General features: G+C 39.7%; 29 protein-coding genes, 1 long non-coding RNA gene and 1 pseudogene across 45 annotated transcripts; 22 read left to right on the forward strand and 9 right to left on the reverse strand.

The window, feature by feature from the left end:
• Positions 1-288: 288 nt before the first annotated feature.
• Positions 289-189622, forward strand: ntrk3b (neurotrophic tyrosine kinase, receptor, type 3b). Its single transcript, XM_072380127.1, has 16 exons — positions 289-710; positions 36170-36244; positions 39924-39995; positions 77897-77965; positions 90212-90366; positions 90825-90967; positions 92827-92968; positions 100722-101036; positions 104274-104320; positions 106761-106863; positions 145302-145490; positions 158843-158973; positions 165772-165944; positions 168344-168587; positions 182380-182538; positions 185607-189622. Exons 1-16 carry the CDS (start codon positions 478-480, stop codon positions 185790-185792), a joined length of 2436 nt encoding a protein of 811 aa, XP_072236228.1. The 5' UTR covers positions 289-477; the 3' UTR covers positions 185793-189622.
• Positions 189623-214999: 25377 nt separating this feature from the next.
• On the forward strand, positions 215000-577728 carry lrrc28 (leucine rich repeat containing 28). Of its 2 annotated transcripts, none has more exons than XM_072380129.1 (10): positions 215000-215017; positions 573698-573937; positions 574044-574084; positions 574173-574210; positions 574315-574452; positions 575390-575596; positions 575688-575790; positions 576091-576263; positions 576377-576536; positions 576626-577728. In XM_072380129.1, the coding sequence occupies exons 2-10, from the start codon at positions 573770-573772 to the stop codon at positions 576693-576695; spliced, it is 1098 nt and encodes a 365-aa protein (XP_072236230.1). In that variant the 5' UTR covers positions 215000-215017; positions 573698-573769; the 3' UTR covers positions 576696-577728. The 2 variants fall into 2 exon arrangements, with proteins under 2 accessions (XP_072236230.1, XP_072236229.1); XM_072380128.1 differs by lacking the exon at positions 215000-215017 and adding an exon at positions 573069-573212.
• LOC140301581 (A-kinase anchor protein 13) lies at positions 339429-442586 on the reverse strand. Of its 7 annotated transcripts, none has more exons than XM_072380123.1 (40): positions 442128-442586; positions 423994-424037; positions 416505-416658; positions 411340-411503; positions 410642-410813; positions 403088-403271; positions 400718-400913; positions 398345-400442; positions 396999-397084; positions 383534-383588; positions 376631-376776; positions 373258-373622; positions 371564-371611; positions 368096-368273; positions 367560-367662; positions 365650-365692; positions 365427-365538; positions 362332-362491; positions 360498-360565; positions 360314-360380; positions 359104-359254; positions 358699-358811; positions 358442-358582; positions 357662-357906; positions 357378-357503; positions 357010-357127; positions 354920-355168; positions 354742-354818; positions 353268-353449; positions 352239-352321; positions 351947-352135; positions 350222-350368; positions 348582-348655; positions 347721-347765; positions 346839-346889; positions 346348-346620; positions 344272-344451; positions 343569-343866; positions 341818-342132; positions 339429-341783 (listed from the first exon to the last, which is right to left on the reverse strand). In XM_072380123.1, the coding sequence occupies exons 2-39, from the start codon at positions 424024-424026 to the stop codon at positions 342080-342082; spliced, it is 7227 nt and encodes a 2408-aa protein (XP_072236224.1). In that variant the 5' UTR covers positions 424027-424037; positions 442128-442586; the 3' UTR covers positions 339429-341783; positions 341818-342079. The 7 variants fall into 7 exon arrangements, with proteins under 7 accessions (XP_072236224.1, XP_072236225.1, XP_072236223.1 ...); XM_072380124.1 differs by having other exon boundaries at positions 350228-350368; positions 358442-358588; XM_072380122.1 differs by having other exon boundaries at positions 346839-346886; positions 358442-358588.
• sv2ba (synaptic vesicle glycoprotein 2Ba) lies at positions 458742-471663 on the forward strand. Its single transcript, XM_072381206.1, has 12 exons — positions 458742-459210; positions 464735-464915; positions 466109-466260; positions 466654-466787; positions 467325-467414; positions 468075-468188; positions 468783-468871; positions 469022-469186; positions 469303-469436; positions 469567-469767; positions 470202-470361; positions 471395-471663. The coding sequence occupies exons 1-12, from the start codon at positions 458742-458744 to the stop codon at positions 471576-471578; spliced, it is 2073 nt and encodes a 690-aa protein (XP_072237307.1). The 3' UTR covers positions 471579-471663.
• LOC140302326 (uncharacterized) lies at positions 479161-480063 on the forward strand. Its single transcript, XM_072381158.1, has 2 exons — positions 479161-479901; positions 480010-480063. Exons 1-2 carry the CDS (start codon positions 479161-479163, stop codon positions 480061-480063), a joined length of 795 nt encoding a protein of 264 aa, XP_072237259.1.
• mespaa (mesoderm posterior aa) lies at positions 485601-486476 on the forward strand. The gene is made up of 2 exons (XM_072381159.1): positions 485601-486269; positions 486390-486476. Exons 1-2 carry the CDS (start codon positions 485601-485603, stop codon positions 486474-486476), a joined length of 756 nt encoding a protein of 251 aa, XP_072237260.1.
• LOC140301576 (aminopeptidase Ey-like) lies at positions 488364-500151 on the reverse strand. The gene is made up of 21 exons (XM_072380115.1): positions 500025-500151; positions 497457-498042; positions 495585-495727; positions 495019-495158; positions 494209-494335; positions 493920-494074; positions 493705-493818; positions 493476-493619; positions 493210-493275; positions 492976-493041; positions 491593-491765; positions 491404-491480; positions 491188-491321; positions 491051-491106; positions 490837-490984; positions 490597-490688; positions 489978-490088; positions 489676-489843; positions 489425-489565; positions 488919-489000; positions 488364-488787 (listed from the first exon to the last, which is right to left on the reverse strand). Exons 2-21 carry the CDS (start codon positions 498038-498040, stop codon positions 488635-488637), a joined length of 2874 nt encoding a protein of 957 aa, XP_072236216.1. The 5' UTR covers positions 498041-498042; positions 500025-500151; the 3' UTR covers positions 488364-488634.
• Positions 500528-510107, reverse strand: LOC140301577 (aminopeptidase N-like). Its single transcript, XM_072380116.1, has 20 exons — positions 509411-510107; positions 509127-509269; positions 508678-508814; positions 508418-508544; positions 507300-507454; positions 507044-507157; positions 506767-506910; positions 506281-506346; positions 506007-506072; positions 505722-505897; positions 505149-505225; positions 504906-505039; positions 504430-504485; positions 504197-504344; positions 504013-504104; positions 503816-503926; positions 503428-503595; positions 502975-503115; positions 502716-502797; positions 500528-502594 (listed from the first exon to the last, which is right to left on the reverse strand). The coding sequence occupies exons 1-20, from the start codon at positions 510010-510012 to the stop codon at positions 502442-502444; spliced, it is 2892 nt and encodes a 963-aa protein (XP_072236217.1). The 5' UTR covers positions 510013-510107; the 3' UTR covers positions 500528-502441.
• ap3s2 (adaptor related protein complex 3 subunit sigma 2) lies at positions 516108-523336 on the reverse strand. Its single transcript, XM_072380117.1, has 6 exons — positions 523137-523336; positions 521657-521748; positions 521128-521239; positions 520539-520610; positions 517238-517345; positions 516108-516526 (listed from the first exon to the last, which is right to left on the reverse strand). Exons 1-6 carry the CDS (start codon positions 523203-523205, stop codon positions 516401-516403), a joined length of 579 nt encoding a protein of 192 aa, XP_072236218.1. The 5' UTR covers positions 523206-523336; the 3' UTR covers positions 516108-516400.
• LOC140301579 (insulin-like growth factor 1 receptor) lies at positions 528941-572296 on the forward strand. Its single transcript, XM_072380118.1, has 21 exons — positions 528941-529856; positions 535061-535624; positions 555237-555540; positions 555814-555950; positions 556266-556410; positions 558026-558234; positions 558486-558612; positions 558722-558957; positions 560196-560363; positions 560472-560679; positions 561673-561971; positions 562133-562266; positions 562626-562785; positions 562879-562978; positions 563067-563137; positions 563236-563465; positions 563656-563763; positions 564101-564263; positions 564883-565012; positions 565116-565250; positions 566743-572296. Exons 1-21 carry the CDS (start codon positions 529766-529768, stop codon positions 567254-567256), a joined length of 4233 nt encoding a protein of 1410 aa, XP_072236219.1. The 5' UTR covers positions 528941-529765; the 3' UTR covers positions 567257-572296.
• A 2814-nt stretch (positions 577729-580542) lies between the features above and the next one.
• LOC140301605 (synaptosomal-associated protein 25-A-like) lies at positions 580543-622833 on the forward strand. Its single transcript, XM_072380153.1, has 8 exons — positions 580543-580749; positions 598307-598413; positions 599333-599374; positions 609980-610028; positions 615169-615286; positions 619158-619277; positions 620638-620782; positions 621481-622833. The coding sequence occupies exons 2-8, from the start codon at positions 598342-598344 to the stop codon at positions 621547-621549; spliced, it is 615 nt and encodes a 204-aa protein (XP_072236254.1). The 5' UTR covers positions 580543-580749; positions 598307-598341; the 3' UTR covers positions 621550-622833.
• A 3828-nt stretch (positions 622834-626661) lies between these two features.
• LOC140301585 (cytochrome c oxidase subunit 5A, mitochondrial-like) lies at positions 626662-629298 on the forward strand. The gene is made up of 5 exons (XM_072380130.1): positions 626662-626803; positions 628141-628257; positions 628629-628750; positions 628938-629060; positions 629174-629298. Exons 1-4 carry the CDS (start codon positions 626731-626733, stop codon positions 629049-629051), a joined length of 426 nt encoding a protein of 141 aa, XP_072236231.1. The 5' UTR covers positions 626662-626730; the 3' UTR covers positions 629052-629060; positions 629174-629298.
• A 782-nt stretch (positions 629299-630080) lies between these two features.
• fam219b (family with sequence similarity 219 member B) lies at positions 630081-635366 on the forward strand. Of its 3 annotated transcripts, none has more exons than XM_072380132.1 (6): positions 630081-630311; positions 630805-630913; positions 631425-631508; positions 631611-631683; positions 632100-632151; positions 633161-635366. In XM_072380132.1, the coding sequence occupies exons 1-6, from the start codon at positions 630237-630239 to the stop codon at positions 633308-633310; spliced, it is 543 nt and encodes a 180-aa protein (XP_072236233.1). In that variant the 5' UTR covers positions 630081-630236; the 3' UTR covers positions 633311-635366. The 3 variants fall into 3 exon arrangements, with proteins under 3 accessions (XP_072236233.1, XP_072236232.1, XP_072236234.1); XM_072380131.1 differs by having other exon boundaries at positions 630082-630311; positions 631425-631518; positions 631606-631683; XM_072380133.1 differs by having other exon boundaries at positions 630082-630311; positions 631425-631518; positions 631606-631683; positions 632077-632151; positions 633161-633269.
• A 702-nt stretch (positions 635367-636068) lies between these two features.
• Positions 636069-688368, forward strand: LOC140301600 (AT-rich interactive domain-containing protein 3B-like). 4 transcript variants are annotated; one of them, XR_011914921.1, is made up of 10 exons: positions 636069-636407; positions 637590-638222; positions 663273-663347; positions 663701-663773; positions 679485-679668; positions 681330-681589; positions 682987-683262; positions 683438-683530; positions 684204-686159; positions 686247-688368. XR_011914921.1 is itself a non-coding variant. In XM_072380146.1 (9 exons), exons 1-9 carry the CDS (start codon positions 636372-636374, stop codon positions 684392-684394), a joined length of 1821 nt encoding a protein of 606 aa, XP_072236247.1. In that variant the 5' UTR covers positions 636069-636371; the 3' UTR covers positions 684395-688368. The 4 variants fall into 4 exon arrangements, 3 of the variants coding, with proteins under 3 accessions (XP_072236247.1, XP_072236248.1, XP_072236249.1); XM_072380146.1 differs by having other exon boundaries at positions 684204-688368; XM_072380147.1 differs by lacking the exon at positions 636069-636407 and adding an exon at positions 636424-636576 and having other exon boundaries at positions 684204-688368.
• Positions 688369-688987: 619 nt separating this feature from the next.
• Positions 688988-706601, reverse strand: LOC140301599 (semaphorin-7A). Its single transcript, XM_072380145.1, has 14 exons — positions 706462-706601; positions 704676-704809; positions 704519-704560; positions 704331-704429; positions 703946-704054; positions 703524-703631; positions 703284-703426; positions 702996-703174; positions 702401-702500; positions 702034-702202; positions 698202-698317; positions 697979-698124; positions 694417-694490; positions 688988-691213 (listed from the first exon to the last, which is right to left on the reverse strand). Exons 1-14 carry the CDS (start codon positions 706559-706561, stop codon positions 690870-690872), a joined length of 1863 nt encoding a protein of 620 aa, XP_072236246.1. The 5' UTR covers positions 706562-706601; the 3' UTR covers positions 688988-690869.
• A 4730-nt stretch (positions 706602-711331) lies between these two features.
• On the forward strand, positions 711332-722096 carry LOC140302380 (uncharacterized). Its single transcript, XM_072381207.1, has 5 exons — positions 711332-711500; positions 713069-714042; positions 718084-718255; positions 721036-721202; positions 721332-722096. The coding sequence occupies exons 1-5, from the start codon at positions 711479-711481 to the stop codon at positions 721479-721481; spliced, it is 1485 nt and encodes a 494-aa protein (XP_072237308.1). The 5' UTR covers positions 711332-711478; the 3' UTR covers positions 721482-722096.
• A 19095-nt stretch (positions 722097-741191) lies between these two features.
• On the forward strand, positions 741192-774003 carry LOC140301604 (collagen and calcium-binding EGF domain-containing protein 1-like). Its single transcript, XM_072380152.1, has 11 exons — positions 741192-741545; positions 744434-744514; positions 766820-766872; positions 769232-769366; positions 769634-769771; positions 770409-770542; positions 770768-770873; positions 771174-771313; positions 772302-772337; positions 772618-772653; positions 772889-774003. The coding sequence occupies exons 1-11, from the start codon at positions 741433-741435 to the stop codon at positions 773075-773077; spliced, it is 1161 nt and encodes a 386-aa protein (XP_072236253.1). The 5' UTR covers positions 741192-741432; the 3' UTR covers positions 773078-774003.
• Positions 774004-806628: 32625 nt separating this feature from the next.
• Positions 806629-810161, forward strand: cyp1a (cytochrome P450, family 1, subfamily A). The gene is made up of 7 exons (XM_072380134.1): positions 806629-806739; positions 807028-807899; positions 808025-808151; positions 808242-808331; positions 808516-808639; positions 808823-808909; positions 809129-810161. Exons 2-7 carry the CDS (start codon positions 807060-807062, stop codon positions 809424-809426), a joined length of 1566 nt encoding a protein of 521 aa, XP_072236235.1. The 5' UTR covers positions 806629-806739; positions 807028-807059; the 3' UTR covers positions 809427-810161.
• A 177-nt stretch (positions 810162-810338) lies between these two features.
• LOC140301588 (enhancer of mRNA-decapping protein 3-like) lies at positions 810339-832564 on the forward strand. 2 transcript variants are annotated; one of them, XM_072380136.1, is made up of 8 exons: positions 810349-810415; positions 810694-810761; positions 811008-811179; positions 813930-814108; positions 820646-821008; positions 828143-828296; positions 830153-830370; positions 830702-832564. In XM_072380136.1, the coding sequence occupies exons 3-8, from the start codon at positions 811016-811018 to the stop codon at positions 831031-831033; spliced, it is 1410 nt and encodes a 469-aa protein (XP_072236237.1). In that variant the 5' UTR covers positions 810349-810415; positions 810694-810761; positions 811008-811015; the 3' UTR covers positions 831034-832564. The 2 variants fall into 2 exon arrangements, with proteins under 2 accessions (XP_072236236.1, XP_072236237.1); XM_072380135.1 differs by lacking the exon at positions 810694-810761 and having other exon boundaries at positions 810339-810415.
• Positions 832565-833499: 935 nt separating this feature from the next.
• On the forward strand, positions 833500-871185 carry LOC140301603 (tyrosine-protein kinase CSK). The gene is made up of 13 exons (XM_072380151.1): positions 833500-833734; positions 853497-853580; positions 857419-857532; positions 858269-858381; positions 861236-861455; positions 865616-865709; positions 866219-866284; positions 866397-866496; positions 866616-866706; positions 868014-868087; positions 868534-868729; positions 869361-869447; positions 869749-871185. The coding sequence occupies exons 2-13, from the start codon at positions 853566-853568 to the stop codon at positions 869929-869931; spliced, it is 1353 nt and encodes a 450-aa protein (XP_072236252.1). The 5' UTR covers positions 833500-833734; positions 853497-853565; the 3' UTR covers positions 869932-871185.
• A 22865-nt stretch (positions 871186-894050) lies between these two features.
• Positions 894051-901448, forward strand: cplx3b (complexin 3b). The gene is made up of 3 exons (XM_072381208.1): positions 894051-894576; positions 898800-898887; positions 899028-901448. Exons 1-3 carry the CDS (start codon positions 894419-894421, stop codon positions 899250-899252), a joined length of 471 nt encoding a protein of 156 aa, XP_072237309.1. The 5' UTR covers positions 894051-894418; the 3' UTR covers positions 899253-901448.
• A 2417-nt stretch (positions 901449-903865) lies between these two features.
• Positions 903866-906829, forward strand: LOC140301590 (growth arrest-specific protein 1). The gene has a single exon (XM_072380137.1). It carries the CDS (start codon positions 904482-904484, stop codon positions 905223-905225), a length of 744 nt encoding a protein of 247 aa, XP_072236238.1. The 5' UTR covers positions 903866-904481; the 3' UTR covers positions 905226-906829.
• A 5474-nt stretch (positions 906830-912303) lies between these two features.
• ulk3 (unc-51 like kinase 3) lies at positions 912304-926330 on the reverse strand. 2 transcript variants are annotated; one of them, XM_072380138.1, is made up of 17 exons: positions 926258-926330; positions 925515-925659; positions 925186-925326; positions 924211-924331; positions 923889-923984; positions 923403-923546; positions 922193-922275; positions 921129-921284; positions 920897-921002; positions 920721-920761; positions 920545-920647; positions 919800-919864; positions 919444-919522; positions 917990-918030; positions 915290-915337; positions 915013-915076; positions 912304-912581 (listed from the first exon to the last, which is right to left on the reverse strand). In XM_072380138.1, exons 2-17 carry the CDS (start codon positions 925617-925619, stop codon positions 912565-912567), a joined length of 1410 nt encoding a protein of 469 aa, XP_072236239.1. In that variant the 5' UTR covers positions 925620-925659; positions 926258-926330; the 3' UTR covers positions 912304-912564. The 2 variants fall into 2 exon arrangements, with proteins under 2 accessions (XP_072236239.1, XP_072236240.1); XM_072380139.1 differs by lacking the exon at positions 912304-912581 and having other exon boundaries at positions 915038-915076; positions 917990-918034.
• Positions 926331-926703: 373 nt separating this feature from the next.
• Positions 926704-938236, forward strand: tars3 (threonyl-tRNA synthetase 3). The gene is made up of 19 exons (XM_072380140.1): positions 926704-927026; positions 927271-927363; positions 927508-927695; positions 927788-927911; positions 929214-929338; positions 929613-929730; positions 930006-930070; positions 930187-930265; positions 930466-930612; positions 931914-932012; positions 934290-934456; positions 934546-934708; positions 934804-934941; positions 935407-935484; positions 935580-935680; positions 936136-936240; positions 936740-936812; positions 936972-937086; positions 937696-938236. Exons 1-19 carry the CDS (start codon positions 926706-926708, stop codon positions 937842-937844), a joined length of 2448 nt encoding a protein of 815 aa, XP_072236241.1. The 5' UTR covers positions 926704-926705; the 3' UTR covers positions 937845-938236.
• An 885-nt stretch (positions 938237-939121) lies between these two features.
• On the forward strand, positions 939122-944099 carry tm2d3 (TM2 domain containing 3). The gene is made up of 6 exons (XM_072380141.1): positions 939122-939274; positions 939693-939794; positions 940416-940576; positions 940695-940869; positions 942555-942630; positions 942766-944099. Exons 1-6 carry the CDS (start codon positions 939169-939171, stop codon positions 942929-942931), a joined length of 786 nt encoding a protein of 261 aa, XP_072236242.1. The 5' UTR covers positions 939122-939168; the 3' UTR covers positions 942932-944099.
• Positions 944100-946242: 2143 nt separating this feature from the next.
• On the reverse strand, positions 946243-951396 carry larp6a (La ribonucleoprotein 6, translational regulator a). The gene is made up of 3 exons (XM_072380142.1): positions 950639-951396; positions 948876-949074; positions 946243-948130 (listed from the first exon to the last, which is right to left on the reverse strand). The coding sequence occupies exons 1-3, from the start codon at positions 951394-951396 to the stop codon at positions 947033-947035; spliced, it is 2055 nt and encodes a 684-aa protein (XP_072236243.1). The 3' UTR covers positions 946243-947032.
• Positions 949024-949454, forward strand: LOC140301595 (uncharacterized). Its single transcript, XR_011914920.1, has 2 exons — positions 949024-949107; positions 949301-949454. It is a non-coding gene; the product is annotated as an uncharacterized lncRNA (long non-coding RNA).
• Positions 951397-957741: 6345 nt separating the features above from the next.
• On the forward strand, positions 957742-989664 carry LOC140301597 (leucine-rich repeat-containing protein 49). Its single transcript, XM_072380143.1, has 19 exons — positions 957742-957791; positions 957886-957989; positions 958126-958191; positions 959098-959167; positions 959315-959515; positions 959673-959766; positions 960268-960471; positions 961257-961323; positions 965081-965224; positions 971194-971255; positions 973030-973177; positions 974848-974931; positions 976160-976332; positions 976748-976843; positions 982587-982821; positions 983219-983404; positions 984310-984419; positions 986945-987098; positions 988990-989664. The coding sequence occupies exons 2-19, from the start codon at positions 957900-957902 to the stop codon at positions 989203-989205; spliced, it is 2400 nt and encodes a 799-aa protein (XP_072236244.1). The 5' UTR covers positions 957742-957791; positions 957886-957899; the 3' UTR covers positions 989206-989664.
• Positions 989665-995527: 5863 nt separating this feature from the next.
• LOC140301598 (thrombospondin type-1 domain-containing protein 4-like) lies at positions 995528-1038094 on the forward strand. Its single transcript, XM_072380144.1, has 17 exons — positions 995528-995572; positions 996571-996637; positions 997804-998126; positions 1000112-1000538; positions 1002683-1002785; positions 1004925-1005061; positions 1027447-1027651; positions 1031070-1031245; positions 1031434-1031530; positions 1032240-1032428; positions 1032533-1032662; positions 1033004-1033208; positions 1033556-1033729; positions 1034286-1034459; positions 1034619-1034798; positions 1035212-1035356; positions 1036375-1038094. The coding sequence occupies exons 1-17, from the start codon at positions 995544-995546 to the stop codon at positions 1036515-1036517; spliced, it is 2904 nt and encodes a 967-aa protein (XP_072236245.1). The 5' UTR covers positions 995528-995543; the 3' UTR covers positions 1036518-1038094.
• Positions 1038095-1044149: 6055 nt separating this feature from the next.
• On the reverse strand, positions 1044150-1059229 carry LOC140301601 (xaa-Pro dipeptidase-like). 2 transcript variants are annotated; one of them, XM_072380149.1, is made up of 15 exons: positions 1059144-1059229; positions 1056345-1056528; positions 1055799-1055926; positions 1054556-1054619; positions 1051868-1051915; positions 1051411-1051472; positions 1051064-1051108; positions 1050287-1050362; positions 1049473-1049519; positions 1048734-1048802; positions 1048400-1048477; positions 1048048-1048196; positions 1045770-1045954; positions 1045036-1045227; positions 1044150-1044636 (listed from the first exon to the last, which is right to left on the reverse strand). In XM_072380149.1, the coding sequence occupies exons 1-15, from the start codon at positions 1059158-1059160 to the stop codon at positions 1044508-1044510; spliced, it is 1473 nt and encodes a 490-aa protein (XP_072236250.1). In that variant the 5' UTR covers positions 1059161-1059229; the 3' UTR covers positions 1044150-1044507. The 2 variants fall into 2 exon arrangements, with proteins under 2 accessions (XP_072236250.1, XP_072236251.1); XM_072380150.1 differs by lacking the exon at positions 1051868-1051915.
• Positions 1059230-1070745: 11516 nt separating this feature from the next.
• LOC140302328 (xaa-Pro dipeptidase-like) lies at positions 1070746-1080077 on the reverse strand (annotated as a pseudogene).
• Positions 1080078-1147953: the final 67876 nt, after the last annotated feature.

Raw genomic sequence — 1147953 nt, forward strand, 5'->3', positions numbered from 1 at the left:
CACTCTCCAGCCAGTCGTCCTGGTCCTGCTCGGAGAGAGGCGACGGCGGCATCAGCAGCTCTGTATTCCGGGGAAACACCATGGCTCTGAGGCTGACAGCACGACAGGGAGCTCAAATTACGGCGCTTTCCTAATTTGTTTGCATTTTGATTTTCCTCCTTTTATTTATTTTGTTTTTTGTTTTGTTGCGTCTTGTCAACCCCCCCACCCTCTTCTTCCTCCTCCTCCTCCTCTTCCTCCCCCCACCTCCTCCTTTTTTCTCTTTTTTTTTTCACCCAATCTCTGACGCGCAAGGACACTACAGCATCCATCCACAGCAGAAACGCTCACACAGAGCATCCTCTGTACAGGCGCACCAGCCGTCCTCCTCCTTCCTTTTTTTCTTCCTCCCACTCTCCTTCTCTCCTCTTCTCTCGTTCTGCCGGAACCCAGAGGACATCGGGACCCCTTTCTACCCCCCCTGCTTCGCCCGAAGACATGGATCTATGGTTTCATTCGATCCGGATTTGCTGGTGGAGGGTTTTGTTCCTGATGAGTGTTTTCCAGGACTATCTGAGCTCCATGCTGGACTGCCCGCTGACCTGCAGCTGCTCTCAAACAGAGATCTATTGCAATAAGTCAGACAACGGCAGATTTTTCCCGTTACTCGCCGTGCAAGACAATGGGACCAACGTCGATATAGCGGAGTTATTCAAAAACATCACCTCTATGTAAGTAGATGCGGATTCTGCTGTGCGCTTCTGAATCATTAATTGGTCTCGTCCCCCGTATGTTGCTTTCTTTGCCCTGATATGACTTGTTGGCTTTTGTGTTTTTATTCTGAGACTTTTCCTACTTCTGACAGTCACTTAAGTGGCCTTTTATGACATACCCACATTTAATAGTGGGTGGTGAATGGACGGTAAATGTGCGCATCCTCTTTCTTGTGCACAGCACACAAATTCATTGCTGCCTCGCAACAAACCACTTAATCTTAAAGCGTGTCAGAGAACGCCGTTTCTTTTCCCTTCTTCTTCTTTTTTTCATCCCCCTTTCCTTGCGTGTTCCCATAAAGTTGCTCCGCAGCAGCAGCAGCAGCAGCAGCACCGCAGGCCTGCATGGCCAACAGAGGGATGATGCAGAGAAACCTCACAGCTCCCGCTCACTTTATTCTCCTTCTAGGGTACAGCGAGTGTTCCGACAGGCTGTGCCAAATGAAACAGAAATAAATGGTGCAGTAAGGTCAACCAGTTATATGTCGGTCCGCAGCCCTCGAGAACGACTGCAAACTTTATCATGTTCACATGATGCGATGAGGAGGGAGGAATCGGGGGATGGGTGGGAGAGAGAACATCACTTGTAGCTTTTTTCCCATCTAACAGGCACGACCATGTTGGCTATTATATATTAAAATCTTAATTTGACTGTTTTACTTAAAACAGAGGCGCTATGATGACGGCAGACTATCCAACCACTTGCATCCCCCGCCTCCCCCTCAGCCGCACACCCACACACCCCCAGAAGTAGCTACATTTTCATTCTGCATCCTCCCTCCCCCTCCTCTCTTCTCTCCCTCTTCTCTTTCTCTGGCATCGATCCTTCCTGCCAACATCAAAGCTTTCTTTCTTGAAAAGTCAGGGGAGGAAGGGGAGTGGGGGGGTTAGACAGAAAAAAAGCTCGGGCCTTAAAATAAGACCTTTGGTGTCGATGAGGCTGATTTGCATATAGAGTAAACATCTCCCCAGTTAACGCAGTGGAATTCCCCGCACGGCTTCCTCGGCGTCGTCTTACGCCACAAAGGACTTTTCCTCCCATCACTTCTGGTATCCCGTTTACCCTTTATCCGTGCGAGGCACACAACAACTTATTCTGTGACACGGTTCATCGCTTTCCTGGACCACTAGAGGGTAGCCTGGTACCCTTTATGTTCTTGGAATCGAGTCCTCTTGCCACAACACAGAAGTCATTTACGTGACTGTTTTATCAGGGAGACATATATATATATGTTGTCAATCAAAAGGTGGACAGTTTTCACCCAAGTTGACTGAAAGCAAAATGTGCAGTCTGAGGTAATCACTGTTAGTGATTAGTGTGACCATAAATGGACCCTTGCATACAGATTAAGTAATTGCGAAACCTGCTTTATTCATCTCTCATCCACAGAGATCAACAGCAACCTGTTATCTCTTAAAAATGCTCATATTCTCTTTATAGTAAACACAAAATCATCTGATCTTCTCTTTTCTGCCTTTGAGAAAACCTAATGCACCTGACCCAGGACTAATTGTGCATTCCACTCCATCATGCTCCTTTTTTTTCTTGACTGTTCAGCATGGACAGCAATGTCCACCCAGAACAACCAGCAGCTCAATGACAGCCTATCAGAGACTAAATCGCCCAATGTTACATCAGTTAACCCATCTGATTTACCTTACTTCCAATAAAGACTAGCACACAATCACATAGCACAGACAAAAAGTCATGCTTGATGCTAATTTATTTATGTCCAGATGAAAATCATATCTGGTATCCACTGTAATTAGTCAGTCACTCAGCCCTCATAAAGTACACTACAAGCGGTAATTTCTTCTTTCTCTTTTTAAGTAGGATGATGCATGTGTTTAGCTAACAAAGAGAAAATGTTTTTATTAATCTTAAGTAATACATCAACAAATATATGGACAGAAAGCTAAAGCAAAGCTTTCTTGCAGGAGCTGTGGAAGAAGAAGAAGGGGAGGTATAAACCAACCAAAAAAAACCTGCTAAATCCAGATAATAGTTTTCTGGTTCTCCCACATTACAGAATAATCACAACAAGTATCATTGCATGAATTGGATACGATAAGGACTTGCTGTGATACAGAAGGGAGGAAAAAATCATTTTGAGGGAGGGAAAAAAATGGCTTTCTTGGAGCAGCTGAAGCATTTTTGGTGGTTGAGTGAGTGTTGCTGTGAGCCGAGCTCAGGAGTCCAATCACCATTTTCAGATAACGTTTGGCTTCTTTTTCTTCTGTTTCTTCTTCTTCCTCATTTATAGTGCAATGGTAAGTTGGGTTTGCAAGTTGAGGCTATGCTAAGTTCTTCCGTGAACCAAAATGGCAAAAGTTCATGAGGATTCCTGTACAATTTTCACAATATTTTGGTTTCGATAAACCAGTGTGGTCACCAGGATCCATGCATCCCCAAGGCTTTATGAGCTGAGAAAACAAGTGCAAATGAAGGAACACCAGTCAGTCCTACTGGGAAAAGCTTACTTGTTGTGCTACCTGTATAAAAAGACTCTCTCTTACTGACAATCTTCATTATCACAAAGCAGTAGTACTCTTTAATAAATTCTGCCAAGCTGCAACTGAAACTAAAAGTGATGATATGAAAATAATAAGTTAACACGAGCATGCCCTCAGACCCTCATAGCTCTCTCTGGTTCACAATTTCTATCCTGCGCCATATCCAACCCATCCAGCCACGGATCTGTTTGATCATTACTGCATCTTCAATTACTCTACATCCCCAGAGTGCACTTATAGAAATCACACCAGCAACCGCCCATCTCCTGTGGTCTGAATTTGATCCTTTCATTCAGCAATGCATCCATGCAGTCACTGTCATTACTGGAATTGTGGCAAAGCATTCAAATACATGCATTCCACTGCAGGCTTTTGGCTTGTTTTTTGCAGGAAAAGCACAGGTGTCGATCAAATAAATGATGGCAGCAATCCTCTTAGATGAGTCCTCGTGTTGTACCTGCTGGTTAACCGGACCAGCGTATGGGGACACTTAATGGAAGCTGTTCACTTACTGCTATGACAAGTTAGCATATCTGCTGTCAAAAGGGTCTACGGAGAAATTCAGTATGTGACTGTCTAAGTGTGAATGGTACATCTCTGTTTATGTGATAATAGTCAACCAGTAACTTTACTATAATTTCTGCGGTAGTGTTACAATAGATGTTGGTATAGCCCCAAATAATCTCCAACTGAGTCCTTGAGCCACAAATGTATCCACAGGGGGATGGGAGATTATTGCATTTGTAGAGTATGGTACCCCTAGTGATTCTGAGTGTAATTGCACCTGAATTGTGAAAATAGCGTCAATTAAGGTGAAGGTCACAGCCGCATTGTAAAAATAATGTATTTTAGCCCTAACCACGATTATTTTCAAACCTTAACCAAGTGACGTTATTGGCTATACCCCACTATGAAGTGTTTAAGTAAAGTGTTGTTATATTATGGACTGAATGTAACTCAGCAGTGAAAAAGCTGTTGTCATATGTTGGTCTTAATGTTGTGCCAGGAATGCCCAAGTGTGTAAACGGTTATATGAGTTGTGTGTCCCTCCTGCTGTCTGTAGAAGCAATACAGGATACTGTTATGAATTTTATTTAAGGGTATAAACAAATTACCTATACAAGCTTCTTATTTGGAGGACTTGATGAGCCACAAACATGCTCTTTATGTATTAAAATGGAGGCTGCAGAGTCCGAAGTCCATGAAATATAATTTATATGCACATGACAAAAAGATATACTGTATATTATAAGACTATAGAAACACCAGATTTAATTTCATGTAAAAAAAAATAACTGCCATTATCCCAGTACTTATATAGCATTCACAGACACATCTGGGGGGAAAAAGGTCTGACATTTTCCCTAAGTAGCTGCACCACTTTGGTAATGACATTATGGCCATTTAAGGGGACTGCATGATGCTCATAATGCCATAATCTCATAGGGATCTATACTTAGTGAGTTACATTTAAAGATCCCCCTCCAGACATGTTTCAAAACATAAAATTAAAATCAAACCCTATAAATACATCAATATGTTTGGTTTGAAAGAATAAACTGTAAGTAACGCGATCTGCTGTCAGATGGGCACCAGAGGTTTCTAATTTCCACAACATTATTGTGGAATTGGCAATTTGACCCCTGACAAGTATATTTTCTGTCTGTATTTCACACACATCCAATCATCAAGCTAACGCCCCTATAAAGGGCTCCTTGATGTCACATGATGTGATTCTAATGAAGCTCTTATCAGTTAAGCTTTTTAAATTCACAGTGATTCTCATGTCCTTTGAAAAAAGAAAAAAGTGACCACAGGGGAAAAAAGCCCACCATTTGTTTTTTAAATAAAAGTATTTTTTAAAACTACCTCAGCTCAAATTTCTCTAATGTTAGGTCTTTCTTTGGAGAGATTTAAGTGGATTGTAAAATGTCCACCTGTTTATCTGCAAACAAAATGAGTCCCACGTACTTTAATGTTTTTTTTTATATATCTCTACTATAGAGCAGCTTACTGTTTCAGATCTGTAAAATCCTGATCATTCAGTCTATAAAAGACTTTGTCTTTTCATTTTCAAGAGCTTTAGCTCTTCTTTCAGCTGCTTTATACGATGTATTTATTCATCTTTTATTTGCAGGTGTTAGATCCAAATGTTCAGTTATTCTTTGGAATCATCCTAATGTTGTCCATGTGTCCCCACACTGTTTAGCTGACTGCTTATTTAAGCAGCGATTGCATACAGCCTCTTGAAAACTTATTTTCTTTTTCAATTGTAGGACCAACAAAGATCCACTTTAAGTTATTGATCTTTGGGCACCTTCAAGCACACAGTTTTTATGTGAAAACAGCTTGCAGAAACTGCCAAATAAACCTGTTTCACACAGGGATGTTTGCAAGGTCTGCTTAGGTGACTGTGTGGGCTGCAAATGTCCCCTGGTTCAGACATTGAGAATTACTGCATTACATAAAGTCATTTTTTTTCTCTGCCTCTTATATGCCATGCTATAATAATGTATGTGTACGTCAAATATCAGCTGTTGAAGTCTTTTATAAAGCTTCTGAATGAGAATCAATATGTGGACTTTAATAGAATTTCACGGAAACTGTTGTCAGATGTGGAGTGTTCTGCTGGTGGTTTGGAGCAGCACTTAAACCCACGATGACAAAGATCTTGTCCATGTGTGGATTGTGTACTTCAGCGGTTAGGTATAGAATTTGCATTAAGGTAGAGGACATAAACAAAATGGGTTCAAACAAGCAGTGTAAGCATGGCTGTCTTGCATAGCTCTCTTGAATAATAGTCTTGTGTATTGGTTAAGCTGTAAGAACCTGCAGTTCCCACAATCCAACTCCATTGAAGACATCATCACAAGTTAGCTGAATTGCGTAATGCTCCTTCACCAAGTGGTGAGACTGGACTAGAGTCGTTTAACCCTAACCCTTTATATATGGGGAAATACATCCATAATGTTAACAACATTTTTTGTAAAAGTAATTTTTTCAGTTCAGTTATACAGGCTGCAGTTCAAATGTCTCTGCCTGACAGACATGAAACTCCATAGGTGTGTAACTTGGTTTCAGGGTGAAGGTTGGGTTTGAAGACGGGTGTGGAACGACCCATAAGACCTTTCTAAAAATGTCAGGACTGGGCATAAAGTGGGAATAGCAAGGGGCCACTTTTCTTTGTCTGTCTCCTCCGATGTTCAATACCTTTTTTATATGTAATATATTTATATCTCCTAATGAAATGGAACTTCATTCTCACCGCACTTTTCCAAGAGGGTGAACGCCAGAAAATCCCTTTTAGCAAGCACTTGGCGACAGTGGGGCTTTGATGTTTCATTCATTAATTAACAAATTCGACTTCTCAATAGAGTGAAAGTGCATGTTGGTATTAGCAAGGCATAACAAGAAATATTTTGCCCTTTTTTTTAATCTGGCCTTACTTGCTGTGACATTCTGAAAAATTATATGATGCTTGATTTTTCTGGAGAATAACTGATTTCTTCCAGGTTTTCTCATGAGCACTGAGCTGGAACTCAATCAAAAGGGTTTGTACCTCCCTCTAATAGGGGATGCGAGATAGGTTTACAGAGATATAAATCCCCACACACCTTCACTTGCACAGTGACACTCCTTCCTTCCTCTCCTCTGCAGATATATTTATTCATGTCCCTCCCACCTCTCTTCTGTTCTTCATCCATTTCTTTGTCTTAGTTCTTCGCTACATGCTGTGAGGTTGTGATGTTTGGGCTTCTGATACCCAGCTCACCTGAATCTGTTATTTTGATTTAGATTCTTTATCAGATATCTCACTTTGCGGTTTTCACATCATTGATTTTTTTTCTCTCTTTTACTGCTGTTTGTTTTTACAAGCCTGCTGGGGCTTCTTTGTGTGATCTGCCGTTTGTGGTGCATTAGTACCATTTGAAGACACAAATAAAATAGACCTAAATCTCACTTACCGTCTTCTTAAAGTGAATGCAGGCTGTAGCTAACAATCTAACTCCTGTCAGACATTGGCTTTGGGTATTTGCTTTATATCTCAGTGCTATTAAAGCAAAAATCGAGTGTTCTTAGTGTTCTGCATCATCTTTGGAAACTACTGAACTGTGTTGGTCAGACTTTTGCATTCATGTTGACAGAACAAACTTGAATTTTGCTATTGATACCAAGGCTACCGATCAGTATTGATGCAATTAAAAAGCTTTTCAGCAGAGCTTTGAAAAGGCTTCTTCATTCTTTGCTATAAATCCTTTTTTCTGCATTCAATCAGTCAACAGTCAAATATAGAGCTTTTCATTTTACCATTTAGAAGTTGCATAGAATGGTTGGTAATAAGCAGCAGGATATTTGATTTAAGAGTCTGCAATCTGGCCACTCAGCTACTAAAATAACTCCAATATTTTAAATCCAATGGCTGCAGGGGTTGCTGCACTCAGTAGACATACAGTTTCGGCAGGATCAGTGCAGCAAAGATTGCTTTTTTGTATGACTTTCAGAGTGTTTTCATTAGGGAACTTCTCAGATCCATTAAAGAATTATGGGCCCTGTCTTGAAATTTTAAGATCATGAAATGTCTTTGAGATGAAAACATTTGCCTGTGGGGTTTAGGTGATTTTGACATGCTTCAAAAACCATGTTGCATCATTAGTCCCATGCTGCGTTTGCATCATTGGCACTAATGTCGTTTAACCACTCAGGACAGAGCTGCTGACATGCTGCTGTTGGTCCTCACCACAGAGACCCCCCGCCCCCCATGTTGCCTGCACACTGCGAGGCTCACCTCGGGCCGTGTGCGATAGGCTCCTCTGTTATAGGCATATCATCAAGTTTGCATGAGCCTGTCTTTGTGGAAAGTAGGTCATGGTTGCCATCTGAGAATTGGGAGGAGAGCGCGGCTCCTTCGTTCAGATCCTCTGCATGCAGGGATGCTGCTAGAAGTCCGTGTCATGTGACTGACCCAGCTTCTCCCACGCCCCCACCCCCGCATCTGCAGGCAGCCCTCACACCGTAAAAGATGCATACCAATGAAGCATCTTCCCACTCCCTCTAACAATCAAAAGATGCATTGATGATCAGGGAGTGAAAATTCTGAAGGTTCTGCTGTTTCCGCCAGGACCGGAAAAAACCCTTTAAAACATTCAAGCAGCATACTAGGGGCTTGCTGTTGACATTTGGTTGAGCTCCTGCTTTTCCACAGCAGATTATAAGTCAGTGTTGCTACTGTGTGCAACAGTTTATCATGTCAAATTTAAAAGATTGAAGGAAGCAGAAAAATTGTGTATCCACAGATTTAAACTGCCATTCGTAGCATGGTGGCATGAGAAACATAAAATAAACCAAACTGAAATGTTTCCCCAGTGCCTGCTTAATCAATTTACATCTCTTTACATGCACTGCTTTTTGCTGGATTTTCAAAAAATTCTATTCTTGATGTGCTGTTCCTACATATTACCTTGTGAACACAAGACTTTCTGTCAGTTTCATGTCTTATCAGGTAAAATGAGCTTTACAAAAGCTTTATTACTGTTAAGCATGTTAAAACATTGTATCTGTGGGCTTAGTGAAGCAACACTGAAAGCAGCATTAGGGCTAATTCTTTCTTCTGCATGATATTGATGGATGATTCATAGAGTGAGTGTGATGGTGGCAGTGTGGAAATACTCTTTCTATCTTGGTTTCTCATTCTTGTTTTCCTCTCTTTGTGTACAGTTCTGCGCAGAAGTCTTTAGCCATTTCTTTATTATTTTACATCTAAGCAGCCTGACTTTCTTTTAATCTTTGAAAGTGGTCTTGGTTAATAGTTCTCCAGGTTTTCTGAATGCCTTTCAAAGTTTTTCTTTGGACATTGGCTGCTTTTTCCCTCATTTTCAGTCCAGTCTTTGTACCTGATCACATCAGAGGAATGTGTTTTTGTTTGTTAGGCTACTTAACAATGGCCTATTAATTATTCAAGAACAAAAAAGGCACCTAATTTAGAGGGTGGACCAGTGTTGAGTCTATACAAAACAGACAACTTCTATCTTACTCTTCCTGTCTTTAGGCAGTTTGTTTCCAGCAGCCTGTCATAATAACATAAAAATTTGTTCCCCCGTTCTTTATTTGCGAAGTGTCAGGCCTAAAAAATATCTACACATGAAATAGAATCAAAGATAGCACAGTTTGACAGAAATTAGAATTTACTATGTGGTCACTATGTGGTCCCCAAAGAGCTAAAATTGTGGCATGTTTCAGTACGGTTTGCAATGTGTCCTTTGCAAATTTTGAGTAAACTGGACAAATAGTGGACAAAAAGAAAAAGTGTCAGGCCTACAAAATATCTACAGCAGATGAACAGTTTCTGAAAGTAATGTCCTTAAGAAATAGGAAAAAATCAAGCAAGGACCTGACCTGAGAGATGCATCTGGCCTTCAGTTGATGCATCTACTGTTGACTGAGGCCTCATCAGAAATGGTGTCCATACAAAGGTGGCTGTCCTTATGGCTGCCATTCATAGGGAAGGGAAACACGGAGAAAAGGCTGAGATATGCCAAATGACACAAGAAGTCAGTGGCAATGAGTATTATGGACGGATGTATCTCCCCAGAGCCCAGACCTTGACATTACAGAGAGAGTGTGGGATCATCTTGACAGATAATGGAATAAAAGGCAGCCAATATCCAAAGAAGAGCTTTAAAATGTCCTTCAAGAAGCCTGGAAAACTATTCCTAACTAAGACTACTTAAAGAAATGACAAGAAAACCTGTCTAAGAGGGATCAGAGTATGTTGAAGAATAAATGTACTCAGACTAGATGTAGACTTATATGACCATTAGAATTGCACCATCTCTGTTTTTGCCTTTTATACTACATTTTTGTGACTGGACAGTGCAGTAATAACCTGCCTACCTGAGATATGAGTGTAAGTTGCTTTGGATAAAAGCATCTGCCAAATGCATTAACGTAAACATTGTTATTTAATTTTGCTCACTGCTGGAACTATTTCCCATTTTCCTGGCAATATATGAGGAAAAGAGGGGTGGCTCACAACTTTTGCACAGTATTGTGTCTCTCTCTGTCTCTGCGTGTCCACCTCTTTCTCTGTCTCTCACACAAAGGCACCATTAATTTCCTCAGAGATAACCTCCTCCCAGGTGAGGATGTATGTTTGACCCTCACAGCATCCATCACTGTGTCCACTCCCACCATAAGTGGAAAAGTGAAAAAAACAGAGAGTCTTCCCTCTTTCTCTCCCAGCTTCTAACAAGGCTGCTGGTTATTATTCACGTGGGATGTTTAGTGTTTCAAAAACATCAATCATCATGTATTATCAAGTAGGATGAGTCACCCCACTGTCCTCCATGTCAGCTATGACTGGCAGAGCTGTGTGAATAATGCAGCTGTCTGGGTTCTGACTGAGCTTCAGCCATGTTGTCCTACACGATGCGCATGTTGATGGATGCTATTCAGTCCTATTCTCTCTTGTCTTTTGTGAAAAAACAGCTTTTTTGGGGGGATTTTTACAAAGTTTTGCTTCTGAAATAAACCGTTTCTGAGTGTATCCCATTCATTTGCAATGCTGTGTTGCTTTGCGACTGCCTGCATTGAATTTCAACTTCAATGTGTACGTGTGAGACCTCTGATGACTTCTCTTCAGTTTCACTTGGAGTCTGGAGCTTATCCCAACAGCTCTCTGTTGATTTTTAAAGAAAATCTCTTTTATTATTTCTAACACCACAGCTTTGGTTACCTCAGACCGGGAAAAGATTTTTTTTTTCTTAACTTGAAAACTGTCGATTTCGGTTTTGTATGTTCTGACAAAGCAAAGCAATGCGTTACCCAGAGAAGAGCACCGAAGGCTGCCCCTTTCCTGCCCGCATCCGTCCATCAGATTCCTGTCTGCACAAACGAGAGAGACGCTGATGTTTGGATGGTAAACAGTCATCATGAACCAGTCAGTCCTTGCTGTTATGCTTTGACCATCAACATCACCAGCGGTGAGAGCAGGAGAAAGAACCGCTAAACAAAAAAAAAAGCCAAAATAAAGAGAATCCAGCAGCCAAGTATACGGGCCCTGAGAACTACTGCAGCCTATATTTATTGATTACCTAGAATGGTTTGATCTGTATTATCTCTGCTCTGTGAAGTTTCAGTGCATATTGCACTGCTTCATAATATTAGGCCACTCCACCGCACTGATTATTCTCAGAGAGCTGAGGACTCTGTGGCAGCACAGGAGTCAAGAGCACCAGCAGGGCTTTTTTTTTCCCTAAGACTTGACAAGGCTTTGTGTGCAGGCTGATGAGAACATATTAAAAGTAAATGGTCCACTGAGACTCAGTTCTCCTTCCTACTGGCTCCATGATGCTGTAATGACCTTGCTACTCCAATCAGAGAATCACAGTCATTCTCCATAAAAAAAATTCCGTATTTTACAAAGTGCCTGCCATCGCCCTCGCTTACAGGTAAACTTAATATTTTTCTTTATTTTTCATAAAAATTCTATATAAATGCAGAGTTTTTTTAATGTCTCTCCGGTGATGCATGAGAGCCCTTGTAGCTCTAATATGCTGCCTTTGCAGAGAACCAGACAACCTCCTTTATGCTAAACTAAGCTAGCCTGGTAATGTTAGCTTCATGTACACCAAATATTATTTAAAGCGATATCGATCTACAAATGTTATTCCTGCCAAGTAAGCAAACAAGCTAATTTTCTGTTGCTCCTCTGGGAAATCATTCTCCTTTTTGTACGTGTGTATAAGTTATAGCTCTCTGTCCTGAGATTAACTTTATTCATTGTACACATTTTTCCTGAGAAGCTTTTTGATGTGGCGATACACAGGATAAAATATCTCAAGTTTTCATATTGACTCTAAAATGAAGGAATGGGATATACTCAGAGAGCTGCGTTTCTTTGATATGTCCTCGGTTATTTGCTTAGTAATCTGGGAATCCTAGTTATTTGATTGTATTAGAAACACATGAAATGAATTGAGAGTAAGAGCATTGCGTCATGATGAATATGAATGGACACAGGGTTTTATCTGCTGCTATGACAACGGAGCCTGTGAAAGCAAATGCTCCAATTTGACAATGCTTGCCAGAGTAGCATCTTTTGCAATGTTGACAATATGGGCCAAACGGGAGAAAATTTGCATGAAAAGCTGAGATTTAGAATGGTTTTGATCTTTACTTTTTCAAAGAGAAATCCCAGTGCATCACATTCTATTACGATACTACTTATTTTTCTCTAATTCACAGCAAAGTTAAGCATAGCTAGATCAGTAACAGACAAACTTTTGACCAATTTTGACCTGACACAGTCAAATTCAGCACATAGGGGATTTTGATATATTGCATCAGTCTATAGTTCATGCATTTTATGAAACGCAGAGTCTGGTGTATAATTTATTAATAACACAAGGCCTCCACATTATAAGTGTTAATGTCAGTGGAGTAAATGGAGCTAAAGAAGAACAATCAAAAGTATATACATTACTAGCAGCATTTGTATTTCCAGAGGAAGCCATCATATGTCAAGCATCACTAATGTGTTTCTTGTTTCTTGGAAACTTGTTCACCTCCAGTTATTTCAGATGAGAGACAGTGATAGAATGTCAGTATTGAGCACAATTCTGTCTTTGAAGTTTACTGTTTTGATGGCTTATAATTAGTCTGAAATGCATTTAATGAATGAGCATGCTTGATTTGACCTTACTACATAGAAGCTAATCCCAGACACACACAGTGGCTACCATGTTTGTTTGTTGTCTTCATTGTTAGTTTTTTCACGTATCTTTGTGTTAATTGTGCTTGTTTTTTTGTTGTCTTTGACATGATTTTGAGACAGCTGTATTTGTTTTATCTCTCTTTGTAACTTTTTTGTTACTCTTTGTAGTTTGTGCCTCTTTGTCATTGTTTTGAGACTTATTTGATGTCACCTTGCTTCTCCACATGGTCTGTAGTTGTTTTTGTTTTATTTGCTCCTGTTGATGGCCGTTTTGCATAAAAAATTATTTTGAAGCCATTTTGTTTCTCTTTGTGTTTGTTATGCTTATCTCTTCTTATTGCCTATTTGCACTTGTTTTTTGGTAATTTAATTGACTGTCTAAAAAGAAAGTTCATAGTGACTTCAGACACAGGCTGTGGGTTGGTGTTCCTCTAACACATTACCCCCCCCCTTTGTCTTTGACAGGTAGCCTTGCTCAGAAAGGCATCCATGTGTGTTTCTCTTTGCATGTCCATTTTGCAGTTTTAAAACACAGACTGAAATGTTTGGCTATTTGGATGAGGACTGGACTCAAGGATCCTCATTTTGATAAACTACTGGGACTGTATGTGTGTGTGTGTAAAACAGACAGAATGAGGTGTGTGTGTGTTTGTTTTAGCGAGACAAGTAGTTACTAAAATGGAAGCAGAAGGAAAAATACCAAACAAATCAAATATGCAGCAACCTTGAGCTCCGTCTCCTCCGTCCATCCCTCCTGCTGGAGATAATTGGTTGACACTGTGGGGTTATGTGAGATCTGTTGTAAGCAAGGACTGGATGTTATTGCATTTCACATCCCGGTCAGAAAACAAGAAGACAAATTTTGAAGAACCTTCTACAGACTTACCTATGTGCTTTGATTTTACTTAAACCAAAAAGCAGTTTTTTATTAATATGGCCAGAGAAATAGATTTGTAGAGGTGTAGTTTTTCACTTTCTCTTGTTTTTTTTTGCATCAGCATTTGCCCCACATAAAAATATAAGTAACGGTAACTATTAAAACCGTTTTAAAAGATCCGTTAATGTATGTTGATATAGTTCTATGAGCATAGAAGGTTTAAAAAAAAACACTTAATGGATCATGTCACATCTGAAAAGAACATGGGTGTGTTTAAAATGAGCAGTTCATCACTGTGATTGGTGACAATAATTTCCTCTGAATCTCAAAACGCCATCTTTTTCAGGTAAAGCTTTGTGTATTTCAGTACAACAATGCTAAACCACCTTCTTTGTGTATTACATCAGCATGTCTCCATATTATAGACTGCATATAAGTGATTTAGGCATCATCTGCTGATGTTTCACATTTTGGTCTGATGGTGTTTCTTAACATTTTATGATGTATTCTGGGCCCATAATTTACAGAATGGTCATCATGCTGTAAAAAGACATCACCTGAAACTAGTAATTTGGACTATAAAATCATTGGGAAAATGTTTACTGAAGAAATAAATAGGTGAAAGGTCATTTTCTCTAAACATTTTATTTAAGTGCTTAATTTCTTAACCAGATAAGATGCCATCTGTTGGCCATTAAAAGGAATGGTGATTCACAGCATTCCCCCGTTATATGAAGGTGTTTCTTTTTATCTGTTGTTAAAAAGTAAATCTACTTATCAGTGCTACAGAGCAAGGCACATTATTATAACCCATAAAACATAAACTACTTTCAGAGTAATGGTAGTTTTTTGTAGAATGAGCACGATATTAAAGTCTTTCATCATGGCATCATTGCTGATGGAACAGTTGGCTGTAAACCATATTTGGATGTATCTCAAATCCTAATCTCTCCCTAAAGTGAACATTTTAAACAATTAAAGCTTTGATCATAAATCCTTTATTCTGAGGAGATGATAGTTTGCTAATTTCTCAGCCTGTCCTCCAACACATCTCTTACTTTAACTCCATAACTTAAAAAAAGAACAACTTCAGTTGTGTTCTTGCAAAAGAAAACAGTTTTGTTATTTAACACCTGGATAAATGTCACTGCAGCCAAATCTAATTCAAGCTATGAGCTTCACTCCGTTACTGCAGGTGTGAATTCTTCCTGTCAGAGTTCTTCGTCAACATGTTAATGCTAATTTACCCAGAGCTCTAATTAACACCAAGACTCAGGTGGAGAAGTGTTGCACGCACGATTCAGCTTAACCTTTTGATTTGATTTCCCGTAAGCTTAATATCTGGTATTTGCAAGTAAACAACTCTATTTGCCCCTGGGCCTCATTTTCATGTGCTTCAAGTTAATATACTTCTATAGATCCTTGTTGGATTATTTGGTGGTTAAGAGCATTTCTATGCTCTTACTCACTGACTAAATAAATACATAACTAAATAAACTAATTCTTTAGCAGTATCTTTCTCTAAAAAGATGACCACTTGTGGAATTAGGCAGTTATAGAGTCATGCCCTGATCTGGTAGAGAATCATGACAGGCTTGTCCTCACCCAGTCATAGCGAGCCTCCCAATGGAAGCTGTCATGAAGAAGGAAATAGAGTAACATGAATGAATGGCATGATATTGACTTTCAAATAGTTGTATAAATCTAAAAAAAAAAAAAAAAGTGGAAAAGGATCCTGGATCTGTCTGTGGGTTAAATTGATAGAATGTTTTTTGCTTTGCCATACTTTATACAGCTGAACAGCTTGTGCCCTCAGTCTCATATCACAGATACTGTTGTACAATGCAAGAGAAGGCTTTGAAATCAGTGACAGACTTGTTGGGATGGTCTAAAATACAGCAGCAGTGGTCGGGATGCACTCCACATAATAACACCATGAATTGTTGTGTATGGCAACAATTATCGGACCTGACACCCAGCGTCTTTCTGTTGAAACTTACTTTCTTACTGATGTTTAACAGTCTGAACTAGGATGAAAGTGGTAGATTTTGCATCCTGTTATGACTCCATATTTACCCTCTTAAACTAAAATGATGAAAATCTTGAAAGATGACTAAAGCAGACATGGATGACTAAAGTCAGGTTACGGAGAAAAAGGGAAAGAGAGGAAGAAAAATAATGAGATATGTAAATTTTGAGAGTTATTATTTAATGCACCGTCACATTTTACTCTGAGTTTGATTTGTTCTTCCTGCGCCCACATGTCGAGATGATTGTGTCTCCTCTTAGAGTAAATGAGAAGAATGTAAAGCAGCAACTGACACAAGCATGTTTTGCTTTTAGTACATCAGTGGATGTATATGAAGAATACAGTTTTGAAAAGTCCTGCAAACATAATGTAAAATAATTCATACAGATGTGAATACAGACATTTAAATATGTATACATATATATATGTATTTCTATTTTATATATCTGCTTTTTTTAACATACTGATGTACAATTTTGTCAAGGTGCTAGTTCATTTTTCAAATTATTTATCACAGTACACTACAGTCATTCTTTTATATCTATTATATGTCTATATATGTATATTTTATATCTCAATCAGTAAATGTTGTTGGTGTAGTTGAAGTTGGTGTATGAATGACTAAGTCTAAGGATATAGGCTTATGAGATGTGACTCCTCCACATAAAGCCAAATGTTGTCCACGGCTGAGAGACTAAGCCAAAGTGGCAAAAATGCAGGCCCAAAAATGGCCACTTAAGGTTCGCTCTAACAGAAAGTCATTTCACCCAGACACCCAAGTAAGAGTGCCAAACTTTATAGCAGAAATAAAGATGTTTAAAGCCTAGATCAGAAAAACAATAAAGCAGCTGATATACTACCAGGATGTTTTCGTGTTCTCCCAGTTTCTGGAAAAAATACTTTGTCCAAAAAGCAGCTCCAAAACTCATAGTATGTCTCATTCACAAAAAAACAAACAAAAAAAAACTGCTACTTGTCCTTCGATGTTAATTTCTGCAGAGACGGTGGACAAAGCACCTGGGAACCCAGCTGCGGACTGCTGGATCTGTCCTGTAATTTGAAGGAGTCGCAGGAGTACAGCTGGCTTGGTGTTTACACAGCAGAAAAGAGCCAATGCATTTTTTGCTGTGCAATAAACCACTGCCGGCTATAGGCACAGCATACAGAGTCAGTCAAAATCCATCCATGTTTACTGTATTTAAAAATCACTGTCAAGAAAGTTTACATGCAAAGCAGGCTTATGAGAGAGAGGACATCAAAGATTCAACACAGCTGCCAGCTCACTGGAAATGATGCAACAGCAATCTGTGAGAATATACAGAAGAAATAACACATTTGGACAAAATGTTTAACTGAACTGGATCACCGGGGCCATTTTTGTACGAAAAATGTATCTATCAGTGAATTACCAGGAGGCCAAGGGGAGTTAACAGTGATAGATTTGTTGGTGTGAACTGTACCTGCTATGATCGTCTTATTGTGAAATGTTTTGTATTAATCAAATCACACGACTCTCAGATATCCAATGGTATGATGCATATCCAACCACTTGTACACAGCACTTATGTAATCAGATAAGTTGTATAAAAAGGACTTGACGACCCCCTGGTGAGCTGTCTGAATTTCAGCAGTTAAAAGCTTCAGCATGTGTGTGTCAGAGGTGCGCTGCCACTGAGCTCCACAACAGCACAAATAATTCAGGTTTTGCTCCAAAGTTCTCTCATGTCACATCTGTTACAGAACTGAGTTCATTGAAATTCTTGTAAATAATTCCACAGTAAATGCAACTCAGGCAAATCTGAAATGTGCTCATGTCTGAATAATGATGCAGTTCAGTTAATGTATTTGGGATTTTACAGAAACATCAGTCGACCTGTCGATGTCCTATTTGTTACTCAGCTTACAGGGTAATTTAGGTGACGTGTTTATTTGCGGGCAGGTAACTGAAAGCCAATTTTGAATGGTCACCCTGAACAAATGTGGGGATGGATTGTCAGGCCAGATATGGGTACATGTACTTAGTGCTGTTGTCCACTTGTGATCTGAACATCAGCACATCTGGAACGGATGTTAGCACCAAGTCTAACCTGCCTCTTTTTGTGATAGGTGTGATAGGATAGAGTGTTGCAGTTGTTATCCACCGGACTGGACCATACTTTGGTTAGTGGTGATACAGTCTTTGCTACTGTGTGTGTAGGAGAAACTAAAATACTCTTTATCTCTTAGTCTTGTTGGGAGTTTCCATTTAGATCAAAAACGTTGCAGGCTGGTGTGGTGGTTGGTACTGTAACTTAACGTCAAGAAAGTTTCCGATTTGAATCTTGAATTGGGCATTTACACTTGCTCCAGGTACCACTGTTATCTTCTACAGTGCAAAATCATGCATGTTAGATTGATTGGTGAAGGTATGAGTGAGTCTGGGCATGCATGGTCTCCCTGCTGCACCCCTGCAACACTGAACAGGATGAAGCAGGCATGGAAAAGGGATGGATGGATGGATAGTTCAGGCGTACGATAGTTAAAACAGTACATTTCTCCTGCAAAGTGAAGGGGGAAAAAAATGATCATGATGTTATAATCCTAGGTGGATACATTAATTACTTTAGAGATTTACAATGATCGATACTGAACAAAAGCACCTGGAAGGAAACAAAGACAACGGATCATAAATCTGACCTCAACACACATTTTAACCTTAACACTGTCAGAGTTTTTGTTACAATGCTGTCTTATACTTCATGCAGAGGAAACAATGAAAAAAGCATGACATGAATACAACAAGCAGCCGTGTTTAAATGACAATGGTCAGCACATCTAAACGGCAATAGGAAATAAAACAAAGAAAAAACTGAGCAAAAAAAATGAAAGGACCTTTAAATGTCACTTTTTGCCATAAACTATAAATTGGAAGATAGAGACAGACTGTGATGGAGTGCAGTGAGGTGCATCTCAACCCAAACCCAGTAATTACAGTTTCTTTTTTTTCCTCTACTGATAACACAGCCTGGATAATGGACGTGAGAGACTGTTTATAGCTACCGAGTCCCTAAATGTTCAGAATTTATCAAAATGGGACTTTGGCATTCAGAAAGTAATGGTTTAAATTTTAGAACCTCGAAGAATAGTTTAAATTTAATTGAGCAGTTGAGTCTTGAATGTTAAAATGTTTTGGGTGCAGCAACTCAGTTCCAACGAAATTGTAAGAATGGACTTTTCCATTTGTTCACTTGGTAATCGTCTCTCACTTAAAAAAGCTTATATGCTGATAGTCTGGTTATGTAACATAGAAGCAAGAAAATCTGCAACTTTGCATATTACAAATAGCCAAAATTCTGTGTGAACACTCCATGTCTAAGTTGGTGAATATTAACATCAAGCAAACAAGTGTTAAAGGCAGACACATTTAACCAACTTGATTTCTGTGATATTTGTAATAAAAGAGGCTCCTTTGCGAAGTAATTTCATAACAGACAATTAGGTCTGAACTGATCTCACCTTTATAAAGAGAGTTCATATATAAGTCGAATATATACACTGTAAAACAACAGCAGTATTTTGACAACAGAGAGCCTTAAAGCGCTGGGTCATTACCAGAGACAGAATTTTTCAATCGGGTATCTGAAGCAAATGTTTCTCTGGCCGCAGTTGAAATGGTATATTCAAGAATGACTTCCAAAAAGGCAGTCAAAAATACAAGACAGCCCACTCAGAGTAAATTTAACTTCTAATCGAGATGTGAAGTATTTACAGAGCGTCATTATCGATCAAGGTTGGTGTGCAAAGCATTCGTCAAATCTCTCCAGGTTTGAAAAGGTCACCAAGTTCTTTAAAGGTTATCTCAACATGTTGACGGGCTCTTCACTCCCCGGCCCTCATCCCAAAAGCTTCACTCATATTTTTCAATTTAATTCTGAATTTCAAACTTCTCCGCCTCACAATGACACCCAGGCATTTAATTTTTTTAATTCTTTTTTAGAATGGGTTCAAAAAAAGGATGGAGTCTGAGCTCGACTAGTCAAATCAATCTGGTCATGGTGGAGGAACGGAGCGGTTCACTACTAGGAGGGCAGAGGAGCTCTCCAATCAGCTCTCTAATATCACTGTGATCCTCTTCTCTTTTCTTGCCTAATTGAATTCTTCAGTAGAGATGCCTCTCAGCTGCAGATTTGTCATATCCCGAAATTGGAGGAGACTAGCTCCATGTAGGACGTGTGCGGAACATTTAATCCACTCCTCCTGCTGTACGCTGGGCGCCATCTCTCTGCCAGCACTTGAGTTATCTCTCAGTCGACCACTGGCCTTCAGAGACGTCTTTATTCTTTGTTGCCCGAGGTGAACAGGATCAGCAGCAGAAGGTGCTCACACTAAATATGCTGCCCATCACATAGAGTGTGACCAGCATTCTTAACAGATGGCATCATAATCTATAATCAAAGCCCCTTAAAATGCAGCTCAGCATACAATATGTCTGTACTCCAAATCTTTCTCTCCACCTCTAAATTTTCCTGCAGTGTTTGCCACAAAGCCAAGCCTTTCCATTTCTTCCCTTTGTCTATTGAAGTAATAGATTTGACTTCATAGATCAGATAACAGAGAGAGGATAATATTTTTTAGTCACATCATCAAAAAGGTTGTCAAATGTAGGGCATGGTATCTTGTTAATATATATGGAGTGAAATAGAGGACTTGAAATGGCTGGGGTGGTTGGAAATCAGGGGTTAAATCAGATCGTTATTCTTCTTCTTTAGAGGTGAGAGCTCCACGTTAACCTAACATCATAAGGCAACTATCAATGATTATTTTACCTTGTGACACTCCAGTCTTTCCAAGTCTTATTCTAACCTTTCCTCTCTCTGTACTATTCATATTCTACAATATCCTGCATCCTGTCCCATCCTCCCGTACATGGTGTTCCACTGTCCTGTCTTAATAATATATTTGCCTACATAACATGTCCTACGGAATATTCTCCCCTTTTCCCCCTATCGTCTTCTACCTTGTCCTATTACTGTTTTATTCAGTCCAATATTGTAATCTATCATATCTTGTCAAACACAGTATCCTATCTTATATTCTTCTCTTTAACTCTTGTCATTTTCTATTTGTCCTATCATGCTATCTTGCCCTGTCTGTCTTCTCCTGTTTTATCCTGCAATTGATTATTTTCCTCACTACACAATGAAAGATAAAAAGCATTATGTATACTATTCCCTCATATATATGTGTGTGTGTGTGTGTATACACATACAATGCGTATGTGTGGGATGTGCCCTGCATGCAGGTCTAAAGGTCTGCCACATTTGCATGCAGTATAGCATCTCTGGCAGAAATACACTGCTGTACGATCGCTTATTTGATTAAATATTTTCATGCTCAGCAGGACAGTGGAGCTCCAAGAAAAGTTGAGATATAACTGCTGACAACAACAAAAATCCTTACGAGTCTTATGAATCTGAAAATCTGCTATCCATTATCCAGTGTTTTATGAGCAATATTCTTCAACTTGATAAAACTTACCTGTGATTAGGATTGATTACTTTTGCGTGTTTGAGTTTAAGTTTATCTTCCATTGCAAGCTATTTATTGTATTTTTATAAATACAATAAATTCTTTAAAGCTTTCATTCTCTACAAATGTGAGCACCTTAAAAAGAAGCTGTGTGGTGGGCTTGTTTCATATAAGATATGAAACAAACCCACCTACCAATCAAATCTTCACACTGGTGTGAAGATTTGATTGAACATCCAAAAGCTGTGCCATTTAATTTGATCAATCAAAGGAAGATTTTTTTCTCTGTTGGTACAGCTGAATCAAACACTTAAAAGAAAGATTTGTTGAATACACCTTTATTATGGGTGTTTTTGAGCTTCTTTTTTCAAATTTCCCTCTACGAATTTAGGTCGTTTTTCATCAGGAAGATTTTTTCTGGCAGAAAGTTCTCATAAATCTGCAACCCTACCATACGCTATCTGTAGATAAAAGATAGATCAACTTTCTGGCCCAAAACTATCCATGGCCCAAGCAGACTTCCTGCTGGTCATAAATCAATAGATATTAGGCCTCAAACATATTATTAATCATAGTATTTTTGTTCAACCAGGTTTACATTTAGTTTTCAAGGATCGCTTTCCAGCTCCACTTTCCTGTTCAAATGTGGATATTTCTTGCTCTAAAACAGCCAACTGATGAACTCGAGACATCACACTGTCGACAATAAATCTGCCGCTCATACACCTACTTAGCATCAAACTTTGTAACTACTGAGGCAGCTGGTGAAGACTATAATAAATTCTACTAAAATTAAATTAAAAAGTAATTTAAAAGAAATAATTTTTCTGCTTTAATTTTAAACTACATTCATTTAAACGTGTTGCTTTTTCATTTACTTTGCCACTCAGTTCTTAATTTAATTTGTTATCGATTGATTTTAATCTCAATATAATTGTCTTTCTTTGATTATTTGTTACTCCTGTATTTATATCTGAATGAATTTATTTTACATTGTTATGATGTATGTATTTTCCTCCAAATTGTTTCTCTTTTTATTCTATTTTGATACATATCCCTGTCTTCCTGTTTATATACCTGCCTGCATTTCTACTTCACTATGTAAATAAGAGGGGAGGCCTTTCAGATTGTGTCACAAATGGGGAGGACTAAGAGCTTTAGTACTAATTTAACTTGCATTTAGAACAATGGCCTAAATGCAGTTTGTCATGCAGCCTACATTTTTGTTGAAACTTTATAAACACCTGTTGTCTTTTAAGCAGATCGATCAGTAACTAAGAGACAAACTGTCTCAGTCTGTTAAATTAACAAGCCATCTGTCTCGAAGATGTGGTATCGGAAGTCCCATTTTGCCACTTTTGGTTTGAGGCAGAAATGTACAAAAGAATGTAAAAACAGAGACAGTAAAATGAAAACATAGAAATACATAGGCTTGGGGAAATGAATAAAGGGAGAAAATAGGGAAATGACAAGGACATAAATACATCTGTAGAGTAAAACCTATACAAAAATGAGTTTTTTCACATTTTACATGATTAGTTTTGCATAAATAGTTTTTTTTATTCAGTTTGAGTTAATTTATCATCATATGAACTTACCTCTTTAGCCATTTATATTTTTGTATTTATTTTGAATTATGGTTTCAGTCAGTCAAGGCAGTAGTCACTGTGGAATAAGTATGAGTTGAAATAAACTGATGCCCAGAAATACTTTTCCAAATTAGCACTAATATAGCATTTTAATGCGTTAATTTGTCAGTGTCGTGTTTGCAGTTTGTTTGATTTTCATTAAGGGGCCCAAAAGTCAATTAGAGCTGCTTTAAGCTCTTTCTTTCCATGGTAACAAAGCAGACTGGCTCTTCAAATGTTAACTTTTTAGAATTTATGAATTAACTATTGAAAGGGCACAGCTGCACTTTGAAAATAGCCCATGTTAAAAATGAAGGGGATTTAATGTTAATTGTTACTTGACATTGTTAATGTATTCCACTTATTACCTCTTGTGGGTGGAAGTGTAAAGTGTTGAAAGTCAGGGCTGATGATCTATAGATTTGCCTTCTGATTTACTGATAATTCCAAATTCCAGTTTGAGGCTGAATCTAGAGAGGATCATAGCCCAATGACACTTGGCAAAATGACTCGCTAATTGTAGTCATTTTCATTTTGGGCAGAAAAGCTTGAGCTTAGTCATGTGCAAAGTGTTGATACCTTTCAGAGCAAGGACCAATTCTCCCACGACGTTTAGCCCTGCCAAATCCCAGCTGCGGATTGGCTGAGCCTGTAGCAAGTAGTGACACTCAGAGGCTTAGGTGGTTTCCAAGCAGGGCTGGATCAGCAAACCGGTGACACAGAACAGTCCGGGTCAGCTGCGGAACAGGCATCCTGGCTGGGAATACTATTAACATTAAAACACTCTGAGGTGATGGCTCTGGAATGGCTCCAGAACAGCACAACTCACATACATTGAACAAGTTAACTGAGTGGTAAACAGACTGTTATGTTCATTCATAAAAATAATCTCCAGACTAAAAAAAAATCATCACTAATTATCACGGTTTCTGGTTTAATTGCTATTACACAGTAGTTTTGCGATAGTAACTGATGCTGATTTCTGAAAATTGTTATTTCAATACATGCCGGGCCATACACTTACTCACAAACAGAAAATAAAACTATATAGGTTGAAACAATTGCTCAGAGTGGTACCTAGAATCTCCAAAAAAATATTTATGTTCTACTAAACTGGTCAAGCATCTCCGTGTGTGTGTCGTTTTCTTTTACTGTTTGACAACCAAACAGAAGACAAAAGCAGGAGAAAATATACTATCAGGATATCACTAGGAATGCCATACAATCCTCTTTCAAACTAATTTTATAAGAAGAGAGCTTAAATATATGAAAAATATCAACAAATGTGCAGAATAAATATCATAGCAGTTGCTTTTAGTTTCCTGTGTGATTGGTGCTGACAGGTATACAGGTTGGAGCTGGGTTAGAGCATGAAGAATGTAAGAGTACCATCATTTTCTGAATACCATGATCAATGTACAACATTTAATCACTCTGTCTTTAGAGTAGTTCTTGAAAAATAATAGGCACGTCTATAGAGACCAGCACTTAGCAGAGGCAACTTCTTGGCTGATCGACTCATGATTCAGGTCATTCTTCTCCCCAGGGGGCCATTCCCTGGGAATTCTTTGATAACTAAAGAAATCAATCGAAATTCAATTCCCGCTTCTTTTTTTTTTTTTCATTTCGCTTTGAGGTCCCTTTGACAGACCTCTATGTCTGCCTGTCTCTCCCTCCAATTGTCTTTTCTTGTGGATTTTCAGTTGCAGGAAATACTAGGCTTTATCCATAGGGCTGAATCAATCATTTCCCTGCAGAGGGAATCATTTTCAATGGAAGGGTTTTCTATTTTTGCCTGTCTTTTTTTTTAAGTGGTATCATATTCTCCGGCTCACACTCTGCTGGTAATCTAATTGAGACAAATTCTCACATTTTTCAGGGTTTTCGCATTTTTCCTGTGAAAAGTGCAGTGGAAACAATGTATTCTACTTTTTTTTTCTAGACATTCTGTCTGCCAATCAAAAGCTGAATTGTACATCACAAAAACTAAATATATTGTTTCATGACTAGAAGTCACAATTTCTGCAGTTTTTTGGTCTTATTGGACAGAAAAATACGCCTAAATAGAGGAACACTGTGTCACCACTTTTTGTAAAATAGTAAAATTGGTGGAGCTACACAAGACTGTCAAGTTAAGGAGCTGAAATTAAGTCCCACACTGGAGGCTGATACTTTAAGGTAATTTTACCTTGAATTGCTATTTTTGCACTTAATCTTGCTATTTTTACATTTTACGAAACACCCAGTTAAGGTTTTTTTTTAAAATATATATATATATATATACATATTTATTAAAAACCAAAGGCTTTGGCAGGGTTAAGAAAACAAAAAGGTTAAAAATGGTAAAACATAGTGGCTTACATTAAAACACACACTGTTATGATGCATTGCACAAACATGTCCTTGGCTGCCTAGTCCCGACACCTCCACAAAACACAGGAGCCATGCCTCTGACTGAATTATATCATTTTAAACATTGTGCCATGTGGCATAAGAAAATAAATATATTATTGATAAGAACAGATTTTTTTTAGTATTCAACTGAACTCTCAAACAGTCTTGTGCTGTGTGAAATAAACTGTATATGATAAAATACTTTCCTGTTTATATGTTATTTTGAGCTCACAAGTATGTTCATATTGACAAGTGTGGCTACATGCAGTGAACAGAAAGTAAACAGATGGTATGCTCATAAATGCTCTTAATGGGGAAATAATTTTGTGCAGACCTCTGTAGGCCACTCCTTCTCAATGGTTACCGTCTTGTAGATGAAGTAGAGGTACCATCAAATTTGAACTTATTTGGGAATATGTCATGAACTCAGATGGAAATGCTAGTGCGAGCTTGGTAGCTAAAAGCTGAAGATTTTTAGCAGGCGTTGGCATGAGTTCTGCGTTTTTTTTTTTAGTTATACTTGTTGAACTGTTGTCTCCACTGTAGAGGAAATTTTTATTATACGTGTTGTCAGTTCCTTGGCTCAGCTTGAGTGCAGCTGCCTGCAAGACAATCGTAGTTGTCAGTTTTGCACAGGTTTCTGTTAACAAAACCACACTGACTTGTCAAAAACATGATGTTTCGTACTATTTAGATTAACACTCTGGATGGCTGTCATCATGTAGACTACACAGTGACACAGATTGTAACATCACAGTACACATTGTAACATGTCAGGGATGAAAAAATTATGTATCATGAGTTAAGAGTACATAAATCTTGCAGTTTGCTCTGACATTTTATTTAGTTGAAAAATTCTTGTGTACACTTTCATGTATAGCCCTTGCAAAGACAGCGAATCAAGAGTACACTAAGCTGTAATTGGCACGGAGTATAAAAAGAAAACTGGTGCACCTCTGATTGTATTAAATGTGCCTGGGAATCAATTCTAATAATTTGATGATACCTAAATGTGTCTTAAGTATTATGAATACTTATTTTGTTACTTAATTGTAGATAATATTAATTGGTACAATTCCAGATTCAGTCAAGGATATTAGGACTTAGCCAAAGGCCTCTACTGACCCTACCACTGCCCCCATTGCATTAACCTGATGTAGTAAGGCTCTGTGGAAAAAGGTGAAAAAAAGTCCATGATATGCTTCAGTTGACTTTGTATAATAGCGTTGTTGGAGGCCATTTTATAATTGAGATTCTGACCAGCCGATGGAAGGTGGATATAATTTCATTGACTCATACATTAGGAAGGAAGTCGGTGCATCTGTCTGCCTGTGCATGTGATTACATTTGCATAGAGGTAACAAGCATAGGTCTGTCTCAGTGAACGAAACCATAGAGATTGTAACACTTGATTCCAGTTATAAGCTCTGAATGCCAATTGTCGGTCATGATTGGTTTGGAGGATGACTTATTTCTAGACTCTCATTTGCAGTAAATGTTGAAGGGAAATAGCTTCCTTTCCTCTGTTTTTCATTATCCTCGCTTCCTCTGTTTTTGTGTGTTTCTTGTCTTTACAATGCAGCTTGCGATGCATAAAAAAAAAAAAAAAAAAGAAAGATAAAAAAGAAAACAGGTTATCTGATTGATGTTAGGCTTGGGTTTTAATCTAGAGGAGTGCTACTTCACCACTGCGTCCCCACTTTGAAGTGTTTGGGCTGTGGAGGAGTGTTGCTTTGCCTTTATGAAAACAGAGAGGGAGACAGAATGTAGATCAATATCCCAGGAACACACCAGAGACATTCCATTTTATTAAACATTTTCCCATTAAGGCTGCGGCTCGAGAATTGTAGATCATCCCAACAAAGTCGTAAATCACAGACAGACAGCAGCATTGAAAACAATGGGCAGAATCAGAGGAGATTACCAAGAAACAGAGGCTATTTGCTGTTTGTGCTGCTGGGAGCCTCATGTATCTTGTTTTTATACTCTGAACAATCCAGCTAAGGGAAATGCTTTAGTCATAGTGTAACATCAAAATAGTATTGTTTTCTATCAAATTATAACACTCATCTTTATGTTACAGGCATATCTTGCACTTGCCATTAGCAAATTACCTATTGCTAATCCTAATAGTGGGCTGCACGGTGGTGTGGTGATTAGCACTGTTGCCTCACAGCAAGAGAGTTCAAGGACTGAATCCCGGCTGGTACCTTTCTGTGTGGCGTTTGCATGTTCTCCCTTTGTATGCATGGGTTCTCTCCGGGTACTCCGGCTTCCTCCCACCAGCCAAAAACATGCATGTTAGGTTAATTGGTGGGTCTAAATTGTCCCGAGGACAGATGAGTGTTAGTGTGTATGGTTGTGAGTCTCCCCAGGGTGTTCCATGCCTCTAAATGACAGCTAGGATAGGATTGGATTAAGCCGGTATAGAAAATGGAAGGATGGATGGATAATCCTAATAGCTAGCAATGACTGACTGACATATCTCACACTGTTGTCCATTAAAACCTTCAACCGTGTCAACTTAGCAAGTTATTGTACTGAAGATAGGAAATATCTGCATAAAACTCTCCTAAAACAGCAAAACAATTCAGTTACAAGACCTCAAAATTAACCAAAACCATGTTTTTTTCTCTATAACTAGGATTGAATGAGTTTGTGTAATCTGCAAGGTGACACATGTGTTGATGGAGACACAGAGAATTATCACCTACCAATTAAGATTCCAATAGCTTTTAAATATCATCATATCTCACCAAGTTGCTTTGTTTTTTGTGCCCAAAACTAAGGTCCCATGTTAACTTCCTCTCCAGTTTAAAAGCTCATAGAAACACTACAACAATGCTTTTCTTTTCACTAAGCATACAGACACAGTAAACCAGCCATTATCAAACAAACATAGAGAAGCTTGTAGTCATTGGGGATTGAAATATTTCAAGGACCTGACAAAGAAGACGTGCTGATAGATTGTGAGTGAATTCAGACAATGCTCTGTTGCATGTATAAATGCACAGTTTGTCAGGCAGCATTTTAGTCTAATTAAATTGATTAAATGTTACTAATATGTGTTTATTTCTTTATCTTCTGTCACCTGCCAGCCAAGGATATCAGTTACAGAGGTCAAATATATTGGCATCTCTGACTTTTAAGCATAGATTTTTTAATGTCTCCAGAAATAAATGCTAATTAATATATTCAGTAAGATTAGAATATTTTCATTATTCATCATTTCATTTCATTATCATCATCATTTAACAAAAAGAACACTCAATGTCCGGCTAAAGGACAATAGAGAAGTCTGTGAACCTTAAAGCGATGTGCTGACTTTTTTTTATGTAAAGCTACCTTTGTTGTGCACATTCCTGGGCCTGAAATATCCCTGGTGCACCCAGGAGCTAATATACCACGGTTCATAATTTTTTTCTCCAGCCCTGCACCATTCCATTTTGCTTTATGGTGACATGACATTTTTGTGGGCTTTTGATGGCGTCTTTGTGGCCTCCTCAACATGTCAACAAATTCACATGTATGGCTGTACATGTGCAGGGCTCACACAGAGATTTGTTTTTATGACAGCAGTGTTACATCCAACAACTGTAGGGGGAGACAGTACAAACAAAAAATGACTTTAAGACCCTCACCTCAAGGTCACTTTTCTCACACTTTTTAAATGTCTATGTAATCTTTCAATTTCATTAATTTATTAATTGAATGGCCTTACCAGAAGTAAAGACAAACTCACTTTTTATTCCTAAATAACTATATTTTGATTTTCTCTGTCCATAGAACTGTATTTTAGAGAGATTGACTTGTCAATAAATGTTTTTGCAATTTCCTTCTATGCCCAGCAATTTGGAGAAGGCAAAAATCAATTAACAAATAACAAGGATAAAGAAAAAGCAAAGAAATTAAGAAATAGCTAAATTAAAACCAATACAAAAACAAAAAAGCAATTTAAAGCTAAAGTGATTGAAAGAGTAATAAAATCAATGAAGAAATAAAAAGGGCAATGTGAAAAAAAGGAAAATAAAACACTCTGAAAGATAATTTCATGATAATAAAAAAACTTCCATATTAATTTACTATTTTATTATTTCTCATTATATTTCTTCATTTTCCTACTTCCACATTTATTATTATTTTTCTAATCAATTTCATATTATTTTACAAATCTAGCCTTTTTTGAGGAACTCATATTTCCAAAGCTAAGCACCACTTATCAACAGCCTGGAAGCACCTTAACAGTTATCACTGGTAAGTTTTGTGATAATATTCAGAACTGTTGAAACAGGAATTTCAAGAGTTTTCTGGTCTATTTGCCTTTTTGGACTGAGGAGAGTACAATGGGGAGTTAAACCCTGGCCACTGTTTCAGTCCAGTTGTGGAGGTCTTTGGTGTAACTTGCATTTGATCTGAAAGCAAATGGGTCAATCACAGCATTTTGTAACAATTTGATTTGAGCATAAATTCAAAGACTAAGCAACTTTTGAATCTTGTTACTGTTTACTATTTAGGAAGCAACCTTTAATTAATCTGCATAAGCGTATGCAGATTTTCTCTGCATCAATTTACATGGATCAGAAGCAGTCAAGAACATATCTCTTAAAGAATTCTCATTTTCATCCTGCTGCCATCAGTCATTCTTTACAAACTGGGATTGATATTCATCTGACAGACCTAACCTGCCAACACCCACAATGATATCTTTAAGTAACCAGAGAAAAATAATATTGCCAACATAAAGTAAATTTTACATTACAGGCTAATCAAACTTGTTTTTTTCCTATGTAGTTAGTCATACTGTATAATGCCAGTCTGTAAGATGGTAAGTATTGTGAGGTGGATATTTTTTACTGGTGGATTCTGATGCCACCATGGTGCTTCAGTCCCATGGTTACCAGAAATTAAACTTTGGTCTGTGTAAAATGGGTGCATACATACAACAAAAATACCAAAGAGTGTGCATGCCACAATTGGTGTTGTCAGGCAATTACATTTTTAGATTTGGATTTGACATTTTGTAATCTCTCAAAGAGCTCTCTCAAGATTTTTCAAAACTGTGGCACCGTGGATAATGTGGTGGTGAGCTGTTTTAGAAAGTTGGATGAAACTGAGGAATATGTTGAGGCAGAGGTTAGAAATAATCAGCTATTACACCCGACCGGCCCAAGTTTTTGGTATAACTTATCTAAATACTGTTCACCATAATTGAGTTGTTGACAAGTTAACAACTAGGAGCTATAAGTAAGACACAGTAAGGTTAGGAGCCAAGAAAAGTTTAGTATCATACATTAATTGCAGTATCTGGCTCAGATAGTGGCAGCAGCTGCTAGCTGTGGCCCTCCTGACATTCCAAACATTCAGGGTAGTAATACATTCACTTACGTTATCTGAAATAATTGTTTTAACACAATTTAATGATAGATTGTAATTATGCGTTCAATAGCAACACCTCCAATATGGCTAAACTTGTGCACAAAAAATGTCTATTTAAAGTAGTTTTGTCATGAATGAACTTCCATATAGTATATCGACAGCAGACAGCTTCTAGTTTTTATCCATACAGACACTGTATTGTTTGCATTAGCATTCTCCTACTCTTCCAATTTTGCCATTTGAAGTGTATTATTCCACCTATCAAAAGATTCAAAAGATTCTTCGTAGTTATTTAGTATTCTATCATAGTCACAGAAGCTCAAGACAAGATAGCAGGTAGGTGTTCCGTGCGTAGCTCAGGGCCACTCGAACACAACAGATGGCTGTTGCTGAGACAGAATCTGTTACTGTTTGGTTCCAGGGTGTTCTCCTCAAGCGCTGAACCAGCCCGCCACCCAGTTCCAACTGTACTTTGTTGGAGGCCATTTTCTAAAGCAGATGGAAGATGGCTGTAATTTCAGGGGCTTGTACATTAGAGAGCAAGCTGCTAGATCTGCCTGAACACTTTGTTCTGATAGTATCATTTCCTTTGTGTAGCAGTTATCAATCCAGTCATGTCACAGGAAATTTATTTAGAGGGCTCTTAAAGAAAGCAGGATCATAAAATGCTGTGCTGAAAACAAATATTTATAGGCAGATAGGACAGAAGATGGACACAAGACAGGAAGTCTGTTTCTAATTATGTTGTCAGGAAAAGTTTTTTTCAAATCTCCTTCTTTTGCATAATATTCATCTGGACTAAGTAGTGATTTTATGATAATTCTGTTTCAGTCATATCAGGGGGAGAGTGTCTTCTTGATGGGCTGAAATGTAAAACATTAGCATCGTCATTACTTTTCAAATTATGTTGATTTTATTTTTGGACAATTTTCTTTATGCATCTTCCGAGGATCTGGGATAACAGGACAAAGATTGAATGCTCCTGTGTCAGCGTCTTTGTAATTCATATCCTTCTCTTCACAGCAGTCTAATCTATGTGCATAGTCAGCATGCCGTGGACAATCAGAGGTTCCGTGCACACAATGTGATCAGTTCTGGAGGGAGGTGTCGCCCATTTCCTCTTGGTTGTTTATTGACAGCAGTTTGATTAAATTCAGGAAAGTGCAAAATTATATCACAGAATAACAGAATATAAAGCCCTGCTTCATATGTGATTGATATGTGATTTTTTTGCATAAATTAAGCTTTCCTTTCATTGCACAGTAACGCATCAGTATTATGCAGATGTAACTGGTGCGATGTCAATTTAGGATCTACCAGTTAACACTTTAAATAGCAGTATTCCTTTTGTGGCCGTTTCTCATCCTCTGCCTGAACATTTCCCAAACCTTCCATACATCTTGATTCAAACAGCATTTCATGTGTTTAAATGTAATTCATCATTCTGTGAGGTACACAAGCATCAAAAGTAATGACGTTCAATATCACAGCTGCAGGGTCCCCAGTAGTGAGATTTATTATGTGCAAGGCCTTAATTTATCTTTAGTTTCTTGCCATTTCCTTTTCTTTATTTCCTCCTCTCAACTTTCTAATCTGTTCAAATCTAATAAACATTCTTGTGGATCTTTACAGCTATCTTATAATAGTAGCTTGTTTGTTTTGTTGTTCCTTTTTAATGGAACTTTTTAGGTCTGCCTTTTCTTTGACATGGTTTATTTTATCGTATGTACAGTGAGGTCCAATGTTATCAGACCAGCTGTTTTGAATTAAACCAGGAAATAGAAAGTCAGAGAACTTTAAAACATTAAGCAGCTGTCACGAAAAGTGAAGAGGAGGTCATTCTGATTCTTCACTGTTACTACAAGAACATCTCTAAACCAACAGGAAGGAATGGCTAAGATATACCAGTATGTCACAGTGGATGACAAAATAATTCCTTTTATGATAATCACATTGATCATTTGTTGAGAATTTGTTCCCTTAAATACGACCTGTAGAGGCAGCATCCTACCTACGGCCCTTACAGGTGTTAGAGGGAAATATAACTCATATGAAGGGTGGAGTGGGAGGTTTAATGGTGTGGGTATGAGCAACCGTGGGATGAGAGTTTGACACCCATTTGTGACAACTAGTTTTTCACATCCGTACACTACAGTATGCAACCGTTGGCAAAATGGCTGCCAGTTTGACACTTCATATGCAGATGCCCTCTTAACCACTTGAGATCATAGTATATTATTTGAATGTAACCTTAGGTAGCCTCCATGAACAAACTGTCCAAGACATACCAGCTTATCACAGTGGATGATAGAAAAAAGTCTAGTTAGGGTAAGAATCCCAGAGTGAGATTTTGTAGCACTGCCACAAAGCACACCTTCAAAGCTGTGAGGTGTGTTTGGACTTGGCTGATACGTGAAGACCAAAGAACAAGACGTGCAGATAGCTGGGGCCCTTCCTGCAGAGTCTTGCCTGACCTCAGCTGCACTGAACTTTACAGGGCACTTTATGGATTGAGGCAGCTTTAAAAAAACAGTACCCACATCACAAGATAAGATCTAGACTACTGTCGGATCATGCTGGGAAAATATGTGTAGTCAAGTTTTGCACAAATAAGTGAAGGCCTCGAAGCATGACTGCAACTGTCATTAAAGCAAAGGAGGACCAGATCAAATATAGTATGAAGCAAATCATACATTTTTCAGAAGTTCAGATAGTTAATCATTTGTAAATATTTTCTATGAGTTTGAAGCCTGGCTAAATGTGTCTAGTTAGAAACCAGAATCAGCTTTTGCAGTTCTTTCTCTCTGCTTTTAATCTTTGTCATGAATAATACTGCAGTCAGGGTGAAGAGGAGCGTCTAATTTCTTTTAGAGATAAACACATCGCAGTCGTCGTTTCCACTCAGCCACACATGAAACTGACAATATTCCCTATGTGTCAGATAGTTTCTTTAAAACATTTGGGTTGTGAATAAAAAAAATGTTTAAACATTCAGATTGCAACCTGAATTATTAAACAACTTATTTGCACAAAGAATCAACAAATGCAGATGCAAATAATAGTGACATTACAAATGTGCCGCTGCCAGGAGAACAATTTTCATGGGCCTTTTTTTCTGAGAAGCATTAAACGGGAATTATAAAGTCTTTTGAGAAGATCCCAGGCTCATTGCACATTAGAGCCCAGGGTGTGGACTCACCTTCCTCTGAGCCTCCCCTCTCTCGGTTTCTATGGGGCAACACATCCACAATGTAAACAAGCAAATCCTTGCAAGGGGTATCAGCCATTTTTGGTCACAGGGCGCATTAATGACTCATCTTGCGGCCTTCACAATCAGTCTTCAGCTAAGGACTGATCAACTTCAGCAGTGTGACTCCTTTAGTGTGAAGCTGTCACAGCTGCTGCCCTTTTTCAATTCATATTCAGCTATTAGTGCTTCTGTAGTGATAGCACAATTGTTTGCATAACTGTCTACAATATGAACAACCTTCTGTAACATAAATATTGGCTTTTTAATTTTTTTTTATTTCTTCTTATTATTGATTCAAATCATCTATATTTTCCCTTTGTTCCTTTAGCTCAGCTCCTTATTTACACAGAACTATCTGATATTTAAAAAGCTCTCCATGCAGACTAAAATCCTAATTTACACATCCAAATGAAGATGAAATTCTATTAATTTCTTTAATATGTTTAGTTTATTTACATATAGTTAGTGCTCTTGGGAACACCCTCAGGATGCTGACTTTCACCAAACTGTTAAAGGTAAGAAGATGAACGTAATTTATGACAGAAATAAGGTCCAGGTTTAAAAAAAATTTACTTTCCCTTTAATCTTGTTAGTCAAATCCAGCCCTAAATTATTTAGAATAATATTAACTCTCAGCATTGTTTGTAACCAAGTTTTCTTGCATTGAGTTCGAAAGTTCCAGCATATCAGATTGAGGGCAATAACTTTGTTGTCATATTTGTGGAGTTTCATGAAAGTACAATTTTTGTTTTCATTACCTAAGAATGGGATATTTGTATAAAAAAAATGTAAAGGGTTGCCCCTTGTACAAATTTTGAGCAAGAAGATGGTAGTGTGGAGGGACTGGGTTGTAGTCAGCTCGCAAAGAACTCTGGGGTCCTACCTTGACTAGCTAGGTTACTTTATAACACCTCAGCCAGTCAGCTGACCCCTAGTCCTAAAAGCAGTCTAAATAATAGTCTTCCACCCACTGTAAAGGCATCCTCAAACATGGACTGGCACAAGTCAGATTCTTTTTGCCTTGATTTCAGAAATCACAAAGTATTTGGCAAATCAAAGCTTGATTCTTGTACCTCAACTCACATTATCATCAGAACTGCTAATATTCCTGTTGTAATGAAACTGTGCAATTGATTTTGTGGAAAAATATCCAAAAACAGTGTCACTTGTGCTCTCTAATTGCTAACAGCTCTCATCTGGCAGCCTTGATTAAAGAAATTGGCAAACTTGTAGGCGATCATAAAGTTAGGCACGGTGGGGTTCCAGCAGTTATGGCCATATTTGGCAGATCAGAATCCTCACCACAAAAACCACGCCACACACCTCAGAGCACATTGGCTCGGATAAAGGATGGTTCAGATGGTGTTTCATCGTTGTACACCAGATGCTCAAGACCCAAAAGATAAAGTTGAAGGGATATATTTTTCCTGCTGTTACATAAAATCCAAGCTGCTGTCTGATTACACAACTCTAGACTTGGCCAGCATGTGCCTGTGTTTGCATATAAATGAATTAGGAAGTGTGTTTAAAATGTGCTCACACTGTTTATGTCCATATGTACATTGTTTTGCTCCTGTCATTGGTTTTGAATATGACATTAAGAATAAAGTCTGCATAAGCTTCCAATCATATTTTCCTTTCACCCTAGCCATACCTTTCTCTATGTCTCCTCATTTTGTATGGTTGTGTGCTGTGCATCTCCAAACCATTTTATTTTCAAATGGCCTTTTCCCTGAAGCTAATTTAAAGGCACCAGCTCCACTTGTCTTATCCCACCACACAGAAAGAGTTTTGCCACGGAGTCTGGCAGCATTAGCAGAAGTAAAGTCGTCTGCGATGTTTGTTCGGTCTATCCTCACACTTCCCCTTACATAGATTAAGCCTCAAAAGCTGCCTCTTGGATATTAAATCTATCAGAGGGCAGCAGAGAGCGCTCTGTCAGAGCTGTTCCAATAATTGCAATTTGAATGAATATGGATTCAAAAACTTTTGACAGCACACAGCCAGTTAATTTGCAACTTGGGACTTAGAAAAAGACTTTTTCTCCCGTCAAATGTCCCATATGTTTTTCTTTCTCCTCGAATGAGCAGGAATGTCTCATTTACTTTCCTATTTCTTGCTGTTTACAGACACATAGAGAACTGGACGGGGTTGCAGACTCTGAGAGATGTCGATATGGAGCTCTACACTGGACTGCAGAGACTGTGAGTGTTCATGCTTTTATCTGGAGTGGAAGGTAGCTTCCGGGGTGGTGTACGTGTGGTGGGGATACACCATTCACTGTTTTTCAGACCTGCAGTACTGTTGATTTGGGAAAGGGCCGTAAGACCCTGTTAAATCTTTTTTTCTATCGGGTTTCCCCTCTATTTACTGCAGAGAATCCAACAGTTTACTTACACTCCAATTCTTTTACTTTGCCAGGTTGCACAGAGAAATAAAAGTAAGTGAAGAGTGTGTTTCTGTTCCTAACACAAGCCAGAGTTTAAAGGATGTAGGTGACTTTACTTTGTGTCACTAATGATCAAACAATCCTAAAAAGCAGCAGAGAAATTTGAAATAAGGGTTCCTGCTGTACCTTTGTTTTAATTAATCCCTTAAAGGAACATGATGCTCCACATCCTTACACACTTCAGTAGCTGTCTCCAGACCTCCTCTTCCACTTGATTTTTTCCCCCCCGTCTTCTCAGACAGCCATATCCTCCTTTGCCCTCCAAAGTCAGAGCTGCCCTGTCCCCTGATCCCTCATCAGGGAGGCCAAGTGCAATATCACTAAATTAGCATTTTTCTCATTACGACCGCCTCCCTTCGCTGCCTTGTCAGGGAACGCAGACTCCTCCCCGCCAGGAAACGAGGCAGTTGCGATGCCGCCCTGTGAGGCTGTAAAGCAGTGTGGGGGATAAGTGAAAAAAGAGTTACTTATAGCATCTCAACTGTTATCTCATTTTAAATTTGATCCCACCATCACTGTCTTTATTTGAGTAAAATGAGAAAAGATACAATCATTCATTAAAGAAAAGAAAATGTCATGAAATATGTTGAATAACTGCATATCTGCAGAATCAGAGGCTGATAGTTTCCCTCAACACTGCTCCCATCTGTAGGGAACAAGACAAGTTATAGTCACTTCTCCACAAATCTAACATGATTATCACTGATTCAGAGTTTTTATTCTCAAGTTCCTCTCTGCAAAATCAAATATCACCTGACAGTGCAACACAGATCCATTGTTATCTCATGGCAGCAAATCTATTTTAGCAGTTGTTTTAAAAGAAGTGAATGTAACAATGTAATGTTCGTGATGTGTGTTCAAATATTTTCCAAAATGGTGTAGTGCCATCAACATTTTTGGCTTTCATAACAGCTTTGCACACTGATTCTCCTAACCAGCTTTATGAGGTCACCAGCTGAGGTGTTTTCTCAACACTCTTCCATCAAATGCTGAATACTTGTTGGCATCATCTCAAACTAGAGAAGAAAAATTAATGTCATCGTTATATTGTACATTGTCTATGGATGTTATGTGGAAATAAGTGTTAAGGTGTAAATGTTTAACAACAACAAATACACACACTGAAGTAATTCAACCAAGTTTTATAAAAAGCTTTATTTGTCTACTTTATAAAAATGAAGTATAAAACCTCAACCCACCATTACCATGTTACCACAAACATAGAGTGAATCCTCAGAGCTTAAAACTGATGTGTTGTGTTCTAACAAGCAACACTGACAGCTTCAGTGTATAATATTGACAACAAGCTGCTGAAAAGTTAAACAGCCCATAACAGTTTCCCATTATGAGGTGCCTCCATCACTCATTGAGATGCAAGTTACCTTGTCTTGCATTTGCAGTGAAGTTGTGAGGTATGGTTAAGTAAATAACTAAGATTCAAAGAATGCTCTACAGACAGGATGCCAATTATTAATGAAGTTAAAGTAAACAACTCTCTTAGAACTTCAATTCAAAACTTTTGGGATGTTGTATACAATGACATGGTGGCAATGTATAATTATAGCATACGACTTACGAGGGTGAAAGTTAAAGCACAGAGCAGGGTGTCAAATTATGGCTGTACATAGCGTGCAATGACAGAAAACCATCCAATCATTGTTCACTTTTAGCCAAGATTTCACCATCATTGGCAATACAAATATGACCTCTTCATTTTGAACTTGAACTCGGTAAACCAATTAAATATAATATCATGGATTCCAACAGATTCAAGAGGATTCCAGAGGACAGTCTGTCATTAGGATAGTGGCACCTGTTATTTCTATGTCAACCAAAATCATTCCAGTTTTTCACATTTATGTATGAAACTACTGTATTTACAGTGTCTGGATGCATCTGGTTGTCAACACAACATTTTTATTCCCTAAATCACCCTAAATCACTCAATAAAGCCAAATGTAGTGGAAATCACTGCATGGGCCGGTTCTTTCAACATCACTTCATCCACTAATGCAAGTTAACAATTTAACATGCAAAGAAGCATATAAATAAAATGAACAAGGTCCAGAGGTGCTGTCATCATGTCTGTGTGGGAGCTCATTTAAAATGGACTGAAGCAAAGTGGAAAGCTGTCCCATGGACTGACCAGTCAAAATATTTTGGGATATCATCCAGACTTGGCTCCTGCTGAAAATATTTGGCACTCTTTCATAAAGAATAAAATCAACACTTTCAAATCTGCAGGAACTGGTCTCCTGGTTTCCAAATGCTTACAGTGCTGTGAACAGAATAGAGGATGCAGCCTGGGTCATTTGTATACATTTTAAACTAGTTGTGAGTAATTTTTTTGCTATTTGCTGCTACTTCTCCTTTCGTCAAATGTGTTGAGACCTTACAGGAAACTGTTTACAGGGACAATTGTGTTCAGCATAACTGATACTTGGGCTGTCATAACTGCAGGGGTGGAGCAACAAAACTCCTCAGTCACCTCTGTACTGACACAGTTGATTTTAGGTTCTAGGATTTTAGTGCTGATTTTAGGTTGGAAAACGATAGAAAAAATATTGTTGCTAATTTTCTTGATGGAATCTATTGTAAGGAACCACAAAAAATAAGCTTCTTGAGAACCTTTTGGAACAGCAAATTTCTAACATTATAAAGCCTTGATCAGATTTTTAGAAGGTAATTGACACCAAGAGCTGGTTATAATCAGCTTAGTGTATTATGAGATGCTCACTGATGATGTCTGTGACTTCTCTGGAAAGAGACATCTGTGATTACTAGATTAAAAGTCATTACAATTGTGGCTCAGAACAGTGGCTCCCATACTGGGGTGCTGGGAATTCCAGGAGTCCTTGAGGGGATTTTACTGGGTCCCAAGCAAAATGAAAATTAATTTCACCATTGTTTCACTCCATGCAAGTTGGCACAGTGATGGAATGCTTAGTGCTCTATCTATAGGTTTCATTCAGTTACAGTGAAGATACCCAAGTTTACAAATCTTGCATCAAATGTTGCTTCAAATTTAAGTTTAATTTGACTCTCAGCTCTGCAGGGTGTATTGCACGTATCGATCAAAGTTAGACTGAAGAATTGGAAAAGACAGAATGATTTATGTTACAAGATGCTGCTACAGTACACAAAAGCAATTAAGATGTTTTTAAATGACCCACCATAGCAAAAGTGTTTTCCCATTATGACACAACCAAGCGGTTTGGCTCAAAGGACAAAAACCTTTCAAACTGGAAAAAGGCCAGAAAAACATGAAACCTTCTAAAGCTCCTTAAAACGGATTGTAAAAGTAAGAGCAATTCAAAATAAATAGGAGATAGAAGCAAGCATTTAGTTGTGACTGCATTTGGAAGAGAAGAAAAATCTATTTTTGGCAGTTCCTACACAGTTTCATCTCTACTTTTATCTTTTCTTCATTTCAGAACCATCATGAATTGTAGCCTGAAGGTGATCCAGGCTCGAGCGTTTGCTCAGAACCCACACCTACGCTACATGTGAGTAAATACTCTATCTTTAAAGCCATGTTTTCCATGCCATCAGAAGATTTATTATGATCTGTGCAGCCTGTCAGCTTGTTATATATGACTGTATATGAGTTGGTGTTGAACAGACGATGATGCACTTGATAGAGATGGCTTTGGGAAAATTGCCATTACTGTTGCAACAGCCGCACATCTTAAATGAGACATCCATTATTTGCCTTGGATAATTGGATTCCTATATGCCCCGGTTTCTTTGTGCTTTGCCAGAGCAACATGCCGAAGACGCAGTTCCATTTAGACTGCACTCGCCAAATGGACAATTTGTCCATGAGGCAGAGCATCAGAGAGCTGGGTGAAGAGCAAAGTAATTTCTTTAACAAAGGCTGATGTGTCACCGTATGACAGCCTGTTATTCCCCAATTTTCCTAGAGTAAACACGTTGGGGAACTCAGTCCCATCTTTTACCTGAACACACTGTCATTTGCAATTTCCAGTTGATCAACAGGCAGTTTCGACTCTTTTCTACCGCCGATGGCTGCTGTTTGGCTTGATTCTGTGCATGTGTGCACTGATTCATGCGTGCACGTGGCAGAGGCAGTAGTTTTACGTGGATACTAAAATGCAACATTATTCATTTGACAACTTAATCTTGCCTGTTACTGAAGCAGAAAATACTACTTAGATTGTGCTTTCGCACAAACTGGCTTCTTAGCATTTGAGTATGTGCGTAGGTCCGTGGGGTCTTACACTTTTTTGTGTTTTGCATGAAGACATCTTAAAAGAAAGTTTCAGTTTTGCTTGTCTCTTTATCTTGTCAGATGATTGGTGGAGCTAATGGAGCCCATCAAAATTTGGTGAAAGTTATTTAAAATCCTGCCTTTGCTTTAATTTTCTCTAAAGAAGATAGTTTTGTTTTTTTTTAACATAAAACTGAAAGCAAATGATTGTAACCTACCTATTACCTTTTTTTTTTACTACCTAAAACCTCCTGTGCAGTGTTACTTAAAGTATAGGTGTATGTTAATATTTTTAAAAGGTGTGATACACAAGACAAGATAAGGTGAATGATTGGTGCCTCTTTTTTCTTTTGTCCTTACCTGTGATGTGTGATGCTCAGTTTCACATAGATAATTATAATGAAATCAATTATAGCTATAATCTGTAATATTTCCATAAAAGTGTGAATTTATGTAATTCTCTTTTAGAAAAAGCCAGTTCTATAAATTCAAATGTATCTTTAGAATCAGACTAAAAATTTAGTAAATGCTGTTCCACAAAAAAAAAAGGTTGATGGAGTCAGTTTCAACATGGAGGCATTTGCATCGTAACTGCTGAACACCCCCCACTCCGGACTGTCCATGACAGGCCTCTATTGTAATATCGTTAATTCAGGTGGACAGTTGCTAGGTGACACTGAGGATGATGATGTCAAAGAAGATTAATTATTGCCTATGCTTAGCCTCCAAGGACTGACCTCATTGATGTCTGTGTCAGAGAGGGTCTGTTCAAAGCCCGAGCCATCAGACACTCAACTGGTTGCTCCTTTGTGAGGAGAATTGAAGCCGCTGTCTTCATCACATGTTTAGGCCAAAACAGACTCATTTACTCTCAGTAAAGATATCATTAATTGCATGTGCTGTAAACATGATGACTGTAATTAACATCTACTTCAGTTATGTTCTCTTTCCAATTAGTATTCTCCTGCTCTGTTTTCAGTGTATGTATTATGCATTGCAGTATTTAGCATGTATTACTGTCTGCACACACTGCAGCAACTGCAGTTCTAACCAAGTGTCGCCATCTTATATTTAGAGTTTGAAATGTAATTTGTCTTGTTGTGAGTATGAATGTATTATTTAGTGCTCACTAAGGAAGATCCTTTGACTTAATTCCAAGCAAATATGATGGGCTTTGTCCAGATGTTGATTTTAGGTAAAATTATTTTAGATGACAAAAAATGCTCATCTCTTGTCCCTCTTCTGAGTAGCTGTTAGCCCCTACCCCAATTCATCCTCCATCTTGATCCTCCAACCTAAGCGCATGCAGACTTTTTACTACGACCACCAAGATTATCTGCACAGCCCCACAGAATATGAGCTATCGAGTTTTTAATGTCTGAAATGTTTAATACATTAGAGACTTTAAAAACCCCAAAACCAACTTATCTAAGATAAACTAGTTCCCATTTTGTCTCATGATGCCAATACTGAAACAAGATTAACGCTATAAATTTAATTTAGTTAGTCCAAGCTAAGCAGCTAAAACAGAGAATGTTAGCATTATCATCTTCCCTAAACAGCTACTAGCCTCAAGTTACAATACAAAAATAATTACTTTGTGAGTGACAATTCTGGTCCATTATCACTGTACACAATATGTGCCATGTTGTGAAATTCAGCCATTAGGAGCTTGATCAGTAACAATTACTGTAGACTCACAATGAAAATAAAAGTATCAGTGATGTCGTTATGACGTGGCCTCTGAGTGCCACATATATTTTATTAGAGCCCAAAATATACTTACAAGTATACCTTAGCCAGAGAGAGTAATTTGTTTTGATCAGCAAGCTGCGGCATTGCATAATCAAGATGAAGAGATTTAATATAGAAACTAATATTTTAAGTAACCTTGCATCCTGCTAATGTGTTTTTGAGGAAGACAGATATTTGTTATGAGCTGTATGACATGAAGAAAAATAGAAATTGTGAGGGGTTGCAATATGATTAGCAATCCAACATTAAACATGTGTAACAGACAAATCACTGGGTAAAACTCTGAATTAATGCAGTTGCAATATGAAATAATGTAACCAACAAACTTTCTAAACATTGCGCAGCTCTGATCTGAGAGGCCTGATTGCTTCAGACAAAAACAGCCATAATTCTAACATTGCAGTCCAGTACAGCTGTGTGTCAGGTGTCACTGTACCCAGACATTAAACTAAATGTGACACTAAAATGATACTGGATGGTAAAGATGTGATGGAACCAGAAATAAGTATGTGAAGGACACGTGTCATCTACAGTATATATTATCTACATTTATCCCAGCAAAGTGTTTTCAGTTTCAGGGCTTTCTTCTTCCAGAACCATCCATTTTACAGAAATGTGCTCATTGACTAACGTGCAAATTATTGACTCAACTTTGCAATTAATTTTTTTTTATTTTTTTTATTGAAATAAAAATTTAAACTTCTCTAAGAAAGTCTCCTTGGTATATCTGTCTTTGAAAAGATGTCTCATCAAGTAAACATATTACCGTCTTTGTCTCTGTGGGACCAGGGTCTTAACTGCAAATCCCATCTCTCCAATTTCTGTAGCTGGAGAAAATCATGAAACAGCCTTAAGTACCATAAAGTACCATAAGGGGACAACGAGGGAACAATCAGTAATATTTCATACTGTCACTGCAGAAAATAACCATATATAGTGCCAGTGTGTCAACGGTTATCACTGTTTACTACTGAGATTTCAAGCTTTGTAAACAAGCAGTCTTGTGTTAACTCCCTTTTTTATTAGGTGCAGCTTCTGAAAGCTCCCCAGATGACCCTGAATATGTTTCACCAAACTTTGCTCAGTTGGAAAATTATTTTTGAAAAAGCTTTGGAGATTTCTTTGCAAGAGGCCTTTGTTATCTGTGGGCAGCAGAGTCCGGGGATTGGAACTGTAGACATGGTCTTAGTAGAAAAGGTCTGAGAACTCATTGATGTAGCTGTTCATCATTTTTGAAGGGGATGTGTTCCTTCTCTCTGCTCCCTACACTGTTACTACAATTTAAAAAGCTAAACTTGCATAATTAAAAACATGCTAATATTGCATTAAGCTGCTAACTCAGTAGAATTAATGGCCATTAATGTGTTTTCTATCACTTACAACGGTCACTTAAAATGTAATTAAACAATTGCAATTCATTAATTTCAGCTAAACGATAACATAGGCTCGCTGAGCACAGATCAGTTAACTATTTAGTTCTCTGTTTGTGTCAATCGTGATTTAAAAAAATTTATAAATACATTTTCAAATTTCTATACTGTGTTACTTGATTCAGGGAAAGTTCAGAGTCTATTACCCCAGATATACTCCTCCTAAGGATAACCTAACATGCATGTTTTTGGATGGTGGGAGAAAGCCCACCCAGAGAGAAAAAGTTACATTTGGCCCAAAATCAGCCCTTTTTATTTATGATTTTAGATCACATTATATGACAAACCTATTTTCCAGAAAAGTTGGAAGGTTTTTCATTTGCAAAAAAAAACGTACATATGCATTTTTTTTATTTCAGGGGAACCTTTATTTAACTTTATTAGACAAATGAAATACTAAATCATTCTCTGGCCAACTTCATTGTAATTTGAACATATAAACAAATCCAGAATTTGATCCCATTGACACAATCAGAATCTGGGAAAGAGACAAAGAAAGACCAAAAAGTTCATAGAATATACAACTAACGCTGTTCTGGAAGTCTAAACAATTAGCAGATCAATAGGTGACAGGTGAATGTGTCAGGACTGGATACTGAAGGAACATCCGCAAAAGGATTGGTGTTTCCGAGCAAGCTTCTCGTTCTCATCAAATTCAATTTAAAATGCCTTAGTCTGAGTGGGGCAATAAGCAGGGTACAACTTGGACAGACCACCAAACCATCACAATTCTAATATTAGCCATTTTTCTTTATAAAGGCACTGCTCAGGCCGCATATGAGAACACAAATGTCTGGAGCATTTGTTAACAGACTTGTTTTTTGACATTTTATGCCAAGCTCTGTTGTAAAATCTCCAAATGATCAGGAGGTGAGATTGTGTGCAAACATAACAGCTATTCTTCCAGATCGTTAACTGCAAATGATTAAGTGTTCGTCACGTTAAAAGTTTCTCCTTCATGCTCATTTCATGTTGAGGTCATTTTCAAATACGTGCAATATTCATACCATCATCAGAATAGTCATCAATAAGCCTCGTCATAGCAGTTTTCACTGCTTACTCTTTGAACCATGTTAGCTCAAAACAGACGGCCCTTTGCATGCTCTGCGTTGTATTTCTACCTGTGAGAGTGACTGCAGCAAAAACCTTCCAAGATCAAGTTTATATTTGAACTACAACCGGTGAAAAAACCCGAACCCAGTTGTCCTCCTGTTCACAAGAACACTTCTGTTTTTTCTGTGTGAAAATGGCTACAGAAGCACAGCCATTCACAAACATTCAAAGCCAATTTAGGATAACTTATTAAGCAATAATAATCCAGCTTTTATGTCTCTTTAAAGAGCTTTGTCAAACAAAATGTATCTAAAACAGCCTAAAAATCTTCTCAATACAGACCAAACTTTACTTACACAAGTTACAAACCAAACTGGAGAATGAGCTCAAGCTGTTGCTAACAGTAGACATTGCTTACTGATGCAGAATTTCAAGTCAGTCACATAAATAAAGAAGATAGAAAAGTCGGCTGGTACAAAGTACATTTATTTCTATTTGTGCTTATACCCCCTAACACTCCAAAGATAATACCCAGCGATCAGTTTTTACAAGTATCTGCATCCATCAAAGAATTGCAAATTCTGGTTCAAAGAGGTTAAAAGTATTTGGTTCAAACTTTTATACACTGAAATGGGTAATGGGTAATATTGCTGTAACTCTGGCAATAAAGCATGTGACTATGATTGTGGGAAGAGAGGAACAACTAGTTCATTTTTGAGGTCACACACACACACACACACATAGACATTGATGGTCTTGCTCTGCACCCCTGCAATGCCACCCCATAGGTGATCGCATTAAAGGACTTCATCTTGTGTATTGCTCCTGGAGATTTATTTTATAGGAGGTAATTGTGTCCACTCAGAATGGCAGTGGGAAAGGACTGGGTTAGCTTCATTATTATTAAATCATGATTGTTTATTGCTCTTTGTAGCCTGTTCCATTTCGGTCCCTCCCACAAGTATCAGAGAAGCTGGGATCTGACCTTGCTTTGTCTGGCCTTGCTGACAGAGAACTGACGCCACTGAGAAATAGGCCAATCTCATTGTTTAAAGTGCACCATTTCCACCGGAGCTGAGTGTGAGGACATTTTTTTTCTTTCTTTCTTACGATAACTACTTATGTACTTGATGATTGACGCATTACTAAATCTTAACAGTTTTACAGTAACTTGTAGCCTACCTTGTGGTTCAGACCATGAAGAAGTACTGTAATATGTATGAGATAAACTCATATGATATGTACTTAGTGAAATTGGACATGCTAGGAAGTATAATTTTCTGGAAGATGTTCTTCTGAAACCTTTTCTTAAAATAGAGCATGAAATACTCTCTTTTTTTTCACTGTAAATGTTTGTTTCTTTGAGCGTCCTGTTATGATTCTCTGTCATCTGTACCTCCAGGCTAAGTAATAGACAATTTGCCTCTGCAATATCAGCTCATCAGGCATTTGTTTTCTTTTTTGGCAGCACTGGGCAAGCTTTTGGAAACTTCAAATTAAACACTCATCGATGATCAAGACACAATATGAATGGACTTACAGAAGTTTTCTAGAGTGGAAACATTTGAGCTACAAACAACCAAGAATCTAACGGTCTCTTTAGAAATAGGTTTCATGTAGTGGGCCGATCCCCAAAGAGACATTTGAGGAGTCCTCTGATCATGCAAACTGGGTTGGAAGCAACATTTTGGTGTCAAATTAAGCCATGTGTGTATCAAGGCATGTGCACCCTTAATTCCATTCAAAACAAATATCTGCTGTTGTGAATACATTTTTTTTTTATAAAATATATGGCTTAAGTTAAATGTATACTTTGATATTTTTCACAAAATGTGTACAAAGGCAGATGCTAAGATTAAAACCACTCTTGTAATTTTACCTATGAAATGCGCATCGATAAGTGATAGACTTAGTATAGCAAAAACTAGAAGAAGGAAATCTATCAGCCGCTTTTTATCACAATCAGTGTTGCAGCCAATGGTTAGATATTGTAAAACGGCAACGTATCCCTGCGCAGTTGTTTTGTTTAGGGCAGCTAAAAGTGTGTAACACATAACAGTGTGTCCCTTTGTGAGATTATTCTTTTAAGTCCTACCTCTAAACCTTCACTGATGGCAGTGAATTTGAAAAGTAAGAAATCCCAAGAGGAAGGGAAGTAGAAAGGTGTACTATGGAATACCTTGTGCAGAACAAGTCTCAAGCAGCAATTTCTGCCCTGAAAGTCTTGCGTTTTACACCTTCCACCATCCTTTCTCACTTCCTCAGAAGGCATTTTGACTAGCTCAATGCTAGCGATCCAAAAGCTGCATCTCAGTAGAGCAATGGGTAAAAAAAACAATCATTTCAAAAAGTTTGAGCATTCATTGTGAAACTGCTAGGTTTTGCTGTATGGGCCATTGTACTGTAGCTATTTCATGCACTACCCTGAGATTAGGTTGTCGTTAAATTAAGAATAATTCTACCAATCAGCACCTTTTAAAGCTCACATATTCTAGTCTCCATTTCTCTGCTTGACGTTTGGAGGTTGCTCGCACCATTAAAACCACAAGTGCTTCCAGTCTCTGTACTAAGTTAGCCAGCTGCAAGTGATTGTATAGTCACATACTTAGAATAAACATAGTCAGGTTAATCCTCTAATCCGCCTGAAAAGATGAGTATAACCTAAGATATGAAAGTGGTTGTGACATACGGTGAGTTGTATCTCTGATTATCAATCAGATAACAGCTGACTGGTAGTTTGCTTCCCTTTGATCCAACCTCACGTTTTGGACTTGAGCTCCCAGTGTTCTTACTCTGCTGCCATGGCATTCATCACTCTAATTTTTATTCTGCACACAAACCATGGGGGGGAATTAAGTCTATCAACACAGGTGCTACTACAAGGTCTTGTGCTTTCAAATCAGTGCTGCCACTGCTAGGTCCAGTTTTCTATTTGATGTCACTGGTCGGCCAGGCATCTTGTGCCATGCTTATCCCTGCCTGTGTCAAATTAAAGGTCAGCGTCTGGATGGTGAAGCAAGTCTTCTCTTTATTCCAGAGCAGCCGAAGGAGAGGCCCAATAAATCTGGAGGGAACGTTGTCACTGGGGAGTCGGAAAGGTCACTCCCCACAGGGAGAGCAAAGTATAGAGACTCTCTCTCATTAAATCTTCTCGGCTATGTTTTTCTTCTTTTTTTTAATTCCGAAATGTCACTTTCATGCTCAGGTCAGCTGGCCAGCTAACCTGAAACCACCTTTAATTAGAAGTGTGATTATCTGATTATTCTCTGTTTACCTTGTCAAGTCTTTTAAACTCTCTGCTTTCTCTTTGACATTCCTTAAAAATAGACTTCCTTTTCTTTCCCAGCATCTTCTTAAAAACAGTTGCTCAATCAGGTCCTCAGGTTGCCTGTTCACTTCAGGCGGTAGCTGAACAGGAGATGAAACGGTTACCCAGATGACACTTGCAGTCTCTGTAGTGTTCCACCTGCCGCCTTCATGGGCATATAAAAATAGAGCGATGGTCTCCTAGGTGCAAATGCATGCTAAATCCTGATACGCTGCCTCTGTCAAGCATCTTTATGCACACGCTAGAGGCAATTAGCCAATGATCTCACCCAGAGAATGTTTGCATGATGAACTCTGCAGCCAGGCTGACAAGAGTGGACAGATCACCTTTTTGAGTATGCACTACTGTAAATGTTTCCTTTTTAAGTTGTCTCAAAAGAAAAGCAAAGATGGTTAATCTGTGTTAAATCAGCATAGATAAATTACTGATAACGCCACAACTCTTCATTGCTGTATGATACTAATTAGTCCTGGAGCCTTGCCATTTTGAAGCCTTGAAAATGAGGGGAAAATTGTGTGGAAGTAATTTGTGTTTACCAACACAAATTCTTCATTAGTAACAATCAGTCGGTGAGGGTGAGTATATATAGCAGACAGTCTTTGGAAAAAGTAAATTCCCTATTTAATTTCAATCTTCAGCTTGCAGGACTTTTAAAGTCAGCCAAACCCTAAATGAAAGGAGGCACTAATCCTAAAATCAGTTTGATCTTCAGTGCTAATACAGTATATATATGTGGTACAAAGCTGGTTAATATCAACAGAATACATAAAAAAAGCTAATAAACAAACCATTATATGTATTATTATTCTCCAAAAATAAATGATTTCCATCTGTGTGTTTGCATTTCTGAAAATATACCAATACAGAGGGCTTAAAATCACAAGAATGCGGGCTACCAAGTGTTTTGCATCTGCAGGAATCATCTCATAACTTTTGATCATTTAATAAATGCAGAATGTCTGTTTATTGCCTCTCTCAGTTTTAGCATTGCTCTTGAGGAGCTGTTGTTCCTGCACTCAGGCTTCACCCTTTGATGATGACCAACATTGTTTATTCCAGTGAGCTTTCAAGTTGGGTGCATCCTTTATATACAACCATTGGTTGCACTTGATTTGCGCTGCATTGCAGAATCCATCCTTGAATCAACAGAGATTCAGCTCAGATCACACTCTGTCAGTTTCAACCCACTGTGCTCTATGTGGGCGAGTTTCAGCTTTCCGAGTGTGTTAAATTGGAAGTTGGCGTTGCTCTATGGGTAGAGGTTGCATGGACCTGAATCCCTCCCACAGACCGGCCTGCTGCTTTGCTCTGCCAGGGATGAAGCTATGTGACTATAGGAGATAGCTGATGAGGGTTGGAGGGTTCTTCAGGATCTCCCTCTAACATTAGATTTCGTAGTAAACCACCCCCGCCGTTTCTCAGAGCTTCACCACCCACGATGCACCACATGAAATCACTCTCCAGTGTGGACACATCTTTACTTTGCCACTGGGTGAACCAATATGATGTTTGATATTATTGGTTGCTTGGCTCTCCAGTTGAGACTCTGCAGTGAGGGTAATGGATTTCTCCAACAGAGGAAAAGGGAACTTTTTATCTGACGACATGCGTATCAGTGTATGACAGCTATACACTGATACGCATGTAAGATTTACTTCTCAGATATTGAGGTTTGAGAGAACAAACAAGCATCTCAATTTAAATAAGCACATTTCAAAATTCATTCTGAGCTTAAATTTACATTTCATCCTCATGTATCCTCGGGGGTGGGGGGGGGTTGCTAATTGCCTGCCATTGTTTGGCCACTGGCGCACTTGCATGTTGTGAGCAGAATGTCACTTCAGATGGTGGCAGTACAGACTACATTGCTAATAACAACTGTGGTGGACATCAACAAGCACTGCTTTTGCCATGAAAGTTGGTTCATTTTTGTCAATATTCCACCATCTTCCAGCTTTAAGTACCTATTCCAGGACTGAACATGGTGATATCAGCAGTCTGAAATAGTGCTGAACAAAAGCACTTTGTACTGTATATTTAAGGAACATAAGCTCACTACAGCAGTGACCTCGTGTTTTAGGAATTCAGGCTTTTTAAAGACTTATGGTTCAAATTGATTGCTGGTAGGCTTCCGCTATTAGTAGCAACTCTTTATACATTAATGTCTTGCAGTGAGGTGACTTTTTGTGCACAGGGTTTCTTACAAGGGTGTTTTAATTGCACAAATGTTCAAGATTTTGCAGCTGGAGATTAAACCGTTTCTGATTCCTGAGCAATTGGCTAAACTAACAATCTATGATAAAATACTTGTGATACAAGGCTTCAGTAAGATGCTCATTTTACATCCTTTCTAATAGTTTTAGAAACAGACCACTGCTGGCCACCTATTTAAGACTTTAATGGATAAGTCTGTGTATTAACAATCAGAAGTGAATTTTTGTTGCTGTGATTTTTGTAACACAGCATTAACCATAACAAAAGCTTGGATGTGGGAACATAACATATTAAAATACATCAGGACACTGAAAACGAGTCTGTCTGGCACTGTGGTCCCTTATTTTGTCATAGTTTTACTGTTTGTCTGTTTGTTTTTTCATAAGAGTGAGTGGTGGATTTGATAAACTCTTGCATGTGTTGAATTTTTTGGATTGGTCTGTGATCTGACAGATGGTTATTTGACACTAAATCAGACTCTGATACAGGATCACAGGCCAGAGTTACTGAGAATGAAAGAAATGTGGTAAAAAAAGAGCCAATGAGACAGAGAAACTGGCTCAAACCAAGGCTCTAAACTGAGTGGAAAAAAGGGGAAACTGAGTTTGAAATTAGAGAAAAGACAAACTGAAAGAGAGAACTGAAACTGTGAAGCATTGACTGCAGTAGATAATGACGAGAAGACAAAGCAGGAGAGAGAAATTGGGCATGAAAGCGCTGTCATGGAAAAGGGAGTCCTTCACCTCGAGGCCCATTGAAAGAGACAGAGAGTAGCCGGGCTGTGCAGGTGATCTTTACATCCATAATCACAACACTCCAACAGAGTCTAATGCTTTAACTCGGCCGTGCTGGTCCTGAGATGGCAGCAGGTTGTTGTTGGTCATGGCGAGCCTCAGGAATAATGGCTTCAGTTAATCTGCAGTACAGGACATTCTGTCTCAAGGGACTCCATGTCAACTGACAAGACGGGATCGATAGCATGTGGAACACTAAGCTTTCTTCAGCCGCCTCGAGTTCAAACCCCCGCTGACAGTTCACTGCCTCCTCACCTTGCTGCTGCAGCTTTTCTGACTTCGCTTTTGATCTCCTGAGTGTTGAACAACCAAAGGGGGGTTAAAAATATGATTGAGGCAAAACCGTATTTTCCTTACCTGAGCTGACAGAGCAGCTAAAAACAGTCTCTTTCATCTCGGTGAGGGGTTCATTTTAGGCGGTGTACAGGAACTCGTCTTTGCAGTTCCGTCCTCTTAGCCAAGGTGCTTGAAGTGCTTTTACATTATGTCGCAGGGGTCGAACATGCAGTGTCATCATGCTCCACACTTGGTCAGTGCCATGAGTGTAAAAGCAGAAAGGGGTAGCAATGGCAGCTCTTCTCAGAGGGCAGCTAAATCCTACAGGCCAGATAAGGCTTTCTGATTCCTGAGGCAGCACTTTGCCCTCGTCTCCCCTCCTCCTCTGCTCACTCCCACCCTCTTCCATCCTCCCACATCACTCACCACTCACTCCACAACCCTTGGCCTGACAGACATTCGTCTGGCTGAGGCTTGACATTCAGTGTACACAGCGCCAAGCCCTCCGACACAAGTGCTGTCAATCAAACGACACTGGTCGGGAACCCTTAGATGTATTTGGACAAGGCGATGAGGATTTCACCCCCGCAGATTGCTCTTAGCTGTGCCACAGGGGGGAGAGAATGGGGCCTTTCTCCCCCACACCTGTGGCTCTGCTGCCTGGCCTCTGGATGGAGCCTCAAGCCTCTCATTCATGATGCTGTGTGGTGCCATGAGAATGTGGAAGCGGACTGATTTCTCTGCGACAGAGACAGATAGGGAAGACTGACTCTGATAATGCGAAAAAGGAAATAAGGTTTTTTTCCCCTTATGTGTATAGAGGAAGACTGATAAGGTAGCTGTTCTGAGCTCTTGAGATACATTCCGATGGCACAATTCTCTGGTTAAGAAGATTCACATAATCATAGATTGCAACTTTAATAACACACTGTTGACCCCCCTCCCCCCCAAATGCAGTCACAAATAACTGTTGAAATATGTGACAAATGTTTTGGCAATAATGTTACGTGTGCCTAGAATAACTATTCATTCTATCTATGTCAAGATTTTAAAGAATATAATGAAATAACACATTAATAACTTTTAATTTCTCTAGTGATAAAGTGATACAGATAACTTTTATTTAAGATTTACTCAGCCATAGTTTCGAAATGTTTTTTCCACGAGCTGGAAGGTTAATATACTGATTAATATATTATTTATAGACCAGTGTCTAAGCTGTACTCTTGGCCAGCTACAGCTACAGCACAAAGCTGCAAAGATTATCATTAAGGGGACGTGACCCACCAACAGTGGATAATTGTTTTGTATACGTCAGTATGATAGCCACTATTACCAGGAAAAATAGCATCATATTTTCAGTAATATGGTACATTTTAAGTCAAAGCAAAGCAGAAAGAAATTTACATTTGTCACATCACAGAAAAATGTTTTATGAACATTAAAGCAACACATAAACACTTAAAACTATCACAAATTTCATCAAATTATGTATGATTTATATCATAATATAAGTTTATATAATTAAATAAATTGGCCTAACATCGATATCAGCTTATATTCAGCTTGTTGTCTGCATTTGGCCTATCGACAAATAAAAGGACATTTACTAATGTTATCTTATTCATCGACAGTGGTCTATATTTATCTGGTGGGTCCTGACTGTGTTGCACTGGCCTTGCCCTGAAACTGACAAGATTTATTTACTTTTAATTTCATTGGGCACACAAAAACCCCAAAAGATTTTTGGGCACTGTAAAATCATGTGAGGAATCTTTCTTATGTAAAATATATTGTGATGGTTTTTCTAAACAGTCTTTGAACAGAATTTGTGCTCATTCAAAGATAGAGTGATAAAGGGCTTAAATACTGTATCAAAGTTGTTCAGTTTTTTCTAATTATGCATTTCATCGTTTCCCTGGCATGAAACATTAATTAAAAAAATAAAACAAGAACAACAGGTAAACCCCATGGGCACTGGCCAATTATTATTATTTTTCCATTGATATCAGCACAGAATTTCACTGTTGCTGCATCCCTTTAAACATTTTTCTCATTAAATTCTTTTTATAAATCTTAATTTATACATTGTGAAATAATGAGAAAATGAGCAGTGCTTTCTGCTCTGTGACACTGGGGATGTGTCACTTCAGGGCAAATAGACTTGGGTTATTTTTAAGCCAAATAAACTGCTTAGATATGAAATCACAAACAGATATTTTATCATTTTTCTGTCACCTTCCAGCTCTGGACAAAGTTGTCAGTATTGATGAATTAGGATATTTAGTCCCACATGTCCTGCCAAGGATTTAGTCGAGGTATTGATGCAGCTGAAAAGCGGGAAAGGGAGAGACTCAGTCCAGCAGCGGTGCATCAATGTAACCATTAACCTGGCTGTCTCTAGTAAAAATTTGTAATACAACTGTACCAGGTGAGAAATGAGGCAGGTGTTGGCGGTGATTGCCAACTCTATCTCTGTACCACTGCACCATTTCAGACCAGCCCTGAAAATCCTGAACAAAAGATTATTCAAAAATGTTTCAACAGTGTAACTCCACAACCGAGGATGATGTAGCACTCAGTCTTTTAACACGTTTTAAGCAGCTGTTCTCAAACATATGTAACACGTTCCTACGTATATCTCTGAATGTGCTTTAATCTGACTTTAAATAAAAATTCAAATTTCCCTAAAACTACAACATTATCTTATCATTTAGTTTTTCAGATTTGAGGCAATTTTGTTCACCCATATTTTTATCAAGGAATACAGCTGAGTGGTACTGTTTTATTGTTCTAACAGCTTGGGTATCATTAGCTAGTAAAACCTGTATATGTTATTGCAACATAAAATGCGATCACATGAAATGTGCACTCAAAGCCAGCAGAGCGTGTATGGATTATTGAAACTGCGTATTAAGAGGTTCACACTCTAGAAGGCCATTGATCTTCAAAATGGCTGGACCATTTCACAGGGAGGGGGGAAAAAAAGCTATATTACTGCCTCATATCCCTTTCAGATAGATGAGGCAGCTTGAGTGAGTGTGATAATATTCAGAGGTGCTAACTCCACGCCTCTCTCCAAATGTCTAAAGGACTCTGAAGTGATGTTAGCAATCAGGGCTTAAGACTCACTGAACCCTTTGATAATCAGTAGAGCCTTCTCTCATAAATGTCAGCATGAATGTACTGCACACACTCTGCCGTTGTTATCACTGTCCACATCAAAGCTTTTTTAATTTCATCTCCTCTATTTGTGCTTCCTGTTTTTGATGGTGTATAACTATTCCAGATAGTTTATGTAGAGTATATAAAAGGCCATATGATATATGAATATCAATATAGGAATGATATACATTTATAACAATACAAACTTTTGGGATTAAAAAAATTACTTGGAATATGCTCTATATAAACTAACCTGCCGTGATTTAACTGTCAGCACATGACACCTATCTGAATCAAGAACTCAGTCGGTCCTACTTTATATGAGGTTTATGCTGAACATGTTGGCTGTACAGGTGTTGGTGGCACGTAGGAATCACTACAGTTTTCATTCTAAACAGTGGGCGTCACTACTGAGCATGGTACTATACCTGTGATAGCACAAGAGGGAATCATAAATGAAGGAATAAATTGATGCCCTATTATAGTTTTTCTTTTAGCTTAGCTAAACAGTGTCTACAGGGGGGTAGTGTCAGCAGCATGCTTGCAACAACAGCATATGTGCTGTGTTCGAGTCTGTATGGGAAAGGCACAATATTGCATTTAGCGCTTGGATCTGAGTCTCAATAGTTGTAATGCTTAAAACTGAAGATGTGTGGACTGCTGCGCTGAAATATAAAAGAATTATGATATAAAACACACATAAGATGAATGACTAAAAACTGTGAAGCACGTTCCGCTGCATAGAGCAACCATAAATATTTCAGACAGTATAATGCACAGCAGTCAGTTGTTTCTTTGAAGACGTACATTTTTTATGTGTCTGGAGTTCTCCTCAAAGATGTGTAGCCAGAAAACACATGGCTGTTTCACTTCTTTTGAAACTATGTTAATGTAGTGAATGAACTTCCGTACGGAGAGGCAGCTCACTAATGATGCTCTGTGCTGCTTCTGACTTCATTAGTTGTTCAACCATAAAATACGGTACATGTCACAGAGTCGTCACATAATGGCTGGTTCTGCACTTTTTCTCTTCTTTTAACAAGGATGTAACGTATCGTCCGTGAACAACACCACTGTCAGTGATAGGAGACCCACTTGTGAGATGGTAAATGATGACAGATGATTTGAAAAATATTTTTTTGGTGCATTAGTGTACGTAAACTTGTCTCGATAGGTAACGCATCTTAAAACTTGCCACCTCCCCTCGAGAAATCCAAACTCTGATTTTCAACCCAGTTTTCCAGGTGCAGATTTAATTCAAACCATTCTGCGCTGGCTGTAATTAAATCTGTTTTGTTAATGATCCAATTAAATGAGAAGAAGTTAAAGCAAGGCTATGGCACTTTAATTAAGTCATGTCAGTGAAGGGTAAATCGTTGGCACAGCCCTCCCTGACTTCACAGCTGGCTTACTGGCTGAGGAAGACTGCCTCGGCCTCTGGTTTCAACGGTGTTGCGGTGTGATAATACACACCAGCTCCGCACTGCCTTCTGCACAGCTTGAGGTCTCTTGCTTCTCTGCTCTTTTCACTAATCCTATACAGTAGATGCTCAACACATTAATCCCTTTTTATACTCCACCCCAAGGAAAGAAACCACATGAAAAGGAAAACCAAAGTAGCATAATGTAAGTGGAGCAGTGGGTCACTGTGGGAAAATGAACCTCGTCAGGTTGACGGGAATTGAGCATTGTCTGTTCAGCTATAAAAAGGGAACACATCATTTTTACACTGAGAGAATTACTAAAATTTTCAAAAACGTTGATTTTTCACCATGCTCTCAGGTTGAGGAGATATTTTGTATTCACAGTTGCCAGAAGATTAATATCAGAGGTTCTGTGATCTCCTGCTTTCTCATTTTGCACCACACCGAGGCAGAAATTTGAATTTGTCTGCTACTTGAACTGTGAAAACATTATATAGTGCCTCATCAGTATGGTGGCACTTGTACTCTGATCATATTGCCACATCGTGATTAAAGTCAAAGCTCTGGTGAATCTATGAGGAGAGCCAGGAAAAAAGCCTAATTTGTGCAAAAAGAGCACAAGAGCAAAGCAGTTTATTAGTAAAAATGTTGGAAATGACCTGAACCTCCTGTGTTCCTCTCAGATGAATCACGCATGGAGTGGTATCACATCTCAACTGTTCAGTTTCTCTTTCTGCTGGCATGGCTGTTTGTTTTGTATCCATTTGCTTGTTCTTCATCCATGTGTGGTGTCAAGTTCTACAGAATTTCAGGAAAATGACTGGTTCTTTCCACTCCAACTGACAGCAGTGATCCTGACAGTTTTCCTTAAACCACTGAAACACAAGAGGTCATAATGAGATAATAAGCAAAAGAGTAAAGTGTGGAACAGTTGAAGAGAATCTACAGAAATATTATGAAAACTTGTCAAAGCTTCAGTTTGTCATGACATTCCACAGAGTTTTTACATCACTTCACTGACATACAGATCACGTTTAATGTAAATTTTCTAAGTCTCTTTCTATTTATCCCACATATTGGTTACATTATAATGTATTTTATAAGTATTATGAGCTGAAAATGCACATAGGAGCAAATAGATAGAAACACATGTTTTACAAATGTTTCTTAAGATAAGTTCTTTGCACCTACTTTTCCTCCTAATCCAGAATCTAATTACTATGCTCATAGCCATTGGGTTGTTGCATTTACAGGTGCTGAAAAAGAACTTAGCCAAAACGAACAAAATTATTCCTCAAAGAGTGCTTTGCAGTGTGTTAGCCAGTGACCTAGGGGCTGCTGGGAGGCCAGGCTGTCTGAGCTGCCTTCACCGATGCCTGGATCTGCATGGCCTGCAGCCCTGTCTCCAATGGTGTGATGGGAATTAAGATCTGGCACTCTTGGCTGGGTCAAGGTGGCTTCCCGCTGTCTGAGACTTGCAAGGATATGAGGCGTGATGCCAGCCACGTCACCTCTGCCAGTTTAACAGTACCATCTGCCCCTGCTCCTCCTTCTACGCAGCCAGCCTCGTCAAAACAAGTCAAGATGGTAGCCCCAGGTGGCTGTGTATGACAGGTATGGCCGAGGGGATGCTGAGAGCTGCTGTGCGGTTGTGGCAATCATCCAGGCAGGCTCAGGCTGGTGTTGTAACATATAACCACTTCAACACCTTCTCAGCTGCGAGACGGAAATGTAGCAACCTGCAACGCCCTCCGCCAGACAGATCCCTGATCAGGGATTACAAGTTAGCTGTGGATCATCTCTGGGGGGGCTGGCAGACTGCCTAGACTGTGTAACATGGGGTCTGCTGCAGTTTGATGTCAAAACTGCTGTTTCTGTTTTCTGTTGTTTTAGTGGTAATTTCTGCCAACACTTTTTTTTCGTCTTTGATTTTGTGCTGAAGGGTAGCACGTTTCGTCAATTGACCTTCAGGATGTTTTGAGATTATGTTTTAAAAAATCTGATAAATTCAAATTTGCAATCATGGCCCAGAATTTAAAATGTGTGAGTTTGTTTTTTCCTCAAGCTAATGAATTATGCAACATATTCATTACTGGTTGTGGAAAAGCATTAATGTGCTGTAAACTGATAAATATTCTAGAAGTTGCTGTTAAATAACTGATTGTTCCCTATGGAGAATATTTAGCTGGAAGCATATGAAATGTTTTCCACTTACTAAATTGTAAAGAGTGCAGCCTGAGCCTCTAATTTACGAGTAAAATATATTGTTTGAAGTGACAAAGAGCTATCAGTGATGTGTATTTGGACTATTGTGAACAACTTAATAGCATAAAAAAAGAGGAGGTGACACAGGTAGAAGTAAGTAATTTATCAAATAAAAGCATGTAATTTAAACAAATACCATAATAACAAAGAAGTGATTAAAATTATATTAATAAAGGGGAACAAATAGAAACAACTTAAAATAGCCCCAAAATGTATGCTTTGATTAAAAGTACTTAAACATTTTTCCATTTTTTTCAGTGAAAACAAACAAACAAACCTTTCTGATTTATTTATTGTCTGAATTTACGTCAATCAGAAATACTGACTGCTGGGATAAAATGACATAACCATGATAAAAGAGGTTTGCAGGAATTGAATAAAACTGCATAAGCAAAGAAAAGACGGGAGAGAGTCTGATAACTTATTTATAAACTTTAAAAAAAGCATTGTTTGAAAGGAGATCTTACGTGTTAAGACTCCCCCAGTCAAATCTAGAACTACAACTGTAGTTCCATGCAAACATTACAATAATTAATAATCAGTAAATAGACAGCACATAAACTATATTCTTGCATGAGATTGAGTTTTAGAGCTGTGGATTATTAAAACCTGTCACATGATATCTTTGCTTCACTCTTCTATTCAATAAATTTTTTCCTTTTTATTGTGGAACTTTATTTGCCCCTCAAGTGGCCTGTTTCTACAATATTATGTTGACTTGTTTTGTCAGAATTTCCCAGATTAAAGTAATTTAGAATGTCTTTGAGAAGTGGGTTATAAATAAAATTATAGTAATCAATATTAAATTATACAATTACAGCAGAATACTATTCATAATCACTCAATGACAAAATAGTTATCAAGTTTGCAGTTTTTACCGGATATACAACACAGCAAAATATTTAGTATAGTATAAATTTAGTATAGTATCTGTCCCTGCTAGCACAGATATTTTGTATTACCAACATTTTCTTGTCTAGATTCAAGTATGGCATCTGTCTCTATGAGTGTGTGACCTTATGCATGTGTGTGTCAGCAGGTGCTAACCTGGATGGGTTAAAAGCGGAGGACAAATTTCATGTTTATGCATGACAATAAATCTGATCTTAATCTGTTAATCTCTCGTTCATGCACAAACAGTGTATTTAGTAAAAAAAAACAAAAGACTATAGAAATAAGGAGAGGTCATACTCTTACCTGACATATAATCACAAACAAAAGTGGACTGCAGGAAGGCAACAGTGGTAATCATCTAAACAAAAACCAGGTGTGAAACAGAAACAGGAAGTAAAAGTAACAAGTTCAAAATCGATTTCAGAGTAAAACAGGAAGTGGAACAGGAAGTTGAAGGGTTCAGTGACACATGTCACTGTAATGACCCTCTCTGTTGATAAGATGATACTCCCTATCTGGTTTAGAACTGAAGAAGCCCTCTGATGAGACTTCAAGAGCTAAGAAGTCCAGTTGCCCTTATTCAAGCTCTAATGATTACCATGACCTGGATGACTGACAGTCTTCGTCAACATATAAATGTATTTTTTTAAATGACCAATAACAATGAGAGAATACATAATAAAGGAGTCGGTTAGATTTCATTTCAGCTAAGGCGAAATTTCATCTCAGGATGTGATTAGCTCTATACTTTGCTTCTTCTAAAAACTATTATACTCATTACTGGAATTACTGAAGAGACTCCAAAAACATCATGATGTTAAACACGGCAAATGTGATAGTCTTACTGTTGCACTGGTCCAGAGTGATGATGGGACTCAGGCTAATGGAAGGAGGCAGCCCAGCCTTCACCTCCACTGAGTGAGGCCAACAGTAACCAAACTGGGAGGAATCTCTCTGGCTGAGTTTTTCATGTTCTGAATGCTGCCATGTTCATTCACGCTAGTGAGAGCGAGTATGATTTGGATGCCACCTGCTCGTGTTATGTTTCTTAAACACAGGGTCCATCCACTTGAATTCATCAGTGTTATTCAGCTTGAAGCCCTGAAGCTTCGCTCACTCTGTGGAGAGGCAGCCAGCTGTGCAGATGTTGGATGTAACAACCTGGGCTAAGCTGACAAACAGCTGCTGTTCACTGTTCACACTTTTTAAAAAGAAATTTAGAATGCCGGTAAATTAATTGCTAATGTGAGGGGGCACTTGATGTTAGTATTACCTACCATTAAAAAAAAACTACCATTTTCACTCTGCTGTTTAAGTCCTTTAAAAAGCTCTTGTGTATACTTTTCTTGGCATCAAGCAGGCTGTGACTTTACTAGAATCCAGTTTAATCTGCTCTTAATAAGCCTTTATGAGAAATTCTCTGTATTATTGTGGAAATTTGTCAAGTAATTACTTCCGATTAGCTGCCCCTGGAATATTATTCATTTTAATGTAGGCTAGTTCCTTGGTGAATTTTAGAAAATGCCTCCTGTTGGATTAATATGATTATTTTTCTTTAAATATAATTCCTTACTGTAAATAATTCACACTAGCTCATTTCACCCAGCCACATTTTTGTTAAAGTGCAATCAAAACAGCAAAACTGTATGTCATGTTTCATTGTTTAATTAGATACTGTACTCTTCTGTACTCACTCTACTTTACATAATGTTTAGGAAGCAGAGATTTAGTAAAAAGCGGAGATTTTAGTGTTGATAAGTGTTTATTGTTCCGTTGAATTATGAGGGAAAAAAATTTCAGATAATCAAAAAAAAAAACTTTAATCACAGATGCAAACTAATAGAACATTAATGAATTGGTTTAAATTTAGGTAAAAATGGCTGTGATGCAGGTTTCTCTTCAGCTAACTTTAGCTTTACAAGTATTCCTTTTACTTTCTAGCTCATAACCGAAGTACACTGTACGTTAAAAGAATGTGCATTAAAAGGATGTGCAGCCTCAAGTCGATGTGAAGCAATGCATTTGCTTCACATCGGATACATTTATTAAGGATAAATATGACATTCTCCACGGTACTGTTGCATCGTTAAAAGAATGTTTTTCAGACCTAACCATGGATTATTGTCTAACCCAACCTAAGTAAATTGATTTCTTAATCTAACCAAGTTTAAGAAATCTTGGAAATCTTAACCACATTTTCTAAGTGACAATGTTTTGCTTTAATTTGACAAAGGCAACAGGCAAAATGGCATCAATGAAGATCGTAAAAAGAATGTATTTTAGACCCAACTATGATCATTTTCCAACTCTACCCAAGTGTTGTTATTGTGTAAATCCAACCAGGATATGTCAAGAGTATTAAGGAAAGTGTTGTCATGTTATTGGTGGAATGTATGTTGGTTTCCATCTTATATCACACGCAGCTTCGTGTTTGAAAGTGCTTATATGCTCCAGCAGCCCCCACTCCTTCCTCATTATGGAAACTTTTTGGGTTTTTAACAAAAGACCTGAGTATGACGACTGCTCTTAGTGGAAATGGACACATGAGTTGTATTTCCTTTCTCTTTCATATTGAGGGGTATGAAAGAACAACCTTTATGTCAGTTTCAGTTGAAGACTTGTTTTTGTTACAAGCGAGCATTGGTGTTGCTCTGTTGTTCTGTTTTAAGCATTAGATTCATTTAAATTACTAACTTTCATGGCATGATACATTTTATTTGACTTGTGTCACTCTTAAAACCAATTTTTGCTTACATTTAGCTTATGACATCAGATGTTGAATCCACTAACCCTTTAGCACATTAAGTTTAGTGTCTTGCTCACCAGGATGTGTTCATTACTGTCTATCCAGGTTTGTGGCTGCAGAAATATTTTACTCTAGCATGGCTCACAACTGGTAACTTTCTAAGGCAGTGCACACAGCGTACAACATTCGGATAACTGATATCTGTCCTCTGTTGGCACGCACTTCATACTTCACTGCAGTTAGGTTCAGGTAACATTACTTATACACTCCTCACAGACAGGAAGTGGGTGACGCTGTCTTCACACAACAGCTCGTCACACTCAGGGTACCTACACGGCTCGGCTTTAGAATGAAGTGCAATGTGTCAATTCTGCTTTCATTTGGACACATTTGTCACAGATTACTAGATCATAAGTATTTCTAACTATTTCTGTGAAGTATTGATAGACCTTAATGCTTTGTTTGCATTAATTTCTCAATTGTTCATATTATAAAACATATAATTAGATTGTTTTCTTGTTTTACAGAAGAATAGAAGTGAATCCTCAATGACCTAAGAGATTTTTAACTCAAGGTCCCCAATAAATCTCCATTGTTTGTGTGTGCAGAAGCAAGTGTTAGTGTTGTTGATCCCTTTAGAAAGAAATGCACATTTTCTGAAGATCCTTGGTTGGAAAATATTTATTCTCCACAGCAGATCCTACATTTACAAACATTTGCATCTGTGTTTTCTTTTAGTAAAATGGGCACTGAGAACTTCAGTGTCCTTCAGACCAGTGTTTTTGACCTGTCAAGGGGAAACAGCTTTTCAGAATAATATTATTTTCTCTTCGTTTTTCATGAGCAGGAAGGAGTAGAGATGGTCCTCATTTTTATTTCATGTATCCAATTGTTACAACACTTGAAGCTGCAAAAGCATATTCACTTGACATTCGGGGTCACTGTTTTCCAGTAGTCTGCACGTTGTCTAGGATGCATGCCCTGAGCAAATGCTTTTGGAAGACACATCTATATCAGTTTTGCCATACGAGGAATGTACTGTGGGAAACTGCTGTATAAACATGACAATCCTTTTTGTAAAGAAAGAAATTTCCATATCATATATTTGTCTCTCTGTCAGGCAGAAATCAGTGTTTTGTTTCCTAGAACGGCTTTGACAATTTTAATTTAAATAGTGTGTCCCTGTGTTTGCTGCCGTCTGTCCTGGTTTCCACAGTAACCAATACCCAGCAGTATCTTGAGATGCACAGTGAGAGGCTAAGCCATTCTGCAGCCACAGAAGGAAGGCTTTTCTTTGAAATTAATGAAAGCACCTCCATTACTGTTAAGTGCTGGCAGTATACTATGTTGGCAGTGTGTTACACTGGCCTGACATCGGCATTACAATCCTGATAGAAGCACAACCCGCTGCTGTTGATGCATGCATTCATCATCTTCTGGGGCATTAAAGCAACAAGAGATAAAGTTTGTGCATTGATGATGTAAACAAATCACAAAATGAACTGCAATCCTCACAAGCTTTGATGTCCAATTTACAAAAGATGGTGCATTTTTCATCATGGCAGACTCTAGAAAAGTGGATCATTTGTAACCTGATGCTGAATGGCAATGTCTTGCTCTAAATGATGGACATTCACCATACAGCAGTGATGCAAAGTAACTAAGAACTTTTACTTCTGTAGTTTACAAAAGCTATTTGTATACCCCTGAGCCGCTTCATGCTTTTACCCCACCATATTATTAAGAGGGAAATGTATTTAACATTACATATTGATAACATTTATTGGACACTATTTTTTTTAGTGGCATGTAAAAGCGAATTTTACACAAGTTAACACATAATTGCAGAAAGTGGTGCAATATGTTATGTCATTGTGAACAAATTAGTTCCTATCACATTTGTCACAATTATCCATGGCCATGGGTCTGTACAACGTAAAACACGACAGAATGCTTTCGGTAAGCTAAAATTAGCAGAAATTATCTCAAATATCGTTCAATGAAAATGTCTCCCTACTAATTTCCCTACAGAGATTCAGCTTCTGTGTAGATGTTGACCATCAATGTCTCGCTACGAGATGATGTTGATGCTTTACATCTCGTCATGCCCATCACAACATTAAAAGTACACATCTTGCTGCAGGATAAGCTTCAAGTTGGGCATCGTAGATTTGGTCACAAGGATTAAAGATGGGTGGTTTGAGGCATCCATTCATCAGTTCCCATGTTTTAAGAGCCAACACGGTTTCCGCAGTCCTGTCACTTTTCTACTTCGCTCTGATTTAGAAACAGTAAGTGTTATGAGTTCAGAATTCATGGTTAGGGTCAGACAAATATAAATGGTTTCTATTAAACCACTACATTTTGGAGATGTAGATAAATGTACCAGTTAAATGTTTTCTGCTGGGTGCTGGGCTGGCACGCTCATTTCTCTGAGTCCAGAGAACAAGTTTCCAGTCATTTCTAGGGAAAGGGGATTGAGGTGTGTAAGGGGTTAATGTTCTACATCTCCAGACCACTTCAAATAGTCCCTGATAGCAACAGTAAACAAAATTAGATTTTTCCAGACCTTTCCTCTTGGGGAAGTGAAGGAGACCATCAAGGTCTGCAGTAAAAGCTGAGATTTCTGTAATAGTTCACCCCACAGCTCCTGACAGCGACACAGGATTCCCCAGCTCCACATCTAAATGATAAGCACATTGATTGCACAATTCTCCAGTGCTCTGAAGGACTGTGTCCATTTTCTTGCAACTCCCACGGCTATTGTCTCTGTTGGTGGTGGGGAGAAACAATCTTTGTGGCAAAGAGAGAGCAGGACTGGTCTTGTGGCTCAATAGACATGTTTTAATTAACTGAAGCACTGTTTAATCCAGTCCTGAGGACAGGGGAAGAAAAAATGGGCACGGCAGCAGCTCAGTAATTTCACTCTGGTCTGGCTTCCAGCTCCAGGCTGCAGTAAATTCAGATACACTTCATAGGAAGACCTTGATCACTCCTCTGAAACACCTGGATTATAACTAAAATGAATTACAGCAAGTTATATTGTTATTATTAAGACATCTTCAGTTTTCTCACACTGACATCTGTCATTTAATTATTTTCCAGATGGGAATTACGTGAGTCAACTGCGATAACTGTCCAGGCAGTCTTGGTGTTTTACATTTTACAGATGTTGCTGATTGACAATGCAGTGAAATACCCAAACAAAACTATTTATTGACTTTTTATCATGCTTTGTCCTTTCTTGCTGGAGAGGCACTCAAAGAAAGAAGGCCGGAAGACAAGAAAATATGTCTCACAGTCTGTAGAAAAATGCCCCTGAGTGTCTTCATTGGTGTTTTAATCAACTCTAACATGTTATTGATTTCAGCGAGAGGCATTTCATAAAGCAGCAGGTCAGAACAGGTTGGCAGTGTGTACCTTCAGCTGAACAAGCAGGAAACTTTTCGCCATGGGAACCCTAAGTCCTCGTTTCACCACCACAAAACTCCTGCGTCTCTCCCCTATGTTTGTATCCCTGTACAGAGTAGTTTTTCATCACAATTCATCCGAGGCTAAGCATATTTCATCTCCATAATTAACAAACCCAATAAGAGTTATGGCTAAAAGGTCCAAGTCTACCTGCGGTAGTGCTGTCAGCACACTGGCAATTCTGTCTTGCTTCCTGTCCCATTAGATTGATGACAATTTTCATTACATTACTCAGTCTAAATTAACATCACCATCCTTATCTGGAAAAATAATCTGAATCATGGCTTAAAGGCTTCGTTCTTTTGGGTCTTGGAACATTGACTCACATCTCTCCATTGCAATCAGCAGCTTAAACGCATGACTGTGCCCAATATTGTCTTGCATTAATTACAGGCCAGCTAAAAATTTAATGATATTGCAGGTTTATATCCTGGCTACTAATATCTTCAACACAATATTGCTAAGATGATTTAATAGCTTCATGTCATGTCTTTCATACATCCCTTGTTTCATCATTTCCTTTTTCTCTACTTCTCCTTCCTGACAAGTAAGGCACAAATGGTACCAAAAATGTCTGCTTGGAGATTACAATCAGCTAAACAACCCCACTATACAAAGTTTAATATGTTGGGGTTACTATGCTCGTAGAATGATCCATAAAAAACTACTAAAATGGCAGGATTCAACCCTTATTAAAAGTGATCACTCCACATTACACACAGCTTTTTCCAGAGTGAAGTAACAGATTCCATGGGTTAGTTTTTACAGAGTTAAAACAGAGCTGAGGATAGATGTTTCTTTCTCAAATATCATGATCCAGGCAACAATTTGAATTGAGAATCTGCTGTCTAATGATGCCCTGGTGTTTAATTTATCCCCAAAAAACTTGTGATTCCCTGCTTGGAAAAATTAGAAGTGATGGAAATCAATAGACCTACCACTCCTACGTGTACACATGAAACATGAGTAACTTGTAGGTTAAAAACCCTGTTGACTGAATGTGTTTGAAAATATAGCAAGAACTAGATTTAATTTATTTATCTTTTTGAATATGTCTATATATGCAGTACCAGAACATTTATAGCTATTTTAGTTGTAGTTTTGTAGACTTCCCCCAAAAAACAGAAACTACACTACAGAAGGGAATCATGCATCAGTCATGCCAGGACAAGTTTTGCATCAAAATAGTTGATGCACAAGCACATGACAGACCAAAACTGTATAATTATGAGTCTGATAGGTGTCAAAGAGACTAAGAAAGTACAAGAATTCAAATAACAGCTATCAGAAACAAACTGATTTGTGATGTAGGCAAGGCAAGTTTATTTGTATAGCACAATTCAACAACAAGGTGATCCAAAGTGCTTTACATAGACATTAAAACAGAAGAAATAAAAAGCATGATTTAAAATTTAAACAAAAGAAAGAAATAAGAACAATAGATAAACTCAGAATAAAATGATATATATGAAAGATAAAATCAGTAGTTAAAATATGATTCCGTTTTGAAACTCAAGCTTATTTGGAGCTTTATTCAAATGCAGCTGAAAATAGATGTGTCTTCAACCTGGACTTAAATACAGTGTTTCAGCTGATCGGAGGCTTTCTGGGAGTTTGTTCCAGACATGCAGCGTATAGAAGCTGAATGCAGCTTCTCCACATCTGGTTCTGACTCTGGGAACTGATAAAAAAACAGATCCAGATGAACTGAGGGGTCTGGAAGGTTCATAGTGGGTCAGGAGGTCACTGATGTATTTTGGTCCTTGACCATTCAGAGCTTTATAGACCAGCATCAGAACTTTAAAGTCTATCCTCTGACAGGCAGCCAGTGTAAAAACTTCAGAGCTCGACTGATGTGGTCCACTTTTTTGATCTTAGTGAGGACTTGAGCAGCCGAGTTATGGATGAGCTGCAGTTGTCTAACTGACTATTTAGGTAGACCTGTAAAGATGCTATTACAATAATCAAGCCTACTAAAGATGAATGCATGGACTAGTTTTTCCAGGTCCTGCTGAGACATCAGATCTTTTAACCGTGATATATTCTTAAGGTGATAGTAGGCTGATTTTGTTATTGCCTTAATGTGTTTTTCATAATTTAGGTCTGAGTCCATCACTACACCCAGATTTCTGGCCCGGTTTGTAGTTTGAAGGTGTATAGATTGAAGCTCTGTGGTGACTTGCAATCGTTTATCTTTGGCTCCAAAGACAATTACCTCAGCTTTGTTTTTGTTTAGATGGAGAAAATTGTGGCATATCCAGTCATTAATCTCTTCAATGCATTCACCAAGGGCCTGTACAGGGCCTCGGTCTCCTGGTGACATTGTAATATCTATCTGCGTGTCATCTGCATAGCTATGGTAGTTTATTTTGTTGTTTTTTATAATCTGTGCCAGTGGGAGCATGTAGATGTTAAAGAGAAGAGGTCCCAGGACGGAACTTTGGGGAACTCCACATGTGATTCTCGTCTGCTCAGATGTAAAGTTACCTATTGACACAAAGTACACAAAGTATAGTATGTAAGGAGAACCAGGGGAGAACTGAGCTGTTATGTTGGCCAGTTACCAACGTTAGCTAACAAATGCTAACGTGTTCGCACTGCTCTAAAGTGTGTAAAGTGGCCTTTGAGACAGTCTTGCACATAGTTGCATAGGTGTAAAATGCTGGCAGGTACGTGGAAACATGGAACGCTATAACAAAGTGGTAGGAATAGTGTACAGGGACATCCGTGCCAAGTATGGATTGAAAGTCCCAAAGTCAAAATGGGAGATGCCTCCAACGGTGGTGGAGAATGACAGAGCTAAGTTCCTGTTGGACCTCCAGACTGATAAGCAGGTGATGGCTAACCAAACGGATATTGTGGTGGTTGACAAACTACAGATCTCTGTCCAGAAGAGAGCATTTCTAGAAACATCTAAGATACTGCATAGATCCCTCAAGCTTCCAGGCCTCTGGGAGAGGACCCAAACCTGAAAGAGAGGGATTACTGCACACAATAAGGGCGTGTGGAATTGTTTTTATACACATATGTGCAAACCAACCCACCAACCAGAGGACCTTTCTGAGATTAAAGAATTGACTATTTTTATCCCTTTCCCCCATAGCCAGCCTTACCTATGTTTTATGCAGATGTGTGGTGGGGGGGAATGTTCTTGATAAAAATGAAATGGTGGCTGTTTGAAGTTTCTCCTTGGCTGTTTGGATGAAATGAATTCCATAAGGCACCTCAAACACAATTTTAAGGGATTCACTCCCCCGCTTTGTATTTCTGGTGATTGAACTGCCTGAGGAGGGAGATTTTAAGCTCTTTCATTCTACTCCCCTTTATCTGTATTACTATTCAACTGCTGCCTCACCTTCAGTACATCAAGAAATAAATTCACTCCTTTTTCATAAATGATTTACACTGTCTTCGTGCTGGGTTTGTGGTAGACAGAGATGATTTTGATAGGACGGGGTGTTTAAAATTGAAGGAAAATAACCGTAACAAAACAATTTTCTTCTTCTTACTTCCCAAAACTACGAGCTGAAGTACACCTGTGGACAGCTAGTGACTGAAGATTTCTCAATGATGAGAAGTGAGTGTGTTCCACCTGTGAGTTTGGTCCAAACTCTTTTCCAGAGGCTCTGCACTGTGGCTGTCGCTGCAGTCTGCTGACTACACTGCATGCACTGAAAGTTTAACTAGGGAAAAATATGTAAAGAGAAAGACTTCATTTGCTTTGAGCAAATGACTTGATTTCGTGTTATGGCCCATATTTTAGCTTGAATAAATCATTACATCATCAGTTTGGGGACATTTTGGTGATTACAGTAAACAAGGAATATAAACTGAGGCTTGTCAGCTCTTCTCTGTATTTTTACAAAGCAGCATTGAGTCAAAATCATTCGGATTTTTTCAAAGCATCAAAGGGAAAAGTGAACATTTGATTCCGAGGAGCTTATGGGACCATGAGACTCATGGTTCATAATCATTTCACTGCTCTACTGTACACTGACACTAACAAAGTCCTTTTTTTCTGTAGAATTGAACGGTTAGGCTGTAAAGCGCTCAATGAATAAATCTATTTTGCATTGTTGAGGGTTTTTTTGTGGTGTCACTGGATCACAGAGTTAATTATAACAAACACATAAACAGTAATCTATAAAGTCAACAAGGTTAAAGACAACTGACAATCTGAGTAAAATATAATTAGCAGAGAATCCACAACGGAAAAACGATTAAATGAATGTGGAAAAAAATATCCTTAATTAGTGAGTTGTGCAAATATTTGGTTGCATGAGTATATCAAGGCCAGGTCAAGTGACTCACAATCGGCAAAAAAAACACAACTGCAGATTTCTCTGGTAAAGCTGCATTTAGGGATTTTGTTTAAGTGTAGATGTGTGTGTTTGTCATGTGGGGAAAGTATAAAAGTCTATCTCAAATCTCGATGGTGTGAAATATAGTGTACTGTTAATGGCTGATGTCAATCCCAGAATGTGTATTTTTTTCATATTCATTCTGGCTTATATCTATTATATCTATTACATTATGTGTTGAATAAAATCATCTTTTTTTTCTTATCTAAGACTTTACCATTTGTTTTACAGAGGTTGTGAAACAGCTGGATATGACTGAAAAGCCCCTTTGCATGACTGACTCTTGTAACTGTGTATGAACTTACACAATTCATATAGTATTCCCTCGTATGATGATTTCTTTGAAAAAGCAACACTGCATCAGCACAGTTGAAGGGAGCTGTAGTCAGTTCAGGCCTCGGGAAATAAGTGAATAAATAAAAGAGTTTTTTTTTAAGGGTTCATGAATATGTTGTAGCTACCCAGTAAATTGCAAGCATTAGATGGCTTGGATTTGAAGGAATGTCTTTTTGCCATGTGAATATGCACATAGCTTTTTGGAAACTTTTTTAAAAGAGAAAATTCATAATCAGGCGTCTTTTTTTTGCTCAACTCTTTTCCTTGACCTTGAAACTTTGGTTCGTGGAAATTCTGGTGCTCCTAATAGTAATGTAACGGGTAAAACTGTGGGATCTGTTTTATGAGTTGATTTCCCTGACCTCACTTGCAATAGTAGTAGCTGTAATGGTATGGAGGCCAAAAACATGTATTCATCATATATATTTCAGTAAACACAGCACCGAAGTCCAGGTGTATGGTCTTAAACAGACATGTTTTCTTCTGTTTGAGAAAGAAATCTTTGACCAGACAAAAACATGGAGATTCCCACATACTATATATATATACAGTATAATGATAGCAGGCCTGTAAGTGATTAAAAACGCCTTCATTAACGACATGTCAAAACACATGAGAACATTCGGAGAATGTTTAGTGAGCTGATTCTCCATCGGTGAAAACTTCACACCCAAAACAAGTACTTTGCGCAGTGGCAAAACTGAAAGATAAATGCCATTTGGTTGTGGGCAGACAATGGAGCAACTTCTTGGTTGACATGTGACACAATAAGGCAATGAAATCCCAGGAAAACAACAGTGAGCATGCAGTGTAAACTCTCCATTTGTTGTGCACACACAGATACACTCAGAAAGGAGAAACATTCTTTGCAAAATCTTCGTTAATGGGACAAGGGCAAATGTGAATAAAAAAAAAAGGCAAAGTTCGCCATCACAGTTCACGACTGTCATCAAAAGAACTCAATTGCAATTTCCTTTCACTGCATCATTACTGTTTGTAAAAGCTTCCCAAAAAGGTCTATATTTTTCCTTTTACCTGTTTCCATTACATCAGATAATTAGTTTGGATATCATATGCAACTACAGTTATACACAAAAATCAAGCTTCTTACTAAGCTCACAAAGTAAAAAAAGAGTAAATAAAAAATAGAATCAGAGGGTAGAAGGGGGAAAAAAGCTCATTGTGCAGAGGAAGAAAAACCTCATTGATCCACTAATCTACTCGCTGAGTAGGCCATTGTTGCTGTAATTATTGCTGTGAGGATGAAAAATTGCTGGATAATAACTCATTGGCCAGTACAGGTAATGTTAAAAATTACTCTGAAGAGAAAAATCCGGTTCTACAGAGACTCTGGAGAGCTAAGATATATATGGTGTTGAGTTCCCTTTGGTGGAACATGCATATTAACACACATTCAGTACTTTATCACAGTCTGCAGTCAGCCAGGCTGCATATAGTGCATTTAAGCCTTTGAGTAGGATAAACCAGTTGACCACGAGATGCATAGTCACTCCAGAGGATGTAAAGCATGAAATGAGTCAGTAGGGCCAGAGATTAACCCTTTGTTATCCTTTGTCCAGTTGACAGTTTTTTTTTTCAGCTACATTCTTTTTCAACCACGGCCAAAGAGGGTGTCTACTGTTTATATGTTGGAAACAACCTTTGGTTATGAAATGTAATGGCTTTGAAGTTTTAGGCAGTGGGTGAACAGAATAAATACACAAACCGCTGAATGACATGTGAAACTGAATCATAGTGTGTTTCAAGGTAAATAGAATAATTTTTCAAGGGTTTGAATGAATCAAGCTTTAAAAAGAACCACTGGTTGAAACTGTCACCATTAAAGAGAGAGCTAATGAAACAGCATAAAACAGCTTAGAAACGTATGTAGCGCCTATAATTCTGTAATTCAATTTGAAGTAATCTGAGCTACATTTTAACGCTTGTCTAAAACATGAGATAGACTCGATCAAAGTTCTTTCACCTTTGTATTCTTGTATGCATCGTCATTCGATTATCTGCGCCTGCCATAGGATAGAAACATCTCTTCTCTACAATGTCAGCTTTTGACAAAGAACAGCTTTCCCTTAAGATTGACGTTCATGAAATTTTAAAGCTAGACATCTTGCTTTGGAAGGTGTTTTCTGCAGATTACAGTCATCAACATTACTCATAACAGAAAGAGCTCTGAGGCATTTGAAAAAGAGGAAAACCTCTTTGTAAGTGATAAAATATATATATATATATATAAAGGACAGTTAAATGGACACAATTAGTCTATGCTGCAGCAGAAAACATTAGCATCCTCCTTAGCGTGACAGATGAAGACTTGATTTCCAACACTTTGCCCGGTGTCTGTCTTCTTCTCCTCCGCATGGTCTTGAATGTCAATCTGCAGACCTCCCCCACACTCAGACAGTAGCTACCAGTAATGCCGCACTAATTAGCCAAGCCTCTCGAGTAGCCAAGCCCTCCCAACGGCACCCATGCCAAACAGAATTATTAAAGAAGGAGGGAGGAGGAGTTGCACCTCTTCTGCAGAGGAGCCAAACACACAGGTTCAGTTTAGCATTCTCTTCGTCAACCTCTGCATTGGAATCCTGTGCTGTCATCAATATTAACACCTCGATACTTCCGTTGCTGTATTGTGTGTGTGTTGTTTTTTTTTAGCCCAACCTAATGAAAATTTCATGTGACTCACATGATTATAATTTTTTATTCAAATGAGCTGTGTCTGAGCCGTGGAGATGATTTGCAGTTCAGTGCATGACAAGCTGTTGTGTGGCTGATGCTTGTAGTTTAATTTGTGTATGTGTGTGTGTGTGTCGGTGTGTGTGTGTGTAGGTTGGCAGTACATAATATAGAAAAGCAGACCTACCTAGTTTAGAAACAGATCCATTCTCAACATCGTTAATTCTTTCATTTAAAATTCCACTCCACCCTCCACCCCCAGCAACACTTGGCCTTCCTCACCTCCTGTCTTTTGGCATTCCCTTAGCTTTGATGGCTTACTTGCTGATTTGTTTATATATTTATTAATTAATTTACCCCCCCATCCAATTTTAGCTGACATTTCTTGTCAAGATGCGAAGAATGACCTTTGAAAATTGAACTCTCTGCCAGAGATGTAAGGAAGTCTTACTCTGTGCTAAGAAAACTTTTCACTGTTTGCTTATCAATGTGCATGGGTGCAGCAAGTGAAAGATGTATCTGCTTTACTACATATCGTTAATATAACTAGATTCATGATGGAAAATAAAATTTTGAGTATCCACGTACGTATTTCAAAACAGCGAATGAAGGAGTAAAAGGACTAAAAGTAAATGAAAAAACATTGTTGATCATGTTTGATTTTTCTTTTCCCTGCTGAGTCTGTTAGAGTCACAGCTACATACATCCAGTAGCTGGTTTGTCATAAAAGCTGGAGACAGTTAGCAGCACTGCTCATACAAAATCTTTTTTTATTTGACTTTTGTTTCCAAGCTGCTCGCTAGCTCAAATACAAATCCTGTTACTGAATAAGTGCTCTGATATAGCTTTTGCGTCTCCTCTGCATTGCACATAGTTTTTAAAATCCTCATCTAACTGTTATAGCTTTTTATTTTCACATGGGTCTCAGAAACATGAGACGCAATCTGAGGTGTACACCATGCTTGAGTTGCTACTTTTGTTGTTCCTTTAGTTTTGTCCTGCTGAAGAAAGGTCAAAGTAGACAACGAGCTGCTTTGTGGTGGAGTGAAACTCAGTCTTTAAAAAATTTAAGGTTGAGCCTATTGTCTGTACTTTTCAACTACTACTTTTGTTTTTTTTACTGTTTTAAACACTTTTTTCTTTTGTTGTGGTCATTCCTCCAGTTCAAGCTAAGGTTTAACCAATCAGCTTTCAACTTTTCAACACAGCGTTGATAAGGGAAACATGATGTTAGGTTTTAGAGTAGAAACAGGAACATTGCACCCGACTGAATTTGAGTTTGCTTCCTCCAGTGATGGTCCTACTCAGGGGTAACAGGTGACACTTGCTGCATGTTCCTTAGTTTATCTCAACTTTGCAGGGATAATGTGAGCAATATGTTCCTTAATCTTGTGGCTCAATGCTCACTTTTGGATTTGATTCAGAATGTTGAAAGAGATGTTGCTTCGCTCTTTCCAACATTTTCAGGATATTGAGCTTCATCACAGTTTACATGTGTCAACGACCACACCCTTTCTCCTTTTGAGGTAATCTGCTCATTAGACCTGAAGGTGCAAATTTGCATACAATGCAGTGTTTATTACAATTAGAATCTGTTGTGCCTAAATAAATGTATTGTTTATTATATATCATATTATGTTTTCTTATTTTTTGCTGAACCACTTGTGGGCTGTTTGTCAAGTCTTGAGGCCTCAAGGTAGCACTCAAGGTTCCTAAAGGTTTCCAAGGGGTATCTCCTAAAATTCTTTGTGTAAAATGTATGTTGCTAATTTACTAGAGATTAACTGATATTTGTGACTTAGGGTTTTTATTATTCCCCTCTACATTCCCATAGTGCATGGGTCTGCAGTAGGTCCAAGCGATCCTCTTAGTTAATTGTCTTTATTGGCTGAGCCTGTAAAGGTGTGGTTATAGTGCCTGTCTGGTGAGGCCTGCAGGAGATCAATAGACTTCCTGCTGCAGCTCTTTAAGCTCATCTCTGCATCACCTAGATTTCAAATGTGGTTCTTTTTTAAAAATCAAACCCTTTATTTGTCGATATTATGTGTTCAGTCTTTGTATATGTTGTTGTCTATAAACCTGGTCGTAACAGTTAAGTGCTCAAAGTCCGTTTGATTGGAGAATATTGAGTCAACAACAAAGGCCTACTCAGGTCTGATTTATTGATTGCAAGTATTATTCTTATATGTTGTATGTATATATGATTATATGCGGTCTAACTAGTGTCTATTTAAGGTTGTTTGGTGTGTGCCTGTTTGGAGATCTGTGGTCTAAATGTGTGTCTATTTCTGGGTATGTGATTTGACGCAAGTGTTGAGTGGCCCTGTTCCACATCACCTAATGAGCTGCTGTTTGCTTGCCCACCTTTTCATTCTCTCATCTCTCTGTCCTGTAATGTATTTTTAGTATAATACAATCCATTTGGGACCAGAGGTTCTCTTTTTCGAGGTAAAAATTCATGCATCTTCACACGTTTTCACCCACATCCCCTGTTCTGTGCCAGCACCCATTTCAAGGTAATGATAATTATCAAACGTACGTGTGTGTTTCTTAAAAACATACTTTGATGTTTTTTTTCCCTTAAATCTCCATGTGTCTGTGCATTTACGCGTGCATGTGCGATTGGATATGTGATATCACAGGGAAGAAGTCAGACCTGCAGCATCCTTAGCTGCCTGTTGCTATGGCGACACGTCTGGTTATAAGAGTCTCTAATAGGTCTCCCATACAAATTAACCTACTATGGGCTCTGCCTGTCTCTGTGAAAGGGAAATGGCAAATTCAGGAAATAACGTACATAAATTTAACCTTTAACATTTAAACTTCCTTGAAATATTAAAATCCTGGTTTCATCCCAATAAATTAGTTTGAATTTTCATTGCCAAACCTTTTTTTTTATGGAGAAATTTCTTAAAAAATCCAGGTGCCTCTATTAAAACATTGTGCTACAGTTATTAGTGTTGCTGGATGGATCACACACATTGTGTGTTCAAAGTAACAATAACGAGGAGTGTGTCTGTCTTTAAGCAAACTGAAATAACCCACATCATAAAGATAAATTATCATATATGAACAAATGATAAGTCTCATTTTACTCTCATGATGTGACAGAGTACTGAGACACTGATTAGTAATTACAAAACGTCATATTGCACAGGGCTTTATAATAAACTGTTGTGTTCAAGGCTCTCACAGAGAAGCTCTGTTATTTATTAAACTTATGCTCATATGTCTGATTCAAGGTTCTGGTCAAATTGCTTCTAAGTCTCTAGATATTTGTTATCGAATTTAGTGGCTTCCTGAGCCAGAGGGATTCCTTAAGTCAATTAAGTTATTTGACTTGAAAACAGTCAACTTTCTTTTATTGAGTAGACTAAGTCCAGACGGTCCACCCAACCAGGCCTATTTCTTTTTCTCTGTCAATTACACTTTGCATCATTTTCAGCCATTAATGCAGGCCTCTGCAACCAGTTTGTCATAAACTTTTTATTATTTTCATTTCACTCAAATTTTGTGCTGTTATGCTGCTTGTAGAAATACAACCGCAGAAAATATATAAACCAAGTTTTTACAGAGATTTTTGTTTTTTCTACCAATCCAACTCAGTAATCCTTCATGACAAAACAAAAGCGTGACTTTAAAGCAACACTGGAGAAGTTGGTGAACCTTAAAACTATGTGCTTCCAGACTTGTTTTGAAGTAAACTAAGCTTCTTATGCACATGCCCAGGCCGTAAACTGCCCTGGAGCGCCCAGAGGCTGAGAGCAGTTTACGACTTTGGCTTCCAGCCCCACACCACAACGTTTGGCTTTATGGTCACTTGTTGTGTGTTTGCAGACTTTTGATGGCATGTTAGTGTTCTCTTTAACATGAAAATAAATGTGTGTGTATGGCTGTACATGTGCATGGCTCACACACTGAGCTGCCTCTTTGATAGTGGTGTTACACCCCACCGAAGTCATCCAAAAGTAAATAAATTTCTCTAGTACTATTTAAAATCTAAGGACCTAAGATAAGTATGGATTCCTCTTTGTGTCTCAACTAAATCTGTTCGGACAGAAAGCGAACTAGAGGTGCTGCAGCAATGCACATTATGATAGAGCCCACCTGTGGAAAATTGTATGGTCTGGACAAAGAGGAGAAAGACACTATTGTGTATATGACACTTGAAAGATCCTCTCATTTTATGAGACAAGATCTCACTCTTTGGGTAGAGCCCAGTTGAACACCAAGCACTGCTCGTTACCCTGCTCATAATTTTCATAGAGAAAAGCACTATGTAGCGGGAACAATGCTGTTTTACTGCTTTGAGTAGTATAGACATGCAGATTGGTCAGAATCTAGGAGAGGATGAATGCAATTCTTGATTGCCCAATCTATGAAAATGGGTGATTTTACATCGTTATGAGCCACACAGATCTGAAAAATATAGCCGGGACAATTCTGGAATGGTGTTGGGACGAGTCTGACTGCCCAAGAATGGTCCAGCCAAAGTCCAGATTTGGGCATCGCATATTAATTATGGAGAGACCTGAAGATTTAATTTCACTTGATTTAAAATGCAGTTTGATGGGATATGTTTGGAAGTGCTAAAAGAGATGGTTGAAATTTACCAAAGTCGACTTAAACTGCCGTCACTGAGCAGAAATACGAGTGTGAATGAATGTGTTTGTCACAGAGAAACTTAAGTTTTGTTTTTTATGAATAATAACTTGTTACTGTATAAATACTGTATAAATGATAACAGGAGGCTCACAAAATTAAAAATGTTTTAAAAATGTGTAAAAATGTATCTTAGAAGAAGCTGAAATGTCAAAATGAAATCTTTTGGCCTCTTAACTTTGCCATTGTTTTTCTGAAACAAAACATTAAAATTAGATGTGGGGAAAAAAGACCAGACATGACAGACTTCAAACAATTCACATGAAATAATTCAATATAACAGTATCTTTGCTTTTTTTTTCCCTCAACAGAAACTTGTCGAGGAATCCTCTCACCACTCTGTCATGGCAGCTCTTCCAGCACCTCCAACTCTCCGAGCTGTAAGTCTCATCTGTCTTGGTGGCTGTTGTTTGTATTTTATTACAGCACTTTATCATCACTGCCTGCACACTATCGGCCTTGATGCAAATTGTCCTCATTGTATGTCATTATAATTCCTGTCTTTGTTGTACAAAACCTCCAATTTGTCTGAGCGTACGTGAACGAACAAACCTATAGGCTGTACAATGGGACTGTGATCTTATAAGTCATTTGTTCGTTTAATAAATGCGCTCAAAAGAAAATGTAATGATTGGTAGCAGGAGCAAATCTGACCCCGTTTTCTTGTTTGTTATGAATATTTTAGCTATCATTGTGTTTATGAAATGAGTTTGCTCTGACACACCAGAATATTGCAATGTCGACCTGCTTGTAATTTACACATCATTACGCCTGTCTGTACTGTCCATCATTTGAACCTTGGCTACACTTTGAACGCTGCTGCTGCTCATAGAGGGCCTCCTGGCACATATAACTGAGGTATAGCAAGATGTGATATAAGACTATTTCAAGCAGACCTCCTTATTGTGCTATTTTCAGAGGTAGAAGCGGGGCAGGTCCTCAGAGAGCATGGCACAATGCTGATCTGGGTAGTCCTGCAGCTACTCTACAAGCACCAGAATAGAGGGGAAGCCCTGCTCATATGCATGCCATACTTTTACTTTAATCTATTAGCTTCTTCTGTTCACTTCCTCACAGACTCACCCCCACCTCAGCTAAGCAAGGGTTGTCTCATCTCAAGTGTTGATGGGTTTTAGACTTCCTCACCGTGCCCGTTATTGGGCTGTAAATGTCATGCTTTGCTGGAATGTAGAACTCCTGTACTTTTGTTGTTTTACCAGCTTCTCTGCTCTGCCACTACTTCAGTTTGGCATTCAGTGTCTCTTATTACTCTTGCAGTGTTTGAACATTGCTAAGCCTTGAATCCATCACTTTAATACTTCCCATGTCAAAGGGATATTCTTTTTTTTCGTGGCAGTTTTGTGTATAATACTTAATGTCTTAGCTGCAGTCGGAAACGGTCAGAGTGCTCTCACTTTTGAAAATCAGCAAAAAGACATGCGGGACAAGCTAACTGGGGCTCAGATGAGGGCCATTAGAGGAATTGTCGACATCTAAAATATCCAAACCTTAAAAGATAGAGGAAACACTACAATGAAGATTTTTATGCTGCGTCACTTTTACAGTCATTTATTCTGTTACTATACTTTCCTGACTGCAGAATGTCTGTACTGCAACACAGTCCACGGTCTAGACTGGCCTGGGACACAGATCCAATCCCAATCCACTGCAGCCCTCTTGTGTGACTCGATGGTGCAGTGATGGAAGCACAGAACTATTAATATTTACATAATGTCTACTGACACCATGACACAAGGTAGTAAAGTTAGCATGAAGTTATTAAAAAGCAATATACATTTAACTGCAGTAAATACACAAGGGGTAAGCTTAAGTACGAGGTAAACTGGCAGTAAAAAAAAAAAAGAACATCGAATAATATACTTTCTTTTATGGACACACATCATCACAGTGAAAATGGCAGCATAGTGTCATAGCGTGGACGACACTCCAATCAGCACCACTGTAAGACAAGAAAAAGGTGTGTAACACATAACTGAACAAGCAGAAACAGAACTTTTGTTCCACTCTTAGTCTTTCTGACAGACTTATATAGCTTCACATTTGAACTGCAAAGTCCTGCTTTAATTTTCTATTCAGTTTAATATGTTCATTCCTATGCAGTTGTTACAGCTGGCTAAGTACCAGAGCTGTTGTCAGTGTGGGACCTGCAGCTTATATTCTGACCATCCAGGTCACGGAACACAGCAATGTCATCACTACTTGCTCTAACTAGATCTGAATTGGGTCCAGGTCCAAGTTCAGTCCTGTATTCCATGGTATAGTAACATGATTCACATTGAAACATGTAGTCCGAGAATCCAACCTGCTTCCCAAAAACAAGCATGCACTGACCTGTGTCTTCTACAGGCTTCTTCTACAAGATACCAACTACTTGTAACTATAAACACCACCACTTAAATAAAAATAAACACCAGGAATATCCCTTTAAAATATTGTAAATTTTCAGATTACACTGTAAAATCTACATTTCGAAATTACAACCAAAAGATTGAGAATGCGCTCTGATTTGATGCCATGCCTGAATAATTTTCTCATTTAATTTCTGTATCTTTATTGTATTTGCACAACCACATGCACACAGTTTTTTCAGTGTTTAACCTTGATATTCTTAGTTTACATATTCTTAGATAATCTAGAAAGTCAAGTCAGATTCTTAGCATTTATGAGTAAACATATTTATTATTCAGTATAACCCTGGACTGTTGTTTATGTTGTGTCATTAGCTTTCTGATGCATTTGTCCGTCAAGGTTAAGTGTCCATACTGAGTGGTACTTTATACAGTAGGAATGGCTATAAACTGACATTTAATACTAAAATGATTTATCTGCAAAGTAACTAAAAAAAGTCTTATTTTTCTTACAATTATTATTTATATTATCGTTACTATTACTGACATTTACCTCATGAATTTATTATCTAGATTTACAGAGTAATGACATAGTGAAATAGTGAACTAAAGCCCCTTTAAAGAGTGAAGAAGCCTGCATTGATCAACTTTTCCATTATTTCATTTGTTATAGAGTACAACTTTATTTTACACTCAGGGCAATTTCTGCCATCGTAGCCACTTAGGAGTAAGGTATAATTTAACAGTTAAATGAACTTGAATTACTTAAATGACTGTCTTCTTTATTTCCAACACACTGAAATAGCTACCTAGCACATATACTGCCTTTACTCTTGAAGTTCACAGGGCTCGATTTTCTCTGATATGCAATCCTATTTCTTCTCAAGCAACCATTTCAGATACGTACAAATAGTGTCTTTGTTGTCCTACATGAAAAGCAGGGCCAGGTTGATGTCCGCGTTTCCTACTGAATGCAGATGAGGAGTGAGGGTTTATGTCTATTCTATTTGGTGCGTTTGGTTAAGAGGTGTCAGTCTGTGTGGCGTGGTGGCACGGACGTGGGCTGGGAGCGTTATGCAAGAAGGAAACCATGTGGAATCAGGCCTCGCTAATGGGAAATGAGTCACTCTATCATGGTCCGTGTGCAACATGGACCCGACATCATTATTCCCTTTAGCATGTCTGCGAGCTCACCCAACACCATATTAGCTCAAAAAGTGCCAGTCATTCAATTCACGCCAAATAAAGCATGCTCACTGGGCAGCTGTTGCCTTTTATTATTCGAATAACACACAATGCAGTATCAATGATACGTACCCACCCATCCTGCTCAAGCACACAGATATTATGTAAATAGGAAGATCAAACCAGCTGAAATAATTTTCCTATTATGTGACGAAAGGAGAGCATAGCTCTTTGCCATGACCGTGACACTAACCCGCATTATCTCAATTACTCTAGGCAATATTAATGTAATTGTATTTCTTTCTATTTCTTTTTTTTAACAATGTAAGAGAACCAATTTCAAAGCTGCAGCACATGGGTGACAGTGACCCTGTAATGAATATTGAATCATTTTTAAGCCGGGAATTACAACATAGGTCTTTCTAAGCTTCAAATAACAATATATTCATTGATTAATTCATGTTTCCTTACTGCAAATTCAAGGTACTACAGTTGATTTTACAATTTTTTGTGAGTAAAGGCTGAATAAAAATGTGAGTAGAAGGTTGTGTGCACACCGTGACACATATCAGTTATACTGAAAACAAAAAAAAAACAGTTAATTAATACAGTACACACATGCTGACCAAAAAGGGGAAGAGGGATTGACTTTCATCTGAAACGACCATTAAACAATGTGCTGATTCATCAAAACATTACAGATTGGCCAAGTTTACAATAGAACAAAGGCTGCTCTGCTTTTAAGTCCTGCTTTACACATAATTAACTGGTTGTAAAACTTGTTTCCCTCAATCTAAAGCGGCGTGAAACGATTAAAAAATCTTATATTCGGCTACTTTAACATGGAGGCAGCTGCTCACTATGTGGATTCAAGTGTAGGTCTCTGTCTTTTGGAGGAGTCAAGTCCTGCATCTCAACATGTTAGATGAGTCAATGTTTACTGGTCATATCACATAATTTAGGTCATATCAGTCATGTACTTTAAGTCATCTATCAGGTAGTATTTATCAAGCCCTGTGAAGTGCAACAGCACAACAGTTGCTTTGTTTTTCCGGTTGGCTGCACAGATATTTCACACTCCCTGCAAAATCTTAATATCAACAACCATAGCAATACTATCGGGGGGCATCTCAATAATCTCAAATCTTTTGTGGCTCCTGTGAAAGGCTCCAACATCACATTGACGCCGTATAATAGACATCTGCTGTGTGCTGCCTCGGGATGAGACACAGATAATCGGCTCTGCCTCTTTGTCTGCGTGCCCTTTAGCCGAAGAACCGCAGCGGCGTGGCGCACATCCCAAACTAGCCACAAGCCAGACAACGGCAGCAGGCTGAGGGGGTGGCTATCTACATTTGCTGCTGTGACTTCTGAGGGTGGTATACGTGGAGATTATTGGAAGCTGAGTTAGCAGCAGTCAGCCATAGTGTCATTCCTCAAGGAAACTGATTCTGTCTGATCGACAAAAAGAGGAAAATTTAAATATATTTTTTTTTAGCAACTGACATCTTCTGCCTGTAGCAATATGCATCCAGAATCGCTTTAATCTGTTGGTGCCTCTTTAATCCCGCCTCTCAACAGCTAACACAAAGTTGAACATTTGTGTCACTGCAAAATGGACTTCCATTGTGCGTGTATGCGTGTGTGAGACGTGCAAAAGAATCAAACCGGTAATTCTCTTGAAATGAATTAAAAAGAATTTTGATAACGCTGCGTGGTAAATCACAAAACTGATTTAACAAGGAAAACTATAAGGTAAACTATCTACTGGTCTCCTACTGACTACACTCTCCTTGTTACTGTGGTTATGTCTTTAAGTTGTTGTAGGACATTACCTGTACAGCACCATAGTATACAACACAAGATAATTTGGAAAAACCACAATATTTATAACTATTAAAACTAAGAGGAAAATAATATTACAAAACCCATGTCTATATGTGTGCAAATAATACACAGCACCACATACAGAAAGAAAAGCACAATGTGAATAAGGAAACTAACAACAAGACCTTTTTTCCATTATATGAAATAATTTCATTCAGTAGAATATTTTTGTTATTGTACCGGCTTGTAGAGAAAATAGATTAATTTGAATATTCAGACGGCAAATAATTCTCTATGCTTTGTGATAATGTTGCCTCAGCAGATGTATGTGGAAGAAATGTTTGCCAAGATTTTGATACATATCTATCCAACAAATATTACTACTTATTCAGGGCTTGTCTGAAGCCAATAGATTTAAATAAATTGGCAACACAACAAGCTGTTAACACATTAAAGATTCCCATCAGGTGAGTTGGAAGATATACAAAAAAAACATTTCTATCCAATGGCTTTCTATCCGGGGGAGTTTCTGTGTGGAGTTTGCATTGTTCTCCCCGTGTATGCGTGGGTTCTCTCCGGGTACTCCGGCTTTCTCCCACTGTCCAAAAAAATGTGCATGTTAGGTTAACTGGTGACTCTGAATCATCCCTAGGAGTGAGTGTGACCGTGGATGGTTGTTTGTCTCTGTGTGACCCTGTGATGGACTGGCAACCTGTCCAGGGTGTAACCCACCTCTCGCCCAATGGCCGCTGGGATTGGCTCCAGCCCCCCACGACCCGACAGTTGGATTAAGCGGGTATAGAAAATGGATGGTTTCACTAGCAAGTAGTTCAATGCATTACCAATGCAGTAGTGAATTATATGATTTTGTAATTTGATTAACCACAAATACATCACAACTGTTACACTCCAACAATCAATTTTACGTGCACTGTTATGAGCGTGCTCACACAGTGCTCTGTTGCTTTCTTGCACTAATCTGCAGCTCCTGTTTTGTACAAGGCTTCCCTGTGACTTTGAGATAGCCACGAATCCCTAACAATAATGTCACTTTTTTTTTAATGCACTGTTATCTCGATATAACAAAGACATTATTTTATAATGTGTTCGTCTTGATTTCAACCTACAAGAGCTGCCACGAACGGCTTCCGTAGCCACTGGCTGTAGCTGTAGCCTACCGGTAAGTTACACTTTAGGTTAGTTTGTTTATTTGACTGGGTTTGTTTAGGGGACACCGGTTAGCAGATGAGATGCTGACAAACTCCTATCTATCTGGATGCTTCAGCTAAGGTAACAATTCATTTGCTATCACAAGAAAACAACCTTACTAAATACAAAAAAGTGAATGATGAAAAGATTTTTCTGTTTGTTTCTCATTCTATCAGAAACTAAAATGTAATTTTCTTTCCCCTTGTAGTCTCCAAAATAGCTTCCTGTATGTAAATGTGAGATATCTGTTTGTGTATGTAGGCCATGTGTCAAGAGAGATCTTCCTTTTTAAATTCAAACATTGGATAGTGGCATAGTTTTTGTCATTAACCTGTATTTCAGATATTTTATTTAAAAGAATTTCCCCAAGCAAACACTATGCAGCCTGCTTTTGAGAGCACGTAAAGTAAAACGTTGTCACGACGATGTGCATTTGTGTCTAGATGGACAAATAAGAAGATGCCATTTTGTGCCATTTTTACTCATTTACTGAGACCAATCTCCATGGATAAACACGTACTCAAAATATTATCCTTTTAAAACAACCAAATGCATGTTAAGTGCCCCAAGTGAAATCTGAAAAAAAGAAAAAAGAGAAGTTAGCATTAAGCTCTTGCTCTCCCGGTCTATTTTTTCTACCTGCAGCCTTTCCTGCCCTGACTCGAGTGTACCCTCTCTCCTCTATGATTGCAGCGCAGGTGGGCAAGTGGTTTTGTCGATAAGTCAAAATCAAGTCTGGCTCTTCAGAAAATTATTCTTTAGTGGCTTGAAAAAATAAATAGATAAAACAAGATAGGCCAGTGAAAGAGCCTGGAGGGGCACTGACCGACCAAACTGCTGCAACCTTACACAGAAGCAAGGATGGAACCAAACTGTGATTTATTTCTTCACAGCCTGTCGCTTTGTCCATGACTTTGTCCATGAAGCGATGACATACATTTTGCATTGTGTATTTAAAGCAGCTGCTTGCTATGGTCAGTGAAACAGTCTTGTACATCTGATATGGCGTAAAACCCAAATTTTCTTTCTGAATTAATTTCCGTTGATGTATTTTAAAATAATCTTTGTCAAAGTTCTAATCTGTCAACCTCTTGCAGTACAATAAAAATGTGATAGTACTGGGAGATACAACAACGATGCAGCACTCGTGTGCCATAGCTCCATCTGTTTATTATACCCTTTGCTATTGAATAAGTGTCTGTTTGTCAATCAGCTGCTTCAAAATGCTTGAATTCAAAGTGATGGGTGACAGTTCAATTATATCTTGTCCACTCGATAATGATAATAGTAAAAAATAAAAATTACAGCACTGGCTTCTCTGTTTGCTCGACACACAGTTTATAGAACGTGTAACGGAGGAAAAAGTAATCATAATAATGAGTGTGCTGCTCCAACGATTAGAACAGACAAACAGGATGATGCTATTAAAATATTTTTTTAGAAAGGCAGAAAGCAATACTGTCTTCCATTCCCGCCACAGTGTACATTTTAATGAGACAGCTGGCAAATATTACTGGGAAAACCAGGCTAAATCTTTTGCAAATTTGAAATGAAAAATTTTCTAAACAATATATCTATTATAAAAACATAAAAATGGATAATCAAGACGCTCATTTGTAGCCAAAGTTTAAAAGAATGGGGAATTTTCTGGACCACAATTAACAAATGAAGCACCAGGCAATGGTGTTGGTTATTAGCCTAAACTAGCAGCTTGCTTCTTCATAACTCCAGGTGATTTTACCTCCTTCAATTTTGAAATGTTTATCAATAATAGTCTGTAAGCTTCTTAAATTCATATTTGCTGCAACCATGACATAATGCTGACAGACCAAGACCCACATTTAATACAGCTTTCTGCCATGTGGCGTTAAACGATCAGTATTTACTATCCAGGTGCAGTCGTAAGTTATAATAGTGGTAGTAGTGGTAAGAGAAATAGAACAATATGGATGTAAATAAAAAAGAGGAGGGGAACTGGAAAGAAAGGGCTGTTTGTGCATTACTGTTTTTAAGCAACAAAATAATTTGGGTAAAGCTAATAGTACTGTGGAAAGACATTGAGCCACCCCTCATTTCTTTAAATTTTTGCTTCCAAGCAGTCAAGTCTTTTTTTTTTTCCAAGTGGTCTCAAGCAGTAGTTTTCCATGTTTACTAATGGTTCTCAAAGTTCTCCTTTAGCTTTACTTATTTATAGAAGTGATGCATTTAAAAAACATTCCCCTTGGCATTCTCAGACACATAACAGACAAACTTAGCAAAGGACCCCTGTTAAAATTTGTCTTTAGGTACTTTGTTATTAACAGCCTGTTGCATAGATAAATATTTTGTTCCTTTTCATTGCACAGATGGAACAAAAAGCAGTATCACAGACATAAGTTTTTATTTTTGGACCAACAATGTGATTCCCAGTAAAATATTATCTAGCGTCTCCTGGTGTGGTTGCATAGTCTGTAGTATGTCTTTGAAATATTTGGGGAATCTGGACGAGTGGAGGACAAAAAGAAGAAGCAGGAGGTCTAAAAAAATAAATCTATCTATGGCAGACACGCAGTATCTGAAAGGAACGGTCTTAAAAAATTGGAAAAATTCAGCAAAAACCTGACACAGGATCTGAAAGATGCATCAAGATGTTCAGTTGATCCATCTGCTGTTGACCAAAGCCTCATCAGAAATGGTCTCCATGGAAGGGTGGCTGTCAAGAAGCCATTCTTAAGGAAGGGAAAAGGGGAGAAAAGGCTGACCTATGCCCAATGACACAATAGGTGGACTGGAAATCAGTGGCAACAGGTCTTAGCGATGAATCCTCCCCAGAGCCCGGACCTCAACATTACTGAAGCAGCGTGGGATCATCTTGACATATATTGGAACAAAAGACAGCCAACATCCAAAGAAGAGCTTTGGGATGTCTTTCAAGAAGCCTGGAGAACTATTCCTGAAGACTACTTGAAGAAATAACAAGAAAGCTTGTCTAGGAGGGTTCAGGCTGTGTTGAAAAGATGTGCTCATACCAAATATTAACTCTCAAGCTCATTAGAATTGTACAGTCTTGGTCTTAGCTTCATATACTATATATTTTAATTAATGTTTGAATCTGTTTCAATAAATCAGTTCATGTCATTCTTGTTGTCTGGGTAGTAAATAAAGAAATTAGGGGTAACTTAAGTCTTTTGCACAGTACTATAAATGACAAGTATTCGCAACATGGGTGCATGTTTTTAGATTAAAACAACATGGTAATCTGAATATTTAGCAGCTATCAACACGTCTCTCTACAGAGTTACCAGAGACCCAGTTAAACCCAGTTAAGCTGAGGTGTGGTCATGAAATTAGGTAAAACAGAATGATTCATTAAACACACAGGATTAAAAACAACCTGAAGTAATTCCTGACTAGAGTGGGGGGGGGGCCGGAGATCAAAGCTTGCGAGCCACAATTCAGTCTTGCTTATTGTTGTTCATGATCTACAGCTCCTCAGCCGAAGCACCTGTGTGTACATTTCTTGGAAAAACAGCCTCCGGTGGTGATCATTACCTCTCCTCTGGAGTAGCAGGGCGGATCGTTAGCCAGCTTGAAGAAAACACCATGCTGCTAGCTCTCTATCTGAGGTCACACTGCTGTTTGCTTTGTTTCCTTTCTATGTCTAATCTGCTCTCCTTCAGACATTTATCAACTTCCAGCTGTCAGTTTTTTTTTCTTTTGTTGTCCTTTTGCTTTGAGTGGTAGCACTGTAAATCCACAGCAGTTTTCTTGTAGCTGGGCAGACGTTTGAAATGCAGGGTTTTCTTATTTAAGTATGGTGTCTGTACGGGCGCTGATGAGCTCTGCTTAGAGGCATAGTGGCTAAAGTACGGAGGTGGTGGTTATTATTAATAATGACCATAATTATAACTAAAAGGGGAAAGCCCGGTCCGTACTGCTCCGGTGAGCTTCAGTCCCTTGCGATTGGCTTTTTCAGCATTAAATAAGAACTTTTAACCTTGAGATATTCCGCTGCACCATCATGTAGAGAGCTATCTGTCTTTCCTAACTGTTTCCTTGTAAAAAAATCTGTGCAGTATATGTGGTCTTTTGATCTGTTTCAAAAGGAGATCACTATATCTGCTGTTGGAAAAAATATCCTCCTATTTCACTTATCATAAATTCCATACACTTTATTGACTTTTTTTCTTTATTATTTTCAACTTTACAGATTCATTAGCATAAAACACACCATTTCAGCTTTAACAAACAATAGGTCAGAAGAAATATTTACACTTTCAGATTTTACATTTCTACCTTCATCAAGCAGGTTATTTAGTAACTAAAACGTTTTTTGTGTTTTTTAGCAGGATTACTCAGATAGGCAGGGATGGATTTTATCTTTAGTTTTTTTTTTATTTAAACGTGAGAATAACCCCGAAGCAGGAATACTGACTTTTGAAAAAATAGTGAAAAAGTGGACATTCACAGCTGGCCTAGTTTCAAGGCTAAGTTGTCATAATGATTATGAAGAGTCTGCTCTAACTACAATATCAGATCCAGTGAGCAGCTGACGGAAAGTGAGATCCACCCATGGGACTACGTTCTCATGACTTCATACAGTGTGCCGAACATTGCTCGTACATTATTCATGTTATTCATGTCTTATTGACCTCCATCAAGGACATTTGGACAGACATTCATCTTGACCAAATTGGCCAATCACAGCCTCCAAATGGAACGTATGGAAAATGCAAAGGTGGCATACTGTGCTGAATAATGTGGCTCTTCGCTGCACATTCCAACAAGAGTAAAATGTCTGCACAGTTGGACCTAATGATACCTGTCTGCAGCTAATGCAGCCTGAAACTGATAGCCTGAACACTGCTCTGACCTGTGACATCCTCACATTTGAATGCCTCTCCTTGTTTTTTTGCCTTTGCCAGCTGATAAGAATGGATCAAACTAAAATTAAGAATCATCTGTGGTGACTTCTGTTTGGGACTCACCATTTTTAGATCTCATACGTTTTTAAACCTTGTAAAACATAAGTACAAGAAAAAGAATGTTTTCACCTTTCTGTTGTTGCATGACCTTTGATGCAGAAATTAAAGTTGATCATTCCAGTCATATTTCATTGTCAATAGTTATAATTAGAATCCAGGAAGAAATTGCTTTACAAATCTAAACAACTATATGAAACATTTGTCATATAGTCTGAGCCCGAGCATAGTTTAGTAGAGCTTTGGTAACAGTTTGACCTTGCCAGTTAATAGGAGTACACTCATATATATATATATATATATATATATATAGATACTGTCCCAGTAAAAATGCTTGGGAGGTGACTCATTTATTTTCTAAAGCCATGCAGCTGTGGACTGTGTGAGAAAACATTCACACAGACGTCTTTCAGTTACTTGAATGGCGATTTTGTCAGATGACACTGCGCCTATAAAATCAGGATTCTGTTAGAGCAGAGTCTGGAAATGCTTTAAACAACTGCGAATTGGCACATAGTCTCAATGGGCACATTTTTAGTCATGATTTCGGACTAATAAAAGAAAAATATTTAAATGAGAGCAGCTTTATTATTAGCTTTACTTTTTTATTTTTTTACAAAAAAAATGCACACTGTCCCTTAATACAAAATAACAGCAGTTAGGAAAACAAAAGAAACTTAAAAACTGCTTAAATTTTGCAGAAAATTTAAACAAGATTGGGATGAAAAAGATTGGGTCAAGAGGAAGCAGCTTAAGTCTGACAGTCCAAATGACCAAAAACGAGGTGGGTTCTTTTGTAGCCCATCGTAAGTCTTTGAGTCGTATTCTGGGTAATGTAGGCTTTACAGGGAAGAGGATCACTGAAAATTTAGTTCCATCTTTGTTTTTAAATAGATGAAATGGTCGGAGTTTCCTCTCAGTTTTGCTCATTTCATGGTTGATGCCCATGTCATTACAAATACTTTGTGTCTCTGGCTGTTGTTGAAGCTTTTCACATCGCTCCTGTTCCTTGTACCCTCTCTCTCGTCTTTTGTTGTGGCTGTCGTTAATTGTCTTTTCTTGATTGTGTTCCAAGACGTCTGGATGGAGTGGTGTTTGACTGCGGCTGTGACATCCGCTGGATCCAGCTGTGGCAGCAGAGAGGAGAGGCGGGGCTTCACACCCAGCAGCTCTACTGCAGGGAAGGCGCCTCCAAGATGCAACTGCGCAACATGTACATCCACAATTGTGGTAAGAGGAGGAGGGAGGTTTCAAAAAGGAGAAATAGAAAAGCAAAGAGGAAGCAGCAGAGGTGGGAGGGTATGGGAGAAGAGTGGAGTGTAAGGAAAAGAAGGTGAAGGAAAGGAAGGCATTAAAGGGAACTATCAGTGAGATAAAGTTGAGTTGAGATGGAAAAAAGGGGAGGTGTGACAGAGTGCAGGGGGTGAATCTGATGTGGTGAGCAGTGTGTTGATTCTTACAGAGGATGTTGGCTCTGCAGTATTATCTCCTACCAGTGACTCATCCCTTGGAAATCTATTTCATGTGTTTGTATATGTAAGAGAGTGGAAGCCTATTCCATTGCCTCCTTTGTGCTGATTTTATTATATCTATTGAGGGCAATTAGTTTGTTTAGTGTGAAAATATGAGGACACTGACAGGTGTATATTCATGTGACCGTGTGTGCGTTTGTGTCTGTGTACTTTCAGATTTACCAGAGATCAGTGTGAGCCACAGCAGTGTGTTGGTGATGGAGGGTGACAATGTGACAGTGAGCTGCAATGGATCCGGATCGCCGCTGCCTGAAGTGGACTGGACTGTCAGCGGCCTGCATTCCATCAACACCCACCTGGTCAGATACACACAGATATGGCCAAAACTAACATAAACACACGAATAAAGTATTCGGTGCTTAAGTGAAGTAGTCAGTGTCTTACCCATGGCAAATAGCAGTCAGAGCGCTCTCAGTTTGGGATATTATGCTAGGCAGGCTAAGGTAACAGCTACTTAAAAGGGGAGCTTGGAAGAGTGATGTTTCTCCATCTGAAATAACTGAGACCTCAAAAATGTCATTGCGGTGTGATCGAGTGTTCTGTTTAGTAATTTTTTTTTCCCACAATGTCAGTTGTTTATTTTAACCCTGTTGCTCCTTGTCGCAGCCTGCTGTTATCAATAAAATAATCATGTTTGTTCTTATTCAAACAACGTGGTTCTTTGAATCCAGTGATCATGTTGTCTTCCTCTCTAATTTTGCATCAGCAATCATTTGACTTTCTCATTGCTTATTGTTGGTCTGTTGGTAGCATTTTAGAAAGCGTCCCAGCATGCCCTGGGGCAAAAGCTTCCCTGCTTACACCACATGTTACAGAATTTCTCATTGCTCCGATATTCTGCGGCAGGCTGCACACTGTTCTTGTTAATCTGTCATCACTAGTTAAGTATTATTATTGACTGTGCCTGGGAGAGTCCAGATGGACAAGTCAAACCTGCAGGAGCCAGGTCACATGACAACAGGTGTTAAAGATGATTGGCACAAGCTATTCTCTAGAATGACTTTGTACAGTAATGGAGCTGATGTACATTTTATAGTGCTGTGGGTTTAACTTTCTCTTTAAGTGTGTTTGTTATTAATATTGGTAAGAGTGGATGGAATTTTATAATAATTACTTATCTCTTTGTATAAATAGCAGAAATAAACTTATTTAAGTAGTTTGGGTCATAAATCCAGGTGATAATAAGCCTGCACTACAACAGGTTTAGGATTTATTACTGTAGTGGCAGTAGCAAACTGTATGTAAAGGGTAAAAGATGAATCTAGCCACAGTGATGGCAGCCACTGCCTTTCTGTTTTGAGTGTGGCTGCTGCCATCTGCAATGCTGGCTTGATCAGTAGGATGGTGATCCTTTAAAGAAAACACAAATAAAGAAAAAAATGGTATGTATGTATCACTAATCCACTCCAACATGTCAGTATGCTCATTTGTGGCTCCAGAAAGACCCAGATAGTTAAGGCTAAACACTGACCTCAAGGTTATAAAACAGCAGTTACATGACACAGCAATAACTTATTGGATGTCACAAAGCTCTCCTTAACCAAAATTAGCAACTTTGGTGTGACTGAGAACTTCAAGTTGAACCTAAAAAAAGGCGGCTAATACATTATCCTGGCTCTGGCCCGAGAGACGTCACTAGGAACTGCAGAAATATGGCGAGAAGAGAACAGCGGTCTGTGAAACTGCTGTGTTGTTATATTTGTCATCTGTGTCTCTGATGCTTACACTGACTTTACAGATGAAAGTCACCTCAGCCTCAGGCTTCATGTTTGAGCACAGACAGAAACTGTATTAGGATGAGTGAAGTGTTTGGGATTGGGAGCTAAGCCAACTGAAAGCAGGAGGGGAAGATTTTTATTTGGCTAGTTTCAAATATACACCGTATCAGTCTTCACATGCATCCGGTAGTATGAGACCCCTGGTAGTGAGATCCTACCAGATCAATGAAGTGCTTAATTCCCACAGGTACAGTGCACCTCTAGAACTCTATTCCATTTCCTTTAACAGGAATCTAACTAATTAATAATTAACCTTAGTTTTAATTAAGTTATAAAAAATTTAGACCCCAGCAGTATGATAGTATGTCTAGTACAGTATATCTGTCATGTACCTAAACACGTTCCTCCTCCCTATTCTCTCCTTTTCTCTTTTTCCATAGTCCAATGTCTACTGGCCGAACATCCACTCCATCAACCTGACTCTTTTTAACATCAGCCGTGACGACAACAACTTTCAGCTGACCTGCATTGCAGAGAATGTAGTGGGGATGACCAACTCCTCCATCCAGCTTAATGTACAATGTGAGTGGAAAATGTCCAGAAAATGTTGAATTGGGGGTTACAAAATGTATGCTGCTGCATACATTGCACTAGGTCTGTCATTGAGGAGAAAAATCTCTTCATGATTCATTCAGAGCTTATAGTAATATTGCCCATGTTGCATAAAGGTAAGTATGTTGACATAAAATGTTTGCTCATTCTTAGTAATTAGCTTGATTAATCTTGTAATATGCATGGCTGTTTATGTTTAATATCACCAGGGTTAATGGTGGTACATTAAGAATCTCTGATGCATTTTGTTTAAAAGATTAAACGTTTCCCTGCGTTCATAAATACTGAAGAGAAATATCAGCAGTCAGCAGCGACAGGAAAAAAACCAACGTGTTGATTTGATAATAAAAAAAAGGAGCACTCTATGTTAGTGGCAGAGATTTACTACTTGAGTGTTGGCTCAAGTTTAAAAATATTCTTTAGTTTGAAGTTTTATTTAGTCAGAATATTGATAATTGATCCGTTAGTCCAGCATTGGGCCTTTCACATGAATCGTAGAGAACCTTGTATTAATTATCGTATAAATGTCAGATAATGTGTAAAATGTTTCCCACTAAAGAGTTTGTTAGCAAAGAGTTTAAACAGATGTGTATCTTTCTTCCCTGAAACAAATGCCGCATTTCCACTTTTTATTTACTTACAGTCTTTGCTTGGACACTCCAACTACAGGTGGAAACAAATGACAATGGTTTAAATGATCATTATCAATTAAATGGTTTCCTTCTTTTAAATGTTCTTAAAAACATTTTTCTCATTAAAGCATTTGAATATTTATTTCCACTCCTTAATCTTCACTTCAATCAAGCTTATGATGGTGCACCATAGTGTGTGTTTGAGAAAATGCTCTTTAATTTTTCTAAAATAAGTCATTTTTGTTATTATTTCAGCTGACAACATGCAAGCTAAGTTTACATCTAACACTGACAGCATTAGTCCTGGTAAAATGTAACAGGCTACACTTCAAAGTGCATGGTAGAAGGCAACAACACGTCCACCTTTAAATGATAACAGTGTTCCAGGTATTTCAGAAACCGTTGCTCCCAAACATAATAGGATGGCTTGTGTCGTGGCGCGTTTTTAGTGTTTGGACCAAATGTGCAGTACAGCTAGTGGAAGATGCTGAACAAGCTGTGAGTTTCAACATGTAGATACCAGTTTTCCTTGAAAATGAAGACACAGATCATCCAGTTTCATTGAAGTCATCTCCAGGGGAACATGAAAATATAAGCTGTTATATCAGTCCATCCCTGAGAGATGAGGATATCTCAAACAAGAGGCGGGCCTAGAGACGTGCGGACAGCATGACTAAAATATGATAATATGATAATGTGTTGTGTTGTGTGCTCAGAATTAAATGCAGGATCACTTCAAGAAAAACTCTCTCAATCAAGCATGTATACCAGAAAAATAAGTACTAAAGTCACCACGACATCTGTATTGTTGTCTCTCAGCAGTTGTGCTTTGGTTAGTTAATCTTATTTGCTCACCTGTCTGGGATGTTCTGAATAAGACTAAAAGGCTTAAAATGTGAAATTATGTTGCTCTGCTGTTGAAGGCGTTAATCAGTGGAGCCTGCTGGTGCTGTGATTACTTGGAATGAAATCTTGTTACCTACCACTGAGCAAGTGAGTTATCCACATTTGGGGCAATCAGTTCAGCTGGGATCTGCAATGTTTTAGTAAAAAATCTGCCAGAGTTTAGTACAGTTAATAATACAATATATCAAACCACAGAACATTTCATAACATCAGTTTTAACAATTAGCGATGGAGTCGTATTAAGACTAAGCAGAGTTAATCCTTTGGGACGGGTAGTGTTGTGTCATCCCTTGTCTTGGTATAAAGTTTTACATATCAAGACATAATAAAAGCTCATCTGGCCCAACTGGATAGACACAATGTCATATAAACAACAACACATGACATGCACACTCACACAAAAGCCAGGCAGAAATACAGAAGCAGTGTGAGAAAAACGAAATACACTCTTACTGCTTCAAGCAAGTTTACCCCAAAGACAGACTCTGCATGCCTCAGTTAGCATGTTAAATGTTGAAGTTCATGACAGCACAATTAGAAAAAAAGACGGAACAAGTTTGAAAGGGTTACTTGGAAAATGCCTCCTTTCCCTTAAAAGAACATAGAAGCACAGCTTCGGTTTGCAAAGCTGTATCTGAACAAACCACAAGACTTCTGGAACAATATCCTTTGGGCAGATAAGACCAAAGTGGAGATGTTTGGAGAAAACCAAACACAGCATATCAGCACAAACGCCTCATACCAACTGTCAAGCACGGTGGTGAAGGGTTGATGGTTTGGGCTTATTTTACAACCACAGGATCTGGGCACCTTGCACTCATTGAATCGACCATGAACTCCTCTGTGTATCAAAGTATTCTCGAGTCAGATGTTATCTGCCCGACAGCTAAAGCTTGGCTCAAGTTGAGTTGTGACACAGGACAATGATCCCAAACACAGCAGCTGAGAAAAGTCCATGCTTCAGGTGCTGATAGCTCTTATGAAGCGTTAACATTCTCCATAAATATAAATAACTTTCTCTGAAACACAGTCAAGCAAAAAGCGTAAAACCAAAACAAATAACTCTTAAGATGCCTTTTTATAATCTGGTAGATGCATAACAAACACTTTCTTTTGCATGAGAAGCCCTTCATGGCATCCTTGATGGGCTTGTGTTGGAGACTGAAATTTATCATGTATTAATGACACAGACATTGTGAGAGAATAATTCAGAACAGGAAAAAAAATCTCCTTCATCAAGCTGAGCAGCCAAATTATGCAGGTACATTTAGAACGCAATGAGGTGTTGCATTGTTACAAACCAAGTGAAATTGATGTAGCCAATTAGTATGAATATACCCTCTAGCCCACACGAAGGCTCAGCCTTGATCTGAGTGGAAAGAGAGAAAAAGGAAAAAAACAAGAATCTAACCCTCAGAGATGATAAAGCAATGATTTGGTAACCGTCAGAATGTTCCTCCAACATCAAGACCATGAATTACGGTACATAATTCAGACCTTACATAAGTATATCAAATGCAGTGGCCCTGGGCAGATTTGGGACAGATTGTATTCAAAGTCAAATATTTATCAAAGGTGCTTGACATTTTTCTCTTTGTAGAAAGCTTCCTCTTGTAGAGCGCAATCTATTTTTGCTGCTTGCAATGTATCACGCTACAGGACAGGGGAGATTTGTCAACATTTCCAACACTCCCTACTGGAAGAGAGCTGCTGAAGCCCATGCTAGAATGACAGATCGACTTTGCAGCATCATGTCTTCAGGGCCTCCTCTACGCGGACACTCACGGTGGATGAACATCTCCAGGCGTTTCTTCTCCTGTTGACACTCTGCTGGTGCTGCAAATTAACTTATTAATTTTTCACCACACGCTCCGATGGTAATTACATTTCCTCCCCTGTGCAGCCCATTGTCTCTGGAAATGTCATAAAATAGCTTAAACTGCTGCTCTGATTAGGGAGTAATCTGATTGACAGCGAAATTACCAGACGTCAAGTGACATTCTCTGCATTCAAAGGCGAGCTCGCTATTTTAGCGAAACCATAATTAACCACAATGCAGAATCTGCAGGCACATTGTTCTGCTGCTGTCAGGAACAATAGCAGCCCTGCAGCAGTGTAGACTTACATACCATACCTTGTTTTCCACCTTTCGTCCTGTAGCTTCCTGTTAATGATACAGCACAAACTTACACTTGAGTTAGTAGTTTCATTCCAGCAAGCTGAGCAAGGCATTATCTCTGATTAAGAGGAATAAGTAAGGAAATGATGTGATTGCACCCTTGCCTCTGCTGTGACTACAGATTGAATCTTAACCACAGTGTGTTCCAGCCCGAGGACATATGTTGCAATGTCTGTCCCATGATGCCATTTTTTGTCACCAGAAGCCATGATGTCCTGTCTGTAGATTGTTTGGAACATGGCATTTTGAATCCATAACCAGTGTTAGCAGCAGATTCCACTGCACAAATAGCCTTGTATTCTGAGTTGTAACTGATCAAAGGGATGTATTTATCAAAGCTTGTTATCTGTATGGACGCTATGAGGACACCTTGGTCATATGGACTAGTACATAGTGCTATAATGACTTGTATTGTATTGACTGAGACTGGGCTGACAGCCACACAGAGGGAAAAATGGATCAGTCCCTAACTGTCTGTCACCAAGGGTATTTTTTTTTCTTTGCCTCTCAGCTTTCTCTTTCTTTCTCGGCTGCACATTCTTACTTCTCTCCTTCTTCCTCTGTTTTTTCTTTAAATGTTTTTACTTCTCCCTACACTCAAAATCTCCACATTGTTACACCCCTGCAGCACCTCATTCACACATGCACAAGCCTTTAGTCGAATGGCCTGATTGTACTATTGTCTGTCACCAAATAAACTTATTATTTGACAGCTTCCAAACACAAATAAAGAGTTAATTCATGTCTCAGCTGGAAAACAGTTACTTTAAATACAGATCGATGTATCTGGCAATCATTTCAAACTGATTGATTCGGGGCTGGGATATGGTAAAATTGAAAGCGGGGTAAATAGCTACCCATCAAAGACAAACTAATGCTATAGATTTACGGACAGTCCTCTGTGGAAGACATTCATAGTAGAGGACTGCATTGGGATTGGGACCCGTCAGGTCCCGCGGGACCCAACTCAAATCTCGCGGGAGCGTGCGGTACGAACTTTGCTGCGGGCGGGAGCGGGAACGGGCGGCTAAAAAAACCCACTGCGGGATCGGGATGTATCCTAGCGATAGGATGTCAATAAATGATATGGAAAGGAAGCTCAACTAAGGTTTTTACAGCACAAAGACAAAGCAAGGCAAGTCTGACATTTCATGTTTCTCAATTGTCCGTGAATCTCTTTATTAATAGCCTATAAAAATACGTGTTTTATCCTGCGGGACGGGAGAAGACACAAAATCAATGCATTTCTATTATTGTGCGGGCATAAATTCTCAAGGTTTTGCGGGTGCGGGCGGTAATGGTCAGAAATTCAGCTGGAGCGGGATGAAGAAAACAGTCCCGCGCAGGGCTCTAATGTGGCCTGAAAGGTGAGGTTAGATTGTAATTTTGTCATGTCAGGGGACTGTGATTTCAGAGTTGCAATCAGTGTGCTGTGCGTTTGCACATAAACTAGAAAATCTAAGTGACATTAATTAACAAATGTAAATGAAACTGGTTGCCACATAAATCAGAGTCATTCTAAATATTTGATAACGATCAAATCTTTCAGAAGGTGTGTTCTCCTGTGTATCTCTATCAGCTATGGCAATAAAGTTGTTGATACCACAGACAATAATGATATCAAGAAACAGAAGTAGAGCAGCTTATAATAGATAGCTAATAGCTGCAATAAACACAATCTGATTAATGTGTTATCACAACATACACATTCTGTGAAAAACATTTTCAAATTTCCTGAGTTTTCCATTGTTTCCCAGAATCCCATAAAATTTCAGTCACAGGTTTGTCACGATCTTGAAACTCTCTTGTGAACAAATCACAAAAGACACAAATGTTTTCAACATGTCAGACGTCGGTTTAACAGAAGTCTTGATAAGTTCCTTTTCTTCTCTTCACTCATTTCTACATGTAGCTGAACCTGAAACATTTACAGGAAATGCATTCGAAAACATACATTTTTCCATGTAGAAATGAGTGTAAAAAGCTACCAAAACTAATATGAAATTAAGTTGCTTTCCTATAAGTGGCAGGACATGAAAGACAAAGAGTTAGTAATTTGGAAATAAGGTCTTCTTTCTCTGATCACAGCTTCGTTCAGTGACTTGAGTCAACAGCTTGGTAAGGTGACTTTCATTTTAGGAATCGGTGGTCATCTAGCCAGTGGTCATCTAGTGGTTATCTAGCCCTTCAACCATGGTAGTGGGTGTCATTTGTGTCACCTTGTCCATGCAAAATAAAGGCATAGGGCCAAGTTGTAGGGCCAAGGGTAGTAATTGGAATCGGGCCATACATGTAGACTGATGCCAAGAAGAGGAAATTTAATTACAAGTGCCTGAATTATCCTCAGAAGGCTAGCTGGACTCACCCGTGGAGAGAGAGAGGTAAGGAGTTCAGACATCTGGACAGAGCTTGAAGTAGAGTCACTGCTAATTTGCTGTCAAAAGGAGTCAGATGAGGTGGTTCAGGCATGCAATCAAGAGGCATTCTGGAGACCCTCCATTGGAGGTCTCTCACGCATGCCCAATTGGTGGGCGACTCTCTGCAGGAGCCTCACAGCATACTGTAAAGAGTGTATTCCATCTTTGATTGGGGTGCCATGAGATCCTCAAGGCAGAGCTGGAACAGGTAATGGATAAAGAGGCACCTGGTCTGCACTGCTTAGCCAGCTGCTGCCACAAGTCCTCTCCGAAATAGAGGAAAGATGGATTGCAGAATTAGCAATGCCTGTAGCAAAGCAATGTTTCACCGGCTTTTGGGCAAAACTAGAACATCTAGTAAATTGAATGTCGTTATTTTGATGCAGACATTTGTGACCTTTGGGGGATGAATCAAAATGACATTGGCAAATCTGTACCAGCATCTTAATGTGATTTACATTCATGAAATGTTTTGAATTGTTGGACAAATGACAATGAAACCTGCTTCAGACATTCATGTGCCCCTTAGTGTGACTTTCAACAACCTCCACTTTTCCTACTAAATCATTTGTTTGTTTGAAATAACTATGTGGTCTACTACAGTATCAGAGCGCTGCTCGTGCTCAGCAAGGAGCATCCTGACACATTTCATGTGAGGTTAGAAAGGTGCCATGCACAAAGGGCGTTTGTTGTTTGGTCCAAAACATGTCAGTTCAGCTATACGTAGTATCTGTTTAACAAATGACCTAATGAGCTCCTAATTATTTATCAGAATATATAAAAAACTGTGCTGTTTAGTAACTCATTGCTTGGAATGGCAGGTGAGGATCCACTGGGGCGGCTGAATAACAGCAAAAATGCACACATTCAGTCCTGATCTAGCTGAATGAATTGGATTGCTCATGCATGCCTATAGAAATTGCAGACTTTACAAATGAGGGGGATGGGGCAGCTGGAATGTAGAACAGACACCAAGAGAGAATGGCAGGTAATACTAACTGCCAAATATTTCCTTTTGATGATGAAACAGCAAAAGTGACTCATCGCAAAGACAAATCAGTGGATGAATTGTTTATGAAGTGTATCTGATGGTATTAAAGTGATAAATTGCCTCTCAGCTTGGCAGCATTGTGGAAACAGAGGTGTGGGACTGTGTGTCATAAACAGGAAATGGTGTGCTTGCTTGTGGAAATTCTTCCATCTCTTTCAAGCAGCTCCTATGATCAGCTGGCACTCCTCATTGTTCCATGCACTGCTGCTGCAATATGTAACATTCAGTAAAAGGCTCATTGCCACTCCAAGCAAGACACCTGCCTCCTAAATGTCATCTTTCCGAGAGGTAGTCTGTTTAATCTGCTGCTGCATTTTTTTCTAAGTTTTAGGAAAGGTTTTTACCCGCCGAAGGGTTGTGAAACCTTTTCGACGCATACAGGGCTTTGCATTATACAATTTATGCTTAAAACAGTAGAACAGGCATACTGATCACAGTTTTAGCATATAAAGAGTCTTGGGTGATCAGCTCATTCTGCTTTGGATTTATTGTCGGTATACCTAAAAGGTTCCCAATCTCTCCCCCTTCCCCACTGCAGTTCCTCCGGTCATCTTGAGACTGGCTGAGCCTGAGCAGCGCCTTGATACCTGCATCGAATTCACGGTTCGTGGTTACCCTCACCCCAAGCTGCGCTGGTTCCACAAACAGAAGGAGATTCAACAGAATGAGTACATCCGAACTGACATGGACTTCTACCAGGATTACCTGGAGGGCTGTCTGACCTTCCAGAACCCAACGCACATCAACAATGGCAACTACACCCTAGAGGCCAGCAACCCTCTGGGAACAGTTACCAAGACTGTATATGGTCACTTCCTCATGGCCCCTGATGAAAACGGTGAGTGGATAACCCGTTTTTTAAAATTATGAGTCAAATTGCACTCATTCAAAGCTTTATTCCTCTAGGTTTAAACAATATTCAAAAAGAAGAAGAAAATAAGTAATACTGGTAATTAACTTACTTTCACGAGAACTAACATGGCACACTTTTTGGGAAAAAGCATCATGATTGGATCAAGTTTTAGACCAGTTTAATTTCTTGTTTGCACTGCTTTCTACAACATTACATTGGGTGGAAAACTATGGGGGCTTTTAGTTTTCATTCAAATCTTCACTCACAGGGTGCAGCTAAACCCTGCTGCCTGGATAGCTGCCAAAGTTCATCCGCAGTTCAGTCAGGTAGATTGTTCACTTGCAGTTCATGCCGAGTTCACAGGAAGGGGGGAAATCCCACAAAGACTGGCAAAGGTCAATATTCCAGGGTTAAAACCATGAGTCAATTTATTGATATAGTGTGACTTTCTCTGTCTTTTCTTTTGCAGACACAGTGGAAATAGGTGAGTGTCTCAATTATCAAATGTAACCCATTTTTGTCTTTGTTTTTGTCTTTTCTTTTAACTTCTTGTTTGGTCTCATTGTGCATACAAGCGTCCAGTGAGGCACAGACACATTATTACTGTTTGACCACCACTTGAAAGATAGTAACCATGGAGGATTTTTTTCACTGCAATCCATAAAAGGGTCTTAGTGTTGCTGCAATGCTTTCTTATCTCCTCGACATCTTTGCTAAACAGCATTCACTGTACTCAAGGGCATCCCAGGCTGCACAGTGTGAGGGTGTAAGGGTGCAGTAACCACTGTCCTTGCAAGATCCTTCCAAGAGTGGCTTCTTCCTGGTGTTTTCTTCTTTACTTTTTACTTGTTTGGGTTAATGCTAAATCTGAATAAGATTTTATCCTTTGTACTTACACCCTGGAGCTATGTTACCATACATTAATTTTGGGTCTCTAGACCAGTGCAACAGCTTCTCAGGGGTTCTAAATGGTTGCAGATTTACAACTCAAAATTTCTCAGTATTTATTTTTATCTTAAGCTAGTGGAAAATGTTCTTTTTGTAGTGCAGAGTCAGTAACTGACAAATCACATCAGACTTTATCAACTTTGGTTTTTGAGGGATTTTATAAGTTAGCTGTTCAAGCTAATGATATCTCTGTGACTTTATTGTAAACACCACTTAAAGCTATTTTCAATGTTTCAAGCTGGCTGATTACCAAAAACAATGTCAAAAGATTTGAGCTCACAATGGATGTGAATAATATCCTTCTAATATAAAGTAACGCCTATGAAAATCAGCTTTTCGGCTAGCTTGGCACATTTAACATGTTAATATGTCGATTAATATGCATTGTCCCTTAATAATAATTATAAATAATTCCAAATAGATGTAATTGCTTAATGATATGATAGTATTAAAACTATGATGATGATGATGATGATGATGGTTATTTCATCTTCTCTTGTGGCTGTCAGAGTTAGAACGGATGGCGCTAACATAAATTCTGACGAGATAGCATCCAGGATCAACTTCCATGCAGTTGGTAAATGCAGTAGATTACTTTACAGTAGAGGTACTAATTCTAATAAACAAATATTATAGCAAAAAGTTATTTTCAACCAAATCTGGCGATGTGGCACCTTCTTACAGGATAGTGCTGAGGTCTGTTTGATTGAATGTTTTGCCCCTTTGGTCATAGTGGTTTCTGCTCTTTTACTCTGTAGCTCACTGAACAGCTACAGCCCCTCCCCTGATAGCTAAACTGGCATCAATGTCTGATTTTGAGTGTCGTGTTTACAAAATGTAACAGCAGTCTCAGAGGTATATCTATATGTATAGAGGCTGGTGGTACTGCAATGGAGATGTCATAGAGGCGTTATTGTCTTTTAGGAGTGCTACCCTCTGACCAAGACTGTTTTGGAGGCTTGAATATTTCCTCGTTAATTTAAGTTGCGTTGTCACTGCAGCACACATGCAGATTGTAAGGGACAAGTTCCCGCAAAGGTTTCTTGTGCAGATCTAGTTAGCTGGACCTCGCCAGTAGGGGAATGTTTAGGAAGCAGCTCATTAGCATTGCAGTCATACTACTGAAACAAAGGCTTTGTCTCGCTTTCTCTCTGCCTTGTAAATCTCCTGTTTTGTGGTGTGAGGTCTGGCCTCAGGCTGTTGTAGTGGCCTCACAGTTGACGGTTTAAACAAAGTGGGCTGGTTCAATCTCTGACCTTCATCAGAGTCTCCTCCCATCTCCTTATGAGGCCATTCTTTCTAATCAGCAATGAATTGTGAGGCTGCAGCATGGCCAGTGATGGAGACGAATGGACTGTGTGACGAGCTGCATGAGGCAGGCTGCATCACATTGGCTTACATGCACACACTCACACAGCTTCTGGTGCGTGAGAGAGGCATGAGGCTGACAGGCTGACTGATACTAACACTGCTGAGCAGAGAGGAGGGCAGAGGGAGGAGAGGAGACAGGGGTCAAGACATGGAAGGAGGGACACTGAGATGGTAGTTAGGGCACAGACACTTATACTTGAGTATAGTGTGTGTGTGTGTGTGTGCGCGTATCTGAGCCGGTGGCAGTGAGTCTGCCATGTGGCCATTAATTTGTCCACAATTACTCTCTGATGTCCTGGCTGAAGGCCTCAGACTGGAGTTTCTCTCACACCAGTTCATGTTTTTTTTATTTTATGGCTCCGCCTCATGGTGCTTCACAAACTGATCCTGCCTGGCAAAACCTTTGTTTGTATGAATGTTTCATGCAGCATTCAAACATCGCAGACATCCAACGTAGTACAGTTGCTACCTGATCGGAGTTGAGTTCTGTCTTTATATTTGTCTTTAGATTTTTTTTGTAATATTTGGCATGTTTGTCTCTTTCTGCTTACTTTTTCTTGCTGTGTTTTTTTTTTTGTGTGAGCCTTGTAAAATGTAATAGATGAGATTGTATTCAAGGCTGTGCAGATCTCTAATTAAAAGCTTTATATTTAATGAGCCTGTACTGAAAGATGTGTACTACCAACGCTGTGACGTGATCTGAAAGCATGAAACCACGTCTGATTGGTGAAACTTCTTTTTATGTCCTATCCGCTGTGTTATTGTTACGTATTTTCCTTAATAGAAAACAGGATGAATAAAAGAGAGTGAAACACTTTTACATATTTGCTGTAATGGGTGTGGAAGTAAACCACAGCTATTACAGGTTTATTTCCTCCCAGAGTCACTGATGCCTGTTTTGGCACTTCTGTGTCACAGAGCCGCCGTCAGATGATTCAGGCCGACCAGATGAAGATACATTCGGGGTAAGTTTTTCTCCTGAATGATGTTGATAAAGCAGCTGTTAAAACGGCAGCCCTGCTGTCAGCAGAGATTTGCAGCAAGTTTTCTACACATACCCAAACCACAAAGACCCTTGTACAGGTGTGTACTTTGCCATGACCTGTTTGATACATGTCACGGCAAAGTAAGGCTGCAGCACAGTCACAGCCAAAGTTTGGACATTGATGATTTTGATGATGGAATATTGCGGCAGAATGAAGTTGGGAAATTTGTCAGACTGGTCGCTATATCTGAAATGAGCATGACATCGTAACACTGCATTATATGATAGGAATACATAATGTGTCAAAATTACTTTCTGCTACCAGGGAGAGTGACAGGTCTATTTTTCCATTGATTTAACTGTCTTAAAAAGTCATACTCTTTTCAGTTAAGTCTGTCAGACCAGCAAGCTTGGTTACTAGGGTGGCAAATCCACCCCTAAGTGGTCGTAATGACTCAACCACATCTGTTAAAATGCATGAGATTCATTCATGCAAAGGAAAGCAGAAATTAGTTGTAGTGTTATAAATTCCAGCTGCCCAAACTGTATATTTTCCTAAAGTCAACCACTTTTTTTTTTTACCTTTGGGGTCATTATGGTGTCATACTTGTAGTTTGTTGGGTGTGTCCCTGGCATGCCATAATAGGATACCTGAATGGTAGAAAGCCACTGAAAGGAAAATGAATTGTACCTGTGCACATCTTTTCCTGCTATGACCAGTTGTGTGCTGTGATAAACACTGTGGTAACACCTCATGAGGGCAGCTGCACAGAAAATATTAACATTAACATTGCTGAAGTGTGATGTGTCCCTGCTACTGCACCTCCTAACAGTAGCAGATTTGTCACGAAAAGTGTTGCATGATTTGGTAAACATTTCGTGAAGCATGAAAAGATACAGAAACATTCATTTTTGGCTTGCAGCTTTGTAGACATAAATAACAGCTTGCGTTGGAAGACTTAATCAGACAGCTCTCTACTCAATCAAGTTAATATACAGTTTTGAGAATGCAGTAAAATAGGTTTCAGTGATGCACTTTGACAGCTACAAATATGATTTTGTGCACAAAAGATCAAGCTAAATCTTAAACAGTCAGCATCCTATCTCTTCACTGCTGTTGATCTCTGTCGAACACAATTTGATACGTTTCTTAATCTTAACATTTAAGGAGAAAATAGATGGGAAAACACTGCGTCTAAAAAAGTTACTTTGGTTGTTTGAATAAACTTTCTGGGATACAGAATTTACTTTTATCTGTCTCTCAAGTTAATGTAGCTTAACAATTGTTGGGAGTATAGTGATAGGAAAGATCCCTTTGTACAATTTGTTAGTATTTCTCAGTTAAACTGAAAGGCTGTATCTTAATCAATAAATACTAACAAACAATTTAGTTGGTAACAAATGCCCCCACCGTTTCTTAAAAAGAACATTGTGCTATCTTGCAGGTTATTTTTTACACTAAGCTACAGGCCTGTGTTTGAGGCTTCTAAACTGAAATTAACCAGAGGTCAGGTATCTATATAACATCTATATGATGAAAAAATAGAGTTACCCAAAGTTAATGGAAGAGGAAAAAGCAATAAATTCAACCAGTGTGTTTTTTTAGTTTTAACAGTTAGCATAGTGCCAAAGTTGCTCACAAGATGTGGTGCCTGTATAAGTTAAGTTAGTACAAATTTCATGCTAATTTGCGTAAGTCAATTCAGTCAATTTTCTCTCATTATGGCTTGCTAAATGGCTGCATCAAGCTAATGGCTGATTAGGATACACATGCAAATGATTTTCAGTGTATGTAAACAAGCATACACACAGTCCACCTACAGTCCTTTAACACTGCAGACATTTTGGTTTTAAAAAAAAAATGCAGATAAACACAATTTATTAAAAAGGCTCAGTCTAATCAAGTGAAGCTGCAACAGGGAGCCACAACACCAGGACAATGAGCGCGCTTACATGAATGTAACAGTCATTTTTTGATACTGATATTTCACACCTGTGCTTTGCCTGTCCTGACAAGACAAAATGTCAATTACTTGGCTGTTTAAAACTTGCTTGATTTATTTAATTTTTAGATAGATAATTACTTTTCAGATTACTGCTATGTCATAAGGCATGAGATAATTAAACCCTTAGTATGATGATGAGAAGCATGCTACGCTGATAGGGCTATTAAGACTCTATTATTTGCAGCTTCACCCCTTCAGGTTTGTACAGATTGCAACAGAAATAGCTGTAAGGAGCACCTTGTCATCCTGTAAATGAGCTGAGTAAACTAGTGCTATCTGCCAACTAGAATACATTAAAAAAAAAAGACTATTTAAGAGTCTTTTTAAGATGATCCCAAATCTGGAAAGGACTGTGAAGTAAACATAGTCTTCGTGTTGCTGCCCTAGTCTAACAAAGCATTTAATTTCTTCTAGGTTACCATTGCAGTGGGTTTGGCAGGCTTCGCTTGCGTCCTCCTCCTCGTCCTTTTTGTTCTGATCAACAAATACGGCCGGCGCTCCAAATTCGGTATGAAAGGTAAGTCTACACAGATAGTTAGATGAAAGGATAGGCAGGCAGACCATTAGCTTTTTTTCACCTTTCTGTCAGTTGCACTATTGTTAAATCTTCTTAAATCTTTGTTTCGTAGAGAATGTACATGAGCAGCTTCTGTAACAGTGATAGATTTTTAGTGCATGTTAAATTAACCACAGGTTCACATTAGAAACATCCCCGAGAGGACTCATCTGGAAAAATTTTGTGTTGCTGTATGCTACATGTACCTGACTGCTAAATGCCATACTTTCATACTAGTAAGCCATACACACATACAGAAGAACAGATCAATACACCAGAAGATAGGATTTGCAAACACAATAGATACAGTTTGTCTATACACAGAATCTATGTTGAGTGAGCACATGAGGAATGCTGAATTAATTAGTGGACTTGGCGCTGTCGATCATGCTGAGGAATTCAGTAGGATTAAAGTGGATTCTGTGCATGCTGAGCTTTCATTTTTGGGTCAGCTCCAGGTTTTTGCTTATCTCTCTGTTGTTGTCGAGGAGAAAGATTTTATAGTGCTGATCTTGGGGCAGCGCAGGGCAGAGGGGAGAGGATGGGAGTGACTAAGGTCTTGGTGGTTTAGGGCTCAATTTGCGAGAGGATGATGAGCTGATTAGCTGTCTCTTCCTGTCAATGTGTACAGACTGCTGCTGAAGAACCTGCTCCATATACACCTCTTGTTGAATGCTGGCTTTTTGTGCATTTTCATTCCTGTCTGATTTTCCTCTATTAGAGAAAAAAAGTCTCATAACATGCCACCGTGAGTCTCAAACAAAGCATGTTCTTTATTATATACTGTAAGTATGGTGTAAAGTCGCATGAGTGGCTGCCACCTTTTAATTAGCTACTTTACAGGATTAGCGTTTGTTATTTACCTCGGTGAAGAACTCTCTGCTGGAATAATTTAGGGGGTGGCAATTATTGCATTGGACCAAAGCTGGCTCTAATCAAGAATGAGTCTTAATGAGGCATTACAGACCTGTTTGTAATGTCATATTAATTTTCAGATGAGCGAACAAACTGAGAAAAGAACGTTATATCAGTTACAAATCTCAAAGAGGAAAGTAACAGATGAGAATACAAGCAAGACATCATATACATTTAAAGCAGTGGGACTTTGTGTTTCCATACATTGAGCTCCGCTTGCTAACGATGCTTCTCCTGCACACTAACTTTGTCATTTCTTTTTTTCAAGCACCTTTATAGAGTGGATTTAAATGGATTTTACACAGCAGACAAGTTTGATATTTACATCCACCCACAAGGACGGGCTGCTGTTGTGAGTTTTATTTAATTCACAATCCAGTATATGTTGCATCTGAAAAATCAATGTAAATCTGGCAGTAAAACGCAGTCTGCCCAGAATCTGTGTTACAGTGCTGCTTTATTTTTACACTTGCCATGAAAATCAAAGAAGAGGCTCTGCCTCACATCGCTTGCAGCATTGAGAGCGAAGTATGTTTTCATGCTCAGAGCATCTGCCAGTGTAGGTCAACTCTTTGCAAAAGGGTGCTTCAGTGGTACTTCCAGTACTCTCCACACAATTCATCTGCTTGATGAGAAGTTATTTTTTAAACATTGCAGTATGTTTTACATGTTTCTTTAATTTTCTTAACAATTTTAGATTTTTTAAATTTATTTTTTATTTTTATAAAAGCTTTGAGTGCCACCTACCTCTCCAGCAACAGTTGCAGCTGCATATATCATGTTAAGGCGACTCGCTTTGCATAAGGGCACTTCAACATTTTCAGTTGAGAAACCTAGGAAAAAAAATTTTCATACAATTTTCTTCAACCAGAATGTTTCCACGAGTGATTTGAGCTTGAGCAGCTTGAGTCATCACTGCTGAAATATGTCCGATTTTACACAAGTGTTATTATGAGCATATACAATCTATAATGAAAAAGATGGAAATTCAATATTTGTCCACCATTCAGCAGAAATAATGCTCAGCTTTATAGTCTAATGTAATGATAAACAAGCAAAAAAATCAATGTTACTGCTGCCATGGCCTCTCATTTGTTGTCTGGTTGTAGTTCGTATGCCAGACTGTGGGTACATACAGTAAGCCTGTTCACTTAAACATTGAGGTGATACTGTCCCCACTGCTATTGTCAGTGATTGAGGGGATAAAAGACCTGAAAAGAAATGATGTTAGTGTGGACTCTTTCAGGACCTCACACTGGTCTGTATAAAGGCCTGATTTGTCCACTGTGTGTGTTTTCTGCTCCCACTCTTGTTCTAGAGAATCAGCTGGAAGGCTTGAAAAAGTCATTACCTTTGGATAGAGCCATAATGGATTTTCGCTCCACTAAATCACTGTGGCTCTTTTGGTTGTTGGAGTTTGATCACTGACCGTTTCTGGGCATCCAATAAAAACTCTCCCCTTTATTTTTTTTTCTCTTTTTTTTATGTGACTGTATGTGTATGTGAGGCGCATTCAGTTGATTGATACCACCAGCAGCTCTGTCTGCTGCTGCCTGTCATTTACAGCCGCTTACTTTATGTGAATCTCTTGTGGTTTATGGAAGATATTTTACCTATATGTGCATATCAGCTCATACTGTAGATGACCGGTTGTTCTAAAGAATCGTCTTCCCTTGCAGGCAAAGCATCAGGCTCATCTTGATTCACACCGGTGGGTTTTGAAGTATCTTTCCTGTAGATTTTTGTCAGTGAGGAATCAATAATGCTTCTTTAGAAAAATACATTCATCACATCACTAATGAGTTTTGTCCTCCCTGCCATCTTTTCTCATAATCTGACGGAAATAATATTGACTATAATTTCAGCCAGTATACAACAACAATGCATGTTGGTTCGTCAACTTCCCTATTCCCTGAAATAAAACCTCCTCAATGGGATGACCTTCCAAATAGGTGAGCTTTCACCTGGTATAACTGCCTCTCTAATGGCGTTTTCATCATTACAATGCATACCCATTTCGAAAGGAAAATAATTAAAGCAGTATTAAACAAAGTTTAGGCGTTCATGAGATTTGAGAACAAGTTTGACATTTTGCTACACCCTGGTTGGATTAGGATGCACATAAGGAGAAAATGATGCAGGTTATATTTTTGGCTACATATTATCACAGTGACAAGTGGGAAACTTGCTTTATTTTCTATATTGGGTTTCTATATTTGGTTTATTACTGACATGTACAGTGCACAACATATATATATAGGCTCCTCACCTTACTCTATAGCATATATGTAACTCTACAGCAATGTTTGTATGGAATAGGGCTGAAAATCTTTCGTTAGATTTGCCTTTGAATCTTTTGGAATTTGGTGAAGTCAGACAATAGTAAACAGCAGTAATTCAAGATTTAGTCTGAAAGTGCATAAGACCATATTCTGTATGGCTGCCTGCATCAGACCATTAGAAGTAGTTTACCTTGTGTTTCAGTAGAGGGTTGACCTTGACCTCCTTAATGTCCTTGTGACCTCTCAGTAAAACGAGCTAATGCTATGTTGCTACGATAATGGATGAAAGTAGCAAGCAAAGATGTCCTAAAAGGATAATAACACCAAATAAACTTAGTTACGACGTTTGGAAAAACTTTGGATTAGATGTTGTAAATGCTGATGAGAAAATATAGAGTTGTGTGTCAACTTTACACACATTAGCTGTTTTGCTTTACAAGAACAGCTAATCTACATTTTTCCCCGCTAAGTTGCCACTCAAGTGAGGCACTGGAGATTCCACAAATAAGTGAGTCAACGTGAGGTATGGAACGTCTGACTGCCTGCTATTTAGAACAGTCAGCTACAGCAGATCCCCTGGCAGAGACTTGTAAAACTGCCATTACTGACAAGATACCAGTATTTATTTGAAAAGGTATTTCCATCAGTACTGTTTCAAGAATTTATGAACTCAGTGTTGTCATGTTAAAATAAAATCAATAATCAAAATCAACAACCCAATTAGCAATACAATTTTGGCTGAAATGAGTCATTTAGTATAACTATATTGGAAATACTGTGTGAAGCATATGTCTGACCCATATATGCTGAGGTACCTGGATGTCAGGGTCACATGAGGTACAGTTAAAGGGGCCTGGCATGGGCCACCTGCGAGGCAAACTGTGCAAACACACTTCACATTTAATCGGATTTATCCATCATTGCTACTGAGAGTACACCAGTAGAGGATCTTGTAAGAAATCAACCAGTGACATTTTTTCAAGATGTTGGCCTCTCCACTCATTAGAAATTTGACCAAATCAACATTGACAGTTTTCCGGGTTTTGGTTTTAGACATGGAGATGGACAGGTGGATAAATCTCGGCGATGCTTCGTGGATCACTGATGCACACACTCATACTGACGCACACATTTAGTATCCACACACAAAGCTTGCCCTGCAGCAGCCTGCTAGCCTATGTGATCCAGAAATGCGTGTCAAGCCGACTTACCCTTGTCTCCGCTACATTACCTTAACCAAGCCTGGGGATGATCAGCTCCCACACACACACACACACATATACACACACAGCAGCGTTTACTGCATCACTGCCTCACTTGGCCTCCAGTGGCCGGGGTGAGCTCTTCCGCCAGGCAGTGAGACATGTCCGTCTGCAGAGAGACCCACTCCTGCCATATGTCTGAGCAAATGTCAAGCAAATTGCCAGTAAAAGATATTTTGGTTAAAAGCCTGTCCTCATACACTATATGAACATAATGTTGTTTAAACTGAAAGCGGAACAGTCAAACACACATTTACTCAATGATATTACTCTATTTATGTATTTCTAATTCAGCTGACATTCAACACTGTTTTCTAAAACAGTGGGACAGTGTGTAAAATGCACATGAAAGAAAACCTCTTTATTTAATAGAAAACTCTATAAAGACAGCACATCCTATACTGAAACTGATTCATTTTATTGTTTTCTCTTTTTTAAATTTTGAGCTTTTGAACTTGATCTATCTGAAAGAGGGTGGTTCTCTCACTGAATTTGTGCGTCTGTGGAGATTTCTGTGAACATTGAGTTTTAACTTGAGGCTGATGATTTATTTTCACTGACAGTTATTTTGAGACGTGTTACTGAGGGTAGTGATATCAACCACAGGGTAGTGTCGGTTAATGCGGTGCTTAACATTCAGTAATAGGGAATTTTATCCTGCACATTTCAGGTTTTCTAAATCTTTTGAGGATATTTTGAACGGTCAGTGATTAAATCCTCAAATTCATTTTGAGTTAACATTGAGAATCATAATTCTTAAATAGATTAATACTTACCTCTCTGGTATACCCAGTATGTTGCCAATTACCCCATTATTTGAGTCCCAGGTAAAACCTTAGCATAAATTATTACAAAGAAAAACCAAAACGACTAAACTGAGTACATAAGTTCTTAATTTTTCTTTTCATGTATTTTACTCTGTAGTCTATTTTGCACATTTATTTTATGTGGATTGTGCAGTATGAGTCATGTGCAAAACAACGCTATGTGAGACTTTCCATTGGATTGTGCCCCTCTGTGTTGGGTGGATTATTATTGTTATTTCTTCTATTTGCTCTTGTTTTTCAATGTGATATCAGATAAATCTGCAGCCCTTGGAGCCCGAGACAGATTTCCTTAAGGGGACAATAAAGTGTATCGTATCATATGGTATTGTATTGTATGGCATCGTATCGTATCGCAACTGGAATTTCTTTTTGCTATTTGAATGTATGTATAGGTTTTAAATGGTTCTGTAAATAGAATTTATAGACTAATTCATTGTTACGACCAGATAACTTGTACATATTACAGAGGTTAAAATCTACTCCTCCCCATTCATAGATTGTGGTAATCTGATAATACTTTGCATGCTTGGCAGTACTCTGTGCAGTTATTAAAAGCAAAATCTTATCAGCAGTTACTTGATTATTAATGAGCTAATAATTCTCTAAATTAGGAAGTGTTCTCTTTGTAGCACTGGTAAAACATTGCCCATGCACTGCACATTGTTAACGTTAGCCTGTAATAACACGGAGGAATGGGCTGACTGTGAAGCTTAGGTCGATATGAAAATTTAACATGAATTTGAATGGAGCATTAACCTGCTGATAGGCAGTTACTAATACAGTTACCAATATGTTACTTCAGCGCTGGTACCTGCGGTGGAGTGTTTTTAACATCCTAGGCCAGTTAAACACGTCTAGCAGTAAGACTGTGCCTGAAAGACGGATCAGTACCAGTTGACTTTGCTTGAACTGCAGAGGAGGAAAATGCAAGTATTTGAGTCAATTCGGTGGGTGGTAGTCTGAGCTCAGTTTACTTTGTGTTAGCTCTTAGGCTGTTTCTAATATGCTCTGTCGTATGTTAATAATCTATTTTTAATCTGTTTTAAGCGTAATTAAGTACTACTGATCTTAAAAGAGTCAGACACTGTAGAAGAGAGGGGTGGAGCAGAATGAGTGGGTCACCCCAGCCTCTAAAACGGGATATCGTGGGCAGGACATTCATTGTGGAAAAAGGAGCTATTGTATTTTATCTCTAAGGCATAGATGTCAAACTCAGAACTGCAGTGTAATTATATTTGGCCTGCAAGATAATACCAAATGCCTGCTAGAGCTGGACCACCGGCAGACAGCACATGCACTGCTAATACTACAAATCCCAGAATGCTCTGCTGGTGACCCACAAGTGCCCCCTCCTCTGCTGACATTCATCAGCGACCTCATGCTACCAGTCACAACAGGCCACTCCTCCCAAAAATTGCCAAACGAAAGGTGGAAAACAGGAGCTTTCCAGACAGGTGGGAAGCAGCATATCTGTTGACAAAAATTTGTTTCTCAACTGAAAAAAATCTATCTATCTAAATAGGGAAAGAGGCATAATATTTTTTTCAAATTATATTTTAGAAATGAATGCCACAGATGTCTTTTATTTGACATTTGATTTCACATGTGTTTATAGTATTAAGCTTTGCTTGTTCCAGATTCAATTTTTAAGCAAAACTTAAGTTTGATTCCACATGAAAAGGTTCATTGTTATATCTGAAGAGAAGAACTTCCTCAATTGAAGACATTTTTTCCAATAAATATCAAGGCTGACCAACGACTTTGTCCAAGTTTTTCATTTTGGCCCACTGTGTATTTGAGTTTGACACCCCTGCATGGGGTGTTCATATGGTATTCAGCCCAAAGCCTGTCACAGACATTTCAGTGAGACCTTGGTAAATTCTGTCAAATTGTCAGAAAGAGACAGAATATGTGTTTCTTAATGGCATAATTTGTATTATTTCACATGTGTTGGTGCAGTTAGCTTAAAAAAATATATATATATCTTGTAATTAAAAAAGTAATGACGCTGCTAGTAACTCAGTGGCAGTTACTGCATCACTTATTATTAAATCACTTGTGAATTATTATTTTAGTTCCTAAAAGTAGAGTGCTCAGATACCAAGGTCAATGCTGCATTTCACAGTTTTTAACAAAAATGACCCTCATTCCCTCCAAAGTAGTCTCTGTCTATGCTCCAACCCTCCACCAAGATTCATGAAACCCAGCTTGGAAGTTTTTGCAAAATCCAGCTAACAAGCAGACAAACAAACAGCAGCAGCATCGAGACAAAGGCCAAGGTGGCGGAAAAAAATCAGCAGCAGCAGAGACACAGTGATCACCAAACTCGTGTCTTTCCTGCACAAACTGTGTTTACCCTTTGCTCAGTTGCTACAGCGCTGTCATCTTAATTGGCTGTAATTCATTCCCCTGAACACATGCGACAGATGGGGGGCTGCCAGAAAACAGCAACAGGACCGCTGGGAAGTGCTCCCACCCAACCACACACACCCTTTTTTTGTTCCTCCCTTGTTTTTTTGTTATGTCTCTTCCCGGAAAACAAGCCAGTTTTTAGAAAGTAAAGCTTATCCCTCCATCGCTTCTGTCGTCACTGTGTTGTTTTTCAAACCAGCTCTGCCTCTGATGTATTGTGCCGCAGATCGCCAGCGTTCTCAGTTAAACCCTAAAAGGATTTTAATGCAGCCTGCAACCTCTCAGCCACGACCAGGCATGATCTCCCCATGTTGTTCCACAAGTCTTTTTGCACTTTGTATGGAAAATGAAATTACAAAAAAAGAAAGGAAAAAAGGGACTGTTTACTTATTGAAGTAATTTAAAGTTGCATGAAAGCCTTCCCAAGGAGTTTGGCGGTTGCGCCATCTGTCCCTAAATGGATGTAGAGTGCCAAGGTGGCCTGGGGTTATTGCTGTGGACATTGTGTTCCTGCCACAAACAGGAATTCTATTTTTTATTTCATCTTATTTGGGGTATTCAGCGTTAGACTGCTAATAGCTAAGTGCCTTCTGTCCTCATGGACTTTTCTGCAGAGATGTACACCACTCACCCACTGAAAGGCCAGGCTTGCAGAGCGGACATGTTGAGTGCACTTTAACTGGGTGTTTGGAAGCTTCTCCCCTTTAAATTCTTTGCTGTCAATAGTTCAGAAGGCTGTCCTCTGTCTACTGAATTTACCAATAGCTTAATATAGCTTTTCGAAATGGCAGAATGGAAGTGTAGGGGTAAAAGAAGAAGGCTTTCTGAGTCGCTGCAGGATTATGCTGCCATCCCCTAGGGGGATGTTCAGAAAGGAACAGGTTTGCTCCTCTTTGTCAGCCTAGTTAAGACAAGCTGTGGTGAAGGAACAGGCATTTTGCTTTATGAACACAATTGTAGTCGGTCAATCATCAAAAAGGCCAAATGCATCAAGAGGGACATCTACTCTATTTCCATGTTTTAGATGACAATATTGTTCTGGACATAATCTGAAAGTGAGCAAAATATTAAATAATAATCGAATACTCATGCCATTTTCTTAAAGCCATTATTTAATGTCACATACCTCATTATTCACCCTCTTCTTATCAACCATTTACCAGCGGCCATATTTCTTTCGCTTAAATTTTACATCAACAGCAGGCGTTTTGTTTCCAAGTGAATCTCAAGCAGCTTGCTACACTAAGTATTCAGAAACACATTTATATCTGCGGTGAACTTTAATCCAACCTCCCATCCATAAAGTGCATTCTCTGTCCTGGAGGACTCTGCTAATGATTATTGTGCTCATTTATTCTGCGGTTTACTTGATGCCTTGAATTAGACTGATGCGCTATACCGCTGATGAGTTTCTTCCAAGTTAATGAACATTAAGGGACTGCGTCTCACCAGACAAGCCTGAAGTACAACAAAGTCAGCTTGGACAGCACTTTCGACATGTTTTAATACAGAGCTGACTGTTCCCTTATGTCTATACTATGTCAGCAGGAGGCTATTGTAAATGCCATCTGCATTATTATTATGAAGTTGAGTCCCCCTTCTCTAATGCTGCATTCCAGCTGGTTGTCCCTCTGAGGAAACATTTACTCTGAGTCCAGCTTGAATTTTCTATATAGGAGATAAAATTCTTGCCTAATTGTTTTAATTGCATTCCTGAAGAGGAGAAGTGAACTGTGAAGGTTTTTAGCTGCCACTCTATCCACTCTGCAATTCAGTGTGAGTTTTTGCTACTGGCACAGGAAACAGCTCGTCTTATGTAACAGCAGAATGTGGGATGCCGCATGCTCCCTCCTACGCTGGGCATGATTGTGTTTCTTTTGTACTGACAAATATATAAAAGCAGTTCTTGCATTGAAATTAATTTCTCAGCTAAATCACTGATGGTATGACAGTTTGACAATTACAGCATTCTGTATAGATGCACATTGTACTGTATTTATGTGCAGTGCTTATATATACAGCAATGAGCCTGTTTTACAACAGAATATCCAGTTATAGTCATTTTGAAATTTATCATCAATAACATAGTACATGTTGCACTAAAGGTTTGATCGTGACAGTGATGAACAGAATAGGATTTTGTTATTCAAGTAATTCATGGTGCCGCTCTGTATACGCTTTAAATCACATGTTTTACGGTGATGTATTCTTCTATTCGTTTTCTAAAAGTAGAGGTACAACACAGTAATGACTACAATAATTATATTTTCCAAAAAAGTTTGCAACACAATGTGAAATTAAACAAAAACAGAATGTAATAATTTGCCAATTTAATAAACCAATATTCTGTTCAAGATGAACATTTTAAGAGACATTGGTTGGCTGAAACGTTAGGATGAAAAGTTTCCTCTGCCTAAAGCATGTTGACTTCAACGTTCACTCTTCACATCCCCCATTTAAACTATTCGACCTCTGACACTTAGGCACACTGACTCAGTTTTGCTTAGTGAGTAATATTTTACTTGAAACGTAATGTAGACCCCTGATTATTGTCCATAAAAAGTGAATTCAACTTTAAAGGTATAACAAAATGAAGAGGACAACTGTGTACACCATTGGCCCATTACATGCCACAGTATTCAGGTTTCCATTAAAGTACTCCATGTAGCACTTCCAGGTTTCTTAAAACCAAGACATAAACATCATCCAGGTTTTAGAAAGCAGGCTAAGACTCTATGTTGGGATACTCCAAAAAAAGCTATGATAATCAGGATACTGATGTGTTCTCCACATGCAGACTCACCAACAAATAATCTAAATGTTTGTGCACATTTTTGTGCTTTCACTTTTCTGTCATCCTTATCAAACTGAAATGTGCTACTATCAGTTAAAAAGCCTATGTAGTGCATTTTTCTTCCTTTTTGTCTTACAAAGCAAAGCTAACATTTTTTTGTGTATCATGCTATGCCTGTTCAAAGCCAGCAACATCACTGCAACCAAACGAATCCAGAGCCTCGGTCAGCCAGAAAACTTCCAGGTCTATTAAATATAGCATTATCCTTCCATCAGCCTCTCCTCCCATCTCCCCACATGTCCCATAGGCCCATGTTCCCATCAGCCTTCCTGAGTTTGCATTAACACACCTATGGGACCAGCAGACCCCTCTGTTAAGGATTGAGAACATGCTTCCATCTTTTATAAGGTTGGTTAAAGTTTCAGCTCTTGAGAGTAATTGTGTAATCACAACAGGGGGATTAATTATTAATAGAGGCATGCTCACACACAGAAAATGAATCTTCCTCCATCTCCTCCTGCGTCTTGCTGTCTGTACTTTGCTGTCTCTCTCTTTGTACCTTTCTCTCCTAAACCCACCGCCTACCCTTCGTTTCCCCACTAATGGAGTTAGTGAGCACCAAGGCTGGAACAATTAAAACAAAATTCATTTGAATGAATTAAAGAGCAGCGAGCTGCAGTGGCTGACACTTCTGAGGCAAGATGAATTATCCTGCATGGCTGGTTTAGTAGCATTTTACAGTGGCCTTGTCCTGCTTCATTAACCTGTGTATTAACCCGTGGAATAGCATTGTTAGTACACAGCGATGCAAAATAGATTGGGGGATGTATGTGTAAGTGAGGAGGAGAACAATTACAACTGTGTGTTCACCCCGCTGGTGTTAGGTTGCATTCAGCGGTTAACTGTGAGCCTGCAAAGAGAGGTACTGAATAACCAGTTTTTGCAGTCATTTGCGTGCATTTTCCTACGTTTTCCAGGCGGCAGAAGATGCGAACGGTTTGCTGCCCTCTTTATGACAGACTTCAGAGACCGTTAAGGAAATGCCAAGGCCATCTGTGCTGCTCTAAGAGGGTGTGAAATGAAGACAGAGAGTGTGTCACCCAGCAATGAGGGGTCATTACCGACCCCTCAAAGGCTGCAGAACATGTCAATTTAACAGGACACAGCCTTTCGGGCTGCTCCATTTCTTTCTTCTTTTTTTTTTCATATGCATTGTCTCTACGACATTTTAACAGTTAGTAATGAGTTCAGAAGAGTCTAGAGTTAAAGTGTGCTCTGCGTAAGACCTGTGATGCTCAGAAACGGCAGCTTAATGGTAGCTGGCGATGATTGGATGCTGCCAGATGTTCAGAGTCCCCACAATCATTGCACCATCACTTTGGTAGATGTGCTTAGAGGTGCTACAATGACTAAAATCGCTATGTTGTTTGTACACCTTGCTTGCTCAGTACTATCATTAACTAAAAGGTTTAGATGTTGAAGACATCTACCTTGGTTACCTTAAACCATAACCCAACTCATCCCATCTGTTGCAGGATATGATATTAAAGAGTAAGCCAGTGAGGGCTTAGATCCTTCACAGGATTCCAAAAGACTCACTGTTCATCAACATCATCAGCTGGATTTGAACTTGGCTGAAGCTGTTGTTTGAGTGGAAGTTAATGAACATGTTGCTGGCAATACAATGAAAGGGATCACCACCATCTTTCTGTAAGATGTTAGGGTATGCCAGTTAGCGCCAGGCGCTTGATTTGATGTGTTTGATTTGTAAACATGATCATTTAGCACCGTTAAGGCAATGTATCTGTCATTCCTGCTATTAATGTACAGTTTCAGATCATCCAACATAGAGTATATTTGAAGGTAGATGTACTCTAACATAATAACCAAACTCCACAAGAAATTTATTATATGTAAAAAGTGCTATTACCCAACATTGGTAATCATTCATGCACTTTTTAAGGCAGATACACGTTTTTCTAATGCAAGAAACTTATATTCTCTTTTACAGAATATAAGTCGATTAGTGTGTAATTTTTGTCTGTAATGTTACTACTGTTTGTTAAAAGTGTTCTACTACTTTTCATTTACCCTTTTCAAATATAAAACGTACAGTACAAATAAGTGGTGACATGCTCTGGTGTGGTTTTGATTCAATTTCACTTGATTTTTTAACAAACACCTCAGTGCTGCGGGGTGCAACTGCTTCCTAATCAACACTGTTCTCATTCTGCCTCATGCTGCTGTCCTACTAATAGGGTTTTTTTTTACACCCTCTTTCTTTTTTTGTGTGGTTTTCCAATGCTTCATCATTGTTGAGCATGTAATGCTTGTCACTAAATTCTTCAAAGGGACGTCCTCCAATTTTTTAAAGAAAAGAGAAAATGGAGTTTCCATCTTCCTCTTCCATTTTCACTTCTTTTGAAAATCCAATAGGAGCTGTAATATTGCATTGTAGTGCTATTATTGTGTTTCAGCTGCCTGGCAGAGTGGCTTTATTTCTGTGTTTGGGCTTCATGGCAGCTAACTGGCACGAAGATAAACTCTGTGTAGCCCAAGGGAGGACAGTGATGATGAGCTAAACAAACAGGCTAACAGGCTAACAGTGCTACAGCACAATGGAGTTCGCTGCACACAACATGTTCCTCACACACCGCGAGGAAAGAGAGAAGGGGAAAAGCATAAAGGGGGAAATAGGAGGCTAAATTGATAGAAAGAAGGATGACAGTGTTTAGGGAGCTCTGATAGGCTTGTCCAGCTGTGTCTTAGCTAATGGGTGAGCAAGCTACTCTGCTGACTCTCCTTTGTGACTGTCGGATTGAATATTTCACTATAGTAGGATAATGTCCTTTTTTTTTTGTCCAATTTACCCAGAGGTAGCTGACTTGCTCTGAAATAAATTTCCAGGGTCCTGACAGATGTACGGTTGGCTTTAGGTTTAAGCAACCCAGAGATTAATGTTCATTATTATCACATTCATATACGAGTAGGTAAAACTAAGGTTGATATCAGCGCAGAGGGAATAAATTTGTCCCAGTGAAAAAGACAACTTATGGAAAGGAGTGATCATCCATCCATCCATCCCTCAGCTTCACCTGTTAATCTTTTTTCCCCATCGTGTGTGCAGAATGTTACATATGTAAGGATGCAAAGATTTCTTAGGGTGTATTTGTGTTTATGTCTGCATCTTTGTGTGTGTGCACAATTGATTTAATACCACCCCCCGCGACTGCACTCTGATTTAAGAGTGTCTTCACTGCGAGCACTGCAATATGCACTTTCTGGGTCATGTGAGAGTTGGCGTCCTTTAGATTTATTTTTCAGCCTCGTTCACCTTTCCATACACATGCACAGGAACTCACACACACACACACAAATGTGTTTGAATTTGGAGAATAGGATGAGAGAACAAAAGCAGAGAATCTGAAAATACCGGTATTGTTTGTGTCTGTGCATGTGTACTTGCATGCATGTGTCAGTTACCTTTTGCTCTGTCAACAGTAAAGCACAGCTGAAGCCTATTTCTACTGAGTGAGGGCCAGTAATATGTCTTGGACAAATGCTGCAGCTAAGATAAGATCCACACAACTGCAGGCACAATCTGATTCTACCACTGAGCCAGAGGGCAAAATCCAATTTCCTCCACACATAAAAGAAGGAAAAAGGACAACAACGAAAACAAAATATTACAGTTAATACTTTGCAAGAGATGATCATTTATCTCTTGCATATTTGCTAAAGAGAAATTGTATCGCCTAATGTATTGTGTGTACTCTCACAAGGTTTTTAGATGAATAATTGTCTGGCGTGTCTTTAACCTGAGCCTTTGTCTCTGCCTGGTCTGCTTCCACCAGGCCATGTTTGCCTTTTCACAACATGACATTTAGAGCGCAAATTGTCTGGCCTTTGAGAAGGCCGGACTGTCTAGCTCATACTGACATGACAGAGAAAACAGTCTCACAGATAACTGGTCCATCCTCAATTATTAGGCGTCTTTGAACCGAATGTTCTCCGCACTGTGCGCGTCTGTCATCTGCTGGAGATAAGCCACGCGACTCATGGTGCAGCGACACGCCTGCTCTTGATTCGGACTGTGTCATTGTGTGTGGGGAGAAACACTTGCTCATAGGTCAGCATGAGACTATCGTACATAAAAATCAGAACACGCAAAACTGTGGTCATGAAACAAGGCATGGCAGTTTTATAGTTGTTAAGCTTTGTAGTTCCATACATGATGAAGTAGTTTGCATGATGTGGAAATAGAAGCAACACAAGAAGCTTCAGTATATTGAATGTAAAGGATATTTTGAGTGGGTTGTGTGAAGTATTTATAAGTTGTCAGATAGCTGCCAGAGTGCTCTGCTGTCAGTTTGCAGAATCACAAATGTTGAGAAGGAAGCTAACCTAACATCTACTCACAACCATCTAAAACAATTCAACCAATCCATGTTGCTTGATGTAATTCCATGTACAGTGGCTCCCCAACTACTCCACCACTGATCAGCTGTGACTTAGAAAATACTTAGAAACAATAAAAATCACTGAAAAGCCCTAAAAATTACAATTATCATAATTAAACTCTTTGCAAAACTAATGGCCAACAGTAAGCTACCCAACAGGTCTGTAACAAAATTAAGAACAGCTGATCAGTGTCAGGATACACTGGACAGCTGCTGTGCATCCAATGGCATGGGGTGTCTTTTGGTTGAGGAAATAGTTACAAAGTAATTAACTGTGTAACACTCTATAAAATATATAAGGTTTAAGTTGTTTTAGATACTCTTCTGTGGCCTCATTTTGAGTTGCTGTTAGCTTAATTCTCCCATAAGAATTGCTCCTTGTTTTTTTAAACTGAAAGTACCTTGACCAGTGTGGAGTGCAGGTAGAACACCGAACACTTGTCTTTACTTCACACAACCCTTCTTCAAAATATCTCTTTAAACTTTTTTTATCTACTCTAACTTCAGCACATCATGTTAACTAGCTTTCTACCAACAACAATGAGCCACTATTGTTCAAGGCCAAAGGCCTTTAATGCTACATAGTTTCTTGTTAAACTGTAATACATCCCTTTATGTTCTCATACCCACAGGCCTTTTGATTAGGTATGAATTAACATAGAGCATTTCACAATTACAACCATTTGTTAAAAGGCTTTGCAATTTGCAAAACATGATACCAACAGTGATAATACCACTGCATTAAGCCTCCAGACATTTTACATGCAGTTATTCGTCCATGTAAAACTTACTGTTTGAACCCCCTATAGAATCAAGCAGTATCGTTCTTTGCCTGGTCAATATAACTTACCAAATGTAGCAAGATGTTGTGCAAGTGCCAGATGTCGAACATCAACACAATCATGCAACAAGATGCATAATGTCGACATTATGACTCAGCAAGGCATAAGCTGCTTCTTCTTATTTTTAAATTGAAATGAGCCTCGGAAAACATAGTCATTGTAGACTGTTGTGTATTCTGCCGACCAATGTAGTTATTACACATTCTGTCTCAAGGTCCGGTTGGCTGAACAATTAACAACATCACCAGCTCATTTTACTTTCAGCAAATTGACCAAAACCATGGCAATAAATGTGGGGTAGCAAACTAGTAGACCTTCCTAACAACGTAGGTTTGTCTCTTGTGCAAAATAATAGGACTGCTTAACACTTGTTTAGTTGAGGAGAAAATTTGATCTCAGGACTGTTTGGCTATAAAAAAAAAAAAAAGTAATTGTTATTGTTTTATGCTTTATTGCCAGCCTACTAATTTTTATGCTTGTAAGCAAATAAAGTAAACTAGAAATGTAAATAGGACTACTTTTATGACAACTGTTGGGCTTAGCAACTTTAGCCAATAAACATTTGCATGTTGTGTTAGGAGTAGTAGTTATTATAGATACGGTCCATTATGGGCTCAGGCTTTATTATTAGTGTGTTTGTTAACATAATCTCTGCAAAAACTTAATGGGAATGTAAAAGCCATAAAAAAAATAAAGGAGGATGCAGCCAAAGTGCATCCATGGTTCATCAGGCATGCAGCACAGGGATTCAGCTCCACAGTAGCACCATCTGTATATAATCCTCTGTTGATTAGCATGTAGCGCTACTGTATTTCTCAGCTAGCGAGCCCCTCTTGTTGCACCCCAAAGTCTTAATCTGTCCTCCTCCTGTTGTTTTTCTGCTCCACTGGGGAGCCGATTCCACTCACTGAGCTTGATAATTAGTGACAATTGTAAAAGCAATTTACAAACTCAAGCAATACCATTGAGTAAATGGTGCCAATTGAGTAGAGATGCTAATGTGGACAGAAAGCAGCATCTGACCTCCACCACAGTGGAAGAAAGAGGGCCAGGAATGTGTCCCCCACATGTCAGGAAGAATTGTCCAAAGAGGAGAGCGGACGCAGTGCACAATGTTGGATCAGGCTTGTCATTCTGCTGCACATCAATCCCACAATGGAAGAATTGTATCTGGGGCAACAACACATTAATTTACATTTTTGCACTATTAGCTGTTGCCCTTTTGTAGAGTCACTGGCACACTCACTGAAGAATATATTACAACGGCTACGTCACCAACATTATATACAGCTCAAGTTGGACTTATGAAAAATTAGGGTCAAATCAAAAGTCTGTATACTGGACAGCTTTAGTTAAATGGTTGAAGAGCATTACCTAACAGAGCACTTTATCAATTGATCAAGTGCGCCAACATTCCTTGTGGAGCTGGTTCTTTGCCCCTGAGAGATAAATGATGGAGTGTGAAAATGTACTTTTTTCAGTTGTGAACTAATTAACATTTCTTCCATCTGTTTAATAGAGGGGAACAGTAGCAGGTCTTTTAATGTCTGAAAAACTGATTCTTACAAATGTTCATAAACAAATAAAAGGAGGTGTCAGTTTCAACTTAGAAAAGTGGGAGACTGAAGATATGTTTTTGAAAAGGGAAACAAATTGAAAAGATGTACCTCTGAAAGAGTAATTAAAAAGGAATTTAAAACACATTTCCTGCATTATTAAATCTCTTTGCCTCTTGGATTAAGCAAAGAAACAGCCACCTGCACCAGTTTAGATTAGTTGACTGTGTCAAGAAAACCAAGAAGTTATCGTCCTATTCTGCTACTTTATATTTTATATTTGAAAACAATTTATGAAAACATCATGTTGCATAAAGTGCTCATAGACTGCAGGGAACAAGCTTGTGGTCAGATCTGAATAACCAATTTAGATAAACGAATGAATATTTAAACAGTGTTCAAGGATCGCTGCTGTTAATAGTGACTTGGTGTTTTCAGCTGCATGGCAGAACCGTGACTTTATATGAATAAAGTGAGAGGTGGAGAAAAGGTGACTTTGAGTGGTGCAGGCACAACACACACACACACACACACACACACACACACACACACTCCTACCTGCCTTTGCTCAGGCAGAGAATGTCGACAGGAATGTGGCCAGCATTAACATACTGACAGAGGGTTCCCCCAAAGCAACTCTAGGATTAGTTGTGAGGGAAATAGTTATTAGATATGTCACCATGGCAACACGGAAAAGCTGTTCGCAATAGAATGCATATTTTTTAAATGCTTACCATGATGTTGTTCAATCCTTGACAAAGTACTTTTAAAGTGATATTTTTGTTTCGTTCTCTAAGCGGGAATGAACTTTTCACAGAAGACTCAAGATGAGGGAATTTTTACGCCATCTGATACAACAGAAACCGTTAAAAATTCCCGGCATGATTCTCGCAGCCCTGGTTTGGTTTTGGGACTTCTTGCAGCTTGTTCTCAGCACATCATCTGGGCAGAACTTTTCTCTTTGTGGTGTCCAACAACTATTGTGTGATCGGTAAGAAATTTGAAGTGGGCGTGGTTAATGTGGAAAAGCGGAAATGTTGTCGTTCCCCCTTTTCTGTCAGCGTGTAATACAGTAATGAATAGTTTTGAGGATCAGCTGGCCGAGGCAGTGAGGAAGTACGAAAATCTACGTGACGCATCTTATAAGGCATATAAGGACATGCAAATGTCTGATAATTCATGGAAAGAGAGGCTGAAAGCTGTGCATACAGGAGAGCATCTGTCACAACAGATGGCCAAATGTTTGCAAAAAATCCACAAAGGCCAAACGTTGTGTACGGATAAAGAAGAGTCCCACAGTTTAACACTGACTGCTCATAAGCACTGCACACACCCCACAGAAATAGAAACCTTTAACAAGGACTTTTTATGTTGTTGTAATGAACCAAACAGAAGAGTAAAGAAAGTCAAAAGCAACAATGAAAGGAAGTGAAAAACAGGGATCCTAAGGCTGGATGGGAACCAGATGCTTTGGAATCAGGCGTCTACTTCCTTCCTCCCCTTCGGCCTTCTTGTGCCTGTTACAGCCCCTCAGAATGACACCCTCCTGTTGATGTTAACTCTTGGAGCAGCCAGTGAGTCATTTACAGCTGCATAAAGGTCAGTTTCAGTATGAAGCTGAGGGTTCGACAAAGACTGGGTATCCGAGGCATTGAAAACTGACGTGGAGACTCATGACCAGGCGTTGAGTTGAGGCGTTGAGAATTTTGCAGTCTGATAACTCCGCTGTCAGTAAATGAGCTAAACAATGGATAATTCGGACTTTCCTCCTGATTGCTGCTTCTGTCGTATTTGTGGTGTCACTCAACAGCAGTTGTAAATTTATATTTCTACTGCCTGAGAGGAATCACAAAATAAATACAATCTGCAGTGAGCTAATATCAGCCAGGCCAATTTATCAGTGACGATTCAAAGCAAATCCACACTTGACCTCTTGCCTTGCTCAGTGGACTTAGCAGTACTTTTTCCACAAAAAGTAGGCTTCCTATTCTCTGTTTAAGATTTAAATTGGCAACCCCACTTCTGTGTAAAACACATAGTTTTAGGACAGCTCATGCTTTCTTCCTCTTCATGAAGAGCTCTACAAGAGGGCTGGTTTGTGGGAACATGCCCTGTGGATGATTTGGACATGTTTAATTTTGGGCCTTTGTATTTTTTTAGCAGAGAGAACATTTTGAGGAGGCCTGTTGTTTAAAGTCAAGGCCACACTGTCTCATTATGAGTGGTGTTCCTGTTGCTCGGTTTGATGCTCTCAGCTTCCTCAAAGCTGAAAAAGAATCAGTAACAGGACTAATCCATTGTAAGCAGGAGGGAGCCTAGTGGTTAATGGTACAGTTTGCCCTTTTTTTGTAGAAACAAGTCCTCTCCTCTTTCCGTCTACCTCTCCTCTTCCTCTCCGGGAGTAAAAGTAGGAATTGTATTCTCATTCTGTCAGTCACATTCACTGTGCCTCGTTGGCCTCGGCCTCTATCTGAGTAAACAGAAGAGGGGAAATGGTGTTGTTTTTTTTTTTTTCTTGTGTCTAAAAACCTCCCTTTGGTGTGTCTTTGATCCCAAGCACTGGAATAGTAATTGCTATCACTTGTGAAACAAAATAACAAGTGCTGCCAACAGCTTTCTAATGCAAATATGAAAGAATAGAGATGAGGGAGTAGTGGGGATAGAGGTGTGTGTAAAGGAGTTGGCTCAGGCTATGTGAGGGTCCTGAGGCTCGCTACTCAGATGCTTTTGATTGATTTTAGGGAGGCAATGAGACGACCCGTGAGAGAACAAAAAATCTTAGTGATCTATTTCATAATACTGTTTATTCCTTTAAATCAGTAACCCACAGAGATCACATTTCTGTAAGAAGCATTGTTTCCTCCACTATTTAAAAAAAGATCCTTTTGACAGCTTGTGATGGTTTGATTTTAAGTCTGATATAAACAATTTTACATGAAATGCATCTAACTGCCTTCCTTCCTTTTTGTGTCCATGTATTTGGAATCGCAATTAACACTGCTTACAAAAAAAAAATCTCTATATTCTAAGGAATCCTTCCAGAGAGAAAGGAAGCCAGTCCAACTCCTGTTGGAGCGGAGGCCCGCCCTCTCTGGCTCACATGACGTGGACACAGCCAAAGCCAAATTTCAAGGTGTTGGTTATTCAAACAGCGGAGACAGAAATGAAGAAACTGGACGGATCTTCTTTCCCTCTTTAAAACTGTGTATGTGGATGAGCCGCTGGTGTTATTTAGAGTCTCCCTCTGACATTTTCTGTTGATGTTTATTTAAATGGCGCTCAGATCGGAGTGGAAATCATCCCGTTGTGAATGCCCAGCAGGGCACAAAACAGCTGGGTTCTGGAAGCTAAACAGAGAAAGCAACAGCGAGAAGTATTTCTTAAAGAAATGGGTGGGGGGGTGGCGGGTTATGCAAAAAAGTAGAGGGGTAATTGTAATGTGTAAGAAGTAGACCCAATGCTGCTCTTTGAAACAGCATTACCTGGAGCTGGAAAATAAGAATTTCTCCTTTTGCTCGTACCTCCTCAGGAGCTTGCAGCTCTCGGCCTGCAGTTGGCCTATCCTCTATTTCAGAAACACACTCCGGCTCTGTGTTTTGGCAGATTTAGTCATCAGGCTGGTCCTCGCGGGAGGGTGTCATTTCAGATCTCCTGCTGGGGAATGGCTCTTTCTTCGAGGACATTCTGACACAGGGCGTTAATAATGCAGCCCTTTCCTATTGCTCGCAAGCATAGCCATCGACCCCACATGGCCATCAGGAGAAATGTCCGCTGGCTCCAGGCTCATCTGCTGCTGCCCTTTCTGCTGTGATATTAGTTTTTTCCCAGAGTTAGAGGGGGTTTGTTTCTTCTGTGGCGAAGGTGTTGGACACCCATTTTGCTTTTACAGCATAGTAGCACTGTTTTCTCAGTGTGATGAGCTCCATTTGACAGTCCCCTGCCTCAGCATCCTCAGCATCCAAAGTCCATTTACAGCCACCTCATTCACTTTATTGCCTTTCGCTGATGGCAGCGCTTTGAAGTGTTTGTGAAATGAGAGTGGGGTGCCGGGGTGAAGGGAAAAGGTGGAGTATAATTGGCTGTATTGGTTGATTTTCTTCTCTTCTTTCTTGGTAACCCAAGTGACAGTGAGTCAGATTGGGTGACCTATATTTTAGTCCCCCCGTCTTTTTCTTTTCATTTTGGATGCTCCCAGTCCTCTTTGTTCAGGTTTTTCTGGAGGATCCCAGTCCATCTCCACCAGTATCTGTCAAAAGGAGTTTTGACTGGTGTGGGATTAAAACTAACGCAGTGAGACCTCTTCGTGATCGATTCAATAGTTCTCTGTGTTGCTGATGACATGGATGCGTTCACATCAACCACAGGGAAAGTTAAATTTGGCATCTTCATCCAAATGCACATGACATTGATTGACAGGCCACTGTGGCTAATGATGTGTTCTATTTCACAATGTGTCGCCCACAGCAGTCGCCTTTTGAGGGGTTTTGAGGTTTGTTTTGTTTGAAATGCCTATACACTCTTGTACATACAGCACAGCATCGTCTTTGGTATGTTTGCGATGAAGTTTTTCCAGAGAAACAAAGTCAGCTAAACTACTCAAAGATTGAAACTATGGGGGAACAAACTTATGATCAAACCCAATTTTATTTCGCATTTTTTTCCCAAAAATAATCTTATTACTACCTCAGTCTTGCACGAAATATTGAGGCTTTCTTTACCTTGATTAGAACCAACAATTATTAAATACAAGTTAAATTATACATAAATCACTCCATAAACATTTGTTGATACAGAGAAAAGATGTGTTGTTTCAGTGAGCCTGCCAGATTGACTTAAGTTAATTTAAGGTTTGCAGGCTAACTGCAGTGGCTTAACTGCTTCTGAACTGATTCAGTTTTTATCTCCCTCAGCTCCTTAATTAGCAACAACTGTCTCCATGAGAAATACCTGTAATCCTGACTATTTGCTCTCTGTCTTGTTCTCTTGTTCTATTCTTTTGACATCACAGCAGCACAATGATTGATTGGGCCATTGCTGTAGCATCTGTGCCAATCAAATCCATCAGCTGACATGACTGACATGAGGGCCTCCGAGGTCAGAGAGAGGTTGATGGGCTTGACATGACCTATGCATTGAGGAACGGGGGCCCTATATTGGTGCTAAGCCAATGATTGGCTTTGTGACTCCCTGTCTGTTTTATATAAATGGAAGAAAACTGTAACAGGGCTCTATGCAAAGGCCTTTTACAGCATATACGGTGGACCAATTGTATTTCATTGATTTGGAAGCATTTACAATGCATACATTTTTCATTAAGTTTGACTTTTACGTCACTAAAGAAAACATCAACCTTGAATAAACTAAAGTTCAGTATAATGCTGCTAATTGTCTTTTTAACGCATGCAAGGCTTTGGAAGTGATCAACATAATAAGGAGTTTTGTAAAGAACCATAAAAGTAGTCCAGAACGTGCCAGCTTCATTTTATATGGAAGGCATTATGTGATGTGGGCCTCTAACAGGAACTGAAGGGAATTGTGCAGTGGAGGCATCCTTTTTCTGTGTGCAGCAGTACAGTGTTCAGGTTCAAATGAAAGGAGATTGATGTTACTGCTAACCTTGGCTGTGCGCCCTGCCTGGCTGCCCCTGTAAGCCATCAGTCTGCCGGGAGTCTGACTAAAATATTAAAGAGCCTGCCTTCTCGCCCACTGAAGCACCTCACCACGGAGCAAGCAGGGTGCAGTGTGTGTCAAAGATACAGTAGATACTGTATGTGATGATTGGACACGTACTGTAGGTGAAATAAAAGCAAACAACACTCATACTACCATCAATCCTCTGATAAATGTATCCATCCAACTATACATTAATTCATACTATAATTACTATAATACTAACGCACTTAGAGTGGTGTAATGTTGACAGAAGTCCCCTCTAACTATTCCGCAGTTTGTACAGCACACTGAAGCCCATACAATGATGATACATTTCAGCAGTTGTGTTCAAAGCCAATGCAACAAGGGGTGCATATAGTTACTGGCGTTCATATCCCATCAAAACTGTAAAAAGAAAAAAAAAAGGAACTATACAGGCTGTATGCTGAAAAATAGATGCTTATGGAACATTGTGACAGGGCCAGTTGAATAAATAGAGTTAGAAATGGCTCATATGTGTCATCATTCTCCTCTGCTGCCTGTCGGGGCGATGGTATGAGCAAGGATGGTATGAGCAAACAGCATATATGCTTGTTTTGATTGGAGAACTTGTTGGGTTGTGTAGTTAAATAGGGTACAAGAATCACCAGCAAGGTCAAGGTCTCAAGTTATGATTCTTGAATGCCCTACTTCTATGTATGCAGACAGTCCCGGTGAAATCTGGGCTAAGAGTGAACATTTCCTCAACATCTTCAAATAGACATCAAAACAAGGCTGAAACGTTTGTCCAGCTCAAACATGCTCAGTGGGATACATCTAACGACAAGGTGAAAATACCGTCCAGATGTCAATGAAAGCACCAAAGCGGTCATCATGTATCCTTTAACAGTATATTAACTGGACTCTTCTGAAGCAGGGTTAGTTTTAATCAACTGCCTGTCAGTTGCCAATTTCATAACAGATTTATAGTCTGTATGCATAAAAGGTAGGCATTAGGTAGAGGAGCGTGAAGGTTGATTTGAAATTAACTTTCATGGTAAGATGTGTGTTTTGACAGTGAGGTATATGTGAACATAAACACACATACTTTCCCTCCTTGCCTTCTTTCTCTTGCTCCTGCACCTCGCGGCATAACAAATCTGTTTGGTCCTAAACCCTCCAATGGAGGGAGGTTGTGTGAGAACTGAGGCAGGAGTCAAGACCCCTGGGGGATGGAAACAAGAAAGGGGAAAGGAACAAGGCAGAGACTGAGAGGGAGAGATGAAGTAAATGATGTGAGTCTAAAAACCTCTTTTAAGAAATGATGAAACAGCAGTTGCTCGAGTAAAACGTGCTGATAGAGGAATTTAGGTTTTGATCAATTGTGTCTTGGTTGCTGTCATTTCAAGGGAGATTTTATGTTCTAATCAGTATCAGTATGGTTGCTAGCAGCTGAACCTACTTTGGCAACATGTTCAAGACTCCAGTGACAGGCCACTGATGGGAATAACGTAATCAGAGAAAAACAAAGAAGTGAGTGCATCAGAGGCATGGAGGTGAGTGGAAAGGGGAATACTGACACTTGATTGATATTGATCAGTGGGCCAAGGGTTTAATTGAGTGTGTTTATGTATAACTAAGCCTGAATAAATTCTCAGGAAATTAGACCCAAATCAAACCAAGTTCAGAAAACATATTTACATCAACATTAATGTGTTGTTTGCAATTCATTCCCAACACCCCTTTTGCCTGTGTTGCCTTCACTGGCTGGAAAAAGCTCAGAATTTCTCCAGTCTTTTCTTTTTTTGCTTTACTTCATATATTCTTAGTATATTTTGCCCATGTTACTGTAGTCTGTCCACCAGTTTGGTCTAGACATTTTCTTAGCATGGAGTTTCTTTTTCAGTGAGGTTTCTTTACTTTCTTTACTTAGATGGCATTTGATTCAAAATGTTTTCTTGATGAAACATTTTAGAATCCTGACCTTTCATTTGGCTTCCCCTTGTTTTAGTTAAGTGTGTCCTCAGATCAACGACTTTGTTTAGGGTTTAATCTAATCTAACCTTATCTTGTCTTGTTAAACTAAGGTAGTGAATAATGTAAAACTTCAACATAGTCCAGCTGTGCAGGGAGGCCAACGTGTTTCTGACTTGTGGGCTACTTTTAAAAAGATTGACCCAATTGTGCGATGTCAATTCATCTCTGGCCTGTGAGGCAGGAAGTCAAAGAAGTGTTATGAGGAGTTTCAAACTAGCACTTTCTCTCACAGAGCTCATGGATTTGCTCCTTCTGCCATCCGCTCCATTCTTTCTTCTTCCTTTGTAAGCTTTTATGGCCAAATGAATGTTTGTGATAGGTAGGAAGGAAATGGAATGGAAAGACATATGAACATGTATGAAGAAGTAGACTGCGGATGTGATGAGGAATTGAAACTTAAGCTGCATCTGTCTATGGAAAATGTAGTAGTTGTACAATTTTCTTTCCCTTTTTTGTCAAACAGCAAAGTTTATGACTTGCACTCACTGAAGATCTGGGTTGCATAAACTAGACAGTAGCTTCTGGTAGCTAGTCACCAATAAGTGTCCAACTGCTCATTAATCACGGTGGAGTCTTCATCTTCGGACTCACATAAATAAGTTGAACCTGAAAATGCCTTCAATGAAGCCGCGTGTTCTCATGGTTTGGATTCTCTGTAGAATAAACTCCAAAGTTGCTCAGTATGTATCTGAGACTGTTGACAGCAGTTGCAGCTTTCAATAATTTGATGAGCTTTGTCAACCATGCCTAATATATCTACCACAGTGTCGTCACGTGCATAACCTCTGTCACGTTCAGACTTTTTTGTGCATTTACTTGATGGTGCACTCTGCTTTTCTCTTTCTCATCTCACTTTTGACATGGAAGCATTACGGAGTTTAATTGTCTTTTCTTTTTTTTTTGCAATAGTGATACTAGTTTGTTCAGGCAAACACATTTTGAATAGGAAATGACATGGTGACAAAAAGTCTCCCTGCCATTCTCCATGGAGGTTGGCCCTAACTTCATAAATTCCCCTTTTGATGCATATTCAATTTTGGTGGCTAGTTTGCAAGGATTTGCTCACTTGAGTCTTCTGATCTGAGACTGTCCTCTGCCCAAATATGTGCCCATAGGCCATCACTGATGTGAGGTGTTCTAACCTGTGATTATGTTTGGAGAATATGCTACCTCCAGGAGCCTATCCCAGCTGCCACTGGACAAGAGGCTATGGTGTTGTTGTGTTAAAAACTGACCATAACTCAACATTTGGTCTTGAACTAGCGTTTGGAATGCACAATTGACTGATGCATCTGCTTGTTACCACGCCATCCAAACCCTGCTCTTACCTCCTTATGATTATCTTATAAGTTCTTAAAGGAAACAATTGAAAATTACACCTGCTCCAGTGTGGAAAACATCATATGAGTTGTAATTCCCTCCTGCCACTTTTAACGGTGGTACTTTAAAGGGTACCATTGTGAGCCATATTTAATTGTATGAACAAAGCACTTGTTTGATCATATCAAATGGAGGATCGATTGTTTCTGATCTCATGCTCTGCATCCTGGGTTTCTAGGAACTTGTTTGACACATTTATTAAAGAGAGAAGATTGGTCATTGTTTATGTCAAGTGAGTAATCAGCAAGTCCTCCAACTAAAACAGTGATAAAGGTCTTTTGTATATACCCCTCAATAAGACAGCGTCTTATAAAGTACGACAGGAGGAAAATATGTGTTATTCCAATAACAACACTTTACTTAAACACTTTTTTCACTTCCTGGTTAGGTTTAAATAATAATATAACTTAGTTAGGGCTAGAAAACAATCATCACACTCATATTAATGACTACCAGGACAGTCTCAAATACCTGTTACCATTAAAGTAGAGGGCGACCCTCCTCGAGTGAAACCATGTGCTTGACAGTTTGCATTTGGTGCAAGATGGCAACACAGCTGTTGGGTGCTACTATGAACTTATAGTAAATTAAGATGCTCACCATATTCATTTTGGTGTTAAATGGCAAGTCGGATAAAATGGTGATCAAGCTAAACGCTGCCATATAAACATCAGCATGTTAGCATTGTAGTTATAGCTGCAAAAGGCAGCTTGTATGGCTGGAGGCTGTCTGTAGCCATCTCATTAGCTGGTGGTATAACATGCAGTAACTGTACTGTAACTAATGGTGCTCCTTTTGTTCAATCAGCATTTTGTACAAACACTGTGAGTCTTTTCAGCAATTCAGCCACACACATCTATACTATGTGTCTGTGTGCAGTGAACTGTTCATGTTCCATGAGCAGACTGTGAAAACATTTTTTCTCTCGGGAGCACAATGAAGTAGCTGTCTGTCTAGCTACACAGGCAGCTATAAATATTTATAAATAGGGATTAATTCAGGTTCAATGCTGCCTTTGAGCTGATTCCTTTTTGTGATATATGGTAGGTCTTCCAAGTAAACTCTTATCCAGAGTTTTTCCACATTAAACATTATGAAGAAATGATATCATACCAGAGCCTATGACCAGTGATATACTTCTCTGCTAACCTGCCATGACTAAAACACTTGTTGGATGCTGGGTGGTGCGACACATTAGTATGCAAAGGCTTCACTCTCAGCACTGATGTGCACTATCATCAAACAGCTTTGAGGCCCGCAGTGGCTGAATGTGGCTCTCGGTCTCCTTTGTGATTTACATGCAAACTGCCAGATGCTCGACACTGGGGAATCATCTCATATTCTAATGCCATGACAAGAAATACAGCCGTCTAGTGCCGGGTTGCTGCTGTGCGCGTGTTTGAGTCGCATGTGTGTGTGCGCGCACTTTTGCCTTTACCGCTGTGTTTATCATGCAGACTAGTTTCTATAACAATGCCGCCACAAGCTTTTCATCTGGGCTTTTCTGATTACATTGCTGCGAGGGAAGAATGAAACCCCAAACAGAGTGGAGATTTGGATGACTGGAATGAATATTTACTCAGATTGCTATATATGCTTACTATATTGTTTTTTCAATTTGCATTTGGGTGCATTACATCTACTAAAACATAGGTGTCATTTTAGGTAAAGAATCCGACTTGCTCACAGTCATAAATCAAAAAATAGGTTCTGGACAGCTCAGCTGCTGGATGATGTCATTTTCCATCACTTTTCAGACTTGTGTAAAATTGCTTTGTCTGTCTTCAGGGAGCTTACAGGGTAATGTGCTGTCAAAGATATAAAAGCCGATATAGTGCTGTGGGAACAGAGTAAGAATAACATCTCAGTTTTTTCTTGTATTATCATTCTGAGCATCGAGACCACAGACATGCAGCAACACAAACTGTAATTGCTTCACTGTAGTGTCATTGCAGATAATGTCTGGTGTGGTGTAGACATTTGATTTTGAGGACATACAAGTGGACTCGGATGCAGTGACTGATGGATTTAGAGCAGGTTTCAAATGCTTGTTTGTTTCGGTTCGTCGTTGTTTATTTCACTAAGAAGAAAGACCTCTCGTAGCTGTGCAGGCAAACGTAAAATACTGTAGCCCAAAAATATCAGCCGTCCGACTGTTCAACCACCATCAACTGGAGAGTCGACTGCATCCAGCGGCGTTTCGCTCTACAGAGGCTGTTACCTTGAAACTTTGAGAATTGGGGTTGGCTTGGCTTTGCCTCCAGCTTGCACAGCTGTCACATGTTCACCATGCTTGAGTGGGAGGTTGAGTGAGCAGGTTGAGGCCGTTTGTCAGAAGAGCTGTTTACATGTCTTCTTCAGTGCAGCGAGAGGAGTTGTCATATGAGTTTTACTATGAACCCCGAGGCGTCTTCACATGACAGTGGGATTCGGCAGTGGACTGATTTTGATCTAACGCTACACTCGCCGTGTGGATTTGCACATTTGGCTGCTATTAAAGCAGCACACACCTGCAAGATCGTAACGTTTTACTCACCAAAATGACGATTTCTAATGTGGACATGAAGTGCAAAACACAACAAGAAAAGAGAAAATCCAGCAACAACACAACATAATTCAACTCTTTTTGGAAAAGAACTGCATTTGCAACAAGTTGATTTAATTTCTTTTCACTGGTTTCACTCTTGTCAATCCTCAGAAAATAAGAACACTTGTAGCTCTCTTGAGCTGTTTTTATCACCTCCCACTACACACTATGACACAACTCTGAAGTTGGCTTTCAGTTTGGCAGTTAAGGGAAAGGCAGACTAAGGCCATTACACGGTTTTTTATGATCTAGATTATTTTAAAACCGGTCTAGATGGAAAACCACATGACTTAGAATGGTTGAATCAGGACTAGATTAACCTACAGATAGGATAGACTCTTCAAAACACAGAGATTGTGAAACAGCAAAATGTCCAGATCTGACCAGTTTGAATATTTTAGTTTTTAAACTGGACCCGATCTAAAGGCTTTTTATGCCAAAAAAAGTGTGAAACTGTCTACTGTTTACACCATCTGTGGGATAATCTGGACCCGATTTGACTTGTCTAAATATAATAGTTTGTGATTTTCTGGACCTGTTTTTGTGAAATGTTGTGTGAAAAATTCTAATTTCTCTTTTTTTTTCTGAATGGACTTTGTGAAAAGTCACGTTGAGTAAAATGTCGTATTGTTTTCTCTTTTCTTGTTGACTTTTGTGGACTCTTGGCTCTTTGTGAAATATTGTGATTTGTGAAACGTTTTTGTTTGTGGGTTTACTGAAAATCAATTTAGAGAAGCTGAAAGACATTTACTAGTTACTGTAACAGTGAACCTGGCACATAGTCACAGTTCTGAATGGACCAGCCACCGAAAGACCAGCTCTGATATGTTTTTAAGGAAAGCTCTGAGCACTGTTCATAGTTTTCTCCCGCAGACTTATTGTCTTTCCTTCATTACAGTCATGTCAGGTAGCCTTGATGTCATCCTTTTCAACCCTGCCCACAAATGGATTTAATTTGTTTCAAATCCATCATTAACTTAAAGTGGGGCCTTGCCTCAGAAAGTTATCCTTCCTGTGTTCTCTTGTTCATTTTACATGTCCTCAAGTTAATTCCAGTCCTAATTAGCTACCTTTGAAAGAAACGTGTGCGATAATTACCACAAGGAGGTGGAACGGAAGCAATCACACTCTGCACAATTTATTCCCCACCGCAGGGAAAACCCTGCAGAGTCACCCGCTGCCTTCTTTCTTCCCCCCGTCCCGAAAATCACCTTCAGTACTCACTTTCGTTTGTAGGGAAACAAAACCACAAACAATCAGTTTGCTCCAGGCAAACACCCCTGTTGATTTTTGCTCTAGTCTGGCATTTTTACACAAAACTTTGAATAAAAAACAAATTAGAACTGGAATAAATGAAGTGCCCGCTCCCACAGCACCGAAAGAGAAGGATGTGTAAGGAGAATGATATGAAGCAGGAGGGAATATAGTTGAAAGAAACCCCAATTAAATGTGGTCAGTTTGATTCTGTTTCAGTTACTCCATCAGTGGTGTCAGACCTGCATACAAACAAAGAAAATAAAAATCTGGCAATGTCTCAAATTTTAATCTGTTATTTGAATCGTTTCCCATAAATCTTTGAATAAGGTTACTTATGTTGTTTAATGTTGTTTCCATGTTGTTAAATGTTTTCAAAAGCTATGTTATAAATCAGCACAGCCCTTGTTTGTTATAAAAACATAAATCACAAAAATTCATGGCTGGCCTACAGGACCACAGAATTATCAGTGAACTAACTTTGCTCTTATTACGCTTTGTGGATGTATAAAGTACCAAACATATCAGTGAAATAATTCGATTTTGCTCCAGGCAAGGAAGAACTGTGAGGTGTGAGCATTGCTTTTAGTAAGAGCCAAAAATGCATCAAGTTTCCAAAATGTGAAGACTTAAAAGTTGACCAATTTTCACCAAATCAGCAGTCAAGGGACTTTTTAATCCTTGTTCAAAGAGGGATGGACAAGAACAGATAAGCTGACATTTAATTTGTTCAACATACCAAATTAATAATATCCCTCAGCCACAAATTCCTCCTTTGTTAACATCCAGTGGCAGAAATTAAAAGAAAATCATACTTCTGGACTTTTGATCAGTGAAATGAAGGCTACATACTGTAACTACTTTAAATGGTGTATTTTCGCTGATTTTAGGTCAGTATGGTCATCGACATGTTTTAGCTGTATACATTTTTAGAGATGTCAGATAGAGGGAAGTGTCGTTGACCCTAAACAATAATAGGATGTGCAGTGTAACTGAAATTGAGAAGATATGACAAAGAAAAAGTGAATAAATCTGAGAAACCTGCTCTAATGCACAAAAATGTCCATCTCTCCTGGCAAAAAGTTAAATGATGTGACGAAGCAGCTTTTTCTGGTCTGAGCTGTCAAACAATAAACCCACGACTGATTGTCGTCTTCCCAGAGATTGTATAATTTTAGCTATTCCCATAGGTGAAAGTTGATCATGAAGAACAATACTCTCTTTTTTCCTCTTATGGATGTCTACCACAGTCATTGTTTTTTCAAATTTTCCTCCTCTACAGTCACGAGAAATAAAGCTTATACCGCAATGCTCTTGCGACATGACACAGCTTATGTAATGCACTTCGAATAAGTCCGATTCACATTTCTTTTTTCTGACTTTTCAAAAAAACCCATAAAGACTTACTTTGCTAGTGAAAGGAAGAGTAGCTTTGGTCAGAAAATGTATGAGCTCCAGGCTACATCTCCAGGGAGAGCCTCCATCTCACACCCAACATTTTTTTACAGACTGCTGCTCATCTAAGGTACAGCATTGTTTCTGTATTGTTTAGGTTGTATCCTAAGCCAAATCCCGAGCTTTTCCTAAACCTAACAAAATAGTTTATCCACAGTGAAAACCAAATCCAGGAAAAAAAAAATTAAAGTGCTGCACCGGACGCATAAAAAACCCCTTAAACTAAACTAAACTAAACTTCTTGGTGGCTCATGAGGTAACTTTTACTCTTCGTGTTAAATACTATTGTTCTAAAAAAATCTACTACTGTACTACAGAAAGATAGTTAGCTCAAAGGTGCCAGTGCTCTTTTAATCCATCACTGACATCCAGCACTTAGACAATATCCTAATGTATGAGTCCATTTTAAACCCCAGGAGGAGAATGTTGAGCAGCCTCTACTTCTGTTCAGGCCGAATTAGATTAACGTCTAAACTCTGAGAGACAGATGATGCAAATGTCACTCTTGATCAATTATTTTGGATAAATTAGCGAATGTTCCTCTGAACTGTACCTTGCATGAGCGTAAAGCATTGGCTGTGCTGCCACAAGCCAGGATTGTGGAGCTTTACAGTGAAGAATTAGGAGCAGAGTGACTTGTTTTCTGGAGAAGCTTTGAATCCATGGCACATTTTAGAAAAAAAGAGAAGGATTTAAGTTGAAAAGAAATTTTAGCTGGAAAAGTGATTTGAGGAATCCGAGTTAACTAATCTTAAAATGACAACATGCCACAGTGATCTAAGATCATAGATAGTTTTTTCTTCAATGGATTTTTTTCAGAGCAGTATAATTTCCTTTAATGATCATTAAACATTATTGTGTGCCAAATGGCCAAACAGTGGCTTGAAAAAGTTTTATATCATATTTGAACAACAGGAAAGACAAGAAGTCCCACAAAATGAGGTTCACCCTCAAGACCTCATGATCTCATCATCTTGGTGTCTCCAAGATGCTTTGAACCAGTTACCTTCTAAGTACCTTGAACAACTATGTGACACGTATTCAAAGAAAAACTGGTGCATTCTCTTTGAAAACATCCTCACTTTACTTTGAAATAAACTTGTGCACTCTAATCATGTGAGAGAGGACCCAAACTATGTACAAATATTAATAGCTATGTGCAAGTTGACTTGATTTAACCGTTGGTGTCCTATAATGTGCATCCCTTAAAGAGGTTTAAGCGACGTATTTGCTTTCCTGCTGTAAGTTAGAGGAGAGTGTGAGTACAGTGAATATGGAGATACAGTACAACCTTAAGTGAGTTGGCTCAAGAACTAAAGGCTAAAAAACACGAGGAAAGCTAGCATTACCCTGTGCAAAGCTAGCAAATCCACATGTAAATCTTTTGTTCATACAAACAAAATCTAATCTGCGTGCTGTTTTTATCTAATCTCATTGATTTAATGGCTTCTTTTCTCGAGAACAGAGGGCACTTTGAACACATCATGACTCTCCTCTCTTTATTGTCAATTTTATTTCTATTAGCCACAGGGGTGAGCCCCTTTCTACCAAACAATCTGTGGAGTTTCAGTCATAGCTGGTCCAGAGAAGCAGTACATGGCCATCAAGTCTGAAACGCGTTGCCTGAGAGCAAGTGCTTCAGAGTGCTATTACTCAGGCAGCTGTTGGGTTCTCTCTTGAAATAATTGGTCATTGCATTTTTTTTACCCACAAGCCATTGCAATTTAATCTGCTAAATCCACTCTTTCTCATTTTTGAGCTGGTCATCCTTTAGAAATAATTTGTTCATCGTGGATTCTTGACCCGTCAGGTTTCCCTAAAAAGTTGCTCTAAAATTAACAATGGCTCCACTTTTATGTACAATATAATGTCATGATCTGCTGAACTAACAGTATTACTCAGCCTGCGTAAGCATGGTGGCATTATTGGGTGAGATTAAGCATATGGTGACAAAAAGAGCCAAGATTTTCTTGAATGGCAAAAAAATTAACCTTATGCACCAAGGTTACCATAATAATTGCTGTGTAAGCAGTTATAGCGTTGTGAGAGGCTTTCTTATATGTTATTAAATTGTCTTTCCAGACTAATTGAGATTCTTCTAAATTAGTGGAAACCCATTTTCTTGCTTTAAAGCATGCAACTGTGAATTAAACCAAGGAACCAGCCTCTTCTGACTGATTACCTTCTTTTTCAGAGGGACAACATAAGAAAAATTATATTCACAAACCCTCTTACAGAGTAGTGCAGATCAACTTGTGTAAAAAAAAAAAAATCATTGTAAATTCATTTCTGTGTACCATGAAATTGATGGGAATACCAGACTAATTGTAGTGCATATAGAAAACGTACCTTCGGGATAGAAATACTGGGGCTAACATTCACCCAGTGTCTTTAGTCATGGTTTGAATTAAATCTAGCAGCCAATCAGAGTACATGGCCAAATCTATCTGCTGTTTGATGTTTCACAGAAGATGAGACAACAGAAGAATGGAAAAAAAACATGGCTCATTGCATTTTCTGGTTCTACTGAATGAATCAAAGTTAGTTTAATAGAGAGAAACTTTTCCGCTCAGATAAATGGTTCAGGGGTAAATGTTCTGTGCTGAAATCCATTCTGTGCACAGGCAACATCTCAGATGATAAAACTTCTCTTGGATACCGCTGGGCTTTTTCATCATGCAGGTAACATAAATGCAATTTTTAGGATGATTTTTAGGATTTCTTGTCATTTTGAATCAGGAAGTCCAATTTCCCCTACAAATCTCAGAAAACCTTCATCTCCCAAATAACAGAGAGAGTTTTTCTGTAGTTTTGACATCTCCGGTTTTGCCTTAGACTTCATCGATTGGGCACCACTGTCTGATCATAAGTTTTACTTCCATTTCGTGCTACGTTTATGTTTATGTTTATGTATTTAGCAGACGCTTTTATCCAAAGCGACTTACAAATGAAGATATAACAAGCTATATAAAAAGCTAACAATAAACTACATAGAAGGAACCCCCTAGTCCGACTCTGTCAGAGGTGACAGAGTAGAGATAGGGTGCAGGCATAGAAGGAAGTGCAGAAAGATAAAGTGCAAAGATAGAGGGGGTAGGTAAGTACAAGGTAAGTGCTAGGATAGGAGATGCTCTCTGAAGAGCTGGGTTTTCAAGAGCTTCTTGAAGATAGACAGGGACGCCCCTGTTCTGGTAGCGCTCGGTAGGTCATTCCACCATCATGGGACGACACATGAAAAGAGTTTGGATTGTCTTAGGCGTGGTGTAGGCACTGCTAGACGACAATCCTGGGACGAACGGAGGGACCGGGTTGTGACATAAGCCTTTGCAAGAGCATTCAAGTAGATGGGAGCCGTTCCATTAAGCACTTTGTAGGCTAACATCAGTGACTTGAATTTGCGGGCGGCTAAGGGTAGCCAGTGGAGTTCAATGAACAGAGGGGTGACGTGTGTTCTTTTAGGCTGACCGAAGACCAGACGCGCCGCCGCGTTCTGGACCATCTGCAGAGGTTTCATAGTACAGGCTGGGAGACCAGTTAGGAGAGCATTGCAGTAGTCAAGGTGGGAGATGACCATGGCCTGCACCAGGAGTTGGGTGGCATGAGAAAGCAGAACATTCATTCATAAGTATTTTAAGACTTTACACACATATCTTTATGATTTTCTGGATGATTATTTTATTTCTGTGGCAGTAGTGCTTGCATCTGTGCAGTGAAGACTTGTGTTCTGCTGTGTACAATAATAATAACCTCTGATAAAGAGGGTGCCCAGGTACGAGAAGCCTGCAATGAAAGTAAATGTTGGGAATAAATTGTTGCTCATATGTGTCACCTTTCCATGACGGAGAGTCTATAATTTAATATGGCTTGGTCTCCACTAAAATTTACAGTGTTGCGAACGTGAGAAAAAGGCTTGTGGTAGGTAAACGGATTCTCTGCTACAGCTCCACTGAATCAGCTGTTGTTGACTTCATCTCCAGTTGATTTTTTCCATCCCCACCCACCTCTTTCACTCACTCTCCTCTGAAGATTGCAGTTGTCAGAGCTGCGAGTTGCTTTTGACACAGCAGTGATGGAGCAGCAAACTGGATCGCACTGGTTCAAAGTAAATCACAGCCTTTCAGGGGCTTTCTTTGAATGTTGATTAAAGAAATAAAGACAGGAAATTATGGTCCATTTTGACAGGTATATGTTCTGTGACACCATAAATTCAACCAGCTTTGCTTCTCTGGCGCTGTCCATACTAATAATCATTGCCGTTTTTTCCTCCCCTTTTAACGATTCCTAACACACCTGTGAATGCCGACTTCATTTTTCTTTTTTTTTTTCTTCCTCTCACCACCTAAAACATGCATGTTAGATAATTGGTGTCTCTAAATAGTCCCTAATACTCTAGGACTCACACATCCCATACTAGGATGTGTGAATATGGATGATTATTTGTCTCTATGTGGCCCTGGCTACCTGTCCATGGTGTCCCCCACCTTCGCCCAACGATAACTTGGATATCTTAAGGTGTAAAGTAGACAACTGTAGACAATTCCCTGGTGTGTTGCAAGAGATGACATACGATGTGCTGTTAGTGAGAACTTGGTTAATACTTGAAGATTACAGTGTTTTTAGGTCATTAAGTGACAATTGTAGCCTTTTGGAAATTTCAGAAATGTAATACCTGAACATTTCACTGTTTTTGTCACCTAAACAGTTGAATGGTGTCTTCTTTTTTATTAAAACCGTCCACTCCTCTTTTTTGTGAAACTGTTTTATTTTCACCAATTTGTTTTTTTACATTTTTGTTTCTCTGTAAGGCTGTAAGGGAATTTCCTGTCATTTGGATGCTTGAAGCAAGACTGTTGGCTGAGAAAGTTGTGAGAAAGAAAATATTTTCATGTATAAAAATGATACTTGTCCCACTTTTTTAGAATTGAAAATTTTAAATTTACACTCTAGCTCTGAACATCTCCCCATTCATTTCTGAAGACATCTTTTTCCCATTAATCATTGATTATTTTGCGTATGATACACCATAGAGAAGTTATACTGTGTCACACGAACAAACCAGTCCTTTTGGCATTTAAATTGTGTTTGTCGTTGAACAGCACATGAGTAGATTTTGGAGGAAAAACTTTATCCGACAAATAGCATACCGATGGAGTGCGCTGGCATAGCAATCTTGCAAAATAATAAATAATAAAACACTACACCACAATAAAGCAATATTGCAGTAAAGTAATGCATACATGTGTCCACACCCTTTGCTTTAAAGCCCAACACTAGGTTCTGATGCTGCCATAACCTTCAGAAGTCACATAATTAGTTGAACTACGTCCATCTATGTGTAATCTAGGCTTCACATGATCTATGTATATATTCATTTTTTTTTGTAAAAGGCCCCAGAATCTGCAATACTACTGAGCAAGCAGCGCATTGAAGACCAATGATATCAAAATAGATCAGGGACAAAGTTCTGGAGAAGGACTTCAAAAGTTTTGGGTTGGTTTTCAGAGTAAAAACAAAAACTGAATGTCCCTCAGAGAACCATTAGATTAAATACTGTAGAACTGAAATAATGTGTTCCTATAACAAACCTGCCAGGATGGGGCATAACACTACAACTCATGGACCAGACAAGGAGGGAATTAATCAAAGAAGTAACAAAGAGGCCAAAGGTAACCCTGAGGGGCCCATAAAGTCCAGATTGCAGTGTCTGTCCATTAGACCACTTAAAACCATACTCTCATCGAAGCTGGCCTTTATGGAAGAGTGGCCATAAACAAAAGTCACGGCTTAAAGAAAAAAGACAAATAAACATTTGAAAGACTCCACAAACATGTAGGAGAAGGTACTGTCTTCTGATGAGATGAAAATTAAACCTTCAAGCCACCAAGTACAGGGAGTGTGTGGTGCAAACCCAACACTTCGAATCAGCAACATGCTGTGTTGATGTGTTTCATCAGCAGAGACTTGGAAGGAGTGACTGATGGACTCAAAACAGGCAAATTTGTTTGGAAATCATGTTTCACACTTCCAGTGAATTGAGTGTGGACAGAATGACAGTGACTCTGTACAAAGTGCCTAAAAACTCTAGGTTTTCCCCAGGTTTGAGGGAAAACATTCAAGTGTCCTGACATGGTCCTGTCAAAGTCCGGCCTTCAGAGCAATTGAGAGATTGTGGCATGATTGAAGATTGTTGTACGCCAGCAGAACACGTCCAGCCTGAAGGAGCTGAGACAGTTTTGCCTTGAGGAATTGGCAAAAGTCCCAGTAGCTAAATGTGCCAAACTTATTTCTTTTGTTTCAAATTTAAAATGTTTTGTGACTTCAAAATGACAAAGAGCATGAATGCTTTTTCAAAAACTGTAAATTGTTCTGGATTGTGTGAAGTAAACTACCGGGAAAAAACATCTCGAAGGTGCAGTGTGACAAGGCAATAATAACACTTATTGTACTGTAATTACCTTTTATTGTCATTGATCTGTGACTGCAGACTAAAAACAAACCTCACCATCACCTACACATATGTTACCTGATGAGGCTTACCTGTGGACTAAGAAACATGATTGAAGACTTGCTCTAGTGATGACTAACTGCAATTTAAAGTCTCATATTTAAAAGCAATACTTTAACATTGACAGGAAGGAATCCTATCAAAGCACTGAGCACATATCTGAGCTGTAAACTAAGTTACTGTCCTTTTTGTTATTCCAGGTCCCGTAGCTGTGATCAGCGGTGAGGAAGACTCCGCCAGCCCTCTTCATCACGTCAACCATGGGATTATTACTCCATGCACTCTGGATGCTGGTCCTGATGCGGTTGTCATAGGGATGACTCGTATACCTGTGGTGGAGAATCCTCAGTACTTCAGACACGGACACAACTGCAACAAGCCGACCACCCGTAAGTCCACTGTTCATGTGAAGCAGCTCATCTTTGCAGAAATACTTTGACCACTTTTCACATCGCGTCATTCAGAAGCAGCAGCAACATATCAAACATCACTTTTATGTGAGGCTTCTTCTAATTATTGCATATCAGTGGTAATGAAGTGTGTACCCTTGTAATGTGCTGTGGCTCTCAGGGCAGAAGTATAATTTGGTGTCAGATGCTGAGTCTGTTATTGTATAGAGTTAGCATCTGCTGTAGCAGTGCTTAAGATCTGTTTAGACACTCTTTAAGCATCATTCAGTATACCAATAAGTGGTATTTTGATATCCATAAATCCCCTCCCTAAAATCTCTTAGTGTCTCGGGACTCATGTTCCAGGTTCCAGAAAGACAAGACCACTTGAAAGTCCAATTACTGAGCAGAATGAGTAGAAAACAACAGTGCCAGCAGCTAGCCACAGCTTGGTGCCTGCTGCTTTTGCTCCAGATGATACCAGTCAAACCTGAAATTCAAGTTAAATGGAAAATGCTCCCCTCCTGTGTAAATGTCAGGCATGACTTTTCCCAAACTTCTCTGTCCAGCTCTGATCTGGCTCGGTCCCAAAATGGTTGCTGGTCAGGCTAACAGAAGTTGACTTCTAAGTTGGAGCCAATGAGAAGAGAGGAAATCCCATTTAGATGTGATAGATAAATGACGGGGCTTATGTATTATGAATTGCATGAATTTTTAATGCCCAGCCAGTGGCTGATTTATAACGTCTCATGCCTTGCTCAGGAGATCTGATCGTGACCTAATGAATAAATGACACAAATGAAACTTTCTCCAGATCACTGTGTCAAGAGCGATGGTGCAGGAAGGTAGGACCCAGATGCAGTACTTCTCAAAAATCAAAAAGGTTTATTCCAAATGCAAAAAACATTAAAAAAAAAACATTAACTAATGGCGCGGCAGAGCCAGATCTCAAAAATACTAAAACTGTGAATAACTTACAAAACTATGGAAAAACAAGACTTTGGCACTGTGAATTAACAAGACTATGAGAAACGAGACTATGAGGCAAAACCAGACTTAGCTTTTCGTGTACAGAACATGAAAGGGAAGTGAGGATTCTGCGCCGACTGTGACTGAACCGGAAAACAGGTGACATGAGTGAACCTAACGTGACAGGGGAAAAAACAGGACCTGAAACGTGAAAACATAACCAGAAACATTACAAATGACCTGAAAATAAGAATATTAAAACATAAACTGTGACACACTGTGCACCTGGGACTGGAAGACAGGCCATGCACGTGCACCATCATAGTTTCGACATAGGCTTCACCAAATGTTCTTCCCGTCAATATACATAGGTTGTATGTCTTCTCTCTTTTTTTCTTTTTTTATTTCTAATTTGATTCAATGTGCATGCTTAAAGAAGCATAAATTCGTCACAAGGTCATAATAGCCACCGCACAATGGAAAACACAATGGATCTGAACGGCTTCTGACTCTGCCAATCAGTCACTGAAAATGAATTCCCTCTTTACCCTCGGGACATGCACACAGGTAAAGGAAATGTCTCTGTGCATCCACGTGTAAACCTTTAGCAGGTGTTTAGTTGCATGCTAGTGAAAATGAATCGGTGCATGGATATGGGCGAAGGTATACAATCGGTTTGGCTTGTTGGTGTAAAAATTTTGCAGATGTGTTACATCCCACCACTTCCTCTATGCTTCGATGGGTCTAGGGCCCCTTGGGTGCCCCCTCTGGGTGTCCCACTGGCCTTGCTCAGCATGATTTTTCTGCAGCACTAACTCGGATACAGTAGAGCTGTTATGTCGATGCTCGACCACTAATCCATAATGTATTCATTCATTTACTTGAAAGCTTCTTATCCAGGGGGATAGTATGCTGCCATGGTGTCTAATCCATAAACACACACACACACTCATAATTTCGACTAGCAGCGGTGACGCTAGCTCACTCATCCATTAGTTTTCTCCTTACCTGTGTCCATCACGACTTCACTAATGTGATGGTCAGTCTAGCTCCACAATCACTCGTTTTGGTAATTTCTTTTGTCCCTCGCTGTTGCACTGTGTGCATTTTGAAATCAGCTCCAATAATAATAATGAAAAGAGAAAATAGTTTATAGATGCTGCTGCTGCCGGCCTGTTTAAACAGCTGTATGTGATGAGAAACTGCTTCCTGCAAATCCATTAATTCCAGTATTCGCTCTCCAGATGCATTATTCATGACCTTCAAGCCAATCCTAGCAATAGTATGGATACGTTATAAAGACATATATCTATACATTGGTACCAGTGGTCATATCACTGTAAATGTATAAAAAAAAGAGCCCACCATATTTCGGCTGTTCAGACTGTGACACATGACATCAGTAGTGCTGCTGTCATTCCCTCACTGCTGGAGAGAACATGAAAAACTAATACAAACATCATTCCATTATAGTTGCCCTCTTATTGAACCAACAATCTGTGCACATGCAGCTCTAAACAGGCTCGAGAGGCTGAATTCAGTGTTAGCATGGTACCAATTTTAAAAAACAAAGTGCTGTCACGCAGTTGGTTATCTCCTGACTGAACCGGTGGCCTCGACTTTTGCTGCGGTTAACAGGCGAGCCGTAACCGATGAGGACGTTTGTTGAAACAAGCCTTTTGTTTTTCACTGAGAAAGCTGGAGAAAGGCCAATCCCGGTGAAATGTTGCCGCATTAGGGAGATAAAAGCAGAGGAGGCAAAGGACAATTCTTTAGCCTAATGACAGATCTATATCTAGTTAGATCCCCTGTCTCCCAGCAAGTGGCTTTGTTTTATCACTCAGTTAGCCATTTTAATTACGGATTTGTCACATCCCGCTGGCCAAAATTAGACAATAGCTTTTGATTTTGGAGTATAGTGTATAGTTTCATTATGCCCATGTATTATGGATATTACTCCTGGGCCAAGGCTCAGACAAGCCTCCCTTCTCTGCCCCCTCTGATTTTAGTATAACAGAGACATTATGCTCAAGGTTGTGTTTTTGAAGACTAAAATATTTCTCACAAAGACAAGGAGTGACTACTTTGGCAACTCGAAAGCTCAGCTCAGAATGAAAGTGCAGAGCAGATTGACAGAAAGGCAGTCACCGTGTTCCAAGGCTATTATTGAATGATAGTCTGAAGAAACCGAATGGCCCCACAGGCAAGCCAGTTGTGAATTTGCACAGCCAACCTTATTGTGTTACCCAAGAAGCCCACTAGGTTCCCCCTTAGCTCAATTCGGGCAAAAGAGCAGAATAAAAGCTTTTTAATTGGAGGAGGTCTAAAATTATGTTTGGTGACATCTTGTGTCTACATAAAAACAGAGTCATCCACGCAGTATACAGCACAGTCTATGATATACAACAACCTTCATTCTTCAGTATATAACATTTTACAGTGTTTTAGCTGAAGCTAAAAACAAACCTAAATTATTGAGATTATTTGCCCTATAAAACTTTCATAAAGGGATTTCTGTTTTATAGAATCATAATTCATACTGTATCCACTGGGACTAACGGCGAAGGGTGGATGGCGTGCCTTATCTCCACAACGCTGTCAAATATAGTTAAGACTTTTAGATGAAGTCCCCTGAGCTGCAAGTGTAAAGTGTTCTATTTAAATTCTATTTCATCAATTCTATTTTCAGATGAGTCTAATTCGTGTTTAATATTGTTTCAGTGTACACCCCCAATTAAAGAAAAGTTTGGCTTATGAGATTTCTTTAAATTTTACACAGAATCCAATGTTTTATTCACAAAAGATCACAGAAAGCATATTAAATGTTTAAAGTGAAACATTTGCCTGTTTCATAAAAATTCTGATCTTATCATAAATTTGATGGCAGCAAAATTATGGCAGCACACTATTTAGTGTCTCTAAATAGTTGGAATAGGGCCCTATTTACCACTGTGTAGCATCCCCACTGCTTTTAACAACAGGCCATAAATGCCTGGGAACTGAGGAGAGCAGATGCTGGACCTTTGGGAGAGGAATGTTGTCCCGTTCTTGCCTGATACAGCATTCAATCGTCTTATTTTGTCAACTGAGATGCAGACAGGCCTCAGCCAAAACGAATGATCTTCTGATTTGTTGGTATTTGTTGTATTTTCCTCACCATAAGGCGCTATATAATCCAGTGCGCCTTATGTGTGCACTGGATTCCGAGATCTGTCACGGATACCGCCATTTTGAACCGCGGGGAGCGCCGAGCATTCATGGGGGCATGAACTCACCACTCTCCTTTCACGCCGCTCACCATCACGTTCACTTTTGCTGTGCCTCTTCGCTCTCGTACATTGGAAATGAATGGCAACTGGCCACTTCTGTCGCTTCGTTGTGAATCCAGGGTTAGGCGGATCCCAGCCATTCACTCTGAATGGGGCAAAGATCGTATCGAGCTCGTACTTAGCCATTGAATCGTGTCATCATTAATGCTTTTGCCCACGTCCCAGTGAGTGCCTGTTCTTCAGTCTGATATGGGTGATGCAGACCGATGTGCAGTTTCTAAGTTTACGATGTTGTCCTTGACGGCCGGAACATTCCCCGCTGACACAGGGACGTAAAACATACACTGCGTGTGCTGGCAGCGATAAACCAATCAGAGAACATTACGTAATACGTACGCCTTATAATCAGGTACGCCTTATGTATGGGTTGAGTACAGAAATGGACCCCATAATTGAGGGTGCGCTTTATAATCAGGTGAGCCTTATAGTGTGGAAAATACGGTACCAATCTTGTGTCGAAGGCTTATATAAAATGTCTCTACTATTTCCTGAATTTGTACTCAATGTCATGCCCCTGATTGCACTAAATAGAAGGACCTGCCTTAAAGCAGTGCATCAGTGGGAAACACAGCTACACAAAATGACTCAGGCTTCAAGTTAGGCTTCTGGCCTTTGCTACATCTGTCTATTTTGGAGCTGGAAGTGAGCATATCAGGTTAAGAGGGTGCAGCTGGAGCCTGATACTTGAAACCTGATCGGACAAAATTAAATATCTTTGAGGCCTGATATCTATTTTGCTAAAGCATCATTTGGAAAATGACGACCAGCATACTGATTGAAAGGAGTGAATCTAACTAGTGCCACCATAATGACTTGGGGGAGGCTTGTTGACTTAATATTGCATGAGAGAAGTTGCTGGGGGTTTTTGGAAGCCAGAGATATTTTGGGGCCAGCGGCAGGCAGCCATCAGTGGTATTTCACTTCAAGGCACTTCTGCATCACCTTCAAGTATAACACCATGTGCCTCTTTTAAAAACAATCTAGGAGCAAAACTGAGTTCTGTGTGGTCCTGCTGAATAGCTGGGGGCATGTGATTGGCTGTAAAGATGAGCCATTGCTCAATGCTATTTCATAACTGTCTCTGAGAAATCAAAATAATACAGAGAAAAATGCTATTATGAATCATAAGTAGACATTTTAAAAAGGGTCTGGGAAATAAAAATGTCTTCATTTCACGAAAGGAACCCCAGGAACACCTTGTTACCGTGAAAGTAAGAAGGATAGAATACCATTTCATGACAAAGAAGCAGCTGGCGTTTCTAATCATTTCTAAACAAAGCTAATGTCATCAGGATGATGCTATGGGTGATCCATTCTGTATTCTATTCAGGCGTAGGTGTTATTTCACAGAGCGCTCACCAAGGCCAAGCAGCTGCAGCAGCAGACACATGGGCCGGCAGTCAGCCAGCAGCATCGGGTTAAGAGTAGATACCCACTGAGAGTCAACAGTGAACGCTGGCATTCATGTCGCAGTCACCCAGCGATGCCAGGAGACGCACAGTCCATGTACTGCTGCGAATTTAATGCTTGAGGACTTTTTGTGTGCTATCAGAACTGGGTGAGTGCCTCTCATCTAACTATTGACATCCTGCGGTGCCATAGAAAGCCTAAACCACGGGCACATCACAGTCATCTCTGTAAAATGATTCCCTCTTTTTTTTATGTGATAATAAAAGGACAGAGCAGTGTAGAAAAGCAACATATTTTTTAAGTGTTAGCATGGTATTTTTGTTTTTTAATGGTTTTGCAGCATTAATCAGAAAATAGTCATAAACACTCATGAGGTGCTTGAGTTTAATCAGCTGTAACTTGAGTTTATAGTGGTAGTGTTTAAGAGTTCTGAACCATTATGTCTCTTTTAGTTCTTACAAAAAACTCAACATGAGGACGTCCCTGTGTGTGAAATACAAATCCTGCGTTTATGCTAACTGCGTTTAAATTCAGTAATACTTTCTGTTATTAGATTATTGATTCTATAAGCGCAATTATATTACTGCAGTATGAATCATTACCAAATATATGCTATTATTGTAGATGGATAATAGAATAAGATAGAATAGAAATCAGCTGACAGATGTTGAAGAGTAGCAGGAGAGGTCTGGTAGAAACTTCAGAGATCGCCATGAATAGCTGTTCTTGCGGCCAGGTTTCGAGAAAACAAACAATACCACCCTTGTCATATTCCCACTGCATTGCAATATGCTCCAAGCTCATCCACCTGTTCACCTGTGATCTCACACCTCCCACGTTGATCAGGAGAATAAGTGGCCCAAACCTCATCCTCCTTTCTCTTCTTTTTGTTCCTGTCCTGAATCCTGGACATCTCCTCTGCAACTCTTTTGGATTTGAGACTTATTCCAAGCATTACCTGGGCTTTGGAAAGTTCAATCAACTGCTCCAACAAACAAACAATTGTTTCGTCGCCATGGTCACGCAAAATAACAGATGGAAATTGCATGAGTTACTAGCAGAAATAATTCCTGCAGCACAGCATCCAAGCATAGAGACGTGTTTTAAAATAAATCTGTATTTTCACAGAAAAACTCAACAGAAAATCTCAATAAGATGTAGAGGTAATGCAGCACGCATTGAAATGAATGTAGCGCTGCTTCTTGAAATGATAATATGTGTGGCTGTCCTCAGCACTTTTGACTGAGCCACTACTTCTATGTAGTAAAGCAAGGGGACAGACATCGATCGACCCACAACAGAGAGGCTGCCAGAAAGAATAATACTCACACCCACATGTGTGTGAGCCGTAAACACACACAAACTCACAACATTGGCAGATAGTTGGAGACATACACACCCTCAAACAGACACACACTGACACTGGAGAAATTTGGCAGGTAGTTGTGGTGAAATACATGCAAGCACACAAACATGTAGTCACGGGTACAGAACAAAGCCCTCCAAACATCTGTCCCCACCCCCCAGAAGCCTGACCTGACTAGCTGAGTAAATCTCAGCGCTACGTTGTCCCTCCCTCCAGGGAGAGTGTTTGCTGGCATCGAGGCCTCAAGTGAGCCAGGACAAATGAATTGATGCCGAGCTGTGGGATAGAGATTTAATCTCGGGGCTTTTCAACGTGCCACTGTGGGTAAATAGGCGGCAGAATGCAGCCCAAGTCTGCTTGCAGAGGAAGCTGAAGGTTAAAGTAACTTGTCTGCACCGTTGTCAGTAGACTCCATAATAGTGGCCTCAATCCCATCAGTGGAGAGGAAAGAGGTGCTAGGTGCGTATGTAGCAGCTGAGCAAAACAAACCAGATAAATTATTCACTTCCAAGAATTAAGGCAGAGGATGTGACTGGTACAAATGGAAAGTCACACAGGTTTCCATTGCTGCTGTACAAGCAGCAATACAACATCCTTCCTTAACTACTGAGGTAGTTGACTACAGAGATGTTTACAGTTTCACAGGCAGTCGATGCAAATCTAAAATCTCTTCACCCACTGTTAGTTGTACTAAATGTTTTACTTAGTGTTTTCATTACTGTCAAAATAAATCAAACAAATGTTCACAGCTGTCACCAAGCATTATAATGTTTGGGTCTTGTAATAATGATAGTCTACTAATGTTGGGAATAATTCTGTGAAAGGGGAAAAGCTGGACCGCTACAGTATAGCAATGAAATGCAGCAGCAATCAAGAAAGGCACCAGAATGTGTGCATTTACAGAATTAATCTAATGTCTGCTGAGTCTACCGACTCCTTTGTACAGTACTAGAGTGAAGCCACAATCAGAAAGCATGAACATCAGAAAGCACAAATTGTGAGATCCCATTGCCAATGCACCACTGACATCTGAAACTACAAATATAAAAAAGGAGGAGGAGAAAAAAAAGGACAGAAATTGCCAGGGGTGAGGAGTAACGGAAGAGTTCAGCTCTGCAAACACATGAAATTAGCTCAAATGCAAATGTAGAATGTCTCACTGTCAAGCCACTGGTTTAAAATCAGTCTTCAAATCATTCAATCAAATTTCTATGATAACAGAACAGGAGAATAATTGTAAAAGTGAAGTTAAATATGACTGAAATCTTGCCACAGCAGTTAATATGGTTCTGTGAGGATGTTTGCACCGTGCCTCTCAGATTAATATTATTTTAATACATAAGTTCTTTAAACAAGAGTGAAGTGTTTGGTGACTCGTGTCTGTCTAACAATAGTCCATGTAACAAGTCCAACAGTGTTTGAGCAGATTCTTCACTCATGATTACATCTTTGAAGCAAATGAACTGAAGTAACTAAGTCCTGTTTTATCAGCGACTGCAGCTCAAATGCCTTAGACTGGGAAGAAAGGGTTCATGTGGATGGTGGTGAGTGTAGTGTGTTCGTTTGACAAGTTAGTTCAACAATAAATTCATTTACATAATAACAATGTCAGACATGGAGATGTTCTCAAAACAACCTGATGAAATGTGATAAGAACAAATTTGCACATGTGAGATAAGACATCAGTCTAAGAAAAAGTGTAACATCTCAACATACAACACACAGATGACAACCTTCTAATGTTTGCATTTTTGGTACGTCACCAACTATCTCATTAAGGACATTTAAATGATGAGGCTTGAATGATCACACCTGACGAAGGAGTGAAAAAGAAAAAAAGGAACATAAGGAATGAGGAGATGGATTATTTCTGTTGCTTATGGAAAGTGCAACAGTAGAAGTGGAAACAGGATTCAGTGGGGAACAGATGTTGGCTTGGTCTTGAGACTTTTCACACCTCTTTCAGCTGAGAGAGTGTCAGAGATATTTGGCCCTACAAATCCTGTCAAAACACATTCTGAATTAAAATGTACATGTATTGACTTTTTTTCCCTCCTCTCTGGGAAAGCAGATTTTTAGAGGATGAAGCTCTGACAGCAGTGATGTGTTAGTGTCCCTGGTGGGGCTCTCACCCAGCAAAGTGGCTGCCAGCTCGTGCAGACGCTTCTGTTCGATCTACTTTCAAACTGGGACGTTTCTCCATATTTCACTGTGATTTCACAAATAGTAGTTATGACATCGTCTGACAGAGACACCAGAGGAACCTTGCGTTTTTGAATTACCTTCTCAACATGTTCATGAGCAGATGGTTATGCAAATTTCAAGGAATGACAAAAGAAAAAAACCCAGAGGAATGGTCATACTGAACAAGTAATCTCTGTTCTGAATTATTGTTTGAGAGAAGAGGCTCCTTTCAGGGGCAGCCTCACTGTGATGGAAAAATTCAGGATTTACACTGTTAAGACTTGCTTGAAGTCAAAAGATACCATGTCTGAGCATTAGACCATTTGGAAAAGTTAGTGTTTTGCACTTTTTGCAAGGATTTATTTTTTTTATTACAAGAAAAATATACTGTAGGTTGGTAAGTAGTGACCCCAGCTTCAGCCCCCTAACAAAAGGACGTGGGATGGCTGGGAAAATGAAAAATACAAACAGACATTAAAACATGATACGATTCTTGCATTTGTTTTGACGTTTACTTCATTGACAGAATACCTCAACATATGTCATTTTTTGGTATGCATCCATCGTTGCAGTTTAGGCTTGCAGCACATTTCAAACAGGTGACGTCAGCAATCCATTGTAATCATGTTTTGGTACAAAAACAGTATCTGGTAAATGTTGAGTCTTTGAGGAGCAAAGGTTCTCTGGATTGTCATCATATGCATGTGAAAATCATTGAAATTCCTAAAAGAAAAATTGGTAGGGGTGTTTCTTCAATATTCCCCTTTACAGTGCAGAATAATATGAATAAAATAATCCTGGATACTTCTGTCAGCTCTTCATTAAGAGCCCCCAGTCATCGTGCATTGATAGCTGATATAGCGACATGGGCAAGAGAACACAGTCACAACTTAACTATGTAAAAAAGAAGCCTCGTGTTAGCTTAGCGCAGATGCAGCATTGACACAGGAAACGTGTGTTGTGGTTGTAGCAGTTAATATTAGATCTTTTCTGCAAAGAAATATGTGCTAAACCAAAGATGGTAGGAACCAGAGTTTGTTATGGCACAGGGTTGTATCAGTGCACTTTAAAAAGGTCACATACAGTCCTTTTTCTTTTTTTAGGAACATGCTATAGGCCTGAAATGCAAAAATGGATGTATTTAAACAAATAAAAGGAAGCTGACAAAACAAAACATGATAGCAAAAATATGCTTAAAAGGTCTGAAAAATCAAATCACTACGTATCTAGCAGAGTTGCTAAGTAAGTAACAAAGGTGGCAACCACGCTGGAAGTATTAGTTGACCTGATGATTTGGAAATTGGTTTTGCGTCAGATTAAAGTATTACACATGATTCTATTGAAAGACGCTGTGTTTTTTAAATCTTTTTCAAAACCAAATGAGAAAAAGTGCAAGAAATGAATTTACACATTATGTTTGTCTGCTACCTTCAGCAAAGCAGCTTCTTACCATTGCTGTTGTCAGTTGTATATTTCATAATGCATGTTGACGGTTAAAGTTTGTTTCAAAGAGATCCACTTTGGAATTGCTCGTCTTGTGCAGCATTTCATTCTTGTGTGAAAGCTTTAACTGGATCCTGCAATTGCTTTATTATGTTTTTCCTACCAAACATTATTCAGTTTTTGTACAAAATGAAGTGATATGGAAATGTTGAGGAAATTGTAATATGTTTTTATTTAATTTGTGTCTTCCCTTTCCGTCATTGTGTTTCATAGATTTTTGTGCATATAAAAAGGTCTGCAAAGGTACGAGGCCCACAGTACAGACCAGTGAGAGTAATTCTATATCTGGGAGGATGCTGTCCCTGAGCAGCCTGAAGCCCCTCATTAGCAGCACACACATATATTTCAGTAGTTATATACATCACTGTGTGTAACAAGGCTGTATTATGTCTGCCTTATGAACAGTTGAGTATGCCTCTCGCCAATAAGGAAGTAGAGAGGGGACTTAAAGAGACAGTAGGTAATACGTGATAAAGGATGCTGCACCATCAAAATAACAATATTAACTGTAATTGATCAATATATGGACAAATACAGTCAGCTGGAGATGCCATTGTCAGCTCAAATAAATCCATTTTTGGATCAAATAATTCTGATAGCAGTTTTTGTCTGTTTAGACCACAGGCTACAACTAACCCAACTATATATGCATTCTTCTCTGAATTGTTTCAAGTAATTTCAAGTATGAACAGTAAATGATGGAGGCAGGGATCAACCAAGGTCGCTTGGAAATAGTTGGCAAGTTAATAGATTATTCTACAGAAAAAGATCAAACGGTCTAAGGGTAAGAGATGCAACACATCATGTGTTCTAAGAGCAAACATCAGTGTTTATTGTGACCTAGTGCATGTAGCCTTGTGTGCAACTGGGTACTCCAGCATACTCGACCATCAAGCATAATTCAATTCACACAATGCACAGATGGAGGATGGATTATATCCTTAGTTTATCCACCATGGACCTTATAGACTTGATTTATTTCACAAGAAAACATAGGAAGCCTGAAAATACATTGCTAGATTAACGCATCAGATCTCAGTTTCTTCAGTGTATGATCAAGAGTCTGTTGAAGCAGCTGCAAAAATAAATTCATTCACATATTCCAAAGACAGTTAGAACCTCATACAGTTTGTATGTGGGCAGAAGGTAAAAGAAGGTAAAAGATAAATAGTACCAAACCCTTCTTAGTGATAATTATGCTTATGATTAATAGTTTAGATATCCCCCTTGCAATTATGATCCTAGCGCAGACTGCTGTAACTTTAAAGTGAAATCATGGATTCACAAAGGCTGATGGGACTTTTTGGGGAATTCATTATATTTCCCTGTATTTTTAGATTTGATTGACAATATACTATTCAAGAGTGCCACTTATATATATGGCTACAATACAATTTATTTTGGTCATTTTTTCACATACTCGTTACATCTCATTAATATTCAATAACAGAGAGAGCTACTGCACAGCTGAAGCTATGATGCCTGGCCTCATAGACTGTGGTGATTTTTTTATCCACATGTGTTGTGGAAACCATGTGTGCGGCTCTATCTGAGCACCACAGCTTTCATGGTAAACCTCCCAGCTGTCATGTTTTATTCAGAGTGAGGCACAAAGAATAGGTCTGTTGAAAAGCTCCCAGTACGTCGTCTTCCGTTTCACCCTCAGTTCCCTGTCTTGCTATCTCTGCCTTTTCCTGCAGCTTTGTCACTTACTCAGACAGTTATTCTGTGCAGCCGCCAGTTTTTAAGGCTAATCAATAGAAGAATAAGCCTTCATGCTCCGAGCACAAACATTGTGCATATATACATGTACACAGACAGTAAATATATATGTATATATATATGTATATATATATATAGACTTTCAACGTCTACAACCTTCTACTTGTAAATTATCCTTGTTAGTGAGGTTTAAGGACTGTAGAAAAATAGATGTTGAGAGAGGCAAAGCGTTTGCTTTTCCTCACTCTGCTCAGCTACAGGTAGAAGCTTTATTTCTCAGCCATAAACATTTTACAATTCCATTCTCATTAGACAATATCCTTCTGTGGTGTCTCAGTGCTGACAGTAAAACCAGGGAATCCAGATAAAAGATCTGTGGCTCGGCAGGTCATCTGGCACTTTATTTGCACTTCAGAGATTTAAAAGCACTTGAACCATGATGCTCCTGATGTTCCATCTTAAGTAGCTTCAAAGTTAAAAACATTAAAAACATTTTTCACACACATTGACAACGTCGTACATTCTGTAAGAATTCTTTTTTTAACCTAGAAAAATATGCTATAGCCATGGCAACAAACAGAAAAACCCCTGTGATTCAGCGTGACGTATGACATTGTGTCTTTAAAATCTTGAGCTCATGCCTTGAGTTTAAAAAAAGTAGCTTCACTTACTGTTTTTTTTCTTTTTGCTTGCATCCCGTCAGTCCTCATATTGTCTCCCTCACAGGTAGAAACATTTGGTGGTGAGATGCTCCCTCTAATCATGTTTTGCTGTCAGCATAGCGGAGTTGCTGCCTAATAAAAATGTACTACGACAGAATTTTTAAGAAAGAGATGAAAAAAACCCTGTTTCTTTCTGTTTTGTTTCAGTCGTCCAGCATATAAAGCGGAGAGACATCATCCTGAAGAGGGAGTTGGGTGAGGGAGCCTTTGGTAAAGTCTTCTTGGCAGAATGTTACAATCTCAGCCCCACCAAGGACAAGATGCTGGTGGCTGTCAAGGTACATCTTCAGTGTGTGGCTGTCAGTGCGTGTGTAAGTGTGTGTTTTAACGGCACATTAGTCCCACTCCGGCACGTATAAATCCACTAAAATCTTAACTGTGATCCTAGAATATGTGCATTTTAAGGTTTTTGCCATGAAAGAAACCTCTTAAACTCTTAAGATGATTTGGGTAGATTCTCATTAATTTGATGTGGATCTATAAATATTTGAATCTGGCGACGTCCACAGCAGATAGCACAGGACTGCCCTGTCTCATTACTCTATGCCATTTCAAGGGTCAAATTTTAATTTGATTTAGTCGTATATGTTTTAACCAGAGACTATTTTTAAGTAGAAAAAGCTAAATTATACAAGAATGCATGTTGATGCTAGTAGAATGGTAATTAATTCACGTTCTGTCACTTTAAACAATTAATAAACTATTAAAAGTTTAGATGAATGCAATCTTTAGTACACACGGCTGCAGTCCTATCTGTAGAGAGACTCACTGTATGAGTGCCGGAATATCAATGGAAACGGACATGACCATTTGTATTTGCAGTGTCACACAGATATAAGGCTGAAATAGCATCAGGCAGCATAATTAGTTTCGACTAATTAGACTTTAGGCTTTATACTGCAGATCTGTGTGGTATTTTCATGGAAATCCAAATAAACTGAGTTTACCTCTAATATAGTTTTACATCTTTGAGCAAGACATGAAGGCTAATCTGTGTTCATACTATCACAGACATAAACGGAACATGTCAGGTCTGCAACAACAGCACGACTCACCAAGTAGCTCCTCTTGCTGGCTTCTGCTGTCTTCTCCACTTAGCGTGTGCAATCTTCTTTACACTAGTTCCACATTTCATCGGTTCCTCCCAGCACATTAAGTCAGCTGCACAGCTTCACCCAACAAGCAGTCTAATTTGGTATCATACTAAATGAGTCTCTACTATTAGTTTTATGTTAATATCTTTGGAAAAGCCAAATTCACACAACCTCTTATGATTACATATTCTTGATGTTCTTAACAATGTGTTGGCCAGTCTGCACTTCTACAAAATCAGCTATCATATAAGCAACTGATCCCACAGCTGTACAGAAGAGGTGTTCTAATTCACACTGTTAAATAACAGCTGATGTTTATCAGCCTGCTAATGGAAAAAAACACTTTTTCTTTCAGTTCTGTCAGTCCTTCTGGTTGTAAAGCCCATTGTGAAATTGGTTGGATACCACATTTCCTTAAATAGAGGCCGAAGCCTTTATTTACTTCAACAGCTCAGGGCACCAGGCTTTATTAGAGGCAGGCCTCTGTTTATAATTACCATTTTTATTAGTATGGTGTCTCATATTTTTCTACAATGCCTTATTTTAATGCCTTAAAATGAAAAATGGGGCGCCAGACTTAAGCAGCCTTATTTCTGCATACATGTGTGCTCATATGAGTCAGACATGAGCCCGTGTATTACCATAAGAATCCCGGTAATCTCTAAAAGGCGTGCGCGACTTTGCTGTCGTTTTTTGTAGCTTGACAAGCTAGTACTACACACTTAACTCTTCCTGAATGATATCAAGTTAGGATTCTCCCTGAATTTACTTCGATATAAACTTCCCTGTTGTTTATAGGGTGTTTCTTGTCAAAGATGTGCATAGATACCAAATGAATACATATCACTGCACCATTTTACAATAATATGTCACTCTTACAAATGCTTATTCTAGAACAACAAAGTGTTAAAATCAGCATGTTTATTATTTAATTGAACTGATTAGAAATAAGTAGTAAAAACCGAGAACTTTCCTCTTTGTCATGCAAATTTAAACATTTCTGCCTTTATTTGCATGTGTCAACGCCCCCACCAGCCATTGTAACAAGTCTGGCTGTCAAATGAATCCTACTTTTCATTTTAGGAAGTATTGTGTTTGCTAAAATATTTGCGCTACACAATCACATAAAGCAAAATGTGACACAACCACATCACTGATAAAGGCAAGAAGCTAAAACACAAACTTCTGCATCTTAGAAATGGTATAGCATTTGAGCTAAGCTACTTGTCCCAGTCATGGTTTGATAAATCAATAAGTCACTCCAAAGTTGACTTTTATTCAGTGTAAATATGGTCTACTGAGTGTTCTTTTTGATGGGGCTGGGTACCCTAAAATTTGCTGCGATATGAGCAACTTCTGTCAAATGGAAAATCCCGTCTCAGACGGGATGTAACAACAAAAACAACAACAAAGGTAATACCCCAGTGAACTGGATGATTTGTTTAGAAAAGATGTGAGCAACTGTTGTCACAGTGTGGCACCTCGCAGCGCTATCATCCAGCTCAATATTAAGTTGCGCTTGGCAGCTCCCAGTGTGAGAATACAGAGCGGTATGAATGTGAAGCAGGTTGATTTTCAATATGAGGCTGCAGACTCAGCAAAAGAGACCTTGACAGCAGGAGAAGTTAGTGAAAGAGATCAGATGAAGGTGACTGAGTATCTGGCTGCTGCCTCTTTTGCTTTCTCGTAGTTCTAGGAAAAAAGAAAATCTCCTCTACGGTAACCTCTTTAAAACACAGTGTCATGCGCATCTCCATCTGAACTCCTTCCTGCCTGTGATGAAGCAGGAAGAAGCTCTCTGAACACTCTTAAAGGTCAACAAAGAGAACATTCATTGCAGCGCTTTCCCTTAATTTATCGTTGTCAAGCACTTTGAAGGTATTGTTTTGGAAGAGTGCCCAGATGAGAAAACATTTCCTTAAGAGTTTGGTTTGATTTGGTAATAGAATTTTATGGCCATTTTACCTGCCCTGTCGTACATCTCAAACACTGCCAGCACTTCACTGAAAAGAGGAGCACATACAAGTGAAGGCATTTTCATCCTGAGGTCATTGCATCTGGGATAATGTAAGCAGCAGGCTGGGTAAACAGGACCCAAGGCCAAGGAGATCAAGAGCGGCAACTCTGTGCATTTTCCTGCTGCTGATGAAGTGTCAAGAGTCTATTTTTTCCCCAAGAAAGAGGCCATAATAAGGAGGGTTCTTGCTGTAATTTATTCCTTCTCCTTTTTTTCTGACACTGGTGTCTTTAACTGACATCCCATCAAGATTTGGTATTTAATGTGCTCTCCACCTCAAAGGCAGGTTCAAAGCACCTATGTGCTTCATTCTGTTACCAATCAGATCAGTTTTTATGTGCAGTGGCTGCAGCTGCACTTTTCCTCCCCAAACATTACAGCTTGAGTGATTGCTGGCCTCAAAACGACAGCATGTCCAAGATTTTGAAGAGTATAGAAATTGACTACCACCTAGTGTGTGCCGTATTACTAAATTGTATGGAAAATGTTGTTTAATCAGCACACACTCGTTCTTGCTACCCAGCAGCAGGATTTACTTTTAAGAGGCAATCTCAGAATTGAAACCTGTTGATTTAATGACATCTGCAGTTTCTGGCAGGAACATCTTTTACCTTTAAGTGCTCAATGTCACAGAATTCTTAAGCGGCAAACAAAATGTTGTTTTAATAAAGAAATCAATGAATGCTGTATTGCACGGGTCCTCAAAAATCAAGGCACAGTCAAAGTTAAAGTTGATCACTTTGCTAAACAGTTGGAGATGTGAAGCCTGCAGGTCCTCTAGTTTATTCTGAGACGGCTCATTTTTATTCCATCACAAAGTTAGGAAGTTAGGAAGAACAACCATAGCTATTTCAGAATGCTGCGCTCAGTTGTCAAATGTTTTAGTCACTCAGGTTTTCCCATTTAGTTTTTTAAACTGCAGTTCTTCATCATAGTCACCTGTCCTGCATGCACACACACTTGCAAACTAATATAAGCCAACATAATGTTGTGATGGAAGTGCAAGTTATACCACCATGTGGGATTTTGTCAAATTTGAAGCATCTGTTGAAATTGTCCCGAAAGTGCTTGCACAGAAACAGTGTGGGTTTGAATTTCTATTCCAATCCCATTTGACAGCTACAATACTCAGTGTTAAGCTTTCTTGTGGAAAGAAGTCTTTTACAGATGTTAGAATGAAAACATTTAGACTACTGATGTAGGAGTGTGATTCTGGGAGTCGTATGCAATCAAAAAGCACCATGTGAATGCTTGTAAAAATGGATAATTGCAGCTTTCACTGTAAAGTCCTTTGAGTGGTCTTTTTACCTTTCAGTTCATGTTCACTAACAGCTACATAAATGACATTACAGAGTGATTATAATGGTTTACATCATGCCTTTTAAGGCAACTTTATTTATAGAGCACAATTCATACAAGGTAATTCAAAGTGCTTTACAGCTACATAGAGAAGGGAAAAAAAAACAAGAAGGTAAATAAAATCACTCCATAAAACAAAAATAATCATTGATTAATTAAATTAAAAGTAAAGAGTGCAGATTAAATACTTTCAGTTGTCATTTGTACAGCTAAATAACCGTTTTCAGCCTGGATTGAAACAGAGTTGTCAGAGTTGATGCCTGTCTCACATCTTCTGGAAGACTGTTCCTGATTTTAGGAGCATAAAACTGAAACGTGTCAAGGCCTCAGGAGACAGGACACAGATGCAGGGTCAGTTCAGAATCAAGAGGTTTTATTTTTAACAATCAGCAGGAGGATCTCCAGACAGAGCAAAGCGATCAGGCTGTGAAACTCCTAACACGCTCTCCTCAATAACTACGTTTGTTGAGAGTGCGGCTATGAAAATTAACAACCAACAAACTCTCCACTTGCGCTCTCTCACTGAGGCGGACTTAAACAAAAGACACTCTTTAGAAAACAGAGGCACTATGAGACTTTAACATTAACTTGAGCACTCCTTTAACGTGACAGAACACAACTCGCTCCACTTACAGAGGTTTCTATGAAATGTTAACAATCCAAACCTCTCCAAACGGGAGGAACAAAACAGGCTATGAAAACTGACTGTGAATAAACTAGGTCTAAAGAATAAATGATCAATAAACAAAGGATACGCTCTGCAGGAGGATCGCTGCACTGCAGGCTAAAGGATTCTGTGGATAACTGTGGAAAAGAACGCTAGAATGAGGCTCATGACGAGAGGCAACAAACTGGCTCAAGAGAAGGGAGACGCAGACTATTTGAACATATGAGGAGCCATGGGGAACAGGTGGAAACACTTTGGAATCAGGGAAGACAAAGTTAGTGATTTAAAAAATAAAACAGGGAATGACGAGACAAGACATGGATCAAAATGTAGATCGTGACAAAACGCAGCCTCACCTTGTTTAGTCCTGACTCTGGGCTCCAGCAGGTGAGGTTCTCAGAATCCAAGTTGGTTCATATGGCTTTAACATGTCAAAGATGTACTTTGGCACTAGACCATGAAGAGACTTGTACACGAGCAGAGCTTGTTTAAAGTCTATTCTCTGAGCGACAGGAAGCCAGTGCACAGACCTGAGCACTGGACTGATATGGTCGTATTTCCTGGTTCGAATCAGGACTCGAGCAGCAGCATTCTGGATGCACTGCAGCTGTCTTACAGCTTGTTTAGAGAGCCCAGTGAGCAGGCCGTTACAGTAGTCTAACCTGCTGCTTTTAAACATGCACGATATATAAAGAGCATATGAAAACTGAACAAGCACTTTTGGATGAGTTCACGGCTTAACGGCTGTAGTTTTTAGTTTATTTGACAAAGACAGAAATTGAGTCATCCTGATGTTTTGTGGATAATGTTTGGCTTGTTAGACATGTTAGTTTAGCATGCTAATTAGTACCAGAAATAATGTGTTGGGAAGCTTGAATGTCAGCACCAAATGTGATGGTAATCCATCAAAGTGTTGTCAGGCCATTTTACTCAAAGCACCTTGTCTATTATTAATTCAAACCAACATCGAGGTTACTAATTGGTTTACTGAGGGAATGCAGCAAAAACAAGAAGAGCACAAGCTACAACTTAGTATGAGGGAGAATGATAAATGTAAAATTAGAAGATGGATGGATGGACGGACGTATAAATGATATGCATGTATGGAAGTTTCATAGATAAATATGAACAATATAAGTACTTTAAAAATAATATAGATTAGAATTAAGGGCTTTATCTACAAACGATCAGAATTAAAAAATGTTCTGTACAGATTAGAGGTGTCCTGACCTCCCTTGATTGATGATAATGGGGCCATTCACAGAAAGCAATATTGATTTTGTTCAATTTGTAAAATGTCGTAGCACATACTATGAGTGTAATTCATTTGCACGCAAAAATTAGACAAAAAAAACAAAACAAAAAAAAAAGCTGAATTGTCATTAGTGCAAATGCCTTTGGTCATAATAAATCATGTACTGAAAATCAGATGTTATCAACATATTATGTACAAATGGCTGCAGTGCAAGAGTAAGGAACATCAGCAAAGTAAAACAGTAAATCCAAAGAAAAAAGTTATGTAGTTATGTAAATAACTACATATACAGTTATGTTAGGGATGGACACAGCCAAGACCGAGATTTAAAAACAAAGAAATAGTTAATAGAAAAGTTTTAGTGCAAGAATTTATGTTAGGTACTGATTCAAGAGTTGTTAAGAAAGTTGATGACTCACCGCTGAATGATTACAAAAATGTAACAGATATTAATTTACATTAACCATCAAACAGCAATTGACTTTAACGGTTATTCATGAGAGGCAAAGGCTTGAGGTTTTGCCAAAGTCGGGTGAAAAAATGTTGCATCTTTCAGCCTTTGGAATGAAACGGGTCATGGCAGCTCAACCAACTTAACCAAATTAACCAAATTAACCAAGCCATCTCTGGTAATATTCATTTCTCCTCACTGGGTGAATTTCACTCTTTTATTTTCCCTTTCAGACACTTAAAGATCCCAACCTGTCTGCTCGGAAGGACTTCCAGAGGGAGGCAGAGCTGCTGACCAACCTGCAGCACGACCACATTGTTAAATTCTACGGGGTGTGTGTTGATGGAGATCCGCTAATCATGGTGTTCGAATACATGAAGCATGGAGACCTCAACAAATTCCTAAGGTCAATATTTCAATGAAGTTGCATTATTTCACACAGAAAATTTTGATTATATCAGAAGAGTGGCAGTGCACGGTGATAGGTGAAAACTTAATTACAATGCAAATGTGTGTGTGCCATAACTGCTCTGCTTGGACTAATCGAAAGTATGGAAATTTACAACTTCATTAACATCTTTTCCAGACCCTCTCACAGTTCTCTGTTTTTGCAAACATGTGCACTTCAATGTTTTTGTTCCATATTTGTGAGTCTGAGCAGAAGGAAGTGACCTCTATAAGTTTCAACAAAAGCGACAGGATGCAGCTACAATGAATGCTTTGGTAATGGAAGACTTGACTGTAGTTGATGTCAGTGTGCTCGAGAGAAGTCAGAGATAGAAGAGTGCTATTTCAAGTGCGATGACAGCAGCTGCAGCATGTGTGTGTGTGTGTGGTCTTTCTTGTTTTTTAAATTTGAGCATTGGTTGAAAAGATGACATGTTGTGATTGAGTGTGAGTGTGTGCGCATGTGTGTGCATGGACTCAAGAGTGCATGAAGATTTTCTGTTGGGAAATCATTCCTGAAATGAAAGGCAATGTTGCGAATGATGAAATTCTTTCATGCAAGGTGCAAGACGTGGCTGATTCTTGGTCTGTTGGTCCTTTTGGTCACATTTAAAAGATGAGATGAGCAGGGAATCAATGGGAGTAAACAGGAAATCAGATGTGCGGGTCCAACTCAACCTTCAGATCAGTGGAGGGCAGTGTGCACTTAATTAGCCGCCACTGGCTGTTAGACAAGAAGAGAGACAAGAGAGAAATGCTAAGAAGAAAAAAGCTCACCTAATTCCCTTATTCTGGAGCTGAATTTCCACACGCATACGCACACACATGCTGAAAGAAAAGAACACTGAATTGCACTAGAATTCCAAAATGGAGACAGAGAAACAGGCTGAGACAGAGCTGCAGTCTTCCCTGTGCGGCGTCTGGTCTGTAATTACAGTGACAAGAAGGTGATGAGAACAGCAGGGGACTCTTCACAGGAAATTAGTTCTTCATTGTCACCCAGAAACCTGCAGTCAACCTATTCTGGCAAAAGTACGACTTACAGAATCTTGATGAAATTACAGAACCTCACTTAGAATTCTTAACATGATGGAATACATAAAAAAATACAAGTTTTGTATTAAAAGAGAAAAAAGTGGCTACAAAGCTCATATTACAGCCCCAGAATTAATCACAACAGTGCAGACGCATAAGTTTATCAGTGCTATTAAAGCAGGGCTTGCAGGCTGCAGTTAATTTGTTAATATTCCTCACATTCTCTCTTTATTATGCTAATGATACTCAATAAGTAGAAACAGACACGAATAGTGTGAGCACACGGGTTTATTACTGTAGTGCTGTATGGAGCTTTGGGTTAGATTATAAAGGGGCAGCCCTGTTCAGCATTCTGTCAAACTGAGCACACCATTAGATAACTACATGCAGTTATCAACGGAGGCTGTGAAAGTTATAAAAGAGGAATATAAAAATTGTAACACCCTGCAAGTAAGGGCGTGCTGCTGCAGCACTGCTTGGGCTGCTACAGACAGAACCTGGGATTCTTCATACAGACTTTTTAAGTCATCAGTAGAGGATTCTCTTCTAATGGCGGGACCGTTGAAGGAAACGTATTATGTCTTTTTTTCACAAGCAGATAATCTTCTGTGGTCTTGATGAAATATGTGTAATAACCTTTGGTCAAAATATCCCAGAAAGGCAGTACAACTGCTCCCTTTTCCACCACGAATTTCCACCACTGTTCACAGTGACCTGTTTTTTTTATACAATTTGACTTCTCACTACACTCAACCCTTCTCTTCTGCTAAATCTGCTTCTTTTAAGATTGACAGTAGAAAAAACTCTGGGACCACATTATTATTACAGTATGTCCATGTGTTAGCCTGAGAGCTAACACTAGGACATACAACAAATTGAGCTCAGACTACAAAACACCAAACTGATAGACTGGTAATTTCATTCTAAAAGACTAGCATTGCCCTCGTTTAGTTGCCGTCAGTTGGTACTGATCTCTCTTTTAGACATAATCTTGTTGCCAGTATATTGACCTGGCCCAGGGTGGTAGAACACTGCAACACATAACCAACCAGCAGCTTATTACTCCAGTCAAAACTCACTTAGTAATTCCTGGGATTCACTGTTGCTCAGTTCCTCTGAGTTTTGTTTAAGTTTTCAGAACCGAATATTTTAGAATTGTTGCTTATATTGACTTCTGTTTAGACAGTTAGTAAGTTTTTTTTTTTTTTTGTAATGCCTAAGCTGCTGATGGTGCATTCACAGAGACATGGGAAACTGAGAGACAAGATCACCATCATCAATACTAGTTTATTAAATTGATTGGCATTATTCTTTGTAACCCAGAGCCCACGGCCCCGATGCCATGATCCTGGTTGATGGACAACCACTGCAGTCCAACGGAGAGCTGGGACTTTCCCAGATGCTGCACATCGCCACCCAGATTGCCTCAGGCATGGTCTACCTGGCCTCCCAGCACTTTGTGCACAGAGATCTGGCAACCCGCAATTGCCTGGTGGGCAACGGCCTGCTGGTCAAGATTGGAGACTTTGGCATGTCAAGAGACATCTACAGCAGCGACTACTACAGGGTAAGCCTCAGCCATCATAATTGTTGTGCTTGTCATTTAATATTGATTTAATCTTCTGTGTAGAAGTCCTATTGTCACTGACTCCGGAAACATTTGAGCTTTTGCCATGCCTCAGTTAATTCTGCCACAGGCACCTTGCCTCCACACTGTGTGTGAAGATAAAACTTGTCAACTTTTCGGGTCCTTCAGCTGTCAACATGCTGTTCATTTTAATTTAAAGAATCTCTAATCACAAAAAGTAAATTTAGTTCACAGTACTTTTTACTTGGTCTCTAATTAGGCTCAAAACAACTCTGAATAAAGCCTCTGGGGCTGTGAAAAAAAAGATCATTCTAATGGGTAAGTGCTGTTGCGCTCACATGTCATCTTGTTTATAAGTTTATGTTCCCGGTTTTTTTCCATCTAAGGAGAGCTAACAGCTCTCCCTTCCCCATGCAGCCTGGGGCCTTCACACCAAGCCTCATACAATCAGTCGAGGATGGAGCGCTGCAGCCGTGTGGTGGAAGATGAGCCTGCTGAGCTTCCAGCGTGATGCTTTGGGGCTTGTTTATATTGCTTCATAATCATGTCTGTTCTACTGTTTAACACGATTAGCGACTATGAATGCTGCAAACCAGGCAGCAACTGCTGAGCTAAAGAATATAGTATTTTTGCTGAACAAATAAGTGGAGTGAAGGCTGCTAGAGATCTGGCTGCTTAAAATAGCAAGGTCTTGTGAAATGACTTTAGGTAAACCAGATAATGTTTTCCCAGCCTGACAGCTGGGCCAGTTTGGACGCTGCTTGGGGCAATGCCAGCAGTCATGGAGCACTTGCCTGCTGTGCGAGCCGCTCAGCACCCATAAAATGATTTGTTCAGAAATTTGAGGGAGTTGTATTCTGTGCCTGCTCCATGGCTTCTCCATGCACACCATCTGTGCGATGAGTATATTACTGCCATAAAACCTGAATATTTGTTTAGGTTGTGGAGGAATTATGTTAGGATTCTGCGTGTTCTGTGCAATGCCGGATGGTCATTTTGTACGATTGGTCTCTTTGGATTTATACAAAAAAATTGTCTCATGAGGTGCAATCGTTGACTCCTTCTATGAAAAACAATCTGTTTAGTCATGTGTTAAAAACAGATCAAGTAGTGATGGTGAGAGACTGTTTAGACCAAAACTAGAATGGAAAAAAAACCATTCTGTCATGTGAAAAATAAAGAACACCTTATTTTAATTTCTAAGGTTTCAGGACATGATAAAAATCTGGTCACCACACAACACCACATGACATATTATTCTGTGCCATTTTGTATTCAACAAAAGCCAAGCCTAAATGAAGCGGCAGTGAGTGAAAAACTAAGCACGCATTTATGGCTTCCACAGGAATCGAGAGAGTCAGTAGCAGCCAGGTGCTTCTAATCAAATTCACGTAATTATCTAATCATCAGCAGGCGTGAGCACCTCCATAAAAACGGAAATTATGGTTTTACAAACTATTTGGAGGCTATCATTCTACAGTGAGAAAACAGTAAGTGGAAAACATTCAAGACAGCTGCGAATGTTCCCAGAACTCTACAGGCCTCAGTTAGCTTGTTAAAGTTGTTAAGTGCTGAAGTTCATGACAGCGTGATTAATAAAAGATTAAACAAGTATGGCTTATTTGGCAGAATAGTCCAGAGAAAGCCTCTTCTCTCTAAAAAGAACATGGCAGTATGGCTTAGATTCGTAAAGTTAGAACCACAAAACATCTGTAAGTGTCCTTTGGACAGACAAGACTAAAGTGGAGATGTTTGGTCATAAAGCACAGCAGCACGTTTGGAGAAAACCAAATGCAGCATATCAACACAAACTCCTCATATTCATACCAACCGTCAAGCACGGGGGAATGTGGGCTTATGCTGTGTTGGACCTTAAGAGAGATGTGCATTTCTCACAATGTGAGACACAGATAACGTCAAACAGAAGATGATTACTTATTATTTTTACTGCTGAAGGTGGTTCAAAAAGGTGTTGAATCATGGGATGTATTTAGTTTTTCTGAGTTCTGACTCAGTTTTTGTTCAGCGATGACAACATGCACAATGTCCTGTTGTTTTTCATCTGAGATAGTATTTATCTCAGATCTGTCAGGACCAGATGTTTGGTGTATTATACTTTTTTACTATGTATGTTTAGTAAATACACTTCAGTATTGCCTGTGAAATTCAGTTTCACAGCAAAACAGGATGTCGTATTGCACTTGTAAAATCATTTCTTGAGCTCTGTGACATAGCTTCACGATATTCATTTGCCAGCCACCCCTCTGAGATGTAATTTCAAAGCTCTTGAACGGTTTAGCATTAAGCTCTTTATGAGGTTGGATAAATGGATGAATGCACTTTCAGCTTCATCCAGGTCAACTAAATGGCAACCACGATACCCACAAACCATGCTGGGAATCTTACATAGACATTGTGCTAACAAAGAAATCCATCTGTAACGTTACTTTAGTGTTTAGCTCAGGTAGGCCTCAGTGGACAAGTAAAGGATAGAACTGAGCGTGTTGCATTGTTTTGGCTCCAGAGAAGCTCATCTAATTGCTTCATTCACAACTCATTTAGCAGGCAGATAGCACTCAGCTGGAAGACTGGTTCAGTTGGCTGTTCTTGTCTGAACAATTATAAGCCTAATATACTGTACATAAGTGCTATGAGTAAACAGAGACTTTCAACTGATATAAAGTCTAACAGAGCAACAGGGAGCTGTGTGATGTTGAGTTTGTTAAAGTGTGATTGGCAAAGATGTAGTTAATCAATATGGGAGCATATGAATGGTGTGAGGTTAAGGTTCTGGTACAGGGCCCTCACACTGGTTGTATTCATCAGTGGGAAGCCGGTGAGGGATCGTGCTCTTGACATTGAGACTCCTGCTGGTAGTTTAAGCGGTCTGTGCGGGGGGAGGGTGGACCTTGGGGGTGAGAGGTGAGCCCCCAAGCACATTATGCTCCTCACAGACAGATGAGAAGAATCAGCAGGATACTCGCATGCACATCTACACTCTGCCCAGGCTAACAGTGGGGTTAGCTGGGAAAAAAGACATTTGGTCTATAGAGGTTTGAAAAACGGGTAGAATCTGTTTATGTAAGTCTCCACATCTGTTATTTGCTTCTCATATGTTTTTGTGTACTGCAGGCAGACATTCTGTAGTCATTCATTTTCAATCTTAGCAACAGTTGTATACAACATATTTTGTTGTGCTGTTTGGTACATCCTCTCAAATACTGAGGAGTGCGCCAGAGCAGTTTCTGTTCAGTTTCAGATTAAATTGTCCGTAAAATGCACCTCTCTTTCACTGATTCGTTTCTTGATGATATCCCAGACTGCAATGTCAGACTGAAACAACGTTTAAATGTCGTCAAGCAACAATTATTGAATCTGCAGTGTGTTGAAGCCTGACATTATAACCAATCTGAAATCACTTGATTGACATTGAATAAACATAAAATTCTCAAATGAGAGACAGAAAAATCATTCATTTTACCCCCATCTTAAAAGATGGCCAGTGAATGTAGACAATGCCAAATTTTAATTTAATACAGTGACATCTTCTCTGCATTTAATCTATTAAGTAGTTGCTAACTTTAAAAGTAACCCTTCTGACCAGGTGTACTGTGAGAAAACTCAATCATTGAACTTAATTTCACTTTGATTTAGTCTGAGATTAAGGTGTTGTTTGAATATTATGAGATCTGAATGCATTTCTTGAGAATGAAAATAGAATCTTCAGAGCTTTGTGCAGCCACACAGAAACAGCAGGCAGGTAATCACCTCCTACTTTGCACAACTAACAATTTTCTGATTGCACTCCTCTCTCGATCGCAGCAACGTTGTCTGAAGAAAAGTAAACAAAGAAAGATGGCCACCAGTGTTGTGGTACCTGTTATCTCTGAATGGGGGTTTAGGTTTCATCAAGCCAGTTAACACAAAGAAAGCCTGGCTGTGTTAAACTCGCTTACTGAGTACATCCCTCTTGATTGAATAAAAAGGTGACTAGAGAAAATGAAAATGCTCACAGCAACGGTTTAGTAGAAAGACTTGAGTCATGAGCAACTATTTCAGCTGAATGTGGGCTTCTTGTAGCACACTAAGTGGTGAATTTGAGGGAATTTCAGATGGCTGAATAATTTAATGAATAATCAGTTTGTTTAATTAACAAAAAACACAAGAAATGGTTTGTAATACACTAAGAGTCTCAGTGAAAATTGTGTGTACTTGGATGTGTGTGGCATTCTTTGTGTGAAGCTGTTGTTTGGAGCATTGTGAAACCATCACTGCACGCCTACATTGAGGAATATTGACAGGGCCCACAGAAAAGGAACTCTGAACAGTATTGGACACTTTACCTGTGTTGAGTGATTCTTAAATAGCAGCATACTGCCAAGAGTACAGTCCACCCATTGCTGACTAGTCGTATCGGCGCTTGCTGGCCTCTGGTACTCCTGAGACACTTTACTGCAGGAGGGAGCAACTAAGAGATGGAGACGAATATTGTCCTAAATCACATCCATCTGCTCCACCTGCACTGAATACGCTTCTCTGTTGTCTGAGAAGAGAAAACTGCAGAACCCACGCAGGCCAACGGCAGCTCTGCTGTGTGGACTTTTTTACATCAGGAAAAGTTTCCCTGACTTCTGAATTATGTATGTTTAGGTGGGTGAAAATGAAAGTGAATACTCTAAAAGTGCCTGTGTGTTAAGGGTGAACGACAAAGGGGGTGACCGAAGGCAGTTGTTTTGTTTTTGTTTTAACAGAATGAAGGTGCTCATGCAGCCTTTAGCTCACATGTGTGATTATTGGAGGTATTATCTTCCTATTGTAAAACAACAGCTTTCTCTGTATTGCGTGTCCTCTTCAACACAGAGCCAAGTTGCTTGTACAGTGAAAAAAATCGAGCAAAGACCTGACTCCATCTGCTGAAACCTCAAAAAAAAATCAGAAATGGTCTCCATGGAAGGGTGGCGGTCAGGTGGCAGTACTTAAGGAAGGGAAACAGGGAGAAAAGGCTGAGATATGCCAAATGACACATAAGGTGGACTGAAAATCTGTGACCACAGGTCTTATGGAGGGATGGATCCTCCTTCAACATTATTGAAGCAGTGTGTGATAATCCTGACAGAGAGCAGATGAAAAGGCAGCAAACATCCAAAGATGAGCTTTGGATGTCCTTCAAGAAAGCAGGAGAACATTTCCTGAAGACTACTTAAATAAATCACAAAAAAGCTTGTCTAAGAGGGCTATGTTGCAGAATAAAGGTGCTCATACCTATTGAATTACATATTGAATTTCAAGGTTTTTTCCTTAAATACCGTATCTCCATTTATATTTGAACACATTTCAGTTATCTGTTGCACCTATTTCCTGTTTTCCTGGTAGCATAAAATAAAGTCTAGAACCCAAACTTTTGAACAGCACTGTATGTGATTTTGAAAGCAGACCAGAGATTACTAAACTACGTGAAAAATGTTACTGTTACTGATGACTCCGTTTCAAGGACTTGGTGTTCTTTGTGACTCTGCTAACCTGTGCTGCTCCTCTCTGAAGGATGGTCCCCAGGTTTCTCATGTTGCAGAGATTAAACAGACGCTCCTCTACTACATTATTTATCAAGCGCAAGCTCCTCAAGACTGTATGAAGCTGGCTGCTAATGAGTACACAGGCCATATTTATTACTTCTGCATGAGGAGATGGAAAAAACGTTTGCTCATCCTCTCCAGTTTTTTTTCCATCTCTTGGCCCAGCATTCAACTCTTTTGTCTGATCACAGTTTTGATAAAGTGAATACCTTTCATGGCTTTCCAGTTTGATATGAGAAGGAGACTGATGGCACTGTTTTTACCTGTTTGGTATATTTAATGATATAGCATCTGGTTTGCTTGGTTTGGCATAAAACTGTAAAACAGAAAAAAGTGTTAAAATGGGTTCATCTCAAAGTTACGAAGCCCGGCAAGTGCCACCAGGAGAAATAGAACAAAAAAACTATGGAAAACCATGTGCACGGGTTATTATTGCAAACCCAAGAGCGCAGAATATTAAAATATTACATTACATGTGAGCAATAGTGCACCTTATGTGTGTGTGAGAGAGGGAGAGATTTGAAAACCTACAGAAACTTTCACCGCCCACCAGCATGCAGCATCCTGAGTAGATACCACTTTATCTCCACTTGGCAGCAGTGCAGCAGGTAGAAACCTAATGGACATCAGAGCCTCTAAGAGTGAACTTATGCTCGCCTCTGTTTGAGCTGGGAGAGCAAAGATAGCAGCACGGTTAAGAGGAAGGAGTGTAAGTGTGTCTAGATGGTTATCGGGGCCCTTTAAGATGTCTGGGGCCTCCCCTGCAGGCCGCGGAGCGCCCATCGAACAGTCCAACTGGGCTAGTAATCTATCCCCTTGCCATGCGTCTGTGCTCTCCACACCGTTAATCCAATCACTCCCCTGCCACGGTGGGACAGGCAGAGCACTAATCCAGTTTACACAGCAACAAAAAAAAAGCCCCAGACTCATTCCTCACTCCCTGCAGAGCCTTGCCAGCTTCTCCATGTGACATTGAGTGAGAACGATGAGGATAATTAGGGGGGCAATTATTTAATTTTTATCATGCGTTTGGCTTCTTGCTTTTTTAATTTATTTTCCCCACATGTCCCAAGCCAACTGCCACGCTTGTCGCAGAACCCAAAGTGGATAGCATACAATCATCTGGAAAGCAGCAAGTCAGCCAATTTTAACACCCCACGCCAAGATAACAACAGCTCAGTCATTAGTATGCATCTGATGAGACTGAGCATTTCATCCAGTGGGCAGGGTGGGCCTCAGACAAGTCATTTAGACTAACAGGATCTTAATTAATTTTGTTTGATCTTTACAATCCTCCAGGGGGGGTATAGATCGGTATACAGCCCCTTACCAACTCCCTTACCACGACCCAGAGCTTTTACACGAGAGGGGTGAGTGGTTTCGGTATCATCGGTATCAATATTGGCTTAATGCTGAGCACAATAGTAAAACAAGTCATGTGTAATGAGGCCAGGTGGAGTGTAAGCTAGTGTTCATTTGGCCATTAGTTTGCCGTGAAACCCTGGGAAATGAGTTAGAGGGTACACACGAAGGAGAGCTCCTGCCAACTCCCCAATACCGCTACAAGATTCACACTGGCAATGTCAATAAAGCCTGTGTGCTTTCAAGATGTAGAGAAAGGGCACCATGTAAGTTTATCTTAATTACTATTTTATCTGTCCCACCAGAGAGCAAAAACAGCAGCTTTGATTATCTCCCACTATGGTTGTGAATTAAACTTGTTTGGGCTGGGAGATGGCTGGGTGGAGTTTTAGGAATGAGGACGTAAAGGAGTTTTCTGCCCATTGCCTTAGATGCCTGTGGGGCAAGTCATAGAGAGGCGGAATTGTGACAGGAGGATTGAGGCAAAAAATGGCACAAAAGTGTATTCTCCTCACTTTGCAACTCTACACTGAGATGCAGTTGAGCAGAGCACAAAACCCCTGGTGAGATTATTGAAAGTGTGTGGCTGCACTGGGTGGCTCTGAGGTGTAAATGTGTGTAAATGTATTACTGTGAAGCAGGAGGGAGGTGGAAAAAAGGGTGAGTGCTGAACAAAACCCTCTTATGACTTTTAGAATGGGGAACACAGGCTTTAACTTATGTGTTTTCAAGCAAACTATCACAATTTCCAATACTTCAGCATAAGCTTGACCTAAAATGTTGTCCAATTTTCCCAAATGCAAACAAGGAGAAGCCATTTGAACTAGAATTGTTGGATTAGGTCGGGACTTTGACTTGTCCCTCCAAAAACATTAAGTTTATTCTTCTAAAACCATTCTTTTGTGGAATGGTGTGTGTGGTGAGTGCCACAGTCTTGCTGCATGACTGACTTTCTCATGAGACTGTGACATCTTCCTGAGGGATTCTCTTTGTTCCAAATGTAATGTTTCATGAATGATGGCAGCAGTTCTGGCCGAGATCCTGCAAAGCCAGCCATAACACTACCACCACCAGATTTTCCACATGAGATAAGGTTTTTATGCTTTTTTTTAATATATATATTTTCCTCTTATTTTTTTAAACTCTCTTGTTGGGGAGTATTGTCCTTGCAGGCCTGTCATGCAAACTCTTGTTGTTCAGTGTTATCCTGACGATGGATTTAGATGCCCTCAGATGCCCTCAGATCTTTTTTTCCACCTATTACAAACTTACAAATATCTATAAATGAACTACAAGCTTCCTCCAGACTGTAGTTGTCTGTGATTTTACTCTAGTCTTTAGGACAGTAAGATTGAGCAAATAAGCGCTGACGAATAATGAAAATGTCTCACTTCTGTGCTCTCCGTGTCAGAGTTGTGGCCTGTGTGTCTAATAGGGAGGACTGAACTATAGTTAAAATATACTCACACACAGAGGAGCAGACAGAATCAAACCGCACTTGACCTGAATTCCCCTTTCTTATGGCACCGTCTGGCAGAACAGGGTCAAGTTCAGGTGTGAGCGTTTTCCTTATTTCTTCAAAATGTAACCGATGTTAAAGTAGTTTTTTTATTTCTCGTATTCACTCCTTTCTGAGCTCCGTGTCCTCAAACGCTCTCTGCATTGCTCAGCTAAATTTGTCTCTCTCGATGAAAACTAAGTTTGAGTGTTGCGCATGATTATTCCTGCAGTGTATCTTAAAGTAAGGAAGCAGATTGTCAAACTCTGGTGGAGATTGACTGTAGAATGCCTCGTTGCAAGCACTACACTAATTATAAATGTGCAGCCCTGCGAGCCGGAATGTACCTGAATTTTTGGAAACTAATTCCAAACAGGCACTTCCAGGGTGCTTATATATTTCCCTGCTTCCTGGAAGGGAAAATGTAGTTTGGTCCCCACTGAAGCATAGCTAAACATACAGCTTGAAGATCAGACTCTCAAACATCCCACTTTAAATAAAGCAGGGTGCCCTCTGTATAAGATTTGACTAGTCACAGAAATATGTATTTTTTTAAGGACAGGGTGTTCTTAGTTGAATGGGTTTTCAGTGAAGGTGGAATTGAAATGAAATGATGCTTTTCGTTTATTTTGCTGAAACACCAGCAAGACCAGAAGTTTGACATTTTGGAGGTTAATGGTGTGTGATTTTTATTCTCAGTCAGCATGTAGATGTTGGTGAATATAACTGTCCTGTTCCCCTGCAGGCACTGTATGCAAATATTGATATTGTGTTAAATGTAAGAAGGACATGTGGCTTTGTAATGTCATTTCACAACAAACACTGCTCAGTAGATATCAACTTATTGAAGATGTTCAAGGAAAAATGTCCCATTCAACAATTAAATGGTCCAATATGACACAAAACAACCACAACTTTTGCAAATGATACAATTTCAGTGGATGCTAAACACCCTGAGGTTTTAAAATGAAGTATATTTGAATTGTGGATGTCCTAACAAGGCTAATAAACCATTTATGAGGCAGCTCATAGAGACACCATCTTGATACATTTGAGGACTTTAAGTGTGCCAAATATTGTGTGTGTGTGTCGTTCTTTTTTAAACTGCATGAAATTGATGTATTTATGAATTAACTTTACACAAAGAATAAAGATAAGTTGCTATTTTCCTGCCTCTAACACCTGAATACTTCACAAGCCTGTTACTTTTAGTAGCTTTCAGGACCAAACTACCCTTTTTACTTTCCACTTACTGTTTTTTCAAAATAGTCAGCATGAACTAAAGGTTAACAAAATAAAAACATTACATCAACTGCCTACAGAAAAGAACAATTCTTTTTTCACTTAGTTTTGTCTTAAGTGAAAATCTCTATTTATATACTTTGCCATTTAATTTTTGATTTCCTTTTTTGGTAAATTTTGCTATCTTTTTCTTTGTATTTTTCCCACTTTTATTTCCTGAAACTTATTTATCCCTGTATGTTATTGTCGTTTACAATGTATTCTGTTGTTAAATGATTGTAGATTTCTTTCATTTGTGAATTGTTTTAGTTTATCTTCCCAACCCCTTGATGTTACTAAGATATTTCCTTTAGTATTTATTTTTTTCTATTTTTACATTCCTGTTTGCATTTCTGCTCCATTATATAATTGAAGGGGGGCTGTCTTTCAAAGTGTGTTTTGTGAGGCCTGTTTCACAATGCAGAAAGTGGGAAAGGGTCATTGCGTTAGCTGCTAGCTTAACTTGTAGCTAAACTTTGTCCTCAAAACAGTCGTTATGCGTAGCTTTGCTTTCTAGCTCTATCAAGAACAATTATACTTTAAGCAGATATATCTACCTACCTAACTCTCTATCTAAACAAGCTGTTTATATTATATTTACCACTAAATTTTAGATGCCATCTTGTTAAATAAGGTCTCTGTACCCTGATGATCAACCAATACATGAAAAGCTGACCTGATGGCTGATGACTTAATCAGAAAATTATTTGTAAAGTAACAATGAAATATATAAATAAATAAGTTTAGGGATATAAACAGAGAGAAAATACAAATGAAATAATTTTACAATTAACTTCAAGGATAAAAGACTAAGCTACATGAAAACAGTTTGAAATTAAAGCAGGCATTTTAATTAATTTTACATTCTTTCCAATCATTATTGCTTGAATTGTATTTGGGTTTTGTGTGTGTGTATGTTTATTTCATGTGTATATGTATTTATTTCAGCTAATATGGTGCAACCCTAGAGAGAAACAAAAGCTATAGAATATAGATGAAATGCATGAGCAGCCACTTGATCAAAAGGGAAGGTACATGACATAATATATTTCTCAACTTTTCAGCCTGCTTGGATGCATGTTATTTATTTGGAAGTTGATCATCTAATCAAGCAAGAAATTCCTCGAAGAGAAAGCCCCTTTCAAACATTACTACTTTGAAACCAACTAGTCGTAACTAGTAAAGAAGGACTAACCTGTAAAACTTGGAGGAAAAAATATATTTTATTTACAAGCTGTGCCTTAGATATCAGAGAAGCTTACAGATGCAGGATGAGTAAGACAAACAAACCGGCGTCATACTCGGCAAGCAAATCTGATGAGGTGTACAAACTAGAGGACGTTCTAAATAAATGCCCAGGAAGAAGCAGCCTTTTTGGCAGATTGACAGATCTCATGTTTCTTAAAAAACATCCAGAAGATTCAGCTGCTACATCAAGCTGACACATGGAGATTATGTTTGACTTTCAAAGGAAATGTGTGATGAGCGTGCTCAAGAACTAGGACATAATTAGAAAGAATTGAGTTGATTTTTTTTCCCCTCGATGCTTAAAATGCCACGCAGCACTCACAGCTGAAGGCACACAGATGTTTGAGCTGGAAAATGGAGTTTGGAGAAGAGCTTATTATGATTAAATGAATCTGATTGTGTTGTAACCCAGCAGCGCAGATTGGAGGCATTGTGTGAGGGTGAATACAGCTCGAAGCTAATGACAATTTTATACCTTAGGTATGTCTGACTGTAGATCTGATTTAATGTTGTCTTTAAACAGAAAATTGGCTCATGGGGATAGATGTGTGTTTTGGCAGTAGTAGATGGATCAGTGAATAGAATGATGGATGGGGGGGCTTGATGATGGATGGATGGAGGTGTGTGTCTGATACATTGCAGGAGTACTTTTACTGACTTAAAGATAAAAACATCAAACAGTCTGAACAATCCATCTTGTTTTTGTCTCGACAAAACTGTCAAATTGTGCCAGACAGCATAAAAATAAATAGAAGGTAATTGGAGTAAAAAATCTATGCATACTGCACTGTACCAGTCGCTCCATGAAATAACACAATGACATTGTCAGGTCAGTTTAATGCATTAGTAGATCGGTTTGGTTACCTTCAGCACTGTCAGAACACTATCTGAACTTCTAGTATCTGAAAATAGATTCTGAGTTAATAGAAAAAAATTTAGACCTGGACTTTTTACTCCAATTCTTGTCACTTTTGAACTGGTTATATGCACTTGACAGTGGTGGCACTTCTGCTCTGTGGCTATTGTGGTTGTATTTGTCAAGTTTATGAGTGTGTTCCAGAAGAGCAAGTTTAGATTTCAACAAACTGAGAGCACTACAGCATTGTGCATTTGTGTCAAGCCTCCAGTATATAGAGTACAGTATTTAGCTTTTATATATTTCTCTCTGATGCCAAAACTAAGCAAAAATAGATGGTGGCTATTATTTGTGGTGGTCATAGATCTGGAAGAAGATTTGCCAGCCCATTGGAAGGTTGGTTGTTCGGTTCCCAGCTTCCCCATACTACATGTCGATATGTCCTTGGGAAAGACTCCAAACCATAGGTTGCCTCTGGTGCAATGTGTGCGATAGTGGAAACTGTGTATCCTGTAAACACTGCATAGAGTAAAGACCTGCTGTTTGAGTGCGTGTGTATGGGTGAATGTGTAAAAGCACTTTGGTCAAATAAACTAGAATAGCACCATATAAGAGCAGTTAATTTATTATCTTCATCGCGTTGTAACTTTGTTTTAGGCATGCTAATATTATTTTTGGAGTATCTTACAAATTATCTTTGGACGCCTTCAGCTGTTCAGGATCCATTGTACCAACATGTTTCAGAAAAACTCAAATTGATGAACAGGTACCTGCTACTCGAACTAGCCTGCTGGCTAACTTCCACTCAAACTGCTTTAGAATTTTCTTCATTGTTCTGTAGCTTTCAGCAGGCATAGCTGTCTTCCTTGTTATTGAACCCTTGTTTGAAACTTGTAAAATTGTAACAGATCATTCTGCTAGCATCCTCCAACATGCTAATGGATAACGCATATCATAAAGTTTTTGGCTTCATTTGTAGATGTAGCTGAAAACATACAGTCTGAGGCCAGTTTTTGTCACCAGCATATGACATGATTCTTAAATCTTGAGACAAAAATTAACAGTAATGTTAGGCTTATTTTGATAAGTCATTGAGTTGAAGAGTTTAAAAACACATTAACCGTCCAACCAGACATCAGAGAGCACAGGAAGTGCCTGAGCTGGCTGACCTGGAATATAGCAACTGCTACAGGTGATGCTATCCTTGTATTTTTAGCCTTAACTTGCAATACCTCACTGCTACTTCTCCTCCAGCTCAACACCGCCATGATTAAAGCACAGCAACTGACACAAATGGGAAGTTAATCCTAAAACAATGGCTGCTAATGAATTCTTCAGTCGATTAATACCCAGCCGCAGAGATTTTACAGCAGTGGGAGACTTTATTTCATGTTCTGCCAGTTTGATATCTGCTTCAATTGTTACCTTGCATCCTACAAACCATCATATGAATGCAGGAGGTTCATATGGTGATTGGTAGAAATTAAACACTCATTTACATTAGCAGTCTTTAATAGGAGGATTCATAAACATGCATTCAGCAGTTTTCTTATCCTTCGGTTGATTCCTTTATTAAAAAAAAATGGTTAAAATGCATTCACTTTAGTGTTCTGAGACTTTGATCTTCTGATTAATGCCAGAACTGACAAAAAATGCAAAGGAGGGATTGAAGATTGCTATTTTGCATCAAGAGCATAGGGTGGTTTAATACCTAAATAATTTCACATCCAGTGATTCGGTGCACACAAAAGAGGAGGCAGATGAGTTAGCATGTTCCTGGACTGTATTATTATCAATGCCCAAAACCACAGCATGCAACATAAAATGTTAAGCCAGACAGGTCAGTTTCAGTTTTAAGATTCCAAGAAACTGTCGTGTTGATGACTAAACATGTGCTTTTTTTTTCTGTTTGCAATAAAAAAAATGTCCTCTCTTGTTCTCATCTCCTCTCAGGTTGGAGGACATACCATGCTACCTATTCGCTGGATGCCCCCGGAGAGCATCATGTACAGGAAGTTCTCCACAGAAAGTGACGTCTGGAGCTTTGGAGTCATCCTGTGGGAGATCTTTACCTATGGGAAGCAGCCTTGGTTTCAGCTGGGTAACAATGAGGTACAAAGGTCGCACAATCATATAGATTAACATCTACATGACCAATTTGACCACCTTTTATGCAGGGTTTCATGTTGATGCTGGAAATTATGGCTCTGGGTTTTGTTTTTACTTCAAGTCTACTTGTTCTATTTCCAAACGTAGTAGGGCTTTTTATCACATGGAAATATTCTCTCACAGAACTTTAAAGGATAGGCATACTGCTTTGCTTTGCTTCAGCTAAAGAGAAAGTCTAAGGCTTCTAACAGCTGATGGAAATGAACACTGCCATTTTGGATCTTAATCTTCTGCCTTGTGTTGTTTCTTCACTCTCTCTGAGATGCACCCCAGCCCATCAAGGTGATAAATTGATGCCACTTTGCCACAAGACAAGATGGCGCATCACACAATATCCATGATTGGTGTGTTTTTTCATAGGAGGCTCGACTTCAAATCAATAAAATTTAATTAGTATTACGATCAGGTTAAGAAGATTGAATCGACCGAAAGAATAACACAACAAATGGCATGCTTTGGGTTTATAATTATTTTACTACAGTTTTTGCTTGACACAAATGTGAGATCTCCACATTTCTGGGATGGAGTTTTAAGACACTCTAAATAAAAGTTTGATCAATGCCAGAGTCCCGTGGCAGTATGAAGACACGAGTGTTTTAGTGAAAATCCTCAATCTGTGGTTAGCTGTAGTTTCATCCTCAGGAAAGGACTGTAGACTGGCGTATTGTACTTATTATTCATATATTCAGAGTGTTTAACACATTACACATTGATACGTTACTGTTACAGTTATAAATGGGCATGAGTGACTCATTGACAGTGATGAATTATTACCTGGGTACTGTGTTAACCTGTTACAAACCAGCCTGAGCTCCGCAGACCGTACTACTCTCCTCAATGGAAAATTAAATTAACTACCTGCTTTTTGTGCCAGCCACTGTTAACCCAGGCTTTTTTCTTTCATAATGACTCCATATATGGCATTTTGTAAAAGAAAAAGAAAGTACACCCTCCAATTCCAAAGTTTTCCATACATAAACGAAAAATCATCTCATTCAACTTATGATTAACACCAACTCACAGCTTGCTGCGCTGTGACATTTTTTATTTAATAAAACCTATCCAAAATCCGAAGCAGTGTGAGAAAAAAAAAATACACCCTATGATTTTATTGCATGTTGAACAACCTTTGACTTAAAGTACTCATTTTCTGTATGATGTCTCTGTCTTACGTATTCTTTCAGTTCATAGCATTTAAAGTAGTTTGAGACCTGATCTTTTACTGGGTCACTGCAACACCTTGATTCTTTTCTTTTTCAGACATTCTGTTGTAGATTTGCGGCTGTGTTTGGGATCATTGTCCTGTTGCATGACCCAATTTGAGCCAAGCTTTAGCTGTCAGACTCTAAAATACTTTGGTGTACAGAGGAGTTCATGGTCAACCTAATTACCGCAAGGTGTGCAGGCCCTATGACCGCAAAACAAGCCCAATTCATCGGCCCTTCACCACCGTGCATGACAGTTAGTATGAGGATTTACAGTTTTTATGATGACAAGAACCACAAACTCCCTACAGCTTTGCAAATGGTTAGATTTTTACTTTAGACATTCAAAAGGTTTCGCTTTCAGTAAGGCAGAATGGACATTTTGTGTGCCGAGTTTTTTACGTCTATAACAACAAACCCGGTGAGTGCATAGAACACTTTAACTTTAAATACACTGTGTTGAAATAAACCTAAATCATCTGTCAAACCACTTTACAGAAAACTTATAAAGTTAAGGATTTTCCATCCCCACCTTAGCTGTTTTATCCTTCCCCACACCTGCCCTGCCAGCTGGGCCTACAGAAGTTTATCTGTCCTCCTGAGTTGCTTGTTAAGTGAGGGGATTAGAGTCAAGCCTTGTGCTATGATCACAGACTCAAACTGTTATCACAGTGACAAATCTTACACTTATTTTCACTTTTCCTTTTTTCTTGAAGCACTATTGTTTAAACCTGCAAAAACACAATACATGTACAAAGGAGCACACGTTAATTTTGGACTTCTCAAATGAAGTTAGATCTCTCTGAGTCCAAAGGGACCGAGATTAACCCAAAAACGCACTGAATATGTCACAATGCAGGCAAACTAATAATAATGCTCATAGATCACGTGGATTCTCAGTCAGTCTGTTGATGTGTGTAGTTGGGTGCTGTTGCCAGGAGACTGCACTCCATTGTTCTGTTTGTGAGTTATAAATTTATGTAAAGAGGCTCAATGTGCTCCTCTATTCTATTAATTTTGAAGGTAGCCTATTTGCCATGTCTGTTATCTCTTGGTGGCAGAACATGACAGAGTTTTTAACTGTGGTAAGAAACCAACTGGTTGAGCAAAAGGATAGGGTTTACCCACTGGTTTGCTCTAATGTTTTGTATTGTTGTGGCTACACTTTTGTGTGTATCACAGCACAATCATTTTTATTTAGACAGATCATGTTTGTTGTATGTATTTTCAGATATCAGTAGATTATCAGATCCTTGGTTCTGACATTGTATTGTGTGCTGCTAGTTTGTAAGAGCATGAAATTACATGACACCATGAAATGCCTTATGGGGAGATATGTCTGTAAGTTTGCTTCAAAAGGGGAGTTTTTCCCATGTATCCACAGTCAGTTCACATAAATACATCCTTATTTATTTTGTTTAGCAACAGTGGTCTCAAATTGACACAAATGTTGAAGTGAAATTGTCATGACAACAGTGAGTCATCTTGCTAATTGGTGCACAAGCCCAACAAAGAAATGATCATTCAGGCTTTTGACAACATCTCACACATCCAACCCAACTGTTTTTTAAATTTTTTCTTTTTATTGTTATTTTGTGGTGTGGGAAAGAAAAAAAATGTTTCTCCTTTGATATTGCACAAATTTAGGACTGAATGCATTCTGTTTATTTCCTTCCTCTCACTTTCATTAGTTCAAACCTCAATGGACTGTCTGCTCTGTGTCACCACTTTCTCATTATGAACAAAGCGAAGCAATCAGTCAGCGAGAATCGCCTGTCTCACTCCACTGCTCTGTCTCCTCCGCAGGTTATTGAGTGCATAACCCAGGGTCGGGTGCTGGAGAGGCCACGGATTTGTCCTAAAGAGGTGTATGATATCATGCTGGGATGCTGGCAGAGAGAACCACAGCAGCGACTGAACATTAAGGATATTCAGAAGGTCTTGTTTGCCATGGGAAAAGCCACGCCGGTCTACCTGGACATCCTGGGCTAGCAGAAGTCAGGGATGGCCCATTCCTCGCCAGACAGAAAGATCGACAGAGACATACAAGACAGAACGACCCACATGAATCCAGGAATAACCAAACCAACCTGCTCCACTGTCGAAAAAAAAAAAAAACACCTGCTTTGTTTGGGAAGGACTTAAGTGCCTGCAACACTTTTGGATATAGTGGATAAAACGTATTAAAAAAAAAAACACACACACTTTTACATTTTGTTTACTTGCGTATAAGATGTACAGGTTTGAAGAATACTTTTTTTTCCCCCCTCGAAAAACTGCAAAAATACACAAAATGGAGAATGAAAAGGGAGGTGGGCTGGCAATAGGATAATCGCCACAGTTTATTGATATGGAGAGAAGACATCAGAGTTTAAATCTATCCTGGGTTCGGTTTTATGAATATATATAGAAATATTACATATATTTTATATTTATTTCTTTTTGTCAAAGTGTTGAAAGGTCTGCCATTTGTGTCGCTAAGGGCTTGGCCCTGTCTGACGACGCCACCTACAAACTATTGGCAGAGACTTGTGATGGAAGCCTTACTTGCTCTCTGATTGGCTGGCACTGAGCTTTTAAAGGGAACTGTGGAATAACACTGGATGGTTGGAAAAAAGAAGCGCTCCGTAGAGGACCTACCCAATCAGACAACTGACAAATCTATTTTAATTTAAAAACAATGTACATATTGTAAAATTCTATGTGTCAGAATTATGTTAACTTATTTTTTTTGGATGTTACTTTGGTTCTTTTCCTGACAGTGATCTGGGTGGCTTAAGTATAAAGCTATGGTCCTTGTTTTCATCCTAATCCAGTGGAGATTTCCGTGGGGAATTAGCCGTGTCAGTGCTGGTTAAGTTGTCTAATGTGGTGAAGGTGAATGACAGTGAATACAGTTAAAACAGCCCACTGACACCAAATCACAGACTTTGAAAATGTGGGACGACTCAGAGACTTGGTTTAACATGACACGTTGCAGAAAGCCGCTGAAATCTCGCTTTCACTTTCCAGTTCATTTACTTTTTATAGCAAGAATAATGAGTTGATAAGTAATATCCCACGCCACACCCCTCAAACACAAACACATGCTTTGTCATTTTCAGCCTTTTTGGTGTGAAATTGCTAAAGAAAACAGAGCTTATTCATTATTTGTCAGTCGCAGGTGTGTTGCCTCTATATGTTAAAGGAATAGTTTGATGCTTTGAGGACTATGACTATTCGCTTTCTTGCTTTGAATTATGAACATTATAGTTTTTATATTTGTATAATAAATATGTATTGCAGGCACTTCCAGGAGACAGCAAACTTAGCTTAACATAAAGACTAGAAACAGGAAAAACAGCTAGCCTCACTCAGTGAAGCTAGTTAAAATGAATTCAAAAGCACACCGACATTGGAAATATTAGAAATAACCCATAAATTTAGATCTTGGACATGGCCGCTTCATTCAAATAAAGTATATGCTGAAAATGATTAAAACTGTATTAAAAAACTATCTAATATTGTTGTTCAGAATAAACATTTCCTATAACACATAATGTAATTTAATCACAAAATGAAATTGTAGGTACATCATATTTAAAGCTGTATATAACAGTAACCTAATTATACTTGAAAGGATAGAAAACAAATGTATAAATCAACCAGTTAACGCAATTTATTCTTTCGAGTTGCTACAATCAGTCACTCGTAACTTTCAGTTAAACAAAAGTCAATTTGATACAATTTACTTATTTTGTTATTTTTCAAACAAATATACTTAATCGTTACTACATTTAAAATCTAGTTATAACAATAGTAAAAGGAAAAGCCAATGTTTAGACAGACGAACATACGAAAGAAGACAAATTGCTGATCATAGGCAACATATAAGTGTTTTAAGTTATTTCTTTTTATATCCTAAGCCTTTTTTCTTAAAAGGAAACTGAATCCATTTATTTTTAAGGCTTTTTAAATGATAACTTTTTAACTCTAGACCGCTGCCTTTAAAATGTCAAGGGTTGACAGATCAGAAGAGGAGTTTAAGCATGGTTACAGCTAGTTAGGACCTAATCCACACAGAGAAGAGTTTTTTCCTTTTATTTGTTTTTCTAAATTAGAAAAAGGAAATAATATTCTTTCATCTGGAAGGGCTGTCATGAGCATGCTAAACCTACAGGTGCTGGCCTCTTTTTCTCTCGGAATATATGGCTGATTATAATATCAGATAAAGTACACAGGACCACTTAACTACTTAGTGAGGGTTTTGGTTGATGGTTGTGCATAGGAGAAAACCGCAACGCAATGCAAAAACGTCTTACAGCAGAAAATGACAGCTTGAAATTTGACCAATTTATGCTAACGGAAGTATCTGTGCTGCCTTGCTAGTAGATTTTTACTGTACTGTACTTCCTCAAGTAACCACATTTAATTTTGTTAGTCACAAAAATTGCTAATTTCTTAAAATGTCAAAAATGTATTTTGTCAGATAAAAGTTCAAAAAAGGCTTACATGAGACTACATTGAATTGTTGAAGCTAATAGTGAATAAGGTAGCCATGACATGACTCGAGAACTGGCACTGGTCTCCAATGTCCTTTTTTAAAAATCCTTTAAAGAATATAAACAATTCTGCCAACCTAAGGTTTCTGTAAAATTTCTTGCTCACTAATGTCTTATTTAATTAGCTTCAACTGTGTTGGATGGCTGCTAAGTTAGCAGCTTTCCTATTTCTAGTCTTTGTGCTAAGCTAACCTACATCTGGTATTAGCTGACTGTATAGATGTGAAACTGGCAAATATGATCTCATAAATTTGAGTCAGAAAGCAAGAAAGCGTATTGGCATAAACGTGGGAGGTTAAATATTTACAGTTGATAGCATCAAGATCTTGTTACTTCATGTGTTGTGAAATGAAAAAGTCCTAAACTTGAAACCTTACTTCTGTACCATCTGGCTTTCTTTCCCATCAACTGTTCAAGAGTGATTCAGACTTCTGTGGCTTTTTATTCAAAAAACCTTCTGTTACTGTCAGAGAGGTGTCACTGATGCAGGTGTGAATTTGTAGCTTCACATAAAAATTATTAATCACTGAAGTGGCTAAGCTAGGCTGATTGTGTGGTATTACTGCAGATGCATATTTTTTCGGAGTTATATTATCAAATGAACCGGGTAACATGAGGAGTAAGCCTACTGTAAAACAAAATGAGAATATTTGAAGAACAACTTATAATGACATGCTTAGTTGACTACATTAGTTCATTTTTCACATCCTGAAGATTTCACACTGAATGACAAACCTCAGGCAACAATTTTATTTTATGTTGGATCCGAATATAGAGCATTTTGGAGTGGAATTCTTTACACATCTTCCTTATTATCTTGACATGAATTCTCACAGTATCACAGTGTTGTCTCTGTTCCCCTTGGGACTATGTAAAGCATTAATGAGCATTCAGTTATTTGAATTGTTTTATATGAAAAGTGGGATCAAATCCATTGAGTTACCCAAAGCATCAAGTTTTTGTGTATTCTCTTGTGGTAAAGATAAATGCTTAAAGACATTATGACACAGACCGTGAGCATTTGCAGGGTATTGTAATCCTTTCATGGTGAGTTGAATATTGTTTAAAAAGTTTTCTTTTTTTCTTTTCTTGGATGAACTAACTGAACACTTTTTGAAGCAAAGTTGGCATATTACCATGTACACATGTTACAGAATATAAAAATGTGGTATAACAACTGCAGTATATAAAATACTGGTATTCCATGATAGATCTTTGTATTAATGTGACTCTCTTAAGAAAATGTCTTCAAACAATCAGACGATCTCCTTTTCCATTTTGTCCTGTCTTATAAAGATGTGTGAATTTGACAACATCTCGTCTTCCTCTAAATCTTTTAGAGAGGTGAACAGCATGTGTTCAGTGTGTGCCTGTGTTGTCTGTCCTTCTACCCTCTCCTAGAGTGATAGAAAACATGTATTTTCTCTTACAGATCGTTACATAATGTAACAGACCAAAAGCTTATACTACATATTTTATGTAATATATTTTATGGGCTCTGTGCTTCAGCACATTCAATTTCAGATAAAGTCATGGGTAATACTTTAATGTGTAATACAAGTATCGGCTTTAGTTTGAGCCGTTATTTATGAAAATAGAAAGTACAGAGTTGGAGATACAGCCTCTTTAAAGTTTCAATTCAGTCAATGTCAGCTTGAAGTCTCTGACCCATAAACATCAACAGATGCTTGTATCTTCCTTGGTGATTCCCCCCAGACCTTCTCAACAGATATCTTCAGCTCTTACATGTCATGGGGTATGTCAGCTCTGTCAGACTTCAATCAGATAACTGACTCAAGCAACTGGCCATATTCCCCCTCTCCACCCAGAGAAGCTCTATCCTTACTGTAACCGCATGTTGGGGATAGTTGACCTGCTGAAGGACAGTGTGACATCCAGTGAATTTTGATACATTTGGTTGAATCTGACCACACAGAATGCTCCTGCACATATCTACATTAATCGTGTCATTTCCACAAGCAGAGAAGTCATATATAAATACCAGCGTGCCAGTTCAATGCCCAAGCAGAAACAGAAGCAATATGATGTTTAACAGGCAATCTGCTTATTGCTTTGGGTCATGTGCTTACTTTTCCCTCATTTTTATGAAAGATTATATTTTCTTAATCTGACCATGTTGCAATTCTCTTTTAGCTCTTGCATGTTTTGTGAGCTGCAGGTGGCCTTTATGTTTCTGATGGTCATGTACCTGCTTGAGATTTAGAAGTGTTGTGCAGTCATAAGTGGGAGTTACTTTTTACATCTGAATGATTTTCTGCTCATCTAAAAAAAATCCTCAGCTTGTGTCACATTTATTAATTATCTGTTCACACCTAATATTTAGGCTGGATTTTGATGTTGCTATTGGCCAACCATCTACCATCTTCTTACCTATTCATATCCCATGCTAGTTATTTTGTGGATAAACTAATTGCAGGGTATAATTAGCCAGGGCTTAAAAGTGCTAAATTTCCAACACAGTTCTTCCAGTAATGATGTACACTGGTCCAAATCAAACATGGACTTGCCTTTTTAATGTTGCATCTGTTATTAAATTTCACATCAAATGTGCTGAACGTTTCAAACACTCACCTGGTGGTCAAGAGTCAGGACTGGCTTCATATCAGATGATGTTAAGGTTTACTGTCACTCTTCTTTAGCAAGCCAAATTCATCTGGAAGCAAGACTAATAGAGTCAACGATTTGTGGCTTTCCATCGCTGCTGTTGTTCCAACACAATCCCACTCCCACTCATCATTTAACTGCTGCTTGGTCAAGAGCCCTTTGCATCAGTTTTCAATACTCATGAAGTCACTCTACAACTGCATATTGCCAGTTGTCCTTCTGGGGAAACCAGTTGTGCCGATTGCAAACAAGGAGAGGAAAACATCTTTCTATTGTGCTGGGTTCGAAACAACATGGATCGTGTAAGGAGGTCAGAGAAGAGGAGAGGGATAAATGCCTGACTCCCAAGCTTGGGACTTGTGGGTTAGGGTTAGGGTTAGGGTTAAAAGGACTTAAACTGTTGTTCACTTTTGGTCTTTATTTTGACTACTACTGAACTACTTTGTCACGCCTTAAAGTGCTTAGATAAGGTTAGGCATTCTAAGTTATCGGTTGAGGTTAGGCTGTAAAATCACGATTAGGAAGACGTGACATGATGAGGCATACAAATACACGTTATTAATTACTCATTAAAATACATTATACTGCAGAAAACTACACTGGTATTTTCCTCTTAGACATGATGATGCATCCCTTCCCTGTTACATTATTAGCTCAGGTAACCCTGCATGTCCAAAAGAGACACTCTGGGGGTATCCTGTGCATTGAAAACCAACACAGTAAGCTTCTAACCAAGTCACTTTGGTATAGGAATAGTGCATTATCAGTGCTTTTTTGAGGATTAAGGCCAAGAATGTTCCATCATCACAGACCTGTATGTGTGTGTTAAGAAGACAATCAACAATCTTTTATGAGATAAAACCTGACATTTTTAGCATTACTGTCCTAAAACATGTGTAACTCTATATACAGTAGAGGCGAATCTGTTAAGATTTTTGACTCGTTTAACCTTCCCTTAAACAGTGCCTGAGGGATGTAATGGATCTGCTAAGAGTAGTATTGGCTATTTCAAGATAAATAATTTTCAATTTGTTTTCCAGGCATGATCTTTCTGTTCTGCAGTTAACAGGCAATGCACAAACATAAACACTTTGGCTTTCTGCTGTAGCTACACCTCAAGGCTTCACTGGAGAATGTCCGGGTTAGACGACAGCTATCCCTGTATTGTTTTAGCTGCCCTCGAACAAACAAGAAAATGGAGACACAGCCAGTGTCAAGGGATTTGAAGTCAGTTAGCAGTGTGTTATATTATGGCGGTTCTGTAATTGTTTATTGATTTGCAATTACAAAGTGTTTTGTGTGCTTAGATTTCAGTGTGTGTGTGTGTGTGTTTTCTTGCTCCTATTAGTATGGAGTGTGTCAAATATCCATTTCCAGTCTCTGTGTGTTCTGCTGGTCAACATGAGGAAAAGTACCATATTGGCCATAGATATGTAACAATTATATCTAGCCTCAAGGAAAAGACAAAAGTGAAACTGTGTCTACTGTAGTGTTGAAAATGTAGCCATAAGTTTGCATAATTCACTCTGTCAGTGGTTAGTTAATTAGCCCTAAGTATGCTTCTTTTGAATGGTTTGTTAGCTTACAAGGGGTTTAGAAGGCTGCTAAACTGTTTAACTTCCAAAGTTTAAAAAAAATCACTGACTGAAAATAAGTACATAACATTTTGCAATGTGCTAACTATTGTGGTGAACTAAATAGAAAAACTGATAGCAAGTAAAATTTTTGCTGTTAATTTTTTTGTAAATTGTTATTGACAGCCATAGCGTTATGACCACAGGCTTAGTTTTGAGTTGGTCCTACTCATGCTGCCAAAAGAGCTTTGACCAATCAGTGTGTGGACAAAGAACATCTGAGGGTATCCTGGAGTGGTTGGTACTGGGACATTAGCAATAGATCCGTTAGTTCCTGTGTGTTGGTAGATTGCAGTATTTCTGGATTAGGCTGCCTCACACCAATACCATCAGATCCTATCAGATTGGTATCTGATGAGTTTGAAGGCTGGTTGAACACATCTGTCTCTTTCTTATGTTCTTTGATCCCTTCTTAAGTAGTTTTTTCAACATCAGTGGACAGGTGTTACCATGTGGCTTTTGAGTGCAATGAAAAGTGTTTAATTGACATTCAGTCCTGCATCAAATTACTCTAAGGAAGTTGTGGGTTTTTCATCAGCTCTGGCATGGTATGGCATGGCATTTGTGGTAACAAAACACACCTGTACACCCACTCATATTCAATGAGGGTGCTGTTCTCAGGGCAATGTCTCCCCAGATTCCTCAAAATGGTTTGGTTCAATCCGAGCTCCTCCTCCTAGCTTTCATTAACCCTCACTTCCTCAATGGCAGCACTTTCAAGTTGTAAGTAATTACAGTTAAAAATTGGAACGTGTCAAACATTTTTCATTTACATACTCACTCAGAGTAAAATACAGTTTTAACCGGACCGTGTTTTTTCTTCTCTTTTCGTGGTAAAATCGTGTTTCAGTCTGTGTCTCTATGGGAGCATGTTGATACAATCAACTGTAATCTTCATAACAGGTCAGTTTTTCCCTTGCACAAATACGTTTACCTCAGTAACTTCTCACATAAAGGCTCTGACATAGATGGCAACAACACTTGGGCAAAAAGAGATGAGATTGATTGTTCTTTTTGTTTTGTTTTTTGGCATCCGACTTTCGGGTAGATGTCTGAGGTTCAGTCAAATAATAATAAAAAACTGAGGGCACCATATAGCTCGACAGAGGCTGGATAGTTCCTCGGCACAGCTGGCCGGGTTCGAGTCCTGGCCCGAAGCCCTTTACTGCATATCTTCACCCACTTTTCCTGTCTACCTACTGTAAAATAAAGGCTACTAGTACCCCGAAAAAAAAAGATGTACTGCTTATCTCTTGAAGTCGAGCAGTTCAGAAAGTGAGGTCCAACACAGCCTGCAGGACACAATATAATGCCATTGCTTTGTGTTGTTATAGTTTAGTTGCTTGACCCCTGGAAGGCGGTGGTTGTCACTGGAACAGCTCATAACACTTTGCCACCAGAGTATCAGACTACTACTGACATGGGAAGCACTTTAATTGCTTGCTTTTCTTTGTAGATTGTTAAAAAAAAATTAACTTTTGTTGTAAAAATGGCATAATACTTAAGCAAATGCCAAGAGGCATGTTGATGAAGATGAGGCATTCCCATCAGAGCAAAATGTTTTTGACCAAACTGTTACATCCTACTTGAATATGGAACAACTCACGTGTGAGGGGCTTACAGTGCACCAAGTAGAGTCGCCATACTGTATGGTAGGTGAAGCGTCGTCAAGTCTTCCCACCCTTTTAAGTGGATCTGTCTGTGATTTTGTCTGGCTGATTTCAGTCTTGAGATGGCCTCTACTGAGAACAGATAGCATGAAAACCTCACAGGTGATCCCTGGCCTACTGCATGTAGCTGTGCTTCAGCCCTCTGCTACTGTCCTTCCCCTTCACTTCGAGAAAAAGATCATGATGTTTCGCAGCACTTTAGCAAGCTCGCAGTGACATCCACAACCCCCTTTTTAGTCAGACGAAGTGAGTAATATTGGCAGATATTAAGTGAATCTGTTTGAGCCGTGGGAAAGTTGCTGTCTGTGGTACAACTGTGCGCAAGTTGGGAAAAAATGGGGGCTGATTCTAGAAAAAAAAATGTCAGGGGAGGAATTTAGTTCCCAATCCAATTGTGTTTATATCAATAGGACAGAAAACTCTCCTCAGGCTATTTATGTAAACAAGGTAGATTAATAGGGACACGGCACACACAAATACCTTGACTGCAAATGCTAAATTTCAGCCTCAGCCTGTAAGCAAACAGATGTACACTGAAGACTATGTCAGTGATTAGATGAGGCAGAAAATTAACATAGATGGAAATAATACACAAAGTAACAATGCAACATAATATCTGAGCCTGTCAATGACCAAAATAAGCACTCTTTCTATGATGTGGAAATTTACCCCTCTGATTGCACTATAGCCATTTCACGCTTGCCAGTTTTTAGACCTCTCAGTCAGTACTGGACCAATTTCATAGCTTTGTGTCCCTATTAATAACTTAGACCCAAAAAGATGGTTAAAAAAAGGGGGCCAGGTTTAAAAATACCAACATTTTCCTTTAACTGACTGGCTCCTGTGCCTGGGGGCACCCTGTCAAATCTAAACACACAGATAGGATACATTTAATTTTAGAGTCAGCGTGACTCACGCTCTCCAAGGATGGTGCTAATTTCCCAAGCTGTAAACTCAAAATGTAAACTTCAAGATGAAGTCCACAGCTATTTGACTTTGAGGGCACAGAGTCAAACCCCTGATGTGGACCACGGACACAAACCCCAGTTTCATGTGTCCCGCTGAGATGTGTGATAGAATAAGGTCACCAATGTGATGAAAATCGATGTTACGCAGTCGCACAGAACAGTTCTTATTTGCTGAACCGTACATGTTGGCTGACTACCACACATTGCATGTGACGTGAAATCTCAAGCTGGGAGTGTATTTAAAGTGAAAATATTGTTGTGTGGTGGAAGTAGATTGCTTTTTGCTATACCAGTATTGCTTGTCAGCATCAAGTGCTCCAACCCAGCTGAGCAATTTGAGTGACAGTCCGAGCCTTCGCCTCATCCCTGTCTTTTAAAAATACTAGATGAGTACAAGGAAATTATTTTCTATCTGTGCTGGAGATGGTTTGTCTTGTTTTGTGAAAATAATCCTGAGTGGACTTCCGCTGTGTCAGCTCGCCTCAGATAAGCAGGTATTGGACATCACGATAACTGTGGCAGCTTTACAGGTAACACAAATACAGGAAATGGGGGGGTGGGAGGTTCTTTGGATCTGCTCTTTGACGCAGAGATGAGGAGGCGAGCTCATCTGTGAGGAGGAGGTTGTGCAAACAAAAAGAAGCTACACTGGAGCTCATTATATAATATAATACCTTGCTATTTTATTACCTGCAGACATTAAAGCAAAATTACTGACCTTGAATGCAAAACTGCCTGCTGCTGTTTCATCAAAACAGGATGTGTGTGATATTTTGAGAAATAATAATCTTCAGTTCTGCCTCAAAGCAGTCTCTGCTGCTATCTCACTGTAAACAGTGTTTTTGCTGAGTTCCTGAACTCAGGGTTGTGTTCTCACCACCCAGGCAGAATGCCTTTGAGTAATCCCCCAAGCTTTCTTATCAGGTGTGATTGAATAGTGCCCCCAGTCCCCAGAAGACAGACTGGCCTTTATCTCTTTATTTTCTATTTCATTCTCTTCTCTGCAAAACAAGGTATTTGTGGGGAAAGGAGACCTGTTAACCGCTCACCCCCCCACCAATATGCACATCCGTTCCCCAGTGGGCGTGCATTTGAAACATGAAAGGCTCTGAACAAAATGGAAAATTTCCACTCCATTTGCCATGCAGCCAGTCAGTGCTCAGTGACCCAGAAAAGGAGTGTGATATTGATGATGACAGCAATAAAGGCGTACTTTCACCACAAGCCTTCCTTCTAATTAGGTTGATCTGTGGAGAAAATAAATTAATTTTGACAAAAATGAAAAAGAAGTGGTGTGTTGGGGGGATTATACAAGCGAGTGACGGAGAGAGGTGGGGGTGAGACTTGAACATTTGTGGGGGTTAAGTGACTCCACTGTGGGGGAATGGGTGACAATTACCAATGAAATGAGATTTCGTGGCTGCAGGTGCCTCCCAAATGCAGTGTTTGGTCGGAGTAATTGTTCAGGGTCAAGTGGGCAGTACTTACTGATGATGCTTCACCTGTTTTCACATCTTCTTATGAGGCTTTACATAGCAAATGAAAGGAAAATAATAGGCTGTGGTAATGTAGATTTTTTGTTTGAATAAGAAACCGACTTTAAAGAGACTCTGTAAGAATCCCCCATTTTACTCAGCTGACACAATTTTTGCTATTTTTTTTTTAGTATTTACAAAACCCTTAAAAGATGCACTCTGCAGGGAATGAGGCAGCAATTAAATTACAATTTCCTTCACACAAGTTGTAACTTTCATCTCATTACATGAACTGTCTCAACATAGCTTTGTTTTATGTGTGCAGAAGGTGGGAATTCCAAGCTGGGTGCAGACATGTTCATTTTTAATATGTCACCATGAAGATTCATTTAACAATGACCACTATGACATCAGTGCGACTGTATTTGACTCAGTTATTTTATTAAACCTATAATCCTCATTATTCATTAAATCGTCCTTATTTAACACTGACTGCTTCAGCAAGAAACATGTCGTTATTACCATACTAAATCAGTGGGGACTTGGATGTTGAGATTAAATTATTTGAAGGCTCCTAGCTAAACTATTCAGGACACTGTCTTTACATTGAGAGGTAAGATCTTAAATCTGTAACTAAAAACATTTAAATATATGACTCAGACATCCATCCATTTTCTTTACCCGCTTAATTCAATTCAGGATTGCAGTGGCTCTTGTACTCATTCCAGCTGCCATAGGATAAGATTTGGGGTGCACCCTAGACAGGTCACCAGATCATCACAACCATACACACTCCTGCATTTTGAATCACAAATTAAACTGACATCCAGGTTTTTGGACCGTGGAGGGATGCAAACTCCACATGGAAAGGCCCCAGCCCGGGATCTGAACCTTCTTGCTGTAAGGCCACAGTGCTAACCACCACATCAGTGTGCTACCTACTGACTCAGAGACCGGTGCATTCAATCAAATAGAGAGTACAAAGAGGACACCAAAAAAAATAACAATCATCTTTTAAATTTAAAGATTTCAGTGTTTTGTTTTGTATTTTAAAAAAGCCTTAAATGATTTCTGAACCCAATGATATAATAATGACAGCACAGATAGAAAATAATGATGTGGGCATCAATCCCTGGGGCTTCAAACTCAAAACAGCAGATGGCGCTACTGCAGGGTCTGGAGAGAACACTCAGGTGAGTGTATCGAAAAGAGTGTTGGAGCTAACTACAGGTGAGTATGTTAGAAGAAGTCTTACAGGTATCCTGAGGAAAGTAGGTATGAATATGGAATGCTCTCTTGATGAAGATGGAAAAACGTATGAACAGTAGTTCACACAAGGTGGACACCATAGTGAGGAGAAGATGGCTGTATCCACACTGGGCGTCTGCTGCATAGTCACCGAGATGATCTCGAGTAGTGATGAGTACTTCCCCAACAGTGTCTATTTCTCAGGAGAGACTAGGAAAACTGGGCCTTTCATAGAGTTGACTAGGAGTTGGCAGAAGCAGGATTAAAAAGCAGGCAGGGATGAGCAAAACCATCAGAAGTACAGGGCTGGAGAATCGTTATCTGGAAGCAGAGCAGACAATCTGGCAAGGGGTGAATGTTAGATGAGCTGCTTATAAAGGGGAAGCACAAATGAAAATGATTAGACTGACTGCAGGTGAAGCTGGACCAGGTAAGAGTTGCTATTTCAAAACAAAACAGGAAATGCAGGTAGTGATCGTGACAGCCTGTTTGTGCCTACTTCTATAGTTGTAAACACGGAACACTGTTTGATGTTATCCACTGTTCTATAACAATGGTTCTTTTTAAAACTTTGGTTGCATTTTACTCACTATGAAAGACAACATGGTTTCAAAAAATTGGGATGCTGTGTAGAATGTAAAAGAAAACAAGATCCATCCATCCATTTTCTATACACTTTATCCGTCGGTCGGGTCGCGGGGGGGCTGGAGACTATCCCAGCAGTCATCAAGGGAGAGGCGGGGTACACCATGGACATGTCGCCAGTCCATCACAGGGCCACACAGAGACAACATGCATGTTTTTTGACGGTGGGAAGAAGCCGGAGAGAACCCACGCATACACGGGCAGAACATGCAAACTCCACATAGAAAGCCTCCAGCCGGGAGTTGAACGTGGAAGCCTCTCGCTGTGAGGCGTGAAAATCTAACTAATAGATATTTTATTCACAATAGAACTATTAAAACATGTTAAATGTGAGACAATTCACTGTTTCATGAAAAATCATCTTGAATTTTATAGTAGCAAACAATTCTCAAAAAGCATCCCCTCTTCTTCTAACAACAATCACTAAACATCTGGGAACTGACAAGACCAGTAGTTGGACCTCTGGGAGAGGAATGTTGTCCCATTCTAGTCTGATTTAGGATTCTTGATGCTCAAAAGTCCTGGTTCTTCTGCTGTATTTTGCATTTCATGGTCAAATGTTTTTAGTTAAATTTTAGTGAAAGTCAAGGTCAGTCCTGCACACAGACTTCCATGAACTCATGCTTCTGTGATACATGCAGTGTGCGTTTTAGTATTGTCTTTCTGAAATACGCAAGATCTTTCCTTGAGAAGACATAATCTGGATGGGAGTATAGGTTGATCTAAAACCTGCATGTGCCTTTCAGCACTGATGTTGCCTTTCAGGTTATGCAAGTTCCAGAAACCCTAATGCACCCCCATTCATCAGAGATGCAGGCTTTTGAAATGAGTGCTGATTTTTTAGGTCTTCTGCAGTTCACACAATTTAGCACCCAGGATTTCCCAAAGGAATTTTAAATTTTGATGAGTCAGAGCAGAGGAACACTTTTCCGCTTTTCCTCAGTACCTTGTAAACAAGCTTTGGCCCAGAGAACGCACTGGCCTTTCATGGTCGTGCTCACACGTGGCTTCTTCCTTGTTTGATAGTTTTAACCTACATTTGTGGATGGCATGATGAACTGTGTTCACAGAGAATGATTTCTGGAAGTGTTCCTGAGCCCATGCAGTGATTCCCATGACATAATCAGGCTTGTTTTTAATGCAGTGCTGCCTGAGAGCCCAAAGATCACAGGAATCCACTATCGATTTTCAGCTGCGCCCGAGAGGGCTGCATTGGGATTGGGTTCCACCAGGTCCCACGGGACCCAACTCAAATCTCGCGGGAGCAGGCAGTATGAACTTTGCTGCGGGCGGGAGCGGGCAGCTAAAGAAAACAACTGCGGGGTCGGGATGTATGCTAGCGACAGGATGTCAATAAATTATATGGAAAGGAAGCTCAAATAAGGTTTTTACAACACAAAGACAAAGCAAGGCAAGTCTGACATTTCAAGTTTCTCAATTGTCCGTGAATCTCTTTATTAATAGCCTATAAAAAGACGTTTTCTCCTGCCGGACGGGAGAAGACACAAAATCAATGCATTTCTATTATTGTGCGGGCATAAATTGTCAAAGTTTTGCGGGTGTGGGCGGGAGTGGACATACACATTGCGGAAGCTGGCGGGAGTGTAACACTGCCGTTGCGGGTGCGGGCGGTAATGGTCAGAAATTTAGCGGGAGCGGGATGAAGAAAACAGTCCCGCGCGGGGCTCTACTGCGCCCCTTACTCACAGATGGGATATGCAACGTCTGAAAATAGCTTTTTCTGAAACTGTTCCAGAATTTGAAGATGAAGTCCATCTTTACTTCTGAGAAACTCTGCCTCTCTGGGGATGGGCTTTTTCTACCCAATTATGTTAGTGAAACAGCTGTTTCTGTTTAATACTGCTTACTTTGTTGCAGCTCTTTAAACTTTGAGATATGTTGCTGCTATCAAATTGAAGATGAGTTCATATTTCTTTGGTGAAATGTCTCACTTTCAACATTTGATGTGTTTTATATGTTCTTTTGTGAAAAAAGTTTTAAAAAAATGCCCCAACCTTTTTTTGGATAAACAGTAAATAACTAAATCTGGAGGCCATTTTCTTTTGGTTGAGCAGCTGTATTATTAATGTGATGTTATGATTTAGGTCTAATGCACATGTACTGTATAAAGCGGTTTTCTTCTCCTGGACATCCAACTGGACTAAGCTGGATGTTAATTGAATCAGATTGTATTTAACTGGCTTAAACTTAACTTTTTTTGTCTGAAATGTGCTCTCAGATATTGTTAATCGGTGCAATAAGGGAACACATAACATGAAACAATTTTAACATTTAAAGAATAAAGAACATAAGGTAATTATATTACTGACTTTTTCTTAAATGCGCTTACACTACTCTTCACACTCTTCTGTCGATATCAAAGCAGGATGTTTGGAGAATATTATGTGGGAAGTGGGAGTGTGGCCAGAGTGGATCAGAGGCAATCAAGCAAGCAAGTAAGCAGGTCAGCAGCAAAAGTGCCAGGAGGAATCTTCATCCACGGAGCACTGAAATACCAGCCTATACACTTCCTCCTGCAGGGAGGGAGGAATCAGATGCCGCATTAAGTTTCCACAGTAAAGAAGAAGATGGGGGCTGTCACCCCGCAGCAATCTGCTGCACACTCAGCAGGTGTTGACATCTAGATTAACCTTGGACTGCTGGGGTCCAAAACCTCTGGAAGGCACTGTCTCATTAGAATGCACACGGAGAGCTCATACCCAATCCTTTGCTTCTGAGGCTCCCAGGTACTACCCCTCATTTGCTGTCCTGTCAATTAAAGGGTCATCAGAGCATATTGTTGCTGCAGGGACATGGGAAACTTAGCTAGGACTTTTAACCTGGTAATGAATATGTCTTCTGTAATACACATTATCGAAACTGCTCATACAGGCGCTTATTAAGTTTTACCATGAGCAAATGCTACAAGGCAAATAACCCTTGAATACCTGGAGAGTCTGTAAACATTCACACAGCATTCCATATCACTGTGACCAGCATGCAGCTCAGATCTCAGAGTAGGTATGGTTTGAAATCAGTTACCGCAGAATTACGGCAGCTGACAATAAGCTCTGCTTCTCCAAGCCCCACTCCTGCTGATCCAGCTGCACTTCTGAACTGACGTGAAACCGGATTGGAAACAGCCAGCTGCTCCACAGATAAGAAAAGTTAGCCCATCGCCTCTCTTTTTGTCTACAAGTTGGTTACACCCAATTTAAGTTTCACCATTTTTAATAAAGCTGTGTGACTCTCTGAGGGCACCCTGGCTTTACTTTGATGAAAGAAACATTTGGTGGAAAAATTACCCTTAAAGCATAATGCTCAGGGAGCACTAAAAACACATAACCTGCATAACAAATAGTAGAGACCACGTTCGATCAATTCAAAACAGAAAAAAGTAGAAGTTCCAGACAGGCTGTGGCTTGAGCTGCTCGCAGGTATGAAAGTATTTTCTTTTAGACGTTAGAACTTTCTTATATTAAGGCAAATGTATGAGTTCATTGTTTGGTAACTTTGGTAATGACTACTAAACCTTTATAGTTGAAACTTTTTTCTAAGAATAAAGTTAATAAATTCTCAACGTTATCCTGAAAATCAAAGATAATTTTGTGTATCGATTGAACCATCATCTAATTCTATTCAGTCAGTCAGATGATCTATTAACTAAACTGTGAAAACAAATGGTTTATCCTGTTTACTAATGTGTAAGAAGCCAGAAAAAGCCGTTACACTGACTTATCAGTTTACCAGAGATTTTCTGCGCTCCTGGATCTTATAAAGCAAAGACGTGTGATCTCAAAGAGCTGTTGCTCCAGCAGCAGTAGCACCGCCTTAGACAGAATTACTGTGCTGACAATACATCACTGTAGACAGTGTACTAAAGATTTAGTCGAACAAGTATGGTGAGGATATGTAATTCACTTTTTGGAAACAAATGAAAACTTAAAGCCAGTTGACATTTATAAAAAGGTATTACCAGCTTTCTTTACCTAGAGCTGTGGATAGTGGCATTCTCTCTTCCAATAACATTACATCATGTAACACTAGTTCACATCTTTTTATGTCTCCTGGAGTTCAGGCAAGTGGAGGAAACAAAGCGCTTTGGTGAAAGTACAAAAACATAAAGGTTTGCATGCTGATAGAAAAAGATAACCCGACGGCATTTATTCCACTTTGTGAGGACTGGACATACCTGGCTGCTGCTCTTGTAAACAACCACCATATAGTCTAAAATTCTTGGTGTTGTTAAGCAACATCACGAATAAATCACCACAGAAGCTGTCAGCTCTGTTTAACTTTTAACATATTGTAACTATATGTCTGTTAATTAACCCACACACTGTGACTTTTCCTACAGCTGACAGCCCTCTTCATACAGTATATCCCACAGTGGAGGTTGTGTGCAACCGGTTGCCATAGTAACTCTGAGAAAATGGCATTGCAGATGGGCATGTTGGTGTGTCCTGATAAATGTTGACAACAATGGAAATTCTGTCCTACATGAGGATGAATAAAACATGGTAAAAAATAACATATTCTTTCAAATCAATACAGAATGTTCTAAAAAAAAAAAGCCAAAACGGTGGAAGCTTTAGTTACAATGACTGAATCTGAATTTTAAAACAATGTTGCTTGTGCTGATAGACTGGTGACCCCATTTTTGCCCAGCAGGAGTAAGTGAAGGCTTTGCCAGCTCGAAGTATTAAAAGAATAGAGGTTGAGATGGCTGAGAGGAACTGAGAATGGTTCCAGGGTCAAGGCTAAGCTCAGATTATAATTGTAAAATTCACACTCCCTGATCATATGTGTATTACAGGCTTTGAGATACACTTTTATCTAGCTCTACAACCATTCCATTAACAATGTCTGCCTTCAGAAAAAGTGACTACATGAAAGGCCTTATGGTTGCTTCAGTCATCCATCTCACACATAAAAAAAAAGAGGCACGCTGCTTGAACTGCACATGTATGTAACACACTTTTTTTTCCAACAGAGCTCTTTTTCAACAACGGTATCTTGTGAAAATGTCAAAAGAAAAGCCACAGACGTAAGATGTAAAAGAATGATGTGGCGCAGTTGGTTTGTGGTCTGCCACTCTGAAGCCTCTCAGACATGCTGAGTCTCTCACAAATGTAGATAAGAAGGGCTTCACCACTCTGTGAAATACTGTGCAGCAAAAAGCTCACAATTTAGGAGTAATATCCCAATGTGAAGTTGAAAAACATGCTAAGGACTTCATTTTTAAATGTGTCAGAGGATCAGTAGAAATTTCTGTTTCCAAGATGCAGAAATGCTGCCACCTTCTTTGGACCCAGGCTTACTGAAGACAGACCCAGCTGACGTGGAAAACTGTCCTGTGGTCAGATACACATTGGAAATCTTGGACTGCATTGCATGCCATCTGGGCTAAAATAACTGGGGGAGGTTGTGGTTTCTTATCAGCACAGAGTTCAAAAGCCTAGATCCATTATGGTTTTGAGTTGCATTAGTGCACATGGCACCGTCTATTGACTGGTATCAACACAGTCTGAGTTGTCTAACTGATATGCGGAAGGTTTTGCCTCCATCTCCACCAGTTAACAAAAATTCAGGGTTGATTTATTTCTGTGTTTAAGAACCTTTTTGTTCTCCATCACACCACAACAAACAGCAACAACACATTCTCCATCAGATATTCAAACCTTGATTTGTATCACGATAGGCTGGAGCAGTTGGTTGGTGGAGCCTAGAGCCCTGCGCGGGACTGTTTTCTTCATCCTGACCGCAGCAAAGTTCATACTGCCTGCTCCCGCCAGATTTGGGTTGGGTCCCCTCGAGTGGAGCCACTCACAGGACTGTTAAGTAGAAGAGCCAAGCTTGTGTACCATCCAAACCACAAATGTTTTCACATAACTTTACTTTCTGCACTCAGTCGGTATTGTTTGTGATTTTACTCGCCGTTTTCTCAACGTTTTACACATTTCAAACTGCTTTGTTCAGGTTAGGTATTCAGAAGGACTCGATTGAAGGAAGGAATTAGACATTCAGTGGTTAGTCTCCAGAAAACTTTGTGGCTTGTGTTCAAAGTGATAATGTACCCCATCTAAATGCTTTTTCCTGGATTACCTGCTGCTGAATCCCACCCATCTTGGCTCAACACACGAAACATGCAAGACATCCGAATTCCTGTACTCCTTTGAATTTGACACAAAACTTGATGAATTGATGATTACAGCATGACAAAGGGGTGATGATTTTTAGGGTTGACTGACTAGTTGAAGTGAGAACTGACACTTTAGATGATCGTAGACCAAAACACGACGCTCAAACGTCTGTTTCCCACTTTGTGTTCCTGTTATTCTATTTACAATTTCTTTGTCACCTCTTAAAATTCAGTATCTAGCTAAAAAGTTTTAAATTTACTCAGCTGTGAACCTGCTGACTGGCTGCCTGTGTGCCGTGAACGACATGAAGTTTCACAGTAAATCCCCGTCGCAACTCTATGCCCGTCCCATGTTAAAAAACCCTGAGAGCTATGGTTCTCCGTTGTCTCATGAGGGAGCAGAAGATGAAACTGTGTTAAGGTTTCTCTCCAGTGGTCACTGTGAATATTATGCTTCAGTAGAGTAAATTTGGTAGATTAAATATCACTCTTGGAGCCCACAGACCAGACAGTTTGGAGGGTTTATTTTATTTTCTTCTTCCTAGCCTTTCTCAGGGCATTCTTTTTTTCATGAAAATAATATCTTTATGAGTTTAAAATACTCTGATCTACTTTAACTGTAAACTTTAGCTTCTTTTGTACTAAGGTAACCTGATATTTCTGGGGTCCAATCATTTACTTTTATACTTTGCAGAATCCCAGGCTTTCAACCTGTAAAGGCATTTTGATGTGGGATTATGGATGTGTGATGGAGGGATTAAAACCCAATTAACTTGAGGGCTGTGAATGATGATGATGTGTGAGGACATTTCTTCACTTTCTCCAGCCTCTTTGTGCAGCACTGTTGGCCCACTGACTTAGTGCAAATGTTTTCAAGATCTACAATCCATTAACGGTAGGATTTTCAACAAATCATTTCACATACAGCCAACAGGCATTTGATATATTTTGCCATGCTGTGCGAGTGCGTGTGAGTGCATAAAAGTGTGTTTGTCTTTGTGCGTGTTTGTGCACATAACGGCCACTCTCTATGGCAGTGAAGACGTTGGTACATCTTTTGGGTGATATACCGATTAGACATGCTCTAAATTCAAAGAACCTCACAGCTCGATAATTCCACTCAGCCTGCTGTGCGTGTGTATGAGTGTGTGCGGATATGTTTCTGTCATCATAAGGTTTTTCATTAACAATAAATTTCCCTTTTTTTCCGTGCCTCTCACACTTTGCTGTGATATTATTGAAAATCCCTCCGTAGCTGTTGAGTAACACTACATCAGACTTATGTAGACGGCTGTCCTCCATCAAGCCAAAACACTCTCACACATACACACACATCCACTAGGCACATACTTTCTTTGTCTTTTATCCTCAAGTGCCCTCCTTTTTCACAGATTGAAATTTACTTTTGAACTTTGCCTTTGTAAAAAAAAAAAAAAAAAAGAACGATAGGAAGAAATAGAACAATGTTTTCTGCCACTGCCACTATTAGCCAAAAAAGAAACTATGCACCTACCTGACAGCACCTCCTGCTGCAGAAAAGAGACTAAATTATGAATAGAAGCTTAGAAGTCTCTCCCTGGCCATAGTGGTGCTACTTTCCCAGTATTACTTATTCAGCGTGTCTAACCTTAGGCTCCATAAAAGCTGAAAAAGTTAAAGTATTTTAGCTGCTCAGCTGCTTAACATAGAAACTGAAGCTGGAAACCTGCTGTGAGTCATATGTCTTTCCTTTTTCTGCTCTGAACCTCCCTTTGGCAAGATTTCATAGCTTTAAGCTGGAATGCTCGTCCAAAAGCACCATAGTTCCACGGTTTGCTTTATTTGACAACAGGATGTGACATTGTTGCATAGCTGGCCTTTGATCTGCAATGGCTTTCTGTCGTCTTGTGTCCATGAATTAGCTGTAGAGGACAGATTTGTTTTCTGAAGTGATGAATATGAACCCTTCATTTTTTCATGGTAATATAATGTCTTGAGTGATTGTTTTTTATATCACGATCCCAAGCATTGAATGTGGACATTTCTGATTCCTTTGTGTCTGTCCCCCTTTGACACGCTGTCAGGGTGGAAATTCACAGCACCCTGCCACTCTTCCTCCAGCAGCCTCTTCATATGCCACTGTGAGAGCCGCGTCATGAATAAACATGCAGATGTACAAAGGGATGAGTGTTGTTAGAGATGAGATAGACAGTTTACATGTGTTTGAAAGAGAGGGTCAGCAGAAAGAAGAGTGACAGGGTCATGGAGCCCGAATAGAAAAAAAAATGCAAGTTGCCTCCAAAAAGATGTTTTTATTTAAATTGGCCAAGAGATCCATGCGGGAAATGCTGGTTGTGACTCATGTTGTTGCTGTGTGATTATTGAAATCCTGTTTGCAGCACCGTTTCTTTAAAAGTTTAAATCATTTTAACTTTGCGAACTCGGCTATCTGAGTGGTGAAGACATGCTGAGCTCCTGGCATAGTCAGGAACAATCAACAATGCTTTCTCAGTTTTGGAAATGCAGCGGCTTTAAAGTGAGAGACTCTTGAAGCTCTGACAGCATTTTGAAGCTTCTGCTGCCTGTCAAAAACAATCAAGCCCTGTTACATTACATGGCCAAAGATCCAGTATCCTTCACTTTCACTTTTATTCTCTCTTCTCTCTGCGGGTTTTAAAAAGCTGTTTTTCAGAAGCATGTTGTTGTAATCCCATAATTCACCCAAACATCTATAAATTTTACTATGTTTCATAGGCCAAAGTGGAGAAATCTTAGTATTTAAAAAGTTAATGAAGACAAGATCAATTGAAAGGATGGAGCAAAATGTATTGATGTGTAAAAGATGCATTTAAAACAATTTTGTTGGTTGATAAGAGTCTGTTTTATCATCTCAGTGGAGGGTGACATACACAACGTAATTGGAAAGAAAAGGAACCCCAGGGTTCTTTACGCAGGGTGGTGGTATGACGTGTCAATTGATATGTTCTGATAACACCTTTCTCTAGCATTTCAAACAATAACAAGAGATGAGAAGACTCTTCTCTCTACAATTGGCTTGCTTTTTCTTGGAGATGCTTCCTCCTTACTGCGACTATAGACAAAAATAGGCAAAATAGTTCAAGACATACTTTCATTGATATTGAATAAAGTAAGACATATAGATATATTTCATATGATAGAATGTAAATTTTGCAGTGTCGTCCCTTGCGTACAGAAATTTCTGCAGTTTTTCTCGGTTACATGCTGCCATTCCGACATCTCGCCATTCCGACATTGGCCTCCAATTGTCGGAATGGCGACACTTAATTTTTTATCAAACGTCCCGTCATTCCGACACTTTTTTCCTCCTATGGTCGGAATGGCGGTATGTTTTTTTTTTTTTAACATACCGCCATTCCGACAGTTCCTTTTAATAGCCTATGTTTTACCCAAAACATTTTGCACTAATGATATGCCGGCGCAAATACGCCCTAAAGTTTGGTGCACAAACTCTGCACATACAGAGGCCACAGCCTCGCAAACAAACAGTGATACAGAAATACAGTGTCAGTGAGCTGTAACAGCAGCCAGCTGGAGCGGAGCTCTCCACAGAGCCCATGCGTCTTTTGCACGCTGTCATCATATGCAAAAGTAATAATTGCAATTACAGATATCACGGCTACTGCACAGGACACAGTTGCGAGCACTCTGCCTTGCCTTGCCAATAGGAGAGGAGAGAAATGACAGCATAGAACGTATAAAACACAACAAAATGCAGTAAAAACGTTTATTCATGTTATTCACGTGATTTATGAGTACTCGCTCCAATTTTGGGAAGCGCGGATGGGCTTTGCGCATTTGGCACAAACACACAGCCGTTGCGCAAGGCTTTATACAGCCTGTTGATATCTTAAGGACCTAACTGGTCACACCTGGGAGTAAATGTCATGTAGAGATTGTTTTTACATGTAAGGGGAGCTGAATATATAGCTTTCATCCACAAACCAACGTGGGAGAGCCCAAAGACGCATGTGCCAGACGCACAGAGGCATGCGTAAAACCAATTTTGACCACTTCATGATGTTTATTTGCTTTCTTTTAGTTAACATTCATTTATTTTGGATTCTTATGCGTGTTATGGAGCCGTTTCGGTCCATGTTTGTAAGCCTTTTTTTCCTGGTTTAAATTTTCGGAAGTTGAAACAAGTGGCATTGGAGTGTGTGCTTGACCACCAACCACCACGGTCTGTTTCTCCTCCTCCAGTTGCCAAGACTTGTGTTATCTGTAAACATGTGTTAAACATATAAATTGCATGAACAGAAAGAAGGGGCTCACCTGTTGAGTAACTCACATTTCCTTATACGGAAAGCCTTGTCGGAATGGTGGGACGTTTGAATGTTGGAATGGCGGGATGTCGGAATGGTGGGATGTCGGAATGGCGGGATTTCGGAATGGGTGTTGCCACCCGTTTCTCTCTCAATACCATGTCTCAGAAAATCTTTTTACATTTTCAAAGCTGAATATCAGCACAATCTCGCAACAAAATAAGCAATAGCTACATTGGCCCATACAGACGCAAACCAAATTGTATAGTAATTATATTTAACTAATACTTCATCCTCCTGCAGCCCAGCTTTTGTCACGCTACTAATCAGCTTTGGACGTGTGATGATGGTGAAGATGTCACTTGACAAGGCTGACATCCACAAAAACATAAAAGAAGAAGAAGGTTGTGCATCCGTTAGTCCGTAATCTATCATGTGAGAGGTTTGTTCCTTTTTACACTATCCTTTAACTTTTCTGCTTCCCCTCCCCACCCACAATTAAAGGTAGGGTTTGATGTTTAAAGTACATAACTGGTCACATGACACTAACCCTTTCTCATATAAAACTACAGCCTTGCTGTACATAACCTTAAATTGTGACACTGCTGCACTTCTCACATGTGGATACATTTTCATATCTCATGTTTTCTGGGCATGTTTCACCTCTTATCTGCCACTAGCATCACATAAAATTTTTTTTTTCCCTATTTGTATTAAATTTTAATCTCGGGTTATAAATGATTTCTAATCATGTGTTGTATGTAGTGTACCAACTTTTTGGAAGTGGAGTTATATGAATAGTGCATCGGTGTGATATTAGTTATGTTTGAATTAACATGACTTAGACAGAGGATAGAATAAAGTACATTTTATCTGATCGCACTTATAGCTGCATTTAACACTACTAAAATGCAAAAATTTTCCAAAGTTTACCCTAAATTTTTGTAATAAATTATAATGTAATAATTTTGGTCTAAATGTAGTCTTTCAATTGGTGATGAAGAATACTTTTTAGCTCTGACACAACTTCATAGCCACCAAGCCATCTACCTAGCCAGTGCAGCTAATATATTATTAAGGACATTTGTTTTTTTTATGATGAGTCAGCTGGAAACATTTAACTGTCATGTTTTAACCAGATCCCCTAAGATCCTTTGGCCTAATTAGCTATCTAAGTGCAAGCGACAGTTGTTATTCTATAACGGCAAAATTGATGGTCTGTGTTTGGAAACTACTTCTGTCAATCTTGCCCTGAAATAAAGGAGCCAGTGAAGTGAATGGTAAATATGCACTCATTTCTGCGTTCCTCCCCTTTTATTACACCACATGTCAGCTCAGGTGTGGCGCTTTATCCAATTATGCACATATGCAATATTAACTGGTATAATATTACCGAAGCAGACATATCCCTCAGCATTTCGAGCGGATTATCAGATTCTCTCATTCATCTGCTTTCACATGCATATGGCACACTCTCTGTCTGTCTCTTTTCCTCGTGGGTTGTGAATAAATGGAACGAAGTGCTCAATAGCAGCTGCTGAATGCAATGGCTGTAAGAAAAGCAAGCGGGAGATTTTATCGGACGGGTGGGGATGGGGGGTTGTTACTCTCTCCTGGTTGATTTCCGAGTCATGTAGTGTGCTCGTCTGACTGCAGTATAGCTGATAGTGTCAAAGGGCTGTCAGACGAGGCTCGAGGGATGGTCCGCTAACAGATCAACCAGTGAAACATGTTCCGTTTGATATGCTTTCTGACCATGTGCGAATTCTGACCGTTATCACGAGATTGACTGTCTGAATATTTGTGCTTTCTAAATATGATGCAAGGAACATTTATATGTAGAGAAGCCTCCGTTTTATTAAATCAAAGTTTGGGCTTCACCACAGGAAAAAAATATTCCAATATTACTGACGGAGATGCCATTGATTTACCCTTTTTGGCCAAATTAGATTCAGGTATGAGCCAGGAAATGTGCTCCCCACAGGAAGAGACATTCAATAATTAAAAGTGAAATGCAAACCATTTTGTAATCTGTATTCAGTGAACTACTTGCTCAGCTTTCCAATATTAAGTCATACCTCTTTCCTGTTTACATTATTTTTTCATGTCTTTTGGTATAAATCATTGCTGATTTTGTGGGTTTTAAAGAGTCTGACATACAGTATTCAAGTTGAAGTTTGTAGCCAGTGTAAAGGAGAATAATTGTTTATTCAGTCTGATTTTCCATCTGGATGGCCATGAAAAGTCCTAAAAATTAAAAGAGAAATTGTCCCAAAAAGACTTAATGGCCTCAGAAATGTGAAATTGTCCGTGTTAGAATAAGCTGAAGTTCTCCTTTGTGTGTTCTGTGAATGGAAGTCAGTTCCTGCAAACACCAAGAAAATTGAGCAGAAAAGCATTCTGGATAGGTCAGAAGTCTCCTACAGGCCAGCTCATAGATGATCTTTAACTGCACAGTTACAGCAAGTGTTCATCTGATATTATTGAATGTTGACTGTTACAGTGAGTCTAAATAAACATGCCAAGAGCGAATGGCCACAGCAGGTCATGACTGGAGTGAGGTCCTCTGGCTGCGAGGTTTCTGTAACAACCACTGAGTTCTTATGCTGTATTATATTGGCTGAAGCGATGAGACAGTCAAGGTCTCTCATTTCATAGCTATTTCCAGACAAGATAATCATTGGAAATGCTGAAAAACACTTGAAATACACTTTCTATTCTGTGGTTGATTCATTTATATCTTTGAAAACAGAACACTTTCATTTAGTATCTATTGTGTTTAAGTTAAAAGAAAATGATTAAATTAAAAGCTTGGCTTCCTGATGGCTGGGGATTGGGGTTGATGGTATTTGAATAAATAAAGGCCCTCAGTGCTGGCCAGGCAGGGAGGTGGGGGAGAAAACAATCATAATGCTATTAAGCATTTATCAGATTGCTATGTTATTGTTCAATCTTGCCATGTGACTAATTTATTCGGAACTACTTCAGATCAGTCGGGTAAGGTTTTACTCGTAGTGTGTATGTACACTTGTCACAAGAGAAGCTCTGCTAAGAACAGGAAGCTGTCTATTTTATAAAAATTAGAAGGGATAGTTAATTGTTATGGTGCAGGAAGTGCTAAGTTTGTAATAGTAGCTTGTCAAACTAGTAGTTTATCAGCCTGTTAACTACTTTGTTTAACCATCTTTCTGGCACAAAATGCGGTATCTCCCTGCAATGAATCCACTGCAAAAGTTCAACCTCTGTTGTCAAGGCAAACACATAAGGTTTTTCCTGCACTGAAATTGCTGATGAAGGTCTTCAGAGTGATGCTTTTTGTTTCTTTAAGTCTACTGCAGTTAGATGATAGGTGCATTTGTGTGGTTGTTATCTCCTACTCCACAGCAAGTTGGCGGTCATTTAACACTAACATTTTAAAAAAAAAATGCACCAGAGGTCCCATGTGGAGATGAACTGCCTGAATAACCCTCACCCTCCACAACTTTACTGAGCTTTACAATAATTTTCAACTTACAACTTTAAAATAGTGCCCTCAGGCCACAGCTTGCAGTATCCAGTGCAGTTGGGGTGTAGCCAGTGAACACAATGGTACAATTATTTTCTAAAGTGTCAGATATTTCCCTCAGGACACTGATAGAGGACAAAAACAAAACTAAAGTGGGAGTAAATGTCAGTTCACAAATGGATGAGGTTTTAACACAATATTAACAATAACATTTCATCAACGAGATAAATGATGCAACTTATACACATATAAGCTGTTGTGCACCACTGTTAAGATTTAAACGCTAAGAGGGTTTGAATAATGCAAAACATTAATTTAAACACTGTTGTATGAAATTCAAACTCTATTGAAGACTATTGAAAGGATTCTGTTTTAGTACTTTTATTTTGTTCAAACCTACAAATAAAAAAATGTAACTAAAGAAATTTCCACAGCTTGCTCCATCTTGCACTACCACCAACAAATAACCTACAACACGTGCCTGCAGTTCTGCTTGTAAAGGATGCCAGTCTCAAACGAAGTGATAAATATAACCAGTGTAAAATGCCTTGTAGCTCATTTTTAGTTTTGTTTCGGATTGTTGTATGTCTTCTCTTCATGTTTACAGTTGATTCGCCCCGTCTCTATTGAACTAATGAAAACAATACAGTAGCATGATGTTTACAAATGAAATATTTCTTTAAGTCTAAGCACTAGCGTCCATATGAGCCACTTGCATGTTTGTGAAAGTGAGCCTTCATTTATCTTTGATTATTTGATTTCTGAGAGGATGATTCAAGCTTTGAATCTGGGCTTCATTTGAAACAGCCCTCGCTACTCAACACCTTCTTCAGAGCTTCAGTTTATCTGTCTTAACACTAACTTTCAATTGGACCAAAAATGGCCTTTGCGTTTGACCCAGGAGTGATAGAAGAAGCTGGTACAGAGAAATACTAGAAACTGGTAACTAGAAACAGAGAGTAACTACATGGAATTGTGTGCATTTCATTTATAAAAAAGAACAAAATAAAGAAATTAAGACATATATCAAATGTACAAAGCTCTAAAGTTATGCATCTCACTGATCGATTTGGTACTACCTTTTTGTCAGCTAAATTGTCTGATATTTCTGGTTTGCAAGATAATAATTTAACCATACAAATCCCCATAAAATTAACTATAATGGATCAATCCATTGCCCTCTTATGTCTGTATACTGGGAAAATAGAGTAGTCTAAAATGGCCTCGCCAAGCTATGACCTTGGCTCAATTTAACAGTGCATGGAGACATGCTTTCTCCGAGCTCTAGTATTTTATTTGGTATAAGCTACACACACAGCAGTCTAACTAAGAAAAGAAAATCAAATGCTCATTTATGTCATGATTCAGTGCAGGAAATATATTTAACCCAATATGGGTTGCAAATGAACAAAAAGTCACTGATGAAAACAACCAGGACAACAAAATCCTAAAAAGGCAACGGAGCAATTCTGCTCAAGAGAGTTTAGTTTTTTTCCCCGAAAAGAGGCCATAACGGCAATCAGACACTATTTGTCCAAATAGCTATCTTTAACTGAAAAACATCAAGTTCAAACCTTTTTCTCTCTGCTCTTTCTCTGCCATTTTGTTAAATGCAGAACATTACGAACCGATGCAGACGTGGACAAGCCCTTTGAGGGAAAAGTCAATCTATGAGGCTGGACCTGTCCTCAAATAATAAGAGAATGCTTATCTTTCTGCAGCAATGAATGTTTACTGATGCACGTAGCTAAAATAAAATATATGTTACAAGGCTCAAAATGATGCTTAATGTGTATTTAATCAAAATGAAATGCAGACTTTTTTTTATACCAAACCCTGCCTTACCAGGGGGCGAAGAACCTGCCGCTGTATTTCTTCTCAATATCTTTCCTCTCTTTAATCTCGATCTGAGTGTTTGGTTTTACATTGAGTAAAGTGTAGCCTCTAAGCCTCCCAGCAGGTCTCAGGTGTTTTCTAATGAGACCTCTTAACAAAATACATTCTATGGTAATAGTCTGCCAAAGAAAATTTGACAGAATACAAAATGTTTCTTCATGCACTTAGTGATTTAATTGCCTTTATCTACAATGGAAGCATTGAAGACAGACAGGAAGTATGAGACAGTGAACAAAGATACTTGCCAGGAGTTTATATTCAACTAACTAGAGAAAATTTGTGAGAAAGCAACCAGTCAACTTTAGTGAAAATTTGGAGTTTTTAATGACTGCTGCTAATGCACATCGATATCAGAAGCTTTGTGACTAAGCATCACTGCAGAAAAACAATATTTAAATGTGTTTCAATCACATTTGCTTTTGATTCCTTTAAATTGAATCCTATGAATTTACGACAATAAATAATCAGCATGTAAATCTAAAATACTGGACGCAGAAAAAGAGAAAACATCTTCCTTCTGGATTTCTGCTTTACCCAGAGGCTCATTTCTTTCATTTACAGAAGAGGTGGTCTTACATAAATGAGGTCTGTGTGCTTCAGGCCAACATTGACTTTTAGCTGTTTACTTGGCTGTCTTCCCCCAGAAAGCTGTCAGGTCAGACAAGACTTTATGACGCCATTAAACATTAGCATCAGCCAGCTTAGAGACTGGGTCTGCTCACTATGAGTGAGGACAAATTAGCAATGAGGCAGACAACGAGACTGCTGATGGGCATAGAGGACTAATGTTACCCAAGTATAGAGATAAAGAATGAAAGAAGGTGCAGATTCAGAATTGAGGACGTTCGGCTAACTTAAGCAGTGACTGTTACTCTTAGAGAAATGCTTTAAAACAAGCTACCGGTAGTTTACGTATAGATATCTATGGGCAAGTGGTGACATTTAGAAAAATATGTTTCAACAAAGCAAAAAATGAAAATGCAAAGCTTGCTTTTGTCAAAGTCAAAGCGAACTTTATTGTCAATCAAGCTTCACAACAGTACATTGCAAGCAGAGTGAAATTGCGTTTATCTGACTCCAAATGTGCACAAGTTAAAATTTAAACTAAGATATATAACTGTATTAAGACTTACAAAACACTAGAACATAAAGTTTTTTGTTCGTAGAACAGAACTGTCGTGAATGATTGTCACTGCTACTCAATTAGACACTGCGATATTTTACCTCACAACACCGGATATGTCAAAAATAAGCACACGATAATAAAGACAACCATGGACAAAGAGAACTCAGCAGCTAGTTTTCTATTAATTTGCAAAGCAAATCTGAAACAATATTTCAGAAAGTTACAGCAAAAAGTAAATGTGAACCAAACACATTTCTATTGGCTGGTTTGAAGTGAATAAACTACGCTGCATGCTTTCACACGAGGGGGACAGTATATGGTATATTTAACATTTTCACAGTTTCCAGTCACTTCTATTTTATTAACATCTTCCAAATGTGAAGCATTGAAAACAGCATTGAAAACTTGTAATGTTTTATAAGCATTTATATTGGTCATATCTTTTTTTTAAACAAAGATTTCTTCATATGCTTATTTTTATAATCTTATAACGTTACTGCAGACATTAGCTTGGTGGCAATCAGAAGATCAAGCTAAACCAGTATTAAATATATAAAAGTTTTATTATTTTAAGGAAAAAATTTGCAATTAGGGGGCTACACGGTGGTGTGGTGGTCAGCACCGTCATCTCACAGTGAAGCCTTCCAGGTTCAATTCCCGACTGGGGCCTTTCTGTGTAGAGTTTGCATATTCTGCCCGTGTATGCGTGGGTTCTCTCCAGCTTCCTCCCACTGTCCAAAAACATGCATGTTAGGCTAATTGGTGTCTCTAAAACTGTCCTTAGGAGTGAGTGTGAGCCTGTGTGGTTGTTTGTCTCGTTTGTCTCTGTGTGTCCCTGGGATGGACTGGCGACCTGTCCAGGGTGTACCCTGCCTCTCGCCCAATGACCGCTGGGATAGGCTCCTGCCCCCCCATGGACTTGCAATTAATGAAATAGTTATGCTCTTACAGAAAAGACAGTTGATATTACTGTTGACCATTGACAGGCAACCAGGATAAGTTGCACCATTTCATGTGACAAGGTTACATATTACTTGATGTATTTTGGAAAAATACTCTACATAGTGAATGATATTCACTTATTATTATTGTGGCTGAGAGAAATTACAACATTGATGTCACAGAAAACTAGGAATGCAAGCATTGTTAATCTCACTTTCTGCTGTCTCCTCCAACATTATTATTTTTCTTTTTGCCACACATCATTATTGTAGTCTTGTCACAGTAGTTGATTTTACTATTATATTCTCCAACCAGCATTAAAGTACAATACCAGCAGCTCCAAAGTTACACTGAAATGCTCAAGATAAACTGTGTAAAATAAAGTTAATATAAGTCATAAATATGTGACATATATATATATATGTATATATATATATATATATATATATATATATATATATATATATATATATATATATATATATATATATTATATAACAATACTGAGCTACCATCTATGAGCACAAGCCAGTTTTCAAAAACAGTCGTGTTAGTGGAGCTCAGATAACTCTCAGATTGTCATATTAAATAAGACCCCAACAGGCATGTTTATCTTGAGCAGTAACATAGTATATTGCTCATACAGGGTGCATTATAGAAGCAGCAATATGAACATGCTATTTTTTTCAGTAAAACCTGTTGCTGGTTAATATGGACACTTAATATCCAGGGAGCTCAGAGTCAAATTGAGTGTGTCGTGGAATTTACAATTCATATTGATGGGAGTAAAATAGATTCTTTTTGTTTATGGAGGCAGTATTTGAGAAGGAATTATAATAACTTGGGAGCCAATTTGCATCTCTCACATGGTGGAGGGTTGGGAAGGGGCACTGGCAATTATGCTCATGGTTTAAAGCAACAAGGACGGTTAGTCCTCATTCGTTTACACACTTAATTGACTTTATGTGAGAAAATCAGGAGCATTTCAACTCTTACATTTGTATAACTGGTTGGTGGATACTTATTGGTGACATTTCCACCAGTCTCTAATCTAAAAGTCACCAACACACCAAGTACACCACAGTGAAGTTAATTTAAATTGGGGTCTAACAGCATGATTAAGTGAAAGGCACAGTGCCCAAATAACTACATGTGCAGTTAGTCCCAAATGAAGACAATGTTTTTGCTGAGTCTCCCAACTTACCTCAAAATAGGACTGGGCTAGATTGTTGCTTTTTTTTTTTTTTTAAGCATAAAGGCATTCTGTTTTTTTTTTTTTTTACTATACTTATCAGAAGAAATAATAAAAAAATAAAAAATTATTGTCAAGATCATTTTCCATGTATGTGTTCTTCTGAAAAATAGGCAAAATAGATCTGATATTTGGTGCTTGCGGAGTGGATAAGTTATGTACAGTTCCACTAACTATGGAGAGACCTAATATGACTGTAGTTTATACAGCTTGGCTTTACTGTTTCCTTCAAGTTCATGCGTCCGGGTGTGTACCCTCCAGTATAAAAGAAACTCTAATTTGAATTCACAGTTATTGATCGTATGGCTTACGTGTGCATTTGAATGGCTGAAGAGCTGTGTGAAGAGTGACAGTAAAATGAAGAGAACATAAGAGAATATGTATCAAAAACAACATAATAGAATAGATAAACAAATGAATGAATAATAATAAATACATAAATTACTCATTTAAAATAACTTTAAGAGGATTGGGTTGAACTAATACTTCACGGTTGATATAAAATAATGTGTAAGCAAACTGTTTTATCTTAATGTCATTTTTTCTGCAACATAAAAAGCTTTCTAAAATGTGCCTTTATGCTCTCAAACTTTAATTGAATATTATGGCTAAAGTGCACTTTTAAAATACCTGTAAACATTTTAGTTGAGCTGAGCTCATATAAAACTAAGCTATTTAAACCTGGGCCAGCAGGCTCAGGTTATACAGTTGGAAGCTGATTTATTCCTTCATATATGTGCTAAACTATCTTCAAACTGGCAAAGGCACAATGAGCAATGTCCAAAGTTCCTTTTTCTATCTTTTTCTACAAACAGTAAAGAGCAAGTGTATATAAATATAATTCCTAATACATAATAATATAATAATATTAACATTTTATTAACCCCCAAATGGGAAATTATTTTGCAACATGAAAAAAAAATTAACTGTGTTGAGTCATTCCTGGGGGTGTGAATGATCTCCTGTATTCTTTGTTGCAGCCAAACTGAAGAACGTCTGTCTGAACACACTTCTTTTGTGTGATTGCTGTTAAGTGGAGAGTGAACAATGTTGTCTGTTCTGTTGCGCTGCTTTTGGAGAATTCTTCTTTACATGATAAAGAAGCCGTCCCTGGTTCAGAGCCAGATTTATTTATTTGTTTGTGCCCTAATAAAATCCAGATTTCATAATAACACCATTCAACATACATATGTGTAGCTATTGGGATTATACTTACATTTGAGATGATCTCCCACAGAGAAAATTGGACATGTTTCTCAAACATTGTAACACTGTCAGACATCCTTTAATCAAAGAAAAAAAATCCCTTGTTGTGGGAAGTTGACTGGAATACTGGTTACGCTATGCTGTAACCATAGTTTAACTTTAATTTGTAGGTAAACAACCTGAGTCTAAATAAATCCAATACATGCATCTTTCTACAGCAGACCGTTGAAAACAACACAGTGTAAGTTTAATTAAGTTATTGAAATGAATAAATAATATACATTTCTGACAACTTGTTATCTCTGCAAAGACGTAAGAAAAACGTTTGTTCACAGTGTTCCATAAGTTGTTCGTGTTATATCAACTTAGTAAGAAAGAAAACTTTTCACGGATAAATCTATCAACAATTATACTTATTTTTGATATAGCAGATACATTTAGAGGCTGCACTGCATGTCTGCTCACCTGTGTACTACTTTGCAGGATTCTGTGAAAAACCCATGATTGTTTTTTTGTTTTTTTCAGAAATACATGTTGCCCCCATTCATCAACACACTCTGTGCCCTGTAATGTTTGTGATGGCCGGCTCTTCTTCATTAACCATGCATGCCACAGTCATGTCTTGTTTGATGGATAACTTTGTGGCACCTCAGTAGATTTCACTCAAGCACTTGACCTTTATCAGCACAGCCCTCTTCAATATACTGAGCAATGAAAGGCTCCATCTATTTAATAGATGGTTGCTTCAAAGCTTGCACGGAGCACAACTGAAGGTTTACTCGGATTTAAATAGATGGAATTAGCATGTTGCTAAAGGAATGTAATTGAATTACCTTATGCAATTAACTGAGTGTTAAAAAGCAAAATATGAACAGAAAATAAGCATTTGTGCTCACAATAAATGCAGGTCAATGATTTTGCCCCACATTATTAATTAGAAAATCTTTATTTCCTCAATGAGAGCTTGACTGTTGCTTAAATGAGATTCTTTAATACCCACTAAATAACAAATATAGCCTCTGCAGGAATGTTACTTACATTTTAATGTGTGAGATTTCATAATAAAAGTAGGTGGAATAGGCAAGTTAGTAGCAACACAGTGCGTCAGTTCTGTTGTAATTGGGTTAGCTTTGATCTCTGAACTCGGCAGGAGGCTGCTCATGATCCATCCCAAGAGAGACCTCCTCTGTGGGCTTCCATCTGCCCTGAAACCTCCCAGTTCTCATCATTTCCCATAACTAAAGAAGGCAAACCCACTAGCTAAGTCTGACATAAGAGCTTCTCTGTTACTTGAAGGTCAATAACTGTTTTTCAGCCGTAAGCTTTCAGAAGCTGATACTTGTCACGGTATCTTAAGTCTATCCAAGCTATCTCTACTGGGAATTCCTTGCTAACAGAAGAAATTCATCAGTTATTTTTTTTATTCCAGTTTTATACTTATTCTAATATGTAATGAAATGTCTAATTGGATTTTACTGACTGACTTTTATGCCATCTATTTAAAAAGAGACTTTTTTTTATAAATTGCATTCAAGAATGGCACTAGTGGCAGCTTGCTGCAGTAGCTCTGGACATTTTGTATCTCTCTTTGAATCTTCTTGAGATTTTCTCATGAGCTTTTTCTGTCAAAGCAGATTTTTGGAAACATTTTCTGTGCTGGTTTGGATACTGTGCTGCTGGAATGGTTTTTGACGGTAATTCTGGTACCTTGTTTACATTTGTTATGATTCACAACCATGGAAATGGGAAAGTTGTTTGCATGTGGAATTAGCTGATTGAGCTTTCCAAAGTCTACTGTAAGTAATGCTAAGTAAGTGATGATGTTGTGATGTAAGTAACAATGAGACTCTAAATACAGACGAGTTGAAAGAGGACGTGTCTATGATGCAGAGCTGGAAGAAAACAGAGAGAAAGGATGAGTAAGTTTAGACCATTTCCTCCCTTTATCATCATCACAAAACTGAGGAAGGTAGTTAGAGTCAACCAAAAACAAGTGTGCGTAAGGCATTAGACCAGTAGATTGTGTTTGTGTGACAGTCCACTTTATAGTTAGCTGAAAATGTTTGCTGAAAGCTTTCATTCACTTTATAGTGTACTACAAAATCATCATGTGGTACACCAGGAGTAGCGTACAGAAGCTGTACACTGCATTTGTTGCAATAGACAATCATGTATTACGCTCTGTAGTCAGCAGCTGACAGTGTTAACACTAGGTACTTTTAAATGGTGCTAACATTTGCAACTTGTCATTGTGATATTCTTACCCATTGAGAATGCTTGGTAAGCAAATAATACTCCTCAAAAGTTTCAACTTTGAAGGGGTGTAATATATGTACTGGAACCATATTTGAAATTTAAGATGATTAGTCAAATTAAAAGTTGTGGACCGCTGCCACAACAACTTGTGCACAGCCTGAGTGTTGTATGTTCAGTTCAGTCTGTTGTCCAGTTGAGTACCCAAGTATCTGTACTCCTCCACCACCTCCATCTCTCCACCCCGGACTGAAACAGTCTGAGTTATTCCTGATCCTCCTAAAATGCACAATTCTCCGCTGTCTGGTTTACATCCAGGATGAGTATATTGTTTCCACTACATGCCACAAAATGGTCAACTGCTATTCCAACTCGTAATTAACACATGCCAAACAGAGGTGGATGAGCCAAGAATGGTTGCGTCCTTGCACACATCGAGTCGGTGTCACAGAATGAGCTGTGTGACAACAGCACAATTGGTTAGAATGGCAAGCTCCACGATGCTGACTAAAGATGAGATCGTTTCACCTCTCACTGTTCTCATAAAGTTTGTTTTCCAGCTTTTTTTGTCCGTGCCTCTCTTTGCTCTCTCTCATCTTCTTTTACAACTGTTCATGTATCATAACTCCCTGTATTTCTCCCTGAAGGCCCACTTCATCAAGTCCAGCAGCTGTTTTTAGATCGCTGGTGATCCAGGGCTTATTTATTGGGGAAGCACCTCACCGCCCTTATGGAGATAATGGTATCCACAAAAAAGTTGATTAAGCCTGTCAAATAATCAGTCAAGGCATTGATGTCACCTCCATGTGGCTCAAAGAATGCATTCCAGTCTGCATCCTAAAACCCTTCAGAGTTTGTTCAGCTGCCTGAGACCGTTTCCCTTTAAACTCATTGATCACAGGTTGCCACTGAAAATAGCTTGTGAGGATGGAGGTGAGGAGAACAAGATTGTAACACAATTTTCTTAAAGGAGGATGAGCAGTTAAGCTGTATAAAAAATTATAAATTCAAAATTGGCTGCTAGAGGGTTCCTGGTTTGAATCCTGGCAGGAGCCCTTCTGTATGGAGCTTCTATGTTCCCTTTGTGTATGTATGGGGCTTCCTCCCATCGACAATTGGAGGTTTTTGGACAAGTTGATTTGAGTTGATTTAATTTGGTAACATGGTAAAAAAAAATAAAATAACGAATGACTGTATTTTGGATTACAAATAGTAATACAGTAAGATGCTGCTGTGGATCTACAATAAATCTTTTTACAGCATGTGAAAAGGATAACACCAGAGTCAGCATTCATGACAAATCAATTCCAGTTTGGATTGCTTCCATCATAAACAATTGAGTATTCTTAAATCCTTAACAATCCACATTATATCCTGGTATTGCTCACAGAGTTTATACCCTTTCTTTTAGGGAAAACTTAGTGCTTGATGTATGTGCTTCTTTGTAACTTGCGGCTGCTTTGGATAAAGTCCTGCTAGAATTGGTTTGCTGTTTTTCTCTATCCCTGAGAGAGAGACTGTCATTCATAGCCACACTGTTTATTTTTTGACCTTTGCATTTGTTGTATCCGTCTGTCCTTTGGCTGGCCTCGCAATTGGAGCTGTGTCCTCAGAGCCGAAGCAAGGAGGATGAGATGAAAGATTCATACAGGCGCACGCAGCATGAAGGAGGTAGCAGAAGATCTCCACCAGAGAGAGTTAATTAGGATTTCCCCTTCCCAAGCAATCACTCTGTTCTTGACATTTCATCTCAATTTTTCCTGAACAAATCTCCCTACGACTTGCAGCGACAGGTAGAGACAGAGAGGAAGTGCTTGACCTTGGTTAGATGTTGAACTGCATTGCTGCTTTTAGCCCATATCAGTCTGCCTGCCCATGATAACGCTCAACATGAAACAGTGGAATAATCCAACACCTCTCCAAGCAACCTGTCCCTAACAGCCTGCCCCCTTAATCTGAGCAGAACAACCCTTTCTTTTGTCCTTCCCATGGCAAATCCATTATATTGTTGAAGAACCACACATATGTGTTCCACAAACACATTATTAAATGGGCCTAAGGTCTCATGATTGCAAAAATGCGCAGTAAAACAAATTCGTACACGGATCGGTCCCAATATGGAGATTGGAGAAAAAGTAGAGGAACACAGTAAATGAACATAACAGACCATAAACACTTCAATTGTTTTTTGTTTTTTTTGTCATGACAATAGAAATAGGAAACATCATAACCTACCTAAATTGAAAACCTTCAGTGTTCAGTGTGAAAAAGAGACATGATGATCAAATCATAACAAGAGAAAAGACTGGTCTGAGAGAGACAGCAGGAGTGTGCGTGAGAGGAGGTAAAATGTGGTTATTGTTCCCATCTCCCTGTCTGTCATTTGAAATTGGAGAAGGCAGACTGTATTATTGGACACCAGTGCCAGTCCCAGCCAATGATCTGGCCCTGTGATAGATCTCTTTAATGCACACTTTATAGCTGGCAATCCCCTGCTGGGGATTTTTCAGAAAGCTGACAGAGTGGTTATAGGGAACCTGCTTGCAGAGAAAGAGTAAAATTGCTGTTCAGAAATTACTTCAACCCAAAGCTTTAAAGCAGCCTTTCAGTCCTCAGAACCTTTTTGGCCGAGCTGAAATAGATGACAGAATTTCTTTACCTTTCAAAGATTTCATCATGATAGGAACAACAAAAACAGAACAAGACACAGGGATGTTTGCGACAATAGAGGTGAATCGTGACATGCTGCTTGCCTTCTGACGCTTAGTTTTACAGCCATTCTTTTCTGTATTCATTTAGTCACACACACAACCAGAATGTTTTTTCTTCTGTTACAAGCTGGCATTACTGTTGACATTGCCATTCTTTGATTATTTCTGCCGCAAGTGGCATGAGAAAGATCTAAAAGGGTCATGCAGTCAGTGATGGGCATTTGAAGTGCCTTGACAGAGGTTCGGCTAAGATTTGCTCATTAAAACCTTTGTAGGTTTACAGGTCGGCTGGGTTCTGACAGATGTCCTGTGACTTTGTCGTAAACAGGCACATGCTTTTATCTCCATCACCCTGCGAGGGCAACAACTGCCTAAAGGAACAGAAGTCATGTAAATGAGGGTTGCTAACCCTGCCATGTGTAATTCATAAGCTGCTGTGACTGCTGATGAAGCTACAGATTTTTACAGTCCATTTCTTTTGTTTTGACTTAAGCAATAATGACATGTGAAATAAATTTTCCGACCAGTGTGTCTGATATCTTCAGCTCAGAAGCAAAGTCCTTATTGATTTGCATAATCCCAGTCATCTACTGTTTTCCTACTGGATGTTGTTTAAAGCAGACCACTATCAGACTTATTTGAGACATTTTATTAATATTCTCTCTTTAAACACAAAAGGCTCTCATCATTATTTTTGCTTTACTGATAAATAGCAGCCTACATCTCATGAATGTTTTTTTTTGTTGCACGTCATCACCCTCCTTCTCTGACCCATTTCCTGTTAAGCTACTTGTTGAGGGAAAAAGTTCATATTCACATAGAGTCTACTCTTCATAAATTCTTAAAATTAAAGATAAGAAATGGTCATTTAGGCTCACAATAATGTTTTGTTGATTTCAAAAGTACCCAGACCAAACTAATACTTTTATTTCAGTTGTTTAATTTAACTTCATTTTGCTGCTTACGTGAATGTACTTTTACTGAGGAAGAATTTTTAATGCAGGATTTCTATGGCCCTGTTGCACAGTGCAGCACAGTGTGACTTGACTCTCCTCAAGTTTTCCATTTCAGACAGTGCTGCATCACATTATCTATTTATGTATTTATTTTTTTATTTTTTTAGTGTTACCTCAGCCAAGGTGCCAAGCAAGCTGAGCCAGTAATAAACAATTATGTAAAAACAGTCCAAACCATTGTTTGGTCAAAGAGAATCCTCACCTGTGTGCATCCCTGCAGTAGTACTTAAGTTCTGCACACACACATGCCTCCATTTTCTCTCAAGAAAGAAGTAATTTGCAAATCCATGCAAACCGTTTTACAAATTTGTGGGAGCTGATAGCGAAACAAAAGACATGGATATCTCATCTGCGCACATGGATCACATATCTATGTGCATGCATTATTTATCAAGCAGTGTGTTTATAGACTAATAGTACGGATTTATGCATGTCTCTTTGTCCTGCACTACTGAGGCGAGCTCTGTAGTGCAGTTTGATATCCTCGCTCTGAAAAGATCGAAAAGATTCCAAATACTGCACTGTAAAAGCTGATCACACACCCACCTGACGACCCGTCACTTAGATTGGTGTTCAAACGCTGTTGGTCTTACACAAACACATCTCTTTTCACTGTTTCCTGCCTCAAGAGAAGTATTATTTGTAAATATACGTTTTCTTTGAAAGCTTTAAATGAAATGGTAAGGTAAAAGTTCACTTCCTTGAGTCCCAAAATGAACCCGAGTTAAATGAAAAATATTTACTGTATATGAAATGAACTTCATCGTTGAAAAAAATCAAGAGATTTGTCAACGTTTGTCAAAGGATGATGTACAAGTCTTCCACTAATACTGAAAATTAGATACTGAAATACTAGAGAAAGAAGTAGGCAGCACACTGTGAAAGGTGTTAAAGGTGGGGCAGGCAGACTGCTGCCATCTCAGATGATACGTCATCCAGGGCGGTTTTCTCCAAACCTCCCGACCCAGACGTCAACATGACAGTTGTCCCTGATTGTTGCTGTCGGTTGCGTCTCCTCAAGGCAACCCCTTAATCCTAACCTTTTCATGAAATCTTGTGCTGAAATGTTAACATTTACATATTGTGTAATATTGAATGTTGTGATCTCATACTGATTAAGTTACAATGGATGTAACTGAAGAGTTAGAAATGTTTTTAAACCCTCAATCACCTCAGGTTCCAAAAACACAAGATGGCTGCACCTGCAGGCAGAATACTTTGGCTTTATTTTTCCACTGTGGGAGGAAATAGAGAGACGTTGTCCATGTTTTTCATAGTTTATGATTCTGTTTAATGATAAACAGTGATATTTACGGGACACAGTATGCAGTGAAAAAAAAATGGTAGCGCTTTGGAGTCAAGCCGTATCAAGCAATGGAACAACCCCATCAATTGCAATCTGCCATTTTAGCCTTATTAGATTGCGGTTTCTGCTTAAGAAAAAAATATGTATACTTCTCCCTCCACTGTGTAAATCATGAATGATAAAGAACAAAGCACAAGAAATTTCGGCACATGAATCTTTTTTTTTTTTAGGGAAGTATTGGATACTAATGCCCAGTTCTAGTTGTGCCATACGGCTTGGCAATTGTTTCCACATTCTGCAAACAGTTCACTTGTGTTTACTTTAGCTCAAGGGCTATAAGGTCATTGAAACCAAGTTTGCGGTGCAAATCCAGTGGAAGCTCCTCTGAGACCAATTCAATTTGTTGTAGCTGTTGATTCAGAGCCATGCATCTATCGGTGGCTGGCAGAAACACCACGAAAGAGATAAAGGACAAGAAGTGTTTGTCAAAATCTGAAGGTCCAGCTTGTGTCATGTCACTCTTTTATATGTCATTGTCAATGCACTCAATAAAAAAACATATCCAGTTGTTAACTTGACATACTGTTATACAGTAGCTGTCTCTTATCTGATGTGGTTAGTGGACGACTGAAGTACAATTCATCTCGACATCAAGGAAATAACTGTAAGGATCAGAGACTTTTTGTCATAGCAGATTATATTAAAGTAGGAGTAAGTAGAGAAGGTTGTTACAGGAAAAATGACAGGAAAAAAGTCAAACTGAGATACTAAGGATGTAAAGAAAGAGTTATGTTTCCACATGGAAGCACACTGGAATAAGCATGGGATAAGGGCTCAAATTTTGTTTTTGGGGTAACAGGAAATCTCACATCTGAAACTAAAAGTTCATAATCAGGTCACCAAAGGGAAACGAGGGGGTGCATTTCAGCTACATTTCAAGAAGGAAAACGATAAGCATGTTTTAGAAGTATGGAGTTCATCTTCAAGTAACCATTATATTCCACCAACACAATTAAAACAATTTCGATATAAAACCCCCATAATTAAAGAACCTGATCTCTTTCATGCCACTTTCTCATCATTTCTTTAGTCCAAAGCTTTAGCCACTCTTTCATCACCACACAATGGATTATTTTCAGTCATGAAGTTCAGATCTTGATAAAGACATCAAACATTTTTCCACAGACATTTCAAACAGTCACAGTCTTGAGAGAGAAAAAATGTTATTATCATCAGCTTGCCTGCAATTAATTTGAATGTCATTTATAGAGGAAAAAATTTACTTCGCGAGAAATAAGTGATATGTTAGAACACCGGCTAATTGTTTCGGTTTAATGTGAGTAGGATTTTTTCTGTCCTTGATGCCTTTAATGTTTTTCCCCTTGGCAGCCAATGCGTCCATCAGCAGCCATGGGTTCTGACAGGGTCCTCGAGCAAAACACTCAACCCCTGTCTACTGGCTACTGTAAGCTCAAGCATTCTGGTTCTCTCACTAATCTCACCCAGTCTCCGTGAGGAGTCTGATGTCTTGGCAGCTTCTTGTTTTTCAGCATCTTTCCTTACAACTTGAGACGTGATGTCACCCTCCCCTGTACATTAGACTATTTCCTGCTTGTTTTCACTCAATATCTTGCACAGAACCACAGTCCTGTCTTGTGTCTTTTTTCTAAAAATCATTTCCTTGTCCATCTTAGAGGATCCTGACCCCTCGATAACAAGCTTGAAGAATTATATTATATTGTTTCTTTGTTTAGTTTTTGATATATAACTGTATATCAAATCTTCTCTTTGTCACTTTCTTCCACATTTTCTTCCAGTTGCAACATCAAGACTTGGGTAATATCGCATCAAAGAACACATATATGCCATCAAGAAACAATATAATAGAAACAAGAAACAAGAAATATTATACTAGACAAGCCTTCTGAGGCAAATTCATGTAGCCAAAATCACAAAAAATCTCTCCATGCCAAGTCACCAAGCTAACCAAAATCAGGCCATTCTTATATATGATTAATGTAAAAGTTTCTGTAAAATTCTTCAGACTTCATAAAGTCTAAAATTTAATGAGTACTTCTGGATTGAAATTTGCACTTAAAAAATAGTTTAATAAAAGTATTAAAATTAGATCTAATTTACTTTTCACTATTGTACAACAAAATTTTGGTTCTGTGTAGTATTAATATTGAGTGAGCGTGTCAAAGTTGTTCTACAGTCATTGCTGTGTAGTTTGAACAGATGTAAAATACCAAACATAATGTTGCGAGGACAGAGTGATTTATTATTTTAACCTATATTTATTCATATTTTGAAAAAATTAAAGAGTAAAACAAGGACTAAAAGTCAGAGCATTCAGTTACGCAGTTAGATATGGGTTAATGAGGTCATTTTAGAATGACTAGCTTTGAATAGTGAGCAGAGACTCATCCCATGTAATCATAAGAAGGAGATCCAAGTGAGCTCAGTTACCACAGCTCCGCTAAATATGCTTAACAAGTCTCTTTTACATTTCCATCCCTTGTAGCCACCATGACTGAAACCCTTACAATGCATTAAACAATTCTTGTTGCTGTGCCTTAAAGTATGGAAAATCACATATAGATTAGGGCTGCTAATCTGTATGATCATACTGACACACGCAACGTTTTCTAGTCCTTGGTTACAGCTACGACTGCTTTGTTGTATATATTCATCCAGTGAGCCACTAGCTCTTTCTGGAGCATGAACAGTTGTATGGCTTTCTGTCAGCCCCTCATTAAACAGGAAGTTGCTGTCAAGTATTTTGTGTCTCCCATTCCATCATACGTTCCTGAAAGCTCTTTTCTGAAACAACACTGATAGTGGCATTTTTTACACTTGCTGTGGCTGACTGTGCCTGATGTTGACTCGGTTGTATGTGGTGCCTCCGCTGCCTGTATAATTTTATTCCAATATTGCTTTCTGTTGAAATAATGAGGCTGGAGTGCTTGGTGGTTGAGTGGTAAGGAGCGCATCCCAGGTTGGCAATGCCCATTTGATCTGTGCCGATCTTTCCTGCATGTCTTCCTCCACTGACCTGTCCATTAAAGGCAAAAAATGCCACAATCTTAAAAAAAAATTAAAATAAAGAATGAGGCAGTCATATTGAGTTTACTTTATTTTATGGAACCAAGCAAATGATCAGAAATTGCAGCACTTCATTGGAGGTTTAGATATGGAGCTTTATTTAGTGTCTTTGTTAATGCAGCTTATTGTTGCTACGATAAACTGATTCTTATAAATAAACTGATAAACAAAGTCTTATAAATATGAATAATTATTGTTCTTGCTGGTTTTTTTTTAGTGTGGCCCAATATTATTACTGTGGCTATATTGTTACGCACTGCTACTGCTAATAGTGATAGTGAAATGTTTTCTCAAATTTTAACTGCAGAAATTTTGATCACAGATGAAAAACACAGCTTGGGTCAAATTCATGGTTACGGAGATTTAATGATGATAATTCAAGGTTAATAGAGAGACAAGCTTTTGAAAAGACCATACATGTGAAATTCATGGAGTAAAAGGGAATGTACGTGTAAAATTCATGGTTTAAATAGCTCGTAATGATTAGTCATGTCTAAAACGCTGAAGGTTGGGGTTGAAAGAGATGACATTCCAAATTAAGGTGGGGGGGGGGGAGGTGGGGACGACGACGACTGTCATTGAGAGAAAGGCTGTTTTTCTTGTTTTTTTTTCTTTGCATAATTTTTTAATATATTTTAACATCAAACCAGTCTTTAATTATCTGGAAATTGATATATAAAGAGATTTGCATCGTAAAATGAAAAATACAAGATGAAAAATTATTATAGGACATTTGTTTCACGCAAATAAATTGGTAGTGATCTCTTTCCATACACTTCCAGAATCATCTACTTAATATTGCTAATGAAAGTGGTTACAGAGAGTTACAGATGCTCTAAAATGAACATTTTGCTTCCACCTCAAATCAATTAATGGTGCATCAGGGATAAAATTACAGGCATAAAACATGCACCTACATGAGCTGCAGGAGGTCCAGGACTTTATCAGGTCTGCTAAAGCAAATGAAAAAAAATGTTTTGCTAGCAAAACAGATTAATAGCATTAAGAAATGTAACATTGTTGACTTAGTGACTCAGTTCTGAAGACAATTGGAACAAACAACTTACCATAGCCTTGTGGTTTGGGTTGGTATTATACTCTATGTCCACAGGAGAGATGAGGCTGTTTTTGGAGACAATACTCTGGCAAATATATTTCTGTCATTTTATTTCATGTGATCTGCAGTATATTGTTTGTCTAGTACTCATTTATCAGTCTTCTACATAACCAGGAACCTGGGATTCTGTCAAGAAGCTATAAATAAACACACAGGAAACTGTGGAATGCATGCTTCCAGACAATTTTTTAAAAGTGTGTAGTTTGGGGATTTTTTGGCCACAATAGGGGTCTTACTTTCCTTTGATGTGTTTCTGATTTTTTACTTCCACAGGGAGAAAGAAAACACTAGTGCCTAGAATGTGTTACCCTTTAGAGAAATTCTTAAGATTTGCAAAAAGGAGAAGAAAATAGGTGAAATCAAGATCTGTTATTATTCCTCATGGTTATACTCTATGTTTGTGTTGCACGTCTGCAATGCACATCTCCCTATTTTAAGCAATGCTATCTATAGCTTGGCAGCACTCAGAGTTAATCAGCTGCTCCTGTTCACCTGGGATTGGAGAAATGATGAGGTCGTTTGTGGTCAACCAGAGACAGCAGCAGAGGAGCATGCTGATGTAGGGTTCAGCAGGAAGGGGGGGGGGGGACTTAACAGAGCAGTCGCCGAAACACATGAAATCTGTTTACATTTTACATCAGGAGGTCTTTATGCTAGTAAATGTGGATTGTGAAATTTTAGGTTGGGATTTCTTGATGTGCAAAACTACAAAATTTAAAACACAGAAAAAATAAGAGCCATACAAATAACACATAACACCACATTAGAAGCTATTTAACAGCTGAAGAGTAGGAAATCCATTTAGAGCATGTATGTAAGTAACCACAGTGAAACATAGATGTCCTTACTAAATCAACAACGTAACAAGAAAAAAAAAAATTGTTTATAATTTGAAGTGCACCAAAAATATTTAAGCTACTCTGAGGTCTAAGGATTTTTACTGATATTGAATATGCCAATTACTATGATCAAATTCCCTGACAGTTAGTTTTTATTATATTATATAATCATCTTGCTAGAAAGCAAGATGATTCTTTTTACTGACATAAACACATCGTCCGCTTTGATTTTTTATTTTATTTAGTAGGATAAACTCTATTAATTTTGTCCGTGTTACTTTTACACATGCCAGAAACATATACTAACAAAAACCAAGTCTTTCTGGGCAAGCTTCACATCACTCGTTGACCATTTTGAAAACACCTCTGGGCAGTTATTTGCGGCACTGATTCTCTGGATGTATGTGTATGGTGAAGGACCCATCAGGGTATAGACTTCATGGTCTAGAGTTATATTCTCACTTTTCTTGCTAATAGTGTGCATGCTGTGCATGAAATCTTCTTCCTCCATGCTTATTCAAAACAAAGACAATGTTTGAAGTAGGTCTGCACCGTGTCTCCCCACAGCTGAAACTATGATAATCCTCCACAACATGCCTGGCTTTTTATATTTTCTGGCAAGGGAGATGTTTTGCTTCTTGGAGTGAGGATCAGTACAGCTGACCTCTTAGACCCCTAATGAATTCTGCCATGCATTCATATTCAGGGTAATCTAAATGGCATGTCTATTCCTTGTAATGTCTCCTCAACATTTTTTCCAACCCCCTCATTGTCAAAGACATTCCCTAATGGTCTGAAGGCTTCTACCAGCGGGACAATCTCTCTCACCACACCACATAAATTGCTCAGGAACAAATGTAAGAAGATTTGGTTATGGCCTCTGAAGGAACCTAGATCCAAATTCCATGACGGATCCATTAGATATTCGATCAACGGATCTACTGCCAGTGTCTCAGTTCCAGACTCCACAGGATACTTCCAGGCTTCCCAAATCCATGCTCCACCAAATCATGGTGTTTTGGCAGCACAAGGGGCCTTAGACAATAGGTGTTCCTGGCTGATCAGAGAAAAATGAGCAATTAGAAGACCTTTATTTTATATGAATAAGATATTCAAATCTAATGAACATAAAAACCTTTGTTAAAGCACTGCATTGTTTAACACTTAATTATTTTTTCATATCACTGTTGCAACTCTGATGAGGGATCTATGGAGAAACAGCCATTACATAGTTTGTGTTATAGGTGTTTAAGTTATTTCATATTGCTTTTAAAGTGCTTGGACCACTTACTGTCTGCCACATACAGTTTAATTTCTCCAACATTTGGAGTTGAATTAGGTCTTCTTTTTTTTTCACTGAAATAGTGAATTATATGTGCCGTGTGCCATGTCACTAAGACTTGTAGCCTCCACCTTGCTGGATTCAGATTTCAGCATCTTATACCATCAAATTATATCATCTTGTGTATTGTTTGAAGGTCTCCAGTCAGGTTCAATCATCATCAACATGTCAAATCAAGCGCACGAGAAATAAACATGTTCCTTTTTGAATTTTTAATTTCTTCACCACGTGAACCCTCCTCCCCTCAACTCATTCTCTTACCTGCTGAACATATTCCAGGCCTTGTTCCAAGTCCTGCATGCACCATTATCATCATTTGTAAGTTTCACTATGCTCCTGTTTCTGACAGCAAACTTTCAAATGACTGCCTGGTCAGATGTGAAATTACAAAATGTATTTGCAACTGTCTGTTTGTAGAAATTCCCAACTGACTGTAAACAAACGTGACATTCCCAGTCAACCTAGAAACTGTATCAAAGTCAGGAAAAAAACAGGAAAACTTTCATACCAATAGACATACCAGATTCTAAGGTAAAACAACATATCCTGCTAATCTCCTCCATCTCAAACCAAGCTCCCCAACCCACAAACCCACCCATGTCCACCTCAGCAATTTATATATAAAAATTCCATCTCCACGGTGGAGCTGTTGTACTGCATTACAGAAGAAATCATAGATGTTCCAGGGTGCCTTGTGCCTCAGCTAGTTGGGCAGGTGCCCCGTGTACAGAGGCTGAGGTTTCTTGACGCAGCCACCCCAGGCTCAGGTCCTGGCCTGGGACCTTTGCTACATGTCTTTCCCTGCTCTGTTTGCCCCCTTTCCTGTCTGCCTACTGTCAAATAGAGGCTGGAGCCTAAAAACTAAATCTAATGTGATGTATGGGGTTCAACAATCAAACCTTTTTCTTCTTACATCCAAAATCATTATGACACTGAAGCAAAGTTCTGTGGAGGAAAATTTCAGTTGAACACTTGAAATATCCATTCTTAGATATGTATCTATGCAGTTTCTTTTCTGCTGTTTAAATCCTTACCAGCAAGGATTTTTTTTATACAAATCTTCATAGTACTGAACCATCAAGACCACATAATCCGTGGATTAAGATTAGAAATAAGACATTTATAAGATGTACGACCCACTGATGTAATTAAAAAAAAAAAAGAAGATCAATTTAAACTTTAACCAAAGGTGAGAAGTTTGATGTCAATAACATCAATAACATGAATGCTTGGGTGTAATTTCTGTTTTAGCTTATTGGTGCATACGTACCGTATATTTCTTTTTACACCTAATTGCAGTGATTGCCATGTCTGCTCTCATCTTCTTCTGTAATAATGTAAAGATTATAAAATACATAAAATATAAACATTTTCAGAGCAAGAAAAGGTAATTACTTATCAGATATTATTAGTAACATTTAAATATGACATATTGGATTTTTTTAAATCGATATCCAGTGTTCCAAAGGTGTTGATTTCACATTCAAAACCTTGAACAATATGCTTGATAGAGAAAAAGAATTTGTCCAACTAATGTTCAATATTTTACTGAACTGATGCATTATGATAACTTTTAGGGAAATGACTGACCTCATTACAGCAGTTACAAATGACTGATGACAATGGAAGTCACTAAAAAAATAGTTTTGTTTTCCCCGTTCTCATTGAAATAATTGCGTTAAAACAAAAAAACAAGCCTCAGCAAAAATCTGAATTTTGCATCTTTTTGTGTTTTGTCAAATGAGTTTTTGATCAAGAGGCACTCTGCACGCTTCCTCTGAAGTTTAATAATCCATCAATGAATGAGACAGAGACAAATATTATGGCAGAATTAAACCAGAGCTAAAAACAGGACTTAGATAAAAACATGACCTTTACATTCAATGTATACTAAGAAAGATTCCTTAACAACTTTATAAGACTAGTGTTGCATTACATGGGAGACACAGTTATAAATGTTATTTTGCATGTGTGGGTTAAACAGTGTACAGAAACTGTCAGCTGGGGTGATAGATAACATTTTACATAGACTTACTTTTTTTGAAAAGTGATAATAATTTGCATTTAAGTTGAGACTCATTTTAAGCATTCATACAAGCATTCATACTAAGTCAAGTCAAGTTGGTAACAATCTGGTAATTGATGTAAATTGTGTTTCAGCGACTCACTTCAGATGCTTTACGAGTGACTGACTTCAAGTTTCTAAATCAACTATGTTCCAAGCATCAGTAGCACAAAGCATTCAGACATTCTCTTTAGATATTCTGACTTGAAGCCATATTGTGAGTTTTCAATGTTGTGCATTTTGTTTCATACATTTGTCAAAATGATTGTACATTGCAGCAAGGAACAAATCAGACAATATTTTCCTAATAAGGCTCTCCGTCAGCCAGAGGGAGCTGAATTCACAGCGGAAGAGAGTTTACGTTTTTATCTGAGAGCCGCGTCTAATGACTTTTGGTATCTGCCCTGCAGTGTCAAAGCAAATGTACGTCTTCCAATTCAATTTCAAGCACACTAAGCACATTTCATTTAATGATAATATGCATCAATAATCATTAAGGCGTGGTAAAAAACTGAATTACCATGTGAAACTGTAGGAAGCTTTTGTTCTGTCTGATGGGGAGAGTAAGACTGTTCTATTTTGGTGCACTTCCTAAAAAGGATGTTTACATGTAATATTTTAATGTTTAATATTCACGAGGCCCATAAGGCATCACTTAGATAGACATCATGGAATTGCATTTTGAAAAAAAAACACAAAACCAACAACAGACTACAGTACAACCCTTTTGGAAGGAAGGGAAGAAAGAAAAATGTGCAAACCATTTCATAGCAGAGCTACTGTATTGGATGGATTACATTTGATTTCACAGGGAAGACTTAATAAAATGGCTCAGGAGTATGGGCATCAAAAAATAAAAACTTGATGCAATCAACATAGTATAATATATTATAATATGTGTATACAGTCAATAAAAATCACAAGTTAGCTGTTTTTAGTCAACATATCAATCATGTTTTTTTTCCAGCTTAAAAGCTAAAATTAGATGATCTAAGGTACTGCTTTGAGAGATGTGATACGACTGATGTTTCACAACCTCAGCTGTCATTACCAGAGCAGTTTGGCATTAAATTATCAGACACAATCTTTGTAAACAAGTTGCTCTGCAAGGATGAACACACTTTTCGGAGTGTTAGAAGCGCCACAAAAAAAACATTTGATGATCAGATCAAGTCAGTGAAAAAAATATTTGAAGAGTCCAAAATGTTTTGGTTATGATAGTTTTATTTCCATCTTCCATTTATTTGTGCAGGGAACAGGAAGTCAGCCATCCATATTTGACAGAAAAGGGTGCAAATGCTCATGCTAAGTTGGCCCAAATCTCTATCAGAAATGACAGGAACATTTCCAAGTACCTTATCAGGTAAGCTTTGCAGTCATTTACAACATACTGACATTTTCATTCAAACATGTTTTCCTTCAAATGATGTAGCTCTCCTCTTCTTTATACACCCATTTTTTCCACAAGTGAATACTTTTAAAACTGTTTCTGAAACACTTTGTTAAAAGAAGCAAGATAATAAAAATGTTCATTTTCATGTCTGTAAGACCATTAACACTCTTGCTAAGTAAGGCGACAATTGACAAGACCTTTTCTCATACTTACATGATCTTTTTTATCTATTCGTGGCTTCAGTTCTCCACTTCTCTTTTCTTAATGTTACTAGCTACTGTGGAGAATCAAATAAATCAAATAAAATCTTAGTTAACAGTCCTTGGAATGGCAAATGACCAACTTAACAGTTGGTAATAGCAAGCCAAGACATGTTTTCTTTACATAGTGAGATTTATAAATGCTTAAATGAAAGGGGCATGAAACTGCTGCATAAAGCTAGAATAACAGGGTTACTAAATGTTGGCTAAAACGTTATCAAGCCTCAAAACGTTATTGGCACTGATAGCCCTCTGGCGCTGGTAGTACTGGCAGCATTTAGTGGCTACAGAAATTTCAGTTCAGTTAAAACTCAACTCACTCAATTCTAATCAAAAGAGGGGGCTGGAAAAAGGATCAGTGATCTGTATATATGTATGTGTATTATATTTTATATATACATATATATAAGCGTATCTTTTTATTTAATAAGGTGTGCAAACTATCTCTGTGGTCATGTAACACCATAAAACATTAAAGGAAAGTAAGGATGCTTTAAAAACACATTCAGAAGTTGTTAACTTCAAAGACTGTGTGATAAAGAGCCAAGAATAACACCATTTGACTTTAACATGTCTGTTGTTTCTGCTTTATACTTGACAGCTTGGTTGTTTCAGGCATCTCTTTTGTGGTTTCAGGCATTCTCAGTCTCAGTACACGTGAATGCAAGTATTTTTAAAAACAGTGTTTTTCCCTCCACAAAAATCACATTCACACAGCAACTATTACAGCAAAATCTCAAAAACTGTTGAAGCTAAGCATACAGGGTTTATTTTATAGGACTGACAGGTAATCAGATAACAGTTTCCTGCCCTTTGATGTACGGGAAAAAGAGTGCAGCCAAATGCAACATCCTGAACATATGAAAAGTCTCTCGCCATTCTTCAGAGAAAACCAACTCAAAGTCCAACTTGGTCTGGTCTGAAAATGACACTGTCATTTGAGTGTTGTCTTATGTACCGTGTTCTTCGTAATGGATTCTGATGCCTCTGTTCCTCACTATATTCATCAAGCAACTGTACATTTTTGTACAAACAAACAGTCTTGATAGCAAGGTTTGCACCAGTGCTATCTTGGCTTGGTCTGCCATAGCCATGTAAACAAAGGGAAGGGCTACACATAATTTGTGATCACACCAAGGAAATAACGGCACACAATCTGACATTGCAAAACGAAAAAACCCAGTTTTTCAATCCACACATAAGTCAAAGTCAATGAAGATCTTCCCTCTGGAAGATGTTTTCCAGAAGAAGTTTTAGTGTCCAAAACTGCATTTGCATGTGGTCAATGGGGTGCAAACACATAGAAAAATCCATGGTTGTCGAAACACCCATGTTTTTGTGTGTAGGGCATCAGCTTGAACCCTTTGAATCAAATCTTTTTTCTCTTTGTATTTCTTCAGTCTTTCTTTCGTGGGCTTATACTGTGCACTCACATATGTTCTATATTTTTCTTTTTTTCTGATATATCATATTTCTTTCTGTTGTTTGAACCAATTTGTTCAGTTTCTATGCTGTGATAAGTACTTTATAATTCATTTGCCACAACAAAAGCGTTATTAATAGATGTCAGCTGGTATTGCAAGTGTCATGTGTAATAAAGCAAGTAAGAACAAGGACAGCCTGCCTGTGAGAAATTTGCTTTATAGCACACACACAGCCCAGCTGTCACAATACAGGCATTTTGACTGGGTGGCTCGTGCTTTCCATTTTCACAGGTGACCTCATTTTGAGAGTCTTTGGTCTTCCTCATATCTACTCTCTGTGTCGATGCTGTGAGAGCTGGGTTCAGGGAAAGTAATGTTCTGTACATTGAGCAGGCAACCAACTTTTTACTGACTTTTCAGAAACACGTGTGAAAAGTAAGCAGTCATCCAAAGAATGGTCCAAAATGGAACACCTTGCAAACTGGATTAACTGGATCCGAATGAAGCTGGTGATCTTCTGACTTGTTCTAAGGCTCCACCATTAGGGTTAAAATCTGTGGTTCAGAGTGAGACGCCAACTGCTTGCTGTAACCATACATTTCCTAGAGACATTCTGAATAACTTTTCATTCTTAGCAATCTCACCCATATATTTGGTCACAATAATGCTTTTGTGTCGTCAAGCTGGAAACAGCCATGGCTGGAGGCACTATATCTCCAGGTTGTCTGTTACATTCTTCTGAACATATCTTTATAACACCGTGAGGGAATTTCCTCAAATGTGACCCAAACATTCACATAAACTAACAAATATAATAATTTTATGATTAAATTTCACACAAACGTTGAACAGCATAAAATCATGAGTGATGACGTTCTATTTGCAAAACATCAAAGGTCTGGACAGACCTGGTTGAAAACTGCAACTTTAAAGGTTAGCAGAGGCATACAACTGTGAGGCAGTTATCCGAGGTGCAGGGAATGACATGTAGTGCTGTGGAGAAAGTTCATCACAGTGTTTTTTCTAACAAAGCTCCCCAGTGATTGATGATACTGCATTCTCCACTGAGCGCTAAAGTCTGAGTGGGGCCTCAGCTGGCTTAATATATTGCTTATGTAGTGAAGTTGTGTGTATTTTTTATAAGTCAAAGTAAGCAAATTAGGAAACTACTTGAACAGTTTTTCATCAATTTTCTGGTTTGGATTTTTAGGGCTAAAAATCAGGATTCATGACTCGGTGGATCCCGGATTTAAGGCAAAACAATCCCTAAAACTGCAATGGTATAAATATGCCTACTGCAATGCATTATTTTCAGACCTTCCAACCTCGCTGTGTATTTGATAACTAGCAAGCTGATTGTTTTGCCTTCACGTTTGTTTCATGGATGACAACTTGTGCTGCTTACTTAAACTGCCAAAGAATAATGAGATGAAGATGAACTGGTGACATTATGCAAACAGAGAAGCTGAACCATGGCACCACCATGATGTTAAAGGTACTACAACCAGCTAAGAGAACCAGATTTATGCTTGGTGGTGTAAAGTGCCAAATAAAATCTCATGCTGCAGGTATTTCAGGACTGTAAATTTATTGTAGTTATTACTCACTCTGGATTTAGAGCCAGTACCACTTCTGGAGGTCAGATTGCTGTGTACCTACTCTGAGAACCGAAGATATGGCGTTATTTATGCTTGATGGAGTGATTTTGTGGAGTTTACCAACACCTGGTAGTTTAACTAACTTTACTGACAGACAGCTGGAATCTGGTCTTATTACTAGGCAGGACAGACCAGCCATAAAAATGTGACAGCTCAACAATGTTGACACCTTCGTTCACTGCTTGAAAGTGCACCAATTCTTTAAATATCTGCAGTGTGTATTTGGTATTTCACATCTTAGCACTTTGATTTTTTTTATAAAAGGAACCCAGATATGTTTGCTCAGTGGTGTGGATCACTTAATCTGGCCTGAGATCTGTTAATCAGCGTCTTCAGCAGACGTGCCTTCAGCGTCTCATACAGAGAGCACTGCTCATTTCCTTATAACTTTGAAACCTAATTTCTTTACTTGGTAATTCGTTCATGCATTCATGTTTGGCTTTGTCTTTAATAACACTAATTTATTTGCCCCGACAAACTCAGAAGGCATGTTAGCCACAAACCAGTTTGATAAGTTAAAATAAGCACAACTCTGTAACACAAGCCTATGGAACAGCTTTGACAGATGTTAGAGGATAACTTCCTGATGACTACTTGTGACATTTCACCATGATAAATTTAGTTGAGCTTGCCCTTGAGTTCATTCAAAGGACTTCCAAATGCACTAAAGAAAGCCATAGCTACAGTTAAGATTGATTTGAATTTTCTAATAATGTCACGTAGTTGGTGGCCATCTGTTTGTGACGCTAATGCAATACAAAGGCAAGGACAGAAAGCTAAAAGTGGAAGTTTGTGTTGTAGAACACAAAGTGGCAGTACTAAAGAAAAAAAAAAAGCAAGAGTAGACAGAACCTGATTTCTGTTTTAGTGACACAAGTGACAAATTATCCATCCATCCCGCTCATCCTGGGAGCCTGAATCTATCCCAGCAGAAACTGTGTGAGAGACGAGGTACTTCTTGGACAGGTCACTGACTGTGACAAAGCTGTTTTTAAAAACAACGGTGTGCTGCAGGAAAGAAAAATTGTGTGAAATGTAAGAGATGGAGAGCGGAGTTGCGTGTTTGGTCTCCATTAACTTCTCTTCTCTGACAGACAACAGGGATGACTGTGGCTGTAAAAGCTGAAAGGCGGATGGGCAGATTTTATACCCAAAAAGGATTTCAATATTTCATTCACGGTAACACACACATTCCATATCCATATTTATTTCATATGGCCATTTTGAGCAACTGTGCTTTTTAAAGTAGAAGTCATCATCTGCGAAGTGGATGCTCCAGAGTGCCCTGAAAATAGCCACAGATACAGGCTATTTGTATTTGCAGTTATCATGAGAAATGAATAAGGACACCACAAGGTATATTTTAACTCAGACCTTTGAAGCCAATGCTGAGAAAATTAATATGTATCCTGTCTCAGGCTTACTCACTGTCACAGCCCCTAGCTTGAGGGAAAGGCTTTTGATTTAAAGCTGTGCAGAGACAAATGGTATCTCTAAACACAGAACCCTTCTTATATTATCTCATTTTTCAGAACATGCACATTCTTCAAGACACTTTTACTGTAATACACTCTTGATGCTGTATAGGGTTAAGAGGAGGAATTCATAGAATTACTTCAGGTTCTCCTGTGAGTTTGGAAACATCCAAAACAATTATAAGCTGCTTTCTTTTGGGGAGCTCAGAGCCACTTCAATATCTGGAGTTTAGCATGTAGTAACAGTCATTTGATCCTGCGGAGAGATGAGGCATGTGCATCTGAATGAGGCACTAATTAAGAAAGTAATTTGTGTGTGAACCTGGGCAAGCATGTAGCATCCAGGTGAAATCACTGTCAATGTTACAATCAGATAAAGCTTTGAAACTGTTGCAGGGAAGAAGGAATGTTAGTGTTAAGCACACATGCTGGCTAAACATAAAAGGTGGACATATAGTTATTGTGACAAAACCTATTGTTTGTGAACTGCTGTTTTAAGGCCTGACATTTATCAATGACTATCATGAGGTGGATCTGACAAAAAACATAAGGACATTTAGTTGCTATTTGTGAATGACAAGATATTGTTTATGTTAGCCTAGATGGGACAATCATTTGCAAAATCCTTTTTACAGACAAACTTTAGTGAGCATCAAGCTGTATTGAAAAATACATAAATAGCACATGAAACTTGACTTGATCTGCAGCGACAGGAGTTAGCCCCTGCTGGCCAGTTTAGATATTTTGAGTTTAAGACATTTTACAAAATACAGCCTTTTACAACGATGAGACTGTCATGATCCTTGTTTTTGTGTTTTTCTGGTTTAGTTTTTGTATCCTAGTTTCCTAGTCTATTTCGTTTTCTATGGTATACATATTGGTATGTTTTAAAACGGGATTTTACTATCTTCATTCTCAAAAAACTCTTCCGTCCACGTGAATACTGGTAAACTTTTAAGCAGTGTTTGTGCTACAAACCCGAGAAGAAAATGCACCAAATTGAGAAGAAAACACTACCAGTCCCTGGAACCCTGCTGCCAGTGTTACTAATAAAAGCCCACCTCATATCTGGTGCTAAAACAGAAACTAATATTTGATTTAATTCTAACAGTGATGGATTAAAAAGAAAATCAGTCATATTACCATTATTATTTAGGTAACTTCAGGTTCCAGAATTATAAATTATATTAGTAGCTAATTAAATAGCACTCTGAGGTCAGACTTCAAGATGTCAGATAGATAAAAGTAAAATAATGTATGTTTAGAGCAAAATAGGACTGGATGCAGGCAGAAAAAAACTTTGATTATAAAGTTGAGGGACATCAGGTGCACAGAAAAAATGCTTTTCACGTTAGGGTAGACTACACTGATTAAAGGTTTTACCGAACACTTACAAAAATGTCTTTTCACCTTATACTTAAAGGGGGGGAAATCCTTTCAGACTTAATGTCTTCCTCATTATGTGTACAAAAGGAGTGCTTGCATTTTGTAAATAATATAATATGATATGAGCTGATAACCCATATTCCGAATCACATCCATACAGTACATTCAGACTTATTCAAAAAACATAGTAATTTTAACCCAGGTTAGGCCTTATTCTGCATGATGCAGTCACGGTTGCTGATGTTGTTTGATATAAGCCATTTAACATTTTAACAAAAACATCCTTGTGAAGGGACCACACTAGTCAGAGAAATAATGATTTTTCGAGTCACAATCGAGATGTTTTATGAAGATGGTTCATGTTTATAGTACAGGAGGCTAAAGTGGTTTCCGTACATCCAGTGCTCTCAGCACTCGAGGATTCAAACACACCCACGTTTGCAGCTGGCTTTAATTTAAAGTCAGTTACCACTTGAAATTCTATACAAATGAAACAAGTACAAATTAGCTCTATGAAAATGTACAATTACTGGCCAAAGACAGGTCTTAATGTTTGCCTCAAAAATAGGAAACATTGAGGAGTGTTAAAGCAGTTCAACGATGAACGTCTGTTGCCAGCTGCTGTTGAGATTTCTCTACTGGTTGAGCTCGAATCTAAAGTGCAGTGAATTGGTGATGTCTCAGGCTGGTTACACTAACAAACCTCTTCTCTGCAGCAGAGGTATAACTTTTGGTTTTCGATTCAAGGGGCAGTTTCCACACAGCTTTTCATGTCTTTCAATACGACACTCTTATAAAGTTTCAAGACTCTTGAATTTTCACATACTGACTTAACTTATTTTTTTAAGTAATGATGGACTTTTATTACTCTTTACTCATTTGAGAATCTCATCTCATGTGTTAATATGGATTCCTGCTGTAGTTTTCAAAATGTACTATCTGCTGTACCCCACCATGACCCAACTCATCTCCAAGAAATTTTTATGCAAAGAAGTACCACCCCCTTTCTTTTTGAATAGGCTGCTTGCGATTTTGTTTTATTTTAGTGAGCACAGCTGTCATCACAGCCGACTGGCTGCATAATTCTATGCATGTAATTTCATAGTTTCACTGGCAGTTTTGTTTGACAGTTTAGAAAAACTATAAAAATACTATAAAACCCTCAAATGTGCAGGCGTTTGGTACTGTATGATGACCATGTATATGTTATAAGATATTACAAAAATATCTAAAACATTTTGCAACATCTTTTTGTGGGATTTATTTCCCACAGGAAATTCTGTTTTCATTACCATATTTGAGTTTCTTAATTGAGCCAATTTTATTTTTCCATAATAAATTGAAAAACTATTTTATTATTTGCAAACTTTTGTGATTTTAGGTAGTAATGAGTTCTGAGGTTTGACACAGCGCAGATGCTTTATCACTAACTAATAATGTAACATGCAAATCTCCTCAAAAGGGATTAGTATTCAATCTTATCCTGAGTAAGGGGCTCTAAACTCATCCACTAAGCTTTTTTTTGCATTGTATTTTAAGCTTGTTAGCAGATATTGGATCCGTAGCTCTCAGGGTCTTTGCTGAGCCGGTCAGCACCTAGAGTGGCACCGTTTCTAGCAACCAACCTGACATCTCCAGCAGTGGCAGCTGTCTAGCTTAACACTGTTCTTGTCTCTTCTTGGCTGTTTTATGGAGCAGAAAAAGCCTCAGCAATGCAACTGCTTTATGATGCATTTCAAGCTTGGCAGTGACAGGGGGGACATTGTATTAGGTACTTGTAAAATCGATGCGCAAGGCCAGACTGGAGCCAGAGCTGATGTTTGGCTGCTCTCATTGGACCTCTGAGATCAATAGTATAGGAGATCTTCCATTTAGCAATGCTGTGGCTCATCTGCTGTGTCTGAAAGTATAATAAGCAGTCACACACTCAATACACAATAACGTTGTCTTAAAAAGAAAACTCTGGTTGATTTCTACGCCTCATTGTAATGTACATAGGGGTGACTTTGTGTTTACATGAATGATTTTAATAGTTTGTTTTTTAATGACTGAAAGTAATCACAGAAAGAAGCTGTAGTGATTAAAGCCCATGCAACATAACTTCAACCTTTTTATTTTCCTTTCAGCTATGGACTGGTGTTGCATGTCATACCCAACCTCACTCCACTGGAATATTCTACAGTGAAATCCAACGTTTTTTTCTTTAAGACGACTCAGTATGGTACACAGTCGACTTGAGCTAAAGTTAGAGTGTGACCAGGCCAATTAACTGGTCCACCGTCCTTGTCCCAGTATACATAACATAAGTATAACTAACACTACAAGGCTGTGTGAGTAAAAAAAAATGCATTTAAGGAATTCTGCTCTTTCTCACTTTCTTTTCGTAATATCATTGTACACATAAGTATAACTGAATTCTCTGCACAGATGTTGTCTTTTAGTTAGTGGAATGGTGATATTGTCAGATGATGCCATGGTTATGACATCATGGTTTTAATAGAGCAGAGCAACAGTGTGGAAATGCTTTAAGCTATGACAAGTTAACATTGTCTTGAGGGCTGAAGTGTTTAGTCATCCAACCAAAGAAACTGAGAAATATGTGAGTGAGAGCAGCTTTATTGGGAATTCAGCTGTACCAATATACACTTACGCTTTACTGTTTTTACAAAAAGAGGGAACTATGGAGCATGTGTGCATTGCATAGGCTCATTTGAGTCCAGTTGAGCGCATATGTGTGTTAGAGTTGAGAGTATGTGGAGGAGTTATTTCATTGTGTTAAGCTGGCCATACTCTACACGATTTCAAGGTTGTAGACAGTTTTCCAGCATCAGAATGAAGTCGGGAAGAATTACACGAGATTTGTGGCTCTGAGCCGTGATCTTGGTCAATTGGTGTAAGGTGGTTATGAAACTCAATCCAGGCTGTTTTAAGACTCACATACTGGAGAAAGGATTATTGGCTTGTTTTATGCAAATTGTTTGTTTAGTGATGCATTCAGCGTTTTGAACCGATACGTGGGCTGTTGTTACTTCCAAACAGGAAACAGGGGAAGCTGTGACCGAGATTGACCATGGTGATAAGGCAAAAAACGTATGGTTCATTTGGACTGAATATAAGGAGGATCATTCAGTGGCATTACGGCAACAGCATGAACGTCTCTATGAAGTTTCACCTCCTTTGTACCATGACAGAATGGAAATTTAGAAAAAGTGGAAAGAAATTGCTGCACCACTCAATAAAATCCATATATAGCCACATATTACTGTGCCATTTTTCTCAACTGCTGTTTATTCAGCACACAATACTGCACTTAAGAATGCAGCTGTGGCTAAAAGCTGCTTTCTAGTCAACTTCGTTGTTGTTAAGAAGTTCCACCAAGTGCAAGATGGGAAATAACCTCAGAAAAATGTAGTTGTTGTCTTGCAAATAGTGACCCTGCAATGCTTTGCATTAAGTTAAGTCTTTAACTTAAAACTCGTTGACATTGTCTTTAGATGTGAGAGGGTGTCAGCATTCTTGAAATATCTTATTCAAATTTTTTCCAAGTTGTCTATTGTATGGGATTCATAGGTCTGGGTTCAGGAAACTTGATTTCAAACGATTTTGATTTTCAAACGACCTGTATTTTAGAAGAAAGTTCAGAAAAAGCTGGTTGTTTTTTCAATGAACTGCAGCTTTATAGACAGATTTAAGTGTGTATAAATACATTTGCTGATGAGGTTTTGGCTAATTGGCCGAGTCTCATAGACTTAGACTTCTGTGCACGCTGAAATATTCCCCTAAACTGTAATAAGTGTGCATTAGAGTAATCAATGCGTCAACTGTGCGTGTATTTACAGTTGAAATGCAAGTGAACATTTACACACAGACTTTTCACTGGCTGCTTTGCTGAACAAAGAGGTCTGCTGTGGAGGTTGAGAGTGTGAGGCTAAGCTGTAATTGAATACTGACAGGAGCGGTGTTCCTACTCAGACCTCAGAAGGAGGGTCTGACCTTGAGACGCTGCCACTGATAGACAGGCAACACAAAGACCAGGCCAGCTAATTAGATTAAAAAACATGGATCCCAAGGGATCGAGATGTGACAAGCACATTGATTCACTACAGCTTTTCAATTTCCATCCCTCTCCTCCTCTACCTCCTTTTAATGCCCCAGCCTCTCACCACATGCCTCATATTATCCATCTCACTGTGTTGTATGCCGACACTAAATGTGTTTTCTCTTTCCTTCTCTCAGTCGTTAATGCTCTCTTTAATCCTTGTCCTAAAGATCCAGGGTTCATGTGTCAGAACTACAAGAATGACAAATGAATGTGTATAATAACACCTTCAATAAGTTACTCTTTCAAGAGTTAATAAGCAGTGGTATAGGAATACAATTTGTCTAAGACATAATTTCAGGGCCTAATCTTTGATATAGGGCTGATCTCACAAATGGTTTACTGTCACTGTAATCTCATTGTTAGTAAAATATCTGTTCACCATGACCCCCTCAAAAGTCTGCTGTGTGTCCCCACATATAAGGGCAGGTTACATTAAAATGTCATTATCAATGACAAGGCCATGTCTCGATTTTGTCTGCAGACAGTATTGTACTAAATGCATAAGTAAGATTGATGTTGTGGACCTGTGACTCCACATTTAGTAGATAAAAAAACTGTAAAAAAAAAAAAAAGAGAGCAGATAGTAGCAAATAATTCATAAGATGCTTTTATGCTTCTCATGCTTTTGAAGACCTGAAAGTTTTACTTAATAGCTCTCTACTGTGAACCCAGGGTGTGTCTGATCACTACTGCTGTGTTGGTGTTTTTTTTCCCCATATTTTTCTAAGACAGCCAAGCTTTGCGGTTTTCATTCTGCCAATTGTCCTTTTAATCAGCTAGATATCCATTTTCTCTGAATATAAGTTAGTTGTGCTCAAAATGTCCTTACTTAAAAAACGGAGAACATTCCTCAAAATATTGCATAGTACAATTTACTGCAGAGTAACTCATTTTGTGGTTTGAAACAGGCAGCAAAGGTGAGAGTCCGGGAACATTTCACTCAAGTGAAAGTCATTTTAATTAAGTAAAATTGTACTAAAGTAAAGGTTAATTCTGTGATTATGTTTTTGATTAACTATGTAATTCAAACCTTCCTTTAAGTTTAAAGAATTAGATTAAAAGTAGGTCATTTAAAAAGAACTTTGGATTACTTTACTGTGTCATATTTCTATTAAGGTGAGAGAAAGAGGAATGTTTTATAGTACAGTGCAAGTTATTAGCCACCCTTCATTTCTGTATGTGTTGTCATGAATACAGGAAATAGCTGCAGAAATCTGTGCAAACATACATGGAAATACAGCATACTGTAAAAGTTTGTACGATTAATGAGTTTCAAAGTCAATATTTTGTTTGACCACTTATATTCTTCAACACAGCCGGAACACTCTAAGACAAGCTTTCTGTTATTTCTTTAAGTAGTCTTCACGAATAGAGCTTCTCAATAGGCTTCTCAAAGGACATTTCAAAGCTCTTCTTTGGATGTCGGCTGCCTTTTGTTCCGTTCTCTGTCAAGATGATCCCACACTGCTTCAATAATGTTGAGGTCTGGGCTCTGGGGATGATTCATCCCTCTATATGAGCTGTTTTCACTGATTTTCAGTCCCCTTCTTGTGTCATTTGGCATAGCTCAGCCCTTTCTCCCCATTTCCCTTCCTTGTGAAAGGCGTCTTGACAGCCACCCTTCCATGGAGACCATTTCTGATGAGGCCAGATGCATCTCTCAGGTCATGTGTCTGGTCTCTGCTGTTTTTTTCCCCCTATTTCTGAATATCTGAATCACTTTCAGATATTGTTAATCTGTTTTAGATTGGGTTTTGTTTCGACCATTCTTCCACTTGGTTAGTTTTCACAAATGTTTTTAAGGTCTCTCTGTTTGTAACAAAGTGCCTAAAGATGCCATTTAAAATTTACTTTACTATTTTTTGTTATGTGTAGACACAGCACCGGTTCATTCCTTGAGATACATGTCTTACGTTTTAAGTGATTTAATGGACACGTGCAAGGACTAGTCTAAAAATGACAGAAAAAGTAATCAATGTCAAGGTCTGGAGAACTATTGGTTTAAACTCTTAAGGACATTGAGCTTTTAGAACAGTAACTATTTTAACCATGGACGGCAGGGTATGCCTGTGAGGATTAAAAAATGTGGGGTTCCTATTTATTAATCAGTTACTTGGTCTATCAAAATCCATTCATTAAAAGTAGCAATTGTGTTATAAAATGTGTGAGAGGCATACAGTAAGTGGCCATTCATGATTATTTTCTACAATGTATCAAAAAATGAAAAGAGTTTAAATTTTAAATAATGCGTCCTGGTAAATATTCAAACCTGCTGTTTTGTATCATTGAAAATCTAATTAGTTGAGTGAAATCGGTTGATTTATTGAACCCAACATTTTAAACCAAAATCTAAAGTCAGAGCAACTTGTGTTTTTAAGTCTGAAGTTGTTCTGATAATTGTAGTCATTTTAAGTTAAGTTCATAAAGCGCCCATAGGGAGATAAAGTTTTTCTGTGTTGAGCTTTTTTAAAGTACTGACTAAGTAGTCAATGTCTTAACTGCAGCAGATAGCTGTAGGAGTTTATATGTACCATCACTGTCCGAAGTGTTTTCAGGAACAATCAGTGTTCGCACCTTGTGGCAAAATGGTTATCCAAACCCACTCTTGTGTAACTATCAGATGCAGAAGTGACGTAGTGTACAACCACAGTATAGCATTTACTATGACATGTTTTAGATTTGATATGTATTTATGAAATAAGCTTTTCTAGGTCCTGTTCTGAGTAGCCTTTAGCTGTAGTTTGCCCGCTGAGACATCTTCTGATTCGTAAGTCAAATTGTCTAATAGTCTAATTGTCAACTGCAGGTAAAACAGTACCTTCTCATCAATACCTTACACAAGCACATTTTTAAAGAGCAAAATACCACTTTAGGTTCACAAGAAAAGATTGTGTAATTCTAATAACAATAGTGGATGATGTGTTGCAGTGCTGAAGCTCCATAATGCCAGGTCTTTTCTATGAAAACACTGTTAGATAAATCAAATGTAGGTTTTCTTCAGGGGATTTTAATGATGCTTTATATGTACAAAACAGAACATCATCACAACATTATTCTTGAAGTATTTCATATTAAAAAAAAACATATCGAAAACTATGAATGGTATGTTATACTGTTTGTCCAGGCTAGCATTCATGCTAGCATTCAAAAGGGCAGAGACATCAATTACAGAAGGAGTAGAAACAGATTTAACCCACGGTGGAGCTATAGATAGGAAGAGCTCAAACACATCATCATTCCAATCCTGCTTCTCTTCACTAATTAAGCCATTTGCAACTAACAAGGCTTCAGGCCCCGCTCTCTTTGGAGGGATAGTGTTAAAGGACACCATGAAAAAGCTTGACAGTTAATCACTACCTTCTCACACATTGATCATGGACAAAAAAAAACAAAAACAAATTATCAAACAGCATACACTTACTTTTCAGATCATATGGAGAGCCTTGATAAACATATAGAGAATTACATTCAATTTTTCATGACACTGGAAATAGTTTATGACTTCTTTACTGTGCAGCCTTGCAGAGAGATTAAAAAAAAATTATTGATCTTTTTTCAAAGAGGAGAATAATCCTGATAAAACGTACAACTTTTTTGATCCCATTTAATGCTGCGAGAGGACTGTAATTCTCTCAACAGCTTAGAGCATACAGCATTGCAAAGAGTAGGATACATTCATCTGCCTGATTAACAGCAGTCATTGTCCTCTTTAATTACAACAAAGTCAACAGCTCCATTGCTTCCTTTCCTAGCTGTCTTTCATCCATGCAGTCTCTGAAGATGGTGGTGTTAGAACAAAACAAAGTGGGCTTTAGTCTCATCTGTAGGTCAGCAAGAAGGTCCACTCCCTCACCAGAACATAATCAGCATTCAGAGAAGGACAAGGGGATCAAGACATCCAACCAAAGCATGTATCCGTGGCTCCTGGTGGTAATTAGTGTTCCCTCTGCCGACTAGGCTCAGTTCTCAGCCAGAGCTACCGCCACTTTCCTTGAAATTGATTTGCTCGGTGTCCGGCGAGCAAGTCAAATAGCAGCCAGTCAGACAGCAGGCCAATAAGTCAGTCAGTTGCTCAACCATCAAGTCATCTAGTAGGGGAGCTGTATGTTTGGTTGGTAGCAGCTGCTAAAGAGGTGGGGTTAAAAAAATCTGATAAATAAACAAGTCCGTCAGTCAGTTAAGCAGCTTTCCAGTCAGTCAGTCCATCTATATGCAGGCCGATCAGTCAATCACTCAGTCAGGTTGTGATTTATCAGAGCCATCTTCTCGTCTTATATTATAGTGGCTATTCTTAAGTTGAAGTACAATCACTGTGCAGCTCCAGGAGAAGAATGATTGATGGCATGATGAGCATAACAAATGATCTGCTCTATGACTGCAGTACCATAGAAGCACAATGAGAGTTACTGCCTGCCATTAATGACAGTAACATTTAACTACAGCTGTAATATCACAGGGTAGAGTAGATGGAGCCACATTAAGACTGATGAAGATGATAGTGGTAATTTATTTTAGATTATCTTCCAGCAGGGGACAATGTTGGACATTATGTTTTATCTAAATTGGAGCAGCTGTGTGTTAGAGGTTAGAGAAGCAGGTGTACGATTAAAGAGTCAAAGGTGTTGGATGAAAAATGCCAAATGGGGAAATCTGAGCAAAAGAAGCTAATGAGGAGCACTCTTTAAATCTCACCATCAATGACTGTTGAGCAATAGCCTTAAGCCAGTGTTAAGGCTCCATATTTAAGAAAGGGAAACGTCTTAAGCACCTGATTGACCAGATATTCTTGCTGAGCAATGTATTAAATCCCAAAGGCCTAGCAGAGGCAGGCGATCAGCTAGCCCAAAAATGGAAGCATGTCTCTGTACTTCGTGGTGAGAGGCAACAAATTCTAAAATGGTACTTGGCTTTCTCTAGCCCTCTTTAGAGCAACCGAAATGCCAAACACAGACACAGAAATGGCAGCTCCCTAGATGTAATGACATTTTTAAGCCCATATTTTTTTCATTGCCTCAACAAATGTTCATGAATATTAACATACACAGTCAGAGTACAGACGAGTGATCATTCTGCACATTATGAAACGAGTAACCCAATTAAGGAAGATATATAACCTTTACAATGGCATGCACATGTTTGAGAACACCTGGTTCAAGTCTTGAAACTGTTAGTAAAGTGAGTAGAAGATCAAATAATTTCAGTTTTAGAGTAAAAAAAAAAGAAGCGGAGCACCATGCAAAAGTTTGGGCACACCAAGAAATTTGAGCACACATCTGACTTTTATCAAAGTGTCAGACCTTATTTAACATGGTCATTGTTAGGAAAGTATTGCAAATTTCAAAGCTTTCTAAATTTTCTCTGTCTTAAACCTTGTAACAGTAATCAGTATCCACTGGCTCCTCTACATGTAGCTGCTCTCTGAATGCTAAACATCTCAAGCGCTCAGTGTAATAAAAGGCTGAAAAGGCCATCACAGTGTTTTTAGGTAGCCGTTTCCAGCAGGGACAGTGGAGGTCAGGAAAGACCAAGAAAACTGGTCCAAACTGTTCAAACTGTGTAAGATTGAAGAACTGTGTAAAACTTCTGCTGATGAGCAGCAGAAAGTTGAAAGTGAACTTTAAAAAACAAGTGTGTTGGAATGAGGGAGTTAAAGTAGGATGTTTTTTGGCTGCAAAATTAAAATATTTGAAGAATTTGTTTTTGATTTTTTTAAAAGAACTGTTAAACATGAGTGGATTTCTTATGCAATGGGTCTGTGCTGCTGGTATGATGTCACTGTACGATGGAAGCATGTATTCACTGATACCAACCAGCTATAATAAAATGAGCAATAATGAAAAGATCCTCATATCACCAAAGGAGCCCATGCCTGTCTGAGTTTGGGGAAATTTTGGGAAATTGGGGAGATCTTTGCTCCATCACTGTGCACAGGACAAGGGACTTTGAGGGTTTTGTTTTTAGTTGCTCTCTTTGCAAATCTCATCACCATGATTACTGTGTTAGTGCAGATTGCGCAAACTGCTGCCTTTTAGCAAACCAAATGATTTCAGATTTCCAAAGCTAATGCAGCTAACATAGCTCACATTATGGTCTTAATACACTTTATAGAGATGAAGAGACAGGACTTTGCTAATGCTTCTGTACCAACAAACACAATTGTGTGTGGAGTGCTGAGTTACAGTCTGTACAGTCTGTATTTTTTTTCTAATATAAAAGTTTTTTTTCTCCATGTCTCTCTGGATTTTCCCTCCCTCTCCCACTCCAACATCTCGGGCATCATAAAAACATTGCTTCATGTGTAATATGACCAACAGCCCATCAGCTAAACCTGAAGGCTTAATTTCTTTCTGTTATGTCCTGTTCTCCAGTAGTAAACAGTCGTAATTTTTTGTTATACTGTGATGGAAAACATGACAGTACAGTGAAAACAGAATTAGCTGATCATTAGCTAACTCGCTAGCACAATAGCTCAGTTCTCCACTGGTTCTCCTGATCCTTGTCATTTTCTGTTTTATCTGACTCATAATTAGAATGTGTTCTGTCATGTGCATTTGCATTTCTTTTTTTGTTCTCTTTAGCATAAAAATAACTATTGAAACAACTCTAAATGTTGGTATAGTGCATATATAGACGTTTTTTTTAATAACAGTTCTTTCCACAGTTTTTAGACATTTTCATCAATGGGGTTGTTAACTTACAAGTTACTCTTAAATTACACAAAATATACATTTGACATCAATTGGTGCTTCTTTGGTTCCGCCTGCTGTTGCCTTTTTTTGTGTTTGTGTTTCACACTTAACGTTTAAGTTAAACTGAAATTAAGATGTTTTTTTATACTCCATTTAAATCACCTTTAGAGCAACTGCTTTTATGACTTTATGATTCTCTGCGTGACATTCTTTATATTCTCTGTAAAAAAAATTCACTATATCATACCTACAATGATTCTGCAATATCTGAACTCTCATTTTATGCATTGAGTGTTAGATGGAACACACATGCCATATGAAATGTTGTCTTATAAGATCCTTGGGATAAAAAATAACCACTTATATCAGACGCCAGTGACATATTCCGGTCTAAGTCAGAATTCCTTAGCTGATTATCAATGTTGTTTGAGTCTAGCTGTCTGACTTCAGTGCACAGGTCCTTTGGTTAACAGTATCTACCCGACATGACGCATCCTGTGTGGCACTAACAGAGCAGCAGAGATGCATGTGCAGCTCTCACAGCGTGGAGTTTATTTCCCACTTCCAGTCGGTATTGAAAGTAATGCAGGCTGCACAGCAGGAGAGCACTGAGGAAGCATCCCGGTAGTTCTTAATCTCTTCTATCTCACAACTTTTGAGTTTGTCGTGCTGCTGTGAACACTTAAAACTTTAATAATTTAAGGATGTTGCTCTGATCTAAGGATTGCTTCGTCGTGTTTATGTTTTTTGTCAACATGATCTCATTCCAAAGGGCCAAACACAGCTGTTTAGGAGATGGGATAGGAGGCAGCAGAATGTCAGAGGAGTTTGAAACATGAGATCTGAGTTCATGATCAGTTTGGGACAATGAATTTGTGTCTTCATAGTTTTCCCTTTCTTTTTATTTCCCTGTTAGTTTACAATCGGATCTCAATAAAACTTTGGTTTAGTTTAATCACCAAAACTTTTTTTTCTCTTCTAAATTTTGGAATTTAGCAGAATATCATGTAATATTTTAGCTCAGATTTGAATAATAATAAGATATTCAGCCCAACATTAGACACGTTTCAATAAGTCAAGTTATTAGGACAAACTCATATTAAGAGTTTCTGGGTATGTTTGAATTGCAAGTGGTTCTGACTCTTCATTAATCAGCTAAGGAATTCTGACTTTCTATCATAAGAGAATGAGCAATTTGTTACAATTTGGTACTCTTGATGATTTACTGTTGATCTTTGTAGTGAATATTTTTTTTCCGATACTGCATATGTGCCTTCATTTTTAGGATTTAAAAAAAAAATGCAAATAAAAAATCACAACCTGTCATTGTGTTCTGCAGGATGTGCCAGTCATCAACTTCACTAAGTATACGTCTGAGTCATTTGTTACATTTGCTCATTTTGCTATAGATTTGGAAAACAAGGAGGGGAAGTATGGCTAAAAGCAGAGACATGGCCGAAACCAAATTAATAAATGACAGTGTGATTCAAAGGCCTCTGCTGGAACAATTAATGAACCCTGCAGAGTCACTGTGATAACCAGAGAGCTATGGCTGTGTGGAGAAAACTAACACAAACACCTCTGACCGCAAGTCTTGGGAAAACACTGCAGTTTAACATTGCTCAAAACAACACATTTGCACCCAGTAAACAACTTCTTTGGAGTATGTTGCTCACAAACAAATTAAGGAAAAAACATCGGGTCATTCTGCGCAGTTTTACAAAATATCCAAATGCTCAAATAGCAGCAACAGTGCGACTCTGAAAAATGTACCTGTAGCCCTTTTCACTCCCTTTTATTCACCCCACTAGCCACTGCTGACTGTGAACAGTTGAATCAACAACCCAGAGGGGTTTTGAAATGTAATCGTGAAATGAAATGGGACCAAACAAGCAGCAGCTCGCCACATTCCAAATACCAAAGTTCTGAACGACATTGTTAAAATGGATTATGTGTCTTTTCCCTGAGAATATTTTGTGTGGTCAGGCCTCCTGAGTGAGCGCTTGATTTCTGACATTTTCTCAAGCAGTGGATGCGGATCATGTTAATCAATGATGCTCCACATAGACTAGGAAGACCATTAACTCAGCTTCCTCTCTCCTGTGCTGTGCTCTGCTCAGACCCAGAGACCTGTATCACAACACAGCCCCTGGGCTCTATTTCCTGTTGGCACTGTGTGCCATGACAAATCAACCAAACCTCAAATTCCCTTCAGTGTATGATGTACTATGATGCTGGAGGTCATTCTTCTGTCAACTCGTGCTTTTTTAAAGAGGACAGGGGTTGTCTCTCAGACAGAATTGAAATTACATCATGGTTGATATTGAACCCAACGGCAAAGTGTCTTGATTCTGCTCAGAATGATTGACTGGTTTGAAAAATCCAAGTTTAGCTCAAACTAGTCCCCATCGCAAGTTTGAATATAGTTTGCAACATTCATAGCTTTTGTGAAGCCTTAGTCAGCATATTGAGAAGTACAGGACCCCACATTAGTAGATGAGGGCCTTTTCATTCTTATAAAAGTCCCACTGTGTACCGACCAAGCTTCTGCTGGCTTTGGTATATTTGGACTCTTACACAATGTTGGCTCTTCTAGTTGTGTGAACTGATGGCTACTGCATGAATTTATTACACTCATTAACACTCAGAAATATACAATCATAGGTCTAAAACCTCTCCTTTACAACATATGTAAAGAGTCAGAGGTACACAAAATAGGTAATCTGCACCAGCCAAGTTGGATTTCTCTGAACCTGGTACAGTTCCTTAAAACACAAACATCAGCTGTCTAACAAGCTTAAATTGCTAATATCAGTATACATTTCAATAATTGCATTTACCAGTTAATTGGGGTGCAAAGATTAACCAATAGGAATTGGAACCCAAATTTAATATTAAAGAAATCAAAGGATATTGTAAACAGAGATATAAGAGCAAAATTCCTCTGAATAAGCTTTTGCTGTAGATGCTAGTCAGAATCAAAGTAAGGCTTCCATGTCAGCGGCCGCAACTGTTACTGCTATGACGCACACCAAGAGCTGTTGAGATAAAACATGGCAACAGACATGGCAGTGGAGTAAATGGACAGGGTGCAAGTGAAGTCATTCTCCCTCAGGGAAAAACAAACATATTTACAGATTTAAAACACACTCGTGCAGTAAATAATCTTTATATTTCAGTAGGCTGTTTTGACCTGTTGATGACCCTGGAGAAAAAGTTGTAGTATCCTCAAACTACAAAGCATAAATCCTCCATGGAACTCAGCTCTCCATTGAATATCTACATAAAATTTCACAACCATCAAATTCTTGTTGAGTGTTTTCAGTGACCAGCTGTTATTACAGCTACCGATTATAGTCACCTCTGGAGTCTTGCGGTTATTAGGAAAACAAACGCAACTCTGTCCTTGCTCCAGTGCTCACTTTGATGTGGCGCAGACATTGGTGAAACCCCTTTCAAGATGAAGTTGTTACAGAATTAAGCATTTTCTAAATTGTTTTGTGCAACAGCACATCACAGTGTTTGATGTTTATTAGACTATGGCATGCTACGTGAGATTTTAATGTGTTATGCAGATTCACAAAACATGATGCTCTTTTTTTTTAATAGTGGTCTGTGACAAAGAGTATGTACAACTATATTACAATATTTGTCTTGTTTATGGTACAAATGTCTGACCCCATGCTTTTAGATAACATCCCTTGGGACCATTTGTTCATTTGGTGCAAGTTTCTTTGTCAGAATTAAAACAATTACTGAGCGACAAAATCAATGAAAATGTAATTTCAGACTTAAATAGTTTTTTCCCGATCAAACATTCTTTGTTTTGTGTTTCACTATCTGATAAGCTGCCTGTCTTGCTTTTCATTTTAATATATTTTAATATGTGAGCTGAAATTCATTATGTACAAATGGGTAAGATAAATTAATTAAGAATATATTAAGAAATTAAAGATAAAACTAATATTATGCCTCAGTAAGTTGTTGGGCCACAGTGAACAACTTCACTGGTGAGTGTAATTGATTCTACAAGTCTTTGGAACTTGCATATAAATCATAAAACTTATATGCTCATACCATTCAGTGACCCCTCTTGTCCTATATATGTAGGCACCGTCATCATGGAAGAGATCTCTCCCATTCTGGATAGAGGTGCATCATCATAGGATATCAGTCCAATCAACTTTGAATTGATAGCAGTGATCGTTTCTTCTAAGGGCCTATGTAGACTCAAATAATTCCAGCAAAAATCAAACTCTACACCCTCAAAATTGTGACCAATTAATCAAAGCCTTCCTTTGGATCACCCTTCTGTATATAGATGTGCAAACTGTATGCCACTCAACAGTCATAATCCTAGAAACTGTCACGTTTTATGTTTTGATTCATATCTTGTTTCGTCATTTCCTGTTTTATTTTGAAATATTCACTTCCCTCTCGTTTCAGGTATCTTGCTCTTCCTCTTGTGTCAAGCGTCTGATTGTCTTCCCTGATTCCAAAGTGTTTCCACCTGTTCCCCATGGCTCCTCATGAGTTCAAATAGTCTGCGTCTCCCTTGTCTTGGGCCAGTGTGTGGAACTTTAGCGCCTTTAGCACTCTAGCGCCTCAAACCTCATCATTGAGCCTGCAGTTGAGCGATCCTCCTACAGAGTTATCTTTGTTTTGTGATTTATTCCATAGTCATAGTTTAGCCCATGGTAAGTTTTCATAGTCCATTTTGTTCCATTGTTAAGGAATGATTTTGGTTTTGCTATTGTTTCATAGTTCCTCCGCTAGTGGAGATCTTGTGTTTTGTTTCGAGAGATCTTTGCGTCTCCGTTAAAGGAGAACCTAGTATTAAGAGATAAGATTTATAGTGCCTCCCTTCGTGGAGAGATTTATGTTCTATTGTGCCCATTTATCAGGAGAGCTTCTTTTGTTTAAGTCTGCCTCATTAGGAGAGCATGTTAAGTTTATTGGTAACTGTTTATAGCCTTTTCTGTTATCCTTCTGGAGTGGAGAGTTTTGTTTTTGACCATTTTTATAGCTGCACCATCCTCTATAGTTATTGAGGAGAGTGCTTCAGGTTTTCACAGCTTGTTTTTGCTCTGTCCTGGAGAAACTTAAGTTTATTATAAATAAACATTCTGACTTTGAAAAGACTCTGCATCTGTGTTCTACTGTCTGTGACAGAACCAACTATTTGTCTTTGAATGACTGCCATCAACCCTTAGTAATAAATGACCACTCGCTGATCTTGATGTCAAGAAGCAAGTCATCTGTGGCGGTGTCAATTCAGCCTGCAGCACAGTGTCTGTAGTCAATATGAGTGGACATACAGCAGCCACTTTCTTTTGGTAGTATAGGCAGATTTGATGAGCAGCTACATCAGCTGCTGTTCCTGTCAAACAAATTAACAGAGGAAATACCAAGTTGCAGCCTTTGACATTAAGGTTTTTGGATCAGTTCCAGCTCTCATCTTTAAGCCGATTCAAATGGGATTGGGGCAGTGGATGTAAACTGCCATGAGAGTTTACATCCTCCTTCCAAAAAAACATGGCAGCAAACAATATTACATTACGCTATATTGTTCCTCAAATTAACATATGACACAAACATAACTGGCAGGTTTTAATTTAGTTTTCCACATCACTGTGTTTGACTGAGGTTTGTCTTTAATTACTTCATCTTGTTGCATCCAGGCAGGAAATTTAGGGCACCAACAGCTGTTTAATCATCAACGTCTTGAATATAAAAGCAATGGAAACCATTGTGAAACCAAATCACTGAAATTGTGCAGCAAAAGACTGAACTCTATCTTTTGCTCCCAACCACAGCCAAGCACATTATTCACTGAACTATACAACAAGCATTTGACATGTGGGTTTTTTTGCTTGCAGTTATGGATGAATAATTCAGTCACAAGTGTGCTCATGTAATGAAAAACCCTCATGACATAGATGCACATGTGAAAACACACGACACATATGTAATGAGACCTGGAAAAGTTCTAACATTTACACTACAAGGGTGAAAGAAGAAAACATTTAAAAAGACAACATTCCCTTCAGGTCTGCCTGAAGTCTCATCCACAGCGTCACACTGAGACCAAAGGAGAACTTGTTACGGATGTCAAAAACATCCCTCTACCAGCCTGTTCAGAAAGTTTTACTAAGAACCTATTATTTACTATTTTGATAAGAAATCAAAGCAGACACTGTAATTGTCATATAAACGTTCTTGGGACACCCCTTGTTTGTTGGGATAGTTACAAGAACAAGTGTGTAAAGCCCTTGTGTAAATCTGATTTAATCAATGTCACAAATCTAGGCTAAAACAATATGACTGTGGTCGTTTTGGACATATACACAAAGATTTGAAAATTGTAGAATGTTCTGCAGCTGTTTTGCTGTTACCCCTGTGCTCCTAGTGTAATATATATATATATAGTAGTTATAGTAGCAAAAAAATAGTAGCAAGATACATGATTTTCCTTTGTAGATACATATGTATCTCTTCCTCATCTGGATTATCTTGGGTGTCTCAACATTCTCATTTTATTTAGAGCATCCACCACGAGCCACAACACTTCAGATCGGTACTAGTCCTTTCTCCAGGACTACATTGCTAATTCATGAGCCTCTTTACCAATAAAATTGCTTCTATTAGAGAGAAGATTCATGGAATCTTTCCCACTATTATCACTAATATCTTTAGAACCTGATTTGTATTTGAACTGTTTCTGTCCAGTCGATCTCTTTGAGCTAACAACAGCAATACCGATCAATCAATCTTTTGCTTAAAAGACCTATTATTGATTCAGAAGTGTTAGCTGATTATGTACCCAAATCCAACCTCCCTTTTATGTCGAAAGTTTAAAAAAAAATTTTGCAGCTCAACTTTGTGATAATTTTCACAGAAATAATCTGTTTAGTTTCAGTCAGGATTCAGAGTGCATCATAGCACAGAAATAGCACTGGTGAAAGTTACCAACGATCTCCTCTTAGACTCTGATTGCAGACTTGTGTCTGTAAAAGAATGCTGTGATCGACTGTATCAAATGCAGCACTGAGATCCAACAGGACAAGCACAGAGACTTGAACATGTTATTGGGATTAAAGGAACCGCACTTGGCTGGTTTAAGTCATATTTATCTGATAGAGTCCAGTTTGTTCTTGTAAACGAAGAATCTTCCTCACACACCAGGGTAAGTCATGGATTTCCACTTCCATAAGGTACTCTTTTTAGACAGCATGGCATAAATTTCCATTGTTATGCTGATGATACTCTGCTGTACTTATCTATGAAACCAGATGAAACCAATAGGTTGGTCAGACTACAAGCATATTTTAAAGACATTAAGACTTGGATGACTCAGAACTGTCTGCTTCTAAATTCAGACAAAACTGAAGTCGTTATCTTTGGACCTGAGCGCTTCAGGGAAAAACAATATAGCTATATAGTTACTCTCGATTGCATTTCCTTGGCTTCTAGTACTACTATGAGGTACCTCTGAGTTATTTTTGATCAGAATTTATCATTTGATGCACGCATAAAACTGGTTTCTAGAACTGCCTTATTTCACCTTTGTAATATTGCCAAAATCAGGAACATCCTGTCTCAGAGTGATGCAGAAAAGCTACTCCATGCCTGTGTTACTTCAGGGTTGGACTTCTGTAATTCTTTATTATATATATATATTTATTCTTTATATATCACACAAATTCTTTGAAAAGCCTCCAGCTGATCCAAAATGCTGAAGCCAGAGTTCTGATGAGTACCAACAGGGGAAGATCATATTTTTCCAGTTTTATCTTCTCTTCATTGGCTCCCTGTTAAATTTAGAATAAAATTCTTCTCACATCTAAAGCTCTTAATGACCGAGCTCCATCATATCTTAAATATCTAAAATATATTTGTTAGATATTTTCCCAACAGAGCACTTCGCTCTCAAACTGCAGGTTTACTGTGGTTCTTGTCATTAACTTGTATATCTCTGTCTCAGCAGTTATCCTTTGAATGGTGTTTGCTCCCTTTTTTCTGTCTTCTCAAACCCCAGCTGGTTGAGGTGGATGGCCACCCTTCCTGAGTTTGGTTCTGCCAGAGGATTCTTCTTGTTCAAAGGGAGTCGTTTCTCTCCACAGTCGCCTCATGCATGTCCAGGATGGGGTTTTTGACCAAAGAGACATTTTGGTGCAATCTGTTGGTTATCGGTTTCCTTAGCTAGGATATTGGTTTTGAATTAGCTCTCGATGTATGAATTGGACTAATTTTTAAATGAATTAATTGGATTTGGTTGGATTACATTACAATGAATTGGACTCTAATTGGACTGTATCATTGAACTGCCTTGAGCTGACATTTGTTGTGATTTGGTGCTATATAAATAAACTGAATTAATATGATGTTGCTGCTTTTTGAAGGCAGTTCACCCATCCATGTATGTTTGTTATGGTTATGGGGGCAACAGGCTATACAGAGAAGTATTTGACCCCTCCCCACCCCTGCCAGCTCTTCTGTGATGGGGACATCAAGGTGTTACCAGGCCAGCAAAGAGATATCATCTTTCCAGTGGGTCTTGGGTCAGCTCCAAGGACTTCCGCTGGTGAGAAACTCCTCCACTGGGAAAATACTGAAAGGCATCTTCACAAAATGTTCAAATCACCTCAACTGACTCCTTTCATTGCGGAAGAGCAGCAACTGTACTCTCTGCCCCTTCCTGATGACCAAATTCACCCTGTCTTCAAGGGAGTGGCTAACCACCCCTCAGAGGAAGCTCATCTGATATCATCTTGTAAATGCAACCTCATTTTTGTGATCCTTACTCACAGCTCATGACCATAGGTGAGGGTTGGAACATATATTGACTAGTAAATTGAATCCAGGTCTTGGCACGCTCCTCACCAAATTAGACTTGGACAACTCTGGTATTCATATATACAGTGCCCCAATCCACTTGTCAGTCTCCTGCTCTGTTTTACCTTGACACACATAAAGACCCTAAGATAACTGAACTCCTTCACTTGAAGCAACAACTGCAGAGTTGGCAACCTACCTTTTTCTGACTCATTACTTAGGTGCTAATACTCACTGCCAAAATTCATTTTTATATGTGGTTGCCTTTTGCAATACAAATATGCTGCCTGTCCAAAATAAAGTCACATACTAAATTACGACATGCATTTTACATGGCATCATCTCAATAAGCTAATGAAACAACATTTATTTCCACCCAAAGTTGTATTATTTTCTTGCAAAGATCTTGTGTTGGTGATACAAGAGTCAGACTGCTGCATAAAGTCTTCTGCAGCACATCACAAAGATTCTCACTGGGGTTAAGGTCTGGACTTCGTGGTTGCTAACCTATGTAAATCATGTGCTCCCTGAACCACTCTTTCACAATTTTCATCTTGGAATATGTCTACTCCATCATCACTCCATCAAGGAAGTAAAAAATGGTCATTTTGTATATTCATGTTGTCACCTGACCACGTAAAGTTTCTGAACGCAGACCTGACCAACTGAAGAAACTCCAGATCATATTGCTGTTCCGCAGACTTGTACAGTAGGCATTAGGCATGATTGGTGCAGCACAACATCGTCTGCTAATGATACTTGATCCACTCATCACTCCAGAAAATAATTTTCCTATTGCTCCAGAGTCCAATCTTTATGCTTTTAAGCAAATATCTATTATTATCTATTCAGTGTATATATCTGATGCAGAAAAGACTTTGAACTTGTTTGCACAGGGGCCCCTTTGCTGATTTTTATCTTGTACTTTAAATGATAAATTAAAGTATTGAAGGAATTATTTTTAGAAAATAAATGTTGTAGAAATCCAGATTATCCCAACTGTATGTATATTTAACAAGACAGGAACTTATTCAAGATACTAGCTCCTCTTAGAGTAAAACTAAATAACAGAAATTAAATACTTATCACACCAAAAATATGCAATGCAACGTAACAACAGTTTGATGCCAGGGAGTTTGAACAATAACTAAACCAGCACAGCTGCAGAGGTCAAAAGGGAGAGGAAAAAAATAGTTGAATAAAGCAAAGCCTCTGAGTCTGATCTCTGTTTGGGGTGAACTGAATGTTTCTGCACTCTCAGGTGCAGTTTGAGCAGATGGCTCTCAGCCATATGCTTTGGGAGGAAAGTAGCTTGCCAAAAACCTCTGGGATGCCAGTTTGTGCAGGTGTAGTTTCATCTGTGGTTATTTTTAGTGAGTAGTTCAGAGATAATAGAAAAGGGCTCTGAAATTTGTCTGAGTCGTGACTCTAAAGATTCCTGACATACAGATGCGAATGGGACAATAAATACAGGTGCATTTAATCCAGTTCTAATACACATTTAGCTGTTGTTCATATCCCAGAAGATTTTCAGTCTCCAAAGTATGTAGTAAAATAATCCTCATTTATCTTATCATCAAGAAGGAGCAAACAGGAGGGAGTGCTCCTCTTAGAGACCCAGGAATATACACAGAACATTGAGTGCAAATGGTCTTGATTTTCTCTTAACTAGATTAAACATATTCAGTATGAATTTGAGCCTGTATGTTTGTTTAGAGGAACAAAAGAACATCTTCTGGGATTCTCCACCATCCAAGCAGTCTTTATTGTTCTTCTTCCATTTGACATTCCGTATTTTAAACCCTACATGTCATGTCTCTTTCATATGAAATTAGGCTTTGATGAATATTATATGAAAAAGAACCTGCTTGCAAAGAGACTGACCTTCACGGCTGCTTTGCTGCTGCGTTTGAAGTATTGTCAAGCCCTGAGAGCTTACACGGGCACTTAAACCAACACAGGTAGAAAGAACAGGACTGCAAAATATTTAACTAACATTGCCTTGATTTGAAAAGGCTGGCCTCTGGGCTCAAAGAGAAAGGGCTTAATCACCAGGATGGTGGTATTTGAAACAGCACTTTAGGTGCCCTTTCTCATCGTTCTGTATTGGTGAGCTGTCTACGTTTGTCCATTGAGCTGTGTTCCTGTGTTAAAGGTTAATCTGTCCATGTCAGATATCACACTATAATGGCTGTTTTTGGATTAAACCCGGAGTAACCCAACTAAAACAAACAAACAAACACTCACGCATTAAGGCTCTGACTCTATATCCTTAAATGATTTCTCTTTTTTCAGTATTTTCTGTTCTTTTTTAACAGTTTTTCTTTTCTTTGAAAACATGTCGTGAACGTCCTTTTTGCCAAAAGCATTTTATAGATAAATGCGACTTGATTCAATTTCCCTCTTACAGTCTGATGGTGTCCTGCCCTGCCAGACATATGAAGAATTTTGAGTAAATAACTACTGACTTTTTAATCAAAGTCTCTCAAGCTTATGGCTCCACCTTAATACACATGCCTGAAACATCTGGATGACCAGCTGCCTCTTCCACTAATCCGATTGGCTTCTTAATGTTACCTGGGAACATCTGGCAGCGCCTCAACTCTTTGATTCATCTCACACGGCAGAGCCTTGCTATTTGGCTTTTACCATACTCTGTAAGCATTTTTGCAAAATACTGTCAACACATCTGACTTGGACCTGTGAAAAGAAAAGCAAAGCCACAACATGGGAATCTCAAATCTGAGACACCAGACACATTCTTTTCTTCTACTGCAGGGCTTTTGTGTTTACACCACAGCCTTAGGTGACAATGATCACTGGCTCATTTGCTCTTTTGAGCGTGTCACTGACAGTTCTTACTCAGGGTTATTGGGACAAGCAGCCTGTTAATATCTGCCACTGTAATAGAAGGGATAAAGGCTGCAAGCTCCACTGACTGCACACTGCATCCTTCGCTTCCCTTCAAAACAGAAAAATGATACAGCCTCGATTGCAGAAGGTGACCAGGATGATTGCTGCTGCAGAACTAAATCACACTTCAGCACATGATAACCTTTCATAAGGATGAATGAGACTTGTTGGGAATGTCTTGAGAAACAAATTATACTTCCTGGTAACAATGTACCACCATAAGTAAGAGTGAGATAACAGTAGAGCTTGGGGTAACGTGGTTACGGGCCTCCGTTCTTAATCAACATAGACTACAATTTCAAGGCTGCTGCTGATGGATTTAGCTAAATCCAATAAAGTATTCTATTTTGAGCACAATCCAAAAAACATCTAACAAGTTCAAGGGGACAGTCTGAGCCTGTGGAGCTCAAACGTAACAATGAATATGCTAAATATGAAGATGGATGTACATATGCAAAGAATTTTGTCAAACAGCCCTATGGGGAAGTGTACACAGTCAGGGTCGTTGAGGCAGCAGTCCAAACTTCAGCCCAATCAGGCCAAATGGCATCTTTCTGCAATTTCAGCCTGAAGCTGTCAAGCTCAAGAAAACTCTGGCACCCTCATAGATGGTGAACATGATCATGAATTCAAATGCAAACAAAATGCTTCTAAATTAAGATGGAGTGCCACGGAAAACAGCTCCCTACAGTACATGCTGGATGGAGTCGCTCACCCTCTTGCCATAATAAAAATGCCATTAGTACATATTTCTGAAAAGCTGCAGCACTCAGTCTGTAGACATCACAGACACCGCTACTCTCAAGCTTCCCTTGTGCCTTCCTCCCACTTGTTCCATCCCTGTCACACCTCTGAACAGCGGGCCCAAATATAAGCTCAGAGAATCAGTCATAAATCCGACACTGCACTTTCTAAAAATGACTCTATTCTAGGATGTGCTACAGATTAGAAGCTACTTTCACCCAGGCCACGTAGTTCAGTCTTTCCACTGTGCTCATTCTGACCACTTGACTGCAGCTTCCCATGAAGTCAACCTTGTCTAATCTGCACAGCCAGGCCTCCATGAAGAGATATTATTGGATACAGTGTAATAAATCTTGATTGTTAGCATTGTGTTTTGGAGAGATCTGGAGAAGGTGGGAGAGGAGGAGTGGAAAATGTTAATCAATAATCTCAGTGGCCTGATGAACCCTTAAGGAAAGCACATTTTGGTGTCACATTTTAATTCAATAAGCCGTGGATTTCTCCGGCAGGACCCTCTGTCTCTGTTCTTTATCTGTGTGAGAATATTAAAAGGCACAACTGCCAGTATATATATGATCATGATACAGTATTGATCATGATACAGTATTGATAACAAAGAGTTTATAGTCTGCTCTAACAAACAGAGAATTGTTGAAGAAGAAAAAAGTCTCAGAAAAGAGAGAAACTTAACTTTAGTCCCCATATTTGAGTCCAGCTGAGCTGTTCTGGGATCAGGTGGAACAGGATGTTAATAGCATTAATGTGTTAATAGCATTAAAGATTAAAAAACTACAATAACTGTTTTATATCACAAAGCAAAAATGGATTAAGATGCTGGTAGAGCACAGTATCTCCAAGATTTCACATGCAAAGGCAGTAAGTTATTCATACCGTATGTAAACACACAATGTCAGTTTATCTTTGAGACCTTGCAGTGGGTCACGTTTTGCTCTGTGCATAACCACCTCAGATGTGCTCGGCAGGAAAGGCAGACAGAGAGCGAAAGCCAAAAGCATAGACAATCTTCTGTCTGTTTTTCACTTGAACATTTGCCGTATAATTTTTTCCCCCTAATTACTGTAAAAGGCATACACAAGGATTGTGATTTTCTGTTGTAAGGAGCTGAAACGATCTGGATGGAGAGAGAACGCATTGGCTGTGACATTTTTGTTGGTGAGTATCCAAGACAATGAGAGAGGAGCAGCTTTACATCGTCTGTATTACAGCAGGAGCTGCAAAAAACAAGGTTTAGGCCCACCTGCTTGCAACTACAGACCATAAAATCTCCATGGGCATACATATGAATGCTCCCTGGAAACAACTACAGTATTTAATTAGAAACTATTATATATATAAGGTAAGAGTTGTGTTTTTAAGTTTCTCTGTCATACTTTCACTTCTCCTTTTACTTTGCTTTGATATGATAGTGTCACAACTATCCAAAGAAACATTAAATGTGTGTAGCTGAGCTCAAAATGATGACTGAGTCATACAGAGGCTGTAGTCTTAACCAAGAGAAATGGGTAAAGGTTGTCAGAATGTTGGTAGCCATTATTACGTCCCATTATTGTTGTCCCTGTCCAAACGATCAGACAGTCATTGGCGTTTCAGCTGATGTGATCCCATCACGTAATAATCTTTGAATAATTAACAGCCATAACAGTAGACTTGGCATTGTTTTAATCTTGTGTGTTCTTTTCCATATGTGCTGTGTTATTCTACATTTGTGGGGGACTGACAGTTTTATGATGACAAATTTATGAATTCCACACATCTAAAGTTATTTTTAAGGGTCAATGCTGAGTTTTATAATAAAGGTTAGATATAGGTTAAGGGCAGATGGTTAGAGTTAGTGGCTAGGGAATGCATTATGGTTTATATATGCACACATATAGCATCTTTATTCTTTAGCTTGGCACTACAATTAGCTCAACAATTTTTCTTATTCATACATTCATCGATTTATTCATCCACAGCTAGCCTCAAACCTCAATTTTTTTGCTCCACAATCCAACACTGATGAGCACGTCAGGGGACACTATGAGATTCAGCGTTTTGTATGAGGACCCTTCATCAAGTCACAATCTTTTCAATAGGCCATATAGGGGGGAGGTGGGGTAAAATTAAATATTTTAGTAGACTACCTTCACTGATGTTTCTAAGCATTATTCCAGCTAATCTTGAGTTCATCTACAGTTAATCTGTTTGTTATTTCAGATGTGTTTTTGAAAAACAAAGGATCTATTTGATCAAAGAGATGAGGAGGCACATTAAATGGGATTAAATCTTCTGTATAAAATGACCCTAAAACCCATATTATCATTTTTTGAATTCAATTTATTCAATTTTTAGTGCTACAGCTAAGATCAGCATGTTTTAGTTATATTATACAATTTAAGTATGAATGTATGTGCATTTCTACTGCACGGTGGTGTGGTGGTTAGCACCGTCACCTCACAGCAAGAGGGTTCCAGGTTTGATCCCTGCCTGGGGCCTTTCTGTGTGGAGTTTGCATGTTCTCCCTGTGTATGCGTGGGTTCTCTCCGGGTACTCCGGCTTCCTCCCACCATCCAAAAACATGCATGTCAGGTTAATTGGTGACTTCAAATTGTCCGTAGGAGTGAGTGTGAGCGTGCATGGTTGTTTGTCTCGTTTGTCTCTATGTGGCCCTGTGATGGACTGGCGACCTGTCCAGGGTGTACCCTGCCTTTCGCCTGATGACTGCTGGGATAGGCTCCAGCCCACCCGCTACCCGATTAACGGACTGTCAGTATAGAAAATGGATGGATGTATGTGCATTTCTAGAAACAAAAAGTTCAAACTAGCAAAAGAATGTGTTTTGTATTTATTTAAAAAATTCTTCTTTACATTATTATATTGCTACATCTTATTTTAAAGATCACTTATATCCAATTTGGTAGCATTAGTTTGTTAGTAGTAGCCTATGTTGTATCATCTATTATTATATGTTAATACTAGTCTCTGGATTCTATGGGGTGCCAGTGATGATGTTCACCTCACCAGCAATAAGGAGAAACACTTTACACGCTAATACAGACATGTATGTGTGGGAACACATAGACCCACCCTTCAAACTCAGCCTTTATTCTAATCTCATCTACAAATGTCTTAAGTTTCACAACAGTGCCTTACATTGAGGGTTCTCCCCCATCTTGTTTTGGTATGTTCACCCAAGCACACACTCAGAAAATGAAGAGAGCACCAGCAACACTGAAGTGGTTTATACTGCAATAACACAGTGGTCAATGTGACATTGAACAATGTTTATTCCTTTTTAACATTTTGTCTTCAAGTCATCAATTTTTAAATGTGCATATTCAACAGGATAACTTGTATATAGCTGTCTAGTGCATAACTATAACTCTTTTTAGACATACAGAGGTTCTGATATATTTCTTCTTTGCCACAGTCCTGTCTATTCATCTATAAGCTGTAGATACCATCAGTAGGTTATTTTAAGCCACAGGTCATGCCAAGTCTTTCATCTCTTTGTTGGAAAAATAAATCTATCAGTGAAAAAGTCAGCCAAACCCACCTCCTGTGACATCTCAAACTGGGACTGAACGGCCGCTGTATCTCTTCAGGATCACAGACGATCTGTCATAGCAGGCAGGTGTTTTGTATGCTGTCAGGGACCCTTCAGAACATCATCTGCTTGCCCAACATCCTCCCCATGAGCACACACACACAAAGTAAACTGGTGATTCTCTTTGTGCCCCATGCCCTCTCAAGCCATGCTGTTTATCTACAATTCGCCTGACATGGTCCACTTCAAGAGGCTTTTGTAGAGTTGACAGAGTCAAACTGGAGAAGGAGTTTTCTATTCCTTGAGGACCTGTTGACAATATGTCATTCACCAACCAGTATCTGGCCCAAAAATGACAACACAATGAAAAATGTATTTACTCAGAAACAATTTAAAACTTTTCTATTACTTGTCCTACACAAAGGGTTGCATATGGATTGAAATGTTTGTAATGTTTTGACATATTTAGTGTAGTCTGGCTCAAAGGTGGGTGGTAAGCAGACTCAGCAGACCTTTCCACTTCTTTGAGGTGAGCATTATATTAAAAGTTGGTGACAATATGAAAAAGGCAAAGCATAATGTCAAATCTTAAGTCCCAGAAGCCCAAAAAATCCAACCGCCCTTATAAAAAGATAACTGGTTCTAACACATTATGTTAAAATAAATCAAACAGAGAAAAGAAAAATTGTACAAAAACCCCTTCCCTTCCTTGTACCCAATGATGACATCACTAATATCTCAAGTCAGGAAGTGCTGGGCCAGCCACTTCTAAACGCGTGGATCTGAATAAAGGAAAAATAACGTAAAGTATTTATGAAGAAAAATAATGTTTAAACTAGCAACTCAGTAAATGAAGTATTACTATGACAATATAAACTTTACCAAAGTGAGAAAATGCAAAACAAAGGATAATGAGTAACATAAATGTGTAAGGCAGTAGACGGCAGCTCAAACACTTTGTCGCACATTTTGTGAACTGCTTCTAAGTCCACATCTCAATTCGTCTTCGATTAGCTCCCCCACCACAAGGAGGCAGCCTCCCTAACTTGTTTTCCAGGAAATGTGTCCATATGGAGGCAAATAGCCAGCTGCTTCATCATGACTTTAATGGATTACATGGGGGGTTAGGTCGGGCTCTTGTTCGATTCCTGGCTTACTCAGGCCACATGTCAGAGTGTCCTTGGGCAAGACACTTTGCCCTACATTGCCTGCAATGCATCCATCAGTGTATGAAGGTGTGTCATGGAGAAAATAAGCATTGTGTAGCCTGTAACACTGTGTAGACTAAGAAGTGCTGTATGGACATGTGTGTGTTGCTTGCAGAAAAAGCTTTGAGTGGTCAACTAAACTTGTGCTGTATAAACACAGTTCATTCACCATTAACAATGGAAGGAAGAACACAGCCACACATGGCACTGTGCAGCACAGGATCCATTACAGAAACTTCAATGGAAACTATTCATTTTCAAACCTAGTTTAGCTGGGATATCTTCAATACGAAGTTGTCCCAATTTCTGCTAAATAAATTAATGTAATCACAGTTTGATTCAATAACCAATGAGTCCCGATGGCACATAGAAGTAGATAATATTACACTTTATCTGTATGAAAATTTGGGAGGATACAAAATGATTGTTAAGGTTATTATGAATACGGATTTATTTCTCTCCCACTCCCACACCTACCATATGTTGTAAGGATAGTATTTGTCTGTCTGTGTGCGGGCTGCCATCCGCTTCTATTTGGCATTCAGTGGGCATCTTCATTGCAGTCAGAGAGGTGGGGTACATCATTCCTCACAGGCCATATGTATTCATCAGTGGAAGAAAGCTTTCACTTGACATTCGAAAATCAGCCATGTTACTCTGTCTGCATACAGCATCTGATTTCCAGGCTCTTTGTAACGTTCCCACTTGCTCCTGTGGTCTTCTCCAGCTCATTCCTTTTAACTTTGTCAGGGAGAAAAGATTCATTATTTGAATACATCCACTGTTACTAATTTGAAAGAAAGTGAAAAGGAGACGGATGCCCTCTCCGACCTGAATCCACCGTGTCTAATTATGCCGTCTACCTTTTTTTAGTTCTTACCTGGTGTCACTGAGACGCACTGCAGCAATGTTAAGTGGTTCTTTTAATGGGTTTTCTGCCACAGGTTCAAGTTAAAAAATAAGGACTATTCCGTATTAAGGATCACAATTACCTGCAGGAACATGCAAAATAATTTACTGTCCTGAGAACGATGAACATTCCACTGGAAATTTTAAATGAAGTAATTAAGATTATGCTGATGTTCGTTTATTGTTGTTACCCATTCTTTATGTAACTGTAAACAACTGTGAGCATTTCACGCTGCAGATTTACTCCCTCTTCTTATTCTTCCTCTGGGGGTGTTTCCACAAACAATGAGAATCAGAATGTTATTTACTTGAGTTGCTGCAAGTCCACTGACCCACCGCTGGCTACAGATTTCTAAATGACACTATATGTAAGTTTGTGTTACAGCTGACCTAAACATTGGTCAGCAAATTTCTTGGGAGATTGGACCAAAGAGAAGTCTTGGTGCAGTCAAGGTGCAGTTTCCTTAGCTAGGAAATTGTTTTTAATTGGCTTTGTATGTATGAATTGGACTAATTTGAATTGAATTAATTGGGTTTGATTGGGTTATGATTACAATTAAACTCTAATTGGATTGAATTTGACTGTATTATTGTAGTGCTTTGAGTTGAAATTTGTTGCAATTTGGCGCTATATAAATAAAACTGAATTGAAATTGAATGAGGCAACTGTGGAGAGAAACAACTCCTTATCAAGAGGAAGAATCCTCTGGCAGAACCAGAATCAGGAAGGGTGGCCATCCGCCTCGACCATGATGTTGTCTAAACAAGAAGCACTCAGTTTAGGTATCTAAATCTACAGCTAATCAAATGGCAAGTAAACTGAAAAAATATGTAAAATCAGAAAATGAATGCCCTGGATGGAAGATAATCTCAAGATGCCAGTTCCTGATTTTGGTTAATGTTTTTTTAATATTTTTTGTTTACTTGTGCATGTGTCACCTAAATATGCAAATAAATAGAATCAATCAACAGAATGTGTTTCCCAACAGTTGTAAAGAGTACTGGGGTGTGGTTTTGCTGTGCAACAGGAGGAAAGTTAAAGGAGAGTGGTTTAGGAAGCAGTTTCATGTTGCGTTGAATAGGTGAAGCTAATGGGATTTCTGCTAACAGAATCTCCTCGCCTGTATATTACATGGCAGGGATCAGCAGCACATTAGCCAAGATGTGCATTATTTAGGAGCAATTTGTTGGTTTATGTGGATTACTGTGTGCTGACCAAGGTAAATTCTGAAAGTGTTCAAAGTGTGTTGTAATTCTCAACTGTTTGCTGTTCCTGAGTAGTGCGAATTGTATCTTGTGTAAGTAATCTCTGATTGGGTTCTTTTTGTTTATACTGCAACAGTGCAGCCTGAATTTATATTTTTCAAGTGCTATGAATCCCCAGTGACACTCTCCATTCAGTACAATTTGATCTGTACAATACAGTACAAATTGAACCAACCAGTTCTGGGGATACTAACATCCAACCTGACATGTGGAATGGTTTGTTTTGTTCCTGGGAAATTCTTCAAAGAAACTAGTTGGAAAAGGGCATAAACTTTAACAAAAACTTAGGGGGTGATCAGATGAAGCATATGTCTACCACAGACTGATCAGATTAACAAAATGTGACAAAAAGATTCAGTCAGTGAATAAGATCGTCATGAAATCCTTTTCACAATGCCCAAACAAGGCTAGACTGATGTGGCTTTGTTGTGCATTTTAGTGGTTGTGAGAGCAATGTTATGAGAATTGTCAAAAAAGGCATTCATTAAGGAAATGGCTGCATTGTATTTTCTGAATCCAAACAGGAAGTGAAAAAAAAGTGTTTTACTAAAGTGAATAAACTGTTTTCATATGTTTGTCATAAGATTTGCCATCCAACCCCACCTCTCCTGCCTCTTTATCAGGACTTTGTGGTTAACGGCACCAACTGAGAATGACATTTGAAGTTTTATAAATGTAAAACTCCCCTTGATGCCCATTTACTTATTTTTGTTTACAATATATAATATGTAATAGAGCTGAACCGGACCGAGGGACAAGGAAAGAAGAAGAGGAAACAGAACAAAAATAGAAACAAAAACCAGACAACCAGCTGCTACACCTGTAAAAAACAAAACAGACAACAATCCATGGTCTCTGTTGCGAATCCAGCCTATATTATCATTTCAGTTGAACGAATTGATTTGTGTGTGTGTCTGCATGTGTCAACAAACACTGTCATTGTTGTCCCACAGCTCATTCTGTGACACCAGTTTGCTTTTAGAAACTGCATGCTGTTACAGTACTAAGTCTCATCTGTTTGATTAATAGGGACAAGCAAAGATGAACAACGATTACCTAACACAATTCTTTCATCAGTTTGAACTTGTTTTTTCTTTCTTTCTTTCTTTCTTTATATAATATAATATAATTGTTGCTCGTATAATTGGAATCATTTGTCAGATTAAGAAAACGTTGAGAACTTTGTTTTCCAAAAGGGGAATAAACTGAGTTTAGATGGGTTTATCTGCCTTCACAAAATGAATTTCAGTCGAACTCTCCCGACACTGAGGCTTTGCTTTACAAGAGGAGCTGATGCAGCCCAAGGCACTGAAAATGATGGGCTGTTAAATAATTTTTGTCAGCAGGGGCTTCAAACTTGTATTCAACCAGACAAGGCTTCAGCAAAGTGCAGGGGATTGTCCTGCAGGACAAAAAAAGTGAGTGCCATGTTCAACATCTTCGAAACATATTTCTATCAAGCTCACTGCATGGGCAGATGTTAAACAATGTAAACAGATGTAAAACACTGAAACACACTCATACACAAACATCAACACATGCTGCTTAGGAGTACTTAGAAAATACAGACTGAAACTGATGGGCTGGGCATTCTGTTTCATTGCCTGCTGCAGGTTTTGGTCTTCAGCTTCAAATGAAGTAGGCTTACATAGTTTTGTTCCTTGTGCTCATCTTCATCACCCTGTTTTTGGTATATCTTGCTTCGATAGCTGCATGACAAATTTTTGAATATACATACTATTAACACGTTTGACATGTGGAATAAAATGTACTAAAATCAAAAGGTTTGTCATTCAAATACCTCCTCTAGATCTGTGGCATTCGCTGCAACTGCTCATATTGAGCAATTTGAGAAAATGTTAATGAATCAGTGGAACCCGGTACTGTGCGGACAAATCATTTTGATTCTTCACTGTGAATGCACAGTGTTTTGCTTGGACTGAGTAATGGTCCTCCTGCTTCTGCAGGATGGGAAGAATCTGGCAACAAGTTGAACTCATCTCAGATGAGACACAGAGGCTGGTTGTGTCAGCTGCAGATTCTCCTCTGACTTTCTGGAGTCATGTAGGATGAGTTCCTCCAACAGTCTGCAATATAAATAATTATATTCCATAAGCAAGTTAACAATTAAAATGAATGACTTTGCTAATCCAGTAAGCTTTGAATAAACCATATTACATGGTCACAGTTTCTTACTTGTCTTTCTCAGTCAGCCTTTTTAACTGTGGGTCCATGACAGCAGCCTGGGGTGCACTTCTAAGAACTGCTTCATCATCAAATAAGAGAGAATCCCATTATGTCTTCATATCTAAGAAGAGCATATGCTGGGGAAGTTAAAAAACGCAGCTCCATGAGCACAGACATTATATATACATCCTCTTTCTATTAATGTATGATCATTCTTATGTATTGCCATATGTTTACTCTATCGCAATTTAAAATAATAAGAAAAAGTTAATGTATTTTTTCTCAGAAGTTGCTGGTTCTCTGTGAGAACAATTTTTGCAATAAGGGATCTCTATTCTTGCAGCCTAGTTGCACACAGCATTGGACCAGTGATTCTTCTGTGTGTGCAAAGCCTTCTATATGGTCAATGATAGAACTGCCTTACAGAACGCAGTGTTACTAAAATGGTGCTAAATAAGTTTTGTCCATACATCTGCTGTGATGGCTAACTTTGAAACATTTTTCAACATTTTTAAATTGTCCTTTTCACCCTGGCACCATGCCAAGATGAGGTGGTTTATTAGACTCTGTCTTGATGGTTTTATACTTTGAGTTTAGCGCTACTATGCTCTTTATTTTTTTGGACATTTTGCATGTTCACCTTTAATTTTGTTCACAGAATGGATAACAATACAGACATTGCACAACAAATCTGGAGAATGATGTTTCATTCTTCACAGATAATCATTTTAAGCTGCTCTTTTTCATGTTGTTTTTATTGCAAAAGTGGTGTTTAAATGGGTTTTTAGATAACACATTTTGCGAATACAACCCTTTCCCATTGCTTGTAATAGTGTGTTTATCTTCTGTGCTTCGAGAGCTACAGCTAATTCAGAGCTGATCCAGTATACCATTACGTCCCAGGGGACAAGCCTGTAACCATGACAATATAAAGGGTTGCAGGCTGTTTGACCAGTTTCCGAATAGCAAAAGTCTGGGGTAATTAGGCTATTTTTTTCAAATAAAAACCAGGATTCAATAAAAAGCAAGGTGTCTTATAATGGCTCTGGTTAGTTGACATAAATAAATAGAGACACAAACAATATACAACAACCATACTGATAACAATAAGAATTTGAAATAAATGCCTCCCTCTAATAGAGGCCTGGTACCCCAAGCTGTTGAAGAAAATAAAGGCCTCACCCTCCATTTGTGGAAAAGCTGTTTTTCTTTTTGTTGATAGCAGACACCTGCCCCACACAGCAGGACTTAGATAAACTTCCAGCTGTGTTGTAGACAGATAAAATTGTTCAGACTCTTCTCTTTTTGTCTGGAAGTTGTTGTAGTCACTTTCAGAGCCTCTATGTTAGATGCTATGATCAGTAAAGGTGTGTTTTCTCTAAAGAAAGACTGAGCTGTACTCGCTATGGTCTGACCACAGCACTCATTTAAAATCAGTGTTTGCTCATGGGGTTTTGTTCCTGTCGATGCTGGCCCAAACATGCACACAACAGCAGACATTCCCTGAGAAACAGGTGCAGCGGCTGCATCTTGTTGTACACGTCCCTCCTCCATTCTCCCCAGTCTGCATTATGTGGTTACTGCAGTAGTTATGACCAGGTACACACAACTGCTGCACATCATTTGGACCAGACTAACACAAACAGGGGCAAGACAGAGTAAATGAGAAACAGTTGATATTTGAAACTACGTTTCAATCCCAGTGGTACATAAATCTCACAGACAACCTGTACATTATATAATAACCAAGACATCTTTTTCAGTGTGTAAGTAAGTGTGACCTTTTGGACATCCAAAAAACTGTTAAAAAACTGTCATGAAGAGTGCAACAGTTATGTGGAACACTTGGACTGCCCCTCCGCAATCACCAGATCTTGACATAATTGAACATCTCTGGTGTGCTTCAGAGCAGAAAGTAAGAAGCTACTACCTCCAGCCAACGTTTATGAAAGAGCCCAAACAGGTTCCCCTCGAGGAATGGATTTAAATTTCCCAAGCCACTGTCTAAAACTTGTACGACTCTAGTCCTCGATTTATTGAAAAAGTTATTGCTGCCAAAGAGGGAGCAACTCAAAGTCAAATAATAACAATTGTTATCTAACATGGCATGCCCATTTTTTGTTCCATCCCTGTATTTCATGTTTACAGCTGAGTTGCATCAACTCTGTTTTCCCACTCTTAGTTGATATGTCATTTCAGCTCTGCACAGCCTCCGTTGTTGTGTTTTTTATGTCACGATCCACGATCCCAACATTGTCGTGATACATGCAAAATGTTTGCTACTGTCTTGCTGAAATAAACAGGCCCTATATGAGAAGCTTTCTGGATGTCAGTATATCTTCTAAAACGTATATCTGTCATTTAGTTTTGATCGTGCAAAGTTTCTGAAGTTTCACCGATTAAGTTCATCTGTGTTTCACCATATTCTGTTATAAATCTAAATTTTGCACAGTGTCCCTACTTCTTTGGAAGCAGAGTAGTATTCATAGCACACATTTACTGTAAAATCATACCATAATGAAAATCTTTTCTAATAATCTGCAGAACTGTTCTCAGTTTGTGCTACAAAGTGAATGCAGAAGGCTCTAAAATTCCCTGCAGGTAGGGTGAAGGTGAGTTTGCAGCTACTGGCAGACTGAAACAGTTTGTTGCAGCTCTGCATTCCCTGAAAATATTTACTTAAACAAGTGTTCATAGCTATGTGCTATATCAAAATGGATATTGTGGAGCTCTGACTTCTTCAGAATCCACTTCCTGTTTGTCTCTATGAAACCACAAAACCACTCTAAAAGGTCAATCAGCCGACATATCATACATCAACTTTGCTTAAAGTTAGTATAAAATGTGAACAAAAGAGAGTCAACAGTTATATGTCACCCTTATGTAGGCCTCTTTTTGTGGGCGAGTTTACAGCATGCTGACGAATGTATTAAAAAGTGACATTCTTTATGCACACTACACCTTTTGTGCTGTTGAATTCCTTTTGCTTTTCTGCATTCATATGTTTGCCTTGACGCCACTTTCACAATCAGGTCTCAGTGGAAAAATGTCTTTAATCTCAACAGGCTTACTCAATTGTTAAACAAGGTTAAATAAAGTCAATACAAGCTAAAAAGGATGTTAAATAAAATGATAAATACTGCAGCACATTATGCTGGTTGGAGCTTCTCCCAGTTTCGATGTTGCTTTGCTGGTTCATATCTGCTTCACACAGTCAATATAAAAAACAATTTAAAGAAAAGACAACCACTGTTGTGGCTGTTAATCATGTGCTCATGTTTTGTCACATCAGATTTGTTTGTTAATGTTGCATAGCAGATAACAATTCAGCTGCATTATTATTGCTGATCTGCAGCTTAAAATCACCATTTGACTGGTGTTTCCTGTAGTTACTGCCACTGTCAGCCTCAGTACTGCATTTAATTGTATCCAATACTCTAAGTTGATATAACCTTGTTTGTCTGTTTTATAGCATATGTTTTACTTCTTTTAAACTGTCACCATTACTGCTTCTATTACCTCTGATAGAGCACAATGAATGCAACTCTTTCTGTCAATAATTACAGTCATACTAACATTACTTATGTCATGCCATCAAAATGGGTGATTTAATTATTTTTTTATTTATGTTTATTTGCTTTCCTGCAGGGTTAAATCAACACTATATAAGTGTGTGAAACTTGTGTGTGACCTTTTTTCATGCTCCTACAGGCTGATACCACAGTTCACAACTTTGTTTTCCAGTGTGTCACCACACCATTTTGCTTTATGGGACCACATCATTCACCATCAACTTAATACAAATACACTTTCACTATAATGAATATGATACAAAAACAAGAAATGCCTGACATATAGCCTACAGATTCCTAAGCATTTTAAAGATTTTATTGTTTGTCGATATCCAAACTCTAGCTTTAGATCACAAACAGAAGGTGTGAATGAACATGTTCCTTGTCTAATTTCCTTTTTTAATGAATCCTTCTTCCCTCCAATCTTTCTTTTAACTGTTAAACACACTTCAGGCTTCAGACACATACCCATGGTGCCTACGGTGTCCCGCGGTGCCAAATTGTTACGGTTCCAACTATACTAGAAATTCTACAGGACGGTACTACCCTGGATTACTATACTAACGGTGCCAGTTTCCGCTACACAGCGGCCGCCTCGACTGGTCCCTTTAAAACAAACCCACACGGCAACCACTGCAACCCAGAGCTATAGAGTATATACATGTATATATCTATATATCTATATATATATAGATATATCGATACATATATAAGCTGTTTCCGCACGCTGGGTCCGCCCATCTGTTAGCTGATTGGCTGTTCGTGTGTTTCTGACGGCTAGAACAAACTCCATGGAGACAGCTCCGCTTCGATAGAAATTCGCTTCAAAACTAAAGTTCTGTCTCGTCCAGACGCGCGCATAGCGGTCACAAACACGAGACAACACACACACATACACACACTCACAATGGAAGAAGCACTGGCAAGAGTCTGCCGCAGTGTGCTAGTGGCACCACTAATAAAAATTTAAAAGAACTCCAAAAGCCACATTTGGAACTATTTTGGGTTTAAACAAGGCACAGACAGTAAAGCAATGGACGATGGCCGTCCACTGTGCAGGCGCTGCCACCAAGCTATAGGAGCCAAAGGAAGCAACACATCCAACCCCATAAAACACCTGCAGTGTCCTCACCCAGATTTATATGTGGAATACCAGGTTAGTATTTCCAGTTTATTTTCTAATTGGCTAATGTTAGGCTATATGCTCCGTGTACAGGCTGAAGAATGAAGAGTTAAAAGATGTTAAAGCAGATAGAAAATACATAAAAATATACTTTTCCTGTTTATTGTTGTTTTATTTTATCATGCTGGAAAAGAAGCATTATTGTCAAATAGAATTTTTTAAAAGACAGTTGATTTGTTATCCTAAGTCGATTTTTTTATATTAGTATTATGTTTATCATGCACATAACAACATACATAATTAATAAGTATTTATAACTTGTACAAATACATTACAGTTCATGAAAATAATAATAATAAAAAAAGGCTGCAGTATTGCGATAATACAGTAACCATGATACTTTGTCTGGTATAGAATTGTGGTTACTTATTTTGGTATCGTAACAACTCTACTTCAGGCACAGAAAATGCTCCTTGCTTTGCATCATTATTCTCATTTTCATGATTAAGTGTGCTCATGCTTCTGACAACAGGCTTTCCATCACGCCTTCTAGTTTTCTCATTTGTGAAACTGCCACATCAATGAGAAACTATGTATTAGCAGTTAATCCTGACAACATTTTATTCATGTTTAGTGAATGTTTAGAATATTATTTTAAAAAGTTAAGAAAAATAATTTGTTACATTATTAAAGTCCAACACTGGGCTTTAATGGGCCTCACTTACTCACACAAAGGGATCTATCAGTGAGTCACGAGTAGATACAGAAACTAATTCTTATCATGAGTGTTCTTTTATATCCAAAGGTTTTATGTGTCCAAAATAAAATATTTTAAGACATATATTCTGACATGATTTCATCATAAATGTCAAGATGTCTATGAGCTTTCATTGAAATTTAAGTTGTGATATTTGTAAATGCTAAAATACATGGTTGCAAAAAGGAAACATGTTTACAAAATTGTGTTAAAAAAGGGATTTTTTTTGTATTAAAAATGTTTTAACAAAATGATGCTAAGTATGTACGGTACATGGGTTCTAGGCAGGTAAAAGGCTTGTCACCATTGTTGAGCATGAGTTATTATGCCTCCCCATTCTGTACACTGTCCCACCTTACCTCACAGCTAAAAACACGTTTAGGTTTATGTTTATTGTGTCCACTGAGAATTCTGCAGCAAGCTGTTTCCCTGGAAGGATACAGAATTAATTGTGCATAATTGTCAGTGGGTTTCATCAAAGTTTCATGATGACAAGTACAATTAATCTCACCCTTATTCACCACTGTGGGAATTTTCAATTAATAAACTGAGTATATTTAACACAAGTCATATCAAAAAGAAAAACTATAGATACTGAAGAGGTCCAACATAAAAGCAAGTGAAAGATGCATATCCAGACATGGTGCTATTAAAGACCTCTTTGTCTCCTCCAGTCAGTGTCCGGGGGGCGAAAAACCAATCGCAGCTGTGTTTTGACACAGCAGAAACTCATGTTTTAATCATGCTGATAAAAAGATTAACATGAGCCTTCAATCAAGCTTTGAAGCATGCAAACACGCTCCTTAGGTTCCTTTGCTGCAGATGACGCCATGTTTCTGCTTCACAGGGTTCAACAGACTGGTTTCATACGTGTCTTTACCACATCATTAACGAGTCAACGAGGCGAAAAACTGCAGTAACCTCAGACAGACGGAGACATGCAGCCCAGAGCTGAAGAGAAAAATTAAGAAAAACATTTCACTCTGTCTTCTCTTTGAAGAAAGATCTGGATTTCTGCTTGGGTTCTATTTTTAAGGCTTTGGGATTGTGACACCTGTTTTTTGACACCACCATGTTTTGTCATTGCAATACTTCTTTGTACTGGAGAAAGTGTCCTTAGTGCCTATGCCTAAAGTTTTTAATTTGTCATCATTATTAGTCTTCATTATTGTTGGTAGCATTATTTTGTGTTTCACATCCACTTTGCAGATCATACAGATTTTTCAACATGAAATTCTTCTAGGTTACAGCTGTAGACCGTATGTAATAATAATAATGTATTTTTCACAGTCTAGGGTAATAGCTTTAAAATTTCACTCTATATCATACAAATAAGAGCTTATGCTGACACATAAATCATCACTTTTCACTGTTTATGGATGGTGGTGAATTGGGAGTTCCCATTAGTTTATTTGGATCAATGTGAAATTTAAACTAGCTCAAGGATGTGTGATGGGAGTTTGTTTTTAGCTGAGACTCCGCAGGACACTCACAGCATTTTCTATGTCAAGACATCAGTGTTGGTTCTACTGAGTATTTCTTAACAAGTTCCATGGGGCAGAAAACCAGCAGCATCCTGTTGACACTAACTGTAGGCCGCCATGTTTGATGTGAAAAGGAGCATGTTTAAAAAGCTAGATGCAGACCAACCTCTGTGCTGTATGTTAGAAGTCTAACTTTCAGCTTTGACTATTAAAGCCAAGCATCACAGCACCGGAATATCCAGATGAAATTCAAAATTCTTTCATTATCTCAAAATGAGATAAACCTTATAGACTCATAGTAGATATCAACTGTGAATATATGTACAAGGAAAATTAAAAAAGCCTTTGTTATAACTATGGTAACAAGTATATCGGAAAGTTTGTGCTCTCGATAGGACTCATTTTCAGTTTTATATCCTCATGACGGATATAAAGACTGTGTATTGATATAAGATGGCCTTGCTAAAAACTGTAGTGAATGTTGCAGTGAGTATGTTTAGCATTGACAAATAAAGTACCAGCCTCCATTTATGAACTCATCAACTTAGCTTTTCCAGAGCTTAGGTAAGTTAGCTTTAAGTTGCCAGCTCTCCTTCAATGCCTTCCCTATGTTGCAGCCTGCATGCTGAGATCTGCATCCTCCCAGTGCAAAAAAAGTCCAGAAGAAGACAGCAGAGTTCTCCAGCAGAGTAGGGCTTTTAAAAGATAATATTTTGTTGATGTATAATAAATGTAAACTGATTTGAGCTCTTCAGTTTCTGAACATTTAGAGCATTAATGTTTTACTTCACATGGCAGTTTCCATTTTAAGAATGACTTCAGAGGACAAAGATGTTGTATTTAAGCCTTCAAAAATGACAGGAATGTCTCAAATCCACATGCCCATATTTCAGTAGTCATATAGCCAAAGTGCTATGTACCATCGAAGGGGGATAATTCAAGGAAGCTCATCAAAAAGTGACAGACAAATGTGAACTAGTTTGTCTGTCTAGTTTAGTTCTGAACTTTTTTTCAACATGTCAAATGTTGAACTATCATGAACTAATTCCTTTTCATCTATGTGAACTGAACTTTGTAATAGGCCTTGTGAAACATGTTTCTGCACACTGAACATCAATGTGACAAAAACATCCATTCATTTATTTTCTATACTCCAGGCTATACTGGGGGGCTGGAATCCCAGCTGTCATTGGGCGAGAGGCGGGATACACCCTGGACAGGCCGCCAGTCCATCACAGGGTGACAAAAACAAGATCCTTTCAATTCAATTCAACACCAACATTACCTAAATATGCCTTTTACCTTTTCATAAGTATAGTTAGTATCAGCTTGACCATCAAATGAATATTCAATTAGCTAAATTGTTTGTCCAACTTCCAACAGGCAGGTAAGACTCATTAAGTTGCACCGCAAAACTTTACATTTGTGAACATACAAGTCTGGGAAATGCGTGGGCCCTAAAAAAACAACAGAAAAAACAGGTTGGAGCTTCACAAGTTTATCTGTAATCACAGAGTTTAACAGGAATGAATGGAACACCATTTGACTCCCATACACACACATCACTTAGAAGCAAATTGTAACATTTTATCCTCTGTAGCTCTGTTTCACCTTGACTTTAAATACCACTTCAAACCAAGGGCCACTTTACAATAGCGAATATGCAAAATATGTTATGATTCTTGTATTCAATATCCACTCACTGTTAGATCTGCATTTGGTCTCTTCAGCTGCTGAATGATTTTGTGTCTTTAGATCAAACTGCTTTTAAAAACAACTGCACACTTGGGTTACAGTTATGGAACAAAGATGCTGAAACTTGAAGTTGACAATTTAAAGAAGAAATAAATTGTAATGTTATGGTAATGTTTGGTTGGCCCATCTACCCCAACCTCCTCCCTTGGTGACTATGCCCCCTCAGTCCTACCTAAAAGTATCACTGTGGTCACTGAAAGGAGCTGTCACAATGAAATTAATGAAATGTAACTAAATTTCTTAGCTTAGTTTTGATTAACAGTTCATATTTGGGAGGGATACTGACATTCTCAACTCCAATGACTGAATCGATATCTTTGGCAGGGTGTCTGAGACGTGTGATTATTGCAGATATTCGAGGCCCTGGAGTAAATGCATGACAAACTGGAGTAATACATATCTTGTCAAGCTTGATCACACCTTGGTGTCCCTGAAGAGCAGCTGAAGAATGTGGGTGGTAAGGCATTCTTGGTTGCTCTTACTGCTGCCAATGCTGATAAAAACACTTTTAACTCAAGTCAAACAGTTGCCAGACCACAACCAAGAAAAGGAAACATTACAAATTGAATTTCTGTGTCCAATGCCGCTTGAAGCAGAATACACAAAACAAGGGGATATTTTCTTTTTTCTTTATGAAGCCACAATAGATATCCCCACTTATTTGGACTGGTCAAGGACAGCATTGTGCACTATGAATTTAACCTCTGTTAAATATAATACCGTATGCATCACTGTGAGGTACTGTGCCATTGAGAGTGTGATCCATGAAGGAGAGAGCATTATAAAACTATCATAAATAAAAAGAGATTGCGGATAAGAGTCCCTAAACACTGCTGCTGCTCTCCTGCTATCCATTATCACTAACGGAACGGTGCATTACTGAGCATCTAAACACAATGAAGCTCGAAAACTTGGTCATTTAACCTTGACGTTAGATCATCTTGCACCAACAGGGGACAGATAGTAACTGTGTCTTAAGTGGAGAGAAAAGCAAAAGAAGGAATTTGTTGTACCACTTGAAATTTTTATTTTTTTTTCTCTCTTTTTTGAAGGAAAAGACTCTCACGTTAGCCCAAAAGCAGGCATTATTTGTTTCAACAGTTTAATCGCACATGTACAGATTCTGCACCAGGTGTGTTGCAACACAGACAAAAAATGCAAACAAACAATACATATAGCGTGAGGTATATTTTTCTCCAATTGCTCTAATCCAATTTTTAAAGACTTTATTTTTCACTATTTCCACCTGCTGATTTAACTTAACCACACATTGATACAAGCTGAACCAACACTAGATATTTGAGATTGGGTTTTTAATGCAGCTGAAGGAGCTCAGATAACGTTATCTGGTCACTGATAGGCTGTAATTATGAAACTGAGCAGTGGGGGGTTGGCCTCAAAGGTGGCTGCCAGGCTAAAACTCTGCATGTGTGCTGGCATGGCAGAGCCAGTCCGGGCTGCAGATGAGTAACAGATGTTGGCTGACTGGCAGGGCCATTTGTCATTTAACTGTCTAAGCAAAACAGGTTAGAGTGTGTCACCATAAGTCAATGTCACAGGCTGGGATGGAAAGGAAGGCATCCAAACATTTGTATACTGTTTAACCCCTCGCGGCCCTCTCAGTTCTGTGTAACAGCTTGGTCTATTGTGTTGCACTGCAAATACTCACTCTTCTTCTGTGTTCCTGATAAATTGCTTGGAGTCATGACGCTCTGACTCAAACTAAATTCATGGTACTCTATTAAAAATGTTTGTTTTTTTCTGTTTTTTTTTTACCAGTTTGTTTAATGGTGTAGATTTTCTTATTTCACCACCTGTCCAATTTCTTCCTCTTTCTGTACTGGAAAAGAAACTCTGACAGCTAAATTATGATATTAAAATTGATTTTTTTTCTCATCTGCTATATTGTTCGATGTTCTCATCCTCACCAGGCTGTTCTGAAGAATATCTCTGCCAGTTATCTTGATTCACGTCTGATGAGGTCTGATGGTTTTTCAATTCTTTAGATTTCTCTTATTACTTTCTGTCACCACCTGCAGAGAATAAACCAGCCGGATTGTAACAGTGTGCTGGTTTTAACCATGTTTTCAAGCTGTTATTTTCACAACAGTGAGACTTACCACAGCTGTGTAAGCAACTGAAATGGAACCATAACAGTAAATCGTGATATTTTACTAGCGTGAAATGCATATGCAGTTAAATTAAATGGCATTATATTCAGTTCCTACCCAGCCTCTACCTCTAAACAGCTGCACTGCCTGGAGGTAGTTTAGAACCGCGGCAAATGCCAAATTGACCATTAATGGCCAACTATAATATAAAGCTCTGTTGTCTTATGACACACTGTATTTCAACCATTTTGCTGGCATTGGTTTAATAAATGTCAGAAAACTAATAGAATATCAAAGCTGTTATATGCATTCACTTTCAGGTGGCTCATTTCTCCAGGTTCTTTCTGGACTGTGTTCTGCGGAGAATGATGGCTTATGTTATTACGAAACAACAGCATGACAACATTCCTCATGTTGACAAGACTTCAAATTCTCCTCAGCAATCTGGATGCCCAGCTCAGCCATTTCTTTCAGAACTAAACTCAAGGTCACCATCTCCACTCACTCCAATGCTCTCTCAGTTGTCTTTTGTGCACAACTACCGCTGCACGCCCTTAACTACATATTGATGCTATCCTCTTTCACAGAAAGATTGTATGTTATTTTGTGACACTGTCATAAATAACCGTAAATAACTGTGAACAAAATTCCCACATGAAAAGTAAAAGCAACAAGACATGATGCCAGAGGAGACATGATGCAAAGGATTGAGTCCCTGCTGTCACAGAAACTAACCCCTGCACCATCCTTATGAAATGAAACCCACCTTTGAAAAAAAAATTAGGGGGGGTCTCAGTGCACAGACAGCTGCCAAAAGAATATTAATGGGATTCAATTGCAGAAAAGATTGGGCTCAGACCCTGTTGCGTGTGATTAATAAAAGGCATGCTATGTCCAGAGGGCCAGCTCTAATGTGGTGTTATGAGGAAAAATGTATAGAAGTGGAGGGTAGAAAGGCGTTCACAGTTTGGACACTGATTTGACACTATTATCCAGGGTGACATGCAGTGAATAAACGATAGAAAAAGTGTGAGGCAGAGACTAGGCTGACGGGACAAACAAGGATTTAAAAGAACTTTGATATGAGAGAGCGAAAACGAGAGGGAGAGACAGACCTCAGCAGCATGTTGCAGCAGGGAATTGGTTGCTTCCTGAGGCTTTCAGTTTGAGGAAAATCTCTGAACCTGTTTTTCAAAATCTCTCAACTTCCTTTATTAAATATTAAATTTGTCTAATTCCCACAAGAAAAATAAATTATAGGCAATGAAATAATAGCTGACAGAGTGTGGCTGCTGTTTTCTCTCAGCACTGAGCTGTGCTGTTTACTACTGTGTGACACTTTTTCAACAGGCTGGTCACTGGTTTTTGGACTCCAAACACTTAGACAGACATAGCTGATGTATTAGTCTGACTCTTTCCAATTAATTAACAATAATTAACAAGAACTGCCATCACCTCAAATGGCAATGTTTATCTAAATGTTTGTTTAAAGTTTGCACAGCTGACAAGATATGACATATCTACATATGAGCGATATAAGCTGTAGAAAACAGAAATAATGCAAAAACTAGAATTGATGAGTGTGTTTGTCATAACTGTTTCAGGGAACCAGCTCAGATTCCAGAGTCTCATAGTTCCTGGTAAAGGAAGTTATAATTTTACATAGCATTTATATGTTTATACTATCTCTGTTGCCCTGTACATATTTTCATGAAAAATTTGTTTGCTGGCTTTTGGTAGCACCGTGGGCATAATTAATCAAAAGATATATTACGTAATACGACAACCCAGATTTTTTAATCTATCATCATAAATGTGTGGGATTTGTAGCAAACATTCCTGCTTAAAAATTTTGTCAAAACCTTTAAAAGCTATGATGAATTTAACTGAGAGACCTCATGGTGCCACAGAATATACATTTCCTCTGACCAGCTGAGAGGTACTGGATGAAAACTAAGGAAATTAAATTCTTTATATGATCTTTTTCTCTAAAGTTCTATCATATCATATGATCTGAGGCAGTAGCAAACAAATGTTACATGAAAATAAAGCAGTGTGAATGTTGCAACATGATGTTGCATGCTGGGACATATTGTAAAAGACCCCAAACTGTGTTTAAACATGAGACGTTCTGCAGTTGAGAAAAGCTAGTGACAAAGTAAACAGCTGTCTGATGCAAAAGTGGCATGAATCCACAAAATAGCTCTCACTCAAACCACTATGACATTTTCGAGGTCTGAATTGTTTTAGACAATGAAAAAATATTCACCCTTTTCATGGCCCTATTCTGAGTAGCTTTTAGCTTGACCCGACTGCCAGGATTCGTTTCTGATTTTCCAACTGAGAGCGTTCTGACTGCGGTCTTCTGAAGGTAAGACACTGACTGCTCGTAATTACTATGAACAACTCCACTTTTTTTTTAAAAGAAAGGGCAATAAGACCCATCTTTTTTCCCCCCATTTGCCTCTGATGTCTGAATTCAGATCAGGCAATGACTTCACTCCCAAGCTCCAATGTAAAGTAAAGAAAACAGTAGGATTTACTGATTGTTGTGTTCACAGCCATAGTAACTATTACAAGCTGATAACGTGTCACTTATATTTCATGCACAGCTCATAGAGATTGGTCAGAACTACATGTGTCAGCTAATACCACTTCATGCATGAGCTCGTCTTCTTGTAAACACTGGATAAGGATGCAAAAGCAAGACATCAGAGGCAGGCATATAAAGAACAGAAGGTTTTCAATTAAACTTTCAAAAACAGAGGGCACCGAACAAGCAGGAAATGAAAACTTCTAAAAACATAACCCCCAAAAAATGGTAGAACTAGACCAAGCTTGTACTTATTAGATAGGAAAGGAAGTCCAAGTTCATATAAACAGGGGAAAATAATCACTGAGAAGATACAGGTCAGGCCGTCGACAACAGAAACCAGGTGTGAAACTCAGGAGGCAAAGCTAACTGAAGTGCACATGGGAGAAAGAATCTCAAAGGCAGTGAACTTGAAGCAGGAGTTTAACAGAAACTGGAGAGATACAAAGGAACCAAGATTAGAATGTCAAACATGTAAATCAAAAAAACAACAAAGTCAATACTAAGATGAAGAAACAAGGAACATATCAGAACACAGAATGGCTGAAAATGAGAATCCAAACACAAAGTCCAGATAGGCAAAAGAAACATGATAACAGAGAACATTATGGATTTTTAGGTTGGGGCTGATGAGTTTCCTCTAGAAATCTGAATAAAATGTATGGAGTCGTTCGGTGGCGTTTCAGTTGGAAACGCTGATATTCTGACTTCAAAATTCAAATGGAACCCGCTGCATGTTCAGCTTTTCAAAGTGTTTTTTATGCAACTCAGCCACCTTTGACACACTTCAGAGTGCAAAAACTAATTACGGGGCCTCGGGGATAGCAGGTTGTGTCATGGCCAGAGTTGGACTGATTTTCTGCCCTGAAGTTTCATATCCAAGGCCAGCCCATTTTTTTTCAATATGTAGAAAATTTGATTAATTAAACAATAGCTCAATGCTTGCTTTCCTTTAGTTTTCATTAGTGGGCTTTATTCAACTCCAACAAATGTCTCATTGCAACAGTGTGCAGGTTTGTGCAACTTTGTTACAGTCTCACTGTCAGCAGGATTGAGTATTTAAATTACAGTACACACTAGCATGAAGATCTCCTCGCAGTCCCCCAAAGTCAGTTATTAATTAGACAGCTTTAACTTTATTATTCCGCTACTAAAAATGTTGAGATTGCAATGGAACACATTGAATTCATTTGTGTAAAATGTAAATATAATACTTACCAATCTTATGCTTAACATAATGGACCTCTGCTGTTCTTTGAATCCAAATGTAAATATTAGAGGCCTCTGAACATTTTATGTGGAATATAATCCATCTGTGCACTTTTCTGTATGTTGTGTGCGTGTATCTAAGCTGCAAAAACTTATATTCACATGTTCTGTTTAAACTGACAACCTGTCCTCTCAGCAGTCAGATTCCTCATCTGTGTCATCATCATTCTCAGATACAGATTGAGCTACTTAGCTGCTCAAAGGCTATAAAGGCACCTCATGAAGGGGTTATTTATCTACACAGCAGCTTATGCTGCAAAATCTTGTAAAGATAATTTTCCCTCTTCAAATGAAAAACAATTCTGCGACGCACCTCAGAGTTTTCTTGGCAACATGCTGACAATGTGACATTTCATTGTAATTATCAATCTCTTTATCATATCTTTCTTTACCTCCAGTTGTTAGTTATATGGTTTCTCCTCTAGGAAAATACCTGTTAGCTTTTTTTAAATTTATTTATAAATTATTTATTAAAAATAAATCTTAGACTATTTGGAAGGGGGTAATTGTTGCAGGTGGCAGCATTTGTCCCATCGATCTTGGCAGAAGTGTTGAAATGAATCTGTGTACAGCAGTTTGAGTGGTGTTCAGATAGTCAAATCAATCGGTTTCTCTAACTGAAATATAGGCCAAACTGTTAAGCTGCCCAATAGTAATGCTCCCAAAGCTCCCGTTTGGCAACTCACAGTAAAGATCTAATATAGTAGACTTGTGGTCCAAACAATTGTGAGGCATATAGAAGGTGTGGAAGCTGATCTTTCAGCAGAACGCTTTGCTTTCCCTCTTAAATAGGATATGTTTTCAGTGCATATTATATTGCTTCGCATGATACAGAAGAGACAACTTCTATTGTCCTTAGAGCACCCTTGCTCCCCTAATTTCCACCTGAGAGGACCACTTCTACCATAAGTGCACATGCCATCCCAGTGGGATCACTCCTCTCCCTCTGCAAGAATACGAACAAGTGTATTTCCTAAATGGCAGACAATTTCCTTCCTCTGCAGTTCCATCCACCCCATGTTAATTGATATAGTTTAATGAACAGGGAACCTGATTTCCATGACATTTGACCAGATTATATTCTGTTTCCTTTCACTGTGCGATTGTTAAATACCTCTTCTATCCCTGTTAATGTGTTCATTTGGTGTGTTGTTTAGAGAAAGAGTAAAAGAAGCAGCCAACACCATGGCTGAATGTCCCCACATTGGAATAGCAGTGTACTACTGACACTTACAAACACGGTTACATGCACAGTTTAGTCAAATATGAAGTTTGACTTGGCCATTTAATTGGACCACCCTCTTTGTCCCTGTATACATGCACAGGAGGGGAATTTGACTTATTGACAGAATGATGTCCGACACCACTGTGTGGGCTGTATGAAAAAATGTTAAAAGCACTCTTCTGACATACTCTGCATCTAACTCTCTGTGGGAGGTCATTGTTCATGCAAATATAGTCAAACTCACCACACATACATTTTGTTAAGTTACTTGAATGGCGATTTTGTCAGATGATGCTGCATTTAAAAAAGCTGGATGTTATCAGAGCGAAACGACAGTCTGAAAATGCTTTAAGTGACTGCAAGTTGACAGGTTGTCGTAATGGGTTTATTTCTGCCACAAATTCTGACATGTGTAGCCATAAAAAAAAAGAAAACAAAATGTGTGAATGAGAGCAGCTTGATAATATTAAAATACATTTATTTCCTCTACAAAAAGGAAAATAAAATAACTTTGGTTCATGTGTGAAACACCAAGGTCTATTTGAGTCTAGTTGAGCCTATACATGCATGAGTGATTGAACCCCAAAACATATTATTTGTATGTGTTAGTCTGTCTTTGAGAAGCTTGATTTTGCTCAATTTTGCTCACATTATCATATTTATATGCATTTCAAAAGTCTGGTTTGTGTTAGAGTAACATTTTTTTGTCGTATAAATATGTTTACTGATTCTATTAGAGTTTTATAACTAAACCTAAGGAACCAGTCTTGGTCTTCGAATGTGGTTTCCCTGACATTCGCAACACATTCAGTTCAGCCAAAGTCAGTCAGTCAGTAAGGAGTGATGGGGCATAATATGGACGTAGTGGCTGTAACCTTGTTGAGCAGATTCGATTGAGACAAGGCTTTCCTTTATGATGCTTTTTCAGAAAGTTCTATTCCAGCAATATTAAACCCCTAAAAAGTCATGTGCTCGACATTTCTAAGTTTAAAACTTAAAAACTCAGGCCTTAAAATAGTGAAGAATATGAGTTTACATCTCAATCCTCATTTGATGAATTGGGATCTATGAACAGGCTGATCTGGTCCCACCCACCAGCAGATGACACTGCCTGACCCGTTTACTCCAACTCTCTTTATAGTTTGCTCTGTTTAGCACTTCTAATTTTAATTAGCTTTGAATGTTTGAACCAGTGAGAAAGTAGATAATGCTGAATTATACTTAGTTACATCCAAGTGGAGTACAACGGTGCTGATGTAACGTTGCCGATCGGCCTGCACTTGGCAAACTTGGTCAGGGGCTTTTCCGGTGCTCGGCTATCCAGTTGGCAACTCTTGAATCTCTCAACTCTCCTGCCTCTCTATGTTAAATTTCTCCTCTTGCTTTCACTAGCTTCTCATTCCATTAATTCCTCACAGCGCATGTAAAATGCCGACCCAGTAAGCTGTCAGGATCGGTTCTTTTAATATTTGACATTAAACATATGGTCTTACTGTGCCTTTCTTAGACTGAAGGTGGTATTCTCCTAATTCTAAGGAAAAAAATCACAATGTTAGCCAAAGTGTTGGTGGATTATTTTGCTAATGATAAGTAATTTAACACATTGAAAAATATATTTTGCTTTCCTTGGTTTTTAGGACTTTAATCAAACACTATGAAACAGTTTGTTCTTTGGCTCCCCCCACAGTTGTAGGAAGTAACATCACTGTCATAAAAACAAATCTCCATGTGATGTCTGCAAATGTACAATCATATACATGAATGAATGAATTTCATATGTTGAAGAGGTCATAAAGACATCATCAAAAGTTCACAAAAATGTCAAGTGACCATCAAGCAAAACAGTGTGCCAACCAAAGTTGTGAACTCCGCTATCTCAGCCTCCAGGCATTCAAGTGCAATTTCAGGCCCGGGAATGTGTGGAAGTCAGTGTACTTAAAATGAGTCGAAATAAGTTTTAAGGATAATAAACTTCTTGAGTGTTGCTTTAAATGAAGAAAAGGTGTAGAGTATCATAACAAATCATGACAAGGGATTTTCAATATATTGTAAATATATCATTTGCATGACCAGACATTAGCTTTCAGGTTGTTTTGCCAATAGAACAAGTTTAAAAGTAATATTTCATTGTGGTTTAGTATTTAATTTGATCAGTGCTTACATCCAGCTGTAGCATTGAATCACCTTACCTCAATTTATATTCTCTCCGTTAGTCCAGCTTGTTTGGTCTGTAGTGAACACAAGTGTCGAATTTATAACAAACGTAAACCTTTGGAAGACTCCAAATTCCTTTATGGGGATGTTCGTGGGTAAGGAGCAGATGGGGAATTTCTACACCAAAAAAAGAGAACAGATCATCTAATGTACAACAACCTTTGCCCTATGAAAGCATTTTGGGCTCGTTCCACAGACCTGCCCCATAAACTTAGGTAGAAGCATTAACGACTTAGTGCTAACTAATCTGAACAAACAATGGACCCTCTTAGGATGATATTGGAGAATAAACCAAAAATGACATCTGCAAGAAGTGAGAGTGGTGGATACAATGGGCGGACATACCATTACAGACATACCATTGGCTGAAAGTGTAGCGTAAGCCTATGTCATGCCCCACCTCCGCGAGTCAAACTCCGGAACCTGCGATCCAAAGTCAGAGTAGTCAGAAGAGAAGAGAGAGAAAAAAAAAGAAAGATGAAGGAACAAAGAAGAAGAAGATAGAATAATTACATGAGAGAAAGATGAGAAGGAACAAAAAGATCCGAGCAAAGAATCAGGATGAAGTAGTAGAAAGATTTTGTCTTTTTTCGGTCGTTCATGGTCATCTTGTCTCCATGTCTCTTTACGTTGCACGTTTTTTCTATGCTGCTGCACACGTTATCACATAGTTCGCTTTTTCTTACCAAGAGAGCCAGCGTTAAACTTGTCAACTTTTGTTACTATTTTGTGAATTTAAATTCACCTCATCAGAGTTGGTCAGCAACCAAACCAACTCCGACACTTGGACAATTTTGTCATTCTTTGCGATGAATTCCTCTATACCACCCAGGTCCGTCTCCTTGAAGAAGCTCCGGTGTAGAAGCAGCGACCTGTCCAGGCATCTTGAAAGTCCACGAAAGTCACCCACCACTAAGGAAGGCCTTGAGACGCGGAACTGAGAGAAACCCACTTGGACCTCGCTGGCGACTGGTTTGTTCAGAGCTGACTAACAGGGCTAAAGTGTGTCAACCCAAGTAAGGTCTGCCCTTTTCTCCCTTTCAGACGGTATAGGGTGGGTGTCGAGTGAATTTACTGTTAAAATGATAAATGAATCCAAGCTGTTAGCCTTTAACTTCAAATAGTAACAAACCATGAATAATTCCAGTATCCCTCCATTTCCCCCTTAGTTTCTTTTCAATTTACTAAGTGTTTCCTATATAACCCTCCATATTCAAAGCATTTCTCCTTAAGGTTCATGTCTTTGGTGATATCGTTTTAATAAATAGTTCATATATATATATGTAATTGACAGGTTGTGTTGTATGTATTCTTTACGTGATGTCAGTGATACCAAACGAGAATTCACGAAGTAGCGCTATGAGACTGGAATATTAATTTTAACACACCAGAATAATAAGATTCTGTCTTTTTCCTTCTTTGAAGGCGGTGCCCATATATATGAGGATAAATAAGGTTTATTTAGATAGTGAGAACTTCTGGTAAATCCTTATATTTTATCACATTACGCGACAGGTCTATCCCCAGAAGTTGCATATTTTCTCTATGTGATGCCTACAGAGAAGCAAGACGCAGCCCAGCTTCCACTGTAGCTGCTACTTTCTGTTCATCTTGTTTGTGCTCATTGGCACTGATGGAGGAAAATCTGTGACAGGCTGAGAAATGCAGAAACAAGTTCCCCAGCTGACCAGAGTGTGAGGAGACAAGGCTGGAGGAAAGCCATTACAAGGCAGAGGTCAGGAAGTGGAACTAAATCCATCATTATTTTAAACGTCATGAATATGATGTTCACAGTGTCTTTCTTCTCCCACTGCCTCTTGTTTATGAGAGCTAAGAGGGAGCTGATGAGGGACTGCTGTGATTCTGAACAGGTAGGATTACAGGGTGGTTATGACATTTCAAGGAATACAAAGAACCACTATCATCAACAACAAGAAACACAGAGAAATCTTGTAAATCTTGGTTGGATTTACGTAGTTATGTGGAGAGGAGGAGTGAACGGCAGCATCAATCATCATAAACGTAAAATCAAACACAGACCCTCAGGTAAATCCCTTTTCCCTACCATATCCTCAAAACACTGCAATCAGAAAACATATTCTCACCCCAGTTTGACTGAGAGAAAGGTTAGGGATTAAAACTGAATTTGCATATAAATGAGGTTGGGAATTAGTATCAGTTTGTGCCTAAATGAAAGCATATCAAAGGCGTATAGAGTAATGGCATGTTGATGGCATGTCAGCATACCTGTTTTAGAATTAAATCAGCACACACTGACAATCACACCTACTTTCACTCCTGATATCTTGGTTAAGTCTGTATCTGAGCATTTGTTTTTCTGAGGGTTTTTTGGGTGGGGGTGGGCTGTCCTGTTTAATGCATTTACTTGATCAATTACTCATCTGTGTAATACATTTTTTTCTGTGGTGCAGTCTATGTTGTTTCTTATAAATGTTTTTGCCATTATTCTGAGTTATGATGTTTAAGAGACAAATAAGTCAAAGAGTTCTTGTTTGTTTCAAGTAGACTTCAATATATCACTATAATTACCAACAACTTTCCAAAGTGTTCTTAGAAGTATCTGTATTTCCAAAGGAAAACACTTAATAGTATGCCCAAATACAGACAAGGTTTTCTAATAAATCTGCTCACAACAGTTTAATCTCCTCAGAGGTGAAATGAGAGAGCAATTCCCCCCATATACAGTACTGTGCAATAGTCTTGGGCTACCTTTTATTTTAAGAAGCCAGACCTTCTTGTAATTTTTCAACTGGTCTTTTCAGTAGACATTTGCTGCTTTTTCCCTAATTTTGAGTCCAGTCTTATCTGACAATTTAAACCCTGACCTATGAATTATTCAAGCATTAAAAAAGTTTCCTAACTTTAGGGAGGAACCACTGTATTTTATACATAACACTTTTAGAAGGCATCTTCAGACATTTTGTTACTACCAACCTATGAGAAAGACTGACATTTGTTTCCATGTATGCAGTTGAATGAAAAATGCCAACAAGGTGATTTATGAAGAGCTATAAGATGACAACAAACCATGCATATCTAAACATGTTGTGCAGTTTGTTCTAATATTTGAGGAAACTGGACAAGTGGAAGATAAAAGAAGAACAAATATTCACAGCAGATGAACGGTATCTAATAGACTTGACACAAGACCTGAGAGATGCATCTGGACTTTCAGTCAATCCAGCGACTGAAACGTCAAGAAGACATTCTTAAGGAAGGAAAACGGGGAGAAAAGGCTGGGGTATGCCAGATGACACAAGAACTGTACTGAAAATCAGAGGCAACAGGTCTTATGGAGAGATTAATCCACCCCAGAGCCCTGACCTCAACATTACTGAAGCAACGTGGGATCATCTTGACAGAATAAAGGCATCCAACATCCAAAGAAGAGTTTTGGAATGTCCGTCAAGAATCCAAGAAAACCATTTGTGTAGACTTCTTTAAGAAATTAACAGAAAATGTGTCTAACAGGGTTCAGGTTGTGTTGGAGAATAAAGATGGTCCAATCAAATATTGACTTTGAAGCTTGCTAGAATTATACAAACTCTGTTTTTTGTCTTATACAGTATACAGTATTTCCATGTATGTTTGTACAAGTTTCAACTAATCGCTGACATTTCCTGACATATATAAAGAAATGACAGCGCAGTACACACTCACACTTAAGGTAAGCTCAGAAACACAAACTAACCTAACATGCACGTTTTTGGAGGGTTAGAGGAAGCTGGACTACCCAGAGACAACCCGTGAATGCACGGGAAGAACATGCAAATTCCATACAGAAAGGCCCCAGATTCCAACGGTGGGCCTTCTGACTGTGGGGTAACAGTGCTAACCACCACACCACCAAGCAATTGTGGAATTGAACTATTGTACTGACTTGTACACATTGCATCATTAGATTATTATAAAGCATTAGAGTGGAAGGAGTGCACTGTTGTAGAAACTGCTGAAGATTGACCTAGTTGAACAATTTTAGATGGAAGAATGATGGTGGAGCTGTTAACTTACACTTATCTTAAATGTGAACCCTATCCACCCTGCTTTTTTTTGTAAAACTACAGAAGCCAGTAATGTTGGAAACCACAGGTGCATTCATTTTATAATATTTAAAAGTAACTTGTAAATAAAGCAATCAAATAAATGAAGAAAAAATGTGAAATGTGGCTTGGTGGAAGTATTAAGTAGCAAGAAACTATTTAAATAAAGTATAAGTATTAAAAAAAATGTATCTGAGTGCAGTTACTTTTCACTACCAAACATCATGCAGTGGCTTCAGGAGAAGTTAGAATATGATGTTTGATTGGTCATTAAAGCTAGGTATGTATTTAGCTGATGATCAGCTGTGACTCACCATTCCTCTGGCAAAATTCACTCTAAGTAGTTGTCTACTGCAGGTAAAACAATAACTAATCACAATTACTTTACACAGCTCTATTTTATAAAACCAAATGTAAATCCGTCCCTTTAGGACATGGCAATCTTACAGGTAGAGGACTGTGGTTTCACTAAATGGTTCCAAGTCATGTATATACATTTTGTCCAGGCTCAAATTTCACTCTTGAAGTAATGATAATAATTATTTCTAAAACTGTAAGATTAAATAAATTCTTACCTGCTTCATCTATGAGAACATGAGAGCATTGATGGATTTCACCCCTCCTTACAGGAAACTAATAAAATATGCAATGTCTTACAAATGCCTCCATTATGTGAAACTTTGCCTGGTTTTCTTCATTTCCCAAGTGTCAGTAAGTGCTTTTGAGGCCTACGGGAGCCATCCACCGCTCTCATTAGAAACCTAGTTATGACCCTGTCTTAAACATGTCATCTGCAATCGTCTCTGTGGATCCATGCATTACTTAAAGGGCTCATTGATTGAGGGCAGAATCACCAGGCTTCTGACAGTCAGCCAGGCTGATGAATCTGGATCGCTGTGAACATCCACCGACTCCGCCAGCCTCCTGCAGTTCAATTCCCACCACATCAGCGTGCCAGTCGATACTGTTTTCTATCGATGGGACACAGAGGAGAGAGAAACGAGTTTTCATCACCTGAACTACCTGCTGCTACTGGCAGCTGTCAGCAACTTCACAGATGAAACCAAGAGTACAAAATAATAACAGAGAAAACAACAGACATCAGACTGCCATGTTTACCATGAGCCAGGAGTATAATTACTTGCAGTTGATTGGCTGCTGGAATCAGCAATTGATTTTTACAGATGAGCAGTGAGCGTTCTGACAGCAGAGGAGAGTGTCTCTTCCTTCTGGAGAAAAACAACTGTTTACATACCTAAAAGGGCTTCAACCAATTAGAACTGAGTCATCTTCTCCGACGAACAATCAGCGCACTCGTTTTTGGATATTTAGGAAGCCTCTTTTCTTTTTCTTCCTGCATGCTGAGGAGAGGCTGTGGTGTTATTCCTCCCTTCAAATTCATCTCGGGCCCAAGGTGCATCTATTAAATTAAAAACCCTGACTTGCAACAAGAGGGAAGCACTGTGTCTTGGTGCACGCACACACGCACACGCACGCACACACGCACACACACACACGCACACATACACACACACACACACACACTGTGCAAGTGTTTGAAGGAGAATGCCACTGATGGAGAATGTGCCAACTACTGAAGGAAGAGCGCAGTAGATAAAACGGGAGAGATAAATATCCCATCAACCCAAGGCATGGGATTTAATTTTCCTCTATGAGAATTTCAACTTCAACTTGGGAAATTGATCATTTATACTCCCATACCAGGTAGAAAAGTGGATGGCCTTGTGTGCACAGTGGAGTGAGTGTGTGAAATTTGATGAGTGTGTGTGCGACCGGGGAAGAGAGACAGAGGCAAGCGGAGAGGAGAGAGCATAACTAACCCAACCAAACCCACCACAATGATTCATGGTGGCGATACAGTTGTTACTCAGTTAAATGATTCAGCAGTAACAGGATAAACAGAAAAACAAAATGAATATCAAACTGACAGTCAACATTGCAGCGTGGGGAAAGTGACAGAGGCTGACAGGTAGATTAACACTGTCCCACAGCCTGTTTAGCTCCAAAGAATGCCATGATCATATTAATCATGCCTATTGATTGATAGCCACTCTGCTGGTTGACGTCTCTATCGTGCATCACCAACTGTGCGCTACACACTCCTGCTGCAGTGCATGTGTCACTGCAGTATATCCAGTCTCACCCAGCATCCCCCCATAGTCGAGCATTCTGTAAAATATATTGCGTTTTAATGCACGATATTGCTGATAAAAAATACACGCAGCATGTTCAGTCATGTCCTTGTCAGCTTGTTGCTCATAAATAGACACCGATGCCTGTGTGGGTTCTGTGTATGCCACAGAAAAAAAACAATCTCGTCAACTACGCACGGTGACATTAAGATCACTTGACATCAACACACAAATACTCCCACGGGGCAGAATATGAAAACACATTTGCATTGACACGACTGCTCAGCTGTAATACCTTTGAAAGCTCTACGGCCCTGCTGGGAGGCAGAAGTGCATAGTGTAGGTTTGAGATAATGACCTTGTTTATACTATGTTTTAAAACTATTTTGGTGCAGTAAAATCATTTCCATTTGGCTCATCACAAGCAGGGTGCTAAAATTCTTTTAACTGCATTTGAAAACTTACATTTATGTCGGTGCAACTAGAGCAGAGATGATACTTTGGTTCTCTGTGTTGAAGTAGAAGTGGTAAAAATATGCACTATTAGCAAAGGAATAGAAAACTAAAATATCTATGTGAACACGTGCCACAAGCAAAAATGAAAATGAGACTAGTGTATTTACAGAAGACTTGTTATGATGAATACTTGAAATGTATGCTATTTGAACATGCCGCTGAATATTAATTGATTCTGTGTAAAGGTCTGGCAAATAAAATGTTCATTGATTTATTATATATTTGAAGCAAATGCTATACATTTGAATACATACATTGTACCGTGTACCTGTGCAAGTAAATGTTTCCCTGAGCATCGTAAATGTCATGTTTCAGAATATGAACATATGCATGAAATATGCAGTCCATTATGCAGTACATTTGGTCAGTTTTCACTGTATTCATGGTATATATATATATATATATATATGTATATGTATGCAATTTGAACACGCCACTGAATTTGAATGAATTCTGTGTCAGGGTTTTGCAAGTTACTTGACCAAAGTTACATATAATAAAAAAGCTGGAAAAGCTGGAATTACATTCATGCCAGCTTTTTAAAAAAAAATATATCTATATATCTATCGATCGATAGATAGATCGATCGATAGATATATACTTATATGGAAGCAGGAACAAATGTCCCTTTGAACAATGATGGGCTGAAGAAAAGAGGATAAGCACTGATCTTTGAGAAAAAAAGATTAAAAAGACATATTTTTTTAATAAGAAGTAGAATTTGTCTCTGCGTCTTCTGATTGCGATTCAAGTGATGCCCTCGGTGGTGGCTCCCATGAGAGATACTCTGGGGTAGCATGGCTAATCAGATCACTTCATACTAAATTAGACCTCCAGGGAATAAAACGCCCAAACAAACTGAAAGATTAGTGTGTTTCTCCGTACACAGAGCAACGAGAAAGACCCCCCCTCAAAGTCCTACTGTGATTGCACTACCTCATATACAGCTTGGTTCTGTCTTATCTTGTCCTGAAAATTTTTTCACTACATTCTTGATTCCCTGGAACAATCTTGTTTTTTTTTTAACTCCTTAAAAACACCACTATCTTGCCAGGCAAGACAAGTTTTCCACAGCTACTGGGGTTAGACTACAACAGTGTACTCTTTCAATCAGTTGTTAATCCATGACCAATATAAATGAGGATGTTGCTTTTTTTGCAGCCTCTGAGCACAGTGGGTCCTGGCAGCTCTGCTGTTTATATATATATATATCTATATATATATATAGATATATATATATATCTATATATATATATATATTTATTTTTATTTTTTCCCTTAATAAGAGCTTGAATATTAAAAAAGAAACATGCTGTTGTAATAAATATATTAATGATATCCAAAAGTTACTCGTTAGAATTTATGCAGAACTTTGCTAAGTATCTTTGCGATGCTAATCACAAGGGATTCCAGATAACATGCAATCTGAATGAGATCAAAAGATGAAAGTGAGGTGGGCCTTAGATGCAAAAGCCCTTTCAAGACAGATTAAAGCAAAATCCTAATCAGCATTAAGTAATGGAGAAAACAAAAAGTTAACCCATAGATTAAACTTAACCTGTTAACAAAACTGCCATAATTCTATCAATGCATGTAGTCGGAAGGAAAAAATGTTTAAAAAAGTAAATATTGCCTAAATATGGTCAACACAGGTGACTATTTAAAAATACTTCCTGAAGAAAAACACAGTGGTAAAATTGCTTTTAATGATCAGCATATTATGGTATGTCAAAAGTGACATTTTATGCCCTTTTTAAGAAGGTGACACAGTTTCCTGAGGTATTATTGAAATGTACGAGACAGACTTTGGTCAAAGTAGCAAAGTGGCCCTCCTCTCATCGCCACTGAAACTGCTCTATGGAGAGCAAGCTGTTGTTCTTCTGGCTGTTCTTGCTGTTCCCTTCCAGAGGTTGTTGCTGAGAATGGCAGTGGTTTAGTCTTACCATGACAACAACAGCTTAGCCAGCCGAAGAAGAAGGTTTTCGAACAGAAAGTGACTATCTTTGACCGATCAGAGCAACCATATCAGTGTGAACCACAGTAAGACCCTGAACAAGAAAAAGGTCTTCAGAGACATTCCACCACCAAATCTTTAATAGGACGTTGCTAAATGGCGAGTTTATGTACCTTTTTACACTGGTTAAGGACACACTGACACGATGGCCAGCGCTGACATCAGTTCATCTCTCCATTGATCAGGTAGAGAAATTGTTTAGCAGTGTGGCTGTAATTAACACAGGGGCTAGAAAACAATACTGGAAGAAGCCGAAGATGTACACAGCATAACTCGTCATGCATATGTACTATAAATTACTGCATTTAAACATTTTGTGTATATTAACGTTATTAAATGATCTTACCAGGAGACAAACAGAAACATGCCGAAAATGTAATGTTAACACCTCAAGAGTAGTACAATGTAGCAAACGTGAGTGTGTCAAGGACCAGTATTTTGCTAAAAACACACCTTTTCCACACAGCTGCAGGTTGTTCAAATTACAGAAGGCCATGGTTCAACTAGAAAGCTTTCAATGAACAAAGTCGTGTCGTCAAGCTTTCGAAAAATAACAGCAATAACTCCTTAGAAGTTGGTGTTCACAAGGGCGTAGGAATGAGTTTAACATTAGGGGGGGGGGGGGGGGGGGGGGGGGGGGGTACACGTCTCTAATCTGGGGGGGGTACACATCCTCCCTATCCTCCCCAGTTCCTACGACTATGGGTGTTCATCATCTTTGTTACATAAGCTGTTGGCAGGGCTGAAAAAAACTGAAACTGAAACTGAAAAAAAAAAGAATAAATATAATAATAAAAAATTAAACATTTTCCCTCCATGTAATATGTGCATATGCATGTTTCTCAGTACAGCTGACAACAGAACATTTCCAAGAGAAGCTGGCTTTATCGATCAAGCAGGTTGGATGCGAGTGGGCGGGGCTCAGAAGTCAAGGCGGAGGGAACTTGAGTAGTGATGTGAATTAGAAATGAAAATCAGAAAAGCTCATAGACCTGGAGTTTTCCACTTGCTGGTGACTTCAGAGATTTTTCAAGAACAAGTTCCCATTTAAATCAAGCGTATTGTTCAATCTATCATCTAAACGCAGATGAGTGACAATGACAATAAAATGCTGAAAGGTCATTTCATGTTAACCCAAGCAGGGCTTCCCATCTGAACCTTTTTGTTGTATTTATTTTCTTGGCTGGTGAAATCTGAATTAATCTAAATGTGGGAGAAAAAACAAATATTTATTTGGTTATTGATTTAATGTCACTTGTACATATAATGGGTCTGATTGTGAATATTTTCTCAAATTTCTAATTAAACAAAAAATTATCTTAATTGGAACCGATTAGTGAAACCAGCCCCGTTTGTGATGTTTTATTAACCATATCAATAATGTACTGTGGAAAAGTTAGCCTTTGAAAGCCCATAGTAGTCAGTTTTCAAACTTGTGGATATACTGTGTGCCAAAGCAGACTTTTAAGCACCTGCTGCAATTAAAAAACTTTTTTTTTTAAAAAAACAAAAATTTTGACCATGTGTCATTCAGGATTTTACTAAATTTTTCTCTTGAACAAATCATTTCAATGTCTTATATTTTGTTTCCTTACACATTCAGCAGTGCCTCATCCACACAGGGTTTTTTAATATAGCTTTTTACATTACATTGTCGATCAGAGCACCAATTCTAGGTGTAATAATAGAGATCCCTAGAGCGGAGGGGTTCTTTACTGCAGACAACTTTCACCCATACAGTGATAGAATTAAAGCAGGTTATGTAAACTAAGTACAGTTTTGACGAACCTTTGACAAGCTGCTCAACAGGATCAAAACCATACATGTCCCTCCAGGTACTAGTCTTTTAATCACTAGCCCACCATGCCACCACCTTGTCAAGCTTTCTACAAGCTTCCCACTCCTTTAGATCTATGGCTAGTTTTGGTGTGGAGCAGAGGTCTAGATCATGCCTTTAAGGTTACAAGCTTAAACATTTGGGAAATTGGCCGTGTTGCTCCATGCATAATTTACATCATTTCTGTGTGAAAACAGAAGATGAAAAGGTCCTGCAGTTCTTACATAGCTTAGCATGAAAAAAGGTTCATAATCTCAAAGCTAACAGTGCATGCCGGAGATGGCTTGTGCACCTTGATCTTTGTAATACTTTTTTTTTCTTTTTTGTAAAGAATCAGCAGAGAAGACACGTGCTCCCTTGAGAAAGCGACGGAAACAGGTTTGATATGATAATTCTTCTGCTTGGCTCTCCACTCCACCATATGCCTGACCTCTCTGTGGGGAGAGGAATGCAGCTGGCTCTTCTCACTATTAATCAGCTTGATGGGGGAGGTGGAGGGTGGTGGTTGTGGCACTGGAGCTAGGCTGAGGAGACGCTATCTTCAGACGAATGTGGGGCCAAATTTCTATCACACACACACACACACAACTACCTTCCACATGTGTGAAAAGAGCTTGCTCAGCAGTCTCTATTCCCCTTCCCTCCTCTGTACATCTTCTGCTCTGTCTGTCCTTGCCTCCTCTTCTTCTTTTCTTTCTCATCTGCCCTCACCTCCTTCCATCTTCTATTGAAAACTTCAAACATCCATCACCCTTTGGCCAAAATACACCCGGCACAGAGAGCAGCAGTGAGGACCCAGTAGGACAAATACAGACTAGACTAAATATGAGAATATCAGGAGCAGCTACTGTCTCCATCAGTCAGCTTGCTCAGTTGAATTTGGGTGTGAGCTCTGATCCCAGACTGATTTACCTGTTAAATCCACCTGAGTAGAGACACAGAAGAAGAAGTCTGGAAAGAAATCAGCAGCATAAACTATGAAAAAACTGTGGCATAGATTGTGCTGAGATGACTGTGACACAATATCCAAGACTAAAAAACAGAATAGGTAAGCATAGAAGGAAATTGTGAATAAATGCATCCAAACAAAAGCATGTAACAAATAGCATAAACGTGAAAGCACACTGAAGAATTTAAGAAAGCAAAACTGTTCAATTTTGTCATTGTTCATTTGTATGCTGATATATTCTAGGATGCAGGATCAAGGATTTAACTGTTTCTAAGAAGCACAATGTATGCAATTCTTCTGCAGGCTAATGAGATTCTTCACAGCTTCAGAAATGATATACAGTAATGAGCACTGAAAAATACCCTGTGAGGCAGAATTATGTTGAAATACCATGCAAATTCCTAAAGGAGCAGGTCTCACCCTTTTGTTGCCAGCAGCTAATAGTAGAGAAAATGTACAGCTATAAAATGAGTAGACCATTCCCTGCAGTGATAGCCACATACGATTTCTTTTTTTTCCTGTTTACAGTACAGTATATAAAAGAACAATAAGCTGCTTAGAAAAAAAATCAAGGCAGAAATCAAGGGTATAGCCGTTTCTCCACAGATCATTACACAAATGTCTTGAGCTCATGTCTATTAGTGTCCTCAGGTTAAAGATCTTAAGTACAAACAGTTAAGAGAAAAGATTTTAAGCCTTTTAGATTTAATCCTGAGCTTTGGGTCTATCAAGAATATCTGGAAGATTCACAATTATCTACAGAACAGTTGATCTCTAACTACATTCATGTAAGAATATAAATATATTTCAGCATATAAAATAATTCAACCATACCGTTTAATTATATTTTTCACCTGTAAATCAAATACTACAAATATGTGAATAAAAAGGATTAAGTTCCATTTATCTAGCATTACTCTAAGACCAGAAACAAGAGTAATGAAAGTGTGTAATGACTTTCAGGGTGTCTCAGCTTTGGGATTTATAACTTGGAGGGTGACATTGATAAGGTTTACCAAGGTCTGAATGCCATTTTAAGACCAGTGTGTTGCTTTGTTTGTTTTTAGTTTAATATCCTTACGTAGAAATGGTTGTTGTAGCAGTATTCTATGTCAGTAACAGTAAATAAGTAAAACATTTTAAAGTTTTTGCTACAGTTGTGGGCTGTAACACCACAGTCTTAAAAACAAATCTCTGTCTGAGCTCAGCAAATGTACAGCCATACAAATTCGTTTGTTATCATGTTGAAGAGGCCATCAAAAGCCCGCAAAGATGTCAAGCGGCCGCAAGGTACAAAGGTGTGTTGCAGGGCTGGAAACCAAAACTGTGACCTGCTGTATCTCAGCCCCAGTGCTTTTCTGAAAAAGATTTCAGGTAGGTTGGTACTCACAAGTACGTCAGCGTAAAGAAAAGTTCTTGACAATCAGTGTTCTGCTCACAGAGGGTACCAAACTGAAGAATTGTTCTACCACACCAAACAAGTCCAGACTGGTAATGTCACATTATTAGAGAAAATACTCTACCTGCTTGTTCCACCGCATTGTCCTTTATCACTACAAGCTTATTATCTTGTAATGTCTGCAGAAAATGACGTGCTCCAGGGAGTACCCTTGAACAGATTCTACTTGGATGTTTTCAGGTTTGTTAATGTTCCTGTCATACAGCCACGTGAGGCTCCTGACTAAGTGGTGTGGCCTCTGCTTCAGTCCATAGGTGACAGCATTAAAACATCAAACGGAATAAGCTAACTTCAAATATTCTTTCACACAGACTTACAGAGATTCAGGACACATAGACGATGCTGTTGGATGTGTTCCATAGGCTATTAAACTGTGTGGAAATATTTGCTCCTGGGTGGTGGCTTTAACGGGGGATACAGAATCAGCCTTAGGGTACAATATGATGAATAACAGATGGTCTGCTGATTTGTACCTTGTGGTTGTTGGTGTGGAGTAACCGGAGTTGTAATGAAATGTGATAGGAGATGATAGTTATTCCAGATAGGTGTTGGGACCAACATTGAATGTAGAATATTTTTTATTTGAATGTTAGGTTGTTTTTTTACCATGAAAGCTGTATTTTTCTTGACTTTATTGCTGTAAATAAGAAATTTTACATTTTCTTCCAATGTAAAACTAGAAGATATTTATTGTTCAACATAACTCATTTCTATATTTTTCTGTTCTGTGCTTTTCTCACTGATTATTAAAATGGTGCTTAAAAGCACATTGTTCTGAGCACCAACTACAGCTAAAAAGCTTTTCACTCAGTATCTAACAGCTGGTGGATTGCTTGGCTTAAAGATGGTATCCACTCATATCAATGAAAGTTATTTTCCTGGCACATCACAAAAGAAACGTGCTATCTTTTGGGCTTACTGCCACATTGTGGCCACTTCACATTGCACTTGAGTCTGGCTCGACCCATAGACAGTGTGATGAGATTAAAAAATAAAATCTATTTTATTTTACAAATATAGCAACGTCCCAGGGCACCTGCATCGCTCAAATGAAGGAGGAATAACTGAATAGAAGACAGGGATCAAACTGATTGGTTAAAAAAGTAGCAGATACCAAGATGATTGGACCAGAGTTGTCACAGCAAAATAAAGGATGAGATGAGTTGGATGTGTGGGAAAACGGAAGTGACAAAGTGTAGCAGGATTAAGGGCCCAAACACCTGAGAATTAGGGCAGAGGTGAGGGAGCAGATCTTTCTTATTGAACTCAAGTATAAGCTTTGTTTGTGAGAGTGAGTTTTGAGGAGAGGCTGTTTTCAGACCAACCTCTTCAAAGTTCCACTACTTATTAACACATACTGTTTACATGATTAAAAAAAAGAAATATATATTCTTCATGTTGCTAGCTTACAGCTCTTCATATATTGCCAGGAAAATGTACTTAATTGCTAAATTGTCGAATATGTGTACATGCAACTCGGTTTCGTTTCTTGAGTTAGGTGCCTTTTTAAGCTTGAGTGGTTTTAATAATTTCCCATTTTGGATTTATAAAGTATTATCATTCATTATTAATTCAGTTCAGTTGATAGGTCTGTCTTAAGTGTTCACATCAAAACAAATTCCTCCAAAAATGGTCAGGTACTCAGACCGACCGAGCTTAGAACCAGTGAAAAAGCAGCAAATGTTAAAAACATTTTTAAAAAACGTTCAGAAAGCCTGGAGAATCACAACTGCCTGCACAATTATTTAACTCCCATTACACCGGATACCTAATGCAATGGCAGTTATATAATCTTGGTGGCAACTGTATCGCTTATGACCATCGTCAAACATTACATGAAAGTCTGGCTTCTTGGAAGCAGGCGTTACTGAAGACTACTCCATAGTATTGTAGAAAAGCAAAAGTATATACAGCAAAACAAAGAAAAAATACTGCCTTTCTTTGGTTTTTCCCTGATGTTGCTGTAATGTTCTCTTTTGGCAGAGTAACTTATTTTAGTCTCAGAATTTAATCTATTGCTCTAACAGGATTTAGAAAGTCTACAGGAGCCATCTGAACATTACATTTTGTCTGATGCTCAACTAACGTGTCAAAGTCAATGTCCCTCTATGGCAAGTCTCAGCACAAGGCAGAAATCTTGATGACACCCCCCAGGCTATTGGCCCGTCTCTCATGGGGAGAGAATCAAAACTTCCATTTCAGAACAATGTATATCCCCATCAACTATCACATCAAATGCGAAAAACTGTTCAACTATTTGTGACTTTACCCTGATATCTATGTGAGCCTTGTGTGTGGCGTCTGAAAATCTGTTTCAAGTTCTTTCATGCTGGTCAGACAATCCTGCAAAAGGAGAAGCGGTTAAGCTTTTACCACACTGTTACATTTCTGCTAAGTATGTACAAGGTTGCATGTACAACAAGGACTGAACAAGGGCAACCAATCAACCTGATTAAAAACCAGCTAACAGCTTTAATAGATTTTAGTGAGGTTACTGCTCTTAACCCAGCACTGCATGCAGACCTGTTCAATACAGCCATGACTGTCAGGCAGGCCTGATCAAAGAACACCTACACAGCCACCTTCAAAGATTAGAGTTCTTACTGGCTCTAAAAGTCATACTGTTACTCCTAAGCAGACAGCATTAAGTCTCCTTTTACCACCCTTTAGAGGCAATGCATTGCTCAGAAGCTCTTTTGCAGTTTACCCACCCCAAACAGACATTAGTTGTAAGCTAGCTAACAGCAAATCCACTGACCATACTGTATGCGTGGGAGAGTGTTTCTGAGTGAGCTCTGCTTCCGACTGATATCAGAACTCACCAAGAACTCCTTCTGCCTTTTTCCCTCTAGTCTCCTTTCTTCTCATCACTGCTCATTTTAAAGTAGATTAAAAAATCCCAGAGATATGCAGTATTATTGCCAAAGCTGAAATGTTTCCGGGACACACTGATGCACCACCTCCTCAGACTGCCCTGAATGATACTGTGCACAAAACTCATAGATCTGTTTTGGAATTCTGAAGTACATTTTCCATAACAGGATGGTTTGACCAGCAGGAGAGTGATGTACACCACGTGTTGGCCTTGAAGATTTTCAGAGACCAGGCAAAAACCACACGTGGCTTTGAAGCCAAATCACCTCCCTGAATGTCATTTCCTACTGATGGCGGGTGACTGTGAAGGTAAGAGAAGCACACAGCCTGCCGCCCGGACATGGTTAAGATTCCTCTCGCTGAATGTGATATTAAATATTAACCTTGTTTTTGTCCTAATTGGGTGAAGCTTCTTGGAAGGTGAGGTGAGGTTGAGAAAGCACTTTGAACAGGATGAGACAGAAAATAGCTGAAGACATTCCTCATCAGCTCAGAGAGTGTGCTTCCTGTAGGACACTTTGTCTGTGGAAGAGGTCACTTTTAATGAACAAAAATATATTTTTTTTCTTCTTCCCACTCAGTTCCCACTCAGTAGGCTGCACATATATCAGCATCATTTGCCTCCTCTATCTCTGAGTCTGGGTACAGGCCTGCAAACCGAGAGATACTCTAAGAAAATTATAATACTGTAAGGTTACAGCATTAGATCAGTAAATAGAGACAAGCTTGTAATATTTTGTGTTAAATTAAATCAAAACCCATCAATATTCAGTAGCGTCTTGAATCCCTCTGGGATATACTTATAATATATACTTATTTGAAGGCCAACCACAGCTGTCATTCTTCAGCCTTTTCTTTCTTTTGCTGAAAACAAAGTTCACCCTCATGAAGCTTTTTTATTTAATTTCCCTTCCATATTCCATATTTAGTATTCCATCCATATTTAGCTTCAGTACTTCTTTGTACTGACTTTTTCTGTCCACTCAGCCTTCTCGTGTTTGCCTTCTTGATTTTATTTGAAGTTGAGGAACTTTGTCCATCTCTTAAGATCTTCTTAAAAACATTAGAATGTGCATGTCTTAAGTCTACCCAGAGTATTTTTTATTCATTTTATTTATTTTTGTTTTTGCTATGGAAGGAACAAGTAGACCAAGCAATGATAAGTTATTTCAGGTAATTAAATATTTCAGCAGAACACCTTTTTGTTACAGTACAGCAGGAACTCTTTTGACTTTAGGATACAGCATAATGAAATAGATGTAGGATATTAAGGTAAATATGGGCTCAAAGTTGCCCTGAATTGAATTCTTTCTACCTCTGCAGACAAAAACCTGAGCCATGGCTGCACCATCTATTTATTGTCCTTCATCTTGAATTATTACAGGGGGAGAAGAAGTGAGCCATTAATTAGACAGGGATGTAAGATGTCTCAATGCCAGCTATTTGTCTTGCAAGTGATTACTTAGAGAAGAGCTTTTTCTTTTATACGTGGCAGAAAGCCACAGTATTTTCAGGGAGTTGTACAGGAATGACGACAAAGAAATGACACCATTCAAAAATGCACAAACCAAGATTCTTGTGAAGTCAAAATTGGCTGAGCCATAAAAAAAAGATACACTGAGTGGCCATAAACAATAGACATTTGTTACCTGGGATCATGTATCTATTGAACTCAGATGAATAACTAACTACATCACTGATAAGATTTTTCAACACATTTTTTTAAAAATGTGCATCAACTTTATCTGCATGTACAGTTTTAAATAAGATTAAATATTTTTTATTTTATCGATTTATTTATTTTTTTAAATATGTAAATCTCTGGAAAATTCTTACTTTTTTTATTTGACTGTTTGGTCCAGAGCCATACTGTATGGAATACACACCAAACTAAATGTGTACAATTCATTATTGGATCAATTTCATGTGCAGAGTTGAAAATATAGAACAGTGTTGCTTGATATCATATCGCACCAGAACTTGCATGTTAGTGACTATTGTGACTGTTTTGCACAACGGAAAAGAACCAAATGCAGGTTTACAGGCAGGAGGATGATAAATTAAGAAACTTTAACCAACTGAAGCAAAAACCGTAACACTCCGGAGGCAGGAAGTCCAATAATAAGAAATCCCAAAACATAGCATTGGCATGAACTGAACAATACTTGCCATGAAGAATCGCAACACACAACTACGTGCAACTATGATCTGGCAATGACCAAAGAAAACCTGGTAGTATAAGCTACAACAGTGTCCTGAAGTAACAAACTAATAAACAGCATGGGTGGGAATTTAAAAAAAAAAGAGAATTAAAGCTTAATCATAAATAATAATCCAGCAGACAAGATTAAACTAGAACATGAAAACACTGATCCATTAACCATGTTTTAAAATGTATTTCTAATTTTTTTGTAGTTAAATTCAGTTTAAACTTGCTCATTTTGAACAAAAACAAAGAGTTTTTTCTTGGATGTGGAATAGAGAGTATGAATGAATGTATGTCACATCATGTTGCATGAGGGGACAGGAGCACCTTATTATAAGGTTTGCTCTCCCATTAAATTTGGTGGAGAAGGGACGAAATAAAGAAAGGAAAAGAAGAGAGGACCTTACTGGAAGAAGTTGAATCACGCTGCTGAGTGCCAGATCTGCTAATTGATTTAATTTTCAGTTTAATCTGATTTTCCGCAATAACTTATCTTTTTTTGGCCAATGTATTAAAGTAAATTGATGACTGTGCTTACAAATATATTCAGCTGTAAATTTATTTTATGGACAAATATACAGAGTTTTATGAGTCACTAATTTGATAAGTCTGGGGTTTTTTTTATATCATCTTAAACTACTATCCTGAATTCAGAGTGGAAACAGGAAGAACTGAACCGCTGATAAGAATCAGCATAGGGTTCCACAGAGGAAGCTGAGGGACAAAGGAAAACACAGGTTAGACAAAGATTCAATTAGGGTTTAGGGTTGTCACAAGAGAGCCCTGATTACCACGTGAAGGATGCTGACAATCTGGCAAAGACTGGCTTGCTGATCTTTAAGAAGGACTCCTGATGAGGTAGAATGAGGCACAGGTGTGCATGCAGGAGCTGGCCAGACTCCGCCCAAGAAAACTTCTGCAGCCTGCTCAGCCCAAACCTAAGACTCAGATCTCAAAACAGCGCCACAGCCAGGAATAATCATGACAGTTTGTCCTCTATCTGTTGCAGAAGTCCTTATTTGAAGCCTGTTAGCATCGCATTTATGTGTGATGTCATACAGACCTGTCTCTTCTGAATCATAATGGTCAATAGGTCTTTCCTCATTTTGAGGAAAACTGGTGCTTATTTTTGGAGAGATGACCAATGAGAAGAGACTGTGTGTGTGACCTATTGAGTAATTTACTGTTCTTAAGATCATGGTTTGAGTCCACTGAAAGCATTTACCCCATGTTTGGTCAGGTTTATGCACCAAAACTTGGTAAGGATTAGGAAAACACTGGTTTGGCTTAAATACAGCTTTTTACACTGTGAATAGATAACCATTTAATATGTTGACAGGCCTGTTGAATGAATGGACAGTGCAACAGGATTTCGCATTAGACGAGTTTGAATTTCTGACACACATCACAAACGCATGAAAAATATTTGTATTCTACATCTGTGTCACTGGGTTCATTAGTGCGATCATGTCTAAAGCCCTCTGTCTGCTTGAAATCGGCTTTTCAGTAATAATTAGAGTACAGCCATGTTGGCAGAATGAGGAGGTTATAAACATGTTAATCCAGTCAATAACGTTGGGCAAACATTGGTGTTGCTTTATCACACAAGCACTGTGTGAAGTAGACAATAAGGCTGAGAGGTAATGTAGAGTTGGCTGTGTCTATCACTTGATATTTAGATCTTTGTAGAAAGCCTAAAGTGTTTGATTTAACTCATATTAGTGCCAAGATTGCTGACATTAAGAAGTTTACATTGTTATCAGCACATTTAACGTTTGTCCCACTGTCTGTGTCGACTTCTTTTGCTTGTTTCTACTCATTCCTCATCTCTCTCTCTCTCTCTTTCTTTCTTGGTCCGTTTTCCTCTCCGCGTGTTTGCGGTATCAGCACCAAGTCAGAAATGTTTCTGCTATTGATGCACACCAATGCTCAGCCTCTGACAGAAACAGACCGCATGAAAGGAGAAGCTGCTGAAATAAATATATATGTAATGAGGGGAAAGAGGCCGCCAAATGGCTTGCCAATTTGAGTTTGTCAAAGGCTGAGCTTGGGTTGCGTTGACGTATAGGTCTATAATGGTACCACTTCTCAAGTCATTTTGAAGGGTGTAGTCATGGCATCACACCTTCACACTGGCACAGTCTCCTTAGAGCTGTACTAGATTAATGAGCTGGCCAGTTTTCTTCATTGTAGAAAATTGCTTCATACAAAGTTGAATTGATGTCACTCCAGCTGTCTCCATGGGGAAAATCACATGCCATTTCTACAAAGGTAAAATATACAACCTGGTGCTAAGCTGCTGAGAGCATTTCAGCTGCAATTTCTGCAGAAAAGTGAAGCAGCTACACTCACACTAAGTTTGATAATTATGTTGACAGTTTAAATAGTATAGAAGTGTGAAGTACAGCCACTATCATAATGGGTCTGAACACCAGTTGGTATGCTCTGAACTAAAGTTCTTCCTCAGTCACTAACACTTCTATATGTTTGACAGAAAATAACTTTACTTCCTTTACTTTGAAGCACAATGAGGCAGAAAAGTTCCAGAAACTTACAAACAACATAAAAGTAAGATCTACTTTATTCTAAGTGGTTTCAGTCTGTGTTTTTTTAGTGATAAATACTAAGTAACTGCTTTGGTCTGGTAAACTTCCCACCTCACAGCAGCTGTCCTGAGTTTTTCTTTGGGAACTCTCCATGACTGTCTCCCACACAGCAAAGGATATGATTCAGTACAAGCTTACTCAACTCTTGAACAGGTGGGAGTCATTAGTTCATGTCAAATATCTGCAAAGTGAACCCAAACATCTAAAAGGCCTCATATTACGTCTCCTTGTAATAGGCGTTCACTGGAAGTCTAACTGGTTTGTTCCATTGCTGCTGCTGCAGTGTCAAATGGGGGGCCTCTCATCGCCGATGGCTCTCCAAGTCGGTGTAGTTTGTAAGAACCATAGAGCACATCGGTTTCAGCGAGCACATATACGCACTAAAAGTTGTTGGTTCTGTCCTACATTAAATTCCATCAATTTTCTTTATCCACTTAATCCATCAGTTGGTTGTGGGGGGGCTGGAGCTTATTCCAGTGGTCATTAGGAGGATGGGGTACACCCTGCCTCCATCAGAGGGCCACACAGAGACAAACAACCACACACACTCCTAAGGACAATTTTAGAGACACCAATTAACCTAACATGCATGTTTTTAGACAGTGGAAGGAAACCAGAGTACCCAGAGAGAACCCATGCATAAATGGGGAGAACAAGGATTGAGGATTGAACCTGGAACCCTCTTGCTGTGAGGCAACGGTGCTAACCGCCACACCACTGTGCAGCCCGCTGTATTAAATTAGTTCCAAATTAAATGTGAATAATTTATGATTTTTTTTCTTTCTTTCCTTTCACCTAAAACTTTCTTTACTTAGGCTGCAAAAAAGTAAAATATTTCAAGAGTTGCCCTTTGTTACAAAGCAATTTAAGAAAATTAATAATTGGATGACGCTTCATTTTATGAAAATTCTTATATTTGTTCAACTCTGAGAGAGTAATCTGACTTAATGGCAGACTTAATTGTCTTCTAAAGAAACTGTGTTTTACTGTGCAGTTTGAAAGAACAAAAAAAAAACAAAGCAATGAAGTTCCCTCAACAGTTCCCATGTTACTAAAATAATGGATCTGTCACCACAGTTGGTCAGCTCAGACTGTGTACCTGAAAAAGCCTATTGTGCTGTGTCCCTTGTGCCAAATGTGTCAAAACATGTCAGTATATCAGGTGGGGCAGATTTTAATTGAACAGTACTACACTGGTATGGCTGACCAGCACCTACAACATGGCTGTTTTTTTTTATTTTCAATACCTCTATATCAGTGGTTACAAAATGTTTGAGCTTTGTTATGGATCACAATGAAGTTTGAATCCAAAGATGGATTCAGTCCAACCCATAAGGTCATACAGGACACACTGATTTAATGTTTTTACCTCTTGTTTTTTCAGATATTTCTGGTTGTCTTTCTGTTCATTAGCAGGATTATTCAAAAATACCCTGATTTTTAATGGGAGGTGGTGCAAAGTAGTGAAATATTTTGCAAAAGAAGAACCATATTTGGACTAGAAGGTGGAGCTGGAGGGTGATACTTTAAACCTTTTTGGGCAAAAAAATTGTATGGGATTCTTTAAAAAAGACAAACAACATACTGATGAGAAGGAAGTGGATTTACTGACCATGTGAATAACACCATAATAATGATCACCTGGTGTAAACACATGTAATACGTTTGATGATGGGTGTCGTCCATGGACTCATTGCTTGGTGTGGTACACGTTGGATATTTGTTTCATGTCATGTTTTTTTGTTTTATTTCCTCCATTTGTTCTCTTGTTTTCAGTTGGTTTAGCTCTCTGCTCGCCCTGTGCACCTGGATTTGATAAGCAAGCTACCACCATCTGCCCTGTGTTAATCATTAGCATTCTCAGTATAAATACAGAGTATACTCCCTGGCTTCCTTGGTTCAATGCCAGATCCTTGTCATTGTTACTTTCTTCATATCAGTCAGTCCTGTTTCTGTCCTGTTCTAAGGTTTCCCTGCTTTGACAGCATTTTTTATTATTATTATTAAAATAAAGTCTTCAGTTCTGTCAACTGCCTGGTGCTTGTCCTACGTTTGGTCTTCTATCACCATGAGTGGTGAAATCAACAGCAATGTAATTATGTATCATACTTTTAAAGACATCAGACTGATGAATATCAATCTTGCCCTTGACTGTACCTGCATCTTGTGGCATACTAACCTTTTTAGTTTCTCAAATTCAGTTATTCTATTGGCATTAATACTACATTATTTGAAAGTGGAAAAAAGAACTTTCTCATTCATATTCATTTTCCCAAATCATTAGTTTGCTACATTTCCTGAGAGGATTCATTTATAATCTCACCAATCTTCTTAGCAATGTAGCAAAGAACGAAATGCTCGAAGATGTAATAAAACCGTTCTGTTTAGGTTCACATCAGGCCCAAAGTGCATCTGCATTCACAGACATGTTCAAAACGGGAGCATCCCAACAGCACTGAGAGTTTTATAGAATTCACAGCTATTTCCTATAGCAAGACACATTTCTTTGATGTGAGTGAAAAGATGTGTAACTTTACATGTGTGAAAGCCTCAGTCACGTTGCTGTTAGCATCATTCAGAAAAGGAAATTGTTACGGGTTTGTTTTCCACCCATTCTGCCATATGATGGAGCAGAAGGCATTTTCAAGTTTATTGCATTCCTGGCAGAAGAATGGACTTCGAATCCCAGTGCAATTATGACCATCATTTATAGTATATATATTTTTTCAGCGTGAAAAAGAAACACACACTGAGTCGTGAAACAGGATTGTACCTGAACTTGCTTTATTGTAATACTCACCAGCATATTTGAGTGTTTTTCATCCAAGATAGCAAACAAAATTACCAACACTCCCTAAGGACACAGAAAGGGAACAAAGTCTGCCAAATTTGCCATGAGAAAAGAAATAAGTGTAACTGAAATGCAAATAAAGAAATTGCTTTTATCATGATAAGTGTTAACAAACCTGCTGTTTCGCCATGACACTCTCCCAAAAAGACTTTGAATCTTAAGAGTTCATTTTTCCAAGTTAGATGAAGGTTAAATGATTAACAATGAAATATCTTTGGAGTGATGCAAGAAAATCTAGCTTTATTGTTCTCGAAGTGTCATTCACATCTTACTGGTTCATATTTTTATATTCCTCTTATCTTCTTAAAGTATCAATCAATCAACATTTATTTATATAGCACCTTACAACAACCAGAGATTGACCAAAGTGCTTCACAATTCCAAAAATAGATTTAAAAGTAGATTACATATAACACAAGACAACAACAAGAGGTGAGCCACAGCTTCAGTGAAAAGCCAGTTTAAATAATATATGTTTTTAATTTGGCTTTGAACTGAGGTAGGTCAGCGGTGGTACGTAAATCAGAGGGCAGTGTATTCCAAGATTTCGGACCTGCCACTGCGAAAGATCGGTCACCCCACTGCTTACACCTGGACCGGGGGCCAGCAGAGCGGAGGGCTCTGCCTGATTGGTGAAACCTCAGGGTTTCACTTATGTAGGGGGTGCAAGGCCATCAACTGTGTTGAAAACAAATAACAAGGTTTTAAACTGTATCCTGAATTTTACAGGTAGCCAGTGGAGGGAGTAAAGTACAGGTGTGATGTGGTCATGTTTACGGGTGTTAGTTAGGAGCCTGGCAGCAGCATTTTGTACCAGTTGTAGGCGGTGGAGAGATGTTTGACTAAGTCCAATGTACAGTGTATTGCAGTAATCTAACCTTGAGCTAATATGGACATGGATGGCTGTTTCCAGGTCACAACGGCTCAGAAATGGCTTAACTTTTGCAAGGAGGTGAAGTAGATGTAAAGTGTATGATTTAACTGGAATGTTGATCCAACACGAGAAACCTTTTGTAGGTGGCAAATACAGTGAGCAACACCAACTTATAGGTCTGTATAAAATATTTGAACAGTTTAAGAAAAAGGTTTTTTTAATAAGTTGAAAATTCATGTGCAATGTGCAAATAACCATTGTGTTGATCTGAAACAATAAACATCTTGGTGAGATATTCAGGGACAAGTTCCTGACAGTGGAAAGTGATGCTCAGAGTCACAATAGTCTAAATGAAAGAGAAACACCTCAAACATACTGAAGCAGCTCCAAGGCAAGCCTCGGGACCTTCACACAGAATTCAAGTTTCATATAAACAACATCTTGTCAAAAATAGTCATGTCCTTAAATTACACTGTAATTGCTTGTGAGTTGTGAAACTGGCTCCAGCACTTAGCAATGCTCCAGTGTTCACAGGGGCTAAATTTATTTTGCTGATGCTAATGTAGTGATAGAGTTTATGGTGAAATACTGTCCATTTCCATTTATTACTTTTTGTATGAACTTAATTGTAAATAAATTGGGTATTGGAGCATCAAATTTTATCTTACTGTGTCATCTGTACAACTGTAGCTCTACACTGTGTGGATCCTAATCCAAGAGGCTACTATGTAAAATGCTAATGTTAGCACCTCTGTAATGCACTTTCTTTGATCCCCAGCCAAACAAGTTACAAGAGATTTCATCAGACCCTGTTGTATTATTAAAATTAAAACATACAAACAATAAAACTCTTGATGTACTTTCACTTTTGCTTGTCTAGAGAATATAACCCTTGCAGCCAAACTGTGTTATATTGGAACAAATGATAATCTACTCTAATCTATCCTATTTTCTCCATATCGAACTATTATTCATACCATTTTTTTATCTTTATGGTTGAATCATTCACTTGTGAGTATGCCAATCTCTGCAACATGCAGCTTGAATATTAGCTTGCTGTATGATATCATGAATGTTGCTATTAAGGGATTATTTGAGACTATCTGGCTCCTTGCTATGCCTGGTGAAAAAATCTCACCAAATCACACAAAACAAAGTCTATTCCACTTGTGCAAAGTGGGCACTTTTGGACCGGATAGTTCTATGACTCACTAAGGATAACTTTGAGGGATTTTTGTTCTAGTTGCATCTGTGCCATGAAAAGGAAAACCGAAGTGGCACACTGAAGCAGCTGGCTGGCAATGAGTACACAAATCAAACTCACATTGTATTTCATCTGTTGCACATAAATTCAATTAAGCACTTCACAATTGGTCCATTTCTCTCATTAATGTTGAAAACTATTATTAACCAATGTATACTCAGGTGTTTTGTGATGGCAGTTGCTGTAACTGCATATATATGTTCAATCAATACTATACTTGAACTGTCTGGATGAATTACTGTACAGTTATGTAGCTCAAGGTTCTTCTTGTGCTGTTAGTGTCAACTCTTAGGTGAAAGCTAAAATAGAAAATGTTCCTGAAAGCAGAGTTTTAGGAGCTATAATTGTCTGCAGCTTTATTTTTGTTTTACTATTCGTAGGGTTGTCTCAGCCACTCAAAAATTCATACTTGTCCACTAAGATTTGGAATCACACCAGTTTGTTTTAATCTAACTAACATTAAAACAAACTGGTGTGATTCAAAATCTTAGTGGACAACAAGACAGTGAACCAAGAACTCGGCTCACTTCCAGACTATTTCTAGTATGAGTCAGTTAAATATGAACAAAGCATGCACTGGAGACATAAAGATAAAAAAAATGCCAGTCTGAACAACAAAACAAACAGGAGTAATTATTGCTTTGTTATGGACCAGAAAACCTAACTACAAGTGTGAACACAGTGTAGTTATTATTGGAAATGACCAATTATTCTGAAACCGTGGGGGAAAAAAATTCTATTGACATAAATTACTATAAATATTTTACCTTGTCATCACACATGAACAAGATCTTCAGGAAATCCTACTGTAAGTTCAACTAGAGAAATGCAGCACATGCAAAGCATTGTATATATTATATCATTGGATTGTGCTTTCGGAAATCCAGGCTCTGTTTTTTCCCAAATACACTGCGTATTTCTCCTACAAGGTATTTTCAGTCTGTTTATCCAGAATACTATGAAAATTACAATGTTCTCAATTACCTCAAGCACTGGCTCTCCATCGAGATCGTTTTTCATGGGAGATTTGCAGATTAATAGTCCCAGCACTTAATAATTAAAATGTAAAACTGGAGCTAAATCATTTTCAGCATATAGAATCTAACATTTCAAAAGACATATTTGCTGCTTAAAAATCATCATGGAACTGTGTACAGTGCAATCTGTTATTTATGTAAGGACAATCTCAGGTCTCTTAGAGCTATTTTGTCCAAATATTGTCAATATTCTCAGCTAATAGAAACTGCTCTTCTGAAAAGCTTCCGATAGGCTTGTTATAAATGAGCTGATGGTCAAGTTGCCATGGCAATAAGTACCATGATTTCTGATCTAAGCACCATAATCTAAACCCAAACATCAGTTCGAAGCTGGTGTTGCACCCACAAAAAATCCCTGCTCCTCCACTACAGAAATCTGCACACAGCTGCTGAGCATACCGCGCATTCAGATTGTGTGTTACTACTACGGAGCAAATGGCAATTTCTCTGTGTAAATACAGTGTGCAACAGTATGTATTTTTAGCTTGGAGATAATCAGTCAATCAGAGATGCATTATGCAGTTCTACACTGCGGCATCGGCGGTCTCTGCATGGCTTACAGAAAGCCTGTTCAGTGCCTCAGCATGGAGTGAATCGGATCCCTGTGGGCCGAGTGAAAGAAAAATCACATGCACATCAAGTTCATACCAGCCGTGCCAGAGTACCTTACATGATTTTTTCCCCCCACTAGCTGGAAGCCACAAAAGATAGAAAACCCCCATCAGCATTTCCTGCTGACGGTATTACTACTCCCTCTGCTTCCCTCTCTCCAGCTGTGATTATTTCTCTTTCTTCCTCTCACCTCCTCATCTTTGTGTCCTCTGACATCAGAGAATCCTCACCAGAGACCCATACGGTAATGTTCACTGACTGGATCTCACCCCAGTGGCCACATCACACAACGAACCCCTGTCAACACACACAAACAGCCATATCCTCACATATAACTGCGTGTGATGTGCAATATCATGCTATCCATCTTGTACATGAGTGTAGTAGAAGGTGCATTACAGGAGATTTGGGACCAGACTGTCTTCATTCATTCCCTCAGCTGGTGCCATGCAAGTATCCTCTCATGTTTTCCTTTTTGTCTGTGTCTCTCCGCCTCGTCTTTCTCACTGAGTGGCCTTCTAACTCCACTGCATTGATTTCAGGGGAGCAGGATCTCACCTACAGAGATCCTGACTGCAGCACACACAGAGACACTCTTTAAGCCAAAGACTTAAAGAGGAAGTGGAAATAGACTTCAAAAATTAGCTCTCAGAAAGACAACAGTGGTGGTCTTGTTTTTGCTGTCGTTAGTTTCTCCTCCTGCCTTGTCATGCAGCACTTTGGATATCAAAATTAATATGAAAACATGATTTGCATGAAAGTGGTCAGTCACCGAAAAAACAAAAACAAGTTTGTTGATGATGAGCATAGTCTCATCTCACCGTGAGCATGCAGAAGCACACAGCAATATGTCACAAGTTCTATTCAAATGTAGACGGGCAGGGCTAAAATGATTGGCTCTTTAATTAATTGCATTATCATCAGCAAACACAGTGATTTTCTCCCTGCCATGAATGTTCCTGAGAGAAGGCAGATATAATGTAACCACTATCCACTCAGCCACTGCAGGTGGAATGCAACAGGCTTTGCACTGCCACACAGTCACAGTGCCCCCTACTGGCTCACACAGCAACAACACCGTGAGAGTGCATTACCCTTGGCACTTCATCCAGCAGCAAACAGCCAAAGGGAGGGCATTTGTGCACAGAGCCATGGGACACTCAGAGAATGGTTTCCCTTCAGGATATGAAAAGGATTTTCTGCCAAGTGTTTGGCAGTCCATGCAGAGCTCATGCATACTCAGTTTCAGGGTTGCAGTTGATAGCAAACAGCTTTACATGATAGTGGGATGTGAATGTTTGCCATTGAGATGGAAAATATTCAGCTTTCCATGTAAGGCATTTGTAGGCTCCAAATACTCGATACAGTGACTGATACAGGCATCGGCATTGTACATGTGTTTTTCAACTGAATATTTTAAGCAGGCATTTCTTCTGATATCTTCCAGAAACAGTTAACTATTTCTGACAATTTGCAGTTTACAGTTGTGACAAACTCCAACCCTAATCAGGATTTTGCTTTATTTTCTGGAGAAAAAAAAAAGACGCTGACCAGGCGTCAGAGACAAAAGCTGAAACTGATGCATATACTCTCAATAAGAGAACAACTGTAAGGACACTGCATGTGGTGAGGCTTTACTGGAATATCAAGAGACTGTCTGACTCACAGCTGGAAGCTGCTGTCATATAAAACTCTGCTGGATTCGATGTCTCAAACCAATTCTCCATGAGCCAGCAGGTCTGCAAGGAATTCACCTTCAAATGGCGAACATCAGCTCAGTGAAATGACTGTCATGCTCCAAGACTTATGTTTGTGTATCCTGACTCCATTGTCTAAAAATGTTGCAGGATGTTAATTCTAATTCAAGGTGATTTTATTTTTTCTCTCCTTTACCCCTCTGCCTCCCAGGCTCTGTTTCCAATTCAGCGACTGTCTATGCTAATACTAGTTGCAAGCCAGAAACAGACTTGTTTTGCTAAAGTGATGCAGTTTGTTGGGAAACAGCAGCAGCAGAAGGGACATATGGTTGAACTGGGCAGAGCATATGTCCCCAGTATTCATGCTTGAGTCTATTTCTACAAGCATGGCAGACCCAGGCCAACGACCAGGGGCAAGGAGTCTGCTCCTGGCTTCTTTCAGAAGTGTTTTTATGAGTGAATTGTAGTAACTGCCTTCTGAGGATACTGTATTGTAGAAATTGCGGGAAACATGGAGCTTACATAGTTCATTTGATGGTCATGGACTGTGATCTAAATACTGTGTTAACTTACAGTGGAAATGTTTTGAACTGCTTGTATAATCTACAGGCCAGATAGTTTTTAAAGGCAGATTAAAAAACAAACTTTGGAATGTGTAAACTCATTAAGCAGCTCGTACAATCCATCTGTTCTCAAGTGATGGCAATGAGCCCACATAATCCTCTGAAGACACATGAAAAAACTGTTGGTACCCTATAATTGCTGTTTTTAGATAGGTATTGGAAGGCTGGCTTCTAAGTTCTATTATCACTTTTATTTTAGAAAAAAAGAAAGTTGTCTTTTTTGTATCAGATCAGAGTTCGATCATTTTCAATAAGGATCATTAATAACATTCATTTCAGTTTTATTCCATTTAAATGAGTCAGTCTCATGATTTATTGCATGTTGGCTCACCAGTGAGGCTTGCTGGGACATGTAGTCAAAATGTCTGCAGTAACAAAGAAACCATAGCCACACAATCTAGAAAAGCTAGATTTAGCGACACCTAGTGGTAAAGTTACACATTGCAACCAACTGAACCCCTTTCTTCCAAGACCTGCTCATGGTGCAATCACTGTTCTCTCTATGAATATTACATGGCATTTCTGTTCACATTCTGTCATCCAAACACTTGAAATTTAAGAACGTGTATACATTTGATTTCAGAGCATGTGCTCAAGCTTACACGGTAACCTGTACTGCAGCAAATAATGCCAAATAAAAGCTTTCTAAAGCACTCTTCCTCTCAGGCGGCCATGCCTCAAGTGATGGAGAAGTCCTTCACCAGTCAGAAGGTCAGCAGTTTGATCCCCAGCCCCTCAACATGTCAAGGCATCTTAAGTCAATACACTGAACACACATACTGATGAACACACTGCCCTTGGTATGTTCATCAGTGTGTGTGTGAGTTTGTGTATGACAGAAAAACTATTGATATTTTACAATACCTCACAAATTAGGAAGCATTGATTGGAAGATTAATGAGGAATATATTTGGGATTCCTAGAATCTAGCCAGTTTGAATTTCATGTAGAACCTTTCTGTGTGGAGTTTGCATGTATGTGTGGGTTCTCTGTGGGTACTCCGGTTTCCTCCCACTGTCCAGACACATGCAAGTTAGGTTAATTTGGTGTCCCTAAATTGACCCAAGACATGAGTGTGTGTATGCATTGTTGTTTATCTCGTTTGTCTCTGTGTGGCCCAGTGTTGGGCTGGCAAACTGTCCAGGGTGTACCCTACCTGTCGCTCAGTGACAGCTGAGATAAGCTCCAGCCCCCCCAGGAGCCAGAGTTTGATGAAACAGGTAAAGAAAATAGATGGATGAATAGAATCTAGTCAAGTTAGACTAGTCCTGAGCAATAGTCCAGGCTTTCTAATCGACTTTTTTGTTCTTTGGAAATTGGCTGCTTTTTTTGTGTGTCTTGTACCTTACTACTTTCAGAGAAAGTTGTTATGTTGTTTTAAAACCACCGCACTCCGTCAATCAAGCATAAAAATGCATTTGCTGTTCGGTTTAGGAATCAAGCATAATACTTAGTCCTTGGTTATTTGGGTTTGGTCCTGTTCAAGACAAACTAGTGCTTAATCTCTTGATGACTGCTTTTACAAAAGGTTTGTGGACTCTGTGTCCTTACTTTAACCCCTGCAACAATAAAATTTAAGTAAACTCACAAAAAAGTTGATATCTTTGTTATTACCTTGTACAATGGTTTGTTAAATTGGAGCTAGTAACAGCACATACTCTTGAAAAAACCAACAAAGCTACCAGGCGCCAACAGCCTCCCCTCTTCTCTCTCACCTAATGTTTGCCAGCTAAAAGAGGAGCGCTGCTTCTCCCCTGTATATTCGTTCCAGTCAGCAGGTTCACGTGGACGCCATCCAACTTCCCTGCAGTGTGCAGGGCGAACAGAAGGTCTCTGCAGTAATCTGTTGCCATTTCCTTTGCAACTCGGCAATTAACTTCACCCAATGACAAAACAAAGATTTTTCTCAATACAATCTAACAGAAAGTGATCTGCATTTTGTTAAAAAAAAAACACCCACACAGGCCCCCATGGGGATTCAAATTATATGTAATTGAAGTTTAATGGGTCTTGGTAGCAATAACAAGCAGCGATGACTATTAATATTTTAGAAAGACGCTAGCATTTGGGTTGCTACAGTATAGCATATCAAAGGCTGAAAAAAGGGATCTGCTTGCTGCAGTGTGACCTGCTGAGTGAGAGCAGAAGCACACAAGTTCACCCAGACGGAGTGCCACAGTTCAGCCAGACTCAATGCAAAAACAGATGGTGCACTTAGGAGTAGAGGCAACACAGAGAGACACAGATAAGCCACAGCAGCAGCCTTCTTTAGAGCAGACTGTAATTATTCAGGGAGAGTCAGCTGAGCTCCATGCTGTTTGTCAGCATTGCCCTGCTTCACGCTCATATACTTCCACACATTCACGCTGGTAGACAACCACGGGCTGCAACTGTCAGCCACAGAGAAACAGGAGGCCTTCTTCAGAAACAAGGATGGTTGCCAAGGGGAGGAGAAGTGTTTGCTCTCTGAGCTTATAGCCTTTCTCCAAAACATCAAGGATTCACACCAGTAACACTGTCACATGTTCAATTCACTGCTCTGTCGGTCAGCGATTACCAACCAGGTCTACCTTTGCAACTACCAAGGGATACTTTGAAATTTCATAAAGCAGTTTAGCTAATCTGACAAAACAGAAAATACTGTTTTTTTTCTTGTTTTGTTTTTGTTTTGGGTTTATATATTCCTTTCTCATCAAGTTTAAGTAATTTTTCTGGTTGACCTGCTATGATACATTCATTATTCAATATCAACTAGAGTTATGACTGATAATTTTCCCTTCATATTTCATTGAGTTTAGATTTACTTATTAACTATACAATTTCCCAAATGTATTAGCCTCAAATTTTTCCTATTATAAGTTTGTCACCTGTTGAGTACTTTCCCCTAACCTGCATGCAAGATTCCATGCAATGTTTTACTGATTTATTGACAGTTTTATAAATATATCCACAGGTGCTATCAGGTGTTAGCAAGCAAGCAGGCAAGTGTATTAGATTTAAAGTCATGCATTATAGACTGAAAAAGCTAAAAGAATTGGAGGAAAATGTGAAACTGCTGAAAGAAATTAATTGTTGAAATTGTTAAAAGTAATGTAGCATAAAGAAACAAAGTTGTAGAGAAGGTCCATACAGTAAGCGGCTGAGGTAATTAGCTAAAGCTATTTGGGAAAGTTATAAAAAATGGTAAATGTTTGTATGTAATAGAATAAAATGTATGGAAAATAACCTGATTGAATATATACAATATTTAAGGAAAAATCAAATCAAGTCAAGCAGTTGATACAACTAATAATACTGGGTGAAAATGAAAACATAGCCAAAAGCAATGGATAAACTGTTAAGTTTGTTAGCTTCAAGTTATAGCCTAGTTGAAGTAGTTGGCAAAATAAAATGGAATATGTGAAAAAATATATTGGCAAAACCTTACAAAATAAAATGGCAAAAAAATACAAAACCTTCTTGGTGAGTTTAATTGACAGAACTCTGAAATCTCAAAATTTGGGAACCACAGCTCTAGTTTGCTCCATTACTGTGTGTTAACTAGAATATTTGACAATGTCAGACAGGGTGGCAAGAAGCTCTAAAGGACCCTTTTTTCTTTAGAAATTTGTTTTATATTCTCACCACCTCCCAGGAACTACTTTCATTGTGGGAAACTCGGTTAAAGTTAGCAACTGACCCATTTCCCTTCATGAACATGAGGATGTATCTGACAAGTGCAAATTTGTGCCTGCATGTGCCTGGAGGATTATGACTTCAAGGAAGAGTTCTGTGAGATCAAAACTAAGATGTGATAATCGCATGCAAATTTCTAACATACAACAAGCTCAGAGAGACTGGTTGAGGCAGACATTAAACGTTAACATTTATTTTTATATCTTTATCATGCTGCAGTGAGTCCAGTCAAAACTACAGTTCAATCATTTAAATCAAATGGTTAATTCACGCACTCTGTGTGCATACTGATGATTACCAAGACAATAACTTGCTAGAGTAGAATGTCTCTCTGCTGGCTTCAAAGAGAGATCTATTAGCGGATGATGTAGTAACGATTTTAGGACATGGATCCATTAATAACCATTTTCTTTTTAAGATTTTGGAGTGAATGCTTGTGGCTCTATGGAGTCCAGTTCTGCTCCAATCAGCTCCAGTGTGCAAAAACAAGAGCGCTGGGCCACTGGGAAATTCCCAAGCATTATCAGCGCTCCTTAACTATTCTAAACTGACATCAATTGCTGTGCCGGCTTGATCCCAGCGGACCTTGTTAGCTCCATTTAATGGTAAAATGAGCCAGCTTCTTCGTCCTTCTCTGGCACTGGGAGCTATGAGCCCTGGCTGCACTGTTGTATTAGATGGTGGATGTAAAAAGATATCACACTAATTATTGAAGTGACACAGGTTTAGGAGGGCTAAACACATTTGTTAGCATATGGAGCCAGTTTGTCTTGGCAGTCATATTAAGATATTTTCAGATGGACAGTACAACAAAAATAGATAAAACAGTGAGCAGCCTCAGGGGTCATTTGAAGACGTGTTACACTTGGTTAACTGTATGGTGTAACTGTATGGTGGATTTCAAACATTATCTCTGAATGGCGAGACCTCTGACCCTTAACTGCTTCTATTATTATACCAGAACATACATTTATATAGCCACAACTTTAAAAACGAGGCTTGATATTTTCATCCACTTGTACTGAGGAGTCCACTTGTACTGGGAGTGAGCAGCCAGTGATGCAATATCTTTCACTTTTGTGCCTTTTTTCTTATTAAACTAATATGATAGCTTCCATGTAACAAAATGATGAGATTGCATTAGATGAAGGACTTCTTGCAGAATATTTATTGAACAGCGCTGCAGACCCACATCAGAGCTTGGGGTCAGTGTGGCCACGCTCTCACTGCAATACCTTCATCTGTATATAAACTGCCCAGTTATAGTTCTTCCATTCCAGATCTTTGTTTCCTCGCCTGTTTTGGTCCTTCCCAGTTCTGGAGCTGATAGTGTAGTTGTTTTTAGATCCATGTTTTGTGAAATTTATTTCCTCTGGAGTATATCTGCCTTACAGCACCCTGAGTTCTGTTTGTTTTGTTTTGTAAGTTATTAAAGTTTACTTTTTGTTCTACACCCCCCGCTTGTGTCTGTCTGCGTTTGGCTTCTCCTGTGATCCGTTGGTGACAGTATTAGTTGTGACATGCTTCTAGTCGCTACAGCTCAAGGGTCCGTGTGACATAAATTTAATCATCTACGCAACTCAGAGAAGGTTCACGTATCAAATGCACCCAATGCACATGTAAATTTAAACAAGACATCTTGTGCATGATGTTTCATGGTTAGACCATATTGCACCCCCTGTCCTTAATTATGAGAGGATGACTGCGGTGTTCCTTTCTGTAAATTCCATAGTTTCTTAAGATCTGCATTAAAAGTAGTTGCCTGATTTTGTCATAGAAAGCATTTATTACAACACATATCTCAGACTGTTGCTGCTGTGATTTAAAGTAACCATTACCAAATCCAGACAAATGAAGTGCTTTTAGTTTTAGATGCAATCCCAGGAATCACTTTTCCATCTTAATAAGTGTTTGCGTTGCCCAAAAAGAATATTTCTTTTTGAAGCTGAATGACTGTCTAACAGATTGTTGTATCAAAAAGAAGTTTACTATCTAAATCATCATTTAGATGCACGTGAAAGAAATATCACCATCTGATCCAATGATGTGGCTTCTTCTTTCGTGCCAAATTCAGTCTGTGGCTAATATCCCAGATAATAGGTGACAGAGGAGGGAACAAAGGCGGTGATACCAGTTGAGCAGGGACAGTGGACGGGACACCAAGTGTGTGTGTGTGTGTGTGTTTGTGTATGTGTGAACAACTACATGGTTCTTTTGTTCACCAACCTTGCAGACAAGGATGACACTTGTAACCATGGTAACTGGACATAACAGATGCTGCAGTCTCAAAACGCTGGAGTAAAATGTCTGTAGTTTTGGTTGATGAAATTTGACCTGAAACTCATAAAACTGAAGCTGATTATCTGTTCCATATCAGTGAGTGTATTATGAGTAACAAGTCCATAGTTTCTGTGATGGTCTCCTGCATCTCAACTGTGTGGAGATCACTCCTGCTGTTAATAGGTAGACAGAATTGGAAATAAAATCAAGATCTAAAGAGGGAAAGTCATTGCTGCCCTTTGAGAGGCCAGCTGACATTTCCTTCTTGCCACCTTGACAATTAGATCAGCGCAAATGTCCTGGCGAGGGGGGTAGAGGGCTCTGCACATCTTCAGCTTGAGTGTGAAGGATGCAACTGCCAACTGGAAACTTTAGGGAAAAAAAATTTGTTTTATCTAGAATTTGTCATATTCTGCATTTGAATTTTACATTGCATGAGTGAGTTTGGAGCTGATTTTGAGCAACATAAAGAGCCCATTTGAATATTATGCATCAGAAATAATAACAATTTGTGTTTTAAAGTAATATAGTGCTATATACTCCTGGATTTAACGATCAAGTGTTCAAATGTAATTTCTTGCCTCCATGTGTCCACATGTTCAGATTCTCCCCACAAAGAACATAATCACACATAAAACTTGTGTCTTGGTAAAGATTGTTAGTTTAAAAATAAAATGAAAAAGAGCAACAAAGATTTCATTTTCTGCATCCGCCCTGGCTCTTTCTGGCTAGGGAAACCTGCGGGGAGTTAAGGTGACACAGGCAAACATGTTGATCACAGCTCAGTAAGCAGCGCTGAGGTCATCAAGAGGTTCTTCTTCTCAAATGAGACAGGCTGACTGTTACCTCTGCAAGACTATACTGACAAGAAGAGATCCCCAGACAATGTGGACATGCACGTGTCTGTATGTCTACATATTGTTATGTTTTAATGTGTGGCTCTGCAGTTAATATCTTAGTGAGGCCTGCCATGTGTGAATGTGTTGTTGTTTATTGTCTCTATGTGTTCCAGTTTATAATCTTTAAGTTCCAACTGCACAATTATGGATAGTGTCTATGTCTTTTTGTGTTAAAATAGTAAATGACAGCAAATTGGTCTCTATTAAAGTGCATATTATTCTATGAAAACTAGCTGGATCATTACTGATAATGGGAGTCTGTCCATAACACACTTCCCAAAGTACAGAGCCATGTGATATTATGCTTTATCAAATGGGAGACATTCAAGTGCTACTGGAACAACCTAGTGAGACAAGTGTGAATTGGAGATAGGAAGGTTTACTAATTATAAAGATTATATTTATTTTTCAACTGTAAGCACCATGTCTATAATTTGTAAGGTTAAAATTTAAGCACTGCATCACCCACCACACAAAGCTCAGATTAGTCTTGTTTTTTTAAAATGATTATTTCCATTTTAGTTGGTTAAGTAAAAAAAGGTATTGGCAGTTCAGCCTCTTGAGCAGTCAGACAATAGGTAAAAGTAAGGATGAATATCACAAGAGAGCAACCAACAGACTAATGGAACAGACTGATGTTTCAAATTGAGGACTATTTAGAAACAAATCTGATAGTGTTAAATAATTGCTGCAATAGTAATTAGTAACTAGAAAATTTCTGAAGAAATTTTGATGGGTGCCAATGGAGCCACTGCCTCCCGAGAGACCTGATGCCATGGACAGGCAAGGAACCTATCAGATAGACACAGGGAGCTTGAGAGACATGTCGTGATGTTGTATGTGTGTGAGAAGTTGTTTCATAGATAAAAGATTGCATAGTTTGTATTAGGTAGGCAGAGGCAGACAGACTCAGAACAAAAATTCCCCCTTGAGGTAAACCTGTGAAATCTTTTACTTTGATAGAGAAAAATGTATAACATAACTGTGAAAACTTCTGCTTTCTTCAACTGGACTCATTATTTTGGAATATGAGTGAATAAGCCTGTTTGTATGTCATTGTAGGTAACCGAGGGTTTTACTGTCAAAATATGACTAGATAGGCCTTGATCTTGGTATATTCCTTAATGTAAGATGTGCTTTTATTTTGATAATCTGTCTAAAGTGGTCTTCCTGTGTGTATGTTCCTGTAATGTAGGCTTTTATTGTGAAAGTCAGACTGAGGCTGTCTTGACAATGTCTGCCTGTGTAAATATGTGTTTGCTTCATTAAATGTATGTATTTCTATGAATTTCCTTCATGTGTCTGTATGTATAGCTGTTGTCTATGAAAACTGCAGTGAAGAAGGAGGATCAGCTGTGTCATTAGTTGCTATGGAGATGGCTGCTTGCTTAAGAGGAGAGGGGAGGAGGGATCACACACTATTGCACCAACAAACAGAAATGACTTGTTGTTTGATCCAAAAAACTTTACTTCGAACAAATAGTTACTGTTTGAAAACTATAGGTTGTATCGGAAAAAATCTGAACTTCCAGATAGAATGGCAGAAGATACTGATGGCAGTTTAAAAACACCCCTCACTTTCAATTTTGAAAGAGATCAGGAGACTTCTTTTACAATGGAAGTCAATGGGAGTTTGGGTGGTCGCTCTCTGCGCTTTGAGGCGATTTGAGAGAAAACCGTGAAGCCGATCACAATGACAATGACATTGAGTGAAAGAATATGTATATAGTGTATGTGCAGCTGACATTGTGGACATGAGAGAAGTCTGTTTGAGATTTTCCTGAATAATCTGGAGAGTGTGAGGTACGATCACACTAGTGTGAGATGAATCCGGTCAGAGCCTAATTTTTCCCAAAACTTAAACTGGCATTGTATAAAAACTGTAAAATATATAAAAGAAAAAACTTTAATTCAGTAAAAGTTTAATCTTTCCTGACCTGTTTAAATGTCTCTATGATGAAGTATGGCTGAGTTATAGAGCTCCAAAGTAGGCTTAGTTTGTCCTATTCATTTCCATTGAGAGGATTTTTCCCATTTTTTTCAGATTTTCCAGAAAACTGTTTGAGTAATGATAGAGAAAAATACAAACACACTATTCCCGATTGAGGGACATGTTTTAAAGTATGTTTTGCCTAGGTTGGAGCAACAATGCAGGACTAGTTATGCCCGAAAATCAGGAGGGAATAAGTATGCACAATAGTAATACGTGTGCCTTAAGGACTTCGGCATTTAGACCTATAAAAGAAGGACTTTGTGGTTAAGATCTGAACAAATAATACTTAATTAGTTATCAGTTATTATATGCATTACTGTATAGAGACAAATCAGTTTTATCAGTTTCTTTGAGTCACTGACTGATGCTTTCGCCCCAACACATGGCTGAAAAGCAGATTGCATTTTCCACCACAAACTTATTGAAAATATACAAGATATTTCCACAAACGTTGAAGGAATTAAGCTTCTTTAACAAGTAGAGTCTTGTTCTGATTTTTCTTGTAGACAGCCTCATTGTTAGATTTCCAGTCGAGTCTGTTGTTCAGTTTAATACCCAGGTATCATCGTCACCAAGACCTCCTCTTCCAGGACAGAAACATGGCTTCCTCACTATGCCACAAAGCAGTTAGACTGTTCACTTTAGACAAGTGCTGCTACTGTTGTGCACTAAGTACTGACTCTGTTGAGTGTAGAACAGTGCACAAATCTCACCTTTAGTTGTAGGTAGGGGAGGGTGCGCCAAACAAATAAGTAAGTAGTAGAATTGGATATGATGTCAATGGCAATGCTAATGATATCTTCCTAATGACCAAAATCAGATTTTTTTATCAGACATTGATGCAACATCTCTTGTGTTATGGTGTGGTTTTTACTGTATTTATTGTAAACTGTTATTTTCATTAATTTCAGAACACATTGGTGTTCGGGCGGTTTCATTGTGCTGGTGACAGCACTGCGGTTCGAAAACATGCCTTGTTTGATTTAAGGGAATACCTTATCGTGAATTCAGAAGTTAAAACAGGTCCAACGTTAACTACATGTGCCACCTTCATTAAAATGCTAACATTTGAAAATCAGAAGTATTTACAGCGTAGAGAAGATACTGACGGCGATGTCATTAGTTTCCTGTATTTGGTCATAAGCTTCATCAAATTAATACAGTTTAATCTTTTGCTGTCCAATGAGAACAGCAATGAGGCTTTATGTTATGGACGAGTCCTTGAATTCTAGTTTGTGTGAGTACACTGCCAGCTGGTCTTTGATGACAGTGTGGTCTGTAAGTGTGGTGGTGACCTCATTGAGGAGTAACAGTATTGTTCAGCCCCTTCTCTGGACACTCTGGCAAAGACAGGCCTCCTTAATCATTTTCACATCTCTGAGCGAGATGGAGGACACGGTGTTGCATCTGCCTGCTCTCTGTCCCTCCTGCTGCCGAAATGCACTCCCCACTGTGGTGCAGATATTGTTCACCGATGTGATTTCCCTGCAACCTCCTGGAGGACTGGAATAATATCTCCTCAGCATTCTGTAAATATCCAGGGGGAGATTGTGTTTCTGTTTATTGCAGCTGTGCCACGATTTCTTTTGACAGGCTAGTCTTGTGATCCTCAACTCCTGCTCTTTGTTATTCAACTTTTCACCTTATAGCTCTGATGAAGGAAGCCATGCGTGAGGTCAGGGAGCCTACTCAGCTGCTATTTATTATTAATATCCTGAATGCTTTTGCTCCTGTTCTAGGTCACGAAAAGCCTGAAACCACTTAGGCGTTATGTCCATGTGTGGCATCTTTTGTAGGTTTAAAACTTTGAGACAATGTCAAGGTACTTTTTAATAAGGACTTATCTAAATAACAGATCTAAATAAACAGCTTAGAGAGTCATATTTCCTTCAATTTTTGTTGTATTCTTAAAGAAGGAACAATGTCAGCCTAAAGCACTCTTTCTATATTGTGAAATGAAGGCTTTGTGTATTAAAAACAAATAAAAATCCAGTAATAACAATACAATAATACAAGAAGCAATTATTTGGTATGTGAAAATATAGCGGTATAATAGTCACTTGATTCATCTGTGTGTGTTGTGATCAGAGCTGCTCCGTTCTGTGCTATTGAAGCTACTCTGACTGTGCAGGCATGTTTGTGTTTGTGCCACACAGTCCTTAGCCTCAATCCTTCAGATTCCCTCCAACAAATGAGTCATATTGTTTGTCTTATAATAACTTCCACAAAGAGATGGATGAGAAAAGAGTGACACTTTCTCTGGTTTTCCAGAGATAGAGGGATCTACAAGCTGCTACATGTCAGCTCCCTTTGTTTTAATAGTTTCTGCTTTTCTAAGGAGACAGAGGTTCTCTAAAGTTGCGTTTCACTTTTCATCTTTAGTATGATTCTGATCACTTTGGAGTATATTTACTTCTTCCATTTAATGTCTTGTAGGCCTTTTAAACATGATGACATGATGGCATTTTAGACTTAAGCTAAATTAATTTCAGAGTGAAAGTTTGGGCTTTTATTACCACAACCTTTCATCTGATTGTTATGATTTAACAGTTTTTTCTGCAGATTAAAGTATACCAGTATCTGTCTTTAGTAAAATAAGCTCTATCCTGGTCATCTTCAAAATTTAAGTAGTAAAAAGGCTTCAGAAGAACTTTAACCTGGAGGCAGGAGGCTTTTGTTTTCTCTGTAAAACTTTTCCAATACCAAATAGCAGACATCATAAATACATGCTGTCAAATTCTGGCTTGTGAGTACAGATATCTGAGATATGGAATATGCTGGAGCCACTTAGGTTTGAGGGTCACAGCCTCTAAAGCTCTTATCTGTGACCACTTTGAACTTTACCCTCCCCACTTCCCTTCGGACCCCCGGTACTTGTCAATCTTCTGCTTCTTCCTCTTCCTAACGTTCTTGTCAGTGTCACCTAGCTACCAAGCTTTTAGTATATAAAGAATAACAGGTAAATGTTTGGATTTACAGTCTTCGGGTGACCAGAAATAGGCACATTACTTACTCTTGAAATGATGGCCGGATCAACTCGGAGAATGATGCAAGACATGACAAGAGGACTAAGTTCCAGTCTTTACTTTAACAAGGGGTAGTTCACAGGTTGTCAGGTAGAGTTTCTGGTAATTGCATGATGAGGGCATTTCCAAAAAAACTGGGGATAAAGGCTAGAACAACAGCCGGTACACTTGAAAGTGCAAAGAGAAACTGTGACTTTTCTACTGATGTGAAGCAGGTTAGCCTCCAGTTTGTGCATCTAATTTTCAATTCTTTGGATCATTTAAAAAAATAAAAAACAACAACAATTTGTTCTAAAACCAAAAAGTTTGTCCTCATTTTAAATAAAACAAAGCTTTCAACTGGCAGGTTTAGTTTTACATTGTTGTATTACTACTCTTATTGCTTCTTCCACAGTTGTTTTTTAATTTTCTAACTAATTACAGTCTCATTCTTTTTCTTTTTTTTAATGAAAAAAGGTTGAGCGAGTCGAATTAGGTGCAGAGGGACCACCTCTGAGCTGCAGAGGCCTTTTCTGTAACAGATAAGTCTTTTTGTAAGTGCTGGTGCTTTGATTAAACTTTTTTTTATTTTTATCTCAGCTCAATTCAAAGCTGCTTTCAAACTATCAATTAGACAGATTTAGACAGTTATCGCATGACTGTAATTAACTGCACAATGTCAAATTTATCTAATCTGTGGCAGATAAATGATAGATCTGGGAATTTACCGTGAACTCTGAGATTTTTTCTCTTGATTCACACAAGCCACACACTTATCTGCAAGAGAGGCACTGTTTTGTGTTTTGCATCTTCAAAGATATGATGGAATTTTTCATTTGGAAAACTTGCACAGTTTTCCCTCTCATCCCTGTTCCACATCTTATTTTGCAGCATTGGCTCAATGTACCTGGATATTTCCATCACCATGATAACCAGAAGCAAAAGAGGCTATTTAGTTTTTTTGTCACTGCAACAGACTTGCTGCTCATGTACAACAGGAGTGATCTACAAAGAGATAGAGGAACTTTACAATGTTTTGGTCCAACAAACAGAATTTACGCCACACCTTATCAAGCGACTGGCTCTTATCAGCGGATGGGAAGTTTTTCTCCGGAGATTATTCTGTATGAGGAAAGAGCAGATTGGAGAAAAATATTTTGACAATTTGCACAGTGACGAACCTGGCGTGACATCCGAGATCCTACTGTTAAAAAAGAAACTCCAAAGTGGAGGTTACCAGAAGGGAAATAGTGTGGTGTGGAGAGCATGGAGAGATGAAAGCAGCTTGCTGCTTATTTATCAGGACAACCAACACTCCTGTGTGCTGCCACTGCTGTCAGTCCATCAAGATCTTTGTCAGCCGTTTCCTGCGGCGGTGGTGCTCAAACTGCTGCACCGTGACCAATGCTAACAGGAAATCAAAGCAGTGACAGAATTCTGTCATGGGAATTAGATTGACTTAAACAAAACGGGGAATTAATGGCAGCTGTTTAGGTTTCTTTATGGGTATTATGGATCGAGGGTCCCACACTCGGGGGCCTCTGAAACCATAATGCTGACTGTGTGACAACTGGTTCATGGATATAACAGCAATGTTAATGCAAGTGCAGTTCAGACCACTGTCATGACTCAGTATGATACAAACTGACGGCAGAGATCACTGCTGACCTGAAGAGGGTGAATTCAACTTTACATGAGCACAACAGACCGCTGTTACAATATTCAAAAATGTGTAAACAATGATAACAAAAACATGCATTAAGCACCTACAGTGGTGGTGTAACCATACCAGAACTCTCTGAGGCCCTCGGGAAAAATGGCTGTGGATGCCTGTGACTCTTGCGAGGGACTTAAAAACATCTTTAAATTATATGAAATAAATCTTCACATTAAAAAGCAATTAGTGCAGATTTCAACTGACTGTGGTTCTTTTCCAGGCCTGGCTGCCTCAGCTAATTCAGCTCAGCTCAGCTCATAACTCTGGTAGCTGCTGCAGTCCAAGTGCTGTGTCTACAATCAGACAGAGATTTCACATATTGGACAAACACGGGAAGCGTTCCAGGAAACAAAAAGTCTTTGCTGTACAAAAATATCAATAGAATAAAACTGCTGCTACCAGTGAACAAGATGCCAAAGAGCAGGTTTGTTTTGTTTTTTAAATGTTGGTATAATTTGGGATGGAGAGGTGCATCATAAATAGTAAGCTCAAACCAATAGCAGACATGTTTGGTGCTGACCAAAGGCAGCTTTTGAGGAGAATAATCTAAAAGCAGCTATGTAGCATGGTGGGGGAAGTGTTATGGTTTGGAGACTGGTCATCTGACTGAAAGTTGTACTGCAAGTGGACCCTTCAACAAGATGATCATCGACACATAAAATACACCAAAAAAAATGGAATGTCTTGGAAAGGGGGGGTGGGGGGTGGGGGGTTTGGAACAGGTAGTAGATGAGATAAACCCTCAGAAACATTTCAAGCTATTTTTTATGTAAGAGCAGGCAAACATTTCAACAAGCTGATGTTACAGACAGCCACGAGAAGATATTTCTAATCTTGTCAACACCCTTCATGCAGATTTAAGACATAAAAGTGCTCTGGTTGAAATAATAAGCTGATAGATCAGACCTTCCAGTTCATGTCATGCCATTAAAAAGAAATTCCATGAAAGATCATGGGACCTTGTTAAATCCATCCATCCATTTTCTATACCGTCAATCCGTTGGTCGGGTAGCGGGTGGGCTGGAGCCTATCCCAGCAGTCATCGGGCGAAAGGCGGGGTACACCCTGGACAGGTCGCCAGTCTTGTTAAATCCTGCACCTTAATAATTCCCATTATTTGGTAGATTGGACTGAAACTTATATCAAACATCTATGAATTCCAAAGGAACTGACCATTTCACCATAATCAGATGAACAAGTAGTTAGCTGTTTCCTACCTGGACAAACAATGTTCAGCTCAAAAAGCTGAAATATCTGTTCACATTCAGAAGTTATTTGGTTCCGCATGAAAAACGACTGCAAAGATCTTGGTCATCTTGACATTAGAGCCGTCTGCCTAATACTAAGCAGGTCCTCCTCACACCACCAAAACATCTCTGACCAGTCAGAGTTTGGACAAAGAACACCTGAGGGTGTCGTCGAAGGTCGGGTATCAGGTCGATAGCAGTAAACCTTTGGGATATGTGGCTGTTGGCTGAGATCTTGATAAATCAGACTTTCTTCCCACAGATGCCACCAGATTGATATCTGGGGAGTTAGGAGGCTGCGTGATTACCTCAGAATCTTTGATGTGTTCTTTAAGCCCATCTGAGGTAGTTGCTGCTGGGGAAAACTACTACAGTAGAGGTGGACTGTGTGTGTGTGAGAAACTGGTATGCAAAAAATGTTAAGGTAGGTAGCAGGATGCAGTTTTCTTAGCAGAACACCACAATCTAGCATGATGTGCAGTGTTACTTTTCCTGTCAGTGGAGGAAGTCACATCATTTACTATAATTTTTTAAATGGCTAGGTTTTACCATACTTGTCACTGGCTCTGATATACAGTTAAGCTCAAAATTATTCATACCCCTGGCAGATTTTCATTTAAGGTCATTTGTATTATTTGACCAACATGTTTCTTCTAAATGGAAAGGATAAAGATGTGTGTCCAAATATAATACTACAATATACCATCAATTTCAGTGAAAAAAACTATTCTTATGTTTGACGTGTCTGATATTATTTATACCCATTGCAAATTGTCACAGTCTATGGGGACATTCAAGGTTGCATGACATTCCAAACAGTCCAAGCTGTTTGAAAGCATCCTAATGACTATGATTAATTGGGAACAGCTGTTTTTTGATCAACTTAACAGGTAAAAGTCATGGCTTAAACAAAATAGCTCAGTGATGACCTGTGGTTGAGCATCATGGCTGCTCACAACTCAGGAAGGGCTACAAGGCCATATCTAAATGTCCGAGTTCCATTGGCCACAGCAGAAAGTATTATTAAAAAGTCAAGTCAAAAGTGACACCTTCACGGGTGGCAAGGCGGATGGTGCGAGAGGTGTAAAACAATCAGATAATCACACCAAGGCTATCCTGAATAATCTTGGTCATGCTGGCGGGAACATCTCAAGGTAGACAGCCTATCAGACAGTGCATACTGCTGGATTCCACGGAGGACGCCGTTTTTCCAAATAAGGCACATAAAAGCGAACTTGGCCTTTGAAAAATCTCATCTGGACAAAGAAGAAAACTGGTCTTTTATTTCGAGGGCAGATTGAACAAAAATGTAATTGTTTGGCCACAATTATGTAGCCTTCAAGCATTCAAGCCCAGGAACACCATCCACACACTCAAGCATGGTGGGAACATAATGCTTTTAGAAGGGGGGGGGCAACCAAAACAAAGTAAATGGCACCATGAAAAAAGAAGACGACATCCAATATTCTTAACTCCAACATCTGGCAGGCTGCAGAGAAACTTGGCCTTGGGCAGCCATGAACATTTCAGCATGACAATGACTCAAGACACACAGCAAAAGTGGAGAAAAAGTGGTTAGTCAAGAAAAATATTAACGTTTTGGAGTTGCCCGGCCAGAGTCCTGATAGAGAATCTGTGGAGGGAGCTAAAGATTAGGGTGATGGCAAGAAGGCCTTCCCATCTTAAAGACGATGAATGGTCCAAAATACCAGTGGAGACATGCAAAATGCTTGTCAGCAGTTATAAGAAGCGTTTGATTGCAGTTTCTGATGTTGCTGATTCTATTGTTAGGAAGCTTCAACATTTTCTGATTTAATTCTACTACCCATAGCTGTCAGTCCAAAAAAACCAAAGCAACAACTGTGCTTTTGCTTAGGAAATCTTGTGTAATCGGCACAACACAGTATGTGACGCACTTAAAATGAAGATTTCATTGGTTTGGATGGAATTCAACTGAATTGGACACGATCTAACTTGTTTAGTTTCTCTTTAAAGTGGCTCTAGACAACTTTTGCTGTGATCTGGTGCTGTATGGACAAACTGAATTAAACCCTCTGGGGTTGGAATGCTGAATAAAGACACAACACAGACACAAACCCTCTCCTTTAGAAGGTCATCACGAAAACATCAACAATAAGAAAAGTAAATCGCTGTGCAAAAACCAACAATGTGCATTATGATTTCTTTTTTATTGTGAGGGAAATATGCCTTTACATTGTTCACCACCCTGAGGGTGAGCTTAATACATAAATAAAACATTCTTACAAAATGCTGCAATAAATCACAAATCAAAGAATTTCTTTTGTACATTTGATTTGTTTTATACATAAATCATATTTACACTTTTGCCCTTTTCTTTTTTTTTTATCTTTACATTGTTGAGAATGAAACAATCGTGTACCATTTGTATAGTACAAACATTTCCTTCGATTGAAAGCCGAGGTATAAATGCTCTCCTCTATCTCCCGAGAAGACGCTGGGTTGTACTCTAGTGCATTTAATCATTACGATTTAAGGCTACGCAGGGTTCACCTGATGGACACGCTTGTCTCATATTCAGGCTCAACACGATCGGGCAAGAGTTCCTTTTCCTGACTTTGTGTCTGCTGATTGTCCCTAACGGTTGAGACAGGTTGGTGGATCTGCCCGGTCGCTCCCTCAACACCCCCCACCCTCCCCCACTCCCACCCAACATTAAAGCGACTGCTTTCACAGAATAACCAATTGCAATCTGACAACTTATTTGTTTCTTCAGTCTATTACAAATGCCGTGGGGAGAGTGCGAGAGCCTGCGCTCATCACATTATCTCTGTGCAGCGATGACCTGCCGAGAAAAATCGGTCAATTTTTCACAGCAGGTAGAAAAAAAAACACAAGCAAATAGTTTGATTATTTCTGCATACTCTTGTTTTATGAAGGAGGGATTTTTTTAGTTATAGGTGCAGTGCTCCCCAGTGGTCAGAGCATATGGACACCTAAAGCAAAAAAAGGGGGGAAAAGAAAGCCCATTCCTTTCTGTTTCTTTGAAAGGATTACACCAGAGCCACAAACAAAAGACATGAACCAACTAATTGGCAGTCCTCGTAAGCCTCTTACAAGACACACTATAACGCACCAGCCTGGACATGAAGTCAAATCCTCCAGACAGACGGCAAGTTAACAAACAAGCACTTAAACATGAGACAAAGAGGCAGCGAGGAGGCGGTGCTGTGATGCTGCTCGGTTGTTCGTGGCGAAAAGATTCTTCTTCTTTTTTTTTTTCAGCTTCAACAGGTTGACAGCTTTTTTTTTTCCTTCCTACCTGTCCAGCAGGTAGTTGTGTGGCCTGAAATGTGGCCTGAGTGGGTCTAAAACACTGGCTTAAACATTAAGACAAATCCCAATGGAAACTCTCCATAAAAGCTTCTTCTTTCATTTAAAGAAAAAAATAATTAACGGCAGCATTTTATGTAATCGAACAAATCAGCTTTCTTTGGATCATTCTTGCTCTTGATTTTCAAGAAGAAGAAAAAAAAATGCAATGAATACAAAGATGTCCTTGACAAAAAAGTATCAATGTTTGGGACCAAAGTGCGAAACAACACTGATGAGGGTTGAACAATATGAAATGATCAGACTCAGGTGGAGCCATTACACAGGGACACCGTAAACATGTTTAAGTTAACCTTCTGTCTCACTTACACTAACCCAGCTGTTTTGCCTCTTGTCTAAATGACAAGCCTCCACTACTTAAAACCGGCAGGTGCATCTACAGACCTGATAACCAGAGCTGAAAGAGGGAGCAAGAAACCGTTAGGATGCCGACTGCCGAGTTAAACTCGATAAAAAAAAAACTAAGGAAAGCCCCTCTGAGTTTAGATGAAAGATGAGGGCTGCATTAAGCTCACCGACGGGCAGATAACGTGAGGATCAAGCTAATATTCACCCAAGGCTCTAAAACACAGAGAGACACAGTGACAGTGTGTACATTTAAAGAGCAGCATCTTGGAGCGGAACACAGGAACCAACACTGAAACAGCACCGGGCTTCCTTTTTTTTAAAAAAAAGAAGAAATGTTGCTAGAACAACAAATATTCCCTTCTGTGGTTTCAGTCTTGAAGTAACAGTTAAAGAATATGATTTTCAGTGAAGTGAAGACTTTCCGGTGCCACGTGGAGTCCGCCCACATTCATCTCTGTGTCTGAGTGGCACTTGGATTCGGCTGCATCGTCCTTGCTTGCTGGGAAAAGGCTTTGCTTTTGTCAATAAACAAAGCAGCCTGCTGCGGCTGGCCCTTGATTCCAGGACGGAGCGTTGGAAGAAGGTGGCCTGACAGACATACAGACAGAAAGGCAGCGAAAGCCACTGGGACACTTGGTCGAACTTGAGAGGCATTTCACTGCGAAAGGCTTTCAGTGAGTTCTCCAATTACAGAAAATGAAGACATTTGAATCATTTCTTTGGACAATGAAAGTGGATTTTTGGACACAGAACGTCCAAATGCCACATGGATGGATCTCATCATCCACAACATAACAGAATCCCTAAAATACCCCCCCTCCACACACACACACACACACACACACACACATACACATACTAAAAGCAGTGGTATTACACTCTGAAACACAGGAAAAATCCAATTTTCAGCTTTTTTCTAGCATGTAATGTTATACAACTAATTAATTAAAAGCCTTTTCAAGATGATTCAAACAGCCCCTGTGGTGCACTGCAGTATCACACGCTGCACTGTACAGTGTGTGGAAGCACCACATTCTTCTCTTTTCAGAATGGCATGGCAGGTTCGTGTTGATGATGAAGAGGAGGAACGCAGCGTCTCTTAGCAGAAGAAGATCTCTCCATCCATAGGAGGCTCTGGGACGTGCTGAGGGTCTGCGAGGAGGAGAGGAGAGGAGTCAGTGTCACAGACACACCAGAGGATTTGGATTGTTGAGTTTTAGGGAGCAGCAGCACTGAGATCCAGTTAAACAGCTGTCGGGGAAAAGAAAAAACAGCTGTCAGGAGCTGCAGGTTAGCTCACAGCTCAGATCACAGCCATCACTGCATATCTATGAATGTAAGTTTACATGCATTTTTCAGTTTTGTTGTGCTCCTGACCAGTAAACACAGGATTACATGCGAAAACAGCTAAATATACAGCTCAGTTAATAAACTCCTACTCAGGCTCAAAGGGTGCTTCAACTAACTCCCCCTGAAATGTAGGACAGCTGAATTATTTACTTTCCTGACTAATTTAATATTGCAGCAGATCTATGCAGAGTCTCTGTGACCCAGACGAAATACTAAGCAGATCTGAGAGCATCAAAAAAAAAAAAGTTGCGGATTGTAGAAGGCATGTGTGCTGCCCTCTTATCAAACTGTTGAAGTTGAGGTTCACAGTCATAATAATCTGATTATTTAGCTCACTCTAAACAGGCAGTATTCAGATTATGGAGCTGGATATGGTGTCAGATCTGCACATGTCCAGAATCCAAAAAGGTTTACCGGGTTAGTCTGTGTGAGGATGATGTGCTGCTGTTACACACGGAGGTACGTTGGGAAAAAAAAGGATTCTTGAATGAGTGAGCACACAACTCTGTACAAACAGCGGAAGGATAGTTTTTTAACTAATGCAGAGAGGCGGAGTTCTGACTCAAAGATGACCTTGAGCTCCAACAATGTGCACTGCAGATGAAAACGTCTGGTTCGAGAGGAAATTAGTTTCCATTTTACAGATGCAAAAAGAAAAAAGAAGCACAAAGCTGCTTGTTACCAGCAGACCTGGCAACTGTGGTGAAAGACGTGTCGCAAAGCAGCAGCGTGCGTCAGCAGATGCGTACTGCACATTGCTTCATTTCTCACTTCCAATGTGACCTTATTTGGGTTGAGGTGATGAGAAAATGCCGTTCATGTGGAAGGTTCACCATCTCCTCAAAAGCTTAAAGAAGAAAATGGAATGCCATTTTCTACCACTTTCAAACGAGTCCTGTTGAAGTTCTGAACTGTTCGAGAAATTTTCTTTTACCCCAGATCTACCCAGCATGCACTGCGGCATGACAAAAGTACAGAAAACCTTGAAACTTTGGACACCAACATGGGTTAAATTAGTCTTTCAGAAAACAACTGTAGACCTGGTGTATTCATTCCTCTCCTTTATGTCTCATTATCCATCCAACCGCACAGCTTCTTTTCAATAAAAACCAAACATTGTGCATCTGATGTGAAGTGTCCTTGACAATAAAACACTCCACTTCAACCTGATGACTCACTGGGACACACTGAATAATTCATCTGAATCCATCCGCTGCCTCCCGCTCACCATCCTGTACCTGCTGTCTGTGCACTCCCTCCTTTGTTCTTCTTCTTCTTCTTCTCCTTCCCATCTTTGCTCTTGTTCTTGGCCAGCTGCAGGAAGCTCTTTGAGATCTGGTTGTTGGCCTCGCTGCCCTTGAGGTTGGTGGAGGAAGAGGTGAAGGGATTCAGGCCCTTTCCTTTGGGCTTGGACCGCTGGGGCTGCAGCCTTGGCAGTGAGGAGGAAGAGGAGGAGGAGAGCTCCAGCGGGTCCAGCTCCAAAGACTGGGAGCTGCCGAGGAACAGGGACTCATCTGATGTTGTAGAGGGAGTCCTCTGGAAGTACAGGAAGGAGGTTAGACACATGAGCTCACAGATGGTGTCTTCAACTGTGAGAGAATATCTATGATGTTTTAATGGTTATTAACTATAGGGATTTAATAAGTGAATCCACAAGAGTTCAGTGGTGGCAAAGGAAAAAATTCTGTTTGAATTAACGTGTTAAATATACCGCTCCATCAAAGAGCATTTCAAAATTGACTTTGAAGAGGACCCGAGTTCAAGCCTCTGCTGTGAGCCTCCACACATCAACCCTGCTGAAGTGTCATTGAGCAAAAACACTGAATCCTTTCCTGCCTGCTGAGTGCTCGCATGTGGCAGCCTTGGCAACAGATGAGGCCGCTTCCCCGCGGGGATCAGCAGGTCACACAATCATTACTGCTTTTAAGGGCCCCCGCTCACCTCAGACAGACGGAGCTCCTCCATCTTGTCGAGCTGCCGCCTCATGGCGTCCCTGTCCCGCTCCAGCTTCCTCTGGGAGTCCCGCAGCCTCTCCAGGTCTTTCTGGTACTCCTCCTTCTTACTCTGCAGCTCTTGCTTCTCATCATCTAGCACCTTGTGCAGCTTCAGGATCTCTTCCTCCTGCAGTGGTTGGGAAGCATATTGATTGATTAGTTGAAATGATACTGATAATGATGCTGCAGGCTTTTTTCAGGTCTTCAGACAAGCAGAATGCAACAATATCAGATATTGAATTGACAGAAAAGGAGTGATCAACTCACTGATTGTTGTGACTCATGCAAGGCCATGCTTAATTATATTTCTCCATTTAGTGAACTCACAGTAAGAGGCACAGGATGCTTTCTTAGAATGTAGCTCAGTTCTGTTGAGGTAAATCAATTCAGCCTTCAACAAATGCTTATATGTTGAATGTTGAAGCGCAGGCGACAGAGGAGACGTTTGCGGAGGTGGTCTGGTGTAGGAAGAAAGACCAGAAAAAGCAACTGCCGGAAATTACGTTCTGAGCGGACCAATCACAGCCCTTGCAGTCCGCGCCAACGTGACGTGTTTTGGATTTTTTGGAGGTCTGCATCGACGGCATAGCTGCAGCGCAGGTACGCCGTCAACGTAACGCAGAAGCATAAACTAGGCTTTAATGTGAGGAGAAGAAAAACTGGACGTCGAGATTTGACTGGTGCTGAGTATATGATTTAGTGTCTGCTCATGCGTTTCTTCAACTAAACTGTAGATTTGACGAGCTTGTACTTCGCTTGAGTATTTTTTTGTTTCCATTAATATATACCCGACATTCAGAGGATATGGACTGAATCTTTTCCACTACAACATTTGTTTGATAACTTGAGGTACTGATTCAGATTATCAGTTGAACCAAAACTCAAGGATCATTTTATTTATTGGAAATATTGGTAAACGGTCACATGTGGCTACACACGACAGTGAATATTACCTTCAGACCAGATGAAATGTGATTGTGACTGGAAGCATATTTGAAGCTGTCCTCGTCAGCTCTGCTGTCTGGGTGCATGTTGTTGTTGTTTTTTTTTCTTTTTACATGGAAGTTTGGTAATGATGTGAAAAGCTGGTTGTGTTTCTAGCTGAATTTCCTTCCACAGAATCAGATAATACTTGTTATCTGGTTGTCTGATAATGTAAGAACTGGGAAGTTTTATTTCACTGAACACTGCGTCAGCTGCCCTGCTGCTGCGGACTGTGAAGCAAGAAGTTGTCAGATCTATTTGGTCCAAGCTGCACCCGTATGCTGATCTGTGCAGTAATGCAGAGATGTGATGTCTGCTCTCTCTACACCAGCACAAGTTACAGCATTCCACAGAAAGTAGCTATGGTTTACCCAGGCTGCTAAAGGCTAGGTGATATTTTTTTTGGGGGGAAAGGCATCAAATGTGGCACGTTTACAGGTCAGTAAATAACAGCGTAACTCGAGAAGTAGTTGGGTCAGGTTTTTTTTTTTTTTCACTAGTGAAGCAAATTTGAAGCCATCTCTTAAAAAACTTAATGTTCCCATTTACGAAGTGAGTAAATTAGGCTGCATCGTGTTGCCACAGGGGGGTGGTATAGGCAACAATGCCTGTGGTTTTTGTACAGAGGTAAGGTACCCCTTTTCTTTTAGGGCTCAAGAAGAAATGATCATCACGCCTTTCAGCTGAGGCATTTGGTGCCATTTAAATGGCTAGATGGCCATTATATCTTTATCTTCTCACAAACAAATGAGCTCCTTACCTCGGGGGTAAAGTCTTACACAAAAAAGGAAAGAAAACACAAGTGAGTATATAACCTTTTTTTGTGCATTAGTGGAAGGTTTTTTTTTTCCATTCAACTTTTTTTAATACATCTTCTAAATGCAAATCAAAAACGGCAGTAAAAACCAGGCTTATATGTGGCAAAGACACCCTCCTCCTCAACCTGAGAATGCCAGCTGCAGCAGCATCTAACTTCTGCCTGACATAGTCAATACACTACTTGGTCTTATTCTATTGGTGGAGGATGATGCATAGTTACCTGTAAGTGCACCAGAGCCTCTCTTTGAGTGAGCTGCTGCTCCCTGAGGTCCCACTCCTTCTCCCTCCTCCTCTTCTCCTCAGCATGAGCTGCCTGTTGTCTCTGCAGGGATGCCAGCTCCTGCCGCTGCTTCTCCAGGCTGCGCTGCTTCTCCTGTTCAATCAGTGAGCTGGGCCGCGAGGACTGCCGCGACAAGGACGCACAAGAGGAAGACCGCTCAGTCAGGGCCTGCCGCTGATCCTCAATGTAACTGTCCTGCTGGACCACCACCGCCTGGGATGGACAGAGACACACACACCTCCTGGTTCCGTATGGTATCTTTCTGCATGTCTGTGTTAACACTTCACCACAGCTTATCTAATTTATCTCTCCTTGTTTCACAGATGAGGAGAGCAGCAGAAATTCACACTGACAGCTAAAAGCTTCACAGAGTTGCATCATGTCAGTTCTGATATGGTGCACACAGATGCACTGCATGGGAGACAGCGTACCTGCAGAGTGCTGAGCAGGAGGTGTAGGTTGGAGACACTGTCGAGGACCTGCTGTTGGAAAAGAGAGAACGCTGAGCGTCACATGACCTCAAAACATCCTGCTGTTACTGTACACAGAGAGAAAATCCTCCTCAGCTTGCCGGGGACAATTGTTTGATGCTGAATTGCTGAAAGCTGCTCTCGACTATTCTAAGACGCATCATTTTATGAATATACGTCTATCATTTGACTTTTAGAAAAAAGAAAAAAAACAAACTGACTAGAGTTTATAGATGTGACATTTACTCCCTTCACACACTGACAAAGAGGCCGAGCCGCCGACCTTTTCTCTGCTGTCAGTGTTTACCAGCATACAAAGAAGATCCCCATGTAAGTGGGAGCTGCACAAGACAGCTAGTATAGGTAGTGTTGTGGCACAGGATTACACAACACGGTCTGCATAAAAACTAGAGGAAAGAACTGACCGGACCGGACAGAGCGACGATTTACAGTGTAGAAACACTGTTGCTAAATTTTTAAATAACTCTGAAACCTTTTAAACAGCTTTTTAGTCAAACCTCCTCGGGCACACTGCGACTGCTGCAGGGACTCGATGTGTGTGCTATTTCATTAACTATTAACAAGGTACTGTATAATGTTCATGTGGCACTGATCTGAACTCTTTTTATTTAGTTTTCTTGCCATCGGCTTTTTTCATAGTTATTTCGTTGTTGTTGTTGTTTGGCAAAGTGTTTAGAACATCATATATAACTACTAATATATCAATTACAGTTTTGCAGCAGTTGCAGCTGAAGCTGGCAACAATGATGTTGACACAGAGTTTTGACTGTTTCCATGTCAACGGCGACTGTAAGCGAATTAGACACAGGAAGTCGGCGTTACCTCACTGTTCCTCTTCAGCAGCTGCAGCAGGTTAGTGTTTCCTCCCTGCACACAAACATAAGCACACACACTGAGCAGAGCTACAGCACAGGGATGCCCTCACACACACACATCTGCCAGTGTGTGTCGGGCTGTTTATTGTACGTTATACTGAGTGAACATGATAAACGCTGTAAAAGTGTCTGTGTTGTGAAATCTAATTGTGGTTATGATTATGTATGACAGCAGGCGCCCATGCTTCCTCTAAATTAAAGTGGGTTAAACATGTCTAAAAACCTTTTGTTTACAAAGACAACCGTACATAAATGTGGATTCAATAGAAGATGAAATGCTTGAATCAACTCTGCATTGTATTTTTAATGATCACGCTGATTCTTCTTTTACTGCTGCACTCTCTTTGAACTCTGGCTTAATGCCCGGGAAGAAAAATCTAATGCTTTTCTTTTGTTCTGTTTGAAGAGCGGGAGTTAGTGCTTCGGAGGTGAGAAAATGTTTTTGTTAGACAGCACAACACAGTAGCATGTCTCCACTAAAATATTCAAGAAACAATTGTGTGCAGCTCGGGATGCCAGATATATGCGGGATAACTGACAGCAAAGGGCAGAGTTATAATAGCAGCACTTAAACCTGATTCATTTATTTCCATCCACTACTTTATAGAACTGATGGTCACCGGTGGCAACAGGACCTGGCAGGAAGAGTCAAGAGGCTAATTCACAGGAGGGAGGAGAAGCAGCTAAATTAATCTTAATAGTGTTTGTTAATGGTGGAAGACGAATTCAGCGCCGCACATGCCCAAGCTTTCTCTGAGGGAACAGCTTCGTAAGAGTCAAAAAGACAACTGGCCGCTGAGATGCAGACCTTCTTTAAAACGCTGTCCGACTCCGTCCTGCGCAGATCTCCCGCCGCGTCCTCGCTCTCGTCTCTGTCGCCACCTGGAAAGAAGGTAAACCACAGGAACAATCAGCAAAAAACACAAAGTATTTGTTCATTCTTAAAACAAGCTCTCAAAGATTAAATGTGTCACTCAGGGTCAAGAGGAAAGTGGTGGAGGAGAGCACATTTTAGAGATGACATAACAGGTTGGTCGATAAGTGCATCCTGAAGGTGGTCAACACCCACCCAGCGAGGAGAAAAATCAATCGCGTCTTCATAGAAATACTTCTTTTTGTTTTCTTCCATTATTACCTTACAATTGGAGCTTTGAAATACTAGAAAAAAAGTCTGAAAGGTTCATAAAAGTTTTTAATATGTTTCCCAGTTAATATGTTGGGAAGGCTGCTGATAGTGAACCTCTCTGTGCTCTCAAAAACAGACATAATAAAGGAAATCCTTCCAAATAATATAACCTTTAGATAATAAATGCTCTTCTTTAGATGCCTGTATAATAAGTTCAGAAGTGTGTAATCTATGGAAAATACTGTGGCTCAGCGGTTCAGTAGAAAGCGCAGAAGTATCGATCATATATGTACGCTGCTGGGATACACAAGCTTCCCTCAGTCAGCAGCGAGCTTCTGTGATCATGAAGTCAACAAGTGACCGGTATTGAACTGATGTCATCATCGGTTTCCTGTAGAGATTATGATCCACTGAGTCATTTCCAATGCTCAGATATAGCCTGCAGAGGCTGAGGCCTGAAGATTTTTAACTTCATTTAGCATTAAACCTTAAAGCATGTATTTCTGTCTTTCTTTCTTTCTTTCTTTTATGTCCTTGGGACAATATTAATTAAGGTTAATGTTTTTCTTTTTTTTTTCAACAAATGTCCGGGTGATGCCTCATGACTCACTTCCACCTCTTAAAATCAGCTGCTTTGACCACAGCAAAGACAACTGAAAAACAGCTGTATCTCTGGTATTTACGTGAAAGCATGTCACAGACATTTCAATCAGGAAAAGAGGCAAAATATGTCTGATTTAACATCTAAATGCTCCTCATATATCTATGAAATCCACACAACACATGCAGCTGTTAAAATGTCATTGACTGTGTGGTGTTAAATTGAGTTACATTTGCTTTTAGAACAAAATTAAAGCTACTATATATGTTTTTCGTACATCAAACTAGTGTAAGTGCATCAGTTCTCCAGCACTGCTGCGGATGCAGAGACGTGGGTCCATTACAGCTCAATATCTGCCACACTATCAGCTTGCAAGCCATCAGTTCACAGCTATCGCTTCAGGCCATGTTTCCCCTTAGGAAGCCTCAGCTTTGCTGTCCGAGTTCCCTCTAAAATGCTTTTTATCTACTGCTTTTATCTACTGCTCTGAACAGGGGCATTGTGCAAAGTATTGGGCGTGGCGCCTGCTGTTATGTCGCCACAAAAATTCAGTTTAAAGGCAAAAATTAATTGAATGTGTACTTTTTCAAAACGGTGGACTTTTTGGTCCAGTAACCGGGTGTCAGTTTGACAAACAGGTAGAGTTCAGTGTTTCTCAGCTACCAGACGGACTAAACTGGACTGCACCATCTGATGTCAGCAAACGGAGGGGCAGTCTTACTCTTACTGCTGTGCATCTGGTGACTGTCGAAGCCTCCGAAGGTCTCGGCTCTACGGGGCAAACACACTGGTCCGGCGCCTCCTCCCTCATGGACGCTGGCCATTGCGCCTCCCAGGCTGCTGTTCACCAGCGTCTGTAATGTCTCCACTGTCACACACACACACACACACACACACACACACATCCAGAAAGAGGCAAACATTAATGTGCAGGTCAGTAAGTGAATTATCCCAGCTAACTGTGTTACAGCACAGCTCTGCACCCATGACTCCTGGCAGGCACTTCTGTTTTCAACCTGGCACTGGCTCCTGTTGCTTAGCAACTATTGACAACCTGTTTGATCTGCAGAGCTTATTCACTAAAAGTTTAAACATATTTGCAGTCCGAAAAATTCACATAAACTCTAGTAAGAGATGTTTTGGTATCAGCTGGGATTGTAGACTGGAGATGCAGAACTGTGACTTTTCCAGGGAAAACAAGAGGAATCAAAGGTGTTGCTGGGGGACGCACCTCAGAATAACACAGGGCAACCATAATACTAATTCACAAATCAAATTAGGACTATTACTACTCCACAATCACAGATAATATTTATTTCAATGTTTCATAGTTACCAAACCTGCAAACTGTAAAATTATTGGTAATGTTGGTACGTTTTAAGCAACCTCATGTTTATGTGGAACACTGTTTGTTGGCAGCAATACTTAGAAATCAGCAGAAGTATTAGCCTACTTTGTGTAGCTCACAGCTTTGACCTCTGCATTCACTCATTTTAAACGCAAATATGCGCAACACAATTTCTTGGAACATCCATTGTGACCTGAACAGTTTTTTAATTCTATTTTCTTCATTTTTCTGAAGAAAAAGGAAACTATGAAAAGGCAAAACAAAAACAAAAAAACAAAAAAAAAACCAACATATTTTTGCCTGGGAAGTAATTTCCAGTCTGAAAAAAATAACTAGCTGCTAACCATCCTGGAAACTGAGCTTGCCTTCAGGTTCTTTTTTTTTTTTCAATCTTCCAAAAAATTCTCAAGTTAAAATTTCAAGCGGTCTTAATGGGAAGAGAATGTGCCTGTGCTTCGCTGTCTCTCTCCACATTTCAGTCTTTTTGTCACAGTATACGGCTCAGCATCTCTCTCGGCTGATGCTGCTTTCTTCTCATACACATTTGATGAGCTGGGCTGTGAAAGCACCAAACACAGTTTGGAAAAATCTTAAAACACATCACGTGTCCTTTTTATGTTTTCTTTACACTTCTTCAAAAATCATGCCAAAACTCAAATGCCCTTGCCCTCTGCTTGCTCTCAAACTCAGAATAGATGCAGCTACCAAGCTAATTACATCTGAAATAGTATGAGCTCTCATCTGAAGGATGAATATACAAGAATGTACAAATCAGCCCTGAAGCAAAATCAGCTAGTAATGTTGGGTGTCAGATGTCTAAATATGATCTCACTGATAACTGACTACCTGTTTAAAGGGAGTTGAGGTCAGATTTGATAAGAAATTTTAAAAAAAGACCACCACATGCCATGGACCAACACAGCAGGAATATAATAGGGAGCTTAGAATGTATGTCGGAAGTTGCTGAAAATGTCAGGCACTCATTATAATTTACCATAAAATGCCAGGATAGAAGCAGAGACAAGATGCTGTCTGTCTCCCTCTCACTGTATTCATATCAGTTCATTGCTGCCAACAGCATCTCTTCATCTGTCTTACCTTCCTGCAGGGCATCTTTCATGATGGACGCCCCCCGGGGCGGCTCCTGGCTGCAGGCTGACCTGAAGAAAGGTTCAACCTGCCGGGAGGCCTCCTCGCCTGGGTTCACACCCTCCCACATTCCCCTGAAGAGCCGCACCTTCTCTTCCAGCAGAGACATTATCTCTGTATCCTTCTGCCGCAACATATCTGGCCAGCGGAGACAGACAGACAGGAAGCAGGTGAGAGGAATATTTGATGATACTTGGAGCAAACTTCTTTCACACAGCCACATTTAACGTGTCTCTCTCACCTCTCATCTCTTTGGCTTTGGTTTCTAACTGTCTCTTGTCTTCTTCTGTCTCGCTGGGAATCCCTTCATCCTCATCCTTCTCCCTGTCCAACCAAACAAAGGGAAGACGCACATGATGAACATCGACAGGTGAAATGGCTGTGATTTACGTGACAAAATCCATGTCTAATGTGTTTATCTCTAAATTTGAAAGAGGTGATTCAACTTTTCCTCACCTATGATAGAAAATCAGGGTGAAAATTCGTTTAAAGAACAAAAATTCCAAACATTTCTTATTTCAACTTTTGGGAATTTTTCAGAATGCTTTCAAACTAGGACATTTCTGAGTTACATCCACTAACCTCTGACATGTTCCAGAATAATAGATGTTTTTGTTTTTTTATTCGTTAAAAGTATTTATATCCTTGTCTTATGCAGTATGTCAAAGGACAAGACACAAGTTGAGAGCTACCAAAAAGCCTCCATACGTTTCGCCATAGAGATGACAGCATGAGCTTCAGTTTTGTTTTCATCTTCATTTCTGCCAATAGCTTGATTTCACTTTTGTATTCTGGCAGAAGTCAGAGCAGGAGGGAGAGAGACAGAGTACTAAATCTCTCTCCTTCCCACTGGCTGCATTCGAATAATCCTCTGCTTATAGTGAGCTGCCCTTGAAGCCAATCCAGCATTAGACTGTCCCCGAGTACATCCCATCCCCAGGTAGAGTAGTACTAATCCTCCTAACAGCACAGCGCTCTGTCACAACTTACTGTATATACTATGATCTAGAGAACTGGGCAGGGTGTAACTCCTGCCTCACAACACAGAGTGAACTCTAAGGGGCCAGCCCAGAGTGTTAAGCACTGGGAATGCAGATTTTTACAAGTTTACAAGTAAGAGTAAAAGGCGAAGATTAGGCCAGCGTTTGAGAACAATGTAGAAAAAATATTTCTCTGGTAACAAAAAAGCCTTAAAGCATTGGAATAGTAGGATACTGAAAAACCCAAACCCAGAAGCAGTTACACGAACACCTAAATGGATCCAACTCACATGGACTGCATGGCTTCTTGGATGAGCTGCATCCAGGTGTTGCGTTCATCCTTTGAGCTGACCAAAACCTCCATCATCTCCGGCTTCTCAATGCCTGCCGTGATGAGGAAGAGGCCGCGCTCTTTGTTAGCCACCTCTCTGACAATCAGCTTCTGGAGGGAGATGACCGTGGAGCGCTGGTCCTGCAGGGAGGGTTGGAGGAGGGAGAAAGGGAGTGTTTGATGGGAGGTGACATGAAAAGAGGGTGAAAAAAAAAGAAGACAGTGGGAGGGTCAAGAGGAAGGAGAGGATGGCAAGAGCAGGAAGAAGGGTGGGTTGCAGCACAAGAAAACGAGAGAGGAGGGGGGTAATTATGGATCAAGGAAAGGAGAGAAAGACAAGTGCAGAGAAGGCAAAGGAAAGGTCGTTTTTGAGTGATAGAAAAAAAAAAGAAAAAGATGTAGGACAAAAAGAAAAGAACAACACAAAGTGAGATCATCAAGGCTGCCAACATTGTAAAGCACATTTTAGTGCACCAGAACCACAAACCACCGTTTGATTTCTGCTCCATCAAGTCAAACTCTTCAGTTGTAACCACATCCCCACATTTTTCCAGCAAACCGCTTGTCTGAGGTTTAAGGAATAGGTTAAGAATTTTCTGTTTCCCTTCTCAGTGTGACTGCACTGTAAACAAAGGGAACAAAAATCCAAGCCTTCGCTCTGACGTTCGAATCAAATCAAGTGATTATCTGGTGAGATTGTTTTGTTTTTTTCCACATAATTCATTGTTTTTGACATCCCTCCACTGCAGCCTAGTGATAAGAACCACTATTGGCAGATGAGAAAGCTCAAATTTTCAACAGCAAACAGGGAAAGGCAAACATTCTGTGTCCTGTTTAAATAAAAAGGAATCTTATTCAGTCCAAATATTTTCAAATCACGAGGACTTAAGCTTAAGAAAACTTTGTTCCCCCTCTTGACCAGGTGCTACTGGCTGCACGCAACTTTAAAAATAAAAGACACGGATCATATGTCTGTCATCCATTTAGAGTGGTGTTACCCCCTCTGAGTGTCAGCAGCCCTATCTTGTACAAGTCAAGCCTTTTTTAATTTTTTTACTGATGGATTTCATTAATCTGCCACAGGCCTGTCTCTGTTTTCATTCCCCTTAATGTGTGACAAGGAGAATGCTCCATGCCATGAAACTGCAAGTCCTGTAAACGTGGAAAAAAACTACTCAAACATACATGATTTATCACAGCTGGGTTAAAAGCCCAGGGCCAGATTGGCGTTATGAGGTTGAGCTAGCGTGCAAGCAAGAGGCATTATTGCACAGTGGGAAAACTAAGCACGGCAGCTAATGCTAACAGGAACAGCGGTGGGATGGGAAAATATGACAACAACCTCTCTGGCAGCGCATATAAGATCTTTATAACTGGAGGGAAGGAACAAGAGAGCATGGAAAAGGAGGGAAAAGCTGACAGCAACAACCTACCAGCATGGCAAAGATATATTTCTGGTCTTTCTCTTGGAGGAAAACCAAGACATCCGAGAGGAGCAGAGCATGGACATCTAAAGGAAAAACAGACCAAAGAAGCGAAGTAAGTCAAGAGTTCCATTGTATTTCCACTTTTAAAGATTCAAAAAGAAAGAACTGTGAAGTATCCCCTCACCCTTTAGTCTTCCCTGGATGTTTTTCAGCTGCAGCGCCCCGTCATGGATCAGCTTCCTCCTCAGCAAGTCCTCCCTGGCAAATATCTGACCGTTCTTCATCATCATGATGGACTTGGTGTCCAGGCGGCTGTGAAATTCCTTCAGGCGCCGCTTCTTCTCGTGCTCGTTCACCTTGCTGTCGACCGCCGCAATCACCTCCTTCACCAGCCGAACAGCATCCGTCAGGTCATCGTAGTCTTCCTCGCTCTCTGCCCCGCAAACATGGCGACAGGTTAGAAGGGAAACTGTGTTGCCACTTTAGCTTACACAGAAGTACCATTGAAATCACATTTTAAACCAGCAGAGACATTAATTCAGGCCCATTGTATTTATGCAACAATGCATTTGTTATTTCAACAGCTCTGGTCTAACACAGCTGAACCTGACGTGGAGAGCAGCACAACTGAGAAAGTGTTTGCACATAGCACAAAGAGGATGAAGGGATATTTTGCAAACCCTTCTGGCATTTATCCAGACCGCTGCAGTACATACAGATTTTTTGACATTTATTCTCAGACTTGTATGATTAATTTATGAATATGTTTGCCTTTTAGAAATACTGCATTTTCTTTCTCAACATCAGAGATCTTCATGACATAATATATTGACTATCTGCTCAATCTGAGAAAATGACAAAAAAAAAAATCAACTTTAAAGCAGCTGAAGAGCGGCATGTAGGATTAGCAGTTAGAGCCACAAAGATAGAACAAGTCATCTTTATTTACATCTATCGCGGTGAGAGTTGAAGTCTTAGAGAGTAACTGTGAAAAGGCTTTATGCTAAGCTACGCTAACCAGCTGCTAGCTGTAGCTTCTTACATCTACTGCATGTACACATGAGAGTGGAATCAATGCTCTTGTTAACTCTCAGAGGGAAAGTGAACAAGCATAGTTTCCAAATGAGGAACAATTCCTAACTAAACCCATTTGGTTAATGAAGTTTTTGAGGTACTCTATGCTAATACTAACTATGTGGCTCATCCAGTTATCAAATGTAAATTTATTTATCTGAGAATATCACAAATGCCAAAAAAGTGGGCTATTTTCCTCCTGTTGTACTTCAATGCTCCTACACAGCACAACATCATCTCGAACTGTGAGTATACGGTGTTTTTTCCTTTCAGCGTATGTGAGAGTTGGCAGGAAAGAGTCTTCTTAAGTACCCTGGGGATTAAGTCAGAGCTCCCACATGGTACTATAAAGAGGCTCTTGGGAAGGATCAGAGAGAAGGTACACAGTAGGAGGCCAGCTGATGAGAACTGCTTTAAATCAGATATAAATATGGTGTGAAGTTTTCTGCTCCTCAAAGTAGGTTTGATCTATTGTCCTAAAAAAAACTTATCCAACATCTGTCTCAGTTTTCCAAAAATAGATGAACTCAAATCTGACAAATTTACCACATGAATGAATACAGAAAAAAAAACTTAGGAGGAGGCTCAAAATAGGCTCAAGATGATGTAGCAAATAACTTGAAAACAATCTTTAAATGAAAATATGTTTATAATGCTGGACAGACGTGAAAAATATAAAAGGCATGTATGATTTTGTGTTGGAGAGATCCCTGGACTTGTGTGTCAATGCCTGACAGGGCTTCGGTTTAGTTTTGCCTCTACACATTTTATAAATCTGACATTTAACATTTAGGTCGATCTTAACATGTCCTAAAACAACTTCAAAGAGAGCAGTCTTGCTGAAATGTTAAGATGCTGTTTGAACTACAAAATCAACTTCTTACTGTAACAATTCGCACACCGGAATCGGTTTCTTTTGCCATCTTGTTTGCTCTCACTTGTGTGTGTGTGTGTTTGTGTGTGAGAGAGAGAGAATCCTTTGGACACAAGTTCAAAGTTAAAACTTAATTCAGGACTGCAGGTGATGTCTTTCTTTACTGGTTTAAAACCTATGACTTAAAATTCCCTCTCCTGCTCTGCACAGAGGGAAGAAACATTCTGCATTAACAGTCTGTGTTTATCAAACTGACTCCCTCCTCCCAGTTCCCTCCATTATGAAGCTATGTGCACAAAGCAGAACACAGCTGACATGAAACCAACCTTTGGTGTGCTGCAGCATTCTCTGTATCAGCACAGGGTACTTTGTTATCCTCTGGGTCACAAGCAGAATGCATTCTGGGATACCAAGCCTCCGCACAATGCTGCAACTCATCTTTTTCTGGGAGAATAAACAAGAGGTGCTTCAGAGAGACACGCCCACACAACAGGTGGCAGAGTTCCGCATAATCACTCAGAAACTTTAAAAGTCAGTTGGAGTAAAAATCAGGTAGGTGTTGAAATTGACATGATGATCGTGACAGTGAGCATTAAGACTTGAATACCAATAAACAGTGTTAAAGTTATGTTTACGTTAATGTTAAGCAGCAAAACAAAAACTTGACAAATACTTAATACCTAAATATTCTTACTTTGATAAAGGCTTTGAAGCGTCTGTCTTTGGTCATGAGGTCCTTGTAGAGGTTGACGGCTTCACTGTGGCGGCTGCAGAACCTTCCATAAACCCTCTTCATAGTTTCACCGTTGGATCCCGAGAACTACAGCAGAATGTGACAGATGTCAAAATGCTAACAATGTTATATTGTTCTAATTTCAAGGTTTTACAGCACCCATAGGCCATCTACCCAACTAACATTTATAATATCATCAAGAAAGAACCAAAATCTATATTCAGGACCACTCTGCCAGCTCTGACCTGGTTGACCAGGATGTCTCCTATCCTGCTGATGATGAAGCTTCCCTCCTCCAGCTGACTCTCCTTCTTCCGCTCCAGGAGGCGCAGGAGGTGCTGCGAGTGGAGCTCCAAAAGGTCATCTAGTGCCGGGAACAGCTTCTCAACCGTCTGCATCTCCAACTGCACCTCCTTCTGCAGGCCTTTGCTGAACACTTCTGACATAATGCGCAGCGTCCGGATGTGATGCATTTCTGTCTGCATCAGCTCTGCAGACATGAAAAGGGAGACGCGATTACAATTCATGACAGAAGTAGCCGTGTCCTCACTCTTCACAAACCTTCAGAACAACAAGCTGTAGTCTGCCAAGTGACTTGTTCATTTCAATAAATCATTTTGTTTGCCTCTGTAGAGCCTTTGCAGGGAGTAAGGTTCTCAGAATGAGGTTCATCATGATTTTCCACAAGTAGGTTCAAATTAAAAGACACAGCTCACAGTTTTAACAGCAAACATGATGTATTTCAATGCATGATTCAACAATGTGAACATGTGGCCTCGTTCAGACTTAGATCATACCTAAACAAACTCAACAGAGAGTAATAAAAGTCCAGCTGAGGGGAAATTATTATAAATAAGCCAAATTAGACTTCAACATTTTGATTAAACAGCTCAGGTGCACTCTCAGCTGACAAATCAGGGAAATGTAGTTTCACACAGTTTACCTCAAACTGCCTGTCATATACTAAGATTGGCTTTAACGTCTAAAAATCAGTTCATATCAGAGTATATCACGATTAGCTGTACCGTAGATGACATCTTGTCTCTTCACCAGCTCTTTGTCCAGCAGCTGCAGGTACTGCTGCTCCACACCCAGACTCCACGAATCTGCCTCCAGCTCTTTGACTTCTGCCTCAAACTCCCCCATCAGCTGCCCGTCCATCATCTCTGTTCCTGGACAAATAACACAGTTAATATTTGCAATATTACTAAGGGATTAAGTCAATTCTTTGGGTATGAGGAGAGGTGTGTGTACGTGTGTGTGTGTGCGTGCGTGTGCTGACCTTCATCTGTGAGAGATTCCATGGATTCTGTAACCTGGTTGGTTCTGTTGAGCGAGTCAGTGGATTGAGAGAGATACCGCAGGCCTTTAATGGGCATCTCATCAAACACTGGACTGAATGGAGAAGTGATAATAAAGGTTAAAATACGAATGCTGTTTTCATAACAGGTTAGTACCACAGATGCCCATTAATCTGTTTAAACACACTGTGGATGCAGTGATGCATTGAAGTGTTCACAAATTAGAAAAGAAAAACAATTAATACATAAAACCAAACAATTAAAAATGGCTTTAATAAAAAGTTGAATGTCAACTTAAACATTGTATCCAATTTAAATGGAAATGTGAACACCCCAGGCTCTTCATGCCATCACACACACGCGTACACACACACACAATAACTTACCCAGCTATGTTGCTTATTGAGAGGCTCTTAGAGAGATTGTTTCCATGGAAAGCCATGATGCTGGTGTGCCTCCGCGATGACGAGATCATCAGAGAAGAATGGTCTTCTGGTGACAAGATGGCTGACCAGGGGCGTTCCCTCGTCCCACCAGCTGGAGCAGAGACAGTTCATATCTTGGTTAGAGATAACCTCAAAACACCCCCATGACCACAGAGGATACTAAAAGGAAGCCTTTTACACTGCAGTGCTTGTTCAATTCTGCATTTCCCAAATAATGCTAATGATTCTTTAAGTGAACGAACTTCAGGAAAAGTTGAGATGCTACTGTTTGTGTCTGTTTTATCTACCCACTTGAGGATAAATCAAGAGAATCTCCATTGTGTTCTGATAAATTCTCGGATCCCCGGATCTAAAACCCGTTAAAAGAACACCTTGTTTTGACAATGTACAGACAGAGAGCACCATTGCTACTATTGTAACTTTGGTGCATAACATAAAAAAAGTAAACAAAAAAAGAGTTTCAAGAGACGTGTGCAATCAATCAGCAAAGAAGGCATAAAACCAAAGTAAAGGACTATTTCTATTTAAATATTAATATTTAAAGTTTTCAATCAATGTTCAGTTTACTTTTTGGTACAAAACTTTTCTGATGAACATGAAAAAGAAGCCTGAGGAATTTTGGTCAGATGTGAAAACGTCGAGCTCAGATGGGGTCCAGTGTTTTTGCCATGAATCTGGCTACCAGCGTCCTGACTGTGAAGCTTCACCGAAGAGGTGACACTCGAAAGATCTGACAGAGCAGCTTTACTTTAGTATGACAATTCAAAGCAAGCCAAACAACGTTTCTAAAGAAGAAGAATGTGAAAACTAATGTAAGGCAGAGCAACAAAACCCTTTTGACCTCCAGCTGCTGTAAAAGAACCTCTATAGAATAGCCAAGTTTCCTTCCTATTTAAAGCCAGAATCCTGCATGCTGAGGAATATTGAGTTTGTCAACAACAACATATGGAAAGATGTTCTTCTGAATTATTTACAAAGAATGGAACACCTTCTGTGAGGCTTCTAACTCAGTAAATCTAATCTTTACTTTGCAGTTGAATGTTTTTGCAAATAAAAGGGATATTGTGCAGTAGAGAACTACTTTCTGTCACATACTATGACTATTGGCCATGTTGGTTATGTTTTGAACCTGGTTTAGTTTGACACTCACATTTGTTCCTCATCGTGACTGCAGGAAGGGAGCTTGAATCTTGTGCTGCAAGCTGCTGTTTTGGTAACTGATAAGAGAAACAGAGGAAAAAAAGCATAAATGAAAAGAAAAGTGATCTTGGCTGCAGGACAACAAAATGCTACAGAGTCAGATGAGGAGCGACTGGAAGGGAACTTTTTTTTACCTTCATCTTCACCTTGGCACAGACAGGCAGGCTGTCCTTGCAGCCCTTGTGGACGGAAGCATTGCAGTCTGGAAAAGAAAAGCGGCAGTGAATACTGTGAGCCTGGTGGTGGTGTTGGGGCCAGCGAGGGTGTGTGGAAAGGTGGGGGCTAGAAATTTTGACTGGTTTTCATGGCCAGCCAGGAAACTCCACCAGTCTGCTAATGAAAGCCAGACTGCAGCACATGTGATGCAATCGAGGGGTAATACTGCTTGTGGACGAATGGAAAAGAGGGATAGGCCGTAGAATGACGCACACGCCATGTACACAGCATTGCATGGGAACAATTCAATCATGTAAACATTCCCAAATCACCAAAGTCATAATTCTCAACTGCTATAATAAGATCTGCTCTGCTTTTTGATCCTGTCCAGTCAAACGGGGCTCCACCTCTCCGGTATTCTTTCACAAACTACCACATGATGTTCACATTTCATACTGTCAACATACTGTTGTACTGCTTTAGCACATACATGCAAAGTAAAGCAAAAAAAGAGGTTGTGGTCGAGCAGGAAGTGACAGCAAGACGAGGACCTGTTTCTGATCGTCTCAAAATGTCACTCCACAACCAGTTTTCACAGAAGTTTCATCAAATTTTCATACTGACGCCTTTCCACCTCCGCAAAAGCGTATTTAACTGACATGTTGCACAAGTTAAACCCTCAGCCAGACTACCAGTTGCATACATTTCTGCTCTTGGGATTACATCAGCACACTTACACTCTCAGTCAGGGTGAGAAACCAACACAGCACAGCTCAGCAAATATACAAAAGCAGCGACACCATCGATGATTTGAAGACACTTCCGCTCGTCGCCTGAAAAACATTGTGTGTGTGTGTGTGATTTTCATCTTTCTCCTCTTCTCTTGGTTTAATTGGATATTTTCCTGCCTTTTAGAGCTGTTTAACTAATTCCAGGAACTCTGAGACAAAGGATCACTGTATTTGTCTGCTGAGTGGACACCAGCCAGACATCTGCGAGTATAAACCTCCAGAAAACAACCTCCCTCAGAACTGTTTATGGCTCTAACAATCGGAAATAGACCAACTGAACACAAAAAGAGATGTTTCTCGTCAGCGTTGCGTATCTGAGGCAGAATGTGACTATAAAGAAGATGGCTTCAATCCCTAGCAGAACCCATTTCTCCTTTTTTGAGCTTTTTTTCCTCTTTCTTTTGGATGGGGGTGGGGGGTTAAGCCAAAAGCCTTGCACAATACACTACATCCTCTTTAGGCTGGCTGCCGGTCCTCCAGTGACCAAATTCAAAAACAGCTTTGTTGTCTGTACTCACAACCTGACTGGGTTACATTGCAAGCCATCCTTTAGGGAGCTACACTACTTCTTAGAGATATTGAGGCTGGCTGCATGCAGCCATTTAGCCGACCACAATTATGAGGTGGAGGAGAAGTACAGCAAGTTCGACGTGTCAGAAACATGATACTGATGCCTTCGGTAAAGGCATAAACAGGCCCACCTTTTTAATAAGGATCAATTCATATTTTCTATGACTCAAACTTTTACAAATGTGGCTAAAAATGACAGTTGTATGCTATGAAGTGAGGTTTACATTAAGTTGACATGACCTGCTGTACAGAATGAGTCATGGCTGGTACTGTACCCACGCTATTTTCCACTTTTTTTTCTCTCCATGTTCAGTTCACAGCTTAGCATTCAGACATGAAACTGCAATAAGAGAAATTCTTTAAACAGAGGACCACAGCTTTTAATTTGACAAGTCAAGTGCTGATCATAAGAGGGAGTATTGAAAGAGACTCTGGGGTAAAGTATACTTACACGTGCAAAGGAGAGTCTCCTTGTTATTAAAAGACTTATTGCACTGGGAGCACTGGGCGGCCTGGTTCGAGCAGATTGTTGCAAAAAGATGACCATTCACTGTCTTCTTGTCCTTCTCCTTGCCTTCTTTGTCCTTCTCCCTTTTATCTCGCTCCTTTTCCTGGAATGAGTGGAATTACAGCAGTTAACATGATCCAAGTATGAACTGCACTTCATCTCTTGTACAGTACCATCCAATACGAAGTTAAGGGAAGAATGAAACTGAGTGAGGCCGGTTTGCCTGTGAAGCAGAATAATCAACCAGATACTGGCACAACGTTTCACTTTCATGTTAAATTCCAATATAAACCCCACAGAGCAATATAATTACTCTGATGTTGCACAGCAGGAGGTTTTGCATATTAAGTGATGCAACAATTATGTTAACAACAAAGTGTCTCTTTAAAGGACCATTTTAAATGTGGTGCTTTTCTAGCTGGTCTGATAACCTGGTTGTGTTCTACTCGACTATTGGTACTTTAGTATTTACAGTTTGACCTTAAGGAACATTATTGTGCAACTGCAACATAATTTGTAGACATGTTTTGCAGATTACCGAACCTCTGCCCATATTTACTTCTGAGAGACTCTGCATCTCCACGGTGCTCTTTATATAGCCAGTCATGTTACAGACCAAGGTTAATTAGTCATTTAACCTGATTAGTTGCAACATCTTCCTCCAGCCGTCTCTTTCAAGATGAGGTCAGATTTTTCAGTATTTTTCTTACTTTAATGCTTTGTTGTAAATAAAATATAGGTTCATGAGATTTGCGAATCCCTCCAATCTGGTTTTATTTTAATCATACACAGAAGTCCCAACTTTTTTTGGAATTGGGGTGGTATTATAAAAGTCTAACTGAGTGAGTAGGGGGTGACACATCTGCAGGATACAGGACTACTGATGGAGACACACAGTCTGGGAATCACATCTCTGACCTTTCCATAACAGGCCAGTCTTTCTGCTGCCTTTGCATTAATGAACAAGCTCATCCTCAGCAGTTGGTCATCCCTGCACACTGAGCTGAATCACAATCCCATAAAGTGATGCAGAGAAGAACAGAGCTCTCATTCTCTTGGATTTGCATCACAGAGACTCCACCCAAACCCAGAGGAAATGGGAAAATGAAGTTTTCCAGCTCATTTTAATGGCCAGCCTTGGGCCTCTTGGTTTGCGAGGTCCACAAAGCTCTGACAGACTCAAGCTCATTTTGTTCAGTTTTAGGATGCCAAAAGGCTGACAGGACAACAACATGTTTCAAAGCCATTACAACACACAGCATTCATTCTCACTTCCTACAACAAGCACTTTCTAACCAACTGTGAAACACACCGACAAGCTTCCATGAAAAACAGACCTAATAAAAACATCCTTCGACACCGCTGAAATTACTTTTTGATACCTTTCATGTAGTAAATACAAAAACAGTTCAACTTATCAAAAGACAAAGGAGGAAAAGACGACTGTCAGACATTTTTGGCCACGAGCATTCGTAACAGGAGATGTAATCGCTTGTGACATGTAAGCCAGAAATTTTAAACAAAGAGACATTCTTGTGAAACAAAATCTAACAAGCTGTGACTTCACTGGAAAAAGACATCAGTCCAGAAAGGAAAGCTTCAAATATGTTATTGTGACAGCCGCAAAACACTTTTACTACAGTATGACTGGGAAATCAGGACACGCTGTCTGCCTACCTTGAGCCAATCTTTCCATCTCAGTGAGAAGCCATGTCTCCCTGTGAACCTCCTGCATAACATCTCTGGCTGCGGCCGAGCGGCTGAAGCTACAACCAGCACCGAGCCTCCATCAGGAACGCTGTTAAGAGGAAGTAACTGCCTTGCTACAGGAGGTACTATTTCTGCAATGACCCTTCAGGCTGATGCAGAACAAACTAGGTCCTCTTCCACAACAGACTTTCAGTATTGAACAGAAACTGTAGCTGTGCGACACACACACACAGCTGTGTGATGAAGAATAATTTCTTAGAATCACAGTATGTTAGTTAAATCAAAAATCATCCTATTCTTGTCAACTAACTCAATAAACAAGTTTATTTCTAATGTCTGTGGTTGCTGAATCCATCACTGCTGCTGTCACTGAAGAGGCAGATGCCATCCAGTAACCGTGACAAGGAGCTGTCACAGCCAAATGAGTCCCTTTAAAAACATCAAAGTTTTATTGGTGGCCAATAATGTTGACCTTCAACAGGCGGCGAACAGCTGCGGGCTGTGACCAACTCTTTCAGAATCCTGTCACTTTAAAAGCAAAGCAATGGCCAGGCTTAGAGAGAAGATTAAAAAACCACAGCCAAGTCTGTCTTCCTGTTTTACTTCCTGTTCACCCCACAGTGCGTCTGTGCAAGGGCTGCAAGTTTTACATATCTCTAAATGTGTGTCACCACGTTACATTTAGGACTCTTTAGGACCCTTTTAAATACCCAATAGAAACACATTTAATACTTGTGTCTTTATTGTCAGAGATGCAGATATGACAAGAAGGACTGTCAATGTCAAAAATTAATGTCGACAAATGTACTCATAAATCGTCTCAACAGTCACTAAATAAATCACTCCTGCATTTTCAAAGTGCGGTTTCTAAATGCAGCTCTGTAATTTCCATATTAAAGTCGTTTCAGGTGAGACTCGTGTATTTGTTGGATTTTTTCTCTGACATCGACCGTCTCCCACAACAGAACTCATGTCAGCAACCAGAAAATGTTGTGAAACCAGTCCTGCTGGGGAAGACTGGACGAGGGACGTTTTAAACCCTAAAGCAAAACACATAAGCTCCAGCTGATCGATGGGGGCTGCTCAGAAGCCAGCAGGAGAGGATATGTAAGGCAGATCTCAGTGTGAATTTCAATGTGCGACAGCGGAGCAGCGTGAGGCTGAGAAGCAGCCAGGTGCTCAGTCATCCTTACTTAAAAGGATAAATGTTTAAGGAGAGGGCAACAGAAGGTTCAACTCAACACACTGCTGAGGCCTGCACTCTAGCATGGACACAGCATGGCTAAGTATCTTTTTAAAATCTCTTTTTGCTTACAAGGTTTGCTTACCCTTGTCTTTTTGTACATCTTGTTCTTGAGGTAGCTGAAGGTCCGGCTGACTTTTGTCCCGCTCTTTCCCTCAGTGTCGCTCCGCAGAGGCCCAGGCTCCTCCTCAGATATACTGGAACACACAGACACACATACATGGAACCACACGGTTCTTTATAGGACTTTCCAAGCCTGAGCGGCTCAGGAAGCTTCTGATAATGTGTTTGAGCACAGTTGAGCTGACCTGTATGCTAGTGACCCCGAGGTGCAAGAAAAAGACCTCATACCTGCAATGAAAGAAGAGAAGAAGTGAGCCGAGGGACAATTTTTCTTCTGTTATAGTGGCAGGTGCTGTTTTTTCAGCCCTTTAGTACAGGTGACAAGCATCTCTGAGTCTACACTAACCGCACTCATCCTCGCACTGAATATTCAGCCAGTGTATGAGCTCACTAGCAAGTCATTCTTTTGAGCCAAATGGTTTTGCTTCACGGCTTAGCTGCAAGAATTTGGCAAAGACCAGAGTAGGCCACGTTTATTACCCATGAGCAAGCTATTCAGCTTTTACCCTCGCAGAACTGAGGAAGGCCAACAGCTAAGTAACTGGTACGCAGCAGAGGCCAAAAGCAGCGTATCCAGTGCAATTTACGCCTACAGGGCGGATGACTCCAAAGGAAAAAAGTAAAGAAAGAAATCCCCAGCTGCAGAGAAAATGCAACGATGTGAGATAATATTCAGACACACGTGAAAGTATGCACAGCACCGGTTAGTTTGCCAGCTCTGCATCAGAAAGTCAAACAGGATAATGAGAGCAAAGCTGTGGCCTGCCTGTGCTGGTAGCTATGCAGTCAAGGAGACGGATAACACTGCTGGAAATATCTCATGAACTATCGAACAAATAAGAAGGGGGAAATAAAGGCGACGGGCTCACATTTATCTGAAGGGATGAAAGTGTTTCCTCACATTACTGCAGCACTTCTGAAGGATGTTTTCTTCTTTTTCTGGTAACTCTGTTTCATTTTTTATCAGACACTACAGGTCATTGAAATCCCGCTCTGTGTAAGTCTTATGGAGTGTGGCCTTCTGCCAAAGGTAAGAGGTAGTTTTCTGCTCCAGCAGTTTTGCTCCAAGCATATTCAAATGCACAATCATACTGCCAATAGCTTAATACCGGCTGTAATTAGGGGTCTCCTTATGGGAAGTTTATTGCAAGCGGACGTTATGGCCTCACTGGCCTTCAACATAAAATGGTGTTTAGTTTTGTCAGTCCAGCACTGAAGCACTCAAAAAGATAGTGGGAACCTTTATCAAACTGTGCTTCTTTAAGAGGAGCAGCAACTTTCAGTCACAGATGGGCACTTAAGTCTGGTTGCATGTGTAAATACTTTTGCTAAATACATTTGGGTGGGTCTGGGATTTTTATGATGTCACCAAAACACAAATATGGCTTGGCTGCACAGCTTGTGAGCCTTCTCATTCTTTGCACGCTGCCACGGTGAACGTGGTCACAGTCAGTGGAGAGGATCCAAGGCTCTACTGGGAACGGCTACTGCTCTGATTCTGATATGACATCTATTTTCTACTGCAGCTAAGCTTACAGCTGAGTACTTACTGAAGTTATCCTCATCATCGCTGGATGAGGAGTCCCCAAAAATGAACTGAGACTTAGATTTGGTGATGATGGGTGAAAGGTTGAAAGAGAAGGAAATTCGCCTTTTACGTCTCAGGTGTCCCACCGCTGGGAGGGCAGGGAGGAGAGAACCACATGGATGGATTATTTAAAAAAAAAGGGAACTATGATAACCTGATGACAGTGAGAATCACCATGACAAGTAGCTTTGTCATGCTAACACCTGATGCAAATCTGCAATTTAGCTGCGGTAATAATAACTGCAGTCTTTACCTTGTCTTCTAGGTATCGCTACATCAGCTGTTTGGACTGATAAACTCTGCTGCCCCAGCATGTGAGGTAACCATTGGGGTTTAACACTGGCTGTTTTAAAAGGATTTACTTGTGATTTAATAAAGGGAAACTTCAAAGCAGGATAACAAAAAAGGAAATCAACTGATAGACAGAACGGAGAGGCTTAATGTTACAAGAAATGACTTGATTGAATTAGTAACTTAAATGGGATCAAGTTAAGAAAGGTCTCTCACCATCGATGTCTTTATGGCTGATGGCGACCATGGACACAGACTTGGTGAGCGGCAGGCTCATTGAAGGACAGCTGTTCCGCAGAGGCTGATACCGCCTTAATTTCTGCATCGCAAAACACAAAGTTCAAACCTGCTGCCTGACATTTTCAAATAGAACACAAAAGCAGGCAGATAAAATGTGGAACGAAACATCAAAACTTGCTAATCTGGAAACAGGAACGGTGACTAAAAAGGGGAAACTGGATATTTGATTTATGGTCGTGTGTTCACGGTTTGTTTTACAGCCAATGAGAGAGGAGTGAAAGTGCCGGAGGACAGTGATTTTTATTAATTCTCACTAATCCCCAAACTGACAAGTCTCAGATTTCCCCTGACTTGTGGGGTTAGGGGTTGTTTATCTACAAGCATTACAAATCCATTTGCCCTCTCGTGAATAAAACTCAGGAAGATCTTGAGCATCCTTTGGTGTGACACTATGAGGATCTCTCATTTAAAGGACAAACTTGATGTGTGTTTAAATGTCTCCCTCAGCTTACAGGATCATGTAGTCTGCCATTCTCCTCCCGATCTTCCTGCTCTTCTGTCAGAGAAACCAGGGAGCCCCTGTCATCACTGTCATGGCGGGGCATCCTCGAGGGCTCCAGGAGACGGGGTCCTTGGCCTGTGGAGCCCCTCAGCTCTTCTCGGCCCCCACTAAGCCCCTCCAGGCTGTAGCTGTGTGGACAAAAAAAAAAAGCAAAGGTGACCTCAGTGAAAGAGAAGTGACTGTGCTGTGCACATGCTCCACTGATCTACCTGGACTATTAATCACAGCTTTCTAGACACACACAAGTGCTGCTAAAATAAACACACACAGACATGCACACATGCACCTGTTGACAGACACAAACACAAAGCGGGTCCGGCACAGTGTTTAGTCAGCTGAGTTATCACCAGGCGCTGGAGCAGATTTACAGCTGATGCAGCTGCAAATGACTTCCAACATCAGCATCAGCACCAAGAGCTCTGCAGCCGTGATTTACAAACCCAATTACATCGATCTATGACTGGGAATAAGAGGCCTTGAAAAATCCAATACAATGATTATGGGGAGGAAAACTACAACTACATTTCAGGATGAGCTATGCTAGCAGGCCGCAGTTCTATCTACTGCAGGACAGCCGCGGTGGTAGTTGAAGCTCCAGCAGTAAATCTTCCTTTTTGTTTTTTTCTTAAGCTTCTGGGTTTGCATGGCACTCCATTATTCTGCCAGTCGCCAGCTCCACACTTTCAAGCATCAGTAACTAAGACTGGACTAACAGAATCATCAGTGATCGGTGCAGAGCAGCATTCACCAATCCTCAGAGCTGTGAGTGCAGATGGCTATATCTGTCAAATAAAATCCTCATTCCCAGCAGTGTTATCACATATATTTTCCTAGGGAAGGTCCACAACTGAGTAATACCTTGAAGCTATTGCAGCACTCAGATATAGGAAGCCACTGACTGACAGGGTATTTATATACATAGAAAAAAGAAAAGAAAAGCATACACACCCACAACAAAGAAAAAAGAAAATCAAGCAGGATATAAATAGGCCCAGTTCAAATAAAATTGTGTGCAATTCCAACCAACAGACAGTACCTGTGGAAATTAACTACTTCCACACCGCTGCTGTAGAGAGCCTCAGGAGGGCACCAGCTGATACTAACAGAGAGAGGTGGGGGTGGATAAAGGAGAGGTGATGGGATGATGGACAAGCAATTACAGCGGAGTTACAATGGAGCAGGCAGAGGAAATGTAGAGATGACAGAGTTACAGGGACGTCTGAGGGCATTTTTCTGCAATAACTGGACAGTGTATGTACAGCACCACGTTTCCCCTGGTGAAACAAACACTGTGATTGATTTTGAGTTTATTTCCTATGGCAGTGTTGTGATTATATCGGTAGCATGCAGGAAATAAAACGAAGACAAAGCTGGCTCCCATAAAGGAACAGCCTGGGCACTGGAAGCGCTCCTGTGGCAGCTGCTGCTTTCTTGTATGTGTCAGATGTGGCCAGGTGGCTACTGCGAAGGCCCTTTACAATAATAGACATGTCTTATTTAGAGCCTGAGAGAGAAGGACTAGAGAAGGACTGATATTATTGGTTTATATTAGAAACTAACAATCTCAAATAAAAAAAGGCTCTGACTTACATTGGACTTTTATACTGGGGAAAGTATGAACCCAAAATCAAATTCATTTCATTTGTGAATATGCACCCATTCCTGCATTTCAGGCCTACAACACCTAAAAGACACTCAAGATGAGGACACCAAGAGGTGAAGTTGTTATTTTGTTCTTTCATTCTTCTTTCAACAGCCTTATTTCTTGTTTCAAAGTACCCCACACAGCCTGTTAGGGACAGCTCAGGCGGGTCAGCCCAGTACCTGTGACCTCTTCTCCTGTTGGTAATGTGTGCAGAATGGGGTTTTGTGTTGTCCTCTTGAAAAATGTGGGGACGCCTCCACAAAAGCTGTCATCTAGAACCTCATCCCATCACAGAGCCTGGTTTTTGGACTTATCTATAATAACTGTCTGGATGGTCCCTTTTCGTCTTTGGTCCAGAGCGCACAGCATCCCTTTCATCTTGAATTGTCTGCCCACAATGCACGTCTCCACTGTGTGGTGGTCCATCCCAGAAGGCTCTGAGCCCAGAGAAGTCGACACTGCCTCTGGACAAGGTTAACATGATGTTCTCTCTTGCAAAAAAGTTTTAGGTGACATTTGTGAACCACCCATGAGGTTATTTCAGCTACTGAAGCTACTTTTCCTTGAAGACTCAGTCTTTCATGGCATGGAGGCTGCTTTTGTACAAACCCATAATTACAATCAGCTGTTCTACATATTTTTTTCATTACGAGCTCTAAATTACTCAAAAGTTCAAACCTTCTTGTCATGTTGTAAGGCATGAAAAGCAACAGTGGATGTATATGAAGATGACCAGTTAAGACATGAAATATCTTGGGTCCATACAGTCTGCAACGTGATAATCATTCCGTTTAAGTAATTCATTTATTTCTGATTTGATGGCCTTTCTTAAATTTCCACTTTTCTGATTGGAGTTTGTATAAAGCCTTCGATTGAGTCGATTTCAAATTACAGGCACTAAATCTTTTGGTTAAAATAACGTAAAAATCAATAATAAAAAAAAATATTACACAAGAATTAAACAAGAGTGTTGAAGGAACATTAAACACAATCTTAACTTCATCATTCTATAACTTCAGTCTATTCCAGACTCAAAAGAGCTGATTGGTAAATATTTGAATGAGAAGGACATTGAAATTGAAACTCTGTCCAACCACAGGTCCTCCCTGTGCTAAAGAAAATACTCGACTCAACCAGAATGTGGGCGGTCTGATGAATTATAAATGCCTGACTGTTTCAAATTCAATAATCTTCATGAGTCCAGGACGAGTGTTTGGCTCAGCCTACAGAACTGAAACTATTCTGGTTCATGCAAGATTAACTTTGGATGATACCGGCTCTTTCTTCACCACTTCTACCCCCCTCCATAACATAGCAATTCTACAATTGGAACAACTTCCACTCTGCTTTTACTGCTGTAACACATTGTCTTCTCCTCCAGGACAAAATTCAAACTCTTCTTATACCTTTATAGTCTTGAAGAATTCCCTACAGAAACTTTTTACACTAAACACGAAAAAATGCCCCAGTTCTCAATCTCTGACCAGAACATCAGAGTCTCCAGAGCTAAACTCCTCTCTTTTCTCCGTGGATGCTTGTTTATTACCACTGCAATACAAAACACCACAACCATAACCATCTATTTGCCACAGCGCTCTATGCAGATTCCAACAGGGGTGAAAAGAGAGAAGAGAGGGTTTTTTTTTTACCCAGTTGCCAGCAGGAATGCAGCAGAAAGCAGGAGCAGTGCAGGAAGCCCACATTAAAAAGCCCACACCAACACACAAGTCAATCTTAGCAACAAATTAACTTATGAATGTTATTCGTTAATACCTTCTCCTGTGAAAGGCTGGCTTCCCCTCTCCAGGGCTACGAATGGAACTGAAGGTGGTGGAAACAGAGACAGGAAGTGGTGGATGATGAGTAAGATGAGATGGGATGTGAGGATTGCACGTATGCAAGAACATAAAGAATGAATAAATTAGGATCATGAGTTTGTTGAGCAGGTGAGAATTTTACGGCACTTCTGAGTGTGTTGGAGGAGCAATAACACAGGTGTTTGTTCAGAATAATGATCGTAAACTAACAGTTCTTCTGAAATCATCAGTCGCTTTCTCGCCAACATTCAAGTCAGAGGAGTGATACAACTAACATTCCTGTCTATTACATCTAGAGCTAGAGCCAGGAGACGCTTAGCTTAGCTTAGCACGAAAACAGGGGGAAAGAACTACTGGGAGAATGTAAAGAGCTATTTCTGAGCCAAGAGTGGCAATTTCTCAGTTTAAAAAGGAGGTTTCTGCATAAAGCCAGGAGTATGACCCCCTGTTGTAGCACAAATAGCTGTCCCTTACCTTGCAGGCTTTATAGTCTCCTACAAGATGGATTTTTGTTATTAAGTGAGGGTAAAAAGCTGTCCGACATCCTCTTGGACACCTCATGGAAATAGGAAGATGTCCTTTTTTTCTAATCTATTAGTCAGTGTATCTCAAGTCTATTTCCCCCTTCTCACACTTGTGATGATGTGTAATCTTACAAACACAATCTTAGAGGTCCCATGAAACAGTTTGGGCATTGCCTTTGCTTTCGAATATTTACGCTTCCCCATAAAAACAGACACAAAGAGGCTGGGGGCTTTAACCTAGTACAGTACATCCATTGAAACACTGTTGAGTCCTTCCTGATGAGACCACATGAAAACTCTCCTTATCCCACAACTTCTCTGTGCGGTGAGGACAGTTAGAGTGGCTGCTCTGCTCTCAGACAGACAGACAGACAGCTGGCTCTGTGGATGCAGATGTTGAACAGAGGACGCAGTCAGTGTGGACTGAATGAATAAACCGCTCGGGTATCCTTTGTGAACCACAAATATGTCACATTCAGTGTGGATTCTAAGAAACTCTTAGGAAGAAAGCATTCTTTTAAAATGTCACAAAACAGAAGATAAGTCAAAGCGAGACAAACAGGACATGTTGATGACGTGAGTGTCTCACTGATCTCTTATTTCAATCTGCTTCTGACGTGTTTACAGGATGTCACAAATAAGTGTTTTGTTGTTTATTTGCATCTTTTGGATGACTCGTGTTTTTCTTTTTGCAGACAGCTGCATACAAAGAACCTGCAAAGACGTTCTGCACATGTCGGTGTGAGTGTGGACGAGTGTGTGGCTTTGAGGCTGGAAGTATGACACGTGCTGAAGTGTGGATCTGAGCCTTTGTGTATATGCGTCTGTGTGTATACTTCTGGTAGCTCCCTGCGGTCGCTAAACAAATGGCAACACAGCTGCGCACAGCAAGGAGGAATGAAAGTTTCAACGTGGCAGGCAGGAATGACATCAACAATCAACAAGCTGTGAAAACATTGTCATGTGATCTGCACTCATCATGTCTGCAGGCGTCTGCTGACTACCACCAGCAGGTGTTCTCTGGGACCTGTTCCTGTGACATACTCAAATCAGCTTCAACCACAATGACATGAGAAGACCTCCCTCTTTAAGAGGCCAATGTAATCTAGTCCAATCCCACTCTCACCTCCTCTGGTTCATCTCTGCCTCTCCTCCGTTGTTCTTTCCTGGACCCCAGCTGTGGCGGCGAAGAGGGGACAGGGAGCGATTGCTGTTCCGGAAGATGCAAGAACGCCTCGGCACCTCGGTCACTCTGTCTTTTGCCTCCTCTTCAACGTCCCCTGATCCTCCTCCACTATTACCACCACCGTCCACGCCTGCAGCGGTAGAAGCCCCGGGCTGGATGCCCTCCTCAGGGCTCCAGCTGCAGCCAAGCCCCTGGCTCCCCTCCGGGCTGGAACTGGATGGGCCGACGCTGGCGGTGTCGTCTGTAGAGGAACAGGAGGCGGAAACCTCGCTGGCACTGTCTCCTCCCGTCACTGGCTCATCATTCTGCAGACATCCAAAGAAGTTCATATAGTAGTATTATTTTCAAGCATCACTGCCTCACATTATGCATCTCCAGAGAACTGTCAAGGTAAGACACTGTTCCCATAAGTGATAGTTTGTCACGTTCCACAAGAACAGCTTCATTGATTCAACACTCAGAGAGCAAACATGTGATGCGGTATCACTTTGAGTATTTACTTCCATTCCAGCTTTAATCAAGAAGCACTTGAGTTAGTGTGAGTGAACTACATCTGACAGTGGGGAGTCTTACAGAGGAGAGTGCAGAATATAACAAAAATAGCACATGTGGCGATACACAACACAATCAAACTAAATAAAATGGAACAAGAGATGTCCTTCAAATCACTGTTAATCACCTGGCCTATCACATTGTACATCCATCAGCGTTTCTTTACTGAGGCATGCAATGAATTCAGAGAAGGCTGGAAGAGCCATTTAATCCACAGGAATGGAACATAATGAGGACCAAATGGCGGGGCTTATAAATAACGAGCCGCAGCCACTTTATAGCAACACTGACATTATAACAAACACCAATAAATGATGAGGGAAACAAAGCTTTTGCAGATGTCTCTCAATGATGTGCAGTCTTTTTTTTTATTTTTTCCATTTCTCTAGGTCACAGGACTCTCATGGTAAACATACAGAGTGCGAGTAGATCCATTGTATATTTGGAAAGGAATACACACCTTTGCAAAAAGACATTAGCACAATGCTAAATGTATGTACTATATGCTGGGATTCCTCTGCAATGGAAAACACTATGAAAACAATCTGTATGGGTCAAACTACGCTCCGGCTGAGACCGGTGGGAATAAGCTCCTGCATGGGGACACACAGGTTTGGGATAGTGATTTTTAGAGCTAATTTGTAGGTGTGAGCTTTAACTGGGCCTATTGTGCTTCCAGCTGCAGTGTGAGCTGTGAGCATAGAGCTGCTTCTGTTGGAGTGCTGGGAAAGAAAGATCTGCTTTATGCTGCAGACAACTTCCTCTGGGAGTGAGAGAATACATGAGCTTGTGTGTGTGTGTGTGTGTGTGGGGGGGTATTTCAGGGCAGGGAGGGCACGTGACTGCAGTGAATATTGGCTTTAGAGTCAAGAGAAAGAGTCAGCAAAGCTTCCAACTTTTATATTGCAGGCTTTTGGCTTATACTTATGTCTTTCCACACAACAATTAATGAGCATTTAAAGTTACGCTTTCTCTCCCAAGGGCACAGGATGCAAGCTCAGCTCACATGTTTCTGGGATCAAAGCTGTGACCTTTGGAGTTATGAAAGACTTTCCCTACCAGTTTTTCTATATTGACAGAACTGTGTCTTACAAAAGAAATACATTTTCTCTTCAGAGAGCAGCAAAGAAGATAATCCTCCCTTTCAGAATTAAACTTCTGTTTGAATTCTAAGCTTGTGAACTTCATGCCACATTTTACCCATCTCTGCCTGTCTGCAGTGTCCGAAACGTCAGCATCACTGTGTCTTCTCCCAGGGAGCCGATATTCACCGCACCGATTGTTCGCTGTTGCTTACAACAAACAGGGCATGTGGTTCACATTACCACGAGCATGTTTCAAGTGCTCAACGCAGCAGAAAGACACAACACTGTGAGATGCAAGTATAACCAAAGGGCGCTTGGCTTCACATGGACTTCTAAGAGCAGGGCGAAACCAGGGACCACAGCTCACACTTTCTACACAGCAGAGTAGAGCTGCCGGTTTAAAATGATGCTTAGTTGATGTTTGGCATCTTAGCCTTGGGGTGCTGAGAAATGAAACCAAGCTCAGCTTGAGAAAAAGAACTATGTTATAAATATGATATAACCCCTATAGGGGTAGATGCAGAGGCAAACAAAATATATTCCTGCTGTTCAACATGAGTGAACCTGACTTTGTGGACTGCAGCCAGTAAAGATTGCAGGGTTACAGACTTCTCTGTTGAATAAAAGTGAGCGTGTGCACTTTTGTTCTGTTGTTTTTAAATCTAATTATTGATCCTTCAGTAGTGTAGTCCTGTAACATGCTTATTCACAGTAATACAGCAGAGAACTTGCTTCCATAGCAAAGGGTTCCAGGCCTGGAAAACTGCTGCTACAGTAGCACCAACTTTTTGCTGAACCAGGGCAAAGAACTGCTTAAGCGAGGGGTTTGGGGAGGGATTATGAAGACCAACCAGAACAAACTCAAGCTTTGTGCTCGCCATGTTTGAAAAACCAGGTCCAGTGTAGCATCTAGTCTTCTTCTCAAGAGAGAAGAATAAAACAAACTGCGCTTCAACATGAACACAGAGTCAGTGGAAGCTCATGAGCTCAGCGTTCCTCTTATTTACCTGCATTGAAATGTTCTAAAATGCTTGTCATGTTTGTGGACGCTGTCCTGCATAAAGTGGTGTTCATGTTACACTTTTCAACTGTATTTATAAATCCCATCTGGAGCAACACAAATTTCATCTGGTGTATTTATTTCGCTAGCTGGTATTTACCAATTCTGCTCAAAACAGCGTGTATAAATCCCTTTTTCAGCAGTATGGGTCAGCGTTTGGAAATGCTGCTGAGCGCTGTAAAGAACTTTTAAAAGCAGCGATTTTAACTAGACTGGTGATATCAGGACATCGGGGAAATGAGACAAACACTGGGATGTGTGAAGATAAATCGGTCTCCGTGCACAGTAGCCTTGTATATTTTTAAACAGGTTTTGGACGAGGCAGTTAAGTGCCAAAAATGGCACGACTCTGGTGGCTTTCTGGCTGTGGAAAATCAAAGCAGCTCTTGAAAGGTTCTAAAGTTAAAAGAAAGTCATAACTAGCTGTGGCACCAACCCAGCACCTATTTGAAAACGTTTTTTTTTTTTATTTCATCTGTGCACATTTAAATCTATGTCCTCCTTTGTCCTCCTTGGTTTTCCGTGTTTGGACGAGCATTCTTCCCAGGATGCATTGCTCTTTGAGATTGAATTCATTGTTTAAGAACACTCTCAAAACCAGTGTAATTTTACAGACCTTTCTGAAGATGCTGTCATATCCCGGTTCTGCATTCAGGAGGCTTTCTAAGTCGCTGCCAGAGTCTCTGTGAGCAGAGGAGGGACAGCTGGTGGAACTGCTGGTTCTGCTCGGCAAACTGGGAAACGCTGAAGACGATGAGGATCCTGAAAGACACAACAAGGAGTGTTAACACAGAAATAGTGCAGCTAAGGTAATCTCTACATTTTAATCGAGAGATATTCTGTTGAAACATAATTAATGTTCGGTTCTATGTTTATAGTTTCCAATAAAAGCCTTCAACTGCAAAATTGAGATGCACCATCTTGCCAAAACATTATGCTTTCTTTCTTTCTTTCTGATGCACAAACAGTCTGTTGGACATCAATGAAAAGACCTCTGGGAATCTGAGAAGGTGTGAAAAGCCTGGCAGATCAATGGCCCACTGTCCTAAATGAAGCTGTCTGTGCTGAACAGAAAAACAACTACTGCTTGTGCGTTTTAAAAGGTCTGAGGTCAGAACTGGAGTTAAAGTCCAAGACAGACGGGTGACAAATGAAAATACGATGATGCACAGAAAAACAGAGCAACAGAAAGCAACATAAGACACCTAAAAGCCTAATCATGCTTCCGGGGTCATAAAAGGACTCGCTGCAGTATTTAGTTTTAGTTTTACAATTGCATGTCACTTCCTTTTACAGCTTTCAGAATGAAATTACATGAACACAAGACAGTTTTCAAGCCCAGCATCTGCAAACATGATGTGTTCTTGAGTAAGTCACCACTTCCCCACCCGAATCATAGCAGTCACATTAAAAATCATCCAGAGACAAACATCTGTAAACCATTGCTTGCCCTCTGAACCCTGAACTAAACATTCAGGTTCAGTTTTTACTCATCGGGGTTCATGACTAGAAGAAGGTTTTAACAGCAGCCCTCTGTGAGCCATTTTTTAGTTTACACCCACCATCTCTCATGCCCCCACGCTGAATAACAAGTCTGAAGTCAGCACACAATTCAAAACTCTTATGCAACAGCGTCAGTGTTGCAGTATTTTGTGCATGTAAGGCCATATACAGATAATATTCTCGGCCTAACTAAAAGAGGAAGAGTGTATTCAGCCACACATGTATACCAGTGGGGCTTTCTTTAGCCAGCTGCCAAGAACAACTGGATGAGATCATCAACCAAGTTTGCTGGTTTACATTATCCTAGATGTCTATTTCTGCCCAAAAGAGCGGAAGTTTTTCTTTGTCCCAAAGGAACATTTTGCCTTCATTGCACTCATGAGAGCAAGAGGAAGTGGCTTTTGTAAATGTATTTGAGTGCTCATCCCTCAAGAAGCAGACTTCTGAGAAGCTGCAGTAAATGAGTCACTTAAGCATCCACACTTTGGTGTTGAATTTCAACTCATTGAGCTGTGGTTACAGCTCAACTGGCCATTTAATTGGACCACTTGTCCCAGTATGCATGCACTGGAGAGAAGCTGAGTTACTAACCAAAATATGTTCAACACCACAATGCTGTGAAAAGTGTGAGAAAACATTCAAGACATTCTGCTACTTCTAACTCTCTGGATGAGATCATCGCATGTATAGGAAGATACTTGAGTGTTGATTTTGTCAGATGAGTCTATGGTTTAAAAACTCCTCAGGATTCTATTAAGAAAAACAGGATTCTATTAGAGCAGAGCGACAGGCTTGACTTTCATGTGACTGCGAGTTGACGTGTAGCCTTATCAGACTGATCACCATGTCTGATGCGTTCAGCCATTTGATAAAAGAAACAGAAGAATATGTGAATGAGAGCAATGATCTTAGAGGACAATTGCTGCTGCCCATTAATCTGTAGAAGGTTAAAAGGTCATTTCAAACAATCTAAAGTTTAAGAGTCTATGGTGAGAAAGATTATTCCCAAGTGCAGAACCTTCGAGGCGGTTGTAAATCTAAGAAAGGTTGCCAGGAGAAATCCTGCTCTCATTAAAAAGAAGAGCACAACAGCACGGTTAGGTTTGTAAAACAGTGTCCTTTGGACAGGTGAGACCAAAGTGGTGATGTCTGGTCATTATGCACTGCAGCACTTGTGGAGATATCAGCACAAGCCCCTCACACCAACTGTTAACCAACTGGTGGAGGGCTTATGAAAAAGAAAAGATCCAGGTGCAGTGGTCCAGTCAAAGTCCAGACTGAAAGTCTGTGGTGGGACCTTAAGAGAGCTGTGTTCTTCCAAAGTGACCTGAGAGGCGGATGACCTTATATAGAAAATCATTATTTCAAGTTATTGCTGCTAAAGGTGGTTCTACAAGCTGTTCAATCATAGGGTGTACTTAGTTTTTTACACTTTCAATGTAAGTGACTGACAATGACATAGTGTAATATGTTTTACCCATCTAAGGGTATATTAACCTAATTTTTAAGACCTGGTGAGTTTTCTTTATTATGCCCCGATGCATAATCTTTTATGTATTATAATCTCCGGATACATAAAACCGTAGATCTGACAGAGTGTGTACTTTCTTTTTCAGATGACTGCAAAACTATCAGCCACTCTCAGGAGAATGTAGCTTGCTGGAATTAGGAGCGCATCAATAAGAGTGCACCGGGCTTAAACATTCGGTCCTGACTTAAAGCGGGCTAAGCTCGAGCAGTATGGAGGGATCAGCCAGTAGAAAGGCACTGACACACACATACTGCAGACACAAATGATGCAGCATTCAGCTGTCAGTCTAAACTTTGTATGAGACGCATTCAACACTGCAGAGCAGTAGCAAACCAGCTGCAGGGCGAGTAATCACAAAACCACATGTAAAGGGTTATTCCACTAAAGCAAAACATTCAAATAATTCGACAGAACTGTAGTAAACTGTAGAAGCTCTAAGTTTTATTAGACCGGAGGATGTGTTGTCACAATCAGGCTTATTTCCTACACAAAAGCATGGCCAATAATGATCAGCTACAATGATCTCCGGCCCAAAGGTCAGACTTTGAAAACACGCTTTAGCCTTTATCCACTAAGGGGCGAAATAAGAGGATGCTGTGTGTTTGTCTGAGGCTGCCCCCTTTCACACCTGTCCACTGAAACTAGCAGGAGACTGTTAGCTTTGACAGCTGTCTTCCTCCCTCTGTTATAAACAGACCCCTCAACACCACCACAAAACACACACACACACACACACACAGAAAGAGCTCAGACAACAGGTGGAAACTCTCCGATGAGTCAGTGGGTGGTTGCTGATGAGGTTGCTGGTGGAGTGTGACATTAAATCATACACTATATCAAAAACACTGTTTGATTTCATATTGCTGTCGCTTTACAGTAGTGTGAAACACAGAGCTGTGAGTGTGTCAAGAGTTTCTGTTGTTCGGGTTTCAATAGAGAGTTTGACTTATTTTTGAGAGGTGCGCATTGTTATGTGAACGCAGCGGAGGAAAAACTATCACGCAGACACCATCCAACCATCCTCGTAAGAAATAACAGTCGAAATAAACAACCTGATGGGTCTCAAAACACTCCTTAATGTAGGTTTAGATAAGATACTTTAAGCATTTAACCGTAGATAAGATCTCACAGATAGAACCTTACTTACTTTTCCTTACAGCCCATTTCCCCCTGTCCTGTATATCTCCCTACCCAGAGTTAAATCTACATGAGGCACTCTGTGCAGTTGGGTGGATTTTTGCACACTGAGATTCCAGTCATACATTCTGTGAAGCCACTCAGGGCTGAATGCCATGGATGACGTCGCTGAGTGTGCACAACCACATCTTCTGTTTTTTTTCTTCTCTCTGTTGCTGTGACAACTGTAACTGGCCTGAATCACTTCACAATTAGCTATCAGTCTACCATCTGCAGACAATTTGCTGAGTTCGGCACACATTCACAGATCTAACTAACTACTGCAGACTGTTAAATAAATGGATTAATTAATGCAGCGTGCAATTTGGTCACAAGGCTACGAACATATGTCCTCCTATTTTTCATTGAGATAAAAATCTGTCGACACAGTTTTCACCGAACCAAAGTGTAATTCAAATCTTCACTATTATACATCTGAAATCATATTTGTTTTCTATTTCCACTGAGATTTTCACCCTCATTTTTAAATAAAGAGGACTGAACTGAGCCAAGCTGAATAGGATAAGGCTCCACCTAAATATACATGGAACATCACAATAAGCACTTCAAGGCAGCAGTATGACTCAGTATAGACTAGCACAGCACAGGCAGACTGGTTGTCTTCACTAAAGGGGAAAGGCTTTATGGGTCTAAACCAAACTGAGGTTTCTCTTTTTGAAAGCTCTAGGCCGTAACCATTTATTCCAGGGAGTACCTGTTTTAATGGAAATCACTCCCACAGTCACGGTGGTTCACTTAGAGACTAAAACCTTTTTGTCCTTCCACATAAGCATATATGTAAAAATATTACAAATGTCCCTCGGTATGGCTCCGTTTACATTAACATGCATCTTATGTGAATCCATCACAAGTGGACAAGCGCATCAGCTCAAACCTGGCATCAGTTTCTCCAATGACCACTTGTGAGTGGATGCTGTAAATGCAAACAAACGCCAACTGCCTGGCTGATTGAAACCAGCAGGAGGCTGCAATCCATATTTCAAGTTTAATAAAAACCAGACGAAAATCAGAGTGATACAGACAGGGAATCTGGTTGAGTCTTATTTTTGCTTAGGAAGGTTCCTAACGGACTAAAACAACAGGGAAGTATCGAAGCGGCAGCCAAGATAAGAGCTGGCTGAATTCTCTAAAATGCTTCCTTTTTCATTTATTATCTCCTTTGGACAGAAAAAACGGAACATCTGGACTTTATGAAAGAACATGAAACAACCTGATAAGGTATTACTATGCAAAGCGTCTACGGCCCGTTGTGGAGGGCACACAGTGTGGTCGGATTCTCCTTCCAGGCGTGGAAAAGACCAATGATGCACTGATGTTGTCGTGGATACTAAAACATAGTTAAAAGCCATTACACAAGTAAAATGTCATGGCAGAAGAGCTGTATTAGATTGTATCAGCAGACCATATATTGTGACCGCTGTGTTTATACAACACTGGATAGGAAGGTGAGTGAAGTGGGGTGATTTGAGACACAACTTTATTAATTCAGTGTTCACTGCGTTGTATTTCATTCTGCTGTTTTGGGAAAATGGAAAATTAGATTTAAAGCCAGCCGATAAGTTTTCTGCCACGGCTCCTGCTGCAACCTGCCGTTGCTAACCTCACTAAATAAATAAAAAGAGAGGGACAAGGGAGAGACTTCCACCACAAAGGAAGTGACATCAGCTGGCCGCTCCAGAGGAAATCCCACCCTTGCCCTCCTTTCCACTCTACCTTTGTTTGACACACCTTTTTCTTCCTTTATTTTTCTCTTTCCATCTTTGTGTTTCCTTTCTTGCCCTCTGACTTTCTTCATGTCATCACTTTGGACCTCTTTTTCTCTTTCTGAACCATACACACTGAGGATTCATCCGTGTCCCACCACAGATAAAATCATTTTGGTCTCAGCCTCATCAATCTGCTGCTTTTTTCCGTCTTCTCTTTCATTGAGCTTCTCTGCCAACAGACTCGCATGAAGGTCAAAGAACTCATTGCTCGTCTTGCTGTGGCTTTCACCCAAAATCACAAATACGTGAATCTTTCTCTTACAGTTAACACCCATTTGATGACTGAAATATATTCACATGGCAATACCTTTTGCACTGACAAGTAAGCTGAAGGAACCGTCATGATCCAGGATACGGATTATGGTGTATGAGCCTATAACTCATCAATATGTTTATTTTCATGCCTTTAAGACACTGTGTTTGTTGCCAATCAGAAAATGTTATGCTAAGACGAACATAGTGACTACTACTGTACAGCTTACCATCAGAATTTTATTAACATCGAGACCTGCTTTCCTGGAGTGAATGGGACACATTAAAAGCTAAGTCACAACACTGTGGTGACATGTTGGACCACAAGGGAAGATGCTGCTGGCTGAACTATTGCCAGGCTATTACCAGGCTTATCCTGGACACCACTAAAACTAACGTTACTCAGATCTGAATAAGACAGTCTGCTTTAAAAATAATCACTCAGGAGAATTGGCTGAAACAGAGAGCACAGAGCACAGAGCATCGAGGCAAGTTTGGTTTAGGCAAGTTTTAGGCATCAGCATGTTGGTCTGACTTTGAGAAGTTCAATTTGGTATGATTTCCATCAGACTTCCTTGTTCACTTGTACTTTAAAAGTCTAACTAACACAAGTCAGACAGCCACAAAAACATCTAAATGTACTCAATGGGGACCTGAAAAGTTATACAGAAAGCAGAACCAAAGCTGATGTAAGTCATCACATCAATATGACTACGAATATAAAACGTCTTTTGACATCAAACTTACTAAAAAGTTTAAAACCATTAAAGTCAGCAGAGATCCATTAATGGGATATCAAGCTCCAAAACACCAGCATCTGGAAATAAAATCTTCCACCAGTCAAAGTCTAAGCTCTTTGTTTCAGATTAACAAAAAGATGTTTAATTTCCTCTTCTGAGGAGACAGAACCAGCAGACGGAGCCTGCTCAGCTGTTTTTTCAAGTTAAGAAAAAGCTGCTGTTCCAGTGCAACAGCTCAAACAACGCAAGTGCTTTAGCTTTGCGTCAGTGATAGCACAGTGTGTGAAAAGCCACCAGGCCAAACATCAGCTCGCTGTCACTTCAAACGAATGGCTTAAGATCACAAAAAGTATCCCCCAAGTCGTCCCACAGTAACTCTGATGCGTCACTGATAGGAAGTAACCTTGCAGGCAGCTTATAGAAACACATAACTATTATGGAATAAATTACAAATTACTGAGAGAATGACATGATAAGAAACAGGAGAGATAGAAGAGATTAGAGCAGCAGCAGCCACCACCAGCTCTTACCTGAGTGTTGTGTGTTGCAGGGCTGATGGAACGACGCCTCTCTGTCTCGGTGGATCTACAGAGAAACAGGAAGACACTGAATCAGTCTCACGAACATGTGATCATTACCCACAAAGAAATAATGATGCCGAACAGTATGTCTGTTAGGAAGTGCCTCTCTGTACACAGGATGGGAGGTGTCGAGAAGACACCCTTTATAACGCCTGTCTTAAGAGGGTTCGCAGGATTTCGTAGCTGCGCTCAGGCTCCATGTTCTCCACAGAAGAACTGCTTGGAAAGATCTAACTTTGGTCTGTCTGAGCCTTCAGCACTCAGTCACACTGACACAGACACACACACACTGCTTGTCAGAGATCTGTGGTTGGTTGTGAACACACAACAGTGTGGCTTCGCTTCCTCTGTGGTTTAAATGTCTATACAGCAGCTGTGTGTGTGTGTGTTTGTGCTACAGAGAGAGAGAGAGAGCTGGTTTTAGCTGCAAGAGCCACAGGCAAACCCCACTTCTTGCAGGCAACACAAAAGCTTCAACAGTTTGGCTGAGGCTGTGCAAATTTGACAGACAGCTCTGAATGTGAACCTAACACAGCCTAAGAGAAGCTCACTGTGCTTTAATAAACTCCACAAATGACATGTTGATAAAATGATGAGCTTAAATGAGTCCCTCATGTTAACCTACCGTACTAATAGCAGATTAGGTGTCTGTTAAAGCCACAGTGAGACACGTTTTCAAGCAGGAACAGACATACAAAAGCATTACTTGTTTAAGAAAAGGGGATATCTGAGTATAGATAGAACCTCCTTTATAATGCTTATGATCTCTCCTCTCCTCTTTTCTGCCTTTCCTGCCCTTCTTAATTCATCCTATTGAACTTCCACCCTCAGTAAGCTCAGGTTAAGGCTAGCTAACATCAACAGGCTTTAGCATTACCCTTTAAACTTGGCTGTGTAAGACCTCTACAAAGGAATCTCCAGACACAGTATGAGCAGGTCCCTAGTCTGAAAGCCACCACCTGCCTTCAACAGGAGAACCTGATGGAACATAACAAAGACGCAGGTCCACCCCGGGCAACCGGGTCTGCTCCAGTTTCACTCACTGAATGCTGCCATGATGCTGCCATGACAACAACTGAAGGAATGTTGTAGCTTATGTCAGATCAGTAGGTGTAAACATACTGTACTGTACCTCTATTTATTGAATACAATAACCTTGTTTGTATGGAGCAGAAAGCAACTGTTACTGGTGTGAGAGGAAGAGTTTTGTTAAAACACAGCTGAAGAATGTCAACACTGGCGTAAGACGACACGGCAGCCACCCATTACTGTAGGTATCGACACTTAAAGGTGGGACTTTCATTACTGAGAGTTTCGTGACAGTTTGTTGCTGCTGTTCACGATCAGCATCTAAAGTACACAGTAAAAACTGAAATACAAATATAAATACATAAAATATATTAAATTGAGACAACGTAGGCTTGTGTTTGTCTGGTAGAATACTTCTCTTTCCCAGGATTTCACAAAGCTTTTTAATGAACACTGACAAGTATAAAACTAAAAAGGACTATTAATTACTGTATATTAGTTATAACAAGACAAATCTACCGTATTTTTCGGACCACAACTTAAAATCCTTTAATTTTCTCAAAAATCGACAGTGCGCCTAAAAATGCGATGCACCTAATGTATGAGTTCATTCTGGTTGTGCTTTCTGACCTAGAACCGATTTTATGTGGTACACGGCGCTCAAAAAATCTGTCAAAATGTTTTAGGACGGCCTTGGTAAGCTACGAAGCTGCACTGCTTGATGGTTTGAGCATTACGGCCACCGTAGTCACGAGCCTCGCGGAGTAATACGATCTGTGCTCCAACATTAAGGTGTGTACATTCATTCATTCATTCATTTTCTATACCTGCTGCCCTAAAAATGTCTCCTGTTAAGAGACATGCTTACGAAACTCAACACAATCAGTCACGCAGTACAACAAGTGAGTTGAATAAAGTTCAACTTATCTGAGTTTTGTTCCATTTAATGCGCCTTATAACCCGGTGCGCTTTATGTATGAAAATACGGTACATATTTTTATTCTAAGATGAGAAATATGTTGGGTTTTTTTCTTTTTTTTTAGAAAACCCGAACAAGTTCAATTTTCATGTACTTCTGGCAGATATTTTTGCTCATAGCCAAGTACCGGTAATCTATACATCCCACTTCACTTGTTTTTTCCCCATCAGTGAAGGTTTTTGCAGTGAAACTTATTTACATTCTCCAGTCCACTCACAATATGCTAGTTCTGAGCCGCATGTGTCAAGTTACAGACTACAGACAGAACTTCAAAAAACCCAAGATATTATAAATGGATAGCACAGCGCATAGGAAGTCAACACTAAACTTAACACACAGCAGTTGTTAACAAAAAGACAAAAAAGAAGAAGCAGCGACAACGAAACAACAGACATGTGGAGACACAAAAATAGAGGCTGAGAAGACCGGATGAGAGAGTCCAAACAACTAACCAGGTCAAGTCCTGAGGGATTTTTTAAGGAACTAACCCTCTGCTCTCCCTGCGCATACTGCTGAGTAGCCTATTAGCCCAAAGAAACACTGAGTGTTGTTGCTCTGACTGTGCAGGTGTAACAACTGCAACACCAACAGAGACCTGCATACAAAGCAACAACTTCATCAGCCAACAGAGCTGCATGCATGCATGCACCCACATGACAAACACTTACTCTTTTTTTTTGTTGTTTGTTTCCCCTCGTCAAGTCTCACATGCACACAACAAATCCCACACGCACAGATGCATGCACAGAACACACGCGCTTCTTCTTTTCTCACAGCTGTGTTCAGATATCAAACAGGGCCCGCTGAGGGAGAACAAACACGCTGACGAGGAGAGATTAGCCGGTCACAGAGGGCGCTGGTACACACACACACACACACACAAATGTATGCACAGGCTTCGGTGAAGGGTAAAATGATGCCAGTGGTGGCAACTAATTACAAATAGCTACATGGATTGACTGCAGAGGGGAAGGGTGACAGCAGAACTTCAGACACAACGGGCAAAAAAAATTAGGAATAAATTACATTTTACAGCCAAAATAAAGGAAGCAGCAGCTGTTTTATGACTTCTGACAGAGCATTTAACCAGCAGACCAACTTCGGTTTGTTTTGGCACTGATGGAACAATAACCTGAACTTTCAGGCATGATGGGGTATGAAATGAATACTTAGGAATGGTTCACAGTGTGTCACAGGCAAAAGCAAGAATGGTTACAGAGTAAGAATACCGTCAGAGTTTCAATTCAACTCATAATTTCTAAACCCCTTAAATTTATTGGTCACAACATTTTGAGACACAAAGGGGGGTTAAAGGTCAGCAGCACCTGCGTGTAAAAATAACTTTTCCTGCTAGAAGCAACATGAATAAAGAGAGGTTTTGGAGTTAAGGAGGTGAATGTGTTTTGTTCAAGAGGCACACGATGTCAGCCAATAAGGCCTGCAAAACAGCCAGCCAGCCAGCCAGCCAGCCAGCCAGCCAGCGAGGAGCCGATCACCCCATTCGAAAATTGGCATGCCCATATTCTGAAAAGCCCAGTGCATATTTGTAGCGTCAAGGGAATCTAAACTGTACCCAGTAAAAACACATCTGGTTTAAAAATAAAAGGCAGGCTTGTGTGTGTGTGTGTGTGTGTGTGTGTGTGTGTGTGTGCGTGCACGCGAGTCTGTGTGTGTGTGTGTGTGTATGCCAGCGCGTGTGGAACCTGGACTGCTGCCTTATTTCTAAACAGGCATGCAGCCAGAGAGGTTCTGCAGCACTGAAGGATGCCATGGCTGACAGAATGGCTGTTTCCAGCCAGGCGTGAATACACGGCACACTTTGATCCCCGACGCTGGCAAGCAGCAGACCCGAGGATGAAGCTATTCTCAGGTGAACCCTGGAATGTAGGACTGCTGAATTGTTCTACACAATTTGATTCCCTTCCATATCAACACAATAAAGAAATGAACTTTACAAATAAATACGTCAAGAGGCTGCAGCAGTGGCTAACAGAGGCAGAACCTTCCAAACATAAAATAATCAAGAATGCAAGGGGAAACAGATACCCAGAGAAGGAAAGGAAGTTTTAAGGTGATTCACAATTACACATTTATATACCGTGCCGCTGGGTTCATTACAGTACAGTGTAAAGGCTTATTCACAGTGACTGTAGATGCTAAGTGGAGAGATGATGTGTTTTGTGAGTCAGGCCAGCAGAGATGCTGGGATGTGAAACACTGGTTGGAATGAAGTCATTTGGCCAAATGCCTGTTTCCATCCGAGGCAGGAGGAAACCGTTAGCCTGCCGCTGCCTTTTCCCACACCATCATATCTCTCTCTCTTTCCCTGCTCTTCAGACTCTTTTTCTCGCTCACACATACACATCCTTGCTTTCTCAGCCCTCTGGTGTAAAGAGGAGCTGACATTGGAACAAGCTTAGAAAGTGACAATAGACTAAAGCGAGGTGTTACATATAACAGAGGAATCTTCTTCACAGATATTCTCCTGATGGATGTCACAAGCTGCAGACACGGAATGTGTCAAATATGCCAACTGCTGTGTACTTCATGGTTGAATTATTATCATTATAGCCTTCAGTAATCAGTTATCATCAGAGTATCCTTATCATATTATCCCAATGAATAGGAAATCATTTAGCTGAGACATTAGGTTAGTATGAACAAAGTAAGATTTGTGGATGGTCTCTAAAATGATGACACCTGCAATTAGTCTAGATTGATTTAGGCTCGTCTCCTTCAGAGTTCACATTTTGAAATGTTCAAATAGATCAAAAGATAAATGGATAACAGTTTATTTCACAATATTCATCATAGCACTATGACAGTCTTACTTGACTTTAGGTAAGGAACTAAGGTCCTTCCTCCATCCACTCCATTTCCACCCCAGGAACCAGGGGCTAAAAGAATTCTGTGGGAGATATTTTACCCCAAGATATGGCCCTGATGGGGAGGTGATACTTTTGGGCTTAAGCTTTCTGACAGCTTGAGGAACACCAGTTTTAATTTCACCTTTCGGTCCCCGTCGCCTCTCAATCTCCAACATAAGTCGTAAAATCTGTTAATGTTAAGGAATAGTTGTTACTGTTTGTGAACGCGACATTCAAACTTAGAGCTTCGCTTCAATCAGCTCAACAATGACGGAAAAGCAAGAAAATGGAAAGTTCTGATGTGTCTGGTGTAAAGATCCGGAACAATAACAGATCCGGAGTTTCTGATGCTGAAGCGTAATTCCTGGTCTGTGTAGGCAGCTGACCAGTGCATCAGTGTTCTAAGTTATTCTTTGATAAAATGCATCTTTTAAGTGGTTTAGATCCACAGGAACCTTTTTATACGTGTAACTGTTGTAGGAAGCACATCCTGCTTCTGTGTCAACACCACAGGAACTGTGGATGATTATAGTTGATAGAACTCTGTTTGTAGGGTGTGCATTGTAAGTGTGCATTTTCCCAACATGAAGGGGAACCATCTGTGACGTAACAAGGAGGCGATTCTTTGAACGCATGAGCTCATTACTAGAAGCTACCATTACAACATACACTGCCCACATAAACTAAGATGAAACAAAACACAGGGGAATGGACCAAAGGTTCATTGAGCTAATTTACCAACCACCATCTGGTTATGGCAGAGTTCCAGCTATTCTATCTGCAGTGGGAACACAAACAAAGAAAAAGCCCTTAAATGTATGTCTTGCTTTAGCTAGCTCCCAAATCCCTATTTCCCTCAGCAAGCCTCTAGAGCTGTCTGGTCAAGTAGTGCCTTATACTGCATTTGGGTATGATAGTTAACCAACTGTAAAGCCCGGGCTGATGGAATGGCATTACTTTTGCAGACATCTGGTCCACAGAAATAAAAAAAAATGGAATTTTGACTAGTTTGTAGTGCATACAAATAACAACTCAGCTCAAAGGGGTATGAATGGCATAGTCATACATTCAATTCATGTTGAGATATTTCAGTTTGGACCCATGTTGTGGAGAGAACAAAGGGCGGACTGATTTCACTAAAAACAAGGAGGACATTAGGTCAAATTTGGCACATTTGGAGCAAACAGTTCTATGTGCCCTCTGAAGGGCATGCGGCCTGGAAAGAAACCTGAAGGACAACACCTTCAAGGGCTTTTCCTCTGGTTGCATTCTCAAAGTAGAAAAGAGCACTGAGGGGATGTAACGTCCAGCTGGTGAGTGGAGCAGAGTGAAAAATCAGGTCGAAACTCCTTCATCACACATGGGCTCGATAAACGCCAGGCTTCGCTGTCCCCCAACCCATCTGTGTTGAGTTTAGTTTTTTAGAGGTTCATTTTGAGATGTTTATACTTCTTTTTTTCTTTTAATAATGTCAGGTTTGGCTGTTGCACTTGTACAATCAACCAGTAACTGCACACCTTATCTGAAAAAAAACAACCTTTAAAAGCAGTTCTGTGAACTACAATAAGCTAAATTCATGCAGTGTGGACACAAAACAAATAGAGAGAACTTCCTCCAACACCGAAAAGAGTTCCCTCGATTTTAAAGCACCTGATGAGACTTCTTGTCTGTATTAGTCCTTTCCCACTGGACTGATTATATGGGTAAAAATGCATCTGTGTGATCCAACCAGCTGCTAAAGTGAAACTTTTGCTCAAAGCAGGTTCATCCCTGTCTTCATTAGATGGAAATTAATTATGATTTATAATAAAGTTATACTGGAGCCAAATATCTTAATCAGCAGTCAAAGGGATTTACAGCTGTACTGCAGCTTGAAGAAAACTCCACAGTGGAAAAATGTTATAAAGGGCTCTATATACGTAGAGAAGGGAAAGGGCCATTTGAGCTTTAAATAGAACCACTTTTGGGTGTTATAGAGCTCCCATTTAGAAAGATTCCATCAAGCGCACACTTCAAATGGTTTGACACAGAATCATTGCAGTCTTGTACCAGGCCCTTTGAGAGAGAGAAAAATTACAGTACAGCAGGACAGCAGTGGAGCTCATATTCCGTTTTAGTTGGACAGTTTGTTCGACAAGTACAAGGAACGCTGACCAAACAACCCCAGAAAGACAGTTAACTGTTTGAGCCTCATTAAGTTTTATACACAGTTGCTCCACGGAGATGGACGGAGAGCAGGCATCTGTCGTAGTGTCGCAGAAAGCATACCCATGCAGCAGCGTCCATCCAGAAACCACAGTCCACCCCAACATAATCAGTACTCTGTGTCTGGAGGGCCACTATCAACAACCATGCAATCAACCTCAATGGTGCAAACACAACGAAAGCCACATAAACATCCCTGGCAGACGACAAGGTTTTCCGAATAACGCTGCAACAAGTTGCATTGATAGGGAAACCCTTTTCTGAAGAGCTGTTATGAAAGCTCTGTGTGACCAGGCCTGTGATGCCAATCTGTCTCAGGAGCTTAAGCTGCTAAAATCACTTCATGAAACTCCATGTAATGGTCTTAATTTCAAGTAATGATGTCAGTGATTATTTTTTACCTCCAATGTATGGTTTACTGTAATGAATAAAGTCCTGCTTTCATACTTCTAACTGTTCTTTTACTGCTCCTGCCATTATATTTTATCTGTCTCCAGCGCTTACCAACTCTTGTTTTCAAAGCCTCTGCTCAAATGACTGTTATTACTGTGGCACTTGGAGTATTGTCATACCAAACAACTTTGTTTGAAAGTGCGGAACTGTTGCCTACCTTAATCAAAACCACGTCTACGGCCCTCTCTCCTTTGGCACAAAGACTGTATCTCCGCTTGTGTCGTTCGTACATTTTCTTATAAATATCCAGAGCGGGTTTACTGAACAAAACGTAAAAATCCACTGTGGAGGAGAGCTGAGGCGGTCTGCTAAACTTCACATCTGGCCACAGAGGCAGCCCTCTGCCAGACTCCAGCTCTGCTCCCTCCCTCCCTCCCTCCCTCCTTCTTTTCTTCCCTCCCTTCTTTTTTTTGTTCTCTGTCGCCTCTCAACTTCACCAGACTCTGCCTGACTCATGCCTTTGCTGTCTCTCATGCCTTTGTGAATGCCTCTCTCTCATCCTTTCAACCGTCATCTAAAGTAATGCATTGTTACTCTTTGACAGACGACAACAGGGCATTATTACTTCAGTCAATGGGACTCAATCATCATAGTTGAGTGTTTCCCCCTATAATTATAAAGTCCTGATGGCCCGATAGGTCAAAAACCCCCCCCAAAAAAACAACAAACCTTTAGGTCAATATAAAAACATATACTCACACAATAAGAAAATATATAGATTTGTTTGGAAAAAATGAGCCTAATTATCAGGGTTTGGAAAAAGAAGGTTAGATCACTGTAATAAAGTTTCCTGACATAGATTAATACACCTAAAATCAAAGATGGACAGATGCCCAACCAAACCTTTGTGAGCCGGGCCAAAATATGTGAATCTGGACCAGTCAAGACCTGAATAAACAACATCTGAGGGTCTTCTGCAGTGTCTCACACCTGCAATGACTGGGACGTCTGTGGGTTTCAGGGGGGGGGGGGGGGGGGGGGGGGGGGCGCTTGGTTGGCACAGATGCCATCGGGGTCAATCACACTGGTTTCTGTGAGAGTCTGGAGGCCAGGTGAACACCTGAGGCTCTTTTTGTTGTGTTCTTTAAGCCTTCCTCAAGCAGTGCTGTTGCCATATGTGGGGGTGTGATTAGTCTGCAAAAATTAGGCAGGCGGAAAGTGTCAAATCAACATCAGTGGGAACGCTAGATTCACGATTTCCCAGCAGAATATTTTATTATAACAAGATGAGCAGGTTACTTGTTTTGCCTGTCAGTGCTCACGGTGGTTTATATTTTGAGGCAAAGAGGGAAACTATACAGAGAGCACCGACGCATAGATTTCAAAAACAAAACAAAACAAGAAAGTCACTAATTTGTAAGTATAAGTGATAACGTGTCCCCACTGGCACCATAAAATACTAAGGCACACAAAGATAGCATCTCCTGAACAGTGCCTGCAGTTTATCTGTTGTCCCTGACCTCAGAGCCCAGTTTTGACCTCATGCCTCGTCTCAGTAAGCAAACCGCACAAAGGTGGGAGGCTGCAAACAAATCAAGCTTCTCCCTAATGCAAACTATGTCATTTACAGACAACCAGATGTTAAAAGGGTTTAGTGGGGGAAATAATCACTTTTTTTCTGTGCCTGACAGAACACATATTTGGGAGTCTGAAGCTACCATAAATCCAGTAACTATGAAAAAACACAACCCTGACACTTTGTGGCCCCTTCGATCTGAAAATTCAATGAGCTGTTCAGATCTAAAAGAAGAAAAGCATTACAACTCCCAGCTCAGAGTATTGTTGTTCAGCCTCCAAGTCTTTATCTCCTCCCACCTTGAAGTTCAAATCATGCTGCATTCACTGTACCTAGGAATTATGAATTTCTAACTCTTTTACTCTTGCTTTTTTCTTCGTTATTACCAGCAAATTCTCAGCAGTTCTAAAAGCAGATACACAGTTTATGTAAGAAACAATTGCATGATAATGCCTTATCAGTAGTGTGATTAACATTTTGGATCCATACTAGAAAATCTAACTCATCGGTGCCGTTATTTTTTTCCCAGCTGGAAGCTGAAAATTCCGATTTGCTAATTTTTCAAGAAATGCACCACCATCCACCATTACAAACACAAACTTGAGTTAAAAGTAACTGAGGAGCAGTTCTTAGCTTTAGCTGCTAAAAACCAAACCACAACACAGAGAAATAGACTGACAGTGAAGCCAAAGGTTTACGGATGAGATGAAGGAATCATCACATGGGTTTTTAAAGGAGTATTCAAGGTATCTGTCAACTGCTACGTGACTTCAGCCTTTCTTTAAATCTGTGATGCGGCGTCTTAACAGCCTCGGCTGGTTAAACACACAACTCCCAACTAGACTGTGCTTTAAAGAGGGATTAATACCAGGTTTCTGTGGTCAAGCTGCAGACAAAGGATATGCAAGTACCTGACGATAAAACTGCCAGTCAAAGTTTTTCTCTGTTATTACGGTGAGTGGAAGTGTCAGTAGAGGTCCTGTAAGTTTCCTCAAACGCTAATAAAAATGACTGTGTGCAAAATAAAAGTGACTCTTGATGACTGGCCTCTGTAGTTTGGGAGTGGGCGCAGGGTATTCGGTTAGATGGAATTTGAAATTTGGACAATAGGTGCATCTGCAGCCCAGAGCTTGGGCCTTTAAGGATCAGCTACCAGTACATTTTGGGGTTGAAGATTCAAGAAGTCTTTGAGCAGAACAATTGTAGCCAAGTATCCCACCGCTTGGCTAAGAGAGAACAGCCTCAGAGAAGACTAAATAATTACATGGCCTATGAGGTTTACTACTGAACTTCCTGTATTGGTCACAAAATCTGATGAGTTACATTTGAACTGCGGAAGAGCGTACTTTCCAAAAGTCAGAAGAAACTGGTAATTTAGGCTGGTTAGATGTGATACGATTGAAGGTTATGCAAATATGGTGTTTATTTCCCACCTCAAATGTGTTCATGAACAGATTTTCATGGGTCGTTAAGGTCGAATAAGGGACAGATTTAGGTAAAGTCCACAACAGGCGCAGTTCATAAAAAAGAAGCACAAAGTGGTGCTGAAGCAGACAAACAGTCAATTACATACAAGAAATAAAGAAATATTTATCTAAAATTAACGGCTAAAGAAAGAAGTTTGGATGATGATTAATGTCTGCAAAATTTCACGCTACGTTTTGTAATTCACTTTGTTTAAAAATGCTTTTCTCATTTCTGCCTGTATTTATTGCCCCAGTCCCATTAAATGACATGTTTTCTCTGCCTGTCTCTTACATTCCTGTAAGCATCTCTGCTTCAAATCTTGTCTTCCCAGTTTCAATCCTTCAAAATAAATGGCCATAAAAACGAGAAAATAAAAGAAAATGCTCTTGATATTGATATTATATGTGACATGAACTGTCATTTTATTCCCACATACGTGAAACTATCTTTTGTGTATTTTTTCTTGTTTTTAAAGATCATTCTGGAAAAAATTAACTCAGTCGGACTTAAATCCCGCTGAGCACTTGAGAGACCAACAGATGAGATTTACAGTGGAGGAAGACAATAGATCCATTTGAAAAGGAGGGTGCGGCAGCAAAAGCAGTTCAAGTTATCGAAAAGAAAAGCAGCTACAGCAGCCGCTGACCATCCAGAAACCTGACCCAATTTTCATTTTGTGCATCATCATCATCATTTTTTTAATTAAATATATATATACATTTTATTTAAAACAGAAAATACTGGGGAAAATGATGTGTTCCTTTGAACTACGAGCATTCTAGTGTGAACTCCCATGCTCGTCTTGTACCATCTTACCAAATGACCAAAAGAGTAAAGTGAATACAAGCACCCAAGAATTCATATCAAACCACAATAAAAGAACAAAACTGCGTCATCATATCACTTAAACCACTGGCTGAACGTTACTCTGGGGTGAAAATGCCTCCACAGAGTAGCGCTCTGTCTTCAGAAGCCAGAGGGTCAGCTGCAGTGATTCATCACAGATTATTTCCACCAGTAATGGAAGCCAGGATATAATTACACATGCCCGAGAATCTTCCTTCAATATTCTATCTTGAATTAGAGGAATGAGGGAAGTAAGCAGAGCAGCACCAACAGAATTTCTGAAATTAATCTTAGCTGTACATTTCCATTAACATCGGTTCATTTTTCTTTTACATCTCTATAAACACAGCAAATACGTGCTTTTAGTTTTTTAAATAGCGGAACAGTTTGGTTAATAAAACTGTAACAAATAATAACAGCAACATCGGTGGCACATGGAAAGTGAGCAGAGTCGACGGGAGCACAACTTTCGCTCTCTTCTCCTTTCATTTATTTATCTGAAACCCATTTGTATTCCGTCTCATCGAGCTCACTTACTTGTTTTGCACTTCAGCAGGACTCACCGCTGTTAATGAAAACTATGTCTCCCACTCTATCGAGTGATTTGAGAAGTGGCGTGAACATTAACGTGCTGCTGAGCAGAGAGGCTGACTTCAAGAAACAAAGTCTACAGTATGGGACGCAAACGATGTCACACATGTTGAATTACACAGGGCCGAATTAACGGCTGTCTAAACAACTTACATCAAGTCGAAAGACTGACGCGCTTCTCTGTGATTATTAATTACTTCATTAACCTTCCATCTCATTTCAGGTCTGTCGGGTCTTTTGGATGATGGCGTGTGACGTTTTTCAGTCCACTGGATCTATACTTCATTTCTGATATTTTGTCACATGATACAACTGTAATTTCAATAATGACACGACTTCAAATCATATTTATGTTATAAAATCTTGACACACCTTGTATCAAAAACATTATCGTTGTTCTGTTTGACGAGTAATGGTTAAAGTGCTGAGAAGAAACCTCAGGATATGCACAGGCCATTCTTCACTTCAACCACTCCAGCAGTTTCTTCAAAACCCATCATTATGCCCTCAGATTCGCTGCTTCTGACAACATCACATCTCTGGTCATTAACTCCCATCATGAGAAGCTCCATTGATGCCATTAAGGTTACATCGCCCCCTGCTGGCGACCCCGTTACCCTGCACGCGCCGTGTTTATCCCCCAGCAGTCAAACATCTGGCATTCAGAACAAGCCACTGACCCAGACCACAACCCAGGAATAAGCAGAGGAGCTCCAGTGTATGGCTGCAGAGGAATCTGTCAGTCAGCAACATTTCAGAGTAAAGCCTCGTCTGCTGAAGATCGCATCCATGTGCTCAGCGGCTGGGCACGGAGCAAAGCAACTTCATAAGATGGGGCAGGGAGATCTTATCTTGACCTCATACTCAGATCTCAGCACTTCTACCAAACTATCTACAAATATCTCGCTGGCACATCAACTCTCCCCACATATTTTTGGTACTTTTACAGGGGAGCCTTTTTTAAAAGATCCAAACACTGCAACAGTTTAAAAAGAAACCTCCCTGTAGTAATGACTCATGCATATTTTAGGCACCAAAACGTAGCCACTCTCAAAGCTTCTTTCTTTTGCAGGTTACATCTCTTAAGGTTTTGAAGTGCATATCAGTAGCTGCACTTTGCTTTAAATCTACAGATGCGTGAAATTTTGATTGCTGGATAGATGTAAGATCTGAAAAACCTTAACAACTATTAACTTGTTTTAAATTACTTTCAACACGTTGACTCCCCACAATAATCCCCATTGTCCATAAAAGCACAATTTCACTCCTATTCACAGTAAAGTCAACAAATATTCATCTTGGCTCCGTGTTTGCCTCCAGACAAAAGTTACTTACACACTACTATTGTGTTTCAAAGCTCCGGCAAACAATGACTCATCTTAGACACGTTACTATCAAAGCCACATCCACAACAAAGCAGAGCCTGACATCTGATAAGTACAGGAGAGACTTCCATCGTACCGTGGAGGAGTCTGTTCCCTCTGCTGGGCCGCTTTCCTGCTCTCCTGCATCGCATACAGTGTCATCAGACTTGTTGACATCCACCTCTGGAGAAATACACACAACAAAACACAATTAGTCCGATAGTAAATCTTTAAAATACAGGAATAAACAACTCTGTGTTTAGAGTCAAAGGAAATGAGACTTGTTTGTCATCGTCACACATGCACTGATGAGTTATTGCTGGAGTAAAGCAGCTAAGTAGTAGTTTGTGTTTGTGTGTTTATCTACAATAAGAACTTTTTATAAAGCCACATTTCCCACAGGGACAATTACAGTTTAAATGTAAAACAATTCATTATTCTGCGATGAGAAGCACAAATATAATGATGTTGTTTTTGATTGCATTTAATTATTAAATTAGATATTAGATTATGGGGTTACTAGCATGGTGTGAATATGCAAGCCAACAGGAAACGGAAATGTTGTCACTATAACAGAACTGACCGAGGTACGATATTCACATGTTTATACGCAGCCTGAGAAAATAAACAGAAAGCGCATCTCTGAGCACCCGTAATATTACATGGTGCTAGGCTGCTGTCATGCTGTAAAAATATCTTGATTCAGAACGACACACCACTCTCAGAGTGACGCACAGCGCTAACCTTGCCCTCGACCTCCCTTTATTGGACTTGGGTCCTGTACAATTTTAGATAAGTGAAAATTGCTGAAAGTTCAGCTAAAGATGAGAGGCTGTGCAAGTCTGACTTCCTGCTCCACACTCACATGGGCTGGCTCGAGTGTGTTTGTTTAGCAGGGTCCAGCCTACTGGCTGCACATCTGAGACTCGGTCACATGCACTGGTAATGTGACTGTCTGCTGACATATGTGATATTCTGTGGCCAGAGCATGCTTGTAATCATGTAACGGAGACTCACACAGAACATGTAAACATAATAGGAATTGTGTCCAAACATGAAAAGATGTGGAAAACGTTACTGTGAAGATGTCAAACTGAAACAAATAAATATTTCAAACGAACTAATTGATGAACGCTGAATCCTAATTAGAAGGACTATAAGCCATAAAGAAAAAGCACAAAGAGCAAAACATGTCTTGCAACAATAGATCACAACAGAATGTCACACAAAAGATAAAAACCTCTTTGAGCAAAATTACAGGGATCTATGTGGCATTTAACTTTTCACAGCTTTTGCCATTAATCACCAGAAAAGGACTAAATCTGATTTAGCATATTTCCTCAAGAATGGGACGTTGACAAACATATTGCCCTGTGATGCATGAGTGTGAGTAGAGCGGTAATAAAACTGGTCCGGGAAGGATATAAATCAGTGTTTACCCACCTCGGGTTGCACTGCCGCCGCTCTCCAAAGTTCCATCCACTGTGTCACGAGCCTCTTGGTTTTCAGCCATCTGATTCTCAACGGGAGGTTCTGTGGAAGCTTCACCGTTGGGAGCAGGTGTTTCTGAAACCTCTGAGGAGGACATCATCAGATCAGCTGATGCCTCGTCTGCCGTCTGCTCCGAGTCATCTTGTTTGGGTTGCTGTAACACAAATTGCACATTTCCACTCTCCTCTGCTGCCACTTCCACAGATCTATCACTCGTCTCTTCCTGTTGATCATCTTCTTCAACTGGAAGAATAACTTTGCTCTCTTCTCTGACAGATGGACCTGGTTCTGACAGACCCACAGGGGACAACTCTGATGCAGAATGCTCGATCTCTCCATTCAGGTCAGAGCTGTTGGATTCTCCAGTTTCACCGTCATGGTCTTCCACTGTTGGTGTGTCCTCGCTCACTGACAACACCGGATCTAACGACAAATTCTCTTTGGAAAGTTCTGGAGTCAGTTCTTCCGTGCCCTCAGCGTTCAAAGCCTCCACTGTTTGGATGTTCTCTGACAGCTGTGATTCAGCCTCAGTGCCATCCTGGCTGCGGTCTGTACCAGTCTCCAAGGGGAGCCCCTCGTCCACACTGAGTGAATGCTCATTGTTTTCATTTGACTCGGGATCGTTTGGGTCATCAATCTGGCTTCTCGCTGAGGATGGCTCTGTTATCTTGTTTTGAAGCAAGTCTTGATCCTCCATTGAAATGCTGTCCTGGGTGGGGTGGAATATTTCTGTTGAAGAGCTCCCAAATGATCTGAAACTGCCTTCATCGTCGCTGGAGAAGCCATGAGCCGTGCCCGGATCATGGTCAGCCTGTCTTTTAACGGGCATCTTTTCAGGCGACAGCTCAGAGTTTAACAGATCGGTTTGTGTTTCCTGTATGGAACTGCCAGAAGTCCGGAAATCTACGATTTCAGGCCCATCCAAAGAGAAACCTGTGCTTTCAGTTCCACTGGGTTTGTCTCCGTCTTCACCATCTAGCTCTTTAACACTCACTGCAACAGAACAATTCCCAGAATGACAACCAGTTTCTGGAGCCAAACCCTGCTGCTGCTGAGCAGCATAATCCCCACCAGCTGTTTCCTGGTTTTGTTCTTGGCTGTTTATGTCTGGCGGAGGTTCCCCCTCATGGAGGCCTTCTATCAAAAGACGTGGAACAGCAGATTCAGGCTCGTCGATTACATCACCGCAGTCTATCAGCGATGGGCTGGGGAGGCCTCTTGTGGTTGATACAAGGTCTGTTAACCCTTCCTTTTCCATCTCATCTTCATCGAGACAGAGTGTGTCACAGAGCCCCTGGATAAGTTTTGCTACTTCTTCTTCCACATTCTCTCCCTCCTGACCGCACTCCTTCATTTCGGAATCAGAGTCGTCTGAAACCTCGGAGCATTCTGATGACGGAGATTGGCCCATGATTGACGTGTTTGTGTTTCCACTGGCTGCTCTTAGATCTGTTGACTCTGAGCTGGTCTCCTCCTCCCTGCTCCGGGCTGTGCTGTCCTTTGCTTCCTGCTCAGACAGTCCCTCTCCCTGCTCTTCCCGGATCGCAGCCTCCCCTCTATCAGTTTCCTTTGCCTGTTTACCACAGCTTGCTGCTGCTGGTAGGATTCCCACACCGGCGCTTTCCCCTTCAGTCTCACCCTGTGCTCCTTCGCTCCTGTCACACAAACTCAAACTCTGGCTGGAAACAACGGGCTGCTCCCTCCCCTCCTCCTCCGTTTGGCAAAGCTCTCCCTCGCAGTTTGAACTGAGACACACCCGGTCCTCTGGGGGGCCGAGGCCATGCTCTGAAGTTGGAGCACTCACAGATATAAAGCAGTCTTTCTCCGCATTCCCAATCTCGCCATGTCCACAATCAACAGAGTCAACAGCGTTGCCGTTTTCTCCCGGGCAGTTTTCTGCCCCGCTCCCCTCGGCTGTTGAATCCAGGCACTCTGACGCCGAAGAAGCCTGCTGGAGTTGCCCCGGACAGGTTAAGTTCGTTTCCACACCATCACAACATTCAGCAGAGGTGTGAAGAGAGTCTATCTGTAGCTCCAGCACAGAAACTCCCTGTGGAGTACAGAAAGAGAGGAGGATAAATGTTACCCTTTTCTCTAAAAAAAAAAAAAAAAAAAAAAACCCAACAGAGCTGCTCTCTTGTTCTTATCAAGAGCCAACTCCGTGATTGCATAAGGTGTTCCAATGGTTACACAAACTAAGCTTGAAGGTTAAAAAAACTGAGGGCAGTGACAAGATAAACACAGCGTCCAGGAGCAGCAGTGCTCCCGGATGAAGCCAATAAGAGCAGAGATAAGTTGCTGCAAGTGTGAAGCGGTGTGGCTCACCTTGGCATGAAGATGGCTTATAAGGTGCAGCAGCTGCTCCACACTCTTCTGAAGGGTCGGCGGGTCGCAGCCGGGGTGGATGTTCACCGTCAGAGTGTGCGTGTTCAGCGTGGCGACATGGCAAGACACCCGAGCGTCCACAGAGAACAGCTGCGCAGTCTCAGTCCTCTGGTCAGTCTCAGCATCCGTCTCAGCTCTGCCATGAAATAAACACAGTAAAGAAGGTCCAGACACAGCAGCCAGTCTAACAAAAACACATAAAAATACATGCTGCGATACCCTTAAAAAGGCCACGAGAGGTGGACAAACATTCAAGGAAGACCTGTCCACCTTCTGCATCCGTCTTAGGTGCTGAAAGTTAAAGAATGTACAGTGTTTTTTCTCACAGAGATAGTGCTGTTAAGTGGATACACTTCCCAGTAAGGCAGATCCTGTTTGCGTAATCCTGGGCGGACTGCCTTCGCTCCGAGGCCTGGCGACTGAGATCACCAGCCAGGCTGCGAGTGACTTCACTTTTCATGAGCGAAATGTAATTACGAACACATAAAGAGAGAGCTGGAGGTTGTAAAGCAACGCCTGGCAACAGGGAAGCTCACTAAGTGGTAGTTGTCTTTCAGCTAGTGGCATCCTCATTTTCACTTAAGTGAAAACTATTCTGCCACAAATACATAAGAGTGCTTAAAAAACATAAAATGGATCCATTTCCACTCTAAGCTGCGTCTCAGTCCTTTTAGTAGAGAATTGTTCTTTTTTTTTCTAGCAGTTTAATGTTACACTATAATAGAAGGAGAACATTTGACCTCATTAGTCTCGCAGTAAGCAGGAATTATTGTGGATAATACTTGACTTGACTTAACTTCAAACAGAACACATTTGTTCATTCCCTGTCCATTAAAGTGGGACAGCATTGCGGTGTGTTTGAATTAACGCAAAACCGCTCATAGTGAGATGTTGGAAAGGTGCAACAACAGGTCAGTGTGCACAGGACTGAAGCCTTTGTGCTGCAGAATAGTTTCCCATCACTCTGGATTCCTTTGGAACAATACTGACAGCCCACAACTTCTATTTGCTCTCAACTATGTGCCTGCAGCTGAAAGAGCTACACAGCGCTGCAGTGGGGCTTCTATTGTTCTGTGAGGACAACAACCACTGCTATCAAGTAAGGAGGAATAAAACCATCCACTTTCTCATATGTTGACATGCAACTGTTTGCACAGAGAAGAGGGCAATGTTCACTGAAACTTTGAGCTGGTATCACTGTCACAGGACAGTCTCACACAGTGGACGAGTCTTGAGTCACTCCTCATTTCTTTGTAAGCTGCCAATAAAAAAGGAAAATGGTGCAGTAATTTAATAAAAGATGCGCCTGTAAAGTACATAAAGCACCTACAATTCGCATGAGCTTCAAGGTCAGTGTTTGGTCTGAGCACCTTTATTCTTCAACACAGCCTGAACATTCTTAGACACGTTTTCTGTCATTTCTTTAAGTAGTCTTCAGGAATAGTTCTCCAGGCTTCTTAAAAGCACATTCCAAAGCTCTTCTTTTGATGTTGGCTGCTTTTTGTATTGTTTTCTGTCAAGGTGAACCCACACTGCTTCAATAATGTTGAGGTTGTAGGCTGGGGAGGATTCACCTCTCCATAAGACCTGTTGCCACTGATTTCTAGTCCATTTCTTGTATCATTTAGCAAACCTCAGCCTTTTCTCCCCATTCCCCTCCCACAGAGATATTTCCTGATGAGACTTTGGTGAACAGCAGATGAATTAACTGAAGGGAAGATGTCTCTCTCAGGTCCTGTGTCAGGTCTTTGCTGAAAGTGCATCACTTTCATATGTTTGTCCGGTGAAAATCGATTTTAGTCCTGCCACTTCTGCTTTTGTTCTACACTCGTGCAAATTCCTCACGCTGTTGGTGCAAAAACATTAATCTAAGCAGTCAAACTGTGTTATCTTTGGAATTTCTTTTTAGATGTAGCTGAAGAAATAGGAATAAATTGCATCTTTGCCACAGGCTGTTTGTAACAAAGTGTCTTTTTTATGCTCAAACGATTCATAGGGTCACTACTGAGTCACTACGAGTGAGTTTAGAACCAAAGAAAAAAAGAAGAAAACTCAAATTCCTCAAATTAACTTTAAAAGTCCAGTGGTCTCTGCTTGAGATCACTTTAAAAATATTACAAGAATTTGACTCATTTCAAGCAAAATAGAAAGAAATAAGGGCTGACTGATGACTTTTGCACAGTACAGTAGATCTTATGAGGAAGCTGGCGATGCTGAGGAGCCTTTTTAAGTGTGAACAGGATATTAAACAATCACTTGAATATTTATTTGTTATTAACCATACTTTTCTGTTACTCTACAAACACTTACTTTGTGAGAAGCTCATGAAGGTCTTTGTGTCCTCTTGACGCCGCAATGGCGGATGGTGTGTGGCCCTCTCTGTTGGCCAACTGAAGCGCTTGTGTGGCTCCAGGCTGCTGCAGTAAGAAGTGCGTAACCCGACAGAGGCCCCGGCGTGCCGAGAAATGCAGCAGAGTCTCCTGAGGATTCAGGTCTGAGGAGGAGACAGATGATGACAAATGCACGGATAAATGCAGATTCAACTGAACAAAGAGTGAAAGAGACAAGCATGTGGCAGTCCAGGCAACCAATTCATGGCGCAGTGGCCAACATACCATCACCTGCGGCAGCTTGGCAACGCCACAATGTTGCCTACTGAAGCCAGTAGGAAATCCACAGCGGCCCAGTAAGCAACTTTTTGCCTTGTTTACCTTTGCGTATCTACAGGCTGATAAAGCAGCTTGCTTTTCTCCAGCTTTTTCAACAATAGATCAATACAGGTATTTGCAGGGAAAAAAACAAAAGTCATTATTTTTAAATAACACCCATCGTTTAAACTAGACAGGTTTGCGCATGAAACCTGATTACATGCAAAGGTTTGGAGCAGTAACTCATATGAGACGATAAACGAGCGAATCAAACAACCAAAACAATGAATTTGCAACAAACTCATACCACACCGTTTCATTTCAGCAGAGGTGAGCCATATACAAGTACAACACACCGCCATGTTAAATTTAGTACCCTGTTGGCCCAGTACATATCAGTCAAGCTCCTTAAAACACTATAAAACACTGAAACTCTCCCCTTTAAGCACCCACAAAGACAGTAACAGATATTCACGGGCATGCACACACACATACACAAACTTTCATCTTTCTGCCAAAGCAACAGGCTGCCACAAAGGCTCCCTCCAGCCTCAAAGCCAGGCTCAGTGGCTGTTGGCTGTTCCAAAGATCAGCTCATGTTGAGCGTGTGTAAATAAACATCCCTCTATGTTGGCTGGGGAAGATGATGAAAATGTTGCTTTTCCTACGCAGTTGTTCAAACTTCTCCGTTGGAGTCAATTTATTTTGCCGCCCGACCGTCAGTGTCGGTTTTAAAGAGGATGCCGTTATACGGACATCATCATTTAAATGAGTGGGAACGAGTTCTACAGCGCAATAAATGCATGAGTAAAAGAGAAGCACGCGTGTAAAGTGAAACGGTCTAAACCAACTCGTAAAAAAAATTAACATCACAAGCTTGATATTTCAGCATGACCATGTTGGTCAAGATGTACTGCAGAGTCAGTGGAGGCGACACAGACGAAAATGTTTTCTACAGCAGCTGTGGGGATTTTTAGCAGCAGAAACTAAGGGAAGAAACATTTGCTTTCGTTTCAAATAGATTTTCTTTTTTATCAATTTCTAAATTCATTTGACCAAACATGAAAAATATGTTTTTTCAGCTTCATCAACCAGACATGGTCATGATGTCCCAGCAACTCATCTTTTCTTTCTGATGGGATGATTTAAGTCTGCTTTTTGCAGAGATATGATCAGAGAGAGATGAAAACTACAACTGAGCAGTGAAAAGACATTTTTCTTTGTGTTATTAGCAGTACAATTATCATTAGCCAACCTCTGCTGATGAGAGATTTCTGTCCATTTACCCCGGGCCAGTCTGAACCGCCCTGCCGTGGTGAACTTCAAGCTAATTGGTCAAATGTAATGCTCCACTTGGTTGAGCCGGGCTGGACTGGAATGTGCGATGCCAAACAGCAGCAGGAAATGCTTTACTGCGGGGTTTGTTGGTGGTTTCTGAAAATTGGATGCCATTCCAGCCAAGTCATTTTCTTTCTGCGAGAGTCAGTGTTGATGCTGCAGAACAAGACTCGCACGAAACATAATGGAGGATATGCTCACTCTGATGAAAGCTCATAGGAAGCTTTTGGGCGGTTAGCTTTGCTTGCTATTAAATGACCTGGTGACGTCATGGCAGCCAAACTGTTACAGAGTCAATCTTTTCTTTTGGTAAATGAAACTCAGCACAAAATCTAAAGACTTTTTGTCTTACACAGACATTTTGTAACTTTTGTTGACTTTTCTTTAAAATATATATATATATATATATTCAAAATTACTTAAAACAGATAAAAGAAGTAAATCCTAAAAGGTTTAGGGCAAATAAAAAAATCCAGTTTTGGTCCTCTTAAAGGTGTTTGTCAACCTAACAGATCCAGATTGTTCTATACTGGATATACTGGATATACTGACATGGGTACAGGAAGGAGGAACCCCACTAATTTCGTCAATTCCCTGATCTTTCTTATGGATCACCTTAGTGTTTAACTTCTGGTTTTATACATATTGGCTTGAATTACTGGATGGCTTGCGACGAAACTACCCATCCTTTCTGTCAACGCAGTCATCAATTCAGAGTTTTGATTTGTTCAATAAAGAATGTGAGAGTACCTTGCAGCATGCTGACTGTTGGGATGGAAGTGCCATCTTCTGAAGAACGATTGCCTCGCCTTGTCACCCCAAACCAAATCACACATAACCTACAGGAGCAGTCTCCCCCTGGAGGACAGCTGTGCAAAGCTGCTTAGAGAAGGCTTCAAGAACTTAACAAAGAGTCTGAGGCAATCTGATTAGATCTGATAGCATGTGTGGGAAGCAAGCCCAATCCAGACTCCTTCCACAACCCACAGGGCCCAAGTGATCCATTGCTAATGTCTCGGTGCCAGACACTCCTGTATCCACGCAGGTGTTCTTTGTCCCTGACTGGTCAGAGCTCCTGGCAGTATGAGGAAGACCTGCTCGTTATAAGGAAGGTGGTCATACAGTACATTCCAAAGCGTTCTCATGTTAAATGTGAGGCTATCTGTCCGATAAACGTGGACTGAACCAAAACAGAAAAGGAAAAGATCTTTTCTTAACCTAAGGAAATCTAAGGAAACCTAAGGAGAGCTGTGCATAAACAAATGCCCTCAAACCCGACGGTCAAAATTCCTCCACAATGATGCGAGACTGCTTAGTTATTGCTGAAAGTTTTTCCTGTTGAAGGGGGGGTTTATAAGCCATCAAATCATGCTGTAGACTTGGCTTTTCACACCCAGTTCTTGCATTTCAACTTTTTTTTTTGTTCAGTAAATAATCATAGTGTGGTATGTGTTGTAGTTTATCCGAATATTAGAACATTTCCTTCATTTTAAGACCTTGTGAGGGCCAGAAAGGTTTTACCATCTGCTACACTCTACATGATGAGATTAACTCGATTATAGCTATAGTTGGGTTATGCTCCTTATCTGAGCAAGGGTAATTATCCTTGGATATATGGCGGTGAATGAATCGAATCACTGCCACAAAGCATGTCATACCCCAGTATGATAGGTGGTGCTTTACCCATTTCAACTATCGCTAAAAGAGCCACTTCCGGTTCACGTCTTCACCACCACCACCAACAACAAAGCTCGAGAAAGATGTACATGTGATGTGATGAGCTGGTTATGGCACAAACGCGATGCACAACGGCGCATTCTCCATCGCGTTGTTTATTTCTTTCCGACGGCGGCGACAACAACAGTAATATCGTCCCCTTCGACTTCCAGGTGCCGATTCCGGGAAAAAATCTCGAGCATGTGCAGAACGCTCGATCCGATCCACTGTCGTCTACAAGCATGTTCAGTGGGCGTTTGGACCGAGTTATCTCGGGTCTTAATTCAATCGCCAGTAACCCAATCCGATCCGGTCAGATTAAGGTGTCTACCATGAACTGAATAACTCAGTCTTATTGTAATTTAGCCATTAATCCGATCCGTTGACACTCAGGTAACCGCACTGACTGACAAAGGTTTGCTTTAATGCTCCGTCGTCGAAAACTTGTTTTTCCATGAGAAAGCAGACATTGACTTGATTTCAGAAGGTCATCGTGCAGCATGAGCATGAGGCAGCCTCACTGCAAGTGAGGTCCTTCCAACATGGGTTAAGATGGAACAATGACCCCAATGACCCAGAATTTAACATGATGTGACAGCAGCTTCACTTTCCCAATACAAAATCTATACACTGGTAAGAACATTTTTAGAAATTTAAGATGGAGTTTATGTTTAGTAGAAGTTTAGTAGAACAAATAATAGCCGAGCTAAAACTTTTAACTGGCATCCCACATACTGACGTAAGCATCAACAGGTGGTGCTGCAGATAATTAAGTCATTTACCTGTTCGGGCCTGTTGAATCAGTTGGGAATTGTAATCCATTTTTAACGACGTAGCCAGTTTTTCCAGGTGAGGGGAATTTCTCAGACAACAATAAATGGCTTGCTCGGCTGAGATCAGTGACTGCTGCGTGCTCACAGCGTGAAGGATGACTGAGATAAACCACCGTCACCTCCACCTACAGTCTGCCACTATCCATCATCCAACAGATGTGATAAATGGAGAGCAGAGTTGCGCTCCTCTTCCCTCCCCGCAGTTCACCACCGCTGAACGTCTTGTATTGAAGCTGTGACATATTGTGAAGCACAGCCTATTAGAGCACACATCATTCACCTCTGCTGGAGGCCGCCTTCCACATCAAAATCATGACAACTGAGTTTCATGCAAAGGAGCCAATGAGTGTGTGCGTGTGTCCGTCTTTAAAAAGCAAAGACTTCCGACAGTAACAAGTGGATGATATCTAATTGGGAGAGAGGCCACTGCGGAAAATGAGATTTTATGATTTTCTACTCAAATGCAACACCATCAATGAATAAAACATTTCAAGTGAGCGTGGGCCATCTATTTCAAGTCCACACTTTCTGTGTTTTGGCAGCCCATTTCAAGCTGTCCGTCATATCTTAAATTCTGCTGGTTCTCCTGGTTTGGTCTCATATCTGATTTCAAGTTGAGCTAGAGGCAGGGAAAAAACTACTCCCAGAAGTCTTATTATGTTGCTTCACAGACAGCAATTACTTTGCAGAGTTTATCATCCAAATCAGCTCATTTAGCTTCTTTTAACTGATTAAAGTCATCTGAGTGAACGGATGGAGAACACTGGCACTTTAATTTCAATAAAAATGCGTCTTTGTTTGCACTGATACGGCCATTTCTCTCAACCCAAACTGCTGCCTGCACAGGCTGCAGCACACTGTGAGTGCAGACTAATAAAGAGGTGGAGAAGGATTCATCTAGAGATACGTTTTAGATTCTGTAAAGAACTGACCAAGTAGACTGTCCTGGGAACCTTTTCACTCAGCTCTGACAGGAAACAGATAAACTTGGCATCCTCTGCCCTAGCCCTCCAGGACAAGGTCCTGGTCCTTCCTGGCATTCCTGTCAGGGGTTTTGTGGCTCCTCTGCTCCTGCGGTGCAGTCAGTTCAATCTGGACTACCTTCCTCATTTGCCCATGACCAGACAACAATGTCTGCAACAGAAGCAAACTTGGACAAGTTTCTTTTTGGCTTTTCTGGCCAATAAAACACTGCCTCTGTACAGCATCTCTGATGAGCTCTTGCCTTGTAGTTACATGTCTGAGGGGCAGCATGTCAGCTATGCCACAGCCTAACACTCAGATTCCATCAGGTGTGGCTCTACAACGACATGGCTTTGTTAGAAAAAAAGAAAAGAAGTCACACATTTCTGTGGTATGTATTTGCAAGGTCATTCAGCTTCAGCAAATGATTTCCACAGCTTGACCCTTCTGGTAGTGTCATTGTAAAAGGTTTCATGGTGTGGTTTTTTACTGGTTTTTTACTGCGATTGTCAAGTGGTAAATGCCCACTTGGTAAATACCCTGTTAATTGTTAACCTTTGCCCCGTTGCCAGCAGTAGCGTTGATGTAGTAAGATGATATATGATCACAAGTACACAGTGGCTGCTGCATTTTGAAAAATTACCATCGTCTCTCAACAGACTCCATAACAGATTAATCTGCTCTGTGCAGCAGATGAGCAAAAATAGACCAGGTACATATTTTTAGTCGACACCTCTGAAACGCCCTGCCATGCCTCTGATCTCAAGCGTTGTTTTGATTGGCTGGAATCATCTCAGTGGACCACTTAGCAGCCAGCCCATTACACAGCCAGACCCTGTGAATCCAGGGGTAAAGCAGCTACAAGCTCAATAAGCTCCATCACACTCCAAATATCAGACTAACAAGAGAGCGCTAAAGAGGGAATGATCTGTGCGAGAAAGTCACGCCTACCTTTGGCCTAATAACTGGTTGTCAGCTGGTTGATATTAAACATCAAAATAACAGGAAGATCATTTAAAACTACCATCTGTAACGGTTAGACTGAAGCTGTGGTTGTACAATGTTATTTCTTACCCAATAGATGTGTCATAAGCAATTTCACAACAACCGTTTTGAGACCGGATAGTTTGGTTTGTGATTAAACCAGTGCTCTCACTATCATGATGTAAAATGTCGTCACTCTGCCACTGCAGTGATGGTGCTGGAGAGTGAGAGAGCACTTTATAACTACCGCCACATCCTTCCATAACTGTAGAACTTAATGGGAGTCATTTCCACTAAAACTCTCTTCAAACAGTGGTTATGCAACATTCATAGGTTTATGTCCTGTTAAAATGATAACAATCAGTCATTCACATGTTTGGCACTTCTCCATTAATGCCACCGAAGGGGCTGCCACATCCAAGCGGTAGAACCGAACAAAAGTGTGCGCTGACGACCAATGAGCATCACCCACGGAAACTCCTTTAAACGGAGCCCATGACGCTGCCACACCCCTGGTTGAATGAGCCCTGACACCGTGAAGTGCAGGGAGAACCCTACTGCTGTAAGCCAGAGAAATGGTTCCACAATCCAATTAGACAGTCTCTCCCTAAACAGAGCTTTGCCCCTGGCTGGATTGACAAAACATACCACAGCTGGTCACATAAATGCACATTCTGTGTGCGGTCAATGCAAGCATTCAACGAACGCACCGGGCACACACTCCTCAGATTCAAAAGGAGGGGGGTAAAAACTTAAGAGCTCGATCACCGTGGAGCTGTAGTAGGATAGAATAACCTTAGGTAAATAAGCTGCATATGGGCGTAAGGTCACCTTCGAGCCATCTGATGCAAACTGAGTGCAAGAGGGATGGACAGAGAGTCCATGAAGGTCCCCGACTCGTTTTGCAGAGGTCAGAACAAGAAGTACAGCGGTCTTGTATGAAAGGCATTTCATATCCACACACTCAATTGGCTCAGATGGAGGACCACAAAGGGCCTCAAGCAATAAGGTCAAATCACATGAAGGAATGTTTGATTTAATCACAGGTTTCAGTCTATGGACCCCTTTCAAAAGGCGTATGGCCAGAGGATTCTTGTTATTATAGAAAGGTAAAAAATCATGTGCTAATAATATCAACACAACAAGGAGCCTCTTCTGCTAAACAATGGCGTTTCTTAACCCCAAACCAAAAGTCCAAACACACTCTCCTGAAAATGTCCAGTGTTCACTTGCGAAAGCGAATAAAGCCAGAAAAACAGCAATATTACGTGCTGGACTAGTATAATAAGTGAGAATGTACATATGACGGCAGAAACGTACTCTCTAACATTATATTGAGAGACAAAAACGTATGGTAACAGTCAAATGGCTGCCAGTCTCACCGGTGCTCGTGGTCCCTTTGCTCCCCAGTAAGTTCCATCCTGGAGGCAGCGTGATGTGGTGGAGGGCCAGCGCCAGGCTCTCATCCAGACGCTCACACTCTTGCAGGGGAATCTGACACTCATCCAGCAGCAGTGCCCCATCAAGGCCATCAGCCCGGCCCGCTGTGCTCACCTGTGTGGAAGGCGATTACAGAGATGAGTCAAGTTTTACAGAGAAGGAGAGCTGCAGCTTTGTTTAATGGAAGCGCATTCTAAAACGCTCATCATAAGAGCATTAACCAGATGCCGATGAATAACCAAGGATGTAAACTTAGGGAGGCATATCCGTGTGTATCAACTCTGAGCTCAATTTGGGGCTGCAGCTGTGTTGACAAAAACAAATCTTGGTCAAATTGGAAATCACTGAGAAGTGAAAATATGTTCCATTAGAGGCTTTAACTGCTGGAGGAATTTATATTGTTTTGTCCTCTCTCCTGTTCAACAAAATTAATATTATATTTCTATGAATACTGTCAGACATTAGGGACTCTCAGGGAAGGAAGAACAACATGGTAATATTTTTTCTATTCTGTCAGTCCGCCCACAGCGCTGTACTGCTTAATACATGGCACATCATTTGTCTCCTGCATTGTCTCGAGCGTTTTGCTCATCTTTTGTCTGCTGACATGAGACTGAAAATGACTCGTCTTGCTGCTCACCAGAAACTGGGCCATGTCGAAAGCCAAATCCTGCACAAAGCAGAATCGTTGCTCAGCCAATGGAGCCACATGACCTACGTGACACTTTGGGTCCTTGGAGGCCTCGGAGATAGCTCGGGTGGCTGAACACAACGTGACCAACACCACCTCGCAGCAGTCATGAGCTACAAGACAAAGGAGGGACACAAAAGGAAAAGGTGAGATAATAGAGAAGAAGAGCTGAAATAAAATTATTGAAATAAAAATCAAGTCGGTAGATCCTACAGTGCCTAAAAAACATGTTCACAACCTTTCACCACCAAACAGCTTGGATTCAAAGTGGACTTTTGGGTGGTTTGTATTATTTAGTTTATATATGAGCACCACTTTGATAGTGCAAAGCGTTTAAATTATGAAATAAAGATAAGAAAAGAAGGGAAAAACAACATGCATGAGTAACTGCCCTCCTCCTGATTCAGTTTGTTGGGCTCTGCTGGTGTGCAGTGGTGTATAAATCACACCACATCCCGAGACATTTACATGGTTCCCCTTCAATCAGCTTAGGACTGTTGTTCTGTTGACACATCCAACTCGACTGAGAACAGCTTTTCAGCACCATCCAACACAGTTTCCATTCTGAAAAATGTCCCTAACTCTGCATACGACAAACGTCCCACGTCATCATGCTTCACTGTAGGTGTGGTGGTTTGTGGATTATGACATGTTGGGTTTTCCTCTCTTGATAATGCCCCCGTACCTGCTCTGGGAGTTTTGGCAGTCTGCACTTTCTTGGTTTATCATTTGCTTTTCTTCCCCCATTTCTTTTTTTATGTTTTTATTTTTTTGCATTGCCCTACCAAAAACTGAATTTTTTGAGAACTTACACACACAGATACGCAGAGGTCATGTGACATGTACTGCACACAAGTGGAGTTTACTGGAATAACTTATGTGACTTCTGGGGGTGACTGCCATCCCTAGATCTTAATTTACTACCACTACTTTCCAGTTTGTTGTTTTTTGCCAGTTAAATAAATCCCCAAACTGGTTGTAATGCCATAGTATAAAAATATTAAGAGGAGTGACTACTTTCACAGAGCATTGTATGTTACCCATCTATTTGTGTATATGATCAAATGTGAATGTTGGAATTTTTTGATTGTATACAATTTGTTCTTGACAACAACACAGTCATAAAAAGTTTACAATAAATTAAACGTTATCCAGAAAGTAAAAGACATGGAAACAAAGTAGACCTTGACAGAGGCTGTGTTCCATTGTTCTAACTGCACTATGTAGCCGCAAGTGGTGGCCAGAGGCTGTACGCTACATTGTGAGACAAGGACTATCATGCACTGCAGCCTGAACTAAACAGCTAAGGGGCGACAGTGTGTTAACGACTGCAGCTTGTTATACTCATTTTCACAGCTACCAAGAACACTCTGCCATTAATGTAAAAAATGGCCGACTTAGAAGTTCTGTGCTACAAGTAGAAGAGAAATAAAATCCCATGGAACACCTTCTGCGGTTAGACTTCCAACTCAGAGAGAGTGAGTAACCTCACAAGGCCTGCTTTCAAAATCCAACATGGCTGCCTCAAACATAAATGGCAATAATAAACTCCTTATTAGCTCTTCTTACAGTAACAGTCTTGTTAAATAGTTTTCTCTTATCAGATCAGGGGCTGGACACAACAGAATTCTTTATCAACTTTTATTGCTAATAATAACTAGCCTGGTTAGTGAAATTCTCCAGGTTCCACGACATGCGAGTGAAACACGGTAAACTTGAGTGTGACGTCAATGCCAATGTCAGTTCTGCTTTTCTAAGTCAACACCTGTGCATTTCTAGCTAAGACAGATGTCAGCTCATTGGTGCAGTTTCCCTCACAAAAGGCATTTAGAATCATCAATTCAGCTAACACGCATGTGTCTGGACTGTCGGAGGAAGTCTGGGAAATTTCCCACACAGGAGCAGGGGGAACATGCAAGCCACACATATAAAGACAACAGCCGAGACTCATTTCATCAACTTAAGCTGCACAATTAAAAATCTAGTTTTCAGTTTTTCAAATTCTACAGTCGACTGGTGAACTCATTTTATGATAATAATCTCTGACAACAGGGTGCAGGCTTAATGATTTACTGACTTAAATCCTAATTCATACAAATAGATCTGAAATATTGTTTAACCTAATGAAACGTTTAATTTATTTAAATGCCCCCCCTTCAGCCACGAGTCAAACATGAGTCAGGAGCAAATTAGCAACACAACATGATAGTTTATCCAAATGGCTTTTCAGCTGTCACAACAAAAAGAATGAACAGGGACGACTGCAGTCCACACACACGGCCGATGCCAAAACACTCCTGCAGGGACTAAAGTCTCTGCACTGCCACTTTGTAAATATGCTGACAGACTGTCTGCCTCTGATTTATTGGACATTACATGGCATTCTGCATTTATTTACCTCCTTATCAAAGGAGCGTCCATAGCGCTCAGGAATCAGGAACAACAGTTCTCCCGTGTGTCAGATTACTGCTGTATGCATCTACAAACAGTCAATTACCAGCCGGTAAGCTTGATATATTTTGATGCCTTACTTAAGGACATCTCAAAATAAGCCAGAGTAGTGATACACTGAGTCTGTGGCCATTTTCCCGAGCCTTATGGCAGATATATATCCTGTAACCTTTTCTGTGGTCATAAGCTCGCTCTTTGCAGCCGTCTGATGGAGAGAGCAGTGAAGCAGAGCTAATCTGTTAAAAGAAAGTAACACCTCCTCTCAACCCCCAACAGACGCCTGTAATTCAGTTGAGCTCTTAATAAGATAACGCAGTTTATCATGTTGTGCGTTTTTTTTTTTTCCCCTTTCCACCCGTCTGGAAGGAAGATACAGATTCAATAGTGTCTTTACACGGCCCCTATTCCGAGTCGCTGGGATTGCAGCGATTAGCAAATATCATAAAGAAGCAAAACAAATCAACATGGAATGCATATGAAATGTTGAAAGTGAAACATTTGACTATTTAATGAAAAATATTTGCGCCTTTTGAATTTGATGGCAGCAAAACATGTGAAAAAAGGACAGGGCCATGTTCACCATGAGATAGACTCCCTCTTCTTTTAACAACAGTCAGTGAAGGTCTGGGAACTGAGGAGAACAGTTGTTGGACCTTTGGGAGAGGAATGTAGTCTCCTTCTTTTCTGATGTAGGATTCTAGCTGCTCAACAGTCTTGGGTCAATGTTTGCAGTTGGTGAAAGATCTGGACGACTGGTCGGCCAGCTCAGCGCTCGGACTCTTCTACTATGAGGTCAAGCTGTTGTAATACTCGTGTTAAGATATGCAAAGCCTTCCCTGAAAAAGAGGTTGTCTGAATGGGACACTGCTCTAAGCCTACACATTTCAGCACTGATGTTGCCTTTCAAGATGTGCAAGATGCCAGCTCCAGAGGCACTAATGCACCCCAATAACATCAGAGATGCTCAGTTCTCTTCAGGCCAGAGGACGCATCATCAATGATTTCCAAAATTGATGTAAATTTTGATTTATCCCACCAACAAGCATTTTTCTAATTTGCCTCTGTTGGTCTTAAATGGGCCATTGACCCAGAGAGGACAATGAGGTTTCTGGACCATGTTTACGTGGCTTCAGCTCCACGTCCCCTGCGACCCTAAATTGGATTTAGCGGGTATAGAAAATGGATGGACGGATGCTCATCCAGCTGCTTTTATTTTTAGCACCACTTACTTTCCCAGCCTTTTGTTGGCCCTGTCCAAACTTTTTTGAAATGTGTTGCTGCCATCAAATTCAAGATATCAGGGAATAGTAAAATCTGATGTTCTTCATTGTTTCTTGTGAATAAAATAGTGGTTGATTAGATTTTTAAATCGCTGCGTTCTGTTTTAAGTCTTCCAACCTCAAAAGAAGTGGCGTTCTATTTTCCATACTGCCAACATTCACGATTGTTATAGATGAAAAACGATGATGAAAATGGTCAGAAATTGTGCTGTTTTAGCCCCAAAACGTGAAATGATTTCCCCAGTTTATCAGATTTGCTCAATCTTTGGACTGTTTTCAGCATCTTTTGGTCTTGCTTGGTCTCAAAAACCTTGACAGTGCCGTCAGAGCTGGAAAATGTGCCAGAAGCACTTTGACAGTGCCAGTCTGCAGCCGACATCCAGTCAATCAGACTGAGCCACTTCTACAAACCAACTTCTAAAGTCTAGTTGTTTCCAGAGACTACCATCCCCCGTTTGCTTTGGCTTGTTCATGCTCATTTACTTTTCTGCGTTTCATTGTGTAACACGTTAGGGAAAGTGTTAAAAATATAACGGTGAAAGTTGACTCTCGGCTCTGTCCTGTTCATTCATTAACCTGAAACCTGAGCACTTCTGACAAAACGCTCGCTACATTTTCATCTTCTAAGTTGTAATCATAGCAGCAGCTCCACAAGGAATGATGAATGGGTTGGACTCAAAGAGAGGAAATTTCTCCCCAAAACAAAAAAAAAAAAGTTTTTTAATTAAATTAAAACTATTTGAAAAATGGGGGCAGTGGGAGTGGATGACACTGTGTTTCCTGTGTGATACCAGAGCAGAATTAACACCGTCCTAAATTTAAACAGGATGAGTGTGTAGAAAAGGTCTGTGCTATTTTGAAATCCTTAAACGCCTCTTACAATAATCAAGGCTACAGCATATGGAGCTTAGAAAGGAATAAAAAGGAACCAATAATCACTTTTTAGTGATGATAAATGGTTTTAATTCTAAATCTTCTGGATTGCATTTCGACAATCTTGATGTATCAGTGGTCTGCAGCAAACACACATCTACAGCGTCTAATACAAGTGCCTGGGCATAAAGTCAACTTTTATGACTACTATAAAGGTTTAGCATGGAGGTCATGGTTACTGGTGAGGTTGTATTAAAATACAAGGCCTCTCCAATAATCTGCCGACAGACTTGACAGAGCTTGAGTGGCCACTGAGTGCAGTAAATACTTTTATGCAGTCTTTCTTTCAGTTTTGAGAAATGCAGTCTAAAATTGCTCCGAGGTATCTACAACCATCTTTCACAACAGGACTGAAATAAGATTCAACACGTATTTAATGCTGTAGATGGAGCCGCCTTCCCTCCTGAAAAGACAGGGAGGCTGCAAGGCATTGTGGGTAGGGTGGCTCACCGGGACACAGCGCCTGCAAGGTGTCATGGCTGCTCCTTAGGGTGCTGGTAAGGTGTCTCTGTGTGCTGCCAGCAAACAGCAGGAAGTAGTCCACACCCTCACCATCCACAGCCAGCTCTTCATCGGCGAGCTGCACTGTGACAACACAATGACCCTGCAGAGATGGTTGGACAGAAAGAGGAAGGAAGAGCTAGACGTTAGGAGAGATGCAAGAAAAACATCATCTGAAATGTGAGTATATTATTATTTTGTGTCATATTGAAATAGAGGACATGACATGGAATGAATGTGTGTGCTGTTGAGTTTCTTTTGGATGTGGATTCTTAAAGAAGAGTCCATGTAAAGGCTCTTGTATGGATATACATGTGTTTCGCCTCAGATTTAAAAAGAAAAAAAAGAAACTAAATCAAGACAAAAAAGTCCGATCACACTTGGTCCCTTTAGATGCAGACGTGGATGCCAGAACTTAACAGTGAAACTGACTCGTGGCATTAGCCAGTCTCAATAACACCACAGCTGTTTACAACAATTAGACTAAAGCCTCATATTAAATAGCTAATGTTTACTCATGTCAACATGCTAAACATTAAGAGACAAATGCAATGGAGGCGGAAATTAAAATAAAAGGTTGAATGAATGTTGAACGAACTCATGAAGTCATGTAAATAGTGCACAAGCATATATCTCAGAAGGTATTTACATTTTCTAATGGCACTATATTTTCTAAGGAAAAGAACCACTGTTGTGCACAGCCTCTGTAAGGACAAAAACTGACCTGTGGCTTCTGACATTCAGAGAATATAGTACCAAGAAACCCACCGTCCACAATACAGCGCAGGCTCCACCCACCGTACGTTTTGGAGACCAGAATGATATAGTATTACAAATACACACTCTCCTGCGTCTGTTTAGAGGAGCTGCTAGTTCACACACTGCTACTCAAACAAAAAAAATGTAAATATCCCTTTAACTAGCTTAGTTTAGCTCACTAGCTTGCTTACTGTCTACACTTGTAACTACCGATAGGTGGAATTTTAAAAGCTAAGAGCTGGCATCATTATTGACCTACTATGAAACCATTCTGCTCACTACGTCCCATAACGTCCACATCTGGCAGGTTTGCCAAAAATCCCAGTAAAACATTAACCTGACACAGCACTATGTTTTTAAATCATTTTGATTAGCCTTCCATGTAAAACCATCTTCTCCTCTAGCATTAATAGCTTAATATCTGGAGTACACTGCTTCGTGCCAAGCATGAGAGGCGGACGAGTGTATTAAAGCGGGCAGTGAACAGATTTATTTTAAGGATTGACAGCCCGCGGGTCTGTAAAGTAAAACCAACGTGGAAGCACTTTCAACATGCATTCTTTCTTGTGGCCAACAGGGTGCGACTCCTGTGGCTGCAATAAGAGGTCACTTGTCGACAGGTCTATGAGAAAATGGTCTTTTTTTCGTTACCACAGTAGACATTTTCCTAATAAATGTATGGCTCTGTTCTTCCAATCGGAGTAAAAAAGAAGATAAAGCACAGTATGCTTCAGACAAGTCACTATCCTTGGCTCCTTAACTGAGCTTGTGACTGCGATATGGTAAGTTATATATAAAACACACTAACTCTGAGCTTTAAGAAATGTCCACTTAAGAGGCTGTGAATATCTAAAGAGTAGGGGGCTCATATGGTCACAAACCCATTTAAGGTTCTGTCAACACATCCTCCTCTCACTTTTAATAGCCAATTTAAAAAAAAAAACTGGCATGGATGTGTCAGCAAAAACAGCAGCCCACTAAGCAGTGGGGGGTGTCATGTGGCCAGGTCCATGTTTTCTATCCAGCCCATGGGGCAAGACTTTGAAATTTTAACATAAATTCACTTTGTGCTTCCATCTTTTTAGAATTCTGCTTACAGGATAATACTGTATGTGAATTCCCAGAGTGTAAATAGTACAGCTATGCGGTTACTGAACTGTCTGCTCTATTTCTAAAATAACAATGGGCCAATTTTACGGCTGCACATTTTGGGGAATGATGTGGGTTCATCGGAGGATAGACGGAGAAGCAGCATAAAATAGGGATATTGTTCAAATTAGCTGTTTTCCACTGGAGGACTGCAGCTCGCTGACACCAAGGAAGGATAATGGGACGTTTCATCCGACTTGATCTGACCAGTGTTGCAGCCTTTCCACCAACTTGGTCCAACATGAGCAGCCTGATGTGGTGGGCTCAGCTTAACGGGGTTAAAGGTGCCTCCGCCTTCTCTTATAAAGTGGTGGCCTCAGGGCCTCGTTTCTCACAGGGAAGACAACAGTGAGGCCAATCAGCAGCCTCACGGTCGGAAGGCCTCTGTTTGGCAAGCCAGTGATGGTGCTTAACACTGTAAGTGTGTGTGTGTGTGTGTGTGGGGTGGGGTGGGGGGTCACAGGCAGAGAGGCAGCCTGCAGTAACCCTCTGAGAACCAAAGCTGAACACACTAACTTGCAGCACGGAGAGTGCTGGCTTTGCGATGCTCAGAGAGTATCGACTTTAACAGGCAGAGCAGAGGCACTGAAGTAAATGAGTTGTGGCCGGGTGGAAGCCAGCAGGCATGACATTCTCTCCATTAAAAACTCATCTCTTATCCTGAGCCCCAATTGGAAATTAGGGCTTGCCGCTACAGAACAGATTGGTACCTCAGTGAATTTGGCAGTTGGTACTCCACGGGAAAATTAAAGCGTATTAGTGTGAAATAAGTTCCACTTTTTCACAACGAACAAAAGAGAGGCAAAAAGAGAAATGGCTTTCCCTCTACTGCTGCAGGCGGGTGGCAAATCACCTCTGACAGAAGGGCAACTTGTTGCATTTTGACACAGTAGCTGCAGAGATTTCCAGCCTCCCATTATGTACCAAATTACTATCAACCGATCACAAATAACACTGTTAGTTTTTTTTCTAAGACAGTAAATCACTGAGTGTAGAAATAAAATGTATAAGATAATTTCTAAATAATAAGCAGTATTTGAATTACTTAAAGACTGAAACAGAAAGGAATGCAGAGAAGGAAAATCAACTGAATAAGATCACTGTGAGTCTTTCTGGAAGCAAATGTGTTGGCAGGCATGGGGGTGGAGGTGGAGGAACAGAGACCCGAAACATCTGCTGGAGACGGCAGGAAACAGGGCTACGCACACACACACACACACACACACACACGTGTGCACGCAGACCTCTGCAAAACATGCAAACAAGCAGACACACACCGAAACTAACACCGCTGAGCTTACCAACAATAGAAAATAGAAACTAACACGCAAGAAAGGAACGCTCTCACCCACTCAAATGTATTCAGTGTGAATAAAAAAATAAGAAAGCATCCATTCTGAAGTTGTGTAATGGATGTTTGTATAATTGTGCTCTCTGCTGGTTATAAGTGCCTAACAAAGTAACCTGCTGAGGTATTGACCTGCTAATCCCGGAGTTTCAACAAGGAACAGACGGCTTTTTAGCAACATGAAAAGCACAGCTGGAGGCTATGAACCCAACCCCCTCTTTCTGAGTATGTATATGCGAGTGTGGTTCTCTCCCCACATCCTCCTGCAGTGCTTGTTACATTCATCCAGGTAATGGTCGGTATTGAAGCATTTACACATTGCATAGCTAATTTTGCAATTGATATCAACAATCAGTCATCCTGGCTGGGTTTGTTAAAACAGGCAGAATAATGTGGAGACATCAAAATTGTGCCAAATTGCTTGAGTTGTCACACCAAAAGACACTAATCCCAATTTTCAGGTACAGAGAAATGTTGTCAAAACAGACAAATGGCCCAGATCTGATGCAACTGTGTTTGACTGGGAGTCATCAAACTCTATGTGCGAACACTTCTGACATGATATGCGAGGCTCGAGAACAAACATCTGGCCTGTCTGATGATCTGATGCAATCGGCGGGGAAGGACTTTGCGAGTGAGGAGCTACTGCCAATGAGAATCCATGAGATGGGATCAGGGGACCTCGGAAAAGGAACATAACAGACAGACAACAAGCATATTGGAGGGCATGGTGAAGACGGAGCAGAATTTGGTTAAACTGAGCCACTAACAGCAAGAACACCGATGTCTCTTCCATGTTTCCAGAGTGCAACATTATGACAGACACAAGAGAGAGAAGCTGTGAAGAAGGACTGCCAGTTCCCTCCAACAACCAGATGAGAAAAATGGATTACATCACCAGGAGCTGTCTGTATGGCAACTGAAACTACTTAACTTAGAAGACAGATGACTCGGGGGGGGGGGGGGGGGGGGGTTAAGAGTGGCAAAAACTTTCAAAGTGTGTGACACCCTGTCGCAGATCACTCGGATATTGGGAATTCACAGTGACTTCAAAACTCCCAATCACAAGAGAAGCATGTTGTGTAGCGTGAACAATACAAACATCCAACAACACTGAAAATCTCGCAGGGTGAACTTGTGTATCTTTTAGGCCCTCCAGTTGCTCAGAAACTGTAATAACAGCTTTCCTGAAAGTGGTATTCCTCCCTGATGACGTTAACACATTTTACAAGTGCAATAGCTTGCTCAATATTAGGGTTGGGAATCATTTGAATATTGTCAACTCTGAGTCAGATCCTTCTGATGGATTCAGATTTACTCATTCCTATTCATTCCTATCAGAATGTGTAATCAGAAGCAACCTCCTCGGGGTAGCTATTTACATTGATGCATGGCGTAGTCATGAACACAGGTTGACAGGGAGGTATCCTTAGTTTGCTAAAGACTGGAACTGACAAAGCTCTCCTCCAGGGCCTGTCTGTGGTTGCGCTGAGGAACTGATAAGAAGAACTGAAACTTGTTTTTCCCAATGGGTATTTTTTTCTGGGCTGCATGGTGGTGTGGTGTTCAGAATTGTCGCCTCACAGCAAGAGGGTTCCTGGTTGAAATTCTGGTTTGGGGCCTTTCTGTGTGAAGCTGCATGTTCTCCCTGTGCATGTGTGGGTTCTCTCTGGGTACGTCCTCCCACCATCCAGAAACATGTTAAGTTTATTGGTGCTTTTTTTGGATTCCCAACCCTGCTAATCATCGGACAATATCCCTACTTTTATGCAGATTACCCACAAACTTTGCTTCCTTTCTGCCCAACACGCAGTCTAAAAGATACCAGTGGCATCAGCCTCTGTTTACATCAGACATAATATGTTTAATTGCCAGAGCAAATCAAACAATACACATCCTCCAGTTTACAAAAGCTGCTGATATCTGGCACATCTTTCCTCCCTGTAGAGGTAAATTTGGACATCATCTCCTTGCAGAGACTTCAAAGGTTTGGTGAACTCATGCCTGCAGTCGTGCATCCTGTGTTAGAGGCTGAACCCCCCACCTGCTCGTTTAATAGTGAGCGCCTCTGGAAAACATCGTCCGCTAAATGCCAAGTATGTAAACTGCATGTTTACTCAGAGCCAGAACAACAGAGGCTCCCGTTGTTTTTGGTGGTAACCACATTTTCCACATGTTATCCTCAGCCCAACAAATCACATAACTCTCTCCCACTGCTCTCTAAAATAAAATCAGCCCTTACTCAATTTCTTAATCCATCGCTTCCTGACTAAAAATCCCTCGGTGGTCCGAGTAATATTACAACAACATCAAGGTCTTGACCTACAGTCTTCGTAAAAATGGTTGTTTCACCAATTAGTGATCTCTACCCTTACAAACTTGGACTTTTTGCTTTTGATGCAATTACAAGCTGACTGCTTAACCCCTCTGAGCTATCTTCCAGTGAACTGCTGTGATAAGTGTCTAAAATCTGATGCTTAATGAGGCCCGACTGCCTGCCTGGATCCAATGAAGAGCCTGACTGTAAATCACAGATAAGGTTATCTGGGTGGTTAATGTGTGAGCCAGTCCAGGCTTTAGCCACGCACACATGCACGTACACCCATACACACCCACACACGCACTTCTCTAACTTATCTCATTTCCTGTGTGCCCTCCACACCTGCTAGCGAAAGGAGACCAGTGGAACCACAAAGGCACTAACTCAGAAATATCCCCAATACACACACACATCATTAAATATTTATCAAATAATGTGGGAGCCATGAGAGCGCCTGAATATATTTCAATATAATCTTAATGTTGGAGGACCAAATTTTACACTCCTAAATTTTAGGTTGGCTAAGGCAGGCAGTTTGTAATCTAACTGTAATTAAGAGATTAAAGGGAGCTGCAGTTTATGATGGTCATTATAAACTGCAGGATTTTTGTAGCAGTTTCCTTGACACACTGGGTAGTTCAGCAATATGAGAGAAATTAAGCAGCAAGCTGCATCTGTTCCACTTAAACAGCCTAATATAACGGCACTGGTGGCAACCGTTTGTTTGCTTTTTGTTTCCTTTTTAAGAGACAAAACATTTTAAATCGCGAGTGCCAGAAAACGTGTCCGGAGACTCGACGTGTGCTTTCGTGTGTCAGTCCATGAGTCAGTACAGACACCTGACTTGAAGTTCTCGTCATCATAAGAACGCAGGGTGGAGGCAGTTCTGCGTGGGTCATTAAGCAGCCTACACTCCCTGATGATATACAGTGAGTCTTAAAACTCCACTGCAGTTTGTGACTTTTTCCTTTAACTAAAGTCACAAAATAAAATGTATTTATCAATGATGCAGATAAAATGCATGTGGAGATTTGCAGAATCTGGAGATTTGTAACCAATGAAATAAAATGAAAGCCAACAGAAAAAGGATGAATGAATGTGACAGCTTGCTCAACCTGTTTGAATGTCAGTCTTATCGCTACAATCCATGTGACTGCAGTTTGACTGGACTGATAAACGCAACGTTGCAAATCTTAAAAAGGAAAATGTGGCTGAGAATGATTTTAATCAACATGAGAAGCTGAGGGATCGGAGTCTTTTCTACCCTGACTGGAGATAACGGGTTTGGATTTGAAAAGTGTCATGAAATACCGCTTCATGCCGAAGTCTTTCTTCAGTCTAATATTAGAAATTTCAGTCATATGTGCGGTTTTTCAGTCTATGGTCTATTTCTGGACTATCACCAGTCTGTCGAAATGCAGCGCCAGATCACTAAGTACACAACAGAGGACTCAAGTAGATTGTAAACCATAATCAAATTTGCCAGTAAGCAAACATTACACACCAAGTTCATTTCCATGCAGTCTATTGCTCTCCGCTACCAGGAACTCCACAAGAGTTTGTTCCAATTATTCCACTTTATTAGAGCTGTGCTCATGTCAAAGTGACGTGGAGTTCCTCCAAGAATTCCATAAGGTATTCACACCAAATACTACCAGTATTAGTAAAAGTTTGGGTTGTGCTGCACAAACAGGTTCAACAGAAAGGCATCTATTCACATTCTGCGACACACCTCCACATACCTGAAAGGGAAAACACCTGTTGGGGTGGACAAATGTGCGTGAAGATCATGAAAATAAAGAAGTGCACCGGAGAAATTATCTTTATGGTATGCAGGTCCTTGTGTCATTCGTGATACTTACATACAGTGGAGCTTGCTGTGGATTGAGTTTCATCTCCCTGGACACTGAAAAGAGAACAACAAATTACAAGTTATGGTTTGTTGAACAGATGTTATGGTACTATCCACATTCTGAAACTAAACAACACACTCTCTCAAAGTAGTTACAAATACTATTTGGCTTCAGAAACTTGTAAAGACATCTTATATAGTTGATTTGGTTAGGGAAACATTTGTTTCTGTAGCAGATTAAAAGAAATGTTTGAATTTATCAGCGTCTAACAATAATTTTTTCTCCGTTTCAATTTTCACTCTTTTTCTGAGGTGAAATAAGTGACCCTTTAGCTTTCTGCTCTTTGTTTATGCACCGACAGCTAAATTTGAGCTATTAGTTAGCAAGGCTTTCCTCTAAAGAAAAGCCCTGAACCTTGGAGTAACAATATTCTAATATATCTAATAACAAGTTTTTGGACAGATAGTGAACATTTAGCTTGTAAAAAGCAACACTGTCTCCTAATATATGATAATGTTTATATTCATCCAGGTTCACAGATAAGCAACTGTGTAAATAAGAGCTGCTTTTCTAACATGTTAGCATGTTAGCCCTAGCATAGCATAGCATGGATGGATGGATAGCTGGATAAATGGATAGATATATAATTAGTCCACTAATAGATAAATAAAATTAGACTATCATATTTCTACTTTTGATGTGATGTTTTTCCTCCTTGTGCTTATGGGAATTACAGACATCTTTACTAATTGTTATGTAGAAAAAAAAAAATCAATTATCAATTCTCACAAAAAACACTACGCACTAATCGGGATGGTTATCATATGCAGTTACTCAATTTGTGTTGGTTGTGTTGGTCCACTGGCAAAATATTGATAAGCTCCTGGATACACTTTGCTGCTATAAGTGTTTTGAAGCCTCAGCTCAGTGTAACTATGATCTCAACTTTCCAACTGTCTTTATGGATTCCCTTGTGAAAATAAAGTCCCCTGCTTCAGATCATAGTCATTTCATTGCAGCAAAGGTGAGCACAGCTGTCATTACTGACTGCGATTCAAATCTCTGCATGTTTTTGATGACAGATTGAATAGAACTGGGGAATTGGAAAAATGTCCCGTCACCCGTAAAGACATTTTCTCTCATATGCCTTCGCTTGAGAAGCTGTGCTGTTCTACCTTTCTATTTAAAGGTACCGCAAAGGTTTTTATTAGATTCAGGTTCACTCCTCAGGTCAAAGTTTCTGTGTTAGAAACTCCACAAAATATCAAACTTTTGCAAAGTTTCTCAAGACTGGGAGTCATTTACCTGCCAGAATTTAGGTATATCCTAAATAAATGTAACTTTCCAAACTCCCCTGGTAGTCATGAACCATTATACAGTCACATTTTGACCTCAGTGCTTCATTGTCAGGAATGCACATCCACCACCGAGGTGTTATTTAGGTTCACACCACACATGCTTGACCCCATCTGAGCTTAGATAAAAACTTATTTTTATCTCCTCTTTTAATGTTCCTTAGCAAAGTTTAATACAGAGTTTTATGACAAAGATTAAGCAAGAGGATTTTTCTCTCTCATCATCCATTGGGGTTGACATGCAATACCCCCCCGTACGGTCTGAGCTGTCAAAGACAACCCAATTTCCAATGAAAAGCCCTGTACCGATATGTATAATAGCGATTTTTAGGAGCTAGTTTGTGCAAGTAGAGACAGAGACTGCAGTCCTAATTAGTGGTGCTATTGTTCATTCTATACCTCCATACAGCGCAGCACTTTTGTTTCCACATATTTTAAGTTGGTTATCAGTCTGCCAGCTCTTGTGGTATCAGAACATTGTTGTTGACAGGTTGACAGTTAAGCTGGACCCTGGCAGAAGTCCCAAACCTCACTGGGGGTTTGATGGAGCATGGCCACAGAACAGTGGGAACATACACTTACTCATCATACAGCCAAAGACACCAGTTATCTGTCTGCGTTTGTTTGTTCTGACAACGGAAGCACATTTTTCAGGAGCTCTAAAGCTTTTGCTTCCTCTGATCACCTGCTAGTTCATCAACAAGCAGATTAAGAAAGGAGAATAAATCTTAGCCTCTTGTACAAGGCCCTATATGTTGGTGAGATCAGCTGGCAGGATTTAAGGCTCCTGTTCCCATTTGATTCCCCACGCCCAGTCTTGAGACCTAGGACTCAAAAGTCATTTTGTGGACACAAGGTCAGAGGTAGTCGGTGTGTAATTACATCCAAACAAATGTATTACAACCATATACAAAAAAAAAGAAAAATGGATTGGAAATGTTTCTGCTGAACTTTCTTTAAGAGACACCGACTTGCTTGTAATCATCAATGAGTCAAGGGACGGGTCAGCTTTGAGGCCCTGCATTCTCCTCCGTTATTTCCAGAGACAATTTTCTTTTGTTTGCTGTTCCCTGGCACTAAAACAAGTCCTTGCTTCTGGCCTCAGTGGTCAGCAGTGCATTAATCACATGAACCCCACAGCGGGGGAGGCGGCGACAAAAGGCCAGGACCTAATGAGTTCAGCAGAGGGCTCTGAGTCAATGTTGGACTCGACAGAGCGCTGAAGCATAGCACAGCCAAATCACTTTCTGCAGCCCAGTCCAAACATTTTTCCACTTTTCTGCTAAATAAATAGGCCCAAGCTAGAATTAGGCGGATCAGGTAAGGGGATAATCAGTAGCTCTAATAATACTCTGGAGTCTAATCCTCTTGTGTTAAGTGCACTGGGCCAAGGACCAGCTTCCTAACTACATGCACAACTTTGATTTATAAGACATTCAAATTATATCCCCAACAGATCCATTGATTCTTTTACATTTCATATTTTCTTGTTCATATTTTCTCTTGTTATTTGCTAGTTCTTTTAATGAGTACACCACAGTCTGTTATAGCAGTCTTTGTCAATTTACCTACATGACATCTCTAAATGACTAACTAACTGCACAGCGAGAAATTATTTGGGAGGAAATGGATGTATTGCCACATTCACAGTTTTGTCTGTTGAGGACAGAATACTTATTCATCCAGGAAGGTTCCTGTGCCCTTTATCAGCTCCAGCCTGCTTTACATTCTCAACACATTCACACCTGGAAGCTGCTAGCAACAGCTTAGACTGCCACTGTAACGGCCACGTCCCCGCAGTTGTCGAGGCAGAGGAGGACTGTTGTGAAACTCTCATTTTCCCATCCAGCAAGGATAAATCTACCACAGCATCTGAAACTGTGAAGCTCTCTGCAGGTGCTTTTTTTTATCTGTCTTTTCTCTGCTGCATAAATTTGTTTTAGGAATGTTTAAAAACTGCAATGCCAAGTAAATGATGTAGAACAAGTGGCATGAGCGTTCATCTGGCCAGAGAGTGTGAGTGCATTAAACTGCTGTAAAACAGCTTAACTGTTTGACTGACAAATAATTATACGAATTGTGGAGAATGTGGAGGCAGAACTGGAGTATCATAGTTCAATACACTTTAGCAAGAAAAAAAATTAGCTTACAGAACCTTTGACCATTGCCCTTTCAAAACAAGCCACCTACTCCCACCACTGGCTGGAAATGTGTAGTGGTATGATTGCCACCTTCCGGGTGGGAGACCTGGGTTCAAATCCCCTGCATGAAAGGTACTACCTCCAGTAGGGGTCCTTAGGCAAGACAACCTTATCCTATCTGCCTACCTGTAAGTCGCTTTGGATAAAAGCGTCTGCCAAATGCATAAACATAAACAATGTGACTACCAACCTGTTCTCACAGCAGTTTGAGGTGTTTTTCCCCTTATATTATGAAAGGAAGTTGACTCAGTTTTACTGCATCATATCAGGGTGTATTGCCCCACTGGTTGCTTTGGATGTAGGAGAGGGTGGGGGCACAATTACACCATAACTTCCCCTTGGGTGTAACTCTCTAAGTTTGCTAGCTAATCTAATGCAGCGAACACATCCAGCCACATGAGTCGGCCTGTGTAATCAAGCTGACATATTTTTTCAGTGGTCCCATTGTGTCTTTTTGAGGCTCCACTGCAGCCCCCACTGATGTACTGGTCAGGGACATTGCCTATAGCTCAGGGGGTAGAGTGGTCACTTTTTAATCTGAGGGTAGCTGGTTCGGTGGTTCTTTTGTGCCAATAAGGCGACGCTGACATGTAAAAAGGACAGTCAATTCTGGGTCTTACTGTGCCATTCCACCTTGGACATCTACGGGAAGTTTAGCTTGTCTATGTTTAGTCTGCTCAATCGATCTATCGGCTATTTTCAAGTGCTAGTGAAAGAAGCGGGACTCAGAAAACAGTCAATCAAAGCAAATTACAACAAAAGAACTGAAAGAGGCGGCAGAGCTGGGCAGCAATTTTCTGTGGGTCTATGATTACAACAGACTCTTTCACTTGGAGGACAAGGCGTCACTTGACTCTATGTTAATGGGATGTAAAAATATTCCCAAATGTCTGTTTGATATCTGTTCACCAGACAGCCATTGCTATATTTTCTTCCTTTGACCCCCACCACCACACAGTGTGTAGTGGGTGTGACAGATCATCCGGTCTAACAGTTCCTCTTGGGCAGCAACAATCATTCACAGAGCACACAAGGGACTTCTAAAATAGCTGCACATCTGTGGGACATTTCATGAGTTCACGTCCTGTTGTAGGAAATTACAAAAAGGTTTGCACTGAATACACTATTTTGTATCACATTTAAGGCTGCCAGGGGGTACGCAAGTTCAAGGCAATTTACTGCAACAAGATTTTCTGCTGCGGTGGCTAATACTTAGACCTTGATGTCAAGTTACGGTCTGCATGAAAGATAATGTCCTCTATAATGCAAAAGCTAAAAAAAAGAAACAAACAAAAAAAAAAGAAATCACTCTTTCCACCAGCATTTCTTGCTGTGTTCGCAAGGAGCACAAAGAATCCTACAATCTTACCATTTAAACATGTGGATTACTTTGACAAGAATGGGCATTAGTGAAATAAACTAACATTTGACAACTATTAAAAAAAAAAAAAGACTGCCCCAAATGAAACCATGCAACACATATTTTTGTTTGCCATCTTATAACCCTCAAAATATATATCCAGAAGAAAGTAGATTAGTGTTGCAACCAAGGCCTTTCTTTAGTAAAAGAAGAACCTTGAGAAACAACATCCCCTAGGCTCACCTTACGGCCACCCAACACCTGCTTACAGAGATTACACAAGCCATTACCTCCATCTAAAACACTGGGTGCAGCCAAGCTTCTTAAGAGTCTCCATTATGGCAGAAACTGCCTTTGAACTGCCACAATGAGAGAATTTCCTTCCTCTGTTGCAGGAAGGCTGCAGAGACGTGCGGCGTGAGCCATGTTCAAGTGCACAGCTGTTGCAAATGGATCACTATAACAAGAGACAAAAGACTCTAAATGAGGGGATCGTAGAGGTGCGTCAGTGCTGTGAATGGACCTGCTATTGGTTCTGCAGGTCCCTTGGCTATCAAAATAAGCCATAACAGCCATGTGACTGCAGCATGAATGGGAGGATGAATAGGATTAGCTTCGCAAATCATTAATCGGACTGTCTCGTACACCCTCCCCTATAATCAGCTGAGGATTCCCCGACTCAGCCACATGCACAAGAGACACTACGGCTGTTTTCTGCTAATATGTGGCATTCTTCTTGCATAAGTGTTGCTTGTGGAAAGATGTTCTTTGCGAAATTAGCTCTTGATTAAACTATTCAGGTTGAAATAAAAATATGCTTCAATCGATTGGTTAGATATAAGCCAAAAAAAGGTAAAAATACACAGATCTACATTGACTAGTTGTTGGAGAAGGAGGGCTTTTTGATCTTTTGAAATTTAACATAACTAAAACGAGCCACGAGTCCACGACATGCATTTTTGTTGTTTTTGGCATACCGTGCTCATGCCGTTCATCACCCTCTAAAGTCGTATGGGTGTGAGCAAATAAAGTAGGAAATGAAGCATGTAATGAGCATGTCATTGTCTTAAAAGGTTCATTCATCAAAAACCTCAAAATGACTTGAAATCAGATCACATCAGAAACAAGTGAACAATAAAATGGTTGTAGCAGAAACTGTGAGGAGACAAGATTTGACTGAAGAAGTTTATAAGAGCATTAAAAAAGCTTTCCTTTAACTCCCTCCAAGATTTCCGACGGAGTCAAACCGTGACATTCACCTTAAAAAAAACAGAAGCCTTGTAAAGTTCTAGGAAAGTTCTGGCAGTTGCTTCAAAACCACTTCAACTGCAAATTACTTCTAGATATAAATGCTTTAGGGTTTCACATCTAATCCAACTGTGCAAGATTAAGTCCACCCCACAGCTCAGATCTACATACCCAGTGGCTATGTTCGGTGGTCTGTCACTGTTGTACAACCCCTAACAAAAAGAATGGAATCACCACTCTCGGAGGGCATTCATTCAGTTGTTTTATTTTGTAAAAGAAAAATAATGAAAAAAAAAAAACATCACACAACAAACCATTTCAAAAGCAAATATATATATGTATGTAATGTAAAAAAATGTTAAATTCAAAAAAGGAGAGCAGAATGCTGAATTCGAGAGATACTTAAAAAAAATTAGGCCACATCATTCGAGCTTGATGATCACAACAGGCAATGTAAAACTTCACGCAACTGTTTTATAGCCTCAAAGCTTCATACCACTGTCTTTCTAGGTCAGAAACCTCCCATTGGCCATTAATTAACTTGAGGAATGTCAATGTGGATCCGTGTTATGGGGACAACAGTTCCCTGCGGCTGCTTCCTCATGAAGTTTTTGAATATGGCTGTGCACAGAGAGCTGCTATTAAGGACATAGAAAAGATATGTAAAGAGGAGCAGGAGCCCAAAATAGACCTAAGGTGTCATCCTACACCGGGGCTCTGTGATGACATCACAGGTCAGACTTAGGTCTCTGGGAGGGTCAGGGCTGACTGTGCATCACCTGTACAGGTGTAAGCCCACTAATATTAACTACCCAAGAACAGCCTCGCCTGGATGCCTTGTTCTGCCTGCCTGACAGTACATGTGTATTCTCAGCTCGCATTTCAGACACCTTAAATCATCATCGCTTTATGAACTGTTGTTCCTTCTTACAACATTGAATAGATCGTCTGGCACCAAGAAACAAAGAGTTTCAGGTGTTATGTGGTCCAATTCCTCCCGCAAACACGTTTTAAGGAGTGCTACAGTATGGGGTCAAGGTTGTTGCATTTTCCATTTCAAGATTCTCCAGGAGACAGGTCAGCACAGCAGGCAGGTCACACACAGTACCAGTCCCCTCTTCTCCTGAAGTTGTGCCTTTGTAGCGTGAGCAGAATGTTGTTTTGCATTGTCTTGCACTGGGAAACATTATGTTTTAAAGGCCGCATCCATTGCTCTAATTCGGTCACATTCTTTTTACGCATAAACGTCTTAACAAAAGTGTAAATCACCTTTACCAGATGAGCTGTAACTGCAGCTGTGCTCGTAAATGTACTGAGTGATCTTGGCAGTGAACTGTACACTTTATCACTGCTACTTCAGGGTCAGAGCCCTGGGTGGGAATGCACAGCTCCTAGACCAGTTTGAGTCCAACTGAACGTGTAGATGCAGGTGGAAGTCAGCACCGGGGTGCATTAGCTGAGTGTGTCGGTCCAACTTTGGGAAATTATATTTTGATTGCAGCTGGAGCAACGTGTTTACTTATGTTTCAAAAGTCCAGTTTAAGGCAGACTAACACGAAGACAAGCTTTTTTTTTCCTTGTGGCCTGTAAACCTGCTACCTGATGCAATCCCAGTCCATCACAGACCTGGCTTTTGGACTTGTTGCTTATAACAGTCGGCATGATCCTTTCCACCTTTGAGCTGGAGCACACACTGTGAATTTCCTCATAAAACAAGATTTCAAACACAGATTTGTCTCACCACACTACACCTCTCCCCTCTGTGAATGCCTGTTCCAGACAGTTCACACACTGAAATTCTTCCCGATTGTTTGGATTTTTTACAAATATTATGCTCTGTCGAGGGAGAAATGTGCAACTCCTTCACAATTTTTCTTTCAGAAACCTATTATTTTTTAACATTTAAATATTTTTCTCGATATTTGTTGACAAACTGGAGGTCCTCTTCCCTTCTCGCTTCTTAAACACTCGGTCTTTAAACAAATTTGTGGTTACAGCCACGTGTTGACATCACCTGTTTAAAATGACATCAGTGTTCTTCTCTTTTTACCTAGTTTTTAGTCCTAAATTTTCCCTGTCCCAACATGTCGTAAGTCAGTCTGATATGCAGGAAAGGATATCCACTGCCTGGCCAACAATAACAGTCACCCCTGAGATTTAACTAAACAAATAGGCCTGAACCTCCCTTTGGAAAAGTGATTAATATGGTGGAGCAGGCAAAATGTTATTTAGCCCCAAATGATGCTGCGAGTCGCTTTTCTGTCGTTACACAACCATGCTGGAGGATCCAACCTGTGGTTGTGGGGTACATTGTTGTTACTACTTTGTTTCAGAAGGGTCAAACTATTGGTCTGCATCAAGCAAAGAAAACAACTACAGAAACTGCTGAAACTACTAAAAAATTGGGTTAAGAGCTGTGCCAACATATTATTGAATTCAGAAAGGATAATGGTGAAGGATCATTTAAAAGGAAGAGATGTAAGAAGAAAACTGATCACGTGAGTTTTGGTAAAATGGTAAAAAAGTGGGACTAAATAGCTGTGGAGTCTTATGAAAACTGTTGATCAGGGAGGCGGATCAAAAGAAAAGAAAGACAGCAGCTTTAATGCAACTACGGAGGGAAGTGAAAGCCATGACATTGCATAAGCCCGTCAAATGATGCCACAACAACTGCAAACCAGAATCAAAGCTGAAGATGGTCCAACAAAATATTATTTGCTAAGGCAGAGCATATCTAGCAATGAGACTCAGGAGGTGAACATTAAATATCTTGAGTGGTCCCACAAACAGATGCTGAAGCCGCTTGATGCAGCTGTCCCTGGTCCGAGTCCCTGCGCGGGGTCCTTTGCTGCATGTCCTTCCCTTCTCTCTCGCTCTCTGCTCCATTTCCTGTCAAGCAACTTCTCAATAAAGGCCACAAGTGCCAAAAAAATCCTTTCAAAAATAAATAAATAAATGTTCCAACTGCTTCTTTTTTGAGTTTGTACATTTTAACTATTTTTATACCTTTTGGCATTTTTACTAAAAGTACTTTGTCCAAAATTACTGGAGCTTTCACAAACAATGACGCCCCCACCCACAAAATGTCCACTGAGAGTACGAGGGAGGGAGATTCCATGCTTGTTTTAAGATTTGTAAAAGAGAAGGCTTCAATCGCTCATTCTCTTATAAGCAACTTCTCTTTTCTGCCGTTTCCTAGTTTAGAAAGTGTAGCTCAGGGTGTTTATCAAATGAAATGTAGCCTTTTAAAATGTCTGCACAAAATAAAGACAAGAAACCAGTCCTTTCTGAGGGGGGGTGCTTAAATGTAGTTTACCATATGAGTCCAAAAAAAGTTTAATTCCAGGCATGAATGTTGTCTGAGTCATCGCACAAGACTTCTAAAACTCCAGACAATCACATCACTCATAAAGAATGCGCTGGTATGTTTAGGCCTGCTGCTAGTTTCCACAGTGAATGCATACCATGTGCAATCAAAGCTTTCCAGAAGTGCCACACTGAGACGGGGATTGAGGCTCAGTGTAACCCGACAAGGTTTGACGTTTAACTCGGCAATTTGTTTAACCTCTCCTACGATCTCCCGCGGTGGACAATTTGGCCTACGACTACAACATGACGATTGTGGACCTCTTAAATGAAAGAAGGGGGGAGAAAAAGAGAGTGAAGTGCGCCTGCTTAGTGCCGAACCCTTGTCTGAATCTTTTTTCGGTTCACTATCAGCTCCACTCCTCTGAGGCACAGCTAAATTAGTCAAAGCTACGTCACGTCCTAAACAACACCACCACGGCAACTCGGACACACCATGTTGACTGCTGTTTAGATAGTCACGGTTGTTTGATTTAATCAAACCTGCCCATTGTCTCTACGGACAGATATGAGGCCACTGTGGTGACGCGACCTCATCCTGCCACACAAAAGCCGCCTCTGTGCAGAGACTGCACACAAACGCTGGCTGACAACACAAGGCCCGGGGATGAAAGGTCTCCTCAGTGTTTGGTGACAGTTATTACCCTCTCCACTGAAACCAAATACCTGTGGGCCCAGATAGCATTATCTTATGAGGCACACTGGGGGCCAGCCATGTAATCAGGGCCAGAGCCTTGATCAACTTTCTGCCCCAGATTTGATGCCACCCCCCCCCCCCCCCTCCTCCTCTGTTTCCACACCACAAAGTCTTTAAAGGGGAAGTTTGTTTTTTTTAAACCTGGACCTTATTTCTGGCATGAAATGCATTCATCTACTCACTGATAACAGGATAACAGTTTGGTGAAAGTCGGCATCCTTCGGAAGATATTTTGACGACGTGGACAACGACTTTGAGTACGATGGAAGTCCTTACGGAGTTCATTCATTCATTCATTCGTCTTCAGGTATTGGTGGATATGGATATACGTTGATCTCGAGTAATCTAAATATCTTCCGAAGGAGACTGACTTTAAAAAAAAAAAAAAAAACGAACTTCCCCTTTAAAAAATAGTTCAACTTTCTGGGAAATCACTTAGAGTCAGATGATATATATTTATAAAAAAAATCTTCCAAGGATGTCGTCCTTCGCAAAATCTAAACAGAAACTAAACAGGGTATCTTCTATTCCTTGAAATCAGCTGCACTTCAGTCTCTGACAGGGTCCTGATAGGCGACAATGCCTAAAAATAATCAAATGTAACATTCTACAGGTAAATTACCGTGCTTCATCACTCAACCAGGGAGTTTGACGTAGCACAACGACATGAAAAATGGAATGAGGTGCAAAAGACATTGCAAAACAGGCAGAAGACACTTTAAGAAGGGAAAGTGTCCGTTAGTCCCATTTTAGAGGTAAGAGGTTTAGCCAGCTTCACAGCAGGCCTGATCAGATTATTATTACCTTACTGCAAGAGAGGCTGTGCATTCTTGTGTAACTGCTTCACAAAGTGTTGATTCAATAGCAAGAAAACTTAGAAGGCAACCAGGAAAGTGCCCTTGTGATCTGCCCTGGTACTGAGCAGCAAAGTGAATGAGTTAGGATGAGTTTGGTCAATCAGAAACTCTAAATCACCCCCAAATATGCACATGTTTGTGTGTGTTTACCCACTGATAAACCCATGACCTCTCCCGGGTCAGTCCAGTGAGTTTCACAACAACCAGTTGACACGTCGCTGTCAACCCACTCTCTGTTCCTTTGGAATTGATTGAAAAATTACCAGAGCACAGAGAAACCTGAAACTTTAACCTGCACAGTTCGTGTCAGGAACTGGATTTCCAGTGCGGAGCATGAGCTGCTGACATTCCTCCTCATTACAGGAAATTTAAGACTTTATGTTACTCGAGGTAGGTCTTCACATGTGAGCAAAAGTCTGTATGTCTCAGCCTCGGCCTGAATTTTTTTTTTAAGCCTATCTCTTTCACCCAGGTCCAAATCATTGTCAATTTTGAGGCCATCCATTGAACAAGACCAATCACAGCTTCTGAATGGGCCCAATTTAAGCAAAATTAATGGAATAGAGGAGCAGAGAAAAACAGAAATCGTCTTTAATGAAACTAAATAAAGCCTTGAAGACACAAAAGAACAGATAAAGTGAAAGAGGTAGCTCCTTTTCATCCTCTGGAGGAAAATTTAGGTTGCTCTAAAAGAAGGTGAATCTTTTTCTTGCTGAAATTAATTGGAATGAGTTAAGCCTTCCTATTGCATCATTTTTCAAAGATGTATTTCACAATGACACATGGTTTTATGTGCAAAGGAAAGGTGTGTGTGTGCGGAGACAAAACATATCGCTTCCCAAAAGGAGACCGCTGACAACAACACAACAACATCAGGTTATCGGTGAGGCAGAGGTTGCTCGGTGCAAGGCAGTCTGACCTCACCTCAAGGAGTAGCATTAAAAAACTCCAGCAAGTAGATACATGAAAACAGTTGACATCACAACCCACGACTAAAGAGCTGCAACTCTGCTGCCATTTACACTCCAACACCTCCTACTATGGAGCAACTTTGAAAGCCTTTGTCTCAGTGAACTAAACCACACACGAGGGTGTCAACGGAGACCTTACCCAAGGTTTATTTGATGATCCTTTAGGTGCACATTAAATTCATTTTAAGTCCATCAGAAGGCAGGTGTGTTTACACTAGGCAGGTATCCTCGGTAGGCATGCAAGCTCTCGCCGCACTGATTACACTGAGCTAAATATGGCTTTGTGCTAACACAGACAGGAGGCTCATCAAAGCCCTGATGTCAGCGGAGAGAGGTGGAGCTTACAGGCCACGGGTCAGGTGTCTGCCGAACAACACTGCAGTTTGGACCATGCGTACATGCACACCACCTCCTTATTTATCTATGCAACGCTTAAATGTGCAGCAATTTGTATCGATTCTCGTATATTCATCTGTCCCCTGTGATAGTAACAGTACACTAAACTGATTCCATCTGCCCAGCTCAGTTTCAGTTATCAGGTTCCTTTCAGGTGCCTGAAACACATCAAATGTAGTCCAGGCTTTACCTCTGTTACTCATCTGTATCATCATTCATGACGCACCGATGCATAATGTTTGCCAAGGTGGGAATATAACACTTGTCCACTCACCCAGAGAAACTAAACTCTGTGTTTGGGCAAGTGAAAGGTCATGTAGCTCTCTGGTATTGAGGTGTAAACAAAGGCGGTGCCTTTATCTAATTCTACATACGGAACTCTATGGAGCTTTGTACAGAGAAAGTCAGACTGTGATCACAGCTTATGGGCCAGTAAAAGCCAACTGCTGATACAGACTGGGATGTACAGCGCATTGAATTGATCGAGCAATGTTTCTAGATTTTGGTGTCAAATGTTCCTCCAACTACCAATTTTTTACCTAGTTGAATGGTAAAAAAAAAAGAAAAAAAAAGCCAATAAAACTAAAAGTAAATAAACCAAAGACAAAAAAGCAACACTAGATGTTACTGAAGTGTAAACAATAAAGGAAATTTGTACAGGGTTGGTTGAAAAAGAGGAGATTAGAGAAAGATTATGTCTGCTGTGCAGCATTATCGTTGCTGTAAAACGTATTCATGAATGCTGACAGTCTCGGTTATGCACAGGGCAGTTACTGGTCAAAATACATGTTTATAAAGGTTCAACTTAACAAGTTAAATGCTAAACTTCAGGCTGTAAGTGCTTAGCAACAGACTTTCTAGCACGCAGTATTCAAATGAGATGAAAGCTGATGTGGCTGACATCAGTAACGGTTTTGGTCTGTGCGAGCGGAAGCAGAATTGTGCTTTCTCTTTTTTTAAAAGCATCGAATCGATTAAACTACAAATAAACAGAAAAGTCTTACTTGCTCATCATAGAACAGTTCTGTATAGATCTTTTCGACAGAAACGCCACACCCAACCCTGTAATTTTAGTGAGTCACTAATCAGAGATACAAGTTGATACTTATCATTTAATTTTGGTCCTAAAGTGACATGAAAAAAACAAAATAACAGCGTCTAATTTGCACAGAACTGCCATTTTAAACTGTTCAATCACCCCGAGCAGATAAAGGTTTGATGATCTTAAAAATACGACACCTCTACTTGCACAGATTGCTGCAGCTGTAGCGTTTTGTATGCTGGTGAATTGTAAGAGTTTAAAAGGGCCTCGTCTCTTATTTCTGTCAAGCAGATCTGCACTCCACCATTTTTGACCCAGCAAAGCAGAATGAATGGAGCAAAGAACTTTGCATAATATTGGCAGTTATATATCAGCAGTAAAAGTGCAACAATTAGCATATTTTAACAGTAAAATATACGAGCACCCTGGCAGAAAATTAATCTGACCTGAGGCTGATAATTGATTAATTTAGTCCACTAATAAAGCCATTTTTTAAAGTAAAGAGGTCAGAAAGCTAACTGATCTAGGAGATGAGAATTTTCCCCCAACAAAAATACTTTTTCAGATGTTTTCATGACAGATTGGACAAACACGTTCAATGGTGTTCACCCCTTAACTTTTTCTAAGGTTTTTATACGGTTTCAGAATTTATTTCACAGCATTTCTTCTTGACTATATTTGCTTTCAAACAGGGGGTAAGGATGCTGTTACTGTCACAGCCTCCTGGCACAACCAACAAAAACACTAATCTTAACTCGGGCCTTAATCTTAACCCGGTTGACCACTGTCTTGTGAGGGGCGGGCAGTCTTTGTGCGTCACTATGAGACCATTCAGGTTCAAAGTCCTGCATTAACACAACAGCGATGCAGCAATTTGCACTGAAATGATGTTTTTTTTCCAATGAACTCTGTTGGCTGAGGTGATAAAACAATTATGTCTCTGAGGATAAGTTTTAAGGATGGAAATATTCTGAATACAACCGTAAACTCCAAACTAACCCTTTTGTGCATATTACTTTTCTTATGTCAGTTTTTGTGCTTGGTGTCAGGGGAGGTTGAAAATGAGAGTAACACAACTGCAAAACAGCTGGCTTGGTTTCCAAAACCAGACTGATATGCTCTGAAGATTCATAAAACATGAGATACAGCTGATCTGGAGAGGCTGGAAGCAACAAAGACAGACATCCACCCCAAACAGTACATTCATATGAAAAAGAAAGCAAACGCTCTTTCAATTCAGCCTCAACACAACACAACCTCAGATAAGTGTGACATATTACACTGTGTTATTATTTTGGTCCACTCCTCTTTACAATGTTCCTTCAGTTCATCGAGGTTTATGGGCATTAGTTTATCCTCAGCTCTCATAAGGTTGTATCATAGCATTTCAAATCAGGGTGAGGTCTGGATTTTCACAGTGTCATTGGAACACTTAGATTCTTTTCTTTTTCAGTCGGTCTGTTGTAGATTTGTTGCTGTGTTTGGGATCATTCTCCCTTTGTATGACCCAGTGTGAACTGAGCTTTAGCTGTCAGACAGATACTTCGGCATACAGAGGAGTTCATGGTGGACTCAATGACTGCAGGGTACCCAGGCCCTGTAGCTAAAAAACAAGCCCAAATCATCAGCCTTTCACCACCGTGCTTGACAGCTGGTATGAGGCGTTTGTGCCGACATGCTGTATTTGGTTTTCTCCAAACATGCTGCTGTGCATTATGACCAAACTTCTCCACTTTGTTCTGTTCAAAGGACATTGTTCCAGAAGTCTTGTGGTTTGTTCAGATGTAACTTTGCAAACCTAAGCTGTTCTTCTATGTTCTTTTTTAGAGAGAACAGCCTTTTCTCACTGTAGAAGGATGGACTCCAAAGTATGGAGATGGCTATAAAACTCTTTCAAGATTATGGGCAGCAACAAATGCTTTTCTCAGATTGCTGCTGATGTCTTTCCTCCATGGCATTGTGTTAAGACACACCAGACTGCTCCAGACCAGCAAACAACAGACAAAACAGGACGCCACTTCTCCTGCAGCACATGTTGAAGCCAGAGAGTTGTCAATGCATAAACTTCAACAAAGCAAATTGCCAAACCAGAAGTGGCAATGCCAGCATGTCTTTGTATCACCACAGGCAAAGTCACAATTAACAACACAGTCTGCTTGATATTTTTCAAGACAAAAGAAACACTACTTCAGCGCAAAGGGTCTGACCACGCTGTGGTGATGGCTGCTGTTATGGAACAATACGAGTGTCTGCTGTTTGGCGTCCTGAGAGGATTCCAGTGATTCCCATCTTAACAGAAAACTAAGTCTGGGCTTTGTTGTGAATATCAGCAGGGAATTCAGCAGTCATCCACCCAGGCATACCAAAACCTATCCATAAGACAGCGTTACTTGATGAACTAGTACCTGTAAGACTTGCTTTAATGCTTCTATTCTATAGTAAATACGGTGTAATTACAAGGCCGACACAGTGCGTATCCTCCATCATCATTAAATGAAGGGGTTTGTGAAGATGAGAAATTGGCTGGGTTCAGCTTGGAGCCAGCAGAATCCTCATGGAAATTTACAGTCCTCAAAATGGGAGGCCAACTCCTCTTTCATTTGTCTCTTGAACTGGAGCTAAATACATATTTCTGTCTTGGACGGCCTCAACAGTGAGCCTGCATTTTGCCAGGAGAAACATAAAGAGCAAACAAAAGATTATTAGTTTGCTCTCTTGATGCTTCAGTCCTGTGAATAAAACATAACCGCTGATGTATGTGTTTACAGGTCTTCGGTGTGTTGCCATATTAACAACTGCAGAGCGACCAAGTGCTGGATCTCGCACTCTGACACTATGGTTAATGGCATCGGCTGAAATAACAGGGTACCTCATTTTAGAAAGAGTGATTTAAAACTGCTTCAACTTCATCCAACAGCCTACAACTTCCGTGAACTAAACTTTCACATTTAAAGGATTAATTCCAATAAAATCACAAAGGAAAGTTGCTGAGTTAACAGTTGCTGTTTAAGCTCAGTAGTTTTAGTTTCAAATTGTTCAAATGGATAAGTACAGACATTGTCATTGCCCTAAAAGCAAGATCAGTATGTGGCAGAGGGATGTTCATGAGCTGAGTAGTTGGTGGTCTTTTATTTGGCTTTCTGTAAGTTGGCAGGCTCTTTGTGGAACCTTCTTGTACGGAGGAAAGTCAAAGAGCCGATAACCATGTCACTGAAGGCCAAAATCTCTCAAATGTGGCTATCAGAATAACTGAAGTGATACTGGAAAAACTTGGCACACCCAACGTGTAATAAGTTTAAGAATTGAACCATTTCCTCCTTTTACTGTGTCATATTTCACACTGTGTACTTCTTTATGTTTTTGGTCACTGACTCAGGCTTTCAGGCCAATACATCAGCAATCTATCCATGTCAGATTCTGCTATTTTGCTACTTGTTTTAATTAAAAACTACTTTAAAACTGGAGCTCATTTGAGATTAAACGCTTACATGAGATAGGACCCAAGATCTGTCATTTAAAGAACAGAGAATCAATTATCTGTTCAGTGTTGATGATGAGGCTGGAGATAATCTTAAAAGACCCTTGAAATATGTTACACACTTTGTTTCTGATCATCTTTATGGTATCTGGCTGACTCAGTGTAAGCAGACCACAGATCAGACACACACCACTGGTTTACCATCACGTTCTCGCAGAGCAGGACAAAGTCCAAGACACCGTGGACGTGCACAAGATGAGGTTTGTGTTTTAAACCTCAGAGCAAACCTACGGGGAGCCAGAGGGCAGCCATGTTAATACGCCTGGTCCTTTTGAACGTGTTTAAGGGGATGAGGTCAAGCGGGTGTAAATGAATTAGCAGGCAACTGTTTTCCCTTACAAGTGGGCAGACCTTCTTGCAAGCATGAATAATAAATGATGCTGTGATATTAACTCTTGCAGCTGGACATCCACATAAAGGGATCTGAAGTGTGTTTGTGCTTCCTATTAGTGACTTATTATCATCTCGGAGTGTTTCATCAAGGTCTTATTAGGATAAAGTCATTGTAATCGCCCCAATGGAAACTGTTGAAGCTGGGCAACTTCAGTGATCATCAGTACCATTACAGTTGTAAAAAGTAATTTCATGTCACATTATGAATTTGTATGACTGATTAATCTCGCAGAGCCATTCACTTCCACTCAAATGACTTGGTAAACACACTTTAGTATCAACTTTGGAGTATTTGTCCATATCTTTTTTTGATATATTTTTCTAAACCTCGTTTAATAATGTCTCTTAAGACCCATAAACAACGTTTTAATGGCCTGAACATTTAGTACAAACAAGAATGTTTGGAAAGATGAAAGCATAATTATATTTTTGCCCTCTTTTGTGCAGTATAATTGTACATTTTAAAGAACGACTGTGTTCTTCCTCGCTGCCTTCGAGCTCACAGAAACGTGAGAAGTAGCCACACAGGCCCAGCAGGACAGGCTCTGAGCCTGAGCGAGGATGTCATGGCTACCGAGCAACAAGTTAAAACCCAGCGCTCAGCAGCCATTTAGAAACTTCTCTCAATGTAAAACACCGGGGCCGTGCACACAAAGCTACACCGGGCTCCGTTCATACCACACATATAAGCAGGAAACCTTGGAAAACACTCCTCTTACCTCAGGCAGCTGAAGCTCAGTGTGAAGAGGCAGCAGCCTTTGAACGCATAATAATCCTCCCAGTATGAGCCTGCAGTGTTTAGAGCTAAGTCGAGTTGTCCTCTTTGAAAGGTTTCTACTGAAAAGTGGAGTAAATAATCGGCAATGCAGTTTTCCTTCCAATGTCCTCTCGTTGAATAACAGGAGGACTCGCCGACTTTCTTAACAGTTGTTAGTGTTTCCCAGGACAACTCAATGGGAGGAGTCTGCACGAGGACTGTTGTGGGAGCTCCTGCGGTCCCTTCTCGGAGTTCAGTTTCAGACAAGAAGAAGTTATTTTACAGTAGTGAGGTTTGCCTGATTAACTTAAGGTTGTTTTAGGAAAATAAAAATAAAAGTTAAAAATGCGTAGGCAACGACAAGTGAAAGATTACGAAACTGTCCTGGGCAACGTGAAAAGTATCGCCGTCGTTCCCTGGAGTCACGGTTCGGCAAGCAAAATGTTATTAACATCCTTTGCGTGTTTTTCACAATTAAACCACTTCAATTAAGGGTTTACATGCGAAGCCGACTGTTCAGGGTCCATAACTGCGATTTTTTTACTTGTTATTTCTTCCCTTTTGTTATTTGTGCAGATTTTGAAACTGGCTTGTGTAAACTGCCAACATTTCTCGAAATGTAAGCAATTTAAGTGAGGTTTTGTGGCAAAGCTTTGGTGTTTACCGTGTTAATGGACGAGAGAGCGTGTCTGTGTGTGCTGGGAATAAATATCTACCAAATTGCATCTCTCACCAGCTCTGACTGCCTAAGCGTTTTGATTTTGGCTCTTATTCTGAAGGCAGGGCTCGAGGCCACAAAAATCTTGCCACCGACTGCTCCATAGTTGACAGATATCGTACTTCCTAGAACTAATAAGGGGAAGAAAAAGTGGACATAAGGTTGTAAAGGTGTTGCACATTTTGTTCAGTTTTTCCCCCTTTTTGTCAAGACTTCTCTGACCTTTAATGACCTGTTTCTACTGTACATATTCAGTCTGGCATCACAATGTAGCACCAACCGAACAGTTTCCACCAGCTCTGCACATTTCTTTGCCACTGTTACTGATAGCTGCTATAGTCAGTCCTTCTATAAATCACTTCTGGAAACAGTGTTATGGTGTACTGTCACAACAAGATTTACTCGTCAGTGCACTTTGTCAGTAGTAATATAACTGAACACTGTACTGGCAAGACATACAATATGAAGAGTCCCCCTGATTACAAATTCAATCATATAAATCTATGCTGCATTCTTTTATTTGTTTTTAAGTTGGTCGTTTATCATTATGTGTTTTCATGCTTCTTAGCCTTCGGAAGTCATCAGAGGTGAAAACTAACCACTCATCTTTAAATCGTGACTCACACATGCTTGTATTGACCAGTGGTGCAAACACTTGTGGGTGTTTGTAATGGCGCTATAAGAAGCATTCACTGCTGCCTCTTCATGACTGCATGAAGCAGAGTGAAGACAAACCTTGTGGCTTAAACTGCCATCTGCTGGCACAGAAAGCCTCCCACAATGGTATCTGTGAGTAGGGACACATTTTGTAACACATGATGATCTAACAATGCTGTCTGACGTTGGTCGGAAAAGCAGGACTAAGCAGGACGCTGCCCCAACTTGAGCAAAAAAACAAGCTGACAACAGCTCTTAGATGCTTTTTTTTTCTCTGTGACCCATGAAATTCGATTCACGTCATCCTTAAGCAGGAAGAAACTGTACAAGGACAAGACCTTGTGTGTTTGTTGTACATGCATTTGTTAAAGATACAGTGTTTACAATACCTTTACATCATTTTTCTATGCATGAATGTATGTATGAGTGCAAAGCAGCACATACTAATTCTCTAAATGGTCAACTATAAATAGATAACTGCATGCTTTTCATCCCCTTTATGCATCAACAAAAGTAATTAAAGCTCATAAACAGCATAACATTTTAGAAATGGATCAAATCAACAGATGTGTTTGAAATAAAGCATGTTGGAATCTTTATCTGGTTGTTTAACTGAGCTGTTATTATGCAATTACTGCATGAACAAAAAAAACATTCAGCGGTTTTCAGCTGAGCCTTGCGAGCATGTGAGCTCACACTTCCGGATGAAATCCCTGTTGCTGATGTCACAGTGATCCCTGGGGAGATAAACAACGAAACTAGATTACTGCATATCTTTTAAAAAAAAAAGAAAAGCCAGTACTGTGTTTCGGTAACTTTTTCAACATAAGAGCTTTCTCTTTCAGAGTTTTAGTTCACATCTCAGAATCTGTTTCACTCTGTTCCCTGCTCAGGTTATCTGCTGCTATGGACCACATCTGTGACTAAAGCATCACCGATGAATTACGCATCTCTGCTTCTTTTCTTAAGCAAATGTCCTTTGGAGGTGAAAATAACAATAAATACCTAGTGTTCTCCAGCGGGGAGTATTTGGCATCTGCCCTTCGGACATGGAGGACTTACATGTGGTGCGATGGATAGAAGGTTATGAAATAAAGATGAGAACTTTTTTTATTATCATTTGTTTTGGACACAACCAGGTCTCACTTCACCATTTTTGTGTCTGCACAAACATAAAACTGAGAATTTTAAAAAGCATAAAAGCTTTGCTGTCACAGACTGACTGAATTGCAGAGATTTTTACTGCTAAATCTGAGAGAGAAGGAATTTTCACTGCAACTTGAGCGACAGCAAGTCAAGTTACAAAAATATTCAGCAATCTGTAATTCTATTTTGAAAGCTCACCTTTCTGAAACAACAGCTTGCATCTGCCACAAACACACCAGGTGTACTCTTTCTATCTTTGCATATAAAACTGAACCACAGAGAGGTTGTTTTGAAGGCCCAGCGGGTGTCCGGGCCTTCTACCCATCACAAGCATCTGAGCCCTGAGATTTGGCTGTAACCAGCCGAGGGTTAGATAAATGGCAGGTGGTTCTGAAAAGGGTCCCCATTCACCACCATGCTGAGCTGCACTTAGACACATTATTGCTGTCTGGAGGAGGAGTAGAGGGATTTGGGGGGAATGATGAAGCAGGGCGGTCTGCTGACTGCCAGAACATGAGCGAGACGGGATAACAAGCAAGACACAAAGAAGTACATAGCTGCCTTTGTGTGGCGATAAAAGGAGGTTTTGTAAGTTGGAGGCCTTGGATTGAAGAGGATGGAAGAGATAGCACTGAGAAACTCCCCACCCAGGGTAAACACTTCGATGGAGAGACAAAAAACATACAAGCTGCATGAGGAGAGAGGGGGTAGGGGAAAGATACTAAGAGCAAGAGGCATATCATTCGGTACAAGTACTTTTAGAATACACAGTCTTGTAGTTCAATGGAAAGCTTCTTATACTTAGCAGCACTGTACATGTTTCTTCCCACTCAGCTCAGGTGGTGATAATTTTGTTGTTCTTCTAAGCTGCGCTGGGGAAATTTTGCAGTCCCAACAGCATCGGTGGGAAACACAAAGGCGTTTCAACTTAATTTGCTAAATTATGTATGATTTGTCATTCAGCTGCAAGCTGATTCTGACCCTTCTGAAATAACTCAAAACAATTTTGTTGAATTGGATATTTACTCCCTGAAGCTTTGGTTATTTGACAAATTCATAACAATGACCATGCTGAACAAAGAAGTAGAGTTACATAGTCAAAAATGATTGCCTCAAGATAAGAAATACTGCTGTGGGGTGTAACAGTGATGAACAGAAGGCTGAGAACAAGGAACTGATTGACCGTTTTGCAGCATTGTTTGGGAACAATCAAAATAATTGTGGATTTTGGGAGTAGTAGGAATAAGCCCACTACACTATTTGAATACAAACTATTTCCATCTTGAGAGAAAAGGTGGAAGTGGTGGACATCTACAGATGCCTGGGAGTTTACCTGGAGTGCACCTGGTATGTAACACAAGGCTGTCTACAGGAAAGGGCAGAGCAGAGAGTATTTAAGAGGCTCAGGTCATTGAATATCAGCAGCAAGATGTTGCATAACTTCTAAAAGTCTGTGTTGAATCTTTGTGGTCAAATGTTGTTGCAGCAGCATCAGAGCCAGTGACTCAAAGAAGCTTAAACTGACAAAGAAGACTGGCTCTGTTCTAGAGACTGCTCTGGGGCCCCTGAAGCTGATTGTGCAAAGAATAATGCTGCACAAGTTGAAATAATGAACAACACAAGCCAGCCTCTATACAACATAGTGATTAAACAAAGGAGTGTCTTCAGTCAGAGGCTCCTTCAGTTCCGCTACAACAATGAGGAGTAATGGAGATCATTTCAGTCCACAGCAATAGCCCTATGCAGTGACTACTTACAATGGCAAATTGAAATTGATACAATTAAATTGATATTTTATATTGTACCGCTACCCGACCAACGGATTAAACAGGTATAGAAATTGGATGGATGGATTTTACATTGTAACTATTTTTTTTTAGGGATAAATAATCTTTCAATTCAGTTCAATTAGATTTCAACAAGTTCAGCAGCTCCCCTGGAGAGCTTAAAATCTTCAACAATCTCCCAAGGTTCAATAGTCATCTCTCCCCCTGTGTCAGCCCTGAGAGTAGACCCTACATTTGGACAGCAGACTTGTCAAGGATGTACCTCACCTCTCTCAAAGTGTCAGGTGTAATAGGCTTTTTGACGATACTTTAAAGGATAAAGCTTGTATAACAAATAGATGGATTTTTTTTGTCATTTGCAGATGGATTTTTCTTCCCAGCTGCCTAAGCATTACATCTTTTTTCAGGGCATTTCAGGGAATAGGTTTTGTAACCACATCAGCCTGAAAGTTATTGTGGATTCAAATGTTTAGTGTTGATTTTCTTAATAAAAAACGGCATCGGTTGTGCCTGAAGCATAATCGAATCTCTACAGGCCAATATCTCCATGTGAAGATAAAGAATCTGTAGGAAAACAATATATGACCAGGGACAGGAAGCTTTCTGTTTCTTTCTGTTTATAGCGCCACTAGCATTGACAAGTTACATTTGAGCAGGCTTTGCTTGTATGCAGGGAAACTTGAGTTGGGACAATAAAATGTGGAATGTGCTTGACTATAATTGAATATCAAAACCATCTGCTTATTTGCTTATCCTGTTACCTTTTCGTTGGCTTTTAATAACTTAATACATTCAGTAATGGCCAAGATAACCTTAGATTGATTACAATATACAGTTTGATTATATTTCATCTTGAAAATGCCCTTCAATAGCCATGGCGATTATGTTGTGAGCAAAGGAAGGTGAGGTGGTTATTATATTGAATTTGGATTGACCACACGCTTCAACTGATTGAGAAGACAAGACAGTGGCACAAATACAAAACAAAAGCAGCAGAGACGGTGTTAACGGGATGTGATTAATTGTATCTTAAACATGCAAACCTAATCCCGTATTTCTATCATCTAAAACTCACCAATCGTGAGAGATAGCAAATAGAAAATTTGAAACAGCTTTAGAAATTGCTGGGTCAGGTGGGGTTCAAATTCAGGTCTGTTGTGTGGCAGTCTGCAGATTAGTGCCATCAGCCAACCCCTCCTACCTCCTTATAAGTGTCACGGATGTTTAAAGTGGCAAAGAAGAATTTTGTTTCACATAATGAAAAATGTAGAGGTACAAGGACTCAAAAGTAGATACAACTTTGTAGATGTAATAACCTTAGATGTAACAACTTGGGAGCTTTCAATTTGTTGTCATATTGCATTTTTTTAAAGCTTTTATCATGAAATTACTGTTGAATGCCATGGACCAGTATAGCTATAATATGCTGTAGAGTGGCAGCATAGGGGCAGCAATTCAAGCTAAATTCACAAAGCTTATGTGTTAGTAACCTCTAAACTTTTCAACAGAAATGCACATTTAAAATATCATGGCTCTTTCAGACCAAAGACAGCATTAGCAGGGCCTGTTGTTGGGTTTAGCACATTGTTCCGAAGGTCCCGGATTGTATGCAGTACATACTCTTTATTACTAACAAGGAAGCTGCATCAGTATCAAGCTAAAATAAATAAATAGATAAAAGAAGAAAAAAACATACCAGTATCAGCTTCTTTTTTTCTGTAGCATACAAATGCAAGGCTGTGCTCACTGTCTTTTCAGTAACGTTATCAGTATATACTTTAATGCTGGGCAATTCACATAAAGCAGGCCAGCAGTGTTCTGTTGCTGATGGAGCTTGATTAAGGTAGAAAGATTTAACTGTGACACTGGAGGTCGTAAAACCAAAACACACAGTAAAAGCTGGCAAAACACTGTCTAGCTGAGGGAAATTGCACATCCGGGTGATAATTAACTGTAGGTTCATCACAATGAATTATCAATCACACATTATATATAGTCATTGCATCCACTGGTAATGTTAAGGTATTAATTAGTGCAGCTTTAATTAACTGAAAGTCTATAAATGTCTCTATGTGAAGATGTGACTTGAATCTTAAAAAATCATCATAGCAAGAGATGCTCTGACGGTTGTTTTTTTAAGTATCTGATCAATGTTACTTTAGCAAAGTTGACACATGCTCAGCTTAAAATGCTCTGACACCATAAAGATCAAATGGAGCTCCAAAAGCTTCCTCTGGGCTGAAGCTGTCTGTTTTTTTGGCAGCACAGTTCACTCAGCTGCCACCCACCATTTGTTCTTGCACAGCTTTTTTACATGCTTACCATACAGGTACAACAATTCTCAGGATATTTCACACCAATTTTCTGTAACTGTCAACTTTAAATTGACTCTGGATGTGTGATTTTTCACACAGCTCCTCATTTTCTTCATCTTGGTGTGTAAAAATGTCTTGAAGCATTGAAGTGTAGCTCAGAATTATCATGATATTGTGTGGTGTAATTGCACAGATAACAGCACCCATCTCGCAGCTGCCATTCAGTCCACAGTCATCATTAGTGCTCCTGTTGAAGGATAAATCCGGTGATAGTCTTAGTTTTTGGCAAAAAAATCCTAAACAACTACCAATTTATCTTTCCTTTGTAGTCTGACAATCTGATGTCATATTTCATACAGTGGATACAGAAAAGTCAATAATGTGTTTGTCATTAAAGGCAGTGAGGTGATTCCAGTCCCAGACATGTCCACAAGATGTCAGTGTACGTGCTCCTGCAGGCAAATAAGTTCAGTTGATCCCATCAGCTGGGATTTACCGTCTGGAGTCTAAACGCACCACAGTACAAATCACTGTCACATAAACTCAGAGCGTGTGTGCGCGCACGCACAATCCACCAATCATAATGGACTGCAAAATAACATTATCATAGCATTTTTAGACCCCGGAATTGAAGAGCTCAAATGCTTTACAGTGCTCCAAAACCAAGATTGAATGTTGCCCACACATTTGGCAGTTTGCCTGTTTTTAGATGCAAGTTTGCCAACCTTTTAGCTTTTGTCCAAGTATGTCTCCTTACAAGTGTCTATGCCCACAGTCTTGGATGCACGCCAGGGAGTTGGTCAGGTGACTTAAGCCAACTTGACATGTCCAACCAGATGAGAGGGATTTGGGGAGGCCTCCCACCCACCTCAGCATCCCACCTTCATTCACTAAAGCCTAGCAGATTAACTCCCTCAGATCCCTCCTCTTTAATTAGGGGCAAACAGAAGGCGTGGAGGCACAGTGACTCCATACTAAGAACTCAAAAGAAGTGCGGCTGAGTAAATAAACAGAGAGGACCTGACTTGAATTTCATCAGAACATTTGTATGCAAAGATACTCATCAAGAAGTTTTGAATATACCTATTAAAACAATGTTGATTCAGTTTGGGAGATAAACATCCCACATTTCATATATTACAATTCCTGCAGAGAAGAATATAGAAAGAAGTTAATTGGATTATCTTGTTGTACTATTACTTGTGAGATTTGTAACGCTATACCCCATGCATAGGAGCAACAGATGGACAAGAACAAAAAAGAAAATAAGTTACAACAAAAGGCTCGAGATCCAAAATTATGCAGAGCATCTTTTCTAAATGATGTAACATTCACTCTATCAAGGTAAAGACAGCAGAGGACAAATGGCACAAACAGCGCTGCAGTAATTGTATCAGCAGAGTTTGCTCTAGTCTGCCTTGTTAACTTCTAGCTATATAGAATATAAGATACTCAACAAGATGAAACTGCAGAATTGAAAAGAAATGACAATAGAATCGGAACCCAAAGGGGCTTATAAACTATAGATATATACTGAGATTAATCTGACTCAAAGCAAACTGCTAACATTGTCAAGTAGTCATGTCAGATGAAAAAAAAAATGTCAGAGTCAAGAACCTTCTCAACCAAAGTCTTTGAAATCCATAGGAGGAAAATGAGAAGGACACTCTGGGATCTTGTTCTTCACCAAGGATTTTATCAATGCTATATTTAGCAGTTTTAACAAAAGTGAGTCTAACTTGTACTAAAATTTAATGAGATTGATCTCTGTAGTTTTTATACAGTCTTGCTGATAACCAGGAAGACAAACAATGAAACAGCCCTGACTGCAGATACTGTTGCCCTGCTGGAGGAATGATAAAGCTAAGTAGCAGAATTCAAGTTAGGATTGGAATGAAGACAGTTTGGGTCGTGCTTTTATCACTCTTTCCCAGAATCCTCCCCCTGGAAGTTATTAATTTCCTGACTGTTTGCATGAGACATATCTACGTTGCATTGCAGGGATTGCCCCTCCTCCTGGGTCAGGCCTATAGCAGGCACCATCAACTGTAATCCTGGCGTGCTTGCCAGAGGACAGAGCTCTGCAAATGGAGGACAGAGAGGAAGGGAGAATGGAGTACAAACATTCCTTTTCCCCACAGATTTACTCAAATCTTTGTGATTGCAGCGAGATATAGTCTTACAAAGAGGTAGCTAACTTTGATACAAAACTGTATCATTAACACTGACAAGAGATAGGGCAGAGAAACAGGATTATTTGGCTGCACTGGTTTAAAAATGTCATGATGGGAATGAAGAACTAGAGTGTGTGATTTGCGGACACCATCCCTACCATGGATGGGTAGAGGGAATTACAGGCGGGGTTTGAAGGAGTGGTTAAACGGAGACTGGTGAAGACCGAGAGTATGGGGGCTAAATTTAGCCAATGGCTCTGCTGGGGTGGAGCTAATCCTCTTTGCACTCGAATTATCTGGGCTTCGGATTAGAGAGCTTTTCCTCTGTGCAAGACATCTACTCTCTAAAATGATGCCCCACAGCGGGCTGTACCATGTCCTCAGGTGGGGGTGGCAGAACTTGTAGCTGACAGCTGAAATAAAAAAGGACTGCGTTTGTGCTAAAAGGATTCCCTATTAGGTTTATAGGGTTGAATAGGGACTTATGACAAATGCTAATGTCTCATGGGCTCTCGGAGCAGGTAAAAAAAATTGAATTAACACTTTGGAAAGTTGTTCATTCAGCATTTCCATTCATGAAGCATAAATATTTTAATGACAATCTGAACATTCTCGTTTTGCAAGCCATATCTCAAAAAAAGTGAGACAAAATTGATATAAGTTTAAGTGATTACTGGAACCCCCCATGATCTGCATTTCTAAAACAAATCCATGCATCCATCCATCCAGTCGAAACATGCAAATAAGTCTGCAGTTAAATAAAAAGTGCTTGTAGACAATAAGCTGTTGCATTTGATTGATTGACGGGAAACATGTACAAAACAAAAGAGCTGCCAGTTAACACAATGGAAATTATCATAAAATTCCTTCAAGAAGGCAAGTCAAGTCAGAGTGTGGCAAAAAGGTGTCAGTTGTTTTCAGGTGTCAGCTATGTCCAAAATCTTGAGCAAGAACAAACTAAATGGGAAGGTTATAAAAGGGAAATATACAGTTCGAGCAAGGAGGACATCAACAAGCCAGGGCAGAAAACTTGAAGCAATATATAAAAGAAGCAGGGAGAAACAGAAGTCATTGTTTTTGTGAGTATGTGAAGGAATTGGCAGAAAGACATGGAAATTATGTTCAAAAAAGCCAGATGTAAACCATCACTAATACCTAAACAGAGGAAAACAAAGTTACTCTGGGCTAAAGAGACACAGTCACAGACTGTGGATGACTGGATGAAAGGGATATTCAGATGAAACAAGGAGATCATGCTGGAACTTTTGTTAGAAGACCAGAGGAGATGGCGGTCATTACCTCCGTAAATGCACGGATGTTGAAATGTTTGACACTTTTCTCATTCCGTCAGTTCAAAAGAGGTTTTAGTGACGCTGACGTCATTTATCAGGATGATAATGCATCTTACCATAGACAAAAAAAAGCCAATCTGAGTTTAACTTTATGAAGGATATCTTTTTTTCCCCCATAATTCCAAAACTTTCCATTACTTGATCTTTATTTACATATTAAAATGCAACTCGTTAAAGCTGTTTTGTCTATAGACATGGTACTTTTTCGGTGAGTTAGTTAATAGCATTTGAAAAACTGAAGCCTTTCATATTAATACACTGGAGAGTGTAAACACATCCAGCAAAAAAACAACTACCCAAGAAATATTTTTGCTCACTTCACAGAAACTGGTGAAGGCCTCTTGAAGTCTGAGTAACACGTCTATATATAAAAAGCTTTTTACCTTTTATGATGTGCTATCATTTTGGAAAAGCCTGGCATCAATCCACCCCACAATCCAACCATAACTGCTGTTCTCTCTGTACCACTAGCCCTCTCTTTTATCATAGTCCGTATATTCTCTGTATGTAAACCACAGGAATGATGTGTGGTGCAGGAGAGCTATGATTATCCATCTTCTCTCACAAGGGGCCACTCAGACACATCCATAATCAGCTCCGCACTCATCCACACCCATAGAAATGAAGCCACTGCCCCTTTCTTCCCGCTTCAAGGGAAGAGAAATATTTCAGCCATTTTTTCCTGATGTACTTATCCGGAGAGACTGAGGATGGATGAATAGTCACTGTGGCCAGTGTCTCACCGAAGGACACTTTGGCATACAGCCATTCTAGCTATTCTGCTTATGGGACAAAAGGGTGCGTGTGGCTCTACAAGCAGCCATTGACCAAATACGACACCAGCAGTGAAAAGTATTTAGTTTAATGTTTAGATGGAATCTAAAATGTGGACACTGTAAGATTTTCCTCCACAATGATTGCAGACCGCTGGGGGCCCATGTTTGAGTTTCCATGACAACAAGCATCTGCCCTGCTGAAGTGTCCTTGAGCCCCCTTAGAAAGAAAAATGTAAATATCACAATGTCTTTTTTGGCAGCTGACAATAACCTTTGACCTCTTTGTGGAGGATCACTCACAGCGATCAGCAGGATGACAAAAACATCTTGTAGAGTGACTACAGTTTAGAGTCAGTTGTCAGTGGAGCTTGTTGCTATCTAAACCTTTAGGACTGTACCATCAGGCTCCAGAGGTGTGGGGGGGGTCAGTTCCGGGGAGTTTCCTGTGGGGATGAGCCCTGTGTGGGAAGGGTGCTGTGTTTTGTGTGTGTGCGTGGGTGTGTGTGTGTGTGTTGGTGGTAGTGGTGGTGGGGGGGGTCGTGAGCTTGGATCCTAATCCCTCAGGTTTGGCTGCAGCACGGCCTTAGGATAACTAAACTGTAATGTACGCTCTGGACATTTGAAAATGCTACTTGGACTTTAACATTTTTTTTTTCAAATATTTATGTTTGTCTTTTGTTTGTTTAGAATTCATTTTTATTATAAAGGAAATCTCAACTCCGGTAAGAAAAGCTTTATTTTTGCTTTTTTAGCAGCATTATTACTTGTTATGTCAAACAAATTAATGAGGAACTGTTTAAGTTGAGATAGGAAAAAAAAATGCAGTGACACGATTTGTTTTCGTAAGTTTGATGTCAGTTTGATATGTCATCAAAATAGATCAATCACTCGTGTTTAACCTACAATCATTTGTGTATTTATATGACAAAATCTATTTGTCTGAATAAAGAGTGTCCATGCTATGAATCACTTTGTCATGCTACTCTTTAAGAAAAAAGATATTGTGCTCCACATTTTAGTGATTTTTAATGTTCTTTAGCTTTTGATTGAAGGTGAATCTGCTCGTACCAGTTTTAACATTCCCCCTTTACCTGTAATAGGAACGTCTCCCTTACCAATACAATGTTGCACACAGACACTGGTTATTGATATATGGACCTAGAATATCAAAATTAAATATAACATTAAAATATTAGCAGGAAAGTTGTCTTCAGAAATCATGCAGGATTGTCTTTTGACTTCTGGAGGCCACTCAGATTAAAAGGAACACACTGCCTAGAAGGTCCTGTCTGTCCAACTACAGGACAGTTGCAGATGAAGTTGACAGATTTTCAGATGGGACAGAAAATGGTTTTGTGTTACCGCTCAGCAGCAACAAATCCCCTCAACTTGTTGTTCAGTGGAGCTCTAACTTTCTGGACAAGCAGTATGTACTGAGTAAGTCCAGTTGCATTGTTAAGATGATGGAATTATGTGCATTTGTGATTATTATCATTAAAAACTAGAGAAAAACATTTCTATCCCTAAAAAAAGAACAAATCCCATGTTAACTATCATTTGATTAAACAAATAAGCCACTAAGTTCAAATTCAATTGTTGTGTCTTCTTAAATCAACTCTCCTTGGTCAGTCACAGGTTCAGATTATGTGTAGATGCAAACGTCAGTGTGAGAAGACTGAGACATTTAAATAAAACAAAATGCAGATGTGCTGTAGTCAACATGAGGTTCTGATAAAAATAAAAATGAATCCTGGAAAAAGAAAAATATGAAAACTGCTAAATGCATTCTTAAATATGTACACATCTGAGGTTCTGGCATCTTGTAGATAATTATTGAAATGTTGTGCAAAGATCTATGCTGCTACCCTCCCAACATATGAATGCAATGTATGTCTAACGTACAAGATGACAAAATATGGCTGAAGGAGATCTGTAAATAAAAGCTAGGAGGAGCTCAAGTGCAAGGCCTTTGCAGCTAAACAAATGCTGCTCTGTGACCTGCTGCACAAGATTCAAGTCTCACTGGTAGCTTGAATTAAATATGAGAAATAGAGCTGGGAAAAGTGCATTTATATGAGTGTGTGCTGTTTCCAAAATACAGTATTGCAGCAGTAAAATTAAATTCCACACACGTCTGTGCTGCAACCTAAACAAACATTGATAAAGTGGAGACAGCAGAGTTTGGTTCAGTCAAACTAATAAATGATCTAAACAGTAAAAGGTCACTTGTAAAATTGAAATAGCTTTCAGTAAAATACGTTGTGACCCCTTCGCTTCCTGTTAAGCCTCAGACTCACATTGATTTTTGTGATTTCAGAGGGACTCTCTGACTTTTTCAGCACTCTCAGAGGAAAGCAGATCATGACCTATTCAAAATCTGCACCGGCATAAAAGCCAATTTGACATCTGAATTAGTGTGTGTGTGTTATGGGTATGAACACAAATACGGATCAATAGAACGACAGCAGAGGGAGGGAGACAGAAGGGAAAAGACTGAGTGCAAGCAGCCTAACTGTGATGCAAGTGCCAGCTGTGTGAGTAGAAGAGCTGCAGTGTGATGATGAAAGCAACATCAGTTCCCTCAACCAGACTGAGCATCGATCCTCATGTAATTCTCTACTGAATTGTTCATGTTTTATTCACATAACTGAAGGGGGGAGGAAAAAAAGATGATGATTGTGATCACATCATGGAGCCACAGCACCTCCTGGCAACAAAACCAATCCGTGCACATATTCCAATGGTGACTTGAGGATTTCCAAACCATACAACGAAGAGCAGCAAATACATTTTGAGCATTTCAGCCTACGTAATCCTCTGCTATCAGCCACCTTGATGACTTTTGCGGTGAAACAATAATGTGAGGCAACAAGGGCAAAATGAAAAAAAATCTGCAGCCATAATCTGGATTAAATGACAGTGCTTGTCAATCTGGCTCCAAACCAGAACAAACCAACCCAAACCAGGCAAAGCATTGTGGGATAAGCCTAGTATGCATGACAAGTACAAGTCTGAAGAAAGTGACCTGCACAAGTAAAGTATCCTAACGGAAAATCTGAAATGAATAAAGTACAATTTATTTTAGAAAAGAAAATGAAAAAATCTTTTTTTTTATTTTGTTTAAACTTTTGAAAGGGGTGTGATGGAAGCTTAAACTGTGCTCAGTTTGCCCAGTAGTTCTCTTTTAAGTGGACTGCACAGAGTTATGTTGAGAAGGTTTCCTTAGGTTTGCTTCAGTTTCAAACCAAAAGAAAAAGAGATAGCTGATTTTTTTAATTGTATCGTAACTGAAAAAACACTGAAATTGGCCAATTGGCAAGCTGAGCTAACATTGGTGTTGCTATCTCAGCAGTGGGGCTAACATTAATGTTAGCTTCCTGTGCCAGTAGCAGCCACAGATATCTCGGGAGACTGTGTAACCGATGTAATGCATGAAGAGAGTGCTGTCTGCCATGGTGACATTGCAGGATGTTCCAAATGGAAAGGTTTTGTGTAGGGATGTTTCTTTAGTTGAGATTCCAGGGGAAGGATGTATGGTGTATTGTCTGTACACCACAGCTTCAGTTAGTTTAGTTAACAGTTTTACTTGGTTTTCTCTGTAGAGACAATATTACTCCTAAGGTTTGATGTCAACAAGCAAACATACTTCATTTAGTTTTTAATAGGATAAACAGGATGATGACAAACTTCAGAAAATACAAAAAGAAAAAGTTCAGAAATACAGCAAAGTAGATGCTTAAAGAAAGGTACACTGCACAGTATATCAAAGCAATTAACGTCTTGTCCAGTTCTATGACATGTACTAATTCTAATAGGTCATTTTAATAGGAATAATGTAATTTTAGAAAGATGTGACTTCTCGGTTAGAACAATAAACAGAGTAAACAGAGCCTTCTTCAGTTGAATGTTAATGCAGGATCAGACTCAGGAAGAACAATTGACATAGAGTGGGATTTTACAACCACCCATCATTACAGTGGTTGAAAAACCATTAACAATGGTCTACAGAGGTGTGGCATAAAGTTATATGGTCAAATTAGTCACCATATTTTTAGTGAGCTAGTGTCTATGGGACACACACCAAGAACATTGTCAGGTCAGACTACTTGACCCATACAGTGAGGGGATTCACAAGTTTTGTTATCCTGTAACGGGATATTTTGTTAGCCTGTTTTAGGACTACTTTGCCCATTAAAGGGCAATAGCACAGAAAAGCACCATAAAGTTGTCGTTGGTGATCATTTATATCTTATGACGAAACATTTCTAATACTAATTCAAAGGGAAGTATGGAAATTACGTGAGTCATATGCTCTGTCCTTCACAGTCACCTGACTTCAGCTGAGTAGCTCTTTTTACCACCATCATCAAAACACCAAATGAGGGAATATCTTTGAAATGAAGAGTGTTCTATCCCCCCCGATAGAGTTCCACAGACTTGTAGAATCAATGCCAAGATGTACTTAAACTGCTCTGATGTGCATAGTTGTCCAAAACCTCACTGAAACACTGTGTGAATCTGTTCCTTCAGTTTGTCTCCCATTTTAAGTTGTTAAATGTGTTTGAGGTAAGATGACAGCAATAGATTCCTCAAATGAACTCACAGAGAAGCAGGCAGAAAGTGAGAAAGTTAGTTCAGAGTGGTCATTTGTAGGTTAAGTCAGTGTTTGTGTTACTTTATAATTCAACTGTGTGACCCTTCATGGATTGTGTGCTGAACTGAATTTGGCATTTAGGTAAACTTCTTGGATGTCCAATAGGAAACATGCTGACAACACTAGAAAAAAAAAAGAAATGTAGCCATAGGTTAACAATTGCAAGTAACTGAATCTTACCAGTAATTGTTGTAACAAAAATTTGTATCATTGGGTTTCTCAGCATTGGTTGCCTCTGGTCACTATGAAAACCAAGACAGATCTGAATGTGTAATCGTCACAGCAGTGCTGTGTGATGGATCAAAATGGCGTCAGAGCATTTGAGCGAGGAGGCGATGAGATTATCTGCTTGTGCAGAAGGACAAACAGCCTACAGAGGAAACCAGCACTCCTGACTTTCTCTATCCTGCCAAAAGGCCCTCTTCATCTAGAATGATATCCAGGCCCTACTTTAAAACCAAAAGTGCTTTAGTAGTAGAGATGAAAAACATAAAATCTAGCATAAAATGGGAGAATAAACTGATGTTGGGCAGGAACAAACATAATAAAACATTTTACATCACCTCTGGGAATAAAAGACAATAAAGAAATGCAATGATATAATTAGAGGATCTATCATGCATATATTTTCTGTTGTTTTTTTTCAGAGAGTTTGATGAACAATCATACTTTGAAAAAACAGCTTCCATCAGTCCCTTTTGGACTGTAAGTCAGACTCGACTTGATAGGTGTTTGTGGTCTATTTCAGGTTCAGCATGCAGCACTGTGCAAATCAAGGAAGGTAACAGTCTATCAGCGCAGCTTGTGAGGCCTTAAACGTGAGACTAACGACAGAAGACCTGCTGTTTCTTGGGATCCAGGAGACTACAGCAACACTTAAAGTAACTTGTAGCTCCTTGGGAGGATTATGCCATTATAGCTGTCAACTTGAGTTTCAACAGCATACGACAGCTACAATACAAAGTCCCTCCTGCTCCCCCTACAAACAGCAGGAACCATGGATGACCCCTATCAAAACAATGTGAACCAGCAGATGACAGAAGGCGGAGATTATACCTACACTCAAGATGGAGGAAGCTACCCATACCAGACAGACTACCCTCCACAGGATGATGATGCTGCCAGTGCTGACACTGAGGGGGCAGATGAGGATGATCAGATGTATGAGGGGGAGTACCAGGGCATCCCCCACCCTGATGAGATCAAGGAAGCACGGCGGGCAGCTCGGTTGGAGGCCAGGAGGAAAGCCCGTCTGGCTGCGCAACAGGAAGAGGAGGAAGAAAACCTACCAGAGCAGTATGAGACCATCATGGAGGACTGCGGCCACGGACGCTTCCAGTGGATTCTCTTCTTCGTGCTGGGCCTGGCGCTGATGGCTGATGGGGTGGATGGCTTTGTGGTGGGTTTTGTCCTGCCCAGTGCTGAGAAGGACATGTGCATATCCAACGCAGACAAAGGAATGCTGGGTGAGTAGCAGCACAGTTGTGCCTCACTCAAAGATGAACCCATTCTCATACTCAGCTCTTCACATTATGAGATTTAGTCAAGATCCCACGGCTTTAATTTTTAACCTCAGCCCCTTTAGCTTAATTTCAACACAGGTCCTGCAGCATATAAAATGAAGATGACACTAAGTAGTTCTGGTGCCTAAACCTAACCAAACAGGAACTGTAAAAGTGTAAAACAATAGCGTAACAATAATGGAAACACAAAATTTCCAATATATGAGATTTCAAACGTCAATACAAACTACTTGCTTTTTTAATATATACCTTTCTCCCACTACCAACCTCATATAACCAACTTATAAACTCTGTTTTCCAAGATGGCTGCATGTTCATGCTGGCGAGTCTCTGTTGGAGCAAGTGAAATGCGAGTAACTCACCATTTTTGGTTTTAAAATACATTTGTGAAGAGATATAGAGTTTATATAAGTCAGTTTTTGCCAGTATATAAGTATCTATTAGCTGTTTATGGACTCCAAGTTTGGTTTCCCTTTTGACTTTGATTCATTTTGTTTTGGAGTTTGATTCTGCTGCATGATATCATGATGATCCAGCATGACACCTAATGTTTTTTTAAGATCATGACACATTCGTTTGACAATATCTCCAGCCTTCCCAGTGTGTCTGGCTGCAACCCACAGCTGTTAGGTTTAGGGGGGGGGTTTCTTGATAATTTCCCTCTGCCACAATTAAAGGTAGGCACACAAGGGATCAAGTCGAAGTATATGGCAATTGTTTATGTCATGTCATGTGCAGGAGTGACTCAGGAGGTCTCCCCAACATTTTGTCAGGTGTGACTGTGAATGCATAGACCCATTGTAGGGTTAAGTGGTAGAGTAGGTTGGTGTGGCTTCTGAAGTAACATGTTAAACAAATAGGATGTGGGCGGAGTTGGATGGTCCAACTCCATCTTCCCACAGGTCAGTGCTAAAGGTTACTCTGACCTTGTGTCTCAAAGTTCTGTGTCCTAAAAAATTAAACTCATAATGTGTCTCATAAACCTCATGTTGAAAACTGCATTTGATAAAAAGAAAAAAAAATTTAATCAATCCTTTTTTTAGCATAAATGTTCCACTGTGATCCATTGCAGTAGTTGATTAGATATTTCCATGCAACTGACCACCAGGTGACATACCATTCCCTAAAACCATTTAGCTAGCATTGCTAATAATCAACTTAGCAAACTTATTTTTCCAAAGCAGACATATAGCCTTTAGGAAACTCACAGTTCTTGCTAATCTTGCTAATTACAATCATCTGTCGGTGAGTTGCAATGCTTACCCAGAGAGGAGGAACTCATCAGTGAAATGATGTGCCGATGTGCTTGGCTGAAACAAAATCTTGCAGATGTTTGGCTCTTGATGGCTGCAGACCATAAACGGAAATATTCCCCAGTTGCTCCTGCAAGTTAGGAGACATTGCTTGGATCATTTTAGGCAAAAGCAAGAATAAAGAATAATCACTATTGTATGTCCTAGCTGAGAATTGGGCTGTCTGCAACAATGCATCAATGATAAGCCTCAATAAGCCTTTCGAGTGGCACTATATGTTCTAGAATTTTACTATAGGGACTCACAACACACATCATTATAGTTTAACGAGTTCAGTTTCTCTTAAGAAACAGTAGTTCAGAATATAATGAACACATAGAGTTGTCTGTTGAATATATTATGGATTAAATATGTATTATTACAGCTGCATGTTAGCCTCACTCTTTTACAATAATTCACCACAAAAGCAAACATGTTGAAGATTTTGAAATTTGTATGCAGCATAGACATAACTTACTGGGAAATGTACCTTAAAAAAACGCCTGTTCCTCACTGTGCAGACAACTGAACTGCAAATTAAAGGCACTCCCCTTATTTCCAAGGCCTCATGTTTAGCCAGGCGATGTGGCAGATTGCACATCACTCATTTCATCTTAAGAACAGGCTCCTGGGATGAAGCGTTGCGAGAGACTGAGGAGAAACCCGGTGGTGATTATATTCAGTGTGTGTTCCTGGGCTAATATGGAGCATGTTGCAGCAGTCAGAGATCCTGGCGGCCTGCAGTGCCCGGTGCAGAGCTGTCAGATACGCTTCAGGCCTCTGACAGACTGTGGTAGCAGGAGGAAGGCCCGGTGAAAATGAAATCACAGCATCTGTTTGTGCAGAGCAGGAGGAGAGTTCTGATCACTGGCTGAGAATATGAAGTAGATCGTCAGAATGACACTATCTGATGCATGCTCATGCTTTGTTCACCAGACACACGGGAGCAGAAATGTGTTTAATCTTATCCACAGACTTGGACTGAAGGTAGACTTCCAAACATTTTGTTGAAGACAGGAGTCTTGTTACATTTGCTTTAATGGTGCTTCGATGGTTTAATCAACCAAAGAGCTTATAAGTGGGAGACACAATGCTGGAAACAAAAGGAAAAGATGCCCTGGCTGTTTTTTAAGCTCCAAATTTTTATTGAATTTCAAAGATTTCACTTTCGATTGTCACAGGGAAAAACAAACTGCTTAATTAGTGCATTTCCTGAAAACATAGCAGAGATAAAGCAAAGAATGATTATTCAAAAGGCCATACATACACTATGACATGGTTTTATAATGCATTTCCAAAGCTATTAAAATGATAATCTCGAATGTCCTAAATTTTTTGTGCTGCAAATCTCAGGAATCAAGAATATCATTCATACAATATGTTTAAAAATGTGACGTGTGGCCTTTGACTTAGCCTCTGTGCAAGTTATTATATCTCCTATTTTCCATGATATGACATGTAAAACACATTTATTCATGACAATCTTTGATATCCCTAGCTGTGCAACCTGCTGATATAATGGTGAACCCAAGGCCATCGGATGTTTCAGGTTTTCATGATGCCCCCTGTGACTCTTTTGTTCTGTATCTGACAAATAACCAGAACTCTGACCAGAGTCCCTGCAGACCACTTAAACCGGCTCTCAGGGAGCCTTCCACCCATTCCTCAAACACTCTCCAATCAGATCTGCTACTTACCTTTCTTGTTTATCTACCCATTCCTTCCAAGTCAACTCTTACAAGACCACTTGTTTGGTTGCCATGGGCATAAGGATTATGTCTGGTTTTGTCAGCTGTGGTGGTGAATTTCAGCTGTGTCGGCCAAGTTCTTGATCCAAGCAGCCCGCTCTGCTCAAAAAAAGGCAATGGTGCACTTTGATGAAATTTTGTTGCTTGCTGCTACCAACATACATGTCTGCTACTGCCCACAGAGCTTTTTCATGTTGCTTAATTGAACAGATGTAGTGTAAAGACTCCTTACTTCTTTGTAACTGTTATATAGTCATTTCAAACCAAGTCACACTCTGAAAATTTGCTTAGGAATGTCTTAGCACCGGCATAAGTAATGTGTAGATCAGTTATTAGAAAATGTGTGTAGTGTTGTCTAAACAAAAGCAATGTCTTCTAAAAAGCTGTGGCTTTTGCATTCAAAATTCATTCCAACTGAACCCATTGGAGTAATTTATAAGATGTACTGGTAATATACTAAAGCGGGCATATTCAGTTTTTTAGATTTTGCAAGTCATTCGGTGTGTTTGTACAATCTTTTCTGTATGTAGAAGTAATAGAAAATTCTCACAATATGGAGTTATTCTCCTGAATTGCCTAAATGGCCTCGTTTGTAGTCCAGACTTTACTTCTTTCAGGTGTCTACATCATGAAACACATTAGCATAACACCTTCACAGTTACTAGTTTTCCTTGTCTCAAACAAGGGTTAAGTAGCTGCCTAGCACTCTGCTATTGATGATTAATCAGCTTGAATTCTCCCCAACTAAAATCCAGATTTTTTTTAGCTATTTAACAAACTATAGATATCAAATAAAGGCCATTTGAGAGGTTATCAACTTTGTGTTCATCATCTTAAAAACATTGATTGGGTATCTTGAAAATGATGATGCTTACATGGCATCTGGTTAGAAATGTAAAAGCACACAAACGTTACTCTATTAGTGACAAATATGTGCTTCAGAGTGAGCTGCAATCATCCAGTTAAAAATAAGTGGGGAAACAGCATCATTAACTTGTCACTCATTACCTTTTTTGCGAATGATAGGTGTCCAATGTTGAGTATTCACAAGACTCACATTGTTATCTCTTAAATATGATCCTCTTGTTGATGTAAGGGAAGTATGGCTACATCATCAGTAGTGATCTTATCTCTTATATATGGAAACTAACATAATTATATGAAGTAATTCAGAGTTATATCTGGATTGAGTTTTGTCCACAGGATTAGCTTTATTCTACTCAGTGTATACTGTGAGATTTATTTGTCCACAGCTGCATCTTTTCATTGATAGATTACCCCATCTTCTAGATGCAATAAATGGACTACAGCACTATCACTTTTAATATTACAAGGAAAAGAAGAATTCTCCTTCCCCTCCAGGTTTGCAGTGTCCTATCTGGGCTCAAGGACACTTTTTCAGGCTTAGTGCTGATGGGATGAATTCTGGACCTCCACCTGAAGGATATTCTTTCTGATCACTTGCCCTTCCTGTCAGCTTGTCCGTGTACATATCAAAGACATACACACCGCCTCAAGCATCGGTTAGACCAAGATATTAGGTGACATGACGACTTTGACTTTCAGTCCCCTGGTGTCCTGAACGGCCCCTTGTTGAATGGGATGCGCAGCTTGGCGTGTGGACTGTCAGAGCATTTGGATCGTTTAGTAATCCATGGGGAAGGTGCACACTATGGCTCCACGTGCCGCTAAGCTGCTTAGGCCCTCTGTAATTAGGGCTGTGTAGTAAAAACACAGAGCAGGCAGGAAGTATGGGTCCAAACGTTTAACTATTTGGTGGGGTGGATGGCTGAAGCTGTATGATTCAGTCCTGACAACAAACAAGAGCATATCACACTCCCTCGAGAGTTACAGTACCCTGCAAATAGAAGGAATGGCACAGTAAACCTGCTGCCTGTTGAATGCTGGCACAGACTCCGGATCACTATGACTCAGATGATCTTGTATTCATGGCAACAGTGAAATGTTGCAGAAAGCACAGAAAAAAAACCCACAAAGACAGCTGGAGCAACACTTGTCACATGTGAACAAAGCTAAAAGCAGGTTTGTAGAAAAACTCTCCCTGTAGAAGCCTCCAAATGACTGTGACCTTTTCTTTCACTGTCAGCTTTCAGGTATAGCTATTATCAGCCTACGTGTATTTCCTTGGCACGTCACGATGAATATCCGGAAATATCCATGTTGATCAGACCTCTGATGAAAGGATGCATCACACTGATATACAGTTGGGAGCGTGATGATTTCTGTGCCCTCTGTTTTCACCCATAGGTAAAGGGAGACCCCTGGTGGACACAATGAGCATGTTCATCTTGGTCACAAGTCATCTTAGTGTTGGATGTTTGTGTGTATGCATTTGCACAGGCATGCAGACATGTGAGTATTTGTAAAGCGTACATTGTAAGTGTGAGTCACTCTGTGTATTTACAGGTCTGCTGGTGTATGTGGCCATGATGGTGGGAGCATTGGTGTGGGGTGGTTTGTGTGATAAAATGGGGAGGAGGAAGTGTCTGATCTACGTCCTGACCATCGACCTGGTCTTCTCCTTCCTGTCCTGCTTCGCTCAGGGCTATGGCTTCTTCCTCTTCTTCAGGTTCTGCTCCGGCTTTGGGTGAGACACATTTTCTAGATTCACATTTGTGTTTGCAGAGCTTGAACAAATGGCAACTCAACTGGATATTCATAATGACTGACCTTTTCTTTGAATAATCCAGTTGGTGGAAACAAAATAAGATGCCTGACATTTAAGTAACTTGTGTAACAGGTAGCACTTCCATTAGTGCAAACTGTGGCTGTTTTGGAACAATATGGTGGATACTTTGATAAAAACTCAATAGCAGCGGGGTCATTTCTTTGTTTATGTTCATTAACAACATAGCACATAAACACTGTGCTGTTCTTTTTTTTTCCTCTGATACTTACAGTTTTTGAGTTTGCAATACTTGCAGCATTTGTAGTAGCTGAAAGATACCGCCTCAAAGACACTGGTCATTTACCTCAACAGATATTGTCTTTGTTGCATTAATTAAGACAAGTGTACTTGTTCTACATTTCAGTTTTAGTGCTCACTTCCTGCTGTCTTCTGCTCATTAGAATGAGGTTATTTCTGTGCACCGACGGATTTTGCAAATTTCAAAGACACTTTCTGTTGATAATGTGTTTGCACCCTGACTAAAGCTAGATTTACACTGCATTATTAAAATGTTTTGTAGAATAAAAAGAAAAGAAAAAAAACACACAGTCATGGTTTATTGCATTGTTTAAACTGGTCTAAGCCAAAGTTGAAAATATCATGAAAAAGATTTGAGAAAGGAAATAGAATTCAGATTTAGGCTGAAATATGGATCTAACATCAAACGCTGATGCTGCAGTCCATGAAATGTTCAGTTGAAACCATCAATTTTTCTGTTATTACATACCACAATGCATTTAATGATAAGTTTCTTATTTCACTGCATTTCTACCTCAGAAATAAAGTCGAGTATTGGATATTGGATGCTTGAGTTTGTTTTTCCACAATCGTGATATGAACTTGGAGGTCTGAAGCTGAAATCAATACACAATAAAGACAAATAAGCTGTTTTTTTCTTTATTTTACTGCTTTCAGCAACACAGTTCATATCCGATGAAAAGCCAGTGCAGAATGGTAGAAATTGAGATATACTTTTTAAAATCTGAATTCACGAAACCAAAGCTATCTGAACATTTAGATGCCGACAGCAACTGAGGGAATACAGGAAAATCAGGTTAAAAGAATTGTGTCTGACAAGGACAACAACGACATTACTGTGCTTCTCGCCCCAGAATTGGTGGATCCATCCCGATCGTGTACACCTACTTCACTGAGTTCCTGCAGATGGATAAGCGCGGAGAACATCTGAGCTGGCTCTGCATGTTCTGGATGCTGGGAGGCCTGTACGCCTCGTTTACCGCCTGGGGAATCATTCCACACTATGGTAACATGCAGACTCCCATCAGTAAACACAAGCAAAATATGTCGACACACAAACACTTAAAATGATGCTGCATTCTAAGTGAGAAAACAGAGTCAGTATTTCACTTTTCATCAAAATTGAATTCACTGCAGGAACTTTTTTGGACTTTGGCCTCTCTGTTTGCTCGATGAGGTTGAATTAAATTAACAGTGTTCCTTGGTACAAGCCAGTATGACTCATATAGAGAAGTTAACATGGCAATTATTTGATAAAGAAATAATGTATTCAAAGTAAAACAATCAAATATCTAGCAGTATTAAGCTTGATAAAGAGACCAAAACACACTCACATTTGCCTCAATTTAATTGAAAAAAAAATTTGAAATATTAATTTGTTTTGTACTTCTTTTCAAAGGTTGGGGCTTCGCGATTGGTTCACAGTTTCAGATGCACAGCTGGAGAATATTTATTTTTGTGTGCCTCTTTCCTGCACTGGCTGCACTCATCGGAGTCATCTTCATGCCGGAGAGTCCACGTTTCCTGCTGGAGGTCTGAAATCCCCCAAATAGATTTCACAAATAGCAGTTATGTTAGTGTAGTATCCGAATATTCAATGCCAATGTACAGCATTAAACATCAAGTTGTGATTGGTTAAGAAAGATGAGTCATCAGCAAACACAGTAACATCCCACTGCTATGCAAAGGTAGCAGAGAGCTGCTAAGGCATCAGCAGAACACCCACCCACCGCTGTTTCCCATCCAGGACAATGTCAACTCTTTAACCACATGTGGTATTGTATTTGTGTGTTACTGCTGCAACACTCCCCCATGTTATCACACTCTGACTCCTTCTGATAAGAGACAGACCCAATGGGAACATTTTCACTCAGCTGGTGTGTCTGGCAGTGGCAGAGCAGTATGTGGGAAAGTTTCAGCGATCAAACTGTGAGCCATAATTAAAAGAGTCGTTCTTAAATATAGTAGACCACAAAGTATAATTTAATCTACACATACCAAAGCCCATTACAGAGTGCTCTTGAAGCTTACAGAGACATTCATTGATGTGTATGCGTGTGTGGTTTTCAGAATGCCCGACACGATGAGGCGTGGATGATCCTGCGACAAGTTCATGACACCAACTGGAAAGCTAAGGGGGAGCCTGAGAGAGTCTTCACTGTAAGCCTTTATTCACACCAACAGCTGATGTTTAGCAAACTTTCAAAGGATTTGGATGAAATATGAAGCAGATATACTGTCTGTACTATATGAACTGTACAACAGACAGACCAAACAGGAAGTCTATGTGCTTATATAGGTGCAGTGAAAGGTCTCAGGCCTGTATTATTCTAAAGAACACCAGAATCATACTTTCCTTTCGCAGATGCACACAAAGACAACTGCAGACTGCTGAGAAAACCAGAGAAGCATGATTATATCTAATTTGATGTTTTGGAGTCAGACTGGAGGATGCTCTGTATAAATAAAAAGTAGATAGACCTCAATAGGGTTTGTACCCTGCATCTATTTTGAATTTCAATAGCTTGAGTAGCTGACACAATTTTTGTAGTAGCCACTACACTACAGTGACACAACAACAGCAAAATAAGCATCATGACAAACTGGAGTGTACACGGACCTCCACACAGAGCCATACATACACTGTCCTTAGAAAGTCTAACACTAATATGTTTGGAACAGCCCACGTACAACAAGCCAAAGCGTGAGGGCTGGTTTAGACTTTCTGTGTCTGCCTTCAACAAAAGTCTAAAACTAATAATGATTAGTATGAAGATGAGAACAATGGTCATACCCCCACCTTGTGCTTTCTATGTGCAGGTCACCAACATTAAGACTCCACAAACCCAGGAGGATGAGTTCATAGAGATCCAGAGCGACACTGGAACTGCCTTCCAGCGCTGGACTGTCCGAAAAATGACCATGCTGCAGCAGGTCTGGAAAATTATTGGATAATACAATGAGCAAGACATGAAAGCATAAAACAAAAATGCACGTTGAATTTGTTTTTCTGTCCTGTAGAGCATACACACCTTGTCTAAGTCATGCATTTGAAAAGACCATAACTATTTCACATTGCATTTATGTGTTGGAGACACAAAATGTGTAAAGGTGCTCCTGTACTGCTTTGGTGACCAGGATGACAAAGATCAGATTGCGTTCTTCTGTGTTTAACACAGTTTAACTGTTGGTGAAAGTTTTCTCCTTTTTACATCTGGACTGAGGAAACTGACGATTGTTTGTAGATGCCTTTTTGTAGGTTTTTTTTTTCCTAGCCTGACTTGCAGGGAACACATGAACACACGAACGCACCACTGGCAACATCTCTTACGCGTGTGGTACTTAGTAGAGCTATCCAGTCCCCAGCTAACGTCAGTTGGCCTCTGGATCCGTTTGGTTGAAAGCACCCAGACACCACTGCGTCACCCTCAATTATGCTGTCTTAAAGGGATTATGGTAATTGTCACGTACAGCTGTGAGTTCTACCAAACATGTCAAGCTTTGATTGTCCGTCTCTCCTTCCAAAAGGTGATGGCCAACGTGATGTCTTTATCTGCTCCAGAGCTCAGACTTCAAGGCCTCTTCCTGGTCATTGTGTGGTTCTGCATGGCCTTCAGGTACCACAGCATCCATGTTGAGATTTTTGGCTAAAGCACACAAACAGAAATGCTTCTCTTTTAATCTTGTGGAAGAACTTCAAACTGTCTCACTTCCATGGGTTGCTTTTGCTTCATGTGCTTGTTTTATTATGTTTTTGTGTGTATTAGCTACCACGGGCTGGGAGTTTGGTTTCCTGATATGATCAAGTACATGCAGTTTGAGGAGTACGAGTCCAAGGTCCGAGTGTTTCATAGAGAACGCGTGGAGCGCTTCCACTTTAATTTCTCTTTGGTCAACCAACTCCACCGTGAGGGAGAGTACATACATGATAAGTATGTTTCCTTAACCGGCTAGTAATGTATGTCCCTTTTACGTGTGGGGACTTCAAAGTATGATTAACAGTTTGTCCAGGCTGCAGCTTCATGTTTTTTTCTTTACTTTCATTTAGGTTTGCAAATATTGAGATTAAGTCTGTCAAGTTTGAGGATTCTCTGTTTGAGAACTGCTACTTTGAGGATATCAAATCAACCAACACGTTCTTTGAGAATTGCACCATCAAAAACACTGTCTTCTATAACACAGGTACCATACTAGGATGATATGATACAGCTATTGTTAGCCAAAGCCATAGGTCTCTCCTGAAGCAGTTAGAGGAGAAAGCTAAGTCCAAAGCAACTCTCCCCGTTTCAAGTTCTCTGTGCTTTCTTCGCAGATCTGTGGCAGGAAAAGTTCAAAGAATGTCGAATGGAAAACACCACCTTTCTCCACCCAAAGAAAGGATGCCACTTGAACTTCCAGGAGGAAAATGATATAGTCATCTACATGGTCAGCTTCCTGGGCAGTTTAGCTGTGTTGCCTGGCAACATCATCTCAGCACTGTTCATGGACAAGATAGGAAGAATCCGAATAATAGGTGAGAGGAGCAGAAAGCGTCAGTACGGTACAGCAAAAAAATTTTTCTATGGTGAAATAGTCAAAAAATTAATTCTGTTTTCTTGGCAGAAAGACATTTGTAAGCTTGACTACAAAGCAATGTGTTTAAGTTGGAAGCATCTTTTTCTACCTGGACCTCTATTTGTTTTATTTTTAGAATGGGTAGGACGAGTCACTCAAATAAACTAGAAAAAGGGAGTTTTTTGAACACACAGTAATGTGACAGGGCGGATTTTAGTCTTTTCATTCGTAAAGAAGGATTGCCGTCTAAACCAAACGAAGCAGGGTTAAGAGTAAGATTTAACAAGATATTTGTGTTGTGTCAAAGGACATGAATGAGTAGATGCAAAGTTGGGACTATTTCCCAGACTGCAGTCAGACTGGGTTGCATGATCGGTTTGTCTTTCTTTCCAGGTGGTTCTATGCTGGCGTCGTCAGCATGCACTTTCCTGCTGCTGTTAAGTTTCAGTCAAGGAGCTGTAATATGTTGGCAGTGTCTCTTCTATGCTGTCAGTGTGGCAGCCTGGAATGGATTAGAGGTCATTTCTGTGGAGCTTTATCCCTCTGCTAAAAGGTAGGAGCCAATTTTTAAAACCAGGCTTGTTTATGGGTAACAGCTTTCAAAGTGCCACATTGATCATTACATCCACTTTGTTTTCATACAGATCACTATTAAGTATTTAAGTTGACACTCCAGTAGCTCCAGCCAAACTCATTACCCAAGACGGCCACGCAGTTGTTAAACCTGTCAGTTAGGGCTTTTTTTCATGTTGTAAAAGTAGAAGTTCAATTTATTGTTAGAATATATGAGAGTGATAATTATTTTGAACAAAAGCTGAGTTTGCATTGTCATCCCATTACCAAAACAATAAGAATAAAAGCTTCTCCAGATGAACAAACTCATACATATGCTCACTTTAGGTGGTGCATATTAGGGAGAATGGAAACAACTTGGAAAATGGAAAATTATATGACCCAAAAGCTGTTTCAATTCTGAGCCAGCAAACAATAAAGCCATGTGACTGACCAGCGTTTTCCCAGATATAATATGCCAGATATTTCCACAGATAAAAGTAATTCCCAAAGGAGAGCTCTCTCCTTTTTCCTCTTATGGATGTCCACTGTAGTTGTTGTTTTTTCCTCCTCTCTCTGCTTTGCTTCTTCCACTAGCAAGCATTACCACCACCCTCTATTGACAGAAAGTTAATTATTTAATTAGCTTCAAACCCATCACGGGAAACAAGTGTGATTTATTTATTCATTTGCAGCTTTGTAAAGGTCACTTTGGATTTACTTTGTTAGTCAATGTAAAATTGACTTATTTGTTGGGTTTTTCCATTCAGCCTGATTTACCAGGCTCCATACGGGAATGCAAGTGAAATACTATTAATTTTTTGTCAATGTCCATTTCTTGATTAAATTAATCAGTTGGAAATGTTATAAAGTCAGCTGAAGCCTGTGATTTAGATTTTTGGAATCAGAAAAACCAATATGCCAATTAAAACACTGCCCTTTACCCATTGGTCCAAATGTACATCATTATTAACTTTTTCAGTCCATCAGTCAGTCAACACATGCTCATGCTTCTCTGTTTTTTGACTCTGCAGAGGGACAGCGTTCGGTATCTTGAACGGGATCTGTAAGCTTGCAGCCATCCTTGCCAGCTTCATCTTTGCAGCCTTCATTGGCATCACTAAGATCATCCCCATCTTCCTGGCCTTCGCTGCCCTTGTCTGTGGAGGTCTGGTGGCCCTGAAGCTGCCTGAAACTCGGGAGAAAATCCTCTCTTGAAAAAGCCAAACTTCCTGCTGCTTCGGTGCCCCAGACACAATATAGCTATATGGGGGAAGCACATTTTGGGGAAAGGATCAGCTTAAACGGAAAACAGAAAGACAAGAACGGGAGGCTATGTTGTGTGAGTTGTGTTCATGAGTATGTCATGGTAATATAAATAAAAAATGTTGAAAACCCGTCTGGTTGCCTACACAAACCTGTGGTTGCTCTCTGCTCCCAGTAAGCTCCTCAGGCTGCCGAGTGTTTCTGTCACATCATATGAATCTAGTCTTTGTCATCCTCTGTCATCCCATCCTTTTGTTTACACAGAGCGTAGCAACATCCGTTTTGTTTGAGGTTTGTGTAAAAGATTAATATGAGATGAAACTGTGTCTGTGCTTGAATGGTGATCTAGTTCATGTTACCATGTTGTGCTTTGATTTCATTCCCTCTTGAAGAAAGAGAGAGCTCTTCTAGTGATAACCTGAACTGGGAGAATTCTGTCATACTCACATCGAAAGCACAGCAGCAATATTACAACTGGTGTTGTTATTCAGAGAAGGAAAAACTTTTCTTTCATTCACCCAGTCTTTATTTATTCTGCCCAGTCCTGTGGTGTCTGTAGTCCTCTGTAGTTGTTTCTCAGTTTGTTCTCTCCAGGTATAAACCTGGACTGACGTATTTATTAAATGTAGAAGATGAATTCCCCCCTGTTCAATTTTTCCCAGCTGATCCAAATCCAAGCTGACCGGATTCTCCTCCTTATTTGTCGTCTTGTCTTCAAATCTGAGAGGTTGTGTGCTCAATTGTAGAGCTGTGTTTTCCTAGGTGTTACTGATGTAGAATCCGAATCTTGTCTGTCACATCTTGCCATGACGAAGTGTAAGGAACTGTTGTTTTAATCTGTTTTTTGTCTTTTTCTAAAAAAAATAAAAAAGAGAGAGAAGAGAGTGATACAAAACTGAAAAGTTAGATGTTCTGATATGATGCTCTCACCTTAACGTTCTGATTAACAAACTGATTCGCAGAACTCGCTGCATTTCTGACAACGTGTCAAGATTTCTAAGGAGCATGTTACCTTTTTTTGACATGGAACGAGCAGTGTGTGCATGCATGTGTGTATGTGTGTGTTTGGCTGTTCTCCACATGTCTGTGAATTTACTGAGACACAACAGTCTGACATCCAATACTGTAATTGTTGTTGTACATATAGATCTGTGTATATTAGTTGTACCATAATAGCTGCATCATGACTTGAATAAAGCTGAGGGCTTGTGATCCAGTCTCCTGCTTAATATGAAGTGCTGAATGTGTAATGAGCAAGTTGCAAAACCTGGATGTTATATCAGATTTGCAAACTATTTCTTTGAATTAACATAACTCTTATTGTCTTTATTTTAAGTACAGAGGATTTGCATACAAAGTCCATGCAGATGTGAACTGTGAGTTTTCTTCAACGTAACTGACAATCATTAAAGTTAGGAGTGGTTGTGAATTGTCCATTATTTTTGCAGGTCTAGATACTACAACATGCATAAGTCTTGGCCACTAATGAGAGGACAGCAGGCAGGGACCAAAAGAGGAGCAGGAGGCCAGTTACTCCAATGCTATTTTGACAATGTGACACCTTAGGTGATTAATTTGATCCAAAAGGACACAGAATTTAAAGAGGTATTGCTTCAGGCTACATAATTTCTTTTTAGCGTTCTTTAATCTTTAGCTCATGCCTTTGAATTTTTTTAACCTGTCACCAACAGCCAATATTTCTGGGCTCTCACTGCAGTCACCAGGTATCCAGATAACAAATAAAGGGACCAAGACTTCAGTGCTCTTCAGTGCCCCAGCTGCCTTCCAAACGCAGATACATTTTGAAGAAGCTAATGAGTAGCTAAGTCATCATCAGATGATAGCTGACAGAGTTGCTCTCCTGACAATGTCAGTTCAAACATGGTAAGTTAAAAATCAATGAGACAACAAAAGGAAAACAAATAGTAACCTGAAAGCTTCCAGCACAAACAATCTTAACCTGTACCCACAGATATCTACATGTTCTTATATGTAGATATCTTATATATATTTTAGTCTTACGTAAATGCACTTTGGGAGATATAGCTACCTTTGAACATTTTATGGATACCAAAAAATGCTCAAGATCAATTTAAAAGATTACAAGAATTTGCAAATTGATATTATAAAAAGCAAAATATATAGAAAAGAGGGGTACCTCAAGACGTTTGCATGGCACTGTATATTATGTAATAATAGGGGAGTTGTGTGCAGGACTATGTCTTGGCAGTAGGGGTGACAGTCTCATCTTGTTGTTGGCAAGAAAGTAAATTAGAGTGTTTTCCAAAATACTGAACTATTTAATTGGATTCTATTTTACAAGTAGCTAAACACCAAATATGCATGATAAAATTATAGCGGCTTGAATTTTATCTGTGGCCCTCATGAGACGTAAACATGTATGAGGCAGTTTAAGAAGAAAACATATCACGCAGTCCTTTGAGGCTTAACATATGAAAGAACATCAAAGAGAGGAATATCATGAAGCCTTGGACACTGGCAGGACATTTTTTCTCAGACTTTAAATATGACTGTAAGCTGTTTCCTACAAGCACGTTCTTTTTCAGGCGAATGTGAATGGGAGCTGAACATAACTGTCAGGGGCAGCTGTGTGATGGGAGGACTTGTAAAAACATGGCAGAACACAAGTGTGAGCAAGTGCTGGTAGTAGGAGGTCGTGTTTACTCTGGCTGAGGTGTGAAAGACACTCTGCTGATCTGACCAGCAGGTTTATCAGGACGTCTGATGACTGCAGAGAGCAGTGAAATGTTTTCTCCGGAGCATTCTAATTTCATCGTGTTTGACTTCGGTTACCGTGAGATTTGGGCAGTCACTGCTGCTCAGATTGCTGTTGTACATCAGGGGTACAGGAATATAATATTATCAAGATTCTGCTAAGATCACTCATAAACTCATGTTTAATGCTTGGAAAAGAGAGTTACATTTAGATCCTTGGAGGTATTTGTTCAGGTTTTCTGTGAATGTCACACTTTTACAGCTACATGAAATTCGCTGCCCACCTCTGGCTGACTCTTTCCAATTCCAGCAATGTTTCACACCTAGGGTGCAAAATGGGTCCTCCTCGCCTGCTCCTCACCCACTGACATGTATACACACACACACACACACACACACACACAAAAAGATGCACTGAAGCTGACAACATACCTGACATTACCACACACATTCAAGATAAACAAGACTCCAGTGATGTTGTAATACACAGCTTCTTGTTGACTTTTTTTTTTTCCTTCGGCTTTGTCACCTTTAGAGACTCTAAAATCTGGCAACAATAAAAAGTAAAAAAAAAAAAATCACTTTAACCAACGAGCTTACTCAGCAGTCTTCAGCAAGTTCAGGATATCAAACCGAAATGTTCTCTAAAGCAACATACTCCATTTGACTATTTTTGTTTATCTTAAGACGTCAGCATTTTTTGGATTTATTTTCCTCATCACTTTGTCAGAGGTCTAAGAACTGGCTGAGGGACGGAGGAAGCACTCATGGAGTCAGGTGGAATCTTCACCTGACGCAGGGTTTATTTATGATGTTTTCATAGATGAATCTAAGCATTTCAGGCTGATTTTGGATGTTGTCAAACGAACAAAAACACTGATTAACTCTGGGAGGTTGTTAGTAATGGGACGTGCATACCAAGGCTCTGAAGCGGGCATTGAGTATGAAGGGCAATTTCAGATGATGTTCTGATTCAAGATTTGTATCATTAACCCTGAAATCATTTCAATGATAACAAATGAAGCCTTGCTTCTGATACAAACACACAAATGGTTCGTCTGGTAATTTGCACATGAATTTGCACTTTTTTTTCTCTTACTTTAGGTAAGATAAAAAAAGTTTTTCTAACCCTATATTTCATTTGTAAACGGCATGGCATTGTAATATTTTAATTTGTTCAACCGAAACAGCTGCAAAACAAAAGTAAAAATAAAGAAAAGATTCACACAACAATCTGAAATAAAAGCAGAAATGACTACAGGGCATTTTATACTGGTTATATTTATTTTATCTACCAAGCTCCATGTGTTGTGGGTTGTGTCTTTTAATTCATAACTTAGATTATAAATTATTATAAATAATTGACTGTTTTAACATTGGTGCAAAATAGCAATTTCTCAAAATGTTAATCAGCAGGTGGCCCCACTGAGCTTTTAAAGCTTTGAGAAATTAACTATTTAGTTACTGGTCGACCTGGAAAGCATCAATGCTTTAAGAAGATTAATCTTATAGGCTCTCCCTAACTGAAATACATCTTACCAGGATGGCAGAGGAGAACGGACAGCAGCAGCGGGTAGAAACACAGAAAGCTGAATGGTTTCCAGCAAGCCCCAGTCTTCAGAAACTCTACCATCCTGTAAGAAATAATTCTGATTAGATATTCCAAAGTTAGTTTGTACACAGTATAAAGTAGTTGTAATGATCAATGGTTAGGATAATGATATATAGGTGATCAAACTGGTAATAGTTTGACTTCTGTTTTGGGGCAACTTGTGTTGGTTTGCATCATTCTGATTTGCAGCTGTGTGAAAATCCATCTGACAGCTCCTTCCCTTCCCTCTCAGACTACATAAAGAGGTTAAAAAAAGTAAACAAGTCACATGAAAATTAAAGAAACACAAGACAACAACTGACTGCAGGGGTTTCATGCCAATACAGATGTTTTCTTGAGAATCACATGGCACTTCTTAAAAATATTTGATTTGTCCATCCAAATATCCATTTTGTAAACCTACTGAATCTAATTCTATCCCAAATTAATAATAAAATAAAATGTGTTCTACACATTCAGTATGATGCTGTTGGCTATGAAACTATTCATGATCTGCAGTAGAAATGCATTCAGTCTCTGTGACTAAATTAATCTGCCCCCACTGGCCTTGCTGTGGCATTGCTTAGGCTGCACTTTCTTAGTTGGTGATATTGGCTGCACCTGGGAGGTTACAGGGAGATTTTTTTCACCAATTTTGCGGCTGCAGCTCACTGTGACTCTTTTTGTGGCACATTCCATCATCTTAGAATTTAGTCTTCACTATAAATTGCAGCCCAGCAAGCCAGATTGTAACAGTGAGCCTATTGTACAATAACATTGTTTTGTGTAATCATTACACACCGGAAATTAGTGATGGACAGAGCCACTGAGCTCATTGATTTTAGAACTGTTATTCCATAATCTAACATTTAGAGGACTTTGAACAGAGCATCCAACATGACGGTCATTGTTGTAATGGTGTGCAGACTCCACTTACTATGTGCACCTTTGGCATGAGCTGGTGCAGTAATGGTGTGAACTACTTCTACCACATTGAACAGCACCACATTAGATCTTGTACAATAACATTTTCAATTCTTATTCTTTTGTTCACTATATTTCCACTCATGAATGCTTTTATCCCAAGCAGAGGGAGGTCGTGGCAAGGTTGACGGACAGAGGAGACCCAGACAGGTGGCAAGCAGCCCAGTCTCTGAGCCTGCTGTGGGTGGGCGTTCACCCAGAGGTGCCAAACTCCCAGGCAGGCTCCCACAGCCTCACCTCGGTCAGGGTGACTGGCAGGGTCAAGCTGTGGGTTCAGCTCTGGTTCACTCTGCCCTCAGCCTGACACAGTGTACATCATTTCATCATTTAGTGCTACATACTCTTCCACAGATTCAGTCACATACATTATCTTTATATAAACTTCATAGCGAATCTCACTCTTTGTCTTCTTTTTCACGTAAGTGAGCAGGAGCAAGCAGAACTTTAGCTTTCTGGGTAAAAAATTCTGATAGGCTCCAAGTTAAAGGTTTTAGCATTTCTGCAGATATCTGTATTTTTATGTTTGACTTTAAAACCTGATTGAATGAATAGAAGAGTCCAACAAAAACAAACAAAGCATGATAAGAGGAACGGCGAATTCTTCAGAAAAGGGGCCATAAGAAAACCAGACTGAAGGGGGAAAATATACTGAAAACCACAACCACACTGACTCAGCCCTCAGCTAGAAAACAACATCAATTTCTCTGGAATTAGTACTTCTCAGCAAATCCCTCTGATGAACAGAATAACATTCCAGACTACAAATTTTCTTTGTTGGAAGGGGTGAACTTCCTCTCTCTGAAATGTTCTGGTTAACTTTGTATGCAATTAAGTTCAGAGCTGTCCATTTTTTAAGTTTCACAATGTGCTTTAAAACCAAGCTCTAAAACATACTAAAATTAAAAATCACTATGCCTGTATCAATATGTTTGGCTCTTACTACCAACTCTTTTCAGCGGAGACAAGCGAAGAGGTGGGGACAGAGAGAGAATCCCAGTCCAGCAGTCCTGGTTCTCACCGCCGAGGTGTGAAGTGACGCCCTCAGTCTCATCAGTTCTCATCAGTGTGAAACCATCACGCCTCTGCTCTAACTAGATAACATTAAGTTTCATTAAGTCTCATTTACCCTCATTATATATACATTTGCATCTTTGGCCATTGAAGAGGGTTTTCTTCCCACAAGCACAGTGCACAGGAGCAGCAGAAGGGTATAGCTTCACTTCCATGATGGAGATAAAGAAAGCGCAGGATCACAACTCACGCCTGGTTGCTTTGACTATAAAATGCTGGTGTGAAATCGTAGGCTGTAATGTGGTGGAGATCAAGACAAGATTAGGAGGCGCTGCAAGGTTCAAGGTTGGAGTGAAGTCAGGTGTAGAGGGGCATGGAAAGGCAGTTTCAACCTACAATAAAGATTTGTTTGATCAAACTTGATATGAAGTGTTTTGTATCCCTGCTGGTAGACAGTGTGTTCCTAGTTTTACATCAAAATCTGTGTGTTTAATGTTCAGGAGAGACTGATAATCATGTTGCCAATCCTAACACAGAATCAGACTACACAGCTAATGTTTTACTTGAGTAAAATGGAATATGCACTTTTTCTGCAGACTTATCAAATTAAGTACTAAATGTCCAAATTGTGACTTAGTTCCACAAAATCCTCCTATGTTTAGAATAAATGTTAAAGTACATAGTTTTCTTGGCAAAAACTATGGAATGATGACTGTGGATTGTTGTTCATTTTGCCTCAGGGAGACAACATGTACATGCACTGCCATCACTATTTATTTCTTGTAGTATACAAGATGTCTTCTTCAGACCTTTTTTGCTAACTTTGGCATTTCTCAGTCAGAAAATAATGTAAAAGAAATCAGATCATTTTAAACCAATCCCTAAACATGTGCAGAATGCATCTGGCCTCCTGCAGGGGCAAAAGCCCAAAAAGCAAAAATGTTTATTGTTTTCAGCAGGAGTCAAAATTCACACTTCAACTCCTGTAGCTAAACTTTCCCAGACTGAGAACCTAGGGAGAGACAGGGAGAGGTACTCAGATAGGGTCCCATTGACGGTGTGTGTGTGTGCTTAGGGGCAGCCAGAATCTGCGGAGGTGTCAGTTCACACCTCTGTGGCCTGGCCTGGACTTATAAACCAGTGGAGGAGAGCTGAGCAGCACTCACAACCTTCCAGTCTTTCCAGTCGGACCATTGAGTTTCTCCACACAACATGGATACCTCCTCGGTCCCTCTTCTCAACTACAGCCTGCAGTACCAGTGGTGCTCCGATTCAGACCTCTCCAGCCTCTCTTCTTCAGAAACCCTCTCACCTGTCAACTCCATGGACTCGAGCCTCTCACCTTCCTACCAGCAGCCTCCACAGTCCACTCCCAGGGCAGCTAAAAGTGAATATTCACGGGACCTCACGTCCTCACCCTATTCCCTGTCCGGACGTGGCCGGAAAACAGGCCGAGCAATGCGGATTCGCAGCAAACAGAGGGAGAGCGCCAGCGAGAAAGAGAAACTGAGGATGAGGGACCTGACCAAAGCTCTGCATCACCTCAGGTCCTACCTACCACCCTCAGTAGCCCCTGCTGGACAGACTCTGACAAAGATAGAGACTCTCCGCCTCACCATTCGCTATATCTCCTACCTGTCAGCCCAGCTGGGCCTCAGCGAAGAGGTATTGTTTCAGAGGAGGGAACAAGGAGACACCTCAGCCAGTGACCCCTCCTCTCCTGATATCATCAGCTACTTTCAGAACGCTTCCACCGGAGGACAGATGAAGAGCCAGAACCTGAACCAGAGCCTGTATCCTGCTGAGTGTTACAGCCAGAATACGCTGCTGCATTCTGGGGACTGTAGTTTTGGAGTGGATCAGTTGAGCAGGCAGTACAGTGATGGCCTTCAGGGAGACATTACCATGGACACAAATCTGCAGTCACCTCCAACATCGCAGCCCTCCTGTCAGGTAGGTGAACATTAACTCATTGAAATAGCTCCCTGTCTGTAAAACCTCATATTTAGGCTCTTTTTGTACATAATACTAATATGCTTCCTGTCTTCTTTTTTCATACAGATGTGCGGCAAAGACTTTTGCATCCCGCTGGTTCCAAGAGAGTACTGGGGTTAAACACTGGCCATCCAACAACAGACACAAACTACTTCAGTGATTTTACTGCCTCATTGTGGATCGAGTAATTTATTTGAAATATATGTTATTCTACCTTTTATTTATTTTGTATTAAAGAAATATGTTACTTGTAAATGTTTACACATTTAACAACTATTTTTATATTTCCTTATCCCTCTATTTATAATAAACCCTTAAAATACATCATTGCCTGTCTCTCAGTTTTTCATACAGATCGTAGTTAAGTGTGCACTTGGCTTTGTTAGAATGACAGCTGCTGTTCAAAAGACCCAAATGGACATAAAGTGTTTTTGTGTTTTACAGTGTAAGTAATTAGTCTTGAACATATACTTTAACAATGCACTCTATCTCTATGGTTATACTTGCAAACTCCCATAGTCCCATAATGTTGTGATGACTCAGTAAACACACATCATCTACTGGTCAGACCGGGTCGGTGGATATCTCAGCATTTAATGTCACAATAAGTGTCAATACAATTCTTAAAGGATAGGTTCACATTTTGTGAAGTCTGAAGCACAAAAGTGGTTATTTCCTGTAATCATTAATCCAGTTAATCCAACAAAATCTAAAGCCCTCTAACTTTATATGACTGTAAAATTGAATAGATTAAATATATCTAAAGTAGGATCCTTTCACCATAGAAGCAAGTCTTTTCTAAAAGTTACAACAGCTTTTCCAAAAAATTTATGTCTATAGATCAATAGCGAGATGGATGGATGGATGGATGGATGGATGGATGGATGGATGGATGGATGGATGGATGGATGGATGGATGGATGGATGGATGGATGGATGGATGGATGGATGGATGGATGGATGGATGGATGGATGGATGGATGGATGGATGGATAGATAGATAGATAGATAGATAGATAGATAGATAGATAGATAGATAGATAGATAGATAGATAGATAGATAGATAGATAGATAGATAGATAGATAGATAGATAGATAGATAGATAGATAGATAGATAGATAGATAGATAGATAGATAGATAGATAGATAGATAGATAGATAGATAGATAGATAGATAGATAGATAGATTTAGACCAGAGTTCTTGTTCCAGCATGAAAGAAAGCGATTCATATTGACTGAAGTGTGTCTGGCTCCACTACAACAGGTGCCAGTGTGCCCTGTTTCAGCTTGTCAGTACTGGGCTTGCTCTCGTTACCCTATTATATCACAAACCAAAACAATTGGCAATGCATTAGATAGTTTTATCACTTTGCCCATTTCATGCACGCTGTAGGCTTTCATTCTTATTCTTATTTGTCTGATATTTGTGGGTCAAAAAACAGGACAAGAACTTTGAAGCATCCATAGATCCTTCGGGCCAGTTTTCATCCAACTGAATATATATGAACAGGAGTAATTAGACTTCCAATCACATTATCTGGGTGTTAGTCTCACTTTAATTAGTCAATAAATTTGATTTACTTCTTAGGCAGACTAAGACAATGAATAGATTTTTCTAAAGGCATGTAAAGTTGACTTCTGTTGTATGTTCTTCTCAAAATAAGCAAAGCTTTTAAAAGGCCTTTCTGGATAACAGCATTTTAACTGCCAACAGAATCACAACAGGCAAAATTTTCATTAATACTGGTGCTAAGTTAAGTTCAGTTTAAATAAAACATTTAATGATTTAAACTTCAACATTTAGTAGAATGAAAATGTTTTTGTGTTTGCTTCAAAGCTCGAAAACTTTATGTATGTCTTTCTCACAGCTGAAATGCTTATCATTCCACCATACAACATGACTTCCTTGATTCTGCCAGCAGGCAGGGACAGTATAGAAAGATTACGTTTTTACATTACTGATTGAGTCAACAGAAGCTATCCCATAACTTAAATGTAGTGCAAAATCAGATTGACAAGAGAAAAAACAGTTAGTGTTGCTGTTCTGATATGATATCAATGCTGCATTTACCACAAATGGCTCTTTTTCATGAAGAAATTGTGCTATAATGCTGCGAGGGGAAATCCCCATTTGCTGTCACAAACGAGCCGTGCTCTGGATGAAGGCAGCATGTGTTCAGCTGTATGCTCTTACCTGGGGAGGGCACTTCAGATAATTGTATGGTACTGGTTCTAATAGCAGGGTGACAAAGATCAGAAGTTTTCAAACCCAGGTACAGCTGAACACATGCCCGCCTTCATCCAGAGCATGGTAAATTTCCAGTGGGGAACGGGGATTTTACGTATCCAGATGGTGACGTTTCCACCAGCATGTGCTCGTTATTCCGAGATGTTACAGTTGCTCGCCGTTGCTTGTTCACACTGACCTAACAGAGGCAGTGTACTCTATATAGGAAGTACAATACGCACAAACAAATGTAACTACAAAGTTTAAACACCTCTGTTTCAGACTTTAAAGCCATTTTTTGTTTATGTAACAGTTACAGTAGTTTTGGGTTATTATGGGCTGTAGAGGTGCCTGTAGAAATGGACTTGCTTGCACACCCAGCAGCTCATCCTTATGTGCCCCTCGTGCAGCGACCCAGCTTACAAAAATCAAAAGGTTCGCAACTGACCAAAATGACACCAAATAGCCTTGAGCGCCAGCTACTGTGACATCAATTTTGACATGCAACACTGTGCGCAAGGATGCAAACAGCAAGCATAAATAAAGATTTAGGGTTCCGTTAACTTTGACCCCCCCATTCTACATCTGTACATTGTGAACACAGAGAAATAATTAAAAAAATCATATCTTAAAAAGCTAGTTTGCAAAGAACTGTTGGTTTTCAGTCTAATTTTCTAATTTTTTATTTTTTATTGTTAACATAGCATACCTGCTTCTTGAAGACAGAGTTGTAATTTCCCTCTTGGAGTCTGAAGGGCAAGTAAAGTCTGTGAGGTTTGCAGACCAGAGATCAGCCTTTGCCACGGGTTATCTAGTTTATTTAGTGTTTCTTTGTTAATGGGGCACTGCAAACACAGAAGGAACTTTGGCACCGCTGAGTCTAGACTGCAATCCCTCCCTGATCTTCCCCCCTTTCTTTCACCTCCTGCCCTGATTGCTTGCCAAATCCAACTGAGAGGACTTTAATATTCATCGAGAAGTGTGGATCTGCATATCAGGTTGGAGAATTAGGGCTGAGTGTTTAGTTTGCCACATACATGCCGTTCATTTGATATGCAAGCAGTCAGCTTACACAAAGCCTAATCTACTCACTTAAGTCTATCATCACAGTAAAGCTAATAAACTCTCTGGGCTAAAAGGGTATGGGATGAAAGGGTTAGTGCTGTAGTGCTGATTATTCACTCATTACATGTGAGCAAACACCGTCAGAGCTGATGTGGAAGAAAAGAGGGGAGATCCTCCAGCTGGGAGGGTGGAAGAACACTGACAGCTGGAGGATGATTAAGCTTAGAATGAAAAATAAGAGCTTTCTGTCGTCCTTTCTCGATAACTCATTTGCTTTGCTGAACAGCCAGTTAGGGTGAGCTCTTTCACCGTCAGTCACAACAACGTCTGTATAAGTAAAAAAAAAAAAGAAGAAAGACAATAACAATGCAAAATACAAAATACAAAAGACTTTCACTGATGCGTCAGACTTGCCCAAAGGTCATGTGGCAAGACCTTAAGGGACTTTAAAAAGCACAAGGCCCCTAAAGGTCCTGCCACATGATTTTAATCGGGTTGAAGTCTGGACTTTGGCAGGGCCATTGCAACATCTTGATTCTTTTTCAGTCACACTGCTGTAGATTTACTGCTGTACTTGGGATCCTGCTGGATGAACCAAGGTTCAGCTGTTGGACAGATGGCCTCACATTTGACTCTAGAATACTTTATGTATGTCTTGTGGTTTGTTCAGATCTAAATTTGCAAACCTAAGCTCTGCTGCTATGTTCTTCTCTGAGAGAAGAGGCTTTCTCCTGCAACCCTTCCAAACAAGCCGTACTTGCTCAGTCTTTTTCTAATCGTACTGTCATGAACTTTTATATTTAACTCCCTAACTGAGGCCAGTAGAATCTAGAATCTGAGATGTATCTGAACATCACACAGTCTGACTTTGGGGTGAACTTCCACTCCTGTGAAGATTTGCAACTATCTTGAATTATTTCCCCTTGGAAATAATCTTTTTTTTGCTGTAGAATGATGGACTCAAAATTGTTCAGAAATATCCCTTCTCAGATTGATGGGTTGCAACAGTTGCTTCTCTAAGGTAATTTCTGATGTATTTCCTCCTTTGCATTGTGTTATCGCACACTTTAAGACCGAGTAAGGACCAAATGATTATCCTAGTATGTCCTGATATATTAAATCTTAGAATTGACAGATGGTGTGTATGATTTTACATAAGCATGGTGTTACCTCAATTGCCTTGGATCACTGCTTCTGGAGAATCAGTCTTATTGGCTTTCAAGCCCTCACGGGAATCCTGGTGTTGTTTTGGATGTTTTTCTTGATTGAAATGTCTGTTTTTCTTGCATTTTTCTGGTGTTGGAAAGCTGCGTTACACCAGTTGACACCTCCTGCTTATAGGTTTCACGTCTGCTGAGGAGCAGGAGACAAATGTGACGCGGTGGTTTGTGGGAACGCTGCTAGGAACTCAGCTCCACAGTACCAGTGTCAGCAAAAACCATTAATGGGTATCACTGAAATGATCTGATTATGTTACTATTTCATGTATTTCATTGTTAATGTTGCAGCTGGGACATTTGTGAGATATTAAAATAAACTAAGATGATTCCTGTGTTATAAATTGAAACTCCAAACCAACAAATCACTGAGAACAGTAAAATAGTTCTCTGGACTGTTAACAGTAAATATATCTGTTTTGTGTCTTGCATGTTGAGGTATTATTATTATGGTGTAGCACTTTTTAAAAGTTTGAACTAGTATCCTAGACCAGTGAGGCCTTCTGCTGTCCAAACATTCTAAGGTGCTAACTCCTCACACCTCCCTGGCACACTTTTTCCAGCTTGGCCTTGAAGTAATCAGCGGGACTGATCACATTTACAGCCAAATTTCTTTATTCTTTATTTCCCCAAGCAGCATTTATACACAAATGATGGTGGGACACATGGCTTATTCTTTTATTCAGCCCAGTATTAAGAGGACTTTCTTTGGTAACAGATAAGTAAGCTGTTTCCAATCACAACCATGAGACTCACAGGGTTTCTGATAAGAATGTGGGGTTCAGAGGCAGACCTGTGGTCCAGGTAAAGGCCCTGTTATGTTCCCAGGCTGAAGGAGCATATAGTGTGAACCTGTATAGTTTACAATGTCAATGTGAGCTGCCAGGTCACACCTTGTCCGGGAGCATGCCAGTTTCCCATGGGACCCCCTGGCCTAGGTGTCGCCTCCATTTCCAGAGCATCACAGGACCAGAGGTGACTGTCAGAGGTGCAACCTCGCACCTCCCACCACATATATGGAGCAGCCTCCCTGGCCGCACTCATTATCCTTTGCGTACTTCAATAGCAAGAGACTGACAGCCCACCACACCCAGAAGAGCTTACAGCTGCAGCATTAACTACAGAGACAGACAACCTCAGCAGTTATGGAGATGTCCTTCTGTTCTCCTCTCCAGCTCCAGGAGTTTGATTGTGAGTCTGTGCTAGAGAAATCTCTGTATTATGATCCAGCGTCGGACCCTGGCTACGTCAGCGCTGGTAGCAGCCTGTCTCCAACATCCTCTGTGGACTCCTTCTGCTTCTCCCCTGCCTCCCTGCTAGCTGTGGGAAAAGAACAGGATGCTTTGGACAGTTTTCTCTTCAGCCCAGTGGAGCCTTATCCCACCTACCAGCCGCAGAGTATACTTAGCTCCCAATCTTCCTCTGTAACTGCCTCCACCACAAAAAAGTCCAGGTCCAGGTATCCGGGCAAGAAGCGCCAGACAGCCAGTGAAAGGGAGAAGCTAAGGATGAGAGATCTGACCAAAGCCCTGCATGAGCTCAGGACATATCTCCCACCCTCTGTGGCACCAGCCGGACAGACCCTAACCAAGATCGAGACACTGCGCCTCACTATTCGTTACATCTCATACCTTTCAGCCCAGCTAGGCCTCAGCGAGGAGGTGCTGGAGCAGAGCAGATCCTCAGGCTTTGTAGAGCAGGTCCAAACCTTCAGTCAGTTCCTGGGTCAGCCAACATCGAGCTACAATCCCCAGGAATCAAGCTGCGACACCATGAGTAAGGAGCAGCTGTCCTCTCTGCAGTACTCATATCAGGTATGGTCACTTTCTGGTCATAAACTCCCTTAAAATAAACTTAGAAATGAATTATTCTTTTTCTGTACATTCTTATTAGGTTCAATGTTCCAGTTGAATTAATCTGTTTTCTGTTGCCAGGTTTCAAGTGGAGTTTGCCACACCAGCGAGCAGCACTGGATGCTCCAACAACAACCCCAAACTTTCACCTTTCCTGAGCAGTGTTGAAAGATGCAGTGACTGATCCACTCCCTGAATTTCATTGCAACAATGACCTCTTACACAATTTATGGACAAAACTTGTCACTTTTTGTTATTTTGAACAAATTATTTTCTGTCCTTTGCTTGTTTTTGTACAGATAGCTGTGTATTTATTAAGCTTCCACATTGTTAACAAAATAAACATTATTTATCACAAAAACCTTTGTTGGTGCATTTACTAGTCATCCAAAACTTTAACATCTACACAGATGAAAGCATGCACACTTTGTGTTTGGCCTCCGCTTCCTTACACAAACAGCTGTCAGCAGGACGAGGTGCTAAACAGGGAGCACATTGTCTCTAAAGTCTTTCAGGAAAGACCCCCGCTGAGAGAGGTGACAGCTGAAGTAAGATCAGTAAATTAGCACCTTTTCTTTCCTGTGTAAATGTGACTGATCCCTTAAAACAAAACTATTGAATAAATAAATGTTTGGCAGATTATTCCATACCGATGAATACATTCGGTTTTGCTTCATTAATGTGCCGATTGATGTTTTCATGACCCATAACCTAACCCTTATGATGTGTTCTCCTTTGTGTTACTTATACAGTATTTACAAAACAAATTATGACTTAATTCTAGTAACAACTGTCATAGACAGTATGGTTAATATCTACAACTGTTCTGGGACATATGACATTTTTCAAGAGCCACACCATTTGATTTGATATGAAAATTAACTTTATCAAGACATCATAGGAGTAAAGTATGCTTTTGTGATCCAAATGTTCTAAAAACTTGTCATCTTCCAAAGCTTCTCTCTCTTTTTAATCACTTCTAAATCCCTCTGAGCAGTGAAAAGAGCTTGTGAAAAAACATTTTACAAGTTCATGCTCAATATTTTTCAGGTTTCTTTCTCCTACAGTGGGTAAGGTGTGTCAGAACATGTGGGAGCAGAGAAGTGGTGCTTGAAATGGTGCAAACTTCAATGTTTTCCCACATGCACGACAGCCTTGAAATTCTCTGCACTTCACCTGTCTTTTTGTTCTGAATTACATGCTTGGAATGGCAGTTGTGGACAACACCTGAACCCAGAACTCAGAACACTGTCTTTTATCTATGTAGAGGCTTAAGTATGTTGTTTCACGCACTGCAGAGCAGAAAGGTTCTTGTGCTCTACTGAAAATTGCTTGCAAGTGTGTGGGCATCTTATCCAGAGAGAAGGATAACAGAGTGGTGATAAACAGAAAATCTTTTTCTTTGTTTACTTGTTTTCACAGTTTTACTTCCAGGTCATTACTCTCAGAAAAGACAAGATCACCCAGCACAGTCTTACACGCCAGTGAAACAGCTGCTTCAGTGCACAGTGACAACATGTAGCAGATAGAATTAGTGAAATAAAAAATAACTGAAAAAATAAAAATGCAGTTAGGCTTGAATACCAATTAACACATGGATACAGGTTTGCATGACTTTGCCTGAACACTTTCTTGTACAAAACAATCAGCAACGAAAAACGTGACCCTCTCACATACTAAAGTACGTTTTGAACACATGGACGAACGTGAGTGTTGCATGTTTTCCTGTGAGACTGAGCTGGATGGCTTATGGATGCACTCAGAGAAAATGAGTTCCTTCACATGTTTGTCCCCGAAAGTGAGTCAAGTCCAAAATTAACTGTTAAATCAATTTCCTTTCAGTAAACACTGAAAATAGTCTAATAATAAAGAATGTCACTATGCAGTAAGGCAGTCTATGTAGGCTAACTGAGGATAGATGCCCAACTTTGCTTTAAACTCTAATTTGTGCTGCTGTGCACTCTCCCGAAGCCACACTACTTAAATCTTGTGGACATTTCTGAGACAGTTTGGAATAAGAACACAGAAGGTGGTGCACAGAAGATGTAAAAAAAAAGGATGGTGAGCACACATTAACACAATTGTTGTGTTGTGGTATTCTTGGACTTGGTTTATACGATACGTGACACATTATAACACATTTTACACACATAAAGTTCAGACATCAAACCATAAAGGGTTTTTATCAAAACACAACATCAGAAATACCTCTATCGGACCCAGAATATACCCAATGTTCCAAAGTAAGGTTCCTTTAAGTAGAGCAAGCGATTGTACATTAATACATGGAACCTGAGCACTGAAAACTATGTTTGGATTGTTTAATTTAAGAGGAGGTTTCACTGATGAACCAGTCAAACACCTGCTTCTTGTTCAGGTCCACCCAGTTGATGTTGGACTTGGTGTTCTCCAGAGCCTGCTCAAGAGACCCAGCTGCCGAGCCCAGCTGTCCTGCATTGTCTTCTTTGAACTGAAGCAGCTGGAGAGGAAGAGGGTGGACATTCTTACATTCATTCTATTGAACAGTTTTCTGATGAACTGTCATTGTCACTTCTGCCAACTTTATAAAAGATTATGGAAAACTAAAATATGGGCTCTTCAGAACTGTACCTGCTTGTAATCAAACTCAGTGGAGAAACGTTTGGTCACTCCAGTAATTAGACTTCCAAAGGAGAATGATCCACCGCCGTAACTAAAAAAAAAAAAACAGGGAAAAAGATTGGAAGGCTTTGATCATTTGCAGAAAACTGACATTTCTACGTACAGAGTAGATAGGAAATCATTTTCAATGTCTTCACTGATCAACTTGAATGCATTTCGAAAATTTAAACAAATTCAAAATTCGATGGCAGCAAAATGCTCAAAGAAAAGTCGGGATAGAGGCATTTTCATCATTGTTTTACATCCACCTTCCTTTCAATTCCACTTTTAATTCATTGGGAACTGAGGATGCTAATTATTGGAGCATGTGTGTGTTCCAATTACAGGTTTTATAACTTTTGAAAATCGGGTTTGTAATTTGTGTTGCCCCCACAGCATTGTGTCTAACCATGATTCTGTACTTCACTTGGTGTGATACACAGCTCATGTAGTATGTAAATAAAGAGAAAACTCACTCAGTGAATATGTAGTTCCAGTTGGCTCTGACGAAGTCCCAAGCCAGAGGTTGTCCAATGGTGTTACTAGCAATGTAAACAATGGTATAAGTTGCATCCTGCTTCCTGATCTTCTCTGGATCCAGACAATACTGCAGGTATCTGAAACGTACAAATTGAATCTCAATAAAATTTAAATTTAAAGAAAAAAAAAAGACATTTTCAGTAATAAGATAGCAGACAATTCTCAGCACGATGTCTGCATGACTGACCTATTCAGCAGCCAGGGCTGCTTGGTGCAGGACAGAGCCTGCATAAGTTTATCAGCCTCTGAGGCAATGGTAGCATTCTTATACATGGCCCAGGCAAAGTCCCACTCTGTCACACCTCCTGCTGCGATTGCACTGCAGTACACTGTGGACCTCAGGTTGGCACTGATGCTGAAAGGTTTGATAAAGACAGAAGAGAGTAAAGGTGAGAGTGTAAACAACTGGAAAGGTCAGGATAGAAAATATGTGGACAAAAAAAGCAAGAGCTTGAACAATAACAGCTACTATATTCAATAAGGTTTTACTTGTTGGTAGCAGGGTTTTTCATCCACTCTTTGAACCAGCCAGTAGTCAGTTCTGCACAGCCTTCCACTCCTGTACTACAGGCCATGGAGATTGCATTCACCTGATTGTACCTGAGCAGGGACGATACAAGGGTCAGGGGAAGGCTCACAGTAACCACACAGTTTAATTGAAAGAGACATAGCCAGAAAAGAAGTCTGCAGCCACTCTACCCGGCTCATGAAGCTAAATGCTAACGCATAACATTCCGTTTTAACAGAGATCATAAATAACAGTTTCACCATTGTACTTTTGCTCATTTATTACATATCTAAATTTCTTCTACCAAACAAAGTCAATAAAAAAATGGTAAGATGAGGTAGTGTTTCCATGGGTATAATGAGAAATGAATCTACTCCATGCTGTATTAATCTGCAGAGATATGGACTAACTGTGGCTTAGAGTAATAAAATTTGTCAGTCACACTCACAAAAAAAGTGATAATATGATAATATGATCGTCATTTTATAATTCACCAATCAATCTCAGTGTGATCATTTCCAATGATTAGAACACTATATACATGTTCAAAAAAAGTAAAGCAGACATGGTTTGAAACAGGCAGCATGTCAGCATCCTTACTGATCGGTGTGATTGTCTGGGATCTTTGTCCAGTTGAGAGTTATATCTTGGAAGTGTTCAAACAGAGGAGTGACCTGTTTTTTTATGTAAGCCTAAAGGATGAAGATGAAAGATTAATTTAATTGCATTTCTGAACCGTAACTATGCATGAGGGTTACATTCAAATCACTGTATAATCTCTGAAGGTCCAAAACCACTTTGTTTCTTGGATCAATTTCCAAGTGTTCGCCTTTTACAAACCTGCATGGGTCCATATACTTCACTGCGGTCAAACATAAGGAAGAAGTCATTCAAATTGCGTCTGGCTGTCTCCCAGGGCATGTATTCCACTTCTTTATTCAGGAACTTGGTGGTCCTCAGAGCCAGAACTGTGTCAACCATCTTTGCCCTGAAAATGATACAGTTGCTCAGGTGCGTCTTCTCATAATTTGGAATTGTAAAAATATACCCTCACCTTGCCAGATTAAATGCGTCGTCAATAATCTGAGCCCGGTTGATCACTGGAATATCCTGAACAGTGAATGACAAAACTGAGTTTAGAGGCTTTAGTAGGCATCTAGAAATACAACAGAGGCATCACAGGTTTTGTACCTCATGTCTGGAGCTCAGCTGGTCAAGCAGACGCTCCCAGTTTCTAGAATCATAGTTGACTCTATAGAAGCCCTTCATATTTATGTTAGCCACCAACCAATCAGTATCAGGAAGAATCATATCTGTCTGTGTAACTGTTTGGACGGAGATGAAAAAGTTTGTGTACATTTTCATATGATTTTTGCCACCTTTACTCTGACATGAAATTTATATTACCTTCCTTGCTAAGAAGCCAATATTGTTGTTCAGCTCCACCAGTCTTAATCCAGGTAATGGGTACAAACCACTCATAGCTTGAGTGACATTCATCCAGCCACACATACAGGTAAAGAAAGACAGTATACAGAGTTAGAGGAGATCAGTTTCATATCAATGTTTCGAATCTTATTAGAAACCAGATCCTACTTGAATTCCGAAGGCCTGTCCACCTCAGATTCTGGATCCAACAAGAAGTGTTTCTGAGTGATTTGTCCTGTCTCAGTGTTGATGGTGACCACAGGGAACCCCATTTGTAAGATCCACCGGTTCATTATGATCTCCACAGGGTGGGGCAGCGATATGCCAGCTTTGTCCACTGCCTATTAGAAGGAGAAGTCAAATAGTTAAATAGTTTTTGCTGGATTTGAATTACCAGTTTGAAGCAGAACTCATTACTTTTAGTCTGCTATTTCAAAAATGACTGTTCTTCTTGCTGAATGTTAATCACTCACTCACAAGAAACCATCTAATCACAAAATCGTTATTGTTTCTTCTCATCCATGTAGGCCAGTATTGGTATAACCAGAGCAAACGAGGGAAAGTGGTAGGGGGTGCTAGTGTCAGTCAGAGACGACATAATAGAAAGTGTTTCTTAGCTTCCTTGTTTTCATTTAGCCATTCTTTTCCCTTACATTTACACACTCTTTAAACCTGGTTAGGGTTAGGCAACACTGTTTTCCAGTCCGGCTTAGGCGTTTAAATATTGTGCTAGATTTAGAAATCAAGATTACATTGTTACAGCTAGGAAACATAATTTTGCTGAAAGACAGCCAGCTACTAGCCCACATGAATGGTGAGACTCTGCACTGATAACGCTAAGAAAAACTGTCAGCGTTGGTTAAAAAAAAAACAAATAACTCTGCATATACTTGTTTGAACATCAGCCAGTTTGTTATAACTAGCCACTGTGGGTTTTGCTACCACCTGCTAGTATCGCACTATTAACTGAAAAGTAACAGTTTTCATATCAAAGGTGTCAGTTAGCTTTTAGCTTTAGTGGAACATTCCCAGTAAACAATGGGCCTCCTTGGGAAATCACTCATTCCAACATTCTGTACACTGAATTCCTTACACAATGACTTATGGACATGGTGGAAGTCACAGGAACCTTCTTTTCTTTACTGGGTTTAAGCAATGAGATGTTTAAGAAGAGATACATTATATCAACAGGGTCACCAATCATCTGTCACCTTGTCATAAATCCAATTTAAGTGAATGTTCTTCAGTGATTCATTTATACATAACCCACGACAGTGATGGAGAAAGTCAAGGTATATGTTCTTGTGACCACTGGTTGTATATAACCTTGACCAAAGTTTAGTGGGTCGCACCATATCAGTAATCTATAAAAAGCCTCTTTTTGTGTTGTTGGTTTTTCTTGAGTGAGTGAGTAATTTGTGTTAATCATTGTTGCATGTTCAAGGAAACGGGCTTGTTTTTACAGTTTACAAAGAAAAAAAAGTTTGAACAACCTTTAAATGGAATTTTCATTTTCAAAGAAAGCTATACGTGTTAATGTTGCTATCTTACCATTTGCAGGTGCTTCCACAGGTCTTTGTAGACTGTATTTGTGTACTGGAACTCTTCTAAATATGTCTGCAAACAGATAATCAGCTCTAGATTATACTTGTTGCACTCGCGTGGAGATAAAAATAAGCTTCTGTAATTGCCACATTAATCAAATAAATCAATTAACTCTTATTTCTGGACAGCTTAAGCACACCAATAGATTAGATTTCCTTTATCTTAATAAGCTGTACTCACATGGAGTCCTTGGGAAAAGACAGATTCAGTGATAAACTCTGAGAGCATCCTGAGGACAGCAGCTCCCTGAAAAATATAAGCACATTAGTAGTTTTAGTGGGAGACATTTCAGCTGTGATAATACAATTAACATAATTTCTTTATGAAGAATATTCAATATTTATTTTCTACTAAAAAAAAGTGTTGAACAGATCAAAATGTGATCTGTTCAACACATTAGGTGAAATCAAATTCTTGCTCTGTTGGGCTGTGATGTTACTATTCACCTTGCTATATGTGATGGAGTCAAACAGTGCACTGATATGCTCTGGCATCAGGATGTCTTCCTCTTTGGAAGAGAGGGGGTGGGAGTAGGCTGAAGCATCCACACCCATTACACCGATGATCTCATTCAGAACTATTAAATCTTTCTGGAAATTAAACAGAGAAATGAGGCACGTTTAACTTGTTTCTATATTGATGTTGGGAGGACTCCCAGCAGAAAACAAAGCTCACCATATTCCATGTTGGTTCAGCATAGTTGGCTCCAAGATATGAAACATAAGTGGCAAACCCCTCGTTAAGCCACAAGTCATTCCACCACCTCGTGGTCACCAAGTTCCCAAACCACTAAAGGGACAAAGCTTTAATTATTCTTCTAATTCTAAAAGACTTCTCAATATCAACATAACTGCAATTAAAGGGAAGTAAGTAACCATTCAGTGCAATACCATGTGAGCCAACTCATGGGAGATGACTGTTGCCACCCATTCCTTGTCTCCATTAGAGGACACGAGAGAATTATATAAGAGTGCAGTCTCTCTGTAGGTGATCAGGCCCCAGTTCTCCATGGCTCCAGCGCTGAAGTCAGGAAGAGCAATCTGATCTAAAATTGATCATAGAGATCAGTGCAGGCCATTCTTTATACGGTTGGATGGACATTTTCCACATTTTAAATATGAGCAGGTAAAATAACTGTAAGCTAATTCGTTCTGCTTTTGTGTGTGTCTAAGCTCCCACCTGACTTGCTCAGGGGGTACGAGGAGTTGTAGTAGTCCTCAAAGAATGCCAGTATGGGTCCAGTCTTCTCAAGAGCATAGTTTCCCTGGCCCTCTTCTATGGCCTTCCTGCGAGCCCAGATCCTGATCTGGAACAGGTAAAACACTGCTTTGGTAGTCCAGCAGAGGGCAGCACAGATTCAAGAACAAGAGGATTCAATCTCTGGGCTAAATGTTTGATCTGATTCTCAATAATACTCCAGGTTTATGAAGCTGTCTTTATGAATACAAAGTATTATTGTTAAGCCACTCACCTGCAAACTAAAATATGGTTGGTCAACATACACTGATAAATAACAGGCATGGTAACAAATAATTCAAAATTAAACATAATGAACAGTCTAAATGGTATAACATTTTGATAAAGGTTTAATCAGGTTTAGAGGACGAGGTTCACAGTAGACCTGAAAAATTAACACACTAAGTTAATTTTAAGTCAAATGCATTTCCTCCACTAATAAAACAGGACAGTTCTCTCGGATAATGGCTGTAAATATCCCTGACGAGTTCAGCTTCCTCCATCATACTGCAATTTGACCATCTTAAACTAAGCATCAGAATTCAGAGTAGATTACAATCACTTTGTCCATTTTGAAAAATAATTCTTCTAGTCAATTCTCAAAGGACTGGCTTGATAAAGTTGTAGCAAGAGGCAGTAGGAAGTTGTAGTTTATTACTCTGCTCTGCGATGGATATCTGACTGAGGTCAGTCTTTTTCAGGAACAAACATGAAATTAAATGTTCAGTTCTGTGTGTTTTGATAAATAATTACCAAGACCTCTGCACCCGGGTTTGTCCCAATGTATGTAAAATCGCACACAACGAAAGCCAGCAAGTAGGTTGACATGACCTCTGTGGGTTCAAAGCTTGTCTTAATTAAATTCTGGCCATCCACAGTGATATTGAGAGGGTCTATGTGGGAGGAAGAAAACAACACAGGCAGAGCAGCATTTTACATTTGCAGTTGCAACAAAAAAGGCTTGTCACCGACAGATATTGCAAAAGTCATTACATTGTTTTTCAAACAGACATAACTATCAACTGTTAAAACTGTATTGCAAGTGGCATTTAAAGAATCAAGTCTGATAGACACAACACAATCAGCAAATATCTGATCACCAATTTCATACTAAATAAGTAAATGAATTATAACTAGATGTTGTTGGTTGATTACATCTTATTATCCAAAACCTGACAATTCTAAATAGTAGAAATCAAGGGCTGGCTTTAAAAATAACATTGTATATGACACTGATAGAAATGTGGCCGAGATGAATGGATAATACTCTTAAAAGGGAACACGTTGCACTTAACACTGGAACAAGAACAAGAACTTGCCATGATTCAAGGCGTTGGACAGAGCCACAGTCTCATGGGGATGAATGAGAGTCATGTGAAAGACAGCTTTCATAGCTGGCTCATCAAAGCAGGGGAAGGCTTTCCTGGCATCTGTTGGCTGCATTTGAGTTGTTGCCACAACTCTGATGAAGCAGAAAACTCAGTAATTAGTTCAACATGAAGCCTAGATAAACCCTGACTCTTACTATTGAATGTAACTTAGATTATTGTCATCTGATTGTTATCTTTGTATCATTGAGGTCAAATACTTTTTGGTGCACCAATTTTCGTTCAAAGTCCTCAAATTCTATCATAAAAAATCCCCTTGAAACATCCCTTGTGTTGGGATCTTTTTAACATGTGGGGACAATATATACACATGAGTCAAACCCTGCTCTCAAACATTGCAATCCAATGGGTAAGTCACTGAGCTATACACACAGCCATGAAAGCCTAGAGATTTATCTTCTATTTAAACTTTCCACTATAAACAACAGCCATTCTGTTGTTTCCACTATAGGAAATAGGTTAGCATGGCATTGGTTAGCTTAGAATTAATCGGTATTTCTTTACATATCTATTGAAAATCCACATCGCATCCACATCAGTGGTATAAATGTTGAAAGGGTTAGCAGTTTCAAGTTCCTCGCTGTGAACATCATCGAGGACCTCTCCTGAACCCTTTACATAGACGCTATGGTTAGAAAAGCTCGTCAGCAACTCTACTTCCCGAGGACGCAGAGGATGTTTGGCTTGAACACCAACATCACCTCAAACTTCTACAGGAGCACCATTGAGTGCCTGCTGATGGGCTGCATCATAGTTTGGTATGGGATCTGCTCTGCCAACAGCCTGAAATCACTTCAGAGGGTGGTGAAGCCAGCAGTGGTTCCTACATAAGGCACACAGCATCATAGAAGACCACAGCTATCCATCACACCAGCTTTTCCCCTTGTTACCGTCGGGCAAAGGTTACAGGACCATGGCTGCAATTACCACTAAACTCATAAACAATCTTTATCATCAGGCTCTAAGACTCCTTAACTCCAACTTCTTTATCACACCACTAACCAGGAGTGATGTTCTGTGCCGTACACATACTTGTCACAGCAGTTAACTTTTGACAATGTGCAACTTTTACCAGACTACCAGATACAACACTGTTTACATACCCTGTCACTTCTCACTGAAACTTACACCCCCCTGTACACATGTAAGGGGACAAACCATTCATTCCATTCATTTTCTATACCCAGGTCACGGGGGGGGGCTGGAGCCTATCCCAGTGATCATCGGGTGGGAGTCAGGGTCCATCACAGGGCCACACAGAGACAAACGAGATGAAAAACCACACACACGCTCACACTCACTCCTAAGGACAATTTTAGAGTCACCAATTAACCTAACATGCATGTTTTTGGATGGTGGGAGAAAGCTGGAGTACTCAGAGAGAACCCACGCATACACGGGAAGAACATGCAAACTCCACACAGAAAGGCCCCAGTTGAACCTGGAACCTTCTCGCTGTGAGGCAACGGTGCTAACCACCACACCACCGTGTAGCCCAGGGGCTCAACCTTTTTAGCTATTTATGACTGTTTATTTTCTTGAAGTCAAGATTGATATGCTGAGTGGCTTGATTTATTCCTGTCCTACACATTTCATTGTTATGTTGAGCCACTGTTAATGTACGTCTGACAAATAAAACTAGAACTAATTTGTGAGCTTCACAATTGCCATTACTTATTGTTCACTCTGTTTCCAGTCTTTATGCTGAGCTGAGCTTACCTGCTGGCATCCGCTACATATTTGACAGACAGAATCTTATCCATTTGAAAATTAAAAACCATTAGATTGAAAAGAATGACATACTTTTTCACTCCATCTTCAGTGTATTCACTCCTGTAGAAGCCTCCCAGGTCATCAGACAGCTCTCCAACAAACTCGGTGTAAAGCTCGTACATTTCACCATCCTGCAGTGGACTGTTGAGCTGGATTACCAGGTACTGCGTGGGAACCTCCAACCAGGTCTTTTTAAGGCTGGGCGCAGACGCTCCATTCAGGCCCTTCAACCTGGCATGGAATCCATCGAACGTGGTGAGATTGAGCTTGTTAGAGTGAATGAGGATGAGGTCAGTTTCCTTCACACATGTGAAGACCACCTTGGAGTTCCCGGTGAAGATGTAGAGATCCTCAGTGTTGGGCGTCAGACGGGGCCACAGGGTCACATTGTAGGAGACAGGAGAGAGTGAGTCTGGAAGTCTGTAGCGCTGCCAGGGTTCTTTCGGGGTGGAGGGTGTGGTACTGGGTTCAGCAGTGGATGGAGGGGTCTCTATATTCTTTGACTTTTCCTGAGCATACACCACAGCAAGGGCTATGATGGTTACTACAACCCCGATGGCTGCAACAACACATACTGCTGCCACTGCTTTGCTGATGTAGAAGCCTTTCCCCATGTCTTCAACAGAAAAGAAGACAGAAGGTTGAGAGTTACTGCAATTTATGTTCTCCCTTTTGAGATTCAGCCCAAAGTTAATCATTGAAATTGTGGGAAGGGAAAACAGCTGAAAGTCCACAAGATGGAGTTGTAGAAAAGTCTTGAGATAAGAACAAGTTCTGCCTAGTCTGTAAACTTTATATCTCCATAATTGCCCTGAATAATGGTTGTGTTTAGAAGCTGAGCTGTGATGTCTCTGTTTATTCAAAACTAAATTCTGTAGAGGTTGATTTGCAACAGACCTCTGTCTGTATCTGTAAGCGTAAATACAGTGTTCAGATCTCAAGTGTGTACAGAAGTAGCTATGTGAAAGTAAAGACTGAATTGTGTAACACAATCTGTCAAATATGGGTGCCTTTTATGTATATAGATGCTCACATGTATGAACTGAAAATGCATGCTTTGTGCTTGAGGCGCTTATCTCAGCAAAAGTTCATGGCCAGAGCCAAAACAAATCAGTGACAACTTTGGTGAGTTGTGTCACTCATATGGAACTTTGCTCTCATAATCATAATGACATGGGGCTAATAGATAAGCTGGGCAGTCACTGTCCACAGTACACACAGTGAGCTATCGAAGGGCACTCTGTCAGTACAGCTGGCATGGCCTCACTGCTCTGTCACAGGCTGTAGAGGATGCTATCAGGCACCATGTGGTCACACATGTCAGTCAGTCAGAACTTATTAGTTATTCTGATCTAAATAAAGCCAATGAAGATGTTTTGGCTGACCTGCATACATAGCCTTAATCAGCCTTTTGTACAGCAAGCACATTGTCTCATACTTTATGGCAAAGTTATATTTAATTTCTACACCCTTTTTCTCCCAGAGTTTCAAGCATGACCACACACAGACAAACAGGCATTTACTTCCAAATATAATGAAAGTCATGCTAGTGATGCTGTCTCACAGCAAGGTAGGGTTGTAGAGGAGATTCTGTGTAAAAGCCACAGAAGTCAGGATATGTGTCATGCTCCAGCTGAGAAGCACATGTGTGAATACCAACTGCATAAACAATCTGGACCTAATCGCTTGCATTTTTTCCTGAACATCTCCACTGTTAATGTGTGAAAATGGTTATGGTCTCATAGTTGTTCAGGTGCCTTTTGATAACTTCCCAGCAGTGTGTCACATCTCTCTTTTATTTAGTTTAAATAAAAAGAGGCTTTTTTTGTCTGGCAGCTCTGATCATAAAGGTCTGATTGTGGAAATTCTATAAATTTCTCCCATAAGTTTCTCCCATCCTCACAAAGAAATTCTGGATTTAATTCACGATTTAAGTCAATAATGGCTTGTTGCTTTCCTGTCTATTCAAGGCCTTTCACTCCTAAATATTCATTTTGAAGCCATATTTAGGTACTTATTCCATTTAATAAATATGTAGATGACTGTGGTCTTGGCATCTTAAAATTCTGCTGTAATATTCTTGTATCATTCCCCAGACCTATGACTGTCTGGCAGGTCTACAAGCGCAGATCTGTCCACCTCACTGCACGGTTTTAAACCTGTCATAGTGTACACAATGATCTGTGAGAAGGCATGTCCATATGAAACCTTATAATCTAAGGGCATAATTCTGCCTTCTTGGATACATGAAATACATTTAATGTGGCACAAGTGGACTCTTGTCAAGATTTAGATCTAGAGGCATCTCAAGTTACAGTGAATAAAGTAACACTCAGGTGCGAATGCAATGGCAAATATTTGCAGGAACTTATCTAAATGGATATCTCAGGTTTACACAAGCCGATAAGAGTGTTTACTTAATTATATGAAGCTGAAAACAATGAAAAGGTTAGTTAAAAGTCACATATGAAACTATTTTTGTATGGTTATTGTGTACCAAGCCAAAGCCTTGCCAGCCTAAACACCTGAATCATACACACATGAACACAAAAAAATGAAACTATCATGCTACAACAGTAAACAACCTTCTTTTCTCACCTTGATAGAAGTCAGTTTAGTCTCAATGGGTTCAGCGGCCTTTCCTCATGTAGATCAGATAAGTTAAGGCAAAGTTGTCTATCAAAATGCCATCACTTTTAGTGTGGCTCAGCAGGATATTGCACAATCCTTGCTGTCATTAGAACTTGTTGTGTCATGTCCATATGATCGTATATCTGGATAGTGTAGTGGTTGCCACCTTCCATGTGGGAGACCTGAGTTCAAATCCCCTGCATGAAAGGTACTACCTCCAGTAGGGGTCCTCAGGCAAGACCCCCTTACCCTACATGCCTACCTGTAAGTTGCTTTGGATAACAGCATCTGCTAAATGCATCAATAAAAATAAAAATCTAACACTAATCTGTATACTCAGGTGATATAATCTAAGTAACAGCCCCAAATGTAGCAGTTACACACGCAACTTTTTTTTTCTTTTTTTTAACATGCTGTAATGTACTTCCCATGTCGGATAAACAAGTGGAAACATGAGTTTTATACCCGTGTGTCATTCTTCACTTTTATTGAGCTGGAACCACTCCTGGAGGTTGCCAGAAGAGTGTAGTCTTACATTATTACACACAGAAGTACAGACAGTCCAGTTCCAACAAGATGTCCAGAGAAAGGCAAGGTGTACGATCTATGTGCCTGAAGCATGATTACTATACGGTTACAGTTATAGACATTTGTCACTGTTAATGTAATGTTTTGGATAGAGTGGACAGAGAAGCACAATGTCTTGTAAGGCTACTTATCGAATCATCAAGTTTAAAGAAAAGAACAAACAACAAGAAGTGTTACAAAACTTGCAACCAGTACAGAGGAAAGTGAATCTAAATATAAAGATATCCAGGGCTTAGAACAACTCACCCCATCAGCTAAAGTCTAATAATTATTCTAATAATTATTCTTGTGGCATAACATTTCTTGGCTTCCCTGTTAGACAGCAGATATCCGAGAAATATGTAGTATTCGCTCAGTGTTCTGGTAATTGTATGAAGATAAACTTTCAAAATGTCCAACTTGAAACTAAACTGTTGCCAGATCACAGCAGCTAAAAGGCAAAGAAATCTGTGTATTTTTTTTCTTCCTCCAGACCCCTCCTTACATGCATGTAATTGCATGTAATCAGGGCCTGCTCAAATGTGATTGGTCAAGATGACTCACGCTACAAATAAAGCACAAAAGGGAAAAACTTCTTGTTTCCTATCAGAGACTCTATACATTGATATGAAGAAACATTAATCTAAAAAAGAAAACACCATTTTGAAGGAATTTTGGACAACTCTTCTTCACAACATTGCTTCAATTCATTGAGGTTTGCAGACATTGGTTTATGCACAAAGTCCCATCATGGCATCCAGTCAGGGCGAGGTCTGGGTGTGTCTAGGTTCTTTTCATTTTCAACCATTCTGTTGTAGATTTGCCAGTTTGTTTAGGATCATTGTCCCATTGCATGATTCAGGCTGCAGGTAACAGACAGATGGCCTCCCATTTGACCATAGAATGCTTTAGTATACAGAGGAGTTTGTGGGTGGTGGTGCTGCGTGATACGAGCAAACATCTCAACTTCGGTCCCATCTATTCAATCGTCATTGCTCAAAAAGTCAGACTTTTCAGAGGAGACTTTCTCCCTGCAACAGTTCCAAATAAGCCATACTTGTTTTTTTCAACTTTGAACTTTAACATTTAAAAGGCTCACTCAAGCCCGTAGAGACTGAGATGCAGTTTCTCTGAGATTGGCACGGTCTGACCTGTGACGTCCACTCCTGGAAAGACTGACAACTGTTAAAATGTTTTCCTCTTGTAAATAATCTTTCCACTGCAGAATAATGGACTGATGTCTTTCATTCTTGGTGTTGTGTTAAACACAACAAGCCTCCCAAAACTTCTACTTTTATAGAGGTGCTCACATTTGCTGATGACCAATGATCAATTTTACTTGACTGTAATTAAAGAGATTAAGCCTCATTTAAGGAAATGTCGAGTAAGAAGTTCCTGCACATTTGCTGATGAACACTCACATAAATGATGCAAGTGACCATCTTTATTCATATGCGCTCCTTTCAAATTGTGTTTGAATTTTGCTGGAAAGTTTGTCAGCATCCCGTTATTAATAGGATTTATAGTCATAGGCCTAAGCCACATTAAGAATCATTGTCAATAACTTCAGAATTTGTTCCATTACAACCAGTTCAGCGCCCAGGGTTTATGGCTTACATGCATTATCATAAGGATCAACTTAATTTTGTACATAAAGTTTGAAGACAAGAGTCAGTCTTGCTTATTCCTTTGCACTGATGATGGTGTCCAGTGAGGTACTGTGTCACAACAATAGAAACGTCCTTTTGTTTAACTTTTTTGGTTCGTGATCGTTATAGTGGTTATCACTGATTACAAATGTAATGTTTTCTGTGTTCTTATGTGGCCTCCTCAGTAAACCACTTCAGCACTTCGGCTTTGTTCTCTGTCACCCATCTTATGTTGGCTGTGGTCCTTTCTATGGCTTGCTCCAGGGCAATGGTGCCTGAGCCAAAGCCAAGATGGAGGTTGTCTTCTTTGAATTTCTTCAGCTGAAGAGAGAAAAACAACAACTGAACTCTCTGCATTTGTTGTATTTTTTTCCCCCTCTAAATACCCTCAGGGAAATTCAGTGTGCAATCCAGAGTGGATGTGGCTGTGTGGGCTGCATACCTCCTGCAACTCAAACTCTGTGGAGAATCTAGTTGTGATTCGGCTGATGAGATTTGAGAAGGAAAATGATCCTCTTCCATACCTTGGTAAAAGAATACAGTTCAACAAAATGACTTTGATACAAGACTGCTCATTGATATTATTTCTACTACTAGAGAGACTGTGCATTCTGTGAACTAACTGTTTGTCTGTATTGATATAGTCCTTTGGGAGTGTTGGCTGTATTTTTGAAACATCACTGTGGGAGGAAAGCTCTTACTGTTGGAAGATGTAACTCCATTTTGCTCTGACAAAGTTCCAAGCCAGAGGCATTCCAACAACATTTCCGGCGATGTTCTGGATGGTAGAGGTGGCATCTTGCTTACGGATCTTAGCTGGGTCAAGGGTGTACTCCAGATACCTGTCTCAGCAAATTTCCAAAATAGATTTTTTTAAAATTCTGAGATCCTCCAGTGTGTTGGCTGTTACAGAAATGCATTCCAGTTAGTTTGCAAGGAGTTACTGGATGTAACATCAGTTCTAAAATGTTGTCTATAGCCCTTGTACCTGAGAGTCAACACTGGATAATCACTGAATTCTGTCTCAAACTATAATTTTCACAGTTTGAGTCTAAATAAAACAGGTTTGTGTCACTGATGTGCAGCTACACTTTTCATTGTTGTAGTGAGTGCATAGATGGAGGCTCACTTATCTACACAAATGTCGCACGTACCTGTTCAAAAGCCACGGTATTTTGGTGCAAGCCATGGCCGACCTGAGCCTGGAAGCTTCAGACGCCAGAGTGGCATTCTGAAACATTTTCCAGGCAAAGTCCCACTCCTCCACACCACCAAAGGCTATGGCGTAGCAGTAAACTGTACTTTTCAGGTTGGGATGGATCCTAGTCAAAAAGAACGGGTTAGCAAATTATCACTTAATGCCAGAAACACTGGTTGACCAATCTCACACGCCTACAGTACGATGCTAGACAGCAACAGCTTGGCTAAGTTAATTTGTTTTAATGTTTAAAGCAAGTTATCACACTCTATCTCAACAGACGTATTGGTCAGAATATGAACGTTTAAAACAGAGAAGATAGAAGTAAATTACTATGCACTCACGGGTTCTCACTTGGATTCTCCATCCAATCTGTGTACCAGCTTTTTAGCAGCTCTCTGCAGCCCTCCACACCCATCCTGCACGCTATACCAATTGCATTGATCTGATTATATCTGTGAAGAAACACGATTGAGAAAACTGGTAAACAATTTCCAATGTTTGATAGAAAAATCAAATCTGCTCTTGTTCGAGTTCTTACTGATCACTGTGTTTTGTGGGTATTTTGGTCCAATTAGCGGTAAGTGTCCTGAAGTACTCAAAAAGGGGTTTGATTTGTTTCTTGAAGTATGCCTAAGAGAGATACACAAGTAGTTTTTCACTTCGGAAAAACTTCTCCAATTAGAATCAACTGGTGTCAGTGTCTATAGCAAAGTGGAGCTAACCTGTAAAGGTCCATAGACCTCAGTGCGATCAAACATAAGAATGTAGTAGTTGAGGTTTCTCAGAGTGGATTCCCAGGGGACATAGTCTCTCTCTTTTGACAGGTATTTGGTGGTTCTCAGAGCCAATGACGTAGTGATCATTTTTGCTCTGGCAAACAAGACAAAGAAAAAGTTTGCATGCTTTGCAAACACAAAATGTGTTAAGTGTTTCTTTTTTTCATCCATATTTTTACCTTGCCAGATTGAATGCATCATCTATTATCTGTGCTCGGTTTATGATCGATAAAGCCTGAAAGAGATGAAGAACAACCACACTCATGAAAAATATGATGAGGCAAAATGACACAATCCTTATTCAGTCTGGGTGTTTCAGACACCTCATTTGTAAAATGAAATGTAAGGAATTACAGAAAACAAAGTCAGCACATTTTGGCTAGTAAGAACCAAATGTTGGGATCTGGAAGCAGGACCAAATTCACTGCAACAGTAAAATGAAACCATGTGTTTTTCAAAAAGCAGCTTTGTTCCATGCAAACTGTGACAGGCTCTGTATTTTCACTTGTACGGCTCAGTAAAATGCCCTGCTGCCACTTTTTTGATAATATGACAATTAAACTCAAACTTTCACAGAGATTCAGTGAAATGCACACTGTACATGTTACACTTTTATGTGTTCTATAACAAAGCCAGTGAATGCCATACGACTGACCTCATGGTTGGTATTGAGCAGAGAGAGGAGACGATCCCAGTTTTCAAGGTCATAGTTTACCCTGAAGTATCCAGAAACATTTGTGTTTGCCAGCACCCACTCCTCACCTGAAACTTTCATCTGACTATTGGTGTCTAGGAGGATAAGTGATATACTTATTTAACACAATGACTTGTGCTCAGTTCCACTAACCTGCTCCAAAGTTCTAACACAGAAGTGCAGCGGCCATTACTATGACCCTACCTGTTTTTTGAAGGAGCCAGTATTGTGGCTGCTCCACACCTTTCTTCATCCATTTGATAGGGACAAACCATATGTAACTGGAAAAAAAAAAGGTGACAATGTCAGTTTGTTGCCTGGTAGAGATATTAATTGCTCCCTGATGATAAATCCTCATGTTTCTGCTCATCAAACTCTTCGTCTGTTACAACCCTGAGGATGACGTTGATTTGGGTGATCTATTTCATTCATGAGTGCATTTCATCTATTTCATGATGGACCGAGTCTTCATCTCGCACCATCAGTTTCAATTTATCCAGAAAAAAAGAGAGATAAGGACATTGCTGTTAGCCTCGAAACATTAAAATTATTGCTGCTAAATCGCAAATGTTTATGTGCTAAAATTCTAAATTAACCTACTAGACTAGCTTTACAGGGGTAGAAAGAAAATCCATGCTGAGTAAAAACAGCACACCAGTTAGACTAGTAACAGCTTCTATAATCTGCAATGCCTCATCTTTAAGTTGTATATCTGGGGATTTATCTCTTCATTCATCATCTAAACATGAAACAGGATCACGTAAAACAGATTCCTACTTGAATTGGGATGGCCTGTCCACTACAGCGTCTGGATCCAGAAGAAAGTGTTTCTGGGTGACATTTCCTGTTCGGGTGTCAATAGTGACCACAGGGAAGCCCATCTGGAGAGTCCAGCGGTTCATGATGCTATGGACGGTGTGTGGAATATGCAAACTTGGTGTGTTTTCAACCGCCTGACAACAAACAGAGGACACCAGTGGGTTAACATAATCACATGGACACTGCCACGTGAAATGATCCAGAGCACATCTGCAACTTTCATTTTGATTTAACTGGACCCACCTGTTGGAGATGGTCCCACAGATCTGTATAAACTGTGTTGTCAAAGGCAAAAGTGTTGAGGTAAGACTGAAGAGAAAAACAGTGAGGAACAGTATGTAAAGCATTCACTCAGGAAGCATCAAATCACAGTTTCAGCAAGCAAAGCTTGAGCAATCTTATGGTTGCCAATCCCACAGACTCACCACATTTCATCAGCAGTATGCCAAAACACCCACATGTACACCATGACTGTAGTGGGTCAATGATGAGTTCAGGTTTTTCAGTTAATACTCACATTAACTCCTTTGACAAACACAGGCTCAGTGAGAAACTCTGACAGCATTCTGAGCACCGCAGCACCCTAAAAACAACAAGGAAACAAAGCACTAGAATTTGGATGGTTTGGATCTCTCATAACAGCAGAGGCTTTTATGCACAATCCTAAGCAAATATTAAAACACATTGTTGACCTGACAAGATCAAGAAGTGAATACAGCGTATTTTCCTGATACTGAGGAGTTTGTCCAAATGCACCTTTCCTTGTTTTTTTTAAATAAAGAGCAGATCAGGTAAAAGGGAATATTAAAACCAACACGGAATTACAGCAAAAGGCATAGCCTCATTTCTGAGAATTTTCATCATACCGGCATCAGATTTATCCATACCATCTGTAATTCTTTTAATAAAAACAAAAAAGCGCAAGAGCAAAGTTGTAATACATGCTATGTGAGTACAGAAGTATTATGTACTTCTGCTGTGTGAAAACCCCAGAGGAGCAGACCTTGTTGTAAGAGATGGTGTTGAACATCTCGCTGATCTCAACAGGTTCATTGACCTCCTCCTCAGGGCGGGAGAGCGGGTGAGAGGAGGTCAGAGCGTCCACGGCAAACACCTTCTGCACGTCATACAGAATAATGTGGTCTTTCTGTATCCAAGCAGAAGGGGGTCGTCAGCAAAGGTTTTCTGAGCAAACAAATCTGTCGAATGTTATTGAGCTGTGGAATTTCTTTTATGAAGTGCATCAAGGCTGTTTTTAAAGACACAAGCATCAATCTTACAATGTTCCAGGTAGGCTGAGCATGGTCAGCACCGAGGTACTCTACATATGAAGCAAAGCCCTCATTCAGCCATAAGTCATTCCACCACCGCAGCGTCACCAAGTTTCCAAACCACTAAAAAAATAAAAATAAAACTCACACACAATGACAAGACACCTAACTTTTGATAAACTCAAGTCTGTGCTACTTAACTTGACATAGGATGACAAACAAAAATAGACTAATGTCAGTGTTTGGGAGAAAACCAATGCTATACCATGTGTGCAAGTTCATGGGAGATGACAGTTGTGATCCTCTCTTTGTTTCCAGTGGAGGAAAGCGTGGGGTCATAGAGCAGGGCTGTTTCCCTGTATGTGATCAGACCCCAGTTTTCCATTGCTCCGGCATTGAAATCAGGCAACGCTATCTGATCTACAGAGAACAAAAGTTAAAACCTTAAAGACGAGCAAAGAGCACCAAAACTGTAACAGGGCGCACTCTGCCTGATCCATTTCCTTTCCAATGGAAGAAAAGTCCCATGAGGTTAAGATCAATAGAAAAGTAAATGTTATGTTGGATATGAAACATCCTCAATGAGGAAATATTTCAATGCGAATATACTGGTGAACACAGCACATGCATCTGTTTCCAGGAAAATGTCTGTGGTTCAGTTATCCGCTATCAGAATTGCATGAGTAGACAGATGTCGTGATAATAAGAAAAGTGATGCTGAAATACTATTCAAAGCATTATATTTTTCAAATTCCTGTTGCATTCATAATTTCAGAAAAGAACATGGATTCAGTATCTAAATATTTTGCCCTGTACAAATAATACAGCATCGTCAACTGCTCCTTGTCTTGTGTAATTTTGCTTTTGGGCCATCATATCTTCATGACTTTAGGGCTAGCACTGTCTGTGGCCACTGTGTTCTAAACTCAATATCTCAACATGTAATTCTCCAGAGAATTAACCTTTCCCTCTTTGGTCATCTCTTAACTTTTCCACTGGCACGAGGTTGGCATTCGTGAGTGAGATACACCATTATTTGATGGATTGTTGTGAAACTTTAATCAGAAACTCAAGTCCACTCAGGATTACTAAACAACTTTTTAGGGTATCTTAACTTCTTATACGTCAGATCACTTTTTTTTTTTTAAATCCTTGTCTCTCATGCTAGTTTCACTGACATCAGCATGCTGGTTTCGTCTGTGGTCTTAGCAGCACGTTTGAAGTCTGTGTTCTTGAAACAAAGCATACCTGAAGGTTAAATATAGATTAAAATGTATAAAGGAAAATATGCAGTGCAGATAGAACTGAATGAATGTCTTTCTTTCACTTCCTGGGCTATATTGCAAATGTTTGCTGTAACATGTTAATGCCGAGTTGACCTACCTGACTTGGAGAGGGGATATTTTATACCATAGTATTGCTCATAGAAGTAAAGGATCGGCCCTGTAACATTGAGAGCGTAATCACCCTGATTGTCACGTATGGCATCTCTTTGAGCCCAGATTCGGATCTGCAAGAAATGTGAAATCTCCAAGTCTGTGGTAGAGGATCTAAAAGCTCTGTGTTTATGCTAACATGAATATCAGATGAAGGCCTTGCTGGTAGTGTAAATGAAAACTGAATGCAAGTAGAAAGTTTCTTACCATTACATCGTTTTGCCTTGACATAATAAGAACAAAGTCACTGACGATAAATGCCAACAGATATGTGGACATTCTCTCTGTGGGCTCAAATGTAGTCACTCTGACATCCATGCCATCAATGACAGCGTTTACAGTGTCTGCACACAAAGAGGAAAAGTTTACACTCTGTTAGTATTAACAGTTAAAATAGCTGATTTTCTAAAAAATGTTTAAGTTATTAATTATCTAAAGTCAGATCGTGTCACAGAGAACACAACACACCATAACGTAGTGTAAAATACTGCTTCTTACTGGTTTGCATGATAAGCTATTGCATTTTCCTTTTATGACAGGTCTGTGTAATACTTCATAACTATCATATGTTTGATGGTATTTTCTTAGAGTTATAGCTTTCCCAGAGAATTAACCTGTAAAAAATCAAAAATTTTCTTGCTGCTTCTAAAACGAACCAGTTTCCATGCTATTGGACAGAGCCATGGTGTTTCTGGTGTGGATGATGGTGACATTGAAGATGGCCTTCATGGCTGGTTCATCGAAGCAAGGGAACGTCTTTCTGGCATATGTTGCTTGCATTTGAGAGGTAGCAAGAACTCTGCAAAATGTCAAAATTAAACATGAACACAAAACAGACATCAACTGAGAAAAATTACACAGACAGTTATTACAACTTTGAAAATAAACAGTCACAGTCGAGCAAAATGACGGTACAAAACCATGCAATGCCATTTCTTACCTCTTTACACCATCCCTTATGTATTCACTCCTGTAGAATCCTTCCAGGTCATCTGCCAGCTCCCCCCTAAATTCAGTATAAAGTACATAGGATGCACCCACAGATAGGGAGCTGCTCAGTTGTATAACTAGATACATTGTTTTCACCACAAGCCAACTCCTCTGTATGCTGGGCACAGTGGCTTTACCCAGGCCACTCAGTTTAGCATGGTGGCCAAGGAAGGTAGTTAAGTTCAGCTTGTTGGAGTGGATGATAACGAGGTCTGTTTCTCTTACACATCTAAATTCCACAGTTGACTGTCCAGTGAAGATGTAAACACCATCTGCATTGGGCTTCAGCCGGGGCCACAGGGTCACGTTGTAAGAGACAGGGATGAGGGAGTCTGGAAGTCTGAAGTGGTCCCAGGGGTCCTTTGGAGTGAAGAGAGTAGTGGCGGGTGTAGACATGGCAGTGTCTGATGTTCTATCTTTAGGATTTCCTTGATTCTTAGTCCTTTCCTTGTCATAGGCTATAGAGAGAGCGATAATTGTAGCCAGTGCACTGCCCGCCAGTACAAGCATCCCAAGGCCCACATTTTTACCGACATAGTAGACTTTCCCCATGTCTAATTCAGGAGATTAGTGCAGACCTCTAAGGAGACTCAGTCCCTGTTTGTCCAGCACAGCAGGGCTCTTCTCTTCCCAGATAATGGCTGAGCGAAAAATACTTTTTCATCACTCCTAAAGAGAAATGGAAAATTGGGAAGATTGGTTATTTGCCCGGTTTTTGTCATGTAATTATAAATATGTATTTCAAATATAGCAATTAGTTGACATCAATGAATCATTGCTTTTCAGTCATCCTCCTATGCTGCTTTTCATGGAGCATTTGACAGTTTGTGCCTCCAGAAAATTAAAAGATTTATTTTATGTTTGAGAATTCCAGATGGACGTTCACCAACATTGGTATGTGTCAAAAACGTGTGGCGTGGTGGTGATGAAGAGGACCCAGATGCAGATATATAAATGAAAAAGGATTTATTCCAAAGAAACTAACAAAAAGCGCTGCAAAGCCGGAATACAAAAATCCTGAACTGTGACCATGAAAAAACTGACAAAACCTGACGGGAAATGATGGAAACAATGGCAACTTGGCTTAACAAGGACAAACCTGATACAGACATGAGTGATGGTGACAAGAACAAACCTGACTTTCAACATAAGTGACGGTGAGGATCTGACAAAGAACATGAACCAACTGAGACAGTGTTTCTCAATCCTGGTCTTCAAGGCACCCCGCCCTGCATGTTTTCCATGTTTCCCTGCTCCAACACACCTGATTCAAATGAATGGGTCAGGTCTTTAGGCTCACATATATATATATATATATATATATATATATATATATATATATATATATATATATATATATATATATTAAATATGGAGGATTATATAGGAAACATTGGGCCTCATGCAAGAACATTTTCGTATTTTTATTCTAAATTTCTCTCACTTTTGTCGTAAAGTCTCCTACGAACACGTCACGTCAGATTCAACAAACGCTCTTAACTTCAGAAAAAGTGTGTAAACGACTTGCGTAAATGATGAATGCCAACCGTGCATATTTAAGTGCACGTGCACGAGGATAGTAAATTTACATAATCAGCCTAGTGTTGAGTCATGAGAACACTAGGCGCAAAAAGAACAACTTTACGGCTATGTGAAGTTCTGCTTTCAGAGATCCAAAAAGGAAAATCTGTCATTGTCGTTTGGTTTGATATGAAAATGGCTTAAATTTTTTTTTTAAAAATGTCTCGCCATGGGCAGGCGCTCGATGACTGCAACTAAAGTCGTGCAATCAGTTGTTGCCTCATCAGGTCTATGGAAAGAGGGGCTGAGAAAGTTCCCCAAAGTCCTTTCATAGGGTAAAGGTTGTTGTAAATTAGAGGATCTATGGTTCTTACACACGAACATCTCCACACGGGAATGTAGGAGATTACTGAGCAGAGTAACTGGGGCATTTATTGTGCCCAAAAATTACATGAACCTTACAAAATCCTGACAGTTTCTGTTTCCAGGTTGTTTCTTTTCCTTGAATTTAATGGCACATCTACATCATCAGTTCTCAGAACTGTACCAACAAGAACATCAGTAGATCTGATAATCATTCTGCATGTTGTCAAGTATGCCTTTCATTTAGAAATGTGTACAATATTTCATATCATTATGTCAGTTGTATCTTTTCTGATGATTGATTTGGAATTTTTTTACATTGATTCTGTTTTGAATCACAATCTTTTTATGATTCTTTATATAAAGAGTAGTTTAATAATGATTTGAGTGTGCAAGAAACACAAGAATAACAATGTATGTAATGTTTTAATCAAAATGTGTTATGTCTATTAGGTAACAGATGCATAAAAAGTAGAGAACCGTAATAAGTGACACTGGGGAAACCACATGAAATTACTCAGCATTGCTAATATGTTAACATTAATAAAGAATATAGCCACTACAAATCAACCTTTTATGAAATATGCCTTATTGTAAGAGAGAGGCTTCTTGGGAAAACCCCATACAAGTGTAACCTCTGCTCATGTATAGTATAGTGAGAGACCAATGTTCTAACCTGTAATTCTGCCCCGAGAATAACAGTAATATTGCTGCCTCTAACCTCTGTGAATCTGGCAGTAAAATAGTTGATCAGATACACATTCACAGACACAGTTGCATATCCAAAGAGTTTGTTGTATCAAATTTAATTTCTTGGTTGTAATTCATCTCTAGACTCCCTCGTGTTTATAAGTCCAACGCTAAACTTTAGCTTACACTAATTTGAAAAAAACTTTAACTTTAGATTATTTATAGCAGCTTACCTTTTAAACCAATAATAAAGCCATTGCCCCTTTCAGTAGCTGTGAAAACAACCGTAGGTTCAGGTCCATTACTTAAGAGTAATGGACCTGAACCTACGCACACACCCACTTTGGTCAGTGGTATGTGAACTTAAAGCTCGACAACAACATCTGGAAATGATACTTCTACATGTAATAAGCTCTGTTTAGGCCAAGAACATGGAAATAAAGACATACTGTGATGTAATTGTTGTACAAAATACACTGTCAGTGCCTGAATGAATTAGCAAATAACTACAATTAGTTTAATTTGTCTTTCTTGTAATTACATTGTACTCTGCTTTGCAGACTGCAGGGACATTTTGTTCAAATCAACTTATTCCATGCCTTTTTAGACAGAGTATTGCACATCAAAATATATTTTCCAGAGATGCCACATCCCATCTATAAAGTGTGGCTAGTAGAAAAATTAGCTTTATTGGATGTGTAGCTTATTTTCCCCTTTCCATCAACATTGGGATAAAGAACATCAGTGTGGTACTGTGATAGGATGCCACCAGTGCAACAAGTCCAGTTGTGAAATTTTGTTGTTACTAAATATTCCACAGTCAACTGTCAGTGGTATAATAACAAAGTGGAAGTGTTTGGGATTGACAGCAACTCAGCCACGAAGTGGTAGGCCCCGTAAAATGACAGAGCAGGGTCAGCGACTGCTGAGGCGCACAGTGCGCAGAGGTCGCCAACAGAGTCAGTCGCTACAGACCTCCAAACTTCATGTGGCTTCAGATTAGCTCAAGAACAGTGTGTAGAGAGCTTCATGGAATGAGTTTTTATGACCGAGCAGCTGCATCCAAGCCATACATCACCAAGTGCAATGCAAAGCATTGGCTGCATTGGTGTAAAGCACACCGCCACTGAACTCTAGAGCAGTGGAGACGTGTTCTCTGGAGTGACGAATCATGCTTCTCCATCTGGCAATCTGATGGACAACTTTGTGGAAACAGTTTGGGGATGGCCCCTTCCTGTTCCAACATGACTGCGCACCAGTGCACAAAGCAATGTCCATAAAGACATGGATGAGCGAGTTTGCGAGTAGAAGAACTTGACTGTAGTGATGGGAATTTCGGCTCTTTTTAGTGAGCCTGATCATTTGGCTCAGCTCACCAAGAAGAGCCGACTCTTTCGGCTCCCAAACGGCTCTCCATTTTACCTCTTATACCTTTTAGAATTCGGCCAAATTTAGCGCTGTTTTGACTTGTGATTTGTATTTGAACACATGTATCACTTAAATTTTAATAATGCATTTACAGTTGTAAAATTCCTAGTAACTCTCTAACTTGCTTGAAGAACCATTCTGCTACACAAAGCAGGTAGAAAATGCCTACAAAAACCTAAGCATAGAAATTAAAATAGGACAGCTATTGACACAACTGCTAAAATGCATCCAAATACTACTTCTTTTTCTGTTTTCATTCATCTTTAATCCTCTCTCTCCTGACCTCAACCCAAAAGAACACCTTTGGGATGAATCACAGTGGAGACTGTGAGCCAGGCCTTCTCGTTCAGCATCAGGGTCTGACCTCACAAATGAGCTTCTGGTAGAATGATCAAAACTTCCCATAAACACACTTCACACCTAAACCTTGTGGAAAGCTTGCCCAGAAGAGTTGAAGCTGTTATAGCTGCAAAGGGTGGGCCAACGTCATATTAAACCCTATAGATTAAAAATGGGATTTCACTTAAATTCATATGCGTGTAAAAGGCACATGAGCAAATACTTTGGACAATATAGTGCACATTAATAATATATTTTTCATTGTGTGAATGTTAAGAAATGGTTGCTAAATAGGACCCTATGCCACATTTCAATAAGTATTGTAAGACCGTTTCTATACTTATACAATATTTGTCAGAAATGAATAAAACATTAAATATTAGTATGACTGATTATAAGCACTCTGTCTCAATTCATTAGTCTGTTAGATTTAGTTCTTTGCCTCCGATAACAAGTTAATAATCTCGTATACCTTCCAGGATAATCTTGTAAATGGGAATGTTTATCTTGGGCCCAAAGTCGCATAATCTCATGGAGTGATAAAATGACAATAAAACAACAGCTGTAATAAATATATCATGTGCACAGGCAGATATGCCTCTGTACGACTTCTTATAAATCAAATCAAAACAAACAGGAATACTCAAGTTTTTGACACGGAGTGGCAACCTCTGAGGACATGATATAAGACGTGCCGATTTCTCTAGTTTGATCTTTTCTGTATCTCTTACACTTTGTACCTTAAGTTTGTCTGTTAGGTTTCACAAAGCCAAAAATGTGACTTATGCTTACGCTACCATTTTACCTGCTCATGAACCTGTGATCCGTTGCAGAGTTTTTACCCAGAAGAGCCCACACTGGATGTAAAAAGAAAACTATACCATAATTTAAATACCATATTGTGTCTTCTTTTGATACATCCTAACCACAAAGTCAAACTTGGACCAAAGTTCCAACAAAGACGGTAGTAGCCCTATGCACTGCCGTTGGAAACTAAATAAATCATCAGAAACCTTCAGTGGTAATTATTCTGTCTGTGATCTATTCATCATTTAGGAACAGTCATGGAAATACAGCCTAACCCTGAAAAAACCTTTGCTTTGAAAAAAGCAGTGCATCATTGTTGCCAGATGGCAAGAGTTGTAAAACATGTAAACAGGCAGTTATAGTGCCTTCCTGCGGAGAAAGACACAGCTTAAACATATCAAAGAGTAACTAACACAGCATAGTGGATAGATCTACCGCAAACAGTGGGAAAACAGTACGTACCAATCACTGGTAGTCCACTCTACGCCTCACTTTGAGTCTGCACAAGAAGTACAAGTTGACTGGAATTTCCACAGCTTTTGCAAGCAACTCGAAATCAGTATCTGTGGGGGTGGAAGTGGGAGGTGGTGATAGCTAACACAGGTTTTCCTTGGAACGTAGGGAGGGAACAACTTTCTCAGTCCCCAAAAATCCCTAAGTTAACGGAAGGGGGATTGAAAGAATGTGGCTTTATCAACAACACAGAAAACTCATTGTGGCTGAGCTGAAAGAAGCCTGATCCCCAGAGGTACAGAGCACTGCAAGTTTCACATGACACTGGCTGACCTCAGCCTACCTGCTAAAATACCACAAGTTTGTTCTGGATGAGATGAAGATGGCACAGCAAAGGGCAATTTTCATTTTTACCTTTTTTTTTTTTTTTAAATTGTATTTTTTTATTTCACTTTGGCAAGGAATGTCTTTGACACTGAAACATGTCTCCTTTCCTTTAAAATCAAGCCTGGATTTCACAACAAAACTCAACATCATTGTGGATCATATCTGACCACTAACAACAGCAAGTAAGACAAAAAATTTCAGACATCTGTTTCCTCACGCAGCAGATGTTGGCAGGATGCTATCACAAAACATTCCAACTTGGCTTGAACAAAACAGCATTTACATTATCTGCACTGGACACAATCTGCACCCAGGAGAGCAATAATCATCATGGACATTTTTCACAGAGACCCAAGAGTCCAAATATATGACAGAGGAGAGGGGAGGGGGGGTGTCATAACAACAAGAAGCCAAGAGTACATGAGTAATTACAGCCAAAGACAAAAGCCAACGACTCTTAATAAAAATCTGATTACAGTCCAAAAAAACTCGTGTTTTTCAAGCTTATTTTGAACAAATGATGTCAAATGTCAAAGGCTGAGAGCTGTGAGGGGAAAAAACACACAGGGCTACAATAGTTTAAATTCATTTCAGAAAGGGTAAGTAATCAACTGTAGAAGCTAAAAGACTGACAGAGTAGCAGAATATACAGACATAAATATTACTGTATTGCTTTATCAAATTAAATTTTACATTATTGTGCAAATCCTTCAACTGGAATAATCTGTAACATGTAGCAGAATTGGGGGGGGGTCCACAGCTTATCTCCCATACATGTGGAATAAAAGGAATGAGGGGAAGAGTAGCTGCTGCGGTTATATAGACTGATAGTTCATTAATCAAAAAAAACAAAAAAAAACAGGGTTGTCCGTCATAACCACAGAGCTGGGTGGAGGAGCGCTGCATCAGTGGTACCGATAACCAGCCCCGCAGAGATCCACTGGAATGCTTCTCAGAATGGGGAGAGGCTCGGCACTTTGATATTGATGTCTCCAATGTTGATGTTGCGGGGAATCTCAGGAAGATTCATGTTCTTCACGGCAGACACGGCACGAGCTGGAGCTGCTGACAGACCTCCCTGCCCAAGGAAAACAACACGGAAAATACCTTTAAAGCCTTTAAGTGCAACTGTGTGAGCACACAGTCCGAGAAATCTCATAAGGAATATTTTATTCGCAATAGAACATAAAAAACTGAACTCTGAACTGAGATAACGAGGCAAATGGTTCCTCCTCTTTAGTGCACAGGACATATGGTGCATGATTTCCAAAAAGACTTTACAATTTCAATCAATCTGACCACAGAACAGTTTTCCTCTTTGCCTCAGTTCATTTTAAATGAGCTTAGTCCCAGATAAGGCAGCGTCATTTCTTGATTATGTAACAAGTAACAAAGTCTTCCGCGACTCTTGCACGCAGCGATGTCTCCAAATTCTCTGAATTTTTATGCTATTTTACAATGAGGAGCAATGTACTGAAATTGCTCTACAATTTGCAAAACAGGTTTTTGCAGATTCCCGAACCTTTGCTTATCTGAAGTGCTCTTTTCATACAAGTCATGTTACTGACCTGTCAACAAATTAACAGGTCTAAAGCAAGCTTAACAGGCTTAACAGGGGAAAAAAACAAGAGCTATCTGGGAGGCAATAAAAATACATGAATTCTCGCAGAACGAGTGTCATGTTTTCGAAAAAGAATCCCCACAACTTGCAATTTCACACAAGCTGCAGTTTATAGGCTAAAACATGCATAAGAATGTGTAATCTCTTTTCAGATGGAAAGGCTCTGACCTCTGACTTCTCCATGCGGTTCTGTAACTCCACCTGTGCAACAATCTCATTCATATTGGTCTCCAGCACCATGCCGCCCATCACCACCTCCTGCAAAATATAATGGACCTGCAGAAGGAGCACAAAAAAAAGCAGGTAACACAACGATTCTTTATGCTGAGCGGTTCTGTTCTCTGGGGGAAGCAGCTCTCCCTCACAGCTCTATTTCACTCTGATGTTTAGATTTGTGAAATTCTGCAGGCTCAAACAATTTCAGAGAACATAAAACTGTCTTCTACTGCAGGCCTTAGTTCAAGCAACCTAAATGTGTCTGCATAATCAAGCCTCAAACCCTTGTACGCGTGTATAAATGGCGATCTTAACAGTGTTGAGAGATCTTTGAGAGCAGCAGGCACATATATTTCCAAGTCTCATCTTGGAAACATTCCACAGGCTAAAAAACCGCCACATGATATCAATTTCCTGCTGTGAAAATTCAATCAAGATGGTTGTGGATGTGTCTAGTCAGAAGACGGTCGTGTTGTAACCTTAACAATAAAGATCCTCATTCTTAAGGAGCCCCACCGACAATTTAAAACTTCTAATAATCTTTAAAAGTCCATACGTTCAGCACTGATGGGTCTTTATTTCTTAATTATTTCTTACTAAATTAAGTCCATGAGACAGCTGCTCACCACAGACGATGATCTGAGGGGAAAAGAGAGGACTCAGAGCCCAAGTGGTTCAAATTTGAGTTGTGGTCAAAAACATGTCATGTGAGGTCCCAGTTACCTTGACCACCACAATCTAAGCAGGTCCTCCTTCGGTCCATGTGAATGTTTGTATCAGGGCTGAAACAAATGACCTTGAGGCGTTCTGACATATTGTGTTTCCAAGAATGAGATGAACAGTAGTACTTTTAGGTCCGGAAATGTTTATCTATTCTTTTTTTTAACATATTTAAGTTGCAGTTCTATAAAATAGGCTTAAAAATAGGCTTTTTACTTAATTCTAGTCGCAGAATTACAGCTCTCTAAAATGGGCAGAACCTACATTTTCAAATGTTAAATGACTAATCTAATCTAATCTCTTTTTTTTTAGCACATTGTGGAGAATCCTTGAAACAGACACAAACTGCCTGAAGTCTGGACTTTGCTAACAGTTGGGATCTCTTCTTTGTGGGAATTCATCACCATTCATTCATCTCTCTGTCTTTAGTTTTGTCTTCAAACAGTGATCTCCAGAAAACCTGACATATTAACTCATTCGGACCCAGGGTACATCTTCATGGCGCATCCAAAAAAAAAAAGTTTGAAAACAGCCGCCTAAAACCTGAGAATTGTTTTAGATAAACTTGACAGAATTGTCACTTTTCACTTAAATCCTCCAATTCTCAGGCTATTCAAACAATAAATACTCATAAAGTGACAAATTATGATTGTTACATAACTTAAATCTGCTTTGGCAAAAAAAATAAAATCATCTGTGTCCAAATAATCATGGACCTGCCTTTCTGCATGTTACAGACTGGAAAACCAATCTGGCTGCTGAGGTGGAAGGAGGACTTCCTGGTTTATTTGCAAAACAATGATGAAATAACGAAAGCCAGGCTTATTTTGTTGTTTTTTTAATAGTGAAGCAGCCACAACAAGCAATGTTAAGCCTGCACTGAAACAAACTTGGCATCGTTTTCAAATCGCTGTGGAATGTTGCTTTTCTATAAATTCCAAACATCAGTTCAGGTTGTTCCGACACTGCAGAGGGATCATATTTCAGTAAGTCATTTTGTGCTTTCAGAGCCTCAGCTTTGCTTGTTCTGTGAAACTAAAAGTTCAAATGCAGACATACAATCATCTCACCCGAGAGGCTAAATATTTAGTATTTTTGCTGTCAAAATGACCGAAATGCTTAATTTGATCTCATTATTTGATTAATCCTTGCAGCTCAACTCAGATTGTCACAGTACTATAATTTTAATATAACTATAAGAAAACACTCAATAACATTTTTGACACCCTGAAGGGAAAAGTGACAAATTCAGAGACACAAAATAGTTGTAAGGGGAATCTAGACTAATTCTTTGCTTACAGTCACTTTAATGCAACTGACTGAATCATTGATAAATAAGAGATTTGTTCATAAACAGAACATTTTTCGAAAAAAATTCTGTTATTTATTACTTTACATTGAAAACAAAATACCATCAGAAAAAATGTTTTATTCTTTTTAAACACTGAGGCCAAAGAAATAAACAAGTCCCTTAATATGAATCCCAACCAGTACTGATTATAAGATGGAAATTAATAATGTGTTGGCTTCAATTATTTAGTCGACATGCACTGCACACATATCCCGTTGTTTCTGAGTCGAATATTCACATGAGCTCATGTGGTGGATGGCAGCTCTTCTGTTACAACATGGTTGGATGTACTGAATTTGACGATAATCTCACTCCTTTGTGAAAACTGATTAGTTGGTTCCTGCCTTGAACTTGCTGCTGAAAAGACCCACTGCAGTTCAGTGCATTTGTTTCAGCAAATTTTATGCAAATTTGTGAATTAAACGCAAAATTTGGACTGCAGCGATACTGATGTAGGAAAATGGCAGCTTTCCTTTCTTAGCAATATCTCCACCTTTTAAATGGCTTTTAAGTGACCATTTCATGTTGAAAGGAAGAGATCTGTGCCTGCTGATTCCACATCATTCCATGAAGGCAGTTTTAATCATCCCCACTCACGTTGTTTTGAGGATTATGACACGGGGTCAGACTACCGCTCCGGATTCTCACTCAAGCAAGATATATTTGTGTGCGCACACACACACACACACACACACACACACACACACACACACAGATTCTCGCTTCTTCCAGCTGTTTCAGAAGATACATAATTAAATAAATAAAGAAGAAAATAAGAAAAATATATTATATATTATAGCACATATTTCCAAGTGCGCTTTATGTTCATGCTGTTTCCAACATTTGTGGCAAAATTCAACGAAGTGAGCATAATCTGGAGAAAATGGAAACAGGTTAACTATATGCAGCAGCTCAGTGTGTAAGCTTGACAGTGTTCAGCTGCAGTGAGGAGAGGAGCTGTGTGTCTGTCTGCAGCAGTGCGCTGAATTTCTCTGGCAACCGAATGAGGTGACAATGGCGCCGTTAGCGTCGACACGCCAGCTAATCGGTATCTAATAATAGATACCATGTTTTCGTATCAATTAGTATCTGATAATCTAAGCTCTACACAGTCGCAGAGTGGGGAGGGCACATTCGAGAACCAGACTTCCAACTTTAAGAAGACCCCGAATCTTGACTCACCTTGTCCATGTGGAATATGAGGTCCAGTTCACAGACGTTTTCAAAGCATTTATCCAGCGTTTCCACAAACACCTACAGCAGAGAATATGCCAGTCAGACAGAAAATTCAATCTGAGGGAGGAACTCACGTGCTGTCCTCACTGATTTGTATTACTCGCTCTTATCTCTCTTATCTGTCACTATAAGTCTGCTGATGTGAAAGTAATGATAGATGCAACAAACCTGGCACAAGTACAACCAAACTTCCCCACAGAGGTAATAAAGACAAACAAGACTTGATCACTGATGACTTTAAAAAACACTGTATAAAAAGTGTATCAGCATTTCATGAAACAACTTAATTGAGAAGTCTATACAGCCTTTATCTGAGATAACAAGGCTTGTATCTTATCAAGGCTAATTTCCTTAATCACTTCCTAGATTATCAGCAGTAAAAGCGCTCAGCAAGGAGGCTAAAGGTCAAAGATGTATTCCTGTTGCCTAAAACTGGCAAATAACAAAGGCAAATAGTGTAAAAAAGACATGATGTGCGAGGCCACATTAAAGATTAGGTATTTAAATGGAGTCGCTCAAAACCGTAGCAGCTGACCTGGATCAGGTCCAAAATGCCGAGCTCACTCTCAGACGAGTCCACACAGAAGACAAAGTAGAGGGTGGCGTAGTGCCGGTAGATCAGCTTGTAGTCGGAGCCGCCAATGAGACTGAAGCACATTCAAAATGAGAAAAATAAAAAATAAAAATAAATTCGAAAGGTAAATGACATCTCTGTTTGGTTGACTAAATACAGAAATGTATGCTATACTAAAAGTAACTGTTTGAGAATGAAAAGCAGTTGAAAGAGGTGGGCAACACTTTTTGTGCATGTTTGCCTCCATCTAATGTTTAAACCAAGCTACTGCAGCTGTATTCTGCTGCTGGCTCATCTGTCCTACAAGCTTTTGCGGTGGCCAGTCTCAGCAAAGTAAACCTTGAGTGTGGCTCAAGGGGCTACAGTTGTTAGTCTTTCAAGTTCTGCCATACCTCAATAAATAAAATAATGGCCCCACAATGTACAGAAACTAGAAATATTGGCAGGATTTTTCCACATGCGAACGAAAAGAGGAGAAAACAGTACTTGCCTTCCACCCTCCAAGAAGTTGCAGACATTGTCATCTCTCTTAGATACCAAATGGAAAGTCTCCCGAATTATCTGCTGCTGCATGTCCTCAGCCTGCAATAAAACATTGGAAGCCTTTAGGCTCAGCTCCTTTTTTCAACTTTTACAATGTCCGCATCGCTGCTGTTGGAGCAGTGATCTTCCTAATAATATTCTGTAAATCTATGTCACAGACAGCAGTTGCAACTGTATGGAGAGGCCAAACATTACAGCCATAATCAGAACTACCAGATTACTTTTAGGGAGTGTTTAAATATGTTGGTGATTTTGTTGGTTGGTGTCAGCAGGGTGATCCATTGCTGAAAAGTCTTGTGAGCTGTGTAGGTGAGGTCATATCACATATTTATCTAATGCTTTACTTTAGTTTATTAATAGGACCATGTACAGAACAAGATCTATACCAGTGTTAGCTATACAGCTAATTTGCATCTGTAGTCCCTGGGCAGAAAACTAAAAATGAACAAAATGGACAATACAATACAGACTATACATACTAGTGTTGCTACTACAACTAAATACATCCTACAAAGCAGCAACATCATACTAGACTACACAACAACTATATACAACTAGAACAACATCTTCACACTTATACATACAGTATAGACAATGACTCAAGGACACTACTATCAGTATGCATAAAACACATTAAAATGCACATCACACAGAATAAAAAGTCTACAACTACCATATACAGTTCTATAAGGGATCAATGATCACATCGTTGATTAGTCTTCAGCCATACTTTCAGGTTTGTTTTAAACTGGCTGACACTTATACACTCTCTAATCTTAACTCGGATTGAGTTCCATTGTTTTACTGCACTAATGGAGAAAGCTGATTGGCCAATCAGTCACCTGAATAACCACACAAAATACTCTTATGGAACTAACATGTGAATGCATCTCTATATACAAAGATATAGACATTGGTAATCAGACCAGATGTAGCCTTTTAGCTTTTTACGTGAGCAACGATGTAAAGAGATGAACAACAATAGAAGCAAAAATCTGTGATTATAGAACAGCAGGCCATGCCACAAATCGGAAAGTTTTAGCATAAAGCAAAGAAGCGACCTGTGTTATATTTGGAGAGTCATATCAGAGACTAAATTACAAAGGAGTAACCGGGTGAATAAATTCCTGAAACTGATAAATAGACAGATGTCTGGGTTGAGACAACTAAAACTTAAAAGTGACAAGCTGAAGTTTGACTGGGTTTGTTCCTGTAGAATAGCTGGCTAGCATCACCTGACGTTAGGACCTGACATCAGTAAGTTGTGTTTGCTTTCTTGAAAACTCTCGTAAATACATCAAGATTTCACGAACATTTTGGTGGTGGGGATTAGACACAAGTTGACGACAGCAAATGTCATTGTCACGGCTGGCAAAAGAACGCAGAAGAATGCTAATGTTTTTACTATTAAGACCTTAAATACTTACAAAATACTGATAAAATCTTATCAGCCGCGGCTTCCCGTGGTTGTTAAAAATCAATATGGCTTTAATCATGTCTACTCTTTAGATTTATCACACAACAGTGAGCAATAACTATCAAATTTTTAGATTTTTCAATGACGTTAGCTTAAGTGCTAAATGGCCTCTCAGTAGCCGGAAGACTCCAAAGTAGTTTACTTCCGGAAGCGTCTCCTCCGAAAAATGTCGACTTCCACCAAACACTAATAATCCTTTGTTCCGGATAGCATAGTTGAACTTTGTTAAGGATTTTCAATTATTCGATATATTTTGATCAGTTTTATTTCATCATGATTTTTATAATGTTATAAAAAAATTAAAGAGAATCCCACAAAAACTGCTTATTTTCAGTGTTTTGTTTTGTTAAAAATGTGACTGTTTAAACCTGATGAGTTCAGTTTTTTTGTTTGTTTTATATATCCTCCTTTTTGAACACATGATGGTGTCAAAGTCACTTAATAGATTACATTATGCTACAAGCTAGTTGATTCACTACAGCAGTAAAACGAGATCTGTAAAGCTTAAGTTGTTTAAAGACTTAGTTTTGTTTGGTTAAAGTGTGTTATTAACAGTGAAATGTTATGAATATGTCTCTGTCCTTAGTCCTCACAAGCTGTGGTCTATATACCCTTTTTTGTTTCCCATGCACTGGCAAGTTGAGACTTTTCCTTTGTCACATTATATAAGTTTGCAGTCTTTGTGACTAATGCACCGACAACTGAGGCTCCACATAATTACTGCACCCTTTGTACCTTTATAAGCTGCTTTCTGCTGACTCGAAAACTAAAAACGATGATGTCACATAAACTTGAACCTCTTTTTGTTGTTGTCAACAGTAGCTGCTGCACAAATGCTGGGAAATGTGATCAAAAGCAAAGTTACGGAATGTTGCAGCAACAGATCTCAAACAACAATATACATGTGCCAAACAACATATGTAAGGGTTAATTCCTTAACCATAATACTGACCAAGTCCCCAGAATTTCTTGAGCTAAATCAAACACTAAAACATTGAGATTTTCATCATGTGCCCAACCTTATTTATTGTACATTTGTAGCAAGGAATTAACAGCTAAAAAAATTCAGGGGCTCTGTACCTTGGTGATTGCAAACATATAGCCTCCTGACATAAGTCTAAACAATAATGAAATACACTTTCTAATAATTTCTGTACTGATAAGGATGAATTCACTGTCCCATTCATTTGCTTTGATCACTATTTGTAAATTGAATAATTGCATTTTTACTTTTAAAACAAGTGTACTTTTAAAACAAGGCTTTTCATGTTCCCCTTTGATGTTCATTCAATTTATTAGTGATTATAAGGCCTTGTGGTAATTAACCCTACATTTACATGTTGTTTAAAGGAGACACTGCAGCCTTCAAGGTGACCAAATGTAAAGTCTATGTCAGCTTCAGTGATGATGTTATCCAGAAGCTGTCAAAATCCTGGTTAATTGTATTTTACAAAAAAAAATTGCAAAGCTTGTGTAAGGCTCAATCAAAGATATTTGATCTGCTGCTATCGCTAAGATACTCCAAATTTCTGATTGGTGCCTTTTTTCTTTTTATCTAATCTTGAAATTTTGTTATTCTCATGTGTTATTTAGTTGTAAGCAAAATCTATCTTGTGTGCACGAGTTATGTTATGCAAGAAAATATATGCTATAGGCACGATAAGAAATAGAAGAAAAATTAACTCTGATGGCACTTTGGGGGCTCCATATTTTTTTATCCTGAGTAGAATTTTTATTTCCTGTAGCACCACCATGTGACTGACATTTTTGCTTTTGAGTAGGATTATCTTGAAACTTCCTATTCATTCTGCATGAACTGTAACACATTTGATGTTCAATCAACATTGAAAAGGTTAGACTCAAGACTTTATACTCAAAAGAACAAATAATGTGATTCACCTCATAGATCATTTGTTGCAGGGCTAATCAGCAGATGCTAAATATCTGCAAGCAAACATTGTCGGTGTGACAATCGAGCACAAGCTCAAGTCGCTACTGTGCCACAGTGCAGTCTCTTATAGTACGAGATTCTGTACATACTAACGAGTGAGGACCTTGCTTGAGTGTACCTTTTTGGCATTAATGAGGAATTAGTCTGGTTAAAACTTCAAAATTTAATAAAGACTGTGTGGACCTATAAATATGATTGACAAATTTAGCTGAAGAACAAAAAATGTAATGTTCACTGACTGTAAAGGAGAATTTTAAGAGTAAATGACATATGCTGTGACTGACTGAGTGTATGTGAATCCTGACCAAATTTGTCTGTAATCCTTTGATTAACTACTGCCAGTTGTAGAGTTGTCAAATCCATGCTTCTGCACAATACCGTACTTTAGTGAGGTGTTCATCAGACAAACAAACTGCATGGAAGGCCTGGGTTGACTTGACCTTCAAACAGGACCAGATGATAATATATAATATGTGGTCAACCTCAGCAACATCAAAATGACTGAAGACATTTCTTCTTCCAGTTTCAAATCTATTCATTCTGTGTGGTAGATTTTTCATAGTTTGTGCCGCAAAGCCACCTGCGTTGTTGTCTGCGTATCATCTATTATTTTCCCTCTAAATTCCCTTCCTCCTGCATGAGCACAGTGGAAAACAAATAGCCGCTCATTAGCATGTGTGACCCGCTGGTGGTAAACAGGCTTATTTCCACATGAGTGCAGTGCGAGAATGGATTCCACTGGGACAGTCGAGGTAGGTGGGCCTGCCGGCTGCCTTCATGAGGACTTTAATGGGGACTTAACAAATGCGAGTGGACAGGCACAACATTCTCTGGCACAGTGGGGTCATGTTGGTACAGTGAGCACTTGTTAGAGGGTGACTCACTGTATTTGGACTCTTGGGTGGTCAGTGATAGTCGCTTCAATTTTTAATGTGCATTTTTTCCCCCCTCTCACTGCTAATTGTCAGATTGCGACGGATGCCGAGTGCTGTCTGCCAGAGCTGAGGTAATGTGTGGCGTTCAAATAATGCCTCTGTGCTCTGCTGAGAAGTGATGAAAGCACCCTGTAATTACAGGGATAATCAAAACTGTCAAGGGCTCCTCTATGGATGGTTTTGTTTACTGTCTGCCTCTCTCACAGCATCACACACTGCCAGCACTGCACCTTCTCATCTGAGGTTTCTAACCTCAAAAGATGACTGCAGTTGTACCTGCCTAAAAGTCATTTTTAACCGATTAGTTGTGTCCAGAGCTCCACTTATTAGAGGCACTATGTGAATTGTTCAGGCTCCCCTGCTTTCAAGTCACAAGTGTAGAGTACTACCACATTTTCCTGTATAGTTTCGGATCTCAGTAAGTTGTGCAAGGTTAATGACTAAAATGAATGACACATCTAACCCTCCCTGTTTTGCTCATCATAAAAGACAAATCAGGAATGGTTAGATGGGTCAGTGTATACTGCAGTTTCCAGATCGTCATATAGTTAAAGAAAAATGTTGCCATTTTAACTTATGTCTATTAAATGAACACATGTATGCTATGTTTTTCAGACAAATCAATACAAACTTGAACCTACTGTTTTGTTCTATCAACCAGAGGCCTGCAGTTAGCTTTATCCCCCTCAAGGTGGCAGCCTTTCAGTGCCTTTCCAGTGTTTTAACTACCAAGCTTCCCAAACTGGACTAAAGATGATCTAACAAAATTTTCAATGTCTGTGGAAACATCCAGATGTTCCAGATCTCTGAAATGGTTTCCTGGGTATCGATAATTGATGAATGGATATCATTTATCATGATATGGATATTACAGATAATCAATTTTATGGATTTTTATTATCATATATAAAACCAATTCTATTAACAAAAACAAATACCTGATCATATGTTGATGTAGCATTTTCTTTTCAGTCTATGCACAATTCTCCACACACATAAACCGATCTTTTCTTTATAGTTCAATAAATACAAAATACTGTTATACACCATTAACGTAAGGATTCAGACCTTTCAGTTAATACAAGTTAAAGAAGCTTTGGCAGCAGTAATAGCCTGAAGGTTTCTTGAGGATGATCTGACAATTTTAGGACAGGAAGTTTTTCTCTTGGAAGCCTCTCCCGTTCTTTTTGGCAGAAACATTCAAGCTCAGTCAGACTGGATGGGGAGCATCAGTCCACAGTCATTTTCAGGTCTCTCCAGAGATGAGAAACTGGATTCAGGTTCATATTTTGGCTGGGTCACTCCTTCATCTTCTGCTGTCTGTGCTTTGTTCTGTTGAAATGTAAGCCTTCGCCAATGCGTGAAATCCTGAGCTCTCCGAAAAAAGGTTTTCACAAAGGATTTCTCTGTATGTCTCTGGATTCAATTTTCCCTCTGTCTTGACTAGTCTCTCAGCCCGTTGCAGAAAAAACACCCCCACAGCATGATGCTACCATCACCATGTCTGACTACACAGGTTTTACGAACAAGATATTTGTTCAGGTCAGTGAGATCCACCATAACCGTGAGACCTTATGTACTGTAGACACATTTATACATCCTTTATTGTTTCCACTGAATTCACTGAAAGTTTGGGGCTTGCATGTATTTGCAATTGGGATAAACTTCCAATCCCCACACTGCATCAATCCACTAATTTCTACAAAAGAGTATAAAGAGTCATTAGTATTTTCATTAAATTTGATCATATTATTGATGCATATCCTTAAAAAATATATATATATATATATATATATATGCTTGGAGAGAGATTATTGTTAGATATGATTTCCTTCACAGTCACCCTAATTAAAGTCTGTATTATGTCAGTTTAGAAATTAATGTTAACCCTCCAAAATGGCAAAAACACATTTAGCAGCAACACACGCGAATGTTGAAGTTGCTTGCAAGGTAGGTTCAATAGTGTATGTACACTAGATAAGTAATTGTAAAAACAGTAAAACGCAATCACTGCCGAAATTAATTAAACAATATTTGCTTCTTATAGACAGAATGCAACCTTCAAGAGGCCAAGATAATTGTCTGTCAAAAAATGAATTGATCTAAAAGTCACAATCGACAAACAAAGCTGTTCAAGTAAAAAATTGAATTGTAGATAAAGTCTCATTTTTTATATCAGGCCCCCACCTCATAACGGAGCTCTAAATCGTCAGTTCACTGCACCGCTGACCCCTGCACACTAGCTCAGATGCAGACAGACACAATCTTTGTATAGGTGGCACTCTGCTGTGCATTCGTGAGGAGCAAAACAACCCTGATCCTGGATCAGTATCCCGGATTTCCTTCAGACCGCGTGGTAAACGGACTCTCTACGGCTGTGCAAAGAGATGAAGGGAATGCAGAGGTCTCACTCTGTCTACCTTTTTGATCGGTCATAATGATCATTTGGACACTCACGAAAAATAACGCACAATGATTATTTTTGTTAGTATAAATCATATTTTTGTTAATAGATTACCGATGATAAGTGATGGTCCACCTTATAGCTCATACTGTCTGGTGTGAATGTCAGGGGGATTTTTTTTTTTCAAAGGTGTCCTCTGTGAGTATTAAAGACAAAGTGATTAGACTCTGTGTCCTGGTGTAGAGACAGCCTTTTCCCTTCTTCTACGAAACATAGACCCAATGTAAAGTGTATACAAATACATAACTAGTTATGAGTAAAGGACTGGTCACCATGGTAACTGCTCCCCTATGGTGGCTTAACTGCAGTGGGAGTGACGCCCTCCTTTCTCTCTCAGACTGGAAGGCGGAGCAAAGTTGGAGTCATTCATCTTTTAAATAGAGACGATCTCTACGCACGGCGCCGTGTTTACAGCGAACACAGCAGACTGCAGACTGACCGAGAAAGACTGTGTATTTACCTGTGCATTAATCTGTCTAACTACTCTACCTGTGTAGCTATCTATCGACGGAGAGCATTAGATAGCCAGAGTACTTGACCTGAGCTAGAGCAGTAAGGTCAAATATAACATTTTCTTTCAGCATGAAGGTGAATTACGGCTACCACAACAACGCGGTGTGTGTGTGTGCATGATGACCGGCTGAGGAGGAGGAGGCGAAGGAGGCTGCGGTCTGAAACCAGATTTTATCCTGGATATTTCGAAGCAGACGCCGTGTCTTTCACATAACGGGGCTGTGATTAAATGTAATGTCACTTATGGGCCAGTCCGTCTCTTTTCATCCTATATTTCATTGAGGTCTGACGCGTTTCTGCGTTCTGAGGAGCCTCCATCAGCGGGACGTTGAAGGTTTTTTCCTCCAGATATGGAGTGTGAAGATGTGGATTACAGAGGAATCCCCGCCGCTGGTTTAGCCGCAATGATTTCATTTTACACTTCAGTGCGGTGTTGTCTTTGGCAGGGATAAAGAGAACTATGCGTTCACTCTGTTTGACCAGGGGTATAAATCGGTGATTTTGGAGCAGGATTTGGACTCCCATTAGGAAGCGTGACAGAGCTACCCTGCTAGCCCGTTTGGTGTAGCTATTAGCTCCATTAGCCAGCTAACTGCTAAAAGGTGCTGGTTGGTAATTAAAAGGCGTTTTTGCTATTCACAACAGGTTTGGCCCACGTTTCCTCCCCCACAACGTGTTTATTTACAAGATTTTAGCGGGATTTGCATCAAACAGGAATGAGGTGCCGAATGGAGAGGAGCCGCTTGACCTTGTTTTGGGGTCTGATGCTGGGTCTGTCGTTCTGCCTCCGGCCCGCCACCGCAGAGAGTAAGTAATGCTACTCAGCACCACCACACACTGGCAAACGATGTTTTTCCATGCTCCAGCTCAATATGAACATAAGAATTGAGGGCCATTTTAACGCGACGAACTCCTTGAATTAATGTATTCATTATGTTGATAGTAACACCCTGTAGGTGACTTAAAGACGACAGCGTTTCCTTAACAGCTTAAATATTCCTCCATTCATCGGTAAGGTGACAGAAAATATGGCATATCACAATGATACACTTACAGAATGTGTGAGAAATAAACTACACTTTGCGAGGAAATAGTTTCCTAATGTTATGTTGTCGTTATAGTTGAGGAATTCAACCTGCTTTTGGTAAACACCGCGGCATAACTAATAGGAAAGATATTTGTTTTAATGAGGTTATCAAACACCACAATTATGAGTCAGATTAAATGCGTTTTTAAGCTCATAATTGTGACTCATGCATCAGAGAAAGTCAGCCTGCCTATGTGTATATATATACTACACAGTGCATTGTCAAGTCTGAGTCACAAAGTGGTGAATCAGAATCAAGAAAAAGTAGAAGGTATCTAAACAGGAATAGGATTTTTTTTTCTTTCAAGGGGGGGTGAGGGGTGTAACGACTGAACTCAGTTGAACTGTTCCTCTACATCCCCAAGAAGTGAGGAAATGCTTCTGCAAACTGTGCTCATGCACAAGTCAGTTTGCAACAAGAGATGTGACAAATTCACGCCGTTGTACTTTAATATAGTTATTAAAAAATACAACAACATGTAACCCAAATGTGTCGGCACTCACAAACACTTTCTGTGTATACTACACATCTTTTATTCATTTAGGTATCTTATATTGTTAGATGGAGACATCTTTTTGTTTGGGTTCTCTGCAAAATGTTTTCATTTTTAATAATTTGCCCTTAAAGTTGGCTGAATCCAAAGCAGAAAAATTGGTTTGTCCAACAGCTGTACTGTACTTTTCTCCCACAGAGCGCTGTCGTTTGCTTTTTATTGCTAAACAAACTTAAGATAACTTGACCGTGGAAGTTTCTTCATGACTACCAGACTGATGTAGCTGCACTGATCAGGCACAGCAACATCCTTTCGTCAGGCAAAGCATTTCAATCAAAAGAGCGGACGTTTTTGATTGGTTTATGTTGTTTTAGCTCAAATAGGAGGTGCTCCACTCTGAAAACTTTGAGAAGCAACAGTTAGCTCCACTCCACATACAACAAAGAATAGAACTTTCTGGAGTCTGAAATGACACTGGACCTCACAGTTTGTGTCATGTTGTAACCCTTCAGGTTTGATTAATTTAAAGCTTCTCCCTTTACTCAAACATTTGATTTATGTGTTGCCACCTGAAATGTTTCCAGCGTATCCGTAAACTAGGCTTCCTGATTCATCCCATTCATTATGACATGTTGGGGAGGGGTGGTTTACGGGATTGAACCAGGGTCTGGGTTTTAAAATAGAACAAGCCAAAGTACATTCACAAGCAAAACAGACTAAGTTCTGTTGATTGGAAAGAGTGAGGAGCTTGTGAACTGTGTGTTATAGGGTTTACTGTTAGCCCCAGTGGTCACAGGACAAACCTGGGAGCAGCAGTGAGGTTCTTCCATCGAAATCCTACATTTATTCTAACTCCAGCGAGGAGCTGTCTAAATATTTCTTGTGTGGCTAAACTCTGAGCATTCCTGCTGGTTTACTGTATCAGATGGGACTTAAGAGAAGCTGGCAGGTTTGGGTTAACCAGATTCAGCCCTACTGCTTTTCAGATCAACCAAACAAGTTTTCTCTGTCAGGAGTGATCTGTTGCTAAAGCTTTCCTGTGTATTTCTTCTCACCTTGCCTCTCATGTGGAAAAGTATTTACGAATGCGCTTGCCCCCTCGGGCAGTCTGTCACAAACAGGATGGAAATGAGTAAACAGACTTGCTGCAGTCTAGTGGTAGTGGATGAAGCACCAGCTTAGAGGACATATTATGTCTTCTATTTTTTTGTCTCACAGGGCTTATAGTAGATTTCCGCTGATAGTCGATTGCCGCAGCCGGCTTCATAAAGGTTATCAAAAGTAAATATGTGATCTGGAGGCTCATCAAAGCTGCAGAGATATGCTTGTGTACTCAGCTGTTTAAAATCTGTCAGTGTGGAAGGAAAGGGAGGGGGAGTTAATAAGCTGCTACACCTTCTATTGGCATTTTCACTTAGCTGGTGCGAAGATGTACATTTTGACCAGAGACTTTTGTTTGGGATTTTCACGAGCATGATCAGGGGCAGTTCCCATGAAAGGTGGCCATGCTGGTGCTGCAGAGAGGCCACAGAGGGTGAAGCGTTGAGGCTGTGGTGATGTAACGTCACTAGGCAGTGTGCCTGTTGGGAGTGTATTAACAGGTATGCAGCTTGCTGAGGGCTGCTGACAGTGTGCGCTGACAAGTAGATTATAGAGAGAGACATAACCACCATGCCAGTAGACCTCCTGCCTTAAATCACACCAAAGGCCCTGTCAAAAAACAACTGAAAACTTCAGCAGTTTGGGTTGAAAAAGTCACAGACCATAGCCTGCTTTCTACGTGTGTGTGTGTGTGTGTGTGTGAGCGCGCACATATGTATGTGTGAGAGTGTGTATGAAATACACAAACAAGAGAGGCCTACATTGCAAGATGTTCTACATATTTTGAACAATGCCCCCATGTGGCAGAGAAAAGTTACAAATAGACAAGTGTTTGTGGGGCTGTGCGACTACAACGCAGAGCGAATACACAACTCTATGCAGGTCCTTAGCGAATGAAGAGCTCCCATCAAACCTGGGCAGTTTCTCTGTGATGTGAAAATCAGGATTTCATTCTTTACAGATCATGTCGCGGTGAAGTGAAGCACATTGAACAATGCCTTCCATACAGGCTTTTGGTTTTGGGGCAGTCAAGAGAAAGACGGTTTACAATTGTTTACATGCTTAACTTTTTTTAAATTCTACTATGCCATCATAAATAAAATAAAAACATTTAAAAAAAAACTCTTAATCTATTTGCTGGGAATCCCTAATCTTTGCCTCTGCCTCACATTCATATGGTTAAAGTTTATAGAGCAACATAAAAGTAGTAGTGTGGCAACCTGTTTGCTGTGTGGTGTGAGTTTTCCATGACTCACTGCCCTCCAGCTTTTGAAGTCTAACTCCTCACAGTGATGTGCGATAATGGCCTCCATGTTTCTGTGGGTGATGCTGGGGCTTGAGGCTGAGTATCGTTTGGAGCACATCGCCCAGGTGGGAGAAAGCGTTTGAAATGTAAACACTTCACCTATCATCAGCAGTCGTTACCATCTTGCCTCTCCAAACTTTTCCACATGCAGGTTTACATTAGTCAGTGGCCACACAGCATAAAGGACAAATAAACTCTACACTGTTGTTGGTTTGATTAACAATAAGTCTTTGTCTAAATGGAATCAAAGACAACAATTTCTAATGAACAACAACAAACTTCTGAAGAGTTTTCTGTAACCGGTTCTACTCTTCAGTGAACATAAAAGCATGGAAATGCATGTTTTTGCAATTTGTTCACATCAAAGCGCAGACAACTGTCCTTTGTTATCTGGCCTTTGATCTAAAGCCAAGACATTTAACTTCTGCTCTCAGCAGATTCTTAATTCGCTAGAGCATAGTGGATGCAAATACTAGTGCAGGTGGGTGGGGAGGCCACACTGAAGTTGGAAACACTGTTTTTATCTATGTTAACAACATGGTTCCTGTTTTTGTAGCGTCTAAACTGAAATATCTAAACAACTGGGGGATAGACGGCACTGTAATGTATGAACTCCAGACTACTTCGCTTAATGTCTCTTTTTAGAAGTATAACAATGTCCACATAATAGTTTGGCACAAAATTTGGTGACTCCCAGTGTGATTTTCAGATCTGTTCTAATCATCTAGTGTGTGGTGCCACTCTGAGGTTAACTTGTAGGCTTTGTGCACAACAGCTTCTCATCTGTTGAGCACAGTTCATACATTTTAAAACACACTTATTGGATTAGTTTGAATTAAAAGGAAAGTTAAACTGTGACTAAACCGATCTGTTGAGCCTGATAACATGATACCTGCTAAAGGTCAGGATGTCTGTGTGGACAGTTGGGAAACAGTCCAAATCTGAAATGAAATTTCAGTTGATTTGACCTGGAAGTGACAAAATAAGCTTATTTACAGAATAAAAAGAAAATAAAGAAGCCAGGAACAACAGAAAATAGTGCCAAGGGAAATGTACTGCACTTGTGAAAATATGAAGAACTGTAAGGAAGGCCAGCTTAATACTCAACAACGTACTAAATTGAAAGGGGAAATATCACCTCCCATTGCCTTGGAGTCTGACTAATTTCAATAAATAGATTGATTCCTCTGTTGTTCTTGTATACTGGGACATGGACAGTTGTTTTATTAAGTAGCTCAGCCAAGCTATAACCACACCTGGACTCATCTGTGCATGGAAGTATGTGTTAGCATTTAGCATTGTTGTACTTACAGAACTGCTTCTATGGCAATACTCCCTATTGTCTCATGAATAACAGTGAAACTGCCAAAACATTCACAAAACCTCTCCATTATTACTTTTGCCCTTTTCTTTGACAAGTTTGATCCCATTCGTGGTGTTTGGTCAACACACAGGTTGACAAGTTTTATGGATGATGTCTTTTATAGAAGAAAAGCGTGTAGTCGTTTGATGCTGTGCTTTGAAAGCTTGGTAAAAGCATACATTGAAACAAGACTTTTGAGTGCTTAAGAGGTGGATGCAAGAGGAACAACTGCAGAGCAATCGAGACTTTATGGGGTTGTTAACTTAAGCTTGAATCAAACCTGACTCAATTGTTTACTTTGTCTCTCCATGTTAGGTTTCTTTGAAAAGCCTGGAAGGCAAACATGTTCTGCCAACAACAGCACAGCTCAAGTGTACTGTCAATATTTGAAAAATGTATTAGTCAAACTTCTTTTTATAAGTGTCACTATTTCAGGAATGGAGGATATTGTTTTGGGTAGGGTTATATTTAACACGTTTTTTTTGCTGCTTTGTTTCTAAAGATTAGGCAAGTCTCCTACTGTGATTATGATATTTTTATCACTGAGGAGAACATCAAGTAGAAGGATACTACAAAGAAATGTGGTCAATCTTTCTATTACTTGTGAAGTTGATAGAAGGTAATGACGGTTCATCCTCTTTTTATTTCTCCTCCTTGCAGTTTGTGGTCCCAGCATCGACATTGGCAATGACATCCTTGAATTCAGGCGTCTGGAGAACTGCACGGTGGTGGAAGGCTACTTGCAGATCCTCCTCATCGGTGACAAAAACAACAACATCAATCAGGAGGGCTTCCGCTCACTCAGCTTTCCCAAGCTGACCATGATCACTGACTATCTGCTGCTATTCAGGGTGTCTGGTTTGGACAGTCTGAGCACGCTCTTTCCCAACCTCGCCGTCATCCGCGGTCGTAACCTCTTTTATAATTACGCTCTGGTGATCTTCGAGATGACCAGCCTGAAAGACATTGGTCTGTACAACCTGAGGAACATCACTCGCGGTGCCATCCGCATTGAGAAGAACCCAGAGCTCTGCTACCTGGACTCCATAGACTGGTCCCTCATCATGGACGCAGAGTTCAACAATTACGTCGCCGGGAACAAGCAGTCCAAAGAGTGCAGTGACGTTTGTCCGGGCATCATGGAGAACAATCCTCTGTGCAGAAAGACCATGTTCAACAACAACTACAACTACCGCTGCTGGAATTCCAATCATTGCCAGAAAGGTAAGCTGACTCTCACACATGACAGCCCACCAGGGATTTGAATTGGATAGTTCAGAAATTCTACCCTTTGGCCTGGTTTGTGTAGAGGCAAAGTTTTGGAGCATAATGAACAGAAATACAGCTGCGGCCTGCAACCTGTCACTTTTACTGTTGTGTTTTGACTGTGAGGAAAAAGGAGAGCTGGGGAGAGGTTGTTATGCATGATGTAGTTGTCTGCAGTTTTTTTTTTTTTGTTGTTGCTTTAACCCATCTTGTATAAGCGTTTATCCAATTTAAGGAATGCACAAAGGTGTGAGTTTGGAACAACACAACACCTCACATATTAAAGTTGTAGTTCAGTTCAATTGTTCACCCCTCCTTATAAAAAACAAATTAAAGGAGTTTGATTAAACTGCTCAAGTTCTAAGAGGAGGAATGCTGTCTTTTGTGTTTAGGTCTGCAGCGTTTTAGAGTTTCAGACGACTTGTTTTGCTGGTGCCTTTCAGACGATGTGTTTTGGCTGACTGAACGTGTGTGTCTGTCTAGCTGAATTGTTTCCCTGGTGACTGGCGCCTTGCTGCAGACTCAGCATGTTGATGTTTTTGCTCTTGTGACATGGAACTGTCGCAGGACCGGCCTGGGATGGCATCGTCATCAAACACACTCGCAGCACGGACGGATTTACATGTGCACACAGATGTGAACAGGCAAAGCACAAAGATGCAAATGCCTGACAGGAACTCATGCGCCTGGGCTGCTTTGTGGGTTGTTGGAGTGACAAGAGTGTGGGCATGCTGGGAAAGAAAAGAGGAGGTGGAATGAATTGGAGTAGGATGTGTTGGATCATTGGAGGGGGTGTCAGGTGAAAGAGAAGAACTTGCATGGTTTATCACTCCTTTTGCATGCAGGAAAATGACAGTCCACATAAAATTCCCGACTCTTCTAGTCTGCTTGCATTAGACTGGGAGAAAAAAGTTGATTATTTATGTCTTTCATCTAACAAGATAAAGTGTCGGTTTAACCAGTCATCATAGAGAAGATGACCCAGATGAATTCCCCATCAACAGTTATGTCTCCACATCTGGGAAGGCCACCTGCTGCACGATAAACGCAACACGCTTTTGTCTACTCCCAAGCAATTGGTGGAGAGGAGGCCAAGTCGCACACTTTATAGAAACAATGGAGTTTCTCCTGATAAAAGCCCATCTTTCTGTCTCCTCTCTATTAAGATTACATCCTGTGGTTTTTCCCGGGAGAGAGAGGATGATAAAAGACACATTTTGCTATTGTTCTAAAATGGCCATTAACTAATTCTAAATGTCTCGCCGATAAACTTTCATCTTTCACCAGTGGCGCTGTGCAATCGACTGCCTCAACTGCGAACACACACCTGGTACTGCTGATACACGTTTACGGTGGAAGAAATGATGAAATATTAGATGCATCAAGATGCAGACTAGCAGATTCTGAGTAGATACACAAAAATGAATTATCTGCTTGATAAGATGAGCAGGAGAAACTTGGAAAAGCAGAAGTGAATCACTGGACAGTCTACAGCACGAACGAGGTGACTGACAAACATTCCCAACCGGTACACTCCGCATTAATACTCGGCACATGGACACACTTCTAATAGACTTCAATGAGGTTAAACTTAATTACTCATTTTGTATTCTATGTTTGGAGTCCTTGTTAGCATGCAATATCAAAGCCACATGCTAAAAGGAAGGGATGAAACAAATTACAGAGGCAACAGTTGATGCCATTCATTTGTGTCCATATTGAGTCTTACAAGCAGGACTTGTATGTATGTATGTTGCTTACTATTGAACTGAGATCCCGAATATAAGTCATATAAGCATTGAAAAAGCTTGTAGGATATCTTGAACATGTGAGCTATAATCTGAAATAAACAATGCCAATAAAGGCTACTAAAATACAGCAAAAATATCTTTGTGTAATGTGAAATAATTTGGTTAAATCTGCTTTGATTTCCAAATGTTTTAATTTGTACCCCTATACATTTACTGTCTTTCAATTTCCCTTATTGATTTAGTCATTTGTTGATAGAGGAAATAGGAAAATAATTTGGCAAAGAAAATGTTTTATATCTTATTTTTTGTGCGTGTTTATTTGGGTTTATGGCAGTTCCAGTCCTTTCTATTGCTCCACTATACTGTGTTGCATTGTTCAAGTATTGTCTGGTAAAAAGTTCTTTTAAAATTGCAGCTATCTCAAGACACGGGTGTCGGCATGATTTCACCACATTTGCCCCACAGTGTCTAGTTTATTTATTTTTTCCTTTTTGGTCCCTAGCATTTTTTTTCAGTGCCCAACCTGGCAAAAGAGAAGAGACACTTCAGGGCCTGACTTGTACATTTTTCTGCAAGTTTCCATCTTTCCCCGTGAGAAGGTGACATGTTTCGTTAAGTCAGTTTCTGTAGACTAAATATAGAAAAAGTCAAAGAGTGACCCTATGAAGGAGTCTCAATGAGTCTAGCAGGCTCCAGAGGGAGTGCTTCAGTCAGGGCAAACAGGCAATCAGTCGCTGCTACAACTACCTTTAAACAGAATTGATCTCAGACAGCATGAGCACAAATGCTCTCACTGCAGAGACTGCATTGTTGTGCTATTCATTAGACAATTTATTGGAGAAGTCTGGTGGTAGTAAACCCAGGCTTCATTAAAGTGAGGAAGGCCAATCATTTTAGCGGTTGAGCTAGCTGACCAAGTGGTGCTTATTCCTTCAAGTTGTTGTCTGGCAGGTCCGGTACCAACAGATCAGAGGCTGTCTACATGCATAATATGCACTCCTGTGTGTTCATCAAATATTCCCCAAAGCCAGTTACTATTTAATTGGTTTTGTACTTGTAGCAGCAAACACTGCGACCATAAAGGGCCTTGTTATCATGGCTGACATTTGTCTACTGTGATAACGCCCTGTATCAGGCTTCGGTAATCTTATCTGGGATCTATTGTTTAAATGTGTGCCTAGCTTACAAGCCTTCTGCTGTGCCGGCATGAGAATCGGTTTGTATTCAGAGGCATTTTATTTCCACAGCCAGTCATTCATTGGATCAATATGTGACGGAAGGGAAAAGTGCTAAGCCTGGTTTCATTGAGTTTATATAAAGGGCATGCCTTTAGCCTGAACTCATTCATAAAACTGACGGGGAAAAGAAGGTTCAAAGCCTATATCCATCTGTGGGAAAGTTTTTAAGCCGTGGTGGTGGGGGCTACATTCTCCTGTGTTTACTTCCCTCATTTGTTTTTCGGAATCTGGTTTGGGTGTTTTGTCTCATTCATAACCCATTGGCTTTTTTCAAAGAAGAGCCATGCCTGTACATGCTGGGAAGCAAGCGTGTCGTTTGACTCTCTCTCTCTCTCGCTCTCGATCTCACACTCTCTCAAACACAAACCTGCACACATGCTCACACATTGAACAGCATGGGGGGATGTTTTTCCGTTGCTTTGTACGGTCTGAGGAGATGAAAGTACATCATTAAAGTACGAAGTAGGTCTGGGATTTACTGGCAGGAATTCTTGTCTTCTATTAACCTCTGGTTTAAGGGATTACACATTAAACAAGGAGTATGTTCAGGGTTGTTTCTCAACCCTGTTGTTTGCATAATTTACCGTACCCAACACGTCACTGTTTGTGCATTAATATTCATCATAATTTCGGGATTCCTGTTATAAGGATAGAAAAGTAATGCTCATGTGAAGGGACAGTAGATATGTCCATATTTATAACAATGGAAATATGAGGTCATGATTGCGTTGTGAGGATTCACATGTTTTTTGACTTAAATGACTTCCAGTGGTAGAGTAAAGAAAGACAGTAGACTTTAGTCAGAAATCTGTCGCAGGAATGAATCGGGCTATTTCAGAAAATTGTTTTCTGGCTTAACAGTACAACTTGAATTAGAATCAGTGAAATATGTATAAGGGCTGGGTGATATGACAAAAAAAAAAATTATTACAATATTTTCTTTATTGAATCTCGATCTTGACTACGGTGTGAAATTTGATTATTCTGTCCATGTTTTTGTGTAATGACATACTGTTTAGCTCTGCTCTTATGTGTTTGCAGTTGTATTCATAGTAACAGTACACGTCATTACATAAGCGACGTAGTATCGTATATTCTTCTGTCTCGCACATGTTATTGTTGTCATCAGCTGCCAGACTGCTGCACTCACTTTAGAGACTGCAGTAAGGTCTGCTGTACTTGGCTCCGTATTTCTCCATATCTGGACTTTAACAGCATGAGCTCTTCCTTCTCTCTCTCTCTCTCTCTCTCTCTCTCTCTCTCTCTCTCTCTCTCTGCGGCAAGAACTGAAAGCCTGAAGTCACTATTTCTTTCTTGTTTTTTTCTTTGTTTTTGCTAGGTGCTTTCTTGAGAAAGGTTGCAACAGCTAAGCCTTGCTTCCTCCCATTTTTATGTGGTATATCTGTATATAGACGTTGTAAAAACTGCACAAACACCTCCTGACGGGCCCACTCATTCTCCCCTACGTGCATTCGGTGTTCTTCCAGTTGGTTGCTCAAACAATGTCCTGCAGTAAAAAAAATGGACTTGTGTTTTGGTGTGATGGCCAGACATGTTGACTGTTGTCGTATTTGTTTGCGCTGAGGGACCCGCCATTTAGTTTATCAATGGATCGACTCAAAATGTGTAATTCTTATCACCAAGATTGACATAAAATATCATTTCGATCTGACTTTGACATTGTTTTTTCCACCCATTTGTAGTCTGTGTTATCTGGTGATGAAGTAAGTAAATTCAGTTAGTCAAATGTCAAGAGTCAGCTAACTATCCATATGTTTTTAATAATAATAATAAAAAAGCATATATTTTGACAAATTTTATTAAGTTGTGGAGTTTCCTGTTGATCAAGACGATAGTCATACTTTTATTTTATTTCTTAATTTTATACCTGTAGCTTAATGCACATTGTTGAAGCTTGTTGTGTTTGTTGCATTGTTTAAATTGTGTCTCAGACAGCTGATTTTGGGTTGCTTGTTTCTAAATGTGAAGCCATTTCCTAAACAGGGATTTTCTTCACCTGAACTAGCATTTTCATCATTTTTTTTGTTGTTGTTTGTTTTCAGTTGTTTATCGTCTCTGCTGGACTTGAACTCTTTCTTAAGGTCTACATCCAAATTAGAGGAAGTGTTTTGATATGCAGAAAGCTTTTTTTCCAGGCCTCAAATTTAATTGGACAAACTAACATAAGCTCAAGTAAAATGACCTTTTTATAGTTTATGGAAAATCTTTTTCAGACCATGTGTAATTAATGTCTGAAAGCATTTGCACGAGCAAACCTTTACAGCTTGCCAGGCCTTTACTGCACCTCCACAGATGCTGTTTTTGTGAATAATATTCAATATGTACAGTTGAGTTGAATTCAGGTGCTTGACTCGGCCATTGCAGAATACTTTTCTTCTTTACCTTCAAACACTCCTGGGTTGTTGTGGCTGTTTGTTTTGGGTGATTGTCCATCTTTGATGGGCAGGTACTGTCCAACCTGCTTATGGTCAGCTCTGAGCAAACAGCAGTGTTTCCTGCTCATGGATGACACTCGGGCTGGCCTAATCTTATCCGTTACCGATTCAAATCTCACCTTAACTTGGTCTTAAGTTGCACCTTCTCCTGACCCCTTACCAGCTGGAGGATGTAAATGAAGAAATTTCTGTAATTTCTTAACACACATAAAAAAAGTGAAAATTAAAAATGTATTGCACTGAAATCGACCTGGAAACATGAGCAAAACACAGTCTAAAAGCCTGTATTTATCACAAAGCAGTAACTTGTATTTGCAAACGTTTAAAAGAAGAAATGGTGCCAATGTCCACATATAAATGGACTTAACTAAAGACAGTTTTGTCAGGTAGTATTTTTAAAAGTAAAGATGTGTACTGTGCAGGAGTGGGTTTATAAAAATGAAAATTGTTGGCTCAGTAGTGCATGCCGGCGAGGCCTTCATTCATCTACAGAATGACCACGGAGTGACATCATATGGTGGATAGGTTATGTAAGCTAATACGGAAAATAGAGGAGGTATTTTTGATCAATGAAAATGAAAGTCAGCGGAGCCCAGCTCAGCAGAGAGGTCATTTGATTCAGACAATCTGACTTGTGTGACCTGATGCCTCTGCTTATGGCTTAAGGAAACCCTGTTACTATTAGTTCCTGCTGATGTCTGTCTAATCTCTGCTATGATTAGCTCCATTCCATCATGTAGCGAGGACGGACACCCACTGGCTCACTTGGTGCATACTAATCTGGAGATAAATGAAGAAGGCTTGGGACCATGTGGTTGCTTGTTGTTCATTACCTGGTATGAAAGTGAATGAGTACCTAAACTGATATGTCACGGAGGACGGATATTACCGACATTTAATTACTCATTAGTCAAAATGTTTTGATATATCATGGTAAGATGTAATAATCATGCCTGTCTACGTTTTTCAAATTTGTTTCTAACTCAGAGAACATCTACATACATCTGGTCGCTGCCTTTTTATATTTGTGGATGTGTCCTTTCTTCCCACAATGGAGCTTACAAAGAATCGCCCGTAAACATGTCTGTCAGCATGTGAAACTGCATACATTTAACAGGCCGTTTCCTCTTAATTTCTGATTGTATCTTTTCATTGTCGTCTTCTATTGCATGCTGCTATCGACTGAAGATGAAAGAAAATGATGTTTTGTTTAGTCTTTTCTCAACTAGCTGTAAGCTCATAACTTGTTTATTTAGTGACAGTGAAACCCAGTGTGACAGAGCAGGACTCTGAGTCAGAGTCTCTGAGTCAGCGGGGTCAAAGTAACCCGCTGTGAAGCCTCATAAGCTAGATGAATTGATGGTAACAAGTGTGTCTCTTTCTCCTGATCACCAGCTGCATCAGACATTATGAGTAAATGCATCAATTAGCAACGTTAACGTTTATATATTAATCTTTCATTTAGCTCCTTTGATTATTATGAGCCAAAGAAGGCTTTGGAAATGGAAGAGGGGTACAGCAACCAGGGGAAAAAGAATTGAAGCAAAATTTCCTGAATCATAAGAGGCTAATTAAAATTGCAATTAAAAGCAATCAATTGTGATTAACTAAACTGGGTCATGCCAGTAATTGTTTTTATAGAGTTAAAACTGCTTAGGTAAGAAAGAATGTCATTCTTTAGGAATTTATCTGGCCCTTAAACCTAACTGATGCAATTGAAATTCCAGGTAAATATTGGATTAAAGCAGGAAAGTTTTCATAAACTAATAATAGGCATGCTTAAACTGTATCTTGGGGCTGTCAGTTTGTACAAAAGTTGGAATGAATGTGAAATAAACATGCAGTTCTTCGAATGCATTCAAATGTAATTGTCAGGTTGTTGAAAGTTATGAGGAGGCATCGATAATACCTGCTCGATGGTCCTCATGTTGGCAGCAGCTAAAGCTGGGTGTTTTACAACCTCCCCCAGGTAGAAACATGTTATGGTTCCTCATGTTTGTCCTGACCTGATGCATCCAATATTCTATTTTCTCCATAGAGAATATGCATATTGAACGTCGTACTGTTGACGTCTCACTCGACCTTATTAGCGTGAAATTGGTTTCAACCACAGTGTCCAACAAAATGAGGGGCTGTCATTAACGTATTTCATTAGTGACAGAAAATCTACTGGTGTTGAGCACACTTTAAGATTTGATGGTGTGCTGTAGATGGCTGTAATGATCGTTCCATTCTGTGTAGAAATCTCTTGGTTAGGGAGTAGAGAGAAAGGTACACAGGGATGATGGATCCCAACCTTCTAGTCCATCTCGACGAGGAATAAAAGACACAAGAGGTTCATCCAGAAAGGATTATGAAGACTGCTGCGCCAGCTGATATTTAATTTCTTTTGGGCTCAGAGGAATGATTCTGATCGAGTGAAAGGCCTCCGTGTTGCTTCTATTGGATATATAATTTTATTCACCTCTACTTGTTTTTCTGTGCATTGCATTGACATCTTATTTATATTGTGTTGTTCTTCGCTCAATCCACAGTGTGGAGTTGCATGTCTCTAACAGCATCAGACTTGTTTTGGAAGTAAAGTTTTTAAAAGATTTTTGCATGATGGATATTTTTGTTTAAATTCGAACAGGAAAAAAACCCAAAAAACAATCGAGTAAAGAAAGTGGCATCAGCTGTTTGAGTTATTTTTGCCTATTTGATGTTGAATTTCCTGTAATATGACTGTTGAACGGCAGCAATAGATGTAAACAATATGTTGTGCCGCCTCACAAAGTATGATTATGCACAACTATTCGAGGACCCCTTACCCTGACCCAGAACCTGAAGGCTGTCAGGGCTGGTAATTATAGGGGCTGCTTTGTAAACTAGGCACATCCATGACTGCTTTTAGTGAACAGTCACACCCATCCTTGGAATTCCTGGAAGAGAACATTACTGGTTTGGCTGTGTTGAAGTGCCTACTGTAATTATGTGGCCTTTAATTGTGCTCCGTTAACACCGATTGGGATGAGCTGTGACCAGAGACTCAGATGAATCTCTTGTCTGTGTGTACAAAGCCGTCTGTACTTAACATATATAGTTATGGATGCTTTTTCCAATATTTCATTCTACAGCGATCACAGTTGGTATATAGAAGAAAAGCTGGGTTTTTATGCTTGGTTGATTTGTAAACAAAAAGTTCTGTGTATATGCATAGCGTCTGCGTGTGGTTAGTATAATTCAGCACATGTGTGCGCTTATGTAAGTCTCAACACATGGACATGGATGTTGTGAGCATACGTTAGGTACTTTCTGACCAAACCAGAATGTGGGCTGAGATTTTGATCTTTTTATTCGAGTTTCTTACAAACTAGCAACATTATACAACAACATGTTTGAATGCAAGTGTCTTAGGAGACAGACAAACAGCTTTGTTTGGTCTGTACTTTTGATTTCAGTCCATTGCGCCTCTGATAAGACCATCATGGGGTTGGCTTTGGTCCCCTCGCATATCAGAGCATGATTACCTTGAGTGTCTATGCTTATCAGAGGAAGCTGGGTTAAAGCACCAAACATCCAGGCCTTGAATTCTGGTTGTGATAAGTTGACCAGCATACCTTAAGGCTGCCATTAAGATACTCTGCCTCATTCATCCATGCCATCAAATTCCAGGAATATTTCTGCCTTCCCTCCCCAAGCAAATACACAAATACAAAGGAATGTAGACAACTTGGATACAGTCTCTGTCTGTGGAGATGGCACAACATTTGGAATTACATTTCTCACATTTTCAAATCTATTTATATAGTCGCTAATTAGATGAAAACATTTACGCTCAAATGAAGAATTATAGCCAGTCGGATGATTTCTTTATAACTTTTAAGAGTTTGTTTATAATAGAACACTGTTTTATTGGAAGAAATACAGTATAATGTGTGAAACAAGGCACATTAAGACGCCTGCAGTGAAACATTGTGACAAAGAAGATCAGTAAACATAAAAAATAATATACATGGTCTTTTTTTTATGATGTGGGGGAGGAGGAGGTATAGAAATATTAGCTCCCTATTGCAACACTGTCAGCCATTGGTGAGAACGTTGGCATGATATGTTGGCCCACCTCTAAGTTATAGTTTTCATTCTTCCATATGCTAATAGACCTATTTTAATTCACAGACTTTAATGTTTTCTGAAAAAATGGCTTCTATTAATAAGAAATTTGTAGGTTAGAGGAAGTAAACTCGTCGTTACTTGATTTATACAGCTATGTAATGAGAAAGTAGTGAGAAATGTCGTGAGAAAGTCTTAGTTTTAATGTTTGACTTTACTCTGAAGTTTAAGGTTGGTGATTATAACCTCAGATGAGCAACAACACATGACATTTTTCAAAATAAAAAACAAAGACTAAGCTAAAATGCAGAAGTGTTTTTGTTTAAAAACTAAGTACACATCACGATTCAATGGCTTATAGCCACCTATTGCAGCATTAATTTAACGCATTTGTTTTCTGAATGACGTTATCAGCCTCTCACTTTGTTGTGGAGGAATTTTGGCCCACTCCTCTTTTACAATGTAGCCTCAGTTCTTAACATTTGGGGGCATTCATTCGTGCACAGCTCTCTTAAGGTCTCGCCATTGCTTTTCAGCCATTTTAAATTCCGTGCTTTTCTTATCAGTTATTCTGTTGTATAGTTGCTGTTGGCTTGAGATCATTGTATTGTTGAATAACCAAACATGCCAAGCTGTAGCTGTCAGACAGATGGCCTCACATTTGACTCTAGAATACTTTGGTATACAGAGGAGTTTGTGGTCGACTCAACACCTGCAACATGCCCAGGTCCTGTGGCTGCAAAACAAGCCCAAAGCATTACTGCTCCACCACCATGCTTGACAGTTGGGTTTAGATGAGTGTGGTTATAAGTTTAGTAAATTGATAGGCAAAAAAGTGACGACTTTTAAAATTCCAAATCTGCTGTGCAAGTTTTAATTGCTGCGTTTAGTAAACGGTTATTATCTGCCATACCTTCAAGATTTATGTAGTTTGGCTACTATGTTCTTATTCGCTGGATTTTGATACTGTCCAACAATTAAGTATTTTGTTTGGAGATAAACATGGTATCGTCTCGGGATTCAAACTGGTGACAAGTGCACTGTGAAGAGGCCACAGAAACATATCAGAATGTCAACATGTGTACTTTGACTGTTAAACATAAATTAGAGCTTCTCATAACAGTGTCACCTCGCTCACTCTTATGGATGATTCACAATCTCAGTAATTCTTCTGTATCAAGTAACAACTATAAGCAGTAGGTTGTAATCATCTTTTGCATGGTGTACAATTTTATTGATTTGTTAACATATTTTGAAGTGTTTGTCTAGCAGCATACTCCTGTTTCTCTATTTTACTCTATACTACATAACCAGCTCTACCTCAGACACTTGCAGGTTTTTCTACACTATTTTGTCCGTGTTTTGTTTACTGAGAACGATTTTCTTCAGTGAAGTCTTTTGAATGATAGCCTAAGGTTTTGTGTTATTTCATAATGTGTCTGAGCCTTTCTCTTTGTCCGTTACACACAGTTAAATGATTCTTGACTGGTTGGCATGCAGAGTATTTGTTAAGGCCAAGTTGTCTGTGGGTAAGGGTTCAGCAGTCTTGCTGTATGAATTAGACATAACTCTGAGAGGTGACAGACGAGTATTGTTTTCGCTGTTTTTTTTCTCCAGCCCTCTTTGTCCTCCTGGAACTGTAGCCATTGTGATATCCGTCTCAGTCTTAAGTCAACACAATGCTGCAAGTATCAAGAAACAGCTAATGTGATAGCTCCCTGGTCAACATCATCCACCCAGTTATTGTGTGGCTGCTGTGGAGACTCTGGGAGGGGGAAACCAAAGCATTTGATAAGTCTAGTCTTTTCCAGGTCAGTCAACAAAGGGATGCCAAACATTCCTTTTGTCTAAAGCTGTCCTGTTGTGTCGGTTTATCTGACTGATGTTTGTCCCCAGCAACTACCATAAGGTTACCCACAGGCTCTGTTTGGACTAGTTTTAAAGATTATTAAAGCAACACTAGAGAAGGTGGTGAGCCTTAAAACTATGAACTTCTGACTCATTTTGAAAGACACTGATCTTTGTGGCACACATTTCCAGGCCTGAAACTACCCTGGAGCACCTGGGGGACTGAGATACAGCAGTTCATGACTCTGCTTTGTACATGTACGTTCAGAATTCACACATAGATTAGTTTTTACATCCCGCCACTGTAGGAGGAGCCAAAGAGCAAAAAAATTTGCCAAATTCTCCTTTGTTACTTTAATGGACCCAAGAGCAGTAACATACAGCTGCTGAAATGAACAGTAAATCACATGTTGTTGTTATCAATCATCGTTGTAACTGGTAAGCTGTATTTTCAATGCATTTGACATGTTACAGACACACTGAAACTGTTGTGAGAGGTGCTATTTTTGTGTATTTAAATTATACGTGAATTTTAGTTGATTATCCGTCAGTTCAGCATCTGTTAATAGTTTAATCTCGTTTCCTTGCTTGGTTATTCACTCTCTGGTGTTATGACAGATACAGTTTGAGGTTGTCTCTAACTGTGGGTTCAGCTTTGATCAATTGAGCCACTCTTCTTCTTCTGTGCATCCCAAGAGGCCACATAGATGGTCCCTACTTCTGTACAAGGTCTCACACTCCAACACTCACAAATCAATTTCTTACACAGCCTCAGTGACTACAGTCAGTTTTGATCTGATGTAACGAGGTGACAGGCAAGGTTTTTTTTTTTTTTTTAAATAATATAGAATAGAGAAAGATCTTGAGCTTGTCTAACAAGAATACTGATTTATTGTGTGTGTGTGTGTGTGTGGGGGGGGTGTTATTTAAGAAGACTGCAATAACCAACAGGAACCTAGAGACCACAAATCCAGGATTACTTTGATCCTGTCGTTGAACAAGCCTCAGCTCTTTACCTGCAACTTTACACACTGCATGAGTTAAATGCTTCCTTTAGTTGTGGTGAAACTGATGAGCTGGATGAATCATTATTTAGCCTGCTTAATATATTGCTTTGATCTGGAAAAATAAATAACTCAAAAGACTCTTCTTCTTTCCAACCAGATAATTTGCAGGTTTAGGGGGAAAAAAGATCCAGTAATTAGTGAAACATTGTGAAAACATGGTCAGTGTTACTCTATAACTAAAATGATGATGAGAAGTCTTCTATGACTTTAGCACATAGTGTGTTTTGTTAAAAAAAAACAACAAAAAAAAAACACCGTTTTATTGTTCACGGGTGTTGGTAAAACAAACACAAAAACTGTTGTGATTCATGGTCTGCTCACCTTAAGTTGTTGTCTTTACTGCTCAGAGCATTTTGTCAGGAGTGTGATTGTCAGGCTGAACTGGCAGTTAGTCTCGTGTATTTATCAAGATGAACGTGGTTGCTACAGGAAGAGATGAACAATACAGAAAAGGTAAGCATTGGAACTTATTAAATGAATGAATCGGGAACCCTCTGCTTATGAAAATTGGCCTGTCCCTGGCCCCCCCCCACCACACACACACACACACACACACACACACACACACACACACACTTCTGACTGACTGACTGACTGGCTTTTTTGAATGACTGATTCAGTGAGTTAATGTGCACACTGACAGGCTGCCTGCCCAAACAGATCATGCTTTGTGTGAGACTGAAAACACTGCAATCTTGTTGTGTTTCCTGCACATTATCAAGCTCTTGTTCTGCCTGAGGAGACTATATTGGCGCACTTTCTGACCCGACCAGCCTGAGTACTGGAACATTTGAAGTTAAGAAATAGAGTGGAAGTTCTACCACACACTCTGGATTTACACAGTTAGCTGCAGACACCAAAGTCTCTAAAAACGGAAAAAAACAGAACTAGCGTGGAAACCTCAGTTGCTTCAGTTTCTCATTAGTGGCACTTTGAAGCCTCAGTTGTGTTGAGTGTGGCTAACTGAGTTTTGTATTTTCTCAAGTTTAAAACGCAACCTAAAGCAGTAAGCTCGTATAAATAAAGCTTTTTTTTCATGGGAGAGAAAAGAGAAGAGATTACAGCCAAACCTGAGACAAACCATCTGGTTTTAGACCCTTTTGGGTTTAAAAAAAGAAAATCAGCGGAAAGTAAAGTATTCAGCAGATCTTTGATCAACTTAAAAAAAAAAGAAAAAAGCATTTTCAGTTTCCAGCTTCTTAAAACACTCGATTTACTGCTCGACTTTGTCATAGATGATAGTCAACAACATATTTTTGAAGCCATAGAAAAGCCATAAACTCAATTTTATGATATCTGCATCAAAATCTCTGCAGAAATATGCAAAAGGGATTTTAAAAAGGCTCATCAGGGATCATATGAAGGGATGTGAGATTATTGCATTGGTCTCTCTGACGGGGCGTGGCATAAAGAAGAAAATAAAAAGTAATTTATGCAAAAAAACCCGAGGCAATCCGATAAAAAGATGTTGACTCGGCCACAGTGTGTTCTGTGCCTGAAAGGAAAGCACATAACCAGTTACTGCTCAGACTGCTGAGTGTGTATTGTGGGTTAAACCTGTCAAATCCTAACCAATGAATTGTTGGTTAGTGCAGCTTGAATCAAAGCAAATGCAGATCTCTATCAGTGTTTTTGAGTCAGCTGTGCCGTCATCAGTCTAGACATCTGCCTTTATCTGCTATTGTTGTGCTGTGCTGTTGGATAGTATAAACTGTTAAAGCCTGGATCTTCATCACCGCAGCTGTGCGTCTGCTTGGGGCATTCTTTTCCTATCATGCCCACGTTGGGGGCAGAAAACTAGGGCTTTTATTTCTTACTCAAACAGCCGATTGTTAAACCAGTACGATATTTAAAGTGAAATAACTCAGGATCTGTTCAACGCACCTTTAGAAGTAAGTTCCTGTTGAAATAAATCAGGTTTAAGCCAAAATCCAGGTATTTTCTTGTCGGAGAACTATGTTATGACAGAATGAAAATGCGCTCTTTTGCGTTTTGCGTTTTTTTTTTTTAAATCAAAAGCAGTGTTTAAATGTTTGTTTTAAACACGAGCACATGGGCACTATCTCCCAGAGGACAAGTCTGTAACTATGACAGCATAAAGAGATGGCATTCCTCTTTATCCATCCGCAGTTTGTGCATACTTCTGGGTGTTTTATTCTAGACTGTGTCCTGCCGACCCAAAACTGCTAAAATCCTGCGCCTGAGTACTTCTGCGAGGGACTAAATTCAGATTTCAAACCTTCACTTTGCGCTCATAAGCCAGCTGCTAGCAGGTGTTAGTGGGTTTTGTGACCTGTGTAATAAGTAACTACTATAACAATTATTACTTTTAACAACGTCCTATAACTCATTGCCTAAATCTTTAATAAGTGCATTCAAACTTAGGGAAGGATGCAGAAAACAAAGATGGCCGGGTAAATGGTATCATGTAGATGGAATTTTAAAAAATGCAACATTACACTGATGAGGATTAGCATTTAGAGTGATGCTCTAACCAGAGGCTCTAATTCAGAGGAATGGGAAGCACATCCTACTAATTTGTTAGTAAAGTTGTTTGTGTGCATTTTCCACTTCCACAAATAACTACACTAGTTGTTTTTTTCCTCTCTTTTTAACCTGATTTTAGTCATTTCACGCATCAGCTCATTTTTACAGGTCAATGGAATTGCTGACATCACCAGAATGGAGTCCAGTAGAGTAGGCTTCATAAACAAACAAGCCCAATCTGCTGTGTCTGCTAACTTTCCACAGTTACGATAAAGGTAGCACATACTCTGAAGAGACTGCCAAGAAGGACTTAACCTGATAGCCACACTGACAGTATCTACTGGCTTTCTTGACTGGAAAGACACTTGATGTTAACCACTTGCATTTCACTCACTCTGCATTTCAAATGCTTGGTTTACTTGCCAGCTAACGGAGTAGAACGTGGTATCAAGTGATGTTAGATTACCACAAGAATGCTGTAAACTGTATCCTGTGAAAATGAGAACATTTTTTAAAATCTTTTATTTTTACTAATACTTCTCTCACTTTGAGCTTTGGTTAACAGCAGTATGGGTTCAGTGATGCAGTCTCAGTTTCCCACAAGCTTAGTTTTGTTTGTTCTGTCTGTAATCCTTCCATCTCTGTACGCGTTTGTGTACGTGTGCGTGTAAAACGCATGATATCTTAAGTGGTATTTTTAGTTTGCTGCTCCTCTGCCACCACCATTATCTTCCTTTTAAAGCCGTTCCTTTTCCACCTCACTGTCCCACATGGGCTCCACCTGTTTTGCTCCTCCTCGCTCTCTAATTCATGCTCTTCCGCCTCCATCACCTCCTCCTTTTCATGCTCCGCCCGTGCCTCATCAATGTCCACTTTGATGTCCATTTCCTTCCCCCCTGCAGCAGGCCTGCTTCAACCTGTCTCTAAAGCTGTTGTAACGCACCCACTCTGGGTGAAGCATGGGGAATCGGATCTGTGGTGAGTTCTCACTTCCAGAAATATGTCGGAGTGGCTGGAAAGGAGGCAGGATTTAAAAAAAATAATAATAATGATTTGCTGTGTATTGGCTACAGCACATTTACAATGATGTATGAAGCCTCTGCTCATCTGGAATAGTAACTCTTTTTGTGTTCATATAGCAATGCTATGTATTTTTGGATTAAATAGTGGGGAGCAATACATGTGTATAACATTACATATTGGACATGGGCCCTACTTTGTAACCTGGAGCTGGCTTTTAAAAGGAATCGCTACATCCAGTCTGACTGATTTTTGATTTTTCAAACACAGGTCCTCTGGATACTGTGTAGAAAACTATCAGGCCTGCAGTGCATGTGTTAAAACGGCAAAAAAGGTGCATTGGGAGGATAAAAGCTGGGATCCTTTATGTTGCAGACGTCCAGCAGAATGCCGACGTGCCCCGCGGCGTACCCACTAACCCCTCCACATCGGTCCTCCCTTCACTGTCAGTCAGAGTTGTATTTAGGAGGTGACAGACTAGCAGCTCAGACCTGCACCAAACTTCAGACAGGGATTCTCTCTCTCTCTCTCTCTCTGCTTCACTCTATTGGCCCGAGGCTCTACATTGTCACATTGCAAACACACCTTTCCAGCTCCAACCACCCCATCGCAAGAGGTCAGAAGGTGAGATGGAGTCGCAGGGTTGGAGGGGGCTCGTAGCAGGGAAAGAACATTCTGTGCCAGTGAAATGCAGCACTGGTCTCCTCCTGCTGAGTACAAACAGCCTGCTGAGTGGTTGGTGGGACCACGCAGTCTGGAGTTTCTGATTGGCTTTCATGTCAGCCAGGAGGCGGGTTACTTCCCGACAGGAGACAGACATCAGATTTCTAAAATGTCACCTAATAGCTTTTGATTTTTCTTTCTGGACAGACTGAGCAATTAAAACTCGACCTTAAATTTTTGGAAATCCGTACCATCTTGAGCTTTTATTTCTGATAGTCACGTTCCAAATGATTAGTCTGGAAATTTAGAGGCAGATTTATTTGTTAACGAGCAAAGAGGTGAGTTGGCAGCTTTTTAGTGTTATGGTTGGAAATGAGATAAAAGCAACTTTAACCTCCTGATCACACACTGACTGTCTGACAGACTCTGTGAAGACGGTTGTAACGGGTCTCACACATCGTCCTATGAACATAACATCATTTCCTACAAGCTTCACTTTGTTTGGTTTCTGTTAAACACAGCCTCTGGCTAACATAAGCGGATGACATCATCAAAATGATAGTTTATTAGTTCATCCAGTTGTTGCTGCATTGGAGATGCACGTCCCTTTCTTTATGGCTTGGAGAACACACAAATAATTTCATGCAGTGATTTACAGTATTTCCATAGAGATTGGTGCTTGTTTCTGTGGCAAACACATTGCTATGTAGAGTCTGTTTAAGTCGGTCTGCTTATGTTGCTGTACCTACTGGCATGCTGAACCAGGGAGTTACTGGCAGTAAAGGCCAGTGAAAAGCTCACCTGTGTGGTCATGGCTTAGGTGTGTGTCAGCTTGTGAAAGGAGCTTTTACTGCCATCATGCCTCATTTAAATTCCTCTGCTGTTGAGAGAAAGGCAAACAAGAGGTGTGGCTCCTTTTGTACATCTGTCAGTGCAGTGTTTTTCTTCTGGAGAACCTCAATCAGTTTTTCCTGCCATCAGTTACAATATCCCCCAGTTTAAAGGGACACCACAGCAACTGGAGGAGTTATTTGTAGCAGCGCGTGTTGGAAAACCCGGAATGGAGACGCTTTTATCTGGGATGAACCTCAGTGGGCTGCCTACCATGTGAGCCGAAAGCTCCAACAGGTTGTTTTTTTTGGATGTGGCTTTGTTTGCTTTATTTACATTCTTTCCACAAAAGAAACAACAGTATTATTTTTGTTGTTTGAATTTGAGGCAGCCTGCACGTCCTCCTCATGAGTGGTTCTTGATGTGGGCTGGTGGGCATGTGTTTGTGTGTGCATTGTCAGTCATTCTCTGGTAAATGTGAATCATTTGTTCAGGCCTAAGGCCAGCAATGTCATGCCAAAGGTTTGTTCAAGCTGAGGACTCTTTGGTTCATTTGTTTGTTATGCTTTTGAGTTTGCGCAAGTAGGGAAATGAAAATTCACTGTGAGGGCAAATTTCATTCTTTTTGGATGCTAAATGTGGATTTGAACTCACAGAAATGGAGACGTGCAGGTGATCAATTCACATCCTAATTTCATGTATTTCAGCAACTGTTCTCTCAACTTGTTTTGTGCTCAAGTTTACATAAAACTGCGCTAAATTTCCACCTGAGGCCAAGGTCATATATTCAGAAGTCTATTTTTATGTACCCAAATCTAAAAACACTTAACATATACCTCAAGTTGCTTAAACTGTTTGACATTTCTTTTCAGTAATTGACAAATTGCTTCACTTTGCTGTATGTATAGTATATCTAACACGTTGGCTTGTTTTCCATCATCGCACTCAAACTATGTGCTCAGTCTTGGCAATTGATCCCAAGACATAAGGCATGACATTGTATATAAGAAGGGCTCGAAAAGTTAGGTGGTGCGGAGTACTGTGCACTGCAAGTTATGTCGAGCACATGTTCCGACAAAGACAGGGAATACCGCTAATCTTTTTCATCACCTGAAGCAGCGCCACCCGTTTGAGCATGGAGAATGCAAACTTTTACAGACACAGCCTGGAACAAGTGCTAATCTTCCCCCAATAACAACGCCTGTGCAGCAGCGAACAGAACAGAACAACAAGCAACAGAAGACCAGAGTCTGCTTTATCCAGCGCCATGCCGTATGACAAAAACATCTAAGAGACACCGTGATATTACAAATGCAGTAGCTTATCAGATTGCAAAATACATGCTACCAATAAGGGGTTCAAGTGGATGCTAAAATCTATGTAAAAAAAAAAAAAAATAATCATGATATAACTTTTTCCCATTTCGCCCAGCCCTACTCATTTTTAAATACCGTCTCCTTCTCCCTTTGTCAACTTTTTCTCAAAAAGGGGGAAAACCACCTCAAGCGAATGTAAAACCAGTTTTGTTGCTTTAATTAACCTCGTCTAATGTGATAACTCAAGCTGCTTTTTTTTCTCTCTTTTTTAAGTAGCTGAAAGTTTTATACCACTGTTATAGCGAGCAAGGCACTTTATAGGAGGAAGAACAACATCTTATTTCCTAGCTGTTTCACAGATTTTATGTGAAGCACAAATAAACACACATAGAACTAGGCATAAAGGTCTCAGATTGCCAGAATTTTCATAAATGAACGTCTTTCCCTTCTTTGCTCTGTGGCGTACATCTGAATAGTTATGGTCTTCCTGGTCAGGTACAGAAACGTACAGCTCTTTGACACTGAAAAGAGCAGAGAAAAGACAGCAATGTAACCTGATTACTTTTTGTGGCGCTGCCCAAAAGCAACCTGCACAATCCAAATTCAGATAAAATGTAGGCAGAAAACAGATAAATGCACCACCACACACCTCTAGTGGGGGAAAAGGAGAATTGGGTAAAATTGGGTTTGTATTAATGTTTGTGTTTCTAAATTGTTCTGTGATGCTTTAAGAAAAAAAGTTGGGTGTTATGGGTCCACATATTTCAAAGGTTCTCCGTTCTCTCCTTGTCTTGTCACCAGAGTGCCCAGAGAAGTGTGGACGGCGAGCTTGCACTGCAGACGGCGAATGCTGCCACTCTCAATGTTTGGGCAGCTGCACAGTTCCTGGTAGTGACACTGCGTGTGCCGCCTGTATGCATTACTACCACCAAGGCCGCTGCGTGGCTAACTGCCCTCCAGGCACCTACAGGTTTGAGGGCTGGCGTTGCATCAGTGCCAAGCTTTGCTCCAAAGTCCAGCTCACGGACTTTGACACCTTCGTCATCCACGGAGGGGAATGCATGCCTGAATGCCCATCTGGGTACACAAGATCTGCACCAAACAGGTGAGTTGTAGTTTGCCCTGAAGCAAGATGAAGTGCATTGGTCACCTGGTAAAGCCTTTTCCTCAGCAGCCATTTGATGAAGATTGTGTTCCGTTTTGGCATCGAGACAAGGTTCAGCTCCTTTGAAATGCTGGTGTAAAAACTTAAAAAATAAAAATTTTAAAAAAGGAAAACAAAGTCAGAGGAGCGCTAAAGGTCATGGCCAAACAAATGCCTGCCAATAAAATGACACTGTACATTTCCTGTCTCTTTTCTCTCCACCTCTCTCTCCAGTATGCACTGTACAGCCTGTGATGGTCTGTGTGATAAAGTATGTGAGGGGAAGGTCATTGACTCCATGGATGCTGCTCAGTCCCTCAAAGGCTGCACTGTTATCAAAGGCAACCTACATATCAACATCCGCAGAGGCCGTAAGTACTGCAGTGTGCCACAGCAGCACTACAGTTAATATTCCCATTTTTACTTGAAGGAAGACTGGGAACTTTCATGGCGTGTGTAGAGAAGTACCGTTGAAACTGTCTATGAATGAGCGAGCCCCATATTTCTTAGTTTTGGGACAGCCTCTGGACACTCAATAACTTGTGAATAAAATATGACTTTGTGTAAGATTTCTTTTCGTATATGCTAATATTGCTGAGTTAAACATGATATTCATATATAGTCATAAAGTCTGGGATTGCAGTTTGGTGACATTAATCTAGTGAAGTCTGTCTCTGTGTGTTTAGAAAACATGGTTGCGGAGCTGGAGAGTTTTACAGGTCTGATCCAGAGGGTGACTGGTTATGTGCGGATCACACATTCACACACTCTGAGCTCACTGGCCTTCCTCCGCAGCCTCAGATACATCGATGGGGAAAAACCTCTGGAAGAGTACGATCTTGCACATACACACACACACACACAAACTTACACAAACATTTCACTGGAAGCATAAATACACAATTGCAATTTGATAGCTGACGTCGCACGGTGGATACTGATGTTGATCTGCTGTCACGACCTGAGATAACGTTTACTCGTCCCTTTTCAGAGGATTCCCCTAAATAGTCATTTTTCGGGTAAATGCTGCTAAGCAAAGGTAAATCGCATGAACTGCGTATGTGGTCAACATTGGGTTTTTACCACTGACGTGTCTTAGAGAGGTTGGACTTCGCCTTTTTTATCCGTGCAGATCATCTTACAGAGGGTACAGATGGTAGGATTTCATGATTTACTTTGTCAAAAACTGCAATAAGGTCTAGTAATTTGAGAACCGATGGCTGTGCTGCAGGGCCTCATGTACAGAAAGTAGAGCCGTCTGTCATAAAAAGGCCCATTTGTAGTTGCAGTCCAATCTTAATGAGTATCCTGATTAAGATTGGATCTTTTGATTATCTTGGTTATGTGTTGCACATGAAAATATCTTATTCTTCTTTTAGAAACCTTGATAGGATCTTAACCTGGTTTTAGGAAAGCTTGATAGGCTACCCGGCACTCTCTGATAGAAACTATGGTGGGTTTCTGAACACTTTCTGCTGGTAAAGATAATAGCAGATAAGATGATGAGAAATTAGATGCTGCCACAGATGAACGGTCAGACACCTGAGTAAGAAAATGACTGTGTATACAGAGTTGTGACAATTTGGGTTTTCTCACATATTTCTTGTGGTCACATAAACACAAGACCCAGATGCTAACAGTCACAGAAATACTATTACTTGAAGCATGCAAGTAAGAAAACTGTATTTAATTGTCTGAAATAAATTATATTATAAAAAGGGATCTGAAGGCAAAGTGCCATTTCTGCATTTTATTTAGGTGTTGTGTGATTTTCTGTGGCAGTTTGGAGTTCGGCTCTTTGACCAGACAACTTTAGATCGGTTCTTCTCACTGCTTCTGTACTTAATGTGTAATAAGTGTGAGAAAACTTACTTAATCTTATTTCTAACTGAGGAAAGCTAATGGCATATGGAGCCAACACAGACCTTGAATGCAGCATAACCTTCAACAGTCTCAGGAAAGGTTCTCAGGGTCATGCAAAGGCCTTCACTCCCTCCTTCATCTGTTTGTCTTTGAGTTCACGGGAGTCTAACTGTCCCAAAGCCCACATTACAGTCATTCCTTGATGTCTGGGTGTTACCCAGTGACTCATAAAAAAAAAACTCCTCTGCAGTACAAAAAAACAGCCCCATGTTAATCGGATTTGCCGGGTGATTCTTATCCTGCTGTCAAGGAGTCCCTCTGCTGTCAAACTGCTAAATTTACCTGCTAGCTGGAAATAAAGATCCACCGGAGGAATAAGACATGTGACATTTCTGGTGAATTATAGAAGTTAGTTTTCCATTGTACAATGAAAATAATGCATTGTTCTTTTTTGAGATGGTTGGCTTTCAGCCTGGCATGAATCACTATATATACACACTCCACTGACAGAAAAAACACAAATTGATGTAGAGTGAAGCACTATCTTGTTGTTCATTCATCTTGTCATTTTGTCCCCCTCTAGCATGTATGCCTTCTCAGCATTTGACAACCAGCAGCTCCAGTATCTTTGGGACTGGAAGCAGCACAACCTTACCATAAGAAATGGAAAGCTGTTCTTTAGAGCCAACCCAAAGCTCTGCATGTCAGAGATCCGCAAGATGTGGGACAAGACAGGCATCAAGGGCCGCTATGATGAGACAGACTTCCGGAACAATGGCGACAGAGCCAGCTGTAAGGGTCAAAATGAGCTTTGGTCCAAAAACCTCAAACATTTAAATTGCTATGTCCAGCACATGTGCAGAAGCTGCTTTAATTTAGGAGCAGTTTGCAAACACCTCCTCTGAGCCTACTGCTCCTCTGCACCATATGTCAGTATTTACTGCATCACACTTTCAACAAGACTAATTGCTGCCCATTATAGCACACACATATTGAACTACTTTGGATGCACTCTTTCATGTGTCTCCTTGCTGCCCCCTTAGGTGAAAGTACCATCCTGCAGTTTAAGACTAACAGCACCAGCAGTACAAGGATCAAGCTGACATGGCAGCGCTACCGACCCCCTGACTACAGAGACCTCATCAGCTTTATTGTCTACTACAAGGAGGCGTAAGTTTTTCTCGCCCTAATGACTTGCTGCTGCCTTTTCCTCGCCCGAGGTAACACTGAGATAAGATGGCAACTTAAACTCCTCTGACATAATCACTCTTCCTTCCAGACCATTCCAGAACATCACAGAGTTCGAGGGGCAGGATGGTTGTGGCTCCAACAGCTGGAATATGGTGGATGTGGAGCTGAGGCCGGACAAGGACTCGGATCCTGGAGTTCTGCTTTCTGCCCTGAAGCCTTGGACTCAGTACGCTATCTTTGTCAAAGCTATCACACTCATGGTGGAGGACAAACATATGCCCGGTGCCAAGAGCAAAGTGGTCTACATCCGCACCAGCCCCTCAGGTAAGTGTGAGCATATCATTGGCCAAAGGCTGCTGTCAGTAATTTATCAGCTGTGTTCTCTTTTGTTGAAATGACCAGAGGGTTGCACTAAAACGATTGATAATAAACTCTCCACTAAACGGGCATAATCAGAGTGTGTGCCAGTTTGACCCTGTTTTTTTATTACTTTTGAAAATGTTGCGTTAAGTGTAACTTTCTAGCATTTGGTCATTCACAGACATTTATGAGCGTTTATTATGATTTGGAAAAAAATTAGAAAACATCCATTTAGTTTTGATTAACTTTTGAAATAAATCAGCCATTACATTTTTTGCAAAAGGCTAAAAACGTAGCCTAATTATATCCTCGCGCAAGGAATGGATCATTCTTTGACTTAAAGCAAGCGGGTCCAGCAGAACTAATCATCCAAAAGAAAAACGTGTTTACTTTATAAAGTTTTACTTGGCAGTGTGGATGTTCCCACATATACCTGTGCGTCAGCCCTTGTTTTCCACAGTTATATTGTTCCAAATCGCGTGCACAACTTTGTCTGACTCAGCATTACAATCGTACCCCCCCCCCCCCCCCCCCCCCCCCCCCCCCCCACATCACCCCCACTCGCAAACGGCATCCCTTTAATCTTGGCTGACTGTTAGTCCAGTTGCTTGAGTCATTACTGACCCCTGGTGGCTAATAGTGAATACAACATTATGCCCTTTAATGAAGCATTGCCCTGTTATTTTAATGCTATAGAGGCGAGTGTTTTTAGCAGTACTGATGACCATTCCTGTATGATTTCAAAATAGCACAGCACACCTTAAGACTGATGTTAACCTTGGTCAGAAGCTGTGTCGGTGCAAAAGTATAAAATTAAATCTGAAATCCAGGGATACCCAAATTCACTTGTTTGATTTTAATACGTTGTCTCACTAGGACACACTTGCTAGCAGGTAAACATCCTCCACTTTTGGGATAATATCTTCATGACAGTGTCACAGCATTTCTGGATTTATTTGTTTGAAATAAACACAGCTGCCACACAAGGACATTGAGGAAGACTGATTTACAAACAATATGATCTATATTATCTAATAACAATTAAATGAAATGGAGGAGTGCATTAAATAAATCCAGCTGCAGTGTAAAGACATAGCGGTGCCGTGAGGTCAGAGAAACAGCTGCACTGGCAGACGGTGCATCACAGCCTGAAGGAGAGCAGTTTCCCAACCATTCCTTGACTCCTTGTCTCTGTTTTTCAGCACCCTCCATGCCTCAGGATGTGCGTGCGTTTTCAAACTTGTCCACTCAGCTGGTGGTCCGCTGGTCACCCCCTATCTCACCCAATGGGAACCAGACTTACTACCTGGTACGTTGGCAGCAACAAGCTGAAGACAGAGAACTGTATCAGCACAACTACTGCTCCAAAGGTATGGGCACACTCAATCACAAGCTTCCACACCCATCATTGTTTCTGGCTGTTGAGTCCAACATGTGCAACACCTGTCAGGAGATGTATCTTTTTCTTCCTCCACCAGAGCTGAAGATCCCCATAAGGATCGCTGCCATTGGGGTTGGAGACCAAGAAGAGGACACAAAGCCCACTAAACCAGATCCTGACAGGACAGATAAAGGCCCCTGTTGCCCATGCCCCAAATCGGTGGAGGACCTGGAGGCTGAAGCTGCTGATGCCTCCTACAGAAAAGTCTTTGAAAACTTCCTGCACAACTCCATTTTTACTCAAAGGTAATCTCTACTCGTAAAGCCCACTTTTGAATATTTTTCTTTAAGTATTTTCTGTGCCATTAATGTACAGGTTGTAGAGTCTGTGATTATTGTATCCTTCCTCCTTTTCTCTTTAATCATGTTTGGGCAGCTGTCAGATTGGAACCAGCTTTCTGCCTTGAACTTCAGACATCTGCATCACATTATCTCTCTTGGTCTCTTCACAAACGCACATATCTCAGATCCAGTTGATGTAAATTAGTTCTCAGGATGTTTTGCAGAAACGGGAGAAAGGAATGAATGTACTTACTTCTAAAGATTACCATCAGGTGTTGCATGTAACAGATCCCGCATTGTCCCATCAGCTTTCCTCAGACTTGTGTTAACCTACATGCACGCTGCCTCAGAAATCAGACTGTATCTATAAACGTTTGGCTGTTTTACAATGGTTTTGGAAGGAAAACTCCATGGTTTTCTCATTTGCATTGAAAAGAGGTATAAATAAGAGTAAAGCACAAGAAGGCCTTGCAATGTGTTAATGGTTTGTTCTGGATTAAACAAAACCCAGTACATATAATGAAATGAAATGCACATGGTTAAAGAACAACTTTGTAACTTTGTTTGCTGGCATACACCATATATTTTGTAAGAAAAGAAAAAGTGAATTTTTTACAAATTCATGAAGCAGTAATTCTGATGGTGTTGAATATGTCCACCGAGATCAATCCCAGTTGTTGAAATGAGAGCCAAATGGCAAGGAAATTAAAGATGAGCCGTCAGAGACACAAAAAAAAGATTTCCAGTTACTCTGTGATCAACACTGAGGTACGAGTCAGAGGAGCTGATAGTCAAGCACACAGGCAAGCTTTGATCAAAAGAAATATTTCTGGAGGTGATATCTTGTTCTAAATGTTACAAAGTTGGTTTAGAAACCAAAGTTTCATACTTTGGTAAATGTCAACCGTCCTCTTACCCCCCTGCATTCATCTTTATCTCTATCATTTTCACTTGTAGGCCACCAGATCGGCGACGCAGAGATCTTTTTGGTGTTGCCAACTCCACTCACACCCACCGCCTGCACACCAACGGCAGCACTGTCCCTCCTCTCCAAGCGGCTGGTAACGCCAGCGCCGGCGACCTGGAGCCAGCCGACCGAGAGTTTGACTTTGTGGAGCAGTCGGTGACGGAGCGTGAGCTGCAGATCTCTGGGCTGCAGCCCTTCACGGTTTACCGCATCGACATCCACGCGTGCAACCGGCAGGTGCAGCGCTGTAGCGCTGCAGAGTTTGTCTTCTCCAGAACCAAGCCAGCAGGTTAGAAAAGAAAGAAAGAAAGGATTGATTGTTTCCGATTCTGCAATTCTGTTTGAACGCTGAAGGCAGACGATGAGTGATGGGGTCTTCTAGCTGCTGAAACTTGTTGAAAATGTTATGTCTGTTTTAACTGTGGCCTTTTCTTCTCTTTTGCTCTCCAGAAAAAGCTGATGACATCCCAGGTCCTGTGACCTGGGAGGGCCACGAGGACTGGGTGTTACTGCGCTGGCCACAGCCACTTCACCCTAACGGACTCATCCTCATGTATGAGATCAAGTTTAAACTGACCGCTGAGGTAGGACAGCATCAGCATATGTATCTATTCTTTTAGTTGTTTTGAATTGTTTTGCAATAGTTTAAGAGTTCATTTTAAGTGCAGGACAGAGTAGAAAGTTAAGTCACAAAAAACGAAGAAACAGCAATTTCTTGCAAGATTGGTCTCGTAAGTGCATGCTGGCCACTCTTCTGCTCCAGCAACCAGATATGAGACGATTATTTATTAGTATTGGGGCAGAATGTGTCTGGCTCAGTAAACTGTAGAAAACTACAAATTAGAAACATGAGGCCTTCAGTTATTCAACTTGGATTTTGCAAATCTTGCTCCATAATTGTTTTTTTTGTTTGTTTTTTTTTGTCTTTGTGTGTGTGACTCAGCCTGAGAAGCACGAGTGTGTATCTCGACAAATGTATCAGACCCAGCGTGGCGTTCGGCTGTCCAACCTGAGTCCAGGAAACTACTCGGTCAGAGTGAGAGCAAAGTCACTGGCTGGCAACGGCTCCTGGACACACACTCTGGATCTCTATGTGGCTGAAAGTAAGACACACACACTGTCATGCACCATTAAGTTGTTTGTGCAGCATTTTTTTATAAATGCAGTCAGAATAATTAAGTTGTTTACCACAACAGGATACGAAAATGTCCTCTACGCTGTGATCTTTGTTCCCATCACCATCATCTTCTTAATCTGCTTTTCGGTCACAATGCTGGTTGTTCTCAACAAGAAAAGGTGCGTGCTGGCAATCATTTTATTACATACAAATGTGTTGATTGCAAACAACAAATGCAGAATGCAAATTAGTTTTTGTTTTTAACAGGAACAGTGACCGACTTGGAAACGGAGTCCTGTATGCCTCGGTCAACCCAGAGTATTTCAGTGCTGCAGAAAGTGAGTGATGTGTGTGTGTGTGTGAAATGTATTGTAGTGGAAACCATATATGCTGTTGCAAAGATGTACATTACAGAAAATGTTGCTCTGTGTTAAAGTGTATGTACCAGATGAGTGGGAGGTGGCTCGGGAGAAGATTTCCCTGAGTCGAGAGCTCGGCCAAGGGTCGTTTGGCATGGTGTACGAGGGCATAGCGAAGGGCGTGGTCAAAGATGAACCAGAGACACGTGTTGCCATCAAGACCGTCAACGAGTCAGCAAGCATGAGGGAGAGGATTGAGTTTCTAAATGAAGCCTCTGTCATGAAGGAGTTTAATTGTCACCACGTGGTATGTATGAAAATATAACGAAATATCTTACACGGCAGTCATGAGAAGTTTTGCTTTGTACACTTGCGTCATTTAACAGATTATTCAGTTTAATGCATTGGTTAAATTCAGCACAGTGACTAGGGGCCATCAGGTCAGCTCATTTTCCTGGGGACATGTGTCAGTCAGTTCTTCATCTTGTTCGTTGCAGGTTCGTCTCCTAGGAGTGGTCTCTCAGGGCCAACCCACTCTGGTAATCATGGAGCTGATGACAAGGGGAGACCTGAAGAGTTACTTGCGCTCGCTGCGACCTAAAGAGGTAGTGGATGGTTGTCATGCACCTCGCAGAAAATAGGGGTGGAGTTGAACCTAGAGACTTAATAGACCTAAAGTATGTATTGATGTCAAGGATTTTGACTCTCAAATTTAAGTGAAGAGTATTTGAAAAAATAATACCACAAGGAGCTTTTATTCAATAGATAACTCAGCTGAAAATGCAGTAAAGGGAGCAGACATCATTTTGTGTGACCTCAATTTGTCCCAATTCCAAATTTTTCATAATGGCTGTTGGTAGGTTTGAGATCTGTGGATTTCAAGACTAAGTGCAGTAATCTGCTCTTCGTTTGGATCTTACTCTTCTTTGTTTGTGCGTGCAGCAGCAGTGGTCGAGCCTGTCTCTCCCTCCCCTGAAGAAGATGCTTCAGATGGCCGGGCAGATTGCTGACGGCATGGCTTACCTCAACGCCAACAAGTTTGTACACAGAGATCTGGCAGCCAGGAACTGCATGGTGGCCGAGGACTTTACTGTCAAAATAGGAGGTAAAGGAACTGTCATGAGTCGCAGAGAGTTGGGAAACCTGTTAATTAGGCGTAAATGCAGCTGCAGGCACACTGTAAAAATCCAAAATCATCAGGGCAACTTTAATCTTAGTTAAGGGAAGCCTGAAGGCACAGTAACGTTATTGTGTTGTCAACATGTTTACACAGATTCAGCGCTGGCCTTTTCACTGTGGGTGTATTGCAGGCTGGTATTTCCATTTGTTATGTGAGAACTGTGGGTCTTCTTGGGGCTTGAAAACATCTAGACAATTGTGGTTACAATAATGGGCCTCGATTAAGGAGCTTTGCATTTTTACATGTTTATAAAACTGGTCCAGAAGGCTCTTCAAGGGATATTGTGGTTAATGTACTATTTCTGGGGTTATAATCTCACAGAGTGGTGCTTTCCTTTGCAGTATGCACACAACAGATGGCAATTACAGAGAAGTCTGAAGAAACTTCTACTCAGTATTTGGCTTGAAAATGTGGCTAACTTTAGTTCAGCTTTTTAAAACCATTAGAATCATTATCAAATGCAATGGATGTTTTTATATACACTGTGTCTGCTTCACTCCCTTCCTGTGTCTGCACATATACCTATCTTTGTGTGTGTGGATAGATTTTGGCATGACCAGAGACATCTATGAGACGGATTACTACCGCAAAGGTGGTAAAGGTTTGCTCCCCGTCCGCTGGATGTCACCCGAGTCTCTGAAGGACGGTGTCTTCACCACTAACTCAGATGTCTGGTAAGCAGGCGTACGCAAACGCACACTGCACCGGTTCCAAATTGAGTGCCGCGATGATAATGGAAGATGCGTCTTTGCCCCCTCCCTGTCTCCCGCTGTGTAGGTCATTTGGAGTTGTATTGTGGGAGATTGCCACTCTGGCAGAGCAGCCCTACCAAGGTCTGTCCAATGAACAAGTGCTTCGCTTTGTTATGGAGGGGGGACTGCTGGAGAAGCCACAGAACTGTCCAGACATGCTGTAAGATACATACACCACTCTGCAGAAATGTACACGATGCTCTCATCTTCCTGTCTTTGTTTCCCACGTTTCCCTCCACTTGGTGCGGCGGTTCTGCTGCTTATTGCCTGAAGTCTAAATCCGTTAAGCATTGCAGTGCCCAACGCATTCTCAGCTTGTTTGAGTTTCACTGTGTTCTGTGATGTATTTGTGCTTAATATGAAACAGACCAAACATAAATCCACATCAAAAGAGTTGTAAGCGTGACAGACAAATCTGGCGACGAGTGAGAAAACACTGAGGATGCATCAGATGAAGTCATGAGGATAACAAATGTGAAGTCACAGGGTTTGCTCTCTCAGCAATGATTTAATCATCATCTTGAGCATATGAGCGTATATACGAGTAGGTTTTATTATTAATGGCAGTATACTAACTAGTATTATGATGCCTAACTGGTGGCTTTGTGTTAGATTTATATCTAAGAGCATTTGCAGTAAGTAATAACACCGGCATCATATTTGCTGAGGTCAAAGCCTGGGACACAGCCGGGCTTTCTTTTGTTTTAGCTGCCTCGGCCAAACTTAAATCTTCACTCGGCGATAACGGGCACTGAAGCTATGGCCCTGATCTTTCTTTGTTCACTCAGGCTTTCTTCCTCAGGCACATCTGAAATAAGCATTTTACACATCATTTGACCCTTCTTCTGCATGAAATTCATCAACCACCTTGCAGGTTCTTTGACTGGAGAGATGTGAAAGATACAAAAATCACTACAAAAAAAAATAGATGTTGCATTTAAGGCAGGGAACACTGCCAAAAAAAAAGAGGGCTGTGAATTTAGCTCTGACACTATCCCATAATCCTGTGGAAACTACATAAATCACAGACCAAATCAAAGCAAATTGGTTTTGCTGTCATGGATATCATCAGGACAAGAATTAGTGTTGTCGCTCTTTTTCAGATGACGAAATCCAAAACTCAGAATATGACCTTCTCTAGAGTTCAGCCTTTGTGATCTAACCAGGTTAAAAGAGAGACCCCTTCATGACACTGAAAATTCTGACTTTCATCTCAACATATCTCGCTAAGCCACTGATCTCTCTTCATAGCCTACCCCCAGAAGACAGTTAGCCTGGCACAGTACATGTCAAACAGCAACCTCCTGGGTTGGAAAATAAACAGAATTACTAAAAGCTGCATTTCATCAAATAGCTACTTGAGGCTGGTTCCATTTTTTTTCAATCTATACAGACCCCCATGTTAAAATGCCCAATGATTATTTACAGAAATAAGCATATTTTGGTCTGTATAACTAACTTGTCTCTCTAGGACAACTGTTCGGAGGCTTAATATTCATACAGCTGTTTTAGCATTAGAAAGTAAACATTTGGCAAAAAGTAAATATTGGCTTCTCTGTGGGAAAGCACGGTTCCTCTGGATAGACTCATTAGTACAGGAGGTCATGTTGTTTATGAGGATTGAGCTTAACAGTGCTTGTGTGTGTCTGCAGGTTCGAGCTGATGCGAATGTGTTGGCAGTACAATCCTAAAATGCGTCCATCCTTTGTGGAGATCATCAGCAGCTTAAAGGAAGAGCTGGAGCCGTCTTTCAGAGAGGCTAGTTTCTACTACAGCGCCGATAACAAGCCTGCAGAAACTCCCCAGCCCCACCTGGACAAGCTAGATCACACGGAGGACGTTGCTCTGGATGCCCCTTCTTCCACACATCAAACTCCCCAACAGACCCCCCCTGCCCTGAGCCCAGAAGCCCCACCCACTCCATCTCTAGCCCCCGGCTCCCCCTCCTCTCCCTGCACATCGAGTGCCGTCATGGACAAGCAGCCCTCCAGCCAGCAGGCAGCCAATGGGCTCTCGGGGGCGGGCCTTCCAGCAGGGTCAGGGCTCGGGACTGGCTCAGGCGTCACAATGCGGCCGTCTCTGGACGAACTGCCGCCATATGCGCACATGAACGGAGGGCGCAAAAACGAACGCGCCATGCCTCTCCCGCAGTCCTCAGCCTGCTGATCGGACACACACACCCACCCACCAGACTGCAAACCCTCCACCTACTGCCCTGAAGAACCACATGTCTCAGTGGGTGGGATCTCCCCCCCCCCCCCATTACAGCAAAACCTACTCCACCACATGGATGTGGCTATTCATTGGCAAAGACTCGTATGAAGGTGGAGAAAAAAAAACTCTTACTGAGTCCATGTGCTGTTGTATCTCCACACACTTTTTCATACATCTCTAGTTTCAGTTTCTACCAGCTGGCTGTCAGATGTGACACTGCCCCTGCTGCTGAGTGGGAAGACCAAAAATTAACACAGCAAAACTAAAAAAAAAACAAAAAAAACCAGAAAAAAGTAAAAGAAACGAAAAAGATAAAAACCATTTTGGGGAGCTCTTTCTCTCTTTGTGGCTGAACTTGTTTTATAAATTGTTGTTTGTTACTTTTTTATTTGTCTCCAAATGGAGAAACAAAATGTGTAGGCCTTTATATAAACGATTGGCGTTTGGATTGCTTTTGAACGGGCATTATGGTGAGAATGATAAGCATATCTAATGAAGAGGAAGCACTTCAAAAAAGGTCTCTCTCAGTCAGTCGTAAGTCTGGCTGCTCTGCAGTTTGGATGTCAGCGTAATGCCGGCTCAACAGCCAATCCGCTGAAAACAACCAACCAGAGGAAGAAAGGTCAGCTCTGCCAAATTTATTGCCAAAATTGTGCTGGTCTCAGATTCTCTATCCCTTTTACTCTCTTACACACCACCATGAGAATGGAAGCAAAAACAAACATGAGCACTTTGATCTGCCACTACACCATTCTTTCAGCGATCAGAGGGACATCCCCTTCCCTCCACAGGCCAAAATTTCACCTCTACTGCTGGTTGCTATCTACAGTTTTTTTGCTCTTTCAAATCGCTGCGTATACTCTAATCTCATTATCTGAAATTGAGCCACTTCTCCTCACAAAGTGCTGTTATGTTTAGGTTAAAACGCCAAAAAAAAAAAAGAAAAGGAAAAAAAAAACTCTAAAGCAAGGACTGCAGAGGAAGGAGCTTGAAGAGGAAAATGAATATGAACATAAGATCTACATTGTCTCTCGGTGGGAGTTCAGAGGCATCCTTCTTGTATACAAACAGGTATTTTTTTAGACTTGTCAGTACTCTACAACATTTAAGACATCTCTACGTGGGCAGAGCATTTATGTACACACCATTTGTTTGACACTTTTCTAACTTTTATACAGTTGGAGACTTTCATCATGTACAGAAAGAAGCTGCTATTCCTTATTTCTCTTGTGGTTGTAATATAGTCAATATCTATGTATTAAAAAAAAAAAAAAACTTCTTCAGGTTGAATTCAGCTTGGAACGTTTCCACTATGGTTCGTTTTTTTTTTTTTTTAAATGCTTGTTTCTGTGTAAAGTGTATCTGAGCTGGTTTTGTTTCTGTGATTGCATAAAAGGTACGACGATTTGCCTTGTGTTTCGAAACACCGGTAACTTCCCCGCATCTGACTAAAGGACAGTGATGGTGCCAGTGACCATTAGTGTCCTCTTGGGATGCTTTGATATCTGTCCTTTCCGGTTTGGACGGACCACCTCCTTCCATCATCAGATTCAGAGGCCTAGCGTCCTAACTAAATCTCAGGTCAAAGAGAAAAGGTAAAATTCTTTTCTATCTTTTTTTTTCTACTTTTTTGGGACTTATCCCAGAGACACCCAGTCTACTTTGTGTGTTAAATCTCTAACTTTATTAAAGAATTTCTTTTTTTTTTCTTCTTTTTTATGTATTACAAGAGGGGTGTTTGTTATCAGTCTAAAACTATAAGTGGTCTCAGTTTTTTTTTTTTTAAATGTCCTTGCACTTGTGTGGATCCCTAAACACTGACAAAAAGTATGAATCAGGCATATTTAAAAATGTAACCAAACACAGTGATTATTGTTGCAAGTGAAATTATTCAAATTCATCCCAAAAGATTTCGAATTGATGCAGTTTTCTCATCTGTTACGATTACACGTGCTATTCTATTTTTTATTTTTTGTTGTTGTTGTTTTTGGCCTCCCCCCCCAAAAAAATCTCCATAGATAAACATGTGATCAAGTGTCTGCTCTCCGTTATCTCCAAGCCACATTTCTGTCTTTAAACCCGGCAGTTTGAAATTTTAACATCGCCAATACTTGTTATGGTAGTTGAGTTTTAGCTAGTAAAATAAATGCTAACATGGTTTCCAAGCTAATGCCTTAAAGTTATAAAATGAATGTTGCTAAGAGTGTTTTACTTTAGTTTGTTCCATTAGGAGACAAAATGCCCGGGCTAACAAAACCCAGCACTTATTTTGGTCTAACTCCTGGTGAAGATGAATTTTATCTTTAAAAGAAAGGCATTTCCGAACCTCTAAAGTTGTGTTAACTGGCTAATTTTTTCAGGTTTAGCTACTATTAGCAAGTGTTTCATAAGTGATGTAAAAAGATTATCATTGAACTTGTTTGTATTTGGATTAATAAGTGAAAGTTGGCTGTTTCTATGTGCAGTGCAGTCTTAGGCTGTTTTCAGGTAAGTGTGCTAGCCAGATAATCCGCTCATGTCCCTTGAGTACGAAAACCCTGGACAAGCGCTCGTCCTGATTATACTGTACACCAACATGGATATATTGCAAGAGTATAAGCATTTGAAAAACAGGAAATGTGTTGGGACAATGGAGAGCAGGTGAATGTCAAAATGTGAGCCCTTAATCAAAAAGAAGAAAACTATGAAGTTGAAAACTTAAATTGATTAATGAAGGTATACATTTAGTTTTATTTCGTAATTTTCTGATAACCCTTTGCTGCATGTCAGTTTCATGGTTCCTATGTGTTTGAATGATGTATACTTGGTTCAAGACGTGTACAGAGTAAATGCAAAATAGAATTTATTTTAATGTAGCAGAAAGCCTTTCTTTCTGTTCGGTAATTTAATTTTCTTCAGACCAACTCTTCTCTTGAATCAAGGGTGTTTTTTTTCTTTTTTTTTTCTGTATGTTGGCAGAGGAGCTAACGTTAGTTCTTTTTTTCATGTTGAATAACATATTCAAATGTGTATGATGAAGATTTCTGAAAGTGAATTGGGCCGAGTAATATGATCTTATTTGCAGTTTGAGTTTTGTTTAAAATGCTTTTGCAACACTAAGATGTCTTGAGTGACCATACGAGGAGGACATTTTAAGGCCCTTGGTTGTAGAGCCAACTATAACTAGAGATCCACATTTCAGCATTAGATCGCTTTATTGAGGTTTAATAAATGAACTCACCAGATAAGCATTTGAACTGACTATAGTCAGAGCGGTCCACATGGAATACATTTGAAAGGTTTATTTGCCTCATAAAGTTTGATTCCCTTCCCAGATGCTTCTTTGTTATTTATTTTCTTTTTTTGTGAAGTGTAAATCACTGTATAAATCTCCCCACAACTTTTTCGCCCCCCCCCCCTCTCTAATATTTTATGTTCTTTTGCTATTTTGGGGGAAGATTTTGTTATTCCCTCAACCATCCATCTACCTCACTTTTTGTTTCTTTTCCAGTCTATTTTACGTGTACAGAAAACAAAACATCTCATCTGTTGTCGGGCTGTGATGACTATCTCACTGGGTGCTGTTTATCATGGTCAAATTCAAACCACAAACCATCCTTGAAGTAGGGGAGGTGCTCTAGGAGGATTGAAAGTGGGGGGTTTAAAGATGGCTGTCGAACCTCCATGCTCTTGGTAGAATATTTCCCAATATTCAAGTCGAATGACAAATTATACTGCTCTTTGCATGGAGTTTGACTGACTGGAGGGTGTTTTTATTTTTGCTGTTGTGTGGATTAGGAGTTGGGGTTTGTCGTAAAATGGAAGAAGAGAGATTTGTCTTATTTTTTTTCCGCTTCCTCTTCACCTCTTACCTCTGTTTCTGTGTACTGCTCATGCCTGACACCACGTTGATAATTAGCAGGCTTGTTTTACTATAACGAGCACTGTAGGTGCCATCAGCCAGGGGATAAAAATGATATTTTTAAGACCTGTATTACATGTCAAATTATAGATTTGATAATTGGTAGGAAATCCACTGAGAATGTTTGACATTCAGCCATTTCTTCGGTTGCGGTTTAGTTCACCTCCCCTGTTACTGTATCTTGCTCTGTAGAAACTATTGCTATTTACATTTTCAGAGTGGCAATTTAAATTGGTGACCCATCACGACCTTTTGTGACATTCCTAAAGCCACCTAATGGCACCTCTGTCAGTCATCTGAGGACACTAAAAGACACTTTCTCTCATTGGTGACGATTAATGGAGGTTCATTTTTAAACAAACACGCTTTTTCAGTACATTTTCTTCTTAATATGTACAGCTACAAGAGAAAGAGCACAAGATGGAATAGCAGATAGTTTTTTTTTACTCTAACACTATGACTTCTTCACTTTTGCTTGACAAGTTAGTATTGAGTTTTTTTTGTTTGTTTTTGTTGTTTTTACATCCAGAGCAGAAGTTTCAGGAGTGATCCTTCGCAGAAAAATCTTCCCACGTGATCTTTTTTTGTTTTTGTTTTCCCCCGTTGGTCTATTACAAGGCAGTTGTCTCTCTAAAATCAGACCAGGACTCCTGTCATCCAACGAGCGCACACTGCTCAGATTCTGAGGTCAGGGTGGGTATTTCACTGTTTGTGGTCTGAGTTTTGCCTATTTTTATTTTTATTTTTTACTACTGGAACACCTCACAAAGCCTACATATAATCAATCATATTACTTTTTTTTTTACTTTATTTTTTCCCCCTTTCTTTGTTACATTGACGGTCAATCTATTACTTTTATTTTGAAGTGTGTAAATTATTCATAGCCTTCCGAGTCTTGCATTTCTGTTGAAATGATCTGTTAGACTGAGGTTTCTTTTTTTTTTGTACATGCTGTTGTAAGACTTTTTCCTGTTTATAAATATATTCTGAATACTGGGGAAAATGATTGGCTGAAGGATAAGAGAATGTCTATTTCTCTGATTCTTTTTTTTCTACACAAGATTTAAGATGAATAAAAATGTATGCAAACTGTTTTACTGCTTGTGTGCCATATTTGAGCAGGTCTACAATAATTTAAATATGACAACTTATAAAATGTGAAAGACGACCAGTCGACTTTGAAATATTACATAAAAAATATCTGTAAATATATTATTTATTTATATTTACTGGAAGACTTTTTTTTTTTTTCATTTCTCAAGCAGAAGTAATTATTATTATTATTATGGTTTGGGCTGTTTTTTCAGGGACTGTTTTAATACACTTTGCCAATTGGATGTTTATTGAAATCAGGGTAAACTTTCCCAATGATTGCCGAATTTGTGTGCTGAAAGAAATGATTTCAGAAGTAAGCAGCTTCAAGTTTCACATTGAAATCTATTTGTTAAAATGTTCATCCTTAAAAGGATGCGAAATGATAGTGATTACAATTTTCAAATAGCTACTGTCATCCTAAAGTTTTGATTACAGGTCTTAATTGCATGCAATTAGCCTTAAGTTCACATTAACTTTACCTCATATTTATATCCACTGATAATATTTCTTGAAAATTCGTAATTTATAGAATATCAATATTCAAGATGGTTTTATTGAATATTACTATTCAAGTAATACACAGCAACTATGGAGACCCTCACAAGATGAAAATACCATGGTGAAAACATCAGTGTTTGACAATGTACGACTATTCCTTATTGTACAAACGATTAGTGCAGTTCACGATTTGATAGCGGCAGCAGAGAACCAACAGCGCGTGGCAGCCCTGAATTTGGAACACGAAGAAGAATTTTTAAGGCGACCTGACCGGAAACACGGCAGTGACGTTGCTGTTTACGGTAGATGAGTGTTGCTACTTAGTCGTTTTTTTACTTGGGAATTTTGTGCCTCCAAAACAGCATTTCGCATTAAGCAGGTCCTGGCATCTAACAATTGTTCTACATAACTAAGGTAAATTACTTTTGCTGTTAGCGTTCATTAGCTGGGATGTTAATGCTGCTAACATCTATGACATGTTCGTAAATTATCATAATGCTGCACTCTTCACTTACCTTTTGCGATATGTCACGTCTCTAACAAAGCTGTTTATTTGGGCTATCGGTAGAACCACCGGGAAACGTAGCATTATTTGCGTTTTTTTCTCTATTAGCTGAGATTTGAAGTGGTAAAACAACTTAAAATCTCCTAATCCGGATGCAAACAGTTCTGACCTACTTGTCCCCAACAGCAACAGTTTGCTCTTGTACCGCAAAGATAAATATAACTATCCTTTTTTAGGCCTTTTGCCACGTTCTCGTCATTGCCATTCTGTAACATTATGATGACGGTAGGTCATGCAGTGCCTTAAAACTTTCCGTGTAGGATTTTTTTTTCATGTCAGAAGCAGGACTACCCACTGCTGCCATGTAATACTTCTTTTCGTTTCTCTCTCTCAGGAAATAGTAATGCCATAGAGAAAGCACACATTGCCAAGTCTCCTCCATAGGGGAGGAGAGGTCCCCTCAGAAATGGCAACTGAACTTCATGAGACTATATTTATGGCCAAGCAGGAACGCCACAAAAACCTGTTTCTGAACTACAAAAACCTGAATATTTTCCCGGTAGAGCTGCTGAAAGATGAAGGACTGCAGTTTTTGGAGAGACTGTACATGAAGAGAAACTCACTCACTACACTGGTATTCATGCATGTTATTGTCTTAGTTAACCATGAGAGAACACTGCACTTGATTTTATTTACTGTAAATCTACTAAGTATTTCTGCTTTTGCTGTGTCATTATCAGCCTGACAATCTTGCCCAGAAGCTCCCAAATCTAATTGAACTGTGAGTTTTCTGCAAAGCTATATTATCATGCTGAGATGCTTAAAGTTTGACTTATTTGGATAACTATTTTTTTTCTTTTGAATTTAAGGTATTTGCACTCAAACAACTTAGTCCTTATTCCAGAAGGTAAGTTCTCTGCTGTGTCATAATACTGCACCAGTGTCTATCAGAGGTAAACTATAATTAATTACTTGCTTGAAGATAAAGCGTTCCATTGATTTCATTGCCAGCGATTGGAAACCTGGCCAGGCTGCAGTCGTTAGACCTGAGCAATAACACCCTCCAGCTCCTATGTCCAGAGATCGGCCGCCTGAGGTCTTTACGGCACCTGAGGCTGTCTAATAACCATCTTAAATCTCTTCCTCCAGGTAAATTAACACAGTTGACAAATAGCCTTGTTGTTACTATTCTAAACACAATTATACTGAATGAATGAAATATTGTTGAAGTAGTGCCATCCTATTAAGACGGGCCATATCTTGAAAATGTTTCTTGGTCTCAGTGTTCCAACAGTGAAAAGACGGAGTGAAGCAGGACGTTTGAACAGACACGAACAGCACATTTTGAGTGCATATTTGTTGTGTCACGCAGCTCACATCCCAACGGCTTTATGTTTCACGCAGTATCATACAATCATTTGTAACTTAATAGTTGTTGCATTTTCCGCTGTTAAGGAGCCGTGCTTTGCACACTCGCCATTTGCTGTTGTTTTCTGTGTGAGACACGACCACATCAATTGAGTTTTAAGATTTTGGTTTGCCAGCAGAGGGCCACAGAGCTCTTCAACCACAGTGGGCAGGAGCTTGTACTCTCATTAGTCGACAACACACGGGGAAACCATAATTGGTTTTGTTAATTATTCTAAAATTGTTGCTGTTATGGCTGTTTTATGTTATTCTTCAGAATGAACATAATCCTGTTATTGTGCAGACTAACAATTTAATGTTCTGGTATATTTTGTAGTCTGACGAGTGACTCAGACATGTCGGCAATCAGCCATCATTTTTTGTATCCATACCTGCATCCTTTGCTTTTTTCTTATTTTTGTTATGATATTTGATTTGTCAGTGAATTTTCGTATCCATAAAGCACACTTTTGTCAAATCAAAGGGGAAAATGACATTTAGCAACATACCAGCTCAAGGTTAAATATCAAAGTGTACTTGACTCTAAGCTTTCTGAACTGTTGGATTACATCAAAAGATTTAGTCATGCCTTCAGGGCAAAAATAATTATTTTTAAATGGTGGAAATCTGATATGGAATTACCTGTTTCCATCTCTTTCATGTCGGTCTAACACCCCAGAGATCGGTGACCTGCAGGATTTGGAGACTCTTGATGTGGCAATGAACCAGCTGATGTCTCTGCCAGATCGGCTGCACCGCTGTCTCTCCCTACAGAATCTGACAATGGACCACAACCTACTGAGCCACATTCCCCGTCAGCTCTGCTGGCTGCACCGCCTCAACCAGCTTTCTATGGCCGCAAACCGGCTGACCTTCCTACCACTTGGTCACTATTTTCCCTTATTTGTAGTCTACTGTTTTGTTCTACATTTGGTGAAAGATGCAACGCTAATCATTTGTGTGTGTGTGTGTTTCAGATCTGGGCAGATCACGAGAGCTGCAGTTTGTGTTTGTGGATAACAATGTGGACCTGAGAGGCCTCCCGTCCTACTTGTACAATAAAGTCATCGGCTGCAGCGGGTACGGCACCCTCTCCATCTAAGATATTGTTTAGAAAAGTGACCGATGTATCCACTTCACCTAAGGACACCGTCTTCACTGTCATCTTTGGGCTGCCTGAGGTGTACGAGTCGGAAGAAGGAGATCTTCATTGGAAGCAGATTGTTATAGAGCAACAGCTGGATCCTCACAGCATGCTTATCTTTTTACCTGCATGCCCACACCTGACACACATTACATGTCACAGAAATTCATAGAATCTGAATTAAAATACACCTGCAGCCATAATGAGTGATATCTGTGTTTGCTGGGTGTGCACAGGTGTGGTGTATCATCTCAAGTACTGGAGGGCGATATGGGTGAGGTACTGAGTGAGGCTCTGGTGGGGCTGCCAGCTGAAGTGAAGGTAATTGGCTCAGAGACGGATAATGTAGTTCCCCTGGAGGAGCTGGCTATGAGGACTCTGCACCGCTTCTACCACCACCGCCCAGCAGGTGGAGATTGTACTCCTTATAGAAAATGGAAATGTGAGGTGGCTAATCATCTAATAAGTGAACATCTTAACTGAATAATTTTACAGATGCTCCCTGTAATGCTGTACTTTTAGACCTCAGCTTGCTGCCTCCCATCACCCTCCCAAAGAGCCTGCTGGACCTGCTGCATTTCCCCCTGGGTCATTGTCACCGTTGCAGCCAAGCCATGTTCACCATCATCTACCCCAAACTTTTCCCCCTCCGTGACACCGCCCTGGCAGGAGTTCACCGCAGGTCAGGAAAACATTCACACTTTTTCCATTCTTGCTTATATACCAACCCTCCCTTCCTTTCTTCTGATATTTTTGTTCTTCCCTCTTCAGGACAGCTGTAAGTTTTGTGGCCTATTGCTGCTCCAGTCGCTGCCTTCGGACCTTTGACCTTCAGGGGTGACAGTTTCCGTTTGCCTCCACTCAAGAGGGTGACGGATATTTTAATGTCACCAGGCAGTAAACAATGGATCTTGTGCAGGAGCTCTGTGCCTCATCACAGTTTAAAGGAGCACATAGAAGTGTCCTGTACAGATGTTTGTTGGGACAGGTGACTGACACACTGCTCTTTTGGTTACATTTCAGCACTCTCTGGGCAAAGAGTTGTCGACCACACATGACGTTCCTAACCGACTGGGAGCTTGATCTCTTTAGTAACTGTGGTGAAAAACGCACCACAGCGTCCATTTACTAACATTATAAAAGCTGAAGTAACTCGCTCCCTACTCACACGTGAGCACTTTTTAAGAGCAAACCTTTTGATTTTTGTGAAATTTTGGAGTAATTTATTCATACAAGCTTCTTGTAGCAGACATCGCATTGCTAGTGGAGTAATCAGTGTGGTCTAAACTTATTTAGTGTGGTTTGTTTTTACTGATTCCTAAAGAATATTCGAAGGATTATTATTTAAGTTAGTGTCCATGCGTTTAATATATGTTTCTGTCAGCAGTAGGTATAAGAACTTGTTACAGAAGCCAGATTCCCAAGTCTCAAGAGACAATGAATGCAGTGAATATTTGCAAAGATTTGCAATTTGGACATTGTAGAAATAGCAACATTTTACTGCATGATGTCACATCCACGGTCATTATAATTACACTGTCTCCAAACGATCCGCTCAATAAAATGATTTACATTTGTCAGTTAGATTTAAAGTCTTTAATTTTGATGTTGTGGAGCAACATTTCAGAAGTTTGTGTTTAAAGCAGATCATTACAAGCATTAAAACGGCTCTTTAAAAAAAAAAAAAAAAAAAAAAAGCTGAATTTTTGCCAAAACACTCAGCGTTTAAATATCCATGGACTCACTCACTTTAAAGTCTGTTTTCTGTCATTGTCTGAAGTAAAACGTATGGACACTGTGTGATTGACTCATTGTACAGTTGTCCTTTGTTTTGATTGTGTTGCATTTGGCAGTAAACGTTGACTGATGTTTGACTTTGAGTGAATTTGTACCTCTCACCAGGTGAAAATTTGCACGTGAACTCTCAGCGGTACAAAAGAGGACTGTCGGGAGAGTTTAACGTAAGTTGTCTTAGGTTTTGCTTGGGCATTTGGAGATTATATAGATGGGTAATGGTGTGATGACTGCAGCTTTGCAGCAAACATCACTGGTGTCAGTAGGTCTGGACAGTAGATCTCCTCAGCTTCCAGTGGTGTGGATCCTGTCCAAGGAAACATCCTGCAAAACGGAGGATTCTCAGCCAAGTTTACCAGCAGAGCTTTTTTTTTTTTTTTTAATCTTTAATTTTTCTATTTTACCTTCTGTTTCCCACAGTGCATGCACAAAAATACTGTTCCTTAGCCTAAACTTCCTTTCTGCTGTTCCTGCAGCAGAAAGGAAGTTTAGGCTAAGGAACAAGTTTGTCCATAGAGACATGAGAGCACTACATTTGTTGTTGTGGTGCTGTTGGCCTAATAATAAAAAAAAGGGGATGTGGAGTAGAAAGCAAAGTGCCTCCATTACCTGGATCGATGGCATGTTCAGGCAAATATAAAACCGTGATTATCTCTGGCGGATGCTTCAGCTCCCTGCCCTCCCTCTGGGAATATCGCATCTCAGCTGACTGCACATGTGAAATTACACACATTCACCCTGCACTCTCAAATAAAAGGGGTAGGCAAAACGAAGTCCAAAACAAACCGGGACATCTTAGGAAAACACACACCTCAAACATTCATCAGTGTTGCAGTCTTCCAGGGAAAACACAATCAATTATGCAGGATTTTAAAAGACACATCGCAGGTCAGCAGGTTGAGCTAAGCAAAAAATGTGAGACAGTTTTAGGAGGACAGACTAATGTTCAGAAACCCCCAACTTGAAGTACATAAATTTGAAATCAGTCATTTAGAAAACACAGCACCTGAGGAGAGAAATTGCTTCTTATTCAATCAATGGCAATAGGAGTGTGACTCATTGTGCTCAAACTGATTGCTATTGGATCATCGCACTGGAGTGATCCCTTTAATGGTGTCTTCACTGTGCTGGTAGCTATCGGTGGACAAGGCTAATCCATCACATGCAAAGATTAGATCCATTGAACTAACTGGATGATCTAATGTGGACGAAAATAATTTGAACAGAAAATGTTTCCCAAGAGGAGATAGAGCAGGAAAACTATGTCCCTTTGTCATCATAGTTTTTCAGAGTGTCATTTTGGAACTATTCATATTTCATGTATCTTATTAAGTAAAAATCAAGGACCACAGGGGCAAACAAGTGTGCACACTGAGGAGAGTGTCAAAGACACTGATAAGAAGATGTGCAGATTCATGCATGTCTGTGCTCTGCAGCCTTCAGTGATAGATATTATTATATACTATAGTGACGTGCAGCATTAACTGTGTCATGAGTTGAGTGGGATGCAGTGCGGTGTGAGATGGTTATATTTGCATTTTGTTACCGATTTTGACATGGAAATATTCGTCTTGAGCAAATTTTTAAGCAGCACTCACTTCATAAATAAACAGAGTAAAAATTAGCTGAGTTCAGGTGAGAGAGGGCACGCAGAGATGCAGCATTTTCCAACTGCTCATCTTTACAAATGCCACAAGAGGGTCGGTGTCTGAAGTGGCGGTGCTGGTGTGTGCCCGCGTGTCTCAACAGGTTCATATCAGTTAAGACAAATGGAAGAGAGGAAAAAATGGAAAACGTGTACAGAGGATGGAGAAAAGTGAAGATCACCGCAGGCAGAAACTCTTATTCTGCGTGCCACTCTCTCACACTGAATTTTAATGCAGAACACCAGATTTCGCCGTTGTCTGTCCTGAAAACATCTTCTGAGCATCTTCTTTATCTTTAGTTTATTTTCGATCAAAGGCTTTATTCGTTTTTACTCTGAGTAAATTGTCAAATATAAGTGCACAAGTGAAAACTGAAATTTTTTTTGCTAAAAAATAATCTGCAGTTTGCGTCATATTGTAGCACAGCCAGTCCGTTAAATGTGGACATAACCAGCTTCTCTGAAGCCTGTCTTGCGTTCAACATGTCTCCTCAAACAACTGTCGAGCTGCCCTACCTTTTCCCGCTATCTCTGACGTCAGAGGGCGCGGCCATTTTGTGAGCAGCTTCGCATTCAACACGGCGAGGCAGGAAGTTATGACCTAACTATCAGATTAAAAGAGGGGCTGGGGTTGGGGACAAAGCAATTTGATATTAATGTTTGTTGCTGTTAAACCACTATTTAGTTTTGCAGCTAGAGTTGAAGTTGTAAACATAGCCCTACATAGGTTTGTGAATAAAAGTCTACAGAGCCTACGAATAAAAACAGGTTAAATCATTTTCGAATATTTGCGGCTTTTAATAATTTTAATAATTATATAATATAATTAATTTAATAATTAATCTCAGTTCGTGTTATTTATGCTATCACACAGAACTACAACTACTATTCATTATATATACCTTGTTACGCCTATTGACTAATCTCTAGTACACGAACCTTCCACCTAAACAGACTTGAAAGTGAACCGTCGTCTTTGAGAGGAGGAACTTTTTCGGTACTTTATGTTCCATGCTTTTATATATATTTATTTTTTTCAATACTCGGAGGCATCAATTTGTCATTCAGAGATTAACCGAGTACCCTACTATTATTACGTTTTGTTTTATTTTATTTTTTATGAATTTGTGTTCTCTGACATAACTGGAGACTGTGTCACTAGGCAGTTTTTTTTTTTTTTTTTTTTGTGAAACTGACTAACGAAGAACACAACCTCGGAAACGTCTGGAAGTAATAACCATGTTCCCCAGTGAAAGTTGTACTTTGTAAAAACCCGAACAGGAAGTGTATGTGTTGTTGTGGGTGTAAATCCGCGAGGCTTACCTCGGTGGTTGGGGGAGGGTGGTACGTTTCCACCGGGGACAGTCCCGTTTAACGGAGCTCTGGAGCGGACAGACATCTCCATACTGTTCAAAGGTACACACAGCAAAACAACAAGGAGGAGAAAGTTAAAGAGGTAGGTTTGACCAAGTTCTCGTTCTGTTTGGATTATCCTGACTAACTTAAAAAAAAAAAAACAACACAACAACACCTAGGTATTATACGTGTTTTTAAAGTTAGACACGAGTAGCTTGTTTATCATCGTGGAATGCGTGTTTTACTCGGCGCTTTCTTTAGCAACATTACTAATATTCATGGGAACATTGACTGGTTCTATAAAGGCCACCGAGTAAAATCCGAGAGGAAATGGAAACACTGTTGCTTTGATGTTGCAGTAATATTGGTAGTTTCTCGACTTAACAACTGAAATGATCGAACTTCTGGACGTTTTCTGTTTGGACCGGAGTCCCCGTCTGAGATTTAGTAGAAGATTAAAGTAGCTGCTTGTTAGGATTGTAAGGAGCGGTTTTAGAGCCGTTAAACGAGGCGACACGGGTTCAGCACCGCGGACAGCTCCGGAAGACTCAGAGGAAGCTGATGTGCGGTCCGTAGTAAAACTACATCTACTGTCACATCCAGAAGAAACATGAAGAAGATTTCTCTTCAAGTAAGTGAAGGGAAATTAGCCACCCTTCACTTGTTGATGAGGAAGGTTATCTGTTTGTGAAGCAGAACAGAAGGTGGAAGTAAGCCGTGAACACACCTGGAACAAGTTGATCTGCAGCTGAACGATTATCGCTTCCTTTGGAAGTGACACAATAGATGAAATCAGTTGCTTCGATTAAGGCTGTTTTGTTTTTGCCTAATGGAACAGTATCGGTGCGGTGTCAGGAGGCCGTTTATGGTTCAGATTCAAAGTAACCCAGATATGTTTTTCATCATCCTCTGACTTTCAGTTTCATACTATGTATTCAGTGTTCAGTAAGCGTTTATGGCAGGCAATTCTAAGGTGTTTAGGTAATGTCCATCCACCTTTTATTTGTGGTAAGGGACAAAGTGTAGTAGAGAGAGGGAACACTGAACTGTTATCGTTGTTGCCAGGGACACCATGTTTTCAACTTTTCTGATTGTGTGGGGGGAAGACAGTTTTTTTAAAGGTGCATTTCATATAATTCATTTTAGAAAAAGATACCAGAAAATTTTTCATGAATGAAGTTGTGTGAGCATAGGTTGCTGTACTGCACAAGCATGCCATACAGCTTTGTGGGAAAGAGTATTGTTAACAGTCGTTCTTGTTGTGGAAAATAAATTTGGACACCATTCCAGTTAAAAAGAGCGCCGTACAAACTGTTGGCCCTGTTTCTTGTCCTGCCTCTGAACTTGTGTTAATGTCAGTAAGGACAAAGAGCTCAGGCTGAGTCTTAAGCAGGTCAGCACGTGTGTGTTGTCTCGGTTTGGTTGACGGAAGTCATTTTATAGCCAGGAGTAGACGAGATTCAGAAACCGCGAGGTCTTCCCCCCACATAATCAGAAACCAACCAAACATTAATTGGCTGATTGGTGAGCTTTTAGCCGTTGGTTCAAGCTTGAAGTGAAACATGTGGTTTCTCAGACGCTCTGGGGCTGAAATGCTATGATAAGCATGAACTCAGGGCTCACAAGCTTCCCAGTGACGAAATACTTCCTTCTGTCACTGGCACTTAACAACACCCCACCCCCTCCAACCCACTCCCATCACACCAACATAAAAAAAAGTGAGAAATTACCACCAGCCTCCTGCCCAGTCCCACTACATTTGTGGACACACATACATTATGCACACGAGAACACATTCTTCTTCCCGTCTGAGTGCTGCATTCAGAGCTTTCATTTTCTTGTTGCTCCACCTCTGAGGTTTGAGCAAGAAGCTTACAATGTTTGTCATTTTCAGGTAATTCAGTGATTTTTTTCTTTCAGTCAATGCCATTTACAGAAGTGTCAACTTAAGGAATTTGACTTCAAATTTGGCACAAAAGAGTTCAACACAATTGCCTGGTTAAATATATCCTCAAGGACTTCCTACACTTTTTAAGTCTGACTTTGCACAAGCAGTGTGGTCTCGCAGGTACAACTTTGCATGTTTCAAACTTGGAAAATGAAATCCATGAGTTTGTCACAGAGTGTTGATACCAGAGTGAAAACTTTAGACCTGATTTTTACTTTAAAAAATTATTTTGTCCAATTTTTGCAGCTTGATGTCGCTTTTGCAGTCTACAACCTCCGGTTGCACTGGCTGTGCGTTGTTTTTTTGTGATTGTTGCAGTCAGTTGTCAAACATACGCCGTTTTGGAGGGAAGAAGATTGTTTCTGGATACATTTGAATGTAAACAGACACTTTAAGAATTATCTTTGTTTTATGAGGCAGAAAATGTAATTTTGTTAGAGATCTTATAAGGGTACCTGCGCTGCATTTTGGTGCTGAACACTGTCAGGGCCTCAGGACACAGATGCAGGGTCGAGTTCAAAGTCAAGAATGTTTATTTTGAAACAACAGGTTGAGGATCTCCAGGCAGAGCAAACAAAGGGGCTGTGAAAATCCTGAGCACTCTCCTCATGAACTATGGTTGAGTCGAGTGCAGCAATGAAAGTTATCAAACCAAAACCTCTTTTGGAAGAAAACAGAGGGCTATTAAAGATAAAATCAACTCACACTCTCCTACTGAGGCGGACTTAAACAAAAGACGCTCTCTCAAAAAACTGAGGCACTATGAAACTTTAATAATTAACTTAAAGCACTCCTTTAACGGAAGCACAATAGGTTTACTGAAATACAAAACACAAAATTACTCAAAAAAACAGAGGAACAGAAACAGGCTATAGAACTTACCATTTTTTAAACTAAAACTTTGGAATAATCTTACGAAGATCAGACCATACCTAACCCAACATGCCACCCAACTCCTGGTGCAGGCCATGGTCATCTCCCACCTTGACTACTGCAATGCTCTCCTAACTGGTCTCCCAGCCTGTGCTGTGAAACCTCTGCAGATGGTCCAGAACGCGGCGGCGCGTCTGGTCTTCGGTCAGCCTAAAAGAACACACGTCACCCCTCTGTTCATTGAACTCCACTGGCTACCCTTAGCCGCCCGCATCAAATTCAAGTCCCTGATGTTAGCTACAAAGTGCTTAATGGAACAGCTCCCACTCCTACTTGAATGCTCTTGCAAAGGCTTATGTCACAACCCGGTCCCTCCGTTCGTCCCAGGATTGTCGTCTAGCAGCTCCTACACCACGCCTATGACAATCCAAACTCTTTTCATGTGTCGTCCCATGATGGTGGAATGACCTACCGAGTGCTACCAGAACAGGGGCGTCCCTGTCTATCTTCAAGAAGCTCTTGAAAACCCAGCTCTTCAAAGAGCATCTCCTATCCTAGCACTTACCTTGTACTTACCTACCCCCTCTATCTCTGCACTTTATCTTTCTGCACCTCCTTCTATGCCTGCACCCTATCTCTACTCTGTCACCTCTGACAGAGTCAGACTAGTGGGTTCCTTCTATGTAGTTTATTGTTAGCTTTTTGTATAACTTGTTATATCTTGATTTGTAAGTCGCTTTGGATAAAAGCGTCTGCTAAATACATAAACATAAACATAAGCAAAGCAAAGGATACACTCTGCAGGAGGATCGCTCCACTGCAGGCTCAAGGAATCTATGGCTGTGGAAACTGTGGCTCAAGGACACTAAAGTGAGGTTCATGACAGAAAACAACACACTGGCACAAGACAAGGGAGACACAGACTATTTGAGCACATGAGGAGCCATGGGGAACAAGTGGAAACACTTTGGGAATCAGGGGAGACAATCAGACACTTGACACAGGAGGAAAGGCAAGATACCTGAAACGAGAGGGAAGTTAATATTTCAAAATAAAACAGGAAATGATGAGACAAGACATGAATCAAAGCATAAATCGTGATAAACACTGAATGTTTTTTCATGTGTTTTACTCTTTCAGCTCAAAGGGCTGCTAAATCCCTCTTTCCCTTTCACACAAAAACACGTAACCACACACACACCTCTGTATCTCGATCCTAACGCCCCATCAGCTAGTCCTTTCTCAGATGCCTGAAACTATGATATGATCCCCTCGTATTGATCAGGATGACATGGCTGAGGTAACTCAATTCCTTGGATAGCTCCAATGTGCAGAAGCTCCCCTTTTACCTTGAAATCAAGGTTAATAACATTACAGCATAAAAATAGTGAAACCAGTTTAGAAAAAACATCACCTCTGGGAAGGGACCATGAGCATTTTTATGCTTGTTGTTTTGTTTTCATGCAATTTGCATATACAAGCGATCTTGTTCTTTGTGCGTATGCAGTATTATGTGCAAAATTAACAGTAATTTCCCTTTTCTCTGCATGTCAGGCATGCAAAATATATGTATATGCATCTATTTCAGTATCTTCTGCAGTACATGTGCCTGTCAACACTTTGTACATTTGAATGTGTAAAGATGAACAACATGTACAGAGCAGCGTGTTGACAGGTGTCCATTTTAAAGTGTGCATACAGCTGCAGAGCAAAGATGTGACACAGGGAAGAACGGGGTGGTGCGAGTGTGTGTGAAGGGGCAAGAGGTGTGTTAGTTTGAGCTGGAGATAGAAAAAAGGGGAAACATGTATGGTGCAAAGTAAAGACACTGAGAGGGAGAGCGGTCCACGTGTTATGTAAGTGTTTTGAGGTGTGTGCATGCATGTGAGTGAGTGTGTGTGTGTGTGTATTCTGTAGGCCCACAGATTAATCCAGTGGGTTTTATCCTCAGTGAATGGGACAGTGGGGCTTTGCAGTGATTATCCCTGCAGGCCACAAATGATTGCTTTGAATCTCCTGTACGTCCCACACTGTCATGTTTGCCTTCCAGTTCTGTCTCAGCATCATCATCACGGTGATGGATTCAGCAAAACTGACAGATCATAAAATATGTGGAGACATCTCCACTGCAGTTGGCAGCTGAGAAGTGTTATTTTACTAGTTCTTTTTCTTTTCTTACTTTAATCATCTTTTTGAGACCATTTCAAGAACTGCCTAAAAAGTCCAATTTAATGTTTCTTTTCTTTCCTTCTGACCAACTATGCCTCGTCATTTTGTCCTCCCATCCATGCATTTCTATGGTTAATCCGTCTGTCTCAACCGTAGCCCGCCTAGCGTAGCTTTTTGTTTGTCCTCTTTTGGATTACATAACAAAGACATGTTAGAAATGCAATCTGCTCCATCATCTGCACTCAGATGGGACAAAAATGTCCCATGTTTGAATGTCTCATAATCCCCCCTGACAGCAAAGGTGTTCAAATCAAAACTTGGCATCTCAAATGGTGCATATTCAGGTGCCAACTATTAGACTTTGTAACTATGATCAGTCACTGAGAAGCAGCTGCATTTAGTCTCCCTGTCAGAAATCAGAGAAACATGGTGCTTTATAGTTTTAAAAGTCATTTAGCTTTGTTTTGATTTAATATCTCACAGAGTTCAGGCTTTTAGAAAAAGTTCTGATGACATAATTTTCCTAATGAATTGGTCTTACATCCAGATTTCCTCTGTGATTTTCCACAGCAGATTTCTCTCTGTGTGTCCGTCCTGCCTCTCCATAGGGAACGTTTTAATTCGGCAAGGCCATATTGTCACGGCAGGCGCTGCTGTCAGCAGGAAACCATCTTGTTCCATTCACACTCAAGTCATTGCGTTCAACCTAGATGGAAATCAGGAGGCTGGATAATAAAGCTGTTCTGTCAACACTTAACTTCAGTCCTGCCCTTTGAATGAAAGACTAATGATTTCTTAATTGCATAGAAAATCTGGCTTTAGTTTTTAAGGTGTACTAGAGGAACTGCATGTGAAATGATATAACTGATGTGTGATGATAAACGGTGATACTTTTAACTCTGACAAGATGAGTCTTTGTACCTGTTTTACATTATTTTTCCTTTTCAAACTAATTCAGCATTGATAAGCTGGCATGTCAGGTTGTTTACACATTTGGTTTTTAAAGGGCCAGATTTACTAATGGTGAGTGCCTCTTGCAAGCTGTGGTTTTGCAATTTTACAATACAGATTCATTACAGAGGTACAGTGGTAAGTTAGAGCCTGAAAGGTTTGAACAAAAACGCTGTTGCTTTCGTTTTTATTAGTGGTGTGTATCTGTCCCATAACAAACGATACAATATGTATAGGCACAGTGAGTGCAAAGAATTTAAAGAAATATACATTTTTGAACAATTTGATTTGATGCATTTGATCTCATTCTTAATATTTGGTAAACATATAGACATTCATTTTACATTCTAAATGAGAGCTAGTCATTTTATAAATTGTGGTATTGATTCATTATCCCACAAATAGAAACATATAATAGACCATGGAAACACAAGAACCTTTGAAAGTTAATTTCTCATTTATCTTTGTTCTTATTTTGATATACAAATCTGGCATGTGTTTGTCACTAAAATGCTGTCTAGTTGGAATCTTTTACCAGCGCTGTAACGCATGAGTAAATGTAGCCACATAGATTTTCCATTCCCAGCCAGTGGCGAGCCGGGTTCCATCCAAAGGGAGTGATGTAACACTCACAGAGCAGGCAGAGACTTGGCTGACAGGTAAATGGCGTGGTTGTGTATGTACAGTATTATGTCACCAAAGCAATCACTCACAATAGAAGGTTGGCAGTAGATGCTGTAATTACCTTTGAGCTCACTGAGTTGTCACGCAGATATGTGTTTGGAAACGGTATTCAGTTTTCATGTCGTCGTCATATTTGTTTTTCACTCACATAAAAAGATGGTGGGCGTGTTCACCGCTCACACAACTAGATCTGAGCAGAGCATCCAGTTTGTGGGCTGGATGAGATACTGTTAAATTGGTGTGCAGACACTGCTCACTTGGCGAACAACCAATTTGCGACCATCTCGCTGTGTCGGATTTAAAGCAAAAACCTTAGTCTATCGACTGTTAAACGTAGAATCAGGCCATCGAACAGTTTATGATAAAGTTAAGTTCATCCTAGGATCCGCATAACAATGTATTACATCTTTAGCATTAACAGAGTAGCTTTCTTTTACACAAATTGAAGGCTGGACTGTTGGTTAAACTCAGAGCTGGCTATTTGATAAGTCCATAATTTCACCCTTTTTTTTTTATTCCACGGATTAGTCTCTATTGCTTAATGACTGTTTCACTCGGTTGTGCTGTCCATGGTCCTGAACCATGAAAAACAGTGGGTCATTTTCAATGCTCAGTGCAATCGTTTTGTTCCTGACTGGAGTTTGACACTGATGTAACATGTGATGCAAAAGTTAAACAGTGTACTTATTCATTTATTTATTTAACTGCTTATTTATTTATTCATTTTAACAGAGCCAAACAGCTTAGCCCAAATATTCTCAACAAATGAACAAATGGTAAGCTAGGTCATCATTACACTTATGTACTTTTATGTTAGTACAAGCAACATACTGCATCCGTATTGTTAATTAAGTATTCGCTTCAGATAATTAAGACGACTGGATGTTTGTGACCCGCACTAATTTGCTTTATTCTTTTTCTGGATTACAACGTCACTCTTAAGTAGCCATTTTTAGTAAATCTGGCCCTTATACAGATAAAGCAAGTTGGAGTGCTCTCAACTCCGTGCCTTTGTGTGTCTGGATGTTGATAAATGCATGGTGTATTAGCAGTCAGGCAGAAAGTGGTAGGTGAACTGTCTGAATAGTTTAGCCTTCAGGCTCTCGCCTTACTCTCTGACCAGGTCAGATCTTGGCATACTTTATACTTACTGTTTATAGGTCAGCGTTTTGTGTGCACCACTGGTTTAGTTTGTCTAAAGGCAAAATATTTCAATTACTTTTAATTTAAATTAAACTGTACTTATTTAGTGTATTTTTGTTAATGATAAAATATTGTTATGTAAGAGAATAAGCTACTTTTTAGACTAAATATCTCCACACAAGTTTCAGTTCCTCTGTATTGTACTTCACCCTCTTGAGTCTTTATAGATGGCTTTGATTCTGTGAATAGGCAGGGCAGAAGTGACTCCACAAGCCATTACTAAATGCAAGTGCATGTGAAAATGTGTGTTTGTTTCTCCTGTGTGTGTGTAACTGAAGAGTATCAGCCTCTATTGCTAACAGCAAGCTTTCTGACTCCAGGATGTCTTCTTCCACTGTTACACAGCTGTATATGTGTATGACAGATATCACCTGTTACAAAAAGCAGCAAAAAGCAGAAGTCAGATTGCCCTAAAGTGCATTTAATCAGTGTACACCGAGACCCAGAGTTTTGAAACTACATTTGCTTTAGTGACTTTACAGTTTAAATTAGGCATAGCTAATAAATGGAAAGATGGCTGGATGGAGTAATAACCCCTCACAATACACCATTTCCTACAAATTGCCAACTTAAGCCCCTACCTATTAATACCTTTGAATCCCACCTTTTCTTTTGACAAGCTCTTGTGCCGCATATCAGGTTGATATAAAATGTCAGTCAAATGCCACACATACTGTACATTCATCTGTGAACACACGCTGTGTGCTGCATGTACTCTTATGTTCAAACAGCTTCATAAACACACACAAGGAGATATAAAAGAGCATACATACTCACACATACATACAGTAACACATGCACAGACTGCTGTTGCATTAGTAATGTCGGCCTAGCTCTATCCAGTGAATAATGAAACATGGTTCTGCCTGGATTTGATCCACCCAGTGACGTTTTCAGTTTTCACTTTCTCAGTAGTGAGGCGTTTACCTTCACACACACTGTTGTTTATAGTGTGACATGGTGGGGCTGCAGTCTTGTGAGGTGAGAAGCTAAGAACTGGTGGCTTGTATGTTTTAATAACAGATAATTATCTTTAGAAGCGCTTAATGTTTTAGTTGTTGTTTGGTGTATCCACTGCTGTACACATTTTTTTATCCAGGCATTCAAGTGGAAAGATTTTTTTTAAAAAAAGGCAATACAAGTGAGGTTGAACTATGGGACAGAGCAAGAGTACAAGAGGATGTTAAATGTCCTTCATGAAGGTTTCTTTTTCTTATATACTTGCAAGGTCACTTCTCTTACCCTCAGTGTTTTGTGCTCTCCATGAGATGAATTCTGCACTACAAAATTTACTCTCAAACGTACTAAGAGATGGAGCATTACAAAAACAGCAATTCCCATTCACGCCGTGCTCTGTGTCTCATTTCTCTCCCAACTCCTGCAAAAAATCTACGAATGAGAAGGAAAAGGTGCACCAGCTATCCTGAAAATGATCAGATTTAGGTTAATGTCTCCATCAGCCTGTGAGAAAACACACAGCCGAACAACCGACAAGGTGACCTGGTTTCCCTGACTGTGAGATTCAGAGCAGCCACGGTGTCCTTCTGTCCTATTTCCTTCACAAACGTTGTTTATCTCAAATGAACAAGGTGATTGATTGACAGCAGTCTTTTCATTGCAGCATCAAGGCACTTTGTTATTACAGAATGGGTAATCATATGGGTCCATAGTTTATCATTCTGCTACAATGAATGACCTCTTGGATCTCCTGGATCTATTTTATTTCTTACAAAGAAAAACACCTCTAAATGTATATAAGCATTTTAATTACATCTCTCAGATGTACCACAGCTGGCCATTACTTTCTTCTCTCGCTTGAAGCTAACAAATGTGTAAAATACCACGTTGGTTATGGTGGGTGTGGGTAAAGAGTTTGTTTAAGATTTCTCAGTCAGTTTGAGTTCAATTAGTTGTTCACATGACCATGATCAACCAATAATTGTTGTTTTTTACTACATAAAAAGTGCTGATTGTTTTGAGTGTCTCACTTAATGGTGAAGAGAAGGCTGTCTGAGAGCTGCTTTTAAAGCACATAATTATCACCTATGCTCATATCCTAAGTTCCACCCTTGTAAAGCGATGAGTACGTCAAAGAGGACACCACTAATGACAACGGGGGGGACGTAAAAGCATGATGCACCTTTAACAAAAATAGCTTTGTAACAAAAATAACAACAATAAATGTTAGAATAGTTTTAATACGTAGCAAAGAAAGACTGCAGACACATTCAAATGACCAGAGGACACATATGGAGGCTGTCAATGTTTAAATGTGAGGGGGGGAGGCATTTATGTCATTTATATTGATTTATTATCATTTATTCTTTTGTTCACTTACTTTCAATATTGTATTTCAATGTTCTGATTATACAAAAACTGGCTGATTTGCATTTATTTGTGATAATTCTCTGAACTGGTGTCAGAGATGGTAGGACTGTGCTTAGAGAGCTTAGACAGAAACTTCCTCTTGACTTTCTATTTGTCTTTACTTTATAAAACCTATTTTACAAATCTTATTCCAACTGACATGAAATATTCAAAAAAGGAATAGCATCTTCTCAGCAGTGTGTCTCCATTACTTCAATACTTTCTTTTTTTTGTATGGTTTAAATTGGGCCTTCTCTGTGTTCAACATGGGATTTCCATTTGTGTACTTTAACTGGATTTGTCTTTGTTGCCTGAAACAGCTTGTTGTTGGATTCTTCTACAGTTGGTGCTGTGTTGCTGTGGGTTTATCATCACAGTGCTAATCCGTTCCCCTTCTGGAGCTTTCCTCCAAAAGTGTATGTTTGCTCTGTTTTACTGGGCTGTATTCATATTGACAGTTCAGATTCTCAAACATGACTTTAGATGGTTTTGTATCTGGTAGAGAAATATGTGATGATGAGTGTGGGAAGCAAACAGGTTAGAACCCACTTATGCATAAATTCAGGGGTTTTAAACCAACAAAACACAAATAAGAGCAGAATGACAGAGGTGGTAATCTGCAATTCAGGAGCTGGACTTACACTCTTCAGGAATAAGTCTCAGCACCTGTAATGTTCAATATTCTTCTGTCACAGTCACTTCAGCTGCTTTTCTCTTTGGGTTTTTACCTGCTTTCGTCATGGAGGTCATGTTGTGGTTCTTTCAGATTTTCTCATCCTGTTTAGACTTTTACTTTTAACAGCTTTTAGGATTAAAGCTATTAATATTTCAATCAATAATTCATCTGTGCCCTTTCAGTGTTTCCATTTAAGTGTGTGCGCTCCCATCAGGCTTGATTTTGTACTTCATTGGGCTCAATATGAATTAACCAACTATAGTTGCATTGAACTGCAAGTTGAGTGGATGCTATGTTGTATATACATCAGCTACAGATATGAAAAAAAGTAAAATGTATCGATTGGAAACTAAATCTTTCATCATAGACAGTAATGCTCTCTTTTCCTGGACAGTCACTCCATCTATTCATAGACAGAGAGGGTGTGGAGAGGAGATGAAGTGAAACAAAGAAAGCAGGAGAGAGGAGACAGAGTCAGAGGAAAGAGTGTGTGTATAAGAGGAAGAGCAGAGAAAACGGTGGAGACTAAATCCTCTTTCCCTGCTGACTTTAATCTCTCCGTGGGCTGAGCCTGGCAGTTCAGGCCTTACAGCAGCTGTCAGTCAAGGTGAGTGACGGAAAGTAGGACCGCAGGTGGGGGGAAGGGGACGGTCTGACCATGTTCTATATTAGCTCCGCTGTAACTCTGTGTGTGTGTGTGTGTGTGTGTGTGTGTGTGTGTGTGTTTATCTATGAAACGTGGGTAGCATGTTAAAGAGATGGTGCCTTTTACAGTGGGATGGACAGTGCAAAGAAAAAAGGAACCATCATGAAGCAGAAAGGTGACTTTTTATTCTCAGTCTGACGTGAAACATTCAAAAAGCTGATTGAAAAAGATACATTTAAGGCTCCTGCTTAGGTGCTTCTGGTGAGGTAGACCTGCTGTTGCCATCAGCAGGTCTGTCTGTGTAGCTGGGAATAAAAATGATTGTTTACTTTTCATTATTCAGGAATTTAACCTTCTGTGATCAAACTCATATGTAGCATCACATGGCTATATTATCTTATATGAAAAAAACTTAGGTACACATAAAAGTTCCAACTAAAAAGTTTATCTCTGAATTCAGGTTACTGTGACACTGTGTTGCTCTGGACCTCAACCATAGCTGAGAGATGGTCATGCTAACATCACAACACAAACACAACAAAGGACAAAGCAACAATTCAAATAATTAGAATAAGAAAACAAAACAGTGGTACATCGTATGCCCAGAGGCTCAGAGAGCTAAATAGAGACCAAGTAAGGCTCTTAATTGCAATTTATTATTGTTTTTAAGCACGGGCCTCGAAGAAAAGAAATGCATGGAATAAATTTTAAAATCATGTTTACAATGAAATTCAAATCTTATTAAAACGAGCCTCACAGAGTATTCAGCAAAGCTTTGCAGTATAAGTCTCACAGTGTCGCTTTACAGAATGGTGTAGCTTCTTAAATCTATGCTGCACGCTCATTATGTAATTCATGCTGATCAATATCTGAGGGTAGTGTTTTGGCTAAATACATCAATAAATGACACTAACATGATTTGCTCCGTTTTTCTTTCTTTCTATTTTTTTTAGTATACCTGCTTTTGTCCCCTGTGAACATAATATCAAGGCTACTGACATATGGGTGGGTGTATGACTGGTCAGCAAAACTGTTCAGGTAGGCAGCAAGTGTCAGAGTAGTATTCATGCGAATGCCAGGATGCAGCAGAACATTGCATCGTAACAAGATGAGCAGTTTGACTGACTTTACCAGTCAATGATTTCATTGTTGTGGCTTCTCCATGTGACCCCCAAAGGCTTAGTTAATAGTATAACTGACTGGGATTGCGAGAAAATTTAGCAGCCATAGGTTTGTTTGAAAAAGCAGCAGTAATGAGTGATTGTTTCAGAGTCATAGCTTATCAATAATTATACAAAAAACAGAAATAAATACTGATCCAAAATCCATGTAAATGGGTTGAAAGAGAATATGGGATGTGTGATTTTAATAAACTGTGTAAAAGGTTGAGTTTGAGCAAGAGTGAGAGAAAGAGCAGCTTATGACAGTATGATGGGAAATGAAAAGAAGCAGCTGGGCTGTTGGTGTGTGAGTTAACAGAAAGCTGTGCCACTGCTAAGAGATAAGCAATCAGTGGCTGATCGATAACACAGCAGACCACTGAACTGGTAAGATGAATGCAGCGAGGAGTAGCGGAAAAGAAAAGATGGAGCATGTGGGATGTTAGTTCTGATGTTACTGACTAGGACAGGTGACCTACAGTTTAGTTTAAGTTAGGCTTGTGTTTTTAATGTACTCAGGCATGTTTCTTCTGAGAATACAGAGCTTGTTAGGAACATGCATCGCTATCAATACTGTTGCTACCGACAGCACAACCACGGCGCCATTTAGAAAGCAGAGACACATAACAACATCCTGAATAATAATTTTCAAGTTATTACAACAGTTTGCTGAGAATTCACACTGACAGATTTGCAGATCTCTCCTTGTGCTTCCACAGTTCTTTTCAGTTTAAAAAAAGTCTTATCCTCTTTCATAGTGTTCTGTAAACCTTTGTCACCCCTTTTTCCACCCGTAATGCTGCTGATGTATGAACTCAACATTGTCATGAGCCCTGGATTGTAGCATCAGTCATGGCTGATGGCTAAAATGTAAAAAGTAGAATGTCAACATAAATATTTGAACATTTTTATTACCAGGCACAGCACACAAAAATACAAATACACGCTCACATAGAGAGACTGCATGAAAGCAGGAGCGAAGCACTTTGAAAAGGGATTTTTTTTCCTCCTCCCCTCCATCTCTTTTCCCGGTGCTTGTTCAATTATTAACTGCCATGAGGACTCCATGGGGATGGAGGCAGAGACAGAGAGACATACAGAAGGTGAGACGGTGCAGGGAGACACTTTATCAAACATCCAGCTGTGGCTCTAACTGACCTTGGGCCTGCTCACCACAGAGATCTTGTGATAGACACATAGATTCAGGACATGAGCTGAGTACTCGGGTCTCAAAATTGGTTTTATAAACACAACTGACAAGCTGTTTGTTCTATTTGTACCAGCAAGATTTATGGTGTCACAGGATGTCTGACTGCTGGCAATTCAAATCATCTTAGACTGAGCCCAAATCATTATGTAGAATGAATTTGTTCCACTTTTAATCAAAGAATTTAAATATGTTATTTTATTTTGTGGTCATCCCTCAGCACCGTGTCAGATTGACTCCAAAAGACAGAGGTCTCTTAGTCCCTTTGCTGCACTGTATGTTGCAGTAGATTAGATCACATAAAGCTTTAACGATCCCCGTGCTAAAAGCTGCTGGATGGTTAAATTTATATCAGCGACAAGCTATGTTTGAACAAAAACTATTTAGAAGGATTTGAGCAGTTGCAACAAAAATCCATTGGACTCTCAAATGAGATCTGATTGGGGCGGATCAGATTATTTGCCTCTTCAGAGTTCTAAATGCTCAGTGGTAAATAGAGGTAAATAGAGAAAGGGAGAGATAGCAGGAAGGAGACAGAGTTTGAGCTGGTTTTCTTTGTCTTCTCAGCCATCGCCAACCTTTGTCCCAACCAGCAGCAGGATGTCGCCCTGTCAGACTGCAGAGTAACAACCACATACATTTTTCATGGAGCATACTGGTGCTACATGTGTGGCTTTATGAAATACTGTCTGGCAGCGCATGAGTGCGGTAAAAATAGACCCTCTCTGTCCTGGTACTTTTTCTTCTTAGTAGAGAATTTTCATCGTTCATCTATATGTCAGAGCCTCTGTAGCAGCAGTGTTTTCATCACTGAGCGTGGTGTTGTATTATCCGTAGTGTATCCATAGAAAATAATTTGCCACTAAATTGCCTTTTTTAGAACATATTCCAGCATTTCCAAGAAGCCATTTCACTTTACATGCACTAAACCTTAGATTACAAACTCAGGCCTGTGGGCCAAATCTGACTCGTAGGGTAATTATATTTAGTCTGCAAGATAATACCAAATGTCTGCTAGAGCTGGCTCACCAGTAGTCAGTGTATTCTCTGATAATACTACAAATTCCAGAATACTCTGCTGGTGTGTCAATCAGGACCCACAAGCACACCCCTCCTCTGTTGACATTCATTAGCAACCTCATGCTGCCAGTCACATCGGGCCACCCCTCCTAAAAATGGCAAAACGAAAGGTGGAAAACAGGAGCTTTCCAGACAGGTGGGAAGCAGCATATCTGTTCACAAAAATATTGTTATTATTTTTACCCTGTGAAAAAAGGTTACCATTGAAATTTGACTCAGAAGGATACAAATGGAGAAAGAGGCTTAAGATTTTTAAAATTCTAATTAAGAAATGAATGCCACAGATGTGTCTTTTATTTGACATTTGATTTCACATGTGTTTATAATATTAAGCTTTGCTTGTTCCAGATTCAATGTTTAAGCAAAACTTAAGTGTGTTTCCACATGAAAAGGTTCATTGTTATATTTAAAGAGTAGGAAAAAACTTCCTCCATTGTAGACATTTTTTCAACAAATATCAAGGCTGGCCTGCGACTGTCCAAATTTTTCATTTTGGCCCACTGTGTATTTGAGCTTGACACCCCTGCTCTAAACTGTATTTCATCCCCTTAACTGAGTGTTGCAGCACAAGTGTGAGATTTTGATTTTGACAAGTTTCAACTTTGGTTGTCATAAAGTCAATTGTTGGGTAAAAATCACTTCAGCGTATTCCAAAGGAACACTTTGATAAGGCTAATTGCTAATCTTCTGCTTATCCAAGATCAGGTCATGACTCTCTAGCTTCTCCTGGGGGATCCCAAGGGTTCCCAGGCCAGAAGGGAAATATAATCCCTCCATCAAGTTCTGGGTCTGTGCTGTGGCTTCCTTCCAGTTGGAAGTGCCAGAAAAATCTCTAAAGTGAGGCGACCAGGAGGCATCCTAACCAGATGCCTGAACCAGCACAAAATTCTTATTTTCAGTGAGGAGGAGCAGCAGCTCTATTCCGAGTTCCCTCCGGATGGTCGAGCTCCTCACCTTATCTCTAAGGCTGAGCCCAGCCACCCTCCAAATCAAAACCCATTCAGCCGCTCATATCCACAATCTCATTCTTTTGGTCACTACCCAGATCTCGTGACCGTAGGTGAGGTTTGGAACAAAGGTGGACCAGTTCATTAAAACCTTCAGCTCCTTCCTCACCGCAAAGGACCGAAGCAGCACCCTCATAACTGCTGAAGAAGCCCCAGTCCAGCTGCCCGTGTCTTTCTCCAACTTTCCATCACTTGTGAACAAGATCCTTAGATACTTAAACTCCTCTGCCCGAGTGTTGTGTGCCAATCCAAGGTTTTCCTGTTTAGACCTTCATCAATTTTTGTGCATTAAATCTAGCTCTCCTTCAGTTATTCTTACTGTTATTTATGAAGTATTGTTCTTTATTGACTATCAATCTCTCAACATGATTAACTACGGCTTGTAATCACTTACTGTATAGAAGAACTCTGGGCACTACAAAGTAGTGGCACAGGCAGGGGCCAACTCATCAGCTTGCTCAGAAATATATATTTCACAAAAATTCTTCACATGCTGTTAAAAAGATTCTTGCCTTTATACTAGAAATCTTATTGCTCTGGTTTTCATATTCTGAGAGCTGGATGATATGAGCCTAAATCAATTTCCCGGGAATATCTCGGCTGAATGACAATATACAATATATACTGGTATTCGAATTGGACTAAACATTCAGTTTAACTCAAAGCCACACATATGCTCTAACAGGTACTTTTATTTAAAGACTTTAATAGAATGAGGAGCCTTCAAGTTTTTCTTCTCCTGCTCAACAAAGTGCATCTGTGCAACAAGCAACCCCAACAGTCCTTTCTTGTTTGGACATAGACACCTGCATAGTAAATATTAGCATGTATATAGATTTAGGTTAAAAAAATGCTAACAGGGAAACCTTTGTTTTGATGGGGATGTGCAAATAACAAAAAGCTAGATAACAAAAGGGCTTTCACTGTTTTGGAATGTACAGCTGCTTAGCGACGTGACGCTTGTTAAGACCACATGCTGGTGGGCAGTCATAATTACAAATGAGAACTCGTTTGATACTTCCATGTAAAACGACTCCATGATAACTGTCACACATACAGCTCACAGAAGGCTGCAGGCTCCAGTTAGACATAGAGAGGTGGGGGCTGGTATGCTTATTGCTGAAAACCAGAGGGAAAGGTGGGGGTGGGGCTGTTAGGGGCAGGAGAAATACACACTGGTATGACCTTACATTTGACACTGGTGGCGTCAGAGTTTGTTGGCATAAATAATACAGTCGGATTACATTCTTTGTGTTTGTAAAAACACCATTATATATATATAAATAAAAGTATGTATACCACCCAATACTAATTGTTATTGTTGTTAATTATTATTATGATTTTTCAGTTTGTCACAAGATTCCTCTTTCTGTTTCCGAAAAGAGATACTTTTACATGCTAATCCCATTATTTTAGCTTTAATGTGTCTCATTACTCCTCATGATGGTCAACTCTTCCATCATGACACAACTATAAGAAACATCACCTGGTCACTTCTATTCTGGTAAATAAACTGATTTGAGTTATCATGTTGTGCTTTTGTTGGTGTTGGAGGCTGAGCATAAGGAGGCTGCTATAGATCAGCAAACTTTAATTGCATTATGTTGAATGTCTTTTCTTCAATTGCACTATTATGTGGTACTGTTGGTTTATTAAATTTGCTCTTTCTCTCTTTTTTCCTGACAGGTTTTTTTGATTGAGGTCAAAGTTTAGCAGTCATCATGGCGGATGAAGCGGACATGCGCAATGAACTGGCCGATCTGCAAGCACGTGCTGACCAGGTCGCTGATGAGGTATGGCAGAGGACACTCAAAAAGAAAAAAAAAAAAAAACCTCACAGTGGATGATGGAGTTACAGGTCTCCATATGATCCTGTATTTAAAAATCTATACTGCATTTATATTTCATCCACTTTGTAATAAATGAATGTGAGAAAGTAACCCACTTACATAGTAAGAAATACAGAGAGCAGAGACAATATTTTAAAAAGTGACTGAATGTGGTCCACAGTGAAGAAAATTGAATCAGTCACAAATGCACTTCCAGGGCCTACAGTCTGACAGACACATCTACTTTAACGTGACCCCTTGTTTCAGCACTTGGTTTTCTAAGTCTCTTTTATCAAGACTGTGAGGAAGAACTTTGCCCTTTTTAATGAGTTGAGAGGAGCTCAGGAAGAGCAGATAATTCTGTGCAGCAGAATAATTGAACAGCTCAAATGGCCTTATTAAACATTCATGAGAAGATAATGCTGGGCCAAGAGGCAGGGATGGATGGATGGATGGAGCAAGGGACGGGAGAGTTGGGGAGGCAAAGGACAAGCCAAAGATGAGCAAGTTGCAAGGCAAAAGAGTGAAATCGGGATTAGCAAAAGAAAAAATTGGTCTTAAAAATGAATGACTTTCAAACAGATTTTGCAGAGGTAGTAAACAAAAAGGTAGGAATCACATAATTAATCATAGGATCAGACTAAACGAGAGGAATAATCAGGGTTAATTATATAGTGTATTTCATTTGTCTGTCAGCAAAGTTTGACTGTGTGTATTAACATTTTTCTTTTTTGCTATGTCAATCTATCCAGTGATAATATTCTGTTTGCTCGGTTTTCACTAAGACCTGTATAGAGATGCCCTTGTGACAGGTATTACAGATGCTGTACTGTACATCTCTTCTGGACTCTCAGCTAATAAGCTCTTTTCTCTCTTCCTGCAGTCCCTGGAGAGTACTCGCCGTATGCTGGCTATGGTTGAGGAGGTGAGTCAAATGATTCTGTGACATGAATTTTGTTGAAAGTCACAGAGGGGAGAGAATGAGCTCAGTTTGAGCTCAAATAACGATTAGTCTTGATAGTTTAATTTGCTGACATGTATCAAAGATCCTATTACAGGCCCCTCTCCTTTACAGTTTGTATGACGAAAAATATTTGGCTTCCATTTATGAAAAGGTAGGTTGATACTTGTAAGGTCACTGTGTAGATCAAAAAACATCCCATGAATGTGTCAATGAGGTAAAAAACTTGGCAGAGGAGTTCTTTAAATACTTAAAACAATGTACAGTAGATAAAGGCATATCCTTATAGAAAATGCTATAAACTGACAATGTATTGCAAAATATATTCCTCAGCCAAACTACAATAATCAGAAAAACTTCACTCAAAAACAGCTTAAAATAGCACCCATTCTCCTTGGTACACTGCTACAGTTTTTTAAAGTTTCTTATCAGATATTTTTATGGGATTCAGACTGTGTCAATCCTTTCTGTCTCGTATAATCCCAGTCTGTCTCCGTGATGCTGAGATCAGAGATCTGGGGGGGTCCACTCTTTCTGTTACAGGACAGTTTCCTTTGTCTTTTTTCTTAAGACAGTCATTTATGACTAAGAGTGATTTGACACAAATAAGACTCATCCAAGCCTTGAGTTTGAGGTCAGCATACAGTTGTTGTTGTTTGGGTTAATCAGAATTATTTTCTGGCTACTATAACTTGTTTTTTGGTGGGAATGATTCAGCAATGGTGACTAATAGGTGTAATCATGTATAGCTTCAGGTATGTCTGAACACGAGTGTATGAACAATAATGGTTTCTCAGTAAAAATTCAGTTGCCAAATTAAAATATTTATATTTATATAAATATTTTGCTTTATATGCTGTTCTCTAAATTATTTCCTGTCAAGGGTGGTAGTATTGAGTGGAGAAGGATCCAAAGTGCAGACACAGAAATGCCAGGAGTTTGAGGGAAAACTGAATTCTTGATTTCTTAAAAAGCACAGCTAATCTGGAACACCACAAACCAAACACAGAAAAGAAAAACTAAGAACTCCAACAGAGACTATAACCTGAACACGAATGACAGAAAGTTGCAAGAAGTGATACGGCAAGAATCTGTCGAGAACTGAAGGAAACCAAAGGGAATATATACTGAGTAAGACAATGCGTAAGTGACTGCAGCTGTGAGTAATTGACAATGAAACAGACGTGGCAGAGGAACTAAAGAACCAGAACTAGATGGAACTGAGGAATCTAAGAATAATGACTAGAATCTAAATATGGGAGTTAAAAAAAAAACATGAAACAAAAGCAAACTGAGAACATAGAACCAAAGATTAAATCACTAGATCATGAAAAGAACACAAAGAAAACACAGATCATGACATTTCCAATGACTTCCCAGACTAACCATCTGTTGTGCCAGGTTAACGTCTCACTGACTGGCTTCTTTAGAACTATATTGTGTAACTGTATCATTCAGAGGCTTCACTGTCTAAAAAAAAATATGACTCCTCCTTCTGAAAGTAAGTAGCTGTCTAATAATTTTTTCTAAGCTTGGAAAAGACTGACTCTGTTGAGAGTCTAACAATTAAATGCTAAATGATACCGCTGTATTGGCCTTTCATGAAAAGTCAGTGTTAAATCAGCTTCAGAGTCTGGTCCTGCTGATGGTAATAAATAGCCTTGTCTGTTGGGCTCAGAGTTTGAGTTGGCTACTGAGACACAGCCCCACTCCAACCTCTGGACAAGCCAGCATGTCATAATGAGACAAAGCCATGAGGGACAGTGCAAGACCTGCGTCTGGCCTAAACAGTGACTTACATCATAAACCTGACTTTTCAGTGACGGTTGCTACATATCTGACCTTTGAAGAAAAATACCAAGAGAATTTTCTACATTTGTTCAGATGTCTCGAAAAATGTCCTGAGGCTAGTTAATGTGTTTCCGCATGTTGGTGAGAACTGGTGAAAGACACAGCTGCAAATCTTTTTTTTTTTTGGCTGTCAAGATTTAGTGACTCAGGCATTGTTGTGTTTGTCTCATTATTTGGTGATGAAAATTATTCTGTTTCTGATGGTTTTCCCTAATGCAGGAAACTGTAAGCACATACTAGTACACCATGACCGCTGCTCAGAGGGCTTATAGTGAAGCTTACACTAATTCAATAAGTTGGCGAGCAGTCAGAGCAGTAAAACCACACTTGTCCAATGGTCCATCTTAGATCTGCTTATTCAGGCCTGTCCCGGTCTGATTCTGTTCCAAAACGTCTCCAAAACATATGTTCAAAATAGGAATCTCTGAAGAGTTTAGTTACTGTGCTGTGTCCTGCTAAACTGTATTAAAGGGACAGCATTTAGTCTCCTCTTTTCTGTGAAGTGTAGGGAGAGCCATTTATTGTATTTTTTTCTTTATTAAAGGGAAGCAATGAGAAAAAAAAATAAGGGGAAAAAGTTAATATACATTCAGACTACAGGAAGCCCTTTAATAACAATTTGGCAGCTTGTGGTGAGGCCAAATATGTTTATTTATACATGAACTACTGTAGGTAATTTTACTCAATAAAATTCAACTGTGTTCTCCACTTCCACAATCATGTACATGAGTTAATATTTTGTTAGGTCATAAATTCAAAAGACTATCTTCACATCTGGTGAAACAAACTAGATGAGAAAATGAGCACCATTCTAATGTCATTCTAGTGTTAATTATAGAGGTGTAGTTTCTGGTAAAAGGAGAAAATAGGTTGCCTGGTTTTCTTCAAAACTTACAACAGCCAAGGTCCAGCACCTTTTGAGGTGCTAATTAATGTATTGCACCCATCTGTTGGAAGAACAACAGCGTAAAACTACATGTTGTGGTTGTGTTACATGCTAGGCTATTTCTTGGTCATCAGCAGTGACTTCTTTTGAGTCTGTAGCCCCAATTAACTATCACAAGAAGATTGAAATATTTATTTGTGAGCTTTACAGGGGCTGGAAAAAGGATTTTGTCACCTTTGAAGCAAGCTGTTCCCTGTGCTTTTACTCTTTATGCTAAGTTAGGCTAACAAACTGCTGACTGTGGCCTCTTAAGATTATTTAGCTGAAAAATCTGAGTGAAAATACAAAAGGGACACATTCTTTCCAGGATACATGAGCCCACTGTTTTCATCTCACAATCAACAAACAAAACAGACCTTTACATATATTAAATGTGAACAATTCATCTCATGTCTGAGTATGTCCTTGGTTCATGCAAATGTGACCCATAATTCATTCTTGGGACCAACCAGTGACATGAGATCTATTTTGCAACATAGTGCAAAAGGTTCAAGTGTATGTCCTCACATTAACTGACTGTCTTGTCTGTTGTGGTGCTGAGCTGCTTAAATAAACTGAGTACCAGTCGGTGAGGTGAGGCTTTAGCACTCTCAAAATTGAAAGGAGTCACTGCTAGTGGACTGGAAAAACAAACACAGAACGATTCCATTATCTTAATGTAGACACACTACACAAAAAAATACATGTATTCTCTTTAGTTGAGTGGGTCAAATGGGAGCTCTGTCACTACTTTCATATTTGTAGGTGAAATCCATTTGTTGAAGTTGTTATAATTGGCTTTGTTCTTAGACATTATGTATTCATATTCTGTATTTTCCTAAATAACCTATGTTCCTAGCTGGTACTTTTCCACTCTGCTCATACTGCACAATAGATGACCTTAAATGGTCCAAGACCTTAGAATGACATAGCAAGACGAAACAACTGGGTCAGACAAAACATCTCTATTGGAGTAGATAGGTCTGGTACATTAGATCCACGCCTAAAACAGCACTCGCACACACACACATTGTTTATCACATCCAAAGAACACAACGAGGACAGTGGTTGGCCTGCTCATGCCACTAAAAACTGGCCAATTATACTCAAGTGTGACTACAACTTCTGTGAGATAAAGCTGAATATAAATATGAAATGTTTCCGGATATCGGGGCTCGGCCTGACGGATTTCCTGCGGGAGCTCTGGCATTCCGAGTCCAGCGCTGCAATATACTTTACTTGGGACCACTAATAAATACTTTGTTTAATAAACGATTTCTCCAGCTTGTTCTTGGGCTTCCAATGAAAGAATCGGGCTAACAAAGCCATAATCTAGTTAGTTTAACACAAAGACTGGAAATGGGGGAAGCAGCTAGCCTGTCTCTGTCCAAAGATAACTAAATCCACCAATCAGCATTTACATGTAAATCATTTTTCTCCCTCAATTAATCTGTTCTTCCACTGTGCATATTTTTTGCAGCTTTTCTTTCTATAATGAGTCCCTTCACTTATGTGAATGTAAAATGTATTTACTAGTTATTTATATCATACATACAGCCAATTTACATCCAAGATTGACATGTTTCTATCATGGCAGTTTAGCTAATCTAGTACTTTAAATACAGTCATATGAAAACAAAAGTAAAAATGGTTTCAGATCAAAACTAAACAAAACATCTGATTCCTACGAAGTCTTAAAACCAGCTAAATACATTCTGAGATTAACAACAACATGATATATATTACACTATATTATCATATTGTCATATATTACGCTATATTCCAGAATGGCACCACCTTGGAGGCAGACAGCCTGCTGCAGTAGCTCTGGACATAATGTGTCTTCATTAGCATTTTCTTGGGATTCTCTACTGAGCTTTTTCTGTGAAAACACTTATTTCCGAAACATTTTTCTATCATGGTTTTGATCCTGTGCCGTTGAAATAATGTCTGATGGTAACTGGCAGTTTTATTTCTTTATCTCTGTTATTTTGAATAACCATGGTAACAGGAGAGCAGTTAATCTGTTGGAGCAACTAACTGAGCTCCAAAACCCAAGTAATACCTGGAGCAAGACCAAAACAAGATGAGTTGTCTAGGATGCAGAGCAGAAACAAAATGGAGAAAAAGGTGAAAGAACGTTAAACCATTTTTTCCCTTGATCATCGTGGGAAGTGTGAGATCACTGGTAGATAAAATGGACAAGCTTTGACCCCTGATGCGGACACAGCAGAGATAACATGAAGGCAGTATTATTTGTTTAATTGAGACATGGTTGCAGGAACAACTCTAATATTTCTCTTCTCAGCTTTTGAACTTTACAGCCAAACAAGGACAACAGATAAGATTTTTAACTGATTTACTGTCCAGGTTGTCTATTGAGAGAATTCATCATTGTTGCCAAGCTACAAAAACAACATCCCAACACTGATAGCGACCTCTGGAGATTTCTACCACATCGTCCTCTTCTTTTACGCTTCAACTTTCTACATATAGTATTTTCTTATCTATCTATAACGATAGGATATCTTTAATAACATTTAGTATTGCAACAATATAATTTCCCTTTGGGGATTAATACAGTATTATTTAATTGAATTGAATTTAATATCATTATTTAGTCTGCAAAAACAAAGTGAAACTCGAGAGACTGCCTTACTGCTTCCATGATTATTTAGAGAGTTGTAACCAATGCTGTTAATCAAATGCTGTTGATAAATTGATAGTGACCATGTGTGAACACCATAAAAGCAGAAGTTTTGTCAGTCTGCTAGTCTGCAGCATTCAGGTGTGTGTGAGCACAATGCCAAGTGGAAAAGACATCTTAGAGATGCACTTGTTGCTGCCCATCAATCTGGGAAGGATTAAAAGGCCATTTCCAAACTACTGAAGGGCATCGGTCTACAGTGAAAAAATTTATTCACAAGTGGAAACATTCAAGTCAGCTGCCACTCTTCACAGGCGTGGACGTCCAAACAAATTCACCTAAAACAATGAGGCAAAGATCCCAAGAACAGCAGCAAATCTGCAACAGAATGTCTAAAAAGAAGAAAGAATCAAGCGGTTGTGATGGTCCAGTCAAAATTCAGACCTCAACATGAATAAAATGCTGCGATGGGACTTTACAGGGAGCTGTGCGTAAACTAATGCCTTCAAAAACCAATGAATGGAAGCAATGCTGTAAAAAAAAAAATGAGTGGGCCAAAAATTTCTCAGACGTGTGAGAGACTGATGACGTCAAACAGAAAACAAGTTATTGCTGCTAAAGGTGGTTCCTAAGCCTGTTGAATCGTGGGGTGCATGTAGTTTTTCACACACTTTGGCTTAGTTTTTGTTATCTCAGGCTGTATTTACCTCATTTACAGACCTAATAAGGGCAAGATGATTTTTTTAAAATGTTTACTGATCCATAAAACCTCCTTTTCACGACTGTATGTTAGCTGTGGAGAGATGCGGCGTAATAGATTGTCTCATTGGAAAAGTATGAACTTTTTAAAGATTATTTCACCGATAAAGATCAACATATATTAAAGATTTTAAGACAACCATTTTCTTCACTGCAGGTCTGCAAGGAGCAGAAATGAAAAACTGTTGGGTGACTCAAGATAAAATGAGAAGAAAGGGGCTGTGAGTTGGAAAATAATAAAAGAAAATAAGACAGAGATGAACTTCAGAAAGAAGGGGAATGAGATGAGAGGATGTGGAAGTTACACAGAGCAATACAAAGACTAAAAGGAATTTGTGAAAGACATCAAGTCCAAATCCGTTGTCTCTGTGGAGCAGATAGTCTGGCTGTTCTTTCTTTAAAGCCGGAGTTGGTATAGTTAATGTTGTTACCAATTTAAATCCACGACTTTCAATATGTTTCTCATATGATTAGTTTCAAAGCTGCTGTAAAATGAAAAAGTGAAAAGGAAGTCCTATTCTGCACGTCTTTGTGGTAGTTACTGCGTTCAGACACGTGGAGTTGTTCAACATGCGACAGGGTTTTCTCAGGCTGTTGTTGCGTTGCAGAACTCTGTGCACATAGTTGAGAAAATGCAATTTTCAGGGAAGAGCTATCACTAAGCTCTTCATGCAATATACTGACCCTTAATAGGATCAAGTATATTCATGCTTTGAGGTGTGAATGATCCCACCTTCACCCATGTATGACACTACTTCATGAAGCCGCCTTTCTGCTTTGCTTAGCCGAAATGAAATTCAATTAATTTTTATTCATAGAGCTTCAAATGACACCATAAGTCTTCTCAGGGTGCTTTACCCAGTAAGGTTAAGACTTTAAAATGTCAAGACGTGGAACAGAGGATACAACTAGTCTGCCTCAGCCTGAATGTCAAGGTCAAGTTTTTGGATCTATCTTGGTCAGGAACAGCAACTCATAGGTGACTTTTATTTATAGGTTAGAAAAAAACAAACAAATAAAAGAACAAGTTCATTTGTGAGGTTTCGAGGCGCTGGCAGACAACCAGCTGTTTCCGGCAGTCTTATATCAACTTCTTGTGAGTGTTTGATTTTGTTGCTGGCTTTCTCTCTTTTCCAACCAGTCAGGGCAGATGGCTGTCCTCCCTGCCTCGACTTCTGTTGTCGCAAAGTGTTGGGTTGCCTTCTGTAAAATGCATGAGTTAGCTTTTTTGCTGGGAATGGATGTTACGAAACAAATTAAATGTACTGAAAATTATCTGAGATGGGTCACGAGGAGATGACCCAAAAATAAAACACAGATTGGGAGTAAAGCTACCGGTAGTTAGAATAGAATGAACTGGATAACTCCTTAACACAACAGAAAGTGGGCAAACGGTTGACCAAAATTGTGAAGGAAATCTTTCCACCTAATATCCAGAAGAAAAATAATCTACGCATTTCTGAAAATGTTAAACTATTGACAAAAAAGATAATAATTGTCCATGATAGATGGCTGTGGCACCGGGTGTGAAGAATGAAACAAGTGAGAACTTCTCTTTTTATTTTTTATCTTTCTTGTCATTGACAAGTTGCAACTTTGCGGCTGTGTACAATTTCCAGAACTTTTAGTGAAACTCATCAATCGGACAAACTTGGAGCATCAATTTAAAAAGAAAAAAGAAAATAGCGAGGGCCAGAGTTGAATTAAAGGTTTCAAAATGGGAGTCCATAAGCTTGTGGGTGATGTCATTGTGGCTACGTCCATCTTTCATAGACTGTCTTTGGCTAATACAAAATATAAATGGATGAATTCAAGCGATAAGCTGATGATTTGAATGGTCTGACTCCAAAATATGGCTGCAAAAGATTTATGTTAAGTGTCAGATATCGCCTCAGCTTCTGTTTGATTCATAGCAGAGCAGAAGGTTAGTCTCACTGCTGTGCTTGTAACTGAATTATAATAGATTCCAGGAGACAACAAAGTGGATATCTCATTGAGAGATCAGTACCAATTGGGTTTACCCGTAGCTGGCAGCTGTTACAGACCTACAAAAATCGCCTCCTGGAAACACCTTTGAATCACTTTACAACAAAGGCTTCAGAGCACACCTCAAGTTAAGAAAAAAAAGAGGAAGATAAAGTTTCTTCTGATATTCTCAGTCAACTATATGTGCTTGCAACAGACAAAATATGAAAAAGGACATGGCATGGACATGAAAAGCAAAGAATGATGAAAATGAGTGTTTTCATCTCTTGAAAAACACCTTCTGTGTTCATTTCCTTGGTAAAGAATTATTTTAGGAAAAACTGTGAAAATAGCATCAGGTGACTGACGGTAAAGTGTGAAAAAGACCTGTCTATCTGTGTGTGTGTTCATTTAACTGTGGTGATGTCACCACATCAGACTCTGCCAGCTGGCTTTGTCAGATATCCTGTCCTGTAGTTCTGCTTCCACGGCTGCCCCCGCATGTCTCTGATTTCCCATGATTCCTTTTTGGATAAACAAGTCGCTCTCTTACTACATTTATTTATCTGCAAACATTTGCTCCGCTGAATGTCCAGAATTATTCATTTTCCCACAATGCACATAACAAACCTATTCTTCTTCTAATTAGATTTTCAGTCATCCAGAAAGAAAATCTCAGAGCGCAACAGCAATTTCATTTCACTCTGATACAAACCCAAGGCAATTGGCAGACTTCTGTTTTTTTTAAACAATTTGAGTGATGCTAATATCAGATACATGTCCATACTACAGATATCTATCACTGCTCCAAGAAGGTCAGTGCACACTTTGATCAAAAATAAGTGATCCGTGAACTGAATGGCCTGTGGACTTAGGTGTTGGGCTCTTGAAGAGCACCAAAATGTTATTTAGCTTCATGCACTAAACATCGGTGGTTGATTTGGTTATTCTGTGCTCATTGAAGCGTGTTATGATGAGATTAAGTTCATGTAGAGAGAAGTAACAGCATAGGAGTCTATGCGTACATGCGCACATGCATTAGTGTGGGAGCGTGCGCCAGCTTTGTCAGCCAGACCAGAATGTTATATTACTGAGGCTTTGGGGCAAATTCAAAGGGAGCAGACCAGCGAACTTAACAAATGAAGAACATGCCATATTTGTGGCCATTGTGCTGATTTTCTCTTTGGCTTAAGAAGTGTTAGTTTTTTTTCATGCCTGTTTTTTTTTTGTTTCTTTTTGTGAGGACTTTAAGCTTTTAGTGTAAGTTATGTTTAAGTTATGTTCAATGTTAATCACAAACACAAAAGTATAAAACTATACTTTTCCATATAAATGACACTTCTGTCACCAGTTTCTCATCAACATTTTTGTCTCACTAAATTGATCAAATATGAATATTTGATCCATATATGGATATATCAGTTTCCATATATGGATCAAATATACACGTGGAAACTAAGTCCAAATTCCCACTTGTTAATGAATGTTAACTTGTGTATTTTGTTTAAAGTGGTGAGTTGACCACACATCAAACTGATTGAAAACTATTTTTTACAAAAATGCTTTAATTACTTGATTTAATTATCAGGACCATGGACAGCTGGGAGGCTACTGATCCCTATTCTAGGCACAGTCTTGTCCGAGTCATGTGGCCCAGAACATAACTGCTGGTCGGTTAATAACACCACTGAGAACATGTGTCATAAATCCTCCATCACATATTGTTATTTTGTTTAAGATTTTAGACTAACATTAAGAACTGTTTCTTATGTGGGCAATATTTCAAAGATGATTCTTTTTGTAACGGCTGATATCAGTACTATACTGATGGTGTATTCATTGACGAATGAGTAATTGAAATTTCTACCTTTCAACTGGTAAACAATTAAAGAACCCCAATTAGTAGTCAGATTTCCTTACTGGCATACAAAACATTAAACAAATTAGTGGTAGAGGTAGTATTTATTTCTTCACTTAAGTTAACTATATAACTAATAATGAAATTTGATGTAAATAATGCAAAAAGCAAGTGTAAAGGAACAGTGAATGCAATCTGAAGTTGAAGCTAGGCAGAGATGACCAGAAAAAAAAGGTGGTTAACCGTGTAAACTGATGAAACAGGGTTGTTTGTGATTTATTTAGTGACTTCACACTCTATCATATATGTTCTCAAGCACAGAAAAAGTGTTTTTTCCCACTATGATATGGCCCCTTTAAAGTCAAGCAGTTTTTTGTTATGCAGGATAAGATCAGTTTCAAAAATGTGATTTCAAATTGTAATTTGACCCACTTCTGCCATCCTGATCACATTGTTCTGTTCTGCCCTGTTGACCTTCACTCATCTGTCACATTTATTCTTCTTTTTCCCTCCTCCTCTCTTTCCTCTGTCTTCTTTTCATCTCTCCTTCTGTCTGTCTGTTAGAGTAAAGATGCTGGCATCAGGACTCTGGTCATGTTGGACGAGCAGGGAGGTAAGTTTTTAGAGAGAGATCACTGAACAGTGTTACGTTAATCTGTTCTGCCCTGCTCCCGATTCTCTCTTGCAACAGTTTAATGCTATATAAGAGCACTAGCGTGTCCAGTATATCCCTGCAGAACACAAAAAATGTTACCTTCATGGTTTAGACATTACCATAACAGAAGAGTGGTGCATTTTCTGTGAGCTTCAGTCTTTAAAGAAACAATAACCAGAGTCTCCACTAACATAGTTAACATGATTATACTGGATGCTGCTGTGGAGCTTGCACTCTGCTTTGCCTCCTTGCCCACTCATGCTAAATTAACACATACAAAGTAAATCTCACTGATCACAGTGCTTATTAGTTATGTGTTAAATGCTTTTATGTTTATGTTTATGCATTTGTCAGATGCTTTTATCCAAAGCGACTTAAGTCATACAACAAGACTTGTTACATGTCAGATTTAGATTTTGGCATCCCTGTCCACCTTTTAGGAGACACTCTAGCTATTAGAAAACCTATATTACAACCATGTAGTGTGGAGGATCCAGAATTTCTGGAGCCTCTCATCTTCTGCTGAAGTGATTTAAACCGCTGCTTTGTAAAATTGCTTTCTTCATGCAAGACCACAATCCTTAGGGGTGTCTGTTTAAGCACAAATCATTAGTCGCTTGCAGCAGCAGATGGAAACTACCTGAGCGGCGCTGTGCCAACTGTTTTTAAATTCAAATCTAGCCAAGCTAATGAGTGTGTGGGGATTTATGCGTCACCAAATTAAAACATGCAAGGCCACTTGTGCAGACATTTACTTACTGTAAGGTGAGACTGATAATCTAAAATACTGCATGTTTGCAGTTAGAATTTAAAGTCACTTGTGTTTATAAAGCGTCAGCTGATACATTTAATCTATTTTTTGGTCATGTTGCAGCTCATGATACCACTGCTTGGTGTCCTTCTGAGTTTAAAGATGAAAATTAAGGTCCAGTGGTATTTCACCTCTTGCATGTACTACTTAGCCATATGTGTTCTACCGTTAAATCAAGGATGAGGTGAAAGGACAAAAGGGAGGGTGAAATCTGTCTCACTCTAATATGAGAAATTCACCAGTGTGTATAACAAAAAAAACAGGTTATTCCAACATAAACGGAAGTCTTGAACATTATGCATGTCTATTGTGTGTTACTAACTACAGCTGAATTGTGTTAATTCCATTGTTTATACCCCACACTGATCCACCAGCATTCCCAGGCCTTCGTTTTCTTACATTTCTGCAATTTGCTGTAGATGGCAAAATGATCCTAAGAGCTGAGGATGTGATATTGGAACTCAAAGACTGATAACATATACGTTCCATAATGGGTGTCCCATTTCATTGGGAAATATTTAAACCACTATCTCTCTTAACTCAGTTTCTATGAGGCAAAGGACACTTAAATCAGGGGCTTGGATTAACACTCAAAAACCTGTTTGGGCTCAAGAGTATTCAACACAGCCTTAGTGAAAAAGCTATAGATGTTAATATTTTCCATCTCACATATGAGATTCACCAAAGAACCCTGTAGAGATAGTTATTGTGATATGAAACCAATAGGTGCCAATGGGCTATAGAGGAACGTCTGGTCTGCTCTTATTTCATCAGGGTGAAGTTTATTAGCAAACAGTCTGACATAAGCCCACTTCACCAAATTTAACCAGAGCTGTTTCATACTTTTAACTGTCGTCGTTACCTAGAAGCAGAGCTGCATGAAATGAGCTGGAGAAAACCTCTGAGGACTGTCTTATCCTCCTCCTGGTTCAAAAATCTTGTTTTATTTAGAAAACCCTGCATAAGGCTGCCAAGGGTCCAAGTTTGATCCACACAGTGAACTGTTGGAACATGCTTACTCAGACTACTGATGCATCATTGCAGTCGTCAGACTAATGTTTGAAGACTCAAATGCAAATGCCACATTTGAACTATTCATACCCACAATGAAATTTCTGGCGTTTTGTGGACGCGCATGTTTCAAGTTACATTTACTGTGCATAGAGGAGAGTATAGTCGTAGAGAATGCGGAGGATGTGTGTGGTGTGTGTGTGTGTGCTTAGTTCCATGCGTGACAGAGCAAACTAATTGGCCTGTCAAATGAACAGATAGCCTGTTTCCCTTCTTTTTCTCTTTCTTGCCTCCCATTGTGTTGCCTCCCAGAGAAACTCCAGCCACAGTGAACAGCTCACTACAGTTATTACAGGACACCAATCAATTCACAGATTTAAATTACCTCTGCCCCCAAGCTAATGTCCTTTGTACCTGACCCCCACCCCGTTCTTGTTCTGCCTTCTTGATTTTTTTCAGTTTCATGCTTCTTCCATTCTCGTTTTCTCCCTGAAATAAACTCTTTTCTTCTTCTATTCTTTTATCTGAATGTAACTGTGGCTGCAAAAATATTGCATCTTTGCTGTTTGGAGAGGGTACTTTTTGAGTCCCTGTCATATTTGCCATGTTATTTACTTCAAGAAGTCATCCTCATTTTGCCATTATATGGAAAAAAAACCAAACACTAGCCTGTAATAGCTTGCCAAGTCTGTAGTAATTAATACAGTCTAGTTGAGCTGTAAACTGGGGTGCGACTAATCCCTATGCCCTTTACACACAATCATGCACACACACACACACACACACACACACACACACACACAGGCCGCATACAGGAGATGTGTCATGTCTTGCAGTGATGTATTACATGTAGTAGAGGTCTCACTGCAGCTAATGAGCTCCTCCTTTCTTGGCTGGTACTTGCATGTTGACCTAAATTAGATCCAGTGACACGGCTGATGGATTATAGCTCTGACTCAGTGAGCAGCTTGCAGCATTTTATCAAGCAATAAACTTTTGTCATTTCTTTTGGAAAAAAAACTAAACGAGTATTGGATGATTTACAATACTCACAACTGTGTTCAGTTGATAACTCACCTCTAAAGCTAATTAATTTATTGAATTACCCTTGTATTTCTGGATTGTTTCTTTTCACTCTGACACTGAGTATTAGATTCATTGTTATTCTCTGAATTACTTAGAGACAGTCAACAGATTATTGGCAGATTTATAAGTTGCACAATTCAATGTCTGTTTAGCTTTCATTTGTAATCCTTATGACACTGTTAGCAATACAAAGTTTGACAAGCTAAACAAACGCCTGCATCTTGCAGAACTCAGTAAAGTTACGTTCATGACATCCTTGATGTAAACAGTCAGAAGATGCAAGGATTGAATAAAAATAACAAATGTATGTGCAACGTACAGACATTTAATGCTCTGCTATTCTGAGCTCAATAATAAAAAAATGTTTTTTTTTGCCATATTTTTAAACTCACACTAAAAAAAAACACTAAAAATAACCATGATGGTTATATCCTGTCTGATTTTACACCAAGGGACCCTAAAGGAACTGACACACCTCACTTCTGGGCACTGTGCCCTTCTTTCATTAGCTCACGTGCTGGAGTTAAAGCCCAGTCATCAGTTTGAACATTCTCTATGGATGGGTCGACAAAAAGACTTTAATACAGGAGACAGATGCATGTATCCTGTAATTTCAACCAAACTCTCTCTGACAGTATCTTGGAGTGAGGAAGTGAGAGGAGGTCAGCACTCAACAGTCCTCAAACAGAGGGGAGGAGGAAGGTCTCTGAGTCAGACCTGACTGTCTGAAGCTCAAAATATAAATATTACCTCTCATTCAAATATTCCTCCTCCACTCAATTCTTCACTTCATGTGAGATGAAGGCCAAGAGTTTTCAGTGGTCATGTGACGACTTTGTTAGTGAACTCTCCAATGCTTCTTATACACGATGGTGGGAGAACTTAGCTTTAAAGATCTTTCTTTATGAAACATTTGTTTTACTCATCAAATCCAGTCTTCATATCAAAAGACAGAATTAGGATAATCAATTAGAGAGAAAACTCTTTTTTAATAGGTCTTGATCAGAGAACAGAATCATCAAACGCTGAAGAGACAAACTATGTCTCCCTCCACTGATGGACGTTACAGCTAACCTGTCCTTCAGCTATAAGCAGCCAGATAGAGGATCTGACCTCAAATCAGAATCAGAGATTGTTATAGAACTTTGACTCTCCAACCATTTCAAGACGTATAAGATACTTTAGGTGGCTGGTGGTTGTGTTATACATGTGAAACAAGCATTTGTTTTTAGATCATTTGTGTCTGCTTTTAAAAGCTCGCTTTTCAGAATATTTGGTTCTGTATCTTCTTTCTCTTCTAAATCCACTCATTCTTCAGGTTTTGATTTCTTTTGGATTACTTTTCGGCTCATTTCAGCTGTTAAACGTTGCCTCGTTAAGGCAGCCATGACTTCTTTCCAATCTCACTCTCTTGTCTTCTATCTGTGCTCCCGTTGACATGCTGCAGCATTCAGACAGTAAAAGTGGCAGAATAACCATATTTATATGCAGATGCAGGTCGGGATGAAGCCCTCTGCCACTGCCACTCAGATTAAATACTTTCTGAGAGAGGCAATTTGTCCTTTGGAATGGAGGTAGGGAAAAAATGCTGTTGCAATCATGTGCAATCAAAAGGAACAAAGTTGCATAAAAATCTGCAGATAATGAAAGAAGAACTAAAAAAAAAAAAGGATTTGGTTTTGATTCACTCCTTAAAGCAGAAGTACTTTAGGTGCTTTTATAGCTTGTCACCTGCTTTGCCTTCTAGCCAAAACATTCAGCCTCTTGCACCGTAGTGTAGAGCGCCAACCCTCGACACAAACCAGTCAACTTTATTTCACTGCTCTCATGCCTTTGTCCTCACCAGAACAACTTGATCGTGTGGAGGAGGGCATGAACAAGGTGAACGCAGACCTGAAGGAGGCCGAGAAAGATTTAAAAGATATAGGACAATGCTGTGGTCTGATATGCCCATGTGTTCAAAAGTAGGTACCAGCCAGGGGCCACGTGCTCATGCCTGTCCAGTGCTGGTGGTGGTGATGGTGGTGGTGATGTCTGATGTCTCTCTTGTCACAGTCAATGCCTTTTTTTGTCTCTTCTCCTTTGTCTACCCCTTCTCTTCCCTTCCATCCACAACCTCTTCTTCCTCTCTTCTCTTCTCATGTGCTTTCGTTCTTTTTCTGGGATAAATGACAATGTGTTGCTAATCAGAACAACTGGAGCGCATCGAGGAGGGGATGGACCAAATCAATAAGGACATGATGGACGCAGAAAAGAATTTGAACAATCTAGGACAGTTCTGTGGTCTATGTTCATGTCCCTGTAACAAGTAGGTGCTGCCTGTGTCGCCCAACTGCATGTGTTTCAGTGCCTACCTGCCTCTCTGTCCATCTGCCTGCTTCTGGTGTGTAGAGCATGGTGATGTGTGTTGTGAGCAGTCCGGCCTGAGGCCACAACGCACTCTCTGAGCAGGCACCAGCACTGCATGCACGAATGCATGTGTGTGTTGAAACTGAGACCGAGATCAAGTGAAAGATTGTGAGCATGCATGAACAGCACATCCTGCAACATGTGCACAACTGGTTTTATGCTACTGAATTTGCTCCTCAGCCTCAGTGGCTGTTGCCCTCAAAAGCCCTTCATTCCACATCGGATGAGAGATTCTCTTCCAGCAGATAGCAGCATCAGCCAGGATCTTGGTCATGGCACCCACCAATCCTTTAAACTGTCCCCCAGCTCCCGCCCTAACATCCACCCTGCGGCATGATACTGCGTCATGCTGTGTATAAGTTCAACTGAAGAATAAATCAACTACTTGCTCTCCTACTCAATTCAATGTTAGATTGTTTGAATCAATTTCGAAACTCATAAATATTTATTCTGTTCATGATTTACTTTACTTCATCGACTTAATGTGACTCCTGGATAGCATTTAATTACACATCTATTTTATATGACTGGTAGTAAAGATCCAGTGTGTCACATTTAGAGGACTCTAGTGGCAAAAATGTATTATATTATCCCTATTTATATTTGATTAGTGACGTGACTTGAAAAAAGGAATCTGTTTTTTTGTTAGTTTTTTGTTGTTTTTTTCTATATTTTGGTGGAATGAGCAGTTTGTTTCTATGAAAGTTTTGGGGCCTCTTACATGGAATCCCTCATGTTACTCTGCCATGTTTTTGCAGTTGTCCAAAGCATATAAACTAAAAAAGTGGCTCTGGACCAGGTTTTAAGAGTTATATTGTTCCTGTTGGTCACCATAGTTTTTCTCGACATGCTTGGATAGGGAGGTTGAGATGTGGGACATTCACTGGGTTTGTCTGTAACTTTGCAGCTAATTGTTACAAAAATTATGACACTGCATTCTCTCAGTTGCTGAAATTTATGAGATTTAAAGTTTTCACCTTGTTTCAGTATAATGCGACTTAATAGTGGCTGTCATTATGATCAAGTATAAGATTATACTATTTTACCCTACTGACATCTGCAACGAAGAATTATTATTTTCTTTGTTGTTGATGTTATTTTTTTATTCTTTTTCAGAATAGGTGAGAAGATTAACAGTAGATATGTGAGTCGAGCTAACAAATGGTTAGCTTAGCTTAGCATATAGACAAGCATCTTAGGCAACAGTTCAGAGCGTCTGGCTCTGTCCAAAGGTATTAAAAAGCATAATGAAATCTATCTACTGGCATAACAAAAGCTCAAAAAGTCATATTTGGCATTTGAAGTTTAAAGTGCAAAAACTACACAGAAATTGATTTCATATTAGAAAAATATATAAATCCAATCCGTGCAGTTCTGTTTTTTTTTTTTTTTGTTGAAATTAAATTAATTTAACATGCTAATTTGTGTATGCAAGAGGTACTGGTAGGTGAACCTTTATGGATTTTAACACAGAAGAACTAAATGTTCTTTTTGTCCAGGCTTTGTGTCGAGCTAAGCTAACTAGCTGCTGTAGCTTTACATTTAGCATACACGCACACAAGATTGCCATTTAACTGTAAAGCTGGAACTTAGCTCTAAGATATGGTGATTTTTTATATATATATTCTTAAATGTATACTATGTTCCATACATTTTTTACACAGTACACTATGTTTTTATGTTTTGATGCCATAGAAGGTGTTCACTGGATTGTGCCTTCTCAGTTATTTCAACACTTGAGGAAAGAATACATATTTATCAGAAATTTGATTCAATATTCACATGTATATTTCAAAATTATGTACAATTGTGTGAGAATTAGCTTACCTTAGAACAGTTAATTTCCAAATATGGTGCTGGTAGGTTTGGGGGTAGGTGTACATTCATATGGATGCAATTTGCAATTTGTGCCACTAGTTGTTACTAAATCCCACGCACTGGACCTTTAAAGCATCGATAGCTGCTAAAATATTCAACTTACCCTAACTTTGAGATGTGACCCTCAAACTGCAAACAGTAATTACAGGATGCCTCTTTTTCCAACCTCGTGACTGTCTTGCATTGAAAGATATCATGCATGAGTTAGGAAAACTTTTTTTATAGCACACTCAACATAAGATGATACCTTGTTAATATTAAATGTCTTCAAACCTAGACTTGTACTTTGAGAACTAATATGGATGCCGAATTTCTTGTGTGTTTTCTTACCCTCAACAGCCAAACTATGGCCATTGAGCCATGTCTGTGCACTCTTTACTTTGGAACCAGTACATGTACTATACAGATGTCTAGTTTGGGAGCTATAGAAAACACAAGAGGCTGACAAAGAAGAAGGAAACAGAAAAAAAAGAGGCTGTCATTTTGTAGAGGGTTTACAGCAAGTTATCTCTTAGATGTTCCTCTGGGAGTGAAGTTATGCTTTCATTATTTAGCCAAAATGTTAGAGTTATTTTCTTTGGGTATAATGTCTTAAACATAACAAAAGAAAGTCATTTTGTGGTAGATCTGACCAATCACTTAATGAGTCCATTTTAATATTTTAGTTTTTCTGTTTTGTTTTTCCTTCAATGTGTATTGCCATCTTCTTGAACTTCCGTCCTGGATGTGGAACACACCAGGAGACATTTTAATGACTATAGTGGGCTGAACAGGATCTAGGGCATATCCGGAGTTAATCGCCTCCTTTTGGTCTACCTTTGTCCAGCTTCCAGATGTTACTGTTTTGGGTTCAGATCTTGTATATTCTATAGCTCTTTGGTCCTTCCTTTCATGACCCACTTGTTATGTAATCCTGTGGTTGTTATGTCATGTGTTTCATTTGATCTAGATGCTTTATGTAGCAGCCTTGGGTCAAATAGCATTAGAGAAATAATTCTTGCTTGTTGTTAGCATAAGTGGAGCACCTGATAGGTGAAATTTGCCTCCTCGAGACAACACAATGCGATGGTGTCATTTACAGAAAACTGAACAAAATGATCTTGCCTAAACATTGTCACTTGTGTTGTCTGCAGTGGAGACGTTCATCTATCAGATAGTCCATACATAATAAAACAAATGTTAAGAATTACATTTGCTTATTTGACTGTATTTGGTGTATCATGCAACAGATCTATCCATCCAGATGAAATGAAGGGCTGATCACAGCTAGTCTTCCAATCGAAATGATCACGTTCTTTTGTTTTGTTTTTCGTTGGATTTTTACCACCATGGATTTAACTGCTCAGCTTTCCTGTATTAGATACAGCATGCATCTGATCCTGTTCCTGTTGTGTACTATGTTTCTGCATGTCCACTCTACATGTTTTTGTGTTTGCTTGTGTGTGTTTGAGTCTCCTCTCTCTTAATGTGTTCTGTGTTTTTGGGGTTTAATTTATTTCTCAACATAAGTAACTTGTGGGCTTCTTGTGTTCGATTGATCTGAATGTTAGATCAATTATTAACTAGCAGACTGCAAATGCATGTATGGAACTATATCATACGTGGCTGTCATGTTGCTTTTAGTTGGTTGATTAGTTTTGTGCCATATTTGCATTCTAAACATATATTTATGTATATGTTTCGATAGAAAAATTGCATAAAAACATGCATGTGCAGACATTGATTTTTTACATTCACACATCATATTTCAATGTGCATACACATACACCCATGAAGGCTACTCATTAATGGATACACACACACACCTATCCAGCCACATTCATTTACATTTACACACATGAGCACCAAATGTAACAGCTACGGTGGCCCTGACTGAAATGTGTCTGTGCTAGGATTAAGGGTGGGGGCCAGGCTTGGGGATCGAACCAGGATGGAGTAGTGAACAGCCAGCCAGGGGCTCGAGTGATGGACGAACGTGAACAGATGGCCATCAGTGGGGGCTTCATCCGCAGGTGAGCATATGCAGTATTTGTGTGTAAATATCAGCTGTGAGCGCCTCCTCAGTGTCTGCCTGGAACTAGAAAACTTGTTTGTTTCTGTGTTCATGAATGCTCAAGTATGATCATCATAACAAAATTTAAGTTTGTAATTATATTTCCATCCAAAATTACATCTACAAATTATTTTAGAATTGGTTTTATATGTATTTTGACTCTTAGAGTAGGAAGTTACCATCTTTATGGACTATATGTCGGACATCATTATTGATTTATTTGTTTATTTATTTATTTTTGCTGCTTTTGAAACAACACAGTTTCCCATTTACAATAGACAGAATGTTAAATCAGTTCACTTGAAGATTTAAAAGACTGATTGTGCAGATAGTCCTGACTATTATGACAAGTTATCAGGATTTATGAAAAATAGCTTTAATTCTATGAAATAGAAAACACATCACTGGATCAACAATTTGATGTCTGATGCATTTTACTCCTGCCACCATGTTCTAACCAATTTGACTTGTGACCACTTCAAATGATTTGAAGTGCAAAAGAACTTGAATTCGATACTTTTATTAATTTATTGTTTTGTTTCAAAATCTATGAGACTGAGTCCACTCACATTGACAATTGTGTCAACATGCAGTGCACTATGAGAGTCTCGAAGCTGTACTCATCATGGTCACATTTGGAGTGGAACCATGTATACTTCTCACCATCAAAGTCACCATTTTGGTTGGATAGTGTATTAACAGAAACACCCTAATTGAGTCACACAGTAGACGTAAAGTTGTGTAATGTTTTATCCTGTCCTTAAAGAGGACATATGATGTTTTTATTATTCATTTCTTTCCTTCAGAGTATTTTATAGCTTTTATATGCATATAAAAAGTGTGCAATGGTACAAAGTCCAAATTCAGCTCCAGAGGGATACAGAAAAAACTTCTGAATTGGCTGACATGTTTCATTTGCAATCCAGACTCTTCATTCCTCACTCTAAATCTCTGTGTTACACTATTTGCATAATATCTACCTAATGGGCCGTTTGACACGCCCAAAACAAGTTAGAATAAAATTCTTTATGAAAAAAAGAGAAAAGAAGGATGGATTTTACGAAAAAAAATGTTTTTTTGAACATTAAAGTGTTGTAGTAGACACGCAAAATAAAATTATGAACTTTCTAAATGAGCATTATGTGGTTTCTTTAATAATTCAATGATGATTTTACTCATTTGAAGCCTTCAGTGTTTTTTTTATGTTAACTGCTTTACAGCGTAATCCATAAGGTCACTCCAGTAGCTTGACTGGAAGTAGCTTGAGGGAGTGGAAGTAGCTTGAGGGAGTAAGCACTCCCTTGTCTTGTGCATTCCAGGGTAACAGATGACGCCCGGGAGAATGAGATGGATGAGAACCTGGAGCAGGTGGGCGGGATCATTGGCAATCTGCGTCACATGGCCTTGGACATGGGCCAGGAGATTGACACCCAGAATCGCCAGATTGACAGGATCATGGAGAAGGTGCTGTACAGTGGCCACTATTCACACCACTGCCATGAGGAATATTGCAGTTTAGGAGGCTGATCATTTCTCGGGAATTCCATGAGTTTGATATAGTTCCCATTTTAGTATTCTGTAGTGAATTTAGGTTTTTACCAGGAAAAAGTCCCTCTAAATTGTTGGAGTAGCAACGGTTAGTTTAATCCAAAGTGGACAAAGACATTGATGCTGCTTTAAAATATTAGTGATATGATACAAAATTCAAATCCCTTCTTATGGAACTACTATATGAAAATATAGGAGAAAATATTGTTGTTTTTATAAAACAACAATATTTTTAAAAAATCACCTGGACTAATTAAAATCAGAATGTGTCATTTGAACACAGTTCTCAGAATTGGGACTAAGTAAGTGAAAGGACACTCAACTCGAAATTAATTAGCTAATACACAGAATAAAATATTTAGCTAATGCTTAGCATGGATTACAGGATCTCTATGAGACTATGCGACACTATGAGACAACTATGGGTTGAGTTGCTATGTTATGCTATGCTATGCTATTGTGAATACTAATGGTTGAATATCTAGTTGTTTAACATTCTAATTCAGTATGTGTGCCTTCACCAAAGTGACCCATCCCCACTCTTTAGCGTTGGTTTTATCGCATTTCAGACTCCACAGCAGAGCTCTCTAACAGCTAGTGCTTTTCCCTTTCAGGCTGATTCCAACAAGACCAGGATTGATGAGGCCAACCAGCGTGCCACAAAGATGTTGGGCAGTGGCTAAACTGCAGTTTAAAGTGCTTTCATCCCTGTTTAACCCCACTAACCCTCCCTCACCCAAAAAAAAAACAAGCCCTGCCCCCAACACCGTGGCTGACAGCAGGCGCTGCAAACTTGTGCTTTTATTGTGATACTGGTAGAAATTTGCACACATGCACATATCATACATTGCTTCGCTCCTGTCTGTACCCATCAATAAAACTCCACTCCTTCAAATCCCTGTTGTCAATGTTGTTCTGTGATTTAACTCTTTGGGTTTTGTTAACAAATAATAGTACCGTCACTTGACATCCACTCAAACTCTCTCCATGCTGTACATAGTGCATCTTTAATGGCTTCAGTGATTTAGATCACTTGTCCTGTTTTCTTCATTCTATCTTTTTTTTTAAGTCGTTGTGTAAAATAATATGTATGTACACCTGATTTCCATGATGTCCTTTCCATATGTCAGTATTCTGGTATTGTCCATTTAAGGCACACTGTGTATTCATCAGTTAGGATGTCATGATGCTACTTGGTAAAGCCACAGTGTATTGCCGTGAAATAGTGAACATAGGCCACTGTTTAAATACATGTAGATGTGAAGCTGCTCAGATCTTACTCATTATGTAGTAGACCATGAATACTTGGTTAAGTGTTTGGGCCATTTGAATGGAAATGTGGCTTTTTGGTCGGAACCGTGTGCCAGTGATTTACCAACCCTATTGACAGAACAGTATTAAAACAATTTGATGCCATGTGTTGTATAGTGTAAACCTTTTCCTCAGGGAGCTAAATCTGATCATTCTAAAAGCAAGGGTTGAACATCCTATTAAGGCATTGTAATCTATAAAAACTTCATATCTGTATCATACGGCTCAGTGTATAAGTGAAAAGTTGCATTTGTTTATGGTCTGAACAGCATTATCAAAGGCAAATATCGGACATTAACCACAACAGCTAACATGGGATTGTAAAGAGTTCAAGTGTTGAGCGTACTAAGGGAAGGGTCACCGACCTCTTCACATAACAGGCAACCCGTCATTCAACCCCAGCAGAATGTAATAGCGCATTAGGTGTGTTATGCATGTCCTTCCACTGCTAGAAAATACTGAATAATTCATTTATCCAGGCAAAAATATCTTAATATGGCAACTGCATGTAGGCCACACCGAGAAGAAGCCCATATTTATCTGCATTAGTGCCACTCTGTTTCAAGTCTCTTTACCTTTCCAGACTGTGACCATCACTGTAAAATAATATGTACCTTGGGAAATGCCAATAAAACCATCAAATCTGTAGGACCAAACCAAGCTTCTTGTGTGTTTTCGTGACATGGGGCAGTGTCAAAGCAAATGTGGTGAGAAAGTTGTGATATCAAAGAGTGAAACCAGCAACAGCAGGGCTACTTGGGCATCAAATATGTAGTTGAACATTAATAAAAAGCTTTCATCCACATATTAGTGATTAGGCTAACAGGGACCAGAAACAGGTGACAGAGAACTCATACAAGATATGAAGAGTTTACTCATAGATTTTTTTTTTGCAAGACAGTAGATTAAGGAAGGCAAATGTGTACATTAAAGACATAAAGCACTTTTTTTTTTTTAAGTTAAATTCGAGTTACATGTCTTGGTTCTACTAATGGTTTCTGAACATCTGTAATGTGGGAACCTAAGGACAACCTTTGCAAAATGTTCTGCTGTGGCTGTATTAACATTGTTCTTTGTTTGCAGGAACATTTCCCAAACGTTATGACCAAATCCTTAATAAGGATGAGGAAATGGCCCTATTTCAAAAACTCCAAGGAGTTATATCGTCAGTCCTGAATGATCAAATGCTTTAAAATACATTGTGCTCTTTCCACCTCAGTAAACCTCAGTGCAACATTCCAGAAACATTCTCTTGTCATTATTTTTGTAAATACCAATACATTACCAGTTAGGAATATTATATGGAGAGCACAATGTTGGTCTGAGAGAGTGTTCCCTAAATTTTTAAGGAATGTTCTGCTACTACATAACCTTCCGCAAACATCTAAATGTGTCTTTATGGTTCTTGTCAATCTAAGCTTAGGAAAACCACAGGCTAACGGTAAATCGTATCTTCTTAATTCTTGGATGATAAGACCTTAGAGTATGTTCAACTACTAATTACTTGCTTTTAGGGGATGTTAATGCACTATATTAATGCAAAGGCTTATGTCACAACCCGGTCCCTCCGTTCGTCCCAGGATTGTCATCTAGCAGTGCCTACACCATGCCTAAGACAATCCAAACTCTTTTCATGTGTCGTCCTACGATGGTGGAATGACCTACCGAGCACTACCAGAACAGGGGCATCTCTTGAAAACCCAGCTCTTCAGAGAGCATCTCCGATCCTAGCACTTACCTTGTACTTACCTACCCCCTCTATCTTTGCACTTTATCTTTCTGCACCTCTTTCTATGCCTGCACCCTATCTCTACTCTGTCACCTCTGACAGAGTCGGACTAGTGGGTTCCTTCTATGTAGTTTATTGTTAGCTTTTTATATAGCTTGTTATATCTTCATTTGTAAGTCGCTTTGAATAAAAGAAAACACATTTACCATTGGGATGTACCACAGAGAGTTTGTCAGCAACACATTGAACAGAGTGCAAAACTCGGAGCAACATGGCTGAAACATGCAATGGCAGCATGGATATTTAAAAGCTTGATGGTGTATTAAGCATGAGAGAAAATGAAAGACAGGCTTGGACAAAGAGAGAAAGAGACAGGGAAGGAGAGATGTGTAGCAGAACATTACACTAATGGACATCCACTGTGGTGCCCTGGGCTTAGGGCGGATTAGAGTTTACCACGTCACTAAGAACATTGGCACACTCACACACACAAACACACCCACACAAACTTGAACAACAGAAACGAGCAAGAGGGTAATCCACTATACGTTAGTTACATCCATTACTCACCCCAGTTCATGTACTTCCTGTGCATACCCATGAACACAGACAAAATGATTGAATCTTTTCATCCACATTATCTTTATAAGAAAATCTTAAACATATAATTATTTGTGGATTAACCATAACAAATTGGATGCTTCTGAGTGTAATTTGTCTGTTCCTTGGCTTGTAACTTGTTTTCCCTAAAATAGGTATTTACTGGTGTATCACCAAATGAGAAATGTATTGTGACCTGAGCACTCAAGAGCGTATTTTTAGACCAGATGCTCCCCCTGCTGGTAGTTCACGCCTCATTTCTGCTTGCTTGCAGCCAGACATTAAAGGGGTACTAGACAAATTTAACAAATGACACTAAGTTTATTCACAAATAGAGGTCCTGTACACCCTGTGAAAACAAAGTTACAATTTTGTACTGATCAGCCGTGATATTATGAGACCTATGTAATACTGAGTAAGTCTATTTTTTTTTTGTCCAAAACATACCTGAGCTGTTGTGGCATTGACTTTACTAGACATTTGAACGTACGCTGTGATATCTGGAACCAAGCCATCAGCAGCAGATCCTTTCAGTTCTATAAATGGAGGTGGGGCCTCCATTTGACTTGTTATTCCAGCAAATCTAATGAATGTGTGATTTGGTTGAGATCTGAAGAATCTGAAGGGCAATTCAACACCTCAAACTTGTTGCATTACCCACACCATGCTTGAACCTTTTTTTGTCAGTGCGACAGGATGTTATCCTTCTGGAAGAGGCCACAACCATCAAGGATTACCATTTCAATGCAGGGGTGTACTTGGTTAGCGACAATATATAGGTAGCAGGTATGTGTCAGAGTGACATCCACATTAATGGAAGGGTCCAAAGTTTTCTCAAGAAAAGATAGCCCAAAGCATCACACTCCTCCTGACAGTTTATTGTGATTCAATAGTGCATCTTAATGCCATGTCTTTCTAGAGGGGCCAACAAACTTGGACCTGACCATCCACATGATGTAAGAGAAAACAAGATTCATCAGACCAGGCCACCGTCTTCCACTGTTCTGGTGACAATGCAGCCCTATATACAACATAATGTGATAAGCAATGTGTTCTGACACCTTTCTATTGAAGCCAGCAAGATTTTTTTTAGTAGTTTGAGCTACAGTAGCTCCCTCTGCCACCAGACTTTTGAACACCTGCAAATAACCTCAGACTCTAACATTATTTTATCTTCCTCTGTTATCTATTCATTAAGACTATTTGCACAAATATTTTTCTGTTTATACTTCCTCCTTTCTCTGACCTGGTTTTTATTTTTATTTTTTTATTCTATATCTTTATTTTTTATTCTTTATATTGCCTTAGGATATTCATCCAACCGTAATTTCATTCTGCAGTGTATCTCTGATGTTATGTTGAATGACAATAAAAGAATCTGAATCCTTCTCTCAACTCAATATGTGCAGTGCTGAGACTTAGCTGCCCATCACCATTTTGCTGGTTCATGGTTTTCCTTCCTTGAACCACTTTTGGTTGGTCCTTACCACTGCCGACCTAGAACATCCTGCAAAGATGTAATGTCCTTGAAGTCTAACCTTCATATTCCGGCCCTCATCAAGTCACTCAAATCCTTATACTTTTACTGATTGGTGTATTTTCTGTGAAATCTTATCAGTGTATCAGAAAAGAATCCATATGTTACAGACAGTTATCAGCCTTAATACATATCCAAGTGTGCCCAGATAACATTGCCCCTGATGAGCTCTTGGTGTGTGAGAATGTTTGTGATAAGTGAGAAGCTGCAGGAATGTGTGTGAATGGGGGAGTGAGAGACACATTGTAAAGTGCTTTATAGAACCAACCAAGCTAAGGTTAAAAGCTGCTATAAAACTTTACAACGTGTAAAATTCAGGGGAAAGATCAAACTATAGATAATACTTTGCTACTCCGATTAATTACGTTCAGACACAAACAAAAAAAATGAAGTATGAGAAAAAAAAGAGAAGAGAGCAATGGATTTTACATTGTTTGTGTAAATTTTGTTAAAGGCTTTGAAATGAGCGGATGGGCTGGAAAACAAATATTTAAAATCTTGTTTAAGAGATTATGCTTCTAAATCCGTGCAGACGGTTCACCCTGCTGATGGTGCCAGCGACTCCAACGTGGAAGCATTCGGCTATCTCCGTGGATCACGTGACACTTGGCGCCATCATCGTGTTTGTCCGGCCTGAGTCTCCCTCTTTAGCATATTCCGGACGATCAGGACCCACAGTGCGGCATCATGTTGCGAGCAGTTTTCCAACTGTCAGCCGCGGGGGCTCGGAGTCTGGCTCGGAAACGACTATGCTACACTGGTAGGAGTGTCGGCTTCACGCCTGTCACGAAATTAAACTGTCTCTGTTATAAAGTTGACTACCGTTTGCTTACTTGGCTAGCTACCTAGCTTAGCTTCTGCTGGGTGCAGGTAGGCTATCACAGGGTGACATTGAATTATTTTTGTGAGTAGCTGTCCTTTTGGGGCTTCGAATAAAAATATTCTTGTACGTGTACATTCTGTATTGTAGTTTAAATAACGTCCTGCGGGGTGAATTAAAAGAGAATAAGTCACGACCTTGTGGTGACCCCCTGTTGTTAGTTCAAGAGTGTAAGTGACCGCTGTTTAAACGCAGTGGATATCAACACGTTGTATTGTCTAAACTCAGACCATATCGTTTATTTGGTCTGTGACGTTGGATTATGATTATATGGATCTAACTGTGAATGGATGTGTTCGCCTGTTTGGATGTTTTTAATCACTTAAATTAACCGACCTGAAATCCTCTTCTCAGGTCATCAGCTGTTAGCTTACAGTAAATGGATAACCAAGCAAAGTAGATTAGAAGTGGTCAGTAGTTCACAAAAAAAAATTAAACGTATTCCTTTGTTTTAAGTTCAAGAATTAGTTATTTGGCATAAGGTTCCATGAAAAAAAATGAATGGACAATATATCAGTTAATTAAAGTTGTATATGTACACACAGTCCATAATTTGTAAGTTTATTGTTTTTTTTGGGGGGCGGGGGGTGTTATTTACCTACTTAATTACAAACTGTCATTTTGTATGAATGATCTGGTGTGCTGGTTGAAGTCTTGTGTTGTGTACAACTTCTGTGGCTTTCTGTCTTGATTCCCATTTGTCATACAGATACTGTATATCTGATGCTGGAGCAATGTGGGACAAATAAAGTTAACCGTATCTTAAACCCAATTGTCAGGCACACAGCAGCAGCCTCCCCGATGAAAACAGTGTGGCTTGAAAAATGGCTTCCTTTATTTTCTTCCTGTGAGCTTTAAGTGATCGCTGTTCGCCACATAGTTCCCAAGAAGCATTTTCTGCTCTTTATTCAATACAGATATTGAGCTATGTTGTTGTGTGACAATGAAAAAAATTAGTTTGCAGCAGTATGCTCATGAGGTTTAAAATGGCATTGTTGTGCTGTATGTACAACTAAAGGCCTGAACATTTGTCTTTTATTTCTTCGAGAAGAGTCACATGTCAAAGTATTTATTTTATGGGTTGAAATAAGCCATTATTGTTTTTCAAACCTGCTTTATTCTTATATGTGTATATTACCCTTTTTTGGATAGTTGGTTCTATAAGTTCATGAATTAATGAAGCATTTAAAAATATGGGTATTCTTCCTGTTTTCTAGCTCCACTGGCCTCCAGGTGTTACTCCCACGGTAAGGTGGAGACAGATGAGGAGTTTGATTCCCGCTGGGTCACTTACTTTAGCAAGCCTGACATCGATGCCTGGGAGCTGAAGAAAGGTGACTGCTTCTCCTGTTGCAAAAGTGTCTTCTTCTCTTTTAACTCTCATGCTTTAGTTCGGTGATTGTTAGGATTTTTGTTTGTGGTCATTTGGAAACAGCATCCTGAGATTACATATGTCTAACGTGGCTATATATATATTTGACTTCAGAAGTTAATCACTTCAAAGTAGGCCATGCTCCACTTCTGGTAAAGTTGTCCTGTAAAACTGTCAAGATCATTTTGAATAAGCCTGCTCACAAACAGCCAAATTATAACAATCAAATAGCTTCCTTTGTAGAGGCAGTCCTGCTAAAAGCAGTGAGTTAGACTGAGCAATTTTACTGTTTGCATTAAATAATTTGGCTTTTCTTTCATTCGAAATCCAAAGGCATGAACACCCTGATCGGATACGACCTGGTACCCGAAGTCAAGATCCTGGATTCAGCGCTAAGAGCCTGCCGAAGGCTGGATGATCTGGCCAGCGCCATCCGAATCCTCGAAGCTGTCAAGGTGAATGACGCTTCCTCGTCGGCTGACTTTGAGCTCAACCTTTTTATTCAACTTTGTTTCAGTTTAGGGCTGCAACACTTCACAGATAAAGAACATGAACTTGGAATGTAATGATTCACCAAAGTAAAGGCAAAAATGGGTATAAATAATGGAGGAAAATATAATACTCTTATATCTTTTTTCTCAGGATAAAGCAGGTCCCCACAAGGACATCTATCCCTATCTGATTCAGGAGTTGAAACCCACCCTATCAGAACTTGGCATCTCAACACCAGAGGAGCTCGGAATTGACAAGTTGTAGACCGTCAAGGTTAGGGCGCATCGTACCATTCATTTCTTCTGACCCTGTTTGTGGATGCTGACTTTATTTAGACTGTATAACGTGCTTGAAGTTGAAACGATGTCTTTGTCTACTGTCTTCAGATCCTTTTGACGCGTGAAGAGACGCGCCCTCCTGATTCTCTCCAGTTTAAGAAGTATTTTGTTGATTAAACACATGCTGTCCTGTTGTGTACAAAAAAGTGGATATAATAAAGAAAATATTTGAACCTGTGTTTTACTTCTTTGACAAACGTTTGATCGCATTTGAAGCACAGATGTCAAGAATGTTGATGACTGCTTTATTGGTGTGGCTTCCAAGGGTAGTTGGATGGAACTGAGCCACTGTTTACTCTTTAAGTAAAGAAATAAAATACCTTGTGAAAATCTTCTGTTAAGCACATGTAATAGATTTGTAACTAATTAGGTGAGCGGTATTGGTTGTATTCTATTTCATTAATATTCTACAAACACTAAAAATATCTGTAAAAGCAGAATGAAGAGAGAAGCAGTTGAGCTGAGCTCTTGTGAGCCAGACCTTTGACTCAGTTTGGCATCTTCAGTAGCTAGAATAATTAAATCTTATATTTATTGAAATGAAGCGCAAATAATTTTTGTTTTTTTTTGTGCTCGAAAATAAAATGTACATCTAGACCGTGGCTTCACAAAGCATAAAGCAGAGATGTTTATAAAATATTTTCTGAAAGCAGTCCCAATTGTGTCAGTCTGAGATACAGACGTGTTTTCCTCAGTTTGCCGCTAGATGGCCACACTGAGCTGGAAATAATAGTGAAGCCCCTGTAAAGCGGCACATTCAGAGGAAGCAGCAGTTTTAACTTAAGCATTCTTGGATATTTTTTTCTTGTAACTGTCGTAATTTTCTTTGTTCAATCCCTCCTTTCCCTTGGACTACATTGACTTGGTAGTTTTGAAACGATAACCGAATTGTGACACGTCTTTTGGTTAATGGACATAAACATAAGTGGACCTGGGGTTCTTATTTTGGAAAAATCTGCCCGGAAGTACTGTAAACCTCTGCTGTCATTGATAGCATAATATGCTAGCTGGCTAGCAGAAGTGCCTGTCGGTTCCTGAGGGAAAACAACGAAGTAATAACAACCACTGCCATGGCTGTGTCGTGGTGTGAATTGTGACAACAAACGCCAAGATGATGAACGACATAATTGAGGAGCCTGAAAAAGACGCCCTCCTGGAAACGCAGCAGGAGCCACAAGTTTTGACGGTAATGTTGGCTAAAGCTACTCCGGCTAACAGTGGCTTGTAAACAGAAACAGGGAGGCTAGCTCAGTAGCCTAGCAGGTTATTTTGGACTGTTGTTTAAATGAGAAACGTTTGTCTAAATCACTGCTGAGAGGGGAGACTTTCTGCCGCTAAGTTTGGCTTAATTTCAAACAAGTGGTGTGTGAATGAGCACACAGACACTTTTCTTTCAGAAAAAAAAACGTCCTCAGAGAGTTATGAGAGATATGGGATTTAATTTCGTTTTCTTACATGTTCAACTTGCTCGTGTGAGGTATGTTTTAACCAGAACATTAATTTGTCCCTTGAATGAATAATTTAATAACACTGGGGTTCAAGGCTTTTTTTCCTTTGCAGATTCTCTAGAAAAAACGTGTCAATTCCTGCTCACATGATGTCATTAAAGTGATTTGTCAATTATTTGGCTTCCATCCAGGAACCTTGATTTACAGTGTTTTCTCTGTGTGAAATGGTAGGGACCAAGTAGTGGAACAAGACCTAAGACCACAGATGGAGGCATCAGGCCAGTGGAGAAAAGAGGACCGTACATCATGTCCAGAGCTCCAGCCATCCACCTCAAACTGCGTAAGCATTTTGTTGACTCAAGGAGCCTGGGAGAGGTCATAATTACATTTCTAAGCCAGCAGTTGTCCTTCTTTTTTCCTTTTTCTATTGATTTGGCTTTGATTGAACTATGTATACAAATTTAAAGAAATCCAAGGTTTGTACATTAGTATCATTATAATGTGTATGAACTCTGCTCCTTAATCTTAAACTCTCAAGGTTTTCACCACTATGCTGTATTCAGCATAGCACTGATTGACTGGTGAAGCTCAGTTTAATGCTCATTTGGCAGCTGAATAACAGACTCTGCATAACGTGATATTGTTGCACCAAGAAAAAAAACAGATGTCATGAATAAGAAAGATTTCTACACAGATGAGTTGAGTTTTATGAGATGGAATAGATTGGTTAAGACACATTAGATGCGTAAAGCACACATCTCTGTTACTTTTTAGAATAGCGACGTGGTCTGTTTAGAGGGAGATAAAACATTGGAGTTTGAAATGAATCTACTCTTTCTGATAATCCAAAGAGAAACACAGGGAGATGGCGAGGAAAGCGCTGAAGAAGAAAGCCCTCTCATCCGGGCCTCCAGTGACGCATCAGCCCAGGCAAGGTGTTAAGAGGTGGGGAGACATGATTAGAAAATAGTCAGAAGCTGTTGGGGATGCTTCCTTCTTTTTTTCCTAAGCTGTTTCTATCCCCTCTCTCAGGACAGTGAAGTATAACAAGGGCTACGCTGCTTTGAGTCAACATCCTGAGGAAACTTTGGTTGCACTGGACACAGACAGGTAAGGTCACTTCCTGCTATCTACATGAAACTGAGCTTACTGACAGTCTGTTGTTTCCTTTCAAGGGATTTTTTTGTTTGTTTGTTTTATAGCCTTTAATGGGTTTTCATATTTAGCAGACATCTCTGGTAAAGCTCATCTTGTTTTATGAGAGCATGCTCTGGGGTTGTCATTTGGTCTGTTTACCAAGATAAAGCCTGATTGTACTCGAAAAGTATGTCCTAAAAAAAATCCTTATAGTTTCACTTCTCCTTTCAAAGAATGTTGCATTAATTAAGACACAGGTGGAGCCAACATTTCCACGTCCCAGTTAGATTTTTTTCTTTCCACTTTGTTAAGTAAGTGTTCCTAAACAGGTTTTGAATTGGCAGTTGAACTAATCCGATTGAGAAGGTTACTCCTACCTGTCTTTACAGTGATGAAGAGATCGACTTTGAGCAGTATTCCTCAGGCTACTCTTCAGCTGAGGTGAGTTCGCCCCATGGGACATATTTCAGATTCTCTCAGAATGTTGTCACATTTTCAAACTCGCTCTGTGTCTATTGTGTATGTACGTGGGGTGGGGTGCATCCAGATATATTATGTGGTGAGATAACATGTCATTGGACCACATCAAACCCTTCACTTCCTCTTCGCAAAACATTCTCTATGCAAATATTTAACATTGTCTACAAATGACTTCAAAGAGCACTACATGATAGCTGTGCTACCAGATTACAAATATTTTTCAAACAATGAGTGGGTAAAAGGCTAAAAGGAACCGGTTTGTCTCAAAGTTGTTCACAGCAGACACTCTGATAAAAGAAGTTTCTCCAAGTCAACTGATATAAGTGCATCACACTTGTAGATGTAGTGCCAGGTTTTGTTTTTATTGGATGTAATCAGAGGGAACAGAATGTGCCTCACAGTGAGTAAATATGAGTGTTATTACTTGAAATTTTTCTTTATTTCTTAATCCCACACACCGAGCCTCTGGCTGTTTCCCGACCCATATATGTGGATAGGCAGCATTATTTAGGCTTTCTTTCAGCACAGCTTATACTTAAATTTGGTTTTATGCTGTTTTATGCTGTTTCCTTTGGGCGATTGAGAATTTTCATGACACATAAAAGCTATACAAAATAGACAGCCGTTTTATTAGTTGGTTGATATTCTAGCATACGTTTGTAGGGAAGAGATTTGCCATGTGTTAATGAAAACAAACAAACAAATAAAGAAAAGCCCAATCAAATGTTCCCACGATTTTCTTTTTCTTAAACTTCACAAAGAATTGTATTCTTTGTCTGGCAACTGAAATAACTGTAGAAATGCACAGATGACTGTGGGATATCAAACACTAAATTAAATTTCCATCCATCCATTTTCTATACCGTCAATCCGTTAATCGGGTACTAAATTAAATTTCCTCCTTTAATTTGAATGAATTTAGCTTTTCCTGCTCTCTTGTGACGTGTGTCTCGCTGCCTTTGCTCTCCAGGTCCATCCTGACTTAAGCAGACAGCTGCTTCAGGATGGCTACCGCCTGGATGAGATCCCCGATGACGAAGACCTGGACCTGATCCCACCCAAAGCCATGGGCTCCTCCGCGTGCTGCTGCTCCGAGGGCCCGTCGTGCTCCATGCAGTGATGTCGGTGCCGTGACTCGGACCTTATGAAGGCGTGCGCTGGTACTTGACACCTTCTTTGTTACGCAGCTCGACTGCTGTAGGCTGCCTGAGGACTTTCAGCTCTGAAGCCAAACTATTCCTAATGCAGGACCGTGTGCACCGTGCACTGATGAAAAGCAGATGGATGTGAGAGCAAGCCTTATCCACTGTGACCCCCAAAGTTTGACCAATTTTATTTATTAAGTCGTCCTGTTTGCTTTTTACAGGAGTGATTACAACACGGCTCTACATGGAGCGGGAAAGCAATTCAACATTTGGGACGTGACTGGTTACAGTTTTTTTCTTTTCTGGCAAACAGTATGATGGTTTGTGTATTGTTTTAGCTCTTTTGTGACTCTGCATTTACCAGTTACTTATAAATAACTGTTATTTGATATAATGGCACTTCACATCCCCATGACAATGCATTATTAGGCTTCTTTTTTTTTTTTGCGGCTTTTGTCCTCAAAACCTCCATTTGAGTTTGACTCCAAAATTATGTCAATTTCAACATAAAAAGCAAAGAAGCACAGCACTGAATTTGAATAGGAATGTTTGAGTAAAACTACTTTACTCCTTCATGTTTTATGTGTAATAAGTATACGTTTCCTTCATGATCATTTACACAAACGAATGACAGTTTAGAGTTTGTCACTGAGCAAAATGCAAGAAGGATGCACTCCTCTCCAAGATGTTTACTTGGACAGTTCCAGATATCCACAGTGTGGCAGAGTAATACCTACTCTCACACATCTGTATGCTGTTTATGGCCCAGAATTTAAGAAGGGAAACTTTGAAATTGTGCAGCGATTAAACGACTTCATTACAATCTGTGCGCTGTATTTTAAGGTCAAATCTGTCGAGGAATTCTGAAAGTATAAGTATTCCATGTGGCCAATTCTCACTGTGGATTTGTAGCATTTTGGTTTAAAATTCTGTCCAAAATAAGGATACATACATAAGGAAGAGTATGTATGCACATCATATTTGAGATGCATTATTTATATATTTATTAAGTTGTTTCCGTAGGTCTACACTAAATATTCCTTACAAATCATCTACAGTTCACACATAAGTTTAAACTACGCGTTCACTGTTTGAGGTCTGATGTTTGTTGGTTTGTTTCATACACAACATTTAATCTGAGAAAGAATAAAAGAAAGTGTTATTTTTCTGTTAGACAATGTATCTGTTCACTCACATTACTGTCTGGGTAATATTTTACTATTGTTTGCTGGGTTTATTTTAAGATCATATCAACACAAACTGCTCGATGTCAGAGATGGTGACGATCAGCACCTTCTCAGGAGATTTGTGTGTACGTGTGTTAGCGCACAAGCGGGGAGCAATTTGCCTTTTGCTTACGTTTGTAACATAAAAGTATGAAAAGTTGCACTTCTGGTCCAGTGCATGACGGTTTTAAGTCAGGACGAACATGTTGCTACTGATGCTGCTCTCATACTGTTGACGTTGGTTCTCTCACTAATACACAGGCGACACCGCAGATCACTTCACCACAATAACAAAATTAGGGACTGGGAAGAGTTAAGCGTGTCATGCGAGGATTAGGATGGAACCTCGGATTGTATTTCAGAGATGGGCTCAGTTCAGATATGCAGAATCATGTTGAAATGAACATTATAACCTCTTAGCCTTTCATAGTTGTAATGTGGGTCATCGAGCTGACTCTGATGTTATACCAAGTGAGGGTTTTTGTTTCCTTTTAATTCAAGCAAAATGCTCTCAATGGACTGGTTGGATTTTAAGTGTTTGACCCCGACTCTGAGCTGTGTTTGGTGTGTAGACATCACTGCACTTAATGCCAATGGTCAGTAGCAGGTACACTTGAACTCATCTGTACTATGCAACTATTGGGACAATCTGGTTGTTGTATAACATTTTGCAGGGGTTTTCTTATGGAGTGCTAAATGCAATAACTTTGTTTTTTGTTTGTTTTTTTACTATGGTAATTGCAAATCTTTTTTATTTAGTTGTACCGTTTATTAAATTGCATTATTAAAGAAAACTCTGAAGATGCTTGTCTATGTCTTATTGTGTTGTGATAACTATGAATAATCACCGTCAGCGCTCTTGTTTGTCAGTGACACATGCTTTTCAGCAAAAGAAGAGTTAATCAGAGGACGAGAGGCACCGACCGATCTGCACGCGTTGCTTGTTGTTTCCACCAGGGGACAGTAGAGAGCCGCGCTGCGCTCCTACTATAACTTGCGCGTCACACTTTTAAAGTTATTGTAGCAAAGAAAGATAAGAAATTTAAACGTAAATATAGCTAAAACATTCTTTTTTTTTTTACTATGGACCAAACGCGTATAACTTGTTGATGAAACAAGTTTGGAATAAACTCCACGCCAAGCCTTGCAATTTGGTTTTAAAAAGATACGCGATTTTATCCGCATCTACACACCTTATTTTCTAATAAATTATCATGATAAAACTTGTGCACATGTCAGCTATTTAATATATGGATTTGCTCTTGGATCTTATTGACAGTGAGGAATAGAAAACGACCCGTTGCGTCTTCCATCTATTCCATGCCATTTTGCTTCAAGCGGCACAAAAATCCCTTGTGATTCAATTTATTTTATTCATGCACTTAATGGTGCTTAATTCGAGTTAAGAAACGGCAAAAAGCTGATACTTGTTGCTGTCGCTGGGCGGGTCTAATGCTTGTGTGCGCCATGCTGGGGGTGTCAACTCAAGGGGAGGAAAAAAAAACGACTGGGAGTTACCTCAGCGCTTTCCGAGATATGAGATCGGGCATTTTCCAGTCTGTCCCCTCACCTAAAAGGAAAATCACGAATAATCAAAAGGGAAAGAAAGAGGGACAAGAGATTCGGACAGGCTCGAAGAAGTCGTCCAGAAAAACAGCACGGAGTACCTTTCTGCTGGTCTGATCAGTCGGAATCTGCGGTGCATGCACAGCGACTCTGCCCCCGTGCGCGCGCGCGTGTGTGTGTTTACAAGTGTTTGAACGAGTGCCAGAAACAAGGGAAGAAGTAGGATAAAGCCAAGCAAGGAGGGATGGTGGACAATTCCAGCAGTAGTAAGGCACAAACGGTGAGTCGTGGTCGTGATTGGCTTCCGTTCGTGTTTAACTGAGCGGGGACGAGCTGAAAGCCCTCCGAGCGACGCAGTTTGACCGCTTTTCTTTACGTGAAGGTGAAGTGGAGTTGGCTCGCCAAACTTTAGAGTTTCCCAAAGAAAAGAGGAGAACAAACTTGAAGAGGTAAATTTGTCTTGTGGTAGGTCGTGTTTACTCTCTTTCCGCTGTAGCGACACCTCCGTAGGAAATACCTTTTCTCAAAAGCGTCAGTGGGCTGACTTGGCTCGTCTGCGCGTTATCTCACCCGCGCGAACGTGATCCACGAATTTTGAGGATGTGGCAACTAATGAGCTGAGTGTGGAGAGGGTGCATTGACTTCTTTTCACTTGGTTGGTTGTTTAGTTTTGATATTACTGCTCATTTAAGCAGGAGGCTTTTTGAAAGCTGTCTGTGCGCCACTCGGGATAACATCTTCGAGCGTCCCAGGTATATAAATGAAGCTCAACTTTGCGCGCTGACAGCGTTCAAGCTGCCGCACTGTATCAAGTGTTCACTTCTTGTTAAGACAGACGTCTTTTCAACTTGTGAGGTTATCATAAATTACAATTTCCACGAGCACTAATACAATAACTATGTCATTCTTTATCTATTTGTGTTTTGTTTTTTTTGCAGATGCCAAAATGATTATTCTGTTGCTGGCTACGGCAGTATTTCTTTTATTTAGACGTGTTTTTAAGGATTGTATTCATCCTTTTTGTAAAGGTCAGGTTACTCTGCAATGAGCCTGGTTGAATGTGTTGTTAAATTCTCCTGCCTTTCTGCTTGCTGTTTTCTACTCATACTGCTGCATTCAAGGTTAGATGAAATAGTTATGGGTCAAGCGTAAACATTTTAGAATTTGTTTAAGTTAACAAGTGACAGCTTAGATTTAATGTTGTGATGTTGCTGATTACACAGACATAGACAATTATCTCAGACCCTCTGGTTCAAACATTGACTTCAGTACATAAGTACAAGGCATTTTCAAAGTTTAGACTACTTCAACTTGGTGAAAACCTTGTTGTTGAATCAGAAGTAGTTTTTGTATGGCTTTGAATTTCTGTTGAATCCGTGCCTTGTTCCCATTACAGCTTTTAGGAGTAATTAGATTTCCTAATCTGGTTGGTAATTCATGACTCCCTCTCTTCCTCCCTCAGCCCAGCATGTCTCAGGAGCCCAGTGTGGCCTTTCCCCAAAGCAGCTCCACTGGTGGAATGAAGCTGGAGGCAGTGATGGAGCAGCTCCAGCGCCAGCAGCAGGCCCGACTGGAAATGGAGCGTAAGGAGAGGAAGCTACGAGAGGCCCACATCATGTATGCTCAGCAGGTTGCTGCCCAGCAGGCCATCCTGGCAGCAGCCCGGGCTTCCGGGGCCACCTTCATGGGCAAAGGTCTGGCCGGAGGCATTCCTGCTAGCGGCTTGCCTCCTCGAGTGTCCAATCAGAGCAGTGTAGACTCAGAAAGAGAGGATGATGAAGACAGAGGCCGGGATTCGGGGGATGAGGATGATGACAATGAGATGATGGAGGGGGACGAGGGCAGTGAGGAGGACGAGGGTCGTGCCAGTGGGCTGGAGTTTCTCCGCAAGCAGACCCTTGCTTTGCAGCAGAATGCCCCCCGCATCCCAGCCCGTCCGTTTGCAAGTTACTCTGCGTCGGCTCCCCAGAGGGCTGCATCCCCACCTGTTAGAGTGAAGCAGGAACCTGACGAGGGTCTGTCTCCTGCAGGGCCCAACTCCGCCACCTCTCCTAATGGACAAGCCGACTGGGGCTTTGATGACCACTTCAGACAGGTTAGTACATTTCACCTTGTAGCTCTGCCCGCCACACGTTTCCTTCTTTTTACATCAAATCTTGTTTTGATCTTTTCTTTTTCATGAAACATTATCTCCAGTGATGTTTGAGACTTAAGACATCGCTCTGCCATTATTAACTGACTGAAAATTGTCCTAATTCATGTTGAATTTGTGAGATTAGTTTGATGTCTCCGTCAAGCCCCCTCCTGCGAATGACTGCTTAATCTTGACTGTGATATATTTACACTGCTCCAGCAGAGTCTTTGTGTGACACTTCAAAACTCTGTGGGGGGTTGACCGCCGATTGGCTTTTGTGGTTGAGAAAAAAAAAAACCCTCCTCAGTGAGTCTTGGCAGAAGTCCAGGCTGAGGTGCAATGTGTTCACGCTCACTAGATTTCTCCTCTTGTGCTCACATGCCGAGTGTGTGTCTCTCTCAGTCTTCGTCCCTCTTGGCACTTTGTTCAGACTTTGGCTCAAGTTTGGCTCTGATCCAGGCCGTGGAGTCAGATGGGGCAGTTCTGCTGCTGTAAGGCTGTGGGTGGTTGGCCGGGTCAGCTTGAGGATTTTGGGTGGGTGGAAAGGTTGGGTGTAGTACACAGTAGCAGCCTGTCACCCCCCTTCTCCAACTCCCGCCACCCCAAGAGTTTCGGCTGTGTGCCAAGTGAACTTTCTCTCGAAGGTAAATATTGCCTCAGCACTGTGTTACAGAACACTGGAATGCCAACAGGGAACCGAGCCGAGCTGTGGTTTAGCTTAGGACGTAGCAGGTTAAACAGAGAGCTCTGATCCCTGTAAGTGATATAAAAAGCTGTAGCTGTACAGGAGTGGGCAGTGTGAGGGGACATATCTGTGCTTGATCAGTGAGCTGGAGGAGCTCGACTATCATGTGTCTGCATTTTATTACTGTCTATTTAAAGGTAAATGTCTTTGAATGGCGTTTCCCAAGACCACATTACCAAATTTAGCTATGAAACATGGACAATAGGTGATGACACATGGGAGCCCCAAAGCAGTAAGATTTTGAGGCTCATGTAAATGTGTTGGAAGAAGGATTAGTGATAATATTGTTTTTGTCATTAATGCATATCTTTTTTTTTTTGGTTGATATTTGCCAGATACAATAAAACATTACTCGCTAGGACATTAACATTGTATGAAACTGAACTTCCCAGCGGTGTTTCGGCTGCTTACTTTTATGTTTTCAGAGCTGTCATAAATAGTGGAGTAGTATTATTCTGAGTGATGACCAGGCTTTGTCAGGAGCATTGTTACAACAGAGGATCATAGCAGCAAAGTTGTAGCTGACCAGTACCCTATCTGTGGCCTGGTGTCTTTTATTAGGAGAGGCAGGCTGAGCCGGGGGGATGGGGGAGGCATTATGGGACGAGAATTGGTCTGGCCTTTTTTTGTTTCCTCTCTTTTATCTTTCCTGTCATTATGTCAGCTCTGCAGTATTTAATGGCGGCTCATCTCTTCAGGCAGTTTCAGGTTGCACCGCTGTAGGGGGGAGGGGATCAGTGGTTGCAGGGGAAGTGCGTTGTTTTTTTTTGTTGTTGTTTTTTTAACTCTCACCCTTTCTTTTTTGATGTCATTGTCTTGGAGGGGGCCAGAGACAATTCTGGCAGATGCCACAAATACCGACTATCGAAAAATAATGGGGTAGAACATTTATTATATTCTAAAGGCAGTGACAGAGAGGAGATAGGGTGACAAGCTAAAGAGAGATTTGTACAGAAGACCCCTTACTTTGACATGTACGTATCATGTAACCAGTGACATTGGATGGAGGCTTTCATCTAAAGGCACTCTGTGTGCGAATGCTGTTTCCAGAGATGATGTGATGTTGCTGAAACATGGCACACAATATTTAGAAAGGGTTTGGCTCTTCATGTCATCAACAACACAATCAGGATAGGAATGTCCATTTGCTAAAATACATTGCACTACCAAAGATGTTGATCGAGACAGTGAGCATGTTGCAAAAGTGACCCTTTGTGTGTGTCTGAAGTTATGATGAAACACAGAGTTGAACACGATTTGCTCGGTCCAGTAGTTGGACTTTAACCATTTAATTTTTCTATCTTGTTGCTGAATGTATGATTCTCCTATGAAGGGCAGATGGGTGGAGACAGACATGTTTGTTTTCATGTTTTCTTGTCAGTGATGTGTGGAGGCTGACCCCGGCCCTCTCCTAAACAGAATAAATGAATGTCAAACAAGGCAAAGCTGGCATGTGGAGCGGGAGATGGGTTGTCCAGCTGGTCTCCACAGTGTGGCGGATGCTACATGACCTCTGTAATAAAGCCCACACTTTGTCCTGTTCTTCTTGCTCTCAAAGATCCTCTTCTTTCTGTAATTATTAATAGAGTCGTAATCGTGCCTGGAGCACAATCATTGCTTCACCTGAGTTAGCTGGATGTTAGAACTGAGAGATGTGCTTAAGTTAGGTTGCTGTGCTACTGCTGACAGCCTTTGTCTCTGTGTGGCCCAGGCGACCTGTCCAGGGTTTAGCTGAGATAGGCCACCCCCTCCAACTGAAAACATACTGTATCAAGCTTTGTGCACCAGAGTTCAGTTTTGTTTTTTTCAGTATAGTTTGCCTTACCAAAGAAGAAGTCACACTCACATTTACTACTGCATGCATTCACTGGGGCATCCTTTCAAACAGCTGTTGTATTATCATAACATTGATTTCTGTCCAGAGTTGTGTTAATTTTTGCCAACATCCTGTATTGATGATGAGAAAGTCAGACTAATACATAAAATCTTCTCCAGCACATCTCAAAGATTCTCAGTGGATTTAAGGTCATTCAGTATTTACAGATAGCAAGCCGACTTTCTTTTTAGTTTTTTTGTCCAACTGAAGCAACCCCAGATCACAATGCTGCCCAGGCGTGATGGGTGCAGGACTTCATCCAATGCTATTCTTACCCTGATGCACCAGTCACTCTAGAACAAGTAAATATGGACTAGTCAGACCTCATTAACTTTTTCTATTGCTCCAGAGTCCAATTTATATGCTCCCTAGCTAATTTAAACTTTTTTATTACTTTATCCTATCCGCTATTAAATTATCCTCACTGGTGAGTGGGGAAGCTTGCCGATTTAGCTCATTCTAAGTCTAAGCTCCATCTAGGTAAGCTTGCAGCCGAACAAGCCGGTATCTCTGAGCCAAACTCTTGAGCATGAGTCCTAGCTGGTTCCTTGCTAGGACTGTGGTTTGCTCGCTGCTTGAGCTGGTAGCTCACTGATTGTAGCTCTTGGTCAGCAAGTGGTAACTTTCTGATACAGATGAACCATTCTGAACCCTCTACTTGCATGTGATTGTGTATAATTTAGCTAACACGTTCTGAGAATCACTCTCTGGTTCAAATATTTACGGCTGAATTGTCACTATATTCAAAGTGCTAAACAGAGCATGGCAAATGGAGCCGGAGTAAACTGAGAAGGCCAGTGTCAGCTGCTGGTGGGTGTAGATGTGGGTGGGACTGATTTGAATATTCATAGATTCCCATTCACTGAATGAGGAAAGCAGTGAAGAGTCGGTGGCAAGCCATCTGAAGACCATGAGTTTTTTTTCTTTTCTTTCTGTAATGAATCAATTACTGCTAGAGTTGGACTTAAGAGATCTTTTCAAGAGACCAATAATTTGATTGCTCTTAAACAAACATGTTTCTATGTCAATAACCTCAGTACTTTTCCAGTGCGAGGCTCTACTCTGCCTCCTAAAAACAGATGCGCCTTATAATAAAAGCAGAAGAAGGCAACAAGGTATCAACAAGGAATTCCATGATTTTGCTCCAGGATTTTTTTTCATTTCTGACCCCAGTGTAATACTATTTTTATCTAAATTAGGGTCTCCATGTGGGTATTTTTAAACACTATTGCACCTGCTGGAACAAGGAGAGTGAATCTCTTCCCATTACCAGTAGAGGTGTATTTAACCTTTAACATTTAATTCTCTAAAGGCAAAGCAAAGAACTGTCCAGTAACAACACTCCACCATATCCTGTAAGCTATGACAACATGACAGGATGACTTTGCACTGTATCCTCCAGGCTGTGTTGGACCCTTTTTCTGATAAACATGATTTTTGAGAAAATTAGGTTAGTTTATTTACAACTGGTCTAAGTGAGGAAAAAGTCGATAGTTTAAGGTAAAAGCAGGAGGTTTTCTGTCTGGGTTAGAGGTTAGGGCCGGGGCTGATAAACCTTATCTGAGGTCTCTACCAGGAAATTCATGATTTTCTTTTTTTTGGCGTTTTCTTAGATTCATACTATTCGTAAGTTGGACATTTTGTTACTGAGTGCAGCATAAATGGGCTCATACACCCGCAACAGCGGAAGCCGCCAACACAGAAACAAACCTTTAAACATTGGTGAAGCATCGCCCGTATGTTCCTTAAAAACACCAGCAGTGAATCCCAAGGTTCATCAAGCTGATATGCAAGAGAGGAATTACAAATTGTGTCTCGTCTGTTCAAGGGTTGTTGAGCATAATTTGTGTCTAAATTTATGCTTGCACAGTAGCACAAAAGTGTAGCACAGATCTCTGGAGGCATATAATGTGGAAGAGAGGAAGTGGAGTGGCTCACTCCACCCCATAAAACGGGCTGCAGTGAACACATGCCTAAAAACACGGCTGGACAGGTTGCTGTTTTATTTTATCTCTGTGACATTTTGACCAAAGCATGCCACAGATATTTAATTTAGATCCCAGGAAATTGTGTGAACTTGTGGAATGAGGACACAATATGTCTCCTTTAACACCAAATGTGAGCTTTATAAACTTCCGCTCTGAAGACATGCTTGCATGCGTGGCTCTCTGTGTGTATGATGCATTTAATGACCGACTAAAAGCAATTCTCTTTTCCTTTGCCTGATCTGTCATTCTCTGGTCAAATTAGACAAGCTCAAAAACATCCATTTCTTATCCTATTAACTATCTGAGCAATTGGTGGATCCCTAATTGGTGGTTTGGTTGCAACATGTGCCGGATCATTAGAAGATATCAAGACATGCTATTCCCTAATTATGCAGTGTGGTTGACTCTTTTATTCTGTCACATTGACTAAATCATTGACTAATCATGTTGGCTTTAAATTTGCAAGGTTTATTTAGCAGGCTCGATTGAGTGAATAATTCCATTCTACAGCTTGATCAGATTTGTAGCTTGTCTTCTTGACCAAATGAGATTTTGCTTTGGAGGTTGTGGAAAAACTGGTAAATCCAGTTGTTGCATCATTTCACACAGAGTAAATCAGTGCAATGGGAAAACTCACTTGTCGGCGCACAACTGAATAAGGAGCTGTTCTACAACTGCTGAGGAATGCGTTTAATACAGAAGAAGAAGCAGTCAACCAGAGCACAGTTCACCAAATCTGGTTTCTCTGGGTAACTGGGCATCTGTTATTGAAAAGCTGCAGTAACACTTGCCACCTTGGGCCCTGCTTTTCCTGCTCAGGCACTGAAAGCTTTCTCTTGAGGCAACACTGCTGCATAATTTAGCTGTCGCCACAGCAACACATCAGTCAGGAAGCGGGGAGCTGCACGGCTGCAGCGAAGGGATCGATAAGGATTGTGTGTGAACTTTAAGTGGCAGGAGCGTTTGGCATTGTTTTCTGCTCATTTATGATAAATGAGGAGGGAATTGTATTGAGCAGATGAACTCAAAGTTTTTGTTTTGACAGTGGAAGGTGGAACAAGTCTGCCCTAGTGCTTGGACACAGTTGAACTGTTGGAAAAACCTCTGCATTTGTTAGGAATTTGTTGCCACTGGAGCCAAGAGGCCCCACGCCTGGTGTGCATGTTGTATACATATGTCAACCTGATCTGGTTTTTCCTTTCTGAATGTTATGCTGTTGTCTCACATGCCATTACTGTCAGTGGGTTTTAAATGGTGTACTTAGTATCATTCTGTTTACTGGACTTCCTGTTATGTTGATGTAATAAGGCTGGAATTACTGTCTGACCTCTGTTGGTACAAATTGCCTGCAAATGGAGGACATTCAGATGAGAAATAATGAGGAAGGCTGAGGTCCATTAAAACCTGTTGCTGTGCCTTTTCAGAACAAAGCATGGCTATGATGTGTAAGGCCTGTTATATCTTGCTGTGCTTTGGATGCTAAACCACACAGGGAATTGAAAGCCTCAACTCAGACTGTTTGCTTATACTGTGAACAAAGTATTGGGATATGTGAAAGTGGTCAGTGTACATTTATTGTTCATCAGTGTAAGTGTGATAGGTTCCCTTGTTTGATTTAGTTTAATGTTTCCAACACTTTTGTTTGTTTTTTTTAAAGAAAAGGGATGATTTGGGCACACACACACACACACACACACACACACACACACACACACAAAAAAAGGGTCTTTCTGTCTCTGGTATACTTTTTCCTTTTTTATTTGGATTTTTGGTTTTATTATTATTTGCAAGACATTTTACTGCTATTTGTAAATTGCTTTTTATAAGTGTTGTAAATCTTTTACATTTTTCTTTCTTTCACACTTGTTTCCTTTGGCGCTTAGATTTTGCTCCGTAAAGCACTTTGGGTGGCATTTGTGTTGGAAAAGCGGCGTACAAATGAAGTAGCTTTGTCCTTGTTAGATGGACATGACCTCATTCAATTGTGCATTCAACTTTGTTTGTTTCTTTTATTCTTTTTCTTTCTAATCTGTGAATAGTGTCTCTAGTTTGGGTCTTTGTTATCATGAACATTGAGTCTTGCTTCCAAATTTGTCACAGTGATTTCAGTGATTTGCCGTCATTCTTAAGATGGTTAGAGTTTCTGATTTAGCTCTAATTTTAACTCTTAAGTTGAACAAAATTGGTGGTAAATTGATTTAAGTCTGTCTGGTGAGAAATCCAATGGAGATGCAGTTAAATATCTTTAGAGATATTTTCCTGGCAGAGGAGCATCTTAGGAGAATTAAACTTAACTTTACGATTCCTCAAGATCATCTAATTGTCAGTAAAATAATGAGAGCCCATTTATAGTTGTAGATTCAGACACAATATCATATACAGAGTTGGACTCTGTTTCAGAGCTTTTACAATAACTATAATATGATGAATTAAGGGTACAATAAAATATGTAATATTTAATGTAGTAAATTATGTTCTGACTGTGTTGATTCAAATACGTGTATCTGACCCTAAACTGGTTAAACAGAGTGCTGTGAAGAGAACACTGACAGAGCGCTTCTATCTCTCTGCAGCATATTCAGGTTGCCTGTCTTTGTATGGCTGGGATTTATAGGGCTTACTTTGGAAAGAAAAAAGTCTTTTAAATTTTGTTGTGGTCCATGGAGCTGAAGTGACCAGTTGCTGTTGCAGTGCATTCTGTTTTTTTTCTGATTTGCCAGATAGTTATCAGTGTCCTTTCCAGGGTCTGCAGGCTTGCAACAGGTTGTTCAGCTTCATGTTTAATGCTGGACGGTGTTGGATAGATACACGTGTTGGCACAATACGACACTGCTGCATGACAGTTTTGCAAACTGATCTAGTCATGTAGCATTGCTTTTTCTCCTGTTGGGTAAAAACCCGGTGTTGCCATGCTCTGGATTTAAAATGGTACCAAGATGATCATACAAAGGTTTACATCGCACAATGCTTATGGATCGTAACAAATAACTATTGACAAAAATGAGGAGAAACTTCTTTCCATTTAAATTCCATAAAATTATTAGATTTATATCAATTCTAAATTGGATTTCAAGTTAGTAAAAAGTTACTAAAAGTAGTAATAGTAGTAATAGTGGGCCTATTTTTTATGTGTTATGTGTGTATATCATATAGAGAGACAAATGTCTAACAACTGAAATGAAAAGCCGTGCTTTTTTTTTAACCCGCAAATGGCAGTTTTATTTGAATTGGTGCTGGTTGGATGGGGTGGTGGTGGTGGTGGTGAGGGAAGGGGGGGGGGGGGTATTATCATGCTGACATAAAACAGCTTAATTTTGTGCTGACCCCTTCACAGCTAAGTGTGGATCCACTCCCCCCTCCCAGAAATAGAGGTATTGAATTTAGTGGGGAGATGAAGGGGGGGGGGGGGGTGGCTGTGGAAGGGGAAGAGTGGTTAGTGGTCTGGCTCAGCACACTACACTGCCCCACCCCGAGGAAACATTCCAGACGGAATTAAAGAGTTAACTCTTCAAACAGTGAACATTCCCACCGGGGGCTCCCAACAAGAGACAGGGGGTTTGACGGGGGTGGCTGGGTGCATGTCCGTGTGGTAGCCATGCCTGTGATTGGTGATCTTTCAGTTCATTTCACTCAGTGTCGCAGGGGCTGTAAAAGAAAAAAGCCAAAGGGCCTGAATGGGTGGAGCTGGATGGAAGAACCCACTGATGAAGCCAGAGACAGTTTTTTTTTTTATTTGTCTGAGTCCCACAGCGCACATCTGCTGCTCGCAGGCAATAGGAGGCTTCTTGTGGTGTCTCCAGTCCCCCCCCCCCATCTTTGTGGCCTGGTCAGACTCAGCTCTTATAGGTGGTGTCTTGTCTATTATGATGATTCTGCCAGCTGTTCTTGAGTGCGGAGGATTTAAATTAATTAGTCCATTATTGTTCAGTTAAATCAATCACGAATAGTTTGGAAAGGGGAAATAAAAGACTAATTCATTTCATAGAACAGTTTTAAATGAATAAAATTAGTTTCTTGGACAGAGCATTGCTTTGTTAGTTAATAATTCGTGTTTAATAGCAAGTATCGACAAATCCAGGACAAAACCAGAGAGTACTGAGTAAAAGGACATTTGGCATGTTGCCATAAAACAGAAAAAGTTGGAAGTATAATGAGAAAATTATTTTTGGTCAAATATTGCTCAACTTCTCTGGAAGCTTTTCCCTGTACGATTTTTAGCTTAATTTAAAAGCAAACAGACAGAAATGCATTGTGCTTTATCATGGACCTTCAGATTTATCATGTACTAGCATTAAAATAGCTTTATCGGGGATCTTCAGATTTATCATGTACTAGCATTAAAATAGCTTTATTGGGGACCTTCAGATTTATCATGCACTAGCATTAAAATAGCTTAATCAGGGGCCCAACTTAAATGAAAAGGGGGTAAAAAACATATTGTTCTTTTGTCTGTAATGTTAGCTTCCGACTCTGCATTTTACATGCACATTTAAAGGGGAACTCCGGTATTTTAAACCTAGACCTTATTTCTGGCATGAAATACGTTTATCTACTCACCGAAAATACAGTGGCGAAAGTCGGCGTCCATCAGAAGTTATTTAGAAAACTTGCGATCGGTGAATATCCATATAACGGAGTGAACAGGGCAGGGACGATGCAGCCTCTAAATAAGGCATTATCTGTCTTTATTTCACCAATACTTTAAGATGAATGAAGAATTCCCTCCGTTAGCTCTCCTATAGCTGTAAGTAGCCACATAACAGTAGCTATGTGCTAACAGAGCAATGGCACGCGTTCGTTCATTCATTCTTCTTAAAGTATTGGTGAAATAAAGACAGATAATGCCTTATTTAGAAGCTAGTTGGACTGACACATAAACGGCTGCCTCTGCCATTTTTTTTCAAATGTGTACTCCAGAGATAAAGAAGAGGCTGTCTTTTCCTATGACGCCAGTTTGACAAGGTGTGTGGTTAGCTAGCTTACTGCCCCCCAACTTAGGACATTTTTGCTGGGTTTCCATTCAAATGTCAATTTCAAGGGAATTTGTCAGGGAAAAAGTGACTAAATCCACATTTCCACTCATTTCTGTTGTGTGATGATTACGTTTCAGCTTTGTTAAAGGGTAGTTGGTGTCAGCTCTCTATTCAGAGAAAATGATGACACACCAGGATGATGAAATTGAATGTTCTCTCTCTCTCTCTCGCTCTCTCTCTCTTGGAATAGTTTGATGTTCTTATTTGATATTTGATTTTGTTTTATTTTATTATATAAAACTATCAATATATTTATTATATTGATGAAACTATAGCTCTGGCATCAGGTAACACAGACTCAGCTAATCAACGTTAGAATTTTTTGTAAAATATTTTTGTAATTGAGTTTTCATAATTGTTGCAGACCTGAGCTGAAAAGAAAAGGAAAAAAAAGTTCAACTGATGCTGCTTTTTTTTTGTCAAATGCAGTTTTATTGACATTGTGCCCATTGAAACACATGTTAAAGATAACAACGGGACATTTAGTTAAATTTTGTGACCAATTTTTAGATGGAGCTACTCAACTGACATAGTTATTGTAATATGTGAAACAGCAGGAGGAAGCTTGAATAGGTTTTTGTGTGCTAGTCTATTCTGGAGTTACAGGGGGAATAAAGTTGGGGGCTAGCATGAGGGTCTCATCATTATAACAGTGACAGTTCTGTGCTGATTGTTGCCTCCAGTTTGTAAGCATCTCTGCCCAAAGACGTACCTTTTCTGACTGGAACAGCTCCCGCAGTTTTCATGGCTGATACGTGACAGAGAGAGGAGCTTGACAACAGCTACAGTTGTAAAGCACAGCAATAGAATGAAGCATAAACTCAGGAGGGAATGATACACTGATGGAATTGCAAGGCATCTGCGGCATTTCAATGACATGGATCTGCTGATCAGTCAACACAAAAGACTGAAATGAATCGCATTGAGAGGGAAGAGCAGCGAAGGTCACATGAGAATGGAGTTCAACTGAGTCCAGATAGAGATTAATGCCATCTGGCCTTTATGACTGATGGTAAACTAACACCGAAAGGCATTACAGCACCATTGGTTTCCTTTTTCATACATACTGAATACTGAAATGCTTTGGCAATAAATGGGCAGTTCACAGACATATGCTCTAATTATTTAAAAAAATGCAGGAAGATTAATAGATTAACTAATTGGTATCTTCATCTAAAAAGCTATTTGAATGAGTTTTTTAAAGATCGCAGAAATTTGACTTTTAATACTTTTTAATACTTTTAATTCTTTGTCTGTGTTTTTGCTTTCATTCAACTGTTGGAACACAGCTGCTTTACACTGTTTTTCATAATTTGATAGGGTCAGCTGACGGGCCTTTTTAATGGCGTCATCTCGTTGTATAAAAGCTTTTATAAGGTTTAGGTGAGTTTGTAAATGAGAGAAGATCATTTTATTATTTTAAAGCTCATAGTGCAGAAGTGACATAAAACTGAACAGAGACAAAGTGTTACCAACGAGGTTTTGTGTGACAGATAATCATCCACTTAAATTAGATCAACTTTGACAGCCCTCCCTGAATGTGCTAACTGGAGTTCTCCAACAGAATCCAGGATAAGTTAGCAGCTCGGTGCATCTTATCTAGGTTTTTGAATTTTCTCTGCTGCTAAAATAGTGGCTGAAGTTATAAGAAAGACACATCTGTACATACAATAAGGAACCTCGATACTTAAAGACAGTCGACTCTTTGCAGACACAGGATTTAAACCCCTCCTCCCCTCCTCTGCTCATCAAGCCAGAGTTGAGGGTTAGACAGTAAAAGACAGGCTGTGGCCAGTAGTAAAACTAAGCAGTAAAACAGAGAAATAAAACGTTATTTAACAATTGTTTTATGTTGGCAGGGTTTATGTGAAAGTCTAAGTTCTGGTAAGAGCCTGAATGTGTGTGGAACAAAGCAGTGGGTGGAGACAGCGATTTGAACTTATTGCTATGTTTTTATAGTCCTCACATCCTTGTGTTGTCATTGACTTGTGTGTACATGCCCTCTGGCTTAGGGCAGAGCCCAAAAAAACTTAAGCGCACCAAAAAACAGAAGAAATGATTAAAATATTGGCAGAGGCAGAAAAATACACCCCACACACTTATGGGAAGGATTGTTTCTGCACAAGTCTGACATTAACTAATATTCTGCATAGTTGTCCTTTAATTGGTTATGTCTACGTGGATATGACACACCCAGCTTTTCATGTTACATGTAAACACCATATCTGCATTATGATGACAAACTGGGTGTTCTTGTCAGTGGACTTGAAATGGAGTGGGAGTGGTTGTTCATGTGGAAAGTGTTACGAATAGTTGGTAAAGAAATGGCTGAAAAATGTGAAGGAATGTGCAATTCCTCAGTCTTCTCTCCTCCACAGAGCTGATCAATCGCTATATGAAACTGTATGAATTTTTCTAAATACTGGGTGACCGACTCAACATATTCAGCATTTGTCAGGTGTCAACGGAGAAGATTTCTTGTGCTATCTGACCATCTGATCTGCGGTGATTAAAATTGAAGGTTTAATCTCTCAAATGGATTTTATTTCATATTCCTAGTTTCTTAAGAGCCCGAGAAATAAGAGTGGACATTTTCAAGGTTTCAATAAAACCTTCAGTTTTTAGGAAGCTTTTTTTTTTTTTTGCTTTTTTTGTTTGTTTGTTTAACAAAGCCTTAGGCACACCTTTGCTTATAGCCAGACCACATTTTCTCAATTAAAATGTATTAATTTAATTCAATTAAAGAACAAAAAGTATTCACATGTTAATTGTAAAGTGGTCCAAATCAACTAGACCTGTCTTTTTTTTAATTTATTTTTTTTACTCCCAAATTGGCCCTGGAAGATACACTGGCCTCTAATGAAAACTGAGCTACTGAGGTCTGCTGTAATCTGATCAGTTTGTAGTAAAACCACAAGCCCCCCTCCACACCACCATTACTGATTTCATTCGTCCTTTACAACCACTCCCGCTGAACCCATCTCAACACCTGCTCTTTAATGAAGGCAAACAGAGTAAAGAGAAAAGCCAAATGAAACTAAGACGTCCACCAACGCCTTTAGCAGCTGTAATGAAACACGGTCAGGGTCACATGACATTGTTGCACAAAGTCTCCTTGAGTTTTATATAGGTTGACGGCATAGTGATATATACAGTGCACATGCAATCGACTACTGTTAGCACTGTGTTTCTGTGACCCATGGCACAGTACATGAGGTCCTGTTGTCCTTGTGACACATATGGCCTCTTATATACAGAGTATTTAACTTGTTGGTTTCACATTTCATATTATGATAAATAACATCTTTGAATTCTGGTGTTAGTACTTTGTTTTCAGGATTGTAAATTTACCTTCGTAAGAGAAGCCTTCGGAAAAGCTGTTGACGAATTGGATTTGGAAAAAAAAAAAAAAAAAAAGTACTCCTAAGACGATCCAAGTAAATATTTGAATTGGAAATCAGCTTTTGTTATTTGACACTTTTATTAGGTCACTCCCTTTCCACCACTCTTTGAAGAAGGAAGACAAAGACGAGGTGTTGCATGTCCTTCAGTTTTTGTCTTGTCATACTGTTGAATAAAACATTTTATTTTTATATCACCTTTCCAAAGAAGAGTTCCAGAGTTCTTTAAACTGATTGGGAAAGTGATCACAAAAACATGTCACACACAAACATTAACAAAGACGTATAAGCTGACCCATAAAAACATACTTATACAGACACCCTGTCTGTAATCAAGTGAAGCTGTGTAATGCATGTGTGATTTATGTTGTTGTTGGCGTCAGTTTGGTGTATGTTAGCCCTCAGAGTAACGTGGCCCTGACAGGAAAAATTCCGTCTCTCCTAGTTTTCAGTCTGGACCTTGTGATTTCCTATAAGGACCCACCAGAGGATCTCTGGCTACTTGTGTTCATATGGGGTTAAACCTTCACTCATTTGCACTAGGGTTAGTCCCAAAATCACCTTAAAAATGAATGATTAAATCCACAAATTAGTTTTCTTTTTATTGGAAAATGGTAAGGTGTCTGGCAGCTGCTGTCTGGATTAAATCTATTGTGGAGAATTTGTTTTTGCTTAAACATGTTGAGGTTAATTGTTAAAAGCACTGGGGCTGTTCATCAGGCTGTCTATCTTAAAGCCACAACATCTTACAACTGGTAAGAGGCAGCCTTTGGCATATGGACTCTCTTTTGCTTTTGGTGGCAAGGACCAAGCAGTGATGAGGTGAGGAGTGAGAGTTGGCTATTGTTAGTGGATTTCTTGGCTCTCTTCTGCTACTGCTTTGGCTGAGCTCCAGACTAGTGTCAGGGGGCTGTAGGTGCTAACTGGGCCACTGTGTCAAGGCACTTGGGTAAACGTGGCAGCTGACTGGGATCTGGCACAAAGCCACGCAGAGGAGAAGCAGTTGAAAGAGGTTGGGAAGGCTTTCCTTACACTGTTGCCTGCCTGCTTTTCAGTCTGCACTCTGCTGGCTGCCAAAATTTCATGTAGTTTATAGTAGCATGTGGTCATGTTGTTTATCTTCAAACACAAGCTCAGTGTAATCATAGGCTTTGTAAGTGGGAGCAGCTACTAGAGGAGGAAGGAAGAAAAAATATTTCCTGGCTGCAACCCAGGAAACGTCACATTACACTTACAGTTATGTGTTCACAGCTCAGCTTCCAATATTCAATTCTACATTCATGGCTGCACGACCCCAAAGCCGCTCATATCCTGCACAGTAAGTGGTGTGTCTGCCAAATGTTGTACTGATGTATAGAAGGGTCCGTGTAGGGGAAATAGGCTTTTTCTTGCAGGTCAGAGCAAAGTCCTCTTTGTAATTGTGATTCATTTACACAGGTTATTGAATGGCAGAGGCACGCTGAAGACTAATGTAGTTTTATCATTCTTTTGTGTTCTCTGGAATGAACTTGCTTTTGAGAGTTGGGTTCAGCCCTCGTAAAAGTAGACCGATTTCTAAATAAAAAGAAAACTAAAACAACATTGAACATTTGTTTAATGTAGGTCTTTCCAAAATACTCCATACACACATATATGTAAAACAAATGTAAAACCTTAACAAAAAGATAATTACATTGTTGGATTTCAGTGAGTGTAACAGGAAGTCAGACTTCAAATCTCTGCAAGAAAATACTTTATTTCCATGATGGGTTTATATAATCAGTGTTTTAATAGTGAAATGGAAAAGTGTTACCTTTTTTGAATGCCTGTTTGTTGTAAAGCAGCACGCACCCTGTCAGATTCAGCACCTGAAACTGAAAGGCGAGATAAAAAAGAAAGAAAGAAAAGAAAACATACTAAAGGCTTTGACCCGTAGCTTATCTGGTTAATAGACAATCATGCCAAATAGAACTATGAACCATGTCAACTTTAGTTGATAATTTCAAAAGTCACGGTAGTAAATGATTGAAGAGTGACACAGAAATTAGAATTTTTGACAGAAGAGACTACAAAAAAATGCAGGTTATGATAGAAACTTAATGTTTTAGCAAAAGAAACTTTAGGCTATTGTTTGATATACTTCAGTGTCCTGATATTGATGTTGGACAGGTACTGAGTGTACGTCTATGCTTTAGATATTTCAAATGAAGGTGTACCAGATACAAAAGATATTTCCAAGATCAATGTATTAATGTGGAATATGGTTTAATAATGTTTGTGGCAGATTTGCATGCCCCAACCCCCAGTGGAGCCAGCCCTGATTAGTCAGCCATCTGGTCAAACAAAGACGTCTCAGGTTTTCCTGCCCTTTATGAATGTGATTAGAAAACCTTAGGAAGCTCAATGCTCTCAGCACAGACAAAATGACTGGTCAGATTGATTAAAGGAAGAAGTAATAATACTTCTTGAACTGCTAAGGATTTTGAATTATTAGATAATGTGGATCTGAATGTTGTTCATATTTGGAATCACAATAATGCATGCACTCTTTGCAAAGCCAAGCATACATATAATTAATGGATCCGCCGACCCCCTTATTAGTATCTTTTTTGGTTGAATTAAACAACAAAATATTACTACATTTAAGTTGTGTGGTGTCTGTTTTATGGACATTCTAATATGCAGGATTAAGTTTATAAAGCAAGTGTTTGAGTGGTCTCCTGACGGGCTTCTGATTCAGGATTAGTTTTTTGTTTTTTACCTATTTTTTTCTTTTACTTTTAGATGTGTAAAGGTATATCGTCTTAGCTTGCATGTCTTATACTTGGTGGCTTCTGACTTTCTCTGTGAGTGATCAGTTTACACACATTTTCTCTGTTCTACCAAGTGCAGGGAGCTGCATAAAATGCATTCAGGTCAGCCTTAGTCTCTGCACTCTTCTGAATGTCCAGTAGAGATGTAGCTTCTTGTCGGCCTCTGGAGATGAGCTCCAGATGCGTGACGGGCTGCAACATCTAAGCTTGAGTCCCTGGGGGGTGCTGGCCTGTCAGAGGTGGAATGCCCCTGCACACTTAACGCTAGCTGAGAGGAAACAGATACCTCCAGCCTTAAGCTGAGAAATCGCTCCTTATCGATTAAGCTCTACAGAAAGCTGTGAATTGCGCTTATGGTTTGAACATTTGATACTGCAGATTCAGAGAGACCGTCATAACACTAACTTCTATGATAGAGGACTTCTCCCCACCCCCTACATTTCTCTGCCCCAATGCTGTGTGCTTGACAAAGAAGTCATTTACCCATCTGACTCCAGGCGTTGTGACCTTAGTCATTTTACATGTAATTGAATGTGATGTGTCCTAATGGCAGAGAAGGTTTTTTTGTTGATTGTGAATGTATCAAGTTTCTGGTGCTGTCAGTACACTGAGAATGTATATAAAGACCTATCAGGTCTGTGTGATGTCTCCAGCAGCCATTAGCATGGGGGTGAGGTGGATGCAAGATATGCAAGGTATTTTTAGCCAAAGCTTTTAACTCAGAGAAAAATGGCTAATAGGTGCTTTAACTGTAGTAATGATACTTCTTGCTTAAAGCAGCAGTGATTGCAAGAGGCCATAAAATGTAGCTTTATTGCAGTCTTCTGCTTCAAAGGAAGCAGAAGGATGTGAATTTTAGTCTTGTGAAATAATTTTGTGCCAACTTGAGCATACTAGAGGCAACTTTAATGTGTATCACTGTATGCTTCGTGAACCACAAAGAATGGGTCCAAATCAAACGATCCATGATCAGCCAATGAGGGGACGCTTTGCAAATTAAAAGTTTTGATGGAAAATTTTGGTCTTGGAGGTTCAGTTACATGTGGCCCTGAAACACCAACGTAAGGGGTTAACGTATGGACTGCTGGAAATGGTGGCACAGATGTGATTCACTAAAATGTTTGCTCTGCCTGTGAAAGGGTCTTTGAACCAATGAGTGTGAACTTCTGGCCACACCACCCTATAAACGTTGCATTTGTGTGAGGCAGCGAAAGGGGCCATCTAGTGTAATGGGGGATGGGGCCTCTGCCTGTGGAATGTGGTATCTTGGTGAAAGGGCTGGAGCTGAACAAATGCAGTCAGTTTATTTGGCAAACTAGACTTAATGGTTACCAACAGACCTGTTTGCCCAGGAGCTAAATATCCAGATCCATGTCTCTCTGTCAGACTATCGTTTCTGGTTGCTGTCAGGTTTCAGGTTGTAAAATTGGATATAGTGAGGTGGGGGGTGGGGGGAGAAGAAAAACTAGTTGATCAATGTATTGGTTTGTTTGTTCCTCTTTGTGTGTCTGTCTACCTGCTTATTTGCCTGCATGTGTCTTTCTCCTCACCCCCTCCCTCTTTCCTCTGTCTTTCTTTTTGAGCTTTGTAATTGGAGTGATTAATGGAGGGAGGGGTGGTCTTGCCTGAAGGACTGTTTTTCAGTGGCCTGTTTAGAGGTGCAGCACCATCAAGGCCAGGACAGGTAGCAACTTGCTCGGCTCCTGGACGTTTAGTCCCCCTGTCCCCGCCACTTTGTCTGTTCCTTCCAAAGCCAGAAATCTCTTCTTTTGCCAAAACATGACTGGACACTCAGAGGCAGGCCTGCCCTTAAGTCCTGTTCCCTGCTGATCTCTGCAACCTGATCTCATGGGATATGTGGCTTTTTTCAAATTGATTTATTATTTATTTATGCATCTTATAATAATTCTTATTTATATCACAGAATAATTGGTGGATCTGTTTGTAAGTTGAAACTCTACTATATGTTTCTGAGTGGCAGTGAGATTTACTTCCACCTTGTTGCACATGGGATCACGATTAGCCAGAGCCTTTGTTGACGGTAGCGTATGGCCAGCTCACCATGAAATCCTTTACAGTGGTTAGCAGATAAAGGACGCCATCCGCTTAGCTCATCTCCCCTCACCCCCTCCCTCAGAAAAGAAGACCTCCGATAAATGATTCCTGGAGTCCTGCAGAGGGATAACGGGTTCAATAATTTGATTTGGATTAGAGATTTCTGCCCCCCATTATGTTAGTTTTTACAAGCATGCTGAGCAGAAGCAGATTCACTTTCTGTGAGATGATGAGGGTACACGCAGATGGACATCCACTGGAGGCTTCATTGCTTTTTGTTATATCTGGATCTATCTATCCACACATAGCCTGCAACATTCACAGATCCTATTTAATATATAGATAAATGCAAATAGTTTGCATATAGAGCTGTCTTTACATTTACCTCAGGTCTCTGTCGCTATAGAGTGATGTTAGCATTTTACAAAGAAGGGACCTTTACTCTGAGTTGCTCTTCAATGCTTTTAGGTTTAAATCAGGTTTAACAGCTAAGCAGAAATGTAGCCCCTTTTTGAATACCCACAGTCATTGTTGGCTGTGATCCACATTGCTGCTGGAGGACTTGATTGTGATTAAATTACTGCTGCTGTGTCTGTTTGAAAGATTTCCCTTGCTGAACTGTTTTGGCAGGCAGCAATTTGGCTAAAAAAGATTAGTCTGGGAATGAGATGTTAAGAGTACCTGTGGGATGAGAGAAGCTCTCCTGTTATTGTGAGATCCTGTTTCTGGTGTACAGGAATGTTGGTGAATTTCACTAAAAGTCTCCTTCCCCTCCTCCTCTGTCCACTTTGCCAGAGCTCACACTGAGAGCGCTGTAGCATTTGGTTAACTTTGGTTTACTGCCTGCGGTTGCTATAGGGATCTTGCTTGTATGAGCGTGAATTTTGTTTACACTGAGGAATGGTGTGGCTGTTCACACAGTTTCTTGTAGATGACTGCAATTTGATGAGGGCTTCCCATGGAAACCTTCACTGTGTTACTCAAAGTTAGGGTGTCTTGCTTTTGGTGAGGGGGTTAGGTCACCCTGGGAGCTATGATCCTACCCTCATCTCAGTTTCCCTGGTGTGGTGGTAGATGACTGAGGATGATGAGTATTGACGTCTGCTGTTAGATTGCGTCCGGAGGGGGGCAGGGGACTTCCCTGTGTTTGCACATCCAGGGCTATTGATTTGGGCTGCCTGTTCAATAGCTATGGCCCAAGGGACTTGGTCTGCTGTGAGTGGCTGTTTAGGGTGGGACACAGAGAGCCATGGCTGTAGCTTGGAGTAGGAAGATAGAGGTAGGTTCAGCTCAGGGTTAACGTGACTATTATATGGCAGAGATGCGTGTCTGTCTTAATTTGTCTTTGTTTGGCCCACAGGTTCACTGTGGTATGCTACAAAACAACAACTGTCAACAACTAGTCAGTCATCCATCTGCTGTCTATAAAATGAAAATGACCTGCTTCACAGCTGCTTACACACTATGCAAATAGCTGCTTGCTTGTTCACAAAACCTGTGACATTTTAATGGATAATATTTTCAGCTGTTTTTATTATTATCTCAAGATCCATAAAGTGAGCAGTGAATAATTCCTCAACTCAGTTGCTGCTATTTGAGCCTTCCCATCCGCCCACTGCCTGAAATTCAAATCACATGATGCTTTTATTAAGAACAAGCCTCTTCATCTAATAACAACACCACTATCAAATTGGAGAAGTGCTGTCAACATCCTGAGCAATCAATGCCATCCACCCCCCACTCCCCAAGCAGCAGCCATTAACCCCTCTTGTTCCGGCATGCCTGGCCTCACTAAAATGGTGGCTCTTCTCCAGACATCTTTCTATAATGGCTGAGTAGAATTACCTCCAAGCAATACATCAACATCCAGGTAGGAGTGTGTTTCATAGGCTGTATGATTAGGCGCTATGCAAAGAATGTCAACTTGTTGAAGGTTGTCCATTGTAATGCATGGCAATAATGGAGCATAAGATACACGGGGCAGCTGCCTTGCATTTTGCCATTTGTGTATTAAAAACAAAATTCCATAGTTTCAGAACCAACACAGTGATGGTGCTACCATTGTCTCCTTTCTAAAAATATAAAGATTCATGTGGTTTGTAGTGCGCTAATTCTTACTGTGCCAGGACTATCATTCTAGTGAAGGGTGAGATTCTATAGAAAAATTATTGATAGACATTTATATTATGAACCTCAGAAGGCAAAGCCAATTATACTGGGGGGAGGGGGGGCATTTTCACTCTCCGGGGCCAATTTGCCTGTGGTTGCAAATCATGAATAGCACCTATGGGAATGTCCAATTCTACGGGTGACAATCTAAAACTACGCTGACATACAATAACAAGCTCAGCCAGCTAATTTTCATGATGACCTGAAAACGTGTACAGACACATAGGTGCTGTTTGTGTGTCCATCTTTGCAGAGTTGCTTCCTCCCACATTGTGATGCATAGTTCCTGTTCTCCTCTGGTCATCTACCTTACTCTTATCCCTGATTTGGCACTCAGCCAGTCAGTCACGTATGGCCATAATGTAATTAGGCCACCCACCGCCTGGCCAGTAAACCTAAATAACAACACGAGAGAAACGGAGAAACATGGGCTTCTTAAACACATGAAGGCTTCTGTTCATCCTTGACCCAACATGCACAGACTAGTATGTCTGGGCCACGCACATGCATCCACAGGGATATTTTTTTAATGTTTAGGTTGAAAACAACTGACGCTGACATGATTTTGCTGAGACAAAGCCTCATGTGCTGACCGATAAGTGTGTCTAAAAATGTAGATGGGAGTACAGTGCTTTCCATAAGCACCGTCGGCTGTCTACTCACTTAAGTTCAGAAAGCTACTTTTTTTCTGCTTTTACTTGTGACAGACATTAGCCTCTGGTTCAACATAATGCGAGTATGATTGAAAACTCTGTCTGTATCAGCCTATCACTCAGAGAGAATGTATAATGCACTCAACTGAGAGGCTGTGTACTGCTGAATAGAGAGTCTTCGCTGTTTCACTGTGTGTGGTTTAAGTCTCTCTCGGTAAAGGACTAAAACTCTTATGTTGTGCCACTTTAAGCAGTTTATTGAAATGATTCTGAAATATATTTGACAACCAAGCTGTGCACATGTCTGTCATAAAGATTGGGAAGGTGTGGGAATCTTTTATGTAATTTCTGGGTGGAGAACTGGGGGTGATGAGGGGGCTGAGGTTACTGATCAGAAGGAGCACTCCCAACACATCAGTGGCCACTCTAACGTAACAAAAAGCAGCATAGTGTTAACATTCCTCAGCTGACCAAGGTCCCAATTCAAGAGCCAACATGTCTGCTCCTGGTTAATGGCTCATGTTATAATTACCATCTGCCTGTGTTCTTTAAACCAGCTAAAGAAGCAGACATGTTTTCAGTAAGGTCTGACAGAATTTGCATTATGGCATGATGACAAATTTCAAAAGAATGTACACTCTTACATCCTAATCTTTGGGGTCTGATGCCACACTGTGTTTCTTCTAAAAACGTCAGCCAATAAAAAAACAAGTTGTTTATAGTTGAGCATGACAACTAAGAATAAAGCCTGGTTCTATTGGTTTAAGCTGATTAAAAGGAGTAAACATCCTAGGGGTTTTGCAAACCTTCAACTTTACTTTTTCGTTTCATCCTTGAGTACCAACATATTAGAATGAGTAGTGGGGATACAAGTCAACATCCACTTAGAAATGTAAGAATAAAATCAAAAGTAAATTAGTATTCATTGTTTTGCAAGATTGCCTTTACCGATGAATTGTAATAACAGGCTTTGTATTCTTGCTGCCATGTACACAGAAAATGGAATAATAAAGAATAATCACTAATTAACAGGCAGAATTGGTTATCAGATAGTGGATAGTGTTTCTACGATCATACGATCTTCTATGAGCACCGTGCTGTTCATGTCCTGCTATCACTGTGGACCAACATTTGCCAAGATAACAAGTTTGCTAACCCGACCACAAACTTTAAACTTGAAACACTCATGAAGGCAACAACGACATGATGGATGAACTGCACTGAACTGCAGACCCATGGTCTAAAGGAAGAGCTGCCTTTCAGTACAGTTAATTCTGATTATTTAAACAGAGACCAAGTGCATATGACTGCAGCTCATTGAAAATGACTCTGATGTGCCAACCAACTTCAAACATTATCTATTCCATCTTAACATCATTAGACCTCAACATCAAGAGACATTTCAGCTTACAGAAATACCAAACTGCTCTTTCATTTCAAAGGACGAGATTTATTTATTTACTTTTTGTTTTTGTCTTCTGTTCAACTGAATGTTTTTTTTCTTTTTTCTCTCCTTTTATGACATGGTCATTCCTATAATTTGTGTATAAATGACCAAATCCTTTAGTAATCTGAAAGATTTTGTGTTAAGTTGATTTTAGCAGTGGTTCTTTTTGTGCTGCCGCTCTTATTTTCAGTTAGGGCAACCAATAGTTAGTCTAAAGCTGTTTATGAAAAACACTTTATGCCTCTTAAATGGTCAATTTTTTTCGTTCGTGGTATGGAAAATAGTATTGAGTATCGAGTATGTTCTTTGGCATCGGACAAGTGGTCATGCTAGTAACCAAACTAGTGCATGACGTGGCATTATTAGATTCCTATGTGCTGTGTAATCTAAGCTTTCTTAATCCATTTGAAACAAATGATACAGTAATGCATGAAAGCATGTGCCTAAAGGAAACCTGAATAAATCAGATCTCCACAGATCTGATTTACGTCTGGAATCGCATAATTTTCTTTTAATGCCAGCAATGATGAAGACATCTCTGATGATTGCATGTTTTTTGCTCTGAATGATGAACAGATGAGAATAAAGCTTCAGAATTGCAGCATTCTTCTAAATGTTGTATTGTCATTGAGGATATCACTTATTAGAAAATGGGACAGAAATTATTTGGTTTCGTACCAAATTTAAACTTTTACAGGTCCCTTGGAAAACTAGGTTAAAGCAGAGGGGAAGATGGAGCACGAAGCCAAAGTTTTGACTGACTGGACAGTAATATTCTGTCGCTTTGGACATTTGCTCTCGGTTGATGTTTGGAACACCTTGACCTCTGCACTCCTATAACAGAGTGTCCCTCGGGGCGGCGTGAGTGTGTGTAAGTGTGCATGTGGTTTGTGTATAAACACATTTGTGTTCCCCTAACAAATCCAAGGCCAGTAACCCTGCGGCTACTGCCTGCGTTTTCCAGTTGCATCTGATATTTGTGATTATTCTCATGTTGGAATACTTACTGTGATTTAGTTAGATTGAGGGATTCTGCTTTATAAGGAGGTATATTACATGTCACTATAGAGACTTCACAGGTAAAGTCTTTGCATCTTTTTGTATGCCCTGTATGTGCATATACCTGGTCTACATTTTAAGCATATTCTCTATAAATATGAGATTATTATTTTAGGGTTTCATTAGCCATGACAAACTGCACAGTGTAAACTATAGGGGTCATAGAATAAGCCAGAAAACATCCAGCATGTCTAAGCGGCACTGCATATAAAGTTTTTTTGCATCTAGGACTATACCTGTCTAAAATGTGAATTATCTTCAGTCATAATCATTTATAATGGTTAAAGTTCAACAGGGGTGGTCAAATGGTGTGCAAAGGTCTGTAGGGCCTCTAATGTGTGCTCCTGTTCACGTGATGAACCTGTTGTAATCTCATTTTATCAATAATGATATTTGGTTGCAAAAAATTATTTGGATAAGGTGTTTGTGAACTAATTTTCTAAACATACTTTTTAAAGTAACATGATTCCAGTCTGTACTCTCTGTAGATTAGAACACCTAACTTCTATATTCCAAAAATTTACTGGTAATCTCACTTTTTTCTTTTCACTTTGAGGGGGAAAATAACATTTTCAAATGCAGCCAATTACAAACTCAATGACATTATGTTAGGCATGTTGGTGTCTCCAAATGGCAGGGATTTCATTTTATAACAATAGTCTTAACACGTTTAACTAGTAACCTTGAAACATGCCATTTGCAGCGGGATGGCAAGTTGATGGCTGATGAGTATTTGTTTAGGGAGCATGAATGTTGACAACCGTTACACACATGAGAGTGAGAGGGTGAAAATGGCTTGCTCTCAGGGGCCTTGACAACCTTTGCCCTCCTGGCTCTTGTTTCGGGCCCTGTAATTGCCACTGACCAATGGGCTCCTGGTTGAAACTAGATCCTGGCTGCAGCTATTAATGCCCCCCCTCCAAACGGATCTTGTTTTGATTCCTGATGCTTTTATAGGTTTTGTCTTTAGGAGACATTCCTGGTCGGCACATACCGTGCACTCCTTTCTGCCCTTATTTTCCTTCCTTCCCGTCTTGTGGGGCCATTACCCCCCTTCCTGCACTCACAAACATACACACAGTCATGACCAGCCTTTGCACATTTGTATATGTGTGTATGTGTGTGCATGAGTGGGCGCACACTTGTAGGCTAAGGCTACTGACCAGCCCACCCTCCTCTGGCCCCTCCTGACAGCCAGCTACACTCCATGAACTTGGCCACCCGTCACAGCTGCGTTAAGATTGAAGGATGGGGGGCCCGTGTATCCAGCTGGGTCGGAAGACATAGGTGGGGGCAGGGCAGGCCCAGATGCAGATGGTTTAGGTCAAATGGAGATGTTTGAGTACAAAGGGGGAGGGGGGTTTAGGAGCTCAGGGGCACAATAACTCCAGAGGTTACTCCTCAACCCCTGGATAAATGCATTCTTGGGAGTTAGAGTTTACATTAGTTTAGATGAGTTTGTGTTGGAAAATTTTATTTGTCTTAACTAAGTTTCGGTTTACTGCTTTTTTTCTTTTTCTTTTTTTTTTTTCTCCAACCTGAACCTTGAATTGCCCGTCAGTCATCCAGATTTGGCATTTGTAGTCAAAACTCAGTCCAGTGTTAATTTTAAAGAGCTTTAAATTATCATCTACATTAGTGATAGAACTCTGCAACTGTTTGGCTGTGAGCCAGGTTTTCTCCTTTTCACAATGTTTCCTGTTGATTTCTCTATTTCCAATACAGACAACATTTTGTCTTTATTTGTGTTTGCTCACTGGTCTTATTTGTGTTGCCCTTCTTGTCTGTTGCAGAATGGCAGTGCAGGATGGGCAGATGAGGCTGACAGTAGCAGAGGAAGAGGAGAAGCCTCCAGAGACTTTGCAAAGGTGAGCGCTTGAAAAAACAAGTGATGTCCAGATGGTTTGCAAAAACAACCAAAAGTACACACTTTTACACAATTTACATTGTCATAACATTAATTCAAATGAAAGTCAAACTTGTAGCAAATGTTTTTCAAGAATATATATCGTTTACATTTTTTAATGAATGCAATATTTGTTGTTTTCACCCTGCTTATTTCAGTTCATACTTTTAGGTTGAAAAAGATCAAATAAAAACGATCAGGCCCATTCACAAAGACAGCAGACAGCTATATTTCCAGTGAGAATTTAACTTTCTAAGGGGGCTGCGCTCGGAGAGGAAACATTAATGCGCTAATAAGTTTATGTTCTTTTAACAGCTGTATGAGCTGGACAATGATCCCAAAAGGAAGGAGTTTTTGGACGATCTGTTTACATTCATGCAAAAACGAGGTAAGCATACTCTCCAGGAATTAACAGCATATTAAACAGCATCTGCCATTTGCTTTTCCCCTGCCAAGCTCATAGTTTCTTTCAATTATGTCATATTAGTTTGGCATTAACTTAAAAAGCGCAGGTTTATTTGTACTCCAGTAAGATTAAAATGAATAATGCTAAGCACTCGCTGTAGTTTTCTTCAAACATGTTTCCATTTGGAGTTCTCTACATGCTATTGTTTTGGGTATAAATAAGAGTGTATTTTGGCTGTATGTGTGAATTTATAAACTAGAAATTGCTCACCTTTGCTTTCTTAACTCTTAAGGAATGCAGGGTGTTTTGAACTAATTTGTCACCCTCTGCCCCTCTGGGTAAAAGCAAATACCGCACAGCTTCCTTTTCCCTAAGAGTCATTTCCTGGCTAAGTGTAAGAAGGGGTTGCTACTTTTTTTTTCGGAATTTCATTGTATACTGACGAGTGTTAAGCCTGCGGCCCATATTTATTATTTGGTGATTCAAGCACTAGAACACGCAAGAACAGTAAAGATTAAGAGTACATTTGATAGTTGTTTACCTATGTGAGTCTTTTCTTCCAATATGTTTCAGCTTGTCTACTTGTCAACTATACTATGGCACTGATCAATCCAAAAAAAAAAAAAACATGCTGCAACTCACACTGCACCAGTTTAGAAATCCTTTACTAATTCCCTTCCCAAGAGTAAAGGCTTTAAGGCATCAGCAGGTGAGAGCTGCCTCAGTTGATCCTTCATTATCGGAGCCAAGTAGATCTGACAGTGGCCTAATCTATTAAGTTGGCCAACGGACAGGGAGGGTCTGCTGATCTTGTGCAGGATAGTCACTGTCTAATAGGCCCTTCACAACCCACCGCTATTGCAGTTGTGCTTTTAACCTGTAGCCACAATGGGAACATGTGTTGAGCAATCCTTCCGAAGTGAATCATAATGTGATTGCAGTTCTGCATATTTCACATTATGTTTTAAGAGGATGTGATGAGACATGATGGTATTTGTGTGTGCAGCTCATAATATTTATGTGATACCATTTGTATGTGAAGGTACTCGCACAGCATAGTTTTTTGCTGTATGTCACACTGTGATTGATCGGTATCCGCACACTTGTAGATTGGTCTATGAGGACATAAATGACTGTGTATCTGTATGCATATTTTTGAAAAGGATGTCCACAATTCTTACTCCAGTTTAGCTTCTACTTATGCCTGTCAGTTATGGTTCTTAACAGTTCTTCAGGGCCCAGCATTATGGGATGTTGACTCAACCAGGCCCACTAACTCGAGTGAAAATACACGGTGCCTTCATCTATTTCATTCCCTGAAAATGTTCCTCCAACAACACAAGCTTAGCCAAGTTCCTGGAAAAAGTCAATAAAACAAAATGGAAACAAATCGATGCTGAAACGCAACATAGCTAAGCCCAAACGCAACAAAGCCCAACGACAGGGAATTTCACAAGAAGTGGTTAGAAAAGTTTTTGTTTATCTACTGGAATCAGAGGAATGACACAACTTCCTCTATTACTGAAGTATCACATTCTATCACATTGTCAGTAACGGCAACGGCGATGGGAAAAGTAATTTGATTACTCATTACCAAAAAAATAATACCGTTAGTAATGCCGTTATAATCTTAATGCCGTTATACTCTAACGCCGTTATTACCAACTCTGCCATTAATGTCATGCAAAAGGTGGCTACGAGAGCCATCTTACCTCAGATAAATGTTTCTTGTGATAACACAAAGGTAACAAGAAAAAACATAAATAAACAAATAAGGTGGACAGGGTTTTTTTAAATTATTGTTTTCTTAGTAATTTACTGAGAGTACTTTTGTGTAACAAAAGCGGCACAATCCCTTATTTGTGAAGGGTTTTTTGTGGCATAGCATTTGCTAAATTAAAGCAATCACACAATTTATACTATTTACTCAATTGAGCACCAGATGTGGTGGTTAATTTAGAAATAAAGCTGATCTCACAATCTGATATGAAAAATGCATGAGAGGACAGTAATACAGGCGCTCAACTCGAATGACGACAGCTGCTAACGGCTAGCTTAGGGGGATACACTGTAGGTGTGTGCTTTGATGCTGGTGTTAGGGAAATGTTGATACAAATTTATAAGCAGAATCAAAATAAAGATTTGAAAATGATTCTTTTGTGGTGACAGTTTTGCAACAGATTCTACACTGGGACCTGTCCTTGATGCCCCGCTCCAATCCACAGGAGCAGGAGGCTCTGAGGGTCTGATCTAGCTAAGCGCATGGAGGTCTTGTTTAGAGGATGATGAATTAAGGAGAGTCAAAGAGGGAGGGACAGGATCTGTCAGGCTCCTGTTAGCATCTCTTTCTGTGGCAGACACTGGGAGTGGTTTGCTGACCCTTTACTCAAGCTGGTCAGATAGAGAAATCCATCAAGCTGGCAAAAATGCCACTTTAAACAGATAACTGACTGATTACACCACCACCTTCCCCATTAAAGTAAATAAACTGGTCCACTAATAAGTCTGAATTTGAAAGTGACAACTTGTTCTATCTGCATGATGTTCAGCTTGTTGAGTTGAATTACATCTCCGGGGTGAGTGTAACTGGAATCAGCTTGCAAGGATCAAGTTCCTGTGTCATCTGTACAAGTGACTACTAGTAAGGGAGTGCAAGGGTCAGTGGTGGACAACAGTTGTAACAAATATTACTGATTCGCCAGAGTGCCCATCAATAATGGACACATATGAGGCACAAAAACTATATATATATATTATTTCTGTTTGAGTGTTTGAATTTGGGAACATCAAAGGGCACCGATAAAGCAAATGTCATCGATGTCATTGAAAAGGTGAAAATGTAATGGCCTGTAAAATACTAAAAGAATGTGGATCTGACTTGAAAACATCTTGGAGAGCTGATGAAACAATCGTACAACAGAGAAGGGTATAATTTCAGCTACTGAAGGATGAATTCTTCATCTCTTCCTTAAGACAAGAGGCACTTGGCTGACCTCTGCTGTCTCTCAAACCAGAGCCCTAATCACAGGGAGATGCTGGGCCACTTTTTTGCCAAGCTCTTGTTGATGATACCCTCTAATTACTCTGCACTCACTATGCCTTCTGTTTTGTGTGATAGACATACAGCCAATGTTATTGCACTAGTTTTGTGATTAGAGATGACTTAGACAGCTTCTTTTTTTAACATTTTTGTTTGAATTGGACATGATGTGAAAAAATGCCAGCTTCTAAATTGGAAGTGGAATGTTTACCTCTGTTTAACAGTTAATTTAGGGAGACAGATTGTGAGGATAAGTAGAATCCACTAGGATCTCTGGACAGAGAGAGACAAATGGTGAGGTGCTTTTCCCACCTTGGTAAGGGGCCTTTAAGTCTTGAAAGGAAAGCAACAACGGAAGGAAAACTTACGAGGGATTCCCATTTCCTGCCTCTGCGCTTAAAAACATGCCTGTTTGGTGTGTGTGTATGTGCGTGTGTGTGTTAACGGTTGAGGAATTTTAGCAGCTGTCCTAAATGGTGTCAGTGAGTAAAGGGGCCCATTGATAGGCTCTGTATCACAGAAATGGCTGAAGACACTCCTAGAACCCTTTTAACCTTTACTTCCTTTGCTTTCGTTACTGCTCCTGTCACACCAAATTATGGAGGGGTCACAGGAATATTTGTTGCGTCTATCGTTGAATTCCTTTTGCTTTCCCCAGTCTTTGTTGCTTATAACTTTAGAGAAGGATTTCTGCCTTAATTAATCAGAGAACCTCATGTATATATTACTCCTTTGTTGCAGAAAGAAACATTAGCTAATGGCCTGACATGTACATGTAATATAAATGCACTTTGGAAGAGTGTACATAACCCTGATGAGTTACAGCGACATCACTGTTCATTAGATCCATTACAGGTTTTCCTGTCTCACTCCCACTCACTGCAGAAAGAAAGAAAATCCTCCTGCTGGCTTGAAGCTATTAACCACCTTAAAGGTTTTGATTGAGCAGATGGGTGATTGTTTGTTATGTTTTGACGGCCAGGCACTTTCTTATTGGGGATGGAGGTTTGGCACAAGAGGTGGGGTGTTTCATAAGTGAGGCTGTTAGAAAAATGGGTGCATGATGAGGTGGGGAAAAAAAGGGGGGAGAAAATAAGAGTGATGCAGCCAACTGCCTCTGATGGACAGAGCCAGAGAGAGAGGCTCCTGTTCATTGAAATTACCAGTCAAGAGGACAAGGGCGGGGGCTGGGGGGCCTTGAAGACAAGTGTTTCTCCTTCTCCGCCAGCCAGAAAACCTCACACGTCGCAGTCAGCTAAGGAAAGATCCTTCCTTCTTAATGGGAAGTGGAGCTACACCTTAAGAAGGACCACATAGTGTGCTATCATTGCTGTAGAGGAAATCCCTATATTCCAGATTTAGATCTGATAATGACAATAAAGTGGTAGAAAAGGAGTCGCCCGTCTCATTAAGATGTTGTGGTCTTGATGGAGCTCGAGAAAGATTTACAGAATTAGAGGGAGAAGTTGGAAAGGGAGGAGAGGGGAAGATGGCAATGATTAAAATGAAGGTTTCTCATTTTATAGCAGCTCCATAATAAAATTTACTATGAGATGCTCTGCTTCCTCCTTTAAATGCTCTGTGTAGCTCATAATAAATTGTTCAGGAGCCAAGTAGCAAATAAGAACCGATGACTTTTTGTCTGGTCTTTGGTTGTCTTGGTCTGGGGTTTAGTGTTACAGAATGTTAATTTTTTACATGATTCCTCTGCTGAGAATACCAGTCAAAGTAGTAAAATGTTGAGCAGTTAAAACATGCGCATTCCTGAAGGTTTTCTCAGATTTAAAAAAAAAAAAAAGATTTTTGTGTCCAGATTAAGCTGTGTTTTTAGTATTTGTATTGTGGGAAAAGTGGCTTCCCAGCAGGACATTAGAGGAAGTTCCCCAACTGTAACCCAGAGACCCAGAGCTCTGTCCACACCAATTACACCATGAATGGGCTCTGGGGGATCCATGTATGCATTATATTACTCCCCTGGTCAGCCACACACTGGCCCTCGTAACAGCAGGCCCTCTATACAAACACCACGCCACAATAGGAACATTCTCTGGCTCTTTGATACGGCCTCATTTTCCTTTAGTTAACACCCCACAAATTCTGGAAACTGGCAGCACCTGGTTTAACAGTAAAAACACATGGTATTGTGAGCACATTTGTCTCTTTTAGATGAAGTGTTAGTTTGCATTTGAAAGTTTTTCTCTATCTGAGATACTGCACATTTGTTTGGCAACAGGAAACTATTAGGTTTTCAATTTGGTGATAAATGTTCTTATTTTGACTAGTTTCTTTTATCTGATTTATGAGTGTGTTTATCTGAAGTCTTTTAGGTCTGATAAGTGTGTTTTACATTAAGTGCAGCAATTACATGTAATGAGGAACTGACATTTTGTCCTCTTGTCTTTCCTTCTGTCTTTATCTCCTTCCTCCTTCTTTGCCCCCACCAAATTCTCCTTCCCCCTCTGTTTATTGTGCTACAGTTACAACCACTGAAACTTGATAACACCATGGGGGATAAGGGTGGAGGGCCACACTGTGGCCTGCTTGGGGGGGAGTGACTGGATTAAAGGGTCTCCTGTCCAACATGGGATGATTAATGATCTCTAAATAAGTGGGGGCCAGACTTTTTGATAGGGCAGCCCTGACAGACAGCAGACAAGGGAGTGACCGTCGCGTGTCTGTAAGTGTTAAAAAAGAGAAAGCAGAGGATGAAGGATGAAGAGGGCTGACGTGGAAACCACAGTAGGAGACGAGGGCAGACGAGGTGCCAGGGTGACTGAGCAGAGGTTAAAGGAGACATCAGGCTGCTTGCGTAGAAACAAGGCCATGCTCTTTTATTTAGCTTTTTAAAGCACTCTGTCAGTAGTCTGAAGCTGAGGTTGCCAGTCAGACTGAAAGATAATCTGAACATTTCAGAAAAGTAGAACTGGCGGCAAAGAGGCCCTAATCTCACAAAAGGGTTTCTACCCAAATGATACACAGACGCCGGCTACTACTTTCTAATCACTGCTCCAGATTCCAGAAGAAGACTCAAAAAGAAGAGTCAAAACATATCCAATTTGAACATATCGTCCCCTGCATTTGTGATCAAACATTTTGTGGCTTCCATCTTTATATATTTGGGCTGTGAGATGATCTTTAACTTTGTGACTCCACCCAGTGGCTGGCAAATTACAGCCCAGCCTTTGTGGAGCAAGCATGTGCAGTGGTAACGTTCTTCCTTCAAAACAAAAGGAAATAGTACTTCTCCTGATGGTTCTGTATGTGTGTGTGTGTGTGTGTGTGTGTTTGGGGGAAGAATGGGGGATATCAAATGAAAATCTTGTGACTTTTTGGGGGGTTTTCTTTTGTTTTTGTTTGTTTCTTTCCAGTCAAGGCTACTCTTTGTTTATTTTCCTCTGTGTTTCATTATCCCAGCCCCCAATCGCTTCCATCTCCCTGTTATTTCCTTTGTCATTGAGCTGACTGCTGGACAGCCACGTATTGCCTCAGTGCTGCCCATCTTTAATTACGACCGTACTGTACAGGGATTTTAGACTTTAAGCTGCAGAGCTGAGAGAGGTTGTTAATCATTATGCTTATAAGTATCTGAGCAGGGAAGAGGACAAGTGTAGGCCTCAAGCAGATCCACGCATGCAGCGAGGTCACAGGTGAGAGTAAAAATAATACTGGCACTCAGATCACTCATGTGTCTTGTTTAGTCTTCAGTTGAATATATTTCTTAAAAAAAATCTGAAATACAAATATAACAAACTCATCCAGTTGAGGAAAATATGCAAAAGTAAGATTTGCATTCATTTGAAAAGCAGCACACGGGAATGATGGACACACGGCATAGTGAACTGATATCCTTGTCAAAGATTTAGTTACATAGGTTGATCAATGACTTAACATTTTCATAAATCAAGAAAAGACACGTTATCATAAAGTGACACAAAGGTCTTTTTTTTTTAAAATTTGTTTTCTTACAAATTCAATTTCAATGTGAAACCCAGGTGCTTTTACATCACTATGTTGTTCCTGTCCTTTGTGGGGGTTTTCTGAAGCTGTTTGCACATGAAACTCTCTTGTGATCAACAAATTTCCCAAACTTCTGCTATCTCTGCATATCTGCATGTCTTGCTTCTACATCTGTGTCCTGTGTGTGCTCTTAAAGCAATGTTTCCTGCCCTCCACACCCCTGTGATGGATGGTATGAAATGCATTACAGCCCCCAGAGGAGCCCTACACCAATACAATAGCCCTGAGCTCACTTCCAGTGCAGCTCTGCAGCAGTGTTCCATAAGCCACACAGTAACCAAGATGTGAGTGCAAAGGGGCCTAATGGAAACCGAGGGAAGAAATGGATGCGAAACACAGATGCTTTTACATCTAAAAAAAATGCTCGTGACTCTTAAGATGATGGAGATTTTTATTTTATTATTATTTTTTTATGCTGTATCAGATACAGGTATTGGTCAGTTACCAAGTATTGATGTGTAAGTGTGACTAGACTGGCTTTCATCTTCTGAAACTACCTGTACCTAACTGTCTGTATAACCTTTAAACCAGCATAAATCAGCTGGACCTCTGACCTTGGCAACGCATGGCCTTATTCTCATGGAGAATCTTTTTTCGTTTATCTCCACTGTGTGCCTCATTCTTACACATTTTTTTTTCTTCTGCTTTATACCCACTGACACACAGTTTCTGACAGGTTCAGCTGAATTTTGAACTAAACTAATGTCGCTTTAAGCCTAAAGGTTAAGCCTAACCTCTGCAGTTTTTTCCAAAGTCCCTCCTATGATTGTGCATTTTCATTTAGTTGTCACACAAACATTCTTGACATTTTCTGCTGTTTACAGGGTCAAGCTATTGGGCTACTTTTCTCCAACTTGACTTTCCAGTTAAATGTAAACATGGAGTAGAGGTCATTCAGTAAAAGTGACCGACCTGGACGTTTGAATCCTGACACCAAAACACAGTAACTAATATGTCATCTGAACATATTTTCTGTATGTATTTTAGACTTCTTATTTTAGACTGAATGCATATCTAAGTTCAACAGTCTTTTTCTTTTTTTTAAGAGTGCTTTATTGACCTTTTCCTAAATGGCATCCCTTCACAATACAGGTCTTCACAAACAATGTGTGTAACTGTGGCATATATCAACACCCCTCCCCCACTACCCAAACACTAAAAAAACTTAAGCTTTCATGTACTGTTTGTCCTTTGTATCTATCTATGGCTTGGTCACAAATTGAATTTTGCTGAAAGATATATTATGTCAAATTACATTAGAACTATAACTTGGCTCTTAAACTCATTCTGACTTTCTGTGTCCTTGAAGAATGGATACGAGTATAACTGGTATACCAGTATGTTGCATCAGGTCTAGTTACTTTAAGCCAGCTAGAACAAGTAGAGTAGATTTTGATAAGGCTGAAACAATCAAAGATGCATTTAACCCCTCAAGTCACAACGTGTATTCCCACTTGCTGTTTTCATTTTTTTACTGCAGTTTACTGCACTTAACAGACTCACATACCTGGAAGGGCAAACCTGTTTTACACACACTATTAAGGCATATCTGTCATCCATCTCTGTTCACAAAATGTCTAAACATATTTACTCTAGAAAAACAAATTACCACATACTAAGTGGAACTGCAAAGATGGTGGAGAAGTACTTCTCACGTATTAAAATGTGTCTCATGCATGAGTAACACAACAGGTTTTAGTGGTTGCTTTAGTTCAACTCCAGGTATGAAGCTTGTCGTGCTTAAGACCTAAAGTTATCAAAAAAATTCTCTACTGAGGTTACGTATTGTCAAATGAACCCATCATAGTGGTTTTTTGTAATTTCATAGGGATTGTATTGTCTGATCTCTTAATTATAGAATACATGTAGATTGCTGGACTCGCAGTAATGCATTCAAAGTGCTGGCCTGTAACTAGTAAATTTCAAATTCACCAACCATCTATTTCCTGATTATGGACATTTTTAGAGAGGAGAAACACCCATAGATAATAGTTGCTTGCTTTCAATAAAAGGCTGCTGGGTGGCATAACCTAACCAAATTTATGATGAAGAGCAAAAAGTGAGACACACTAATAGATGGATGCAAGAACCTGTGCAGTCAGCATACTGGTCAGTAATTTTCCTCTTTGTCAAGAACAAAAGAGAAAAACATAACAGGGACTAGAAATTTTAGCTATGTTGGGGAGATGGACAGTTTACATTTGTTAGATTCTCCTTGACCTTTTATCCATTTGCTAAATTATACAAAGAGCTTTAATCTGTATTTCAATTAATAAATGCCTACTTTTAATGGCTTAAATGTTTTTTTGTTTTGCGTAATCACCTTGATAGAAAAGCCTTTTGAACACAAGACTTATGATAGAAGAAAAAGTAGATTCACCGTCTAGTGAAATGCCCGTGTGCAATTTTTTTTTAATGTATGAACAACTAAGATATTGCCAGTCTGGCATACATAAGTCACTAAACCCAGCCCCCTACCCCTGAGCATAAGAAACCTCAGTCATTCTTCAGTGTGTCCATCCGCCCATCCATTCATTCATCTCTCTGTTGGCTCCATATCAGCCTGCGCTGATTGGGGTCTTGTCAGTTGATCTGCTGGGTCTCTGGGGATGGAGGGGACTTGGGTTACAGTTGGAGAGGCCATCTCACTTTTCGCGCCATCCAACCTTTTCAATCCCCCCTCCCCCTCTTTTTCACCAGGTGACCCATCTTTATGACCCACAGAAAGAGTCATGTTTCTCTCGTTTTTGTCCTTCTCACGGTGTGTCTAATGATGTCAAATTCAGTTTTAAGATTATTCACCCGAAAAGCTGGCAAGATAAAGGCTAGTCAAAGCCCTTTCAATATGTTTTAAGCATTTATCAGCTTTATTAGTAAAAACAAGTTTTATTGCAAAACTGCATTTGAAGACCTTTTAATCTTCATCTGTAATAGTGTTATGGTCTGCGGTCTGACCCAGTGTGTGAACAGGACACATTGAGATTTGTTGCGGCTGACCTTTGTTGGGAGATTTGCCAGTTTTTCTCTGTTTTACACGCCAAATGAAAGCAGTTGACGGTGCACAGAAGACAGCTCCTTTATTTACTGGCTGTCTGCTCTCTGTAATAATTCTTATAAAGAAGTTCCTTTCACTGTTTCATGTGAAAAATAGTCACTTCAAATGAATTCTCCATCATCATGTGTTTTGCCTTTTCCTACCAAGTTGTCCTTCTGGTTCAAAGCCAACTGTTAAAGCAAGACAAGAAGTCATTGACATTTAAAAGAAAAGCAAGGCCAATCTGCATTTTTCAGAAAATCCTTTCATTGTTTCATCAATAATGGCATACATGCGGTTTGTGCAAACGTATTTTATGTTTGTGAGCTGATCTGATCTGGCATATTTTTCATGCACTTCAAATGCAAAGTACTAAACACTGCGTTGTGTTCTACGTACTTATATTACTGTTACTACTGCTGTTACTATGGCCACACTGACAGGTGTTAAACCTCTTCAGCTAAGTATGTTTTTTTTTGTTTTTTTTAGTAATAGACATTAAAGAATTTTCTTTCTGTGTGTGTACCAGCTGTAGATTTAGCTTCATGCTTGGAATAGCAATGTATCTATAGTGTAACGTTATGTTTAACTTCCCTTATGTGGAGGGTACATATCTTAACACTTGATATGAATTGGTCTGTCATGCGAGTGGTGGCTCTGCCTGCACTAAAGATAGAAAATTCCATGCACTCAAGGCTTTTTTACCTTTTATGTCCCTGGCAGCGCATTAAAAATAAAACAAACATGCCCCTGCATACAGCAGGGTCCTGACAATATGCTGGCTTGACGTATGAACATATAAACTAAACAGCCAAGGGCTGCCTGTATAAAGTAAACTCACAGCATGTGGAGCCCAGACACTCGTCTGTCCTGTCAGTGTCTCTCTGACCCATTTTAATGAAGGATTATAGCTGTTCTTTGTCGCAGTTCTCCAAAAATCAAACAGTAATTTTAAGACCATGATTCCAAAGGTATGAATTAGCTTTGAGGCGAATATAAACAAGAATTTCTAGAGGGATGCTGCTTTAAATGTATCATTTAGAGTGTAATTAGGTGGGAGCTGTAAAATACTAACAAAAAAAAAGAACAATCTCCAACAGCAGATCATCTGAAGGAAGCGGAAATTTATAGACACGGCATTACAGCACTTCACGCAGTTTGACATACCAAGAGTATTATTGGAGCAGTTTATGTCTTCAAGTAATTAATCTTACTGACATTTCGTAATGCAGAATGCGTCACTCACTGTGGACGTCCTGCATAATATTTTTGGATGACTGTTTCTTACTAAGGGTTGCTCTGGTAAATCAAATGAACGTACTTATGTTAAAGTTAGGAAATAATCTGAAGTGCGCCGAAGAGAGACATAGACCTGGTTTAGTCTTTTCTGATGTGTAGATGTGATGATTGGGGTAGGGAGGAGGAAGAGGAAGGTGTGGATGGGTGGTGGGGAGTGGGTGCTCTAAAAGGACTCAGACACTGCCATGAGGCCAGGGGCTGTTTGTGTTGGCTGACACCTTCCTTACAGCAGTAATCCAGTCTTTCTCCAGCTGGCTAACTGCAACACCTCCCCCTTCCTTTTTTCCTTTCTTACCTCCTTCCTTCCTTCCCTTGTAATGGCAGCAAAAACTGTCTCTTTGCACTTTCTTTTCTTCTCTTTCTCTTATCTTATAATTACTCATCACTGCATGATTAATCCCCCTTACATTGACCCGAATCTCACTTATCTGATATCAATAAAAAAAGAATAATGCATGAAATTAATCTTCAAAGGCATCAGAAAAGATAAAGCAACTAAACAATATGAGGTGGTGTGTTGTTCTCTCTCTCTCTCTTCTTTTTTCCCATTTCTTTCTCCACTGTAAATGGCAGTGAAACCTCACACCAGCCAGTGCTCATTCAGTAAAAAATTCATTTCCTGTGTGTTGGCCGCTTTAAGGCTATCACCCTCGTCTCTTAATTATTTAAAGAATGCCCATCAAGCGAAGTCAGCAATATTTAATTTACCACCACTGGCGTCAGGGGCACCCAATTGATTTATTATAGAAGCCCTTTTAATGTGAACAGCTGTTTCCTGCTAAAAATAGGTCAGGGGTCAGATAAAATGACCTTGTTCCTTTTTTTGAGGGCAGGGTCGATCACATTGAGATCAAAAGGTAGAACTATAATGTGATATTCACTCAGACTATCTCTTTCTGTTAATCACAATTTCCTCATGACCCGATCAGTAACTTCTCTCTAATATGACTGACAAAAGTTTTCTTGAATACAGATTTATTTTGTTGTTGTTTTTTTGTTGTCTGTTTTACTGTATGTCAGGAGAGAACTGATTTGAAGATTCTGCATTCATTATGCAATTCCATTTGAGGGGAAACATCACAGGCAAAAAGATATCGATCATCTTCACACACACACTTCCATATATGAATCCTTCAAAGGCATACTCCTTACTTTTTCTTTCCTGAAGTCTAGCCGTTTGAAAGCTAGCCGTGTGGCTCTTGTGTGCACAGTGGAGGCTGAAGGAAAGACTTAGGGAGTGGTTCAGGGGCCCTCAGCCTCGGCACTTCCCACCAGAGCAACCTCTGACCCCTGGTGCCATTAATCACTAGGCTTCTGATGGCCCAGTCCCTGGGGGAAAATCAGTCCAGGGCAAAGGATGATGGGAGGTGAAGCCTGCAGCCAATTACCGATTGGCTCAGAGCGGTCAAATGGACAAATCAGGGCTTTACAGAGAGATGAAATACCCAGTAGTTGCGTACTTGAGGCCTCATGTCATGAAGTGGTCTTGTATCCTTGACCATTATATTGTATGTGGTCTTCTCTAAAGAAAATATGGCTACAATTTCAAAATGGGAACAAGTACAGCAGCCATTTAGTGTATGTGAGTCAGAGGAGCTGTGCTATGATCAAAAGAGATGTTTTTGGCTGGTATAATTAAGCCTGTTAGGGCTAAATGTCTCCAGGGTTAGAAACAGCAGATGTTGGACAGCAAAGGCAGGCAGCACGTTGGTTCTCACAAATGTGGGAACTCTCTGCTAAACTGCCCAAGTGTTGCTAATGTGATTTTTGGGCAATTACAGTATTATTAAAGGTGCTTTCACATATGGTCAGGTCATTTTGAAGTGTGAAACCTGACTGATGTCATGTGTTCACTGACTAAATAAGTGTTTTTGGTTTCAAAACCACCTTTAGACACTCAAATTCAGTAGCTACTTGGTTAATTTCATACTTGTATTACACTCTGTTCAAGTCTGTATGGAAGTGACAATGTTTTTGGCTTTGCATTGTTATAGGCACTTAAAATAGCTTATTGTGAATGTATGAAATCAGATTTTGATTTGACAGCAGATGGTAACAAAAGCGTAGACGTGAATTAAAGACTAACCAACTGCTGGCCTGTCACTCTGGGGCCAGTGCTGTTGTGTTTCATTTGTTGTGCTGTCATTGTTCACGAGCAGGCCGGTATGAAAACATGGCTTCCTGCTGACCTGCAGTTTAATGCACACATCAATAACCCCTGGCTGATCTCTGACCCCTCTTGTTGTACTAATTGTTTAATGCTGGATTGATGTCCAACGCTGCATTGGATAACTGACGAAGCACTCTTGGTGTGTGTTCTGGAAATTTTCTTCAACCAGGAGATGAAGTGCATGCTCTGCCATTTAGTTTTCTTTGCCACCTGTTGCTAAATTATACCTTGTGTTTAGTTATGGGAATTCATGTTGGATGACAAAGAAAATAAACACATATATTTTTCAAGATGCAGGATTTATTTTACTTTTGCGTTATCTTTTATAAATAAACATGTCTCTACACTGATTTTAAGATTGCTTTTAAATAATGACCAGTATATTGCAGATTGATTTAAAAAATGAAATTACTTTAATATGATTACAATTATATGTATATGCTATAGCTTAAAATAAAAGTTTAAGAAAAACAATGATTGCTCATTTAGGTGATATGTAATTTACTGTTTACTGTTAGTAATTTATATACTTTCAGAAAGGAGTTGATGGCATAATTATTTTCAAACTTTAACAGGCAAATAAGCTGTGATATTCGATTTAATGTTTTTTTTTTCATAAAGACTTGAAAATATTGCCATAAAGATTTTGTTATCATGTTACTGTTGCTCAGCATCAGCATAGTTTATTTAGCAGAAGTAGCTAGTAGTACTATCTTTTACAGTCCACCGAATGTGATATTTGTTTGTATCAATGAAGGTGGACAAAATAAACCTGACTTCGAACTTTGTATGGGATTGTTTGAGATTTTATAGATATAACCCTGTATGAACATCTACATCCTTTATGTATTTTCTATTTTTATTTGCTATCCAGCCTGCCCAGCAGCTTTCTAAAGTCTTCAACCTGCACCCCTCAAACTTTGCTCACATACCACTGTTACACTGTTAACATACAGAATGAGGAAAATGCGATGTTCATTATTCCCAAAGCCTTATCTAAAGAACGACTGTGTTGTAGTGAAAGATGTCTGATTGTAAGCTTTAAATTATTTCAACTTATGTTTTATTTCTAGATGAACCGACTTTCAGTGAACACAACTGAAGCTAGACAACTTTTGTTTTTTAACCACCGAGTTGAAGTAGGGCACATGACGGGTCAGGCGTGGTGCTTCAACAGTGCCATCACACCTTCTTGATCTCATCATTCTGCAGGTCCATGTGTTCACCTTCGGCTCTTTGCACATGGCTTAAAGACATGTTGCTAACTTAAGAAAATGAATCAGGGCTAATCTTCATGGCCTGATCACACAGCTATTTTATAAAGTCATTAATGAGTCCAATTCCAGGTTAAGAACAGCCTGTGGAGGGGCTGAAGGATTGGCTGGCATTAACTGCGAGGGCAAATCTGTACGACTCTCATGCACTGGGTCCAGCAGCACTAACACAGAGGGGTGTGGATTTACTCTGTACAATCCTCTAAATGAGCTTCATTATACTGGCCTATCCTGGAGGCCCCCCCCTACCCACCCACTGCTGCCCATGGATTAGCAGGTTGTCACAATCCCCAGTCCCCTCCTCCCGCTTCATGCTTACACTATTGCACATTGCACTTTTTGATTCTGTTGCATATGGAAACCACCCTCCGGCTCCCCCCTCCTCGTTGTTCTTGCACCTCCTCCCCTCTGCACGCTCCCTGCAAGCTTCACTGCAGATAAGCTGTTGACAAGATTAATGCATCTGTATCAAAAGTCTAGAGCCGCTTTGCTTTGTGTTGTTTGTGAATCCCCTTTTCCAGGTCAAGCCAGATTGCCTTAACTGGGCTAATATGTTTTCAAGCCAAATTTAATAGGCGTGCAGGCAGCCAGCTCGCCACCCTCTTCTTACCAGCATCCTGACAGCAATTAGATCAGTATGTGGAGGTCACCAAATAGTCCTGGGCGTTTCGGCATCGATTGGTGGATGAATTAATGTGCTAGAATTCTTCCTGTTCTGTCATTCTCATTGTAGAGGTTGTAAATGTGATTTCTGGCTGTCAAGTTGTCTCCATTCCAAGCCATTCATTTATACCTCAAGATGAGCTGATTCACATATATAAATTTCACCATATTGATTTTTTTATATTTCCTTATATAGGAACCCCGGTCAATCGTATTCCCATCATGGCCAAGCAGGTCCTGGATCTGTATATGCTTTACAAGCTGGTGACAGAGAAGGGAGGCCTCGTGGAAGTTATCAACAAGAAGATCTGGAGAGAAATCACAAAGGGACTGAACCTGCCTACATCCATCACCAGTGCTGCTTTCACTCTGCGCACACAGTAAGTCTTTGTATCTTTGTACAAAAAGCAAACAGACTAATTTAATCTACTGGAACCAAATCAAGAATTTTAAGTGTGTAACCTTTAGCCTGGAAATGAACACCTTCCTCATGCAATACATGTGTAGTATTAAGCTGCGCTCACATGTAACACATGTCTACTGAACTGATCTGATTCTATTTTAATCAGTGCAGCTGTCCACACAGGCAACGTAATGACTCCCGTTTAACTTGAGCTAATTTACAGAGACAAAATACTCTACTAGATCCTTCTCATGTATTCGAGTATTTGAATGTGTGTGTGTGTTGGTGTTCACACAAATGTCAATATGAGTCATGCCTTTGTGTGCATACACACGGAAGCTTGTTTTCTTTACCAGGCTACCTTCCTTCCTCATTTTCAGTCCCTGCAAGCATTACATCACACATAGAAGCCATTGATTCCCATAGATCTATTGATGTGATTTGGGTCAGGGTTCACAGTGACTTAAGGTGGGGTTTGACTGACAGCTTATATGCTTAGCTTGACTAAAACTCTCGCTCTCTTGATGGAAGCTCCTCAGAAGAAGTAACACCTCTCTGTCTTCTCCAGCAGCAAATATCCTAATGAGTCTTCATGTATTTTTAATGTTGCCTGCCTGTACTGTAGCAATACTTTGTTAGCTCTACCTAATGGAAGCGGCTGTTTTTGTTTCTTATTGATCCTCTGTACTGGTATTCCACCATTATGCAGCGCTTGTGCATAATATGGTCTCCTCATTTATGGGATGGAAAATGTAACATCATATGTAATGTCATATTCCTTGATGACACACCAGAAATTATATAGAGTAAGAAAAAGTGAGTGCAGAGTTTTAACCACTGTGTTTTTGACTGACTGTTCTGTAAATACAGTACTGTGAATCATCTCTGTATCTTTTGCTTCCAAGCAGCGAGACCTTCATGTAATCTTTTAAAGAGGCCTTGAACAATAATTGTCCAGGCTCTCTGAAGGTCTTTCAAAATTTTCTTTGAACATTGGCTGCTCTTTTGTTTTTTTCAGTCCAGTCATTGTACATGGCCATGAGCAGAGGAATGTATGTTTTTGTTGGTTAAGCCACTTAACACTGATCTATGAATCATTCAAGCATTGAAAATAGGCACCTAACTCATGGGATGAACCAACATTGTGTCCACACTGAACAGAAAAGCTTGTAGAGAAGTATCTTTAAGCACTTTTTTTTACTGGCAGCTGGTCGCAAAGATGCATAATTTTGCATCTGGACCTTCAGTTGATCCATCTATTGTTCACTGAAGCCTCTATTGAAATGGTATCCACTGATACCGCTGTCAAGAAGCCATTCGTAGGGAAGGAAGAATGACTGAGGTATGCCAAATGACACAAGAACTGGAAAACTGAAAATTAGTGGCAACAGGTCTTATGGAGGGATGAATCCTCCCCAGAGCCTGGATCTCTGCATTATTAAAGCAGTGTGGGACAGAACGATACAAAAACTAAACAAAAACTACCGGTATTCCTGATGACTGCTCAAAAGATATTACAAGAAAGCTTGTCTAGCAGGGCTCAGGCTCTGTTTTTGTCTTGTGGCGTTAAAGCTGGTGTTGTGAAAGTTTCTGTGGTGATTTTAAGCACTCCGTGTGTCTATTTGTTTTCCTCTTAAGGTACATGAAATATCTGTACCCGTATGAGTGTGAGAGAAAAGGTCTCAGCTCCCCGGGCGAGCTGCAGGCCGCCATTGACAGTAATCGTCGTGAGGGACGTCGTCCGAGCTACAGCAGCAGCCTCTTCCGCTTCTCTCCCTCCCCCAGCACAGCTCCCCACATCCTCTCACCTCCCAAGATGCACCTTCCAGGTCTGGGCGCAGGTACCTCAGTGACCCTCAACGGCCTGCAGGCCTCACCAGGACCTTCTTTGAAGAAAGGTAGGTGCTATCAAGGTTTGGAAATTTAATGTGATTTTGATCTTTGAATTCTGATAAGTGGGCAGCTTCCGGAGGTACATGTCTGTAAATTAAGGATTAAGAACATGTTCTTAGGGTGAATTAAAACTATTTCAGTCTGGGTAAATGATCACTTGAGCGACAGTAACAGCTTTGATGTGTGCAGTATGGGTTAGAGTGCTTAAGTTTGTCATGTGCTGAGAACTTGAGAATATTTGTAGAGCAATACTGCCCTCTGTCGCATTTAGAAAAAAAAAACATCTAGAGAGAACTATAAATGAATGTATGACCGGAGAAGTATTCAGAGTTGGCTTATGGCTGCTTTTCGAGTATTTCGTTGTTTTGGGGTTTTTTTCTCTATCAGAGATTCATCTTCAGAAAAAAATATAAACATGTGAATGGATGCCTATTTATTGAATTGATAGTGTTTATTAATATTATTAATATTAATTCTCGCCACAGGTCGCATTCCTCCCCTCCACTGTATACCGCTGTCAGTGTGCATGTATGAGTGCATTTTTAGTGTTTTTATATGACTTTGAGTGCATGTTTGTGTAGTCCATCCAGGTGTTTAAGAGTCCATGTGAACCGATTCTGCCTGAGGCAGATGGGAGCCCCCACCACTTTACTACTAATAAATAACATGGTTCCCACACCAGGAGGGACACTTCATGAACTTTGAAGCTTCCAGTCCACATCAAGAGGATCGTGTTGATAACTGTCATTACACTGCTGTGTTATCTGATGTCACTTTGACTTGGTTGGAATGTGGCTCTGCTGTTGACCCCAATAGTATCCATGGTTTGGTTTGAGCAATGGGCTGTTTTTTACTCGCTATTCATTTTATGTGATCATACATGATGGCATGTGGCGGTGGCTCCCGGTTGCTGTCGATGTGTCATTGCTTTGCATGACTAAAACCTCCTTTGTTTTGTCCTAAATCAGTTCTATAAATCAGCAGGGCACCTTAAAGGAGTTGTAAGGTGTTCATAAGTTACGCACATAATGGTTAAATATCAAAGGAAATGAAGAGGAGTGCTTGAACAAAAACGTGTTTTATATTCAGTATACTTTATATGTTCAGGTTTCTTTTGTTTAAAAAAAAAAAAGCCAAACCCATTTTATGGGAATAAAGTTTAACTGTGCCCTTTTCCAAGTTGCTTTTAAGATGAAACTGAGATTTGCCCTCTCTTACATTTAAATATCAGCTCTTTTAATCATTTTATTTGTCATTTTCAATTTATAAATCATTCAACATCCATTTTAATACCAACGTATTCTTTAAAGCAGACTTTATTGTTCTAATTCCTGCTGAATGAGAGGCAAGGCTAAGATGGACAATCATTCACATTTCTAAAATCAACATGCGTCTCTTCCAGATGACCTAACCCCCTCAATCATGGCAGTGAGACCTCCCTTAGCGCTGTCCCTGGGTCAGCAGCAGGTTGCTGGCTTGGCAAGAGCTGCCACATTGGAGCAGCTCAGGGAAAAGCTGGAGACCAGCGGTGGATTAGAGGGGCCAGAGAGGAAGATGGCCCGCCTGGCAGAGGAGCAGCAGCGCCTGATGCAGCAGGCTTTCCAACACAACCTGCTGGCCATGGCTTCCCAAATGCCCATGAACCTGCGCCTAGGAGCTCCTGCTATCACCACCAGAGGTCAGTGTTACCACCTGTTAAAATCAGGCAAGCAACATATTGTATGTTTTGTTACATTTCGTGTCAATAAAAAACATTTTTTAATAGGTTTTGGACATTGGTGTTAATGTTGAGATTTGAAGGGGTAATTCTGTGAATGCCTGTAAAAATTATCAGTATATTTGTGTTTCTTCAGATGAGAAGCAGCAGGATATGTCTTTGAGCATCTCAACCAGTGGAAATGCCAGCATCACCGTGTCAGTGGAGGTTAATGGCACAATCTACTCAGGTTGGTTTTTTGGGGAGTTTCGTAGGCTGCATGCACACTGCAGGCAAAAATGGCCCAAAAATGACTAATTTGTGACCCATTTCATATTTTTTATGACCTTCTGAACCGCACAAATACTTTTTTTTTTTTTCAAATCAGACCCAGGCCACTTTCATATGTGGTCCTGAAACGTATACACATCTGATGTTTTTCAAAGTGACCTCAGTCTGAACGGTCATGTTGCATTTCATCCCACTTTTACGTCATTGAACTGAGAGACGTTACAAGATCAAATGTAAACAATGTAAGAAACAAGCATGGCAGACACCCTTGATGGACCTAGTCAGTGGAAAGAAAGTGAAGTTTTGGACTTAATTAAAATCCTCATAATTGTGTCGGATCCGATTGCACAATAACTTGCAGAATTGATACATACACGCTGACATCATATTTACTTCTCTAAACGTAGCATGCTGTGTGTGACATCACATCTTCAGGGCCATATACTCTTCACACTGGAGTCCGATGGCGGTCACATTTAAATTATAGTGTCAACAACCTCGCAAAAAAATCGAATCTCAGCAGAAAATGGGATTTGACCTGCTGCGTGAACATAGGCATAATGTTTCAGGACCTTTGTTAGTCATAAAAGTACGAAGGCATTTGTGATGTAATGGTGTTTCTTGCTTTATAGGAACCTTGTTTGCCCAGAAGTCCGGTGGTGCCCCGGGGCCCGCTGTGTCGGCTGCTGCTGCCTCAGTCTCCCCTGGAACCAGCAGCAGCTTTGGCTTCTCCGCACCCCAGGCTCAGAACCTCAGCCCCACATCCTCCTCCTCCTCCAAGGGTACCAGCTCAGCTGAGCCGGGCCCCAACGGGTCACCCTAACTCAAGCCTCCCTTTGTACCTGCGCGCTTGGCCTCTGCTCCTCCAAGAGGCCCCAGCATGAATATACAGTACAATGAGAAACCGATAAGAATAACAAACTGTTGCACAACAAATACCTCATCAACCCTGTCAACCTCTTGGCTGTCCAATCATGAACATAGAGCCCGATAAGATTACATGACGACACACACCCAAACGCACTGCTATGCATTTAATCTAACACACACACACACACACAAACACCATAGCAAGCACATGCATACAATCACAGACACAATCTACACACATCTACACTTGTTAATCCTAGTGTAAATGCTAAACACAATCAGCTCAGCCAAAACCCACTGACAGGTGTATTCACAACTGAACTTGAAAAGTTTTATCTTAGGACATTTTGTTTGTTTGTTGCCATTTTGTTGTCTTTTTGATTTTGTGTTTTAGAATGATTTTAAGTTTTGTTTTACTCTTTTTACATACCTCAAATCAAGTAACCTGCAGTGGTGTCTTTACCTCAGGACCTGTAGTATATTTAACCTGAATCAACTTTATTTTTGTATTCTTTTTGACCTAGTTGCAATCAGGGGAAGTCGGGTAACTCTCACCAGTGGAACCTCATGTACAGGTTACCCACCTCACAGCAATAGGCCTCCAACCCGGGCCACTCAGGTTTCTTTAACACACTGTAGCCTCTTGCTGAACTCCAACTGGTGAATGATTAGATGCTGTAGATCAGCAAATTAAATACCTCATTTCAGAACTGCCCTCAGCTAAGATCACATAAAGTCCATTACAAAGGTTGGAAGTACAAATCAGTTACTCGCAGGTCCGCACAAGCTGTCTATAAAGGATTAGCGCTCAAAGTTGAGGAGGCGGGGGGCAGCAACTCTGATCCAGGAACAACAAGCCCAGTAAGACCACAAGCTCACATCTCCATCTTCAGAGGTACAGAGTGATGTGGTTGAGGCATCCCAAGCCCCAGCCACAGAATCAAATATGAGCCTGTTGCCCCCCCATCATCCTTGCGTCTTTCTTCCAGCTACAGCTGCAGAGCTGAATGTCGAGTGGGATGGCGTCTTTATCAGTAAATAGTTCTCAGACCACATTCTGGCCTTTGGAGGGCGTCTCTCTCAGGAAGCAAAGCAACAACTGCAAGGAATCACTGTCAATTTAAAGAGGATTCATATGTGAAGAATGCACAATACTACGTAACTGTTTCAAGAATACCTCATCGGACTCTCTGAAAGGGAGAGCTACACTACATACCTCGGCTGCAAAGCCATTGAGACTTGGCGCCGCAAATCCTGCCTGAACTAAAACTGACATGGACGTACTGACACACTGCGGGTGGTTTTTGGGGACAAACAATTGGGAGGGGCTTGTTATCTTTCTTCTGTATTTACTTGTAGAACCTGTTTCATGCTTGCTTTTTATTGCTTTTTTTGGGGGGTGGGGTTGTCTGATGGGAGTGATATATCTACTTTTTTTTTTCAGGGAATAGGAACAAAAAGGACAGTTCCTCACTGACGTTTGAATTTCAGGATTGCTTAAAGGTCATGTTAACCTTGAATTTGACTACAAATGCAGAAGTGGCAGTTAAAGCCTTCTTTTATGACAGTTATGAAATGATATGCATGTGTACAATCATGTGACCAGTGTTATAACACCTTAATCCTCTGGTAATTGCACAGCTAGATACCAAAGACTTGCCTGGTCGGTCCTCCTTGTACAATCCTGGTTGCACCTGCTGTGGTGCATAGTGAGGCAGGTCAGTGTCTCTTTTGGACTGTAAAAAATGTTCCATCTAACTGCTTTCAACTTTATCTTTGAGAATGATTTTTTTTTTTTAAACCAGTGAAAACACCTTCAGGTGAGGTGTTGTAAATCCTCGTCTTTCACATTTTACATCAGGACTTCACTCACTGGAATGTAACACTTGAAGTAAGTACATGTGAAAGTGTATTTAAACTACTCAAATCTGATTACGTTACATGTGCAGATGGCCATGAGTGGCCTGTTTGGAGACATTCAAGTCTTATTATTCTGAACAAAAGACCAGAAAATTTTCTCTGAAGCCAGCTCACTAGTATAATCTTGGACTTTTTAGGTGACAAGGACAGCACCCACTGTGACTGTCACCCCCCCCCCCCCCCCCCCCCTCCCCTCTCTTCATTAACACAATCTTACTAATGATCCAAGCATGGCAAGATTATATTGTTTCTCAGTATAAGATGCCCCTTAAAGTAACTTTTTAGCATTTTTGAAACAACACAAAGGATGAAAATGGACTTTATAGCTTTGCCCGTGTGAATGTGAGGCATTTAACTGTGCAAAAAGCCCAGAGGGATGATTTGGGCAGCCTTGGTGCTTTTAGATAGATTGTATCTAAGCCATTATGTGTCAGGTCTTGCAGGCGTTAAGCTGTGCAGATCATAGTTGAGGGTAGTTGAGAGCTGCGCAGTTAGGCCTTCAGTGTGCCCTTCACAACCCTGTATGACACATAACTGTATTTTATAAAGGTGAGAATTATAGGTGCTGCCTTAAAGTAGTTGCTGGTGAGATGAGGTCTTCTCAACTGGCTGGGAAAATTCCTTCTCTTCAAGTTTAATCCTTCAGAGAGTCATCACTTACTTTTGGGGAGTTTTATCAGACGTTTGACACCAGTTGTCAATCACGCTGTCGTGTGAACAACTAAGTTTTTCATATTTATTTGTCAGTTGTTTTGTCCCTCTGGACCATGTTTTTAGTAACAGTTGAGCTTAATAATTTAGGCTGTGTAACTAAAACATTTTCCTGTTTCTAAGTCCAAGCTGTCTGTTTCATCTGCTAAGTCCACAGCCTGATAGTGTAGCCTCATTGCCTTTGTATGTTCGGTGTGTGAGTGTGTGCAAGCAGGTTCATCATATACAGTGAATGTATTTGTAATGACATTAAAGTTGCTGCAGGTGGTGCTGCCGCTGCATATAAAGAGAAGTGACGTTGCAGAGACATGAGTTTTGATGACTTTTAAAAGAAGAATCTGGGTTAAATGTGGAAAGTTCTCCCCAGTATTCATCTGTTCTACGTTTATACAGTTCCAGATGGTTTGCTGGGATCTGCGCAGCCCAGCCACTGTCATCCTCTGTCCTTGAAGGGGACTTTGTCAGTCACCGATCACAGAGTGGAAAGTGTTGAGGGTTGGTCATTTGCTTCTCCTCTCCAGCGTGTGGGCTTCGAACCAGCAGCCCTCTAATCACTTCGCTAACTTTCAGGCTCCTGCCACCTGACTTGCTGTGTGGATAAGTGTACTGTATGTGATGGGTTGTGCCTGTGTCATACAAGGATACCTCAAGGCAGTGGGCTGCACTGACTGTTGTGTTCAATGTCTAAGCTGCATTGAGGGACGAGTACTGATGGAGGCTGTGGTCACTAGGCCGAATGCTTCTTTGGATTTGGTGTTGCATTTTTAGGTTTTTGTCTTCAGGAACTGCAGGCGAGGTCTCGTCACTCAGGAAGCTGTGAAGTTGGAAGTTTGCGGAACACTTTTGTCTCTTTGATGATTTTGGAGTAAATTCAGTTTAAAATTGTTTAAAAACTAACCTGATCTGAGTAAAAGCAGGTGCATATGCAAGTGGTTATTGAATACCTCATTTATCAATTTTATGTTGCTGTTTTGGCTTGTACAATGCTCCGTATATTAATTCAACTGTGGGGTTTGTGCATATTTTTGTACTGTTATTATTATTATTATAGACATGATAATAATGATATTACTGATATTATTATAGTTTTCTCTTTGATTAAAGCAAACTAAAAAAAAAATGGGACAAAACACACGAATGCTTGTAAAAACTGGTTTGTGCTGATTGTATTTAAGAGGAGCACTTTTCCAAAGTGGTTTTCACACATTCAGTTTTGTTCATATTAGTTAATATAAAAGATATGGTTCTCAGGGCTTTAAACTTGTATGTCATGATAAAGTTTTACTTTATATCTTATATGTGCATGTGTGTCTCTTTTTATTTCTTTAGCTGATCTCAACAGAAATCTCATTTAATAATGTGTAGCGGGTGACACATTACGGGTGTAATGACATCTCATGTCATTGGTTTGTGCTGACATCTCATGTCATTACACCCGTTGCACCCTTGTATTTCAGCTTTGCTGCAACACAAAGATAGGAAGTTGGTTTCGATATGAATGCACAGTCTAGAATTGACTACACACTACAGACCACAAGCAAGTTTCTCGGAAAGGTTTAGTCATTTTGTAAACAAGAAATGTTTCAAAGCTGAATTATGAAATTAGTTGATATCATTTTTGCAAAAGACATTTCCACCAAGAAGTGTTGTGTAGAATAATGGACTTTTAAGAACATTTCTCAAGCGACCCTGGTGCAACAGCCCCATTACACTATTCAGGAAATGTTACAAGTTGTGAAAGTGTTGAACTTCCACCTTTTAAAAAGTGAGAGCACAGGTGTCAAACTCAAAACTGCAGGGTTTTTTTTTTCAACTGTGTGAAGGGAAACTCATCACAGCCCCACTGGTAGCAAAGCATTAGGTGATGCAACTGAGAGAACAGAACAACTGAGAAAAAGTGTTTAAATGGATTTATTTGAACAAGAATGCACACAGACAGATCACTTTAAACTATTCTCCAAACTTAAAGACCATCTTAATCACAAAACTTAAAGGCATAAATCAAAAGTAAGACAGTGAATATCAATAATGATGTAAAGAATGGAATATAAAACTTTCTTGTAAAAAAATAATCTAATTTATAAAACATTAAATGTCTAAAATAAAGTGCTGTGCAATAACTTGTAACAAACGACACCAGTGCAGAGAGGTGTTAGTTCATCTTGTTCCTGTTAAAAGACAAGCTGCTGTATTTTTAAATCGGCATGGACAACAAAGAGATGACGTTCTGTAAGCACATGCAATTAATTGCAAAAACCGATCGAAGAGACATGAATACATTCTTTAAAAACTCTGGGAGATGAATATGGCTTCAGTTAGGATAAAGTATTATGGGAAGAAAGGTTATGGGAGCTGATCTATGTGGTTTATCAAATGTAAAAAAAAAAAAAGAAGCTGTTTTTTTAACGGGCCTATTAGTTGTTCACTGAAGCCTTATCAGAAATGGTTTTCATGGAAGGGTGGCTGTCATGTGGCAGTTTTCAAGGAAGGGAATGGGAGAAAAGGCTGAGGTATTTCCAGTGATATAAGAACTGGACTGAAAAGCAGTGGCAACGAGTCTTATTGAGTGATGAATCCTCCCCAGAGCTCAGACCTCAACATACTGAAGCAGTGTCGGGTCAATTATTATTACAATTAAAAAAAACAGTTTTTGCCTTATATACAAAATTTCTATTAATGTTTGTATATGTTTCAACAAACTGCTGGACTTATTTCCTGTTTCCTGGCAATAAATAAAGAAATGAGGGTTGGCTCGAGCCCTTTGCACAAATTTCAAACAGTCTATAAATTAAAGTAACAGCCCAAATGGTGGATATGAACTTCCTAATGCAAAATACCATCCCTAAGACACAAAAAGTACTGTGAAAAGCAATTCTGTTGATCTGAGTTAACTGAAAAAAGTAAAGGTGAAATGCCTTGTGTTCAGCAGAACACCAAGCTCAGTGACACTGCAACATTTGAGATTTCACATATGTCAACATGCACCTGCTGCTTTATTAGCTAAACCTGTTCAGTTGCTCTTTGAAACAAATATTTGATCAGCAGGGAGGTTCTACTGAAGCTCAAATCAAGCCACAGAAAGGGGCAGAAGATGAGAGGCCTAAGAGGTTTGAAACAAGGCAAGGCTTTTTATGGCAGTGACACTATTTTAAGTATTTCAGTATCAACAGAAATGATCATACAGCAATCTCAAAGAATAACAGAGAATTGTTTGAAAAGAAACAAACATCCTGTGAGCTGCGGTTCTGAGTCAAAGAGCCGTCAACAAGGAAATTAAAGAAGAATGAGTAGCCCCTGACAAATAGCCAACAGTAACAGGGGAAAAGGATCAGATAGTACCACAGGAGAAGAGGGTCTGGTCAGACCAAGGGCCTGGTCAGTGTTAGAATTTTGGTGTAACAATGTTAGAGCTTTAATCCATTATGTCACAGTTCAGACTGGTGATGCAGATTGAGGTGTGATAGAGCTGGAGACTCACACATCTGCTGCTACTGTGTGATGCTATCATGTCAGCATGAACCAGCTCACTGAGCAATGTTTCCAGCACCTTAATGATGACATCACACAAAAAAACTAGGGTAGCTCTGATAGCAAAAGGGGATCTAACCTGACAAAAATAAAGTGGCAGTGTATTCAACATTCTTTTTTGATATGACACTACTGCTGACATGTTAAGATGTTTACATACAGGAAGTATTGTATGTGCACAAAAATACCACCAGTTTAAAACATAAAGTCATGACCTCAGTATCAGCAAAGATACTCGTAATTCTTTCCAAATTGCCACTTACTGTAAATTAACAGTAGAAACTCTTCACCAGGACAGCGATCACACAAACCCAGACCACAGGGCTCACTGTCCAAACCACCGCCGTCCCCCTCACCTGCAGCTGGTACTGTGCCAGGACTTTTTTGTAACCCATCTCCTCTGACACACATTTGTAATGTCCCTCCTGCTTGTGATCCATGCTGTCAATCAGATGAAGGCACTGCTCCTCCCTTGAGCTGCAGGACATGGAGCTTCCAAGGCTGTGCCAGGTGTACTGGGCATGATGGGACAACATCGGGCACCGCAGGAAATATTTGGACTTAGACGGAAGCATTACCCTGACCACATCTGAATTGAAGTGTGATGGATGCACTGAGAAAAGAACACAAGAACAATTACCGTTAAGAAGTTTGTTTGTTTCCCTTTTTTAACATTAAACAAGTCTGGTCTGTTATTAGCCTTGTGTTTCCAAGCGCCTGGATCCCAGGAGAGAGGAAGATTGGGAGGTTTGACGTATTACACTTTATTTCCACCACCGAAGTTTCAGGGTGCATGATTAGGGAGGCTCTATAAGCAAAAATGCACTGGAATCACCTGAAAACAAGATTTATTATCTATCTACAGAATATCTGTTTCTACAGACTGCTCCTTATACATAGTCAAACACTGTATCTAAAGTACACTTTGAGTTTTTAAGCACACACAGCAGGTTGGTTGGGCTTTAAAACGTTGTGGCTTGGTTGGTAGAGTCATTTCTGTATTTGTACCGCATGTCTGTGTGTTTCACTTCTGGTATTTGTTTCACAACTGCTATAGATTTTTTTCTTTCACATAAATAAAGCTATCACCTCTCTTTAAAATAAACTAAACTAAAATAAGCTCCTACTTAGCATGTGGGAAAAGGGTTGCTACAGTAATAAGGGTAGTTAAGCTTTTATCAAGAAGCTGTGGTGAGATCATGTCTGGTACTGATAACACCTGGGCGGAGACACACTGTGTGCAAGGGCAGATACAAAACAAGACGTGTTAGAAGTTCCACAGTGAAGCTTATGATTAGGCAACAAGTCTTTAGATGCCCCTTTAATATGAGCTGTCATTTCTTCTAATCTCAGCTAACAAATTTGAATTCTTAAAAAATTCCAGGAACATTGACCAAAGAGCAAATTTCTTCTTAAGTCCCACTTTTTACAAGGATCGTGGCAATTTAAAGATAATACATCTCTTTAAATAATAATAATAATAATATAAAAAACAACAGCTCCTACTGAGCAACAGCACAAATGCTTAAATGCTCCAGTAACATGGGGAGTTAAGTTGTTATTAAGAAGCTAATTAAGTGGGTAGTTTGCTTAAAGAGAAAGCAGAACTTGTCAACAGGAAGTCCACTTGACTGAAAAAACAGGTTGTGAGATAAGACCTGGCAAGTTCCTCTTGCATTGGGGGCATAAAAGGGGAAGTTCTTTTTTTTTTTTAAGCCTAGACCTTATTTCTGTTAATAAAATACGTTCATCTACTCACCGATAACAGTTTGGTGAAAGTTGCCGTCCTTCGGAAGATATTTAGATTACTCAAGATCCGTATATATCCATATAAGAATACAGCCTCTAAATAAGGCATTATATTTCACCAATACTTTAAGCCGAATGAATGAACACATACTATTGCACTGATAGCTCAGAGCTGACTGTGATGTTGTTATTAGGGGCTTATGGGGGTTTTCTACACGTGTCTAGTGGGATAACATCATCAACGCGCGCCGCTGCACTCCGGTAAGGACGTCCATCTTATTCAAAGTTGTCTTTCACATCGTCAAAGTCTGATAAATATCCTGCCATGTTGCACAAAACTTGCAGTAGCAAACTCCAAAACTCCAAACTCCAACGGTCACAGAGTAAATAAGCTGTGCTGCAGCAGGGTGCATTGATGATGACATCCAAAGGCGCATTCGGACAGAGAGTTCTAAGAACGCAGTTCTAAGAACTGTCCACCTCGAATTTAGTTATAAGAACTGCCCTTCCCCAGGGGAACTGTTTCATTTTGCATTCGCACATGAGTCAGGGACCTTGCTCGGGACTGATGTGACGCAACCGTCTGCGACAGTGACGTGTTACTGTAGCGCCACACTCAACGACAAAACCGGCGAAAAGTAAGGAGAGAAGAAAACAAAACAACACCACCAAGAAGCTAACATGGAGAGCGAGGAGGCCACCATGTTTATGGTCTGCATGACGGTAATATTAATCATGGACGATCACATCAGGCGTCTAAGATCGAGGCTGGAAGAGCACACAGTGAGAGTCAGGAGATGAAGAATCGAGAAGCAGGCGATACTTCGAAAGAAGGAGAGCACGTGTAAGTTTAACTTATTAAATATGCGCCGGTTGTGTCCGTGTCGTATGAGTAAATATTTCAGACAAGGGGTGTAGCTACCAACCACCAAACACCTACGTCATATGTGTTCCTATGGAACCCAGAAAAGGTCCTGCCTCGGAGTAGGAGCTAAAATGGTTATAGGAACTGAGGGCCGTGATCTCTCGAGTTCCTGTATGTCCGAATGCGTGAAAAAACATTATAGGATTATATAACGGTTATAGGAACTGCAAAAGGTTCCTACAGTGGGAATGCGCCTCAAGTTGACACATGGGTTCTTAGCCACTTTAAGGAACCACCTACCGGCTGACATGCTTCCACAAAAACATTTGGGTTCCAGTTAGGATTTCTTTCTAACAGGATTGTTCCACATATCTATAAGAGTGCATTCATAGTCTTCCAAAATAATAACAACACTTGGATAATGACGCTTCCTGGCAGTCACATTTTGATTTTGATTGCCTGCGGATCAACCAACACAACAAAATTCTTCAAAAAGAGGACACAGCAATAAAGTAAAACAAAATTAACAAGGCAGCACAGGTAAAGGTCACAGGCAAGAGTTGCACTGAACAATTTCAATAATTTTTAACACCTCAGTTTCACTCCACCACAAAGCATCACATCTGTTTCGACTTTGATCTTTCTGTGTTAGAGCAAAACTAAAGGACCAGCAACAGAATCAACACAAGCAAGAGCAGCCTTTACCCCAGATTGTTCCACATATTTCTGAGACTGCTCTCAAGTGGCAGCAACCCAATATATTAGGCAGACATGTTTTCAGAGCACCTACCAGTTACAATAAATTAACCATTAGTTTTGAATGAGAAAAGGAAACAAGGCATTGGCAGAGCATGGCTAACTGTCTATCCTTGTTACCATTTATACTACACTAAACTAACAGCATCTGGTTGCAGTTAAATAAATGCATAAAAGTTTATATTCACGATGAGAACGTTTTTGACCAAATATCCCAAAATTAGTACTTGATTAATGTTTAAATTAAACACTGAAAATACTTGTATGTCTGAAGCCAGTCTAAAAATGTTGATGCTAACACCATAGCAACTCAGTTTTAAAGTGAAAGCAATGTTTAGCTGCTCAGTACACAATATACACTTGTCAAACTTCTCATATGCATGTGAGTCACCTGTATTCCACTGATATTAAAGACCACAAGCAGGAATTCCTAAAAATCTTAGTACCTTGTCTGAGGTGATATGATTCTGATGTCGAGCAGGTGGTATGGTTCCCTCTGACTATGTCCTGATAAGTGCCACTGCAAAAGAAAAGACATACCAGTTATTTAAAGGTTATATTCAAAATTCATCTTTGGGTCACTGGGTCTTTGGACAGGATGGGCATATCACAGCCGCTAATCCTCCTGCGAGTCGTGGATGCAATACATTATCTGGGCACGAAAAACATAACGTTTCAAAATAGAGTTTAAGAACAGGTTGCAGTTAGGATGGGATTTAATTCTCCTGCTGGTTCTCCTAACATCGTGTGTACAATAGACTGCACACATGCCCACATTAAAGCATTCTCGCCAGATCCATTCCTGTACCTCAACTGGAAGCGATATCACTTTATAAATATCCAACACATTTGTAACTCCCAGAACCCCTGAATGAACTTGGGCTCCCACTTCCCAGGAGGAGCACACAACTCCTTCATCTTACAGAACAGCTCCTCGAACAACGAGCAGCTGGTGACGCATGGCACATTGATACGCATCTAAGAGTAAAGACACGAACAATTTTGTGGTCATGAATTTGACGTACAGATTTCTTAAGAAATTATTTAAGAACAACTTAAAAAAGACTTCAGGCTCATTGTTTTTTTTTTGGGTTTTTTTTGTTACTGGAACATAACTAACCAGGAAAGTTTTGGGATTTTTTTCCATGTGAAAATAACATGAGTCACAGAACCTTAGCGTTTGGTTTCATTAACATTATAATAGTTGCATGAATGGTCCACAAAAGTATTTTCTTTTGGTTGTCACATGGTTCATGAGAAAATATTTTCTTTTAAATTTAATATTACTTTTCAGTTGCATGTGTTGCTTTCCCATAAAGTTATCCTACAATCTATAATGTAGGAGCCCTTGGAGAATGTTCCCGTTTGGTTGCATTAATGTTCCCTGATACTTTACATTCAATCAACCTCTCAAAAACCGTGTGACAATATTACAATTAGGCTTTTTAAATGTTAGGAATTTTCAGATCACCGTCAAAATTTAAAGCGCTTAAAACTTAAACTTAGAGATGGGACAAGTTTTTTAATTCACAAAATGAAATAAAGCATTATATTACACATTTGTACCTACATATCTGTGTACGTGTGTTATATTTGAAAATGATTCAACAATTTATATCTCAAAGAAATAAATCAACTTCAAGTAGGTAAACGTTTCCAAATGGGTGTCTCAGGTCTTACTGGATTAAACACACTGACCACTCATCTCCAAGAACGTTAGCACCATTAGCACTGGTTATGTCTAAGTGTGTTCTGTTTTTTCACTTTTTTTGTCCTGACTGTCATTTGTCTGCTGCTGGCCTACAGGCGTGTGAAATATAAGTGCTGACACTTGTACTCTTTATCTGTTGACACATACATTTAAGAAGTGTGTAGTCATGAAGCTATGTTCTATTTTTTTTAAAAATCTGCATTTCTTGCAAAATATGTTTTCTTTGCCTTCCAGCTGAATACTATATATAAGAATGCATTATGACCCACCCTGCATCCAGTTAGTCATTCTCAGTCACCCCTTTCCTTGTGTGGGTTCATGCGATGCATGACTCCTCTCATTTCCTGTCTTACAGAGCCAATGAAAAAATGTTCATCAGTAGGTTGTGTCATTTCTGACTAAACCTGTTGAGACTCAGCCATCTACCACATCACAGTAGATGAATGTGGAAGCAAATGTGGTTTTAGGGTAGTTCTAACTGCAAAAAGTTTGCCCCTCCATACGACACTGCAACAACACAAAGGCTTAATTTTAGTTCCCCTTTCTTTGTGTTATTGTCTTGGTTACAGAGAAAAGAGAAGGCCCTGCCTAATTTCACATCGACTTAAAATGGAGTGAAACTCTAAATGTAAAGTTTGATTGAGTGTTTTTGGTATCATTTCATTCATAGCCAAAAACTTTCCACAACAATAGAAACACTGTCTGTCATCAGACTTTTTCTCAAAATTCCACATTCCACGAGTAAAGATCATGAGATCTGATCACCAGGCTTATGTTTCCCAGTAGTATTGAGTTGCTGAACAGAACAAAAACAAAAACAAAACCCAAAACATGGTATGTCATACAGAGACAAAGTTTCTCATTGTAACTAGCCTTTGGGCTGTTGGGTTTGTTTAAGCATGATATTTCAGGGATCCTGCAGGCATCAAGGCATTATATGTATATGAGGTCCCCGCATACAAAACTTCATGATCATCTTTTGATACACCAGATTAGCCTCTAAAATCATGTTTAATTTCATTTCTACTTGACATGACAAAGAGATATTTGTAATGTCCACAGCAAGTGGGAAAAAAAGAGTTTTTAAAAAGTTTCAAGATTATCGTAAATCTTTACCAACAATATAGTGACTTATTACACACTACCTTTGTCTGTATGAAATGACTGAAGTTCCTCACAGTCCTGTTGCAACTGACAACCTGATGTGATGTACCTTCACATTCTCTATAGTCAAATGCGCTGCATTACAACAAAAATCAATAAATGCATCCTCCTGACTCCTCATTGTAGGATCAAAAAAAGAGTGATGACTGTAATTAAAACAAAATAAAGAGCAGACAAACTTTGACAACTAACTGTCAATATCAATGACTGTTGAAATATTATGGTAACATAATCAAGATCACTATCATCAGAGTTGCTTCATAATGGAATTGAGCTCTCTTCCGCAGTTGTAATGTGCAGTGAATCATGCGGCTTGTGTAAGTCTGATGGCAAAACACACACAGTGACAGTCAGGTGGCGCCTGATTTTGTCACATGTACGCAGTTGGATGGACCTGTGGTGTGTAAATTAAAGGTACCATGTTGACTCTTTGGGCACTGATAGCATTAGGGAGCAACGTTTTAATGACTGAAATCACTTCTTGTGTACATTTTGGACATTTGTAAAACTTGAAGTAGTAATACTGATAATTCTGAAATAGACACGTTCACAGCCAGGAATGAAAAATGATTTTACCCCCTATACCTTATTTCTCCTTTAAGCAGAGCTGTGCAGGGTAGGAATTCAATACAATTCACTTGTTTGTGGCTTGACTGCTACCAAATGAACATGCAGAGTCCTCGGGTCTCTAGTGAGATCTGTACCCTCACATCTAGTTCTGAGGGAATGGATTAAGTTAGTGATGATTATAAGACCAGTTTATGAGAATATGATAGCTAAGTTAATAACTTAAAAAAAAACAAAAAAAATAATGTTCGAGTATTCTTCTAGACCTCTAAGAAAGGTATATTTAGCGTTGCAGCTGGCTTAACTGGCATATGTGGACGTCATTTGAGAGTGACAGGTACAAGAGCTGCCAAAAAATAAAGAAAAAAAGAAAAAGAATCAAGCTGTTGACAACCAAACAGTTATCAAACCTGCACCTTCACAGTAAATTCAATAAAATGATGCTACTGTGGCCATATGCATCTTTTACGCAGCCAGATGTAAACGTAGTTTTTGTTTGTATACAATTTAAGAAATAAAAATTTTATCAAGGTGACTTTAAGTTAGATGGTGCTGTGAGGTCTCACCGTGTCTCTGAGGTGCAGATTTTGTTGTTCCAGCCGCAGTGAGGATCTCTGGATAGGACACATTCCTCACAAGTGTTTCCATATAGGGCACAGTTTGTCACATCAAGTTGGACCAGTTCACTTCTTAAGTTCACATACAGCTTTCCCTGCAAAGTAGAAGATTTTTTTTGATTCAATAAAACCATTATCGCCACATATGCATGGGCAGCAAGGTGTTACTCACAGTGAGGGGGTCAAAGACGAGGCTGTGGATGTCAGTTCTGTTATGAAATGATCTGTACTCAGCGATGATGAAAGAATGACTCCCATTCTGCATCACCTTGTGAATACGTCCATTATCTGATTAAGGAAACAGGATTTAGGACGGATGATGAGACATACCTGACTGCATACACTGCAAACATGTGTCAGCACAGGTGCAGCTACTTTTTATGACTCTCATTTTTCATTTCAAACCTTTTGCAATCATTGTGTCTACATCCAATCCACTCTGTTGCAATTTTAAAAACAATCTGAGCTTGCCACAGTGCTGTACACTTTTTGAGCTACAACAATAGCAAAGTAAAAAGAATAGAACAAAAATATATTAAAGCTTGTCAAACCAATTTGTCCAACAGTAGGTGCAACAAATAATAAGATGTCTTGAGTTTTGCACTAAACTTGTCAGAAGAAAGGGACTTTCATGCAGCCAAATGCTTGGAATGGCAGGATGAAGCAGAATATATTAAGTCGGTTAAAATCTGCTACTTCACCACTAGATGGATGTAAATTTAAAAAAAGCTTATTTAGATCTATTTAAAGTACATTGCCCAAGTACACATTATTTGATGTAGCACGCATAACAGTAGAATAAATAATATTGTGATAAATTATATTGTGGAAGCCATGGATGCCAAGAAATACTGCACTGCCCTTTTTATTGATCTTTCAAAGGCATTTGATACAGTCGATCAGAGTATTTTATGTCAGCGACTGTCTACCATTGGAATGTCAGACCATGCTGTTGGCTGGTTCTCCAACTACCTTTCCGGCCGCAAGCAGTGTGTGCAGTCCGATGGTCTTAGCTCCGGGTTCCTAAACACTTTAAATGGTGTGCCGCAAGGTTCCGTCTTAGGACCCACTCTTTTTATTATTTATGTGAATGGGGTAGGCCAAAACATAAATGCATCTGTACATCTTTATGCTGATGATACCGTCATCTATTGTTGCGCATCTTCTGTCGCCCAGGTGTTCAAAGAACTGCAGTCTGCTTTTGACACCATTCAGATACAATTGTCTCATCTCAGGCTAGTTCTAAATGCAGGTAAAATTAAGTCTTTGTTCTTTTCAAATAAAAAGAAGGTGCCTGCTGTTTTACCCTGTATTATGTCTGCTCAGGGTACCCATATTGAGTCTGTGGCCACTTCTAAATACCTTGGCATAACATTGGACAATAGCCTTTCTTTTAAATGCCATATTGACCAATTACTGAAGAAACTTAAATTAAAACTGGGGTTTTTCTTCAGAAATAGAGCCTGTTTTTCTTTTAATGCAAGAAAACGTATTGTTGCAGCCACTTTCTTGCCACTCCTGGATTATGGTGATGTTGTTTATATGAATGCCTCTGCTCACTCCCTACATCTACTGGATGCTGCATATCACGGATCTTTGAGATTCATAACTGGTTGTAAACCCCTTACACGTCACTGCACTTTGTACTCTCTCACTGACTGGTCTTCACTTTCCATGCGCAGAACCACCCACTGGTATCTGTTTATCTACAAATCAATCATTGGACTACTCCCCTCCTATTTGTCCACATACTTGACACGGAAACAGTCTGATCATAGCCTCCGGTCCCTGGATTTCATCACATTTGCCATCCCCTCAGTCCGTACTGAACTTGGCAAAAAGGCGTTCTCCTATGCTGCGCCTATAACATGGAACAGGCTCCAACAGAAGCTGAAGCTGTCCAGTTTTATTTCATTAGAGGACTTCAAATTACTTATAGGAAGGCTGGTGAGACAGTCAGTGGGGGTCTGCACATGTACTGTACTTAACTAGTTCCTTTTTTCTTCAATTTTATTATTACTAAATATCATATGTTCCTGTTTTGTTTTTGTCTCTTGTACGTTCAGTTAATCTGTAACTTTGTGTTTTGCTGCTGCCTACCTAAAACAGGTCTCTCTTGCAAATGAGACCCTGGGTCTCAATGAGATTTTACCTGTATAAATAAAGGTTAATAAAAAAAATACATGTAAGTGAGGAATTCCAAAACTCTTACAAGGAATTGTATTTTGACTTTCATGTACACTTGTTGGTATAAACCAAGTAGTCTATCAACTGTTGGTGCATGAAAAGCAGACCAAATGCATATGCTCAGATTTATGCATGTATTTTTTTTCCTTTTGTAGAAACAAACATTCTAATAGCACACTTGAGTGAAGCTATTTCAAAAATAGGCCAGCTACTGCTTATTAACCATCATATTTGAGTTTGTCTTGCTGTCATTGAGCTGAACACAGTTTTTTAAATATAGTATCTAAAATCCTGGAGGCAGTCAAGGATGGATGGCACCACTGTTAAAGGTGACATATATAGAAAAAATATTTTTTCTGTTTATGGAGACATAGAGATGAGATGTAACTCTTAGTGTGTGGACTTCAGATGAGGGGAATGTCAGTATCTAGGAAGTAATTCATCATGGTTTATTGTAATTTGTTTTGTTTAGCAGTAGCTAATGTTAGTGGCTTAGGTAATGAAGATGACATACACCAACTTCTAATAAGTTTTTGCAGTAACTTTTTGAATGATTAGCATTATTGTTACAACATTGCTTTGAAAATTGAATGCTTTCTAGTTGGACAGTTACATTCTGTAATTCAGACAACCTGCAGCTGTGTGGTTTTCAACACAACACCAGTTCTCTCCTCACTTTCGTCGTAGGTCTTCAAGTACAGTTATTTAATTATGTTAATATATAAATATTGTTTAAATGCAGTAATTGCTGATACATGTGCATTACTACGAGATCTGCAACAGTTGGTGATCTCAACTTGAAACGAAGGGGTCAAAGAGGTCAAAAACAGGGCTGAGACAGAAGGCACTGTACCTCCACCAACAGGTATTTAAAATGTCCACACTCATTGTATTGTAATGTGTATTTGAGGCATCATTGCAGTCATAGCAGAAGCTAAAGGGAGAATATACAAAGCAACGGAACCTTGTCCTAAAATTAAACTTTTTAGGTATTCGAAAAGTAGAAGAGGAAAAGCTGAGAAGGGAAAAATCTGAGATATGACTGTGTGTTCATCACATCTTTTAATGGGAAAAAAAAATAGATGGAAAATCATTTATTCTCCTTTAGCGTGTGCTCGGTGTTGTTTCTCTAGTTCAGAGAAAGGGTGTGTTATTCTGTGTTTTCCCATATACAAATACTATAGGATATATAACTGTACTATAGTTTATCTATAGAAGGGATTACTTGGTTATGTCAGTGGTTTGCAGCTTAGGTGGCTTTAGAGGTTAAGTTAACAACTGAAAAATGTATCCATCTCATACAGCTTGTCCACTGTTGTGGAACACCCCGTCTTTGTATGTATAAGTAACTCATGAAATTTGAGACTCCTTCAGAGCTACAGCTAACGCTGACATTCTCCTTCATAGAGTACAACTTAAATTTAGGAAACGTTGTTTCACTGTCACTGTGCTTTATCAACAGAAATTTCTACTACAATAACCTGCTCGTCATGTTTTAAAAAGACCTAATGATTGGTCACCAAGGCCAAAGGGCAAAAACAGAACAAACACTTGTCCAACAGATCACAGGAGCAGGGGGAAAAACTGCCACACACCTACACCACACACCTACATTTCCACTTAGATATATTCCTCCTCTCTACAACTCTATCCTACTTAGTGCAGTTCTGATCCTTTAAAAAGCCACATACAAAATACTAGTGTTGAGTTTGTTGAAAAGCTTTTCCTCATTACTAAAAAATAAAGGAAACTACAGTACATTTTCAAAATAACACTGACATACAGTTCTTCTCAACTGATATTACTGAATTACTCACTTAATGACAGGAACATGACTGAAGTATCAACATGGATGTGAGTGTAGCTGTGGTGATTAAAGAGAAGTGGGCCAGCGTTGTTCATAGGCTGCACCCACTGCTCCATCTCCGAAGCCCTCTCAATCCTCCTCAGGATTTCTGGAGAAATCTTGGCGCTATCAGGAACACACTGGAGAAGCAAAATGCATGTTTTAGAATGATCACCAACTGTTCATCAAGTCTTGTCACCTTTAGCTGCTGTCAGGCTCTCTGTTTCTCAAAATATAAAAGTTATCATGAGCTGCCTTGAGCTGACATTAAAAGTGGTTTAAAGCTAATTTAAACACCAGCGTGAAAACAGGCTCTGTAACTCTTAAATAGCACATACCATCCTGGTCCTGTTCATTTCCTCGCCCCTTTTGAATGGGGAGGAAGTGAAGATGTTGTGAATGTCTCCTATTGTGTAGACACACACAGCACTCATGCCCCTGAAGAGAAACACAGCAGTCTATTCAATTTTAGAGGGAAAAAAAGCTGAGTGAACAGGGAGGTGGTTGTGAATGTGAGAAAGAGCTCAGCTTTGCAGAAAAAAAACAAGGGTAAGCAAAAGTCTTAAGTACAGGGAATGTAGCTTATAAAGGCTTCCCAGAAAATGTAAAGTTATTTTTTCTCATGTCACAGTGAACGACCTTTAGTCTGGGTTGTGATTGTTTATGGCGGTTTGCTTAAACTGGTAGTCACATTTAGTGACTGCTCAGGATTGAATAAAGAAAAATACAGCTGATCATCTGGATTATATATTTTAAAAAAAGCCCATGACTGTTTGTACTTTTAAACCGTAACCACAGCTAAGTTTTTATAATGTACTTCATGTTCCATCTTAGATAACATCTCACCATACTGAATATGGTGAGATGTTGCATTCAGCCATACAGTATCTTAAACATGTTTTCTACAACACAGTCATGATGATGGAGTCCTACCATTCATTTCTGAAGAGTGCATAGACCTTGGTATCCTGCCATTGCTCTGCATGCACAGTAGCCACATTTACCAGCTCAGAGAAATGCTGTTTGCTCTCATGGTCTCCACAGAAGAGCCTGGCATTCATTTGGGACGTCCAGCTAAACTGCATGTTGTTCTTGGGACCACCGACATCTGTCTAGAAGCAGCACACAGACAAATCAAGCCCATGAAATGATCTGTGTTTCTATGAAATGTGCTTATTTGTTTTGTTACTGAATCAAATTTTCTCATAACTCTCACCCTACCGTGCAAACCTGGCTCACAAAAGGGAGCCACATTTTACTGTATAACCCTTTGTCTTTGTTTTTCTGCTTGTAGAAAGCGTAAATTCTGTCCTGTGAAGGTTCACCTCCCCTTTGGCTGAGCATCAACCCCATATAGTGCTGCTCTGAAGACAGAGACAAAACATAATTAGTCTCTGACCATTTAAAGAAGAAGGATTTAAGTAAAAAAAAAAGTCCACAAATATCTCTTTTTGCAAATACCTTTATCATGGGCGGCTGGTCTAACTCTTTTTCCCCCAAACTTGTGAATGCCAGCATATTCCCAAGCCCCAGAGGATGTAATGTAGAGGTCTGCATTTTGTCCAGTTTCTGGGACAAATAGTTACACATTTTTAAATATCAGGTGCAAACAGGAGGCATGTGTGCAAAATCATTGTAATACAAAACAAATAAAACTAATACAAAATGGCAAGCACAGTAGAAGAAGATACAATAAGAGCTGAGCTGAGAGAAGCAGGTTAGTGGTTTTGAAAAGAGGACAAATGTTCTGCAAATGCAAACCCTACTAGAGTAAGAACAAGTGAGCCCCTTCAAGGCTGAAATTAGCCAGCATGGAAAACTGGTGAAGCAGAGAGCAGGCACTGATGAGCACAATAAATAATTCCATTTCAGAGAAAACTCACCTATGAGGACTGAGTGTTCATTGTCCTTTATGATATGCCCGTTTATGCTGTTTCCCACGTAATTTGCTTTCTCAGAGGGAACACATTTGGGTGGGTCTTCTGATACCATCTCCAAGAGAAAGCAAATAAATGTTATTATCCCTCATCTGAAGCACAAATGTGACTTAATAATTCACTCTGCCCTACACTTGACACTGTTATCTTATATGTAGTTTTGGAGAAGTAGAAATGCTAAAAATAAACAGGAAGCATTCTGATGCATTTGCTTCTCTTGCAAAAGCAACATGAGGTTGTTTGCAACATACACAAGAAGAAGTGACTTATGACAATGAACACCAGTAAGTGTTCCCAGCTTTACTGCAGTTCTCAGTAATATGTCTCCTACCAGATCACAGCAAACTGTCCTCTTTCGATTGCTTCCACAGACAAACGGCAGCTTTCCCTCTTCCCTCTGGGAAACCAAAGTGATGTTGTAGCTGCAGTCCTAGATGACGAGAGCAAGATTTTACAAATTTATTCTGAAGTGGACAACAAATCTTACCAACTTGGCTGGGGTCATTTTATACTCCTCACCTTGTTGCACTTGTCCCACTGCACCTTTCTTTCTACAGGAGTCTGTAAAGAGACATCAAGCATGAATATTAGTTTGCTGCATTTTGCTGTGAAGTTTAGTTGTGTATATTCAATCCACTAGTTCAGTGTCTCAATTTGCTGTAAACAGTAAAAGTACCTTCTCAGGGTTTTGAAAGTTGTAGAAATTCAGGTGTGTTTGTCCAACAGTGGTGACATTATCCGGCTGTTTGCCGAGAAGAATCCATACTTGTTCATGTTGTCCAGAAAGAGGAAACCTTTTAGCTGCAGTCTCTATAATGGAAATCAACATCTAACTATAAACCAGGCCTGTCATGTGGACTGGGTATGCACAGTATAAACATCTTAGAGTATACAAGAAGATTTACACATTATATAGGGACATTTGTTAGAAGACTGGAGCAAAATTAGGTAAATTCTTTATTTAACTTAATGTGTTTTTCTTGTTGTGCCATGAGATAGATATTTGTATTATCTATGAATTTCCCCAACACTGCCATACCACAGAATATCTCAACTTCTACTTGGAAGAATTTGCCCAAAATCTGTGATACGAAATCCTGTACAGACATGCAGATCCTATACGCAACCTGCTGACATTTTCTGAGGCATTACAATAAAGTTCAACATTTTTTAGTATGAAACATCTTTAAAACTATGAAGCATATAGGTACAGAATATAGCCTTTCCAAGGCTATATCTTGGCTCATTGGTTAGAGTGGGTCATCCAATAACCAGAAGGTTGGCAGTTCAATTCTCACTCAACTGCTACTGGAGGGGTGGCAGTCCACCTCCTTACCATGGCTGAGGTGCCCTTGAACAAGGCACCATGCTCCACCGCTCCAGTGTATATGGAATCTGTCTCTGTGAGTGTGTGACCCTGTGCATGTGTGTACAACAGGTGCCATCCTGGATGGGTTAAATGCAGAGGAGTAATTTTGTATATTTACATGTGTCTACATGACAATAAAGTCTTAATCTTAATTTGGGAGATTGGAAACTCAATTTAAAATACATGCTTACAATTTGTTTGTTTTTAACATCACCCACATTTAGCCCTATTCAAGAATGAATAATTTAAAAGAAAATAAATACCAGTAACACCAATTTACATGTACTAATAATCAGTAATGCTCACACTAATAATCAAAGCCTCAATTTCCTTCATACGAAAACAAGCAATTATCCCAAAAAGTACTTCCAAAAAGTACTATATCTATGACTTCTTGCTGGTTTTGATCATGTGATATCAACATAAAAACAACTAAAAACAACCATTATAAATGCAGCATTTAATAACGAATGTTCACTTCACATCCAGATAGATGACATTTGACTGAGAAAAGTGATTTACAACTTACTTAGACACATCTATTTTCAGCTGTATTTGAATAAGCTTGAGTTTCAAAACGGAAACATGTTTTAACTATTGATTTTATCTTTCATATATATCATTTTTTCTGATTTTATCTATTGTTCTTATTTCCTTCTTTTGTTTAAATTTTAAATCATGCTTTTTATTTCTTCTGTTTTAATGTCTCTGTAAAGCACTTTGAATCACCTTGTTGTTGAATTGTGCTATACAAATAAACTTGCCTTGCCTTGCCTTGCCTTATAATGAAAACTGCTGATCCACAGTTTTTTCTATGGCAGAATATTCCTACAACAAAAAAACACAGTAGATATTTTTTTAGTTTTTAATATGTACTTTTTATTTTGCGTAAGCTACAAAGATTTAACTTTAGAATTAGTCAGTAGAAGTTCAGATGTTCTTCTCTCGTGAAGTCTGTTGTCCGTTCAGCGTTTTTCTTTTTTGTTAATTTTGATAATTTGCACGTGGATATTGACTGAGAAAGGTTTTGGCGGCATAAAAGTTATAAAACGTACTCGTTCGGTTGTCTGATTAGAAGAGAAACGTCTCGTACCTTTTTCCTTGAATACGACCCGCGGTTGGTGCATAGAGTTTGCTGTAGACAAACTATAAACGCAAAATAAAACTAAAAACCTTGATTCCAAGAGGAGCATTTTGGTCCACGGCAGCAAAAAAAAAATACGAGTGTAAAATATACGACTATCTGCTTCCCACCATATGTTACCATGAATGATATGACTTAGCTTCCGTGATGTGGGTGTGTACTTCCGAAGGTGTTGAATGCTATGTGTGCCAAAAATATGTGTTAAACACAACTGTCCATTGTTTAAGTAGTTTTGCCACAGTTAAGTTACTTCAACAATTGTAACAAATATATTGTCATATGTTCAGTGGACATAAGCAGTGCACAGCTGAACATATTTCTGTCATAAATGGAACCTAATGTATTTTGCCAAACTCTGCCAACACTGCTAAACAGCTGATGGACCATGTAAAACATGGTAGCCAAATATGGTAATACACCTTTACAGCTCTGCCTTTGAATAAACATGTGAATGTGCCTGTCTAGATAATGCAAATGTGAATATAGATAATAATGTGTCTGTCCTCAGCTGGTGTCATGTAGTAATCATTGAGCCCTCATAAAAAGAAAAAACAAAGCCAGTAAAAGGAACAAAGTTCACACTCTGAATATCATATTCAGTGCAGACGCAACGGCCAATAACAAATAGAAGTTAAACGTCAGACAGGTGAGCTGTCAAACACAGTCACCATTGAATCTTGAGTAACAAAACCTGTGGGTATCGAGTGAGTCCCAGAGGCCCATCACAGCTGCCTGGTTATAAAAGTCTCGTCTCCATTCTGTCATACCAAAATCTCTCTCTTTTAATATTTTCCTTGTAGTTTGTTCAGATTTGAGTAAAAGACAATTTTGTATTCACATACCGATAACAAGGCTGCTGGGGTTTGTATGTTCTCCCTGGGGATGCATGGGTACTCTCTGGGTACTCTGGTTTTCTCCCACCGCCCAAGAACATGCATGTTCAGGTTAATTGGTGACTCTAAATTCAGGAGTGAGTGTGAGTGTGGATAGTTGTTAGTCTCATTTGTCTCTGTGTGGCCCTGTGAGGCAGGTGTGCCCTGCCTCTCGTCCAATGACAGCTGGGACCTGTGGTTAGAACATCCAACTCTGCTCACTGACCAACCTGCATGTTGCTTCGTATCATTGTGTGAGGCATGGTTGTACAGTGTATGTTAGGTAGAGAAAATAGCGACAAAGTGAGCAACAGTCTGATGAAATAGATAAAAGCAAGTTCGAGTTGTTTTAGATGGTGTGCATTCAATGTGTTTGTTTGCACACAGAGTGTGATCCGATTACCCAGAATCGACATTAGCAACAAATGTGAGCAGCCTCTTAATTCCGTTGGATGATGTGGTGGTGTGCCGGAAAGGAGGTGTCTCTGTGGGATGAACCCAACTACTCTCCTCTGTATTCCCTCCTCTTTGACCTTCACCACTCCCAAAACTCCCCTATGAGCAATCTCTCCTCCACAGTAATTTGATGCATTGTCTGCCATTTGATGTAAATCTATTATATGACGTGTACTTATTCATTTTTTTTATCTGCAGCCTCACAGCTCATAAGTGTTTTCAATTTGAGATGCTTTTCTGTGTTTCTGTGACAAATAAAAAATTGAAATCCTTTTTTTTTAAATCAGGGACACTGAAGATGGATCATATCAGTGCTCAGCTAAAACATCTGCATATCTGGGGGTGTGAACGTGTATCATTAGTGCTGATGAAACTGGCAGTTTACACATCTTCAAAAACATGATTGGTGCTGAAAGGCATATAGAACAGCATATGATCCCATCCAGATTATGTACTTTTCAGGGAAGGCTTTTCTTTTTTTAACAAGTGTAGTGTCTGATATTTACCACCCGTGCAAAGTTGTTTTGGGAAGCGATAAGAAGTCAGATAACTACCAGCTGTGTAAGGGAGTCTCTGGCTAAACCAGGACATTTTGAGAATAACCCAATTAGTTTGTCCAAAAAGAGGCTCAATAGATACGCCCACCCCATATCCTGGCTTTATACTTGGTGATAAGAACATGCAACATCTTCAAGGTCACGAAGGCTACGTTCACACTGCAGGTCTTAATGCACAATTCCGATTTACTGCTCAAATCCGATTTTTTGTTTGGCTTTTCACATTACCTCTTTAAATGTGGCCCGTCTACAGATTGCTGTGTGAACAGCTCACGTTTCTGAAAAGCGCCATCGCATGATGAATTTGTATATCAACAGGAAACATTTTCATTCCATCAATGTACAGATCATATGTGATGCGCAAATACATAAGGCCCCTGGTCTCCCAGAACGCCATCAAAAGAAGAGGGGATGCGACACATGTTCTGCCCCGTCCTAACTTTTTTATGTAGTGTTACTGCTATCAAATTTAAGAAGAGCTCTTATTTTTCATGAAGAAGTAAAATGTCTCTCTTAAACATTTGATGTTTTCTGTATTGTGAACAAACTATCGATTTTGTTTTTATTGGGTAGAGCCAGAAATGGAGACAAAGTAGTTATTGCTGCCTCTTTGTAAGTCCTTTTACAATGAATTATCTGAACATTGGGAAGGTCGACACATAGTGTACAGAAATAACGCATTGTGAGAATATTGTGGAAATGTTCTCATGGGAGTTTTCAAAGCAGACATAAAAGGACATCAGCAACCACAGTTGAGGTCAGGAAGAAATCTTGGTCCAAAGTGAGGACTTTGGTTAAGTCAGACAGCAGTCAGATCTGAATAGATTTTTTGAAGCCCAACACCATCACCACCACTAGCAGATTTGAAACTATAATAGGAAATGCCAATTATAGCACACTCCTTCCTGTGAGGAAGTGAGCAGATCTGAAGAGTCTTTTTTTACATAGATGTAAACAGAGGCCATGTAATTCTTCTCTAATGAAGGAAAACAATTCCAAGGTGGTGTTAATAATCCTAGATAAACTGTAATTAACTGTGTCCATTCATAAAGCAGATGGAAATAAAAGCATGTGATTATTTTGAGAGCGCAGTTAAATAAATCATTATAGGAAACACGGGGAGTGGTCACTCCTACGGGCCATTGAATACAGACATAACAGTTGGAGTGGTTTTATTGTTTTATTTAAAAAAACCTAATCTATCATTCACAAATATTAAGGTACTGGGATCTGACGCATTTATCAAGGCATTATCAGCGTTAGTGAGAAAGCATTTGGTATGGGGGAGATCAAAACAAGATGTATGTCTGAAGGTAAGGGGGTGAAAAGTAAAAAAAATCTACCAAATCATAGTGGCTTATATTAGAGTTAGACACTTTTAAATAGAGGTGTTAAACTTCTTAGGATAGAGTAACATAACTCTCTTCTGCCCTCTAGTGGTCGAGAAATGCCTCTGGGAAAGGTTCTTTAGTACTAGATATGAAAGCTTAACCCTTTAAGCTCAAAATCTCATTTGTAAATTTCCTTCCTGAAAAAGATTTTAGTATGTTTGTAGAGTCAAACATGTATGGCAAAAAAGAACAACAAATGGCAGTTTCCCTTATCACCAGGTCAGTGTGAGACGTGACTTTCTTTCTTTGGCCTGATAAAAACTGTAATTAAAAGAGTTATTTTGGTTCTTTTGAAAAGCTTATTACCTTTAACAAAGTGTCAATTAAACTTTAATTAACTGAAGAATCTGGTAAGCATAGGTACAGCTGGCTGATGTAGGGAAAAAAATCTATTTTAAAATGTTAAATGGCTCCAAGTACTTCGAAATTAAGTATGAACAAAACGAGCTCTGTAAGGTTCTGCCATTCTGGAAAAATAAGCAGCAGGTCAGTATAATCTGTACAAAAATGGATAGTTCCATTATCTCTGAGTTCTTCAGAAGTACAGACAAGATAACTTACTTGGGCAGATATTTCAACAACTTAAAAATGACATCTCTCATCATAACATAGGAAAGCGCTTTGGGATTGATTTATCTATGGTTAATGATATAGTTAAAGAGAAAGAGATTCAGAGTCATCTCTGGACACAGTGCACAAGACTGAATCAAACAGTATGAATTGACAGTGATCTTTTGGCCCTCAGACACATGTTGTGGCAGTCCCTTCATGGGCTCAGGAACACAGCTGTAAACCACTGCGAGTTAAAACAGTTTGGATCAGTTCAGTTTTATTTATATGGTGCCGGTTTACAACAGAAGTCATCTTCGCATTGTTCGTCACTGAGTTGACAAATGCAAGTTAGAGCTCTACCATGACAAGGAAAATTACACATAAAAAATATCCTTGGTTCTTCTTTAAGCCCAATTCCAAATCTGAAGTGTAAATTGGAAACTGTCCTGAGCTCTGACAAATTAACATCTTTATTCTTTTTTTAATCTATAAAAAAGACTTTAAGAAGAAGAATTATTCATCTTTTTATCAGTACACAGTTCAAACTGTTACTTTTGTGATAGTGTTGAGATTCCTTAGTATGGGAAGTATGGGAAGCTAATTAATACTGAGTTGTATAAACAGGTTTTTGGACCACTACAGAATAACAAAATTAGATAATACAACTACAAAATAGGCCACGGACGACTGAGCAGTTGAATGCAAAATGGAGAAAGAAATGAAGGACGAAAAAATGCTTTTCTTCTCCCATCTTTTTGGAAACGGGATGTTGTCTTTGCTTTCTTTGTTGGGCACAAAAAAATAGATGTTAACAATACAATTCGACATCTGGCCACTAGAAATACCTTTCACTTCCTGAGAGAAATGCGCAAGTTTTTTCTTAAGGTTGGTCATGTCGTTCTGTAATTTAACTGGCATTAAAAAATATCGTGGAACTGCTGCAGTGAAGTGACGGTGAACGGAAGAGAAGAGATGTTTGATGTTTTTTTGAATGAAGGCGGGACGTTTTTTTAAAGCATCCGACAGTCAGGATATAAAATCTCAATCAGCCGATGAAGCTGTTGGCTGGGAGGCTTCAGATCCCTGTGCGCTGGCAATGGACCGCTCACACTGACTCACCCCGCAGTACACCGGGAAGATGTCGCACTACAGTCTAGGAGGTAGGACAGGCTTTCTTTTTAAATCACAAATATTGTTTTGTCTGCGGTATCTGCTATCTCACGTTTGCCTCTTATGTTATTTATCAAAAATATATCATAAAACAGATTTTTATTGGGAGAAAAAAGACAGCAACGCTACTAACTATATAAATTGGCATTATGGGTAAAGAGAGGAGAGAAAGCAAAATAAATAAGGGTGCTTTTGACATGACAACCGGGGCAAGAGGCTGCAAGTCACCGACAAGGTGGAAAACATGTGGTTGACAATTTGTTTTTAAGGATTAAAAGTTTTGCTGCTTGGAAAAAAATGTATATTCTCCAGTAGCTGGAACAAGGTTAAACACTTTTCCAGCAAAGTAAATTCATTCCATTTTCCTTGACTTTACGCATGATGAAGTCAGTCAGAAAACACAGACAACCCTCATGGCTGAAAATTCTGCATTAGATGCTAAACTGCCACTGCTCAGCGTTCACCATGACATAATCGGTCCCTCATAATGCACAATAACTCGTGCTTTAAAGCGTTCCCATCAACCTTTATTTCTGCAACATTATTTTCCAGCATCACTGATGCTGCAGTGATTCACTGCTCCTCTGTACCTCCATCTCTTAATGGAGGCTGTGTGAGGAGCTGTCTGACCGGACAGGCACTCTGATGGGGCCAAAATGCGTGTGTGCTGACAGTTGGCAGTAACTTGCTCAGACAGTGATCTCATCTTTATTGATCTGAGTTTTCAGTAATTTTATGCTCCAATTAGTTTCTCTTGATCTTTGTATGGGTGAGACACACAGCTATTCGGTCTGATGTGTAGTAAATCTTATCTTAAGAGGATGTTAGGTATCTAAACTTAGTACCTAATGCCCTCAGAATACCCAACAATTCTCTTTTTATTACTTGTTTATTTCAGAATAGTCAGTGATGGAAGCTTTCCAAGTGTTTTTACAACCACCCACTAGTGTCTGATGAGTCATCTTGATACACCCTTACCGTGTCACATTAAATGAGCACATGCGCTTGGCTTTTAGAGCTCAGTTTTCAGTTTATTCTGATAATTAGTATATGATTCCATCTTATTAAAGATGTAAATACAGAATGCAAATGTCAATTTCAGGGAATTTAAATGAAATTATGCAAAAGAATCCATGTAATTCTTTTTGTTTTAGGGAATACTACCAACACATTTTAAGTGGTGAAAATCTCTACCGTGAATTCTTAAATGGTTGCTCAAATGATAAGAAAGCACAAATTTCATTGCCTGTACAATTGTCATGGACGCTTTTCATGTGCAGCGCTCTTGCCTGGGATCAAAAAAAGCAAATGTAATGATATAATTTATGCAATGATTGTAACATTTCCTGTTTAATTTCATCATGGATGCAGAGCACAGACACAACAACATAATTGTTTACTGAAAGATCCTTTGCAATGTAGTCTTTTTTAGAGTCAAACTCAAAAGCTGATTTGATTTGTCAGTATACTATCTTACTTTGTCAATGCTTACATCTCTCTTGCTTTCTCATAAATCCTACTATCTATGTTAACCTGTGATGGCTGCTTTGTTCACTAGTCAACCTGCAGATCCTGCTGGCCATTGGTCTGGCTGTGCTCTGCTACTGTCTGGTTCTTGGCTGCATCCTTTGCTGTCGAAGACGGAAGAAGGTTTCATTGGAGGCCGAGGAGGCAGTTTTCTTGTCACCTCATCCTGCTGAGAGTGTCACTGTGACATTAACTCATTCTCCATGTACGCAGCTTGTTAAACAACAATATGAGGAGCTGGATGGGGATGTATTGGAATTTCCTTCTTCTAAAAGCAACTCTTCCCCCTCTGAAGATGACCCCACCTCTCTGCCCTCTGACCTCAGCCCTGCCAGGTCAGCTGAGCTGGTGCAGACTCCTAGGTCTTTATTCCCACTCCGGCGCCTCAGCACTCCTGCTGTACCTTGCTCACCCAGTAAAGCACCAAGTCACGGCAGAGCGTCTTTGCCCTCCATCACTAAGCTGAGTTTTGTGTCCAAATCCCGCCGTGCGGTTCGGCGTAGCACTGTGAGTGGTAGAAGTTTTGCTGGTGAGAGCAGTCATCTGACTGCCGGTGCGGAGCCTTGTCTATCTAAATATGGCTCCAACTCCCTCTCAGTCTTCTCCAAGTCAACTGCTCACCTGCACTTCTCCCTGCTCTTCTCCTCTGCCTGCGGCACCTTAGTGGTCAACATCCTGGGGCTCTACGGGGACACCCGGAGGCGAAGTGGGATGTTAATTCGGGTCAGCCTCCCTCCACTTTGCCCCACCCCCCAACAGACAGCCTCACGACGGTGCAGCCTTAGCACAGATCTTCACAGCCAGAGCTTTGTGCTGCAAGTGGGAACTGTGGAAGAGCTGCGCACCTGCACCTTGAGGCTGGTTGTCTACAGCAGGGACTTCTCAGGCCTAAGAGAGGCTTTGCTTGGGATGGTGGAGCTCTCCTGTGAGCAAATGGACTGGGAGCCCGACACCACAACTACCTACACCAGGCAACTGAACCCAACAAAAAGAAAGCTGAAAAAGGTAAATGGTGATTTTAACACTTTTTTTAAATGCATATATTACGACTAAGCTTTCAAGGGCGTATATATAGAGTAAGAAATCAAAAAAAGATAAATGAAAAGCAGCAGATGGTACGTTAGAGTTCCTCTGATCCTCACCTTAGAAGGAACTTGTTGAACATCTTCAGCATGGACTTGAGGAACTTAATACAATGTGTGCAGGGTCTACTTGACTTCTTTATGAGCATTTGTGCTATTAAAAACTGATGATTAGTTGCCTCACCAAACAAGTCTGTATAACCTAACCTATGTGATGAGACATGTGTCTAAGTGTATTCAGACTTGAATACTGCAGTGCACTCAAAGAGAACAAATTGTAGGTTAAAGCCAGGTCCAGTGTGTATGATGTATTGACATCTACTGGTTCAAGTGCAAGCTGCAACCAACTGAATTCCTGCATCCAAACTACAGCAGCCACAAAAATTTCAAAAGACAGTGCATGGTGTGTCCCTTCGTACAACAAGCTTTTGGTGGTTTCTGATGTATATTGCTTGATTAAAGATAATAAAAATCCAACAATAGTTACAAATATTATATTGCATTTCTGCCCCCCTAAATATTGCACACTGGGAATTTTAATCCAGAAGAAACTCGTCCCTCAATTTAAATGCAAAACTTTTTAGTTAGATATAGAAATCAGTACTCCTTCTCATGTCACATGAATGTACAGTGTGGCCCAGGCATACACAGTGAGTTTGTTGTCTTTACAAGAAGTTTAAACAAACATTAACCTGCTAGTTTAGTGACCCTTAGGTGTGCCTGTAATAGGATTTTCAAGTGCAAGGTTAGCTTCATGTTAAATAGCCAGATATAAGAAGGGAACTGAGCTGCTCACGGCACAAAATAAGTTATCCAAAGTTTGAAATTATTACTTTCGATGAAAGGAAGCAATCTTTCACATGAGAGAACTTGTTGTCCAGAAATGCAGCAATGTTCTTCACAGTTCTTAGTTGCATGTTAATTTTAATCAGACTCAAATAAGAACATGGACTAGAATATGTGGGTGACAAACCTGAGGATGGATTTATAAAACACATAGATTCACCATTAAAGCTGTGTATAGTCACAAAGACAGAAATCGGTACATACTAAAAATTGTATTGCATATGGAATATATGCCTTATGTCATCCTGTATTCTTTAATTGAAAACACTGGTTTGTGTGTAGGAAAATAGGTACTTATGGTTTTTAAAGTGTACACATCTTTTATTCATATAGCCACTGCGGTAAACTGGGTTATGTGTTTGGTTTTTGACCTCAAGAGCAGATTGATACAGGTTTGATTGAATTTCAGTGTGTCTGTATGTGTGTGTGTGTGTGTGTGTGTGTGTGTCCGTGTACACACAATTTTGTGTTTCTGTTTGTTGTGGTTGTAACCTGTTTTTGAGACTCTGATTTTGTGTACTTCCTGTGCATTCAGTACTTTCAGTGCATGGATTACAAGATTTCTTTAAAAAAAATCTTTTCAAAGTCCTCCCACACATTTGTTTTAATGAATAGGAAAAGAGGGCATGCAATCCTACAAAAACACACATACGTTTTATCCATGAAGGAATCTGATGTCCGATCAGCGCTCCCATTAGCCTTCACTGTTGTTAGTCATGGTGACTTTCTTGTTGGTGACTGCAGAGCAAACAGAGCAGAGTGCAGCAAACTGGCAGAGCGCCCACGCTGTGCCCTCTCTGGCTCTGCTGCAACAGAGCCAGAAGGCATCAATAAAAGGCTTGGGAGGGACGTCGACCTGATTTTTCACTGGACTCTCAGTCACGAGATGTTTTGTTTTTGTTGGGGAAGGCAGTTTCCTCTTATTCGCTCATGTCCATGTATGGCTCGGTCCTGTTTAACCAGCATCATCGTCTTCATTCTCTGGAACAGCAGCGCAAGAGTGCTGAGGAAAAAGGGTTTCTCACCAATCTGAGTAATTAGGGAAGACGGGATGTTCGTGCAAAGGCTGTGCACTCTGACTTTAGCTCTTAATGTAGACATTTTCTTAGTTTGTAGAAAGACTGCAGGTTTTGTAATCAGTGTAATAGGACCAGTCAGGGTATCCAGCAGGTGATTAATCATTTGTATTTTATTACTTGTTCTCAAATCCTGTAGAAAAGGGGGGCATGGCGGAATTTCTAGTAAAAGTGCAGATAAAAGGAGGATGATCAGCCTTTTTTTTTTTTTCTTTGTATGCAGGCTTCTCATTTTTAATCACAGGCATATACCATCCATGGGAGTGCCTTAAAATGCCTTTAGACACTGGCTCCAAAACATCTCTGGCTCCAATAAGCTCTTATTGAAAAAAAGTCAACTTCTTTCATGAAATGTCAAATCAGTAAACATGTCATTCACTCAGTGTGTCGGTGATCCTTCCACAAATAATTGTAATGTTTCAAAAGAATAACTTTTTATAAATTGTCATGATATGAATACAATGAAAATCAACTGTATTGAACTGAATTATAATTGGGTTGAACTTGTCTTATGTCCAGTTGAACTTGATGATTTGTTTGAGAATTTGCAGTACATTGATAAACTAAGTGAAAATAATTAAATTTGATATAATTTGGGCACAGAGATATTGTCATTAGCACTGTTGCCTCACAGCCAGAAGATTCCTGGTTCTTGGCTGGGGCCTTTCTGGATGCATATTCGTATCGTATTTTGCATATGTTACTTCCTGCTTGCTTTCTCACATTCAAACTAATTATACAAATTTATTGCCTTCTTCCATTTTCTTTTTAATATAATAAACATGTTGACAACAAAAGAAATTGTCCAGATCTAAGACTCACCTTGTTTTTTTACTGAAAAGTAAAAAAGCTTAAATCTTCTTCTCAACTTAATTTCTTGGCTCCATCATTGTGATTAAAGCTAGCTAAATACTGAAGCTGAAGCCATAGTGCCTCCAGATGGACATTGAGGCTGAAACACCAGGATGAAGTGGATATGTAGAGTTTTTTTTTTTATCTCCATGGCCTCGTAGATGCTCATCTTTGATCATGGGTGCGGCTCATCTTCTTTACTTCCATGCGTCATTTGCTTCAGTGTGGTGTATCTTAGTTTATAACAAAGTATCATTGTTCTTAGTTCTTGAGTTATTCAGCATTACCGGCAGTTATATCACATAACAGTCATCCCACCAGAGTGCAGAAAATCTGCAAAATCAAGCTCAACACTTGTATATCACAAGGTCGGGCCCTGTTTGAGGAGTTAGTGACTGATTTTCTTTTCTTTTCTTTCTTTCTTTCTTTCTTTCTTTCTTTCTTTCTTTCTTTCTTTCTTTCTTTCTTTCTTTCTTTCTTTCTTTCTTTCTTTCTTTCTTTCTTTCTTTCTTTCTTTCTTTCTTTCTTTCTTTCTTTCTTTTTTTTTCTTTCTTTCTTTCTTTCTTTCTTTCTTTCTTTCTTTCTTTCTTTCTTTCTTTCTTTCTTTCTTTCTTTCTTTCTTTCTTTCTTTCTTTCTTTCTTTCTTATATATTAAGAAAATCAGTGGGAGCATTGAGCGGGCTTATTGTACTCACAAACACTACCGGTGTTCTAATTAGTAAAAAATATTTTCAGTGTTCAGTCAGTCACACCTAAAAAAGTTTGAGATTGGGTAGATGTTTGAAAAATTTACTGCTTACTGTTGCTCCACTTTCTTCATAGATTCTCATGTTAGGAGGTCACTTGGAGGTTTCATGACACACAGAGATGCTATGTTTTGGTTTTTGTCTATCATGCAACTCAAGATATCTATGCTGGCAGAATAACGTCTGTCCTTTTAAACAGAATTTTTAAACAGATTCACAAAATTGCCTTCACACTCTGCTACATGACTTCAGCAAGTCGCTTGCACGCTAACACTCAGCCAGTCGACAGCAGATAGTGACTCACTCGGCCTCTTACGATTTAAGATGATGAGAGTTGACATGAAATCAGAATGGAAATTACCAAGAGACTTACTAATCAGCTGTTGCTTTTATCCAAAGTGACTGAGTGCATGAATGTCTTTCTTTCCTCCTTTGTACCCTAAGAGTGTGAGTTCTCAGGAGACATTGGGTCACAGGAAGAGCTCCGTCTGTGCGCAGCGGGCTTTGGGACAACTGTTCATCCTGCTGCAGTATCAGGTTCTGGCCCAACGCATCAAAGTGATGGTCCGAAAGGCTGAGAGTCTGGCCAAGCTCACACGAATCCCAGGAGCTCCAGGTGAGGGTCAGCCATCCACTTAAGTTGCAAACTGTTTGTTGGTGACTTTCTTAGGGGCTCACATTAATCTTTTCTACTCTGATGCAAGTTATAGCAACACTAGAATCCAATATTTACTCTTTTTTTTTAGCTCTGTTTTGCTCTCCACCAGCTCTTGAGGAAAGACTTTTACACTTAAGTTCTAAACAGTCTTTTCATGAAAGTCTTACACAAGTGAACTCTCTCTATAGACAACATGGACAAAGATTCAGAGCCAACAGTTCAATGTCTGAGTTAAATGGTAAATGGACTATATTTGTATAGCGCATATCAACCCAAGTTGTGCATTTGCAGTACAAGCCACATTCACCGATTCACACACACACTCATACAGCTTCTTAGTTTATGCAGTATTTTGGGCTACATTGTGCTTTTTCTCTATAACACTGATGAACTCATTGGAGACAACGCTGGGTTCAGTGTCTTTCCCAAGGACACTTCTGCATGTGGCCTGGGGAAGCTGGAAATCAAACTACCTTTCTGATTAGTAGACGACTGTCCCGGGATGCACAGACCCTCCCTTTTTAATGATATGTCCATACTAACATAATCTGTTGTTAACTGGAACTGCAATACCACCTCCTTTATTGTTACCTCTCTTTCTGCAATCGTTGTCTGCCTGTAGAGTCTAAAAGCTGAGTAAAGAGGTGTTAGTAATTCCTGCAGCCTTGTGATACAAATGTTCTTTTTTTCTTTCTAATATTCCTGATATTTCTTCATCTGGGCTCCAAGCTTGTTCATTTTGTCTGCAGGTGATATCACATTTCCTCCTCCTTTGTCTCCCTTTTGCTCCTGCTCTGTATCCTAGACATCTCCTCTTCAACTTGTCTGGATTTTTGGTATTCTCTAGGCAATTCTTTGTCTTTAGAAAGCACAATCAGCTACTCCCACATGCAAACAACTTGCCATGGTTACTCATTATGACAGATGTAAAAAAAGTGTGAGAGTTACTGGCAAAAATCTTTCCAAAAATACTGCACCCAAACCTGCACACAAAACCTTTTTTTAGAATCAGTGTTTTCACAGAAGAAAAGCACATTAGAAATTGCAAGAAGATACAGAAAAATACACAACATTTCCAGAGATACATCTTGAAAGTAAAAAAAAAAACAATATTTGCACCAAGCATGTAGAGCAGGTCTTTTTTCAGCACACAAAGTAAAAAAATATGAGGATTTTTTTTTTGCCACCGTGCTATTACATACACTGAAATTGGACCTTCTGCATTACCGACTATATTGATCAAAGATATGAAATGAAATCTTACCTAATCCCATAAGGAAATTAAAATGTTGCAGTGCTTGCTATTTAAAAAAAAAAGCATTATAAGCAGGGATTGTGTATGGCTATTGCAGCTAGCAGAAATTAACTTCTGTACTGGTCTCTGTTAATTTGGAGCTGAAGAAGCCTCTTACTGAACTCAGTCGTGTCATCCCTGTGTTGTGTAGAGGGTGTGCAGTTGTCTGTTATGTTAACACATTTAAGAATTCTTCTGAACACAATCCAGGGGCTCCATAGCTGTCCCCAGAATCTAGCCAGCCTTCTTTATCAGTTTAAGTCCATGATCAGTCTTTGACTCAATGTTGGATTTCCAGTCTAGTCTGTTGTCCAGATAAACTTGTCTGTTGTCTAGGTAAACTCCCAGATCTGTAGTTGTCAACCCCCTCCACCTCCTTTTCCAGGATGGATATAGTTTTTGGCTCATTCCTGGTCCTCCTAAAATCCACAGTCATCTCTTCTGTTTTGTTTGTGTTCAAGATAAGGTTATTGTTCCCACATCATGCTACAAAGTAGTCGACCAGTTCCCACAACTCGGCCTTTTGTCCATCACTGATAAATCCCATAACTGCAGAGTCATCTAGTTTAATTTAGTATTTTAGCCAAAGTCTTACCCGGTTGCACTGAGTAGTTTATTTACTTTAAAAAGGCCATCTATATATATCTATATGAGAACCAATATGTATGTATATATATATATATATATATATATATATTTGTGGCATTGTTATTATACTAACAGTAAACACTGCAATGCACATCAACACATTGTATTTTCTTGTGCTTCCCCAGTTACAAGCAGAGAGACCGGATCCCTGATTGGCTTGTAACATAATCATATTAGGAGCTGATCAGCCCGGTGTCATTTCCCCTCCTGTCCGAACCATATCTCACTGCATCTGATTTAAAGCCCCGCTTTGATGATGTTGGTTAGCAGAGGAGGAAACAGAAGATTCCAAACAAAAAAAAATAACTTTGATAATTTGGTTTCCCACACTGAAGTGAATTTAATGGTCATTTATGTTTCTTCTCATGAGCTTAAAGACAGAAAGATCCCTGAAATATGTGAAAATGTGGGCTCTTTGCAGATGCAAAACTAGTGTATGATAGTGACACAATGTTTTTTCAATTTTAGTCAATCTCATTATTCTAAAATGGATTATCAAAGGAGATTGGAAAAAGAGGAGCTGGAGGTGGTTTAGAGAGTAATACGAGATTATAAATCAGTGTGTGTGGATTATCTCGTGTAAATATAACAGCACATGAACTATAAAAAATATAATATATATATATATATATAATATAAAATATTTTCTAGCTTTTCCTGACTTGTTAACCACTGCAGAAATAAACAATGTTATCTTATTCAGCAGTTTGCATTGCTTGCATAACATTAGCAGAAACAAATCAGTAGATGAAGCATAGTAAAGTAGCTGCTGAGGACATTTTTTTCTCCCCAACAGATCATTATGTTGTGATCAACTTGCGTCAGGATCGTAAAGTAATTGGTACCAAGGAGACGAAAGGGGCCAGTGGTCCAAACCCCATCTGGAACGCGCCGTTTCTGTTTGACGTGCCCTCTGGTGACATCACTCATCTTCCATTGGCTCTTGAATTCATCGTGATGCAGGTAGGACGTTTCACAAAACTTACTTGTAGTGTCCAGTGCTCTCCGAAATCAACATGTATTTTTATGTTAAAAAGGTAGAAATACTGATTATGCTGTAAAGATACATTAATTCCCTCTCTGTATTTACAGGGTCGTCTCTACAATAAGAGCAGTATTCTGGGTCGCGTGCTGATTGGCAGCGATGCTTCGGAGGCAGGAAAAGAGCACTGGAGGGAAATGTGTTGTCTGGGCCAAACAGAAACCACTCGTTGGCACACCATTCAGTCTGCTGCAGTGTAGGACTGGTTAAATTAATACAATATTCAGATGGTCCATGTGTACATATCTGTACAGTGCTGTATAAGGAGAAGCAAGTGTAGAGGAGGTGTCGGAAGTTGTTAGGTTTTCTCCAGATCAGCAGTACTCTGCATCCTTGCATTGCCTTATTGATCATTTCCACTGTGCTTCTGTAAAACTGTATTTTGTGGAACTGTGCTAATCTGGATGTACTGTGTGAAATTTGTGCTGATGTTGTTATTATAACTATTTGTATTTTTCCAAGTGGCTAATGTTGGCTGGAACAAAAAATGAGTTAGAAAGCATTTACAGGATGCTACCACTCTGTCTATGGTTTGCTGTGGTGTGTAATTGTGATAGTATTAGTCTAAAAACATTTAAAATGTATCTCCACATTCACATTTTTCATTCAATATGGAACTATTAAGAGTATCTTCACTATGTGTGGCATGCCTGCTGAATTATTATTTTATTTCACTCATTACTCAAAGGAACACACTTCTAAAGAGTCATGTGGAATGATTGAGAAGAATTACTTTAGTATGAATCTGTATGTTGCTTCGTGTAAAATGCTCTGCTCAGCCTGCCTTTAAAGGGATATTACATTTTTTTTAAATGTGTAGTAGTCATGAGTGGTCATTGTCTCACTTTGACTCTTTTAAGTTAGTTACACAAGTTGACACTAAGTTACTACAGCATTATAACTGAAGTGAAGTAGCTGTGAAAGTAACAGTTATTAACATTTATTTGGCAGGTTTCACATATGTATAAAATGTATAGTTTTTATACTAACTGTTATGGCCCTTGGCCTTGGAAGAAGTGGTGCGCACTCCCTCTATGCACATTAGAGTGTGGCAACACACACTGAGGATTGGCTGTTTGGAGCCTTTGGCCTGCCTCCATCCTGTGGGAAATCTATTGGGCCAGCTTCAGGACGCTGGACCAATCAAGGCAGCTGATCAGATACCTGCTGCTTCAAAAGCAGGCGTTAAAATCAGTTTTGTCTATAATACTATTATATATCTATTGTAAAATATATAATAAATCTTTCATAAAATATAAATCTATCATAAAAACACTTTTAAAAGAAAAATCTTTTTCACATTACATGCTACAATTCAGTACATTTAAGATGGAATTTAAGATGCTGCTATTTAGCTGTAATGGGAACAGATTTTTTTTTAAAATGTGAAAGCCAGAATATGTCATGACGTGAGAAGTCTAAATTACATGAAATAAAAATTCTTAACATCAGACTGTTAAGCATTTGCCACACATAGGTCTTTGTCGACTGCTTTGATCTGCCCACTCTGCAGCAGGAGGCACAGTAAATGAGATTTTGTTCATCTCTCTGCAGCATTTTCTTTGCGTGGGCCTGAAATGTCTCTACTACTGTTTTAAACAGCCTCCCTGGATCAGATTCTGATTGACTGAGTTGACTGTGGAGTCAACTTTGTCACTTAAAACACCAAAGTTAGTTGGTGGATGACACAAGACAAAAAAAGTCTTATTAAAAGTCTATGTTTTACTTTCCTTCAGGATTTTACATGGCTTTATGTGCAACAGAAATGTTATTCTGAAAAGTTTTTTTGTCCCATTAATGACACTCTTGTTCCTGAACTTCATGAAACATCTTGTTTGTAGTCCAGGCTTTTCTTCACTCACTTGTGGAATTTACTCTAAAATATCTGCATATTTCCAGCTGTAAGTGTAAGCAACTGATTTTATTAAAAAAGATGACCTATCGAAGAGGACAGAGACTTCCCTGATGGATGGCCTTAATATGACAGGAGCTATAAATGAGTGTTTCAGATAGAAGACTACAAGAGATGCTACAGCCTGCCGTAGAAGCTGCTAGCTCCAGAGGCGCCTGGTAAACTGAGTACAAAAATCCGGAGCTTCAGGAACCATGCTGGCACCTGAGCTAGCAGCTCACAGGGCAGGTGAGCCTCCAGTTTACCTGAGGGATAAATTATAATAATAATAAAAATCACAATTATATAGTCCACAGTTTTTAAGAGATTATCTATGGAGATGGACTGAGTAGGACTTCAAATTATGTGCTTCTCCTAATGATGTTTTTTGTTTTTTCTATTTAGTTCAGTTTTCTCCAGACCTTCGTCTATTAATTTCCATTCAATGTTAGCTATGAATATTTTTTTATTGACAATCAGTTTGTATCAAATTCAAATCAGTCTTTATTGGTTTTTCCATTACGATACATGAAGTCAAGCTTTTGAATATTCTTTTCTATCAGCAGTTGCAAAAATGATTTACAACCATTTATACATGACTAATTCAGTTCTTATATGGCATGAAACACGTTTGAATGGTGCTATGAAGTGAGCCTTTTTCTTTAAAGAATCAGCTGGATAAAAATCAAGCTATATGCTCTCTGATTGGACTGGCATTTTTAAAGCACACAATACGACACTGTGTGCAGCAGCACTTCCTAACTCAGTCCCTAACCCTGCTGGTCTTACTGACTATAGTGGCAGTATTGATCCATATGTGTCAGCTTGTCTGCACATCTGTTCCCCTCTCTGACTGCCGTCAGTTATCAATAATTCTGTGTGCAGAACATACTGACAAAATCTTCCTCATTTGTGTGATTGCGTGGTCACTGGTGATTATTCAGCCAGGCCAATGATCTAAAAACTAACAACCTTCAGCCTTGGAAAGTTCTAACATCTTCCACTCTGCACTGCAGGAAACATCCATGACTCACTCCTTCGCTCAGTTGCCTTCAGTAGACCGGTTTGACATTTACGTCCTGTCACAGCCCACCTGCTTTCATCTGATAAGACAGCAGGGTCTTTCTGTTCTAGGGTAGAGGGGATATGCCCTATTTCTTTGATGTACTGTGCTAAATTGGATATTGAGACAAGCCATGCTACACTTAAAAGGTGGAAAACCAGTAATATTTTCCTGTTGTTTTGCTCACCAATCAAACTAGCCTTTATCAGCAGTATAAGCTAATAAGAACTCAATTTGCACTTACAAATTCCATAACAACATGTTACCTGATTGAGGCTGGACAACATTATCATTAAGACTGATTCAATATGACACAAACTAACAAAGTGATAAGTGTGTTAGGTTTGGGGTGAGGGTTGGTAAGGTTCCTATGATTTTCTAAGTCTTAAATACAGGCTGAGGGGTCATTCCACTTGTTTCATTCTGAGGAGGAACCCTGAGTAAAAAAGGGCGGCACCATCATGCTGCCTTCCAGTACATTTGGAATTTCTGCATTTAGGTCTCATTGGAATCACCAGTTTCTCACTTCTAAATATGATTTTTATCAGCATCCAGGGTGGATTTATCTTTTCCTTTTATTATCTTGGTTTAGATATAGGTATAGGTAAGGCATATCTATAGTTGTAAGAAGTATTTTAAGTGCTATAGTTTGTGACTTTCACAAATCTCTAAAGAATTAAGCCACTAAGCACAGGCCAGGGGCACTTCACACATACTGCACTGGTCGCACACACTGTTTTAACATGAACATGGCTGTGTGAATGTTGCCATCTAGTGGATTTTGATGGTAAGAAACATGTTGAGGCTTAAGCATAAATTAAACTCAGCTGCAGGTATGTGTGTGTATTTTACGGTGTGTATGTGTCTGTGCCCATTTGACCAATACTGTCTCTAAGCAAACACACAGACACACCCTTCTCTTTGAAGATGAAATCCAGCATATGATGTTATGCAAAAGACAATTTGTGTGCATGCCTGGAGAGGTGTGTATGTATATGAGTGATTGACTCCACAGCCAGCCCCCACATCTGGAGCACACCTTGTGGATGATCAGAGAATAAGAACTGAGAACATTTGTGCCTCCTTTTGTTTACAAGAAGTCTCTGACTTTGATTAATGAACCTTCTGTCATGATTAGACCAGTTTGCACGCCCCCTTTTAACGGCTCAGAACTTCAACCCCTCTGGCTCAGGTTGCCGTGGGCCTTGAAATCACAGCACGGTCAGAGGTCTCAAGTCCAACCATACTGGATCAAATGGCTGCCGGATCAAAATAGACAGCAGCACTGTTAAGGTTCCCAGGAATGTGGGAGACAGCCAGAGAAAACATGTAGATATGTTGACTCTCTGAAGGCATTAGGGAGTGTCCAGGCAGGTGCCAACACTCTCCTTGTTTATCAGAATAAAGTCCAAATCCAAATCAGAAAAACTGAGCCAGCATGAAAAATGTCCTACCTCCCTCATCTGCTTAGTTTCATTTGCCAATATACATCAGTTTATTGTATTTCAGGCTTGCAACACTCTTACAAAACAGTTGGGGGGGTAAAGCTTTTACCATTTTGTAATGCTGTGATTCCTTCTAATAACATTGAAATGAAATTCTCTGCCACATGATGGGTATCATTTGTTATTTTGTCCTACTCGTCCTTTTTGGAAAAATGCACTGGCCTCCCTAGAATAGATGTTGTTTTGAAAGAAGCATATGTTACTCAAAAATCTCAGTGTAATTTTCTGTAGGCTACTGTGACAAAAGTGTGCATCAATGACCCACCCAAAATTGAGATGGTCATCCTACTGCTGTCAAAAGAGCTCAGCAGTCATGACGAGCAAAGAACATCTAAGAGTATCTGGTACCAAGAAGTTATCAATAGATCCTTTGGATGAATCCTGTGAGTTGTGGGGTGGGGTTTTTATGGACTGGGCTTGCTTCCCACAGGTGCTACTCGATCCTATTTGCTGAGCTTGGAGGCTGGGGGACCTCTCCAGTCCATTACAGGCAGTTGCTGTGGGTCTGTAGATGTGTGCCAAGTGTAAAAGCAACATCAAAGTCAGGATGCATGTTTTCCAAGCAGGGAATTCAAACCAGGAACCCTCTTCCTGTTAGGCAACAGTGCTAACCACCACACCAACATGCAGCCCAGGACAGATACAGTCTAAACAAAAAAGGTTCTACAAACTCCTCTAAAGCTGAAACATTTGATGATACACCAGTGAAATTCCATGATTCCAAGGATTCCATGATTTTTTTGATAGAAAAAATTTTACTGATGAAGAAACTCATGAATTTATCGCTGCTAAGAGTTAAATAAATAAATAGCTCGACAGAGCAAGTACTCTTTGCCAGGATAAAGTGCTGAAAAGAAACCTTGGTTGTTCTTATTCTCCTCTAACAATGAGGAATGATAAGCAGCCCCAGCTTTGTGGAAGGCTTTCTTATATGTCATTAAACTATGTCTCCAGACTAAGCAAGGTTCTTATATATTTGTGGAACGCCATTTTCTTTCAAGCTTTGTTGTAGTCTACTTTGAAGCACATAGCAGTGAATTAAACCAAGGAGCCAGCCTCTTCTGGCCAACTACCGTCCAATATTCTATTATTTTAAGCTGTGTCAGTTCTGTGAACAAGGTATTCATCTTATGTATGAGTAAAGCATAAGTAGCTGTCCTATGTTGTGTTGGCAAATGGCACTGAGGAAAATTGTAATGCAATTGATTCTTTAAATTTGATTAAAATGTTCTCTGATAGACACCTACTATAAATACATTTATTAGATGCTGTGTGGTAAGGCAATGTAAACTCAAAGGTTTATCAAAAATGAACAACTAAGATAAGTAATATATGGAAATACTTTTCATTGTTCACTCTCATTGCTATATGTTAGAACAAGATCGAGGACATAATTAAGAGTGTGTAGGTTTGTTTACATTTTGGAACCAATTGAATCTAATACTGAGTTAAGGGTAAAATTTAGGCTCTCATTTTCAATATCTACATGAAATTTAAAACTAAAAGTCAGGCACTCAAACAAGCCAAGCTAAACTAAACTTGGCTCTAGACTGATAAGTAACCCTGATTTATAGTTAGCTGCCATTCCTCCTAATCAGCCTGCGGTTCAAGGAATTTGAAAATTTGAATAGCTAGAAGGAGTTGATTCATTAATGCTAACATGATCTCTGTGCTGTAGCCAGATTTCTGTAAGACAAAATGAATCAATATGGTGATCATGAATCAAATAATTTACTAAATGAGACTTAGAAACGAGGGATTCAATATTCATAAAACCACATGTAATGATTATATGTTTACTGGTGTTATTTGGTGTTGAGGGAGAAGTATGCACATCTATTCCAATCTTTTAAATCATTCCAAAGATTTTATCATGCATCTGTTGACCAACTGCAGAGTCTCTGCTCAATCTTCCGTTCTCAGCCAGTTTATTTTTTTATTGCATTTTTCACACCATCCCAACTTTTTCTGAGTGGGTGTGTCACGCTAACAGTAAAAGAGCAATTACAATTGAATTATCTTTTTATTTGTTTATTATTTTGTATTTGAAATTGTGGATTTTAGATCAGATTATGAAATGCAACAAAAGTGTGACAAACTGTCCCTGCTGTGCAACCTGTGGGACAGCATGGTGCATGAGCACAGCTGCATAAATATTTCAGAGCAGCTGGACTCAGTGTGCCTCTCTCTTCTTTACGTAAACAATGGTTCGGGCAACATTTAAGCAAAAACACATGAGCTTTGTTTCTACTCAAACTGTCTCTATTGTTGTGTTCACTGACAAGCCCATCTGCACAAAATACATTTTTGAACTTCTCAGTTTTGGGCAATTTGAAAACACTGTGAAAGGGTGCTGTTAGTGGTGTTTGAACCCCTGAGAATGAGGGACCCTTTGAAGACCATACTTCATGCACAGAGGCTTCATTTTGGACATTGTTGTTGGGGGAAAACAAAAGGAAAAAACTGAAAGGGACCACATCAGCACCAGATACATTTTATTATTTGATCAGATTTTCCAATATGGATTGCAGGGTTCATTATATGATACACACTGATCGCAGTTTGCAAAAGCTCAAAAAGTAGAGAGTCTTGAACTTATTTCTCTCCATCTTACAGCATATCACAGCGTTATAAAAAAGTATAGGTCCAATAAGAGATCACATACACTGTGCTATCTTCTTCCTCCAATCAGAATATTACGGCTCTCAGGGTCCATCCTGTAGCTTTAAGGTTACTTGATGAAAACTGAAGCTAAGTGAAAGAGAAAATGCAACAAAAGATTGAGCACTGCTTTGCCACATGTTGATACACATTTATTGTATCTGTGCTTTCTTCAATCACTATGAAGCATGTCATAGTTTCCAAGCCATTGTGTCTGAAAGCATAACAAGCATGCTGCATGTACTTACACGCCACTCCCAGCCAGCAGACTCTGTCGACTCTGCGTCACCTCGGCTCTGTTTGCCTGCCAGGGGATATAAATAAATAAATAGGAGTAAACCAATAATGGAAGTCAGATGACTATGTGACAATAATGTTACGGGAAACATTTCAGGCCTAACATGTGATGTGCCTGAAGGTTTACTAAAGGTTGATCTGTAAAACAGAAAAAGCAAAGCTCTAAACTATGTTTAATAGCTTTAAACTCTACAGTTTCTGGAGTATAATTTAATTCATCCACTGCTGTCAGTGAATGTTGCTTTTGACTGAATGAAAATCACAGCTAATTTGTTTCGGTCAGTTAGATCACAATAAGTTCTTAATCAAGAGAGTCAGATCAAAGTCGTGACTTGCAGAACAGAAACCATGTGATAAATATTTCTGTCCCACATTCATGTATGACACAGAGGCTAAAAGCTTTTCAATTGTTCTTCATAAATGAGCATTTGGAGTGACAGTTTTTGCATCTGTTGTTTTAACTTTGACCTGCATCCCAGTGGGAGATGAACATCAGAGTACAAAGAGGTAAAGACCACACAGATGTGCATATTCTTTCCGAGTCCTGTGGTGCACACAAACACACAGGTAAAATCCCACAGCTGCACTCCTGTTTCTCATGAGAAGGTTCTAAGCTATCAGAAACAACCAAGTTTATGTAATTACATTCACACAATACCAATCTACCCATGAGAACACAATTTTACTTTGGTAGAGCTGTAAAATTCCCCTTAATCTCTCTTTCTCTGCTTTTCACACAAAAGAGCTCTCTTATAAGGCATAGATGGTGTGAAGCTAACTCTAAGCAAAAACTAACTATTAGAGACGAGGCCATGTGCAGTGTCTGGTAACCAAGCCAGAGGGCAATTTGAATACTATTAAATTAACTTTACAAGCAGTGTGGTATTTAACTGCAAAAAATGGCCACAATTGGCTGATTTGGGTCCAAGCAGATTGTGAGCATTTGAACTATTAGCATTTGTTGACCACAATGACTACTTGAAAACCACATGCATACGTTTCTACTTTGCTGACATGTAGAAAGTAGCTACTCAGGGATTGGATGCCTGGGGCTTTGAACCCCCAGAGAATATCAATTACCTACTTCACTACTTTCGAGACAGATATTCATGCAATTTCTCACTGGTTGAGGTAGTGACCACCCAGTCTTGTTGTTGTCATACCACCCCATAGGTGTTAGCAATTCACATTCTACCCTGACACTTGGGAAAGTGTGTATCTACTCTGCCTACTGTTGTTACCTATTCATATGGTCAGATGTTGAATTATCATTTTGTTTCAATCATGATACTCCAGTTCGAGACCATGATACAGGAAATGCTTCTTGGATGGTCGTCCAATTGAAAGGCCCAGTCGAGATCTAGATAAAGCCATTTAACCAGATCACATGCCTGCTCTAGTAAACACGCAAGTTAACCTCTTCAAGAGGTTCAGAAGGGGAATACCCGGTTTGATCAGGCTCTGATGAAGTGTTAAGATGTTTTACAAAGAGTTTATAATTGCCGAGAAATACTCAATTAATTGTGGGTGTGTAATTTTCAAGCAGCAACCCCAGAAAGACTCATGTGGCTAATGACCACGGGATGTTGACTGAGAAAACAATTAAGATATTCTGCCATTTCTAACTATCTCTGTAGAAGTTCATTGAACAAAAAGCTGAAATCACTGCACAGATGTATTTAGGCTGCTTGAATGGTGATTTTGTCTGATTACTGTACGATTGTAAAATCAGGATTTTATTACAGCAGAGCGGCAGTCTGGAAATGCTTTAGGTAACCGCAAGTTGACATATAGATAGTGTAAATGAGCTGTTTTTCACAGATTTTGATGCGTTTAGCCATTTGATAAAATAAACAAAAATATATGAATGAAAGCAGCTTTACTGGGAATTTGGCTGTATTGATGTACACCTGCACTTTACTGTCTTTATAACAAGATGCAAAAAAGATGGAACTTTGGATCATTTGTAGAGTAAAGATTTTTACCACAGTATGTTTTACAGAGTAAAAAAAAGAGAGAGTGTCTAGGGAACTGTTTGTTGCCTTCCTCCTCTCAGAGATATGAATCACTTAGAACGAGTTATATTGTGTTACCTCAACCATCAGCTTCAACAGCTGAAGGTTACGTCTTTCTCACTGCAGCAGACCAACTGTCGCTACTCATCATATGGTTTTGATTAAAATAATTGAATGGCTCTAATCTCTCCACAATTCGTTGTTTGTAGTAACACAACTTTCCCTGTATCTGCGTTCTTCATTTCATTGTGATGACGACATTCAAAGAGACAGTGAAGTCTGCCAAATAACAGAACTAAACATGTACACACTGCCATTTGAGGGCTTTACCACAAGTGATTAGTCTGCTGTCCTTATCTGCTCCTGCTTATCGGTACTTTTACAGTTTCCCACCCATTTCTCCAACTACCTGTTTTCTAATATAAGGCCACCCTTGTTAAATACAGCTCAATTGTTACCTGAGGCCTAATAGCTTTGGTATTAGTTTATGTTGCATCTCGAATTTCTACATTGGGTCTACAAGAGTTGACCTGTGAGTCTGTAGGCACGAGTACCTCATCGTCCTCATAAAGAAAATTATGGGAGGTTGCTTTTTATTTGGGTCATTGACCATGGGAACACTGCAGGCCTGTCTTTTCTTCAGCATGTGTGCTGGTAGCTATGTAAGCTAAAGGAAACTGTTAAACAACAGGAAGTTTCAAGCAAGCAGTTTGATTGGGTAAAGACATGTTCCAGTCATACTGTTAATTCCCCATAAACATGGCTAGTGTTGCTTCCTAAACAACAAAGTGGAGGTCATGTCAAGTCTTGTGGTAACCAGAAAACTTGCTGATGTGAATGTGGATTGAAAATTTGGATCTTAACTAAATTTGAACTGATCTCTTAGAAATAAAGCATGTTAGCCGTGTTTCTGCTTTTCACAAGGGCTGTGGTTAAAGTTTTCAATCCAGATTGATCACAGGACTCTGTAGTGATATGTATATGTACGTGTACATATATATATGTAAGTTTTTTTCCCTATGTATATGCATGTCTGTTTGTAGTAGTTGTTGTTTATGAAAATAGTTTTAAGTAAAATTGCCCAATTTTCTATTATAAAATATTATAAATTCTATTGTTATAATCATGATCAGAACCATATAGTAAATACACTGAAAATAAATACTTCATTAAAATATAGGTATCCTAGACCTGTATATAAGTACAGAGTTCAAAGTATATGTATTTAGTTTCTTTTTATCAATATATGGCAGAATTATCCTTTTTTCCTTGCACATTTCATTGTGTAGTTTTTGAGATACTATGAGAGCGTGACGAATACAAACACTTTGAAGCTGACCTTACACCTTTAAAAGTATTCTTTGCCATGACTGTGATACATGAGTAATGCAACACATACAGTGTGCAGCTGTCTATAATCCATACCATGAGCACCAATTATTTTTCTCCCCATGGGGTTTTAGGGTCTTGCAGTACTTCACCTTGTTTGTGTTACACAGCCACACACATACAGAACACATGCTAACATCATGTGGTAGGAGGACCTCACGTAGGGCACAAGATTTAGTGCGCGACTATAATTGCACATCAGTACCTTTCTCTGATCTGATTAACTTTGGTCTCAAAGGAAGCACATTTAATTAAAGCACAGTAATTCACCAGCATAGCATGCCGCTGAGTGGACAGTGAGCAGATGTCGGCACTGACTGTGCCATTACTGAAAGAAAAATTGGCCGGATGCCTTAAGTCTCCCTGAATGTTCTTGGGTGCAACGTCACCCCCACATGAAATATATCCCTTGAGTGTGAATCAAATGATTAATATTTCTGTCTTCTCCATTGTGTGTGTTCCATCAGCATTTCTGCCCATGACTTACTGTATGCAGGCTTGTCCCAGGCCACATAGCAGTGCAGCACAGCCTGATTCATGACAAGATGCTTACATTATCTTCTCAGAGTTTGCAATTTCACCCTGGGGATTTAGTAATTTTTCTCATTTAGTACCCGACCCCATGCTGCTAGCATGTAAATTAGAAGCCAGTTGGGAGAAATGAGTCTTGGCTGTGGACTTGTTTCACTGTCAAATATCGAAAGTTTGTATGAATGTGGTCTGATTTAGCTATAAGTTTAACTCACTGTCAGACGCAGGGTTTTGATTCATGATCATGCACAGCAGCTCATTTTTTAAAATCATTTTTAAAAGTAGGGAACTCTTTAGAGTCAAGTGTCTAGTGGAGAACATTATAAAGATACTAATATAATAAACTCAACAAGGGATTTCTTTACATCTCAAATCTGTAATATTTTTATTTCAAGTTATTCAGACTAGAGTCAGTCTGTGGGTCTTTATAAACATAGTAAACCTCCTAAGCCTATATGTGCAGAAAAGTGTAGAGGTCAGCACCTTATAGTTCTGCTTTTCCAGGGTGTGACCCTGTAAGCTTGCTGATCAGTTCTGACCGCAGGATCTGCCCACTGTGTAAGGAAAGGTCTGTCCTCTCCCACAGCTTGTAATCCTTCTTATCCAAGGAGGTCATGGCCGTGTCGGGAGGCATTCCAGACGTAGCCACCATCTCTGCCCTATTAAACCAATCACTGAACATGCACAAAGTGTGAGCTCTCTGTGCATGGCTGGGCAACAGTGCTATTGCTTTAGGACCCCCCTCAAACCCTTTTGGCCTGACTGGTCAGGGTGTAGAGTAAGGTTAACCCCCTACATCAATTTGCACTTAAGCCACTTGAGTGCCACTGGCATGACTGGTGGAGGTCACACACAGGACACAATCTTCTTTTTGACAACCGTAAGGTGCATTTCCTCACGATTTCAATTGAAAAACCATTAATGTTCCTGTTTCCTTGCACAGTTATTGCTCTTTTTATTTGACATTTTCAGCTTTTTTACATAAGTGTAATCCTTGTACAAGAAATAGGCTTGCTGACAAGAGTGGATCAACACTGTTACTGCATATCCCTTTGCAAAGAATTTAAGCTACAAATCAGGGTAATTAATTTCAAACTGCTGTTGCTCCAGCTGGAAGTCTTTAACAATTGCAACCTTTAGTCGAATGATCCAAACAACGTGTTTACAATATATTTTCAATGTCTTCAAAGGAAGTGACAGTGTGTGTTTCAACATGTAAACACTGAATTTTACCCCATAATAGTCCTTTGTTTAGTTGCCTTTTTCTCCCATGCAGGCAACCTGATCACGTCATCATCTGGCAAGTTGAGTCAAATCCATCACATTTGATTCAGTTTCAGCATATGGTCTGAGTCATGTCAAAAGCCAGACTTGCAAGTGAGAGTCTGTTTCAGCCGCTGAGTGCTGGTTGCACCTGTGAGAGCAAGGGAACCCTCCCTTTCAAAGCTTTTTCTAAACTATAAATCATGCAAGTTTGCGCAGATACATTAGGCTTTGTAGAACAATTCCCTTAGTGAGAGAACAGCTTTTGATCGTGGCAATTTGCTCTGAAAGACTAGATGATTGCTTAAAGGTTAGGACAACAGTTTTTCAATGTTTGGCTGGGATTAAATATGTTTTGCATGTTTATGTTTTACTGACATTTTTTCCCAAATGTGTATGCAGGTGGTGTAAATCACAAGGTTCCTTGATAGCATATCTATCAACACATTCATTGTTAAGAAATGACAGAAAACAAATGAATGTAGCCAAATTTTAGGAGCTGCTTTCTTGGCTGCATCTTCTTTATATTGCTATTACACGAGCTTTGAGGTATTTGAAGCTCTTATTCTGAGCAACACATCAGTCAACACGCTTCAGCTTCAAACTTTTTATTTTTTTTAAAGTAACGTTTTTTTAATTTGATGTGTGGTTTTTATGTTTATGTTTTTGTTTATGCATTTGGCAGATGCTTTTATCCAAAGCAACTTACAGGTAGGCAGGTAGGATAAGGGGGCCTTGCCTAAGGACCCCTACAGGAGGTAGAACTTTTCATGCAGGGAATTTTCAGTGTGTACACCTCTTTCATGTTTTTAGCCATTGTACTTGTAAGCTAAGATAACAGATACTCAGAACAGGGTCACAGAAGAGTGAATTTCTAAGACAACTCAACTCTTTTTACACTCCATCACTTTTGCATAAAAAAGTTACCATGTTTACATCATAACTATTTATTAATTTAATCTATGTCACTACATGTCATTGCATGCACAGTGACTACCCAATGCACAAAATCCTTCTGCTAATCAGAGGAACCCGTCAGGAGTTCTGTTAGAGTTGTTGAATAGCTTACTGCTAAGCATTACTTTGACAAAGATTTTTTCCCTTGCAGTCTTGTATTTGCTATTTTGGGATAATACTCATGAAATTCTCAGTCAGAGCTAATTAGTGGCTGGATACATTGGGCAGCCACTGTGCATGCAGTGCACCAAAGCCAATATTCTTCCTTATCCATTGCCTATTGCAAAGTGACGAACTGAAATTGATTACCAAAGCAATATTCTCGGAGCTTTGCACTATTCATTTGACATTGTGCTTGTTTTGCATAGAATCCCTTCAGTTTGTGAAAGCCAGAACTCTGACAGGATGAATTGCCAGAAGAGCTGACAGAGGTTTCTTTAGATTGAAATACATATCACATATCTCATGTTAACTTCTCAATAACTTCTCAGTTTGCTTTCTGCCCCATGAGTGCACACATAACCCACTGTAATGTTGTTCAAACACTTGTCTTTAATCCATAAATATAAAAAAACAGGAGACAGGATTTTGTGATTCTCAGCACTTGATATGCTGTAGACAAATAGAAAGGAGAGAGAAGGTTAAGTAGTTTAAAAGGTGGAACAAATTTGTGTAATTAATTCATACTGATATTTCCACTTCATTCAACACAGATGGCTTGCAGTGAAGTATTAAAACCAACATTTTCCAGTAGAGGCTCTAAAGTTAAGCGTCAGTTGCTGAACAGAACTTGGAAGTTTGGAGAACAAAATCTTGTAAAGTGAATCAAAAAAACATTTTCCACACACTGTGCCATGTCTCTCGAGCTTTTTAAAAGATATTTTTTCCAGTTTGAATTTCATGAAACATTAAGAGGTGATGCCGCTTTGTTTTTACAAGTTCTTACCTTGTCCCAGTGGTACAAAGGCCCCACGTCCATGTTATTAGTGTGAGACCTCTGGAATAAGGTTTATACTACCTGACACCTTGACCTCAGCTCATGACAAAATATAAAAATGAGACCCAATAAAAAGAAATAAGTGGAGTCTTTGGTTGTTGGAGGCCAGACTTTGTAAAATCCATTGCTGCCTGTGGTAATAAAACTAACAAACTGAAATATTGAAAAATTGAACTACAGCATTAGTCCAAAAGTCAGCCAAATGTCATTTTAGTAACATTTGTCTCTGCTAAACATAAACCAGCACTAAGTCATTTGAGTTGTGTAAGTTGTATTACAAAAGAGGTTTTGCTTTCACATGAGCCGATCTGACTCTGATGGATCACTTCTGCGTGTTTGGTCCCAAAAAGGCAGGTGTTTACCACGATAAGCGAGGCATGCAGCCCTCATATTTCTAATCCCCTCTGTCTCCAAGCCTCAAAAATACAGTATGTTCTATTAAAAACATGCTTCACACAGCTCCTCATCTGTGTTTCACAGCAACCAGATTTATGGGTGCATTGCTGATGGGAGTGAAAAAGTGCAACTTTGAATGAATCAAAAAGACAGATGAAGGGTTCTGTGTACAACATGCAGAAATGTTACAAAGATCTATTTGTCTTTTGAATATTCTGTAAAAACAAATGATCTGTGAGCAACTCTCTGACATGAACTCATCTTACTTGTGTTATGTTCACCGAGCGAGGGAGCTTTTAACGTCTCTTTTGAAACTTATTCAATGCAAAGATCAGGCTGAAGTTTCAGGACAAAAAGCACTATGAGGAAATAGAGTTAGTTACAGTTATCTTAAAACTTTGGCATTTATTTTACTTACAAAAGGCTACAAATATGTCTGTAATGTGTATTTTAATTTGGTTCTTGTGCACAGGTGTTTTAACAGGATTGAATATCAAAATGTTCTGATTGTATGAGTGGGATTATCTCTGTTGACCCTGAGCATTGACTGACGGCACAGACTCAAAGATGTGACTGTTTTCTGAGAAGCCGTTTCAGAGTTCATCCAAGAGGGCGCAGACTGCAGCTTTATTCCTCTGGGAAAGTGTTAGTTTAGTCTCTGAAACTGGACCAAAACCAACAGTAGACCATCCCCTGACATATTTGTTTTAGTAACCGATGGAAGAGCTTTGATAGCTTCTCCATCTGGATTTTTTGTTATACAAAAATGGTGATTCTAAATTAGATAACTTATTCTCTCTAATCTGATACAGCAGCATCAACATAGGAGTGTTTCTCATTTGATGAATCAGTAACCCCCAAGTCCTTCATGCTCAGATGTTGAGCCTCTACATGCAGAGATAAACTGTAATTTAAAAAAAGGCTTTTACAGAAGCTAATGTTCTCCACTTATCTCCATCCATTCTATCATTATCCGAGTTAGGGTTAGAGAAACAGTCTGAGTTGAGAGCCCAACCCACCTCCTTTAACTTTTCCAGTGGGGACAGAGAGGCATTCTCAAGCCATCCAAAATATGTTATCTGTCCTGGGTCTGTCCCAAGGCCTCCTTCAGGTGGGACATACCTGAAACACTTTTCCTGTGAAATGTCCGAAAAGCATCCTGACCAGATGCCTTCACTGGCTGCTGTCGATGATCAGGTGCACAGACCCTGCTCTGTGTAATTCTGTGATGACCAAGCTTACTCCCCTATCCGTTGGTAAGACATGCCATCCTTATTTGCACAAAGTCATTCTTTTGGTCACTACCCACAACTTGGGTTGGAACGTTGATCAACAGATAAATCGACAGCTTCACCTGGCTCTTTCTTAACCACTGAAGGTAATGTCCTCAGAAATTACTGAGTCTTGTCATTAAGATGTCAAAGGTTGGAGACACTGCAGCACATCCCATTGCTGAACTGCTCACGCAGTGTTGAATGGTTGACTCTCTCAAACTCTAACAGCTTTGGCATCAATTCAGTACACTGATTGACTGGACTAGGAAGAAAACAAGGCTACATTTTACAGATAAAACAATTAACTTTTAAAAAACGAAAAGGATGCTCCTCCTGCTCCTTGATCTTTACTTGTGAGCACAACATTTGTTCCAGAAAATCCTAATGTGAGTCATAGCATTTCTTCTGTAAACAGAAACTTGTAAACTAAAATCCCAATCAGATTAAGCAGAGGCAGTTCTTCTTCATTTTGTGATAAATGTTTAAATAACTGTTTCTGTAAGTAGTAGATCCAAATGCCTTTGAGACATCTTGATAAACGTGCCAGGAAAATGGTGTTAGTTAAGCTGGTTATTCAATTTAGAACTGCAACATTTTCTGAAGGTTCAGTGGTGAAAGTCAAAGAAGAAGACAGCCATGTTCGTTTTATACCACAAGTTTAAAACCTCTCTCACTCTTTTGGGAAGGATAATGTTTTTCCTTTTATGTATTTCACAACTGAGCACTCTCAGACTTGAATGACAAGAAGTTGGTAACACTGCACAATGTGGCCTCAGCCCTCAATGAAAAACACATTTCTTCCAGCCTGCATACATGCAGATAGACAAACACCAAATAAAAACCACAACCAAAGTAAACTGAGAAGGGAGACTCACCATCGTGGGAACAAGAGAAACCGTGGCCTGTGTGGTCGTAATAATGAGTCAAAGACCTCCATTTCAACAGCTGCTTTTTGCTGTGGTTCTTTAATAATGTTGCTCTTTTATGAATTTATTTGATTCTAAAGGAAAAGAAGCCAAAGCAGACTGCCTAGTTTAATTTGATGTGCGAGATGTGTATGGATGTATACAGTGCAGGTTTATTTCTAGAATTATTCATTTGCAGAGAATAAACCGGCTGTTTCTGTTGAATGGTGTCCAAGATCCCCATGAGCCCAGGGGAACGAAAATGTAAGAAACTACTAAGTGCAGAGTTACCGAAAATCGTCGGACAATGCACTGACCACAATGTCGTTCTTTCCTCAGAAGTGACTATTGGTCAGAGCGCCTCTCACAATAGTGGAATTACCCTCTATTCTTTCCACTGAACCAACTCCAACTCAAGTGGTTACCATGTCACACTGAATGAAAGCTAAACACAATTTTTAGAACATATTCAGGTTCAACAAAGTGATTTTCTTTTTGTCAAAGGTGAAATGTGTGGCAATTCTTGGTGAACCTGCCCTCTCATTTGGCATAATTCACAAACAGTATTATTTGTGAAATATGTTTCTGACATATATTCCCAGGTTACATTTTTTTCCTGTTCAGGTTCTATAAACAGAATACTTTGCTTAATTTGGCTCTGATGTCATCCAATTATTCATTGAAGGTAGGCCCTTAATGTGTATTAATGTTGTTTTTTATTAGCTATACATCAAGTGGAGGAGTAAAAACACAACCTCTTCTGGGCTTGCTTTACACTATTAATGGGGACCTGTGAAAGGAATGACGGCTGTTTTTTACAGAACTAATAAAAAGAAAGTTCAGTGTACAGTTAACACAGCTCACATATGGCAGATCATCATAATGTATGAAATGAAAAATCTGCTCATAGAGTGCTGGGTTAATCACATTGCAGTGTGTACAGTCAAAGGCTAAAAGCCTGTGGCAAATTTAAATCTCAAGAAATCAGGCATGATTGTGTGTATACTTACAAAAACAATAATAATGAGTGGATGATTGTTATACATTGAAAAGTGACCTCCACATAAAGACTTTGTTTTTAAAAAAACTTGTTTTCTTCTTGTTTTGAGCAGTCTGTTCAACCCCCTCCCTCCCCATAGAATATTTTCCAAACCAAACATAGATAAGAATGTTGTAACTGTGTCTGCCTTGTTATTTCTAAACTGCACGTTCACTGCAGTGATACACTCATTCTAATTACAGAGAAAATGCAGGCTCCTTTTTTTTCTTTTTTATGCTTTTTTCAATCTTATAAATTGTTGGGATTCATGAAGCAGCAACACATTTGGGAGGAGTTGGCATTAGTACACCCCACATTATCTTATACTATATCAGAGCTGTGGGCTCCATCAGTGTTTTTCTAATTGGGCCCTTCACCAAGTTTTGTTCCTGATGTTTTTACCACTCTTTTGTAAAACTGAAAGAGTCAGGGAATAAAAAATCAAACCAAACCTTGGCTCAGAGACTGCAGGATCCACCTGACAACTCATGGAATGATATGCTGATGACATTGATCTTTGTATCTCCTCAAATTAGTATTTACTTTTTACAAATTGTATAATTAAGTTGACCAAACAACTTCCAATATTGACTAAACTTTGCCTTATGTCACAAAAGGGAAACATTTAAAGTGTTAATCTTCATCATCACTGAATAAGAAACTTTATCCCAGATAAAATGCACTTTGAAAAAAGTTAAATGCTTTTTTTCTTTTCAGTATTTGAAGCCTTTCTGTGATGTTAACTAATGAAACTGCAGGAATGTAAAGGGAATCTACCAGATCTACCAGACAATAAAGTATTTTAATCTTCATGGTCATCTCCCACTAGTTCTCTAACAAATAAAATATTCTGATCTAAATTCAAACTGTGCTCAGAATGCATGTTCAAATTGTGTTCATTAGAGTTAATCCATACATTTATGTGAAGAATAAAAAGGGAATCAAGCTTTTCTCTGTTGTTTCTAGAGAGGCTTTCAACAGTGTCAGCTTACTGAGTAACAAACAGCTTGGGTAACAAAGAACTCAGTCCAGCAAATGTCAAATCTCAGAATATCGGTCGGTCAATGACCTGATTTCACAGCTCTCCTCCTTTACAAATCATTAAGTGGTTTGGGACCAAAATGCAATCTTTTCCTTTTTTTGTGCTCGGTTTTGAGGCACTAAAGTTCAGTGGTTGGCACAGGTCTGGTAAATCCCAAATTGAATCCAAACATAGGAAAACTGCTATTGGCTACATGGTTGCACATGTTGGGAACTTGTAGAATGCAACGGGGCTTTCTTACACGTTTATGATTCTTTAATTGAATCAAAGCTTAAAAAGCATTATATGGTTTTGTATGACATTTTGGATAATTTTATTTTTACTTAGGGAAATCTTGAGACTCTGGGAGTTCTCAGAAGTCATTATGCAGTTTGCTCATTTGTTTTTACATATTAATCTCAGATTAACAATTTTTTCTTATTAACGTTATTCTAAAGCTACATTTATGTTGTTACAGCGCCCCCAGTGCCAGCTCACTGTGCAAATTGTGAAAACAATTTGTGAAATAGAGAAGTAAACTGTTTTGTCAATTTTAATATAATCCAATCATATCATTAATTTATTGTGTCATCACCACCAGTGGGCAGTGAGCCTGTATACTCAGTTGCTCTAAATCTCTTCTTTAGAGGCAGGAATGTAAATCCAGAGGGATTAGTGTGAACACATTGGGTTGTAAACCCTTCAGTAGCTCTCCAAGGGGTCTCTGCCTCAGTGCGTAAAGTTGGGTCGGGGCTCCGAACACATCGCGCAGCACCATTATCACGCAGGCTCCATGTGCGTCACCTCTGGAGGATACTTGACAAGGATTTCTGATATTTTGACTGCTCTACCCACGCAGGTCACTGACATATGAAAACAGCGGCGCCTGGTACATGTTAAGACGTTTCGATTGAACAAGTCATCTATCCTGGAGCGCAAAGGGGGACATGGGTCAACTTAATGGTGCGGGTCTTTTACCATTTGGCGCTATATGTGTTGTTTTCATGTGGGAATCTGGTGCCAGCTCTATCAGGATGACGCTTGCAGTGGACACATCGAGGTAAGGCGCGTGGTGAATTATAAAGATGTGTTTTTCATATATACATATCTTTTGTGAATGTGATCATTTATATCGAGTTTAATCGGGGATGTTGCGGTTCCCAAATGTTCGTTTTCTCCATGAAAAAGGACTTTAGGAGGAGCGCAAGGAAACTGTTTAAAATAATGCACCTTTGTAAGTTTACTTGGTTTGAAACAAGGCTTTAAGTAGCTATACAGTTATGATCTACAGTGATTTTAGAGATTAATGTGAGACTAAAACTCTGCAAAAATCTTGGCAATATTCACTCAACAAATTCGTTTCAGCATTTGATTTAGTCACCAAACAAGTACCCCACTGTGAGATTAGCACACAGAGCCAAAATCCCTAACAGAGTTCAGTCTATGTTTCATTAGTTTCTGCTCTTTACGATACAATCAGTTTGCAGGCTGTCACAGAGAAATCCCCTGGATGAACCGCTGTTGCGCGTCTAATCTAATCTGATTTGCGAAGGAAAAGCAAGCAGCAAAACTCCAAATGGTTGGAATTGGTCGCAGTGCAGAGAGCCAAATGTTTTCTGTGCTCAGACATAACATGACAGATGCTGTTAAGGTGCCCGTAGAGAATAGGTCAGGAGGTGAGGAGAGGATGTGAGTGGAGCACATGCTCCTAATATTCATGGGGAGGAGAAGAGGAAACCACTGAGATGCAAACCGCTGAACATCCAGTTGAACTTCGGATAATGAACCACCGTCTGTTGCAGTCTGTTTTCAGATTTATGTTTCCAATGTCTTGTATGAACTCATCGGATTCTGTTACAGTGGGATGAAACCATCTATCACTGTGACAGATGGCCTTCCTAACTGTGTTAATAATGGCTGTGAAAGATGCACACAAAATAATTGTGGTCTGTCATGCTTACACTTATGGAAGACTAGTGCTTTTTAGTTTGGATTATGTAATGAAATTTCATACATGCATCCATTTTCTACTCTGGCTTTATCCAATTCAGGGTTGCAGGGTGGCTGAAGCCTATCCAGCTGCCTTTTAAAATAAATTATGTAAGTTATTTCATATCCTTTTCCTGGTTTTTCTTACAGTTTGGACCTAAATTAGCTCAGGCGGACAGATCGATACATTCTAAAGTACTTTTATTGATATAAGCCTGTCTTTCACTAATTAACACAAAGAAAAAAATATATAGTTAATTGACAAAGAGACAGTGACAGGTTTAACTAATATACTAGCTGCTTTGACTGTGGATACTTGTTAATTATTATCTTCTGAAATTTAAGGAGTTTTCATGAAGAAGAAGATTGTTTGGCCAAAGAGATTTTGGGAATTTATTTTTAGTTAATAGTTGTTTTGTGATCATCTAATAAACCATTTTCCCCATGAAATGACATTAATTTGAAGAAATATGTCACACTTTTGCAATTGGTCCAGGTGAACTCATCTTGTTGCTTAATCTGTCCAATAAACAGTCTCTGTACCATCTGTACCAACATTTATCAAATTCATCTCATCATAGTCAAAATGTTGGAAATGTAAACAACTTGATATTTTTCATCATTTGGCTTGTTTAAAAAAATAATCTAAAATATCAGTGTCAATCAAAACTCATGTGTCTGTTCCCTATAAGTGGGGCCCACGGTGGGGTCCTCTGAGACTGTCCTTCGCTCAAATACATCAAATAGTGGTCATGGGAGCAACTGAGTGATTTCTGAAATCGGTGTCTGTTTTGTTAAAAAAAATGTTTTCTCGACCTAATTACGATCATTTTCTAACCCTATCCTGCTAATGGTCTTGCCTAAACCCAACCAGGATGTGTCAAAAGAATGTTTGGTGTTATTAACTGATCATACCATCAGAAGTGAAAAAAGCTGTTGTGCTTTGTTACTGCCCTATCAAATGCCCTCATTCTTCCTCCTTATGAGGATTGTATGGCTCCTTAAAGGTAAAACTTTAGAACGTCTGCTCTGATGTGGAAATGCTCATATGAGTACCATTTCCCCCTGTCGCTTCAGTTACTTTGCAGGATACCGTCATTTGTTGTATTGAAGGGTGTGAACAGAGAATGCTCCAAACTACTACCTCTACCGGCAGCAGGAGGTAAATACAAATCATTTTTAAAGGTACTCCTTTAAAAAGACACAAAGTGGGTGATGTGATTGTGCCCTGTGCTTTCAACCGTGGGATGTGGATTTAACATCCAGATTTGGCAGTTTTTTACTGTTTTTTATTTTCAACATCTTGTTCAGTAGATAACAGTCCTCAGTAATACACTTTTGTCACTTATGAGTTGGGTTTGCCTGTAACATCACTTGGTTAGTTTAGAAATGTGTGTTTAGGGCTAAGATTAATTATTTCAACAATACCACAGTCATCCTAATGCAGTGTTTCTCAATCCTGATCCTCAAAGCGCCCCGTCCTGCATGTTTTCCATGTTTCCCTGCTCCAGCACACCTGATTCAAATGAATGGGTCAGGTCTTTAGGCTCTGCAGAAGGCTGAGGAGACCTATTTGTTTGAATCGGGCTGCTGGAGCAGGGAAACGTGGAAAAGATGCAGGGCTGGGTGCCATGTGGATCAGGATTGAGAAACACTGCCCTAATGGATGAGCAGTATTTAAAATGATGAATCCGTGGGAGCTCTGGTAGGGAATAAAATGGGATGATAAACTGCAAACTCACATGTTTATATCCAGCCTTGGACTTTTGTGGCTCGGTATATTCCATATCTCTATGCACAGTTTTATGATTATATCCATCCATCCATTTTCCATACCCACTTAATCCATCGGTCGGGTTGAGGGGGGGCTGAACCCATTCCAGCGGTTTTCAGCAATTTCCAAAAGCAATTCCACTCAATCATATCTGCTGTTGTTTCTGTGTGTGTTTCTTTTCTCAGGATGGAGTGTCCAGATGACAAAATCTTGACTGTAGAGTATCCATGTGTCAGTGCTGGGGGAAAAAATGGCACCTGTTTCAGGTACGTTGAGTAATCTTCCCCTGGATCACAGCTAAAATTTCTCATTGACCTTATAAGCTAAGGTCACTGAGTGAAACAACTGATACTTACTGTATGTTATACATTTATATCCGTTCAGCTCGCCTACTCTCCCAGAACAGTGATTTGTTAAAGGACACTTTGACTGAACAAGTGGCTGTTGATGCCTGTAGGGTGAAGTGATTCTGAGCTACACAGGGGTTATGGAAAAGTTTGAAGAAACACTAACATCCCCCTCCCCTTGCTGTGTAATTTCCAGAATTCCACACAGTATATCGCTGATTGGAAGCTCTACTTATCCTCTTGAGACCAAAAAAATGGTAATATCCTGAACACCATCATTCAGAGACGGTATGATGGTTTTCAGTAAGAATTCAGTCAATAAATGTGTCGTCAGTCCTCAACCAATCCTATTTACCATATACATTTTTTTTCCTAAACTTGCTTACCTCTTTGATAACTTTACCACTGAAGACGTGAATGTTTTTTTGCTTTTAGCAACATGGTTATTGCTTTCCGTGCCTTACAGGTTCCATCTGTGCTGAAGTGATTTCCATCAGTTTGGCTCTAACAAAAGAGAACTTGTACTTGAATTTTCTCTGCTTAGGTCCAAAACTGAAACCTTAAGGGAAGACACCCCCTCAGGGAGTCTGCATTATAACCTAAAAAGCAGAATAAGTCTGACAGAAGAGGATGCGATTAGTTATTTTTATTGCACTGTAACCATTCATTGGAAAAACAGGCTCTTATTAGAAATGACCAATACCAAATATGGTTTAATAGAGGTATCATATGTGAAGAGGCTGCTTTTTATGTAATTTGAAAAAGAGCAAATAGAGTACATGTGTGATATGAAGGGAATATTGGGCAATGCTTTAAAAGTACGACTTATGACTTGACAAAATTGGCTCCTGTCTTGCTTTTCTTTTTTTATTACATGTGGTATCAAGGGGTTTATTTCACAAAATGTTTCTTATTGGATCAAATGTATTTAAGCAAAAGTTGAAAGAAAAAAGGAATGCAGGCATTATGGACATTATAAGACAGGTAGTAAGACTTTCAGTTTATGATACATCACATTCAATAAGAAAATAGCATTGAAAAGCCCAAATTTTGACAATGAGATAAGTTTCTTATGAAGTTGAACTTTGGCTTGGGTTTTGGTTGTTAGCGTTTGAATAAATGAGGCACCAAGTCTGGTTTGATGCCAGACCATGTGATCTGTTTACTGTCAACGTTAGAAGGAATCAGGCTCTGCCTTATGTTTAATTTCTGGCTCTGCAAGAGATATGTGGAGCTGGAAGAGGTGGATTAGATGAGGCTGTTTTTTTCCTTTATGGTTCAACACAGATTGGGATCAAATAGCTTTTGCAGATGACTTGAGGGGAAACCAGATTGATCCTCTGTGTGTGTACATAAATATTTCTTTCTATTCAGTTTTAGTGGGGCCGGCAATGTAAGATGAACCCAGTGCCAAATACTTCCATTTCTTTGGTTAGATTTTATCCTTTTAAAGTAGGTCTGAGGACTTTTTGTCTTGCTTGTTAGGCTAGTTGTGTTTTCACTGTCAATGATACTGATTTGAAGGGCTTCTAAGTTTTTCGTCATTAAAGTAATTGCTGGTTGCCAATGCTCTCAGGCTGTATTTTTTTAAATCTTTTGAATTGTGTGAAGCCACTGGCATTGTAGGTGTATGTTTACACACAACCCAATGCTTTAGTACAGTTGGCTATATTGAATATTAAATCACAAAAAAGTGAATAGGGGAGCCCAAGAGACATTCTTACATGTGAGCTTTTGAGTAGAGAATGAATCCCTTTGTACTGGTTTTAGGGCCAATTCTTTTGACACCCAGTGAGGTTGATCAGGCAGAAGCTGTGCTGATTAACTGATTTTTGAGGCGGGGATGGAATCAGTTTTAAATAATATACAAAACACCATAATTGTGCTGGTTTAATTCTTGATGTATCAGTTAATTTGTATTAATATAAAATGTGTTTCTCATTTGAAAGACACAAGTAATAACTCATTAAGTTTGCTTACTCTACAGTAAGCCTTATAGCTAGTGGGGTGCCAGACATTTGCCCACTTAACGGCTGTCACTGCCAGCAGTGATAATAGGGGCAAGTTAATTGGTGGAAACTCTTAGTAACAACATGGACTTGATTTCAGGCAGAGAAAGGCAAAAGCAGGCTTCTCATTTCTAGTTGTAGACCTTATGTTTGCCTACAAAGACCATTCTGCTGGAAGACTTTAGCTCCTACCAAACAAGCTAACAATAACTTCAATGAGTTTATTGAAAATTCTGTTTGGCTACCAATCAGACTGAAATCTGATTTGATGGCAGAAATGACTATACATGATGCAGCTTAACTGTGATGAATTGCTGAGGTGTAACTTTCTCCAAAGTAATTGCAATGCTCCATGGCTTCTTGGTAACTAACAAAGGCAGTACAGCATTAACAAGACATGGATTTTCATTAGATGTTCATATTTCATGTTAACTGCTGCACAGATGGAGAAATCCAAAGCTTGACAAACCTGCCAGGCCTTGTTACATTTGCTAACCTAAAATTGTGAGCAACTGAAGTTTTTAAACTATATTTGACCAAGGTCTGGTCAGTCTAACAGTGTAATCTCTACCTACAGCACTGCTGCATCCAGACAGTCCTTGCATTTTCCTGCAAATTCTGGTCTCCTTTCTTATTTCTTCACCTGGCAAGACACTCATGTTACAATAATCTGGGAATATGGGATATTTGTAGAGTTTTTACTGAAAAAGACATGTTAAACATTTGGAAAAATGTACACCTTCCTCGAGAAAGTGGGCTTAGTTGCTATCAAAACGCCAACTCAAATTGTGTTACTGAAATTATGTTTGCTCTTAACGTGAGCTGCTTGACTCAGAGGCTTTTTCTAATTAAGAGCAAAACATTTTGTCCAAAGTGTTTTGATCTATGACTTTCCACTTCTTTCAAGAGGTTGCTTTTCGTGCCTTTCCGTCATCCTTTTGGACTCAATGGCTTTTGCTATAGACAGAACTTTAAGCCTAATGTCTTATACATGTATAATGTCTCTCCCTCATTGCTTCTGTTATCTAAACTTGAGTCTCCTCCCTCTGTACCGCGGTTTTCACAGGGATGTGAATCAGCTCGATTTCAACATTTCTTTTTGTGTTTTTCTGTCTTCACCGGTGGTCAGGTTTTTAACCACACCAAGCCATACATACATGGTTCAGACCCAGAATCTTACTGATGTTGATTGTATGTGAGCTTGCATGTTTATATGTATCTCTCTGAATTGTCTCTGTGTTGTGTGTGTTGGCAATTACGGAAGGATTGTGATGATGAGAGTTCATTTCTGCCCTCACTCTCTAAACAGTCTCAGCTGTAGAGTCTGATAGATGGCTGATGTGCTCCACCAAACTATAAACCATTCTTACACTTGATTGACATGTTCTTGTTTAAATACCCTGCAGGGCTCATTACTGCGGCAGATAACAACCATAACATCTGCAGTATTTGAGCATGGATTGTTGCTCATAAAAAGAAGGGAATGATGACAAATGTTATGGAGACACGACTAATCTTAACTATTTCCTGACTGGTCCTAACTGTTTCCATACTTTGTGCTAGCCTTGCTGCTACAATGATCCTCCACTCTCATGGGGATCATTACAGTTTTGTATTGCACCATATTTCAGAAGTTCATAAGCAGGGTTCATCTTCTGCACCATCTTCCAGAGAGACAGGAAGGCAGTGTATAACAATGGGTTCAGCAAGAACAGAAAGGATGTGAACTTTGTTTCATTTGCACAAAACTGAAATTGATATTACTGAAGCTGACAATGTATTTATATCAGATAAAACAAATCATATGAAAAGCATTACTTTCGAAGCCCTCTGCATACTCTAAAGCAGTGGCCAAAACAGAAATCCCTTTTCTGACAAGGGGTATTTAACATTGCAGAGCTCAACCATCATACCTACAACAGAGACAAAAAGAATGGTGATAAGCTTGTAATATTTGTAAAACAGTACGCAGAACAGGACAGAACATCAACAGACATCATGGTCAGAGTATCACTAGAAAATCTGTAGTGATTCTTCTGGTGTTTCCAGGTCAAAGCTCAGGACAGGAACTATGGGGTACTTCCACTCTCAAGCACATCATCTGGCTGTGTTAGTCAGACTTTAAAAATTTAGATTTAGTACAGTTATTTTAAAAGAGTTGTTTTAGTCATACAAACACAATATGTTTTGTATCTCTAAAACACTAAGCTAAGTCATGTTTGAACACATGCACTGTTTAAATTATGTCCATCAGCAACCTATCAGTGATATACTTAAACTTAATAATTACATAGGAGTTTGTCTCATTAATACAACAATTCCTCATGATCTGAATGTGAATCGTGAGGATGCCAGCCATCGAAGGCATTGTCTGTTTTCTCCTCTTAGTTTTGTTTTGTTCTGAAATTGACCTCAAAATACATGGAAAATTTGCTTCAAATTTCAGGTCAGGTCAAGCTTCTCACTTTTTCTCTCTTGCCATACATTATTGGTCTTGTTTTGGAGTAGAGCTCCATGCACATACACCTTAAAACTCTACAGAAAGTAAAAGACAAAGGTAAGTTTCAATCCAACGACAAACAAATGCTTTTTACTGATGTTGAGGACCACAGGGCATAGTTTGTGTATTATCAAAACTATCCAAAGCTGTGTGGAAATTAGGTGTGTGGAAATGATTAAAAAAATATTCCTGGAATTTTCTGGAATAAGATATCTTTACTTCTGGAGCAGGAAATCTACAGTGAATGACACGTCACCATTTAGAGTAATATATGAGAATATGAAGAAGCAGCATTTTGGTTTTATCAAGCTCTGACACAATGTGAAGAGAGCCAACAAAGAGCCTGTTATCATTAAGTTGAAATTACAATGAATAACAAGCTGCATTGCTTCCCAGTAAATCTCTCAGTGAAATCCAAATACAGTGTGGAGAATTTCTGACTCTGCCAGTATCAGTCATAACTGCGATATTGGGAAAGAGTTGCTGGCTGTAGTTGAATGGGTCTTAAAGCAAGAAATGCCAGTCAAATATATTATCATATTTTAAAAAAGTTGGATTTAATCTCTATGATTGATTTCATGATATAAAACTTGAAATATCAGTGGGAGGAACTAGCAAAGTAAGGAAACAGATGAGTCTGGCTGCATTTCAAAGTATGAAAAAATAGTTTGTTGACTTAGTCTCCAGGAAATCGCACAGACTTTGGTCATTTTGGCAGAATTTTTGCCTTTGAAGCATCATTGTGGAGGTTTCATCGTTTCACTACCATTGTCTTTCTCCATACTTTTTATCCTTAAAATTCATAATCACTCTGTTCTATTTCACTGATTTGCCCATTCATTCACTGTGTAGTACCTGAATATAGCTGTACTTGACTTGGCAACATCTTTACCATCTTCACAAGATATTATAACACTTAATCATTGGCATGAATAATCTGAGATCAAGGCAAAAAAAGACAATCTTTTGTCTTAAAACTGCTCCAGACCTTCTGAATGTATTTGATTTGATATTTGGCTGGTTAGAAATTATGGAACATACACTTAAGTGCACATACTTTTGTCATATTTGTTCCCAATCATTTGAGCCAATGTGCTCAAGTAGAGCTCCATTGGTCAAAAACTTTAAGATTCAAGGTTAAAGTCAGTTCTGTTTAAAGTTTGAAACCACAAACCACTTCCTGTCTTGACTCATTATACATCTCATGCAGAGTTTGCCTGACTTCTAAAGACAACGGCTCCGTTACACCTGGCATTCACATGCTACTCGTATTAGATACACTCAAACTGCATTCAGTTTCACTTTCCATTGCCAAAATAAAGTGTTCTGTTTTTAGTTAAAAGAATACATATGTATACTGAAAATCCATGTCATTAAAGTCATGATACGTCCTCGCTGTTTTTGCCAGACTGTTGGTGATGTTTAATGTCAAACTGAATATCTGTTGTTTCACAATTGGATTGGATACCATTGGATTGAAATTTGGTGCCACTCACTGTTGTTATCATTAAAGGTTTCATCTGGTTCTGCTGCCAATTTTCATTCATCCAAAGAAATATCCAACCATCTTGCAAAAGATTTAGAAGAAAATTATGTACAGACATTTATGGTTCCCATGATTACTGTTCAAGTAATCGTATTCTGTAATAGGCACGAAGGCCTGTCACTAAATGCCTCACAAGTGGATACCTGTAGCTTTAAAGGTCATGCCACTGTGAATATTCATAGCAAAGTTTTAACATCCTGCCAAACTCAAGTTCAGCATATTTCTTTGGCTCAGACAGAATGGGGTGAGAATATTAGAATGTGTGGAAACTCTCAAAGCTCTGTAAGTATCCTTCCCAACCACCAAGTCCAAGTCCAACCACCCCCACCCACTGTTACCCTCTATGTCACCCAGATTCTTGAAGTCTTCATTACTGAGACTGACTAAGCCCATGTCTGGACTCCATCTCCACCTTCCCTCTGCAGCTCTCCTCTGTCTGGTTGGACTCCAGAGAGACAGAAGCCAGGCCTCTAGTGTAGTAGCTCAGGCATTAATTCTAGGGTTGAGGTCAGGTCAAATGTAATAAAGAAAAAGTTTTCTACATGTTCAGTCTTGTTTTGAAGAAAACATAATCACAGAGATTTTACACCTTGTGTTTATGACATCATTGAATTGAAATACATTTTTAGATATAGATTTTGTCCTTGTTGTCAAAACTGATCACATCTAATCATTGCTGGTTAGAAGAAGTAAGAATGACAGGAAACACTTTAAGTCAGTCTTGATTTTACCCAGCTGCCTCTACTTCTGTCCTGGTAATTCCACCTTTCAGGATCTTTGCTGCATGGCATGGCTTTAAGTTGGGGCCAAATGGGAGCATCTCTGGTGTCATAGTACCTCTGAGAGAAGATGTGGATGTGTAGTGTTTCTGCATAGTCTGAGCTGAGAGACATAGAGTCTGCTGTCAGAGTGAATGACTCCGTGACTTTAAATCTTTTACAGTTTGAATGATTAAATCACTAACTAATTTAACAGTTTGCTGACTAACTGATTGACTTGCTTGGGTGATTGATTAACTCAATGACAGCATTTGTCTTAGTTCTAGACAGCTTGATGTATATTGAGGGTATACACGGAAGCCTTTCCGTGTAAGACTTTCGAAGCAGGACTGCAGATAAGAATCTTGGCATTTAAAGGTCCCTCTCATCTCCTTTGTTTCCCCCCGGATTTACTGCTTTCCACTGAACCCTGTATAGTCTCTGCACACACTAAGCAGAAATCTACTTACCATGCACCTACATGTATACTAACACACATATAAGTATCACATATATAACTTTGCATGATTCAGACTGGTTTAAAAGACTCTTAGAATAAAATGCTTTTGAATCACCCTAAATCACCAGCATTAAAGAAAGGTAAAACAATACATTAGACTAGGGATAATGAGTTATCCAGCAAACACTGACATAGCAATCAACAGGACAAAGAAAACATTTAAACTATAAAGTAGTTAAAAGGTTGCGACTACATTTTCTCATTAAATGAGTAAAAAGTCAAACTTGGTATACTTCTGTACAAACTTATGTTATAGGAGTGCTATGTTATTATTCATGTTTTTAGTGATCCCACGAGACTGAGACAAAACAGTAATTTAAGTAAATCAAAAATTGCAGCACTGTTTGTTGCTCAAATATTGAGAACTTGAATCTTTTTACAAGCACTTATTTTTTGTAGTAATCTGACACTTGGATCAGAGAAAACTCCAGAAACACAGGAAAAATCAGGGGTGATGGATGATGGGAGAAACCTTTTAATACTGTCCTGTACCCAGCAATGGTTTCCATTGCCTAGTTGTTTTTATCCTGTCTTCAGTAGTGCAGGGAACACAGAACTATGGGGGCATGGCAGGTGAAAGAAACAGTTTAAAAGCTGAGTGGCTCTGAGTTCAAAACCAAAGCAATATGCTTCTGACAAACAGTCAGTTAAAATTACTGTATGTAACCAGATGAGAGTGAGAGCAGATTTTATCTGCACTTAGACCCCTGGGGCGTCTTGTGTTGGGATGTTCATAGCAGATCTTTTTTGTAATGTGAGTTGTGGGGTAAGTGCATCCCACAAATATCAAATATGGACCTCTGCAGTTGATGGCTCGAGGTAAGAGTTTTAAGATGAGGTCTGCAACTCTTTCTATAGTGCTCTGTATTAAAATGATACTTTTTAAAATTATGATTTTCTGTGTTTATTGTATTCTAGTAAGATAATCAGTGTTATACATTCCATTTGTCAGTTTTTTTATTGTTGGTTGATTGGCGTTTGTGGCTCCTACAGTTCATCAAGGGACATTAGAGTAATACAGAGATGGAAAGGTTTGGCAGCAGCTATGTTAGCTCAAAGATCTTTCTTTCGACTGTCTTTTTAACCCCTTATAGGAATATTTGAGGTGTTAATTTCTGATTGCTATTGCTACCATCCCATTAAAGTGGAGCAATAAACAAGTCACTGGCAGATTAGATGTGTCTGCTCATTTTCAACAACCTGAGTGACAGGATGACAGAAATTCCATGAAAACTGACAAAATATTGTAAAAAGGTGCTTTATGGTTTAGATGGAAACACTTATCAGATCAATAGTAGTGATTCACAGTGCAGAAGACTTTTCCTTTTTAATCTGGCTGAGTAATAAAAATTGGCATCAGATGATTAAACATGTGTGGACCCATAAGAGATTTGTAATGTTCTTTTTACAGTAAAGAAAGATATTCTGATTTTTTTTTTAAAGTTCAGGTTTTACAATTTTTGATTTTTGAAAATTTTTGAAGATTTTTTTAACCTCGATTTTTTTTATTGTCACTTGCAATATTCACTTAACGTTGATGGAATGGAAACACATGTTTATTTGCAATATCTTTTGACAGTTTTGTTTTTAATTTGGTGAATTTATTTATTTATTTTTCAATTGAAGTATGTCAGTAAGATATGAGCCAGTAAAAGTGAGCCGCTGTGCTCAATATAATAACCTAAAACTCAAGACTTTAAATGTAATTTAGCCATCACAGATGTATTATTGACAACTGAGCTTTTCTTTTCTCACATCAGATTACAATTACTGCTAAGTGCACAACAAGCCGAAATTATGCTGAAGCACAATGAATGCCAGCAGCAGTGACATCACTTTCGGCATGTGCAAAGGCAACAAAGGCAGCCATAAACTAGCTTTAACTGGACAGGTTAACATAATCTATTGCAGGGACATAGACAACATACTAAGAGTTTGTGTGCAACAAATGTAATGATGGAGAAACTAGCAGAATGTTGCAGTGAAGTATTCATCTGTTTGTGGTTGTAATAAGTGAGGGCTGTATTTTATAACAGGTGATGAGAAACAGACGTGTGCATGTGCTTGTATGTCCACATGTTCTCTCTCATCTATTTGCTATATGTCTGTGTGTGTGGCTTGAGCACTGCAGAGTTGAACATTCAGAGCCTTCTGGGATCTGCATACAGAGCCATAAAACAATCCATTACAGGGCCACTGTTCCTGAAAAAGCTTTTCCCTGTGAGTATGAGGCTGTTGTTTTTCTCACTTTGATTGAAAATATACACCGTTAGCTGTGCTGGGGGACTTTCATCATCCACAGTAATATAGCATTCATTATCTCTGAGGATTCATTTAATATTCTCGACTTTGTGTCTGTTTTCATCATTGCTCTGTAACAACATAACTTATAGTTCACTAGCAACTACAGTAGTCTTTTAGTGATAGGATTAATACAAAAATTAGGTGCTGAAATCAATCCTTTATGAAATCAATCCTTTATGAATCAGCAAACCTCTGACTGAAGAGTACAAAGAGGTGATTAGATTTTTCAGAAGCAGGTAACAAGGAACAGATGCATCTGTCTGATTGGGTTGGACATATGTTTACAGATACCATGTGCAGGCATGTAAAAAAAAGTACCCTTTCTTTCAGTTCTAAGGTTTTATGCATCAGGACTTGATAAAAATTCCCCTGGTCTTTGCGAGATCTTAAAATATGATAAATGCAACCTCATATAAACAACACATGACATATTACACAAAGCTATTATCTATTGAACACAAACAAAGTCAAAATGCAGAAGCAGAGTGTGAAAAACTGAATATACCTCATGATTTTATGACTTACTGAACCAATACTTAAAGTAATATTTTTTGTTGATTTGCTGCTGCTGCGTTTAGGATCATTGTCATGTTTCCATTGTCCTGTACCCTGACTCGTTTTCAGCCAAGCTTTAGCTGTTGTACCAATAGCCTCACATTTGACTCTGGAGGACTTTGTTATACAGAGGAGCTCATGGTCAATCCAATGACTGTATGGTGCTCAGGTCCTGTGGCTGCAAAACAAGCCCACATCATCACCCCTCCAGCACCGTGCTTGACAGGTGGTATGAAGTGTTGTGCTGTGTTTGGTTTCCATCAAACATGCTGCTGTGCATTATGACCAAAGATCTCCACTTTGGTCTCATCTGTCCAAAGGACATTGTTTCTGAAGTCTTGTGGTTTGTTCAGATGTAACTTTGAGGTAAAGTTGCTGAGACTTCCACTCCTGTAAAGATTAGCAACTCTCTTGAACATTTTTAACTTGGGAACCGTCTTTCTCACAGTGGGTACTTTAGGTACTGCTTCTGCATTTTGGCTTAGTTTTTGTCGAGTAAATAATGACACTGTGATAATTCATGTGTTGTTGGTCATCCGAGGTTGTATTGACTTGATGTTAAGACCTGGTGAGGACCAGATGATTTTTTTTTTTTTGATGCCCTGATATGTAAATCGTCATAACTTAGACAGGGTGTACCTTCTTTTCCCCATGTGTCCTTGAGTGCATGGTTATACTTTGTGGAAATCTGGATTGAATATCACTGTTGATATTTTTATGTGCGGATGTGCCTTTTTTGTGTGTGCACAGGTGCACATAACTGAGATCATCCTTTATGCTTGAAAATGTGTGTACACAGGGATAAATTCAGCCAGAGTTTGCGGATGTCTGGTTGCATTGAGTGGGACAAATTTGATAAACTGTAAACACATGTGTGCTCATATGCTTTTTATATATGATATACCAGAGTGTGTTCATGGTGATTGAATTCCTTCTACCAGCAGTCTACTGTTAATCAACCTGAGAGAATTTTAGAGAGGCACTGACAGCTCTGTGTTTAGTTCTCTCCGCTTCACCTGCTTGGCTCAAAATGTTGCGTCACTGCTTCATGAGACCTCTGCTCTCCTCAAGAGTAAACTAATAGTTGACTAAATGTGATACATTTTCAGATTGTTTACATTCCACCGGGGCATCCTATTCAAACCATCACTCTTTCTTTCTCCCTATGCATTTTCTCTCCGTGTGTTTTGGATGGTGATCAACAAATTTCAAGCTGTGGAAATAGTAACCTGTTCCTGCTTTTCTCACACTTGGAGCTAACACAAGATTCTCTCAGCAAAGCTGGATGCCTCTCAAAGTCTTGCTCTTTCGTTACAAAGAGAAGCCCCAAATGTTGTCCTCAGTCTTCATTTTCTCAGCGGAGAATTTTACAAGGCCTTTTAGTTTCTCTTCCTGTGTTTAATGGTGGTATAATTGTCTTTGTAGAGCTGCACACCGGAGTCAGACCTCCCCTCAAACTCCAGCCATCATCCTCCATCTTTTTCTGATTACCGCACACCTGACTACCCCTCTGGACGAGTACAATGGGTGTTGTTTTCTAAACAATCTGTTGTAGATTAGCTCCTTTCAACCCCTTTATGGCTGCACTGTCACTGTCGATACCTCGACAAAACAAATCACCCAGCTGACTGACAACAGACTGGATCCAAAATGTTGTTGCACTGTTGTTTGAAGTCGACAAGCCCATATGGGTGCATGTGCCTGTGCGTATGAAGCTCTGTTTAATGTAACAAAATTGAAATCTGAGAACAGAGAAGGTTTGAAGTTTAACAGCTTGGGAGTTACAGCTGAAAACTGCTATAAATCTTGCAATGCCTCCAGGATTTTCCAACATCAACGCTTTCGTGAGGCCATTTAGAAGATTTGGAGGACTTTCTTGGTCACATCACGCCTTTACTATGAGCAACAGCTACATTCTCTGGTAATTTGATTTTTTTTTTTTTGCAGGAGGTCCTTCTTGAAAATAGCTTTCTTGTCTGGCATGAAAACTCAATGTTACACATCATTGTAAAGTATCTGTCATTAGCTCGACCTCACTGCTTGGCTGCTCTAATTCACCCTTGTGTCATACTTAGTACCCTGCTCGTTTTCCTGTTGTAAACAGAAAGGAAAGAAAGACAAATCCCCACCAAATATCCAAATAAAAATAAGTGTGACTTTTGACAGCTTTTCTCTCTGTAACTCACATACCAGCTGGGTTTTCATTTACTTATTCATGCCAGCATGTTAAGCCAGAAAATGATGCAGCGGATGATGATAGAAACACATTGTTCTAGCAAGAAGCAATTTTGCAATATTTCTTGTGGCTCTCCAAATACTTATACAACATGGGCAGGAGGCACTAACATCTGGTGTCAGTAGGCCCATGAATAAATCAAACGCTTTTATCAAAGACGCTTTTGCCAAAAGAGCTGTTTTGTAAATTCAGCATTGATCAATACGCTTGATCGCATTAACAGGTGCGTGTGGTCTCCGGTCAAACTCAAAAACTGGTCTGAGTTGCCTTTTACGTTGACAGAATTTTAAGCATTTACTCCAAAGTGCTCCCATAGAAACAAAGCAGTAAACATGGCCTATCTTTCCCCGTCTTTTCTCCATCCAAATGTTCTTCTCTGTCAGGTAGGATGCCAAGCCTCCAGATCTCTGAAGCCTTGGACTGCGTAGATCATGTATTTAAGAGAATAGCAGCTTAGGAGGTCATAGGTGGCACATTCCTGGAGAGACATTGAGCCTGGACAGGGTCACAAAGGCCACAGACCACAAGGAGAGCTCTGTCAGCCCTGAGACACACACATCAAGACATGAGCTTTTCTCCCTTCCTTTACATCATCAGTGTTAGAACAAGTACAGTTGTAATTCAAAGCCCAACAAGCTCAGCCCAAATGACTAGAAGAGCTTTTTTTTCCAACAATTACAATAGCAGTTGGCCAAAACTGAGTAAATGATACAATCACGGTCTTTCCTTCATAAAATTGACCAACAATACCAACAAATGTTCCACTTCCTTAATGGCGGAGCTCTTACAGATCCTGAGAGGTTTTGACCAAAAAAAACGACGTAATTTGATAAACTGCCATGAACTGTGAAAATGAATCATTTGTCTGTGTTTCACTGAAATCTGGTTAGCGTTTCCCAGGAACTCATGCATGAGAAACACTGAAACAAACGTCATAATAAAGTGGTGAGAAGCTGCATCATTCTCAGTCATCAGGTTTACTTGATGATGTGGTTTGTGGTGTCTGAAGTTTTGTGTGTGACAGCGCAACCCACAAACAGGAACAAAAAGTTCTTGTATTGGAATTCTTTTACATTTTCAAACATAAGCATATTCATGTAATAATACAAAAGGTTGAAGGCTGTTTTATGAGAGTGTGTGAGGATGGGAGAGAGGGAGAAAGGTGGGGGGCGAATGAGGTGAGGCATAACAAAGGAGGAGTGCTTGTATTCTGGTGGAAGTGGTTCAGGCCTTATGCGCTTCCAGTCAAAGCTTCCTCTGTTAGGCCCAAGATCTGATGTTTCCCCTGAGGCCTGGGTCCTGGAAGTGAGCTGGCAGAGCAAATAAACAGAGAGGGGGTGCTCACGCTTAACACCTTAACATGTGTATACTCACACAAGTTAAAAAGAATATACACACGTGGATATATGCTTACACTAAATGTGAGGTGCTGCTGTGGGAAATACTCTCACACCATAAGGAGGGAGCTTTTTTAAAGGTTTGTTTAATTTGCTGACAAAACCTAAAGATAAGCTTATTCCAATGTTATGACATTTTTAGCCTTGAATAAAGTGGTTCAAGTGTGGAATTTTCGTTATTTCTTGCAGATATTGTGAAACAAATGGATGGGAAAATAGGAATTATAGTTTTATGAATGTGCTTCAACTGGGTTTCTTGAAAACACAAGTGATTATGAAAAGAACACTTTCTAAAACTCTCTTAAAACTTCAACCAGTTACCAAAAAATCAGAATATTAGCAAAACATTCAAAGGCAAAAGTAATAAACTTCAACGTAGGAAGTAGAAATAAAAGGAATTGCTAGATAATTTATGCTCATGGCTCCCCTCCAGAATTACATTTTGTTTATCGGCCTCATCATGTTAATGTGTTTCAGTGCAATTCATCATTGCACCGTCATGCATAGTGCAACTAGCAAAGTGTTTATTCTGTCTGTATCTGTGAAGGTCCTTAAGCAAATAAATCCCTTACAGCATGGTTGGTGAATACAACATGCTGTAACTGTAACACAGTACATACATCAGTATGTACACATAACCTACATCAGTCAGAAGCATTCATCAAAATGACAAGATGTATGCGCATTTAAATGGGTGCACACATGGCCAGTTCTTTGTTCTGGTGTGTCAAGAGGCCGTTGACCTCCACCGGGCTCCGCATCCTGTGTTCCTCCCTCCAGAGTCCCACGAGAAAATGCTCTGCGCTGACAACAACCCTCATCCCTGTCTATAAACCCTCCTCCTCCTCATTGTCCTCCTCACTGATTTTTTACAGGTGGCATTTCCTCCTCTGTCATCTTAACATCCGTCTCAGATCATTCCACATCTTTGCTGTCTGAGGTGATGCACAGGAGATGGAATGCTTTTCCAAAGTAAAGAAAACGAACCAGTGCTAGACTTTATCATAATCTTCCACCCATGTCAAATCACCGTCTAAAAAAGGGGGACAGTCAGTGAAGTGAAGGCACTGTAACTGCAGCAACATCCATGGAAATGATTCACACTGTGTCCTCCTGTCAGGTTCACTATGCTTTCTGGGTAAGGGACTGTAAGTGTAGTGGGATTTTCTCTGTAATATCCTTTTTAGCACATTCCTGCCTGTGAATGTTAAAATAAATCATGGAAACACCTTATCTAAAATCATAACAGTGAGCGGTCCCCCCTGGAAGGAGAACCTTTGCTAAAGTACATAATCCTCAATGTAAAGTGATCCAGGCCCTGGCCTACCTCTGGATCCTGTCTTGGAGTTTTCTAATCGCACTGTCAAGCTGATTTTGGCAGAAGCTGCAGCAGCAACAGCAGACTGAGGTTGTACAAAGGTCTGCCTGCACCTCTCGTTGGGCAGGTACCTGCTAGGTCAGCCACCGCCAATGGAGGTTATTGGTGGGAGAAATTGCTACCCAAAAGTATGAGGGGAGGAAAAGGACAGAACATACAAGATGGTATAGTTGTAACTGAAGCAGACCTGTCAGGCTTTGAGACTCACCATAGAATAACCATGATATGCCAGACGTTTAAAAAGAGAAAACTATCAAGTCACAACAGAGTTCAATTTCCCTCTGAGACTTTTACTGACTGTGACTCTTGATGCATGCCCCCCAGCCCCCCCCCCCGCAACACCCAATCTAATCAAGGCTCTGTAGTAGATCAGTATGACCAATCTAATGTCCAGATTTTCATTTATTGTAATTTATCATTCTCTGTGTAAACAAGCTGTCAAAAACGGCAGCCAACTGTCATAGTAAATGACACCCCGCTGACAGCGCATCAACAAAAGCCAAGAGAGGCTGCCAGATCCCTTTCAGATCTATATATCACACACGTACTTTCTTGATTCAGAGCTGATCAGCAGTGAAATATGCAAATTACTGCTTATGTAAAATTTGTCTAATCTAGATTTCATGAGGACTTATACAGTCAGAGAAGTTAATTCTGCAGAACAGCATGAAAAATACACTTGTGTATGGAAGTTGAACGCTAACCGGACACAAGCTCAATGCAGAACATTAAGAAATAACAAATACCTTGCATTATGTCAACCATTTAGAGTAAACATTTCAATCATTCCAATAATAGAGAAAAAAAATCACTGCGCGCATTGATTTAAAAGAAAAAAAATCCCTGAATGCTGCAGGGCTGATGGTTTTGGCTGATCTCCTGTTTACCACAGTTTTAATTTTATTACACAATAAACACTGTTGAGAAAACACTCTGGCAGTTCTACTGTGAATTGAGAATTACTATCTCAACCCATGTACTTTTAGAAGGAAAAAACAGTATTACATGTTGTTGTCCATTCACGTGACAGAGTGTAACATTTTGGCCATTCTATTTTCAGAACTACAACATTATGTAAATAACTGTGTCCTCTTTAGTGTAAAATTGAAATAAAAAGAAGAAATACGTATTACATTTATTACTTCAGAACAAGACCGAAAGATGATATAGGTTCTTCTTGTCATTGTCCACCATGTTGCACTCCAAAGTGGGTAAACCATAACCTGACACTCTAGCTGGCTTTTTTATATTTTTCCAAAATATTCTCTCCTATGTTACTGGAAAGCAAGGATAAAATGGGGTTTGGGGGTGGTGTTTTTATTTGTTTGTAATCTGCAAGTTTGCCTCCAGATGTCACTATGTTTAAGTAATATTTTTGTGTGATGATCGTGCTAGATGAATGCTGTTTTCTTAGCCTGTGTTCCTGTGCCTGTTATTGGTGATTTAGGCCTGGTGAAAACCCATAATGCTGCAGTAAAATGAGAAAAACAAAACAAAACATAGTTTCCCTGTGTTTTCACAATTTTTTTAATGTAGGCAAAATTAGTCATCAAAGAAAATGTGGATGTAAAGCTAGTAAAGGTGAAAATATTCAGTGCTTCATGACAAATATAAATGCTAAAAATTTGTTTTAATTCTATGCACACTTTGAAAAATATATTTTTCACTTGTTATAAATAAATTATTTACAATATCAACCCACAAGAACATATAGACATCTTAAATATATGTAATTTGATGATGCTATGGCAAAGTCCAGTGTTCAGGCCTGCATTTGACTCATCTTCTGCAGGCTAGCTGTTTTATCTGACACGGCTCCAATCACAACACATAGGAATCAATTCCCTGAAAAAAACAAAACTTGAGACAGTGAGGAGATCACTGGAGCCAACAGGAATGAATGTTTTGCGACCGAGAATCTCTGCACAAGATGACATATTTTAGTGTGGCTGTAAAAGTGACACTGACTTTTACTGGGCTACTCACTTATGATACATTCATTACACAGAATGTAACAAAGACACAATTGACATTCTGTAGGGAGAGGACAGGGATCCTCAGCAGCATGTGATGTACAGTATTTCTCTATCCTAGTAAAGCAACATTTGAAGGTAGCGCCAGCCAGCCAACACATGGTCCTGTTTGACCCTGGAGTCTAAAGGTGGCTGTTAAAGACTTTGAGTGTTTTTGGCTCGAGTAAGTTCGAAGAGGACAGAATAATATTCCTGTGAATTAAATTAAGATGGAAAAAAGTGGACACATCAGGTTGGTTTCACAAACAGGGGGAAACATTAGGCCAATAACATTTCAGTCAGAGGAGAAGCGAGGGAGAGATTATGTTAACAACTGTTGAAGGTATTGTATGCACAGTACAGAAAAAAGTGGCTGATATTGGCCTGAATATATAAACATGTTTCAAATCATCCACTCACAATAAGGCTGGTAGAGTGAAGTACACTGAGAGGATGTGAAAATGACCAGAGAGGGGGAAAGGGAGCTTGCTCGCGTCATGAATTACCCAAGTAATAAATCCTGACTGACATTAAAAGGCTGTACCCAATTACGAGATAGTATCCCAGCATTCAGACACGCTCTTACACATATAGTATATGTAGACATGGGTTTTCACAGACATGAACACACTCTTAAAACATGTCTGGGCGTGGTCAGTAGATTATTGAGATTTTTTCCTTTATTAAATTACACTAATAGCCACTATTTGGTGTCATTATAAAATGTTTCAAGCCAACAAAACAGCACTATAGCTTATAAAAAGATTACAAACACTGATAATAGAGACACACAGGGAACACAGAGACCTTAAATTCTATCAGCGCTCTCCTTTAGAGGTTGTGTCATGTTGACCGGGTCTGTTGGCTGGCTGATCAACATACTTTCACAGTCTAAAACAAAAACGCAAAGGTCAGCCCTCCCTCCATCCTTGGCTTGTTGGCCCACCCTCCCCTTTCCTGTCCATCAGAAACACTCAGGGGAGAGCTGCTGAGACTGCCATGAATTCAATTAGCTTTCACTGCGGCTACAACGAGCTGCGACAGCCTGGCTGTTGTGTTCATGTCAAAAATGCGAGACAGCTGCTGTAGTAGAAAAAAAGCGCTTCAGCTTTGGAGAATCTGAAAATAATTTTTCAAGGCCATAGAAGAGCAATTTTTTATCTCCTTATTTTTGGCTAGTTTTCATAGATCAGGTTGTTTATTTCTTGTCACAAGATCTGGCAACAGCGGCACCAGCAGCACCAGCAGTGCAGAACAGTAAGGCTGCAATAAAAAGAAGACACTTTTTGGGCAAAGTAGAAACCTGAGTAGGCTAATGCTCCATGTTTAGAGGGATATGGATATGATCAAGACTTTTGGGGGGTCGTGAGATTATTGCAATTACTTAAGGAAATGTAATGTGAGAGTGCATCATTAACTGGACTCTCCTATGTAACATGTGAATGGGAAATTGATAGAATACCCTGTCTACAAATCATGTAGAAACAGAATATCGTCTTACATTTCTGTGGATTTACATATAGCTGCAAGCTATTCATAAGTACTTTATACAACCACACTTCAAAAGAAAAAAAATTTGCTAACACAACGGATTCAGTCACAAAGCCAAGCAGGTGTGTAACTGACATCAAAAGATCATTTCTAGTCATAACAAGCTGAACGCTACTTAATCCTACATCCTAATGTTGTAAACAAAACAATTTGTTATGTTTTTCTGAAATGTCTTCAGATACAGGTTGAAAATAAGCTCAAACAGAAATGTTATACATTTCTAGAGAGCATAGAGAAAAAAATTGCATAAATATTTGTGCTATTAGCCATCAGTTGTTCAATAAACATCTCTATTTGGACAAACTATAAGTTGAACTTCATTGTGTAACTAAAGGGAAAGTCACCAAGGACCAAGACTTATCCTCTATGTGCGTTCTTTCATAGTCATTCAACAAATAACTGTTCTCATGATTGCTCTGAAGAAAGTGAAAGTGTATCAGAAGTCCTCTTCATAACCAGATTTTTAAATGAGATTCTTCTGTCTGTAACATAGTCTTTGGATGACACACTAACATTGATCCAAAGGGCAAACAGGTAAAAACAGCATGTATATAAGAGGAAACATTTGTTGCTTCTGTCTCTGGCATAATCTCTTTAACATACAGACAGCGAGAAGATCAATTTCATCTAGATGAGCCAGTCAGAATCAGTGAACATAGTAAACTCTCTTACGGCAACAAAGGCTTGTTTTCTGTTTCACGACTGTACAGCTATGTAATTACATGATAACGTGCAAGAGGGACAGTATTTCAGGGAGAGAAAGAAGAATTTAAGACAACTGAAGAGTAGAAATAGCTCAAACTGACCCAGAAAATGAAACAGTTGGAGAAAAAAAAGTCTCTTTTCCTTTTGGTATTTCCTGGTCATTAAAAATAGCTACACGCAGGCACTGGACCACTTTTTTATCTTTAGTTGTGTATCATGTATTATCCTTTATCCTAACAAACCCATCAGCTACTGCAAAAGATAAATGTGTTTATATCAAAGAGTTGGTAACACAAATGTGGAGGTTGTGTATAGCGCCAGAGAAATGGCCTGTTATAAAAGCCATGCGCCTCATCAGAAACAGATAATCTTTCATCTTTAAGCCAAATAAACCTTTTTGTTGCTCTCATGCAAAAGTGTGAAGCTGAGAAGTCTTCCTGGTCAGTCTAGCATCTGCAACACATTAACCCAACCTATAAGACCAACTGACAGACTGACTGATTGATGGATTGACTGACTGACTGAATGAGTGGCAATCTTAATCTCAGCATTCACTCCCCTTTCTCTACCTAAGCTTCATGTCTGGTCTTATCCGGCCAACTCAACACTCCCAGCAACAGGCTGTAGATTAAAGCCACTCTCATCTGGATCTCATCAGTTTAGGCTGGCCTCTGTGTTTTATAGGTTATTTTTCATTCACAAGAAGAGGGGAGGGGTTCTCATTGTGATTTAGGGGTTACACTGCATGGAGGCTGGAGGAGAATAAAAGCAACTTGCTGTCATGACGGGGGCTTGAATGAGGCTATAGGCTAAATCCCCCCCGGCAACTGCGGGCAGTTTTTAGGACAGGACCCGTGCAGTTTCCCCTTTTTTCTTCAACTGTATGCATGATGTGCTTGTGGGGTATTTGTTGTGTGGCCAGTTTCTGAGCCATTTCTTCCAGCTTTAATGTCTGTAACATGTGCTGGATTGTTGTGGGATGGCTGAATGGGTGTCACTTCCAAACATCATAAATCTATTTTGGGAGAAGTCTGTTGTTCGATAATTGTTGCAAAGTGCTGCATTTAAAAGAAAATAATGCTGCTGAACTGTTAGGAGCTTATAAAATATAAGATTGCAAAGGTACAAGAAAAATTTTAAGAAGAAAGTATTAGTTCTCTGGGTCAAAGTTCAAGGACTGTTCAGGGGGCATGAAGAGAAATAAGGCAAGTAATAACTGTAGCTGCTCTGCTGCGCTGTGAAGTGAAAATGGATTTTAAAAAAAGCCCACAAACAGCTGGTATGACAATCTGCAGATATGTTTGCAACCACTTATGTTGTGGCTGTACTGATCACGGTGGCATGAGAGTCTTGCTTGAGGGCTTGAAGTTCAAGCACATCTAAGACTGTTATTTTTTTATGTACTATGTCTATAAACACTGATATTTCCCCTGAAGCCCTGAAACGTTTCACCATGTTCTGCACTACAGATGTTGAAGAACCAAAGTTCTTTGCAATCAGAAGTGATTTGTTTAAATTCTTCTATTGTAATTTATTAATGATTCTCTGACTCAGCTTTGCTGACTTAGTTTGGAAAGTCTGAACCTTTGATGGATGCTCCTTTTATATCTAATCAAAACACTTTCACTTGTCACCAATTAATCTGCTGATGTTAGAATTTTTCAGGACGACATTAGACACTCAGGACGAGTGTGTTATTGGTATTTTGTTTTTGTTTTCTAAATACATTCAAGTTGCTAAGACAAGACAGCAAAAGTCATTTACTTGGACTTGGACCTGGAAATGAGGTTTGAATGTAAACTGGTTATGCTTGAAGTGAGCAAAAGTTTCTTTACACACACCAAATACAAAGAATTTTCCTGACATGATGAAGTTCATTAGTAAGTAAGATGTAAATTGGCTTAATGCATCAGTGTGCTCGGTGCTCTCTGCTGCTTCATGGTGTCTGTTCTACATTTCAGTTAGTTCAGCTGAACACACTCTTCTGTAGGCTCAGATATCAAAGGAGGGATATAACTGCTGTCCACACCCACCTGCACTTCCAGTGTTAAAACCAGTGCAGTTGTTAGTTACAACAATTAACTAGATGTGTACTTTTCTCACCATTTCACTGATGCTCAATGGTCCATTTGGTTAAAAGACCAGCCTTCATACCTGGATATAAAAATGTCATTATTCTGCGTTCAGGAGTTTAGAAATCCATTTTCACAATTTCTTGTGAACTTGTGAACTACTCTCTTTAGCACCGTCAAGCTTTGTAAGACTTACTTAGTCATCTGAAAATAATGATGCTCACTCTCATTTGCATTGCAATCCCAAACCATCCTATCCAGCTGAGCTGACAAGATCCACTACATTTCCTCGCTTTGTCATGTGTAAATGAATGCCGTGTGGTTAACTCATTCCTTGGACCACTAAAGATATTTTAACTGCTGTCTTCTAAGCTGCTTCTAATATCAGTAGAAAAATCTGTCAATCTTATTGTATGTGTGTTTTTGGTAATTCGTGAGATTCCACTGTCTGTGTTTAGCCTTTACTTTATTCTAAATTAAACTATGGCTTACCTGCATAAGGCTGTGGCTTTTTATCCATCAAACAGATAAGGATGTTCATCTTCCCATTTAAGCAAAAAGCCTATTCCAAAATATTTAACTACTACTTTCTTTTTGTTGATTTAGAGTCCTGATTTCTGATGATGTGAAAATGTTGGTAGACATACAAACATCTGATTATTCCGTCTTTTTTTTATACAGGAGGAAATGCTGTGAAGGATTCAGGTTTGTGATGGGCCAATGCATACCTGAAAGTAGGTAAACCATACACTGTTCACATGATCTGATGTAGTTTAGTCTTGACTGTGTTTATAAATCTAACAATTTGCACAAAGTTCAACCTTGAGAACACATTTGTCAATATGTTGACTGCCAGTGTAGCCCAGATTAGGGTTTCGTTACAATCAAGTATTGTTTATCTGGAGTTTCATCATTAATGTTCTGGTGTGTAACATTTAGGGGGATTTATTGCAAAAATGACATGTGATATTAATAACTTTATTTTTGTGGATGTAATGTTTAATTGTTCTTTGTGAGTATTTGCAGCATAATGTACAGTGTAGTGCCTGTACAGTGAAGTGTACCTCCACAGAGATACAGTGAGCTGCATTAGCCACAGGAGGGCACTGTTCCTCTATGTTGAACGGCACAGCTTGAGAGAGCTAGACAAACAGGATAAAGTTAAATGATCAGTTTGAACCAGAAAATACATATTTTCTAGACAACTTACATATGGATGTAGAAGCCTTTTAAAACTGCAAGCCACTGTGTAGACATTTAGTGCAATTTTTGCAGCTATAAATCAATCACTGGTTACCTTTTTTAAAATCTGTTTAAAGAGTTAGATGCTGCATTACCTGCAGCACTTGCCAGGAAGGATTTGGGATTAGATATGAGAACAGTGTCTGATGATTGAAGGGTTTCTCCAGACTCAAAACACACAACTAAATTTAATAGTCTGATGAAAGGTCATTCATTAAAGATAATTCATCTTCTCATCACAAAAACAACATTCAAACATGTCTCTTTCATAGCAGATATACTGATTATATTCCACTTTATAGAGCACAATATATGCACTGTCTGTGATTCAGTCATTTTGATCCATCCATTGTGTACTTATACAGCACTCCATAATCCGCCTCTCCATTCAGGAACGTCACTGACTCAGATAGTATCCTCTCCATGCATTACACTCGTCAACAGCCCTGTGGTCACCCGGTTACCTGAGATCAAAATCACTGCTGTTGTCATTTTAGCACTGAAAGTTAATGCCAATGTTAAATTTAATAGCTTTGCTAGCCAAATAAGTGTTAGCTTTGCTTTGCTAGTTGTAATGTCAGCAAAAGCTTGCTTGCCACAAGTTAAGAAGGAAGCTTTGCTTTTGTCTTTTTAATGTGGAACTCAAATGAGTCGATATGACTGGTTGATGATGCTGCTATTCATTTTAATGTGGACTGATTAAGGATTTTTCAGTTTCTTCCCTGACACAGTTTACATTTCTCTTTGAACTTTTCAGTGTCTCTGCTTCCTAAGGTTTGGAATCGTACTCAATATGGCTGTACAGTCCACTTCACAACTGCTGAGGGATTTAAACACACCAAGTGTCCCTCTGAATTATGCCTCCCTCTGCTAACAATGCGAGACATCATATTTTACAGATGCACCAAGTAATCTTACAAGTTGATTGGGCCTTGACACAAAATGTGGACTGAACACAAGAGTTTAGAAAACTAGGGGTTTTATTATCAATGAGCCAATCAAAGATCAATAATTTAAGGAAGCCTTTACGAGCAGCACCATGAGTGGTGATTATCACGCAAGCTGTTTTATCAACATCTTCACAAGTTCAGTAAAATTAAGCCATTTAGGACAACAAAGCTTGTTCACCACAAAAAGAGTACAGTCAAACAGTCTTTCCTAAGCACTCTTCCTTGACCTTGCTGGAAAAACATTATGAGTTTAGAAAATTTGCAAGGAGTTCTTAAGGACAGTTGGGAATATGACCACGCATACACTAAGCTTTGACGTGGATCGAAACTACTAGAACTACTTTTCCTACGTTGAAACTAGATGTAGGGAAACTACTTCCACAAAAAGCAGTACGAGCGTGTGCTTATCATGTCCAGCCATTCATTTTTTTACCACTTAAATGAGGAGGCAACAGGCCCAGAAGGGAAACCCAGACATCTCTTCCTAAGTTTAGAAACTTTCCATAAAGAAAAAAAAAGAAATAAAGAGCTCAACTGGACCCAAACTCAATGCATTTCCCTGCAATGTCAGTGAAGATTCATAAGAGTGTATCAATAATAATAGGAAGTTATTACTGAGTGTTCAGAAAGAAAAATTAGGACTTACTGACACTACTCTTACCATGTCACAGTAGGAAAAGGGAAAAAGTTTACATTTTATTTCAGTGTCCCCTCAAGCTATAACAGTACATCAGTGACCCTGAAAGCTGAATTAAAGCAGCTAACGGCATCTTAGGCAACATTCATTTAATTGTTTACATCACTGATATCTTGTCCATGAATGAGGGCCAACTGAGCTGATAATTATGATGAGCTGTTTAACATTTTTACCAACACACAGCTGCCATCTCTCTTTCTGCAGGTGTGGATGTATGTGCTGTATCACCCTGTGAGCAGCAGTGCACAGATAACTTTGGACGAGTGGTCTGTACCTGTTATCCCGGCTATCGCTTCGATCGGGAAAGACACCGCAACCACAAATCTCCTTACTGCCTGGGTCAGTACCATCCCCACTTATCAACTCTAGATTCCATATCTTAATAAGATGAAAGATACTTGCATGAGATATTTCTTACTCATGTCTTGTTTTCTTACGTAAACCAAAGAAGCTGTGACATTTTTTTTAATACATGCTGGAATTGAAGTAGATTTTATTGATCTTGATGTCACCGAACACTTGATGTCACTTGATGTAACATCATCTCTTTCTTTGCACGCCGCTGTTTCCTCAACATGCTTTATCTTTTGCACCAAAAATCTACAGACATCGATGAGTGTGTGGCCTCCGGAAGCAGCATGTGCGACCATGAATGTGTAAACACAGCGGGCAGCTTCATATGTCGCTGCCGCAGTGGTTACATACTCGCACCAGACCAACGCTCCTGCATCCCTATAGACAACCGTAAGTTTCTGTGAACCACTGGAGATACTCACCAACTGTGTGGAGCTTTGTGGGTCCGGAAAGAAAACTTGCAGAAGTACATCATTTTAGCTTTGCTTTGATGATATGATATAAAAACAAAGTTGAATAACATTGAGAGTAAGCTTTTAAAATGCATTATGGCATTTGTTCAATCATGATGCAACACGTCCCTAGTGGCTGAGGCACTCCATAGGCACTTCCATCCTGGAACAGCTTGAGGAGCAAAGAGGTCAAGCTTCCAAAATCCCAATTCCAATTTTAATCAATCAGCCGTAGGATGTGCTGGAAAGCAATCCGCTATCACCATTCTACACCTCACATAACAGAACAGTCCCACAGACACAACAGGTTTAAATGACAGATCAGTTATCACATGACTTTATGCATAAGCTGTATGAGGTATGGAATAACATAACAGTGTTGAACGAATATTAGTTGAGAATTACTTAAGACTTCTAGTGGGAGCAGAGGTGATCAAATTATTTGCTCTCATGTGATCAGTTTACTTTGACTGTCATTCATGTTGTTGCGTCAAACATTACAAGTGAACATACTGTTTGAGAAACTACACTTTGACAGCGGCTTGGACCAACTGCATGTCTATTTTGTCATACAGTGAGTGCATCGGGGAAGTCGGACACCTTGATGAGTGCAGGAACCTGCTCATTGACCTGTCAAGATTTCATGAACATGAAAAACAGTCTGCTCCAGCTAAAACTGCGACTGGGAAACACACAGTCCCCCAACCAGGTAACATCTTCACTTCAGAGCGACTGAACAAAGCACAATTTTATTGTACGCTTGTGGTCAATAAACCAGTTTATGTTTCTGATAGTAACATGAGCAGGACTCTGAATTTCAGTAAGAAATTTTACGATTGAGGTGAGAGTATTGGTAGTTTAATGAGCTACAAACAGCAGAGACAGCTACAGAGTATGTTTTGTGTTTAGTCATCTTTCTCCTTTGTGTTTGGAGGTACCTGATCTGGCCAACAGCAGCGATAAACCATCTTTGGGACGAGCAGGAAAAGGTCCTGATAGCCCTTGTCTTCCTGGTTTACCTGGTCCTCCTGGAGTTCCAGGTAATGTATAGATGACTGTATGTTATAGATAATGAACTTCACCAGCTACGGATGCCGAAAATTTAAAAAAAAGTTAATTGTAAACAAATAAGTCTAAGGTCTTATTCTTACATAAATTGATTTTAGATTAATTGCTATAAAAATTGGTAAAAGCAAGCTGACATACAGGTGCAGCCAGTCAGCTTTTTGCAGATATTTCCCAGTTTTCCATTATATTAGAGTTGTGTCATCTGTCAGTCTCTGTTAATCACTCTCCTGTTTTAAGTTTTCTCCGTCACAATATCCATCTGTCTTCACCAGGTCACCCAGGAGAACCAGGAGACAGAGGGGAGTCAGGGGAGCAGGGTCCTCCTGGCCCACGAGGTCCGCGGGGAGATATGGGGCCCATGGGCCCAGAGCCTGACATGAGGCACATAAAGAGGGGCCGCAGGGGACCAGTGGTAAGAAAAAAACACAACAATTTAGGGTTTTTCCAAATGTCACACTAGATTACTTTAGACTTCCGGAACATCAAAGTGGCAAGAAGGAAACTGCTGGGTGGAGATCACAACTTCAATCCAACAAATCAGCAAATCATAAAAGTATGTTTTTTTGACACTAATAAGGAGGTCAGATGGAAGAGATTCATGAATGAATGAACATGGATGAATGTGTAAACACAGAGCGTCCATCAAGGAGACCGAGATTTGTGTTCCATACAACAACAAAAGTCAATGTTACGTTCATTTTCTTGATTTCTTGATAGTTTCCATGTACAGTTTGGTTAGGAGTGAATTACAGCAGATAAACAGATAAGAGTTCAAAATTCTCTTTGATCAAAGATATGATGAAATCTCTTGTGATTACTCCTTTGTGTTCAAGAGAGACCCATGATCTGCAGTTGAAGACAAGTGCTAATAGATCAGCAATACTCTGTCATGGAGGAGTAATAATCTGTGCAGCAGGCCTACTTGTGACTTAAGATAAATTTGGGATTTCAGTCTGGGTAAAAAAACATTCCAATTTGAACCTGATGTTCCTCTGAACCCATCAATACAAGAGGTATTCAACTATTACAAGTTGTCTTTGACAACATAAAGGTTTTATGTAGAAGCACTCAAGATTCACATTTTACATAGAGTATACTGTACATAGTTATAGAACGTTACAAGCTATTTTAAATGTGTGAGAAGTAATTCCAGTGTAAAGTCTGTCTGCTGAGTGAAGAGGGAAAAAAAACATTTGTAAAATTTGACGTTGTGTTATGATGACACTTTTGCTTTTCCTGCTGATGCATTCAAAATGTCTGTTGTGAAAAAGACCTGTAGTGACCAGTTCACATGCACAGAAAAAAGATGCATGGGCTGCATGACAATAGCAGGACAGGACAACAGCACAACAGTCGAAAAGCTCAAACAACTAATGATCATGTCTCAATCATACCTACAGGGACCACCCGGGGCACCAGGAAGAGATGGATTAAAGGTTGTTACAGCAGTTCTTTCTTTTCCTTGTGTGTGTTTGATTGCTTGTCTTTGTGTGCTCATGCGAGGCTGCAGCCACCAGCTGGTGTCCAAATTGCCTTAGCTACATGCACAGCTCAGACCGTGCTCTCTCCACAACATGCTCTGTAAAGCTAATTTCATCAATTTTAAAATAACTAGTACAGTGTCTTCAAATAATGAATAAAAAATTATAAATTGTACACACACTGCGCATTGTAACAGATAGAAACTGATACATTTGTGCTGTTTTTCATCTGCAGGGTGATAGAGGAGCTCCAGGTCCCAGAGGTCCACCTGTAAGTGCATTTCATGGATTACATACAGACATAAATTCCTATATGAAAGCAGTCTTTACAAAGTTAGAAATATTTTTAGAAAAATTCATCATTGTGCCTCCTTATCTTAATCATTTTTTTTCTTCTGATGCTTGTTTTTGGATTGATCTAAATGTTCAATGTGTTAACACACTCTCAGTGAACCATAACACACAGGCCACATTAAACAGCTCCTCAATGTACTATCTGTCTCCAGGGACCACCCGGCTCCTTCGACTTCCTTCTGCTAATGATGGCTGACATCCGCAATGACATCATTGAACTGCAGGAAAAGGTGTTTGGTGAGCGGCGAGGCATCTCCCTGGACAATCCTCCCCAGTCCAGCAGGGAAGTGGATTTTGTAGAGTGGAGTTCTGGACAAGGAGATCTCGCGCTTAATACCTGACCTTTGACAAGCCTCTCAGAGTCACTCCCCCGGTGAAACGAACGCAAAAGTTGACTCTGTTGACAACACATGCTGGAGATTAAAGTGCCAACATGTTTATAATCCCTCACCTCACAGCTAGGATGGACACGGCACCGAGCCTCTCTGGACAGTATAAGCGAGAGAAATTAGAACTTTAAGACCACTCTTAACCGCTGCAAGCACTGTGTAGCTGCCTTTCGTGTGCCGTGGATGTGAGAGTGGGATGTGCGTGCGGGACAAAGAGTGAGAAAGATGCCGCATGAGCCTTTGTGTCTGAGCCTCTGAGCTGTGCCTCTGAGCTGAACCACTTCAAACGATGGACTTTATCGTCTACATCTCTTCCTGTTCCTGAGTCCATCCATGGAAGCTCTGCTGTGCCAGTCATGTTTTGCCTGCAGGGCGCTGGTTAAAAAAAGACCCAGGACTTGCACCGTTCACCTCATGTGCACCTGTCTGCAGTGTCCAGCGCTGAAGTCTGAGCCGCAGAGCTGTTCTCTGAGAAAAACTCGGGCAATAAATCATGAGATTCATGAACATGTTATTGTTGAACTTGCACAGTCTAACAATGCAGCTTCAGTTTGGATATAAAAAAAAACATTAAACAAGTAGAAGCTGTAGTTGTTTGCTGCTTAGAAATAATGTAATATTGCGGTATTTAATACAGAAAGTGTCAATTTTATAGCCCATATTTTTTCATTAAAATCGATTGTAAGTATACTCCTAATATGAACAGATTGCTGAGAAGCACTGCTGCACATATTCTCTTACATTTAGTTGATCCAAACGTTGTAGACATCAGAGCAAAGCTGCTGGAAAGATTTGTTTATTTTTTTCTCACAATTATATTACTACGAAGCGGCTGCCAAGGTGGGCTAACTCCTTAATAAAAATTGGTTTAAATTTTCTTTTCTTTTTTCTGTGGGTTTTATAAACAGATTGACTTGCAAAAAAGTAACAAAGGTTGCCAAAGCTGACAGATCAGCAGAAGTGGATAAAAAGATCATATATGGAACCCCGTTTTTCTTTCATATTCGGTTGTTCATATTCTTAATTCAGCACACTAAATGATTTTTGATGTGATATCGGCATTAGCTCCAAACAGTATCAGTGCAACTTTTTTTCAACAAAATGAAAAACACAGAAAAAGAAAGAAACACAACCAAGTGTTGAAGATGAAACATTAGAAACAATAGGCCTTGCTGAAGACTGCTTAAAAAAACAATATCATCAAAAACATGTATCAACCATTATCTATCTTAGCTATATAGTTGTATTAAGATAACAAAGAATGTTTATCCCAACTCTGCAGTTTTCTTTGGCCTAGATTTAGCCTTGAATGGAGGTTCAGGCATTGAGTAAGTACGGCTGCCTAAACTCAGCCAAGATATCCACCTGACATGACCCAAATCATAAATGCTCAAAATAAACATTTGACACTTGGTTCATATCTGGCCCAAATAACAATTTCCAATGCCTAAAGTAGCACAGATTAGATCCCGTGTCCTGTTGTTTCTCATTTGGTGTCAGTTATTAGCTGTCATTGAGAGCAGTAATATTGCATGTTATCCTGTCAAATTAGATACTGTCCAGATAAAATTTCTATCTGAAGTTTATAATTTCCCAAAACAATACGGTGCATTGGCAGATATCGCAAATTTGACAATACAAAACCGACATGTTACAAGCTCTGGTAAACTCTTTGAAATGAATACTTCATCATGGACATTTTCCATACTACTGTTGGTATTGTAAATGTTTTACTGTTGGATGAGAAAAGATGATAAAAAAAGGACCCACATGAGTCTTTCTCTCCCCAAATCTTTGATACCAGTAGAAGACTGTAAACCTTTTGTGATGCTTAAAATGAGTTAAAAAAAATCCATACAGACAATAGATTATATAGTCAATCCAAAGGCAATCTGGGAGAGCTAAGTCAGTTAGTAATAGACTTTTAACCCTCATCAGTGACGGACAACATGTCGCTGAGCAGGGATTTACAGCTCATTTTCCACCAGTACCGTAAAACTATTTCCTTACTGTCATCAGTAGAGGGGGCTAATGCGCAGATAATCCTTTAAAAAAGATGAAGCTTCATGACTGTGTATTTGTAAATATCAGCAAGGTATTCACTTAGCTAATCAAATAAAGTTTTTCATATACAAGCATAAATGACAACCATGCCAAAAGTGCATATTATAAAAATGACTATATTCTAGTGTTTATGTGCGAATGCTTTCATTTATCAACCTCCACAGTGACTGTTGAACCGTAGCGTGGTTGGGTGTCATTATGAAAGGTGTGAGTATCAGAGGTCAGATGCTTGGGTATAAACAGCTGGACGGATAATTACTGGCCCTAAGCTGTCAGTAAAGAAGCCTGTTTGGGCTTGAACCAACCACCAAAAAGATGCTGAAACCACAGTGTGTCTGTAAAAAAAGACATACACACTTTGTGTTTGATCTGTGCAGCGACCTGATTCACGCTTTCTGGGCTTTAGTGAGTTGGGCTGGGTTTAAAGCTTTGATCCTGTCTGCAATGTTTGTCAGAAAGAGACGTACCTGCTATCTGTGTGTGTGCGTGACTCTGTGTAAGAAGTCTGTGTGGATTAGATATATCTAAGTATGGTATATGTCCCAATACTTGCAGGCGTGTGTGTGTTTGTAGGTGTGTGTGTGTTACTTGACATGCTTCTCATCTAACAGCTCCACCCACTGCCGTGCGGTCACTGCTCACAGTACAATCGTTGCTAGGACAACTGGGATCAGGAAAAACAACATGAAACAATTTAAGAACTATGTCAGTAAGAGAAAGGCAAGAGACTGAAAGAGATTATCTCATTTCCTTCACCACTTGTCATGCAATTGGAAGGATTCCATTCAGCCTGTAGGGGATGGTATAGGCAATGTCACCAGAGTGCATCAGATGACATTGCCAGTTCGCATAACACCACTAACAATGGACCATTTTTTTTATCAGCACTAGATGATAAGACATAAATAGCTTTGGTTTGCTATGTACCATCAATCTCTATTTAAAGCTATCTCTGACAAGCAGATTTTACCCATATTTTCAATCCAGGGCCTTGGGATGCAACATCAAACTGATGTCGTACAGTGAGCAAAGTTGTGTAACTATTTGCGGACATCTTTAGATGAGAATAAAGATACAACAGATAAAGCTCGGCCAGACGTTTCCTAGTATGAGAAGAATTTCCGCACTGGCACACTGGGACCATCCATAAATACATCCTATGCACGAGAGAGCTGTCACTTCAAACATTCTGCCTCTCTGAGTGTGTGTGTATTTATGATAATTGTGTGCTTATGTGCATGTCAGTTGGTGGGTGTAATTCAAGGTGAGCATCTCTAAACTGAGGATGTTTTGAATTGTGCTTCAGTGCATATTCCAGGTTGTCATACAGCTATTATATTCACGCTGAGCCCAGTTGTGCAATCTTCTGGACAATGACTCAAGACACACCCAGTCAGAACCAGAGTCTATCACAATATCTCCCAGTTGCTATATAAAAAAAACACAAGTGTTTTTTTAAGTACTTATAGTGAGGACTTAGTTTGCACCATCACCTCACAGCAAGAGGGTTCCTGGTTTGAATCCCAGCTGGAGCCTTTCTATGTGGAGGTTGCATGTTCTTCCCGGGTATGTGGTGTCTCTCCGGGTACTCCGGCTTCCTCCCACCATCCAGAAACATGCATGTTAGGTTAATTGGTGTCTCTAAATTGACCCTAAGAGTCAGTGTGAGCGTGTGTGGTTGTTTGTCTCATTTGTCTCTGTGTGGCCCTGTGATGGAATGGTGACGTGCCCAAGGTGTAACTTGCCTCTCACCAAATGGCAGCTGGGAGAGGCCCAAGCTTCCCTGCGACCCTAAATTGGATTTAGCGGGTATAGAAAATGGATGGATGGATATTGTGGATGGAGCTCTTCTTCTCATAAAAGAACAGAATAACATTAACATAGAGAAGTTACCATGCTTATGAGATTTTTAAGGATAGTCCATCATGGTGAATGTCATTTGTAGTTGTGCCAACAATCATGAGGAAAGTACATATATGAGTGAAAACGTGGGTTAGCCTGGTGACCTCACTATAAATTTTCAGCACAGAAATTCTTTGGGTATGTTCAAATTGCCACGCTATAGAGGCGTTGTTTGTTTTTTAATTTATGTGACTCATTTTATTTTTTTCAGGGTTGTGTGTACTTGTGATAAAAAACATTTCAATGATACCAACAACATTATCAATGCTGCCTCTTGATCCAGTTCTTTTTTCTCAAAGCTGTAAAGCTTCCAAGCACGAGGTTACTTTTAAATAGAAAGAATGTTTGGCCCAAACATGGCCCACTTCTGCAATTATCTTTGGCCCACATTAACAAATTTGATGAAATAGCTTCAGTTTCAACATTATTTGTGTCCCAATTTGATCCTCCAAGCTGTCTCACAAACTGGTATTTCTGTTGTTAATAGAAACGTCTTAGCCAAAAAGGTGGGTTTTTTTCAGTGTTTCATTGTGTTCACCTGAAAGTCGGAAGCAATATACTTGTAGTTTATATTGTGAACCATTAAATCTGAACTGTGGTAAATCAGAATTGAACTGGAATTTAACACTCTTACTAGTGATGTGAACGTATCTTTGTTTCATGCCATCCCTCTTCTCACATGTCCTATTGTCCCACTTGCCTATCACATAATACGATACCAAGAAGAAGGTGATAAGGTATCAAGGAACTTCCAAAACGATGATACTGAACGAAAAATACTGAATATACTACTATTATACTACTATACTAAAGTGTTATATGGTTTGCTAAACCTATATAGTATCTATATAGTATCTGTATATGTTGTGTGTATACAGTTGTGTGTAGTAAAACTGTTGTGTGCATACTACAGTCAAATATCTTTTGTAGAAATCAGTGACGGATGTGGTTCTCTAAGAAAAACAGACAACAGCAGGATGCTGGGACCATCAACACACACAATATTCACTCACATTCACCATAACAAAATTACATAATTCATCTATAGGTAGTTCGTCCTTTCACTAGTTTAGGCTCAACAGCTTCTCTCTGACCATCTTTTCCAGAATCAGAAAGTATTTCCTTATCAACATTTTCACAATGACGTAATGGATTTTTTAAAGTATCACTTGTATGCAGACTTCTAGAAATTCCCTTGCATTTCTTGTTTTATTTTTGCCGTGCAGTAACTGGGTAAATACACTTGTCACGTAAGAAGAAATCTGAGCTGTGATGGAGCTTTTCTCCACAAAGTCAAGCTATAAATGCACAGCAAAGCTTATTTCACTTCAAATTAGCACTTTTAAAAGCTTGCAACAGTAGAAAGACAAATATCACTGTACATCGTATTTACACCATATTTACATTGAAATTGGTAGAAAGATGACATCTTATTGTATTATTTTATCAAAAACACATGTACATCAGCAAAGAACGTTTTTCCTCCTTTGCCACTGGAGGACATGTGAGTCAATGTCGTCAAAGTGCCTCCATATTGTACAGAAGAAGCCTGTAAGTTTAACAAAGAGGATATTTTCCTTCACTTCTTCCCTCGTTCTTTGGTGTTTTGGCTTTTCAAAGTGTTTCAGAGTCAACTTTTGTTCAATAATAAATTTTGATCTTGCTGAAACACTGTTGCATGCTGTGGATCATTAGCTTGTTCCAGGTCCTCTACACACATTTTATTTGTCTTTCTTTCCTGGCATTCTGGTACAGATTGATTTTAGTTTTAAAAAATGCTGCTGTATTTTGGTCCACTGCTGGACTTTTTCATTGTTAATAGGACTGATTTACACAGGGTGATTAAGCCTCAATATTTAACCCTGTAAATAGGTGTATGATTGTGAAAACATATTGTGAAGTGCTTTGCAGAACATAAGAAGGATTAGAAAGTTGTTTTGTCTGTGCAGACCATTTACCACTTTACATATTAAAAAAATGTGTAAAATGGTAAATGGAAATTGGGAAATTGGGTTGACTCTGAAATCATATGGAATTATATTTTAAGGCTGCATTGATTGGGATAAATACAATGGCTCAAATGTCTGTATTACACAAAAGGCTTTGTGAATTTTGGCAAGCTTGTGGAAAATGATCACTAAGTTCTGCAGCTCCCATCAGATCTACAGTTCTTTAAGCTGCCTTTCAGCTTTTTGTTGTCGATTTTAAGCTGGTTCATTATGTAAACAAAAATGTGCAACCCACAAAATATTGCTCAATCACAGTGCAAGTTGCAACAAAGTCATTTAGACATTCTGTATCAAACCAACAAGCACAAGTAATTTAGATAGTTTGAGGTGGCACAAAAAGTTTATATAATCAGATGTCACATGTCAGCAGAAATGTGAAGAAGATGCCTGAACAGCCAATCGCATTCATAAAGATTTAGAAATATTCAGGGTGCTGTTGTGGCTGCAGGTCTTGGGTAAATCACAGGTGTTCATCATCACTGCAGTATTTACCTGCGTGCGACAAGAAGAGGGAGAACACACAAATTTACCATGTAGTCACACACGCTCAAACAATTTCCCTCACGAAACTCAGGCATGCTACAGAACACCTGACAGGTGCAGGCGTGGCTTGCTCCAAGACACGCTATCTTGACACGCTAACTCATTCTTAAATCTGTGCTACGTGCCTGCAGTCAAGTCCTAAGCACCATAGTTTACTCTCTGAAGCCTGTTCCTCCTCCAGTCGTTGTCTCTGGTCACACCCTCTTCCGAATGTAGGCTGACTTCTGTCACTCTGCACATTATGGTGCTGCTCCTGAGAATTTGAGTGTAACTGATGACTAATGTACCTTTTAGCTGTGTTTAAAACATGCTACCATTCCCATGATCAGTTTGTATTATCTGAAGTCCTGCAGGTTAAGAAGCCATTGCATGAAGCTCTGACAGAGACACTGATCCTTTAATAAAGAACTGACATTACAACCGTGGCAACACTGACAATATATTCAAAGATGCTATCTACAAATTTCCTGGAACATTTAAAACAGAAACAATATCACATCTGTTAGGAATGTTTATGATGAAGTTGCCAAAAGCTTATATTTACTTTCACAAGAAAGTTGCAGCTGACAGGTATCGTTATGGGGGTATTGGATAAAAAAATCTGAGAGGGCGGATTAATAGCAACAGGTTGTGTAAACTCCCTTGCCCTGAGGCATTTGGTCTTAATACACCTTGGCTTCCTCTGTCATTTACAAGCTGTTCGCATGCACACAGTGCAGCAAAGTGTGAAAAACCGGATGAGCAGGTCCACAGCTCTCTAGTCTTTTTTGGGGGGTGGGGGTGAGTGCTGCCTGAGGCCGCTGAGATGCCTTGCGTGAGGACAACAGATTCATCTTCTTTCTTGACCTCTTGATCTGGCCTGTGGCAGCAGCACCTTTACAACGCACTTTTGTCATTTTACTTTCTCAGAGGCATGCATATTCTTAATCACAGGGGATAAACATGTGTGGCACTGTGGTGCGTCCTGTCATTAGTTCTTGAACATTCAATGAAAATCTGTTCACAACTGGGTTATACACTTATTTACATAGGTTCTAGGAAGTCCTGTCTCACAAGAAATATGTAATTAATGTCACATTTCAGGAACATGATGGTAATCCATGAATACTGAAACCTATAACCATATGTATACATAACCATCTATTATCAATTATAATCCAAACTATGTGTTTTAAACCTAATATCCCTAACTATTTGTGAGTGATTGAAGTATAAAACTGAAAGGACTGCTGAAAGCATACATCTCGAGAGGGTCTCAGTCCAGTCTCAGTCCTGTCTCTTGAATGAGTCATCAGAGGAACGCCATCCTCCACTCCCTACCTCAGTGTTCTAACAACTCCTCAGGAACTAACAACCATTGCCGTTGAACGTCATCATGTAAGAACAAGCGTCAGATTAACGTAATCATCTAGTGAGAACATGGATGGGAGTTGAGGGTACACCTCATCAAGAAAGTGCGTTTCGCTGTAAACAAAGAGAAATTAGTGTAGAAAACAATTTCATGGCAGAATTTTAGAGTCTTTCTTATGTAACTGCAAAGTCTCTCAAGCTGTCAACCTGGATTTATCCATAATGTGCAGTCTTAACTGAAAAAGATTTAGCTCTCGAGCAGGATTTTAATGTATGAACCAAGAACTTTTATCTGTTCTTAAAAGGCGCGCTAATCAATTTTTTCTTTTACTTTTACTATTTCTTATGTGAAAGTTGTAACTCTAAGTTAGTCATCTACGTGTATTCCCCACAGTTCCCTCTGCTTTCTAGAATTTTTACTTTTTGCTTTTACATTCCCAAAACTGAACAGCTTTGGCTCAATCTCATTAGCATGGTTCTCAGCAGGCCTCTTTTTCTCACTGTTTTCTACCTGACCAAACAGCACACATATAATATATATATATAGAGAAAGATATCTGTCTCTCTATATATATTTATGTACATAAATACATGTATACTGGAACACTTTTTGTTACGGCATCTACCTTGGAAAAATATTTGTAATGTTTTGGTAATTGTATAAAAACTTTTCATTGTGATGTCAACAATAATGATAAAGAGTAAGAAAAATTAAATGTATAGGTAGTAAACCTGTCTTCAAATGACAATAGGACAGTGGTGTAATATAAATAAAAGCAGAATGCGGCAGGTTGCAAATGAGTTTAAAACTTTATGATAAATATTTTTGGTCTTATATTGTAATTTTAAAGCATTGTTTTGATGAAACATCTAATGCCTTTCCAGATGTGCAAGTGACACAATGTTTACTGATCACTTACATAAAATTGTGGACTCTGGCTTCAGGACTTTTACCACTGATAACAGGTGAGCTTGTACTCTCTGTCAGACAAAGGAACTCAAAATGTTCTCTGCCACCTTACTCACCCTGTCATCAAGTTATCAATATCTTAACGACTCATTAGAAAAATGTAAGTGCTCAGCATTTCGCAAAAGAAAGCTTCTAATTTTTGGGTGGGAGTCTTAGAGCGCCTGATATGTTTTGGAGCCAGTGCCTAGACGGTTATTTGTGGCATCTCCACGTCCGTCTAATGGACGATGGCTTTTATACATCATTTATAGTCTACAGTGACAACATTAACATGTACTAGAAACTCATAGTGAAATGATGTGCTTCGACATTTGAATATGTGCTAATCATGACCATATGCTGACATGCAAATCCCAGTTAGCAAAAGTTGAATAAGGACCAGGAGATCAGGCACATCGGTGTCTTTATATTTTTAGTTCAAAGAAATGGCTACTTCTTTTTTGCAGAATAACAGAATCAGCTCTAATACACAGTTTTAGCATCTTTCATTGAGTTGCACATGAGTCAGGCTGAGGACATGATTTTTGCATCCCTGTGTGCGCACGTAGTCCTATACAAGCCAACTTTTGGGTCAGCTGGACTGAAGCTACTCATGGATGCGCATGTTATTAGTCTACAGCATATTCTGCAGGTGTGGATAACAATGATTAACCTGAAAAGTCTCTGCTCATAACAATTGTCTACTTCGTTCTGCAGGTCATCGTCTTCTTTGTCTGGCCTAATGTTTTACTGACTGGAGATCAACTAGAGATCCAGGTGCATCCTTAGTCGCCATGTTCTGTCCAGGCAGTTACAAATATGGGGTCTGCACTTAGTCAAATACGAAATGATCCTACAGACCTTTGGTGAGGATGAAAAAAAAACAGCAAGCTGGAAACACAGGCAGCATCAGTCTCATTTCATGCTGTGACGTCATCAGTAATTAACTTGTTTTTCAATGTTTGAGAAAATGGATGTGTGATATGAGAGTGTGTGACAAGCCTGAATTTCATGAGGCAGCATGCATTGCATCCAGGTGATCCCTGACATTTGGAACTGTAGCGACAATCACTGTCACAAGATCAAATATGGGATCAGTCAAAGCCTATGCTGCTGCCTTAAAAGTTAAACTGATCCCAACTTTCCACCTAAACCTACACCAGCAAAGCAACGCAACAGACTCGGAAGTCAATTCAGCAAAGCAAGGTGTCACTACATTAAAAATAAAGGAGAAGTGTGATCATTGATGCTTGAAAAGTGTACCTGTGAATCCCACTAAATGCTTGAGACATGAGAGCCCTGCAACATGAACTGTAAACCAAACTGTATGTAACAATACAGAAATATATCGAGGAAAGTGGCTGATTTGCAGGATGTCCAACTGCCTCTTACCCTGTTTCCCAATGCTCCCAATGTTCACATTCTTACAGTCTACGCTGATTCTATTCTCAGAGGTGACACGCACAAAATCACTCTTTCAATCACTTCCTTGTCAGGAACACAATAGCAGTATTTCACACCCGCTTATTTTATCTTTTAAGAAAATATTGATATTGCTTTGATGACGTGTGACACCTCAGTCTCTGCCTACTTTAAAGCACATGCAAGTTGTAACATCTCCTGTCAATCGTGCTTCTGCTGCTTTGCAACGGCAGTTAATCTCCTCCATTTGCCTTACAATTACCTTTTGTATAAAGCAGCAGAACTGGATATTTTTAGAACAGACCACGGCTGGAAAACCGCGATAACATGCTGATAACTGCGACAGCATGCATTCAATCTCGGCGCAAATCACTTAGACTGTCCATGCTGATGTGTGCACAGCTGCTTATCTTTCTGGCACTGTTGCCCACACACACAAGCACGAAAGCATAAAAGCCCAAAGTGGATTTTTTTTTTTTTTTTTACAGCAGAAGCAGACTGGTCTTTCTGGTGTGATAGTGGCTTCTGTACTGGTGGAATTTCCAACTGGCCTGCAAAGAAAAACAGACTGATGATACAATTAGAACTTACAGTGTGTAGACAAGTAGCATTTTGAAATCTAACCAACTATAACAAAGGTCTTGCTCAGATAGCAGATTGCCAAAGACTATTCTATTTTTTTTGGCTCCACTCATAGCACGCAATAGTGTTAAGGACTACTGAATGTGTATTTGTTTTACACTACAGGAAGTCGTTTCCTATTAAATCAACAAGTAGGGACTTGATATCATCTGTTTAATTTAGGCTCTTCTTTAGTAAATTAGTTTTTAATAGATGTTATCAACTCTCCCTCATGATAACACAAGAAAGATATAGAGTACCAGTCAAATTAAATGCAAAAAAGAACCTTAGCGAACAGATTTGCCTCTGAGGTTTCAGTGGGTATTCAGAATTAGCGTAACTCTATAATGTCTGTGAACACCCATGAAAGTCAATCTAAGCTGCCAAGTTCCCTCATGGAATCCAATTTCATGTCTGGCACTGTTAAACGTCTATCAACACCCCTAATTTATCGTTATGGATGTAAGAATGGCAGATTTATGTCTGTTTTTATTACTTTACAATCAGTGAGAGAAAAGCAAATATTGACAAGAACAGATACAAACTGAATGTTTGGATTTTGTTTATCAGCAGTGTTGAACATAGTTAAAGGGTGTGGGATGAGCAACTGTGGGTGTAAATTGAAACACCTAATTATCAGAATATAGCAGGGAGTCTTTGAACCTATCAGAGCTTTGACTTTTGAAGGGGTCAAATGAGGCCATGATTGGACAGGGATGGGGGTTATGATCTTTCCAATCTGAAACCTGTTACCACATGAACTGTGCAAAGCTCAGGTAACGGGTTGACCACATGAAGTTTAATTTTGAGTAGAAATGAGTCGGCTGCAGCAGCAGTATGGTTTTAAAAACCTACACATATTTGATTATTTAATGAATATTGCTTCTGAAAGCAAACTCTCCAACAGTCACTCTCAACTGACCATCATACTAGTGGTACAGATCAAAGGGTGTTTATTGTATATCAAAGATCCTCTACAAACCAACAAACAGGATATTTCAAACTGAGCTAACAGTACTAAATGGGCGTTGTAAAAGTATTGTGAAAAATTGGAAGATAAAAGTGAAGTTGGATGCACCTTTTCTGATAACAGTAGGATACAAAAGTCTTGAGCCACCCTTCATTTCTTTGTATTTTGCTTCCAAAAAGCCAGACCTTCTTGTAATCTTTTAAAACGGTCTTCAATAGCAATAAATCTCTTTCAAGGTTTTTTTTTTTTTTTTTTTTTTAGACATTGGCTACTTTTTCACTCTTTTTCAGTCCAGGCATGAAAATGACACATAAGTCAAAACATTAAGGTGCTTTCAATTACAGCCTGTTGCAAATAGAATGTTGCATCCTCAAAATGAATAAACAAATAAAATGAATGGGTCGTCTTCAGCCTTCTGCAGAGCCTAAAGACCTGACCCATTCAATTGAATCAGGTGTGCTGGAGCAGGGAAACATGGAAAACATGCAGGGCGGGGTGCCTTGAGGACCAGGATTGAGAAACACTGTTTACTATCAAACAAGGCCTCATCAGAAACGGTGCGTGTGGAAGGGTGGATATCAAAAAGCCATTTGATAGATTAAGGGATCTGATATGAAGGAATGATGAATTCTACCTCGACTTCCACATTATTGAAGCAGTGTGGGATCATCTTGACATAGAACAGTACAAAAGGCAGCCGAGATCCAAAGAAGAGCTTTGGAATGTCCTTCAAGAAGCCTGGAGAACTATTCCTGAAGACTACTCAAAGAAATTATCAAAACTTTAGTCTAAAAGGGTTCAAGTTGAGTTGAAAAGTAAAGGTAGTAATGCCAAATATTGATTTCAATTTGATTTCTTTATTTCCATTTATGTTTGCATGTTAAATGAATACATGTGTACAATATAAAAAGAAAGGAGGGATGGCTCAAGACTTTTGCTCAGTAATGTAAATAACGAGTAGCTAACGTGGCTAACGAGTAAATGTTGAAATCAAATGTATCTAGATTATACTGTATTAGGGTCATATATTTTGCTTTTACATTGCTATGAGATGTGTTGCCAAAGCTAACAAACATATTCTGATTCAAACTGTTACCTGATTGAAAATGAATTTCCTAGACAAGACGGCGATTTAAGAAAAGAAAACATGTGAAACACGACACACAACAAGTTCAAATGTCTTTGAATTTAAGCTAACGTGCAAAAAGGACTGTTAAAAAAGGCTCCGTGTAGCAACAACTGCCTGCCTCGGGGCATTCCTCAGGAGAAAGCATTAACTCGAAGAGGGCACTTGCTGCTACATGTCAACATAAATAAACACATTTAAATGTATTTATTCTCTAACCAGAAAAAACTTTTCGTTCCAAATATCAATTTCAGTGCCTGAATTTTACAAAGGTGTGTGTGTCTGGTGAAAATGGATCGAATATTTCCCTCAGAGATTGTGGGTTGAATGAATTAATCAGAATCTGTGTTCATGTTTCTCACTAAAATCAAAAGACACTTCATGTAATTCTGGGAAAACCATGTGACACAGACACAGGAAACAACCTCAGTGTGATGTCTTGTTTCAAAACAGTCTCAGTGTGTATGTTACAAAAGCATATGATTCTAACACTGACACCTTACCCATGAAGAATACTGCAGTGTTTTATTTTAGCTGCCACAACTGACACACACGGCCATATTATGGTCTTCTGCTGAAACTGTGAGGTAATCACAGTTTACTTTGGGTGAAAGCATGACATGTAAACCGTGTGTGCTATCCCTACACTGGTGCCAATATACCTTCATCAACAGGTGAGGATTGAAGGTGGAACAGAACTTGTCAGGGTGGGGATTAAAGCAAGAACCTTTCATCTTATAAGAATATATGACAGGTAGTTAAAAAGGAGTTTTGATTTACTGCTCATTGTGGAAGTCAGGCAACATCAACAGGCTATGCTGGCATTTCATTGCTCCTCTTTGATGAATTCATCCTGAGGGCACAGTGGCACTTCCTCAGCAGGAAGAGCAATAAAACCTTCACTCAGTCACCTGTAATAAACAAACCCATACTTCCACTGCACTGCATTGTAATGGTTTTGCTGGGGTGCACTGTGGTGTGGTGGTTAGCATTGCAAGAAGGGCACCAAGTTTGAATCTCAGCTGCGGACTTTCTGTGTGTAGTGTGCATGTTCTTCACATGCTCGGTTGGTTTCTCTCAGGGCACTCTGGCTTAATCCCACAGTCCAGAAACATGCATGTTAGGTTAATTGGTCATTCTAAATTGACCCTATGAGTGAGCATACATGGTCTTTCCATCTCCTTTGTCTCTGACCCCCGCAACCCTGATTTAGATAAAGCGAGAATAGAAAATGGATGAATGGTTTTTTGCCTGAGCAACACCAAAGAAGTTTTAATGATCTTTGAGTGATTTATTCATTCGTTATTTGTGTCTTTCTTTCGCACATGCAGTGCCTGTGTATCCTTAGCATTGCCTGCTAGGACACAACAGTTTGTTGATAAAAACATAGCATGACACTAAATCTGTCACTGCTCTCAGTGACATTAATGTTTTGTGCTCAGCCCTCACTTTCTGCAATACAGGTTACATTTGTTATTGTGTGTACATTTTTTCTGTGCCATACCAATGAATCATTCACACTCATTAACTCAATGACTCATACAATGTTTTGACAGAAAGCCGATACTTGATTTTGTACTAATGTGTTGAAACTTTGGTGATTTTGTAAGACTGACCATCCCTTTGGTGCACCCACTCTGGGTGCTTTAGTTTCCGGTTAGTGTGTGTGTGTGTGGGAATGCATAAGTATACTTCCAGATCCCGTGACCCCTTACAGGTTAACCAGGTGTAGCTCAAAGATAGGCGGTTTATAGTAATAGATGAATATTTAATAAAGTTACAGTTTGGAAAATGCAGTCTTTACTGGATTCTGATTGTAAGCTCATCAACGATTTTAAGTTAATTTGTTTAACTTAAAAAGATAACCATTTGAAAAAGAATAAACATGCTCTCGATGGCAACCATTAAGTTCTGATGTCAAAACATGTATCACGGTATATTTATGAAAAGGCACCAAAAGGAAATACTCCTTTTTGTACTGCTGTATATAAATTGTGCTTCTTTCGCTTCCTGACACCCAGCATGACTTTTCAGGAGGTTCAGGAGGTCTGTTCCACATTTGTGTATTTTGTTTGGGTTGTTACCTGGTGAAACAGAAACAAAATGCATCATCTGAGGGTGTGGTAGATGTTCGGAGAGCAATTATTCAAAGACAAGGTATGTTGTATTCCTAGGTATAACCATACATTGCAGCTTATCAGGTGGTTTAGGTGAATAAACCAAGTGTGAGTGAAGGGAAAAGATAGCAGAGACTGAAAGCAAAATTGAATTTAAAATCAAAATACTCGTTAGAAGTATTGGGTCTGATGGGAGTTGAACAGGCTTCTATAGGACTGTCAAATAAAAGTAACTTCTTTCCATCTCCTGTTAAAACTGAACAGAACTTTAAGCAACAGATCTTTAAGTAAACACACACACACACAAAGTTAGATTCATATACCAAGATTCAAATAGATAACTAATATTTCATGATAGTTTCACAAGCTGCCATGAAACTGGGCTGCATGCTTACTTCTGTTTTCTCTCACAAAAGTCAAACATTGTTTATACAAAGAAGGCTACTCAATCACTTTCCAGAGTCATACAGCAGCAACAATTCACAAACTCAAGGACAAGACAGCAAGACAAGCTAGGCTTAAAATCAGCAAAATATCATAGAGAAAGACAGCAGATCTTGGAGTCCAAATTCAACCAAAGGAACTGATGCTAGAATGATGTAGTGAAATACAACTAAAGGACACTTCTCCCAATTTTATAGATGAACTCGTCATCATATTGAGTAAATCTGGATATTAATGCTGTTCATTGACCCTCAGAGAGCCATGATCTTCCACCAAGACCAGCTATGATATATTCTGAAAAACATGTCAACTCACTGGTGCTCTAGTTTGTCTTTGGTGGTTGAAACTTTGCAATATCTGAAACTTACTGATTGAAACTGACTGATGGTGCCAGTCAGCTCTTCAGGATAAAGAAAATACTAAAACATTGTAATTATGACCTTTCATAAAATTGATGTGTCCAAATTATTTTTATGTCAGCATTGTAGACAACTTCTTTTTTGTTTATTTGCAGTTGTGCTTTAAAAAAAAATTGATTCAGTAAAAAACTTGGAGTTAAAAATGTTGTATTATTTTTGGATGATTCACCTTTAAATTGTTTTCCCTTTGTGTTTATGTTGTAGAATTTCTAGTTTACATTACCACAGGCATAAAGAGAGCATAGTATCTCAAGTAACTACTGAGGACATTTAAGGATCCATACATGAGTGGACAAAGAGCTGATGGCATGGTTTATTTTGATGGCCTTCGATTTTCACGATATGGGCGATTTCATCCATGGTTTTGATTGTTTCGGTTGCTTGAATTAATAGATGGATGGATGGATGGATGGATGGATGGATGGATGGATGGATGGATGGATGGATGGATGGATGGATGGATGGATGGATGGATGCGTGCATGAATGGATGGACGGAAGGATGGACTGTTGCTTGTGCCAAAAGTAATGAAGAAGGAGGACCCAAATAGGCTCACGAGCAGAATGCAGGCCGATTAGGGCAGAAATGTGGTTGGATGGATGGATGGCTGTTTGCTTTGTTTGCTTGGTTGACTAGTATTTTTGTTGGTTGGTGGTTGACTTTTTTCTATTTTGGTTTGTTTGCGTGGTTGATTAGATGAATGGATGGTTGTGTGTTTTGGTTGGTCAGATGGATTGGTGTTTGGTAGATGTTTCGTGTTTGTTTAGCTAATGGGTTGGTTGGCTTTTTGGATGGATGGTTGTTTTATTCGTGTTTATTTGTTTGTTTGTATGGTTGGTTGGTTGGTTGATTGGTTGGATGGATGGATGGATGGATGGATGGATGGATGGATGGATGGATGGATGGATGGATGGATGGATGGATGGATGGATGGATGGATGGAGGGATGGATGGATAAGTGTTAGTTTTTTCTTTGCTTGCTTGGTTGAATAGATAGATTGAAGTTAGTTTGATTGACTATCTGGTTGGTTGGTCAGACAGCTGGATTTGCTTGTTTGGTTGTTTTGTTGCGTTAGAGGTGGTTCACTAGAACTAGAAGACTCATTAGATAGCTGACCTGAATTTTTACTGTCACCATATACTGTTCATTTACCAAAATGAAACAAGACAAAGCTTTAAATATGTATAAATTACATGTAGATTTGACTAAAGAGGTTTGGTATGTACAATATATACAATGCCACAGTATCATATTAAGAAGAGGCAAAAAATATAAAATGAATCTCAAAATCTGATTATCAATGTAATTAGCTGAAATTGGGCATCATTCAACATAGGAATGATATAACTGTCACAGCTCATGTTTTGTTAACTCTTGTTTTCAGGTCATTTGTTATGTTTTCAGGTTTTCTATTATGTTCTTAGATTCAGTTCTTGTCATGTTTCTCCCCTGCCATCAGCTTCACTCACGTCACCTGTGTCCCTTGTCATCAGCTGCACTCATTCAGAAAATCACTCCCACCTCAGTATTTAGTTTCCTGGTTTACTCATGTTCATTGCAGAATCCTCACTAACCCTTCATGCGACCGTCACTGAAAGCTAAGTCCTGCCTGGTTTCCTGCCTCACAGTCACAGTCACAGTCACAGTCTTGTTTTGTTTTGTTTTCACAGTCTTGTTTTTTTTTTTTTTTTATTAATTCACAGTTGAAGCAGTTGAAGCTCTGCCACGCCCTCTGTTTTGCCTTGCTCCCTGTTTTTCTGTTTTTTGAAAATAAACCTTTTTTAATTGAAAGAGCTGCATCTGGGTCCTACCTCCCCACTGTCCCTGACAATAACTGTTTGTACCATATCATTACCAAAATAACCATCATCATCCTATCTGTAATTGCACATTCAAAACTCCTCTCAAATATCAGTAAAATGATGAGTCATCAAAAAGAGCAGCCACCCCCCTGTACTGTCAGAGTTCACCTCTGCTCTGTAGTTACTAAAGAAAACAAATTGTCATCAAAAGTTTATTTTAAGTAGCTGCTGTCATTCACAAAAAGTTTTCATTAATCTGTGACTGGGAGTGTCTCTAGGATTGTTTATGTGATTGTTGTGGAGCCTGCTGAAACTGATTTGTCCTAAAATAAAAATGTTTTTAAAAACTGGCACTACAAATTTGTATCTCTCTGTCAATTATCTACTTATATAATTTGTATTTTACCAAGTAAGTACATATAAGATGGCACACAGGGATAAAACACCTCTGGCTATGACAAATTTAAATTTTTAATGCAAGTTATCAACTAACACAATCTTTGTTGCAGACATCTCCACCTGTCCTTAAAAATGATCAATCTAACATGAGAGAGCTATGCGCAAGTCTGGACCATAATTGTTCAAAAGCAAACTGAGTCATGCTGTGGGAACTGAAGTGTTAACTGGCATTCCTGTACAATCACACACTTGCATATGAGCATAAGACAATGAGGCGTATACTTAAACATGGACATAATTGGCACCGCACCCATGCACAGTCATCCTCTCTTTTTTCTAACTTCTTTAATCCCCTATTCTTACACGCTGCATGAATTTCTCTGCATAGTGTGTCTGATATATTGATTTTAGAGGGGGGAAAAGAGGCCAAGATACACACTTGTGTCTATACCTGGCTTTATGGTAATATAAAATAACCAACTATAAGCGCTGGCTTCATATTTACCATACAGACTTGTATTAACCTCTAAGATTTCCCCAAAAACATGTTAACATCTGGTGAAATAACCACTCAGTGAAACTTATATAATCTGTACTGTAAAATCTAACCCAATGATATAATGTCTGCTCACATTTTTCCCTGATGGCTACATATTGTCTGTCATAGTTGGTCTACCTTTTATCTTTTGTGTTATTGTGTCATGACATATTTAAAAGTTGAAACGTGTGAACAATAGTTCTGCAAGGCAAGTTATTTACTGTAATCACACGCATCATCACCATGATCATAGATATAGATGCAATGATAAAGGTTTTTCTGCATTAACTTTTCAACTAGCAAGGGAATGTCAGAGCTAGGAATTCACGAATGAATTAACAATTAGAAAACTATTATCAACAAAACTGTTTTAATATACTACATACCCTCAAAGGCTATAGTTAACCCTAACCCCTAATTTTGAAATGCATTATGCTGCAAGACAATGTTAAGTCTTTGTGTTTGCTGTGCAAGCTTACCAGAGCAAGCCAGGAATCAGCACCAAAACAGGAAGCAAAGACTCTTCTTTAATTGAAGTGGTGGGGAAAGGAATGAACATTCACACAGAGATACGCTAGTGTCCTCATAATCCATCTTGTCATCTACAACACCTACTGACAAAAGGTCACTATTTAATGTGACATAAGCAACTGGACACGGGGAAACAGCTGACAGAACTGACCATCTGCTAATAGTCTTTAAAATCTCAAAACTATCCTTTATGTTCAAACAGACAAAATGCTGCACTGCTTTTAGACAGCAGTGTCGTGTCTGACACTTAATCGCTATATAAAATCACATATTTGATTTTGTTTCTTTTTATTTTGGAACTACAACATAAACGACTGATCATAAATTACATTTGGAAGCACAAAACAGGAATGAGATCAAATCAAAAATAATTTCCCACCTGACAGTCAAGATAATGAGCTGTTGGCAGATCTGTTTGTAACCTCATTTGATGTGGCACCGGAGGGCAGACTGGATAAGAACTGTGTCTTGTTACCACATGTGATATGACATCAGTAGCATGTCCTTATAAGAAGGTTTTCTCATCCAAACTTGATTATAAACATTATTTATGGAGCATTCTTGCTTAATGGTAGATTGTTGATGGACATGTTTTTTTTCCTGTAAACAATTCAGAGGAATTGATGAAAGAGAATAGAGTTTTGTAGCGCTGTTTACAAGATGCACACATCTCAGAGATGGGTGACAAGCTGCGCTGCCCGAAGGGATCAAAATTTATTCAAGTCAGGTTACACCCATTGGCAACAAACAGCGACACTTTTCACTCTGTCATTCTCACACACTCTCTTGTCTGCTGTTTACACGCATCCATTCAACTCCACACATACTTGCCGCAGAAAATATGCACACATACTCACAGGCATTGTGATGTATGCATGAGCCAGGTGTGGCAGTTCCCTCTGTAGTTTCTGTCTTGTCTCTTTAACGGTTCCATATCATGATCACCATCTTTAATCTCCTGCTGTGTGAGACCTGCAAGCTAACATGTTGTTGGATTATTGCCCTCATTTATCACACATGCCACAACGGTGCACAGCAGCCAGTGTTCTCAACAGACTTTTTTCTATCTGCCTCTTCCTGGATTGCATAACAGAAATATGTCTTTTGCTCATTTTTCCTGCATGTTTTATTACTGTGTCAGTAAGTCTTACATACCATCACCGCAGCACCTAAAATAATAAGTGTAAGTGTTAGCACAGATTCTGTCAAAAACACAAATATCAACAGGCACGCACATCAGTGCAATTGCACGCGAGGTTGTCAAGCCTCATGCGTCTCTGTTTTTATCTCACTCCCTGTCACTCACTGTGCAGCAAAAAAGAGCATGTTGAGACACAGAGGGATCAGATGTTAGAGTGCTTCACAACGCATGAAGTTAAATGTAATCCTACTGGTGCAAAAGGAAGGGCCAGTGGCGATGTAATTCACACCACTGTCCAGAGTCAGCACTATCAGGTGCAGTGTCATCACCCAACCTCTGTTGTCCTGCTGCGTGTAATGAATCCAGTGTGTCTGAACACCTGGCATGCGCAAATGATTAACTAGTGGCAATGAGAACTGATTAAGGAGATAAAAGTTGGCACACAATGGCCTGTGCTACCCGTGTACCTGTATAATCAGAGCTTCCTCATGCGAGGGAATTATTCATCTCAGTGAATCATAATTTTTTAATAGTCTCTCCTTTTCTTTGATTGCATGCTGCATAAATTAGTAATAACTGCAATTAGAATTAAATCACATTCTGAAGGAGCAATAAACTGTAGCTGATAAGAGAAAAGGTGAGGTCACGTGGACACAAGATTAACCCATTGAGAGAGATTTTAGAGTGCAGAGAGTTATGTGTAATTCAAAACAGTAAAAGGAATACATTATTTGAGGGCTAATTGTAAATGTGAAGACTTGGTAATTAGAGACCTGAGCTGAGATCAACAGTAGGAATGGATTTTGCTGAATCAAGGATCAGTGCACATACCACTATTAACTTATCAAAGCATTTTTGGTCATTTTGTGAATCATTTTGTGTCATTAGATACATGGTAACCCATTATGCCACATTAAAGCAGATGGGCAGTTCAATAGTTTTTTTATTGCACTTGATCAGTGGATATGTTAACTCCTTGTTTCCAGCTAATAATTTTGACATCTATACCTATTCCTTTCCCCATTGCATTATGACAGTCAATCAACAGTCTCTCTCAATTTATAGACATAAATTGATATATACATAGGGTACTTAAGGCCTTTTCGGAACACCTCTGTGGAATTCTACAGCACCTCTTCAACCCTAAGTCAGGAAAAAAGTTCCAGTGCTGTGGAAGACATCCTGTCTTGTTCCAGTACCTAAAAAATCTCAACCACCTTCTCTCAGTGACTGTCGACCAGTTGTCCTAACATCCCAATTTATGAAACTCAAACAATAAACTAATTTTGAACACACAAAACAAAAGAGATTATTGTCGATTTTAGGACCAGGATTAAGCCAAACACTAACTCCATTCTGGGAGAAGAGGTTAAGGTGGTTGAGGGCTACAAATACGTCAGAGCTTACTTGGACACATACATTTTTATAGCACATAGTTTTAAAAAAAAAGTATTTTTCTTTGGACATTTGCTGCTTTTTCACTCATTTTCAGGCTGACCCATGAATGAAGCCTATGAATCATATAAACATTAAAAACGCCTAAGCAGGGTTGTGTCTATACATAAGAGAAACAAGTTTGAATTGTATCTTTGGGCACTTTTTTACTTGCAACTTGTCAAAAAGACAGAATTTTTTCCCATTTGTTCAGTTGCATTTACAAAAAAAGGTAAGAAACGATAAGTTTGAATATGAGGCAGAACAAAATTAAATCATAGGCAACAACTGGGTTTCAATAATAATTTTCAATACATATATTTTAAATACATATATATATATATATATGTTTGTATGTATGCAAGTATTCTGCAAGCCAAAATTTCCAATCAAAATGACTATCACAAAGACAGAAATTTCTTTTTACACAACAAAATAGGCAGAAATAACAGCTCTGACACAGAAATCTTCTTTAAAACATCAAGTTTTGTTGTATTTCTCAGATGAGTGGCGTGGTTGACGAAGTAGCTTCTCAGGTGTTCGTCTTGGATATGGGCAGGTTTTATTATCCATCCACATGTGATGTTACAACGCACTGAGAGGATTGTATGTGAGCAGATTTGGATGGTCCAACTCCAGGTCACAACAAAATGTTCTTGTGATTATTCTTCCTATTTCTTATGGACATCAGTTTCAGATACTGTTCATCTGCGTTTTTCTTCAGACTTTCCTCCTCTTCTTTGTTCTCCACTTGTCCAGTTTTCCCAGACATTTTAGAGACCCACAGCCTGATTGCTGAGATCATGCAAAATGATTCTCCTCAAAGCATAAGTCAAGAGGTTAAATATTCATACGGGCAGATACAACCCATTATTCCGATCAAAGAATATATGACCTCTAGTGTGGGTGAGAGTAACTGCATGTGAACTGATTTCTAACCCTAACAAAGTTATATTATTGCCGACTGTAAAAAAAAATCTTTCTATCTTAACCCTAAACCAAACTCCTTTTGTTGACATTGCGGCTTCTGAAACAAAAAACTTTCAACACTTGAGAACATTTGGGAAAAGGCTTCAAAATTCAAGATTTTGGTGCAAAAACTGACTTTCTTCCTTGAGAAGAACTTATTTCCATGTTAGCCTGAAACAGAACTGAGATTATTAACAATGAGGCAGAGATAATAATAATAATAATCATGATAATAAATGACAGGCTATGACATACTTTCAGTTTCTTATGGCTAATATAACACACATGAACACACAGTTGTTGTAATGTTTTATTTCTGTTAGTCATGATACAGACGACAGGTACAGAGGATGTCTTGACCTTATAAATGTGTTTCATTGCTTTTATCGGAGAAATTGACCACAGCCTCAATCTCCTCTGATTTGCAGCCTACACAGAGCAGAAGGGAAAATTATCACGATTGTACTTTTTTCATTAATTTAAACCTGCACATTGGCAGCTTCACCAACAGAGCTGAGCACAGCAAACATGGCAGAACAGGAGAGCTAATCTTACTATTAGTAAGAATGAAGCTAACTCTGCATCTGTCTGTTTCTATCTCTGAGTTCTTTCCAGCAATAATATCCAATCTGATGTTTATTTATGTCCAATGCCTTCTTTGTACGCTTGACCACTTCTCTCGTCCTCCCGTGGCATTGTCTTGGATCTCTTTGCTGCATCTGCTACCTGCATCTTTTTGTATTTGTAACTGTATTTGTAAAAATGACGGTGTCTTTTAAAAAAAAAAAAAAATTAACTTGATTTATTAAGTCGAAAGCGTGCTGTTATCTACTTCTCCTTCCAGATGTGGTGCCTGACTGAAAACCAAAATGATAAACTGCGGTATCTCAGCGGTGTTCCAGGCCAGTTTCAGGCTCAGAAATGTGCATTAAAAAATGTTGGTGTACTTCAAAATGAGTCAGAGTCCATGGTTCACAAACTTCTCAAGTGCTGCTTCAAGAACCCAAAATGTCCTCACTGGGAGGAAGGAAGGCGGTGGATGACGAGCTGCGCTTTCAACCCTTTGTGAAAAACGAGAGCAAACCAGCATATGTTTAATAAAAAGCAAAACAGCATTTTACAAAAAACACTTTTGTCTTTCCCTGGTTGGATCCAGACAATAACATTACTTGGTTGAGGTAAAAAAAAGCTTCATGGTTAGGTCTGAAATACATTCCTCGCTAATTTGCTTGCTGCCTTGATCAAATGGAAACAAAGCACATCAGAATTATTGTAACTTTTTACAAAATAACATAACAGTTACGGTAAGAAGACAGTCATGTCATTCACAATGGGACAAACAAGTCATTGACGCCAATTTACTCCTTACTTGCAGCTGCTACCACGACCACTAGAGGTAACTTCTTTTTTTCTTTACGTAATTATTGGTCGTATCCGCCTGCATGAACAAACGTCACGTGGGCTCGCGTTTGTCTTGGTTCATCAGATTCTAATGAGAGTAATTAGAGAAGTCTACTCAGCTCTAGTGTGTCTTCTACAGCTGCACTGATAAAAACCTGCAGCAAGTGTGCCATGCAGTGCTGATCCAGACTAAGGACCATCAAGCAATACATGGTGCCGCCAATGCTGTTACTGTGTGCACGATAGCTTGTGGTACGTCCTAACAAGATGAGCTCTTTTGTAACTTCAAAACAGTTTGTTGGTGGCATGAGGCTGACCACCGTCTAATTATCGGCGTAGCAGAACACCCAATTCTAATGCAGATGGACTCACAATGCACCTGTGAGGGCCTGGTGTGGACAGAGTGACAAGTTGTTGCATCCACGGCGTAGTTTTCTGTCGCTTTTGCGTCCACAAACCGTTTTGCATTTGTAAACTATTGGCTCTAAGGGCCAGTGTGTATTCACAGGAATTGCACAGTTGGCTCATAGACCCACGATAAGAGCAAACTTTTTTCTTTCTTTTTTTTTTTTTTTTTTAAACACAACTTCGCGTGCTGTCGAAAAAGACGGCCGATGATTGTTTTGATAGAAAAGGGTGACCGATACCTCCCTCACCTCTTTCTGTACACAACCTCCCGACCCTTGGCTCTGTCCGAGCAAACACAGTCTGCACGCAATGCACAATGATTAACCCGGAGATCGTCTATTGAGAAAGGAAACCCTCAGTTGGTGGGGAAAAAAACTGACCTAATTTCCTAGTATGTGTAAACTCATGAAATCCAAGCTTACACATTTGCTCCCATCTTTTTTCTTCTTGCTTTGCCCTGCTCTTTGTCAGCGTGCTGTTTGTAGTTACTCTGTGCTTGTTGTTTTGGGGGTGACTGTAACTCAGCATTAAGAGCACACAGCAGAGTCTGTCACACTGTAGACTAAGTCGTGTTGTATCAGTGTGTGTGAATAGGTGAATGTGGCTTGTATATAAATGTACTTCCGTTGTCATTTATATCCTAAAAGAAAGGGGTCGTGTTTATAAGAATAAATTATATCAATAATATAACAGCACCTGTTAAGGATGGGCAACAATTCTTACTGGTGTCAATGAACTGTCCAGTCCTTAGTGTTCACAGAAAACAGATCAGAGTGATACATCTTTTATCAAATTATGCTCTCTGGATTAACCCGTCAATAGGCTGGTTTACGGGCCCTTTGCTTTGCGCTATACACAGAATGAAGGTTGCCGTGGGGTGATGTGTGTGCGTGTGTGAAGGGGGCAGAAAAAGGTTAATTTGTCTCATGCATGACTTATCTTGCGTGCTAAGCTTGTCCATATACTATTTTCCCGATCGGAATCAAAAGGAGCGTTGACACAAGAGTTGACACCTTGAAGTGACGTCTGCTCCGAATAAGATATATGACAGGGATTGTAAAGGAAATATGAAACAGGAAACGGATCATTTACACATATTGAAAGCTCGTCATATATGGTCACATTCAAATCGCGCTATGAATTAAGATAGCCCAATGCCCAAAGGCATAAACTTCCAACAACAAGTTTCTTCCAACATCTTTATAAAACTTTTTTACAGAGGTTGTTTGGACATTTCGGGCCATTTTTATCCTCGGTATTTATTGATAAGGGCTGAGTTAACCGTAGTTTTTCCTCAAAGGCCGGAGAGTTGTGAATAGCAACACTTGGCTTCGCATGCGTGTAGCTAACACGTTAGCTTTCAATCAGGTTCCACCACTCTTATGTCTAAGTATTTATTTATTTATTTATTTATTTATTTGCTTGTTTAGGTCTTTGCAGCTCCTTAAACCTTGTAGGCTTTGTTATCTTTTTTTTTTTTAATAGCTAACACAAAACTGATAAATTGCTGAATTTATCTGCATTTTAGCACAGAGGGAGTAGAATACAGACATGTTATTAGAGGATTTACTGATAAAAGAACTGTCTGCATTTCACCTTTTTTGCTTAAAAGAGGTATTTGCTCTCTAAATATGTAGTCATTCTCAGTGGCTTTGCTACCCTTTGTAACAGCCACCATTACCTTCAACATAATCACTGGGATAACACAAGGAAGCAATCAAGTTGTTATCAAAGCTTTGATTAGTTTTGTTTTGCTGGAAATTTACATGAACCATTCAAATGAACCATGGCACCAGCACACAGCTGTAGCTGTTAACTCATCTACTAAACTGTCACCCAGGCTCTCTGTGACAATCCAATATTTCAATAAATAATAAAGATTGAAATGAAATAATTTCTGTCAAAAATACAATGTTCTTACATTTCAGAATGCATATTTGAAAAATATAAAAAATTTTTAGGTCATTTTGGTGTTACTGCCATGACTGAGGCCTCTGCAAATAGCAAGGCTATATGCTAGTAGGTGTTTGAAGGAATCTATTTTGATATTAGCCTGATTACATCTTGCACTTCAGTGTCCTGGAAGGTGAACCACCCGTCAGCCATCTTCTAAAACCCTTCATGAGGAGGGTTTTGACTGTCATGACTTTCCTCAGACACGCAATCTTACAATTTTTTTGTCCACTCTGATCTCTCCTGTCTTGGCCTTGCCTATTACACAACGTCATGACACCTTTGTGCTCCACAGGAGAGGGAGAAGTGACAGAAAGATAGATGACCAAGATATTTCCGCACGCAACTATTGTTGCTGCTGCAGAGCAGAAATATACCAGCTTGCATAAGGACAGAGGAAGGCGGTTGGGGAAGGTAGGGAGGGGAAACCATTAGCTCACTTACTAATCTGGTATTCACACTTAATCAGGAAATAAAGGTGATCCAGTAACAGCTCCCACCCATAACACTCATCCAAATGCACACACATGAAATCGTTGTGCCTGTCCCATGCTCTTATGATACAGACAATGTAAAATGTCCTTAATCCCCCTGTGGGACACTGTGTTTGTGTTGACTTGGTTGCGTGCGAAGGCCATATCAGTGTAGGCTGTTCAGCTGACTTTTGTGTGAATGCAGTGACCCACTCTGACACGTTATCTACTGATTGTGTCCTTTTGTTTTGACCTAAAATATCAGCTTAAAACAATCTCCTGTTGCAGCAGTCATGGGCCTGTAGATAAAGCAGAGTCTTATCACTTCTTAATTATCCCAAGAACACTTAAAAGGAGAGGGAACGCCCAGAACTAAATGCTTTCGTGAATTTAAATTTCAATGCTTTTTTTTTTTTTTCATTCTTAAAGCTCCGACTCTTAAAGTATAACGTCCACATTAGTTTGATAGTGTAATAGTAAAAAAAAATCCATATTATTTTATGGATTGTTTGAATCAAGTTTTAACTTTAGTAGTGACATCAGTATTTAAAATACTCCCCTACTGACCTTTTTATTCATTTCATATTCTGATTGACAATAAAAGATACTGTTTCATATGGGCCCACACTCTCATATCATCATACAAGCAGCATCATATGCAGCATGTTTCCGCTCTTATAGCAGCAGGAATTAGTTCTCTCTGTGGTGGCTTAAACATGTCTGTAGTCCATGTGTGGGTACAAGGGCTGTAGCACAAGTCTTTGTGCCTGATCTGAGTAAATCCATTCATACAACCCCCAAATAGTTGGGATGCTTTTTAAAATGTTGAAAGAAAAAGAAACAGATTGCAATGACTTCCAAATCTCATAAACCTATATTTCATAGCCGTGGGGCACAAAAACATAAAATATTGAGAGTAGACCATTTCACTGTTTTATGAAAAAATATGAGCTCATCTTGACTTTGACTGCAGCATCACGCATTTATAACTTGGAACAGGATCATGTTTACCGCTGTGTAGCATCCCCTCTTCTTTTAACATCTAGTAACTGAGGAGACCAACTGCTGGACCTTTGGGAGATGAAAGTGGTCCCATCCTTGTCTTATACGGCATTGTCGCTGCTCAGCAGTCCTGGGTCTTCTTTTGCAGTTTATTATGTGCCAAATCAAGTTTTGGACTGAAATTGCTCCAGGATTTAAACTGCTCCACGGTTGTTTGCAGATCCTCTTTACTTCTGAGAGACTCTCCCTCTCTAAGGTGCTCTTTTTATACCCAGTCATGTTGCTAACTGTTGTCTATTAACTTAATTAGTTGAAACGTGTTTCTGCTTTTTAAAGCAACTTACTTTTCCAACCTTTCATTGCTAAACTGGGACAAACCTAATCATTCCACCTTTTTCAGATGAATTAATTATTCATCTGAAAAAGGTGTAATGATTAGTAACAAAACTAACAAAGGAAAAAAAGGAACAATTGCACATGTAAAACTGCAAGTGCTTTCTAATATTTCTAATTTAAACTTTTGATACTTTAAAGTGCTGAGATTGCAATATACATATTACTTATTATAGTATTGCTTAATAGCTATACTTAGCCATTAACATGTCAGATTTTGTATTGAAATTTTTTCCTTGACATACTCTGGTAAAAGCACTTGGGAACTGTTAATCACCATGAGAAAGGGGCAAGCATTAATCAGGAGAAATATAATGACAACCATCCTCTTTGATAAATTCTATTTATCTATAAATACTGCGTATTCTGCTAGGTTGACATCTAGTAACCAGTGAGTCAGCAGCAATCAGATCAGAGTGGTGCACTGCAAAGTGCAACCACAACGTCTCCAGATAAGAGCAGTTACATTATGGGAGCAGCAAAGAGTTGTTAAAGTGCTCAGTTAAGAACTTTACTCATTTGATAAGAGCATAAATGACACTGAATATCATCCCGATAAGATCATAAGTAACACTGAATATCATTACATGCAGCGATATGGAGCAGGACATATGCACACATTGAACTGCTATTAATCTGGGATTTGCAGGACACAATTGCAACCATTCTAATGATAATTCTCATGCTCAAAACAGTAAGTGAACATGCAGTGGATTTCTTTTAGGGCCAACGTTACATTCATGTGATGTGTCATGTACTGCTACGCAAACTAATCCCATTAAAGTTTGCTCAATGGGGCAAATGCAATACCAAGAGGCTGTTAATCGATGTCCTACGGGTAAAGCTTTTGTTCTCGCTTACAGCAGACCAACTGTGTTGTTACGTTTCTGTCACAGTGAAGTGAAGCATAGTGAAGCGTTTAAAATTGCAGGAGTAAAATGACTCTCAGCATGACTGTACACACGAGGCTCAGTTTATTTATCACTAGCGACGTATTGGTGTGCAAGTACAAGTGATTGATGAGTTCTGCTGTGTTCTCTGCAGACCTGCAGGATTGGTGCTGAAGGATGTGAGGGCCTCAGAGTTTTGACTGAGACTCAGAATATGCCAGTTGATTTTTTGACCGTGGGAAGTACCCAATTCTTTGTATAGGACAGCAATTCCACTCAGCTCAAACACTCCTTTAGTTTCTCTATCACTGAATGTGAGAAACACTCCTATTATTGACAGTTTGTACAAGGCACACTCAGTAAGTGGAGAACTGGAGAAGACAGTTTAAACTACCTTCCTGTTGAGTTTTTCCCACTTCAGCGAAGCGATCGGGTTAAATAAAAAACATTTCTAGCAGGGAGGCAGGTTATAAGACTATTGGAGTTTGTTCTGTTTCAAAAACTCCTCAGTAACGAAGACATTTTATAAAAATGCCTCTTTAAAGAGGAGGCTGTGACCTGGTTAGGGGTTTCACTGCTGCAGATACTTCAAACGAAATTTTTAAAAAATAGGCCTATTTTCTGTTTTGAATGCACTTTATTCTAACAGTCTTCACTGCTTGAGTTTCTGATTTCAAAAGGACAGTAACACATAAACATTAAAGAGGGGCTACTGGCTGTCTGAGCATCTTTTGAAGCAGTGTTTAGAGAAATGTTTTATAACTTTATTACTGCTATCCAGTCTGATTCTAAATCATAAAAAGAACCACTGTGAAAAAAAACAACCTTCTGACAGCACTGGAATGCAAAGGCAGAGGCTCACACAGTGAGGCAGAAAAGCACACACCTGCTCTAAAGGTGTGTGCGTGACAGCCTTTGCGTGAGTAGAGACTAACTACCTTCACAGTCATTACACCTGCTTTTATGTCCTAGAATTCTTTAAGAGGTATATGGCTGTGGGCAAAACATTTTTTCATGTGTTTTCTGTTTTTCGCTGTCACCCAGGTCTGTGAAAATGGACACAGGCAAACTAACTCCTAACATCAAACACCTTGAGGCCTGCATGTGTCCAATGCTGTTGTTCCTGCGCTCACGTCCACACGCAACTTTGGATGTGTAAAGTAGCTCCACTGATCACTGTCTGTAATGGACTGTATTTTCTTTAATTTTTTTAAGATTTCATAAAACTACCCCCTCTTTACATCCTCTAAAGTGAAGAATATTGTGACATTAACAGCTACACCTCTATTGAAACAGCTTTCAAAATCCCTGAATCTGTAATCAACAAATGTAAACTTTCATGAAAAGTATTTTTCATTCGTAGCCTGAACCCTGAGCTATCTATGGTATGTGTGTCAAGAGCTTAGCTTTGCTTCCCAAAAAAATATGAAAAATTATATACCTTTATATAGGCATACAGTGATGATTATTTAGATTTTACTGATCACACAGGTGTGCGACACATTTTGTAACGTGCATTTGGATAAAAATTAAGTTAATGTTCAGATTAAATGAATTTTGTTTTTTAAACTTTTCAAATCTAAAGTTTACCGCTTTAATTTATCATCTTGCATGCAAACACGCAAAAATAGCTGTTCTTCATCTTCTTCCATTTGTGAAGTCATATAACATCTCAGGAGGTGTAACCGATTAATGAATAAAGAATCTTTCCCAGTGTCCCCCTTCAACTTTACAGTGACAGAAAGGGCGACAAGTACACCACGTTCCCAGTTTTCGTGACTTGTCTGCCCGTGTTGGGCTCTCGTCTCAGTCCGGCCTCACCGAGTTACATGACTGCATTGAGTGAAGCCTGATCTGCAGATTGCATGACTCCAAAGCCGCAAGATCCTAGCATTTACAGAAGCTATAGCGCGCAAATATGTGCACCTTCGTGCAGGCAGGGAGGAGAAGAAGGGGGGAAAAAGGATCTCGCGTCTTGCACCCTTTGTTCTGCGAGTTTAAAACCCTTGTGTCTTTTCCAGAGGCTGCTGCCTTTGCGTGACTTGACCATGTAGATTTAGGATTGTCCAGAAGACCCAGACCCTCCCCTCTGGACGACAGCTCCGCTTCTCACGCAACCTGCAGCACCAGAGGCGCAGCGCAGAGGCGCACGGAGAAGAAGTCCCCGTAGAGTCGACACACACGCAGTCCCGGAGGACCAGGACAGTGCTGATTTCCCCAAAGTGAAGAGCAAAACAAATATTTTTCTTGCCGGACTTTTTTCTTTCTTTCTTAAAGTCATAACATGCGTATGGGTTTATGGCCCATTTGTTGGATCACAGTGTTCGAGACGTTTTATGCGAAATTATTTGATTTTAACCATAAAGAGATGAAAATATACACACATTTTTCAATATACCCTTTGCGTCTCGTAAAATAACTTGGATAAGAGATTTTAACCCTCTAGACATGTTATAGACATACTCTAAGTACATCGTGGAAAAGGAACAAATTTAATTAAAGGCAGTGGGTTTTTTTGTTGTTTTTTTTCTCCTGAATTTCTGTCAAAGCACTTCCCTGATCAAAGCATAATTCAAATACAGAATTCAAAGAAAAATATGGAAAATGTATCTTTTTTTAACACCCCCCCCCCCCCCCCCCCCCATCGTCCTATGCCAGGATTGTCCAAGATTGGGTGAACAGAGTTGATCCAGTTTTTTAAGATATGTGAGAGGTTTATATTTTTAATTGAAATACATATATTACTGTCTTGAAAATTCTAGGTTTTTACTCTTTCCTACATCCACTCCTGCCCAAATTTGCGAGAGAAATAAAGTCTAAATCTAAGATTCTCTCGTCATCCACAAAAGTGACAATAACATTTAAGAAAAGTTATTATTATTAAAAAGAAGAAAAACATATTTAGCTCTACATTCAAATGATCAGGTAATAACCAAGTGGAATTTACTTTAAGATAAATCCCTATATGCTGAAGACCTAATTGATAAAGGCTGCATGTAAAATCAGGTCTGAATACGAATTTATCAGAGCCTACTTTAAGTGAGAGGCAATAAATGTTGGGCTCAAACGTACAGTTCGGATAAAATCCGTTTGCTGTGCTAACATTTCCTGACGGAACCAAACAACAGGTTGTGGTTTTGCAGAATCCCGGAGCGACAGCAGGCTTGACGTGTTGATCCAACGCAATCTCATGGTAGATTAAATCGTGATTTAATGAAATGGAGCATGGCTACACACTTAATGTATTTGAAGTGTGAAACGTTCCTACATGTAATCCAAATGACCAAAACTCTGCCTTTTAGCCTCACATTACGCAAAACAGCTTAATTTAAATATAAAAATATAAACTCAGAAAATCTGGAGATAAAATGTTGAAAAGAGGACAATGACGAGCGTTGTTGACCTCGTCTACCCTTGCTCTCCAGCTGATACCCTCCCCAACCTCCCCCTCTCTCAAGAGGAGGAGGCAGGAGGTGAGGGTTTGATCACTGCGCTCTCACGCAACTGGTCAATCTTTAACTCCCGCGGAGCACGCAATGGCATCTACGTTTTTTTTCAGGACTTCAACCATGCCCGCGATGCTGCCGTGGAAGTCCTGTTGTCCACACATCCAACTCTTGGGCATCGTGGAGGAACGTTTGCTGATGATCCCCTCTGAAATAATAGGGCTGCGGCTGTGTTTTTATCCAAGCATTAGGCACATTACTCTTATGAGTCTTGTCCAGTTAAGTCCACTCAGCTTCACTAAAAACTTGAATTAAGTGTCCCATTTACTATTTAGTACAAAAAATTAACAAAAACGAAAATAACCTCATACGTCATACATCATGATACAAATATTGCACAGAAATAAAAACAAAAGGCACGATTGCAGCTGCATGCTATTAAAACAGCCTGCAGAACAGTAGGTGACATAATACTTTGAACAAGAAATTGTTTTACAGTCGGGGAAATTATGCTTGCCTTTGATGGTTATATCCCTCATGTCCATAAACTATTTTAAATAATAAGTAATAAAGACCAGAGGATCTAAGGCTTTGTGAAGCGCATAAATTGTGTAACGATCAGCCTATTACAGATAACTCGAGCGCGCAAGCTTTTTTCTGTTCCAAACTTCATTCATGGCAGAGAGAGGAGGGGGGGGTGGGGGGGGGGGGGTGATGATGTCACTAACAGCAGCCAATCAAGTTGCGAAGCGCTCTATAAAGTAAGAGTCCGTTCTTTGCTCTAAAGACATCCAGAGAGGTAACTCGGGCGATCTTTCAACTAAACTGACTTCGTCTGCAATTTTGAGAAGCGCCTCTGGGATCACCGCGATCTTCCTCTTTATCCGTTCAACAAAGGTAAGCTGAATATATGCCTGACAGGGCAGACTTATTTCTAAAATAAGAGCTAAATGAAGTTTATTTTGAAATTATATCTATTCAAAAGGTAAATTAGTCATTTGCACGTGCACCTTGCAGTTATAATAACTGCACGAAGCATTTATATCTACCACTTTGCACAGGCTACTAAATGTAGAAAGTGCTCTGCATTATATGAACGCAGAGTCAGACTCATTATGGAGCATAACATGTTGCTCAATACTTTTCTTCTCACTACCTTCCCTCCCCCTCCTGATTCATCTACAGGTTGAGTAGAAGACGGAGAAAAACTTGTCATCATGGCATTGATGATACTACCGTTCATTGGAGCCCTGTCAGTGTTTGAGGGTTTGATAGCCCTGACAACACTCTGTGTGGTCTACCTCACCCTCAAGCATTTCCGCAGTGAGGTTCCTGAAGGGCTTCGTCCTCTCCCCGGCCCAAAACCGTTGCCTGTCATTGGGAATTTGCTTGAGCTTGGCAGCAAGCCTTACCTGAGCCTGACTGACATGGGCAAGCGCTACGGTGACGTCTTCCAGATCCAGATTGGCATGCGCCCTGTGGTCGTTCTCAGTGGCAATGAAACAGTTCGACAGGCTCTCACTAAACAAGGGGACGACTTCTCTGGCAGGCCTGATCTGTACAGCTTCCGCTTTATCAATGATGGCAAGAGTCTGACCTTCAGCACAGACCAAGCTGGCGTTTGGCGGGCCCGCAGAAAGCTGGCCTATAGTGCCCTGCGCTCTTTTGCCAACCTGGAGGGCACTACTTCAGAGTACTCCTGTGTGCTGGAGGAACATATCTGCAAAGAGACTGAGTATTTGATCAAAGAACTCACTAACGTCATGAAGACTGAAGGCAGCTTTGACCTCTTCCGCTACATTGTCGTCTCTGTTGCCAATGTGATCTGTGGTATGTGCTTCGGCCGACGCTATGACCACCATGACCAGGAGCTGGTTGGCTTGGTAAACCTCACAGAGGATTTTGTCCAAGTTACGGGCAGTGGCAACCCAGTGGACTTCATCCCTGCTCTCCAGTACCTGCCCAACAAATCAATGAAGAAGTTTGTTGAGCTCAACACACGCTTCAGCAACTTTGTTCAAAAGATTGTCAGCGAGCACTATGTCACTTTTGACAAGGTACACCACACTCACTGTCAGTTATATGTTGTTTAGTCCAATCTCCTTGAAAAACATGATTTCCCCTTTTTTTTCCTCACTGGGGGCTTAAGACTAACTGAGACACCTAAATAATTTCCTTGCAGGACAACATCCGTGACATCACAGACTCCCTCATTGATCACTGTGAGGACAGGAAACTGGATGAGAACTCAAATGTCCAGATGTCAGATGAGAAGATTGTTGGAATTGTTAATGACCTGTTCGGGGCAGGTAAATTGAATGCTTGTTGAGTAATCTGATTATAAGTGATCTTGATTTAAGGAACACAAGGATCCTCACAGAGATTTTATTCTCTTCTAGGTTTCGACACCATCTCGACTGCTCTGTCATGGTCTGTGATGTATTTGGTTGCTTATCCGGAGATAGAGCAGAGGCTTTTTGAAGAAATTAGTAAGTACAAATATTTCCATAGAAATTATCTCACATATTTCTTTTGTGTAACATGAAAATAAATGTTTAACATGAGACATAAGTCTTGGTGGACAGAGGAATGTAGGAATGCTGCTCTCAGAGTTGACTGTGGCTCTTTAATCTCATCTTGCAACGACATTCACGGTTCACTTTTAATTTTCAGAGAGTAACATAGGCCTGGATCGGACTCCTGTCTTCACTGATAGAAACAACCTACCCCTGTTGGAGGCCTTCATCCTGGAGATCTTTCGCCATTCCTCATTCCTGCCCTTCACAATCCCACACTGGTAAGTCTCTTTTACATGGATGAAAGAACAACATGTTCTTATAATAATGAGCTGTTATTGACATACAAACTATCTCTAAGGAAAACAATGATGGAAGCAGAAAAATTACCATTACAGGCATAAGCATGTATGGGACAGAAACGTGTAAATATTCCATGGGCTGACACTTTGTCCTTCTTTTAGCACCACAAAAGACACATCTTTGAATGGCTACTTCATTCCCAAAGACACCTGTGTCTTCATCAACCAGTGGCAGATAAACCATGATCCGTAAGTTTTTGTTTTTTTAATGGATTATTAAAAAAACATCTCTTAACAATGAAGTTGCACAATTTTACATGCAAACATATTGCTTGGGACCCTTATTGTAGCTGTAAACAGAACCCAGAGCAGTCCACAGCCAATATCTTCCTGAAGAATGAGGAATATTCCCTCTGATTCCATGTGTTGTCAAGCTTGTTTTAATTCTTCACTCTCTGGACCCTGCAGTGAATTGTGGAAAGATCCAAATTCCTTCAACCCAGATCGTTTCCTCAACGCTGATGGCACTGAAGTCAACAAGCTAGAAGGAGAGAAGGTGATGATTTTTGGCTTGGGGAGGCGTCGCTGCATCGGCGAGGTTATTGCACGAAATGAAGTCTTCCTGTTTTTGGCAATCATCATCCAGAAGCTTCAATTCCACAAGTTACCTGGAGAGCCACTGGATATGACCCCAGAGTATGGCCTCACAATGAAGCACAAACGCTGCAACCTGACAGTCACACAGCGAGGAGAGGATGAGCAGTGAAGCTATCAATAATCCAGAATATATGACTCTGAGGGAGAGTTATCTTGACTGTGACACTTTATAATAAGAGTCCATCAGAGAGGCATCTTTCTAAGAATGTAAGGCACATGATGTCATATCTGGTCACTGAGACTAATGGCATGGAGGGAAAGAAATTAAATTTGCTCAATGCAAAATGTCAGAGATGTGTACATAGTATGTGCTTCTCAGTGAAATATAAGGAAATACATGTTTCTCCTGTTGTGTTATCCTGTAATCTTAAAGCTCCTATTCAGAAAAGATATAACATACAATAAGTCTTTGGAACAAATGGTATGTTTAACTGGATGGACATAACAATGAAGGGCATTGCAAGCTGTGTTTTGTCTGTGACACAAGACTCTGAAGTGAAGAGGTATTCCAGTATAATACCACTGACACTTGTAAGCTAAATATTTTAATCATATTATACTGTAGGTGTCAACACTGAAGCTAAATTTGTATCCCAAAATGTGATTTTGTGTGTGTATATCAAGATTTCTCTTTTTTATAGGTTATTTTTTACGATTAAAGCATTTGTATATATTTGAGGTGAGATACTTTTGCATCCAAATGTTTTATCAGGATAGATCAAATTATTCTGAAATATGTTAGAACGCTGGACAGTTTTCCTTTTTCTAATGTATCGATTATTGTACAACCTGTAAAGGTGTGTCAGAGAATCTGTAACAGAAATAAACAGAAAATTGTACCAATCGAAGTGTTGTTTGCTTGAACTGAAATCACCTTACACACAAGCACCAACAGGCACAATGTAATGACTGATGTCTCAACGCAATCACGAGCTCTCACGTTCAAGCAATTTAATCTTAGCGATAGAAAAAAAATCACAACAAACCCACGTGGGAGATACGGGAAGTGACGTAATGTACCAATACGGAAGCTAGCACAAACAGCAACAGCTTCAGCCGTGACTTTTTCTGACACCTCGATACATACGTCTCTAAAAGGTAAATCTATCAATTTTTGATCAAATACCCTTAGCCTGGGTATTTAGAAATAGCAGACACTTATTTTAAGGAGGCAACAGCCCACCTAGAGATGCAGTTAAACACCATAAAGAAGCAATTTTTAATGTTAGCTATCAAACTAGCTTGATAGCTTGATATGTTTCTTTTAATACTGATCACATACGGATGTTGATATTAAGCTTTTACACTTTGAATGTTCAGTAATTACACCAAAAACCCTTTTCTCAAACATTAGTTTTCGTATATTTCTGCAAAAGGTCACCACGTCGTGGCGTGGGGTAGCAAGCCCGCACCCATACCCTCAATTGTGACATAACCTCAGAAGGTGAGGTTGTTCAGACTCTCTTAGTTAAGACTTGCTATTATTAATTTCCCCATTGGACAAGGTTTAAAAACTAATACAAAATCTATCCCAACCTGACAGCAATAAAACTATTGTGGACATTAAAGCAGTTAAGTGTGAAATCCTTCAACCAGCTAACGATATGTATATGCTTTCTGACTGCAGAGTCTTAACACCTTTGGGTCATTAATGTATTATTTATTTTGTGTGTGTGCTTTTGAACTGCAGTGAGCAGAATGAGCACAGACTGGTTGGGCAGCCTTGTCTCCATAAACTGCGGGGTGACACTGGGAGTTTATCAGGGAGCGGTGTCATGTGTTGATCACGCCAGTCAAACCATCTCACTGAGACAACCCTATCGCAATGGAGTCAGGTGTCCTGTTCCCGAGGTCACGTTCAGGTATGAAAAAAGAAGGATGCTACCTCTGCCCCGACACATCCGCTTCTACAGTTTTCTTTAAGCAATGTTTAAGGCTCCACAAAAAGACATATTTGTAGCACATACACATGATACATATATACACTGTGATCCCATTTTTGTAAAAAGTATTTGATCTGGTAAACATTTGATCTGATTTTAAACGGTGCCTACTCATAAAGCATGAGTGAAAGTATAGATGTTATCTAGATATTTTAATGAATAAAAAAACAGATCAGTTGCACAAAAAAGCCAAGTACACCCCTACTTAAACCACCTCTATGTCAATGCCACTGCTGCAGCCCCACCCTCATCATCGCCATTCTCCATGTCTCAACTCGCCACCTGTCTCGAGGACATATAGGCATGGATGGGGTACAACTTCCTCCAACTCAATAGCTCTAAAACCGAAGCCATCCTGGTTGGCACTCCTCACCAAACCAAATCATCCCCAATAACCAGCATCACCTTTTCTGGCTCCAATATACCTCTCTCATCATCAGTCACAAATTTTGGTGTAAACATGGACCTCCAACTCACCTTTAAATCCCATATCAACCATCTCTGCAAGACCTCCTTTTATCACCTCCGAAACATCTCCTAACTCCGTCCCATTCTCTCCCTCTCAGATGATGAAAAGCTCGTTCATGTCTTTATCTCCTCCAGACTGGACTATTGTAATGCACTTCTCATCGGGATCCCTAGTAAGAGCCTGCAGAGGCTCCAACACATCCAAAACTCTGCAGCTAGGATCCTGATGAGAGTGCGCAAACATGAGCACATCACCCCCATCCTCCACTTACTCCACTGACTTCCTGTCTCCACCAGGATTGAGTACAACGTTTCCCTCCTCACACACCAATGCCTTTATGGACATGAAATTGGAATGTTTTGTTCCAGATTTTGCACCTATGACAAATACCTCTTTAGGAAGTGACAGGGAACACCCTGACTAGTTTAGATATCTGACAATTGAGCTCTAATGTATGACATAATCAAATCAAGGACTGTGACTCAGTAAATTCAGCCCAGCCCAACCCCTAAACTTTGTATTTGCAAGTAGGTTTGCAGCTTCTGGTGTCAAGGCTCTGTCTCTTAGAGGCTGCGCAAATTTAGCTGGAATGGAGTTGTTTTTGCACCAAAATTTTTTGGAATTATAAATCTCTAGACAAATCATGTCTTTTAACCACAATGAAAACAAACATGTCAGGTGCACATCTTTTTAGAAGACCCTCAGGGACTGAGCTGTTGAAATTGTTAGCTCAACCCTGACTTTTGTATCATTAAAGAGTACTTGATATCAGTAAATATTTTTACATGATTTTGGAAAGAAATTTTTTTTCTGTGTGTGTTAGTTTGACTTAAACTGGACTGTAAAATACATGTAAATATGTTAGTCTGACTGATTTTTTTTACTAAATTAAGTTTTTCAATACTCCTGGATGTACAAGGTCTGCTGTAGTAAAACTGGCATCCATGCGCTATCCTGGCCCTTGACCCAGAAGTAACAGAAGTTTTCAGTACACAGTAGAAGAAGAAACCAATAGCAACGGAGAATTACCACAAGGGGATAACTTGCTTGCCATTTATTAAAGAATAAATTAACAAATTAAAAGGATAAGGTGTGCAGAACATACAAACTCTATAGAGCTGTAAAGATGTCTAAGTCACCACTCAACATGCTGATTTTTCCATTAGCTACATTCTCTGTCACTTGTTTTGGTTTTTGACGTAATTAGACAGCTGGAAGAAGCTAAATACTAAAAAGGTTAAAGGGGCATATTACAACCTATCGTCGCGAAGTTGGACATACATTAGTCAATAAATTGATTCTCCTCTCTTGCATGTATACTGTGACAATGAGAATTGTCTTATTAATAGGCCCATCTGAGTTATAACTGAATTTTGGCTGAACTACACATGGAAATGTACTTAATGTTGTTGAGTGTTCTGTGCTAAAGTTGAAGCTGAACTGGAAGTGCTTTTTTTTCCCAACAGGATAATGGCTCTTGACACAGTTGGAAATCCATCAATGGATATTTCAAAGAAAGAATGGCAGGGTTATGAAACGGCCAAGTCAAAGCCTGGAACTGTGTCTCACTGAAATGTTAAAGGGAGATTTGAAACAAGCTGGAAATGCAAGGACACCGTAAAACGGGGACGTCCACGTCCAGTCCTCGGGGGCCACTGTCCTGCAGATTTAGATGTTTCCCTGCTCCAACACACCTGATTCAGATCAATGCATCTTTGGCAGGCTGCTGCAGAACTCAACAATCTTTTGAAAAGATCCATTTCATCTGAATCAGGTATGTTTAAGCAGGGAAACATCTAAAACCTGTAGGACAGCGGCCCTCGAGGACCAACTTTGGACATCCCTGCCGTAAAACATCTTGCATCTGATGGAATTTTGCATGGAGGAGTGGTCAGAAATTTCAGCAAGCCGATGTGACCAGTTGACAAGTTTAGTAAAATATATACAAGTGGTTAAATCTCCTAAAGGAGGTCAATGAGATCTTTTGGGACTAAGGGTGTACTTACTTATTTCACACGAGAACATTACACATCCATTTATGTCTTTATGGACAAATGGTTTTACTCAGTTGGTCCTCTTAATCTGTCAGGCTTTTTTTCTTCATATATCAAATGTTTGCACAACTAAATATACCGGTTCTGGTTAATTTGCTTAGTGTAGTTTGATCTGAAAGTGATGTCAGAATTTCTATTTCTTCTAGTGCCATGGATATCATGGAACTGAAATTCCAAGATATTCAGAACACAGTCAAGCGAAGCTCTGAACAGGGATCAGCAACAGAACCCAGCTTCATATCAGCAGGAGCCCACGGTCAGAGTAACAGAGCAACAAACGACAGCGCTCACTCCAGCTCTGCTCCGATCACCATCCTACGCAGAGGTGAGCGTACAGATCTGCTGGTGTTTAAAAGCCCCCAGAGTTCTTTTTTATGAGTAGAGACCGAATGGTCATATTGAAAAGTTTAAAATAGCGTAGAGTTATTTCTCATAAATTTGAAATAGTTCAGTTACATGTTGTTTTGCCAGGCTGTAAAAATGTGATAGTCAGTATAAAAAAAAAACATTACTGAACTCTTTGAGAATTTCTTATTAATGTCAGAATTTTTTTTAAATTATTTTCTTTATGCGGTCCTGCTCATATTAACTGATTGAATGTATTATGAGCAGTTATTGTTTAAGGTAATGACAAAATTACTGTAAACTTCAAATGCCATTCATTTCATGCAGAAAATTCCCCACTGGACCCCTTATAACCAAGAAAACATGTTAAATTTGATCCTTTGTGGTATCAAACAATCTTTTAAAACCAATCAGTTCATTTATGTGAGAATTGCAGATACTAGAAATGCACAAATAAAGCGGCAGGATATAAGCTTTAGTCCTCTCGGCTCCTTGACTTACAACGCTGACTCTGAGTATTTAAAAGCATCCGTAGCTGATAGAATAACTTAAACGCCACTGACTTGTACACACAGAAAAGCATGAGCTAGTCCAGTTAAACGTGACACTTGAACACTACTCAAAAAGAGCTTAACTGTTGTTGTTTTTTTTTTTTACAGTCGCTCATATATGATAAGACAGTTTAACTGATAAAGTTAAAGATTAGAAAGCCCAGTTTATTCTAGACATTTGCTTACTCATCGTTAAGCTATATTCCATAGTTCTCAAACCACAGAAGAAGACTATTGCGGCTGTATTGTTCTGTTGAAGAAGAGGAAATTAATAATGTTCTACGACTGAAGGAAACGGGCACACAATAGTGTCGCAGTAACCCAATGATTTTCATGATGTCAGAAGGTTACTATTGAAGATGATTTTAACAGAAAGCAAAGTGACTCGATTCCAAAGTTTTTTTATTGTAGAGTAGAAGTATAGTCCAGCGTAAAAACCTCATTATGTTACCTAATGTCATATTCGCAGCAGATCAAATCATCTTTGAGTCATTATTATCGTATATCAGATGATTTCACCCTCTGCATGTGTACCAAGTATTAAGGCTCCAGTTTCCCACACTCCAGCCCAACCTAAGGCATGAGCATTTTTTTGTGTCATTTCTCTTGGATGTTGGAATTTCATTGCGTTAACTGGTGTGTGTGGAGAATGTGACACTGAAGGCAGGTTGTTGGAGGTCGTAAACAAGTTTGAATCCAGACTTTATTAAATAAAAAGTAATCTGTCAGACGTTTGCCACTTTGACCAAACACTGAGAACAGACTGTTGAAGATGAAGATGGAGCTTTTCATGTTGTGTCCAGAAAACGTCTAAAAAGAAAGATATCCGCATGTTGTGTTTTTTATGGATTTTTTTCATTGGTAGAAGAGGTATAGATGTCACTAAGCTCAAACCAGGTAATCAAACCCTTCATATGGTGTTTTTCTTTCTTTTTTTGACACAATATTGTTCAAAGCAGCAGTTTTCTACACCTCCTCAAAGATGACATGAACCAGGTTGACATTGTTCTGTTTGTCGTTGTCATCAAATCCCTTAAAAAGACCTAAACCGATAACGCAGCAGAACCATCTTACAATGATTCGTTGGTTCCAACTGAAGGTCCATCTTTAAAAATAGATAAAAAGTGTTCTACCGTTGTTTCCTATGTCCTGTCCAGGGGTGACTGTGCCTCGCTCACTGCTCAACCACATTGAAAACAATTTTAAAGTGATTACAAATGTAATTTCTTTTTTTTTTCTTTTTTTTTTTTTTTTGCAGTCAAGACAGTGTGAGGCTTTGTTTAATTCAGTTTAATTCTGCCATCACGAGTCTAAATAAATGAATGTCAAAATTACAGGAATGCAGTTCAACAAAGTGGCCCTAGCCAAAACATTCTACCATTGTGAAGCTTATGTTATTGTTTATGTTGCAGCTGAGGCTGTGCAGAGGAGGAAACTTTGTATGAAGTGTTCTGTAGTAGCGTGTGATCCCATCATTTGCAATTTTAGCTTTTGCATGTCTTGCTCAGTAGCTTAAAAACATTAGATACGGGTCAGGTTGTTAACACTGATCCCTCTCGCAGATGTTAACTGTAATTTCAGAAGTTATTGTTTTTGGAATACTGAATAATCAAATATGTTAAATTGCAAACACTGTTCTGCTGCTTACATATGTTGGCTATGAGACTGCTCTGCGTTCTCCTGTGTATATGGCGTGTAACTCAACCTTCCTGATTAGATAAGTTAAAAACAGCATTTCCTGCTGTCAATGTTCAGTCAGCAGGAAGTCTGCTTGGACAGCTCTGTGGCCTCTGCTGGGATAAGTTAAAGTGGGTTCACTTTCACATTCAGGGTCGCCAAACAATGGAGAAGTCAGAGGTCATAAAACTGGCTAATGCATGCTGTGTAATATTCTAAAGGATTGTTGTTAGAATGACCTTCTGTGCATGACAAATGAAACTTACACATTTGGAAACTGGTCATTTCTTTTTTTCCTGTTTCATTTAATGATTAAGTCTGTAAGACATATGAGTAAACCCCGGTGTGTCACTTCTGTAGTTCCCTTTTGAGAAACTTGAGCTTGGGACCAAACAATGACCTTCCCCACCCCCAATAAGATTCCCATAGCGTGCTAAACTCTTGTACCAAAGTTCCTCTTTACAATATGTGTGTGACTAAAATCAATAAACATCCCCCCTCCCTCTCTGTGTCTGCTCCTAAAGAGAAGTTTATGTAAAGCCTGGCTTTCGTGCCTCAGTGCCCTCCTGTCCGCTCTCTCCTCATCTCCCTGCCCACACTTACCCCTGGCCAGCACAGGAAACCGACACCCCCTCCCCAACAGGAAGCCATGTTGTCCCAGTGTGCTCGGAAGGCCAAAGTGATATCAATTGTGGAAGCAATGTTTACCTTCTGAGTTTTTATTTTAATCTCTAACTCTCAGGCTGGTGGCCAGGGAGCTAATGCCCAAATTGCATGGGGCCAAAGTGCTGAGTGGCTTGGGCAGGGCAGGTCCTTTCACACGCAATGCCATGCTCCCAAGAAGCCCCCGGCCCCAAAGAAGGGAAAACAGGGTGGGCTATTGCTTATACAAGATCACAGATTCCAGGAATGGTTTCTGAATATCAGCCATTGATCTTTCTGGGAGAGTAGAATGGGAGTTTTAGCAACTGACTGCTTTTGTGGATGATGCAAAAGCCCACCGAAGCACAGGCAAATTCCATCAGACGGGCATAAACTCACATTTTGGATGAGCAACCGCAGACTCTACCCTTATGTAAAGTGTTACCATAACCAGCACGCTACGAGCGTCTGTGGAGTGAAATAATTTCCAGCCTCAAGTTTTACCATAAACCCCCGCTTAGGAAAAAATTGAACTATTCGCAGCAAAATCCAGGATTTTTTGAGCTTACACTTCATTCCATTCATTTGTGCTGGGAGCTTTGATTTCCGACCTCTGCTGTAACCACATTGCAACACACGTTTGTTCCAGTCGCACACATATTGGCTGTAGTTCTGCAGGCAGTAATGACAATGCAGATTGACAGAAGATGTTATTTAGCATGCAAAGACGAAGAAGTGTTGCAGAGACGTGATCAGAATCATAGAGATTACCTAGAGGGAGCAATGGATGATAAGTTGTACAATAAAAATTTATGTCAGAGTTTGCACACTTTAATTATTATCATTTTTTAAAATCATGTATTCCACAGGGCAGTTTCAACATAAGTCTTCTGCAGTCGTACTAAACTGTGGTGGCAACTTAATGCCTGTTTGAAGTGAAATCAGTGAAGCTCACAGTCTTGTCTACTGTGCTTGTTATTCATTAGCCTGTTTGACTTGGAGCTCTGCCCAGTTCATACAGATTTTTGATTCATAGCATGACAAAACACTTCCTTGTAAATATAGACATCTCTGGCCTGCGGTTGGTAGCTTAGCTCTAATGACGTTCACACAGGTGAACACATTAACCCAACACATTATCAAGTTGGAGCAGTTTTACTAATGCTTTGCTCACTAATTGTAATTGCTGTTAATTGGTGGATCACATCCACACCTCAAGAGTTTGCATGTCTGTATTTAAGAGAAATAAAGGTTAGCACTAATATTAATATTTTGCCCGAATGAATCCTTCTTGTTACTGTTGTGCTGGTTGTAAGCGTGCATTTTTCTATTAGGCAGGTCTGAAATGAGTTCAGTGTTTGTTACCTGCTTTGTATCTACACTTGAGTCTCCCAGTTTCTTGCGTGAGAGACGCCGGAGCACCTTAGCTGTCACACTGACAGTAGCGTGCGACTGTGCCTGTCTGTCTCCTGGTTAGCGTGAGAGCTCTGGATGGTTGGAGTTGAAGGCCAGGTTTTTCCAGTTTTTCTTTCTTTTCTTTTCTTTTTTTTTTGTTCTAGGTTCATTTTGTTTTTTTGTTTGTGCTTACATGTATGTAAACTTTATTGTGTGCCGCTCAGTCGGCTTTTGCATGTTTTGTGTGTGTCAGCTGTGTTTTGTTTTCAGCAGGTCATCGTCTCTCACTGTGAGAGTATAAAGCGCTTTCAGTCAGAGTCGCACAAGTGGAGAGGAGTTTCATCTGGGCAGTGTTTGACACTGCTGACTGTATGAACTTATTTAGTATGAATTATACTGTTAGTTCATTCTTTCATCTAAGCCTTAATTCATTTATTCATACAGGGAGGCTGGAGCTACCACCATTTACAACAACCACCATTACTGTGTCATTTTTGTAGTTCGTAGAGTCTTTCAGAGGGGATTAGCATGTGAACACTGCTGACAGATTAACTGGAAATGTACATTCAGGGTTGATTTATATATAAAGCGAAAATTATGCCTCTGGCTGCTCTGAGCAGAGCTTGTTGCTCATGTTAATGAAAAGGTTCAGTCTGGAGCAGCCATGCGAACAGTTGTGTTAATAATTTATTCATTAACCACCTGACTGCTCTCTATAGAAAAGCTGATTTACAATTTTCAAATTTTAACAGGGATGTTTTCTTGTGAGTGAACTTTGAACAGAAATTCAATTTTGCTGGGAACCTGTCACACAGCATGGGGCATAAGACAAGAAGAACAATTTGTTTTTGTGTCAGTCTGGCCCAAAATGCTCAAAATCAAGAGTCTCAAAACTGGACAGAAGCACCCAGATAATAATGTTGGGGTTCGAATCACTCCTTCATGTAAACGCTCAACCGGACACAAGCTGTCCAAGGTGCATCTTACATGCTTTTCAAAGTTTTTGCATCTTTATGTAAAACAGTGGAGCGAAACTGTACCAATAAAGCTGTTCTCATTCGCTTAATCTTCTGCTTCTTTTGTCAGGCGGCTAAATGCATCAGAAAGTGAGACTGAACATCAGCCCGTTTTTTTTTTTAGTTTTTTTTTAGTTTTTGTGGTTTGTAACTTGATTTGGCCTGTGCATGTATATCTGGAAAATAACAGAGGTCCAGTAAACTGGCCAAGTTGAGCTGTAAATGTAGTTCACCTCAGCTGTGTATGCAAACATGCTGACTCAACCCCGCAATGAACTGCAATAGTGTTCTTCTCTGCTATTGTAGTGAATTGTTTGGTTTATTATTTTGTGATATATCATTATGTGCCAGCATCATGTGTGAGAATATAATATGTGATATTTTAGAATATCTTCCCATATTTTAAGCATTAAGGGACTCTGTGTTGCCACAGTTTGGCCTTAACAGCCAGTCTATCTTTTTCGTTGTTGCAAGAGTGTGAATTCAACGGCAGTGATGGTGTTTTGTGTACTGGGTTGGTGACACTGGGCAGTTCTGGTTGAGTGGGTGCTGCGTGCATACAGGCTGGAAGTCCTCAGAGGCCCGGGTTTGAGTCGTGGTCAGTGAACTTTGTCTCGTCTTAATCCTCTCTCACTCTGTCCACTTTCCTGCAATTTCTGCACTGTAGTTAAAGGCCAGTACAGTAGAACTCTCAAACTCTTAAAAAGACAAGTGTCTGCTACTGCAGCAGCAGCTGCCGGTGTAAATATGATACCAACTGTATCAAATATAATGGAGTAAAATAAGAGATTTTTCAACTCGGACAACAGTGGAAATTTTCCAATCTGGAAAAATTGACTCCAAAGAGTAACACACTAAATATAATTTGACGCTCTCTTCTGAAAAAGTACTGTTTAGTGACTAGATCCACTTATTTCTTTCACTGAATGAATGAACTAATAATTAATTTGAACCTTTTTGAATATTTTGATGTGATCTGTACATGTAATATGATCCTCAAAGGACTGTGGATGATGTCCACGTATCATGAATATATCATTGATATTTATTTATTTATTTATTTTGAAGAATTTGATACTTGTTTGTAATTATAATTTCATTCTTTAACTTTTTACAAATGATAGATGAGATTATGAACATAATTTTTCCTGTAGGCTCCATGAGTAGGTCGCTAAGAGTCAGTCTTTTGCACAGATCCCTGTTTAATGTGACATCATCAGACTCTGTCTTCTCCAGTTCCTGCAGGTTCATCTAACAGCAGAGGGGCGGCGCACGCCACTCAAAGGAGGAACGGTCTGAGGAGCGCAGGTGCTCGAGGGCAAGTGAGGTCAAAGGATGACGAGTGCTTCGGCGACGGGACCGACGAGGACCTGGACACTGACTTTGACTTTGAGGGAAACTTGGCTCTGTTTGACAAGGCTGCTGTTTTCTCCCAGATTGATGGCACCAGTGGCCACAGCAACAAGGTGCAGCATCAGAGCGCGCAGGCTGAGCAGAGGCCCCAGTCCTATCGTCATGATCAGAATATTCTGGAGGGGAAGCCTATTATATACAGACAGATAACGGTGCCTCTGCATGGGGGTAAAGAGTACTGTACTGGTAAGAAGATGATGCTCATAAATCTGCACACATGTAGCAGCTCGGGTGATTAGCATACACTTTGCATCTGCAGATTCTTTTAATATAGTGTTGGCAGTGAATGTTGAAACAAAGTAACTTTTCTTTTTTTAAAAATTTTTTAGCTAACTCGGTTGTGGAATTGCATTAATTTTTAAAGTGGATGGCAACAAAATTGGATCAGTGGTACAACAGGAGCTGCTACTATGGTGGGATTATTCCATCTTGCAAATTGAAGTCAATGGTACTAGCCAGAAAAAACACACAAACAGACTTTTTTTGTTTTTTTGATGAAATATTGAAATATTCCCACCACCCAGACCCTTATGGGTCCCCTGGTTATCTCCTCTCTCACACCTAATATACCTCAGCATAATCATCCTGAATTAATTTCATGTGAAAAACTGTTTGTGTGAGACCATAAGTCCACATTTTGGACATTTCATCAGTGAGCACGTTGGCTTTGTGAACAAAGTTTGTTTTGGACAGACGCATTTCTTTCCACTGGACAAAGCTGAAACAACTTTGGCCAGGAGTCTTGTTATGTAATATCACTGTTTGGACAAGCACAGTTGGGAAGCACGGCTCCAGCTCTAACTAAATGGGAAATATCCAAAAGTTTTTTTTTTTTTTCTTTCCCCAAGTTGATACCGAGCGCTATATAAGCTCTCATTGCTTGAAAGAATGTGCTGCTGTGTCTCTTTCTGTTCAGCACAACAGGGAAAACAGCATGCACTTTGAGAAGAGGCCCACGGTGGACGTAGTGCTTATTTCTCCCTTTGGCATTACAGAGCCCTGGTTACTGTTTATCATGGGTGAGACTTCTGACCTCCTCTGGTGAAAGCAACAGAGTCCTTGCTCATACAAGGATTGTTACATAACTGGTTAATACAGACTCGGCGAAAGTGACATTGTGCAGAAACGCAGACTTTAGAGTCCAAGGTGTGAGAGCGCTGACTCTGGGGGCACCCGGGGGGGTGAACGGTGTGTGGTAATGGAGGGAGGGCTGACGCCTGTGTTACATCAGATCCAGCAGGATCAAACTCCATCTTTTAGCGGTCAAAAGATGAAGTTGAGGATAGTTTATTCTACTTAGTTTATTCTGCTAAATGGAATAAGTAAATCAAAACACTTGATACCCACAAAGCACCAAAGGCTGGAAAAGATACTAAAGCGTGTTCATTCAGCAGTGTCAGCAGTTTGTGATAGTGAGAAATGACAGTTGACAGAAACTATGGGGATCAAACTGAGGTCTGTAAAGACCTGAAGACTTTCTTAGAGAACTGTTTGCTAGAAAGGTCAAATCAAAGCTTCACAACTGTTTGGCTGCAAAAGACCTCCACAAATATTTGACAGAAGGATTGCACTATTCTCTGCTTCTGGCTCTCAGAAGAATACCTTTCCTGCATCCTCTCTGCAAAGCTCAGCATCAACAGTTTGTGAATGGCTGTCTGAACAAGACGGATGCATTTTGTAAATTTGTCCTGTGGACAATTCTTCAGTTGTGGCATGTCCTGTAGGTATCGATCGATGCTTGAGTTGTGCTTGGTTATGTTCCTGCCAGTGACACGGTGAAATTCTAATGTTGAGTACCAGTACCCAGAACCCAGTACGTGGGTTTTATTTATTTTCTTTTAAAGATCAACTAACCCAGAATTGTTTGTGTTAAGCAGTTTTTGCTGATGGCTTTCGCTGCTGGCAGGAAAGAACTCCCGTACTGTTCATTGTTGATTGTCCAACACTCAGCTTCAGGGTCTAGATCAGTCCCGAGCACAGAACCGGCCTTCTTTATCAGTTTGTTCAGTCTCTTTGAGTCTCTTGTGCTGATGCTGCTGCCCCAACAGATGGCTGCAAAGCAGATTGCACTCTCCACCACAGACATTGAAGGACCCTAGCTTCCTTAAGCAGTGCCGTCTGCTCTGCCCCATCTTATAGAAACCCCTGTTCCATTTCCAGTCTAGTCTGTCTGTCCAGATGAAGGCCCGGGGATCCGCAGTCCTTCACCATTTCCACCTCTTCTCCCAGGAAAGAGATCTCTTTTGTTTTGTGTTTTTTTGTTCAAGATGAGGCAATTGTTTCCACACCTCACATCACTGATACACCCAACAACTGCAGAGTCATCGAGTATTTCTGCAGATGACAGTTGACAAATGATTTTGAGTTATACTGAGTGTCTGAGATGTTCAGAGTGGAAAAAAAAGGGAGATCAAGAATATTTGCTGACTGCCTTCTCAGACACACAACCTCTCAATCTTGAAAACTGTGAACTGTTTGTGAGTTAGTCAATAATCAAGGTGGTTGTGGAGGCATCCACCTGTATTTTCTGGAGCTACTCACATAATGGTGCAGGCTGAATCGTGTTAAAAGCACTGGGCTCTTTGTTGAAGCGCAGTTGAAGGAATAGATTTAGATAAATAGTAAGGAGTGAAAAACGAACGGCCCCAACAAGACGGCACTAAAAAACAAATTTGAATCCACCCTAGAGAATATACTCAAGTCTTGCATATTAATTGTTTTGCAATTATGTTTACAGTTCCCATCAAATCATCATTGAGACTGTATGGTTTTAGACCTCAGTTGAGTGGTGCAAAAATCTCAGAGAATTAGAGGCCAAGAACTGAAAGAATCTCAGCAGGCAATAAATAGTATTTATGGTACGAGTTGCCAAAAGTAGGCTTGCAACATTTCATGGTGCCAATTTTATTTATTTTTTTACTTTTAATAGATGGAACTAAGAGAGTATATACTTTTTTCCTTTTAGAAATGAGCTCATGTCTTACTTACATGTCATAGCTGTGCACAGTAGCCGATATTTTGACATGTAATATTTCTCTGATTTTTCTTCCATATTATGCTTTTGTGGTGACATAGCAGAGCTCAGAGGAAGCACCTGTCTACCATTCAGCAGAGAGCTGCCAAACGGTGCCTCTTTTCTTGCCGTGTAGACAGATCTGCTTCCCAGGGCTGTCATCATAATCCCCATCCTCTGCACTCTGTAATTAGTATGCCGCCGTACGGCCTTACATAAACAGCACCTCTGAAGCAGGAACAAACCGCAGTGCTCCTGACCTGGAATCTTTGCCAGTAAACATATAAATCAACAATGGGAGAATACAGAAAGAAAAACAGCACCCAGCTGTAGATTCGGTTGAAGTAAATCGTTGACATGGGGATTTGACAAGCCTATTTCTATAGGCCATTGTTTATTGTAAGAGTATGTGTGAGTTTAGTGCTGCTGTGATCTTGTTTAATTGTGGTGAAACTACTACTACAGCACACATTGCAAACAAGCCAAACATCCTTCATTTCCATTACTTTATTTGATTAGTTTTTTTCCACTAATAAGTCATCTGACCCAACAATGGAATAGTTGTGAACCATTATATTTGTTAAGGACCGGGATGACTCTGTTAACAAATCCATGTTTTAACCTAAAAAAGTTCTTTTGTTTTTTTTAAAGATGTGCAAAGTCATAAAAGCATTGAGAGGAAAAATTAACTGTAATTTATGTTTACGGTATTTTGACGTTCTACGGCTTAGATTCATGCCAGTTTTTTTTTCTTTTTCTTTAAAAGCTTGGTGCATAACCTGGTGCTCCGGTAATAACCAGATGGAGCCAAAGATGTTAACTACAATGGTAAAAGCTGATCTCACATCGCTGCGGTTTACTTTCTGCACCTCAGCTTACTGGTTCCCCAAAGAGTAACCTGAAGTCTCACGTGTGTCTCATATTCAGTTAGTATCTGTAGCTTTTAGTCCTGCTGACTGTCATGCTTGAAGGACAACTTCTAGCTCAGTTTACTTTAGCACTGCTGCATACTCATAGACACCCGGTTGAGCTAGTTAACTCGAAAGTGGGTGTGTGCCGAAATCACTGAATGTGTGTGAAGGCGGGGGAGATGGCGTGTGTGTGGAGTGGGGGTAGTTTTGGCAGCAGCAGCCTCAGAAGCGCTCCAGGTGGGGTGCTTGAGAAGCAGCTAGTGCATACTCCCACTTCCTCTGAGCTTGGCACTCAAGGCAGCGCTTTGCATGACAACAAGCAGTTGACTTTCAAGTGCTTATCGCTCACAGGAGGATCGGCATGTTTCACATTTCTTTTGCCCACTGAAACACATTAGCAGTCTTTGTGTGGTATCAATAATAGTGGGAGGGGAGTAAAGATAAGCATGAATTTTTGTCTGGCCAGTCTCTGTGTTTATATGTCATTATCTTGCGTAAGTGTGTGTGTTTGTTGCAAGGTAGAATGTGTGATTCTGATCATGTTGCATGGCTGGGTCAGGTGTTGGCACAATAAGTGTCATAAGTGTCTTCTAGAATGAAGTATGAGTTTGTGCAAACCAGTGAGGCCAAAAATTCCCAGCTACCAGGCCAGAGATCTGTAGGAGTCCATTAGAGACTTAACTGCCTCCCAGCAGCTTTATTTATCAAAGGGACTCTGAGCCGTGCTGTTCCCCCAGCTTGACTTTCATTACCCTTTTAATGAGCCACAGGCAATAGACAGCTACAGATTAGCACAGGCTCTTTTAAAGGTTTCCACACACTCCAGTTTGCACAGTGATAAAAGGCTGCAGTCTCGTTATGTAATGTAGTGATTCAGAATGTACACAAAGGAGAACAATTCTGACAAAGTTGGGTGACATTCATCTCAGACGCATAATAACAAAGGGATTTAAGCATTTAACTCAAAATAAATGTGACTGCTGTGGAAACTAAATTGTTCTTTTTACCTGACCAGTCTACTTGCAGTCACTTGCTATCCAACCGGCTAAAAACATCCTCATACAAAATCTTTACATTTGCAGTTTTAAAAACTCGTCCATCACCCTTATGTGGTATTGATGGATTATAGATATCCGACTTTATGTCCGTGCAACACGGTTATTACATGCAAGAGTTATTTTCTTTGGAGCCTGACTGATAAGTGATCTGTCAGCCAGTATTTGCTCATCTTAAATAATGGTATGTGCATGTTGTAGTTGGTGAAATATCAAAGATGTGAAAGCTGATGAAAACAGTGATGCTTTCACATAGTTTGCCTACCTGAGAGCTGTTTTCAAAACCTGTTTGGATGTGTGACATGTTCAGACCTTATTTGAGGGATCATAGTCTTAAATCTGTGAGAATGTTCACTCTCATATCTCACGGATATGGCTCTAGTTCTCTGAAATCTTATAGAGACTATTAACATTTGTTTATCAAGCTTTAAATGATCCTTTTACCTTCTTACACAAACACACGCTTGAGTCAGTTCAGCAGTAAATACCTCAGCGAGTCATTCCTCTGCTGGTAATGGATCATGTATCCTCAACACAGATAACTGGCATTTACTTAATGCATAATGATTTTTACCATGAACATTCTTTTCAGTCGATTCATTTCCCTTCTGTGCAAAAGTTGCAGAACCTGAGAAATGAATCTGGCCCTTCAGTTGATACAAAATATTATTTCTCTAAGCTATTTTGAACAGCACAAACTCAATTTTTTCCTTTATATACTGTTTTCTTTTATGTTTGAAATAATTTCAATAAATCACTGCAACCATTTCCCCTTTCCTGGCAACTTAGAAAGAAATGCAGGGTGGTTCAGGACTTGGCTCAGTAGTGTGCCTTTTGTCTTCAGCCAGTGGCAGGGATTCAAAGCATTAGTGTGATGGTTTCTATCTGGTTTGTTTCTGTGTTACTGTCAGAACGGTACAAGAAGGGGTAGTTTACTCAGTTTTTTACATGAGCTATGTATGTAAGTCAAAACATATCCTGTACACATACATAAATTACTTCATATGGAAGACAACTGAAATGAAAGAAGTTGTCTACGACGGTTTATTATTTAAGGTTTTCTGATGTCTGTTTTAGTTAGAGAACCACAGTTAAGAAACTGGATGGATCTTTCACCACAGGCCGTTGGGATACAGGTGCAGGTGTTCATGTGTGCGTGATGTTTGTCCGCTCTTTTTTCTTTTTCTGTCACGCCAACCTGCTGTATGTTTTGACTAAGGCAGCCACCAATGTGGGGGGTCCAGCCCAGTGCAGCCCTGCCCCACAGCAAAGGGCTGGGAACTGGTCAGAGTGATGGTGCGTGTGAACTCAGGGCCCACGGGGAATAGGCGTCTCACTTGGAGTACCTCATGCTTTCCATGTTTTGTAAAGGGTGCCTGTCTTGCCTTTGTTGCCTCAGACAGCAGTCACAAATAGTAGAGGAAATGGAGAATCTTCCGTGTTGGGAACAAGATCAGGTCAGGAGGAGGAGGGGCTTTTTTCCCCAAGGAACAGGTTTACTCGCATAAGGATCTTTGTGGGAAATCACTCCCAGCCACCAGGCAAATTGTAGTAAAATTGAGTTTGTGCCTTAAGGTGAAAAGTAAAAACTTTTGTTCACATATGTGGCTTGTAGATCTAGAATCATGATTTGCAATTCAGTGGCTTGTGAATTTAAATATACAACTCATCAGTTGGTGAGAGGGAACCATCAATCCCTGAGATCATGGGAGTGAGTTTATATTTAGACCAATATTTGTCCATGTCTTAGTGGTTGGTGTCCTTTGCGACTTCTTTTCTTTTCCTCTGGTGAATATTAATTTCAGAATCACATAAAACATATGAGGATGTATTACAATTCAGTTGTCATTTGATAATGGTATACTTTGTGTGCGTATATGTTTCTGAACTTTGGTTGATCATTCCCATGAATGCTGGAATTTAGTTGTGTAAATGTGTATGAATCCGTTCTTCTCTGAGGTTTTGAAATATAGTATTTCTGCATGTATAAACTGTACCTGAGAGCCATTTATTTGATCAAAATGTGAGCGTGTCACATGGGAAAGCCACCAGTTGAATGTATTTAAGGTCCAATAGCCTGATGTTAGCGTGGCGCTAGACATGACATGACATCATCAGCTGTGGAAGAATGTTAATGACAGAATTTTATTGACTGTTGAGAAATCCTGTTTTGTTTCTTATTTTTTACATTTGTCTTTCCTAATTTGGGACACCTCATCTGAGCTGATAGTTTTCACAGAAGGATAATGTATTTATTTGCCTATAGACCTCCATTTTCTGCTACATCTGAAGTAAGAAAGTATAGAACAACGTGGTATCACATCTTGTCTTGCCTCTGCAGATTCAGGCCTGGTGGTTCCCTGCATACCATTTAAGCTTCACAAGCGCCTGCTGGAGGCTGCAGAGCACTGGGGCTTGTCTGTTAAGCGCAGGCTGGAGACGATTGGTGTTTGTTCCAGTCAGATGGCTCTCTCATTGCTTGGTGGACCAAACAGGTAAGAAATACAGATCTGGACTTCAGCTTGAACAAGTTACCAAACTCATAGCTGGTTAGCGCACATAGATATGGAGTTTTCATGATATGGATATGGAGAAATCATCCAAGACTTGTATTGAGCTCTTTATGGGAAAGTTTCTATGGCAATCCTCATGTTTCTACATGTTTCAGATGGTTACCTTTGACCCCCCCCCCCCCCCCCCCCCCCCCCCCCCCCCCCCCCCCCCCTCCCCTCCACCTCTCTCTCAGGGTTTATTTTCTGAGCAGTCCCAAGAACATCCTATCTGTCTAAACCACCTTGGTATTTCTTGCCTGTACCTTTATTAGCAATGAAGTCTCATTGAAGGTAGCAGAGCAACAGCACTGAGGCTTCTATAACGAACATGTTAATTGTCACTGATCGTTTCATCAGTTAAGCCCTGTGTGATACTCGCATGTCTTAATCTTACACTGGAACTACTCTGAGCTCAAATCAAGTTTTAAAAGTAGTTTTGTGGTGTGCTGCCATTTCTCAGACTGCCTTTGGACACTCAATTTGATCTTTTATCGAATGATGTTAAAATGGGATGAAGCAAACCTTTTATAAAGCTTCAAAATAGTTCCTTGATTGTATGAGCAGTAATTCATATCAAATAGGATGTTTGAAAACTGTGACATTGTGTTACTAATTGGAATGACCACTTATAACTGATCCAGTCATGTACTTTCATAGTACATTTTAAAAAATGTGATCGTTGGTGTTATTGAGATTATTGCCCTAGCTTAAACGCCTTATCCAAGTGCCACCATTAACAGAGGTCCCATGATCATAAGGGTGTTTCTGGTGAGCTTCAGCTTTTATGGAAAAGTCACATGTTATTCTAAGTTCAGAGAAAAAAAGAAAAACATTTTGTAGAAGCTTTTTTTTCTTTTCCTCTATTTTGGCCTTTAAAAAAACTGATCCGTGTTTTATTTCAACGGGGGTCATCACCGTCTGTAGGGACTTTTTATTCAGGAAACTGAAATCAACACGTTGGCAACAGAAAAGATTTTTTTAATTGCAAATGAAAAAAAAAAAAAACTGTAAACCTGCCACCACGCCATGGACTTGCTAACAACCAGAGATGCTTTACGTCTTTACTGGGGCTTTGTCAATGTTTGCTGGTTGAGAAATGTTTAATGTTCTCTGAAAAGGTTTTTACTGGGTAAAGCAGTTATCTTTTAACCCTCTTTGTCTCTTATTATTGTTACGTGGACAGAACTGTGCAGACGTTTTAGACACTAAAAAGGAAGTGAAGAAGCTTTAAGAAATTATACTAGTTTTTGTTATCATGTGACATCATGCGGTAAAAGGAGTGCACTTAAGAAAAATATTAAAGCAAATAGATTCCCTTACCTTTTTATAGAGAGTTGTTCTAAGCATCTTAGAGGATTTTTTTTCAGTCTCTATATTTCCAGTGTGTCTGTGTGTGTGTGTGTGTGTGTGTGCGCGTGTGTGTGTGTGTGTGTGTGTGCGTGTGTGTGTGAGAGAGAGAGTCTAACTGGATATTTTGTCTTGTTGTCATGCTGCTGCAGAATGAATTCAGTACTAATCAAATACCTCTCCAGCAGAATTTTTTAATGGATAACATTATAAACCACTGTTTTCACAAAGTGATTGGAAAACAGCATAACTTGATGGTGTGTAAGGCTTCAGATAGTTCTTAGATCTGCACTGACTGACTGAGTCGGAGGTCAGATTTGGAAATTAGCACACTAACATCATCTACTCATGACGTAGTGGTTTTAATACAGTTTGTGTCATTACAGAAACTCATACGTAGTACTTACTTTTTATCGTAACATGTCTCTTTATTTTCTTTTCACTTTCCCAAGGCTCAACCCAAAAAACATCCACCAGAAGCCCATAGTCGTCCTTCTTTGTGGGCCCCACAGTCAAGGGGCCCAAGGTGTCAGCTGTGGTAGACACCTGGCCAACCATGAAGTGGAAGTTATCCTGTTCTTGCCTAGCTTTGTCAAGATGGACGAGTCCGTCACGCGCGAGGTCAGCCTCTACAGCAGGACGAGTGGCGTCCAGGTGGCCAGCGTCAGTGGTAAAACTCACCACAATATGATTCCGATTTATTTTCTGCGCAGGGTTTAGTTATGTTCATGTAAAGGTTCAGGCCTTCGTGTGAAGGGACTCAGACATTCATAAAATGTTGGGACAGACCACCACAGGCAAACGTTGCCCTCTAGTGGAGTTTCACCACTTCAAACATCCTGACTCATTCTGCATTGGAAAGCTCACAGTTTGTGGTTTCATCTCTGAAAAAAATGCTTAGATGACAAAAGTTTAGAGGAGATCCACCAGTCTTGGTCAAGATGAGAGAAACTGTTTTTTTTTTCATTATCAAGTAATGTTTTTGTCTTCTCGTGTCCCAGAACTGCCTGCAAGTCCAGTCGACCTGGTCATCAACTGCCTTGGCAGCCATGAAAACCCACAGCTGAGGGAGCAGTCCTGGTACCAGTCAGCTGCTGACTGGGCCAACAGGAACCGGGCTCCAGTCCTAAGTATTGATCCTCCAGTCAGCGAGCGGACAGTGGAGGCAAAGTGGACCCTGTCGTTAGGACTTCCGCTACCTTTAGCAGGGAATGAGAGCAAACTCTACCTGTGTGACATTGGCATTCCCAAACTGGTTTACCAAGAAGTTGGCATCAGCTACCACTCACCCTTCGGATGTAAATTTGTCATCCCGCTGCACCCGGTACAGTGATCAGGAAGGGGTGGTCTGTTTTTCCAGCAAGTCCAGAGCATTGTGGAGGAGCAACTCTATGGCCAAAACAAGACTTTGAAAAAAGATTCTGTAAAGGTTTTTGACATGTTTGGGAATATCTTATGAAAGACTAACCTTTGCCTGAGCTCTAGGTTTGTCCTCTCAGCAGATGCCACTTGTTGCGTGCGGCACTTCTTATTTTTGATGAGGAGCGGTTTTCCTGCTCTTTGCTGTGTTTTGATTAAGGCTCCGTGCTGATGCGAATGTTTACAAAATGCTGAGTCTGTCTTTGACTTCTGACTCCTGCGGTCAGTCAAAGCAACATGAACACAGTTCCTGTTTCCTCTCTTTAGATTCGAGGTGGAGACTGGTCCTGACCATGTCACCTTGAGCACAGCTCAACCTGAAACTGTCTGCCAATATTTAACTGCCATCCGTCTTCATCAGTTGATGTTGATGTCTGTCCTTACTGTCATTTCAATTTGTTCCCCTCAAATAGGTGATTTTTGTCAGTTACTGTAATAGTTGTAGAATTAGTGAAATGGGTAATATTAATAGGAGTATGTATTTGTATTGATATTTTGAATGCATCTCAGAAATGATGCATAAAAAGCTTCACATTTGTATTTACATTACCCTGATGGTCTCAGCCACTGGATGTGAAAAGAGAAGGCAGGTCCATCTTTAAGGATCATGGAGTAGAAAATCTTCAGTATGAAACATTTTACAATTGTAACACTACCAGTGAAATAAGCAATTCTTGATCAGCGTCGTCATTTTGTATTGAAGTTTTTGAAAAGCAGACTGTCCACTTTGCCACACTGCAGAAAAGAGCTGCATCTTTACATTGGAAGCTATTTTGAGAATTATGCAAGAGCTTTTCAGAAGCTCGAAAGACTTTTTGTCATCTGTGTTTAACATGTTAAACCTCAACTGACTTACATTTGCTATATATTGAATCCATTTTTGTACTTCATCAAAGGCCTCTGGACACTTCATTTTTACAGTCATACTGCTAATTATGACAAAGGAGTGACCTTTGTTTTATTTTTACAAATATGGTTCTAGCTGTTCTGCGAAGAAGTAATCAAGGTGTTTAAAAAGTCATTGTTATAACGACAGCCACTCAGAAATCGTAGCTCTTGAGACCTCGGCCAAACGAGACATTTCCTCCAGATGTCTGGTAGAACGAGGCAGAATAGATTAAACTTAATCTGTTGGTGCTTCTGCAATGTTCAAACTAATGGATCTAAATAGTAAAGTAAATTAAATGTGTTGAAATGTGTTGTAAGCCTCCACTCAGGATAAAACAATGGCTGCAGTTTATTTTCCTGTACATTCTCAAAACTACCTTTCTTTGGCTCTTGAACTGTAGCGAAGACTTAAGTGACTCTAGAATATGATCATAGTTGTGATCCAGTCATGCTGCTGTTAAGAAAGATGTGCACCGTTTTACAACAAATGTGGACTTGACACCATCTGGTGTGAGGGTAAATGAAAAAGAAATTGCAATAAAAATAAGTTGAATTTATTACCAGCCCTCTTGATTATTTCTAACAAAGCAGCTAATGCGTGTTTTAGATTGGTTCTTAAAACATGTTTTTTAATGTATCTTTAGGTATGCGGCCATGAAAATGGAACTAAATCCATGGGAATCACTGGCTGCCTTGACGTATTTGGACAAGCAGACACTTGCCCCCCTTTAATGTAGTAATTTGTAAAGCTCACAGGCATCCCAAACATGTTTCTGAAGGCCTTGAAGATTGCTTCAGATCTTGATTTTATGACACCATGCACTTCAACATAAAAGGGAGCTTCATGTCTTTTATGGGGGACAAAACACCGTCAGTGTTTCACTTCCTGTTCAGACTGCTGTACAGGTGAACAGCCAGATATCTGTAGTCCTCCACCACCTCTTCTTCCAGGATAGACAGTGTTTGACTTATTCCTGGTGCTCCTAAAATCAACAATAATCTCTTCTGTCTTTGTTCGAGTTGAGGTAATTGTTTCCACACCATGCCACAAAGTGGTCAACAGGTTCCCTGTACTCTGCCTCATGTCCATCACCACCATCTGAGGTGTACGGTGTGAAGAGAAACAGTCAGAATAAGCTTCCCTGTGGCTGCTGAGCATCCACTCAGACATGCAACCCTTCATTTTCCCAAATGGTGCTCCATCAGATACACATTAATCAAGATGGTTATAGAAGTTTCCATCAGCATTTTCTGTAATTTCTCACGCAACAAATCGGATTACACACACTGGAGAATTTCGACAAATTTCTTGCCTTTGTGCAAGATATACATCCCAGTTTGAAACGTAGATTAGTTCACAGGAAACCTCCAGGTGTAACAAGTCTTCCATCAGTTGACAGTCTCACCTGTTGGCCACACGGTTGTGCTCACAGACCGTTTTGCCCCGTGGCTGTAACTGTTACTCTGCGCATGCGTACTCTCTTGGCGGAGAGGAGACCATTTCCTTCCAGCAGAAGGCCTGGTAGACGAGCGTTTCCCCGCACACACTCAAACATACACACATATGCAGTCAGAGAACAGACAACCGTCAAAGCGGAGCCACGTTTGGGATTGTCCGATATTGCCACCGCAAAACCTGGATACCACCAACCGCAGGAGTTATCCTCATGGGCCTTCATCGCTGATATACAGCAACATCTGGTCGACACCACAGTGGTATCTTCGGGGTGAGTTGTTCCACAGTGTAGTGTTTTGTCTTGGGGTTGTTGCCGCTGCCGCTGCAATGTTTTAGCTCGGCTTGGTCCAGGAGAGCGCACAATGGAATTTCATTACCGTCTGTAACGTTCAGTTGTGGTTTGGGGTCTACTTCCACCTAAAGCATCAAAGTGTTTCGTTATAACCAGGTGCCGCTGTGCAGGGCTAGCGTCAAAGCTGGCTAAGCTGTAGCGTTAGCTGCTCGTTAACGTGCAGTGAAACGTCACGAGATCCATTATCGGACAGACTGTAGCGTTATGCTAGGTCTTGCCAGATTTGATCCTGTTCTCCCCAATAAAACAGTTTTAAGAACAGTATATAAAGAACACGAACAAGGAAAGTTAGCTGTTACAGTTGTGTCTGAGTTGTTTGTTTAATATACGTTCTGATATTTCATGGGCGACTGTGCCCCAAATCACCGAGTCACCCGTTTTCTCTTATCTGATTCCATAGTCGGACAAATCGTTACTGTATCTAATGGTTTTGACCTTTTTCTTCTGACTATCCTCTCTGTTCACACAGCCAGGTCCAACATTGCACAGGCGACCACAGATAAGACAGGGAGGGAGTAAATCAAGGAGACATGAAGCATTGTGTTACATTAGTAATGTACAATTTTGTGTGAACAGGAGGTGGAACTGACTGTAGAGGTTCAGCTTGTGCGACATTGGAAAAGAAAAATGACTATTTGCATGTTAGACACGTGCAAATACTGTGGTTTGATGTTTTTGATATTGTTTGGCTTTGTCCTGGGAAGTCAGAGCGACGACAACGATTCTGTCCGATAATGGACCTGGTCGTTTTAGCCTCCGTGTGCTGCATTAGAACAAGGATCGAGCTGAGGTTCAGCCTCCTTGCCTTGGAGAAGCATTGATCCTTATCTCATCACAAATCACGCTTCAAAATAAGGTTTCTGACGCCACTGCAAGCTCTTGTATTTTGTCGTTGGGTTTTTTTGGAAGTACATTTCATTTAGAATAATTGTGTAGAAGGCAGAGCGCCTCAGCCGTGTTGCTCTGTTGTGCTGACGGCGTGAAAGTCTGTTTATCCCACATGTGTAAATCGTTTTTCTCTTGGCGTGGCTCCACATGGAGGTCAGAGGGTCAGGTCAGGTCTGTGGAATTGAAATGGTACAACTCTGGTGTTTTACTCAAGGGGAAATAGCGTGGATGCCTGCAGACAATAGTTTTCAAATAAATTAAAAATGAAAAGCATTATACGTTGCTGTTGCATTTTATAATGCTTAATTAAGGTAATCCGATGAAAAACATCAACCAGAAGCCCTCAGTCCCTGCAGCCTTTGCATTGTTAAGCTCCTCAGTGTAACTGTCTGAAATGTTGAAATGCACATACCTTTGCAAGCCATGGCAAGACAATGTGAGTGTGTGTCTGTGGCTGTGGAGTAATGTTGCTTTGAGTTGTATTCCCATGCGTGTTGGTGATGAGCGTCCAGCTGCTCTGCTTTGGAGCACACCTAATCATTTCTGATCTTAGCCTTGGGTTGTTCTCAGGGAACAAACCTTATGATTATAGTGTATTATCTCGGTGCCCGTGCGTGTTATCTGACATATTAGTATGTTGTGGTGGCTCAAAATCCATAATATCATCTGTCCAGATCTTGTTGCCTATTTTACTAACCGATTGCCTCGGCAGGTTCGACCAGCAATTAGCTTTTGGAGTAGAATCTGAGCGGCCACAACAGTGAAATGACTGCCTGATTGAATAGGTGGATCTTTTGTTCGTTTCTGGATTGGTTCCACTCTTTATTTGAACTCCACCATTCTGTTAGAAGACATCTTTCATAAGTTCCTTGGCTCCCACGCTGGTAAAGTGAGTGCTGATGATGACAACTATGGGGTTTCTTCTAGAGAAATCATCACTGGTTGTAGCGAGTGGGGGTGTGAGGGCTTGGCATTCACGATCCCCATAGGAATATGGCGAACCAGACTGCGACATGTTGGGAAGCAGTATGCTAAGATCTTCAGCATAGCTCCTCTTGGGTCGTTGCTAAGATTGAATTAAATTACCTCTTTTTTACTGTTTTTATGTATAAGGTGGTTTTATGTGTGCCAAAATACCATATTTGCAGGAAGCTAAGTCTTTATTTCTGGATGTAGCACCAGTTCACTAAACTGACTTCTCTTGGAAGGTGGCAGAAGCATCACAGATGAAACTGTGACCACACTTTGTTCTCTCCTTCACTACGTTCTCTTTGCCAGTGTCTGCCCCTGACTGATGACTCGACAGTAGCAGTCCAGTTGAGGTGCAGCTCGATGAGGGCTTGAGGTGTCAGAACAAGTTCGTGTGCTCTCTTATAATTAGCAATGTGTTTGTCGGGGGGACGGCTGTCTGGTCGATCCTTAAAGCTGCGAGAAGCTGAGCTTTGTTACTGTCACATGTTAAGCTTTGAGACTGGCTTATGTGCTCAGCAGGGAAGTAATGGCTCCTCTGTCTGTACACTGACCATCTCATTGCACATTTGAAGCCTGTCCAAGGCCCCGCTGACCTCGGCACAATGGCTGCGTTTAGCTCGTTCTTTCCCCTCCGGACTTATCTCTCCGTCTTTTTTAATCAGTGAGTACAATAACAGAGAAGGGATTTATTGGTGACTCTGGCACCCAGCTTAGTGGTATGACACTCACGAGCAACAAGGCATCGCAGATGGTGTAAGATCTACCCTACAAGGTCGGTTGAATTGCATCGCTCTATAGATGCCTTCTGCTTACTTTCTTTTCCCTCTCGTGTCTAATGGGGTGCATGCACATTCTGAGTAATGCATTTTTATTGTGGACCTTGCAAGATGCGAAGTGGCAAAATTGAGCCACGGTCCACTTGTGATGGAAGAGTGGTAGGAAATGAAACAGACTGTAGGTCTGCACTGCACCTGCACTGCTTCCTCTTTTTGAGAATAGTAGGCACATCATACACACTTGTTTGCGAGGTGTACAGCGGTGTCATTGTCTCCCAGCTGGGAAGGGATCAGAACAGTCTTTGTGTAAATATCCGACCTGACTGTCTTTTATGGCAGATTCCAGTGAAAGAGAAAAAACAAAACAAAGGAGGTCAGATATTTTATATCCCAGCTTCATTCCTTGGTCATCTTTTCTGGGCACCACCTGCTGAGAAGCGATAGCGGCATCCCTCTCACATCCCCTCCCTCTCAAGCGATCATGCTGTCCTGCAGAATACTGGCATTGTGGTTGAAATCTTGCTTGCTAACTCAGCGAGGCCTCTCCATCTGCGCAGCGGCTGGACGGCTCCTTGATGACCGGGAGGCTCTTAGCGCCACGCCCTCAGTCAGGCTGGCTGCACAATGAAGGCAATGATGGGAGATGCAGGCCTGATGCATGCCTCAGTGTTTCATTTCACCCACAGAGGATTCCTACCGGGAATCACTAGACAAAAGCATAGGGATGATCCAACTTTTCATCCACTCTGGAAGCAGCAGTTTCGGACAGCTTCACAATCTTACACCTCTGATTAAGTATTGCTGCTGGACCATTTGTGGCATTCTAAGACTAGACTGCTTCCATCTATCCATCCATTCATTCAAGTTTTTTTTCTATACTTGCATTATGTGATTATAAGTGAATTTGACTAAATTTCCCCTTTTTAAAAAAAAAAAAAATTTAATTCCTTTTTTCATGTGTGTTAGCTTATTGTGTATATTTAAGAGGTAGTAGTATCACAAAAAACTCCCACCAGTTACTGTTACCCATGTTCTCTTTAAAAATGGCATGAAAAATAGTTATTTGAGTCCAAAAAACACACCAACCAAAACTACAATAATCTAGCCTATTGGTATTGCATGCCCAGAAGCTGCCTCATAGTGTTGTGCAAACCAGCTCGACCCAGTAGCTGCTTACTTAAAGAGCCGGTCAGCTTGGTGACATCAGTCTGTGTTTTGGAAGAGCTGATTTGAATTAATGAGGTAACAGAGTTTGCTGAGGGAAACAGTTGGACACTTCCTCTTTGAGGAGGAGCTCAGGAGCAGATGCTTTGATGTTGCCATTAATGGACTTTTCACGCCAGTGATACTAAGCTTGAGGTCTACTTTTAAAAAAAAAAATAAAATTTTTTTAGATTAGTTGGAAATTAGTTGACTGTTTTTAAATCCCGGTCATTTCCAAGCTGTTCAGAGCCAGCATCTATGCATGCTCCGTGCACGTTGATTACAGAACACAGCAAGTATAATACATAAGCTGTATAATGCACCTATCTTGAAAATCAACAAGAATTTGTGAAAAAAAAAATTAAATGTTGACAATGAAATAGGCAGCTGCTGGTTCCACAAATCCACCCATAGAAAGTGCATATGTTAGGGATGTCTTATATCGGTGTAATTTAGATATGTCATTTGATTCATATGATTTTTGTTTTGGAAGGACAAACCTTTTCTCCTTTGAAATGAACACTCAATTGAAGTAATTTGAGTTTTCAGTCTAAAAAAAGTTCTGCTTCTTATTAAATGTCTCGGATCACTGCTTTACCTTTAAGCTCATGTCTTAGGAGGGATTTCTTCTGCACTTTCTTGCTTGTCTTACTGAATACACGCCCTGCTGTTTCGATCGGACCGGCTCTCAGTATGAGCTGTGTAACGGCTCATGTTCCTGTAATCATAGCCTTGTAGACTTTGTTTTCTCTGTATTTTAAATGTGTCCGATTTTTCTTTTCTTTCTTTTTTTTCTGCATTGAACCAAACGAACACCAATAATCAATCACTACATTCTACCACCACCAATTTTGATATTATAATGTAATTTTGCAGATGTTTTAAACGGCAAACATTTTTCTATCTGAAGAAAATGCTGATAATGGAGGCTTCACTTTGGTTTACCTGTAGCTTTGCTTTATGCCATCTGGCTTTAAAAGCTGGTATCTTTTTAGAAATATGTTTGTAGTAAATGCACATTTTAAAAACCCTCCAAGTGAACTTGGGTTAAAAAACGGTATTGTCAATCATTTTTTAGACATTACAGAGGAATTTTTAGAAACTTGGGCCATGTATAACGTATCTCGTGGCCAGTTTGATTTGTCAAATGATTTAGATTTGGTTGTGCAGTTTATTTACAATGTTTTCAGTTGTTTAAGGCCCTATGGGAGCAGCAACCTCCACTTTGGGATAAAATTGGACCTCTTATTCATCTTTTTATTTTCCCTCCCAAGCTGATTCCCCAATCCCTGGGTCATTTTTACACAGTCCATGTGTTAGGGAAAACCTTTCTATCAGTTTATTTTGGAAATATTGAACTGTTATCTGAACTTTGATCACATGTTTTCCAGCCAAGCAGAATATGAGCTGTGCGTTTTTTCACGTTAGCTTTATATTTGGGTCTGTCCCTGGTGACTTCTGTTGTCCAATCAGTCTGCCCACCTGCACACGCCATGCCTAGAGATGAGCTAAGGCTACTCGGGCTCATATGGGGAAGTACAAATGTTTTCTCCATTTGTAGAGATACTAAACCCTGCTGAAGATATCGTGGCAGAGCTAAAGAGAAAAAAACCGGGATGAATCACAGATGATGATGATGACAATGTCTCCTGCCTCAGCAGGGAGACTCGTACTTCTTCTATTTGTCTGATCCCAGATGTACTCCTGTGTAGGTTTTGGATGGTTGAGTCATGAGTTGCACTTCAAAGCTACAGGAAACACCTCTGCTTTCATGATGTCACATAGAACGTTGGAAACCTTGGTGAAAGGAATCACATCTTCTTTGATATTTGGCTGTCATTTCAAGGGAGATTTTGCTTTATTTTATTTGTGAGTAGAATTTCCCTCAGGCATTTCTGTAGTGATGTTTAATGTGAGATTAAACCAGAGGATAAATGCAGTATGGAGGTATTTAATTTTTACGGTAGCTTACATTGAACCTCGTCTCTGCTATATATCAGCAGATGATTGACTGAGATTAATTTCCCAAGAGTTGGACACATGGATGAGGATTTTTCATGCATAATAATCCAAGGAGCGCAAGAACACCAAAGTCTCTGTATCATAGCCCACACACCTGCAGTCACTGCATCACATGTTGGAAATTACAATTCAAATTGAAGTGTTTTGTCACTGAGGACTCTGGCCTCTTATTTTTTTGTAAGTTATTAAGGATTGATGTGTTTGTTTTTCAGCCAGCTTTCACTGTTTGGGAGTCCTGCTAGAACTGTGGGTCAGAATCACCTGGATATTAAACACAGATGAGGAGAAACCAGCTAATTGTGAACTCAGTGCTTTTGTAAACGTGCCTTGTTGCTGCGCATCTAACAACGGTCATCATGCTATGGTGTGGCTCTTCACTGGTAGGGAACTGCTGTCACATAACGGCAACTTTGAAAAGTGTCTCCGCAGCAGCCTCAACAACCTTAATGATGTGCTAAAGACCTTCTTTTATTTTGTTTGGTCATAATCAGATCACCATCTTTGTGAAGTACTAACAAGTATATGAGCATTTTTTTTTCTATAAAAATGATATCAACCAGTAAAGATTTTATTAAGGATAAAAGAAGCTTGTTTTGTAACAGCACAGCGACTCGTCCCGTTCTCTTAATGACTCTTGACTTTGGCACACACATGTTCAGTAACTCATCTGCTGTTTTTGCTGATGTGGTGGAGTCAGCATCGAAGGAAAATAAAGCAGCTCGTTTCCAGTTTCTGCAGAGCTCCTCCTCGAGTCTCCTGGGAAAGTAAGAATGTCCCCATTATTTAACGTCCGTCATTGCGTATTAATTTATCTTATTTGTGTGGTAACATGTAGGACGAGACACAGTGAGGGCGACTGTGTGGTGGTGGCTGTGTATTGTTGTTGGTCTAAGAGGAGCCTCATCTTATCGTTGTTTTTTCGTGCATGTTGACTTGTCTTTGTGTTTACTATGGAAAGCAACATTCCAGGACCACTCCTAATCACATGTGTATGACCTTATCTGTATGCATCACTGCTGGTCCAGCAGTGATGGGACTTTAAATGCAGCCTGTCGTCAGAATGTTTGCTCACTGCCTCCTGTTCTGTCCCCTCCAGCTAAGTGTATTCCTTCGTTGCAAAAATGAAAAAATTGTTTGGTTTTCAACCCAACTCTAACCAACTCTAGCTTTTCTAAGGTTAAAATGTACCCCTGTTAGCACTTACCAATTGTACAGTACATCCTTCGATTGTAGAGGATTTATTCTGAAAGACGTGATTGTTTTTTGTGCTTTAGGATCTTTCATTGGCTAATTAAAAGAAAAGAATAGCCCCAGTTTAGACAAGAGCCTGACCTGTATGTCAGTATGTATTAGCCCTCGGGTTATCAGTCGATGTTTACCTTCCACAGATATATCCCTGCATACGAGGTTCCGTTTGCACCATAACATTACACTGCATGGACATTATTTACACCACTTACATTACTCCTGCTCATGTAGCAGACAACACATCACTTTAAGCAGATGTGGGGTCTGCAGTTAGATTGTTCTCACCATAACTTTGAAAGTTTGACAAATCTATTTCTCAACTCATGATGATAACACATTGACGTTCAGATAGACCAACACCGTCTTTAGACTGAACTGAAGACAGATTACGTTCTACCCTGAGGTGAACAAGTACATTACATGCAAACTAGGAGACCAGACATGTGTTAAGCCTTTTTCACACATGCATTTATGCCTTTATTTTTCTAATCGTGTTTCAGAGAGGTTGCTTGTGGGAATGCAAATGTCTGCATCATGCTAAGTCTAGAAAACGGAAGAATGAGCCAGTGTGTGACTAAAGCAATAATTCCTCTGAAGAATTCTTGATTGGAGCTTGTGTGTGTTGATTTAAAGTTGCTGTTTTTAATTCTGTTTAATGTATCAATGTGCAATTCTCTGCACACTCCATTGTCTTTTATGTGTGGAACCTGCTTGGTTACAAATCGCTGGGACTGGATCCTCTAAAGTGACATACAAAATGGTCAATATTTGAAACATGATATTCATAAAGCCATACTGTCGAGCTTTGTTTGCACAGACTTCTCTTTAAGGCTTTGCCCTTGTCCCTGGGCTGTGAGTGGACAGGGTTATCAACACATGCTGTGTGTCAGGCTTTCATGAGTTTACCGAAGAGATCCCTGAGCCCTGCTCCCTGCAGAAAGATTTGTAGTTGCTGCCTCTGCAAACATCGGCTTGGCATTAGCAGAATCTCCTCTGTGCTGCTTCTTGTGTGTCTCATTTTCTCCATGGGTTTTCTTGCCCGCATTGTTACTGTTACCATATCTCCCAATGTTTTCTCGTACCGTTGAAAAGAGATGATGCTGGATATGCTGCCTAAATGCATTTCTTTCCCCCAGCCTACACATCACCTTGTAGAGAGCACATGCACTCACGCTTAAACACAGCTGTATGTTCTTTTAGACGGCATTTACTGTTGTCTTCTCATCCTGTTTTCTCTTTCAGCTGCTGCTGTTGTGTTTTCCTGCCTGATAATAGACCGTTTGGCAGGTGGCGCTGGCTGGCGTTCTTTGAGGATAAGTTATTTTTCAGCCTTGATTAAAAGGTGCCTTGAGTATGGGAGAATCAGGCTTGTTGGTTACTTAGTTGCTGCAGCACATGTAAAGGTGCTTTAAGCTGTAGTTAAGCCGCATTTACATATGTGGCGTGACCAAGTCTTTGCAGTTTGTGCCTCAAACGCACACAAACACACTCACCCTCAGATTTTCACTTCTGTCCGTTGTGCTGAACGTATACAGCGTAATCAGAGGAGCGCTGTGCTGATTTACATCCGTCAGTTATCTTCTGAATGTTGCTAATTAGGCTACATTTCTCAAGCCTATGAAAAGAAACCAGTGACCTATTTAATATTGTCTCTTGGGTTGTTCTTTTGTGGCTGAATCGGTAACGATTGTTCTATTGTTATTCTGAAAGAAATTGTTAATCTTTTTCATTGAAAATTCAGGTTCTGAATACACTTCTTACACTTAGCTTCAGCATCAGTCTATGGACATATTTGGCATTTTAAAGATTATTAAAGACGTGAACGTTAAACCTCAGTTCTTCTGGAATGTTTCTGAGTAAACCTGCCAGATGCTCAGGAGAGAACAGCAGTCTCACTTTCTGTGACTGTATTAATGTGCATGTGTAACACACACCACACACAGCACACACACACTTACTGCATGTGAGTCCACACATGTTGTATAGTCTGAGCAGGCAAATGTGCCTGCGACCCACAGTGTGCACTAATGCAAGTCTGTGGTTTTGAATGAATAATTAAGCTCGCTGGCATAGATGGGTGGAGCCTGTATTATTCATGATTAGCATTACAACTGACAGATGACTGCTGTTAATATTAAGTGGCAGCAGATAGAGGCCTCGGCCAAGTTGCCAGGCAGCCTGCGACCCGTTGCCTCATGCCTCATGCCTCTATCTCGACTTTCACATCCACCACTCCTGACGTGTCTCCTTGCTGTGTCCTTGCTCACTTGATCTCTCTCCTCTCCATCTGTGAGCACCTTTCTTTTCTTTTTCTGTCTCTCCCTTTGTCTTATCTGTGTCTCCCTTTATTTAATTCCAAAGCTTATAGGGTTTGTTCATTCCAAAACATACTTGATGTTTCCGTAAATATTACGTGTCAGTGAGCATAGTTTAAAAAATCTTTTAAATAACTGATTTGTTTTAAGTTAGTTTCAGCAAAGTCGGGTAATTTGCCAGTTTGGTTACATAATACAAACGTATGATCAGTTTTCCAAGACAGCAGATTGGGTCTGCTGAGCCAGTGTTTTTTTTCTTTCCATTTATCATTGCAGTCTCTCTCCTGTTTGTGCCTTCTTTTTACTTTCTGCAAACACTGAATCTCTTTCTCAGTGTGGGATTACTTACTGCACAGGTAATCTATAATCTCTCTTCCGGGCTCTAATATTAGCCAGTGTTATTTACAATTGGGTTTTACCTGTAGCGTCTAGCTCCCTTCTTTTTAGTTCACAGAGTATAATATTTTTCTCCACACTCTCAGTGCTGCTGCCTCTGAATGTGTCTTTTATTAAAGAGATTTGGAGCTGCGTTTGCTGCTAATGCCGCTGCCATATTGTACCAGCACCCTGCTGTGGCTGCCTCTAATGAGATTCTTTGTGTCGCCATCCCCGTGCTTTGCCTCCTCATCTCCTCTGCTGTTCTGAATGGAGGAGTTGTCATGCTTTGCCATGAAAGGAGAAGGAGAGGCAGTGAAAGCAGTAGCAGCAGCAGCAGCAGCAGGCAGCTTTCTGCCTTCTTCCTTAATCATTAGTTCATCTCTTGGGATGTTTAAGCCACTTCTGGACCTGTGTGCATGTTCAAGGGGCAGCATGATTAAACACTGTGTATGCATATGTATATAATGTAAACATCCCCACATTTCTTTAGAAAGTAGTTCACCTCTCAGATTCCCCAGTCCTCTGTCTCCTAGCCTGCATCCCAACCCTTTTAGCACCATTTTGGGAGCATCCTGCTCTTATCTGCCTCCACCTCGAGCCGTTAACTCTCAGCCTTGAGCGCTCCTCAGTCATTTTATTCCAGTATTTCACTCTGCAGTGAGCTTTCCTTTGCATCTCACACCTATTAACTAACTAATAGACGGAGGCATGCGAGTTCAGTCATGTCCCAAACACTAATAATTGCATGAACATCTGATTATCCTGATGCCCTACCTCCATGTATTGTAGACGGAGTCGTCAACAATGGAACTTTTCTTTTTCTTTGTTTCTTTAGTTTTTCCTTTTTGACTGCAGCTGTAATATTATCAGCAGGAGAGCTGCTCTTGTATATAGCTTCTTTTGTTAAATAGATTTTGGTCTTGTGTTCTCACCACTGTCAGATATTTTGGCCAGATTATCAGATGTTTGAGATCTATGTTCAATATCTTTATGAAACATCAACACTTTGTAGAAAGTTTTTATTGCATTTATGGTAACACGGTAGTCTTAAAGGTAAGCACTACCACACTGTCTGACTCAGTGTGGTAGCCATCTGACTCTTTTCCTTCCTTTCTTTTTCCCAAAGAATTCAGTTCTGATGAGAGAAACTTAAGTTTCCCTCCTAAAACTTTCAGAATGGAGCAACGGGCACTACCAGAGGAAGGAGTTTGTCTGGAGCATTGACTTGTATCCCTAAGTAGATGAAAGAGCCATATTGTTGCATGTGGTGACATATTCCATAATTTTTCATTGTTAGTGGAGTTTCCTCTTAATGAACTCTATTCAGGCTTTTTCAGTATTTGACCCCAGCTGCGTATAGTTGGATGAGCTGTTTCTGTGGCTCTGGAGCTAAGAATGTTACTCTCATGATCTCACCATCACAAGAAATCCTGAGAAATGTTGCACTGAGTTGCAATGAGTTGCACTATGGGTAATGTAGGATGCTTTGTTTTTGCTTTATTTGTGTTTAATTGTTTAGGGTAAGTTCTAAAGATTTGTGGCATCACTTAAGCCAACTTTTTTTTTTATTAGTTCTCAGCTAAGTCTTGTTTTTTTTTTTTTTTTTTTACTTGTATGTGTGTTTCTTAAAATAGCAAATAAAAACACAGCATACAATTTTGGAAACACCATCAAACAATGTCTAATTATAAAAGGGGAAATCCTACACGAAAAGTAGCACAAATAGACACACTCCCAGCAGGCAGACACTTCAGTGCTGTGTCTCCATAATGTATGCAATGATGAAAAGGGCTGCAGCCTGCCTCCGCCTGCATGGATATTGAGAGGATATAAATAGCCAGGCCCGGGTGAGTGTGTACTGGGGCTGGAACCGCAGCACACAGAGCTCAAACAATAAGCAGCTATCACTACCCTTCCTCCCCTTTCTCCAGGCCAGCAGCCTCCCTGAGCTCAAAGGGGGTTGGAGGGGGTGGGTGATATGGGTGGGCGGGCTGTTCTCTCTCCCGCTTCCTCTCTTTATTCCACTTCCTGCCTCCCTGCTTTTGTAATCTGTCATCAGCAGCAAGCCCGAGCCTGTCACTTGTTACGTCAGAAAGGAAGGAGGACTGTCTGCCCACCTGGCTGTCAGTCTGACTGCTCTGAGAGAAGTTTCTCTGTTGTGCTTCTCCATTTTCTTTATTCCTTTGGATAAAATGTCTGTGGATTTGACTCATGCATGACTTCTTTAATCTCCTACAAAGGCTGTTATTTTCTTCTCTGGCTCAGTTTTAGTGCTGTTTTCTCTCATTTGTTAAGTCCAGGGTCTGTGTTAATAATTAGATCTATAAAACTGACTTGATGGCTCTCGATAAAATGAGGAGATCAGTCTCAAATGTATGCGTTTTCCTGTGAATATGCAAAGCTTTTCTCCAGATTAGTCCAACTTGGCATCGCAATGCTGTGCTTCTCTTTAATATTTGCATTGTACCGTTTCAAAAATTATAATAGATAATAGAAATAAATCCCCAGTATTGAAATGAATCAGAAATAAAATCCTTTTTCAACGGATTCAGGAAATTGGTATTGATCGCTAGCCTTAATACACGATAAAGAGATTAGTAGACATGTGAAGTTTGTTGGGCTTAATGGCATTTCAATGTTTACTATTCTGATTTTTACATAATCAGAATAGTGTAAACAATGATGGGAAATGTGCATGCGGTCCTGCTGAAGCTACGGATGGAGTCAGCTGTGTACACAGCTAGATACTGCATTACAGTCTCTCAAACTGAATACAGAAAAACATGTTTTTTTTCCCCTGTACTTTGATGTTTCTGAAAGGTCACATGCAACCTGTACTTCTAGCTTCTGGGTCTTTACAGCAAAGCAGCGAGCTACAGATTAAAGTGCAGCAACAAGTGGAAGGTTATTTTCCGGAGGTGTGCCAAGCACAGTGGAATAGCCTGCAGCCGCAGCTCGTTTCCTTTCCAAGTTCATTTGGGCAGACAAGGGCAAGATTATCATGATATTTCTGTACAGTTTTAAGGTGAGGAATTCAACAGCATTTCTGTGACTCTTGTGAGGCTAAGGAAAGCTGACAATCATGTTACAGTCTCTTTTTTTCCCCTGTAGTGTGTGCATTTGTTCTGTTTAACCCAGAAGTTTGGAGCTCCCTGTGGACTTAATCAAATGAAGAAAAATTATGCAGATGCAGAATGCGTCCCTTTTGTGCAGCTGTTGGTTGTCGGTATACATTTGAAGGTGTGTTGGACAGGGCTTTACAGTTAAATCGTTAGAACATTTGAAAGGCTATAAAACCAACTCAACCCAGAATACAGCAACCATCTGTTTCTCTCTATTTAGGGTTTCTGTGGGTCAGTTGAAAAAATACTCAAGCTTAAAAGGAAAAAAAGTTATGCCTTGGTGAAAAACAGTGCCTCTTAATGTGCTTCACTCTTTCATGACTTAGTTGAGATTTAAGTATCAGCACAGTTTTTTTAAATCGTTGTTTTGTGCCTGACCTGTAAAATGTAGCCACAACAGTTTGCTGCTCCTTTTTAGCTCCCTGGTGGTTTGTGTATTTACTGGAAGTTTTTTTTTTTTGCTCTAAATATTTGTGAAATATGCAGTGAAGGCTGAGTTGGATTAAGCGGGTACAGAAAATCGATGGCTGGATGTTTTGGCATGGCAGGGAAAAGTTTTTCTTCAACTCTGCACTTAACGCTGTCTGTCAGAGTCATGCAATCACTGAAGCATGAGGATGCTGACTGGTGACTGCTTGATGTGAGACAGCTCATCCGAATGGAAAAAGATATAAGGAAACTGAGGCTCCTGGAATGGCTGTGGATGTTGCTTGCATCACTGGCCTCTCAGCATTTGTACTAACTGATTTCTACGTCCTACGTTCCTTGTTGGGTGTCTCCTCAGCACAAACTTGCATGTTAGTCATTACTTAAAAGAAAGAAAAAAAACAATCTCTCTCTCCCCCCCCCCCCTATTTTTTTTTGTCACTTAGCCTCTCTTGTATTCAGATGCATTTCTTCTATTGAACTGTCAGTGTATAAGTCTTGCTATATGCTATAATATAATAAAATCCTAGTCTAGTTCGGCTAAAGCCTTCAAAGGTTGTAGGTCTGTGTTAATTTTTTACTTCATGGTGCTCTAAAAATCCATCCATCCATCCATCTATCCGTCTTCTGTACCCACTTAATCCAATTCAGTGTCGTAGGGGGCTGGAATCTATCCTAGCTGCCATCGGGCTGTGTACTTCCTGGACAGTTTACCTGTCGATCACAGGTCGAACACAGAGACAAACAACCATGCGCACTTGAACTTACTTCAGGGGTCAGTTTGGAATCACCACTTAATCTTACATGCATGTTTTTGGATGGTGGGAAGAAGCCAGAGAATCAACACATGCACAGGGTGAACATGCAAACCACACAGACCAAACCAGGAACCTTCTTGCTGTGCGGTGACATTGCTAACCACCGCACCACTGTATAGCCTCTAAAATGGCACAGCTCACAGTCCAAAAAGCAGAGCTGTCAAGACAAAGTAGGATTGGATCAGCTCTCTTAAAAAAATGCTAACAGCTGAACATCTGCATCAGTGCCAGATTGATATTTAAAATGCAATTTCTCTCGTCAGTATTGCTATATGTATTGTATGTGTTCTGTACACATATCCGTGGGTGCATGTTTCCAAGCCTGAGGGCATTGCATTGGTATGGTATTTGTCATAGACATCACCTGCTACGCTTCACATATATATGCCATTTGCCACTGCAAACATTCTTACTGTCAAGTGCTTTACATATGGGGAAATGTGACACAGCCACGAGTCATTTGTTGTTGACAGTTCCATGCCGTCTACTCTGCAGAGCCTCCAGCCCTGTAAAGATTTTTTTGTAAGTTTATATTGTATATTTGCATACCCAGTAGGTCACATTTCCATATTTTACCCCCCAATTTCTTTTTATTGCCTTGTCCGCAGCTGCCTTTGTGTGTGTCCACGTTAGAGAAATGTTTTATATTATTCTCATAATATAGAGAACCAAAAAGAAACACTGAGGCACCTGTCTGATAAAAAAGGTGTTTTAACGTGGCTAAAAGCTGCCTCATCTACAGTCACATAGCTACAAGGCTTATTTACTCTACCTCTATCTATAATCCAAAACAGCACTCTTCTAACATTGTGAATATGCACATGGCTCTGGAAATATTAGGACACAATTTTTGCTATCGTATCTATTTATCAAAATGTCTCCAAGTTGCATTTAAAGTTGGAGTTTAAAGGGCTCCCGGCTTTAACTTGACTGTTCAGACCTTTGGGCTTCTGAAAGAGTTTTAAACCTTTCCTCCAAACTTATTTGGATAAATTGAAATGCCCATTAAAAACATGTTAATAGATTCAAACTCTAAAATGACCTGAAGTAGTTTATTTTGTGTGTGGGTCTTCATACCTTCGGTTTTGTGACTTGACTTGGCTCTATAAGAATTAATTGGATCATGATTACAATGAATTGAATTCCAATTGGCTTGAATTGGACTATATTACTTAAGTGCCTTGAGATGACAATTGTTGTAATCTGGCGCTATATAAATAAAATTGAATTGAATTGAATTGAATTGAATGCACTGGGATTTGGTCATTTACTCAGTCATAACAGAATGTTGTACTTGTTTAAAAACCGGAGTCGCTTCAACTGTATGTTTCAGATTGGCCTCCATGTGTTTTCATGGATGATGTCGTATGCTTCCGATTATGAGCTCTGTCAAGCCCTCTTATGACTTTTGTCATTGAGACACGGGTTAGTTTTAGTTGGATTCATCAAAAGAATGCTTTTCCAGTATGTGTTTACTAAAGCCGAAGGGTCTTCTTCACCAAGGCAACATTTGTTTCCTGCATAAGCTCTGAGCTGAAGTAAGATTTCCTACTTCTCCTTCTTAGTTGAGTTAAATTAGTTTCAAACCGCTTGCTGCTGGCTAGAAGAGAGCAACATGTGGATGAACATCAAAAACTTAAGCTTTGATCTTTTGTTGAAGTTATTGGCAAATTAAAGCAGATTTGGAGCATGAATGTTAGGCCAAATGATTCTTCAAACGAAAGAGGACATTTATCAAACACATCAGTTAAGTGAAATTTGGTCAGTCAGAAAGTCAAAATATGGGGAAATCCATTTATTCTACCATTTTCCAGTCCTTGTAGAAAGTTTTATGCAGAACAGTTTAGACAAGCGAGTCATGAAGAAAAACATCTCATGGTTGAGTTTGAGCTAATGTAAGATGCTGGAAACATGTAGGATTGTGTTCTGAGCTCTGTTTCCAGTCAGTTGTGTGGCATTACTTTGCTAACCGGACTTGGAATTCGACATAAATTGATGTTTTTTACTCCTTTGAATAAATAACGCTGTATTTTGTTGAATGTGATGTCGTTAATTGCTGGCTCAGTAAATTGTGTTTCCTTCACAATGTCCTCATTTAAACAGACATGTATCTTGAACAAAGAATAGTGGTCTTTTATAACCTTTCGTAGAAGCTATGCTATGACAGTGTGATCTATAGAAGGACTGCTGTGGTCCTGAGAATTGCACAACTCGACGGTTTCTCACAGTAGTTTGAGAAGCCGCTAACAGCAGTCTCGGTTAAATATCAACCTTATCTGGTGATTTGTCTCAAGCTTTTATTTATCCAGGGAAGGCTGACAAATCAACCACCAGCTAAACATTCTCACAGTTGCTTTTCCATGATAGGTGTCCAGTACAAATAAATCAGTGATTCTTGGATTTAGTCCGCATGTTTAGAGTGGAACCTGAATGTCCTGAACTGTAATTAATTCACTATCAAAGCAAATATGTGGACTAAGGGCTTCAAGCTTTGTCAGAAGATACATCTTCGGGCTGATTCACAGACAAGGAGCGATAGGAATTTGTGCTATTATTTATTGGAGATTTAAGCTTCTAACTCCAGATGAGTTTAATTTCATGACATTGCTAACCATTGTTAATCAAAAATTCTGCTTAAACTGCTACAGGATGAACGTGGCTGTAAGATTCTAGATGTTGGAGTAAAAAAAAACAGTCGACATTACCGTGATTTCCTAAATTCAAATCAAATTTATGAGCGTGCACAGTAACAAAAAATATTCAGACATCTAGTGGAGAAGATGTCGACGAGTCTCGACATTGCACCAGATTGCATCAGTTGATGTGACTCGCATTCTCAGACTGTTTAAGAAGAACCACAGTAATGACTCGATGCAGTTTACAATTGGGAAATGAAAAATGTTTGCGCTAACATTGACCAGCAACTCCTGTCGCACAAAAAAATAACAGTTTGGAGGAGGGGTGAGGAAAGGAAGGGTTGATAACTTGGTGAAATTAGTTTGGTTTTTAATGTGCTGATCAGGCCTTTATCCTGGTACAAGTACACACACACAGACCAGATGACCAAAAGAGATGATTCTCGGTCAATCATGGACTGTTGATGCAGCTTCTGGGACTCCTGTGCAGAAGTGCCTTAACTGTGTTCGCTGTAATATCCAGACTTATGCATCCCATCCCATTCCAAGTAAAACAGACAACAAAGCAAGGTTTGCTTCAGCGCAGGAGTACCTTGTGATTAACAACTTGGTACCCTAAGGGGATTTGTAGTGTCTGTAGTTCAAAGAAGCTCCCTTTGCTCCTAAAATGTATTTTCAAACAACCAAGATGTGAAGACATAGCTCAGGTAGATTCCGTGCTCAGTGATGCAGTATTTGAAGTTGATGCCTGGACTTCTGATAAATCTTCAAGCTGGACTCCCCACGTGCTTTGCAGTTTGTCGCACCCTGAAAAACTCGATTCACAGTGTGCATTCACAGAACTCTTTCTTTAGCTTTTGATCTGTTGGTACAGTAATGAGAGCGAAGATACCTGTAATGCCTATGCACTGGAGAGGGCTCCACAATTTAGCTTTACCTCGGAGAGACTCTGCCACTCTAAAGTGCTTTTTATTCTCAATCATGTTACGGATGCTGTTGCCAAGTAACCTAATTAGTTGCAACATGTTCTTCCAGCTGTTTCTTTTTAGTACCACTTACTTTTCCAGCTTTTGTCAGCTTTTTGCCCATTCCATCTATTTGGAGACATGTTGCTGCCATCAAATACAACATTAATGAAATAATAACGCTTCTCTCTCAGCTAAATATTTTTTCATATGCTCTACTTTAAATTAAATATTAATGTATGAAATTTTCAAATTGTTGCATTCTGTCTTTATTTACATTTTACAGTGTCCCAACTGTGAGGGTGTATGTGTTGGAACGATATTCTAATCTACACACTATTGTACAAAATGTGATGACTCTCTCCAGTCTACAATGGAAACTTGTCCTGAGTGGTCAGAGGCCCTCTCTGAGAACCACTTGACTAACTGGAGGAGAATGATGTGAGCAGTGTGATGCCGAAGCTCTTGAATAGCTCGCAGGCATTCCTCTGTCTTGGAGCGAGATAAGAATAGCGCTCACTTGTCTCTCTTTTTAAGCACTTTGCTGTTAAGTTTGGCTGAAGGTTGGTGAGCCACGCGGCTCCGTTACTGCAGTGCTGCTTTAGAAATTAAGAATGGCAAAGAGAAAGAAGCGCATGCCCTCTGGGCTCACCAAAGCCGCCTGCCCTCCGATATATTTGGCTCAGTCAGTTTGCATACACATCTGCAATGGTCTGCAATTAGGCTGTTTCCTTTTGCAACACAGGATGTAGCAGTGCTGTGAAGCTTGGCCATAGATGCTCATAGCGAGAATGGGGCCAGTAACCTCTGACATCTTAAGGAGATGCATCATTTTCATGGCTCAGAGTTAACAGAGTGGTGAGTCACTTTACATAAAGTAAAACACAACTAGTGAAGGTAGTGGGTTCTTCATTATATCCACGCAAGATATGTAGGAGGAAAAAAAGAAAAGGAGTAGAAAAGCAGAGTAGAAGTTAAAGACCACATTTTAAGCTCAGATTTCTGGGCTACAAGATAAAAGTTTGTTGTTTTTGGTCACTGCTTACGTTGAGCTGATGTGACCCGGCTTCATTAAGAGCATTTGTAATTGGTCTAAAAGCAGTCAGTGAGTGGCCACACTCACACTGCCTTCCAAATACTGCCCCTCCCTCATCCGAAGCACTGGAAAATATGCGTCAGCTACTTCCTCCTTCTCTCTCTCCACCCTCCTCAATTCAGCTTCCTGTTCCCTGCACTGGTTGGAAGTGCGACGCTTTGAATGGAAGCTGCCATCTGAGATGTTATTCGGTTACTTTTGCAGCATCTAGCATGGTGTCTTTTGACAATGAAACCTTACTTTGACAAGATGAAAATAAACTTCAAAGAGCTGTGAACTTGCGAGTGAATTGCATGAAACATCATCACGTTCACTTGTGAGACACACTGCAAGGCAGAAGAACACACGTAGGCACACATGTCGCACTGTCTCAGATGCTCATTAACACACTACACGTAGCTGTACTCTTCAACACACACACAAGCTTTTGGCTAGTCACATTCAACCACGCATGAACTCTTCTGAGGTACAAACACAGACGCAGCTGTGCCCTCTTTTCCCTTACAGTTTGTCTTTCTGTTCTTTACTGTGTATTCCTCTGTGTCCACCCCCAATGTCGCTGTACCCACCTGAGATAGACTATTAAACAGCTGCAGAAACCAGGTGATCAGCAGAATGGGTGGAGATCAAGCATCAGCTGTCTCATTTACAGGCTCAGAACAGTGTAAACAGTTCCAGAAAAAGAACCGCACATCGTCTCTGCATCTGTTCCATAGACTGATATCCACTGCATTAAACCTCCCAGATGTGGAGGTTCCTAAATTTTCAGATTAGAAGAACAACATTGTAATGTCGTTGCTTTTTTGTGTGTTGCAGGTCTGATGGTACTAGCTGAACAGTGACCACTGCCTGCCTGAGGACACCTGCTGCCCAATTCCCTTCATCATGTCTGGGATCCATGTAAGTGTTTGTTTTTTCCTTTTAGCACCTTGAGAGAATTTGTTCAAGTTGAGCCAAAGCAGGTTTCTGGCCACATCTTAAGAATTCATTTGTCAGTTATAACAAATGTCTTCACAGGATTGAGGGAAAGAACGTGTTCTTTATTTACAAAAAGGTCAGCTTCACTTACCATCCTAATGTTCTACAGAAGCACCTCCCTGGCCATCCCTCAGTGCTGTAACTCTGGAGCAGAAGGGGACACTGTGACCACGTGTTCACAGCATTAATATGTGACCACATTTGGATCACAAAATTAATTAGTGAAGCTGTTTTCACACATGCACTGCAGTCTTGAAATGTCAGAGATGTTCTGGAGTGGTGGCATTTGAAAACGCAAATGTCTGCATAATTTGTTCTGGATTTCTTCTGGAGATTTTCCACCATGTAAAATCTCTAGAACATCAGCATGTGAGACAATGTAATAATGTAGCAGCAAATACCGTGGCATTTACTACCCGTTCTGCTCACTGTATGCAGCTTTCCTCGTGCATAGAAGGAGCCTCATCTGCCAGTCTCAACAGGCTGTAGAGAGTGAAGCAATTTCCACACACAGCCTAATTTCTGCATCAGGTCCTGACTACGCCCCCTCCCCCTATTCTCCGCCATGAAAGCAGAAAGCCGCTCATTGTGAAACATGTGTAACCGGCAATTGCAGGAAAAAGTCTAAACAAACTGTCTGCACTTTCTCCTGAAAATCTCAGGTGTTCATGCATGAAAACGGCTTAAGGCTAGTCTTAGGTTCCCACCATAAAACTGTGGTGGCTGTGTTGCTTTCCTGTGCTGCTGGGCTGAAAGTGTGTGTGTGTGTGTGTGCATGCGTGAAACTTCCACATTTTTTAATATATGGCTTCTTTGCCTTGAGATCTGTTTTTAAAGTTAGAATCAGTCTGTCAGCCAGTAACATAAATACATTTAACATCCTTTTATTTGATTCCTAAAACAATCTGGCAGACATGAATGTGAACTGTAACTTGACTGAGAACCACAAGTCAGTCATTTATTAACATTATACTGATTGTGCCTGTTGAGTCATCTAAATCTGTCGTTTTTTTGTTAATATTGTTAATAATTTGAGAACCAATCATTTATCTTTGATGGGAATCCTGTCTACCTTTCTTACTTATTTACGGAGCTGCCAGCTTGTTGTTCTGGTCCAGTGGCTTTCACATCTGCATTTAAGCTATAGTAAAAGGGATGAATTCAGACTCCACTGTCACAAGTCACATATTTTAAATCACTCGACACATCAGTTATCAAGGGCAGCTTCTGTGAAAGCTTTGGACTTAAACTTCCTTAAAGCAGTTAATTTGGTCTCTTTTGCTTTAGGTGTCTGCCACATGCTTAATGAAGGGACCCCTCTTATGAAAACTCTTCCTTCCTGTTCTTAAAATGTCTTAAGTTACAGCATAACCGTTGCCCTGCTGGTGGTTAATATTTCGTAGCAACAGCTATCAGGTTTTTTTTTTACTTTTGTTTAATGACAAAGTCCACTGTGGAGATAAAACAGCAATCAAGCAAACTTCTTCCTTCATCTGCCTAAAGAATTTAGAGTAAAAGATAAATAATCCCCCCCCACCCTTTTTTTTTCACATCAAAGGTAAATTTAAATTTTTCTCTTCATTCCTTCCACTAGGTTATATTTGTAATGTTACCAACTTGTAAAAAGAAAGCCACAGATTGTTTATAGGACGGCTGTACCAGCATCCATCCGATAGTAAGTAAAACAAATGGCAACTGAAAGAATAACCAGTGAAAACCTACACTGATCAGCCGAAGCCAGTGTATGGACGAGCGGGTCACATTGATCATCATGTAGCAAGTCAACAGCAATGTTCTGCTGAGGAACCTTGGTTTCTCATGGATTAGGGTGCAGTGATCAATCATTTTTACAAAATGTTTCTCAATTTATATTTTTTATTTTAATGCGAGATATGAATTAACACTACAAATAGCCTTCCTGAGCTCTATTTCAGTAACTTTTTTAAATGTTAGTTCAGTTTCTGATAGCAGACACTAAAAGCTTTGGCTTTATTGGGAATTCATCTTTATTAAAATGCAGTATATGAAAACACAGACAGCTGATACTCGGCATGATAATCTGTAATGCTGTTATTCATTTTGTAATACATGACACCATTCTTTGTAAAGGAAATATTATCTCTCACCATAAAGTTTTGGTGCACAACCCTGAAGTGGCTGTAACTTTTGACACCTTCAGGTCCTCCCTGTACTCACTCTGTATATCAGTATGACATTGAAGAAAGAAAACTTTTAAAATGCAGCGCTTGAACTTGCCTGGGCCCTCTGCGCATGCTCCACAGTTCCTGACAAGTACACAGAAGATGAAGCTGGTAACAATGAAGAGGAACCGCAAGGGATAGTGTGCATCTTTTTGGTTTTGAAAAAAGAAGAAGTGTTTTCTCAATGAAAGGGTATAATTTTCACTGTTTATGTACTTTCTAAATGTGTCAGAAATTGTGCTTGGAAATGAACTCATTAAGACTACGTGTCCATTCCAGACTGTCTTTCTGCTCTAATAAAACCCATATTTTTATACCCCCTGATCATCAGACAAAACCACTTTTTGAGTAACTTAAAGACTACGTGTGTGCAGTGAATTCAGCTACACTTGCATGTACGATGATACACGGAAAAAGTTAGAGGCGCCTCACACAGTCCACAGGTTGGAGGTGTCTGCCATACTTCACTTTTTCAGGTGATTCCCCTCTGGCGCATTGACACTGGGACAAAGGACAGTAGTGAAATTAACTGGAAGAAATACAGAGACCCCGTGGGTGGGACACCATAGAGCATCCCCAGAGGTCCCATTTCAATGCCCCAGTGAGTTAGAGCTGTTTTGGCATGAGAGGCTCCATCACAATATTTATGTTTTAATGCTGGACTGATCAGTGTACAGTATGTTGTCAGCAAAAAAGATGAAAATTTCATGTTAAATTCAGCTGTGTGTTGTCTCCCCCCTGGACATTTAAAGTTACGGAAGGACCTGAAGGAAGTTACCCCCCAGAAAACATTGGGTCTTGGAGAGTCCATTTTAATGAATCCACTTCATGTGACCTCACAGAAATGAGCAACACAGGAGTGGTGAAGCTTTACTGTGTTGTCCTGTGTGTACTAGCAGCCATCAGCAGTTCTCCTATACTCATAATCACTATTGACTGAAACGCTTCTCTGAATAAAGCTGCAGGCTCACTCACTCACACCTGCTGCTCGGCGCTCTCGCTTTGTCATTTCATTTGATTGATGTAATGCAGCCATGATTTCGATCACATTACTGAGCAGATCAAACAGTGTGGACAGAATCCACTCAGCTTTCCTGGCAGATTAGATGTGCCAGGAAACAAATATTATGAGGCCAGCAAATATGATGACAGTAAAGCCTTCATCTGAGGCGAAGGTCTGCTTAAATACTTTGATCAAACTGTAACGATCACCAGATATTGTGGCTATTTGACTTGCCTGTCCTCTAGGTAGGACTCCGTAATATTTACTTAAAATGACATACTTTTTACCTGAAAACATTACCTCATCAGCACTATCTGCTCTCCTTTGCAGTGGATGATGACACACAGCGCTTCACAGAGATGAATTATTACACCGCCTGGTTTTTTGTTTATTTTTATTATCATCTGTGTTTCCCTTGCCATGTAATACGTTTGTTGATGACTGGCGAAGAACACACAAGCTTCAAGTTTTAAGTGTTATTGTTGTGTCACGGTTCCTCGTGTTTAACTGAGCTTTACCATTAAGAATCGGTTCCTCTGCGTGTTGTTCGTTGCAGGTGCCATGGTCGACTGGCACAGAGTGTGTAGCCAAGTATAACTTCCAGACCGCCAACGAGCAGGACCTACCCTTCTGTAAAGGAGACGTACTGACCATCATTGGAGTCACCAGGGTAAGAAAATGGGTGTCAAACTATGCAGTAATTATAAATGAAGTATCAGTAGCATAAAGTCAGAGCTGCTGTCCGGGTAAACTGATCATTGTTAACAGAATGAGTGAATTGTTAAAATCTTTTGTTTACTTCCTCTGTACATTGAAAGATGTTTGAAGAGTCATGCAGCATAATAGATCTCCATGATCTCTGATTCCTATCTTCATATTGTCGTAGGCCATTTCCTTTCAAGCTGCTCTATGAGGCCATACTAGCAGCTCATCGTGTCAAAAGACAAATGAGTTTTGTACCCAGCAGTTAATATACAATGGAAAAAGGCAGGGATTAGCAGTCAGGACAACAAGGCCATTGGCAAATGTGTAGTGTGGCAAATTTAGTGTTTTGCTGTAGTAAAAACCAAAGAGCTGCATGAAAAAGTGTGTCAGTTTTCAAAAACTGAAAAGCCTAATCAGTGGGATTTCTTGCTGCACTCTCTGGTTTCTGTTGATGCTTCAGGTCTGCAGTAGTCCAATAACTTATGCCCACAAGCATCTGATTGAAGCAGTGGTGCTTAAATGGCTTCCTATCTCCATTAAGTGGAGGGCACTGTAAATTTCTGGCTGTGCTGCTTTATCTATACTTCACAATCTGTGTACTTCTAGAAGGACCCGAGGGGTAGCAATGCCCCTTATCTACAAAAAGATTTGAATTTTTTTTTAGGTGATGCTGTAACTTGTGGCTTGTTTGATTGTTTCAGGATCCAAACTGGTACAAAGCAAGGAACACAGTGGGCAGAGAGGGCACAATTCCAGCCAACTATGTCCAGAAAAGGGAAGGAGTCAAGTCAGGAGGGAAACTCAGTCTTATGCCGTGAGTATCAGCCCGTTAACAGACTGCAGTGTTGACTTCAAATGAAGGAAATTCCTCCTCTTAAATGTCTTTAGCTTTTTATTGTGATCTTCTGTTATCTGTGTCACTGCCACAGAGGTTAGAACCACCTGTGCGCTACATCTGAGTGACATTTCAGGCTCTTTGAGACTGCAGCAATTCAAACGAAGGACAACCTAACAAGAGGCGTATGAAAGAAAGGCAAATGAAAGAAGACAGGAACACCAAACTGCTTCTTCTGCAGCATCAAAACACAACTGAAGTACTGAGAGCTCTGAAAAACTGCAAAATAGTTCATGTTTACCATTGAAGTGTAAAAAAAAAAAACGTGTTTAAGCTTCGTTAAGCAGAAGAAAGTCATTTGGGTGGAAAATGTTCCAATACAAAATGTACTGAAAAGCTTTCACTAAATTATTTGTAATCTTGTTTGCGTGTCTGCTAATGCAGTGATGTACATCAACTGATCATCGGCCCCCATTATTTACTTTTGTAAAGTTTCAAACACTGTCCTCGTGCTTGTTTGACTGAATTATTTCACTGTAAGGGAAGCTCAAGGTCTTCAAATACTGAGATCATCCCTCTGCTCTACACTCCCATGCATGGCAGTCTTGTCAGTGGGTTGTGGCTCAACTCAGTGACATTTTGTTGGCAGGAAGTATTTAAATGGACTTTTGACCCTCTTTGTCTCTTCATCAGTGGTTGCTGAAAGCTTTAACCTCTCCTTTTGCCACTCATACTGTCTGTCCACACCGTTTAAACCCGGTCACTGTGTCATCCAGCTCTGGCATGTTGGTGTGTGTGTGTGTGTGTGATCTGTAGAGGCCTGATGGTAACTTTACACTGGCCTTGTTAAGCAATAATGACTTTACAAACACGCGTTGGCTTAAGTCACAGAACTCTGGTGCTGGCTTCAACTCAACTGTGATGCAACTCTTAAAGTTGAATGAAATTTTATAAAAAAAAAATTGTTGCAAATGGTCATCCTCACATTTATGGATGTGTAAGTATTCCTGTGGTCTTGTTAGCTGCTTTTGAATTGTATTTGCAAATGTTATCATCCGAGATGCACATTTACTCAAACTCTTTCTTTGTGTTTTGACTTTCCACGACCTGAAATGCACATCTTCCTTTGAGATCACTGCACTGCTGAGTGCATGTTTAATGCTCGAGCCATTAAAAGTTGTTCCTCTGGAGCCACTGGCTGTAACCCACAGGGACGTTTTGATTTTGTCACGAATCACTAACAGATGTCTCAGAGAAGACCTCTCCCTCTGTTCTGCATTACATAAAGGGTTCAGCTTTGGTCTTCTATCCCCAAGCTCACGCTAGTTTGTTCTCAGCAGAAGATCCAGTCTCATCCACCCTTACAGCCATCCATTCTGTCTGCTGCCCCCATGTGGCAGACTTCTGAGCTAAGGAAAGCCGGGCCATTCAGCCCCGCTGTCCTACTTCCTTCTCCACGTTGGACCAGACGAGTTGTTTACCCCATTTTTATGGCTTTTTCTTATTTCAACATGATGTCATTTCTGAAAACTGCAGTGGATTTCTGGGGACAAAGCAGCAAGTGTGTGCACACTGGGTGTCGAACCACAATACTTGGCGCCTGCTCTCAGATTAGTGGGAGTTAAAGAGCTGCTGTCCATCGGAGAAGCTGCCTGCGCTGATCTAATCAACTCAACCCCTATTAAGCTGCTTCACCACAAGGGCCTCTGCTGTCTCAGGAGGCAGAGTATGGAGGAGGAGGGTGTGACAGAGGCAGCCACAGGAAAACAGGGTAAATCAATTAGAGCAGTTAATTACCACCCATTGACCAGCCAACGCCTATAGGAAGTACCCATGCATGGTACGACGCTGTTAGTGGCAATTTTGACTTGTCACACAAAAATGGGCCTAAATCAATGACAATGTTCTTCCAGTGGGGTTGTTAAGATGCAGGAAAACGCTTCGACATTTGCAGACAACACGAACCAGTGGATTTTCTGCTGCTGCTACACTAAGGAAAGAAATGCATTTAGACTATGGAACATCAGATGAGTGTGATGCAGCTCTCTAATCCATCCATTAGAAGCTTATGATGTAGACATCAGGTCATCCAACGAGCCTGGATGTCCGGAAGCAAGTATTCTATTTGTGATCAAAGCAGGTTGAAACTAGCACATCTGTGACCACCTCTGTAACTCAGCACCAGCCTGAGCAGTTTTATTCTTTTTTTCCTGCTTTTTTTTTTACTCTGGCATGTGGTGAAAGGTCAGTTCTTCTCTTAGTCTACCTGACCCTCATCAGGAATGGGTTACTCAGCCTGTCCTACGCCCTGCCTAGTCTGAGCAGTTTTTTTTTTTTTTGCATTTTCCTGTTATTGCAGTGCCTGCATGTCAGTTTCCGACTCTGCCCCCAGACTTCTTGCGTGTGTGTGTGTGTGAGTGAGTGTGTGTGTACGTGCGCAGGGTTTCCTGTTGTTTGGGTCCAGGTACATTCTCACTGACTCCCTGAGAGGAGACAGCCCCACCCCAGCACCGCTCAAGCTGAACAGACTGGAAGTGCTGTTGCCAGCTTCCCATTACTGCCCCCTCTTGTTTTCCACTTTTTGTTTCAGAGAAAGACTCTGGATCTCTAGAAAGTTGAAACTGCAAATGAGTGTAATGAAAATGATGAGCAGTGTGACTATATTTGGAGGTCTAAAGGCTTTTGGCCTTCTTTGTCCTCACAAATAAGGACTGACACATATAGTATTTTCTGTACATGTATCATAGTTCACCATTGTTTCATTAACATTAACCTGCATTAACCTCTGTGCCCTGCTTATCCTTCATTTGCCTGCTCTCCTCCCTCCCACCAGCTGGTTTCACGGGAAGATAACTCGCGAGCAGGCAGAGCGGCTCCTCTACCCTCCAGAGACGGGTTTGTTCCTTGTCAGGGAGAGTACCAACTATCCTGGCGATTACACCCTGTGCGTCAGCTGCGACGGCAAGGTGGAGCACTACCGCATCATCTACCACAATGGCAAACTCACCATCGATGAGGAGGAGTACTTTGAGAATCTCATGCAGCTGGTGGAGGTGAGGTGGAACACAGCTTTTTAATTCACATCATGGCAGTCAGTGTTGGCAGCTGTAAAAAGTAATTTGACACGCTATAAACTTAAACTGTAGATGAACTACAAAATGTAAGTCCACAAATGTTATTTCACAAAGTTTGTCAGCAGAAAACAATCAGCTGCTGATTGTATAATAAAGCGAATGGATAAAAAGTCAAATATCCCCGGGTTACATCTTATATGGTAGTAAATAGTCAAATATGACAGTTGCAGTCAAAAAATGAGCAGCAATTAGGCAGTAATTACAGTACTTGCAGCCTCGCAAAGCTTTGTTGAATATTCAGCTTCTGTGTTGCAAATAGAACACGTTGGTGCCCTTAAACAAAACACGGTCATAATCATTCCTGTGAAAGGGTATAATTTTCACTGTTTATATAGTCAAGATTTCTTTTTGTGCACATCTATTCTGTATTCCTGCTTATTCCATGTGGATGAACCTCCCACTGGGCAAGAAACAGGGTGCAGCACAGACCACAAGTCAGCCTTTGCATCTCTAAATGATTCAAAGACTGAGCTCATCATCTACCAGGTAGCATATTGATGCTGTTTTTTATTCAGACACAAGTCCTCTCAATGCACTTAACATTGTGAAATCATGGCCTTCTATATAATGGAGACCTGACTGACCCAGGATCAGTGAGGGCCTCGCCTCTACGGTTTTGAACACTCTTTATGACAAAGTTAGTAAAGTAAATGACATTTCTGAGTATCCAGTTGTACACTTGTAGACTTATTCATCATGGTAATAATATGAATTTGCATAAATATAAATAATATGTACGAGGCGGTGTTAAATTTCTCTTATACATTCATCTTCCAAAAATGCCGGCAGTGTAATGAATAAAATGAACTTGTGCCAGGTCGTGCAGCAGTATTCTGAGTATCCACATGGACGTTACCCAAAAGACCGGACTCATGTACACGCTGAAAAAGCTGTCTGATCTTCAGTCCCTGACTCTTATCTGAAAGCAGGTTCAGAGGAAGGACAGAGAACAGAGAGTGAAAGACAGGAGACATGGTAGCAGAGAGAGAAAAAGAGGCCTTTCATCCTCTCAGATAAAGAGAGGAGCTGGATTGGCAGCTATCACACTTTTAATTGGTCTTCATCTTTTTACCCCGCGGGGCGATGGAATTGGACGATAGGAATGTGCCAACTGGCAATGAGACCATCGACATCCCTGGTGCATTCTTGTTATCAGCCACCCACCATCTCTATCTCTCCAGCCCTCTCTTGTTCACACCCTCCAGACTCAGTTTTCCCTCCACTTCCTCTCTCCACCTCCCTCCCTCCCTCTCTCCGTCTCTCTCTTTGTGTCCCCTTGTGGATACCTGGCATATTGCTTTCTGTCCTCCTCTCTTTGTTATCCATCTTACTCGCTTTCCTCTGCTGTCTCGTATTCGCTGCTCTCCCTCACGTTCTCTCTGCCAGTCTCTGTATCTTCATCCTGTCTGCATTTCCCTGTAAATAGCCTCTGAGAGGATTCCTCACATTCTTGCGTGTTTTTCCCATCTTGCTCGCTGTTCCCTGGACCTGTTGTTATTGGTCACAGCAGGTTTCACAGTAACCCAAGCATGCACTCATAGCACATGCACACTGCTCATAAACATACTATTTGCTGACAGACCCGGGCTTGCTTTCTGTCAGCCATCGCACCCACAGTGATGTTATGCATGCGATAAAAGCAACGATAGCGGCATGTGGTGTAATTGCACAATGGAGAGTATTGTCCATTTTGGTCCCATTGTGTTAATGTGATTGCACCCTTCTGTGATAATTATATACGCGACAAGCCTAATTTAGCCAAGACAATTGTGTACCAAAAATACATTTTTATGTGCTAAACTAAATAGAAGCAAACATGTTACACAAGCAGCATTTCTGTAAGCTGATTTCCAAGATGATATACATTCCTCATACAGTGACAAATGGAGCAGCTTAGTCTCAGACAAATGCAGAATTTCATCTAAATGTATGCATTTTTGTATATGTGGTGGCCGTTTCATATGTGGCTCCATTTGTGGCCTCAGTGTGGAATAATGCAGTAGAACATCCTTCCTGCACTGTGCTGCCCCCTGGTGGTCGTAGTGGTAACTTACAGCCTGTAGTGAAAAATCTGCAGTTGTGTACAACAGGCTTCCTCTTTTTCAGAGACACTGATTTACGGTTTCTTAAAGTTCCTTTTTTTGTTTTGTTTTTCAATCTGCATGCAAAATGCTGAAATTTCATCTGATACTTCTGCCGTTTCTATGGTTTGTTTCTCACTGTGAACGGTCAGATGCACTGACCTCTCTCACACATCAGACTTCACTGCTGCTCCTTACCTCTCAGCAGGAAGCCACACCACAGTCAGGTGTACCCGTTTTGCGCGGTGGTCTCAGTCTCCAGCAGAGCGCCCCCAATGTGTTGGTTTTGAGTGGCTTTTGTTAATCCCTCTGATTTTTATTTTTTTTTTAGTTTGTTTTTTGAAAATGAAAACATTTTGATGATATGACATTTTTTAAAGTGGCATTGCCTTATTGTTGTAGCCCTTGCTTAACTTTACAACACCCATTTGAATTAACTGAACCAGAATTAGTAAAGCTATGACTTAATGCCTCCATAGCAAACTGGAAGTCCATTAAAGCTACAGTATTACTAACATTTGTCCACTTGACCAGATGTTTTCAAAGCGGGCCTCCCCAGGGGCCTTCAAATGGTTTTCGTAGTGAAGAAGTATTTCATTAGTGATTGAAATAGTTAAAATGTGTGATCTTTGGTTAAAGAGACAATTCATAGATACATTAGCTTTGAAAGATTTTTGTTTTCCCAAAAGGCACAACACTAAAGGAAAAAAGAGCTGAAACAACTGCAGAGTCAAAACAACCACCAATAAGCCCAGAAATAGACTTAAAAGAAATGCAGAATTCCCACAAAAGACCCACAAACAACAGCAAAGAGTCAAAAGAAGACCAACAAAACAACCATCACAAGACTACATGACAACATGCAAAATTTCCATTATACAAAACAAAAAAAGTCAAAAACACTCACACAAATTACAAAGATAAGTTGAACCTTGAAACCTTGAACAAACCAATAAGAGCAATAAACTACCAAAAAGGACAACATAATAACCGTCAAATTTCAGAACAACCACCAAGAAACGTAAAAACAAATGCTAAGACATTTAAACTACAACCAAGAGACTCAAAACGACCATAAAGAGACTCAAAGTGAACACATGAATGGACAATAAAAGCCCAAAATTAGACAAAAAAGACCACAGAACACTCAAAACAAACACAAAGACAAAGAATTAACTCTCACTAAGAGACTGAAACTGACCATGGGATGAATAAGCTGATGATCGATCAATCATTCATTAGAACAGAATTCATACTTATAGACTTTTTTTCTTTTTTTTTCTTAAGTCTTTAGTTCATTCTGACGTTAGCTAAATTGCATTATTTGACCGTGGCTTACTTGGTTGTCTATCAAATAAAAGAAAAAAAACCATTTCATAAACATCTCTGAATTAAGTTGAGCATCTTATTCTTAGCTTTGTCTAAGGCGAGGCCCACGGTCCCTGGTTTTGAAAACCTCAACACCTGACACTTCCCTCCTCAGAACAGTGACGCAGCTCCTCAACTTAACTTGAGTTGCTTGCCCTGTTTATCCAAAGGTTAAAGGCTTCTTATCTTTTAAACAAGGCTCCTCCTTCTTTATTCCATCTTTTATATGGAAATGAAGCAGGGATCCTGTTGTCCCTTAAGACAAACATTCATAACAGTTACAACTGTCATGTTGTATTGCTTTAGTTTAGCCTCCCCACATTAAATCTTACAACAACTTTCTTTTCATCACTACCTTGATGTTCCTCTGTAGAGTGTTGCAGCTGAAAACGTTGTCCTTGCTTTTGTTTTGCGTATCAAAAGCTTGTATACAGATTCAGTGGTCTGGATTAATCAGTCCCTGATCACTCAAGCAGCTCAGCACTGCCAGAGTACAGAATATACTTTTCGACTTTTAAATGTTAAAGGTTTGAAATTTCATAGATGAGCCTCGATGGGGAAAAAGTGAAGTTGGACCTATATAGCTATCGTAAAAGCCAAACCTTTAATTCTACTAAACTCTCTCTGCAGCACTACACCAAAGACGCCGATGGCCTTTGTACCAAGCTGATTAAACCCAAGTTGATGGAGGGGACAGTGGCAGCGCAGGACGAGTTCTCCAGGAGTAAGGACACTGAGCTCATTACACTACTCTACAGGGACTCTGTCACCAAGGCACATTGGGACATTTGTTTATTTACTGCCACATTAACCTCCAAAGCACACACACACACACAGTGTAGAGACAAAGCCTACATCTCATTTAAGGTTGTGCTATCATCACCGGCCTAATGGCATTAATCAGCATGGGATGATTAATCTTTTTGTGTGTGGAAACGACTGCTGGGCTTTACCAGCATTCAAGGTCAATCCGGAAGCCCCCCCCCTCCCCTCGTCTGTCTTTAAAGTTCCTCATGTTCCCATCTGACCTGACTATTTTTATGCAAGAAAAATGAGAAATGAAAACTTCAACGTTCTAAGATTAGAAGAAGAAACTGTCTTTAAAATGAAAGTGAATGTTTTAATCAATTATCTGAATAATGGCAAGCTGTTCTGCTTGAGTCATAGAAGCATGTGGTTCCAACAAAAGGTACCTGGACTGTTGTTAAGTGTCCTTCTGCCCCCTTATGGCAGGTGGTTGGGCCCTGAACAGAAAGGAGCTGAAACTCCTCCAGACCATCGGCAAAGGGGAGTTTGGAGGTAATAAACTATTTTCATTCTGCATCAACTCGACTGTAATTAAAGTAACTATAGTCACCGTGGAGACTGTCCTGTAGCCTGGAGGGAAAAAAGCAGTCTGTGTCCTTTTCAGATGTGATGGTAGGAGACTACAGAGGGACCAAGGTGGCGGTCAAGTGTATCAAAAATGATGCAACAGCGCAGGCTTTCATCGCCGAGGCCTCTGTCATGACGTAAGTACTTTTGCCTTTTCAATCGGTAAAGCGTCTGTCTCTGCTCAAGTTCTTTCCCTCTTTCAAATTTCCCTATTCACTAACCATATATTTTACCGCAACTGTTCGTGTTTTTTCAGGCAACTGAGGCACAACAACCTGGTGCAGTTGCTAGGTGTTATCGTCGAGGAGAGGGGCAGCCTCTATATCGTCACAGAATACATGGCCAAGGTCAGTCATACAAGTTTTACTTGGTGTTCTCATACGAAAAACTGACATTTGAACTGTTTTATGCAGACTGGGATGACAGCATGATCTTCTTTTCTATTAAAAATTTGAAAAAATAGAAGAAAAAGAAAAGATAGGATTATTATGCTGCTCCTGAAATTATCCTTGTTTGTTAGCTCAGCTCAGCACTGAGACAATGTTCTGTAAACAGTGGTGCCAAACATGTGCTTTGGGATTTTTACGATGTGCTGTGGACCCACTGCTGTATGTTGAGGAGCTGAGAGAATATACCGCTGTGTTATGAGAGCGGTCATCCTACAAGGACAAATCAGTTTGATCCTGTCCATCAACAAAGACTTTATCAATAAAGACCAAACATCAGAGACCCTATAAGTGCCAGAAAAACTGCTTGGCGGTATTTGACAGTTTTTTGGTTTTTTTTCCCTTCGATCAAATTTGATTTAATTGAATGTTTAATGAAGGGTAACCTTTGGCCAAGGCAGGCGGAGTTCAGGTGTTTCCGACACCATCAATTAGCTCCCATTAAAAGAGGTACCCAGAAATGCCAAATACCACATTAATAGTGTGTGATTTAAGTTTTATCTGTACTTGGTATATAAATATGAATACCTGTAAGTGAACAGTGAGAAGCACAGACTTGGACATGTCAGTCTTATAGCACCACAGAGCAGAGAGCAGGATGTCATCTGCCGCTATCGTTGATGTTACAGTAGTGATGTGAACTCTGACCTTCACCTAATTTGAAACAATATAAGATAAGAGATGAGATAAGATTTATTGACCCCCATCTGGGAAAAGTCAGGTTTAGTTACACGTGCCATTACATGTTCACACAAAGCAATACTTTTTATTTTTGTGGCTTGGTTTCAGGATTGTTTGCTTTGCGGTTTTTGGGTCTTTTCCAGAATTGTTACACCCAGAATATGAGCAGCTGCTGAACAGTTTGGAAAGCTGTCTGTCAGCAACTCTAAAGCACTTTGTTACCACCAATGTGTTTTTCTCTCATGTGTGCAAGAAAATGAGCGTGCAGTGACAGTTCAGCATTTTACAGGAGGGATATATGAGCAGGCAGATGTTAGTAACACTGACCATAAGCAAAGTGGCACACATGCTTTGATGTCCTGTGGCTGTGGCTTCCTGAAAGCAAAAAAACCCTCTCATGCAAACTATGTGTTTTATCAAGGTAACTCCAGTAGTTTTTCACCTGTGTCATGCATAAAAACGTTCGGCACACAAGGTATTGATATTTGCCTGTTTTCCAAGTGTTGATGAACTGAACTGTACCACAGGGCAGCCTTGTGGACTACCTGCGCTCCAGAGGACGAACCGTTCTTGGTGGGGACTGCTTACTCAAGTTCTCACTGTAAGTCTTTCACATATTTTTCAGATTTGTGCAAAAGACAGACGTTTAGCAGCACAGTCAGCTCAGGGGTGGAAACTCCTGTTGTTGCTGTTGAGATTTAAAGTGAAAAAAAAAAAAAACCTGTCAGCTCTTAGCTGGAAACATTAAAGAACCATTTGTTTCCATGTTTACTCAGACAACCATCATCCTTGTTGTTTCCTTTGATAAATGGCTGCTAGGCTTGAAAATTAAAGTTTTCTTTTATTTTCAGTACAAAACAATGAAGGTCATGTTGTAACCAAGCTCATGTGACAAAAGAGAGCAAGCATGAATAAAGATTCAGATCACAGATTACAGTTGTTATTTTTCCCCTGTCACGAGCTGATAGTAAGTCATAAACGCAAATGAAGGAATAGAAAGATACTTCATCACCCTCTCCTCACTCATCATCTCACCTCTCCCGTCAGTGATGTGTGTGAAGCCATGGAGTACCTGGAAGCCAACAACTTCGTCCACAGAGACCTGGCAGCTCGTAACGTTCTCGTGTCTGACGATAACATTGCCAAGGTCAGCGACTTTGGCCTCACCAAAGAGGCCTCCTCCATACAGGACACTGCCAAGCTGCCCGTCAAGTGGACCTCCCCCGAAGCACTAAGAGAGAAGGTGAGAGGAAAAGGACTCGATGGGCAGCACATCTGGGCTGATGGGTTGTAGCTTTCCTCATATAACTGCTTGAACTTGAACTGCTTGAATATGAGTAACAAGATACGGGGTTAAAAACTGGATGGGATGTTTGGCGTTTCATTAGCACTGAAGCAATTGAAGGCCCTGTACAAATTTGATTGTACCATAAATCCTGCATGATCCAAACGAAAGTGGACAGCCCTAAATGCAGAAGTGAACGGACTGAGGATTCATTCAGATCCGATCACTTTGTCCAGGATACATTTCGTTTGGCGGTTTGAACAGAAGGTGTCCTCAGGACTGGGATCACCAACACAGCTGACATATCCTGTTCATACACAGAATACTTTGCAAGCCAACAAAATCATCATTATCAAGAATGCTTACGTACAGGCAGAGCTACCGATCGTTTGAAATGATGCAACGGCAATATGTGGGATTATCTTGAAGAAAGAATTCGTGCTGTCAAAGCTGATAACTGTGTCTGTACTATTTGTTTCTTGATCTACTGAATTGTGATCAGAATAAGACCCAGTTTGGTTGATGGGGCTTGAATCTAAATGCCTTCATGTACGATGTGTGAAATCAGTCTCTTGTTTGTGCCCAACAGAGGTTTTCCACCAAGTCAGACGTGTGGAGTTATGGGATCCTACTTTGGGAGATTTATTCCTTTGGGCGTGTGCCTTACCCTAGAATTGTAAGTACCTTCAGTTCTTTGCAGCAGGCTGAGATCTGAGTTAGACCAGCAGATGGCAGGCTTCAGTGTGGGGAACAAGTGTTTATTTTTGTGCATTAATGGAGTTGTTAACTCATGCAGCAGGTGCTGAAAATGTCAGTTATGAATTTAATTATTGCTGCACGCTTCACCTCTTTTTTACATTTTCACTACCACATTTGCTTATTTGTTGTCCTGAATAATAACCTTTACCTTGCCACGTGACTTGTCCATGGAAATGCATGTGCGGAGGCTCTAACGTTGCTCTGTGTGTGTCTCCCAGCCGCTGAAAGACGTGGTGCCACGCGTTGAGAAGGGGTACAAGATGGACGCCCCAGACGGCTGCCCGCCGGTGGTGTACGACCTGATGAAGCAGTGCTGGACCCTGGACGCCGTGATGCGGCCTTCCTTCCGCATGCTGAGGGAGAAGCTGCAGCATATCAGAGCCAAGGAGCTTTACCTGTGAAGAGGAGGAGCAAAAGGTGTGGGGGTGGGGCACTTGGGGCAGAGGAAGAGGGCAAGACACAGCCCCAGTACAGATGGGATAGTGGAAGGAGCAGGAGAAGAAAAGAAGAAGGGGACCACAGCTCCTTCCTCCTGCTTGCCCAGCCTGCTGACCTGTGGGACTGCCATACTGTGCCCCCTCCCCCGACCTCAGCTGTCCTCTGCCTCCACACTAGGACTGTTTTCCTGTTTGTGTTGTATAGCTTTTGCCAGACAACTTCCTCTTCTCCGGACAGGCCACTGCCCCTTCCTTCTTCTACACCTGCCGCTGCTCACTCGCTCTCTGTCACCATCACCTGGTCCAAGCTGCTCTTCTTCCTCCACCTGAATGAGCCTTTTCTGTCTTTGCGTTACCACCCCTCATCCTCCTCCTCCTCCTGAAACATGGCATTAACTGGAGGGGGGGCTGGCCTTTTCCTCCACGTTTGTCAGGTGCTCTTTCTTTTCGACCCCATCCCTTCATCATTCCCGGATCCCTGAAACTCCACGTGGCTCTGCATGCCTTTCAGCCCAGCTCTGTCATTCCATCCTTCTTTTCCTCCCTGCTGCCCCTCGGCTGTGTTGTCAGGTGTGGGGCCTTCGCTCTGTGCCAAAGTGCCTCCAGTCTACAGAGCGCCAGACTTCCCTCTAACACTCGTTTTAATTGGACTGTTAAGGTTTCATTTTTTATTACTTTTTTTCTAAAAAGCAATGTTTTTTTATTGCTTTCTTTTTTTTTCAGGGACTTTTTTTTTCAATTTTTGTTCTTGCTGTCTTCTCCCACCTCCATCATCTCCACATCAGATATTTCCCCCCCTCCCTAGTGTCCATGAAGAGCACTTGAACAGGAAGAAAGGGGATTTGGGGCCTGGTTTCACGTTCGTCCTGCAGGACAGCCCAGAGGAGCGGCGTGGGGTGGTGGTGGGGGCAGGATAAGAAGGGGGGGGGGGCAGTTCACAAACATGGTTGATTCATCATATGTGGGCTTGTTTTTATATCAAAATATATTTAAAGGATTAAAAAAAAGAACAAGGAAAAACTGACCGGAAGAGAATAGAAAAGGAGGACTTTGAGAAGCCAGGAGCGTCTTGGTGTTAGGGATGTTCAGTGTCTCTGAACTCTGGGCTCGGGGTGGTGCATGCTGTGTGTGAGAGGCCTTGGGTTCAACTGTCAGTGCTTTCAATGTTCATTGTTTTATTATGCTATCATGATTATGAATAAATCATTCCATCTAAACCATGTGGGAACACCTGCATCATTTTATCTAACTGTGGAAGTGTGAGCTATGATGCGTGGGCGATGAGTGCAGCTATATGCCAGAAGAACCTCCCCCTCCGTGTGTGTGTGTGTGTGAGGAGGAGGTTTTTCTGAGGACATATCGCTGCAGCTCAAAGATTGAACAGCTTGGCATTAGAATGAAGATTCAGCCTCAACTATATGACACTTGATGTGTGTGAAAATCTTGAGCCACCTCTCGTTTCCAGGAAACAGAAGCGATTTGTTGAAACGTGCCAAAGATAAATGAAAATACAATCTATAGGGAGAAATGAATTTGTACAATTCAAACGAACTTGAAAATCAATATTTGGTGGGATCTCCTTTATTCTTCTATAACTGCATCTCTCTCTGAGCAACTTGTGACGAAATGATTCTGTTTTCTACCAAGAAGTTCTTTATATCTGATCTATAAATAATCCTGTGATCATCTACTGATAGCAGCAGTGCTATAAGCAGGTGGGAGATTGTCAACAGAGTCTCAAAGGTGTGAACAATCTCATCTGAAAAGTTCCAAGTGGTATAAAGAGCATTAACTTCAAGAAGGAAACAATCCTCTGGTTTCACTCTGTGCCTCACATTCAGGCTTATTCAAATCTCATCTGCTCTGACTGCTATTGCTGCTATTGCACCAAACAGTTATTTGAGCCCTAATTTCATGTGAATCTCATGCATTTTAATGTCAGTGAAAGGTCGGTTACAATGTGCTTATTACGTAAGCAATGCAGTTTATGCTCACGGCTAAGGCTGTGCCGCTGTCAGGACCCATCACGCCTGGTCCCATTTACTATGTTGCCATGGCTGCATGAGACGGGCCAGTCTCCTCAAACCCAAATAAGTATGTTACTGGCAAGAAGTGCAGCTCATTAGCCATCACAGGGACCATTTTTGGATGTCGCCTGGCTGCAAAAAAAAGTCACCACCGGGAGGCATCATACAGCCCAGTTCCCAAGGGAGGTGAAAAGTAGCAAAGCGGAGATTTGATGTAGTAAAGGAGGCACTCGAGGTACCACACATGAGACATTTCACATTATAAGGCAAAGGTCAGAAGCAGCTGCATGACATTTAGTTGTTTTTGGGTTTTTTGAGAGTGGCTGCTGTCACAACTCATTGCACCTGCACATCATCCTCTATCGAGTTGTATCCTGCTCACTCCTTTTTTTCTTTTTCTGTTCTAACATGTAAAGCCCGACTTGACAGGAGATTGTAGTGACATGCGTGGCTCCTACATCTGGATGCTTCCATCTTTCTTTTACTCTTAAGTAATCCTGACAACAGCACGGCATTATGCTCTTAAGAGACACAGGCAGGAAGGATTGACGTGTTAATCAGCTTTCGGTGAGTTATGGATCCTTGCAACTGACGGCAACCAGGCTGAACTTAGGAGCAACTAATTAGCTCCCGAATTAATCTGATTACACCAACACCAGTCTGAGGAATATGCCCAGGGCGAAGTGTGTTGTGGAGTTTGCTTGTGCGCACCCCGCTCCAAGCTCTGCCTCGTACATCAAGCGAGACCTGACAAATTTACATGTGTGACAGAATGAGGGTGAGCTTGAGAGGTGGGGTGACACTTCAGGTCTAACTCTATCGCATGATGGCAGATCTCCTAAAGCCACCAGCCTGTGTGCCGTGTCTGGCGTGGATTTACTGGATATTAAGAGTATTTCAAAATCATAATGCACCCTCACTGAACCAACCTGGGGCTGCAAAATTTGATGGGCACCTCAAGAGAAAGTCACTTTGACTTCTACATAGTTTTAGCTTTTAATTTCTCAAAGACATGATAAATGATATTGCATTTAATGCAGAGCTTGAGTTGTTGAAATCTTGCTGGCAGCCTCGTATTTAGCATCAGTTTTAGGCTGCAGGCATTGAGCAAGGAGGCGCAGTTCCCTAAATGTTGACTTGCTCCATCAAAGACACTGATGCAGCAGATTGCAGGGGAGGAAGTCTGGAATTAGTGTGTGTGAGGGGTGTATTTACCCGGCTCAGGCATTGTCACTTTGAGTGGGAATTTTCAGCCGGTTTCAGTGACAAGGAGCGGGTGTTGAGATGACAGAAATGATATTGACATTATCAGGCCAACTGGCTGCCTCAAACATGCTCATAGTCTCTGTGAGAGAAATCTTTCACAGGGACATTTCACTGGATTGACAAACATGCCTTTCCCTGTCTGGGTTTGCCACTTTGCTGATCAATTTAAGAAATGTGTTGTTTCCTCCTCCGGTTGGTGTCGATCTGGGATCCTAATGTTTTTTCTCCTTCTGTTTTAGACTGCATTCTGTCCTTTGTTTGTCACAGCAGCTTCTACCAGCCTGAATCCCTCTCCTGTCGGCCACAAGTAGCTAACAAATATTCTTTATTCCACTGCATGCTCCGTTCACTGTGACATCATCAGATGAATCTGTTAATGTTGGCGTCCTTCTTTGCAGCCTTGAGTTTCTGTTGGGTGCCGCTCTGAAGCTCAGTATAAATCTTAACTCAGTGTATTTTTCATGTCTCGCTGCGGGAGGCATGACCTCGGAAACAGAGCTGCTCGTGAGCGCTGCCAACAACAGTTCATGCACTGCAGAACAGAGAGGATCATCACCAGGACACCGTCTGCTGAGGGAGGAGAGCTTAGACACAGGCAGAGAAGCTCATGGCTTGCTCAGACTTGTTTTCAATAAATATTCTATTTTAGATTTGGCACGTGCTGGATAGCATATCCATTAATTAAATCCCTCACATGGTGTGTTTGGATGGGTTTACCAGCCTTTCATAAAACAATTTGCAGCGAGTAGTTAAAGCCTTGCAAGTGGATAAATATTTCTGTAATGGATGAGGAAAATACTCCACCTTACGTATTCTGTGTTAAGAACAGCATTAGATATTTGCTACATTTTCTGTATAAAATTCTGCCTTTGTATTTGATGAATGCTTTTCTTTGGTGAGATGAAGAAGGAGAACAAAAACAAAGGTTGAATGTTTTACTAAGTGAGAAGAACCGATTTTATTTCTGTGTGGGTCAACTTCTGCTCAGACAGACCGCCGTGACCACTCTGGTGTTGCGGTAAAAAAAAAGTAAAAAATTAATTAATTGACAACATCAGTCTCAGGGACTTTAAATTACTGCAGTGAGAATATATTAGGCGTAATAAGTCATTTCGATTTTTTTTTCACCTTTGAAGCTGTGTGGCTTTGTGATGAATCTCACAAGACATGGCAGACAGAAATGAAGACGATTGGTCAAGATGGCAGATGGTTCAATTCAAGATGGCAAAAAAAAAACTCCCCTCCATGGAGCATCTCCACTGTCAGACAGGTAAAAACAGTTATCGCAAGGTTCTTTACAGGTAACTTGCACACTTTCCTCCTCTGAGAAAATAACTTTTGTGAGAAGGTTCTTGGTCCGAATCTCGGCTTTGACGTGTTCTCCCCGTCTATGTGTGGGTTCTCTCCAGCTACTCCGCTTTCATCCCACCATCGAAAAACATGCATGTCAGGTTAATTGGTGATTCTAAATTGACCCGAGTAGTCTGTGTGAGTGTGAATGGTTATTTGTCTCTATGTGGCCCTGTGATGGTGACCCGTCCAGGGTGTACCCCGCCTCTCGCCCAGTGGCTCCTGGGATAGGCTCCAAATGTTAATGCCATGTGGAAGAGGGGTCCCATGTTAAAGTACTTGTTTGTGATACTCCTTAACTTGATCTCAGAAACTGCAAAGATTGACAAGATTAATCACAATCATTCATACATCGTCATCAACCAGTTTACACAATGAGAAATGAAAAGGTACTGACCACACAAATTTGTACCGGACAAGACTGCAGTCAGAATTGGCTTTTTTCTTCTTTTTTTCCACATAACATGGTATGGTACAGTACAGTTTGACTAAGCATGTTTTTCCATGCCTAACTGTATTTTTTTTAATCAGCACAGCATCTGTGAAGCTGCAGCAACACAGATGCGACAAAAAAAAATCTGTGTGTGTGTAATACGTTTCAACTATATCGTACTGTATGTTACTATGTAATGGAAAAGTGCATCACGACTGATTAAGGGCTATCTGGAGCAGTCATTCACCATCACAGCACAGAGATGTGTTGTTTTCACTGTGGGGAAATGAAAGGGGATACAAGATACAAGTCTAAGCCCCTGAAAATACTTTCCAACACTTCAAGATAAATCTTAGATGCCGCTTGGCCCCAACTGGTCCTTTGTCCATAGACCTTGGAGAGCAGTTGTTTATAACATCAATTTGGTTGTCGTTATCCAGCTTTTATCTATGGTTGTAAAATCCCACGCAGTTGAAATGCAGGTTAGAATCATCTTGTCTAGTCTTTGCTTTTCCTCCATTTTGACATTCCTGAGGTGATCTGTGTCCTTGGAATGGCACAAAGGCACAGGACTCCTAACAGAATGAGAGCTCTCTTGTGCACAATTAAAGATATGTTATGCAGTTTCTAATATGCAGATGTTTTCCTAGCAGCCACACTAAAAGTCAGAATGAAGAGCTTGCCATCATGTGAGAGGGAGGGAAATGTCATAATCATCCATTTGTGAGAACAACACATCATCTCATCAGGGCATGTTCCCTTTATAACATAAACTAGTTTGTACTCAATGTGCAGTTTAGGCTGACAGAAATGTAATTTAGATGATGTGACCAATGTAAAATTAAAGGTCCAACAGAAGTAACCAGAATGTAATTTTCTGTAATTATGAAAATTAATGTCAGCAGGTCTTGGACTCTTAGCTTTCAAGTAGCTGTTTTTTTTCAGTCAAAGCCAAGAATATAAAGTTGCTGCCCTCACAAGAAGAAAAAAGATGCGTTATAAGGTCTACGTTAAATGTACCTAAAGGTTTTGGAAAATGCTCATTTTCTAACTTGTCTAAGCCAAAATGATCCATCATTAATCTTTTTTTCAAACACTGACCTTTCTTTTCCAAAATTGCCCTCTGTATCTCATGCGATACATTTACTTTTCTTGGAGTTTTTTTTTTTTTAGTCTACACGCTAACTTTTGAAAACTGCCATCTTAAGTGTTTTGCATTTAAAGTTTTTAAAAAGTGAAAATGACTAATTCTCATATGTTCTAAATTATGGAAAACAATATATTCTTTGAGCGTACCACAGTTTTAGAACACCTGTTGACAAAGCATATCGTGTCTTCTACCATCCCCTCTGAATCTGATGAGCCATCAGGTGCCAAAACCCAAACTGACATAAATCCTCTGAAAACTGTATCTACACTGGTTGAAAAGATTTGCATTTTCAAAGTTGTGAGGTGTAATTTAGTAACTGTGAGGTTTCAGTCTGGAAGGAAGTTGCAGACAGCTGGATAGACTGTCACCTGCATCCACAGAGCCACACTTCTTGAATCACAGTGCTGCAGGATGCTGGAGGTGCCACTGGCTGTGCTCCCAATCACATTTTCGCAGCAGAGTGTTGAGATATTTATAAAGCGATAGCCATTCGTTGATGCACTAAAAAAGAAAACTTGTGAGTTCATGGTTGGCATGGCAACACGAAAAGCTTAATTTTTACAGAAGATTGTGTTTAGAATGCCGCCTACGTTAATGAGGTTTGAGGTTGAATCTGGTTCTTAAGTCTTGTTGGTGTCCTGCCAGTAATGAAAGCTTGTGAGTTCACGACTATGGCTCGTGTCGTGTTTTAAAGGGTTCATTGCTAGAGTCGGACAAAGCATAGAAACTCAGTCCAGGATCTGCACGCCCTCATTATGAGAGCTGGTGATGTCTCACAGTTAGAGGCAGACTGGACGAGGAGCATAACAACCACAACAGAGGTGCAGCCATGTCCACTGAGCTGCTTGTAAACAGTTCCTGATGGTGATGATGTAACAGCGGCTCGATTCCTCCTCCTACTCTTTAAATAACCCAATAGTTGCCCTGCAGTGCTGGCTGACATGTTCATCTGACTTTGAGAAATATCAAGGTTCCATGAGTCGCAGAGAACATGTTTTCTACACTGCTTGTCAGCATGAATCAGCATTTTGCTCTTGACATTTCACCTCCTTCTGCCCCAAGCTCACGGCCTGCTGGAAGCCACCCGAAGGCGGGGCAGTGCCAACACAAATCCAGATAAGCAATGGGTGAGGGGCCCTGTGGCCCCTGAGAGGAGCTGCCATTGTAATTCAGCTCAACATTGTACCTACATAATCCTCCAAGCTGTACCAAATTTGGAAAAAAAAAAGCCAACACAAGTGAAGCTCAGACATTAAACCTGCGCTGGAATGTACAGAGAAATACAAATGAAGCTCATGCTTTGAACTGTGTAACCTGAAAGACAAGTTTAGGTTCAGTGTGCCAGTGTCCTGAAGTGGTGTTTTTTGCGGCATCTAAACCAAGCATATCAACACTGACTATGCAAGTTACGATACGCTTCACCGACAGGAAGTGAGACAGCAGAGCTACTAAAATTGGACCTTTTACCATCCCGGCCTGCTGTCTCGGTTAGTAAATACGACAGAGCTGACTCGAGTTTACAGACGTCACCTCGCAGAATTTGAGGTTTGAAGTTCAAACAGTTTTCATGGACGGCTCGCTGCCATTTGGAGACGCTAGTGTGCAAAGTTTGTTGGTTCAGCTTGAAAGACACTTCCCCTCCTGACAGCCTGGTGCCTGGCAGATGATGTGCGATCTGATGAATCCTCGCAGTGTGAGTCAGAGTTGCAGTCTGACATTTGTTGTCATTCAGAAGTAGGAGTTTGCTATCACTTTTTACACAGGAGCAGTGGGCTGGGTGGCAGGCTGCCTGAGCAGATGATATCTTTACGTACCTTGAACAGTGGGAGTGCATGACAAAATTGACACAGTATCTTTCTTTACAAAAGCATTGCAAGAACAAATGGGACCTACTCCAAATGTTATGAGTACAAAAAGCGCTTGTAAAAATCAATCAAAAAATGTAGGAATTCACTGTGGCTACAAAGACTCACATTGTCCGATTGACATACATGCTGTGAATGTTGTAAGGAAATAATGATAAACTGAAGAGGAGAGGATGTCTGAACATTTCCTGTCTCAGAGAAGAAAATGAATGTTCTGTCTTTTGGGGTTTGCTTCCTCACAAATCACCAAGGCTTTGTTTAGGCGGCTTAGCAAGCGTCCACAGAGGACAGAGTATAAACTGTTGTGACACATGAAGAACTGCAGCCAACCACGACTAATGTTAAGGTTCACAAATGCCTTGGAGACAAATAAAGCCGTACACTCAAAGGCTTGTAACAACTGTATGTGAACATACCTCACAGAGGTCAGAGTGGGCTGCACAGCGAAGACATAAACTCACTCCTTCAGCAACAAAAAGTATAAAAATGCTCTGGGTTTGATTCATTCACAAGTTGACAATAAAATAGTCTGTTTTTCAGAAAAGTTTGCATGTTACCATTGCCAACCAGATTGCTTTCCTTTTGTCTGTGATCCCAAACAGCATTTTCAATTCGAGGCTACTGGCTTTGTAGGCTCCCAGAACTCCAACTCGTACCCCCAAAGCACCCACAGGGATGACCACACACACACCAGCTGAGCTTCACTTCCTCAGCCTGGCAAGGAGGGCAGGAAGAGGAGAGACATAGATGAGGGCTGAAAGCTTGTTCAGTGCTGTTTGCCAGATTCTTCCAGAAACACAGGAGCTAATGAATGCAGCCAGAAGTCTGTGTGTGGCTTAGCAGCTGCAGCTCCACAGCACACACAACCTCAAGGAAACGGATCTGAAGAAGAGAATGGGGGGAATAGGGCAGGATGGCTTTAGCTATCATAAGGAAGAAATTATTTCACGTACATGCGTAGTCTTCAAGTGACTGTGTATGTGTTCCTGTGTTTTCCTGCTTTTTGAGAGAGTGATGTAACAACCTTTCTACCGTGGGCAGGAATGACTCCGGGCTGCTCCAAGCACATTCACATTAATTAACTTGATGCATCGTGGCAACTCGCATGTGAGCAGACATGTATAATCACATAGCCGCTGCAAAGCAAGCTGTGAGCGAGCCCCCTTGTTCTCTAGGACGGCTAATAACAAGACAATAAAAAGCATTTTTGTACATTTTTGCTCTGAGTACAAATCAGATTTTTATTTGGATGACTCTGCTGCTCCTCTGTCCTGTTTATATCTAACATGAGCTCTTATCAGGGCAGTGCTTGACCCTTTCAATTTTTCCCTTTGTGCTCTCAATTTAATGGATCATTGCCTTGGTGGCTTATGACTGCTGGTGTGTTCCTGTGCTGGTTGCTGGGCCTTATACTGTACATTTTTGCTCTTTAATTAGAGGAGGCTTTACGTGGAAACTGATGACGTCTGAAAGCATCTAATCATAAATGCGTTGATGGTCATCACAGCAAGTTAGCACCACCTCTGCCTTTGTCGTCTGCATGTGTGTTTTTCTGAAGCTGCGCACAATTCTGTGACTAGGGTGTGATTATCAGCCGTTTCTGTGTTGCAGCATTTTGAGAATGTTCTCTCATAATATGATTGTCTTCAACCAAAACAGATGTTCATCCATTAAGATTGGATGCAACATATTGGTTTACTAGTTCCCATTTTTGGAAGCCCAAATGAGGGTAAATTGATAATTTACTACTGTTACTAATATGCTCATTGAAGAAGATCTGTGTTTCTGTTCGTGCATAATTGCAGATTACATTGTTATCAGTCCACTAACTCAATATACGACTAGCAATTTAATGTTAACCTACTTAAAACGTACTCTATGCTCTCTTCTTCTGCTGGATAGCTATGCAAGCCCATTTCCCAATCTCAGAATTTTGACTCGGAGGATTGTGGCACAAATGGACCTCCATAGAGGGGTGTGACTTTCTGTCATTTCAAACTCTGGTTCAGCAGACAGTAGTAATGACCTCAGTCATATGATAAACCTTATGTAAGACAACAGTGCAACCTTTACTGTTCTTGCAGCCTGAAGCCACTTTCGCATCACAGCTTTCATGTTCCCACAGCCACTGCTTAGTTATAATCTTGCCACAAGAGCATAATTTTGTTTCAACTGGTGATGCCCCAAATCTGATCCAATTCAGTCAAATTTTAACCCGGTTGACTCCCTCGCTGACTGTGTCCTCACAGCTATTATATCCATATTAGTAGTGTGTTTAGCTTGGTTTGGGCTTCAGTATTTCCCCACTGCAATGAGATCTGTCTTCAAAAGCTCGCCTCCTGCGTCAGTCCAACCTGGGTTACTCATCAGCCCCCAAACACATACGTGGGTGATCATGTCATGTGTGACTCATGTGGCTACTAAAAATGTTCTTTTTAACTCTTTCTTAAAAAGATGAGAACATTAGATGTAGCAATGGTGAGAAGTTTGAAAAAATAATGTATATTAGAAAGGTCCTCGGATTGATCGTCATCATTAATCACAACTAATATTGATTCACACAATGCACAATTATAAATTCACACTTCTCCTCATGGATGGTTAACAGTTCCACGAGGGTGCTTAATGGAATTAAAGTATTTTTATTCATGTCCCCGGGCATGATCAACTTCACGAGGAATAAAATCTTTGAGTGGGCTGACCAGATCGTGTCAGATCATGTCAGCTACATGTTTTTGTTGTTTTGTTTTGTTTTGTTGTTTTTTTTTTATAGCAGAATGAGTCACTTAGAATAGAACATATCATGTGTCTTTAAAGCTTCAAGCTAATGTGCACTGGTGACAGGTTGTATGACTATCATGGCATGCCAGCAGAGAAAGAAGCTATTACTTCATATAATATCGTCACAGATTTGAGCTGTCAAACTGTCTTGTTCTTCCTTCTTTTTTTAAACAATAACAATTTAGTTCCTAAACGAGAATTGGGGGGGGGAGTTAAAACCTGAGGAAGAGTTAAGAGAAAAAGGCCAAAAAAGGAGACAGAGAGACATCTTCCATCTCTTATAATATGATAAGACAGGCTGCAAAAGCAATGCTGTCAATCACATTTCATACAGCAGTTTTGAGCACACGGACCTCAAAGCGGTCTGAGTCTCTTTGGTCCACAAGAACCATATGAAGGTGAGTGATGCAGCCACATCAGCTTACCTCCACTGCAACTTGTTTGATCAAAAGTTCTCCTGTTTTCCCACATGACAAATAGAACTCTCACTGTTCTCATTCATCTAAATAAATCATTGAGCCATACTTCAAACATGTTGTCATTGTTGCAGCTAACTCAACCAAAGTATCTTCTTTTGTAGAACTTTTTATATAACTTGTGTGGCTTCTATGATGTGTCAACCAGGTGTGCAGTGTTTCTCTGTGACAGGTCGAAAAGATAGCAGGGACAAGCCGTGACGGACGCGTTCTCCAGGTTGAGAGGGAAAATCTATGCAGCCTATGTCCAGCCGTCTGAGTCACATGGCACAGAGGCCATGATCATTTTGGCAAGATCCATGACGTCCAACAATGCTAACATCTTCAGGCAGCCTGTCACATAAATCCCACATCCCCTGTCCAGCCTCCGGAGGTTTGATGGTTCTACAGTTCAGCCCTGACTTCTCAGACGTCAATGGTCTACTTTAGAAGTTAACCTTACCTTCACCTTCAAGCTGTGACGTGCAGAGACGCTCTGATTAAGCCAGAATTAATTGAATTGGGTGAGCAAAGGTCTGACATGGAGGAAGAGGGAGGAGAGGAGGAGACATTGGCGCTCATGCGGGATGAAGATGATGAGTTTGCCTTTGGGGTGCAGGCTTGATTCAGTAGAGCATATGAATCGTTTTCAGTGGTTTTCATCAGAGCTTGCCTCATGCTCTTTAGTGAGCAGAGACATTTACCCATATGCAGCATTTTATCTTCCATTTTCAAGTCTCAGTTTATCAAAATGAAGAAAAATGAAGAAAAAAAAGTACATTTAAAAAAAAAAAAAGAAATTGATGTTGCACCACATTACAATGCAAGTCATCTTGGGACACTTTACATTTTAAGATATTATCAAGAGAAACCCTGCAGCACTGGGCAACAGTTGGGAGTGAAGACTTCTTTTTAACTGGAATAAACCTTAAACTAACATTCAAGGTATGCAATATACTTATTGTGGTATTATGTACCTATTTTTTTTCCTTCAATGGCTACTAAGCGGTCAGCAGTGATCAAGTGGCCAAACTAAATTTGTTCATTGAAATCCATCATAATGACGGAGCTAAATAACAGTTCTGTACAACAGAATAGTTCTTATTACTTAAGTATACAGTGCACACCATGATGAGGTATGCCACGTTTTCAGCTAAGAACTATTTAGTAATACCCTAATTTGTTCATAAATACTATTTAAGTCTGGCAAACTCTGTTATATTGATCTATTTTCATAAATGCAGCAAAATAAATGTGAACAAATTATTTAGGTTTGAGACAGACCTCCAGTAACAAAGTATCTGCAAAACTGTCTTATCAAGACATAGTACTGCATTATCCCAAGGGCTTGACATGAGTGAAAAAGCAGCCAATGTCCCATGAAAAACTTTTGTTAAAGACCTTTTGAAAGCCTGGTGAACTACTGCTTAAGACAACTTTAAAATTGGACTCCTTTGAGGCAAAATATAAAGAAATTATGGATGGCTCAAGTCTTTTAAACAGAAGCCTTCTTTTACGAGACATGGCTTTAAGAATCCTCCTTAAGATTCTAATCTTTTCATTACAGCATAATTAAACAAATTATGACAAAGTAATTGCTGTGTTTACACAAAGGACCCTGGGGCCCATGAGAATCCCCCTCAGGACCGTGAACTACCCAGAATAACTCTGACTCTGTTTCCAGTAGAAACAGTCAGTCATTTTAACTTTTAAATGCTTTAAGCAGAAAAACATTCATTCATGCACACAATTAAATGGAAGAATTAAAAAAGCAGAAGTAAAAAATCTCAAGTGCAAGTAATTGCATAAGTACTGTGTCTGCAAGGCTAAATATGATTAGGGGCAAGTGAGAGTAACCGAAGTCTAACCACTTTGGTTTCTTACTGTGGTACTTACTGGAGAAAGAACACCTGCTGTACCTCTGTCAGTCTGCTGTTCTGAAATATTTGACAAATGGTCTATATGGAAAATAACAGCAGCTGATAGGTTTGTCAGTCGTTCTATGATCTGTTTTCATAGTCTGCTGTTTTTCTGAACGCTCGCCGCAGAAGCTGAGCAGACAGGGGAAGTGACAGGATGAGGACGATTAGCCCCACCTCCACATACTCATGGATACACACTGACTCATTCTCCCTACTCACATGGGGAACAGCACAGTCTCTAAAAATACATGTGTGTGTCATGTGTGCATTTGGTGTTTACAGATAAGAGGCCTCTAAGGATAACTAGAATTCAGAGGCAGTGATGTGTGAGGGCCGAGATCAGATGAGGTCATTGGGGATGGTGCATGTGTGCCATGTATACTCTCCTTATGCCCTTAGTTGCAGCATATGTCAGGATGTTGACATTTTTGCTGACTGCTGACAGAGAAAGAAATGGTCAGGCTCAAAATTCTACTTGCTGAAAGATACAAAAATGGTCATTAGTGAAGTGAAAACAAATGTCATATATCTATTTATACCACATAGAATCATGATCTGCTGCTGTCTGCTAACCTACACTCCGAGACCATGAGGCTCAGGTTTGTGGCAGTTCAGCTGTATTCTGATCATGTTTGTCCGCTGGGAACATGTTAACATCTGCACTCGCATGCTTCCACTGAACAGACAGACTGAACGGCTGCATGCTCAGGCAAACAAATACACACATAATCAGAGAGTATATTCTAGTGGGAGCTGGGTCAGTGTGGCAGAGATGGCGAGACAGGCTGCAGGCTGTTCATCTTCACCATGTGGATCTAGAAAATCCAGAAAATTGCTTTTGCACTTCAGGCGGACACTTTGTTCTCTGCCTCTGTTTTTTGCTTTACATCCTTAGAATTCCCCCATTTTGACAAAGTAGGCCAGAATAGTTATGAGCTTGAGAGCAGGTTCTCTGAGGTCAGACTGTTGGAGTTGGTGGTCATGGTGTAAACAGACTGTATTTACTTTGAATGTAAGAACTAGCTCTGTTCTGCTGTGACTCAACCGCATGTGACTCTGCGCTGAGAAGCGTAATCTTTTTAGGGACAGCAAAGCTCGAGGAGCAGGAGGGAGGGTGGGGTGTTGCAGACTTGGGGTCATAACTTCTGTCACAACTTTTCATTTTGCTGGTGGGGGAGGGGTTATGCAACAAGGACAAAACGATGCATGATGCTGGCATGGCGGTTCATGCGGGAGATGAAGCAATCTGCGCGTTTATGTTGAGCAGCAGATGAATATGCGAGCATTCCCTAAACACCAACAACCCTCTAGCTGACGTTGCTTGCGCCGCTGGATGCCAGAAGATGTTTTTGAGAATTGCTTGTGTGCATCTGAGTCTTTTGCAGTCTGTCAGTTTATGTGTGCGGGAGGAAGAGAAATAAAGCTGGAACTGTGTATAACACTGGTAGCAGATGGAGTTCAAGGCTTCGGGCAGAGCTCAGGGTTAGAACAAGATGATAAGATGTATCAAGAAGATATGTCATCACAGGTTATATGTGCTGCGCACACTGTGGGGTTCAGACTGTAAGTAGCCTTTTGAGAATTGTCTTGTGCTGATTGTTTGTTGAACATACTGAGAAGTCTACAGCCGTATGAGAAACTGGTCTGTTGGTCCAGTCAGTTGCAGTGCTCTGCCAGTTTAGGAAGACATGATTAGATTAGATTAGATTAGATTTCCTTTATTGTCCCGCAATGGGGAGATTCACAATTCACAATGGAAGGGAGAGATAACGTGGCACTTTACAAGATCCATGTATTCACTGATCTCTGACCCAGCTCAGTATTCAGCTGTTGGTTATGGGAGTAGCTGCAGCTGCTCTCTACATCTCTGATAAGCAAAGCTGTAACTGCACATGACAAATGTTTTTAATTTGATCAGCACAACATGTGTACCACTTTGAAAATGCAAAATGTTTGTAACTGGGACAGACAGAAGAATTAAGGGAAGGGTAGGGGGTATTCAGAGTTTGGGTATTTTATCACAACCTAACAATAATCTTTTCTTCTCTAGAAGTTTGTCCCTGATCTGTTTGGAAAGCTCCTAGGTTTTCATGGTGCTGCTTGCTGTATCATGCCACTTACTATATCATGGTAACCCCATACTGTTTCTTTGAAACAAACATGTAAGATTTAAAAATGTAGCTTAACAGCAGCAAAAGTAGAGAGGTCTGCAAAATGTCTCACTAATGGCAATTTTTAAGTGATATCTCTGGAGCTTAGCTAACATTAGCTTGCATTAGCTACATTCCTAAAAAATAGGAAAAAAAGATGTTTCTTTTTTGACACGTTATATGGTATCACTTTTATACATGAAAGCTGACAGACTTTGATTTACTGAGTAAAAACTGACGAATAAATTCAAAACAATGGGGAAAAATGTCATGTAGCACCCTTGTGTTGCTAAAACAGCTGTAACTTGTCTGATCCTTTGGGTTACAGGGTGGGGCCTCTATGGAACAAGACATGTGCTGACACATCCTGCTCAATTGGTTGGGATCTAGAGGGTTGGAGGTCAGATCAACTTCTTGGGCTCTTTGTTGAGTTACTTGAGCAATACCTGTGCAGTTTTTATGAAGTGGATGGTCACTTTGTCTTGCTTGGGCCTGCTACCATATAGGAGTGCTGTTGTTGCCATCTAGGGATGTAACATTTAGGGGTGTAACATAGATGATAAATGTCAAGCTGAAAAACAGGAGTCCCATTAACCATGTTTTCAAAACATTTTAACAGAAATTTTGTTAAAACATTTTAAGGCTCAAACAGTGCTCCAACAGCACCTTTCTAACTAATAACTAATACACTGCTAACTAGCAAAATTGGTAATTTTGGTCTCAAATAAAACCTCAGATATGCGTCTAATTAATAGATGTGGACTTTATGTGGATGTTTTTAGTCCCATATATGTTATCAAAATTGCAAAATTGTGTTGCGGTTATAAGTAAGAAAGAAGCCTTCAAAGCTGTGCATAAAACTTGCATCAATGTTAGTAAGTTTTTGAAAACTGAGGAACTTTTTCTTAAAACCTCCACACACAAAAAAACCCCACAAGCATAGGATTATATGCAGTATTAAGGCATAAATGTCTACATGTGTAGAACAGTTTGGCTATTGGTATTAAAAACATTAATCAGTCTAGGTTTGTCATCACTGTCCCCTCTTCCCTGACCTTCATCACATCTTTAGTCACTTTAACAGCCATTTTTCTTTTAACCCAGCCTCCATTATCCAGCCTACAACCTCCTCCCGTCTATTCAACCTCACACTGCTGTTTGTTCGCATCTATTCATGAAACAGAATTTTCTGATTTCTCATTCCACTTAAGCTCAGCCTGCATCCATTGTGCTTGGATGTTCCTCTCAGGCAAGAGGTCTAAATCAGGCATGGAAGATAAAAGATGGAGGGAGGAAGAGAGGGAGGGAGAGAGGGAGGATGGCAGGGATTTGAAGGAGGGAAAGAAGGAGCAGTGGGGGTGAAGAAGAAGGGGGGCGGCTTAAAAGGAAAGGGTAGAGGAAGAAGGAGGGGGTCCAGAGAGTAAAGCAAGTGTGCAGAGCAGTGAATGAGAGGTGAAAAAGAAGTATGAGGGTAATGAGAAGCGAATGAAGACTTTACAGCACCTGAGCAAACTCGGCAGCCAGCCATACGCTCATAATGTGAACTCATATGTAACATGTGATCTGCTGTCTCCTGTCTCTCAAAAAAAAAAAATCCGACTGTAATAAAATGTCTATTTTTCTTACATAACATGCAAATATATCCTTTTTTGATAAGTCTAGCACCCCGATGATATCACTGACTGTCTGCTGTGCACTGACTTTATAGCCTAGCAGGGGCAAGCATGGCAGCAAAGCTGCCACATTTTCAAGGTTAAAACCCACCAGAGCTACTTACACTAATACAAGTTCATGCTTTTGAATGCACAGAAGTGGAGCATGGCTGTTATGACTAGCCCATGTATACATGGAGATGTGAGTTCCATTTGATGTGGGCCTGTTTCTTTTAAGTGGCTTTAACAAGTTGGTAGCAGTTAAGCAGAAACTAAAGCAGTCTTAATGCACAGTTCATGGATTAAACAACACTTGTTCAAGCACAGAAATGTTTCTGACTCCAGAGTTAGATGCAAATACGTGTGTGTACGTATGTGTGTAAATATGTGTATACACTGTAGCTGGCAGGTAAATCTGAGATAATTTACAACATAAGTGGTTTGAAGACCCGTTCTCAAGCTACTACATAACATGTGTTTTAGACTGACAAATATTTCATTCCAAAATCATTCATGTGAATATGTCACTATAGGAGTCTCCACTCATTGGAAAGTGGCAGCAGGGATTAGCTCACATTCATGAGCACAAGTGATGGATGGGGTGTAGGTGTTGGGTGAAGTCAAGGTCAGGGTTCCGTGCTGGCTTTTAATCAAAGCTGTGTCATGTTGAGATAGGAAAAGGCTTTCCATAAAATATTGTCACAATAGCACACTTATAAATGGAAAAATGAATCACAGAAATAATTAAAACTGCTCATGCTGGACTTTGAAAAAAAATCCCTTCTTATAATGGAACAAATACAATTTCCAATTTTACATTCAGATAATAATAGATACATGCATTCTCAAGGTTTCTCAGCCAACAGATGCCGACATCTCTCCCAACGTCTCACCAGGGGACACAGGTTTTGGAAAGCCTGGACTTCATGCCAAAGCAGGACCTCATTCTGACCCTTTTGGGGGTTAAAAAACAAGAAAAGAAAAGGAAACTGAAATTACAAAGGCTTTATTATTTTAGGCTTCCAAGTGACAGTCCACACTGTCAAGATAAAAGTAAGTACAGGTGACAAAACAATGGTTTCAGACTTGATTACTGTTCCAGGAGTGGCGATTTATCCCAGTGCCATCTTTCCAAACTCCTACTGTAGGTGTATTTTACAAGTTGAAAAAATAAACTCCTGTACAGCGGAAGCCAAGTGTGCATGCATGTTGCTGGAGTGATTGCTCCAGCAGGTGGAAAGAATCGGATCACTGTAGAGGAGAGACTGAAAATACAGAGGATTTTAGGAACTGGGACACTTTTTGAGGCTTCTTCAGGGGTTAGTTTTGGTTTACTCGCTCAGTGCGACAGCTATCTGAATTACATGTGATTTGTCATGTTGTCAGCATCGTGGAAAGGGTGATTGTTCAGTTTTGTGTTTCCACTTCGAACATAACACTGTTTTTAAGAAACTGCTTTCAAACAACAACCCAACAGTTCAGATTCACACATTCTGTGATGATTTATCATTTCTTGATCCGACTGCAGTTTTGGAAGCAGCTGCAGACCATTTTGTGCATTTTTTTTTTCACACTCCATTTCACAGCCTATTTCAGTTTAAATCCTCTGAACATTTGTGTTTCATCTTTCTCGCTTTGTATCGGCACATTTTTCTGCTGTGAATTCTGTCACAGAATGTGTCTCTTGGCAGCTTTTTTTTTAAATTTATTTCTTTTTCACACTTTCAACCATACCAGTGTATCAAATAATAATTTCCAGTCTGGCCTCTTCCTTTTAGTTACCACTTTTTCTAATACATCTAGGGCTCAGTGGTTAGAGTGGGTCGTCCAATAACCGGAAGGTTGGCGGTCCGATTCCTTTTCTCGCCACTCAAAAAGATTGGTGAAACTGACAGCTGGAGGAGTGTCAGTCCACCTCCTTGCCACGGCTGAGATGCCCATGAGCAAGGCACCGTACCGCCAAGCTCCCCTGGTGCTGTGATTGGCTGCCCACCGCTCCAGTGTATGGCATCTGTGACCCTGTGCATGTGTGTGTTCAACAGGTGGCAACCTGGATGGGTTAAATGCGGAGGACAATTTCCGTGTATATCGTGTGCATGACAAATAAATCTGATCTTATCTCATCTCTGCTGAAGGACTTGTTCAGTGGCCACAGTCAGCAGGTGAGTATTGAATCTAAATTACTGGAATGAAACCTTACTTTGTTATGAAGTCAATAAACAACAAAATAATAGATTTCAGTTGCTTAGACTTGCATTAACATCCACATAGTGACACATGCTTTGCATGTGAAGTGAGCAAATCATGGAAATATATATTTGATGTCTTATCTAGACAATAAGTCTATACGAAGTCATTAACACATAATGAAAAGAAAAAGTGTTTGAGCTATTTGCTGAATGTATTTCATCCATCTTTAATAAAACTTGTGGGGAAGAGGAGTAGGTCATACCTTACTAACTCTGCTTTCGTGGTATCCACACATGCAGATGTGAGAGATCCAGGCTATGATACTTTCTCTGGAAGCTGTGTTGGCTTTAATAGACATTCAAGGGGAATGTACTTCAGTCCAACTCTTTTCTAGGTGCATGAAACATTGGGAGAAAATTACATTTCACAGTAACATGTCTTTTCAAAAATCTGTGTCCCAGTTATCCTGGATAATCCGCAGAGTTGCTGTCAGGTTTCCATCTGAACTACTTTCTACTGAAGAAACAGCCCCTCTGAAAGCAATTGGCAGCAAGTTCTGTGGATTATCGAGTGAAGCTGAGGTACAGTTTCTGGAAAGAAATTCATTTTTTTAATAGAATATTTTATTTGTAAGCACCACAAACGAAATTCCATCTGCTTTCACTGTACTCAATTAGAGGCAGAGAACCCAGAAGTAGATATCTCTGTCTCATTACCTGGGCAAATGAAACCCAGATTTTCTCCACAGATAATATGATGCACATTAGGTTCAATGCAGCTTGAAACCTAAAGTTTAAATAGTCTTGTGCTCTAAATCAGAGCCATAATATTTTCATGTGGAAGCTGTTGATTTTAGCTGGGGGGACAGTTGCCTTGCTGCCATGTGGTGTGGTTCAACAGCTCACAGACAGCCTGCAGGGCATCAAACCGTATGTGCTGGGGCGACTCGCTGGCTACCGTATGGCGCCACGCTGCTATGACCCCACCTGTCTGTTCCCTCTCTGGTCTGTCCCTAACGCAGGTAGAAATAAAATCCAAATAAACTATAGTACTTTTAATGGACACAAAGTGCTGATACAAAAACAGTAGATTTGTCTCTGAGCACCCTGAGCACTTTTCATGTCTAACATGATTAGTGTGATATTTTGTCGTCTCATGAGAGGAGCACACACACACTGCTTTCCATAAGACAGGCCTCCCAGTGAGTTGCTAATAGCGTCATCTCCTCCTGTGTGAATTCAAGAACTCCCTGGATGTGGATACTGTTCGCCGTGGGGCACATTCGTTTGATGAGTCTTACTCCTTGTCTTCTGAAACAAAGGTCCAACGCTCAGCTGCTGAGGATCAACGAGCGTGAGTGATGCTGTACATAAGCCCATCTCTCTCCCCAATCCCACACAGCCTCCTAATCCTGGAAGATCAAGTGTAACCAGGCTGGAAGTGCGACTGGGCGGAAGCCGGCGTGATGCTGTGATCGCTCCTTGCTCACAACACCACAGCACGTCAACCCTGTCGAACCCTTTGTTTTTGCTTCCCTATATTTTAATTCATATTTGCAATCTAACTGCCAGATGTCTGCGGCCTCACATAAACATTGTGAATTATTAAAAAATATTTTACATTAGCTGGCATTTTTCTGCTGATTAGTGATAGATTTTGGAGCAGAAAAAATGTGCTTACACATGTTAAGCACAGATGTTTGTCAGGTTTGTGTGCAACCATGCACATGCATGCATTTACAGTAAACATCTGCTCGAATGCTTTGTGTGCACATATGCTTCGTATGTGTTTTATGGAGAACCGAACTGTTCATTTTCACCTTGCAGCGAGACCTCGGTCAAAGCTGAGTAGGCAGTAACATGAACTGAGCACAGACAGAGCATGAACATGAGCCTATTTTTAAAGCAGCCAATGTGAGTAAGTTTTTTTTTCTGTATTTGACTGTGAAGGTTTCATGTCAGTGTCATGTGCTCTTCTCAGGCAAATAAAGCCAACTGGATCCTTCTTCCCATTCCTATGTTACAAGTGAAGAACTGAAACTTTTCCTATAACATGAAATTCTTTTCAAACCAAAACAAAATTTTGGTTGCTGTTTGGTGAAGTAAAATTAGACATGACATGACATGCCCTGCAGCAGAAGTTTTTGGGAAATTCTCATACATTCACCCACCTTCACTGAGACATACTCTGAAGTCTAGAAACTGCAGTATCAGGTGAGGAATACAGCTAAAAAAAGAGTAACAAACACACTGCTGTACCCAGAGTTTATGTTAAATGATTTGATGATGACTAACCATTCCTATTAATATTAGACTATGCTGTCATCATTCACTGAGATCTGCACCAATCTCTAATCCTAATCTAATTTACAGTATCTTTTGATACGTCCTTCAACCTTCTGCAAATCCATGCAAAATACTCTCATCCGCATTGCTTCTGCTTTGTGTCACTAGTTTGATGGACACTTTAATCTAAAAGCCATGCCTTTCAAATACATGGCATCCATCTCTGCTTATGTAGCAGTAAAGGTCTTACAAATCCATATATTTTTTACTCTTTATTTAACTTTAAACTATCTTGGGCTTCATACCTGTATTATAATCTGCTTTGGTTCTGCCTCACATGCTTAATAGACAGCTCAACCCAGTCTTCTTGATGTCATACTATTTTTATCTTCTCATTCTTGTGGGCCAGTGAGTGTCCATAGTGGTGTAAAAAAGAGGGTATAAATTTAATTTCTTTCTATTCTATGGTTTTACATATATCAGGACATAATGAAAATATTAAACCTAACATGTCCTTACATATCTTCTCAGCAGCTAAAGCTATGCTGATATTGGGACAACAGAACAATATCCAAATCTCCATCTGCACATCTACAACAGAATGTCTGAAGACATAACAACCACTTAGAGTCAGGCAACACAGTTTCCTGTTCATGTTTAGGCCCTTAAATTACCTGGTAAGGATTTAAGAAAGTTTGGAATAAAAAGCATCCTTTCACAGCTTTTTTTTAATGGCAAGTATTTCACTGATAACACCTGCAGAGTGGTGTGATAATATCCTAGTAGTATAAACCTTTATGTCCCTCGATCAGTGTCATGTGCACAAATGATCTACACATCCTTCCAAAAGCAAGTTAACACCATCCTCTGAGCCACACACTACAAGCCAGCCCTTTGCCTTCACTTTTGCCCAAAGATGACCACCATCCAACACGTCAGACACTGCTAGTACATCAGGTATTCTCGAAGTTTAAATGTGTCTTTAATTTGCAGGATGTTCGACTACGTAATCGTTACTACTGTAACACTGCTAAGATAAGACCTGGGGAAGATAATGCAAGTGTGCAGCCATTCATTTCCATGCCTTTTCCCAACCTAACCAAGAAACGACATGTAGCCAGAATATCAATTATTACAAGTTGTAAAGAAACAAAGGAATCAGTGATTAAAGATTCTTCTACTATGTAATCTCCGATTAGTCTTCAATAGATGACTATGAGCATGCAGCCACAAATTTCTATGCCTTTTCTGTCTCTATCCACCTATCTACACCTTGGCTGATAACAGTGATGCAGATGCATTACAAAAATGGCTGACATCAGCCTTAAAATTTGTTTTATTCAGCAATAAATGCATTTGCTCTCACTGTTTACACCAGCATGATTAAGTTTGAAGTTGCCACGACATGTCATGTGAGGGCTGTATAGTCCTCTACACTGAAATGCATGAATTTCACCTTTAAGCCTATGCGTGTTTAATATACATCATCTTGGATTAGCGCCTTCTGCTGTGTACCTGCTAAAGCACCTATAGTCAGAGTTTAGTGATAATATGATAATATAGTGAGTGCAAATATCAAAAGCACAAGGATACAAGTTGATGTTGAAACATGCTGGAGAGGCAAATTCTTTCCTTTTATTCAATTTCACAGAGATTACAGTTTTGATCTCATTCGCCATGTTATGTTTCAATCTATTCACCGGAGGCAGCTTTGAAGTTGGAGTGAGATCTTTTTTTTCTTTTTTTAATGAGGCAGGTATAGGCTAACAGGGCCTCACTAAGCTTGTGACAAAAAGACAGTGAGACACATTCTGTCTCTCCCGATCCACAAAGACTGGAAAAGTAGGCCAGGCTTGGTGTCAGACTGCTGGGAGGATCAGGGCGCTAAAGTTGTTGCCTTGTGAGCAAAGTTGTTTTTCAACTTTGATTGTCAAGACTTTTGTAGAAATAGAGATTTAAAACACTCCTCAAACAGACAAATATAGGTCATCTTTTTTTCTTTAATCTAAATTAGGCATAGCTTCTTTCTCTCTTTTTTTTTTAAGGTGAACACTGTGTCGTCATTGGTGTCGTCAAGAAGCACATAGTCTAATAAGCATAAGCCATTCCGAAAACACTTGTGGGTTGTTGGAATTTAAGTCACAACAGGAGTTTTATGGCTCATACGTCTGGACATCAAATTTGTATGGCCACTTCTGCATAAAACAAACACAACCATAGAAGAGAGTGCGCCCCATCATTTCTAAATGATTAGGCCAGTAAACTAAACTCAAGCCGCATGGATGAGAGAAGACCATTTTACTAATTTGCTATTAGAAAGCTGTCATGTGTTGACAAAGTCTGCATTCAGCTCGAGCGCCTCCCTGACCCCGAGAAAAGACAAAGGCACCAAAACAGCCAGGATAAACTGAGGCTCGTCACGTGCTGTTTGTCACCCCCCAACACCCCGGAGCTCTGTCTGAGTCCATCTCGAGTTAAAATCAGACGGCGAATCACGGGCAGCGAACGATGCAGAGCGCGCATCGTGCAAGCGCACACCCAGTCCGGCGGTGTTTGGGATTGGGTGGAGGGAGTGGTGGTTACGGACGGAGTCACGCGATTGGTAGAGTTCAGAGCCTAACTTGTTGACTCGCAACGGAGCTGCTCCTCTCCATCCTTCTCTACACGGAGCTGTCCACGGCCAGTGGTGCTGAAACTGTCAGCTTCCGACGCGCCGTCTGTTGGAAGAATATCTTAATTATAAGAGCTTTGACTACTCCGACTTCTCCTTTTGAAAGTTACACTCTCATTGTATGAGACTTTAAGACGTCTGTCTCAAACGTTACTTGGCTAACATCTATCCATCCATCGCCACCGCTCTACCCAAGAGCGAGTCGAGTCTTTTAACCTCAGCCGATCAAAGAGAGGACTCTCCGGGTCACAGCCATGGCTTTCATGGTAAAACACATGGTGGGAGGACAGCTGAAGAACCTGACAGGCGGACTGACGGAGGAGAAATCCGAAGGCGAGAAATCAGATGCCGCCGCGCAGGGGATGACTCAAGAGGAATTCGAACAATACCAGCAACAGTTAGAGGAGGAAAAGTAAGGCTTTGGTTAAAGTTTGTTACTATGAACGAGCGATGATGAAAAGCAGTAGTGTTTGGCAAAAACAAAAAAGCCTATTTAATCGTTTCATGTTGTGCGTTCTGAGTGTTAACAGCAGAGCTTGAGTCTCAGTGCGCCGCGCGCATTTTTACGCATCGGTGCAACGATGCGAGCGCGCTACACACAGCTGCCCTTCTCGCTCAGGGACCTCTCCCTTTAAAAGCTTCGGAAAATATGAGCTTTAAATTTGAGACTCCTGGAATCTCTCTTTCATTAAGGTGGTCATTGGGATTCGTGCCTGGGGCAGAACATGTTCCTATTGTCGTGCGCCCGGCTACTGAATCGGACAAATAAAAATGCTAATAATTAAAGTGGTGATTATCAGAGGGCAGACAACCATGACTTAATTCTGATGTTTGTTTATTTTTTAAGCTAAAATCAATCATCCATGTGTAAGTTACTATGGTTTTGATGAAAAACAATGTTGCAGCCGGATTTATATCTTGTTTAATTACAGCCAGGGATTTTGTCATTCTTTTTTATCTTTTTCATCACCTAAATATTCCTCTTTACAGGTTATTTTGTGAAGAGAATTTGTGCATTCACGTTCCTTTTTTTAAGTCTCCAAAGCGAACTTAAGGACAACACACAAGTAAACAACAAGGTCGTTTGGCCAACACATTTCCTCCAGCACACAGCAGCCCGCCCTTGATTAGTGGGATCCTCCCTCGAGAGCAGAACTCCACATCCCCATATTAAATGATCGCTACTGGTTAGAGAATCACTGATCATAGATAAATAATGTTGCAAAAAGATTCACAGCAGAAAACAAAAGTAGCCATTTGTTTAGTGTCTGGCCCACTCTCATCATAAACTAACATATCTGATGAATATATTCCCCCAAACTGTCTCATGGTACCATGAGCAGACATCTGAACAATGAGTGGGGGGTAGTGCTTAAGTCCTATAACGCCAGCAGCATTTACACTCAGTTTGGCCCACTGGGCTCTGCAGGAGGCACGACGAGATGCCTGATGCTCTTCTGTCACAATGTGACCTTCAGTTGAAGAGAGGTTATTAGTCAGAGGTGCTAAAAATGAACATGCATACATACTGAGAAGTCTGTTCTGCTCAGATTAAAGCAGAATAAGGCTGTGTGGGGAGGGGGTAGGGGTGGGCTGCTTACACTGGCGTGTCACATAGACACATTTCATCACCCCTAGCACCAGGGTCGTAGTTATGACCCTGGTCATCAACCTTGAGATGGGAGGACAGAAAGCTGCTCATTGGCTGCAAGTGAGCCCTGCGTGGCCCCTTGGTGTTTGGCCCGCTCACGTTAATCCAAAGTGAGCTCTAGATCACACAGGCAGAAGCATAAGTGCTGCATCTCCAAATAAAACGACCTTCCTGTCACACAGAGGGTACACTTCTTTGTGAACAATGTAGTGGTTCTCAAGTTTCACTCTGCATTTAGATGCTGCTGCTAATTGACTCTAAAGGTGCAAATGAAACTTTGGCCAGCATTTACTCACTCTACTTAAAGTCATCCATGATTTTTCTTGTTATAAGCACCAACTATATTTCACTGACTACTTAAAAAAATGTTTGTTTTTTTTGTCAGTATGTTTATCTCTTATTTTACCTCAGGCTATTTGTTCAGGATTGGGTCCTGCTGTTGGCTCACAATGTTAAAGGCATTTCGAATTTATAGCAATTGGGTGGTGAAGAATTAAGACGCTTTCAGCATTCAAGTGATGTAAAGTGGAGACAACAGTGACAGCTGCCTACTGCCTGCCCTCTGCTGGAGGCATCACATACTGTTTGATGGATTGCTTATGTGATTGACTTTGAATAGACAGACGACAACAAGCATTTTTCCCCCCCATCATGTGGTTTCTCTATCACCAGATGTGATGAATTCTATAAATACCTCTGTACCTATGCTGGGTCCCATTAATGAATAATTTCTGCCAAGGTCTCAGAGCTTCATTAGCTTGTTCGAGCTGTGGCGTGTGAATACTCTGACTCCTTAAACACTATCCCTACAATAAGCAGCCATTCACTCCTCTAAACAGCTGAATACCCCTGTGAAAGTTGATATAAATTACATCAGGTTGGTTTCTGGAGGACAAAAAAAATCCTCCGGACAGAATTGCTGAGGGTACTGCAAAAGATAAAGACTGGTAAAACCCCTTTTTTACTGTAACAGGTATTTGGGAAGACTTAGCTGACTTAGATAGTGGTGCACTGTTCTACAACTGTACCACAAAGTTCCACAATGTATGACCTTGATCACCAACTTACAGATCATCAAAAAACTTTATAAAAGATGAATAATCTCAAAGAACCAAAAGACTTTTGTAGAAAGAATGGTAGAAAATCCCTGAAAGAGCCAAAAGACTTTTGTTTCCTTTATTATTTTGAATCTTTAAAACCTTAAATCAAAAGAGCATTCATCTTGAGAATATTACAGAAATGTATGATCTTTAACTTCAAGCCTTCAAGAAACCAGACCCTCATTTTCTGAATTTTTAACAGTAAAAAAGAATTTGGACTTGCCCAAACTTTTGCATAGGACCTTATGAAGACAGTTTCTGCTCTTTTTCACCATTAAATAAACCAGTGCTGCACAGTTACAAAGTATGGAGTATTGTGCAATGTCTTGAGCTAATGGTCATTTCTTAATTTAATGCCAGGAAAACAGGAAATAGATGTTGCAAGTTTGTACGATTCTAATAAGCTTGAAAGTCATTATTTGATACAAGTATTTTTTATTCTTAAACATCACCCTGTTAGACTAAGCTCTTCTTTGGATGCTGGCTGTCTTTTGTTCTGCTCTCTGTCAAGATGATTATATAATGTTGAAGTCCTCTGGGGAGGATTCATCCCTCCAAAAAACCTGTTGCCACTCATATTCAGTCCAGACCTCAGCTTTTTCTTCCTGTTTGCCTTCCTTAAGAATGGCTTCTTGACAGCCATGTTTCAGCTTCAGTGAACAGTAGTTGGATCAACTGAAGAAATCGATGCATCTTTCAGGTCCTGTGTCATGTCTTTGCTGTATTTTTTTCCTACTTCTTAATGACATCACAGTCAGATACTGGTTATCTAATGCAGATGAGTTTTTTCCCACCTCTTCTTTTGTCCTCCACTTTACATCAGCTGGCACTTAGACAGTTGACTTTCTTTAAAATATTTACGAAAACAAAATGCATCATGTGGAGATATGCCAGCTTTTCAGCTAATAGCTCTTTGAGGAATCACCTTGTTGGTGCAAAAATACAATTATATGTCTGCCAAACTGTTACCTGTGGCATTTCTTATAAATGCAACTGAAGAAATGGGAACAAATTATCTACTCCAGTGATGGGTTGGGTGGGAACCCATCCAGGGAATACCCCATCTTTCACCCAATGGCAGCTGGGATAGGCACCAGAGCCCTGAATTGTAAAAAGTAGGTATAGAAAATGGATGGATGGATATATGTGACTGGCTGCCAGTTACAACAATGTGTTATGTAACGACACAACGCTGGTTTATCCCTCAAGTTAGGTTTATATGTTTGTGCATTTGGCAGATGCTTTTATCCAAAGCGACTTACACCGGTAGGCCTGTAGGGTAAGGGGGTCTTGCCTGAGGACCCCTACTGGAGGTAGTACCTTTCATGCAGGGGATACTTTTTTAGGTGTTTTTTTTCTGCAAAAATGATTCATAGATCAGTATTAAACAGCTTCTAAAGCAAAAAAAAACAAAACATATTTCCCTGGAAATGGAGAGAAAATGTTTTATAAAGCAGCCAATGTCCAATTAAACGACTTTGAAAAAGGTTCAGAAATCCCATAGAACTGTTGCTCAAGACAGCTTTAAAATATTACAAGAAAGTCTGGCAGCTTGGAAGCAAAACGTGAAGAAATGAGGGGTGGCTCAAGACCTTTCCAAAGTACTGTAGGATTGGATGGATGAGAAGCTGCATCTTGGGATCCCAAACATAAACAGAACATCTCTTTCTTAGCCTCCAAGGCTGTTCTAAGGCTCCTTGAGGCTACAGAAGCTGTAGAACAGTCTCCTGACAGGGGTGTAAATATACATGGAAATTGAGAACACTTTTAAATGTATGGAGTTAGCAGGAGAAAATGCATTTTAACATAAAAAATCCACATTTTATTAAAAGCACGGACTGAACATTTTTGCCTTAAAATTATATTTCACCTCTTTTCTTGCAGACAAGAACGAGAAGCTGAATTTGCCCAGAAAAAAGCTGAGAGAGCCACAGTTAGAAGCCATTTCCGGGACAAGTATAGACTACCAAAGGTAAATCCGTGATACATTTATTTGCTTTTCTAAAGAAATGAATTCTTCATTAGATTGAAAACAAGATAAAAATCACATATTCTTCTATTCTTTGGGGTGTGTCTTTACTAAAAATACATGTGTCTGTTCCTCCACCTCAGAACGAGATTGATGAGACCCAGATCCAGCAGGCGGGCGATGACGTGGTGTTACCCACAGAGCTGGCTAAGATGATTGCTGAGGACAACCAGGAGGAAGCTCACAAGCAGTCTGTACTGGGCCAGCTGTCCAACATCCAGAACGTGGACATCGACCAGCTGAAAGACAAAGCCCAGGCCACGCTGGAAGACCTCAAAAAGCAGACGGAAAACTGCAGTCTCATGTGATCTTAGAATCTTAGAAGCTTAGAATCTTGGGAGATCAGAGTTTTGCTTGTGCAAATATTTGTCAGAGGTAGAGCTGCTCTGGGAGTAGACATTTTCTCATTTCTTTGGTGGAATGTCAGTTGGCAGAGTCGCATAGTTTTTTTTTGTTGTTTTTTTGTGGTGCAAAGTTTGTCCAAACCCAATGATATCTTGGGCTCGCCTCACCAAATGGACAAAATCATTCCAAATCCTAGCGTTTCTGAATGTCATTCACATTTTTACATAAACCAAGCAAACTGAGCTCAAGGAACAAAGAAAAAAAAACTGTGGCTCATCCCATTGACATGTAACCCGTGAGATTATTTCTGCCATTTGAGCAGCTCCTCCTCCAAGTAAAGTCTGTCCAGTATATCCAATCCTTTGCTCTTTCCCCAGCCTCCTTCGCTCCCTACACCACCCCTAACCAGTGATAACACAGCGTGATTCTGCAGCAGAGGTCATAGCAGTGTATCCTGGTTTCTTTTCCCAAAACACCACAGCAGCTGATTCCATTGATGAATACGAGCACGTTCAATAAGAGGCCGTCACTGAGACCAGCTGCTTGGTTGGTGTAAAAAAAAAATGCATGCACAATGCTAACACTGGCTCACGTGTTTTGTTAAATTTGGGAAATTTAGTTATTTATTCAGGGAAAAACACAATGATAAAGCTCTTTGTGGGGATGTTTATATTTTGCGTACAATAGCACAAAACTGCAAAAGCCGGCAATATTAATTTAAAGTCACAATAAGGCTGATCTTTGTCTAAAGTTGTCTTTATCATTTCCTACACATATCATCGCCAAGACATTTCTTTTATCTTATTAAGTGTTCTCTGTGCTTCAGTGTGCCTTGGACATCAAGGTTATCTTCTTTAAAGTTGCAGTTCCAATACTGAAAACCCACTTGTTGGACTTGCAGCAATTTGTAGGCTGTAACTACATACGTACATTTAAGTGTGTGCAGTAACTGTGCCCCCAAATTTAACCTTGCATCCATATCAACTATATTGTGCATAAATCTGTGCATATGCAGCATTCAAAGGGTAAAAACAAAAGCTGCTCACATGAGAGAAGAGTAAAAGCCTCTATTGAAAACACTCTGACCAACAGAAAGGAAATGGCACATATATGTTAGATTGTGTAACCATAGTGCATATTAATACAACTAGTCCACATACGAGTATTCATGTTCTCGAAGATGTAAAGGTATGTGCTGTCTGCAGCTAGTTGTTAGTTGCTCTTAATCATCTTGTTGGATCTTGTAGTGTTGTCAACCGTCGCAACCTCCTCACATTGCCCTCCATCTCTTATAACCCACCGTCTAAAAAGTAGTGCTGTTTGTGCTGGTGGAGTTCGTGTCGTTAAGCCGGTGTGATACGTCAAGTGGTGTCTTTGTGGAAAAAAAAAACCCTTCCTGAGGCTGGGAGTGCTCATCATAGTATTCCAGAGCACATAGTCAGTGAGGGCTCATACGGAACTCTGTCTGTGTTGGTTGCTTGCAAACTACATATGAAGGCGTTTAAGAAAAGATGCTGTTGATGTTGTGCTACATTCATTCACAATGCTTTTACTTAGGAAATCATTTTGACAATGTTCAGTATCTGTAGCAGTGGTGCTGAGGGTGATCCCGTCAGTGGTCACATCTGTCCCCTGTTGAATTTCTGGGGTGAATTCACTGCCAAAATCTTTTTCTTTGAGCTCTTTATGACTAAATAGTGTACTTTTGTTATGTAGTTCCAGAAGATTTTTTTCTTGCTACAGGTGCAGCACTGCTACAGAAACCTGAGGCAACACTTTTTAAACATAGCGGTCATTGTCATATGATTAAAGAACAGTAATATATCGATGATATGAAGCAGGGGACAAGTTGCAATAAGTTCTTTTTTAATAGAGCTACTAGAATCTGCCATGAAAATCACGTGACGTTCTAAAGGTGGAAACGAAGCCATAAATCGAAACTCTTTGCTTTGTATGAGTGTGCATAACTTAGAACAATAATTCAGTAATAATAGTACACAAGTGTGATTCTTGTGCTGTTATCCTGTGTAACAGATTTCTAGGGAAATGGCTGCCATGACACACAGTCTCCTGTGATTCTTTGGCCATTTCTTTGTTTCGCTGTATCTCTGTCACGCCATATGAGAGTACTTTGGTGATTTTTGAGTTTTAACTGCAATAAACAGATTTTTATGATAACAGTTTCTTTCCACTTTGTCCACACAGAGCAGCCTCACATTGTGCTCAGTTTTATGTGTGGCTGCTTGAACACCAGGTGGAGACAAAAATGCACTCCCCACTGCAGGATTACCCATGATGGAAGCTGCAGACAGGGGGTGGATAGATGGTGGTCAACAGGTTAAACATGGAATACTGTTGCCAAGTGGTATTATTAGATGGCCATCATATGATAGAGTATTTCATATGTTGGGCCCTCCTCATCCTCTGGCAACACAGTGCAGACAACATAAGTAAAATAATCCTCATGTACCTGTCTGCACTAAAATAAATAAATACCCTCAAATCAGAAAAGAAATATGGAGAAAATAGATGGTGACTTAGATCACTTTTTAAATTCCATAACAAAAGTTCCGACAGTAAAGCTTTTACCACTTTGTAGTGTTGCCATTCCTTTTCACCAAACTTAAGACATTCTGGTATCAAGGATACCAAGTGATGCATCCTTTCAGGTGTTACTTTGCCCCATATTTCCTGCACGCTTGTCTTAAGGTGTGAAACAGTGTAGCGTTGAAGTTTTCATTTGAAATTCTCCCAACATTCTCTACTGGGGACAGGCAGGCCAGTACCCCTACCTTCTTTTTTTGTGCATGGGCATTTTAAATGATTAAATTATGGCGTTAATGCTGCCATCACCGGGAGGTAGAACATTTTTTTTGCCAAGAGTACTGATACAACCCAAAACCATCACAGAGACTAGGTTTTGAACTTACTGAAAGCAGTCTGGGGGATCTTTTTAGTCTCTCATACTAAAGACACACTGTCCACTTGTCTCACGAAAGATCTTGAATACTGATTGATCAGACCACAATACAAGTTTCAACTGTGTTGGAGTTTGTGAAATTCTTTGACTTTCCTTAAATAGCTCAATGATATTCAGCACCATAGAAGGAGAATTATACAGATATCTTCCACTCTTTCTTTGATGAACATTTTTGTGGAACATTGCAGTTCTTTCTGCCTCTGCCCACCTTTGCTACTCAAAGGATAAACCTTTTCTGGATGCTATCTTTGTACTAAACTATAACTAGAATCACTTATTGACAAAATTATTTTCTTTCACCTCATTACAATCCCTAAATTGCCCCACTCCACACACACCCCACTCACACAAACTTTTGTTGAAGTGCGTTACAAGGCTTGAATTGCAACAATGGATGTATATTAGCAAACTAAACAAAGCTGATGAGACAAAACATAAAATATCTTGGGTTCATACTCTCTATGTGAATGTGAGAATCACTGGTTTTGTTAAGGTTCAGATACATTCATTTTTTTTCATTTGATGTATAGCTGATCACATACATACACTAACTACACCAATGTTTAAACACATCTTTGAGTCACTTTGAATTCAATTTTGTGGGGATTTTGAAACTGAAGGTGATGCATTGCACTGAAAGTCTATAAACTCAGGGTGATTATATTATTTTGTCCTCTTCCCGTAAATGGATCACAAGGACAGTAGTTTGGGATTAAATCTCTGCATGTTTCCAATAACAGAATTCCAGTTTTTACAGTTGCCATTGCTCCCATTGTAGTTTTTAGCAGATTTCAGCCATGTGTTTAGTGAAGTTTGTGCAAAACTGGCACAGCCTCCTGAAGCAAGCTCCCCCTTCCCCCCCAAAAAAGGTTAGTTACCATTTCAATGGCAGGAAAGCCTGAGCTATTGCTAGTTTTCAAGTGTGGTGTGAAAGGGAATAGCTGTAAAATATATTGATGCTGAACCCCTGACTATTGATATCCGCAGTGCGTGAACAATCTCCAGCCTGGAGAGACACTGGGCCACTGCATGGCCAATCTGACACAATTAGGGTGAAACGGGCCAGAAAATACTATTCTCTCCCATTCTCTTCTGTCAATCGGGGCTTAAAAACTGCTGAGAATGGGGGGCGGACGGGGGGAGAGGGAGAGAGGGCGGCAATTAGCGAGAAACCCTTAAACGTAGAGGCTGTTATCGCAGAGGTTGCCTCCCTGATCTGGTGAAACAGATCTGCTTTTCCGCGCTGAAAAACAGTGAAGTTGCAGATGTGAGCTTCTTGCAAAGGAATGCACTTTGCAACCCCCCCGCCCCCCTGCGCCCCCGTTTGACTTGTGTTTTGTTAAAAGAAACCGAGGGACCACACAGATCCTGGATTCCATGCAAAGAAAATCATAAACACTTTCATCCAGCCTATCTCGTCATATACTGAGAGGATTTGTGAGCAGAGCCGTGCGGTTGTGGGCCTGGAAATGGGTCTCACGGCTGACTCGTCAATGACGACCAATCGGTGACCAGGATTGTAAATGAGAGACGGAAAGGGACAGGAGAGAGAGGGGGGGGGGGGGGGACTTTTTCCTTTCTTTTTTTCGACGGAGGGAGGGGTGTTGTAGGGAAATGCTCGGTGGACCGTGAAGCGTAACAGCCAGAAGAGGGACAAAGACGCACATTGCGGTACTGAATGCAACAGAGAGAAATCTCTCCCAACCTAGAAAAACAAAACAAAACAAAAAAAACTTTGGAATGCGTGGATGCATGTTAAAAGTAGCTGCGCTGGGAAGAGTCGAGACGAGCAATGGTAAGAAAGATGAGCTCAAGAGTGGGATCCGAGTTGAGGACTAAAACCGCGCGGGTTAACTTCGGATAGCCCCGTGGCGCGTTTCAGTGTCCGGGCGGCGTGGTGCAGACACGGACTGCAGTTTGGAGTGGACATGCTTCCAGAGATGACTCTTTCTGCGCCGTTTCTCTTTGTCACAGCCAGTCGTGGTTTTCCAGACTCTTATCCTGACTTCTACTGTTGCAAAACCCACCAGCAGGAGGCAAATCCAACCGAGGTGCAAGTTAGTGGAAATTTTGGGAAAGAGCTGCGCTTGTAACGGACCGTTTGGAGTGGGATACACCTAAAAACTTCAGATTTACGTTTGAAAAAAAAAGTTCTAATCCTTATGGGTTGGTGGACAAAGTGCACGTCACCAAACTAGAATTCCACCCAAGCATGAAATGCTGGTGCAGCGCCCTGGCACTTCTCCCGTGGGTGCTGGTGGTTTTAGATGCCCAACTGATCTGCTGGCAGGCTCTCCTTCGGTGCCACGACGAGCCAGAGTGCGAGCTTGCATATAGCCAGTACTTAGCAGCATGTGAGGGGAACATCCGAGGCACGAGGAAGCAGTGCCCGAGCCACTGCATCAACGCGCTGATAAGACTGAATCACACCCGCAGCGGGCCAGAGCTGGAGAGTTGCGACTGCGCGCAGGACCTGGACTGCCTCAGCGCCAAGCGGGCCATCGAGCCGTGCCTCCCCCGCAGACACCCCAGCGACGCTGGAGGTATAGGGTGCATGGAGGCCCGACAGCGCTGCGAGGAAGACAGCAACTGCCACACCTCCCTCACGGCCTACTTGTCATACTGCGGCCAGCTGTTCAACGGCAGGAAATGCTCCTCCAAATGTAAAGCTACGATTCAGCAGATGCTGTTCATCCCAAACGGCGTGCTGCTGAACCGCTGTATTTGCGATGGGGTGGAGAGGCCTTTCTGTGAAGTAGTCAAGGAGAACATGAGCAAACTTTGCTTCATAGGAGACCACAGCGTTATAGCAGACCAGCCTGATGTCGATGACATCTATGATGATGAGGACTACGATCCGAAAAATGACAGGGAAGAGGTTTACAGTGAAAATTCATCTGCTTCCCAGAGGTTGTCCAGCTGCGTAATGCTCCTGTTTCTATGGATATTATTCTGATTTGATGGGTTCTGGAGATTCATCAATGAAAAGATTACACTTGAGGTCATTTTTACAAGAACACAAAACGTCCTCCCCCTCTGGATTAAATAAGGATTTCTGCTGGCAAAACACCCGAACAAGAAATCTTCAGGATGCAGTTATTTTTTTCACTTCTGGACCTTTGTGCCTTCTCGTTTTCAGCAGCAAGGAGACAGAGAGCACTGTAACTTTCCGCAACCCTGCAGTCTGTATAGCTATCCTTCTTGAACATTAGAGGAAAGCTGCTCTTTTTAGAGACTTCTCTGTATGAGGAAGCCTTTAATCAGAAATGTCAAAAGAAGGATATTTTCAAGTAAGGATATTTTGAATGTTTCATGTGCCTTTTGAACAGCTCCTGTTTATTTGATTTGGTTTCAATGGTGCTTGAAGTGTGGCTTTATTAAGACCTTAGACAAACATTGGACCCATCCAGTCTCTGTTTGCTCTGCTCTCCATTTCAGAGGCCTTTGCATTGTTGCAGCAACCGCACTTCAAATATTTGTGGGAACAGTCAGAGGATAAGGCAAGGGTGTGGGATCAAGGCACTCTAATTAACTGAAGCGCCTCTCCAGCACTCTTTCTTGGTCCCCTCCCCCATTAGAGATTGTTTTATTGGACTTTTCCTGAGACAGCCCCACCTCACTCTTCCTCCACTTTACCACCAGCCCCCCTTTAAAAGACCCCTGTCTTTATTACTGCTGCAACACTCCACTGGTGTGAATGGGTCAACATGTCATACCTGCAGTTATTCCACAACACTGCTCACATCAAGAAGTTTCACCTGGTCAGACAGAGCTTTGTTTTACTATGCAGTGGGTGAACACAATTTCTCATTTAAATCACCTGTGTTTAAACAGTTGTGTACAAGCTCTGCCTAAGCTCATTTCACCCCATTTTACGGCCTAGATCGTGAACAAAGCAAGAGTCAGAGCAGTGTCCGAGCAAAAACAAGTGTTAAATGAGCGTGAAAGTGTTGCTGACAAGAAGGAACAAGAGGAACCTTTCACATAAAGCCTTGGTCATGCAGACATGACAAATGATGATGATTTAGTCACTTGCACAAATTCACAGTGGGTTCATTGCCTTAGAAAATGCACCTTCAAATATTTGATTTTGTTTGAAGTCAAGTATATCAGATAAACAGTTAACCTTCATGTACGGTGCTAATGTTATCCGTTTGAATGACTACACAGAGACTCTGGTGATTAAAACCAGCAGCCTTCCAGTCTGACACTTTCTTCCACCACTCCATGTTGAACTGTTTGGCAAAAGTGGAAAGTTAATACTGTGCTTTTGGATCACTTTTAGCACAGCTCCCAGTTTGTCTTTGCCACCTGAAGCCTTGAACAGTGTTGTTTGATGTTAAATTATGAAGCTAGAATATGAAGAATGTGTATATATTTTACTATGATATGCAGTAAAATAAATGCAGTTAATATAAACACAAAAATGTAGCCCAGATTCAGTTCACAAAACCAGATAAACTTTTTAAGTTGTTTTTTTTTTGTATCTTTGTTAGAAAATAGCATAAATCAGTAAAGAGGAGGAACTTTCTTATGGCAGGAGTTTTATAATAAAATGCTTATGACGCAATCAGTGTTATGATGTGATTTTTTTTCACGGCTTGACAAAAAAAAGAATGTATGTGCACAATGTGTTTATAACCTAACTGAATTGATTTTTAATTTACTGTTTGTTTTTGTACATGAACCCACAAAAAATCTGGGGAGCATTCAGGACCCTGTGAAACACTGAAAAACAGTGGATGTTTTTGTGTTTGGTATGCACAAGATCCACACAGAAAAGTGGCTAAAACATGTGAACCTGAACTATAACTTCACCAGATCATCATTTTTCTGACAAGCTATCAAAAATAAATCCACTGCATTCGCACCATCGAGTATAGTTGGTGAAAAAGAAGACTACCCCAGAATACCCCAGCCGAGTGACTCCACACTAAGCACTGCTTGTGGTTGTTTTCACTCTCCAATATTCAATGAATTAGACCAGAGTAATTGAAACCTGGTGAGGAATTTCAAGTGTGCAGTGATTGCTCAATCCATGTTAGCTGGAGACAAATGGAAAATCAGAAGTCTACAAAACTTAATCAGGCTCAAGCTGAAATGAGTTTTGGTGGTTTAAATCTCGCAATCTAGAAGGGGGGGGGGGGGGGGGGGGGTCTATATGTCATTTAATGGAACAGGGCTCCTCCTGTAGTGAGCTCTCATATTTGCAATCAGTGTGTTCTGCACAAGATATCAATCTGATATACTACTACAACAAATAGTTATTCAATAATAAGGTGTATTCACAGTCTTCCATTATGGCCCAAAACATTAGGAACTGCTTCAGAGCAAGCAAGCATTTGGGGCTTGTTCCACACATACTAAGGTATTTACAAGTCATTAGCAAATTGTAAAAAGAGTCACTTAGAGCTCCACACCTGTTCTGTAGATGCTACTCAAATGGTACAAATGTGCACTGGCAAAAGCAGAAAATCAACAGACCAGTAATAAATATTTTCTGTGAAAAAAACAGATCTACATTTATTTGTGTTTTTAGCTACCCCTCATTTCTTTATGCTATCTTCCAATGATTAGGCGTTCTTGTGATCCTTAAAAGTAGTCTTAGTTCTTCAGGCTTTCAGAAAGTCTTTCAAAGTTTTTCTGTGAACATTGACTGCATTTTTATGCATTTTCAGTTCAGTCCTTGTACCTGTCCATTTTCAGAGGAGTGCGGGTTTGGTTTTACCATTCAAGCATAGAAAAGGCACCTAACTCAAGGGATAAACCAGTCTTGTGTCCAGTCATAACAGGACAACTTTTAAAACTATTTTTAAACAGTATCTTGTAACATAAAGCCTGTCACAAAGAGTTACATCTGCAAAAGAAAAGCCAAAATAACACAGTTTGACAGACATAAAATAGTATTTTTGCTCCGACAAGGTGATTCCAGAAGAGCTATTGGTTGAAAACTGCATAACTCACCATGGTGTGCAGTACTTCCTTAAATGAGAGAAAACTGGAGGACAAAAGTAGAAGAGGGTTAGGCTCCTACAAAATTATCTCAAGCAGATGAGCAGTATCTGAAAGTGACGTCCATAAGAAATAGGGAAAAGAGAGAAAAGACCTGGGAAATGCATCTGGCCCGTCAGTTGATCCATCTACTGTTCTATGAAGGTTCGTCAGAAATGGTCTCTTGACCATCTACAGGTGGTGGCTGTCAAAAAGTCATTAATAAGGAAAAGAAACAGAGAGAAAAGGTTCAGGTATGCCAAATGACACAATAACTGGATTGAAAATCAGTGATAACAGGTCTTATGGAGTGATGAACCCTCCCCAGAGAGCAGACTTCAACATTATTGAAGCAGTGTGGGATCATCTTGACGGAGTATGGAACAAAAGGCAGAAAACATCCAAAGAGGAGCTCTGGGATGTCCTTCGTGATGCCTGGAGAACTATTCCTGAATACTACTTAAAGGAAGCACAAGGTAGCTTGTCTAAAAGGTTTCACCCTGAGTTGTAGAATAAAGGTGCTCATACCAAATATTGACTTTGGTATACTGTATTTCTATTTAAATGAGTTCAAATTACATAAAATTGCTGCACCTATTTCCTGTTTTCTTTGCAATATATAAAGAAATTAGGGGTAACTTGTGACATTTTCATAGTACTGTGGAGGTGATGAACAAACAGAAGTTTGTTTGGCGAGTTAACAGGTGGCAGATTTATGCAATGTCTCCAAGCCTTGAACAAACTTCTGAACAGCTTCTCTGTTTTTTTCGTAAACCACAGGAATCCTCCAGGACCTCCAACCGTCATAAAAACAAGGAGATAGAGAAACAAACTGGCCCACAGCTACAGTACAGCATGATTCCCTCCAGCTCACTTATGCTGTCTGTAGTCCAGCCAGTCTTAATCATTGCCATGCATCCTAAGGTTCTCCAAAACAACCACTCCACCCCCCCTCAAATCCCTGTCTCCCCATTCCACCCCCTCCACCCGATTCTGGGAGCAAAATCAAAACAAACATGAGCAGAGCAGCCTTGGGGAGTTGAGTGTTTTGAGTGGGGTAGGGGTGGGGGGTTTACAGAGGCAGCAGTGTGCTGGAGCCCATTTTCTAAATTATCTTTATTCAACATTTCTTTGAAACAACCCTCAACCTGCCACCCCCACCCCACAGACCCACACTCTTCTCTTCACGGCTCCAAAGTGGGAGTGACCCGGACATTTAGGAGGCTCTTGTCTCACACTGATACAATGTTCCATTCATGACGGCCATCGAGCCACAGTCAATAGTTGACCTGGTCGCCTTGCCAGGGGATCGTGGAGTCAAGGGCATCAAGCCCCTTTGGCTCCAGAAAGAAGTGAACCCTCATTATGAGAGAAGCTGATGCCGGTGCCTCTCGTCTGCTCTCCGATAAACACGGATAATCTCTGGAGTTACTGGAGCTGCAGCAAAATGGAGGTTTACCAAAACCACAATGCCACAGGTTGTGGTTTAGATGAAGAAAAAAAAAAAGGGTGATGTTTTTAGGAAGGTGGGTTAAGTTTTCCATGGTATAATCTGCCTTTCTGAGCTGTATTACTGTAAGGATATTCAAAACACTGAAGCGGGGGTGGGGGGTTGGGGCAATATAAATTGGCAGCACTCCTAGTAACAAGCAACAAAGAAATCACTGGGGTTACTAAGTTTTTCTGGCAGCAACAGGCTCATGTAATGATTAAAGCGAAGAAGCTGAGCCAGCGCTTCGGGTAACTACACCCAATAAGAGCCGCTTCCACAGAAAAGCCACAAACATGTCACACAATGATTCTCATCCTGTCGTTTCAGGACTCCGGCTCAAGCTGCGCCATGGTCTGCACAGACAGACCGGCAGTGCTCTATGACTGGCATGCCAGGTGGATGTGATCAACCACGCAGTAGAGCTTAGAGCAAACATTACAGATCAAGAAATACATTGAATTCTGAGCTTTCATGGAGTTTTATCCTTTGAGCTGGAATCTTAGAAGGAGTATTCTGAATTGAATGTTCGATACAGGACAGGTTGAATAAACTATGACAAGTTGAATTAGTAAAAGCCAAGATCTCTCACTTTTGAACATCTGTGTAGGGAGGAATGGGCGAAATTTACAACTTTTTTCACAGAGGTAACGCTGCCAAGCTACCAAACATGCTTTCATCAAGATCTGTGCTAAGAGTGTGTGCTAAGTAAGTATTTCAATCTATAATTAATGATTCAACATAACACCCCAAAATCAGTCTAAAAAAAATGACCATCATGACTGCATCGTGCTGGTCTAAAGAACTTGCAAAATACATGTAATTTAGCCTTTAAGTATTTCACAAATGTAGACATTTTCCATTTTGGTTCCCCTAGTTTTCCAGCTTCTGTCTATAAATAATTTATTATCAAATGTTCTTATATTTTTCCTGTCAGCCGTCCTCTCTACAGCCAAGTGTTTCTTTAATGCACACTTCCAAAAATTCAATCAATGCTTGTGTAGAATGATCAGCAGTTGCTCCCTAGAAGGCAAATAAATCTTCCCATATATAATATATAATTTCCGTTACTGTTTTTCATTCACATTTAGAAGATTCAGCAAAGAACAGGGAAATGGTAAAAAACTAATGCACAAAAACAGTCGTATGCTTGCTTGAAGGGGTTTTAGTCTGTTTCGAAGAAGGCTTGATGCACATTAGGGAGGAATAGAAACAACTTTGCAAAAAACATCGATCTGGCAAAGATAAAAAAAGACATTACTTACCATTTTTTTCTGTTCCAAGCCAAACAAGGTCATGTGATGATGAAATACCAAAGATATTCCTGGAGATAAAGAAATTCCTGGAAAAGAATTCTCAATTCCTTTTGTGGATGTCCCCTGCAGCTGTTGTTATTTTCTCCTCCTCAAGGTTTGTTCCCGGTTAGAACAACGACTGCTTCTACCGAATAACAACCAGTAGGAACGTAGCCTCTACCGCCACCCTTTGGCAACACTATGCAGATGATTCCCATTTCTTTTTTGCAGCTTTTCAAAAGAACACTTTGGATTTGCATCACTAGTGAAAGTTGCTGTTGACAATAGGCCCGAAAAAGATACAGACTGCACATTTTATACAGATTGCAAGTTTATTTACCATTGATTTTGTCATCATCATTTTGTCCGTTAATAAATACATTGCATGATAACTGATCACTGTCAAATTAAAAGAAAGTAATAATACAGCAGTGTGGAACTCTTGCCAGCAGATGTAAATCTAATTTGACTTCTGCTTCAGGTAAAGCATTTTCTGAAGTTTGATACATTAAGTAAAGCTCCCTTTTGTCATATTCATTCTCTTCAGCTCTCTGAAACTCAAAACAGTCAGAGCAGACCAACAACACTGTGAGTTAGCAGTATGCCACTCACTGTTCAGCGTTTTACACTTTCACAAAGGCCTAGTTATGAAGGATTTGGATGATCATGACAAATCATAGTATCCATTAGATCCAGAGTCAATGCCAAACCAAAGCCAGACCCTAAGAAAATGCAAGACCAGTGTAAATAAGGCAGAGGCCGCACCTCTCTAGTTTCCCCTTGCAGTGGTGGTGAGGACTCCATCAGCAGAGAGAGCATGGTGAGCCTGTGGCTGACCCACAGTAAAGGCAGTGGAGGAGAGTGGGAGTTAGGGATTGTAAACACAAATATTACACATTTGCACAGGCCTCCATATGAAATTCTTCATACTACAGTTTTAAACAGTTCTGATTTCCCTACACATTGGATTGTATTTACAGTTTTTTTTTATTTATTTGCAGCTTGTAGGTGTCCTGCAAGTGCTGTTATTGTTCTGCAGTCCTCTAAAATGCAGCAGTCTCACTTTAAGTCATTTACCATGACAGTGTGGTATTGTCATACGAGCTGTGCAGCATTTACATATCAATGGTGTGTCGGGAGGAGGGGAATCGAGGCTAAGCACTCCAACAACGCAGTTTAAAGAGCTGGGAACTTTCACATTCCCCAGTGTGCAAATTCAAAATTCAAGAGCTGCTTTCAGTATTTTACCAGCCAACTCCCCCCTGCTCCTAGAAAATAATAAACTGAAGCTCTTTACCTGCCAATTTATCTGGTAGAAAAACTTTCCAGCAACAGCCAAAACACTGGCCACATTTGGCTGGCAACTGTAACATCCCACCCAGACAGTGTACTCAGTTGGTTAGGATGTGGTGTGATTTGGCCCCCGCAGAGGCCTGATGAGTCGAGGGCTCCGTGTCCAACCTGAACACTGACAGACAGTCTGTGGGGCATTCCAGTCTTCTCATGGCGGCCACCCCCACTCACTGCAAACAGCAGGCTGAGGAGACAGAAATGACTGATGTCACTTCTTCAACATTATAACACATTCCAAATGAGAAATTTCTTATGATATTTTAAGTAATTCATCTCTATGGGCTCAGTAACCACATCTATCATTCATAAAGATGGATGGGATCACACAGTAATATTCTCCAGATTTGTTTTGGAAACTAATATGTCAAAGTCATTTCGACTGGATGATTAAGTGAAACTTTAGTTGTTAAGCTCAGCATTCTACAAACTGTTAGATACCCACAATTTATGATCATTTATTTAATGTTCTCTTTAAAAAACTTTCAAAACAAGCGTAGAATAGCTATCGGGAGTTTGGATGCACCGACTCGTGTCCAAACCTTTGGCCGCTGCTGTATCTGTCGTTGGAATTGAGGCTGACGCCAGCGATAAAAATGTATCACCATAAAGCAGATTTCAACTAAAACCACTTTGTCAGACATATTCAGGCTGACATCCCGCTGAGCTGTGTGTGAAAATCGTGGTGCGTGTACATGCCTCTTGTCTTTGAACCTTTTAAAACAAACATTTAATAACGGAAGAGAAATTAAATACTGCACCCAAACGCTCCAAGCAAAGACATGCCAAAACACAGCTCACAAAATGAGGAAAAAAATACTAAATGAACAAACAGGGAAAGCTACATCATGCGTAAGTGAATCAGTCCAAAAAAGAACCTGCAGTAACAGGTGATTTAGTCACTATAATTTATCTAAATAATTCAGGCAGCTGTGATCAATTTGACCATATAACTGAAATTTAACATCTTAATACATTAGGAATTTGTTATCCGTCCCCTCACAAACAGAAGAGGTGTGAAGGGAAATGCTGAACCATACCAGCGACCCACCTGTACTACAATCCAGAGGTGCATCCCTAACGATTCTCATGCAGAGAAGGTCCTTATACTTCTGGTTTACACTCACAGTGCAAGCTGTCTGTCATAAGTCTTCCTCTATAGTCGTTCTGTGATAATAGCAGTGAATTATCTCTTTTTGCACAAACTTTTCTTTTGCTTTCAGTAAGAACATTCAGCCATTTCCTCCGATCAGAGTCGGTTATCAAAGCTTTCTGCCATCAACAATTTCACACTGAAGGATTCACTACTAACAGAAGAGTCTGACAGTCAGATATGTGGCATATCTGTGGTATATCCAGGTATTCTAAAATGTGGAACTATGCAGTCTATAAGTTGGACAGGTTTTAATTGTTCACTTCTGGTTATTAAAGAAATAACGGTAAGTTAACCATATTTAAATTTGTAACGTCTCAACCGTTTGCATTACAGTTATCTTACATTATATACTCTTCTTGCTATAAATTCTGACCCTGAAGGAGGAGTCATCCTCCATTTTCCAGCTGTTGCTACATGAGCTGGACATCTGAGCAGTTTCTTTAAGATGCATTAACAGTATTACTCTTTCTTAAAAAAGTGAGTTATGAGCGCGAGGAATTTGAAGACCGTGCCTCCTCAAGTACTTACACTGTCCGTGCATGTGATGTCAGTTTACAAGTGTGTTAGGGTTCAGTGCTTCGGGGGTTGTAAATAGGACACGAAAACACAGCCTGCAGCTTAGTCTGAAATGTAAATGATCTGGGGGTTACAGTGTGATGGTTCTCAGCACTTTGCTGCTTATTTTGGTGCAGTCTAAGGTCACCAGACAGGCTTGGGCGTAGCTGTGACCCTCTCTGCTACAGCTGCTGCTGGATCAGAGCCAGCTGCCGTGGCTGACGGTAGTGTGGTTTTATTGAAACAACAGCAGCAGGATAAGAAGCCACATTCTTCATGAAAGCTGAGCAGCCTCTAAAGCTGTAGGTTCCCTTCCCCCATCCCTTTCTAAAAAAAATGTCTTTTTTAAAATCATAACTCCCCAGGAATTTCTTGCTAAGAACAGGATATTGTATCCACTATCCACCTCAGAGCTGAGGCCAGGAAATACTCTCAATTGGGCTATGTGTAGAGGGGAATTTCAAATATATTAAAAGCTACCTTTACAACAGCTGCTTACTCTGTACATGTATTCACTGAGTAAGTGAAAGAAATACAGCACAGAACTGAGATGTTGCTGTCTCTGCTGTTTGTATGTTAAGAGGACCCTCTTTTTTTCTCTCAAGCCCGGCTTTCACAAGTTAGGCTTTACAAGTGAGCCGAGCTGCCCAAAGCTGCACTGAAGCAAAATCAAAGAGCCTGGCAGCCCTGCAGGGTGGCCAGCACAGCAAGAGGATGGCTCATGTTTTATTAGTGGAAAAACCTTCAGTGAAAGGACATTTCATTGCAACTTTGGGCATCCGTTCCTCACTAAACCCCCCAAAACACATTCCTCTACCAATGCTCTATGCTTTTACTTATCAGAATGGCAGAAACCACACACTCGTGGCCAAAGAAAGGGTTTTCTTAGCACAGCAGGGAAACTCACTGCTTCTGACGGAATCTGCAAGAGAGTCTCGATCCAGAGACGCATCCATCTGAGTCTCGTGCATCTGCAATAGAAACACATTCCAAAGATCACCAAATGTTCATCAATATTCGATGCGTCGTTATTTGATCGTATCCAAAAGGACGTCATAATGATGAGCACGGAACTCTCCACTATGTCAAACATGTTCTGAGTTTTCAGAGGCAAACTTCTCAGTCTGAGGTTGTGCATCTGATTTAGCTGAACACATGGAGGGAAGAAATGCAACATGTTTTACCTTAATATGCTTTTTGAGGTATTCAGCTCTGGTCATGAGGCTTTTAATCTGTTGAGAGAAATTCAATTCTAATAAGCATAGTTACACATGCACAACAAATATTTGGGCAACCATATTTTTATTTCAATGGGAATATGGCTGCTGCTGAAGAATACTGACACACAATAATAACAAGTATTCGATGGACTGTCAAATAGTGTATACAAAGTCACTGAGATGTGTGAGGAAACATATCAAATCCAGCTCAAAATTTCTGATCTCTCTCTGCGGATCTGCTTCTTGCTCCGGTTTCTGAGAACAGCTCATATGGTACACATGTGCGAGTAGTAACTCCTGTCATCAGAAGCTGGAGGGTGCTCTTTACTGTGGTAATCAGTCCCCTGGTGATCATGAAGGTTCCTGGCTGCACCTCATACCTGGCTGCATCACCAAGCTCTCAACATAAAGTTCACCCCTCATGGGTATTACTACATCTAGAGATTATATTGACAGGAGACCAAGATTGATGACTTCCATAATGTCCCTTTACCACTCCAATCGGTGGTGAAAAATAATCATTTTGACCACAGAGTCTAAGTATCTGGCTCCGACCCTAATCTTATGTAGCCACAGAACATTATACACAATGCCTTTAATCATCAAGAACAATAAATGTGCAAGAAATCTACGTGGGTGAGCAAAGAACATGAGACGCATTGATAACTCCCAGTTTTCACGGTACATATATCGTACTGAGACGGAGGCTATGAGACACCAGGATCATAGGCTAACTCTCCATCAACACACAGCAGCAGTACCAAAGCTATGGCTCACATCTGAGAAGTCTGCACAAACAACCATGACTCTGAAAGGCGAAAGTGTGCTCTGTAGCAGATATGAGCACACACACTCACTGAGGCCAACCATGGCAGCATGTGTTGGCTGTTTTGGGTTCTCACATACACACATGCTTTCAATTTAATCCCCCAACCCCGCCTCCCCATGCTGTGTTAGATTATTACAACCGCATCTGAATTTACTTAAGACAAGCACCCATAAAAACTTCAAATAGGGAGGTCTATGAGGCCCACTCGGCGCACCATCCCTCTTTTCTGGGTTTGTTTGTGAAAAACGGTTATGTTGTTGTTGTTTCAGTTCCTGGATAAACGACGCACAAAAAGAAAAGACCCTGGGGGAGTAATGGCAGACTTGAAAGAACTCTTAAGGTACCAATTTAAGGTAAAATCCTGATACTTGCACTCAGAGTCCTAATTCCTTTCAGTCACAATCAGCAACGTGATGGATTCTTAAAAAAATATCAAATTTATTAAAAAATGTTGAGGTTGTAATTCAAAAGTGTGCACAGTATGTGGTCTACGATAACGCTCCTATCAATGTGCAACAACACTAGAAGATAGAGAGACTGGACACTTATATAAATCATCTTCTTTCAGTTATCAACAGCACCGGCAGAAAGTCTGTAGCCACTTAGAGGTTTTCCACGTTCTCTGCTTAACATTTACCTTAAATGGCTTCATTTTTGTGGATTTCCCCACAAACAAAAACCAAAGCAAGATTTTGAAGGTTTTGTCAATCTATTTAAAAACACTGAAATATCAACTTACACTGGTTTTTAGACCCTTAGTGCTGATTTAAGTGGTTTTGGCAGCAATGGAAGCCTTGAGTCATCGTCCCAAAAGCCTGGTACGACTTTCAGTTGCAAGTCTCAACTATAAATGTCAGGCTTTTTTGATCTGACTGGTCGAAGTTCCTATGTGATGGTTTATCAGATTAAGAGTCTAATAAGATTTAAGTGTCTCAAAGAAGTTAAAACCTGCAACAACTTTTTACCTGCAAGTTCATGAGGCAAACTGTTGCCTATTTACAAGTGTGACCAAAAGTCTGGAGTTTTTTCCTCGGTCACAAATATTTAGCTGATGTAGCACCCACTCCACGGTAACCATTAATCATCGGGGAAATAAAGGCACTGTGAAAAATGTGGGTGCAGCTGTATTTTGTTTTGGTGCACCTAAAAGCAAAAATTAAGTTCACCAGTGAAACCAATTCAAATAATGAGTCTGGAGCCTGATTTAGGAGCAGATAAGCACATTTAAAATCCAATATGACTTGTCTTCCTGGCCACCTGATTAATATCAAAGCCAAATATTTCTTCTCTCTTGAGCTCTTTTTGTGGTTTTTCACTAATTCTTGCAGGCAGTATGGCCGTTTAGCTTAATCGGATACAAACCAACTTTGTCTCAGGTGCTGGGCTGGTATTGTGAAGTTGCTTTTGTGTGACTATTTGGCTTGGTTTGCTGTAACAAAGTAAAACCTGACCAGAACAGGGACTGTTTGGGAAAAACAGTAAAGTTTACAAGTTGTAAAACCAAAATAATTTGCTAAATAATATCATAAAAATTCATAGAGTTGAAGGGAACTGCAGAATTGGGATGCTTTTATGTTCGTCAATGTGTAGGATTCTTATCACATACAAGTGGTCAAGTGATTCATCAACATTAAAATATCTAGTTACAAAGTGGGCAGTGATCTATGTGTGTGCAGCAGGAGTTATGGATGATTAATGATGTTATTTGGCCTTCACCATGAAAACACACGCGACTGCTGAGAAACAGAGTAATGGCTCATGTGATAATCAGCTGTGGGCTCGCTGGAGATGCCTTTTGTTAACCCCCAAGCTGAATCCCTCCCTCACCCACTCACCTCGCCGTGGAGCAGTTCTCTCCTGCGGCCCTGGGGCTCGGCTGGCTCACCGTGAAAGAGAGGGAAAAAAAAGAAAAAGAAAACAAGAATAATGAAAATAGAGGACGGGAAGGAGGCCACTACCAAATCACCTTGTTTGTTCAAGAGGAGGTCGACTACTAGGTTGGATTTCGCTAGCGTGTGGACTGGGGGCCTAAGAGTGGAAACTGTTCTAATGTGGACCAGTGTTTTCGCAGTCAGTCATCCGGGAGGGCAGAGTGACAGAAAGAGGAGAAAGAGGAGGAGGGCTCTGTGGCGGTGAGGCACACTGGGAAGCTGTGCGACAAAGAGCTCTTGGCTAAACAAAGAACCAATGTTATTTCCCAACAGTCACTGTGTTGGCATCTGCTGCGCCACACAACATGAATCCCTGACAGAGGAGAGAGAAATAAGGTGTCTGGGATGGCTTTAATCATCTAGACAAACCAGTACATCATTTATTACTGAACCTCAAAGAACACGGAGGTTTTCTGTGACACATCTAATAAAAGCTTTGATTTAGTGTCACACTTGTTGTTTTTTAAAAATAATTTCTTCAGCTATCTTCTCCAGCAATACTTACAATCAATCAAGTAAAAAAAAAAAAAAAAGAAAAAAGGAAGGAACATATCTTGACTGGTTGGAATTTCAACAGTACAATCCCAATGAGTAAATCTCTTGTCTATTAGAGAGGTAATAGTTTTTATTTGCCTCCATAAATGAAGTGTGTTGTCTGAATGGGAAGCAGATGGCAGGACTCTCATACCACACACAGGGTGCAGGCATCGGGTCTCATCCCAGCTCAAAGCCACATCTGGACCACTCTATCCTACCTCTTCCATTAGGCCGATCTTCCAGATGAGCTCATGAACCCGGCTTAATGGACGCCAGGCCACAGAGAATCATTGGAGTCGCTTGTGTTACTCCTCTGTCTGTCGCTTATTAGGCACTCTCTCTAAGTCTACCGCTTCGCTGTATCTATTCTGTCACTCCTTCGAAGACGCTCTTTGTTTCTACACATCTCTCAACGATCCAGTGTTAGGTTCAGAGTTCGCTTCAGTGAAATCAAAATTATCTCTGCATCTTTGTTGTTTTTTTTTATCTCCTTTTCAGCCTTTCCCTTAAGTATCTTATTTTCTTGCCTGGCCATTATTTTGGCCAAACAAAGACAATGATACAAACTGTTTGTATAACAAAAATCATAATGTCCATTCTTTCTACACAGATTAAATAATTGATTGTATAATTGTATATTTCTTTAAAAGTCTTCAAACTATTACCATGGAGCCCTTCGACAGTCCCTTTCTAAAAGACAACATGGCCTGCCTTGGTTACTTGTGGAGTGGCTCAGTTGCCAACCTAAGTGAAACATTGAATAACTGCATAAAGTATGAAAAATAAGATAATAATAATAAAAAAAAAAGGCATTCCTTTACCTGCTAGTGCCAGCAGTAGCTCGCCCAAGCATTGTTGGTACATATCCAGAGCTTCGTGATCATCTGAGCCACCTTCCTCCTATAAGGGAAGTTCACAAATCTCCTAAAGCATACCGCAAAGATACTCCAGCCATCATTTTTACTCTTTCATTCAACTAACTCAATACTAACACTACTAATTAGTGAGGGCAGCAAAATGTTTTTATTGACTCTTGTTGAGTTTTGACATTTTCAGTCCAGAAACAAAAGGAACAAAAATTAAACCACAGAACATTTCTTTTTGACTGTTTTGCAAACAGACTTTTTTGTGTTATTCTCTGCAAAGTAAATTTAGTGAAGCAGTAAACAAATCTAACCTTAGCGACGGCTGTAGAGGCCATGTACAAAGCAGCGAGCAGTCGAGGTTGGTCTTGAGACATTTCTGCAGCAGAGGGAAAATAAAACACACATCTTTGAGTCCTTCTGTGTATTGGTCTAAATCCAGACGCAGAGTAATCTATGAAACATGCAGCACTTTATGACTGACAAATCTTCCTGCACTGAGGATGAGGCCAACACTGTGGACATGACGGTTTCATGAAATGCACCAATAAGCTACAACACTAAAAAACACCCTGCAAATACTGCATAATTTTGGTTCGAGTGGTAGTGCTGCTCCCTGTGGTGTCTGCAGCACCACAGGGAGCAGCATCACCACCAATGATCTGATGGCAGAGGGACATCTTCATGGAGCCATTCCATGGATGCTTGATTAAATCTGTACACGGAGAGTCTGGAAGCCAAGTTAATGTTTTGAGCACTGTGTCATCTTTCCTGAGCGCTGCTGTCAGGGGAGGCTGAGTTCCACTGCCATGGCAGAGCTTTGTTTTAACATTGAATGGCTGGGTTAAACACAGCACTGTAATGAAATATTCATTGTTATCCACTTCACCTCCCAGATGTTTTAATGCAGTGGGCTGATTGGTTATATTGTATAATGTATATATATTATGTAATTACGCAAATTGTCCTTTCATGTGTTGTCTTTATGTGGCACAAGGTCAGAAAAGGCTAATGGCTACATGTTGAGGCGCTGCATCTGCTCTGTGTTGTTTTCTTTACCTCGGAGAACATCTCTGGATGTCCGGGACTCCTCAAAGCTTTGTCTGTTGTCCGAAGCTAGCAAGGCTTTCAGTTCCTCAGCTCTGGACACGTACTGTTTGACCTGCGAGAAGTACTCTAGTATTGACCACTCATGTTCCACATGCTCTAATGTATGCTATCTATTTTCAGCCTACCTTCTGCCTGAGGGCATCTTTACGTTGTCGGTCTGTCTCATCTGGAGAGGGAGAAGAGATAAACTGGTTTTAACTGTGCAACTTTTCCTTTCCCATTTGTTGTGCCGAAACAATGGCAGTTCATTGTTGAAGGGCTTAAGCCACAGACAGGATATGAGAGAGCTTGTTGCTCTTACAGTGAATAGCGGGGACAAAGTGCTCAAGGGCACTGCAGTAAAAGGAAAGAGCAGCGGACTTCTCCCCCTCCTGGTCCTTCTGAATGGCCTGCAGTACCAGCTCCTTCTGAAAAGACCAAATACAAAGTAGCATCACACGTAGGCCATAAAACTATCTAAATATGTGGGCATGTGCTTTGTCAATCACACAAAGTACTCATCGATAACATTAAATGTGTTTTTGGGCTCTTACCGCTTTCACTATGCTGTCTGCGCTTGGCATGTGCTCCAAATCCACAAAAGGATGAGTGAAGAACTCTGCAAAGGTCATCCGAGTATCTGGGTTCCTCTCAAGCAGCCTCAGGAGAAGGTCCCTGCAGTCCTTGGAAACCCTGCAGGGTTTAGGAAGCTAACACACAGAAGACAACCTTACTATGTTGCACCCAATATTAAAGATGACTCATGAAAAAAAAAAAGCAGCATCTTTGCAACAGACCCTCTCATATCACCACTTTCTGTCAAAAGCTGACATTTGAACTCAATGTGAATCCCTGGATAATGTGCTAATGCAATCCATTAAGTGTAAGCCTTATATTTGACACACGAATTCAGCTGCTTTCAAAGTGTTCCATCATCAAAACTACCATGTAGACTGATTTGTCCGAGTCTCTTTACTTTGTGTATGTCACAGGAAGGTTAGGACACTGTAACAACTTCAAATGTTCTGCTATCTTTCACTGATAACAGAAAAAAAATCAAATATTTGAATCAAATATTACTTGCATGATGTCTCTCAACATTCAGAGTTTTTGAACTGCAGAAAAGGTTGAATTTTTTATCCCAGATAGTTTCCTTCAAAGTTGGATAGACTGAGTAGTAAAAACAAGTCTTATTCAGGTTGAATACAAATGTTGCTATTCCTGCTGGAGTGGGGCAGTGAGCCATCTAGTGGTTGAATAGTAGCCATTAATTAAATGGTTTGCGAGAATCTGTTTTGATAGGAGTGACCTTCATTCTACATAAGAAATCTCTGTATTTTTGCAATTAGTTCAGATAAAGTGGTCTCACCCAAGATGCACTGATAATGTGTGAAAGATGGAATCCCCGTTCAGTAAATAGAACCTGTTCAATCTCAATGTGTGTAAGCCAGTATCGGCTTTTCACTATAATCATTCAGAAAGTTAGTAGTCATCTGCATATAAGCATACAACAAACTGCTGAACAACAACGCAGCACTGTTTTAGAGCTCTGCTGCAATACAAAATTTGTTTAGCCACAGGTTACATGTTTTAAACTAACTTACTGCTCATCACTCACCTCAATAGGCTGGTTGCTCCGGATCTTCTCCTCCAATTCAGCATATGACTTAGATGCAAATGGTGCTCGTCCAAACAGCGCCTCTGCATGCAAACAAGACCGAGGAGACTATTTACTAGGATAGTTAGCAGTAATTACAAAGTCCTCAACAACTCTCCAAATCCTCCCAATACAATAGGTGCAGCCATTTATTGAAACATGAGCAAGTATGGATGGAAATACAGTATGTTAAGGACACATTGCACTGCATGCTGAGATAATACCATACATACCATAGTTTTTGTAAGTTGCTCAAGAAATATATATATTTTTGTATGAGCATTTATGAACAGGTGTGACACATCATATGTTTTAGTTGACTGTGAGTATATAAGACCGTGACTACACAGTAATTACTAGTCAGTTGACATAGTGGCTGTATCTGAGAATATCACAACAGGGAAATAAATTCTACACCCATCCATTTGTCCTTTATCCACATTGTCTGTCATTTGGTCTACCACCAAATCCAGTTGGAATCTTTGGGTGGGATGGGTGTCGTCTCTGGTTTTCTATCGCCTCCACTCTCACACATTTCCACAGGCAAAGAGAATTAACTCTCCTGAACCAGTCACTGGAGAGAAATGTAGCCTTGGGGCGAATGATTTTTCAGTCTAGAAACCACGGTGTCAAATCATGATGCCACACGTATTAATCAAATAGGTATTCTGTGTAATTTTACTATAACATATGAATGTAATATAATCAACTTAAGACTGTTGTTAGACCCAAGTAAGCATGTTTAAGCATTAAAAACAACATGAAACTTGAATTCCACCCATTTAATGTCGTACAATGTCTAGAGTGCCAACCCAGTGTTATAGCTTTAATACTACTACTATACTATTAACCTCATAAAAGGGTCCTGCAACAGCCTGTCAGTGCATGATCGATGATATAATTCTGTTCTGACCTACTGAGTGAGCTCGGTAAAAGCTGCAGGTCCACTTAACTGATTAGCCATTTAACACTGAAAAGCAGCAATGTCAGGTTGTTATTAATCTCCATTAAACGGGAGTCACACAACAGAGAAAAAGCCCATTACAACAGACTTACATATGGATATATAACAAAGATGTATTACAATCAGCAGATCATTTGAAGTGGCATTTAATTCATGTTGAAGGGTGTATACTCATAAGAGATGAAAAAGTGAATACAGAGCACTCACCATACAGAATGACTCCTACAGACCACAGATCCACTCTGGAGTCATACTGCCGTCGGCACACCATCTCAGGAGCCATGTAAAGAGGAGAACCTCTGAGGACACTCTGCTCATCCCATGGTGACATGTACTGCGCAAAACCAAAATCTGAGAGAAAATCAAATGTAAACATCACGTTCTCTGTGACCGATTGCCAATAAAAAGCCCTAAAACTGTCTGAAACGTGCGCATAGCTCAACCAACTGACATGTTAGCAGTATAAAGGATCTAAAGGACTGCTGCAAGAGGCCAAATATTCACATATTTAAAAATGTTGAAAAAAAAAAAAAACAGTATTGAGGGTTTTTAAATATGTGAATATTTGTTTTCTTCTGGAGAAGTAAACTCTCCAGCTCTGCAGGAGTTCTTCTGACGTGTGACACACTGCTGATGTTATTTAGTTCATATGTGTATGTGCTTACTTGACTGTTTGTGTGAGTATGACATCACCTGCTAGCTTGAGGACAGAGCCGCTGAGCAAAATGTTCTGGGGCTTCAAGTCCAGGTGCGAGATGTTTCGTTCATTAAGAAACTGGAGGGCGCAGGCTGTCACACAGAGAGAATACACATAATCATACAACTGACAATCTTATTAATATGCGTTTGTGATTTCTACCAAGAAAAGAAGTTCCACAAACAACCCACTCCACATTATTTTCAGGTATGCATGGCAGAAAAAGACAGTGTCAAAAATATATTTGATCATTGGATTGAACTTATGTTCAAATGTAAGCAGCATTTACAAATTTACTTCAACCCAGAAAAGACTCACCTATCTGCTGCAGGAAGCGCCTGGCCACGCTCTCCGGTAAAATCCTGCGACTGCGAATGAAGCGGGAGAGATCTCCACCAGAGCACCATTCCAGGATCAGATAAATGTTCTCAGCGTCCCACTACAAATAGAATTCAAACCCTCTGAAAGTAACGCCAGGCTCAATGAAACTGAACCAAACTAAAACAGTTGCTGTGCACCTTTCCTTTTTAAAAAACATATAAACTTGAACTCTTGCTATACTTTTTACTTGGTCTGTCTGAAACAGGTTGTGAGCTAGCGATTAAACCCACTTATGCTACGATCTTATAAATATAGCCAAACTATCAGTGTGTTAACATCACATGCTCAAATGTTTTGTTGCAAATAAAAAAATTAATTAAAAGAAAGGTGAAAAAATAAACGTGCAAATTATAAGTAAAGGACTCCATCTTCTAGTCCCATTATATCCCAGAAGAAAAAAGTGTGAAGCGCTCAGACGTACGGTCAGGGTGAAGAAGGCTGACACATCACTCAATATGATTCATAAAATGAAACATTACAAACTGTTCAAAAAATATCTGAAGGCATATTTTGAAATGGGAGCAACTCGTGATAAAGCAGATGGCTGAATCACTAACGGACATGGAGCAGCACATCGGGTCAGGACCGGCGAGGATGCAGGAGGGTGACTGGTTTGGACTGTGATCATTAACATTGAATGACTTGGACTTTTCCGGTTCAGCTAAGGCATCAAAGATGGGTGAATCTTGTAAATCAGTTACCTCATAATTGTGCAAAAGTATATATTAACCTGAAAATGCCTAATTTCAGTTTCTTTACAACCAAGATTGAAGGTCAACAACGTTTTGAACTGACTGTATTTCTTCAACAATACAATGAATCATCAGTTACTTCACAGCTCTGGACTGAGTGCATGGATTAATGAGATTTAATAGAAAAGTGAAAAACTAAACCATAATAGGCAGGGGATACCTGAAAGTCTTTCAGCTGGACTATATGTGGGTGACGAATAGTCTTCAGGATTTCAATCTCTGTGAGCAGGTTTTCCGTAGCAGCCTTGTTTAAAGTTTTCTTCCCAACAACTTTTACTGCGACCGCCTCTCGACTGTTACCCTGCAACATCACAGTGAAGAGCTCAGCTTGCACTCTTAACCACAAAACCATACTGCCCATGTCTATCTAGATCAAGTCAAAACAACCTCAGGAAATTATGCTGCCGCGTGGCAATCAAATATCATGTAATAATGGTTGATCTTTTTGCATTTACACCAAAGTTCCCACGCACTTCTTCACAAACTCACCTTTCTGTAGGCCTTGTAGACTGTAGCATATGTACCGCTGCCCAACCGCTCTGTAAGGATGAAGTCTGCCAGCTTTGGAGGAGCAAAACTGGAAGTGGAAGCCATGCTGACAAGGTGACATTAGATTCTCCCACGCAGATCTCAGCTGGAATTTTATAACAATATGCTGCAGTTATGTTGCAATTAAATGCCCTTTTACACTTATCATGTAGGGGGATGTCACGGGTGGAATAGTCAATCCATTGAAAAAAGATTGATTGTGGAACAGTCAATCTTTTTTTATATAATTTATAATTTTGATATAATTGATATAACTGATAAAATTTATATAATTTTGATATAAAACTGTTTGTTGTGGAGTATTTCAGCAGTTATTATTAGTATTTTAGTGCAGCATGGTTTCCACATACAGCCGCCAATACTCCTCTGACAAGCAAAAAAAATAAGTTTCAGACAGGCATACCAATGATTGCAGTGATGTATTTGAAGTCCCAGCAAACAAAGAAACAACAAAATACCAGTTTTCGAACTGAATTCGATGCATGTCATGCTAGCAACCAAAGTTTTAGCTAGCTAAGGTAGCAATTGCTCTGCTGTAACTGTACAATCTTCAGAGATCTGCACAAACGCTATATGGGTTTTAAGTCTACCGTTACCTGGCGCTAAAACACGGAAGCACGTGCACAATTCAGCGCTTATAAAAAAAAAAAAGCCTGGCTGATTAGCATATAGTTGGAACAAACCTGAAGGCTAATCCATAGCCATGAATAAAGTGTTTACATATCTGTTGACAGGCAGAGCGACTGTACACTGCAGCGACACGAGCAGCTGAAAAATAATAATCTCAAAATATGTTACTGCCAACCAGTGGTGGTACTCCATTACTGCAGCTTATAGGAGGCATTGTTTGTGGATGAATTGTATAGTCCAATTCAAAATATCTGGTAGAATATCTTTGAAAAATGTGTTTACAATTTATCAAATCAATTTAAATACTGTGTAGACTTACAATTAGATAACAGAATGTCGTAGTTTTACAAAAATGGGGGACGTGTTGTCAGAAATAGGTAATTTCTTCGCTTGCAAGCAGGCGTTTGATTCACGTATTCCAGGATTTAAATTTTTGGGTTAAGGCTTTTATTTTCTACACACCCTTACCGGAAGTGAATCGTCATTAGTGGTCATTTAAAGATGGCGGAGTGCTTGACTGCACGTTTGACCGCCCAGGAGGAGCAAATTCGGCTCCTAACGAAGGAAATCTCCACTCTTCGGGATGGACTAAACAATGGTGTTGATGCCGCCGGTGATGTGGTCGTCAACCCGGAGCTTGAAAAGCTGCGGTCGGAGAATGAGAAGCTCAGGTACCGGCTGCTGCACCTCCGGCGGGGTCTGCAGGCGGAGCTGGAGTTGGAGGGGGCGCAGGGCAAGACGCAGCAGGGGGCTAAATGTGGCAAAGCTCCAGAGAAAAACAGCAACAATCACCAGCAGATAAACAACCGAGCTGATAACGGGGTAATGGGAAGTGAATGCTATTCACTGAATCTAGTTTATATTCTATAATACCATTAGAGAGTGATATGTAGTGGTGCTACGTCTTTTTGAGTGACAGAGCCTGTGTCCAGTCAAGTAAAATGACAAACTACACCACCTCGTTTCTAGAAATAGCTACTCCATTCAGTGCTTCTAGTACGGCATAGGGGCATATAGTGATGAGAGCCCACTGTGAGCCTTTTTTTTTTAATTTTTTTTTTTACAGGTGACTATTCAGGACAAGAAAACAAGTGACAAGAACAAAAACAAGAAGGAAAAGAAGCAGGATAAGGGGCAAGCAGAAGGAAGTATGAAAGAGGTAAATGTCACTGGACCATGGTATTGTTTTGCATCCCCAACAAGCACAAAAAACGGTCTAATTTTAGTCCCTGATGTATGATAAACAACATGCATACAGTAGATCAGGTATGTACTTGTGTGTTTGTTTTTCTTTCTGCTGAAGCTGAAGTCCTGGCCTGGCTTTATCCCTGAGCGCCTCAGCCTGTATGAGGAGCTGAAGAGGGAGAGTGATGCCCTGCTGGCAAAGAAAGCTGCAGGCAGCAAGCCCATTACTGTGGAGCTGCCAGATGGACAAAAGGTGCAGGGCAAGACTTGGGTCACCACACCCTATCAGCTGGCATGTGACATCAGGTAATACTTTCTTTTATCATAATGATGGGAATCAACAGCGTTATCCTGGATGCAGCGTCTCTGAGGCAACTGTGCTACGCTCCATCTTTCAGCCAGGGCCTGGCTGACAATGCAGTGATTTCTCGGGTGAACGGGGAGCTGTGGGATCTGGACAGACCTCTTGAGTGGGACTGCTCTCTTGAGATCTTGCGCTTTGACAACGAAGACGCACAAGCTGTGAGTACCAATCATGCAGACAAATAATTTTTTGAAGTGGAAAGAAAGACTTTTATTGATTTTATTTAGATTCCTTCATTAGTCTGCAGTCATACCTTAGGTACTCCATTTATTTAAGCCACAGCTCTCGGAGTCCTAAAATTAGACAAAGAAAGAGGTGAAATGAGGTGAAAATATTGTGCTTTAATGCTGAAAATGATCCAATATTACATAATCATCAGGGATTAAAAATATGTGAAGTTTAAGTACTAGGACTTTCAGTCAATGGGATGACAATCGCATGTAAGTGGCTACCTCATTTTCTTGAGAAAGAGCGGATCTATTGAAGTCTGATCTCTAGAAGATATTTGTAAAGTGTATCAAGCAGTGAATAACAGAGATTTCTGAGGACCTCAGAGTAAGAGTCGTTAATGATCATCAGGTTGGAAAGGGTTACAAAACCACCTCTAAAGAGTATGGCTGTCAGCAATCCACAGACAGATGGTGAACAAAAGGTGAAAATTTAGGACAACTGAGCAGTGGTGGACAAACAAACTCTATTGTGTGATCGTCTGTAAGGCCCCACTGGCACTCAAGGTAACTTTTAAAGGACTTTTTCAAATAGATTGGTTCATGAGTACACCAACAGGAAAACAGTGGCAGAGTTGCAAGGAGAAAGTGACTTATTTCCAGAAATCAACATTACCGCTCATCTTCCGCTTGCTAAATATCTATTGGACAAGTCAGAAGCGTTTTGGAAATGTTTTGGAGACAGATTTGAACAAAATAAAAGTTTGTAAACGAGAACTGCGATATACTGAGAAATGAAAATGTTGCATTCCAGAATAAAAACCGTATCCCATATTTGAATAATGGTGGTGGTGTCATGGTTTGGCCTTGTTTTTGCTGAGTTGGTGTCAGGGTAGCTTGCCATCGGATGATTCAGAATTATACCAGTGAACTCGGAAGGCAAAATGCTCGGACATCGGTCTAATCTGACTGTCTAGAAAAAGTGAGTCATGCTTCAAGACAAAGACTGTGAGCGCAGAAGTTGCTCTACCAAAGAATGATTTAGGAAAAATGTTTATTCAAATTTAGCATTTAAAACTGTTGCTGAATGGCCTAAAGCTGGCAAACCCAGCATCCCAGAGTGGAACCTGTTCTGTACAGAAGGAAGGACTAAAATTCGCTCCCGAATGCCAACAAAAAGTCACCAGGAAGCTGTACTTGCAGCCATTGCTGAACATTGTTCAATTATCAGATGAAAATATCAGATGTTCACAAACGATCAAGCCCTGCTTTGTAACTCTATCCCATTCTCAGGTGTACTGGCACTCCAGTGCTCACATCCTGGGGGAGGCAATGGAGCGCTTTTATGGAGGTTGCTTGTGTTATGGACCACCCATAGAGAATGGCTTCTACTATGACATGTTCCTGGACGGACAGAAGTGAGCAAGTATTTGCACTTGGCTTAGATTTCCATCTTGCAAACAATCAACAGATTTCATCATTTATTTCTTGAGTTTTAATGACTAGTTTACATATTTGAATTTTAGTGCAGAAAATATGCTTTTTTTTTCCTTTTAAGATGTACGAAAGTAACAAGCAAGATTATCATATCAAACATGATTCAGTATTGGCAGAAATACTGTGCTTAATGCCTTTTGGTGCAGTACACAACTTGAGCCTTTGTCCTGAAGTGAACGTTCTTGCTGTTTCCAGGTCAGTGTCTAGCTCCGAGTTTGGGGACCTGGAGTCTTTGTGTAAGACCGTGGTGAAGGAGAAACAGCCCTTTGAGAGGCTTGAGATCAGCAAAGAAACACTGCTGAAAATGTTTAAGGTGAGCAGCATAATGATGGATACACACTGGCTCCTCCGCTTGGTTTGAGGAAGAAACTACGTCGTTGTGGTTGTCCAGCTTTTGACATGTTCAAACCCCGAATGTGTCGTGTGGTTCTGATGTTTCCCAAAGAGCTTTGACTGACGTGACGTGTTGATTTTGACAAAAACAAAATGAAATCTAAATCAAGAGAAAAATAAATGAATGAACAAACTTGCTAAAAGAGAAACTTTGTTGAGCTTAAGATAATTGATATTTTTTATTGTTTCCGCCAGTACAACAAATTCAAGTGCCGCATTCTGAATGAGAAAGTCAAAACGCCCACAACTACAGTCTACAGGTACTCTGGTTCTGTTTGTGATTTGTTTAATGCTGTGGTCAGTGAAAATGAATAGTAGTTTTTTTATTTAAATGTTATGATGTAATGCTAACTACTTAAACATAAATCTCTGATAGATGTGGGCCTTTGATCGACTTATGCAGAGGTCCCCACGTCAGACATACAGGCAAAATCAAAGCAATGAAGATTTACAAGGTATGTAGAAAATGTTCCAAATCACAAGCCCTAAATTAGCTTAAACTGTTCTCAGATGAATTTTTATGTCAAACGTTATGTGCTTTCATACTCTTCCCGGCTTCTTCCTAAATAGCTCTCATGTAGATCTTTGAATTTAATTGATAGCTTTTTTTAAAGGGAATCCTGTGCTGCTCTGTGTTTTTTGCATCTTTCGTCAGAACTCTTCCACTTACTGGGAGGGCCGCTCAGACATGGAGACTCTACAGAGGATCTACGGCATTTCTTTCCCAGACTCAAAGATGCTGAAGGAGTGGGAACGCTTTCAAGAGGAGGCTAAGAACAGAGACCATCGCAAGATTGGCAAAGTGAGTCAGTGCAGACAGTCCGCTTTTAGCCCACTCAGCAGATTGAGGCCTTTTGCTAAGCAAAAAGAAAAAAATGATTTGTCATTGCATTTGGTAATATCTGACACATTTTCTTTGAGGTTTGTGGAGAATTATTTTTTCTGCAAGGGTTTATGTCAGTGGTTTTATATATGGCCAAATATTAAAATAAATCTAAACCATAGTAGTATAAACTCAGTACTTTTTAAAAATCCTTTAGGTGGAATAAGATGTCTGTTTATGTAATTGTGCTGGTATTTCCATCTATTCAATGTGTGGTGGAAACGCACACAGTCAGTTATTTTCTTCTGAGGAGATAAGAGGCTTTAATAATAATAATATCTTGCAAGAGAGAACAACACAGTACAGAATACAGAGTTGACCACTGAGGCAAAACACACAGTTATATTGCCCGCTTATCACGTCATCTTTCTTTGGGTATAGTTGATTGTTTTTCTAACTTTTCTCCCCAACCATCAGTTGAGGTTACCCAGACACAGTCGTAAATACCAGCCTTGTCCCCCTTAAAGTGCAGCTCTCATTGTAAAGAGGAAATTAAGAAAAACAGGGCAGGGTGGTACCTTGCTGCGAGGTCATACACAGTAACACTCACTGCAATGCATATAACAATTAATTTTCCATTACAAATGTCAGTCAGGGATCTAAAGGCAGGTTTCCACATGAAATCTGCTGTTTTACACAAAGGCGTTCATTGCGCCCATATGCCACCTGAGGGCACTGTGTTTCCTACTACTGGCACATTTGGGACAACCATGAATCATCCAAGCACCCCAGCTGGTTTCCCAGCATGGCAGACACAGACGGCAGCACCTCAATCAGCACTTATATTAACACAGTTCCATATTAAACGCGAGAGTCGGGATGATGCTGTCGATTTCAGTTGGAGGGTGGCGGCAAAAGTGGCATGTTGTGTGAAAGGTGGTGCTCTGTGGCACACTCCCAAGTCGACCCCCTCAGTCAGTCTGCACCACGGAAACACTAAAACAGCTCTCTGTAGCGCAGTTTTATCTCAATAGCTCTTTTTTTTTTATTTTAAATTTAATCTGGAGTTACAGGAGTCCGCTGGACTCTGGTCTTTGGCACAGAATAGTTTTCCCCGTTCTCCAGTTGTGAGGACACAGTTATACCTGTGTGTGATAATTGGATAACTCCCTGCTGTACGTTGAGCAGTTTTCACCAGCTGTACCTGCGGTTAACGAAGAGATGAGAAGTCATCGGTGGGAAAAAAAGTAATCTTTTTTTTTTTTTGGTCTCCCTCACAGGATCAGGAGCTGTACTTCTTCCACGATCTCAGCCCTGGCAGTTGCTTCTTCATGCCGCGTGGAGCCTACATCTACAACACACTCACAGAGTTCATCAGGGTAGGAGTGGAGGCTAAACGCCTGTCTGTGGTGTAATCATGAGCTTCGGCTGGTGATTCTAAAATAAATATTTTCTCATAACACACATAAAATACCCCATTTGGGATCTGCACTGAGAGCTCTGTCAGAGTCACTGAATTTGTATTTATTTTAGATGAAAGTTTATAAAACCTCTCCCCTGCTTCTGTGTAGCATTTATAATTTTGAAACTGAATCACTCCAGGGACAAAGTCCACGAGGCACAAGTTCTACTTAACATTTCCAGTGGGCTGGTGGTGATTGCCACTTCACACTAAAATGCAGACCACTTACCAACAGTGAAAGGTTTTGTGGGTTTAAACTAATCTCTGAGTGCTAGAAAAATCTTGTCCCAGTTCTGAGTGCCATAGGTAGGCTGAATTATAACCATACCTGTAGCATTACGAGGGATTTTTCAAAAAGCACTTGTAGTATAAATGTTTTTGGACTGAAAATGACAAAATTGCAGAATGCAGTTCCAGTTGAGCCTTAAGTTAAAATGGAAGCCAGAAATGTCCAGGTTTAGTAGAATGGTGGCTAAAATGAGCAGAAGATCCCCATTTCGGTTTGAAACTTTAGACTTCAGTAACTTCCAACAGCTCAGCCAAGTTCAGTGACTCTACAGAAATCCTTGATGAAAAGTTGACATCTTGAAGGATTTCACAGCACACACCCACAAACCAGACCAAGCCCAGACGACCTCACATAGATTGCACAGAAATGGTGCAAGATCATTATCACGTCACTCACAGTCTGTTGTAACTGCAGGGGGAGGAAGCTAGCAAGTATGCATTTGCTTCTTTCAGATGTCGTCAAAACATGTAACCATAAGAAATCACTGTGCTAAAACCAAGCCAAAATGCAGATGCACTTCATGAAAAACTAAGCACATCCTTACTGCTTCCAGAGGCGTTAAGTGGGTCAGCAGCAGCCAGGTGCTTCTAATCAAATGCACTTAATTAACTGATTATCGGCAGGTGTGAGCACCTCTATTAAAGCAGAAGTTGTGCTTGTCATGGAACGTTAATGTGTGCGTTACCACAGTACCAGAGAGGGAAAGATAAATAATCAATGACGATCTTAGAGAAGTAGTTGTTGCTGCCCATCAATCTGGGAAGGGTTATGGGTAAGGTCTTTTCCAAACAATGTCAAGTCCATAATTCTACAAAGGGAAGATTCACAAGTTGAAAAATACATTCAAGCCAGTTGTAAATCTTCACAGGAGTGGACGTCCCAACAAGTTCACCCATAGGATAGACTGTGCACTGCACAGAGACCCAAGAGCTACATCTCAGACTCTACAAGCCTCAGTTCCTGTGTTGAATTGTTTGGAAGGCTTTCAGGATAAGGCCTCTTCTCTATTTAAAAAAAAAAAAAACAAAACAAAAAAAAACTTGGCAGCACAAGGTAGTTTGCAAAATGTCATCTGAACAAACCACAAGACTTCTGGAACTATGGAAAGGAATCTTAATTGTCACCGAGCTGTCAACAAAACAAGATTTCCTTCCAGCACTGTAGAAGTTGTGTACCATTCAAACAGCAAAAACACATAAGTATTTAGATGAAAATATAACCAAAAGACCAAGATGCATGGCTAAAAAGGACTTAATTGAACACGAAATCTTAAAAAAATCCAAAAATCTGTGAACTTAAGCAACATTGTCAAGAAGAGTGGGTAAAAATGTATCTTTTACACACAATGATACTGTGTAACATGTCATGTTTTTCCTTATCTGAGGTTTTATTTCCCTGATTTTTTTTTTTTTTTTTTTTTTTTTGAGACCTGATTCAAAACGAGATGGTTAAATTTTTTTATGTCATGATTTTAAAACCTTAGATTTGAAATAAGATGTACTTTCTTTTTCATAGAACTGTGCATAGCTGTTGAATTCTAGCTGCCACTAATTACAATGGCAGCAAATGCACTCATGGCAGTCAGATGCTGAGGCTTTGTTTTTCTGCCACATAATCTTTAGATGGGAAAAGCTGACTGAGCATGCATTGTCTCCACCTCCTTTCCGTTATTCACAGTTTCACATGCTCACAGAAATCCTTCCAGCAACACCAGCCTCCTACCGTTGGCTGCCAAACAGCTCAACAGGCCGTTACATGTTTTTCTTCAGTGTAACAAATGGATAAATCAATCCCACAAGATGTTATTTTCACTGCAGTGGCTTGAGGCTTCAGGGCTTTGCTCAGGGAAGTACCTATGCAGGCCAACTGAAGCGTTTAGCTTATGTGGTTTTGTTGTTTCTCTAGGATGAGTACTGGAGAAGAGGCTTTCAGGAAGTAGCTTCCCCCAACATCTATAACAGCAAGCTGTGGGAGACTTCTGGTCACTGGCAGCACTACAGCGAAAACATGTTCTCCTTTCCTGTGGAAGATGACATCTTTGCCCTAAAACCAATGAACTGTCCTGGCCACTGGTAAATATAAAATGCTCAGAGGTCTCCCATATCAAACATCTCCCAGAATTTCATCCCTTTTGATTTGCTGCTCTCTGGTTGTCCTGCAGTCTGATGTTCAGCCACAGGCCTCGCTCGTGGCGGGAGCTTCCTCTGAGGCTGGCAGATTTCGGGGTCCTCCACAGGAACGAGCTGTCAGGAACTTTAACTGGGCTGACCAGAGTGCGCCGGTTCCAGCAGGACGATGCCCACATTTTTTGCACGATGGATCAGGTGACAACATGCTTTTTCAATGTTTACTTTAAAAAGAACAACTAAAACCTACTCATGAGTGCTTTCCTAAATCCAGGCTCTCGTTTTAACCTCAGATCGAGTCAGAGATGAAGGGCTGTCTGGACTTCCTTCGATGCGTTTACGACGTGTTCGGATTCTCCTTCCAGCTTCACCTCTCAACTCGTCCGGAAAAGTATCTAGGCGACATAGCACTGTGGGACCAGGCTGAAAAGGTGACCTGGGTCATGCATCGCAGTTACAATCCAGATTCTAAAATATTAACCAGACCCGACTTTGTCTTCAAAACATTAACTTTGCAATCTTAGGATTTAAACAGATAAATTCTTGTGTTAAGATTTGGCTCTGTACAGAAAAGAGTTGGTTTCCTGCCAGGATGTGATCATTTGAGTAGTATCACATCTGTGAGTCATGTGAAGTTCACTGAATTCTAGTAGGTGGGTGTGTTGTCATTAAAAACATTTCACATTTGTTTCAATTGGATTTGGTTATTACCATTCAGTTGGATGTTGAATTAGGCACCACTTAAAATAAAAATAAAAGGCCATTAAGCAGTGCAGAGTAAAGGCTAAACTTTTACACTTAATTGTGCACTCAGGTATGACTTTGCTTGCTTCACAGTAATTGCCTTTCATTGTTTAGATTTGAATATTACTGAACTGATGCCTTGTGTCTGACAGCAACTGGAAAACAGTCTGAATGAGTTCGGGGAGCCATGGAAACTCAACCCTGGAGACGGTGCTTTTTATGGACCCAAGGTCAGGGCACATGTTTAATACCTCCTGCCAAACGCAACATCAGCTCGATTCTCTGAAGTCTTGAAAGCGATGCAATTCTTTCTGTGCCTTTGCAGATTGACATTAAGATCAAAGATGCAATCGGACGTTACCACCAGTGTGCAACCATTCAGCTAGACTTCCAGCTGCCTATTCGCTTCAACCTGACCTTTGTGGGGTGAGTCACCTAATCAAAACACTGCCACACTGCTGAGTCTGAGCGCTCTACTTCACCAAGGATTAGATGTTAAGCCCCCTCAGCTTGCATGTTGTGTTCTGCAGAGCTGCGTTGTTTCAGAAGGGATGAGTTGTATGCAAATCTGAACAGCAGGAAATTCAATTAACAATGCCAGAAAAGGGAGAACAATGCACATCTTATACAGCAGCAGGTCATAGAGGAGTTAATGGCATCAAAAGGGAACAATAAACTAACAAACAGGTGGATTTGGAACAAGGAGGTAAAGGTATGAGTGATTTTTATACTGTTTGACTGTGTCACAGTATTCAACCACATTCTGAACACAACTACTAATGCATGAGGTATATGTCTTGTTCGTAAAAACTACCATTTAACACTTTTCTATTAAATAACATTATTTAATTAAACCATTCTCTTGTTTTCTGTGATAACAGAAAGGATGGCGATGACAAAGCCCGACCAGTCATCATCCACCGTGCCATCTTGGGCTCAGTGGAACGGATGATTGCCATTCTCACGGAGAACTATGCAGGGAAATGGTGAGGGGCATTCTGGTTGCATTTTAGAGCTTCAGTTAAAAATGCCAAATAAATACCAATTAACAACTGACTGACTGTGGCTCGACGCTCCAATCTACCTTACACACGAAAACTGCTGTTGTGTTTTTGTCTTGCACACCAATTGTAGTGTACTGTAGTTGTAAATAAGGGTGTTGTGATATACCAGTATTCATGGTAATTATGTTAAAAGAATGAATTCTTGATATCATGTTGACAATACACTTGATATTTCGATAAAATTGTTATTGTGAATGATTTTGGACATGATAGTCGTTGGTTAATATCTGATATCGTGGCACTCTTTGCTGTAAATGTCACACTGTCTTATTGGGATGCTGAACAATTCACTGTATTGTTAATGAGTCATTTTCTATACATTTAATCATCCGCAAAACACAAAGGTTTCACCCAAAAGTTCCTTTTGGTTGTAGAGAGTTTTTGTGTTTCCCTGCAATGAGAGCCTCTGTCCCTCCTACAGGCCTCTGTGGCTCTCTCCACGTCAGGTGATGTTGGTGCCCGTCAACCCTTCCTGTGAGGATTATGCCAAGAAGGTATGTCTTCACTCCCCCATCGCAGGCACACTTTAGTATGGTAACGTAGATGAAGGTGTTATTTATGGCCCTCAGAAGTGTAGAATCTTTGTGAAATGTACCATGTTTTATAATAAGTGGTCATTTTTACCTTTTTTGTTATTTTTTAAAACTTGTCAGGTGTGTAAGCAGTTCACAGAAGCTGGTTTCATGGCAGATGCTGACCTGGACTCTGGCTGTCTTCTAAACAAGAAAATCCGAAATGCTCAGTTGGCCCAATATAACTTCATTCTAGGTGAGGAAAAGTACAGTGCAGGTTCAGTGCATTCAGAAAGCTTTCAAAAATGCTGCCGGGGATAGATTTGAGGTTTTCAGTGAACACAACGCAAGCTGCAGTTCAAACTGAGTCTGAAGCAAGTTTGAGACATTAGGTTATTTATGTCCATTATGAGTTTGCTTATACATTTTCTAAGACAGTTTTTTCAACTATTGGCCCTTTTCATGCCTTTCAAGGTTTTTGAATTAATTAGAAAAAGTATGTCATGATAAATTATTTATCTTCCATTACTGTTCTTTTTCCTGGAGACTGACTGTCGTTGTATGTTTTTGAAAATGATCAGCAGTTCAGACTCGAATATTTGAATTGTTGCAAATGAGCTGTAACATGAAAAAAATGATACGGTCTGTTTAACTGCACAACTGAAGAGGCACCATGACAGCCTTGGTGAGTCAAAATAAGAATCCCTAAATGTTCTATTGGACTGGCCAAAATGTGCGTCCAAGCTGCCTAACCACCCACAGTCGTCGAAGTCAGCGGTACAAATTGGGGACTGTGTTAGGGTAGCTGTGTGTTTGTGCTGTTGTTTGGCCCATGTCAAGCTGTTGCTGTCTTCTGTCTTGGCAGTTGTCGGGGAAAAGGAGAAGATGACTAACTGTGTCAATGTGCGCACGAGGGACAACAAGGTCCACGGAGAACTGTCGGTGTCCGAGGTGATGGCTCGCCTGACCCTGCTCAAACAGTCCCGTTGTCGAAACGCGGAGGAAGAGTTCTGATGAACACGAGAGAACAAAGCTGACTCCAGCATTTGAATACCTCAGTGCTAGCAGTGCAGTCAAAGGAGCTGTAAGTGGGCTGATGATGGGAAGTGTAAAGATGGTATTGGGGAAAGTACGGAACATAGAAATCGGACAGGGAACTGGATGAACTGATGTTCTGTAAGTGAATATGATGGAAAAAAAAACCTGTTCGTGTGAAAAAGAGGCTGTTTGTCTTGTATGTTTTGTGGCTAGCAAATGACATCCAAGTAGTTCACATCTTATGTGATGGAAAGAAAGTTAATAATTTAAGGACACAGTGTGATCATTGTAACGTGTGAAACTGACACTGCCTTTTTTTTTTTTCACTGAGCCTTCGTGCAAAAGCCCAGAAATAAATCTTTCAAATAAGTGTTGTGTTTCTTCACTTTTGCAACAAAAGGAGCTCACATTTTACCAAATGACAAACTAGCTGTTTCTGGAGTGATGCAAAGTCTTCCAGGAACACTTTGATTAGATCTTTAAAGTCCAGAGCAAATCTTCACTCAAGTGAGGACATGTCTATTGAGCAAGCACACCCACATCCTCACACAGCATGTAATGGCAAATAAGGAAGATACCATTGTGTCAGGTAGGGAAATGTATTGCTCTGGTAGTTCTTCCTCCCACATAACTGCTCTGTTGCTTATCAGTAGATGGAATTAGTGGGATCTACAGTATGTACTGCAGTTTAAAAAAAAAAAAGAAGATCAATGCAATATGTCTCAAAATGGGACTTATTTTAACAACTTTGTGTAGATACCATGGAAGGCTGAAGACCAAAATGGTATGCTGCTAATGGCAAATATGATGCATAAAGAAAAAAATTACTAACTTTCATTTTTGCTCACAATCATTTTTATTTCTTACTCTTTAGGTGAGTGTGCTCTGTTTATACTTGATTTCACAATAATCTGCACAATGATGAATATCTAGACACAACAGATTAATTAGCGTTCTCAAAATCGATGTAGAGCTATAAGGGCTCATATTTTCTATATTTTGTTCCAATTTTCTTTCTGAGTAGTACTTTACAATGTGCCAAAATGTGTTTAGTATGTGGATGTAACAAACACAATGATATCGATGTTTCCTACCAGTTGAGTTCGTTGAGAGACTCTCTTGTTCGTTGGCCACTGCATTGTATCGGCAATATATAGATGATCAAACAGTCGGATATAGATACGGTTTGTTATTCGCGACCACTTCACCTCTTCGTGTTTCAGTACGACCAGAAGACCACGAACGTTCTTTTTTCTTACGCGACTTGAACGCAGCTCCCGCATCTTGTTCCGCAGCAACAATGGCTACAAACTGTCAGCTGTGGAGACCAGACCGAGGACGTTGCTTTAAACACTACGGAATAGTTGTCATGTTGTTTATGGATTTGGTTTTACAGTGCGTTAATGGTATGCTTACAGAAACAGTTGTATTCATCCCGCATCTACCGTTAACATTTAGATGTTATTGGTCGACGTTAGCCTTCTCACTGAGCTAGCACTGGCTAGCAAGCTAGCTTAACACAGACCAGGTTGGCTACTTAGCCGCCGAGATTTAACAATAGTTTACTATAAGCAGCAGGTATATTTGATCAATGGTGTCGTGTTTTGTTTTCTATTGACAACTAACTGTCAGGTGATGCTGTTGATTTAGAATACGTGTCTCGAGCCAGTTATCTGCTCAGGGAAGTAGCTAACTAAAGTATAGCAGTACATTGGTATTTGTTTAAAAATGCTTGTATTTTGAATGAATAAACGCTTTGGGCCAGAATCATAGTGGCACACTAAGTAAGGGTTAAGCTTTATCTTTCTATAATTTTCTTGTCAGGTTACCTGAGTTCCCCTCATGTTGGTCAGGAGCCTCCCTACACCAGAGATGCCCAACATGGACCCGTCATCACCAGCCCTGTGGTCCCTGCTGCAGCCTCCGGTTAGCACTTCAGTCACTGCTCGGATCTAATCGGGCTTAATTTGTTACCAAGTGGTCACAGAGATCACAAAGACGTTCAGCACTATTGGAAGTAGCACATACTGAAAGTACAGATTAACATCATGACTTTTCATTGATTGGGTTATTCAAAATTGTACAGGTTTCTGACCCACAGAGCATTTCCTTACATGAGGTGTTCTTTAAAGGATTCCTCGTATAGTAGCCTGCAAGTACAAAGTGCACATTTAGACTTAATTTAGAATTTTGTGTTTTTCTTATTACCATGTGTCACAAAAAACAAAATTACATCTGTGTTTTCCAGACATTGTAGAAATGATTACTTTTCACAAAGCATGAACAGTTCTCTTTTTCTGCCACCAGACAGCCATAATAGAGCAATCTGTAGCAAATTGCTTTGCCACATCATTCTTTGATTGGCTGTGCTGTTCGAAGGCAGAGTTTTTGTCATTTACCCCCCACAGTGTTATCTTTTTCGAGTTGGTTAATGATTTAAAGGAAAGCGGTCACTAATAAAGTGAACTTCTATCAAAGTTGCACTACATTACACCGATTATTTAGGGTAGCTCTGGCTTGTGTAACTTAATATTGGATGTTTTGCAGTGTCTCCTGCAGATGAAGAGAGCTACACGTCCAAGTGTCCCAGTGGGGGTTTGTGCAGTCACCTGCCAGCTGATTGCATTCAGTGCAGTTACCAACACAACTGCACCTATGGCAAAACAGCTTCCTTCGTCTGTAAACCCAAAAAAGGCGTTCACTGTATAGTGAGTACCAGTTTGTGTTGTAACTGATCTGTCTTGTGTAAAGTGATAAAGTGTCGATATACTCAAATCGCCTCTCTTGCACATGTGTTGTGATTATTTTATTGTCGTCTTTTCATAGGGAGTGTCGGGACTGCAGCAAACCAACTTCTCCCTCTCCATCACCTGCCAGTTCTGCTGGCAGCTGGACCCGTCTCAGTACCGCTGCTCAAACTCCACCAACTGTATGACGGTCTCCTGCCCGCGCAAGCGCTACAACGCAACCTGTGATGTCTTAGACCACGTGCATTGTTTAGGTACGGTAAAGGATCTGCTGATAAGCCTGTTTGGTTTCTAACCATACATCCATGCATCAAAGACACACGGTTGTCGTCCTTTCTGGAACAAATTGGGTTGTCTCGAGTAAAGATTTGATTCTTAAGTTACTCACGGTGAGGCAAAGATGATTAAATTTATATCAGCTTGGTGTGTTTCCAGTTATTGGAGCTTTGAGCAATGCAATGCATGCACTCGCGCTACTACCCTTTAAACCAATTCTGATTGCCTGAAAGGACTAGCACAGCACTATTTATTTTGCTGTCATACACATGTAAGTATAAGAAGTTTGTATACTTGATCCCTGCTGCTGTAACAAAGGGTGAATACTGCCCTTTTCTGCCCCCCCCCCCCCCCCCCCCCCCCCCCCCCCAAATTCTGCTGCAGCCATATAAAAAGAAATATCGTTGACAGTATATTTGAACAAGCAAACATTTGATCATTTTGAAACAGGACCCACAGGTAAAGTTAGCTTCTCTATCATTTATATAACAACAATATCAGTAGACTTAATATTACTGCGAGGAGGAAGTTTTTCCAAAAGGCCTGTTCTCTGCCTTCATATTCACTGTGGTGTTCTTATTGGGAAGCGAAGGCTTTTTCCTGGAAAGCCTCCCATGCAGGTCAGAATTGTGCAATCTCTCTCTTATTGGAGATGCAGCACAGCTGCCACAAATGGTGCCTGCAGATCATTTGCTGATTTCGTTCATTTTTGCCGGTTCATTGGAGACTTCTTTTTGTATGAATCAGTAGTGGTCCGCTCCTCAACCACATTAGAAATCTGCATTATTTGTCTATTTTTTTCCTCACAGTGGAGTGATGTATTTCAAATTATTCTGAGGTCCTTTAAGTCCTTTGCCAGACTCATGCAGTTGCAACCTTTTTTTTTTTTTTTTTCCATGGAGGCCGTTGAGAGCTCCTTAGATCTTTCCATGATGTCAGCACAGACCTCAGCAGCAAAGAGAATAGCGGACACAAGACAATTACTGGTTTTAACAAGGCAGGTTCCACCTGTCACTCCCTGAAGAGCTTGTAATAATCTGTGCCTTATCTGGAACCACTAGTTCTCATTTATTGGATATGAAGTTGTGAATAATGCACTTACTTTTTGTATGTGGCTGGTCTGTTCTTAGTTTAGATTATGAAAATGACAACAGAACGTCAGTTTTGACTGTATCATTTTTATTATACACAATATATTAAAACATTTAGATGATATAAAGATGACACCAAACAAGATTTTCAACTTGATGCACTTAACATCGTAACTGGCAGTATTGAAAATAGGCCTTCAATTTTACTTGAGGAAAATGGCCTGCTCTGCCATTTGTGCTAAGTTCTTCTTCTTTTGTCAATAAGAGCTGCTTTTAATAGCTGCCATCTCTGGCCAGTCAGAGCAGACTGGGCCTTTAATTAGCGGGCCTTTGAAGTTTGAGGAGCTAAAAGGAAGCGTTTCAGACAGAAAGTGACAACAAGGGGTACATTCATGTACAATATGAGAAAAATAATCTCTTTTGAACACACATATGTAAACCCGAGGACTTGTAAATGAGCCATCTAAAGGTTTTCTATGTATTGTCATTTCAGTCAGCTTGTTGTATTTCTATTTTTTTTAATATATGTGTGTGATTGTACTGTGATACTTGATTGTCCTTTTCTTCTGTAGGTAAGAGGCGGTTTCAGAAACGTTTATTCTGTAATTGGACCGGTGGCTACAAATGGTCGACAGCACTGGCACTCAGGTAAACATTTCTTGAGTTTTTCCCAACAGTTTTTTTGCCCTTTTGAGTGCAGAGTGGTGAAATCTTTCTGAGTCTGGACGTGTGCTCCCATTTTATCTCTGACTGTATCTCTGTCCCTGTTCTTTTATGGTCTAGCATCACTCTGGGTGGTTTCGGGGCAGATCGGTTCTATCTGGGCCAGTGGAGAGAGGGTCTTGGCAAACTGTTCAGCTTCGGAGGCCTGGGCATTTGGACTTTGATCGATGTTCTCCTGATAGGGGTTGGCTATGTTGGACCCGCTGATGGTTCTCTGTACATCTGAGGGAAAGTTCTGGAGACATGGCTGCTTTGTGACGTCTTCCACCTCACACCGCTTCACTCTCAGAGGATTAAAGATCCGAGTTGCTGTGTTCTTAGCACGTTCGCCTGCCCAAGCTCTCTGCTCAACACGTCCTCATCCCATCTGCTAACAGGCAGGAAGTGTTTTCCTCATCACACCAGCGATAACTCTACCCACACAACCATCAGATCAATCCCAATCATTCTGCGTCCGGCTCCTGTTGAGATTCTGCAGATGGAGCTGTGCAGCAGGATGAGGAGCCAATGATTATGTGTATCCAGTTGGTTTGTCTTAACTGTTGGTTTAGCTGACAGACAGCTTTGGTTTCCTGTGGAGCGGCGCTTTCACAGACATCCTGTCACCTTAGAGCACATATCGTTCCCCCTTTATTGCCAGGTAGATGCATCAATGAGGGTCAAATGGTAACCATGGCTACAGAGCTTTTTATGGTAACGGCACATACAAAAGACAAGTTCAAAGGTGGTATTTATGTTCTAAAGCATGAATATGCAGAGGGAAATGGGTTGATTTTTTTTTTTTCCTGATAGCAGACAGTTGTTGACAATATTTCAGCAGTTATTTTACACGTACTGTATTGTTTCCCTACGCTGAGTCAGCGCAGCAGTAAGGAGAGTACCCTGAGGGCCAGTACACGATTCCATGGCCTTCTAAAAGCTTATTTGACTGTATGAAATATATTTTTTAATGTCCATCACTTACATGAATAAATAAGAGCTTCTGGTAATGACACAGAAGGATGACGGATAATCAGTCATCATTTACCGCTGCATGTAGTCTCTTTTCTGGAAATGCACAGATAATCTGACGGCGTGCGTTTTTGTTTGTTCGTTATAGACACTGAAACACACTTCACTGTGTTGCACTAGCAAACTGCAGCTACTTGTGGTTTCCCGTGTTGGAGATTCTGGAGATACCCTCTGCATTCTTCTGGTAATTTTCCTCAAACTCAGTGTCATTCTTCACATTGTTGTAGAAAAATGGAAAAAAATAAAGAAAAAATTTACTGTAAGATTTTAATCGAAGCCACCGCCTTCTGTAAATAATGCGTCAGGTGTCATTTTTCTCACTGTCTGGGATGTAAATATTGTTTTCTTTTTAAGTTATGTAAATAAAAAATTATTACACTCCACATTGCTATCATAGTTTTCATAGTTTAAAACCCAAAAAACAATTCTTTTTAATTGCTGCACCGACTCTGTAAATACAGCCTGCTCCCTCAGCTGCAAATGGGTCACAGGTCGACATCACATGCAGCCTGTAATAAGAATTCAGGGCTCTATTGTTAGTCGAGGTCATTTTCACGGGTGTCTATGCTTCTTACATTTTGCACAGCTAGTGGTGACAGAGGCCGATGTTTCCTGCAGGCGTGTGGCAGAAGGAGGGGGTCACGAGGCTAACGCTGTGGCTGAGGAACTGTTCCCTTCCTAAGCTGTTACCGTTGGAGGGCCAGTAAGGGAAGCACTGAACTACACCAGACGTCAGTTAACATATTCATCTGGGACTGCTGTTGCAGTGAATTAGCTCTGCCAAGTTTTTATACCAGCACTGTTTAATTCTACAGACACCTATGCTCTCATGTTGTGTCACAGGGTTTTAGAGAAAAAAGAAATCTCGTAACTTCTGGGTCTTTGTGTCAACATTTCCAATTGACTGATTTGCTGAGACTGTTGTACATTTTTCTCCTCCCTGATTCTAGTTCCTCAATTTTGACACCAGCCACTACAGCTCCCACCCACAAACTGATGCAATTTAATGTCATACTCTGAGTTGAGGAGTCACACTCACTCACACACACACACACCCCTTTCCAAATTGGAGACGGGAAATTTAAACACCACAAGATTCTCCCTGTGATAGTTACAGACCGTCCCAGTGGGACTTTGGTCTGTGCACACATTCATGGACGTACTCCAGCTGTGACCATAATCTATGTCACAATAATATGAGCACATGATGTTGGGGCATATTTTTTTAGAGCCATGTAGAATGATAACAGGCTGGGATAATTATAAACACACTGTCTAAATTCAGTGTCGTGACATAGATATGAATACTGCACACAAAGAAGATTTCTTCAATAGATGATGTCATGTAAGAAATTATCACTGGGAAAAAAAAAAAAAAAAAAAAAGACTAAATAACTACCTTAAATTATGTTTTGCTCTGAGATCAATGCTCTCTGCCCAATTACAAATAACCAGAATGACTTTGGCTTTATGCTGTTGGTATGAAACTGCCTTCAATGGTAATCATCTAGAATTTCATCTTCAGAGAATAATGGTTTAATTTTGCAATACTTTTCCCCAGCAGTCATTATTCCCACATTTCGTCCTGGGTAGTTGTCAAAGAGACGCTCTCACGACTTCCTGATTTTGAATTGCTAATCAAGCAGAGGAGGAGAACAAAAGTTTATTCATCTCTCTTATGCAATCCCACTTAGTCCCATCACGTCTGAGTTTTGGAGCACGAGCCGCGACCCTCGCATCCAACACGGCCTCACAGATCGCATCCTCCCATTATGCTCACTCCTACAGGAGATGAGAAATCTAACAAACTGGATGAATACAAAGAAATTAAAAAAAAAAAAAAAAACCTGCCACCACATGAATTATCGGCCCCAACTGTGCACCACGTCATCTCACATTTGGGCGGTTGCTAAGGAGAATTTGGTAGCACCTGAGGACTGAGCCCAAATTACAGTGCCTATAGAAAAGTGGTATTCACCACCCCTCTACTATAGCGGTTTGTTTTTTTTGGGACTCAAAACTAAATCACAATGGTGTATTATTTTCATATTAATTGAAGAGAGGACCAATCAATGCCAAAGTGAAAACAATGCTCCACAATAGTTCAGGACGAGAGCAAAACAAAATGGATCGGTTGCGCAAGTTTTAACCCTGTTTTCCGTTACATAAATGGCCATTGATGTGGACAGCTGCACCGTAATCAAGGTGTCAAGGAAAAGAGGAGCATTCAAGGTAAGCCAAATTTAGGCTAGTCTTCAGCACAATTAAATTAATCTGAAAGCCTTAATTGCTGTCTGAGAGGTGCTTCTGCTACAGATCGAACAGGGGAACACATGTAACCTGCAGGATAAATGGGATGTCAGTACTGGGGATCTGCATGAAGCATCTCACAGCCCGAGTTGGTTTCTGAGGCTCTTTACATCTTTGAATCTGTCAATATTCATGATCGCTTCCATTCTTTCAACAGACGGACGTATTAAATGAAAAAGTCACGGTTCTTTCAGAACAAACAAAAGGTCAAGTCCATTGCAATTTCAGTGATTTATTTGTACAATAGGAATTTCAATGTACAAATACCCCAGCTCAGATGTAAAGGCAAGAACATAAGAGCATCCATTCTGTCTGACCTGAACATCCCTCAAACTTCACTGTGAGGTTTAGACCCATGAAAACAAGTCAAGAAAAGAAAAAAAACACTTAAAAAAAATTAAATAAAAACAGCTACCTGCCAAACACACAGGGCTAGGAGACCCTTTCTAAAGGTCAAAACATAATGAAAGTAATGAAGTTTAAAAAAAGAAAAGGAACATAAAAACTCAAACCAAATATTTTGTCCAACCTGTACGGCAGTGGAGCGGTTATGGCCTCAGTTTCAATGGCATGTAAAAAAATGGAATTCATGTTGGACATGTACACAAAAGGCATATGGTGATATCGCTATCAAGTCCATGTGCCTATGCCACTTACACACCATCCACAGACAATGTTGCGAGCTTTTACACAGTAGACAGGACACTGGTTTTAAAAAAAAAAAAAAAAAAGAAAGGGGGGAAAAAAAAGAAGAAAATGTATGGTGGATGTCGTTTCTTTCTCCAAGCCATATCAGTTTATATTCACGCATAACTTCCATTGGTAATTCCCTAATATTACCATGGTAACTCAAAATGTCGTATAAAAATATAACAGACTGAAAACCGATGCACTCAACAAAAATATATCTACACAGTCTCAAATGTAGGAGGGGGGCTGAGCAACATGGCCAAGAACGGCTCAAATTTCCAACTGATCATTTTGTTTCTGCATAATGAGCCACAAATCAAGTCTGAGTCGCAGCACTCTTTCCCCTCTCAGCAGCAGTGATGCTGTGAAAGCCCCGGGTTCCATCGGGACCCCGCGGCAGCCTCATTACTCCTGGCGGCAGCCCGTCGGCATTCTGGATCTTTCTCCCCAGCATGGGGCTGCCGACTGGACTGCTCTCCTGAGATGCCACCTGCTTGCGCCGCTGAACCCAGGGGCTCCCTGAAGGGGTGAGGCTACTGTCTGAGGAGTAGTCTGCCCAGCGACGCCCGGGCTCAGGGCTCAGTCTGCCCTCACTGGCTAATGGAGACTTGTGGGAATGGGGCGATTTGCGCTGCTGGCAAGGACTGGCACGGGGGCTTGACCACGGGCTGTTTCTCGGGGACATGCCAGGGCTTAGGTGATTGTTCTGGAAGCTGATGCCAGCAGTGGTGGGGCTGAGCTTATTGCAGGATTGGGACTTTCTAGCCAACCTGGGAGATGTGGGGTTGCTTTCCGTGTCTGAGGAGCTGCAGGCCGAGTCATCCCCGTGGTACTGAAGCTCTCGTACTCTGCTGTTGAGAGAGCGACTTTTGCGCATCCCTCCCTCCTCACGAGGTCTCTCTTTGGGTACCTTCCTCTTTGGCGGCTTGGTTCCAATCAGGACAACTTTCAAACCGAGTGAACCGGTTCCCCCATCCTCGCTCCCCACAGCTTCATTTGCTTTAACAGCAGCCTCCACCTCCTCGAACTCCACAATGGCACATTCCTCAGCGCCTAGCTGCGTGTAGCGCCCACTCAGCCTCTTGAGGTCTGCCGGCAGGTCCTTCCCTGGCTTCAGGACTCGAACAGAAGCAATGGCGCCATACGTTCCAAACGCTTTCAGCAACAGCTTCATCAGCTGCTCCTGCTGAGTGGGTCCTCCCTCACCATTTCCATTCTCTTTAGTGAGAGCAGCCAGCTCCGGCCATTTCTGCAAGTCGCTTAACAGCAGCATCCGACTGGGCAGCGACTCGCTGGCAAAGACCGGCACTGCCAGTTTACGCCGCACCTTGCGCCCTTCATCGTTCAGCTCAAGTATCTTTGAGTGTTTCAGGGCATAAGCAGTTGTTCTCCAGTCACGGGTTAAGTGTTTCACCTGCAACGAGACAAAGCTTGTGTCACTATGGCGACAAACAAAGCCTTTTAAGAGGACTATCCCATGACCTTGGGGTCAGTAACTTAAGGTTAAAAACAGAGGATAAATTACAAGTACTGCATTCCTGAATCATTATGGCAACTTAAATGGAGCCAAACATTTGGGTTTCATTTGCCTGATGACGAGTTCACATTTGAATTCTCGTTTAAATCAAAAGTCACCATGTTTGGGCAGATTTGTAACTGTGGTGCAAACAGATGCAAAAAAAACAAAAAACAAAAACAATCACAGGCATACAAATCAGCATGCATGAGCCTGAAGTAGCACCTGCTGTTGTGAGTCAATGTGAGAACATCTTCACACAGCAACAGCTCGTCATGCTGACACTAGAAACATCCAGTCATTGCTATTCTAATCTCATGAACCTCCACGTCACAGGGAATTACACCGATTTAGCGAGGTTCTCATGTTAAAACTTTGTCTGTCCCCCCCGAGAATTGATTTAGGTTCATTTGTTCACAAATTCAAATGGTGCCTGGACAAAGAGCTCAGCTGAATAGCTGCCCGGGATTACCACACCGTATCATTAAAAGCCTACACAATAAGCCTTCAGTGGACTACTCAGCGTGTGGTATGTACACTATATTTTAGCTAATTACAGCAGAGACCGTAGGTAATTTACCTTTGCAGGTCAGCGAACAATGTGTTTCTGGACAGTACCCAAGTGAGTTGCAGCCATGGTTACCTTTTTGAAAGATGTGAGCAGCTTGACGCTGACAAACCCGAGTTTGTTGCGCCTGACATGTTTTAGCAGGAAGGCGTCGTGCTCCAGGTTCTCATCCGACAGGTAGTACTCGATCTGGGTGACAAGCTTCTGGGTGAGCTCCGGATCTGGGGGCTGCCAGCTCTCCTCTTCCAACTCTCCTCCGCTGGTGCCTGCACCACTACGAGTGTGTGGGAAGACAACGCGGATCATGGTCAGCAGAGACTTCTCTAGTAGTTAAAAGGCTGAATGTTTCAGATTTTAAGCCATCAACATTACATAACAGTTGCACGCTTTGCTTTCATTAATACAATAAGCCAGTGGCTTCCAAGCTGTTGGCAGAGAAACACCAAAGTCCTGGCACTTCAAAGCACCACGATTGACCTGCATGCTTCCCCTCCTTTCAGATTTTCCTCGCAGCCGTCAACAGGCTGGGTGTGCAGCCACAGTCACTGTGTCCAACTCGTCCTGAAACTGCCAAGACATCTCCATCTGAAGGGCACAGACTCTTCCTCCCACAAAGAACATGGTGGTGAACCACAGCAACCCCACACAATTAAATGAGGGAGGAAAAAAAAAAAAAACACTTCTCCCTACACTTTATCTGAGCAGTTCGGGCCCAGATTGACAAACCTGTGAGGCGGTGCACTCAGACGGGTAGCTTTGCAGATAGGAGTGTGGGTCTGAATGAAATTTTAGTGGATGACTCATCACCTCCTCCCTTGCACTCCCACAGTCAACAGCTTTCCAGCCGGCTGACCACACAGCTGGCACAAGCCTACATCATCCCCAGGAGGTCTGACAGATACAACAAGGGGCAATTCGAACAGCACGCCGCCATTCCTCATGTGTAAAAGTTAAGAGACATTACACCCCCAACCCAAAGGTATATGCCGTTTGAAAATAATTCCAAAATGTTGAGTGCTACGCGCAGACTTGACCCTCTAAGCTCCAAGAGTGCTTCAGACATGTTTGGCAGCATTAAAAACGTGCTACGAGTTGTCATAAACGCCCTTTAGTTGTCACCTGCAAGGAAAACAAACGCTCAGTATGAAGAGAGATTCATTTCCCCTTTAGCCTTTATCACTGACTCACGCCGTGCTCACGTTGTCCGACCAGGGACCTTAGAGGCCAGAGGATAAAAATAGCCCGTCATGACGCAGGGGAATTAGATTAAAAGAGAGAGTGTCGTCCTTAGCTCGTCTCAGGTGTCTGGTTTTTCCAGCCCCGATGCTGCATACAGGTGGTTAAACACATCCCACCCAAACCATAGAATAGCTCTCGCGTGTCTGTGTGCGCGTGGGCACACTCACAGTCGTTAGCATCTATTGGCAGCCTCGCGCATTCCAACGTTGTTTAGAGCCCTTTGTGATCACAGGGATAGGCGGCACCTGTCGGAATTTACCTTCCTTTTAGCTAGTGGGCCATTATGCGTGTGAAACACAGAAACAAATATCCAACAGTGTCACTGCTGCTAATGTTCTCCCACTTCACCGGTTTGTGGTAATTAGCCAGCAATGAAGAGAGGAGTGGGCTAAAAGCTAACATTAGGAGGGGACGTTTATTTCACCTCCAGCTTCAATTAACGTGGATGTTTTTCGGTGTGGGAGGAACCACGAGGGAAAAAGTTCGTGCCGTTTTTTTTTTTGTTTTTGTTTTTTTAAATAAACTGCCTAAATTCCTTCATATGCCTCTGTCACGCCGCCGGCTGTTCACACAATCAAAAAGTATCAAATAACGCATACCTCGATTTGTCGTGTCTTCCGACATCATCCTCGCTACAGCTGCCTCCGAAGAAGGCAATATTATTGGAGGACACTTCGTCCGGTTCTTCGTCCTCCGCCGCCTGAATGGCCACAGTTATCGTCACCGTCCCCATCTCCTGCAAGTGCTGGTCCACGGTAATGACTTCATCGATGCCCTGGTCCGCTGACGCATCTGAGGCGCACTCCGCCGGGTTCAAATCGGGGATCTCCTCGGACCCACTCATGATCCTCGAATAAGTCAAGGTGGCTCCACCTGGTCCCTTCCAGCCCTTGGTTACAGCAGCAGCACCGCCGCCCTGGAAGCTTTTAGTCTGGCTCGACTCGAAGGTACTGACAGGATACGGGGTGCGCAAAGCTGCTTGCTTCTTCGGGCACCAGTGATGGCGGAGAATGACCCAGGGGGCTCCGAAGACGCGCTCCACGGCTCGCCAGAGACCCCCGATCCAGATCCGACCCGACGGAGGGTCCCGAGGAGCAGCGGGGGTTGTAGCGGCCAGCGAGACACAGCCTGGACCTGGTGAGACCGACGGACTGGAGCCTCCTTGTGCTTCTACTGCTGCTGCTGCTACTTCCTCATTTGTAAGAGGCTTTCTGCTTTTGAAACGAGCTCTGGGATTGGGCCGCTGCAGCGTCTCCTCGCAGTCACTCCCAACCCACAAGCAAAATCTGACACAAAGCCATGAAGGGGGGAAGAGAAATGAGAGGCAGCGCATGAAGGCGTTCACTAAAGCGTGCATATTTCTATCTGTCTTGTTTCTCGCACAGATTTTTTTTTACGCACAGGGTGTCGTCTTTTTCTGCGAAGACACGAATACCCCATTTGTTTGTCTCTAAGTAGGGGAGCAAATTCACGTGTTCCTTTCTAATTGGGAAACTGCTGTGCCAAGGACGACCCCTTGGCTAACGCCTCTAATTGGATAATAGGCTTTCAGCTCCTGATAGTAAGCAGGAGGCAAGTGGCGCATATGCCAAAGCAAGGAAGAAACACAACTTAACCGAAGCTAGTCTATTTATCATTGTCAAATCAGAGATTGTAGACCATCTATAGAGTTTTAAAACGCTGTCTTAACTGGACTTTTCTGTGATGACTTGACATTGTTGTTGCCAAGTTCTATAGTGTGCATATTAAAAATCCCATGGGCCGTGAACACCCCCTTTTTGAATTAAACATTGTTTCACTCTCATTATCCTGTATTTTGTCTTTCGGTTTCTGTCAAGCTTTTTAAAAGTTATTATATTTAAAATTAGTGACCCGGATCAATACAAAAACTTTTTAATCACCCCAATAAAAAGTTTCCATGTGACCTTTTTTTGTGCAATTTAAAAGACTCGCTTTTAGGTGAGATCATGCACCCAGAGTACTCACCAGTGGCTTTGAGCCTGCTTTTGATCTGAAAACGGGCCAGTGAAAACATGATGTAGTAGTTTTTCTGAGAGTTAATATCCCTAATCACTGACTTTTAAAAAAATGTTTATTTGCAGCCCAAATGCATGCTATGATTATGATGTGAACACTTCCCTGTAGATGACACCTCATGTCCAATTCTGCAGTTTGGCATTGGCCTCCATCCTAATATCCCTGTAAATCACCCACACCGATGTTGTTGGCTGTTGCCAGCCCTGCGTGAAATATCTTTACTCCTCCCCATTGGCAAGGCAGGCTCACAGCTGGTGGGCAGTCTGACTCATTTTCTTCACCACATGCCTAGTGCTTCAGTCTGTGTACAATGCAACATGGGGAGAAAGAAAGAGGAAAAGAAAGGAGGAGTGAGGAAGGCACTGGCAGTGAATAATCTGAAGGATTTTAGTAGCTTATTGCATACTTATCCTCTCAAACCAAGTGACAGACTGCCAGCTTGTTTGAAGACTCCTCGAGCATCACTTCTCGTGCCTTGTACTGTTTATCTGGATTAATGTAAAAAGAAAAAAAAACTCCGAACCAGCAGAATCACTATGATGATTGTGATGAAACTTTGAAAGGAAACTTGGGCAGCGCTGTCACCGTGACACCAGGAACCTGTCAAAAATCTTGCAGGTCACTTCCTCTTATCAGTTATTGTTGTCTGTTCATCTGACTGCACTGAGTTACAGAAATACTATCCAAAAATGTGCAGATAATATGTACTGAAAGGTGTGTTTGCTTTTGTTTTATCCACCCTTATGAATTTGACTGGTGGGTCACACAAGATGACGCAATACAGTTCACCTCAGTCAGAATGTTTTATTTTACAAGGCTGTTGCATTGGACTGGATTTACATGACCTTAATTGATTAATGTTTAATATGCTTTACAGGTCCATTCTGAAATCCTAGCATTTTTCCCTAACTGCACCTTACCTTGTTCCTTTTTTTTAACAGTTTTTGTTTGACATTTATTGCACTATGCAATTTTCAAGTGAAAATTTTCAAGAAATTGCCTCTCTTATGGGTTCCTCTTCACAGCTTGTTCCGTTTTTTTCTTCCTTATTTTCCACCTTATGAGTTAACCTTCTTATACAGACAGCCTGCGAAGCCTGTGGCTGTGCAGATGTCCAAGGACTTGTTTACAGAACAAAAGTGATGTCATGCTAAACTGAAAAACACTCACAAATACTGTAGTAGTTCAATTATGACCAGAATGTTAAGACCACTCTTTGTTTGGTCAAATATTCCAATATCTATTGGGTGGATTGTCATTCGGCTTCTTAGAAACATGGTTCCCACATGATTCCACATGACTTGATCTTTCAACGTTTTGTCTGTGAACACAATAATGCTAGTTTTGAGTGAAGTGTCTCAAAAACGGTCTGTTTGCTATGAGACATTTTTATAAATGAATTCAGTACATTGGTTTGTGAGTAAAAACTTGGAAAACTGATGACATTCTCATCAACCTCTACTGTCTATTGCTGTGTGTTGCTAGCATGCAAAATTCATTTGCACAACATTTATGGAAAAGGATAAGATCCCATTTTATTGGTGTAAAAAGTGGACATTAACTATAGAAATAACAGTGATAGAAAACCATGGAGTAAACATAGTGCCATGCTTACTTATGAAATCAAACCCATTTCAAAGCCCAACAACGGCTTTTGTTTGTGAAGTTTTCATGTTCTCCCAGTGTGGGTTCTCTCCACTACTCAGGACATACTCCGACAGTCCATAAACATGCATGTTAGGTTTGGTGGTGACTCTAAACTGACCATAGAAATTCATAGTACATAGTAATATGTCAGAAGTTAGACTTAGTGTGTCATTATTCTGATCTATTATCTTAAAATCCTGACTTCTGACATTGTGTGTCAAAATTCTGATTAAGTACCTCTAAGTTTTGACTTAGCTGTCAGAATTATAACATAGTATATCAATATCTTGGTGGGGTATGTCAAAATCCTGATTTCATATTTCAAATTTCTGACACGGTTTCTCAGTTTTCTTAGACTTACTATCTCAAAAGTCTAACACACACACGCATTTTGTGACTCTGCCGTCCAAATTCTGAGTAAGAGGACATATATTTTGAAAGCCAGTAGCAGAAATCCTCACAATTGAACTAATATGCTAGATCAAATAGCCGGTATAGGTCGGTATTTGACAGCATTTTGAGAGTTTCTAATGTGTGAGCAGTTCTCAAGTAAACGAGAAGTAAGGAGTTCCATAGGGTAAGAGCAGCCACTGCAGTCTTCTCTTTTTTTCTAATTGGATCTTAAAAATATCTAAAAGCATGTGATTAGTTGACCTCAGTGTTGTATAATAACATAAATTTTCTCTTTTTATTGGGTGGAGCAAGACAATTTAAAGTCATAAAAAACAGCATTTAAATCTTACATCAATTCTGTAATGAACCCAACAGAAGAAACCAGTAGAGTGAGGCCAACACTGGTGTTGTATGATCAAACTTTCTTTTTCATGCTGAAAGTTGAGTCTCTGGGCTTGCTGCAGTGTGGATGAGTTTGAGGCGAGGATTAAAGGAGCATCATGCTTTTTGCATTGATCTCATTCATGCGTCCATATGTCGCCATGTAGACTCTCAGGTCCTTCCAGCTCCTGCTTGATGAAGTCAACAGCTTGCCCACTGTCGATACTGTTTGCATTTTAAATGTCTCTTACTAACCATGACATTAGCTGCAAAACATTGCAGGATGATTATAACTAATGAGATTCGATCAAACTAAACGACACCTCATGTGTGTTATGTTACAATCATGGAGTCTGCCCAATGTTGTGTGTGCAATGAAACATTAATCCATGGTCACAATTTAGCATCCCATGGTCACACTTTAATGATCTCATTCCCATGCATGAGTAACACATGGCCACACAATATTTCTCCAACCAGAAGAGCTCAATGCTTATTTTGTGGGACTCTGACCTTGCTATTGAATAAACAATGTCACTGTTGACCACGCCTTTCATCTGTGTGTAGAGAAAATCAGCACAGTTTTTGAAGAAATCAATGATCATTCTTTTTCTTCAATACACAAGGTTTTGCATAAATAAATAACCGAAGCTTGAAATCATTAACCCAAAGCTGTCAAGTTAGTTGTTTTCTTTCAGAGTGTGACACGGCATAAATCTTTTCAACTCATGTGGGGCGACAAAATGCTCCATGACTGACAAGAAAAACCACAGCTCGCTCCCTCCCTCAATTCCAAAGACATCACACAGATTTTTTTAATTTCTTGGAGACTAAGAGTAATCATTAATCACTTGCCTAAATCAGACAAGCCTTATCTTGACCTCAGACCTTGATGGTTTGCTTTTTCTCCCTCAAACTGGACGCCTATCCCAACAATGGGACTGTATAAGTCTATATGTGGCCATATGCTGTGAGTCATACAAGCAAACTCACATCAAACCAGACACATGTTTCAGCAATTTGACTTTTTATTTTTCACTTTTGAATACGTTTATAAATATTGTTCTCGTTTCTACACCTACATTACCGCAATCAGACATGGCGAGGACCCGGCTGAGCTGTTGCCAACAAATCACTCCTGCTGGTGCTATTAGAGCATATTTATTTACAGCCCAATGATGAAAAAAAAGTCTTTGCGTCTATTTTTTCAAGCAACAATTTCTTATATGTGTTGCATGCTGTTTGTCTCTGAAATACTGTAACATGGCGCCAAAGATAAAAAAATGTGAAAATTCACAGAAGATAAGATTTTAAAAAGATCATAAAGACATAATCTCTGAGGGGCAATAAAAGAAACGTCATACAATTAAACGGTGACAATTGCTGGATTAACACCTTTTATTGGCTCTATGTCTGTTTTGGAAAGAGATATATGAAGTAAATGTACAAATATCTGAATAAATTGACTGAAATTTACATTTCACTTTATTAACATGCCCTGTCACTCAAACTGTTGATGATCACCTCCCATCATATGTGTCAGCCTGTGCTTCATGAATAGACTGTGACAGGCAGTGTGTGGGATGTCCCTTTGATGGATCTGCACTTGTCTTTTCTCAGCAACTGCTTATTACTGCCAGGGTAAAAAAGGCTGGAAACACACTACACAATTCATCTGATTATATTTAGTGCTCTGTGGGGCTACTGTCTGATCATCACCTGGGGGACAGAGTCTTTAGAGAAGAGAAAGGTCAGCAAAAATGTGGAAACAGAGTAGGTCTAAAATATTGCTTTTTTTCATGATATGACAAATAACTTCCAGCTACAAAATATAACTTCCTGATTACTTTAGAATGCATTAATGCTTTAACATTCTTGACATTAGGCCTTTTGAAAAGTATTGTCAATTAATCTCAATATTCTAAAAAGGGGCATTTTTTTTTATTTTTAACCTAGTGTGGTACTGAAGGTTAAGAGATTTGGACAGTAATACATCCACAGGTAGACTGAATTTGACATTCAAACATCACAAAATGCTCAGTGTGCTTTTCAAGTTATAGGGTACAGGAAGCTAATTGCTGAGGTGAATCCACATTTGGAGAAGTTGCAGAAGTGCAATTGACTCACTGTTGTGAGTTACTGTACAACCTGAGCTGTCATTATCTGTGCCTTTTCCCTGTGATGCCACAATTTCCACTCTTGGAAATCAGTATACTTTTGGTCATGATCATAGCCATTTCTTTCCCTAGGAAAGCATAAAGTTTACTAGACGTGTAGAATACTGTCATTACAAATGAGTCATTCAAATTTAGTTCTATGTTTGTTTGTTTAAATTTACATTTTGTTTGAAGAATGTTTGAAGTTAAAATGCTAAGAGTTCATACAATACTCCACCAATTTGTTCTATTTTTCTTATTCCCACTAATACTGAAAATTATTCTAGTTGGTCCATGGATTTTGGGATTAGGATTTTTCTGACCATAATGTTTGTCCGACTTTTCAATAAATAGCTACTTGTTTAACCTTTTTTAACTTGCTCATAAATCCTGGTTTTGTAAAAAATGTGAAATATGCCAGATGTAGGCTGCTAATGGTGCCAGAATGTGTTATTTGTTTTGTTTGCTCTGAAATAGGTGTATTCTTGGAGGGCATGGCTGATTGGCTGAAATCTACCTTTGATCTGTTTAACTAAGAATGATCCTCAGCGTGGAGGAAAATGCAGTGCCACATAGGGCCTTTACACCCCTCTGGGAAAATGCTAACAAGACTCAGTGCTTTGTAAACATAGAAAGCCTACCGACAATGACCTGTGGGCCCCTTCTGACCCCCATTCTACTTATCTTATGGACGTTCTATTGAAAGCCTTCCACATTAACCACATGGAAGAAGTCAAGAACCAAACCAGGCAGCATAAAGAAGCAGTGTTACAAGGCCATATCAGTTATCTTGTGGGTTTATGTAGAATAAAACAAAATATTCAGGTTGTATGGTATTGTATTGACATAAGGACAGCAGAAACTATAACAGCGACAGCACTCTTCAAGGTAACGCCACACTCTTAAGCTGTAATAATTGATAACTAATAAAACAATCAAACTACTGAAAGACCATTTGCGAAAACGGCTTGTTTCTCTACGGTGCGCTTTCAAGTAACACAGGAAATCTGTGTCGCTAAGCAACTCCGTCGTTGCCATAGTAATAGCGCCTACCCCCAAGGAAGTTTGTCTCTCCCGAAGAAGAGATGGGCATCGGTTTTAACGAGCAATAAATCTAAGCTGGAGCGACACTGTAGCGGTTGAGTACACATATTTATTTAGCATATTATTCAGATAGATTTGAATACTAAGACATAGTTTTTTTCTTACTTTTTCTTATTTGTCAACTTTAGTATACGCTGGCTAAATGGAGTCGGAGAAAACTGAGGGTAATAGCGCGAGCTCTAACAAACGCCACACCAGGCTCGGCGATAGATGGGAAGTTCTTGCCCCAATGGTAAATACCAAATTTAACACCTTTACCACATTCAATGATAGCTATAAAGCAGCACGAGATACATTTGGTGTCTGGCTCTGTGCAAATCTCATAGCCTTAGTCTTATGTAAAGTAACACAGTCGACCTTTTCTGTAGATCAACAGCTGTAAATTGCACCTTGCGACTGTGAGGTCAGTGGTGCCCGGGCGAGCGCAAACAACGGTGAGTCTTGCCAGAATACCAGTGGAAGCATAGCCTAGCATGCACAGTTTTGGTCAGAATTCATCCGCGGAACAACATCACAAATAAATGTTATAAATACATTTTTTTTTTTACAAAACTTGTTTGACAACAACAAAATGAGGCTTTCACGTGGTGACATAAACAAAAACAAAGACAGAAAATCAGAAAACGTATGCCAGACAACGTTATTCTCACAGTTCGAATTAATTTGAATTAGAAATCCAAAAGGAAAACATCCTCCTGCCTCCCTACAGTATCAATTGCTGGAGGTTTTATCATGCTGCAGGGCTGTTTTGCTGCCTTTTTCGCTTGAGACACTGAATATTAAATCAATTATGAAATCATAAGGAACTGAGAAGGTTAAGAATATTTAATCAAAGGTAAGATAACTGGGTTTGAGGCATAAATCTTTCAGCCATCTCTGTCAAGACACATCTAACAGCACAGAAGAATTGTTGGGATTTTTAAACATGATTCATCAATTCATTAAACTGACCTAAATCCCATTGAATATTTTTTTTTCCTCCAGTGAGATGCCTCTAGAATTGGTACCAAAAATTGTGACTTGTGTGTGAGCTTCACTTTAATCGAGTTTCACATGCTTTCATGCCAGCTTTAGAAAAGCATTTTTGTTGTTGCTCTTCATTGACTTCAGACATTTTCTAGAGCTATTTTGATCATACAAAACTTGCTTATGTGCATTAATTTCTGATGTGTGGCACCAAATTGAATTCCAATTGGCTTGAATTGGACTATATTACTTAAGTGCCTTGAGATGACAATTGTTGTAATTTGGCGCTATATAAATAAAACTGAATTGAATTGAACCGTAATTAACTGCTTGTTTTTGATGCATGCTTCACTAATTATAGTTCCTGTTTATAGATTGACTGTCAAGATTTTATGAAGGAAACCAGCGTAAAGATCACCCAAACAATGAATCATTTTAACCCAGGTACGCTTGACCCACTTCACTCAATCTCTCACCTGCCAATTGCCTAAGAGGATTTTGTGTGATTCACCATCGTGTTGTACAAAATGGCTCTCTGTGCCAACAATCTGGGTTTGCATGGGTTGTTCCATTATATCATATCATCTGCAGAAAGCAGGTTGCGTGCATGCAGTCGGACCAGAGTTGCCAGTGACAACCGTGCAGATTTTTCTGCAGAGAGTGTAGTACTACTAGCAGGTGGTGCTCCAGTTTCACAAGCTGCAAGTGAAACTGGAGACAAACCAAGGAGACCAACTCACAGTGCAGGGGCCTCGTACCGCCATGCTGCCTTGAAAACTCCTAAACCAGCAGGTAAATATGGTAATATCAATATTATGGAACAGACAAAAGGATTTTGATGCTTATCTTGAGATTCCCAGTTTGTAAACTGCTAACATGGTGTTCATTTTCCTGCACTGCACTGGAATACTTTGTACATCTCTTATTCAGGTTGTAATTTCTGTGTTAGGTCGCTCTGCTGGATATAATCATCATGCTGCAGCTGGCTTCCCCTTCACTCAGTTGACTTTATCTTCCACTTTTCAGCGAATTGACTTGGACAGGTACCCATTGTTTTCTTATCTATTCTCCGACAGATTTGAAGTGAATCTGTTGTACTGCAGAAGATGGAGTTTTAGCTAAAAGTCACTAAAAATCTCTGCGGTTGTATGTGTCGTTGCCACCAATTCTTTCTCATCCTTGTTCCACCTCCATCATTACTGAATTTTATAAGCACAGCCTGACCTGCATGTTATTTGCAGTAGAAATGAAGATGTGGTCAACCAAAAAGGAAAATGTTCCAAATGTCCACCAGGGTGCAGCAAAGGGTCTTTGAATACCGAGCCCGCCTTTAGCAAGAATTTACTCTGACACAGAATTCATCTGCTCAGTGTGTACTTAGCAAACGTTTTTCAGTCAATACATACAGAAAGACACTATATTCATCATTTGAATGTTTAAAATGAAGTGAGTGGGAGTTAAACTGAGTTGTTAGTACATGAAAATTTGAACTTAATGTATAAATCCATTTGAAACCGTTCAAAATGTTTCTTTCAACTTTCCAGGCGCTCTGTGGAGGAATTCCCCCAGCTGGACGTCATTAAAGAGCTGCAGTTTCTTAACCTCCAGCACAATCTGATCACAAAGATCCAGCATCTGTCGCATCTGCAGCAGCTCATCCTTTTGAACTTGCATGACAATCGCATCTCTGATATGACTGGCATTGAGGCTCTAAGGTCTCTAAGAATTCTCATGCTTGGGAAGAACAGGTTTGTTGTCGCAAGCAAACAAATATTATTCTACCTGAATTTTTTATGGCTTGATACTACTGTAACTGTCATATTTGTGTGAATATGGTATAACCTCGTTAACTTAAAATCTTTCATGGAGATCTGTGGTTTGATGTGAAAAGCAACTGATGCTTTTTGGTTGTGCAAAATCTCTTGGTTACATTTAGTGTTTAGCTCATTTTGTCCACTTGGTGTTGCTATGTTATAAGCTTCAGAGGTCTGTGCTTTCAAAGCCCAGCGTTATTAGAAAATCTCTCATCACGGAGTGATTCTTACTTTGAAAGGTCAGCAGAAAGAAGATTAATGTCACAACTTTGTGGATGACATTAAGATCTTACAGCTGAACTTTCTTTGCTCCACCTTCTGTGAAGCATGACATTTGCCTTTTTAGATCTAGTGTATGTCTCAGGTCAAGTATAGTTACAGAAATGTGATGAATATCTCCCATCCTCTGTCATCCAAAAGTGTAATCTGTAATCTGATCCAAATATGTGCAGTCCTGAATAAGACACTTGTACTTGTCTTGTCTTTTTAAAAAAAAAACTCTTTTAGTATTAGTGAAAGCTGATTTTTCGAAAGCTTTTTCTAAATAATCTGCATCAGCATCTGTAATTCTACTCCCATTACCAGTCGACCACTAATTAATGCATTAAGAAATTGACAAAATCTTCAGAATTATTAGAATATTTTGTAATAGTGTGCATATCATGCTTATTTCATGATGCAATGCCCCGTTCATCCCATCTCTTTATGATCATTTTCAGAATCCAGAAAATTTGCTGCCTGGAAAACTTGTCAAAACTGAACATCCTGGATCTGCACGGCAATCAGGTGCTCCTCCGTTACTGTCCTTGGACCTACAGCAACTTCACAAGTCAGCAAAGTTGGTTGATGCCATGTGAACTTTGAAAAAGGCTGGAGTCAAGTAGACATGACTACAGAAGACCTGGCATGTTAACTCAGGCTCATTCTGAACCCTGTAACATGACCTTCCAAATGATGCATATTCTGGACAGACAATATCGCTCAAATTCTAACAGATTACTCACTTAAGATTTGGTCAAAAAAAAAAAAAGAGAAAGAACACAATTTCAAAAACAGATCGTACAATATAGTATTTAAAAAAAGAAAAACACATTTGATGTTTCTTTTCCCTTTTCAACCAAAGAAAATTGTGTTTTTAAAGGACTGTTAAGTTAAGTGTTTGTCTTTGTTAAGCAAAAAATTAGACCATCAGAATTCTCTTGTTTCGGGTCTACTCCTACGTTCATTTTCTCAGTGAGCTGGGCATAATAGATTCTGCAGGCATGACTTTTTCTGTGTTTTCCAGCCGCCACATATTATAGTCTTTCATCTATTAATTTAGCTCTCAGGCTGTTATTGGTTACTGTTTGTTCAGCCTCCACAGTAGAGCCCGGCTCACTCATGTTAAAAGCCTGAGAAATCAAATTATGTCAGATGAGAATTTGAACAGCTCCCGCTAAAGGAAGAGAGAACAGAAAGGCATCCCTTGGTCAAATTAGCATTTTGCCAGCGCAACGCCCACACTCCTCCTCAGAGAGCTACTCCAGAGCTCTGGTAGGACTTCCTCCCTTTCTGGTGTTGGCTGCTCTTTACATGAGCAGGCATCCCAATTACTGTTCAATGACTGCTAGAGTGTTGTATTATTTCTCCTGACAGAGGATGCTTTGTTGTCTCAGGCCCTGCTGATTTGTGTGTCCTAATTAAATCTCTGTAGTACATTTTAGCAGTTTTTATAATGGTAACATTGAATGGGCAACTTTAGAATTGATTAATGAATGGACTCTTTTGTACTATTCCTGTTGGTAATAAGAGCACATTACATTCAGGCATAGCTATTTGTTGGCAGACATGTATTGTGGAACAGATGAAAAATCTATTGTTCTCACCAGACCACGTGTGCTTTTAGTCAGCCACAGGCCTCAAATCCTCCTATTTTGTGAATTCAAATTGCTGTTCATCACATTTATTAGGCATCGTTCAAACTGAGTGCTCAAATGTAATTTAAATTGCTGCTCAAAAGGTGAAACAAGTTTATGAATCGACCCATAAAACATTAGTTGCTGGTGCTCTTTTCATCTGCTCTTAGGAAAATAGTCAAGAATGCCTTACAGGTTCTGTGAGCTGATGAAATTAGGAAATGAAATCATCCAGTGAATTAGGGTTTAGGGTAAAGTTCAGGAAGGGACTCCTCACACAAATACTCTTGGCATTTTCCGTGTCTGATGATACTGTACAGCTCACATCCTTTTCTTTACATTGTTCACAATGCCAAGAGCTGATCTTACGGTACCATCTTCCCTTTAGGCTTCTGTTCTGTCTTGTGCAGAAAGAGAAATATTTACCTTTCATAATGTCATTATGACATATTCTACATGCTCAGTAATGACGGTAAGCAACATATCAGGGTTGAGCCATTTTACCCCTTTCATGCTACTGACCAACTCCACTGCTGCGTACTGTCTAATGTAGAGGCTTTTAAATGTTGTGTGATTTTGTCATATAAATCACCAGGTAAGACTGCCACATGGGCTGTGTTTCGATGGATTTGATGCATGTGGTTTATTGTTATTTCCCTTTACACCGTGGTTATGTTCTACACATTGTGAAACCACTTGACAGTGGCCACAGACACTCCATTGAGAAGCTGGTATTCAGATCAGATCAAGTAAACCTTTATTTGTCCCGCAGTGGGGAAATTCACATTCATATCATTAGTAATAGTCAATATATGTGGTTATAATTGTTCCGTGAGCGTGTTGGGGTTACATACAACACACAACTGACACTTGTCTTTTGTGCACCTAACCAGGTTAACCATGCCAGAAAAGTCTCAATCAGAAATGACACATTTTGAAACACGTTTTTGGGCTTTTTATGCTGATCTAAACTGTTTTTCCTTTTGTTTTTAAACTCTTGCTAAATACAACACTAAAAACACTTGATCATTTTCTAAATATTGTCTCAATGAATTACAAGTTGCAGAATGAGTTCCTCTCTCTGGCCAGTATTCAGAAACTAGTTTGTACTTCTATTCTGTTTGTTATCGAGTTCCAGCTCTGGTCTGCACTCCCAAAAAGAGTGGAAGCGGGAAAGCATATAGTATTATTTCAATATATGTGAACCTGCAACATATTTCAGATCACATGGAAGTGCCACATTTAACGGTCCAAAGACTCAAAACTTTTCCAAAACAATTTCATACCTTTTCAGTTTATGTTTTTTAAACCTCAGCTAACCCACCCCGTCTTTAAATTCAAGTATCTTGTACTTGTTAATGCAGCTGCAATAATCTTAATGCTTTGTGTTTTGACAGAATCGTTGACCTCTCGATGCCCCTTTAACTCGTTCCTCACATGTACGTGTGCACTGTAGGGAGCAAACACATCATCTCACAGTAACAGCCACTGGGTATTACAGTGAAGTATTTAAAATGTCACAGGTACTCCTAAATATTCTTTTCCAGACACAGAGGTGGAGAAGCAGCATAAGATTTCACCATTGACTGTCCCTTAGCTACACGTTTGTTTTTATAATTTGTAGGTTCAAACAGGAGTCACGGTGTGATAAACAGTAGCTGGCTCAAAACAAGTTATTTGAAACGTTCAACAGTGGTACAAGTTGTTGCTGTGTTATAATTGACTCTGAGGTTATATGGGAGATATGAAAATGGCAATAGTTGTTTCTCTTCCGTGACATCTGACAGGAAGAAGAAAATGGTGTGCACCACTTTTTGGGCCTTCTTGCACCCACAAGATATTTCTCTCTCCATAGGATTCTAAATGGCCTTGAGCCATCTGGTGATCATTAGATACACCACTTCAGTGCAAGAGTGAGCTCTGAATGTGTGTAGTTAATCCAGTCTACCTCTGCATTTCTCTGTATGTAAAAAAACCATTTCCAAAAAGGTTTGAAACATTTGACTATTTCATAAAAAATCATTCTCAGCTAATCTCAAATTTGATGGCAGCAACATGTTTATATAAAGTTGGAACAGGACCATGTTTACCACCTATGTAGCATCTCAATTTCTTTTAACAACCATTGGTAAACGTCTTGAAACTGAGGATGTTTTAAATGGTGAAAGGTCTGGACTACAGGCAGACTCTAATCTAATGTAGTATAAAGCCATGCTGTTTTAATAGATGCAGTAGCGTTGTAGCGTTGTCTAACTGGAACAAACACGATCTTTCCTGAAAAAGAAGCTGTACGTACCTTTTAGCATTGATGGTGCCTTCCCAGATGTGGACGTTTCCACTTCCAGAGGCACTAATGCACCCCTATACTATCAGAGATGTGGACGTTTGAACTGAGCACTGATCACAAACCACATGTTCCCTCTCCTCATGCTTAATGAGCTTTGGCCCACAGAAGATGGTGGCTTCTTCTTTACATGATAGAGCTTTAGCCAGCATTTGTGTCTGGCACAGTGAAAGGTTGTCACAAACAATGATTTCTGGCAGTGTTTCTGAGCCAATAGAAGAAGCCAGTAGAATTTGATTAACTTTATCGAAGCTTTACTTTTTATTTTTTTGTAACGTCTTCCTCTCACTGTGCTTTCATTTAGATCTGCAGGATAGAGAACATCTCTCACCTGAGCGAGCTGCGGGTGTTGAACCTGTCAGGAAACTCCATCGCAAAAGTGGAAAACCTGCAGGGATTGAGCTCTTTGACTGAACTTAACCTGCAGCACAACTGCATCTCCGCTTTGGTGAGCAGCCTCTTTGACAATGAGCTTTAAGTGTTTAGCTCACTGCATGTCTGCTATTCTCCTCCTGCAGGTAAATGTAAAGGCACCACGTCTCTTTTTTAGATTAACAGTGAGGCTTTTGTCCTTACCATTTTTTAAGATACTACTTTTATGTACAACATTTTGAAAGTGGGGAAAAAGGTTGACAACACCTTACAAGATGTTGCTTTTTGTCTCTTGCAACAACTTGAAAGGTAAAAGTTGAAGAGGCTGTTAATTATAATTAGAACAGCTGCAGAGTCTAGAGGTTTTCGGCTGCCTTCACAGCTGAGTATAGCTGGCTTGCTGAAGCTTTGCTGCGTCTGATCCGTAGACCTTTGTTTACTGCTGCATGCAGATGTGTCGACTCAGGGCTGTAATTACCCCAACCTGGTTCCACGCTGTGAACATAGCAACTACCTTCTGAGCTTTTAAAAGTTCCTGCAGCTACCAAAGAAGATATACAGTGTTTTTATCAACTACAATAAAAAAAACAACAACAGAGACATTTTTTTTAGGAGATATGAAAATGCTTTTAACACTATGAAGGTGCTTGTAGCATCCTTCATCTTTCACATTCAGGGTCATGAACTAAACCAGAAAAGCAGGGACATCGTCTTGTCCCTGCTTTTGGAATCCCTCAGATGGATTCAGTTTTCTCTGCTCTGATCACACATAGCAGTTTTTTTTTTACTGTCAAAAGATTACTAACACAGAAATTGTATCAATAGAATCTTTGTAAGACAGTCCATGCTGAAACATATCTTGTTTGTGTTACCCAGGGAGACATAGCTCATTACCCATAACCTCCCACTGACTCTCCGCCACACTGAGAGAGAAACTGGATATTCTAAACATGGAATTTCACTTCACCCTTTTCTATAGTTTTAATCTGATACACAGAGCAGTGCATGTCAAAACAGGCCCTCTCATTTGTATGCAAATCCCCTAAAACCTTCCCTGCTTTTTGGGGTCGAAAATAAATAAAAAACAATACCCGACCCTGTGATTCAACTGAAAGCCTTTACCATCACTCACCGTGTCCTCTGCCTGCAAGCCCTGAGCTCCTAATTATTGGATGTAGGCTAATGTTTTATTTGACACACAGGAGAGAAAAAAAATGCTACCCATCAGCAGTTTCTCTAGTCTCTGTCATTAGTAGTTCTCACTGCCAAGTATTTCTATCAGACAGAGTAAATAACCGGCTTCCAGATGCTCAGATGTGTCCTTTTTTTTCTTAAAAAAAAAGGCTGCCATTGACTTCGAAAACGAGTTGTAGACTTGATCATAACTTGGACTAATGGCACAATCTCCCGATGGCACAGTTCTTCACTCCCTTCATATGAAGACTTGATCGAACTGCCTCTGACATCACCAGAGACAATTTACTTCCTAACCATTTTGGTGCTCTGAAAAAATGACCAGATGTTTATTTTTGTTTTCTCTCCGAAGTCAGCAGAACTGTCTGTTGAACAAATGCACATACAAAAAAAAGACATTATTTACAGAGACATGAAAAGCAACATTTTTAACCGAGCAACAGCAAATCTCTATTTTTTTGTAAAGGTTTTTTGGTGATTGTCTTTTATGGAAGTCTTTATTTTATAATTCATAAACAAAGTAACAAAATGGCATAAAATGCTATAAGAAAAAATAATATGCATAAAAGCTGAGAGTTAAGGGTAAGTTGATGTAAAGATTATGTGAGAGAAGTTATAGGATGGAAAACACGCGTCAGATTAAACCAAACATGCAATATTGTAGATAAAAGTCTGGCTTTTCTAACGAACTGAAAAAAGTTTGACACATTCTTTGTCTTAACTTAGTCTTTACAAAGTAGCTACTTACAGCTGGAAACGTTTGAGGCTGAGCAGCAGAGCTGGAGCTGCAGGAGGAGTGGGGACCGGATCAAACTACAGCAATACTACAATCACAATATCTGCATATGAAATGGAACATCTTGTAATCGAATAGTGGATGTTCAATGTATTTCAAACTAACTATTTCTGGTTTGGTACTCTACAGCTGCAGTCTCAGTCTTTTTTTAACACATTTTTTTTTAAATTGGTGCTATTTAAATCCACCACATCTCATTTCTCTTATGAAGAGATATCACAGTTATGATTCATCCTTTAGTCATTTGAAAGGTTTTCTTTTTACACTTCCTCTTAGATGCGCCTTTCTTTTATACCAATCTTTGTCAGTGAGTAAGCACAGCAATTTTTGGCAGCAGCAGCTATGATTTGTTTGAAGGAGAGGAGCGGTTGGCATGACAAGTTCGCGAAAGGGCTTGTCTTTGTCTTAAGGGCTTAACAGCATCAGAGAGGGGAATGTAAAACAATCTGTAATAAACTTTTGGTAGTCTTATTATAGATCGATTAATTCAAAACATGTAACTATTTAAAGGGTTACTTTAAAGGTCAGGTTTAAAGTAACCCTTCCATGCACGATGTCCACTTGAGTTAAAAAAGTTGAGTTTAAAGTTAAACATAGGCCACTAAAAGACTTTAAAGCATCACGTTTTCTGTTTCTGTTCCTCAGATGCACAATGTCCATTCCAGGTGACATTTCAGTAACTCCTTAAATAATTGGTGTAAAAAAAAAAAAAAAATAGTTCTTTTTATGCCTAAAGATAAATAAAAACACTTGGGAAAAAAAATCCTGACTGAGGCTTTCATAATTCGTGCATGAAAGGGGTAACCTAACTCTTAAACTGCCCGATTTACATATTATCTGGGACTTTAAATAGTAACAGCAAAAGTAGCGATGATCAAAATGTGGAAGTATGACATTGTAACTGTTGATTGTTACAAAGAGAAACTGCACTTAAAAAGCAGAAGATCACATTCCCAGCACAGATTGCTTAGAGAATAGTAAAACATTTCAACTGACATGTGAAATTAAGTGCAATGATTACGATGTGCACTTAATGCTAGAGCATCTGCATTTCCAGTGTACAATAGTGGAGGCCAGATATGTGCCAGCAAAGATCACACTTCAAGTCCATTCAACTGAAATAAATACCACAAAACTCAACAGCTTCCAGTCAGAAAACCCATCAGCATTTACATGTCTGTGTTTACTTGAAAAGCTTTCATGCCCCGATGTGGTGTCCATTGTTGCATGCAACACAGAAAGCTTTGATGAGAGCTTTTTCTGTGTTTGTGGAGCAATGCCTCTGCTGGAGCTCAACGTGAGTGTGAAAAAATTGAAGACACGCAAGCTGTCAGTGAGAAGAGGGCGGAGCCGGGATAAAGAGGTGAAGACACGGGCACAAAGATAAATACACACCCGCAGGCACACTTGCGCACACACACACTGACACACAGAAGCAGCAGCAACAGCACAGCTGCACCCGGCCTCACAACAAATCCTGATTGGTTCTGATCGATCAGGTTGTCCCAGAAAGAGACCACATTGGTTGGCGATTGTTATACAGCTCATCAGCTCAGAGATGACATCATTCTGTCTGAGACAGGGCTGCTATATTTAGACTAAGACTGTGTGCAGTGGCTGCTGTGATGCAGCATCCATACAGAGGACTCTGGGAATGTGGTAGATTGTCAGTACTGGTTAACAATGGATATCGTGACTTGCAGGTTTTTTTTTAATCCTGTCTCTGTCTCTGCAACAAAGAACAGGATTGTACAGTCAACATATGAATTACACACATTCTTCAATTAAAAGCTTTTGGCTTTTTGATTGTTCTCATCAATGCAGTATTAACAAAAAAAATCTCTTTATAATAATTTGCCCATCCATCAGCTAAACATTCTTTATCATGTAGAGGGTTTTTGAGGGCTTGAAGCCTATCAAACTAACATAATGGAGGTTATTTGTTGAAATCTAACTTCAAATATATACTTGATATATGTTTATATATATAACATATATATGGCACAGTTTCCCTTTTGTAATTTTGTTTTTCTTGTCCCCTTTTTGATATTTCATTATGTCACCGAGGAAGCAGTGCAATCAAACTAATGTGATGTGACGTAATGTTGCAAAAATCTTTTACAACAATTTCACCAAAACAGATTTATGCTTCCTTTTTTTTTTTTTTTTACAAAAAATATTAATTTCAATATTTTAAACAAGATTAGTTTATTATTTTAACTTTTGAGTCTGAAAAAAGGGAAAGAAGTACCTTAAAAGAGTTTTGATACAGAAAAATAAAAGATTTGCTCATAGCTAACTTACAAAGGTCTGAGACTTTCATTAAGTTTTTGCAGCATGTTTACGATCATTGTCAAGAACGACCAGGTGGTGCAAATTACAAAGCATTATAAGTCCTCTGATTCCTTAAAGTTTCACCTAGCAGGATTAAATTGGCTCTTCTCCACAGCTGCTTAGAACTATGGTAATTTGAATGATTAATCCCCACAAAGCAGGAGATGGCTATAAGAAGATAACAAAGCATTTTCTTTAGTTTGGTAAATCAAAAGCCATGTCCAACAGGAAAATACCTTCAGGGAGTTTTAGCAGAGAACACTTGCACTTGAATATGTGGATATGACCTAGCATTTCCTGCGTCCTCCTCTCAAAATACAAAGTCAGAAGTACAGTATGTGAATGAACATTTAAACAATCCTTTTATACTATGGGAACACCCCTCCAATTGTTAAACACAGAGGTGGGTTGATCATGCTATGGGCTTGTTTTGCACCTAGTGGTACAGCAAATGACTTCTACAAAAATGATATAAGCTATGTGGACCTGAAGCATTGTTATTGACTCTGTTATGGTTGTGTTGCAGTGCACGGACTGCTCCTGTCATACACTGAGTATTAGCCTTCCTAGCTAATAACCAGGGTGCCCTCACTGGTAAAATTGATTTATTCACCAAATTTCATGATATTGATGAAAACTATTGCACCAGTATTACACTTCCAAACATAAGTCTGTCACTGTTACTATGTAGATACTCACTCAAACACATATGATGAGACAAGACTAGCCTCAAGCACTGCTTCTGATGCTTACTGTGCAATAGTACAAGTAGAAATATGGTCAGCTTGTTGGAAATTACAACGCAAAGTTGGTTATATATCTACGCTATAGTTCTATTTCTATGGATGTGGGCTGTGTGGATTTTTCAGAAATAAAATCTTTCCTACGATGCGATATTGTTTTCTACAGAGGAGCTAGCATAACCTAAATGCTAATGTGTTATTCAAGCAGAGACTGGCAGAAACACTGAAGGAGGGTGCAAGGCGTTGGCTGCAATATGGGTGGATGCTGACGCAGCTCATTCAGACTGCTGCTGGGTGGGTCCTCTTTGCTTCCAGCATGTGCAACACTGGCCGTTCACACAAACAAACGCACGGCCCAGATCTTGATGTAACTGAACTTTATATACCCCTACTCTGGCATATGATTAGTTGCTATGGTTATGACATTGTCTTTGTCCCTGTGTGTCCAGCTGGCCAGCTGCTGCTCTTCACCCCACCCCCTCACTGAAGTCTGCATTGATTTTGTCTACTGTGAAAAGCTTCCCTCACCCCAGTACAAATTTACCCCAGCGACTGTTCTTGCTTGATGAGCTGTAGCACTGTGGCTATCTGCTTGCTGTTTGTGCTGCTGGTTGTGTTTGTGTTCCGGTTAGCATTTGAAGTTAGCCTCCTGCTGCAGGGGATCACTGCATTAGCGCAGCACACACTCTTTGCTCGCCCTCCCCTCCCCCTGATCTCCTCATGCTCTCTCTCTCCCATATTCTCTCTCTCTGTTGCCCCTCCTCTCCATGTGCAGACAAGGCAGCGTGCAATATGTGTGTGTGTATGTGTGTGCATGCGCAGGGTGGATGGGGATGCTGAATGCTAGAGCAGAGATCTGCAAGGTGACTGAGGGAATGGAGAGGGATCCAGAGCTGTGACGATGCAGTGGCCTCTTCCTGAGCATCTTTTTCTCTTCACATCCATCCATCTCTCTGTCTTTCCTCTCCCTCTTTGTAGACTGAGGTGGACTGCCTGCCCTGCTTGCAGCGCCTGTTTCTCAGCTGCAACAACATCGTCAGGTAAGAGTTTGTACTACTTAACTCCCTCCTTCCCGCAGGGCAGGGACAGGAAGGTAGCAGGACAGTGCCACGTCCCCTCCTCTGGGTCTTGGCAGCTTCTGGCACAACAGGCAGAACACACACAAACACTTACAGACACACACACAGACAGGTTTGCTTGAGTGGGCAGTCTCTGTAACCTAGAAAACACCAACCTGATGGGTTCTTTTACTGTCAGTATGTAACATTTTGTTATGAAAGCATAATATTGGTATTAATTACATAACTGAAGGCTTAATTCATGGGCTGCCAAGCTAGGCAAGTGTGTATTTTGTTTGAGTACAAATTTTAACCAGCTTTGCACATCTCTAAATCTGCTCTGTATTTTTTCATTGCTCCCTTCTCGCTAAGCCTAGCAATAGAAATGTCATAGAGTTAACTTGTTAATGCAGCACTGCCTCCTCACTGAGTAAAACTGTAGGTGGGATTTAGGGTGGTACAGCCCCCAAGCCCATGGTCACCTTGTGCTGTGATAGATCTGACCTGACATTTTATGCCAGCCTTGCTGTTCAAGTGTCTGTGTGATTTTGCATCTGATGCACCATCACACACAGAACTGTGACAAAATAAACGGCATCAAATAATCATTTTGCTTTGTAGAACTCTCCAGAACTTTATAGCGTAGCATCTAGCTCCAACTGTAATATTTATTTAGCTTGTTGTCATCATTTGTTCGTGTGTAATTCTTCTCTTGCATTTATTTTAATCTAAACTACTCTTCTGAATGTCTGCGAAGTGAGAAGTAGTGAGTAGAGCTGTGGCACCACATGATTAAGCTACGTAATTTTCAATCACATCCCAGCCTGTACTCGTAGCTCACACATGGCTTTGACATTTACTTTGTATTGGAACTTTTCATCCTGGGAAAGTTTGATGTCCACTCATAATTACTGTATTATTTCACAGTTTTATCATGGTAACCATATCCAAGAGGGTGCTGGTCAATGTGAATAGGAGATAATAGATGGTGCCTTTCTTTATTATTTCTTGCATATATTTGTCTCTATTCTAAGTTTTTATACTATGAGAATTCATAACAAAACATAATGGACAAACCTAATGCATGTATTAGTCTAACTGAACAGTGTTAGAATTTAAGCCTCATGGTATCAACTCAAAGCCATTAACTGTACATGATGGTCTGACTGTCACTTTTAGATGCGGAACTTACTCTAATCTGAAAAAGAGAAAACTAAATTCTACCATTTCCAAGGCGAACTGTAAAAATTTGCTCTAACTGTGTTCACACTGAGCCTCCCTACCATTCAAAGAAATCTCAGGCTAATAGCAGATGCTGAGTTGTGGGTCCACATGTATTTGCAGGCAACTGATTAATCAAGGTTATTATTACAAATTAGTAATGATACAATCTCCTCTGGCTCACCTGCCATGGCTCTGCTTTTTCTCCTGTTGCCCAGGAGGATGTCATAAAAGTGTAGCAGATTTTTTCTGTCTTATCGCCCCAGGAGAAATTGTAGGCGGTTAGATTGCCGGCTAAATTACCAGTTTATCATGGCTTCCTATAGCTCAAGTAGTTCAATTCTTTTTTCAGTACAAGCCTGGGCAAAGGGTGAGACTGTCTCTTATGATTGACTCGTGGAATGACTTTGACCTCAGAGTACTTTATCATAATGCATAATTGTGAAGCATGCAGTTTAGCTGTATGAAAAACGTATGCCTTGTAATGCATCGCTTTAACTCACAAACTCCTCTGCAATGCTTTTTTTTGGTCTAGTTTTGATCAGCTAGCCTGCCTTGGAGAGTCACGCTCCCTTTCTGAGCTCACCCTGGATGGGAATTCTGTAGCCCTGGAGACATGGTACAAGCAGGCCGTCCTGCGCTGTGTGCTTCATCTGAGACAGCTGGACATGAAGCGCATCACAGTAAGACAAGCCTGCTTAAGTTAGTCTATGTGAGAAAAACTTGCCACTCGCCAACTGTGGCCAAAATGGATTTTTCAGGGGATTTTATGTGAAAAATCTACAAGAAATAGTCCAAATTGGAGAAGTGAAAAAAAACCAAAACAATGTATCTTAAAATATTCTAAAAAGTAAAAACAAAAAAGTGGTATGTGCATTTGTATTCACTCACTTTACTATGAAGCCCCTAAATATGATCTGGTGCTACCAGTTACCTTCAGAAATCACAAGGTCACATCAAGGTCCACCTGATTTCTGTTGCTCATCAGTATTCTTACTAATCAGCAACAGAAATCAGGTGTAGCACATGAACAGAAGTAAAACTCAACAGAAAAAACAAAGGGGGAAACCCAACAAAAAAAAATCAGGAAGCAACCAAAACTAAAAAAAAATCTGTGGCTGTACAAAGTAGTGACGTTTTCTTTTTATCAGAAAATTCTTGGAATTAAATTTCACTTCAACCATTTGGACTGTTTTTTCTATGTTTTTTGACATAATTCCCTCAGCAGCTAACATCTTTGTTCATTGTGCTTTATCTGAGATGAAGAATCGAGTCATATATTAATCATATATTTGTCTTCTATTAACGACACAAACCAGCTTTACATGTTGTAAATTTACATGTAAGCGTGAGTGTCCAAAAAAATGTCACAGTTAAAACAAAACTCACTGTGAACCAATACACACTCCCATTCTCCATCAATCAAACATTTAATAGTTAATGTATATATTAACAATGCTTTAGTATTAGCTCTCTGACACTGGCCCAGGATTCATCATGTTCTCTGGCAACACGTTCATCAGGGACTAACCTATGACATCAAGATGGGCATTTGCATTCTACATGTTCTGAGTGAAATTTGACAAGACAGTAATTTTTCTGCTAACACATGAGATCATTGTTTTTAAATGATGTGAGCTGCAGTTAAATATCAGCATGCTTTCAGAAGCTGTCAAGCAAGGAGCATCCAGGTCTGAGCTTGTATTTTAAAGGAATCTGTGAGTACCACACACCTTGCCCCCAAAACATAGTTCTGATATAGTGGAAAAAAATTGACACTCCAATTTCAGCAATTTTCATGTTTTTACTTGATAATCAACACCCATGTGATCAGGTTTCAGGTTTAGCAGGTGCCATGATATTCAGGGTCTGTATAAACTCCTCAACTGTTGATTTTTTTGTCCACTGACCTTTTTATCAAAGGCAACTCCAGCTATACCAAATCTATGTAAATCTCTCCCATCTAAGTGAAATCATTGCATTCAATCCAGTGTGGCTCGCATTGAGTCTCTGTTGAGCTGACTAAAGCATCGTCTCTGATAGCTCGTCACAGACAGCTGAATGTCCCCCTGTGCTTAGCCGGCACATGCAGATTGTGTTGGCAGCATTGCATTCTGGGAGTTATGGCTTTCACCAACAGCTGGGCTCAGTTTATCTGAGACTGAAAATCAGACTGTTAATCCTGTGATGCAGCTAGCTGGTGTGAGAATCTCTCCCTGCCACTGCAGTGGTCGATTCCTGGCGAAGAGAGGAGTCATCCAGACAGCCTCTTTTGTGGTTCCCCCCTCTCTATTGAATAATTCAGAACTCATGAATGGAGCGACACTCTGATTGCATCAGCTATCCTTTTCAGGACGAGGATCGGCGCATGGCAGGTGTACAAGCTCGAAAAGAGGAGGAAAAGAAGAAGGAGAGTTACAAGCAGACCATTCATAAGGTACCGCTCGGATCTGCTTTGCTTTGGTTGTCTTTATCTGCCTGGATTCAGAGAACACGACACAGTAAAAAATTAATAGACATCACAGCCCACATTTCAGATGAATAAGTGGGAACTAAAAAGCATCAGAGCCTTTTTTAAAAGCTGCAACTGACATTTTTTACGTTGTTTTTGGAAGACTGAGGAAGTTGTCAGAGAGATTCAAACTACTTGATGGAGCTTTGATGACATCACATGTTCAAACATTCCAAAGTCACACCATATTTGTAATTAGATCTGATTTGTGCTAAATCTTACATATGATTTCAATTCAGTGGATTTTTACTGTGTTAGGCACTGATAATGATGGTATACAGGTTCAGGGGTTTTTATTTGGAAAGCAACTAACATTTTTGGCCTCTTGACAGTGAACGAAGTTCCACATTTATTTTTTTCTTGCTGTAGAATATTTACGTAATACTTAAGGGTTTTTTGTTTCAATTTTTGTGTTTTATTGGGTCATTAAATATACTTTTTGAATGCTTCATTGACCCCATTTTTTTTATTAACGTATCATCAGGTCTACATTACACAGCAGCCTTTGGGAAGAAGGCACCAGGGAGGGCTAATCTGTCTACAGGGGCACCCTATATGTATATGTGTCCATAAATGTGTTTCTTTAAGTGTTCTAGGACATTTTGTCTTGCATATGCATCTGTTTTGCAGGATGTGTGATCATATATGTGCCAAAGCACCTGCTGTGTCTTTTACTGAGAGATGTACAGAGCTCATTGTCCCTCAGTAACCTAACTCTTGCTAATCCCTGGTGCTGAGAAAAAGTTATATTGAATGTCCTAGCGATGGGTTCATGAGGGTAAAGGCTCTCACTATTAATTGACTCAGCTCTGTGTCGAGGAGTGGCGCATTCCATAGTTAAGCATATCGAAGCTATACCTGAGCCAAGAAAAAAAATCATAGAAATATAGCTCAGAAGGAGAAATGTTCTCTCTTGTGGAGAGGTTTAATTAGTAACTACTGTTATTAATGTAGTAAAAGGAGCTAATGAATTTTACAATACAATTTACAGTTTCAGATTTTATATGTGCATATGTTGAGGTGTTTACAAAAAGATCTATTTGATAGTTTTTATATTATCTCTGTTTTCCTGTGGCGACGTCGAAACACACATAGAGATCCTATTTGCTTATTTTAAACCCTCTCTGTGTGTGCATGTGTTCTTTCCATCAAGGAGAAGCGGCGTTTAGCAATCCGTAATGCAGCACAGCAGTGGGAGGGCGTCAGGGCCGGCTTGGAGCTGCCAACAAATGGCACCAAGGAGGAAGTTAGTCCAGAGAACAGCCCTGCTCACAGCCCCGCACAGACCAACGGCCTTGCGCAGGAGCCTTCTCCAGATGAACCAAGGTACACACCACATGACCCCTGAGTTATGTCGCATTTTGTGAAGCCACAATTTGGCCAAAGCAAACTGTGTGCCATGGGGAGGAATCCAGGGCTGATGGGGTTGTATAAGATTATAAGATGTATAAGAGCTGTAATCTGGTTTATATAGCATTGTTTTAGACATACTAGCAGCTTAGCTCTGGGGAGGGGAATGCCTTGTTTTGGTGCAGAGTCGAATATCAAAAAAGGAGGAATTTCCATGAATGAGAGTCTAAATTTCTTGATAAGTAAATAACACAGAATGTCATTGTGTCAGTGTGATTCTAGTTAATACAAAACGTTTTGGCTTTATAGGATATACTTTTATCTCCATGTGCAAGCTTTGTGAAAGGAATGATTTGTATTGCTGCTGAGGACATTTGTATGTTTTTAACAGACGGGTAAGCCCAGGTTCAGGACCGGAGCGACCATCAGGGGGAACGGAGAGCAGACTTCGTACCAACAGCCGTCCAAACAGCCCACGAGATCCCAAGTAAGGCAAAATGCTCTAATGGTCCTCTCTGTCCGTTAGATCAGAGGTTCTTGCTGCACGCAGTAGATTCTCATTATGTCATAAAGTGTTTGGTTCCACTCCCACCTGCTCAGGAGACATTTAATCTCCACTGTTATTTGGCTGCTCCTGACATTGATATTTCATGCAGTATTTCGAGCAGCTTTGATTTCTCAACAGATGTTAGAATGGTTGAGATAAAACATGTTGTTAGATCATCGCAGTAAGAGACTCAGCCCCTGTAAGAGCTTATCTTGAAATATTCTTGAGCAACACGGTGACCTCTTTACATACTTCAGGGGCCTGTGCATTAATTGCTCATTCTGTGAGCTCTCTGATTAGCAGCACACGCATGTCTGAGATGTCTGCGACACTTTTGCCTTGCCAGGGTTTATAACAAGATGTTAGAAGGGCTCTATTGTGAACTTCTAGGTCTGATATTCTCTCCTACACAGATTGTGATCCAGGTCTGGATGAGTAATGAGAGGGAGGGCTGAGATGAAAATGTGGGCTGTGTCAAGAACTATTATTACATGTTTAAAAGACGGCCTTTCCTTCCTGCACCAGGATATGAAAACTGGCCTGAAGCAAAATCCTTCAGTGGCAATAGCTTTCATTTAGAGGTCCTATTGTAACTACAGTGCTGTTGCTTAACAGGTTGAGGTGTAAAATGAGGACTCACGCGATTCAGTCCAGTACTCTCTAACGATTTGTGAGTTTTATTACTTTGGCTTGCATTGTATGACAAAATACCGGGTGACTTTACAATGCTTGGCAGCACTAACTTGAAATAGAAGCAAGATCTTTGACTGAAAGGTCAAAGGGTTAAATTCTCAAAATGAACAGTGGTGGGAAATGTAGAAGCTGTTTTGTTGAACAGTGTGTGGGTTTATAGGACGGTTGTAATACTTACATAGTGTAGTCCAACTCAGATGGCTGCTGAAGTACTATATGCTGAGAGAAATTGCACCATTTTCCCCCATAGAGAGCATAAAGGGTGATGATATATGAACTTTACTCTTTTTTGAGTTCCGTGCATTATCATTCTTTGTTGACTATCTCACAGCATTACACATCAGTGGCCAGATGCATTAAAGTAGTAGTTTCCTGACTAAACCTGTGTGTATGCACACAGGCAGAAATTTGCATACATATTATTTTTGCTTTATTTGTTCAATTTTTTTCGACTATGGGTCCCTTTTATTAATCTCAATAATCAGAAACTATACACACATGCGCAAATCGGATTTCAACTCTACTTTAGTCGTAAATGGACGTGTCCCCTAAAATATAATTTGCATATTGTGATATTGTTGTCTCACAACTAAATAGGCATGATTTATGCATCTATCCATCCATTTTCTATACCTTCTCAATACAATTCATGGTTGCGTGGGTGGTGTCAGTGTCAGTTTTATTTGGTATCACGACCAGAAAAAGATCTGATTAATTAAAAAAAAGAACTTAAAAGCAATCAGTTCTTTAAGTTCAGAGAAAAGAACCCTGCAGAGGTAGAAAATAAACTGTTGGACTGTAAACCAGCGGCCAAAATGTTCATCACCTCCCGACAAGTCCTGTTTTATCTGCAGTAAACGCAGCCTGTACAGCACAGAACAGAACAGGAGGGAGACAAAGATGTATAAATAGATTATGGTTTGTTTGCTGTCTTCTTAAACAGTGGAAGCCTACGGGACAATCTTATGCCTGAGCGATCTCTAAATATTTGTTTTCTTCCTAAAATCTCATTAGGGAGGTCTTCCACAGCTATTGGGCACGATGCACAGGTGCAGTTATTTATAGCAACAATTGACAATGAGAAACAAAATCAGATTGAAAAAAAAAAAAGAGTATAATGAGCTTTTTTGTTTGTTTTATGGTAACTTAAATGACTTCTTTCTCATATCATGGATAAAGAAAATCATTTGTGTCACAAGAGGGTAAAAAAGAGTTTGCACTAAATGTAGGTCACAGCTTTGTGCAGAATGCCAGAAACAGTAGTGGTTCACAACAAAGTTTTTGAAGTTACATCCATGGCTGGTGTTCTACTATTACATCACATTACAGTTGTTGTATTATGTTACACTAACGTGGTTTCATGATAAAACTAATAATATTGGCGAAGTTTACCACCTTTCAGTTTCAGTTTGACAACTCAAGCATTGTTCGTCACTTTAAACGGGAGGAAACAGAGACTTTTGTGATTTCATGTTTCTAGTGTGGATATTTCTTTCCCATTTCTATTCTTGCTCTGTTACTCTTTTCTACAACTAAGCAACCAACCCTCTGCTCCCATTTTACCGTGGAACATACAGGCTCAGTGTACGCAAATAGTCAGGTTTTCAAGCTTTTTACTTTAGAGAGAAACTCAAACTTGTCTGGATGGAAATTGATTTCTTTAAAAAACTTCTACAAAATGAAAACTGTATCAATGCTTGATTCCACTGAAAGGAATTGCAGGATTTATTGCATTGGTGTCTCTGTATAGAGAAAAAGCATGATGTCATCTCTGCTTGATAGGAGCCGCAGTTTGCTAACAAACTGGAATGAGAGTGAAGTGAATGTTGACGCCAATTTAAGCTCACTGAAGTTTCTTTTTTCCGAAAGATTAATGGGATCATAACTTGTGCCATTGCCAAAGAGTGACTGCAATGTGGGCCCAAGTTATTCCATTCACAAGCAATTAATTCAACCTTACATCCTTTAGAGATGCAAGAGGGGATGCACTGCAATAGAAGAACGATTAACCACAAACCCAATACTTGGTCACCATGTGAGGAGATGGACTGGCCTTTATACAGCTTATACTTAAGTAAAGAGAGACTGGTGTTGAGATGGCAAACAGGTGGGTTTTCAGCCAAATACATTCTGAGCACTGGTGGGAAATAAATAAAACATGAAATCCTAAATCAACACAGGGTGTAGAAACACTTAATGTTTACAGTCTGAAGGGTTCTGCACTTGTTTTCACTTTTAATGAAATGATGGAATGCTGTGTTGTATCAACAGCTCAGACAGGCAATTGTAGACATGTGCACAAACTATGTCCTGGGGGGGGGGGGGGGGGGGGGGTAAGTTTCTGAGAGATGTCAGATGTCATTTATAATTGCCCCTGTAGGATTAAGTAAGATATTCATAACTGAATTACATTCATAGGCTGATGATGCCTGAGCAAGATCCCTGTAACTGTGGCAGATTCCTCACTTCATCATCCCCACCTTGTTCCCGTCTTCTTTCAGCACTTGTTGGTGGGCTCGTGCCATAATGGAGTTGAGGACTGCCTGGTAACCTTTCAGCTCTAATTATGGAGGAACAATGTGTGTCACGGTACAGAGTGCATTGATGGCACAGTTCCAGGTGCAGAAGTTGTTCTCATTCTTTATGTGACTTATCTCCATCTCCTGCACCACTCCCCACCTCCTTTTGATTTACTGCCTTTGACAATTCTTTATCTTGGAGGCATTGCATATCCTGACTTTTTAAGTGCCTCTCAGTGTCTACCGCCTCCCGGTCTTGTTCCAGGTTTTCGTTTGCGTGTGCTTGAAGCAGGACACACTTGGGCTCGGCAGACTAGAAATGTATTCACTGCCAGTCAGTTGTAGCTGCGTTCACAAAAATAATCTTGTGTTCTAAGTGTGTTGCCTTGTCTTTCAGTGTCCACTTCGATTTCCTAAGTTATTACAGTACCCAGGAACAAGAGTAGTTCATGTTGTTGTTTCAGGTCTGCACTTTATAGATGTTTGTGTTATAATTGTAATCTTTAGGTAAATGCTTAGTTCCTTCAGGCATTAGCAATTGGTAAAAAAATACTGACAGCAGGGATGACTCTGCCATGTCATATTCATTCCTTTTAATGCTTCAATGGGAACCCAACCATTTCATACTTGGTTTGCATAGTGGTAATAATCATAGACAGTCATAGACTGAATGCAAACCCTCGAATGATGTCGATTTTTAACCAGTGTGTTTACTTACAAACACTAAGGCAGAAAAATGTTTTTGTTTATGCTTCTGATGATATTCTGAAGAAAAAGTGGCTGCCTCCAAGCTCTGCAAACCACTTGTAATTGAAAAATGACATATAAATCTAGTTGCTGAGTTATCTGAATTAAAAAAAGTACTTTGTCTAATCTTTCATCAGATCAAAATTAACCAAAGACCAGAGATGATTCCCTTTATTCAAGAATAATGTAGAATCCCCAAGTTTGGGTTGTGAAACTTTATCTGATTCACCTGCTGGGAAATCCAACTTGTTCAGGTGTTGTCTTTGATTTTTCTCCAGTGGGAGATCGGAAATTGTGAATACAGCCTCACCCCAACCCAATTCTTGTCTTAACCCTCTAAACAACCACAGGTCATATACAGCTGGTCATGTCTAAGGGTTGAGGACAGCTCATTAGTTTTTGAAAATACCGTCTTTTATTGAGAAACACTGAAAAGTTCTGCTGTCTCTGTGTGGCCCTTTGATGGACTGGGGACGTGTCCAGGATATACCCTGCCTCTCGCCCAATAATAGCTGGGATGGGCTCCAGCCCCTCCTATATTGGAATAAGTGGATATAAAAAATGGATGGAGGGATGAAAAGTTCTGCACATCACTGAGCTGTTTATTGAAAAGTTTTCAGGCCAGTTAGATGAATAATTTGTTTGTTGTGTTTTATTGGAAAGCGTAATGTGTGGTTGATGTTCGTGAGAAAACAGGAGGATCTTGACCCTCATCTTCCAGAGCCCCATTTACTTAAAGAGACCACACACAGAAAATTTCCCACTTTATGGTCTAACCTTGTCGTGCACTTTGCCATCTCCCGAGGCACATTGACCATCCACATTTTTAGACAAGAATGAATGTGTTAGCATAAGTTGAGGCCAATCCAGTACCCATAACCACAGCTTACACATGTGATGTGGTCTGGTGGAATATTCCATAAGGATCAATGGTGAGTGAGCACACGGGCCATCATTGTCCTTATTTATCAAAAGAGTCAGTTGGTTGCTCTGTTGATAAAGTTTCAAAATAATTAATTTTTTCTCTACATGAGTTTGGATCTTGGACATAAAAATGTTTTTAGTTCTACAAGTCTTTGATAGGATTTTTGCCAGAAATGACTTTTCTGCAGAACCCTACAGTATGTAGGGTGTGCTTGTCCTCTGCTCCTGGTTCACTCACCTTCATTCAAGCAGACTTGCTCTCAAAATCAGTTTCAACAAGAATCTTAGATTAAACTTCTGTAATCAAAGGATTAGTCTTCTAAGCACTTTGGTTTTCAGTTACAGAGTGATTGGGTGAGTTTGAAATATGAATAGGGGTAATAACTTTGTTGGTGGGAAGTTAAGTAGCGTGCAGCCAGTTGCCATCTGATGCCCTGCTATGCTTAAAAGTCCCCTGAGTGTCAACAGACCAAGAAGGCTGGGCACATGGGCTCAGGCAGGGAGATTATGTCTCCTTGAGACTTTCCCAGATTCTCTACTCTCACGACTTTCTTATCAGGAAAGGGCACTTCAGCTGTTGTGTTGGAGAATAGAAAGAAACAATTAGGCAAGACAGACTGAACACTGACTAAGCCTGTGAGTGTTCTCTACCTTTTCCTTCAAGCAGCTGTATGCACAGCAATTATGCCTCAAGTCTTCACAAGGCTCAAGTCAAGTTTCACAAGACAACAAATTCTGTGCATTCATACCAAGACTTACCTACAAGTGTGCTTTTGTGTGAATGTGTGCGCGCTTTTCAGGCTTGTGGAGTCAGGGAGCGGCAGTGTTCAGAGCTTGTCCTTGTCTGACAGTCACCTGGCAGAGCTGGATGGAGACACCTTGCGTTTATTCGGACTTGGAGCCCTGGAGGCCCTGGAGAGGGGCTGGGGTGTTCAGACCGCCGGTGCCGTCACTATCATAACCTTCCGCTACATCAGCTATGACGCCATTGTACCCACACTGCCGAGAATTAGGGTCAAGTTCCCAAATCTGTCGGTGAGGCCCAGTGTTAACATAAATTCATCGAAAAGCAAGTTAATTTTTTCATTTAAATGGCAGGTTGCAGTTTAAAAACAAATCAGTGATTTTAGGTGCAGAAACATCTACCAAGAACTAGGTGTGAAAAAATATTTTTATATAATAACTCAGAATACCCATTTAGACTTGTTTTAGTGCCAGAGTTTTGTACATGTTAACAACACAGCTTGAGTTTTGGGTAGGATGAGAGAGCAGCCATGCAAGGGCTAGTTTGAAAATAAGAAATATAGATCCCCAATACCTTGTCAGCCTTTTCCTTTGTAAGTCTTTGTATTTGCCTAATCAATAGTGACTCACAGGCATGCAGAGTTAAAGCTTGATGTACCGGGACTACAACTTGTTACTTTCTCCGTAGCATCTGATTTTCCTGGAAACCAACATCAGCCGTCTCCCGCAGCTGGCGGCCCTGGCTCAGGTGAGGCGCCTGGACCAGCTGACCGTCCACCCAGAGGGCAACCCCGTGGTCAGTCTGGCTCTGTGGCGCTCATTTGTCATCTACCGCCTCTATCACTTTAACCTCCAGAGGATCAACGGCCAGGAGGTGTGGACCAGTTTAACTTTTAATGCAACCTCCTACTGTGTTATGTACTATGTAGTGAATTGCACTTGTTGTCATAAGTTATATAACACAGAGTTTGTTTGGTGGGTGGGGGTGGCAGGTGCTCATATATTTGCTGGCATTTATTAATTTAAGATGAGAGGATGGATACCTCTCTCCTGGCCTGAGTGCAACAGGTTACTTTTGCTCACTTTAGAGACGACAAGGGGAAAAGAAACAAGTCATAAAATTCTCCTATTAGCTTCCCAAAAATGTCAACTTAAATATATTTTAGATACACATTATAAAGTAGCAGACATATATGAGATACTTTTTTTTGTCTAATACGACTCAAGAAAGATAAAGTATTTACTCCTCAGAGTTCCTACTGTTTGACATACAGTCTGTGTATCCTGGAATGTCTTACTTGGGGATATTAATCAGAACATGACCTTAATATATATTAAGGTACCTAATACTTATTATATAATACTACAGACTTTTAGCCTTATTATTATTATCCTTATTGATCTCGATCATATGGACAAACCATATGCTCGATGGCGGTATGGTATGAAAAAGTTGATGAATGGACTTGGTCTCAGTATCATTTGCAAAGTAAATCATTTGGTGGATAGAGAGAGATATACATCAGATCATACAACAAATAATTCCTTTTAGACTTGAAAAATTACCTTTAAATTAGCTCAGACCTGCTCTCAGCTTCTGTTTAAATACCTTAATCCTACTTGTGTCTGTTAAATGTCCCTAAAACACCACAGATGACACAGTTTCACACTTTTTGCTGAACCACTAATTTGTGTGTTGAGATCCACCTGAAAAAGCAGGTATCAGTGAAGTATCCTGTGCTGTGTGTGTGTCTGTGTCTGTGTCTGTGTTGACCTCAGGTGACCATGAACGACGTGATCGCAGCAGAACGAGTGTTTGGAACTCTTGGCCACATAGCAGCCACCGAAACTCCACGTTGCCGGCTCCTCCTGCTGCTGGAGGAGTCCAGGTGAGAACTCGATCGTGCCAGTGTCAGCTGTGTTTTGGACTGCGTGTGGTGTTTGTTTAGATGTATCAAGAATGTTCCAGCTTCTGAATATGTAGACTTCTGTACATGTGTTTGCTTGCCTGTGTGCAGCATTGTGCGTGTATACATTTGCGTGTGTGTGTGTCTGGCACCAAGGAGCCAGGACAATTACACTGTGTTTCAGGTTAAGGGTGGGTACTTGGCACTTGGACACAAACATTCCTCTGACTCCCCGAGCCAAAAAACTCTCGCGATCCGTCACTCTGGGTCAATAATAATAAAAAATGATTCTTACAAAGCAAAAGTCAGCTGAACTTGTCACGCACAAGACCGCACAATTTTCCGTCTATAAAGAACTCCTTTGTAAAAGAAAGAGAAAATTCCTTTTACCATATTGTGAACTTGCATCATCGGACTCATCAAAAACGTATGTTGTGTTCGGTTATGATGAGTGAAAGAAATTAACTGCTCTGCAGGAATTACTCCATGTAACGAGGACACTGGCAGTACTGTGTAGATGTAAATTAGGCCAAACTTCAGTGGAGTGGAATAAAGTGAATCTTTAATGAAAAAAAAAATCCCCTAAATCTCTGAATGAAACTCGGTTAGTATTATAGTGTTATGTCCACATGTCTGTGGGTCATCCTAAGTTTCCCTTTCAGAGTTATTTTGAAAAATGAACTACATCTGGCTCTAAGCTGCATCTCATCCTCTTAGTTGTGCACATCCTGTGAAGGAGAGATAATACAAAACTACCCAAGGCCTATCATTATTTTCACATCATCATCACCTAAATACTATTATCTGGATTCAGAATCTTTACTGCATGCATCGTTTACAGCTATTTGTTACAGCAGATGGTAGGCTTGAGGTCTGATTTCAGAAAACCTTAGTGCTGTAGATGGTATTTAACACAGTAAAGAGTATTCAGGTTGTTTTTTGTTTGTCTTTTTTTGCACAAGTGCTTAAAAAAATCTCAATGGGCAACCACAATGAATAGACTATGACAAAGTCTTGAAGAGTTCATGTTCCATGTTTCTATTTTTGGCGTTGTGTGCGGCTGCATTGTTTAGTGGGTTGAAACCTTGTTGAGGTGTCAGGTTTCCTGCACAGGTCAGTGAGTAGAGAAAGGCCACAACATTCCCATGGTTCCCACTGGGATACAACTACTGCAAGGTGTCCTGGATATCGCCCGGTCTGTGGCTGTAGATAAAAGCTTCCGCACTTTAAAATTGATGTCATTAAATTATTTTAGATTAGACAAATTTAGAGGAGTTCATTGCATATATTAACAGAAGGAGCACCAAGGAGAACTAATTTGATTTTTCAGACACAGATTGGGATCCACTCAGGCTAAGATCCATCTCAAAAGACTTTTATGTTGCATGTAATAGGACTGTTTTCATATTCTGCTGTTACCAAAATCATTTCTAAAAACAACTGAACATTATGTTCCCCATTAACTTCCCTGCGAGACCTTTCCTTCTGTGTCTTGCATCAGACTGGTCAGATGTCAGAGGGGCACTACCACCAGTCAGTGTATAGTTTGTTCTTCATTTTAAAACACACTAAGATCCTCCCTTCATTCTGTCGTTTTCTCCTCTCTCTCTGCCTGCAAGACTGTACAGTACTTGCCACCAGAATTAAGCATGTTGTGCAGCTTATGATGTGTTTATTGGATACAGATATAACTATACTGATGTTACTCATCTGCTTTCATTGACTGTATATTTACAATGTTCTGAATTGTTCCCCAGATGCATGCTGGGAAAGTTCCTCTCTGTAACTTTTAAAAAGCTTTGTTTCTTAAAATGTATTTACTCTGTGGGATTTTAAATAGACGTTGTTAAAACTGCATCATAAGCTAAAGGATCATGTTAACTTTTGGCACAAACCCAAAATATTGATGTTTTTCCTCAGATTGTAATTTATTTTCTTGTACAGTAACCATTAGGCTCACTTTGGCTTCTGCTAATCATTTTTACACGCAATAATTTTCAAGAAATCAATTTTTTTTTCACTGTTACAAACATTCACACACAGCTCTCACACGTCTTCACAAACAATATCATCGTGTGAGGAATGTTTGCCTCCAGCCTCCTCTGAAAATTTCAGCATCCTGGCACTGACCCGCTGAACATGTTGGTGCAGAAGTATATCACTTCTTACTGATACGCAGCTACATTTGAGTTAGTTTACATCATTTTAAAGACTCACATTTTGCTTGTGTGCTACAAGAATTAAACCAAAAACCATATTAACACTTGGGCTGATAGAGGTTTGAGATCTCTGTGCAGTATCTGCTGTCAATAATGATGGGTTTCTCAAAATTGAGCTGCTATTGTTTCTCAATTTAATAGTAATAAGGAGACAGTGTTATTTGATGGATTGGACAGTACACCTTTATTACTTTGGCTTCACCACTTGCTGCCCATGCTTCTCCACAGCTGTCTGTGTGTTTCTTCACTCTGCCACACTCTTCTCTCCTCTCTGTTCTCACCCCAAAGGAAGCGGCAGCTGCAGTTTCTGTTGGAAGGGCGTGGCCGGCGGGCAGGGCTGAGTCCAGAGGAGCTGCGAGATAATGGGAAGCTCCTGGGCGAAAGCCTGAGCAGAGCACTGTTTAACTACCCAAGCAGGGACTGCAGTGCAGAGAGCCCCGAGGTTAGTCCTGTTTGCTTCACAAACACCGTTGTTTGATTAAACTTAATCTAAGTTTGAATGCCATTTCAAACGTCAGCATCTGTCTTCAGACAGCCAGCAAGACCTTGTCGAGCTGCAGAGTACATGCTCACTGTATTTTATCTGTATTGTGTGTCATTTATATATTATCTGTCCTTCACAAAGAAGCACAGCAGGTTGCTAAAAAAGGGCTAAAATAAAACACATGCAGTAATCAGAGAATGAATCAGGTTCTGGTACTGATTAATTCCACTAACACACAGGCCATCAGACACTGTCAGAGATGATTCACCACATAACATCCACTCTCACAGAGTAGTGGCACTGGATCTCGAAGGTCTTACCATGTGCGTTGTGTGATTTTTTTGTGAAATGAGCAATGTCGAGACAAAATGTGACCTGATTTTCTACTATAGTCTGATTTCTAGTTAAAAAAAAAATAGAAAAAAGAAGCTGTTCTTCACCGCAGTATTTTTTTAAGACTACAGCATCAAGTACAGGTAGTGTATTGCTTATTGCTAAATGAGATCTAAATCTACTATCATATATACTTTTCATATAGTGGAGGTAGCTCTTTAAGTTAAGCCTTAAAGTAAAAAACTGCTTGACTCAAACATGGAAAAAACCTGACATGAACAAGGACAAACCTGATACAACATGAATGATGGTGAGGATCTGACAATGAACATGAACAAACAGCGAGACTAAATACTATGGAGGGTGATTGGTGAGTGAGTGCAGCTGATGACCAGACCAGAGGGAACTGAGGAAAAAGGTGAAGACATGGCTAAACTAGACATAAATTTCAAACAGAAAACATGACAAAAAAAGCTAAACATGACAGAGATATGACAGTTTCATCCTGTTTCATATGGAAGCAAACTGACTTCCATCCTCTGTGGATGGAATGGAGCAACTGATGAGTTCATGCAGATGGGACACTAGTTTCAGTTGGGACATGAGATCAGTTGCTTTTGCTGTACTTCCCCCTGTTCAGGTCTCCTCTTACACTTTGTTTACTTGCTTTCACTAAGTTGTGGGTGCACATATTTTAAATGATAGACTTTCGAGCCACATAAAAGACCAAAATTTATTTAAATCAGGATGGGATTCTTTGATCCATAAAAATAGACCATATAAACCATGTACATTATTATATGCTAATATCAAGTAGTGTTTGTGTAATATAAGCCTGAGAAACACAATCTGCTGTGTAATAAACTTTGTGTCCCCTAAACTGATTATGCAGCTGGCTGATAGAATATAGAGAAGAAAGTGCACGACAGATACATCATGGCTGGAGATGTTGATAACTGCAAATTGAGCTTTCCCCTCTATTTGTCAAATATAAAAGCAGTGATGAGCAAAATGACAATTAGAAGCATTTATGTGAAAATTTGTGGTAAAACCTTTTGTTAGAAAAATTAATGACAATCTGTTTTAACTGACTACACACTTAATGCTGACTTGCTTTTACACATATTGAATGCAATCACATGTCAACAGGAAAAGGTATGTGAGTTCTAAACTAACGGCATCAACAAAAGCTAACAGGAGTACGTAAGTCCAAGATGACAGTAAGCCTGAACTAAACCTCCTTAAGGAGGACTTCAGATAAGGACAGACTACCTCTTAGAGTGGCTCAGTCAGAGCCCAGGCCATAATCCATAGAACTAGTAAAGAATGAGCTCGAGAGAGCTGTTTACATCACAGATGTTAACAATGTGGCAGAGTTGAAGCAGTTGTATTAAGAAGAAAGGTACAGATCTCCATGAGAAGATTTCACTGACGTTTTTCTATAAGCATTATAAAAGTGTAATGATTGTGTTGCTACTTTTGACTTAACATTAATAAGATTCTGTTATCTTTGCAGGAGGGCTCTGAAGAGTCATCAGAGCGTGCTACCATGATAGAGCAGTACCTCCAGGAGTTGGTCCAAAGGGCATCAGACACCAATCTGAAGGGCGAGGCTTTACACAAACTCTGGCCGTCCATGTTTGCAGAGATGGTGAGAGACTGTGTGTTGGAGATGAAGGACCAAGCGGCCTTCCGCCAAGCCAGTCTAGCAAAGCTCTCTGAGACCAAGTGAGAAGGACCAAAGGTTCGCTCATAGACCACACACACATGCACACACGTGGATCTTGCTTACCACTGCTTTTTCCATTGTAAGCTCCATCTATAACACATCATCACCAAGAGCTTTCATCAGTTACCAGTCGGAGGCGCTTTCTTGAGACGGATCTAGACTATTTTAAAGATGTCTGAGGAATTGTCATGACAAGACATCTTGACTGAATGTAGATTTTCACTGAAATCACACAGTTTGATTCTTCAGAGCTTGGACCTGTTGTATTTTATCAAAGTTAAAGGGACTTATTGACTTGTGGTGCGTTGTCATCGCTAGGGATCATCCTCTGCACTTTGAAAGCCTTTCGATTAACTCCTTGTAATGTCTCAATCATCAGCCAAAAATGACCAGTGTCCCTTTTCTGATCTCTTTTTGTTTACCACTGATTTTCTGTATTGTACTTAGTATTAAAAGATTCTGCATTAACACAGTGTTGGTGTGCATTGTTTGAATGGTTCTTTTCTTTGTAATGTCGCAGCAGGAGTGACGGTGTCTGGTCTTTCAGGTTGTTTTTATCTAATGCACAAGCATTCTCCTGTCTATGAACATGAATCCACCTCTTAAGTCTGTCATGTCCTTAAGGCAGCCTACAGCTGATGTGGAAGACAGCATTATCCACGCCTCATAGGTCGCTGCTCTTCTGTAAGGCAGAAGCTGTGTGTGTGTGAGTGTGTGAGTGTGTGTGTGCTTAGAAGGGCCTGAAAGCTATGAAGGGTCCTCTGGGTGGTGTGAACTCTGAAGACTGGAATGCCCCTGAAGGTGTAGAGGCTTCACCTGTTTTCTCACATGTTTCTGCTCCCCTTTCTAAAACCACTCCACAAAAATGGTTTTAACCCTTATTTAATTAGGCACATCGGCAGAGAACACAGAACCAGCCCAGAGGAGTGAGTGCAGGAGGACGGAGTGTCAGACGGCTCTGCAAACACACCAAGGACTTGACAGGTATTGCTGTCTCATGTCATTCATCCCACTGGAAATCAGAACTTTGCTCACAGGTATTTGACTTGAAGCAGACACAAACATCAGGTTATACTGTAAATGAGCTTTTATGTTCTCAGTGAGTTCTTGTTTCCTTATTTTCAGCAGATCTGCTGACCAGTAGCTTCGGGAGGATTTTTATTACTGTCTGTGAACGTATATGTCTGTCTCAATGATCCGGGCACTTCTAGAGAATCGAATACAATCCACACTCTAGTACAGTTAGTCTGATTTCACAAGCTGGTGATCTTTACTTCTACCTAAAGTACAATTAAATATCTACAAATGTCTAAACATGTGCAGGAAGAGTTGTTTTTTTTTTCTTTTAGGGGAGCTGTTTATCCTAAGTTTCTCGTGTGAAAGACTCACATTTTCCTTTGACAGGAAACCAGTCAGTGCAAATCTGCTGTAAGAAAGCTTCAGCTGGTTTCTTTTCAACAGCTCTGATAACACCACTGCTTTGTGCCGACACACTTTGACTGTTTATGGGACTACAGCTGCCAACACTGCAAGAGAAGTTTCGTCCCAAAGGACTGACAGAACTTCAGGACTAGTGACAGCATGCAGACACACAGACTGAGCAACCAGCTATGTCTCATTCCACACAGAGCACTCATTACTCATCTTCATGTGGCTGACGCAGTTTAAACCATTAACGTGAAGTCAGAATGTCTTGGTCATTGCTAACACATAATAAGTCAACTGCTACATAGAAAAGAAGACTGTGGGAAAATAGTTGAGCAGTTTAAAAATAACATTGCTCAAAATAAAACTGCAGGGATTGGAAGGATAGGGGTTAGTGAGTATTCATCTGGTAGCAAATAGCAATTTATGCCTCCCAACTTCACTTCATCGTATACATTTTACTTTTTAAAGATTCACAGAATCCAGAGAACTTTCTGCACACAAAAGATGAAACTGAAAACTAGAACTGAGTGACCTTTCCCCGTCAGGCCCTCAGGAGTCACGACATTAAAAGAAAACATGACTCTGTAGCAGAAATCACTGCATGGGATCGGAAACATTTCTGAAAAGAAACAAAACAACTGTCAGTAAATACAGTTCAGCACCATCCACAAATGGATACATACACGATTTAGAAATGCTGCAAGTTTTTTTTTGGGCTCCAACTCATTTAAGATGGACTGAGGTGAAGTAGAACACTCTCTTGTGATCTGCTAAATCAAAAATTGAAGATATAAAGCAACACAGTGCTTGATATTCAACTGTCCCAACTCTTTCAAAGTTTAATGCTTGCATCAAACTCAAAATGGACATTTTTTAAAATAAATCATTAGATACAACAATTGGTATGTTGTCTTTGTAGTATGTTCAACAAAATGTTTTAAAAGATTGGCACTGCAGTATGTTTTTGCTTTTTTACAAATCGTGCAACAATGCACAATGACATTCACAGTTGTACTTGTTTTTTTAGCTTGTTGCTGACTTGGCTCAGGTTAGCAGCAAAAAAGGGAGAATCTACACTGGGATGAATTTAGAAAGCCAGTTTGTGTTTATTTTCAATCATAAAGCAAACTGATGTGGACATGTAGAACACCAGCAGTGTACTGCACAAGTGGATGGTTGTAAGTGTGTGTGAAAAATGTTGTATATAAATGCTAAAAAAACAAACTAACAAACTGTTCTACCCGCGTGAAGGAGAGAGAGCGATCTGATGAAGCTGGTTTTTAAAACATTAACTCCTCCCTCCTCTCAGGTGCAGCCACGTACTTACAATCCACCCAGGTCATTTTCAAGGAAAGCAGGGCAAGAAAAAGAACAAAGATGGTGGTTCTTCACAAGCTAGTTCTTGCTTTTGCTTTCTGAGCTACTGCCAGAAAAGTAGCACATTTGACTGTTCTCTGAAATGAAACCATCTGGTGGGGCAGCAGCATCGAAGCCAGAGACTCAAAGAAAGTGAAGGAACTGTTACAGAAGGCTGGCTCTGTGTGGAGCATTGCTCCGGAGCCTGTGGAGCTAATTTGCAAAAGTTGCTCAACTTCATGGATAATTCTGCACAGACTCCACATAACATAGTTATCAAACAACAAAGTGGGTTCAGTCAGTACACAATGCCTTTTTTTAGTGCTTATTTTTATTATTATTTTATGAGAATAATAAAGAGTTATTCATTTCACTTATATTCAAGTTCTTTATGTATTGTATGATTTTTTTTATGTTAAACTTGGTGAATGGGACAGAGATTTCACCTGGTTATAAGCTATGACTTCCTGCAGTGTATATCAACAAACTGTATATAATCTCACAAAGCAAACTAAACTCTAAGATCACAGTTTAGAGTGACATGGTAAATCGAAGCAGTAGCAGTAGCAGAGCTGCACGGCTGCTTGCACACAGCCAGGATCATCCAAGAAGGCCTCAGGTAATGAAAAGGAAAATATTTCAAGCGTTGGTGTAAATAATAAGCTACATGTTTGTCGGATGCACTTTCTTTAGGTCGGCTTTGTCCCTGTTTCAGTTAGTCGACATTACCCAGAATGCTTCTTGCCCCGGGCTACATGTGAACTCAGCTGTAAATTTTACAGTTGTTTGATTATTAGTGGAATGTAACTGTATTTCTGAGCATACAGAGGAGGTTAAAGTGTTTCCAGGAAGTTTCAGTGGTGTGAGAGTGAACTTGCTGACAAAAACCATGCAACATTATCTACACAATCTGTATTTGGGTGACCGGTGGGCAATAAACCTTAGCACTTAGGTTTTTGGAGGCTGCAGTGTTGATGTGCCCAACCCTCTAATGGACTTGTGTGTTCTCTGAAGAAATGGTTTCCAATTCGTTCCACCTCACAGGAGCAGCTATTACTTTCTCCTGGAATGAACTGAGTGTATTGTTTATTGTAAGCCATGTCCTGCAAAGAGACATTCTTTAAATGACAAAGATTATTCTTGTTGGTGAATCAACCAGATGTGGGAGTTACAATTAATTATGATTATATAACTTTAAAGTGGACATTTGTTTTTCCAGAGAGGTGTATCTTTAGAGGAAAGTCATTGCAGCTTTCTGTTGTGTCAGACAGCAGGGGCTACATTCTTTACACTTCATGTGCAGAGAGGTCATCACTCGGTGATCTGGGACTACTAATTCATTAAAGATGTCTTAATTGCCTTGCACTTTGCATTGTGCTCTACAAATAAACTTGCCTTGCCTAATTGGTGGCTTGCCTTCAAAAAATTTGGAAACTGAGTTAAAGGAAAATTCCTGAGCAGTATCAGCTTCTCCATCCCAGTGAGAAAGGTAAGTGGGGCAACAACAAAACCAGTACCCCATACTGTAAAGACATGGCGTACTACATAAACTTACATTAAGAGGGATAGCACATGGATGAGAACAACCACGCTAAAGACAACATCTCACCAGCATTTTCACTTGATAGATATGAGAAGTTCAGCAATTTCACAACTCTTCCTCTGTCGTTGTTTTGGAGTGCAGAGGGCACTTTTTGGCAAGAGATTCGCACTTTTTTTACTCTCGACTGTTGTAGCCTCAGTCGTTTGTTTACTGTCACAGAGTAGAGACAATGACTATGCCCCTGTCTCTCACCCCTTGCATGGCATAATAATGGACCGGGAAAGCTCCTTCAGTAAGAGGCTGCTGCACCCTAAATGTGTAAAGGAGTGATATCGCAGGTCATTCCTTCCTGCAGCAGTTTTACAGCCAAAATTGATCCCATCTGCACACTAAAAGACTTCAGCTGCTTTACATCCCATTGTACAACATACATTTACTGTTTAGCCAACAATTGCTCATAGTATTAGTATTTTTGTACTGCTTACGTTTGCTTCCACTGATTATTTATGTGATTTTCTTTGCCATCGGTCGTTTCCTTCCATGAGACTGATAAAGGCTTAACTTACTTAACGTATGCCTTAAACGTTCAAAAAGCTTGTGAAGAGTCTAAAAAACATCATGAACCTACTTGTACAAAGCGTGTCCCGTGCCTCCTTATTGGATGAAATATTTGCTAATATTTGATTTTTAAGTGACTACTCAAAAAGAGTTTGTGTGTCAGGTGTGTGACAGGAGGAGCAAGTAGCTGAACATTTATCAGGCTTTCTGGGTTCCTGATGCTTTTTTGTTTTGTTTTGGTGCCTTTCGTTTGAGTTTACCAGTTTCTCTCTCCTGCATGTTGACAGAGCGCCACTGTGCCGTAGCATGAGAGAAACTTCGCATCCTCTCTTTCTCTTTCACGCCCAGGCAAACCCAAGCGCGCCAACACCACACACGGAGTGGGGAGAAAGGAGGAGACTCTCACCTCCATTCTTACTTGACAGCCCACGCGTAAAGTCAAAGCGGAGTGGTTGCTGCAGGGGGTGCGCAGCAGAGGGTGTTTTCTGTCTGTCGTGTCGATTCTCTCCGTCTTCTCATTTGCAGTGTTTACGCGTAAAAGCAAAAACCGTCTGAATCACCATGCGGAGCAGGGAGTGTTGCGGTTGATTCACAACTATGGGTAAGGATTCGCTGATTTCCATGGCTCAGCATCAAGTCACCAGAGGGAAACTCCACATTTCTACCTGGATTCATGTTTCGACCTTGAGGATACGTGCGCTTGGATAGGATACCCTGTTTAAAACTAAAGTGAAACAGCAAATACTTCACCATATCTACATTAGTGACCTACAGGTATGTAGACTTGATGAAATGCGTGCTTTCGTTATTTGTACTACTTATCCTCTCACCGCTGCGGCATAAATGACAATTCTATTCACATGCTAATTTAAGAATTTGACTGGTAATAATCCCCTGCTTTCCCCAAAATTAGAGTTTCCAGAGAAGGTATCTTCAGAACTTTTTCTGACCACCCTGTTTGGTTCAATGAATTTCATTTAGGCAAGGTGCAAAGTGGGGCAGTGTTATGTGGTAATGGGTGAAAGGTGAAACCATTTCTCAAACTGAACCTCAGACCTGCTGTCTATAAGGGAGGGGGGTTCACAGGCGGCTGCCTCATTAGGGGCCAATGAGGTCAAAGGTCAACTCACATGGTCAAGTGGGTAGAAGTCTAACTTTTTTTGATCAGGTCAGTGTCTGTGAGACTGTCAGGCAGAGTACTTTTCCAGCAAATGGAAAAAAAAATAGTCGACTTTTAACATTTGGATATTTATCAGTAAAGTAATAAAGCAGCATTTCTTAAAAATTTGATTAATGTTTTTCACTTAGAGAAGTCTGCATATATTACATTACAAAGATGAGTTAACAGTGGTAGCACACACAGCAGTATTATAAATGTTACGTTCATTCAGTTGTATACATGATTTAAGTTTCTCTCTTTGCACTCGAGGTATCTAACTGTGAGGAGCTGGTGGCCATGCAGGGAGCCTGTTTCTGGATTGTCAGGTAATTTAAAAGTTTGTGCATTGGTTTGGGGTTTAAATTCAGATTCATACACTGCCTGGCCAAAGAGAAAAAAAGTCACCATCAGCATTGACATTAAGGGAGGTTAAGCAGCATCTCTTTTCTTTTAAGAATTTGCTGGAAGACACATCCTGTGGTCGTTGGAAAGATTATTACTCTGTATTTAAGGATGAAATTCCACATCAAGCACAAAGAACAACAAAGGAGATTGCTGAAACTTAAATTGAGTTAGAAACCTTCAGTAGAGTTTCTGGTGTTGAGCCATTCTTTTCAAGGAAGATTTGTGGTCGCTCCAGCCCACCCGCTACCCGATTAACGGATTGACGGTATAGAAAATGGATGGATGGATGGATTTGTGGTCGGATTTAAATCTTGAATGATCCAGATTGGATTTCACTTAAAAGTCTGTTGAAATCAAAACAAAGAAAATCATGCACAATGCCAAATTAACTTGATAGATGCCTTAAAAAAGACTTGTCTGTGTGGCTAATTTAAAAAAAGACTTACATTTGCTACATTGCATAAATATTGGACTATTGGAAAAAGGTAATGAGGATTCGTCAGGATTCTTTGGGCTCAAATAGCAAAAGACTGGGAGCATGGATTGGCCACCACAGAGTTCAGACCGTGACAGCATTAAGAGCCTTTGGGATGTGCTTGAAAAGTCTTTACTCAGCAGTCCCAATCTTGGCCAAACATGAGTGCAAGTCTGGGCAGAAATGAATGTTGTGACATTGCATAAGGATATCAAAACAATGCCACGGTGAATGCGTGGAATGATTAAAGTTAAAGGTGGTCCAACAGCATATTAGACTGTGTGACTCATTGTGGCCAGGCAGATTATGCTTTCATTTTTGTGTATGTTTGGTTCACTCTCTGACCCAATGAATATTTGAATAGCATCACTATATTCCATAGCCAGATATATTTATTACCATATATCTCTATAACCAGTAATCTTCTCTCCCTGTTGTCTGCAGAGTTTCTGTCCTGCTGCTGTTTTGGTCACTCTCGCTGGACAGCCAGCATGCAACAGACCATAGGAAGGTGAGCAGCAGGTGGTGCAGCCTGAAATTGAAAACCTGTGTTCTGATATGATATCCTCACCCTCACAATGGCTCAAATATTTCTAGGCATATTTATTTTAGTTTTTTTGTCACTTTAATTGCTTGTTTGGTGCGGGCAAGAGGAATTCTCACCCCAAAGATGGCTTCCGGGATTGTGTCAGGTCAGCTTAGTCGAATGCCACCCTGACCAGCAAATGAGAGTATTCCCAGGGGGGGAGCCTGACCGGGGTGATAATCCGTGAACTTGTGGTGAGGGAGAGGGAAAGCTTCTGATGATTGCAGCAAAACAGAGAGGGCGGATGTCAGCTGTCAGCAAACTACCGCTTGAACCTTGCAGCCACAGGAGCCACATGGAAGAAACTTGTGGATGAGGCTGAGTGACAGATAAACAACCCTGTCAGTTAAACAGGGGGTCGCTGTGTGTTGGCTCCACGTGTTTCCACTTGGAGTCCAGCTGTGTGACCTGTTACTGACCCGGAGATGACAGTGGCATTGAGTTACAAAAGCTGAAGCAGTAGAGGAGGCCAGGGGGAGGTCTGAGGTCTCTTTGAATAGCTGCCTGGGCTGATTGACAGCAGAGGAGCTCCATGCCAAACTGTCCCCACTGCTTCTGTATTCTCTTGCCATCCTCTAACACTCAACGACAGCTGAGTTTTTACTACGGCCATGTGTTTGCCCAGAGAGGTTTCCATGAACGGAGACAAAGTGCTTCTTAAAGAGCAGGATTTCCACGCGGCTCCGCGGATAAAGCCAGCTTGGCACAGGGCTGCTGTTGGCAGGTTCCTCAAGCAAAGAGTGCCGGGATTTCTGTAAAGATGTCCCTGCTGCAGTTGCACAGAGGGGCAGAGTCAACAATGAGAAATTCATGTAGCCAATGGGGGACAGGCCACTAACAGACACAGAATAATCAGCCAAAAAGAGGCTTTACTGTGAACCGAGGTTTGTAAAATGAAATAAAATAAAAGTGGAAGAGCGATGATGGGATGAGGTCACTGACTTGAGCTTTTATACAAAGCAATGATCTGCAGAGATTAAAGTCTCATTGATAAGGGCTTTCCATCAGTCCTTGACATTCACATTTAATAGCACCATCCAACTTTTTGCCCTTGTAGCATTGCCAATCTAGGCTCCTTCATCTCCTTGCAGGTTCCTCAAAGGGCAGAGCCTCAACAGGATCGTAGGGTTGAGCATGGAGAAGTCCAGGGCTCATGGGGCACCTGGGGACCCTGGTCATCCTGCTCCAGAACCTGTGGAAAAGGAGTACAAGAACAGACCAGGCCCTGTCTGCCTGTGTACACTCAGTATCCCTCCAATGGAGCTGGTGTTCAGCCTCAGCAACCAGGTCATGTCATTTCAGCCCTGAGGCCTTCAGTTTCTCTACACCGTAATCGAGTCAGAGGCTTCAACAGCAGCAGCAGCAGCAGGGTAGAGCTGAGGAGGGAGAAGCAGACCAGGCCTGGTGAACGCAGGTACAGTACGCACTGGATGGAGGTGTCATCCTGCACACAGTTATGGATTTAGCAGCAAGCCTAAAAAAATCTGCTGACTGCATTAATGATTGTTGATTGATGAATGATTAAGTTTAAGAAACAGATGTCTGAAAAGAGAAAAAGCCTGATTAACTAAGAGAAATATCAGTGTGAGTAACAGACTGCAGGATGCCAGTCCAATAACTGCCTGACTCCTCGAGACCAATCACAAATGAAACAGTGCTCAGCAGATGTTGGCTTTAATCCTTGTAGTATTTCACAGTGAAAAAGTTGGGAGATCAAAAAGTGTTTTCCCTGATCAACTCCATTGTATATAGAAAATACCAAAAAATTGAAAATCTTATGCAGAACGAGGTCATGATTTGTCCTGCTTGTGTTGCCACGTACCTTTCTATAAAGGTTACCTTGGCACAAATCTCTGCATCAATGGTATATTCATACTGATACAAACCATCCAAATCATGTTCATATATGCACCAACATGCCATTAAAAACATAGGATTTTACATCTTGAGCCTGAATAAATGTTCTCATGTTCATCACGTAAATGTGGAGGACTGAAACGGTCGTAATCAGAAATAAATGCAAATATGTATAAATACTCAAAAAATTTGTATTTTAATTAAGTCATTTTTGTATTATTTTCCCAAGTCCATTTATTTGAAATGTTTTCTATTTACATTTATCTTCTTTTGTTTTCACTCTCTTGAATTAACACAAAACTGAAGCTGAAAAATACATTTATTTAATATTCAGTTAATTATGTATTGCTTAAATATGTTTAGCTTGATTACAGTAGTATATATCAGCATAATGATTGATTTATTGGGCCGTCAATGCATTATTGTTTTTTTGGATATTTAGGATTTGACAGTTTCAGTCCTCCATACAGTCCTCCGAAGCAAACGTCAGTTTTATTCTCAAAAGTCGCTGAAACATTGACTCGTCTGATCACAGACTGTGACAAAGCCTCCTTTAGGGAATTCTCCTTGTAGACTGAATGCTGACACCCTCATCTGTTACCAACAAATCTGCTGATTGTGGAATCATCCAGAAGACTTTTACCTGTATATGATATAAACTTGTATGTCATTTTTTGCCTCCATCCCACCTAATTTTAGTGGGTTGGTGGCATCAAATTTTGAGTTGTAATTAGATTTTTCAAATACAATGAAGTTGGTCAGTGAAAACAGTGAAAATCTGCCTGGAAATGCGGTCTCTGCTTTTTTTTTTTTTTTTTGCATATCTGGCACCTTCTGCATCACACAATTTTTGAAACATCAAAGTGAGGTTTGCCATGAATTTATGACACTCTGATACTACGATTGCCTAATGTGAGACTCTTAAATGAAGCAAGTGTAAAAAAGTATTTTTATGGAACTTCACAGATTAGATTTAAGAACTTGAAAATATTGTCAGAAACCTTTTTAAAATGTATATGATTTTACATTTTTGTTTCAACAAGATGATGTTCACTGAGGAGCATTTAGTATTTTTTTAGTTTTGTAGCTCTTGCCTTTGTCGAGAAATGTGCTGCATGCAGAGAAGCCTGGTGTAAAAGTGACTCTTTGGAGCCGTCACTGTGGGCCATCTGACTACCCTCCAGTGGAAAGCCAGTCTTTTATTGTTGGAGTCAAAGGCTCGGCTTGTGCTTGGCAGCTCTGTGACCTCCTTCCTGTTGTGCTTGCCTTAAAACAAATAGAACTGACAGTTGAGCGTTTAGCAGGCAGGGGGGGTTGTTTGAATTGGTCTTAAAGGAGCCAAATAACAACAAAAGTTCCCAGAATTCTGCTGCTGGCATACTGGTACTTCTTAAAAGCTGTAGCTTAGATGAAAGACCATTAACGTTTCCTCATTTAATAATGAATGGATTAATTTTTTTGCCACTTTGCAGTGACATGTCATCTCGAGATGGTGAAGATAATTGCTGTTCAGTATCAGTCTCTGCGTGTTTGTGTTTCCAGGAGGGTCTCTGACATTGTTCCAGGGAGGTATGGCTATGGGAGAGCGCCTTATGTTGCTCCATTGCAGACAGATACTGGCCGGGGTTCGAAGACACCTCGCCTCCGCAGGCAGAGACGGTCAGCTGTTTCTCACTACCCCACTGCTAGAGTCCATAGCGTTCAAAGGTCAAACAACCTGGACACCTTGAACAACGTTCATCGCTTCAGCAAACCGTACATACATCCCAGGCTACCACATATCAGAAACAACCAAGTCTGGGCCCCCCTTTACCAGCCTACTTCAACTAACCAGGCTGAGGTCCAGCGGGAGATGCCATCAAGCAGCCAGACCTCCGGCCATCCGCTGCATCCAGAGAGACCTTACGACCCGCTGCCCTCCTCCTCCTGCACAGGCGAGCATGCTCACTACAGGATCTGCAACAGTAATGTACGCAAGTTTGCATTTTCTCCTTACTCTCAGTCATTGTTGCTTCAACAATTTGATATGATCCAATTAAAATATTGTCCTTACAGTTTTTGTTAAAATTGATAAATCTGAAATAAACCTCAGAAAATACAACTTTTTCCTAATGAATTTGTGGATGTTCTAACCATGGCGCCATCGTTTAAGTTGGAGAAACATCCCATCGTGAGGTAGGACCTGACTTCATTGGCTTAACATGGAGCCATCAGACATCGTAATGGCCAATTTGATACGTTTCAATACAATTTTATGTTTATTAGTTTGGATTAAGAAATGAGTTTATGTTGTCTATCGTAGTGTGATGAACACATGACATAGTGCCATTATTAATTGAACGAAAACTAAATGCAGAACCACTTTGTGAAAAACAGTGCAATCTGTTTCATTAGGAATTTAGATGGTAAGTAGCAGCTAGGTGCTGCTAATCAAATGTACTGTACCTCTATAGACACAGCCGTGTCTATAAAAGTAGAAGTTTTGCTGGTCTGGAACGTACAGCTGTGTTTTATAGCACAATGCCAAGGAGGAAAGCCATCTGCAGTGATTTTAGTAAAGGAAGTGTTGCTGCTCATCAAATTAGGAAGGGAGAAAGAGCTACACGTCATACTCTACAGGCCTCATTTAGCATGTTAAATGTTAGTTATCACAACTCATAAGTTAATGACCGTATAAATAGAAAACGACTGAACATGTATGGCTCGTTTGGAACGGTCGTCAGGAGAAAGCTTCTTCTCTTTCAAAAGAACATGGCAGCATGGCTTAGTTTTGCAAAGACTTCTGGAACAATGTCCAAAGTGGAGATGTTTGGTTATAATGCCCAGCACCACATTTAGAGAAAACCAAACACAGCATGTCAGCACAAACACCTCATACCAACTGTCAAGCACGGTGGTGGAGGGCTGATGATTTTGGCCTGTTTTGCAGCCACAGAACCTGAGCACCTTGCAGTAATTGAGTTTAACCCCTCTGTAAAACTAAGTATTCCAGAGTCAAATGTGAAGCCATCTATCTAAAAGCTTAAGCTGGCTTGAAATTAGTTCAGGCAACAGGACAATGAACACAAACACAGCAGCAAATCTGCACCAACATGATTTGTTTAACATGATCCCAGTTTCTTCTGTGGGTTTCCAGCTGTGAGCAGCACTTCTGTTTCCTTTGTTCATTGACTAGTTTGACTATATTTAATTTTTTGTCACTATTCCAATCTGAACTGCACCCTTGCAGTGCGTGTTGAGGGGGCTTTCTAGTTCAAGCCAAGTTCAACCTATGTGTTTTTAACCAACATTTTTCCTCTCAGCTCACCGTTCTGCATTTAATCATCCATCGTAAATAACACCAGGCAAGTAAGCTGTCTACAGAAGCGTTTGGGCTAATTCTTTTTCTTTTTTTCTTTTATATCTGCTCATATCATGACAGAGGCAGAGTTATGCTCAAACCTTATATTATAATCTTAACTTCCTATTCAGCCTCTGGACATATGGCTAAATATTTTGCTATGAAGTCAAAGCCCACTCCAGAGCTGCAGCTCACCCCTCTGCCAGTGTTCCTGCTGCTCAGGCTAGTGCTAAGCTAAGAAAATTTTCCGTTATCAAGCTACACATTAGTCAGCTTTGTAATTAGAAGGAGAAATATTTACTTCTCAAGGCCCAGAGGGAAAGTTGGAACACCTTTATTGGATAAGGGTAATTAAAAGGTGGGTTAAACTATCTTAGGTGTGGTTTTAAAACAGCTTAGAGTAATCTGCTCTGCTGAATAGACGTTATAGAATCTATTCTGTGCATTAAAATGAACAAAGGGCTGTATATTATCTGCCTGGTGAGCAATGTCAAAGATATTCATGCAAAGCCAAGCAGACCAGAGGCTTGTTTAGACAAAGGATATATGAAGAGACTTCAGCAAGGTTGGGTTTCACTGGAGAGACTTTACAACTACTGAAATCTAACTCCTTCTGTCACGAAAGGATGACTTCAAGTTGAGAGGTGGAAACCGTTAAAGCATCAAGGGTTGACTGCTGGAGTCTGCTGTGGTTCCAGAAAGACTGGCGTGTTTGGTTCTGTGTTTTGATGGAAATAAACGTGTGTGTTTGTGTTTCTCTGGTCCGTCCCCAGGCCTGTCCTCCAAACAGCAGACACATCAGAGCTGTCCAGTGTTCATCTTACAACAACCAGCCTTTCATGGGAAGACTGTATGAGTGGGAACCTTTTAATGAGGGTATGCTGTATGCTTATGTTCTCTTATGTACAGTTTGTGCACATGTACAGTATATTAATGTAATACTTTTCCCTTTTATTGAAATCTGAGGCTATAGTACTCAGTTGGAAAATGGGTGGATTACGCAAACTGAGTTGAGAGTGAGTTTAAGTATCTCAGGGTCTTGTTTACCAGTGAGGGGTGATCAGAGTGGGAGGCTGACAGGCGAAATGGGGCAGCATCTGCTGTGATGTGGATGTTCTACCGGTCTTCCGAGATGAAGAGGGAGCCTATGGTCCTATGGTCACGAGCTGTTGGTAATAACTTAAAGAATGATGGCAAATAAATACACTAAATACACATGGCAGAAATGAGCATAGTCACATGGGTGGCTGGCCTCATCCTTTGGCATAGTGTGAGGAGTTTGATCATCCTGTAGTGACTCGGAATAGAGTTGGTATTTCAGGTATTTTGGGCGTGGATGGACTTTGATATATTCACATATTAAACTTCACATATTAAACTTAAAGTGAAAGTATATGGGATGCACAGGATTTTAGCAAAACTGTTTTATGTCTCGTCTTTTCTTACAACACACTTTTTTTCTTATGAAGCACAGTGTGGGATCATCTTGACAGAGGACAGAATAAAACCTACATTAAAAAAATAAGTATTTAATGTATTTCAAGAAGCCTAGTGAACTATTCCTGAGGACAAGAAATGACAAGAAAGCTTGTCTAAAAGGGTTCAGGCTGTGTTTAAGAAGGTGGTCATACCAAATATTGCTTCTTAAAGCTCTTTAGAATTATTTGGACAGTATTTTATAATATATACTGTATTTCTATTTATGTTTGGAAATGTTTTGATACATTTCTGCACCTATTGCCAATTTTCCTGGCAATATATAGATAAATAATAGAGTACTGCACTAATGTACAACAAGCATCTGTAAAGCTAAGGGAGTTCAGTTCATCCTGATGATGATGTAACATTATTGGCAGCTATTGAAAATCTACAGAAACAAAACTCAAACTTGAGTTTAAAAAACAGGAACAACTTAATAACATCAAAGTAAAGTTAAAACGTAGATTTAGTCTGATAAGTGTGTTTTGAGAATTGGCAGATATGAGAAGCCACATGTGTTCTACTTAAACGTTTAACAATATCAGCATCCAAACATAGAAAGTACATAAGGTCACACCAAATTGATTGTAAACTTCACTTTCACAGTGTGTTATGACTTCACCTACCTCATTCATGACCCATACAAATCATTTAGGCTGTGCAGCCTCTCCCTGAGGATCCTTACAATCTCTGTGGCCCTACTCACTTGTGGTATCCAAGCAACAGTCAAAACACCTGATGATCTGACTTTCGCCTAATGGAAACATCAGCTTTTACATTAATATGCTGTCTAACCGATGTGTAGTGAGTACCGTCTCAGTGCTGCAGCCTTAACTGATGGGTAACACAGATATAAAGATTATGAACGTATGAGGTTCAGTCTGGATCATTCGACACACATCTTGAGCTTTTGATATATCTAACTGATATACCACATGGACACAATCAAAAAAGACTAGTACTTTGTGGTCGCTTACTTCCTTTTTTTGTAAGACAACAAAATGAATCCTTTGTTAAAAAGATAAAAAGCTTCTCTCAAGCATGTTTTCACATGTTAATGATGCAGAAATACACACTGCTACTAAGCTATTATTATACCTCTATTTTGCCAGCTTAGTGCTTTGATTGACTGATGTTAAATTTAGAAGAAAACAGCCACAGGGTGCATGGGTAACATGGGAAAACAATGTTCTCCCTTGTTTAGAGAAATGGCAGACTGCACTTGAGGGCATGAATATTACACTTCTTTCAGTATTATGCTACAGACCTTACTGTGATAGATGCATCTGTTGAACGTGTTTTATGTGTTTTCTACAAAGCCATTTTATAATTAATTCAGTGTTAGCATAAAAAAGTTCTTTATATTTAGTCACATGATGACATTATCAGGGTAGTTTTACTGAATGCGAAGGTGCAGACTCACCTGTACGATGCGGCGTCCATCATACTGAAAGTCTGTTAATGTGATGTTTGTGCACCTCTGCTGCTCTTTTACAAGATATGTGAATGCCACAAGATCTCTTGATGTCCTTTCAGTTCCTGGGGAGCAGCATTGTGAACTCAACTGCCGAGCCATAGGCTTCAGGTTCTACGTGCAGCTGTCAGAGAGGGTGACTGATGGAACTCCATGTGGAAAGAATGATACTTCGCTCTGTGTGGCCGGGAAGTGTACGGTAGGCCACAAACCTTTTTTTTTTTTTTTACAAAATGTTTCCTTCCCGGAGAGGGAGGCGGATTGAATGTCCTTTATGAAAAGCATAAATGGTTGTGTGAATACATGAGAACTTAATCACTACAGTCAAACATTTTTTTGTGACGTTTGCAAGAAAGAAAGGTTTCAGTGCTTTGTAAAACAAAGATTAATATGAACTTTATCAAGCTTTATTTTCTTGACATTGCTCCATTGTCACATCTTTTATGATCTTATGGTGGATCACTTCTTTTACCTCAATTTTTGTCATATTATTCTCGGGAAAATGAAGTTGCCTCAGGTGTACAATTAAAGTAGAGGACAGTAGATGATTTATCATAAGTAAGAGCAGAATTGCACACATTGTCGAGTAAATTTTGATGTTGTGATGGCTGTGGGCAGCAGGGGGCAGCACAGCCTAAGGGAGTGCTCTCCTTTTTGTGATGTGGGAAAGTGAAGGTCAAGGTAGGTTGGGGTTATTCTCTTTGACCAAAGCAGGATACTGTCGCTCTTTTTGGTCTGTATATAACTGTTTTTGTATTTAAAGTGCTTTACTCTCTTTACTATGCTTTTGATCAGAGTTTAACTCTCAGAAATGTGTCGGAGAAAGAGCTAATTTTCACTTGATCATGGCCCTGACCCCATTCAGTAAACCCTGTGTGTTTCCCATGCTCTGTAATCCACAGTCTCTGCAACATTAAGATTTAATCGAGCTAGAAAGCCCTCTGATCTCTGAGTTTACCCTTAATCACATTTCCACTGCTACAGCATACATCATGCTGCTCCTTCACACGGGTTGTCCTAATTTAGCATCAGTGATGGAGCTAAAATTTAGATGAATGAGTTCAAATCAAGCTGTTGCCCAAACGTTATTGATCGGCAGAAGTTAGTCATTCATTTTCATGCATGAGATTTTTTCTGGCTCATTATTTAAAGATTCAAGCTTACCAGTGGTTTTTCATGGAATTTTTTTTTTGGTTAATCTCACTTTAAACGGAGATTTCCAAAGCTTTTCTTGGTCTTTGAAGAGGGCAGAAACAAACTGAGATATTCTGTGCAAACACATTTATTTAAGTCTTTTCCTGCTTTGAATCAAACATTATCGTGGGAACTTCTAAATGTTCACAGCTGGTAGGAGAGGCTCCTCTCTTCAGACCAGCCTGCAGATACATATAATGACATGTGGAACATACATTACACTCTTGTCAAAAAAATGACATTGCAAGCACAGTTTTGTAATGGAAAAAAAAGAAAAGAAAAGGCTTCAATAGAGGGAGGGTGGACTGGTCGCGGTATAAGCAGCAAAGCCATTCATCATCAGTGACACTAGCGTTATGCTGAAGGAAGGAAGCATAAGGAAGAAATGAGGTGCTGGCTGCTTTAAACACATTGTTTCAGTCGTGATTGGTGCCTTTTGGATCAGCTGATGGTCTCTAGTTTGGTGCCTTCTGCTTGAACATGTCACACCAATGATGTAAAAACACACAAAGATTTAAGGGACTATCTTGTATTAACAAGTTTGATCACATTTTACACTGATTCTTAGGGACATCTCCATAACCAATAACTTCATTCAGCTCAGCCAAGATAACCTACCATATCCTTTGTGGCTGCTAAGACAAACAGGGGTAAGCAACATTGTTTTGTAGAGACCCACATAGACTTATTTACAGCAATCAAAGGACTTCAGATTGAATTAAACTAAGACATGGGTACAGTATGCCCTCTGTCTGTACTATCTTTGTCAGTGAAAGGCCTGCATCAGCATGTTGCTAACGTTTGTTGCTGACTCGTGGACTGTTTTGTAAAAGATATTCTGCCTTGGCAACTTCGTTGGAAGGCAGTTTCATGGATTTTTCTTCCTTTTCCACTGACGACAAGTCTGTAACATAGTTAGTATACTCGATCGAATGCTGTCTCTTGATGTTACACATAAACACAGCAATACTCTCCTGACAGGTAAAACATACTGCCTGTGAAATGATACTTATGACAAAATATTTAGATGTCAGCTTTCTGTTAAAAAAAATGGCACGTTTAAAACCTGTTTATTTAAACATTCATCCTTAGTCAGGTTAGGCCAGCCCAACCGCTAACTAACAAACTAATTCAAATGGCAGAGGAAACCTGGCAGTGAATTGGTGGCATAGACCACCTCAAGGCCTTTTGTTGTCATTTGAGGCCAACATGGGTCGGCTTGGGCTGTTCCACGGGCCACTTCTGGCCCTTGTCTGATGTAGAATATGTTCTCTGTTTGATGTGGCTCTTGCGGCTTTCTGCTTTGCCAACCAGCTGTTTATACTGTGCGGATGATGAAGTAGCTGAACTAAGTTGAGTGTGTTTGAAATTTAGCGGCACACGCAGTGTTAACAAGCTCGCCAATTTCCTCTTCAAATCCAAGCTTCATGAGTGAATGTTACAGCTGAGTCACAAACATATCAAACTGTATTTTACGCTGTTTCACTCACTGATGCAGAAGGAAAGTCTGTTTTCTTAAAGTAAGAAGACACTGATGTCAGGCCAAGATGAACATAGCTCAAAGGTCGACATGTAAAAGTCAATAAGCTAAACATAAACTAAAGAGTTTTCCGTTAAAGCCCTGACTGTAAACTAAAACACATCGACACCATGTGGATCAGAATAAAATCGCACACACAGCTTCTGTACAAACTGATGCAATGTCTTCAAACATACTGTATCCTGGAGCTTTTCCAAAGACTGATTCATCTGATTTGGATAAAAGCCATATTGTACAAAAATTGCACCAGTTATTCTAACTAAGCGTGTCTGACAGGTCAGAGCGTGTCTTCACTCAGAATGGAAACACTACTGTGCATATCCCAACAGGCCCAAAACACTTTGTGACCTTTTTCCAAGATGAAGGGGTTTCTGCTAAATGTCTACAGTTCTCATAAAGAAAAATCCTTAAGTTAAAAGCTTGCCATGGTCAAATGTCTACTAGTATATCCTGTTCTCTAATTAGATATTTGATGCATGCATCTTTTGGATAAGTGGCACCACGTCTCTTTCCTCTTATTAGCAAAGCCTTGTCCAATGTGTCCCATACCCATCCTCAAAAAGAAAAAGTTTGTTGTCTCATTAGCTTAATTTATCTTGTTAATTTAATAATTTTTTGCATCTCAGACACTTAAAAGGCTTATTGGCAGGGAGGATGTCAAGCGAGTGTTTTGAGTATTTTGTCCCATTCTACCTCCAGACTCATCTTAAGGTGTGGGACAGTACGAGGTCATCATTGTTGCATAAAATCTATTCTTATAGGGGACACCTCATATCTGGGTGTCAGAAGTCTTCCGCAGCAGCCATGACTTTCTAGATGTTGCTCTAAAATCTTTAAAATACTTATTTGATAGAAGTCTAAAACACTTATACAACCCTGTACCATCACAGTTCCTTGCTTTTGGACTCATAACGATAACAGTGCAGATGGTCCTTTTGGTCATATGCCATCCATTTCTTTAAAAATAGATTGTGAATACGGATTGATCACAGTACTCTTTTCCACTGTATGATGGTCCATCTCAGATGTCTCAGAGCCCAGAGAAGGCTTCTTTTTTGCAAAGTAAAGTTTTTTAGTTAATTTGTGAATGGAACTCCATATTTCCTTTTGAAACATTGAACATTGAACATTTTATTATTATTATTTTTACACATTTGTTGACAAACTGGAGATCGCCTTAAAACTTCGTTCCTCAGACTCAGACAATTGTGAATACTGCTTTTTTTTTAAAGACATACTTTTTTAACCTTAACTTGCCCTATCTTTGGTTCATAAGTAAATGTAAAAATGGCTGCATCTTTCAATTTTAACTTCCATTTCCATACCATCCAAATATTTTCTGATTTGAGGTTGTAAGGCAATATATATATCATGTCCTCTGTTGCATATAAACAAAGGTGGAAAGCACAACACCCTTTTAATGAAGCTATTTATGGCCATGATTCACGCTGTGATCAGTCTGTTTCAGATCATTCTTTGTGTTTTTACGTGAACTATCTGATCATTTCTCAGAATTTAAATGAGTACATGTACACATTGGGAACAGTCAGCTCTGAGGCCCTGAAAACCCCTTGAATGTGGATCCTTGTGTCACACAAAGAGTGAAAGAAAGATCCCTTTATGGTGGGACTCTCACTCAACTGTGACTTCTCTCCTTTTATGCCAAGGAAGTCTATTTGAGAAGGGTGTGGGTTCTTTTTAAAGGGCAATCACTGACCACACACTTCATTGCTGGTGATGGTGGACCTAGCTGAGGGTAAAAATCTACCTTGTCTGGAGTAATGCAGATCCAACAGGGGTTTTGCTGCACTTCCTCCTGATCAACACAGCCAGGTGGGAGGCAGTTAGAGAATAAGAGGAAATCCATATATGAAGACTGATGTTTCAGTCCTGTTTATCTCTGTGAATGATAACTTCTCTCAGGATAATGCTCTCTGATGACGTGACAGATTTCAGAATGAACATAGTATTAACTCCCCATGAAGATAACGCATCGAATGAGGTGTCTTCTAACCTATTGCAATGCTGAGTTCTCAGCTATAGCTTCCTTCTCTGATTGGCAATGTTCCCAGCACAGAAAATGTCAAACATCAGCCAAGACCACTCCTCAATTCTCTCCTCTGACAGCTGCATCTGTTTTGTGCATTCCCTGTTGTGGTGGACAGGCAGACTTGTTAAAAGGAGGATGAGTGCTCTGATATACAGCCTGCCTGGCACAGACTGGAGGAGATAGCTCAATCTCTGCCACGACAAGCCCCAGTTGCAGGTTCACAGGGTGTTCATCATTACTCGCTGCAGATGGTTATGTGTTCATGTCAGCAGAGTCTGTGCTCAGTTAGTGGACATGCAGTAACAAATATGATTTGTTTCTTCTTCTCTTTAGGTGCCTGTGATGTTGATCTATGAATGAATTTGGCTCCAGTTGAGAGTATTTTTTTCTACTTTTGTGATGAGCTCAGAATTACTTGTCTTAAGCAGTTTGTTACAACAGAGCTGAAGAAGCCTCTGACTGAACACACTCTGTTTTCTGTGTGTCATCACTGAGAGGGTGTGCAGTATTGTCTATGTGAATTTGATGTGATAAAAGGCCCCCGAAACACCAAATCAATGTCAAGGATCAGCATCTATAAAATATCCCCTGCTGTGTTTCCTCATCTTGTTGGTGTTCTGAGAAAAAAAGTATTGCTTCGACGCGCAGTGACGATGTCCAGTCAGATAGTACGATCTAAGGGTTCACATAAAGTGTGAAAGTGAACTGTGATAGGAATGTATGCTTTTTTCTGAAATACTCTTCCCTCTCAGTCCCATCAGACATCATTATTGGTTTGGTTCTGCGGTGATACACAGAAAAAACAAGGCTGGCAAACATTCACCGCAACTTCCAACGTTCCACACCAGCTGTCTGCTGGCTTGTTGTGTTACAGCCTTAAAACAGACACCAAAAGGTGTCTGTTTTAAAAACCATTTTAAAAACCATTCCAGAAACCCTTCAGAATATGTTGCTTTCTATTTCCTACATCACAGTTTTATTTTATTTTCCGTTCATCTCTGTGACACTCAGCCCTGTTGACAGATTCTAAGGAAAAGGTATGAGAATGACTTGGAACTTATTATACCTGCAAAATATCAATATGTCAAGGCTTTTGACCCCAAAGGCTGCAGGTTATATTGAAAGGTGTTTTTCACCTTCACAAAGCCAAAATAATTGAGAACTGGCTTTAATTCAACTCTTCATGAAATGGTCCTTGCTGCATGATGAAGATCACGGTATAAAGCTGATACACATTGTGCAATACCCACTGCTGATCTGATCAAATAACAGTGTAAAATTTAAGAAAATTATTCTGAATTAAAGTATATCGATACATTGTGATATATGTCATGCTACATTTTATATGCAAATTAAGATACTATATTGAAAGGGGTTAGGGTTATTTGTTGCAAGTGAAAAATCACTATTTTTATAAAAGGGCAGGACTTTAAATTGTTGTAAAAAAATAGATTAAACAGCATAAAAAAGGCAAGCAAAAAAATTTTCATTTGCACGTAAATGTAGTTTATTGTACATTTACCTGTAATGTTAGCAAACTCTAAATTGAACAAAAATCTAGACTATGTGATAATGATCAGAGAAAACTTGGATAGAGAAGCTGAGTCTCGCAGTGCCCTCCGCAGGGATTCAAAGGTCAGGTTCAGTCATGGAGCTATAGCTCTCTGGACCTACCAGAGATATAGAGACACTTGTTGGGACACTTGCTGCTGTCAAGGAAGCTTGAATATGGCAATTCCAGTTGGAAGACAAATGGATGTGTAAATGTGAGGGAGATGACAGATTGATGTCTTCGTTTGGCCTCAACTTCCTGGATCTTAATAGGCCCCGGTGTCCCCCCGACTGGCTGTCAATGGCCCACATCGGCCCTTACAGGCTCAGTATGACCTGCATTGCCCCAGTGAGATCAAGCACTTCATGTTTGTGGGGTAAGACACTTGTCCTGCATCCTCCACCTCAGCTTGGCTCTGTTACAACTCATAAAGTCTTTCTTTGGGGGACAGGGAAGTGTTTAACCGCGTGCACGGGGCCTCTTTCAAGCTGTGAGAGAGCAATGTGTCAGCATTTGATGGGATCTCCATTTGATGTCTTTAACACTGTACCTCTGCCCGTAAGAATGATGTAGATTAACAGCAGTCTCCTACTTTATTTCATAATAATTTCTAATTAAACTGAGTGAAGTAAAAATCCCTCTATTGTGAGTTGATAGTTAATGTATTCAGTTAATTTAACAAAAGAAGATTTAGTCATGTAAAAGAGGATTATCTGTCAATCGAAAAACAAAGTACATTTAAGACTTTCCAGTCAGTTTTAATCTAGGGCTAATTAGCAGATGTCTAATCAGAGAATGCTTAATTAATGCATTTTACTTAAATGTTAAACATGGTATACAACATGCCCTCATTGTCTGAATATTTTTTGCCGCACTGTTTTGGTTTTCCTGTTACAGTACCATACACAGCAATATGACCACAGGAAGTGCAAAATTGTCTGAACTTCCATTTCCTCAACATGTTGTGACAGCTCAGCTAAAACGACAGCTGGGGCATCTTTTTAAAGAACTGATGTCAGCACAAACACTTTTCCTCTTGTGCAGATGTAGGAAGTTTTCCCCAAAAGAAATAAAAAACAGAAGATTTATAAGTAGCCTGTGAGGAACTCTCGATCCACTTTAATACAGACTCTTTGTTTAGTTCGCACATACACATTACACATATTGAATTACAGATGTATCAAAATTCTGTGTATCATTTCCACACAATCTGTTCTCAGTCTGTGTTAATTCATCTTAATTTATGATTGACACTTCAGCCCTTGCCATGATCATATTGCTCCCTGGGTGCTGACTCATGATAAGATGAGCAACACGCACTCAGCCTTATGTGTGTGGTCAAACAGGAGACCGGGCAGATGGACGAAGGTGCTGATAGAAGACAGATGGATAAATGCCTGATGAGATAGATTGATGATAGCTAATGCATAATGTGTTTGATGGCCTGTAAACTGCCGACTGAGCTCTGCTCTGGAGTGTGTTTTCAGACCAGTGAGTCCCACTGTGCTGATTTTCCCATTTAGATTTATGAGGGTATTCTATACGGATATAGGGGTTATATTTTTAACACCGAGTGGTCACACGGGGTCTTTCTCAGACAGACGGCTGTTGACAGTGATTTGCTTCTATCTGGGTGGCTCTTAATTGTGAAGGGACAGTTGAGCACATTTTATGCCTCATCAGTTTGTTTGGAATGTCAGTGGTCTGGAGCTCCCGATGTGTGGTCAGTGCTCGCTGGATGTCTGGAATTTATGGTCTTATTTCAAAGCAAGATAAGAACTGTAGGTGTGAAGGTGTGCGAGGAGATGTTTCACTTCTGTTTGCAATCGTGGGTGTTTAAGAATATTTTGTGAGACTGTATTTGTGCCTGTTAACTTTTTTTCCTCTTGTGATTCTGAAGCAGTGTGTGTGAGGGCTCTAAAGACCCCTGCTGCTCAGGGTCAACCCCTCCATTGTAAATTAGACGGTTATCTGATGGCGTCTAACAGCTTTATTAGGAAAACGGCTCCAGCAGGTGTATAAAGTCATTAGCTAGGTCTTCTTCACCCTGAGGTTTTCTTCATTCCAAGTTTTGGGCTTCACAAACAACTCTTAAAAGTCTAGACTGTATTATGAGGATGAAACTTGTTGTCTCAGCAGTTTCTGACTTAGTTTACAAAATGAAAGACTGAAGTTGGGATTATTTAGACTGGAAGCATTTGGAAAACAATCATGAAAATTACACTTTTAACAAATAAATCTCTGAACAAAAGAACAGCAAAAGTTTGGGGCACCGTGATGAACTCCAAACATGTTTTGTTTTTTTCCTATAAACATCTGCATCTTTTCCATGAAGGTGTATGGCTTAAAGTGGTCCTAAGGCCAGATGATCTAATCTCCTTTGCGGATCTCTCTCAGGGTTACCTTTGACCTCTTTGTTATCTCTCTGATTAAAACCCTTCTTCCCCGGTCTGTGAGTTTTGGCGAGCTGCCGTTCTTGGCAGGTGCGTTGCGGTGCCATGGTCTTTTTTTTTGACGGTTTTAACAGTGCTCTGTGGATTATTATGAGTTTTACACTTTTTCTAATTGAAGTTATGCTGATCTGTCCTTCTCCAGAACTTTGTCCCTGACTGTTTGGCGAGCTTCTTGGTCATATACTAGGATGATGTGACACTTTACATTGCAGGCAGACAGATTTAACTGAGCTAATTATGTGACTTCTGGATGTAACTGGCAACACCAGCTTTCAATAAAATAAATCTTAGTAAAGGTGGTGAACACATAACTTTAGATATGTTATATAAATTCCTAAAGTATACCATTTAGACCAATGGAGGTTGTAATAAGGGAAAATAGGAAAAACACTAAGGGGGTCATGAATATTTTAGCAAGGTGGTGGATGTGTAAGGACAGATGTACTGGAAAAATTAAGATCCGCGCAGAATAAATTCACCTTTTTACTAGAATATTTGAAGTGCGAGTTCCACGCTTATAATCTACAGTGAACAAGACTTGCGTGCGTGTACTATTGATGACCATGATGTTGCTCCAAACACACACACAGACAGAGATGGAGGACCAATGTCTGACATGAATCGCTTTGATATTTTTATAGATAGATGCTTCACTTGAGATGGCACGTGGTGGGAGACGTCAGATGTGCAGTGACTGGTTTACACCTTCCTTTGCAGAGTCTTTCAGTCACAGGCCAAAGACAAATAAACACAGTAGCTTCCCTCCGCCACACCTTGCCTCTCCCAGTCCAGTTCCTCTTTCTCTCCCTGCTTTTTTCATTAACCCACCCTCTTCCACTCCTCTCCTGCCTTCTTCAAACACGTTGCTTGAAGGGAACAATCATGGGACCTACATGCCTGGCCTTGCTGACTAATATGTATCCCAGATGCACAGAAGTCACGTGTCTTCTCCTCTTCCTAATTTCAGCCTTTTTTAGCTATTGCTGATTTAGTTAGCATAGAATGTTTCAAAGAGCTACAAAGTTAAGAATGAACCTCAGGTGGAGTGTCTACTGCTACCTCAAGCTGCACTTGCTAAAAATCTTTGCATGTTTTTGCTAATGAGATAATGAGATTTAAAATGAAAAACAATGAAAAGCTAGAAACTTGGGAGAATATAGGAGAAAGTGAATGTCATTTTTGAATGAGCATGTGTCCGTCAGACTGTTACGTTGCACAGTAATGTTGAACACACCTGCTGTACAGCACTACTCTGACGTGTGTGGGCTGGAGACTGGGGAATCAGGCAGCTTCAGCCAAGGTTGCCTCAGGCTGATTCACTTGTAGACAGAGACACGGACCCCGGGGTGTATTTGAGGGTCAGTCTGGCCTCCATAATGAGATCTATCCAGATCAGAGACACATCAGGGAAGGAGGAGACGATGTCAGTATTTTCATCATGATGAATGGACTGCTGAACTGGGACCACCCCCTCCTTCATGTGTACAGCTGCGTTTGATGGGAAGAGATTGTTGTCACTTAGGAGCTTACTCTGCATACTGCGGTATTGTGTGTGCGTGTGTGCGTGTGTGTGTTTGTGTTTCAGCTGACACTGTTCCAGCACAAGTCAAGCCAGTTGCAGGTGTGGAGACTCTTCCTTCTTCCTTGCTCTTAGTGCCTCTGCTTGTGCTGTGAAACAGCTTTGCAGAATTTTAGCAAAAGGTGTAAGGTTGTGATTTATTAAGAAATTTGCTAACATACAAATCCTCACCAAGGAAATATTTGGCTCTCTGTTCAGCTCTCTTAATACCTGTGAGTACACACATAAATTAGAAGTCCCAAGCTTCACAATTGCAAATGATTTTGCAAAGAGCGGCTGAGTAAATTTGTACTTTACTTGAGTTTCTATTTCATGCTATTTCATACCTTTACACCACACATTTCAGAAGAAAATATGTTAAATTTCTACGCCATAACATTTATTCATCAGCTTTGGTTGCCAGTTTTACGATGAGGGTTTCAGCCAATGAATAATGTAACAAGCTTTTTTTTTGTTACAGTTTGAAGCTTTTCTAGTTTGTGACATCTTAGAAAAAATCTGTTTGTAAGTTGAGAACAGATTGTTAGTTTCCCTCTTAACCTTTTTGACATGATTCTAAAGAATTATGCAATTATCCGATTAATAACAAAAAATCAAGAATGCACAAGAAAAGAGAAAAGTTACAAATTGTAACCTTGTTTTCTTCTTTTTTCCTCTTTTATTTAGACACTAAAAAGAATTTGTTGTTAAAGTAGTTTTTTACATGGCCACATAGCCACTGGGAAGAGCCAGCCTCCCTGTGAATGCGAGCCGTAGCTGCTTGGCAACGCTGGTGTTCACAGCTAGGCCAGCTTGACAAGCAAGAAGTAAACTTCTTATATTGTTGCAAGCGATTGAAAGTGTACATATTACCATTCCGATGCTTTCACTTTCATGTAAACTTGTATGATTTAGCTTCCTTTTCTGGAGAATAGCTCTCTTTTTCAAAGAACTAGCCACAGGATAGCATAGCAGGGTCAGAGTGAACAAAAGGAAAAGAGATGCACAGTCATTCCCAAGTCATTCTAGTGCCGAAGTTGTTTTTATCATGGAAAAACTTTTTTTGTGGAACATAGAGGAGTTTTTAGGTAATTAATAACAATTTTAATTTCTTACAAAAAACTTAAGCTTGATTATTATTTTATCTGAGCCTTTCATACATTTTCTTCTTTTACTTCCATTATGTGTGTCCATCAGAGACGCAGCTGTACAGTGTATGAAATACGGTGTCTGTTGTGGTCTCTGTGTGCCGCTTCAGAATAGAAAAGTTTTCAATTATCTCGCTGTATGTGTATTCCAGGCCTGTCTTTGCAGAAGTCTCTTTGTGCAGGAACAGGCCCAGCCACAATGTCCCCAATGTCCTCAGCCTGTCTGTATTACAGTATATTATGAGAAAACCAACTGTGAGATACAAGGATGAAGAGTGACTCCATAGCTCAGTATGTCTTGGTGAATTAGGATTTTATGTTGTGGAAACAATGGTGGAAAGTCACATGATGAGTCAGGGCTTTTTTGGCAGCAGTAGTAGTTTTTTTTTTTCCAATATTGCTGCATGGCCTTTGCTTCAAGACCACTATAGAATTGTGTTGTTTTTTTTTTTCATTTCGAGTTGTGAACGAAAATACAATTTTTCATTCAGATTCAGATGTACTTAATTAATCCCTGGGGGAAATTTGCATCATTACAGTGCTCCGTCATACACCCAGGAATAATAATAGTAACATGATTTTTGGTGGAATATGCTGCACTCGCATGCCAAATTGCCTGTTGGCCATACTGCTGTTAGTTTGACATAATTTTAGCTGTAGAGGTTTTGCTCATACCTTCAATTCAGCCCCTGTAGAGTTTACTTCCTCTCCTTCATGTTACATTGAAAACATTCCCCAAATTTCCTCTTCCTTCCAAATCACTGTCAGTAGTGACTGTCTCACTCCGCTCCTTTCCTCCTTTCCCTCCCTTCAATTCATTTTCTACCTCTCACTCTCCCTCCTCTAAAAAAAAAAAAAACCTCTTCTCCCCCAGCTGCACCTCCCCCCAGCTCAGTTTACAGGGGGAGCACATAGAGATCACTTCTGTAGTGAGAGGGTTTCTTTGGCTTTCTCAGAGTTATAGAGGCGAGGAAGAGGCTGACGGGAGCAGCCACCGGACTCGTGTGGAAGCCTGAGTGACTAGTCGAGCATTTCTGTGACCACATGAGAGAATGCTGTCAGGACCGGCTCTCCTGCTGCTCATCTGCCTCCACGTGCGTGTGCAGGGGAAGCCGCGTTCACAGGTAGGATCACCTCTGCTGGGTCCAGGAGAAACCTGGGGGAGAGTGGGTTTTCCCACTGATACTAAATAGCTGCTTCACATGATGCACTGCTCAGTGTGAGTTTGTTTTGGACTCTCTTTACAGTTAGGTTGAAATTTGTGGTGTTGCATATGTCACCAATGGAAATCTGTTATCATTTGTTTAATAAGGTGATAAAAGTTACTTTATGTTTATGGATGTAAAAGTGAGTAAGGCTCCCTTCCAGCCAGTTTCTTGTGGTTGTATGCTGCACTGGGAAGTGTCACTCAAATAACTTGGACTGTTTGTGCAGCCCTGTGATCCTGTGGTCCATCTACTGAGGGGAAGTATTTACAGTATTGCACTTTTCACTGTGGCTTTGCTTGCTGTCTGAGCTGTTTATTTTTCCACAGCACATTCACTGCCTGCTTGTGGGATTATATTTCTTCCCTATTGCAAGACGTGGTGACTCAAGCCTGTTCTGGGACTATAAAGATGTACTTGGAACTCTATTAAGGGTATACTGTGATCCCGAATTAGCTGGTTGGTGCTTCTGGCTTAGCTGGGCTTCAGATGACCAACGTTTGCTAAAGATTAATGAGTCCGATGTGAGGAGGCCAAGGTTGTGGGTGTAAAAGTGCCAAGGTCTTAATGAGATGGCTGGTTTTAATTTAGAGAGATAATGTATCAATATATAGTGCAAGTTAAGTAGCTTGATGAATGTTACAAGAAGTGTTTGTATCTTTGGGGAAGTGCAGTGTTTGAATATCTTTTGATATCCAGTATTGTTTACAGGTCACACTGCAATATTTATAAAAGAGGATATTATTTGTAAAGTAAACCAGATTTGTAACCTAGTGCAATATTGAGCAAAAATCCTGTTTTTAAATAGGACGATAGCTTAGAAATGTATTTATTTTTTTAGCGTGTCTTGGGTTTCCTGACGCCTGAGTATTGGTGGATAACACACAAGAGATTTTTCATCCATGTATTTACCACTTGCACCAAGCACAAGTTTGACGGGGCCCGAGTCAGCACTGCCGTCTGTTCCCAGTAGGACTCCAAAGGCCCAGCAGAGACTGTTCTGTCATTCTGTTCCCAAAACAGTCATCCTAATCAGAGCTGTGACGTCAGGAGAAACCCTATGCGTCTTAATGGCTGAAGATTCACCACACTCAATGCTATTTCTGAGTGTTTTACAAGCATGGGAGCCTTTAATGAAGACGCTGTGGCATGTGCTCAGGGCTATGAGGGCAGTTTGTGGCGTGAACAAGGCCTCTTTTTATTGTTGGGATCAAAGGTCTTGCCACTCTTATAAACTGCAACACCTCTAATAAACTGCAAATGCTTGTGCATCTATCTTTCAGGATAGCAGATAACAGCCTGCTAAGCCTAATTTTGATTTTCTGACTTTTCAGATACTAATTTGAGGAATTAACAACACTTTTGAAAAGCAATTCTAATTTTTCTACTGTATATCCACAGCTGCTCACTTCCTTCGATTTTCTCCTGTAAACACCTGTTTTAGTTTTGAATTAATGACTTAAACAACAATCTGTGAGTGCTTAGATACTGATGAAGTCATATCCACACTGTTTAATGTGCATAAGACTACTGTTTGTTTGTTTTTTTAACCACAGACATTGAAATACAGTGTCTTCATACGGTAGACAGTAGCATACATCGTAAAAATTACAATATATGTCTCAGCATCATTGGTACCTTCACACATATGTAAGTCACCCATGGAATGGGCACTGATGCCTCCGCCCTCCCAACAAAACCCATCTCTGATGGATTTTGCCCTTTTTGCTGAAAATAGCTTGCATGGTCTTTCTCCTCTTTGGCACGGAGAACTCGCTGTCAGGTTTTTTTCTCCTAAAAGCAGCTGAAATGTGGACTCATCTGACCACAGAGAGTATGTCCAATGTCTTTCTGTGCTTCTTAGATGAGCTTGTGTCCAGAAAAATCTGCAGTACTTTGGCACTTTGTTGATATATGGCTTACTTCTTGCCTAATGCAGTTTCTGTTTATATTTCTGGTTGCAGAATCGAACTGTGTTGAGTGAAAACTCTGGCATTAGACTCTCCGATTCTTTTCACAATGTTATGGTCTGCAGATGTTGAAAGACATAAGCTTGCAATTCTTATTGAATTATATAGATATATTTCTTTACTGATCAATGATTCTCTTACAGAGTTTGGCACAAAGTGAGCTACCATCCACCCGTGCTTGGAGATACGTGGAAGTTATGTAGATTCTACTTTTATACCCAGTTGTGACACCCCCGCCTGTCATCATTTAATCTGCTGATCGAAGGATCATCCACAATACTGTTATTTGAATATTCTCTAAACTTTTCTGTTTTTTTTTTTTTTTTGCCTATCTCACAACTACTTTAAAGCGTTTTGCCTTCATCAAACTGTAGATTTTTTAAAAATTGGTCAATAAAGACATTTAAGAAAATTCACAACCATTGTGGCAAATGGGGTTTGCTTATCCCACACTGGTAAAAGAGCAAATAAGGCTTACTGGATGTTTCAGTCCCTTCATCAGTCACAATGTTGACTCGATGGCAGTTTCACTTCCACAGACACAGATGTGTTTGAAGTGCTGACTTAGGTAAAAGCACTGGTGTCTGCCCATGCTCATTAAAATCTGTTAAAGTTACACAGCATCCCAGCATGTGGGAGACAGATGCTGGCAGCTGTGGTCAGATTTTATTTCATCCTAATCTAAATTAAATCTTAAAACCCTGTTGCCAAATATCTACTCAAATAGAATTATAGTGTTTCCCATATATGTAAATTTCACTTTGATAACTCCTTGTTTTGAATTAGGACTATTTCTATCACTTTAAGTGTAAAGTTGAGATTTCTTTGATTTTTGGCAAAATGAATGTACTGTAAGTACTGTGGTAATGTTATTTCCAGACTCAGTGTCGCATCTTGAGGTTACTTACACTGTAAATTCTTTGTTGTTGGAATGATGTTGTCTCCGTATTCTCATCCTGGAAGCCAAGATCAGCCTGGATTGCATTTCCAGATGAGCTTGAGTGTCACAGCTGACCAAATCATGATAACTTCATTGGCCGTTTGCCAGTCAACTTTACAGCCTTTCTATGTATAAAGTTTTTGAAATACTGCACCTCTTCCATCCCGGGAAACATTTTTACATAAGTTGAGCAAATCACATATATTCCAGCCTTTTTTCCCCACAGTTTTACAATAAGAAGATGTTGAATGACATAAAATCCCTCACGGCGTAACGGAACTCCAATTTGATTAAAGGAGTGTATTTCAAATGCTACACAGAAAAACAGTGAAAAACATGTTTTGGAGCAGTCTGTGTCTCACAGTATTCATTTATTTACTTTATTCTGTGGTATGAAGAAAAGCAAAAGCTGAGAGAGAAGCTGCCAAGACACAGGTTTTAAGGTTCTGGTTGGAGTCCAATGTGGATTTGTGTGGATTAAGACTTAGGGGGAGGCTAACTACTGCACCATCTCCAGGCTAAGAAAACATCCTTATTCATAAACTCTGCAATTTCTATTTTTCTTTACTTTTTTCTTCCATAGCATTTGGCTCAGCAACATGTAGCCATGGGAGTTGTTTGTGGTCAGACAGCCCAGCCTGAGAGTTGTCATTTGTAACCCAGACTGCTACAAATGGGATGCAGTGTGTCTAGGGAGATATCCAGGTGCTTTGTTCCATAGGTGAGAAGGAGACAATCACAAGAGACGGATCAAGTAAATTCTGCTCTTGCATTTTTATGAAACCCCCCTCAGAAGTGATTAAGAGATTAAGATTAAGTTATATCTTATTTACAATGTGTTCCAGATTGAAAACACTTGAAGGGAGTTTCTTTACCTACTTACTTGAGTCTGTAAGCATTTCTACTTTGTGTCATCTTAATAAGGAGGAGTCAGAGAGATGCATATTTTGAACCTTAATCATAATGTAGGACTCAGGATTCCACTCTAGATGGTATAGTTTGTATATATGAGCCAGAACAACTGCCAACATTGACAAGCTGCTGATGCAGTGGATGCAGCATGCATCTGCTACTGCAAGTCTCTCTTTCAGCCCAGGACTGTCGTTGTCAGTATCTGTCATTCGCAGATTATTCTGTCTGAGCACCTGAAATGCTATCTGACAACATACCAATGTCAGCCGGTAGATAAAGTTTAGGATACCAGAGCACTGGCATTTATCCAGGCACATTTCGACCAACAGCACCCAGAACTTAAACAGCCCGGGGATTTTTTCAAGGAGATAATAGATTATTTTAGCTCAGGGTCATTTGCATTTCTAGTGAGGTCTCAGGTACATGGTACAATGGGCAAGTAAGTCAGTTGAACTGTAAAAAGTCACCTTCCTGTAGATGGCAGCTCTGCTCAGAGCAGCCTACAGTACCCCAATAACTCAAAATCTGCTAATATTATACATTTCAGTGTGTTGTGCTCTGTGTTTTTATTTGTTCGCATTGCAGTGCATGCTGGGTCTTCTCAGCTGATTTAGGCAGGCATGAATGATTGAGTTGTATTGCTGTGTTAACACAAATTTATAACTTTTCCTTAGCTGCAACCTAAAGACAACAGATTTTGCAAGCTGTGGTGGAAATTAAATGTGGCGTGACTGAGACAGAAAGAAGGCAATAAGTGTCTTGGAATCAGGCATTAGGAGTGCAGCAAACTCCCACCCTGAAGAATATAGGTAATCTCCAAAGTAGGACCTTGCCAGTAGGGTCACTTTAGGCGGAAAAATATCCTCCTCGGAATTCTCTTCATCCCCTGGTTCCCGTTGTGGAAATGAAGGGGGCAGAGGATAAGACCCCCTATATACTCCTGGTTCCTGGAAAAGGTTCCTACAGTTGAAATACATGCTTTAAATTAGCTCTCTATATTAAACTATGATCTCATTAAACATTGTTGACTGACTTCTGGCCTGTGGGACAAATAGCCACGTTGTCTGGAATATTATATATTACAGGGAATTGAAGAAATAACAGAAAGTCACAAGAGACTGAGCCGCTACAAAAGTGACAGTATTTATTCACAGTCAAAAACTCCTCTTCTTAGAGACGTTCCAGCACCAAGAAGTTTTCGCCACATACCCAAACTGATTTACTACAGTTGAAGCAAGCTAAAAGCCCGCGGATTGCTCCTACCACTGCTCTTAATTTAAGCATGATGCCATTAACAATAAACTTTAATTCACATTTGCATTTCTAGTGTGGAGTCACAAACCAGGCCTTCTGTCTAGATAAAAGTGCTAATATTGCAAGGCAACTGTACCAGAGCTTTTAGGAAGAAGCTTAGCTTCTTTGTAACTCTGTCTTGACATTGTGTATTGTTTGTGTGAAACCAAGGTTTCACACTCTCCTCTAACAACATTTCACTGCCTCTAAATCTTTATTTCACTTTCATGCGTGCAGTTTTTGCACACATGAACTTTTCTCCTACATTTCAACATGGGAATCGGTGTTAAGTACAGCATGTGACAAATACAAGAATATAATGGTAATAATTGTTAAAGTCCCACTCCACCACTCATCAGTGTTCTTCAGGATTGTACATTTCAAGGTTTTTTTGCCACAATAAGCCTCTCGTGGCCTCTCATGGCTTGGGTATAACTGTTCACCTTTTTACCTCATCTGATGAATGAGGATCTATCTCTTCTTTGTCCTTGTAGCTTGCGCTAGCTTCTCATTTAATCGGAACCTCACAACACATGCAAAATAGCCGTCAAGCCCCATTCTGCAAGTATTGAGGATTGGTTCCTCTAATCTTCTACATGGAACAAACAGGCTGAGTTTGCCTTTCTGAGACTGTAGGTGGTGTCAACGCAGATCAAGGCACAAATCCCAGTTTTGGTTCTTCATATAGCAGAAACAATTCCATTTGCTATTTCATGTTTAACTTAATTCTTTACTGTACCTAATATACATGTGTGGCACACAATTGTTGGTGAAATATTGTCTAGTTAGTATATTTTATGTACAATATGTTGTCACCAATGTGATAATTCTCACAACCATGCTGTAAGATAAATCTTTACAAATATTAAGGGCAAATGCTGTAATTACCTTTGACCTTGCCGAGCTGTGGGTGAGTTGTGCTTGGAAAAAGTCAGTATTCATATCTTCATCACTTGTGTAGTAATTGATCTGGCTTGTACTAGCTGAATTATGAAGGATTCATTGTGACATAAGAGAAAGTATAGCTGTACTTAATTCATGCTCTACTTTGTTGAGTGTTCCTTCCTTCTTATAAAAACCAAATTATTTCCAGATTATAGATCTGAAGGATGGAATGTATACTGTGTCAGCATCTGTTGTCTGACATGTTGTATTTGTTTTTACTTCAGAAGTAATAAGTCTGAGCATAAACACCACTTTTTCTGTCAGATCTGACAGGGCATCCAGCTGATATGCTGTTTAAATGGTGTGCAGACTTCACTCACTCGGCAAACTGCTGGAGTAGTAATGGTTCAGCCCCTTTATGTTATACTGTGGCATTTATGGGGAAATCTTACATCGTGGTTTCTGTGTGGACTTTGTATGTTCTCCCTGTGTATGCATGGGTTCTCTCTGGTGACTCTAAATTGACCCTAGGAGTACGTGTGAGTGTGGATGGTTGTTTGTCTCTGGATGGATGGATAAAGTACCTTATGTTGCCTATGCCAACACCACCAGCTCTTTTATTTGGCAAAAAACTTACACTGTATAAAGCTGCATGACTCATTCAACACCTGGACCCTGGACATCCCTTCAACTCTAAAGTTTTTAGATTTCTCAAAGCCCTTTTTTTTCTAGGACAAAGCTTTGCTACAGTGATTCAGCTACTTTCCAGCCTCATTTCCAGGCAGCTTTTGTTTACAATAAAGCGTTATTAAACTCACTGTTCATTACCTAGCCGATGCCAAAGTAAAGCACAAGAAATACCCACTTCTAGGTGTTGAACATAGTGTTACATTAATCACACTGAAGAGCCAAAAAACTTCACAAGTAGTATTTTGATCACCTGAAATAAGACTCAAAATCAGTCTGTTCTTCCCTCTGTGTCTGTTGGATGTGAAAATTGGAAACTATTTACTGGCTTTCAACAAATAAACATTTCCTGTGTAGCTTGTTGGAAATTACAAGTGACAAAAAATATTTTAATTCTAATTTAAAATAAAGTTTTTGTTTTAAAAGTCAGGTCAGAAGATGGGTTTCCTAAGTCTAAGCCTGAAGACATATGGCATCTCCCACAAGCCTTGAAGTGGAGGAAGGTAAAGACTGATTTAGTGAGTGGAAGTAATGTCTGTTTTTAATGTCCCCTCATTTAACGCTATATGTATTTTTAGATTCATATCAAGATTTTTACGTTTTGCAATTAACATTTGGCTTCACAACCTACAGTTGTTGTACACTTTACAGCTAATTACCCCACCGCTGTGTGCCAGCGTGACCAGGCGTCCAGGTGCTAGTGTCTCTGCCTTTTCTTTCAGTATTCAAGCATTAAAGCTAGTGGGTGTGGAGACCATCACTGAACTACAGGCAGCTGAGGACAAACCTATACTTGAATGAGAAAGGGACTAAAACTCACAGCGACTGTGTCTAATTCTAAATGTCTTGTTCTGTTTTCTGGGAAGAGAAGAAATCTCCAGTGACAAGTGCCTTTGGCTCAGCTGTGTGCGAGTCCAGTTTCTTACAGAAACTCCACATCATGATGAGTTTAACTCGTCTGCATTGTGTGGGAAAATATTATCCGGATTTGCTTTAGGATGATGTTGTTTTCAGGGCTCACGACTTGACTGCAAGACAACTCCTCCATCCTGACGCATGTAACCATTTCCAGATGAAGGTTGGCTGTAGTGACACTATAAAAGTCCTTTTTATTTTCACTTAAAACAGGGCGATTTCCCCACACCACATGGCACAAGCCACCCACAGAGAGAGGGTGAAATAAAACATCAATGTGGTCTTAAAGTGAAGAAACTGCACTAGGACTAGAAAGCTGCCTCCTCAGCTACACTGATATTGCACTCTGCTGGGTAGAGCCAGCAAAATGCATTCATGTGTCCTGACACTGGCTACGCCTCATCTTGATGGGTTCACGGTTAAGGTCACATATGCTGGAAACAGACTGGAGGGTGGATGTGACAATCTGTGAGATTATTCAGGGACAGATTACAGTGCTTTTTTGCAGCGTGGCCTTTCAAAGCCGACAAGCTTGTCTTTACAGTTTGGTGATTTTAATAATGCAGCTGTCCAAATCAGTTGACATCAAGTAGTCATTTAAATTTCTAATGCTTCCTGCACTGCCAGAGTAAAATCCCTTGGCTCTTCCCTTCTGAGAGGAATGAAGATCCTGTGTTTTTATATGCACAGTCAGTGGATATTACTTTGATCTTTCTGATTTTGAGTCAAGATTGCACCTCCTTGTCTCCACTTCTGCATTAACATGCTTTGATCAGAACATTTTTCCATCCAAATAGCCATTGAGACAGAAACCTCTCTCCATGTCAGCGTCTCCTTTATGAGAGGAACATTCTCCCTTTTCAGGCAAATGATGCTCAGCTTCTGTGATTGTGCCGGTTGAAGGCATTTATGGTGGAAATGAATACGCAGAGGAGAAATTCATTCATGAGTGGTCATGAAAACAGGCAGCCCTCCTTGACTGCACTTTTATTTGTTTTTAATGGTAGACGTACTCTACCGTGGCCACTTAAACAAAGGCTCTTAGCCTCTTAGTTATTGTGTTATGTTTAGAGGCTGTGATCCTGCTCCAAGCTGAGCTGCAAGTCATTTCAACTCTGATCTTAGAGGTGTTTGACACTTTTATTTATTTATTTAATTTTGTTCAGCGCTTAGCTTGCTGTCCTCTCTTTCCATCACTCGCTATTTCCCATATGGAAGCAGGCACTTCATGTTTGTTTTGGCCAAGGCTGTGTTCGAGCTAAGAACAGGGTGACTGGCTCATTCCACCTTTTCTGCCTCCACCTCTTCTTTCTACCTCTTTTCATCCTTTTCCTATACGTTTCTCCACCTGTTTATCCTCTTATTGCTGTGTGTCTGCAGCCTTTAGTTGCAGATTTATGACTTGCTCAAGAGCTGCAAAATCCGTTGAGATGGCCAGATTTTTTATAAGTCATTATACACATCCTGTAAATTTGTTTATGTCATTTATCTTTACAGTTAGGTTTGGCACCTCGTGACCACATGGAAAGGTCAACATCCAGGAATTAGTCTATGTTGTTGAAGGACTTATATTCATTATTTTCTTGATGATGTTGGTGTCCAGTATAAACATTAGCTCTGAGGGAAGTATGTTTGTGTTACAACAAAGAGTAAGAGGGATGTCTCAGCTGCAGTCAGTTGGTCTGCATGGCAGGTGAGAGTATATGGCACTGCGATGGCTTCAGTGCAGTGCTTGAGTGTACGGTAGCTTGCTGAAAAAAGTTTTTGCTCCTGGACCGCCTGCTTGCACAGTGCGCTGCTTTTACTGCTGGTTTGAGTGGATTTATGGACTGCTGGTGTTAACCGTTCTGTTTTTACTGTGTCCAAGTTTCCTGTAATTTATTACCACCAATGTGACACCGAAAACTCACACCCTAGAGAAATAGGAGGGAAAAGCTGGGATAATTTCAAAGGCGGTTAAAACAAAGTGATGCGTTCTGAAAAGTAACAAGATCCCAGGAAATTAGTTGTTCTGTTATTGTAGTAAATAATGTGGATTTTATGGAGTTAATTTAGCATGTGAACTTGGTTATCCCTTGTGAAAATACAGTAGTTAATGTAGTCTTTTAAGCCTTGTTAGGTACTTATTGAATAACCCATACAATTCCACACATCCTGTAAACCTTAAACTATTTTATTGAACACTCTTAGAGCATGCTTTGATATTTCATCTTGAAGTTTTCGCTCTGCTGTGCTCATCGCTCAACTCCTCCTCACTCCTTCAATCCCTTTCTGTTCCACAGAGTCTGGGCTGTGATGAGTATCTTGGATCGGGGAAGGTGATGGACAAGTGTGGAGTTTGTGGAGGCGACAACACAACCTGCAGGCTGGTTTCAGGGGTCTTCAGACACAGTTTATCCAACATGGGTTACCATAAGATAGTGGAGATCCCAGAGGGAGCCACTATGATCAACGTGACAGAGATGGCGAAGAGCAGAAACTACCTAGGTGGGCTATGAAAACACATGACTGCACTGCAGAGAAACCAGAGCTATGTAGAGCAGTGTGTTCTGTGTGCCCTCAGTGTGTTGGTCTACCTCAAGACTGGCTTCCTTGATTTTTGTCTAGCTACTGTTTTAAATCATTAACCCAACCTATTATGTTGGTGTCAGGCTGTCCTTACTCTGCTGCTGCATGCCTGGTGCTACACTGCTCACATAAAAGCTACGATTTAGTTTAATACTCACTCACTCACTATGTATGTGTTCTCTGTAAAGAATATTCACTGGGAGACAGTGCTAACTACCTGTTGATGCATTTCAGATGCTGTTGGGTATTCCCATTTTTATGTTGCATAAGCAAACAGGTGTCCAAATCTGAGGTGACAGATAGCTGTTTTTTGTAAATGCACAACACTAACATAAAGCTTTGTGACACAAATCTATGCTCACTTGTGTTTTTGTTTTTTATTGTGCTGTATCTATCTATATAATCGTTGACTGCAACTACCTTTGATAATCTTTCATATTGTTCAAACTCATCTTCCACTTTTCATGTCTAACCAGTTCTATGATTGATTGTCCTCTTAATATATATATTTACTATTTTCACCTTCTACCACCTTTAGTTTTTTGCACCTGAGCTTTTCAGGTCCTCATCACATCTGTTCATTTTTGCCACAGTTTTCAAAATGCTTTTATCTCTTTGCAGAGGGATTAATTAAAACTAACTGTGAAGCCATTGTCAGACTCTATATGGCCTCTAGCACCTTTGACAGTTTGGGAGGGCAAACTGCTTCATCTGGCTGATGGCGTCATGTCCTACTCACTCATTAGTGTGAAAATTGAGACATTTACGTGGTACAGATTAAGTGGTATGATAGTAGTATTTCTCTGGCAGAAAAAGGACCAGCAGAGCTGCGGAGTACAACGAGTTTGCAACCTAAATGGGGATGAAAGCACACCAATCAGCAGCAACAACAGTCTCTGGACAATCTGAGCTCCCGCTTTTCTGTGCTTGCCATAATTTCTGTTTTACAGATCACACAAAATGACAGTTGCACTCAGGATGGATAGCTAGAGCAGCTTTCCAGCCATGTTATTGGTTGTCTGAAAAGTAGTTTCAGTAATGATACCTTAACCTGTCTGAAAGGTTCAGAGATTTCAACTTAAAAGTGCCGGCAGTGGCCTTGTAAAAAGAAGCGGAGCTCTCTTAGGAAGAAGAGGTTCATAGTTATTGTCTGTTGGCAGCTGCATACACTCATAACGTTTGGGAACAAAGTGGAAAGAATATGATGGCATTTTTAAAAAAGTAAGAAAAAAACTACTATGTGGACACAAACCTTTTTTTCTGATTGGAACACACATCCCAACTTGTTGGTCCCCACAAGAATCTTCACAGAATTCTCGATTAGACACAACGCACAGAATTATCTGTCGCAGCAATCCCAGCCAGGTTAATGAAAAACACGCTGGATTGCATCTGAGCCGAAAACTGTGTCATTAAGTCCGCTGATAACCCCTGTGCCAGGTCTAGAAGACCTCACAAGTAGGATTGTTCAATACCTACCAATTAGTTTTACAACTCCAAAGATTTTTAGCTGGTCAGCAATCTTCCTGTAATTCTTTTCTGATTGGTCTGTGTGGGTAGTCTCACTGGTCATTCTTTTGATTGTGGAGCCATGATTCAGACATGCTGATAGACACGGTGTTGATGGATCTTTTTCTCTCTTTTTTTGTTGTAACCCTGCTCCTGCAGTTAGGCTAATAGGAAATCCTTGGTTTACTAAATTTTGTTGGAATGATCTTATGAGTTTTTTTTTTCCCTTTTTGTTCAGCAAACCTCTATTTTTTGGCCTTTCTTTTCAGTATAATCTGTATACATCCTTATCGGTATATCAGTTTGCTAGTATCATGCCAGGACTGTAACAGTAGTGTTTTAGCATCTATTCATTTTCTTTAGAACAGGCATTTATGCTGGTAAAGAGTGAGAACAGTATGGTGATGCTTGAACCGTTTCCATTGACAGTAGTTTCGACACTTCTCATTCACATTGCATGGGAGTGTCTAAACATTCAAGTAGTACTGTTAGTGTAAGTACTGAAAGTGTTGGAGAACTTGTCTCCCCTAACAGCTCATTTTCATGCCTCAGTGCAAATTGACCTTTTTATTTTCCATCTTGGTTCATAGTTTCATTCATTGTAGCCTCCCTCAAAGCACTGCTTTAATTCTGGCCCAAAATATACAGAGAAAACTCTGGAATCTCCTCTCACCACATGTAGTAATATGTTACAGATTAAATGTAAGAAGAACGCTTAAGAGAAGTCATGTGAGATTATTAAAAGCTGTTTATAAGAAGTCTTTTTATTTGATACATTTACATGGGACTAGTCCGAAACCTAGCTGGACAGGCAGGCGCTTCTTGCAATGGTCGATTTCCCTGGTGCGATTCAAAGGCAAATCAGTGGGTAGTTTTATATTTTTCATGTTTTCTCCAGTGTGCAGTTGCCACTACTATTCATTACTGTGAGGCAGCCTTTCAATGGACCCTTTGGGAAACACTATACATAAATAATAGTGATGATTTTACAGAGGTGAAACACAGTGGGAAACAGCGATGGGTTATTTTTTTAACTGACTGTTATTATGTCAGACATTGTTTAATAGGCACCTTGTCCCAAATGAGCAGTAGATTCAGATGAAGAGGGACACGGCCCTAAACTCCAATACGACTGCTTTCCTGGAGGAAGACGCATAAACACGCTGTCATCAGAGTATCTTACCCTCAAACCTCACCCTTCATTTGAAGGAGTACAGGAATTCAGTAGCTACCTTTCAAATCCCAACAACATGGATGCCAAGCCGGTATCAGATTATCCACTGACTTTACTTTCTCAGTAAAGAAATTGGGAAACTTCCCTGGGGATGAACGACACACAAGTCATCTGAAAATGCAGATTAGGAGGTTACAAAATCCCAGGCAGCATCACCAACAGTATCCTCACTCTTCTGAATAGGTCTCTGTTTGAGGCTGTGCATGTCTAATAGTGCTTTTGGTTGTCCAAACACTCTTTTACAGACCTGTCTAATGTTACACTCCTAATGCTTTTCTAATGGCCATTTATTTAATCCATGAAATCAGTGGAAAACATCTTGAGAGATTTGGTTTCAGGATTTGCATGAAAGCTTTGTAAGCCCAATCAGTTTGTCACCTCAGTAAAAAGCATTGCTTTGAAACTTTACGTGACAGCATTTACTCAGTTAGCAAAACTCATTTTAGAGAAAATCAACTTCACAGCATTTTCTTTCCCTTCTCGCAGATGTCTTTATGTTAACATGATTTTACATTAAACAAACATTTTGTGCAAGATTCAGCTTTTTGCTTGAGCTGGCGGTGATTATGTGATCATTCCCTGTGTCTCTTCCAGCTCTGCAAAGCCGTTCAGGGAGATCCATTATTAATGGAAACTGGGCCATTAACCGACCAGGGAAGTATGAGGGTGGGGGGACCATGTTCACCTACCGCAGACCCAACGAGATCAGTAGTTCAGCCGGGGAGTCCTTTCTCGCTGAAGGGCCCACCAATGAAATCCTGGATGTTTATGTGAGTAAAAACAGAAAATGAGCTTGGATATCAAAATGAATGTTAGTAAGTCTTCTCATTTAATAAAAAGCTTACGTTTGAGCTGAGACAGCAGATATCACATGTTGGAAGGGCAAATATTTAAATAAAGCGAATAAACAGCAAGTTATTTTGGGATTGTTTAAAAAGTCTCCTCCACTCTCCTTTAGATGATCTTCCAGCAGCCAAACCCTGGTGTTCATTATGAGTACATTCTACCCTCTGAGAAAATGATTGCACCTCAGCAACCAAACCACAGAACAGAAGGTAAATTAGACCCACTTACAGGAGAAAGTAACTGTCAGACTAATCATTTAAGGAGACATATTATGCCTTTTTTGTTTTTTTTTACAAGTTGGCAAAATATCCTGATGCCTTAATGCCTGTGACATGCTATGGTCAGACTTCCACTGAGACACAGTACAACATTTCCATTTTTAATCATGAATTTACAGTTATTGAAAGTATTTGCTGTATGACGGACGTAAGATAGTTTGGAAAGGGCCTAACAACTCTGATGGGCCGCAGTAATTCCTTTTCAAAGATCATTGCTGATGTCTTTCCTCTTTTGTATTGTGTCAACACACACACGAATGCTACAGAACAGAAAACTGTAGGGTAAAAAAAAGGCAGAAGAAGTTTAACTTCTTATTTCTAAGGCTCAGTGAACGCAGCATGATTTGAAGTTGAGTTGAGGTAAAAATAGAGAGGCTGGATTTTTCTTCTCTGAGCAGGGAATGTGATGTAAAACACACAGACACACAAATGTATGCTCCCAAGCACACAAATGATGTTTTTTTCGCCCCACAATATGTCTACTTTTATAAAAAAGAATAAGCTCTACTTGCAGTCGTACACATGTCCAACTCATCCTATAATCACCTATTCAACTAAACATTTAAAGTACATAATCTTTACCCATCTGTGACTATTGTTCTATTTCTGTGTGATTCTAAACTTTGAATCTGTGTCTTAGGGAATGGACAGGGCGGAAACGGGCAACACATCAACACTCAACAGGAAAACTTTAATTCAGCAGGTGGGGGGAGGTATCCAGTTCGTCTCCCTGACAACCAGGTACCTGTTGTACAACCACCCAGACGTGAGCGAGAGTACAACTGGAAACTGACTGGTGCTACAGAATGCAGTGCATCTTGTGGAAAAGGTTTGACAACATTGTTTGTGTAAAATGTTTTTTGTTTTACATGATAGACACACTTATAACTAACACTGTATGACTAAGCAAGTCAAAATTGTCTTTCGTTTCAGGTCTCAGATATTCTGTCTTTCACTGCGTCCACCGGCTGAACCACGTTCAGGTGTCAGACTCTTTATGTGACAGCAGCAACCGACCAGCTCCTGAAGAGGAGGCCTGCAACCTGCAGCCCTGCCCGGCATTGTGAGAGATGACTCCTCTGTTCTCATTCTTAGGCAAATTACTGAGTACAGCTACATTTAAAGGCCTTTCTGCTCAAAATACAGTTTAACCTAATAGTATACAGACTACTGATAAGCAATGATGTCTTTTTATAAGCTGTAGGAAATAATTTCGTAAAGCAAATTTGTATCCAACATTTAGACAGTCAGTGAGCGGTGGGGATTTGTTCAAGCATTTGCCTTTACGTTATCTCAACTTGTCCCTCACTTACAGATGTAAGCACATCTCACAGAGACTAAGTACATCTACAAAAAGCAACAAAATGAAAGCAACATTACCAACACTCATTTTTTCATGATTAGCTGGGATATTGGAGAGTGGTCTGAGTGCAGCAAGACCTGCGGACTGGGAATGCAGCACAGGCAGGTCCTGTGTCGCCAGGTTTACGCCAATCGCACCCTCAATGTCCAGATGAGCCACTGCCAACACCTGGAGCAACCAGAAACAGCCAGTACCTGCCAGTTGAAGATCTGCAGTGAGTGGCAGATCCGCTCCGAGTGGACCTCTGTGAGTGGCAGCAGTCAGCCACAATGTGACTGAATCACTTTGTCCTTATCAGTTACTGTACAGCATCCCTCTGGTGTTATAACACTTGAGAGAATAGATAGGGAAGTGTACCATAAATGTCTCTAAAATCAGCAACAAATGTTTTCTTTTTTGTTTAGTTTGACACTCAAAATGTGATGGACTAACTTTTTGACTCCCTTTAGTTTGACATTGTCCCACAAAGTGATGGAAGCAGTGGAGTTCTCATATACTTGTACACTAACCAAAGCTAGAGCACACACTCATGAACTATACTACATAGTCTTTCTAGCTGTGCTGTATTAATCAAGTAGCATGTGTCTCTATAGTGCTCAGTGCCATGTGGGCTGGGTCAGAGGTCAAGAGAGGTACGCTGTGTGAGCAATGTGGGCGACTTTGTTCCTGATGAGGAGTGCAACATGAATCTGCGGCCCGTCAATGTGGAGAACTGCGACATGGGAGCCTGTGCCAAGAGCTGGTTCTACACAGTGTGGGGCAACAGGGTAGGTGTCAGAGTCAGTGGGACACAGTATCTTTCATTCATTACCAATAACAGTGGCACTTTTTATACCCTGTAAGTGTGTGTTCGTAAATCAAGTATCTATTCTCGATAACCAATACAAAGCTATTCTTTTGAAGCACCGGTCAGACTGCACAGTGATCATTAAGCAAATGCAGGGAGTTCAGTGATGACGAAAATAAACAGCGTGGGACAGATTTTGTTTGCTTGCTTGTTTTTATTTTTTTTAAGAAAACAGTGTGGTTCAAAGAGGGAAATGAATTATACTGATTTTACTAAATGGACTTCAGACTTGAAACATGAAAATCACAAAGCTTGCTTGGATGTGAATTGTTAAAGAAAATGAAAAATAAGAATCTAATACTTTTCCCCTTTTGTTTGTGCAGTATATATCAAAATGAGCTTTCTGTTTAAAGAGAACGTGGCCTGTTTGTTTTGCCCAAAAAGTTTGATATAGTTTTCTAAAAAGAAGAAGGAATTTTTGGTTGCCAGGTTGCTGATTGATGAAACACATTAATTGTGGGCCTTTTTTCCCCCAGTGCTCTGCTGAATGTGGGATGGGTGTACGAACCCGGGGAGTTCTCTGCTTGACCAACCATGTCAGCAGCCTCCCTCTGGAAGGATGTGGCAGCGAGCGGCCTGCAGACTCGCAGGTCTGCAACAGCGGCCCATGTGAGAATCGCATTGAGTGGTTCACGGGCCCCTGGAGCCAGGTATGAGGATGACAGAAGTGCTACTCTGGGCTGCAGGAGAGGTCTTCTATTACCTGGGTTATTGCTTTAACAACAGTGCTGTCTTGTTTTTTTACCATGTCTATTTAGCATTCACTAACTGCATCCAAATGCATATGCCTTTTAATTTCTGTGATCCAGTGCTCTGCAGAGTGTGGCTCAGGCAGCCAGCAGAGGTCAGTTGCTTGCCTAATGAAGTCAGAGGAGGGACTAAAGGTCATGCCACCTTATGAGTGCTCATCCCTGGATCGGCCACTCAGTCAGCAGAGCTGCCACCTTAAGGCCTGCGGAGCAAAGTGGTACCACACTGACTGGAGTGCTGTGAGTAGGATGGAAAGCTCTCTCTGCCTTCAGTATTTAGATGTTTAGATTATTTCCATTTGAAATATAACTAGATTTTGAGCCCTTTTTTAACTGAACCTTAACCTTAGAAAGTCAATCCACTTTAAAGAGCAAAATATAATCTCTATAAGCAGATCTCAGCATCTGAATATGCTGAATTTTTAGGCAACGCAGGATATTTTTCGTTTTAGAAGCTTTATGGATTCTGTTTATTGTCCAAGTAGTGTTTTAATGTAAAAGTTCAGTTTATAAGTCACATGAACCAGCTGACTTGTGGTGCCCCCTTCTGGTGCCTACACCATAGTAAGAGGAAGAATGTTTGTTGTAGAGCCAACAGGGTAGATTTTTATTAATGTCGAGCTGACTGCTGTCCCTGACTCTTGCTCCTCCAGTGTTCAAAAACATGCGAGGGAGGTTTCCGTGTGCGGGAGGTGCGCTGTCTGTCTGATGACATGATGTCCAGTGAGGGTTGTGAAGAGCAGCTGAAACCAGCAGAGAGGGAAGACTGCAACCCAGAGCCCTGCATACCTCACATAGGTCAGTCAACTTTTATCATGTTGTCTGGAATACTACTGACTCAGAATGTTTCCTGATGATTTTAGCATCCTCACGAGGACACAGTGACTGGAATGTCCAGCCCATTTCACAGCAACCCTTCATTCTCATTTGTACTCATTTAGTTTCTATGCTACTGTGAAATGAAAACATCTTCAGCCTTTAGTCTTTACCCCTCATTTCTTTATGCATTTTCATAAAAACAGGAAATATGTGCAGCAACTTGTTAAAGAAAATCTCCAAACATAAATGATATTACAGTATAAATAGGCAAAAACAGAGATAGAGCAATTCCAAGAAGTCAATATTTGATAGTAAATAAGAATGGCCTCTTGACAGCCACCCCTGTAGACAATTTCTGATGAGATTTCAATAGTCCATTGACAAGCACTATGCATCTCTCAGTTCTTTTTAGTCCTCCACTCGTCCAGTTTCCTTAAATTTTTAAGGCCACATTACACATCATGTTGAGATATGCCAAGTTCTCAGTTAATACCTTTTTTTTGTCAACCTGTGGGTGTTATCTTTGGCATTTTTTATGGATGAAACAAAAGAAATGGGAACAAATTATATCCAATTAAAAAGGCTTCTACCAGCAAAGTGCCCGAAGACACTGTCAAGATTTGGCTCTTCATTAAGTTATGTCGTGTGTAGAAACACTGGCTCATCCGTTGAGATAGGTGTCTTGTTTATGATTGAATTATTCATAGGTCAATGTTAGGTAGCTTATGAAACAAGGAGAAAAAACAGTCCTCTGAACATGATCATTACTCAGAAAATGGTCTGGACTGAAAATGAGTAAAAAAGCAGCTAAAGTCCATAGGAAAACTTTAAGAAATTCAGACAGCATACAGATAAAGCCACTTTAAAAGAAGTCTGGCGCCCTGCAAGCCACATATAAAGAAATGAGGGGTGGCTCAAGATTTTTAAACAGTACTATAAGTATCGTGTATTTGCTGGAATCTTATGATGTAAGATCAAACTTCCTTTTTTGTTTCAGATGAGAACTGCAGAGACAAGTACTTTAACTGTAATGTGGTGGTCCAGGCCCGCCTCTGCGTGTACGATTACTACAAGACAACATGCTGTGCTTCATGTTCACGAGGGGCCCACAAACATACTATCCATCGGGGCCGCAGCTAGCACTCTCTACAAGGGTCCCTCAGTTCCATGTTGGGCCAGACTTTATACCCACTAAAAGACTCTGGCTCTGGGCCTACCTGAAGAACTAAACTGGCAAGGCCTTGCCTAGAATGGACACTTACTTAGGTTGCCAAGGATGGAAACTGAAGGAATATTTTTGCTGGTTTGTTTGGATGCAGCTGTTTGGAGAAAATAACAGCTATGAAATGCAGGTGACGGGAATCCAGCTGCTGGATAAACAGAGCCCTGGTGGGATGGGGGAGATCAGTAGCAAACTGGGGGATCCGAACACTTCTTGGGTCCTTTGCTTCAAGGGAACAGTTTGCAGCTGTTTTTTGCCAATAAAGTTTCTTGTGGATTACTTATGAAGAGTAAAGCACCAGTAAAACCATTTGTGGACCATATATATATACAAAGTGTATATTCTAGTATGGTTCTTTACACCGTAATACTCAGATTCATGGCATGATATTATATGAAGTTGATGCTGCTTCACCAATAATCTACTATTTAAATTTCACCATTGACCAAAGATGCTTAACCTCATCATATATGACAACAATTGCACATTAACACCTTTTTCTTAAGAAACAAATGCCTTGCCTCAACTCCTCCATGATGCTCATAATGTATTATTTCTTCACAAAAAAATATCTGAATTTTAAATCTCTGTGTCCAGATGAGGTCTTTTTGGCAACCCACCTGTTTTCCCTCCTATGCAGCCACAAGGTGTAAAAGCAGCTTATGTAATATGTGCATATATGTATATATGTATGTCTGACAGAATGAATGATTAAGATCGTTTCGCCTTTAATGGTTCTCAGTTCTTCCACAGAGACTGAAGAGTAGAAGACCTCTCTTTATTTATGTATGTGGCTCCCGAGGGAGGACGCTGGTTTATCGGCCACTAGTGGCTTCTTTCTGGCTGTGCTGCCTATAAGCCAATCACAACCTCTGAACTTAATGTAGGCATTCCACAGCCTGCTGGATGACAGAAGCAGATGCTCAGAAACCCTAATGGCTTTTTTTGGAGAATTGAAAAAACTGTTTTTCCCTGTGGGATATGATCATTCCACAACTGTTCAATTCCTGATAATGCATAATTGGCCAAGAAATATTAACATTTAAATTTAATAACAGTATTTTACAGATCTTAATTTGTTGTAATACACCTGAGGTTTACATTCATAGTGAATCCTTGTTTATGAACCACCTTTCCGTGCCATAACAGAGCTGTTTCTAGCTTCTTACAAAACATCATACAGTACCTCACACATGTATAGCATTTATTGCAATATATCTGGTGTTAATTCCCTCCAAGCACTACAGACTTAGATGTAATTTACAAGTACCATATATGAATCAGGATTTAAATTCAGAAAAATTCAAATAAGTCCCCATTCCTTTTCAGAAATCAGTCAAGAAGTGTGAAACTAAAAGAGCAGAATTCTTCAATATTCAACGTTTGACTGTGATTTGTTATTCGTGTATTTTCCTCTAAGTATTCAAGTGTCCAGCAGTTGATTTTCATGAGGAGCGTTCCAGGGAGTTAATGAAATAAACCTAGTCAAACTTAATTTTTACATTAAACAGAAGCTTTTCCATGTGTGATTCCTTCAGATGAAGACAAAATTATGTTTCGTGACATCCATCTAGAGGTTAAAGGTGGCATTACAACAGATTGAATATGCTGCTTCTTGGAATAATAGAAAATTGTGCTTTAAGACATCATGCCGTCACATGAACCATGGAAATTGAGGTAAAAAAAACTGCTGAACAAAAGCTTTCAAATGATTCACCATTCCTATTATCTATAAGTGACAAAAAATCTCTGATTTTTCAGTTTCAATTTGGGTGTATTAGAATGTCATATATTCATGTTATATGACAGCCAATGGTATAGGCACAGCGTGCCGACCAATATTTATGTCAAAGGAGCTCCTGTCATAGGCGGCCAGAAAAGCTAGCTCTGGATCCCAGCCGGTTAGTTCTTAAGTTCCTAGCCAAGAGCTCGGTTTAGATGCCCTGGCTCGTTCGGCTTCTAGCTCAGCTACCTCACAAGTTCCAGGTCAAGCACCAATGAGAGCTAGCTCAGATCCTGGATCATTCAGTAAACAGCTAGTTTGGCTAGTTCCTGATTCATGGACAAGCGATCTTCCAGTTAGTTCTGTTGTTGCTGGGCAATTACCAGAGGGATCCTAAATCAGTTAGTTTGTTAATCAGCTCCAGCCCCATCGCTAGTCAAGCCTCACCCATCATCCTCACCTAACTTGTGCTAACATCCTTAACTTCCTAGTTTCATTAGTTCCTCATTAGGGACTCCCATACCTGAAGAGGCCTAGATTGGTTCCTTAAAACAACAAGTCTAACTTTGTCTTTTAGAGGATGTAGGTGGTGTTAACTAAATTCCCTAAATTCTCAGCCATAGCATTGGTGGCTGATTTTGCTCAAGATAAAAGAAACACCTTATAGACAGATTAATGTTGAAAACTTTTAGCATAGGGAGAATTATAATTCAGAATAATAGTTGCATCAGAGATTGTAAGACATCATGACCTGAATACAAAAACATACATACTACCACCATCAAGGTTGGTTTGCTGGATTGCAGCATTTTCTTTCTTTCCTTCCAATTCCAAATGCTTCATATTTAAATCCAAAACTTATTTTGGCCTCATTTATCCACAAATGTTGTTCCAGCAGTATCCTGGCTTGTACAGATGCTATATTGCAAAATCCAAATGGACATTAATGCCTCGAAGAGCTCTTTGTCCTTGAGACCCTGTCATCCAGACCATTGTGGTTGAGTGTTGTCCTGATGGTGGACTCAGGAACTATCAGGAACGTTGGATAAAAGTTGCTGCAAGTCCCGCGAGTTGCTTATTAACATTCCTTGCTTCTGGAGTGATCAGTGGTCAGTTTCTTGGGAATGTATCAAAAGTCTTGAATTCCCTCCATCTACACACAATCTGACTGTGGATTGGTGTAGTTTGAATACTTTAGAGAAGGTTCTGTAGCTTTTTCTAGCTTAATGAGCACGAACAACTACTTCTGACATTGTCAGAGATGTCATGTACCGTATCTGTGCAGTGAAGGTCAGAATTTGATCAATTTTCTTGCATAAACCAGACAGCACATTCACCCATGATTGTTTTTCCACTGCTTGAAAATACCAGTCCAGCTTCACGTTCATGTAAACTGCTTGTCGTGGATGTTCACATACTTTTGTTATCCACGGATGTTATATCAGATCCTTTTCCTAAATAAATTTTAAAATGATAAAATGTTTAATTGAGTTTTGTTTATCTGCTTCTAGCACTTCAGTGGAATATGTGATGATGTTTCAGGTCATATTCAGGCAGAAATACAAGACAAAAAGGCTTCACAGACTTTCAACACTGTTGATATATGTACAGCATGCAGAGTACTAAATCAATGCACCGTAATGCCAGAATGATTGGTATTGTTTTTGTGTGATTATTACCATCTAATTAAACCCCCAAAACATAGTTTAACCCTTAAAACTGACCGCCAAAGCCAAGGAAACAAAAGCAGCACTTGCTTGTTTGTAGGACTGGCTTGGCCCTGTTTCAGCAGGTAGATAATTAAGTAAAGGCCAGGCTCCACAAAACAGAACCATCTCAACAGTACCCAGAGGCTCAGGTCAATACTTGACATATGACATATACTGACACATTTTGACACATGTATTGACTGTTTTTTTTGCTTCTTGGACAAAAGCATAGTTTTAATCAGATTTTTGCCTCTGATTTAGGTCCATTTTGCAAGCCTTTTAATCCATCATAATAATTGTCATCCTGTTTAGGAATGTATTAAAACAAGGAAACATTGTAATAAGGTTAAGAAAATTAAGTTGATTTTAGCCCTCACAGAAAAGATGATGAAGTTTGAACCACAAGAGCCACTAATCCAATTGTTGGCCTTTAAGTTAATGGTGTAATATAGCCTTTATACACTGGGGGATATTAAGCTATGGCAGGGCTGCATTTATACGAGGAGGATTATGAAGCCAGCTGTGCCAAGAGCCTAAAGATTTCTCTGAAAGAGAAGGGTGTCTGTGGATCATGGAGCAGGGGAGTAAATTTGTTCAAGCTCGATAACTGTGATTGATGACACTACCTGGATATAAGGTCAGCCATTCTTAAGTGATACACGAATCAGCATTGACCAAAGAGGAATGTCTGGACATTGTACGGAGTTATGAATGTTACAGAATAGATGTTAATGTTAAACATTAAGTGAGTTGGCTGACATGCAACGTGCATAAATTGGTGGTAGTTCAGGTAAACCTTGTTAGCCATGTGATGCATTTTGAGTGAACGTCAATACCCTATACATTTTGGCAATGCTGTAGGTCAGGAGAAGAAAACAATGGTCATCTGGCCATAAAATTTATTAGGCCACAAGTCAAAGTGTTTATGGACAAGACATTAGCCCTTATTAGAGAGTGTGTGTATAACATCCACACCTTACCTGTGAACAGAGATCAGAAGAGGAAAGCTAGTAATGCTTAAATAGGCAGGTCCAGAGTAGAGAGACACACCTGACCCCAATAAGTACCTAATAAGCCATTGGCTCACAGGAACCATGAATTCCCTTTACAAACACACACATATGGAAACCACTCTCAATAAAGCAAAGGAACCATAGTATGATATTATTATGCAGGTTGATGAATATAATTATTCAATGCATTTCTCTCCATATACTCAATCTAGTCATTCTTGACTATCTGAACAAATCATTCAGAACACTACTGTAAGCTCAGCAAACATGTTTGGAGAGAAAAAGAGCATAATTTATTGTATGGACAGTGACATAAAAAATAAAACAAATGCAAAAACAAAGACGTATACATCATCTCCTCCGAGCTGGATCTGGTCATGGGACTTCATCCAAGTCAGATATATTGTTATTGGCAAGACAAAAGACATGGACGTGGTAAAAACTTCATCAATGTAATGTATCAATGTACAGAGAAAATGGAAATATGTACAAAGAGCAACATGTTTGCAAATCATTTTACTAATACTTAAGTCCAAGAAAAACTTTTATAGGAGTTTCCAAGAGCTCGCTCAGCTGGGAACTCAGAGGCTCATCTAGATCCTGGCTCATTCAACCAGAAGCTAGTTTGGCAAGGTCCTGAGCATGGCTCAGTTTAAGGGATATTTCACTGTGTACATTTTTGTATTTCAAGGAACAAATCTCAAGGAAGTGCATATAACACATATTATTTAATCTAAATAAGAGTAGTATCAGTGTCTAAAAACAGCTCATCTGTAATGATGCAACGGGGTAAGAGCAAAAATGCTCACATCTCACATAAGCATGGGTGCACGGTGTGACCCGTCCTTTGGACATGGAATAATGTTGAAACACGCCGAATGGGAGAAAAAGTCAAATACTAAGGGAAAAAAAAAATCAGCAACATTGATTAGATCATTTTTGAAGAATTTTCATTGTCTTAAAACTGACTCCGTTCTTTTAAAGAAATCATAATACATCTTTAATCACCACACTGCGACACTGAATCATTTTGATGGCTCTCACAGTGATGCAGGTGGAACACTAAGTCCACATTTTATGGTGCTTCCATGCTTCCACTTTGGAGTGTATCCCACGATTATCATACTCCATTTTTCCAGACTTCACCTGCTTAACGACCTACAGAGAAAAAGAATAGTGAGCGTTGTATCATACAGAACACGACTACTGATCCAAACATTACCACTGCCATCCTTTTAAATGAGTCAACGAGTGATGCTGTTATTTTTGGTTAATACATAATTTTAAGCAGCTTTATAGATTAGCTGTAAGAACAACCTTTGGCTGGAAACTTCTAATTCATCAGAGGTGCAGCGTTTGTCTTTTTTAGCCACTGCTTTAATTTGCAAGCTGAACCCTCCAATGTTCTGTTTGGTTCACCCCTGGAAAAGAAATCCATTTATTACCTGATTACTGACATTTACACCTGATGATTTAATGTGTTACAGAACCAGTCATTTGTTAAGGTGTGCTACTGTGTGTTACAGAGCAAAGGTGAAGTCCCGTAATAAATGGCTTACCAGCATTCATCGCTGCATTGTAACTCAGGAGATTCTTTATTCAAACAACTGAACAGGGCCGTCTTGATTTAAAAAATACCAGAACTATTACAAATTTACCATATTCTCTCTACATTTTGTATGTTCCAAAGTCTCTTGGTTGTACCCAACTCTGAATGGCCTTTGGGCTTGATTTTGTATTGTATTTCTAGAATGTAAGTGATCAAACAGCAAGTGATGTCTACTTTGATGTAATCCCTAAAACTGCCATGTGATGGCAACAGTGTTTCAGCAACTCAAGTCCACACTGCACAGTTAAAATATCTGTGTGTAAAATATCTCTCACACGCAACATAAATGTGAAGGTTTGGTATATATTTTCAGTATTCTATCAGAGTGAAGAAACTCTGAGAAACTCTCTGACTACAATGAAATGCTTTAAGCCATCTTTTTTTCATTGTTTTTCTTCTTCTAGCCTGTTGAGCCGTTGACTCTGAACTAAAATTGAGGAGTTTTGAGCAAAGTGTTCACAGAGAAAAATGAGACAGCCCCTCAGGCACTTGCTACACCTCCATGTAGGGATATCTGAGCATCTGTGTGACAGCATTGCAAATCTATGACTTTAATGTTGCATTAACAGCTAGCCTCTGATCTATTGTATGAAGTTAAAATCAATAGCACTTAAAGTGTTTTTCAGCCTCAGAGGATCCTGGTATATTGATGTGTTGTACAAGTTTAAACTCAGTAAGGTTTTTTCGCAATATCCACATTTTGAAGATTACTTGGATTAGATTTTTAAGTATTTGCATATTATGACAGTCAGATATAAAAAAAAGTAATAAAATGGATGCAATGTGACCTTCTAATGCAGATGGACCTTGGACAAACCCAGTATTAGTCTTTTGTGACAATCAACATTTTGCCCTAAGGTGCAAATGCACAGCTATTTGTAGTTCTCTGCAGACAAAGCGGCAGACACTTTCAGGTTGTTATAACCAGCCTGTAGACAGGTCTTAAAGGGCAAGGGCACGAGATAAATAGGAGCATAATGAAAAAGCGGTTGGAGGATAAAACCTCATGTTGGTTTCCATTCTGTGTGGAGAGGGCAAATTCAAATGATGGCCCATATTCCCATCAAGCTAATCAGCTGTGACTAAGGGAGGTGAGATTTAGCATATGGCCCACATTGCAACAAACTGGCTCCACAGCACCAGTCAGCACCGAACTGGGAGGCTGATATTTAGATGTGGTGAGAACATTCTAAATAGTGTTATTTTACAAAGTGCATTAGGAAGTTACCCATGTCTGCAAGGGTCAACCTCAGGGAAACTGAAGCTAAATCATTTGAATGTTGAAGAAAATTAAAGTGTCAACAGTGACTATCAGAGAAACTAAGCAAACAAGAAGTTGAGCGTATCCATGTTTAGAGACTAAAAGACACCCCTTTCTATCTCAAATATAGACCCAGCAGTTTTTCCAAGTTTCCTTGTTTTTACATCATACATTTCTGTATGATAAATATGTTTTCATACAAACGAACTAGATCAGAAATCTCTAGAACATAATGTCTATTGAAATGTTAATTTTATTCAAATTCAGTTTTTTTTGCAAGAATATATGTTTACAAAGAGAAACTTGTAAGAATAAAAAATACTTTTTTCATAAAATCAAAAATCATCAGTCTAAGGAGGCATAAAAAAGTCAATGCATCAAGGTAAAGTCCATCCTTTAAAGTAAGTACTGCGTATGAGAATCAAATCACAATGAAAGTTGCATGATTATACTGTAAGAGGCTTATTACGTAATAACAACCTCGACTGTATTTGCAAATGAATAATCTCAGTTTTATTGAAGAATATGTAAGATAATTAATGACATTGCAGTGTACTGCCCAGACTTTATGGACATTTCTCATCCAGAATTCTTCATACGACTGGGCTGAAAGGTTTTGCAGAGTCGGCCATGAAAGCTTCAATCTCCTCCACTGTGCGGGGGACGCAGGTCAGCAGCTCCACACCACTCGCTGTTACTGCTATATCATCTTCAATGCGAACCTGCACACAGCAGACACACAGTGGTCAGTAGGACCAAAAGCAGGAGACGTTCAAAGGCAAACTCAATGCAAATATTCAATATGAGCTGGATCTGTCAGTCAAAAATATATATCTTTACAGAAGAATTCCATTTTCAAATTTTCATTTATACAAATGAAGGACTTCCCATGTCTGAAGAAATAACTTCAAATGTCTTTCATTTTGCATGGCTTTCTCTAGGTCTAAAAGTGTGTTACCTACACATACACAGTCATGTCTCAAGCAGCAGAGACAATGCAGCTCTGTACACTCCATAATAAATCAGCTTCACGACTGGTTGTCCTGGTAGTGTTAGTCGCTGTTACTCTCCTGTTAAATCCAATCTAACAAAAAAAAAAAAAACTGTCCAAGCACACTGACCCCTCCAAAGCCTCGGAAGCGAGCCAGCACTTGGTTGTTGATGAAGCAGCTCTGAGCAGGGTTGGCCAGGGCCTGGTCCAGCAGGTGGTTGATGAAGTATATTCCAGGCTCCACAGTGAGCACCATCCGCTCCTGTACCGGACGGCCCATACGGAGACTCCTCAGTCCAGGCTCATCGATGCGCTCAACTCCCTGGATCACATCATAACAGGATTTTTATGCTCATTTATAGAATTATCATTGATAAAAATTAACTTGTAACTTATATGACGTTCCCTCTAGCATGGACATTACTACCCGAACCCACAACTAAATCAGATTTTTGAGTTTCCATCCATGGTAAATCTGTCGTGACGACCAAAGCTGGACGAAGGTAATGTTTGTGTTCACCCAGCATAGAATTACAGCTAAAATATAGTGAACATTGAGCAGCTGCACTGAAAACCCTGTGGGTTCACCGTTTCCCCTATTGTCCCATGTCTTGTTATAAATCCCCCACCACAGAATGAAACCATCAATGTTCAGAGTTCAGACAACATTCGTCTCCTGCCCTCATGCTGAACTACTCCTTCTGGCAGCTTGACCTCTCCGTGTTCCCTTCTCACTTCTGCACCCACAGTCTCTTTATTATTGATAACACATCAATATTCACGCAACAGGAATGTGTTTCCGTCTTCTGTCTCAATACTTTGACAGTTTCAGCCCAAACTGCAGGCAACTGGTTGTGTTCTCACCTCAGGATACCCTCCTACATCATGAACATCGATGCCAAGCAGGTGTCCGAGGCCGTGGGGCATGAAAATGGAGCCCAAGTGGACCTTCAGCATGTCCTCGACGCTGCCATGCAGGATGCCCATCTTCACCAGCTCCTCGAGGTGAACCCTGTCAGCAAGGCGGTGCATCTCACTCCACTTCACACCTTGAAAACAAATTTTTCATTGAGGAATAAAAGTTTTTTTCAGCAGCAAGAGCACATTGTTAAATAGTACCAGTTCAAAGTTTGGACACACCAACTTGTGCATAGTTTTTTTTATTTTATTTATTTTATCATTTCCATCATTTTCTACAATAGGATGATATTAAAAACATTTGAAAGCATTAGTTATATTTCAGCTTCTTCCCATTGGATTCCTTTTGCTTTGATGATAACTCTGCTAACCATAGTCTCTACCAGCTATCTCAGAGATGCATTCAAAGCCACAGACTAAAACATCTCATAACAAAGACACCAACAGAGTAACAGGGATCAAGGGAGGTGTTATGGTCTGGTTTAAGTCTTATTTACCAGATATAATTTTGTTTGTACAAGCAAACAATGTTTCTTTAACACACATAAAGGTAGTTATGGCGTCCCGTGGGGTTCTGGACAAAGTCTATTCTCTCTTTGGGAGAATCATCAGGAAACATGTCATCCTTTTCCACAGTTAACCCAAGTCTAGAGCAACAAAGCCTGATGAAAATGATCAGTTACTGAAATTACAGGCTTCTCTTTGAGGTATAAAGGCCTGGATGACCTGTAATTATCTATTTTCTAACTCAGGCAAAAACGAGGTAATTGCTTTTTGGTGCTAAAAACCTCACAGATTCACTAACTATCCATATAATTACAATAAGTGTCATTACCTTTGACACCAGCGCTATTCTTGGAATCTTGGGAGTGATTTTTGGATCAGGATTTGTTCTTAAAAATTCAAGCATTAAACAGATTTAAATAGCCTTCTTTAATCTGTGTACCATTATAAAAACAGTGACATATCGGTCCAAACATTTATTACACATAAGTTGGACAACTGCACTGCCACTTAAGCATGTCAAAATAATTCACTGACAGTTAACACCAAGAAAGATTACATCGCTCCTGTTTTAACCGCTACAGTGGCTCCCTGTAAAGTCTAGAATTGAGTTTGAAATTGTTTTTATGACTTAAAATGTCCTCAGTGGTCACCAGCCAGCCTCAAAGATCTCAATATTCCCAATTGTCCCACAAGAGCTCTTCACACTGAATGCAGGCCTACTTGTAGTTCTAAAAATGACTTTCCCACTCAGCTAAGTTCCAGCCAATAGCCACCTTATTTGATCGAGCCCATAATTATAGTGCTTAGATTTTTGTGCCAGTTTTTCTGTTTACCTGACTCATCAACATGCTGCCGCTTCATTTGTTTCATAAATAGAATTTCTGTGCTATTATGGTCTTAAGGTTATTTTTCAAAGAACCGGATTTTTGTCCAATCTTCTCTGCTTGTTTTTTTCAAGGTTTTACACTTGTGTGTTTTGTTTCTTTTGCAGAAGGAAGACACCAAGATGCTTTTCTCTGTGCATGACTGTTTTATACAAGATATCATCTACAATTCTTGGCTATATCGCACAGTTCCGAGTGTTGGAAGATTAATAAAAACTGAGGGCACACGCACAGTTGATTGCAAAGGTATTCACCTCTTGACATTTTTCCTATTTTGTCTCCTTATTTTAAATAAAATGGATATTTGGTGGGATTTTATAGTTTGATTTACACAATGCAAAATATTTGTGATTGTGGAGCAAACGGAAAACATTAGTATTCAACCACCAAAGTCAGTACTTTGTAGAGCAAACGCACCTGCAAGTACTTTTGGGTATGCCTCCGTGAGGCGTGGCACATCGAGCCACTGGGGTTTTTGCCCATTCTATAAAGTAAAACTGCTCCGGCTCCTTAGTGTCAAAAGTCATGCCGCAGACTCTCAATTAGACTGAGGTCTGGACTTTGACAAGGCCATTACAACACATTTAAGTTTCTCCTTACACCACTTGACTGTTGCTTTAGCAGTATGCTTATGGTCATTGACCAGCTGGAAGGTGAACCTCTGTCTCAGTCTCAAATCTATGAGAGACTGAAACGAGTTTTCTTTAAAAATGTCCTTCTATTGAGCACAATCCATAACTCCCTCAATTCTGACCCACTTTCCAGTCCTACTTGTCCTCACTGTGCTTCTTGGAAGCCAGTAAAGCCTCATTATTTAAACTGAAGATGATGACCTGGTTTGATGGCAGCCATGACGGTGCGGGAGGATTTCAGGACAGCCTCATAGATGGCCCTCTGGTTTGGAGTGAATTTGCCGTTGGCTGGGAAGGAGCAGGTGATGTCTGAGGAGTAGCAGTAGTACTCTCCGCCCATGTCAAACAGACTGCAGGCAACAAAACATCAGGACTGACAAATTATTTCTAAAATGCTTTGGGGATGCGTGTTCCATGTTGTTTAAAGTTTTTAGTGCAGCAAACATAGATGGCTAATAAATGAAAGACCACCTTGTTTTACACAACAGAACAATTTAAGCGAGTCAGTACAAAAGGTGTCCTAAAAGGTTGAAAACAGCTTAAAGCTACTCACCACATGTCTCCATCTTCAATTTGTTTGTCATTGGGAGCCCCAGCATGACCATAGTGGAGGATAGAGGAATTATTCCCCCTGATGGGAATAATAATAAAAAAAAGCATTAAAAACATATGAATAATTCCTAAATTACACTGTGGAAATGGTGCCGAACAACTTCTGTCTAATGTTTCAAACATATTTAAAGATAATAATTTGCATCCACCAATCGTGACGACTAAAAAAAAGGTCAGGAAGTGATTCGCAAATACTATATTCATCCACAACAATGCTGCTTTACTTACGAATGTAAACATGTAGAACAAAGTAACTAAACAGGTTAAAGCCTTACGTTCCACAGATACAGGTGTATGAAGTGTGGCGCATCCCTCCTTTGTTGTAGCAATAATGCTGGAACAGACTGTGAAGAAAGAAAAAAAGCTAAGATCAGAGCAAACACATATTAGCTGAAATACACTCTGCCTGACTCCATGTGTTTTAGGAATCCATTCAGAACTCCTCATTTTATCAATATATGGTCAAGCACATCCACCACACCTGTTCATCATCACTTGCTGCCCTCCTCTCATCAAATTCAAAGGTTTAACTAATCCAGTAATCATATTTTACCATGATGATATTTTGGAAGTGGCTGCGGCTCAAGATAAATTGCCTATCAGAAGGTCTTAGATACGATCCCCGGCCTAAACCAGCCTGCATGGTGAAGTGTCCTTGGGCAATACACTCAACCCAACATGTGCACGGTACTAAAGCAATTAATTAGCTTAAACAACTATACTAAAAGTGCTGAATTAAAGTGTGTGAAATGTAAATAGTTTAGTCTGTTAACTTTTCGCCGTATACTGACTCTTCACAGTGACTGCATCAGCAGGATGTCTGCTCAAAGTAAGGAGATGAAGTGTCCAGCTGCCTTAACGTTTTTTATAATAAGTCTATTTGAATATGAAATAAGAACTACTTAAATTCCCACATAACTGTAAATGTAACCTACAGCAAAGAGCCAAGAGGCATTCTATTTCAAAGTAACCAAACATGGAGGTATACATCTGATTTCTATTCATGCAGCTTACCTCTCCATTTCATATTCTTTCTGTCCAGGTTTCACATGCTTCATGATCTGCAAAAAAGTGATCAGTTGATTACAAAACTGAAAGACATTACTTGGTATAAGTGAAACTCCTTTGTATGCATAAAAGCACCCAACCTTCTGTTGTTGTCTTCGTTTAGCCGACTGTAAAACTGCACTGTAATCCCTCCCAAATTAAAAAATAGACAAGAAAGTCCAATAAGGCAGAAATCGATAACCTAAGGGTACTTTGGCTTCAACAAGTATTAAACCTTCACCGGCTTTTGAAACCACTTCAATTTTGTCCCTTTCACTTGGCAAAATGTTCAGACATGCTCCGAATGTGTCTGCTTCATTTCTGAAAGACCACCTTGGTCTCATCTCCTCAGCCTCTGTAAACTCAGACCAAGTTATACTTAAACACAAGCGAGTTTTCACAGGGCTAAAGTCTCATCCGCATGCAGTCATAGTAACTGACAAGGATGGGTAATGTAAAATATCTTTGGCTTATGCACTGCAGTGAATGTCCTTCACATCCACATACAAACAAGGCCTGAGGCTGGGCTGGATCTTTCTCACTACTCACTATTTTGTGGATTACAAATGTGTGTATATATATGTTTTGGTTGGACGAAGAGTCATTTCCTTTTTTCTTTTGTGTGTGTCATGTAAACAGCAAAGAAGCAGCATGGTGACAGCGAGATGACTGATACTTTATAATAAAACTAATTTGTGAAAACATTTGTTGTCTTCAAGGTTCTAAAACGTTCTATGAAGTTTTAATTTGCCTGGGTCTGTTTTACTGAGAAGGATTTTACCATTTTGTGGGCCTCACTGGAAATCCTGTTGGTGTAGCGCAGGACCTCCAGCTCCATATCGGTCTTAACGAGACGACTGCAACCACAGACAGAGAAATGAGGAAGCAGCTGTGTCTTAGACAGGGTCACTCAGTTCAATGGATGTACAGTTTAACAGTATACATAGTTCACATCTCACTTAAAGTAAAACCAATGCAGTATATCTGTTGCACTGACTGAAACAGATATTACTTTTAAGTCATCTCTCTGATATTTGGTATCAGTAAAGTGGCCACAGTAGAAATCAAATCTCAAGCAGCTTGTTGATAAACATTTTCAGGAAGGTTTTATATCTCATCCTGTCTCATTTGAACTCCTGAGATGACGAGGGAGAGGAGGGAATTCAACCAGCAGAAACACTCAACCCAATTTTTGAGAATAAAAAAAGCCCATTAAAAGAGAGCCCTGTTAGCTCTGGTTTGAAGAGGGGGCAGAGGGTTCAATCAAGCTCTGCTCTCCTGGAGATGTGCCTGAGAAGCTTTCCTCCTAATTTCAAGAAAAGTCAATTCATCTGGAGGGTGCAAACTCTAATGCCAAAGACAACCAGGCAAGCACGGAGTCCATTAAATCCATGCAGACTGATTTCTGACTGAGAGGGGATATAACAACTTAAAAAAAAAACCATAATTATATCATTGAGCAGGTGGAACTGCTGGGGTTTGAGAAAATGTGACTGAAAAAGATTTTTAACCCTAAAGTGAACTTTTTCGATAATATAATAACAGAGGTTTTGCTCACCATTCCACAATGACTGGGTGTAAAAGAGTGTTGTTGACTTTGAAGCTGATGACAAAAGGAACAAGAAGGTGAAACATTAATCATACAAAATACAACAAAAATACAATAAAAATAAAATGGCAAATATATTCAGTTAAGAAAAGAACAAAGACCAGTGCTAAGAGAACATTACTGTCAATTGATGGCTAACAATTGCTTGCTTAATTAAATTATATTCAGAACCAGGTTAATCAGCAACAATCAGTGTGCATAACAGTCTGCTGCATCTTTGGTTATAAATAGAAAATAGCCAACCTCCTCAAACAAAGTGTGATTACATTAATGCAATCGATGCCAATTCAACGTACCGACTAATGCCTTCAAAGGAGGCTTCGCGGCAGATGCTCCCACTATCTGTGTTCTGTCCTCGCTGCAGGGAAAAAACAAGAATACACAAATATCTCAAAAACTAATGAGTACACCATACTAAGAGATTTAAAACCTTAGTACTGTATACCACAGTAATCTGAATTTATAGCTATGCTCACTCACATTCTTAGCAGTAGATCAGCAAAACATCAAGTTTTCCTTTAACAGATCTTTTCTGGCAACTTACTCAACATCAATCTGTGAGGATTCAGTGTTTTTATTTATGACAAGATGAGCAAGCTGGAGACTAGCAGAGAGTGAGGTGTTATGGAGGTGATTGGGGTGAGGCTGATTCTGCCAAATACTCCTAACACGTAACTTTAGGTGTTAGTCCTCAAGTATCCAGTAAATCTAAACTTCATCAACTATAATCAGGTACGATTAAAGGATAAATACCAGTGTTAGGAGGACTGCAGGTTTCAGGTTGGACAGGACATCAACAATCTGCAGGGATACAGACAGAGGATAATTAGGAGGAAGACTCTCAGCAAAGCTGCACAAATGACTCTGTTTTATTCTACTTCATGTCAGTAGAATAAAGGTCACCCTGGCAGGCATCATTGTGCCGCTGTGGCCTTTCTAGTAATAAGCAGCACATTGAATGACAAAACTCAAGAGACTTTCTTAGTCTGCCAACAGCTCAAAGTCACATAACAGCTCTCAGGTCTGATGCTCACGATTGTCATGGTGCGATTTCAGTCCTGCTGATGTAACTAATAAAATGTCATATTCAGTAAAACAGACAGACTCCCTCCATTCTGACAACCTAAAATATAAATATGAATTCAACTTGTTTTATATTAACTGGAATGACTGAACAATTCAATGTTAACATGGCTGAAGCTTAAAAGTTGGTCAAAGAACAGAATTGAGAGTTTGCAGTCTACTCAGAATTACAGTCTATCATTGTTATTTGGTGACTTTCTGGCGTTAGCAGAAAAATACAGTTGCACAGTTCTGTCATAATATCATGTTGAACTGCTGCAAGAAGAAGGAGTTATGTTACATCGGCCTCTTGCAGCATTGCTGTGCTAATGTTACTCTGCTATGTGGGTGCTTTGGCAGAGGAAGGCAGTGATCAGCAGTGAGTGGTCACGCTCTGAATTTGATGGATTTAAACATTTTTGTGTCACAACTAATTCGGTGAACCACTTGGGGACATTTTCATCTCGACCTAACCTCTGCAACCTCAAGAGACACGGTCAGCCCAGCGAGTCGGCCAATAATTAACTAGGCAGTTAACTTTGTCCTCTAACTTAGAGTGATAAAAGAATCATTAAATCTGTGGAAAATCTTCATAGCTAAGCATCTACAGACTTTTTCAGTCGTAGAGAACACCTTGAAGCTGTGGTACAATCCGCTCCCATCTCAAAGTCAAATGAAAAATGGCCATACCTGCGCTGTACAACCAAACTAACAGCCAGGTAAAGGACTGAGGCTGCATGTGATATGTGGAAACAGACTGACTCGTATGCAACATACAGGAAGTAAAGCACTGAGGTGGGTCACTCAAGACAAGACAGTGACACTGAAAAGATGCAGAGCTTTATATTAATACCAGAGGTCTGATTTTTGAAAACATCAAATAAAAAGGGGAGCTCTGACTGATTTTATTTATCGGTGCAACAGTACCCATGTTCACTTCTGTATTAATATGAAGACGCCAGACACTGATGTGTATAAAGATGCCATCTTAAGATCGATCAAATTGTGGCTCAAAGTAGATCTCATTAAATCTTAAGTGCACTGAAGATTCCCACGTTTAATATTCAAGATTCTGAATGAGAATTGTTGGCTTGCATATGTGCAGTGGTTGAAAAATAGAAATCTTGCCTGAAATCTTTATGGCCTGGTCTTAATAAGAGGAAAAGACTGACCTGTTCATCCTTCTTCAAGCAGATAACACCTTAATGATGAACACCAACAATGACTTTCTTTGTTTCAGCGGACGGGAGATCGAGCTATTTTTGGAAGCTAATAAAGTTGAATTTTTTCTGATATAATCCTTCGGTGTTGAGCTACTTATGTTTAAAAGGCAGAACTGGCTGATTATCTGTGTCTTAAAATGTGTTTATTTAAGAAATCTCACACATAACGCAGGTGCCGAGATTTAAAAACACCAGAATCATTAAAAGGATCAAGTGTAGACATGGAAATTAATATGGAAATATTTCTAATATAAACTTCCTATTGATTTTTTGGCTGACGGAAGCTCTTCCATGTTGTCTGAATATATTATTTCTAATATGTCTCCAAAATAGCTCTGCAGCTGTAAACACACCACTATCGCTCCCCTGGGCGTCTGCTGTCGACACCAATAAACATTTCCCTAAAATCTCAGAACAGCCTGAAAATGAGGGTATCTTCCAGAAAGTGGTGATAATACGATGCTGCAGGTTTCAAATTAAGGTCTCATCACATTATTGAACATTATCGATGTTTGATACCCGTCAAAGTTGTTTACAAAATCAAAAATGCAAATGGTAAAATAATCATTTGTAATAATAATAATAATGATAATAAAAATTCAAATGCTGTCCACACTTTTTCTGATAATAGCCAACAACGTCACAGACTGCCCCACAGAGACTTTATAGCCTCTCATAGCAAAGGGCAAACATGGCTCTGTCCTCATTTTTTGAGACATGCTGCGGTCATCAAATTCAACATGAGCTAATCATTTAATTCGATAAGTTTTCTATGTTCTATTGTGAAGAAGATATTCACTTATAAGTTTAGCAAATTATTGCATTTTGATTTTATTCATGTCATTCATTGGGATTGTGGCTGTGTAATAACTCCACATTACCTGCAGTAACAATGACTGTAATCCCATCTGCTACTGTACAAAGTTATGCTTTATGTTTAAAAGTAGTCATATGATCTCTGACCACAAATATCAATTTCTGCCTGAACTGCAAATAAAACAATGCTAACCTTTGTCATTAAAACACCACACAAAGGCATGAAACCATCCTGAGTTGAGTCACTTTGTGACACAAATGTCAGACACGTGAAGGTTCAGCTACTGCACAGAAAAGGTCACGTCAGAGTGGCCGTAAAGACATGCGCAGACAGACTTACGTCACAGGTGTATTGCACCTCATCGACTGCATATTTCGCCATGAAGTGCTCTTTAGGAAAGATCCTGTAAACAGACGGAAAACACACACTTCATAAATCCAAGTGCAATGAACACAGATACACATGATGTGTTCTAACACAATAATTTAGTTAGGGTTGGTAGAGTCAGGTGTTGAAGTTGTTAGCAGCTGCCATTACATGAGACAACATGAGGTTTGCCCATGGGAGACGCGCTGTTTATACTGGGGACTGTCTGAAGCCTGAGTGGAGCAAATAAACAGCAGGACAGGGTGCAAAGTAAACTGTGGAAATCTGTTTAGAAGACCATATCGGGGATGGTAGATTAGGGTACAGACTAATGATGGTCGTGACTATTTATGTAGATATGATGCATACACAACTTAAGAAAAAAAAAAGAAGTGGGAACATTATACAAAGTGATAAACATTATCTGCAGGAACACTAGCGATAACGCTAAACATCCTCTGAACAACTATTTGCTATCTTCATCAACCAGACTTTGTACAAGGAAGATAGCAGAATGAACAGTCTTTGTAATTTGAAAACTCTGGGATCTCACAGACAGTTCATTTGATTATGGTCAATAAAATCTAAGGTCTGCAGGGATTGTGCGAAAACAGCTTTAAAGTTATTTCAAAAGTGTAATGCTGGAATGTGCGTGCAAATCTGAAGTATTTAGGATGCAGCTAAGAGATTAAAAAAAATCTAAAATAAATGATTGCAGTAACATGAAGACATATGAGATGCTAAAGAGGGTTTCCATACAATTGTCCAAGGAGTTAACTCGGTTTACACACAGACCCACAGTATTAGGCGAGTCTGGAACTGTATATGCACAATATCCTACTTCAGCCATCAGCTTTCTTTTAGCTTTCAAAGTGAGCGGCCAAATGCATTAGTCAAGATTGTGCATGAGAAACTTCACCACAAGTGTACCATTTAAATTGTGTGTTATAAGTGCTGTTCATCGGAGAAATTTCCTCTGTATGGCATTACTGGAGGAGGCGTTTTATGTTATTGTAGCCAAACGTGATTGAGATGTTTGCGTGATGTCAAAAATACAAAATCTAAAAGAATTCTTGACTGTATTTTTAATGAATTGAATACAAACAGGATCTAAAGGTGGAGAAGGTGACTGTTACAATCACAGCTTAGAACCATGGATGAGTCGATGATGAGTAGTGGCAGTGTACGCAGCCCTTTGAGGATTAGTGTGACTTACTCTCCCATCCAAGTAGCATAGCTTTCAGGCAGTTTGGGAACAAAAAGAATGGATTTCCCAGAGTCTACATCAATGGCTCCATAGCAGTCAGGCTCAGTCACTCCGAAAGCCCAGTGGAAGAAAGACTCCTGCACAGTTGAATGAGTCAGACATTACATTAGAGAGGCAATGTGAGAAATATAAGATGTTTCTTTGATTGGGCCATTTAGTGAAAGAAATGTGAATCTAGAGCTCAACATCATAACAAAATCTAGAGTGTGACTAAATCTATAGTACTAAGTTTATGTGATAATGCCAGAAAAACAAAGATACAGAGCTCTATGTGCCATGACAGGACAGCCTACACATCTGAGACAAGGTGAAGAGATCATGAGTGCCAGAGAAACTCCAAACCTGAGGTTTTTTTGGGATCACTTTTCCAAAGTGATCAGGCACAGCAAAGTGAGGAGAGGCTGTGCTAGGACATGCAGAGGGGACTGAAACAGGCTTAGGGAACATGGATGGATTGAAAAGAAAAGAAAAAAAGTCAATTTACAGCCAACCTACCTGCCTGAAGACAACGTCTGTGTCCGTGCAGTACCTCTGCTTCTGCTCTCCACCCTGCAGCACCACAACTGACTTTGACTCAACACCATCTTTGGCTTTCAGCCCCCGGCACAATCTTCCACGGTTCTCAGCAAAAAGGGCAGCCGACACCCTCAGGGTGTCATTACCCAGCCAGTAGACAGGTCTAAAAGGACAAGGAGACTGAGTATTTTAGGGGGATCAGAGCGGAGCCTGGTGGCCAATAACTACACTGGGAAAATAATCTGCACAACATGAAGTTAAAGAACAGACATTCCTTTCCATATTTTAAGCAAGATTCCTTTTTTTCTTTTTAAATCAACACATTTTAGTTTTAAAATGCCTAAAAATGAAAACTATCAACAAAAAAGCTTGGCACCAAAAAAAAGAAACATTCACAAAACAATGACCATGGAAGTAGTTCGTAACACATCCTTCTGTGAGTATCATAGCTTTCATAAGCTAGCATCAACCTTTTCAGGCGTTTGTTTTCCCAAAAAACTTTAGACCATTCTTATCAGTCCTTCTTCAAAAAGTTACCAGTTCTGTCTTTAATTATCTTTATTATGGGAAGTTGACTGTAATGGCCACAGCAAAACTTTTAGCTTGGTGTTGAGGTAATCTAATGTGGATTTTGAGATTATCATCCTGTTGTAGAAGTCAACTTCTTCAATTTATTTCTATTATTTTTATTTTTCTAAAAATAAAATCCATATTAAAATATGGTGTCAGATTGCAGAAATGTAATCCATGCTAACCTCTACCAGTGGAATGTTCCCAGTGCAACCAGCTGTAACACAAGCCCAAAAGCACCACCATGCCTAACACTTTGACACTCTGACACTTGTGCTTCTGTCATTAAATTCTGCACATTTCCAAACAGACTTTTCCTCATTGTGGCCCAAAAACTAGATTTTTAACCAAATCCATCCACACGGCTTGTTTCCAACATGTAAACGAAATGAAGGCTTGTGTTAATATCCATTTGGAAACTTTTGAGACTTTTTTGGGGGATAAAACTAAAGATTTCCACGAGGTGATGACTCAGAAAGATTTCTCACAAAACTATAGAGGTGCCAGAGCAGCAGAATTAAATGTATACTCTTTTGAGTTAAACTTGACTTTAACCAACTCCAGAAACCAAACCACATCACACTGGTAGGTTTATATTGCACTGCAAATTATACTTGACATACAGCCCATAAACGATGGGCACAACACACCTTAAAGTAATTCTTTATCAAATATCCTGACAGTTATGCAACTCTCAAATGAAAATTCTGGGATTTCTGGGCTGGGCAAAGCAACAAATGTTTTAATGATATAATGATCATGCGAAAAGCGTTTTATGCCTTTCTCAAAGGAAAAAATAAAAGAGTCTACGTGCTTTAGAGCAGATGCGACTTGGTCGTGTCACTCGCATGACTGATCAACTCTTCCTGCTTCAAGAGAAACAGAAAACCTTGTGAAATCTTGCTGACGCGGAAGAAAGGAAACATGTCCAGTTACAAAGAACTTCCAAAGTCCTTTTGCATTCTCCCCCCTCAAACTGGTACCAGCAAAATTATACTGTGTCACTGACGCTCACTGATGGCACCAAGTACTGTAGTTTAGTTTCTCCAAACCAGTTAATGAAAACGGGTCTTAATTTAGAAAGGACACACAATTCCTTCAAAAAACAAAGAAAAGATCAGTTATGATATTTGGTCGTTCTGGAGCCAACTCTCAGGATTTGTTTGGCTGAATTTATCCTGAAGAGGTGAGTGAACCACAGCTCAACCTCCCTTAAGGAGCAGTTCAGTCTGAAGATACAGAGTTTTAGATGTAAATCTTGTTCTCTGGCTCTACTGATAAGATAAAGAAAACATGTCATATCTCATTCAACTGGGCTGTACCAAAGGTTAAACCACGACCTCGCTGACTTTTATGGCTCAAGGAGTTCTGCGTTATTCGCTGCTGGCTGGGTTTATGGGTCTATCTGTGTTTCGGTGGGACAGATCCACTTCACTGGGGTGGCAAATGATGCTGTTATTGACAGCGTTAGATGCAATAACGTATCAGCAATAACATCCAAGCAACTGTCCTGTAATAGTCCAGGTCCAATGTACTGCAAAATGCAATAATGTGTCAGTAAATTATGGATTAAACTATGTCCCATCTCATCATGTGATCAAGATTGATCACGATTTGAATGTCAATGTCCTCTTAGTTTCACCCAAAAAAGATTTTTTTTAATCTCTTGATCTGTTTAATGCATAATACTCGTTTTAAACACATAAAAACGACTGTACATTATTTCTACTTTCAGACACAGACCAGCAATAAGTCAGTCTTTCAAAGGGATCAACTGTACTTTAACCTATAGATGGAAGTAATCATCTTAGAAACAAATGAACAATAAACATCTGTAATGCATTTACCAGAGGTTAACGTTTAGCAGTTAAATTACATGCCGAGCAACTATTTTCTGGTCTTAACTCGGTTAATATTTCAAGGAGACAAAATTGACATTAAAAACGCATTTAATTTAATGTTCATTATTCAGATGAAATGTTAATAACGTACCTAACTGTTAAATTGTGCATAGTCTAAGCCAAATGGACAGCCACACACGTCGTAGCCTAAATCACGTAGTCGAGAATTTACATAAACTCGCGCGCTCGACTAACTGGCACGAAAGTGGCGGTTGGGACAGTTGAGACGAATAAATGTCTATTATTTTTATCAATTAACGTTAATGTAACATTTTCAAGTATTTCAAATAATAAAAAGTGAACTCACTGTGGTGCTGCAGCCATGATGATAACAGGGTCCAGACTGTCACATGTTGATAGAAGTCACGTGAGATCTGGCTCTGAGTCAGCTGATGTGTCGGTTTGCTGCATTCACGTCTTCGGGACATACCAACCTCGAAAGTGAAATTTCATTCACAGACTCTTCCCGGGTTGTTGTCTTGACTTTCGCAAAGAACAACATTCCGTTCAGTCGAATCAAAGACCATTACACGAAGACGGAAAACGTTATTCTTTCAATTTTTGTAAAAAGTAAGGGTGTTGGCGGTACATAACGACGAGTTCTTGGGCAATAAATTGAGAAAACCCATGATGCTTTGCAAAAAATGTAAAAATGAATATAAAATCTAAAATAAAGATTACTCGAACAAATAAAGGTAAAAGGCAGAACACACATACTTTTGATTGAAATAAGTTGTTTTTTGTATATGTATTTTTTTTTTACATCACTAACTCAGGAAGTGAAACCAGTGTAATCAGTGTACAAAACAGCATTGTTAGGGCTAATCACAAAAAGCATATTTTAGATCAGTAATAAAATGAATGAGTTTTCAGTAACATCAAGCTATTTAATACGCATAGAATTGTTGACAAGCATTTTCTAGCAAGCTATTTTTGTCTTAAAGAGAAAAAAGCTTTTTCTGTGCTACTCAAAAGCACAAAAACGTCTCAAATGTTGCTCTCAGATGTTTCAGTCAGCTATACTGGTCCTTTAAAAATGGTGCATTTACAGTAACTCGAGGTGGAGATGCAACTCATTTTGAACAGTATTCTGGGGGAGTCGTAGAAACAATTCCTTATTATAGGTGACCGTAGATACATGAGGCAGGGAACTTCATAGAATGTGTCCTGACAAACAACATTCTGGCTCAGGTGGGTGACTGTTGTGGAATGATATTGATGCCACAGAAAATAAAACATTTTTAAAATCAAAGTAAAATTAAATGACAGGAATTCATGATAGAATAAATGTAGAAAGAAGATAATGCGGAAATATACAGGGATATAAATAATTAATAAACCAATTCATTTCAAATACCCATTTCAAATATTTTCATTACTAATTTTTGTCTAAATTGTTATTTTCTTTTTAAATTTCTTTGTTGTTTCTGCAATTGGTTAATTTTTTTTCTTTAATAATTTTTATATTCTTTTTTGCTATTCTTCAGTGGCTTTTGCCATTTCATATTTGTTTCACTTTTTTTGTTATTACTTTAGACTTTATGATTAGTTTATTTCTTATTCTTTTCTCCAACTGACTTTTTCTATTTCTCTTCTCTATGTGCTACTCTGAAATATCACAGTAAAGTTTCAAGCCACTGGTCTTGAATCTCCAGCCACAAACGTATAGATCTGCAGAAATATGGTGCACTAAAGGGCATTTATTAAGACTATTAAGCACCCAGCAATAGCTACTAAGTTAAAGGGGAACTCCAGTATTTTTAAACTTAGACCTTATTTCTGGCATGAAATATGTTTATCTACTCACCAAGAACAGTTTGGTGAAAGTCAGCGACCTTCGGAATATATTTAGATTCCTCGAGATCCTTATAACGGAGTGAACAAGGCATAGACAATGCAGCCTCTAAATAACGCATTATCTGTCTTTATTTCACCAATACTTTAAGACGAATGAATGAATGAACGCCTACTATTGCAATATTAGCTTATAGCTTCCATGTTGTTGTCCTCCAGGGAAATAGGTGGGTTCAGGGGGCTTTCTACATAGGATCTACTTGGATGACGTAATCGACGCACGTGCTTGTTTACTCCGTGACAACTTCGTTGTCATGTAGAGAAATTACTCCTCCGCATTTAACCCATCAGGTTGGCACCTGTTCAACACACACATGCACATGCACAAGCCCAGGGTCACACACTCATAGAGACGGATGCTATGTTCACTGGTGCATGGTGCTTTGCTTAAGGGCACCTCGGCCGTGGCAAGGAGGTGGACTGCCATCAGCTGTCAGTTCACCAATCTTTGAGCAGTGATAAGTGGGAATCGAACCGCCAAAGTTATTGGACGACCCACTCTCACCACTGAGCCACGGCCGCCCTACTAACCTGTAACAGGAGGCTCTATCTCTGCTAAAGCCAGCCACATAACCAACCTGTGATGAACTGGCACTGGTAAATGAGCAGCTGACGGTCGCAAATGACAAAGCAGCAACTCATTTGGATTTAAATTAATTTGATTAGATTATGATTGTATTACAATGAATTGACACTATGTAAATAAACTGAATTAAACTGCTTACCTAAATTAATTTCCATTTGATCTTTTTTTTTAATACCCGAAGAAATTATCGCTGGATCTGAGATGACAGAGAGAGTTTCTTCATACCCTGGATGTTTTTTGGCTGCCTCGGTTGACACCTCTGTGCAACTATGCAAGGAGGTGTGAGACAATGCCTCTGGATTGGCAGACCAGGGTGGCAGTCAGTCAAGAGTGTGTTCCAATGAAAGGGAAGCTCCTTAGACTTCCATTGAAAGTCTATGCCAGGGTACTGGAGAGATGAATTTGGTTTCTGTACAATCTGAGTGAGAACTTGGTTAGCATCGCTGTCAGTAAGTCAGACACTTTTTCGGTTTGTGTTGAACTCCAACAGAGACAAGTGGGCCCCCCCTTTGTCTCTGACTCTGTTGATAACACTTACGGGCAGAAATTTAAGGCATAGTCAATGGCAGAAGGGTTTATAGTTTGGTTATCCTAGGATTACATTTTTGTTTTTTTGAGGATGATATGGTCCTGGTAACTTCATTAAGTGGAGAAATCCAGCAGTCACTGAAGCAGCAAGTGTAAAGCCATGGTCCTCAGATGGAAAAGGTGGGAGTGGTTGAAAATGGATGCATGGGTATTGAAACATCTCGTTCAAAATAAGGCTACAGGATTATGGTTGAAAACCTTACATCCCACAGACAAAAGAGTATGAAGGTCTGACACATTCCGTGGAGCTGGAAATGTGTTGAAACATGCAGAATGAGGGAAGAATGCAAAATGCCAAAATGATGAAAAAAGGAAACTAAACATCATCAAAGCAGTGATTGGAGAAAACAGTTAGTTTGAAGAACGTCCATTATCTTCTAATTGACTCCATTCTTTTAAAAAAAATCAGTAGGCACCTGATCTTTAATCACCTCACTGCAACATTTGTCATTTTGGTGGCTCTTGACAGTGATGTAAATGGTATGAGAAATTCTGGTTCAATTCCATACTTACATTTTGGAGTGTATCCCACATACCTCTTGTGATAATACCTTTTTCCAGACTTCACCTGCTTAACAACCTACAGAGAACAGAATAGTGAGTGTTGTATCATACAAAACATGACTACTGATCCAAACATTACCATTCCCCCCATGAGTCAGTGAATGATGCCGTTATTTTTGGTTGATACATCATTTTAAGCAGCTTTATAGATTAGCTGTAAGAACAACCTTTGGCTGGAAACTTCTTATTCATCAGAGGTGCAGCTTTTGTCTTTTTTAGCCACTGCTTCAATTTGTAAGCTGAACCCTCCAATGTTCTGTTTGGTTCACCTCTGGAAAAGAAATTAATTTATTACCTGATTACTGACATTTACACCTGATAATTTAATGTGCTACAGAACCAATCATTTGTTAAAGCGTCCTACCGTGTGTTACAGAGCAAACGTAAAGTCTCGTAATGAATGGCTTACCAAAATTCATTACTGCATTGTAACTGAGGAGATTCTTTATTTAAACAAGTGAACTGGACTTCCCATTAAAGCTTCTTGTTTGCACCCCACTCTAAATGGCCTTTAGTCTTGATTTCTTGTCTTATTATTCCAGAGTGGAAGTGATCAAACAATCCACTGGTTGGCTCTTAGGAATTGAAGAGGTGACATCATGTAAGTACTGTGCCAAAGAATTTAATAATCCCACCTAAAGGTTCTGGCTCATAATTAATTTATAAAGCATGAATAAATAGCTTCCTAATGATTATATCCTTAAGTAGACGTTGCCTTACAAGAAAGCAGTAATCCTATCCTCAAAGCGCTAACCTGTTAAACTATTTATATTTGTATATGGGCTTTTTTGTGTTGCTCTTAATTTTTTATTCGTTTTTCACGTGTCACTTCAGTGGCATGTGTTAATGTCTACTAGAATGTAATTCTTAAAACTACCATGTGATGGCAATACAGTTAGAACAATTGAGGTTCATATCTCAGTGAGAGTCCAAAGCTGCAAGTAGGTTTGTGCAAGTTCCACATTGCTCCTCTTTCACATGACCCACGAAACTGGATGGTTAAATATATCTTAGTATTTTATCAGAGTTTAAACACTGAAGCTTATGGAAATCATTTTCCTAGTTTTGATCCCTTTAAGCTTGTTGGCTCTGAACGAAACTCCAAGGCTTATGAACAAAGTGTTCACATTGGAGAAAACATCAATAAGACAGCCCTCAGGTACTTGCTGATTTAATGTTTTTCACAGTACACCTCCATGCAGAGATATCGGAGTATCTGTGAGACAGTACTGCAAATATATGACTCTAATGTGCTAACTGCTAGCCTCCAAGCTACTGTATAAAGTTAGAATTGATAGGACATAAAGTGTGATCAGCCTTAAAGGATACTGGCATAATGCAATGCTGAAAATGCTCTAAACCCGACTATGGTGCACATCTGGAAATTACTTTCACATCTTCATCACCTTGAAAAGGACAAAAAAAAAAGTGTTAATACATTTTGGAAAATAGAAATTGTTTCCTTTCAACACATTCTAATTGCACTGGTCATAAATAGGTAATTTGGTTCAGATAAGGAGGACAAAGTCGATTATGTCAGCTGATGGTTGCGGTTAAAACTTCTATAGAAAAATGTTGTTGTATTGGGGGTGAAGGATCTAAAGGTTAAAAAAAAAAATCACTGCTGGCTCTTTTGAAGTTGCAGTTCACAGCTATGGACTAACTGGTGATTACTGTTGACCACATCAAGGGTTTTGTAGCTGTCAGACTCAGTCACTCATAAAGCCCACCGGAGGAAAGATTCCTGCTGAGCCGAAAGACTTACTTACTCATTACCAGCGTGTAGATGGGTCTTAAAGGGCAAGGGCATGAGATTAGTCGGACCATCATGAAAAAGTGGTTGGAGAATAAAAGTGTCCTTATGGTTTCCACATGCACATGTGTGGACTGGCTGAGACTCTACATACACATACAGTATGTGGTTCTATTCATAGCTATTCTACCTTTTGGATACCTTTAAGAGCTTCAAATGCACAAGCAGGTATATTGTACAGGTGTAGATGATTCTCCTGCAAAATCTCTCCTCAATACAAGCATATATGTTGTTCTTCTGCTTCACTTCCTCTTTATCTGGTGCTTTTTTCTCTTGCTGCTACAAACAGCAACTGTTTTTTGATATTTTAGCCACAGGAGAGCTATCTACCCAAAAAACATCCTATCATTGTTGCTTAGTTTCCTTTGGGCTATATTTTTTTTGTTCTATCTATTCCTCTACTAAGGGGAGCCATCATGAAGTGGGCGAGAGCTTTAAAAGAAAATTGTAGACCATATGTCTGAATTCAGGGAATTATTTTCTCTCCTGCTCAACAAAGACAATCATTTCCGTTCCATTTGAAGCAGACTTTTGCCTGCTGATGTGAACATATGTTTAGATTGGAGCTTGAAGTAGTAAACTGGCTAGCCATCAGAACACATTAAAGCTCCTATGTATGCCTATTATTACAAATTAATGTAAGGCTTGCATTTCCCCAACACATGAGCTGACACAGATGTGGATTAGATATTCTGTTGCCTTTAGCCTCCTGTCTAGGTTACATGGTTGATGCAATTTGTCTATATCTCAGGAGATCAAGCTGTTACACCACAAAACATCTTGAACTTCTTTTTTTGAGAGGTTTTTAGAGGTCTAACAAGTGGAGACTGTGGTTTTGCAGAAATATAACTGGATGCTTTTTTCTTGCTTGAGTTGTAATTGTGTGGGTTTTATGGACTCAAACACATTTTCAGAACCCAAGAAAACTGGAGCCTCACCATAGAGGAGCTTGTCAGTGTATTTTGAATAGCTCTTACAGGAACATTTGACATATTCTGCAGAGATTTGAAGAATGTCTTGATTACCTTCACAATGGAATTGAAAGGAACAGTGGGCCACAAAGCCATTTCTTTAAATAAGGGTCATCTTAACCTCATACTATCAACTAATATTGTTGGGTTTTAGCTAAGGTCAGCATAAAAAAAAATGTTACAATTTCAATTTGGCCAGGCAATCATAATCAAGCACTATAGTTGTTTAATTTGCTGCAATCATTTTGGAAAATTGCCATTCATTTTCACTGTGTGAAGTAATGCTCATAAGGTCTTTTTTCCCCTTGTGGGACAATCATGAAATAGAGTAAAAATGCAAATAGGAAAGGTGCTGCAGTGATTAATATGTCACAGATGGCAACAAACCTAAGTTATACAGTAAATAGCTCATCATTCTATAAACAGCCATGTTTGAACACATACTGCAGTTGTGGAAGACATGTTACTCTATTTCAGAAGGGTCAAATTATTTTTCTGCATTAAGCAAACAAAACTATTTAGGAGACTGCTGAAACTTCTGAAGTTGCAATAAAATTATTCAATATTAAATTCCAACTCTGGCTAAAGAATCTATATTATTACCTTGTTAACATGATTTTTTTTAATGTGTTAGGAAAATCAGCCATCAGTGTTATGGCTGAGAATTTCTGCTTTGAATCTGTATGACCTACAGTGAGAAAGGCAATGTTCTGCATGTTCTGCGCCTGTGTCATCTCTCAAGGCGCCGGGGTAACAAGCCCTATATAATACTTATATGAAACTAGAGTCCAGAAGGCTATAGGTAGTGTGTCCGTCATCTGGTTTGTTTATTTTTTGTCGGTGTCTTCTCTCTTTCCTGGTCTTGCAGTTTCTGCACTTAAGTGATGAGTGTCCCAGTAATCTGTTGGAGCGCACTGCTGAAACATGAGAGAGGGGTCCATCAAAACTGACTGCTACTGTCATAATGTAATGTTCAAACAGTTGTACAATATTGATCAGGGCTGAAAACTCTTGTTCACTGGGCACAACTGCGCTTTACACATCAGAGGCAGCACCCACTTGTGCTCAATTCATTTTCAGTGACATGTCACCAGTGTTCTCCAAGGTCTGGCTGCCTGGGGCAAAGTGAGATAGAGCAGTGTCTGCCCATGGGAGAAATGGTCTTAGCTCCAGGGGAGAGAGAGCTCTTGCTCAGGGGAGAAATCATCCTTCCTGAGTCATCATTACTTACCAGTCATGAAGACAGACTCTACTCCAACCATTTATCTGGGAGTCACTGCAAGTATGAGAAGGCATGTTGGTAGATTTAATCTTTCAATGTGTTTTCTCTTTGTCCTACTGATGCAACCCTGGGAGCAAACCATGAGCTTCCCCCTGGCCCTGCTAGCAGCCCCTCAGGTGTGAACCTTGTTGTGCTTCACTCCTGCATCCACCATTTCAACTGGAAAGCAAAGGCTGTCTGATGGATCATACAACTGCCTTTTGAGTAATGACTCCCTGGCAGAGTGGGCATCTTCCCGGGGCAGAAACTGATTGGGTAACCAGGTAGTTTGTTGATATGTCACTGAAAATGTATTTAGTACAAGTGAATGCTGCCTTTTATGTGAAAACCCCATAATTCCTGTGAGTGAGAGTTAGCAGCCCTGATTATTATTTTAATGCTCTTCACACTGTGAGTGGAGCACAGGAAGTTTTGCAGAATTAGAACAGCCTTTGAGGAAGTGCTAAGAGGCTGAGATAAAGGCGGAGCCAGATGTGCATATCCATAGATCCCCATACACCGAATGAGGAAAATTTGTGTCATGCCACATACAAAATTAAGGCAGTGAGAGGTTTTTGTGTGGCAAAAACTTTAAAACTATACAAATTTTAGGTGCCAAGATGAGTTTTTAGGAGATTAAAGAACTGCTGCAGTGGGAATTGAAATCCTGGAAGGACGCTGGGGAACCATCATCTTCGGGGAGGAAATGTGGTTGATACATAATTTTTAATGATGCAGGTTGGAGATATCTTAAATGTACAAAGAAATCATATCAAAGAAAAGCAACTGTATAACTCACAATAATGTTTTATTGTAAAAAGTAAGATAATGCAATGCAATGCAATGCAATATATCAGGGTTATAAATTGGGACTGAACAGCTGTGTAGCCTATAGAAAACCACTTATCAGTGGGGCTAAAATAAAAAAAGGGCTTCAATTTGCTGGGCAGCAAAAAGATTGGATTCTGAAGCAATAGGATACGGTCATGTTGTCTGATGAATAAAGATTTGCCATGTATAGGGTGATCAGCGCATAAGGGAAAGAAGAGCAGTGCTCTTAAAAGCTGCAGTCATCATGCCAAGTGTCTAACATACGAGCCTGTGATGGCTGCATCATGATCAGTTGCTTCACTTGGTCAGACTAAGGTTCACCAACAAAAATGTGCCCAGAAAATTAGGTCAGCTGACTACCCAAACATAGTGAATGATCAGATTTTTCCATAATTTTTTCCTCCATGATGGCAGGGCCATATTCCAAGATGACAGAGTCCAGAAATATGATATTGCAAAAAACAATGCCACAGCAAATACATATCATATTCAAAGCTAAAGGTGGTGAGCTTTTCATTCTTGGCCAGGCACTGTATGTGGTGCTTTTTAACCTTGTACAAGGTTCAGCAAATGTTAGTGTTTCATTTACACACACTAAAACAGCACATATTCTGTATGTGTAAGCACTCTGTATGCTTTCTCTACACTAACACATCAGGCATATTGAGGTCTTGCTCAAGGACATTTCGACACATGGAGCGGATGGAGATCAAACCATCTTTTTGGTCTTTTAGCTGGAAGAAAACCACTTTACCGGTTGAACCACAGTTTCCAGATAAAGTGACATCAGTGGTATTGCATGAATACCAAACCATCAGCATTGGCTAACTTAGCTAGCTAATGCTTTCTGCATGTGTGTTCCTGTTCCCCATAAATGAATGCTGGCACCTGGAGTATGATATATGCTTTGGTCAGCTACGTCACACATGCAAGTGTGTATTCACACCACCGACCTTTCTGCTGCTGTGCTGCTATTTGTGTTCCTGCTCTGAAATGAAAATCATGCTCCTAGTGTGGAGGGTGATGTGTCCGGAATGACATAATTGTAGAGTATCTACACTGGCTGAATGAGTAGTCACGTTTTCTGTTGATGCGGATCTTGTTAAACTGATCTGGCAATGACAAAATGTGGGTGATCAAGTACATAAATATCAAATCTCTCTTCAGTTGGTACAAAGGCCTCACAACTCTATGTTCCTAAAATTGCAGGGAATTTCAACCATAAAGGCTTTCATGAAAATCAAACTACAAGAGGGAACAAACAGGGAGCAGTGTGGGGTTCAATGTCTTGTCAAACAATATTTCAACATGTAGACAACTTGGGGTTGAACAGATTTTGTCAAAGTAATGAAGCTAAATTATCCAGACTGACAAAAATGGAAGTTGTGTTACACAAAATCGCTGCCATACTAAGTGAAAATGCTACCCAGATATCTGTAATAAAAAAGAGGAAATTGCATGAAATGTTGGCTGAAAAAAAAAAAAAACAACAGAAAAAGAATCTCGGAGAGAGGGAATAATAAAGTGCTGCAATGCTCAAGTCGATTTTTGACCATAGAAAAGCCAAAACTCAACAGAGAGAGGAGGATGGTGGTGCAAAGGCACAACCGGGAGTTGAAGAATGCCTAGCTTGAGGCTGTCAGGCTGCGTTTTGTTAAGCAGAGGGTAACGGCAGGATGAAAGAGTAAAACAAAACTAATCTTAAAGATGTCAGTGCAGCTGTAGCAGCACAGATACACTTGCTCATATACTCGACAGCTTAAGAGAAGAACAAAATCCAAAGCAAAGTCAGAGAGAAACACCTTCAGCTGCATATTCAGTCTGAGCTTCTGAAAGCTGTGGGAATAAATGCTCCACATCCATTAACAACAATCACGAATGAGGAGTATTCCAAATACTGTGACACACTGACTGGTGATGTGTTAACCAAACATGCAACTGATCAAACTTGTTTTGTAAAAGTCTGCCAGCACACAACAGCCTGGACTGCCAAAACTTCAAGGGCCTCTCTATCAGAAAATTCTAGTAGGGGTGTTGGATACAGAACACCAGTCAACTAGCTTTCCACCCATTGTCTCAAACAAACCACAACAGATACACTGTCGTTCCACATTCCCAACAGAACATGCCATAACACAAACAGTCACCCAAAAATAATACAAGAAACTCCCTCTTCCTCAAATTTCCACTAACAAGACCAATAATAGAAACCTTGCAAAAAACGTTGCAAAATAGCTGTTATCTCACATTCCCCATGACGATCAAGGGAAAAAATGGTTAAAACTTCTTCCTCCCTGAACCCCATTTTGTTCCTGCCCTTCATCTATGACGTCGCCTCTTAAACTTGTCAGGATTTGGGGTCTTATTCAAGTAATTTCAACTCAAGTCAGGTGCTACAACATGTAGACATCCCCTGTTGTCATAGTTATGTTATGCATAAAAAAAATCACTCGCAGAAATAATTCACAACAATCATTCACTTATCACAACTGTTTCCCAGAGTGGTGTTGTTAGTTGTTAGCTAATTTGTATAATTTCTACAAACTAATTTAATTTTACCACCAACAGGTGGTTGATGAAGTATATTCCAGGCTCCACAGTGAGGACCATCCGCTCCTGTACCAGGTGGCCCATACAGAGACTCCTCAGTCAAGACTCATTAATGCGTTCAATCCCATTTAACACATCGTAACAGGATTTTTTTTTAATGAATTAAATTTGATGCTATTATTGAGGAGCTGATTTCTCACATTCTATTTTACAGCACACAATAAGGGTTTCCTTTTGAATACTTGAGCTAAGACTTGTGTTCCAATGAAAATGAATTCCCTTCCAATAAATTCCCTCCAGACAAGAGGGGAAATTAAGGTAAATCTGTCATGATGACCAAAGCTGGTAATGTTTGTCTTCACGCACTGACTGAACTCAGCATTCAACCATAGCTCACTTCAAATATAGCGAACATTGAACAGCTACACTGAAAACCCTGTGGGTTAACTGTTCCCCCTATTGTCTTGTGAGAACTGCATGAAATTATAAATCCCCCCACCACAGAATGAAACCATCAATGTTCAAAGGTCAGACAACATTTGTCTCCTGCCCTCATCCTGAACTTCTTCTTCTGGCAGCTTGATTTCTTCGTGTTCCCTTCTCACTTCTGCACCCACAGTCTCTTTATTATTGAAAACACATCAATATTTAAGCTACAGGAATGTGTTTCCATCTTCTGTCTAAATACTTTGACAGTTTCAGCCCAAACTGATGAAATAAAGACAGATAATGCCTTATTTAGAGGCTGCATTGTCATTGCCCCGTTCACTCCGTTATATGGATATACGCCGATTGCGAGTTATCTAAATAGCTTCCGAAGGATGCAGACTTTCGCCAAACTGTTCTCGGTGAGTAGATAAACGTATTTCATGCCAGAAATAAGGTCTAGATTTAAAAATACCGGAGTTCCCCTATAAGAACGAGAAGTATTTTTATAGAATTAAGAATGTACTTTTCCAAGGAGGCATAAAAAATACAATGCATTGTGGTCCATGTTGTCCCTTAAAATTTGTGCAGCTTATAAGAACCTGCAAACATCTATGAAAGAAGTAGTACTTTCCGCCCATGTCAAACAGACTGCAGGCAACAAAACATCAAGACTGATTGGGTCAAATTATGTTTATGTTTATGTATTTAGCAGACGCTTTTATCCAAAGTGACTTACAAATGAAGATACAACAAGCTATATAAAAAGCTAACAATAAACTACATAGAAGGAACCCATTAGTGTGACTCTGTCAGAGGTGACAGAGTAGAGATAGAGTGCGGACATAGAAGGAGGTGCAGAAAGATAAAGTGCAGAGATAGAGGGGGTAGGTAAGTACAAGGTAAGTGCTATGATAGGAGGTGCTCTCTGAAGAGCTGGGTTTTCAAGAGTTTCTTGAAGATAGACAAGATAGAAGATAGATGATAGATGTTCTGGTAGCGCTCGGTAGGTCATTCCAGCATCGTGGGACGACACATGAAAAGAGTTTGGATTGTCTTAGGCGTGGTGTAGGCACTGCTAGACGACAATCCTGAGACGATCAGAGGGACTGAGTTGTGACATAAGCCTTTGCAAGAGCATTCAAGTAGATTGGAGCTGTTCCATTAAGCACTTTGTAGGCTAACATCAGTGACTTGAATTTGATGTGGGCGGCTAAGGCTAAATTATTTCTAAAATGCATTGGGTTTATGTCTCATGTTGTTTAAAGTTTTTTAGGGCAGCAAACATAGATGGCCAATACACAAAATATCACATTGTTTCACACATCAGAACAACTCAAACTAAACTTTATGGCATTCACCGGTGCTGATTGTCAAAAAGGATCTGTAACAGTTCATGACTCTCGAGTCAGTATGATAATACAAACTACTCACCACATGTCTCCATCTTCAATTGACTTGTCATTGGGAGCCCCAGGATGACCACAGTAGATGACAGAGGAATTATTCCCACTGGTGGGAATACAAAGCACTGTATGCCAAAAAAACAATCCCAACTCCTAAACCGCAGCAGCGAGTAGCAATAATGTCAACACCGACTCCACTAACCCCTTGGAGGTACTCGCTAAACGTTTTTATACAAAAGGCTGGGATGTGACAAAGCAAAGATGATATTCATCCAGACTAATGCATCAAGACTAAAACTTTACATATAAAAACATTAAATAAGCTATGAAGAGACATAACTGAATTAGATAATATACGGGTTAAGAATTGATTGACAAAGTCTTACGTTCCACAAATGCAGATGTATCAGGTGTGGTGCATCCCTCCTTTGGTGTAGCAATAATGCCGGAACAGGCTGTGAAGAAACAAACAAACAAAAAAAAGCTTTTTCAGTTTGAGTAAACACTTATTAGTTGAAAGACTCTCTCTGACCTCTGCCTGACTCCATGCTTTTTAATAATTCATTTGGAACTCATTCTTTAATCATTATATGGTCAAGCACATCAACTACTTTTATGGATCTTAGCAGAATTGAAAGGCTGAAGAATTTTATTTTATACCTTCAATGTACAGTGAAGTACCATCACAGTCCAGGGTCTATTGGTGACATTATAGTCCTTTGAAGCATGTGGAATTATGTAAAACACCCACAAGCAACAATATCTTCTTTTCAGCATGCCTACCCCACTCTGTCTAATATGTTCATAATAATCATGGAGTTGTGAAGGAATGTCAGCGTACACCAAGTATATTTGATATTTCCATTGTTTACATTTAAACCAGCTGTGTGTAACCTAAATTGCCAGGTCACCACTGTTCATTTCTCATCAAATTTACAGGTTTAATTCATTCGGTAATTCTATTTTACCATGATATCTGATGGCAGCTGTTGTTCAGGAGAAAGAGTGTTAGTCTGCCAGTTGGGAGATTTGTGGTTTAATCCCCAGCTTAAACAAGCCCACGTGTTGAAGTGTCCTTGGGCAAGAAACCAAACCTGATACTGTCCAAAATAGGTTCATTGGTGTGTGGTTCTGTGCACGACAGAGAAAGCAATACATTGTATAGCCTTAGAAAAACTTTACAGGCTTAGAAGTGCTACATCAAAGTGTGTGAGTGAGGCTTGCAGTGTAAATAGTTTTGGGTGGTCAACAGAACTAAAACAGTGCATTATAAATGTGGTCTGTAGTTAAATTAAAACAAGGAAAGAAGAGTGCCATTTGCCAAAATAAGCACTATTTAATTTCCCACATAAATGTTGATGTAACTTACAGTATTTGCAAAAGAGCCAAGAGGCATTTTATTTCAAAGTCTTGTAACCGAACATGGACTGATACATCTGCTCATTATTTATGCAGCTTACTTCTCCATTTCATATTCTTTCTGTCCAGGTTTCACATGATTCATGACCTACCAAAACAGAAAATTGATTTTATGTGATTAACAAAAGTAATATATTACTGGGTTAAACCTAACAATTTGACAGCACCTGAAGGTGTCTGCTTCATGTCTGAAAGACCAACTTGTTGTCCTCTTGCTTGGCTTTTTTTTAACATGGTTCATATGGCAAAAGTCTGAACTGCATGTAGTCATTTTAACAGACAAACATGGCCAGCTAGGTGAGGACGACGTAATATTTCTTTGGCCCATGCACTGCGGCTAATATCCTTACTATGAGTTGCAAGGCCGGAATTATTTTTTTTATTATTATTATCTAAAACAGTGTTTGCATCAAATATGTAGTGGAAATATGTTTATAGCCTCTCCTCACTAATGTGCACAGACAACAGCAAAGAGGCTGCAGTGAGGATGGTGAACAAAGGTCAAATATATTTCAACTTAAAACAAACCCTTCCCAAAAAGGGTGATTTCAGAGGATGGATAACATTATGAGGTTAATTACCCCTCAACCCTGAAGACGTTCTTCTGCCTAATTTAACTGCTGGCCTCTGAGCTACTGGAGGAAGTTAGAATTGATAACATTTTAAACATTTATGGTCTAAGAGGATCCTGAATCCTTGGGGTGAGTCTAAAACTCCACTGAGCCTTTTCATACTTTAGCTATTTGATGTTTCAATATTCTAGTTTTTTCAGTACATAGAACCTGTTTTACTGAGAAGGATTTTACCATTTTGTGGGCTTCACTGGAAATCCTCTTGGTGTAGCGCAGGACCTCCAGCGCCATATCACCATATCTTAATGAAACGACTGTAAAAAAGACAATAAGTAACAACTTGTTTTTTAGGCCTGGTACATACTGTGCGATTCTTGGCTGTCCCATATAAAAGACGACTCAGGCGAAAGAATCCTAAGGCTAATTTTGATTGTAGCAACAAATGGTAGTTTTAAGTTTGATTCAACGGGTATCTTAATTTTTCTCACACGGTATGACTTGCAGTGAAATTCTATGACTAAAATTGTGAGTTTGTAGCGGCCTCAAACATTCACATTTATCTTTTCTTTAAATTCCAGTGGAAACTTTCTCAATCTACAACTGTAGCTGAAACATATTTAACTCACAGAAAATGTATGATAGATATCAAAGTTTTCTTAGGCAGGCAGCTAATTTGTATCTTTCTCATTTATTTCCGAATTCCTGAGATGACAAGGCAGAGGAGGGAATTGAGGACTTGTACAATAATGTGCAATCTTATGAATAACACTAAGGCAGTAACAGCCACCAGAAACACTCATCCAGATTTTTAAGGAATAAATTAAAAAGCCCATTAAAAGTGAGCCCTGTTAGTTCTGGCTAGAAGAGGGGGCAGAGGGTTCAATCAAGCTCTGCTCCCCAGGAGGTGTGCCTGGAAAGCATTCCTCCTCATTTCAAGAAATGTCAGTCCATCTGGAGGGTGCAAACTCTAATGCCAAAGACAACCAGGCAAGCACGGAGTCCATTAAATCCATGCAGACTGATTTCCGACTCTGAGAGGGGTATATAGCAATACTAAAAAAGTAAAAACCTTATTTCTGATTAGAGACATATAATTACCTCACTGAACAGGTGGAAGTACTAGGGTTTGTGAGCATTTGACTGAAGAAACAATAAATAGCCCCAAAAGTGGACCTTCTTAATAACATAATAAATGATTTAACTCACCATTCTACAATAACTGTGTGTAAAAAAGTATTGTTCATTTTGAAGCTGTTGGAAAAAGGAACAAGAAGGTGAAACATTATTCATATAAAATGTAATTTGGTGTAAATGGTTTATGCAAAGTAGTTGGGATCAGTGAGAGCAGATAAAAATGGCAAATATATTCAGTTAGGAAAAGAACAAAGACCAGTGCTAAGAGAACATTACTGTCAATTGATGGCTAACAAGCAAACGCAAGATTGCTTGCTTAATTAAATTATATTCAGAACCAGGTTAATCAGCAACAATCAGTGTGCATAACAGTCTGTTGCATCTTTGGTTATAAATAGAAAATAGCCAACCTCCTCAAACAAAGTGTGATTACATTAATGCAATCGATGCCAATTCAACGTACCGACTAATGCCTTCAAAGGAGGCTTCGCGGCAGATGCTCCCACTATCTGTGTTCTGTCCTCGCTGCAGAGAAAAAACAAGAATACACAAATATCTCAAAAACTAATGAGTACACCATACACATACCTTAGTACTGTATACCACAGTAATCTGAATTTATAGCTATGCTCACTCACATTCTTAGCAGTAGATCAGCAAAACATCAAGTTTTCCTTTAACAGATCTTTTCTGGCAACTTACTCAACATCAATCTGTGAGGATTCAGTGTTTTTATTTATGACAAGATGAGCAAGCTGGAGGCTAGCAGAGAGTGACGTGTTATGGAGGTGATTGGGGTGAGGCTGATTCTGCCAAATACTCCTAACACGTAACTTTAGGTGTTAGTCCTCAAGTATCCAGTAAATCTAAACTTCATCAACTATAATCAGGTACGATTAAAGGATAAATACCAGTGTTAGGAGGACTGCAGGTTTCAGGTTGGACAGGACATCAACAATCTGCAGGGATACAGACAGAGGATAATTAGGAGGAAGACTCTCAGCAAAGCTGCACAAATGACTCTGTTTTATTCTACTTCATGTCAGCAGAATAAAGGTCACCCTGGCAGGCATCATTGTGCCACTGTGGCCTTTCTAGTAATAAGCAGCACATTGAATGACAAAACTCAAGAGACTTTCTTAGTCCTCTGCCAACAGCTCAAAGTCACATAACAGCTCTCAGGTCTGATACTCACTATTGTCATGGTGCGATTTCAGTCCTGCTGATGTAACTAATAAAATGTCTTAAACACACAAAAAAGGAGTAAAAAAGACACAATTCTTTTTTTTTCCCCTTGTCCTGTTCAGCATTATGGCAGCAGAATTGTAGTCTGAATACCTTTTATGCCAAACAGATTTGCTTTGCCAAGGGAAGTTTTATAAATGTAAAGCTCCCCTTGATGCCCATTTATTTATTTCTGTTTACAATATATAACATGTAATAGAACTGAACTGGACCGGGGGACAAGGAAAGAAGAAGAGGAAAGAAGAGGAAACAGAACAGAAATAGAAACAAAAACCAGACAACCAGCGGCTACACCTGTAAAAAAACAAAACAGACAACAATCCATGGTCTCTGTTGCGAATCCAGCCATAGCTGAACGCAGCTATGGCTGGACCTGAACGCAGACAAGCAGAGAAAAAACAAACACACAAACCAACAAAAACAAGTAGCAGCAATCGCATACAACACAACTGTGGATATAGATGACCTGAGACGATATGATAATACATCAACTGCTTAGCGTGCATGCTACTGGACTAATGAATGTGTGTTGTGTGTGTGTGTGTGTGTGTGTGAGAACATGCAACACCCATGGCACAGGACCTACATGATAAAAAAGACACAATTCAATGTTAAGTTGTCACTCAGACACTGGTGCTGGAAACAAATGTAATGTTTTATAATGAAACCAAATGTCTGATTTCAGAAAGCACTGAATAAAAAGGGATTGATCAGACTGCTGGTATTTGTCACAATCCTGCTTGCTGTGGTGTTTGTTTTGGTTTCGAAGCTCTAGGTGGGATGGAGCAGGTTCCAGGAAGTCTCATCTGCACCCATCAAGGCTTCCTCTTAAGGACATGCAGGAACAACTAGACTTTGCCAGATTCTCATTTCACACTGTCATCATCCCTTGCCCTGGCTTCTGAGACTTCGCAATCCATGCGGTCGCTGCCATTATCCTCCAGCCTCACATACCTGCTGTACTAACCTGACTGCTCACCCCACTGCGGACCGCAACCAGCTATACCCCCCCTCTGCCGGGTTACCCACCTGGATTCATGTCTGCTCTGGGGTCCTTTTGTCAGTCGGCTGGGCACTTGCTGTCACAGTATTACTAAATACAAAAGTAGCAGTTACGTTATGTCATAATTTAAAGGAAAACATTGTAGTGTGTAAGAATGCCTGGAATTGTTAATGGGTGAATCTTAACTAAATTGGGAGGCCTGTAAAAAATGTTGACCATTAATATTCAACAATCTGGATAAGAACTTACTTACTAACTTACTAAATGTGAGTGTCTGAAATATAATGATGCCTAAAATATACTATCCTATCAGAAGGATATACTGACCTTTAGGTCCTTCTATGAGCAGCTGAGACCTTAATGTTTCAAATGCTCTCTTTGTCTTCGTGAATGAGAGTACAAGTTATTAGTAGATGCTTGATAATTTTTCTTCTGATATAATCATTCAGTGTTGAGCAGTTAAAGCTTAAAGGGAGAACTGGCTGATGATCTCAGCCTTTAATGTGTTTAATTAAGAAATCTAACACCTCGTGCATGTGCCGAGACATAAAAATACCAAAGTATGAGGAAGATGAATCATCAAAAGGATGAAATGTAAATATGGAAATTAATGTGAAATAATGTGAAATAATTTCTAATACTGATTTCCCATCAATTTGTTGGCTGGTGAAAGCTCTTCTGTGTGGTCTGAATACATAATCATTAATTTACCTCCAAAGTAGTGCTTTAGCTGTGAACCAATCACTTTTGATCCCCTGGGTATCTGCTGTCGACACTGATAAACATTTCCCCAAACTCTCAGAACAGGCATTTAAACACAGCCTGAACACGAGGGTATTTTTCAGAATCAGCTGTTAAAGTGATGCAAATGGAGCTGCAATTTACAAATCTAAATAAAAGTCAAAATTGAAGTCCCACAAGATTTTCTGTGCCTGTCAGAGTTGTACACACTAGTGAACTCAAATAAGGTCCATGTTTTCCCAGGATATTGCCAACAATGTGACAGACTGCTCTGTGGAGATTTTATATCAACTTACATAAATGCTCAAAATGTCCAATAGCATGCAAATACAGACACAGGAGTCAAAAATGATCTTTAACATTGCCATGCATGTTCATTTCTATATCATTTCATTTTAAGATGAGATGCCACCTGCAATAGCGATGACTTCAATCACATCATACTATAAATCTTAAATTTGTGGTATGATCTGAGACTATTTTTTCCATTTTCTTCCACAAAGTGCAAATAAATCAGAGGATTTTCATCATTTAAACATAAAGTGGAAGCATAATATAATCGGATGTGAGTCTGATGGTTCTGTGACTTAACATAAAGGTTTGGTTACTGCACAGAAAAGGTCACATCAGAGTGACTGTCAAGAGAGACTTACACCACAGGCGTACTGCACCTAACCAACAGCATATTTCTCCTTAAAGTGCTCATTTGGAAAGACACTGTCAACAAATGTAAAAAACAAACTTCATGACTCATGAAGCCAAGTGAAAGAAACATACAAACACATTGTTTTCACACCAGAAAAAGTCCAGAGGAATTCGAGGCCTATTTTTGAGGTTCACACACTTCTGTAGTGTCACTCTAAGTTTAAAAAAATCTAAAAGAATTCTTGGCTGTATTTTTAATGAATTAAATACAAACAGGATCTAAAGGTGGAGAACATGACTGTTAAAATCACAGCTTAGAACCATGGATGAGTCGATGATGAGTAGTGGCAGTGTACGCAGCCCTTTGAGGATTAGTGTGACTTACTCTCCCATCCAAGTAGCATAGCTTTCAGGCAGTTTGGGAACAAAAAGAATGGATTTCCCAGAGTCTACATCAATAGCAGTCAGGCTCAGTCACTCCGAAAGCCCAATGGAAGAAAGACTCCTGCACAGTTGAATGAGTCAGACATTACATTAGAGAGGCAATGTGAGAAATATAAGATGTTTCTTTGATTGGGCCATTTAGTGAAAGAAATGTGAATCTAGAGCTCAACATCATAACAAAATCTTGAGTGTGACTAATATTATTATTTTACAAAACAAATTAGAGGAAAATGAACAACAAAGCTGCAAACATTAGCAGCTTTTAGGTGCCATGACAGGACAGCCTACACATCTGAGACAGGGTGAGGAGATCATGAGTGCCAGAGAAACTCCAAACTTGAGTTTTTTTTGGGATTCTTTGATCAAATGCCCTCTGGCCACTTTTCCAAAGTGATCAGGCACAGCAAAGTGAGAGGAGACTGGGCCAGGACATGGAAAAGGGACATCAACTTACTGCTGTTTTAAGGGAGATGGATGGATAAAGAAATACCAATCAACAGCCAACCTACCTGCCGAAGACAACGTCTGTGTCCTCGCAATACCTTTGCTTCTGCTCTTCCCCCTGCAGCACCACAGCTGACTTTGACTCAACACCATCTTTGGCTTTCAGCCCCTGGCACAATCTTCAACGGTTTCCAGCAAAAAGGGCAGCCGACGCGCTCAGGGTGTAGATACCCAGCCAGTAGACAGGTCTAAAAGGGCAGGGAGTATATCACAGAACTCAGGGTGGGAAAGTAGCTGGAGAGATGGACAGGTAATTGGTCTGCATAAAGAACATGAGCTTGCATCACAATAACCACTCTGACACTGATTATTACCATAAATTATTCTCTGATGTCCAAATATTCACTGTGTGATGCGCAAAACTTTAGATGCCACAGGTAGTAGTTTATGTGACTGTGAATACTGCTAACCCTCATGGCAAGGAGTTAAACATGACTCTTTTATCTCTTTTCATTTATTTTAATCTTTTTCAGTTTTAAAACGACACATAAAAACAGCTCTGAACCAAAGTTTGAGCATAAAGATGAACGTTAAAAATAAAGACCCTGGAAATAGTTTTGTTTCCATTTAGAAACTTCTGTTCGTTGCAGCTATGTGTTACTTAAACTACACTGCTACCTTCAGACAGCACTACAGCCTGATTTATTGTCTCTAAACTAGGAAATAGACAGACCTGATGCACATCTTCCATTAAACAATGATTTTAAAAACTCAAGTTTGCTTTGCTTTCGGATTGAAATACAACTGTTCGGTAAATACTGCACATTCTTTGAGCAACAGGGTAGAAAAGACCAGTTGTGACTTTAGGTCTATCTGAAGGTAATTGTCAGGATTTGTTCAGTAGATTTTACCCTGAAGAGGTGAGAGAGCCGCAGCTCAGCCCCCCCTTAAGAAACAGTTAGGACACAAGATATAGACTGATACGACAACCTTGTAACTGATAGGTCTTAGGAATTATTCTTGGTCTCTGGCTTTACTGATAAGATAAATAAAACACAACATATCTCATTCCACCTGGGCTGTACCAAAGGTTAATCCATAGCCTTACACTCTTTTATTGCTCAAGGATCTCTGTATTATTCACTGCTGGCTGAGTTTACAGGTCTACATGTGTCTCTGTGGGGATAGATCCATCTCATCACGGGGATGGCAAATGATGCTGTTAAGGTCAAAGGTAGACATGATAATGTACAGCAATCCAAACATTCTGCACAGTAATAGTCCAGAACTAAAATAATACAATATGAAAAGTATAACTCTGCCAGTAATTTATGGATTAAATCATGTTAATTTTGTGGGTTAAGTTTCTGGAGTCATGGAAGTGGATTACATAACATTGTACGGTGCACCTGTTGTTCTCTTCATTTGCTGTAATCTGTCTGTTAGGCAGAGATCAGTCTACATATACTGACAGCTGACACCACAGATTTTCAAACCGGTTCAATTAATGATCACAAGAAAATTAAGATGATTTAATTGAGATCAAGATAATTACTGCACAGCAAGTCATAATGAGAGCAAGAGAAGGTATTTAACAGATAATTATAGTACTGGATTCGATTACTTTTGAATTTCACGGCCGTAGACAATAAAAGTGAAATGGGGGCATTTAAAAATATACATTGCCATAAACAGTTTATATCAAGCTTACTGATAATCAAAGGCTGCAGGAAAAAAAGACAGTTCCTGACCACAGTTTTCAAGGTACCTTTGCCACAGTTTCTTTGATGCTTTAGGCTGCCTCAGATTATGTGATGGAGATACTGGATGCTTAAATGGCTACTGTGTGTTTTGAATGCCAAAAAACACACAAATGGCACACAAATGGCACACAAAATCACTTGTTGGCTTGCATCAATTGCAATGAGGCAGCATGGAGATAAAATACTTTTGCTTTATATGTATATATTTATATGTATTATATGTGTGCGTGCGTCTGTGTGTAATGTATTAATTAACCAAAGAAGTTTATGGGTTTCTAAAAGTCCCTTGAAATGAACCTCTGGTTCTTACGGGCAAAAGTGTGCTACATTTTTTCAAGTATAAAACTGCATGCAACAACTTAAATTTATTTCAGTTAAGAAGTTTAATTTAACATTTAAACCTTTAAACTTTGAAGACAGTTAATAATGTAAACACTGTGTTAAATTCCCCAACATTCTCACTAGACCATTTTGGAAAAGCAAGCGCGCTCAGCTGGCTGACATTTCAGTTAGAAGACGGTTAAAGCTAACACAGCTCTATCAATTATGTAGCTGAACCACAACATATTGTTATTGTCAAGTGTTCTCAATTCATAAAGTCAACTCAATGTGGTATTGTAACCATGCTGATGCCAGTATCTGGCCTAGCATGTGTTCATATGAGCTCAAAGCTCAGCCTAAATCAGCTGATGCTGCCTTCAGGTCCTCAGGACATACCAACACAGATTTATTTAAGACGGGAGTAAGTGGGTATAGAAAATAACTGGATGGATGTCTTTTGGAGTTGTGGTATTCAGTAGAATCACGCTCCAATCGTGTATTTAAACCCCAGATTAAATGATTTTTTCCTCAAAGGCAAATACCCAAATAGGCAAATACGTGCTTGGTAGAGACAGCACTGATTCCACAGACAGCCACGCACGTGCGTTTTAGCGTACCGCGACACAGTGATGGAGTGAACGCACTGGGGAAACAGTTGCCAAGATGAAGTGGGTGTACGGCTGTGATTCGAATTTTTTTCTAAAGACTAAGAAGAGCAGTTGAGACTGGGAGAAGTTAGGAGAGCGAGTCGCTCCTGTTCATATTGCAGCAGAATGGCGCTGCATCATCTACAAGCTCAGGTTGACAAAGAGGATTATTAGGCTATAGCTGGAAGATAGACTGTATGTAAATTTGGGAAATTAATCTTAAGTATATGTATAGAAAGGAAGGTTGCTTTTAGGATCTAACTTATAATCACACCCAGAATTTTGAAATTTGATGAGAATTTGGTTGCCATATGAGCCTTAAACTCCAAAGTCTTCAGGGCTGGGCTAAACCCCAAATGTTTTAAGGTCCAAACAATACCCCTTCCATTACACACATTTTGTAAAGACAAAACAAGAAGAGAGAGTGAGAGTCTGCTGTGAAATTAGCTGCTTCTGAACTTAAAGTCTACTTCTTATTTTTTTATTTTGCTTTATAACCGGTGTACAAAATTTCACTGTTAGATCTTGGCAGTAGAAAAGTCACTAATTACAAAATCCACCATTCAATTCAGTGATGATTTTTCATGTTAACACTTTCTGTTGTTTGTATTTTCATTTCTGTCCAAAGGAAAGAGAGAGAGAAAAAAATCTTTACCTTAACTGATATCACAGTCTCAGTACTCTGTGAACAAAGTTAGACTTTTTAAAGCAAAAAAAATCTCTGAGGCCACATGTTCAGCCACATTGGCTTTTTTTTATTCGGCTCTGCCATGGCACATTTACAGGGAAAACAGCAGGGGGAGATGCAACTCTCTTTCAACACAATTCTGAAGGAGTTTGACAAATAATTAATTATTACGGGGGACTGCAGATACGTGAAGCAGGGAGCTCCACATGATGTGTCGTGAAAGACGACATCCAGGCCAAGATGACGGACTGTCAAGTGGGGCTGGCTCACCCACCATGAAACATGAACAGCTTTCACTATGATGAAAGGCAGATGTCTCACGATTGGTTATATGCTAACAAGACATTATTACTCCAGTCTCTTTTTGTTTGGAAGGATAGATCTTCATAGCTCCTCAAACAATCAAGCTGGATGTAATTTGTTTTACATTTGTGGAATTGGAGGAAAATATACAACAAATTGTAGCAATTCCTGACCAAACAGCGCTAAGTAGAGTAAGAGATAGTCTGTAATGTCTGTAATTTTGACTCAAAAAGGATTACTCTACATTTTTGGGGATTTCCAGGTATCATGAATAAGACTGGTAACCTTTCCACTGCACTTTCTGCCTCTGTGGCCTCTAAACTAAACTAAATAACACCATTGCTCTTGATAAGTTGTGCTTAAAGTGAAATACTGTGGGTGCAGTTTTACCCCGTCCTCATTTTTATTTATTTTTCTTGTGTACACATATGGCACTTTTGAAAGGCAAATATAATCAAATCATTGACATTCCTGTTTTTTTCTGAAACATACTTAACAGAAATGTCAGATGAGTTTGTAGAGTAATCAGTCACTTGCTTCTCTTCTCATGTTAGATGCAAACATAAATGCTGCTGTTCCCTGCAAATTGTCTCCTGGCAGAGAGGAAGTGTTTCTGCTGGTAGTACAATGGAGCGGTCTGGGACATCAGGCACCAGGCCACGGCTGTCACTGAAGGCCAATTCCCCTGCATCCAAAATCATATCTCTGGTTGCAGCTTTAAGTTGAACTGCTCGGCTTTGAACTCAAAACTTTGCCCCTCGCAGGCTTTGGACGTGTGCAGTGGAGGGCGGGGCATCTTCAAAGACACTTCCGCTTTTAGACAATGATAGGTTGTGCCTAAAAAGCAATGCTTTTGGACACAGAGACTATGTCAGAAATGGGCAAATGAGCTTCCTCACCCTCTCTCAGTGACTACTTTTCCTTGAACAATGCAGTTCTACCATAACAAGGAGGGTGATATAGATAAGAAAGTCTGTATTCATCCTTGTGAATTTCTCCTTTTTATACCCACTCTTAAAACCAGTGGGTAGAGAGAGTTTACATGCCAATGACTAAAACGCCTCAATCAGTTTGGCAGCACTTGCCTCTTGACTCAGATAAGTAACTGTCTTCAACAGATTAACAGAAAAGGGTATGATTAAAGCCTGCAGGCAGCTGGATTCTGCTCAATGGATTCTTCTGTTTTACTCTTTTGTGAGTGTTGAACAGAGACACGTGTCCATTAGAGTGGATGAATGGAATGAACAAATACACAAAAATGTATTCAAATAGATATAACAAAGACAACTGTGGGTCACTGTTCTTCGAACTGCTTTATCCTTTTGGCTGAGTTTTATCTTAAATATTGGTGGCTCTACGCTCATTACGTCTCCGTCATGGATAAAGGAGCTGCCTTATAGCTTTTACACTGATTATATAAGAATTGCATGAATTAGAATTTGGAATCTAGATAGTAAGAGCCAAGATTAAAGTAATTTAGGGTTTAAATGGGATTGTCATCGTCCACCATATAAGTAATTTGATTCTTTAAATTTTTTCAATGTCAAATGATGGGAAGGAATGGTTCATAATGAATCTTTGTCTCTTCCTTATTTCAGAATCTTTGTTTCTTTTTTGTATCCCTAAGCAAGTTGTATGAGTTAATCCACAGATTAAGTTCTATTTACAATCTCTAAATTTTATTTATTGTGTGTGACCATCAGTCAGTAGCAAATATGAGCGGCACAGCAGACATTGCATCTTATTCCAAAGAGTTGGAAAAAAAAATTCATATCAGAAAGCCAGGGTATGTGTGTGCAAGAAAGAGAAAATGTGAATGAAAGAATAGCTGTAAATCACATACACAAACTCTATTTTCAAGATGAAATAGCTGTTGGGCACAGCTGCTCTACTTCGCTTCTGAATTAATAGAAGAGAAGTTTTTGTTAATAACTGAACTGTAACATAATTTTATGCTGTATTATTTTCAGAATGATTTCAGCCTATTAGAAGTAAACTCTTTAAGCATGGGGATGCAAATGGTATTAGTTGAGAAACTACTACTTCAGCATTTAACCTGTGTGTTTGTGACCCCAGCCATCAAAGATGAGTGGAAAATGCCAATCACCTTCAAGCTCTCTTACAAGTCCTCATCGCATGCACCCCTTTCTGCCTTCCTTACCCCTCATTTCCTGCTACAGCTTTAATAAGTTGCATTCTCTGATCACCGCTCAACCAGCCACATCAAACACCTCTGCTTCTCTGACCTCTCAAATTAGCATATGTCTTCTACATGATGTGCATAAATGTGAGCTGCACTGACCACTTGCATTCCATGTTTGAGTCCGTATGTTAGTATACCATAAATATATTGGCCAATGTTAGACAAAAGCTCTTTTCCTTTTTTTTAAAGATAATACTGGTCAGTGGGAGATACTCTGACAAATGATAAACTCTGATAAACAAAACTCCATATTGAGAAATGAGGGAATATACTGTATTAATTATGATTTACTACAAAAGACATGGCGAGCTGTAGGTCAAGTCTAATTATTCAGATTAGTTATTTTGACAGGAACTGTTCACTGATTTCAGTACAAGAATCTGCATTAGACTGAAAGAACAAGAGCTCTGTTATGCTTTCGTAGCGTTCTACCTGAATGGGAACATCTGATTAATATCTGAGCAACCATTCAAAAGACCGAGTTAAAAACAGAAGAGCGGAAATTGTTGCTAAGGCTCCCTCAGTAGGGTGTCTGTTTGATGTAGAGTTGTGCTGATTAGAAACTCCTCAGTAAGATGAGTTATAGGCTAATTACTGTAACACCTCCACTATAGTAAGTAATAAAACCAAAGTTGTTTTCACAAAATAAGAACCATGAAAATAGCTTGGGGAAAATTATACATTCTCTAACAGCAATGAGCTTATTGTACAAAACTCCTCAAACCACTCATTGACAGGAATGGTGTCAGATCTCAGTTTCTCAGCATATTTGATTTAAGATTCCTTTATTGTCACTATACAAAGCATAGTGAAATTTGGAAGCAGTCCATGATGACTGACTTTTTTAAATGAATGTTGTGATCCAAGCTAACAACAATAAGCTCCAGCCACTGCCCAAGGCTGAACTAGCAGCCACTTCTTTAAGTAAGTAATTGCATACTCTAATCAACATCGATAAGAATGTCACAGAGTGCTTTTACAAAGGGGAAAAAATAAATTTGCATGCCAGCAAATCTTTATCCTTCTATACAAGTTCTCTTTTCAGTTTTAAGAGATGAGTCTAATGACACAGGATCAGAGTTTTGCATTTTGAGACACGGAGTGGGCACTGCAGAGAGTTTGCTGGCTTTGGGACTTGCTCAGTCCGTTCTTCTGCTGGGCTAGATACACATTCCTTTTCTACTCTTGCCAAACCCATGTATTTTAAGTTTAGCTTTGAAATATTGCTTCATCAAAAATGCATGTCAATCTCTTTTCCATAAGGTGTATAGTGTTGTTGTCAGATCCCAGTATACAGGCCAATCATCAGGAAGAGACCTTGCCATCTCATGATCCTTGAAACCAGTAACACGGACAGTTGCAATCGCAGTGTTTAGACACCTTTAGTGGCGACTGGGCTGTTATTCAAGACAAAGCCATGTATTTACTCCTAACCTTAACCATATAATTCAGATAAGGTAATTTATGCTTGAAACTTCACCAAATGAAAAGTTAACTCTGGTGCTTCTGAAAATTACTGAACCAGCAATCATTTTTGAGTGGATATTTCTTTTTCCTCCTGACTGAGCTGAACTCTTGCTGTTCCTGTGCAGTGCTGTCAGTCTCTTCTTTTTGAGCTGTAACATCATCAGTTGTGAATTTGACTTTCAGTGCTTGAGAAAATGCATGAGTGGCACGAGAGTGTGTGAAAAGTGCGAAGTGCAAGAGTGACATGCTCAATGTGTGAGAGTTGAGACCTAGCAGCAATTGACCTCAAGTTTAAGCCTCTGACTGCAGTAGCAGTAAAATCCACAACTGGTAGCAGTGTTCCTCTGCTTATACGTGCTTAAGGCCTTGCCATTTGACTCCCCTGCTGAGACATGATGTATTGCTTAGCTGTATTTGAGTTGTCCTGTTGCACGATCCAATCTCAGCCAAGCTTTTGCTGTTGGCCTCACCTTTAACTCTAGAATACTTTGGTATACAGGGGATTTCATGGTCAACTCAATGACTGCGACATGTTCAGCTACTATGACTACAAAAAAAGCCCAAATCATCACCTCTACATCACTGTGATTGACAGTGGGTATGAGGTATTTGTGTTGATGGTGCTGTGCATATATGACCAAACATTTTGGTCTCATCTGGTCAACTTTGCAAACCTAAACCGTGCTGCCATGTTCTTTTTATAGAGAGGAGGCTTTATCCTTGAACCCTTCCAAACAAGCCATACTTCTTCAATCTTTTTCTAATTGTACTGTCATTGTATATACCAAAAAGATGTGAAGAACCAGCTGCAGCAAAAGGCACCCTGCAAACTAAATAGCCCATGAGCAGGCCCCCAACCGCCTCTCTTTGGCATATGTGAATTGTGAGGAACAGCAGCAGGTTAACAAGGATGTCTTCGTTTCACTGATATGTGGAAAAGGTTGTTGCCTAGCTTCACTGACTTCCAATCTAATTGTAGCAGGTTCAATATCACAAGCTGGCAACTGCCCTTCATTTTTTTCAGAAGAGGACCTAGAGTAGGGAAATAGAAAAAGTAATTGACAAATAACAAAGGCTAAAGTAATAACAAAAACAACTGAGCAAAAGCAATAAGGAAAAGGTGATAGCAAAAGTTATACAGAAACAGCAAAAGTGATGGTGAAAAAGGCACAGTAATAAAGAAATTGTTAGTAAAAGTAAAAGCTTCTGAATAAAAACAGAAAAATGACAAAAAAGCAAAGGTGATGTGGGAAATACAAGGAAACTGAAACTAGACCAACACATCACAGAGATTATGTAAAAATTGATAATAAAAACATGTCCATATTTATTAATTTAATTAATTTCCATTTATATTTACACATTTTCTTATTTACAGATTTATTCTATCATTAATTTCCTCATTATTTTTCTTAATCTATTACAGATTTTTCTTCCTTTGAGTCATCTAAATGTTTTATGAAACAATTACAGTTACAATTTAAAGGGAGTGCACTTACTGCCTGTGAGTGGAAGTGTAAACTGTTTCTTTCACATGGATGAAAGCTGTCTTTATGATGAGAAGAAATATTTGTGGCCCCTTGTATTACAGTCTGAACCATCCTTGTTTTGGCAGATGGTATTGATCTATTAAGACTACATGCACACGGCTCCAAGGTCAGTGATTTTTCATCTTAATGATCCAGGCAAGCCTATTTCCGTTGTTTCTTTTTAACTATAAAGTGGATTTATAGTTTAATCTGCCTAAGACACATTTTTCTCAAAACAAAAACAACCAGGTTTTTCGTTATCATATATAACTATTGATAAAATATTGAAAAAGTGCCATACCATCAATTGTATGGTCTTTGAAATGTGAAAATCGGTACTTGACTTGAATTTGACAAAACAGTTTCTTCTTTATTATAAGCCTTCTGTCCTTCAGAATTTGACTGGCACTTCATCTGTATACCCATGGGTGCAATGCTTTTGGCGCCAATACCATTCCATCTGCTGAGATGCCAGACCAAGAGATGAATGGTCCGGAATAATCAGCTCTGCTTGTTTCTACCTCGTTAATATGCTTCTGAGAATCGTGTTTAGAGTCAGGGGACTCGCTGGTGGTGGATCTCCAGAGAGCTGAACAAGTTAAACATGGTCACAGAAGACAGTGACAACCTTCAGAGTGGCATGACTAGTCCCCTGTGAGGTTTTTGGAGGTCCTGTTTTTGCACAGATGAAACCAGTAAGAGCTAATCTACGCTATAGCGACAAAGTCAAAATTATTAAAGATCCACTGTGCATACATATAGCATGTATGCATAGTTTATTTATGTGAAAAAAATTGGTCCAACACTCAGTAGTCACACCTCTGAATAAGATTGTTTCAGTATTAATGAAAAATAATAATGCAATCTATTGATGGAACTTTAAATTCAATTTGATTTAGCTGGAGACAGTGCAATATGTTTTGTGGTGGAAAATTATTTGCAGTGGTTTCATATCTTGGAGATGGCCAATACCAAAGCCTTAGAGCCAAATTGGACACTTCCTTCTGTGTGCTTGGATGCCTCTGCTATGATACAGCCCTACAAAGAGTTTGATATGTTTACGTAGGAAGTATTTGATATAATTTGTTCACCCTTGTTCTACAAAGCTGCTTTCTGCAGCACCCCATTAATCTCAGATCACTTTCTTGCAAATTAAGGAGTGATGACTAATGTCCTTATTAAGTTTTCACTTTATACTAATACTAGGGATTCAAGAAAAAGAGGTCTGGAAAATGCAGGTTTAGAGGGGTCAAGAGAGTTGACACTGGTTTTGTGTACTGAAACTGCAATATTACAAATTAATGCCTTGACCAAATAGCTTGTTAAAACACCATTATTGTGGATCAAGATATTGCTCTGTTCAACTTGACCACTCTTGGTAAAATTCCATCTGGCCTAGTTCACATGTATTATCCTGACCTCAGAATCTGTCAGAAATTAACAGCATTACTGTTATCTGTAACTTCCTCTGGGCTTAAATATTGTTAGTGGAAAACAATGTAAGCACTAATACAACAAAGAGAGAGACAAATTTCATAGTGTAGTCCCCCCTGGCAATGGACCACTGTATCGGTCACAGCAAAAATCACACAGAAAACCACCAGACTCATTGCAGAATAAGGATGTATAACCTGGACCACTTAAAAGTGAGGGAACAGCTTACTCTTATCCTGAATGACACCATAACCTCACTTTATTAACGAACCCTCTGCCATTTTGAAGCTGCAAGTTCAGCTTTCAGCTGTTAGTCTTTATAAAAGTGAACGTGACCATATTTGAACAGGAGGAAGGAGCTCAAGCTTATGCTTGAGAGCTGATGGGAACAAAGTTTGTTTCTATGAGGACTTAAATCCGTTACATGATAGAATATTATTCAGAAGGACTATCAGCACTATTCTCAAACTAAGTGATTCTAACTAACAGGACCATCATGGCATCATGGCCTGTAATAAAATGATATGACCAAGCATTTTATTAGAAAAACAACTTTTTTGTGACTTTGTGAGTGTCAGGGCCAGTGGTCGTCAGTGGTATTTCAGTTTAAAACAATAACACATCTGCTTTGTGTCTGACACTAGATACCTTCGTCCATCATGTATATAGTTTAGTCAATCTTCCCAGCTTGTAATTATGTAAAATTACAGTGTGTGTCTAAGTCCTTATTGGTTAGTCTAGATTTGGAAATTAACATTTCCTAAGCAATGTCTTTTTTTCTTTTTTATTTCAATCCTATAACTTTAAACTGTACTCTCCCAGACAGTGCTTAGAAAATAATGTATCTTCCACAGATTGTCAGCAACATTAATATTTATCAAAAGTTGGCAACAGAGACAATAATTGTCATTGATTATAATCCTTGGTTTTGCAGAGGTGCTTTCGTCTTGTGATTAGTTTTTGTTCCTTGATATGATTTATTTAAAAACTTTTCAGTCTTTTTCATTCTGTATGACAGTTTCTTCACACCGTACAACCGCAACCATAGTGGAAGCCTCTCTCTCAGTTTTGTTCTGAGTTTAGTCATTCAAACCATTAATCCATTTAAGGGGGAAATTCTTTCACAGATAATCAGTTTTTTAGAAGAACATGCAAATGTGTCATGACACAGACTAAAAAATTACAGGTTAGTGGGTTATAAAATTAATCACAATTAACATCAGCTCTCTGAAACACTTCATACTAAAATAGATGTTTTCTTATAGGCTTACAACCCTAGCCCTACCATATATGTTGCTGATCATCTACAGCTTTTTCAGAATATATCAAGCAGTTGACCTCTACCACACCTGAATACAGTCTTGTATTTATGAGAACTGTCAAAATGCCATGGGCAAAGATAAAGGAACACATAAAGTAGTCCTTTGAGAGTAGAAAATTACATACTGCAAGGCAAGGCAAGGCAAGTTTATTTGTATAGCACAATTCAACAACAAGGTAATTCAAAGTGCTTTACAGAGACATTAAAACAGAAGAAATAAAAAGCATGAGTTAAAATTTAAATAAAAGAAAGAATAAGAACAATAGATAAAATCTGAATAAAATGATATATATGAAATATAAAATCAGTAGTTAAAATATGATTCAGTTTTGAAACTCAAGCTTATTTGGAGCTTTATTCAAATGCAGCTGAAAATAGACGTGTCTTCAACTTGGACTTAAATACAGTGTTTCAGCTGATCTGAGGCTTTCTGGGAGTTTGTTCCAGACATGCGGCACATAGAAGCTGAATGCAGCTTCTCCATATCTGGTTCTGACTCTGGGAACTGATAAAAAACCGGATCCAGATGACCTGAGGGGTCTGGAAGGTTCATAGTGGGTCAGGAGGTCACTGATGTATTTTGGTCCTTGACCATTCAGAGCTTTATAGACCAGCATCAGAACTTTAAAGTCTATCCTCTGATGGACAGGCAGCCAGTGTAAAAACTTCAGAGCTCAACTGATGTGGTCCACTTTTTTGGTCTTAGTGAGGACTTGAGCAGCTGAGTTCTGGATGAGCTGCAGTTGTCTAACTGACTATTTAGGTAGACCTGTAAAAATGCTATTACAATAATCAAGCCTACTAAAGATGAATGCATGGACTTGTTTTTCCAGGTCCTGCTGAGACATCAGATCTTTTAACCTTGATATATTCTTAAGGTTATTGCCTTAATGTGTTATTCCAAATTTAGGTCTAAGTCAATCACTACACCCAGATTTCTGGCCTGGTTGGTAGTTTTTAGGTGTATAGATTGAAGCTCTATGGTGACCAGCAATCGTTTATCTTTGGCTCCAAAGACAATTACCTCAGTTTTGTTTTTTGTTTAGCTGGAGAAAGTTGGGACACATCCAGTCATTAATCTCCTCAATGCATTTACCAAGGGCCTGTACAGGGCCTCGGTCTTTGGTGACATTGTAATATATATCTGCATGTCATCTGCATAGCTATGGTAGTTTTTTTGTTGTTTTTTATAATCTGTGCCAGTGAGAGCATGTAGATGTTAAACAGAAGGGGTCCCAGGATGGAACCTTGGGGAACTCCACATGTGATTCTTGTCTGCTCAGATGTAAAGTTACCTATTGACACAAAGTACTTCCTGTTCTTTAAGTATGTTTTGAGCCAGTTTAGTACAGTTCCGGAAAGACCCACCCAGTTCTCCAGTCGTTTGAGTAATATATTGTGGTCAACTGTATCAAATGCAGCACTGTGTTCCAGTAAAACTCTCTGTATTCAGACATATGTCATTAAACACTGGTCAGAGCAGTCTCAATACTGTGGTGCTGTCTAAAACCTGACTGGAAGGTATCATAGCAGTTATTTTGTGTTAAAAAGTAATTAAGCTGTTGAAAAAACGCTTTTTCAATGATCTTACTTAAAAATGGGAGATTTGAGATGGGCCTGTAGTTGTTCATTTGCGTCTTGTTAAGATTGTCCTTTTTCAGCAGAGGTTTAATTACAGCTGTTTTTAGTGGCTCTGGAAACACACCTGACATTAAGGACAAGTTCACGATCAGTAACAGGTCTGACTCCAAAATCTTTGAGACCCCTTTGAAAAAGGCAGGATGTCTAAACAGCAAGAGGAGGAGTTCAGCTGACGTAAGATGTCCTCCAGGTCTTTACTGGGTTGAAACAGTGTTATGGTGTTTAAACCGGTTTTTGGTGGACACAGTACATATGCTGAACTTGCTGCTGACGTACCAACTGCTTGTCTAATGTTTTGGACTTTGTCTGTGAAGAATTTGGCAAAGTCATTGCAGGCCATGGTGGAATGAAGTTCAGTTGCCACTGACACAGGAGGGTTTGTTAGCCTGTCAACTGTAGCAAATAACCCCCGAGCATCATAACTGTTTTTGGTGATGATGTCAGAGAAGTAGGACTTCCTTGCATTCCTCAGTTGTAAATTATAAGAGTGAAGTTTCTTATTATAGATGTCATAATGAACCTGGAGATTTGTTTTTCTCCATCTGAGCTCAGCTTTCCGACACTCTCTTTTCCCATTTTTCACAAGTGTGGAATTTCGCCTTCAAGACTTCTTCCTTCCAGAGATAACCTTAATGGGAGCAATAGTATCCATAACATTTAACATTTTAGCATTGAAGCAACTGACAAGCTCACTGAATGAACCCCCGGACAGGGCAGGTGTTAAAGAGAGTGTGCCCCCTATTATGCGTGAGCTCTGTTACATGCTGAGTTAGCCCAAAGTTGTCCAGAGTGTTACTCAGGTCTTTAGTCCCTTTGTCCTGAGGGTTGTTCATATGGATGTTAAAATCACCAACAATAATTACACAGTCAAAATCAACACAGATCATAGATAGCAGTGCACTGAGGTCATCAAAAAAGTCAAAAAAGGACTCTGGGTGAGGCCATCAGCTGTATCGCCATATATTCAAAGGACTGAAAACTTCCAGGAGATAACTGCTTACATTGAAATGATTCATTGAATAAGACTGCGATTCCAGTGAGAAGCTTTTACTTTAATAGAAGGATTATTTGGGCTGAATATAATAAAGTGGAACCAAAAAACGAGTTGCATTGTGAAATATTCGTTACTGCTTGAGCAAGGAATATATATGGCAGAGACTCATGGTATGTAGAACAACACTCCGGGGTGTTTAGGGTAAATTTCAGTCTTGACCTTCACACATTTAAACAACCTTCACAGGAAAAATAATTAGCTCATACTGCAAAGTGTTCCCCCTGCAGGCTAAATGCATTGGCATAAATTATACCATTTTATAACTGACTTAAAGTGTACACTGTGGTTGCACTGTAACATCTACACTAATGATTGTAGGTGAGAATAACTGCAATTTTACATGTGTGAGCCCTGTGAGGGGTGGTTAAACCAGTGATTAGATAGAGAAGAAAAACTCAAAAAGGAACTGAAGTTGTTGATGCTATTTAGCTCTTGAATTGCAGTGTAAAAACATGAGTTATAGAAATGACAGATGGTGGGGAAAGGGGATCAGCTTTGGGTCAGCAGAGCCAAATCCAGATCAAAGGCCACCCTGCCTGCAGGTTAAGCAACAGTCACATCCATAACCCACGACAGCTGTTTATGATTGAAGAAGATTAGGGACAGTGCACATATTTCATCGGGATTTGTCTTCCTCATATTCTAAAACTGGATTGTCGTAAAGCCGCTCACTTTGGCTGCTAAATAATTTCAGTTATTATGCAACTTCTGTCCAGTGGAGGTCAGCAATGCCAGCCTTTCAGGCATTTGGCAGATCAATCCTTATTACCCTCAAATGTCCTTCAGATTTAACAGCGCAAAAATGAGAGAAAAGAGACCATCTGTTTTCACTTAAAATTGGTATAAATGATTATCCTGGACACAGAGTCAATCAAAATCAATATAGAGAGACTTAAAGGTAAACTGAACAAAAAAACAAAAAACAGTATAAAGACTCTTTCATTGCCTGATTTGTCATAGAGAGACATTTGATTAAGCTGTCACAGACAACCAAGGTAAAGTGGTCTGGATCTACAAAGCTATCATGATCCAATCATATGACGACACAGTGAATAAATACAGTAGTGGATCATTTAAATCAAGATAAGAATGTACTCGTCTATGAGAAAAAGCCAGGTAGAAAATAAAATATTTCAGAAATGATAGTGATGACTGGAAACAGATATCTAAAAATTTATTTTTTAAATTTATCGAAAAATTTAAATGAAATACAGCCTATTTTTGGGTAAATCAGGCATCTGATAGTGTCTTTGTGGCCTCTTCAGCATAGGACATTCAGTTGTATATCTTTGCATGTACAGTTTTGAAGCCTTTTTCAAGAAGACAGAGCAGCATATTTAGATACCCTTTTTTTCCCAGTTTAGAATAGGCTCCAGAGATAGATAACAGGAGTAAATCCTGAGACAAAAGACCATGGCTTCCCAAGATTTTTTAAAAATTTATGATTGCAGGTGAGGAGGAAGCAGTCCAAGAACAGTCTTGTAAATAAGAAAATGCCAATGATTATCCATTGTCTGACTACCCAAAAAGAGCATACATAACCAGTGGTGCAATTTATAGTTTGCGATTAAATGCAGAGCTCCATGATAGACTGTATCCAATGTAAACAACACGATGATGCAGCTGGTGTTCACACTCACAGGAACTCAAATATCACGCTGCAGGTCTTCACAGGAGCACTGCACCAACACCTACATGCCTCAGACCATCTATCAGGCTGTTTTCATAATGCCCACGTTTGAGTGCTTGTTCCGTGTACCTATTCATACTATTTAATTCCAAATAAACCACACATTTGGAAGCTTATTATTATTAGCAAATCAGCAACTGCCAATTATTTAGATTTCAAAGATTTCTTTGTTTCTATCATGGGTCTCTAGTGACAAGTCATCATTTTGGTATTAGAGACAAATCACAATAATGTTTAAGGCCAGAAGTTAAGATTGACAAATATGACACAACCACGCCTAAATTACTTGAACCAATTCAATCTTTTGCATCCATAGTGTATTATAACTTGTGAATATCAAAATTAAGAAAATGGGGGCCTTTCACCTTGTTCTACAAACTGTACACAGATAAAAGCAGTCTGAAGGCCAGATGTGTTTTATATGACCCCCCCCCCCCCCCCCAAATGGGACAAAATAACACATAAAAACAGGCTGTGTTTGCTCATATAACTTCCTGGTGGGTTTGCATGAGAAGCTGTATGTGGGGTTGGACAAGATCAGCGTTTCTACGTGATATTCAGCTAAGAAAATTACAGTAATTCAAATAGATTAGTGAACACAGTGTCAAAACTTGAGACAGGTTAGAAGTAATACTCTGCCCAGTGCTTAGTCAATTAAAAGGTTATAATTTGCAGACTGCCAAATCAAGTGAGAATAGGTCGTTTTGGAAATGCTACATATCCAATTGTAAAAGACAAGGATCAGAACTCATAATCACTGCGTTATGAGTAACAAGGTAAAAAAGATGCTGAAAGTTAGATGCAGCAGTATTGCAAAACATTTCACCCTGTGGAATTTCACAATGCCTATACATTTGTAATAAAATGGTAATATGTTACTGTTTTATATCAATTCTTCACTTAAGCCTGGGAATTAGATTATTTGTCAATCACATGCTTCTTTTTCTATACAATAGTTAAAATCGTCATCAGGGTTATTGCCCAAAATATGAAATGCATAGTTTATCATATATAGTTTCTTCTATCCCAGTGGATGCGCGAGGCCATAAATATTCATTTGGTGCAGATAGGGAGAGTTGTGGGAGATTGGCAGATTAATGAGAATAAAGGAGATTGGGTGTGTGCTATTGTAATAAGTTGATTATATGCCTAACCTTGTAGAGCAAGCTCAGCTGACAGAAACCATGGCACATAAATGTTATTTACGCACTGGAAGGGAATGGAGGCTAGAAGTTAATTTTGGATATATTTGGCTCTGTGTTCACACAGTGATGCCTCTTGTTCTCAGTGGTGTGCTGCAACAACTGCTAATGAATTTAGCAATTCTCTGCCAGAGATTATATTAGATTAGAATACTAACATAATTAAGCCAGACAATGTGTGCAAAAAGCTGTGTTTCGCTGGATTTCTTGATCTTGTTTTCATGGTGTGTTTTACCTGCCAAATGGCAAACAAACCAAAACTACACTTACTACATTCACCTAATCTGTTTGTTAGGAAAACAATTTGTTACCAGTTGCAGGTGGTCTAAGAATAAAAAAAGGGAAAACAATTAAATAAGCATATAATACAAATTTGTAATGGTTACATAATGACTTTGAATCCCTCATTCTATGACTTTGTCATAATGACATTGAAAGCAACATGTTGTCACCTGCCTCATTGCAGCAGTATCCTAATGTACTGTCCCAAATATGACCATATCCTACTAATTCTGTGATACTGACAAGTTTACAATTGATTTAATCAAACGAGGATAATACAAACTGTGTATATATTATCACTGACATGTAACTAACTACATCTACAGCAGTTAAGAAATAGCTAAATGCCCAGTAATGTGTAACTGTATTAATATGTTAATTAGACACGTGGCAATTACCACCTCCCACACACTCATAACTCTCCAGAAAGCAGGCCTCTGTGTTAAATAGGTTGGAGACTATTTAAAGAGCTCATTAAACTCTGCCAACAGAGGCAGAAATGGTTTCATAGCAGTTTAAAACACTTTTTTTTAATGCTATTCTTAGTTTCCTTTTGAGTCATTGTTTAGTTTGGTTTGAACAAGTAGTTTTTACTTTTGCTTTCAGTCCATGTTTGGTTTGTTTTAGACAAAAAGTAATTAAATTTGGTTTAGGCACCCAAATTTTTAGGTAAGGTTTAGGAAAAGATAATGGCTCAGCAAGGCCAACCCTACCTTCGTAAAGAAGTCAGAACTAGACTTGTGTTCTCATCTAAATGAAATGCATATAAAATATCCCTCTGCAGTTTTTGTGAAAACATTTACTGCCTGGGTCAACCAAGCAGCCAAGATAACAAAAGAGACCATAGTGCTGTCTTTGCTAGAGCTAGTACAAGCCTTAACGAGCTAAAGCATCATTACAAAGTTGTACTCTTTTCATATAGCTCTGTGAGATGCGGAGCCTTACATGTGTCTGAAGCAATTTAAAAACCCCTGTGTGTAGGGTGTAGTTATTTTTCTTGTGACCTTACAGGCCCTTACACTTCGGACGGAGGAAGGGCTTGAGACTTCTGTGGGTGTCTTGTGGTCTCTGGTACTGGTACATTTGGAGGCCATCCCTTAGGTCCAATGCATTATGGGGAGGGGTCTGATTAGCTCAGGCTTGCTGCCACATAACTGGCATCAATAGGAAGCTTTGAGGACAGTTCCTTGTTTCTCAAACAACTTTTGTGCTGTGATAGAAGGCATTGTTCTGCTGGTGTAGCCATGCCTGTAATGCTGTTACTGCTGTTGCCCTAAGGTACAGTGTTTTTTAATGAAAACTTGGGAGTAAGACCAGGGAGGACATGCAATCTACATTTGTAGGTGGACATCATTTTTAAGTGGAGAAGGGATTAATGATCCATAAATGATTCAGTTAGGGGAAATGGAAGACTGTGTGGATAAGATAGTTTACAAAGCAATGTTTGCATGAAATTACTCATTATTATTGGTTTTTATTACCTAACATATTCTTAGGATATATCTCAGGAGAATGTGTTTTAATCTGTTTTGACTACACAAAGAGCCTGGTTTTATTTTAAATGGCCACATTGCATAGATTGTTTTGGACATTTTTTTTTTCATGAACCATTTAAAATTCATACATAGAAGAATAACGTGGTTCACATCACATCAATGTATATAGCTCATACAGTACACTGAACAACCAACCTCTCTGGTTAGGGATCTCTTTCACTGTCAGACCTGAAGTGTAACTTTTCTCTGAACCAAATAATTTTGGATGTAGTTTAATTCCATGTTTGAAGATGGAGAAACTTTTTCAACAGACTTTTTGTCTCTAAAGTTTTGTTAAACCCATGACCTTTTGTGGCAAAAAAGGGACAGTTTGCAGGATCCATGCAAGAGATTATGACTGTGTAGCTGAGGCATTTGAAAACCATGAAATAGAGAAGAAGTCTCTTTCTTTTTTTCAGTCCTAATGTAAGATAAGACACATATTTGTAATCATCTCTGTGATGTGGGGAAAAAGATATCTGATCTCTGAAATGCTTTGAAGTCAGTGTGTATACAAGTGTACAATATATACCCCATGGACAGATCTTGTATAAGAGTTGAAAAATGGATTCATAAAGCAGCTTAATGCAATATGAGGGCATCACAAAGTGAGAAGAAAATATCTTATCAGTGGAATTAAGTCATGCGAATGCAGTGTAGTTAATAAAGAATGAATGCGGGGGTGAAAACCCTTCAGCAATGTAACTGAGCCTGCACAGACCACCACTCAACACATTCTGATAAACATTATAGTTAACCAATACTTACCTAATGTGCAAGTGCACAGCAATAAGTCTGCCAACTACTATTAATATTTATCTATACATTTAAAATACAATCTAAACTACAGTTTTTTATGATTAATGATTTTTTAAATCATTTTTTAAATTTGTATTTTTTCCCAGTTTAGCAGTCATAGACTGTTGGAAATTACTTTGAAGCACGCTCGCCTCCTCTAAACCTCTCAGGCTGATCATGAAACTCTCTCAGAGTTTGTTTCTAAAAGGCAGTGCACTCTAAAGTAGATGATAGGAAGGGATCTGTTTTCTTATAGACTGGGAATCAGCAACTAGAGGAAATTTCTGCAGTCTAACTTATCTTGCCTCCCATTCGCATCATTACCGGGCTCTATAGCTGAAGATACTCATTGCCCAGAAGTGCAATGCCACACTGATCAAACCGTTTGCACACCCTTGCTGGCTTCAAACCAATACAGTTAGTACCCTGGCATGCCACAAATCACAGTAAAGCATGACTTGTTATCTTGTTGCAGCTTTTCTGCGGACTTCTCTGGGAAGCCATATCTCTAGCTTTGAAGTCAAAGCCACTGGCAAAGTCTTGAGCGCTTCTTCATTAAATCCTTGAGCTGTCTCTAATTATGGGCTGTATCAGGAGGCCCTTGGTGCTGGGCATAGGGGCAGAGAACAATGTGCATGACACAAATTCACAGGGAAGGCTGGGAACACAAGTCTCAGTAGACAAAATGAAAGTACCCAAATCTCACTTCTTGTTTTGTTTCAAGACTGCACTTAAAACCTGTGGTTTTACTATAATCAATAATTACATTTTTAATGAACATCCAATATGAAATGGACACAGAAATAGAAAACAGATGGCCTAATATTCAGGTGTGTTGACAGGGATGCTTTAAGTGATCCAGAGCAGTATCTGCTGAAATCAGCCTGGTGTTTTGCTCTAAGTTAGCTGTAGATTGTGGGTTGGATGTCATCTGCGTCTTTTCTTCTGAGATCTTCAGTTCCCTTGTCACTTACACTCCTGCTCTATTTATAACTTGTAACCATAACAACTGGTCTTTTCTCTGCCAAAAAAATCCTGTCGGTAGGTGTCTGTGTTCTTCAGAATGTCATTTTATACAAAAACTTTTGTCACTGTCAAAGCGAATGTTACTCTCCCAACGTATTTGATGGTGACATCTGCATTGATTATTCTTATCAGGGAGCATCCCAATGAAATCAGTGCCTTTTGCGTTCCAGAAAACAAATCTGCTCCACTTTGTTCCAGCTAAATTAATTAACTGTCAGTACTATGAGATGAATAAATATCAAAATGTTGTTTTCTGGAGAGTTGCAGCAGTTCATTCACATCAGGTCAGAACTAATGGACTACCTTACATCAAGAATTTGATGGAAGGGGAAAAAGGATGTCAGATGCATGTTTGAGAGTTTGATCAACAAGCTGTCATCTATGGTGTAATAGTCAATGGATTTTAACACAACACAGCGTTTTTAAGCACCCACATAATCAAGCTGTGAAGCAGATTATATTGAACAGTGCTTAAAATCCCTTGAAGTGATGGCGATTGCAGCCACGGGGGAGGTCACTCAGAAACACCAGGAGTCTGTCCTCTTAGGAACCGAGGGTAACAAGCATTTAGCTGATGAGGGGTGAAGCCATTGTTTGACATCTCGCTGCTCCCACCATCCCAGAACCTTTAGTGAAAACTAATTGCTCCCAGAGAGACCAATCCTGTAGTCACACCTAAATGAACTTGACCCAAGTGCGTTGTAGGGTATACAAGGGTGAGATTGTCTACACTGTCTAATGTTGCAGTCACAGGAATCCTCGTCACAGATCCCAGATCAACTCAACAACATGGGCTTTTGGGGGAGGGAGGGGGTGGATGATTAATCCCTGCACTGAGAAACCAGAACTGTTTACTTGAAACGGCAATGATGGAAAATAAATCAACAACGCAATTTGTCTTGCGGTGTAGCAGCGGGGGGGGATTAAAAATGATTATCAGAATCTTATTATTTCTGAAAGTGCTCTGACCTTGTTTGTAATGTAATTTGGAGAGCCTTAACAGATTATGATAAGATGAGCCAAATTCTAGTTGTTGAATCAAAGAACAGAGCAGTGTGGGGAAGGGCCAGAATGAAAGTTGTTCTGAAAATATTTATTCAGTCCATTTCAATACCGTTACAAGGTTGAACATTACATGACCAATGTGTCCTTCAGAAAGAAAAGAAAATTCATTGATGCTGCTGTAACTTCGCGAAAACAAGATCTGGTTACCAAATCCCTGTTTACAGAATTTTGAGGTCAAGGACAATCTGTAGAGAGGGTGTGCTTTGAAGAAATGACACATAGATCTGAGCCCCTGAACTTATATTTATATATATTTTATATATAAATATATATATGTTCAATGCATGTGTGCATCACTGTATTCACTCAGTATTGCTTGCTACATTTGTAGCAAAATGTTTTATTATTGTATGTATCCAAATGAATACTAGGAAAGAAAACAACCAACCCTACAGAATGTGGGATTCTATCTATCTTGGAACTTTAATGTACACCACACGACTGTGTGCACCTAATAAAAGCTTGTATGATATTGTGTTTGATACATGTAGATTGTATAATGATAATACCTTCTGAGCTGTAGGATACAATTGATAGCTGCAGTGTATCTACTCTGTTCTTCCACGCTGTGTAACACTTTGCGCAGATATAATAACAGCTGGGGGAGGCTTCATACGTTGAGTCTACCGACACAGCGCATTTTCCTCTTTGCTGGAATTCCAAACAATCAGATATCTGTGTTTGTAGAGTTGTATCTTAGGCCATGTTTGGCCACACATCAGTTAAACTTAGCGTCTGTAACCTTCTCACAGAATCAGGTTGGATCTATAGCACTGATTCTTTCTCAGAGAGCTTTTGACTATGATGTCCCAGAATTGCAGAATCCATGCACCAATCTGACTTTATATTCTTTAGAGTTAAACTTTTGACCATAGCCAGTTGGATTGCAACTACAAAGGGTTCATACTCTTAGATAAGACCCATGGTACCACCCTTACATGTAACAGGAGAGAAATGAATAGAATAAAATAAAAAACCCAAGCAAACCACTCAAAATAATCAATAAATTTATCTTGAATAGGAAGTCAACACACACATACCTCATATAGGAAAACTTTACCCCCATCTGGGAGCTATTTGTTTTAAATCCACCTTTAAATTCATAGCAGACCGTCTTATCCTGAAATTAGAATATGTTGAATGAAATGCAAAAAAATCCTAAAAATCCTGTTGCTTGATGTCTTTTTCAAATGCTATTTCATGCGATAAGGCTAAGCCAAGTCAATTTCAATGCCCGAACAACAGCCAATTTTAACCACACTCTTGGATCAACAGAATCTGCTCAATTTCACTTCAGTTTATTGATATAGTAACAGTTCACAAGAAGAGTAATCTCAAGGCACAAATATACAATCCAAATTAATCCAATTTGTTTGTTAAAATTCCAACTAGTTCAATTTCATAAAATGCCAATTCCTAAAAAAGTTGCCAAGCTAAGTAAACAGACAAATAACATACATTTCAATCCGCTGTCCTAATCAAGCACAAGTTGACAGTGGAGGGGAAAACACACTTTTAACAGGAAGAAACCTCCTGCAGAACCAGATAGAAAGGGCGACCATCTGCTTCGACCTTGTTTCAACTGCATTGTCTCAAAAAGCACTCAAATCATGACCAAGTGGCTGCTCGATAAGTCTGTCTGACGCCTTTTTCTATTTTCATGTGAGAGTTACCACACATAAAGAGAAGGAATCAAAAGCAGCAGGGGTATAAATGAGTTCAGCCTGTGGTCATTGTTAAGAAAAGATTTCTAATGGATTTTACAGCCTCGCACCCTATCCCAATTGTACATGCACAATAAGCTATTTCAGACATACAATCACTTCCGCAAAAAAGTGACAATATTACTTTTCTCCTGCTGCTAAACAATAAAAATGAAAAAAGAAAAGATTCTTTTTGCGTGAAGCTTTTCAGTCTACATTAAATCTGTTGGGATAATGTGGTAGCAACTCTATTGCTTCCATTTGTAGAGCTATAAAAAGACAAGTGATATGAAAACCGATATATTCTTTGCATGCTAATGAGCCCTGAAAAAGAGCTCATTCTGAAGCTTTTCAAGAACATGGAGTTTTAGCACTAGATATGCTGAACTAGAGTAGTGTTGCTGAGATATCCGCTTACACCTCTTATCTAAGAGCTCTTTCTTTGTTTGATGCAGGAAAATATCCCCAAATTGAATTGTAACAGCTTGAAATAGGGCAGCTTCTAGAATCCCCCCCCCCCCATTCTCATGTCATTTCAGTCCTCTCAATGGTCTTAAGAATTGCTACAGAAATAAACACAGGAAGCTACACAAACAGGATTACTTAGTGTGGGCACACTGAAAATCAATTCAGTACTGTTTCAGTTGTTGAAGCCTGTAAGTCTGATTTATTTTCCCTGAGAGCTGTGCACAATGTACATAAGCCCCTCAGAAAGAAATAATAAAAAAGGGACAGAAAGAAATAATCCAAATTGTCAAGGTGACATATCCTTTTAGGTAAATATTGTTGTCTGTCAACTGATGGTTAGCACATAGTGTATGAGTTTACCTTTATAGAGCACCCATCTATTTAATTTTAAAAATAAGAGCAATGCACCCCAACCAAATAAAAAGGGGAAAAAATAAAAGGGAAAGTGTCATTCCATCTGTTGTAAATTTTAATTTCATCTTGCCCAGACATCCCAGTACTTCTGTTACTATGTTTGTACATATATTTAGGATAAAATTCTCAAATGATCGTCTTTTTGTTTCTGTTTGCATTGTGTTGATAAAACTTACATCTCTACAATAAATAACCCAAACAAGACACTTGGGATGTGGCAGTATTAATTGGGTTACTTAGGCTTGTTCTCAGCAAACAGGAAAAGTGCTGTTTCCATAGTGATACCTTGGCTGGATCAATGCTATTTTCTTTATTTTCGAAGAGGTGGTTGTATGTAGTGAAGGGTTATGTTTAGTATGGTTACGAGTTGACCCTCAGTGATGGTTTCAGGCTTTGTAAAGCAGAGCAAAGAATTGTGAATCCACTCTCTATGACGCTGAACTTTTGAGTTGAACCCATTATTTGATTAAAGACATTTTCAAAAGAAAAGTACAGACATACACATTTTAACCAATTCTATTCTTTTAAAGATAATTACAGAGCTCTTATAATAAATTGTTGGTAATTATAAGATAAGATTTGATTCTGACTAATGAGTGTATTCACAGTGACTGCTGGGGTTGCTATGGCATGGACATGGACTTTAAATCTAAGGAAACAAAATGAGATACTTTACATCGTTACCTCAGTTACCAATGTACTTATCTTGACTTATGGATAGTTGTACCTTATGGGTTTGATGTGTTCCTACATGACGCCAAAGACGTACTTCTTGTTGAGCTCAAATCCTTATTGAGTATCCTTTATAATCGCTGCACTGTACAGTCATTTGTGATAAATAGTAACAGTGACAGAACAAAGAAAAAGCTGCAATTCAAAGCGTATCTTTAGAATAAAGCATGACCAACTTCTAGTTGGCGCAAGAAACTTTAAGATTATCAAAACAAATTAATTTGCACTGCAGAGTAGAGGTTCCAGGAGTTCAAGGATCTTGAACTTAAAGTTCCCAAAGAGGATGAGATAATGCAATGATATGCAAATCTCAAAAACAATATTCTATTCCCAAATAGAGCATAAAGATCATACCAAATGTTTCAAGAAATATATTGGCTCATCTTGTATTTGATGGCAGCAACCCATCTCGAAAAATGTTGTGAAAGGGGCAAAAAGGCTGGGAAAGTAAATGGTAATAAAAATAAAGAACATTTAGTGACTAATTAGGTTAATTAGAAATAGGCCAATAACAGGACTGGGAATGATAATTATTAAAAAAACACCTCAGAGAAGCAGTCTCACCAAAGTAAAGATGGGCAGAGGTTTAGCATATCAGCTAAAAAGTGCATCTTTACATTTTGGAGCAATTTCAGAATAAAGTTCTACAACATATAATTGTCAAGACTTTCAATGTTCCACCATCTACAGTACATAATATCATCAAAAGGTTCAGATAGGGTCTGGACACATCTCTGAACACAAAGGACACAGCTGAAAATCAATTTTGGATGCCCATGACCTTCAGACTCTCAGGCAGCACTGCATTAAAAACAGCCATGATTCTGTTATGAAAATCACTGCATGGGTTCAGGATGACTTCCAGAAATCTTTCTCTGTAAACACAGTTCACTGTAACTCCTAGAAACAGGGCCTATATGTGAATTTGATCCAGAACTGCCATAGGATCAGTATCAGGATTTTAGGGTCGATGCTGATTAATGATCACATGGTGTATGATCAATAATATGACATTATTTACCTAACATATCCATATCTACATGTATGTCTATTAATTTAAAAATGTATTTATTTATATATCAATAAATCAATTCCTCTCATGTGCTTGTGTATAAGGACAGTAGCACAACTTAATGGTCTTGTTGAGCTATAACTGTTGTGATTTCTCAGAACGCAATCATCTTTGAACAGTAATGTCATATTGAACCAACAGACATGTAACGTTTTGTGACTGTATCTTTATACAGATGAGACTCATTTGTGTTTATGAAGAAAGGCAAAGATATACAGATTTTAAAATACTCATAAACCGACTTTGTGTTAGTTCTTGCTACAGTTGGTGTCTAAAAGACCTCATTTTGCTATGATAATATTTACACACACAAATACAGAGAGACTCACAATAACAGCCGTAAGACTTAATATTATTTACTGCCTCAAAACCATCTCATTCCGAGTGTTTCTAAAAGACATTACAAATTTATGTTATGAAACAAAAGAAAAAAAAAAAAGAAAAGGATCCTTGGAGCACAGTCTGAAGCTTAGGTCTTGGTGCATCACATGCCCAGCCCATAAACCTTTCATGAACACAGCAATAGAGACACACAGGGATGAAAGTGGACACTGGAGGGCAGGGGCGATGGGATGATCAGGGCGTTTGATGCTGGTGTGATGAGCATCACGAAAAGCAGACCAGAACAACATGTAAAATGTCACATGAAGAGGAAAGGCAAACCACATGAGCAGAGCTGACAGGATTTTTTCTGCCTCTTCAATACAACTATAGGCAGTGGTACTTTGAAAATAAAGTGTCCAGATTTAATGTTGAGGTTTTTGCCTCTGTAACTGTATAAATGGCTAAACCAGGTGACCACAGAGAAACTGCCATATCCATCTTCATGCTAACAATAAGTAGGTTTACAGGTTCTCAGAGTATACATTTGTTTGGTGTTTTGTTAGAATGACATTTCCCATAGTGCACTGGAGTCAGGATTAATCAGGCAATGCAGTGTTAATCAGTAAGACAAAGATTTTCAAAGTGTGAGGCTGGCCTCCTCATACAGATTCCGGAGAGTTGGTAAAAAAGTCAGACTGCAGCCTACAGTGTTGCGGTGTTGGACTTACTTCAATCCATCCCAGTACATGTATGCTTTTACAGGATGTCGCTCCAGTCAAATGACTTAGTGAACCTGTAACTGTATCCTGATTTACTATGCATGTAACTGTGCTGAGGGAATTGAGGTGAGGAAAAAGTATATCAGATATCCAAAATAATTATTTAAATGTGATGTGGTTGAAGCGCTCAGATATATCAATTCTGGGAAAATTTTACTGTTTTACACAAAGTCGGTTACTAGAAAAATACATGGGGAAAACACTTATGTATCTAATAAAATCTGCATATGTCAAACAGCAAAATAAGGTGTCTGGGCTCATTTGCTGAGTGTGAATGAAAATTAATCCTCGTGATCCTACAGGCACCTAGCAATTTAGAATAACTATACAATAAAGTGTGATATTGTTCTACCAAACTTTATCCGATAGGAGACTTATTGTCTCAGACTTCGAAAACCCCTGGTTTGTGGTATTGATCTAAGGCTATGTTCATGGTGAGGAGGGTGCACTGAAAGGTAGATAGACTCCTACACATCACTCAAAGACAAATGCTGTGATGAGAAATGCTCCTTTAGAGATATGAACTTTCAAAAATACAGAACACAGTTATTCTTTAGTTATTCTTCTTCGGAGTATGTGCAACTACTACAATATCAGCCTGGATTTTATATCCCCACAGAAGTATCGAGAATTAATTTATTAATTCTTTTTATAGGATTTTTCCTTGATGTGGTAGATGGCTTTAAAAACCCAAGCAGATATGTGGATATGAAGCGAACTTTTCTTTTTCTCACAGTCAGAAAACCCTTGTTTTTAGATGATTGTTGGTCACAAAACTTTACTGACAAGATAAATGCTGTATGCTGTGCTTGCGGAATATCTTCAAGAGCAAATCATCAAAACTTAAGACAAGGGCATCAAACACAATCTTTCTAAAGTCATCCTCCAAAAAGCATGAATAAATTATTAGCTCCAGAGTAATTACATCTCCCAGTATTGTTGAGTGTGGAGACCCTCACTGTGATCACTCAATGCAACAAAACTCATTAATGAAATCACCAAATGCTCTCTGATCTCGACTTATTGAATCCCCTTAGATAATAAATACCCTACCCATTTCCTTTCCTGTTTTGCCACAATAGAATCGAATGACATCTTGTACAGCTCAGTGGGTGCACTTCCAGATTTATCGGTTTGATTTCCACTGAGCCCGCCAGTACTTAAAATGCATGCAGTCATGCTGTAAGTCGAGTTTTTAAATGAAATGTTCTGTCACTGCCCATATACAACAATTAATTTGATGTTTTTTTTAAGAATATTGGCTTTCCAAAAATACTGGAAACATGTCTGCCAGAATCACAGATTACGCCTGGAGTACACAGAAAATTCCATCCCCACCAACTGAGCCTGTGGAATTGCTCTGTTCACTTCATCTGCACTTCACAGCTTGAAAAAGCCTGTTTTTGATCTACTTTAGTCACAGTATGCTATGCAATCCTTTTTAAAAAGTTGCTTTTTACTGCAATGAGGGCAATCAGTTGTGTTTAATATATAAAAAATCCTTTGTAACTTGAACAACTGTTTTAAAATAATCACCCTTTTGGTTATTTGCTGAGTTGAAAGCAGGTCAGACAGCAGGTTTATCTTATGAATAGTGTGCTGAGCAGAGCACGGTGTGTCAGGACACTCTCAGAGTGTTGGGTCATTGGCTTTGTCCTCGTGTCATGTACTATCCCTCAGAGTGAACACATGGCTGCTTCATGACCTTTTCACAGAGCGCTGCAGTCCTTCTGTGTCCACAGTACTTCTCCTGCAGCTGTACCTTCTCTTCCACATCCTGCCTGCTTTCTAATTAGCACAAAGTCATTAGAGGCCTGGTGCAATATCTTAGTGATTGAGTGGAACAGATGAGAGATTAAGAAACCCCTGCTGGCAATATGCCTTTTCTTTTACAATCATCAATGCTGAATCCCCGGGGATCACAAGCACAATAAGAGTCACAGGCAGGGTCCAAGGTACAATCCTATTTTATCACGCTCTGAAACACAAATAAAACAAGTGGAATGTATATGTTAGAGTATGAGATGATCATGAGATGAGATGCAGAACCGAGCCACATCGTTGGTCAGCAGTTGCAGTATGCAGTGGTACATAGTACAGCACAAAATCTTATCTTGGCTTGGTATGAAGAGCAAAATTATTTTGGGAAGCTGTGGAAGAGGCTCTGCGTTGTTTATATCTGTGTCAGGATAAATATATCACACAACAAATGCTGACATCAAAATGGAAGACGCACACTTAACTACTGCTAAAATGTAGTACCACATGGCAGCTATTTTCTACCAACACATCTCTCATTTTCAAACTTCAGGTTCATTTTCTTGGGGGGATTTTGCATTCGTAAGTCACAATGCATTACGGACAAAATGAGAAGACAACAAAGCTGAGTATTCACACTAAGATGCTCAAAGCAGCACACTCCTGTGATGACTCACCCCGTTTGAGCACATTTTTTACGATTCAGGTGTTTGGATGGCAGGTCACTTTCTCACTCAGCATTAAAAAGCATATTCTGAATTTCACTATGGAAGTGGTCGTAAATCTTGAAGACTTGACAGTACTATAGTAATAACAAACATGCTTGCATTTGCTAAAATCAAGCATAATATGGCATGAAAAAAGCAAGTAACCCTGAGAAGATAAGTCAGTGTTAGTTTAGTATAAGAAGTTGAGAACTAACTCTTCGAGCACACTCATTTATTTTGGCGATTGAAGTCACTTTTGTTGAACAGAAGGAAAACACAGGATGCATCTATTTTGTTCCTTATTTATGGTCTGTTTCAGTATTAATAGGCGTATTGATGACTAACAGCAGGGACTGATACGCTTCTTCTACTACACTTGTTAGATTCTTAAAGCCTGTGTGATGGAAATGTCATGGTCTGCACCAGTATGCAAAAATCCTAAGCGGTTTGTGCACATGGATGGGGTAACTATTAGGTCAGTCTCTGGTCTAGTCAAAGTCACCATCAACAGTATTGTTGCAAAAAAAAAAGACAACACATAGGAAGTGCTGAGCCATCGCACCAAATCAATTTACCATTTGACTGACATGTGTACTCAGTAGTCTGGGGAACTGTCAACAGTTGTGATAGATTTGCTTGTCCAAAGCAAATTCAGATACAAAGGTCTTGCCAAGGGTAATTGCAGTGGAGATATTTTTTTGTCATTGATGGATGACTGTAATAAACTAACACAGTTTAAAATGTCAAGAACTGGGGAAATATGTTTCAAATATAACTCAACTATATCTACAGAGAGTTAAATACTATATGTAGATATTTTCTGTGAATGGATACATATGGTAATGCATTATCCTCTGCTTTTTTAATATGAGCCAAAAACAAGTTATCTTAGCTTGGCATAAAGCCGGCATATGGGTGGGAACTGCTCGGAAGCATCAGAGAAGCTAAACACTCTATCTAGAAGAAAAAAAAGTTGGGGGGGAGCCTGTCTCTAATGTATGTATTCATTCTTTTTTTTTTTTTTTTACTTTTGACCAAAAAAAAGGAATTAAATAATCTGTTAGATTATGAGCTTCAGGGATGCCAGTGAGGATCATGTCTACACAGTCATGTTAGGGCATCACAGCTCTCCATTTTAGGGTTTTATTCTATTTTTAGTTTTTTTTTGTGTCCTTGTTTATACTTTGCCGTTTAGCCAGTTGTTTTCACTTGTTATGTTAAGTTTATTCTTTTTTTCCTCATCATTACTTTGTTTTTTGTTCTGTCCTTTGGTTTAGTCAGTCTTACTTAATGGCTTGATTTAGTTTCCTTTCTGTGTTTTGCTTCAATTCTGTTTGAGTTCTGGTATTTTGTTTCAGTCTTATTTCTGTTTTAGTTTTCAGTACTCTTTATTAGCTTCTGTTGTTTGAGTTTTTATACTGTTTGTGTCCTGTTTATCTTCTGGTTGTTTTCAGTGTTCAGTCTTCCTCTTTTCTCGTCATCACCCCTAGATGTCCTCAGTTGTCTTGATCTTGTGCCTTAGCATCAATTCACAACTGTTTCTCCCTAATCACCCACCCGTTGTTTCATTACCCATCTACTCTCCCAGTATGTATACCTCACCGCTCCACTGTCATTTACTATTTCGTTGTTGCCTCTACACCAATGGTTTTCCTGCCCTACTGCTTATTTGTTCTTGCTTTTCATTTGATTGGAGTTGGATGCATTTCCTGATCAGCAGTGCTCTTGGTTTGTTCAGTGGAGACATCTTTGAATCAACATTAGGTTTGCTTCCGACCAGTCTGCTTTGGATCCACCTCCATTTCCTTCACCATGGATCAAACACCCCAACTCCATCGCAGTGTTCATACAGAGACAGCTTTGCAAAGAAGTTTGATATCTCTAATTTCATGCTGTGTTTTTTCAAATAATGTTTATGTCTTGTGTGCAAAATGGCCTGGTTGCTCTCCCTTCTCTGTAAAGGGCCTTTGGCTATTTTCATTTAGCCAACTTCAGTAAATAAAATGCTTTAGAATGTCTTCTTTTAGAGATTGCAATGTAATTTTTCATTGCATAGCAGTCAGCATTCTCTGTTAATACTTCAGTTCAGTGGGCAGTTTCACCAAACAACATCAAGAGCTGCAGTACTATCAGTAGCTTTAAGACCACAGAAGAAAATCTGCTTAAAGTTTTCTCAGCCCTGCAATAACTGACTCTGCATTTTATCAGTTTTGCTTTGCATACAGATACCCATGGTTTTAATTTTCAACACGCACACAGTGCTGACATGGTATATGTGTGTGTAAGTTTGTTATATGCGTTGTGAGTTTAGTTCTTGTTCAAGGGTGCTCTGTCACAGTGCACATGTTGTAATTCTGATCAGACACAGACTGCAGATGAAAATTAGCTTTGAGCTAAGAATAGTCAGTACAAGAGAAGGAGATGAGGCTCAATTCCATTTCTTAGTGTTGCTCCTTCCCCTTGATTTTGAGTTTCCCTTCCTCTTTGAAACTGCTTTACAAGACATTAGTGGTTGAATTATTCCCCTATGTCATAAAATACTTCTTCATGAGGCTGATACCTTATTCATTGTTGCAACATCAAGCTGGCACTGCTGAACTTGCCACTCTAACCAACGTCACTGTCATCACTCAGCTGATTCTATAACGCCAGCTTGATAGTTGATAGCTTGATGCAGTGCTGATTCTCCTCTGTTTGGCATATGTGAATTACAGAGGAGGAAGAGCAGCTGGTTAACCAGGACACGTTTTCATGTGAAATATGTGAAAGGGGCCAGCTACTCCTTTTATATAACAGATGCAACATAAACAGGCACTTTTGTGATCTTACATATACCATTTTACATGTCAAAATTAGCATTTCGATGCATGTTTTATAAACACAGCTGCACCTCTTAGTACAATCCTCTACTATTGCTGTTGTGTTTTTATGCACGTAATCACCTAAACTGAAATGTCCAGTAACTACTAATTCATCCCAGAGGAAAACAATGTGAACCACTTTAACTGGAGGAAAGAGGATCAATAACTCACTCACACACTGGTATTAAACCTAAGTAAATGCAAAGCTACTTCCCTTTTAAAAACAATTATCATATCACCAAACTTATTGAGGTTTATCTAACTAAAGGGTTTACTCTCAAGCAAATGGTACACTATTTTCTTCTTCAATAAAAATCACAGCAACACCCATACATTATCTTGAACTATGGCAACCCTGAGTGGACATTTTATTCTCATTCAAAGGCCATAACAAAGAATCCAATGTAGTCTGTTTCACAACCATTTAATTGTGACAATTTTTAATACAGCTCTCCTTAAGAGGCATATGCTTGTATCACACTGAAACCATTTTAAAAAGGTCTGCTTAGTCACTCTTCCAACACTGCCTGAGCTCCATGATGGTGGGATAAAAAGTGTTCAGTCTTTGGAGAAAGAAGAAACTTTACATTTTAAAAAATTGAGCCAGGGCATGGAAAGAGGACATCACATCATAGCTCAGAGAGATGGGGAGGGACGTGATCAGATGCCTTAAAGAGATTCAGGTGCTGGAAACAGAAATTTAATGATGTCCCAAGAGAAGACAAAGCCAAAGCAGACTGACCCTGTCAAGTCAAAGCCAAGGATAGTTTTCTTGCCAGGGCACGGGACAAGTAAATGGGTTTATCCCTCTTCATGCTTTGACATTTCACCGAGCCAAAATATTCTGCCACAGCAAAGTGTTACTGTAACCAGCAAAGCTTATGCAGGGAGTAAGTGTGCCGTCAAATGTGGGTACATTTTGGATTTATCCTAAAGCATCCCATTAAACTGAAAAGGAGTAAAAGCAAGGCAGGCATGCTGGCGACATGCAACAGTGTTTCCGTCATTGAGCTTTACCAGCTTTTTCTAAAGTGACAGATGGTGCGGTCAACTTGAAAACAATGGCGAAGGACACACAGCCAAGATGTCACGGAACGTCCACACCTCCATCTATATTGACTTAGTGTGAGTGCAAGTGAGACGACCTCACATTGGGGTTCTCATATAATGCACTACATCAACTTGACACAGAGTGTGTCTCTATTCCCCAGATCAAACCCGGCACAGCACCCTCTCATCAAAGTGTTCCAGGGGTCAAATGGATGCGCAGTCCGCCCCTTGTCAGATTTACAACATATAAAAGGCCTTGAGACACATTCTTACATTTTTTTCAGCACAATACATAAGTGGGTACAGCTTCTCCTGGGAGATGCATCTCTGTTATCCCCAATGGCCTTGAGAAATGCCCCTCACTTCAGTTTGTTCTGCTGTTGTCACTTTTAAGTGACTGTTCCAGCTAATATGCAATGCAATATTTTAAGACTTTAACTTTAAGACTCTAAGATTAACGCACTTTGAATCATACTTAGAATTAGTGCTTAAGCTCTATTGAAAAGAGGTTTAAAGGTTGACTTTTAAATCTCTTTAGGACATTTCTGTTGGTTGAAGACAAGACATACTGTCTATAAATTCACACACTGAAAAGTGATGGCATCAATATGCTTCCACTAAAGTGCTTCTCAGATGGTTGAACACCATTTAACCTTTCAATCACCCCACACCTTTTCTGTCAAGGCTTTCCAAATCTGCAAAGCAAATTCACACAGCAGTTAGACAAACTGCTTCAAGATTTATTTGATTCACACTTTAAGTTGTACATGACGACATTTTCATAAACTGCTAACAGCATATTTACCATCATACTCCTTGTTTGTCAAAAAGTTAATTACAAATATGAAAATGACCTAATTAACCTTGTCCTAAGTTCAAACTTGCTGTTGAGCAGGAGCCTTTCCAACAAGCCCTCCAATCCAAACAAGCACGTTAAGATCTTTGCGTGATGGGAATTGAGCTTCACACCTCCTGATGTAGCAGATGTCCTGGAGCAACATGAATGTTCTTCAGTTGTGAAAACAACTGGCTGATAAAAAAGACACAATGTAAAAATCATTATATATAGCTTTGTTTAAACTGCTATGAAATGTATTAGATGGTGAAAATTTGCTCTTCTGTGGCCCTTTGGGACTGTTAGCTTCCTTGAAAGACTTCTGACCAAAGACTGCTGCAGGTAAGTCACTGATCACAAATGTCAATGATGTGTCTTGTTTTTCAGCTTGGATAAGGTCCACTCCCAAAATCAGAGACTAGCAATTAAATCTGATCTTCTTTAACTATCGGACTGAACTTGAATGTGTTTGGTGCAACTGAAACTGAGGCCACTTTCTGTTTTAGTAGATTTTATTTTCTTCAGATGTATCATGCTGCAGATTTGACTTATTTGTGTTATCACCAGCAATGGGAGATAAGGGAAACAGAGGAATCCTAAAGTTGCATATTGCTCTTTTACTAAAGCCTTTTTTTTTCTTTACAGCTTTTTCCTATCTACATTGCCAGGCATATTTAATTAAGAAACCTCGGTTTCTCAGCTTATAAAGTGCAACACCGCAATCATGTCTTTCTGTTGCATCATGGCTGATGCTGCCAAATGTCGGAATCATCATATTTGCATGTGCAATTATAAAAAAAAAAAACTCAGTCAAGTCCATTGAACCTAAGATAATTTGACAAACCTATGGCATTAATAGCTACTGTAGTAAGAATTTTACTGAAAACACAGAATAGAACTGTGCATGTTGATCCTACAGATTTATTTATTTACAGTTATTGGGTTGAGAAATCTGACAGCATTCCAGTTTAAACACATTGTAAAGAACATGACTGATAGTGTGCTTTTTTATGCAGAACACACATCACCTTCCCACCTGAGATGATAACCTTCAGCAGCCGTGGCTGAGCAGGTAGAGGGGTCACCCTCCATCGAAAACCGTCAGCACTTTGATCCCCAGCATATCCACCTGTTAAAGTGTCGTTTGGAAAGACCCTGAACCCCACATTGCCCCTTATATGCTCATCAGTGTGTTTGATTGAAGGGGAATATAGTGCGTACTATATACAAAGTGCATATGTATGTATATCTAATAGGAAGTGGCGTTGACTATTTGTGTAAATTATTTGGAATTATCTGTAGTTGAGGACCATTTAATTTTATTTCCTTACAAAACAATGACCATTAGTTCTGCACTGATAGTGATATGCATATACAAAACATGTAGAGACTGTCCAAAAATGTACAAAATGTACAAAACCTGAAAACTGTTCAAGAGAATATGATTCATTTTAAGCTCCACAGTGTAGTTCTATGCCATTTTGACATTTTCAGAGGCTATTTTACGGAGGAAAATATTTCATGTAAAACCTTGTGAAGACAGAGAGCAGGTCAGGTATCCAAACTGTATAGACGTGATGACCCGTACACAAGTGCTAACAAGAAGTTTTCTTCATAAAAACAAAAAAAACTGCACTATGATGGAAGCATTCCTACTTTCTGAATATAAATATTGGTTTTGGTTTTAAACACACCATTAAGTGCGGAGCAGTGCTGTCAAATTCAACATCCATTAGCTGTTGTGTAACACAGACCGAGGGGGCCACTTAAAAATGGCATATTATTAAAGCCCTGCTTTTCACTACAAGCAGACGTGGTTCTCTGAGAAAAAAATGCATGATCTAGTAAACAGGCAGGTTAAAGCGACCAGTTTTTCATGTAGAATTAATTATAATACGTTTATCCAACTAAGCAATCTAGAAGGATGGCAGAAAATGCTTGACCACAAGAATTAACAGTAATTTTGTTCTGTTCCGTTGATGTGATGCAAATAACAAGACATGCTGTCTGTTTCCCCAGGCTTTTCTAACCCCTACTGTTATTTATATTAGCCTATTTTAATTCCCGAAAGTAATCTGTTTAGATAAATATGCACAAGCCTGTCCTCATGCACTCGCCATGACCCCAGACACTTTTGGAGAGAGCAGATTCATTGTGGAAACTATTGGTTTATACTCCCCTGCCGCTCCCAGTGCCCAGCACTTCTCACAGAATCCCTGCAGCGATAAAAGAAATAGCCACAGCTGGTGAAAGGAGTGCACATATTAGTCTTCATCAGACCAGTGAGACAATGACACTTATGAAGACCTATGTCATTTAATATACATCACCAGCACAAAACGGGAGCAGAAAGCGCAAGCTAGTGCCTGAGGGGGCTCAAGGCTGGGCTAAAGAGGAGCCAAAAGGAGGAATCAGCCTTGCCTTTCAAGGCCATCCTGCAACTACTGGGATAAAGAAAGGATCTTCATTCGCCATAGTTTAATATAAAGACTACAAACTATTTATTTTATTTTCACAATCCTAAACCCTTTATATGTTTTATGGGTTAAAAGAAACTATTTCATTTCCACCATCAATCTCATGAAGGTTTCTGCTATTTTGAGCGGTCATGTATAATACTGATTCATTAAACTTTTAACTGATTCGTTAAAATGAAGTGTATTGGTCCTTTATATTACACATGGTCAAAATCTAAATAGCTAATTTCAAGTAGTTTAGACCATATTTCTTTGCTGGTTCATCTTAATTAAATATCTTCACTTTGTAATCAACAGAGGCGACAATAAAAAGAAGAAAGGAATCAAAGAGGCTTTTCGTGAATCAATTCAAGAGCACCAAAAATGATTTCTTGTGGTTAAAGTGCATGCCACCAATCACAGTTCAATCAGCCTTTCATTTCACTTGAGTGTTTTCTGCATAGCTTTTCTTGCTGATTATTTCTTTTTAACAATAATAAATAAATGAATAAACTGAATAAACAGAGGAGCTACATGTCTCTGTTCACATCCTTTCTTCACATTACATATCACTGTAAAGTTGCCTTGGAATTATCAAAGTGGGAAATAGTAACTGCCATTACACATATTTTAGAGTATGTCAAATTAAGTAACAAAACTCAGCCATAAACTCCATCTTAAGTTTAGGCAAGAAGATGGCATAAGGTCTGATTTATGATTCAGCACCCTCTCTGACAGCACCACCACAAGATTACAGCAGAGAAATGTTCCACACGATCAGGCTGTAGAGTTAGATGTAGCTGTATTTCAGTTTTTCATTCCTTTAGGACAGACCATGTTATTCAAGAAGAGTGTCCCCAGACTGTTGTTTTCTGCAGGGCAGCATTCAATTAACATGACAGGAATCGGGACTCATGGAGATAAGAATGTGTTAACATGTAGAGTTTTGTGTCTGCCTAACCACTTATCTTGTAACATGTAGGGCCAACCATGTACAATCATTCTTACCCTGAACCATGCACTTTCGCCAACCTAAAAGTGAGGATATCAGTGGGTGGGAGAGTAGAAAAGTGCAATGACTGTTGAAAATATTGTGTGGGACGAGCGTTAAACCAGCTATATCCTGGATGAGATAAGAGGGTGACAAAGAACTGTAGCTTAAGACCTTCCATCATAATCTTCACCTACCTCATAAGTGTTTGTTGGCAAGTGAGCACTAACAAGATGTCAAAAATGGATTAGATCACATCGGAACACATGGAGAGATGTGATGAATCAAGTTGCTGCATTTGTTTTGGGATCCATGTAAAAAAAAACTTAGTAAGTGTCTTCATTTTAAGCCTTTTGTTGGAACGGTTTATATGATCTGACCGGGTAGAAAGGAGACAAGCTGAGGAAGCTGAAGTTCCTACAGTCGGGGCACCTTCATGCAGCATTTTTGAGGAAGTTTAGTAGAGAGAGGATCTAAAAATGAAAATGAGAAAAATTCATATACTCTCACCTACAGTTTTCCCTGAAAGTAATAAATAAATACAGAAACATGGCACTCACCATATTTGGTTTGAATACAACATTTAACTATCAACATGCCTGTTTCTACAACTGCAGGCTTAACTTCAAATTTTTCTCCTGCATTTCCAGCATCAGTGTTTTACAGCCCAAACTCAGTGCCGCAGAGGGTGCTGACCTCCCATCTCTGATATGCTCAGATCAGGGATTTTTGAAAAATATGATGACTTTGAATCAGAAGCACTTTTCCCCTGCGGCAGGTCTGTCAAACCTTGCACGGTTTAGTGGGCTTGACTGGAAATCCTGTTAGTGCTGGACCCCCAGCTCTTTATTTCTCTTAATCAGTGGCTGCAAGAACAGACGGCAACATGCAAAAGTGAGATCCGCTCTCTCTGATGATTACATCAGCTACTTACCCTGCTTGCTGAATATTTATCAAATATCCACTTTTGCATGCATGAACACGACCAAGGAACACAGCAGCTGAAATTTGAATGAAAGTTAAACTTGTCTTTTAAACACTCACTTTATTACTTCTCATCACCAAATCTACAAATGCGAATACACTATGACAGAAGCCAGAAAAAAAGGAATAAAACGAATGAGAGTTATCTTGAGAATCGATGTAATATTGATGAAAACATGGAATACAAAAGACAGTCAAACACTACAAATGCAGCCTTTTATGTATCTATTTGTATAATGATAAATAGTTTTAGGATATAAACATAGTGTAGACCGATCTGAGGCAAAATTATAACAAAGAAAAGAAAAAAAAAATTCTATGAAATTACTTGAAATTACTTGAAAGCTTATCACAATTACTCAACTTTGGTTTATTCCATGTCAGTATACTGATGTAAATCTTCTTTTTATTAAATGAATACACATATTACACCATTATGATTTGATTAATGTTTCAGAGAGTTAATTTAGTCTGTGTTGTTTGTCAAAACATCCACCTCTCAGCGTTGTATGGCGGTCTTATTTTTGTCTACCATGCAGCCTTTGATCTCTTGAAAATGTCAGAGAAATCAGTGATCTTTTTTAGAGAGCTGTTCTATCTAACGATCTAACTTCAGTCACTCTCCTATGATTCCGGCTCCGTGTTTCTTCAACAGTAACACCACCTCCGATGACTCACGAAGCAGCAGACACCAGAGATTATTAATATTTTTACAAAAATAGTTACACAGAAATAACTGCAGCAGCAGTAACCCATGGTTACAGAGACTGCACAGCTTGGTGTCAATGACCCCACCCTCTCAGGTTCTAATTAAAATGAGGTGATAACCAGTTGTTTAAGAATATATTCACATCATTCTTATTTATGAAACAACAAAATACAAGTTTTTAATTAATTTGCTGCAATCCTACCCTGGAATTAAAAGACTTGTCTTTTAATTTATTTCTTTTTCTTTTCCCTCAGTGGGAAATGTGCCTGACTTGTGTCCTGGCTCATTTAAGAAATGTAACATCACTGGAACGGTTCAGCCCTTCAACTCTTTTTGATGATCTTTAGTATTAAGTGAGGGGTGAAAAGAAATAGAAAGTTTTCAGAGGAGAAAAGCATGGTTGTAATGAACCAGTGTCCTGCAGGGTAATAAAGGTCTGCAGCTAATGCCAAGGGCAGCCAGGCAAGCACGTAGACCATTACAGCTGAGCGGGCTGGCTTACAGTGTTGTCTGGGAGGCAAAAAACAGCTCAGAGAGACTCCCCACACACCCCACACCTGATTTTGACTGCAGACACAATTATCTTGAGCTGCTGAAGCCAATATTTCCTTAGTGGTGCCAAAGGTGAAAAAGTGTTAGAAATGTCATTTTTTAAAAATACTTTTCTTCAGCGAATGAACAGGCAGTGAGTACACTCCCTGGAGCATTTCTTCAGGATGGCAGGACAGGGAGGAGAAGAGCAGAGGAGGGCTGACTGGCCAAAAAAACACCCTGTACTTGTGCTATAAGGTATGTTCTTAGACTGTTTGCAATGTTAGATAGAGATACTGTAAAATGCTGCAACTGTTTCATGTTAAAAAATAATTGCTCTCTGGATACTCTGGAAGCATGTTTTCAGTCCCTAATGTGAAATCGGTTACCGTATTTATACTATGTGTCATGAAAAATCGGAATTTGCATGACAACATGTAATATGTAACACAAAAGTTGCTTACACCATATTAAAAGACAGAACTATGCTTTACTTTGCTGTGGAGTTGGATTATCAAACCCTCTTTACTTGATTTTTGTTCAGGTTTTTAGCACTGGTCTGAAATAGGAAAATGCAAAGAGTAGGTATTCAAGGACAGGTCAAAAGACCAACCCAGTTGGCCCATGAACTAAATTTGCACCGGACAACTAGCTAGCTAATTGTTCTGCCTTCTTCAAAAAATCTCCCCTGGATGCTAGAATTTTCAAAATTTGGGAAGAAGTTGCCAATAACTATTGAGATGAAGAAAAACTGGATTAATTTTGTGAAAAGCAAAGTAAATGCAGCACTATAGATGTTAGCTATGCACCAGCTCAGAAAATTTGATTTATACTTGGTGGAATGAAGCGTTATAAACCGTCTCGTACTGTGTTTGAGTCAGGAATAGCTGTGTGACTATTAGGACATATTTATTGAGCAACCTCCAGCAGTTCCACATTTCTTAACATTACTTTTTGTAATGAAAAATTCCTGCAATGACCTTGATATTGCTTGGAGCATGACTCTCCAACTTCTCCTTATCCAGTTAGAGGAATCTATGAACATAGCAAAAAGCTCCACCCATATCTCTGCCTCTCAGCACTTCCTCAAAAGCCCTTCTCTCAGAAATACATTAGAGAGTTCTGGGAGAAGCTGCAGAAATTTGGTCTGGACTTTTTCTGCAGATGGTGTTGTCACAAGCACACCACAGCAGGAGGCTTTCTGTTGGAGATGCACTCGCCCAGCTGGAAATCCAAGAAGGGTGGGGGTGCAGGCGAACATGCAGACGGCAGCAGACATTATGCCTTGAAAATGTTTTTGTTTTCTTTAGAACATGTTTAGAATAATAGATGAGGCTCATTATCATATTGATATGAGTACTACATGTATCTGTTAGGACTGGGCACATTAACGCGTTATTTTTGCATTAACTAATGACTAATGAAGTCACAGTTTTTATTATCTATTATTTTCATTGTAAACGTCTATTGCTCACTGGCTTTTATTTTGAAAAGGTCCATCGTGAGCCAGCCTAGTATGTTGAAACAGTCAGAAAAGAAAAGTATGGAGGATGAAGCGGGCCAAACAAACATGAAGAAGGTTATGGAACTTTTACATGGCCAGTTTCACTTCAAAGTTCTTCAAGACGGCGCAGTCGACAGAGCCAAAGTAAGCACTGTAAGCAAAGCACTGCAACGTTGAATTGTCTTATCACTGGATGATATGATGATATGATTGTACAGTTCCAATAAAAGTGCGTTATATGCTACTATTGAATTCATTGTTGGATTTTGTGTATAATAATGTGATTAATCACGATTAATCACAGGAAATCATTCTATTAACGCAATTAAAGAATTTAATATTTGCCCAGCCCTAGTATCTGGGCATATTCAAAATAGTTGGCAGCCTGTGGAAAGCAGTCAGGAGAATGGAGAAACTCTTACCAGCACACACACATATATATAATATATATATATGTAATTCACAACCTCTAGTGGTTGATAGAACATATGCATTTTGATGGATAAGCATAGCATGCATGACAGTATAATCGCATTATAATATATATTTATTTTCTTTTTTCTTTTAGTTACATATCTATATTATTACTTTCTATAGCCAGAAACATTAGCTGCAGCAACGATTGTCGGCCGGCAAAGTGCTGTCTGTCACAGCATCTTATGAGAAAACATATGAAAAGAATTAGTTATTCTTTCTATTAGTTATGGTCAGTGAATGCTCTGTGGATTGGTTTTGTGCATAGTTATTGCGATAGTTGAAATTCACCAACAACACCTGCCTCATTTTTTACCTCATAGTTTAACAAACTTTTAATGGAAGGAAGCTTAAATTTAACAGATGCGCCAGTTTATCATAGTTAGATTGAATTTCTTCCTACCCAGCAGTGAGGCCACTTTGTGGCTGCACTATAGGAAGGACATGCTCACTATAAAAGTTGTTGGTGACTTTGTCCACAGTTGGAAAATGAATGAGCTATTTGATATCTACAGTTTGGGTTGGTGGCTTCACATCACTCTGTTGATCTGTTAGTCAGCAGCCTGTCTCAGCTCAAAAAACACTTTATTTTCCACATGATTATGAAACCTTATTTTATGTGCTCTGTTATTGTATTAATTATTCATGTTTGGCTGATTGGAAACCAACAAACATTTAAATTTATTTCAGCTTTACTCTGACTTTAATGTATTTTAACTAACAGAATTTAGCAGACATAAATCCTTACAGACAAACATTTTCTGAGTTGATGAGTAAAAAATCATGAAAAGAACTGCAATTTCTCCCTGCTGGATTTTTTTTTTAACTAGTAAAGGTACAGATATGCAATGAAGAGTCATGGTGAGAGCTTTCAGCAGAGAGCGGAAATAAATTTGCAGAAAATAATTTAAAGGAAGTCATCTGAAATGACACTGAAGTTCAAGAGGAATATGTAAGAATGTGGTTTGTTAGGAAAGTTCACTTGACATTGCATTTAACTTGCTTAGACTTTGTCAGCGCTCACAAATTTTGTATTATTCATCCTAATATTTGTAAGTCATTTTTTTGCTGAGAGCATACATTTCCATGTGGTGTGTAAAGGGCTCAAAATGTCATTTTATTTGATGATTTGGGCTTACTTTGCAGCAACAGAACCTTGGGCCCCTTGGCAGTCATTCGTTTGACCATGATCTCCTCTATATACCAAAGTGAAATATGAGGCCATCTGTCTGACAGTTGAAGCTCAGTTGAAATTGGGTCATGCAACAGGAGAACGAATCAAAGCAAAGCAACAAATCTACAACAGAATGTCTGAAAAACGAAAGAATCAAGGTGTTGAGTCAAAGCTGAGATGGCAACCTGATTGACATACTGTTGGCGAACCTTAACAGAGCTGTGCATAAACTAATGACAATTTTTGGTTTACTTTTTGCTAAATCGATCATGTGTAATATATTTTTTAGTGTTGCTCATCTTAGGTTTTATGTACCTTATTTAAAGACTGGGCAAAAACTTTTGATTGATCTATGAGTTGACTTAATAATTAATTGATTTTTCATTAAGTACATATATACATAAATATATAAAACTTTTAAACAGAAAAAGGGTGGGCTTTTTTCATATTATTGTAAAAGGAGAGTCTTTTATAGAGGTGCTAATGTGAAGCCATACAGTCCCTGCCTTTAGTGTTGCACACCAAACATGTGCTCTGTTCTTTCTAAACTACTAGAGCACATATAATCACTGTAAATCTGTTGATATAGCATAAAAGTAATCACTGTCTTGCTTATATTTGTACTGCTTAACAACATCTATAGAGACTGAAGTCATATGTACTGTCCTACTTTACACCTTCTGGAACAGCTTATCTTGTGTCTCTACTCTCATATCATTCTGAAGTGTTTCATTCCAGTCATACTCTAGATATATGTCAGTACACTCCACCAATACACACCTGTCTGTGTTAATGCAACAATGCATTACTCTACAAGCAAGTTTGTGTAAATGCCTTATAAAGTCGATAAAATTTATATATGTATATATGTATATACATATATATATAGTTTATAAAAATTTCTCATTTGTATGTAAAGCAACAGCATTATATACTGGATATACTCACTTTTAGCATCAATTTTAGCATAACTAAACATAGCAGTAGAAATGGCTCATACAGGTTACCTTTATCAAATTTTTAACAAGTCACTGAAAAATGTGTTCCACCAAATGATAGAACAGGATATTAATTGGATAAAGGTACAAATAACAATTTTTACTAACATTCAAGTTGTACTGTAGATAACAGTAGTCACTATATTTTTGAAAGGGAAAGAGAGGACGCTTATGGAGAGTGCTCTTTGATTCAGTTCCATAAAATTAAAGCTTTAGAGTATGAAATACTTTCCACAAGTCTGTATTATAAAAGATGAACACAAAGCTAACTCATTCATATGTTTAGGTGTGCATAGGCTAACCATTAGCTATTTTTTAAGGTTAAGATAGCATTTTGGACTTCAGTAAGCAAGATGTTAAGTTTTTATGGGGATGATTACATTTAATCAAGGTATTTTATATAAGGCAGGTGAACTATACAGAGGACCGCATCAGTCACACCATACCAACTCAATATGAGGTAATATATCCATGGATCAAATTTGAAGAAAGTGTTTTTTAAATGTATACAATTAATTCATATGAACTTGAGAATAGTAATATCTCTTAAATAGAACGTCTGAGCTATATTTCACAGTAGTGTCACGTCATTGCCCCCTCAACTGTCATGGATAAGCTTAACTCGTCCATAAGGAGCAATGAACAAAGCAGCTCTAATTAAACTGAGTCTCACTGCTCTTTATGGCCCCTTTACTTTGATCAGAATCTGTTTTTACAGAGTTAGTATTGCAGGTACTGTTTTCCTTGCAGGTTGAAATACAATCTGATAGTGTTTCTGGACTGAAGCAGTGCTAAAAAAAAGCTTTTGAGAGGAATATGTCCTTAACAGAATGCAACAGAAACAACGGTACCCTTTGAGGCAAAGCTGTGCTTTAGTTTCTGACAATATACTGACAATAGCAGCTGAAATGGTTACCAGGCTCACTGTCTTAGTTCAATATGTTTGCATGCTAATACTAGTCAGGACAAAACAAAAAATCAATATGGAAACTGGTGAGACTTTTCACCTAAATTCACAAGAGAAGCTCACAATGGAGACCGGAAGCCATTTTTTAAATCTCTATTGAACACATTTTGTACTGCATTCTTTAGAAGGCGCGGATGGACAAAATTTCATGGCAACATACATCATAATTGTTGAAATGTTTCAGGTAATGAAGTCAAAATCTTTACTGTTTTATATAAACAGCCTTATTATTAATACATGGATTACACCCTGGACAGGTCACCAATCCATCACAAACAAGACAAACAACCATCCATGCTCACACTCACTCCTAGTTTTGATTTAGAGTCACCAATTAGCCTGACATGCATGCTCTTGGGCGGAAGTCAGAGGACCCAAAGAGGACCCACGCATACAGGGGGAGAACATGTAAACTCAGCCAAGATTTGAACCACAAACCCTCTTGCTGTGAGGCAACGATGCTAACCCCGACACTGCCGTGCCTCCCCTAAATTGTAACTAACTGTTAAAAATTGAACATTAGAGATGATGTTATGAATAAGTCAAAAATGTTTTTGATCATCGTCCACTTAAAGTAATCTCCCAGCAGCATTAAGATCTAGCAGCAGACTGTAATCTGCATTTGATGGCACAAATTATGCGCCGGCTTCTCTTGCAGTCAGAACACCCGAGCTGCTGACTCAAACGTTAAACATATTATGTAAATTCAGTGTCTTAAATCAAGCACTGTGTATGAGTCATCAGGGGTTCACTCAAGTACCCAGAGCCAACAGATTTAACAAACTCATCATAATTCATTATTTGTTCCATGTGAGAAAACTGATCCTACTGGTAAGCGTCAATTTGATGAGCGGACATCAGGTGGGGTAAAAACTGAAAATAGACCAATTATACCATAATGTAATTCATTTTAGGCTATGAATAACTATGCTTAGAAATGTGTTGCTGTTCAAAGAATAAGAATAGAAATGTTTGCCGATTAGACTCTGATGTTGCATGATACGAGTAGCTGATAGCTGATAGAGTAGCTTTGAGTTGAGACACTGGTGGTGGATTCATCTGAAAGAGCTGTGCTATTTTTTAAAGCACAAGAAACAGACTGTTTGGCTTGATAAATAGGATGATGACTGGACCTGTAGGATGATGACTGAACCTGTACAGGCATGTGAGAATTAAGAGCGGGTAAGGTTTGACAGTGTGGCAAAAGAGGAAGTGACAGAGTAGCAGAGGAAAAGCCCAAATGGCAAGAATAAGAGCAGACGTGTGACAGCAGATCTTGAAAGCTTCAGAATGAAACACGGTAAAGCTTACAGATTGTGTTTGACACTGGTTACAAGTTCACATGCTCACTGCAATAAAGGCTAAAGTGCTCACTGTAAGAGACAGGGATGAGAGGAGCTAAGCAGGCAAAATCCCTGTGAGTGATGAAGGCTATGAAGTAGAATCGTTTTTCAATTAATGTTTAGAGTTTGGGAGTGGGGTTGAAAGGTGATATGATAGTTTGCACTGTTCTCTCACAGCAAGAAACTTTTCGCTGTGCATACTCCAGCCTTCTGCCATCTCCCACAGTCCAAAACATGCCAGTTAGGTTAATTGGGGTTTTCAAACTGACCTTATGAGTGATTGTGATGGTAGCTTGTCTCTGTGTCTGACCCTCCCCAACCCTGCATAGGATAAAGTGGAAAATTAATGTGGGATTTTTTAAAGTAGTCAACAGTTCAGAGTAAAAAAATACTCTTGTATTCAGCTTTTTATTCCAAAACTGATTATATTAACTGTTATCAATAAAACTGAAATATTGTCCTTAATCCTGTTTTTTTTGTATATATAGCAGGTTATTCTAATATTGTTGCTTGTTATAATAAAATCAGCATTGTTTGGCTCATCCTAATCTGTGATTTCATGGTATGCATTCATTTTTTGAGTGGTATACAGTGGGAAAGCTCAGTGCTCCAGTTCTTACTTAAACTTACTGCATGGTGCTTAGTTTCTGAAAGCTTTGTGACATTTGGCCATTTGTTATTTGGATAGTGCTTCATTCACCTTTTAATTAAAAACACCAGCAACAGCTGTTTATCCACTCACCTGCCTAAAAATATAATTGATCAACTAATCTGTTGATCTGTATGTCCAATCCATCCGTCCCTCCGTAGCACATGCTCTAGTAGTACATGATCTTACAAGCATTCAGGGACAAACTAATCTGATGGAAAGACTAAGCTGTGATTTCTGGCACTGCACGAAAACATGTCTCACATGAGCAGCGGTGTGGTTTTATAGCTCCCCTGATGCAGAACGAAACATTTCAAATGCACGGCTCAAACGAGCTTAGCGCACTTTATTACCCATCTGCAAACAGCTTAAGTGTCAAGAAGCACCTTCTTGAGTTGGTAATGTTTGCAGGCACCCTGACAGATGAGAGCAATTAGCCCTGACAAGCACATATATGTAGTACATTGCCAAACAATGCAAAACTTTCAGTTAAACCAAAGGCCAAAATAACCCTTTGTGGTGCCATTTTAGAATGTGCACATAATATGGAGTGCCTGAACCATGATAATGGAACTTCACTTATATCAAATAAACATGTTTTTTAATTACTTACTGCTACAATTGCCATTACCACAGTGTGTATGATTAAAGTGTTTGGTTATTGTAGCTGTAGTGAAAAAGATTACGTATATGACTTTATTAAAGTAAAAGGAAAATAATCCTCATGACATAGTTCAATCTGACTTAACTGGATACTACACAGACATTAACTGTGTGTCATGATCAATAAGAAAGGGTTATTTTCCAGCTTGCCATAGCTTGCTGTGACATAAAATGGAGTAGAATTTTAGAGCATTCTGAGTAAGATGGTAAATAAGAATAGGTCGTAATGGAGGGCCTGTCATAACACATGTACCATGGGTGTGCTGCTGTCCATCAGTCATTACCGGGCTGCTGTTTGAGTGATGAGGGAATATACAACTTGGCTGCAGGCATTACACACTCCAGAGCGGCCACAACTCTGAGAGTGTTTGTTTCTATCACGCAGCAGCAGTCCTGTTTTCCTTTGCCAAATCTCAGTTGTCAGTTTAGATATTCAGGAACAGTGACCTGAATGTGTCACCTTGCAGATGATAAGCAATCTTCCCAAGATTCAAACTTCCATTCAAACTTTGAAGGTCAGAAAAGAAACTGCACTGTGATGAGTGACCATTTGTAAAATCCATGGCGGTATTTCCATGTAGGGCATATGCACCTGCACCAGCAAGGACGATGCTCCTCTGACTCTGCGGTGATTCATCAAAGCAAACTTAGTTCCAGCACTGAGGCTAATGTGACCTTTTTTTTAGGTATCACAGCATACGAGGTGCAACACGTTTTCAAGGTAATCTCAGTTTCAATCATTTAAACCATGTAGGAAGAGGAAACTATCTTAACAGGCAAACTCTACTCCCAGTGCCCTTCCTATGACCCAAGCACTGAACCCTTACTCTCCACAATTAATATCACATGCATGCTCAACAAACATGTGAGAATGCAACAGTGGCTCAAGCTGAGATGGACTTGAGAGGGCTTGGGATGCTTATGAGAGGTGGAGCAATGGTTTGTGACAGCACATTTGTGGGCAGAGAGGACTGTCTGTGGCCAGGAAACCGAGCTCATATTTGCATCTCTCAATGATAATGCCTGCAAGCAAGGTCTTCTAATGAAGACTGATGGAAAGTATAAATTAACTGCTTATATTTGTAAGAGGGCCCTCTAAGTGCATTCATATCTAAGCATCAAAGGACAACTGAGATTTAAACTTTTGTTTATGTCATTTAATTTCTTGGCCAAAACAAACCATGATGTTGAAAAAGTGTTGACTTTCAAACAGCATTTTTTCTATTTCTGTTTCATAATATATTACAAGTAACAACATTAGCACAGTGTTTTTGTATATTTTCATTGATATTGTTTTGGCATTGATGGCTTTCTAGGTTTATGGTAGTAAACCAAGTTGTTAACCACTTCCAACCAGGTAGTTTGTTTGCTTTGATGTGTTACCATGCTAACTGGAAAGTTTTTTGTATGTGAGAGCAGCTGACTGAGCTTTCCCAAACCCAGGTAATGCTGGAAAAATGGACCCTAAATCCAGATGAGTTGAAGAGTAGATGCAGAAGATACAGAGCACAATCAAAACGGAAAGAAAGGTGGAGGAACTTTGAAAAATTCCTTCCCTTGATTGTCATAAGAAATGTGAGAACACTGGCAGATAGAATGAATGAGCTTGGAGCCCCGATGAAGACGAAGTAGAATATCAAGAAGGCAATATTTTTCATTTTACTGTCATATGGCTGCAGGAACAACTCTAACACCGGGTTTTCAGACTAGAAGGGCAGAGTAAGACAGCAGGAGGACGGATTGCAGTGCTTGTTAACAACAGATGGTGTAATCCTGGACATGTTGATGAAAAGGAGCATCTCTGCACCCCAGTTGTCAAACTGTTGGCAGTGAGTTTCTGTCTTTGTTGTCTCATAAAGAGTTTACTTGTTTTACCTGCAGCTGGGTGTGATATCATCAGCTAAGGTGCTGCCAAGTTACAGAAATGACACCCCCCGATCCATCGACATTTCAACTACTTCTCCCTCTTGCCTACATTTCAATGGTCAAAAATTTGTCATCTGACTTTTGTTTTATTCTTATTCTGTATTAATAATATAACACTATAACAGTAATACGGCAGCAATATAATTTCCCTTCAGGGATTCATTATTGAAATGAACTGAATTGAATCTATATGTTGGAGAAACTGTGCCAGACTCTTATTTATCATCATATTTAAAACGCAGCAGGGAGTTAAGCCTGTTTGAAAATCCCCACTATTAAGCTGATGCATGAGGGCAGTGGTGGTCATTTCATTCAGCTTAAATGGCTCAGAGGGATCAGAGTGTAGGCCACTATGTCTCTACGCTGACTTTCATTTTCAGTCTAACAATAAGTGGGGGTTAAAATCTCTCTCGATACCATATTCAAGTGAATTTGTTTCCATTATATATTTTATTTGATGCATATAATAATAAAGTAAAATCTTATTCACCATAGAGATTAATGGGTTTTATATACAATTAAATGAGCCCAGTTCCACAAATTCAGATCTCACATAAAGTTTCCATCACAAGGTATCCTCCCACTGTTTTTAGGGGAGTGATAAGAAATCCAGTGAGATCTGAAATCTGCAGTTTTTTACTAAATGAAAAGCTGTTTAACAGCTAAGTGGAAAATAACCATCATTAAAAGCAATTGAGACAGGAGTCTTTGCTTTTCGTTGCTTAATTAAGAGTCCTTAATTACATTAAAAGGCATAGGGGCTTTTCTAATTACATTACATTTTTTTTAGAAATGATCTAAACATGGTTTAATGCTGGAACTGCCAGTAGCCCAGTTCATTTTTACTTTTTCCTCATATAATGTGAAGAATCTATCCATCTATCTATCTATCTATCTATCTATCTATCTATCTATCTATCTATCTATCTATCTATCTATCTATCTATCCATCTATCTATCTATCTATCTATCTATGCTTCATACTGACAAAATCAAATGCTTTAAAAAAATACAGCACCAAAGTTTGTTGCACTGGTCCATCCACTTTGGAAAACAGTATTTGTCCTCTTGACTTCTTTCCATCAGTCTGGAAGAAGTGCTGTTCACTGGAGGCAGTTTGAAAGCAGCAAGAATGAAAGCTATAATCTCCATCTTTGTGTGTCTGTGTAACAGCACTCAGACTTACTTCACTGGTAGTCCAAGCCCAAAGGTCAGAAGTCAGCGTACATTGCTGAATATCATCAGAATAGAGCCGATGTCTCTGTTTTGTTTTCAGTGGACTTTCATCATGGCTTTTCTCCAAGTTGTATCCTAAGAGGATTAATCTGATCAAATCATTACTGGGATGGCATGCATGAGCTGTTTGATCCTGGAATGAAGAAAGGTCATTTGACTTTGGTCGTGGAAAATGTCTCTTTATGGCTCCTTGTGACTAATATAAAGCCTATACACCCAGTTTTGATGACATTCAACTGTTATAACCATATGAAAAAACTATTTTTAGCTGCTTAGATATGTTTAACATATGACCTACTTTTTTTCCTTTGAAATGAAATATGTATTATATTTGTAGTATTCTATAATAACTGATAGACAATCTTTAAAACCATAAAAAGCTTTTTATCATTATGTAGTTTCTACTTGTGTTCTTAACAATATTGAATATAACATTACCGTAATGACAGTGTCATTATTTTCTAAAAGACAAAATTATGTAATTTCCTTTTTATGGAGGATATAGGTTTTAATGAAGTCATATTATATGATATGATATGTCTCCAGTCTGAAACCAACCCATGATCATTGATTTAGTAGATTCAGTAGACAACTCAGTCTTAACATCTGGGTCTTATCTGCATGTAAAACATACATTCTGCACAAACTTCTTCTGAACAATAATGGGGAAAAGGTGTTTGCATTGAGCCTTGCATAAAAGTGTCCAGCACATGCTCCACTTGTCCACCTTTGACCAGTGCAGATGCTCTCTTGGTCAAACAGATCCACATCACATTCAGATAGAGCTTTTAAATGTCCCAGAGTATAAACTAGAGGTGGAAAACAATTTTAATAATGGATTTTTTTTTAGTGCAGGAAATTTCCAGGTTTTTTACCTTTGAATACAAAATTTCCTTATATAAAGGAAGCCTTTAATTAATTAAGCTGCTTTGACTAAAAGGCCTTTTTTAGGTGTAGGCATGTATCAGAGGCAGGCTTTTATTTCCAATTTTCATTGTTTTACATGAGTATGTGGAGTATACCCACTTATTGTCAGTCATCGTAGTATGTATCCACTTCCAAAAATCCTTGAATGTGCATCACGTTCAGTAATGTGTTGCAAGTCAGATTTTAATTTTCATGAGTCCAGAGCAGGGATCTCAAACTACTTCTACTTTATCGACGTTTCCCTGTTTCAACACACATGATTCAGATCGATGCCTCATTAGCTGGTTTGGGCAGAATTTAACAATCTTTTAATCCATTTAATCTGAATCAGGGGACAATTCAACTGCATCAATGGTATACATGAATGTAACCTAAAATAAGAAAATTAAAATAAAGACTCAATGTACACCGTGTTAATGTACTTTTTCAGCATTACTGAGATAAAATTTGTTGTTGAAAGTTTGAGAAAGAAGTTTCTTTTCGTGTCCTATCTTCATATGATTTTGCTCAGTGCTGTAATGTGAGCATCTGAAAATAGACAAGGCGTGATAAATCTGATGTGAGTTCTCAAGCACATGCCATTCAAAGTTCAATTAAATGTTGAAAACACAAAACTCATCTTATCTTTGTGAAATGCAACTTATCAAAGGATAATAATTTAACAAAAAATTTCTTATTCTGTGATTTCTTAATAAACACCAGCATTGTTTTCCTAATCACAGCAGGGGTTTTTCTTATTGTGCTCCTTACAATTTATGACATAATATTTGTGTCATGAGGCAACAGAATACCTTAATAGCTGTATTCTCTTATTAACAAACAAAACAAACTTCCTTCCAAAAACAACCTTGTAAAATACAATGCTCCAGACTGCTTTCAATTATTCCAGTCAGCCCCTTCAGTAAGGCACAATACTCTGTTGAGTTGCTGTTGAATCATTCAGACAAGCGTTAGCAAGGTAGAAAAAATTAAACCCGATCAACCTGAAGCAAAACTTTACATGGTTTTTGTAGTGCTCTGCCACAATCTTTAAGTTAAATGACTCATTTTGGTGCTCAGTATAAGCGTGAACCAGCAGCAGAAAACAAAATTGCACTGTATCTTCAAGTATTAGATTACACAGTTTCAATTTAACACTCAGCTGCCTAGGCGTGTGACACATTCCATTCAAGTCTTTTAAGTGAAATATACATTTTCTATTTTACCATTTCCCTATATGCAAATTGAATGTTAAAAAGCCTCAGAAATAATGCAAATAATGTCAAGATATCACATAAAAACAAATACAAAGGTTGGTTGTTGCTAAGCGACAGTGAACTAATGGAGCTGAACATTCAACGGACTGGACAACAACACAACAGCCTAATATAGAACAAACTGTGCAAGGTGAGTTTGATGCAGCACCTGAAAGTTACATTTGGATTACATTCAAATAGACAAGTATACTTAATAATAAGGGCTTCACATGAAAATTATATTAGATTAATTTGTGCATGCCACAATGGAGTCTAAAAAAGTGAATCATTTATTTAAACATCAGAAACCCTCTGATAGACCCCAAAGGTACATAGCATGCAAGACAGCCCAGGATTCTCACAGAGCTTTAAGCCTTTTGCAGGGCTAATCAATATTAGCTAGTTCTAAAATAACAGGTGTGATGCTAAACAAAGTGGATGTTACTAAGTACTGACCATCCTTAGTCCAAACTTTGGCTTTGGGCTCTTTTTTGGCATTGACTTTTTCTGATTACTGGGGTAGTAGAGTGTCTGTATGATGTCTCAGTCCTGTAGTGTAAAAAAAAAAAAAAAATTCAAGCCTTCTGGTTGATCCTCCAGTCATTCTGGCTCCCAGTGTCTGGAGCTGGAGCGACTGTTACTTTGATTATTTACCCGCTGACCTCCTGTCCTTCAACATTTTCGCAAGAAGTTGTAATAAAGATGAATATACTTTTTCGGGGCAGCACTACTTCTTCATGTTGAACAGACTATCATGTAAACTGAAAAACGACTCCATCCTTAGGTACAGAGGTATGCTGTGAGGATATTGCTGTAGCTGGGTTGCATGTTAATCACAACATTGTAGATTTCTGTGCAACACAAAATCTTTGACATAGTATCAAAATAGTTGGTTTTGCACTTTTATCTTGAGAAACCTTTGTTCAATTTGTAAAGTTTTAGGCACCTCCAAAAGGTTGGGGCAGGGGGAAACAAAAGGCTAGAAAAGTAATAAAAAGAAATAGCTGGAGGAAAATGTTGCAAGTAATTTTGTAAATTAGCAACTGCTCATTAACATGACAGGATATGAAAACAGCACCTTCGAAATTCAAATATGGGAGCAATGTCAGAATAATGTTCCACATCATAATTGCAAAAACTTTGAATATTATAGTACAAAATATCATAAGATTCTGGAAATCTAGAGACATCTCTGTGTGCAAGGGACCCATTAAAAAAATCAATACTGGATGCCCTACGGCAGCACTGCATTAAATACAAGCATTATTCTTTCATGAAAATCACTGCTTGCGCCCAGGAACACTTCCAAAAATCATTGCTTGTGAACACAGTTCATTGTGCCAACCATAAAAGTAGGTTAAAGCTTGATCATGCAAAGAAGAGGCCACATGTGGACATTTTCTAGGCAAATTATGAAATGCAAAATGTAATAAAGAAGACCAAGGACTGCTGAGTGGCAAGAATCCTGCATCAGACAAGTATGGGGCAGCATTAGTTCAATCCAGAGTGTGTCCAGAGTTGCAAAAACAGAGTCAAATCTTGATTTTTTTTCACCCTAATTTGCAACAAGATGAAGAAAGAAAGTTGACATCAAACTCATTAAAATGCAGAACTTCATGAATTCAGACGACTTTCTTCTCTAATAGGGTACGAATGAAGTCTGACAGAAAAGATACTTATATAGCTGTCTACCTGATACGTTAGCAAAAAAAGAAAAGCGGATCTATGTCCTTGGATTAAATTATTGATTGTTTTCTTCTTCAAAGCTAAGAATACTATAAAGTAAAGATGTGAGAATTAATTTCAAAATATGGAATTGTATTATTGATATACTGAAAATGGGATCAGATTATTTTGATCAGAGGCAGCAAAAAACGAGACAATAGTTAGGACAATGTACAAGCAAAAAACAAAAGCTTCCACTCATTTATACAAGACCTCACAATGTTTTTTTCTTTGTTAGGTGATACATTTCTCACAAGCTGTAGAGCCAGACAATACATGCAAACACAATCTCTTTTAATGAGCAGGCTGGAGGGAAGCAGTGGAAGAGGGTTCTTACAGAGTGGATTAGTAAATATGATGGTTAGACTGGCTCCTGAGGGCACTTACATCTACAGTATCAAAGTCACAGTGACTTTGTTGTCAAGGTCAGGAAAATGAGTCAGCTGGGATGGCTCACTGTGGGAGGGAAGGGGTGCAACTGTTCTCCATCCGTCACAACATGCAACAGCATGACTTCGGTGACTTAATGCTACAGAGCCATTGTGGCTCAGTGGTTAGTGCGGCTTTGTCACAGCAAGAAGGACACAGGTTTAATTTACCCTCTTTGCGGAGTTTGTACAACCTCGCATTGCTGGCACGGACTTCAGTCAGGTGCCCCAGCTGCCTCCCATGAGTGGAAGATGTGCTCTGACAAAGAGGTGGAACTAAAACAGCTTGCGTTGTCAGGGCAGAACGTTTGAGCACTAAGTACCACTAAAAGCATTATTTTCCATTGTAAAGCGATAAAAAATAATTGAGGAATTAAAATGTCACAAATGAAAATGACTGCATCCAGAGCATCTTTTCATTTATTTTTGAGCTTCTCTTATAATTTTTAGATTAAATTTTTGAACATCCCCCACTGGGGGATGAATAAAGTATTTTTCTTTTCTATTCTATTCTATTCTATTCTATTCTATTCTATTCTATTCTATTCTATTCTATTCTAGATAAGATGCATCACTAACTGTTTGCAGGCAATTATGAGTAAGAAACTAATACTTTAAAGTTGCTCCCACTACAGCGATATAAGCAATGATATCTAGGAGAAATAAGATGCTTACTGCATGAGAAATAGTGTGTCCCAACAGGCAAGCCTCCATAACCACCACAATAGGCAGAGTGATAAGCCAGCAGAGCTCTAATTAGTACAACAGAAGAACTTAAAGGGCTGCATCAGAGCTAGGAGCTGAATAAATATATAAAAAAAACACAACAGAGAGGTGCATGGTAATATTCCTTCGTTGTGATCAGCATTAAGCTGAAGCACTCGTCTATAGGAGCTTTACTGTGTGTGAGAGCCTTTCTCAGATAAGCTGGATACACCTATTCAATTTGCAGATTAAAGTCATATCAGGCAGTGCTCCTGACAACTCAGCTGCAGTGAAAAGACACAATTCTTTCATCTGTGGAGTTGCAGTTTCAAAATGCCAGTTTTCCCACACACTGTAGAGGATCTATGATTCATAGATACAAAAAAAGAAAAAAATCATATTCACGCTGAACATGTTTTAATTAAAAAATGTGGCTTGTTTAGTGATTTACTCACTGTTGATGTAAGCTCTCAGGCACCCCCATGACTGCCTCCATCACTCTCAGAGCCTGGCAGAGGACCCTCGTAAAAAGATAAGAGTCATCTCTCTCTCAGTCTGCAGATGTGAATCTGAATGCCAAAGATGACCTCTCAACACCAGGCCTAGTGTTATGGTGTTTGTTGATGTCTCAGTTCATTCTACTTACCCCGACTGTTTGAAGTACAGCCCCCTTGACACTGTAAAATTGAAGAATAATAAAATTCAATGATTTGGAGATTTAATAAACAAATATTTCTCCGGGTACTCCGGCTTCCTCCCACCTTTCAAAAACATGCATGTCAGGTTAATTGGTGACTACAAATTGTCCCTAGGAGTGAGTTTAAGCTTGGATGGTTGTGTTTCTTGTTTGTCTCTTTGTGGTCCTGTGATGGACTGGCAACCTGTCCAGGGTGTACTTCCCTCTCACCCAATGACAGATGGGATAGGCTTCGGCCCCCCACGACCCTAAATTGTATTAAGGAGGTATAGAAAATGGATGGACTATATATATTTTGTTTGACTTTTGATTTGAATTTGTTATATGGAGAAACTGAACTGAACTGAAAATAACTTGCTAAAATCAGAGTGACAGTTTTGAAAAGGGTTTTTTGCTTGTTAAATCACAAAGGGTCATTGAGAAGGAAACAAAGTAATATGTTGATCAATTAAAGGTGTGAAGTTAGCATCAAAACATCTAATACTGTTCTTGAAAACAGTTGCAATGGCAAAGAAAGCAGGCAGTAATGAGAATGTGTGTTATCTAGTTTATTCTTTCTAGTAAGTTCAGATGACCTTAAAGGGGATATATAAAAGAAAAATAAACTTCTTCTTCTTGAGAGCATATATTTGGGTGTCTGAAGTCACCAGCAAGTCATGAAAAATCCCTCAAAATATAATGAAATATAATAATGTAATAATAATAATAATTTTAATGTCCCCCATGTCTAAAAGTTCCTCATTCAACAAGCTGTTCTGATTTTCTCTGCTAAGCCTCAACCTCTGAGCCCTGCCTACTTCTATCCAACCTGCTAGATCAATAAAGCAAGCGTCATGTGGGAAATGTTCTTTTACCAGCTGTATTGAGGGGCATGCATCCTACATCTACCTCCAGCCTCTGTGGATATAAAAGCCCAGTGGATAAACTTTATTTAAGCGTAATGTTCCAACAAGAGTTAGCAAAAGGATTTGTAGCAACCACATTTCACAACAACTTGGTACAGTTCAATGTTGGATTTACGAAGAAACTGAAACAAAGAGGGATGAGTTCCAACCCGCTGTGGCTGAACCTCAGATATGGGGAATGTAATTGTCGGAGCAATAATCTGTCAGGGTTTATTTATTCATTAATTTTTTTGTTTAGCACTAGCTCACGCTAACAGCTTAGGGAGTTAAGATGATGTAAACCAATGTCTAAAGAGTTATTGCTGTAACTTTTTGAAAGAGTAACATCATTGTTATGATATTACTTTGTAACGGTTTCATTCTGTAATTCGGACAACCGGCAGCTGTGAAGGCAACAACACAACACTGGCCCTCTCCCCACTCTTCTTGCTCTGTTGGACTAACATAGACTAAAATTAAACTTTATGGCTACCACACATGCCCCAGAGTGAAGTATGGTTGTGCCAGCTTTATAATGTTGGGAATAACTGGGAAATAGGTCAGATATAAGGGAAGGATTAACAGTGCCAAATACAGGCAAATTCATGCGAAAACTCTGCAGCAAACTTGTGTAACGTTGGCAGATCTGAAGAAATCATCCACCTCAGACAAATTGATGATCAGCAAAGTGACCAACTTCCTGAAGTTGGTTCTAATCTTTGGAAGTCTCTACCCAGCTTTACCCAACATATTGCTATCAGCTTTAAGTACACTTGGAAGGGACCATTACAAGGGTTTAGCTCTCACTAACAGCTGAAGAGAAACTGCCCTATGATAGCTTGGTATAACTTGCATCCAAGTCTATAGCTGGAAAAATGAGCCAATTCTTGGACATAATTTGCATATGTTTACCCCTCTCTTCTGCTCTGTGCTCAACCCCCACAGTGAGCACAGTGTACACTATATCCTACGTGAAAGCAGTTTTAAAAGAAAACATTTCAATCTCTTGAAATGGCCTTGTCAAAGCCCAGACCTCCGATTTAGAATCTATGTATAACTTAAAGGTTGCTGTACACAAGCAGAGGGAGCTGGAGCAAGTTTATCTTGTGGAATGAGTAAAAAGATCCCAGTAAACAGATGTGCAAAACTTAATAGAGCCATACCCCAAGAGACTGGGAGCTGTGAATACAAAATGTGGGCTCTAAGACATATTGACTGTATTTGTCTCACGTCTTTTTTTTCTTTTTTATTTAACAATTACAAATATTTTGTAACTATAATGTTGTATCCATTTTGTGTCTATAAAAGCTAAAGATAACAAACAAGGAAAAATACCATAAGGGGTGAATGCTTTCACAAGGCATGCTGACTAAATCATAGAAAAAGGCATGCAAGTAAGTCATCATAAACAAATTGTGAAAAAAAACTGGTGAATGAAAACTGAGCCAAGAGAGAAACAGTATAATACAATTTTGAGCATGGCCATTTATAAGTGAGTTTTAAAGCAACCTGTTGTTTTATGACCAAGTTCATTACCAACTTCAACTCTTCCCCACCACCTCTAAAGGTTGATAAATTGTTCTTTCCCCACATCCACACCCAGAGAACACAATGATAGATGATCAGCTAAGGACAACTGCTTCTCAGGAGGGTGACTGATAGACCAAGGGCAAAACGGCCAGCTCAGAGAGTAAAGAAGTCAACATTACACTTTGAGGTACAAAAAAGATTTAATATCTTATCAGCAGGCAAATTAAACTCTTAGAACAGATTTTTTTCTCTTTTTTAATCTTCCCCTTTATCTTTTGATTTTTCAGACAGATTAGGTGATGAGGGGGATGATACATTAGAAGGCATGCCTCATAAAGATGCAGTGTCTTTCCTCTTTTCAGTTGTTCATGCATAAAGAGTGCACTTATTACTGCCACTTTTCCTCCACACATAGGCTTGTTATTACCAAAATGAATGCTAAAATGTGCATAGTTACTTTGCATCAAGAGAAAACGCCTTCTGCAGTCACTCAGTTCGATAATTTACATCCAAACATGGTAAAGGGAACTTTTCAGATTTCTAGCCAGTTTGCATTAGTGATAGCTATTACTTTTTACAGTACTTTTAACAACACAATTGTGCAAAAGTTAGACCTAAAGAGCTGATGATCATTGTTGTAACCTTTTGTTACAGCATCAATTCCAAGAAGGTTGGGATATTGTTTAAGATGTAAAAAAACTGAATTATTTGATGATCTAATTAACTAAATCTTAGTAAAAGTAGAAAAAAAACCCATATCAAATGCTGAAACACTTTATGATTTCTTGAAAATGATTAGCACATCTTGAATTTGATTAATCAAATTAATACAAAATTCTATAAAAGATGTGATAAACCAAAATGCCAATAAATACAAATAAAATAAAGCCAAAAAAGAAAAATGCATGTTGTAAAATGTATTTGTGTATAATTTTCCCAAGACCATTTATTTCTGTTTTCTTTTTACATTTCTCTGAGCACTCAGGCATGTTTTACTCTAGGTTACATGTATGATTCAATCCCCAAATGGATTATCTGAGTGTATTAGTTTGGCTTTGAGAGCTTTACATTTTGGATTTCGGTCAGACTAACAAGTTTAGATGCATTTTCAGTGTCTGGCTTTGGTCTGAACATCACAATATTTTATTTTTGTAAATAATGTAAATATGTCCACTATGTCAGTTTGCTAACTTAGTGTATTGAAATCTTCAAGGCTTCTATCTGCCTTGATAAGTCACACGAAGAGACCCTGACAAAAAAGTAATGTATTATGTTTATTATGTTTATGCACGACGCCATAACACTAGGACTTAGCTGCATACACTACAGTCTATGATGTGAATGGATATTTGAATTTAACTGAAATTGATTATGATTTATCAATCCTAAAATGGGATCCAGGACTGAATGAAAGCTGGTTGGCATCACAGTATGCTTGTTTGAGTTATTCGTGATATTCCAAAAAAATTAACGGCTTAATATTTCCCCCAAAAATGGAAGGAAATAGCTCTCTATATGGGCCACTTTAGAGTCAGTAAACCTGTTTTGGTTAAAGGCAGCATGAACCCAAAACAAATTATTATCAAGAGAAGAATTTTTTTTCGACATATAGTCCTGGTGTTTGATCTGACTCTAGCATACTGTTTATTTTAGGTAGCATCACACCTTGCATTACAAAGTAGGAAGCTTAATGGTAACTTGTCAGACGTTCTACATCAAAGGCTGTTTAGAGAACTTCGGAAGTATTACTCAGTATCTGAAAAAAGTTGAATGCAACTCCCCAAGGGGACCTGAGCAAAATTTGATAAATGAACTCAAGTGATGTCACTTTGGGCAAAGTTGGTTAGGTAAGAAATATACAAGTTTGAAAACGAATGAATGAGTGTCAAAGATACCAGACCTCTAAGCCCTTTCTTTATCATACTGGTTCCAGTGGTCTTTGGACACTGGTGGTATTTATTTATCATTTGTAGTATTATTTGTATCATTTGGAGATTTGATATGAATCTTTTCAGCTTTATTGGTCAGTGGCACCTGATTTGAATGTGCTTTCCAAAGTCAATAGAAAATGCTGGCTCTACCAAAACCCCAGTGATCTCAAATAACCTTGACAGACACAGCTCTTAACAGATCTTAATCACCCATCGTGGTCACGTCCTTGGACTACTTTCCTAACTATAAGCCCTGTGCCTGCACTAGTTTCAAGTAATTATTGTTATTATTTAAACTCAGGCACAAATTGAAAATCTTTTGGAAAAAAACCTATATTTTTGTGATTAAAAACATATATTTTAGGCTTTGAAATTACTACTCCAGCCAAAAAATAAAAAAAAGGTTAAAAACTTGATTGTCACTGGAGGTAGTCTTTTTTTCTTATTTTCCATTATGGTCTCTCAGATATAGAGTTTCTTATAAGCACCATCATACTCTTGTTTCCCTGTACTCCCTTCGGCGTCTCCCAACTGACAGCCTCCTATTATGTAAGACCCTGATGTTTTACATTTTGAAGCCACTTAACAAAAGCAAATGACAGCCTGTCACAAAGGAAGTAAGACGATCACAAGTAAATGTGGCTTCATTTGCTACCTGAAGAAAATGCACTTAGTTCCAGTAAACATTAAATGTATTTTCTGCACAGGTGACAGTTACTCTGTACACCTCACACACACTGCAGAAGGCACTTTGCTTTATCTACCATGATTGAAACTCCCTTAAGGTTTCACTGTTGAGATTTTAACAGCAGGCACTTCATTGGGTGTGGCTGGCTGGCTGACTAGCACGCAACAACGTTCACAAATACATGCATTCAGCTATTTTTCTTAAATCTGCCATTGACCAGAGACAAGGAAACTTTGCATCATTGAGCACAAATATATTTTCTTATCTAAAAAAGGTTCAGATATCTGAGAGCTACAAAGAGCTCCAAACAGGATTTGTTCTTGTGGTTCCATGGGGAGAGTTGAAAGGACTGAATGGGTCAGGCCGATCATACTTTTTGAGCCCTAGAGTACATTAGGAAGAGCTGAAATAGCACCTTTAGATAGACCAATCAGATGACTGGAGTGCCATGGCTACCCAGTAATGCTTTTAAAATGCCCTGTGGATCATTCGGGTTCATTAAGTAGTTTGGGGTTTGTGGCAGAATATCCTCCAGATTGAGCTATAACATGGGGAAAATGCCTTAGAGGGAAAAAAACAGCAAAAAACCCAATGCCAATAAAAAAAATCCTGCAGTACACTTTTCCAGAATCTCTTTACAAAGTAGAAAGATAGACACAAGATAAATTTGGCACTAAGGGTGAAGGGAGAAAGCAGAATTCATACCAGTTCATTTTTTGCATTAGAAACTCCTAGCAAACTATTTTATTCAAACAATGAATATTCAGACATTCTGATACAAAAATAACTGACAAAACTGTAATTGATCTGACTGAGTAAAGGATAAAACTGTAATTGATCTGACTGAGTAAAGGATAAAACTGTAATGATCAGACTGAGTAAATTATAAAACTGTAATTGATCAGGCTAAGTAAATTATAAAATTGTGAACCAAAAAATACAGAAATAGATCAATTGAAATAGAATGGAAAATACAAAAGACTTACAGATAATGTTTTGTTGTAACTCCTCTGGCTTTTGATTTGATTTATTATTTTATTTCCAATGTCCACCTGTGCATTTACTGTAGATGTAATGGCCTCTGCTCCTTTACCTGACATCAGTCCCATATAATAAAATACTGTGGAATTCTTTTTTGTTTTACTGGTAGTTTCATTGGACCACCTGGTATAGTCTTCTTAGTAATTCATCACTCACTATCACTTTTATCCAGTCATCCACGGTCAATGACTGCTTCTCTGTAGCATTGTTTTCTTCTGTGTAGTTGCTAATGATGCTTTACTATGTTTTTTCCAGCTGTTTTTTTACAGTTCAGTCACAAACAGTGAATTTTGTCCTCTTGTTTTTAATCTATTTTGTTGTGCATTGTCTATTTTTAAAGCACTTTACTTTGAGCTTTCTGTTCTGACTGAGGTTTTCCTCAGTCGACCTGTATGTTTCCCTTTTACAACCTTCCCATTTTGTTTGTGCTTGTCTCAACTTTATACACTAGAAACAACCAACACAAATTGTATGAAAAGCCACTAGCAAAAATTCAATAGTTGCTATTTCAAGAACCTGTTTTGGTTTGTTTTTAATCTCCACATAATTCTTGTAATGCCATTTTCTAGTTCTGTGCTATCAGAAGTGTCTACAATGTATATAAATACTCTTGAATGAGGGCCAAACATTTGTCTGTTACTGGACACACAAAAAATACATTTTTTCATTAAAGAAAGCTTTGAAAGAAAAATTAATTTTGGCTTAAAGTTGATTCTCATAATTATCATTATGGTTTATAATGTTGTTTTAGAAGTAAATGCTTATTTTACTCCTATATCTCATAGCCCTGTGTTGCAGTGATCACAGAGAATGTGGTTTAAGGTAATGACATGCAGAGATGTCATCTCATCCTCACTCGACTGCTGCAGTGCGGTAAGTAACTGTTCCCTTTGGCAGTGAGCACGTGTTGCTCCATAACAGCCTCCAACTTGGAATTCACTAGGGATAGACGACGTCTGCTGCAGTTATTCAGAACCTTGCTGCCTTAATATCTAAGGCAGTGAGTTCTTAATATCTGAATAACTGAATCACTGTTCAATATCCTGCTGAAATTTGGCTTCCCTGAGTCTATTTTTGAATGACTAAAAGACCGAAGCTGCAGAAGATTTATTTCTTTATTTGAAAATCTTTTGAGAGTTTAAGGAAGCTTCTTGATCACAAAGAAATTACATATGGGGCAATATATTGCTCTTATCCCAAAAATTATGCATTTTGAAATGAAAGAGATATAAAGCCAATCCACATTTTCCACAGATGACACAATTCATGTTTCCCTCTCGACAAATGTTGGTGAACAGTAAAAATTTAAATACATATAAGAATGTATTGTTCCATATCTGATATGATGTCTTCATTATAGCACGATTTTGTTAATAACCTAAACCAAAGTTTGACTTAGAACAAAAGACTTGGTAGTATATAGCTTTTTTTTCTCTTTATGTAGAGATGATGTGGTGGACTAGTGCAAAAACTGCTCTGAAAATCATATAATTAGAGCAGATTAAGTAATGTACAAACTGCTCTCCAGTCGAAAATGTTCTGTACCAACCAGTCTCACAGTAAAACAGGCACAACACATATCTTTGTATTCCCACTGATGAACATGAAAACTGTATTTTCTTTTGTGCCATTTAGCTTATTTTATTTTTTGAGAAAATGCCAGTTGTGTGTCAAGCACTTTTTGTGTGTTTAGCAGAGAGTGCGGGACTCTGCAAGCAGCTATCCAGGAAAGCGATACTTTGATGCAATACATTATAACAGTATCTGTTTTAATGTAAGCTATAATGATTTCTCAAGGAATGAAACAGTGAGCGAATGTACAAGACAAAAGTGACAAAAAGCCAAACTAACATCTCAAAGGGAAGTTACTTGATAGTAATGAGCCTATTAAATATTAACAAAAAGTCGATTAATGACTATCTGATGAAATGTAATGAAGCTGCGTTTGTCTTGTAGTTATGATTATGTCCTGTAGCATGAAAACATGCACTAAGTATGCACAGACTATGTGCATACATAGTTTTCATATGAGACTGTGTTGATTATTTCATTTTTTCCTCCACAATATCCTCTGACCCTCAGACATCTCTGCTATAGACTATGAGCTGAGTTTACTGCTTTTGTTTGATATTTTCAAGCGAGTTTGAAAGAATCTGACTCATGATCCGTAAAAGTTCGCTTTTCGACAATTTTTTTTAAAGAGTATGCATTCCGAGATAAAATAAACACACACACACACACACACAGCCACACAAATGCCAGCATAGTTCTTAGACAAGATAATGTGCGCTTCGAGTAAATCATCGATAATTTCTATTGATGGGGGTGGACTCACTGAGGTGCTCCCAGTTAACAGAATCAGGATTAACTCAAGTAGATTCTTCTAGGATTACTTTAGCATATCAAATTCATTCATCACCCAGTAGCAAGAATAAGTCAAAAAACTAAATTTAAGCCAACGACTTAAGCTTCAAAGTTGTGCACTTTTAGCAGAGGGTGACTGATGATTTTCTTTATTCTGCTCAATGAGTGGTTGTGTTCTTAGGGCTTATTTTTCCTGCAAATGAATGTAACAGCTGACGAAAGAGCACCTCCATAACGTGGAGGATGCCCAACCCTGTGATACAACATGAAATCAATATACAATGTTCATTTTAAGCCATCCCCTCCTGAACTACAGCAAGCTGACAGCTGGCAGACACTTACAGAAACTGTAGTCATATATATGAATGTCAGACAAGTGAAGCCACAACTCATTACCTTCCACTTCTCTGGAAGAGGCAGGTCATCCCGTGGTTCTGACACACACATGAATCCTCTTTACCCTAAATAAAGCTGTCCCAAAGCATGTCACCCAGTCTGCAGGCAGTGGCTCTGGAACAGAGACCAAAGCTTTGAGCCTCTGAGGCCGTTTATTCTCCTTTCCAAGAAAAGAGGCCACAGAAAATGTCTGGAGTTAAAGGGAAACAGAGCGATGCAGTAACAAAAATGAAAGATAAAACAGTCTGACTACACACAGTTTATTAAACACAGCAAAGTCAGATGACTTTGGATTAGTCTGCATTTTCAGACATTACCCTGAGCTGTCTCTCTAAATCCTAACAGATAAAATGAACAGTCTATGGTTTACCCATCTTCTTAGTTTCACGCTCTTTTTTCCACTCTGATACTGGAGTATTCAGCCAGGGGATTGAATACCTACGCGGTGCCTTGCCTGTCAATTGATCAGGGCCTGACTCCATCTTAGAAACCTCAAATGAGGCACAGCACAAATGCATTCATCTTCATCAGATGAGTGTGGGATAAAGTTTCACTGTGTTTTTCTGCAGTAGAAATGGTTACAAGTAAACCAGACACCAGATGTTCTTTCTTTTTCCCCCTCTCTACTTATACTGTATCAAGTACCATCACATATGGTCTGTGCTTCGTCCATTATGAAACTATCATGGTCTTTTGCAGTGCCATCATTTGCAAAATCTCACTTATAAATTCCTTTTTCATTCTGAATATCACAAAAGCATTAAAACTCGATGCCCTCAATATTTCAACTAGTTTAATCTTTCTTCTCAGCTGATTCTCTTTGATTAATCGCTCCCCTAAACCATGAAAACATGGCGAACCTTTGAGGGGCTGACCTCCATGACATTGGAGATGTTTGTGTGCTGTGTACCGGTCAATACCTAAGAATAAACCAGCCTATTCTGATGGGGAATACTGGATTTACTCTGGCCACTGTAATTCATTAAACTGTTGCTCATGCTCATTTATCAAAATCAATCAAAGGGCATCAGGGCCAAAAGAGCAATTTAAAGCACTGCAGAGGTATAACATTGCTGAGTCAGTGATAAGTTTGCAGAAGATTATGTAAGGCCATATTTGACCTAAGGGTACAGATTGTGAGAGAATGAAATGAATAAATTAATCCTTCATTAGTAAGGATATACAGCTTACAAATGTGTATCAAATCAAAACAGAATTAAGTCTGAATGTGTAAGATTGAAAATAAACCGAGTAAGCATGGTCGATGTTCAGGACATGTGATGACTGACTTGTAAACAATGAAAATTGTTTGGTAATACTGTGTTTTATCAAACTCAAAATTTCGAGAACAAGTATTAAGAGTGGCAATATAATGCTTTCAGTTACCTACAGAAAGAAAAGATAAATAAAACATTAATTTCCAATGACAGTAACAGTAATCTGTGGGTGCTATGTAACAGGCATCTGTTTGCTCTGGGCAGACTTCAGATCCCAGCACTATTGATTATGAGTAACATCAGATGCCAAAAATGGATGAGCGATGAGTAGTGAGAGGATAGAACTGATGGGAGTGCCACAAGGAGGTTGTTTGTCTTTTGGGCAGGGAATTGTGTCAAAACTCACAATCTTCAAGATCCATCCAAAAGAATACATGTTCATTAAAGCACACTGCACATAGTGACACTTCCATCCTGGAATGCTTTTAAATAACGCCTGGTGTCATCAAAACTGAAAAAAAGCATTTTGATTGCAAGTTACTGATGAAATTCTTAATCACTTTTATAAATGGAACACGATAAATTCAGTTTATTTATCGAGTAATGTACAGATAGCATGTATTTTACAGTACTATAATGCATTCTGAGGTAATCTTATCTTAACAATGTCCTGTTTTTTTAATCAAATTAGTGAATAATGTCTTGTAATAGCTTTGCACACTCACTGGGGCAAAACAGGAACCACTGATCATTTTCAGCAATCATCAGTCAGGTCTGCAGATACCACACACACTGAAAAGCTCACAGTCCCAGTAGACGTGCTGCAGCTGCTGTGCTGGTGCTTCTTAGATCTTTGGGACTTGGGCAATGTTTTGGCCCACTTACATGCAGCAGCTTTGTGAATAAAAAAAAAAAGAGTTAACAATAAACCCTGCTTGTGCTGCAGTGGATAACAAAGCTTTCCTGTGGGTCTGAATTAGTGTTCTTGGACTTGTACCCGGAGTCCCTGCAGCCAAATCAAGCAGAGAGGAGAAATTTCTTTGCAGCCTAACACCAGCAGAGGGGGGTGTGCTCAAGTCATGGAGTGCAAGTCAGTGTGGCAGCTGTGCCTGCTGAAGCCTCAGATGTTTCTTGGCTGCCACACCCTGATATATGATCGTGCACTGACAAAACCACAGTGACGTGCAGTATTCATTTATACACAAAAATTGCTCACAGCCCGAAACACTTGCAACATTTCATACTTTTAAACACTTTCAATTGATGGAATGAATGTTGTCTGAAGATTAAATACTTCTTCTTGCAAAATTATGACAATTAGATCTCATATTAACTTCACTACACTTAAGTAGCTTGTGTCAGATAACAGGAATGAGTGTGCCTGGCACTTTGAAATTTCTAATTATTCCTCAACAGCAATGTAATTCTAAACTAAGGCTTTTAGTTGTGTCAGCTGCTGTTTAGGAGACAAAGGTGGAAAACATACAGCCTCAGTAGAAACAAGTGAACAGTGTAGCTATTTTGTAGGACAACCTGCTAATAGTTAGTTTTTTAATGAAAAAAAAGGTCAAAGAA

The sequence above is a fragment of the Leuresthes tenuis genome, unplaced genomic scaffold, assembly GCF_036924035.1.
Source record: "Leuresthes tenuis unplaced genomic scaffold, fLeuTen1.0.hap1 SCAF_2, whole genome shotgun sequence".
NCBI classification, from domain to species: Eukaryota; Metazoa; Chordata; class Actinopteri; order Atheriniformes; family Atherinopsidae; genus Leuresthes; species Leuresthes tenuis.

Excerpts from the sequence above, each read along its gene's own strand:
- LOC140301585 (XM_072380130.1), top strand. The coding sequence starts at position 626,731 with ATGTTGCGAGCAGTTTTCCAACTGTCAGCCGCGGGGGCTCGGAGTCTG. Across the intron at positions 626,804-628,140 it reads GAAACGACTATGCTACACTG|CTCCACTGGCCTCCAGGTGT; the intron begins GTAGGAGTGTCG and ends CCTGTTTTCTAG. Across the intron at positions 628,751-628,937 it reads GAATCCTCGAAGCTGTCAAG|GATAAAGCAGGTCCCCACAA; the intron begins GTGAATGACGCT and ends CTTTTTTCTCAG.
- LOC140301599 (XM_072380145.1), bottom strand. The coding sequence starts at position 706,561 with ATGCTCCTCTTGGAATCAAGGTTTTTAGTTTTATTTTGCGTTTATAGT. Across the intron at positions 704,430-704,518 it reads AGTGGGACAAGTGCAACAAG|GACTGCAGCTACAACATCAC; the intron begins GTGAGGAGTATA and ends CTCGTCATCTAG. Across the intron at positions 702,203-702,400 it reads AAATGAACAGGACCAGGATG|TGTGTTCCTGATAGCGCCAA; the intron begins GTATGTGCTATT and ends TTGCTTCTCCAG.
- ap3s2 (XM_072380117.1), bottom strand. The coding sequence starts at position 523,205 with ATGATTAAAGCCATATTGATTTTTAACAACCACGGGAAGCCGCGGCTG. Across the intron at positions 521,240-521,656 it reads AACTTCTTGGAGGGTGGAAG|TCTCATTGGCGGCTCCGACT; the intron begins GCAAGTACTGTT and ends AATGTGCTTCAG. Across the intron at positions 516,527-517,237 it reads ACCGCATGGAGAAGTCAGAG|GGAGGTCTGTCAGCAGCTCC; the intron begins GTCAGAGCCTTT and ends TTCCTTGGGCAG.
- ntrk3b (XM_072380127.1), top strand. The coding sequence starts at position 478 with ATGGATCTATGGTTTCATTCGATCCGGATTTGCTGGTGGAGGGTTTTG. Across the intron at positions 101,037-104,273 it reads AAACGGTGAGTGGATAACCC|AGCCGCCGTCAGATGATTCA; the intron begins GTTTTTTAAAAT and ends TCTGTGTCACAG. Across the intron at positions 106,864-145,301 it reads CTCCAAATTCGGTATGAAAG|GTCCCGTAGCTGTGATCAGC; the intron begins GTAAGTCTACAC and ends TTGTTATTCCAG.
- LOC140301576 (XM_072380115.1), bottom strand. The coding sequence starts at position 498,040 with ATGGGGAAAGGCTTCTACATCAGCAAAGCAGTGGCAGCAGTATGTGTT. Across the intron at positions 495,728-497,456 it reads ACTGAAGATGGAGTGAAAAA|AGTTGTGGCAACAACTCAAA; the intron begins GTATGTCATTCT and ends CTGCTTCATCAG. Across the intron at positions 490,689-490,836 it reads AAGTATATGGACCCATGCAG|GCTTACATAAAAAAACAGGT; the intron begins GTTTGTAAAAGG and ends TTCATCCTTTAG.
- LOC140301603 (XM_072380151.1), top strand. Across the intron at positions 866,285-866,396 it reads CGGCAAAGGGGAGTTTGGAG|ATGTGATGGTAGGAGACTAC; the intron begins GTAATAAACTAT and ends TGTCCTTTTCAG. Across the intron at positions 868,730-869,360 it reads CCGAAGCACTAAGAGAGAAG|AGGTTTTCCACCAAGTCAGA; the intron begins GTGAGAGGAAAA and ends TGTGCCCAACAG.
- cyp1a (XM_072380134.1), top strand. The coding sequence starts at position 807,060 with ATGGCATTGATGATACTACCGTTCATTGGAGCCCTGTCAGTGTTTGAG. Across the intron at positions 807,900-808,024 it reads ACTATGTCACTTTTGACAAG|GACAACATCCGTGACATCAC; the intron begins GTACACCACACT and ends ATTTCCTTGCAG. Across the intron at positions 808,152-808,241 it reads TAATGACCTGTTCGGGGCAG|GTTTCGACACCATCTCGACT; the intron begins GTAAATTGAATG and ends ATTCTCTTCTAG.
- LOC140301588 (XM_072380135.1), top strand. The coding sequence starts at position 811,016 with ATGAGCACAGACTGGTTGGGCAGCCTTGTCTCCATAAACTGCGGGGTG. Across the intron at positions 811,180-813,929 it reads GTTCCCGAGGTCACGTTCAG|TGCCATGGATATCATGGAAC; the intron begins GTATGAAAAAAG and ends TATTTCTTCTAG. Across the intron at positions 830,371-830,701 it reads CCAGGTGGCCAGCGTCAGTG|AACTGCCTGCAAGTCCAGTC; the intron begins GTAAAACTCACC and ends CTCGTGTCCCAG.
- fam219b (XM_072380131.1), top strand. The coding sequence starts at position 630,237 with ATGATGAACGACATAATTGAGGAGCCTGAAAAAGACGCCCTCCTGGAA. Across the intron at positions 631,684-632,099 it reads GTTGCACTGGACACAGACAG|TGATGAAGAGATCGACTTTG; the intron begins GTAAGGTCACTT and ends CTGTCTTTACAG. Across the intron at positions 632,152-633,160 it reads CAGGCTACTCTTCAGCTGAG|GTCCATCCTGACTTAAGCAG; the intron begins GTGAGTTCGCCC and ends TTTGCTCTCCAG.
- LOC140301579 (XM_072380118.1), top strand. The coding sequence starts at position 529,766 with ATGAGGTGCCGAATGGAGAGGAGCCGCTTGACCTTGTTTTGGGGTCTG. Across the intron at positions 560,680-561,672 it reads AACTCCATTTTTACTCAAAG|GCCACCAGATCGGCGACGCA; the intron begins GTAATCTCTACT and ends TTTCACTTGTAG. Across the intron at positions 564,264-564,882 it reads CTTTACTGTCAAAATAGGAG|ATTTTGGCATGACCAGAGAC; the intron begins GTAAAGGAACTG and ends GTGTGTGGATAG.
- cplx3b (XM_072381208.1), top strand. The coding sequence starts at position 894,419 with ATGGCTTTCATGGTAAAACACATGGTGGGAGGACAGCTGAAGAACCTG. Across the intron at positions 894,577-898,799 it reads CAACAGTTAGAGGAGGAAAA|ACAAGAACGAGAAGCTGAAT; the intron begins GTAAGGCTTTGG and ends CTTTTCTTGCAG. Across the intron at positions 898,888-899,027 it reads ACAAGTATAGACTACCAAAG|AACGAGATTGATGAGACCCA; the intron begins GTAAATCCGTGA and ends CCTCCACCTCAG.
- LOC140301598 (XM_072380144.1), top strand. The coding sequence starts at position 995,544 with ATGCAGGGAGCCTGTTTCTGGATTGTCAG. Across the intron at positions 995,573-996,570 it reads GCCTGTTTCTGGATTGTCAG|AGTTTCTGTCCTGCTGCTGT; the intron begins GTAATTTAAAAG and ends TGTTGTCTGCAG. Across the intron at positions 1,002,786-1,004,924 it reads GTGGGAACCTTTTAATGAGG|TTCCTGGGGAGCAGCATTGT; the intron begins GTATGCTGTATG and ends ATGTCCTTTCAG.
- tm2d3 (XM_072380141.1), top strand. The coding sequence starts at position 939,169 with ATGGCTACAAACTGTCAGCTGTGGAGACCAGACCGAGGACGTTGCTTT. Across the intron at positions 939,275-939,692 it reads GGTTTTACAGTGCGTTAATG|GTTACCTGAGTTCCCCTCAT; the intron begins GTATGCTTACAG and ends TTTTCTTGTCAG. Across the intron at positions 939,795-940,415 it reads GGTCCCTGCTGCAGCCTCCG|TGTCTCCTGCAGATGAAGAG; the intron begins GTTAGCACTTCA and ends GATGTTTTGCAG.
- larp6a (XM_072380142.1), bottom strand. The coding sequence starts at position 951,396 with ATGCACGCTTTAGTGAACGCCTTCATGCGCTGCCTCTCATTTCTCTTC. Across the intron at positions 949,075-950,638 it reads GGAAGACACGACAAATCGAG|TGGTGCAGGCACCAGCGGAG; the intron begins GTATGCGTTATT and ends ACACACTCGTAG. Across the intron at positions 948,131-948,875 it reads TGCTCACATCTTTCAAAAAG|GTGAAACACTTAACCCGTGA; the intron begins GTAACCATGGCT and ends GTCTCGTTGCAG.
- LOC140301604 (XM_072380152.1), top strand. The coding sequence starts at position 741,433 with ATGGGTCAACTTAATGGTGCGGGTCTTTTACCATTTGGCGCTATATGT. Across the intron at positions 769,772-770,408 it reads CTGCATCCCTATAGACAACC|TGAGTGCATCGGGGAAGTCG; the intron begins GTAAGTTTCTGT and ends TTTGTCATACAG. Across the intron at positions 771,314-772,301 it reads GGGGCCGCAGGGGACCAGTG|GGACCACCCGGGGCACCAGG; the intron begins GTAAGAAAAAAA and ends TCATACCTACAG.
- LOC140301601 (XM_072380149.1), bottom strand. Across the intron at positions 1,050,363-1,051,063 it reads CACCCAGTCATTGTGGAATG|TCGTCTCGTTAAGACCGATA; the intron begins GTGAGCAAAACC and ends CTGTGGTTGCAG. Across the intron at positions 1,045,228-1,045,769 it reads ATGTAGGAGGGTATCCTGAG|GGAGTTGAGCGCATCGATGA; the intron begins GTGAGAACACAA and ends GATGTGATCCAG.
- sv2ba (XM_072381206.1), top strand. The coding sequence starts at position 458,742 with ATGGATGACCCCTATCAAAACAATGTGAACCAGCAGATGACAGAAGGC. Across the intron at positions 468,189-468,782 it reads AAATGACCATGCTGCAGCAG|GTGATGGCCAACGTGATGTC; the intron begins GTCTGGAAAATT and ends TCCTTCCAAAAG. Across the intron at positions 469,187-469,302 it reads GGAGAGTACATACATGATAA|GTTTGCAAATATTGAGATTA; the intron begins GTATGTTTCCTT and ends ACTTTCATTTAG.
- mespaa (XM_072381159.1), top strand. The coding sequence starts at position 485,601 with ATGGAGATGTCCTTCTGTTCTCCTCTCCAGCTCCAGGAGTTTGATTGT. Across the intron at positions 486,270-486,389 it reads CTCTGCAGTACTCATATCAG|GTTTCAAGTGGAGTTTGCCA; the intron begins GTATGGTCACTT and ends TTCTGTTGCCAG.
- LOC140302380 (XM_072381207.1), top strand. The coding sequence starts at position 711,479 with ATGTCGCACTACAGTCTAGGAG. Across the intron at positions 714,043-718,083 it reads CAAAAAGAAAGCTGAAAAAG|AGTGTGAGTTCTCAGGAGAC; the intron begins GTAAATGGTGAT and ends TTGTACCCTAAG. Across the intron at positions 718,256-721,035 it reads ACGAATCCCAGGAGCTCCAG|ATCATTATGTTGTGATCAAC; the intron begins GTGAGGGTCAGC and ends TCTCCCCAACAG.
- LOC140301605 (XM_072380153.1), top strand. The coding sequence starts at position 598,342 with ATGGCGGATGAAGCGGACATGCGCAATGAACTGGCCGATCTGCAAGCA. Across the intron at positions 610,029-615,168 it reads CATGTTGGACGAGCAGGGAG|AACAACTGGAGCGCATCGAG; the intron begins GTAAGTTTTTAG and ends GTTGCTAATCAG. Across the intron at positions 615,287-619,157 it reads TGTTCATGTCCCTGTAACAA|GATTAAGGGTGGGGGCCAGG; the intron begins GTAGGTGCTGCC and ends TGTCTGTGCTAG.
- tars3 (XM_072380140.1), top strand. The coding sequence starts at position 926,706 with ATGGCGGAGTGCTTGACTGCACGTTTGACCGCCCAGGAGGAGCAAATT. Across the intron at positions 929,339-929,612 it reads ATGTTCCTGGACGGACAGAA|GTCAGTGTCTAGCTCCGAGT; the intron begins GTGAGCAAGTAT and ends TGCTGTTTCCAG. Across the intron at positions 929,731-930,005 it reads CACTGCTGAAAATGTTTAAG|TACAACAAATTCAAGTGCCG; the intron begins GTGAGCAGCATA and ends TGTTTCCGCCAG.
- LOC140301597 (XM_072380143.1), top strand. The coding sequence starts at position 957,900 with ATGGAGTCGGAGAAAACTGAGGGTAATAGCGCGAGCTCTAACAAACGC. Across the intron at positions 958,192-959,097 it reads CCGGGCGAGCGCAAACAACG|ATTGACTGTCAAGATTTTAT; the intron begins GTGAGTCTTGCC and ends TCCTGTTTATAG. Across the intron at positions 974,932-976,159 it reads ACAAGCAGACCATTCATAAG|GAGAAGCGGCGTTTAGCAAT; the intron begins GTACCGCTCGGA and ends CTTTCCATCAAG.
- lrrc28 (XM_072380129.1), top strand. The coding sequence starts at position 573,770 with ATGGCAACTGAACTTCATGAGACTATATTTATGGCCAAGCAGGAACGC. Across the intron at positions 573,938-574,043 it reads GAAACTCACTCACTACACTG|CCTGACAATCTTGCCCAGAA; the intron begins GTATTCATGCAT and ends TGTCATTATCAG. Across the intron at positions 576,264-576,376 it reads CTACCACCACCGCCCAGCAG|ACCTCAGCTTGCTGCCTCCC; the intron begins GTGGAGATTGTA and ends CTGTACTTTTAG.
- ulk3 (XM_072380138.1), bottom strand. The coding sequence starts at position 925,619 with ATGGCTTCCACTTCCAGTTTTGCTCCTCCAAAGCTGGCAGACTTCATC. Across the intron at positions 921,285-922,192 it reads GGAGCAACCAGCCTATTGAG|CTTCCTAAACCCTGCAGGGT; the intron begins GTGAGTGATGAG and ends TCTGTGTGTTAG. Across the intron at positions 918,031-919,443 it reads GCTACTGCTGGCACTAGCAG|CCGAGCCCCAGGGCCGCAGG; the intron begins GTAAAGGAATGC and ends ACGGTGAGCCAG.
- LOC140301600 (XM_072380146.1), top strand. The coding sequence starts at position 636,372 with ATGGTGGACAATTCCAGCAGTAGTAAGGCACAAACG. Across the intron at positions 638,223-663,272 it reads TTGATGACCACTTCAGACAG|AATGGCAGTGCAGGATGGGC; the intron begins GTTAGTACATTT and ends TGTCTGTTGCAG. Across the intron at positions 683,531-684,203 it reads TAATGGCACAATCTACTCAG|GAACCTTGTTTGCCCAGAAG; the intron begins GTTGGTTTTTTG and ends CTTGCTTTATAG.
- LOC140301590 (XM_072380137.1), top strand. The coding sequence starts at position 904,482 with ATGAAATGCTGGTGCAGCGCCCTGGCACTTCTCCCGTGGGTGCTGGTG.
- LOC140302326 (XM_072381158.1), top strand. The coding sequence starts at position 479,161 with ATGGATACCTCCTCGGTCCCTCTTCTCAACTACAGCCTGCAGTACCAG. Across the intron at positions 479,902-480,009 it reads CATCGCAGCCCTCCTGTCAG|ATGTGCGGCAAAGACTTTTG; the intron begins GTAGGTGAACAT and ends TTTTTCATACAG.
- LOC140301581 (XM_072380120.1), bottom strand. The coding sequence starts at position 424,026 with ATGAAACTCAATCCACAGCAAGCTCCACTGTAT. Across the intron at positions 360,381-360,497 it reads GTGCCAAGGTGAAGATGAAG|TTACCAAAACAGCAGCTTGC; the intron begins GTAAAAAAAAGT and ends TTCTCTTATCAG. Across the intron at positions 353,450-354,741 it reads AATATATCTTTGCCATGCTG|GACCAGCGCTCCACGGTCAT; the intron begins GTAGGTTGTTGC and ends CCCTCCCTGCAG.
- LOC140301577 (XM_072380116.1), bottom strand. The coding sequence starts at position 510,012 with ATGGGGAAAGTCTACTATGTCGGTAAAAATGTGGGCCTTGGGATGCTT. Across the intron at positions 505,898-506,006 it reads TGTGGGACCATCTCCAACAG|GCGGTTGAAAACACACCAAG; the intron begins GTGGGTCCAGTT and ends GTTTGTTGTCAG. Across the intron at positions 505,040-505,148 it reads CTGGCTCCTTCAAAAAACAG|ACACCAATAGTCAGATGAAA; the intron begins GTAGGGTCATAG and ends TTATCCTCCTAG.